This window comes from Lissotriton helveticus, chromosome 6, assembly GCF_964261635.1.
Source record: "Lissotriton helveticus chromosome 6, aLisHel1.1, whole genome shotgun sequence".
NCBI classification, from domain to species: domain Eukaryota; kingdom Metazoa; phylum Chordata; class Amphibia; order Caudata; family Salamandridae; genus Lissotriton; species Lissotriton helveticus.
The window spans coordinates 7878157-9031589 of record NC_136067.1 but is presented as its reverse complement, the minus strand read 5'-3'; the positions used below and the strand labels follow the sequence as shown (position 1 = coordinate 9031589).

General features: G+C 49.3%; 3 protein-coding genes and 1 long non-coding RNA gene across 11 annotated transcripts in view; 2 read left to right on the top strand and 2 right to left on the bottom strand.

Annotated features, from left to right (window-relative positions):
• The window catches only part of LOC144762124 (uncharacterized), a 9262-nt gene extending 3140 nt beyond the window's left edge, over positions 1-6122 (top strand). The window contains exons 2-5 of one of the 5 annotated variants that reach the window (XM_078647253.1): positions 3917-3989; positions 4104-4160; positions 4571-4639; positions 4762-6122. In XM_078647253.1, coding sequence (XP_078503379.1) covers positions 4798-5895 — 1098 coding nt within the window. In that variant the 5' untranslated portion in view covers positions 3917-3989; positions 4104-4160; positions 4571-4639; positions 4762-4797 and the 3' untranslated portion in view covers positions 5896-6122. Of the gene's footprint in view, positions 1-3545 lie in introns of those variants that run through there. The other 4 variants (XM_078647251.1, XM_078647252.1, XM_078647255.1 and 1 more) reach the window with 4 other exon arrangements.
• A 70218-nt stretch (positions 6123-76340) lies between these two features.
• Positions 76341-420126, top strand: LOC144762121 (cullin-9-like). The gene is made up of 31 exons (XM_078647249.1): positions 76341-76549; positions 115565-116170; positions 126419-126573; positions 126788-127306; positions 152103-152238; positions 153613-153803; positions 158529-158573; positions 159692-160055; positions 191137-191317; positions 209771-209978; positions 210420-210610; positions 213298-213524; positions 216171-216408; positions 221067-221172; positions 227854-228081; positions 232212-232302; positions 245150-245321; positions 263741-263846; positions 264499-264594; positions 281422-281597; positions 293747-293880; positions 299583-299762; positions 307540-307655; positions 311044-311226; positions 331911-332068; positions 357265-357481; positions 357587-357758; positions 390059-390204; positions 394956-395103; positions 395245-395447; positions 419317-420126. Exons 2-31 carry the CDS (start codon positions 115576-115578, stop codon positions 419623-419625), a joined length of 5991 nt encoding a protein of 1996 aa, XP_078503375.1. The 5' UTR covers positions 76341-76549; positions 115565-115575; the 3' UTR covers positions 419626-420126.
• LOC144762122 (uncharacterized) lies at positions 405187-405736 on the bottom strand. Its single transcript, XR_013596056.1, has 3 exons — positions 405613-405736; positions 405393-405492; positions 405187-405271 (listed from the first exon to the last, which is right to left on the bottom strand). It is a non-coding gene; the product is annotated as an uncharacterized LOC144762122 (long non-coding RNA).
• A 66384-nt stretch (positions 420127-486510) lies between the features above and the next one.
• Positions 486511-1129304, bottom strand: LOC144762126 (phosphofurin acidic cluster sorting protein 2-like). Of its 4 annotated transcripts, XM_078647260.1 has the most exons (25): positions 995577-995614; positions 995420-995492; positions 966634-966721; positions 784532-784621; positions 761196-761321; positions 738659-738821; positions 727619-727698; positions 726480-726563; positions 723752-723811; positions 722603-722754; positions 692604-692697; positions 673877-673942; positions 641998-642137; positions 636330-636462; positions 635518-635622; positions 631693-631799; positions 622297-622451; positions 616522-616632; positions 615847-615955; positions 568433-568475; positions 537390-537432; positions 536221-536362; positions 521461-521684; positions 503289-503402; positions 486514-487610 (listed from the first exon to the last, which is right to left on the bottom strand). In XM_078647260.1, the coding sequence occupies exons 4-25, from the start codon at positions 784565-784567 to the stop codon at positions 487495-487497; spliced, it is 2403 nt and encodes an 800-aa protein (XP_078503386.1). In that variant the 5' UTR covers positions 784568-784621; positions 966634-966721; positions 995420-995492; positions 995577-995614; the 3' UTR covers positions 486514-487494. The 4 variants fall into 4 exon arrangements, with proteins under 4 accessions (XP_078503385.1, XP_078503383.1, XP_078503384.1 ...); XM_078647257.1 differs by lacking the exons at positions 995420-995492; positions 995577-995614 and adding an exon at positions 1129073-1129304 and having other exon boundaries at positions 486512-487610; XM_078647258.1 differs by lacking the exons at positions 995420-995492; positions 995577-995614 and adding an exon at positions 1129073-1129304 and having other exon boundaries at positions 486512-487610; positions 615847-615952.
• Positions 1129305-1153433: the final 24129 nt, after the last annotated feature.

The following is a 1153433-nucleotide window of genomic DNA, read 5'->3' as shown; positions in this document are numbered from 1 at the left end:
GTGAAAAGCTTCCATTAGCCCGTTGGTGTTTAAGTTACTTGGTGTTACTGTTACCCGTCCCTTTCCTCCCACACGCGTCTGAATCACAGTGCCTTAGACTACTGTTCCTGACACACATTCTTGTTTTTTCATGTTCCGCGCTCGATTATCTCCAGAGATGAAAAGTGTTTCATTTGCAATTTTATGCGCACATGCTGCTCAGATTTGCTTTTTATTTGTATATGCACACTTACATGTCATCATATCTGGAATCACAAGCATTGTTAATGTAATCATATGTTTGTATATAGCATTGTTTAAAAGCTTTATGGCCTCACTGTGGTTTACAGCCTGTAATTATAAACAATGACACAACACGCTATTGTAAAAGTTGCGCAGCTATTGTGGTGGTGGTGTAGAAAAGAAGGGTGCGTGTTGCTGTGCTTATCTCGCTTGTTCTTGCTGTAAACTCCCGTCAACCAATACGAGTCTGTTGAGTGGGTGATGTTCCCTGGCGACCTTTGTTATAACTGTACCCGGGTTGTTTCCAGGCAAAGTCTAGGAGGGCAGCAGACTTGGCATGCTGCGCGTGGGTGGCACACCTGGGGCCCCGTATGTATCACCAGGGAGTGCCAGGCACCCCTGTCGGAATCAGCTTGGGGTCGTGGCCTTAGGGACCTGGGCTCAGCTCCTGTGAAGCTCTTCATCTGCACTGAATGTGGTGGGCAGCGTCTGCCCGTCCTGTGTCAGATACTCAATGCCTTGCATGGGAGCAGCAAGTTCACCTCTGTTCCCACACAGTTCTTCAGTTGGTCTTGCGATACGTGTGAATTCTCCATGACTCCGGGGCCTTTGTAAAAGCTGTAGCAATGTCGGTGAGCTACTCAGCAGGTGGGTGCCCTCAGGGCTTGGTACATCCTGGCTAGAGAAGTGTTGTGGGGCCTGGACCCTACTGCAGTAAACTGGGGCAGAGACTGCTGTCCTCATGGCTGGGTGGAAGAGTCTAGGATTCTTCCCACCAGTTGGCTCCGAGCCAATGATATGATGATTGTTCAATTCTGGAAGGGTGTGTCGGGGCAGATGGAGTCAATAGATGCTACTATCAGGACCCCTTGTGGAGGGACAAATTTGCCATATCATTTTGAAAAATATGAACATCTAAATACCTTTTTTAGTGGAGCCATAACTTTCCAGAAATCCCTATTTTATCATCTGCCGGAATCTGGAGCTAGCCAGGACCTAGCACTTTATCACTGAAGAACATCATATTTCTGTGCTAATTATCCTCGTTTTATTAATTTCCTGAACCGTTTAGAAAGTTCAGCTGTGTACGTTTTTGTAGACCTCTTCAGAGCACGGCTCAATTAAAAATAAAAAGTCAGTATTTTAATGAGTCCTCGCAAAGCATCATTTTTCTACAACCTAAGAAAAATATCGGCATGAGCCCTTACTTAGCACCTTGTAGAACAAAATATGGAAAAATAAATATTTTGCAAACTCTTTTGCCTTTCCCCTTCTGAAAGGTTGTTTCCTGCATTTGACGTTTGTTTGCTCCCAGTGAATCCTGTCCAGATTTCCTGTATAGCTCTATCTGTTTCCTATATTCAGGCTCCAGCTACTCTTGCATGTGATATAATCTAATTTTAAAAACTCATCTTCGCTGGGGTGGTTCCCACTGATCAGGCCGTTGCCTGCAGGAAGGACATCTGTTGTGTTTTCCTTATCTTAACACAGGTTCTTGTACATTTTGGATCCAGCAGCACATTTGTTTTGTGTTCTGTGATATCCGTCATTTTTTCTGTGTCTTCTCTAGCCTTTGTGTATTTAATGAAGGCCTTCCGCATTCCTAAATCCAGCCAATATTGCTAGTGTTCATTTTTTAAATACAGGGTAGCAGTCTGCATTTCCATTTCTCTTTGATGGGATGTGTATTTTTACTGGACCAATTCCCATCTCTTTATTCAGTCTTTGAATTCCGTGCCCAGTTCAACAACAACTGGTTCAAATATGTTCTCTCAATGTTTCAAGCTTTATTACAAATGTCACAAAAAGATGTTAATATTTCACTTTTGTTCTTGAATTTTCGTCACAATAAAATACACTAAACATAATCTTCACAAAATTTATTTTACAAAAGTTAAAGCTATTGCCATTATAAATTACAATAACTTTTATTTAAGTATTAATTATTTAAAACAATTTAAAACAATTGTTATTTGTAATACCAATACATCTAAGTCACGTAAATACAACACATTGCATTACAAATGCTATAGGTGTCACATTTGCAAAAGTTAAAACTATTGGCATTGTAAATGACAAAGCTATTATTTTCGCTATTTTCAAAACCAACACATAAATAAAATATTTGTCATTTACAATACCAATAGCTCAAACTTTAATAATGCGAGACCTATTGCATTGTAAATGCTTGTTGGAGTTTGGGTGTTATTTGTCCTAATAGAAGGGAGTCTGGTACACAGCCGGATGTGAGAGAGGAGTTGATGATCTTAGTCCAGAAATGGGTAATGATGTGGTTGAATTTTAGTACAATAGTGGCTGGGAGGGGGTCCATAGTGTGGGAGGTGGGCTTTAAGCTTGCACATATATTGAAGACCTAGTTTTTCGACACAAGTTTGAAGTCCGACCAATTCACATAATTTTCCAAGTTGGTAGCGAACCTATTTTCTCTTGTTATGAATTGGATCTGCTTGGTCAAGGCCTTGTTGATGGGTCTGCTTTCCAAGTCCTTTCAGCCAGTCTGTGTTATCTTTCAGTATTGAGATCCACATTGAACCATGATTTAGATTTGATAGACCTCAGGACGTCTGTGAGCATCCATAGATCATGGGGGGGCCTTGCTGTAGGTATAGTGTAGGTCTGAGGGTGGTCTGTTGGGCAGGGCCTTGGACCAGGACGTGTATGTGAGCATGCATAGATAATGAGGGCCTCGCTGTAGGTATAGTGTGGATCTGAGGGTGATCTGTCTGTCTGGCTTTGGACCAGGACGTGTATGCGAGCATGCATAGATCATGGGGGGGCCTCGCTGTAGGTATAGTGTGGGTCTGAGGGTGGTCTGTGGGGCAGGGCTTTGGACCAGGGCGTGTATGTGAGCATGCATAGATCATGGGGGGCGGGGGGCTCGCTGTAGGTATAGTGTGGGTCTGGGGGTGGTCCGTTGGGCAGGGCCTTGGACCAGGGCGGTTATGCGAGCATGCATAGATCAGGGGGGGGGGCCTTGCTGTAGGTATAATGTGGGTCTGAGGGTGGTCTGTCTGGCTTTGGACCAGGACGTGTATGTGAGCATGCATAGATCATGGGGGGGCCTCGCTGTAGGTATAGTGTGGGCCTGAGGGTGGTCTGTGGGGCAGGGCTGTGGACCAGGACATGTATGTGAGCATGCATAGATCATGGGGGGGCCTTGCTGTAGGTATAGTGTGGATCTGAGGGTGGTCTGTGGGGCAGGGCTGTGGACCAGGACATGTATGTGAGCATGCATAGATCATGGGTGGGGGGGGCGGGCTCGCTGTAGGTATGGTGTGGGTCTGAGGGTGGTCTGTTGGGCAGGGCCTTGGACCAGGGCGTGTATGTGAGCATGCATAGATCCTGGGGGGCCTCGCTGTAGGTATAGTGCGGGTCTGAGGGCGGTCTGTCTGGCAGGGATTTGGACCAGGGCATTCTCCATTCTTCGCGTGGGGCTGAATGGCCAGTTCCCAGTTTCAAGGGAGAAAAGGTAAAAACTCACCACCAGGGAATGCCCTCCGCTGGGCAATGTCTCTTGGCTCCTTCCCCAGTGAGCAGTTAGGCCTGGGAGGGGCGCAAAGAGGGCACATGCCCTCCCTGCGTGGTAGCTGGAGGCAGGTGCAGGATACCTCAAGCACCTTGCGCAAAGGAGGGGGAGTTGAGCATTAACTGTTATCTTTATTTCACCAACTAGCGTTTGCAGTCCTGCACCTATCAAGAACGGCGACATAGTGCGTGCGCACGAACGGACCAAGTTGCCAAAGCAGGTACAAGTTGAGCGGCGTGGTAACATCCTGCAATGCGAACAGCGGCTTAGGAAGGGCAACACGGGTCGGGCAAAGGGACTTGAGGCAATTTAGTAATCAAATAATCTATTACAGGAGCAGCACGTATCCAAGAGGAGTGACACAGGATTTAGCGGCCATCCCGCAGGAGAGGTAAATCACAGGGATTTTCCCAGGTATGCATATGATGCTTAGGAGGATTGTGCTTGTGGAAACCCCAATACCCCTTTGATATGGCTAAGGACCTCCTTCCAAAAAATTTTCAACATTGGGCAGGCCCACCAGATATGGATAAGGTCCCCAGGCGCAGACTGGCACAGAGGGGCTTTTGGTACTCCACTGGCTCAAGTTTTCAAGAATATGCCTTGTAGTAACTAAACTTGTATCACCAAGTGGGGGTAGTGAGCGCAAGCGACTGCACCAGAACACCGTACGGGGAGGGTGGAGTGGTGCGGCGGGAGAGAACGAGCAGGGAGTTAGCAACCCTGTTAGACCAACGTAGAGTTGGCTGCACACGAGCAGCGATACAGTGGCTAATGTGTTCTTTTCATCTTCGCATTCAGATTAATCGTTGCTCTTTCATTAGAGCGGACACCAGCATCAGGTCACGACAAAGTCAATACACGGAATAAGTAAGTACAGGGAAGCGGGGCGTGAGAGAGAGCGTGTTGGAGACGTGGGTGGCACTTTGGGCCAGTCTGTATCAGCCGTGCAATTGTGGGTTTTGTCTTACATGCAGTTTTTTCTCCCTCAGATTGGTCGGGCGGTTGCCTTCGTCTCAAAGAGAGGCATGGATAGCCAGGGTTCCCCCTCCCTCTTTTCCCAGATGTCCCCGGTGGAGGATTCACTCCCAGACACGTCACAGGATGCTCTATGGGCTGCTTTAATGCCGTTTGCCAAGACCAAGGGGTTGGCGTGGGTTAAGGGAATCTTGAACTTGCACGAGCAGGAAGATTCAGGGGTTGTCGTCAACGGTCCTGTCCCCGAGCAGCAGACTAACACAGACTCTGGTCCTTCTAGGCAGAAATGGCCACGCAGACTCGCCAACAAAGACATGCCCGCTGAACCACTGGCACCTAGAGGCATAGCACAGCCGACCCCTCGGGAAGTTACCCCATCCTCATGGCCGGGATCAGGGGCCAGGGTGGACAGTGCTGACCCCCAGGTGGTATTGCCGTCTGCACCAGTCCCCCCACCTCCCATTACTGCTGCCCCCATGGTGTCTGCTCCTTTCTCCCTTGCGTGGCAGGTCCCCCAGGCGGCCAAGGAGGGGATATGGCGACGGGAGTTCATTAACATCTTCTCACTCCTGATGCTTGGGTCGGATGGTTTGGACACGAGGAAGGTGGGCGGGCAGGAGGAGCAGAAAAAGGTCAAACATGAAGTCTGGCCGGAGGAGACCATCGAAAACTGGCTTCGTGCTTTTAACATAATGTCCGCAGTAATAGCGGAAAAAAACCCTGAGTTGAAGCCAGGTTTATTCCAATACTCCCAGGACATACGTAAGGGGGCTCGCAAATGGGGAGGCATTGGTTGGTATAATTACGATAAGGAGTTTAGACAAAAGATGTCCATGTTCCCCGAGATGAGATGGGACCAGATTGACGTATATTCATGGCTGAAACATATGATGCGGCACATTCCGCAGGACAGGGAATACAAATTTACGGGAGGTTACTCAGTAAGAAGACATCCCTTTCGAGGCGCACAGGAGGGTAGGAGCCAGAGGGCAGGTTTCAAACGCACATTCTCTGGGACTTGTAGGCTGTTCAACGCTGGAGCCTGCTCTTGGGGCAAGTCGTGTAAGTTTGCACACACATGCAACAAGTGCGGGGTTTCTTCAGGAGCACAACAAGGGTGCAAATGCCAAACCCCAGAAAGTCCTTAGGGCAGGGCCCAGGAGGAGCGACGGTGCCCCATTGGTCCTTCAGGGGGTTGTAAACCTGAGCAACATGATGTAAAGGATGGCCCCCCAAATGGTGAGCACCGATTGAGTAGGCCACAGTGCAATTTGTCTCTTAAGCTGGGCGTGGCAGCTTAGGGGTGTCTGCTGCCTGCCCTTGGATCATCTGTATGTTGACCCATCATGTTTGCATATTTCTAATAAAAAATAAACCTGCAGAAATGCTTTCTTCAAACAATGTCTTGTGTGTTCTTTGTGATGAATGTGTTGTGGGTGGGGTCTGTTGCTGATATTGGCACTAAGAAACCCTTTGGAACAAGGCCACTAAGTGAGAGCTGTGGCCACTGCTTTGTCTTTACAAGATCACTTTGATGTGCGTACTCTGCCCATGGTCTGGTGACTGGTTGATTCCGCTCAGGGGATATTTGCATGCATGGGGCTGTAAAATTAAACAATGTCATGACCGTCACGTCGAGGGACTATCCACAGATTGGACGGGCACTGGTTAGTGGGGCATCTTGGAAATGGCTTTGAAGCTGCTATGGGGTGCACATGGCATCATGGCCAGCAGCAGTTCCCAGTAAACTCCCCACAGTAGTGTTTGCAGGGCTGGATGTGTCTTGCAGCTTCTCTGAGCCAGTGCCTTGTGGCCCAAGCCCCTTATTTCGACGATGCCTGTGAAGAGCCTGTCTAGCGCTTGATTTCAGAAATGCGATTATGTGGCTCAGCCTCGTTAACAGTGGTGTTTCCACAGGTGTCTCTTTCTAGTAGCACGGGGCGAGTATACCGCCAGTGCACAGGCGGGAGTGGTTTCTTAATGAGTCTTTCAGAAAAGGAACCATATCGGTGGGCAGCTGCGGTGATGTGAATCGCTTGTCCAGTGACCTTCACCTTATAGGGCTTCTCCTACTTATGTGATATCACAACGCATACATAGGCTTTCAGATCTCGTTTGAAATGTGACTGAAGGTGTGTGTCTGTGTACTGGCAATAGCCAGTAGGTACTTCTGACCCATTTTCAATAGATTAAGCATTCTTTGTTCTGCTAATAACTCTGGTGCCATTTGATGAAACTTCATAATTTTCAAAACTAGTTTACCATTCTATCTGCTGTCTCGAAAGTTCGGTGGGGGGGGGGGTGTTCTCCCCACCTGAGATTTTGAAAAAAAAAAGTGGGCAAATGGTGCTTTTTCAATCAAATTTGAGAAAGCAGGAAGGTTAATAAAGCAATAGTGAATCTGTTCTAACAAAGACAGTGACTGGCAAAACTGGGGTACGGTTAGGTTTGTGTCTGAAACAAGAATATAATCATGCACAGATTGACACATGGCCCACTGATTTATGGCTCAAAAAGGGCGGGTCCACGCACTGCCGACCCTTTCAACCATGCACAAAGTCCACCTGCTGCCTTGCTGAATATGAGTTATACAAAAATCCGTTCAGGACGGGGGAATTGTGAGTGGTAAAACAATCATGCAACTTAGCCGGTCTCTGCGCATTGAACTCCGGTGGGACCGCTGTCCTCCGCGCGCCAAAAGCCAACAGAAAATAAGATGAGTCATATGTTTTTCCTTTCAGCACTTTGAGGTAATCTTATGTTGAACTGTACAAGGCGTTGAACATGGTAACATTTGGGGTGCTGTATGTTACGAACCAAAAATGGCAATTTGCTCAGAAATTAGTAAAAAAGGATAATAAAAAGTGTTATGCCCTAAATCAAGGGATGATAAACTGAAGATATGGAACCCATCGACTGTGATGTCATGAACTGAGAACATTGTGAAGACATGAAACCCCATCAAGTGTGTTCTGGTGAATTACAGGACAAAACCAACTCTGAAGACAGACACAGTGAACTGCCATGCCATTAATAATGGGACCGCGACAACTGAAGACGTGGAACCCATCAACCGTGAGGTTACTGACCATAACCAAGTGTCATTTTACAGACTAATGCTCACTATAATAAACCACGCCTACTTTGGCATCACTGACGCCATCCAAGTGTGACAATCGGAGAACACTAAAACAATCAGTCATTTGTTTTCGTGACACTTTCAACTTGACCTTTTACATTTGGTAGAGCACATACGTGGTAGAGTATGCCAGCAAAAAGCTGCATTTATTTTTTGTTCCCCCATCACAGAAACCCCCCACCAGCGGCGAAATTGTTAACAGAGAAGTTATAGTAATCTTTTACAAAATACACTCGCTTTGTGGTCCGGAAATAAAAGTAAACACCAATTTCCAAACAAGCAGCAATTTTGGGAAGAGAGTCTGACATTTGATGAGGAGAGTGCACCAGGCTGCACTGAAGCAGACTGTGTGCAAGAGCTGATGGCAGATAAGGACAGAGCACCCAAGGGAACACCACTTGTAATGTAAATGTGTTGGATTTGTAAAGCGCACAGCTGCCCGTGAGCGTCCCGGCGCTTGCTTAGGGAACCCGTCCTGGTATTCCCCTGTGAGAAACCCCGGCAGGGTGTCCACAAGGTGAAAGCCAGGCATCCCGCCGTGAGGGGCCGTAGTGGAGATTAAGCAAGCTATTGCCCAGAGTCGCAGAGTGTGACCCCGTGAGTCGAGTAGGCACCGTAGCGAGAATTGTCGAGTCTGTGGAATTTTGAGCCCGAGACCCGCCGAGGCAGGGAATCGAACCCTGATCCACAGTCGATCTCAGTTTCCGGGTCTGCCGCCTCTAACCACTGAGCCATGCTTCTCCACAGAAGGAGGAAGTGCAGTATGAGTGGGGGCAGAGAAGGAGAGCGCATAGTGACTAACTACAGTACACTAACATATAAGGACAGGGTGCACCAGAACTAACTGTAGATAAAGAGTGCACCAAGACTGGTTGCAGCTAAAAAGACAGTGTACAAGGGATGACAGCAAATAAAGACATGTATATATCTGTCCTTATCTGCTCTCAGCCCTTGTACACTGTCTTTTTTAGCTGCAGTTACATACAAATGTCTGCAATTATATACAAATGTCTGCAGCTGAAAGGAGTGTACAAGGGCTGACGGCACATGAGGACAGAGTACACTAGAAGTAACCGTCTGTACCAGGACTGGTTGAAACTTAAATGGCAGTGTACAAGGGCTGACTGCGGCAGAAAGAGTGCACTACAGCTGGGGACAGATAAGTAATAAAAGTAAAAGATGGCTACAAGGGATTTGGTTTATATATTGACTTGTGATCAATTAGTGAGTTAGTTAACAAAGATCTAACTCTAATGTACCCATGGGATAACAGCGAGACTTCTTTGATGAAGACAATTAATGATGAGTGAGGAAAAAGGGAAAAAGCAAACGGAAAAATTATTTTGTCTGAAAAAATATTGTATTGAATTAATCAAATATATATATATATATATGGAGATATAATGAACAAATCAATAAAAGCAAAAAATGATATGGACAGATGTATGTACAAATCAACAGGTTAGTTCATAACAGTTCATCAGCTCCTTGAATTCATAAGCAATAACCAGGTCAAACAATGTACAATGGTTAATTCTTGGTGCAGGTGAATTGCTTTTGGAGACGATGAAGAGGTCGACGTTTCGGTCTTGGTTGCAGATGTCTAAAAGACCATCATCAGGACAGAACTGTTTTTGCAATGAGTGCCCCTAAGTAAGAGCAATATATTGTCATTACTTATTGTGTCAACTGAGAAAAATCAAAGCATGGACACATGCAATATTTTACAAATTAGACCGGAGAAACCGTGTGCTACACATCCTAGCGATGTGATCTATACTATTTACATTCCCATTTAATTTAGAAAAATCTAAGTCAATGAAGGTTAGTCCTTCAAAGGGCATTGATACTAAGACACAACATAAATCAAGTTTAACAGCTTGAACCGTTGCAGTTTTATCCTTAAAGTCGGACATTTAGTGCAGGGCAAGCATTGTTTAATGATAAATCATTGTTGTTTCAGTAATGCATAGAGCAACTTGACGTAGTATTTCATAGAACACCAAACAAATCTTTCAGATGGCTAATGGTAACTTGGGCAGATATCAGTATCAATTTGATATGAGGGTCACCAGCATTCATTTGTAAAGTCAATAAATTTAGACTTGCTCTACAATCAGGCGACAGATATTCAAAAGGGATGAGTCACTTAACAATCTGACGACAAATATTCATCGGTATGAGTCACTTTGGATGAGTCGCAGTAGAGCTCTAGTCTGAAAAATAGGGCGGTTCATCTTAATACTGTGAACGATACCTAGCGGCTATAAATGGTGAATTGAGGCTGGCATTAGTCATACCTGTGGCGTAAGAGTACACAGATCCAATGTTGGAGTCTATGGCCAGCAAAAATGACAAGTCAGACGAATGTGCGATCTCTGTGAAGAAAGAGGGGTACATAGTGTGAGTTGTAAGCCCCCACGTGAATAGGACACAGTCTATAGATCACAAGAAAGGCAGTGGCTAACATGCGCTATGGTGTCTGGCTGGCTGACTTGCCAAAACAGTTACAGCAACGCGCCAAAATGCAAACAAAAACGGGTACCCTGGTGAGTCGAAAAGGAGGCAACCTGGGTGATGTTGCTGCTAGTGATAAGTTGTAAGTCCCCCCGTTAATCAGGCACAGTCTATGGATACCGCGGAAAGCAATCGCTAACATGCACTACGAAGTCTGGCTAGAAAAAGTTGCACCTCGTATAAAAATACGAACATAAAAAAAAAATGGGTGCTTAGGTGAGTCAAAGCGGAGGCAACCCGAGTGATGTTACTGCCCATGGTAGGGGATAGCCTCTGTGATTTACGCCGTGTTAAATGCCGACCGGCAATTGGTTAAATTGTCGACGGACTTAAAACTGAGATAGGCTCAGTCGGAGATTTAAAACAGGTCGGCTCGGTCAGAGATTCAGACTAGCATTGGTGTGGGTCTAGGTCGCAGTCGCATGAATCAGTAAAACTACTGTGGGGCATCTAGCCACCCGTATTATTAGAGAACCGCACGCAGAGTATGACCTAAATCAAAGTATTTAGGCTATCGCTTGCAACATTCTAAACCAAAGATTTGCGCTGCTGCTTAAGTCAGTTATGGGAACCGCAATCGATTCACTTACATGGATCAGCAAGCGCTTCTGCAAGATGGCGTGTTCCAGGTTAGAGCTGTGTATCATCAGTCCGCAACGGATAACTAAAGCGTGACAACCGGCCGGAATTTAAATACAGCTACCCGGAAGTGAATTACGGTCGGGTGGGAGACAGAAAGGAAGGACTTAACCCCTTACCCCCTATGTGTATGCACTAACTAGGGAAACGTCGGCCATCTTTGAAAGGGTCAAACACTCGAATGGTTCAATAGGGTCGCAATGCTGGTGACAGTCACAGTTATTTGTCATTGCAAAGCGACAAAGGTATATATAAACAAACCGTTTAACTTTTAAGAGGTTTCTATATGCAGGTTATACATATTAAAAAATAGTAGCTGCAGTCACATTGATATGCTAAAAAACCAATAAATCAAGTTCCAGTCAACAGACATAATCAGTAATCACGTGAATAAGTGAATAATACTATTTACAACTTACCACTGGCAGCCACATCACCCGGTCATGTGACTAGCTACAGCGTCATCACGCCATTTCACGCTCAACCAGCGAGGCTAGAACTCTGACCCCACTCAACCAGCTACAATGACGTATATTGAGTGTGGGCTCAGCAAACCTGGCTTGCATCTTGGCGCGAAGAAACGTAACGATAGAAAAAAAGCCAGAAAAAGGGGGCGAGGGTGGGGGGGGCGGAGTCCTTATTCAGCAGATCCATCTATAAGGAACTCCCATCATAGGGTAATAATTCGTATTTACACTGTATTGGGGTGGTTTTTCTTACATAAACCCACACACGATCTTAAAAAAGTCGGAATTATGATAATCCAGAAATTACTCGTTCTCAAATCTATGAGCCATTATTAGATACCTCAGAATAGCTAGTAGACACTGGTAAGCTAGATGGATCTGCTGAATAAGGTCTCAGCCCCCCTTTCCTGGCTTTTTAGGTCTTGTGACCTACAATGCGCGCAAGCGCATTGAGGGATCGAGAATTCAAGTGCTCAAAATCCTCATGAAACCACTAGCTTTTTGCTGCGGTTTTCATGAAGCTCACGTGGCCACAGGCACGCGCTTTTGGGCCATAAACTTGCATTTTTCCTCCCCCTCCCCAGCCAGCTTCCCCCAGGCCGTAGCAGCACTCCTCCCACACCAGCACCTCCCCTCTCTCTCCCCGCAAACACAGCCTTTACTTTCATTTCTCCTCCCCCTCACCAGCCAGCTTCCCCCAGGCCGTAGCAGCCTTCCCCCACACACTAGCACCTCCCCTCGCAAACACAGCCTTTACTTCTCCTCCCATAACTTTGCCGTCAGAACTTAGTTTCTTGTTTTTTTTACTTGTTTTGGTGACAATTTTGAATAAGGTATTTTTGTTTCTTGTTGGCCCTACTCCCCTGCACTTCTTAGCCACAAGCACATTCACAGCCTTCTAAGACGGAGTCACACGTTTGTGAAAGTATTACTTAGCACGTGAATGTGGGCTACGCTGACTCTAAGGCAGCCTTGCTTCTCTTATTTCAATACAGTGGTGATGTCTTGCTACATTCCGAGGCCTCCTCCAGCCAGCTGCCGAGGATTGAAGGGAGAGCGGCTTCTGACACTTGGTCCAAGCAGCCATTTGTTCTTCTGCCTTTCATGGAAGGCCCGAGACACAAAAGTGCAACTACAGGAGCCACCAAACACGGGGACAACAAGGGTCAACAGATACAGCTCTGTATAATATCTTTGTTTTATTTTGATGCCCCCTTTTCCTGTTTGTTGCTTTTTTCTTTCACACTCATGTTCCAGTGCATGTAAGGGCTGACGGAAAAAAAGCTGGTATTGAAATACTCAGCCTGGAAAGTAGCACATTAAACATAATTACCATTAAAAGCCATTACTTATGTTAATTACCATCATCTCGGTTGCCACATTCCAGCAGGCTCTCGTCTATTGCTCGAGGTAATTAATTCTCGCACCGACGTTTGCTGCAGCAGTGTGAAATGAAATGTCTTCACTAGTTCCAAGACAGCCCAGACCACACATGCAGGTCTGAATTCCTCGTACAGTTTGCCCCATAAGCAGAAATGTTGTAGGCAGCCGAGGCCAAGTGAAATAAAGGCTTGTATTTATCGGTCTGCCTTTGAAATAGCCTTAGTTATTTTGTCAGCCTTATGTCATCAGAAACATAAATAAATCATACACACATACAGGGCTTTAAGTGGGATAAAATACTGGGGGGGTCTCTCAAAGGGGCGTAGCTAGTGTAATTAGGGGGGTGGCTTACAAACTTCAGCAAAAAATCTGTGCCGCCCGACTTGTATTTTGCTGTTTCAGTCATTGCATCCAGATATATGATACAAGTAGCAACATACCTATAACAATTCAGGACCATTGGCTTTGTCAATGGCTGTTAGTTGCATAAGATAAATAAGCAGCAACTATGGCTTGTTTGCCTAGCGCTGGAAAAAAGAAGTATATCCTCTGCCAATCCAAAATGTGACCTTAAGTGGTATAAAATCACCTAGACAGATTTCTGACTTGTAAATAAATTCTCCTACACTCTGCACTGAGTTGGCGTTAGCTGTGGTTGCCTTGTTGGTGCACTTATACCATGCATCAAACGTGCAATCATGTATTACTACAAGATGTAATTATTTCATCCCAGTTGTGGATTATTTCGACCCTGTCTACGTGCCTTGAAGTAGCATCCTGATGGCTTAAGGCGCTTGCTCACAAGTCCGCACTCGATGCACTCTCTTATCTTCTCCTTCCTGCTACCCAGGTTCCGCATTTCACCCATTGAAATAACTTTAGAGCAGCATAAAAGGGTATACAAACAAAGTAATGTAACTAAACAGAACATATATTCTTAACTAAATGTGGCATATACATGGATAATATATGGAACGTATGTAAGCATAACATACCATATGTAGAGTGCAGATTGTGAGTGCAGATTGTGAGTGCAGATTGTGAGTGCAGATTGAGAGTGCAGATTGTGAGTGCAGATTCAGAGTGCAGATTTCAGATTCAGAGTGCAGATTCAGAGTGCAGAGTGCAGATTGTGAGTGCAGATTCAGAGAGAACTCAGCAGCATCACTCAGCACCACCACAGCATCACTCAGCACCACCACAGGACCACTCAGCACCACCACAGCATCACTCAGCACCACCACAGCACCACTCAGCGCCACCACAACATCACTCAGCGCCACCACAACATCACTCAGCGCCACCACAACATCACTCAGCGCAATCCCAGCATCACTCAGCGCCACCACAGCATCACTCCGCGCCACCACAACATCACTCAGCGCCACCACAACATCACTCAGCGCAATCCCAGCAAAACATGTTGCATTACAAATGCCATAGTCATCACATGTGCGAAAGTTATAACTATTGGCATTGAAAATGACAAAGCTATTAATTTAGCTATTTTGAAAATCAACACATAAATAAAAAATTGTCATTTACAAGACCAATAGCTCAAACTTTCATAATGCGAGACCTATTGCATTGCAAATGCTTGTTTTCTATTGTTACGTTTCTTCGTGCCATGATGCGAGCCAGGTTTGCTGAACCCACACTCAATATACGTCATTGTAGCTGGTTGAGTGGGGTCAGCGTTCTAGCCTCGCTGGCTGAGCGTGAAATGGCGTGATGACGCTGTAGCTAGTCACATGACCGGCCCCGGCCTTTTTACTTCCGCATTTCTTCACCGCCCGACATTGTCCGGGTTGCGGGAGGTACAGAATAGGTCGGAGGCGGCGAGTCGCTGTATAGCAAGTGAGTGAATCAACTAAATGTAACCACGAGACGTTTGTTCACCTTATGACTCCAGGCAATGGTTTCACCGCTAGAAAACGATCGCACTAATTATTATGTGACTCCTATTGCAGATTGCATACAGCGTGAAGATTTTGCTTCCACCGCGAGCCCATGAGGCTTTTTTAGCCTATATAAATTGTGAGTGCATCTTTCAATCTTCCATTCTGTGTTGTGTGTTTGTATATACATATTCTCTCCACTGGGCTTGTACCAAAAGAGAGTTTTTATAACAAAGGGGTGTTACACTGTATAATTACGTACTAGATAGCACACGAAACCTGGGAGCTTCCATACTGGGCGTCTAGCAACCCATGGGCTGTGTAGTTCTTTGATGGGGCATTTATAGTCCTTCCGATAAATCAGATATATGGGAGGATACATACATTTTGAATAGAGATTGTATACGACATGAGCGTGACGAGAGGGATGATATGTGAATACATCTCTTTTGACTTGTTTGGGGGAACCTTTCTAGCCCTTGTTGCTGCCAGAGGATTCTGTTCGCCACAAACCTTTTGCCGACCTCCTGATCGTACCACGGACCCGCCCGCCTGTCTCCCGCTGCCCGGCCGCTCTTTTGCCATCTAGAGCGGGGCCGCCGAGAGGAGACCGGCGAGGGGTGGACTACATTACCCAGCAGCCCTTACGGGGATCCGTCTCACCTGTAAGTGCCAGGAGGCGCTTAAAAACGTCACCAGCCCCGTCTCGCGGGACGCAGGGCGAAGCCCGGGCCAAGGGCGGGCCCGTCCTATCCCGTCACAGACCGGAAGAGACTGGACTGGGCCCTCCCTCTAACAGCTCATACAAGGTAATTCCCTTATGCTGCCTGGGTTATTGATATAGATCCATCTTTCTTAGACAGGTAATCATTATAACCTAAAATATACGTGATCAAAGTTGGCCATCTACTGCCTCTCAATTACTGCTGGAACACCTTGCCCCACAATAAATGTCGCCGAGAGGAACTAGAAGTAAAACACTCCAAAATATGGCTAAAACCGTGGGTCCAATTGATCAATTCATTTCCAAAGCCAATCAAACTATTGATCAGGATATAATGCTATTAGATCGCCGAGTATCATACGATCTGGCACAAGCAAGACGATCGTCGTTGGGACCCCTGATACTAGCGCAAACACCTCTAACTCAACCGGAGAAGGTAGCGGCTCCGGAAACACGTGCGGACATCCATGGCATCCCAAATCTGGTTGACTTGTCCGCATCTTTGTCATTGTTGGACTCGCAATTGACTCAGGCGCTTGAAAAAACGCCTGATATTTTTTCGAGTCCCCCTTCACAGGATCACAACCCTGACCAGAACGAACAAAGGGGACTAAGGGAGGGAGCAATATCGAAACAGAAAAGTACAACTAACAATAATCAAAAAGACATTAAAGCTCCAAAAATAAGTAAGTTACAAAATATGCCACGTCCCAAGAACCAGAGAGCGGGAAACAAAACAAAAGAGCAAAGGCAGGAAAACTATATCTCTAACGAGTCCAAAGTAGACAACAGTGCACTTAATTCCCATCTCACTGTTGTGGATCTCAGTGTGAATTGCAGTAAAGATGACAGCGCTCACAAGGAAGATCTACGCTCTGATTTGGATGAAGGCTGTCAAACATGCGAGTCAGACCAGCATCTGATGGCTCGGATAGCTGAACTAATAAAACATCAGTTACAGCCCATCCAAAGAAGCCTAGCAGTCATAGAGAAGCAAATAGCAGTATTAGCCACCACTCTAAAAAATCCAACAAATGTAAAGAACCTAGGGCTGACAAATCCTGGAGGCCCAAAAAATAAAACCGAACATTGTCAGGACAATCTTCCAAAAATGTCCCTAATACAAGTAACACTCCTATTACCAAGACAGGAGGAATGGCCAATAACTCGACTAAGGGCCCTGCAACTCCAACAATTAAGTCCCCCCAAAAGCTCTCCAAGAAAGTTTCAGATTTGGAGAAAATCCCACCCCCAACACACATTGCTTCGGAACCACTCCCAACAAATACCCCACACCATGAACATTTACAGAGACATAACACTCAAGGAGATCGGATAAAGAAAGGATGGACTAAGCCTATAAACCTCCCTCCTGAAGCAACTCCGTTCGTAGTTATTCTGACAGGGGTGCCTGAACTGAGTTATGACACAGAGGAACCAACCTGGTCCCTACTAAACAAAGTTCGGCATTGGTTGAATGTCAACAGACCAAACCCGCAAAACTTTGTTACCAGAATCATTACAGCACGAAGGGCTCCATGGATAGGACATCAACAAAAAACAATCCCAGGTGATTGTGTTATAGTTAATTTCCAAAATCCTCAGGTAGTGGACCATATTTGCTCCTGGGATACACTGTACAAGAATGGAGGTATAAATACCAAGCGTCTATCCTTTTTTTACCCCCCGACACCCCACTATCTTGAAGGCTAAATTGGTCCTCAAATTGGTCCTGGATTCAGCCAGATAACGGACAAAGGGGCTGGAATCAGGGAGGATGGGGGCATGAAAGCAGGGATTGGGCTGATTGGAAAAGTAATGGCAGGAGAGCTCAATCACAAAGGGTACCTTGGGGTGGAATATCAACCTTTAACAGCTATAGCTGTCTAGAGATGGTCGATTGACCATCATCACAAAGGGAGCATAAAACGCCTAGCCTAATAAACACTGGAGATACAACAATAAACACACCAGAAAGCCCTACAAATAACTGTTTGCATGAGGGATGTTGTACACCAGCTAAAAGATCAGTTGGATCAAACAACTTAACTGCTCACCCAACCATGGCGGACCCAACACACAAGCTCTCTGCCTCTACTGAGGATGTCACTGGTACTGTTCTTCCCACAGAAAATAATCTACAGGCGCTGGGAAATACTCTAAAATCAAAATGCGAAGTACAGCTAAGTCGCCCTGGAGAAAATAGTATCCAGAGTAGGGCATCAATTGCCAAAAGCTCTAACCCTCAATTAAGGTTACTATTTTGGAATGTGGCGGGTTTAGCCTCCAAACACTCGGAAAATAGTCTCCTTTATTTGGCAAATTCAAGTAATCTAATTTGCCTCCAGGAAACTTGGCTTAACGACCTTATCCATCTGCTGGGTTACAAAACATACTTTTCCGCAGCCATAAGATCTAATGCAGGTAGGAGCAAGGGAGGGCTAGTAACATATGTTTCAAACCTCTGGCCCTGTTGCGAAATAATCCCCTTAAAGCTAGACCAGAGCTACCAGCTCATTATTTTTAGTAGAAGTAACCAAGTGGTCTATACGATCATCAATTTTTATAACAACTTGATTCCATCTGAGTTAACCATGGTCCTAAGCGAGATTTCCCATCTGGTACACGATCTTGCAACAAAATATGCAAAAGAATCCCACACAGTAGTTTGGGGAGGAGATTTTAACTTGCACTTATGCGACAAGAGCGATACCCCTAACTGTGGGATTATTGATGAAGATGGAAATTGTTTAACCCATTTTACACATACACCTGAGGGTAACAACTTGCAGACGATGATGGTCGATCTGGATATGGGGTTCGCCAATAAACTAAAAACACCTGTAACTGAATTCACGCCAACCTTCCATGGCAGGGGCCTTAAAAGCCTGATAGACTATGTTCTAGTCTCTACCAACAAAGCTGCAAATATCAAGACCTTTGAAGTACTTAATAATGCACTCAGCGACCATTCCCCATTAGTATGACACTCCAGGAATCGAAATTACAGAATAGAGGAGATACGGCCCATTTAAGCTTGCTACATCAACAGACATTAACATTGGACAGGCTAAACGGTTTTACATTAAAATGGGCTAAATTAGATCAGGAAGCCATAATCACCAAAATAGTAAAATCAAGTAGAAGCGCGATGAAAAGATGTCTAGATCCCTCTACAACCTCAATCGAGATTTTGGCCAGTTATAGTGACATTGTTGAAAACATTGGAAAATAATTAACTAGAGACTGTAAGCAAAATAAGAGCACTAGAAAGGGATGGTTTAGTACGGAATGTACGAAAGCTCATACCAATTTAAAGAAGGCTCTAGCCAAAATAGAGAGAGACAAAGAGGAGATCATAGAACTAAGGAAGGTCTATGCGCTCGCACTGAGGAAAAAGGAACTACAAGCAAACTTATGGGCCCAACTACAGAAAAGCAGTATCCTAAAGGACAGTGCAGCCTTCTGGCAGATAGTTAAATCTCCTTTCCTAACAGACAAAGTAGATGCACCGTCTCTAGACGTCGCTATCGATCCAGGAGAATGGGTGCAACACTTCTCTGAGGTTTTTAGCGGGAAAGTACTCCCTGAAATAGAACATCTAGAATCTCTGATTCCAGTAAAATATCCACTAGCCCTCCACTTTACACTAAATGAGATAGAGAAGGCAATAAAAACTGCTAAATCCGGAAAGGCACCAGGACCGGACTCTGTCCCTGTGGAACTTTTCAAACATAATCCAGATCTGTGGTCCCCGTTACTCACTAACGTATTGAATGCGGCCATAGAGGTTGGCCTGATTGATTCTTGGTCGTCCTCTATTCTGGTCCCCATCTTTAAAAAGGGAGACAGAGACAGTCCTGCCTGTTACCGTCCTATCTCACTCCTGGATTCGCTCGGGAAGATGGCTGGGCGCATTCTTCTCGACCGTCTCCAGGAGTGGACAAATGACCATGAGGCAATCTCTGATCTGCAATACGGGTTTAGGGCAGGATTGAGTACGGTGGACCAGGCCCTAAATTTGACACTATTGGCCGGAAAGTATGTAGAGGCAAAAGGTACTTCTCTACATATGGTATATGTGGATTTAACAGTGGCGTTTGACTGCGTTGTCCACTCAAGGCTGTGGACAATTATGCTGCAAATGGGAATTGACCTTTCAATAGTCCATTTCCTTCGAGAACTATATTCAGGGGCAACAGGAAGAGTGAGATTTGGGACTGGAGGCCAGCTAACTGATACATTTCAGATTGAGAAGGGGGTCAGACAAGGGTGTGTGCTGGCCCCTTTCTTATTTACCCTTTACACTAATGGCCTAGAGGCTACTATGTTAGAGGGTGCAGAAGATCTTCCAGCAGCCGGTCGTCGGCAGATACCAGCCTTATTATACGCCGACGACGCGGTGATCCTCGCCAGAACCCCAGTCCAGCTCCAGTGGGTTTTGAACAAGTATTGCTCGTTTATGGCCAGCTTGAATCTTAGAGTAAATATAAAAAAGACGTACGTGATGCATGCTGGCATAAAGCGCAAATAACCCAAGACAATTTATGTGGACAAATCCCCCCTAGAAAGAACGGAAACCTATCCCTATCTAGGGATTTTAATCGATGAGGCTTTTAAATGGAGGGAAGCCGTTAATTCCCGGAAATTGGCTTTTTTAAGGGCTGTTGGTGCACTGAAGGCTTTTGCAATCCGGTTGGGCAAGAGACCCCCGACTGAAATGCTCAAAGTATATAATGCAAAATGTCTTAGTATTGCGATTTATGGAGCAGGGGTCTGGGGCGGGGCGAATGTAGATCAGATCCAAAAAATTGAAAACTCATTTTTAAGGTTTTTGTTGGCAGTCCCAAAAACTACCACAACATATGGTTGTCATCTTGAACTTGGTTTGGATTACATTTCGGACATCATTAAAATCCAACCAGTCATGCTGTGGCGAAGGATTTGGGCAACGGAACAATGTCACCTCACGAGAACAATTGTCCAAGACTGCATGAAACTTGATAATATGGGGAAGATCAGGTGGCTGGTCTATGTCAAATCATTCCTTACTGACATTGGATTGGCAAGATTCTTTGATGACCCTCCATCAGTACTGGACCTCTCAAAAAAAGAACTAAAAACAGTATGTTTGTCGCATCTGTCCCAAATGCGTCTGTTAATCGAAATAGGAAAACCTTCTGTACAGCAATGTTTGCTAATACAGCTTGTCCCTACTATCCAACCATACCTGCAGTATAATTTAAACCAATATGGTAAAATTTTGTTGACCTGTTTTAGGTTCAATGTGTTTCATCGTATGATTTCCTTCCCTTCCCAAAATGATTGGTCCACAAATCTCTCCCCCTGTCCCTGTGATTTTATTTCTTCACAATCAACTATACATGTACTTTTTTTCTGTAAATTTTATGTCTCACCACGCAGGCGGTGGATAGTACCACTTCTGCAGATCCTGAAGTTGCGTCAGTGTCGCCCAGCCTATCTGGCTTTACAGTTCTTGGAAACTGAACTTATGACAAAGTCCATAGTGTACTTTCTTAAATTTTGTATCAGACATCGTACCAATCTATGATAACTGGCTCAAATTGTTTTATGCCCAAATGAATATTGGCAAAAAAAATAGTTTTTAATATTTGAAACTCAAAAATGCTTTTAAATATGTTTTTTTTATATGAATATGAAATTGATGTATTTTATGAACTTTTATGGTATTTCAAAAACAATGGAAAACCGAATAAAGATATTTTGATTTGACTTGTTTAGCATGATGTATTGCTGGAGGGTGATTCCTCTGTGAGTATGTTTTATTGGCTTAATACTGTTTGAATTTTGCCTTACAGGTTTGGCCCCTGGTGAAATTCTAGGAGTGCCTACACGGGTAAAACCGTGAGTTCAATCTTTTTTCACATCTATATCCTCACGGCGAGGACACGCCTTAGCGAGCGTGGACCCCCAGGGGATTAACTCTAGGTCCTGAAGAAAGCTGAGCTAAATTAAGCACCAGAGCAGCTGAAACATGTCGACCCTCAATGACTAGGACTTCGCGGTTCTAATAAAAACCCCTTGTGTAGTCCTGCTCTCGCTGTTTTTAATGAGACCAGCTGACCGCGGAATAAAGTTATTTTTTGGTACAGCTGCACTCTTTTAATTCTGCACTTCACATTTCTGAACACAAAAAATTATTTTGTTTTGCTTCAATAACACCAGCTCTGCTGTAAATCAGGCATTGTAGCACACTGGGGGGGACATTCGGTCTCCCCAGTGGGAACCCTATGATGAAGCATGTCACCACTAGGGTGAGTGAGGGTTCTTTTAAGGAATAAAGTATTTCCTTTTCTTTTTCCTGTCTTTTCACGCCTTACACTGTTCATTTCACAGTTCTTTAACATTTTGCTATTTTTCTATGTTATAATCATAGCACTTGAGTCACTCTCATATTGTTGTTATATATCTATTAGGGGTAGGAGAGTGGTTTACTGACCCTGACTCTCTTGTTGTTTCAATATAACCTGTGTATATCCCCATCGGTGGAACTTGAAATGCAGCGTGGTGGAGAGCGAAATGTCAAAATATTGTAATTATTGCTTTTCTCCCCCTAGATATTGTAATGAACCAGTATGTGGTTATTTGAAATACCAAATGGAATGTGTATGTGCTTATGCTGTTGAAATTATTAAAGAGATAAAAAAAAATTGGGGGTACTGCTCTCCCCGATCTGCGCTTGCTGGTTCGGAAAAAGAAAGAACTGACGTCAGCGCGCATGAGTGGTGTCTATGTAGATGCCGCGACCACATCTCTGCGACCACGATGCCACCTTCCGGCGTGCAGGGGTACTGCTGACGAAAACTTTCCGAATCCAGTCAGATGCCTGGGGGTAATTCTAAGGTAAGTAATCTATCACTATGTGTTTCTTTCAGATACGTGACTTCATCAACAGTGCATTGTGGGGGCGCAAGTTATAGTTATCTGTGCCACGAACAAACTGCATGATGGGATTTGCAGTCTTTAAACACTGAACTGCTTGAGTGTTCTCTGATGAAATGTGGCTCAGGTGTGCTCCCGCTACTTTAGAAGGAGGGGCCAAATATGAAAGACTTAAAAAAAAAAAACCCAAGCACCAGAGGCATTTGAGAGAGGCTATAGCCGAAACGAGTCATGCCAGCATTCTGAATAAATGGTTTCATGAAGCACCGGCGTGTCCCCATGTCTACTTCTAAAGGAGGAGGTGATGTTTTTTGATATTTAGCGTGCAGTCAGTGACACGCAGGGGGAACCTTCCAACAAGAGTTCCAGATTCAGTGTCTTTAACCTGGAACCGCTGCCCGACCCAAGGAAGCAGAGGCACTGCTGTCATCTGACAGTCCATGACCACATAAAGAGACGTAGTCACTGAACCGGCGTCTCCAGGTATGCTACCAGTGGGAAAGGGTGGCTGGAAGTGAGGGCTCAGAGACGGTCTGTTTTCCAGTACAGTGCTACGGTTTCAACCTAACCACATTTAAAATCAGCCTCTTCAATTAAAAAATTCAGCTGACAGGCACTCATCCGTGCCACGAACAAACTGCATGATGGCATTTGCAGTCTTTAACCGCTGAACTGCTTGAGTGTTCTCTGATGAAATGTGGCTCAGGTGTGCACCCGCTACTTTACAAGGAGGGGCCAAATACGAAAGACCGAAAAAAAGAAACCCCAAGCACCTGAGGCATTTGAGAAAGCACGTCATGCCAGAATTCTGAAAAAAAGGTTTCATGAAGCACCGCCGTGTCCCCTTGTCTACTAAAGGCGGAGGTGGTGTTATTTCATATATATGACTAAAAAGAAAATGTAAGGGATGTTTTATTTAGGTGAAAATATGGGTTAAAACATACCGTTTTAAATGGGGGGGCACACAAATTCACCAGTTATAGTTATCTCAAGCAACTATGACATGTGCCCCATACTTCATATAGTTGTAATCAATTATGAAATGTCTGATGTTATCAGTGTCGTCATGTGTCACGTAATATGGGAGGTAATTAGCACGAGCTCCAGGCCTAAGAGGCATCTTTGTTGATGTGGTGGCAGCAATTCCAATCTTATTTTTAGATCTGTCCCCTCCACAGATTCTCCGTGATTTGATATATATACACACATTTTGAAACTTAATTTCTCAAAAACGAATTAACGGATTTACACCAGACGACAAAACACACTTTCTGGACCAAGATTCAGCTTTCTGCCAAATTTGGGGCAATTCTGTTCAGCCGTTTGTTTTTACAGCGTCGCTATTCAATATTCCTTTGTAAAATTTCATGGGGAAAGGGCATTTTTTGATCCTCTCTTTCTCATCCCCAGCTTGACTGATTATCTTAAAGCTTTCCAGGAGGAAGCTGAGGTGGGTGCGACTTTTTTGGGAAAGTTTGGTGAAGATTCATCAACCGCACCAGAGGTATTAGCAAACCCCAAAAAATCCATTCCCTAAGGAAACTTGGTCCTAACTATAACTATGCCATTTGTGTTTGAATATGTCCTTATATTTGAAAACATCCACATATTCTCTACCCATCCATGAACAGATGTGCTGCTTCCACTCCCTTCAGCGAACATATAACACACTGATGAGCCCACCTGTTTGGTTTGCCCTACCAGTCTACAAGTCCTAATCTTACCAAGTATTGTTACAGTTTGTTTTCTGTAAAGTGCTCCAACACACACTAGCTTTGCACAAGCTCAGTAAAACAAAAATATAGATTCCATGCCCTCCACCAATTTTTTTATTTTTTATTTTTTTTACTTCTTGGAGTTATACATTTCCTGTGTTTGTGAGACACACTTTCTCCTAAAGTCCAGATTTGCTGGTTAAAGCCAGCTTACTAATGGCGAGCCAAGGTTGCCTTATGAAAAAACAGTTTGCTTTTATGAATAGCACTTTAGGACATATATGGAAGGGATGGCTTCCGACACTGGCATATGATGTGGAATTTTGGGACCTAGAGGAGATTACCAAGCATTCCATGGAGAAGGAAGAGGCTGGCGTCACTCTGTATGTTCCTGTTTTTCAATAAATCGCTCGGAGTGCTTTTCAGTCTCGCGCTGCAGGACAGGAGCTATTGGAATACTTTAGGGTTACAAACCAGCACATAGTGTTGCTCTAGATGCACTGAACCCAAATGACTGCAAACCACAGTCCTAGGAGATATTATGCAGCAACACAACTATCTGCTTACGTGCAAGGATGGGTCAGACGACAGACTGACTAGTGGCCAAAGGTTTTTTTGAAACATCTGTTCCTTTTACTTAAAGGAAGTATCTTTGGCTTTATAAAGTAGAGAAAACTGGATTGTTCAGAACTCACACCACCCAACCGGGAGAAGACAATAGCTCTCACCAGATTGTGAGCCAAGATGGAGAGAGCAGGTTATATCTTTGGCTCTTACAACATTTAGTACCCTTTTTTTAACTGACCCAAACTTGTGTCTTAAGCGGCCAGAGCATCGTTCAAAAGAGGAGTGTGAGCATAATTTAACAGATGAGTATGAGCATCATTCAACAGAGGAGTGTGAGGTCAATGGCACAGTTTTTTGTAAAAGAATGGCTTTCATTCTGCTCAAAGTATCAATTCGTATAGACGAGATGTTCAGTGAAGGCCATAACAGCGACTCCCGGTCTGTCATGGTTTTTGGAAACAATACTGGGATACAGCAAGTGACCCTGGCTGACACAGTTACGAGATAGGCTAAACCTGGCAACATGCCACAGCAGCTGTGATCATTCAACATAATGTAACTTCCATTAGAAAGCTGCCTAAACATTGGATCAATAACCGCAGCTGGTGAACCTTGCACGTGGCAGGATAAGTTGTTCGAGGAACCATCGCAGGTCCGTGTAAGTTTATACCCTGACATATGAGAGAACCGCTTAGTGCGTTTTCACAATTATTACCAGTAAGAAACACTTCTTTCACCCCACTCCAACATCTGTGCGTGTAAGGTAATTCCCAGGATGTCTTGATGTATTCTTTACCCAACGTTTCATATAGGCCTGCTGGTATACGTTTTAAGCAATACTGAAAATGGAAAATTGTAACAGGCAGAGTGATTGTACCGTGTATTATCCATTTAATGGCTGGTCATTCAGCAACTGTAAATGGCAATCTTTCCAGTTTTTCAATGCCCAGCACTGTATAGTCTGCTCCCCTCTGTGCCAATTTGATTTTTTTATCTGTGAGATTAAATTCAGAAAACTATGACGTTGTGTTGATTAAACGCCAAGGCACATAGCCTGAACGAAGGTTTTGTAACGTCCAGTCCAATAGCATTAGAGAACGCAATTGCGACTGACCATGTTGCAACATGACCAAGTCCTGTTCCATTATGTCTATGGCAGAGGATACTATGCTGTCCAAAGAATATATCCTGGATGACAGAGTTGTTAACCCATTTTCAACTACTGAGAGAGATTTCTCTAAATTAATCCGATCAATTTCTCGTATTCGTTCTGCAGTCTCTGCTAGCATAATCGTCCATGCTTCATTATACTTGGCATAGATACCGGCGTATATAAAACATTTATGACGCAGTTTTTTAGGTGCTTGTAAGAAGTCCCTCAGGTCAGCGCCATCTTTAAGTAAAGATAAGTATTGTTTTACTTCCTTCAGTGTAGAATTTTGTAGCCACTCAAGGCACAGTTTCCCTACACTGTATGATGTTACTATCCCTGGATGCTGTCTCTGAACATATCTTGGATCTGGCCTAGTGAATGTAAACCCTTGTGTCTTATTCAGAAATCTATCTTGACAGTTGTTTGTGTCTGTGGGCCAGATTAACCATTTTTTCCAATCTGGATCTGTTCTGTTGTGAAGCAAAATAGTATGTACGTTGACCACCCCCTCTGAAGTGTTACTATCAGGTGTAGGTGTAGGTATGGACGGTTTGTTTAAATCTTTTATCTTGGCTAACCAAGACAAGATGTTTGTTGAACAGTAACATTCAAAAACATTATTTGCTCTGGGATGATGCAGGCTCTAAATACAGCTTCCAATCCCTGCACCTGCCATTCTTTTGTGCCCAGACAGTTTTTGTCTCAATGTTATCTTTCCAAAAGTCAAAACCTAATGTAGACAGCTGAGCATAAAAGGCAGCAAAATACATTTGCTTTGTATTCGTCAACATACTTTTCATTCCTGTCCTATTAACATTTCTAAAGTAAAATGATTCTAGATTTGAAACATTATGCCATGAAAAGTATGGAAATTTGTCATAAAATGTTTTTGAGCTACCCTTTGGTGGCATAGGACAATGTTCCCATTGGTTATAAGTAAATACATTTCTAGGATTTCAACGTTCAGCGAAGGGTTATGACAGTGTTCAGAAATATGATGGCGCTCTACAGGTAGTGGTTGTAAGAGTGATTTTGAGGCTTGAAATGGTTGGTGCTACTTGATCAGAGATAACCCTAATCTCTGAAAAAGAGGGGAGAGAAAACTCTACCTTCTGTATATATGTGTGCAGGGTCAAGCGCACACAACCTAAGTACGTTCAATGGTATGTTGTATGTCTTTCGATGAAAGGATGAGATCAAACTTCACTTTTGTTGTTTCGTTTCTTATTTATTTAGTCCAGTGAAAGTATTTGTTTTACACGAAAACCAGCCGACACGTGTTTCGTCAATAACGGGGTGGACCCGTGACTCTTCAGGGCTGGGGAAATAAAGTAAAGTATGAAACAATACTTATGTGGGGCAGATGTAGGTAATAGTGAGTGTTTGGAGGGAAGGTACTGGCCCTCACACTACCTTCCCTCCAAACACTCACTAAGAGTCACGGGTCCACCCCGTTATTGACGAAACACGTGTCGGCTGGTTTTCGTGCAAAACAAATACTCATCCTTTCATCGAAAGACATACAACATACCATTGAACGTACTTAGGTTGTGTGCGCTTGACCCTGCACTCATTTCTAGGATTTGCAGATTTGTGCAAAAAATGATGACCATAGTGGTTATAACAATACATTTGTTCATAATCTGATGAAACCTCTAAGTATTAATGATTAGTAAATTTTGCAGACATTTCTAAGTCTGACATCATATTATTAATAGTCTTGAAGTCCCAGTCATCAGAAAAGGTACTAGATGGAACAAAGTCACTGAAGGAAATCTTGAATTGGTGTGGAATCTTCAACAGCCCTGCCGGACCAAGAATGTCATATTCAGTTCTGTCCTAAGCTATACCACCTGGTATAGGAACGGCTGTGATGTTCACTGATGACAAGTCTCTTTGTTCACGATGAGATGATTTGTGTGGCTTGAGGAGTAAGTTGATGTTCTTACTTGCTGTGTCCTTTTTAACATATCTTTCATTTACCAGCATTCCCAAAGTCAACCAAAGTAGAAAAAAAAGTACACCCAACACAATCCAAAGTTCAATCCATGGTGAAACCAGATAAGTCTTTTCCAGGTGATGAAAAAGTTCTGTTGCTTGTTCTTTAAAAGTTCGTTTAGCTGGCGTCGTTTCAGGTTCACTGGGATCCTCGGAAAACGTATCAAAGTTAATGAAATAGCCAGATGCAGTTCTGTCAATTGTAGGGATTGCATCAGGAGTTGGTGAAATCGCTGGAACCACTTGATAATTTGTTACATTTGTATAGTCAATTGCTATTTCATTGTAGACAGGCGTTTCTTGCCGAACTGTTATTTGGGTCTCAAGAGGTACAAGTTCTATGGCTTTGTTGCACGGTCCTTCTTTTCGCTCTGCAGATTCTTCAAAGGTGATGAGTCTCTCAGTTTGAACCTCTTGGATTGTAGCCAGATTTGGTCGTCTGCTACATCTTTGGAGTCCACTGGCCTACTACTTATGATCGGCCACATGATGTGGTTTGACCAGGTCGATGGACACAAACCTGTTCTCCTTTTTATCAGCAAGGGGCGGCAGTAAGACTGTTCTTGATCCGTGGATGGCTAGGACAGGTACTGGTTGTCTGTAAGAAGGCCCAAATTCCTTCTTGTCCACGATCTTTTCTCTGACTAGATCCCCAATCTTTGGAATCCAGACAGGTCTTGCTGGGACGGTTGTTTTCTCGTCATTGGTTATTGGCTTCAGGAGTATGTTACTTAGTCTAGATCTTATTTCATTTAAGTCCTGCAAAACAGAACGCAACCGAAACTTACTTTCGACAACGCCAAAAAGACTAAATCCACGGAACCCCCTCCTGATGAGATGACTGATGAAGCAGGCAGTACCGATATTGGAGAAACTACAGAGTCTGGCATCCGAGGTCTTCTGCTAGCAATGGAGAAGAACTTGCAGAGTGGTATTGCGTCCTTAGGCACTAAGATGGACGCACTAACATACCGTATGGATCGAATGGCGGAGAGGCTGGACAAGCATGCCGAACGTATAGACATGTCAGAACGCAGACTTGGCGAAGTGGAGGGAGCACAGACAACTTTGGACACTGAGCATAAGCAGTTGGGCAAGGTGCTCCAAGTACTGCAAGACAAGGCGGAAGATTTGGAGGCCCGCTCCTGCAGGTGCAATATACCCATTACAGGCCTTCCGGAAACCGTCCCTACGGGCAATATGGAGTTATTTGTTGAGTCCCTTTTGAAAAAACTGCTGGGAGACGATGCCTTCTCCGCAATGTTTGTCTTGGAAAGAGCTCATCGCACCCTTGGCCCGAGACCGAAACCGGGGGCCCATCCGCAGCCTATAGTGGCTAAGCTCCTTAACTGCAGGGACAGAGACACCGCTCTACGACTGGCCAGGGAGAAACAGCCACTCCAGTATGAAGGATCTACTTTATCCCTGTCTCCGGATTTCACCGCACGGGTGCAGGAGGCGAGAAGGCAGTTTGTGCCCATGAAGCGTCAACTACAGGATCTAGGGATCGACTACGCGATGCTGTATCCAGCGAAGTTGAGAGTCAACAGGCAAGGAAGATCCACTATTTTCACCGACCCGAGAGCGCTCCAGTCAAGTCAAGAGATTTATATAGCGCGCTACATACCCATAGGGTCTCAAGGCGCTTGAGGAAGGATGGGGACTTACTTTTCGAATATCCAAGTTTTAAGTTGCTTTCTGAATGCTAGGTGGTTCTGAGTAAGGCGGAGGTGAGTGGGAAGAGAGTTCCAAGTTTTAGCTGCCAGGTAGGAGAAGGATCTACCTCCCATGGTGGTTTTGTTGATGCGAGGTACAGTGGCAAGGGCTTGGTTGGAGGATCGTAGCTGACGGGAGGGGGTGTAGAAGGACAGTCGTGAGTTGAGGCATACGGGTCCAAGTTCGTAAAGTGCTTTGTGTGCGTGGGTTAGGAGGCGGAAAGTAATCCTCTTATTTACGGGGAGCCAGTGGAGGTTTTTCAGGTGACCAGAGATGTGTTCTTTACGCGGGATGTCTAGTATGAGCCTGGCTTAAGCGTTCTGGATGCGTTGGAGTTTTTCTGGAGTTTTGTGGTGGTACCGGCGTATAGGGTGTTTCCGTAGTCTAGGCGGCTCGTGACCAGTGCGTGGGTGACCGTTTTTCTAGTTTCGGTGGGGATCCAGCGAAATGTTTTTTTGAGCATGCGAAGAATGTTGAAGCAAGATGATGAAACGGCGTTGACTTGTCTGGTCATCGAGAGTGAGGAGTCCAGGATGACGCCCAGGTTCCGAGCGTGGTCAGTTGGGATGGGTGCTTTTCCTAGGGCAGCTGGCCACCAAGAGTCATCCCAGGCGGAGGGGGAGGTGCCTAAAATGAGGACTTCTGTTTTGTCTGAGTTCAGTTTCAGACGGCTGTGCTTCATCCACTCGGCTACTTCTTTCATTCCTTCATGTAGGTTGGTTTTGGCGGTGTTAGGGTCTTTGGTGAGTGAGAGGATCAGTTGAGTGTCGTCAGCGTAGGAGATGATGTTGAGATTGTGTTGGCGGGCGATGGCCGCGAGGGGGCTCATGTATACGTTGAAGAGGGTGGGACTGAGTGACGATCCTTGTGGCACGCCGCAGGTGACTTCAGAGGCCACTGACTTGAATGGTGGGAGGCGGACTCTCTGGGTTCTTCCGGTGAGGAACGAGGTGATCCATTCCAGTGCTTTTCCTTGGATTCCGACGTTTCTGAGGCGCTGTAGAAGGGTGCTATGACAGACTATGTCGAAGGCAGCGGAGAGGTCGAGGAGGATGAGGGCGACTGTGTCTCCGTTGTCCAGTAGAGTTCGAATGTCGTCTGTTGCTGCGATAAGTGCGGTCTCAGTGCTGTGTTTGGCTCGGAAGCCGGACTGTGAGGAGTCGAGGGATTTGTTGGTTTCGAGGAAGGCGGTGAGCTGGTTGTTGACAGCTTTCTCGATGACTTTGGCCGGGAATGGAAGAAGCGAGATGGGGCGGTAGTTTTTGAGTTCGGTGGGGTCAGCTGTGGGTTTTTTCAGAAGGGCGCTGAGTTCTGCGTGTTTCCAGCTTTCCGGGAAGGTGGCGGAGTTGTGGGAGCAGTTGATGACATCTCGGAGGTGTGGTGCTATGATGGAGTCTGCTTTGTTGAAGATGTGGTGAGGGCATGGGTCAGTTGGGGATCCTGAGTGGATGGAGTTCATCAGGCGGATGGTGTCCTCAGTGGATATTGGGTTCCAGTCGTTAAGGACGTTCAAGGGGGGTGAAGGTCCTGCAGGAGGTTGGGTGGGTTGGTCTCCGGGTCGGTTGTCGAAGCTGTTGTGGATGTCTGCGATTTTGTTGTGGAAGAAGGAAGCTAGGGAGTCGCAGAGGGCTTGGGAGGGGGTGATGTCGTTGGAGTTGGCTGATGGGTTGGTAAATTCTTTGACGATGTTGAATAATTCCTTGCTGTTGTGGGCGTTGTTGTCTAGTCGGTCTTTGAATGCGGCTTTCCTGGCAGACCGGATAAGTTGGTGGTGTGTGCGGGTGGCGTTTTTGAAGGCGTCTCTGGTGTTGGTGTTTGGGTCTTTTTTCCAGGCCTTCTCGAGGGAGCGACAGAGTTTCTTCGATTTCTTAAGATCATCGTTGAACCAGGAGGCGTTTTTGCTGCCTAGTTTTATTTGACGTTTTTTCAACGGTGCTAGGATGTCGGCACTGTTGGATAGCCATTGGGTGAGGTTAATGGCTGCTTGGTCGGGGTTTGAGGAGTGGGCGGGGGGGTTTAGAAGAAGCGATGAGGAGATCTGGTCGATGGTGATTTTGTTCCAATTTCTTCGCAAGGTGGGTTGAGGATGGTTGTGGATTGTGGTCTTATTGTAGATAAAGTGAACGCAGCTGTGGTCCGTCCAATGAAGAGCTGTGGTGTGACTGAATGAGACATGTTTGCTGGAGGTGGAGATAGGGTCTAGTGTGTGACCTGCAATGTGGGTGGGGGTAGTGACAAGTTGTTTGAGTCCGAGGTTGGCGAGATTGTCCAGAAGGGTGGTGGCGCTGCTGTCATTGCTCTTTTCCATGTGAAAATTGAGGTCTCCCAATAGGATGTAGTCCTCGGAGGGGAGGGCGTGTGGGGTGATAAAGTCAATGATGTCGTCACTGAATTGTGCACGGGGTCCTGGGGGCCGGTAGAGGAGTGTGCCTCTGAGTGTGGTCTTGGGGTCGGTGTGGATCTGGAAGTGGAGGTGTTCGGCGCTGGCAAGGTAGACGTCTGAGCTGGTTGAGATGCGGATGGAGTTCTTATGGACGATAGCGATGCCTCCTCCTGTTTGCTTGATGCGGTCCTTACGGATGATCTTGTATCCTTCCGGGATGGCAATGGTGATGTCTGGGGCTGAAGAGGCATTCATCCATGTTTCTGTTAGGAAGGCGACGTCCGGTGAGATGGTGTCTAGTAGATTCCAGAGGTCGATGGCGTGTCTGTGGACCGAGCGGGTGTTTAGCAGGATGCATTTTAGGTGGTTGGTGTCAGGTCTCTGTTTGGTGTTGGTGGATGAGGAGTTGGATTTGGTGCCGTCGAACTTGCAGGAGTAGCAAGAGAAGGGTCCATGGGTGTGTCCAGGAGCGGCTTGGACGCAGTTGGGGAGACGGCCGGGGTTTAGGGCTAAGAGGGTGGTGGCGTCGTATGTAATGCGGGTGGGGCGAGGGCCAAGGGGTCTGGGTCCGGGCGCGGACGGGCGTAGACGGGCTTACCTTTGGCGCACCTTCGGCGCGAATGGGGGGCGACCGCTGCGCGTGACCGCTGCGCGCTAGGGCAGAAGGCCATGAGGGACTGGCATCGCAATGCGGGATCGAAGCGCAGAGAGGAGGACGTGGACGCAGAGGGTGGCGATCACATGGAGGAACAAAGCTGAGTCTGCTCACTGATACGAAGGGAAGTATTTGTAATGACAACACTTGTGATTGAGGGGTTGATATTGTCATGGGATTGTGTGTGACTGTTGCTTCCTGTGGGCGCATATTATGTTGGGACCATATGCAATGGTTGAGCTGAGGGGTACCTCATTGGGTCTGAAGGCCCAGAACACTTGACTGGGGGATCGCTCTCACGGCGCTTCCTGGCCTTCTGTGCGCCATTGCTGCTAAGTAGCTCACCGGGGGGCTTTACTTCTGAGACCGACCAACTGGGAGCTGCATTGCAGCTATGTGATCACGGATAGCGGCTACTGCAGCGTGAACACTTGATTCAGTGATTTGCCGGACTCACAATGAGGTAGTCGTAGAGTTGGAGCTGGGTATAAATGCTGATCCAGCGCTCCTATTGAAAAACTGTCTCATAAACGCTACCTATCACCTCAATACTCACCATTAATCGTGAATCATGAATCACTTATAACGGCCCATAACACCAATGAGACAATTTTTGAGCGACTGAATCTGGTGGCCTGATTAATAAAATCTATTCACATATTATCTACAAAATTATATACAACTGTAGTTTGTCTATTTTCACCATGGTTTTAAACATCACTTATCATTAATCAAGCCACTAAGGCGAATTAATCAACTGATGGTAACTAGATCATGAATAAACAAGACCAGCTTGTCATTTCAAATCTAATTTTTATTATCTTTATTATCATAAAGGAAAAGCATTTATGTTTAGAAATCTTTATTTTATAAGCAATCAAGAAAGCAGCATTTTAGTAAGGAAATGAATTAATAAACTGACATTTTAAAGTAAATACAGAAACATGAATTTAAAGCAAAATATAAGTTTCCATTCCCTATATCTATATTTCCTGTCTGATTCTCACTCCACCTAGAAAGGAAAAATCATTTTAAAGTCTGCTGTCCTTACGTGCGCCAAAAGTCCAACAGCATGTCACATCAATCAGGAATCGGAAAAAGAGAGAGTTTTTTCTCCGCTCCAAGTGTCAGGTTTTATACCTTTCTTTCTAGCTAAACTTTCTACAATTTACATCTTTTCATAAAAATCCAGGCTTCTCATTGGCTATCCAGCGTCAGTCCACGATAAAACTTTAGATCACGTTCCTTACTTAACCAGGCTCAGGCTTATACATAAGCCCTATTGTCTCTCAAAACCACATCTTCCGACTTCCTCAGGAATGGAACATTTTCCACGAGTCTCAAATTTTGACTTCCTAGCCTTGGCAGACACAACCAGTTCCTGTCCTTGAGCCTTTTTCTCCGAGAGCACATTTAACTCAGCTGAAGAACTGCTTTTCCAAATTACGTGATGATTCTGCAGTAAAAGTCTTCACAGCTGCGCATGTGCAAGAATTCGCTCTGGACAAGCTGAACCACCATTAGGCCTCACCTTTGGAAACTATTATTAAACAAACACAAGGCATCAATTAATTAAAGAATCGAAACCCATTCTGTTACCCACCCCCTTTGCTAATTAATCCCGTTAAATATGTTACCTAGCTAAAGCACATATAAGCAGCATTATATCTACCTTTCCTTTAAGAACTGCAGGAACTCTTTTATGCGTTTTTGTCACAGAAAGACATAACATAAGCACACAAATAAGCACATGCCATTAGTTAAACAGTCGCATTTAATACTGACAAAGACAATAGACAAGGTTAGTTTATTATTTTTCTTCTTCGCATTTGCAACATAAAGCACATTAGTTATCCCGCGTGTAGTGATGCAAAAACTCTTATACTATGTTGATTAGTATTTTCACCACAAGCATATTAATTCAGTTATGATTATTGGGAGATTAACTTTGCAAGTTTGAACAAAATATTGTTCTGCACCTTGCTTCATCAATGCTCATTGAAATTCATTGTTTATCTCGGATAATGTGTTGACTTTTTGGGGGGCGCTGCTTGCCTTTATAGGATTCATTTTTCTTTTTTAAACTCTCATTGAGACGGGGGGCGGGATGATGTGGGGGCACTGTATACTGTCCTGTTTGATATTGTCTCCACACTCTATTACGAGGTTCAATTGTTGGGGTATTTTGTGGGTATCCTGTTTTATTTTTCTTATTGTGTTTAATATTGGTGACGCTGAGGGGAGGGGTGCGGGGAGGATTGCTTCTAGGATTATTAGGGGGTGGGAGGGGTGCTAAGGTTGAGGAGCGCGGCCATGTCGGGGCTGGGCAGGCGTGGGAGGGGGGGTTGCTCTATGTTCTTATTTCTTTATTGCTGTTGTTGCTGATAGTAGACTTTGACTGTGTGTTAAATGTATCGGAGACCAATGTGAGCACGACAACAGGATGCAGCGCGCGTTGCTTCAATACATGTAGGTATACACTAGCGGACAGATATAGACATCACCAGTGTTATGGCCCAAAGCTTATTGGTTACTGACAGTGACTGTGCGCACAACACTTCCCAACACCAGACTCAACATGCACAAGACCACGATACAATAACAATACTGACGTGGAATGTAAGGGGACTGAATGATCACAGAAAGGTCAGGAAGGTGCTTCAATACCTTGCTCGGCGTGGTATAGACATCGCATTGCTGCAGGAGACGCACCTCAGGCAAGATAGCCCCACGCTGCGATATAGGGGCCTCCAATCTACGAGTACATGCGGCAGGTTTTACCTCCAGTGCTAGGGGGGTGCTCACTTGGGTGAACCCAAAAACACGCCTGACGCTTACACCCCTTGAGACGGATTTTGAGGGCAGGTATACCATCAATAAATGTGCTGGGAAGGGTGCGACTTTTATTGTGGTTAATGCGTATGGCCCTAATTTTGACTGTCCTTCCTTTTATATGACCCTAGCCAACAAGATCAGGGCCCTCAGTGCAGAACAAGTCCTGTGGGGAGGCGACTTTAACCTTACGTTACAACCAGATTTAGATAGATCGGATGGGCCCAGCAGACGCCCTTCGGCTTCTTCCCGCGTTCTCACTGCAGAAATGACTAGACTGGGACTGCAGCATGTATGGAGGACTAAATATCCGATGAGAGGTGGGTATACGCACTACTCCTCACAACACGACATACACACTAGGATTGATTATTGGCTCCTTTCCTCACATCTCCTCTCCAGAGTGCGTGCCTGCGTGACACTCCCGTGCATATACTCAGATCACTTCCCGGTGCTGGTTTCCCTAGACACACTGCAGAAATGCTCTCCCCCTTTTTCCTGGCGCATGCCACCATATGCTTTGCTTGATGATGCCTTTCGGGAGGAACTTGCGATTGATATAGTGGACTTTTTTGATAGGAATGAGGGCACAGTGGATTCATTTCTCACTGTGTGGGAGTCCTTCAAAGCGTATATCTGAGGAGTTATAATTTCCAAGCATGCTGGAGTCCTCCGGTCCATTAGAGATCGACTGAAGCTGCTGGAGGCTCGACTTCATGATATAGAGACACGATTGGTACGCGAGCCAAATGCGGACCTGACCCAAGAACTTGCACAGACTATCAGAGAGTACCATGAGGAGGCGGACTCGGAAGTAAAATATTTAGGGAAGTACGCTATAGCTCGCTCTGTTGTGAATGTATCTAGGACCCTATTTAAATATTCCAGATTTATGCCCTTATGTGGTTATAATAAATAGTAACCTTATAAAGGCATAAGAATCATATCCATATTTAGTCTTAGCCAATGCAGTCCAAATACGGCAAGGCTACTCCCATAGACTCCTAGAAAGCACAACGCGTTCTTTAAACAAACCAAGCCTCCAGCAGCCCGGGAAATCCCCCTGCTTTTGTTTTGATTTGTGCAAGAACTCCTAGAGTCCAGAAAGAACTGTTAGTTCTTAGTGACGTCTTATGTCCAACCTTACGTCAAACTCGGCACCTTCCAGGTATAAATATACCAACGTTGCCTTAAGCAAACACACGGTGGTTTGGAGCAGAGCGGCTATCTACTTGCCCGAAAGCCCAGCTGATGCGAGAGCCAAAGGAAGCCGACCCTCCCATTTGAGGCACTGAGAGAGACGCTGTCTTTTCTCGTGCCGAGAAATCCAGCTCCAGTGTTTCCAGTCACCCTTGAGGGTTTCTGGGAAATCGAGTCCTGAGACCAAGATACAAGACCTCTTTCATTCTATAACCAAGGTACGGAGCTGATTAAATCCTTAAGAGAATTCTTGATTCAGATTCTTGGCAAAAACGAACTTAACTTAAACTGCAGCTCACTTACTCCTTCCCACGTACTAGGCTTAGGTTAGGGTAGGCGTATCTTAGAAGCACCAGTTGAGTACGTTTAGTCAATGATTTTATGTATGTATATATTTTATCCGTTTTAAGTATCATATGGCTCAGAAACCATATAAATGCTTTTACAGTATTATTTCATAATACTCCTTTTACTGTACGCACTTTACTTTATGACAAGTATTGCAATTGTGGCAATTCACTTCTCTTGCATGAGAAAGAGGACTGCTCAATAAATAACAACTTTTATTGAAAACGCCCGTCTCTCTATTTCTCTGCACTCTGGTGAAACTAAGCATGCACGATTGACTGAGTGAAATAGCTGTCTATTGTTTTCACACGACTCTGAAGATATACTCCTTATTCTGGAGGGATCAAAGTTGTCATGTTAATGCAGTTGTCAGAAGCTAATCGCTTCTTGTCTATTCAGGAAAGTTAACTCCTTCCTGTTTACTCGAGAAAGTTTCTAGTGACCTCTGAGCTAGCTGGCATTCATAATTAAGTCTAACATATTCAATAGAGACCTAGTCGACCTCAGTCCTACGTCTAAACTATCGTTTATGTTATTCCAATGCGCAGAGCCTATTGGGAATATAGGAACTACACTACATGGCGCCCAACGTTTGGTAAGGCGATAATCTAGCGCAAGATACTAGAGTGACTCAGTCGTGCTTTTCACACAGACCCCTTTTTCCCGTAAAAACTCCAAAAGACGTCTGGAGTGGGTGAAAGGTTAATATTCGCCGGAACTTAGTAGGATGAGAATCCTATGTATTAGTTTTTGGTTTAGTCAACGTTGAAGGATACAGTGTTCCAAAATATTGTGCACCTAATCTTTGTTGCCTTGAAACTTGCTCTGCAACAAAAACTTTCTGTCAGTAAAATGGTGGAAAGTGACGATGAAAGGGAGAAAGCTAGAATAGCAGCTCAACTTTTAGCGGATGACACAAGTCCCCAAAATGATGACACAAATGTTATAATCATTCCGGTAAACGTAAGAAGAACTATAACTCTTAAACTTATACAAAATGGACTATCACCAAGAGGTGGTACAGTCATTTTTGTGGTAGAGGCCCATGAATATCGGCAGACAGAGGTATTCTATTCATGGATACATTTTCCAGCAGCACACGCTGTGACACAAGATTTCCACTATTACAAAATAGAGGAATCTCCAGATGAAAACGCTCCTTTCGAGGACGTTGAAATTCCACTAACATACCAAGAGCCCCTGCTCTGGTTTATTGGCGCCCTAAAACATCAAAATCACATCACCAGGCTCGGTCCACTAGGTAGACCAGGAGCCACATGGCCGGTTCTAGCCAGCTATACACCACACCCTGACATTGAAAAAATGTCAGACCGAGAACTTTTAGCTCAGCTAAAACAACTAATTAAAATACACAGACAATTGGTCCAATATGTCATGCGGACTTCAACAGTCCAACCAGCAATAAAAATTCCACAGCACACCCCTCACCAGGGGAACACAAATAAAATAACACCACAAAATATACAATCAGCCATTGGCAAAATACCCGCAAAACAGGAACAAATTCCATTCTGGTTAGCTAAAAAAAGAACTCAAATAGAGGCAGTATTTCCTGATACTACACCTCATGACAAACACAGAATTCTGACTATCTGCCTTCCAATGGGGATCGCACCACATGTGGAGGACTGTGACACTTGGGGCACAGTCTTTGCTTCGATTTACACAAAAACACATGGTGTTCCGTCTTTGGCGGTTATACCAGACGTACTAAGACAGATTCAAAATGAATACGGTCCTGAACCTGCTTTAACTCTAGGTATGAAATTACTGAAAGACTTTAAGCAAGTCTCGGCTATACTACTAGCCAACATAAAAGGAGAAGCAGCATCTGTGGCGATCCGCCAGAAATTTAAAGAAACAGATATAGCAGAACAACCTTTTGAACTTGCCAGAATCGTAGAAAAATCCTATGAAGAACTAGGTCAAGATAGTTTGGGTGGAAACCAGTAAAACCCCAACTAACTGAAAATCCTGAAAAAACATTTATTAAAAATAATCTCAATACTTCAAAAAAGAAGTGGGAAGGTAATAAACAAACCACTCCCAGAGAAAAACAATTTCAGTCCAGAGGAAGGTCTCCTCAACGGAGAGATAGATCTCCAGAACAAGGAAGCAAGTCTCCCCACAGGGAACCCTCTGAGAAAAGATACAGCCTTAGAGATAGGGATAAATTAAGAAAACCTGACAGATATCAAGATAATGATACTCGTCCCTCTCAATCTTTTCAGACTTCCTCACAGAAATCGGAAAGAAGAGGATAGTCAGAACACAAGGAAGAGCACGTCAAGTCCAAAGACAAGGAACCTGCTCATCAAAGTAAAAAATTACAATTTCCAAAAAAGAAGGTAGCTAGTATTAAAATAAAACGTGCCGAGGATTTTGAGGACACAACTGAAAAACAGAGAGTGGGCCCAGACAATGCTAGACAGCGCAGCAGAAGTAACCATAGCTCGCAAGATCCTGATGAATCTTCTTGAGACAGTGGACACGAATGAATACATTCAAGTGGAAACTGCAGACACCAGAGTTAGCATACCCCATAAATTGTATGAAATAACATTACGTATAGAGGGGGACAAGCCTAGGAAAATAAAGGGTCTCTTTTGGGATAACCTTTCGGAAGGCTATGATATCCTTCTAGCAGAAAAAGACTGGCCACCAGAGTTTGTCAGGGAGTGCCCACATGGCGAAGAAATGATTATTCCTGCCTTCTCAAATCAAATTCCAATTCATAAAAAATACACATTTGCAAGAAAATGGGCAGTTGACCAAGCCACTGCATTATATAAAAATCATGTGATATGGGATGAGGATTCTCCTCACCATAAAATTCAGTTAAAAAAATCAACCAACTGCACAGAGGCAGTATCCTGTTAAGCAAGAAGCTAAAAAACAAGTCAGGGAGATCTTAGATCAACTTGAATATCAGGGGGTGATTGAAACATGCACCTCGCAAATGAACAATCCTTTGTTTCCTGTCTCCAAGCAAGACAATTCATATCGTCTAGTTTTGGACTACAGACACCTAAACTCATGCTGCAAAACTTTTGCAGTACAAAACTCACACAGTGCGGCACTAATGAATAACATCGTGCGCAAAAAATATAAAACGACAGATATCTCAAATGGTTTCTTTTGTCAAAACATTGCACCTGAAAGTAGGTATTTGACCGCTTTCTCCTGTATGGGGGTACATAACAATTCTGTCGACTCCCACAGGGATTCAAGAATAGCCCAGGATTATTCTCAGCAAGGGTAACAGAGTTACTACAAATGTATGATGATGAGGCATTATCCTATGTCGATGACATCTATCTTACATACGACGACCTGGAGACACACTTGAAAAGAGTGAACATCATCATACTTGGGTTCGCATCTGAGGACTATAAATTCAACTTTAAGAAGTCACGAATTGCCCATCTAACTGTCCTGTTTTTAGGATATGAATTATCAAGTGAAGGCAAAAGCCTAGCAGACAATTACTTAGAGAAATGTGCAGTACTCCAAGCTCCAAAAACGCTGAAGAACTTACAATCAATTCTAGGTTTCTTGAATTTCGGAAGAACATACATTCTAAATTATGCAGAGAGGGTTAAACCTCTCTACGAATTAATAAAACCTGATTTCAAACCAATTAATTGGACTCAGAAACACACAGAAATTTTACGAACATTACAAACAGACATGTTAACTAAACCAAAATTGCAAACACGCGCAAATGAACGCAACCTTGTAATCCGAGTCATCCGAGGAAGATGCGGATTCATGTACCTGACCTCTAATGAGGGAGAAATGGTACCAATAGCTTATAAATCTCACTTGTACACACAAGCTGAAATGAAATTCAGTTCAACTGAAAAAATTCTGACTGCGGTTCAAACTGCTGTAGCAAAAGAAAGAGCCCAATCCCAAGGCAAAAGCATATCTGTTTTAACAGCTGTATCAGCCCTTGAGGCAGTAACAAGACCACGCATTCCAAATGCAGTGCCATTAGATCCAAAATGGATACAATGGGAAAATTCTCTTGCTGCAGAAGACGTGAAACACGCTTTTGATCCAAAAATGAAAAGACTAGAAGATCTAGATTACAAAAGTGAATGTCCTCTGTCAATCGAAATTCTGCCTCTCGAATAATACACCTGTGTAATCTACACGGACAGATTTGCACAACACTACGTTGTGAAAAAACAAGTTTACAATGCAGCATGCGCGATTGTTAAAGGTCGCTGGCGCTTAGGTAAATTCAGACCGATGGTCACCAAAACTGAATCAATCAGAAACTGTACAGCTCAGCGAGCTGAAATAAGATCTTTAAGGATGGTGCTTGAAAATGCCGATCGCGAATTCCCCACACTAATAGTGTGCGATTCGCATTACTACGTCCAGTCTTACAATAATGACATGCAGACATGGATCAAAAACGGTTACATAGATGAGACAGGTGCCACAATAAAGCATAAAAAACTTTGGGAACAAGTAGTTCTTTTGCAGAAAGAACTACAAAAGACCCACGTGATACATACACTGAGTCATCAACGTGATGGCGTTCACGTTGCTGGGAATTCATTGGCTAACAGAGCCACAGCGGCAGCTGTCAAACCAGCTTCCGTAGCTACAAAAAAGCGTACTAAAAACAGATAGACGGTGAAACGCTACTAGCAGTAAAAGCCTCAATGGAGGGCAACTATGCGGCGTTACCTCTAAATTATCCACTCGGAAATAAATACATAATTGATGCGAACTCCGTTCCTTTTGCTCAAATCCCTGGAGTGGGGGATAGAGTAATTCCAAACACAAACCGGAGAGCTTACTTGATTCAAGAAGCACACATGGGAATGGGCCTGAGGCACCAAGAGATCTTGAAATCTCTAATAGAATTACAATCACAATACTGGTGGCCGGGGATGAACGTGCAAATTTACAACTTTGCAACGAATTGTCAGGACTGCAATAGAGATCGCAGTTGTAAACCGGACCAGACACCAGCTCGGACACCTCTATTAGAAAGCATTAGGCTATCAATACGCAAAAATCCAGATGGAAAAAGGCGATCCCATAATTATTAAGACGAGATTCATTTAGATGAGGCCCCAGCGCTCGGCTGACGCCAGAACTGTTATAAAAGATTTGCGAGTCTTTATCGGCACATACGCAATTCGCATGCTACATTCTGACCAGGGTCCTGCGTTTAGCTCTCGAGCTTACAAGGAGGCCATGGCCAGCATGGGCATTGCATTGCGGTACTCTAGTCCATTCCATCCCGAGGGAAATGCGGTAGTGGAGAGAAAAAAATGGGACATAAAGCAATCTATAACAGCGAGGGTATTAGGTTCGGGTGACAGTGGGTCAAACATCTAACAAGTGTCCAACGTAGTCTTAATAATCTGCCAAGAAATTCTCTAAGAGGTATCACTCCATACGAACTTTTGTTCGGTACTAGAATGATAATCGAGGATTTAGATTGTCAGACTTCAGTGGTGAAAGAAAAATCCTTTGATATCAAAGATCGTTTGGCTGTTTTACAGGACTTAAATGAAACAAGAAGAAGTCTAAGTAACCCAAACCTAAAGCCAACAGCCACTGAAGAAAAAACACCTTTCCCAGCAAGACCTGTCTGGATTCCAAAGATTGGGGATCTAGTCAGAGAAAAGATCGCGGTGAAGAAGGAATTTGGGCCTTCTTACAGAAAAGCAGTACCTGTCTTAGCTATCAGCGGAACAAGATCAGTAGTACTACCGCCCCTTGCTGGTAAAAAGGAGAACAGAGTTGTATCAATCGACCTGGTAAAACCACAATCATGTGGCCAATAATAAGTAGTAGGCCCAGTGGACTCCCAAGAAGTAGCAGAAAACCAAACCTTGCTACAATCCAAGAGGTTCAAACTGAAAGACTAATCACTTTTGATAAACCTGCAGTGAATAAAAAAGGACTATGCAACAAAGCCATGGAACTTGTGCCTCTTGAAACCCAAATTGCAACAGTTCGTCAAGAAACACCAGTCTACAATGATGTAGCCTCTGAACATACGTATCCAAAGACAAATGAAAATCCGGAAGCAATTCCAACAATTGACAGAACTGCATCTGGCTACTTCTTCAATTTCGATAACTTTTCTGATGATCCAAGTGAACACGAAGAAACGCCAGCCACTAAAACTTTCAAAGAAAAAATAACTGAACTATTTCGTCAACTCAAAGAAACATATCTGATTTCACCATGGATTGAATTATGGATTGTGTTAGGTGTACTTTTCCTCCTACTTTGGCTCATCATGATTTTATGTGTGGGTAGATTTATTGATGGAAAATATAGTACAATGGACACAGCAAGTCAGAACATCAACTTGGCCCTAAAGCCTCACAGATCTTCTCACATTGAAAAAAGAGAACTGCCATCAGTGAACATCACAGCTAATCCTATACCTGGGGGTATAGCATGGGACAAAACGGATTACGAAATCTATGGCCCGATTGAGCTCTTGAAATATCCACACCAGTTCAAGGTTTCCTTAAGTGACTTTGTATCACCAAGTACTTTCTCTGATGATTGGGACTTTGAAAATATTAATAACATGATGTCAGATTTAGAAATGTCAGCAAAATTCACAGAACATGACTATTTGCAGGGTTCATCAAACTATGAAGAAATGTACTGTTTTAACCACTATGGTCATCACTATTTGCATAAATCTGCTAATCCTAGAAATGTTTTTACTTATAACCAATGGGAACATTGTCCCACACCGCCAAAAGGCAGCTCAAAAACATTTTATCAGAAATTCCCATACTTCTCAGGGTTTAATACAACTGATCCAGAAACGTTTTATTTTAAAATGTTAAATAAGACAGGAATGAAAAACATGTTGACAAATACTAAATTAATTTACTCTGAAAGATTTTATGAAAAAATGTCTACATTTGGTTTTGAATTTTGGAAAAACAACATTGAGACAAAAACCATCTGGGGTACAAAAGATTGGCAGGTACAAGGTCTAGAAGCATTATTCAAAGCCTGCATGATCCCAGAACAGATAATGTTCCTGAATGACACCATTCAACAAACAACCTGTCTTGGCCTAGCCAAGATAAAAGACTTAAACAAACCGTCTATTCCAAAACCCATACCTGATAGTAATAGCACTACAGATGTGGAGATAGACGTAACCCACATTTTACACCAAAACAGAACAAATCCTGATTGGAAAAAATTGTTGATCTGGCCCTCAGACACTAATAACTGTCAAGATAGATTCCTGAACAAAACACAGGGGTTCAAACAGACCAGGCCAGACCCAAGAGACCTGGCGTATCTAGTCACCTATATCATCTGGACTACCTCAAACACAGAAATGAATGGATGGATTGTATGTTGTGTGTAGGTTGTTATTGAGTATGCATGAATAAGGAGTGTTAGTCATTGTATGTGTGGTTAACAGGGCTCTTTTCTTAGAATTACTTGAGTGTTTTGTGACATACAAATTATGTACTGTATTTTTTAATGTTTATAAAATATGTAAAGATATAATGAAAGTATCCGACAAAAAAGAAAATATGAAATTAGTCTGTTTGTAAAAAATAATAAAAGAAAAAAAATGAAAATAATATAAATCTATGTCATCTGTGGTGATGAAAAGGACATTATTGTTGTAAAATATAATTTGAACCATGTTGAATATGAAATCATAAGGTCATAGGGGAATCTCTCTTAGCTTTACAGACCCAAGATATTCCCAGAGACAACATCCAGGGATAGTAACAACATACAGTGTAGGAAAACTCTGCCTCGAATGGCTACAGAAATCCACACTGCAGGAAATTAAGCAACACTTAACTTTACCTAAAGAAGGTGCTGACTCGCGAGATTTCATATTGGGACCTCGCAAACAGTGTCAAAAACGTTTCATATACGCCGGTATATACGCAGCTTACAACGAGGCTTGCAAAGTAATGCAAATTGAAACTGCTGAAAAAATACGAGAAATTGATCGTATTAATTTGGAAAAATCACTGTCTGTAGTGGACAATGGGTTAACGACTCTGTCCTCCAGAATTTATTCACTGGACAGCATTGTATCATCTGCTATTGATATAATAGAGCAGGACTTGCTAATGTTACAACATGGCCAGTCCCAATTACGTTCTATTGTACAGCTAGGCTGGACGTTACAAAATCTGCGTTCAGGTCACGTCCCATGGCGTCTAATCAACATAACGTCATTATTTTCTATCTTTAACCTTACTGATAAACAAATCAGTTTGGCACAAAAAGGAGCAGATTATACGATTCTGAGCATTGAAAAACTTGAGAGATTACCATTGACAATGTCAGAGAGACCTGTCATTGAATGGATAATACATGGTACAATTACAATTCCGATAACTTTTCAGTTTCAATATTGCCAAAAGTATATACCAGCAGGCCTGTATGAAAGGTTGGGTAAAGGATACATCAAGTCAACCTGGAAATTACCTTATGCACATAAATGTTATAGTGAAGGGAAAAAAAGAGGTATTTCTTAGTGGTAATAACTATAAAAATTCACTAAGCGGTACACTTCTGTGTCAAGGTATTAACTTGCATGGAGCCTGCGAAGGTACATCAAATAACCTTTCATGTCACCTGCACGGCACCCCTGCAACACAGATAGAGCCTTTTTTCAGACAGCTTTCCAACGGCAGCTACGTTGTAATAAATGACCGCAGCTGTTGTGGCATGGTGCCAGGATTAGCCTATCTTGTGAGCGTTACTTCCAGGGTCATTTGCTGTATGCAAGTATTGTATCCAAACAGCAATCCAGACAAGGAGGCAACAATATGGCCTTTTGTGAATATCTTTTCTATTCGAATTGATACTTTAAGCAGAATGAAGTCTATTCTTTTACAGACAACTGTGCCTTTAACCTCGTCAAAAGAGACATATGATCTGCAAGTTGCAAGGACAGCAGCAGAGATACATTCCCTATTATCGACAAATTGTCTCGTACATTTCGTAGAAATGTTAGGTCTAATTTTAAACATGTCTGATACCAGTGGCATCGCACATGTATTTAAGACCATTTTTTCGGGACTGTTAGCACCCTTTGAAACAGTTCTGGGCATCTTCCCGAATTTTGTGCACTCTATATTTGGCGGACTGCCTCTTCTTTTGGGACTCGTAGCAGGAATTTTATTTTTGTTCCTTCTGCTCCGATATGGCAAGTCAAGCCACAGACAAAACTCAGGCTACAATGGAAGAAACGATCGTGGCCATACGTTACAGAGAACGGAACACTAAAGTCCTCGGCTTTGCCCGGCTAAGAGATCTGAGTACTACCTGGTTTCTTTCGTTCAGACCAATCTGGCAAGATTGCATCTTACCTGTGCTTCGATGTCTGCTATGCGGAGAAGAATGCGTGTTGGACGTCTGTCTTACACTGCCATCAGCTGTACCTATGGATATCGATACTTTGCTTGGTTCGGTAACGGCTCATGCAACGTGTTGTCCCCAGCGGCTACCTATTCTGATGACGGCATTCGTTGCGACTTCACCATTACGGTTAGGTGGCGGTGAAGTACGAGATGAAAGCAGAACCACACAGGTACAACCTTCTGTGAGCATTGCTGATCCAGACATCGATGATGGCAATGATTCTCACATATGCACTATTTCAGCTTTTTCGAACTTGGTCGAACTTTCACCTACTGTTGTAGACCAATTTTTCGCAAGCCTGTCTGATTTGATGTTCTCTCCTAACAACAAGAATAACTTTTAAAACAACGAGCACACAGCGTTCCCTGAACTCTGAATTCGGCCTTCAGTTTTGATAAACCAGACTACTGAAACCAATTGGAACTATTTTTTCCCCTGAAAGCGAAATTATTTTTCCATTTCCAAAATATTTACCTTTTTTCTGGCACACGGTACTCTGCTTAAAGTAGAACTATTCTTAGAGAACAGAACTTCTATTTTGAAACTCTAGAGACAATATTTTGATTCAGCCTCTAGCACATGTACAGTATTGTATAAATATGTGATGAAATGGTCTCGACCTTCTTTTCTGTATTAAGAGCAATTTCATAAATGTAATTTTCGCAATTCATTCAGCCAATATTTATGTGTGCATTATCTGAATGATACCACTGCTTGAAAACCGTACAGTACAAATAATCATTTTCGTGTATATACCATTGTAACGGGGTCGGGATTAATAGGCAAAACGTGAATTCTTGTCTTCTTAGGTTTTATTTTGGCAAACAAGAGATCTGAGCTTTTCTTTCCTCTAGTAACAGTTCCTCTTGGCGATCTACTTCTCGCGCTTCTCCTGATGCAGGCTTCCACTATTTCCGGTCGACGGCCTCTCTCGGGTGTCCGTCGGGGTGGTGTCTCGTCCGGCTCCGTCTTCGTCTCGCAGTCGGGACAAAAGGAGAAATACAAAGTGTGAGGAGAATGTCCACACGTCTTGCGATACTAAAGGGTAGGGAGTGGGGGGAATAACCAGTTGTGCTCCACGTCTAGTGCCGGCTGTGAAGGGTTTGTGCTCGGGGAGGGGGACACCAGACCAAAAGGGAGGAAAACACGGCGGTTATTCCAAAAACCCTCCCTTACGGCTGACCCAGCCCTTAATAGTGTCGCGTACCTGGTTGAGCCATACACCTCCCGCGGGTGTATGGCTGGGCGATCCGCGGTATCGGTGGCCTCCTGGCTTCTCTCTCTCTCCTTCCTCTTCTCCGCGCCGGGTCTCCGTTGTCTCGAACTCCGCTCTCTCGAACTCCGTCAACTTCCTCCTTTCTCCACGCTCTCTCTCCTCTCCGCTCCGCTCCCTCCGGGTGAACAAGCACACCTCTGATTCGTCGTTCCTGGTATAAGACGTCTCGTCGTCTTGTCGTGACTCCTCCCACTCTTGGCTCCAGTCTCCCTTAAAGGGCCAGTGATCTGTTTCTTCTTCTTGTATTTCAAAGTCCCTGTTGACGTTCTGTGGGGGGTATAATGAACGAGATGTGTCATTGTAACTTCGTTTCATTGCACTCTGTGTTCACCCCTTCTGTTGTTGTTGTCCCAGGTCGCTACAACCATATACCATTTCAAATGCAATTTATGTATTTTTGGGTGGGTTGGAAAACACATGCATCGTTATATGTTTAGTATTGCTTAGTATTTAGTAATGATGGACATTATACGTGGAGTGGGTGTTGTGAATGTATCTAGGACCCTATTTAAATATTCCCGATTCATTCCCTTATGTGGTTATAACAAAACATATCCTTATAAAGGCTTGTCCCAGGTTGGGTGGGGACGTAGGGAGGATCTGTGTAACCTCTGTCTTAGGACTGACAAGGGAAGTAGAGTCTGAGGGTTTAAATAAGCTTTTCAGAGATGGTTTTATTTTAATATATGTTTTTCTCTTCCTGCTGATGAAGCTCTCCCTGGCAAACGCGGCTGGCTCGAACACGGTCTTGTGGGGATTTAGCTTGTCTTGGGGGTCCTTCTCCGTTCGTCCACCAGGTCCAGGAGCCGGAAAAGGAGGAAAGAGATAGGGGCGAGTTAGGTCGCAGTTTGACTCCAATACCTCTCAAGGGCCGGGAGTGAGGGAAACCGGTGCTACAGTGCATAAGCAGGCAAAGGACGTGACACTGTGCTCGTGATAGGTCAAGGGAGAGGGGCTTTACAAATATACAAGCTACTCGGTAGGGACTCAACATCCCACCCAGCCTGCCACTCTACCCCGTACCTGTTGGAGTCACGCTCCTCACCTCCGGGGAAACGCCGTCTGTCTCTTCCTGGTATCGGCCCCCTTTTGACGTCACCGCGAGGCTTAGTGGGGGAGGAGTCTCGTCTGTGGTGTATGTCTCCTTAAAGGGGCACTGGTCCACTTCTTCTGCTTTTGGCCACCAGTAGTCGGGATCCCCGGTCATCCACTCTTCTGTTCCTCGGTGTTCCGGTTGCTGTTGGGAGGGAAGGGAGGTAGGTGAAAGCGATGGGATGGACCACCAGTCCGGGCTCGGTGTCTGTGTCTCTGTCAGCAGCCCCAGACCTTCTGCCCCGTCACACACCTCCCCCCCTGGATTCTCCCGATCGGGGAGAGGAAACACTCTGGAAAGGAAATCTGCGTTCCCGTTCTCTGAGCCCTTTCTGTGTAGGCCGGAAAAGGAATAGGGTTGGAGGGACAGGAACCAGCGGAGCACCCGGGGATTGTGGCTGCTGTTTTGATGCATCCACTTTAATGGGGCATGATCAGTATGGAGGATGAATGGCCGTCCCTCTAAGTAATACTGCAACTCGTCAACCGCCCACTTGATCGCGAGGCACTCTCGCTCTATTGTGGAATACCTGCACTCCCTAGGAAATAGTTTCCTGCTGAAGTACAATATAGGGTGCTCCAACCCATCGGTCCCCCTCTGTGACAAGACAGCCCCTACACCCACATTTGAAGCATCTGTGGCCAGGATAAAGGGTTTCCTAAAATCTGGGGAGACTAGAACGGGGGCGGTTGTCATGGTTTCTTTGAGTAAATTGAAGGCGGACAGGGCCTCTGTTGAGGGGCAGTTCATTTCTCTGGGCTTTACGTCTTTACGCAGCAGGTCCGTTAAGGGAGAGGCTACCTCAGCAAACCAAGGGATGAATCTCCTATAATAGCCTATAAGGCCTAAGAAGGCTCTCAAGTCCCTTTTGTTGTTTGGAAATGGTACTTTCTCGATTGCCTTCACTTTTTCTGTTTGTGGAGCGATGTAGCCATCCCCTAAGACATACCCCAGATAGTTGACACTGTTAAAGGCTGCTCTGGATTTTTTTGCATTAATGTGCAGGCCCGCTTTTTGTAGTGCAGTCAATATGGTATGTAGGTGGTCGAGGTGTTCTTTCCAACTACGGGTGTTAATAACAATGTCATCTAGGTATGCTGAACTAAATGCAAGGTACGGACGCAGGACAGTATTCATAAGGCGCTGAAAAGTTGCTGGGGCCCCATGGAGGCCAAAGGGTAAGACCGTGAATTCGTTGAGACCGTCGTCAGTGACAAAGCGGTTTTCTTCTGGTCTTCCTCCCGAAGGGACACCTGCCAGTACCCCTTCGTGAGGTCCAGGGTGGCTATAAACATGGCATCTCCTATCTTTTCAATTAGTTCGTCGACCCTAGGAATAGGGTAGGTGTCGAAGGAAGAAATCGCGTTCAGTGCGCGGAAATCCATACAAAATCTTTTAGACCCGTCGGGCTTGGGAATCATTACGATTGGCGACGACCAGTTGCTTTTCGATGGTCGTATTACTCCGAGGTCCAGCATATCCTGGACTTCTTTCTTCACGGCATCCCTTCGGGCAGCAGGGATTCGGTAGGGTCGCCGTTTTACAATTTTTCCGGGAGACGTCTCAATGTGATGCTCTACCAAATCTGTTTTCCCCGGCAGGTCAGAAAATATTCCAACAAAGGGTCGTAAGACGCTCTGGAGGTCCTCCTTCATCGAATTGGACAAATCAGGGTTTATTACCAATTTCTCCAAGGTTGAATGGGTTTTCCGGGAGGATGGTACCGCCAAATGGGTTGCTCTAGGAGGGGGCCCCAACCATTCCTTTAGAAGATTGATATGATAGCATTTGGTCTTGGTAGACGACAGGCGTAGTCGGTAGGTGGTATCCCCTATGGTTTCTATAACCCGGTAGGGCCCCTGCCACTCGTTCTTGTTCTTGCTACTGATGGAGGGTAAAAGCACCAGGGCCCACTTCCCCACGGAGAGACGACACAGTCTCTTCCCTCTGTCGTAGTTCTTTTTTTGTCGACCTTGTTGCTGTTCCAGATTGGAGTAGGCGAGTGTTCTCAGCTTCCCCAGTTTGGACTTGACGTGCAAGGTATACTCAAGGACGGATCTCTGTTCTTGGACCTCCTCGGTTTCCCAGATGCCTTTCGTCATCTCCAGAAGCGACCTGGGAAGACGTCCGTACAGAAGTTCAAAGAACGAGCATCCTAGACTGCTTTGTTTTTGGGCACGTAACACATACAAGGCCAAGGGCAACAGCTTATCCCAGTCCGGTCCTTCTGTCGTCAACATCTTCTTTAGCGTGCTCTTGAGGGACTGGTTATACCTTTCCACTAGGCCATCTGTCTGGGGATGGTATGCAGACGTTTTCAGATGACGTATGTATGGGTCTTGCATACTACCTTCATCAATTTGGAGGTGAAGGGGGTTCCTTGGTCCGTCAATACATCTTTAGGAAATCCCACCCGTGAAAACAACTCCACAAATCGGTCAGCTATTGCCGTGGTAGTGGGAGACTGTAGGGGAAAGGCTTCAATGAACCTAGTGGCGTAGTCCACTATAACCAGGGCATATAGATGACCTTTCGACGATCTAGGCAAGGGGCCTATCAGATCCATGCCCACTCTCACAAACGGAACCCCTATGATGGGCAGTGGCTGTAAGGGAGCGGCACTGGGCCTGTGAGTGTTCCGCCTCTGGCAAATCTCGCACTTGGCACAGTAATCTTGTACGTCCTTATATATGCCTGGCCAAAAGAAGTGTCTTATTATGCTTTCTGTTGATTTTTCTTTCCCCGAATGCCCTGCCGTGAGATGGGTGTGTGCAAAAAACAGCACCTGTTCTCTGAAGGACAGGGGTACCAACAACTGGGGGCTGCTTCCCTCCTGGGCTTGTCGGTATAACAAGTCATTCTGGACGAGAAACCTGGGATAGGTCTGCCTATCTGTACCCGGCGGGGTATGAGCAGCTTCCCATGCATTGACCAATGTTCGATATTCAGCCTGAGCGAACCTGAAGCTGCGGTCGGCTGTCCATGGCTCAGGGGATAGGTATGCTGGGAGAGGTTCCGCCTCTTGGGGGTGGGGTTGGTTGAGGGTCTTCCTGAAGAGGGAAAGGAATTCTGGATTATCTACCCCTAGTATCATATCTTCAGGTAGCGAGTCCACCCCCCCCCCCCACCCTGACAGTACAAAGGTTCTTATCCCTGGGAAGTAGGGTTATGGAGGCCAGGGGATATGGCTTGACGTCCCCATGAACGCACCGGATATATACTATGGCCTTTGGGACGTACTGACTGGGGAAGACAAAACGTTCTTGCACTACAGATTGTCTACACCCAGAATCTAGGAGGGCCCTCACTGTATAGCCATTCATCCTCATACTTACATAAAAGGAAGCTCCCATTTCAGCTGAATACAGGACAGTCTTGGGAAGGTACCCCACTTCCATCGGTTCCTCTGGGGGCCTTTTCCGGGGACACATCCGGGATATGTGGCCCCATTCCCCACAATCGAAGCATTGGGGTCCTTTCATCATCGGGGAGAGCATCCCAGGAGGCCTCGGTCGCATTGGTTCTCCAGTCGAGGGAATATCCCTGGGTGTTTGCTGACATAAGAGCTTGTTGTGTTTCCACACAAGTTCTATTCACTCACACACATACTATAGTTCTAGAGTTGGTGAAAGGGATCAATTTCCACACTAAAAGTGAACGTTCACAGTCTTATTTTATTATTTTAAAACATGAGGAATACCCTCTCTCCGAGGAAAATTAAAATTTCAAAGAACAGTCTTTGAACATATATAGTAAAATCAACAGTTAATTACAATTAATTACATGCATTAAAGTAAGTAACATCAAGTACATTCAATTTATACAATGAGAAAATGTTTCCAAATTAAAACAATAAATGCAGTTCTTTACAAAATAAAATTACATTTGGATCCTTACACACAAAAACCCCTAACACAATGTGGCCTTGATATTCTCTCACCACTCTTATTTTCTAAATCCAATGGCCTTTTTCTAGATAGGCGGTGTAGTATACAGTATCATCACTATATGAGTATCTGTTACTCCCACGACCCTACTTGGATTTTATATAGTAACAAATGCGTCGACGCGTTTCGGTGTTCTATCTCTGGATATTTTAACACCTTCTTCAGGACTTGCCGTTTCTTTGGGGTCACCGGCTTCATAGACTATTGGTAACAATCTCTGTGCAAATACATAGAGAAGAAACATGGTATCACTATTATGAGGCGATTTATCACATCAACCTAATTCTATATTGCGCCTCTTTAGGTTGTAGCCATATCACCTTCTCTTGGGTCAGCACCTCCCACCTATCTTATACTCAATCCATACATGGTGTCGGTCTCCCTCCCCTTTCCCTTGGGGTCTATTTCGCACACCCTCGTGGGACTTTAGGTGGAGCGTTTGGAGTTTAAAGACCATCTTCTCCCAGGGCAGGATCTGGCTTTATACATCGTGTAGGTTTTAGATATCTATGTATTGTTATTCCTACAAATTCCAGATTTTTATGAGTAACCAGGCCCTCTGTTTCACTTTCAGTATAGAAATGGGGGCAGCCTCCGAGTCATCATTCATTCATGCTTCCCCCCCATGGGAAATGGGGGCAGCCCTCAGGGATCTCATTCATTCATGCTTCCCCCCCATGGGGTGCCTCTGTGAGTCTGCCCTCCTCCCTTTATCATCTTACCCCTGGATTGTTTGCTCGGTACACTCTGGTACGTGACTGTTGGGAAGGACACCTCCAGAAAATCACTGTAAATATGGATGTCGAATCTTCCTCCTGCGGGGGGACATATGTATGTACTGGGTATTTATCATTATCGTCAATCTAACCTAGATGGGTCAGTAGGTATTTTATAATTATATTTACCTTCTATAAAAATTCCTGGTCGGTGAATGGATTTTTCTGTAGTGTAGATGAGTGAGGCGTAGTCAACTCCTCTGATTTTTATGCGTAATATCTGTAAGGTCAAGGGGGGGGGCATGATTAGGGTGCTTCCCCTATCTGATGTAGTAAATATAATACTTAAGTCTGTCCCTTCTCCTCTTACCTTAAAAAGATTAAAATTCCTCCTGAACGGGCATATATTCGCCTTGATTGGCTGAAGAACTGGATATGTTCTGCTGACAAAGAAAGGTTTATTTGTATTGGACGCTATGGTGCCATATATTATTGTAATTCCTTATTATCTCCCCTAGGCGTGGACCCTAATTCCACTCTCTTGTTTTTACTCGAGATCCCAACTCGTGATCTCACCAGGTTGTATTGTGGGGACATTCCTATTCCCTTTGTTCTATCTTTTTCGTTTTACATAGTTCATCCTAGGTTATGGGGATCCATTCATCACCCTGTTCTCTTAAACCAAAGTCCCCATCTAGCTATTGGTTTCATATGCATAAAAGGGCTGCTTTCCTCCTCTTTTTGTACTTTATTAAATGTTTTTAGGGTTTAGGAGCCTGCTTCCCCTCTTCTATCCTGGCTGTCTGTTCTGCCTGGACTCGCCCCTATGCTACCCGGGATCACCTCTCCCCTACCCGCTTACCGTTCTGATCTTGTGCCTCCGCGTCTGCCTCGTTCTTTCCTGATGTGAATGAGCGGGTGGGGCGCGCTGTATTTAAACTCAAATTCACACGCTGATTGTTTTCAGGTGTATGTTGCGCATGCGTATACTTTACCCTTGCGTTTTACGAATAAGGCGCCATTATAAAGTGGTGAATAAATCACTTTCTGTCAGTGAGGCATGATATGCCTTTCTCGTTCTGGGCTTTTCGCATTGCGTGATTTTATTTCCATTTGTTAAATAAAAATACCCTTAAACTCGCTAGATGTAATCTGGTATTTATCATATATGTGGCTGGCTTGCGTTTTTCGTATCTTGGTAACGGCGCCATCTTGAAGTGATGTTTGTATCGTTGAGATTCATTTAGGCATGACATTTCATGTGCGTACGGCGCTTTAGAATGTAACTTATAATTTTTTTAAATCTAATTTTCCAGTGTATTTGTTTTATACTCTATATTGTGTGTTCCTCGTGTGTGGTTTACATTCACGGAGAAACCTATCTATCCTTCCTACACCTCGCTATAGTTTCCTGGATCAGTGTGACATTCATAGTTATCGCGATCTTTTATTTTAAATAATGGAAGCTAGTTCTAATAGCATGGCCTCATGTTCCTTCCTGAAAGTGCTCTAAATGTCATATGTGTATGTGTTTCTCTCTTACTTAATTATTGTGACTGTTTATTGTGTTTTTAAGACGCATTTTAATCTAACATTATATTATGTTTTATCTTTTCAGGAAAGTCTCGTTTATATCTTTTCTGGCAGATCTATTTTTCTTTTCACACCTGTTCTTTTTTTTGTACTTACATAGGTGATAGTGTTCTTGTATAGTCACACATACTACCTGCTTATTATATACTTGTGCTTTGCCTATGGTTTAAATCTTCAATTATATGTTTCATTTAGCTTTTTATATGGCTTGTACCATTCTCACTATTCGTCCCTTTCTATATTACCATTTATTCGGGTACTCCTCTCATATCAAGGCTTCCCACTCTTCCCTGGAGTTCAAACCATGTTTGATCGTATCAAATGTAATCATAAACCATTGCTCCTGCTGCTTCCTTCTTTTCTTGCTATCTCCTAATCTCGTTTGTTCCTTGATCCTCTCTAAGATGACCCATCTAATCTCTTTCTCACTGTGTCCCCGTTCTCTCCAGTGGGTCACCAATGGGGCATTTTCTTTGGTATTTTTGATCGCTGATTTGTGTTCACCTATCCTAAGCCTTAGTTCCCTCCCTGTCTCTCCTATGTATCCATGATTACATGGGCATAGGATTAGGTATATCACATTCTTGGTTCTACAATTGTTCAGTGTAGTGATTTTGTGTGTTATTCCATTAAGTTCCACATCCTTCGTGACTATACATAGTTCACAAATGCAACAGTTGCCGCATTTGTGATTCCCTACAGCCTTTGTTCCTATTAGTGTCGTTTGACTTTCTATTACATCATCTCTGTAGGTATGTACTAGACTGCATCTCAGGTTCTTGTTTTTCCTATACGCGTACAATGGACGCTGTAAGGTAGTTTCTGCTCCATCATTTAGGATTTTCCAGTTATGGTTTATTATATTCTTAACCTGGTTGGCTACTTGTGAGTATTGGCTTACCATCACTATTTTATCTTGGACCTTTTTATCTTTTTTCGTCAATAGGCAATCCCTATCATAAAAGCGGGCTCTTTTTAGAGAATGGTCAATTAATTTTTTGGGGTAACCTCTTTCTTTAAATTTCTGTTTCATCTCTCCAGCATGTCTATAGAAATCCTCAATCGTGCTACAATTTCTCCTCAGACGGAGAAATTCCCCGAAGGGTATCGAATCTTTCTGACTCCTGGGGTGGTAGCTATTATAGTGCAACACTGTGTTGCGGTCCGACTCTTTCTTGTACAGTTCAACTTCTAGTGTTTTGTCCTCATTTTTTATACAGATGTCCAGGAAATTTACTTTGGTTCTACTGTATGCTGCCCTGAATCTTAAGTTCACGTCTCCTAAGTTGAGCCACGACAGAAAATCTTCCAAATGGTCCACTGGGCCTGACCATATAAAGAAGATATCGTCAATGAACCGTACCCAATTACAAATGTTTTCATAGTATGGGCTGACTTCATTGTAGATGTGCTTGTTCTCGAACATACTGACATAAATACAAGCCAGACTCGGCGCACATGTTGCGCCCATGCTGGTGCCCTTTCGTTGGATGTAAAGGTCTTTCTTGAACAAGATGTTGTTGAGGAGTACCATGGAGACACATTTTACTATGAATTCTTTACTCCCTCCTACGATCTCTGTCTCATCCAAGAGGGTCCTTATTACCTCTATGGTGTCATGTTGGGGTATATTGGTGTAAAGTGACTCTACGTCGAGGGTCACCATGATCTCATTTTCACCATCAAACTCCACTCCCTCTGTTGTTCCACCAGGGGTTTCAAGAACCTGTCAGCATATTTACTTAAGGGTTCAAGAAGGGAGTCAATTGAGGACACTATAGGTCTGAGGGGGGGATTATCTAAGCTTTTGTGGACTTTAGGAAGTCCATAGAAGGCTGGAGTTTTAGGGTTCATATTGTTGAGGAATTTCCATTCCTCTTCTGTGATTTCTCCGTTTGTCTTTGCATCCCGAAGTAGTTTTTCCACCTCCTTCTTAAGATTATTGAGTCTAGTTTGGGACGCTCTTGTATAGTGTGATTCATTCAATAGAAGACTTAGTACTCGTTGTTCATAGTCTTCCGTGTTGAAGACTACTACCCCCCCGCCCTTATCTGCGGGTTTAATGGTTATTTGAGTGTCTTTGGATAGGGAGTCTATGGCATCCCTTTGGGCTTTAGTAATATTGTGCTCTTGAAAGTGTTTTTTATTTAAAAGAATACCTATCTCTAATTTCACTACTGACTCAAATATCTCCAAGTTTTTATCCACCATCCCTAGACTGGGCGTAAAGGTAGATTTTATCCTTAGCCCAGAATCTTGTGGTGCTTCTCTGGATGGTCTATTCTCGAAAAAACGGCGAAGTAGTATTTTTCGGAAAAAAAGCTCTCAGATCTTTTTCTAATTGAAATTTATTGATGCCAGTAGTTGGTACAAAATTAAAACCCATCCCTAACACTTGTTGTTCTACAGTAGTGAGTGTCCTGTTTGACAAGTTTATAATAGGTGTCCTCTCTAATGCCAGTATACTTTGTTCCTGGTGCGTTTGTATTCCTGAGGGGCCTGGTTCTGCTGATATTCCTGATCCTGATCTCTTTGTGCAGGCCTCCTCGTATATGGGCCTCTTGCTCTCTTTTGGAACCCCCTCTGTGCTCTCTGCGGGCGCTCTTCTAAAAAAGCCTTCTCATAATCTCTATTTGGTCCTGCATATTCTTCTTCCTCTCTTGTGGGTATCTCCTCTTCCCCACTGCTTTCCGAGGTGCCTAAGTAATTCATATGTCTGGGTCTCCTGGGTTGAAATCTTACTCTAGGGCCTCCGTTCCTGTTTTGTTCTTGTTTCTCAGTGTAGTCATCTTTTTTCAAAAAAGGGTATACTGTCTCCTGTGTAAATGTATTAATATCCTTTCTTAGTTTTTGGGTCTTGCGGTTTGTTAAATATTCGCAATACCCATTCATGTCCTGATTAATCTCCTCTATTTTCTTTTTTGCTTCTTCAACAGCGTTGCTGTCTAAGAGGGCTTTTTCTAGTTCTTCCATCTCCCTCATTTCTATCAGAATGGTGCTCTGTGCTGTCTCAATAATCAGGAGCATAAGATCTCTACTACATCTGTTGCAGATGAACGTCCAAGTTTCTAAGAACTTCGGGTTTTCAATGAAAAGCCCCGGTTCGTTACGTATTTGTAATCCTATAGGTATGGTACCCCCCCTTACATATTGGGTCATGAATTCCGCATGCAGTTCAGTTCTAATGATTTTCTTTTTGAGGTTAACCAACTGGTTCCATTTTTCACCTCCATTTGGGATAATTGTTACATTCCTCCCACCTTTATTGGAGCTAAGTATTTTGTTTAGTTGCTCCTCGCTGAAGCCGAAGGTCTTTAGCGTATCCATTAAATGATTGGATTTGGGACTGTTAGTTTTTTATTAGGAAAAACTCGTGAGTCTGCACAAAAACCTGACTCTCCAGCACAAGGCCGTTCTTTCACGTTTACAGAAGGGAGAGAGTACCCCACTAGCACCAGGGAACAGCGTACAGTGACAACCAGTCAAGGGAATATCCCTGGGTGTTTGCTGACATAAGAGCTTGTTGTGTTTCCACACAAGTTCTATTCACTCACACACATACTATAGTTCTAGAGTTGGTGAAAGGGATCAATTTCCACACTAAAAGTGAACGTTCACAGTCTTATTTTATTATTTTAAAACATGAGGAATACCCTCTCTCAGAGGAAAATAAAAATTTCAAAGAACAGTCTTTGAACATATATAGTAAAATCAACAGTTAATTACAATTAATTACATGCATGAAAGTAAGTAACATCAAGTACATTCAATTTATACAATGAGAAAAATTTTCCAAATTAAAACAATAAATGCAGTTCTTTACAAAATAAAATTACATTTGGATCCTTACAAACAAAAACCCCTAACACAATGTGGCCTTGATATTCTCTCACCACTCTTATTTTCTAAATCCAATGGCCTTTTTCTAGATAGGCGGTGTAGTATACAGTATCATCACTATATGAGTATCTGTTACTCCCACGACCCTACTTGGATTTTATATAGTAACAAATTTATTTATTTATTTATTTATTTATTTATAAAGTTTTATATAGCGCGAACTTGATCCCGGAGGATATCAGAGCGCTTTACAATTTGAGGCAAAGGTAACAAATCAAAGCATGAGTCTCAAATGCGTCGACGCGTTTCGGTGTTCTATCTCTGGATATTTTAACACCTTCTTCAGGACTTGCCGTTTCTTTGGGGTCACCGGCTTCATAGACTATTGGTAACAATCTCTGTGCAAATACATAGAGAAGAAACATGGTATCACTATTATGAGGCGATTTATCACATCAACCTAATTCTATATTGCGCCTCTTTAGGTTGTAGCCATATCACCTTCTCTTGGGTCAGCACCTCCCACCTATCTTATACTCAATCCATACATGGTGTCGGTCTCCCTCCCCTTTCCCTTGGGGTCTATTTCGCACACCCTCGTGGGACTTTAGGTGGAGCGTTTGGAGTTTAAAGACCATCTTCTCCCAGGGCAGGGTCTGGCTTTATACATCGTGTAGGTTTTAGATATCTATGTATTGTTATTACACCTCCAGAAAATCACTGTAAATATGGATGTCGAATCTTCCTCCTGCGGGGGGACATATGTATGTACTGGGTATTTATCATTATCGTTAATCTAACCTAGTGATTTTCTGGAGGTGTCCTTCCCAACAGTCACGTACCAGAGTGTACCGAGCAAACAATCCAGGGGTAAGATGATAAAGGGAGGAGGGCAGACTCACAGAGGCACCCCATGGGGGGGAAGCATGAATGAATGAGATCCCTGAGGGCTGCCCCCATTTCCCATGGGGGGGAAGCATGAATGAATGATGACTCGGAGGGCTGCCCCCATTTCCATACTGAAAGTGAAACGGAGGGCCTGGTTACTCATAAAAATCTGGAATTTGTAGGAATAACAATACATAGATATCTAAAACCTACACGATGTATAAAGCCAGACCCTGCCCTGGGAGAAGATGGTCTTTAAACTCCAAACGCTCCACCTAAAGTCCCACGAGGGTGTGCGAAATAGACCCCAAGGGAAAGGGGAGGGAGACCAACACCATGTATGGATTGAGTATAAGATAGGTGGGAGGTGCTGACCCAAGAGAAGGTGATATGGCTACAACCTACCTAAAGAGGCGCAATATAGAATTAGGTTGATGTGATAAATCGCCTCATAATAGTGATACCATGTTTCTTCTCTATGTATTTGCACAGAGATTGTTACCAATAGTCTATGAAGCCGGTGACCCCAAAGAAACGGCAAGTCCTGAAGAAGGTGTTAAAATATCCAGAGATAGAACACCGAAACGCGTCGACGCATTTGTTACTATATAAAATCCAAGTAGGGTCGTGGGAGTAACAGTTACTCATATAGTGATGATACTGTATACTACACCGCCTATCTAGAAAAAGGCCATTGGATTTAGAAAATAAGAGTGGTGAGAGAATATCAAGGCCACATTGTGTTAGGGGTTTTTGTGTGTAAGGATCCAAATGTAATTTTATTTTGTAAAGAACTGCATTTATTGTTTTAATTTGGAAACATTTTCTCATTGTATAAATTGAATGTACTTGATGTTACTTACTTTAATGCATGTAATTAATTGTAATTAACTGTTGATTTTACTATATATGTTCAAAGACTGTTCTTTGAAATTTTAATTTTCCTCGGAGAGAGGGTATTCCTCATGTTTTAAAATAATAAAATAAGACTGTGAACGTTCACTTTTAGTGTGGAAATTGATCCCTTTCACCAACTCTAGAACTATAGTATGTGTGTGAGTGAATAGAACTTGTGTGGAAACACAACAAGCTCTTATGTCAGCAAACACCCAGGGATATTCCCTTGACTGGTTGTCACTGTACCCTGTTCCCTGGTGCTAGTGGGGTACTCTCTCTCTTCTGTAAACGCATTGGTTCTCCACCTGATTTGGGTTTTCTTTCCGCCTTAAGGGGTAAGGGGTGTTTAGGCGTCTTCTCAGTGTCCCAACCGGAGCTTCTAGGTTGAGCTCTGGCATAATTTTCAGCCATCTCTATGGCTTGTTCTATTTCTAGTCCAGCGTGCTGCCTTAACCAACGCTGGGAGGCGTAAGGGAGCGCATCCATGAACTGTTCTAGGTATATTTTATTTAGTATTTCTTCCTTACTACTGGTTTCCGGTTTCAGCCATTTGTCGGCGGCAATTTTTAGACGGAAGAAGAGGGTTTTGGGGTTCTCCCCAGGGACTCCTCTCTCCTTCCTAAACCTCACACGATAGGCTTCCTGATCCAGACCCAAGTGATCCAAGATGACTTCTTTGATCACAGCATATGGCGTGTTCCCCAAGGGATTGGCGGCCTGATATGCTGACTGGGCCTCGACCGTCAGTAGCGGGGCTAGGAAGAAGGGCAATTTCTCTACACGCCATCCCAGGGCTCGGGCGGCCCTTTCGAAGTTTAGCATAAATGCGTCTGGATCTACACCATGTATATACTTCTGAAGGGCAGTACCCGAGGGGTTTGGCGTGTGGTGTACCCGCGCGTCTCCAGACGTGGACATGGTTGGAGGCGTCACATGTTTCAAGCTTTCAATGTGGGCGGTGATAGTGCTCTTGAATAACTCCCTGTCCGCCTGGGCGGAGGTCATCTGTCTTTCCACAGCCCACTCAAGTTTCTCCTGTCCCTTGATCATGTGTTGTATTAGGGCGTCCATCTCGTTGGTACAGATGGTCTGTGTGGAGGATCCCACGTCTGACACCACTTGTCCCAGGTTGGGTGGGGACATAGGGAGGATCCGTGTAACCTCTGTCTTAGGACTGACAAGGGAAGTAGAGTCTGAGGCTTTAAATAAGCTTTTCAGAGATGGTTTTATTTTAATATATGTTTTTCTCTTCCTGCTGGTGATCCTCTCCCTGGCAAACGCGGCTGGGTCGAACACGGTCTTGTGGGGATCCAGCTTGTCTCGGGGGTCCTTCTCCGCTCGTCCACCAGGTCCAGGAGCCGGAAAAGGAGGAAAAAGATAGGGGCGAGTTAGGTCGCGGTTTGACTCCAATACGTCACAAGGGCCGGGAGTGAGGGAAACTGGTGCTACAGTGCATAAGCAGGCAAAGGACGTGACACGGTGCTCGTGATAGGTCAAGGGAAAGGGAGAGGGGCTTTACAAATATACAAAGCTACTCGGTAGGGACCCGACGTCCCGCCCAGCCCGCCACTCTGCCCCGTACGTTTTGGAGCCACGCTCCTCACCTCCGGGGAAACGCCATCCGTCTCTTCCTGGTATCGGCCCCCTTTTGACGTCACCGCAAGGCTTAGTGGGGGAGGAGTCTCGTCTGTGGTGTATGTCTCCTTAAAGGAGCACTGGGTCATTTCTTCTGCTTTTGGCCACCAGTAGTCGGGATCCCCGGTCATCCACTCTTCTGTTCCTCGGTGTTCCGGTTGCTGTTGGGAGGGAAGGGAGGTAGGTGAAAGCGATGGGATGGACCACCAGTCCGGGCTCGGTGTCTGTGTCTCTGTCAGCAGCCCCGGACCTTCTGCCCCGTCACAAGGCATAAGAATCATATCCATATTTAGTCATAGCCAATGCAGTCCAAATACGGCAAGGCTACTCCCATGGACTCCTAGAAAGCACAACGTGTTCTTTAAACAAACCAAGCCTCCAGCAGCCCGGGAAATCCCCCTGCTTTTGTTTTGATTTGTGCACGAACTCCTGGAGTCCAGAAAGAACTGTAAGTTCTTAGTGACGTCTTATGTCCAACCTTACGTCAAACTCGGCACCTTCCAGGTATAAATATACCAACGTTGCCTTAAGCAAACACACGGTGGTTTGGAGCAGCGCGGCTATCTACTTGCCCGAAATCCTAGCTGATGCGAGAGCCGAAGGAAGCCGACCCTCCCATTTGACGCACTGAAAGAGATGCTGTCTTTTCTCTTGCCGAGAAATCCAGCTCCAGTGTTTCCAGTCACCCTTGTGCGTTTCTGGAAAATCGAGTCCTGAGAACGAGATACAAGACCTCCTTCATTCTATAACCAAGGTACGGAGCTGACTAAACCCTTAAGAGAATTCTTGATTCAGATTCTTGGCAAAAACTAACTTAACTTAAACTGCAGCTCACTTACTTCTTCCCACGTACTAGGCTTAGGTTAGGTACACCGGGGTAGGCGTATCTTAGAAGCACCAGTTGAGTACGTTTAGTCAATGATTTTATGTATGTATATATTTTATCCGTTTTAAGTATCATATGGCTCAGAAACCATATAAATGATTTTACAGTATTATTTCATAATACTCCTTTTACTATACGCACTTTACTTTATGACAAGTATTGCAATTGTGGCAATTCACTTCTCTTGCACGAGAAAGAGGACTGCTCAATAAATAACAACATTTATTGAAAACGCCTGTCTCTCTATTTCTCTGCACTCTGGTGAAACTAAGCATGCACGATTGACTGAGTGAAATAGCTGTCTATTGTTTTCACACGACTCTGGAGATATACTCCTTATTCTGGAGGGAGCAAAGTTGTCATGTTAATGCGGTTGTCAGAAGCTAATCCCTTCTTGTCTATTCAGGAAAGTTAACTCTTTCCTGTTTACTCGAGAAAGTTTCTAGTGACCTCTGAGCTAGCTGGCATTCATAATTAAGTCTAACATATTCAATAGAGACCTAGTCGACCAAAGTCCCACGTCTAAACTATCGTTTATGTTATTCCAATGCGCAGAGTCTATTGGGAATATAGGAACTACACTACATGGCGCCCAACGTTTGGTAAGGCGATAATCTAGCGCAAGATACTAGAGTGACTCAGTCGTGCTTTTCACACAGACCCCTTTTTCCCGTAAAAACTCCAAAAGACGTCTGGAGTGGGTGAAAGGTTAATATTCGCCGGAACTTAGTAGAATTGAGAATATAGGAACTACACTACAGCTCCTTTGGAGAGGGCGAACGTCCGGGAGCGGTGCTGGTCAAAATGGCTAAGCAGCGCAGACAAACTCCATCCCCTCATGTTGTGCAGTCTCCTGAGGAGGGGGAAGAGCAAACTGATGAGCAGAAAGCGGCTCGTTTTCTGGATTATTATGCCACCTTATATTCTTCCAGAGGGCCAATCTCGGATAGTAATATCCTCGATTATCTTACATATATTCAGTTGCCCTGGCTCACGAACACTCAACGCGAGTTCCTTATTCGTCCGTTCGAAAGGGAAGAGATAGTTTTGGTGCTGTCTTCTATTTCCGGCATTCCGGCATTGTTCTACAAAGCATTCCTAAATTGCTAACACTGGTAGAACAGGTCGCGGAATGCGGGGAGATGCCTCCTACTATGCGCGAAGCCACTATTATAACATTATTGAAACCAGGCAAACCTCCTGGTGACTGTGCCTCCTACCGACCGCTATCACTACTTAATGTTGACGCTAAGATCCTCGCGAAAATTATCGCGAATCGCATCAGCCCCTTGATTCCATCCCTGGTGGCGCCCGAACAGGCGGGCTTCGTGCCATGCCGCACCCTGACTTATAACTTACGTACAGTATTTGCAGCATTCCAGCATACTCGGCAGGAAGTACCTGCAGTAGCGGTCTTCCTTGACATGGAAAAGGCGTTCGATTCTGTCGAATGGCTCTTCCTGCGAGCGGTGCTGCGGCGCATGGGGGTAGGGGAACTCTTTATCCAACTCGTGAACATACTCTACACCTCACCAACAGCGAGAGTCAGAATTGGCGCGGTTGCGACTGAGCCCTTTCCCATCAGACGCGGTAATAGGCATGGATGTCCGCTTCCCCCCCTCCTCTATGCCCTTGTTGCGGAGCCGCTCGCTTGTGCACTTCGAGAATATCATGGACACCGCGGTATTCGGTTTCCCGGGTATAATTTAATTGTGTCAACATACGCTGATGACACCCTGCTTTATGTCAGGGACCCGGAGGTCAACCTCCCGAGAGTGTTGAGAGAGGTGGTACTGTTTAGCTCCCTCTCTGGCATTAAAGTAAATTGGAGTAAAACAGTAATGTTCCCGCTCACACCAGCCACGAGTAGAGTAGATTCGGAGTATCGCATACAATAGACCACCGATGCTGTTCGATACTTGGGGATACAACTTCACACGGATTCAGAAGTGGTACTTCGAGAGAACTATGGGGTGGCAGTCTCCAAATTGGAGGATGATGTGGAAAAATGGAAGAGCCTACGACTCTCTCTTATGGGCCGGATTTCATTGTTAAAAATGATGGTACTCCGCCGTTTTTTATTCCTGTTCAGTAACATACCGATGGTGTTATCACAGGTATTTTTTAAACAGTTACATGTGCTGGTGCTAAGATTGGTGTGGGCTGGTAACCAGCCTAGAGTGGCGTGGGATATATTGTAGTGTAGCTCCTATTTTCCCAATAGGCTCTGCGCATTGGAATAGTACCTACAGCAGTAAAGGCCTAGACCAGACGTTAACTAGGTCTACTACTGTCGATACTAGACTTAATTTTTGGGTTTGCCAGCTAAGCTCAGAGTTCGCTAGAAACTTTCTCGAATGTTCAAGGAAGGATTAACTCCCCTGATTAGACAAGAAGGGATTTAGTTTCTGACAACCATAGAACATGACAACTTTGCTCTCCCCTAATCAAGAGTCAATCTCAAGAGTCGTGTGAGCACAAGGCAATTATTTTACTCAGTCAGTACGTGCATTCTTAGTCTCATCAGAATGTAGAGAAAAGGAAGAGACGGGCGTGTTCAATAAAAAGGTGTTATTTATTGATCAGTCTCTTTTCTCGTACAAGAGAAATGGATCGATATTATTGCAATACTTATAGTTAAGTAAAGTGCATACATTAAAAGCAATAGTATAAAATAATACTGTAAAAACATTGATATGGTTTCTGAGCCATATGATGTTTTAAAATGATTAAAATATATTTACATACACATATACATTTGACTAAACGTACTCAACTGGTGTTTCTAAATACGCCTACCCCGTGTACCTGACCTAAGTCTAATGCGTGGGCGGGAATAGAAAGTTACAGTTTAAGTTAAGTTTGTTTTTGCCAAGTGAATAACTAAAGAATTCTCTGTGAGGGGTTATTCAGTTCTGTACCTGGAATTTAGGATGGATGAGGAATGGTATCTCTTTCTCTGCTCTCGATATTCCAGGCTGCCTGCGAGGGCTACCCGGAAGCGCCGGTGCTGGGTCTCTCGGCTTGAGATAGCAGCGCGTCTCTCAGCGCGTCAGGAAGGCGGGGCTGCTGCCAGCGGGGTCTGCTTCTGCTCTCGGCTTCGGCAAGTATGGCTGCTCCGTCTTGTCACCACGCGTGTGTTTGCATAGGGCAAGGTCGGCAATATTTATACCTTAAAGGTGCCGGGATTGACGTAAGGATGGACATAGGTACGTCAATAAAGATGTCATACGACTTGCTCGTTAGCACATTCTTTACTAAAGTTCTCTGTGAAATCAAAACAATGGCCGCACGGATTATCCAGGTTGTCATAGGTTTGATTTGTTATGAGAACGTCGTATGCCTTATCAGGGGCTGGAGGAATGTCGCTTGTCTAATTAGATCTCAAGCGTTATGACCTAATCAGATAACACGTTCCTGTGCCGTAGTGTGACTGCGTCAGATAACGGTATCTGCATCATGGGGGATTTCTTGCCTCATGGGCTGACTGTTAGTTAACTAGATAGTTAGTTTAACCAGAATAGGGTCAGGAATAGGGGGATCGATTCAGAACCTATAGAAATACACGACAATATTGATACGACCGTATGAGGATGGGGGACTACATGCCCCGATCTTGAACTGTATTATCGGGCAGCTCAGGGTGCACATGCTTTTGGATGGATGCACGGCCCAGTCAACGCCCCTCACATCCGCATTGAAACAGTAGTGGCAGACCCGACGCCACTGCCAGCTTTACTCGCCCGTCCACGGAATCGCCGTACGGGCCTGCTGGATTCGCTCAACGTGGCCACGCATGCATGGCACTGTCTCATGGATGCACAGGCCTGTTCGCTGCTATACGCTCCAGATGCCAGGATTGACTGGTGTGCATGGCTCGAACCATGCAGGGACTGTGGAGTTTTATCGGCACTTGTGAAGCTAAACGTCCATAAGATGGGTGATCTATTTCAGGGCAGAGTGGTCAGACAGTGGGGTGAGTTGTGTGAGGGAGACGATCAGGATACTACAGCGCTCACAAAATTCCAGTTTCACAGAGTGCGACTGGCTCTCAGGGACTTGCTGGGAGACGATATGGCGGAACCCCCGACTGTTACAGTGTATGACTATGTTGTGACGGCCAAATCACCTGCCAAGCTTATTTCACGAATTTACCATGGCACGCTGGCCGAGAAAACGACACACTATGCCAAACCCCGACTAGCCTTCGAAAGCAGATATAGAACAGGATCTTCTGGAAGATACTTGGAAGTATTGCTGTGCAAACATTAAAAGGGTGTCCTTGAATGGACGTCACCGACTATTGCATTTTAAATTTCTCAATCGAGTATATTACACCCCTGAGCGACGTTGTTCGGCACAGAAGAGCGATTTTTTGCACCTTGCCTGGCTCTGCTCTGGGATCGCAGACTTCTGGAGTGCAGTATTCCGCAAACTGAATGAGGTCTGTAGCCTGTCACTGTCCCCTACCCCATTACTGGCGCTGTTGGGTTACTCTAGGGATATAACTCCGGAGCATCGTAGACTGGTCAACATAGCTTTATTGGTTGCCAATCGATGTGTGGCACTTACATAGATGAGGGGGCCGATACCTACACTATCCAGGTGGTCCCGAGACATGCTGAATTGTTGCACACAATCAAGCCTATACAGTGAGCTTATGCCCCCCACGTAATCGTCCCAAGAACTACTGGTCATTGTACATGGAGAGGAGGTCTGTGGAGGATAGTGGGGATGCGGGTGGCACTGAGCCTGACAATGAGACGGGGGCGGATACAGAGCCTTGAAATACACTCAATCTACATGGAATATTTGAGGATGCCCTATTGATTGTGCCTCTCCGTTGTTGTTGAGGGGAGGGGGTTGATGTGCACTTGAATTAACTGTTGATATACCAATGTTGCCACTGTGGGAAGTGACGTGTACATATTGCAAAGTTTTCCACACTGTATGTCGATGATGCTGTCATTGAGTCTCTGGATATTTGATTGTAATTTTTGAATATGCCAATAAACACAATATAAAAAAATTTAAAAAAAGTCTCACAGGTTCTCCTGAGGCTTCAACAGCATGGTATCACAGAAGTGCAGACTGTGGCGGCTGGAGTCATCTGACTAATTAATTTATGGCATCGGACCTGAGACAGCTTTATGGTCTAGGCCCAGTTTGTGTGTGGGACAGAATAAGCAGCATGGAGTTTAGTGAAGCTCCTCACCTGGTTTATTTATTATTTGGGCTCTCTCTAAACAGCTGCAGTCCATCAGTTCACAGACTCTTATCAGCGTGCGTACTGACTGTCACTCGAGACAGACTACATTTGCACTTACCTGTGTGTGTCTGAATCTGAAGGCGAGGTGTTAGATTCAAGGGTCTTTTGACACTTGCTGTTCTCCAGGCTTCAAACAGCAATACAGGGCATACACAATACCCGACTTAAGACAATGCTACTTTTGTGCTGTTTCCATGTTTTCACTTCTTGACCATGGACAGAAAACACATTTCAATTTTTGCCAGAAGTGTCATCTGTAGTATTTATGCTTGGTGTGTAACTTGTCACTTGCAGGATCACGCACACACACTGTGTGACACTAGAGATATTTATGCCAGGACATCAGGGCAGGCTCTGGTGATGCTCAGGTCCACCACACCCCTGAATGCCTCATGTGCACCCATCAATACCCCTTCTACATTGGTGGGACATGTTCCAGTAAAGAGCTGTGTTCTCTACTAAACGGTTGTCTTGTATTGCCAGTGGGACTTATTGCACAGCTTTGCTCAAGTGGTTCTAAAGCCTAAACGCAGGTCCTTGCTCTTTTTGGTGTTAATGCTTAGCGGAGCCATGTGACCTGCTTTCTAGAGCTCCATACCTGCCAAGGTTTTAGATTGCTATCTGTAACATTGTCATAATTTCATTGTAATTATGAGTCAGCTGGGGGCATTTCCAGAGCCTGACGCCGCCGTGAGGGAAATGGCTCCAGGCGAACTCACCTGTGTGTCCTGTGTGTCCACCACCGCCAAGGCGAACTCACCTGCGGACTACCGCTCCCAGCAGCCCCAAAGAGGGCGTGACACTTCTCCCCGCGCCCGGAGGCGCCATAAGAGCGCCGAGCGCTCCTGGGGGGCATTTCCAGAGCCTGACGCCGCCGTGAGGGAAACGGCTCCAGGCAAACTCACCTGTGTGTCCTGTGTGTCCACCACCGCCAAGGCGAACTCACCTGCGGACTACCGCTCCCAGCAGCCCCGGAGAGGGCGTGACACTTCTCCCCGCGCCCGGAGGCGTCATAAGAGCACCGAGAGCCTCCCGCCCCGCGGGACGCGCGCGGGCGGCCGTCAGAGGCCAGAGGAGGCTGGGCTGGGCCACAGACCTTGGATCTCCCTCCTAGAGACTGTATATAACCGTGAGTGCTTATTGTTGAGAGGGGTTTCTGACTGCTTCATTGGGCAATATTAAGCCAGTTAGCCATGGCTAAATTGCGCTCTTGCAAAACCCCATCTTTGTCCGGACCAATAGACAATTACATGGTAAAAGTGGTGAATAAGATTAATACAGCACGCCGTATGTCACTGGGCCGAGTCAGCCCTCCAGTTTCACCCACTAATGGTTCTGTGCCTGTAGAGTTTTGTGAGGTGGCTACAGGAGGCTCCCCTAGTGTTCAAATAGACGCAGATACTGATATACCTGATAGTCCCGTTTCTGAAGTGACTCAATTAGATAGTTCTCTGACTTCCTCTATTCAACCGTTGCCTTTAGTGTCTCTGGAGTCTCCCCCAGCTCCACCGTCGTTACAGAGGAAAATGAGATCTTGTAGAGGTGCACAAAGTAAACGTGGAGGGCATAAGAGAGGAAAGAAGGTAGCTACTATCCCGGATGACGATGGGGGAGTTCTGCCGGATAGCCTAAATGAGGAGGGCACGCAAAAATTGAATAGTGAACAAATGAACTCCTTGATTAACATTCTCGCAGAGAAAATGGAGAGTATGCTTAGACCCCTGGTAGACAAAGTTGAAAAAATCACAAAAGAGGTGTCCAAACTGGGCAATATTTTATCTTCCCACCTAGTCACCTTAGAGTTAAACTCCCAAAAATCTAATGCCAGTCTGAAAGAAACTAAGGGCCCTGCAGTTTCCAGTAAAGGGGTCGGGGATAAAATGGATCAGGTGTCAAAGGAGGTTTCGAGGTTGGGCATCCTGCTGTCCACACATTTGTCTTCATCTAAAGTAGATAGGAGTACTAACATGGGCACCGCTGTAAATGCTCCTATTGTAAATGAGGGGGCTTCAAGTTCTTCTAGTGGGAGTAAAAATGTCATAAACATCGCCCCAGTTGTAGCACCTGAGCAGCCTTGAGTAACCAGTCCACTTCTTCTCCTATCCCTCCTATCCCGAAAGCCAACCCTGTCCCTATTGCTGTAGCGAATAACCCAGTTAATACCACAGGGTTGAGGGAGTACAGGCAAAGACAACCAGTCAACTTACCACCAGAATGTGCTTCTTACATAGTAGTGCTAACAAATGTTCCTGGCATAGATTCACGGGTGAACGATGTAAGGGGGGAAACGGTGGACTCGTTGAATCATAAAGTACTGGCATGGCTGGGTAAATATTGTGGTTTTCCTCTTATGTTTCGAAATTACATTTTATCAACACACAGAGTGGGCTGGATTGGCAACTCTAGGAAAACATCCAAGGGAGACTGTATCATTATACTTTTTAGGCACCCTCAGCATGTAGCTACTGTTCTCCTGAGGGCTGTCTCTTTATCAACTACAGAAGAGTTTATCTCTGCACGCCCCCTTGGGTTTTTCTATCACCACCTCAGTAACACATCTAAATCTCATGTTACCCACCAGTACCCTCCACCATCCCCTTTTATACAATGTGCCGGAGTGGGTGCTTATCCTGGTCAACAAACTCCAATTGCAATGGACCCCTATTGTTATGCTCTGTGTAGGCCAAACTTCCAAGCCGAACAAATTCTCCCACTTTGTAATCGGTTTACGCCTTTGGCATCCTTGGAGGAAAATGATTGACTGGTTGACAACCCAAGGTCTAACCCACAGTTCTGCAGAATCATGACCTGGAACATTGCGGGGATCAGGGCCAAATGTGAAAATGAAATATGGATTGACTTTTTGAAAACTTTTGACATTTTGGCGTTTCAGGAGACTTGGGACACAATTAATAGCTTTTCCTTGGATGGTTATAGACATTTTTCTATTCCGGCAACAAGTGGTGTGGTAGGTCGAGCAAAAGGAGGATTACTGAGTTTGTTTAAACTCGACTTAAAAGGTGTTTTAACTCAGCTTGATTCAGGCTGTGAAAACTGCTTAATTGTTGAATTGAACTCCCCTGATTCATCAATTATTTTGTTTATTAATTTTTATAATGCTAATGCCACGGAAGGTACCAGACATAGGGGCCTATTATGATTGCGGTTTTTCCGCATCCTCCGGGCCGGCGGAAGCCACCGCCGGCCCAGAGGATACGGAAAAACCGCAGCGGACCCACCAAAGACCCACCGCCACATTAGGATGGCTGGTGGGTCCTGGTTTCCGTCCGCAGCTTTTCCGCCGCGGTTGGCTTACAACCGCGGCGGAAAAGCTCTAATATGGTGGCGGTGTCTCTCAGACACCGTCCACCATATTAGGAAGGGCTTTAAAAGATGCTTTTCCGCGGCGGGTTTTCCGCCGTGGAAAAGCATGTGTAACTTCACTGCGGGGGCCCGTTGCGGGCCCCCTAGGTGAAGGGGGGGTGGGGGGTGCACATGAGGGGTACCTATGGTACCCCCCTGCATTTGTATGCAGTAATCGGCAGGCACCGCATGGTGCCTGTCGCTTTCTGCATACAAATCCAATCTATGCATTTTTAACATTGCGGCGGATGCAGCTTGAAGCCGCACCCGCCGCAATGGTAAAAATAGAGAATGTGACCGCCAGGGTGGGGGTCACATCCTAATTGCACAGGAGGGAACTCCGCAGGCAATGCGGAGGTTCCCTCCTGCTCTATGGTGGCGGACGGACTCAGGTCCGTCCGCCATCATAATCGGCCCCATAATCTGGATCACATTGATAAACTGTTTCGAGATAATTCTTTTAGGAGACTTCAATATTCACCCTGTAACCAGTTGTGTGCTAACTCAGTGGAAGAGGGCCCCCTTGTTCTACTGCGACGCACTTTGAACACTCAAAAAGAGGGGAGACACTTGAGGATTTCTTGGCGGTATGGAATCTTTATGAATCTGGTTGCGGTGAGAGTGAAGTTAGAGTCCCTACTTTTAAAGGATTGGGTGATGGCACAATTATTGATTTTATTTTTATGTCTTGTTTTATATTAGGTAAAGTGTTAAGATATAATACTGTGGTCTCAGCCTTCAGTGACCATAATCCAGTTGTGATGGATGTAGTGTCCAGGGATTTCTTAACCATGAAATTATCGTCTAAAATGGGTGGCCGAAATGTGACTCCTATAGATCAAGGCCGTAGGTTAAAGTGGACGAACATAAATCCCGGAAATATTGTCGAGGAAGTCCTGGTTAGGGCGGAGGGTGATGTAGCTATCTGCCTTGACTCAGGGGCATTAGACACTCAAGTAATTGTGGCGTTTGACAATATTTGTAAACACATTAATCAAAGTTTAACTGGGGCAAAAGGACCTTCCAAACCTCATGTGAAGAGATGGTTCGATCATGCATGTACTAAGGCTCATGCCGATTTACTTAGGGCTTTAAAGACCAGTCCTAAAGATCGTGCCTCAATAGTTAAGTCAAGAGTACACTATAAGAAGACAATTTTAACTAGGAAGAACGAGTTAAAAGAAATTGCCTGGTCTAAATTGCTTGATCCTATGACATTAAAAAATAGCAGCCAGTTCTGGGAAGTTGTTAACCAGCCACTTTTCTCAAATGAGGATACCCGTCCTCTTGAGTCTAACATACCCGACGAGGCATGGATCAAACACTTTGGCAGCATATATGCTAAGACGGTACAACATAACTCTTTAAATGAGTGTATTTACTTAAAGGAGGGTTCCTGTGTTATATTCGATGTGAAAGAAGTTGAAAGGGCGATAGAACAAACATCGATAAATAAGGCTCCGGGCCCCGATGGGGTCCCCGCCGATATTTTTAAACACGCCCCAAAATTATGGTTGAAGATCTTATGCAAGGTTTTTAATGCGTTAAAGCATGACAACATCCCAGCATCCTGGAAAGAATCCATTATTGTTCCAGTCTTCAAAAAAGGTAACAGGGCAGACCCTGCTTGTTACCGACCGATATCCTTGATAGATTCTTCTGTTAAGGTTTTGGGTCGGGTTATCCTGTATAAATTACAGGAGTGGCTGGACGATAAAGGTATATTGTCAAATGCCCAATATGGATTCAGATCCAAAAGAGGTACCTTAGATCAGTTCCTTAATTTACAATTGCTGGTCGATAAATATACCAAGGCTAAGGATGGGTCCCTATATTTGGGATTCATGGACCTGTCCTCAGCATTCGACCTTGTAAATCGCACAAAACTTTGGTCGATTCTAATCGACCTAGGTCTTGACCCCGTTTCGGTTAATTTCCTAGCCGACCTGCATTCTGATCTTTTAACTTCAGTTAGGGTGACTACAGAGGGGCGTTGTTCTAGTCAATTTACATCCGAAAGGGGAGTCAGGCAGGGATGCATTATGGCCCCACTTTTGTTTACAGTTTATATTAATGCCCTTGAGCCGGTTGTCAGGGAGGCCGCGTCTGATATTCCGCATATAGGGGAACTGGGTATTCCTGTTCTCCTGTATGCGGATGACGCTGTCCTTCTGGCGCGGACAGGTGTTGGCTTGCAACGTTTGCTGGATGCCTTCGATCTTTTTATGAAGTCCCTGGATCTTAAAATTAACGCTAAGAAATCCCAAATTATGATCATGGGAAGAGGTAAAAGAAAGACAAACTTGAAAACGTTTTTTTGTGGCCAGGAGGAAATCTGTAGAGTCCCCACATTCCCATATCAGGGGATTACCTTTGAAGAGAACGGGAACTGGGGACCACAGATTAAAAACAGAAATGTGGCTTTTGCTAGAACCTCCACAGCAATTATGGGTTTTAGCAAAAAACTGGGGGCTAGGCCCATAAAGGCTTTGTTGAACATCTACAAAGCTAAATGCTTGACTGTAGCCACATATGGGTCTTCAATTTGGGGGTACAGCGCAATAGACTGTCTACAGGTCACTGAGAATAAATTTTTGAGAACAATCCTATCAGTGCCACAGTGCACCCCATCCTTAACAATCCACTCAGAACTAGGGGTCGGTTTTATTACAGATGCGATCAGAGTGGCCCCCTTAATATCCTGGCTGAAGATGTGGATGAATGAAGAACTCTCTTTGAACCATGTTATCATTAAAGACTGCCTCTTATTAGATAATGTAAATAGAATTAAGTGGCTATCTTATGTTAATCACTGGTTTAATAAATTAGGGAGACCTGAGCTCTTTCTTACTCCTGACAAAATAACCCGTAGACACATAGCATTAATAAAGGGGGCTATGCTACAAATATTGATGACAGATAGAGAAGAAATTGAGCTAAAAAAACCACGGTAAGGAGTAATCTCATTGTTGGTAATCCCCCTGGACCCGAACTTTACCTTATTTTAGTCAACCGTCCTTTCCACAGGTTTCTTTTGACACGCTTTCGTTTTAATATGAGTCACTTGAACTTAGGTCACTTTCCTGAATGGTGTAAACCTGAGAAGGCACCACCATGTTCCTGTGATAATTTTTCAACGCAGGATACAATGCATCTTTTGATGTTTTGTGGTAATTACACAGCATTAAGGACCAAGTTCCTTGTTCCTATCCTTAACCCCTTCGACGCTCATGACGAGCTGGGCTCGTCATGGCGTAGCCTCCTCGCACGCTCATGACGAGCCCAGCTCGTCACGTAAAGTGCGGTTTCGCAAAACCCAGCGTACGGGCGGAATTCCGCCCGCACGCATGCGGTTAAGGAGGCAGGGTTCTTACAAGTTAAACCCGCTCTCCTATACTTGCAATTACTTAACAGCCCACAAATTATTTTTCATGTTGCCAGTTATCTGACAGGCGCTCTTAGGGTTAGGAACAAGAAAATGATAAATTGAAAAACGATAAATTGTAACTGTTCAAATTTTACTACTGTATATATAGGTTTTTATCTTTTTAAAAAGTAATGTAATATGGCAGCCATTTTTATGGTAAATGATTTTTAGTGATTTTATGAACTCTGTGGGATATTTTTAAAATATGAATTGTAACTGGTTTTTTTAATGTGTACTTTGAATATTTTGAATATTTTGAATGTATTGTATGCTTTCACCTTCTTTTTATGATATTGAATTATCGAAATAAAGTACTTTGACTGACTGACTGAGTCAGCTGCCGCAGGCGTTTGCAGTAAGTAGTTATAAGACCTTAGAGTTTCCCCTTGCTCAATTGGGTCTAATTTCTAATATTTATATGATTCCCTCGTCTAAATCGCTAGATTTTTGCTCGCAAGACAGTGTTTTATTTTATTTATTCATTTATTTAATGACTTTTTATAAAGCGCGGACTTTACCCGAAGGTGTCAGAGCACTGTACAATAGAACCAGTTACGTTACATGAGAGAACTGTTGCAAGAATAGAACAAACAAAAATAGCAGGCCATAGAATCAAAGCGACGCAGGCAAAAGGCACACAATCTCAAGCACAGCATGAACAGACTGTACAAGCAAAAGTAAGAATAAATATGACAAATTTTAAAATGACTAAAGAACTTCCTGGCGCACAATAGCAGGCCATAGAATCAAAACAAGGCAGGCAAAAGGGACACAATATCAAATGCAGCCAGCACAGGATGTACAAACAAAAATATAAACATATGTGACAAATTTACAATGACTAAAGAACTTCCTAATTACATAAAAATTCTGAGAATGTAACACATAGCAATCTGGAACCTTGGCAGCTGTGTGCATTAGGACCCCCAGGGAGCTGTAGCGCCTAGAACCCTGGTCTGGCCCTCCTGCTCCTCAGCTCTAGGTCTGCAGAGCTGCTTGTAGTCCTTTCTTTGTGTTCATCGCGTCGTGACCCTGCTGGAGAACGCACCGCGCTGGGCCGCACGGCGTGCGTTCCACGTGACGCGGCGCCGCGGCCAGGCGTCATTCCTCTAAGTGCCTGGCGCCGGCCGGGCCGCGGGGCGGCGGAGTGCGCATGCGCAGCGCCGCACCCGGAAGTGAGCGCTGGAGTTTGACAGGCCCGGGTGTAGGCCGTGGGCGGGGAGAGGAGCGCGAGGAGCAGCGCCCGGGGGGGCCCGGAGGGGGGAGACACCGGCGGCAGGTAAGGGGCGGGGTCCGGGCACACCCCCGCCGGAGGGCTGGGGGGGTCACAGGCGTCACCGGGGGGCACACGCGTGTCAACTCATGCCTGCCCCCATAGCAGCCCCCCCATGCCAGACCCCCGTCCCCATAGCACGCCCACACCCCCCCATACCAGGCCCCCACCCCCCCATACCAGGCCCCCACCTCCTGTCACCCCTCTCCTGCCCCCATACCAGGCCCCTCCACCCCCATACCAGCCCCCACCCCCCCATACCAGCCCCCCCATACCAGCCCCCACCCCCCATACCAGACCCCCGTCACCATAGCACGCCCACACCCCCCCATACCAGCCCCCACACCCCCATACCAGCCCCCACCCCCCATACCAGCCCCCACCCCCCCATACCAGCCCCCACCCCCCATACCAGCCCCCCCATACCAGCCCCCACCCCCCCATACCAGCCCCCACCCCCCCATACCAGCCCCCACCCCCCCATACCAGCCCCCACCCCCCATACCAGCCCCCACCCCCCCATACCAGCCCCCACCCCCCATACCAGCCCCCCACCCCCCCATACCAGGCCCCCACCCCCCCATACCAGGCCCCCACCTCCTGCCCCACCCCAGGCCCCCACCTCCTGTCACCCCTCTCCTGCCCCCATACCAGGCCCCCCCTCCTGTCAGCACTCCCCAGCCCCCCTTACTGTCAGAACATGCCTGCCCCCCCCCACCCTTCTGTCACCCCTCTCCTGCCCCCATACCAGGCCCCCACCCTCCTGTCACTCCATGCCTGCTCCCATTCCTACCTCTCATACCATCTCACCCAACCTCCTATTACCCCATGGCTGCCGCCCCTCCCCTCCTGTCACCCCCCAGGCCCCCACCCTCCTGTCACCCACCCTCTCATATCAGGCCCCCACCCTAAGTGTGATCCCAACCTGTTCCCCACCACAGGTTATCACCAGACCCTTAGCTGACTCATCCCCAGGCCTGTCCACCAAGAATAACCAGGCCCTCAGCATATGTCCTAAGGCCCCATCCTCTGCCCATCTTCCAATACAGTTATCACCACACCTTCTGCATATGTCCGAGGGCCCCATCATATGCCTGCCTCCCACCGACCATGTCCCAGTATCAGCAGACCCTCAACATATATCCGAGGGCCCGATCTTATGCCTGCCTCCTGTCACCGGTATCCCCAGACGGTTACCATATCTTCAACAACCCCATCATATGCTTTCCTCCCATCACAAGTATCACCAGACCCTGAACCCCGACCTGTCCTCTGTCCCTTCTCCTTCAGTGTCTTCTTTCCCACACAGCAGAGCTTTAGGTGGGCCGGTCCATCCAGATCTCAGGCCTGGCTGTAAATAAAAACACATTGAAAGGGGTCCCTATAATAATGTCTTTAGCTTTGTAGACAAAAACACTGATCAAGTGAACAACAAAAGTAAAAACCAATAATGTAATCCACGTCAGTATTCATGCTTATATTTGGCAGGTTTTATTTCATCTTGCATTCCTTAAGTGGGTTTGCTGTTTCAGCGACAGTAAGTGTTTGTAGTTTTTCTCGTGCACAGTATTCCTCTTGGATTGTACTTCATGCGGACTGAGTCATATTGGTGTGTCTGTGAGTTCAGCTTGTAGGTGAGTGTTTATAAGCGCCCACAATTGAGAGCTCTGAATTTGAGACCGAAGGCAGTCTGAGTTTCTCACAATGTCTTGTCAGTGGGTCATGAAGGGGTGCAGAATAAATGCTCCTCCAATCCTTCGGCTCTCTCTAGATCTCTCAGAGCAGCAGTCATTTGTGCACATTTTAATTGTAGTTGTGATTCTATGAGAAAGTGTGTGAAGGAGGGAGGTACAAAGCTGCCAAAATATCATCCGTGCGAAAGTAAAAGAAAATGCAGTGCACCCGGGCGAGTGGATGCTATGTGTGCTTAGATCCGTGAAGTGAAGGAAATGCAAGGAAGCGGATGCAGGATAAGGTGGAATGAGGTGCTGAAGAAGAAAGATGAGGCATGGGATGTGCAGATGGGGATTTCAGAAATGTGGGTAGAAATTCGGCAGATGTGTGTAATGTAGGGGTGGGTGGAATTTGCGTAGTCTCGCTACGCAAAGCTCTGCAAAACGGTAAAATATCTCCACGAGCATGCAAAAGTGCTGTGAACATGTGGAATTGCTTGTTCTGCTCTTAATGCTTTTTCCCTGTTTGCAAACGCTGTTTGCATGCTCAGGGAGAAATGTCTCGCAAACACGCATTTTGAAAGCGCGAACAAGCAAAAAATTCCATGAAGCCGAGGAGCGCAGAATTTTTGGCAATTCCGCATTCTCCACGGAACGTAAAATTACCCAAATTCCGCGAGCAGACCGGAATTTACCGCCCAGGCCTAGTGTAATGGAGAGACTACAGATAGAAGCAGACTGACTGGAAGAACGGGAGTGCTTGAGACACTCTGAAGCCTACCCCTCCCCTTTCCACAGATCTCCTAATGTTTAATATTTAATGCCCTTGGATAAACAAACTGAACCATTTTTTTATACAAATTGTTCACACAAAAAATACTCATTTATCTTATACTGATAACAGGCATTGGTAAATTAAGTCAAAAAGTTCGGATTGGCTTAGGTGCATGTTAGTTATTGTGAGATATGTCTTTGATTAAAGCTCACAGATACGCTCCAAAGTACTGGTCAGTGATATTATGGGAAACACAGGCTTTTTCTTTACATTTTCTAAGCCCTGCCCGTAACTATATATGCTGCACACTTTGCGGACGATTCCTAGTTATGTATCTTAGGTGACACCCCTTTTAAGGACCCACACTTTTTCATCTTACTTAAAGCCCTACATACAGGTTTCAGCAGACTCTCCACCCATCCATGTCACCTTCATGTCCTTTTAAATGAGTTCTAGTAGAATGACTGAAATATCCAGATATGAGCATACTTTTCACCCCGCCATGTCCCCTCTGTATCCGTGCATACGAGTTCCAGTAGAATGACTGAAATATCCAGATATGAGCAGACTTTTCACCCCGCCATGTCCCCTCCCCATCCGTGCATACGAGTTCCAGTAGAATGACTGAAATATCCAGATATGAGCAGACTTTCAACCCGGCCATGTACCCTCCCTGTCCTTGCAAATACAATTTAGTAGAATGACTGAGATATCCTGATCACTTTCCTAGACTGTTTTTCTGAGTGTTCCACTGATAATGTGATATGTTCAGTGTAGGAGGCTGGCTTAGTGTATGGTGCACACTTTTAGTGAAGCGAAGCACCTTGCAGTAATCCAGACAACCCATGTGGCGATTTTAGTGGTCTTAGACAACCATACAAAGCTCTCTGAGTGGTAGCTGTGGAGAGCAGACTTCAGGCTTATCCAGAAGGAGTGTTAAGCAGCTTGTTTTACCAGATGTAATCATGTAATGTGGGATAAACGAAAAAGAACCACACAGTGTATATATAAAAAAATGTCTATTTATTACACAACATTCACTAACTCATTGGTATATTCCTACCCGGAGATATATCAACACAAATACACAACAATCCTTCAATTGCAAAGGTAAGTAGGCACAATACACATTGGGCTACATAGGGAGACCAAACCATATACTAATAAAGTGGAATGTGCACTGCGACCAAAGTTGGGACTTGGACCAGGAGTCTCAGAAGAGCTGGGAACACAAGGAACCACTCATGGTACGTACCAAGGAATCTCATGGAGGCTGTGTGCAAAGTGGAAACCGTGTACTCAGTAGAAGTCAATGGGAATGTCGTGGTTGCAGTTTTGAAGATGAGGGACTTACAGTAATGACTCGTGGGGAGTCCCCGGATTCGAATAATGATTCAGATGGGGTTCCCGGGTTCCAGTAATGATTAAGTGGGAGTCCCCAGAAGTCAAAAGTTTGGCAAACACTGCCCTGAAGAAACCCCGTGGAAGACAGAAGGTTGGAGAGTCACCCCACCTGTGAGTACCCCAGGAACCAGGATCCCTACAGCAGGAAAGGTGGGTGTGAAGTAACATTGGAAACCGCTGTAGACCACAATGGAGGACTTCAGTAAAGATGCCGCTGGCGAAGATTGGGAAAGAGTCTGGTTGAATCCAAGGGTGGATTCTTGAAGAAAAGGCCACTTGGAGGTGACCAGGAGGCACGGAAGAGCAATGCCCACCGATGTCAGAAGGTACAGGAGTGATGGCAGTGACCTAGTTGTTGCAGCTGTGAGGACCAGGTGATGCTAAGGAAGACAAGGAGCCGTGCACGAGCTGTCCCATGTCGTAAGTCAAGAACCAGGGGGGTCTGTGTCCGGTGGGAGCACCAACAAGCCGTGGCAGATGCAACAGGTGTGGAAAGTGAAGAAGGAGTAATGTGGGGACCAGCAAGGTCCAAGGGGCTCACCACAAGCAGGAGAGTCCGAGCAGGCTCAGAGCAAGAAGGGAAACCCAATGAAGCAGGAGAGCACCCCAGAGGGCACCCACAGGCCGAAGGCACAGGAGTCCCAAGAGGATGCAGCGAAGATGATGATCTTGGCAAGAAAAGATGCTGGAGCTTCTTGTAGCCCAAAGAACTCTGGAGTGCAGAGCCAACAGTCGACTGAGTGCACAGGGTTTCGTTCCCAGCAGTTCCGACGAGGGATACTGGCCCCAAACTTGCTGAGAGGACAAGTAAGGTCTCGCTCAAGGGAGTTGCAGAACCACCACCTGTGTTGCTGTTCCCTTTGAAGTTGTGGGTCGTCCGGAGAAACAGACCAGCCAGCTTTGTTGTGGTGCCTACAGATGCAGGGAAGTGACTCCTTCACTCCAAGGAAGATTTCATCTGGTGTCCTTGAGGCCCAAAGGTCTGTTGAAGAACATGAAGAAGCACAGACAAAGATGACGAAAAAGACGTGCAGAAGAGTGAGACCAGGAGAGGCAGGCAACATCTGTGATGCATTCTCGGTTACAGGCTAAGTCCAGCGAAGTCCAAGTGTCCAGACTGTCGTAGAGTGACTTGGTTTCAGGCTTGAATCTCGTCCCATGACAAATCGGAGGACTCACCCACAGGTAAGCCCTTTTATACCCTATGAAAGGGATTAAGACGACTTGAGGGTCGCTCCCAGAAGAGGGGCTGAACAAAGGAGAGCATACTCCCATATCATTTGTCCAGTTTTGCTTCAGAATGGAAGCCAAAGGCTCCCTGAACTGGCTCCAACCGGAGTATGCAAGGAGGACACCAAATGAGCCCCAAAATAAGTCTGGTGGTGCTGGCAAGCCCTCCCACCTCAGTCCAATACACTAAGTCCTGCCTGTGAGGTGGTCACACCTCCCAGTGACAGGAAACCTATTGTCAAGCCTTCCCCTGCTCAAGCTCAGCTCAGCTGCAGGAGGGCAGAACTGTGTCTGAGGTTGGCAGCAGCACTAGCTTGCTGGCAGACCCACAGAAGCCCCCCAGTGCATGGAATCATACCTCCAGCACTGGTAATGGGGTTGCGGTATGATTCCAACATGTTTGATACTAAACATGCCCAGGTTTGGCAGAGCCATTATATAGTTAGCCATCGCGTAAATACATTGCTGCATCCTGTTCACCATCAACAACAGATTCAATTTGGAGTCAGTTTCCAAATCCTATGCCTTTTTCACCATTGAAATGATATTTCTCAGTTTTGTGCTACATTTCTTTCAATTCCAGGATTGTTGAAACAATTCCAGGGACTTCTTAACCGCCTTTAATAGTTAGGGACTGATCGGTTCAAATATTTGACAAACGTGCGTGGCTTATTTCGAATTTAGCTATCTCAGAACTCTGTGTGCACAGAATAACAAACTTTTGTTTGAATACATTACGAGCTGGTCTGCTGGCTGATGCCCAACATTGTGCCCTTGGCCTTCTTTCTGTGCTCTTCGAAAAAATGTAACCAACCAAAGGCTGATATCTAAGTAGAAAAGAAGGCCCATTTATGGTGATCGTGTCTCTAACCTGTTTGTACAGGGCTTGACGAAAGGCGAACAGCCATATGTGATGCAAGGCATTGTTCTGCAGACATTTAGCAAAACTATGGACCCTATGTCTCTAGGATACTTTATTTCCATCCTAGTTTTCATGAACTGGCGTAGTGCATGTGAGTTTTGTTAAGAACTCACTCGATTATCACACTTAAAATCAAACAATGACTGCTTACGTCTGGAACGTGTGTCCCTGTTACATGAATTTGTACAGTAATCATAGGCACATGTATCAATACATGTCTGCTTTAATATCAGTCACGCAAAACATGATTGGAGGAATTTGTGCAGCCAGTGTAATGGCTCTGAGGTGCATTCCACCCCATTGTTTTTTACCCACTGACCCACTCTAGACAAAGGCCTGCCTTATGTAGATCATTACTGGACCCACTCATGGGAACTCCTGCTGAGCTGCCAGCTCTCCCTTAGTGACTGCCAGTGGGGAGACACTTTGCAAGCATTCATCCCATCAGTTTTTGTGTCATTGGTCTGCTTTAATAATTTGGTGAGTAAGAACCCTGGGTTGTGGCGCAATTGTTCACTATGTTTCACTTTTAGTTTTACAACAGCCTAACTAGGTCATGCAGTAGTCAATGGTATCTGTTTAAAGGGCTGTGCTTCACAAGAAGGTTTGGAGCACTTCCCAGTGCTCGTACAACCACGGGCAGCCGGATTATAGGTAGAAGACATACCAAAACGTCACACTCCAGGCTTCCAACTGGTTAGTGCCCCTCAGTTTTGAGACACCAAGAGACTGCAAGGCTGAATCCACACACCTGGAAGGTAGTCGTTCCGGGAACCCTAAGCTTGCGTTCTAAAATGCATTCCAAGAGGCCTCGTCGAGCTGGCGCTACAGGTCCCCCGAAGGGTCACTTTGGCAGTGATCTTTTAAGAGGCTGCCGTATGATGAGTGCGGCTCACCCGCGCCTGAAGCATGACATCCCCTAGGGCAGTCTTTGCCTAACTTTTGACTTCTGGGGACTCACACTTAATCATTACTGGAACCCGGGAACCCCATCTGAATCATTATTCGTATCCGGGGACTCCCCACAAGTCATTACTGTAAGTCGGGGACCTCAACCTAAGCAATGTTGTTGAATTTAAACACAAAACAATGCACAAAAATACAGAAAAAAAGCATTCATCAAACAAATACCCAACAATACATTTTATTTAATTAGAAAACACATATAAATAAAAAAAAAAAATGTAATTTTAATAGAATGGTAGGAGCTTTTCTAAATTCAATTGAAGCCGGTAATCTTCCATACTATATTCAGTTTGATGCACGTGCACTGCTCCCACATATCAGTCTGAGGAGATTAATTACATTTTTAACCTCTAGTTTCAAATTCCTTCACATTTACAGTATGTTTTAAAATGTTCAATTGTACATTTAGCATATATTTATATATATATATATATATATATATATATATATATATATATATATATATATATATATAAATATATGTGCACTTTCTTAATCTGTTATTATTTGATTTTCAAAGTTGTTGCGGACCCCCTGAGGAGGCTTCAGGGACCCCCAGGGGTCCCTGGACCCCAGTTTGGGAACCACTGCCTTAGGGGATGCGTGAGGGTACCATAAACAGTCCCACTCACTGTCCCCATTCGGTACTCTGACCCAGGCACTCTCCACCTTAGAGAGACCGTGCCTCCCTCTCTATCCTTTTCAGGAACATTAGTCCCTTGTTGGAATTTGGATTCTATCCAGGAGCACTGGCTTCTGGACCTCACGATCAGGCTCCCTGTCCCCATACCCCTTCCTTGTTAGCAAGGGGTCCTTCTTGATACATAATAATACTATGACCAGGTATCTGGTCAGTAATGGGTGTGCTGTGGCTCTGGCAATGCCTCTAATGGGCTTTTTAAAAGTCTGAAATGGACGCTGACAGAGGTCTCGGGCCAGCTCGGATCCCAGATTGGGGCTAGTGAAAAGCATGCTGGGTCTTGGTGGGTGTTTGGTCTAGCAGGATTGTTTTGGTCCCCAGCCAGTATGTGATGGAAGAGTTGGTATTGTCTGCAGTGATGGCCATACCTTTGATGAAGTGCTAGGCCTGTGATTGAGGGGGGATGGGTCAGGCTTGTAATGGCGGGTTGGTGATGAGGCTGGAGCTCCCCAAGCCTGTAATGAGAGGCATGGGTGAGGGTCTGGGGATCTCTGTGATGCCAGGCAGGTGGAGTTGCATGGTCACGTTGGGTTCGCGTTCCTCCTGTTTTGCATTCAGTGCTCATATGCCTTTGAGGTTGTCCCGGTCTGCAGGTTCTGGCGGTTAATTCGAAATATGGGGGACTTTTCCCTTGAGGTTTGTCTATGCGTGTTTTTTTGTTTTATTTTGTTTTATTACTCCATCTTTCTTCTGATAGACACTTAGGACACATTAGCGCTGCTTGATTGTGGATTATCGTGGACCATTAGTGACCTTTCGTTTATTTGGTGTGTACTTTCTTCATTGTTTTGTGATTTTTTTATGGCGTCTGTTTGCATCATCACAGCTGTTCAGTGACTGTTTTGGTTTGTATTTTTTTGGCGATGCTTTTCTCTCCGGGTGATATTTTATTTACCCCATTGTTCGCTTGGTGCTCCACTTGTGTCTGCTTTCACCATGGTTTGCAGTGTGATCTCTGTTTACTTCATGGTTTTAGCATGGGAGTCACTGGATGTGTTGGCTTCCTTATCTAAGATCAATACTTTGACACAACTGCACTGTGCAGCGTATGCTGAAACCTCTATGTTTTTAGCATACGCATATCCATTTATTTAGAAATTGGGGGGCCCTTTTGTTCAAACATACAGTTCTGAGGATTGTCTCGTATATCAAATACTTTGGAGACCGTAACGTCCATACACACTTCGCTTCTTCCTTTTGACATAACTAAGTGCCTTTGGATAATTATGGATACAACTGCACTTGAGCGGAGTAGCAGGTGTGTGCCCGAGCATTGTGCACATATTTGTTATTTTTCTGCTTGACATACATGTGTATATACTGCAACTGAGCCTCTTATGCTCAGAGTATTGAATTAACATTATGTCTGTGATTAAAACTATTTGTTCTTGTATACAGTGCACTTTTTAATCCATTTACCTACTGTTGATTTACCCTGCATTTATTGCTACATTGAGGACTGATGTTTTATGTCCTTCCTCCTCAGATTCGTTCGAACACCTGCCCCACCTAAGTTGATTGGCAGTTCCTTTGGGTGCATCTGTTTATATTGGTATTATCTCATATTCTGTTAGTAGGTAGGACTGCTGGTATGGTAGGCTTTTGGGCTCTCTGTCTCTCGTGCATGGGCGTAACCATGCCCTTTATAAATGTGGTTATTATTATGATTATAATTATTATTAGTCCATACCCAAGTTCTCAAGGTTTTATTGGGCTGCCTTTTGTTAGTACTACATGTTTCTGTACCCACACCCCCAGAGGTTTTTAGGGTGCCCTTTGTTAGTACTACGAGTTTCTATACCCAAGCTCCCAAGGGGCCTTTGGGCTACCTTTGTTAGCAATACAAGTTGCTGTGGCCAAGTTCTCAAGGGGTTATTAGGCTGCCTTTTGTTAGTACTACGGGTTTCAGCACCCACGCTCTCAAGCGGTCATTGGGCTGTCTTGTTAGTACTATGAGTTTCTGTGCCCAAGTTCTCAAGGGGTTATTGGGCTGTCCTTTAATACTATGCTTTTCTGTACCAAAGTTCTCAAGTGGTAAATAATTAGGCTGCTCTGTATTAGTACTTCAAATTTTGGTACCCAAGCATTCAAGGTGTCATTGGGCTGTTCTTCGGTAATACTACGATCTTCAGTACCAAAGCTCTCAAGGGGTCATTGGGCTGCCCTTTGTTAGTACTATGAGTTTCCGTGCCCAAGCTCTCAAGTGATCATTGGGCTGTCCTTTGTTAGTACTATTAGTTTCTGTACCCAAGCACTAAAGAGGTCATTAAGCTGTCCTTTGTTAGTATTACGAGTTTCTGTACCCAAGCCCTCAAGGCGTTATGGAGCTGCCCTTTGTTAATACTGCAAGTTTCTGTTCCCAAGCCCTCAAGGGGTTATGTAGGTGCCCTTTGTTAATACTGCGAGTTTCTGTTCCCAAGTTGTCGAGGGGTTATTAGGCTGCCCATTGTTACTAATACAGATTTCTGTGTCCATGCCCTCAACGTGGAATTGGGCTGCCCTTTGTTAGTATTACGAGTTTCTGTGTGGCATTGGTTCGCTTGGGAAAGTTGGAGCATCACTTAACAAATTGTTATGGTTGGAACGTCTTTTTGTATTCCTGGAACCAATATTTACATTGGTACTGTGAATCCCAATTCATTCTGATACATCATTTTATCAGGACAACTGTCCCCTTTGTTACGATTAGCGATGCTTGTTAATGGTGAGAGCTGTTTACACTCGCTTGTGAGTGATTTAGTGGTCACTTTAAATCTGTATTCTGTATCCCTCTGACTCCTTAGAAACTCTATCACAGGGCAAATCTCAGTGCTTGTCACAACGAAGAATGTTTACCATATAGCACCACAGGCAAAACGAATATATATAGGTCTATGGCCCTTTCTGGTTTGTGGGAAACAGACTTTTCACAACATTTACTATTTCACTTGTTGAGCAATTCTTTTACATTTTGCATTGCAGGGTGTTAAGTTGTAGTTTAGAGTTGTAATTTGTCCCTTAAATGGTGGCATCAGAGCTGTTTTGAAACCCTGCATTTCACGTTTCTCAACATATGGGGCCAGGTGATTGTGCCAGAATTCATCCGAGGGTCATTTACCCGGGTTCCACTTCATTTGGTTATAATACCACATACATACAGATTGTCTTGACTCAGTTGCTAGCCAGCTCAGTTCCTGCTATGTAAACACCATACGTTGGGTAGGAATTTTACTAATCAACCATCTTTAAGTTTTGATAAAGCTTTCCTTTTGACTTGGTCTGATCACAGGGCAGTCTTTTTTAACCTTGCGCTCCAAGCTAGAAAATCCTGTTCTTCTAAATCTCAGAATATCATTAAAGTTCACCCCATGCGTAAAATTGATACATCTGAGCTAGATGGCAGACTAAAAACGCATAATCCAGCATTGGATACCAATATTGAAGACGCTATCTTCAATTATACTATTGGATAGATTCTGCAGTGTCAGGATTAGCCCCAGAAAAGACAATAAAAAGTTACAGAAAAAGTCTCTGTGCCCCTTGGTAGTCTCCTGAGCTAAGAAATCTTAAACAGAAATGTAGAGCCCAAGAACAGAGATGGAGGAGGGAATATAGCATTGAAGAGAAAAATAAATATAATTTAGTCCTTGGCGGGTGCAAAGCACTAATCGTGTTAGAAAAAACAATGTTTTACAGTAAAAATAAATACCGCCGAAGACTCTGCAAAATAACTTTTTAAAACTGTCACTACCCTTTCAAACTTTGATCAAATTAAACCTTCATCCCTGATCAAGTGTTCTGCTACAGATTGGCAGAATTTTTCCAATCATAGATAAACAGCGTTTATGATGAGTTCCCCCGTAATAACCTGGGTGTCTTCTAGTATACCCTTTTTTATTTCCAGGGTGGCACGACAATACTAACGGCATCCAAAATACTCTTGAGAATTTCACTCCATTTACCGAGGATAGACTTAAAGAATTCTTGGATACCATAAAATCAGGATTCGCGGGGACCCCTGTTCTCCTTTCATGCTACAGTTGGCTTCTTGTACGATCTCTGAATGGCTTACCACACTGCTGACCAGCATCCTGTAGCGTGGAACAAGGCTTCGATGCCTCCCATTCTTTAAAAAAAAACTAAAAACTCTCACTTGACTCAGGTGATACTCAACATTATTGGACCATTTCAAGACTGCCGTTGCCCGCCAAAACTTTAGAAAAGACCATTAATGAAGAACTGACTGCTTTTCTTGATTCTAATAGTCGTTTGGACCCCTGTCAATCTGGATTTAGACCGCAGCACTCTACAGAATCTGCCTTAGTTGTCGCTACTGAAGAGATTTGAATGCTGGTAGTTGGCGGAAGGAGGCCATTCTGATCCCGCTCGACCTCTCTGCTGCGTTTGACAAAGTCAATCATTTGGTGCTTGTCAGCCGGCTAGAGCGGATCGGGGTTAGAGGCGCGGGCCACACCATCCTTTGTCCTTTTTTATCCAACAGAGCGCAGACTGTCGCTTTTGGGGAGTTCTTACCAGATTTGTTCTCGGGTGCCACAGGGATCATCTTTATCCCTTACACTTTTCAACATCGGTGTCACCCTTCGGTGAAAATTACTCGATCACACAGTTTCTCTGTAGTTTCGTACCCTGATGACACATACATAGCATTATCAATTTCATCGGATGTCCTTGTAACAGTCAACAAATTAAAAAAATGTTTATTTCTGATTGCAGTCTGGATGCAGGAAAACTGCCTTAAATGAAACACTGAGAAAACGCAGGTGGTCCTCTTTGGCCACACACAAAACAGCTTTCTGGAATACCTCACGGTGGATTTGTAATCTCGCCCCACTTCCATCTTCAGTTTTTAAAGTGAAGAACCTAGGGGCTCTGTTTGATGTAGAGCTCGGCTTCTCCAACCGAGTTAATCGCATCATCTCTTCTTGCTTCCATCTTTTTAGCGTATTACACTTTTTTTGTTTCCTTTTATTCCCCTGACATGCAAAGATGGTCATTATAGCAGTGGTTCTCAGTAAAATTGACGATTGGAATGGATTATATTTCTTCTAAAAATACCCAAAATTTGTTTGTGTCAAAGAACCTTTCTAGCCGTCGTTGGCTTCCAGTCTGTGGGGGGGTCAAATGTAAGGCTTTGCGCGTGGTCCGTAGGCCCCTCTATTTTCAGAGGATTATTTCTTGGCATACCCCTCATCTCACTCTTCGACCAGGAACAGCCAAATTAGTGTTCATCCCAAAGATAAGGAAAACCAGGGGAAGACGCAGATGTTTTTTTTTTTTTTTACTCAGCAGGTAACATTTTGAATAGTTTGCCTTTCACTCTGAGGTCCCAACCCAGTCTGGTTCTCTCCAGAAAACATTTAAATTCTTCGCTTTTTACCTCCTGCAGGACAGAGTTTTCCCATTATGCTTTTGTTATAGGACGCTAGTGCCAAGACGCCTCAGCATTCGCGTGCTTTAGAAGCCTCTTACTTGGGTACTTCCAGATGTACAGGTAGTATGCATGAGTAGAGCCTGTGCCTCCGTTGCTGGCCAGCTCGGTTCATGGTATAGAAGCACCGCATACATACAGATGGACATGTAGTATGAATGAGTAGTGTATGCACACTGTTCTGTCTCAGTGGTGAGGCAGCTAGGTTTGGAGATACCAAACATAAACATACATTGTCTCGTGCCATGCCCTTTTCGTCTGGAGCTCATGTAGATCTGTGAGTCAGACCTTGAAATGGCACAGATTCGACCTACAAGGTTTACAGAGTAAGGCATATCTTCCCCATGGCCATTTATTCTTTTTAGATGACTAGCAGCATTTCACCAAATGACACAAGAAGGTGGAGCCCCAGTATCCTAAGCTAATCTTAATTTATACCAGTATGGTGCTGTGTGTAGGCTCCATTACCATAGTCCTCTGTACCAGCAGGGTAGCTCCTTTTAAGCTTCAGCACCCTCATCCTCTGTACAAGCATGGCAGCACCTTTAGGCTTCAGCCCCCCAATCCTCTTTACCAGCATGGTAGCCCCTGTACCCTCATTCTCTGTACCAGATTGGAGGTGCCTGTAGGCTTCTGTACCCTTATCCTCTATACCAGCATGGCAACGCCTGTAGGCTTTAATATCCTAATTCTCTATACAGCATGGACGCGATTGTAAGCTTCAGTGCCCTAATCCTCTGTACCAGCATGGTAGTCCCTGTAGGTACTCCAATTATACCAGTGTGGCAGCGCCTGTAGTATTCAGTACTCTAATCCTCTACAACAGCATGGCAGTGCCTGTAGGATTCAGTACTCTAATCCTCTACAACAGCATGGCAGTGCCTGTAGGCTTTAGTATCCTAATTATACCAGCATGGCGGTGCCTGTAGGCTTCCGTACCTTAATCCTTTAATCCAGTATGGCGGTGCCTGTAGCCTTCAGTACTCTAATGCCGTATACCAGTATGGTGGCATTTGTAGACTCCAGTACTGTAATCCTCTATACCAGCATGGTAGTTAGTGCCTGTAGCCTTCAGTACCATTATCCTCTGTACCAGCATGGCCTTGCATGTGGGCTTCAGTACCCTCCTCCTCTATATCAGCATGGCAGTGCCTGTAGGATTCAGTACTCTAATCCTCTACAACAGCATGGCAGTGCCTGTAGGATTCAGTACTCTAATCCTCTACAACAGCATGGCAGCGCCTGTAGGATTCAGTACTCTAATCCTCTACAACAGCATGGCAGCGCCTGTAGGATTCAGTACTCTAATCCTCTACAACAGCATGGCAGCGCCTGTAGGATTCAGTACTCTAATCCTCTACAACAGCATGGCAGCGCCTGTAGGATTCAGTACTCTAATCCTCTACAACAGCATGGCAGCGCCTGTAGGATTCAGTACTCTAATCCTCTACAACAGCATGGCAGCGCCTGTAGGATTCAGTACTCTAATCCTCTACAACAGCATGGCAGTGCCTGTAGGATTCAGTACTCTAATCCTCTACAACAGCATGGCTGCGCCTGTAGGATTCAGTACTCTAATCCTCTACAACAGCATGGCAGCGCCTGTAGGATTCAGTACTCTAATCCTCTACAACAGCATGGCAGCGCCTGTAGGATTCAGTACTCTAATCCTCTACAACAGCATGGCAGCGCCTGTAGGATTCAGTACTCTAATCCTCTACAACAGCATGGCAGCGCCTGTAGGATTCAGTACTCTAATCCTCTACAACAGCATGGCAGCGCCTGTAGGATTCAGTACTCTAATCCTCTACAACAGCATGGCAGCGCCTGTAGGATTCAGTACTCTAATCCTCTACAACAGCATGGCAGCGCCTGTAGGATTCAGTACTCTAATCCTCTACAACAGCATGGCAGCGCCTGTAGGATTCAGTACTCTAATCCTCTACAACAGCATGGCAGCGCCTGTAGGATTCAGTACTCTAATCCTCTACAACAGCATGGCAGCGCCTGTAGGATTCAGTACTCTAATCCTCTACAACAGCATGGCAGCGCCTACAGCATGGCAGCGCCTGTAGGATTCAGTACTCTAATCCTCTACAACAGCATGGCTGCGCCTGTAGGATTCAGTACTCTAATCCTCTACAACAGCATGGCTGCGCCTGTAGGATTCAGTACTCTAATCCTCTACAACAGCATGGCAGCGCCTGTAGGATTCAGTACTCTAATCCTCTACAACAGCATGGCAGCGCCTGTAGGATTCAGTACTCTAATCCTCTACAACAGCATGGCAGCGCCTGTAGGATTCAGTACTCTAATCCTCTACAACAGCATGGCAGCGCCTGTAGGATTCAGTACTCTAATCCTCTACAACAGCATGGCAGCGCCTGTAGGATTCAGTACTCTAATCCTCTACAACAGCATGGCAGCGCCTGTAGGATTCAGTACTCTAATCCTCTACAACAGCATGGCAGCGCCTGTAGGCTTTAGTATCCTAATTATACCAGCATGGCGGTGCCTGTAGGCTTCCGTACCTTAATCCTTTAAACCAGTATGGCGGTGCCTGTAGCCTTCAGTACTCTAATGCCGTATACCAGTATGGTGGCATTTGTAGACTCCAGTACTGTAATCCTCTATACCAGCATGGTAGTTAGTGCCTGTAGCCTTCAGTACCATTATCCTCTGTACCAGCATGTCATTGCATGTGGGCTTGAGTACCCTCATCCTCTATACCAGCATGGTAGTGCCTGTAGCCTTCAGTACCATTATCCTCTATATCAGCATGGTGGCGTTTGTAGGCTTCAGTAGTCTAATCCTGTATAATAGCATAGCAGTGCCTGTAGGATTCAGTACCCTCATCCTCTACAACAGCATGGTTGTGCCTGTAGGCATCCGTATCCTAATTATACCAGCATGGTAGTGCCTGTAGCCTTCAGTACCATTATCCTCTATACCAGCATGGCAGCTTTTGTAGGCTTCAGTAGTCTAATCCTGTATAATAGCATAGCAGCGCCTGTAGGATTCAGTACTCTAATCCTCTACAACAGCATGGCAGTGCCTGTAGGATTCAGTACTCTAATCCTCTACAACAGCATGGCAGTGCCTGTAGGCATCCGTATCCTAATTATACCAGCATGGTTGTGCCTGTAGGATTTTGACTGACACTGAACTGGTCCTAGTGATAGTAAATCAGTCTTCTAGCACTGGTGGTTCACACCTGAGTTCTTGCGCGTGGTCATCAGTGCATGGTTCATGAGGTGCCATCTTTTCCGTACACTCGGTGCAGTCCGAGTACTGTGTTAGTGTGAAGGGATGCTTTGTGGAGGATAACTTACATCGGGCTAAGCTACTGCTGCACAGATTCTTAGAGAGGCTTGGTAAAGGTCATGTGTTAAGTTTTATTCTGTTTGCAGTTTTACCTGCATCCTGTATAAACAATGAGCCCTGCATGTATTACTGTACTATTTAAGTGCCAGAGTCAGCTAATCAGCCAAGACGCCTAGGCAGGGGAAACCTACTTATAGTAGGCTTCCCATATAAGCATTACTTCTAGTCCCTTCCAGTGACCTAGCCTGTGCAGTTTGCTTTAGATAAAACCGCTTTTTGTGTTACTTATGTAAACATCTAGGAGCACTGTCTTAACTGTCCAGTTTTACAGCATGAAATGCACAAATGAATATTTGTGAGTTACAACTGGATTATGTGTTTTATGTGCAGGTCACTAGTTCAAGCCCCATCCCGTTCACCCCTTGGAGATTCATAACATTAGAAGTGTTTAATTATCATGAGGTCACACAAGGTGTGTTAGGAAGCTTCTATACCAGGGCATGTATTTACAACTTGATGAACCACTTACCAGTGCTAAGTAACAGGTCTTCCCAGAGGCCATGAAAGAGCAGGAAGCAGAGTCCTGTTCTCTGCAAACAACCTGCCCTCTTGCTTGTGTGTTGTGGTGCTTTCCATGTGTGCCCTGTGTCAGGAAAGCTTTTCTGTCCAAAGCTTACCCCAGCCATGGATTAGGCTGAGAAGAGCGAGCTGACATGTTGCATCTGGTGAAATCTGCCATCCTTTGCTTGGTATGGGACCGGTTCTGAGCTGCAGAAGCCTTAGTTATGAGGGAGAAGTACCAGTGTTGACACTGAAACCCCATGCCTGTAAGACCTTCTAACATCAGGATGCCTTCGATAACCTTTTTATTTCTATTTCGATGACCTGTAATCTTTTTTTTATTTCTAGCCTGATTGGTAAGAGTAGGTAAATATAGATTGAGAATATGTCTTTGATAATTTTTAATTCACATATACCTGCGCATATTTAATCAATGCATTATTTCCTTTTACTGCTCCCTCCCAAAGCTGAAGTCGGAGTTGAATGTTCAAACGTGGCGCTCGTTTCTTCAATGCTGGAGTTGAGGGAGAATGTAAGGTTTGACCTGTGGTGGTGGTTCCATGACTCACCCAGGGCCCTAGAGGCGACAGGAGTGTTTAAATTGTGACAAAGGTTATGGTGTGGATTACACTTGCTTTCTTCAGTGCTAAGGTCAGTAGACCGTGGGCTGCAGCTCTGATTTTTGTTACTGGAGTTGGGGCAGATTTTAGTGTGTCTTGTGATCTCCCTGGTACTAGGGGAGAGTTTACAGTTTGTATTGTGGTCTCCCTGGTTCTGGAGTTAGAAGAGAGTTTACAGTTTGTATTGGGAGCCAGACTTCTGACCTCCTGGTCTGGGACCTGCTCTCTCTCCCTGCAGCTCCGCTGGTAAGTGTCGCTGCCTGTGCTGTGCTCCATACAGGTAGGGGTTCGAGGCCCTCCTCCACCCGCCGGCTCCTGCCTGCACCTCATCCCTGGTGGTCCAATGGGAGAGCCTCGCTCCTCTGCTGGTTCCACTGCTGTCTGCGCCATATTGTGCCCATTTTGTTTTCTGTCTTTTTCTGTGTTGTAACTGTGCCTGTTTTCGAACATCTGCCCCTGTATTTTTGTCTTTGTTTAGCTGTTTTGCCCTGTTTTCCTGTTTCCTGCCCGTTTCCCTTCCCGCCGATGCTGCCTCTGCGGCCCCTCCCCCTGCCTATTTCCCGCTCCAGCCTCCCAACTGCGATTCCCTCCCCTCTTCCCTACTTAATGGCAGCCGCTGTACGGCCAAAGGCAAGCTCGTCTGCGCCCGTCCACAACCCAGCCGCAACTACCGCCAGGGACTCTGAATCTCTGACCTTCCACCGCTACGACCCAGCTGCCCTCCAGGCACTCAACCCCGGAAGGAACAACAACTGCCAGCTGTCAACGGCGAGCACCACCCACGGCCAGTTCTCCTGCCGAAATTGCGCTATTCCTTCACCATCCACAGCACCCCCACGACCTCCGCACCCACACCGGATGCCCACACCAAAGAAGCCCTGAAATGCATTCTCCGCAACGTATGCTCCCTGCACCCGCTGTAGGAATATGGGACCTCCTCAACACCCTCTCACCAGACGTCGACTTCTTCACAGAAACCTGGACAAACGCTGCCCCCGACATCGCCACCGCTATTCTCGAGGGCTACAAGGTCCAGAGGAAGGTCTGTCCCTACCGCCCCGGAGGAGGACTCCCCATCGCACTCAAGAGCTCCCTCTAACTCTCCACCTCCAGCACGAACGACTCCCTCTCCAACCCCGAACACCTCCACTTCCATCCAGACCAGCCCCAGAACCAGGCTATGCCGCACCCTCGCAGACAAACCCCCCTGAGCCCTGCACTCCTTTCACAACCGCCATCGCTGACCTCATCTCACCCCACGCCATCGACTCCACAGACTACGCACTCATCGGAGACCTGAACTTACACCTCGACAACCGCAGTGATCCCGACCCCACCGCCCTCCTGGACAACCTCGCCAATCTTGGTCAGAAGCAGCTCTTCACCACCCCCACCCACAAGGCCGGACACATCCTCGACCCCATCTTCGCAGGAGGGACTAACCTCCACTTCAGCCACACCTCACAGCCCCTCTGGATAGACCACCACTGTGTACACTTCGCCTTCAGCACCACTACTGCACACAATCTCGCCCCGCTCCCATCACGAAGGAACTGGAGCACAGTCACAGAGGAGCACCTCTCTCGTCCACGACCCCCCTCAGCTATGACCAAAACCAACTCTGCAGCCACGGAACTACACCGCTGGATCACCAGCTGCTCAGACAAGCTCACCCTCCTCCGCAACCCCGACAGACAACACCCTCTGAAGGCCACCTAGTTCACCACCAACCTCTAAGAAGCCAGGCGCTCCTGCAGACGTCATAAGAGCCACCAAGAGGACCTTCATCCGGGGCAAAATCCTCACCATCGCCAGCAACTCAAAGGAACTCTTCAACATCATTCAGCAGTTCACCAAACCCCCCAGCGAAGCCACGGACATCACACCTCTGTAACAAGCTCTGCTTCTACTTCCACCTGAAAATCAAGGCCCTCTATGACAACTTTAGAGAACAGACTCAAGAAACCACCCTCCCCTCCAGAAATGACAGCCAGCACACCATCACCACCTCGACACCGGTCACCACCGCAGACACCACCACGACCATGAAGAGCACCCACTCAGGAGCCCCCACGGACCCCTGCCCGCCTCACATCTTCCACAGAGCCGCCGCAGCCATTGCGCCCGAACTACGGCGCACCATCAACACCACCTTCGAATCCGGCATCTTACCCGACGAGTTATCCCTCCACAATGCATGCAGCCTCGCCAGACAACTTACTACATGCCAAACCTTGACTTGCCTCAACTATTTTCCTCCTCCACACCAAGTCTTCAAGGCACATGGCCCCCTTTGGGCCTTAGATGCTTGGCCCAGTGCTTCTCCCTCACCTGGAAGCATTCCTTGTCAGTGCGCCACTTGCTTCAGAGGCACCATGACCATTGCATACTTAGCCACCTCGTCCACCCTTCCGGCTCCTCACCCACCGCTCCTTAAAGAGACCCTCTGGTGAGGGGTACCCTTTATTCCGTTGTGGCCATTACCTTGTGTTCCTCCGGAACCCCTTGTCTCCCCTGCTTCCCCTTGCGTTGTGCCTCCCCTGCTGCTGTGTTCTTCACCCCTCCACTGTTGCTGCCTTTCTTATGTCTCCATTGCCTCTGTGTTCCTCACACCTCTGCTGCCACTGTGTTCCTCACACCTCTGCTGCCACTGTGTTCCTCACACCTCTGCTGCCACTGTGTTCCTCACACCTCTACTGCCACTGTGTTCCTCACACCTCTACTGCCTCTGTGTTCCTCACACCTCTACTGCCACTGTGTTCCTCACACCTTTACTGCCACTGTGTTCCTCACACCTCTCCTGCCGCTGTGTTCTTCACACCTCTACTGCCGCTGTGTTCTTCACACCTCTACTGCCGCTGTGTTCTTCACACCTCTACTGCCGCTGTGTTCTTCACACCTCTGCTACCGTTCTGTTCTTCACACCTCTGCTGCCGCTGTGTTCTTCACATCTCTACTGCCGCTGTGTTCTTCACATCTCTACTGCCGCTGTGTTCTTCACATCTCTACTGCCGCTGTGTTCCTCACACCTCTACTGCCGCTGTGTTCCTCACACCTCTACTGCCGCTGTGTTCCTCGCACCTCTACTGCCGCTGTGTTCCTCACACCTCTACTGCCGCTGTGTTCCTCACACCTCTACTGTCGCTGTGTTCCTCACACCTCTACTGTCGCTGTGTTCTTCACACCTCCACTGCCGCTGTGTTCTTCACACCTCCACTGCCGCTGTGTTCTTCACACCTCCACTGCCGCTGTGTTCTTCACACCTCTACTGCCGCTGTGTTCTTCACACCTCTACTGCCGCTGTGTTCTTCACACCTCTACTGCCGCTGTGTTCTTCACACCTCTACTGCCGCTGTGTTCTTCACACCTCTACTGCCGCTGTGTTCTTCACACCTCTACTGCCGCTGTGTTCTTCACACCTCCGCTGCCGCTGTGTTCTTCACACCTCTACTGCGGCTGTGTTCTTCACACCTCTACTGCGGCTGTGTTCTTCACACCTCTACTGCGGCTGTGTTCTTCACACCTCTACTGCGGCTGTGTTCTTCACACCTCTACTGCGGCTGTGTTCTTCACACACCTACTGCCGCTGTGTTCTTCACACACCTACTGCTGCTGTGGTCTTCACACTTCTGCTGTGGTCTTCACACCTCCGCTGCCGCTGTGTTCTGCGCGCCTCCGCTGCCGCTGTGTTCTGCACGCCTCCGCTGCCGCAATGTTCTGCACACCTCCGCTGCGTTCTGCGCACCTCCGCTGCCGCTGTGTTCTGCGCGCCTCCGCTGCCGCTGTGTTCTGCGCGCCTCCGCTGCCGCTGTGTTCTGCGCGCCTCCGCTGCCGCTGTGTTCTGCGCGCCTCCGCTGCCGCTGTGTTCTGCACGCCTCCGCTGCCGCTGTGTTCTGCACGCCTCCGCTGCCGCTGTGTTCTGCACGCCTCCGCTGCCGCTGTGTTCTGCACGCCTCCGCTGCCGCTGTGTTCTGCACGCCCCCAGTGGCGCTGTGTTCTGCACGCCCCCAGTGGCACTGTTTTCTTCACTCTTCAACTGCCACCGTGTTTTCTCATGCCTCCACTGCTACCCCCTTGCTTCACACCTCTCCTGCTGCTCCCTGCCACTTTGTTGTATTGTTCCTCTCTTGCTGCGCCTTTGCCTCATGCTGCCCCTTGCCTCACACCTCCCCTGCTGGCCCTTGCCTTGTATTGCCTGCTGTATATCACCTTATTTCTGCTGCTGGACAGGGCTCTTTGTGACTCTTTGTGTGTATGTGTGCCTGTATGTTTGATGCATGTGATGCACCCAGTGAACACGTGCTCTGGGTATTTATTTCTGTCGGTGTGTGCAAATCTTGTGCTGCTCAGTGTACATGGTAGCTTTTATGGTTTGATTCAAGTTTCATGTGCCTCTGTTCGTCTTGGCTTGGTGTGTGGTTTGGTAAACATGGGACAAAAAGCAGGGAGCTGATGGTGTGATCTAGAGGGCTGAGCTTTGCATCCTCTGCCAGTGACTGAGCACAGTGTACACGACTGATGTGTGTGATGGAAGCTCAGGGCTTGGTCTCTGGCATACAGAAGCTTCCAGCCTGGGATATTTCCAGGCTGGAATCTGTGGCTGGAGCTGGAATGGAAGCTGTGAGTCACTGGGACATAATCTGCAGCCTAGCTTTGTGGGAGCAGAAAGCTCTCATTCGCCTTAGGAAGAAGTCAGTGTGAAAGCGTCTATCCTAAGGTTGTTGAGGAACAGAAGCTTTGTGCTACTGGAATAATCAATACATTTTATTTTCATACAAATGAAATTTGAGCCTACAATTCTAGGTGAGCCCATGTCATTTTAAGTTATATTCCACAACAATAAGATTGATTTTTCTAGGTCATTATAACTGTCATTCTGTAATTAACCCTGTGCATGCATCTCCTCTATCAAAACGTTTTTGTGTGCAATTGTGTTGCTTATACCCAATTTGAAATATTTGCAGGACGACAGCAGCCCCCATAATCAATAAATACTGATTAAGTTCATAGCACCGTGTGCAGGTTTGGTTATCCCACTCATACTTTATTGGTGTTAGTGTATTTCCCTCGTACAGTCGGTTTGTTCATGTAGTAGTGCGAGAAGGTAGCACTGAGGATGAAAAACGTATTCGGATTCCTTGGCATTTAGCGTAAGATATTTGCTTGTCCAAGTTGAGTTACAGCTTCACCTTGTACGTAAGCTTTGTTTTCCCATTTGGGGTTTCTCAGGCTTTATAACTATGAGAGAGCATTTTGCGTGTTGAAGGGTAATACAGGGTGGAATCTGTCTGTATTTCTTTGGAAGAGCCTAATTTTTGATTAGTCGAATATGATATCAAATGTTGGCTTTGTATATTGAGGACCATACAGTTTCATGTTGTGTGATAGGCAGGGGAGCAGTCTGAAGTGTTAATGTCTTATTTGGGCATACAGAGGGGTTGAAAGTTCTCTTTTCATTTATGCTCTCTATCGGTATGGCAGCGTGCCCCGCGGTGTAGTAATACTTCATTGGTGGTTTGTGTTTAGGCAGAAGCCACTTTAAATTACTCAAGAAATAAACAGGCAAGTCTGGGCGTCTGTATTCTGATGGATACTTCTACCTGCAGAATCCTCAAGTTGTGAGTAGGCATCAGACTGGGGCTAGAAACTTAAGAGCAGTGCTCCTGCAAACTGATTCGTCGTATCGTGTGACTCCGTGCTGACATAGTTCCACTCCGGAAGTGACGATCAGAGCATATAAGCACCACCTATGCATGCTGATGTCAGTTTCTTTCTTCTCGAACCTTTAGATGCGGATCCGCTACTACTCCATCATTGACAGGACTTTCCACAATAGAATCTTTTTCAGTTTCTAGTTTGCCAGTGAAAATGTCACCTCCCAAAATGACAGGGTTAAATCTTGTGCAGATTGTCACAAATTGAGGTTCGTGACAGATCCTCACGTGGTATGCCGTTGGTGTCAGAACTTGTTCCCAAGGTCTGCGACGACTTCACCCAGATGAATCTGACGGCCATATGCGACCAGAAGGGGCGAAACTCTGTTGCCAAGCATCAAAAAACCCCATGCAGTGACAAGTTGTAAGGAAGGTCCGTTCTCGCTGCCAAAGTTTTTCCGATGGAAGATCTTTGTCGAAATCTTCGAGTAAGTCTGAGAAGAATCACAAGAGGTCTACCTGGGATTGGGCCCTTCCTTTCACTCTTGAACTCCAGAGAAGGTACAACAGCGTCTACATACCACCAAGTCTTGCTCCTAAACTTCTGAGGAGCCAGTTCCAATTTTAATCCCAATGCACCCTGAGTTTTTAGGTTCATCCGCGATGCAGCAGCAATTTGAAGCCTGTAGGGAGGCCTTGCTGCAAATCATGGTCACTTTTTCTTGTTCACTCTGGTGCATTATTGGTCCTCAAGGATCCCCGGGCCTCCAGTCGGACTTCTGCTGGCGGGGCTACACTTGGCGCTGTTTGTGCCCCCTGAACCTACTTCAAGTTCTGCACCAACTCTGGTATGACTTTGGTCTTGGCTCAACTCCCTGCGCCAATACCTTTCACATTGATACTGATGCTGCAGCTGCAAGAGGAGGTTGTAGAAGTCCTTGTGCTTTCGGTCTCCAAGCTGAACTCGCCTCGACCTTGACGGAGGCCACATTTTGATCCCATCAAAGCTCAGCCACCTAGAAACCCATCTGATTCTGTTATCTTGTCTTACCTGGTTGTATATAATGTTTGGCTCTGATTCAGACAATGACAATTTTAGTGAAGGGAATAAACTTATTTCACTTTAAGATGAGGACAATTTGTATGATGAATGACAGGATGCTAATGACCTTGACTTTGAGAAATCTTTATTTCGATCACAAGATCATAAAAGATGTGCATAACATTCTATACAAAAATTTAAAAACGTATTAAACAACATTAGTGGTCAGAATAAAGAGCTAAAAATGGAAGTGTGCCACGAATTTAAAACTATCTCAAGTCTTGAAGTCTTTTACACAAGCAATTTAACACAACGACTTCGGGCGTACCACATAGAAGTAAAAAATTTAGATAGAGCAAAAACTACGGTAGGGGATAAATCTACTACGGTAGGGGATAAATCTACTGACCTTGATACTTACTCCGACACTGGCTCTGTTACTCCTCTTCATCCTATATCAGAGGAAAGCACCTCCTTTGCTGTCGTTATGCAGAGAATGGCAGAAGTACTTAACGTACAACTACCTACTACAGAGGTAAAGATGGGATTAAATATTAACATAGTTAATGTGGACGAGAGATTGGGCACTAGGCAAGGCAAACTTTTAAAGCCTGTAGCAACTTCCTCCACTGGTCTGGTCCTGGTGAAGCAAAGGTAGGCAACCCCTGTGTGTATAATGATCTGTTGTTCATTGAACCAGACACGGTACCATCAATATTTAGTCCAGCCCCAGCCAAAAAGAAAGGATGTTCCTCATGTTATACATCAGAAGACTAACACGACTTCAAATATGCCTGGTTCTGCTTCAAACCCCTCTAGCGGGAAAGCCAATGCACACAGCGGGATGACCTCGAGTGACTTCAACAGCTAATGACAAAGCAGCTGGATAATCCTCTAAGTGCCGAGGAAAGCTTTGTTAACAGCATTTTTGATGCTGTTTATCTTAAGCCCAAGGGCTTTGAATCTTTGTTATCTACTCTTACCTAGTGTGTAACTAGTATATGTTCTAAAGGCAGATGAATGTTGTACAACAGGGTCAGATGATGGGTAAGAGCAGTCCCAGACCTAGTGAGAATGAGCTGGCGTTAAGGTACTCCCCATCATCACAGACCGAGTGAGGATGAGCTGGCGTTAAGGTACTCCCCATCATCACAGACCTAGTGAGAATGAGCTGGCGTTAAGGTACTCCCCATCATCACAGACCTAGTGAGAATGAGCTGGCGTTAAGGTACTCCCCCATCATCACAGACCGAGTGAGAATGAGCTGGCGTTAAGGTACTCCCCATCATCACAGACCGAGTGAGGATGAGCTGGCGTTAAGGTACTCCCCATCATCACAGACCTAGTGAGAATGAGCTGGCGTTAAGGTACTCCCCATCATCACAGGCCTAGTGAGGATGAGCTGACGTTAAGGTACTCCCCATCATCACAGACCGAGTGAGGATGAGCTGGCGTTAAGGTACTCCCCATCATCACAGACCTAGTGAGGATGAGCTGGCGTTAAGGTACTCCCCATCATCACAGACCTAGTGAGGATGAGCTGACGTTAAGGTACTCCCCATCATCACAGACCGAGTGAGGATGAGCTGGCGTTAAGGTACTCCCCCATCATCACAGACCTAGTGCGGATGAGCTGGCGTTAAGGTACTCCCCATCATCACAGACCGAGTGAGGATGAGCTGCCGTTAAGGTACTCCCCCATCATCACAGACCTAGTGAGGATGAGCTGACGTTAAGGTACTCCCCATCATCACAGACCGAGTGAGGATGAGCTGGCGTTAAGGTACTCCCCATCATCACAGACCTAGTGAGGATGAGCTGACGTTAAGGTACTCCCCATCATCACAGACCGAGTGAGGATGAGCTGGCGTTAAGGTACTCCCCCATCATCACAGACCTAGTGAGGATGAGCTGACGTTAAGGTACTCCCCATCATCACAGACCGAGTGAGGATGAGCTGGCGTTAAGGTACTCCCCCATCATCACAGACCGAGTGAGGATGAGCTGCTGTTAACGTACTCCCCCCATCATCACAGATCGAGTGAGGATGAGCTGCTGTTAAGGTACTCCCCATCATCACAGACCGAGTGAGGATGAGCTGCTGTTAAGGTACTCCCCCATCATCATAGACCGAGTGAGGATGAGCTGCTGTTAAGGTACTCCCCATCATCACAGACCGAGTGAGAATGAGCTGGCCGTTAAGGTACTCCCCATCATCACAGACCTAGTGCGGATGAGCTGGCGTTAAGGTACTCCCCATCATCACAGACCGAGTGAGGATGAGCTGGCGTTAAGGTACTCCCCATCATCACAGACCGAGTGAGGATGAGCTGCCGTTAAGGTACTCCCCATCATCACAGACCGAGTGAGGACGAGCTGGCGTTAAGGTACTCCCCATCATCACAGACCGAGTGAGGATGAGCTGCCGTTAAGGTACTCCCCATCATCACAGACCTAGTGAGGATGAGCTGACGTTAAGGTACTCCCCATCATCACAGACCGAGTGAGGATGAGCTGGCGTTAAGGTACTCCCCATCATCACAGACCGAGTGAGGATGAGCTGCCGTTAAGGTACTCCCCATCATCACAGACCGAGTGAGGACGAGCTGGCGTTAAGGTACTCCCCATCATCACAGACCGAGTGAGGATGAGCTGGCGTTAAGGTACTCCCCCCCCCCCCCCCCCCCTTCCCATCATCACAGACCTAGTGAGGATGAGCTGACGTTAAGGTACTCCCCATCATCACAGACCGAGTGAGGATGAGCTGACGTTAAGGTACTCCCCCATCATCACAGACCGAGTGAGGATGAGCTGGCGTTAAGGTACTCCCCCATCATCACAGACCGAGTGAGGATGAGCTGGCGTTAAGGTACTCCCCCATCATCACAGACCGAGTGAGGATGAGCTGCCGTTAAGGTACTCCCCCATCGTCCCAGACCTAGTGAGGATGAGCTGACGTTAAGGTACTCCCCCATCATCACAAACCGAGTGAGGATGAGCTGGCGTTAAGGTACTCCCCCATCATCATAGACCGAGTGCGGATGAGCTGGCGTTAAGGTACTCCCCCATCATCACAGACCGAGTGAGGATGAGCTGGCGTTAAGGTACTCCCCCATCATCATATATTGATTGAGGATGAGCTGCCGTTAAGGTACTCCCTATCATCACAGACCTAGTGATGGTGAGCTGGCGTTAAGGTGGTCTTGAGGATGAGCTGGCGTTAAGGTACTCCCCATCATCACAGGCCTAGTGATGGTGAGCTGGCGTTAAGGTGGTCTTGAGGATAAGGTGCCGTTATGGTACTCCCCATCATCACAGGCCTAGTGAGAATGAGCTGGCGTTAAGGTACTCCCCCATCATCACAGACCTAGTGCGGATGAGCTGGCGTAAAGGTACTCCTGAGGATGAGCTGCCGTTAAGGTACTCCCCAGCATCGCGGACCTGGTGATGATGAGCTGGCATTAAGGTACTCCCCCATCATCATAGACCGAGTGAGGATGAGCTGGCGTTAAGGTACTCCCATCATCATAGACCGAGTGAGGATGAGCTGGCGTTAAGGTACTCCCATCATCATAGACCGAGTGAGGATGAGCTGGCGTTAAGGTACTCCCATCATCATAGACCGAGTGAGGATGAGCTGGCGTTAAGGTACTCCCCATCATCACAGACCGAGTGAGGATGAGCTGGCGTTAAGGTACTCCCCATCATCACAGACCGAGTGAGAATGAGCTGGCGTTAAGGTACTCCCCATCATCACAGACCGAGTGAGGACGAGCTGGCCGTTAAGGTACTCCCCCATCATCACAGACCGAGTGAGGATGAGCTGCTGTTAACGTACTCCCCCCATCATCACAGACCTAGTGAGGATGAGCTGACGTTAAGGTACTCCCCATCATCACAGACCGAGTGAGGATGAGCTGGCGTTAAGGTACTCCCCATCATCACAGACCGAGTGAGAATGAGCTGGCGTTAAGGTACTCCCCATCATCACAGACCGAGTGAGGACGAGCTGGCCGTTAAGGTACTCCCCCATCATCACAGACCGAGTGAGGATGAGCTGCTGTTAACGTACTCCCCCCATCATCACAGACCTAGTGAGGATGAGCTGACGTTAAGGTACTCCCCATCATCACAGACCGAGTGAGGATGAGCTGGCGTTAAGGTACTCCCCATCATCACAGATCGAGTGAGGATGAGCTGGCGTTAAGGTACTCCCCATCATCATAGACCGAGTGAGGATGAGCTGGCGTTAAGGTACTCCCCCATCGCCACAGACCGAGTGAGGATGAGCTGGCGTTAAGGTACTCCCCCATCGTCCCAGACCTAGTGAGGATGAGCTGGCGTTAAGGTACTCCCCCCATCATCACAGACCGAGTGAGGATGAGCTGGCGTTAAGGTACTCCCCATCATCACAGGCCGAGTGAGGATGAGCTGGCGTTAAGGTACTCCCCATCATCACAGGCCGAGTGAGGATGAGCTGGCGTTAAGGTACTCCCCATCATCACAGGCCGAGTGAGGATGAGCTGGCGTTAAGGTACTCTCCATCATCACAGACCGAGTGAGGATGAGCTGGCGTTAAGGTACTCTCCATCATCACAGACCTAGTGAGGATGAGCTGGCGTTAAGGTACTCCCCCATCATCACAGACCTAGTGAGGATGAGCTGACGTTAAGGTACTCCCCCATCATCACAGACCGAGTGAGGATGAGCTGGCGTTAAGGTACTCCCCCATCGTCCCAGACCTAGTGAGGATGAGCTGACGTTAAGGTACTCCCCCATCATCACAGACCGAGTGAGGATGAGCTGGCGTTAAGGTACTCCCCATCATCACAGACCTAGTGAGAATGAGCTGGCGTTAAGGTACTCCCCCATCATCACAGACCTAGTGAGGATGAGCTGACGTTAAGGTACTCCCCATCATCACAGACCGAGTGAGGATGAGCTGGCGTTAAGGTACTCCCCCATCATCACAGACCGAGTGAGGATGAGCTGCTGTTAACGTACTCCCCCCATCATCACAGATCGAGTGAGGATGAGCTGCTGTTAAGGTACTCCCCATCATCACAGACCGAGTGAGGATGAGCTGGCGTTAAGGTACTCCCCATCATCACAGACCGAGTGAGGATGAGCTGGCGTTAAGGTACTCCCCATCATCACAGACCGAGTGAGAATGAGCTGGCGTTAAGGTACTCCCCATCATCACAGACCGAGTGAGGACGAGCTGGCCGTTAAGGTACTCCCCCATCATCACAGACCGAGTGAGGATGAGCTGCTGTTAACGTACTCCCCCCATCATCACAGATCGAGTGAGGATGAGCTGGCGTTAAGGTACTCCCCATCATCATAGACCGAGTGAGGATGAGCTGGCGTTAAGGTACTCCCCATCATCACAGACCGAGTGAGGATGAGCTGGCGTTAAGGTACTCCCCATCATCACAGATCGAGTGAGGATGAGCTGGCGTTAAGGTACTCCCCATCATCATAGACCGAGTGAGGATGAGCTGGCGTTAAGGTACTCCCCCATCGCCACAGACCGAGTGAGGATGAGCTGGCGTTAAGGTACTCCCCCATCGTCCCAGACCTAGTGAGGATGAGCTGGCGTTAAGGTACTCCCCCATCATCACAGGCCGAGTGAGGATGAGCTGGCGTTAAGGTACTCCCCATCATCACAGGCCGAGTGAGGATGAGCTGGCGTTAAGGTACTCTCCATCATCACAGACCGAGTGAGGATGAGCTGGCGTTAAGGTACTCTCCATCATCACAGACCTAGTGAGGATGAGCTGGCGTTAAGGTACTCCCCCATCATCACAGACCTAGTGAGGATGAGCTGACGTTAAGGTACTCCCCCATCATCACAGACCGAGTGAGGATGAGCTGGCGTTAAGGTACTCCCCCATCATCACAGACCGAGTGAGGATGAGCTGCTGTTAACGTACTCCCCCCATCATCACAGACCTAGTGAGGATGAGCTGACGTTAAGGTACTCCCCATCATCACAGACCGAGTGAGGATGAGCTGGCGTTAAGGTACTCCCCCATCATCACAGACCGAGTGAGGATGAGCTGCTGTTAACGTACTCCCCCCATCATCACAGATCGAGTGAGGATGAGCTGCTGTTAAGGTACTCCCCATCATCACAGACCGAGTGAGGATGAGCTGGCGTTAAGGTACTCCCCCATCATCACAGACCGAGTGAGGATGAGCTGCTGTTAACGTACTCCCCCCATCATCACAGATCGAGTGAGGATGAGCTGCTGTTAAGGTACTCCCCATCATCACAGACCGAGTGAGGATGAGCTGCTGTTAAGGTACTCCCCCATCATCATAGACCGAGTGAGGATGAGCTGCTGTTAAGGTACTCCCCCATCATCACAGACCTAGTGAGGATGAGCTGCTGTTAAGGTACTCCCCATCATCACAGACCGAGTGAGAATGAGCTGGCCGTTAAGGTACTCCCCCATCATCACAGGCCTAGTGAGGATGAGCTGACGTTAAGGTACTCCCCCATCATCACAGACCTAGTGAGGATGAGCTGGCGTTAAGGTACTCCCCCATCATCACAGATCGAGTGAGGATGAGCTGGCGTTAAGGTACTCCCCCATCATCACAGACCTAGTGAGGATGAGCTGGCGTTAAGGTACTCCCCCATCATCACAGGCCTAGTGAGGATGAGCTGATGTTAAGGTACTCCCCCATCATCACAGACCGAGTGAGGATGAGCTGGCGTTAAGGTACTCCCCCATCATCACAGACCGAGTGAGGATGAGCTGCTGTTAACGTACTCCCCCCATCATCACAGACCTAGTGAGGATGAGCTGACGTTAAGGTACTCCCCATCATCACAGACCGAGTGAGGATGAGCTGGCGTTAAGGTACTCCCCCATCATCACAGACCGAGTGAGGATGAGCTGCTGTTAACGTACTCCCCCCATCATCACAGACCTAGTGAGGATGAGCTGACGTTAAGGTACTCCCCATCATCACAGACCGAGTGAGGATGAGCTGGCGTTAAGGTACTCCCCCATCATCACAGACCTAGTGAGGATGAGCTGGCGTTAAGGTACTCCCCCATCATCACAGACCTAGTGAGGATGAGCTGGCGTTAAGGTACTCCCCCATCATCACAGGCCTAGTGAGGATGAGCTGACGTTAAGGTACTCCCCCATCATCACAGACCGAGTGAGGATGAGCTGGCGTTAAGGTACTCCCCCATCATCACAGACCGAGTGAGGATGAGCTGCTGTTAACGTACTCCCCCCATCATCACAGACCTAGTGAGGATGAGCTGACGTTAAGGTACTCCCCATCATCACAGACCGAGTGAGGATGAGCTGGCGTTAAGGTACTCCCCCATCATCACAGACCGAGTGAGGATGAGCTGCTGTTAACGTACTCCCCCCATCATCACAGATCGAGTGAGGATGAGCTGCTGTTAAGGTACTCCCCATCATCACAGACCGAGTGAGGATGAGCTGGCGTTAAGGTACTCCCCCATCATCACAGACCGAGTGAGGATGAGCTGCTGTTAACGTACTCCCCCCATCATCACAGACCTAGTGAGGATGAGCTGGCGTTAAGGTACTCCCCATCATCATAGACCGAGTGAGGATGAGCTGGCGTTAAGGTACTCCCCATCATCACAGACCGAGTGAGGATGAGCTGGCGTTAAGGTACTCCCCATCATCACAGATCGAGTGAGGATGAGCTGGCGTTAAGGTACTCCCCATCATCATAGACCGAGTGAGGATGAGCTGGCGTTAAGGTACTCCCCCATCGCCACAGACCGAGTGAGGATGAGCTGGCGTTAAGGTACTCCCCCATCGTCCCAGACCTAGTGAGGATGAGCTGCTGTTAAGGTACTCCCCATCATCACAGACCTAGTGAGGATGAGCTGCTGTTAAGGTACTCCCCATCATCACAGACCGAGTGAGAATGAGCTGGCCGTTAAGGTACTCCCCCATCATCACAGGCCTAGTGAGGATGAGCTGACGTTAAGGTACTCCCCATCATCACAGACCGAGTGAGGATGAGCTGGCGTTAAGGTACTCCCCCATCATCACAGACCGAGTGAGGATGAGCTGGCGTTAAGGTACTCCCCCATCATCACAGACCGAGTGAGGATGAGCTGCTGTTAACGTACTCCCCCCATCATCACAGATCGATTGAGGATGAGCTGCTGTTAAGGTACTCCCCATCATCACAGACCGAGTGAGGATGAGCTGGCGTTAACGTACTCCCCCCATCATCACAGATCGAGTGAGGATGAGCTGCTGTTAAGGTACTCCCCATCATCACAGATCGAGTGAGGATGAGCTGCTGTTAAGGTACTCCCCATCATCACAGACCGAGTGAGGATGAGCTGCTGTTAAGGTACTCCCCCATCATCATAGACCGAGTGAGGATGAGCTGCTGTTAAGGTACTCCCCCATCATCATAGACCGAGTGAGGATGAGCTGCTGTTAAGGTACTCCCCATCATCACAGACCGAGTGAGAATGAGCTGGCCGTTAAGGTACTCCCCATCATCACAGACCGAGTGAGGATGAGCTGGCGTTAAGGTACTCCCCCATCATCACAGACCGAGTGAGGATGAGCTGGCGTTAAGGTACTCCCCCCCCCCCCCTTCCCATCATCACAGACCTAGTGAGGATGAGCTGACGTTAAGGTACTCCCCATCATCACAGACCGAGTGAGGATGAGCTGACGTTAAGGTACTCCCCATCATCACAGACCGAGTGAGGATGAGCTGGCGTTAAGGTACTCCCCATCATCACAGACCGAGTGAGGATGAGCTGGCGTTAAGGTACTCCCCCATCATCACAGACCGAGTGAGGATGAGCTGGCGTTAAGGTACTCCCCCATCATCACAGACCGAGTGAGGATGAGCTGGCGTTAAGGTACTCCCCCATCATCACAGACCTAGTGCGGATGAGCTGGCGTTAAGGTACTCCCATCATCATAGACCGAGTGAGGATGAGCTGGCGTTAAGGTACTCCCCCATCATCACAGACCGAGTGAGGATGAGCTGGCGTTAAGGTACTCCCCCATCATCACAGACCTAGTGCGGATGAGCTGGCGTTAAGGTACTCCCATCATCAGAGACCGAGTGAGGATGAGCTGGCGTTAAGGTACTCCCCCATCATCACAGACCGAGTGAGGATGAGCTGGCGTTAAGGTACTCCCCATCATCACAGACCTAGTGAGAATGAGCTGGCGTTAAGGTACTCCCCCATCATCACAGACCTAGTGAGGATGAGCTGACGTTAAGGTACTCCCCATCATCACAGACCGAGTGAGGATGAGCTGGCGTTAAGGTACTCCCCCATCATCACAGACCGAGTGAGGATGAGCTGCTGTTAACGTACTCCCCCCATCATCACAGATCGAGTGAGGATGAGCTGCTGTTAAGGTACTCCCCATCATCACAGACCGAGTGAGGATGAGCTGGCGTTAAGGTACTCCCCCATCATCACAGACCGAGTGAGGATGAGCTGCTGTTAACGTACTCCCCCCATCATCACAGACCTAGTGAGGATGAGCTGACGTTAAGGTACTCCCCCATCATCACAGACTGAGTGAGGATGAGCTGGCGTTAAGGTACTCCCCATCATCACAGACTGAGTGAGAATGAGCTGGCGTTAAGGTACTCCCCATCATCATAGACCGAGTGAGGATGAGCTGGCGTTAAGGTACTCCCCCATCATCACAGACCGAGTGAGGATGAGCTGGCGTTAACGTACTCCCCCCATCATCACAGATCGAGTGAGGATGAGCTGCTGTTAAGGTACTCCCCATCATCACAGATCGAGTGAGGATGAGCTGCTGTTAAGGTACTCCCCATCATCACAGACCGAGTGAGGATGAGCTGCTGTTAAGGTACTCCCCCATCATCATAGACCGAGTGAGGATGAGCTGCTGTTAAGGTACTCCCCCATCATCATAGACCGAGTGAGGATGAGCTGCTGTTAAGGTACTCCCCATCATCACAGACCGAGTGAGAATGAGCTGGCCGTTAAGGTACTCCCCATCATCACAGACCGAGTGAGGATGAGCTGGCGTTAAGGTACTCCCCCATCATCACAGACCGAGTGAGGATGAGCTGGCGTTAAGGTACTCCCCCCCCCCCCCTTCCCATCATCACAGACCTAGTGAGGATGAGCTGACGTTAAGGTACTCCCCCATCATCACAGACCTAGTGAGGATGAGCTGCTGTTAACGTACTCCCCCCATCATCACAGACCTAGTGAGGATGAGCTGCCGTTAAGGTACTCCCCATCATCACAGATCGAGTGAGGATGAGCTGGCGTTAAGGTACTCCCCCATCATCATAGACCGAGTGCGGATGAGCTGGCGTTAAGGTACTCCCCCATCATCACAGATCGAGTGAGGATGAGCTGCTGTTAACGTACTCCCCCATCATCACAGACCGAGTGAGGATGAGCTGCCGTTAAGGTACTCCCCCATCATCACAGACCTAGTGAGGATGAGCTGCCGTTAAGGTACTCCCCATCATCACAGACCGAGTGAGGATGAGCTGGCGTTAAGGTACTCCCCATCATCACAGACCGAGTGAGGATGAGCTGGCGTTAAGGTAGTCCCCCATCATCATAGACCGAGTGAGGATGAGCTGCTGTTAAGGTACTCCCCCATCATCATAGACCGAGTGAGGATGAGCTGCTGTTAAGGTACTCCCCATCATCACAGACCGAGTGAGAATGAGCTGGCCGTTAAGGTACTCCCCATCATCACAGACCGAGTGAGGATGAGCTGACGTTAAGGTACTCCCCCATCATCACAGACCTAGTGAGGATGAGCTGACGTTAAGGTACTCCCCCATCATCACAGACCTAGTGAGGATGAGCTGGCGTTAAGGTACTCCCCCATCATCACAGATCGAGTGAGGATGAGCTGGCGTTAAGGTACTCCCCCATCATCACAGACCGAGTGAGGATGAGCTGCCGTTAAGGTACTCCCCATCATCACAGACCGAGTGAGGATGAGCTGCTGTTAACGTACTCCCCCCATCATCACAGACCGAGTGAGGATGAGCTGCTGTTAAGGTACTCCCCCATCATCACAGACTGAGTGAGGATGAGCTGGCGTTAAGGTACTCCCCATCATCACAGACCGAGTGAGGATGAGCTGACGTTAAGGTACTCCCCCCATCATCACAAACCTAGTGAGGATGAGCTGCTGTTAACGTACTCCCCCCATCATCACAGACCTAGTGAGGATGAGCTGACGTTAAGGTACTCCCCATCATCACAGACCGAGTGAGGATGAGCTGACGTTAAGGTACTCCCCCATCATCACAGACCTAGTGATGGTGAGCTGCTGTTAACGTACTCCCCCCATCATCACAGATCGAGTGAGGATGAGCTGCTGTTAAGGTACTCCCCATCATCACAGACTGAGTGAGGATGAGCTGCTGTTAAGGTACTCCCCATCATCACAGACCGAGTGAGGATGAGCTGCCGTTAAGGTACTCCCCATCATCACAGACCGAGTGAGGATGAGCTGCCGTTAAGGTACTCCCCCCATCATCACAGACCTAGTGAGGATGAGCTGCCGTTAAGGTACTCCCCATCATCATAGACCGAGTGAGGATGAGCTGGCGTTAAGGTACTCCCCCATCATCACAGACCGAGTGAGGATGAGCTGGCGTTAAGGTACTCCCCATCATCATAGACCGAGTGAGGATGAGCTGGCGTTAAGGTACTCCCCCCATCATCACAGACCGAGTGAGAATGAGCTGGCGTTAAGGTACTCCCCCCATCATCACAGACCGAGTGAGGATGAGCTGGCGTTAAGGTACTCCCCATCATCACAGACCGAGTGAGGATGAGCTGCCGTTAAGGTACTCCCCCATCATCACGGACCTGGTGATGATGAGCTGGTGTTAAGGTACACCTGAGGATTAGCTAGCTGTAAGGTACCCCTGAGGAAGAGATGGCATTAAGGTACTCCCCATGAGCTTTGCCAGGTAAGCTCCTTTAAATCCTTTATTCTCATTGATCGCAGAAAACACAGTAACATTCTTTTTTTAGAAATGAGAGTTTCTTCTTGTGACGGAAAAGTCCTACGCATGGGGATGGGTGCGCACCCTTGTCCTGAGTGCTCCAACTGTAATGATGCCTGGATCCCTAATGCTGATTACTGTTGTCATGTGCAAACACAGATCATGTTTGTGCACTGTGGCGTGGGTCTGTCTCACCGATTGTGGTATTTCTAAACCTGGTGGGGTACACATAGCGGTACCATCATAGTGGTTAAAGCCTATTGTATTTGACAGGAGTTAGGCAGCACAAGCGCTATGGTGTAGCGATCAGTAGGAGTCTACAGGTCCTTTTCAGTTGGCAGCTCATGCACTGCTCTGCAAGGCATGCTCTATTCAGGTAAGGACTTGATGCTCCGCCCACTCTCTACCCATATTTTTCATTGGCTTGTGTAATTTTCCTTCGTAAATGCTTGCTTCTGATTCGTTAATAGACTTGTTAGTACCTCCTTAGTACCCTCTTGTCTTCATTTGTAACCTTGCCATGAGAACTGGGGTTTTTATTTCTGTTGTTACACGGTACGTCTTATTTAGTCTGTAAGCACTATTTTCTTTCATGAGCTTCGCCTGCTGCCGGCACGACGGGCTTTCCTGCAACATTCAGCGCGCCATGCGCACTTTAACCTTCCAAGCAGCACGGGACAATGGCGGCCGCTTCTTTAAAATGAAATGGGTCTCGCATTTACACGAGTTTGAGCTAATCATATTGTAAATAATGCCTGATAAATATGTGTTAATTATCCAAACGGATAAATAAAAGTAACAATGCCAATAGCTTAAACTCTCGCAAATGCGAGACCTATTGCATTGCAAATGCTTGTTACCTGTGTCACTCATTAAAATTTTCGCTGCTCTGTGCTTAACTCATCCTTGGCCTACAACGGTTGTGTTTGTAGCGTTGTGCAATACATGTGTAGTACACATGTTCTGATTGTATGTGTATCTGTGTCTGGTACAATACATGAATAATACTGTACTATGCGGTACGTATACGCTATAGGCATGAGCTGAATGTGTGTCCCTGTGAGTTGTACAGTACATGAATAATGCAGTACTGTGCAGTGCGTGTTTGCTTTAGCCATGTGCTGGGTGTGTGTGTCCCTGTGAGTTGTACAGTACATGAATAATGCAGTACTGTGCAGTGCGTGTTTGCTTTAGCCATGTGCTGAGTGTGGGTGTCCCTGTGAGTTGTACAGTACATGAATAATGCAGTACTGTGCAGTGCGTGTTTGCTTTAGCCATGTGCTGGGTGTGTGTGTCCCTGTGAGTTGTACAGTACATGAATAATGCAGTACTGTGCAGTGCGTGTTTGCTTTAGCCATGTGCTGAGTGTGGGTGTCCCTGTGAGTTGTACAGTACATGAATAATGCAGTACTGTGCAGTGCGTGTTTGCTTTAGCCATGTGCTGGGTGTGTGTGTCCCTGTGAGTTGTACAGTACATGAATAATGCAGTACTGTGCAGTGCGTGTTTGCTTTAGCCATGTGCTGAGTGTGGGTGTCCCTGTGAGTTGTACAGTACATGAATAATGCAGTACTGTGCAGTGCGTGTTTGCTTTAGCCATGTGCTGGGTGTGTGTGTCCCTGTGAGTTGTACAGTACATGAATAATGCAGTACTGTGCAGTGCGTGTTTGCTTTAGCCATGTGCTTGGTGTGTGTGTCCCTGTGACTGGTACAATACATGGATAATGCAGAACTGTGTGCATGTGCTGGGTTTGTGTCCCTGTGAGTGGTACAATACATGGAAGATTCTCGGTTCCATTTTGCGAGACCCTGGCCTGAAGGGAGAAACAATTCCCCCAGACAGATTTGTGTATTGCTCTATTCCTATGACCTGGGTGGGACCCACTGGAGGAAGGGAGATCCAGGCGCTACAGTGCTATAGTTGTAATTTTACACTTGTAAATTATTTATTTCTTCTTTTTGTAACTTAAGGTCAGATGCAACAAAGTTGGTATGCACAAGGCAGTTGGTATTGAAATTACACAAAGGAGTAATGTTTCTTTTGTTTTAGCTCCAGTTATGAAGTCGATGGCCACTGAGCATTTTTTTGTTATGAGTTCTTGGGTTTCAGAGGCTGCAGCACACAAGCTGGTCAGGGTCTTGCCAGGAAACGTGGCGGCCGGGGAGGTTATCAGAGAGCAGAGATGATCACAGTAGATCCTTGATGACGAATATTGGACCGTACAGAGATTCTGTCGCTTGCCGTTCACTGGAAACAACTGCTAGTTGAATTTAGTTTTACAAGGGCCTTTTGGAGCAGGGTGGGTTTTAATTCCAATCTGGACCTAAGGAGGTGGGAATGCAACTTTTGACATTCCTTTATTCTGGTGTTCAAAAGGTTGGTGAGTTGTGTTATTTTGTCTCACAGTAAAGTTTTTCCTGGGAAGGCCTCTTTTCAGATTAACAAGTACCACAGGTTGAGGTGGGCCAGTGAATCATCATTTAGCTCTTAGGGGCGCTGTCTTTTTGAGCCGCTCAGTGTAGAGTGAATAGTAAACTTATTTTAACTCTGTGCTTGCTCATGTTTCCAGCCTACGCATGCACAAGTTACACAGGCCAGCCAACACCATAGTTCTCTCAGCGTAGAGAATTGTGAAAACTACAGCTGCAGATGTAGCATTAAAATTATTTCTGCTTCTCGCTAACCTTCCCTCATCTTTCTTGCAGAAGCATTCACCATGGTTGGTGAGAAAGGAAATGGCAACCTGCTCGTACAACTGGGGCCGCGACTGCAGGCCTACCCGGAAGAACTGGTGCGTCAACGCCGCGCTCACGATGGCCATACAGAATACCTGATCCGCTGGAGCATCATCAGCCTGGACGACAATGCAGGAGCGAACACAACAGCCTCCTCATCTGAGAGCAAAACTGAGAACATCCTGATGTGGATGTCGACTGAGGAGGTTTACGCCAACTGCCCGACGCTGCTGGGGAAGCGCAAGCACGAGGGGCAGCGGGTAAAAGAGGAGAAGGCACCCAGCGCGTTCCCTTCCGATGGCACGCTGGACCAGGTCTCGCTGCAAGAGATGAAGGCGGATGTTCGGTCGCTGGTGCAGCGGGCCTCCAAACAGATGTCCAGTACAAGTGGTCCAGAGTCGTCCATCTTGAACACTATCCATGTGCTGAGTGCGTACGCCAGCATCGGATCCCTGACTGGGGTCTTCAAGGAGACGGGTGCCCTGGACCTGCTGATGAAGATGCTGTGCAATGAGGAGAAGCAGATCCGCAGGAGCGCAGGGAAGATGCTTCGGGCACTAGCCTCGCACGATGCAGGTGAGATAACCGTTAAGACTATATGTGCATCACTGTGCCTATCTTCTTCATCTGTCCTGAAAGCTATTTTTAATTTATGTTCTATGTCTACCACATGGGTGCTTTTTGGCAGACTTATTTGGGAAAGTGTGTGTGTGTGTAAATGTGTTGGATTTGTAAAGCGCACGGCTGCCCGTAAGCGTCCCGGCGCTGTAGACCGCTGGGGAACCCGTCCTGGCTATCCCTGTGAGATGGTCCCTTCTGGGTATCTCCAAGGTGAAACCAGGCATCCCCAGCGTCTGTGGGGGGCCGTTGTAGAGATGAGGCAAGCTAATGCCCAGAGTTGCCCAGTGTGATCCCTGGTTAGAGTAGGCGCCGAGACGAGAATTATCGAGTCCGCTGACCCTGGTCCACGACCCTGCCGTGTCGGGAATTGAACCCTGGTCCCAGGCCGTTCTCTGCTTCCGGGTCTGCCGCCTCTAACCAGTGAGCCACACCACTCCCTTATTTCTCTGCACCCTAAAATGCATCCTTAGCTTTTTCTGTCCTACTCACGGAACTGGGATTAGCTGTCTGATATTTTCTCTCATGTACACCATCACACCTCTGGCTACAGCTACTGGAAAGCAATCTCGGATTTAAATCTATTTTGCTCATGGAATTGAGGTTTAGTTAACTGGAGTTGCCTCTCCTGTACACCATCTGCCCACAACCCAATGCAATGGCAGTTAACGGGAGTCGTCTTCTGTAGCGGTGTGTTTTGTGGCTACTCTCTTTCTCAGAAGAGGCAGTGTCCCAATGTTCTAGGCTGTTATTTCTATTTTCTCTGTTTCTACAGATTTTTCATCTTTTCAGTCTGATGTAAATTTTGTTTGGTATGTGTTGCTCTGCTCTTCTTTTTGTGTCTGTATTTGCACATCCTGGGGATTTAAGTGTCAGCAGGTCGTCTTCTCACACCCTAACCCACAGACGTTCTCTTGTAAGCTCTGCAAGACATTTCATTTAGCTTTTTTGTGTCTGGAACAAGCATGTAACTGCTGTGGGTTTTGGATCTCTTCCTCCCAAGAAACGTGGGACTGAAGAACTTGACCTCTGCCATTGTGTGGCTGCCTTTTCATCACCTTCAGTTTCTATTCACGATCCGGGAACCAGCTCTGAAAGAACCCATAGCATGTTTTTTTCATTTATATATTAATGGGGATTTCTAAACGTCCCAGGTGGAGTCTTTTGCTGCTTGTATCTGCTGGTGGTGTGGGAGGGGATGGACAGAAGAGAAGGTAAGAGGAGGACCAGGACATTTTCTGAAATGAAGGTGATGAGGAATGGAACTGATGTCCGAAGGAATGGAGTTTCTGAGTTTACAACTGAGCACACTGAAATCCAGCAACCCCTGTGGGCGAGTAGAACAGTGGGATCTACAAACAAGCTCTGGGAGTTTGAACGAAAGGGATGATATTTGTTATATTTGTGGTACAGAAGTGTAGGTACTCTGCCTGCCTGAATTTTGTATATATTGCTTTGAATAGAATCATTTTATCAACTGGAAGCTAATGCAAGGATTTCCCATGATAGGAAATGTACTCACATTTTCTTAGATGGAAAATACTTCTAATCCAATAGTTTTGGAGCTTTTGAAACCTGGTGATGGTTATTTAGGGATGTGCAGGTAAACTGCATTAAGGTAGTCAAATCTGGAGTTTCCTACGGCGTGGGCAGTGATGATGAGATGGGGGAATGAAAGGAATCTTAAGATCCTCCTGGGTAGCCTAATTTGAAGAAAGGTTTTGGTGACATTTGAGATTTGGGAATGAAGATCAAATTTATGATCTATAAGTGTGCCCGATTCCTGATCTTGGAAATAGGGGAGGGATATGTTTCAGGTTTTGAGGCTGGTCCGGACTAGTGAGCCAAATCAACCTGCCGAAAATGCTAAAACCGACCCCGATTCCTTCATTTCCTTGTGTAATCTCTTCCTTTCGATCAATCATCTCTCTTCTCCCTCTCAAATATCTTGACACCTCCCTGTGCCTGCTGGAATTAACCCAGGGTAGCTGGGGAAAGTGACAGAGGCACCAGGAGCGTGCCCCAGCCCTAAAAAATGGCGTCAGGTCCTGCAGTCTACCAGGGGAATGCCTTTTGTAATAAAAGGCCTACCCTACCCTGTTCGAGGCCATTGGGAGTTGTTCCAACGGTTGAGTCTTGGAAAGACGGGAAGAATTTCAGATTTTATGGGGTTGAGCTTCAGAAATTTAGAACCCATGCAGGATGCAACACAGTTCATAATGGGATGAACACCAGTGAAATGGTTGAAAGGGTCGCCTTGGAGATCAAGAAGCAGTTGCATGTTCACCTGGCGTTTCAGTTCAGTTTTGAAAGCAGGACCTGTGGAAGAAAGACTATTACCTTTCCTACCTGCTTTTATTCCTGTAAGCTCCTTACTTCTTGAATTTTTGAAAGTCTGTTTCCTTGGAAGGTAGCAGTATACAGTGATTTTCTTCCCCATCTCTACTCCCTGTCCACACACAGAGAGCAGCAGGGTGCCTGCCCAGTTTAATTCTGACAGGGCTACAGCCCTGCACCCTTTTTTTATTCCTACAATTATTTGACATTCTTTTTGAGTTTTTAGCCTGTGCCCGCCATTATTAAAGAAAGATGCGTTACCCTCTGTGCTCAACTCATACCCTCGTCTACTTTGGATTTAGATCGCCAGTGTAACTGACTGAGATTTCGAGACACTCCAGTGGAGAGCTAACCTCCGAACGGCAGTTGAAGGGAGGGCGAGAGGTTATAAGCATTGATTGGATAAAGCAAAGATGATGTAATTGACAATAAATTCAACATAGCATAGTATGCCTAATTGTGGTAAGAAAAAGCCAGTGACAATCTAAGGCAAACCCCAATGAAACTCTTTGGATGAAAACCTTCCTAGAAGCTCCTTGTCCCACATTAAAATATATGGGTAATAGTTTTTATCAGTTTCCATGATGAAGTGGTGAACATTTCTTCCAAAGGTATATTTTCACCATGCTAATAAGGCAGACCATTCCTCTTCTAGGGTAGACAGTAGTTGGATAAAGAAATTGGACCGTCTTGAGTTGGCAAACTATCATAGATGCTACAAATGATAGGGCTATTCCGTGCTTTAAACCTTTCCAGCCAATCTGTGAGCTCAATAAAATGCTAGCTTGCTTGAAGTCTGTGCAAGGGACAGGCGTTTTCAGCTGGTGTTGTGTAATGCGAGAGAAAAACAAAGGTTGCAGGGACTTTATAGTTAGGCTCAGATTTCACTTGTACAAAACCATTAAAATTCAGCAGTTATAATTACCTGAGCTAACTATAACTTATACCTCCGCAATGCACTGCTTATGACCTCACATATTGCATTACTCCTGACATGTTCAGTGACATCACTCATGACATAGTGAGTGTAAGTGTTTGTAAGAGTTTATGGGTGTTAAACATATATACTAACCTATTACAAAAGTTAAATCAGTATACTAGTTGTACTACTAATGAGTGATACTATCTCTAACATACGTAATCTGAGTGGGTGTGTGACTATCAGTGTGTTACTGGGTGTGTGAGTGGCTGTATGGGTGTGTGAGTGCATGCATGAGTGACTATGGGTGAGTGAGTGGCTTTCTAACTATGTTTGTAGGTGTTTGAGTGGGTTTGTCAGTGGTTGTATGAGTGTGTGAATGGGTATCTGAGTGGTTGTATGGGTGTATGAGTGGGTGGCTTTGTTGGTGTGTGAATGGCTGTTTGGGTGTGTCGGTGGTTGTATGGGTGTATATGTAGGCATCTGAGTAGCTGTGTGGGTGAGTGAGTGGATGTGTGAGTAACTATGTTGGTGAGGGGGTATGTCAGTGGCTGTATGGGGAGAGTGGCTGTGTGAATGACTGGGCGAGTGAGTGGGTGTCTGAATGGCTGTATGAATGAGTGACTGGGTGTGTAAGTGGCTGTATGGGTGAGTGAGTGGCTGCTTGAGTGAGTGTTTGATTAAGTGAGTTGGTATGTGAGTGGTTGTATTAAAGAGTGAGTCTGTGAATTACTATGGGGAGTGAGCATATATTGGAGTGGTTGTATGGATATGTGAATGGGCATGTAAGTGGTTGTGTGGGTTTGTGTGTGAGTGCTTGTAGGGGTGAGTGAGTAGCTGTGTCGAGAGGCTGTACGGGTGTGCGAGTGTCTTTGTGGGTGAGTGACTGGTTGTATGAGTGGCTGAATGGGTGAGTAAATTGTAGTGTGAGGGGCTCTGAGTGAGTGGGTGTGTGAGTGGCACTAAGGAGGAGTGAGTAGTTGATGTGAGTACTTGTATGGGTCTGTGAAAGGGTATGTGAGCAGTTGTGTGAGTGTGGAGTGGGCGAACAAAAGGTTGTATGGGTGTGTGAATGGATCTGTGGATGATATTGTCAGTGATGTCACTGACCATGTCATGAGTGATGTAATATGTGAGGTCATAAGCAATGCTCTGCGGGGGGCATACGTTTGCACCGACTGCCAGAAGGAGATATATATCCTACTGGCGTACTCCAGTATGTAGTTTTAATTAGGACCTAGTTTACATAGGAAGAGCGTTTTTTCCCATGCCAATAACTTTGGCGTCATTTGACAAATCCTTGCGAAATTTTCAAAACTAGTATGGCGCTCACTTCAGCTGCTGTCTTTTAAGTTTCGGGGTGATCCGTCTGACATAGGCAGAGAAAAGGGGGTGTCCCAAAACGCTATTTTCCAATGTTAATTCTTATAGAGATTGTAGACACGACTACAGCCCGAAGTGCTGAATGAAGTTACACCAAATTTCTCAGAAGGGTAGCCGCTAGTCCAGAAAGCGACCTTTTTGTAAATTGGCTTACATCTGTTCAGAAGTTTTTGAGATATTAAGAGAAAAAGCTAATTGTATGTATAGGAATGCAAAGGCTCCGTGAGCCCTCTCGATCTCGTGCTGAGATCTGATTGGCTGCAAACACTTCAAACCAGGAAGTGTTGGCAGCCATCTTAGGACTCTGCTTGAGTAAAGCCCCACAAAAAAGCTTTTTAAAAAATAGAGAAGGGTTCAGGGTGGAATACCCTGATCCTCTAGGTCTCTTGTGGAGGTCCCACAAGAACCCTGAAGGGTAAAATTGAAATATTTTTGGCAGGAGTTCTGCTGGATCACCATAAAAAAACAAAAACAGAAACGGCCATAATCAAAATATATATGCAGGCACGCCCAATGGGCCCGACTGCTACCTCCCCGGGGCAAGTCAAATTAAATTAATGTGTGGGTGGCCCCCACGGTCTCTGGGATCGCCATCTCCCCGGGCAATTCGTTACATTTAAGAGGGGGTGCAATATATATCTCCTACTGGTGGTCGCCAGTTAGGACCATTTTTCCATGGAAAAAGCGTTTTTTGACTTGCCTAAATATTTGGCGAAATTTTCCCTAAAAAGTTCCTCAGTGATTCTTGTATGTGGAAAGTTTCGGGGCGATTAGTCAGGTGGGGGTTGAGAAAAGGGGCGGGAGGGTGGTAAGAAAAGAACTGTGTTTCCCATGTAAATTCCCATAGACTCTTCAGACATGGCTGCAGCCCGAACCGCGGAACGAAATGACACCAAATATGGCAGAAAGATAGCTTTTGGTCCGCAGATTGTGCCTTTTGTTATTTGGTGCAAATCCGTTCAGTAGTTTGCGTGATATTAACGGAACAAAAAATCTGTATATGATCGCAAAACCTTCGTGAATAACGAGCTTGTGCAGAGATCTTCGGAGCTCTGATTGGCTGCTAATAGTTCAACCAGGAAGTGTTGGCAGCTATCTTGGGCCTCTGCTACAGCAGAGTCCCCCCAAAAAATAAAAAGGCAACAGGATAGGAATACCCTAAACCTCAAGTCTTGATCTGGCAGGGTAAAAAATCTTTTATTTTTTTTAGTCGCCTGCACTTGTTGTAAATGTAGCCTCATGGTGGCAAGGTCTCACTTGCATGCAGGCTGTAATGAAAAATGGACGGTCCCAAACCGCCTACCCCCCACCCCCCCTCCCTCCAAGGGCTTAGAAATGCCCTGGGGACCAACACCTCCCCGGGGCTAATTTTAATAATAAGCGGGGTGGGCTGTGCAGACCCCTCCCCAGGAACCACCACCTCTCCGGGGCTACAAGTTAAAAATGATATGGGGAGGCCGCGTGGACAGCTGTGACAGCTCCCACCAAGCAAACGCAAACACTCAAGTTACAGCGGGCGGGAGCTTTTAAACAGCTCCTGCTTGCTTGAAGTGAAAGTGTAATCTCTTTTCCTGTCCGCAGATATGCGGGCAGGGAAATAGATGAAAATGATGCTGTTTCTCACAGGGAGTTACATGTCCAGCATCTCCCTTTGTGCAATAGCAGTGCCGGCTCCTGCAGGAGGCGGGTAGCCTGCTAGGGCTGTTGGGGCGTTGAGGCTCTCCCCGCGGTCCCCGTCCTGCACACTGGGTGATCTGGCTGGGACCAGGGCACCCAGAGAATACATGGCTAGGCCCCAGGAATGGGGCCCCCGGGGCCAAGATCAGGGCGGGGTGCTGCACCGCTCCCCTCCCCCATTGAGTTAAGTTGGGAGGGGGTCCCTTGGGCCGAAACTGACCGAGGAGGGAGGCCAGGCGGGCCTGCTCCACACTGTATAGTAGATGGGTCCCAGTGCCAAAATTGGCCCTAAGAGGGGGGGCCAGGCGGCCCCTCCCCCACTGTATCATAGCTGCCAAATTTTGAGATCTCATATGTGTGTCATTTTGAACATTTCAGACTGTCTGTGAGTGCCATTGTTGTGTCAAATGTGTGACACTTCGAGTTACACTTTCTAGCGAGCAAATCAAAACAATGACCACTGTTTGAGTGTCTCTGACTCTCAGGTTCTGTATTGAGACATGTCACATATGCCTCTTTCATACAGACATATCGCAAGCAACAAGACAGACCAATTGGTGTTGAAGTACCAGTGCTTATTAGCCAAATCAGATCAATGCGTAACAAGAAAAAAACTAATAGAAAAATGTTTTAATTCTGAACATGTTAGACTAGAACCAAACAGTTCCGAATCTGTGGTGGTGACATTTGGAGCGTCTCCCTCACTCGTGGTCTCACCTTCACATGGTTTTCCACTGCAGTTTCTCATTCTATAAGCCACTTACATTTTTCTGAAATTGTCCATCTTCATTAGCTCACACATTATCTTCTACAGCACTCTTTTCACTTTCTTTCTTTCTGTATGTCCTTGTTTCTCATCTTGAAAACACACACACACACACACACACACACACACACACACACACACACACACACACACACACACACACACACACACACACACACACACACACACACACACACACACACACACACACACACACACACACACACACACACACACACACACACACACACACACACACACACACACACACACACACACACACACACACACACACACACACACACACACACACACACACACACACACACACACCCTAACCCCCCCCCCCCCCCCCCCCCCCCAATAAAAACACAATTTTCTTATTATTTGTTTTGTGAGGTCAGTATTTATAAATGGTGTACCTCCTCCACAATCCCTTACATAAAACTGTTATTATAATTGGCATAAATTGGACGATTGGTCTGTGCACACTGTAGAGAGCCCAAAGATTCGATGACGATGCAGTAAAATGGCATTTGGATTCCCTGACGGGCACTGTCTGAAATTCGCTCTGCATTTAGTTATGGAACTGGAGCTCAGGTTTGTGCTTTAAGTGGAGCCAGCCACCCCACTGCAGCCACCTTCAGTGAGTACTCGCTGCTGAACTCAATTGTGCCCCTACCAGAAGAAGGTCTTCCCCCCTACAGTGCCAGGCCGAGCCAGAGAGAGTGCCTTCGGCCCATGTTCTGCAAGGGGTCAGTGATTTCACAGTGGCACAGCTGCTGTACTTGAAGGTAGGTGCCCGCTGTCTCTCAGACCGTTTTGGTGCACTGCTAACCAAGAGTTGGATCCACTTGCCTGGTTGCGGCACATCCACTGCAGCTGGGCTCTGGCACCACACTAGTGCTCTCCAGATATATGTGTGCCAGTGCCAGGTCTCTCATCTGCCTCTTGCAGCTGCGCGTCATCCTCTTCCATTCTACCCTGCAGTTACTGGCAGATAGACAGGCACTAGCCTCTTTAATTGTGCACCTGTATTGAGAGTATTACCTTGGTTCCCTTGCACAGGTGACCGCTAACAAGGGCAGGCGAAGTTGAAAGTTGTTCATGGCGACATACAATTGTCAAAAACATAATTTATAGATTCTGCAGCAAATATGTGAAGTTTGTGTTGGCGGCGGCCCAGGAGGAAGGAAAGTATGTGCAACTTGAAAGTCTGCCCTGACCCAGCTGAAGGTGGTACAGAGAAAACAACCCGCTCTGCGCCTGCACTGCAACGCCTCCTCCACAGGGGCACATTTGGTTGATAGCATTGCACCACATAGTGGAAACAGTCTCTGTTCTGTCCACGTGGGATCATCCGAACTGAGAGATGCCCGCGGTTCTAGGAAATACCATTTTTTTAAAACAGAAATTTAAAGATAAAACCAAAGGTTACAGGGATGTTATAGTTAGGAAATAGAATTGAAAAAAAAATTGGAATTCACTGATAAAAATAAAGCTTTCAGAGACATTATAATTGGACTCACATTTCACTTAACAAAAATTATCGAAAATAGATCTTTAAATGATAGCAGTCTCCACCGTATTGTTTTTCAGAATACAGTGTTGCCCTTTGAAGTGGTCTTCTAAAATTCCTAGTCAATGAATCATGAACTAGGAAGTTGGCCAACTTTGTGACAGTTAGAAAAACTTTAGCACAGGTAAATTTACTCCATTATTCTCAGTCTCAATAAAGCAGTCTTGATTTGTCCTAAATATCTTCAAAACGTATTTGTATTTCATCAAGCTCATTGGTTCTTTGCTACTACTCGTCAGCAGCTTTAAAGGTCAGGTTCTCATTTATCTGTCCCTTTAAATGACATCAAAGGATAACTAGACATATGTATGAGAAATCTCCAAGAAAGTGTGTCCTGGGATCTGATGAGGTCCTCAACCAACAGTTTTCTCTGGCCTCGAAATCAAAGAGTAAGTTGTGTGAATTAGCGCGGTCACTGCCAAAGCGCATTCCTTGGCTTGCTTCCTATGTTGGTGTCATCGGACACATCCTCCGTTACCAATCACTAGCCTGCGTTTGAACTGTTTTTGGTTCCATGAGTCACTATGCTTATGATCCATTCATTTCTTCTCTCTGACCTGCACTAAACAGGCTTTTGTCATGCTGTCAGTTTCCTTGATGTGTAAACTTTGATGTTGCTCTTTCACCAACAATTTATGTATATCTGGCTCATGTAGTTAAATTCCAGATAAACTTTGACTCATCTTAAATAAGTGTTTTTATGGGACTGCGATTGGGGTTTTGGAAAACGAATGTGTTATAACTAGGAGAGGGCGGAATTTGCGTAGTCGCGCTACGCAAAGATCTGCGAAACAGTAAAAAATCTCTGCGAGCACGTAGAGTTCCAGAGACACGCGGAATTGCTTGTTCCGCCCGTTTGCGATGCTTTTTTCCTGTTTGCGAACGCTGTTTGCGTGCTTGGGTAGAAATATCTTGCAAACACGCATTTTGAAAGTACGAACAATCAAAAAATTTGCAAAGCCGCGGATCGTGGAATTTTTGGCAATTCCACATTCTCCGCGGAACGTGAAATTACCCAAATTCCACAAATTCCATGAGCAGAACGGAATTTACCGCCCAGGCCTAGTATAACATGATTCTGGGAGATTCTTGTTAGGTTGCAATTCTACCGTTACTGTACGTTTTGTTAATCAATGAGTATTGGCATACATTTTGTTTTTAGCAAATTTAGAAATTAGATGTATACAAATATATTTGTTTTGGAAAGTCTAGGGTATTTTTGGTGTCTTATTTATTAGTTGCTTCAACAACATGTGTCAATTAAAAGATGCTTTGCCCTCAACTTACTGCCGCAAAGTGGCAAGAGTTGGCGTTCTTCTCCATGTTTCTTTTGATGTTGTATTGTGCCGCTCAAGTGTGTCAGGATCTGCATGTTTGGCTAATCTGTTTGGCATCATTCATCTGCTTCCTGTGTTATATTGAGTTCTGATTTGGTGGTTTGACTGTGTACATCTTCCCCATCAGGTGGTAGCTAGTGTAGTAGTATTGTTACTGGGATGACCATTAGACAGAATCATGATGGGTTTCTTTTTCTGGTTTGTGCAGGAAGCCGGGCCTACGTCCTCCTGTCCCTGAGCCAGCAGGATGGCATTGAGCAGCACATGGACTTCGACAGTCGCTACACCCTCCTGGAGCTGTTCGCAGAGACCACCTCCTCCGAAGAGCACTGCATATGCTTCGATGGAATCCACCTGCCGCAGGTCGGATTATATTGTTGGAGGCTGGTTGAGAATGATGCTGAGTGAAAAGCATTCTCTAATTCTGTGTTAAAATGAATATTCTTAAAAGGTTTATTCTGGAAGATTAGGAATGGATGGAAGTTGAAGTTGGCTAGCAACATGGCAGAAGGGCAATGGAACTGTGGGCATGAGCGTGAATCAGGGTTGATCCTTATCCTTTCTTCATGTCTTACAGATTCCTGGGAAGCTGCTTTTCTCTTTGGTGAAACGTTACCTGTGCGTCACCTCCCTGGTGGACAAACTGAACAGCAGCAGTGAGGAGGTAGCTCAGCCCAACAATGGGGCTGCAAATGCGAGCCCTCTGGGGGAGCAGAGCCGTGTGCTGAGGGAGTTTGAGTTCAGTATGGCCATGGCTAACCTCATATCAGAGCTCGTACGTGTCATGGGTTGGGACCGTGGACAGCACAAAAAGTTTCGATCTCCGTGGGAGGTCCAGCCCCGCGTCCTCCGTTCCATTTTCCAGCCAAAAGTGCCCTCTTGCAACAGTGTCCAGTTGGCTCCTCCGCCTCGTAAGAAGTCCTCCAATGGTTTCAAGACACGTTCAGACTTTGCAAGTCGCAGTGGTTACGTTGAGTATGTGCAGGAAAACCTAAAGCCTGGCATGAGTGTACGGATGCTGGAGGACTATGAGCAGGTCAGCACGGGTGATGAGGGGGAGTTTCGACAGAGCAACGATGGGACGCCGCCTGTCCAGGTAATGAGTGCAAAACTGGAGGGCACTGTTTGAGTGTCCTCTCGTTACCCTTTGATATGAGAGAGAGAGAGAGAGAGAGAGAGAGAGAGAGAGAGAGAGAAAGACAGAATCCTTGCATACTGTCATGTTGTAGTAATTGATCTACCTGTCTATATTGTTGCACCAGACCCATCTGTATATATCAGTTTAATTTTCTTCCTTTCAGACTTTGCTGTCAAGTAATAAATTCCTCCTAATTTGCCTACTGTGTCCTTTGCAGATGTTATTGTTCCCTGCAGCATCTTTGTTGACTAGGCAAGAGTGGTGCTTTCCTAGTCTATTAATGCACTCTTGTCCCCAGGAATGTGGCTGGTCAGATGGCATTCTAAGCACACATCTTTCTCATGCTTCTATATATGCAGCTCTTGTTTTACTTTTCATAACACCCATGTGTTCTACAGTTTAGGTGAATTGTCTGTGTTCTGTTTTTTATCACTTAAGACCCAAAGTGCATCCTGGCGTGCCCTAAGTTCTGTGGCCGGTGTTGTCAAAAAGGCTGCTGTTCAGGCACATGCTTCAAAAGCATTCTGATGCTTCAGTGCAACCTCGGAGAGTGACGGCTCCCTGAAATTCTAATAAGGAATTTCCTTTGAAGTCATCGTAATATGTTCTTAGCCCTGAGCAGTTTGACTGGATATCAAGGGGCGTGTTCCAAATAATCTGGATGATTGTACAGTTTGTTCACAATTTTAATTAATTTTTCTGCGTTTGAGTACAGTGCTGTGGGTATGCTCTTTTGGTTATTTAGAGCCGTACATGACAGTAACTGTTTTTCCACAGCTATTGACACCTGCCTCCTCAGATTCCATTCCTTTTGAAACCTTGACTACATTTCCTATTTTTTCAAAACCATTTGTTTCTTAAAGGGGTCATTGGGGGACGGTTCTGCAGAGAAAAACATCTAATTGAGCTTGCCTCAGTGTGAGGAAATCTATACTGATATCAGCAAATAGGTTTCAGTAATTAATAGAAAATGTGCAAAACAATAGAGATGGGTGTTTTTGTAGAAAGTGCAGTTGTATCGCTGTCACGTTGGGTCTCATCATAGGGAAGAGAACAAAGGGGAAGGTTAAAGATTCCATTAAAAAAAATCTATTATTAACATTATAGTCACTGTATGAATAGAATAGAATAAGATTTATATAGCGCTAAAAGTCGAGTTGGAAATAGTGACACTAAACCCAAAAAGGGTATCAAGGCGCTGATCACACACTGACTTTCACCAGAAACAAGTGGCAAATCTAATTTCTTTCTAAAATTGTGTCGTATTCAGTCACCCTTACTCATCAAATGAAATGAAATGAAAACCAGTATTTGTAAAGCGCACAACTACCTCCGAAGTGGTGTCCCGGCGCTGGGGACCATCGGAAATATTAAGCGAGCTATTGCCCAGAGTCACATGGTGCTGGGCTAACCTGCCGCCGGCACCGGGGATCGAACCGTGAACCCCGTAGCCCGGAGTCAGGCACCCTGGCCACTGCGCCACACCTCTTCCACTTACCTACACTACCAATATACCTACACTAACTCAGACCTCAGCAGCATCAGGAATTCCTTTTTACTCAATGAATCATCATATCTCTAAGTAGTGCTGTCCTGGTTACCATATCTTTCCCATTTTAGGCCATCCTCTACCCTCATAGACTTACTTTCAGCTACCCACATTTAGCGGAGCGCTCACTCCCCATTGTTTGGCAATTTTTTCTTGATTAAACCAAGGGAACCTAGTAGTTTGCCATGTTTTTGTCAAGTACCCACCCCCATACATTGAGTAGTAACCATTAGCAGCTCCAACTCCTTTCGAGCTGCTGACACGCCCCAAGGATTCCCTTACCCTCACCTTGAAGTGCTCCATATGGGGACAAGACCATCATGTGTCTATGAATGTGCCTCTTTGTTTGCAGCCTTTTGTGCATCTATTGGTGTCAGTCTTCCCCATTTTTAATTGTGTGTTCTTGTGTAGTGTGATCTGTACAGGATCCGCAGCTGTACGGTTTGAAATCCTGCTCTCTGTCTGCCAGCGCCCATTCTTTCGCCTCCATTTCACCAAGATCTCTCTCCCCTTCACTTCTCAGCTTCTTCAAAAGAATTGGGGAATAGACTTTTTTTGTAGATCTGTGAAATAGACTTTTTTTGTAATGGGAGAGAGTCCTCTATGGTCACACCCACCGTCATGGGAGTTGCTAGTGCGAGCTTGACTGTACCTTTGTAGTCACCTGTGTCTGTCAGCTGCTACTCTCACTGAAGAGAAACCACTGTTCCACAGGTCACCTAATTTACTTATTCCTTTGGGTTCCCACTTATGGAAACCCTTTAACTTACCCAACTCTGCACACCGCTGTATGAGAGTGGTGTTTAATAGGTTAGGACTCCTTCCCATCCCATGTAGTTGTTTACCTCATTGAACTGATTTTTTTGCGTATGGATAATATTTAACCAGTTTGGTTCTATAGAGGGCTTCAGGGTATTATCTGGATCCCATAGTGTGTCTGCCAGTCCTTAGGGCTGGTTCCTCCTGAGGGGAGACCATCCATGTGTTAACCATCACAACTGTGCTGCCCAATAATATTTTCTTATACCCAGGATTCCCTTACACCTACTCTCCCTGACCCCCAAGTGGGTCAGAACCCCCCGCCAGCCCATTTATCAGTTTATTGGCAGGGATGTATGGCGACTTTCTATTCTATAGGATAGGGGATTCGTATAAAACCACAGTACAATGTTGGCTATCCAGAGCCATTACTTCAAAACCACCATGAGCACAACGGGAATCCCCTTTGAAGAACTAGGTCCAGTGGATCCATGCAATCTGTGCTAAAAGGTGCTCGGAGCACCACAGTAAAAGTTAGACCTAGTGCCAGCCTGTGTATCTGGGATAAACGCGAGAAGGAAATAACAGAAGATTGGAACTGAGTAGCCAAAGCCATCAACAACAGACGCCTATACCCATGACAGACCATGAAACAAGAAAAAGAAGCTCCACGACTAAAAATCTGCTCCTGGAACATTAACGGTCTAGGGTAAAAAATGACGTTTATAGAGCTACTAATGTATTTCCAGCAGTTCGATCTAGTCCTACTTAAAAAAAACTGGATACCATTCCACCTATAAGGCTATAAGTCATATCATTTACCATCTAGCAGAAGTTCGAAGTACGTTCACCTGAAGGAGGTCTTACCACGTATGCCTCAATGTAAACCGTAAGCTCAGTTAAAGAACTGACGAAGTATACATCTAACAATGGGATTAATGCAATTCAGATGGAGATAGCAGGCCCTAAGAAAAACAAACAGCTGGTATTGGTTAACACCTATATACACCCCAGGGAGAAACAAATTTCTAACAGTACAGCATCCAAAGAGACCATATATTTATATGGTCCCTAAGATGCACAAAAACGCACTAGATCCCCCTTTCAGACCCATCGTGGCCGGATGCGGGGCAATGCATGAGCCGCTGGGGACGTTTTTAGACCACTTTTTGCAGCCACTGGTTCAGCAATGGACAACGTACATACAAGATACAACCGATTGTCTAAAGCATATTAATGAAGTCATCATTTCACCAGATGAACAAATACTATTGTTTACCATAGACATTTCAGCTTTGTATACGTCAATCCCACATCAGGAGGGAATAGAGGCAGTGGAATGGATGTTGTTGCAACATGATTATGAAGAGGGCATCAATGTTTTTTTGTTGGAACTGTTACACTTTTGTTTGTACCATGGGTATTTTTGTTGGCAAAAAAACGTTTTATTTACAGAGAACAGGGACCTCAATGGGTTTTACTGGGGCACCCACTTTTGCCAATATTTTTATGGCTCGATTTGAAGACATGTATATACTACAGAACAAACAATGGTCGGATCATTTGAAATTGTATGTCAGATACATTGACGATATACTCATTGTATGGAAAGGTACACATGATCAGTTGACAAGAGAATTAAACATTTTGAATACATGTCATGAATACATCAAGATCACATATTCGATTGATGAAAACACAATTAACTATTTAGATGTCCCTATTGAGAAACAAGCACACAGATTGAGTACAAGAGTGTACAAGAAAGTAACAGACAGAAATAGTGCGTTGCACTATCGGAGTTTCCACACCACCTCATTGAAAAACCATTTACCGTTCTCCCAGTTCCTGAGGGTGCGGAGAATCTGTTCTGATGAGAATCAGGGACTACAAGAGATGGAAAACTTATCTAAGGCATATGAAGAAAGGGGGTATCCATCCAAGATTTTACAAGAGGCCAAATGTAAAGCTGCGTCAGTGCAGAGAGAGGCTTTACTAAAAAAGACCACAAGGGTACCTCTCAAGAGGGAGGTATTTGTTATCAAATACTCTATAGCAGCTAGAGCGATTAAGAAAAGTATTCTTAAAAGATGGGAAGTAATTGAACAGGAGAAGGATTTCCAACATGTGTTCAGAGGCACACCAATGTTCGCACATACCAGGTTGCAAAACTTGAAAGAAATCTTCAAGCGACACAGTAGCAAACCTGACTGCACACCATAAAGGGATGACTAAATGTCACAACTGTGGTCACTGTGGGGATGTGATAATAGGAGATGTATTTACACATCCACACACAGGCAAACATATCAAGTTGAGACACACAGCAGACTGTAATTCGCATAATGTAGTTTACGCCATTAAATGTCCTTGCGGGCTGGTGTATGTAGGAAAAACTACAAGAAAGATAAAAATTCGTGTTACTGAACACAAGAGTCTGATAAGAAATTGCAATCCTAAATCAAATTTGGCAGTTCACTGGAAAGACAGGCAACATTCCATTCCACAATTACGATTTACTGTACTGGAGAAATTGGATGAATCATTACATGCTGATGTCAACCGTTTTCTGTCTTGATTTGTTACTTGAATACGTTAGAACCTTGTGGTCTTAATGACAAATTGGTAATGTTATGTTTTCTATAATATTCATGTATTTTGTAATTCTGTATGTATGCAATGTACGAAAATTCGCAGTAGTTGGTGGCCAGTTGAATTATGAATCAAACAATGGTGGGTGCACACTACACAACATTTTCAGTTTCAGCATTCACACTAGAGTAACACATTGTGGGCGTTAGGATTTTAGCATAGTTATTATTTTGTTCGCATGCACCCATCGACTTTAAGGGGCACTCACATGTGTTCAGTGCTGCTGTACATAGGAATATCATGAGGTTAGACATTAGGCTACGATGGGGGAATTTTATTGCTTGAAGGGCTCGTGGTCCTTCTTTTATGTTTGGTTCAATGACGCCAGACGCGGTTTGTATCTTTCGCGTTAGGCGCAAGCAGACCACGGCGGCTTTTGGACGATGTTGGAACACCGAACCGACACCAGTTAGCGGGTTATATTGATAACTCTGTGACAGTAAGGTAAGAGTTAGCAGCTGAGCGGGCAGAGGAACATTAGAGAAGGTAGAGGGAAGGCTGTCAGCAGTCTTTTTCTTTGTCGTTTGATGCAGCACCGCAGGACTGAGCTTTGCGAGCAGGGTATTGTTACACAAGTACTAGCGCCGACAAGATATTGAAGAGAGATACGAAAGGTATGATCACACGATCTCACAGTTCTCTCACCATGGCTAGCCAGTGATGCACGGATAGTTACAGTAGTGTTTTATATGTTTTATTTGTTACTGGTGACAGCAATCCAACAGGTCAGTGCAAGTCCCGATAGGGTGTTTTTCAGTTCTAGGGGTAAGGTAGCACATTGTTTAGCACACAGTTCTTTGGTGTGTGGTTGTGGTTATAGATTTCAGAATTCTTAGGCACCATTTGTTTCATTTTTTAACCAGCCTGATAACCAACGAATCATAATTACACTGAAGGTCTATCTTATTTCCTAGTGAATTGCTTGATGGATACTGGTATCAGTTTCTGTTGTTTTATTGTAGACATTCCTCTGATGAAGGTATTGAATACCGAAATGCATTGGGAAACCACATAGATTCTCTGTCAAGGAGTGGATACATGAAGTAATGCGTTCACCTCAAACAATTGAAGTATCAAGAAAAAGAATAAAAGAAGAAATATGATACACATACTGAGTGGATTAATGTGACATGCATTGTGTTTGAAGTTTTTTACAAGTACAGTAGGATTGAGTGTACTAGCTTTTATAAGATTTAAATTTATGTGAAGTAGCAGCACCCACGGGGTAGTGAAAAGTGCGCCATTTGTAAGCAGTTTCTGTTTATTTTGGTAATTTCTAACTGACTAGAGCCAGTCAGTTAGAATGACAGCACCCTGATTACGATGAATGATTAATGTGAAAAAGTATTTAATCTAAAAGTTAAACTGAGGGTGTGCAGGGCATCACACGCAATACATTATTTTATACCTCAGTCCGGTGTAGCCATGAGTGTGGGTTTTGGCCAGCAAACGGGAAGATGCCTTCATTGGTAGACAATAAAATTAAGCTTACATGACTAATTGGACCCAGGGCAGCCATCATTCCTTCTTATCCTTTTGGGCATTGGTGCTGCTGTTGGTACTGTTGATAATGAGTAGTCATCAGCTGGCTTGAGGGAGTATCTTGAGATGTCCATCTTGGCAAAAAGTGAGTTGTCTCTCTCCTTTTGTGAGAGAAACCATATGGTCAGGATGGCCTGTTCCAAACTACTCTTGACTGTCCACTAGCAACCACTGGCTAGATTACTCACAGCTTAAAAAGAGGGACCTTCAAGTGTACACAGATGAAATCCAACTGGTGGTGTGAGTAGGGGGCAAAAGTGGGAGTCAGACATAGTTCCTTGCTGATATCCTTGGGTACAGGGCTAGATAAGTTCAAGTATTCTTGCTTTGAATCCATTAAAGGTGTCTGTATTGCTGGCAGGGAATAAAGTTTCCTTCCTTTTTTCCGTTAGATTGGCTTTCATTGCTAGGACTGACTGTGAATATTAGCCTCCTTGTTTGATATGGTAAGCGTAGCTAGCAGAGATCTTTCAGAGGTGCTCTAGGTTCTTCCTTTTCATCTTTGTCAGATCAGGAACATTAGTCCTTGCATTCCTTTCAAGGCCAGATCTACCCAATGCATTCCACCAATCCAGGCTTGATAATGGAAATTGCTTGCATGTGAGTTTAAAGTTTAGTGCATAAGGTTAAATATAGTCATTAAAAGCATATAATGAATAAAACAGCGTAATAGAAATTGATATAATATTAGTCATTTTGTTATTTTACCTTATTACGACTACTCTTTTGTTACAAACAATAATAAAGATGTTTATCAAACCGAACTTCTTAAAAGAAAAAATAAGAAAAAAAGGACAAATTAACACACAGTCACAGTAAGTGTACAAAGTTCACATCTATGGTTTCTCGGTGGTTAAGCTATTAAAAATATAATACGTTAAGAAGTCCATTTCTTTGAAAATATACTTTATTCAAAACCTGCTGTCAATAATGAGAAGAGTAATAAATTATAATTCAGAGACTTGGGTAAAACTTCAGTTCAGTAATCGTACATTAAGGCTATGTCATTACCATTACAGTAATCATACATTGAGGTTTTATCATTATCACGGTAATGGTATATTAAGGTCATATTACCATTACAGTATTGGTACATTAAGATTATACCATTTTCATTACTACTACAGTTACAGTACACTAAGGTTGTGTCATTACTCTTATACTAATTTTACATTAAGATTGTATCATTACCATTACAGTAATTGTACATTAAGGTTGCATCAGTAATATTAAAGTCCTAGTGCATTGCTGTCGTATAATTACCATTACAGTGATCGTACATTAAGGTTGTATCATTACCTTTACAGTAATAATACATTAAAGTTGTATCATTATCATTACCATCACAGTAACGATACATTAAGTTTGTATCATTACTATTACAGTAATAGTACATTAAGATTCTTCTGTTATCATTACCTCTAAGATTCTACCATTATCATTACCACTACAGTAATAGTACATTAAGGCTGTATCATTACAATTATAGTAATGTTACATTAAGATTGTATCATTGCCATTAACATTACCATAACGGTACATTAAGATTCTACCATTATCATGAACATTACAGTGAGAAAGCATTAAGGTTGTATCATTACTATCATTACCATTACAATAGTAGTACATTAAGGTTGTATAATTAAGAATATTACCCTTACAGTAATAGTAAGTTAAAGTTGTATCATTACCATTACTGTACTAGTACATTAAATATGTATCAGTACTATTGTAGTAATACTACATGAAGGTTGTATCATTAACATTACATTAAGGTCATATCATTGTCATTTCAGTAATACATTAAGGTTGTATTACCATTATCAAAACCATTACAGTAACAGTACGTTAAGGTTACATCATTACCATTACAGTAATGTTACATTAAGATTCTACCATTATCATTTACATTGCAGTAGTAGTACATCAAGGTTGTAACATTACTATTACAGTATTAGAACATTAAGGTTGTATAGTTGCCATTATTACCATTACAGTGTTGTGTAGTTCCCACTAATCCGTAGGATCTGCGCATTGTTTGGACAACATAAACTAAGGGCTTGTTGTCAAGATTGATTCCGGACACTCCCGCAGGATATTTTGGCCTATAGACCAGCTAGCTTACAGTGCCACCGTAAGCCCCCCTAACCGATCAGGGAGCAAATGGTTTCTGGCAACCACTGAACATGACAACCGTATCCGCTCATGGATCGTGGAAACAGTACAGAACTTTTCGCTCAGTCACTTGTGCTCACTGGTTCTCAGATAAATATACAGAGAATACACAGTGGGACCTTTTCAATAATATTTTTTGAATCAATGTTATTCTTGCATATAATATATGTGCTGCAATGATTAGTAGGTAGAAGCAGATACACGTGATTACAACACCGAAAGCCTAAATAGTAGGTAAGAGTTTCATCGTGGTGCTAAAACGTTGTATATATATGCCGGCATATAAAAGAAGGCAGTCATCAAGCGTAGTCGTATGATGCAAACTTTACTCTAAGTGTACCTAGAGTGTGTGTAGGTGTAAAGCCAAGAATCCCCCCTCGCTCCCTCCCACCCTAAGGGACGACTCAACCCCATTACATAATGGGATAAAGTGACGGCCCCAGTCTTGGTCACGCACTGGACACCCCTTACGAGATGTCAGGCCACTGCGTGGTGATTTCTCAGCATGCAGGGACCTCTGTGTCAGCGGAAGTGCCTCCTCTGCTAATCTATCGGGATGTTCATCTTTTATAATAGAAAGCAGCCTTGTGATGTGCATATAGATTAGTGATGTTACGAATATGTATATAGCTGTCGCCCCGTGGATGAAGATAGTGATGACATTTGTACATAATGCGAAACAAGATCTGAAACATGATGTTCAGGGTGTTGTGCAAAGCTAGGTGTGTAAACAAGTTTAGTTTCAGGGAAACTAATCCAACATTGTAGTGCACGCAAATATGTGCCAAGCTTCACAGCTGAAAATTGTATTTGTGAGTACAATCTAAGAAATAAGCTGCTTTGTACATGGGCCTAACCTGGGAATATAACAACAGTAATAGTACACTAAGGTTGTATCATTACCATTACTGTAATAGTACAGTAAGATTGTATCATTACCATTCCAGTAATATTATATTAAGGTTGCATCATTACTATTACAGTAATGGTGCGTTAAGGTTCTACCATTATCATTAACATTACAGCAATGGTACATTAAGACTGCGTCATTACCATTATCATAAGCATTGCAGTAATAGTACATCAGAGGAGAGGTGTGGCGCCGCGGCCAGGGCGACTGACGCTGGAATCTGGGGATCAGGGTTCGATCCCCGGCTCTGGCGGCAGGTTAGCCCAGCACCATGTGACTCTGGGCAATAGCTCGCTTAATCTTCCCGACGGCCCCCAGCGCCTAGAGACCCTTACGGGTGATTGTGCGCTTTACAAATGTGGATTATTATTATTATTATTATTAAGACTGCGTCATTACCATTCTCATAAGCATTACAGTAATAGTACATTAAGGTTGCACCATTGCTATTTCAGTAATGGTACATTAAAGGTCTACCATTGCCATAAATATTACCATAATAGTGCATTAAGATTGTATAATTGCCATTTCAGTAATGGTACATTAAGCTTATCATTACCATGACAGTAATAGTACATTAAAGTTGTCTCATTAAAATGACATTAATTGTACATTAAGGTTGTATATTACCATTGCAATAATTGTACATTAAGGTTGCATCATAACCATTATTAATGTCATTAAAGTAATAGTAAATTCAGTTTGTGTCATTACCATTACAGTAATAATACATTAAGGTTGTATCATAACCGTTATCATTACCATTGCAGTAATAGTACGTTAAGGTAGTATTACTATAACATTGCAGTCATAGAACATTAAGGTGGTATCATTACTGTTACAGTAATAGTAATTTAAAGTTGTATCATTAACATTATATTTAGGTTCTACCATTGCCATTATCATTACAAGTGCAGTAATAGTACATTATGATTGTATAATTACCATAAGCATTAGCATTACAGTAATAGTACATTAAAGTTGTATCATTAACATTATTGTAATAGTACATTAAGGTTGTACATTACCATTTAGTAGTTTAAGTTTGTAGCATTAACATTACAATAATTGTACAATAAGGTTGTATCATTACCATTACAGTAATAGTTCGTTAAGGTTGTATCATTACCATTACAGTAATAGTTCGTTAAGGTTGTATCATTACCATTACAGTAATAGTTCGTTAAGGTTGTATATCACCATTATAGTAATTGTACATTAAGGTTGTACCTTTACAATAATAGTACACTAAGGTTGTATCATTAACATTGCAGTCATAGTACATTAAGGTTGTATAATTACTGTTACAGTAATGGTATATTTAGCTTCTACCACTGTGTCAGTAAATTCCTACTTTGTGTCTAGCCAGGCAAAGCTTGTATCACTGGACTTGGCGTGGTGAGTTTGTATATGGCCGTTTTACCTTCTTCTGTGGGTGCTGGCACTGTTCCGTCACTCATAATAGCCCCCATAGTTCAGATTCTCTTCTTTGCTGTGCTGCCATGCTAATTTCTGTCTTTCTGCTTTAGTACTAGGTTAGTGATTCTATCTAGCTTTTGACTGTGCTCAGAGGGCAGTGTTTTTCGTTTTCTGGCGCCTAATATTGACTTCAGTTTTAGATCCCTTTCTTCTTCTGAGCTTCTCTTCTGTGAGTTGCTTATTATTGGTTAGAATTGTGACGAGGGGCCTCCATTACTAGAGCCGTTATCTTTTCTTGCTCTTCCTGTATCCTGGAGGAGGCTTTTTAGGAAATGGATGTGGAAATAGTGAGTTCAGCTTTTCTTGTGTGCCTGTGACTCGGTCTCTTTCTTTCAGAGAAGTGCTTTAACACATTTAATGCTCTTGTGGTTGGTGTGGGCTGAAGGATCCTCTCAGATGGTTTGGTAGGCATGTTGTTAAGGGTGGTACATATAAAGAACTTTAGTTTCTGTGGATGTCTGTAAAACAACAGCTGATTTGTCAGCGAAGCACTGTAGTACCCTAAGACTCTCTGCTCATGTCCATGTACCAGGCGAGTGGTCTAGAGGTTTGTGGGACGGTAGCCTGGACTAGGCAGATTTCCAGCAGCTTTAAGGATCCCACTCTTGCACAGTGTGTTTCGTCCCCGTGGGAGGTAGAATGACCTTATTGTCGCGTTTGAAAGGTGTTGATTCTAATGGTGGTGTTTTGAATAATTTGTTTTCTTCTAAGCTGATATCCATTGGCCAGTTCAGGAAGGATGATCAACTTCGCCCTGGGTAACAATCGATTCACTGTATGGATGTAGGTTCACATTTCTAATCCCCTTGTTTCAAGGCGGTATTCCTAAGAGGGGCATCCTTTCCTTCTCCTTTTCCTGCTTATTGCCCAAATCCCTGTGTTCCCACTTTGATTTTCAGTGCGCTTATGTGTTACTGCTTATTCTCTGGAGACATGACCCTGGTTCAGCAACGTGTGGTTCCTGGTGGAATATGTGTATTTCAATAGCTCCGAGTGATCTTTGTTACATGTCTTTCTTTGCTTTTCTGGTTTCATTGGGCTCACAGAATTTGCTTCATGTTACTGTGTTTTTTTGCCTCTGTTCCTCTGTTTTTCTTTCTTACCCTGGATTGCTTACTCTCTTCTAGAAGCAGGGGTCTACTTTTCCTTGTTCTCCACTTTTTGTTTTATTTGGCGTTGTCCATTTGGTTATTTTTTCCATTACTTTTGTCTCAGTCAAAGCATCCCCATCATTTCTGTGTTTTCTGTCGCCCCATCCTCCCCAGGACGTATCTCTCTTCTTCCTGCTGCTCTTAGGCGTCCTTATCTTGCTGCCCTCCCACAGCTCACTTTTGTCTGAGCGACTAGCATATGTGTCCCATCACTTGCATTATTTGTATCAAGGGGCAGGTGAGTAAGTCTTCACTTAAGTGGGTCGTCCCTCGAAACAGTGTGTATGGACCATGTTTTCTTTATCTTTTTTGCCCCTCTCGCCCCCAAATCTTCATCCTCCTCTTCGGCAGAATCCCAAATTTCACAGAAGTGGTTACATAAGGGGTCTTTGACCTTTCCCTCTTGATGGTTGGCCTTTGTCTTTTCTTCTCTGACTTTCTGAGCTTCATGCAGTGAGGCCCCCAATCCAGTTAGGTCAGACCTGTAGTGCAGCAAAATCTAATTCTTCTTTTCCTCCACACCACACGTTTGTAGAATTGGAGTCTCAAAGGGTTACTCCACAATTCTCCTTGACTTGTCTGGGGGGGCTTGAGAGTGTGCTGAACATGGGACAAGGCAGGTGTGACTGCTCTGACCTTGAACAAGCTCCCAGACATGCAGCTGCACAAAATAAATTTGTTTGGTTTCAGTTTTTCAGATGGATTGTGGGCAGTCATTGAGATCCTGAGTGTTAGAATTGGGGGTCTCTGGTTGGCGCAAGTATGCACTTGTGACAAGCAGGGACCCTCTCCTCTAAGTCAGGGCGAAGGATGACCCTTAGAATTACCCTTGCTCACCCTCTAGGTGCGTGGCGTGAGCAGCCAAGGCTAATCTTCAGGCGTTAGTTAGTTAAGCATTTGTAATCACACACACAGTAAAATGTACCAATCCCCCCACAAATGGACACCAGGCTGTAAATATATAAAAATACGCTTCTTTATGTAAAAATATATATATGTAACTCAACAGACTTATCACAAGACCAAATAACGTTTTTGTTGCACCACAGGTTGTAAATAGGCAAAGGTTCTCAGCTGTAGCTTTCAATGGTTGTTTGTTCAAAAATACTTTAATGGTTTCACTTCAAGAAAATAGTTCCTTTTCTCCTTAGTTGCAAATAATTTACAAATGTGGATTATTATTATTATTATTATTATTAAGACTGCGTCATTACCATTCTCATAAGCATTACAGTAATAGTACATTAAGGTTGCACCATTGCTATTTCAGTAATGGTGCATTAAAGGTCTACCATTGCCATAAATATTACCATAATAGTGCATTAAGATTGTATAATTGCCATTTCAGTAATGGTACATTAAGCTTATCATTACCATGACAGTAATAGTACATTAAAGTTGTCTCATTAAAATGACATTAATTGTACATTAAGGTTGTATATTACCATTGCAATAATTGTACATTAAGGTTGCATCATAACCATTATTAATGTCATTAAAGTAATAGTAAATTCAGTTTGTGTCATTACCATTACAGTAATAATACATTAAGGTTGTATCATAACCGTTATCATTACCATTGCAGTAATAGTACGTTAAGGTAGTATTACTATAACATTGCAGTCATAGAACATTAAGGTGGTATCATTACTGTTACAGTAATAGTAATTTAAAGTTGTATCATTAACATTATATTTAGGTTCTACCATTGCCATTATCATTACAAGTGCAGTAATAGTACATTATGATTGTATAATTACCATAAGCATTAGCATTACAGTAATAGTACATTAAAGTTGTATCATTAACATTATTGTAATAGTACATTAAGGTTGTACATTACCATTTAGTAGTTTAAGTTTGTAGCATTAACATTACAATAATTGTACAATAAGGTTGTATCATTACCATTACAGTAATAGTTCGTTAAGGTTGTATCATTACCATTACAGTAATAGTTCGTTAAGGTTGTATCATTACCATTACAGTAATAGTTCGTTAAGGTTGTATATCACCATTATAGTAATTGTACATTAAGGTTGTACCTTTACAATAATAGTACACTAAGGTTGTATCATTAACATTGCAGTCATAGTACATTAAGGTTGTATAATTACTGTTACAGTAATGGTATATTTAGCTTCTACCACTGTGTCAGTAAATTCCTACTTTGTGTCTAGCCAGGCAAAGCTTGTATCACTGGACTTGGCGTGGTGAGTTTGTATATGGCCGTTTTACCTTCTTCTGTGGGTGCTGGCACTGTTCCGTCACTCATAATAGCCCCCATAGTTCAGATTCTCTTCTTTGCTGTGCTGCCATGCTAATTTCTGTCTTTCTGCTTTAGTACTAGGTTAGTGATTCTATCTAGCTTTTGACTGTGCTCAGAGGGCAGTGTTTTTCGTTTTCTGGCGCCTAATATTGACTTCAGTTTTAGATCCCTTTCTTCTTCTGAGCTTCTCTTCTGTGAGTTGCTTATTATTGGTTAGAATTGTGACGAGGGGCCTCCATTACTAGAGCCGTTATCTTTTCTTGCTCTTCCTGTATCCTGGAGGAGGCTTTTTAGGAAATGGATGTGGAAATAGTGAGTGCAGCTTTTCTTGTGTGCCTGTGACTCGGTCTCTTTCTTTCAGAGAAGTGCTTTAACACATTTAATGCTCTTGTGGTTGGTGTGGGCTGAAGGATCCTCTCAGATGGTTTGGTAGGCATGTTGTTAAGGGTGGTACATATAAAGAACTTTAGTTTCTGTGGATGTCTGTAAAACAACAGCTGATTTGTCAGCGAAGCACTGTAGTACCCTAAGACTCTCTGCTCATGTCCATGTACCAGGCGAGTGGTCTAGAGGTTTGTGGGACGGTAGCCTGGACTAGGCAGATTTCCAGCAGCTTTAAGGATCCCACTCTTGCACAGTGTGTTTCGTCCCCGTGGGAGGTAGAATGACCTTATTGTCGCGTTTGAAAGGTGTTGATTCTAATGGTGGTGTTTTGAATAATTTGTTTTCTTCTAAGCTGATATCCATTGGCCAGTTCAGGAAGGATGATCAACTTCGCCCTGGGTAACAATCGATTCACTGTATGGATGTAGGTTCACATTTCTAATCCCCTTGTTTCAAGGCGGTATTCCTAAGAGGGGCATCCTTTCCTTCTCCTTTTCCTGCTTATTGCCCAAATCCCTGTGTTCCCACTTTGATTTTCAGTGCGCTTATGTGTTACTGCTTATTCTCTGGAGACATGACCCTGGTTCAGCAACGTGTGGTTCCTGGTGGAATATGTGTATTTCAATAGCTCCGAGTGATCTTTGTTACATGTCTTTCTTTGCTTTTCTGGTTTCATTGGGCTCACAGAATTTGCTTCATGTTACTGTGTTTTTTTGCCTCTGTTCCTCTGTTTTTCTTTCTTACCCTGGATTGCTTACTCTCTTCTAGAAGCAGGGGTCTACTTTTCCTTGTTCTCCACTTTTTGTTTTATTTGGCGTTGTCCATTTGGTTATTTTTTCCATTACTTTTGTCTCAGTCAAAGCATCCCCATCATTTCTGTGTTTTCTGTCGCCCCATCCTCCCCAGGACGTATCTCTCTTCTTCCTGCTGCTCTTAGGCGTCCTTATCTTGCTGCCCTCCCACAGCTCACTTTTGTCTGAGCGACTAGCATATGTGTCCCATCACTTGCATTATTTGTATCAAGGGGCAGGTGAGTAAGTCTTCACTTAAGTGGGTCGTCCCTCGAAACAGTGTGTATGGACCATGTTTTCTTTATCTTTTTTGCCCCTCTCGCCCCCAAATCTTCATCCTCCTCTTCGGCAGAATCCCAAATTTCACAGAAGTGGTTACATAAGGGGTCTTTGACCTTTCCCTCTTGATGGTTGGCCTTTGTCTTTTCTTCTCTGACTTTCTGAGCTTCATGCAGTGAGGCCCCCAATCCAGTTAGGTCAGACCTGTAGTGCAGCAAAATCTAATTCTTCTTTTCCTCCACACCACACGTTTGTAGAATTGGAGTCTCAAAGGGTTACTCCACAATTCTCCTTGACTTGTCTGGGGGGGCTTGAGAGTGTGCTGAACATGGGACAAGGCAGGTGTGACTGCTCTGACCTTGAACAAGCTCCCAGACATGCAGCTGCACAAAATAAATTTGTTTGGTTTCAGTTTTTCAGATGGATTGTGGGCAGTCATTGAGATCCTGAGTGTTAGAATTGGGGGTCTCTGGTTGGCGCAAGTATGCACTTGTGACAAGCAGGGACCCTCTCCTCTAAGTCAGGGCGAAGGATGACCCTTAGAATTACCCTTGCTCACCCTCTAGGTGCGTGGCGTGAGCAGCCAAGGCTAATCTTCAGGCGTTAGTTAGTTAAGCATTTGTAATCACACACACAGTAAAATGTACCAATCCCCCCACAAATGGACACCAGGCTGTAAATATATAAAAATACGCTTCTTTATGTAAAAATATATATATGTAACTCAACAGACTTATCACAAGACCAAATAACGTTTTTGTTGCACCACAGGTTGTAAATAGGCAAAGGTTCTCAGCTGTAGCTTTCAATGGTTGTTTGTTCAAAAATACTTTAATGGTTTCACTTCAAGAAAATAGTTCCTTTTCTCCTTAGTTGCAGTTCGAAAATGGAGATTTCTCTGTTAAGGCGCTTTTGTTATAAATCTCCTAATTTCACAGTTCTCTCAGTGTTCTTTCCTTTCAAAGAGAAAGCCTCTCTCTGTTCTGGGGCTTTGGGACCCTCCCCGGGCCTTCGGCGTGCCTTGCAGCGCCTCTCCTGCCTTCAAGGGTGAAACTGACACAACTCTCACGCATCGGGCGTGAGCACGCCTGGGGCGCAGTGCAGCAGGCAGGAGGCAGCTCAGGGTCCCTGACGGGGAGTACTGACGGAGCACACAGCTCTACTCACCCGTGGGGACTCCGGGCACTCGGAGACTTCTCGGCTCGGCTCTCAGTCGAGCAACAGCTGGAGGGCAGGGAAGGAAAGCGTTGCGGGCCCCGAGCCCGAGGGAGACTTTGCAGAACACTTCAGTCACTTGGATCAGAGTCGGCACAGGCTTGTGCGACTCCAACGATGGGGGCACTCGTGGATCTTGACGCCAGCGGGCGTATGCAGCCAGGCAGGCGCGGCCCGCGACCCTTGGCACGACGGTGCAGGAGTCTCCTCAGCGGGGGCGGCGCGGCCTGGCCAACCTCGGGAATTGCGAAGCGGGGTCACAGGGCACGGACTGTGCAGCTGTGGACCCGGCGTGGATCACAATCCACAAAGGAAATTCCGGCGGGAGGGGTGAGAGCGCTTCAAGGCACTCCAGTAGCAGGCAAGGGGCAGAGGAGCAGAAAGCCAAGCCTGGGGGCAGAGAGCGACTCCGATCGGAGCGAGGCTCTCACAGGGCAGAGGCTGGCAAGCTCCCGAGTGCGACAGCCCTAGGAGGGGGCGATGAGGGGCGCAGTCTGGTTCCAGCGGGATGCACACACGGCTCGAATGTCAAGACGAGCAACAGCACCAAGGACCCACTAGTCCTGGGGTCCAGGTCAGGGGGCAAGCTCAATCAAGCCCTTGGAGAATGTTTAAAGCACAAAGAAGCAAAGTCTTTTCTCAGCAAGTCTTCTCCTCTCCTTTCTCAGCAAGGCAAGCAGCAGGCCAGTCCTCCCAGCGTCTCTTCTCCTTCTAGTCGGGCAGAGGTCCTTCGTGGTAAAACAGGATTCTAATTTACAAGGAGCAGGGCTCCTACTTTTATACACAGTTTCTTTTGTTCTTACAGGCCAGGGGGGCCTTTGCATAACTGCTCCCAGCCCCTGAGCACTTGTGGGGGGTACTTCTGGCTTCTGCATTCAGTGTGAGGACAGGCACATCAGCCGCTCCCCAGGGGGGCGGAGCCAGCATTGTGGGGACAGGGGCAGCCAGGAGCACTTTGTTGACAAGCTTCGGTCCTTCCTGGGCCAGGTGCAGGCTGAGTCATCAGCCGCTCCCCAGGGGGGCGGAGCCAGCATTGTGGAGGCAGAGCACAGCCTGAAGCATAGTTCAGGGAAACTCCCGCCTCCCACTAAGGTGTCATCCTGCCATTCACCACCTGTCACCTCCCAGCCCTGTAACTCATACAACTCAGACAGTCAGATACACACAAAGCAGAGGCGGGCTGAAATGGTTAGGCAAGCAAATGCTATCTTTCTAAAAGTAGCATTTGCAAACACAGGATATTAAAATAAACTTTACTAAAATAAGTATTTTATTATTCTGAGTTCAGGCATACTAAACATTAATTTCTAGCATGTTCCCTGAGCCTGCTGGGATTATAGTGTGTAATAATTCCAGCAGCCCATCTAGCCTAAAGGGAACAGGTAGCCTTACAATAGTGAAAAACGAATTTGGCAGTAATTCACTATTAGGACATGCCACACACATCAGGGCATGTCCTACCTTACACTTACAATGCACCCTGCCCTCAGGCCTACCATAGGGGTGACTAATATGAAGTTACGGGAAGGTTTAGGGGCTGGCAAGTGTGTGCACTTGCCCAGCCAGCATGACAGTACCAGACTGCACGCAGGTTCTGCAATGGCAGACCCTAGACATATTTTAAAAGGCTGCTTCTGTGGGTGGCGCAACCAGCGCTGCAGGCCCACTAGCAGTATTGGCATTCACAGGCCCTGGCACTCCTGGTGCACTTTACTGGGGACTGACAGTAAATCCAATGGACCAATCATGGAAATCAATCACAGTTACATTTTACATAGGGAGAGCATATGCACTTTAGCACTGGTCAGCAGTGGTAAAGTGCCCAGAGTCATTAAACCAACAAAAACAGGTCAGAGAGAGTATTGGAGGAAGGCAAAAAGTTTAGGGATGACCCTGCCAAGAGGGCCAGGTCCAACACTGAGTTAACTTTGAAATGCCAGCTATTCCAGGGGCTCACTACAGCCCACCCCAGGTACCACCGTCTGGAGGCCTCCATCCCCTCTGACCTCCTGAAGAGCCCTCCTGTGTGTGTGAGAGCTGCTCTCCTAGAGTGTGTCAACAGTGGGGCAAGCTCTAGGTCACCTAGGTCTACTCTCTCTGCTTCTGGTAGCAAAGATCAGTACTTCAGGAATTCCTCATGTAACTTGCATCAACATCATCAGTAGATGAGACCAATGTGTCTGTACAGGTTCAAAGATTGATTGTTGGCAAGACTCTAGTCGTGGACATCTCTCCTAGTCACAGAGCTCTTCAAGAGGTTGTGGTCCCAAACACCAGATCCCTAAGGCACAGTCAAAGTAATCCAATGAACAGTCCAGAAGCATCTCAACGTGTGGAAGAAGTGGAGATGCAGCTAGTAAATTGGGAGCCACAGGTGAATGAGGTGCATGACTCACCTCTGTCTGAAGCAAAGGAGATTATTTCTTTTTTAATTTACGTATTTACTTATGTATCGCTGGCTAGACCCGGATGTATCAGAGCGCTTTACATGGGGTTCAGCGATTTACATGTTACACAAATACATCAATTACAGCAGCCAAGTATAGACATAGGAGAAAAACATGAGATTACACCATAATATGAATCATGGAGGAAGGAGGCGGGGGAGTGAAGGAAACACAACATGGTGGGCAACGCTGAGTGAATTCAGATGCCCACCCCCCACTGCTCCAGCGAGGCTAGCCTGAACAGCAGAAAGGGTACTACGTGGTTTAGCAGAGCAATAGTGACCAAGCAATTGCAAAGAACACATCGAGACTCCATACTGTCTTTAATCTTAGCTGGCCTACCCTCTTTCTCAGATCCAGCACTGATAAGGAGCTTAGGTTGCTTAGAAAGGTTGGCGTAATCTATATATCTTTTGCATTTGCAAGTGCTTATTGAAATTCTGTTTTTGCTATGCAGAGTATTATCAGTATGTTGTTGTCCAGCGTGAATATTGGCATAGGTCTAGCATCTGGAGAGCGGTGGAACTGGGCGGAGGGAGGTCTCGACAAAGGACTAGAACTACAGGTTTAATTGCTCCAAGTGATGTGTACTTTGTACACATTTTAGTCCCCGGATGCCTTACCACATCCATCCAGCTTCCAAGTGTGATGCGCAGGGAGCTCTCAACTTCCTGATTTTGTTGTTGGAGATTTTGTCAGGATCAAGAAACCTGTTTTTTTAGCCATAGGTTGTTCCAGATTTGGTCCTCCTGTTAAAGTTTTGAAGGTGTGTAAAAACAGTGTGGTTACTCAGGATGGTAGGGTCTGCAATGTAAGAAGAGTTGTCAAATGCAGGTCTTGTGAAGACTCACTGTTTTTAAAACATCTTTGGAAATCGTCCTGTTCCTGAGGAAGGTTTGTCTGTTGCCTCAAGGGTTAAAATTAACAATAGAACCATTTCTGTGCCAAAGAGGTCCAGCACTTAATGTTATCATTTTTTCCGTTGTTTTTTTAAATTGAGTTTTTAGTTTATTTTTTGTTATTTCCTTTTGTGTTATGGGGTGAGATGTGTTACATTCTGATTTCATCAGTGTTTTGCTTTCATATGTTATACATTGTATGTTTAAAGTCGTCAAGTCAAGTCAGAGAATTTGTATAGCGCACTACATACCCAGAGGGTTTCAAGGCGCTTAGGAAGGGGGGAGGATTACTTGTCAAATATCCAAGTTTTAAGTTGCTTTCTGAATGCTAGGTGGTTCTGGGTAAGGCGAAGGTAAGCGGGGAGTGAGTTCCATGTTCTAGCAGCCAGGTATGAAAAGGATCTGCCTCCCATGGTGGTCTTGTTGATGCGGGGTACAGTGGCGAGGGCTTGGCTGGAAGAACGTAGTTGGCGGGAGGGGGTGTAGAAGGATAGTCGTGAGTTGAGGCATTCTGGACCGATGTCGTAGAGTGATTTGTGTGCGTGGGTAAGCAGTCTGAAAGTGATCCTCTTATTGACGGGTAGCCAGTGGAGGTCTTTAAGGTGACCAGAGATGTGTTCGTTGCGTGGGATGTCTAATATGATTCTGGCTGAGGCGTTTTGGATTCGTTGGAGTTTCTTCTGGAGTTTTGCGGTAGTACCTGCGTAGAGGGTGTTTCCATAGTCCAGTCGGCTCGTGACCAGAGCTTGGGTGACTGTTTTCCTTGTGTCGGAGGGGATCCAGCGAAATGTTTTTTTGAGCATGCGAAGAATGTTGAAGCAGGAAGAGGATACGGCGCTGACTTGTCTGTTCATTGAAAGTGAAGAGTCCAGGATGACGCCTAGGTTCCGTGCGTGGTCTGTCGGGATGGGTGCTTTTCCGAGGGCTTCCGGCCACCAGGAGTCGTCCCATGCAGATGGGGATGTACCTAGGATGAGGACTTCTGTTTTGTCTGAGTTCAGTTTCAGGCGGCTTAGTTTCATCCATTCGGCAACTTCTTTCATTCCTTCGTGTAGGTTAGTTTTGGCGGTGCTGGGGTCATTGGTGAGAGAAAGGATCAGTTGCGTGTCATCCGCGTAGGAGATGATGTTGAGGTTGTGTTGGCGTGCGATGGCCGCAAGGGGGCTCATGTATACGTTGAAGAGGGTGGGGCTGAGTGAGGATCCTTGTGGTACGCCGCAGATGACTTCAGAGGCCTCTGACGTGAATGGTGGAAGACGGACTCTCTGGGTTCTTCCGGTGAGGAACGAGGTGATCCATTCAAGTGCTTTTCCTTGGATTCCGATGTTATTGAGGCGATGTAAAAGTGTTTTGTGGCAGACTGTGTCGAATGCTGCAGAGAGGTCAAGGAGGATGAGGGCGACAGTGTCACCATTATCCAGTAGAGTTCGAATGTCGTCTGTAGCTGCGATGAGGGCGGTCTCAGTGCTGTGTTTTGCTCGGAATCCGGATTGTGAGGGGTCGAGGGATTTGTTGGCTTCGAGGAAGGCGGCGAGCTGGTTGTTGACAGCTTTCTCGATGACTTTGGCCGGGAATGGAAGAAGTGAGATGGGGCGGTAATTTTTGAGTTCGGTGGGGTCCGCTGTGGGTTTTTTCAGAAGGGCGGTGAGTTCAGCGTGTTTCCAGTCTTCCGGGAAGGTGGCGGAGTTGAAGGAGCAGTTGATGACGTCTCGGAGGTGCGGTGCTATGACGGAGTCTGCTTTGTTGAAGATGTGGTGAGGACATGGGTCTGTGGGGGATCCTGAGTGGATGGAATTCATCAGGCGGATGGTGTCCTCAGTGGAGATTGGGTTCCAGTCGTTAAGGGTGTTCGCGGGGGGAGGGTGATCAGCAATTGGTAGGGTGGGTTGGTTTCCGGGTTGGTTGTCAAAGCTGTTATGGATGTCTGCAATCTTGTTGTGGAAAAATGAGGCTAGGGAGTCGCAGAGGGTTTGAGAGGGGGTGATGTCGTTGGAGTTGGCCGAGGGATTGGAAAATTCCTTGACGATGTTGAAAAGTTCCTTGCTGTTGTGAGCGTTGTTGTCAAGTCGATCCTTGAATGCTGTTTTCTTGGCTTTTCGGATTAGTTGGTGGTGAATGCGGGTGGCGTTTTTGAAGGCGTCCTTGGTGCTGGTGGCTGGGTCTTTTTTCCATGTCTTTTCAAGGGTGCGGCAGAGTTTCTTGGACTTCTTAAGATCATCGTTGAACCATGAGGCCTTCTTGCTGCCAGGTTTGTTTTGACGTTTTTTCAGTGGTGCTAGGGTGTCAGCGGTTTTGGATAGCCAACTGGTGAGGTTGGCGGCGGCTTCGTTAGTGTTGGAGGAGAGGGCTGGGGTGTTTTGAAGGAGCGAAGCGGAGATTTGGTCCGTGGTGATTTTGTTCCAGTTTCTTTGCAGGGTGGGTTGGAGGTGGATGCTGGGTTTTGGTTTGTTGTAGGAGAAGTGAACGCAGCTGTGGTCAGTCCAGAGGAGGTCTGTGGTGTGGCTGAAGGACACATGGTTGCTGGAAGTGAAGATGGGGTCGAGTGTGTGACCTGCGATGTGGGTGGAGGTAGTGACAAGTTGTTTAAGTCCGAGGTTGGCGAGGTTGTCCAAAAGGGTGGCGGTGTTGCGGTCGTTGTTCTTTTCAAGGTGAAAGTTGAGGTCTCCCAGAAGGATGTAGTCTTTGGAGGGGAGCGCGTGTGGGGTGATGAAGTCCGTGATGTCTTCACTGAATTTTGCGCGGGGTCCTGGTGGTCTGTAGAGGAGGGTGCCTCGGAGTGTGGTTTTGGGGTCGATGTGGATCTGGAAGTGAAGGTGTTCGGAGTTGGCGAGGTTGGCGTCAGAGTTGGTTGATATGCGGATTGATTTCTTATGGACGATAGCGATTCCTCCTCCTGTGTGGCTGGTACGGTCTTTTCGAGTGATCTTATAGTCTTCAGGGATGGCAATGGTGATGTCTGGTGCGGAGGAAGCGTTCATCCATGTTTCCGTAAGGAAGGCGACGTCTGGAGAGATGGTGTCTAGTAGGTTCCATAGGTCAATGGCGTGCCTGTGGACTGATCGGGTGTTGAGAAGGATGCATTGTAGGTGGTTGGGGTTGGGAGTCTGTGGTGTGGTCGTAGTGGTGATGTTGTCTGTGCCGCAGAATTTGCAGGAGTAGCAGGAGAAGGGTCCATGGGTGTGTCCAGGGGCGGCTTGGACGCAGTTCGGGGCGCGACCGGAGTTAAGGGCTAGGAGGGATGCGGCATCGTAGGTAATGCGGGGGGGCTGGGCGGCGTGAGGGGCAGGGGGTCTGGCGCTGGGCGCAGTCCAGGCGCGGACGGGCGTAGACGGGCTTACCTTTGGCGCACCTTCGGCGTGTCCGTAGCGCGTGGACGCTGCGCGTGGAGGCATTGGCCATAAATGGATGGTGGAGGGGGCGGAGGGTGGGAGGGTCAGCAGCTGGGAGGCGGTAGCGGGGAGGAGGGGCAGGGAAAACAACAACAGCAAACAAGATGGAGGTCAGAGGGGAGGCGAGGCAGGGGCAGTAGGTCGTCTGGGACAGCGCAAATTAATACAATACAATAATGCACGTTGCTGCCAGGTGGGCAAATATAGTTAAATGCAGTGCAGGGCGGGTGACGCTACAAACACATGCAAAGCAGGGCGGGCGGCGCTACAATCACTGTGAGTTATGAGATTTGAAATACAGCGCAAATTGGTCAAATGCAGGCGATGCCTCTAGATTACAGAATGCAGGCGATACCGTGATGTAAATCAGCAGTGCGGAGATCCCCAAGAAGACAGCAGCAGCAGTACTGGGAGAGGAGCAAGGAGGGAGCAACCGGTCAGGAGCGAGTCCGGGCGGTCACCTAAAGCGGGCCTGCTCTCCCTGCTGTTCCATGTTCTATGTTCTGTTTGTGGCAGTTCTCTTCTACCGGCTGTGCTGTTCAGACGTATTATATTGCTGCTAAATTAATTCTTCAAAACCACTTACCTGCTGGATTCCCTTGTCTTTACATCATAGTACTCTTGTGTACAATGCTTTGTATGCAAAGCTTACTTTCCCTCCAAGAGAATCAACTTGATTCTCTCCTACTGTGCTTGCTTTGAGATTCTGATATTTAACATCCAAGGAGCAAACTCCCCTTTATAGAGCGACCTGTGGTTGTAATGTTCATTCAGATGCCTAGACAATGATGGCTTGGTTTCCTGGCCCAGTGCCTGCCACGTGTATGATAGCTAATGTTTGGTTCACACTTCCCTTCTTTCTAGGTGTACTGGCAGTCACTGGGACGCACATACTGGGTCCATTGGCACATGGTTGAGATTATCAGCTCCTCTGGACAGTCGGAGAAGGAGACTCAAGAAAAGGCCTCCCATTTGACAGAAAACTTAAAGCTGACAGCAGGTGAGCACGGGCGCAGCATGTTGAGAAAGAACTGCCAGTGTAGGTTATGTCCAGTGTCTTCCACACAGTACAACAGGCTGGAAACCATATGAGGCCAGGACCTTGAGACTGGAAGCGTAGGCGGTGATGTGGTAGTCAGATGCATTGGGATGGGGTCATGTCGTTGCCACTGGTAACTGCAGTGAGGTTACCAGCCCATGCCTGGCAGACCAATGAGTTCTCTGCTAGATAGTAAGGAAGGCTACTAATGATGACCAGTTGAGTTCGGTCAAGATAGCAACAGCCTTGTGCCAAACGAAGAGGTGAGTTGAGAAAAGAAGCGGCCTGGCTTAAGATGGATAGCCGTTATTGTGAGTTTTATTGGCAATGGGTGTAAGGAGGTATAGCCAGACTTTTCTAGGAGGTGAGATGCAATGCAAAATACTTTTAGCGCAGTTGTTGTAACATGTAAAAACAAATAGTATATCATAGCAATAATAAGAAAATAACTTGAGGGAAAATAACTGCACACAACTGTATGTTTAATATGCAGATTTAATGGTCATTGGAACAGTTTTGTACAGTGAGACCTATGCTATATTGACCACAGCCATATTGCTCCCACCTCTAACAGCAGTACTGGAAAAAGTGAAACGTAATTCTGTCATTTGGATGAATATCCAGGTAGAAATGTTTACACTTTTTTGGAAATGATACAGAATCCGACCTTTGTTTACGGAAAAACATGAAGCAGCAATGAAGTGTGTTCCTGCCACATTATGGCCTTACCTATGCATGATAGTATTTTTGAAGCAACCCCATGGTGTGATCCTGCCACCTTATTGCCTTACATATACATGAAAGCATGTTTAAAGCGACAACAGTGTGTTTCTGTCGCTTTACGGCCTTATGTTTGCATGATAGTATTTTTGAAGAATCAACAGAGTGTGTTCTTGCCACATTGTGGCCTTATGTGCGCATGATAGTATTTTTGTGCCGTGTTATTCTTTAATACCTTGGCAAAGTGAAGTGAAGTAATTTGTAGGTGGGTCTGTTTACTATTGTGTCGAAGAGTTGTGTGCCATGGGTCGCTGACTCCTTTTGTCCTTCAGTAGTTGATGATGTACCATTAAGTTAGAATAGCCCCTTTGAGGAGTATGGGAGGACATTACACATGATACTAGAATGTATTTTATTTGTCAGACCTTGTCTGCTTTATTCTAGCAAGTCATTCACTTCAGTCTCTGACACCAAACTTTCTGATGACCTTAAACTTAGCAAAACGTTTTTGTCTCACACTCTTGAGTTCCTACACTGGTAGGTTTTGGCATAGAAACATTCTGCTCTTAAATGCCTATTTTTACCCAATCTTTCTTCTGCTTTTTAAATTTTCAGTGTCTCAGACATTTTACTACAAGCCACTTGGGGGTCTGTACACCTTGCCGTACCTGACCGACAGCCAGAACGAGGCCTCTGGAAAACTCAGCCAGTCTGAATGGTGGGAGCTTCTCTTCTTCATCAAGAAACTTGAATCTCAGGAACAGCTAGAAGTGAACCAACTTATTCAGCAGAGCCAGAAGGCACAGGTGAGTGAGCGGAAATGACACAAATGAGGTGAGAGAAAGGTAGCTGCAACAGCGGGCGAGTGAGGGGAAATGGCACAAATGAGGTGAGAGAAAGGTAGCTGCAACAGTGGGCGAGTGAGGGGAAATGGCACAAATGAGGTGAGAAGGGTAGCTGCAACGGCGAGTGAGAGGAAATGGCAACAATGAGGTGAGAAGGGTAGCTGCAACAGCGGGCGAGTGAGGGGAAATGGCACAAATGAGGTGAGAAGGGTAGCTGCAACAGCGGGCGAGGGGGGGAAATGGCACAAATGAGGTGAGAAGGGTAGCTGCAACAGCGGGCGAGTGAGGGGAAATGACACAAATGAGGTGAGAAGGGAAGCTGCAACAGCGGGCGAGTGAGGGGAAATGACACAAATGAGGTGAGAAGGGTAGCTGCAACAGTGGGCGAGTAAGGGGAAATGGCACAAATGAGGTGAGAAAGGTAGCTGCAACAGCGGGCGAGTGAGGGGAAATGGCACAAATGAGGTGAGAAGGGTAGCTGCAACAGCGGGCGAGTGATGGGAAATGACACAAATGAGGTGAGAAGGGTAGCTGCAACAGCGGGCGAGTGAGGGGAAATGGCACAAATGAGGTGAGAAGGGTAGCTGCAACAGCGGGCGAGTGAGGGGAAATGGCACAAATGAGTTGAGGAGGGTAGCTGCAACAGCGGGCGAGTGAGGGGAAATGGCACAAATGAGGTGAGAAAGGTAGCTGCAACAGCGGGCGAGTGAGGGGAAATGACACAAATGAGGTGAGAAGGGTAGCTGCAACAGCGGGCGAGTGAGGGGAAATGGCACAAATGAGGTGAGAAGGGTAGCTGCAACAGTGGGCGAGTGAGGGGAAATGGCACAAATGAGGTGAGAAGGGTAGCTTCAACAGCGGGCGAGTGAGGGGAAATGACACAAATGAGGTGAGAAGGGTAGCTGCAACAGCGGGCGAGTGAGGGGAAATGGCACAAATGAGGTGAGAAGGGTAGCTGCAACAGCGGGCGAGTGAGGGGAAATGACACAAATGAGGTGAGAAGGGTAGCTTCAACAGCGGGCGAGTGAGGGTAGCTTTGAGGACTCACTGTGATGCAGGTTCAACGCTGATAAAGCTTTTTTTCTCCATGTTTCGTAGGAAAGCCCTGTGGTTGCTCTCTTCTGGATGGCGGTCTATGGCACCCAGATCACAGACCACCATCCTCCACCGAGCCCCTTGATAGCCCTCCTGGGCTATATCAAGGACACGCCCAGTGTCCATTGGAGCCGGTGAGCTCCAGACGATCAGTGGGAATGTGACTGATTTCTGTTAGTTCATAAATTTCCTAAAGAATTTGCCATATGTGTCGAGCATCTCCAGCTCCTCAGTGAATTTCTCAACATCAGTTCGTTCTGCTTTTTCAGGTATACCCACGGAGTTAACATTATTACGACGGGATCAACCCTCAGCGTCCTCATTTCTGACCTGGAGTTGTTTGGTTGTCTCTTTGAAGCAGTGGGCGTCCGCAGTCAATATGATAGACCGATGATGGAGCCCAAGTGTTCATTCAGGGTGGTGGCCAGTGATGTCACATGGTCCGCAATTGTCCCCATTTCAGCCCGGATTAGCATGACGTCGACCGATGTCTGTTTTTGTTTCGAAGGCTGTCCTGGAGGCCGGAATGGCTTGTAGCAACTCCTTAAGGCTGGGGTCTTCATGTTTTCTTGTTACCCCTTCAGTCTCAGGATCTCAGTCTGTCATGTGATCCTGTCCTTTTACCTCCCCCGTCCTCCTAAATACAGATTTCTCTTTCAACGAGATTGGGACCGCATTAAGCCTTTGTCCCTTACCATGCACCGGTGGGTAATTTGTAATAGAAATAATAGGAGATCTCTTACTATTCTTTATCTGAAATACTTTTAGCTGTCAAGTATAATTAGCCTGATAAAAGGTAGGGATGTTCCCTTCTTTTCCTGTTGGTCCTGCCCACCCACCATCTAGTAAAGGATAATTTTCTGGTTTTATGATGAGGGTAAAAACAACAAAGATAAAAAATAACCTAAAGATGCAAATGCGCTTTCTAGTATTTCCAATCTCTGGTTTCCAGGAGTTTTTCAAACGTCTGTCTTAAGCCTTTCTAGTGGGTAATTCACTTGGTAATCCTTAACGCGGTGCTGCTTTCCTGGGAATTACTCTTATTCTTAAATTGCCCGAAGGAAGTATCATGCCTCAATTAATTTGGGAAAAAAAGCCCACTATTTAGAGGCTATATCTACCTCTGGAAATGGACAGAAGGAGATTTTTAAGATTGTCAACAGCTTCACCAATCCTACAGCTCTCTCGCAGGAAATTCCCCCCTCTCTACCTCTCTGTAATGCTATTGCTAATTATTTTGAGAAGAAGATCTCAGACATCGTGAAGGATTTCCCCCCTGTGTCATCGGCCGCGATGAACCTGGAAAGGATGGGGCTGGGCAAGGAAACAATTAATACTACCTGTCTTGATTCATTTGCCCCCATTTCCCTAGAGGAGTCACATGAGGCCATTCTAGTAAGTAAATCGGGATCCCCCTTCGACCCCTGTCCACCTTTGGTTTTACAGGCATTAGTGGAGGAGGTAAATCCAACTATCAATAGCATTATTAATTCATCACTGGCTACGGCAGAAATCCCTTGCGAATGGAAGCTTGCAGCGGTCAAGCCCCTTCAGAAAAAGGCTTTACCTGACCCAACCACTCTTTCTAACCTGCGTCCTATTTCCCTGCTCCCCGTGGTGTTTAAGCTGACGGAAAAATTCGTTAATACCCAACTTACGAATTTTCTTGAGGAGAATAACATCCTGCACCCCAATCAATCAGGGTTTAGATCTAAAAATTCGACTGAATCTGCCCTTTTGTTTACGGCAGAGACTCTGCGAATGGCTCTGGATCAAGGGAAGAAGGCCGTTTTAATTTTACTCGATCTATCGGCGGCCTTCGATACGGTCTCACATACAATTCTGGTCGACCGTTTATATATATCCCTATAAATATATATAGGGATAGGAGGAGTGGCATTGGCATGGTTTAGAAATTTCCTCAACCAAAGACGTCAAGTCACGGTACCGGGTGAATTTAATTCTGAAGTAAAAGTCATCAGCTCAGGGGTCCCTCAGGGCTCCAGTTTGAGCCCTGTACTCTTCAACCTTTACATGGTACCCCTGATTGAGCTAATCGCTTCTTATCAGATTAGCACAATATCATACGCTGATGACTCACAGCTTATCCTGGTGTTGGACAGGGAACTGCCCGGAGCAGAGGAAACTCTGAAAAACTGCCTTACGGCCACATTTGAGTGGATGAATAACAATCACCTCAAGTGCAACTCTGGGAAGACGGAAATCCTGCCCTTCGGTCCTCATAACTTGTTCTCCCCCAAACAATGGTGGCCCGAGGATGCAGAAGCTCCCCCAACACTATTTCTTCTGCTCGTAATTTGGGCATCAAGTTTGACGACCAACTGTCATTTAAGCAGCAAGCGGTAGGCGTGGCTAGCACGTGTTTCCATATTATTAGATCGCTTAGGAAGTTCTTTGATCTTCTTCCGTTGGCAGCAAGGAAAACGGTAGCAGTAGCATTGATAACATCGAGACTGGACTACTGCAATAGCCTGTATGCGGGAACTAATTAAGCCGTGCTCCACAAGCTGCAGTTGGTCCAGCATGCTACTGCCCGTTTGGTACTTCGCTGGCCTACAAAGTCATCTGCCTCGGCCGCGCTTAAGACTCTCCATTGGCTACCAATACACAAGTGTATTTTATTTAAGATTCTTATCATCACCTTTAGAGCTTTTCAGCTACAAGGGCCCAGGTACTTGTCCAATGGCTTCAAACGTTATCAGCCAGCTCGCTGCCTGAGGTCCGCCACTCAAAATCTATTGGTAACCCCTAGATTCAGACTTGTCACTAAAGGTGGGAAATCTCTTTTTGTCCTGGGTTCCAGGGCTTGGAATAAACTGCCACCTCAGCTTCGGCTATTGTCCAATGAGAGCCACTTCAGGAAGTCCCTGAAGTCCTGGGTGTTCTCCCTCACTGATGCTGCCTGTAGGGCACTGATGTAAAGTGTGTAGTATGTACTGAGCTGCCTCTAGTCCACCAACCTATTCCAGCTGGGTTGGTCCCAAGCGCCATGATGCTCCATGGAGTGGTAGTAGCGGTATACAAATGTGACGTTACATTACATTACATTACATTCACTCTGTAATTTATCCCTTCTTCTAATATGTCCTCATTTTCCTCTCTTCACCTCCCCACTTTATCGGGACCATGACGTAGGATCGTCTTCTCCCTCCTTTGTAATTGTATATGCTTCTGGTCAGTGGCTTAAGTAATGTGGTCAATTGCCTGTACAAGACTCAACTGACAAAACCACTTCCCCCCCAGGAATGTAGCGGGAGCCTGATGCCTTTCTGGCCTGTTTGGAGGTGCTCCGGCCGCTTTTATTGCATCACAGAGTCTTCGGCTGCTGCTCCAGGGGCACCTTTGTTTTCTGGTCTACACTGTCCTCCTCCATTTGCTGAGCACTGCCTTCTTGCTTGTGCATTTCCTCTCAGCGTGTTCACGTTAGTAACCTCAGTGGCGTGTCTAGCCTCTTGTGTCTTGCGTCGGGTCCCTGGGGATAACTAAATAGGCTTTGATCTTCCTCTGTTTCTTCCTGTTTCTGTTTTCATTGTCCCTCCTTTGTTTTAATGATCTTCCTTTCTTTTTCAGGACTCAGCGCAGCGTGGCGAGGCCAAGGAGGAGAAACTCCCTCAGGTAAGTTCTGTTTCCTTACACTGTATCAACAGGCGAGCACGGTGCAACAACAAGGACCAGCTGAGTGAGTGGTAACAGCAAGGAGGAAAGCAAAATGCAGCCGCAGCAACCGGTGAGTGAAGGTTAGCTTCACAGAGAAGGTGAGTAGAGGGGTAACTACGTGAAAGATGAGTGAGAGGTAAGAGCACGGTGGAGCTGAGTAAGGGGTAGCTACATGGAGAACGGGAGTAATGGGAAACGGCATAGAGTAGGGAAACGAAAGGTAACTGCAGCAACAGACGAGTGAGGGGTGAGAGCAGTGAGGGGAGTGAGGGACAAGAACATAAGAGTAGGAGTGAGGGGTAACAAGATGAAGAAGAGGAGTGAGGAGTGAGGGCATGGAGGACGGGAGTGAGTGGTAACGGCATTGAGGTAGGGGGTGATGGGTAAGGGAAGCAGCGAAGGTGAACTGTATTGCGCAGGGGAGTAGATGGTTGCAGCAGTGGTTACTGAACCGGTGTGCTGAATGTCTAGGACTGTACCGGACTGTCTGTCATTGAGTAGTTTAGCAGAAAGTTGTGTGTTTTGTGTTTGGTTAATACGTGCTGTTGTCTAAACCAGAGCCCTGCAGATGCCTGTGTAAGGTTGAGCCCCCCCCACCCCCATGAAAGGAGAGTAGTCCGTCCTATCAGAGCGAAGCGGGGTATGTACCTCAGACAAACAGTGCAAGATCACCCCTTTTCTAGAAGAGGTAAAGTTAAAGCAGCTGGTACAAATGGAGCAAAATTTATAAATGAGATGGCGTTATTGTCTACTAAGACCTGTCAGAATCTGGTCTGCCCTGTGGGAGAAAAGGGTGAGGAAAGGCACAGAAATACAGATCAAACCACTGCAGTCAGATAACACTTAGGGCATGAATGTTGTAAAGGTAATATCCCGGCGTTAATTGACAGTGATGCATTTGAGGCAAAGTAGCTTGACCTGAGCCACCAACATGTTGGGCAGACGTACCATACATTCCTTTCTGCAGAAAAGGCTGCTGCTGTTTTACTGTGATCCTATTAATTTCTAGTGTGGAGTCAGTCATATCTATAATGGATGATCCCTCTTAGTGCGTCTGTAACTGTCCTTTTCTACAGCTTTCAGAGTTGCCGGAAGAAGTCCTGGTCCAGCTATCAGTGCCCGTTGAGCTGGCACAGAAGATATTGTGGTTCCTAAACCAACATTGCAAGGGCTGCACCCTCAGTGACCTGACCAGCTCCCATGTCTTCATGAAATACTTCCTCGACAAAGGAGGTCCTGAGAAGATTGGGCAAAATGGAATCAGCATCCCAACGGAATACTCTGGAGCTGCTCTGTCCAAAAAATCCAAAAAAGACTCTCTGTCTGTCGATGCCGCCCCAACACCGGGCCTCCCGACCGAGGAAACAGATGTACAACTTTTCAATGAGCTCCTGAAAGCAGAGGGGATACAACTTCCTGAGATGGATGAAAAATCCAGAGGTATGCATTCGGATTCAAAACACCTCAGGAGGGTGATGTGTGCTTAAGATGAGTGGTCGGGATTTTAGAAGATACTGTTTTTAGGTTTGCATCTATAATATCTGTATACTCACTCCTCGATAGCATGCAGTTTCCTCTACATGTGCAGGTTATGGAATCCTGAAGAATTCCTTCCTGCCACCTTCGGGTGTATGTAAACCTCTGAATTTCATCAAAGCCTTTCATTGAGAATGTTGCTAGGCTCGCTCAAGTGCCTCAGGATTCTTCTCCTGAAAATAAATCTAAGTTGGGCCCTTTCCTATTGATTCTCAAATGCAGACAGTGTTTAAATCTGAAGCTACAGCCAGATGTGTTGACTGGTTCTCCGTCGTTGATGCATGAATGTTGACATAAACCATGGCACTACTCTGTTTTACATTTGCTGCTTGTGTTGCTGTTAATTTAAAGATTTTACATGCTGGTGCCACTAACACGTGTTTCTACCCGAGCTGCAGGAATACCAGCACAAACTGCAGTTCGCACTGCACTCCGCCACTCGCGGAACTTCGCAGAGTTTTTTTGTAACTTTGCGGAGTTCCGCAAACTACGCCCAGGCCTATTTTTGGTGCAGTCACCTGGTGCACAGTCACTATACGTGCCGCCGTCAGTATAAAGTCTCTCAAGATTTGCACTGGCTTGCTTGCAGAGTAAGAGTACCTGATCACACATTGGGTAGAAAAGTTTGTCACATAAGGACCTTTCCCCTCCTATGCTAATGTCATCTGTATTTTCCTTACACAGGTTGTGCAAATAATCCTGGAAAAGGTGAAAGCACTGAGTGTTTCCCAGTACTCAACAACCTGTTAAAAACAGATCTAGTAGACCCATAAACGTGGAGCTAAGCCTAGGGCCCTTGGAGGACCAAACCTCAGCTCAGTAGACTGTCTTGCTCCATTGGGTTTGGCTGGGGCAGGCTGCCTTTCACTGTAGGATGAATCTAGTCTGTTCTTCCAGGCATGGTGCTCCAGGCCTGTTGAAAGGCAATGAGACGTTAGTCAAATCCCTGTAATTGGGGTCTTGTCAAGGACCAAGTCTTAGTTCACGTTGGTGTCTCTAAAGACTTGTATCAGATAATCTAGCCCAGATCCTCCCTTGAGCAGCCTCTGCCACAGTTCCTACCTATCCAAGTAGGACTATCTCTGTGCTTCTCCGCCCTAGCACTGTGTAGGTGGTAGTTGAGTGAGGTGAGCTCCCAGTCGGCAAGAGCAGACGTTCATTGCAAGTAGCAGTGCAGGAGGTCTGCCTCACCCAGTGTTCTGGCACGCTGTCCGCCCATCCATCTCCAACCCCCTGAGGCACAAGAGAGACAGAAAGAACTTGAGGTAACGGGTTTTTAGGAACCCGCTGGTGTCAGGGGATAACACCCGAAGACCTCTGAGTTCCCTTGTTCCGGACCACAGAAACACGTAGTCTTCTAGTCGCAGTCAAAGATCAAGTTTTATTGGTAGCTACCAAGTAACACGTGTCCCAGAAGTACACCACACAGAGAGTAGGTTCTTGGGAGACTGTTCGTTTTTACAGAACCAGCCGTCTCCTTATATATCAAATATATGGCTTCAAGCAAGAATTCTTGAGTTTATGGTATGGCAACACACATATTTCTACAACAATACAAAGAGCGAAGTCATGTAAGCAAGCCCATATTTTAGATGTCCAGTTTGCTGATAGATTACCCAGTTGGATCGGGAACTCCCATCAGATATAGATGAACCGCCAATAAAGGAAGGTACAACCCAGCCATAAAAAGGGCCATAAACAAGATACGGGGACAGGTGCGTGTTTGAAGGAAACATGGGCTGTATGTAGTGAATGGTTTGTGGAATGTTATGCGTAGATGCTATCGTATTCGGCCACTGGGCGAGGAGCTGCCTAAACAGGTGTGGCCGAAGACAGTGGAGTCAGTTGGGACAGGTCAGGGGAAAGTCACGAAAGGTGGACGTGTCTATTTGGATCAAGCTCGACCTTTAATTGACTTATCATGAGGGCAAGATGCAAGATGGATGCCGTTCACAAAATGGAGTTTAAGGGATGGGACGGAAACTGTGATTTAGGGGTGTTGGCAACCCTCGATTGTAACACAAATACATAGGAATGATGTCCTAATCATTATCGGTTCGTAGACACCAAAATCGTCTCGGTACGTTGAGGTTTCGCGACACGGGTATTGGACCTCGATATCGGGAAAACCACAGGGTCCGGATTTTGGGAACCACAGACCCTCCTTTTGCCCTCATATAAGGCAATAACTCATGCTAATCTGAGTCCAAATCGGTATGAAGAAATTCGTGGAGATGTTGCTGGAGCATCATTCTGCTACTCAGCTCATCCTGTGACACAGGCTTCCGTACACACGAGGTAGCACAGAGGCCACATAGTGCAGGAGCACACTGTATACACAAGCAAAACATGAACAGAAGTGCCAAGATCATCCCGATGAAAATCAAAGTTTTCCATCCCCAGGCAGTGATCAGTTCCCAGAACCACCCCAGCAGGGACCAATCCCCTTTCTCAATGTGAAGGGAACCAGATATTTCGTGTAGTTTGGAGATGGCCTGGTATACTGTTGGTGCGTTATCAGGGATGAAAATGCAGCAACTGGATTGGATGACTCTACACACACCACCACGATCGGCGAGTATAATGTCTAAGGCAATTCGGTTCTGAAGGGTCATAAGTCGATCCGACTGAAGCTCTGTTGTCAAATTGCCAAGTGCTCCGGCCGTTGTGGTCACGGCGGATTCAACTATCCTCGCTAACTGGCGAATATTCCTGCTGTTCACCATAGGCCCCCAAAATGGCAGAAAACCCTTTACGAAGTCAGCGAATTCCTGACCCGCGGTGTCGTCTTTACTCACGACACCTCTAGCTGTCCTTGTCCGGTGGTAATCTGCTCGGGCCGTGTAGGTAGGAGGCAGCAGAAATGAAATGAAACATATACCTGAGAAATCAGGGGGCAACCACGTGTAGGCTTGGTCGTGGCAAAAGAAATACGTGCCTTTAGCTGCCAAGAGTATCGGGGAAGTTCGGGAAGCAAATACATATGTTTCCGTGCAAATGCTCTTTCCTAACTGTGCTGTGGGGTTCCTACCAATACCCTGTAAGCATAAGTGACCTCGGTGGGGAACTATCCAAACTGGGCGAGATTTCTGTGCTGCCTGGCTCTTGACCAGGTAAACCCCATGTTTGGTCACGTTCCAACGGGTGTAGGGACTCAGTTCATCTTTGGGGATTGTCAGATAGGTGTCGATATCCCTACTCATGTTCCTTATCCCTGCAATTAGTGCCTTGTTACTGGAGTCGCTCGCAGCGGAACGGGTCGGGTATGGTTCTAGGGCGAATAGGAACATGGTCTGGAAAGCCCACAGAGAACCATAGTACCTAAATGGCAAAATGGTGTTGGTGTAGAAGCTGGATGAAAGAGTTGTTTACAAATTCGAGTCTTCGGGCAGACTCGTGTTCAGGTAAAGGGTGAAAGTAGTGTGGAGAAATAGTGGGAGGAGGTGGTGTCTGGGTGTCATTCGAAAAGGTAACTTTAAATACGAACAAGGTATAACCAATAAAAAACACAAGTATGCTACATAACATTAAAACACATAATATCAGGGATCCTCTTCTGGACAGTATCGTGCATAACTGTTTTTCGAAGTTCGTGAGTCTGACAGGTCTCTCTACCCTTGGAAACTCCATCCTCTAGTTGCTGCCCGCGGTGGTTGATTGATTCTCCCAGGGAGCGCGCTCTGCTCAGTCCGGGGTAACTCCCGTGGACCAATCAGAACCGTGGACCTAGAACTTCCCAGTTGCACTCCCCAGACTTCAACCGCGACCCTAGCAGCAGAACCGGATGGCGGTTCGAAAAATCAAAAATGAGCTAGATCCCTTGGGACGAGAGAGCTGAAAATTCAAAAAATAGTTCTTAGGGGAGAAGAGGAAATTACATTAGATCAAGCTTTTATTAGTTCTTTTGTCTAGACCGCAGGTTGTATCGTCGTTTCCCAGGTACGGTGTGATCTTCAAACAGCGTTTCAGGGTCAGTAGTGTCCAATTGCATAGATGGTGACACAAGTCCTTGCAAAATATGATCACTCTTCTTTTCGGTGCTAGTTTCTTTCAAACGGGCATCGCTGAAAGGGATGAAGCGAGGTACGGATTCTGTCTCAGAGTCAGCAAGTCCTTTGTTGACCCACCGGTCGTATGGAAGGGGTAGAGGGACCCGTTTGCAGTGGGTCCCATGTACCCAGTTCTTCTTGCCTTCAACCCGAACAGCAGATCTTGTTGAAAGTAGTACCAGGTGCGGTCCGGTCCACCTCGGTTGTCTGTTGTTGGTGCGCTGAAAATTCCGCAACAAAACCCACGAACCGGGTTCGATGAGGTGACCTGGATCGTCAGAGGCTGGTGGAGAAGAACTGTGAACCTGTTGGTGTAAAACACGCAATTTAGTTGTCAATTAGCACAAATAGTCAAGCAGTACGGGGTGCTCTATCTCGCTCAGTTTCTTGGGTCTTGGCACGCCCCAGACGTTGGCTGGGCGGCCAAACACGATTTCATGGGGGCTAAGTCCTAACCTGGAGTGGACAGTCGTCCTGGTTGACAAAAGTGCTAGAGGCAAGGCATCAGGCCATTTAAGACCTGTACTGGCTTGGATTTTGGCTAGTTTGAGTTTCAGAGTGCCGTTGTAGCATTCTACTAATCCAGCCGATTGGGGATGATTCGCAGAGTGGAATTTTTGGTGTATGCCTAGACACTCACACACTGTCTTCATCACGCATCCTACGAATTCACTTCCGTTATCACTCCAGACAATTCTAGGCATACTGAATCTAGGGAAGAACTCTTTGACAAGGGCTTTGGCAGTCGATAAGGCGGTGTTGTCCTTAAGGGGGTACGCTTCCACCCACCTTGAAAAGGCGCAAACAACAACGAGAACGTATTTCAGGTTGTTGCACCTCTCCATGTGGATGAAATCTAGCTGCAAAACCTCGAACGGGTACGTTGGAGGCGCAAAATGACCAGCTGGAGTTGGCGTTCCCCTACCGGGATTGTACTTCAAACATACCATACACTTTCTGACCACGTTTTCTGCGTACTTTGGGATATTGCTATTCTGCCATACTGGGGCCAATAGTTTACATATTCCTCTCGAATTGATGTGTGCCATTCCGTGAGCCATCGTTACCACTGCAAGTACGTATGCATTAGGTAGTAACCATCGCTGGTGTTCCGATAGTTCGACCCAACAACCATTCGCATCCAATCTACCTGTGCTTTCTCTCCATTCATTCATATCGTTCTCAGTGGCCTCGGCTTGTATTGATTTTACGCTTTCAATGGTGTCCTCACACATTCCTACATCAGCAGTCCATCTAGCGGGACCCATGACATACATCCGATTCATTGTGTTCCTTGCAGTTCCTTTCGCAACCTCATCTGCAAATGCATTTCCACGGCCAACATCATCCTGAATCTTTCTGTGTGCACTACATTTTATAATGGCGACTTGTAGGGGCAAGGTGAGTGACTCAAGGAGCTCATTAACTAGCTGGCCATGTTGTATCTTTGCACCATGGGACGTAAGGAACCCACGTTCACGCCATAATCTCCCAAAACTGTGAGCCACACCAAAGGCATATTGGCTGTCAGTGTACACATTCACTCGCTTTCCTTTCGCCAGAACACAAATTCTCTAGTAAGCGCTATCAACTCTGCAGCTTGTGCAAAACTGTGGGGAATGCGTGCAGTCTCTACAATGGTGTGTAACGTCGTTACGGCATATGCTGTAGTCGTATCACCATTCGGCAACTTGAAACATGAACCATCAACCCATAGAGTATCATTGCATTCGGGAAGGGGAGTGTCCTGTAAGTCTACTCTCCCTTTTGTCTCTTCCTCTGTCCTGAAACAGCAGTCATGCTTGTCAATCTTGTCTGTCTCTGTCGGGATGGGTAATAACGTAGCGGGATTGAGTGTATCACACCTCTTTATATGGATGTGACTTGCTAGCAGGGTAAGTTCGTAACTGGATAGTCGAGCGCTAGTAAGGTGTTGTGTCTTTGTCCTATTTAGTAAAATGTCTACTGCATGCGGAACCATAACGATCAGAGTGTTATTCATGACTAATCCAGCAGACTGTCGAATGCAGACAGCTGCTGCGGCTGTTGCTCTTAGACAACTTGGCAGTGCCTTAGCCACTGGATCCAGAGTTGCCGAAAAATACGCGCATGGGCGCTGTTTGTCCCCAAAGAGTTGCATTAAGACTGATAATGCACAACCTTCTTTTTCGTGGACATACAATGTAAAAGGCTTACTGTAGTTGGGGTTTCCCAACACAGGAGCCGAACACAATGCATCGCGCAACTCGCGGAAACTCGTCTGACAATCTTCAGACCAAGGCATAGGTTTAGGCGTGTCTTTGCGGAGTAGTGACAGTAAGGGTTTGGCTAGTAGTGAGAAATTCGGTATCCATTGTCTACAGTACGATGTAATGCCCAAAAAAGCTCGGACACCTCTCAGTGTCCTTGGGGCACTTAGTTCTGTGATTGCCTGTATTCTTTCTGGTGTCAGTCTCCTTCCCTCATTCGATAAGATGTGACCTAGGTAGGTTACTTCTGTCGACAAAATTGCAGTTTTGAAAGGGAGACTTTGTGCTTCATGTCACATAGGTGACGTAATAGCGACAACGTAGCTTCCTTGCAAATCTCTTCAGTGTCTGCAGCGATCAGTAGATCGTCTACGTACTGAATCAATGTTGACCCATCTGGCAGTACAATTGTGTCTAGTTGTGTTTTCAAAGCCTGACTGAATATTGATGGACTTTCGCAGTAGCCTTGAGGAGCGCATTTGAAGCGGAAGCTTCGTCCTCCTAAATTGAAGCCGAAAAGGTCTCTACTCTCTTCGGCGATCGGGATGCTGAAGAAAGCGTTCTTCAGGTCAATCACCGAGAACCAAGCTGCTGAAGCTGGAACCATTGTCAATAAAGCAGTAATGTCGGGGACGACTGGAAACTGCGGTATAACTACCTTGTTTACTTCTCGGAGGTCAATCACAAACCTATACACAGGGGGCTGTGAAGGATCAGTACGTTTCAAGACCGGTAAAACTGGACTGTTACAAATCTTTCCTGTTGTTTCCTCGATAACATCTTTATCGACCAAATCATAAACGATCGTTAACAATGCCTGTTCGCAGTCGTTAGAAATTTTGTATTGGGGAATACGTGGCAATCTGACCTTTGCTTTCAAAGTTATGACATACGGTGCTATCTCTAAACGACCTACATCGTTGGAACCATTAGCCCATAGTATATCTGGAAGTGATGACAATTCGGTTGGGATACCTTCTTTGGACAAGTACATTGGAGAAATGACTTTTCTCCCTAAAGTAAGCTGTACTCCCGAGGGAGAACAGTACAAAGTCGCGTACAACCTCTTTAGCAAATCCAATCCTAAAAAATTTTCACCGCATCCTGTTGTAAGAATGAGGGGTGCTTCTAATTCACAGGGGCCAACAGAAACGGAAACAGGACTAGAGATCGGGTTTCTAACAGGGGGGCCAGAGAAGCCTACTGAGACATTCATTTCGCCAGACAAAGGTGCGCCAGGAAGTTTTGAGTGCATAATACAACTTTTTGTAGCACCAGTATCCAGCAGAAATGGCTCTGACACTCCTGAGGTAATTACCTCGACATAAGGTCCATCCTGATCTACTGGAACTGAAACAACTCCCTCTCTTTGTCCATGGCTGTCCTAGCGATCGTTACCCTCATTGTCGTGTTCGGTGTAATAGTCGTCAGCATAGTACTGAGCTGACTTGGACGATGAATTACCCTGTTGATCAAAGCTATTCATTGATTTCTGAGGTGGAAAAGAAGTTATATTCTGAGTGAAATTTCCACGGCCTCTACCTCTAGAGGCATGCTGAACACCTCTTTCCCTTACACCTTGTGCACCGTTTAAACGTCGTGCAAGAGCCGGACAATTATTCCTAAAATGGCCCTCTTCTTTGCAATACGCACATTGATTCGGGCCATACGTAGGACGCTGATGGGAAAGCTCGTTTCCTTGCGCGTCTCTAGAGTACTGCTGATTCTGTTGATAATTAGGCTGGCTAGCCATACGAGGCTGATAGGCCTGTTGGAGAAGAACTTTAGTTTTCAAATCTTTCGTCTTTTTGTCTGCCTTGTCTAACTCGTCTTTACGCCTATTTTCATAGTACTGGGCTGTTGCTAGAATCTGCGCTGACGTAGAGACAGCCCAAGCACTTTCTGAGTCTTTTAGTTTAGCACACAATTCAGGAAGCAAATTGTGTACAAACTTGTCTACAAACAGTCTTTGGCCACCCTCGGTAGCCATATCCTGACCACTATGGTCAGTGAAGGTTTCCTCAAATCTCGTGAAGAAGTCAGACACATTCTCGTCTTTCTTCTGCTTGCACGCGGATAGCTTGTCCCAGTTTACACGTACTTCAGGCATAATTGTCTTCATGTATGCGATAATTCTACCAGGAAGTGCAGCTATTAACGGCTCAGGCTTGAAACCACCGATTTGTCTAGCATCTGTAGTCGCAATGTTTGCCCATGAGTCACCTAATTCTTGGTCATGATCCGTATGACGTATCTTACTCCATAAAGGATGTGGAACAATGTTCCCAAACATGTCTATATCCGCTAAATTCATTATACATGAGCTTGCAGTTTGGGACAACTCCTTATAATACCCAGTCGGGTTTTTACGGGGATCGGGTAGTGTCTGCTTGAGTGCTAGAACTTCGGATCTTTTCCAGGGGACATGTACCCATACACGCTGGAAATGAGGCAGAACCGGTGGAACTGCAGTTGCGTCACCTTCCCTCCAGACCGGAGGAACCTCTCTCATGGGGTACTGTCTCGCTCTTTTCCTACTATACGTACCACTGTCAGAGGATGACCCAGAATTACCACCTGTACTTCGATGTGATAATAATATCTCTACTGCTCTTTCAACGTCGGGACCAACTATCATACCCTCCCCAAATTTAAATCGTAACCTACACAACTCCTGCAGGTTGCTCTTCTGACCATTATCTTCCAAATCCTCACACAGGAAAACACACATCTGCTCAAAGACGTATCTTTGCGTTGGTTCATCCCATTGACGGAAAACGTTCATGACAGACTCTACATCATATCTCGCTGTATCCATAGCCCAATTTCGTGCTAACTTATTCAATGTTTCCCTTTCCTGATAATCAGGCATTTGGCTTCGCAATTGTCTTCGTTCCGTGTTAGGGGTCGTTTTAGGCGACCGAAAAAGTGGTGAAGGAAAGTTAGTAACAATGCTGGCCGTTTTATGCCAGACGAAAGGTGAAAGTGGAGGAATAGCTGGTAGTAGAACAGAGTCACGCAAAGCAGAAACAGAAATGTTCGTAGAACGAGTATCAGAGAGACTAGAAGGTGCGCTAGGCGAAATTTTAGAAGGAACGGTAGGAGAAATAGATGTGATCGGTGAGCCTTGAGGAGGCTGTGCCAAAGAAACAGGAGCCAGCTGAAGAGTAGCTGGTGAGTGCGGTAAAGGAGCCTGTATTACAGCTACCAAAGGTGCAACGAAAGGTTGCGGAGGTGCTGTGGCATTTTGTGCATAGGGTGGCGGAGAATTTAATAGGTGGGACATCAATGGATCTTTCTCGATCCTTCCTGTTGACCTTTTCCTCTATTTGGCAGCATTGGGTAACATTTATCTATCGCTAGTTTCTTGCTCCTAAGCATCTGTTCGCTCTCCTGCTCTTCCTCGTTATCTCTGTATGCAACGGCAGCTTGCACCATTGACATACCTCTTTTATTTTTTTTGCTAGTCTTATTTCTTTCTGTTTGGCTTCCTTGCGCCATAAGCGGAAAGAGTCAAACATTGCCGGCCGGGCTTTCTTCTTGAACAATTTGACCTCTAAGTTATCTAATATTTCTTGGTCGAAACTACCATATTGGGGCCATTTTAAAACACCATCCTTGCGGGTGTATTTTATCCATACCTCGTTATATGTGATAGGACCTATGCCGTGCTTCACATAGAGTTCATACATTGGAGTTCCAATTGGAGGAACCGGACAAGAATCTTCCAACTGGGAGTCCTTACTACAACCAAGACAAAACAAGTTTCCAAGTTTGCTAAAACCAGGCATCTTCGCTCACTGGTCTAGCTTCAAACTTCAAAGGATTATCTGTTACGATATTTCTCGTGAATACACGAGTCCTTCGGCTTTGGGGCTTGCAAGTTCCAAATCAAGTCGTATCTCAAGGATACCAAAAACTAAGAACAAACTAAGGACTAGGAGACGCTCCACTTATACTTAACTGAAGTATTTGAAGATCGATGACGTCGCTAGAAGACTCGTCTATCGTTTCGCTCTACCAAGGATCACTGGGTCCAAAACAAGGCGATAGTCAGGGCAGCAGTCCTTCGTAGCCGTCGGGACGCGGGGAACCTCGCAGCAAAGACCTTCGGAACCACGTCGACATACAGGGGTCGCTGAAGTGGCTGGCCGTCCTCCGGAATTTTCACACGAAGCTCCTCGCGAACATCTGGCTTGGACCGTCACCGCTTGATATCGCCCCGAGTTGGGCGCCAACTGAGGTAACGGGTTTTTAGGAACCCGCTGGTGTCAGGGGATAACACCCGAAGACCTCTGAGTTCCCTTGTTCCGGACCACAGAAACACGTAGTCTTCTAGTCGCAGTCAAAGATCAAGTTTTATTGGTAGCTACCAAGTAACACGTGTCCCAGAAGTACACCACACAGAGAGTAGGTTCTTGGGAGACTGTTCGTTTTTACAGAACCAGCCGTCTCCTTATATATCAAATATATGGCTTCAAGCAAGAATTCTTGAGTTTATGGTATGGCAACACACATATTTCTACAACAATACAAAGAGCGAAGTCATGTAAGCAAGCCCATATTTTAGATGTCCAGTTTGCTGATAGATTACCCAGTTGGATCGGGAACTCCCATCATATATAGATGAACCACCAATAAAGGAAGGTACAACCCAGCCATAAAAAGGGCCATAAACAAGATACGGGGACAGGTGCGTGTTTGAAGGAAACATGGGCTGTATGTAGTGAATGGTTCGTGGAATGTTATGCGTAGATGCTATCGTATTCGGCCACTGGGCGAGGAGCTGCCTAAACAGGTTTGGCCGAAGACAGTGGAGTCAGTTGGGACAGGTCAGGGGAAAGTCACGAAAGGTGGACGTGTCTATTTGGATCAAGCTCGACCTTTAATTGACTTATCATGAGGGCAAGATGCAAGATGGATGCCGTTCACAAAATGGAGTTTAAGGGATGGGACGGAAACTGTGATTTAGGGGTGTTGGCAACCCTCGATTGTAACGCAAATACATAGGAATGATGTCCTAATCATTATTGGTTCGTAGACACCAAAATCGTCTCGGTACGTTGAGGTTTCGTGACACGGGTATTGGACCTCGATATCGGGAAAACCACAGGGTCCGGATTTTGGGAACCACAAACTGAGGGTCTGTCAAAGGATGCTCACCTCAGGTGGTCTTATTGTTTGTGTCCCCACAGCTCTCTTAGACACATCGTACCCAGAAATCTGTGGTTTTCTCACTCCTGATCCTGAGCCGGCTTTCTGTTTGGGTCTCTGGAGTCTTTGTACGGTCTTACCTTCTCTTTTGGACTTCATCTTTGTATTCTTTTCTAGATTTCCTCCTATCATGGAGAGAGGGACTTCATTGTGAGTAGCTCAGACTCCTCTTACCCTAGAGTTACTAAGCTTCTTCCATTTAACCTTTGACCAGATTGCAGATTTTACCAAAATGCTTCCCTCCCTCTCTTACTCGCTGCTCTGAGTGCAAAGCGGCGGCTTAGAGAGTCTGTGCTTCCTAAGCCTTCAGTGCTGATGCAACGTTTGTTGAATTCTGTACAATGCCTGCCAACGTCATTGCAGCTTCCACTGATTCTGGGGCCATCAAAAGGAGCAGACACAACACTCCTGTCTTACCTGGCTTATCTGAATCGATCCCATTCGCTGCATGTTGACATGCACGGGTGGGCGCACCTTCATGGATCAGTGGTCTAGGCCTCCTTCTAATAGGTAGTCCTATTAGGGACACCCCGTGATTAATCTGCAGGCCAATGTCTGCGACTTTAAAGGCCTGGACCTCACAAGTCACGTTTCCATGCAGTTCTGGTCAGTGATTTAAAGACCCTGCCCTGTGATGGCTGCCAGAGAACGAGGGATCTATGCCGTGTTTCAGACTCTCCTCTCCCGCTGAAGCCCACCCGGACCATTGAGCCTGAAGTCATCAACCAAGCCTGGATGCTTTCCAAGACCTCTGACGTCAAGTACCTCTCACATTGGCCCAAGAGACTAAGCGTCTTGAGAGATTTGGGAAGTAAATGTGCCAGGCAGGTGGTCTCTGCCACAGACGAGCCAGTCCCATCTTTGGGCTGCGCCCATTTCACGATTTCAACAGATCCAACTTCTTGCTCCCAGATTATGTCCAAGAAGAGAACATGTTTTGTTTATCTTGGGCAAATAAGTTGAACAGCTGCAGCTACCACTGGTGTTACATGACCTCACCGCCATCAGGTCCTTTTACTCCGCTGTATTTGCAGCAGTAGCCGCCTCCTCTTCTGCCACTGATGTTACAGACCCTCACTGCCATCAGGGCCTTTTACTCCGCTGTATTTGCAGCAGTAGCCGCCCCCTCTTCTGCCACTGATGTTTCAGGACCTCACTGCCATCAGGTCCTTTTACTCTACTGTATCTGCAGCAGTAGCCGCCTCCTATTCTGCCACTGATGTTACAGACCCTCACTGCCATCAGGGCCTTTTACTCCTCTGTATCTGTAGCAGTAACTGCCTCCTCTTCTGCCACTGATGTTACAGACCCTCACTGCCATCAGGGCCTTTTACTCGGCTATATCTGCAGCAGTAGCCGCCCCCTCTTCTGCCACTGATGTTACAGACCCTCACTGCCATCAGGGCCTTTTCCTCGGCTATATCTGCAGCAGTAGCCGCCTCCTCTTCTGCCACTGATGTTACAGACCCTCACTGCCATCAGGGCCTTTTACTCCTCTGTATCTGTAGCAGTAGCTGCCTCCTCTTCTGCCACTGATGTTACAGACCCTCACTGCCATCAGGGCATTTTACTCCTCTGTATCTGTAGCAGTAGCCGCCTCCTCGTCTGCCACTGATGTTACAGACCCTCACTGCCATCAGGGCCTTTTACTCCGCTGTATTTGCAGCAGTAGCCGCCCCCTCTTCTGCCACTGATGTTACAGACCCTCACTGCCATCAGGGCCTTTTACTCCTCTGTATTTGTAGCAGTAGCCGCCCCCTCTTCTACCACTGATGTTTCAGGACCTCACTGCCATCAGGGCATTTTACTCCTCTGTATCTGCAGCAGTAGCCGCCTCCTCTTCTGCCACTGATGTTACAGACCCTCACTGCCATCAGGGCCTTTTACTCCTCTGTATCTGTAGCAGTAGCCGCCTCCTCTTCTGCCACTGATGTTACAGACCCTCACTGCCATCAGGGCCTTTTACTCGGCTATATCTGCAGCAGTAGCCGCCTCCTCGTCTGCCACTGATGTTACAGGACCTCACTGCCATCAGGGCCTTTTACTCTGCTGTATTTGCAGCAGTAGCCGCCCCCTCTTCTGCCACTGATGTTACAGACCCTCACTGCCATCAGGGCCTTTTACTCGGCTATATCTGCAGCAGTAGCCGCCTCCTCGTCTGCCACTGATGTTACAGACCCTCACTGCCATCAGGGCATTTTACTCCTCTGTATCTGTAGCAGTAGCCGCCTCCTCGTCTGCCACTGATGTTACAGACCCTCACTGCCATCAGGGCCTTTTACTCCGCTGTATTTGCAGCAGTAGCCGCCCCCTCTTCTGCCACTGATGTTACAGACCCTCACTGCCATCAGGGCCTTTTACTCCTCTGTATCTGTAGCAGTAGCCGCCTCCTCTTCTGCCACTGATGTTACAGACCCTCACTGCCATCAGGGCCTTTTACTCGGCTATATCTGCAGCAGTAGCCGCCTCCTCGTCTGCCACTGATGTTACAGACCCTCACTGCCATCAGGGCCTTTTACTCGGCTATATCTGCAGCAGTAGCCGCCTCCTCTTCTGCCACTGATGTTACAGACCCTCACTGCCATCAGGGCATTTTACTCCTCTGTATCTGTAGCAGTAGCCGCCTCCTCGTCTGCCACTGATGTTACAGACCCTCACTGCCATCAGGGCCTTTTACTCCTCTGTATCTGTAGCAGTAGCCGCCTCCTCTTCTGCCACTGATGTTACAGACCCTCACTGCCATCAGGGCCTTTTACTCCTCTGTATCTGTAGCAGTAGCTGGCTCCTCTTCTGCCACTGATGTTACAGACCCTCACTGCCATCAGGGCATTTTACTCCTCTGTATCTGTAGCAGTAGCCGCCTCCTCGTCTGCCACTGATGTTACAGACCCTCACTGCCATCAGGGCCTTTTACTCCTCTGTATTTGCAGCAGTAGCCGCCCCCTCTTCTGCCACTGATGTTTCAGGACCTCACTGCCATCAGGGCATTTTACTCCTCTGTATCTGTAGCAGTAGCCGCCTCCTCTTCTGCCACTGATGTTACAGACCCTCACTGCCATCAGGGCCTTTTACTCCTCTGTATCTGTAGCAGTAGCCGCCTCCTCTTCTGCCACTGATGTTACAGACCCTCACTGCCATCAGGGCCTTTTACTCGGCTATATCTGCAGCAGTAGCCGCCTCCTCGTCTGCAACTGATGTTACAGGACCTCACTGCCATCAGGGCCTTTTACTCCGCTGTATTTGCAGCAGTAGCCGCCCCCTCTTCTGCCACTGATGTTACAGATCCTCACTGCCATCAGGGCCTTTTACTCGGCTATATCTGCAGCAGTAGCCGCCTCCTCTTCTGCCACTGATGTTACAGACCCTCACTGCCATCAGGGCCTTTTACTCCTCTGTATCTGTAGCAGTAGCCGCCTCCTCTTCTGCCACTGATGTTACAGACCCTCACTGCCATCAGGGACTTTTACTCCGCTGTATTTGCAGCAGTAGCCGCCCCCTCTTCTGCCACTGATGTTTCAGGACCTCACTGCCATCAGGGCCTTTTACTCCTCTGTATCTGTAGCAGTAGCCGCCTCCTCTTCTGCCACTGATGTTTCGGGACCTCACTGCCATCAGGGCATTTTACTCCTCTGTATCTGTAGCAGTAGTCGCCTCCTCGTCTGCCACTGATGTTACAGGACCTCACTGCCATCAGGGCATTTTACTCCTCTGTATCTGTAGCAGTAGCCGCCTCCTCTTCTGCCACTGATGTTACAGACCCTCACTGCCATCAGGGCCTTTTACTCGGCTATATCTGCAGCAGTAGCCGCCTCCTCGTCTGCAACTGATGTTACAGGACCTCACTGCCATCAGGGCCTTTTACTCCGCTGTATTTGCAGCAGTAGCCGCCCCCTCTTCTGCCACTGATGTTACAGATCCTCACTGCCATCAGGGCCTTTTACTCGGCTATATCTGCAGCAGTAGCCGCCTCCTCTTCTGCCACTGATGTTACAGACCCTCACTGCCATCAGGGCCTTTTACTCCTCTGTATCTGTAGCAGTAGCCGCCTCCTCTTCTGCCACTGATGTTACAGACCCTCACTGCCATCAGGGACTTTTACTCCGCTGTATTTGCAGCAGTAGCCGCCCCCTCTTCTGCCACTGATGTTTCAGGACCTCACTGCCATCAGGGCCTTTTACTCCTCTGTATCTGTAGCAGTAGCCGCCTCCTCTTCTGCCACTGATGTTTCAGGACCTCACTGCCATCAGGGCATTTTACTCCTCTGTATCTGTAGCAGTAGTCGCCTCCTCGTCTGCCACTGATGTTACAGGACCTCACTGCCATCAGGGCCTTTTACTCGGCTATATCTGCAGCAGTAGCCGCCTCCTCGTCTGCCACTGATGTTACAGGACCTCACTGCCATCAGGGCCTTTTACTCCTCTGTATTTGCAGCAGTAGCCGCCTCCTCTTCTACCACTGATGTTACAGGACCTCACTGCCATCAGGGCCTTTTACTCCGCTGTATTTGCAGCAGTAGCCACCTCCTCTTCTGCCACTGAGATTACAGCACCTCACTGCCATCAGGGCCTTTTACTCCACTGTATCTGCAGCAGTAATCTCCTCCTTTTCTGCTACTGTTCAGCAGTGGACGAGTAGACACTTCAGAGTGAACAATAGATATCCCGCTGCCCTACTCTGGCATCTCAGGAGGCCCTTTATAATGGGTGAGTGGGGAAGATTTCTCTCCCTTACTGCCTCTGGGCCCTCATAACTCCTGATGCATTGGCCCGCTTACTGCCGATCACTACTCTACTACACCTTCTATAGGGTCCTCTCAGGGTCACTAAGTACTCTCGACTACATCTTCTATTGAGTCATTTGAGTTCAATAACTTCTCTGGACTTTAACCTGCAGAGCCATACCGATCTGCAGAATATCAAGATGTTAATCCTCATAACCACAGGCACATGGATTCCCCCAAGCTGAACCATGGCTCTCGACTGCAGCTTTCATAGCCGAACCAGTCTGCAAAGATGCATGGGCGCTCTTGGCGTAAATAACCGCTCTGGGCTACAAAATCCGTATGGTCCTCTTGAGCTTCATAACTGCTCTGGACTACAGCGTCCATAGGGTCCTCTCAAGCGAAATGACGGCTCTGGACCACAGGTTCCATGGCAACACCAGTCTACGGAGGAGCAAGCTATTAACCCTCATTACCACTGAAGCAGAGGCCATCTCCGGTAAATAGCAGCTCTGGACTATCGCTTCCACATTTCTTAAACCAATTTCTATTGTTTTTATCATAACCTAGTTGCACACTACGTATCATGTTTACATAAACATCAATGTGACTTGACCCCCACCAGTATGTGGAACAGACTGTGAGACTTCGGTGATATTATATTATGGCCAAAGAAGTCGGCACAGGCAACAACAGAACATTGAATAGATAAAAGCATCGCTAATGAACAAAAAATAACAAAACCCTAATGTGTCCGGTGTAAAAGCCAAAGAGCCTAATGAATTACTAATAATGTGAAACTGAGAGAGTTGCACTCTATCTGGGGCCCCAGAATCAGTGTAGAATAGGAATCTGCGTCCATGTTTTAGGGAGGTATTAGAAATGGGGTTTCTGGATGGTTAGGGTATGCACCCAAGCTAGGTAGAACCCCCGCTCTAGTCAAGAGAGAGTAAGTTACACACAAAAATTAACCTGTACTCACCCTCTGGTAGCTTGGTGCAGAGCAGTCAGCCTTATCATGCGAGGCAATGTGTAAAGCGTGTGCATAACACACTCATATCGAAGCACAATGAATACACCACAAAAGAGACTCCACACATGATTATATAAAAAATATATAATGTATATTGGTCATAAAACATAGACCAAAGCTACATGAAACATAAATACTGTGCATACTATGCTGTCACTTATATAGTACTAGGTATCCTGAACAATGCGAACAACATACATTATGGCATCAGGCATGAAATGCCGCAGTTTGGTGTGGAACAAAGCATATAAATCACCAGGTATCGCTGTGAGTACAAAAATCATCCTCTATCACCATCCGCATATCCGTAACAAGAAGCCCACACAGGCATAGAACTCCCGGCACCCCTATCAGCAGAGTTACGGTAATTTTTGGGGAGCTTGTTCAAATAGGGGAATGTAGACCTAGTTGTAAAACGTAGAATCACCTGCGCGTCCACAACGGATGATAATGTAATTTTTCTGACAGTGGCAAGCTCTGGAGCAGGGGCTTCCATTGAGGACTCACCCCGCAACTCCCACTAGCCAGCAAGGACAGGAGTCACCAGGTACGACACTAATGGCGAAGGACCACCTTAGGTCCTTCGTGTGTGAAAGCAAGAAAATGTGTCGCTACCTGTGAGTGCACGGCAGTACAGCTGGGGAGGCAGATTTCTGTCCAGCTGCTCGCATGCGCAACAGCAGTTTATACCTAATACCGCTGGCGGTACGATTCAGGTGGCTATACACCTCTGATGGGCACGGAGGAGGGTAGCTCTTCGCTACGAGTGGTGGACACGGTAGTACCACGCTGGATTCCACTCTGGACTTGGCGATGATGCTGGCAGGTGGCGGGTGCCTCAGTAGGACACCCGGCTCGAAACCTCTGCACGTCACAGTTCCTCTGTGGGAGGGGTCGTCCTGGGGGAAAATGCTAACCATAGTCCCTGAAACCAGATGCTCTTGAAACATGCTATCTGGTTGACAACAAAGCAGCACTCACTCCGCGCTGACCTGAGGAACGTAGAACGAGGAGTAGGCAATCATAGCTCACCAATTAGCAACGCTGCTGCTGGACCCCCTAGCAGTGGGGTCCCAAGGCAGAGGTGGTTTCCGGTAATGTTTTGTGGCCCAGAGATTAAAAGAATAGGGGCTAGCCAACCGTCCGTGGATAACACTAAGGGGGGCTCAAGAGTTGCATTAGGCAGGCAGGCCAGCTCATCAGGGTTTCTTCAGCAAAGCGCCCGTCCTTCTCACTGCCCAGCAGGCAACGTGTCAGCAAAACAAAGCAAGTTGTTCCAATGGTAGTGTCTCCTGACAGCCCTCTGGCAATGTGCAGCATGTAAAACAAGCAGCATCTGGTTACAAGTCACAAGCAGTATGTTATACCAGAGTCAGGGAGCTCCAAGCAGCGGGACAACAAGCAGAAAAGCACTCTAGATGAGTCCTTTAAGCAGCACAGCAGTCCTTCTGACTGAAATTCAGCTCCTGATCCAAAAGTGCTTCACCCAAAATTGGGTCAGAACCCTTGTACTCCTAAACGTTTTTGATGTAGGGGGTGACTTCATAAGAAACCTTAGAAGTGCACAACACTCCCTTTCAACTCAGCCCTGTTTCCAGACATCAGTGGGGGGTAAATCAGACCTTTCCCGCTCTCCCAGCCCAGGAAGACCATCAGTATGCAGATGAATGCAGATGTGTCTCCTGTCACATCCAGCCCTTCCTGTGTTGTAGCGGTCTGGAAAAGTATGCACAAAGTCTAGCTGTCACCCAGGCCTAGACGTGAATCGGAGTCAAGCTGGAAAGTGCTAAGAGTTGTAAGCACAGAGAAATGCCTACTTTCTGAAAGTGAATTTCTAAAACAGTAATGTAAATCAACCTACACCAGTAAGCAGGATTTTTCAGCACTATTCTAAATATACCAAACATGGCAACATCACTCCTTTCAGATCAGGAATTACCACTTAAGTACACATCAGTGCATTTCCAATGCTAGCCTATCACAGGAGTAGGCCTCACAGCAGTAAGAAACAAAATAGGCTGTTTGTCACTACCAGGACATGCCACACAGTAAAGGCACATGTTCTACTTTTTACTTACTCTGCACCCTGCCCATAGGACTACCCAGGGCCTACCTTAGGGGTGACCTGTGTGTAATAAAAGGGGAGTTTAAGGCTTGACAAGTAGTTTTAAATGCCAAGTCAAAATGACAGTAAACTGTGCATAGGCCCTGCAGTGGTCGGCCTGAAACCGGTTTGAAAGGCTACTTCTGTGGGTGGCACAAGCCGTGCTGCAGGCCCCTAGTAGCATTTAATTTACAGGTCCTCTGTATATAGTACACCACTTTACAAAAGAATTAAAATATGCCAAACAGGTGTAAACCAATCATACCATGTGTTGGGGGGAGCACATACACGTTAGCCCTGATTAGCAGAGGTAAAGTGCCGTGAGTCCTAAAGCCCACAAAAAAAAGTTCTGAAAAATAGTCAGAGATGGCAAAATGTTTACGGATAACCCAGCAGAAAAGGCCAGGTCCAGTAGGAGGTAAGTGCTAAACTAACTCTGCGTTTATTTAAAGTGTCAGCCCATCTAGAGAGTGGCAATGCAGGGGCAGCTGAGGGACAGAAATGGTGAGGAGAGATACAACCACTGGGCAGAGCGGGTGGAAGCCACTCTACAGTGGTCTGGTGTCCTCTCTGAGGCTGTCACCTAAAGGCATAGACCGGGTAGTCTCACTTGGGGTCACTTAGGTGTTGGTGTAATCGTCCGGCCTTCTCCCTCTGCAGAGACACGGATTCCACTTCAGTACATCCTAGCATGCCAGCAGGGAGTCTGGGAAGAGGAGGCTTTCCAGTGCATTGTGAGCAAGCACCGGGCCAGAACAAAAGGCTACTTATTACCCTAATGCATCTGTTCCACCATGATCAGTTTTGTGGGAGCTAGTTCAAGTCTGAGTGATGCATACATTTTAGCAGTTGTCAGGTAAACTGCAGCTTCATTCCAGGAAGTCTTTTTTTTTTTTGGTGACTATAAAATTCATCCTGAGTAAAAGTGAACTGTACTTGTTGTGCCTCAGAACCTGATATACAAGTCAAGGTGGTCCCGTAGGATCATCTCACCTTTCATCCAGTGGTACATTTGGAATTCTGTTTGAAAGAGAAGAACAGTGTTCTGACCTTCTTTCCACCCCTGGATGCCTTCCCTGCAGAGGAGACACTTTTCACCCATGATATAGCACCCTTTTACTTTGCTAGAACTAAGGACCTACTCTGCACTGCCCATCTCTTTGTAGCTTTGAATGTGTAATGGTGGTGCACTAGCAATGACTCAGTCTCTTTTTATCACATTATGTAATGCAGCACCCAGTGCTGCACTGCGCCTGGACCCAGCCTCCAGGGTGAAGATGTCATTGTGGGTGATCTTATGTTTATTTGTCAAAGGCATATGCTGGGCAGCTATGTGGGCTTCTCAACGTGCATTCTACCAACTCTAGGATCTTAAGGTTTTCTCTAGGTTTGGGAAGTAAATGATGCAGCCTCTGCTTGTTTAGAATCAAGCTGACAGAAGAAGCATTCCTCCATTTCCCACGCTCCACTGCAGAGGAATTTGCCCACTGGTTGCATTATAAAGAGCCAGGATTTGATAGTAAAGTTACCTTTATGGATACTTGGTTACTCTTAGCATTCTTGTTCTCACATCACAAAATTTGCAAGAGTCTGTGGATGCAAAAAGAAGTGGCGGCTGTGGGTGATACGAGTGTGTTGAAACTGCCTGTGTGCACAGTACTGGTCTGCAGTTAGTAATGGTCCTAACACAGCCTAGTCCCCATAAAGGTGACTTGCTGTTTGTCAGATCTGAAAGACACGTTAGTGATAGATTCCTTACCTTAGAATATCCCCAGGCGTCAGACTGGATCCGAAAGATTTTTGCATAGCAATACCCCTGCGCTCCGGCTCCGCGTCCATCGTCGGCGTCGACAGCGCCGGCATGACGTCGTCGGAGTACTTAGACACCGCCCTCACGCGCTGATGTCAATTCTTCTTTTTTCCGCGCCAGCTAGCGCAGATCCGGAGAAGCTCTACCCCTTAGTCACTTTTTGACTAAACTTTCTGATCTTTTTGATCATCTCTTTCTCGAGTCTCTCGACTCCTACGGTGCCGGTAGGGATGCCCGGTTTCAAACCTTGCTCCAGGTGCGACCAACTGATGTCGGTTACCGACCCCCATCGCCGGTGCCTTCAGTGTCTAGGCCTCGACCACCACGACGACCGCACCTGCCCCGACTGCCGGGCCCTGACGTCGAAGGCTAGGCGGGAGCGGTCCCGCAAGCTACTGGAGCTCCGGCAGTCGGCCCCGCGCCGTTCCAGGTCCCGGTCCCACAGGAGGTCGAAGGACCGGTCGCGGGGTCGGAGTCCTCGTAGCTCCGGGAGCCGGCATCGGTCGTCGGGATCTTCCTCAGGTAAGAGGCATGAGTGTTCGGAGCGACATCATTGTTCCTCCGACCCACCCCGACGCTCGCACGATGCGGCCGGGGGTTCGGGTGACACCACACCACGTGGCTCCGACGGAGTCACAGGCGCCGCATCCTGCCCCACACCTGCCGGTCCCTGGGGACGATGCAATGCCGGAGGAGATCGAGGGGTACCTCATGGCCATGAGGTCCCTCCCTCCTCAGCCGGATTCCGTGGCGCCTTCGGGTCCAACGGTTCCGGCTGGATGGCCTGGCGGCTCGGGTGCTTCGGCTCTGACGCCGCCGGGTGCCTCTGCGCCGCCGGCGACTTCCGTCCCGGCGCCGCAGGCCCTCACTGGATCCACTTCCGGATCCGGGTCATCGCCGTCGACCTCACGACCTAGCCGGTGCCGGCCCAGCGGGTGTCACCCCTGGTGCCGTCTGTCGGCGCCGTCCCCAATCCTCCCCTCGATTGGGTTCCGGCGCCGGAGCTCTCAACGTCGTTTGGAGATTTCTATTTCCACGAACCGGCCCCATCCGTTGACCCTGAACTTCAGGAGATGGGTGATGAGGGTGATTGGGAGGGGTCTGTGGACCCTCTGGCACAGGAATGCCAGTCTCAACAGGACTGGATATATGAGCTTGGAGAGGCCAGTGGTATTGACACTTCCCAGACACTGGATTTGTCTCCCCTCCTACCGTGGCTACGGAGTAGGGGGATACCTACAGTGTAGTGTTGACGCGGGCAGCCAAGGCCTTGGGCCTGATGCTCCCCGTCGCGGCCGTGAGGACTAACCTCCTCACTGAGGTTCTTAAACCGCAGGCAAGCTCCAGTGATCCTCTGCTGCCGTTTAATGAAGCCTTATGTGACGTTCTTGTGGGCACTTGGTCCAAGCCCGCTACAGGTCAGCCTGTGGATAGGAACGTGGCCAGACGCTACCGCCCGGCCCCGGGCAACCCTTGCTTTTTGTCCACCCATCCCACCCCGAGAGCCTGGTTATCCAGGCCTCCACTTCCCAGACCGCATTCCCGACGGCTCCTCCCGATCGGGAATCCAAGAGGTACGAACAATTCGGAAAGAAAGTGTTCTCGTCCCTGAGTTTGGGACTGTGGTCTGTCAATACCGCTTGCCTCTTGGGCCGCTACACCCACACCCTGTGGGACACGGTCGCGGACGTGCTGCCACAATGCCCAGAGCAAGCCCAGGCTAAACTCGCCCAAGCCCTTGCGGAGGGTCGAGATGCAGCGCGCTACTCCATCCGTTGTGGGCTGGATACCGCGGACTCTCTGGGCAGGGCGATGGCAACGACGGTGGCGGTTCGACGCCACGCCTGGTTGAGGTCCACCAACTTTTCGACCGATGTTCAGGCCACCCTTCTGGACATGCCGTTTGATGGCCGTCGCCTGTTTGGCGACAAGGCAGACCATGCGCTTGAGCGTTTCAAGAACACCAGGGCTACGGCCAAGTCCTTGGGCCTCTCGGTTCCACGCAAGCAAACGGCTGCCTTTCGCTCCTTTCGTGGCCAAGGAAGGGGCGCTCCCACATGTGCTGCCAGCCACGCACTGCAGACTACTACACAGCGCGGTGGCGGCCGTGGAAACCGCCGTGGCAGCGGTCGGGGACAACGGCGAGGCCAGTCCACACCTTCCCCTGCAGCACCCGCCTCAAAACCCTCCTAGTCCGTGCTTTCAGGCCCATGTGAGGCAGGGTCCGCCATCACCTCTTCCACTGGCGCGCTGTCACGTCGGACAGGTGGGTGCTGCAAATCGTCCGAAGGGCCTACTCCCTCCCATTCGAGATGACCCCTCCAGCAATGCCACCGCAGTACCACCGCGTGTCGGGGGATCACTTGCAACTTCTGCAAGAGGAAGTGTCGGCCCTCTTGGCCAAGGGGGCCATCGAGCGCGTTCCTGGGACAGAAGTAGGGTGTGGTTGTTACTCCCACTACTTTCTGGTACCCAAGAAGAGCAAAGGGGGCCAACGCCCTATCTTGGTCCTACGGAACGTCAACGGCTTCCTCGGCTTCCTCCGACCCTGGAGACTGGATGGTAGCGTTGGACTTGCAGGACGCTTATTTTCACATCCCCGTCCTGGCGGCCCACCGGCGTTACCTGCGGTTCACGGTAGGCCACAAGCACTTTCAGTTTACCGTGATCCCCTTCGGCCTTACCAGCGCCCCACGGGTGTTCACGAAAGTGATGGCGGTGGTCGCAGCTCATCTGCGCAGGTTAGGGGTGTCAGTCTTCCAATACCTCGACGACTGGTTGTTGAAGGCGGGCTCGCCCCAGACAGTCGTCAGCCACCTCCAGACTACGGCCGACCTCCTGCACCTGCTGGGGTTTTCCATCAATGTGCCGAAGTCACACCTGTGTCCCTTTCAGAAGCTCCTCTTCATCGGAGCGGTTCTAGACTCGGCGCAGTTTCTGGTTTATCCACCCGAACAGCGGGTTCGGGATATTCAGGCTCTGATTCCAATCTTTCAGCCCTTATCCCGGGTTTCGGTCAGGTTGACGCTGCGGCTTCTGGGGCTGATGGCCTCCTGCATCCTTCTGGTGCATCACGCCAGGTGGCGGATGGGGGCTCTGCAGTGGGACCTGAAGTTTCAGTGGGCCCAGCATCAGGGCAACTTGTCCGACCATGTCTTGATCTCGGAGGGCACTGCAAGACAGTTGCAGTGGTGGCTCACAGACCGCGATTGGGTCAGCGGCAGATCCCTCTCCCTACCCCAACCGGAGCACGTAGTTGTGATGGACGCGTCCCTCCAGGGCTGGGGGGGCCACATGGGAGAAGTGGAGATCAGAGGCCTCTGGTCTCCGGCGGTGTCCCGACTCCACATCAACCTTTTGGAGCTGCGGGCAATCCGACTTGCACTGAAGGCATTCCTCCCCTCTGTCCAGGGGAGTGTAGTGCAGGTGTTCACGGACAACACCACCGCCATGTGGTACTGCAACAAACAGGGCGGGGTGGGGTCGTGGACCCTTTGCCAGGAGGCTCTGCGCCTCTGGCAGTGGCTGGAACATCAGGGCGTGACCCTGGTGGTTCAACACCTGGCAGGTTCTCTGAACGCCAGGGCGGATGAACTCAGCTGTCGGTGCATGATGGATCACGAATGGCGTCTGAACTCGGATGTGGCGCAAGGCCTCTTTCAGCAGTGGGGAGAGCCTTGGTTAGATCTATTCGCCACTGAAGAGAACGTGCAATGTCATCAGTTCTGCGCGTTGGAATTTCCAAGGCGGCACTCGCTCGGAGACGCTGTTCGTCGCGAGTGGAGTTGCGGTCTATTGTACGCCTTTCCGCCTATACCACTTCTGCCCACAGTGCTGAAAAAGATCAGGCGCGACCGGACCCAAGTTATATTTGTGGCTCCGGACTGGGCACGAAGATATTGGTATCCAGAACTACTCAGCATGTCTGTCGATCCCCCGATTCGTCTGCCTCTTCAGGAGGACCTTCTGTTGCAGCAGCAGGGGGCGGTCCTCCACCCGAACCTGTCCAATCTCCACCTACAAGCTTGGAGATTGAGCGGCGACAGTTGAGGCCATTTGACTTGCCTCCTGAAGTCTGTAATGTCATTCTGGCAGCCAGGCGTCCCTCCACAAAATCGGTATACGCCTGCAGGTGGAACAGATTTGTGGCATGGTGCACAGCAAAGGCTGTGGATCCCCTTTCTGCCCCTCTTTCAGAGGTTCTTCTGTTTATTCCATTTCTTGCCCAGCAGGGCTCTGCTCTGGGCACTATCAAGGGCTTATATATTGTAAATCAAAAAGAGACTAGCTTAATTAATCAAGGAAAAAACAAAAAAATGATTTAATTTATCAAGGACTCAAGTATGTTTCGTCACCGGTTAGTGGCACCTGGTAGGTGTGCTCATGAAGCCCTCACCCACCAACCTAGTTGGTGGCATGCTTCATCATCGGGCCCACCCAGTGACACCTAGCGTGTCCCGGGTGTGCTTCGACGCCTGATTACAGCGGAGCAGGTATGTCGCTGTGTGTGCGGTGAAGACTGTTATGAATAGTGGGTTTAAAACGGCTTGGCGGGGATCCCAGTGCCCGGGGACAAATTACACTTTAATGGCTGGGTCACCGTCAGCGGTTAAAAAATAAGGCTGTTGGATGTTAGAGGCGAGTTACGACCTCCCACATCCTGGGATGTGTCAACATGTTTCAGCCAGTGCCTTATGAATAAGCTGGCTTTCTTCAGGACGGGTAAAAGGGTGTGTGCAGTTAAAACTAGTGGGTGTATAATTCAGACTATGTGTATACACGCCCTAAAGTGTTTTTCTATGTGTGAGTGGGGGATTCCCATCTCAGAAAACACCTGTACATAGAACATATAGGACAAGGACAAAACATACAAGGAAAAAGTTAGTCACTTGACTGTATGACTTATATACAGTTGGTTGCCGGCTTTATAGCGGTGTAGGTGCTGGCTATAAGCGGCTATGGTGTAATGGTATTGGTGGTACCATTAGAGTGGGGTTCGCACTGGATTTCGAAGGTGGGGTGGCTAAAACACGAATTGTACAAGGTTAGTGCACAGTGGTACATGAGGAAACATAAGAGTTCATTCTTTAAATAGTGCTACTTCATGGTTTGAGAAGTGGCATGGGTTGACCCTGTGGAATAAAGACAATGGTTTTGCCACAAAGTATAGAGAGAGAGAGAGAGACCTGTGGGAGAGAAAACGCTTACCAGAGGTGTTGGTCGGTCAATGTACTCACAGAATTCTTGGTCAGAGCCTGCTGTAGACCTGTACTGCCTCCTTCGCTGAACCGGTAAGGAATGGCCCTGAAGGTGAGCTTTTTATACTTCTAGTTGATTGCTTGATTGTTTTCACCTGTATGGTGACTGAACTGGACAACTTCATGACTTGGCTCAACACCAGGGATCAATACTTGAAGTTCATTAGCACTGCTAGTAACGAAGCATTGCCCTTCCTGGACCTAGACATCAGGGCAAAAGATGGAACTCTAACCACAACGACTTACTATAAACCCACGGCTAGGAATTCCCTACTACACTTCAATAGCTTCCACCTCCGTCCCCTGAAGGAAAACCTACCATTTGGACAGTTCCTGCGCATCCGGAGAAACTGCACCGATGTGAACGACTACAAAGCACAATCTGCCGAATTAGCCACCAAACTAGAAAACCGTGGCTATCCCAAAACCATCGTCCGCAAAACCCAGAAAAGGGCGAGAAATCAAAACCGGGATGCCCTCTTGGAGACCCACGTGAAGGAGGACCAGGAGCAACCAATCACTTGCGTCACTACCTACAACACGGCATCAAATGAAGTGACCAAAATCATAAAAAAACATTGGAGGATCATTAATTCTGGACAAAGGAATTGGGAAACCCCAAGATTTGCTTACAAAAGGAACAAAAACCTCAAGGACCAGCTGGTGAGCACCAGACCCAGACCACCACCGAAACAACCAGCGAACACCATTCTGAATGCCTGGGGACTGCCCAAAGTCATTGGACACTACCCCTGCAATGATTGTAGTGTGTGCCATCTGACCACACACACCAAAACACTGAACCTTGAGCCTAACAAAGTATGGACGCAGCAAAATCAAACCAACTGCAACTCACGCAATGTAGTATACCTTCTGACGTGCACATGTGGGCTCCGATATGTGGGGATGACCACCCGGAAGATCAAAACCAGAATCACAGAGCATCGAAGCACCATACGATGCAAGAAAAACGTAAGCAAATTGACAAACCATTTCATCACCCACTGTCACACACCCAATGACTTCAATTGGACAATAATTGAGCAAATCCCTGAAAGTGTTGTTGAAAATGACAAAAAACTCCTAGGTAAAGAACAAAGATGGATATATCGTCTTTCAACAGCCACCAATGGGCTCAACGATGCCATTCCCTGGAACTCTTTGTCATACACGTAAAATGCACGTGACCCTTCAACTGTGCCACCCATTCACAGACCAATGTCTGGTTATAATGAAGCATGTCCCATTTCTCCTTAATTCCAGCATTACCAACTCATAGACTCTATGCACCCTCAAGCCAGATAAACTTTCTTTATGCCACCCATACCAGATGGCTTTCAGACGACCACCTACACCAGATGGCTTTCAAATTACGCTACCTCGCATAGCCTTGCTCGCGCATGCGCAAGCGAGTAGCGCTGACGCTCCCGCAGGCGCGCATGCGCAGAAACAGCACTCCCCCGCGCATGCGCGGTAAAGGCGCATTACAACGCGCATGCGCGGAACCACACCACTGCAATGCCTAGCGCTCGCGAGCGCGATGACTCGATAGTTCGAGTCTCTCTACCCTTTCTCCACCATACAGGTGAAAACAATCAAGCAATCAACTAGAAGTATAAAAAGCTCACCTTCAGGGCCATTCCTTACCGGTTCAGCGAAGGAGGCAGTACAGGTCTACAGCAGGCTCTGACCAAGAATTCTGTGAGTACATTGACCGACCAACACCTCTGGTAAGCGTTTTCTCTCCCACAGGTCTCTCTCTCTCTCTCTATACTTTGTGGCAAAACCATTGTCTTTATTCCACAGGGTCAACCCATGCCACTTCTCAAACCATGAAGTAGCACTATTTAAAGAATGAACTCTTATGTTTCCTCATGTACCACTGTGCACTAACCTTGTACAATTCGTGTTTTAGCCACCCCACCTTCGAAATCCAGTGCGAACCCCACTCTAATGGTACCACCAATACCATTACACCATAGCCGCTTATAGCCAGCACCTACACCGCTATAAAGCCGGCAACCAACTGTATATAAGTCATACAGTCAAGTGACTCTAACTTTTTCCTTGTATGTTTTGTCCTTGTCCTATATGTTCTATGTACAGGTGTTTTCTGAGATGGGAATCCCCCACTCACACATAGAAAAACACTTTAGGGCGTGTATACACATAGTCTGAATTATACACCCACTAGTTTTAACTGCACACACCCTTTTACCCGTCCTGAAGAAAGCCAGCTTATTCATAAGGCACTGGCTGAAACATGTTGACACATCCCAGGATGTGGGAGGTCGTAACTCGCCTCTAACATCCAACAGCCTTATTTTTTAACCGCTGACGGTGACCCAGCCATTAAAGTGTAATTTGCCCCCGGGCACTGGGATCCCCGCCAAGCCGTTTTAAACCCACTATTCATAACAGTCTTCACCGCACACACAGCGACATACCTGCTCCGCTGTAATCAGACGTCGAAGCACACCCGGGACACGCTAGGTGTCACTGGGTGGGCCCGATGATGAAGCATGCCACCAACTAGGTTGGTGGGTGAGGGCTTCATGAGCACACCTACCAGGTGCCACTAACCGGTGACGAAACATACTTGAGTCCTTGATAAATTAAATCATTTTTTTGTTTTTTCCTTGATTAATTAAGCTAGTCTCTTTTTGATTTACAATATATAAACCGGGGGATATGGACTAGCTTTCTGGTCCTCTCTCTCCCTCTTGATACACGCACTATCAAGGGCTACCTTTCTGCCCTTTCCGCCTTCTTAAGGCTACCTGATCAGCCATCTTTATTCAAGTCCCCAATTGTAAATAGGATTTTGAAGGGCATCACACACATGTTCCCTCCTGTTCCGTTTGTGATGCCTCAGTGGGACTTGAACCTGGTTCTTACCTTTCTGATGTGCGCTCCCTTTGAGCCACTTCATAACTGTCCTCTCCGCCTTCTTACTCTGAAGACTGCTTTCCTGGTTGCCATCACCTCTGCCAGGAGAGTGAGTGAGCTCCAGGCTCTTTCTTGTACTCCACCTTTCCTTTCTGTACATCCGGACAAGGTTGTGTTGCATACTAAGCCATCTTTCCTGCCCAAGGTTGTCACGGCCTTTCACATCGGGCAGTCTATCACCTTGCTCACCTTCTTCCCGCCTCCGCATCCCTCTAAAGAGGAAGAGCGGCTCCATCGTCTGGACCCAAAACGTGCGCTGTCATTCTATCTAGACCGCACACGCCAGTTTAGGGTGGGTGACCAACTCTTTGTTGGCTACGTGGGCGCGAAGAAGGGGAAAGCGGTGCACAAGAGGACCATCTCTCGGTGGATCATCTTGTGTATCCAGGCATGTTACTCCATGGCTAAGAAGGAACCTCCTGTTGGACAGAGGGCTCATTCCACTCGGGCCACGGCGACTACAACTGCCCTGGGCCGAGGAGTGCCCTTGCAGGACATCTGTCAGGCAGCTACGTGGGCCTCGCTGCACACGTTTGCACAACACTACTGCCTGGACAGCCAAGTCCGGAGGGATGGCTTCTTTGGCCGTTCCGACCTCCAGGACTTTCTGGTGTGATTATTGGTTCGCAGACCCACCACCAGGGTTGGTATTGCTGGGGTCTCTATTATAAGGTAAGGAATCTATCACTAACGTGTCTCTTTCAGATGCACAAGTTACTACTTGTGTAACGATATATCTGTAAGAGACATTAGTTAGTGATAGATTCCTTACCGATCCACCCAATTTCCCCGTTCTGCGAACCGATATCTAGGGTTAAGGTCATCCCCTTTCAGGGCACTAGTTTCATGGCACCAGTGTAGGTTCTATCATGGCTCAGCGCTTCTGGCGCGGAAAAGCTGTGTATAAGAACTGACGTCAGCACGTGGAGGCGGCGTCTAAGTACTCCGACGACGTCATCACGGCACCCCGACGACGGATGCGGAGCCGCAGACGACGCCTACCGACGCGCATGGGTACTGCTACGCAAAAAAATTCCGGATCCAGTCTGACGCCTGGGAATTATTCTAAGGTAAGGAATCTATCACTAACTAATGTCTCTTACAGATATATCGTTACACAAGTAGTAACTTGTGCTTTAAGCTTTTAAATGCATAGTTTGCATTGTGATTGTAATTCTAACCTTTGCATTCTTTTAATCATTTATGGGTTTGTCTCACTATTCCTTAGTTTGATATGAAAGCAAACATTCTTGGTAACAGGCCTCTATAATAGATTTTAAAAACCCTGATGATGCGTTAACATCCACTTTTACCAGGATTTCTGCACAGCACGGTCAGAAATGGTAATGGTGAAAATAAACAGAAAAGGTAATTTGGAATGTTTGCCCTTCAAGCAGTGAAAGAGTAATATTTGGACTTGTGCCTGCCCTGTTTAGGTATCCGTCATCTTCGTGCTTTAGGTTTGTTAGAGCTACAAGAAATGTAAGACCACAGCGTTTCTCTTTATTTTATATCACTTTTTTAGGGCAGAAAGACGATGGTGCATACATGGGATGCCCTTCTGAGATACTCATTGATGGTTTGTTGTTTGAACCGTAGTGTCCAGCAGTTCGAAGGGGCAGGCGAAGAAGAGCTTCGTGGAGAGATTTGGTGACGCCATTGATGTAATCAGAAAATCAAGCTCTGAACTTGTGCTGCAGGTGGCTGGGCTCGGAGTCCTTATCCAGCTCCTTGATGAGGAGGTGGGTCGTGAGAGGCCACTCATCAAAAGTGATACAAGGTGAGTGCCGAACTGCTTCTGATGAAGGCTTCGCTTGTACCTTTCTCAGTTAACTAGCTGAAATGCCATGAATTGATTGGTATTGCGGCAGTTTGTTGCTTTGATTGTGTGTATGCTGATGATTGTGGGGTGGAGGACAGGAGAAAAGCATGACTTGCTCAAGAGCATATCATTAACGTGTCCTGTCTTAGTATACTTAAATTGTGATATCTGATCGAGATTTCTAGCCGCGGATTCCTTATCTTGGAATATTCCCCAAGCGTTACACTGGATCTGAAAACCTTTTCTGAGCGGTCTCCTTGCGCACCAGTAGGTTTCCTCATTCTCCTACACGTGGCATCGTCTGGGCTGGTAGTGACGTGTGGGGGGTGCCTGTATAGGAGCCACCCCAGCGCGCTGACCGAGGTTCCTTCTTTTCTGCGCCATCAGCACGGATCAGGATCGAAGTCCCTTTGTTATTTTTTGACAGGACTTTTTTTTTCTTTTTATAGAACACTTTAAACCAGTGTGGCCTTTTACTATCATTTTGTACTGTGCCCCCTAAAAACCTACTGGTTTAAAGCCTGGTGGTGCCGGTCTCCAGGAAACTTGGTCGGCCTTTGGTGCGTGGAGCCTGACCACTACTCCAGGGCTTGCTCAGATTGGAAGACCATGCGTCCGAAGGCAGTGTGAGAGCGAGCCATGAAGCTCCTGGCTGCCCAACACGCGATTCCGCACCCCTTTTGGTTGCAAGGAATATTCTGGGACCACTTTCCGAGTCGCTCGCACCAGTCAGCTTCTCGTTCCCGTACTTTTTCAGGTAAGTTCACCAAAAGATGTCGAAGCGTTCCTTGACTTCTCCGCGCCTGCCCAAGTCATTGGACGAGTCGCTGGAACAACGTCACAAATCAAGGCGCGATCTTGCCTTCTTATCCAGTATTATGGGTGTCTTTCATAGATTCACATGCCTGAATCATTCCCCGTCGTCGAGATGGGAGCCCCGGTAATAGAAAAGTAATGTCCTATAGACATACATAGAGAAAAATAGGCCTAAGGGCCTTGCCTTAGTAGCCTATCTATGTCCTTTTGTGAAAAGGACCAAATTTCCAAAGGTAGCCAATCAGCTACCACCTCCCTCTAGAACCTTCCTGCCAGGAGCCTCAGTCTCTCAGATTTTCTACCGCACGTTGTGCTAGGGAGTCCCCACCTGAGCTCTCCTCAGGTTTCTTCAAATTCTTTACTTTCTTCACAAAAACTTGGATTCTACTTCAAATATGGCTGAACAACAGAAAAGAGGACTATTCAGAGCTTGTTCTTCTTGTGGCAAGAAGAGACTGCACGTCGACGACAAGCATGAGACTTGCCTCTACTGCCTCTACCCTGACCACACAGTAAAGGACTGCAGGGTATGTAGAACATTCTCTACCAAAACCCTTAAGGATAGAGAAGGCAGACTGCTCCTCTGGCTAAACAGACTAAAAACCAGAGATGTTGAGGTGCTCTCCTCGGAGGGCAGTGAAATGGCTTCAGTTTCCTCAAAACTGTCCTTAAAAAGGCCAAGGGAGGCTTCCCCTGGCCATCCAGACGTCCCTCACAAAAAGACTACTTCAAAGTCTTCTGAGGCAAGATCTGATACGTCTGTGAAGGATGCTGCAACCTTCAGAAAGCCATCGCAGTCCTCGTCGTCTACTTCGATGACATTATCTTCAAGAAAAACGAACTATGTTTCCACATCGACGACGACGATCTCGACGACGGTGGCATCGTCAGCCTTGACTTCAACGACGACGACCACCCACTCGTCGACGACGGGTAAGCCAATATCGTCGATTGTACTTATTAAAAAACAGCAATCGTTTGTCAAAACTCCGTCGTCATCTCCGTCGACGTTGACAAAACAGAAAACACCGACATCGTCGACGAGAATTCAGTCGACGTCCACCGCATCGTCGACGAAGACACCGACGACGGTAGGAGCACCGCCGACGACAACTACACCGTCGACGGCTACTACGACGCCGACGACAAAACTGCCGTCGACGTCCACGACGACGGCGAAGGCACCGTCGACGACCACATCGACGACGGCGAAGGCACCGTCGACGCCAACTCCGTCGACGGCGAAGGCACCGTCGACGGCTACTCCGTCGACGACCGCCTCGTCGACGACAGCTTCATCGGCGAAGGGACACTCGACGCTTGAAAAGCGATCGACGGCGATACCGTCGACGACCTCGTCGACGACCTCGTCGACGACGACATCATCGACGCCATGGAAAAAAGCGGAGTTAATTCCATCAAAAAAGGTCACCAAACTCCCTATTACGCCCGAATTAACATCACCCAGTAGGGTTCAATCACTGCTTCCTTCTCACATACTTCAAGCTGACGAATCAGATGATGACCACTTCGAACAAGCTACTAGCCCGTCAGATCTCAACGTCAAATGCCAGAGTACTGACGATGACGGAGATGATGTTATATTTACGGAAGAAACTATTCAGGCTCAGGTACATACTCAAGTCACTCCAATGATCGTATTACCGGCCGAGATAGTTCAGGATCTTCAATTCCTGATCACAGACTATAAAAAGAGATTCCCAGAATCGTCAGCGACACCATCACATGGCAATTCTCAAGAATCTTCCACACAGCAAAGATCACCAAGGGCAAGACCAACGCCTTTGGTTATTCCTCAAGATACTGAACAGGTTCACAACATACAATCCTCTGATGATGACGACGAACCTCCTGAGGAAGGTGAGGTTAGAGATGACCTCTCTCAAAACAGAGATGATGAGGATTACGTTGCTCATTCTCCGGCCACACCGGAACCCAGCACATCAGACTCTCCACCAGTGGATATCGGTGGATTCCACAATTTAATAGAGAGAGCGGCCACCAGATTTCACATGGCAATGGAAACAAAAGTAACAGATTGTTTCTTGTATGACTTCAAAGACCCCATAAGAAAGGAGGCACGATCCATTCCCATAATAGAACATATCTGGGAACAGGGGCTACAACTCATGCAAACACCTGCATCTGTTTCAATAGTGGTCCCTAGACTGGACAAAAAATATAGGGCTCCGTCAACGGCAGCCACTTGTTTTAATTCACATCCAAAACCTGATTCGGTCGTCACTCAAGCCGCCCAGAAGAACTCCAGAAACCCATCCTCGCCACTCTCAGCACCACCAGACAAGGAGGGCAGGAAATTGGATGGCATAGGCAAACGCTTCTCCACAACGTCAGCCATGACGGTCAAAGTGGCCAACGCCATTGCTCTGCTGGGCAGATACAATAGGCAACTATGGGAAGATATTGCTCCATATCTCACGCACGTGCCTGATGACTTGAAAAATGAGGTCCAGGCACTCCTTCATGAAGGTCAAATATCGGCATCAGAAATCATAGACTCAGCTGTCGATGTCGCCATGACAGGCTTCAGACAGCTTGCAGGTGCCGCAGTTTTGCGCAGGCAAGGTTGGCTCAAAGCGACGTCCTTCAGACAGGAAGTACAAACCAAAGTTGTAGATATGCCCTATGACGGACAACTACTATTTGGAGCTAAAATAGATGAAGCCTTGCAGACGATAAAGAAAGACACCGATACTGCAAGGGCTCTCGGGACTTTACAATTCAGGAACCAGTCCTTTCGAGGGCACAGAGGACGAGGACAATCCACGTACAGAGGATCTTATCAAGGCAAATCCACATATAATCAAAATCGCTCCCAATATCCACAGCGGCAGCAACAACAAAGTCGTCAGACCCCCTACGGGAGACCGAACTTCAGAGGCAAATCGCAAAAGAAAACGGCTGGCGGAAGACAATGACCAATTCCCGCAGCCAGTCCCCCCACCGTCCGGTCCGCTCAAAATTGGTGGCAAGCTAACACATTTCCTCCAAAATTGGAAAAGGATTACGACGGATCGGTGGGTACTACAATTGATTCAACACGGTCACACCTTGGAATTCAACTCCATCCCACCGTTCACCCCTCCTCACAAACATCATCACAGACACCTTCGTCTGTTACTGCAGGAAATCTCTTCCATGATAAAAAAGGGAGCAATAGAGCGAGTCCCATCAGCTCAAAAGGGAAAGGGATTTTATTCCCGCTTCTTTTTAATCCAACAGAAAAAGAAGAAATGGAGGCCCATTCTAGATCTCAGGGCACTCAATGCCTTCCTGAAAAGCCAATCGTTTCGTATGGTGACTATCCAGGAAATCTTAGGCTCCCTGGAGGAAGGAGACTTTATGACATCTTTGGACCTGCAAGATGCATATTACCATATCCCAATACACAAACGACACAAAAAATTCCTACGATTCGAAGTAGCAGGTCTCCATTACCAATTTTGTGTCCTCCCATTTGGCCTCAAATCAGCACCTCGCATTTTTACAAAGTGCCTGGCTCCTGTGGCAGCTTACCTGAGACAACAGAATCACCAGGTCTTCCCCTACCTAGACGACTGGCTGGTGAAAGCACCGTCTCTCACGGACGCACAGCTGTCTTCCAACGCCTGTCTCAACATTTTCCGGAACCTGGGTTTGACTCTCAACTTCGAAAAATCTACTTTACAACCCACCAGGATAATAACATTTCTGGGGGCCACTATAAACACCATTTCCTCCAAAGCTTTCCCATCTCTGGAAAGAAAAAACAAACTGATGACTCTAGCTACCGCGATATCTTCAAAACCAACCATCAAAGTAAGGATTTTCAAATCTCTTCTAGGGATGATGTCTTCCTGCATTCTACTCATCCCTCACTGTCGGCTCAGAATGCGCCCCCTTCAGGAGGCCCTGACCAAACAGTGGACCCAATGTACAGATTCCTTCGAGGATCACATAGTCGTCACTCGACAGATATCCAAGACGCTGGGCTGGTGGATGAAGCACAAGAACCTATCCAAAGGTCTCACGTTCTTGTTACCAGAAACTCCACACGTCATAACGACGGACGCTTCTCTCGAAGGCTGGGGTGCAGTCCTTCAAGACTTACAAATCAGCGGCAGATGGTCGGAGCAAGAGAAGGCTCTGCATATCAACCTCCTAGAACTACGTGCAGTCCTTCACTCCCTACAGGCATTCCTCCCTCGCATCAAAAATTCTGCAGTGCTAGTGAGGACAGACAACACGACCACAATGCACTACTTAAACAAGCAGGGAGGGACACGCTCGCTGACGCTGTCTCGCGAATCACAAAAAATTTGGAGCTGGCTACTGCTCAACAACATCACATTAACATCGGAGTATGTCCCAGGAAAAGACAACGTCATAGCAGACGCTCTCAGCAGACAGAGGTCAATGTCCCACGAATGGGAACTGAACCAGCAAGTTCTAGACAACATCTTCTCGGCATGGGGAACACCTCAAATAGACCTCTTTGCCACCAAGGAGAACAAAAAATGCCAAAGCTTCGCAAGTTGGCATCCCCAACAGGGGTCATTAGGAAATGCATTTTCCATCGCATGGCGCAACGTGTTTGCGTACGCGTTTCCGCCATTTCCCCTGATCAGCAGAGTCATCCGGAAGATGAAAATGGAGCATTGCACATTGATTCTCATGGCCCCATACTGGCCGAGACAACATTGGTTCGCGGACCTCCGACGCCTCTCAGTCCGTCCATCAATCCAACTGCCTCAACATCCTTCTCTACTCTCGATGTCCAAAGGCCAGATACTCCACCCGAATCTGACATCTCTCAGATTATCGGCTTGGCTCCTGAGTACCGAGAATTCTGTCACCTAAGCATCCCGCAGGAGTGCAAAGAAGTCCTAGCTAAAGCAAGAGCAGTTAGCACGAACAAAACTTATTCCTTGAAATGGAAGCGCTTTTGTATTTGGTGTAAAGACAACAATATACACCCTTTTAGAATCACTCCAGAGCAGATACTGCCTTATCTCCTGCATCTGGCCCAAACAGGTCTGGCGCATGCTTCCATCAGGGTACACCTGGCAGCAATCTCTCGCTTCACCAGGTCTTCAAAAGGCCCTTCACTATGGTCCAACAGACTGATAAAACAGTTCCTTAAAGGGCTTTACAGATCTTTCCCTAGACCAAGACGAATACCACCAACGTGGCATCTGAATATTGTACTCAATCAGTTAATGAAACATCCATTTGAACCTATCCATAGGGCTGAACTCAAATACGTTTCCTGGAAAACTGCACTTCTTTTAGCTCTAACATCAGCCAGAAGAGTCAGTGAGTTGCAAGCTCTTTCGATACAGGATCCTTTCTTGCAATTTAGAGAAGACAGAGTCATCTTAAGAACCAACCCACGTTTCATTCCTAAAGTCCCCTCGGACTTCCATCTCAATGAACCGCTTGTGCTTCGCTCATTCTTCCCGAACCCAGGCACAGTGGCGGAAAGATCTCTTCACTCTTTGGACATTAAGAGATGTCTAAAATTTTACCTGGACAAAACGAAAGCTTTCAGAAAGACCAAACAACTTTTCGTTGCCTTCAGCAGGCCGAGAAAAGGCATGCCACTCTCCAAACAATCCATTTCCAGATGGATATCGGCAACAATTGCATTTTGTCATGACAAAGCCGGACGTCCATTACATTCCTCAGTCCGAGCACATTCCACGAGAGCTGTGTCCACATCGGCAGCACTATTCGCTGGTGTACCGATTCTGGATATCTGCAGAGCGGCCACCTGGAAATCGCCGCACACCTTTACCAGACACTACTGCCTGGACACGGAACTGATGCAGGATGCAGCTGTGGGCCAAGCTGTACTTCGCCATCTCTTCCAGTAAGATGAGCCTTCCTACTTCCCACCGTCCTGCAATGGTATGCACATTTATTTACTTTACTCTCTATATTACTGATGGTATCTAGTCACATGATATGTATTATCTCAGACTGTTATATTCCATCGCATATGTGCATAATGTATTGCTTGCTATTCTGATTCAGGCATGTGAATCTATGAAAGACACCCATAATACTGGATAAGAAATGCGTTACTTACCTGTAACAGCAGTTATCCAGTATTGGTGTCTTTCATAGATTCACATGCAACCCTCCCACCTCCCCAGGAAGGACTCATCTCTCACTACAGAGCATATCTTACGTCTACCTAGCTTGGTGCGTACGAAAATCTGAGAGACTGAGGCTCCTGGCAGGAAGGTTCTAGAGGGAGGTGGTAGCTGATTGGCTACCTTTGGAAATTTGGTCCTTTTCACAAAAGGACATAGATAGGCTACTAAGGCAAGGCCCTTAGGCCTATTTTTCTCTATGTATGTCTATAGGACATTACTTTTCTATTACCGGGGCTCCCATCTCGACGACGGGGAATGATTCAGGCATGTGAATCTATGAAAGACACCAATACTGGATAACTGCTGTTACAGGTAAGTAACGCATTTCTTCTCGTGGAGCTTGAGTCTGGGTCTGCTCCCCGCTCCCACTAATTTCCTGGAGCCGAGCTACCCCCGCCCAACTCAAATGATTTTCTAAGGCCATGCACCTCCTTTTTGGGCGGTCAGACCCCTCTGGAGTGCCTTTAGGCCCCACGCTTTAGTTGGGGGCCTCAGCAAGGCCTACCAGTGCTAGGGGTTCTTCCTTCTCTGCACAGAGTCCTCAGACCATAGAATAGAAGTTGACACAGAAACTGGAATAGAAAAGACAGAGTTTATTAACCTCATGAGGTGGAACTACATTCACACAGCACCCTTCGGTAATGTATGAAGTAGCACACTGAACAGAAGGAGCATGGTCCTTTTATACCCACACAGGGGCTCAAAAGAAGGCGGTACAAGTACAGAAGAAGGTTTTATGTACATATAAGGTCATATAGAAATGCACAGTCGACAAGTAGGAGGAGTTAACAGTTTGCCAATGCTAGTAAACACATCCTGACAGTTACATACTACTAACAGCTGCAAGGACAGCTGCAAGCTCAACTGAGCATGTGCGAAGGTGGAAGATGCTAAATATATCTCGTCTCTGGGCAGATTTCAAGAGCAGAGAACAGCAAGGTAGGACAGAGCACATGGCGAGCACATGGTAGCACATGGCAAACAAAATGGCTGACAGAAATACAAAATGGATTCCACAAAACGGGCAAGATAGCCTCTAAATACAAGATGGCTTAAGCCAACGCTAACGCAATCAATGCCAAATTACGACAACGCGTCCTAAAGGGGCCCCCATTGGACTTCTGCTGGAGTGTTTGGTGTTTGTCCTCAGGCCTGTCGTGCTCTCAGGATCTGTTCCTGGCTCTTTACTGACCCCGGTCACAATTACCTCCACCGGGGTTCATTCCAGAGGTGCTGATCCCATCATAATTCCTAACTCCAATGCGGAGCTGGACCGGTGTAGACCGGAACCAAGCAGTCTGAGTCCGTGACAGCCTTTTTTTCCAGAAAGGCCTGTGAGGAATATGACTGGAGGGGATCTGAGGATGCCTATAGTTATCCCGACCTCCTAGAAGAGATCATGGCAGAGGGTAACTGGTTTGAGGAACTGGCTGATGAAAGTGTGTAGGATACCTCACCAGACGCTGGCCTCCTCTCTCCTCCTGCAGTGTCCATGGAGGAGGCCTCCTTTGCAATGATGGTGGGAGAGCGGCTGAGGTCCTGGACCTTATGCTACCTACATTGGAAGTCAAGGCAAACGTCTTAACGGAGGTGCTTCAACCAGGGGTATTCCTCTCAGAACCCCGACTCCCCTTTCATGAAGCCCTCACTAATGTCCTGCTTGGGGCCTGGGCCAACTCCTGTGCACAGGGCCATCACCCAAGTTGACCCTGGCGCAACCCCTACCACACCACTGAATAGGGAATCCAAGAGGCTAGAAACCTTTGTAAAGGCCTACCCACCGCTAGATCATTGGGGCTCACCATGGCCCCTCAGTAGCCACAATCTGCCTATCACTCCTTCCGTGGCTACGGCAGGGGATACCAGCCTTGTCCTTTCACCCCTACCCACCACGGCCACCAGGCTCCTCAGTCCTTTCATACCACGGACGTGGCTCCCACAGACCTTGTGGGAACCAAGGCCAGAGGTCTACCCAGTCCTCCAATCCGCCCCTCCCCCAGCAGCCTCAAAGCCCCGTTAATATGTCCTCAGGCCATCATGGACAGCCAGTTGGCGACAGGATCCGGCCCCAATGGCAAACAATAACTTTGCACAAATGGGGGCTTCAGATTGTCCGACCCTTTATGGAAAACCTGAAGCCCATGTCACCGCCCTCTGATCGGCTGACAGAGGAACACCTTTCACTCCTGTGGGAGGAATTACAGGTTTTTTTGAGCCAAAGATGCTATTGAGACGGTGCTGACATCTGAAGTAGGTAGTGGTTGGTATTCCTGGTACTTTCTGGTGCCAAAAAAGGGCAGAGGACTTTGTCCTATTCTAGATCCACGCCCCCACAACTACTTTCTGAAAAGCAAAAGTTCAAAATGCTTACTCTGGCTCTGGTGCTGTCTGCCCTGGAGATTGGATGGTAGCGTTGGACTCGCAGGACGCATATTTTCATATACCGATCCTGGCAGTCCGCCAATGTTACTTGCGGTTCATGGTGGGCCATGAGAACTTATTTGCTGTGTTCCATTTAGGCCTTACCAGTGCCCCGCGGATCTTCATGAGGGTGATGGTTGCAGCTCATCTACCTTGATAACTGCATGTTGAAGACTATCTCGCCCCAGGCAGTCGTCTCCCATCTCAAGACTACAGCAGACCTCCTACATTCACTGGTGTTCTCTATCAATGTGCCGAAGTCACACCTGACTCCCTCTCGGATGATCGTTTTCATCTGAGCTATTCTGGACATAGTGCAATTCCCCGCTAGTCCAATAGTTCTTCCTTTAAGTCATGTTCCACGGGGAAAATATTCAAATCTGATAGCTAACGGACCACAAGGTTAAAATGATTGGCTACTGCTGAAGTTTCTTACTAATTATTGTTGGTTTATGATTCCTGATTTGTGCTCGGAGGTCATTCGCAGTTTGCCCTGCATATTGTTTTGTACAGCTGTGGTATTGGCACTGAATCACATACATAATGCATGTTGATTGACATGTAAGAGGCTGTCGTATGTCATAGGTCTTTCTCGTAACAGAAAATGTGACTGAGTTTGTGAAAGGTATTCACATCCGAAGCACCTTTTAGAATCGAGTAATGACCCCCGGCCTCTGTTACAGCTTGCTTGAGTTCTTCAGCTCTCACAATAAGAGCTTGTAAATTTGGAGCTCAGTAATAGCAAGGATCAGCGGCTTCCTAATAAAACACCTTTGTAATTTTTTATAGATGACTAATAAGGGAAATGTTTTTGTAGTTCTGGAGCTGAAGGGTGCAAGTCGACCACAAATGGGATTCATTCACTTTTGTTTCTGCTATTGACATTCCCGATCGGGACTTCCTTGAGTAACTGCAAAGACGTGTCCTTCTGATACTTTATGATAGGCAGAGGATAGCCTCTGAAATAATCTTGCAAGCTAACGTAGATTTTCTTTACAAGAGTCCTCCTTGCTGCAAATGCTTCTTATTCTGAGTGCACGACTGCCGATGATGCGGGGATCAGTGTGTTGTGGGTGACAGGAAGTCCAGTTTAGATACAGATGAGCACCCGTAGGCTTGTGGTACAGATCACTTGTAATTTTCTCTTCATGAATGGCGAACAGCACATCCAGAAAAGGGAGATGGTGCTTCTGTTTAGTATTGCTGCTGGTGAATTTGATGTTTGGATGGATACTGTTGATATAAGCTGTAAAGCTTTCCACCTCCTTCGTTCCATAGTATAAATATGTCATCAATGTATCGTAGCCACACCAGTGGTTTGATGCTAGAAGTAGCAAGTGTACAGTTCTCTAGTTTGCCATTGAAGATATTTGCACAGGATGGAGCCGTCCGAGTGCCCATGGACGTTCCTTGTATCTGCAGATCGTGTTTACCATTAAAGGTAAAATGGTTGGATTTAAGGATAACACTCAAAGTTGGTAAGCAGGTTAGTTGATGGCTTTCTCACAGTTCTGTTATTAAGAGCTTCATATACTGCCATACAACTATCCTCATGTTGTATATTGGTGTTTAATGATCTCACCTCATATGTAGTTAGGAGCAGTGTTTCCTGTAGGGTGCGCACATCCGGCTTTTCCCCAGGGCTCAGACACTACTTCTAAGCGTGCACGTCACAGCCTGCATCAGGCGAGAGTGTGAAACTGTTTGTCAGAGCTGAATTTAAGAACACAAGCAGCACAAAAAATTGTAGTTCTTCGCAGTAGAGAAGCACACTGATTTGCAGCCCTTGCAGAGGAGCATATCACAGAAGAGGGCACCGGTAAGTGTTCTACCAGGCCTCTGAGTTTCAGAAGGGTCATGGAGGTTAGAGCAGGCAGCTCCTACATTTGCTGCTTGCTCGGATATTATCCAGGTTGGCGGGCAGCAGTTTTACCATTACTTTTCTGTTGTTGTTCACTTTATTAGTCATAGTTCATTAACAGCTCTAGAACATATTTAAATGTGCTTTGTATTAATATTTCTTATTATGTATTGTTCTAAGATTGCGTTAGTGATCCCTGACTAATAGTTAAAGTAAACCCAGGCCGTATGGAACCCTCCCGCAATTGATTTGAGGCGGAGGCTGGGTGCGGATGTGCGGTGGCTATTGCGAACTGCTCTTAACTTATTTTAAAAAACATATTGTACCCTGCGCTGATTACTAGTGTTTTTAACTTCTTTCTTTGCTGCTGCATTTTGTTTTTGTTTTAGCGCCGTGGGCCAGCGTCTTACAGCTGCTCACTAGCGCCTACTGGCATCTCCCTACTGGTGCGGTATTTCTCTAGCTCCTGCACTGATTTCTAGCGCTGCTATATTTTCGTAGCCAGAGCTGCCTTTACTGACTCCCGCGCTGAGTGCGAGCGCTCCCAAACATTTTTGTGCATTTTACGTAGCTGTGTAATCCTACCTTACTGGGCATTCCTTCTCTTCTCTTCTTTTTTCTACACCTGAGGCGGAAAGCCGGGTGTACTCTCGCTATCTTCTTCTCTTCCTGACGCTCGATCCCTTCGCTTGCTGGGTGGCAACGGCATCGCGGGTGATCCTCTTTCACTTTCTCCACACCTACAGCGGCGTAGGTGCAAGAAAGCGGAACGTACCTGGCGCAGGCATTATGAGGTAGCGGATAAAACTGCATATAGGGAAGCCATCAAACTCTACCATAGTAACCTCATGCTAGAGAAAAAAGCCTATTATGCTAGAAGAATCGAGGCCGCCGCAGATACGAGTAAAGACATTTTTCTTATAGTAAAGGAGTTCACTTCACCTAGCTCTGTTTTGCCCAAACACTCTCACTCTGAACCGTGGGTGTCGCATCTCGCTAATGTCTTTATCACCAAAATTAAAACTATTCAAGACTCTTTTCCCTCCACTAACCTGATTTCTCCCCCTGACACTAATTCTCTTCTTTACACGTCCCTTTCCGGCGATGGTCCCTCTCTATCGGAATTTCCCTCTCTATCTCTTTCTTCTTCTTTGGAGCTTCTTTCTAAACTCAATTCTGGATCACCTTATGACCCTTGCCCGGCAAAATATCTTGGGAAAATGGCCTCAGTGATCAACCCCTTGATCAATCCGGTGCTCAATCTGTCCTTGAGCACGGGAGAGGTCCCTCAGGCCTGGAAGCACGCCCTGATTCTGCCGTTGTTAAAAAAGCCTTATCTTGATCCTTTGGCTTATGCCAATTACAGGCCTATCTCCCTTCTCCCGTCACTGGCAAAAGTGGTGGAGAAGCATGTTCACATCTCTCTCTCCAACTTCTTGGAATGTAACAACATCCTTCATGACACTCAGTCGGGTTTCCGTGCCAACATGAGTACGGAGACCGCTCTCCTTGAAGTCACCGATGCCATCCGTGAGGTGTTAGATGAAGGTGGAAAGGCCATGCTGGTGATGCTGGACTTGTCGGCGGCCTTTGACACCGTACCCCATAGCGGTCTTCTTTCAAGACTCTGGGAGATCGGTCTACGGGGAGTGGTGTTTAGCTGGTTTAAGTCCTTCCTAGCTGGCCGCCGCCAAATGGTCTGGGTCCCCCCTTTCTCCGCTGAAATGCCGCCATTGGAGGTCGGGGTGCCTCAGGGCTCTGTCCTGAGCCCCACCCTTTTTAATATCTATCTGGCACCTTTGGCGGCCTTGGCGGAGTCCTTCGGTGCCCAGATCGTTTCTTATGCTGATGACACCCAGCTTCTCTTCACCTGCAAGAAGGGCTCGGATCTTGACAGCGTGCATATCAGAGGCTGCATGGGGCAGTGTTTGAGTGGTTTGAACATCATAGCCTCAATAGCAACTCCGATAAATCGGAGCTGCTGTTTTTTGGCTGTCCCGCCGATCCCAGATGGCAGTCTTGGTGGCCTCCGGCCATGTTCCCTCCATCGGCTGTTTCCACCAGGGCTAAGAATCTGGGAGTGCAGATCGATGAGGGTCTTACTCTGAAACCTCAGATCCTAGGTCTTGTTGGAAAGTGTTTTGGCATTTTGAAAATGCTTAGGAAATGTCTTCCTATGCTTTCTCTGGCGCATCGAAATGTCACTGTACAGGCCTTGATAGGCTCCCGCCTGGATTATTCCAATGTCCTCTACCTGGGCATGCCTGATGTTATCGCGTATTCAGGTAGTGCAGAATTCGGCTGCAAGAGCCATCTATGGCCTCCATCGTAGAACCAGTGAAAAGGAGTTATTGGAAAAATTGCATTGGCTCCCTATTAAGAAACGGGTGGCTTTCAAGGCACTTACACTCGCCTTCAAGGCACTGCACGACTCTGGAGCAAAATATATTAGAAAGCGATTGGCTTTCTATATGCCGGCCAGAACGCTGAGGTCAGCCTCTCTGGCCTTGGCATCTGTTCCATCCATACGTCGGGCCCGGATCGGGGTCGTTCCTTCCGTTTTCTGGCACCCAAGCTTTGGACCTCCTTGCCAGCTCACCTGAGGAAAGTCCCTAACTTGTTGACTTTTAGGAAAGAGTTAAAGTCCTGGCTCTTTGTTCAATAGTTTTCTGTCCCTCCTCCGCTCCCGGCGCTATTTTTTTTAAAGCGCCGGGACACTCCTCGGAGTAGCCGAGCGCTATATAAAACCATTAATAACATAACATAACGTATGTTACAAAGGCTTGCAGAGATGTTACAGGCCTTTGCATACCAATGACTGGTATTTTTTTCTTGAATAGGAGGCAAACTTAACAGATGTTTTAACATGAATTTTCTACGTTTGTTTTCTTTAAGTATTACTCTGGGATCATTAACGCAGCTCTAGATCACATTTAAATGTGCTTTCCCCTCATATTTTTTTATTTTTCAAATGCCACTGATTTTGGTAGTTGCGCGCTGCACTCGCGTGAATGGATGGTCTGTTTCTCGGTGTACGTAACCTTGGCTGCAGTGCACAGAGGCCTTATGCTGCCACACACAGTGGAAAAAATTGAGGGTACATTGTTTAGGAGAGTGTCACCATCAAATGTGTAGGTTTGGTTTCTTTTGTTTAGTAATCTAAAGGAAGTGACTGGTATCCTTAACAGATGATGGTAGCTAGTGGATGATGGGCTGGAGGTGCAGGTAAACAAATAAAGGTAGTCTCTCAGTGGCTGCATCAATGCCAAGGACGATGGGATGCCCAGAATTGCTCATTTTGAGGATTTTGGGAAGCATATAAAATCTCCCAGGTCTTGGTTCATGATGAACAAGTACATCGGCTATTTCATCAATGAGATTTAAGCTCCTGTACTTTACCACCATATTCTTAATTTATTTGCTCAAGTCTTCTGTGGGATCTGCTTCTAAAGATTAGTAAGTGTTGGGATCCATTGGTTGCCTCGTTCCCTCCTTAATATAATCACTTACTTTCATGGCAAACATGGAACCACCTTTGCGTGACTCTATTATAGTGACATCCATTTGTAGCATGTATGGCTGTAGCTACACATGCTCTCAGTGGCGTAATGATAGCCCCAACAGGCCCTGTGGTACGTGGGGGTCCAGTTCCAAGGAGCCTCCTGTGGCACTCTTCAAGGGCGGCAGGCTTGGGTCTGGCGTGTGGGGGACCCTCTCCATGTAACTTGCAGGGCCCCCCTAAAGTTTTGTTATGCCACTGCATGCTCTGCATACTTTGCCATCTAGAGTTGGGCTTGGCTATTTGCAAGTTTTTCTTCAAAGAAGTCTTTCGAGTCACGAGATGTACTGTGACTCCTCCGTTAGTGGGCCATGGGCATGAGCACAGACTCAATTTTCGATATGTTTTTTCTACGATCGGGTTCTGACGTGTATCAACGGAGCTTCAAGAGCGGATTTACTTCCTCTTTTTTTTCTCATGCCCACAGTGACAAAGTCAACTCCTGGTGTTTGAAGAATCCCTTCGTCGGCTGGGTTTCCTCTGGTTGACATAACCAAGAGACTGATGCCTGGCGACCTAAGTCCCCGAACATCTGGGCCCCCGACGCTATTCCAGACCCCGTGAACCCTCTCGACGTTGGAGAATGTGGAGGTTAAAGGGTGATGGATTGGACACCTTTCCAGTGCTACTTCTAGTGCCATGCAAAGTACCCTCTGTTGGACCATCACAAGGTTTGTAACCTCACCCTCTCTCCAGACAACGGCGATGCCTACTGTGAATACAACCTCGCCTTTTGGTCGAACAAAACCCTACGACACAGAACGGAGAGGCATTGGGCACACAGCAAGATGCATCAGCAGTCCACCTCCAATACCTTGACATTTTTGGCAGACAAGACCACTTCGTAGCTGAGGAAAGAGAGGATGCTGGCCCTGATGCCGAACTAAAAGAACAAGAAGCTTGGTTCAGCGGACAAAAGTATGGCTGAAAGTGTCGTCATCCACTGGTGCAGATCCAGCTGTGATGGACTTCTCTCCATATGCGACAGGACTCAGTGTGAGGAGATACAGGCGCTGCTCCAACATCTCCTGTAGGATTTCAGGAAGAGGGGGAGGAGACTATATGCATGGACAAGACCATCACCAACGTTCTTTGCACCATAGATGCTGCTGATACGGACACCAGGGAAGGAGGTTGACCCCAGAGTCCTCCTTATTCTGCGTGACCGGCTCCGCATCTCTGGGTTTATGCCAAAGGTCCAGCAGAATCTGCTTTACCTCACATGCGATAAGGAGCATCTATTTGGACGACATGTTGACTAGATGCTGGAGAAGATCAAGAAGGGCGGTGACTTTGTATAATCAAGAACTGACCTTCAAACTCTGGCTGCTTGGGGCTCCTCCCAGAGGTCCCTAGACAAGGAGCCACAACCACGCCTCCTGACCTTCCCACTTGTATCAAAGGCAACAGTTCTTCCACCTGCAGGTGTTTAGGGGCTACATCAAAGATACCCACAGGGGCAATAACAAGCTCCTGGTAACATAGCCTCCACCTCCAAACACTGACTTCTCCTTCTTCCCCCTCTGATCACATGTCAGCTGGGAGATTGCAGGATTTACTTCTCTGCTGTGAGGAAATGGCCTCACATGAGTGGCTTCTCGTATTTGTCCACCACGGCTACTAGAAAGTCTCACAACCTCTCCCCATCCTTCCACCCTGCATACATATCCTCAGCAGAGAACTCCTACAAAAAACGGTACAACTACTCGTCCTCAAATGCGCAATGTCGAGGGTTCTCCCTCACCACAGGGACAAATGTGCCTACTTTCTTTACTTTTTCATTCCCAAGAAGAACAGCTCTGTGAGACCAATCCTGAACCTCCGACCCCTCTCTGAATACATCCTTTCTGAGCATCTCCACATGACAGCCCTTTGGCATGTCATTCCTCTGCTCCTGCAGGGGGACCGCATGACAGTGTTAGACCTCGAGGATGCTTACTTTCATATACCATTCACCCCGCCCAAGGAGTTGTTACCCCCACTTTCTGGCAAGGGGCCAGCCCTACTGAATCAAAGTACTGCCCTTTGTTGTCCTTTTGGAAGTCTGACCAACTCTTGGTAGATTTCGCCGAACGCTACGAGGGTCATCCCATCTCGTAGACTGGCATAGCTCGGTGGATAGTTAAGTACATCCAGTCCTGCTAGCACAAAGCAAAAAGAATTATACCTCTCCCTCCCCAGTGCACACTCTACCCACAAAAAATGTATGGCAGTGGCCTTTTTGGAAATCATCCCACTAGCTGACAAATACAAATGACCACTTGGTAAGTTCCACACACCTCTGCTACAGACTGTTTTGTGGATAACCTGCCTGTCCACAGTCTTTGGTTGGCCATCTGCAGGTTAACCGCCGCTTATAGAGGGTACTGCTTTACAGTCTAAGAAAAGTATGTATTACCTCAGTAACACATGCTACAAACGGAAAATGTTACACACCCTGTAAGTATCTGTTCATTGCGTGTAGTGCTGTAGATTCACATGAGCACACACCTTCTCAAAACCTTCTGTGCTGCTAATCTCTCTTTTTTTTGGAGTATCTTATTTGGTTTTTCACAGTGTAACATGCATACATATCAGTGTAAACATAGAAATATTTGCCGTAAGTAGCACAGAGTTGCAGTATATCAGTGTACACTTGGATTATCATTCATGGCTGTGTGGGTATGAGGCCACCATGCCACGTTGACTCAGCATTCCATACATACATGCACCCGGTGTGCTAAAAAACAATGTTACTTGAAGTTGGTGCTGATACACATTGCCAACCAATGCAGAAGTCACAGTACATCTTCAAAAGACTCCTTCAAACAAAAACAACCTGCAAGCGACCAAGCTCCGCAGTAGATGGCAGGATATGCAGCGCTTGTGAATCTACAGCCCTGCACATTATGAACAGACGCTTACAGAGTTATTCATATTTTACTTCTTTTGCGAGGCAGTTGATTTTGACGGCCCAGCATGTCAATCATCCTGGCTTGAGATCTGCCCACAGGTTCGTTCAGTTCGAGACCTATTGAAATATTGATATAGAGCAGTGCAAGGTGACAACAGTACATGTGATGTGATGTTATGTTAGAAATTTGTAAAGCGCCAGGTTACTCAAATACGGAGCGCCCCCCGCTAGGTTTTCTCCTTTGCTGTCAGTCAGAAGTATACAGCAAGTCAACCATAGTCGTTATATGACCGTGGATTGCCTGAAGAACCAGGCTTTCAAATTCCTACGAAAAAGCTCTTCTGAGGGCTGCATACTGAGATCCAGGGGTAGAAGGTTCCACGTTTTATCCGCAAGCAGACTAAAGGATCCGCCACCCAGACGAGCTCAGAGAACTTTGGAAATCGTCACTTTAGCTGTTCCCGACGATCTAAGATTGCGATTGGGCCAATAGAGTTTAATCAGAGGGAACCGGTTTCGAAGACCTTTCCGGTTTACAATTCTGTGGCAAAAATATACCAGGTCTTGTCATGTAGGGATATTCTTGGTTCTAACTAGCTGGTAGGTGCTTTGTGGTTTATGATGATATGCAAGAAGATTATCAAAGAACCGAGCGCTGATCTCTAAATCCTGTCTTTAGGGAGAGGATGGTGAAGATGCTGGTGGATCTGTTAACTAACCAGGTGAAGGAGAAGAAGGTGATGGTGATGGTTCTGCAGTCGGTCTACAGACTGATGCTGAAGTTCGACTGGAGAGTCCTCTTTGCCACAGAGGGCGGAGTCCGAGCTGTGCTGGCCGGCATGGAGGAGCATTCGAGCTCCGCGTCTGTCCAGCAGGCTGCCCTGGCGGTAGGTGCATGCATTTTATTCCTTACACTTCCCCAGAAGTAATGTGGTTGTGATGGAGGACAAAGGAGAGGAGTGTGCTGCTTTCTGAGGTTTGTCATCATTGTGGGTGTTCAGCAATCGTGTAGGGACTGTGGAACAACTTCACCTGCAAACCTAGATTGCTTCGCCCTAACTTGATTGCCTCTATTGATCTACTTATTGCTGAATGGTTAAAAATAAGAATTTCAGCACATACGCTGTTTTTCCCTTCTTGCAAAGTAACCTTTGATGGAGACTTCTAACTTCGTGCTTCTCAAATGTTTTAGAAGCAAAACTCAATTTGTAGAACAACAAACGTTACAAGAAAAACATCAATTAATGTTGAATTGTTACCTGTGGATAAGTAGAAAGGAAAACTTGAACATGTGGGTTTTTTCATGGCTCTTTTCTCTCTGTTTTCAGGTCCTGAAGGTGTTGACAGGGGCTGAAAACCTGCAGCTTCATAGCTCTTCGAAAGCCTACCAGCTCAGCCATGCGGACGCCCAGGTGATGCGCGAGATCTTTGCTAGCATCGGCTCTGCAGCCAGCCCAGATTCTGACAGTTTGCTCTGCGTCATCCCAGCCGCTATTACGAAGATGCTTGCCACCCCTGGGTAAGAACCTGCGGCAGCGTCAAATTCTGCCTCTTTTTACATTTGTAAGTTCATCGCTATCTCCAGTGAAACCGGGCAGTGGTCGCGTTTTCATGTCGGTCCGTGTGGGCCAAAGTTCTAGTTTCATTTCATTGCTGTCGTCTCCATCCGTGGAGGAGCCATCAAGAGTTTTAGATTATTCTGTTGTCACAATAAAAAGAGAAATGGGGCTTTAAAAATGATTTTCATTCTAAATGGAGTGGGTGTTGATCTCAGACATTCCCAGAGGGAACACCCCAGTCAATAAATCAAAGGGCCAGCTAGGACTTGGAACAGATGCACCTTTACTTGTCTGAGCGTTCCCCTTGTTTTAACTTTGACAGTAGAAATTTTATCAGATGAAGCAGATTTGCAATCTTGCGGATCCAGTCTGATGCCTTGGAATATGCAATGGTAAGGAATCCCTGGCTAGATAGAGTCTCTACCTTTGCCGAAGGTAAGTAACTTGTTCTTCAATCTGAACATTGCATGACACAAACACCCTAGCACAGGGCTGTCCCCCTGCTTCAAGAAGGAATGGTGGTGAAAGCTCATATAAACCAGTGCATCTGTGTGTGGGGCAATGTTGCATTCTCTCTCTTACCTGTCTGGGAGAATGCTCCAGCTTTAAAAATTGTCCGCTCAGAAGAACGTCCACATCTTACCCTGTCTAATAAACCGGCAGATCTTCTGTCAGTAGAAAAAGCATTCCACTAGTGGTAACTGTACAACACTTCGGTACAGGAAATATTTGATCCAGTGAAAATATGATTGTTTCTCCCCAAAACACAAGCAAAAAAATGTCCACCTTTATTCCAGACCCTGTTCACCCACAGACTAGTGGCAACATTGGAACACAGAGGTGCAAGGGATCTTCATGGGTCATGTTTAGACTCCGATCTCTGTTTGGGAAGAGCTAATGAGTTGTGCTTTTCTTGATTTATTGTTTAGGCACAATATATATATAGTTTGTGGATTATTGTAATTTTCTTTTGTAAGACTAAAGCACTGTCTGGACATTCATTGATTGGGTAGTATTTGGCCGAGAATTTCTATTTTAAACCAGTATGTGGAGTTATCTATGGATTGCGCGGGTCGTAATCATTTGTTTTGGTGTTAAGTAGTACAGGGGGCTTAAGTCTTCAGTGGCAGAATGACTCCAGTTGTCACCGTTGGAGCCTACTTAACCTCCATAACGCTGGACCAATCTTAATCCTGTTCTCAGACATAGAACTCTCAGCATTGACTTATGCCATTGAGACTGACGGGACAGAATGGTTTAGAGTCTAGCTGACTGCTTTGCTTCACACGAGAATAATATGTTTTCCTATAGTATCAGCCTTGCTTGGTAAGCTTTGTCTGAACAGTGAGTGCCGAGGCCTTCAAGGTTATTTCATCACAGTGGTTGTTGTTCGGACTGATCAGCACACGTTCTAAACATAACATATATGCAGCTGTGGCCACCTCTGATTTTGGCACGTTTAATAATGCACTGCGCAGGGCATGCTAACACACTTGGAGAACATTTGCATGCAGAGAGCTGGTTTAGAAACTGCTGTGATCCATTTCTACTAGAACCAGAGGTATGGGGCTGCCCTTGTAATCCCAAGAGACCTTCTGTAGATATAATGTAATATACTAGCAAGGGAGGGTAAGACTTAGGTGCCATTTAGTCTTCTTCCTTTTAGCATTTTAACATGCTTTCTTCCTTTGTATTTTATGTTATAGTAACTATGCTGATAATCTTGTTGCTTATAATATGTCTGCTTGTATTAGCTAAGATACTGCGCTTGAGAAAACGGCATTAGAAATAAATATTTCAAACTTGCACGTGTCTTCATTTACTCCCTGATATGAGTGTATAACGAAAGAGTGTTCATGTGTTCCACATTGCCTGAGGTGTTCTAAGTCCATATTCTGAGTTGTCTAATCATTGGGGGATGGAAGAACCAACGAGAAACTGATTGCTAGTCAGGTAGGGGATTTTGGATACTAAGGTGAGTTTTTGGCACACCCTAATTCACTGAGGTTCCAAGTCTCTATGCACAGTTCTGTGTAGGAGCAGAATCCCTGCGACAGTGCACTGAGCGGTGTCTAGATAAAGGTGACTTTGCAGCTTCCTCAAATCCGCAATCATCAGCTGATTGTTCAGATCAGTTCCTCCAAATTTGAACTCTTTCTCAGGTTCCAAGATGAGTCCTTCTGAAATAGATGGGATAGCTGTTCCAAACACTAAACATCTAAAAGACGGAGTGTTAACCTACAAGACCGTATTTGTCTTTGTAATTTATTGGTAAGATGCATCTAATTGTCACATGCGTTCACAGTGAATAATCAATTTGATTATCACATTTTCATCTGAATGTCACATGACCTAAGCAGTTACCGACCTAGAGTTTCTCTAGAGCCTGTCCGTCGACTGCAGAAGCCTCTGTACACTCTAGAAGCTGAGAGAGTGCTTTATTATTATACCGAAAGCACTATGTTTTTTAACTGAATCATGAGTTATTTGCTGCTTTTGGCCAATCCTACAAAAGCAGGCCATTTGCAAACAGTACATATTTTTAGGATTGTAAAACCTCTTTCATTTACTCACAAACATTTTAATGTCCTGTGATATTCAGATGACACTATGGCAGAACTGACCTCTCCTCTGTCCTCTCTTGCAGGTGCCTCTCGGCGGTGGAGAACGGTCTTTTAGTGGTGAACATGTTAATAAACGGTCACAGAGGGCTGGCAGAGCAGCTGATGAACTGTGGCGTCCAGATGGTGCTACAGAGTTGCTGCGAGAGCACCGCAAGCCCCCAAAGTGAGATGCTTTCCCTGATCATCAAGAACCGCCTCGCTGAACACAAGCTGCCGGTGGATGAGGACAACGCGGAGTCTGACTTGTCAGGTAAAAGGTGACACACTGGTTTGTTTCCTCTCGGCCACCTCTTCTCGATTTAGTAGGAGCAGTCGCAAGATCTGGGCCTAGGATCAACTCTTTGGATAAACCATCTGCCAAATCGTCCAGTTGTTTTTCTCTCTTGTAGCGTTACCACCCAAAGAGTGGGATAAGAGGCCCCCACTCGAATGGAACCTCACTGGTTCCACTTGCAGGTCGTTAGCATTCGTACAACTAGCTGCATCATCCTTAAAACCATCCAGAACTGTTTTGGATTCTGTGAAATTGTTAATAGTGGTTCCGCACAACAGCACTGAAAAGTCACGCCATAGTCATCCTTCTATGTTATGTCATGTAAGTTGGATTTGTAAAGCGCAGTTCTCACCCGGAGGGTATCCAGCTCTGGAGCAGGGGTGTAGGTCATCTGCCGGGTGTTAGTTGAAGAGCCAGGATGTCTGCTTCTTGCAGAATATCAGAGGTGAGGTGGAGGCTCTTATGCGGAGAGAGATTTAGTAGTAAGTTTTGGGTGCAAGGGAGGCGAAGGCTATTCTGCTTTTGGGGATGCGAGGGGTATGTGCAAGAGACAGGCAGGCAGAGGGTAGACGTCTGATGGGATGGTGGATGTGGAGGCGGCAGTTGAGGCCAGCTGGAATAATGAGTTAAAACTTGTGTACCTCCCCAACTAATCCTGTTAGAGTGGTGAAGTTACCCCAACTGGCCCAATCCTTTGTATTTGTGGCTAGGACTGTGTTCAGACTGTGTATTGCATCAGCCGGGTTAGACTCTGCCTGCCGTCTTCCATCAGTGGCTAGTGTGTGTGTTGGCAAGCTATGATTTGGAAAGGGCATTATATGCTTGGAAAGGTAAAAAGCAAGGAGAAAAGGCATTCGAATTTGGGCACCAAATACAGAGTGGATCTCAACCCAGCGCTTAAGTGTAAGTGATTCGGGAGAAAGTGTTGGGGCGACTGGTTGTTTGATCACCTTTGCCTGTACTTGTGTGTTTGTGTCTCCTGCGTAAAGGCCTCGTTCATGGGGCCTGGTGCAGCAATGAAATTTGGCCTTCTGTTTATTGTTTATCAGTATCTTCGATTTAGGAATGTTTTTGACATTCTTATCTTGCGTGTGCAATATTTTGATTTAAGATTAATATTTGATTTGCCTTTTTGAGAAAGTCCTGTATTTTCCATATGTTTCTGCTATGATATGGTGCTGCTTTATTCTGCATTATTATGAATACTCCGCTTGGGTTTTGGGGAGAAAAGAGAAAATGTTTGCATAAAAAATTATTTTTTTTAAAGTGTGAAAAGTGAATGCCACCGTTCTACAAGGGAATTGCTTCGGGCTTCTCTTTAGAGGGTTCGCTAACTCCAAGAAACAGCTGCCCTGATTACACTTTTACATTCTGAGCCGCGTCTCCTAGTAGACACATTTAGAACAGACTACTTTTATATTGGCATTAGGAAGTAGGTTCAGGAATGCCTAGATTTTCCAGAGGGTGTAGGATTAGCCCAGATGTCTCGCACTATGTCTCAGTGTAAATCTAGAGGTGGCCACTCTCACAGCTGCTTCCTGTAGTGGCCTTCTCTCTGTGCATATGTAGGGTTTGCACTTGTGCCTTACTTTGATTGCCTAGTAATAGCACGGTATTTGGAGGGGACTGCCAAATCGTCCAGTTGGTTTTCTCTCTTGTAGCATTACCACCCAAAGAGTGGGATAAGAGGCCCCCACTCGAATGCAACCTCACTAGTTCCACTTGCAGGTCGTTAGCATTCGTACAACTAGCTGCATCATCCTTAAAGCCATCACAGCCGGCACCCTTTCCTATCTGGCTGACAATCACATCACCGCAGCCAGGATACCATCAGATTGGAGATGAAGAATTGCAAGACAAAAGAACTAACACCACTACATTCCTGTATCTGTGAAGAGTAATCAACCCCCAAAGCAGGTTAGGAAGGAGCGGAGATCGCACTGCAATATGAAGCAGTGAGAGTCCACATACCAGCTACCCCTCCAGTCACACTTCACTCTGTAAAGAGCAGTCTACTTGCAGTGTTGACACTATGTCAATACAACATACCTACACCCACTGCCACTTGATGCCACTGCTGTGAGCATGCGGCCAACATTGGTTGATGCATTCTTGCAGAGCTAATATTGACTCAAGAAGACCTCCAACCATCAACCCCTTGCAGACAGCTTTTTCTATTCCCAAATCATGTGTATTTTTAAAGAGTGTTGTGCCAGGAGAGACAGAGTTACTCACTTGTTGCTGAATTTATCCAGCATTAATGTTTCATAGATTCACCTGTGCTGCATCTTTCTCCTCCTAGGTGAGGCTGTTGTGAATTGGGGAGTCTATGTACTGCCTGCACATGGATCGTATAAGCTGAGGTGTGATTTGTCGCTTCACCTATTATCTTAGAGATTAACGGGCTAATAAAACAAGTACTGTTTGTACTGGAGGAATAATAATGTAAAAAAAGCTCTCAGCTTGTCGACATGAGATGTTTCGGAAGCTTTTGACTCGATCAAAGATGCCAGCGCTGGAGCACTTGGGTTCTAGACAGATAGCCTCGCCTTCTTGCTTCCCGTGTGCTTTTGCAGTGTGATGCCACATTTGTGTACATAGCATCTTGCTTGTGTCTTGCAGATTCCAGCTCACCTTTTTACCTCAAGGGTAAAGATCTGAAGAAGTTATCTGTCAGTTTGAAGGAGATTAGTCTACCCAAAGAGATCATTCTTGCCCTGGAGCGCCTTATCTGTGATGATTCTGCGTCTGTGGAACATGAGATTCCTGAGCTCCTCAAAGACCGCAACTGGTTCCTGATGCTGCTGAGAAACCTTGAGCAGCTACGGACGGAGAAGGCCATCCAGCTTGGAATCCTCAGGTAACGCTGCCCTAGCTTTGGAAGTATGATGCTTACAGATTGCCCGTTTAGTGAGGTGAAGAGTTGGTACTGGGCGAAGAGTCCTGGTCTCGGAGTTGTCCTTAATTTATTGGCATGCTGGCTCCGTACAGCAGCAAGTCAGTCTTTGAACGCAGTCTCTGTTTTCTCTCTCTCTCTTGATCTGGGGGTGAACTGATTGGCTGTCTGTGGCAGTATTAAGGTCCTTGATCGCTGCTGGAGTATGTTTTCATCATGTGCCATAGAGTTTGTGCACTCTGGCTAACAAGAGGACCCATGTTGGATTTTCCGTGGACCCGGTTCCATGTCCACGGTCTCTGCAGAAGATCCAGTATGGGCCCTGGATACTTTCGCTTGTTTCTTTGCTAAGCTTTGCGGACCTCAGGGTGTGCTGGGGGCTCCAAACACAGCTCCGTGGTCCGAGACCCCTAGGGCACTATCAGGTATGTTTTTGTTAATTATTCTTAAGGGAAGGGTATTTTTTTCATGCCAAGTTTGGTATAATCTTGTTCGGCATTTCTTTCTGTTTTGGTGAGCAAAGAATCCTACAGCAATTAAAATGGGAGCTGTCACTTTTTTGGCTCCAGCTTGTAGGATAATATGAATTTAACTTACCATGCCAGACTCAAATTTGATGTACTTTTTAATTGTACATTTTGTGCGAAACCGCGATTAACACCAAAAATCTTATTAACTGTAATGTCACGTGTTTTCTGGGCCCAGCGTAGGATAGCAGCAGCAGAGTCTTCCTTCCTACTGGCTGATCCCGGGCTTACTCTGGAGGTTACTCCCCCAGACTCAGCTAGAGCCTAGCCCCGGCCAGTTGCCACTTCATTGAGGGGGACACAACTTCGAAGCCTACGCCTAACACAAAGGCCATATTGCAACACTCAAGCGGGATTCATAGACACTGGTGGGAGAGGCTCGGTAAAGGGAGGTAGGTATCCTGGATCATTACTTGGCCAGAGACAAGCAGTGCCAAAGTTTGGGTGATATTTTTTGTTTGAGTTCAGCCCGCGTCCAAATATCCCACGTGACAACGATGACAAAAGTGAAGCAGCCAATCTGCCCCTCCCTTCCCACACGGTCTCTGCAGATTACCTGGCCCTCCTGAAGGCGAGCAGTCTGGACACCTCTGAAGATGTGAACCTGGAGCGTCCTTACGAGATTCCCTCTGCAAAGGTTGTGTCATAACTTGCAATCTGTAAGAAGGCTGCTTCAGAACTGTGAAGGGGGTGCGCTTCAGAAGAGAGATAGGGTGAGCTTCAGAAGATAGATGGAGTGAGCTTCAGAAGATAGATAGGGTGAGCTTCAGAAGATAGGGTGAGCTTCAGAAGAGGGAAGGGGGTGCGCTTCAGAAGAGAGATAGGGTGAGCTTCAGAAGATAGATGGAGTGAGCTTCAGAACATAGGTAGGGAGAGCTTCAGAAGATAGATAGGGTGAGCTTCAGAAGAGGGAAGTGGTGAGCTTCAGAAGAGGGAAGGGGTGAGCTTGAGAAGATAGATAGGGTGAGCTTCAGAAGAGGGAAGGGGGTGCGCTTCAGAAGAGAGATAGGGTGAGCTTCAGAAGAGGGAAGGGGGTGCGCTTCAGAAGAGAGATAGGGTGAGCTTCAGAAGATAGATGGGGTGAGCTTCAGAAGATAGATAGGGTGAGCTTCAGAAGATAGATAGGGTGAGCTTCAGAAGATAGGGTGAGCTTCAGAAGAGGGAAGGGGGTGCGCTTCAGAAGAGAGATAGGGTGAGCTTCAGAAGATAGATGGGGTGAGCTTCAGAAGATAGATAGGGTGAGCTTCAGAAGATAGATAGGGTGAGCTTCAGAAGATAGATAGGGTGAGCTTCAGAAGATAGGGTGAGCTTCAGAAGAGGGAAGGGGGTGCGCTTCAGAAGATAGATGGGGTGAGCTTCAGAAGATAGATGGGGTGAGCTTCAGAAGATAGATAGGGTGAGCTTCAGAAGATAGATAGGGTGAGCTTCAGAAGATAGATAGGGTGAGCTTCAGAAGATAGATAGGGTGAGCTTCAGAAGATAGATAGGGTGAGCTTCAGAAGATAGATAGGGTGAGCTCACTGGTTAGAGGCGGCAGGCCTGAGAGCAGAAGTCAGCCTGGGACCAGGGTTCAATTCCCGACGCGGCAGGGTCGTGGATCTTGGTCACCGGACTCGATAATTCTCGCTTCAGTGCTTACTCTAATCAGGGGTTCCACTCGGCAACTCTGGGCATTAGCTTGCCTAATCTCCACAACGGCCCCACCAATTCCGGGGATGCCTGGCTCCACCTTGGGGACTCCCAGCAAGGGACCATCCCACAGGGAAAGCCAGGACGGGTTCCCCAGAGTTATACAGCGCCGGGACGCCCCGTTGCTGGGGCAGCTGTGCGCTTTAAAAGTATACTACATTTACATTTACATTCAGAAGATAGATAGGGTGAGCTTCAGAAGAGGGAAGGGGGTGCGCTTCAGAAGAGGGAAGGGGGTGAGCTTCAGAAGAGGGAAGGGGGTGAGCTTCAGAAGAGTGAAGGGGGTGAGCTTCAGAAGAGTGAAGGGGGTGAGCTTCAGAAGAGGAAAGGGGGTGCGCTTCAGAAGATAGATAGGGTGAGCTTCAGAAGAGTGAAGGGGGTACGCTTCAGAAGATAGATAGGGTGAGCTTCAGAAGAGTGAAGGGGGTACGCTTCAGAAGAGAGAGAGGGTGAGCTTCAGAAGAGTGAAGGGGGTGAGCTTCAGAAGAGGGAAGGGGGTGCTCTTCAGAAGAGGGAATGGGGTGAGCTTCAGAAGAGTGAAGGGGTGAGCTTCAGAAGAGTGAAGGGGTGAGCTTCAAAAGAGGGAAGGGAGTGAGCTTCAGAAGAGGGAAGTGGTGAGCTTCAGAAGAGGGAAGGGGTGAGCTTGAGAAGATAGATAGGGTGAGCTTCAGAAGAGGGAAGGGGGTGCGCTTCAGAAGAGAGATAGGGTGAGCTTCAGAAGATAGATGGGGTGAGCTTCAGAAGATAGATAGGGTGAGCTTCAGAAGATAGATAGGGTGCGCTTCAGAAGAGAGATAGGGTGAGCTTCAGAACATAGATAGGGTGAGCTTCAGAAGAGAGAACATAGATAGGGTGAGCTTCAGAAGAGGGAAGGGGGTGCGCTTCAGAAGAGGGAAGGGGTGAGCGTCAGAAGAGAGATGGGGGTGAGCGTCAGAAGAGGGAAGGGGGTGAGCTTCAGAAGAGGGAAGGGGTGAGCTTCAGAAGAGGGAAGGGGGTGAGCTTCAGAAGAGGGAAGGCGGTGCGCTTCAGAAGAGGCAGCTGGATCTTGACAGTGTGGGCTGGGGAGAGGACGTATACACCCGCAACACCCCCTCTCTCCCAAGGATCGTACCATGACTCCAGGGCTTGGGGTGGAGTTGCGATACTGTTCCCACAACCGGACAGCCCCTATTCTAACTTGCATTACAACTATAATGCATGTCGTTTTGGTTCTTGCATTGTCCAGGATAAAGAGTACTATCTCAGTATGCACAGTATTTATGATTCATGTTGTTTTAAGTTGGGTTTTATGTATAATCAGGGCTCTCGGTTTTATGGTATTACATTTTTTTACATTTCAGTCTGTTTTTATCCATATTTATTTTGTGGTTTGTGAATAAATCTAGTAAAAAAATGGTGCATTTCCACATTTATTTAACTGATAAACATGCCCTTATACTCTGATTCCTGAAACGTTTTAGCAAATTCAGCAGGTAAACATGGCAAAACATAATCACAAGTAAATAGCCGCAATTTACCACAAATATATTTTAACATGTGCCTGTATTTAAAGATATCTTAACTTATTTTTAGACTGCTCATGCTGTCTCATTGCTCATATATTGTTTTGGAATTCACAGCAGACAGCATGGAAAGTCATTAAAAGCACACATTTCTGCATTTTCCCGCATTTTAAAAAGGAATACATCAGGAAACATTGTTTTCTGTCTGTATTTATCTGTAAAAATCTGTAAATAATCCTGTGTGGAGCAGTAAATAATCCTGTGTGGAGCCTCTTCTGTGGTGTATTCATTGTGTTGCTGTGTGAGTGTGTTGCACATATGCTTTACGTATTGCCTCCTATAACAAGCCTGCCTGCTTGGCGCCAAGCTACGAGAGGGTGAGCGTAGGTTATCTTTGATGTGTATATGAACTGCCCTGACTAGAGTAGGGGGTTCTGCCTGGCTTAGGTTCATTCCTTAGACAACCAGAAACCCAATTTCTAACAATGACTCAATTCATTTGAACTATAGCCTCCGTAGAGAGGTGCTCCCGTGGTTAATCTCCGGTAGAATCGTGGTGGCAGTAGAAGAGATACTATGGATCATCCAGTTGCTGCAGTCTGTGGTGAGGTTTCAGTGCTGTATGAACAAAAGAGCAGTCTGAAGGGCTGACTCTGTGGAAGAAGGGCACGATGGGTGTACACTGCTGAAGAATCCTGTGCAAGTTGGTTGAGTTCAAGATGCTGCATTTGAACTTGCGTTGTGTTGATAATCAGTGTCCTCTCCTGTAACTTTGCTTCTTTGATGCCGCCTGTTCAGGTTGTGTTGGGCCGAGGAGATAACGCTAGATCTTTGTGGTGCCTTTCACATTGAGCATAGATTGGTTTATTTTTCTCTGACCCTCTTGTTTCTGCTTTTTTTGCAGGATATTGAACAGGTTCCTGGATAACTACCAGGAGGATGTGCTGCCGTGGCACGAGAGCATTGAGCCCTGCTTGTCTTCGATGGCAACTCACAATAATGATCGGGAGGTAAGGCCAACGAAACATCACGTGCATGGCGGGATCGAAGGACGTCCCTTGGTTTGGCTGATAAGGGGAAAACATTTGGAGGTGAGGTGATGAGCCCGTTTGAGAGGAGGGTAAAGAAAGGACTCCTGATGATGTGAGGGCAAAAAGATTAATAGATCATTTGACAGGGACACACATCAAAAGCAACAAGAACACATGGAAAGATGGACATAGTGTCCTATGTGATCTTTTTACAGCTGAAGGCCTCCACACTCCCTCACTGCAGGACATGAAAGACGGAGCTGTTGCGTGCTTGCTCTTGATGGCACTGAAGCACTCCGCCTGCACTGTAAGCGAGCACAGCAGTGATGGAACTAATTTCCTGTGTGCTTCCAATGTCTCCGAAACTCATAAACTTCCTTCCTGTCAGTGAGGATATCAATCAATCATGATTTGTTGAGTGCGATTACTCACCCGTGAGGGTCTCAAGGCGCTTGGGGTGGGGAGGTGCAGGTTCCAGTCCATCAAGGAGGAGGCCAATCGAAGAGCCATGTTTTGAGGTTTCTTGTGAAGATGGGGAGTGATGTTATCTGTCTGAGGTGGAGCGGAAGGGCGTTCCAGGCTCTGGCGGCAAGGAAGAAGAAGACTCCTGATCTGGACTTCCTGGCGTGAGGGACCACAGCGTCGGAGAGCTGGGCTGATCGTAGGGTCCTTTGGGGTGCGTGGAATTCGAGTCGGCTGTTCAGGTATGCTGCTCCAGTGTTGTGGAGCATCTTGAAAATGATTCTAACCTCGACAGGGAGCCAGTGGAGTGTGCGCAGGTGCTGGGAGATATGGCAGTGTCTTGGCAGGTTGAGGACCAGTCTTGCAGCGGCGTTCTGGATGTTTTGTAGCTTGCGGGTGAGGCTTTTGTTTACTCCGGCGTATAGTGTGTTGTCATAGTCCAGTCAGACGAGGGCGTGAGTGACGGTCTTTCTGTGTTCGAGGGGGATCCATTTGAAGGTCTTGCGTAGGAGGCGGAGGATGTGGAAGCAGGAGGATGCGACGGAGTTGATCTGGCGGTCCATTTTGAGTTCGAAGTCCAGGATGATTCCAAAGTTGCGTGCGTGGTCCATGGGGTGGGCGGGCTTCCGATGGCAGAGAGCCACCAGATGTTGTTGCAGGCGTCGGGGTGTGGGCTCATGATGAGTACTTCTGTTTTGTCAATGTTTAGTTGTATGCAGCTGTTTTTCATCCATTTGGCGACATCTTCCATGCCTTTGGCATTTTTTGCATTGGGTTCTTTAGAAAGGGAGAGGATGAGTTGGGTGTTGTCTGCTTATGAGACAATGTTGAGTCTGTGGGTTCTGACGATGGGGGCGAGTAGAGTCATGTAGATGTTGAACAGGGTGGGGCTGAGGGAGGATCCCTGGGGTCTCCGCAGGTGGTTGGTGTAGGGTCCGAGAGGAAAGGAGGGAGTCTGACCCGGTGTGTTCTGCCGGAGCGGAAAGAGTGGATCCAGTCGACGGCCTTGCCCCGGTTCCATGCATTGTGAAGCCTGCGTGTTAGGGTGCGTCGAGAGACTGTGTCGGAGGCCGCTGAGAGGTCGAGGATATTGAGTATTGGAACATGGTCCCAGCATCCCATTAGTTCTTTGACTCTGTGGGACCCCAGAACCTCCTCTTTGTAAATGAAGATATGCAGTAACGGAAGATGGACTTAGCACGCCGTGTGGTCTGGGTGCGCCTCTCTCTCTCGGAGGACCTGTAGTAGTGAAGGGTGAATTCAGGGTCCTGTGTGCCTTTGATGCCTTAGAAGGGTACATTGGTCATTCTCCTTTTCCCCTGCCAGTCCACAAATGTCGCTCTGGTGAAATCCTGTTTTACCTTCACTGGCAAATAGGTAACATTTGATGCTTTTGAAATGAATAGGACACCCATTTCCTGTAGCACCCGACATCGCCACCTCATCTGGAAAACACTGGCGCCAGCCTGTTGAGAATAAGGAAGTCTTTCTTTATCGTCTTCAAACTACTGCTGGTTTTCAGTCTCCCCAGACGAGGAAGGCATGAAAGGCCTTCGTTCCTCTGCCCCTTGTGCAGGCAGTTGAATCTTCATAGCTTCTAGAAATAGGATGGAATGCTATGTTGGATTTGAAAATACCCACACGGTATAATAGTGCCTTCACTGCACTGCTAAGGGTAGTGATACTGGTCCATATAAATAAAATCCTAGATAACTGAGATGTATGTAGCTTGTGAGGCTGGGCTCCATTGTTACACTGGTCTCATGAGCCATCCGGATCAAATGTGTACTGATGGCACACCCAGATTCAACTTGTTTCACATTCATGCTTTGGGTCCTCACAGTTTTCCGTCCACTCCCACCTCCAAGAAAGAAGGTTGCAGTGAGTTTTCCCTTTAATATTTCTCCACACCAATAAACTTTGGAGTTCACCGCACACCTCCAGGTCCCAGACCCTTGGGCCATCCACGGCCCTCTGGATCCTCGTGTTCTTGATCTTCTGTCTTTGACGTCAGAGAATATCCACAAAACGCCATTTAGTCCTGGGCTGACCTACTCAGTGTATATAATCTTTTTCTGTCCCAAGAGCTTAATGACACCAAGTGGGCGTCTTGCTTTGCCTTTCGGTCTAAAAAATCCTGTGTTTTCTCTGAGACACTGGAATCACCGCAGGATGCAGAGATAACCAGTCGAAGACATCTACGGGTATCTGGACCCCCACACCGCCGAAGAGGACCTTGAGTCTTAGGGCATTTCCTCTCCGCTTTCCATGCCAGAAGTGATTGGCTCCAGTACATCAGTCGCTGATTACGAGGAGGAAGAAGGGGCTCCATTCACTTCAGCGGAGTCTGGGTCTTCTACAAAGGCCACACCTAGACTTGTGAGTATGATTGAATTCGGGCTCCGGTCGGCTTCCTAGAAAGGCATCCTAGCCGAAAGGCGTTCCTCCGAATTATGTCTATTCCCATTGGCGATTGGATCCAAAGACGCCTTCTGGCACTGAGAATCTCAACACCCTTCAAGGCCAAAGCCACCATCCACTCCTGTACCTTCTTCGGTGCCTTGATGTCAAGACCTGCTTCCACGGTTGTCTCAGACAACTCTGAAAGACCAATCCTCATAAAGCTGCAAGACCAAACAATGAGAAAAAAAATCAGCTATCCATTAACCTCCCCATATGGAAAATGACTCCCAAAGTACTCCACGCCCCTCCAAGGATTGCCGACTTTGATAAGGAAAAGGATTGACTTTGGAAAAAAACCTGCACCACACATTCTGTCAGAGGCCATACTAACCCCAAAGTGGTATAAGTAGATGACTACTAGCCGACTTCCTTCCCATTACCCTCCAGCACCTCCAGCTCCCCTTTCACCTCTGCAAACTCATCTAAGAGGGTCACAGCATTCATACTCAGACCAGGGGGAGCCTATAAAACCCTACAGGGGATTAGTAGGGGTTGATCCATTCCCATCCCAGGGATGACCCATGGGAGAACTACAATATTGACCAGATTCAGATAATTTACCTATAAAGGCCTCCCCTGATGATGCGACCACCTATCGGGGGGCAATATAGAGTGGAGCTGCCTATCATAACTTTGATGAGCCCACATCTTGGCTGAAGAGAAATATTTTCTTTTGGATATGCTCTCGATATTAGAGCACTCTACAATTTCTTCCTATGCTCATGGGGATACTGAACACTGTCCTTGAAATCTTTGCTGAGCCAGTCAAGGCCAGGCAGGTCAGTCAATCAATCGGGATTTATATAGCGAGGGGAATCACCCACGAGGCCCTGGAGTTGCTAACTGCTTCACGGAGACAGCAATGAAAAACGAGGCAAAAGCAGGGGAAAGCACTCAGCAAAACAAGAAGGAAGCAGAGCAGTACAGCAGCATGGGAGGGCTGGGTCTGGAGCCTACTCAAAAGGGGGGAAAGGAAGGAGGAAGTAGTAAAAAAACACAAGTAAAAGCAGGAGAAAGCACTCAGAATAATGGGGGAGAGGAAGGAGAAAGCAATACAAAATGTATTTGACAAAAGCACGAGAAAGTACTCTGAAGAAAGGTGGGAACGGATGGAGAAAGCAGTAATAAATGAGGCAAAAGCAGGAGAAAACACTCAGAAAAACGAGGCGGTAGCAGAGCAGTGCTGCAGCACAGGAGAGCTGGGCCTGGGGCCTACTGAGTAGGGGAAAGGAAGGAGGCAGTAGTAAAAAAAAGGTAAAAGCTGGAGAAAGCACTCAGAAAAATGGGGGAAAGGATGGAAAAAGGAAAAAACAAGGCAAAAGCAAGAGAATACTCAGGAAAATGGGCGAAAAAGGGGAAAACAGTAAAAAACGAGTGAAAAGCAAGTGAAAGCACCCAGAAAAAAGGGGAGGAAGCAGAGTGGAGCAACAGCACAGGAGAGCTGGGCGCTCGGCTAGGGAGGTTACACCCAGAGTAGAAACATTCATCCCCTCTCCATCTGATCCCAGGTTCAGTAGTGGTCACGTACCTCCAAACTCTCTGCTAGTGCACAGGATAATCACATTTGTAAAGCGCACAATCACCTGTAAGGGTCTCTAGGCGCTGGGGGCCGTCGGGAAGATTAAGCGAGCTATTGCCCAGAGTCACATGGTGCTGGGCTAATCTGCCGCCGGGGATCGAACCGTGAGCCCCAGATTCCGGAGTCAGTCGCCCTAGCCACGGTGCCACACCTCTCCCCAGGAAGCTACAAGTGGGTCTCTGCATAAGGGATAGGAGATGTTCCCACCACCTGATCAAGACGCTAAGAGCTTTTACGCAGCAAGCAAAAGGGTACTAGTTGTGTGGGCCATACACTGGTGCACTCCCAATTCTTTAGGCTACCTCACACGCTGATACAGAGCTCAGTAGAATGAGAATGAAGAGTTCATCCACATCATCGTAACAAATTCAGGAAATGGGGGAGGGAATGGGTTTGGAAACGGTCTTCACTTCCACCACATACGTTGTGCCAGGTGTACGAACACCTTGGTCATACTCCTCCGTCACTCCTGGCTTTGCATATCGGGCTTTAGGGTTGAGGTCCAGCAGCAACTCAGAACTGCCATTCGATGAGGAATATCTCACTGGACCACAGGTGGGTGAGACGCTTGAAAAAATCAGGAGGGACACTTATATCACAAAGTCGATGGATGCCGTCCGCTCCGGGGTTTCCGTTCGTAAGCAGAAGTACAGGGGCGGAACCAAGTCAGAAGTGTAGAGGTACACTTGAGGCTCATTCAGGGGCAGCAATTCAAAACAGGGGCGAGAGTAGCAGAGCTCCTCTTGCAAGGGGGAGCTTCTGCTTCCGAGCACTGGCTTACCCCACATCCCTTCCACTCCAGGAGGAAATCACCCGTGACAAATGGGTTCCTGTAATAATCGAGAGACACACAGATGGTGGACGGAATGCAGAGCAAATCAAACATTCACCCCCAGTCAAGTGATCTGGGTTAAATCCATTGTTTTGCTTACCATGCCACCCCAGTTTAGACCCAGCCATATGCAAATCAGTCTTGACCCTGTGCCTCATGGGAACAGTCCCTTTGCAAATAGATGTTTAACTATTTAACCCTGATCAGGTGCAACCCATGGCAGGATAGTAACACAAGGGAGTACATTTTGGGTCCTAGTCCACTGAGGAGGTCTACACTTCACAAGCGTCATCAAGAACTAGGTACTGGTGACGGGAGCTCACTTAATAAGCGGAGGACGAACACGCTCAAGACAGAAAGGGGGAGCATGGTTCTATAGAGGGCAGGATATCTCTCCCTGCTAGTATGTTATATTTTCACTTACCTGAATATTCTTCTGTCCCTTGAGGGACACTCGTGGCAACCATTTCTCAGAAGCTGGTGAGGGAAAAAGGAGAGAAATGACCAACGATTGTGTCTTCTGGAGGCTGCAATCCCAAGACGGAGAGACTATATGTTACTTAGAAGAGTAATACTGATTGGAAGAAACCTTTAGTTATAAGATCTTGTTGCATTCCCTGTGTATAGAACTTTAAACGTTTAAGTAAAAGCCACCAAATGTAGACCGGAAAAGCCTCCCCAAGCTTATTTTTGACCGTCCCTCCACGATGTAACAGTAGGGGTGTTATGCTATCTCCTGTAGAGGTGTCCTGGAATAAAGATCCTGTGTTTGCATCTTCCAGTCTAGGAGACAGTGAGCAGACTCTCGTCCCTGGAGAGGAGGGTACAGTGGGATCTTTTCTTGGATTTCTGGGGCAGTCAGTATTTCTCATTTTCTACTGCCCTTTAACACATTTCTCAAGTTCATCGGTACCACAGCGCCACGTGAGTCTATTTGGAAGCGAAGCCAAGGAAGTGGAAGGAGTTAAAAGTTCAGATACACCTGAGACAGCAAATACCACCAGTCATTTACAGCTAAGTAGAAGCTATGAGAAAGGCACAACACCGAAGGTGCCAACACCTTCTGGGACCACGGTTTCTTGATTAAATAGGTGTTTCTGGGATCTTCCACAAAGCTCTGTAATTTAATGATTTTAATGAAGATGCTCATGATCGAGAACTAAGTCTACAGTTATTAAACCATTTAAACTCTGTTTGCTTCCAGCGTTCTTTAAATGTTTGACATTATCTGCATAATAGACTGTTTCCTTAGCTGATACTATAGATAATTATTCTAATGAGAGTTTAAGTGCAAACTTCAATAATGCTTTTATCATGTCTGCAGGTCGTTCAAGAATTCATCCGGTTCTTGCACCGGCTGGCCACAACAAACAAAGACTGTGCGGTGGTCATGTGCCGGCTTGGCACCAGGGAGGCCCTCTCCAAAGCCTTAGACAAACACAGCTCCAATTTGCTCCTCGTGACGGAGCTGAAGGATGTGGTGACCGACTGTGAAAAGTATGCGAGCCTCTACAAGAAGATGACCACGAGCATCTTGGCCGGCTGCATCCAGGTGAGAGCCTGGGACGCTTCACACTCTGTGTAGAGCGAGGGGTGACACAGCACGAGCATCCTGGCCGACTGCATCCAGGTGAGAGCCTGGGACGCGTCACACTCAGGTAGAGCGAGGGGTGACACAGCACGAGCATCCTGGCCGGTTGCGTCCAGGTGAGAGCTTGGGACGCTTCACACTCGGATAGAGCGAGGGGTGACTCCACGTGTGAGCTGAGCCTAGGATGCGCTGGTTCCCCTTTAATGCTTTTCTGAACTGGTCAGGGGTAGCTCATAATGAGGTGAGTGGTTGATTGTGTACTGCGCTGATCAGGAATTAGCTTTTTTCCCAATTTTGTGCCTCTATGTGATTGGTGTAGGCAATAAACTAAGCCACTTTCGTAGCTAAACAGGAGCTTGAAGAACTACACACTTGAAACACAGATTTTGCACATAAGAAAGGTTTAGCAACAAATTTGTTTTTGTTTGCCTTTCCTTCTGTATTATTTTATTGATTTGTCAATCGCTCGCTTGTGACATTTGGCAACCAATATAGTGACTGTGTAGTTCATGTCCGTGAGGATGGCTATGAGGTGGCCTATATCTGATTGGATAATATGGGTCTGCAGTATCGGATCTTTAATAGATTCACGTGCTTGAATCACCTCTATCGTTGAGCTGGGAGTCCCACGGTAACACAGGAAAGCTATGACATAGTCACAACAATTTTTTATAAGGACAAGGGAACCCAAAGGCAATAAACTAGGGACCTTGGGCAAGTAATTGTTATTAACGACAGGGGTCCCTAGAAACTAATATTGGTGATCAAATTAACATACACTAAATAGACAGTATGCTCTTTGTCCAACCGGACAGAGTTTATTTAATCAATGTAGGAGACAACAAAATTATTATCAGTAAGTGGGCACAACCTGTGACCACGCAAACTGGAAAAACAACAACAACAACAACAATAGGAAAAAGGAAATTCAGGCAAAAAGAAAAGGGGTCTGTTTCCTAGTAGTCAGTAGACAGACTTGATTGCATATCAGTACCATTGCGCAAAACATTCCAAATTTTTAAGGCATATGGTACATTAGTGTCGACGTTTCGATCCCTTAACTAAGATGTATAGAACAGGGGTGTGGAATTGTTTAAAAAATCTACTTGTCCAAGGGACAAAATTGTATAGAAATCTACTTGTCCTGCAAAAAAATCCACTTGCCTTACCTCTTTACTGAATCAATAAGATAGACAGGCAAAAGTGTAAATTAGGTTGTAGACCGTGCGTTTTAGACATTCAATACATTGAAGCTTCCATTTGGGAGAACAGTGTCAACAAAGGTTGCATATTCGAATCAGAAATTCCCAATATAATATACACCAAGGTAATGTGTAAGTCAGTATTACATATTTACAGGATAACATTTTTGCATAAGGTATTTACAAACAATATAAAACGCAGTCACATATCGGCTAGAACCAAGCTGCTACCCACAATGCATTTAAGATTCATGCAATAGGCAAGGGTGGATATGGATGTGATCTGTGATTATGTTTAGATTAGGGTGTCCTGCTCAGGAAAGCATGACATTTCTAGCTGTCCTGTGAAGGGTAGGAGACAATTCCTATTTTCCAAAGGGACGGGTCTTCAGATTTCAGCCCCACATAGTCTTCAGATTTCAGCCCCACTTAGATCAAAACATCATCTCTGAAAGTGTGTACGGTTTTCATTTGGATCTGTGACATGATACATAACGGCAAGATTGGGGTGGGTGGGGAGGCACACTTAGACCTATGCTGTAGAAGTCTTACCAACATTACACAGTCAGTCCTAGAAGCACAGGTTGGTGCTGTTGTTTCTTCTGCTTAGAACTATTCGTATTGTTTCCCGTTTTTTTCCCCCCTGGCACTTAAACTCATTATGTCTGCCCTGGTCATCTCCCGGCTAGACTATGCCAATGCCCTTTACAACGGCATTCCGGCATATAGCTTACGCAAACTCCAGCTTGTGCAGAACCAAGCATCCCGGCTGGTTTATGGCCTTCCCCGGTTCCATCATTCTACACCTTTGTTGAAGGAACTGCACTGGTTGCCTGTTCGGCAACGTTCGCTTTTTAAAATGGGGTGCATGGTATTTCAGGCACGACAGGGAACGGCCCCGGCCTTCATTTCTTCCCTTTTAACTAACTATGTTCCCGTCAGACATCTCCGGTCGTCTGATCGGTCCCTATTGCTAGTCCCTCGTTTCATCAGGAAAAAATGGGGAGGTTCCAACTTTTCTGTACTAGCCCCGGTATTTTGGAACTCCCTGCCTGACCACCTTCGAGCTTTAAAACAATACTCCCTCTTCCGCAAGGGCCTGAAAACCTTTTTGTTTGCTCAGGCTTTTCCCCTCTAATGGCCCAGCCCTGTTTTATTGTTTGCCGCCAAAGCGCCAAGAAACCGTAATGGTGTATGATGCGCTATATACATTTTTTAAATTCAAATTCAAATTCAGAAGCATTATTAGGGAATGAAGTGCCCTTTGCAGCTGCATGTGAAATAAATCACTAAGCTTGAATCTTTACTGCACCAGAGAAGTCTATCTAAGCCTCCCAAAGAAAGAATCTGCAGCAACTCGAAAGTCCACTTCAATACTGGTTTGCTGGGCAGTATTATCTTCCACCAAGCCCAAGACTCAATTTGTTATACAGGCTCATAAAACAGTGGCAGACACTCCTTAAGGACACCATAAACTAACAGTTGAGGTCAAGGGTGAATTACCCTGCCCCAGCTTGCTATATGAAACCAATACAAGGGCAGTTCATATACTGAACTGCACATGATCTAAATTAACATGTCAGGTGACTTGCTTTTTAAATAAAGTATACAGTGTTGTAAGAGAAAACCCAGCAAAAACGTGAGGAATGTATCTTGCAGGACAAATCTCCTAGCAAAAAGAACCAGGGGTCTATTAAAAAAAAGCCAGAAGTAAAAACGGTTTTGTTTTCAAAACATTCCCCAGTTCAGCTGTAGACTAGAGACTGACCTATCAAACTGTGGGGGCATTTTGAGAGGGTATGAGAAATTTACATTGACTATGGGTCACCAAGCCCTACTACCGTCTGACCGTCAAGTCTGCAAGGAGGCCCTTTCGCTCACTAGGTCCTGCAGGACTTTTTAGTGTGATTCCACTCCTCAGACCCTATGTCTTTTGGGAGTTAATGCTAGTGCACACTTTGTTAGATGAAGAATCTGCATTTATAGGTATCCATCCAAAGAAAAAGTTATTTGCCTGTATAACTATCCTTCTCGTGGATATGCTTCCCACAGATGTCTCACTGCTGTCCTCCTCCCCGGACCTCTGCCCTTCTGAAAAGAGCAAGTGAGGTTTGGCACACTGTCCTCTCCAGTCTGACATGGGTGATCCTCTTCTGGGAGCGCAGAAGAGCTCAGTGTGCAGGGGTGAGGTATAACTGTGACTCCGCTCAGTCACTTCCAAAGGTGACGCAAGGTCACCGTGGAGCCCAATGTCTCCAACTGCTGGTGCACAGTAACAACTGCTGTGCACAGTAACAACTGCTGGTGCACAGTAACAACTGCTGGTGCACAGTAACAACTGCTGTGCACAGTAACAACTGCTGGTGCACAGTAACAACTGCTATGCAAATTTCCAGACCCAGTCTGGTGTCTGCGAGTATTCAAAAGGTGAGGAATCTGTGGTTACATAGAGCATCCACCTGAAAGATTGTTACTGAAGGTAAGTCACTTGTTTTTTCTGAAACAGATTATTCATTGCCCCATGATGTGGCTACGTCCTCCTTTCCCAGTGCAACCGCAAGATCTGCATTCTCTAACTGTCCTGAGTGTGGGGAGCACTATTTCTGTTGGTTAATGGATGGATGTCGGACATATTGTTACGTTTGTAGAATATTATAGAATATTTGGTGGTAGTGCTGCAGGCCTCCAGAAACTTATACCTAACGCTTCTAGCTACGAAAACAAAATAATGGGAGTGTCCGTTCACCCGTGCTAAGATGTGCTTTGAGTCGCATGATATGTGATAACCTTACGTCTAGCGCTGACCGTACACCACATGCAGCGTTAGTCTTTCCTGTTTGAGGCCTCACCGTACCTCGCTGTTTCATGCCTTGTTGTCTCTATTTCCAGATGGTTTTGGGGCAGATTGAGGAACATCGGCGCAACCACCTGCCAATCAATATCCCATTTTTTGATGTTTTTCTGAGGAATCTCTGCCAAGGTTAGTTCTTTACTTAGTGCTTGCAATAGTGCATTTCTCCCAAACCATGGTTCACAATCTGTTCTTAATTAACAAATCAATTCCTTCCCTAAACTCTGCCTTTGATTTCTTCCTGAGGTGATCTCATGCCCCTGCTAGGAAATCCAGTCCTTCACCGCCCTAAATGGCTAAAGCCCTTCCTTCTGTAATCTAACAGGCCCCCTCAATAGGTTTAATGCAAAACAGCCATAGTTGCAGTGCCTCTGGCACCTGGGTCATAATGTTAGGAATAAGTCCCCATAACTTTGCATTATTTATCACTAAATATCAGCTTTAAATGTTTTTGGGAAATACAGCCTTTTTTTCTCCAAACATGAGCATATCAGTTCTTAAAATACATATACTTCTGTCTCGAATACCCGCTTTTCAATTTTGGTATACAAATATAATTTCAACCAAGCAAAACCTTGTTGTTTAGTAGGTGCGGCTGCATTCAGGGAAGCTACTTACTCTGAGTTGGAGAGCTACAATGTAGCTCACGAGATACTCGTTGGAGAAGCCTTCACATTGGTGCACGTGGGAGGCAATCGAGGGGACACTGAGGAGAATGCTTTTTGTTTTATATTTGCATTTTCCTTCATGTCATGTTTCAGTTTCTTGTAATGCTTTGTGACTTGACCTTTTAACTGTACCCTGTAATTTACAGAAGTTTATTTAAATTGAAACAAATTGCCTCATATATATTTATACAGCATGGAGTTAATCTGTTTTCACTTTTACACATTAGTCACATGGTATGTGTTTAAATGTGAAAGTAAATGTTGCCCCGTTATTGGTGAACAAGGCTGGTTACAGCCGAAACACGTTCGATGTAGAATGGCAAATAAAGAATATATATGCCCCCACACAGCAGCGTCGTCCCCTTTTTTCAAGTGGATATTTGTGTGTGTGTGTATATATATATGTAGAAAAAGCTTTATTCGAGTTATACACTCATAAAAGCAAACACATATAAATTGCATACATTTCTTAAAAACATCAAACGTTCTATAACAATTAATTTGTAGTTAAAAATACATAATACACAAGCATAAAAATTGTTTATCAATTGAAGCTAAAATAAGCTTTTTCATAATATGCGGAAACTAAATGCATGTTACAATACAGAAACCTCCGCGTTACGGACCATTCCCGAGTTTATGCAATAAAAACTCATACCATACGTGTTAACCGCATTTTAAAGTTAAAATTCATATATATCTCCTAATTGCTGTCTGCAAGAAGAAGTCATACATGGGAAAATGGGAAAATGTAGAATTCAGAACACATTAGTGGATAGAGCCCTCCTCCTTAAGGACCATGCCCACCCCAGGTATTTGGCAGTTCCGAGTACGATGGACATTTCAGTGGAGGAGCAAATAATTCTCAGCCCCTCAACACCACTTAGGACACCGAGGTTCCTACAAACTGGAGCTAACCAGGATTTCCTTGGGTTTACATAAGCCACACACGAAAAAAGAAAATGTGCGATGCTTTCATTGGGGGCCCCACATGACGGACAACACGCACTACCTCCAGTTTTCCACCTGGACGTCATACACCTCAGGGGGAGAGAGCCTGCCCTTAGCTGGAAAAATAATTTCCTATCTGTTGGAACAGTTATACAGTCCCAATACTTTTCTAAGGATGGTTTTTGTTTCATTTCCAAGAATCTACCCCCCATGGATTCCGAGGTTACGCTCCTCCAAATTTTTTGATCAATGTGGTTCCAATATAGTTCTTTAATACTGGATTTACTAGGGAATACTTCCCCGAGGGGGTTTTCCCACAATTTGGAGAGCCCAAGCTCTGCAAGGACATCCCTTAGCATTTTTAACCATATAATTTTATGGAAAACATCTAGTTTGGCTAATGCTAAGAACCCCTCAGCGTAGTGTCTTATTTCCACCGTAGTCCATAGCCGTCTCCAATAAAGGATAGGCCTCAGACGGGCACGGTCACTAAGCGATCTTCTACCTAAATCTAAACCAAGCGGTATCAGTGGGGTACTTTGAGGGAGACTAGTTATCCCTCTCACAAACCTGTTCTCAGATCTTTGGAGGGTAGTAAGACTCTCAAAGCCCCAGACTTCAGCCCCATAAAGGGTTGCGCCCAGGGCTTTTGCGTCATAAACCATGAGAACAGGTTTTATAGGCCTGGTTTTGGATTTTACTTGCTCGACCCTGAGTGCTCCAGAAATCTGCTGGTGTTTCAACACCGCCTTCTCTATGTGTCTTGACCAACCGAGTTTACTTGATATCTCGACCCCAAGGTATGTAAAAACATCTACCAACTCTAGATTGATATTGTTCAAAAATACATTGGGTCGAGATTGACGCTTTTGCCCAAAGGCCATCAACTTGGTTTTATTTACATTGACCTCGAGACCCCGTTCTTTACAAAATGAGTCAAAAATGTTCAAGGCTCGCTGGAGACCCGACGGGGTTTTAGACACGATCAAAGTGTCGTCAGCGAACATCAGAATTGGAACTCTGATGCCCGCTAACGAAGGTGCGTCAACCATTACGTCCAATATCCTGTCTACGATGCCATTAATGAACAGGGAGAACAGCAGGGGTGCCATAGCACATCCCTGCCGGACCCCCCGCTCAACTGGGAAGTTGGTGGTGGATTCCCCATTCCTCCCCCACTGGACCTTTGCATAATTGCTTTCATGCAGACGCATTATCAGCGTGAGCAAATCAGGTGGGACCCCTATTTTGTACAGAACCTCCCACAGCGTGCGCCTTGGCACCAGGTCAAAGGCGGCCCTGAGATCTACAAATGCTACATAGAGCCTGCCTTTGCCCAGGAGTACAGTCCCCCACCGCAGCATGGTGAAGCGAAAAATTTGGTCAACCGTGCTAGTTGCACGTCTGAATCCTGCCTGGAAGGGGGATAAAGCATTGTTGTCATCTACCCAGGCCATAAGTTTGTCAACCAACATCTTCCCCACCACTTTTTGCATGGTGGCCAACAAACTTATTGGTCTATAATTTGCCGGGAGTGACCGATCGCCTTTCTTAAAGATCGGTATTATTATTGCCCCCTTCCATATATTTGGGATTTTTGCCCCTTTCGCTAAGCCATTTCCCAACAAGGTCGCGTATTTTGCCCACTGGGCCTTATCGTGTTTAAAAATGTCTGAGGGGATTCCATCTAGCCCAGGGGCTTTCCCCCCCTGCAGACTTGCTATTACAAGTTCCGCGTCCTTGTATAAAAATAAATCACCCTTGCAGATATATATATATATGTTTGAGGCATGTGGGCTGCTGAATTCATCTCTTGTGCATAGATCGCCGCCTAGTGTTGGGTCCGGATGATTGCACATTGTTGTCCTGGAAGAGTCTTCGAAGTATCACGAAATAGGTGACTCCTCCCCTGGATTACAGTGCGCATGGGCATCGACTCCATCCCCAGATTGTTTTTTTCCGCCATTGGGTTCGGATGCATATTTGATCACTCAAGTTCGGAATCAATAGAATACTTTCTTTTTGGCCAAAAGGCCTTTACTATATCGTCGGTATTGTCTTGCGCTCGGTGCCCAGTTCTGTTCCAGCTCAGTTCCCGAGTCGGACATCCAGAGGAGTCGCGTGGCTCTTTGGCACTGAAGGCCCGGTCGATGCCAGAGGCCTTATTCGACAAACCATCATGGAACGGAGCCTGTTCAAGAGGTGCCCCGTATGCAACTCGAAGTATCCTCACATCGACGGCCATCCGGTGTGCAACAAGTGCCTGTCGCCGGATCACGATGAAGCCAACTGTATGGCTTGTTCTCGTTTCCGCTCCAAGAAGACGATTCGACTTCAGCGCGCAAGCAGGCCCAGCAGACGGCACCTGACCGGTGAACATTTTCGATACAGAGGAAGATGAGGCAGACAAGCAGGAAGTTCAGGAGCCGATGTCCGATCCAGCAGCGGAGATCGACTCCAGCTACGACGCTGATGTTGAAATGCTCGATACTGAAGAAGTTGTCAACGAGGTAGGAGACGACGATGGGGCCTATGGGGCCATGGAAGATAGCTCGAGCAAGGAGCTATGCCCAACCGTCGAACCGCTTCATAAGGCTCAGGTCGAGGGATCGCCACATGGCCTTACCCAAGATCTTACACTGGGTTCTACAGCCTCGCCTACAGGCCCGGCTTCGGACACTTCTAAGGAGCCACTGGTTGTGAAAACGAAACCGAAAGAGAAAGCATTGGTGTCTACGCAACCGAAAGCACTTGAGGCAACATCGAAACCGAAAATGCGTGTTGCTTTGGTCGGCTCGAAGTACTCTGACCTATCGGCGCCGACGAAGCTTAAAAGTGTTATCGACCCGGTGAGGTCGCTAAAGGGTGTCGACCTGAAAACTGGGACACCGAAAACACTGGTCAAGGTCGTCGACCCGAAGAAATTGGCGCCGAAGACCGTCGACACAGAAAAAGGACTCTGAGCTCCAAAGGTTATCGATCCTGCACGTCGCCACACAAGCCCAAAAGCAATGCAAGCCTCGAGTCCGCGCCTGGCAGTGGCTCGAAGGAACCAGTCGAGTCGACGCAGCCGTCCGCCTCCTTCTCGAAGCAGGTGTCGGAATCGTTGAAACACATTAAGGAGAAGGCTTCACCTCTCGGTCCGAAAGATACTTCCACGCCGAAGCCTGCCACCAAACCTCAAAAGTCGCCGGCTCCCATTCAGTTTACGCTGCCACCAAAGGTGGTGCCGAAGGCCTTCGCCCCTAAGACGGCCGTCGAAGCGTCCATGAAGGTGTCCACGGGGCCGTAGCCTACACCTGGGGTTGTGGGCACAAAGCATTGACAACCCCCGCTTGAGGAGCCGTCGGAACAATTCATCGACGCCGACACGGGTAATCTTTCTATTTACAAACGAAAGATCGCCCCGGCACAGCCTATGGAGTCCTACAAAATTCCATTAAAGAAGAAGAAGAAGGATTCCACGGCTTCACCCGTTCTTGTCGAACTGATAGGAGCAGTGTCCTGGCCACGTGGAGCTATCTCGCCCACTTACTGGGATGTGGAGACTGGGGAAGGTGACTATGATGAGTACAACTACCCTGTAGACACTGATCCTGAAGATCACCATGAACCCTGGGCAGATGCTAATGACCCAGGAGATCCACAAACTGCCCCGGACAGTCAGGTGTATACCGTAAAAACATCGCCTACTGAAGACTCGGCGGCGTTTAATGCGCTTATTGAAAGGGCAGCCAAAAATCATGATATTCAGCTCCATGCTGACCCTATTGAAGTGGATTTTTTGTTTGACACCTTTTCCACCTCTGAGAGGACTGTCAAGACTCTGCCGATGCTAAAGGGTGTCTTAAAACATGCTGGAGACATTTTTAAGGAACCCACAAGGGCCAGGGTTATAAACCCCAGAATTGAGAAGAAGTACAAACCGGCGCCTGGGGACCCTACCTACATCAAGGACAGTTGCCGTTGGACACTCTGGTTGTTTCCAATGCCCGGAAGAGGGCAAACTCACAAACTACTGGTGATGTTCCTCCCCCTGACAAGGAATCTAAAGTGCTAGAAGCATCAGGGAAGAGGGTGGCGGCTCAGGCGGCCAATATCTGGCGTATTTCTAACACGCAGGCACTCTTGGCCAGATATGACAGGGCACACTATGATACACTTGAGACCCTGTTACAACACTTGCCAGATGAATATAAGGAGGCAGCAGAGATGCTCATACAGGAAGGAAAGCTCATCTCAAATGCTTCTATTAAGTGTGCACTGGACGCAGCAGACACAGCGGCCAGGGCCATTAACACCAGTGTAATGTTGCGGCGACAGGCCTGGCTCAAAATCTCCGGGTTCAAGCCAGAGATACAAACCACCATCCTAAATCAGCCTGTAAACCCTGATCACTTATTTGGACCTGAGGTAGACACCACCTTAGAAAAAATCAAAAAGGACACTGAAACTGCGAAGTCTATGGGGCTCTCCAGTCGCAGCAGTTCAGGGGTGGTTCTTTTCGTCGCTCAGGCAATAGAGGAGTTTCCAGAGGCCAGCTGTCCCAGCAAACACAGTACAATAAGGGTGGCGCGCAAACCACGTACACCAAACAAAGTAGAGGTGGCTATCGCGGAAACAGCGCCAAGGGCAGAGGTCGTGGAAACAACAGCTCCCGATCCTCCGCCGCCAACAAACAGTGACGCCTTGTCACTGCCCCCCGACCATACAACACCGGTCGGGGGGAGACTCCAACAGTTCCTGCCGGTCTGGAAATCCATCACCACAGACAGGTGGGTCATAAAGCTTATCCAGTACGGTTATTGTCTGGAGTTAACATCCACTCCACCCAACATACCCCCAAAACACCGTCCTATGTCCACAGAGCATTTGCACTTATTGCTGCAGGAGGTACTCGTCATGCTGCAAAAAGGGGCAATCGAGCTCGTGCCGGTGGAAGAAAGAGGCTCGGAAGTGTACTCCCTGTACTTCTTAATCCAGAAAAAGGACGGGTCCCTCAGACCCATACTGGACCTCAGGCCCCTAAACCAGTACATTCTATCAGAACACTTTTATATGCTCACACTGCAGCAGGTTCTTCCGTTGCTCAATCAGGGAGATTTCCTCGCAACATTAGATCTAAAGAATGCATATTTTCACATTCCGCTCCACCCGTCACACAGAAAATACCTCAGATTCACCATTCAGAATCAGCATTATCAATTTAAGGTCCTCCCCTTCGGAGTGACCACGGCGCCCAGGGTGTTCACGAAATGTCTGGCGACAGTGGCTGCGCACCTCAGGAGACAAAACGTTCATGTCTACCCTTATCTGGACGACTGGCTTATCCAAGCAAAGTCGGCCCAGCAGTGCGCCGCCAACATGTCCCACACCATTCACCTTCTTCACGATCTGGGATGCTCACTAAATTATCCAAAGTCACACCTTCAGCCCGCCCACGTACGGCAGTATCTGGGCGCAACAATAAACACTCTGGCAGCCACAGCACAGCCAAATTCAGTGAGGATCAACAGCATTCAATTGCTGATACAGAAATTCAGACCGCAACACTCGCTTCCGGCACGAGTGTTCATGCAGTTGATAGGCATGATGGCCTCCTGCATCTTCATAGTCCCGCATGCGAGACTACATATGCATCCGCTTCAGGAGTGCTTAGCACGTCAGTGGAATCAGGCTCACGGACAGTTGAAGGACCTAGTGTTGGTAACCGGTCGTGCATACAACTCTCTGCATTGGTGGAATCCACACAACCTTTGCAAAGGCCGACCGTTCCAGGAGCCTGTTCCACAGATCATCCTAACGACGGGCGCTTCTCTCCATGGTTGGGGAGCTCATGTACTCCATTACTCAGTGCAGGGACTATGGACAGCGCAGCAAAAGAAGATGCACATCAACCTCCTAGAGCTGATGGCAATCTTCATGGCGCTGAAGGCATTCAAAGTACATCTGTGCAACAAAGTCGGGTTGATCCGGACGGACAACATGACAGCCATGTACTACATTCAAAAGCAGGGGGGTACACACTCTCCACAGTTTTCTCATCTGGCTCAGAACATGTGGAGGTGGGCCATTCAGTGGAACATCTTCCTCATGGCGGAACACCTCCCGGGCAAGGACAACCAGATGGCGGATCTGCTCAGCAGGTACAGCCACCAAATGCACGAGTGGGAGATACATCCATCAGTACTCCACCCATACTTCCAGCGGTGGGGTCATCCGCAGATAGACCTGTTCGCCACGAGGGAAAACGCCAAATGCCAAAGCTTTGCCGCCAGGTTCCCGCACCCACAGTCGCAAGGCAATGCGATATGGATGAACTGGTCAGGCATATTTGCGTACGCTTTTCCCCCAGCACCTCTAATACCGCTGGTGGCACGAAAGCTAAAGCAACACTCGATGACGCTCATCCTGGTTGCTCCGACGTGGGCACGCCAACCATGGTACACCACGTTTCTAGAACTTTCCGTGGTACTGCATCAAAGGCTGCGCCTCACTCCCAGGCTTTTGACGCAGAGCCATCGAGACATTCAGCACCCAGATCCGCAACAGCTCAACCTGGCGATCTGGCTCCTGAGGTCTTAGAATTTGGCTACCTCAACTTGCCTCCCGACTGCATGGATATCATACGAGAGGCAAGAAAGCCCACCACCAGAGCATGCTATGCGGCAAAATGGAAGCGGTTTGTCATTTATTGTGCAGACCACAACATAGACCCGCTTGACGCGTCTACGCACAACATCATTTGTTATCTGTTACATCTTTACAAATGCAATCTGGCATATGCTTCCATTCGAATACATTTATCTGCCATAGCGGCTTATCTCCAAAACAGGCAGCATCTCTCCCTTTTCAGAGTGCCTGCCATTAAAGCTTTTCTAGAGGGGTTCAAACGAGTCATTCCTCCCAGGACACCACCAGCTCCAGACTGGAACCTTAATGTGGTCCTCACCCGACTGATGGGTCTACCTTTTGAGCCTCTACATTCATGCGAGCTTCAGTTCTTAACATGGAAAGTGGCTTTCCTGATAGCGATCACGTCACTGCGATGTGTTAGTGAACTCCAGGCACTAACCATCCAAGAGCCATTCATACAAATTCATTCTAACCGGGTGGTGCTGCGCACTAACCCTAAATTTCTTCCAAAGGTGGTTTCACAGTTCCATGTCAATCAAACTATTGAGCTGCCTGTGTTCTTCCAAAACAGAGTCGGTGGCGGAGAGAATGCTCCACACTCTTGACGTCAAAAGAACTTTAATGTACTACATTGATAGGACCAAAGATTTTAGGAAGACGAAACAACTTTTTGTTGCCTTTTCAGCCCAACACAAAGGCAACCCCATTTCCAAAGCAGGAATAGCCAGGTGGATCGTTAAGTGTATTCAGATTTGCTATCAAAAAGCAAAGCGCACTTTAACGATCCCCCCAAGGACCCACTCCACCCGAAAGTTGGGGGCCTCCATGGCTTTCCTTGGAAATATTCCTTTAGAAGACATATGTAGAGCAGCCACATGGTCTACCCCACACACATTTACTAAACACTACTGTGTAGATGTGCACTCCAAACAGCAGGCAGCTGTAGGGCAGGCTGGTCTAAAGACACTTTTTCAAACGTCTGCAGCTGGCACAGGCGGCCGCCGCTAATGGAGGGACTGCTATTTATTCTATGCTATAGATATGAATTCAGCAGCCCACATGCCTCGAACCGAATATGCTACTTACCAGTATGCATCTGTTCTTGGCATGTAGGGCTGCTAACATTCATATCGCCCGCCCTCCTCCCCGGCGCCTGTAGCGGCTGCAGCACTTACACTTACTCTTAGCATGGTCATCACTCACGGTGTTACACTCCATCTTTGCCACAATGGCTAAAAACAATCTGGGGATGGAGTCGATGCCCATGGGCACTGTAGTCCAGGGGAGGAGCCACCTATCTCGTGATACTTCGAAGACTCTTCCAGGACAACAATGTGCAATCAACCGGACCCAACACTAGGCGGTGGTCTATGCTATAGATATGAATGTCAGCAGGCCTACATGCCAAGAACAGATGCATACTGGTAAGTAGCGTATTCGTTATATAGTTAAAGTAAATAAAGAACTTAAGGTCACCAGTAAAAACAGGGATCGGTACTGTCAAGCTGGACATCTTACGGGGTTACACTGTTGGTCCTACATCGAAGCCTAGGCCTGGAACGAGCTCCCGTCAACATCAGATGCTCCCCCACCCTCCACACCTTCAGGAAGAACCTCAAGACCTGGCTTTTCAACTGAACCGGATCTGCAGTCCCCCCCACCCCCTTCACCAACGGCGCCTTAAGACCCTCACGGGTGAGTAGTGTGCTCTATAAATCCCTGATTGATCAAAAAAAGGAAAGGGCATGTTGCTTGTCATCATAACATTCTATTTTTGTCATTCACAAAGACGTACCAAGATCTAGTGAGGCCTCTGCCGGACTCTAGGAAGCTCTGCGGCCCTGGCCTTGTGTGCATTCATTGTCCGCCTGGTGTGTTTATTGCCGCAGCGGTGCTCAATGGTTATATGCACACCAGTTTTACTGACTTGTGGTACCTGAGCTGCCTCCGATGTCACATGCACTCCTTCTTTAATAGGGTGGTTTCAACCTTCTCTGCTCAGACTGTGGAAGACTGACTGTGGGGCAGCTTAATCTCTAACAAGGGTGCAGGCCTGATTACCGGTATCTTTATGGGCCTCATCCCCCATGTAAAGGTGTCTTCAGTCTCTCATAACTGAGCTCCTTTGACCAGTCGCGTTTTATGGTTCACGGTGTGCCGTCAGACTACTTGATGCTGGAGTCAATTGGACAACCTATGTTAGTTGCCATTTTTCCGGATGGTTTTGTCCTGCTGGAGGTATCAGCCTGCAGGCACCTTCCCAATCCTGTTAAGCCTGTTGGGTTGGGGGAGGTAGTCCAGCCCTTCCTTGAATGACGTGATCTGTACGCCTTGTGGAAGGACAGGCCCTTGAAGGGGCAGAGCTCTTTTTGACACAGTTAAACACACCCTTCTCCTTAACTGTTCTATGACCGCATCCCCTTCGAAGTGTCCTCCTGTTTACAGGCTATCCTCATTTCATATTAGACAGCCTAGTCTGATCTCAGGAAGGACTACAGGCTGTGTGACAAGGAGACGATAGTGCCAGATTCATGGCCCCAACAAGATGGGAGGGGCTGATAGAAATTCAAACAATGCAGCCCGCCTGATCAGCCAGTCCTGACCGAAGGGGAAGATCAGTGCTAGCGCCTTTGTCTAGTGCATCCTTCAACCTTTGAGACTTGACAGCCAAGGAGGTCCTGGGCACCAGCCAGTTTGAGGAGTGGAATTGCCGCTGCACCACCAGTTTCCATGGGCCTAAGTACAAGCTAGCCCTGTAGAAAACATCTTGCTGGAAGTTGTGTAGGAAGGAATGACTTTGTTTGTAGGCAGTGATCTCCCTCACAGGGACCACCAAAGCTCAGTTGTTGAAGAACCCGCATGAGACGATTTCAGTGGATTAAGACTGCCGTGGGAACCACAAGGTCGCCCCAGCCAGGTTCACTGGAGAAATAGAATGGTTCTCCACTTGACCAATGCCCTCCTGACATCATAAAATGGCCTTACTGATAGTCCATCCGGCACTCTTTTTTGTTATTATTACTCAAGTGTTTCTCTCACTTTGTTTGCGTGCTCCTCCCACCAGAGTCACCGGGTGGATATAAAATGTGAATTATGATGATGTGAGAATCATAAAAAGAAAGTTTCGAAGAATGAATAAGAGTGAAAAAATCAATAAATAAACATTATGGTTTGAAACGATTTTAATTTGGAGAAATCTTCATTGAAAAAGAATAAAATGGAGTAAGACCTCTAAGGTCTTTGTATCATAGTGCACACCGCTTTTGAAAGCGGTAACACTGCTTTCCCCTAACCAAAATCATAAAATGGCCTCCACTCTTCTTAATACCCTTTTTTTTGTGGAATATTTTTATTAGTTTCTGGGTTCATAAAAACGCAAACGTCTTCGCACGCATAAGACAGCAACATTCAAGACATCTCGTCTGTTTGTATACACACACGATTGATATGCATCGCAGTATAACACACCGTTACACCTCTGCTACCTAATGTGATTATCCCATCACCTCCACATATTTAGAATATAATCATTTCCCCTATAGAGGGGGGGGGGAGCTGCATCTTTTCTTCTCCACTTGTGGCCCGTGTGAACATGTCCAGTAAGTCCAGCCCGTAGTGTCGTCTCCAACTGCCCCAGACTCTGAGGATCTTTCCGGGGCACCCTCTATTCCTATGTGTGACCCTCTCCACTGCCGTGTATGGGCTCATTCCTCTCTTCCATTTGTGTAGTTTCGGTGGGGCTTGAACGCCCCAGTATCTTGCTATATCCCTCTTCATGACCACTAGACCCAAGGCACCAAATAGTAACTGTGGTCTAGCGATACCTACCCGGGTCTGGATCCCCAGAAGAATACATTTGGGGTCCAAGGGGAGGGAGACCTGCAACACTTCGTTTAGTTCCCGGATAATCTCTTCCCAGTAGGCCTGTATGTTGGGGCCGCCCCATATCGTGTGGTGGAATTCCCCCCATTCATGTCGACATCGCAGGCACCTGGGATTTTAAGCCCGCTCAATTCGGTGAAGTTTGGCCCTGTCATAATACACCCGGTGAAGGATCTTATATTGATTAAGGAACAGCCGAGCCATGATTGCCACCTCCCTGGGGTGAATCAGAGCGGCCTCCCAATCAAAATCTTCCATTGCTCTTACCTCGCCCTCCCACGTTTTCCGGAGTTTGCCAAGGTTATCAGCATATTGTTGTTCAGCGTTTTGTAGGTTTGTGACGCTGCCTTAAGTGTGAGTGGCTCCTGCAGTAATCAACCCTCTAGTGGCACATATTCCGGCAGATCACTCCCAGTCAGGACCTTCGCTAGCCTCGCGTGGTGTAGCTAGGCATATTTGAGAAATTGGGACGGATGAAGCGTGAATTCAGCACAGAGGGGCGAAAAAGATCCAACGGTTCCCTTATTAGTGATGTCCCCTGTGGTCCAGATCCCAAGTGTGTCCCGTTGTTCGAAAACCTTCAGTTTACTCAGTTCCTTGAGCCAATTCCCTTTCCACGGTGGTGTCGCCTTAGTAATCCTGTGTGCCCAGCCCTGTGTTCTGGACACCCTGTCCCATGCCTCAAGAGGGGTTGGTGTGGCCGTAAGCATAAGTTGGTTTCTCTAGGTCTTTGTGAGGGTTTGGCTGGAATCCTGCTGTTTGGTCTTAGCTACAATGTAGTCCCTTTCATTTCTGGTAGACTTTATTTATGTGCATTTATTTGAATTTATATCTTGCAGGCTCAAGTGTGGAAGTAAAAGAAGACAAATGCTGGGAAAAAGTGGAAGTGTCCTCGAATCCCCACCGGGCGAACAAGCTGACTGATAGGAATCCTAAATCCTATTGGGAGTCCAACGGCAGCACCAGTTCCCATTATATCAACATCTATATGCACCGAGGAGTGGTGATCAGGTGCGTGAGAGGTGGCTGGAGGGAGGGGGAGGCATATGGGCTTTTGGTGTCGGGAGGACAGTGAAATTTGTACTGGGAAAAATGGCTTTGATGTATTACTAATGTGGGAGTTGTAAGTATAGTAGGTCCTGATACCACACTTAGCAGCATTCTGACAGATTTTTCTTTTCTTCAACTTATGAATCGCCTCCAGGCTGAATGCGTAAATGTTTCTCCCCAGCAATAGCTCTCTAGCGTCACCAGATAAAGCTATGCGGCGTCACCCACACCTTTGCCCATCAAGGATGTGAATATATTGTGACATATAAACCGTTGACTGGTACACTGGCTTCAGTTTGTTTTTTCCGGATGTATGACGTTACAACGCATACTTTTACAACGCATACCGTTACAACAAATTTTTTACAACGCAAAAACTTTTACAACGCATACCATTACAACGCATGTTTTTACAACGCAAATACCTTTACAACGCATACCATTACAACGTAAGTATTGGTAAGTATATAATATTTTTTTATTTTAAATTAATTGTAATTAATATAATTTAATTTAATTAATTTTTTACCCTGTACCCCTGTACCCCAAAAAACCCCAAAATAACCCAGAACCCTAAAAATACCCCTGTACCCCAAAAACCCAAAACTGTCCCTGAACCCTAAAAATACCCCTGTACCCCAAAAACCCAAAACTGTCCCTGAACCCTAAAAATACCCCTGTACCCGAAAAACCCAAAACTGTCCCTGAACCCTAAAAATACCCCTGTACCCCAAAAACCCAAAACTGACCCTGAACCCTAAAAATACCACTGTACCCCAAAAACTGAAAACTGACCCTGAACCCTAAAAATACCCCTTTACCCAAAAACTGAAAACTGACCCTGAACCCTAATACCCCTTTACCCAAAAACTGAAAACTGACCCTGAACCTTAAAAATACCCCTTTACCCAAAAACTGAAAACTGACCCTGAATCCTAAAAATACCCCTTTACCCAAAAACTGAAAACTGACCCTGAACCCTAAAAATACCCCTTAAAAAAACCCAAACATATAAAATATTAAATATAATTATATACTTACCAATACTTACGTTGTAATGGTATGCGTTGTAAAAGTACTTGCGTTGCAAAAACATGCGTTGTAATGGTATGCGTTGTAAAAGTTTTTGCGTTGTAAAAGTTTCGTTGTAATGGTAGTGCGTTGTAAAAGTTGCGTTGTAAAGGTTGTTTCCCGTTTTTTCCACGCCTCTGTGAAACTTGAGTTTGCTTAGTAATTCACTGACTGATGTCCTCAATATTCGCCAGTGACTAAGTTAGGTCTTCTAAGGTTTCCGGCTTTAACTCCTTGCGTGCTCATGACGAGCTGAGCTCGTCATGATGTACGGTGGCCGCATGCTGATGACGAGTTGACAAGCACCGTGGCGCTGCGCGCATCCCCCCAGCGCTGCGGGGGAATTAGCCCTGCGGCGAAGGTGTTAAACCCCATCACAGCTGTCAGATTCATATGACATTTGCATGTGGTGTCTTGGCTCTGACCATGAACCATCTGTCTGCTACTCCTGCTTTTGAATGCGCCCAAAGGCGATCAGAGAACAGGAGGTCAATTTGCTTTTGGCTGAGACACACTGGGGCAGCCCAAAGTGGCCCCTGACCCCTTCAGGTAAGTCTCCTGACAGAAAACAAGCTACCAATAAATTGTCCTACAAAAATAGAAACAGCACCACATGAAGAAGAGATTGTTTTCTTCCTCTGTGAAACTGTCCTGGTCCTGGGACCATTTGTAGACCCAAAACACTTCCTCCTCATTGGATCTGTTCCGGGTCTGAATAAGATGGAGCTGGAATTTTGACTCGATCTGCAGACTCATGGCGGGTTGAGGCTTTTCATTAGGTCCTTCTGGATATAAATATGATGGCCCCACTAACTTCTGGGCCACTTCCCATGGGTGGGTCTACTCCTGTGCGTTTGTCAATTTTACATCTCCGGCTCGACCATTCTCGATTATGCATCAATCCAAGCTCCACGCCCTAAGCTTTTCTTTGTTGCTATGCTTGGATTTGAGCTTGACTATGTTTCCACCCTCCAAGTTGACAAACTTTATCCGGGTGATAAAAGACCATGTTTGCACCAGTTTTCCTGGCAGATCTCTAGCAAAGCATCTCCATACGGCCCAGAGATTTGCCCGCATGCAGGAGCTTTCAGATCAGATTAAGATGTTATAGGTATGCCATACAGAGGCTATGGCTGCACAGAGGTTAATGACTTGGATGCTGATAACCTCTTCTCCTCTTAATGTACTGATGTGGGTCGTTTCCTGGACTTAACAAAGGCTACTGACCTGGATTAAGAGAGTCTAAGAATCTTAAATCCATGGGCTTAAAAGTCTTCAGCTCTGGCAGATTGACTCTTTCTGTTGTTAACACCTCTTGCCTTTATACCCTATGGGAGCAACCACTATCCACCTTTCTGACCGCATGAATAAGCTGTTTCAGATCTGACCAATTGGACTTGGATGCTTCCAAACAAATCTTGAAGCGCGTCTGAGACTCTGCAGGTACGGTGACTGTGTCGCTGTAACCTGTGCTTCTACTCCTGAATGCACTCCGCAGACTCCTCAGGTGATATCCAGTCGACCTTGATGCACATGCCCTGCGATGGAGAATGACTCTTTGTTAAATAAGCTCATTGCTCCTGGAGTCAATCAGACATAGCCGCGCAGTGACTCTCTTGCTGGTCCCGGCCTCACAGGCAAAACAGTTCCACCATCAGTGAAGGAAGCTTCGGGCTCCTTTGGTGTGCAACATTCCTGTCACTGACGCAATCAGCCCAAACCTCGGCAAAGGTAGTGCCCCTTTTGGGGCAGGCGTGGATCTAGCCGCAGCCTCCACCGTCTTCCAGGTGCTCTGCTCTCTCAAAAACTTACTGTGGTAAAAAAATCCTGTTATTTGTTCGCCTATTAGAAGACGACTACAACAGATAGCTGTGACATCCAGCTTATGTATGTTTGTATATGGTATTTCTACGGCACAAACCTGCCCAAAGAGCGTCATAGTGCTGTACATGTTTAAAGACCAGCATAACGTAAACGAGTAATAGAAAAGGAGCTGGGTTAATACATTCTGGTGTGGTGTTCTTTGAAGAGCCGAGCCTTCAACTCTTTCCTAAACTGGACCGGTGTTGTAGGTCCTCATGGATACAGGGATGTTGTTCCTGATGCCGGCTGCATAGATGGACAAGGCCCGCTGTCTTGTATTTTCTTTTTTACACTTCTTTGTCTGCAGTGGTGGCGTCTGTTCCCCCCTTCGTCACACTCCTTTCCCGTAGTCCACTTCCACTTCTCATTACCACTGCCCAGTCATCCTGAGTCCCTCCTCACCACGAGCGCTCTTGTGCACATATTCTTGAATCACACTTACTCACATCCTCATGTCTACAAGAAATTGGTATTAGTCAAAAGTAGATGGAGGCTTCATAAGATTAAAGATTAAAAATGTAGAAAATGCTTCTTCTACAGTACTGGGGTTTTCATAGCTACACATACATGAATCGTTTCCCATCATCACGCTGGGAGTCCAACCGTAACCTTCAAAAAGCAGCATCTGTCACTGAGGCTCTAGAGACTTGTAAACATTGTCAATTTAGCAATCAGACTGTATTGAAGAGAAAGACCTTGACTTCGACCAGTCTGTTTCAGCACTCTGAACCTCACTTACCCCAGAAGCTACCTCAGAGTTTCTGCGGCATTTCTTGTGAAATGGAGTCTTATCAGAGCTCTGCTCTGTTTTCTAAAAAGTGATTTTCTGATTTCTCACTGGGTTTTCATCTCTACTGGCCCTTTTCCTTAGGGTACCAACTTTTGACTTTGATGCCAGTGAGACTAATTGCTTCAGAAGGGAGGAGTCCTCTTCATGGCCAGCACCTGCTATGATAAAAACTAACTGGATGTGGAGACCCGTATAAGAAGTGCAAACCTGCCAGGACGCTCTCTGCAAAAATACTTGAGAGATAGAGAAGGCCGTCTTTTGAGGTGGCTCCTAAAGAAAGTCAGGGCTGATGAGGCCCATCCTCCAGCTTAAAAGCCTAAAAAATGTCAGCTGGATCAAGGTATGGTTCTTAAAGCTGAGGCGACAGCTGATGACATTGCCTCTATGTCCAGGTAGTCGTCACTGAAGGCCTTAAAAATGACTGACAATGCTGAGCAGGCCAGTAAAACTACAATTTGAGGCACGGTCTTGTGTGAAGTGCCAACTTGTTGAACCGTCTACCACTCTGCTGGTGATGACCTCTCTGCCATCTAAGTTACTGCCACCATTGCGCACATCTCCACCAATGAGGGTTATCCATGGACATCAAACATCCCATCAATGACCGCCCCTCTACTGATGATGTCAGCGTCTGCACCATTGGTGATTCCATCATCTTCGACAACTGATGCAAAGAACTACAAAAATCCTTGACTACACACATCAGAAAAAGGAGTTTTGTTTGACTGTAATTTCAGAAAAGGGAGTGCCAGCTAAGCTACTTCCTTCAGGCACCACTTCAGGTCATCTCTTCTCCCTTCTAACGTTTAAGAGACTGACGATGGCTCTGAAGGTGCAGCTCGGCACAGCCAGACGACCAACAGGGCTATGAGTGAAATGTCAGGACCCGGATGACGAGGGAGGTCATGATGGTGTTTGGACTGTCGATCCAGAGACTGAAGGTGACATAGATGAAGACCAAGCCTACCATTCCTATCTTGAGGTTAAGATACATCCACACTGGGGATATGCGTAATCCACATTCTGATCGTCATTATGAGGAACGCTCTCTGGAGCATTTTTCAGGGGCCCCCAGTGTTAAAGTAAACCATCGGCTTCATCTCCGTTCTTCATCGCATGATAAAAAATTATTACACTAGGTTTCAACAGAATGAACCACAGCAACCACCACATCCACCTCCAGAGCAGAAACATTTTAAAAACAGATCCACCTCCAACTCGTCACCACGAGTCGACCCAGTTCCGTGGGTTTGCTACGGCGATGCGGGTAATTGTGAGGAGGAAGAGGAAGGACAGGGTGTGAAAGTGGGATGACTGTTGTTCCCGTAAAAGGAGATCCATCTCCACCTTTCCCAGATTCGCCTTGAAATGCTGTAGCCGAGTTTCCCTCATTGGTGGAAAGAGCTTCCACTAAGTTTACTGTGTAATTTCGAAGAGCTGTGAAGAAACATAGTGAATTACATATAGTTATCGACCGAAATTTGGCAGTACCAAATCAAGCAAGATCCAGCTTCTGTCCCTGAAACGGCGCCACATTTGGATAAAAACAAAATGCTATGCTCTTCAAAACACCTTGGTGTAAGGCTGACTACAGTCAGAAGGCTGCCCAAGCTGCACTGCCAAGGTCCTGCAAACCAACATCCCCCTCTGCCTCTTCTGATGGTGAGCATGGGAAGATGGAGTGTTTGGTAAGAGGGTTTCGACAACGGCTGCAACCTGTATAAATTACCTTATTTGGAGGTTAAAAAAATGAGATACTGAGGCAGCTCGCTTTGTGAGTGTCTTAAAATATCCCCTTTTGAGGAGGTTATTACAGATGTCAACATCAACTAGATTACAACAGACAACAAGACAGTACCCATGCACACTCTAGTAATATACAAACAGTAATGTCAGTGTCGACATGAGAGGCAATGGAGACAAAGCCTGTTTACAACAGCATAAATTGTATTCAAGAGTCAAACGTTGTTGTATGGTGTCTTTAATGTTCATAACACGAGAACCAGCCGACACGTGTTTCGTTGCAATGTGGGACAATCTTCCCGCGACTCTTCAGGGCAGTGTACAAGTAGATAGTCGTGATAAAGTCGCTCTGTCGGTGATAATTCCGACCCAACAAGGCCCTGGACTGCTGGAAAAACGTCTGGGGATACCCCCAATCTAATAATCGTTCTCCGTTAATAAATCAGATTGAGTCAAGGTTATTGAGACACTTCAAGGTGTCAAGGTTCAAAGAATGGCGATCTAATGGTATCAACATCCAGTGATTCCACGTGGTGCTGTATACGGTTACAATTTTCAACGAGGTATTGTGTAGACAGACGGGTGCGTCGGAGAAGAGCCTCTCGTTCCTAGTGCCGGGTGCGGTCACAGGGGTTATAGGGCTCATCCCCTGACCCGTTTGCACCTCAAATCCCACTGAGAATTTACAGAGAAAATTGCGGCAACCCCTCGCAGTGCGCCCTTTTGAAACCGGAGTAAAAACCCTTGTCTGGACCTTTAGATTACAACAGACCTCACCACACTACCCACCAAAGGGGATTCACCAACAACTACATCTACTGCAGTCGGAAGTCCTTACCATAATGGAAAAGAATTCCAGAGAACCTGTCACCCAAGCCCAGCGAAATAAGGAATTCTACCCCAGATCTTTCCGAAGAGTGGCGTCTTATCCTAGATCCCCCCTCAATTGAACAAATTGCTCAGAAAGCAGTCATTGGAGATGGTTACACTTCAAGAACTGGTTCAGCTACTCCAGGGAGGGGAACTGATGGTGGCGTCTGGCCTTCAAGATGCTGAGTTGCATTTCCTGACACACCCAAACATCAAAACTCCAGGATGACAAAGCACAGGATGTCCAATATTTCATCTTCTTGTAAAATGAAAAATGGGTAGTTGTCAGGCAGAGCAGTGAGTGGGGAAAATCCCGACCCCGGGCCCTGACCAGTGCTAACACCTCTTCCCTGATTTGTCATCTCTTTTAAGCCTTCTGTGGTAAATAAATAAATAATACCCTATTTTTGAATGTATAAATGAATAACAGATAGCTCAATAAATAAGAGTCAAGATTCGAGGTAGTAGGAGTTTCGCAGGTTTATTACAGCATAAAGGGCAGGAACAGGACAACCTGCATAGGAATAGGATGGCAGGGCCCAGCAGCGCTGCTGGTGTCAGGATCGGGACAAGGGGAACGGATGACTTTTTTAATAACAGTGCATGAACATATATACATAACGCAAACACATAGCATTACATTGCAATAGGCGTAGCAGTGGGTGGAGCAATAGGCGTGACGCGTAGCAGTCGCGAAAGATAAGGGTGAAAAGAGGTGTAACGGGGCGTATACATAGACATGTGATGCAAACGTAACAGAATATGTCATGAATGGGGCGGAAACCATGGAGGGGGCTACCTGAGGAGCCGGGACCTCTAACCTGATGGTGCGCGCAAACTAGCAATGACGTATCACTAGGAGAAGCTGGGGGCTATGAACTCTGTGCTAGGAGCAGAGACTGAAGTCTGGAGAGTCAGGGCGACATGTACCTAAGCAGTATCTAGTATCTGATGTTTAGAGAACATGTTGATATAAACTAGAAGTTAGGAGAGGAAAGGCTAACTTGATTCTAAGACTGGACCATGCATTATTCTACATGTAGTGCGTGATGAAGAATATTAAATGACCATTAAATGCAGTATTTCTCTAACGTGGAGACGTGAAGGCTAGACAATGACGGAAACTATTGATGCGGTTCAGTAGCTTAGGAATGCAGAGAAGGAGGACTGAACTGATAACTGGAATTATAACATACTTTTGGCAGACTCAGAGGCAGAGCCAGGCTGAACCGGGCACTGTGAGGCAGGAAGTAAGTGAAGGGTCGAGGATACAGGTGGGGGCTGTATCGCTCCTCAGCGAGGTTTCAGGAGACAGGAGCTGAATCTGGTGTCCAGGCCCTTTTGAGGCCTAGAAACGGGGACTTTACAATGGAATAACGTGCACACTGAGAAACGTGGCAACGTAGCTTTACATAGGCCTGATATTCGTAGTATTCACGAGAACTGGAAACTGGCATATTAGAGGTGGACACAACTGTAATTGCGTCATTAATCGGACATGGGGAATGCATATGCATATTTAATCATGCACACATAACATATGATGGATGACACGTAGGGACACAGAACATGGCAAAATTTACTTTTCCACATTCCCTCCTTGTCACTACGTTTCCATCAGGAAACATCAATATTCATGATACCGTCTATCATTTCATACAGTATCATTTGCTCGTCTCGAATTATCCTGGAACGGGATTTAGAACGGGGCTTGGGACTAGGAATACAAGAGGTAGCACAAATGCCGCAAATCGCAGGGCCACATTGTATACAGAGACAGCAGCTGATTATGATCGCTACTGCAATACCTAGGAAGGACAATATTTTCCATCCCCATGCGGAAATTATATTCCAGAACCAACCGGACCATGTCCAGGTGCCTGGATCTTGGTGTAACAGATGGGCAATTTTATGGAGTCTGGTTATAGCTGAATAAACAGACGGCGCGTTATTTGGAATGAAAATGCAGCAACTAGATCCGATGACTCTACAGGCCCGCCCCTATCGGCCAGTATGACGTCAAGGACGAGACGATTCTGTAAAACGACAAATCTTCTAGCAGATTGCTCTTCGGTTAAGTTACCTAGAGCAGAGGCAGTCTCATTTACTACAGCTTCGAGGGTTCTGGTTAACCTACGGATTAGCTTACTATTCTGGATAGGTCCTATAAAGAAGAAGAAACCTCTATTGAAATCTGTATACTGTTCTAGAGCAGTTTCAGTATAATCGACAATTGGGGACTCCCTTCTATGTCTAATGTGTACTAGATGTGTATTTCTATGATAATCAGGTGGGGCTAGGAAAACTGGTGGCAGTAGGAAGGCAATGTAACAGGTTCCCTCCCAATCGAGGGGCAGACGAACATATGCAGTTTGACCACAAATAAAATAAGAATGACGTGAAGCTTTGAAAATAGATTTCCCACTGTCACTATACTTGACAATAGTAGTACAATCACTGTGTCCTACATGTACGGAACCATAATTTCGGACACATAATTCGCCTTTGACTGGTAGTACTGAAATAGCAGGTAAGTCTGGAGTAGTATCAGACTGAACATTCAGGACCATGAAATTCGAAGAATAATTACCTGAATTGTACACTTCATTTTCTAGATCTAACCCTGTTCGGTGAGGGAGACCTTGCTTGTCTGGGAAACATGTACTGTTAAGAAAAGACATATCTGTTGAGGATGACGTTAACGTGGACCATGCTCCACACGAACCATTATGTGAGAATGGATAAGGAAAAAGTGGCAGAACTCCCTTCGGTATCTGGAAAGGGGGGAGTCGACCACACACCCAACAATTAGTGGCATTGCTGGTCTGATGTGAGTAATGTAACATGCGGATGAATGAGTTATTTCGCATAGCGAGGCGGTAAGAGAGTTCATGAGGAGGCAGATCACTAAACGTGTGCTCTACTGTAGCATTAGCAGACTTATTTACATGAAGAACTGGGAAATACAAGAAAAATGCATAACTGGTGCAGGAAATCATAATGCTGAGAAACAATATGAAACATAGAAAAACGATACATCGGATTGAGTTTTGACTAACTCTCTCACTATGGGGGTCTATTTTATACATGTCAGAAACAGTCTAACCGTTTCACCTAGGGGAGGACTTAGACAATCAAACTGACTGACTTATTTTACTAGACCGGAGTTTTAGTTTATACTCCTGTTGCGGAGTTTTCTCTAACAGGGGAGGGTTTGTAGCAATGTCTTTTGCGGGACAGTCCTTGAGAACAATATTTTGGCAATCCTTCAAATCCTGGGAAATGTTCTTTAAGACGGGTTTCAGTCCATTAAATTGTTTTACATGAGAAAGGTGCACCCAGCCTTTGCGACCTTCCAACTTCACGGCTGTACGGGTGGTGAGGAGGACCTGTCGGGGCTCTTTCCAGCGAGGCTCCAGCGGACTTGATCTGTCATAATTCCTCACCATCACCATGGATCCTGGAACGATTTCATGCGGTGCCACCTCGGTATTGTCTGGAAATGCGGCGGCAACCTGTGAACGACATGAGTTGAGGGCAGACATCAAGGAAGCTAGGTAATCTGTCAGCATATTACTTGAAACATCGGTAATACTTCGGGGTCTAGGAGTACCCCACATGTTAGGGGGGCGGCCGAAAACGACCTCATACGGGGACAGACCTGATCTGGAATGTGCGACCATGCGCATATAAAATAAAGCGACTGGCAGAGCTACTAGCCAGTCCACACCTTTCTCTTTACACACTTTTGCAATACGGATTTTCAGAGTCTGGTTATGTCTCTCTACGAGACCGGCTGCTTCAGGGTGGCGTACACAATGAAACTTCCACTGGTACCCTAACAACAGGGAAACATGCTTCATGAGTTCAGATGAGAATGGCTGACCGTTGTCAGAATATACGACTCTAGGGAGTCCATAACGGGGGAAGAACTCACGAACCAGCTGCTTGGCAGTGGTCGCGGCTGTGTAATCTGGGACTGGATATGCTTCTGTCCACCTGGACAAAGCGCATACAACTACAAGAACATACTTGAAACCTCGACATCGCTCCATCTGAATATAATCCATCTGGAGGACTTCAAAAGGGTGGTCAGGGGGCTGGAATCCACCTTGTTCTACCGGGACACTTTTACCTGGATTAAACTGACAACATATCATACAGGTACGGACTTTCTGCTTGGCTGCAGCTCGTAAATGCTTGTTGAACCAGATGTTCTGGATACTGTCTAACATAGCTTTTTCTCCTAAATGTGCTGGACTATGTGCGGTATTAATAATGACTTGAACCATAGAGTCGGGGAGAAACCATGTGGCTCTACCCTTCGTTAACCATCCTTGATCTGTCTGGACCCCTCCTTGTTCGGACCATTTCTTGATTTCTTCGGGAGTAGCATGTAACTGGATATCTATGACATCTTGTGTAGGGTCCTTAACTGTCATACATGTGGTCGGATCTGGAGTATGTGTCTGATTAACTGGAATGTCTGGAGTCTGTGCTGTGAGCTTGGCTGTGCGATCTGCTAAATCGTTACCTTGAGAAATGGTGTCAGTAACTTTCGTATGTGCTTTGCACTTCATGATAGCGATAGATGTCGGTAAGTGTATGGCATCTAACAGAGCTTGAATAAGGAGACCATGCTGAATCTTGGTTCCATGAGAAGTCATGAAACCTCTCTCCTGCCAGAGCACTCCGAAGTCGTGTACAACTCCAAATGCGTAGCGTGAATCTGTGTAAACATTAACTTTCAAGTTCTTGGCGTGTATGCAGGCTTGGGTCAGAGCAACTAGCTCTGCTGCTTGAGCGGACAGGGTGTCAATACGGTGTGTTTCAATAACTTCGGTGTCAGTAGTCACTGCATACGCGGCGACTAGTTCTCCTGTACTTGTTCTCATACATGAACCATCCACATAAAGTGTCAGGTCGGGGTCTGGTAACGGAGTATCTGTCAGATCTTGTCTTGGCTTTGTCGTAATGTTAACTACTTCCACACAGTCATGTGTGGCAGAATTCGAAGTAACTGATGGTAACAATGTAGCAGGATTTAAAATGTTGCAGCGTCTGATTTCTATGTGTGGCTGGAACAGTGTCAATTCATAACCTGTTAAACGTGCAATTGTCAAGTGCTGAGTTTGTGTTCGGTTTAAAAGAACTTCCACGGAATGTGGAACTTGTACTGTCAAGGAGTGTCCTAAGACTATGGAATCACTTTGTCTGATAGCTAGTGCTGTGGCTGCAACTGACTTGAGGCACGCAGGCAGCGCCTGGGCTACAGGATCTAATGTGCTCGAAAAATAAGCACATGGCTTGTATTGTCCTGCTTGATCTTGTGTGAGAACAGATAATGCTGTACCTTCGCGTTCTGTGACAAAAAGTGTAAAAGGCTTACTGTAGTTCGGTGTTGCTAGAACTGGAGCTTGGCATAGGGCTTTCTTTAACTCATTGAAACTAAGTGTATGTTCAGATGTCCAAGGGAGGACAGTCGATACGGCTGCCTCCTGTGTCGTTAACTGTATCAGTGGCTTGGCTAGAAATGCATACTGGGGAATCCATTGTCTGCAGTAAGAAGTGAGGCCGATAAAAGCACGTACCTCCTTCTGGGTCTTGGGCTGAGGAAGACTCGCTATTAACTGGATACGGTCTGGTGTCAACTGCCTACCCCTCTTGGACAGCAAGTGTCCTAAGTAGACCACTTGCTGGACACAGAATTGAAGCTTAGAAGGGGACACCTTGTGCCCCATCTCGGCTAGGAAATACAAGACTGTAAGGGATGCTCGCTCGCAAGCACGTTCAGAACGGGCTGTGATCAGTAGATCATCGACATACTGGAGCAGGGCAGTGTCAGTTGGCATGTGAATGTTGTCTAGTTGTCTCTTAAGTGCTTGACTGTAAATACTAGGACTTTCTGTGAAACCTTGAGGAGCTCGTGTAAACATATAGCTCCTTCCATTTAAACAAAATCCGAAAAGGAACTGGCTGTCTGGATGAATAGGAACACTGAAAAACGCGTTCTTGAGGTCGATTACAGTAAAGAACGTGGCTTCGGAATCAATGGCTGTCAATAGGGAAGAGATATCTGGAACGACTGGGTACTGAGGAATAATACATTTATTAAGTTCTCGTAGGTCAATCACTAATCGATATACCGGGGGTGCATTTGGATCAGTACGTTTCATGACTGGAATGATCGGAGAATTACATACATTGGAGTCAGTTTCTACAACCACTCCCTGAGCCATGAGCTCGTCAATAATTTTGGATAAGGCTGCTACAGCCTCAGGTGGCAATCTGTACTGTCTGATTCGTGGTAACACTACACCTGGCTTGAGAGTCACACGATAGGGTGTGATTTGCATGTAACCTACATCAGTTGGACCTTGCGCCCATAAGTGCTGCGGGACATTAGACAGTCTTGAATCAAAATCTCGTAATACATAGTGACCCTTAAAGTCACGTAGGAACAATCGTATTCCCTCTGGGGAACAGCATATAACTGCACCTAACTCTTTCAGTGTTTTAATGCCTAATAGATTTTCTGGACATGACTTAGTAAGTAACAGATCAGTAGTGCGGGACAATGGACCTACTTCTAGAGTAACTGGCTTTGAAATCTCATTTACGATAGGTTTTCCTGAAAATCCAAGGGAAACATTTCTTGAGCCTGAGAGCGGAGCCCCTGGAACTTCGGCGTGACTAATCGTGGTCCTACTTGCCCCTGTATCAATCAAAAACTTTCTGTCTTTCCCTAATACTTGACTGTGAACATAGGGACCTTCTTGATCTACAGGTATCTCGATGAGAGGCAAGCCTACCTCCCTCTCTAGGCTGTTTCATGAATACTGCTGGTACTCTGGATACTCAGACTGTGCATACTGGTACATCTGCTGTGTAACGTGCTGTGTTGCAGCAATAGGCTGCGGTGCTGTAACTGTCTGTGGTGCATTCTGTGGCTGAGGAATCTGTGAAACTTGTTCTTGTCTAGGCGGACGTGGTCTTTCTTTAGTCTTACCAGTAGCTATGTTGTGTTTCAGAACTGCACACTCATTTATAAAATGACCTGGCTGTTTACAATAATTGCAGTTCCCTTTAACGGGAGCTGCAGGATGACTGGCTTGATTCGGACCCCTCTTCTGACTGTCTTGAGGAACAGATTGTGCAACTAGTACTTTCATCTTCGTGTCTTTCATACGTTTTCTTTCGTGTTCTTGTTCTTCTCTGATTCTATTCTGGTGGTATTGAAGCATCTGCAACATCTGGGACGGGGTATTAGCTTGCCAGGTACTTTCGACTTTCAAAACTCGATTTTTAATTTGTGGGCTTGAATTCTCGACTAATTTAGTAACAAAAAGGTGAGGGTATGACTCACTACTCGTCTTGAGGCCACTGTTGATGCTAAAACATTTTTCAAATCTAGAATAAAAATCACTAATATCTTCGTCTTGTTTCTGTTTACAGGCTGAGATTGCATCCCAGTCTTCTTTTCTAGTTGTCAATAATCTGGGTAAAACTTGTATTAATAATTCTGGTAATTCTTTACATTTCGCTCCAAGACCGGTACCTGGTACTCGTGCCTTGTCTTCAGCTTCTAGAACTGCCCAATCGATCTTTTTCTCTCCCACCTCCCATTCTTTTTCCTTGAGCTTTTCATACACCCCTGCGGGCAGCAGAACTTTTAACATTTTAATTATATCTGGATACGTGTATTCTCCCATACGGAGCATGTCTTTTAATTCTCTATGGAACCCTGCTGGATCTTTGTCATGACAGGGAATTAATTTCTTCATCTCGAGGAGTTCCATCTTTGTAATCGGAGTGTAAACAAACACTCGTTCTAGTTCGCCACCCGTTCCTCTGACTGGGTGGACTTCTCGTAACGGATTCTGTCTCTCCATGAACAAAATGCGGGTTCAGAAACGTTCTATATTTGTGACGCTGTTCTAGAATGACACTAATTAAGTCGGTACCTAAACCTTTCCATCTATACTGGAGTAACTCGTTCAGGACATCATGTAACGGACCTGGATCAGAGTGTTGACCCTCATACAAAGTAATGAGGTGCTGAATCATATACATACCCACCAGTCGTTGTTCGGCTGGGGGCAGTTTCAGAAACATTTGTGCCACTATTTCGTCTGGAAAAGTGGTAGAATCAGTAATCCATCGGACTGCTGATCGGGCTAGTTCTTGTTCATGCATAGTACTTAACTCACTGTAACCGATTCGTGATTTCAGAATGTGATCGGTAGCTTGGAATACTTGTTCTAGAGAACCTTGTTCTGGTGCTGGAGAATGAAAAATAGACTTGTGTTCTAGGCGTAAATGGCGATCTGGAAATCTAGATTTTCCTACATACGCTATTCTGGCGGAATTCTCGTCGTCTATCTCTTCAGTATCAGAGTTACTTTCTTTCTCGCTTACTTGTGCTGCTTTACGTTGTTCGTGTATCTTTATTATTTCTCTACGGATTTTCTTGTACATACTCTCCATAGCACCGACGGTCTTGTGCTTACCCTCGGCTATATTATCACTCCACCTTGTCAGGATTTTCATTTCGGCTTGATCTTTAGACGGCTAATCTTGTTCTCTTATTAGACAGTTAATCAGAAACTTTAATATCATGAGCTGGATCTCGGCTTTCCTTTGAGACATGGCCTCGCTAATGCTTTCTGGATCATCCCCTGTACGGATGAAACGATATATTCTGTCTAGATCTTCTTTCATATTCGGTAAGGTGACTAGATACTCGGCCACCTTTCTTACGCGGAATGAATATAAAACCATATTATCCTCGCCTGGGACTGGATCATAGCCGCATTCGGCAAGGGATTTTCTTATTTCTGCTACAGTCTGATGTCTGGGCGTACGCTGTGACGCTTGTGCATGTAATTCGGCTGTCGTTAAACGCTTGTGTGGCGGCGGGGTTTGAGGAGTACCTCCCCCTGCGGCCCCTAAACTAGAGTCGTCTACTGAGGCTCTTCGTCCTGGCAGAGTGGGAAATGGAAATGCAGGCTGGACTTGTATGGCGGGCTGGACCGGGGGTACCGTAACAGGTACTCCGGTGTCTGGAGGAGCGGGAAGTGCCTGATTTACAGGGACTGGCGGAGCGCGAACAGGATTTGCATATTCTGGGACTGTGTCGTCCAAATAGGACGAAATAAAAATATCAGCTGCGGTCTGTTTGTGACGTAGCTTGGTCGGAACTAATGGTGGCGGGAAATTACTGGATGCCTCTGGGGTCGCTTTTGGCAAGCCCTCGGCAAAGAGAGGATACATACCCCTATTAAGGGCATGCCTCTGTCTGTCTGACTGTTCGGCTTTGACTTGTTCACCTATCTCGATTAGTTCTTTTTCTTGTGCTCGTTCTAAGGATTCTCTACTTAATTCTGACTTTCTGATTTCCTTTTCAGTTCTTTTATGAGCTTCTTTGCGCCATAACTCGATGGCATCTTTCTGTGACTGTCTGGCTTTCTTTTTCCATAATGCTTCTTCTACTCGCATGATGCATTCGGCATCCCATGTACCCGATACGGGCCATCTATACTTTTCTTCTAACTGTTTGGTATACTCTACCCATAAATCTAGATACAGTACGGCGCTTATGCCATGCTTCTGATACATAAAATGACCTGGACTGTCCCTAGGCAGAACTGGAACTGCTGCTTCCAGCAGACCCTTTCTGGTTTTTAACTGACGTAACTTGGAAAACAAGGGCATGACTGGACTGTAATCTAGACACAATACGATACACAATGAACACGATACTTATTCCCATTCATACCACGACATTAAAATACATGAAAAACATTTAAAATAACAGTTCGAACAGAAATACTACCTGGAATACGGAACACAGAATACATGAATTTTCTCGAGAACAGAACTGACTAGAACAGGAACTAGATGCACTGCTGAAACAGTACGAAACTTACCGGTCTCATAAAGAGACACGTCAGGACCCGCATCCACCGAAGTGGACACTTCGTTTGTGGGTCTGTGTACCACCAACCCACGGACCAGAGTCAATTAAATTGACCCTGTCTAGATACTACCCCAGTAACGGTACTCACCGGGCAGCAAGAACGGAAGGCCTCGGACTGGACTGGACTGCCTCGACGTCGGACGGACGAACTTCGGACTTCTGTTACGGGTGGGCCTCCGGATACCTCGGACCTTGAACTCTCGGCTTGGGCTCTGGTCGGGACTCGCCGCGTTCCTCCACCGTCTCGTTTGGATGCTGGACCGCCTCCTCCGTCTCCTCCGTGGGCCTGAGGGATACTTGAAGCAGAAATATCTGCCAGTGCGCAGAAGAGTTCCGTCACGACTGCAGAGGGTCAGGGGGTCGGCGTGGCTTCACCGACGCGTGGGGAAAGGGCAAGTCCCTGTTCGGGCGCCATTATGTGGTAAATAAATAAATAATACCCTATTTTTGAATGTATAAATGAATAACAGATAGCTCAATAAATAAGAGTCAAGATTCGAGGTAGTAGGAGTTTCGCAGGTTTATTACAGCATAAAGGGCAGGAACAGGACAACCTGCATAGGAATAGGATGGCAGGGCCCAGCAGCGCTGCTGGTGTCAGGATCGGGACAAGGGGAACGGATGACTTTTTTAATAACAGTGCATGAACATATATACATAACGCAAACACATAGCATTACATTGCAATAGGCGTAGCAGTGGGTGGAGCAATAGGCGTGACGCGTAGCAGTCGCGAAAGATAAGGGTGAAAAGAGGTGTAACGGGGCGTATACATAGACATGTGATGCAAACGTAACAGAATATGTCATGAATGGGGCGGAAACCATGGAGGGGGCTACCTGAGGAGCCGGGACCTCTAACCTGATGGTGCGCGCAAACTAGCAATAACGTATCACTAGGAGAAGCTGGGGGCTATGAACTCTGTGCTAGGAGCAGAGACTGAAGTCTGGAGAGTCAGGGCGACATGTACCTAAGCAGTATCTAGTATCTGATGTTTAGAGAACATGTTGATATAAACTAGAAGTTAGGAGAGGAAAGGCTAACTTGATTCTAAGACTGGACCATGCATTATTCTACATGTAGTGCGTGATGAAGAATATTAAATGACCATTAAATGCAGTATTTCTCTAACGTGGAGACGTGAAGGCTAGACAATGACGGAAACTATTGATGCGGTTCAGTAGCTTAGGAATGCAGAGAAGGAGGACTGAACTGATAACTGGAATTATAACATACTTTTTGCAGACTCAGAGGCAGAGCCAGGCTGAACCGGGCACTGTGAGGCAGGAAGTAAGTGAAGGGTCGAGGATACAGGTGGGGGCTGTATCGCTCCTCAGCGAGGTTTCAGGAGACAGGAGCTGAATCTGGTGTCCAGGCCCTTTTGAGGCCTAGAAACGGGGACTTTACAATGGAATAACGTGCACACTGAGAAACGTGGCAACGTAGCTTTACATAGGCCTGATATTCGTAGTATTCACGAGAACTGGAAACTGGCATATTAGAGGTGGACACAACTGTAATTGCGTCATTAATCGGACATGGGGAATGCATATGCATATTTAATCATGCACACATAACATATGATGGATGACACGTAGGGACACAGAACATGGCAAAATTTACTTTTCCACACTTCCCTGGCTCCTGGGACTCACAAACCCCCTTCTCTTTCTTCTGTCATTCCTCCTGCCTTTCACACTTCATCTCATTCCAGTTATCTTTAATCATAATAAAAAAGATGCCACTGGTACCCAGATTAAAAATAATAAAGTTGTTTCCCTCTTCCTTGTACTGCGTCTCTTTCCTCTCTTGCAGGGGTCTCTCCATCTAGTCTAAATTTCTTTTTGTGGCTTTGTGGAAACCTGTGGATAATCAATTTTGGCCGCCTTTTCAGTATTTAATTCTGGGCACAATTTTGACTACCCTATAAAACAATAGAAACCCTGCTCAGTAGCTGGGATCCTTTTTTTTCTAACATGTGCAGCTATTTGAGCAAAGAGAGATTAAGATTGTGTACTGCCATTACCGACTGCTGCCTCTTTATATCTCCGATCCCCCTCACAGGCAGCTCATCCTTCTGGTGGCTGGTGAAGATTCCAGCTACATGCCGGCCCGAGTCGTAGTTGTTGGAGGAGAGACCCCTTCAAGCATCACCACTGAGCTGAACACAGTGAGTACATGGAAATGGATCGAAGTCTCGTAAGAAGAATGGTGCCCATAAAACTAGATAGATGGATAGACGGATAGATAGACGGATAGATGGATGGATAGATGGATGGATAGATAGATAGATAGATAGATAGATAGATAGATAGATAGATAGATAGATAGATAGATTGAAGAGTTGGCCTAACGGCTAGGGCGGTCGACCTCGACTCAGGTGAACTGGGTTCGAGTTTTGGCGATGACGCTGAACATCCTGTGATTCTGGGTAAATCACTTAATCTCCCTGAGCATAACAAAAAATGAATGTGTGTCCTCATGTAATGCAACTGGTGCTCTGTAAAGCGCTCTGATACCCGATTCGGGTCTAGTTCGCGCTATATAAAACTCTGCAAAATAAATAAACATGCTAAATCTGCAGAGAATGGCTGAGGTGCTGACACTACTCTGAATTCAGTACCACACACCCCTTCCATTCTGATTGAACTCAACACAGCCCTAGTATTCCTGTTCTCAAATCCATTGTTCAGAGCCTGTTCTGTGAGCCGGAGTCTGAATATAGCATTTGCCACTGATAATGCTGTACAGTTCCACCCAGCCCTGATCCATACTTTCGTTCCCCTTTGGCGTCTCTGACTTGGCTTTGTTTTTTTCAATAGGTGAACATTCCTGCTACTGCTAGCCGTGTAGTTTTATTGGAAAACTTGACGCGGTTTTGGCCGATAATCCAGATCAAAATCAAGCGTTGTCAGCAGGTGAGTGGCCCCGAAAGTCCTGTACCTTGACAAAATGCAACTCATGTTCGTGTTAATTGTGGTTCGGTGGCGTACTGTGACAATCCTATTATAATACCAAAGGTGCACAGAGTGAGAGGCATTTTATTGAGTTTCCACTGTTATAACCGATAAACTGCCTTTACTCTTCTTTTAGAAGGACCTGCCCATTCTCCAGTACTTGTATCTTTCATGGATTCAAATGCTTGATTTATTGCCCGCAGTGAGGCTAGGAGTCGATGTTTACATAGCGTCAGCTAGTTCTGAGAGTTTCTCTATGCCTTTTGTCCTAAACCCTAATTTCTATGCTACTGTGTAATATGAAGAAAGAGGTGAGTTCAGCAATTTTGGTTGAACCAGTTTAGGTCAGGCAATGCAGGTGTTTGGAGCTGTTGAAAAGGTCCATACCATTTCCAATTTAGTTTTATCTACGTTCTCATCAGCTGTCTCTAGAGGAGGACACGTTTTGTAACACAACCTTTAGCCTGACAATTGAGGGAGCGGCTGCTCAGGTCGTGGGGCCTGATTTCGAGTGGCGGACAGGTACCCCATCACAAATGCGATGGATATCCCAAACTCCTTAATGCAAATGCCATAGAATATAATGCACTTGTATTAAGGCTGAAGGGATATCTGTTATGTCTGTCAACTACAAATCAGGCCTTTAGATTTCTGTTCTTTAGACCTCCAAGAAGATTGCCGACAGATTGTGCAGGCGCCCAGGGCTCTATCTTGAACGGCGGCCTGCATTTTGAAATGTCTAATAATAACAAGGGGTACCCAATCAACCGAAAGGCATCTGGGTGAATCTAAACTAACGAAATACAGGTGATGACAAAGGTATTCAAATTGAAACGTAATTATTTGAGGAAACAGATACCATCAATTGTCTATCTCCAACATACACATTTCTACTGATTCAATCAACTGTCCCATTTCTATGTTCATCTTATGGCTAATTTTCTAAAGAAAAAATAAAAACCAAACACATAAATGATATGTAGTCTTCATGTATTAATCTATAAAGAATCGCTTTAAGATCTTCAGTATTTCGATCATACACATTGTAGGAGAGTAGGGTCTGCAATCCTATGATCACCCAGGTTTTTGCTTTTTGCTGCACTGGTTTACGACTTTCCCTGGCTGTGGGCCTGCTAATCAGACCCACAGCCTAGCTGTTCTCTCTATCCAAATTGTACTCAGGTACTGAATTGGCACTGGGCCCTCTCCAAGTCCCTGTACCCAGGGCTGAGGTGCACCCAGAAGTCTCCCAGGGGCTGAAGCATGTATTATGCCACCCCTGGGCTGACTAACTAAACTGACACAACTGGCTGCACGACAGCTGGGGCAAGGTGGTGTACTCACCCTTTGCTTTAGATATAGTATACCTATATCTAACCCTAAAATGGACACACAGATCTCCTATCAGTCACTCCTATGGCAGGCCTTAACAATCCTGAAGGCAGAGTGCTTGGAATCGTGTGAGATGGTGCTCTGGCATGAGCTGAGCCTGTCTGCGGCTTTCGGGATCCATCCCTTAGCCGTTTCCATGATATCGCATACCATATACTCTTAAGTGCATTATAATCCTCGCGGTTATATGCCAACTCTGGTATCGCTTTATCAAAACATGTCGAGTAAGGTGTCATACGAATTGGAATACTAACCCCTCGCCAATTCTGGCGACGGGGTTAGCATTCCACCCTTCTAGAGGGACACGACATGGATGTAACCCCTAACCCCGGTTAAAGTCAGACAGAGCCTTAGCATCCACAAAATGGATGCTGCCACCGAGACACAAGTCTGCCCTCCTGCTGCTGGGAGTCCTCCCAGAGCAGGAGATAAGGACAAAGGGTTTCCTGCCAGGGGCGGTGCCAGCACCGTCCCAGACGGGATTTTGTGTATTGTAGGTAGGCAGGGCTTCAGAGGAAGGTGACTGCACGTGGCACCCCGGTGCTCACTGTGCATAGGCTGGCTTGAACCAGTTCCAGGGACACTCCAGACCCTGTGCTGGGGAAAAGCCCGCCAAGGAAGTGGGTGTAACCACCCCCCTCCTGGTCCCACCCATAGGGCAGGACCTAGTCGCGTGCCAGCCCCCTTTTCCCAGATAAAGGTAGGGACTGGCCCCCTTCCAAATCAGATCATCTTTGAATCCTGAAACTACTTTCTACGAAAGGAACTCAAGACTTCTTCCTAAGATTTCTCCCTTGTGGCTAAGGAGTAGTCACCCTGCATCCGCAGGCACCATCAAGAACACTGCGGTCTGCTGCACGTCCTTCCTCCGGAATCCGACTGCCCAGCTCGACGAGAACCGGCTTCCCTGGCACCTCTGACCTCTACCCACCTCTACAGCCCAGCTGAGAACCGTGGGTGCGACGAGACCTCGAGGGACCGGCCATCGCCAAGACTGCACGACTTCTGCACAGCAAGCCCGCCGAGTAATTTCCTGGTGAGTGCTTTGGGGTCCGAGAAGCCCCGACCCTGAGCAGCTCCAGCACCGAAGAGCAGCCCCCCAGCATCTCCACGATCGGCGTGGGGCCCTTCTGCTTTCTGCTGCTCACCGCGTTGTTTGGCTACTAGCCCGCTGGCTTGTGGCCTTCTGAACGACGCCCGACGACATTTCTGCTGCTGGTCTGGTTGCTCCAGGCTGGCCCTTGCTCCCTTCCAAAAGAGGAGCACCCCGGACCCTCCTGGTCCACTCAAGACGCCATTTTTTAGTCCACCGCGTGGGCTTGAATTAGCCAAGGCTTGTTGCCCAATCCTGGGTAACTTCGACGCCGACAGCTTCATCCATCGTGGGACAGCTCGCCTCTCCATCCTGGTCGCCGACAACGCCTCCTGGTCCGTGAGATCTGCAGAGCCAGCGTCGCCCACTCACCTAGTCGAGGTGACTACCATCCGGTGCCCTCCTGGTGCCCACTGACTACTGGCTAGTAGTCACGAACTTGGTCCCCTCTGCTTTCAGGTGTCATCCTTCTTCCAGATCCAGGCTTGGATCGACTCGAACAATCTCCACTGGTCGCCTGCCAGCATCTTTCTTCCAGGCTCCTGGTCCGGCAACGAGGATTCCCGACGTCTTTTGAGACCTATGCAGCTGCAGCCCCTGGGCTAGGTAACTTCGGCATTTCGGTGCCCCAGCATAGCCTCACTATCCAAGGGTCAGGATCCACTGTCGTTTTCTCCCTACCAGGTCGGGTTCGCCTGTGAACACTAACTTTGTGAACTCTAGCTCCCATAGACTTTGTCCCGCATCCCGCGTGAGAGTGCACACTCTGCACCCGAGTTCCCTAGGCCTCCTGCTAGTAATCTAAAGGTTCAGTAGTCCAGTCCTAGCGATTCCAAAGCCTATTAGTATTGTTACTTACCTGCTAGTAATTCACATTCCACTTTTAAAGTATATGGTTTTTCGTGCCCCTCGGGCATTTGTATATACTGTGCTAACTTAAGTATTTTCGTAAGAGTTTTGTTGTGTGCCTAGCACCCTGTCCTCATAAAGAGTACAGGGTTGTTGTGATTCTAATAAATACATTGTTTATTTTCATAACACTTGTGTGGTGTCCTTTCACTGGGTGTTCAAGGGGTAATGTGATGGTAAAACAGCTGGCTTAACACGCCCTCTAGAGTCTTAGCCTTAGACTGCTCGTATCCACGCTACTAGGATAGCTGGTCTATAAGGTTGACTTACAACCAATCATCAATAAGGGTTGTCTGGACTGATATATAGTGATCACTAGAATAGTGAGCACTGCACATCAGGCCAACTTCTCACATTGGTGAGCAGCGGTTGGGATTTGAGCTTGCTGTTGTTTTACCACACATATCCTAAGAATATCTTGTGAAAGATCACATAAGTACTAAAGGTACATATAACTTAGCTTAGAATACTCTGAGTTCTACTGAACCAGCTGTTGTAGCTCCTAGGGCCTAGCACACCCTAAACTACAACTCTAGCAAGGGATCAGTAGGCAAACACATAGTGTAGGTAAGTGCACCACTTACACCTCACTAGAAAAGCATGTCTACCCAGGGAGAATCTACTGAGACTCCCCTGGTCAGTGTTGACCCTCCACAGGTCACTTCAAGATATGCAGCTCTCAGTTTTCAGGAGATGAGACAAATCTGTGTCTCCAGGAAACTGAAGCAGGGGTCTAACCCCACCATTCCCTTTCTGATAGGTCTCTTAGAGACATATGATGCCAGAAAGCTTTCTCAGTTACATGAGAACATGCCAGCCTTAGAGGGAACCTCTGGGGATCCAGACCTCCCCAACACTGCTCCTGCAGTTGAGGAGGAGGATCAAGAGGAACTCTCTGGGGATGAGGTAGACAAAGGTCTTGAGGTAGTCAGAAGGCTAACCAGGGCCAACTTAGACTTACTTGGGCTAGGATCTGGGGGACCCCCAGTACTGACCCGAAGTGGGCCTAACCTTGGAGTTAGGAGAGATAGATCTCTTTCTAGGGACTCCAATAGATCTCTGCACTCTAATGCCTCTTCCCAGAGGAGAAGGAATCCTCAAAAGAGGAGATTTACTTCCCCTCAGAGAATGGAGCATGAAGCTAGGATGAGACAAGCTGAACTGAGGATTGAAAGGGAAGAACTTGCCCTGGCCAAAGAGAAGCTTGCCCTGGCAAGAGAGCAGCAGATGAGTGGGTTAGCTCCCACTGGTGGCAGCAATCTCCCAAGAGATAGAGAGAAGGGTTTAGATACTAAACACCTGACTAAAATAGTGCCCCCCTTTAAGCAAGGGGATGATATCCAGAAATGGATGGCTGCTCTGGAGAGGGCCTGCACTGTGCAGTGCATTCCCCAGAGTCAGTGGGCAGCTATACTGTGGCTCTCCTTTGATGGTAAAGGTAGAGATAAGCTCCTCACTACAAGAGTGGAGGATGCTAACAATTACCAGGTCCTGAAGAATACACTGGTTGATGGGTTTGGTTTAACCACTGAGCAGTACAGGTTGCTGTTCAGAGACACCCAGAAAACTCAGTCTCAGGACTGGTCTGACTTTGTGGATAGTGCCACTAAGGCTTTGGAGGGCTGGTTGCTGGGTAGCAAGGTTACTGATTACACAGGATTGTATAATCTAATGATGAGAGAACAAATGTTAAACAATTGTCAGAACCAGTTGCTGCACCAGCACCTTGTTGATTCAGATCTGACCTCTCCCCAAGAATTGGGAAAGAAGGCAGACAAATGGGTCAGAACAAGGATCAAGCAGAACCAGAACCAGAACCAGGGTTGTCAGAAGAAAGCAGACCAGAAGGGTAATGTTAAGAATGAGCAAAATGACCAGAAGTCTTCACCAGGTCCCCAACAAACCAAAGAGGGTGGGGGTCAGGCTTCCCAGAAGAAGAAGATTCAAGAAGGCCAGTCAAAAAGGTGGTGCCAGTACTGTAAAAGTAAATCTCACTGGTTTAGTGAGTGCACCAAAAGAGGAGGACAAACTCCTGCCACTACAGCCCCTAAGGCAACTGCACCCCCTAGTACAGTCAGTAGTGGTAGTGTACCTCCCAAGGCATTAGTTGGGTTAACCTTGGGTACTGAGGGGTCTGACAACTTAGTTGGCACACTCACTCAGGCTGTCCTTGTCTGTACAGGGGATATGGATATGTCCCCTGAGATAAGTCCCAATACTTTGGGCAAATACAGGCAGACACCTTTGATTAATGGCAAAATGGCTCAGGCCTATAGGGACACTTGTGCCAGTGTCACCATGGTGACACCTAACTTTGTGGACCCTGGACAGATCATGCCAGGTACTGATTTCCTGGTGACCAATGCCAGCAATGTCACTACTAGTCATAGTGTGGCAATTGTGGCTTTCTCCTGGGGTGGAGTGAAGGGACAAAAGACAGTTGTAGTCAGTTCAGACCTCCCAGTTGATTGTTTGTTGGGCAATGATTTGGAGTCATCACAATGGTCAGAAGTGGAGCAGAGGACTCACATGGAGATGTTAGGCTTGCCAGCACATGTGCTTGCTGTGACTAGGTCACAGGCCAGAAGATGCCCCACTGAACAGGTGCTGGATCCTGAAATTATGGACCAGACACCTTCCAAGAAGAAGAGCAGTAAGGGTAAGGCTTTGCCTTCCCCCTTACCCCAGGTTGAGGATCAAGTCTCTGAGGAGGCTGATCTGAGAGAACTGAGGGAAACTGAGCCTAAAGAGCTTGAACTTGATCAAGTTGAGTTTCTGGGCTCAGGGGGACCCTCCAGAGCAGACCTGGGGAAGGAACAGTTGAGCTGCCCTTCCCTTGAACCCCTCAGACAGCAGGCTGCTGCTGAGGCTGCAGGGAATGCCACAGGTGCCCACAGGGTATACTGGGAAGATGGACTCCTGTACTCTGAGTCAAGAGACCCCAAGCCTGGTGCAACCAGGAGGCTAGTCATCCCCTTGTCTCTGAGAGGTTTCCTTCTCACCTTGGCCCATGAGATTCCCCTTGCAGGTCACTTAAGTCAGACAAAGACTTGGGACAGGCTTGTCTCACACTTTCACTGGCCCCATATGAATGAGAATACCAAGGAGTTTTGTCGCTCCTGTGTCACTTGCCAAGCCAGTGGTAAGTCAGGTGGCACAACAAAGGCCCCCCTCATACCACTACCTGTGGTGGGGGTTCCCTTTGAAAGAGTGGGGATTGACATTGTTGGTCCAATGGAACCCCAGACAGCATCAGGGCACAAGTTTATACTGGTGGTGGTGGATCATGCCACCAGGTATCCTGAAGCTATTCCCCTGAGGACCACCACAGCTCCTGTGGTGGCAAGAGCCCTAGTTGGAGTGTTCTCCAGAGTGGGTTTTCCAAAGGAGGTCGTTTCTGACAGAGGTACAAACTTCATGTCAGGATATCTGACTGCAATGTGGAAGGAGTGTGGTGTGAACTACAAGTTCACCACACCCTACCACCCACAATGCAATGGGCTTGTTGAGAGATTCAACAGGACCCTGAAAGGGATGATTCATGGACTACCTGAAACTCTTAGGAGAAGATGGGATGTCCTGATCCCCTGCCTCTTGTTTGCTTACAGAGAGGTCCCACAGAAGGGGGTTGGCTACAGCCCTTTTGAGCTTCTGTATGGGCATCCTGTGAGAGGACCCCTGTGTTTGGTGAAGGAAGGATGGGAGAGACCTCTCAAAAAGCCTGCAACCAACATAGTGGACTATGTACTTGGTCTCCGCTCCAGGATGGCTGAGTATATGGAAAAGGCATCTAAAAACCTTGAGGCCAGCCAGGAACTTCAGAAAGCTTGGCATGACCAAAAGGCTGTTCTGACTGTGTACCAGCCAGGACAGAAGGTGTGGGTGCTGGAGCCAGTGGCCCCAGCAGCTCTGAAAGACAAATGGTCTGGGCCCCACACCATCATTGAGCAAAAGGGAGAGGTTACCTACTTGGTGGACCTTGGAACTCCCAGGAGCCCTCTCAGAGTGCTCCATGTTAACAGGCTCAAGGCATATGTTGACAGGAAGGACATGAGCTTGCTCATGGCCACAGATGAGGGACAGGAGGAAGAGAGTGACCCTCTCCCAGACCTGCTCACTCAGAATCCTGATGATGGATCAGTTGATGGTGTTGTCTTTTGTGGCAGCCTCACTGACCATCAGCAACAGGATTGCAGGCAAGTTCTGCAATCCTACAGACATATGTTCTCTCTGACCCCCAGCCAAACTGATTGGTGTACCCATGATGTTGACACTGGAGACAGTCTGCCTGTCAAGAGTAAAATCTACAGACAGCCTGATCATGTTAGAGACTGCATCAAAACTGAAGTGCAGAAAATGTTGGAGCTGGGAGTCATTGAGCCCTCAGATAGCCCTTGGGCTAGCCCAGTAGTTCTAGTGCCAAAGCCTCACACCCAGGGTGGTAAGAAAGAGATGAGGTTTTGCGTAGACTACAGAGGCCTCAATGCAGTCACTAAGACTGATGCCCACCCAATTCCAAGAGCAGATGAACTTATAGATAAATTGGCTTCTGCCAACTTCTTAAGTACATTTGATTTGACAGCTGGGTATTGGCAAATCAGGTTAGCTGAGGAGGCCAAACCCAAGACAGCATTTTCTACCCCTGGTGGGCATTATCAGTTTGTGGTAATGCCCTTTGGTTTGAAAAATGCACCTGCCACCTTCCAAAGGTTGGTGAATCAAGTCCTCACTGGGCTGGATGACTTCTGTGCAGCATATCTTGATGATATTGCTGTCTTTAGCTCCACCTGGGAGGATCACCTGGTCCACCTGAGGAAAGTGTTAGAGGCTCTGCAAAAGGCAGGCCTCACTATCAAGGCCACAAAGTGCCAGATAGGGCAGACACAGGTTGTATACCTGGGCCACCTTGTAGGTGGAGGCCAGGTTCAGCCACTGGAGAGTAAGATACAGGCCATCAAGGACTGGACTCCTCCAATCACCCAGACTCAAGTTCGAGCTTTCTTGGGCCTGACTGGGTACTATAGGAAGTTTGTCAGAAATTATGGGTCCATAGTGACCCCTCTTAATGACCTGACAAGCAAAAAGATGCCAAAGAAAGTTCAGTGGACAGCAAGCTGTCAGAAGGCATTCAATGACCTAAAGCAGGCCATGTGCACAGCACCTATCCTAAAGAGTCCAGATTACTCCAAGCCATTCATTGTCCAAACAGATGCTTCTGAGTTGGGTGTGGGGGCTGTTCTGTCTCAACTGAATTTTGATGGTAATGATCAGCCTATTGCTTTCATTAGTAGAAGGTTGACACCCAGAGAGAAAAATTGGTCAGCTATTGAGAGGGAGGCCTTTGCTGTGGTCTGGGCCCTGAAGAAGCTGAGGGCCTACTTGTTTGGCACTCACTTCACCATTCAGACAGACCATAAGCCCCTCTTGTGGCTAAATCAGATGAAGGGTGAAAACCCCAAACTGCTTAGGTGGTCCATTTCCCTACAGGGGATGGATTTTACAGTGGAGCATAGACCTGGTACTGATCACAGCAATGCTGATGGGCTCTCCAGGTATTTCCACTTAGAGCAAGAAGACTCACCTGGTCAAGGTTAGTTTATTGTCCCAAAGTTTGGGGGGGGGGGGTCATGTAGGAGAGTAGGGTCTGCAATCCTATGATCACCCAGATTTTTGCTTTTTGCTGCACTGGTTTACGACTTTCCCTGGCTGTGGGCCTGCTAATCAGACCCACAGCCTAGCTGTTCTCTCTATCCAAATTGTACTCAGGTACTGAATTGGCACTGGGCCCTCTCCAAGTCCCTGTACCCAGGGCTGAGGTGCACCCAGAAGTCTCCCAGGGGCTGAAGCATGTATTATGCCACCCCTGGGCTGACTAACTAAACTGACACAACTGGCTGCACGACAGCTGGGGCAAGGTGGTGTACTCACCCTTTGCTTTAGATATAGTATACCTATATCTAACCCTAAAATGGACACACAGATCTCCTATCAGTCACTCCTATGGCAGGCCTTAACAATCCTGAAGGCAGAGTGCTTGGAATCGTGTGAGATGGTGCTCTGGCATGAGCTGAGCCTGTCTGCGGCTTTCGGGATCCATCCCTTAGCCGTTTCCATGATATCGCATACCATATACTCTTAAGTGCATTATAATCCTCGCGGTTATATGCCAACTCTGGTATCGCTTTATCAAAACATGTCGAGTAAGGTGTCATACGAATTGGAATACTAACCCCTCGCCAATTCTGGCGACGGGGTTAGCATTCCACCCTTCTAGAGGGACACGACATGGATGTAACCCCTAACCCCGGTTAAAGTCAGACAGAGCCTTAGCATCCACAAAATGGATGCTGCCACCGAGACACAAGTCTGCCCTCCTGCTGCTGGGAGTCCTCCCAGAGCAGGAGATAAGGACAAAGGGTTTCCTGCCAGGGGCGGTGCCAGCACCGTCCCAGACAGGATTTTGTGTATTGTAGGTAGGCAGGGCTTCAGAGGAAGGTGACTGCACGTGGCACCCCGGTGCTCACTGTGCATAGGCTGGCTTGAACCAGTTCCAGGGACACTCCAGACCCTGTGCTGGGGAAAAGCCCGCCAAGGAAGTGGGTGTAACCACCCCCCTCCTGGTCCCACCCATAGGGCAGGACCTAGTCGCGTGCCAGCCCCCTTTTCCCAGATAAAGGTAGGGACTGGCCCCCTTCCAAATCAGATCATCTTTGAATCCTGAAACTACTTTCTACGAAAGGAACTCAAGACTTCTTCCTAAGATTTCTCCCTTGTGGCTAAGGAGTAGTCACCCTGCATCCGCAGGCACCATCAAGAACACTGCGGTCTGCTGCACGTCCTTCCTCCGGATTCCGACTGCCCAGCTCGACGAAAACCGGCTTCCCTGGCACCTCTGACCTCTACCCACCTCTACAGCCAAGCTGAGACCCGTGGGTGCGACGAGACCTCGAGGGACCGGCCATCTTCAAGACTGCACGACTTCTGCACAGCAAGCCCGCCGAGTAATTTCCTGGTGAGTGCTTTGGGGTCCGAGAAGCCCCGACCCTGAGCAGCTCCAGCACCGAAGAGCAGCCCCCCAGCATCTCCACGATCGGCGTGGGGCCCTTCTGCTTTCTGCTGCTCACCGCGTTGTTTGGCTACTAGCCCGCTGGCTTGTGGCCTTCTGAACGACGCCCGACGACATTTCTGCTTCTGGTCTGGTTGCTCCAGGCTGGCCCTTGCTCCCTTCCAAAAGAGGAGCACCCCGGACCCTCCTGGTCCACTCAAGACGCCATTTTTGAGTCCACCGCGTGGGCTTGAATTAGCCAAGGCTTGTTGCCCAATCCTGGGTAACTTCGACGCCGACAGCTTCATCCATCGTGGGACAGCTCGCCTCTCCATCCTGGTCGCCGACAACGCCTCCTGGTCCGTGAGATCTGCAGAGCCAGCGTCGCTCACTCACCTAGTCGAGGTGACTACCATCCGGTGCCCTCCTGGTGCCCACTGACTACTGGCTAGTAGTCACGAACTTGGTCCCCTCTGCTTTCAGGTGTCATCCTTCTTCCAGATCCAGGCTTGGATCGACTCGAACAATCTCCACTGGTCGCCTGCCAGCATCTTTCTTCCAGGCTGCTGGTCCGGCAACGAGGATTCCCGACGTCTTTTGAGACCTATGCAGCTACAGCCCCTGGGCTAGGTAACTTCGGCACTTCGGTGTCCCAGCATAGCCTCACTATCCAAGGGTCAGGATCCACTGTCGTTTTCTCCCTACCAGGTCGGGTTCGCCCGTGAACACTAACTTTGTGAACTCTAGCTCCCATAGACTTTGTCCCGCATCCCGCGTGAGAGTGCACACTCTGCACCCGAGTTCCCTAGGCCTCCTGCTAGTAATCTAAAGGTTCAGTAGTCCAGTCCTAGCGATTCCAAAGCCTATTAGTATTGTTACTTACCTGCTAGTAATTCACATTCCACTTTTAAAGTATATGGTTTTTCGTGCCCCTCGGGCATTTGTATATACTGTGCTAACTTAAGTATTTTCGTAAGAGTTTTGTTGTGTGCTTAGCACCCTGTCCTCATAAAGAGTACAGGGTTGTTGTGATTCTAATAAATACATTGTTTATTTTCATAACACTTGTGTGGTGTCCTTTCACTGGGTGTTCAAGGGGTAATGTGATGGTAAAACAGCTGGCTTAACACGCCCTCTAGAGTCTTAGCCTTAGACTGCTCGTATCCACGCTACTAGGATAGCTGGTCTATAAGGTTGACTTACAACCAATCATCAATAAGGGTTGTTTGGACTGATATATAGTGATCACTAGAATAGTGAGCACTGCACATCAGGCCAACTTCTCACACACATCAAAAAAATCACACAATATATATTCTTGTGTCGATTAATTTTCAACAGGACATACAAGAAAAATACCAAATAAAGTTAAACAATCGTTGACCCTTGCTCCATGGGTTATGTCTGAAGCCCAAAAGTTTGTAACACAAGGAAATTTGGTAATGTCTTTTGTAACCTTAATTCCTTTTTCGAACACCAAAATTATATGTAGGAGTCAGTGAAGCACAACTAAATGTTTTTGTGGCTCCTCAAGTCAATCCAACTCCTAGGGAATGTATCCCATATTGCTTCTAAATCAAACAAAAGGTGTCGAAATCAATGGTAAACTGTCGACGCGTTTCGGCCTGTCAAGCAGTTTCAGGCCTCATCAGGACAATGGGCAAACAAAACACGCAGTATTTTACCTAAGACAAAAAATCAAAAAATACAATAAATATTCATTATAAATAGTCACAATATCATGACAGCTAAATTCATGGACACAGGTACCCTAGGGTGCCACTACCATTCTAGAGGGAGAGATTCATTTTGAAATGGACACGTTTCATATTGTGGGCAAGCTTTAAAGGGGCAGAGATTCTTTCCTCCTCACACCAGCGTCTGCCTAACAAACTGCAGGGAGCCAAGAAAGGGCTAAAATACTCACCCATCAGAGTTCACCTAATTGCTATTTCTTATGAAAAAGCTTCTGTGGAATGCTGTTCAAGGGGTCATTCAAAAGGTGAGGAATCCACAGGCAGATACTGTATCCACCAGAAAATACGTACAGTAGGTAAGTTACTTGTTTGTTACGTAAAGCTCTGTATGCCTGGCTTCTCCCTATCTGGTGGCTGAAGCCATTCCAGTATGTGCAGTCGCTGATGGATACGACTCAGTAGCTGGTGGGCAGCTGCCAGAGGGTAGAAGATCTAAACTTAACCGGTACCTTTGTTACTATGGTAGAGGTGGCCACTCTGCTCCAGGTGGCGCTGGGACAGTTACTGCAGAATGCCACGCTTTCCCTTATGACCCGGGGTATCTGGTTACCCTTCCCGGAGGAGCCGGAGGAATCCCATATGCTAAGCATCTTACTAGATCCGAGCTCTACCGGGGGGGGGGGGTCTCATTTCCCGACCGTATGTGGCACTGAAGGCTGATGGAGACGTTGGTTGGGGCCGACCCGTAATAATTGGACGGCAGACCTGGACGACCCCCTCACAGATGGCGAGTGGTAGCGTGCATGTGCCCAAGTGAAAGACACCGTTAGGAAGCACATTTTAACCAATGAGGCACAGTGGAGCTGTGCTCATGACGAGCTGAGCTCGTCATAACTGCCGCAGAACTCCCATGCGGGGATAATTCCCCTCCTGTCCCCTCCTGTGCTGTGCAGCATGATGATCTGAGCTCGTCACGATCACTGCGGCGCAGCGCGCAGCCCCCCTCCCCCGCACCGCGGGGGAATTAGCCCCTCGGCGAAGGGGTTAAACTCTTGCCATTTTATTACATTCACCGAGCTTGATGCACACCGCAGCGGTTGCATAGCATTTTCGCAGATCGTGCAGATAGATGTCTTATATGTAGTGTATCTTTGGCACATTTTTTCCATATGACAGGAAGCTGTCAACAAATAGTGGTCTACTGTGTTGGAGTGGTGCAAACGCTTAGGGTGGTCACAGGAACCAAGTTTGATTGACCGGCGTGTTATTGCCTACTCTGGCTTCTGCCACCCCCCAAAACAGGGACGAAAATTAGATATAGATTTGCTCTGCTGGGGCTGGTATTGGCCCGGAGACTCCTAGCGATACACTGGATAAATCGTTCACCTCCTCTGCAGCATAAATGGCTGTCGGACCTGTACAAGTCGTCTGTGGCAGATGAGTATAGACTGAAGCGAATGCCGATGGACCAAAACGCGGAACGAGATCTGGAAAAATCTGGGGCGATGGTGGAGCAACTGGAGGAAGCAGATGGAATAAACAGAGAGCTCCAACTGTCGGCCCCTGAGGTGGAAGTGTCGGCCCCTTAGGTGAGAATGTTATGGGAGCAGAGTGAAGACACTGAGTGGTGTCAATTCCGAACCCTTCCCCTACCCATGGGGTAGTGATTGGTGGGATGGGCGTTAGTTGGCCTGTTAGTCTGGGCTGGACCTACTGTAAAGTGTAGAGGATGGATGTGATATGTGGGAGAATGTCCCTGCCAGGTGAGGGCTGATCGAAGCATCTCACTGCCCACGTGGTTTTTCATATGTGTGTATCTCGGATTATGCTGCAGTGTTAGCGAACTTGGGTTGTTTCATTGATGTGCCCTCTGTGAAGAGACAACAGTGCTCCTGTACCCTCTCATGAACATAGAATAATATCCTTTGATGTCTTAAAAGTCCCTCATGTGGTAAATTCAAACATTCGAGTGGGCTCTTCCATTTGCCGTGTTTTAGCCTTACGCTCAAAGCCTTTGAGAGTTGGGAGCTCGTTCTGCACTTTGCAGATGTCCTCCTGCGGCTTGCACCTCTATGAGCTCAGGAATGGGACCACTGTCAAGCTGCTTCCTGCGGTCGCCATAACGAAGGTCTTGCCCTGGCTTCGTGCAGATGCACACATGGAGCATCGCATGCCGCCGTGGTTTGCTCCTTGGCTTGTGGGTTTCATACGTTTCTGAACGGCTTGAGGGTCGGATGCTGCCCGGACCAGTCTGCTCCAATTTCAGTCTTTCCTGTGTCCCACCACAATTGTTGCCTGGTTTCATTCCTTTACCTGACATATGAGCATTCCCTGGGTGGTGAGTAAGCCTCAGTTTGGACACCTTCAGCAGAGGGATTACACAGGATCAGAAATTATCAGAAAGCAGCTGGACTTGGTCGCTGAATGAAAACAGGAGTCTTGACGCCTTAATACCATCTGAGATTACTTTTGTCTCTGCCTGCTTCTCCATCGTCAGTAGTGCTGTTTTGCTCTCTGAGCACAGCAACCAGTTTCTGGTTTCCCAGTGACGTTTACCAGAATAAGGACCGTGATACCTTCACCGATAAAATCTTCTATAATCATAAGTCCTGTTACATTGCTTTGGAGATAAGTAGGCAAATGACCATGACCTATCTCTGTGGAGTGCTTACTCGTCGCCATCTCTCGGTGGTGGGAGTGGCTGATCCTTCCTCTTGTCCAGCTGCCGTGACTGGTGGTGGCGGCGCTTATTGTTCTTGGGATGTGGTGCTTTTCATATGTGCTGCTGGCGAGGGAGGTCTCCTATCCGTGTGCATGTGTGCGCACTTCATTGTTCAAAGTAACTGAAAGAATCCCATTCGGGACACATTGCTGGTTCCACAAGACGTGACTCGTACTCTGGAGGCCATGAAAGCATGCAGGTTCCCATCCTTAGTGCCTCAGTCCTCAAGAAGATTTGCTTGATTGAGGGATGGACAGAATGCTGAGGAATCCTCACCCCCATCCACTGTGAGCCCCAGTTTCCCTGTAGCTCAGTCATACACACATCTCACTCTTTCCTGTGTTGCTGGTACCAACATAGGTTCAGTGTTGCACTAGTGAGTACGCAATCTATACCCTGAGCCGGTAAAAACTGGACAAGGCAAAAGCTGCACATCTCCAGGTTTGGAGAAAGAGCTTGAAATTTAAAGAGCACAGTCCTGGGAGGCCAGGCGTTCCAGCTGTCCTCAAAGTAGGAGAAATACTGACCTTATAGGACAAAACACTTGTGCTCAATTTGGACTGTGGTGTGTGAGATTTGCCAGGAGCCGGAACTTGCTGTTTGCTACATTCCTGAAGTGCTGACTGCAAGGAAACCGGCTTTTTGCAGGTTCCCGAGTTCCCCTCGCCCACCTCCATTTCGACTGCTAATGACTTTGAAATACCTTCAGCCGGATAATCTGGGCTCACTGCATGTGCATCGACCCTTAAAATGTAATATGATTGATTGACGTGTACCCAACTGGCATAGCCTAATTTACTTGTAAGTTCCTAGTATATGGTACCAGGGGTACCTACGGCCTCCCCCAGGGACTGCAACACTTGTTGTGCCGCTCGGAGCGGGACAAGGTAACACATGGCGCCCAGTCTGTCACTGCGGACTGCAAGAGTGGTTTTAAACTGATGACTCGACTGCCTTTTAAGCTAATGGCGAAGCCCAAACCTCCCTTTGTAATATACGTACGTTTCTCCTGAGGCAGGCCTAACGAGCCCAGAGGCAGGGGGCTGTATGGTAAAAAGTGGAACATGTACTTTTACTTGTTCCAGGAGCAGAACCCTAAATTATAGTTTTTACAAACTAAAGGCTAGTAGCCTCTTGGAAAGTACTGGGGTACAGGTTGACACCTCAGCGCTGCTAACTTCTGAATTGGACTACTTAAGTTGGTACTGTTAGGTATCAAAAGTATCAATGCATTAAATCTGATTTAAAGGTTAAATTGAATTTAGTATCACAGCTGGGCAAAATGCAACTTTAGAAGTTGCCACTTTAGTTGCCCTAAGTTTCTAATGCCAACCTGGCATCAGGTGAAAAATGGTCTGAAAAAGGTCCAAGTAGTGAAAATAAAATTATTGATGTCAAGGGTCGATTAGGGGCCATTGAAGGACACAAAACAGTTTTCAAATAGGAATTTAGTAGTGAAAAAGTCAGAAGGCAAAGAACAGTGTTTAAAGGTTGTTGAACCTGAGTGGTAACGTGAACCGATGGGTTTACTGGCAGTGACGTGTATTCTGGCCTCCAGCAGGAACCCGTGTGCCGTTTTGTTTTCTTGGTGTATGAATATCTGCTCATTTCCCTTTGAGGCGTGTAAAGTTACATTAAACTGCACTTTGTACTTATAATTATCATCACAGCACAATTGGCCTTTGGGAAAAACAGAGATTAAAGACATGTGGCCTGTTGAGTTAAGAGTTAGTGCTTGAAAGAGGTTTCTGTCTGTAGGTAAAGTGTGCCAAGACCCTACACATAGGTGGAGATATTCAGTGCTAATAAATGTAAATAAAGATTTCATGATGGCGATCGCATCTTGCTTATTTTCTCAGGAATATTGCTAAGTTTTTGGCTACAATTGTGTTAATGGAAACACATATTCTGCTTCTGATTTTCACTCTAGGGCGGCATTGACACCCGCGTACATGGATTTGAGATCTTAGGACCGAAGCCCACCTTCTGGCCCGTGTTCAAGGAGCAGCTCTGCCGGCGTACGTACCTGTTCTACACCACAAAGGCTCACACCTGGTGCCAGGAGATTTCTGAGGACCGGATGCAGCTGCTGCGACTCTTCAGCAAGTAAGGGGTTAATTACATTGCCTCTGTCTGAGGTGGAAAAGTGTTTTTTGTTCCAGTTATACAGGGATATGAAAAAGAAAGTGCACTGCTTAAGATGCTATAGTTTTATGTATTTACAATGTGGTCTGTGGCAAGTTGAAAGAGGCGCACTCAACCAGCTGGTGCAGGTGAGTAAGGGCGGCTGAACCTTCCAGGTTAATCCAACACAAAGACTGCCAGGTCGAAACACATATTTGTGACTCTGTATTAAACCAATAAACTGCATGTATCTTGAATTTCTGGAGTGCGACACATTTCTTTTTGAGTTGTATGTATTTATATATATGTTACCTACCTACATCGAGTTTTCAACAATACCCAAGAGTAAAATGTTATAACGTCCCAGCAAACAGCATACACAAATTTCACATTGTCATAATTTAATAAACATATAAACCACCCTACTTCTCTGCTTTGATTTTCGCATCTTTCTTGTGGCCCTTCTTTCCAGTGCCTTTCTCCTGTGCTTGAAAGGCAGGCACAGTCGGGGAGTTGATACACTTTTCTATTTCATCATAATGATTATGTTGTCTGCTTGGTGCTGCGTTGGCAATTAATCATCAAAGATCAACAGTATCTGAAAATATCCTCCCTAGAAGACTTCATTTCTCTCAACTCTACCGTGTTGAACATGCAAAACTAGCTCACTGATAACCATCTTAAGCTGAACGCTGCCAAAACGGCATTCCCCCTCATCGCTCCCGCCTAAACACACTCCCGAGATCGACCTCTGGATAAAGCATCTAACAGCCTTAAACTATACGCCTCACATTATTGAGTCCGCTAAATCCATTGGAGTCACTCTAGACAAACACCTGGATATGCAGAATCATATCAGCAATGCCTCCAGGGAGCTAATCACCAAATGGGTATATTAAGGGAACTCAACCCCTCCTTACCACATGATTGTAACCCGTTGACGCGGCGCGTATTCCGCCGCGGTGCAGGTGAAATAATGGGTGGGTGTGGTTCGAACAGCCCCTACTGTGATGTCGGATGGCCGGGGGCCGTCCGACGCATCAAAAGGGTTCAACTGGCAGTCCAAGCTCTTGTATTGCCTAGACTAGACTACGGAAGCTCCATCCTTTGCGCTCTTCCTAAATACAACACGGCCCCCCTTAATGCTGCGGCCAGACTGATAGCTGGTACTAAGAGAAAGGATCACATATCTCCAGCCCTAAAATGGCTTCCGTACGAAGCAAGAATTCTGCTAAAGATTGCGTGCATGACTCATAAAGCCCTACATTTCAAGACCCCCATTTATTTGGCACAAAAGCTGGAGTTATCAGGGGGTTGCAGACCCTCACAAAGTGAACACTCATTACTACTGAAACCACAGATTTTCCAAAAAAAGAGAACGAACTACAGAGCCTTGTCGGGCATCGCCCCGAAGATATAGAGCTCTCTGCCACCGGAAGTCCGTCAAATCTCATCTACCTCTTCATTAAAAAATGAAGTGAAATCTATACTAAAGAATGCGTTTTTGCCCTGAGACACAGTATGTTTTGTTGTTTATTTGTCTGGCTATTACTACGATGCTCTGATTGTCCACTACTCGAATGTACAGCCATTGACTCCCGCTTTAGCATGCGACTCCCATATATTTAATGTTTGTTTGTTCCTGCTACTGTATCCCACATACCCTATTATGTGAAGCGCTCTGATACCATTTTAGGTCTTGTTCGGGCTATACAAAACTTTATAAATAAATAAAGTTGTTGTGACATGTCTTATTTCTAGGCTTTTTTTACCCTTGCGCTTGTTTATCCACTTCCCCTCTCTTAACAACCCCCAACCTAAGCAGCGTTCCTTTGGAAAGGAAATTTGCCCCCTCAGTGGGTTTCAGCTCTTCCCCTTGGCTCTCACTTCTCAGGATATTTTCATTCGGATCATTGACTCTAATGACAACTGGTCTCGTTCTACTTGCATTTTAGAGGTTTGTCAGGCTCCATTTCGTGGTACTTTGGTCCCTGTTCCAACTGAGCTTTCCCCCCACTCGATACTCCTCTACCAGAGAGAAGATCAGAGGCCCAGTTCTCAACCTTCCTTAAGGGTTCCTGTGTGGCCTCTCTCAACAGATGCCAATTCTGCTGCAGCAGTTCCTGCCGCCACTGCGGTGCCCTAGGTTTCCCCTTCTGCCACTTTATGGGGCAGCTTTCAGGACCTGGCATTCAGCCTGCTAGAAGGAAACATATCATGTGTTCATTTTCCATCTGGCAAGGCCATCCATTTACTACAGTGGCTCCTCCTCTACTGCGGGGGAGCACCTTATCTTTTATGTTTTATGTGTACACTCGCCCGTACACTTTTCTTTTAGAATAATTTAATTGGGTGTGGATAGAGCACTATGAATCTTTGGACACTGACTCGAGGGGGGAGGGGGGGGGGGAGTATATGAGCCATGGTGGGTGGCTGTGGGGGAGTTCACCTGTGTGAGTTTGCATGCTTGCCTTGGCCACTATTTAGAATTATGAAAATAGGGTTCTTTGGACCCTGCTGCATGAAATGTTTTCTAAATAAAAATTGCTTTTAATTTAAATCGGTTTGTCACCAGAATACCAGAAAGAATTGTTAGCTTTTCTCAAAATCATCACTCAACAATTCTTCTCACCTGCCCAGTCTTGATTTCATCCTGTCCATAACAGCAGAGCAAGGAAAGATAAAACATAAGCAAGCTTCGACTGTGCATCGCAAGGAAGGCCTACATCATCCTCACCTCAGATGCTAACCCAGGAGCTTCGAAAAAGAGGCTAACAGAAAGACAGTATGAAGGAAGAACAAAGCGTAACCAAACAAAACATTTGGCCCTCAGATACCCAGCCCATCCAATGCCACCCCATTTTTAGATTCACCATGTAGTCGTATTTCCAGGAATGTCGTCGTAGAGTCAGCCTGTGCTGAAATAACTTTTTGCCATTGGTTTGCACCCGCTGCTTTACAAGGAAGCTCAAGGATGCTGAGGCACCTCCTACCTTTAATACTAGATAAATGCCCCACAGAACCCTCTTCTTGCCAAAGTTTTAATTCTGTTCACAAAACGTTGCACGTGGATCACCACTAAACCTGTACCCTATCTCAACAGATTTTCTTGGCTTTGTTAAGGGTTCAGAAAGCTTCACAAGTATGTCTTGCATTCTCTTGCTGCATTTTCAGCAGTTCCGCATCTCTGCCAGTTGACCACAGAGATCATCTGGGGGAACCTCTACTGGCTCGTCTGGCACTCTGAGGAAGTGTCGCTCCCAAAGTAGTCTAGACTACAGTGTCATACCTTTCCTCAGCTTCACCAGGGTATCTACTAACGCCACTTTCAAAGAACTTCAATCGAGTACCCAAGTCTCAGTTTCAGTCACTTACTCCTACAATTTTTAGAGATTATTTTCCACCCCCTCCACCTTCCTTTTGACATCTATAACTTCATGTGCCAGTTATTTCCTCACAGTGAGAGTGGAGATCAATTATTTATGGAAGCTTGGTTCTCTCACCCTGTGTCATCTAGAGTCAAAAAAAAGATATAAAATAAAACTAAATCTTAGTTTCCTCAGTGGAGTCCTACTATTTTTAGGAATTGTGATGTGTGCTAAGGTGAATTCACTCTGTGAAAAGTGCAGGCAATCTTCAGAAATTCCATGGACCATCTTTGAGAGAGAACACATTTAATTCATGGAAATTCGGTTCAGTGCTCTAGAATGTGCCCATTTTCAAAAAAATTCTCAAATATCTTCCTCTTCCACATGAGAAAGAAATGTCTTTCAAGTGGTGTGAAACGTACTGGGAGCAGAAGCAGCCACCTATCTTTGGTTCTCCGGTGTTCTTCTGTAGCGTGTACTCTAAAATTCTAATGAACAGCTAGAGCTCTAACATTCTCTGTTCATGACAAATATGACACATCTGAACAACACGTTGCTGACGTGGGTAGCTGTGGAATGTAAAGCCTTCTCTATGGGGAGGAAGCTGTAGAATGTCAAGCCTTCTCTATGGGGCGGAAGCTATAGAATGTAAAGCCTTCTCTATAGAGCGGAAGCTGTGGAATGTAATGCCTTCTCTGTGGAGCGGAAGTTGCAGAATGTCAAGCTTTATCTATGGAGCAGAAGCTGTGGAATGTAAAGCCTTCTCTGTGGATCGGAAGCTGTAGAATGTAAAGCCTTCTCTGTGGATCGGAAGCTGTGGAATGTAATGCCTTCTCTGTGGAGCGGAAGTTGCAGAATGTCAAGCTTTATCTATGGAGCAGAAGCTGTGGAATGTAAAGCCTTCTCTGTGGATCGGAAGCTGTAGAATGTAAAGCCTTCTCTGTGAATCGGAAGCTGTAGAATGTAAAGCCTTCTCTGTGGATCGGAAGCTGTAGAATGTAAAGCCTTCTCTGTGGATCGGAAGCTGTGGAATGTAATGCCTTCTCTGTGGAGCGGAAGTTGCAGAATGTCAAGCTTTATCTATGGAGCAGAAGCTGTGGAATGTAAAGCCTTCTCTATGGGGTGGATGCTATATGATGTAATTTCTTCTCTGTGGAGCGGAAGCTGTTGAACGTAAAGCCTTCTGTATGGAGCGGAATCTGTATAATGGAAAGCCATCTCTACGGAGCGGAAGCTGTAGAATGTAAAGCCTTCTCTGTGGAGCAGAAGCTGTAGAATGTAAAGCCTTCTCTATGGAGCAGAAGCTGTAGATTGTAAAGCCTTCTGTATGGAGCGGAATCTGTAGAATGTAAAGCCATCTCTATGGAGCGGAAGCTGTAGAATGTAATGCCTTCTCTGTGGATCGGAAGCTGTAGAATGTAAAGCCTTCTCTGTGGATCGGAAGCTGTAGAATGTAAAGCCTTCTCTGTGGATCGGAAGCTGTAGAATGTAAAGCCTTCTCTATGGAGAGGAAGCTGTAGAATGTAAAGCCTTCTCTATGGAGAGGAAGCTGTAGAATGTAAAGCCTTCTGTATGGAGCGGAATCTGTAGAATGTAAAGCCTTCTCTATGGAGAGGAAGCTGTAAAATGTAAAGCCTTCTCTGTGGATCGGAAGCTGTAGAATGTAAAGCCTTCTCTATGGAGAGGAATCTGTAGAATGTAAAGCCATCTCTATGGAGCGGAAGCTGTAGAATGTAATGCCTTCTCTGTGGATCGGAAGCTGTAGAATGTAAAGCCTTCTCTGTGGATCGGAAGCTGTAGAATGTAAAGCCTTCTCTGTGGATCGGAAGCTGTAGAATGTAAAGCCTTCTCTATGGAGAGGAAGCTGTAGAATGTAAAGCCTTCTCTATGGAGAGGAAGCTGTAGAATGTAAAGCCTTCTGTATGGAGCGGAATCTGTAGAATGTAAAGCCTTCTCTATGGAGAGGAAGCTGTAGAATGTAAAGCCTTCTCTGTGGATCGGAAGCTGTAGAATGTAAAGCCTTCTCTGTGGATCGGAAGCTGTAGAATGTAAAGCCTTCTCTGTGGATCGGAAGCTGTAGAATGTAAAGCCTTATCTATGGGGCGGAAGATGTAGAATGTAGAATCTTTATTTTCTTTGTCATTAACTAAGAACTTCACCTTGTTGGGAGCCCTCATCTACCAACCACCAGGTTGTCCGGCTAAATGGAATTCCAGTATTGTGGAAGTTCTTTCATCACCTATCCTCCAAATTTCACTCTTCTGGGTGATCTGAACATACACTTTGACAAGGCGAACTGATCTATGGCCTCTTCGTTAATAGAAGGTTTTGCAGCTCCTAACATTTAGCTCATTACGAGCTCTCCTACCCCTGTAGCTGGCCATACGCTGGACCCCATTGTTCCAACCTAGAGAGCTTACCGGCTGATCTACCTCTTCAGTTGACCTGGACTAATCCTTTTGGAGTCTCTGTTTCTCTTCCCGTTCATTCAGGACCCGGCTGTCGGGAGATTTAGAGTTTATCTACTGATACAAACTGGTCAAAGCTTAATGTTCCTACTTTTAACTCTTTAATGGAAGACATTGGCCCCGCAATGAGCCGCTCATTTGAATCAGATACGCACACCATTGATTCCCGGCTCAGATCATCATTCGATGTTTTAGTTCCTACTACAAGCAGGAAACATCATAGAAGTCTTCCTCCTCATCCATCGTATAATGATGTGCTGTATGAAACTAAAAAACGATGTGAAAGTCTCGAAGAGATTGGCAGAAAACTGATAGAAATAAGAACAAAGTAAGATATAACCTGGCCCTAAAGACTATCAAAAACAATGCGGAACAGGTAGATCCAAATTCTATGCCGATAAAATCACTCTGGCCAAAAATAGCCCAAAAATTATTTTTAAAGTGGTGAAGAATTTATCAGATCAATAAAACACTTTACCTCTCACAAACTCAATGTGAGGAAATTGTGGACTTCTTCCTAAAAAAAGTTGTAGATATTCAGAAAACTTTGTCCAGCATGCCTACTGTTAGTCATACTGTAGCTTCCTCCGGCGGGAATGGCGACATGAACATCTTTCACCCTTTAAGTGTGACGGAATTTAGTTCTCCAATATTAAAGATCCGATCAGGCTTCTGCGCTGGATCCCTGCCCTCCTGCTGTTGTGGGTAAGCTTGGGGGAGGTCAGGTGGGGGGCTGCTGCACCAATACTTTAGATCTCAGAGCCGCATTTGACACTGTTAATCATTCTACTTTATTGGTCAGACTCAGTGAAATGGGAATTCAAGGTCTGGCCCTGTCCTGGTTAAGCTCCTTCTTGCACAACCATACCTTCCAGGTCCACTCGCACCGATACAGAGCTAGACCGCACCTGCTCATTTCATTGGTGCCACAGGGTTCCACACTGCACCCACCTCTCTTTAATCTCCATGTTCGACCTCTAGCAGAGATTGTTGACTCTTATGGGCTCAGCCTGTTTTCCTGCGCAGATGATACCCAAGTTGAGGTTTCCTTATCGTCTTAGGATAACCACAATGCAGAAGCCATCAACAGCTGTCTTGTCCAAGTTTCAATATGGTTGAACACCAATTCATTGGAACTGAATGGGGACAAGACTGAGGTTCTGCTGTTGGGCTACCACCCCCATCGTTGGGGCCCATATCCGTGGCCGTCGACCATGGGTTCCACTCCTTCCCCTGCAAAAGTGGTGAAAAACCTTCGGGTACGGTTCGATGATAAGCTCTCCATGAGTCAACAGCAGATCAAAAAAGTAGCTGCTTTGTGCTTCAGCATCCTAAAATGGCTAAGAAAAACCTTGGCCTGTATACCCATGTCAGACAAAAAGAACCGTTGTCCAGGCTCTGGTAGTTTCCAGATCAGAATCCGGCAGTGTTCTGTGTCTGGGTGTCACTCAATCTTAACTGAAGCGGCTTAAGATTGTTCAGACCATGCCCACTTGCATTTTCCTCCATCCTCCCAAATTCTCATCTTCAGCTACTTTGTTACCAACTCTTCACTGGCTTCCAATTGATTGCCGAGTCCAATTTAAGGCCTTATGCTACATGTATAAAGGCCTTTTTCAAACCGGGCCATTGTACCTGAGACATCTTATGTCCTGATCGACACTCAAACGCTCCCTCGTTGAAGCCATCTGCACTTGGCAGTAGTTCCAAGAGTTAAGAAAGCTCGGCAAGGTGGTAGAGGTTTTGAATTTTTAGGACTCAAACTCTGGAACACCTTGCCACAGACACAGAAAGCTTGTCAATCACTTTCAGCTTTTCTTAAGATTCTGAAAATGTGGTTGTTCTGAGCTGTTTAATTTCCACCACCGATTTCAATGGGTATTTTGAAGTGGCTGGAGATACTGTGAGGAGACTCGCGCTGGGAAACCTTTCTTAAGGTAGCTGTCCGCTTTACAAATCACAAAATAACAATTTGGTGTGTATATTCCGCCAACATAGCTAAAAGGCAGCGAAGTGTTGTATAGGGTCAAAGGCAAAGACCCAGACAACATATGGCTGGAGGGGCAGCTGGTTCCTAAGACTAAAAGTGGACTGTTAATGCACCGTGATCTTGAGTGTTCTTTGAGGAGCTGTATCCTAATGTCTTTGCTAAATTCGAGCAGGATTGGGGCAGTCCCGCAGGGTTCAGTTCTGCAGGTTCATATCCTGGGTGTAATGATGGTGAAGGCATCTCTGTTGCTTAAAATCTCCTTCATTTTGAAATAGTAAGATTTAGGGCAGACATAGGTAATTGTAAAATGTAAATACGGTGGAGAACACTTTGTTACACGTGCAGGAAGCTATTTTGTCCCATTTACCAAATATTTAAAATGAGTAATTTGTGTTCTTAAGGGTAGTGAGGCCTCCGACTGACTTGTGGGTTAGACATCAAGTTTCCCTTTTTACATCGCTCACTTCCTTTCATCAGTTGTAGTCCTTTGTTCCTGAACACGCTCTGGTGTCAAATCATTTTTATTATGATTTAAACTTAAGAAAATGATAAAACATATTTAAAATATGTATTTTTCAGGAATTATTATTCAGCAGTTCTCCCTGAATTTGTCCAGCGAGCCCATGAGTATTTTAGATCATGAGCCCTTAGCTACTAAAACGGGTAAAGATAGGTATTTGCCTGCTGATGGTACTAACTCGGTCTACATAGAAAAAGAGTACAGGCAACAGGACAAGGTGACAAGAAGTTGAGATCTATTATGATGGATTTGAGCAAGAATCCGATCTAAACGAAAGAGCCGAGACTGGGGAGCTTGTGTAGACCTCTGCAACACCTGCATCTTTCAGGAGCGGTGGTGTACAACCCCGGTCATAGATCTGGTTTTATAAATGTTCATATCAGCGCCTCTGCTAAAGGAACCCCCATGGCATCTGGTGGGCTCACCATATGGGGCAATGTATTTAGTACATTTAAACAGTGGACATACTTGGAATGAATTTGCACCTGAATTGGGGATTAAACATCAATATTTACAACATCCACAGAACTATCAGAAGTTCCAACAATGCACTCGCACTTTAAGGTTATTGTAAATAAAGTTATCAAGAAACTTTCTTTTATAGAGGACAAGGCCACCCTATCACATCGGAGCCACGCACGGATGACTCTGAGCAGCTACAAACTATTTGGGCCACAGGCGTACTTCGACCTGGGAAACTCCAGGAGGTCAAAAGAATCCTTTTTAAAATACAGGTTAGGAATCCTTCCTGCCATTCCACATCTTCCACCGTGGCTGAGAGAGAACTGTGAGAAATGATGTAGGTTATGCGGAGATTGAAATGAAGATATTGAACATGTGATATGCTCCTTCATTAATCTAAAATAGGAAAGGGCAGACCTCCTAAAAAGCCACTTTAACGGGCGAGGCATACGGACCCGGAGACACGCAGGGCTTGCTTGGTTCAACCCAAGTGACCCGCAGCTAACTGGGAAGTTAGTCAAGTTCTTGAAACTAGTGGCATCTATGCAAGGCCAGGTGTAATGCTGTGGGAACTAAAAACAACAAAAACTTCAACCTTTCGGAAATGTAATCTGTGCACAGACTCTGATTGTTTAGAGGAAAATTGTCACACCGGGAACTCTTCCCTACTCGAACATTCCTGCACTTTTTATAATAGATGTAAATTTTATAAGAGCATTGACTGAAAAGGGTAACTAATCAAAAATGTTTTATCAGAGTGTATTTTTGTAAGGGTTTTTATTAATCATAAACAATAAAAAATTTACTTACACTGGATGACAGCGACTTTTCCATCACAGGGTGGGAAGATGCTATATGGGGGATCCCTGGTTTAGACTCCCCTCCAATAAAAAGGTGGACTCCAACAGCAACTCAAATGTTAGCACCAACTATGCCCCTTGGAGTTTTAGCTTTTAAAGGTCGCACACAATCAGACCCAAAGGGACACCACACCTTTAATAGAATTACGCGGTCAAGTAGAATATATATTCTCGAAGTACTTCTAATAGATAGTAAAATTATTGCGCACTCCGAGAGCAGCCATAGATGTCTTACTCTTATCCATGGAATATTCTCAGAATGTGATGAGGTTCATACAGCCTCGGTTGTGTGTAAGGAACTGTCCTTGTCAAACAGCAGATTGACGATTAAATGGGTTCAGATCTTTCAATCCCAAGAAAAGCTGGCATGCATTTATAGCAGGGCCTTTGAGGCTTTAGAATCGCTGGCGCCTGACTCTGGAAAGGAGCATAGACCAAGCATGATCGCTAATTCCACAATACATCATCCCTTCCCTAAGCAAATGCTTTACTACGATGAAGGCTAACCAAAGCATAAAGCAAGACAAGGCACTTGGTCCTGGCAACATCCCAGGGGAGTTCTTGCAATTTGAAACACAAGTATGGGCACCATACATAAAGCTCTTACCCAACGCCAGTCTGGAAGGACACCCCATTTCTTCACACAAGGCTCTCCACGACACCGGACCAGCACACCTGAACAGCCGACTCAGATTCCAAGCAGCCCCAAGGACCCTACGATCAGCCCAGCTCTCCCATCCCGTGGTCCCCCGCACCCGAAAGACCAGATCGGGAGGCCGCTCCTTCTCCTTCCTCGCGGCCCGAGCCTGCAGCGCCCTACCGCTCCACCTCGGACAGACAACCTCGCTCCCCATCTTCACGAGAAACCTCAAAACCTGGCTCTTTGAAAGACCCCCTCCTTGATGGACTGGAACCTGCACCCCTCCACCCCCAGCGCCTTGAGACCCTTATGGATGAGTAGTCGCACTTAGCAAACGCTTGATTGATTGATTTCTTTAACTTGGAAAGGTGCAGAAATATTATCAGTCTATAAAAAGAGTGAAACAGACAGCCCGCATAATTAAGTTTCATAACCTCCCAAAATATCTTCTGCCTTCTGTTTTGTTTCTCCCTCTCGCTCCCTTTGCATGAGACTTTATTGTTTTAATTTGAATTGATTTTACCATGAGCTGACATAAGTCGTGGCACATTGGAACCGCTTTGAAGCTCGTAACCCATGCAGGGCCCCTTTGCACTCACCTAGTTGGTAGGCCCCTGCATCCTGGAGGTCATACCTCTTTTGTTTTTTCCACCTATCACAAAAGTCTTGTAGGGGCCTCTGAGGCAGATTGTTGTGTTCATTATTGACACTGGCAACGGTAGGTACAAGACCCCGTCAGTGACTGTGTGTGTCAGAGCTGGCCAAAATATGCATTTTATTATGTTTTGTGATTTCTACTCTGATATTCGAAAGACATTTTTGAGGGACAAGGGCTTTTTTTACAAGTTAAACCAGCCCTTTGGTGTTTGCAAATGCTTAAGTCTGCTTGGGGATATTTTCTATATTGCTAGTTTTTTAGTCGCTGCTGTACGCCTTAAACGCAGGAGATTTTCGTTACTGATTAATGTTGCCTGATTTTACATATCCTAATGATTAATTATTGCCTTTATTCTCGCCGTTTTTATCACTACATGAAAATCTCTCACCCACTTACAAACTGCATCGTTTAAAAAAAAAAAATTAAAAAAAATTGCTTTTTTTTATGTAACGTCGTGTTTTGCATTGTGTATTTTTATGTACTATTATGATTTTAATTAATCGAATAAAGTGTTTTTGACTGACTGGCTGCAATTCCTCTCTGGAGTAGTGCTGGAGCTGCATGTCACATTACAAACCGAAGCAAGGATTCAGGGCTGTTCAGAAAGTTGTTCACTCTACCAAGATTCATGCATGTCTGCCAAAGATAAGATTGATTAAGAGATGATCTGTTGTCAATAGCAACAGATGTTGTTTTTCATTAGTTTTACACCATTATTGCGCCGTGGTTCATTTACTGTGTATTTGCCCATCGCGGAATAACCTGAGACGTTTCTATCTATTACACGCATTTTGCACATTTCAAATTAGATCATGTCGGCCAGCAGTGGTGTTAGCACTCAATAGTCAACCGTTACAGGTAGCATGCAGGGCTACCAGATTCTTGCAGTAAGTTAGCCTTTTATTACAGAAAACCGAAAAACAGGGCATGAGATCAAATGCTCAAAACCAAAGGACTGAGGTGTAAATAATAGTTTAGAACCCAAGACAACGCCAATCTTTTTAAAAAATATGATTGTATAGATTGCCTATGTATTTTTTCTTATTTTTTAAATGCCAGTTCGAAGATTTTTGCACAATAATTGTAAAGGTTTTAATTAACTATATACAATAAAAATGTACTTATTTACTTATTGCCCTGCGTATTCTGATTTTTCCTTGCTCAGGTTGAACAGTGCTCTTCGGCATGAACAGGTGTTCGCGGATCGCTTCCTTCCTGATGACGAGGCAGCGCAGGCTTTGGGCAGGACGTGCTGGGAAGCCCTCATCAACCCTCTCGTGCAGAACATCACCACCCCAGGTACTCCGAAGCTTTCCATGTAGGACTGACAAATCTTTATTTAGAATAGTGTGTACCCCCATGGTTCACTAACCCATGGAACCCCCTAGCAGCAACTGTTTGATGTAAATGTTTCAGTCTCTCACATCACCTGTGAAGAGCAGTGATTCATTTGTAAAGTAATGACTGCCGGTGCCCAGAGCACTGCATAGAAGCCGGCGGCCATTGCTTTTAAATGTCAGCATGCCAGACGTCGAGGCTGGGTAGTCCTGAACCCACCTCCGGCCTCTTTAATCCACTGCCAGGCAGTCCCTTCCCATTTATCTCCCTCTTGTGGGTTTCCACTTTTTACCTTGGGGACAGTTTTTCTGTCGTTCTCTTCCTCCTTTTTTCCCATTTATGTATTTTCCTAACTCTTTCTCTTAAGCTTTGTCTGATGAGGTAAAATAGGTGCCGGCTGCCAAAAATGAGTGCCCAGTGCCCCCCACCAGCACCCACAGGCTTAAATTAAGCACTGGTGAAGAGCACTGGTCTACTTCTCTTTGTAAAGTTGCTTACGTTCTGTGATGTCTGAGAACATTTGTTCATCTTCCATGAAACTCATTCAGATGTAGTCTCTCTTAAACATAAGTGGCCTGCCACCAGGACCAGTGGCCAAACTCCCAGGAGGCTTCCAACCACACACCACACACCGCCTTTGGTGTGTGCATCTCCTGGGGCCAATAGGTATATATTAAAGGGAAGGGGGTATGCGCGGTTGGCCTTTGGGCCTGGCCTGTGCCCAGGCTCTGCACCCCAATCTCAGCAGGTGGCCAGCTCCTGCAGTGAACAGCTTTTGGGAATTTGAACAAAAGAGCTTTTGCTGCAGGTTTGCAGATGTGTGGCGCGGTTTGGCAGACTTCAGAGGCTTTGCTGGGACTCCATGAAACATAAAACTTTGTATATTTATTCTCCTTTGGGACCATCTTACTTGAGTTTGGGGGTGAGGGGATGCTGGTGTTGCCCCCTTTTAGAACTTTTCAATCTGTTTTTAAGGACTCTTTGACCGACACACTAAACACTGAAATGCCCACAACAGATTTCTCTCTACATCCAGCCAATCGTAGGTTCATGTCCACAAACTTGGATTTTACAGAACCGAAAAGGGTGTTGGATGGAAAGGTTTCCTTATCCAGTCAAGTTAGATCGTTGAGATAACTTCATAATTTATCATAGATTAGATCACTTTTAAAACCCTAATTTCTCAAAAACCACCGAACAGATTTACACCAAAGCAAGCAGTGGCACTTCCTCTCGGACAGTTGTACTCGCATGCCAAGCCGTGCCGCTGAGCAACCAGCGTATTTCACTAATGCTGGCTCAGATCCTTAATAATAGCGGCTGGATCCCACCTCATATCCTAAACTGATTAAAGAAAATGTGTACAGAGGAGAGAGTGTAAACTAGTGTCGAAGAGGAGAGAGGTGACATGAGGTATCCAAATGGAGAGTTTCAGTAGGATTTTGGGATCAAAAAGGCCCTACAGCCTTGGCCACACCTCACCCAGATGGGCATGCGAAACTGGCCATGTTCCAGCCCCTGCCTGCACGCTTGTAGTTCTGCTTTCATTTGCAATTTCTCCGTGTGCTCTGCATAGAAGAGAGGATTACACGTACCTTTAGAGTGATCATCTTAGTGCCCACTGGCAGCCATTGTGTGAAACTAGTACTGCATTCGGCCTCAGAGCTGTCAACACCCACCCACAAGCTGAGCTCACTCAGACTTCTGGAAGTGGCGCAGTTCACAATCTGTACCCTAAAATAGTCATATGCCCAGACGTGAGTCCCTTGCTCACTTTGCCACTGGATTCAAGCAAGCCGGGCTGAAGACGGCTGAAATGCCAGAAACCGGTCCTCGGAAGCTTGTTTCCGGTCCAGGGAAGGCATGGCTTGGCAGTTCGGGCTGGACTGTTCCCATGAGGCACAGGGTCAGACTGATTTGCATATAGCCATGTCTGAACTGGGGTGGCAGAGTGGGCTAAAGAACGGTGATGGATTAAACCCAGATCTGTTGACTGGGTGTGAGTGTTTGATTGGTTCAGATGCTCCGTCCATCACCACCCCCTTTTGTACCGCTTTGGCCGCCATAAGTGTGGCAGGGTATGCTCAGACGTGAGTTCCTTGCTCACTTGGCCACTGGATTCAAGATAGCCTGGCTGATGAGGATTATGAATTCAAAACCAGTCCCAGGATGCTTGTTTCCTGTCCATGGAAGACTTGGCTTGGCAGTTCGGGCTGGACTGTTCCCATGAGGCACAGGGTCAGACTGATTTGCATATGGCCATGTCTGAACTGGGGTGGCAGAGTGGGCTAAAGAACGGTGATGGATTAAACCCAGATCAGTTGACTGGGAGATGAGGATTGGTTTGTTCAAACGCTCCGTCCATCATCCCCTTTGGTATCGTACAGGTAAGTAACAGCGGTTTGGGAGACCAGTCTCTAGGGGTTCAGACGAGCACTGGTCAAGGTCCAAATCAGCACCAACAATGCACCAGCAGCAGCACTAGGACTTCCGGGTGCAGGGTGTTAATAGAGCATCAGGCGCCCAATGCAAGTCAGTAGAGAAAGGCCAAATCGGAAAAGGGTTGCAAGCTCAGTCCAGGTGGCCGGTCTGGGGGAACCCAACAGCTGAAGAGGTAAGTTTTGATGCTCGGGGACGTAGGGACACCTTTGGTCCCCTTTACCAAGGCCCAGGGTTGACGAGTACAGGGGTGCCTTTTGGTGTCGGAAATGACTTAATTGGGCAGGTCGCGATTGAGAGGGTCTCTGTGCAGAGGCTGTAGGTGATGGCGAGGAGTTCAGGAGGGGTCAGCCAACAGTGGACTCAGGCTCTGGAGTGCTGAGAAACCTTGTTGGTACTGGTGGGCCTTCAACTCGGGCCGGAGGTCTCGGGTTTCACGGTTCTTCAGGTCACAGAGGCCTTGCTTGAACTTTGCTGTTTCTGAACAGTTCCGCTGTTCTCTGAAGGTCTTGATCTCTTTTCAAGGCAGGCTGTCCTCATAAGGTTTTGGAGGTTGCTGTAAGGACAAGTCGACTTTGGTGCAGTTTTCGTCAAGGGCTGCAGGCAGACCAGTGGGGCTGTGGCCAAGTCAGGTACTTTCTGCAGTTTTATCTGCTTTCGCAGCTCTGTGGTGTCCTGTCCCCCTTAGGACCTTAGGAACCGAAGATCAGGGCTTAGGAGGGCCACCTAAACACTGCATTTAGGGGCATTTAAAGGGAGTGCCAGGTATTAGTCAATAGACTACTTACCTTAAGGGTAACTACACCCTCTAAATGCTCACCCAATTGGGGGGGGGGGATATCACTGATTCTGCTTGACTAGTTTCCCTCAATTCAAGATGGAGGGAAGTGAAACTGAGTGGGTCTACTTCAGCTCCGAGCACTTTAGGGATGGAGCATGGACAGTGAACGGGCAGCTCCACTAGTTGGAGTTGCCAGTGGTCGCATAACAGAGGATGGGAAGCCTCTGAGGCTCGCCGTCCTACTATGCTGCACCTGCAGGGGGAGCTGTGAAGCACCTCCACCCAGAGCAGGCTTTGTTTCTGACTCACAAGAGCACGAGGCTCCCACCTCAGGAGTTCAGCAACATGTCTAGAGGTGGCGGGCCGGCGGGGACCAGTCGGGCACACACCAGTGGGTTAGTAGGTTTCAGGGGACCCCCCTAAGGGGTCCTCTTTGTGCAATATTTAATAAATCTGACACTGGAGTCAGTGCAGGTTCATTAAAATCAGATGTTTGGTGCCAAACATCCCGTAATTCAGTGAAGCCACCATGGAGCTGGGACACTCGTAATGACGAGTGTCCAGCCCATGTACTCACTATGGCTTCCCTGTTCACGTACACTGTTCAGGAATCGACATGGATATTGCAGGGGCATATCTGCTCAGGCCGATATGCCCTCACAGGAGATATAGTGCACCCTGCCTTGGGACTGCAAGGCCTGCTTTAGGGGTGACTTACCCATATCCCATGCAGTATCTGTGGACATGGCACACAGGGATGTGTGCTAGGTCGACTCTTCACTATGGTGTGCACCAAGGCACGCTGTCTGCAATGGCAGAGTGCAGGGCCTTGGTGAGGGGACCCTAGGGTGGCACAAAGTTTGCTGCCGCCCTTGGGGTCCCTCTTCAGTGCCAAAGCCCTCGGTACCAGGGATTCCATCTACCAGGGACTTACAAGGGCCATTGAAGTTGTGCCAATTGAGGATCAAAAGGAACGTTTAGGGAACGAGCTCTGGAACAGTGGACCTGGTTGGCAGGGACCCTGGGCACTGCTAGTCAAAGTTGCATCATTTTCCAGGCAAAATGTGGGGTCTGACCATGTCCCAAAGAGTCAAGTTCCTACATATGCTTAAAGATTTTGCTGCAAAAATGGCAAAGGACTTTGTTACTTTGCTAGCTCACAGTGGGTGGCACTAAACTAATCCTGAGCTTAAAAACTTTGCTAGAAAAACCTACATTTGAGGCGAGCTGTTTTAGACTGTTAGTGGTGTTGTAGAGTGTTCCATATATCGGAGCTGTTCTCCACCTGCAACTCGTAAACTACCCTGAGTTCCCTACTTCCTTTTGTTTTTGCATAATTTATGCGGCATTCCAAGCCTGAAAAGGCTTGGAATGCCGTATATATATATATATATATATATATAATCACACTCATGTCCTAAAATATACAATTAAAATATTGATATGGTTACGAATTAGAATTTTAAAAAAACACACTAACATTCACAAATTAAAGTGAACTCCATGATCCGGAATGTGCACAACAGTCGCGGAAAACGTAACTCGCACACCAAACGCAGTGCTCATGAGCCTTTATTTCTAATACATTTAATCTATGTTCAATGAATAGCTTTGAAAGGTATTAATTAAACATAAAATGTATTTTCATTGGGAACTCTTGATTTATCCATAAAACACACACACACACACACACACACACACACACACACACACACACACACACACACACACACACACACACACACACACACACACACACACACACACACACACACACACACACACACACACACACACACACACACACACACACACACACACACACACACACACACACACACACACACACACACACTCCCCCCCCCCCCCCCCCCCCCCCCCCCCCCCCCATATATCTTGCTCCTCTGTACTGCTGCTGCAATATCTGACTGCACGGTCATTAGAATAGTTCTCGAGCTTGTGATCAAAAACCTTTCTTCAGCAGGTTGCCATTCCTACCTGCCCTCAAAACAATGCATGTTGATGATGCGCTTGTGTGCCTTGTTTATAGTCGCCAAACTTTCCTTTTAGAATAAGTTGTTATTTATCTGTCATCTTAAGGAGCGTTGTAGCTATATAGTCAGACTGTCAACATATTTGTCAATGTCATGGTAGTACAGTACAGAAATGTTCCTGTGAAGTCACAGTTTTTTCTGTCAGTGACGTATTCTCGTTGTTTGAAGCAAGACTCTTTTTTTAACACATGACTGACAGTATACCAGATGTATCAGTTCTTTTGTGTTTGTTAATTGGATGCATTTTTATATTCTGATTATTTTCTTTATAAGAACTTACAAATCATTAAAACATAGAAGTGTTTCCCCTGAGGGATGGGGGAGCATGTCCACCTGTCTGACTCGTATCTACCAGTAGTGTCTCACTGTTTCCTCTCCCTCTTTTTCAGATGCCAGTGGCAAGAGCCCGCTGTCCTGGCTCCTTAATGATTACCTGGAGAACTCTGAGAAGTGCCGACGTGCCAAGTGCAGAGCCACCAAGTTCAACTCCAGAGTGCGGCAGCTGAGCCACCTGCTGGTCCACGTGGACATCAGCAACGTGGAGGAGTTGAGGCCGCCCGCCAAAGCAGGTCAGGTCATGATGAGAATCCTTGGAGGCTGCTAAAGTGTCATTAAAATAGCAACAGAACATATATATTTTATTGTGCTTTAGATGCACATGCTTGTGTATTCATGCCGTTGAGTGCTCAGATCCAAAATGATTATTGTAATTTGATATCTGAAAGAGACACGTTAGTGATAGATTCCTTACCTTAGAATATCCCCAGGCATCAGACTGGATTCGGAAATGTTTGCGTAGCAATACCCCTGCGCGTCGGTAGGCGTCGTCCGCGGCTCCGCGTCCGTCGTCGGCGTCGTTAGCGCCGGAATGACGTCGTCGGAGTACTTAGACGCCGCCCATGCGCGCTGACGTCAGTTCTTCTTTTTTCCGCGCCAGCTAGCGCAGATCCGGAGAAGCTCTACCCCTAGTCATTTTTTGACTAAACTTTTTGATCTTTTTGATCATTTCTCTACTCGAGTCTTCGACTCCAACGGTGCCGGTGGGGATGCCCGGGTTCAAGCCCTGTTCGAAGTGCGACCGACTGAAGTCGGTCATGGACCCCCATCGCCGGTGCCTGAAGTGCTTAGGCCTCGACCACGACGACCGCACCTGCTCCGACTGCCGGGCCCTGACGTCGAAGGCTAGGCAGGAGCGGTCCCGCAAGCGGCTCGAGCTCCGACAGTCGGCCCCGCGCCATTCCAGGTCCCGGTCCCACGGGAGGCCGAGGGACCGGTCGCGGGGTCGGAGTCCCCGCAGCTCCGGGAGTGGACGTCAGTCGTCGGGATCCAAGTCCTCAGGTAAGAGGCATGAGAGGTCGGAGCGGCATCATCGCTCCTCCGACCCACCCCAACGCTCGCACGATGCGGCCGGGGGTTCGGGCGACACCGCCCACGCGGCTCCAAGAGAGTCGCAAGCGTCGCCGCCTGCCCCACACCTTCGGGTCCCTGGGCACGGCGCGACGACGGAGGAGGTCGAGCGGTTCCTCATGGCCATGAGGTCCCTCCCTCCTCAGCCGGGTCCCGCGGCGCCTTCGGGCCCAGCGGTCCCGGCTGGAGGCCCTAGCGGGTCGGGCGCTTCGGCCCCGCCGCCGGCGACTTCGGTCCCGGCGCCGCAGGACCTCACCGGACCCGCTTCCGGATCCGGGTCGTCGCCGGTCGACCTCACGACCTCACCGGCGCCGGCCCCGAGGGTGTCGCCCCCGGCGCCCATTGTGGACGCCGTCCCCAATCTTCCCTTCGGTCCGACTCTGGTGCCGGAGTGGCGCCGTTGGGCGCCGCTTCAGACGGCCTTTGGAGATTTTTATTTCCATGAGGAGGCCCAGTCTGTTGACCCTGGGTTACAGGAGACTGGTGACGGAGGTGATTGGAAGGGGTCTGAGGACCCTCTGGCACAGGAGTACCAGTCTCAAGAGGACTGGACATATGAGCTTGGGGAGGCCAGTGGTATTGACACCTCGCCAGACACTGGATTTGTCTCCCCTCCCACCATGGCTACGGAGGAGGGGGCTGCTTATAGCGTAGTGTTAACGAGGGCAGCCAAGGCCTTGGGCCTTGCGCTCCCCGTTGCGGCCGTGAGGACTAACCTCCTCACTGAGGTTCTTAAACCGCAGGCAAGCTCCAGTGATCCTCTGCTGCCGTTTAATGAAGCCTTATGTGACGTTCTTGTGGGCACTTGGTCCAAGCCCGCCACAGGTCCGCCTGTGGATAGGAACGTGGCCAGACGCTACTGCCTGGCTCCGGGCGACCCTTACTTTTTGTCCACCCATCCCACCCCCGAGAGCCTGGTTATCCAGGCCTCCACATCCCAGACCGCATTCCCGACGGCCCCGTCCGATCGGGAATCCAAAAGATATGAACAGTTCGGAAAGAAGGTGTTCTCGTCCCTGAGTTTGGGACTGCGGTCTGTCAATACCGCGTGTCTCTTGGGCCGCTACACCCACACCCTGTGGGACACGGTTGCGGACTTGCTGCCACAATGCCCGGAGGAGGTCCGGGCTAAACTCGCCCAAGCCCTTGTGGAGGGTCGAGATGCGGCACGGTACTCTATCCGGTGTGGGCTGGATACCACGGACTCACTGGGCAGGGCGATGGCAACGACGGTGGCAGTTAGACGCCACGCATGGTTGAGGTCCACCAACTTTTCGGCCGATGTCCAGGCCACTCTTCTGGACATGCCGTTAGATGGCCGTCGCCTTTTTGGCGACAAGGCAGACCATGCGCTGGAGCGCTTTAAGGACTCCAGGGCTACGGCCAAGTCCTTAGGCCTTTCGGCCACGCGCCAGCAATCGTGTGCCTTTCGCTCCTTTCGTGGCCACGGAAGGGGCGTCCCCACACGTGCTGCCAGCCACGCACTGCAGAATACCCAGCAGCTTGGTGGCGGCCGTGGAAACCGCCGTGGCGGCGGTCGGGGTCAGCGGCGAGGCCAGTCCACACCTCCCTCCGCAGCACCTGCCTCAAAACCTTCCGAGTTTCCAGGCCCATGTGACGCCTGTGGGAGGCAGGGTTCGCCATCACCACTCCCACTGGCGCACTGTCACGTCGGACAGGTGGTTGCTCCAAATCGTCCGAAGGGGCTACTCCCTCCCGTTCGAGGCGACCCCTCCAGCCATGCCACCGCAATTCCACCGCGTGTCGAGGGATCACTTGCAACTTCTGCAAGAGGAAGTCACGGCCCTCTTGGCCAAGGGGGCCATCGAGCGCGTTCCTGGGCCAGAAGTAGGGTGTGGATGTTACTCCCACTACTTTCTGGTGCCCAAGAAGGGCAAGGGGGGCCTGCGCCCTATCTTGGATCTACGGAACGTCAACGGCTTCCTCCGACAAGAGAAGTTCAAGATGCTGACTTTGGCTCAGGTCTTAGCTGCCCTGGACCCCGGAGACTGGATGGTAGCGTTGGACTTGCAGGACGCTTATTTTCACATCCCCGTCCTGCCGGCCCACCGGCGTTACCTGCGGGTCACGGTTGCCACGAGCATTTTCAGTTTACCGTGCTCCCCTTCGGCCTTACCAGCGCCCCACGGGTGTTCACGAAGGTGATGGCGGTGGTCGCAGCTCATCTGCGCAGGTTAGGGGTGTCAGTCTTCCCCTACCTTGACGACTGGTTGTTAAAGGCGGGCTCGCCCCAGACAGTCGTCAGCCACCTCCAGACTACGGCCGACCTCCTGCACCTGCTGGGGTTCTCCATCAATGTGCCGAAGTCGCACCTGTGTCCCTCTCAGAAGCTCCTCTACATCGGAGCGGTTCTCGACTCGGCGCAGTTTCGGGTTTATCCTCCCGAGCAGCGGGTTCGGGATATTCAGGCTCTGATTCCAATCTTCCAGCCTTTATCCCGAGTCTCGGTCAGGTTGACGCTGCGGCTTCTGGGACTGATGGCCTCCTGCATCCTTCTGGTGTATCACGCCCGGTGGCGGATGCGGGCTCTGCAGTGGGACCTGAAGTTTCAGTGGGCCCAGCATCAGGGCAAACTGTCCGACCACGTCCTGATCTCGGAGGGCACTGCGAGACAGTTGCAGTGGTGGCTCACGGACCGCGATTGGGTCAGTGGCAGATCCCTCTCCCTACCCCGCCCGGAGCACGTAGTTGTGACGGACGCGTCCCTCCAGGGCTGGGGAGGTCACATGGGAGAGGTGGAGATCAGAGGACTCTGGTCTCCGGCGGAGGCCCGGCTTCACATCAACCTGTTGGAGTTACGGGCGATTCGTCTAGCACTGAAGGCATTCCTCCCCTCTGTCCGGGGGAGTGTAGTGCAGGTGTTCACGGACAACACCACCGCCATGTGGTTCTGCAACAAACAGGGCGATGTGGGGTCGTGGACCCTATGCCAGGAGGCTCTGCGCCTCTGGCAGTGGCTGGAACATCAGGGCGTGACCCTGGTGGCTCACCACCTGGCAGGTTCTCTAAATGCCAGGGCGGACGAACTCAGCCGTCGGTGCATGATGGATCACGAATGGCGTGTGAGCTCGGACGTGGCGCAAGGCCTCTTTCAGCAGTGGGGAGAGCCTTGGTTAGATCTATTCGCCACCGAAGAGAACGCGCAATGTCATCAGTTCTGCACGTTGGAATTTCCAAGGCGGCGCTCGCTCGGAGACGCTTTTCGTCGCGAGTGGAGCTGCGGTCTATTGTACGCCTTTCCGTCTATACCACTTCTGCCCAGAGTGCTGAAGAAGATCAGGCGCGACCGGGCCCAGGTTATCCTTGTGGCTCCGGACTGGGCACGAAGATACTGGTATGCCGAGCTACTCAGCATGTCAGTTGATCCCCCGATTCGTCTGCCTCTTCGGGAGGACCTTCTGTTGCAGCAGCAGGGGACGGTCCTCCACCCAAACCTGTCCAGTCTCCACCTACAAGCTTGAAGATTGAGCGGCGACAGTTGAGGCCATTTGACTTGCCTCCCGAAGTCTGTAATGTCATTCTGGCAGCCAGGCGTCCCTCCACAAAGTCAGTATACGCCTGCAGGTGGAACAGATTTGTGGCATGGTGCACAGCAAAGGCTGTGGATCCTCTCAATGCCCCTCTTTCTGAGGTTCTTCTCTTCCTTCTTTCTCTTGCCCAGAAGGGCTCTGCTATGGGCACTGTCAAGGGCTACCTCTCTGCCCTTTCAGCCTTTCTAAGGCTGCCTGATCAACCTTCTTTGTTCAAGTCCCCTATTGTAAATCGTTTTCTGAAGGGCATCACACACACGTTCCCTCCTGTTCCCTTCGTGATGCCCCAGTGGGACTTGAACCTTGTTCTTACTTTCCTGATGTGCGCTCCCTTTGAGCCACTTCACAACTGTCCTCTTCGCCTTCTGACTCTGAAGACTGCTTTCCTGGTTGCCATCACCTCTGCCAGGAGAGTGAGTGAGCTCCAGGCCCTTTCTTGTACTCCACCTTTCCTTTCTGTCCATCCGGACAAGGTTGTGTTGCGTACCAAGCCATCTTTCCTGCCCAAGGTTGTCTCAGCCTTCCACATCGGGCAGTCCATTACCTTGCCCACCTTCTTTCCGCCTCCGCATCCCTCTAAAGAGGAAGAGTGGCTCCACCGTCTGGACCCAAAACGTGCGCTCTCATTTTACTTGGATCGCACACGCCAGTTCCGGGTGGATGACCAACTCTTTGTTGGTTACGTGGGCGCTAAGAAGGGGAAGGCGGTGCACAAGAGGACCATCTCCCGGTGGATCATCTTGTGTATCCAGGCATGTTACTCCATGGCTAAGAAGGAGCCCCCTGTTGGATTGAGGGCTCATTCCACTCGGGCCATGGCAACTACAACTGCCCTGGGCCGGGGAGTCCCCTTGCAGGACATCTGCCAGGCTGCTACGTGGGCCTCGTTGCACACGTTCGCACGGCACTACTACCTGGACAGTCAAGTCCGGAGGGATGGCTTCTTTGGCCGTTCCGTCCTCCAGGACTTTCTGGTGTGATTATTGGTTTGCAGACCCACCACCGGGGTTGGTATTGCTGGGGTATCTATTCTAAGGTAAGGAATTTATCACTAACGTGTCTCTTTCAGATGCACAAGTTACTACTTGTGTAACGATATATCTGTAAGAGACATTAGTTAGTGATAGATTCCTTACCGACCCACCCATCCTCCCCGTTCTGCGAACCGATACCTAGGGTTAAGGTCATCCCCTTTCAGGGCCCTAGTTTCTTGGCACCAGTGTTGGTTCTATCATGGCTCTGCGTATCTGGCGCGGAAAAGCTGTGTATCAGAACTGACGTCAGCACGCATGGGCGGCGTCTAAGTACTCCGACGACGTCATTCCGACGCTGACGATGGACGCGGAGCCGCGGATGACGCCTACCGACGCGCAGGGGTATTGCTACGCAAAACTTTCCGGATCCAGTCTGACGCCTGGGGATATTCTAAGGTAAGGAATCCATCACTAACTAATGTCTCTTACAGATATATCGTTACACAAGTAGTAACTTGTGCTTTAAAGAGCGTGCTGGCATAGGTGGACATTAACCTAGGTGGTGTCTAGAAGGCTCTATAAAATATCTGCAAAGAATTCCAGTTTGCCTCCCGCTCTCTTGAAAATTATTTTTCTGCCATCAGATCCAGTCTCGGCACTCAGTCCTGAGTTTACGGGAAATCTTGAGGAATTTGTTTTTGTGCTGTGTATGCAAAGTGATACATTGATCTTTGCGTTCCTGAGACTACAGTGATTCTGTGCCATGAATCACTTGGATAGATGAGAAAAAAGTTTGTAGTTGCTATCTGCCACTATCTACCAAGAAGTCCCCACCAGGACAAGTGCAATAATTGGTAGTAAGTTCTGAGCCAGTCCGCTTACACTGGGAGGTAGAAACGCTCGGTCTTGTGCACCATGTCATCTGAGTGGGACACCAGCTCTGAGATTGCAGAAGCTGTAGATCCATTACTGTTTTCAGAAGATTTTGTGGCCTGGGGCTTCCATCTTGATGTCCAGTGTGACTTCCAGAGGGTATGTCAAAGACAGAGCATTGCATCTTCTAAAATTGCTCAGAAGAGCTGTAAACCGTACAGTTGAGCTTCCATAAGCCGTCTTATCAACCACCATTTAAGGATCGCACTCAATCATAAACTCTCGTTATCAGTCAGATGCTTAACCTCTGATAAAACTTGTGTATTGGCTTGAAAACCAAACTCCAGGGTCGGAAGCCCAGAGAGATTCCCTCTGACACCAAACATAAGTATCAGAAGATCCAACATGTAAATTAAAAACATTGGCAACAAGTCTGGTTTCAACAAATTAAAAGAGGCGTGCTCTCTTTAACCTTGAAAAGTCTGGCATATAGTGTTGAGGAGAACCCTTTATCCAATACTCAGAGACATGTTGCAATCACACCCATTCCGAAAACTGGAACCAGGCCAGAGCGCTATTCTTCAGAACAGATGCTCTCATTGCTGCCAAAACCATGATCACACTGCCTGTTGAGGGCACGTCAAAAAAATTGTTTCTAGATATCATAGATTGACCTATTTCTTTCACTAAAACTTCCCTGTCCCTAGTGGGGATCACACCTCCCAAGGTAAATTGTAAATTGTAAATTGATACTTGTATAGCGCACTACTCACCCGCAAGGGTCTCAAGGCGCTTGTACGAATACCGCTGTGGAACCCATCCTGGCTTTCCCTGTGAGGTGTCCACTCCTGGGCACCCCCAAGGTGGAGGCCAGGCATCCTTAGTGTTGTGGGGGCCGTTGTGGAGATTAAGCAGTCCATTGCCCAGAGTCGCAGAGTGGGACTCCATGATTGGAATAGGCACCGAGGCGAGAATGATCAGGTCCGTGGAATTTTGAGCCCAAGACCCACCGAGGCGGGGAATTGAACCCTGGTCCCGGGTTAGACCTCTGCATCAGGGTCTGCCGCTCTAACCATTGAGCCACACTTCTCCACCACAAGGTTGCAGGGTCACCAGTTGCTATAAGCCCATCAAGACCTGGCCATGCAGCCATCTCTCTGGATTAGTGTATAATGTCCCTTGGTTCAGGATGGACAAGGTTTTCTTTCCCTCAGCAGAGGACAGGATTAGTTATTATTCTAATATTCAGCGGTTGGTAAGAAACTAATAAAAGCAATGCCGGGCCGTATGAAGACAAGCTGAGGGGAAGAATGAATGAAGTGCAGACATGTCTTGGTGACAACATTTTGTTATAATTTCTGATGTAGCCCCTGGGGAGTTTGTTTTCTTGGTTTGTAAATAAATATAGTTTGTGAATATGGCATGCTGAATTTACTACACTGACAAGTGACAGATTTTCTCTTTTCTATTAAAGGCTCTTCACCCTCTTGGTTTTTAATAGACGTGCGCCTGCTGAGTGTTTTTTTGTTTTGATTTTTCAGATGACAAGAATAGTAAAGCTGCGGAAATCGGCATTGGGGCAGTAAATGTGCAGACAAACAAATCCAGCAGCATATCAGGAGTCACCCAGTGCTGGCAGGGCGTAGTTCAGGAGCAGGTAATGTACTGCCTGTGAGCGCCGCCAAGACTACTATAATGTTTGGTATTTCCCACTTGTAGAAAAGGTTTTCTGTATTTTATTTATTATATCCTATTGAAGTTGTCCACTAATCTCATCTATCAAGCTCTCATGGTGTCCACTCTGTGCTTTGTATGTTTTACTCCTTTTTCTGCCTCTCTTATCAACAGATGCCCACTCCAAGGGTCCCCCACGCATTTCCATCACCCCTTGCTCCTTTCCCTGTATTGCCACATCCAGTATTTGCTCCTGAGGGGCAGCGTCGATTCACCATTACAGTAAAGACAAGCACAGACGACTTGCACCTACTCAGGCACAGAACCTATGTGTATCCCGCACACCAGGAAAGACGAGAGGTTTGAGTAATGAGGCACTGGCCTCGAGTTATAGGACTGCTTTGAGTGCACTCCCACCCTTGAGGTATAGGACTGTTTTGAATGCAGCCCCGGCCTCAAGTTATAGGACTGCTTTGAATGCAGCCCTGGCCTCGAGTTATAGGACTGCTTTGAATGCAGCCCCGGCTCAAGTTATAGGACTGCTTTGAGTGCAGCCCTGGCCTCGAGTTATAGGACTGCTTTGAGTACAGCCCTGGATTCGAGTTATAGGTCTGCTTTAAATGCAGCTCTGGCCTCGAGTTATAGGTCTGCTTTGAATGCAGCCCCGGCCTCGAGTTATAGGACTGCTTTAAAATGCAGCCCCGGCCTCAAGTTATAGGACAGCTTTGAATGCAGCCATGGCCTCGAGTTATAGGACTGCTTTGAGTGCAGCCCTGGATTCGAGTTAAGGGCTGCTTTGAATGCAGCCCTGGCCTCAAGTTATAGGACTGCTTTGAATGCAGCCCAGCCCTCGAGTTATAGGACTGCTTTGAATGCAGCCCTGGCCTTGAGTTATAGGTCTGCTTTGAATGCAGCCCTGGCCTCGAGTTATAGGTCTGCTTTGAATGCAGCCCTGGCCTCGAGTTAAGGACTGGTTTGAATTCAGCCCCGGCCTCGAGTTAAGGACTGGTTTGAATTCAGCCCTGGCCTCGAGTTATTGGACTGCTTTGAATACAGCCCTGGCTTCGAGTTATAGGACTGGTTTGAATGCAGCCCTGGCCTCGAGTTATAGGGCTGCTTTGAATGCAGCCCTGGCTTCGAGTTATAGGACTGCTTTAAGTGCAGCCGAGCCTCGTGTTATAGGACTGCTTTGAATGCAGCCCTGGCCTCCAGTTAAGGGCTGCTTTGGATACAGCCCTGGCCTCGAGTTATAGGACTGCTTTGAATGCAGCTCGGCCTTGAGTTAAGGGCTGCATTGAATACAGCCCCGGCCTCAAGTTATAGGACTGCTTTGAATACAGCCCTGGCCTCGAGTTATAGGACTGCTTTGAATACAGCCATGGCCTTGAGTTAAGGACTGGTTTGAATGCAGCCCTGGCCTCGAGTTATAGGACTGCTTTGAATGTAGCCCTGGCCTTGAGTTAAGGGCTGGTTTGAATGCAGCCCGGCCTCGAGTTAAGGGCTGCTTTGAATGCAGCGCCGGCCTTGAGTTAAGGGCTGTTTTGAATGCAGCCCTGGCCTCGAGTTAAAGGACTGCTTTGAGTGCAGCCCCGGCCTCGAGTTAAAGGACTGCTTTATGTGCAGCCCTGTCCTCGAGTTAAGGGCTGCTTTGAATGCAGCCCTGTCCTAGAGTTATAGGACTGCTTTGAGTGCAGCCCTGGATTCGAGTTAAGGGCTGCTTTGAATACAGCCCCGGCCTCAAGTTATAGGACTGCTTTGAATACAGCCCTGGCCTCTAGTTATAGGACTGCTTTGAATGCAGCCCTGGCCCCCGGCCTCGAGTTGTAGGACTGCTTTATGTGCAGCCCTGTCCTCGAGTTAAGGGCTGCTTTGAATACAGCCCTGTCCTCGAGTTATAGGACTGCTTTGAATGCAGCCCTGGCCTCGAGTTATAGGACTGCTTTAAGTGCAGCCCTGTCCTCGAGTTAAGGGCTGCTTTGAATACAGCCCTGGCCTCGAGTTCAGGGCTGCTTTGAATGCAGCCCTGGCCCTCGGCCTCGTGTTATAGGACTGCTTTGTGTGCAGCCCTGTCCTGGAGTTAAGGGCTGCTTTGAGTGCAGCCCTGGCCTCGAGTTAAGGGCTGCTTTGAATGCAGCCCCGGCCTCGAGTTATAGGACTGCTTTGAATGCAGCCCTGGCCTCGAGTTAAGGGCTGCTTTGAATGCAGCCCCGGCCTCAAGTTATAGGACTGCTTTGAATGCAGCCCTGTCCTCGAGTTAAGGGCTGCTTTGAATGCAGCCCCGGCCTCAAGTTATAGGACTGCTTTGAGTGCAGCCCGGCCTCGAGGTATAGGACTGCTTTGAATGCAGCCCGGCCTCGAGTTAAGGGCTGCTTTGAATGCAGCCCAGCCTCAAGTTAAGGGCTGCTTTGAATGCAGCCCTGTCCTCAAGTTATAGGTCTGCTTTGAATGCAGCCCTGGCCTCGAGTTATAGGACTGCTTTGAATGCAGCCCCGGCCTCGAGTTATAGGACTGCTTTGAATACAGCCCTGGCTTCGAGTTAAGGACTGGTTTGAATGCAGCCCGGCCTCGAGTTAAGGGCTGCTTTGAATGCAGCCCCGGCCTCAAGTTATAGGACTGCTTTGAATGCAGCCCCGGCCTCAAGTTATAGGATTGCTTTGAATACAGCCCTGGCCTCGAGTTAAGGACTGGTTTGAATGCAGCCCCAGCCTCAAGTTATAGGACTGCTTTGAATGTAGGCCTGGCCTTGAGTTAAGGGCTCCTTTGAATGCAGCCTGGCCTTGAGTTAAGGGCTGCTTTGAATGCAGCCCCGGCCTCGAGCTAAGGGCTGCTTTGAATGCAGCCCTGGCCTTGATTTAAGGGCTGCTTTGAATACAGCCCTGGCCTCGAGTTATTGGACTGCTTTGAATGTAGCCCGGCCTCGAGTTATAGGACTGCTTTGAATGCAGCCCTGTCCTCGAGTTAAGGGCTGCTTTGAATGCAGCCCCGGCCTCGAGTTAAGGTCTGCTTTGAATACAGCCCTGGCCTCGAGTTAAGGGCTGCTTTGAATCCAGCCCCGGCCTCGAGTTAAGGGCTGCTTTGAATACAGCCCTGGCCTCGAGTTATTGGACTGCTTTGAATGCAGCCCCTGTATTCACTGCGTTGTTGATGGGCGTGTATTTTCCGGAAGGCATGGATGGCACTGGATGGGTTGGCTACCTGAGTTTGGGGACTACTTGGTTAGATAATGAACATGTTTTTCTGCCTTGGTATTGTGGTCTGCAGTGCCCATGTTCAGAACTTTACATAAAATAAGTCCAAAGGTTGTATTACAAACATTTATGCCTGACAAATATTGATATTGTAGAAACAAAAAACCCTGCCTGTTCTTTTAGGTGAAGAAGTTCTTAGAGTCCACTTGGGATGCACCAGATTTTGTGGAACGCTATCGGAATGTTTATCTACGTCTGAAGAAAGCGATGGAAGAGCTTTTTGGACAGCAAGCAGCATTTATGATGGCACTCCGTAACGGCTTCTCTGGGGCACTGCTGCAGCTTTCCTTCTCGACCGCCATGAATGTGAGTTCACAAATAATGCTGCCTTTGATTATGGATTAGATTATTCTTGGTCCTACATTTGAAGTCCACTCCACTGCTTATACTTTTATCTCTAACATGCCTTTGTAATATATTGCCTTTATCATAGTCTATTTGACGATGGGAAAGTTCGAAGTAACGCTAATGAACCAATAGGTGAAAAGAAGTAATCAAACATGTTAGTTCACCCTCGGGTCATGTGAGTCGGCTGTACTCTTCCAGCCAGTGGCCCTGCGCCTTACCTTTAAAGCTGTGAATGCTCACATTGACTAACACTGAATACTACTACAGATTCCACTAGAGTCTCTTAATGCCCGAGAGGCCAGTTCGTTTGCGATATGGGTATGACTCAATACTTCCATCTGGATATTTTTAATTGTACTCCTGCTGCTTTGAATCTATTTTAAAATCTCTCCCTATGCTTATGTGAGAGCCAGTTGGGCTAAATAAAGCAATTATATTTCTAACATTTAACTAACAGTTCAAATGTGAGTGTAGTTCCTTTCTTGACGGCTCGTCAGGTAAGTCCAGCTCCTCCAGTGATTGGGCGAAGGTCTTAAATTCTCTAATGCTGATGACATGTTTCATACATCTCCTTATTCTGTTCAGAATCAAAATAAATTCGGTCATGGTAACACTGGTCAATCAGTCTTCAGCGAGTTGTTTCTGAAAAGGCTTATGAGGTCTTATACTCAAAGGGATTTCTCTATTTTTTTTAATGACAAATTTGATTAGATTTTAGCTATAAAACAAGGCCAATACGACCTACAAACATACACAGGAGATTGTGATAAAAACCCTATTGAAGAATATGAACAGAGAAACTTGCACAGTCTGTGCCAAGCACCCCACCCAAGTACCACATGCCACTAAGAGCGTCCTTGATCGGATTCAACATTAGGTATATAAATCAGTCCTCTGTGGTGCCATAGTTCCGGATTTCTGCATTGAGCACGGTGTCGATAGAGCGAATTGGAGCCAGAACTATATCCCTACAGTCTGCCTATCACAGCCAAAATTTGGGGTGTTTTTGGGGGCATCCCCTTGTCACTGCTCCAGAGCGGAGATAGTGGCCTGGGAGTGGGGAGGTATTTTCCTAACCTGGCAGGAAAAAAAGTTGGGGTGGACTCTGATCTTAATTAACTTTAGAGAGGCTTTCCCTATCACAAGTAAATGGTAGGTGAGACTTGCAGTGACCCCAGCTTCTCTTCCAGGGATATACTCATCAATAGTCATAAGCACTGAATAGTCCCGCCCACATGCGGGGACCCCGGAGCAATAACAAATTATATGCATATACCTACATATATAGGCCGAAATGCATAATGCTGTACACTGCAGTGAATAAAGGGCTCCTGAAACTTACCCCGCTGTGTTCTAGGATTACCTCCGATGTAAGTGGTCGAGTGGCAATACCTACATATATATATATATATATATATATATATATCATATATCCACATATATATAGGTAATATGCATGTATATATACATATGCAGCCTAAAAACATTACAAGGTTCAAATATGCCACAATTGTATTGTAACTCTTTTACATTTGAAATAATAAAGAAACATAAATCATAAAATGATCATGATCTAGAGAAATAAACTGCTTTGTTTGCTTTGAAAACACAGCCTTTATTTTCAAAGGTAAAAAGGCAAGATCATAGGGGCAGATTAGCCTAGAGAGGCTGCATATAGAACAGTTGGTAAAAATTGGCCTGTGCCTTTAAGACCTCCAGGAACCCCCAAGGCTCCCATCATGCACCACAGGTGAGAGGTCAGTTATTTTTGGACGACTTATAACAGTGTAAACACTGCATGGGCAACAGATACGTATTTATGGTCCTGGTTTTCACCCGTGGAGGAGGGTGGGTTGCTTATGACTTTGATGAGGATACCCCGGAAGTGAACTAGGATTACAGGTAAGTAACTAATCCTTCTCTTGCAGGGGATCCTCATCAATAGTCCTAATCACTGAATAGAGTAGCAAGCCCATCCCTATACCCTGTGGACGAATACCATCATATCATAAGCTTTTAACAAAAACATGTATTACCCAAACAAGTTTCTCAAGGATGCTTGCGCCCAAACTGAGCATCTGCTTGAATGTCAGAATCAAGGCAGTAATGGCGTGCGAAAGTGTGAACCGAACGCCATGTGGCTGCTTTACATATTTCCTGAATCGGGACATTTCTAAGCATAGCTACAGTTGGCTTTGCCCCTTGTAGAATGAGCTCTCGGCTTGCCCGGAAGCTGTTTGTGTGCCAGCTGATAAGATGACATGATACTGGACACTATCCATCTAGAAACGGATCGTTTAGAGGCAGGTAAACCAGTGTTCAAAGGATTATAATTAACAAAAAGCTGGTCCGCCTTTCTCACACTCCTTGTTTTGTCTAGATAAAATTTCAACACTCATTTTAAATCTAGGGAATGCAAAGATTTCTCAGCAGGCGTGACGGGGTTAGGAAAGAAAGTGGGATGAGTGATCGACTGGTTGATGTGAAAATCCGAGACTACCTTAGGAAGGAACCTCGGGTGAGTTCTTAGCAGCACTCTGTTTACATGGAACACGAGATAAGGCTCTGTACACGTTGTCCGAGAAACTGAGAGGTACTCCACTGTATCATTGGACATCACAAAACATGAACTTGCACTAGCGAATAGGAAGAGGTAAGTGTTTCAAGTGTGCTTGGTTGCTGTCACTGACAAGAGACCATATGTATGGGCATTTACAATGACAACTGAGATACGGACGCAATTATTGATATGGGCGCACTCTTCCCACCTGTTTTTGTCTCCTTTAGTCTAGCTTAGTACATGAGAAATTCTCATGTCTGACCTACCAGGTACTGTTGAAGCCTGGCTAGTCTACTGAATTGGGTGAGTCCGAATGGATATACCTTTGCTGCTCATTACCGTTGCCACTCAGCTGTAGTTCACACTAGTTCACTGTGGGCACTCATTATGTTGCACTGTTTTTAATCTGTTTTAACTGCTTTTAGAGTCCTCATTGCAATTGCAGTCACCATTCAGTGTTAAAGATAAGAAATCAGAGTCACAAGGGAATTGTTTATATATATACATATATATATATATTCACCGAAAAAACCATAGGTTTCACACTAGTTATAGTTAGGAATTAGCATTTAAAAAACCTATTAAATTCACTGAAAAAACCATAGGTTTCACACCAGTTATAGTTAGGAATTAGCATTTAAAAAACCTATTAAATTCACTGAAAAAACCATAGGTTTCACACCAGTTATAGTTAGCTGGAAATTTTACTCGCATAAAACCATTGAAATTCCCCCGTTATAGTTAGTTGGACTCACTATAACTTGCGCATGCAATGCACTGCTGATGACGTCACATATTACATCACTCATGACATGGTCAGTGACATCACTCATGACATCACTGATGACACCATCCAGTGAATGTGTGTTTTAAAAAAATAAATATGTGTTATATATGTATATGTAAAAGTTGATGGAAGAATAAATGTTTAAATAAGGGTTTACATGGATGTTTTAAAAAAAAAAAATGATTGGTTAACTGGTTTATTCAGTGTATCTTAGTGAATACATATATTAGAGAGTAATGTTCAAATATTCAAATATATGTATTAGTGTTTCACTTTGTGTATAAGTGGCTGCATGGGTTGGTGAGTTGCTACATGTGTATGTATATGGGTTATTAGATGTTTTTCTTAGTATCAGTATGAGTGTCTGTATGGTTTGGTGGGGGTATTACTTAACACATAGATGCATGAATGACTGACTCTCTCTTTGTATGTGTTTTGAAGACAGTATATGTGCAGGACTGTATGGGTGGATGAGTGCGTATATGTGTGTGTTAGTGAGTGAATGACTGTCTCACTAGTGTCTTTATCAGTAAGTACATATGTTTTAATATAGTATATGTGAATATTGATGTATATAAGTGAGTATATGTGAGAGTAAGAGATTGTAAGAGTTCCTGTTTAAATTAGTATGTGTTTCTATAAGTGATTCTTTAAGAGAATAAATATGTGTAAATTTCCTTAGAAGTAAAGTGGTAGTGTGTGTATAGCTGTATATGCAAATAAATGGATGTTCAATAGTTTATTTGCATGTGTGAGTATGTGTGAGAGTATCTTTAAAATGACTGTCGGTGTGTAAGAGGATGTATAGGTGTATCACTACATACCATGAGTGAGTATATGTGTGACTATATAGAACTGTTGGTGAATGAGTGCATGAGTATATAGATGGTGGAATAATTGAATTGGTTGTGTTTTCTTTTTTTTTTTCTTTTTTTTTTTATTCCTCATATTGCGAAGCTCTGTGTAATTGGAGTTTCTGGTTTCTACCTCTCTCTGGATTTTTGTTTTCCTTTTCCGAGACTGCCCCTTGGTCTCTCTTGTCTGGGGAGTTAATCATCTTCCCGATGAGTTCTAGAGGAGTACCCTTAGTCCATTACATAGTGTCAAATCTGGTCTGGAAATAGGGGGGGAGCTAGCCACTTTGGCTACTCGACAAGTATCATACTTGTCCGCCAGAAGTTGTTTCGCATTAATCATTGGACCGTTATACCAACCCTGTATTGGGATTCAGGTGGTTTTCAAAAATTGCCCAATACATAAATCTCTTACAGGTATTTCCCTTTCTATCTAGTTTATTAATCCTTATGACAGAATTCATCCATTCCCCGTGTGATGGAGGTGCGGGCCCAACCCACTTAATACAGATCTCCCTCCTCGCAAGTACAATTAATACAAAGAGTAGATTGTCCTGACATTTGGTTAGACCCCCTTCATCTATGGTATTCTCGATCCCAAAAAGAGTAAGGGTTGTACTTACAGTTAGCTGTTTGTTCATGATCATGCTCAAGGTCTTACCAACTTCACTCCAATATTCTTCAAGTAGGGGGCAGTTTCTGAACCTATGAATGTCGTCTGCCTTTTCTTCCCCACATTTCGGGCATTTCTTTACTCCTGCATTTTTAAATTTGGATAGCTTCTTCGGTGTCCAATAAGCTCGGTGTACAGTGTATAAATGGTTTCTTTTCAGTGCTGCTGATTTTAGGGTCAACCAGCATTTTCCCAGTGATTTTTCCCAAATTCTGTCCAAATCTGTTGTAGCTATGTCTCTTCCCCAAATTTGATTCTCAATATTTATGTTTCTATCTCCTGCGGCTATGAAAGCCGAAGTACCACTTTGCCACTTCTTTTGTTATGGGTGAGTTCTTTACCATATCCGCATGCCCGAGGGGGAAGATGGCGGCCGGGTAGGACGCTCGGCCGGTGAGCTCCTGACTCAGCGACTCTGCTGACCGAATAAAGCAGAAACGAAGCCTGTTTACGCCGTAGGCATGAGCGAGAAGTAATATAACATATAAACAAAAAAACGCACGAGCGGGTGGAAAAAGATTTCATCTAAGCAACTTACCGCGGGTTATTACGGAATGGTATTCTACCCGTCGGCGGTGGCGGACACCCCTGGAAGAGAAGCTGGTGCTCCAGGCGGAGCGTGGTGGTGCAGCCCCGAGAGGAGACGTGGCTCGGGTGTTTGGGCGGCCGCGGCAGCAGCAAGGGCGTTCTACTGCAGAGTTTCCGGTAGACTGAGCTATCAGTTCCGGGGGGTGAGAGGCAGTGCGAGCCGAGCCTGTGTGAATTCCGAGAATTCCGAAACTGATTCGATCAGAGGAGACGGAGGAGGAAAAAAGATATACCATGCCCTCGGTTCTTCTGTAACATCTCTTGACGACACGGGGTCAGTGCCGGCGTCATGTTGGAATAGCAGGAGAGAGAGGTCCAGCCCTGAAGCAGGTAACATTAAAGGGGGGAATTGGTTGCTTCTCAAGGAGTTACACACGGCTGACCTAAATGATACCCAAAGATTGTGCTTAGGTGAGCTGAAACCTGACATAGACACAGACACATTACAGCAGCAGCACATGAGTAAACTATGGGATATAACTGAGGTGGGCGGTGAAAGTGAGTACTGCGAACTTGAGGAAAAAAACAGTCAAATAAAAGTAGTAGAAAAAAAGAGTCCGCGAGGGAGACCTTTGGAAATACAGGGCAAACAGGTTATTTCAACCTACAGCTTGAGTAGCAGAAATTTTCTAAAACAAGAGCAATACCCAAAAGGTATATCTCCTAGGGAAATAAAAAAAAGGACTAAAAAACCAGCCAGAGAGAGCGCAAAAATAACCTCAGAAAGCGGAACAATCTCCTCAAAAAAGAAAATTGACTCCTCCTGAAAAAGTAAAATTAAAGTAACTCCATCGTTAAGAACTTACTTTAAAGTTCAACAGCAACAGAGGTTATATACGGAGAAGCAAGTTTATACACACATACAGCCGTCTCCTCAAGGTCTCTCACCTGTGGGAGAGAGAGAAATCATGACATCTCCCGTCAGTATACAACCCTCTCCCACAGTGGGCACACGATTAACCCTGGAATCAGAAAAAGTGACCCCAAATAGTAGTAAAAAAAAGAACAAGAGCAAGAATAAAGTAGAATCGAAGAGTCTGGAAGATATTTGGAAGATTAAAACCGGAACCAAGTGGGAAGCTGCAGCTACACCTCAAATAGAGATTATGGCAGAGGGGGTTGTAGAGAACATCGTTGTCGAAAAAGGGGGTGAGGGTGAGACTACAGAATACGAAGAGGGTGTGCAGGGAATACAAAAGGGACCCCCTACAACCCCTAAACCCACACAGATGAACTCCTGGAAAAGATATGGACAGAAATGAAAGAAAAGTTCACCATATCAGAGGCCAAGCAAGATAAGATTCAGGAAGTATGTGAGAAGTTGGACAGCAAGTTAAATGCTCTAGGAGAAAGAGTAACAGCGGTGGAAAGCGAGGTTGGCGCTCTAAACAAAAGAGTGGAAGAGAATCGGAAAGAGATAAACTCCTTGAGACAAGAGAGTAAAATAATGAATGAAAAGATGGAATCGCTTGAAAACCAAGCAAGAAAGAACAATATAAGGATATTAAATGTCCCAGAAAATCAAGAAGGGTCAGACATGAAAAAATATGTGGTAGCACTGCTGGCATAGCATTTTCCTTGGGCCGATGAGGCATTGCTAGAGGAAGACATACCGAGAGCACATAGAGACCCTTTTGGAAAGAATAAAGAAAGGAAAACACAGAGGAAAATACTTGTTAATTTCAAAACCTATGTGTAAAGGATAAAATTTTGGGAGAAGCGCTGAAGAAGGGCAACTTTAACAAGGATAACTGGATCTTTAGAATAAGATCTGACATGTCACAGGCCTCACAAACCAGACAGTGGGAACTAGGAAATCTAATGTCAGAATTACAACAATTAGGAGCCACTGTGCAGATGAAATTCCCTCCATCACTTAGGATAATGTGGCGGAACAAAATGAGGAACATAAAGGACCCAGAAGAAGTTAAATCCCTCCTCGAGTTAATGCAAGATCAAGTGCGGTCGGAAGAACCATCAAGGTAAAATAGAAAACTTTAAAAAAAAAAATCACAGGGTACGAATAACGGCAATACAAGGTATTACAATGGTGCAAGGCCTTGCAATAAAATTTACTCACACAAAGGTCAAGAGTCATGAGTAAAGGAGCTGCTAAGGGTTATGAAGATAACCAAAAGAAAAGAAGAAGGAGGCTTCCCTGGGGAGGGCAACAGTCATGCACAGAAAAGAAAATACAAAATTCTCATGAAACAGAAAAAGGGTGGGGAGCAAAATAGGGAAAAAAATGGGGAAAAAATCCTCATAAGACGGAGCAGATGGAAAAACGTAAAGGAGTTTGATATCATGAACAACAATATAAAATATACACAGGAGTGGAACACATTAAAAAGAAATAAGGTGGATGGGGAGCGCAAATAAAAACTTCAAAATACTCTCCGGGAATGTAAACGGGCTGAGAACAAAAAGCAGAAGGAACAAAATACTAGAATATCTTAGAACATCAGAATGCGAAATAATAATATTACAAGAAACACATTTACGGAAAGAAGAATGGGCACAAATAATAAAGACCCTAGGCTGGGTAGAATCATACGCATGTACCACACAAGAATGCAACATCAAAGGAATAGCGATAATACTTAAGAAATGACTTAAAGCTGTCATGGAATCAGTAGAAGTAGATAATAAGGGAAGATGGGCGATAGCCAGAGTAAAGATAGAAAGTAATCCCCTTACGATCGCAGGATACTATGGTCCTAATTTAGATGATGCAGATCCTCTACGGAAACTCTATTCCCAGCTTTTACTAGCTACCTCCCCAATAATATTGGGAGGAGATTTCAATATGGTAATGGATCCCAGCTCAGACAGATCTCCACTGGGAAGACTCGCAAACCTGCCAAAAATGAGAGAGTGGATCAGTTTCTACAAAAGAGATCTAGATTTGATCGACATATGGAGAGACAAAGGAGAAAAAAAACAACCCTTCACGTTACATAATAAAAAATTGGGACACAGGTCGAGAATTGACTTTTTCCTCATTGCTCGACATCTCTCAGGAAGTGTAAAAAATCTAGTTCATCTCCCAGCTCATCTGTCAGATCATTCAGCCGTCCAACTCACAATTCAGGTGAAATCAACAAAAATGCAAGGAAGATTTACGGTAGAGAGAGCTATATTACTAGACCAGCACATTGTGATGGAACTAGAAGTTGAAACAAAAAACTTCTTTGAACACAACAAAATAGGTACAACAAAACAGGTCACTTGGGACACATATAAAGCAGTGTTAAGGGGGAAGACGTTGAGTCTAGGAGCATATAAAAATAAAAAAATAAAACAAGCAATCACAGACTTGGAAAGAAGCATTAATTCCTTAGATGTCCAAATATTAACGGAACAAGACATGACCAGAAAAAAAGAATTAGGACAACAAAGACACCATCAGAGACAAGAACTGGAAGGCATCCTAGAAGAAAGAGTGCGGACAAAGTGGGAATCAAGCAAGCTAGCAAAACATGAATATGGGGAAGGGTGTGGAAAGTGGCTTGCATGGAAACTAAAAACAGATATAGCCAAAAACAAAGTGAAGAGCATTCACCAGGAAGGTCAGATAAATCAAAGCACCGATGAAGATACAATCAGGCAAGAATTCAAGAGATTTTTTGCTGAGCTTTACACAGAAGACACAAACCCGCAAGAAAACCAGATAAATGCATACCTGGAAGGTGTCCCATCATTAGCTCTAACGGAAGAAGAAAAGGAAGAACTTAACAAAGAGATCTCAACAAGTGAAGTAGATGAGATAATCAGAAGTCTAAAAAAAAGGAAAGGCAGCAGGCCCCGACGCTCTACCAAACGAGATATACATGGCATTAAGGGCCACCCTACTTCCACATATCACGGAGCTGGCAAACTTGATCCTCAAGCAATAACAAGAACATACCTGACTCTTGGAAAGATGCAATAATCACTATCATTTTAAAACCCGGTAAGGACCCCACCAAATGCGAGTCATACCGTCCAATATCGCTGCTCAACACAGATTATAAAATCTTTTCCAAAATTATGGCAGCTCGATTAGGAAAAGTATTGGACCAGCTCATAAACTCGGATCAAAAAGGATTCGTCAAGGGGAGACAACTGCATGAAGTCACACATGAGCTTCTTTGCTCAATAGATATAGCCACGCAAAAGAAAGTGCCCCTTACCATACTCACTGTCAACGCCGCTAAGGCATTCGACAGAGTTAACTGGGCCTTTCTAGAAAAAGTCATGATTAAAAACAACATTGGCCAATCCTTCATGCACATTGTGAAACAAATATATAAAACACCAAGATCCAAGATCCTAGTTAACGGCAGTCTCACAGAGGATGTGAAAATAGAAAGAGGAACAAGGCAGGGATGTCCTCTCTCGCCCCTGCTTTTCAATTTATATATCGAGCCGCTGGCGAACAAATTAAGAAGTGTTAAAGAGGTCACCCCTTTCAAGTTCCAAGAATGGGAGAAAAAAATTGCATTATATGCAGATGACCTTATGATTTTTACGGACAATTATATTAAATCTAAGGAAGCTATTGAAGAAACAATAAGTGTGTTTGGGAAGGTCTCCGGGTATTTGGTAAATCACACAAAATCCGAAATTATGATTTGGAATACTCAGTTTAAAAGCTCAAGTATCAAAAAAGAAATAAAATATTTAGGTATTCTAGTGAATCACGATATAGAGAAGATTCCCCAACGTAACCTTAACAAGGTGGCAGGAGAGGTGAGAAAGTTGCTTAAAGTATGGTCCACTCTACATCTAAGCCTGATAGGTAGATCAAATATTGTCAACATGTCAATCCTGCCAAAATATACATACCTTTTTAATACAATCCCCCTGGAATTTGGAAAACTCCTTTTAAAAAAACCACAGGGAGAAATCACTAGCTTTATATGGGCCTCGAAGGGAATTAGGATTTCGTGGAAGAAACTCAGGAGGGGAAAGCAAGACGGGGGACTAGCTAGCCCAGATCTGGGGGAGTACCACAGGGCATTTCAGTTCAAAAACTTTCGAGTACTATTAAAAAGTTATCAATATTATCCAAGATATTTACAATCGATGACAGAATCAGTTGACCACTTTCTATTCAAATTTGGACACCCCAAATACTTTAAAAAAATAAAACTGAAGATCTTAAGGGAGGCTGCAAAGATGTGGATACAAATTAGAGCAATTTTAAACATCTCGTATTACAGCGGAACGGCCCGATATGGGAATCACCAGGAACCCCAGAATGCTTAAAAGATTCAATGGCAATTCCATTGAGACTAGCAAACATCAATTACTGGGGGCAACTATTAAATGGTTCAACTTTGATCACATGGGAAGAACTCAAAAAAACAACCAATGATTTAGTTTCCAAATTTAAATATTATCAAATTCTAAGTTCGTCTAAAACGTTACCCACATACAATCAAGAGAATGAGAAACTGGAAAAAGATATGGTAAAGAACTCACCCATAACAAAATTGAATTGGTTGTTGTAACTGGTATGGGTATCTCCATTTTTTTGAAAATGTTAGGTTTTATTTTTGAATATGTGTTTCAAGGGTTACATTTCAGTGAAAGGAGGTCTGTCACTCTGTCACAAGGATGGTGTCATCAGTGATGTCATGAGTGAGGTCACTGACCAAGTCATGAGTGATGTAATATGTGACGTCATCAGCAGTGCATTGCACGCGCAAGTTATAGTGAGTCCAACTAAATATAACGTGGGAATTTCAATGGTTTTATGCGAGTAAAATTTCCAGCTGACTATAACTGGTGTGAAACCTATGGTTTTTTCCGTGAATTTAATAGGTTTTTTAAATGCTAATTCCTAACTATAACTGGTGTGAAACCTATGGTTTTTTCAGTGAATTTAATAGGTTTTTTAAATGCTAATTCCTAACTATAACTGGTGTGAAACCTATGGTTTTTTCAGTGAATTTCATAGGTTTTTTAAATGCTAATTCCTAACAATAACTGGTGTGAAACCTATGGTTTTTTCAGTGAATTTCAAAGGTTTTGTAAATGCTAATTCCTAACTATATATAGGGCCTCAAACCTATGAAATGTAATATTTTTTATAATGAATCCTATATTGTATATTTATATAATACTATTGTTTTTTAAAATTTTTTTTGCCGTGGAGCGCTCCCGGGGCGCGTACCTGGGAGCGCCCCGGTCAGCGCAATATTGCAGCGCGCCCCGGTGCGCGTACCGGGGAGCGTCCCGTTACCGCTATTGCCGCGAACGAAAACATCCTCGTGACGTATCGCGTAGCCGCGTCTGCGTGATACGTACGGCGTAAGCGTGCCCGGAAGCACCCGCGTGCATACGAACGAGCTACGTAAGCGCCCCGGGACACGCCCCGGGGCGCGCCCAAACATCATCGTGACGTATCGCGTAGCCGCGTCCGCGTGATACGCACGGCGTAAGCGCACCCGGAAACACTCGAGCGCATACGATCACGCAACGTAAGCATCCGACGCGCTTACGCGACGCGCCCGGGGGGCGCGTAGCGTAAGCGCGTCTGGTCATGTGACCTGAAAATAACACTTTTTATTGGTGCACAACAGTTTTGGTTTCCAAATGATGAAAGTCCGGATCATGTGACCTGAAAAAAACACTTTTCATTGGTCCAGGAATTTTTTTTTTTCTCCAAATGATGAAAGCCCCCACCTTTTTTCCTTATTCTGACTTTGTCCTTTGACTGAGGAAGACCTGTTTAGAGATCTGTGACTAATATTTTGTACTTTAAAATGGCTACAGTAGCAGCAGCAGCTGGAGCATCTGCACCACCACCACCACAACCACCAAGAGGACCACCACAATATCACATTGGTGGTCAAGAAGAAGAAGAGGAGGAGGAGGTGAGGAGGAGGGGAGAAGGACATTCCTGCCAGAAGACAATACCCCATATAGGCCAAAGCAGCACATTGTATGGGAGTTTTTTTCCATCCCAGAGGGCAAGAAGAAAGTGAATGCGCCAAAGGTGACTTGCCAAATCTGTGGCTCTGAACTTTCAAGGGGGAACCCTAATAAGAAATATTAATTTGGCAATAACACCATGATTCGGCACATGCTGCGCAAGCATCCCAGGAACTATGCTGCTGCAGAGATGAGAGAACTGGCCAGTAACCCTCCCCAATCTTCACCCAGCACCTCCAAAAGAAAGCAACCCACTCCATCGGGACCAGACACAAGGGAGACGATGCCAATCATACAACCACGGTTTGGTGAATTCAGGGTCACTTGTATTTTTTGTGGTAAGACCATCACCTATGGTGAGCAGAGCATAGAGCTCATCAACCGTGCTGGTGACAACCACAATTGCCCCAAAAAAACATTTATTTTTTTTGCTCCAGTTGAGCCGTTTACAATTCCCAGTTTTTTGTTTCTCCCCATAAAAATAACCCAAAAAATATAAAATAGTTCATAAAAGCCAAAAAAAGTACAAAATGTTCAAACAAACATTACAAAAAATATAAAACAAAAAGAAGAAAAAAAACCAGTTCTTTTTAGAACGACCTCCAATTTATAAAAAAAGGCTACATTTAAAAAAAAAATCTGTCATTCTTTTTTCCCCATGGTACGCTCCCCGGTGCGCGTACCGGTCGCTCCCCCCGCGCAAATCGAAAAAAAAAGTAATTTTATTTTTGTCCCGCGTGGCCCTTTTATAGCCCCCACATCAAACCTAGGGGGTCAGGGGGAGTCTACTCTGCCTCCTTATGTTCATTTCCACCTTTGTTTTTGCCACCTCTTGTGTCTCGATCCTACCGAGGCACAAGATGGGGGCCGCTCCGGACTGTTTGGAATGTTTACAGACACCCGAGAGCCAATCAGCTTTCCGCGCGCGAACTCGCGTAGCACGCCGGTACGCGCTCGGTGCGCGTACCGGGGCGCGCTTATAGATATATATTTTTTTTTTAACCTAAATTACTCAAAATCCTCTGGAGCACATATCTTGAGACATAGCAAAGGCACATCGGGCTACCAGTCCCTACAATTTTGCCAAGTTTCGTGGGAATCCATTCAGCCGTTCGGGCTAAAAGTGAGTCCAACCTCCCTATGGAAATTAACATGGGGAAAACACGTTTTGGGACCCCCCTTTTATCTCGGCCCCCGCTTGACTAATCCCCCCCCAAACTTTCAGGGAAGGAGCGGAGTGGAGCGGGCCATTTTCTTGGAGAAATTCAGCCAATTCCGTCCATCAACGCCAAAGTTAATTCCAATAGAATGTTGCGGATTTCCTATGGAAACTAGGTCCTAACTATAACTACCTACTGGCGACCGCCAGTAGGTTATATATATATATATATATATATATATATATATATATATATATATATATATCATACCAAGTCGAACAATGTCACATTTTTGTCTTCCCAAACAGGGAGTTCCAGGCCTGACAGGTACACTAAATAGGTAAATACAATGTTGATGTGAGTATGAATCCATGTCACCGACTGTAAAGTGTTGATAGTCTTCACTGTTTTGGTCCTGAAGAATCGCACGTAGAATAGACACTGAGTGAGAAACATGTTGACCTTCATTCACCAATAGGAACGCTTAAACCAAGACATAAAGCTTAGGGGAGCACCCTATTGTTTGCTTTTATTTAGGGTAGGAGACCGAAAGAATAAAGTTTGATTTAACGGGTACTCCCAGCCCTATTTTAAATCACTTATTCATCATGTACATCTACACATTTCTGGCCCCTCAGCCCCACTTCACCAAACGGCTATTGGAAAAAGATCTCAGCAAAAGCGCCCCTACTATAGGGAGCCCGTTGGGTATTGCACCGCCGACCCGAGGAGGAGCAGCCCAGATGATGAAGCATGACACCTGAAAGGGTGTGTGAAGGCATTAAAATCCAATATATGGACTCCCAACTTTGAACCCTCAAGGTCAAGTTGGCACTGTTTCCCTGACTCTGATATCTAATCATTGAGGAACAGCATAACCTTTACTTCTGATACATACCTGAGTGACATATCAGCAAATCACTGCATGACCCCTACCAGCTCGAAGGCAGGATGCACTATACCCATGCGTGGGTCTATCTGCCTGAGTGGATGTATCCCTGTGGTATCTAAGTTTGCACTTAGATATCACGAGTGCGTAGGGAAGCCAGGACGAGTACTTGGACTGGACACTCGTGATTACGAGATCCCCAGCTACATGATGGCTTCACTGTACCCCAAGGTGTTTGGTACCAAACACCTCATCTTGATAAATCCACACCCCTCCCCGCCACACAGCTCCTCCTGTGTGCCCTGAGCCCGCTGCCGCAGCTCGCACAGGTTCATGCCCCGCATATTCTTAACCGCTTGCATTCTGCTCTGTTATTTTGTTTTGCACTGTATTTATCACTGTTGTCTTTGCCCGTTTTTTAAAATTACATTAGCGCAGTTGTCTTTTCCCTCTGTGCCCTCTATTTTGCCTTCGGTAACCCCCGCCCCCTCCGTTTTTCCCACTGCTGTGGCGCACCCCCCCGCTCTCCCATACGCCACCCCGCTCCCGCCTCCCAGCTGCTCCTCTCTCCCACTTCCCCTCATATGGAGCCGCGCAGCTGGCGCGCCTAAGGCAAGCCCGTCTGGGCCCGTCCGCACCTGGACCGCTCCCAGCACCAGGACCCCAGGCCCCCACGAACGCCACGACACCCGCCTCCGTTACGACTCCAGTACCCTCCACGCACTCAACGCCGGACGATCATGCACCTGCTGCCTGGCCGCCCCGAAGCGCACCCAAGAACCCTTCTCCTGCCGTAACTGCAGCTTCACCAGTTCCCGGAACACCTACCCACCTACCAAAGAACCCAACCACCTCAGATGCATCCCCCTCAACACCCGCTCCGCATGCAAACACGCCGTTGAACTCTGGGACCTACTGACTGACGGAGACCTGGCTGAACCCCTCGTCGGCACCCAACATCGCCATAGCCATCCCAGAAAGCTACAAGATCACCCGCAAAGACCGCACCAACGGAGTAGGAGGAGGAATCGCCATCGTTCACAGGAACACTCTGAAAGTCTCAACAAACACCGACGACACCCTCAGCATCGCCGAACACTTGCACTTCCAGATGCACACCGACCCCCAACACCACCCTCAGAGGAACCCTCGTCTACAGATCCCCGGACCCAAACGACAGTTCAGCGACAACATCGCCAATTCGTCAGCACACACGCTTTCGCCTCAACGGACCTGAAAGTCCACCTCGAGAACAATGACTCCAACTCTTCCACCCTTCCTTCGAGACAGCAACCTTCACGGAGAGCTGGAAGCATGCCGAGATCAACGCCTTACTCAAGAAGCCCAAGGCTGACCCCAAGGACCTCAAGAACTTCCGACCCATCTCCCTGCTCCCGTTCCCGGCGAAGGTCATCGTGAAGGCCGCCAACAAACAACTGACCAGCTTCCTCAAAGAGAACAGCACCGAAACCACCCTCATTGCCGCCACCGACAACATCAGGACCCTGCTAGACAATGGGGAAACCGTGGCCCTCATCCTCCTGGACCTGTCAGTTGCCTTTGACACGTTCTGCCACCGCACACTACGAACACGCCTCCACGACGCCGGGATCCAAGAGAAGACTCTGGACTGGAGCACCTCCTTACTCTCCGGCAGGACACAGAGCGTCCACCTCCTCCCCTTCTGCTCCGAAGCCACCGAGATCATCTGCGGCGTACCCAGGGCTAATCCCTCAGCCCAACGCTATCCAACATCTACATGGCACCGCTCGCCCACGTCGCTCGTCTGTATGACCTCAACATCATCTCTTACGCCAATGACACCCAGCTGATCCTCTCCCTCACCAAGGACCCCCACACCGCCAAAACCAACCTCCATGAAGGAATGAAGGCCATCGTCGACTGGATGAGAAACAATACTCATACTGAAACTGAACTCAGACAAGGCAAAGGTCCTCATCGTCGGATCCACCCCTTCGGCCTGGGATGACTCTTGGTGGCTGACCGCACTAGGAACAGCGCCAACACCCATCGACCATGCACGCCACCTATGGGTCATCCTCGACTCCACCCTCTCCATGACGAAGCTGGTTAATGCTGTCTCTTCCTCCTGTTCAACACCCTCCACATACTCCGCAGGATCTACAAGTGGATCCCCACCGAAATGAGAAGGACGGTCACCCAGGCCCTCGTCAGCAGGAGACTGGACTATGGAAACGCCCTCTATGCAGGAGCTCCGGCCAAACTCCTGGAACGGCTCCAACACATCCAGAACGTCTCCGCGTGCCTGATCCTCGACATCCCTCGCCGCAGCCACATTACACCCCACCTGAGAGTCCTGCACTGGTTCCCCGTCAACTAGAGGGTAACCTTCAAATTCCTCCTCCACGCGCACAAAGCCCTCCATGACACCGGCCCAGCGTACCTCAACAGCCGTCTCAGCTTCTACACCCCCACCCGCCAGCTCCGCTCCGCCGACCACGCCCTCACCACCGTCCCCTGCTTCCGTAGAGTGACCACTGGCACCAGATCATTCTCCCACTTCACCGCCAAGACATGGAACACCCTCCCCACCCATCTACAGCTGACCCAAAACATTCTGACCTTCAGAAGACTCCTCAAGACCTGGCTCTTCGAACAGTAGCGGCACCCCCACCCCTCAGCGCCTTGAGACCCTCACGGGTATGTAGCGCGCATTACAAATGAAAATGATTGATTGATTATAAATGCACGCAGATGGCACCTTAGAGGTGCCCCATAAAACCTACCGACTACTAGTGTGTTGACTCTCGACCAGCCAGCCACCAAAGACAGGTTTCTGACACACTCGGAGGTTGGGAACAGAGCCTGCTCTGGGCAGAGGTGCTCGCACCTCCTCCAAGCAGGATGGACATTTCAGGGCAGGAAGCTTCAAAGGTCCTGCCGCCTTTGTTATGCGAATCTGGGCCTCTCCAGATAGTACAGGTGCCCCCCCACCCCCATCCTTACCGCACTTTTTGGCGGCAAGCCAGACAGGAAAATTAGTTAGATTAGGCCTAAGTGCCCATATTCAGCCAGCACCACTCCTAGCGCAGGCCAGCCGATGTGGACCCCACTTTTCAGAATTGTTCATGTTGTTTTGGACTAAATTATCCTTCTAGGGTCAGGGTTATGCCCACTTCCCACAGGAAGGTTTTCAGGGGGCACCTCGAAGGTGCCCTGTGGGTGGATTTCTTATTAAATACAAGACTGGCATCAGTGTGGGTTTACTAAGGCGAGATGTTTGGTGCCAAACATCTGGGGGTACAATGAAGCCATCATTGAGCTGGGACCTCGTATTCATGAGTGTCCAGCCCATTTACTCGGTATGGCTTCCCTGTGCACTTGTCGTCTCCAAGGATACGTATAGTGCACCGTGCCTTAGGGCTGTAAGGCCTGTTGTAGGGGTGACTTACCTACACACATGCAGTGCTGTGTAGGCATGTGTGCCATGCTGACTCCTCTTTTTACTCTTCACCAAGAGACGCAGGCTGCAATGGCAGGATGGCACAATTCGTGCTGCAGCCCTTTGAACCCTCTTTAGTTCCGATGCCATACGTACCAGGGGGTACCATTTACTACGGACTTACATGGAGTCGAATGTGGTGCTAATTGTGGAACAATGGTACAGTTAGGGAAAGAACACTGGTACCGAGGGCCTGGTTAGCAGGAACCAGTACACTTACAGTCAAAGTTGCATCAGATACCAGGCAAAAAGTGGGGGTATTGATGTCAAAAAGGGGCACTTTCCTACACGTTACCTCCTCTCCTCGGGTGTTCACCAAGGTGATGGGGGTGGTTGGATCTCATCTGTGGAGATCAGTGGTGCCAGTATTCCCCTATCTTGAGGACTGGATGTTGTAGGCGGGCTCGCCCCCGGCTGTCGTCTCCCACCTCCAAACTATGGAGGACCTTCTTCATTTGCTGGGGTTCACTATCAATGTTCCAAAGTCACACCTGACTCCCTCTCAGATGCTCCCTTTTATCTGGAGCTGTTCTGGACACAGTGCAGTTTCGGGTCTATTCTCTCGAATGGCAAGTCCAGGATATTCAGGCTATGCTACCGATGTTTCAGCCTCTATCCTGGATTTTGGTGAGACCGACTCTGAGGCTGCTGCGCCTCTTGGCTTCCTACATCCTGCTGGTGACGCATGGCCGTTGGCATTTGCGGGCCCTGGTGTTCCAGAGGGCGCAGCATTAAGCGAATATCTCCAAAATGGTCTAGATCTTGGGGGGGGGGGGGGACTGTAAAAGATCTGCAGAGGTGATTAATGAACAGAAGTGTCACTCCTGGGATGGAGTGGCCATCTGGGAGAGGTGGAAATCGGAAGCCTCTGGTATCAGGTGCAATCCGGATTCCACATCAACCGGTTGGAGTTACGGGGACCCCACTGGCTCCAAAAGCCTCTCTACCGCACATCAAGGGAAGGCTAGTCTGTGTGTTCATAGACAACGTAAAATACCCCTCACACACCAAAAGGACCCTTGGTGTCATGCTTCATCATCTACGGGATGCGGCGTGCTGCGACCTGCGACTACGCGGGAGCACTTGTTCACTGACTGTGTGGTGTGTGTGAGAGTTTTTGTTTTTGTTTTATGTGCGTGAGTGGTGAGGTTATCGACGAGTGATGTTTAAAAAGTGCCTGGCTCGTGGGGTAAACACAAAAGAAATTTTAATGGGCCCCCGGGCTGGCGCTATTAAAAGGGGTGAATAAATGGAGGTGTGAAATGCAGGACAATGTGCATCACCTCCTGTGTGTGTGTGTCAACATGTTTCGGAGTGTGGAACTCCTTCTTCAGGACGGGGTACACAAATCCCCACCTTACTCACGTTTCTCTACTTTCAAAATGTGTTATTTACAAAAGTGAGATATGGTGCAGGTTATGCAAACGTACCTACAATTTCGCTTTTATTAGTCGCTATTCAGCTGACCTGCAGAAGATGGGGATACAATTTTTTTTTGTGGTAGTCCACTTTTCTGCTTCCAGAGATAGTGACCTGTGGGAAAAAATCAATATGTGCGGGCCTCGATCTCTAGACATGATGTCATTCTATGTGTGAAATCGTGCCTGGCGTGAAAAAAGGAATAATGACAAGACACACAAATACTTAACATAAAGCACACACTCTATAAAACTATCACACTTTCAAGGGTTAACTTGGTTGTGCATCAATTCGGCTTCTCACAGTTGTTATAAAATTTAAGGTTTTGTAGTTAGTGCAGAGAAAGTTATGAAAGGCATACTGTTATGGGTTAATTTTCAAAGCCTCATATGCCTCATGAGCCTCAGGAACGTAGGGGTCTTCGTGCTGGTTCGCTACCTGAGGGTAATACAGAGTATCAATGTTTGCAAGTACTTACATTGTCTGTGGCTTCTCAACCTGGTTCCCATTGTTTTATACTCACGATGCCTCAGAGAAAATCCCTCTTGACTGCCCCGTACGCGGCTCCGCTGCGAGTGTCGATCTGCCGGTCAGATCTCGTTTTTATACTGATCCTGATTGCCAATTATCCCTCTAATTGCTAAATTAGTCCTTTCCAAATGCCCATGTTCGGATTATCCGGTGTAGTAGTTTGTCGCATCTGTGCAGACTGATCGGGTTGGTCTGCCCATGCGCATTGGTTTAACGCTGCTCCGCGCCTGCGCTTCACCGGTATTCTGCTGGGCCCGTGCTGGGAGGGATAATGTGTCTCTGCGCTTGTGCGCTAGCGAGACACGTGTTTTCAGCGTTACTGGTGCTTATTGTCGGGGATGACTGAAGCGCTCATCCCTACAGTTCTGTTAGCGGTACGGATGCGCTGACTTATAAAGTTTGCAATATAAGGGTGTGCATAAGCCTGTGCCGTATAGCAACTAGAGCCAATCTACAGTTCTCTGATGAACCATGATCTGTATCACGGAGTCCTTGGCTTTCTACTGGGTATATGAGAAACGGCCTTTTGCCAAGTATTAGTTAGGGAATTTCAAAATCATGTGAACCTGTATCAGAGTGAAATGGTGGAAAGCTTTGGTTGCCGGTAAGTCACATTTTCTTCTCTAATGCCTGTGCTCTCACCTCTGATTACACCACAGAATGTCAAATACAGTATTGTAACCTGCACCCGACATCCGCAGCACTAGGCATCCATACATCTCTTAGCATTATTACTGTGTCAACTGTCATATAAGGAGTGTACCTTTTCATTTCAGGTTAGTGAAAAGTTTGCCCGTTATATCGATGAGCAGATACAGAAGAGCCGCACGGATTTGTCTAATGTGAAGACTCTGCGGCAGCTGCAGCAGTTTCTGGAGCCCATGCTGTTCCTCTCTGGATTGGAGTTGGCTAACACCTTTGAGCACTTTTACAGGTAACAGGAGTTGCTCTTCCCATGCAATCAGAAGAGCTGGTCCGCATTACATAGGTCTAGCGTTGAGTATTTGCGTTAGTTTAACTTTTGATGTCGGCTATTTAACCAGAAGTCATGCAGTAATTTTTTTTACCTTTATTGAGGACAAAAATCATTGGAGACACAATACACCGTGCAATTCCACAGCTCTCATCAGCAAAATACAGTTCAAGTCTGTCATTTAGTTACTGGTAAATTACATTTGCATCAACTCGGTAAACCAGGAATGTTAAAAGCACAGCTCCACTGTACCAAGGCCACCAGACCCCCAAGGAGAGCACACATGAAATAGCAACATCAGTGGGGATTCTACAAAAAGCGGGGGCGCTAATGGGTAGGGAGAGGGCAGTCACTGACCAGTGCCGGCGGCCACCGCGGACCCAGGGCCGGCGGGGAGTGTGGGAGAGGAAGCACCGCTGAGGTGGGATCGGGAAAGGAGATAGGCGACCAGGGGGCCCCAAATGTCAACAGGTCGAGATCTGGCAGGCATCAGGTCCCGGAACTCTGATAGGAGAGTCTGGCACGAGAGGCATCCTCCACCCAACTCTCGGCTTTAGGAGCCGACCGCCGACCCCAACACATGGCCACCCTGCGCCTAGCAAGGACCAGCAGCATCGAGATCAGACGTCGAGAAGCATCAGGGCAAGATTTAACGAAACCGAGAAGGCACCGGGGTGGATCACTGCAGCGCCGGTGATATCAGAAATGATGGAACATACCGCCCGCCAGAACTCAGAGACCTTAGGGCAAAGCCACGCTAAATGGGCAAAGTCCGCGTCAGGAGCAGCGCAGCACGCACAATTATCTCCAGGGATTAGCCCGAGCCGGTGGAGCTGCATTGGGGTGCAGTACAACCTTTTTAAAAGTACTTGAAATGGATCAGGCGGAGCCGGTAGTTCGTGACAGCTTTTTCGTTTGATTACAGCAGTAGAGCCAGTCAGACTCCAAGATAATAATACCAAGGTCCGCACTCCATGCCTCCCGTGCACGATCCGAGGAAATGGAGGTGGACACTAGGGAAAGGGCGTACAGTTTGGTGACCAACTTTTGTGGCGACTGGGAAGTGTAAATTAAGCCCAGAGCCGGAATGGTGGGCGGGGCTGAGAGAATGTGGGGTGCAGCTTCCGGCAAGTGGCGCGCAGCTGATAGAATAAAAGCGTGTCCTGCAGCCTCGAGGAGTCTGGGAGAGAGTAAAAGGAGTTGTCTGGGTAAAGATCCGCCACTGTCCTCAATCCCAACCGCGTCGCATGTTGGGACATGCTGGAAGGCTGAAGTGAGGGGAAATCTGGATGGTTTACAAGTGACATGGAGTTGGCAGAGAGCAGAGGGGCACCAGAAAGCCGACGCATGCCAGACCAGGCCCAACGTAGCATCACAACCGTGTCAACCTCGGCCCGAGGACGCACCGCGGGCGCGAACAAAGCAGTGGACAGGGGCCAAGGAGAAGCCACATCGGGTTTAACTACAACGTGGGGCTGATAGGGGTGGGGTGAATCCAACAATGCAGGAAACTGGCCTGGGCACATAAGGCATAGATCCTGAAATCCGGCCCGCCCATCCCTCCAGCAGACATGGGGAGAGTGAGGATATCGTAAGCCACCCTAGGTTGCTTACCCGCCAAAATCAGCGAGATGACTAGGGAGCGCAGTTTGCGAAAAAAATGAGAAGTGAAGGGGATGTTTAAGAAGAGATAAAGATATTTAGGAAGGACCACCATTTTGGCTATTGCGATTCGGCCCGCCAGAGCTAGCGGAAGTCGGCTCCACGATGGTATCTTGGATTCAAGCCAGTCTACCGCCCGCCCGAAGTTTGACCTCCACAGTTCGTCCAAACCCCTACTTAGCCAGATGCCTAAATAACGCATGGGGCCGGAAGCCCACACATACAGAAAATCAGGTGAGAATGGCACAGTGGCATCGTCCAGGGGGAATAGAACAGACTTGCTCCAGTTCACCTGGATGCCCGAAAGCCCGCCAAAACATATGATTTCCCGGACCAAGGGGCTGAGGTTTTCCTGAGGATGGCGGACAAATAGGGTAACATCATCCACTTACATTGAGACGAGTAGGGAGCGGGACGAGAATGCAATCCCCCTATGGGTATGGTGCTGCCGAAGCCTGGCGGCCAGGGGCTCAATCGCTTTGGCAAAAGGCATGGGCGAAAACGGGCACCCCTGGCGTGTGCCATGGGCAATACTAATGGGGTCGGAAATCTGACCATTAATGCGGAGACGTGCGATGGATTGGTGTAGAGGAGTTTAACCTTACGCAAAAAGATGTCGCTGAAACCCATGCTGGGTAGGATGTAAAATAAAAAGGGCCATTCCAGCGTATCGACCGCCTTAGTAGCGTCAAGTAGGGCAGCCACTGCCGGCAGTTTAGGATTGATTTGATGCAATACTGAGAAGATGGTGCGAAGGGTATGTGAGGTTGCCCTGCCACGAATGAAACCAGATTGATCGGGGAGGGCAGTGGTGGGCATGAGTAGGAGAAGACAGTAGGCGATCAATTAAGCGAAGATTTTTTAATCTATATTAATAAGGGAAAGGGGGCAGTAGGAGTCAAGACGGTCGGCGGGCTTGTCAGGTTTGAGGAGCAAGGTAATCATCGCCTCACGCAATGATGGCGGGAATAGACCGGAATCAAAAGACTCATTGTACATGGTCGCCAGGTGCAGTTCCAGGACATCCTCGAATGTTTTATAGAACGAGGCTGGCAGGCCATCCAGGCCAGGGGAGGCTATTGATGGCTGCCAGTATTTCATCCCTGGAAAAGGGTTTATCAAGGAATTTTTTATTTTTATTTCACAAGGTTTTTTATTGAGAGAGATTGGCATGATATGAACAGTACATACAAGAGCAGATAGAATTTCGCGGAATAAGTACAAATGAAATCGACAAGCGAAGAATAACATAAGAGGGGGGGAGAAAAACAAGAAAATAAAACATCCTATCAGTACAACACTAGAGGCTTATTGCATCAATCGAACTATATCAGATATACAGTACAGTAGGGTGTATTACGTCCAACCTGTAACACTTGAGAAGTTGACTGGGGAGGCAGAGTTTAGGCATTTCACGGGGGCTTGAAGAGATCAAAATGAGAGTCAAGCGAGGACCATAGTTTCCTATGTTGTGGACGCCAGGGGTTAGAAGCAAGGGTAATGTTATCGGCACCCCTGAGATTTGAAACCCAGTTGAGCCAGTGGGGGAAGGAGGCTTTGGCTGTGTTTTTCCAGTTGGTCGTTATGATTTTAACCGCCGCTGTCAGTAGGAGATCAAGTAGGGCTTTGTCATTTTCATCTAAAGTGACAGCTTTGGAGGAACCCATAACTATAGTAGGAAATTCTCTCGGGAGAGAAATGTGTAGTGTTTCGTTAATGAATTCAAAAATTCTGTCCCAGTAGGTGGTAACTCGGGGGCATTTAAATATTAGGTGTTCAAGGTCTCCTCCTGATTCCGAGCAGTTCCAGCAGGAGTCAGTATCCTTGATGTTGTGAAGGAAGAGTCTTCTAGGGGTCCAAAAGGCTTTGTGTAGGAGCCAGAATTTAGTTTGGGACAGGGTCGGACTAATTTTGTGTCTTGTGGTTGACTCCCAAATTTTGGCCCATTCGTTTTCCGAGGTGGGAGTGGAAGAGTACGATTCCCAGTAAGATTGTATTGCAGAGACCAGGTTAGATTTCTGTGGTCTTATCATTTTGTACATTCTGGATACCTGGTGTCCAAGTTTATCAAGGGTGGATAAAAGGCTAGGGAGTGAGGGGGAGGTGTCGCTCAAGTTTGCTTTTGCGAGAGCAACCTTAACTTGTAGGAAATAGTAGAAGTCAATGTTCTCGAGTTGGAATTTGTCCTGTAAATCTTTGAATGTAAGTGGATTTGAACCCTCATAAAGCTGGTGAGGGAAGTGTATACCCTTTCTGATCCAGGAAGGATTATACAGAGGTTTACCTTTGTATGTTAGTGTGCTGTTCTGCCATAGAGATTCCCATTTTGAGTTACGAAATTGGTAGGGTAGGGACTTGCTTATATGGAGGAGGGAGTTCTTTGTGTTCTTAAAGATGATCCCCGAATCGATGTTGGGGCGTATTTTAATGGTGAGGAGGGTGGAGGGGTCAAGACCCTCCATTAGAGATTTTTCCACATGTAGCCACACCGGCGTGTAATCTGCTTGCGGCGTAAGCCAAATCGCACCTTGCTTTGCCAGGAAGGCAGTCTGGTAAAGTCGAAAGTCAGCCAGCTTTACACCCCCCAAGGATTTATCAAGTCGTAGCTTTTTCATGCTAATTCTGGCTTTTTTCCCTTGCCAGAGGAAGGAGGAGATCATCTTATCTAGTTTAGAATGGAAGTCGTTAGAAAGTGTAAGGGGAAGCATTGAACTTAGATAATTGACCAGAGGGGAAATAATCATTTTTATAGACTCTAACCGGCCCCACCATGTGATGAACCGTGGTGACCAGCCATCCAGGATTTTTTTGATTTTCGCTAGAGTGGTCGATTCATTGTGTTTGAGTGTACTTAATATGTTATCAGTGAATTCTATGCCTAAATACTTTATGGAAAAACAACAAGTGATGGACTGAATGTGGATCAATGTCACACACTCCCCCAGTCAAAAGATCTGGGCCCAAATCCATCGTTTTTTTGCACTCCACACCACCCTGGGTTAGACAATGGCGATATGCAAATCAGCTCTGACCCTGTTGCCCCATGGGAACAGTCCAGTCCGAACTACAAAAGCCATGTCCTTCCCAGAACGGAATCAAGCATCCGAGGACCGGACCGGTTTCGAGGTAACACCTCTCTTCAGCCCGGCTAGCTTGACTCCAAGTGGTGTGGAGTGCCTGGGACCCACGTCTGGGCATCCCCAGCGCACTTAGGGCGGCAATTGCAAAAACAACAAGTGATGGACTGAATGTGGATCAATGTCACACACTCCCCCAGTCAAAAGATCTGGGCCCAAATCCATCGTTTTTTTGCACTCCACACCACCCTGGGTTAGACAATGGCGATATGCAAATCAGCTCTGACCCTGTTGCCCCATGGGAACAGTCCAGTCCGAACTACAAAAGCCATGTCCTTCCCAGAACGGAATCAAGCATCCGAGGACCGGACCGGTTTCGAGGTAACACCTCTCTTCAGCCCGGCTAGCTTGACTCCAAGTGGTGTGGAGTGCCTGGGACCCACGTCTGGGCATCCCCAGCGCACTTAGGGCGGCAATTGCAAAAACAACAAGTGATGGACTGAATGTGGATCAATGTCACACACTCCCCCAGTCAAAAGATCTGGGCCCAAATCCATCGTTTTTTTGCACTCCACACCACCCTGGGTTAGACAATGGCGATATGCAAATCAGCTCTGACCCTGTTGCCCCATGGGAACAGTCCAGTCCGAACTACAAAAGCCATGTCCTTCCCAGAACGGAATCAAGCATCCGAGGACCGGACCGGTTTCGAGGTAACACCTCTCTTCAGCCCGGCTAGCTTGACTCCAAGTGGTGTGGAGTGCCTGGGACCCACGTCTGGGCATCCCCAGCGCACTTAGGGCGGCAATTGCAAAAACAACAAGTGATGGACTGAATGTGGATCAATGTCACACACTCCCCCAGTCAAAAGATCTGGGCCCAAATCCATCGTTTTTTTGCACTCCACACCACCCTGGGTTAGACAATGGCGATATGCAAATCAGCTCTGACCCTGTTGCCCCATGGGAACAGTCCAGTCCGAACTACAAAAGCCATGTCCTTCCCAGAACGGAATCAAGCATCCGAGGACCGGACCGGTTTCGAGGTAACACCTCTCTTCAGCCCGGCTAGCTTGACTCCAAGTGGTGTGGAGTGCCTGGGACCCACGTCTGGGCATCCCCAGCGCACTTAGGGCGGCAATTGCAAAAACAACAAGTGATGGACTGAATGTGGATCAATGTCACACACTCCCCCAGTCAAAAGATCTGGGCCCAAATCCATCGTTTTTTTGCACTCCACACCACCCTGGGTTAGACAATGGCGATATGCAAATCAGCTCTGACCCTGTTGCCCCATGGGAACAGTCCAGTCCGAACTACAAAAGCCATGTCCTTCCCAGAACGGAATCAAGCATCCGAGGACCGGACCGGTTTCGAGGTAACACCTCTCTTCAGCCCGGCTAGCTTGACTCCAAGTGGTGTGGAGTGCCTGGGACCCACGTCTGGGCATCCCCAGCGCACTTAGGGCGGCAATTGCAAAAACAACAAGTGATGGACTGAATGTGGATCAATGTCACACACTCCCCCAGTCAAAAGATCTGGGCCCAAATCCATCGTTTTTTTGCACTCCACACCACCCTGGGTTAGACAATGGCGATATGCAAATCAGCTCTGACCCTGTTGCCCCATGGGAACAGTCCAGTCCGAACTACAAAAGCCATGTCCTTCCCAGAACGGAATCAAGCATCCGAGGACCGGACCGGTTTCGAGGTAACACCTCTCTTCAGCCCGGCTAGCTTGACTCCAAGTGGTGTGGAGTGCCTGGGACCCACGTCTGGGCATCCCCAGCGCACTTAGGGCGGCAATTGCAAAAACAACAAGTGATGGACTGAATGTGGATCAATGTCACACACTCCCCCAGTCAAAAGATCTGGGCCCAAATCCATCGTTTTTTTGCACTCCAAACCACCCTGGGTTAGACAATGGCGATATGCAAATCAGCTCTGACCCTGTTGCCCCATGGGAACAGTCCAGTCCGAACTACAAAAGCCATGTCCTTCCCAGAACGGAATCAAGCATCCGAGGACCGGACCGGTTTCGAGGTAACACCTCTCTTCAGCCCGGCTAGCTTGACTCCAAGTGGTGTGGAGTGCCTGGGACCCACGTCTGGGCATCCCCAGCGCACTTAGGGCGGCAATTGCAAAAACAACAAGTGATGGACTGAATGTGGATCAATGTCACACACTCCCCCAGTCAAAAGATCTGGGCCCAAATCCATCGTTTTTTTGCACTCCACACCACCCTGGGTTAGACAATGGCGATATGCAAATCAGCTCTGACCCTGTTGCCCCATGGGAACAGTCCAGTCCGAACTACAAAAGCCATGTCCTTCCCAGAACGGAATCAAGCATCCGAGGACCGGACCGGTTTCGAGGTAACACCTCTCTTCAGCCCGGCTAGCTTGACTCCAAGTGGTGTGGAGTGCCTGGGACCCACGTCTGGGCATCCCCAGCGCACTTAGGGCGGCAATTGCAAAAACAACAAGTGATGGACTGAATGTGGATCAATGTCACACACTCCCCCAGTCAAAAGATCTGGGCCCAAATCCATCGTTTTTTTGCACTCCACACCACCCTGGGTTAGACAATGGCGATATGCAAATCAGCTCTGACCCTGTTGCCCCATGGGAACAGTCCAGTCCGAACTACAAAAGCCATGTCCTTCCCAGAACGGAATCAAGCATCCGAGGACCGGACCGGTTTCGAGGTAACACCTCTCTTCAGCCCGGCTAGCTTGACTCCAAGTGGTGTGGAGTGCCTGGGACCCACGTCTGGGCATCCCCAGCGCACTTAGGGCGGCAATTGCAAAAACAACAAGTGATGGACTGAATGTGGATCAATGTCACACACTCCCCCAGTCAAAAGATCTGGGCCCAAATCCATCGTTTTTTTGCACTCCACACCACCCTGGGTTAGACAATGGCGATATGCAAATCAGCTCTGACCCTGTTGCCCCATGGGAACAGTCCAGTCCGAACTACAAAAGCCATGTCCTTCCCAGAACGGAATCAAGCATCCGAGGACCGGACCGATTTCGAGGTAACACCTCTCTTCAGCCCGGCTAGCTTGACTCCAAGTGGTGTGGAGTGCCTGGGACCCACGTCTGGGCATCCCCAGCGCACTTAGGGCGGCAATTGCAAAAACAACAAGTGATGGACTGAATGTGGATCAATGTCACACACTCCCCCAGTCAAAAGATCTGGGCCCAAATCCATCGTTTTTTTGCACTCCACACCACCCTGGGTTAGACAATGGCGATATGCAAATCAGCTCTGACCCTGTTGCCCCATGGGAACAGTCCAGTCCGAACTACAAAAGCCATGTCCTTCCCAGAACGGAATCAAGCATCCGAGGACCGGACCGGTTTCGAGGTAACACCTCTCTTCAGCCCGGCTAGCTTGACTCCAAGTGGTGTGGAGTGCCTGGGACCCACGTCTGGGCATCCCCAGCGCACTTAGGGCGGCAATTGCAAAAACAACAAGTGATGGACTGAATGTGGATCAATGTCACACACTCCCCCAGTCAAAAGATCTGGGCCCAAATCCATCGTTTTTTTGCACTCCACACCACCCTGGGTTAGACAATGGCGATATGCAAATCAGCTCTGACCCTGTTGCCCCATGGGAACAGTCCAGTCCGAACTACAAAAGCCATGTCCTTCCCAGAACGGAATCAAGCATCCGAGGACCGGACCGGTTTCGAGGTAACACCTCTCTTCAGCCCGGCTAGCTTGACTCCAAGTGGTGTGGAGTGCCTGGGACCCACGTCTGGGCATCCCCAGCGCACTTAGGGCGGCAATTGCAAAAACAACAAGTGATGGACTGAATGTGGATCAATGTCACACACTCCCCCAGTCAAAAGATCTGGGCCCAAATCCATCGTTTTTTTGCACTCCACACCACCCTGGGTTAGACAATGGCGATATGCAAATCAGCTCTGACCCTGTTGCCCCATGGGAACAGTCCAGTCCGAACTACAAAAGCCATGTCCTTCCCAGAACGGAATCAAGCATCCGAGGACCGGACCGGTTTCGAGGTAACACCTCTCTTCAGCCCGGCTAGCTTGACTCCAAGTGGTGTGGAGTGCCTGGGACCCACGTCTGGGCATCCCCAGCGCACTTAGGGCGGCAATTGCAAAAACAACAAGTGATGGACTGAATGTGGATCAATGTCACACACTCCCCCAGTCAAAAGATCTGGGCCCAAATCCATCGTTTTTTTGCACTCCACACCACCCTGGGTTAGACAATGGCGATATGCAAATCAGCTCTGACCCTGTTGCCCCATGGGAACAGTCCAGTCCGAACTACAAAAGCCATGTCCTTCCCAGAACGGAATCAAGCATCCGAGGACCGGACCGGTTTCGAGGTAACACCTCTCTTCAGCCCGGCTAGCTTGACTCCAAGTGGTGTGGAGTGCCTGGGACCCACGTCTGGGCATCCCCAGCGCACTTAGGGCGGCAATTGCAAAAACAACAAGTGATGGACTGAATGTGGATCAATGTCACACACTCCCCCAGTCAAAAGATCTGGGCCCAAATCCATCGTTTTTTTGCACTCCACACCACCCTGGGTTAGACAATGGCGATATGCAAATCAGCTCTGACCCTGTTGCCCCATGGGAACAGTCCAGTCCGAACTACAAAAGCCATGTCCTTCCCAGAACGGAATCAAGCATCCGAGGACCGGACCGGTTTCGAGGTAACACCTCTCTTCAGCCCGGCTAGCTTGACTCCAAGTGGTGTGGAGTGCCTGGGACCCACGTCTGGGCATCCCCAGCGCACTTAGGGCGGCAATTGCAAAAACAACAAGTGATGGACTGAATGTGGATCAATGTCACACACTCCCCCAGTCAAAAGATCTGGGCCCAAATCCATCGTTTTTTTGCACTCCACACCACCCTGGGTTAGACAATGGCGATATGCAAATCAGCTCTGACCCTGTTGCCCCATGGGAACAGTCCAGTCCGAACTACAAAAGCCATGTCCTTCCCAGAACGGAATCAAGCATCCGAGGACCGGACCGGTTTCGAGGTAACACCTCTCTTCAGCCCGGCTAGCTTGACTCCAAGTGGTGTGGAGTGCCTGGGACCCACGTCTGGGCATCCCCAGCGCACTTAGGGCGGCAATTGCAAAAACAACAAGTGATGGACTGAATGTGGATCAATGTCACACACTCCCCCAGTCAAAAGATCTGGGCCCAAATCCATCGTTTTTTTGCACTCCACACCACCCTGGGTTAGACAATGGCGATATGCAAATCAGCTCTGACCCTGTTGCCCCATGGGAACAGTCCAGTCCGAACTACAAAAGCCATGTCCTTCCCAGAACGGAATCAAGCATCCGAGGACCGGACCGGTTTCGAGGTAACACCTCTCTTCAGCCCGGCTAGCTTGACTCCAAGTGGTGTGGAGTGCCTGGGACCCACGTCTGGGCATCCCCAGCGCACTTAGGGCGGCAATTGCAAAAACAACAAGTGATGGACTGAATGTGGATCAATGTCACACACTCCCCCAGTCAAAAGATCTGGGCCCAAATCCATCGTTTTTTTGCACTCCACACCACCCTGGGTTAGACAATGGCGATATGCAAATCAGCTCTGACCCTGTTGCCCCATGGGAACAGTCCAGTCCGAACTACAAAAGCCATGTCCTTCCCAGAACGGAATCAAGCATCCGAGGACCGGACCGGTTTCGAGGTAACACCTCTCTTCAGCCCGGCTAGCTTGACTCCAAGTGGTGTGGAGTGCCTGGGACCCACGTCTGGGCATCCCCAGCGCACTTAGGGCGGCAATTGCAAAAACAACAAGTGATGGACTGAATGTGGATCAATGTCACACACTCCCCCAGTCAAAAGATCTGGGCCCAAATCCATCGTTTTTTTGCACTCCACACCACCCTGGGTTAGACAATGGCGATATGCAAATCAGCTCTGACCCTGTTGCCCCATGGGAACAGTCCAGTCCGAACTACAAAAGCCATGTCCTTCCCAGAACGGAATCAAGCATCCGAGGACCGGACCGGTTTCGAGGTAACACCTCTCTTCAGCCCGGCTAGCTTGACTCCAAGTGGTGTGGAGTGCCTGGGACCCACGTCTGGGCATCCCCAGCGCACTTAGGGCGGCAATTGCAAAAACAACAAGTGATGGACTGAATGTGGATCAATGTCACACACTCCCCCAGTCAAAAGATCTGGGCCCAAATCCATCGTTTTTTTGCACTCCACACCACCCTGGGTTAGACAATGGCGATATGCAAATCAGCTCTGACCCTGTTGCCCCATGGGAACAGTCCAGTCCGAACTACAAAAGCCATGTCCTTCCCAGAACGGAATCAAGCATCCGAGGACCGGACCGGTTTCGAGGTAACACCTCTCTTCAGCCCGGCTAGCTTGACTCCAAGTGGTGTGGAGTGCCTGGGACCCACGTCTGGGCATCCCCAGCGCACTTAGGGCGGCAATTGCAAAAACAACAAGTGATGGACTGAATGTGGATCAATGTCACACACTCCCCCAGTCAAAAGATCTGGGCCCAAATCCATCGTTTTTTTGCACTCCACACCACCCTGGGTTAGACAATGGCGATATGCAAATCAGCTCTGACCCTGTTGCCCCATGGGAACAGTCCAGTCCGAACTACAAAAGCCATGTCCTTCCCAGAACGGAATCAAGCATCCGAGGACCGGACCGGTTTCGAGGTAACACCTCTCTTCAGCCCGGCTAGCTTGACTCCAAGTGGTGTGGAGTGCCTGGGACCCACGTCTGGGCATCCCCAGCGCACTTAGGGCGGCAATTGCAAAAACAACAAGTGATGGACTGAATGTGGATCAATGTCACACACTCCCCCAGTCAAAAGATCTGGGCCCAAATCCATCGTTTTTTTGCACTCCACACCACCCTGGGTTAGACAATGGCGATATGCAAATCAGCTCTGACCCTGTTGCCCCATGGGAACAGTCCAGTCCGAACTACAAAAGCCATGTCCTTCCCAGAACGGAATCAAGCATCCGAGGACCGGACCGGTTTCGAGGTAACACCTCTCTTCAGCCCGGCTAGCTTGACTCCAAGTGGTGTGGAGTGCCTGGGACCCACGTCTGGGCATCCCCAGCGCACTTAGGGCGGCAATTGCAAAAACAACAAGTGATGGACTGAATGTGGATCAATGTCACACACTCCCCCAGTCAAAAGATCTGGGCCCAAATCCATCGTTTTTTTGCACTCCACACCACCCTGGGTTAGACAATGGCGATATGCAAATCAGCTCTGACCCTGTTGCCCTAAGTGCGCTGGGGATGCCCAGACGTGGGTCCCAGGCACTCCACACCACTTGGAGTCAAGCTAGCCGGGCTGAAGAGAGGTGTTACCTCGAAACCGGTCCGGTCCTCGGATGCTTGATTCCGGTCTGGGAAAGATATGGCTGTTGTAGTTCGGACTGGACTGTTCCCATGGGGCAACAGGGTCAGAGCTGATTTGCATAAAGCCATTATCTGACCCAGGGTGGTGTGGAGTGCAAAAAAACGATGGATTTGGGCCCAGATCTTTTGACTGGGGGAGTGTGTGACATTGATCCACATTCAGTCCATCACTTGTTGTTTTTTGCAATTGCCGCCCTAAGTGCGCTGGGGATGCCCAGACGTGGGTCCCAGGCACTCCACACCACTTGGAGTCAAGCTAGCCGGGCTGAAGAGAGGTGTTACCTCGAAACCGGTCCGGTCCTCGGATGCTTGATTCCGGTCTGGGAAAGATATGGCTGTTGTAGTTCGGACTGGACTGTTCCCATGGGGCAACAGGGTCAGAGCTGATTTGCATAAAGCCATTATCTGACCCAGGCTGGTGTGGAGTGCAAAAAAACGATGGATTTGGGCCCAGATCTTTTGACTGGGGGAGTGTGTGACATTGATCCACATTCAGTCCATCACTTGTTGTTTTTTGCAATTGCCGCCCTAAGTGCGCTGGGGATGCCCAGACGTGGGTCCCAGGCACTCCACACCACTTGGAGTCAAGCTAGCCGGGCTGAAGAGAGGTGTTACCTCGAAACCGGTCCGGTCCTCGGATGCTTGATTCCGGTCTGGGAAAGATATGGCTGTTGTAGTTCGGACTGGACTGTTCCCATGGGGCAACAGGGTCAGAGCTGATTTGCATAAAGCCATTATCTGACCCAGGGTGGTGTGGAGTGCAAAAAAACGATGGATTTGGGCCCAGATCTTTTGACTGGGGGAGTGTGTGACATTGATCCACATTCAGTCCATCACTTGTTGTTTTTTGCAATTGCCGCCCTAAGTGCGCTGGGGATGCCCAGACGTGGGTCCCAGGCACTCCACACCACTTGGAGTCAAGCTAGCCGGGCTGAAGAGAGGTGTTACCTCGAAACCGGTCCGGTCCTCGGATGCTTGATTCCGGTCTGGGAAAGATATGGCTGTTGTAGTTCGGACTGGACTGTTCCCATGGGGCAACAGGGTCAGAGCTGATTTGCATAAAGCCATTATCTGACCCAGGGTGGTGTGGAGTGCAAAAAAACGATGGATTTGGGCCCAGATCTTTTGACTGGGGGAGTGTGTGACATTGATCCACATTCAGTCCATCACTTGTTGTTTTTTGCAATTGCCGCCCTAAGTGCGCTGGGGATGCCCAGACGTGGGTCCCAGGCACTCCACACCACTTGGAGTCAAGCTAGCCGGGCTGAAGAGAGGTGTTACCTCGAAACCGGTCCGGTCCTCGGATGCTTGATTCCGGTCTGGGAAAGATATGGCTGTTGTAGTTCGGACTGGACTGTTCCCATGGGGCAACAGGGTCAGAGCTGATTTGCATAAAGCCATTATCTGACCCAGGGTGGTGTGGAGTGCAAAAAAACGATGGATTTGGGCCCAGATCTTTTGACTGGGGGAGTGTGTGACATTGATCCACATTCAGTCCATCACTTGTTGTTTTTTGCAATTGCCGCCCTAAGTGCGCTGGGGATGCCCAGACGTGGGTCCCAGGCACTCCACACCACTTGGAGTCAAGCTAGCCGGGCTGAAGAGAGGTGTTACCTCGAAACCGGTCCGGTCCTCGGATGCTTGATTCCGGTCTGGGAAAGATATGGCTGTTGTAGTTCGGACTGGACTGTTCCCATGGGGCAACAGGGTCAGAGCTGATTTGCATAAAGCCATTATCTGACCCAGGGTGGTGTGGAGTGCAAAAAAACGATGGATTTGGGCCCAGATCTTTTGACTGGGGGAGTGTGTGACATTGATCCACATTCAGTCCATCACTTGTTGTTTTTTGCAATTGCCGCCCTAAGTGCGCTGGGGATGCCCAGACGTGGGTCCCAGGCACTCCACACCACTTGGAGTCAAGCTAGCCGGGCTGAAGAGAGGTGTTACCTCGAAACCGGTCCGGTCCTCGGATGCTTGATTCCGGTCTGGGAAAGATATGGCTGTTGTAGTTCGGACTGGACTGTTCCCATGGGGCAACAGGGTCAGAGCTGATTTGCATAAAGCCATTATCTGACCCAGGGTGGTGTGGAGTGCAAAAAAACGATGGATTTGGGCCCAGATCTTTTGACTGGGGGAGTGTGTGACATTGATCCACATTCAGTCCATCACTTGTTGTTTTTTGCAATTGCCGCCCTAAGTGCGCTGGGGATGCCCAGACGTGGGTCCCAGGCACTCCACACCACTTGGAGTCAAGCTAGCCGGGCTGAAGAGAGGTGTTACCTCGAAACCGGTCCGGTCCTCGGATGCTTGATTCCGGTCTGGGAAAGATATGGCTGTTGTAGTTCGGACTGGACTGTTCCCATGGGGCAACAGGGTCAGAGCTGATTTGCATAAAGCCATTATCTGACCCAGGGTGGTGTGGAGTGCAAAAAAACGATGGATTTGGGCCCAGATCTTTTGACTGGGGGAGTGTGTGACATTGATCCACATTCAGTCCATCACTTGTTGTTTTTTGCAATTGCCGCCCTAAGTGCGCTGGGGATGCCCAGACGTGGGTCCCAGGCACTCCACACCACTTGGAGTCAAGCTAGCCGGGCTGAAGAGAGGTGTTACCTCGAAACCGGTCCGGTCCTCGGATGCTTGATTCCGGTCTGGGAAAGATATGGCTGTTGTAGTTCGGACTGGACTGTTCCCATGGGGCAACAGGGTCAGAGCTGATTTGCATAAAGCCATTATCTGACCCAGGGTGGTGTGGAGTGCAAAAAAACGATGGATTTGGGCCCAGATCTTTTGACTGGGGGAGTGTGTGACATTGATCCACATTCAGTCCATCACTTGTTGTTTTTTGCAATTGCCGCCCTAAGTGCGCTGGGGTTGCCCAGACGTGGGTCCCAGGCACTCCACACCACTTGGAGTCAAGCTAGCCGGGCTGAAGAGAGGTGTTACCTCGAAACCGGTCCGGTCCTCGGATGCTTGATTCCGGTCTGGGAAAGATATGGCTGTTGTAGTTCGGACTGGACTGTTCCCATGGGGCAACAGGGTCAGAGCTGATTTGCATAAAGCCATTATCTGACCCAGGGTGGTGTGGAGTGCAAAAAAACGATGGATTTGGGCCCAGATCTTTTGACTGGGGGAGTGTGTGACATTGATCCACATTCAGTCCATCACTTGTTGTTTTTTGCAATTGCCGCCCTAAGTGCGCTGGGGATGCCCAGACGTGGGTCCCAGGCACTCCACACCACTTGGAGTCAAGCTAGCCGGGCTGAAGAGAGGTGTTACCTCGAAACCGGTCCGGTCCTCGGATGCTTGATTCCGGTCTGGGAAAGATATGGCTGTTGTAGTTCGGACTGGACTGTTCCCATGGGGCAACAGGGTCAGAGCTGATTTGCATAAAGCCATTATCTGACCCAGGGTGGTGTGGAGTGCAAAAAAACGATGGATTTGGGCCCAGATCTTTTGACTGGGGGAGTGTGTGACATTGATCCACATTCAGTCCATCACTTGTTGTTTTTTGCAATTGCCGCCCTAAGTGCGCTGGGGATGCCCAGACGTGGGTCCCAGGCACTCCACACCACTTGGAGTCAAGCTAGCCGGGCTGAAGAGAGGTGTTACCTCGAAACCGGTCCGGTCCTCGGATGCTTGATTCCGGTCTGGGAAAGATATGGCTGTTGTAGTTCGGACTGGACTGTTCCCATGGGGCAACAGGGTCAGAGCTGATTTGCATAAAGCCATTATCTGACCCAGGGTGGTGTGGAGTGCAAAAAAACGATGGATTTGGGCCCAGATCTTTTGACTGGGGGAGTGTGTGACATTGATCCACATTCAGTCCATCACTTGTTGTTTTTTGCAATTGCCGCCCTAAGTGCGCTGGGGATGCCCAGACGTGGGTCCCAGGCACTCCACACCACTTGGAGTCAAGCTAGCCGGGCTGAAGAGAGGTGTTACCTCGAAACCGGTCCGGTCCTCGGATGCTTGATTCCGGTCTGGGAAAGATATGGCTGTTGTAGTTCGGACTGGACTGTTCCCATGGGGCAACAGGGTCAGAGCTGATTTGCATAAAGCCATTATCTGACCCAGGGTGGTGTGGAGTGCAAAAAAACGATGGATTTGGGCCCAGATCTTTTGACTGGGGGAGTGTGTGACATTGATCCACATTCAGTCCATCACTTGTTGTTTTTTGTAAATACTTTATAACATCTGGTTGCCAGGCTAGTCCTGAATCACCAAGGATTTCTTTGGTAGTGTGTACATTAAGTGGTTTGACTTCGGACTGGTCCTTATTTAATTTATAACCGGACAACGCAGAGTATTTGCTGATTGAGGACATAAGGCCCTTAATTGATACAGTTGGATTTTCTGTGGCGATTAAGATGTCGTCGGCATATGCCGCTAGTTTTACCCGGGTGTTTCCGAAGGCTACACCTGTGATGTCCTCGTTGGTTTTTATGTCGGTTAGAAGGGGTTCAAGCGCCAGTAGGAACAGTGCTGGTGAAAGTGGGCAACCTTGTCTGGTGCCCTGGAACAGGCGGAACGGGCTGGAGAGCGTCCCATTAATTGCTGTACGGGCAGAGGGGGAGGAGTATAAGGCCATCACCATTTTAATGAATGAGTTACCCAGGTTGAATGAGCCCATACATTGTTGAAGGAAGGGCCATGAGACTTTGTCAAATGCTTTCTCAGCATCAAGGGTTATTGCAATCATCGGCGTTTTGCAGGATTTCGCTTTCTCAAATTCGTGACATAGGACCCTAGTGTTGTCATTCGACATCCTGTTTTTCAAAAAACCCACTTGTGACGGACTTATCAATTTGGGTAGCACGGAGTTCAATCTAGTAGCTAAGATCTTGGCATAGATCTTGCAGTCAATATTAATTAGCGAAATGGGGCGGTAGTTTTTGGTCTAGAGGGGGTCCTTCCCTTCCTTGGGAATAACAATTATTGTGGCTTCTCTCATCGAGGGAGAAATGCTCCCGCTAGAGGCAAAAGAGTTGAACACAGTTTGGAGTATTGGTGAAAGTTGGCTGTCAAAGGCTTTGTAGAAGGATGCCGAGAATCCGTCAGGACCTGGGGCTTTATTGTTTTTGAGTGATTTGATGGCCGTCGATATATCTGTAACAGTGATGGAGGACCCTAGATGTGCTTTGTCAGCCTCCGAAAGTTTGGGGAGGTCGAGGGCCTCCAGGTAGTCCGAGCATGCTTTTAAGTCCAGAGATTTATTGTTCCTATACAGCTCCTCGTAAAATGCTTTAAAGGTATCAAGAATCTTGGATTGATTAGTGTGTGTGTTATTTGCGGGGTCCTTTATTGAGGAAATGGTTGCTAGCTTCTGTTTGTGTTTAAGATAGGAGGCTAGTAGCTTCCCGGCTTTGTTTCCCTCACATAGTTTTAAGGCTTTGAAGCGGTTAATCCACACCCCTGCTCTTTTACTTGTGATGGAATTATACTCGTATTTCTTTTTTATGAGTTGTTCAAGGGGATTTGGGTCTTGGGGGTTGGTTTTGTGTAAGGCTTCTAATGATCTGATCTCCCCCTCTAGTAGCTCCAATTCCTTGTTTATCGCTTTGTTGGCTTTGGCTCTTATGTTGATAATAACTCCACGGATCGTGGGTTTAAGTGCGTCCCAGAGGGTGTTTGGGTCCGTGTCAGGGATATTATTTAAGAGTAAGTACTCTTCGATGGCGTTAGCGATCAGGAGTTTGTCTTCAGGGTTGGTTAGAGTTTCATCATTGAATCTCCATCTTCTGGGCGGTCTAGTAGAACGGGAGCCTGCGAGTTTGGTGTGAATACAGGCATGGTCGGAAATTAGTTTAGGGGCGATGTCAGTCTCCTCGATTAGGTGTGCAAATGTGGAGGATATTAGGATAAAGTCAATGCGTGAGTAGGAGTTGTGAGGAATGGAGTAAAAGGTGTAGTCTCTTCCCTCAGGGTTTTGGAGACGCCACGAGTCTCTAAGGCAGTAACGTTCGCATAGACGCAGAAGGGCCTCATGTGAGCGTGTGAGCGTGAAGGGTGAAATGTGCATTTGGATTGCCTGTCTAGTAAGGGGTCTAGGGGGAGATTGAAGTCGCCACCCACAATCAAGAGGTCGTCCAGAGGGATATGTTCCATCGAGCGAGAAACTGAGTCCCAAAACTCGGGGACGTCTGAGTTGGGGCCGTAAATGTTCACTACATGTATGGGGTCTTCTTCCCTGCGTAGATGGGCCACCAAAACCCTCCCTTCCGCGTCGTGAGTGTGTGATATCAGTGTTATGTTCGCTTTCAATGTAATTAGACCCCCTTTCTTGTGTGGTGCCGGGGACGACAGTATATGGGAGGCCCAGTGAACGTTTAGAAATCTTGTATCCTCTTCCGATAGTTTAGATTCCTGCAGGAGGATAACATCCCCCTTAGTTTTGGTGATGTAATCAAGCACTTTCCTTCTTTTTACAGGGTGGTTAAGTCCCTTAACATTTAGCGACACAATCTTGAGGTCATCTGTTATGGATTTAGTGTTAGACATTGTCAGGCAAGATTATCGCTAAATGCAGATCTGGCGGGGGGTAATGTAATGAGCCAGTTATCACTGTGAGAGTCAGAGTGTTATAGCGACAACAAGGGGACAGAATTATTGACATGGCTAGAGATAAGTCTGGCGTGCGCATGCTGTACCTGTAGGAAACAGACATAAAAAGGGACCAAAAATAACATAAGGTGATGTATAAAGCTCTAAAGTACTGACATACTACAACTGTAGAACGCTCTCTCTTTTTCCCAGTGCCCATGCAAAACCTCCCTTCCCCCCCTCCCTGCCTCCCCCCCAAATACGTACGTAGGGAGTACGACGGCAGTACCCAGCTAGGCAAAACAGGAGATATTAATCATTAACAAAACTTCGCTCGGTATTTCCCATGTTGGATCGAATGTGGGTTAAAATGTCAAGCTTAAGTGTGACCGCGGGTGCAAATTCCCTCGGTAGGTAACAATAACAATACAACAACAGACCATGAGCAGCTGGTAGCATTGCGCCTACAGACATAGTAAACAATCCAGCTGAACATTGTGCCAACTACTAAAACTGTTATACTGGCATTAAGTTTCCCTTAGCTATGGCAAAATTAAGTGCCTAGAGACATATAATAATGCAATGAAACCAGGTGTAACTATTTGCGTTGGTTATTAGAAAAGCTGTAAATAGGGGTAGAGCCAACTAGCTATTGTGACCATAGCTTCCACTACCTTGTATTGCGGAGGACAACAGCTATCAACATTGACAACACTGACCATATGCATGACAGCGATGGAACGCTAGCGTGTAGTATGACAAATTCTTGGTAATGTGAGTGGTCGGCTAGCAACAATAGAGACTAGAGGAAGGCAATTACGACGTAGCCTTAAATTCACAGTGGTGCGACCTGGAGAGGACAAAGAGACGGTTGACCTGCTCCTCGACGGTATAGTCATGTGGTTTTCCTTGTATTGGATGGGGCATTTGATTGGTCCATTTCTTGAGGTGGGCCATTTTTCAGGTAGTCTTTCAAATCCCTCGGGTCAGTGAAGAACTTCGGTTGGCCATTTAAAATGACTTTGAATTTGGCGGGTCCTGCAAAGGAGCAAGTTATGTTTTTGGATCTGAGTATGGTGCGGAGTTCGAGGAACCCCTTGCGAACTTCCACCGTGTCTTTAGAATAGTCTTGCGTAAAGACGATCTTGTGGCCTTCCCACATGATGGAGTGCGTATTGTAGGATTGTAGGATCATTTCGACATGCTGATATCGGAGTGGCTTACAGATCATTGGTCTGGGACCTCTCTCGCGGTTGGTAGTGAATGTGGGGATTCTGTGCGCTCGGTCTAGCTCCAGACCGTGTGGGAATTCAATTTTGGTGATCATGGGGATCCATGCTTCCAGGAAAGCCACGCAGGAGTCCGCATCTTTCTCCGCGTTTTCCGGTACTCCGAAAATTCTGACGTTCCCTCGCCTGTTGCGGTCCTCCAACTCAGCGTTTTGGCGTCTGAGGAAGTCAGTGGTGGATACAAGGCGTTGTATTCTAGTGGCCGACTGGCGTGAGAGGTCCTCTACATCGCTGATGCGTTGCTCCGCTGTTCCCAGTCCTGACTTTAGGTCATTGATATCAGCTCTAATAGCTGTTAACTCCAGCTGCATAGAGTCTGTGTTCGCTTTGGTAGATTTGGAAATTTCGGTGAGGTCTCCCAACTTTTTCAATATCATTTCCATTGTGGCCGCCATATCAGCTCTGTTTTTGATGGGGGAGTCGGAAATCTGTGGTTCAGGTTTCACCTTTTTCGGATTGTTCTTATCATCTCTGCCCGACACTATTAAAGTGAGACTGAGGAGAACCTTCTATTACCTCGTCCGGGATCTTGTCAGGTGTTATCGTCGGTAGGCTCAGATAGAAGGGTATATACAGGTTGCGTTTGCGTAGCAAGCAAGGACCCTCAAGGAGATTCACTCGGAACCAGGCGGGCAGGCGGGCACGAATAATCCGGTGTCCCCCTCAGTGTTGGTTATCTGGTTGACCCTGTGTCTGTAGTTAAGCTGTCTCCTAAACCAAGGCCTGTCAGCTTGATAGTGTTGTAATCGTTAATAGGGATTTAGGAGGGCAAGCCCAAGGCAGAGTCAGAGTCAGGGTGAGGGTACTGGCTAAGGGCACCCTGTCAGAATGTCTCTAGGTCGTGGTCCTCAGAGGTTGAAGAGAGCCTCACAAATAGCAGGCAGGGGGCCTTCCTCTTGATGGTAGGGGAGAACCGCTTTCCCCAAACAGGTGGTTAGTGGTTATTTAGTTGGAATTACAGTCGGCTCGTTTTTCGGTGATGGCCGCCATCTTAGGGTCAGGCAAGACGGGCCGAAATCAGCCTTGAAGTGCTGTTTCTCGTTGTCGACAGCGCCTCTTACCGGCATGTGGGGGGTTCCAGCGTTGCGATAGCATCCCCGGTGGTGATGGTTGAGGTCCGTTGCTGCACTGCTGTAGATCTCGAGGTGGCAGTCAGGCACCGCCGATGAGACGCGGCGTCACCATTTTGAGGGACTCGGATGTCGGCGCGTGGGCGCTCTACAGGATACCAAAAGTCCTCGTGTGGTGCGCTAAAAGCGATGATCAGGGCACTGGTGGGCTCCGCGAGGCATGAGGCATCGGGTTCTTCGTTTCTCCCTCCGTTCAGGTCGGTGGGTCGGCAGGGAACCGACGAGGTCGCTCTCCCGAGTTGCGGAGCTCGAGGTTAGGCGGCCATTCACACTGCCGTCCAAGCCAAGGAATTTTTGATTGTAGTCTTCGAGCCAGACGAGCGCAACAGATCCAAAGTATTAATCAAACTCCTCCCGTGGCAAAGGAGTGCTGGCAGAATAGGGTTGTGAATAAAAATCGAGAAAACTGGATTGTATATCCTCCGGGGGGGTGGTCCTATCCGGACTGCTATCACTGAGGGCCGTTATATAGGAGGCAGCTCGCGGTGGGCGAAGAAGATTAGCAAGAGTACGTCTCGGGCGGTCCCCCTCTCCGAAGCGGCACGCCCGACCCTCTCTGCCCAGAAAAGACAATTCACGACCAGCTTCGTCCGAGAATTTGGTATGCTTTTGGTGTAGCAGCGCCAACGTCTCAGGGCTAGGGCGCATCGCCTGGGCGACATCCAGGTCCTTAATTTCCTCCTCGTGCTTGGCCAGTGAGGAGCGAATAGAGCAGGGGATGCCTGCCTGTTTCGAAATACATTCCCCCCAAATTACGGCCTTGAACCCTTCCCGTAAGGTGGAAGCGGAATCAACGGAACCCGTGTTTAAATCGAAATAGTTGGTGATCACAGTATGGATGTCAGCACAAAACGCAGAGGCATTGGGAGGAAGGCGCCAGGTAAAGGCTTGTCGCAGGGAATGAGGAGGCCTGAGACGGATCTGGACCAGCGCATGATCGGAGAAGGTGCGATCCAGGGCAGCCGAAAGAGTGACATCAAAATCCCCACCCCAAACCACCGCAGCTGAGCCGCATCAGGAGATGAGGTGCCATACATGATTAAAAAATTCCGGGTCATCGGAGTTGGGACCGTAGACTGCAGCAATCGTGAAAGACTGTGCCAGCAGTAAACCTTGGAGGATCACATACCTGCCCTCCGGATCGAGGAGAACCTGAGCGGTTTGCCAAGGAAGGCCCCGGCGCAGCAGAATTGAGATGCCCCTGGCATACGACGAGTATGTTGAAGAGTGGGATTCCCCCCAATAGCGAGATTGAAGTCTGGAGACGGATCCGGGCCACAGATGCGTCTCCTGTAAGAGACCGATATCTACTTTGTGTCGCTTTAGGAGTGAGTGTATCAGTCGGGCCTTGCGGTGATCATTCAATCCCCGGACATTCCAAGTCCAGCAGACGATGTCCGCCATTAGGGGGCGGTTCAGGGTGCAGCACCTCGCAGCGCGGACGGCAAGCTACAGAGACTCGCACAGCGCACATATGGAGCAAGGGAGTCAGAGGGCGGCAGGATACTGCGTGGGTAGGGAGCAGCGCAAGCAAATAGGAACAGCTCATGATGGATGTCCACAAACAGGGCAATGCGGGAGAGGCGCGCAAGCGTCTGACTGGCAGGTGTGGCTCTGAGGGCGGAGCGCACCGACAGGTAGTGAAGGAGCCCCATAAACCAGTGCACAGGGGGACACAGCATAGTAGGGGAAGGAGGAACCATTGGAGCAACATGTTGACCTGTAATACATAACCAATGGGTGTAAACCGAGCAGATTGAAGATCAAAATGCTGTGTAAAAGTTAAACGAGACCGATTGCGGACTGAAATCGGCTTGCAATGAAGCTATGCAGAAAACACAATGCAGTGTCAATAACCATACATGTAAAAGCAAAAACAATCAACCATACAGTGGCGAAATAAAACCACAACACCAGTAGAGGAGTAAGAAACCCCCACAGTAACCCACACCCACCCCAACCCCACCTCGAACCCCCCAACTAGGCTGAGAAAACCACCCACCCCACCCAAGGGACCCAAAATTTGGAAAGGATAACACAGCAGGAACAAGGGGAATCATCCCGGTGGGGGCATGGCGGGGCTCAGCACACACCCCTGCAAAATAGCAGGGTGGCCAAGCTTGAGTTAGGAGGCAGCATCCAAACCAGACATCATAATAGACATAGCACTATTGTCCGCACAGTCAGTCGTTGTCGCTCAACCGGCCATCGTTCTCAAGGAGAGACTTGGAAGGGGAGGAACGGGCTTCCTTCTCCAGCCTCTTGGCGAATGCCAGTGCCTCCCTCGGGTCAGGGAATACAAGTGTCTTGGAGACCTGCTGAACTCTCAACTTCGCGGGGTAGGCCAGAGAGTAACTGACTTCATGTTTCTGGAGGATGCTTTTGGCCGGCAGGAACTCCCTCCTGGCAGCCTGAACAGTAAGTGTGTAGTCCGGATAGAAGGAGAGAGTATTGCCCTGGTGCTGAATGGTGCCCTTTTCACGTGCAGCTCGGAGGATGGCATCCCGGTCGGGCAAATTCAGGATCTTCGCCACGATGGGCCAGGGAGGCAGACCAGGGCCAGGGCGCGGGCCCAAGGGGTGGTGGGCTCGTTCGACGACTAAAAAATTGGATAAAACGTCCCCGAAAAGTTGAAGCCATGCAGTTAATAGTGAATGAGGCATGCACCATAATAGGGTTAGTTCTGTTTCATCATGTTGCAAAGGTTGATTTTTTTTCACAGTCGGTAGCACCTTTGAGCTCTCGTGGTCATGTGACTTCTAGCTGCTACTGCTTATGCACTATTGCTCTTTCATGAAGGGCTCAAGGGACGGGCAACATAAACCCAATGAAGTCCATCTCCGGGTCAGCCTCCATACTGCCCAGTGGTTTGTCAAGCCCCGTTCTCCACTCTCAAGACTTTCCTCCACCTCCTTTGCTGCCTGGCTGTCCTGCCTCTCTGATTTCCCATTCCACCCCCATAAAATGTCTCTCCTTCTGCCCATCGACCCACCTCCTGGCTTAGCACTAATCCACCCCACCATGTGCGCTAATTTTTTCTCTTTATTCCCTGCGCAGCTTTGTCCCTTTCCTTTCTGCGTGTTTCTCTTTTATCTGTACATCTGTTCTCTCGCAATGACCCAGTACTTTTCCTCCCCTCCCTTCTTGAACTACTTTGTTCTTTCCTCCTCTCTCTATTTTCTTTTATCGTATCTGCACTACCCTGTGGCCCTGCTGTTTACCACCCTTTTGAGTTCCACTCCTCTTTATTTCCCTCTCCTGTGTTTGAAGTCTTCTATAATCATCTCCCAGTCAATTCTGTGAAACTTTCCAACTACCAAGGACACTTTCACTAGCCTCATCAGAGAGGGAGGCACCATGTGTTGCCTCACTCAAGGGCCCGAGGGCCAGAATATGAGAAAGCACAGCGCCATTGGTGGTGTTAGGTACTTTATCAGAATCGGGCCCTGGTGTTCACACGACACCCTGAACAACAGTCTATTGTCTACAGTCCCACTCCCAGGATGAGTCTTCATGTGACTACATCTACCAGTGTGGGCCTGGTTGGTATAAAGAAGTCTTTACTTGCTGCATTTACAGTCAAACATTCTTATGCCGTATTGGTGAAAGGGTAGCTCCAGGTTATATCTCTCATGTTGGATTCCCCAGTCTGTCCTGGGGTTTTCTTCACTTTCCTTCATCTTGCATCAGTTTCTCCCGTTGGAGCATGAAAGGGGTCAAGCATGTCATCTGTGCAAAGCACCAAGGGTATTGTCTACATTTCACCAATAAACCTCAGGGAGTTTTGTTTCGATCCATTTTTATCTGCTGGTGTGATTACGGTGTTGCTTGTTAGACCATCTCTCAGGAATATCTAAGTTGAGCAGCGACGTTTCAGTCTTTTTGTTCTGGGGCTTCTTCAGGTTGTATCAAGGAGACTCGCCAGAGAGTATGTTGGTGCGCGTCTTTATTCTTCATCTTGGTGAATGCTCTTACCCTACTGTAAATTGGCTGAAGGAATGTTTACAGTATTGTATGCTCAGGCTTTCTTTAACTTGTTACTATCTCCAGGCATTATCTCGGAGATCGTCTCCTGTCTCAGGGGAAGGTCTGGCTGGAAAGTGCCGTCATCGATCAAATCAGCCGGTGCTTCCCAAATCGCTTCCCGCAGCACATGCTCAAGAACCTGATGGAGTCCGAAGAGCTGCAACAGGAGTTCCACCTCTTTCTTCTGCAGCAGCTGGACAAGAAGTTGCTGGATGAGGGGGACAAGGAGGATCTCAAAGAGGTGAGAGCTCGCAGGGGAATGTGCCTGAGTGTCTTGGTTCCAGGGTGAGTTCACAACACCAAATTGTTCTTTCAAGGCATGAATTTCGCCTCTTTGTTTCTGTAGACGATGGAGGATCAGCTGCAGGGAGCAGGTGAGGAACCAGAGGTGAAGGTGCTTGTTCTTTCGCCACGCTGCTGGACCATATCCCCGCTCTGTCTTATGGATGATCCCGCAAAATATCTTCCAGCATCCCTCAACAGTTACCTGATGAAATTTTCAGACTTTTATACAAAAGGTGAGTTATTTCACTTAGATCAATGTACGCCTCTCACATCAACAACATAAAAAGGAATTCACAGAGTATGTTTGGGAAAAATGAGTTACTTGATGTTAGAATATACCAGAACACTCCAGGGGAAAAGAGTTGTTGATGTCCTGCTCTTATGCTTCTTAAATCGGACGGCGTCAGCTGGTACTTCTACTCGAGTCGAAGTGGCACAGCGGTGTTTACGTGTGTCACCAGCTATTTTGCTGTTGGTTAAAGTCCACAGACAGCTGAGCTGAAATTGAGAGCCTCCTTAGAGTCGTAGAGCATTACTGTGCTGCACAATATATGATACCATTTCACAGTTTTGCTGAATTGGTATGGGGCTCTGTGGACATTGGTAGAAATTGCTCTACTGTGAACCATAATTGGGCATAAGGAAGCCCCAACTGATAACCTCAAATTATTAGTCTAGATGCCATGAAATTATTAGAAATATATTTTTCTCTGAACAAGGTGGTGTAAAATGATCTATTAACCCAGCGGGACATGCATCAACTTTTTTTATTCTGAGTTGACTGTATGTACAGCCTGCTTTTTAAATAATTGGAAATGTTAAAAATATTTATTGTCGCAGAACCTGGAGGAGACCGGAACTAGTCAAAGGTGTGGAAGAATGTGTGAATGATGCTTGTGTCGGAGAGGTTACAAGGTGTGAGAGAATGTGTGAATGATGCTTGTGTCGGAGAGGTTACAAGGTGTGGCAGAATGTGTGAATGATGCTTGTGTCAGAGGTTACAAGGTGTGAGAGAATGTGAGAATGATGCTTGTGTCAGAGGGGTCGCAAGGTGAGAGAGAATGTGTGAATGATGCTTGTGTCAGAGGTTACAAGGGGAGAGAGAATGTGAGAATGATGCTTGTGTCAGAGGGGTCGCGAGGTGTGGGAGAATGTGTGAATGATGCTTGTGTCAGAGGTTACAAGGTGTGGGAGAATGTGTGAATGATGCTTGTGTCAGGTTACAAGGTGTGAGAGAATGTGTGAATGATGCTTGTGTCGGAGAGGTTACAAGGTGTGAGAGAATGTGTGAATGATGCTTGTGTCAGAGGTTACAAGGTGTGGGAGAATGTGCGAATGATGCTTGTGTCGGAGAGGTTACAAAGTGTGGGAGAATGTGTGAATGATGCTTGTGTCGGAGGTTACAAGGTGTGGGAGAATGTGTGAATGATGCTTGTGTCAGAGGGGTCGCGAGGTGTGGGAGAATGTGTGAATGATGCTTGTGTCGGAGAGGTTACAAGGTGTGGGAGAATGTGTGAATGATGCTTGTGTCGGAGAGGTTACAAGGTGTGGCAGAATGTGTGAATGATGCTTGTGTCGGAGAGGTTACAAGGTGTGGCAGAATGTGTGAATGATGCTTGTGTCGGAGAGGTTACAAGGTGTGAGAGAATGTGTGAATGATGCTTGTGTCAGAGAGGTTACAAGGTGTGGGAGAATGTGTGAATGATGCTTGTGTCAGAGAGGTTACAAGGTGTGGGAGAATGTGTGAATGATGCTTGTGTCGGAGAGGTTACAAGGTGTGGGAGAATGTGTGAATGATGCTTGTGTCGGAGAGGTTACAAGGTGTGGGAGAATGTGTGAATGATGCTTGTGTCGGAGAGGTTACAAGGTGTGGCAGAATGTGTGAATGATGCTTGTGTCGGAGAGGTTACAAGGTGTGAGAGAATGTGTGAATGATGCTTGTGTCAGAGAGGTTACAAGGTGTGGGAGAATGTGTGAATGATGCTTGTGTCAGAGAGGTTACAAGGTGTGGGAGAATGTGTGAATGATGCTTGTGTCAGAGGTTACAAGGGGAGAGAGAATGTGAGAATGATGCTTGTGTCAGAGGGGTCGCGAGGTGTGGGAGAATGTGTGAATGATGCTTGTGTCAGAGGTTACAAGGTGTGAGAGAATGTGTGAATGATGCTTGTGTCGGAGAGGTCGCAAGGTGTGGGAGAATGTGTGAGTGATGCTTGTGTCAGAGAGGTTACAAGGTGTAGGAGAATGTGTGAATGATGCTTGTGTCGGAGAGGTTACAAGGTGTGAGAGAATGTGTGAATGATGCTTGTGTCAGAGGTTACAAGGTGTGGGAGAATGTGCGAATGATGCTTGTGTCAGAGAGGTTACAAGGTGTGGGAGAATGTGTGAATGATGCTTGTGTCAGAGGTTACAAGGTGTGAGAGAATGTGAGAATGATGCTTGTGTCGGAGAGGTTACAAGGTGTGAGAGAATGTGTGAATGATGCTTGTGTCGGAGAGGTTACAACGTGTGGGAGAATGTGTGAATGATGCTTGTGTCGGAGAGGTTACAAGGTGTGAGAGAATGTGTGAATGATGCTTGTGTCGGAGAGGTTACAAGGTGTGAGAGAATGTGTGAATGATGCTTGTGTCGGAGAGGTTACAAGGTGTGAGAGAATGTGTGAATGATGCTTGTGTCGGAGAGGTTACAAGGTGTGAGAGAATGTGTGAATGATGCTTGTGTCAGAGGTTACAAGGTGTGGGAGAATGTGCGAATGATGCTTGTGTCATGGAGGTTACAAGGTGTGAGAGAATGTGTGAATGATGCTTGTGTCAGAGGGGTCGCAAGGTGAGAGAGAATGTGTGAATGATGCTTGTGTCAGAGAGGTTACAAGGTGTGGGAGAATGTGTGAATGATGCTTGTGTCAGAGAGGTTACAAGGTGTGGGAGAATGTGTGAATGATGCTTGTGTCAGAGGTTACAAGGTGTGGGAGAATGTGTGAATGATGCTTGTGTCGGAGAGGTTACAAGGTGTGAGAGAATGTGTGAATGATGCTTGTGTCAGAGGTTACAAGGTGTGGGAGAATGTGCGAATGATGCTTGTGTCATGGAGGTTACAAGGTGTGAGAGAATGTGTGAATGATGCTTGTGTCAGAGGGGTCGCAAGGTGAGAGAGAATGTGTGAATGATGCTTGTGTCAGAGAGGTTACAAGGTGTGGGAGAATGTGTGAATGATGCTTGTGTCAGAGAGGTTACAAGGTGTGGGAGAATGTGTGAATGATGCTTGTGTCAGAGGTTACAAGGTGTGGGAGAATGTGTGAATGATGCTTGTGTCAGAGAGGTTACAAGGTGTGGGAGAATGTGAATGATGCTTGTGTCGGAGAGGTTACAAGGTGTGGGAGAATGTGTGAATGATGCTTGTGTCAGGTTACAAGGTGTGGGAGAATGTGTGAATGATACTTGTGTCAGAGAGGTTGTAAGGTGTGGGCGAATGTGTGAATGATGCTTGTGTCAGAGAGGTTGTAAGGTGTGGGAGAATGTGTGAATGATACTTGTGTCAGAGAGGTCGCAAGGTGTGGGAGAATGTGTGAATGATGCTTGTGTCAGAGAGGTTACAAGGTGTGGGAGAATGTGTGAATGATGCTTGTGTCAGAGAGGTTACAAGGTGTGGGAGAATGTGTGAATGATGCTTGTGTCAGAGAGGTTACAAGGTGTGAGAGAATGTGTGAATGATGCTTGTAGCAGAGAGGTTACAAGGTGTGAGAGAATGTGTGAATGATGCTTGTGTCAGAGGTTACAAGGTGTGGGAGAATGTGCGAATGATGCTTGTGTCGGAGAGGTTACAAGGTGTGAGAGAATGTGTGAATGATGCTTGTGTTGGAGAGGTTACAAGGTGTGGGAGAATGTGTGAATGATGCTTGTGTCGGAGAGGTTACAAGGTGTGGCAGAATGTGTGAATGATGCTTGTGTTGGAGAGGTTACAAGGTGTGAGAGAATGTGTGAATGATGCTTGTGTCGGAGAGGTTACAAGGTGTGAGAGAATGTGTGAATGATGCTTGTGTCAGAGGTTACAAGGTGTGGGAGAATGTGTGAATGATGCTTGTCAGAGGTTACAAGGTGTGGGAGAATGTGTGAATGATGCTTGTGTCATAGAGGTTACAAGGTGTGAGAGAATGTGTGAATGATGCTTGTGTCGGAGAGGTTACAAGGTGTGGGAGAATGTGTGAATGATGCTTGTGTCGGAGAGGTTACAAGGTGTGGCAGAATGTGTGAATGATGCTTGTGTCGGAGAGGTTACAAGGTGTGAGAGAATGTGTGAATGATGCTTGTGTCGGAGAGGTTACAAGGTGTGAGAGAATGTGTGAATGATGCTTGTGTTGGAGAGGTTACAAGGTGTGGGAGAATGTGTGAATGATGCTTGTGTCGGAGAGGTTACAAGGTGTGGCAGAATGTGTGAATGATGCTTGTGTCAGAGGTTACAAGGTGTGAGAGAATGTGTGAATGATGCTTGTGTTGGAGAGGTTACAAGGTGTGGGAGAATGTGTGAATGATGCTTGTGTCAGAGAGGTTACAAGGTGTGGGAGAATGTGTGAATGATGCTTGTGTCAGAGAGGTTACAAGGTGTGGGAGAATGTGTGAATGATGCTTGTGTCGGAGAGGTTACAAGGTGTGGGAGAATGTGAGAATGATGCTTGTGTCAGAGAGGTTACAAGGTGTGGGAGAATGTGTGAATGATGCTTGTGTCGGAGAGGTTACAAGGTGTGAGAGAATGTGTGAATGATGCTTGTGTCGGAGAGGTTACAAGGTGTGGCAGAATGTGTGAATGATGCTTGTGTCGGAGAGGTTACAAGGTGTGAGAGAATGTGTGAATGATGCTTGTGTTGGAGAGGTTACAAGGTGTGGGAGAATGTGTGAATGATGCTTGTGTCGGAGAGGTTACAAGGTGTGGCAGAATGTGTGAATGATGCTTGTGTCAGAGGTCCCAAGGTGTGGGAGAATGTGCGAATGATGCTTGTGTCGGAGAGGTTACAAGGTGTGGGAGAATGTGTGAATGATGCTTGTAGCAGAGAGGTTACAAGGTGTGTGACCGTCTGGACCTGTTCCAAAGCGGTCGCTCCCCCACGCTCCCTGACCTGACCTCCATCTAGCGCCCACAGCTGAAGCGCATTGCTGTTCTCGTTGCTGTGACTGGTATCGTAGCCTTTCTCTCATAGCGCTTTCACCCGTATATAGCGCCTAGCAACCTAGAATCGCTCTTTCTGCTCTCCTAGTAGCGCGATTTTGCTGAGACATTGAATTTGCGTGCTGGTACATTTGGTGATTTCTCTGTATTTATTGTACTGTTATTGCCTGTGCCCCTGTATCGCTTTCTCTTTTGACCTCCATTTTGGCGTTGTGCATTCCCCTGGCCCGCCTCTCCTCCCCGCTACCGCCTCCCAGCTGACCCTCCCACGCTCCGCCCCCCTTCTCTCTACATTTCAGACAGATGTCCCAACGCGCAGCGTCTACGCGCTGCGGCCGCGCCGAAGGTGCGCCAAAGGTAAGCCCGTCTACGCCCGTCCACGCCTGGACCGCGCCCAGCGCCAGACCCCCTGGTTCCCGTACCACCCACCCCTCCCGCATTACATACGACGCCTCCACCCTCTTAACACTAAACCCCGGCCGACTCCCCAACTGCGCCCAAGCCGCACCTGGACACACCCATGGACCCTTCACTTGCAACTCCTGCAAGTATGACGGCACCAAGACCAACTCCACATCCACAAACACCAAACAGAGATCTGACACCAACCACCTAAAATGCATCCTGCTCAACACCCGCTCGGTCCACAAACACGCCATCGACCTTTGGAATCTATTAGACACCATTTCTCCGGACGTCGCCTTCCTAACAGAAACTTGGATGAATGCCTCCTCAGCTCCAGACATCACCATAGCCATCCCGGAAGACTACAAGATCATCCGAAAAGACCGCACCAAGCAAACAGGAGGAGGCATCGCCATCGTCCATAAAAATTCCATCCGCATCTCAACCAGCTCAGACGTCAACCTCGCTAGCGCCGAACACCTTCACTTCCAGATCCACACTGATCCCAAGACCACACTCAGAGGCACACTCCTCTACAGACCACCAGGACCCCATGCACAGTTCTGTGAAGACATCACTGACTTCATCACCCCTCACGCCCTCCCCTCCGAGGACTACATTCTACTGGGAGACCTCAATTTTCACCTGGAAAAGAACAACGACAGCAACACCACCACTCTTCTGGACAATCTCGCCAACCTCGGACTCAAACAACTAGTTAACACCCCCACCCACTGCGCAGGACACACACTCGACCCTATCTTCACCTCCAGCAAGCACATCTCCTTCAGTCTCACCACAGCACTCCATTGGACGGACCACAGCTGCGTTCACTTCACCTAGAAAAAGACCACAATCCACAACCACCCTCAACCCACTCTGCGAAGAAACTGGAACAAAATCACCATCGATCAGATCTCCACATCGCTTCTTCAAAACCCCCCAGCCTATTCGTCGAACCCTAACCAAGCAGTCATCAACCTCACACAATGGCTAACTCACAGCGCCGACAACCTAGCCCCCTTGAAAAAACGTCAAATCAAACTAGGCAGCAAAAACGCCCCCTGGTTTAACGATGAGCTTAAGAAATCCAAGAAACTCTGTCGCTCCCTCGATAAGGCCTGGAAAAAAGACCCAAACACCAGCACCAGGGACGCCTTCAAAAACGCCACCCGCATACACCACCAACTGATCCGGACAGCCAAGAAAGCCGCATTCAAAGACCGACTAGACAACAACGCCCACAACAGCAAGGAATTATTCAACATCGTCAAAGAGTTTACCAACCCCATTGCCAACTCCAACGACATCACTCCCTCTCAATCCCTTTGCGACTCCTTAGCTTCGTTCTTCCACGACAAAATCGCAGACATCCACAACAGCTTCAACAACCAACCCGAAGACCAACCCACCCAACATTCTGCTGAACCTTCACCCCCCTTGAACATCCTTAATGACTGGAACCCAATCTCCACTGAGGACACCATCCGCCTGATGAACTCCATCCACTCAGGATCCCCCACAGACCCATGCCCTCACCACATCTTCAACCAAGCAGACTCCATCATAGCACCACACCTCCGAGATGTCATCAACTGCTCCCTCAACTCCGGCACCTTCCCGGAAAGCTGGAAACACGCCGAACTCAGCGCCCTTCTAAAAAAAACCTACAGCTGACCCCACCGAACTCAAAAACTACCGCCCCATCTCGCTCCTTCCATTCCCGGCCAAAGTCATCGAGAAAGCAATCAACAACCAGCTCGCCGCCTTCCTCGAAACCAACAATTCCCTCGACTCCTCACAGTCCGGCTTCCGAGCCAAACACAGCACTGAGACCGCACTCATCGCAGCAACAGACGACATTCGAACTCTACTGGACAATGGAGACACAGTCGCCCTCATCCTCCTCGACCTCTCCGCAGCCTTCGACACAGTCTGTCATAACACCCTGTTACATCGCCTCAGAAACATCGGAATCCAAGGAAAAGCACTGGAATGGATCACCTCGTTCCTTGCCGGAAGAACTCAGAGAGTCCGCCTCCCACCGTTCAAGTCAGAGGCCTCTGAAATCATCTGTGGCGTGCCACAAGGATCCTCACTCAGCCCCACCCTCTTCAACGTATACATGAGCCCCCTCGCGACCATCGCACGCCAACACAACCTCAACATCATCTCCTACGCTGACGACACTCAACTGATCCTCTCACTCACCAATGACCCTAACACCGCCAAAACCAACCTACATCAAGGAATGAAAGAAGTAGCAGAGTGGATGAAGCTCAGCCGTCTGAAACTGAATTCAGACAAAATAGAAGTCCTTATCTTAGGTACCTCCCCCTCCGCATGGGACGACTCTTGGTGGCCAGCGGCCCTTGGAAAAGCACCCATCCCGACGGACCACGCACGGAACCTGGGCGTCATCCTGGACTCCTCACTCTCGATGACCAGACAAGTCAACGCCGTTTCATCATCTTGCTTCAACATTCTTCGCATGCTCAAAAAAACATTTCGCTGGATCCCCACCGAAACTAGAAAAACGGTCACCCACGCACTGGTTACAAGCCGCCTGGACTACGGAAACACCCTATACGCCGGTACCACTGCAAAACTTCAGAAAAAACTCCAACGCATCCAGAACGCATCAGCCAGACTCATACTAGACATCCCGCGTAAAGATCACATTTCTAATCACCTGAAAGACCTCCATTGGCTCCCTGTCAATAAGAGGATAACATTCCGCCTCCTCACCCACGCACACAAAGCACTTTACGAACTTGGACCCGAATGTCTCAACACGCGAGTTTCCTTCTACACCCCCTCCCGCCAGCTACGCTCTTCCAACCAAGCCCTTGCTGCTGTTCCACGCATCAACAAAACCACCATGGGAGGAAGATCCTTCTCCTACTTGGCGGCTAAAACCTGGAATTCACTCCCCATTCACCTCCCCCTCACTCAAAACCACCTAGCATTCAGAAAGCAACTTAAAACCTGGATATTCCACAAGTAATTCCCCTCCCTCCTCAAGCGCCTTGAGACCCTCCGGGTATGTAGCGCGCTATACAAATTACTTGACTTGACTTGACTTGACTTGTGAGAATGTGTGAATGATGCTTGTGTCGGAGAGGTCACAAGGTGTGGGAGAATGTGTGAATGATGCTTGTGTCAGAGGTTACAAGGTGTGGGAGAATGTGTGAATGATGCTTGTGTCAGAGGTTACAAGGGGAGAGAGAATGTGAGAATGATGCTTGTGTCGGAGAGGTCGCGAGGTGTGGGAGAATGTGTGAATGATGCTTGTGTCAGAAAGGTTCCAAGGTGTGGGAGAATGTGTGAATGATGCTTGTGTCAGAGGGGTCCCAAGGTGTGGGAGAATGTGTGAATGATGCTAGTGTCAGAGGTTACAAGGTGTGGGAGAATGTGTGAATGATGCTTGTGTCAGAGGTCGCAAGGTGTGGGAGAATGTGTGAATGATGCTTGTGTCGGAGAGGTTACAAGGTGTGGGAGAATGTGTGAATGATGCTTGTGTCAGGTTACAAGGTGTGGGAGAATGTGTGAATGATACTTGTGTCAGAGAGGTTGTAAGGTGTGGGCGAATTTGTGAATGATGCTTGTGTCAGAGAGGTTGTAAGGTGTGGGAGAATGTGTGAATGATGCTTGTGTCAGAGAGGTTGTAAGGTGTGGGAGAATGTGTGAATGATGCTTGTGTCAGAGGTCGCAAGGTGTGGGAGAATGTGTGAATGATACTTGTGTCAGAGAGGTTGTAAGGTGTGGGCGAATGTGTGAATGATGCTTGTGTCAGAGGTTACAAGGTGTGGGAGAATGTGTGAATGATGCTTGTGTCGGAGAGGTTACAAGGTGTGGGAGAATGTGTGAATGATGCTTGTGTCAGAGGTCGCAAGGTGTGGGAGAATGTGTGAATGATGCTTGTGTCGGAGAGGTTACAAGGTGTGGGAGAATGTGTGAATGATGCTTGTGTCAGGTTACAAGGTGTGGGAGAATGTGTGAATGATACTTGTGTCAGAGAGGTTGTAAGGTGTGGGCGAATGTGTGAATGATGCTTGTGTCAGAGAGGTTGTAAGGTGTGGGAGAATGTGTGAATGATGCTTGTGTCAGAGAGGTTGTAAGGTGTGGGAGAATGTGTGAATGATGCTAGTGTCAGAGGTTACAAGGTGTGGGAGAATGTGTGAATGATGCTTGTGTCAGAGGTCGCAAGGTGTGGGAGAATGTGTGAATGATACTTGTGTCAGAGAGGTTACAAGGTGTGGGCGAATGTGTGAATGATGCTTGTGTTAGAGGTCGCAAGGTGTGGGAGAATGTGTGAATGATGCTTGTGTCAGAGCGGTCGCAAGGTGTGGGAGAATGTGTGAATGATGCTAGTGTCAGAGGTTACAAGGTGTGGGAGAATGTGTGAATGATGCTTGTGTCAGAGGTCGCAAGGTGTGAGAGAATGTGTGAATGATGCTTGTGTCAGAGGTTACAAGGTGAGAGAGAATGTGTGAATGATGCTTGTGTCAGAGAGGTTGTAAGGTGTGGGAGAATGTGTGAATGATGCTTGTGTCGGAGAGGTTACAAGGTGTGGGAGAATGTGTGAATGATGCTTGTGTCAGAGGTTACAAGGTGAGAGAGAATGTGTGAATGATGCTTGTGTCAGAGGTTACAAGGTGAGAGAGAATGTGTGAATGATGCTAGTGTCAGAGGTCGCAAGGTGAGAGAGAATGTGAGAATGATGCTTGTGTCAGAGGTTACAAGGGGAGAGAGAATGTGAGAATGATGCTTGTGTCGGAGGGGTCCCAAGGTGTGGGAGAATGTGTGAATGATGCTTGTGTCAGAGGGGTCCCAAGGTGTGGGAGAATGTGTGAATGATGCTTGTGTCAGAGGGGTCGCAAGGTGTGGCAGAATGTGTGAATGATGCTTGTGTCAGAGGTTACAAGGTGTGGGAGAATGTGTGAATGATGCTTGTGTCGGAGAGGTCGCAAGGTGTGGGAGAATGTGTGAATGATGCTTGTGTCAGAGGTTACAAGGTGAGAGAGAATGTGTGAATGATGCTTGTGTCAGAGCGGTCGCAAGGTGTGGGAGAATGTGTGAATGATGCTTGTGTCGGAGAGGTTACAAGGTGTGGGAGAATGTGTGAATGATGCTTGTGTCAGGTTACAAGGTGTGGGAGAATGTGTGAATGATACTTGTGTCAGAGAGGTTGTAAGGTGTGGGCGAATGTGTGAATGATGCTTGTGTCAGAGAGGTTGTAAGGTGTGGGAGAATGTGTGAATGATGCTTGTGTCAGAGAGGTTGTAAGGTGTGGGAGAATGTGTGAATGATGCTTGTGTCAGAGAGGTTGTAAGGTGTGGGAGAATGTGTGAATGATGCTAGTGTCAGAGGTTACAAGGTGTGGGAGAATGTGTGAATGATGCTTGTGTCAGAGGTCGCAAGGTGTGGGAGAATGTGTGAATGATACTTGTGTCAGAGAGGTTGTAAGGTGTGGGCGAATGTGTGAATGATGCTTGTGTCAGAGAGGTTACAAGGTGTGGGAGAATGTGTGAATGATGCTTGTGTCAGAGGTCGCAAGGTGTGGGAGAATGTGTGAATGATACTTGTGTCAGAGAGGTTGTAAGGTGTGGGCGAATGTGTGAATGATGCTTGTGTCAGAGGGGTCGCAAGGTGTGGGAGAATGTGTGAATGATGCTTGTGTCAGAGGTTACAAGGGGAGAGAGAATGTGAGAATGATGCTTGTGTCAGAGGGGTCGCGAGGTGTGGGAGAATGTGTGAATGATGCTTGTGTCAGAGGTTACAAGGTGTGAGAGAATGTGTGAATGATGCTTGTGTCGGAGAGGTCGCAAGGTGTGGGAGAATGTGTGAGTGATGCTTGTGTCAGAGAGGTTACAAGGTGTAGGAGAATGTGTGAATGATGCTTGTGTCGGAGAGGTTACAAGGTGTGAGAGAATGTGTGAATGATGCTTGTGTCAGAGGTTACAAGGTGTGGGAGAATGTGCGAATGATGCTTGTGTCAGAGAGGTTACAAGGTGTGGGAGAATGTGTGAATGATGCTTGTGTCAGAGGTTACAAGGTGTGAGAGAATGTGAGAATGATGCTTGTGTCGGAGAGGTTACAAGGTGTGAGAGAATGTGTGAATGATGCTTGTGTCGGAGAGGTTACAACGTGTGGGAGAATGTGTGAATGATGCTTGTGTCGGAGAGGTTACAAGGTGTGAGAGAATGTGTGAATGATGCTTGTGTCGGAGAGGTTACAAGGTGTGAGAGAATGTGTGAATGATGCTTGTGTCGGAGAGGTTACAAGGTGTGAGAGAATGTGTGAATGATGCTTGTGTCGGAGAGGTTACAAGGTGTGAGAGAATGTGTGAATGATGCTTGTGTCAGAGGTTACAAGGTGTGGGAGAATGTGCGAATGATGCTTGTGTCATGGAGGTTACAAGGTGTGAGAGAATGTGTGAATGATGCTTGTGTCAGAGGGGTCGCAAGGTGAGAGAGAATGTGTGAATGATGCTTGTGTCAGAGAGGTTACAAGGTGTGGGAGAATGTGTGAATGATGCTTGTGTCAGAGAGGTTACAAGGTGTGGGAGAATGTGTGAATGATGCTTGTGTCAGAGGTTACAAGGTGTGGGAGAATGTGTGAATGATGCTTGTGTCGGAGAGGTTACAAGGTGTGAGAGAATGTGTGAATGATGCTTGTGTCAGAGGTTACAAGGTGTGGGAGAATGTGCGAATGATGCTTGTGTCATGGAGGTTACAAGGTGTGAGAGAATGTGTGAATGATGCTTGTGTCAGAGGGGTCGCAAGGTGAGAGAGAATGTGTGAATGATGCTTGTGTCAGAGAGGTTACAAGGTGTGGGAGAATGTGTGAATGATGCTTGTGTCAGAGAGGTTACAAGGTGTGGGAGAATGTGTGAATGATGCTTGTGTCAGAGGTTACAAGGTGTGGGAGAATGTGTGAATGATGCTTGTGTCAGAGAGGTTACAAGGTGTGGGAGAATGTGAATGATGCTTGTGTCGGAGAGGTTACAAGGTGTGGGAGAATGTGTGAATGATGCTTGTGTCAGGTTACAAGGTGTGGGAGAATGTGTGAATGATACTTGTGTCAGAGAGGTTGTAAGGTGTGGGCGAATGTGTGAATGATGCTTGTGTCAGAGAGGTTGTAAGGTGTGGGAGAATGTGTGAATGATACTTGTGTCAGAGAGGTCGCAAGGTGTGGGAGAATGTGTGAATGATGCTTGTGTCAGAGAGGTTACAAGGTGTGGGAGAATGTGTGAATGATGCTTGTGTCAGAGAGGTTACAAGGTGTGGGAGAATGTGTGAATGATGCTTGTGTCAGAGAGGTTACAAGGTGTGAGAGAATGTGTGAATGATGCTTGTAGCAGAGAGGTTACAAGGTGTGAGAGAATGTGTGAATGATGCTTGTGTCAGAGGTTACAAGGTGTGGGAGAATGTGCGAATGATGCTTGTGTCGGAGAGGTTACAAGGTGTGAGAGAATGTGTGAATGATGCTTGTGTTGGAGAGGTTACAAGGTGTGGGAGAATGTGTGAATGATGCTTGTGTCGGAGAGGTTACAAGGTGTGGCAGAATGTGTGAATGATGCTTGTGTTGGAGAGGTTACAAGGTGTGAGAGAATGTGTGAATGATGCTTGTGTCGGAGAGGTTACAAGGTGTGAGAGAATGTGTGAATGATGCTTGTGTCAGAGGTTACAAGGTGTGGGAGAATGTGTGAATGATGCTTGTGTCAGAGGTTACAAGGTGTGGGAGAATGTGTGAATGATGCTTGTGTCATAGAGGTTACAAGGTGTGAGAGAATGTGTGAATGATGCTTGTGTCGGAGAGGTTACAAGGTGTGGGAGAATGTGTGAATGATGCTTGTGTCGGAGAGGTTACAAGGTGTGGCAGAATGTGTGAATGATGCTTGTGTCGGAGAGGTTACAAGGTGTGAGAGAATGTGTGAATGATGCTTGTGTCGGAGAGGTTACAAGGTGTGAGAGAATGTGTGAATGATGCTTGTGTTGGAGAGGTTACAAGGTGTGGGAGAATGTGTGAATGATGCTTGTGTCGGAGAGGTTACAAGGTGTGGCAGAATGTGTGAATGATGCTTGTGTCAGAGGTTACAAGGTGTGAGAGAATGTGTGAATGATGCTTGTGTTGGAGAGGTTACAAGGTGTGGGAGAATGTGTGAATGATGCTTGTGTCAGAGAGGTTACAAGGTGTGGGAGAATGTGTGAATGATGCTTGTGTCAGAGGTTACAAGGTGTGAGAGAATGTGTGAATGATGCTTGTGTCGGAGAGGTTACAAGGTGTGAGAGAATGTGTGAATGATGCTTGTGTTGGAGAGGTTACAAGGTGTGGGAGAATGTGTGAATGATGCTTGTGTCGGAGAGGTTACAAGGTGTGGCAGAATGTGTGAATGATGCTTGTGTTGGAGAGGTTACAAGGTGTGAGAGAATGTGTGAATGATGCTTGTGTCGGAGAGGTTACAAGGTGTGAGAGAATGTGTGAATGATGCTTGTGTCAGAGGTTACAAGGTGTGGGAGAATGTGTGAATGATGCTTGTGTCAGAGGTTACAAGGTGTGGGAGAATGTGTGAATGATGCTTGTGTCATAGAGGTTACAAGGTGTGAGAGAATGTGTGAATGATGCTTGTGTCGGAGAGGTTACAAGGTGTGGGAGAATGTGTGAATGATGCTTGTGTCGGAGAGGTTACAAGGTGTGGCAGAATGTGTGAATGATGCTTGTGTCAGAGGTTACAAGGTGAGAGAGAATGTGTGAATGATGCTTGTGTCAGAGCGGTCGCAAGGTGTGGGAGAATGTGTGAATGATGCTTGTGTCAGAGGGGTCCCAAGGTGTGGGAGAATGTGTGAATGATGCTTGTGTCAGAGGGGTCGCAAGGTGTGGCAGAATGTGTGAATGATGCTTGTGTCGGAGAGGTTACAAGGTGTGGGAGAATGTGAGAATGATGCTTGTGTCAGAGAGGTTACAAGGTGTGGGAGAATGTGTGAATGATGCTAGTGTCAGAGGTTACAAGGTGTGGGAGAATGTGTGAATGATGCTTGTGTCAGAGGTCGCAAGGTGTGAGAGAATGTGTGAATGATGCTTGTGTCAGAGGTTACAAGGTGAGAGAGAATGTGTGAATGATGCTTGTGTCAGAGAGGTTGTAAGGTGTGGGAGAATGTGTGAATGATGCTTGTGTCGGAGAGGTTACAAGGTGTGGGAGAATGTGTGAATGATGCTTGTGTCAGAGGTTACAAGGTGAGAGAGAATGTGTGAATGATGCTTGTGTCAGAGGTTACAAGGTGAGAGAGAATGTGTGAATGATGCTAGTGTCAGAGGTCGCAAGGTGAGAGAGAATGTGAGAATGATGCTTGTGTCAGAGGTTACAAGGGGAGAGAGAATGTGAGAATGATGCTTGTGTCGGAGGGGTCCCAAGGTGTGGGAGAATGTGTGAATGATGCTTGTGTCAGAGGGGTCCCAAGGTGTGGGAGAATGTGTGAATGATGCTTGTGTCAGAGGGGTCGCAAGGTGTGGCAGAATGTGTGAATGATGCTTGTGTCAGAGGTTACAAGGTGTGGGAGAATGTGTGAATGATGCTTGTGTCGGAGAGGTCGCAAGGTGTGGGAGAATGTGTGAATGATGCTTGTGTCAGAGGTTACAAGGTGAGAGAGAATGTGTGAATGATGCTTGTGTCAGAGCGGTCGCAAGGTGTGGGAGAATGTGTGAATGATGCTTGTGTCGGAGAGGTTACAAGGTGTGGGAGAATGTGTGAATGATGCTTGTGTCAGGTTACAAGGTGTGGGAGAATGTGTGAATGATACTTGTGTCAGAGAGGTTGTAAGGTGTGGGCGAATGTGTGAATGATGCTTGTGTCAGAGAGGTTGTAAGGTGTGGGAGAATGTGTGAATGATGCTTGTGTCAGAGAGGTTGTAAGGTGTGGGAGAATGTGTGAATGATGCTTGTGTCAGAGAGGTTGTAAGGTGTGGGAGAATGTGTGAATGATGCTAGTGTCAGAGGTTACAAGGTGTGGGAGAATGTGTGAATGATGCTTGTGTCAGAGGTCGCAAGGTGTGGGAGAATGTGTGAATGATACTTGTGTCAGAGAGGTTGTAAGGTGTGGGCGAATGTGTGAATGATGCTTGTGTCAGAGAGGTTACAAGGTGTGGGAGAATGTGTGAATGATGCTTGTGTCAGAGGTCGCAAGGTGTGGGAGAATGTGTGAATGATACTTGTGTCAGAGAGGTTGTAAGGTGTGGGCGAATGTGTGAATGATGCTTGTGTCAGAGGGGTCGCAAGGTGTGGGAGAATGTGTGAATGATGCTTGTGTCAGAGGTTACAAGGTGAGAGAGAATGTGTGAATGATGCTTGTGTCAGAGCGGTCGCAAGGTGTGGGAGAATGTGTGAATGATGCTTGTGTCGGAGAGGTTACAAGGTGTGGGAGAATGTGTGAATGATGCTTGTGTCAGGTTACAAGGTGTGGGAGAATGTGTGAATGATACTTGTGTCAGAGAGGTTGTAAGGTGTGGGCGAATGTGTGAATGATGCTTGTGTCAGAGAGGTTGTAAGGTGTGGGAGAATGTGTGAATGATGCTTGTGTCAGAGAGGTTGTAAGGTGTGGGAGAATGTGTGAATGATGCTAGTGTCAGAGGTTACAAGGTGTGGGAGAATGTGTGAATGATGCTTGTGTCAGAGGTCGCAAGGTGTGGGAGAATGTGTGAATGATACTTGTGTCAGAGAGGTTGTAAGGTGTGGGAGAATGTGTGAATGATGCTAGTGTCAGAGGTTACAAGGTGTGGGAGAATGTGTGAATGATGCTTGTGTCAGAGGTCGCAAGGTGTGGGAGAATGTGTGAATGATACTTGTGTCAGAGAGGTTGTAAGGTGTGGGAGAATGTGTGAATGATACTTGTGTCAGAGAGGTTGTAAGGTGTGGGCGAATGTGTGAATGATGCTTGTGTCAGAGAGGTTGTAAGGTGTGGGAGAATGTGTGAATGATGCTTGTGTCAGAGAGGTTGTAAGGTGTGGGAGAATGTGTGAATGATGCTAGTGTCAGAGGTTACAAGGTGTGGGAGAATGTGTGAATGATGCTTGTGTCAGAGGTCGCAAGGTGTGGGAGAATGTGTGAATGATACTTGTGTCAGAGAGGTTGTAAGGTGTGGGCGAATGTGTGAATGATGCTTGTGTCAGAGAGGTTGTAAGGTGTGGGAGAATGTGTGAATGATGCTTGTGTCAGAGAGGTCGCAAGGTGTGGGAGAATGTGTGAATGATGCTTGTGTCAGAGAGGTCGCAAGGTGTGGGAGAATGTGTGAATGATGCTTGTGTCAGAGGTCGCAGGGTGTGGGAGAATGTGTGAATGATGCTTGTGTCGGAAAGGTTACAAGGTGTGGGAGAAAGTGTGAATGATGCTTGTGTCAGAGAGGTCGCAAGGTGTGGGAGAATGTGTGAATGATGCTTGTGTCAGAGAGGTTACAAGGTGTGGGCGAATGTGTGAATGATGCTTGTGTTAGAGGTCGCAAGGTGTGGGAGAATGTGTGAATGATGCTTGTGTCAGAGGGGTCGCAAGGTGAGAGAGAATGTGTGAATGATGCTTGTGTCAGAGAGGTTACAAGGTGTGGGAGAATGTGTGAATGATGCTTGTGTCAGAGAGGTTGTAAGGTGTGGGAGAATGTGTGAATGATGCTAGTGTCAGAGGTTACAAGGTGTGGGAGAATGTGTGAATGATGCTTTTGTCAGAGAGGTTACAAGGTGTGGGAGAATGTGTGAATGATGCTTGTGTCGGAGGGGTCGCAAGGTGTGGGAGAATGTGTGAATGATGCTTTTGTCAGAGGTTACAAGGTGTGGGAGAATGTGTGAATGATGCTTGTGTCAGAGGTTACAAGGTGAGAGATAATGTGTGAATGATGCTTGTGTCAGAGAGGTTGTAAGGTGTGGGAGAATGTGTGAATGATGCTTGTGTCGGAGAGGTTACAAGGTGTGGGAGAATGTGTGAATGATGCTTGTGTCAGAGGTTACAAGGTGTGGGAGAATGTGTGAATGATGCTTGTGTCAGAGAGGTTACAAGGTGTGGGAGAATGTGTGAATGATGCTTGTGTCGGAGAGGTTACAAGGTGTGGGAGAATGTGTGAATGATGCTTGTGTCCGAGGTCGCAAGGTGTGGGAGAATGTGTGAATGATGCTTGTGTCGGAGAGGTTACAAGGTGTGGGAGAATGTGTGAATGATGCTTGTGTCAGGTTACAAGGTGTGGGAGAATGTGTGAATGATACTTGTGTCAGAGAGGTTGTAAGGTGTGGGCGAATGTGTGAATGATGCTTGTGTCAGAGAGGTTGTAAGGTGTGGGAGAATGTGTGAATGATGCTTGTGTCAGAGAGGTTGTAAGGTGTGGGAGAATGTGTGAATGATGCTAGTGTCAGAGGTTACAAGGTGTGGGAGAATGTGTGAATGATGCTTGTGTCAGAGAGGTCGCAAGGTGTGGGAGAATGTGTGAATGATGCTTGTGTCAGAGGTCGCAAGGTGAGAGAGAATGTGTGAATGATGCTTGTGTCAGAGAGGTTGTAAGGTGTGGGAGAATGTGTGAATGATGCTTGTGTCAGAGAGGTTACAAGGTGTGGGAGAATGTGTGAATGATGCTTGTGTCAGGTTACAAGGTGTGGGAGAATGTGTGAATGATACTTGTGTCAGAGAGGTTGTAAGGTGTGGGCGAATGTGTGAATGATGCTTGTGTCAGAGAGGTTGTAAGGTGTGGGAGAATGTGTGAATGATACTTGTGTCAGAGAGGTCGCAAGGTGTGGGAGAATGTGTGAATGATGCTTGTGTCAGAGAGGTTACAAGGTGTGGGAGAATGTGTGAATGATGCTTGTGTCAGAGAGGTTGTAAGGTGTGGGCGAATGTGTGAATGATGCTTGTGTCAGAGAGGTTGTAAGGTGTGGGAGAATGTGTGAATGATGCTTGTGTCAGAGAGGTTGTAAGGTGTGGGAGAATGTGTGAATGATGCTAGTGTCAGAGGTTACAAGGTGTGGGAGAATGTGTGAATGATGCTTGTGTCAGAGGTCGCAAGGTGTGGGAGAATGTGTGAATGATACTTGTGTCAGAGAGGTTGTAAGGTGTGGGCGAATGTGTGAATGATGCTTGTGTCAGAGAGGTTGTAAGGTGTGGGAGAATGTGTGAATGATGCTTGTGTCAGAGAGGTCGCAAGGTGTGGGAGAATGTGTGAATGATGCTTGTGTCAGAGAGGTCGCAAGGTGTGGGAGAATGTGTGAATGATGCTTGTGTCAGAGGTCGCAGGGTGTGGGAGAATGTGTGAATGATGCTTGTGTCGGAAAGGTTACAAGGTGTGGGAGAAAGTGTGAATGATGCTTGTGTCAGAGAGGTCGCAAGGTGTGGGAGAATGTGTGAATGATGCTTGTGTCAGAGAGGTTACAAGGTGTGGGCGAATGTGTGAATGATGCTTGTGTTAGAGGTCGCAAGGTGTGGGAGAATGTGTGAATGATGCTTGTGTCAGAGCGGTCGCAAGGTGTGGGAGAATGTGTGAATGATGCTAGTGTCAGAGGTTACAAGGTGTGGGAGAATGTGTGAATGATGCTTTTGTCAGAGGTTACAAGGTGTGGGAGAATGTGTGAATGATGCTTGTGTCAGAGGTTACAAGGTGAGAGATAATGTGTGAATGATGCTTGTGTCAGAGAGGTTGTAAGGTGTGGGAGAATGTGTGAATGATGCTTGTGTCAGAGGTTACAAGGTGTGGGAGAATGTGTGAATGATGCTTGTGTCAGAGGTTACAAGGTGTGGGAGAATGTGTGAATGATGCTTGTGTCAGAGAGGTTACAAGGTGTGGGAGAATGTGTGAATGATGCTTGTGTCGGAGAGGTTACAAGGTGTGGGAGAATGTGTGAATGATGCTTGTGTCCGAGGTCGCAAGGTGTGGGAGAATGTGTGAATGATGCTTGTGTCGGAGAGGTTACAAGGTGTGGGAGAATGTGTGAATGATGCTTGTGTCAGGTTACAAGGTGTGGGAGAATGTGTGAATGATACTTGTGTCAGAGAGGTTGTAAGGTGTGGGCGAATGTGTGAATGATGCTTGTGTCAGAGAGGTTGTAAGGTGTGGGAGAATGTGTGAATGATGCTTGTGTCAGAGAGGTTGTAAGGTGTGGGAGAATGTGTGAATGATGCTAGTGTCAGAGGTTACAAGGTGTGGGAGAATGTGTGAATGATGCTTGTGTCAGAGAGGTCGCAAGGTGTGGGAGAATGTGTGAATGATGCTTGTGTCAGAGGTCGCAAGGTGAGAGAGAATGTGTGAATGATGCTTGTGTCAGAGAGGTTGTAAGGTGTGGGAGAATGTGTGAATGATGCTTGTGTCAGAGAGGTTACAAGGTGTGGGCGAATGTGTGAATGATGCTAGTGTCAGAGGTTACAAGGTGTGGGAGAATGTGTGAATGATGCTTGTGTCAGAGGTTACAAGGTGAGAGAGAATGTGTGAATGATGCTTGTGTCAGAGAGGTTACAAGGTGAGAGAGAATGTGTGAATGATGCTTGTGTCAGAGAGGTTGTAAGGTGTGGGAGAATGTGTGAATGATGCTTGTGTCAGAGGTTACAAGGTGTGGGAGAATGTGTGAATGATGCTTGTGTCAGGTTACAAGGTGTGGGAGAATGTGTGAATGATACTTGTGTCAGAGAGGTTGTAAGGTGTGGGCGAATGTGTGAATGATGCTTGTGTCAGAGAGGTTGTAAGGTGTGGGAGAATGCGTGAATGATACTTGTGTCAGAGAGGTCGCAAGGTGTGGGAGAATGTGTGAATGATGCTTGTGTCAGAGAGGTTACAAGGTGTGGGAGAATGTGTGAATGATGCTTGTGTCAGAGAGGTTACAAGGTGTGAGAGAATGTGTGAATGATGCTTGTAGCAGAGAGGTTACAAGGTGTGAGAGAATGTGTGAATGATGCTTGTGTCAGAGGTTACAAGGTGTGGGAGAATGTGCGAATGATGCTTGTGTCGGAGAGGTTACAAGGTGTGAGAGAATGTGTGAATGATGCTTGTGTTGGAGAGGTTACAAGGTGTGGGAGAATGTGTGAATGATGCTTGTGTCGGAGAGGTTACAAGGTGTGGCAGAATGTGCAAATGATGCTTGTGTCGGAGAGGTTACAAGGTGTGAGAGAATGTGTGAATGATGCTTGTGTCAGAGGTTACAAGGTGTGAGAGAATGTGTGAATGATGCTTGTGTTGGAGAGGTTACAAGGTGTGAGAGAATGTGTGAATGATGCTTGTGTTGGAGAGGTTACAAGGTGTGGGAGAATGTGTGAATGATGCTTGTGTTGGAGAGGTTACAAGGTGTGGGAGAATGTGTGAATGATGCTTGTGTTGGAGAGGTTACAAGGTGTGGGAGAATGTGTGAATGATGCTTGTAGCAGAGAGGTTACAAGGTGTGTGACCGTCTGGACCTGTTCCAAAGCGGTCGCTCCCCCACGCTCCCTGACCTGACCTCCATCTAGCGCCCACAGCTGAAGCGCATTGCTGTTCTCGTTGCTGTGACTGGTATCGTAGCCTTTCTCTCATAGCGCTTTCACCCGTATATAGCGCCTAGCAACCTAGAATCGCTCTTTCTGCTCTCCTAGTAGCGCTATTTTGCTGAGACATTGAATTTGCGTGCTGGTACATTTGGTGATTTCTCTGTATTTATTGTACTGTTATTGCCTGTGCCCCTGTATCGCTTTCTCTTTTGACCTCCATTTTAGCGTTGTGCATTCCCCTGGCCCGCCTCTCCTCCCCGCTACCGCCTCCCAGCTGACCCTCCCACGCTCCGCCCCCCTTCTCTCTACATTTCAGACAGATGTCCCAACGCGCTGCGGCCGCGCCGAAGGTGCGCCAAAGGTAAGCCCGTCTACGCCCGTCCGCGCCTGGACCGCGCCCAGCGCCAGACCCCCTGGTTCCCGTACCACCCACCCCTCCCGCATTACATACGACGCCTCCACCCTCTTAACACTAAACCCCGGCCGACTCCCCAACTGCGCCCAAGCCGCACCTGGACACACCCATGGACCCTTCACTTGCAACTCCTGCAAGTATGACGGCACCAAGACCAACTCCACATCCACAAACACCAAACAGAGATCTGACACCAACCACCTAAAATGCATCCTGCTCAACACCCGCTCGGTCCACAAACACGCCATCGACCTTTGGAATCTACTAGACACCATTTCTCCGGACGTCGCCTTCCTAACAGAAACTTGGATGAATGCCTCCTCAGCTCCAGACATCACCATAGCCATCCCGGAAGACTACAAGATCATCCGAAAGGACCGCACCAAGCAAACAGGAGGAGGCATCGCCATCGTCCATAAAAATTCCATCCGCATCTCAACCAGCTCAGACGTCAACCTCGCTAGCGCCGAACACCTTCACTTCCAGATCCACACTGATCCCAAGACCACACTCAGAGGCACACTCCTCTACAGACCACCAGGACCCCATGCACAATTCTGTGAAGACATCACTGACTTCATCACCCCTCACGCCCTCCCCTCCGAGGACTACATTCTACTGGGAGACCTCAATTTTCACCTGGAAAAGAACGACAGCAACACCACCACTCTTCTGGACAATCTCGCCAACCTCGGACTCAAACAACTAGTTAACACCCCCACCCACTGCGCAGGACACACACTCGACCCTATCTTCACCTCCAGCAAGCACATCTCCTTCAGTCTCACCACAGCACTCCATTGGACGGACCACAGCTGCGTTCACTTCACCTACAAAAAGACCACAATCCACAACCACCCTCAACCCACTCTGCGAAGAAACTGGAACAAAATCACCATCGATCAGATCTCCACATCGCTTCTTCAAAACCCCCCAGCCTATTCGTCGAACCCTAACCAAGCAGCCATCAACCTCACACAATGGCTAACTCACAGCGCCGACAACCTAGCCCCCTTGAAAAAACGTCAAATCAAACTAGGCAGCAAAAACGCCCCCTGGTTTAACGATGAGCTTAAGAAATCCAAGAAACTCTGTCGCTCCCTCGATAAGGCCTGGAAAAAAGACCCAAACACCAGCACCAGGGACGCCTTCAAAAACGCCACCCGCATACACCACCAACTGATCCGGACAGCCAAGAAAGCCGCATTCAAAGACCGACTAGACAACAACGCCCACAACAGCAAGGAATTATTCAACATCGTCAAAGAGTTTACCAACCCCATTGCCAACTCCAACGACATCACTCCCTCTCAATCCCTTTGCGACTCCTTAGCTTCGTTCTTCCACGACAAAATCGCAGACATCCACAACAGCTTCAACAACCAACCCGAAGACCAACCCACCCAACATTCTGCTGAACCTTCACCCCCCTTGAACATCCTTAATGACTGGAACCCAATCTCCACTGAGGACACCATCCGCCTGATGAACTCCATCCACTCAGGATCCCCCACAGACCCATGCCCTCACCACATCTTCAACAAAGCAGACTCCATCATAGCACCACACCTCTGAGACGTCATCAACTGCTCCCTCAACTCCGTCACCTTCCCGGAAAGCTGGAAACACGCCGAACTCAGCGCCCTTCTAAAAAAAACCCACAGCTGACCCCACCGAACTCAAAAACTACCGCCCCATCTCGCTCCTTCCATTCCCGGCCAAAGTCATCGAGAAAGCAATCAACAACCAGCTCGCCACCTTCCTCGAAACCAACAATTCCCTCGACTCCTCACAGTCCGGCTTCCGAGCCAAACACAGCACTGAGACCGCACTCATCGCAGCAACAGACGACATTCGAACTCTACTGGACAATGGAGACAGTCGCCCTCATCCTCCTCGACCTCTCCGCAGCCTTCGATACAGTCTGTCATAGTACCCTGTTACATCGCCTCAGAAACATCGGAATCCAAGGAAAAGCACTGGAATGGATCACCTCGTTCCTTGCCGGAAGAACTCAGAGAGTCCGCCTCCCACCGTTCAAGTCAGAGGCCACTGAAGTCATCTGTGGCGTTCCACAAGGATCCTCACTCAGCCCCACCCTCTTCAACGTATACATGAGCCCCCTCGCGACCATCGCATGCCAACACAACATCATCTCCTACGCTGACGACACTCAACTGATCCTCTCACTCACCAATGACCCTAACACCGCCAAAACCAACCTACATCAAGGAATGAAAGAAGTAGCAGAGTGGATGAAGCTCAGCCGTCTGAAACTGAATTCAGACAAAATAGAAGTCCTTATCTTAGGTACCTCCCCCTCCGCATGGGACGACTCTTGGTGGCCAGCGGCCCTTGGAAAAGCACCCATCCCGACGGACCACGCACGGAACCTGGGCGTCATCCTGGACTCCTCACTCTCGATGACCAGACAAGTCAACGCCGTTTCATCATCTTGCTTCAACATTCTTCGCATGCTCAAAAAAACATTTCGCTGGATCCCCACCGAAACTAGAAAAACGGTCACCCACGCACTGGTTACAAGCCGCCTGGACTACGGAAACACCCTATACGCCGGTACCACCGCAAAACTTCAGAAAAAACTCCAACGCATCCAGAACGCATCAGCCAGACTCATACTAGACATCCCGCGTAAAGATCACATTTCTAATCACCTGAAAGACCTCCATTGGCTCCTTGTCAATAAGAGGATAACATTCCGCCTCCTCACCCACGCACACAAAGCACTTTACGAACTTGGACCCGAATGCCTCAACACGCGAGTTTCCTTCTACACCCCCTCCCGCCAGCTACGCTCTTCCAACCAAGCCCTTGCTGCTGTTCCACGCATCAACAAAACCACCATGGGAGGAAGATCCTTCTCCTACTTGGCGGCTAAAACCTGGAATTCACTCCCCATTCACCTCCGCCTCACTCAAAACCACCTAGCATTCAGAAAGCAACTTAAAACCTGGATATTCGACAAGTAATTCCCCTCCCTCCTCAAGCGCCTTGAGACCCTCCGGGTATGTAGCGCGCTATACAAATTACTTGACTTGACTTGACTTGTGAGAGTGTGTGAATGATGCTTGTGTCGGAGAGGTTACAAGGTGTGGGAGAATGTGTGAATGATGCTTGTGTCAGAGGGGTTACAAGGTGTGGGAGAATGTGTGAATGATGCTTGTGTCGGAGAGGTTAGAGGTGTGGGAGAATGTGTGAATGCTGCTTGTGTCGGAAAGGTTACAAGGTGTGGGAGAAAGTGTGAATGATGCTTGTGTCGGAGAGGTTACAAGGTGTGGGAGAATGTGTGAATGATGCTTGTGTCGGAGAGGTCGTAAGGTGTGGGAGAATGTGTGAATGATGCTTGTCGGAGGTTGCAAGGTGTGGGAGAATGTGTGAATGATGCTTGTGTCGGAGAGGTTGCAAGGTGTGGGAGAATGTGTGAATGATGCTTGTGTCAGAGAGGTTACAAGGTGTGGGAGAATGTGTGAATGATGCTTGTGTCGGAGAGGTCGCAAGGTGTGGGAGAATGTGTGAATGATGCTTGTGTCAGAGAGGTTACAAGGTGTGGGAGAATGTGTGAATGATGCTTGTGGCAGAGAGGTTACAAGGTGTGTGAGAATGTGTGAATGATGCTTGTGTCGGAGAGGTTACAAGGTGTGGGAGAATGTGTGAATGATGCTTGTGTCAGAGAGGTTACAAGGTGTGGGAGAATGTGTGAATGATGCTTGTGTCGGAGAGGTTAGAGGTGTGGGAGAATGTGTGAATGATGCTTGTAGCAGAGAGGTTACAAGGTGTGGGAGAATGTGTGAATGATGCTTGTGTCGGAGAGGTTAGAGGTGTGGGAGAATGTGTGAATGATGCTTGTGTCGGAGAGGTTACAAGGTGTGGGAGAATGTGTGAATGATGCTTGTGTCGGAGAGGTCGTAAGGTGTGGGAGAATGTGTGAATGATGCTTGTGTAGGAGGTTGCAAGGTGTGGGAGAATGTGTGAATGATGCTTGTGTCGGAGAGGTTACAAGGTGTAGGAGAATGTGTGAATGATGCTTGTGTCGGAGAGGTTACAAGGTGTGGGAGAATGTGTGAATGATGCTTGTGTCGGAGAGGTCGCGAGGTGTGGGAGAATGTGTGAATGATGCTTGTGTCGGAGGGGTCGCAAGGTGTGGGAGAATGTGTGAATGATGCTTGTGTCAGAGGTTACAAGGTGTGGGAGAATGTGTGAATGATGCTTGTGTCGGAGAGGTCGTAAGGTGTGGGAGAATGTGTGAATGATGCTTGTGTAGGAGGTTGCAAGGTGTGGGAGAATGTGTGAATGATGCTTGTGTCGGAGAGGTTACAAGGTGTAGGAGAATGTGTGAATGATGCTTGTGTCGGAGAGGTTACAAGGTGTGGGAGAATGTGTGAATGATGCTTGTGTCGGAGAGGTCGCGAGGTGTGGGAGAATGTGTGAATGATGCTTGTGTCGGAGGGGTCGCAAGGTGTGGGAGAATGTGTGAATGATGCTTGTGTCAGAGGTTACAAGGTGTGGGAGAATGTGTGAATGATGCTTGTGTCGGAGAGGTTACAAGGTGTGGGAGAATGTGTGAATGATGCTTGTGTCGGAGAGGTCGCGAGGTGTGGGAGAATGTGTGAATGATGCTTGTGTCGGAGGGGTCGCAAGGTGTGGGAGAATGTGTGAATGATGCTTGTGTCAGAGGTTACAAGGTGTGGGAGAATGTGTGAATGATGCTTGTGTCAGAGGTTACAAGGTGTGGGAGAATGTGTGAATGATGCTTGTTTCAGAGCGGTCGCAAGGTGTGGGAGAATGTGTGAATGATGCTTGTGTCAGAGGTTACAAGGTGAGAGAGAATGTGTGAATGATGCTTGTGTCAGAGAGGTTGTAAGGTGTGGGAGAATGTGTGAATGATGCTTGTGTCAGAGGTTACAAGGTGTGGGAGAATGTGTGAATGATGCTTGTGTCAGAGCGGTCGCAAGGTGTGGGAGAATGTGTGAATGATGCTTGTGTCAGAGAGGTTACAAGGTGTGGGAGAATGTGTGAATGATGCTTGTGTCAGAGAGGTTACAAGGTGAGAGAGAATGTGTGAATGATGCTTGTGTCAGAGGTTACAAGGGGAGAGAGAATGTGAGAATGATGCTTGTGTCAGAGGGGTCGCAAGGTGTGGGAGAATGTGTGAATGATGCTAGTGTCAGAGGTTACAAGGTGTGGGAGAATGTGTGAATGATGCTTGTGTCGGAGAGGTCGCAAGGTGTGGGAGAATGTGTGAATGATGCTTGTGTCGGAGAGGTCGCAAGGTGTGGGAGAATGTGTGAATGATGCTTGTGTCGGAGAGGTCGCAAGGTGTGGGAGAATGTGTGAATGATGCTTGTGTCAGAGGTTACAAGGTGTGGGAGAATGTGTGAATGATGCTTGTGTCAGAGGGGTCGCGAGGTGTGGGAGAATGTGTGAATGATGCTTGTGTCAGAAAGGTTACAAGGTGTGGGAGAATGTGTGAATGATGCTTGTGTCAGAGGGGTCACAAGGTGTGGGAGAATGTGTGAATGATGCTTGTGTCAGAGAGGTTACAAGGTGTGGGCGAATGTGTGAATGATGCTTGTGTCAGAAAGGTTACAAGGTGTGGGAGAATGTGTGAATGATGCTTGTGTCAGAGGGGTCGCAAGGTGTGGGAGAATGTGTGAATGATGCTTGTGTCAGAGAGGTTACAAGGTGTGGGCGAATGTGTGAATGATGCTTGTGTCAGAGAGGTTGTAAGGTGTGGGAGAATGTGTGAATGATACTTGTGTCAGAGGGGTCGCAAGGTGTGGGAGAATGTGTGAATGATACTTGTGTCAGAGAGGTTGTAAGGTGTGGGAGAATGTGTGAATGATGCTTGTGTCAGAGGGGTCGCAAGGTGTGGGAGAATGTGTGAATGATGCTTGTGTCAGAGAGGTTACAAGGTGTGGGCGAATGTGTGAATGATGCTTGTGTCAGAGAGGTTGTAAGGTGTGGGAGAATGTGTGAATGATGCTTGTGTCAGAGAGGTTGTAAGGTGTGGCAGAATGTGTGAATGATGCTTGTGTCAGAGGGGTCGCAAGGTGTGGGAGAATGTGTAAATGACGCTTGTGTCAGAGGTTACAAGGTGTGGGAGAATGTGTGAATGATGCTTGTGTCAGAGGTTACAAGGTGTGGGAGAATGTGTGAATGATGCTTGTTTCAGAGCGGTCGCAAGGTGTGGGAGAATGTGTGAATGATGCTTGTGTCAGAGGTTACAAGGTGAGAGAGAATGTGTGAATGATGCTTGTGTCAGAGGTTACAAGGTGTGAGAGAATGTGTGAATGATGCTTGTGTCAGAGGTTACAAGGTGAGAGAGAATGTGTGAATGATGCTTGTGTCAGAGAAGTTACAAGGTGTGGGAGAATGTGTGAATGATGCTTGTGTCAGAGGTTACAAGGTGTGGGAGAATGTGTGAATGATGCTTGTGTCAGAGGTTACAAGGTGTGGGAGAATGTGTGAATGATGCTTGTGTCAGAGAGGTTACAAGGTGTGGGAGAATGTGTGAATGATGCTTGTGTCAGAGGGGTCGCAAGGTGTGGGAGAATGTGTGAATGATGCTTGTGTCAGAGAGGTTACAAGGTGTGGGCGAATGTGTGAATGATGCTTGTGTCAGAGAGGTTGTAAGGTGTGGGAGAATGTGTGAATGATACTTGTGTCAGAGGGGTCGCAAGGTGTGGGAGAATGTGTGAATGATACTTGTGTCAGAGAGGTTGTAAGGTGTGGGAGAATGTGTGAATGACGCTTGTGTCAGAGAGGTCTCAAGGTGTGGCAGAATGTGTAAATGACGCTTGTGTCAGAGGTCGCAAGGTGTGGGAGAATGTGTGAATGATGCTTGTGTCAGAGGTTACAAGGTGAGAGAGAATGTGTGAATGATGCTTGTGTCAGAGAGGTGTGCATTATTTTGTTGTCAATACGCAGTCGCCCCAAGGACATCTGGGAACCCCTACTTTTCTTAGTCAAAGAGATGCACTTACCTCACCAGGAGCAGCGACCCGAATTAGCACCGCCTGCTCTCCTTGGGTACTAAACATGCCCGCCTCCAGCGCTGTCAATGACCCACCACTACCACAACTTGATGCCTGTGAATGGGCTGCAGAGGCTTTTGGAGTTGCGTGTTGGTCAGATTATGGGGATTGTACCCCTGAGGGAATGCTCAATTGAAATGGTTGTGTGTGGGGTCTTCTGCGAATGGGCCAATGTGTTAAACATCACTGTACTTGTGATCGCTTTTTGATGTGGATTCCTTTCCCCAATCCCCCCTCCTCTGATCGCTGATGTTGAGACACTTTGTTTATGTGTAAATGGCAATAAAGAAATATATATTTTTTAAAGATATAGGCGCGTTGCGGGATGTGGACAGGTGAGATGGGAACAGTGCATGCCTCTGTCCTTCCACTGCAGTGTCCCTTGAGGTAGCCGCGGAATGCCACGTGTGGCCAAAATGCTGCTTTCTGGTGGTGTTTGGCCATCGGGTGCGACGGAGGAAGTGCTACATGACTGTGGCTGTACCGGCCCAGTGACATTGCGTTAGACCTGTCAGCCTTAGTTTGGTCTTTCCCCATTTTTTTCGCCTTGACCTCATTTTTCCCACCTACTTTTGGTTGGCCTTAGGTCTCTGGGCACCTTCCCATTGCTTATCAATGTTAAGGTGCAGGTGCTAACCCGCACCATTCACTGTCAGTATTCCCCACAAGAAGTCTCTATTCAAGCACATAAGGCCTGCTTGCCCTCAGGAGGACTCCTCATTTCTTGCCAATTTCTTTTTCATGTTAACCAGTCCATTGAGGTGCCTTTATTTTGTTCATTTTGGCGGAGTGAGCTAAAGAACGGGGATGGATTAAACCCAGATCAGTTGACTGGGGGTGAGTGTTTGTATTGTCAACGCTCCGTCCATCATCTCCTTTGGTTTTTCTTTATTTTGTTCACAGGCAGCAGTAGAAAGAGCTTTGCAGACTGATGGTGCTAGTCATTGTATTTATGTCAACTATTGACTGACGAGGTAATGGAAAGATGATTTACATGGGCGAGCTGTTGCTAGAAATAGCAATGACTGGAAAGATAGCCTTCAGTTTTATGCCATCTCCCTCTAAACTGTAGTGTTTGTAGTTTGCAAATCTAAGAGGTTTACTCATGATGGAGAATCATTGCTATGCGTAAGTCACTAATACTAAACTGCATGTTTTACCGACAGCTGAGGTTCATAGGTGCTGCCATGGAATAGTGGGATGATTGGGCTTGTTCCAGACCAGGTACATCTGCAGTAAGGTGTCCGGTCCCACAATGGCCGTAGGCAGCGTCTTTAATGTGTGTCCCTGGCCAGGTATGTCTGCAGTAAGATGTCCGATCCCTCAGTAGCCGTAGGCAGCGTCTTTAAGGTGTGTCCCTGGCCAGGTACGTCTGCAGTAAGATGTCCGGTCCCACAGTGGCCGTAGGCAGCGTCTTTAAGGTGTGTCCCTGGCCAGGTATGTCTGCAGTAAGATGTCCGATCCCTCAGTAGCCGTAGGCAGCGTCTTTAAGGTGTGTCCCTGGCCAGGTACGTCTGCAGTAAGATGTCCGGTCCCACAGTGGCCGTAGGCAGCGTCTTTAAGGTGTGTCCCAGGCCAGGTACGTCTGCAGTAAGATGTCTGATCCCACAGTGGCCGTAGGCAGCGTCCTTAAGGTGTGTCCCAGGCCAGGTACGTCTGCAGTAAGATGTCCAGTCCCACAGTGGCCGTAGGCAGCGTCTCTAATATGTGTCCCTGGCCAGGTACGTCTGCAGTAAGATGTCCGGTCCCACAGTGGTCGTAGGCAGCGTCTTTAATGCGTGTCCCTGGCCAGGTACGTCTGATGTAAGATGTCCGGTCCCACAGTGGCAGTAGGCAGCATCTTTAATGTGTGTCCCTGGCCAGGTACGTCTGCAGTAAGATGTCCGGTCCCACAGTGGCCGTAGGCAGCGTCTTTAATGTGTGTCCCTAGCCAGGTACGTCTGCAGTAAGATGTCCGGTCCCACAGTGGTCGTAGGCAGCGTCTTTAATGTGTGTCCCTGGCCAGGTACGTCTGCACTAAGATGTCCAGTCCCACAATGGTCGTAGGCAGCGTCTCTAATGTGTGTCCCTGGCCAGGTACGTCTGCAGTAAGATGTCCGGTCCCACAGTGGTCGTAGGCAGCGTCTTTAATGTGTGTCCCTGGCCAGGTACTTCTGACGTAAGATGTCCGGTCCCACAGGGGACGTAGGCAGCGTCTTTAATGTGTGTCCCTGGCCAGGTACGTCTGCAGTAAGATGTCCGGTCCCACAGTGGTCGTAGGCAGCGTCTTTAAGGTGTGTCCCTGGCCAGGTACGTCTGCAGTAAGATGTCCGGTCGCACAGTGGTCGTAGGCAGCGTCTTTAAGGTGTGTCCCTGGCCAGGTACGTCTGTAGTAAGATGTCCAGTCCCACAGTGGTTGTAGGCAGCGTCTCTAATGTGTGTCCCTGGCCAGGTACGTCTGTAGTAAGATGTCCAGTCCCACAGTGGTTGTAGGCAGCGTCTCTAATGTGTGTCCCTGGCCAGGTACGTCTGCAGTAAGATGTCCAGTCCCACAGTGGCCGTAGGCAGCGTCTTTAATGTGTGTCCCTAGCCAGGTACGTCTGCAGTAAGATGTCCGATCCCTCAGTAGCCGTAGGCAGCGTCTTTAAGGTGTGTCCCTGGCCAGGTACGTCTGCAGTAAGATGTCCGGTCCCACAGTGGCCGTAGGCAGCGTCTTTAAGGTGTGTCCCAGGCCAGGTACGTCTGCAGTAAGATGTCTGATCCCACAGTGGCCGTAGGCAGCGTCCTTAAGGTGTGTCCCAGGCCAGGTACGTCTGCAGTAAGATGTCCAGTCCCACAGTGGCCGTAGGCAGCGTCTCTAATATGTGTCCCTGGCCAGGTACGTCTGCAGTAAGATGTCCGGTCCCACAGTGGTCGTAGGCAGCGTCTTTAATGCGTGTCCCTGGCCAGGTACGTCTGATGTAAGATGTCCGGTCCCACAGTGGCAGTAGGCAGCATCTTTAATGTGTGTCCCTGGCCAGGTACGTCTGCAGTAAGATGTCCGGTCCCACAGTGGCCGTAGGCAGCGTCTTTAATGTGTGTCCCTAGCCAGGTACGTCTGCAGTAAGATGTCCGGTCCCACAGTGGTCGTAGGCAGCGTCTTTAATGTGTGTCCCTGGCCAGGTACGTCTGATGTAAGATGTCCGGTCCCACAGTGGTCGTAGGCAGCGTCTTTAATGTGTGTCCCTGGCCAGGTACGTCTGATGTAAGATGTCCGGTCCCACAGTGGCCGTAGGCAGCGTCTTTAATGTGTGTCCCTAGCCAGGTACGTCTGCAGTAAGATGTCCGGTCCCACAGTGGTCGTAGGCAGCGTCTTTAATGTGTGTCCCTGGCCAGGTACGTCTGATGTAAGATGTCCGGTCCCACAGTGGTCGTAGGCAGCATCTTTAATGTGTGTCCCTGGCCAGGTACGTCTGATGTAAGATGTCCGGTCCCACAGTGGCCGTAGGCAGCGTCTTTAATGTGTGTCCCTAGCCAGGTACGTCTGCAGTAAGATGTCCAGTCCCACAATGGTCGTAGGCAGCGTCTCTAATGTGTGTCCCTGGCCAGGTACGTCTGCAGTAAGATGTGCGATCCCTCAGTGGCCGTGGGCAGCGTCTTTAATGTGTGTCCCAGGCCAGGTACATCTGCGATAAGATGCCCGATCCCACAGGGCCGTAGGCAGCGTCTTTAATGTGTGTCCCTGGCCAGGTAGGTCTGCAGTAAGATGTCCGGTCCCACAGTGGCCGTAGGCAGCGTCTTTAATGTGTGTCCCTGGCAAGGTACGTCTGCAGTAAGATGTCCGATCCCACAGTGGCCGTAGGCAGCGTCTTTAATGCGTGTCCCAGGCAAGGTACGTCTGCAGTAAGATGTCCGGTCCCAGAGTGGCCGTAGGCAGCGTCTTTAATGTGTGTCCCTGGCCAGGTACGTCTGCAGTAAGATGTCCGGTCCCACAGTGGCCGTAGGCAGCGTCTCTATCTGTGATCATGAGGGTCCAGTCTCTAATGACGATGCTTCACTCTTCCAGGTCAGAGCACGTATGACGTGGAGCACTTGAATCCTCGGAGGTTGCAGTGGACTTGGTTGGGACACGCAGAGCTGGAGTTTGGAGCACACATTCTCCATGTCTCCACCCTTCAGATGCACATCTTACTGCACTTTAACCACCAGAAGGTAAGCCGTAGGAGAGCTGCAATCACTGGATGTTCTGATTTTTTGTTGGAGACACTTGAATCTCCTGCCACTCTCCTGCAGATACGCAGAGAGCCTTTGGGGACCCCCCCTCCATTTGCATTTTCTACCTTTGACTCAGCCCTCTTTAGCTATTATGCTCATAAATGCACATTTTGCTTCAACCACACCATAGCCCCGGCGAGCAGGGAACTCCAGCCATTAAGCGTGGAATTCTGGTGATTCTTGAGTTATAGCAGTGATTTGAAAATGAGCCCATCTGGTGGATGGCAGCTGACGAGAGTGCAGCCGGTCAGGCGCTGCTGGGGAGAGGTTCATAATCAAAGTAATCCAACGAGCACTGCCTGGCTGATACTCCACCAGTCGGGTGCCGTGTGGGGGAACGTTGTGCCCACAGCAGCAGTCTATCCTTGAATGTGGTCGCCATCCTGGAATGGTATTGCTTTTCAATATTTTCAGATGGAGTAGCTGCTTCAAGATGGCTGCCACATTCAGGACACACAAGCACCTTTAACGAGCAGTGTCTTGCCTCTCCCAGGTACATCATCTTGCTGCCAGTGAATGTGTGACGTGTTGCTTTTACAACTTTATATTCAGTAACTTGATCCCTGCTGCGCATCCCCTTAAGTAACTATGGTGCTGCGAGGAGTACGGGTCACAGTGCAGTATTAACACATGTCATTTGACGCCATCCAAAATATAGCTCATTGATTGACACAGCTCAAAAGGAACTGGCCACGTTAATTTATAAAGTCCTTGAGGCCCTCTCGGGTGAGTAGCACGTTTACAATTCCCTTGATTGATTCATTCATTCATTTAGCCTGGACATAGTCAATCTAAGTCCATTGCATGACATTCGGTGTCAAGAGCTGCGCTGTTGGCTTAGAGCAAGGCTGGAAGAGTGAGTTATCAGACAAGTGCTTTTTGTGAAGTAAGTTTGTCTTCAAGGCTTGCCTTGAAGCTTAGTCACCACTTCTGTGCTAAAGTCACCATATGGAGAAGCTACAGTCTGGAGGACATGAAGACAGGGGTATGGTTTTGTTTTGAACAGTAGTTTCCAGGAGGTTGAGTTCACTGAAGGTGCTTTACCAGCCGTCTGAAAAGTGTAGTTTCCACTCATGCAGGGGGTGTCTGTGCTCCCCGTTGCAGCCCTGACATGTCTCCCACCTGAGAACAGTTTAAAAATAAACAAATCCTAATTCTGATGCTTGCATATGCACAAGCTTTGGAAAAATATTATGCAAGATGTGGATTGAAACAAATCAAGTGTTCCCAAAGTGTGCAGCAAAATCATTGCGGAGTTACTTTTCATTCCTAAAATCAGGCTGCCATGCACTGAGGTGTGCCCACATGTCTGCGTATCAGCCCTGCAAAGCACTCTCAAGATTTACCTTGACACAAAAAGGAAATGCTCTTGTATGCAAATGAATTACTGTCCTATGAGAAAAGAGCGTTCTACTGTGAAATCTGAAAGAAACTGTTAGTAATAGATTCCTTACCTTAGAATTACCCCCAGGGCGTCAGACTGGATCTGGAAGGTCTTTTTGACAGCAGTACCTCTGCGTGTCAGAAGGTGGCATCGGTCGGCCTTGAGTCTGTTGTTGGCGTCGTTTTTGCCGGAATGATGTCGCGGTAGCTACTTAGACGCCTCCGTTGCGCGCTGACGTCAGTTCTTTTTTTTTTTCACGCCAACCACTACTTTGTACGACATCTTTTTGAGTCCTCATGACTCCTGGTGTACGTAGCAATGCTCAGCTTCAAGGCTTGCGGTTCCTGTACCCGACTGATGTCGTTGATGGATCCGCACCGCGTGTGCCTCTTTTGCCTGGAGCGCGACCACGACCCCAAGTCGTGCTCCGACTGCCGGTCCATGGCTCAAAGGGATTTGCTGGAGCAGTCCAGGAAGCTTCTTGAGCGCCAGCAGTCGGCTCCGCGCTGTTGGAAGTCCAGGTCGTGAGGGAGGTTGAGGGACCGGTCGCGGAGCCATCACTACTCGTATTCTAAGTCTTCACACTCTGGGTCAGGTAAGAAGATCACAAGAAGAAGTCGTAGAAGTATCGTCGCTCCTAGACTTCTCCCCGTTGGTGGGCTGACGCGACAAGGGATGCAGGAGGGGCCCCTGAAGAGCTTACTCCGAGTTTCCCTCCCTTCCCGGGACCCAGAGCGACTCCTGCCAGCTTTGCAAGTTTTACGAGGCGATGCACGCCATCCTTGGGCAGCCCGAACTCGCTGGCTTGCCTTCGGTCCCTGCAGACTCGGTTGGGGGGGCCTAGGCCTTCTCCGCCTGCGGTTCCGGCGGATCCAGACCAGGAGCCGAACCGGCACAAGTTGACCTCATTAGGCCTCCTCCGGCACCGCACCCACATTCGACGCCAGTCATGACCCCGGCCATCGTCGACCCCGGCCTCCATCCTCATGTGGACACAGAGCCGAACCGGTGTCGCTCAACGCCGGATCCGATGCCGAGCGATTTCTTTTTTTTGTGTGCCCCTGTTCACTCCCTGGGTCCCTTTTAGGCAAGTTTGGCACCCAGAGGATGAGGAGGAGAACTGGGAGGGGTCAGGTGACCCTCTGACCGACCAGTTGGAGTATGACCCGGACTGGAGAGAGGACCTGGGGGATGCCAGTGGTCTTGATACCTCTCCTGACCTTGGCATGTTGTCTCCTCCTACCGTGGCTACGGAGGAGGGAGCGTCATACACAGTGGCGTTGCGTAGGGCTTAGAGCTCCCTACAGTGGCCGTCAGGACTAACCTCCTGACAGAGGTACTTAAACCACAAGCGATCTCTTCAGAGCCTCTGCTGACGTTCAATGAAGCCCTCACCGATATCCTTTTGGGCACGTAGTCCAGGCCCAACACGGGGGCTCCCGTGGATAGGATGATTGCCCGACGCCACCGCCCGGCCCAGGCGACCCCACTTTTCTCTCCCAACACCCCACCCCTGAGAGCTTGGTGGGGTGTTGGGAGAGAAAAGTGGTGGTCCAAGCCTCTACTTCCAAGAGCCATTCTTTAACGCTCCACCTGATAGGAATCCAAGAAAATGTATTCTTCTGCCAGCCTCGGACTGCGGTTGGTAAACACCGCATGTCTCTTGGGCCTTTATTCCCACTCTCTGTGGGACACTGTTGAGCAAGTGTTGCCTCAGTGTCCGGAGGAGGCCTGTACAGTGCTCGCCCAGGCTGTTGCCGCCGGGAGGGATTCAGCAAAGTTTACCATCCGTTGTGGGCTGGATACCGCCGACTCTCTAGGCATGACGATTTGCATGTCGGTAGCCCTTTGACGCTACGCCTCGATGAGAGCGACTCGCTTTTCTGGGTATGTTCAGAATACCCTCATGCCCTTTGATGGCCGTTGCCTTTTTTGCCGACAAAACAGATAATGCTCCAGAGCGTTTCAAGGACTCCCGGGCTACGGTCAAGTCCTTGGGTCTCTCCAGCCGCCCTGCCCAGTCAGCTTTTCGCCCCTTTCGTGGCTATGGAAGGGGTGCCCCACTACGTCCCTCCCAGAGCTACAGGCCGGCGCAAGCCGCACAACCTTCGCGCAGCCGGATACGTGGTAACCACCGCCGTGGTTCAGGGGGCCAGCAGGCGGGCCAGTCCACCAACCCCCCCTCTGCATCAGCTTCCAAACCTTTCTAGTCTGGCATTTCAGGCCCATCAAACGCCAGTGGCCAGCAGGATCTGCCATCACCTCCCCCACTGGCGCACCATCACGTCAAACAGGTGGGTTTTACAGATAGTCCGAAGGGGCTACTTCCTCCCCTTCGAGACAACCCCTCCATCCATGCCACCTCAGTACTATCGGATGTCGGTACACCTGAACCTGTCTAGCCTCCACCTCCTTGTGTGGAGATTGAGCGGCGGCAGTTGACGTCATTTGACTTGCCTCCTGAAGTATGTGATGTAATCTTGGCAGGCAGGCGTCATTCTACTAAGACGGTATACGCCTGCAGAAGGACCAAATTTGTGGCATGGTGCACAGTGAAGGCTGTGGATCCCCTTTCTGCTCCTCTTTCTGAGGCTCTCTTGTTCCTCCTTTCTTTGGCCCAGCAGGGCTCTGCTCCGGGCACTATCAAGGGCTACCTTTCTACGGCTTCCTGATCAACCTACTCTCTTCAAGTCCCCGGTTGTAAATCGTTTCTCAAAAGGCCTCGCTCATCTCTTTCCTCCTATTCCCTTCGTTATGCCTCAGTGGGACTTGAATCAGGTCTTGACCTATTTGATGTGGGCTCCCTTTGAGCCGCTTCACAACAGTCCTCTAAGACTTTTAACTCTTAAAACTGCATTCCTGCGAGCCATCACATCTGCCAGAAGAGTGAGTGAGCTGTAATAATATAATGCGATCATGGACATACCACCATTTTAACTGGCTCAGGCCTCACCTCAGATGCATATTCTGCCAAAACTGCCAACACATTATACAGAAAACGACTTACACATTCTCACAGAATCATTAACAAACTCTTGTCACAACAGAAAAAGTGCAAACAGTGACTCTTCTACTCTCAGCCTTCTACCTGCACCAGTTTTCGTCATCTAGTTTTGTGTGAAAATCCCAGTGGGTGTGTCTCCGGTGGGACAGCCCCCAACACCCACTGGCAGACCAGGTTCATGCCTGAATAGCATGTCCATTTTTTTCCTCGCAGAATGTGCTGTTTTGTGTTTGATTTACACTTGTACAACAGGCCCTCAAAACGTAAGCAGTAATATTATCTTTGTTTGCTCTCCTGTAGACTCTTAATGTGGAATCCCTTCTGCAGTCCACTGGTCTGCCTCCAGCCCTCCTTATCCAAGCCCTGGCACCACTGACTGGAGAAGACGGCATCCTGACCATGAGCAAAAGCAAGAGCAAAAACAAAACCAAAGGCCTCCTACCAAAAGGTATGTGTTCTGTTCTCCAACAGTGGTGCCACACACTACGTGGCTATCTCCCTAGATCTCCCCTTTACAGGATGCTGTTCTGCAGGCTCTCGTGATTGGCTGGCTATCACATACGCGTTTCGGTTTGACTTGTCGCTGCAGGTGTCCTGCGGTTGAACGAGGCGTCCCTCACGAAGCTGGCCAAGCAGCAGTCCGTGTTATGGCTGCTGCCAAACCAGACGTACCTGAATGTTGAGGATGCGGAGGGCGCCATGCTGGAGAGAAAGCGAAACATCATCTGCTGTCTGATCGTTAAGATATTGAAAGAGGAGAAGGCGATGCACATCGACAACCTGGTGCTAAAGGTGAGTTTGCAAAGTACAATCAGAGCCTCCTCAAAGGTAGCTGCAGTTATCTTTTTGGCAGTTGTTTTTGCTGCTCTATAAAGCCAAGGTTCCCTAAAGATGGGGTTTCACCCTTTTTGCTTCTATTTGGCTGAATTTTACTCCGATTTGTACCAAAATCTGCCACAATCATGTGTTTTGGATTTACTTTTTATTCGTTGTCACTTTATGTACATTGATTTTATCTAACGCATTCTCTCCAAATACATCGTGCCTTCACTGTTTGTGCCACCGCCTTCACAGGGCACAAAGACTGAAAAAGATTGTGCTCAAAATGTCAAAACATGTCCAGGAGGACATCGAGAGATCAGGAGGGAATTTTCCACAGAGGCGGGGACCATTGCTCGTCTTCTTCTGATTCTGATGCTCATGGTTCTCCGCCCAACTAAAAGCATTGACGAGCTGTATCTCTTTGTTGCTCTGGAATACCACCTTAGGCCCGGCACAGGTGGGATCCAGAAAAAGATAGGGTAGAGTGATCACATCACTACCCGCCTTCCAGGGTCTCTTGAATTGGTGCAGGGTTGAAGCATTCATTCTCCGCTGGTACTTGGGTTCAGGGTCTGGGATGAACCTTTTCTGTAATCACCTACCACACTGCAGACCCCTTAATAGATTAGCAGAGTAGGCTTCACCCACAGTTTATAGTGCCATGCTTCATCATAGGTGCCTTCTCCTCACCAGAGTAGGTATGTACCCCTCGGTTGGCCTCAACTGCTGTGGGAAACTTGTTAAACATTTTTTGTCTTGATAATAGCAGGGTTACAGTTCTTCATTTAAAAAATAGCCAAGATATCCCTTTTATTCAATGAATACCCTTGCCACGTTTAAAACTAGTATGTTCTCGATGGGTAATGAAAATTATGTTTCATGCATCTGTTAAACATTTCCTATATGTTTCACCCATTTGTAACAGCCCAACACTGGTCTCTTTGGTACAAAAGGGGGTGATGATGGACGGAGCATCTGAACCAATCAAACACTCACACCCAGTCAACAGATCTGGGTTTGATCCATCACCGTTCTTTAGCCCACTCTGCCACCCCAGTTCAGACATGGCTATATGCAAATCAGTCTGACCCTGTGCCTCATGGGAACAGTCCAGCCCGAACTGCCAAGCCATGCCTTCCCTGGACCGGAAACAAGCTTCCGAGGACCGGTTTCTGGCATTCCAGCCGTCTTCAGCCCGGCTTGCTTGAATCCAGTGGCAAAGTGAGCAAGGGACTCACGTCTGAGCATACCCTGCCACACTTATGGCGGCCAAAAGCGGTACAAAAGGGGGTGGTGATGGACGGAGCATCTGAACCAATCAAACACTCACACCCAGTCAAAAGATCTGGGTTTGATCCATCACCGTTCTTTAGCCCACTCTGCCACCCCAGTTCAGACATGGCTATATGCAAATCAGTCTGACCCTGTGCCTCATGGGAACAGTCCAGCCCGAACTGCCAAGCCATGCCTTCGCTGGACCGGAAACAAACTTCCGAGGACCGGTTTTTGGCATTTCAGCCTTCTTCAGCCCGGCTTGCTTGAATCCAGTGGCAAAGTGAGCTAACAATCCCTGCCAAATTGCTTTTGCAATTTCATGTGATTTAATAGAGGCGAACGTCTCTAATACCTGCTATTCCCATGTATTTAAATTACCTGCAATGTGGAATGAAAAGCATATGATATTTCATTAGATGAAAGAAAATATTACATTATGTGTCTGTGGGCAATACAGCACACCTATAGGTGAACACTGGAACAACAATATTTGTGATACTTCCAATCAATTTGGTTATATAAGGGTTTAAGAACAGTGAGGACCCCCTCCAAATAAGTGCCCTAACTTAGACTATTCTGGGTGTTTCTCAACTTCATCTGCATAGAGGCAGGGGGGAGGGAGGGGGTGATCGGCACTTCCCTATAGAGTCACACTTTTTGAAAGGTCAATTTGTTTGATACGTGTTTTAATAAACTACTTTTATATGTCATTTCCTGGGTTAGTCTGTCCAAAGTGTAACTTGCTTCTATACGACGAACATATAAGCATGCTGGCCATAACATACATTAAATGTTGATGGCCGTGACATACTTTTTCACATGTATTCAAGCATGCCTTCCCATCAACAAGATTAGAAAGCAAACAGACGTCATGGCTGTCTATGTTGCAATATCTGATAGAGGCTTCTTGCCTCAGATTCCCTATCTTAAAATGATCACCATGTGAGACTGGATTTGGAATTGTTTTCGTGAGCACTACCCCTGTGTGCCAGTAGGTGGCATTGTTTGACTCTGTGTGGCGCCATCCATGCCCAAAGTGCGCAGTGCCTATACAGGCGCCACCCCAGCGTGCTGACGTCAGTGAGACCTGGCTCAAGTACTTATGGCGCTGGAATCAGAAGGTACCTGTGGTACGTGGTAGGCTTCACTCACTGCCAGTTCCCCAACCTCCCTGTCCGGTTAGCATCGGCGACCTGTGTCTTTTCCAAGGTGATGGCAGTGGTTGTGATATACCTGAGAAGGTCAGGGATGTCAGAGTTCCCATAACTCGACGATCGGCTGCTTAAGTTGAGCTTCCCACAGCTGGCGTTGGACCGTCTACGTACTCGAGCATCCATGCTGTTCGAATCCAGTTTTCTCTTCAAGGTGATCAAGTCTCACTCAGAGCCCTCTGTGACCTTCCGTTCATTGGGGCAATACAGAACACAAGACTTCCCTCCTCCGTAGAGGATCCAGAACATTCAGGGTTTGATACCGATGCTTCACGTGGGAGCTCAGGTTCCTGTCCGTAGGGTTTGTCTCCTGCTAGGGATGCTGATTTCCTGCATCCTGCTGGTCATGTATACGCACTGACATGCGTGCTCTCCAATAGTGCCTTTGTCAGTCGTGCTCCCAGCGCATGGTAATATGTCGGACACCATCAGGATCTCTTGAAACACGTCAGCAGAATTTCTCCGATGGTCGATGGAGGTGCAGCCCACAGTGGGGGTGTCCTTTTATCTCCCTCCAGCTGTGACCAAGGGAGTGACCGACGATCCGCCTTTGGATGGATCCACCTTTAACTAGCTTCCATCGAGATAAACTGGTCTTGAGGACCAAAACGACTTTCCGGCCTACGCTGGTGACCCCTTTTCATCAGAAGTAATCCATTACCGTTCCTTATGTTTTTTTCCACCCCACATTACCAATGTAAAGGTGAGGTTACACCGGCTGGAGCCTCAGAGGATGTTCGATGATTGCATTGACTGATGAAGATTCGGTCCAGTGACCAGCTCTTTGTCGGGTATGTAGGCAGAAAAAACTGCAAGGTGGTCAAACAGAGATTACTTTCATGCTGGATAATCTTTTGCATCAAAGTGTGATATGCATTTACCACAGGAGGACCGACACACTCAAGATCATCTGTGCATTTTATCAAATCTTTTTCATTCATTCTTTCAGCCCGTGCTCGTTCTTCAACTCCAGCACTTGCAGGAAAGGGGGTCTCTGCTGCAGGGATTTGACCTCTGGTGACACGGGCATCTCTGAAGTGAAAAGGGATGGCATTTTGCTTGGTTGATGTTCCAAGAGCTCCGTATCTGACCACACCTTCAGACCCACCACCTGGGAGGAGGTGCTGTGTTGGTATCAAAAGGTGAGGAATCTGCAGGTAGAAGTGTCCATCAGAAGAACAAGTCACTTAACTTCGTAACGATATTTCTAATGGATCCTCTAACCGCAGACTCCTCACGGATCCCGCCACCTCCTCTTTCTGAAAAATGGGCAGAGTCCTTTCACAATAATAAGATTCCAAATTAGCTGTTGCTGTGCACATCCACGATTGATAGGTCTTCATCCTATACCCTGCCTCTAAGGGCGTGGAAAGAAGAGAAGAGGAACCGATGTTGGTTCGCCGGGGTGACTCTATAAGCTTCCGCTGATGTTTCTGGCACTAAGATGGAGACAGTACCACCTGCCGGCCGAGGAATGCTATGGAAAGTATCCACTTCCTGTCTGAGGCCTGAGATATTCAACCGGTAATGAATCTCCAGGTAGGAAGGTAAGTAACTTTTTCTTTTCGTCTTTTGCGATGATGATGAAGATGGGTCGATTTAGAGAGAGCACTGATAACATAAGGTTTCCTTCATTGATGATCTTACCTGACGGGAGCCAGCGTTGCATGAGTAACCATGTCGTCCTTTTTTTACTGAGAAGATTTCGAGTAGTAGTGGTAGAGCGCATGTTTCATGGCTTATCCAAAGAAAGATCAGTTTCTCGCTAGAAGCCGAGCCCAGCAGACAGAAGGGATTGCAGGCAGCAAATTGCATTCTTAAGTAACCTGGACAACTGTTATGAACAGCTTGATCGGTGAAACAAAGAGTCTTGAAGGCAATCTTTTGATTTGGCCGAAAATGAAGATCCTTTAGATTTGATGAAATGGAAAAGTAACTGCGCAGGATCACCGGAAGACGAGCCGCAGAAGTTTGATGATTTCTAGGCGATGGAGTAGGTTTTGAGTAGTTCCTAGATAAAGTGATTCTACATCAAGCCCAGAAGTTAACAGCGCTTGAATTACTGTTTTGCGTGATATAGGAGTATTGGAGGAACCTTTGGAACATTCTATGATGATGAAAACAGACCTGCAGCTGCCTAATTAAAATGTTTAGTAATAAGTTTGTTGTTCATCAGTATACCAAGATTTTGTTGTGGCGGATACAGTTGTAGGGCAAAGCTCCAAAGTGGAAGGACCCGAGGCTGATGAACAAATGGAGGTCTCCTGTCCGAAGATAACAACCTCTGTCTTGTCTGAGTCTTAGGAACATAGGTCGAAATAGACATCACAAGTTGTGTCATCATCGTAGGAAAAGATCTCACATCCATATTTGCGTATTAAGGTATTAAGGAGCAAGTTGAGGGGGCGTGGCCTGTTGCGTCAAGATGGCGGTCGCACTCTAAGAGTGCTCCTGGACCCCCTCGGTCATCCGCCCGGCATCCGCTGCATTTTGCCTACCTCTCCGTCATCTGCCTGCCTGTCGGGGATCCTGGTGAGGCCCGCTTGCCGCTGATGCCCCTGGAAGCGGCTCCGGTGCTCCCTTGCTCTCCTTCTGCTATTTGCTCCCGGAGGCCCGGCACAGACAAGATGGCGGCCCCCAGGTAGTGTGGGCCAGTGTACAGGCGGGCATCTGCCCGGGGCCCTGAGACTCTCCCTGCGATCCGGGTTCGTGGTGGCGGACTCGGAGGACTGCCTCTTATCCCAGGTGCTGTCGGGGTGAGGTGCGGCGGAGCTGGGAGGCGCCGCCGGCGATCCTCCGGCCGGGGCTGCGTCGAGGAGCTATTGGGCCGTGGGTCCACCCTGAGGCTCCCGACCGAGGTGCAGAGGAGGCGGCTCCTGGTCCGGCGGTGAGCCCGTGGGAGCTGTCGTCCCGGAGAGAGCGGCGGAGGGACAGACCTGCAGCCCGACGTGGTCACGGTGAGGAGTTCCGGGGGGGGTTGGAGTGGGCCGGCCCACGCTAACTGCTAACTCCTTGTACTGCTGCTGGCCTGCTGGTGATTCTCTGTAGGGCGGCTCTCAACCTGTGCGTGGTGCGGACGCCGCTCCGGCCCTGACCCCCCCCAACGGTGGACTGTGCTCCGCTGCGAGACCTGTGGGTGACGGTCTTGTAAGCCAGCCCCCCTCCCTTCCTGTCCAGGGATGGCGCTGGCCCCCTTGCCGCCTGTGTGAGGCCGGCGGTTCAGGGTAACAACGGTGGGCTCCCCCAGGGCCCGTCGAGGAGGTGGAGTTCGCGGCGAGGGGTCGGGCCTCCACGGGCGGCCGCCGTCCCTCTGGAGGGTGGACCTGCTGCCCGGAGGGACCACTACAACCAGGAGTGCCCGTGGGGGGGAAGAGATTAGACCTACGTGACCGGCCCTGTGATCCGGGCCTTGCGTTTGCTCAACTGCTGTGCCCCCTACGAGGCAGCCCTCCGGCCCCCTACCACTGGCGGGAGTGCCTTGGCCCTGCAGAGACTTACCCAACACCGTGAAGCCTTGAAGGCGGCCCTGGGACCCCTCCTCTTCTGGGGTGACTGCGTCCACCTGCGCCCGACCAAGTGGGCCTGCGCCACGGGGGGACCTCAAGGGAGGCTCATCAGGGAACTAACCCTACCTTGAGCTGTGTGCCCGAGGGGGGGGCGCGTTGGGCTCGTCGCCTGCAGTGGGGCCCCAGGGCGGTCTGACCCTACGGCCGGCCTGTCAGAGCCTCACCTCTGAGCATTATTGAGCCCCGAGTTCATCGCTGTGGAACGCCCCAGACCCGGGAAGACTGATCATCGCACTACGGGCAGCCTCGCCCCTGCCCCTGCTCCGAGCTCTCCGCCTGCGGGGCTTGGGTATAGGTTGAGCCGGAGGCTACGGAGAGACCTGTCCATCTTAACAGAGAGGCTGGTGCTACTGGACCTGCAGCCCGTCCTCCCCACCACCTATTGGTTGACTGTCTGTACCTATGGGCAAACCCCGAGCCCTCCCGGCCATGGGCCCCACAACCCAAACGACAATGGAACAGTTTGAGAGACCGGATCAAGGGCCCGGCGGCAAAGCGGTAGCCCGCTCTGGCCCAGCCGGGGGAGACCTATCGACCATCCTTCAAGCGTTCTCCGCATTCCAGACGTCAGTTGAAAGCCAGATAGGGGAGGTGCGGATTGATGTGGCCCTCATCCGTCAGGACCTCCGCAAAGCCACTTGAGAGCATCACGGAGGTGGAATCCCGGAGCTCCACGGTGGAAGACGACGTCACTACCCTCAAGTCTCAAATGGCTCGTCTCCAATCGCGGACCGCGGAGCTCCACCGTAGGGCAGAGGACGCTGAAAACAGGGCGCACCGAAACAACCTGCGCTTCCTGGGCTTTCCCGAAGGGGTGGAGAAGGAGAACACCGCCATCTTTATGGAGACCTGGATCCGGTCCTGGATGCCCAAGAAGAAGCTCTCCCCCTGGTTTGCGGTGTAGCGGGCTCACCGCTCCCTTGCTCCTAAACCGCCGCCTGGAGCCCCTGCCCCATCATCCTCCGCGTCCTCAACTTCCACGACAGGGAGCTGGGGCCGCTGCATCACCAAGACTCTAGGATAATGGTGTTTCCGGACTACTCCAAAGAGGTCCAGTCTCAACATCGCTCATACGACGAAGTCAAGCAGAAACTTAGGGCACTGGGCCTACAATACGGGCTCCTCTTCCCGGCCCGGCTAAAAGTGATCTTTCAGAACAAGACCTTTTTTATTTTTTTACTCCCCTCAAGCGGCGTGGCCCTAGCTCACGGAGGAGCGTCCCCTCCTTCAGCAGCGGACTCTCTCTCCTTCCCAGGGAGCCCCAGAGCGGGCGGGTCGCACCGTGCCTATGCCCAGACGCCGCAGAACCGGATCCGAGAGGAGAGCCGGCCGCCGAGGTGGTGGCTCCCAATCGCCCGAGGTGCGGACCCAGCGCTCTTTGATCAAGACCCAGGAGCGGGACCCCGCTCCTCCGCAACTGGCCTCCTCTCTGATTGACCTGGGCAGTGTCCCCGGACCCAGTGAGACTCCGCGACGCGCCATGTCTGACTCGTCGGGGAGTCCTGTGATCCGCGGCTCGGATGGGGACACGGGGTCGTGACTGACGCTACCATCAGTACCTGTGGCTCTGACCTGAAGCGTATCATTATTGAACATGTCTCTAGCCCTGCGCTCGGGCTCACACGGAGCTCATTACCTGGATATGTCGGGGTCCTCTCTCTGTTGCACTCCTGAGTTCAAGTACCCCAACCTGCAGATGTTAGTTTGTTATATTTTCCTTTAACAGGCAATTAGCTCTTCATCCTCGCACATGGAGGGGGGGTCCGACTCAGCCATGTCCCAATCTTGTGGTTGCTAACCGTTTTAGTTTAGCTGTTTGCCTCCCGCGAGGTTTGCGACTAGTTAAGGGCGACAGATGCTTCCCGTTTCGAAGTATAGGGTGAGGGGAGTTGGGGGGAGAGGGACGGTTGTCCCTCAAGAGTTTGTTGTTTTTGGCCGGCCACGGGCCCCCGTCTGTTGTTCTCATTGGTAGTCACATGTCCTATTGTCTTCTTCTGCATTCACATACACCCCTGTCCCCACCAACTGCGCCCCAGCACCCCAGCACCCCGGGTCAGGCCGAGACCCACCCCCTGGTCACGGGGGGGGGGGGGGTTTCTTTCCCGCCTGCCCCCACACTAAGCCCCAAACTTCATAAATGACCCATATGCTTAGCACACCTCTCCACATCCTCTCTTGGTATGTGAACGGCCTACTAGACCGCATTAAGCGCACTACAGTACTCCGCGCAGCCCGCCGGCACATGCCTGATGTCCTACTCCTACAGAAGACACATCTTCTGGGCTCCTAATGCCATTTCCTGGCCCGTTACGGGTTCGAACGGGTCTGGCACCCTGGCTTCGCTAGAGGCTCCATGGGGGTGGCCGTTCTTCTGCGGCATGGGCTCCCCTTCACAGTTGTCGATGTCACCACCGATCCGCAGGGGATGTTTGTGGTGGAAGGTAACATCAAAAGCAAAACGGGTACCTGCCCTATGGATTTGAACAAAAAGGCCTAGGAGAGGTCCAAATATATAAATACAAAAACACCTAAGCCCAAGCAAATTACACCGCACAAACAGGTTTATTCATTTAGTATCAAAATTTATTTTTCAGGAATGAATTTTTTCAAGGGACTGCTTTTTTTATATAAACTAATACATAAATATATTTCGTGGGTTAACCTACACTGAGATAAATAAACACAATAATAAAAATAAGTAAATGGTGGTTCAGATTCCGCTCTAGCATATCAACAACATTCATACGGCATTCATTCTCTAATCAAACAGCACCAAGCGATGATGGTTGTAGATAACATGGGGACCGATGGTTCAAGGTCCGGGTAGGTTCCTAAAATAGGAAAAAGCGCCTACGCGCGTTTCGGTGTATGGTCCCGTCCGGGACTACACCTTCATCAGGGCACAGTGGAAGGGCGGAAGGGGAACCACAAACAGGTAGGATTTCTGTGAAATAAACATTAAAAACAATGGTTAGGTGTATGTACATTTTTGCGAGGGTTTAGGTGTAAACAAAATAGGCTCACATCTACATTCAGACTGTGGACATCCAGTTTGTGGGCGGTCAGGACTAGACTTGCAGAGCACATACATGACATCATACAAATATTGATTTCCACAAAGGGGGGACAATGGGATAACAATTTAAAAGCTATGCTTTACTGGGACTGCTCGTGGGCAAGGAATGACCGGAAAGAGGGATATGAATGGGGGCTGCACATTAATTTAATGTAAATGCCACACATTAAGGATGTAAGGTTTAAAAAGAGTTTACCTGACTCAGGTATGACAGGGCTGATGGCGTTTCTGGTGCAGGTCGAAGGCGCGACGACCCTGTTAAAGAACAGAGCAAGCTCATAAAGGTGCACAGTGCCAGAGATAAGAGCATGGGGTGCTGAGTTTAGACAATTGCGCAAGATAAGGATGCACACAGGCGCAATTACCAGCGATGGCGGGGGATTCTCCTAAGTCGATTCTCAAGCGGTCTGCCCCCGGGGATATGCTCAAGTGGGGCAAGGCTGATGGAATCCTGGGGCGCATGGAATGCGCAGAGACCCTGTTAAAAGACAGTGCTTGCTCAGAAAAATGCGGGATGCCAGTTTAAAAGAGCAAGGGGCGCTGGATTTAATTAATCACGCTAGGTGGAGGTGGCACAGTTACCTGAAGTGGCAGGGAATACTCTCCTCGATGGATTCTCAGGGAGGAGGGAGCACGCCGCCGACCGGTACAGGGAAGTATAGAAACCTGTACAGGAAATATATGTACAAAAAGAAAGTGCAGGTTTGAGGAAGGAATTACACAGCATAGGTGCACTAGCGCCGTAGGTGGAACTGCGTGGGCGGGGGGCGCGAGCTGGAAATCTTACCCGAAGGGAAATCAAGGATGGAAATAAGATCCCTCTGCTGTTATTGGGACAGAAGAGGTCCGTCCTGGCAAGTTCTAGGCTGCGGGGATCAGCGGAGGCACTAAAAAGATAAACGGTGAAGGTCACTGAGAGGTTTTCAGGAGAAAGCCTTAGTGATTAGATCTACAAATCTGGCTGACAAGCGCAAGGGGGCATAGCGGACTCAGGGCGGTCAACTTACTTAGCGTCGCATCATGTCGGGCGTCCCGGTCGGCGGACTCCACAGAAGTTGAAACGGCTGGTCTCGGAGCAGGGCTACACTACTCGGGCGCCTCTATATATAGTGGGTTAAACGCTGTGATGGCAGTCAGCTGCGAGGGCGCGCGACCTCACACGGGGGCATAGAGATGGATGATGGTTAGAGATGGCCGTTTAATAGAAGGGAACTGTGGCGGCCATCTTGGAATGGCTAAGAGGAACGAGTTTCGGGATAGAACGACATAGTATGGCATGAAGGGGGGCACAAGAAGGTGATGGGGCACTGCAAAGAATAAGGGGAACAATGGTAGAGGGGAATTCAAGCGAGCAGCTTTAGGAACAAAAGTTGAATTTGGAGTAAAGATTACTCCCAGGATGAATCACATACAGGGTAATAAGAAAGAAATAGTGCAAGAAATCTGTCAATAGGCAAGGGAACCTCCGCGAAAGCTATTTATTGCTGGGTTCCTGCAAGAGAATAATAGACCATAAAGGGGGACTCGGATTCCAACAGGGCCCCTGTCTACAGAATACGGCTAAGCTCAAGGCGAAGTGCGAGTTTACAGTAGTGCATTGGCCCACGGGCATTCCTCGTTTAGGCCCTTTTCCAAACTATTGAGAAAAAAGATCCAGAAGACCTCTCGTTTTTTTCTCCACAGTGTGGGGTCAGTGCCGGCCGGAGTTTGCATCTTTTCCAATATGGACCACCTAAGGTCAGTTTCAGTGTGTTCGAGGGATATCCAGTGTTCGACAAGGGGGGCTCCCCTTTTGCCGATACGTATGTTTGATTTATGCTCCCCGATGCGGAGTCTTATCTCCCTGCTCGTTTCGCCTACGTATGGCATTTCACACGGGCATAGGATCATATAGACACAATTAGTCGTCCGACAATTGGTCATGGTGGAGAGATTTATACTGCGGGTGGGTGTGGGGATCACATTTCCTCCTATGGCGTTTGGACATGCTTGGCATCTGCCACATTTGTGGTTGCCAGTGATAGGGTCAGGGCCTACAATGGACCTTTGGATCAATGGTTTCGGATCACGCATTTTGCCTCTCACTAAATGGTTTCTAAGATTTTTGTTGCGCTTGAATGCAAAGATCGGTTTGGGTAGAGAATTTTGGTCCTGATTTAAATTCAAAAGAAACCAACTGGAGTTAATGGCCTGTCTGAGTTGGTTGTTGGCAGTGGAGTGTCGCGTGATACAGACAATCGATTCCTTAGGGGTGGAGTTCCTAGGTTCAAACATGGAATCACGGTTGTAGTATCTGGCCCGTTTAAAGCTCTCCTTGACCAGCCGGTAAGGGTAGCCCCGTTGTAATAACTTCTCCTTCAGCATATCCCCTTCAGTTAGGAAGTCCCTAATGTCTGTACAATTCCTTCTAATTCGGAGAAATTGGCTAAACGGGATGTTATCACGTTGACAGCGGGGATGGTAACTGCCGTATTGAAGAATGGTGTTGCGGGCAGTGGGTTTGGTGAACAGGGATACCGTGATGGCCTGATTATGATGTCCGACCCATAGGTCCAAGAATTCAATTTTGTCTTGGCTGAAATGGCTGGTGAACCTGAGGTTAGGGTCAGCAAGATTGAGCCACGCAATGAATTCAATCAGGGTGGTGTCATCCCCCTCCCAGATAAAAAACACGTCGTCAATAAAACGGGACCAAGCGCGCACATTTTCGAAAAATGGGGCCATCTCGTTGTATATATGGGTTCGCTCAAATTCTCCCATATACAGGCAGGCAATGCTGGGTGCACACGCAGCCCCCATGCTGACTCCACCTGTTTGTTGGTAGAAATTGTTGTTGAACTCAAAATAATTCTCCTTTAGAACCGTTTTTAGGCATTCCATAATGAAGCTGGCATTCTCGATTTGGGGGTTAGATGTTAGGATGTTCTGTACAACGGACAGTGCTCCGGTCTGGGGGATGTTGGAGTAAAGAGACTCCACATCTAGGGTGACCAGGAGTTGCCGATTGTGCTGATAGGTAATTCCTTCCACCTTGGAAATAAAGTGGCCTGTGTCCTTGATATAGGATTTCAGGGTTCCCACTAGGGGCTGGAGGAATCGATCAATGTACTTGGATAGTGGCTCTAAGGCGGATCCAATCATGGATACAATAGGCCTAAGAGGGGGGTCGTGGGGATTCTTATGGGTCTTCGGGACCCCGTAGATGATCGGCATTCTGGTGAATGTGGGGGGAAGCGCCGCTTACAACGGATTTATCGCATCGCGCTGACATTGCATCGCGGCTATTACATCGTGGACGACTTCGCATCGCATGTCAGCACGACGCATGCAAGTGCATCGCATTGCCATAGACATCGTTAACGATTACATCGTGAATATACAAGGGAAGCAGCATTTGTTCATTTGTAGACGATTACATCGTGCATTGGGAGGAGCATTTGTTTATTTAAGACATATTTATTTAAAAACATTTTAGATACCGGGAATTACGAGGGAAGCAGCATTTGTTTATTTAAGAGTGGCACATCGTGAATATACGAGTGGCAAAAATATATCATATACCGGGAAGCAGCATTTGTGCATTTGTAGACGATTACGTAGCTGTGAAAAACAGTAGTGTGTACCGGGAATTACGAGGGAAGCAGCATTTGTTTATTTAAGAGTGGCACATCGTGAATATACGAGTGGCAAAAATATATCATATACCGGGAAGCAGCATTTGTGCATTTGTAGACGATTACGTAGCTGTGAAAAACAGTAGTGTGTACCGAAATATATGACTGTTCTCTCACATCCATTTCCAGATATGCACAAACGTGTAACTTATAATCTAAAAAAAATAGCAATAAGTGAGAAAACAACAAAAGAAAGACTTCGATTAACCCACGTGTCTTATGCTAAATAAACCAGGTCTATTGCTTTCTTGGAATCTTTTATGCATATAATTATTTCTGCTGGTGTCAGGACTGTGCATGGTGGTCCAGCACAGAAAACTATTAAAATAACCATTATGTGTAAAGAAAAAACTATCAGGGACTTTTTAAATATGGGTACTAGCAATGTACCTCCATTGTGGGTGTGCATTTTTCCTACCCGGATTTTGTGCTGTCAGTTTCACCATACCACTCCGACATAGTCGACATGCTGGAACGGACATTTATTGACTGGAAAAGTTCCAGCATATCTCAGAGTTGTGAAGAAAGAGAAACTCGGCCCTATAGGTTCTGATAGATTAGCTAGTTAGTTAGCCATTTAGTTAGTTAGATAGGTAGAAAGTTAGTTAAAAGTTGCTCGAAAACTTAAGTGACTATAATCTTTTCATCAAAAATGGAAAGGCTTACACACTTCACGAGTTGTTAACTAAAATGTAATAAACGTTTCTTCTTTAGGTAGTGGTGAGGCCTCAACACATGTCAAGCACATGGAAGAAGTGCCCTTGTTCTTGGTGAACATTCTATCTTCCTGATACGAAGACACTCCCCTAGTTAAATGAATTCCTAATAGAGGCTGTTGAGAACCCTTGTAAAATATAATGTCCTCATCATTTTGCTTCCAGGTGTCAGGAATCCCTTAATTCCCACCGGAGATGTTTGCCCTGTAATGCCAAGTAAATTCCTATAATAGCCATGCAAGTCAATAGCCACTTGCAATATGCGGTACACGCTACAGCAATGTTTTAAAGAATATAATAGCAAAACATCAGAAAAGTCAAAAGGAAAATGATTTCTCTTAATATTAGATGTGCATTATTTACAATACAGAACAAGCAACCTTATATATGTAGGCCTGTGTAAAGTAACTGTTATACTGTGCAGCCTTTGCTCAGTAATCCATCGAACATATACTGTGTAAGGTCAAAGAATATATATACAAGAATGCCAAAGCCTAAACATGCAGAATGACTGGTGCAAGACAGATATCGAATTTATTTTCAAAGGGAAATTATGTGGCTGCAATATGGCTGCAATATTAATTAATGTATGTTTTCACTCAAGACTTAGGATGATGTGTGCATTCTACAATAAAAGACAAGTGAATTGACACAGGAGGAGCACTAATAATTGTAATGTTTGACTTAGAAATAGAAACATGTTTTGGTAATTATTATAACTTTTTAGGAAAGTGCTGTTAGGCAGTCAGGGAGAGATGCTTGTCGAGATAACCTGCATGTTTTTGGATAGTGAAGAGGTCGATGGAAAGAGTGTAAGCTTCATTCAAAAGCATGCATTTGATTCAGTGCTAGTGAGCTGAACTGAAAAAGCATTTGCACTTCTGCCACGTCGTGTGCAATAGTGAATCAGCAAAAACAGAGCATTTGGTATAAAGTGTGTGTGGGGGGGGAGACAGACAGAGGTAAGAGGGGCGTTAGAAAAATGGAAATGGGAAGTTTAAGGGAGCACAATAGAATCCCAATTTAGGAAGCACACGTTTTATATTGTTAAATTGGGTGAATTGTATACACTATATTAAGAGGCACGTAGCACTCTATACTCTGCCACTTTCTGGATTGTGAGGCATCCTGCTTCTACAATCGCTGCTGTCACTGTTTACATTTCTGCTGCACAGTACCCCGTTTCCAACCTCATACAATAAGTGCTGCTGTGATAGACATTGCATTTATATCACACATTAGGTACATGACAGCTATGGGAGCCTCTATTAGATAAGGATATGGGGGAACTGGTATTTTGTTTATTTGTTTAATTTTACCGACCCATCTTTATCACTTTGTATGGCCATTAACAGTATTAATGGACTGCTAATGTGATCATGTTTCTTCTCATCACTATAAAACTGTATTAGTGAACATCAACATAACAATCTTGTTGTCACTTAAAGCACAAGCATAATGCAAAGTGATGGCGCCTCTCTGAAGAATGTGATAAGTGCCCCCTAAAGCTCCAATTTTTCACAAATATTCATAGCCTTTGAGCTGAATGGGGCCCCTGGGTCAGTGGCTAGGGGCCCACCTAAAGGAACAACCCCACCCCCATCCTCCCCCTTGCCCATGCACCGCATTGGCTGCAGGGCCCTGTGTAACGCCCCTGACCTAAAGAGGTATAGTAATAGTAGTAAAAACAGGCACGCAGAAAAGCCTTCCTTGGCGTGTCAAAACATGTCAAAATGAATTCGGTCTTCCGTTTTGCATGCAAACAGCACAGCAAAACGCACGTTTGGACCTGTGTGGCTAAGTATACCACCATCCGCAATGAAGATAATTAAAACTGCAGTAAACAGTACAATAATTATTGCCAAGTACCTACACGACTTTTATTCCATCCAACCATACACGATTCTGTAAGTTGCTATGCTGCGTGTTCTATATGAAAGGGCATTGGCTTTGCAGTTTCCTTTACCGCCTCGGCTGCCGCCTTCGCTTGCAGGACACCCCCTTGTCAACTTTAATTGTGACTGGCGGTCACAATTAAATGCGGTAACGCACACCAGGTCATACTTGTACCCAGAGAGAGCGTGTCTGACAACACCCTGTTAAACTGTACACCTTTCATGGCGCGTGGAAGTGTGTTCGATTCCACAACAGGCAAGCAGCAATCACAGGTTGAACAAGATACTTCGCCCGACACTATGTCGACAGGGTCACAGGCACAAATGGCTGCAGACGCGGTGGGCAATACTATATATACCCCCACCCCCCCACAAACCCATTGGCCGAATTTTTTTTTAAACTGTAGGCTAACACATCGCGTTGTCATGTCGCGCGATGTTAAATCACCGATGTGACACGCGATCCAATGGAATTGCCGCATTTGCGGCGCAAATGCTTGCGACGAAATAATGGCCGGTGTAACGGCCGATGCGATGTCGTGGCCGCGATCTAAAGTGCCGCGATGCGATTGCGCGCGATGGTTAGTCATACAACCGAATGTGGGAGTAAGGAATTCAGCTTCCTTATCACAAATGTGACCATTATGGACTCCTCTCTCAATTATCTGTAAGATACGACGCTTGAGAGCAGGTTCCGGGTTCCTAGTTATTTTTCTGTAGTATTCAGTGGCGGACAAGAGGGTGTTCATTTTTTCAGTGTATGTGGGGGTGTCGAAAATGACGATACCCCCACCCTTGTCACAAGGTTTTATAGTAAGGGTGTCATTAATTTTCAGGGACTTGAGAGTTTCTTCCTCGGTATTGGTGAGGTTGCGGGATCCCTTAGGTATAGATTTAAACATCCTATTGATTTTGAGGATGACTGTTTTTTCAAAGGTCCCGACCTCATGACCTATGTCCTCCAGGTTGGGGGTAAAATTAGACGGGGGTTTGAGGCCCGACTTGTTATCATTATCCTCCGGTGAGGGATGGGTCAGGAAGAATTTCTTGAGACGTATTTTTCTGAAGAATGCATGAAGATCACTCAGAAACTCAAATTTATTGAACCGTGTGGTGGGCACAAAGGATAGACCCCTCGATAACAGGCCCAACGTGTCCGGGGTCATATCATTGGTGGACAGGTTAAAGACCGGAATTGGTTTTACCTTGTCCAGTATTGTTGGTGTCGAGTCTGGACATATGGTTGGGGAGGACCCTGATGGTAGTTGCCACTGTGCGGGTTCCGATTCCTTGGTTTGTAATTCCCCCGGCGGTTCCCTAAAAAACGATTGGATCGAAAGGGTCTGTCAGTATTGTCCGGTCTGCCCGGAGGGGGATAATTACTGTCATAATGGGTATCAAAGTTGGTGTTGTGGTTATCTTCGCCGCCGGAATCAGTGGTGTCTGAAAAGGTGGTTACGCGTCGATTACCCCAGTTTTGGTGGCCACTCTGTTGATCTACACTGTTGGAGGCACTATAAAAATTACTAGCAAGGTAAGGATATGCCTTCTCTTGCGTGAAGAGGCGGATATCCTTGCGAAACTTTTCCGTTTTCCTCTTAAGTAAGTACTCGGAGAAGGAGTCTAATTCAGCCTCAATCTCATCGAGTTTCTTTTTAGCTAGGTCTAGGGCATCTTCTGATTTTAGTTTTTCTTCAAGCGTCTCGATTTCTTTAGCGAGCATATCTAGAATCTGGCAGGCTGTCTCAATTATGAGCATCATCCAGTCCCTGGAGCATCTGTTGGAGATGAGAGCCCATTTCTCCAGGAACTGTCTAATCTCTATGAAGAGGCCCGGGATGTTTCTAACTCTAAGGCCTATCGGTATAGTGCCCGCCTTCAGATAATCGAGGATAAACTTGGCATGTGATTCTGTGCGCTTTGATTTTTTGCGCAGGTTTAGAAGTTTGGACCATTCGCCCTGTAATCCTTTAGGGGGAAGAAAGGCGGAATTGTCACTAGATGTAGCGCCAACCATCTTAGCGTAGTCATCATCGGAGAAGCCGAAGGTTTTGATGCTCTCCATGCTCTAATCTCACGAGGGGGAAAAAAAGATTATATATATAATCAGCTCCGGGGTACGGCTCGGGGAAAAGATGGGGGAGGAGAGAAATGGAATGGGCGTCAGGGGGGATGACAAAATTTACAGCAATCAATCAAAAGATTCAGGGGTTCAGACAAGTCTAGTCGGGGACCAAGTACAATACTGGAGTCCAGGAGAGAGAATCAGGTACACTAACCCCCGCAGCACCGGGCTGCGAAGAAACTTCAATACAGAGGGGGACCCCACATCAATCTAAGGCAGGTAGACGGTTATGTTCGCACGGTGCTCCTGTCCTCTACCCTTTGGCGTCTTACACAGGTGATCTCCTCCCTGCCCCAGGGTCTCACGGTCATCGGGGGTGATTTCAATGCTGTCCTACAGCCCTCCAGGGACGTGACAGGTACTCACTCTGCACACCGGTTAGCTTCCGCAAAGAGCCTCGTGGGCTGGACTTCGGCTATGGGTCTCTGTGATGTATGGAGGGTGTGGAACCCTCGCAAGGATCAGTTTACACACACGTCGGCCTCCCATCATACCCACTCTCGCATAGACCTCATTCTGATGCCCGCCACCGATTTTCAGCTGGTATCTGGGGCCGAGATCCTTCCCAGAGGAATTTCAGACCACTCCCCTATCTCTCTCCGTATCGGGTCCCCCTCCACAAGCCACAAGACGACCTGGCGCTTAAACGCCTGGTTCCTGCAAGATTCCGGACTGGTGGAAGCTCTTCGCCAAGAGCTTCGCCACTACTTCTCCGCCAACGCAGGTTCGGTCCCTTCGCAGGGCACACTCTGGGAAGCGGGCAAGGCGTTGGTTCGAGGGGTAGCCAGGGGGTTAGTACACGCCAAATGTGCAGCCGAAGTCGCCCAACTGGCGCAGCTGGATTCCCGAGCGGTTCATTTGGAGCGGGCTCAATTGTCTGAGAACCCAGCCGACTCCTCTAGGCAGTTGGCGTTGGTCCGGGAAGAGATCCGGCGGCTCTCCCTGGAGTCGGCCAAAATGCTATGGCGCTCCTCCGTAGCCCATATTTATGGGTGGGGGGACAAGAATGGCAAACTGCTACACAACCTGATATCCTACCCTAGGGTCTATCGCATCATTCTGGAGATCCAAGCAGCCGATGGGGCTCACCAAGTGACATCAGCGGCTATTGCGCAAACCTTCGCCCACTATTACGCGGCCCTGTATGCGGCACGCCCCCCCAAAGCCTCCCTCGATGATATGATGGAGAAATTCGGGACATGCCTTCCCTGCCTCCCCTGTGAAATCGCGTACTCCCTGGATGGCCCCCTTACCCAGGAGGAAATCCATGGAGCTATCACCCTGCTACAGTCCGGCAAGACCCCCGGACCCGATGGATTCCCCCAAGAATACTACTCTACATTCCGTGACGACCTGGTTCCCCACTTAACGGAGCTCTTCTGCCAGGTGGTTGAAGACTGGTCCTTCCCATCCGAATCGGATGTTGCGAACATTGTGGTCCTCCCTAAGACGCAGCCACCTTCCCTAAACTGCTCTGACTACCGCCCAATCTCATTGATAAACACTGAAATTAAAATCTTTGCTACGGCAATAGCCCAAAGACTTAGGCCCCTTCTATCCGACCTGGTCCACTCAGACCAATGCGGGTTCATGCCAGCCAGAGGCACCCGCCATTGCATTCGCCGCCTCCATCTGGCGCTGGCCCATCGGCATCGTCTATCCCCATACCTGGCGCTTCTCCTCGTGGACTTTGAGAAGGCCTTCGACACGGTGGATTGGGGGTATCTAAGGGATGTTCTGGAACGCATGGGTTTCGGCCTTTCCTTTCGCCATTTGATTCAGGTCCTTTATAACCGCCCTAGCGCTCGTGTCTTGGTCAACGGTGCACTTTCTGAACCATTCCCGATCCGATAGGGCTGCCCCCTCTCCCCACTCCTATTCGCTTTGGCGATGGAGCCTCTGGCAGCGCTGATACGGCAGGACTCCCTGATCCGGGGATGGACGTGGGATCGGAGCCAGGTGGATAAAATCGCCTTGTACGCGGATGATGTTCAGCTGTACTTAGCTGACCCGGAGCACTCGGGCCCTGGGTCTTTATTGGCTCTCTCCGAGTTCGAACAGGTCTCGGGCCTTTGCCTCGATCCGACGAAGTCCACCCTGGTCCCCCTTCACCCCTCCCGGGAGTGTTTCGATTGGCAGGAAGTGATCCCCCTTCGCAGGCAGTCATTTAAGTATCTGGGAGTGTGGGTGACCCTTCTACCGGAGCTGGAATGGGCCCTTAACATTACCCCCCTAGTCACCCGGAGGAAAACTGATGTTATGAACTGGCAATCTCTCCCCCTTAACCCGCTGGGCAGAAGTGCTCTTTTTAAAATGATGATCCCCCCGCTTTCTTTATATCCTACAGAACACCTCGGTCCACCTCCCCAGTATTTGTTTTAGAGAGCTCGATGGCACACTCATTCAGTTTTTGTGGGGTGGTGGAAGGTCGTGTATGTCCTTGTCCCACTGCCGGATCCCCCCCTTCAACGGTGGTATTGGAGTCACTAACCTCCATTTTTACCAAGCTCATAGTGATCCATGACTGGTTCGCGGACGGCTGGTCCGACCCAGCTTACCGGGTGGAGCTTTCGGCCCTAGTCTTACCGCAGATTCAAAGCTTTCTATATGGCTCCCCGGTGCCACAATCCCTGCCCCCACTCACCAGGTCGGTCCTCGTGGCCTGGCGTGCTGCCCTCCCGCTTGGTGACCTGGGACCGGAAGCTGACTAGGCAGACGCCCCTTTGGCATGGCACCTGGTTGAAGGAGGTCTCATCCCTGACAGGCTTCCGTCGCTGGGACTTGGTGAGGATAACACAACTCGGGGACGTGTGGGTAGGGGACCATATGCGCTCCTTTTCTGATCTACAACATACACAATCGCCTACACTCCCAGTTCTACAAATACTTGCAACTCCGCCACGCTCTTCACATACACCTCCCAACGCCCACCTCCCTCCCGGAATTCAGCCCCCTAGAAGCACAAGTCATGATGGGTAATCTGGGGAGAGAGGGGGTATCCCGTATATACCGCATCCTGGTAAATAACTGTCCCGCATCTCTGGACCGGCTAAGGGAGCAATGGGAAGGATGGGTTGGTCCTCTGGACGAAGCGGACTGGCGTGACGCCCTTATGGCGCCCAAAACACTGACCACATCTTCCAAGCTACGACTGGTCCAGCTTTACTAACTCCATGCGGCCTACCTCACCCCGGCGCGTCTTTTCCGTGCTGGTAGAAGAGCCTCCCTGGAGTGCGCGTGCTGCTCTGGTGTGCCAGCCGACTTCTCCCATATGGTGTGGTTATGCCCCGGCCTTGAATTTGTTCGGGGGGCGGGGAGGGGGTGGAGCGAGAGCTCACGCAGGTCTTGGGTTTGGTGGTTCCCCACGATCCGAAACACTTACTATTGGGGTTGTTCGATGGCTTAGATGGCTCTCGGGCTGATAAGCGTTTCCTGGGAACAGCACTAGCTGTGGCGAAACGGGATATAGCTGTTAGGTGGGCACAAGTTGAGGCGCCAACACTGCGGAAATGGAGGAGGGGTGTGGACTGGTGTGGGGTGCAGGAGGAGTCCCTCTTCGAGGCTCTGGGATGCCCAGAGATGTTCAACAAAGTATGGGGCAAATGGTTTGGCCTGCTTCCACCCTGAGGGACTCCGGTCTGTTCTGCCGGTCTGTTGTCACGGGACTATCTTCCTATTCAGTAGTGACTATTGTTATTTGTGTTGTCCTTAGTGGGGATCAGGGGTTGTTAATTGTGATATGTGACTTGATACCAATGAATTTTGTTTGTACCCAAAACTTTAATAAAAATTTGATTGTCAAAAAAAAAAAAAGGAGCAAGTTGTGGAATATACGTAAAACAGTGTGGCTGAGTTAAGACCTTCGATCACCATACTGCCGAGAGACGACAACAGGGCGAGGGATACAACTGAAGGGTGATCAGAGAGGAAAGAGTGAAGCCACTTCAGGGCACATTTACAAGAAGATGAGAGAACAGAATAGGATGGGAGGTTGTGTGGAATGCTGCGGATAGATTGAGTAAGAGCAGTGTGGCAGAGCGGCCGGGGTCCACCAGGGATATTATGGTATCTGAGACGGACAGGATGGTTGACTTGCTGCTGTGCGTGGAGGGAAACCCAGATGGAGATGGAGCTCGGGTAGCGTCCATTTCCAAAACACTAAACAGTTTGAGATTTGGCTGCATTTTCTAGTATTTTAGAGGGAAAAGGAAAAAAGGAAGATGGATCTGGAATGTGACTATACTGAAGGATTGGCCGTGGGTTTCTTCAATAAAGGGATCACTTGTGCTTCCTTCCAAGACCTGGGATCATAGCTTGGCCGAGGGAAAAGGAGCAGAGTTTACTAAGTTGTCGGGGTGGGCCTCAGCAAGGCCTACCAGTGGTAGGGGTTCGCCCTTCTCTGCCCAAGTCCTCAGACCAATAGAATAGAAGTTGGCACATAAACTGGAATATAAAACAAAGAGTTTATTAACCTCATGAGGTGGAACTACATTCACACAACACCCTTCGGTAGTGTATGACGTAGCGCACTGAACAGAAGGAACAGGGTCCGTTTATACCCACACAGGGGCTCAAAAGAAGGCGGTACAAGTAAAAAAGAAGGTTTTATGTACATATAAGGTCATAAAGAAAATACACATTCAATAAGAGGGAGGAGCTAACAGTGGCTAATTCTAGCAAACACATCCTGACAGTTACAGACTAAAGGCAGTTGCATGGACAGCTGCAAGCTCAACTGAGCATGTGCAGAGTGGAAGAGGCTAAATATAGTTTGTTCACAGGCAGAATACAAGAGCAAACAACACTAAGGAAGGACAGAGCACATGGTGAGCACGTGGCAGACAAGATGGCTGCCGAAAAACAAGATGGCTTCAGCTAGATGCTAACCTCGATTGCTGCCAAATTACACCAGAGTGGCTGAATGATCTGTTCCTCAGCCAAGGACAGAATCCCGGTAGGCAAGACTCCTCAAGCGAGCCTGAGGTGAGGGAAGGCATAAGGGGTTGAACCTGCCCAAGGCTGAGATGCGAGAGTTCTGGAGGGGAAGCGCCATCGATGGCTGTGTAGACAGATCTATAGGCTTATACACCGAGAAACTGAGCTTGATTTTGGACATTTAAGTTTGTCAAAATAATTATAATGTTTTCATCCAGTTGTGTTGTAAGGGCTTGCTTATGTGTTTACCCAGTCGATCATTGTACCAGGGGGCGATAGAATGCTTCCCGTGGGAGGTTAACAGCTTCGAGTGGTGTTCTAGCGTCGCAGGACGTGTGCCACAAGGTAATAAATGCTTTGGCACAAATGAAGACTTCTTCAGAGCAAGGTTTTGTGGAAGTGAGGGGAACAGAAGGAAGTTTAGGTAATGCTGATGAGATGAGACGCAAGACAGATTAGGTGATTTGTGTCAATCGTCCGACCTTAGAAGAGAAGATTCTATTTAAAAGAAAGAGTGCTTAGTCCTATACGGTAAGCTGGAGTAACCATTGAAGACCTAAAATGGAGTTGAGCAGGTGACTGGTTTCTGGAATTGCAATGTTTTTTTCTAGGTCAAAATTCAAGTCTCCAAGAGTAGAAAATGTGGCTGTTTTGAGAATATGAGGAGCTAAAAAGTAAGCAAATCAGATCAAGGTCCAGCCGTATGGTATATGAGTGTGACACAGAAAGAGGCGGAAAGGTTGAATTTTAAAACAAAAAAAAACATTCTGCAGCAATACAGTTTTTTATTTTCTACAATGGAACATGTAATGTTCAATGAGGATACCACCTCTCATGAGATTCAGACGGTCTTGCCGGACTATATTATAGACCGGTGGAATGGCAGCAATCAAACCCTGGACAGAAGATCCATGAAGCCAGATCTTTGTTAAGAAGGGCATGTCTGATTGATAGTAATCTGGAAAAATCAAAGACTGTAGCACACAGCATTTTAAGGGCCATATACTCACACTTGTCTTACAAGACATGTTTCATACATCACAGCAGCAGGCCCTTACATTTACATGCATTGGGAAGTCTCAGGGGAGCAGCCTTCATATGGCATTGAAGAGGGTGAGAAGCGGGCATTTTTGAAGAGTGCAATCTGAGGTTTCCAACCCTCTTGGAGTTTCACACCTAAGTGGTAAAGTTCCAGTTAAGTAATCTCTTAAATAACATTTTCCTTTTAGTATTGTACTTTTGTCAATATATATGTTGTGGAACTTGTTAGTAGCAGAATAGGACCTGTTTAAAGCATTTTGTTGTATTTAAGATCATCTGATCCAGAGTTGTACTACCTAACTTAGATTTGGCTTTTGCTTTGTAGGTGATTGACTCGTGCCAGAAATGTGATCAGAGATTTTCACTCAAGTTCCTGAACTTCTGCTGTAGCCACACGGACGTCCTCTCCTGTGTCATACATCTTCTAAATGAGGGCTACGTCCGGCGCAACGAAGACCGGCCGCACGTGCTGGAGTACGTTTCTGAGGACCCCCAGCCGCAGCCACCACCACTTCCCCCCAAAGAGACTCCTGCCATTGTCTTCCATACGGCAGAGATTCGGAAAGTAAGCAACAACAGCGTTAGCAACCTCCCCAATGATGACAAGAGACTCGCCTTCTCTACCTTCAGGTAAAACGTGGTTTAAGAAGCAGAGCCTGTCTCTTCCATCCTACCTCCATCATATATTATGATTGACACGCGAGGAAGGCCCTCTGATCTCAAAGCGGAAGTGGAAAATGAAAAGAAAAGGACGCACAATCACCATCGATGCAGACAAGACAGCGGTTCCACAGCTCATTCTGGTTGAAACGGAAGTAGTCCTCATGGTTGCTGCGCTTCACATCCGGAGGGTATGGGGTTTGGCACATGCGGTGCGTCCTGTGTTCGGTAGCCAGCGTAGCCTCGCGCGTGCATGCGAGCCTGCAGGAATGATTTGTTGCGATGCTGGTATTGAAGGCTTTTGAGTATGCACACAGTCATCAAAAGTCTATCAAGGGTACGCGCGCCCTGTCGGAAGAGGCTATGCAGGCGTATACACACCGCTGTCTGGAGATCCAGCGTGCGGTATTTGCACCACTGTCTGGAGAGGCTGGAGTATTATTTTTTTCAATAAAATGTACTAGCTTCAAATCGACATCTTGTCTCTTTTTACTTTTTGAATTGACAGAACTGCATTCATATCTCCCTTGCAAACTGGCTTTTGTCTCACTGTCTGGAGAAAAAATAAAAAAAATTCTGATTAAAAATACTGTTGGTCAGCCCCTGACCAAGGGGGACCATATATACTGACCAGTGAAGTAAAAGAAGAACCACAAGGGAAAAAAAGAATATTTAATTGTGGTGTAGCACACATATAGGGTTGGTAAATTGTGAATGAGAAGTCCACACTTCAAACAGTAATCAGACGGGGTTTGTAATCTTAGAATAAAAATACTATCTGTGTTCTATACCACACCAATTTCTAAACCATATGGCTATAGCTGACTGGTTTTGTCCACAGTAGGCTTCATCAAGGCTACAGAAACTTTGATAAAACAATCTTAGATTCCAAAATGAGTTGCACATTGGAAAAGTCATGAAAGATTATATTATCAAAAATCAAAATAACACCAAACCTTAAATGACATTCAAATCCTAAAGTTCACCAATGCATCCGATTGAAAGTAAAAACATAATGTATACAAGAAAAAGAGTCATATATTGCACTGCAGTTTGAACCCCAGTAGAAATAAGAGATGAGAAAGTAATACAACAATGTGAGTAATCCTGACAGCCTGAGATAGAGGTGTAGGTAGTGGAAGATGAAATCTAAATATAAATCTGATGGCCAGCTCTGCAGTCCAAAACTCTAGCAGGCATCAAGAACAGGGAAAATCGTCTGTGATGGAGAAAGGATCTGAGAAGGTGTACAGTATTTCACAGGAAGGACCCCAGTGGACGAAACACGTGTCTTATGTATCAGGGTTGTTTACATAATTGTGATACACTTGTATTTCTGTTCTAAAGTAAGATTAAATACACAGGCTGATTATTTTTCTCAGCACGGACCTCTAGTTTACGAACAATTTTCAAACGCTGTATGTGTGCCTCCCCTCATATAAAGAATCATTTTGCTCTGTGCATTACTGGTTTCTTGACGTTTTTTTATTTTTTTACCAACAGATTTTATTTGGTTTTTCGTTGGAAAGGCGGGCAGCAGCCCTACAACGACCTGTAGGAAAAAAATACATAATATCACGATAATTCGAGCGTTTTGACCAATTTTAGCCACCTGCCAAACATGCAGTAGTTAGAACTCAAACAAATTGCAGACATTGCAAGACCTCAACACTTGAATATATGATACATTAGCATAGGAGACCACTATCAAACAATGAGGGATAGTCAGAATAATATACTTGAGAAACGGGGCACCCATCAGGGGGCCGTTGGTGGTAATGGGGGAAGCTCAATCCCCCAGTATGACAACCATCGGGTCCAAATTTTCCTATGTTTAGTTGGTCAACCACGATCGAGAAATACTGCTATTTCATCCCCCATACATCTGTCCATTTCGGTCTTCCATTTGCCCAGCGTTGGGGGAGATGTCCCTTTCCATTGTTGCCCATGTCTCTTTTAGCGACAGTGAGAGATAGACAATTTGTGTTTTAACTTTAATTTAAGGCTTCTTTAATAATTTAGCTAGTTTTGTCAAATGTATTCCTTGTGCATGAGTTTAAGATTCCTATGCGAGTGAAGAATGAAAAGGAAGTGGCATAGTGCTCCTAATACTGGTTTATCAGAGAGATCATTCATTTTGAGATGGTGTTTACCACAATATAAAGTTTAAATGTGTTTGTTTAAAAATGAAATATGTAGTTCCTCACTATAAAATGTTAACTTATGCACAATTTCCGATCAGCAACTCGAACCGTTTATTTTATTTTTAACTTTTTGCAAGCATGTCCACATTTGGACTGTCTTTTTTTGTGTGCATTTTCTTCAAGCTTTGAAAAAGGAAATTCGCACAGGGACGTAAATGCTACTTTCAGATCTATCCAAAGGCACACAGTAAATCATTTTTTTTAGTTCAAGTAAAGGTTTATTTAGAAATTAAACTAAGTACAAAAACATTACTTCATACAGGCAATCATTTACTGATGCATAGTAAACAGAAAAGGATTTTTAAGAATACTATTGATGTATAAAAAAAAATCTTCAAGGTAATAATAATATAACTTAACCCCTTCGATGCTCATGACGGAACGGTTCCGTCATGAGCGTCGGTTGAGCTGTGCTCATGACGGAACCGTTTCGTCATGAGCCCATTGGCTTATAAGAACCTTCAGCACAGCGCGAAAATTCGCGCCGCGCTGAAGGTGTTAAGGAATGAAAGGAAGACATTCAAAGGTTCATAGATATTGTAAATGATAGTACATGTCAAAAAATATACAATTAAAAGGGTGTGATAGGAAGTGATAAATTGAGCACAATTATGTAAAAACAAACAGTAGGAAGTCAGGGAGGCTTGGTGACTTCTTGCATTGAAGGAGCTGGTGAAGAAGTTTTCTTTGCTGTTGTATTCAGAAAGTGCGTGAGAGGAGACCAGAGGTGTAATCTTTTCATAGCTAAAGAAATAGGATGAACAAGTGCTGTATCTAAGCGATGGTTATGGCATACCGCATACCACCATGGATGTCTGAAAAGAGTATTCAAGCTTTTTAATCTTATCAAGAAGTGTGTTGTGTGTTATGCGGAAAGCTTTGCGTTTATTTGATACAAATCTAATAAAGTCTCTAGCAGTAGCTTTGAAAGCATCCCATACTGTGTGAAAAGAAACATCTGTCGTTAGGTTAATAGAGAAAAACTCTTGGGAGAAGGATACAAAAGACGTATTGAATTTAGGATCAAGGAGTAAAGAGTTATTGAAACGCCATTTTTGGGTAGATGTGGAGTGGCTTAGAAGGTCTAATTGAATCGAAACAGGAGCATGATCTGAAATAAGAATAGGGCCTATATCAGCAGAACGTAGGGACTGGGAAATGTTCCGTGAAATAAAAATATGATCGATTCGGGATTGTGTTTGGTGCGGATGAGAAAAAAAAGAAGTATTCTCTTGTAGATGGATTACAAAGGCGCCATGAGTCTAATACATTTCTTTGTTCAATTGTTTGTTTGAAAGCCTTGTGCACTGCATTTGAGGTAAAAAGGGATTTAGAATTTCTGTCAATGAATGGATCCATCACTTGATTGCAATCGCCTGCAAGGATGAAGTTCTCTGACGGATATTTGAGGAGCAATTGGGAGATGGTGACCAGAAATTAACGTCTTCATTAGTAGGGGCATAAACATTGAGCAGTGATAAAGAAGTCTGTCCTACCAAGAGATATGTGAAAACCCACCTTCCCTCTATGTCAGATTCTTGAGAGACAAGTTGGGCCTTCAGTGTTTTGTGGCAGAGAGTTATAACCCCATTCCTTTTACCATCACCTGGCGAGAAGAAAACTTCACCAACCCAATTTCTTTTGAGTTTTAGTGATTCACTTTCAGTGAGATGTTTCTTGTTGTAATACAATATTAGCATCTAATTTTGATAAGTGGGATAAAATCATCTGTTTTTTAATGGGGGAATTTAAGCCTCTGCCATTCCATGAGATAATTTTCAAGAACATGTATGAGGTAGGAGTGGTTTGGACATAAGTGAACCAAGAAAACTTAGTACATTGTGAACAGTAGCATTTCCAATAAATTTAGCAACAAAAAGAAAATAAAGCATGGGAAGAAAACTTATATTAAATGCGAAGATATTGAGTATGGAAACCAATTGAAGAAAAAAGAAAGAATAGCATGTATAAAGAAAAAGAGAAAGTATACTGTAAGTAGCAATACTTATGCACAAATCAACAATGAAAGCAAAAGAAAACCTTGAAGTAAACCTTATATTCAGTACGAAGATATTGAAAATTAAAACCATTTGAGAGAAGCTGAAAAGATATGAGAAGTAAAGAAGGGAAAAAAAGAAGATTGAAACAAGAGACATTTGATGGAAACGCGAGTGATAAAAGGAAAGAAGAGGAAATAAAGGAGGAGAAGTGAAGGCTGCGAAATAGAAGATAAGATAAAGGAACATACCTACATAAAAGTCAAAACAATGGAAGGGTGGGAGGGGAGAGACCACATGGAACGATGACACACCCGGACTCCACGAGGTAAGGCAGGGAAGACTTTGGGATATAAACAATATGCAAGGCTAGTAGGTCAGGCACATGGGGTCAGGTCCTGTGCGACATGAGACAAAGGACACAAATGGTTAATATGAACAGGATGAAATATGACATGACATATTGTAATATTAGACACTATAAGGTGGTAACCTGAAATAGAAAAAAATAATGAGAACAAACAAACCACTGCAGCATGGTAGCATCTACTCTCATAATCGCAAGTAAAACAACATACTGAAAATCTAAACCCTATGCAGGTATATAACGTAAGAAGAGTTATTTAAAACGAGTACTGGAGATGTCCATCTTTTCTGGGCATTGTGTATGAAGGAAACTCTTCAGTTTTATTGGGTCTTCGTAAGTCACGGTGTTATTGTTAAAGGTGACTTTAAACAGGCAAGGATGAAATAATCGGAAACGTGCCCCAATTGAACGTAGCGCTGGACGCATAGCCAGGAATTCTTTACGTCTATCCGCTGTGGATTTGGCATAGTCCTGTGAAAAGAACAGTTGGTGCCCTGAAAATGAAATATGCTTCAGGAGTCTGACTGCTGATAATACTTTGAGGAGGTCTTTATACTCAAGGAAATACAATATGACTCCTCTTGGTCTCTTCGTACTTGAAGGTGAGGACTGTAATGGGCCCAGTCTATGAGCACGTTGTATGTTGAGACTAGTGTACTCCGGTAAATTTAGTATTGACGGTAGAAATCTTTGAGAGAATGAGATGGGGTCTGACCCCTCCACGCCTTCCGATAGTCCATAAATGCGTAAGTTATTACGCCTATTCCTGTTTTCAAGGTTTTCCACCTGTTTGGGCAAGGATGTAATCTGGGATTGAAGATTTTTGACTTTGGTAGAAGATGCACAGAGCGAGTCGACTGTTTGTTCAACCTTGGTGACTCTTTCTTCCAGTTTTTCCCATCCGTCAGTTAGAATTCAATAAATGGTCGCAAAGCCCGGATTGCCTCCAAAAGAAGATCCATGGAGACAGATGAAGATGGCTTTGTTGGAGAAGGTGGAACTTTTTTAAGGCGCTTAGTTGTTGCTTTAGTAAGGGAAGAGGAGCCAGTAGCCGTAGCTGAAGGAGCAGCTATTTTGGATGTTGGTGCTCGGGAGTCTTCCATTTGAATAAAGTTTGCACGTGGCTTCGAACGAATAATGAATCTGCGCTGTGAGGATATGTGCACTGAAGATACTCTTTTTAACCTACCCATACAATGGGAAGAATTAAAACTATACTCGAAAACATGCAAAACCAAGCTTAAATGCACAATTTTATCTAATAATAATATAGAAGATAGACTGTGATGAAAATTACGAGCATTAGGCGCATGACCGGTTATCAGAACATACATTGACCAATAAGCCTGAAACAAGTTCAAAACATGGTAATTATATGCTTAATGACAAGAAAGCGTGTGTGTGAAAAGTAAATGACATTATTTTTCACAAAAACTTGACCTGAACAGAGCAAGCCAAACAGCATGCCAAACTTAATGTTTCAGCCAGGAGAGACATAATAAATAAATAACTGTGTGGCACATTCATATAACATTACATGCTCTGAAGAAAAAAATCAGTTGAGAAATGCAAAAGACTAAAAGTAAAGAAATAAGTTTACTGAAATATCTATTTGAAGTGTATTAATTCAGATGACAGGCACGTTTAGAAAAAGGCCTTATTTTACCACCCTGCAAAACCTTTAGTGTCACACAGCAACATTCAGCAAGTGATTTATTGCCTTCCTTGAAGAGACACATTGCGCGATGAAAGACATCTCCTCAGCCTACAAGCAGCCTTGGTGTGTTTAGTCAGGCATGACAGCGGTTAAAGAAAGGGCAGTGCACAAAGAAATTAGGTGACGAAACACTGCAGAGTTGATCCGTTTAACCCCTTGGCTGCGGGGCCGATTCCCCCCGCTGTGCTGTGGGGAGGGGGAGCGCGCACAGCGCCCCGGTGCTCATGACGAGCTGAGCTTGTCATGAGCCACGTTTCTCGTGGGCTCATGACGAGCTGAGCTCGTCATGACCACACCCGTTCTTTAAAACGCTCATCACAGGAGGGGAATTAGCCCCGCACCTGAGCGTTCTAACGGTCATGACGAGTTCAGTTCGTCATGAGCACACGAGAACCGTGGCTCATGACGAGCTGAGCTCGTCATGAGCATAGGAGGGGTTAAAACATTTCCCAGTAGTGTACTCCGTTTCCAATCATAAATGTATGCAATCGGTCAGAATGCCACACGCGATAATACAACCGTCTTCCTCAGCGCGCACATAACAGCAAGGCAGCTGTTGCCATTAACTCAGCTGTGAGGAAGAAATGCTGGCTAAAAGGTCAATGCTTATCTTCAGAGAAAGGAAAAAGACCTTCGTCAGGAAGCGCTCACATTCCGACCTTCATTCTTGCAATTTGCCGGCTGTCATGACTGGGATGGTGCCTTAAAATCCCTCAAGCAATCCCGCCGCCTCAGGCGAGTCACGGGCGTGCCGCCATATTCCTCGGGCGCTAGCCCCCCCCCCCCGCACAGTAAATAATTAATGATTCTTTTATATAATGGCTCCTATTTGTTAATATAAAAATGAAAAGTGTGCAGTATTAAAATCTCCCTTTCCTTTAGTACTGTCTTCTTTATGTTTCTGTCTAAAGAAGGTGGAGAGGAAGGAACCTTCGTTATAGTCCTACCTTTTCTATGCCATAGAATCCAAAGAAGGACTATAACAAAGGTTCCCTTGCCATCCACCCTTCATTTGAAGGTGGAGAGGATGGAGCCTTCATTATAGTCTTATCTTTTCTATGCCATAGAATCTAAAGAAGGACTATCCCAAAGTTTCAAAAGAAAAAATATAAAACTCTCTAGATGGGGAAAATGCAAGGAGGGAATACTAGATTACTAATAGCTCCCACCACTTGGAAGAATGATTTTCTTTGACTGCTACCCCTGCCACTCACTGATCTATAAACTGGTGTAACCCTCCCAAACCCTCTAGTCGGATTAAAGGGCCTATGTCAGCTCCCTTCGAAAGGATGTCATTGCTCAGGGGCCACTGCATGGCCAACTATGTAAGAACTGGGACAGGGCAGTCCCCAATGTGCTGTTTCAGGCCCCAGTATGATAGGATGTGTAGGCTGTAGATATCTGTGCAGTACCCATGCTGCACTATCTCCAGCACTCAGAGCTTTCAGGTACAGTCTCTTCCCAGAAGCCATAGTATGGCTTGAGCTGTCCCCCAAGCTGATCCTCCAGAAATGTCTCTGGAACCAGTTGTTGGAAGTAGCCTGGTTAGGAAGAACTATTCCTCAGCCGAGCTGGAGGTACAGGGAGGACTGAAAGATCACTGGCAAATCTGCTGCTTTCTGAAGGAGAAGCAGTGGGAATGCAAGCTTCCTGCTCTCTGAGGCTGCTTTACTAGTTCCCAACTTTCTGGACCTTCTAGTCCTTAAATGGAAGTTGCAGGAGAGATAACTTCTTAGTCTGCAGGACTCTTGAGAGCCCAGTGCCAGTAGTGGTGGTGTATGCCTAGAGTTACAATGGTACCAGATGTCAACAAAATCATAAACAAGTAAAGTAGCGGCATCCAAGCATTTGTACAGAATCCGATGACCACCATTTCACAAACTACTCTCATGGGGGTGGCGTACACTTCTGGCGACACCGCCGTCTCCTGCTTTTCAACCCAGGCACAGTCAAGAACAGACATATCTGGTGGTGTTAGTGACCATCAGAAGATCAGCCGGATCCTCGCTTGCTCCAGAAGTGAATGATTTGCAGGTTAACAGGCATGAAAGAGCCCCCGAGAATTATCTGTTCCTTATTTCTTTAAACGCAAGGTTAAATTGTTTATTTACTTTTCAGGAACTGAATCACCAGCAGAAAAATGCTTCTCTTTACGATTTCCATCATCACCCGCCTATAAACCTAGTCCATCAGCTGAGAGAAAACCTGTTGTACGTACTTATGATTGAGACATATGGGTTTGTATTCCCCTTATCTTTATTTTTATCTCTACCAATGTCCTCCAGGGAGGGCAGCTCTCCCAAGCATGATGGGTGAAAATTTAGGGCCATATGTATCAAGCACTAATGCGTTTGCAAACGCCGAAATTCGCAGAATTTCAGCGTTTGTGAAGGCATTAGTGCTAAATGGTATGTATGAAAAATCTGCATGCAAAATAAGGAATCGCAATTTGCGATTCCTTATTTTGCGATTGCATTTAAGGAATCACAATTTTTGCGATTCCTTAAATGCAATGTAAGAAGCATTAAAAAAATGCAAATTGGCCTTAAGGAATCGCAAATTACCACCAACTTCAAGTTGGTGGTAATTTGCGAATTCCTTGAAAAATTCACTTTTTTGCATTTGTGAAGGTGCCATGTGGCGCACATACATGCCCTTAGGGCATGTATGTGCGCCACATGTGCACCCATGCTAATTTCAGGGGTGCAACAGGGTGTCCTTTGGACACCCTGCTCCCTTGAAATTATTCTCAATTTGCGATTCTCAAATGGCGAATCGCAAATTGAGAATCACTTCCCATTCATTCCTATGGGCCTCTAGGCCCATAGAAAAGAATGGGAAAGTATTCCTTATTTGCGATTCGCAATTTGCAAATCGCAATTAAGGAATACTAAGAAATCGCAAAAAAACTGCGATTTTGTACATACATCCCTAGTTGCGATTCTCTAATAGCGATTTCTAAAAAATCGCTATTTGAGATTCGCAAATCAGGTTGTTGATACATATGGCCCTTGGTTCTCTGGGAGCAGAACTTGAGGTTCTGAGCAGTAATCCAGGACTGAATGATGTCATAAGTCTCAGCCAAGCGTCATCGGCATATTGATCATGGATCCTTTTTTGATATCACCATGTGGTTTGAGAAAACAAATCAAGAACTTATCCCTGAAAGCCCAAACCGTCTTTTAAAATGTGATTATGGACATCATTGTTGACACGGTTGAAAGCGGCCAAAAGATCAAAAAGGGACGAGGCGCCCATGTCTAGGATGAGCAAAGCCTCATCAATGGTTTCCAGAATGGTCTCTCGGTGCTACAGCCAGCTCTGAACTCCTACTGTGGACTGTTCAGGAGGTTGTTTTTGTTTACAAACTTCTTGAGTTGAGTTTTGCCCGGCTTTCTAAGACTGTAGTTAGGAGTGGTTGTCTAAAAACAGGGCGGGAGTTATTTAGGCTGTTCTACCTTCTATGGTGTTTTTTATCAAGAGTAGAGACACTTATCCATTTTCAGGCAGTCCAGCAACAATCCTTTTGAAAGAGAGAATGATAAAGTTAACCCATTCAGAGCAAGAATGGTATGCACCTCTTTGGCCATTTCTGCGAGATGGAGCTCCGAAAAGTGGATGGAGGGACTGACCTTGGAGATGAGGCGGAGGAGTTCCACCTGGGGTGTAGCTCTAAAAGTTGGCCATCTTTTTTGTGATTTCCTGGGTCAGGCCAGGAAGGGTGGGTTGGCTTGCAGGTGAGAGGGACAATTCAATCTTTATAACCTTGATGTAAAAAATTTACAGATTCCTTGCATTTCTGGTCGGGTTCCTCTGTATCTTTTTTTTTTTTAATCTGTTTTATTGGTTTTCTTCACAACAAGAGAACAGAGCAGATATCTGCAAAACTGTACAGCTTGCCTGCATATTATGGCCATTACATTCATGTCACATACATATGTTATTTTCACAGTATTAATAAATGTCTCTGCGCACATTCATGTGTCTCATAGTTTGTGATTCATACAAGTCTCTGACATGCTGTGAGTGGCTGTTTAAGTGCATGGTCTGTCAGATTGATGGTAGTAACTGTAACGTAGTGAGAGCTGCTAATTCGGGAGGCGGAGTATAATGTTGGGGACAACTAAAACATAACTGGGTGTCAGGGGGTCCCTTGCTCGGCACAGGCTGAGCTAACTGCTTCTTCGTGTCCCCCACAGACCGACAGCTACGGGCCCTTTAAGGACAGCCTGGGGTTTCGTCTGGAGGACTTCGCCCCCGGACCACCTGACTTTGTGGGCCTATCAGGTTCCACCTCGCGTCATATGGAGGAGGACCCGGAAGACGCCATCGCTCGTGTGGTCCCGAAAGATTCGTTTTGGGAAGAGGACGTGCGGTGCCAGGAGGCCAACGCAAGCCGGAACGAGGACGGTGACGACGACCCGACAGGACCGGGAGCCGAGGACAACGCGGCGGAGCCCCTCCTGAGAGCCGACACCGGGTGCAGAGGAGGCGTCACGGAGAACCCGACGACGGAGACAGCGGTAGCTGAGAAGCCAGGAGGCCAACGGTTCTGTGTTCCGCCCAGCCACGCGAAGGAGGACGCGTGGCTTCCCCAGGTGCGTGCCCGTTTACGTTCTTTGTTGCACTTTAAGAGGGGAGGGACAGGGTAGGCAGCCGAGATACCGTCTGGGCACCGTACGATCTATACTGCACAAGACACGGGTCTCTGTCCATACTTTACCGTATCATTGCTGGTGGTGGTTACCTGTTCCCTCACTCCCCGTCCTGGATAGTGGTTCATAACGTGACAGTCCACTAAAAGCCTCGTTGTTTTCCTTTTCCTTACATGTGCTGGAACCCGGCAATCCACTACAAGGGACAAGAACCTGAAGACCAAAGGATCCTGGACCCTTATCATTTTTGTGTTCTCCCCCAGTACTTTGTTTAAATGTTCAATAAAGTGTTGAACAGTCGCCCTCCAGTATTGGCTCCTTCCTTCTTGTCACCCAAAGGTGACACTGGGATTGTAAGTTCTATCTAACATGGTGCCACCCGCAGGTCAGGTCATCCTTCCCCCCCGAACCCCATAAAAAGGGATCAACGGTGCACTTCAACATCTCAGCATGCAAGTTCTACTGAAATTGACGCTTGGCCAACCACAACACATCTGTCATTTCTGCTCTTGCAGTTGTGGGATCACAACAATGCCCCCACAGCTTCTTTTCTGGATGTGTGCCTTCAGCAGTCTCTGGCCCAGCGTCGAGTCAAGTCTGTTTTCTGGAGCTCTTGCAATATCGCGTCCCAGTACATGGCGATTGGTGTTTTACGCAGTCCTAGCGCATCCTTTCTACGCAGCGCGACGCACTCTGCTCTGGCCCATACCCGCAATGAGCGCCTCCATGCAGGAGGATACTCAAAGCCTGGCTGTTCGATCAGTAGCACCCCCCTCCCCAGCGCCTTGAGACCCTCACGGGTATGTAGTGTCCTTTACAAATGATTGATTGATTGACTGATTTTAGTAATCAGTCGTTTAGTGACTATCAACCCCAGAGAAATGAGCGGGAAGTCAACGTTTTACCCTTCGTTCTGCCATAAATGTGTAGAAGCAAGCTTCCCAGCGTAGGGGTTTATTACAGTCTGTGTAGTGATTTAAAGAGGTTACCACAGATTCCCAATACTCCCCCAGATGCTGGCAGCTCCAAACCATGTGAAGCAAGTCTACGTCAACTGTATGGCACCACGGGTAACTAACATGAATCAATCAATCAGGGGTTTATAAAGCGCACTACTCACCCGCGAGGGTCTCAAGGCGCTCTGTGCGATTGTAGTTTGTTTTCACGCAGCGATGCGTCACTTTTCATAAATGAGGCCCAGTATATCTATATCTACCTTATATATAGACACATATACACCTATAAGTCACTCCTATAGCAGGCCTTAACAATCCTGGAGGCAGAGTGCTTGGTTTTATGTGAGATGGTGCTCTGGCATGAGCTGAGCCCCCCTGCAGCTTTCGGAACCATCTCCTTATAGCTGTTCTATGATATAGCCATACCATATACTCTTAAGTGCATTATAACTCTCGTGGTTACTGCTAACTTTGGTTTGGCTTTATCAAAACATGTCGTGTAAGGTGTCAAACACTTTGGAATACTCCCCCCGCTACCCCCAGCCAGTCCTGGCGGCGGCGGTAGCATTCCACCCTTCTAGAGGGAGAAGACATGTAGTTACTGGTAAACCCGGTTAAAGTTAAACAGAGCCTCAGCATCACAAAATGGATGCTGCTGCCACAGACAAGAGTCTGCCCTCCTGCTGTTGATGTAGTCCAACCCCTAAACTTAGTACAAGTATAAGAGCTGTGTCCCTAGGACTTTAGATTACCCTGGACGAAACTTTGAAACCTATATCCTGGACCTTCAATGCTACATTTCGACTGGAAGACGGAAGACATCTCCCTTGTGGTCAAGGAGTGCCTACCCTGTTCAAACAGGCACCTGAAGCAACTTTGCTGGTCTGCATTGTCGAGGCTCCCGCCGGGTCCCAAAGACTCTGCGACAGAGGACACGGACTTAGACATCTCTGACGCTGCTCGATGTTCCCAGCAAAGCTGAGACCCGTGGCGGACACGAGAGACGTGGGACCGGAACTCCTGGACATCCTGCATTTTGCAAGCTGCACCTACTTCCCGAGGTATTTGGAAGATGTGCTTTGGGGTGCTTGAAGCCCCAGCCCCGAGCAACATTTGCACCGAAGCTCAGGTCCCCACACTCCACGAGTGTCCCGTGGGGCCCGCTCCTGCATTTCAGCTCGACACGTCTTCCCGCTTCCTTGCCCGTTGGCTAGTGAGCCCCTGGAAGACTTTTCTTTGAACTTAACTTGCTTTCCTGGTTGCTCCAACTTCTCCCCAAAAGAGAAGTTCCTTAGACCTTGCTGGTCTGCACCGAAGCCAATCTCGACATCTTGCGTTGATTGCGTTTACCAAGGCTTGTTGGGTCCAATCCAGATACTGACACCGCAGTCAACTAGATCCTTCGTGGGACAGCTCGAATCCAGCTCCTGGTCGTCATCGGCGCCTCTTGGTTGTCATCGGCGCCTCCTGGTCCTCCTGGCTGCAGAGACAAGCTTCACCTTAAATCACCTGACATCGCCTGGTTCCTTCCTGGTCACTGGCCTGTGACCCAGACTCTGTCCCTTCTGCTTTCAGGTTCTTCAGATCTTCGATCTACCCTTGGATCCACCCGGACACTTTTCCTCAGGTCGCCTGCAGCACTTCTTCGCAGCTCTCCATTGGAATCGACGACGAAACTCGACACGAAAAGACACCTATGCACCCGGCTCCCGTGGGTGAGGTAACTCGAGTACTCCGGTGCTCCTGTGTGTATTGACTCTCCTAGTGTCCTAGTCTAAAAGGGCTCCATCGTAGTTCACTTCTTTGTGCCCTTAATCTTTAACTTTGTAACTTCTACATTTCCCATAGAAAGTCAATGGTAACCCGCGGCTGTGTTTAGTCACTGCACGCGTCTACCGTGGGCCTCCTGCATCCTAACCTTTGGTTGTTTAGAGTAGCCCCAGCAATTCCACAGGCCCTAGGCCTGCTTTCTAGTTCTCACGTGGTTCTTATACCACTATTTTAGTATATGGTTTGTGAGGCCCCTAGGGAAAAACGTATACTGTGCAACTTATCGTATGCCAATTAAGTTCCTTGTATTGTACTTTTACCTCTGACCTCATAAAGAGTCCAGAGGGTTTGTGTTTAGAATAAATACATATATATTTGATATATACCTTGTGTGGTGTGCTTTCATTTGATCATTCAAGAGATTATAAATGGTAAAACAACTTGCTTAACTCGCCTCTAAATCTTAGCCTGAAGGCTGCTCTCCTCAGCTACCACTAGGATAGCTTTCTATAAGGTTGACTTTACAACCACCATCAATAAGGGTCGATTTAGACTGGTGCTAGGTGCCCACTAGAACTAGTGGACATAATATGCCAGGCTAACTTCTCACACAGCCCATGAACGTCAGTGGAAGTCCACTCCAAAATTATATTTGAGAGTGAATCAAGTTCACCGCCCTACCCAGATTGCCCTTAAGCAAGTCGTCCTGTGGATGGTAAATTTGTACCCCCAGGTAGCGAAAAGTTTCCTTCTGCCTTTCTATGCCAACATCGATGAGTGTGTAGTGTGCATTAAGACATGTTGTGTCGAATGGGTAAAGGCAGGACTTGGACACAATTACTTTTAACCCAGACAGGGCTACAGAGTCTCCCAGGATATGAACCAGTCTACGGGATTGAGTACACGTCCTTGAGGTATATGAGGAGATCATCTGCATACAGAGAGATCGCATGCCCGCTATCACCTAGCGGAATCCCCCAGCCCCCTCCCCGCTCTCGGATGGCTGTTGCCAGGGGCTCAATGGCTAGCAAGAAGCTGCGGGGATTAAGGGCACCCCTGCCTTGCCCTCGCCTCACTCTAATGGGGACCGATATGTAGGGGCCCCTCTGTACTCTCATTATGGGGCCTTGTATAGGAGACAAATCATATTGGGGAAGGCTTCTCCGAACCCATGGTGTGGCAGTACTGCAAACAGAAACTCCCATTCTAAGGTAGCAAAGCCTTCTCGAAGTCCAGTATCAGGCAGCCTTGACGAGGCCAGTGATCCAATGAGTATTGGACCACCCTAAAAAATCGTCGCAGGTTCAGAGAGGTGTTCCGTGTCGGTACAAAACCATTCTGGTCTGCGCGTATCAAGAAATGGACCAATGGTGCCAGTCGATCTGCTAAAAGCGTCGCTAGGATCTTATAATCTGTATTTGACAGGGCCAAGGGCCGGTAGGAGCTTAACTCCATGGGGTTCCTGTCAGGTTTGGGGAGTGAAACTAGGTGCGCCTCAGCCATTGATTTGGGTAGAGTGGCGCCTTCTACGGTAGCATTGTACAGAGTAAGTAAGCACGGGGCCAGGGTCATCACATTCGCTTTATAATGCTCTGCTGGCAGCCCGTCGTGGCCGGGAGTTTTCCCAGTGGCTAATGTTGCTATGACCTCCCTGATCTCATCTTGTTCAAACGGGGCATCTAATGCTGCGCTCTGATCAGGTGTTATCGTAGGCAGGCGTATAGAATTTAGAAAGGTGGTTGTGCGTTCCTGATCATTTGGAATGGTATTTTCATATAACTCTGCACAGTGCCTTGTCATCTCTGCATGTATCTCATGCTGTGTGTATACTGTGGGCCCTGCCACAGTGCGTATTGCATGTATAGGATGCTGTGACCGCTCCGGGTGCAGCAACCACGCTAGTAATCGCCCAGGCCTGTCAGATGTAGCATGTGTTCGCGCTGAGTGCCCTACGTAGTTTAGCCACCTTAATTGCTCAAGTAGTTCTATGTGTTCACTGCGCATTGTACTTAAGCACAGCAGGCCTGGCACACCAGATGCCACCCTGTTTACATGGCAGCAACCCCTGTTCTAGTCTCCTTATTTCCTGAGTATAGTGTTTTCGTATATTCCATGTGAGGCCCATAATGTGCCCTCTGATGACCACTTTAAACGCCTTCCATTCGGAAATTGTGCTGTGAGCGGTACCCGCATTAATGTGAAAAAATTCCCTCGCGACTGCCCCAAGGGAAGCCCGAAGTGCTGTGTTTTCTAGTGCCACCGTTTGAAGACACCAGGTGGGGACTGGAGGCGGGCCGACGTCACTGCTGAGCCACATTAGGTGGGGATTATGATCTGAGTGCGTGAGACTGAGGTATTCTATGTGCTTAATGAGAGGTAGCAGTGAAGGAGAGCTTACCACTCGATCCAGCCTCACATGGAGATCATGAACATGAGAATAGAAAGAATATATGCAGGTATCTGGATTGGGCATTTGAGGAGGCCACCGTGTGTGTCGGGGGAGGCAACGAGCGATCCAGAGCAGTGTCCAGTACTGAGTTAAAATCCCCACCTAGAAGCCAGAGGACCCCGTTCCAGGGGGCAAGCAGGTGCGTGAGGTGACGGAGGAAGGCGGCTTGTTCCACATTCGGGGCATATGTGGATCCTATCAGGATGACCTGGCCTTTTAATCAGCCCTTTAGAAAGATGTATCTACTGTCCAGATGTGTCTGCACCTCTTCTGCAGTCAAGGGTGTTCCCGCCTTGATCCAGATCAGCAAGCCCCTCACGTGTGTGGAGTTGTTAATGCTAAATAAACACCAGTCCTCGCTATCTTCGACAAAGGTGGGCAGCCTTGAGCGGTGTTATATGTGTTTCCTGCAACAACGCTAAATTGGTGACCCTGCGTTGCAAGTATGAGTATATGGAATATCGCCTCGCTGCAATGTGGATATCTCTCACATTCCAGGGGATTACGTTAGCTTGCGTCATGTTATTTGATTGTTAGCTTGCACACTATGAATGAGATGTGGAGGGCCTAATCGTGCAGTTTTGATTACAGTTGATCAAGTGTGTGGGGCTTGTCAGCACTCGCCCTGCATGTGGCTAAATAAACCAAAACAGGGAGTAACATTAGAATATATATATATATTTATTTTATTTATTTATTTCATTTCTAAAGCGCGCTATCACCTAAAAGGCATCCTGGCGCTGGCAGACTCATATCAGAGGGGGGGCAAACTGATGACAAGCTAGAGCTTCGGGAATAGCCATGTTTTTAAGCTTCTCCTAAATAGAAGGTCAGGGGTGTGTCTAAGCCCAACCACAGTTTCGCTGCGGCCACGCCAAACGATCTTCCTCCTGCTTTGGCTTTCTTAACCGCATCGCATGCGGCGGCTTTTCCCGCTGTGCGCGGCAATTTTTAAAATACCGCGTTACATGACGAGCTCAGCTCGTCATCAGCGCACAGCAGGTTACGCTCATGACGAGCTGAGCTCGTCATCAGCCCCGAAGGGGTTAAACCTAGGTATTGTCACCAATCTAGCCGAGGAGGATCGAAGGTTACGGTCCGGCGCATGCCACACAAACTTCCTTTGCAAACAAGCAGGGCCCGACCCATGGAGGGCTTTAAAGACCAAGCAGAGAGACTTGAATTGGACTCTCTGTCTCACCGGGAGCCAGTGCAGCTGAGCCAGAGCCATAGAAGAGGATGATCTTGTGGGCCACCCCAGGGCTAATTTTGCCGCCGCGGACTGAATTCTCTGGAGTCTATCCATAAGGTAGCTTGGGGACTCCAACAACAGAGAATTACAGTAGTCTAACCTACTGAGCACGGTGCAACAATATTAGAGCAGACTCAAAACGAGGGTCCTCCCAAACCATATCATGGTAACATGATGTTTTCAACAGTGACAGCCCTTGTCATGGGTGGCTGATGTAGTAGTGTGTCTTGAGCGCCCTTGCTTTGCAAGATGATCTCTCGGCTTCCCTGCGATGGAGAGACGCGGTGTCCCACAGTCCTGATATGTAACCTGCCAGTCGGCCCCGGTGTCCCCTTATCTGGGCAAGAGGGTCCGAACCCAGCAGTGTTGTTGTTTCACTCGGGGCCTTGGGCTTCTGTTTGGCTGTTCGATGGTTTGCATGTAGTTAGAATGAGGAAAATTGAATTTTGCCCTGTCATGTGTCCCTACGTGTTCCCCATTATATGTTATATGTGCATGATCGATATGCATATGTTCCCCCTTGACCGAATAAAGACGCAATTATGGTTGTGTCCAACGTTAGTATGCCAGTTTCCAGTCCTCCTGAAAGCAACGAGTATTAGGCCTATGTTGCCAACGTTTTACATTATGCACGTTAGTTCATCGAGTTGTCCCCGTTTCTAGGCCTCATAAGGGCCCGGAGACCAGATTCAAGCTCCAGTCTCCTGAAATCACTCCGAGGAGCGATGCAGCCCCTCCCGCATCCCTGACCCTTCGCTTACTTTCTGCCAAGCAGCGCGGTGCCCGGCCTGGCCTGCCTGCCTGTCTGCCAAGAATATGTTATGCCTCTAGTTATCAGTTCAGCTCCCCGGCTTCACATTCCTAAGCTAACGATCCGCATAAACATCTTCAGCTATAGTCTAGTCTTCCTGTCTCCATGCAAGAGAATTACTGAATTAATATCCATAGAAGATTCATAGCACACGCAATACATGTAGAATATATGCATGCACCAGCCTTAGTGTCAAGTAGCCTCTGCCCTGATGACATTTAGATTCTATCAACATGTTCTCCAAACACCAGATACCAGATATGCTATAGGCACATGTCGTCCTGACGTCCCAGACTTTAGTCTCCTCTTCTAGTGTAGAAGTCAGAGCCCCCAGTTCTCCCTAGTTATACGTCATGGCCCGTTTGCGCGCACCAGTAGGTTAAAGGTTCCAGCTGCCCAGGTAGCCCCCTCCATGTATCCACCCATTTATGACACTTCTGTGACGTTTTCATCACATGTCTACGTGCACGCCCTGTGCACGCCTTCTTTGTACGCCCATGTGTTCTTATCTTACGTTTGTCACTTGTTACGCCTACTGTATTCAATGCAATTGTAATGTTTTCCTATATATACTATGTAATGTTGATGAGACGTTGCAGCTGCCATTCCATTCTGTTACAGGCTGTTCCGATCCTGTCCCTTCCCTTGTGCCAAATTAAAGCCTGTTCAACTCAGATACCCCGGATCCTGCCTCTTATTTATTGAGCTATCTGTTTTAGTTAATGTATAGAAAAATAGTACCGGTAATTAATTATTTATTTACCACATAAATGGCGCCCGAATAGGGACGAGCCCCTTCCCCGCGCGCCGGCGATGTAACGCAGGCCCCCTGACCCTTCTACAGCCGTGACGGACCTCTACTGCGCACCTGCAGATATTTCTGCTCAAGTCTCCCTCAGGCCCACGGAGGAGACGGAGACTGCGGTCCGGCATCCAGACGAGGCGGTGAGGAAGGCGGGTCGTTCCGACCAGAGCCCAAGCCGAGAGAGTAAGGTCCGAGGTATCCGGAGGCCCACCTGTAACCGAAGCCCGAAGCGCATGCGTAGTGCGTAGCAGTAACCAGACGTCGTCCAGTCCAGTTCGAGGCCTTCAAGTTTTGCTTCCCGGTGAGTACCGTTGCTGGGGGTATCTAGACGGGTGTTCATTCATTTGTGCCCGGTCCGACGGGTTTGGGTACACAGATCCGGTCCGACGTGTTCACCTAGGTGGATACGGTATGACGTGTCTCTTTAGGAGACCGGTATTTTCTGTACTGTTTTAGCAGTGCATCCAGTAATTCTAGTAAGTCCGTTCTCGAGAAGTTCAAGTGTTATGTTTTCAATGTATCAGGTAGTATTCTGTTCAAACTGTTATTAATGTGTTCTTAAATGTCGTGGTATGAATGATTGTTTTGCTATTCATTACCGTGTTCATTGTGTATTGTGTTCAAGTACGGTTCAAATATGCCGCTGTTTTCGAAATTACGTCAGATAAAAACCAGAAAAGGGTTACTCGAAGAATCAGTTCCTGTCCCTCCTAGGGACAGTCCTGGACATTTCATGTATCATAAGCATGGCTTAGATGCCATATTGTATCTAGATTTATGGGTTGATTATACCAAGCATCTTGAAGAGAAATATAGATGGCCTGTATCAGGTACATGGGATGCCGAGTGCATCATGCGAGTAGAAGAAGCATTATGGAAAAAGAAAGCCAGACAGTCCCAGAAAGATGCCATAGAATTATGGCGCAAAGAATCTCATAAAAGAACCGAGAAAGAATTCAGAAAAGCAGAATTAAGTAGAGAATCCTCAGAAAAAGCCCAAGAAAGGGAATTAATCGAAGAAGGTGAACGAGTTAGAGCAGAACAGTCAGACAGACAGAGAAATGCCCTTATTAAAGGTATGTATCCTCTTCTCGCCGAGGGTTTGCCGAAGGCGACCCCGGAAACACTCCATAATTTACCGCCACCTTTGGTTCCGACTAAGCTGCGTCATAAACCGACTGCAGCCGAAATTTTTCTTTCTTCCTATTTAGATGACACTGTCCCAGAATATGCTAATACAGATCCTACTCCGCCAGTCCAAGTTCAGCCTCCTGTTAATGTAATTCCGGTGCCTCCAGTCATTGGTCCTGTCCATGCGCCAGTTCCCCAGGATCAACCCACATTACGTACTACTACTGTACCAGTCACGTTACCAGCACCCGCACATCCAGTATTAATTGACGATTCCAGTTCACGAGGGGCAGGGGGAGGTGCTCCTACCACCCCGCCTCAAACAAAGCGCCTGACGCTGAGAGATGCAGCATTACAGCGTACGCCAAAAGTGGCTACGTATGAAGCCCTCAAGAAGTTCCTCACTGATTGTAGATATGACCCAGTGCCAGGCGAAGATCACATGATATTATACTCCGTACGTTTACGACGAGTTGCAAACTTCTTGATCACCATATCAGATATGAAAGAACATTTAGACAGAATATATCATTTTATCCGAACAGGGGAGAACCCAGGAAGTGTTCACGAAGCTATGGCACACAGGAAAGTCGAGACTCAAGGCATGATTTTGCAATTTCTGATAAATGGTTTAATAAGAGAACAGGATCGTCCTGATAAAAGTCCAGAAGAGATGAAAGTCCTGACAAAATGGAGTGACAATATAGCAGACGGAAAACACAAGACACAAAATAGTATAGAAACCATGTACAGAAAGATCCGGAAAGAAATTATAGGTATACACGAGAGAGAAAAAGCAAGAATAGTAGCAGACAAAGAGAATGATTCTTTAGACGAAGATGTAGACACCGAGAATCCCAGCAGAATAGCGTATGTAGGTAGAACGAGACCGTCCGATAGACACACACGCCTAGATTACAAGAAAGTTTTTCCTCCTCCCGTACCAGAACAGTGTTCTCTTGAACAAGTATTCCAGGCTACTGATAAAGTTCTGAAACTACGAATAGGTTACCATGAACTTAGTACCATGCATGAACAAGAACTAGCCCGATCAGCAGTTCGATGGGTTAGTGATTCTGCCACGTTTCCAGACGAAGTAGTGGCCCAAATGTTTCTGAAACTGCCCCCAGCCGAGCAGCGACTGGTGGGTATGTACATGATCCAGCACCTCATCACACTGTACGAGTCAGCATTCTGATCCAGGTCCCTTATATAATGTATTGAACGAGTTACTCCTAAACAGATGGAAAGGTCTAGGTACCGATTTAATTAGTGTCATTCTAGAACAACGCCACAAATACAGAACGTTCCTGACTCCGCATTTTGTTCCAATTTCGCCTCCGTTCTACATAGATAGACAGAATCCGTTGAGAGAAGTGCATCCAGTTAAGGGAGAGGGAGATAATCTCGAACGAGTATTTGTTTACACCCCTATCACGAAAATAGAACTACTAGAAATGAAAAAGTTAGTGCCCTGTCACGATAAAGATCCAGCAGGGTTCCATCGAGAATTAAAAGACATGCTCCGTATGGGAGAATATACGTATCCTGATATCATCAAAATGTTAAAGGTCCTGTTGCCTGCGGGCATATATGAAAAACTTAAAGAAAAAGAATGGGAGGTGGGAGAGAAAAAGATAGATTGGACCGCGTTAGAGACCGAAGATAATGCACGAGTCCCAGGTACTGGTCTTGGGGATAAAGCCAGAGAGTTGCCCGAACTGTTAATACAAGTCTTGCCAAGATTACTAGCCACGAAAAAGGAAGATTGGGATGCCATCTCAGCCTGTAAACAGAAACAAGACGAAGACACTAGTGATTTTTATTCCAGATTTGAGAAATGTTTCATTATAAATAGCGGTCTGAAAACGAGTAGTGAGTCGTATCCACATCTTTTTGTTACCAAACTAGTTGAGAATTCTTTACCGCAAGTTAAAAATAGAGTATTGAAAGTCGAGAGTACTTGGCAAGCTAATACCCCATCTCAAATGCTCCAGATGTTGCAATATCACCAGAACAGAATCAGGGAAGAGCAAGAACACGAAAGGAGACGTATGAAAGACACGAAAATGAAAGTACTAGTTGCACAGTCTGTTCAACCAGATAGTCAGAAGAGGGGTCCGAATCAGACTAGTCATTCTGCAGCTCCTGTTAAAGGGACATGCAATTACTGTAAACAGCCAGGTCATTATATAAACGAATGTGCAGTTCTGAAACACAACATAGCTACCGGTAAGACGAAAGAGAGACCACGTCCTCCTAGACAAGAACAAGTCCCGCAGAATGCCCAGCCACCGCAGAACGCACAACAGACAGTTACAGTACCGCAGCCTATAGCTGCCACACAACACGTTACACAGCAGATGTACCAGTACGCACAGTCAGATTATCCAGAATATCATCAGTATTCATGAAACAGCCTAGAGAGGGAGGTTGGCTTGCCTCTCATCGAGGTTCCTGTAGATCAAGAGGGTCCCTATGTACACAGTCAAGTATTAGGGAAAGACAGAAAGTTTCTGATTGATACAGGGGCAAGTAGGACTACCATCAGTCATGACGAGGTTCCAGGGGCTCCACTCTCAGGCTCAAGAAACGTTTCCCTGGGATTTTCAGGAAAGCCTATTGTTAATGAAATATCGAAACCAGTTTCCCTAGAAGTTGGTCCATTGTCCCAAACTACAGACTTGTTACTTACGAAATCCTGTCCCGAAAATTTACTAGGTATTAAGACATTGAAAGAATTAGGAGCAGTCATATGCTGCTCTCCCGAAGGTGTGAGATTGTTTTTACGTGATTTTAAAGGTCATTATGTGTTACGTGATTTTGATCCAAGATTACTGAATGTACCACAGCATTTATGGGCGCAAGGTCCAACTGATGTAGGTTGTATGCACATTACACCATATCGTGTCACTCTGAAACAAGGTGTTGTATTACCACGAATCCGACAGTACAAATTGCCACCGGAGGCTGTCACAGCCTTATCGAAAATTATTGACGAGCTCATTGCTCAAGGAGTGGTTGTAGAAACTGACTCCAATGTATGTAATTCCCCTATCATTCCAATTCTTAAACGTACTGATCCAAATGCACCTCCAGTATATCGATTAGTGATTGATCTTCGAGAACTTAATAAATGTATCATACCCCAGTACCCTGTGGTTCCAGATATCTCTTCCCTACTGACTGCCATTGATTCTGAAGCTACGTTCTTTACTGTTATTGATCTCAAGAACGCATTCTTTAGTGTCCCCATTCATCCAGACAGCCAGTTCCTTTTCGGTTTCTGTTTAAATGGAAGAAGCTATAAATTCACACGAGCTCCTCAAGGTTTTACAGAAAGTCCTAGTATTTACAGTCAAGCACTTAAAAGACAACTAGACAGTATTCACATGCCAACTGACACTGCCCTGCTCCAGTATGTCGATGATCTATTAATAACAGCCGGGACGCTCCTTGGCTGGAGTCGCTGCGCGCACAATAAATAGACGTAACATAACATAACATAACATAACATACAGAACGTGACTGCGAACGTGCGTCACTTACAGTCTTGTATTTTCTGGCCGAGATGGGGCACAAGGTGTCCCCTTCGAAGCTACAATTCTGTGTCCAGCAAGTGGTATACCTTGGACACTTACTGTCCAAGAGGGGTAGACATTTGACACCAGAACGTATCCAGTTAATAGCACATCTTCCACAGCCCAAGACACAGAAGGAGGTACGAGCTTTTATCGGCCTCACTTCTTACTGCAGACAATGGATTCCTCAGTATGCATATCTAGCCAAACCACTGATACAGTTAACGACACAGGAGGCAGCCATATCGACTGTCCTCCCTTGGACCCAGGAACATACACTTGTTTTTAATGAATTAAAGAAAGCTTTATGTAATGCACCTGTGTTAGCGACACCGAACTACAGTAAGCCTTTTACACTTTTTGTTACTGAACGTGATGGTACAGCATTATCTGTCCTCACGCAAGATCAAGCAGGACAACACAAGCCTTGTGCTTATTTTTCTAGCACATTAGATCCAGTAGCCCAGGCTCTGCCTGCGTGCCTCAAGTCAGTTGCAGCCACAGCTCTAGCTATCAGACAAAGTGATTCCATAGTGTTAGGACACCCCCTGACAGTACAAGTTCCACACTCCGTGGAAGTTCTTTTAAACCGAACACAGACTCAGCACTTGACAATTGCACGATTAACAGGGTATGAACTGACACTGTTTCAGCCACACATAGAAATCAGACGCTGCAACGTTTTAAATCCTGCTACACTGTTACCCTCGACTGTTCCAAATCCTGCCACACATGACTGTGTGGAAGTTATTGACATCATGACAAAGCCAAGACAAGACTTGACAGACATTGCATTACCTGACACAGACCTGACACTTTATGTGGATGGTTCATGTATGAGAACAAGTACAGGAGAGTTAGTAGCCGCGTATGCAGTGACTACTGAAACCGAAGTTATAGAAACACACCGTATTGACACCCTGTCTGCTCAAGCAGCAGAGCTCATCGCTCTGACTCAAGCCTGCATACGAGCCAAGAACCTGAAAGTAAACATATATACAGATACACGTTATGCATTCGGAGTCGTACACGACTTTGGAGTGCTCTGGCAAGAAAGAGGTTTCATGACCTCTCATGGAGCCAAGATTCAGCATGGCCCTCTCATTCAAGCTCTGTTAGAAGCAATACATTTACCGAAAGCCATTGCCGTTATGAAGTGCAAAGCACATACAAAAGCTACTGACACCATTTCCCAAGGTAACGATCTAGCAGATCGAACAGCCAAACTTACTGCTCAGACTCCAGACATTCCAGTTAACACGACAAAGACAGATCTTCCAGACCAGACTACTTGTATGACCGTTAAAGATCCTACACGAGATGTACTAGACATACAGTCACATGCTACTCCCGATGAAATCAAGAAATGGTCTGAACAAGGAGGGCTCCAGACAGATCAGGGATGGTTGACGAAGGGAAAAGCCACATGGTTTCTCCCCGACTCTATGGTTCAAGTTATTGTTAATACCGCACATAGTCCAGCACATTTAGGAGAAAAAGCCATGATAGACAGTATCCAGAATATTTGGTTTAACAAGCATTTACGAGCAGCAGCCAAACAGAAAGTACGTACCTGTATGATATGTTGTCAGTTCAATCCAGGTAAAGGTGTTCCGGTGGAACAAGGTGGATTCCATCCTCCTGACCACCCTTTTGAAGTCCTCCAGATGGATTATATTCAGATGGATCGATGTCGAGGTTTCAAGTATGTCCTCGTAGTAGTATGCGCTTTGTCCAGATGGACAGAAGCATATCCAGTCCCAGATTACACTGCTGCGACCACTGCCAGGCAGTTGGTTCGTGAGTTTTTTCCCCGCTATGGTTTGCCCAGGGTCGTGTATTCAGATAACGGCCAGCCATTCTCATCCGAACTCATGAAACAAGTATCTCTTCTGTTAGGGTACCAGTGGAAGTTCCATTGTGTACGACACCCCGAGGCAGCTGGCCTCGTCGAGAGACATAATCAGACTCTGAAAATCCGCATTGCCAAGGTTTGCGCAGAAAAAGGCGTAGATTGGATGGTAGCTCTGCCAGTCGCCCTTTTTTATATGAGAATGGTCGCTCACTCCCGTTCAGGTCTGTCCCCTTTCGAGGTTATTTTTGGTCGTCCCCCGAACATGTGGGGTACACCAATGCCCCGTAAAATTACAGATGTTGACAGTAATATGCTGACAGATTACCTGGCTTCCTTGATGTCTGCACTACTCTCTTGTCGTTCACAGGTCGCTGCTGCCTTTCCAGACAACACGCAAGTGAAACCGCACGAGGTCGTTCCTGGCGATTTAGTGTTGATCCGAAATTTCGATCGTTCAAGCCCGCTGGAGCCCGCTGGAAAGAACCGAAGCTCGTTCTGATGACCACAAGGACTGCAATCAAGGTGGAGGGCCGCAAAGGCTGGATTCATTCCAGTCACGTTAAACGATTTCATGGACTCCGTCCAAAGACTTTTTTCAAAGACTGCCCCGTTCTCAAGGACTGCCCAGATACTGACTCTAAACTTCCCCTGTTAGAGAAAACTCCGCAGCAGGAGTATAAAATGAAACTGAGGTCTAGTAAGTCAGCCAGTTTAATTGTCTAAGTCCCTCTCGGGTGAAGCGGTTAGACAGGTTCCTGACATGTATGAGATAGACCCCCCTAGTGAGAGAGCTAGTCGAAACTCCAAGAAAATACGTTATTGTAAGAATTTACGCAGTCGATGCGTGATCACGTTACTGTTTGTTATTTCTGAGTCTTACGGTTACAAGCATAAGTTATGTTTTACATGTATATTTTCCTCCTATTGATTCACATGTACATTTGTCTTCCAATAATACAGTAGAGCACACCTTTAGTGAACTACCTCCTCACGAGTTATCCTACAGACTTGCCTGCTATTACAGTCCTACCAGTGAAAGGCGAATTATGTGTCAGAAAGAATGGTTCAGTACATCTAGGACAGTGATTGTACTACTGTGGTCGAGTATAGTGACAGTGGGAAATCTAATTTCAAAGCCTCACGTCATTCGTATTTTGTGTGTGGTCAGACCGCATATGTACGTCTGCCCCTAGATTGGGATGGAACATGTTACATTGCCTTCCTACTGCCACCCGTTTTCCTAGCCCCATCCGATTATCACAGAAATACACATCTAGTACACGTTAGACATAGAAGGGAGATCGAGTCCCCAATTGTCGATCAAACTGAAACTGCTTTAGAACAGTATACAGACTTCAATAAAGGTTTCTTTTTCTTCATAGGACCTATCCAGAATAGTAAGCTAATACGTAGGTTAACCAGAACCCTTGAAGCAGTAGTGAATGAGACTACTTCCGCTCTAGGTAACTGAACTGAAGAACAATCTGCTATGAGATTTGTCGTGCTTCAAAATCGTCTCGTCCTTGACGTCATACTGGCCGATAGGGGCGGAGCTTGTAGAGTCATCGGATCTAGTTGTTGCATTTTCATTCCTAATAACGCACCGTCTGTTTATTCAGCTATAACCAGACTTCACAAAATAGCCCATCAGTTACACCAGAATCCAGGCACCTGGACATGGTCCGGTTGGCTCTGGAGTATAATATCTGCCTGGGGATGGAAAGTATTGTCATTCCTAGGAATAGTAGTAATGGTCATATTCAGTCGTTGTCTATGTTTGCAATGTGGCCCTGCGATTTGCGGCTTGTGCGCTACCTCTTGTATTCCAAGTCCTAAGTCCCGTTCCAAGAAAATTCGAGACGAGCAAATGATGCTATATGAACAGATAGATGGTATCATGAATATTGATGTTTCCTGAAGGAAACGTAGGGCACAAGGAGGGAATGAGGAAAATTGAATTTTGCCCTGTCATGTGTCCCTACGTGTTCCCCATTATATGTTATATGTGCATGATCGATATGCATATGTTCCCCCTTGACCGAATAAAGATGCAATTATGGTTGTGTCCAACGTTAGTATGCCAGTTTCCAGTCCTCCTGAAAGCAACGAGTATTAGGCCTATGTTGCCAACGTTTTACATTATGCACGTTAGTTCATCGAGTTGTCCCCGTTTCTAGGCCTCATAAGGGCCCGGACACCAGATTCAAGCTCCAGTCTCCTGAAATCACTCCGAGGAGCGATGCAGCCCCTCCCGCATCCCTGACCCTTCGCTTACTTTCTGCCAAGCAGCGCGGTGCCTGGCCTGCCTGTCTGCCAAGAATATGTTATGCCTCTAGTTATCAGTTCAGCTCCCCGGCTTCACATTCCTAAGCTAACGATCCGCATAAACATCTTCAGCTATAGTCTAGTCTTCCTGTCTCCATGCAAGAGAATTACTGAATTAATATCCATAGAAGATTCATAGCACACGCAATACATGTAGAATATATGCATGCACCAGCCTTAGTGTCAAGTAGCCTCTGCCCTGATGACATTTAGATTCTATCAACATGTTCTCCAAACACCAGATACCAGATATGCTATAGGCACATGTCGTCCTGACGTCCCAGACTTTAGTCTCCTCTTCTAGTGTAGAAGTCAGAGCCCCCAGTTCTCCCTAGTTATACGTCATGGCCCGTTTGCGCGCACCAGTAGGTTAAAGGTTCCAGCTGCCCAGGTAGCCCCCTCCATGTATCCACCCATTTATGACACTTCTGTGACGTTTTCATCACATGTCTACGTGCACGCCCTGTGCACGCCTTCTTTGTACGCCCATGTGTTCTTATCTTACGTTTGTCACTTGGTACGCCTACTGTATTCAATGCAATTGTAATGTTTTCCTATATATACTATGTAATGTTGATGAGACGTTGCAGCTGCCATTCCATTCTGTTACAGGCTGTTCCGATCCTGTCCCTTCCCTTGTGCCAAATTAAAGACTGTTCAACTCAGATACCCCGGATCCTGACTCTTATTTATTGAGCTATCTGTTTTAGTTAATGTATAGAAAAATAGTACCAGTAATTAATTATTTATTTACCACAAGACTGTCGTCCGAAGTTTGAGGTGTCACCACCAGGAGGGATGGCGAGCCAATCCCATCAGCCCAAAAGTGAGAGGAGTCCTCATCATTCATTAACTTTGTTGATCCTGTTTCCTGAGCTGAGCAGCGTGTTCTGTCACTGATTGCCACTCCCACTTGTAGAGCCTCTCGTTGCTCGACAATTTGTTCAAGTCTGGGATTATTTTGGTAAGGACAGCCGAGCCGTCTTTCAGTGTTTACCACGCCTCCGGCCACCTCCATCATGACGCAGCCTGGCCTGGCCATCAGAGACCACATGGCCAGCTGCCAGCCCCAAGCCCTCCAACCAGCCCAGACCACCGCTGGAGAATTAAAGAAGTGGGTGGTGCCTTTACCCACCACATGAAGTCAAGCTGGGAACAGGAGTGAGTAACGCATCTTGAACTTGCGGAGGTGCCGCTTCACTGGCTGAACGGATCCTGTGCGCTTTTGAACTTGTGCCATATAGTCCAGGAACATGACACATGCAGTTAGAACCGTTATTTCAGGCAATATGCTTGTTTCTCGCATGATCGTATCCCTATCTCTAAAGTCCAGTAGTCTGATTAGGAATGGCCTGGGATTCGCACCGGGGGTGGCCTGCGGAACAGCACCCTGTGTGCTAACTGAATGAGTGAATGAATGAGTACAGATTTGTATAGCGCTGGCTACCCGGGGGCATCCCAGCGCTTTAGACCCATCTCAGACAAATCACTCAGCAGAACAGGAAGGTCTTCAGCCGCTTTCTAAACTGTAAATGATTAGGCTCAAGCCGCAGGTAATCGGGCAGCTGATTCCAACTTTTTGCTGCCTGTACTGCAAAACGTTGGCCCCCTGTACGAGAACGCTTGATCCTCGGGACAGAGGGCAGATTGCGGTGGTTGGATCTAAGAGCTCTGGGCCCTTGATGGTGCCTCAGAAGAGGGCACAGAATGGCAGGGCCCTTGTTGATTATTTTTGTGGGCCATACACAAGGCCTTAAACTGGATCCTTTCCTGAACAGGTAACCAGTGTAGAGCCCGGATGGCCGTCTTCGCCGAGCTGTGTCTAGGGACATCCATAAGCATTCGGACTGCACAGTTCTGGACTGACTGGAGTATCTTAATGGTCCCTAATGGTGCCCCCAAGTAGACCGCGTTCGCATAGTCAAGACGCGAGAGGATCAGGGACTGAACCAGGATCCGTCTTGCCTCGAACGGAAGAAGGGTCAGGATCTTCAGAAGACCGTAACAGGTAGCGGCGACCTTACGGGCTTGAACTTGAAAACTAAAGGTGGGATGAAGCCACACCCCCAGACTTTTAATTTGCTCCTTCGGGGGAGGGGGCGGACCCAAACATATGGGCCACCAAGCGTCAAGATTGATGGGGGCCTTATATCCCAGCATCATAATCTCTGTTTTTGAACCGTTAAGTTTCAAAAAAGAGGCGTCCATCCAATCGAGGACCTTGGTGAGACACGGGGAAAGGTTATTGACCCCGGAATCCACAGCATCTGCCCTAGCCAGGGAAACCACCAACTGCGTATCGTCGGCGTAGGTGACCAATTGGATTCCCCAGGGAAGGACCTCATTAGCCAGGGGCCTCATATAGATATTAAATAGGGTCGGGCTCAATGAGGATCCCTGGGGAACGCCGTAATGCAGTGGGAATTGATCGGATGCTGCTTCCTCCTCGAAAACTGCAAAGGATCTGTTAGCAAGCAAGGAAGGACCGAAACCAATTAAGGACGGTCCCCACAATGCCAACCTCCCGCAACCGCTCTAGAAGGAGTGTGTGGTTTACAGTATCGAAGGCTGCGCTGAGGTCCAAAAGGACCACCGCAGCGCAGCCTCCTCCATCCACAATTTTCCTTGCCTCCTCCACTTCTGCGACCAGAACAGTCTCAGTTCCATGCCTCGTTCTAAAACCCGTTTGGGTGACATGCAAGGCGCCCTCATCCTCAATAAATGTTGATAGTATGCGGTCGACATATTTCTCTGCAATTTTGCTAACCCCTGGCAGGAGAGAGATAGGTCTATAATTGGACCATTCTTCTGGATCAAGGCTAGGTTTTTTTAGCAGAGCTTTGACACTGGCCTGCCTCCACCGAGGGGGAACTACACCTGCCGCCAGAGAGGAGTTAATAACATCCTTGATAACAGGAACCACAATGTCAGAGGCCTGTTTTAAAACTGAAGGCGGGTCAATGTCAGAGGGGGAGCCAGATTTAAGGTTCCTGAGGAGCCCTTCAGCCGTAGGTAGATCTAGTGGCGGAGTTTCGTGAGGGAGGTCGGTCCAGAGGGAGAGATCGTGGACTCGGTGACACGTGGGGGTGGAAAAGCTGAGTATATGTTGGCAACCTTCTTGGCGAAGAAGTGGGCCAATTCGGTGCACCGTTTCTGGGGATCATTTACCTCAATAGACGGACATGGTGGAGTAACTAGAGATTTAAAGATTTTAAAAATTTCCCTGGGTGAATTGGCGGCATCAGCAATTTTTCCTTGGTAATAGGATGATTGTGCCATTTTAAGGTGCTTCTTATAATCCTTGAGAACCATCCTATACTCATTTTTATTCTCGAGGGAGAAGTTCTTTCTCCACTTTCTTTCCGCCCTCTTGCAGCTCCGTTTAAGATCCTTCAGATCAGTGGAGTACCAAGGCAGTTTATTCCCGCCGGTGCGATGATTAATCTCATTTACAGGCAGGATGGGATCGAGAGAGGTCTCTAGCCACCTGTTGAGCGCCTCATTCGCTGCGATAGGATCGGCACAGAAGGGAGGGGGAGATTTATTTATTATGGATAGCCATTCCTCTAGAGGGAGTCTCGACCAAATACGCCCCAATCTCTTAGAGGTTGTGGTCGGACGGCTGACATCGGCCGGGGTCCAAGTGAAAGATAGCAGCGCATGGTCTGACCAAGGGACAAAGAGTGACCCATCCCAAATAATCTCATCCAGATTAGTAAAGAAATGATCAATTAGATACCCTGCCAAATGGGTAGATCCTGCTACAATTTGTCTGAGTTGCAGCATCCCCAGTCCTTCCAATAAAGCTTGCGAAGAAGGGGCAGATGGATCGTCTAAATGTATGTTAAAATCTCCCAAGATTGAGAAATTGGGGGCGCTACTGATGATATGGGTGATTTTATCATGAAGATTGTCGCAGAAACTCGTGTGTGATCCAGGAGGCCTGTACACCACAATCCCTGAAAGGGAACATGTGGAGGAAAAGGTTAATACAAACGAGAGGCTCTCGCAGTCAGCGAGCGGGCTCTCGGAGATACAGCACTTAAAAGAGTTTTGATATATAATTGCCACCCCACCTCCTCGCCCGATCTGCCGGTCATTCCTACAGATTACGAACCCCGGGGGGAGGGCACAGACTAAGTCCGGGTCAGAGGCCTCGGTTAACCACGTTTCCGTAAGGAACAGGTCATCTGGCTCACGCTCCTCCAATATCATGCGGATTTCATGAGCATGTTTTGGGAGTGAACGGCAATTAATAAGAAGTAAAGAGTATTTTTTGGGCTTAGGGAGTAACGAAGTACCCGGTTCCTGCGGGCCCAGCAAACCTTTACAGAGAGGACAGGGAATCATTACCTCCAGGGGGAGTAACACATGGGGACAGGGAACTACGGGGTCATCTCGGAACATCAATAGCTGGTCTCTACAAAACGAGATTCTACTGCTCCCAAACCAGGAGTCGCTTCCATCCTCCCGGCCCCTGGGCCCGTCCTGACACGGACGGGCACAGACGGGCTTTCCTTAGGCGCTCCTTCGGCGCGTGGCGGCGCGTCCGCTGCGCGGAGGGAAGGACTTCTCAATTTATGCGCTACAGCGCGTGTCACTAACTTTCTCCCCCGAGTCTAGAGCACCAACCAGCCTCCAACCCAAGATGGCCGCTCTAATTTGCCAGCCACCTCCAAGCCCCCAACTCCCTCAGCAGCCTAATGGGCTAAAAAGGGTCGGAAGTGAATGAAAATACAGCGAAAATGCTCGTGGGTGTCAGCAGAGGTGAAATACAATTTAAAAGACAATTTTTTAAAAATCGAATTCGGCGAGTGTATTAAAATGAGCAGAGCTGTGTAACTCCCCGCAATAGCCTAAGGAGTGAAGTGTAGGGTGCAAGGTCTAACCAGAGCCTTCTAGGAGCCTCAATTTATGCGCTACAGCGCGTGTCACTAACTTGCTCCCCCGAGTCTAGAGCACCAACCAGCCTCCAACCCAACCCAAGATGGCCGCTCTAATTTGCCAGCCACCTCCAAGCCCCCAACTCCCTCAGCAGCCTAATGGGCTAAAAAGGGTCGGAAATGACTGAAAATACGGCGAAAATGCTCGTGGGTGTCAGCAGAGGTGAAATACAATTTAAAAGACAATTTTTTTTAAATCGAATTCGGCGAGTGTATTAAAATGAGCAGAGCTGTGTAACTCCCGGCAACAGCCTAAGGAGTGAAGTGTAGGGTGCAAGGTCTAGCTCTACTACGACCGAGGGGACAGAGCATTGTCTGGTAGTATCTCTCTCAGCCAATGTTCTAAGTAAGATACTGGATCCCTGCCCTTCACGTCTTCTGGCAGCCCCATCACGCTCACATTGTTACGTCTCGATCAGCCTTCAGCATCTTCCAGCCTATCTTCTAGCACATGCACTTTGTCCATTAAGCTGCGTATCAAGGTTGTGTTTGAGCTAGCGACTGGTCTTAGTTGTGCGAGCAATGTGTAGAGCAGCAAGGACCCCCTGATAAGAATCAAACTTCCTGGGTCAGGGCAAATAATATATGTGAATAAAACACCCAGGCAAATTTCCAATACCTACTAGCACATGAAAGGTGGCATATGCCACACAACAATTAATAATAATAGACTACTGTTTTTACACATGGAATACACTTTAATTCCTCATACAAAACATGATATTTGATAAAATCGGTACATGATTATATACAAATGGTAAAATATTTCAGCATTATAGCATATGCATAATTTCATACACACATTTATATAAAAAACGATTGGATGGTTGTCTGATAATACCGCCTACAGACATATTATATAATATGTCTGATAATACCGCCTACAGACATATTATATTATGTAATATGTCTGATAATACCGCCTACAGACATATTATATTATATAATATGTCTGTAGGCGGTATTATCATTGTATGTTAATAACCACTATCTAGCACATAGTATTACAGTCAAAGTATTAACTGTTTTTGCACTGAAATACAAAATTGTAAAAGTAATTTTCAAAAAACATTTTTCACAGCACTACGATTGTTGTAATTATGAATTTATAATATAAAATAAAATAATGAAATTATGCATATGCTATAATGCTGAAATATTTTATCATTTGTATATAATCATGTACCGATTTTATCAAATATCATGTTTTGTATGAGGAATTAAAGTGTATTCCATGTGTAAAAACAGTAGTCTATTATTATTAATTGTTGTGTGGCATATGCCACCTTTCATGTGCTAGTAGGTATTGGAAATTTGCCTGGGTGTTTTATTCACATAACTTAGTTGTGCGAGCACCACCTCATTGGCCTGTACCTTATCCCCTATTTTGCAGTGGTCCACATGTTGTAGTGTGAAATCCGAGGCAACTTTATCTATTTTGGCCTCCAATGATGTAATGGCGTGCACGTTTGATCGAGCGAACCACCAAGCTTCTCAACAGCGCTAAGCATTGTGTCCATCTTTATGGCCAGTGTGTACCAATTGTTGAGCTGTGGGCATGGGGTTCGCGGACTGCAAGCCAGCGGTGGAGATCGGTTAGAGCCGAGGCGCTAACTATGGCACAGGTTCACTGCACACTTCCCTTTGTTCCTCCCCTCTGCTCCAAGGGAAGGGGGGTTACTGTTGCATAGAAGCACTAGGTGCCATTATTAGATGATGTGTTGTGGCATTTAAGGGCCTTATCCTTTGCAGTCTAATTTAAAGAGTAATATGGTAGGCAATCTAGCATGGGCAAAGGCCTCTAGCTTAACTCTCCTTTCCAGCACTAGCTCAGGAAATCTTCGTTCTTCCCCTCAGTTGTACTCATCGATGTCCAAGAAGCCCACGACACATCCTCAGGTTCGCTGGTGCCTGTAGGACGAGGAGAACTTGCTGCGCAATATAATGACTGCTCCAGGGCCACTTACCGCTCACCTTTCGCCATAAATCATGTGCCTCTCCGCACCATCCGTCGCCATGCCCCTTAATCATGCCCAGCGGGAGCTATCGTTGACTCCTCTGTATGTTAGTGCAGTGGAGAACACGTTCCTATCGACGGATAATTGCTGATCTGAGCTCTGTCTGTGTGAGGATAAGCCAAGAAGTAGCCAGGGACAGTATGGATCAGTCTCAAAGCAGTAAGTAAGTGCAGAGGGACCGGCGGGTTAGGCACAGGACAACCCAGCAGGCAGTGGGGCGGGAAGGGAGAATACTGCAAAAGGCCTGGGCCCGAGCTGACCCCCGGGCCGCTTCTGAGCACCCCGCTGTTCTGAGGGACACCACTTCTTCTTGGTTCTTCAGCAGGCAGCAGTGAGAGCTACTCCAGGCTCCCTGTCCGTGTCAGCTTCCAGGCAGCTCCACCTCCGGGTCAGCACCCCCACCACCAACAGGGGATGCAGCGGGCTCGGTTCTCCTTTCTTTCACTTGTCGGCCACCATCACCAGCAGGGCAGTTGAGTACGGGGGCCTATGAGGTCACCAACGCACAAGGAACGCAGACCCACCTCTCGTGTGGCACAGCCTTCAGCCGCCTCCTAATGTGCGCTGACATACGGTGCTCCAGGTGTGCCGTCGCAACACCGCTCAGTATGGCAATGCACAGAGGCCATTACGCCTGTCGCTTGAGTATGGATAGCCTCTTATTTCAATGTAATTTGTAGGATAATAAGGGCTTGCAGCAGAGCGTCTCTAGTTTACATCCACCATCTTGACTGATCAGCCACGCACCTGTCGGGTTCTTCTGTGTCTTGCATGATTGTAGGAATGGTAGGGGCTTTGACAATTTCAAGAAACAATTACATCTGTTTTTGGCAATTTGTGATTTAGTAGAAGAGGATTTAGCTTTAAAAATGTCCTTTATATAGGGTTGTCTAATGGCATGAAGGTGACCTAACCTTCTTCTGGTGGAATTTTGACACCAAGAGCATTTGGTTAATATTAGAAAATTTGTTTCTTCATTGAGTTAACTTTTACACCAAGTAGAAGACTTTTTTCCTCCTAGTTCTTCTCTCCTTGAGTGGTGCCGGGTTTCTTAGAAGTCCAATCATTGTGTCATTCATTTTGTTTGTCGCTTCATTAACATTGTAATCTTTGGTAGCATTGGGAAAATGGGGTATTAAACTCACAGCGTTGTCATTGTGATTTATGAATTTTGAAGATCCTGACTACAGTTATTGGCCGTTTGTGCTGTCTGAGAAGCAAGGTTTGGAGAAGTTAACCTGCCAGAGGAGTTGGCAATGATCCGTCCAGTAAATGGGACAACGACCTTCTGCAGGAAGTGCTTTTAGCAATGATCAAATCCAATGTAAGTGTAGCCCCTTTGATGTGAATGGGTTTCTATATTGTAATAAACGGCTTTCCCGTAAAGAGGAGAAAAATTGCTGATATGTGAAATCATCAGGATTTTCCCATTGCAGGTTGAAATCACCTATAAAGAAATAATTCTTAACAGATAGGATAAACTGAGCGGTCACATGGTCCCTACGTTTGATGAAGCAGTGACTGTCTCCCAGGGCATGGTACATAATATTTATCTTGGAAGATGTCTTGTTGGTACACTTCATTTAAAAAATGTGACAATGAAGAGTAGGGAAGGACTTTGCAGCAATTTGCTGGCCTAGGAGTGAATTTCTGAAAATTATAGCTGCTCTGCAACCAATTACCCCCTACTCTTTTGAGATGTTTAATCACTTAGTCAGGCAAGGCTTAGAAGATTCATTGAGCCATGTTTTCTCCAGTATCATAAGTTCCAAATCGATGCCTGTTGGACTTGGCCCTTTTGGCAGGTTCACCCTTAAACTTTCTGCTTTTAATTGTGACCTGATACTAGTTGTTTTTGGCTTTTGCGCACTTTAACCCTGTGTCCCAGTGTAAAGTGCGTGCGCACTTTGAGTGCATGTTGTGAGATTGGCCCGCCCTCCCATAGGAATGCATGGGGGATATGTGTGTCCATGGTAGTTCCTGATGTGTGGGGAGTGCAGGGGCAAGTTTGGTATGTGCGAACTCATGAGATTAGATGCTGCGCGATGATGTGCGCAGATTTAATGTGTCTGGTGTGGAAGTGCCACTTCTAGAAGCTGGCATGTCTGTGTAATAAATGTGAAGTGACTGTCTGGCTTGTGATTGGCTGGAGCTGGCTGGTGTGCCTGGCTCCAGGAGTCAGGATGGGTCTGCCGCGGTGGTGAATGGAGAGATCTGCATGTTGATGGGAGGAAGGAGTGCACCTGGGACCTGAATAGGGCTGGGCCTTCCCTCTACAATGCTGGCTCCACCCCCTGTGGTGCGTCTGATGTCCCTAGCCTGCCCTGTGAACAGGGAGAGGGGCTGAGCACAACAATTTTTTTTTAACATATTTTTTTTTTTCACAATCAACATACAGATGTCTTAACAAATAATACTAATCCTTCCTCCTCCCCCGTATTGATCTTCCAATTACATGCATCAGCTGCATTATACTGAATCAAGTTCCCCTTCTTTTGCTGCAGTGTCAAACAGCGGTACATAACGGTCCATTCTGATTCAACCAGTATATAGTTAATCACAGCATTACATAGTATTCCCAAACCATTCAACTAAACCCCCCCACCTCCCCCCTCCCTCTCACCGGTGTGTTCTACAATCGGTTCCTCCAAGCAAAGAAAGTGCATGTGTACATCCAATTGAGCCTCCATACTGGCGCCCGACCCGCTCGCTCTTCTTACGGCCCAGCAACAACATCTCTAGAATGGGCTTTGGGTGCATGCTTTTGAACACCAGGTCTGCCTGCAAACATGCGCAGGACATCTATGAGCTTCTCGATGTAGATAAACCACTATGCCTTATGCTCACTGAGACATGGTGGGGTGACTTCTCTAACACTGACGTCGCCCTGGCAATCCCGCCCGATTACAACATCTTTAGAAAGGACAGAACCAACGGAAGGGGAGGTGGAGTAGCGCTAGTGGTCCGGAAAGGAACCCCTTGTGAGATCCTGCCAGCTATTGACATCCGAGGCTCAGAAACCCTAGCCTTTTCTATCACTCTGTCGCCCCACCAATCCTTTAAGGGATTGCTTGTATACAGGCCACCTGGTTCTCCCGGCACCTTCTTTGAAGATCTGGATATGGTACTGGTGGAGCTGGCCCTGAAAGCCGAACATTTCATCGTGGCTGGTGATTTTAACTTCCGGATGGATGATTCATCCGATCCGGCAGCCGCTAAACTTTCGGAGGCGCTGACCCCGCTGGGGCTCACCCCCTATCTTCAGGAGCCTACGCATGAGAAGGGGCATACCCTTGACCAGGTCTTCTCGTCTGTTCCCCTTGAGGATATAGAGATCACTCCTGTCCTATGGTCGGACCACTTTCTCGCAAAATTTGTCATCAAGGGCATAGTTAAATCTGTGCCTATCCCGGTACACCAACAGGGTCGTGTCCACAGGGCTTTCCATCGTGTAACCCCGGAGATGTTGGCCCAGGCAGCTGAGGCCCATCCCTGCCTTCTTGTGGGTGATCTAGACAGGGATCTGCAGACCATGCAAGACTGGCTATTGGATAGGCTAAACGATCTTGCCCCGGAAGTAACATCTCGCCCGACACCGAAACGGGTCTCTGCACCTTGGTTTACCGCTGCACTGTCGGTTACGCGGCAGCAGTGCAAGGTAGCCGAAAGAGCCTGGCGGGCGCAATATGACACTGGCGCCAAGTTGACATACAAAACGGTGGTTAAGGCTTATCACCGGGATATCCGTCTGGAAAAAATAGCTTATCTAGCCAGGAGAATTGATGCTGCGTCCAACTCTTGCAAGGAGATTTTCTCCATTGTAAGAGAATTCACCACACCTTGGTCCAACACCTCGGACCAAAAACCATCTGGCACCTGGGCCACGGACCTTGCTGACTTTTTTACGAGCAAGATCCAACGCATTCAGGAGTCATTCCTGGCACCAGTGTCTGCGGGCCAGACTGAACCCGACATTACCACACTGCCACAGGCCGGGCCAGGGGCGACGTTGAGTGTGTTTCCTTCTATCTCTGCTCCGGACTCTCTGGCTCTTATGGGCAATCTAAAATCGGGTTCTCCTCTTGACCCATGCCCTGCTAAATTTCTGGCGAAAGTCGCGGAGGTGATCAACCCGTTGGCTAATCCGCTCTTAAATCTTTCGCTGAGGCTCGGCGTGGTCCCGCAGGCCTGGAAGCAGGCGATGGTGATTCCATTGCTTAAAAAATCTGGCCTAGATCCGAAGGCCCCGGTTAATTATAGGCCCATCTCTCTGCTGCCGGCCCTCACGAAGATTCTGGAAAAGCACGTCCAAGGCGTGCTCTCCAACTTTCTTGAATCTCATGAGATTCTGCACGCCACCCAATCGGGCTTTCGTCCCCATCTCAGTACTGAGACAGCGCTCCTGGAGGTCTCGGAAACCATTAAAGGGGTTCTGGACTCTGGGGGCAAAGTCATGCTGGTGATGTTAGATCTGTCGGCGGCGTTCGACACCGTTCCCCATGATGGTCTTCTCGCCAGACTTTTCGAGATTGGCCTACGGGGGACGGTGTTCGACTGGTTTTCTTCTTTCCTAGCCGGCCGCCGGCAGTCGATCTGGGCCCCGCCGGACTCCGCCGCGATGCCGCCTCTGGGAGTCGGGGTCCCTCAGGGTTCTATTTTGAGCCCGACCCTCTTTAACATCATTATGACCCCATTGGCGGCACTGGTGGAGTCGCATGGTGCCCAGATCGTATCCTATGCGGATGACACCCAGCTCCTCTTCTCTTGTAAGAGAGGAGGCGACTTTGATGGGGAGAGTATTCGGGATTGCCTTGGGGCTGTTTTTCACTGGTTCCATCTAAACAGCCTTAAGTGCAATTCCGACAAGTCCGAAGTTCTTTTCTTTGGGTGCGACACAGAACCAGACTGGCAGACCTGGTGGCCACGGGATATGTTCCCTCCGTCCTGCTCCTCTCAGGTCGCTAAGAATCTGGGGGTGAAGATGGATAACAGGCTTTCCTTAAAATCCCAGATCCTGGGGGTGTCGGGCATTTGCTTTGGCATCCTCAGGATGTTGCGGAGGTTTCTTCCTCTGTTATCCGTGGAACATAGGACGCTGACTGTCCAGGCTCTGATCGGGTCCAGGTTGGATTATTCCAACGTTCTTTACCTGGGCCTCCCAGAGTACTTGTTGCAGCGGCTGCAAGTGGCACAGAATGCCGCTGCCAGGGCAGTCTTTGGCCTTAGCAGGCGCTCCAGGGCCTCGGGTTTGTTGGCAACGTTACACTGGCTTCCTATCCGCAAGAGGATTGCCTTTAAGGCGCTGACCTTGGCCTACAAAGCCCTTCACAAGGAGGGAGCCAAGTACCTCCAAAAGAGACTGGTCTTTTATCATCCGACCAGGTCTCTAAGGTCGGAAGCCTTGCACCTTGCGGTTGTCCCCCGGGTAAAGAAAGCGCGCCTTGGAGGCCGCTCTTTCGGACTGCTGGCATCTCAGCTGTGGAACTCTTTACCACTGGCCCTACGGGGAGCGACCAGCCTACTGGCTTTCAGGAAGGGCCTCAAAACGTGGCTGTTCACTCAGTAGCCGGTCTCCCGCGAACCTCCGGCCCATTCTTCTGTTAGTTTTTATCTTGGTGTTATGTTTCTTATGTTGCAGTATTGTCTCTTTCTCCATTAAAGCGCCGGGACACTCTTTTTGAGTAGCCGTGCGCTATAGAAATAAATAAATAACATAACATAACATAACATACTTGGTGATAGTCCCTCCTCTGATCATTTATTCCGTTTCCTCTGCATTCTCCCGGTTAATCAGCTCCTGCACTAACTCCTCCCACGCTCTCGCAGACTCCAGCGCCTTTTCCTTGTTCTACCTACGCGTCTGTTGCAGTCGGACTGCCCCCTCACTGCTAGCCCACTTAAGCAGTTTAGCTTTCCACATCTTAACGCTAGGACCGTCTTTCGCCTTACAGGGCATCGTAATTTCCCTCTTGGCTAACACCAATCCCATATCTATGAACTTGCTCGTTATCTTCGTCTTAGAGGTGTGGGGAAACCAGTGCAGCTCGCATACTGCCATATCGAACGTCAAATTGCGGTCTGTGATCGAGTTCAATAGATCTCCCACCTCCATCCAATAGGTTCCCATGCTCGGGCATCCCCACAACATATGCTCCAAATCAGCTCCCACAGCAGCACATCTAAGACACATCGCATTGCTGGTTTTGTAAAATTCTATAATCTTACCAGGGGTCAAGTATGCTCTATGCTTAATAAAGAAGTGTACCAGTTGGAATCGCGCATTTCTAGTTCCCTTCCAGGCCTTGCGTAGGATATGCCCCCATGTGGGTTCCGGTATGGTCTTCCCTATACTTCCCTCCCATTTCAAGCGCAGAGCATCTAGTGGAAGTAATCTTTCATTCAGCATCCTGGAGTATAAACATGTGACCGCTTTAAATGTGCCACTTGCCATCATCACATATTGGCATGCCATTGTTGTTTTAGGCTCTAGCAATCCTTCCTTCCAATGCATCTGTATCGCTCTCACTAGGTCCGCATGCACCAGAAAGCCTCCTCTGGGGAGATCAAACCTTTCCTGCAACACTTGGTACTCTAAGAGCACTCCGTCTTCATATAATTGTCCCAGGACTTGGATCCCTGCTTGTTCCCAGTCCCATAACGGCGTCCGGTACCCCCCATGTGGCAACGCAGTGAGCAACCCCAACGGTATTTCCGGTGCATAAGGGTGCCGCACTCCTGCCCTCCTTTGGCTCCTGTACCAACACTGCCGCAGTGTCTTCTCCTCCAAGGTGAGATCACCAAGAGTTATACCCTGTTGCAGTACTATAAAGGACAGAACATATCTCGGGATCCCATTACCTCGCGCTGACTCAGGGCCCCTGAACTCCACTGCCACCGCCTGCGTGAGAACCTGTAACTGCGCCGCTATGTAATACAGTTCCAGGTCCGGAATCGCTAACCCACCTTCCGCTCTCGGTCTCATTAATGTCTTAAGAGCAACCCTGTGTCTTCCTGACCCACAAATGAACCCCACTATCATGGATTTCAAGGTCGCAAACACTGAACTTGGTACCTATACAGGCAGTGTTCTGAAATAGTATAGTAGCCGAGGCAATGCCACCATCTTAAGTAAAGCGACCCTCCCCATCACCGACAGCGGGAGGGCGCTCCAGAAAGTCATACTCCCCTTCAAAGCCCGTATGCACCGCCCTACATTTCCTTCTAGTATGTCATTGACTCCATGATAGATGTGAAATCCAAGGTATGCCAGGCACGCCGATTCCCACCTCACCCTCCGAGGCAGCTCAGGCGCTGCCCTGCCCGGGATCGCAGGGAATAAACATGTATTAGACCAATTGACCCGCAGACCTGACACCTTCCCGAAGTCCGATAACAGTCATCCGGCTCCTACCATTGCATCATCCGTGTTCGCCAGGAACATCAACAAGTCGTCCGCATACAGCGATATATATTGCTGTATCCCCCTAAAGGGCAGCCCCTCGTACCACCTCCCTAACCGAGCGCGCACCGCCAACGGTTCCACCGACAAAGCAAACAGCAGTGGGGAAAGTGAGCAACCCTGTCTTGTCCCCCTGGCCACCTCATATCGGGGGGGAAACCAGTTGCCCGACCCTCACCCGTGCCCCCCCTCCCCCCCAAGGCATACAGCACCGCCGTCCATCTCACAAACCCATCACCCAACCCGAAGCCTCCCATGACATCATACAAATATTTCCATTCTAGGCTATCAAAGGCCGTTTCAATGTCTACTGACAGTACTGCCGCCCCGGGCAAGCACACAGGCACGTCCTCCAGGACCCTCAACAGTCTCCTGATATTGGTGGCTGTGTTCCTGGTAGGGATGAATCCCGCCTGGTCCCCATGCACCAGGGCAGTCATATGCTGCATTAGGCGCGATGCCAGAATCCGACTAAGAATTTTATAATCGGCAGTCAGCATTGATAGTGGCGTCGCAGCCCGGCTTCGGCAACGGGACTGAGGGCCTCGCGCATCGTTCCCGGCAACTGGCCCAATTCCCTTGTCTCATCATAGACCTCCAGCAGTCTTGGTGCCAGTATGTCAATAAATTGCGAATAAAATTCAACCGGCAATCCGTCTATGCACGGAGTTTTGTTCCGTGCCATTTGTTTAATGGCACTTCGAATCTCCTCCAGCGTAATATTCTGGCCCAGATGTTGCGCTTGTTCCTCGCCCAGCTGCGGAAGCCTTAAATCTTCCAGATACGAGCCTGTGTCATTCTCATCTTCGGTCAAAGTGCTCTTATAAAGCTTCTCATAGTAGTTTCGGAACTCATTCAGGATTCCCCTCTGGGTGTAGATCAGGCCACCCCCCTCAGCCGCCAGGGCCAGTATCGGGGAGCCCTGTGGCGCAGGATTCGCTAACCACGCTAATAGTGCTCCCGACTTATCGCCCTCCTCGCGTGCCTTCTCAACATATTTCCTATAGTGGAAACAACGTAATCTCTCTACTTCAGTAGCCAAAATCTCCTTGGCTTCCAGTAACTCCTGCTGAAGCTCCGGATGTTCCGGTCTCGCCTTCTCTGCCTCCCTTAACTTTCCCTCCGCTTTCTCAACATCATGCAACAAGGTCTTCCGGACTCCTGCATATTTGCTAATACAAAGCACCCGCGTTACCACATTGAAGGCGTCCCATTCTATTGCCCTTGTGGTAGCAGTGCCCGCATTCTCCGAGAAGTAATGCATTATCCCTTCCTCCACTTCTCCACGGAATGCGGGATCTTCCAACTGTGGAAAAGTAAATTTTGCCATGTTCTGTGTCCCTACGCCTCATCCATCATATGTTATGTGTGCATGACCAATATGCATATGTTGTTCCCCATGTCCGATTAATGACGCAATTACAGTTGTGTCCACCTCTGGTATGTCATTTTCCAGTCCTCGTGAATACTACGAATATCAGGCCTATGTAAAGTAATGTTGCCACGTTTCTCAGTGTGCACGTTATTCCATTATAAAGTCCCCGTTTCTAGGCCTCAAAAGGGCCCGGACATCAGATTCAGCTCCTGTCTCCTGAAAGCCTCGCTGAGGAGCGATACAGCCCCCACCTGTATCCTCGACCCTTCACTTACTTCCTGCCTCGCAGTGCCCGGTGCAGCTTGGCTCTGCCTCTGAGTCTGCCAAAAGTATGTTATAGTTCCAGTTATCAGTTCAGTCCTCCTTCTTTGCATTCCTAAGCTACTGAACTGCATCAATAGTTTCCGTCATTGTCTAGCCTTCTCGTCTCCATGTTAGAGAAATACTGTATTTAAATGGTCATTTAATGTTCTTCATCACGCACTACATATAGAATAATGCATGGTCCAGTCTTAGAATCAAGTTAGCTTTTCCCCTCATGACTTCTAGTTTATATCAACATGTTCCCTAAACATCAGATACCAGATAGGGTTTAGGTACATGTCGCTCCGACCCTCCAGACTCTAGTCTCTGCTCCTAGCACAGAGTTCGTAGCCCCCAGCTTCTCCTAGTGATACGTCATTGCCAGTTTTCGCGCACCATTAGGTTAGAGGTCCCGGCTCCTTAGGTAGCCTCCTCCTATGTTTCCGCCCATTCATGACATATTCTGTTACGTTTGCATCACATGTCTATGTATACTCCCAGTTACACCTCTTTTTACTGTTATCTTTCGCGACTGCTACGCGTCACGCCTTCTGCTCCACCCACTGTTACGCCTACTGCAATGTAATGCTATGTGTTTGCGCTATGTATATAAGTTGATGTATTGTTATTAAAAGCTAGCGCGCTCATCCCAGATCAAGCCCCGGCAGCTGCTGGGCCCCAGTTGTCCTGCCGGTCCCTGTTACCCCCGTTCTATGCAGGTTGTCCTGATCCTGTCCTTATGCTGTAATAAACCTGCAGAAACTCCTACTACCTCGAATCTTGACTCTTATTTTATTGAGCTATCTGTTATTCATTCATTCATTCAAAAATAGATCCGGTATTATTTATTTATATACCACATAATGGCGCCCGAATAGGGACTTGCCCTTTCCCCACGCGTCGGTGAAGCCACGCCGACCCCCTGACCCTCTGCAGTCGTGACGGAACCATACCGTGCACTGGCAGATATTTCTGCTCCAAGTATCCCTCAGGCCCACGGAGGAGACGGAGGAGGCGGTCCAGCATCCAAACGAGACGGTGGAGGAACGCGGCGAGTCCCGACCAGAGCCCAAGCCGAGAGTCCAAGGTCCGAGGTATCCGGAGGCCCACCCGTAACTGAAGTCCGAAGTTCGTCGTCCGTCGTCCAGTCCCGTCCGAGGCCTTCCGTTCCGTGCTGCCCGGTGAGTACCATTGCTGGGGTAGTATCTAGACAGGACCAATCTAAATTGACTCCTGGTCCGTGGGTTGGTGGTGCCCAGACTCACAAACGAAGTGTTCACCTAGGTGGATACGGGTCTTGATGCGTCCCTTTATGGGACCGGTATGTTCCGTACTGTTACAGCAGTGCATCCAGTAACTCTAGTCTGTTCCGTTCTCGAGAAAATTCTTGTATTTCTGCTCTCAGTATTCCAGGTAATATTCTGTTCAAACTGTTATTTATAATGTTCTTCATGTATTTTAATGTTGTGGTATGAGTGTGACGTGATTTCGTGTTTTCATTGTATATTGTATTGTGTCCAGATTACAGTTCAGTCATGCCTATATTTTCCAAGTTACGTCAGATAAAAACTAGAAAGGGTTTATTAGAAGAAGCAGTTCCTGTCCCGCCCAGGGACAGTCCAGGTCATTTTATGTATCAGAAACATGGCATAAGCGCCATATTATATCTAGATTTATGGGTAGAGTATACTAAACAGTTAGAAGAAAAGTATAGATGGCCCGTATCGGGTACATGGGATGCCGAATGTATCATGCGAGTAGAAGAAGCATTATGGAAAAAGAAAGCCAGACAGTCACAGAAAGATGCCATCGAGTTATGGCGTAAGGAAGCTCATAGAAGAACCGAGAAAGAAGTCAGAAAGTCAGAGTTAAGTAGAGAATCCCAGGAACGAGCCCAAGAAAGAGAATTAATCGAGATAGGTGAACAAGTCAAAGCCGAACAGTCAGACAGACAGAGGCATGCCCTCATTAAGGGTATGTATCCTCTTCTTGCCGAAGGTGTGCCAAAAGCGACCCCAGAGGCATCTAGTAATTTCCCGCCACCATTAGTTCCGACCAAGCTACGTCACAAACCGACCGCAGCTGATATTTTTATTTCGTCCTATCTGGACGACACAGTCCCCGAATATGCAAATCCTGTTCGCGCTCCGCCAGTCCCTGTAAATCAGGCACCTCCTGCTCCTCCAGACACCGGGGTGCCCTTAACAGCCCCCCCGGGTCAGCCCGCCATACAAGTCCAGCCCACGTTACAACTACCGACCCTGCCAGGACGAAGAATGTCAATCGACGATTCCAGTTTAGGGGCCGCAGGAGGAGGTCTTCCTCAAACCCCGCCGCCACACAAGCGTTTAACATTACTCGAATTACATGCTCAAGCGTTACAGCGCACGCCCAAACATCAGTCTGTTACAGAAATCAGGCAAACCCTTAACGAATGTGTCTATGATCCAGTTCCAGGCGAATATAATATGGTTTTATATTCCTTACGTGTAAGAAAGGTGGCCGAGTATCTAGTCACCTTACCGAATATGAAAGAAGATCTAGACAGAATATATCGTTTCATCCGTACAGGGGATGATCCAGAAAGTATTGGCGAGATTATGTCTCAAAGGAAAGCCGAGATCCAGCTCATGATATTAAAGTTCCTGATCAATTGTCTAATAAGAGAACAAGATTATCCGTCTAAAGATCCCGCCGAAATGAGAATCCTGACAAGGTGGAGTGATAATATAGCCGAGGGTAAGCACAAGACCGTCGGTGCCATGGAGAGTATGTACAAGAAAATCCGTAAAGAAATAATAAAGATACACGAACAGCGTAAAGCAGCACAAGTAAGCGAGAAAGAAAGTATCTCTGATCCTGAAGAGGAAGAGAACGAGAATCCCGCCAGAATAGCGTATGTAGGAAAATCCAGATTTCCAGATCGCCATTTACGCCTAGAACCCAAGTCTATTTTTCATCATCCAGCACCAGAACAAGGTTCTCTAGAACAAGTATTTCAAGTCACCGACCACATCCTGAAATCACGAATCGGTTATAGTGAGTTAAGTACCATGCATGAACAAGAACTAGCCCGATCAGCAGTCCGATGGATTACTGATTCTACCACTTTTCCAGACGAAATAGTGGCACAAATGTTTCTGAAAATGCCCCCAGCCGAGCAACGACTGGTGGGTATGTATATGATCCAGCACCTCATTACTCTGTATGAGGGTCAACACTCTGATCCAGGCCCGTTACATGATGTCCTGAACGAGTTACTCCAGTATAGATGGAGAGGTCTAGGTACCGATTTAATTAGTGTCATTTTAGAACAACGTCACAAATATAGAACGTTCTTGAACCCGCATTTTGTTCATGTCTCACCCCCAGAAAGTAAACCGTTTTACATAGACAGACAGAATCCGTTACGAGAAGTCCACCCAGTCAGAGGGACGGGTGGCGAAATGCAACGAGTGTTTGTATACACTCCGATTTCAAAGATGGAACTTCTTGAAATGAAGAAATTAATTCCCTGTCATGACAAAGATCCAGCAGGGTTCCATAGAGAATTAAAAGACATGCTCCGTATGGGAGAATACACTTACCCAGATATCATTAAAATGTTAAAGGTCCTGTTACCCGCAGGGGTGTATGAAAAGTTAAAGGAAAAAGAAGGGGAGGTGGGAGAGAAAAAGATCGATTGGACAGCTCTAGAAGCTGAAGACAAGGCACGAGTACCAGGTACCGGTCTTGGAGATAAATGTAAAGAATTACCAGAATTATTGATTCAAGTTTTACCCAGATTATTGACAACTAGAAAAGAAGACTGGGATGCAATCTCAGCCTGTAAACAGAAACAAGACGAAGATATTAGTGATTTTTATTCTAGATTTGAAAAATGTTTCAGTATCAATAGTGGTCTCAAGACAAGTAGTGAGTCATACCCTCATCTTTTTGTTACCAAATTAGTCGAGAATTCAAGTCCACAAATTAAAAATCGAGTTTTGAAAGTCGAAAGCACCTGGCAAGCTAATACCCCGTCCCAGATGCTCCAGATGCTCCAGTATCACCAGAATAGAATCAGGGAAGAGCAAGAACACGAGAGAAAACGTATGAAAGACACGAAAATGAAAGTGCTAGTTGCACAATCTGTTCCTCAAGACAGTCAGAAGAGGGGTCCGAATCAAGCCAGTCATCCTGCAGCTCCCGTTAAAGGGAACTGCAATTATTGTAAACAACCAGGTCATTTTATAAACGAGTGTGCAGTTCTGAAACATAACATAGCTACTGGTAAGACTAAAGAAAGACCACGTCCGCTTAGACAAGAACAAGTTTCACAGACTCCTCAGTCACAGAATGCACAACAGACAGTTACAGTACCGCAGCCTATTGCTGCAACACAGCATGTCACATCACAGATGTACCAGTATGCACAGTCTGAGTATCCAGAGTACCAGCCATATTCATGAAACAGCCTAGAGAGGGAGGTAGGCTTGCCTCTCATCGAGATACCTGTAGATCAAGAAGGTCCCTATGTTCACAGTCAAGTATTAGGGAAAGACAGAAAGTTTTTGATCGATACAGGGGCAAGTAGGACCACAATTAGTCATGCCGAAGTTCCAGGGGCTCCGCTCTCAGGCTCAAGAAATGTTTCCCTTGGATTTTCAGGAAAGCCAATAGTTAATGAGATATCAAAGCCAGTCACTCTAGAAGTAGGTCCATTGTCCCGTACTACTGATCTGTTACTTACTAAGTCATGTCCAGAAAACCTGTTAGGCATTAAGACACTGAAAGAATTAGGTGCAGTTATTTGCTGTTCCCCAGAGGGAATACGTCTGTTCCTACGTGACTTTAAGGGTCACTATGTATTACGAGATTTTGATTCCAGACTGTCTCAAGTTCCACAGCACTTATGGGCGCAAGGCCCAACTGATGTAGGTTACATGCAAATCACACCCCATCGTGTGACTCTCAAACCAGGTGTAGTGTTACCCCGAATCAGACAGTACAGATTGCCACCTGAGGCTGTAGCAGCCTTGTCCAAAATTATTGACGAGCTCATCGCTCAGGGAGTAGTTGTAGAAACTGACTCCAATGTATGTAATTCTCCGATCATTCCAGTCATGAAACGTACTGATCCAAATGCACCCCCAGTATATCGATTAGTGATTGATTTACGAGAGCTTAACAAATGTATTATTCCTCAATACCCAGTTGTCCCAGACATTTCTTCCCTGTTAACAGCCATTGATTCCGAAGCCATGTTCTTCACTGTCATAGACCTCAAGAATGCATTTTTTAGTGTTCCAATTCATCCAGACAGCCAGTTTCTTTTCGGATTTTGTTTAAATGGAAGGAGCTATATGTTCACACGCGCTCCTCAAGGTTTCACAGAAAGTCCTAGTATTTACAGTCAAGCACTCAAGAGACAACTAGACCATATTCACATGCCAACTGACACTGCCCTGCTCCAGTATGTCGATGATCTACTGATCACAGCCCGTTCTGAACGTGCTTGCGAGCGAGCATCCCTGACAGTTCTGTATTTCCTAGCCGAGATGGGGCACAAGGTGTCACCTTCGAAGCTTCAATTCTGTGTTCAGCAAGTGGTATACTTAGGACACTTGCTGTCCAAGAGGGGTAGGCAGTTGACACCCGACCGTATCCAGTTAATAGCGAGTCTTCTCCAGCCCAGAACCCAGAAGGAGGTACGTGCCTTTATCGGCCTTACTTCTTATTGTAGACAATGGATTCCCCAGTATGCATTTCTAGCCAAGCCATTGATACAGTTAACGACACAGGAGGCAGCCGTATCGACTGTCCTCCCTTGGACATCTGATCATACACTTAGTTTCAACGAGTTAAAGAAAGCCCTATGTCAAGCTCCAGTTCTAGCTACACCGAACTACAGTAAGCCTTTTACACTTTTCGTTACAGAACGGGAAGGTACAGCATTATCTGTTCTCACACAAGATCAAGCAGGACAATACAAGCCCTGTGCTTATTTTTCGAGCACATTAGATCCAGTCGCCCAGGCGTTGCCTGCGTGCCTCAAGTCAGTTGCAGCCACAGCACTAGCTATCAGACAAAGTGATTCCATAGTTTTAGGACATTCCCTGACAGTACAAGTTCCACATTCAGTAGAAGTTCTTTTAAACCGAACACAAACTCAGCACTTGACAATTGCACGTTTAACAGGTTATGAATTGACACTGTTCCAGCCACACATAGAAATTAGACGCTGCAACGTTCTGAATCCTGCTACACTGTTACCATCAGTTAATTCAAATCCAGACACACATGACTGTGTGGAAGTAGTCAACATTACGACAAAGCCAAGACAAGACCTGACAGACATTCCGTTACCAGATCCCGACCTGACACTTTATGTGGATGGTTCATGTATGAGAACTAGTACAGGAGAACTAGTCGCCGCGTATGCAGTGACTACTGACACTGAAGTTATCGAGACACACCGTATTGATACTCTGTCCGCTCAAGCAGCAGAGCTAGTCGCTCTGACACAAGCCTGTATACATGCCAAGAACCTGAAAGTTAATGTTTACACAGATTCACGTTACGCATTCGGAGTTGTACACGACTTCGGAGTGCTCTGGCAGGAGAGAGGTTTCATGACTTCTCATGGAACCAAGATTCAGCATGGTCTCCTTATTCAAGCTCTGTTAGATGGCATACATTTACCGACATCCATTGCCATCATGAAATGTAAAGCACATACGAAAGTTACTGACATTATTTCCCAAGGTAATGATCTAGCAGATCGCACAGCCAAGCTTACAGCACAGACTCCAGACATTCCAGTTAACATGACACATACTCCAGATCCGACTACATGCATGACAGTTAAGGACCCTACTCAAGACGTCATAGATATACAGTCACATGCTACTCCCGATGAAATCAAGAAATGGTCTGAACAAGGATGGGTCCAGACAGATCAAGGATGGTTAACGAAGGGTAGAGCCACATGGTTTCTCCCCGATTCTATGGTTCAAGTCATTATCAATACCGCACATAGTCCAGCACATTTAGGAGAAAAAGCTATGTTAGACAGTATCCAGAACATTTGGTTCAACAAGCATTTACGAGCTGCAGCCAAGCAGAAAGTCCGTACCTGTATGATATGTTGTCAGTTTAATCCAGGTAAAAGTGTCCCGGTGGAACAAGGTGGTTTCCAGCCTCCTGACCACCCTTTTGAGGTCCTCCAGATGGATTATATTCAGATGGAGCGATGTCGAGGTTTCAAGTATGTCCTTGTAGTTGTATGCGCTTTGTCCAGATGGACAGAAGCATATCCAGTCCCAGATTACACAGCCGCGACCACTGCCAAGCAGTTGGTTCGTGAATTTTTCCCTAGGTATGGACTCCCTAGAGTCGTATATTCTGATAACGGTCAGCCATTCTCCTCAGAGTTAATGAAGCATGTTCCCCTGTTGTTAGGGTACCAGTGGAAGTTTCATTGTGTACGCCATCCTGAAGCAGCCGGTCTGGTCGAGAGACATAATCAGACTCTGAAAATCCGTATTGCCAAAGTTTGTAAAGAAAAAGGTGTGGACTGGCTAGTAGCTCTGCCAGTCGCTCTGTTTTATATGCGCATGGTCGCACATTCCAGATCAGGTCTGTCCCCGTATGAGGTCGTATTCGGCCGCCCCCCTAACATGTGGGGTACTCCTAGACCCCGAAGTATTACCGATGTTTCATGTAATATGCTGACAGATTACCTAGCTTCCTTGATGTCTGCCCTCAACTCATGTCGTTCACAGGTTGCCGCCGCATTTCCAGACAATACCGAGGTGGCACCGCATGAAATCGTTCCAGGTTCCCTAGTGATGGTCCGAAATTTTGACAGATCAAGTCCGTTGGAGCCTCGTAGGAAGGAGCCACGTCAGGTCCTCCTCACCACCCGTACAGCCGTGAAGTTGGAAGGCAGAAAAGGATGGATCCACCTGTCTCATGTTAAACTTTTTAAAGGACTGAAATCCGTTTCTAAAAACATTTCCCAGGATTTGAAGGACTGCCAGAATATTGCTCTTAAGGACTGTCCCGCACAAGACATTATTACAACCCCTCCCTTGTTAGAGAAAACTCCGCAACAGGAGTATAAGTTAAAGCTCAGGTCTAGTAAAATAAGTCAGTCAGTTTGATTGTATAAGTCCTCCCCTAGGTGAAACGGTTAGACTGTTTCTGACATGTATAAAATAGACCCCCATAGTGAGAGAGTTAGTCGAAGTTCAATTCAATGTATCGTTTTTCTGAGTTTCGTATTATTCATCAGCATTTTGATTTCCTGCACCAGCTATGCGTTCTATCTGTATTTTCCAGTTCCTCATGTAAATATGTCTGCTAATGCTACAGTAGAGCACACGTTTAGTGATCTGCCTCCTCATGAACTCTCTTACCGCCTCGCTATGCGCAACAACTCATTTATCCGTATGTTACATTACTCACACCAGACCAGCAATGCCACTAATTGTTGGGTGTGTGGTCGACTCCCCCCTTTTCAGACATCAAAGGGAGTCCTGCCACTGTTTCCTTATCCATTCTCACATAATGGTTCGTGTGGAGCATGGTCCACGTTAACGTCATCCTCAACAGATATGTCTTTTCTTAACAGTACATGTTTCCCAGACAAGCAAGGTCTCCCCCACAGAACAGGTTTAGATCTAGAAAATGAAGTGTATAATTTAGGTAATTATTCGTCGAATTTCATGGTCCTGAATGTCCAGTCTGATACTACTCCAGACTTACCTGCTATTTCAGTACTACCAGTCAAAGGTGAATTATGTGTCCGTAATTATGGTTCTGTACCTGTAGGACATAGTGAATGTACTACTGTTGTCAAGTATAGTGACAGTAGGAAATCTATTTTTAAAGCTTCACGTCATTCTTATTTTATTTGTGGTCAAACTGCATATGTCCGTCTGCCCCTCGATTGGGAGGGAACCTGTTATATTGCCTTCCTACTGCCACCTGTTTTCCTAGCCCCATCTGATTATCACAGAAACACACATCTAGTACACATTAGACATAGAAGGGAGTCCCCAATTGTCGATTATACTGAAACTACTCTAGAACAGTATACAGATTTCAATAAAGGTTTTTTCTTCTTCGTAGGACCTGTCCAGAATAGTAAACTAATCCGTAGGTTAACAAGAACCCTTGAAGCTGTAGTAAATGAGACTGCCTCTGCTCTAGGTAACTTAACCGAAGAACAATCTGCTATGAGATTTGTCGTTTTGCAAAATCGTCTCGTCCTTGACGTCATACTGGCCGATAGGGGCGGGGCCTGTAGAGTCATCGGATCTAGTTGCTGCATTTTCATTCCAAATAACGCGCCGTCTGTTTATTCAGCTATAACCAGACTCCATAAAATTGCCCATCTGTTACACCAAGATCCAGGCACCTGGACATGGTCCGGTTGGTTCTGGAATATAATTTTCGCATGGGGATGGAAAGTCCTGTCCTTTTTAGGTATTGCAGTAGCGATCATATTTAGCTGCTGCCTCTGTATACAATGTGGCCCTGCGATTTGCAGCATGTGCGCTACCTCTTGTATTCCTAGTCCCAAGCCCCGTTCTAAATCCCGTTCCAAGACAATTCGAGACGAGCAAATGATACTGTATGAAATGATAGACGGTATCATGAATATTGATGTTTCCTGATGGAAACGTAGTGACAAGGAGGGAATGTGGAAAAGTAAATTTTGCCATGTTCTGTGTCCCTACGCCTCATCCATCATATGTTATGTGTGCATGACCAATATGCATATGTTGTTCCCCATGTCCGATTAATGACGCAATTACAGTTGTGTCCACCTCTGGTATGTCATTTTCCAGTCCTCGTGAATACTACGAATATCAGGCCTATGTAAAGTAATGTTGCCACGTTTCTCAGTGTGCACGTTATTCCATTATAAAGTCCCCGTTTCTAGGCCTCAAAAGGGCCCGGACATCAGATTCAGCTCCTGTCTCCTGAAAGCCTCGCTGAGGAGCGATACAGCCCCCACCTGTATCCTCGACCCTTCACTTACTTCCTGCCTCGCAGTGCCCGGTGCAGCTTGGCTCTGCCTCTGAGTCTGCCAAAAGTATGTTATAGTTCCAGTTATCAGTTCAGTCCTCCTTCTTTGCATTCCTAAGCTACTGAACTGCATCAATAGTTTCCGTCATTGTCTAGCCTTCTCGTCTCCATGTTAGAGAAATACTGTATTTAAATGGTCATTTAATGTTCTTCATCACGCACTACATATAGAATAATGCATGGTCCAGTCTTAGAATCAAGTTAGCTTTTCCCCTCATGACTTCTAGTTTATATCAACATGTTCCCTAAACATCAGATACCAGATAGGGTTTAGGTACATGTCGCTCCGACCCTCCAGACTCTAGTCTCTGCTCCTAGCACAGAGTTCGTAGCCCCCAGCTTCTCCTAGTGATACGTCATTGCCAGTTTTCGCGCACCATTAGGTTAGAGGTCCCGGCTCCTTAGGTAGCCTCCTCCTATGTTTCCGCCCATTCATGACATATTCTGTTACGTTTGCATCACATGTCTATGTATACTCCCAGTTACACCTCTTTTTACTGTTATCTTTCGCGACTGCTACGCGTCACGCCTTCTGCTCCACCCACTGTTACGCCTACTGCAATGTAATGCTATGTGTTTGCGCTATGTATATAAGTTGATGTATTGTTATTAAAAGCTAGCGCGCTCATCCCAGATCAAGCCCCGGCAGCTGCTGGGCCCCAGTTGTCCTGCCGGTCCCTGTTACCCCCGTTCTATGCAGGTTGTCCTGATCCTGTCCTTATGCTGTAATAAACCTGCAGAAACTCCTACTACCTCGAATCTTGACTCTTATTTTATTGAGCTATCTGTTATTCATTCATTCATTCAAAAATAGATCCGGTATTATTTATTTATATACCACACAACATCTCCTGTCTCAATCGCCACGTTGGGATGTCAGCCCTTTCCTTCACCCAGTGCAAAGTGAGCAGCAGCGGGTTGTGATCGGACAGAGTCCTAGTGAGATACTCCGTAGTAACTACAGAAGCTGCAACCCCCGGGGAGCACAATACGGTGTCCAGCCGAACATGTAGCTCATGTAGGGCCGAGAAATAGGAATAATGCCTATCCTGCGGGTGATGTGATCTCCATACATCCACCAGTTGCCACTTAACCTGCCATGCAAGCCTATACTTGGATAACCTATGCACTGGTGACTCTTGCAATGGGGGGTGTGACCTGTCTAAAGTCGCATTTGCTATAGAGTTAAAATCTCCCCCCACCATTATTGGTCCCGCTAGGAACTGCGCCAGTGCCCCTGACATTCTATCCAGAAAGCACGCTTGCTCTACATTGGGCGTATAAACAATGCATAGGGTTAGTTCCCTACTGTACAGACGTCCCGTAACTGCTACAAATCGGCCCTCGCTATCAATAGTGTGTTTAAGCATCTGAAAAGGGACCCCCGCTCTGCTCCACACCAACGCACCCCTCGCAAACGCTGAATAAGCTGTGCTAAAAACCTGTCCCCTCTATCTACGCTGCAGTGCTAGTCCTTCTGACTTAGTGAGATGTGTCTCCTATAGCAATGCTATGTGCACTCCCCTCCTGATTAAGTATGCGTGGACCTTGTGACATCTAGTCATAGTATGGAGCCTCCTCACATTCCAAGTTATACATTTCAAATCATGGATCATCCCCATTATCACAAGTCACCTGCTTCTCCATTCCACCATTAACGCTGAACACACCGGCGAACCCCGAAACCCATCTCAAACCCCAACATCCCCAACCCCCTAAGAACAGGACCTAAAACTAAACTGTTAGTCCCCATCCAAACCAGTCCCACACACACCACACTTCTAAGCCCAGCAGTAGTCACCGCAGGATCGCCTTAAGGGCTAATCTGGGGGGGTTTCGGCGCCGATGGATGCTCTCCCGCTCGTGTACTCCGCTGAAGCCCCCTTGATCGTCACCACCCCCTATCCCCCTTTCACACCAGACTCATCCCTAATAAGCCACCCTAGTCCCTGTCCTGTCCCCCGCCCCTGGGTCGCCACCCGGTATCAAACCCCCCACCGGCAGCGTGATTGTACTCGGTAACAGCCCCTCCGCCCTCCTTCATACGTATGCATTTATGACTCCCTACCGCCATATACCGATTCCAGCTGTCCCGTACAAATATTGTCACTCATCTATGAGTCCCTCAGCTGTTGCTGGGGTAACCTGCGGCAATCGAACACTCCCAGCTTCCGACACTTCTGTGTCCGATCGCGATTTATCCTCTTCATCGTCCGTGCCTTCTGGTGATTGTACAACTTGACTGACAAACATTGCCGACACCGCCTCCAGCACACCTTGCTTTCCCAAGTCAGTTTGAGCTCGGGACGGTTTCTTAATCTTCCGTTGCTTACGTCGAAGGCACTGGGACTTGTGCTGGGGCAGCCCCTCCATGAGTTCCTGTAGCTGCGCCTCAGGTCGATCTTTACCAGCTCTATACATTTCCAGCCATGCCCATGCAGCCTCCGGTGTATCATGAAACATAGTGTTACCATCCAGCATGATTTTCAGTTTCGCAGGGAACATTGAGTACTGAATGCCTTCCCCCGCAACTCCCTCTTCACTGTTAAGAAGGATGTTCGACGATGCTGAATCTCCAAAGTATAATCCGGAAATATATTTACCCTGCTATTATCAACCTCGTAGGGACCTTCAGTCCGTGCCCTCTGGAGTAGCAGATCTCTGTCCTTATAATGCAAGAGTCTAGCCACCACTGGGCGCAGTGGCCGCCCTGGCAACGGGGGTTTGGCAGGCACCCTATGTGCCCGTTCTAACGTGAAAAAGGAGGATAAGCCCTTGGGTGCCACCGTTGCCCGCAACCACTCCTCCAGATATCGCACCATATCTGATCCCTCCACTTTCTCCGGCAGCCCAACCACTCGAATGTTATTGCACCGATTGCGACTTTCGGCATCCTCCGCCCTCTTCTTCAGCGCTTGAAGACGATCCAGGACGTCCACCATCTTGCCCTCCAATACCTTGTGAGCCGGTTCGACCTCTTGCAGTGTCCCTTCAACTTGTTTTACCCTGTCCACCAGCTTGGAGTGATCTGCCTTCAGGAGCCCCAGCCCCGTCGCTACTTGCGCAATGTCCTGCTGCAGGGCCGTTCGGGATTCCGCTATCGCAGTTAGAATACGGTCAAGTTGGCGCTGCAGGTGCGTATCTTGGTCTCCACCGTCGCCTCCAAGTCATCTTGGGTCTGCTGCTCTCCTTCAGATTGTTGAGCAGTGCCGCCCTGCCAACAGGATCGAACTGGGACTATGTGCGGTTCCAGGGCCCGGGCTCACCGAGTCACCTCCCCCGCAGCCGTGGATTGGTAGATTTCGTGTCAGCCACCCGTTCGAGGCCACTAGTAGTCCGCCAGCGACGCAAGATGAGATCAGCCTGGTCCCCACCTCCACTCAAGGCTCACCTCCTCTTCTCCTGGGTCTCAACTACTCCATTCCATAGGTCGCGGTCTGTTCCAGCGCTCCTACCTCTCCTTGCAGTTCAGCGCTCACCAACCCATGCCACCCTGGCAATGGATATCAGCCGGGGTCTCCCCCCTTCACCAGGCCAGCGGCCGCCCGTGTCGTTAGGGTCAGTACCCCACTCTTCAGGTCGCCCAGGAGGATGGCCGCGCCGGCTCTTCCACCGAGTACCCCCGGCCAGTCCCCTCCTTCGTTGAGCCCCCCAGTCAGTGGAAGATGGCAGGGGGGGGGGGGCGACGCCCTCCAAGCAGCTCAGGGGCACAGCGCCAATTCCTCCAGTCTCGTGTCCCCTCCGATCCGCCTTTGGTCGATCCGCAATGCGCAGTCTGATTAGGGGCCACCACCTTCCGCATTCGCCCGAGGTCCTAGCCAGCACCTCTCCCGAGCCCTCGCTGAGAAGCCTCCCGGTAATCAGCGGCCCGGCTGCGCGATCGCTCCAGGTTCCTGCGCCATCCCCTGCATCACCGCCATTTTGTTAGTCCGCTGCCAGGGCTTCTTTCAGGCGATGGTGTTTTAGTTTATTTTGGGACACTGTAGGGCTTAAATGCTGCCAGGAATCCCCACTCGTGTCCCTCCGCACCTGCGGGCACCGGTACTCGCGGGGGGCCCGAACTCCGATCCCCGGGTCGCCAGGCGCCATCCTCTCCGGCAACGCCACTCCCTCACTCGCCAGGCAGCTTTCCCCGTCTCCGCCGACAGGACACTTCGCTCCGAATGCACTGTAAGGCGTCTCCTGCACTCGGCTTGTCTGTTCAGGCCTCGGTGACACGCAACTAGGGCCCCGATCTAATCACAGGCAGCCTGGAAACCTCGGAGACCCCAGTCCGCATCCCCCAGCTGTCGCCATCTTGTCTTCACCGCCGCAGCAAGCTCGGGCCGCTCGAGGCGCAGGATTTCCCCACGCTCACCCCAGTGGCCACCGGGCAGCTTACCGGGCCGGGGACTCCACAATCAGCGAGTCCCGGCGCCGAAGGTGGGCATTTAGGGTTGTTATTGCAGGATTACGTGGGGGCTGACGCGGAGCTCAGTTCTTACACCACCAGCTTCATCGGCCTCCAAGCCACGCCCCCTGAGCACAACAAAGTGCTCCAGAACCAGCTGCATCTGGTTTTCCCCCTACCCTGCATCCTTCAGTCAAAGGAAATGTGTATAGAAAGGGGCTGTGACCCCATGCAAGTTGTTCTTACTTGTTTCTGACCTGAGAGGGGGGCCGGTTGCTGCTGGGCACCAGGAGGAACCGCCATCCTGCTGAAGGGCCCTGTGAGCTGGCCCCTGGGCCCAGCCCTGCCTTCATTCTTGTTGGCTTTGGCACAAGCCTTAGCCAACCAGAAAACCCATTTCTAACAATGTCAAAAACAGTATCAGCGATCTCCATTCGGTGTTTAGCGGCTGACGTGCAGTTGTGAAAGACCCAGTAGTGAGCAGAATGTGGTAGATTCTGATGCGGAAGATATTAATTGGATCTCAATATGATGTTTATGATCAGATCATCTACTGGACTGGATTTAATAACAGAACCTCATCTAGTCTGGGATATTCTGAATCTTTTGGGCGGTCTTAGTCATTGGAGAGTCATCAGGTGTACGTCAAGGGGTTTCGTGGTTTGCAGGGGGCTCTTTACCATATGTGCTTCAGATGCCTTGGAAAGCCGGCCAACAAGCTGCTGACTTCACCAGGGCTAATGGAAAGGATTGTTCTGTGAGGCTGTTGAAGATGGTTGGATATCAAATGCTATATGGGTATGTTTCAGGGAATCTGTCCACCCTCGCCACCTCACAGGGGCAGAGCAATTTAGGGTGCTAGAACTCACTATATAAGTTGTGGAGCATTCAACCTCCCTAGATAAAGGTTCTGTTACAGTTGTTTGGAGCATAGCATGTGGCCTTAGAATTTGTTATTTTGAAGACTGTGAGGTGGTGGTGGGGGCGGGAGGGTGTTTGATGTGGTTGGTGAACAGTTATATAAGAGTTTTCAACTGTATTACACAATAAAAACTGGGACTGTATTATCTACCATAAGCCCCAAAGATAGGTCATCCCAATTTACAGGGGGGTGAGGAGGTTAAGCTCAGTGTGCGGGAAGAGCTGGAAGTAACTGGTCTGGTATTCAGTGTGGAGAGATTGGCAATGTGGGAAGTTGAGGAATGGCTGAGTACATCATCAGAAGGTTTGGAAGAATTGGAATGAATTCAGTGTTTTCCGGGAAGAATTGGAATGAATCCAGTGTTTTCCGATCTGTGAATAGGGAGTGTATTAGTGCGATAGAGAGTAAAAAATATCTAGTGGAGTTTGAGAAAGGCGGCGAGTGGGAAGGGTCTGAGGTGCAGGAAGCAGTAATTCTATTTCATGCTCGGAGAGGGGCTGCTATTAAGAGAGCGGCTATGACATGTCTGCTGAAGCTATGGGACATAATCTTAGCTAAAAGAACACTTTTAGTTTCCATTTGGTTCTCTTTATTTCTATTTTTTTCCTAGTTATTTTAAGAAGCTTTAAACAAAGTTTAAAATCCTTTCTTTTCACTCTGTGTGTCCCTTGCTTTTTGGTGATGTGTTTGCATGAAAGACTCACTGAAAAAGTGTATAAATAAAATCTGATTTGCTATGACAACATTAGGGAGTCAAATTAGTTTCATGTCTCATCAAAACTAATTTCAGTAGTTCTTAACCAAAGCAAAAAGCGCTTTCTCTCCCTTTGTCTAAAGAAAAACCTGCCTGTTGCTTTGACGAACTTCACACCACATTCAACTGAATATTAGCTCATGTAACAGTTCTGTTTGGTACTTTAATATGTCGAATGTATGTCCACAATATAAAAAATAAACAATCACATTTGTGCTTCCTTTGGCTATTGGACACTAAGGATGTTTCTAGTTTAAAAACTTTGCGAATACTTCATTTTCAGTTTACCTGCTGAGACATCTCCAAACTGCAACATAGTCAGACCATTAAAAATAAATACTGCTTACTAAGAGAAACAATTCATATTTTTTTAAAATCAAATACCCTTAGTATAAATGCTCATCTGAACAAAACAGTAGATATTTTAAGACACTAATGGAGTTCACAGTTTAATACAACCTTCTTAGATGAACACAGTTTTGCATGTATATAACTGATCAAGGTGAGGACAAGAATTCTTTGTGGATAGACATCCTCTAGTTGTCATATGCATACCCGTTGCGTGTCCTATGCAGCCTATTGCACAGGTAGGTGTAGGATTCAAGTATGGCGGCCAGTGCTTGCACATTTCCTGGACTCCGTTAGCGTTCTAGCTCTTTATTGGAACTGTGGTTTTCACAGACCGCTAGTATGGAAACAAGCAGCGAGTACAACAATGCTCGTCTCCACTTCTGGCTACAATTCTCCTTTCGGGTGGTAGAATCACTTGGAATCATATTCCCTATCCTTTTTTATTCCCTTAGCATTGTGTGTATAAAGCAAGTTTCTTCCCTCCATCCGCTTAAATATTTTCTCTTCTTACTTACTCTTTGTATGAACTGCTTGCTTTCAATATATCCAATATTACGTGTTTACGCTCTTTCTACGTGCTTCTATGGTCTGTAACACCTGAGATGTATACCATGTTCTTGTTCATTCTTTTCTTTGTGTCACTATGCAAAGACTACCCTTCTCCAGTGGCACAACAAAGTATCTTACTTTGTGCCTATGACTTCCTCCTAATAATTTCAGTCAGTAGTGAGACGGTTACTGGGGTCAGTACACTGGACAGCGTCAGTCCTTTAGAAATGGAAAAACAAACAAACACAGCCATTCAACAGAGATTCAAAAGAAACAGAAGGTTCCTGAGAAACAGGATGGGGTCTGAGTTCATATTTTCCCACTATCGTCTGCATTGAACCTCTACTACAGGCACAACACCCAACACTACACCTTGTTACACTTGTAGAAACACTGCAATGACATGGAGACGCTAATTGTAAACCCTGTTTGTGAGACCGCAGTGCTAAACTCCATTAATTTAAGTGGAGTAATAATTAACTTTTCAACCCTACAACACAAATTTTGAAAGCACTTTTGATCCATAAGGAGGGTTGGCATGGCTCATCAGCAAGATATCATGGCCAGCTTTACAAGCACTTTCTGGCCTTGGAACTTTGTGGCCTTTTTGTGATTCAAACCTGGCGCTAACTGGATTAATTTTCTAGGGCAAAACATGTTTTGCGTTGGCCATCAGCCCTTAAATAACACAAAGTAGTGCTGTGCCAAGGAAGTGTACGAAGAGTGGTACATGACTCTTCCCATGCGACAACCCATGGAGTAGCGCTGAGCCAAGGAAGTGTACGAAGAGTGGTGCATGACCCTTCATGCGACCACCCATGGAGTAGCACTGAGCCAAGGAAGTGTACGAAGAGTGGCACATGACCCTTCCTATGCGACCAGCCCTGGAGTAGTAATGAGCCAAGGAAGTGTACGAAGAGTGGTACATGACCCTTCCCATGCGACCACCCATGGAGTAACAATGAACCAAGGAAGTGTACGAAGAGTGGTGCATGACCCTTCCTATGCGACCAGCCCTGGAGTAGCAATGAGCCAAGGAAGTGTACGAAGAGTGGTACATGACCCTTCCTATGCGACCAGCCCTGGAGTAGCAATGAGCCAAGGAAGTGTACGAAGAGTGGTGCATGACCCTTCCCATGCGACCACCCATGGAGTAGCAATGAACCAAGGAAGTGTACGAAGACTGGTGTATGACCCTTGCCATGCGACCAGCCATGGAGTAGCAATGAGCCCAAGGACATGTACAAAGAGTGGTACATGGCAGTTTCTATGCAACCAGGCTTGGAGTAGCGCTGAGCCAAGATGGTGTACAAAGGTGGTACATGGCAGTTCCTATGCAAGAAGCCATGGAGTAGTGCTGAACGACGGAAGTGTACCAACAGTGGCACATGGCCGTTCCTATGCAACCAGCCTTGGAGTAGCACTGAGCCAAGGACGTTTACGATGAGTTGCACATGACCAATTTCCATGCATCCACCCATCGCTGTTATTGCAAAAAAAAAAAAAAGCCTAAGCTACTAAAATGGTAGACCATGATGAATGGACTCTGAGGAGGGGTGGGATCTAGTCTTAACTGACGGGTTGATTTGCCTGCTAGCTTGGAGTGATATGTCTCACTGTAGGAGGACCTTGACAAGACACCGAGTGCTGGATGGCCGAAGGTATGCCTTCACATGTACAACCTCTCATGTATTATACACCATACTTCAACTATTGTAATGTGTTCTCTAAAACTGTAAAACAAAAGTTTTAAATAAATACTAAAATGGTAAACCAGGCTTTCAGACAAAATTTGTGCCACCTCAAGGCAGGTGTAACGTTGGACTAAAGCTTGCTTTTCTTCAAAATCGAGGCAACTTTGCATGTTTTCCGTACTGTACAGCAAACATACAAACTTTGAAAAGGTTGAACCTATGTTTTAGGATAGTATTTTGTGCTGAAAGCACAAAACCTATGCTTCACATCATGAACACAGCCTCGCAGTGTGTAGTGCAAGACGGTCTAAAGTGTGCCAGTGCATGGGGAGGGAGAAACGATGCCATCTATTAACAGAAACAGCGCTCTTTTTCTCTTACCCCTACCGGCAACTCTCACAGACCCATGTATTTAGAAATGGTACACAGTGACGGTATTGACAAAAACTTAGTCACAATTTAGATGCTTCAATTAAAAAAAAATATAAACATTATTATGGAAAACTGTAAGTGTGAGAATTAAAGTTTTAGAAATTGGCAGCTGATCTCGACTTCAGATTCCATTTCCTGTAGAAGATTCAGTGCCAGACCATGAATTTAACGTCATCCCTTCTCGGATGACGATCCCCTGTAAGGGGACAGTCGAGGAACATCCCTCATGCAGTCGGGATTTAGTGCTTCACTGCACCGGCCCCTCGCGAGCACCCCTGAGAGAGCCCAGCTTCCATTGGCTCGACACTTGTTGGCTGTCGCTGCTGGCCGGTGACGCTCATTCACTGATTGTATGTACACTGGCAGTCAGAATGTGGGGTGATGGCAACAAATACACTGTACACAATGTCAACAAACAGGTACTTAAGTCTTGGGATGGTGGTCCACACACCACCAAGGGATACACTTTGAGACAGGATGCCGGCGTGTTCAGGTCACTGTGACACCATCCGCATCAGTAGAGTCTGCATCCTTTCACAGTGGCGTTGGACCCACCAGCCTCTTCCCGGGGTCTTGTTGATGAGTTGAGCTGTTTTAGCCTGCTTTGTCCTTGTCTTATACCCCAGCAGTGACAGTCATTGTAGTGTGGCACATTTGATGTCTGGCTTGCCATCCTGTTCCCACTGCGTGGGGTCTCCGTGTCATCACAGGTGCAACCACGGATTGATTTGTGTCACACTGGCTCCGGTCGGCTTAGGATGTCAGGAGCTTCCAACCTCTGATGAGAAAAAATATATATTTGCCAGGCAGGAAACTGGCTGTCACAAGATATTCCCATCGGAAACTGGCTGTCACAGGATGTTCACATCAGAAACTGAACTGTCAGAGGATGCTCGCATCAGAGACTGCACTGTCACAGGATGTTTACATCAGAGACTGCAGTCTCAAAGGATGCTCACATCAGAGACTGCGCTGTCACAAGATGTTTACATCAGAGACTGCAGTCTCACAGCATGTTCACAACAGAGACTGCGGTCTCACAGCATGTTCACAACAGAGACTGCCATGTCACAGGATGTTCACATCAGATACTGCGGTGTCACAGGATGCTCACATCAGAAACTGTGGAGTCACAGGATGTTCACATCAAAGACTGCGGTGTCACAGGATGTTCACATCAGAGACTGCAGTGTCACAGGATGCTCACATCAGAGACTGCAGTGTCACAGGATGTTTACATCAGAGACTGCAGTCTCACAGCATGTTCACAACAGAGACTGCGGTCTCACAGCATGTTCACAACAGAGACTGCCATGTCACAGGATGTTCACATCAGATACTGCGGTGTCACAGGATGCTCACATCAGAAACTGTGGAGTCACAGGATGTTCACATCAAAGACTGCGGTGTCACAGGATGTTCACATCAGAGACTGCAGTGTCACAGGATGCTCACATCAGAGACTGCAGTGTCACAGGATGCTCACATCAGAGACTGCGGACTCACAGGATGTTCACATCAGAGACTGCACTGTCACAGGATGTTCACATCAGAGACTGCGCTGTCACAGGATGTTCACATCCGAGACTGCGCTGTCACAGGATGTTCACATCAGAGACTGTGATCTCACAGGATGTTCACATCAGAGACTGTGATCTCACAGGATGTTCACATCAGAGACTGCGCTGTCACAGGATGTTTACATCAGAGACTGCACTGTCACAGGATGTTCACATCAGAGACTGCGCTGTCACAGGATGTTCACATCAGAGACTGCGCTGTCACAAGATGCTCACATCAGAAACTGCGGTGTCACTGGATGTTCACATCAGAGACTGCACTGTCACAGGATGTTCACATCAGAGACTGCGGTGTCACAGGATGTTCACATCAGAGACTGCGGTGTCAAAGGATGTTCACATCAGAGACTGCGGTGTCACAGGATGCTCACATCAGAAACTGCGGAGTCACAGGATGTTCACATCAGAGACTGCGGTGTCACAGGATGTTCACATCAGAGACTGCGCTGTCACAAGATGCTCACATCAGAAACTGCGGTGTCACAGGATGTTCACATCAGAGACTGCACTGTCACAGGATGTTCACATCAGAAACTGTGTTGTCACAGGATGTTCACATCAGAGACTGCGGTGTCACATGATGTTTACATCAGAGGCAGTGCTGTCACAGGATGTTCACATCAGAGACTGTCTCACAGGATGTTCACATCAGAGGCAGTGCTGTCACAGGATGTTCACATCAGAGACTGGTCTCACAGGATGTTCACATCAGAGACTGCGGTCTCACAGGATTTTCACATCAGAGGCAGTGCTGTCACAGGATGTTCACATCCTCACAGGATGTTCACATCAGAGACTGCGCTGTCACAGGATGTTTACATCAGAGACTGCACTGTCACAGGATGTTCACATCAGAGACTGCACTGTCACAGGATGCTCACATCAGAGACTGCGGTGTCACAGGATGTTCACATCAGAGACTGCGCTGTCACAGGATGTTCACATCAGAGACTGCGGTGTCACAGGATGCTCACATCAGAAACTGCGGAGTCACAGGATGTTCACATCAGAGACTGCGGTGTCACAGGATGTTCACATCAGAGACAGCGCTGTCACAAGATGCTCACATCAGAAACTGCGGTGTCACAGGATGTTCACATCAGAGACTGCACTGTCACAGGATGTTCACATCAGAAACTGTGTTGTCACAGGATGTTCACAGCAGAGACTGCGGTGTCACAGGATGTTTACATCAGAGGCAGTGCTGTCACAGGATGTTCACACCAGAGACTGGTCTCACAGGATGTTCACATCAGAGACTGCGGTCTCACAGGATTTTCACATCAGAGGCAGTGCTGTCACAGGATGTTTACATCAGAGACTGCGGTCTCAGAGGATTTTCACATCAGAGGCAGGGCTGTCACAGGATTTTCACATCAGAGACTGCGGTCTCAGAGGATTTTCACATCAGAGGCAGTGCTGTCACAGGATTTTCACATAAGAGGCAGTGCTGTCACAGGATGTTCACATCAGAGGCTGCGGTGTCACAGGATGTTCACATTAGAGGCAGTGCTGTCACAGGATGTTTACATCAGAGACTGCAGTGTCACAGGATGCTCACATCAGAGACTGCACTGTCAAAGGATGTTTACATCAGAGACTGCAGTGTCACAGGATGTTCACATCAGAGACTGCGCTGTCATAGGATGTTCACATCAGAGACTGCACTGTCACAGGATGTTCACATCAGAGACTGCACTGTCACAAGATGTTCACATCAGAGGCTGCGGTGTCACAGGATGTTCACATCAGAGACTGCACTGTCACAGGATGTTCACATCAGAGACTGCACTGTCACAAGATGTTCACATCAGAGGCTGCGCTGTCACAGGATGTTCACATCAGAGACTGCACTGTCACAGGATGTTCACATCAGAGACTGCACTGTCACAAGATGTTCACATCAGAGGCCGCGGTGTCACAGGATGTACACATCAGAGACTGCGGTGTCACAGGATGTTCACATCAGAGGCAGTGCTGTCACAGGATGTTCACATCAGACGCAGTGCTGTCACAGGATGTTCACATCAGAGGCAGTGCTGTCACAGGATGTACACATCAGATACTGTCTCACCTGATGTTTACATCAGAGGCTGCGGTGTCACAGGATGTTCACATTAGAGGCAGTGCTGTCACAGGATGTTCACATTAGAGGCAGTGCTGTCACAGGATGTTCACATCAGAGGCCGTGCTGTCACAGGATGTTCACATTAGAGGCAGTGCTGTCACAGGATGTTCACATTAGAGGCAGTGCTGTCACAGGATGTTCACATCAGACGCAGTGCTGTCACAGGATGTTCACATCAGAGGCAGTGCTGTCACAGGATGTACACATCAGATACTGTCTCACCTGATGTTCACATCAGAGGCAGTGCTGTCACAGGATGTTCACACCAGAGACTGTGCTGTCACAGGATGTTCACATCAGAGGCTGTGCTGTCACAGGATGTTCACATCAGAGACTGTCTCACCTGATGTTCACATCAGAGGCAGTGCTGTCACAGGATGTTCACACCAGAGACTGCGCTGTCACTGGATGTTCACATCAGAGGCAGTGCTGTCACAGGATGTTCACATCAGAGACTGCGGTGTCACAGGATGTTCACAACAGAGACTGCAGTCTCACAGGAGGTTCACATCAGAGACTGCGCTGTCACAGGATGTTCAGATCAGAGACTGAGCTGTCACAGGATGTTCACATCAGAGACTGCGCTGTCACAGGATGTTCACATCAGACACTGCTCTGTCACAGGATGTTCACACCAGAGACTGCGCTGTCACTGGATGTTCACATCAGAGACTGCACCGTCAGACAGCTGTCAAGACACATGACTCTTGTGCAGTCTTAGTACTCAGGGTCAGACTGGGGTAACAGTTCATTAGAATGAAGCTTCTCAGTGGTCACACAGTGTACACTCTGTCCACAGGGTTAAGCATCCTCCCAGGTCATACAGTCTTGTTGCATGACGATGCGGGTCTCTGTTGAACTCCCTCTCCAATGCTGACGTCCCTTCCATGCGTTAAAAGAGGACTTGATGCTGGTGTCAAACACTGCTGGTCCAAATTCTATGGCCTGGAAGCTTTGTCACAGTTGTGTCAATCAACATGCGGCTGGATGTCATGGGCACTTTGTGTAGCCGAAGACGCCAACAGGAAAGTGCTTGACGTGAGTAGGCCACTGAGCCGCTAGCTGGAAAAACTTGACATCATTCCACTCAACTCCGTCGATGGAAACTGAAAAATAAGAAGAGAAAGGGGTATTGCATAAAAGGGGGTGGTCAAAATGCAAATGATGGCACTTGGGATCCAGACAATGGACGGTTACAAATTCTTGTTGGGTTTTCAGGAGGGTTTAAGTACAGTGCATTCTCTATGCAGGCAGCCATGGTTGAGTGGCAGAGGCTGGGACCACTCAGAATGATGGAGAAACTCAACAGGGCACCTCGAGTTGCCTGAGCCCTGAAGTGCCTCTGCTAGTCTCTCTACCCTGCTGCCAATCCAGACCACTGTCATGCGGACAAGACCCCACATAAACATCACTCCCTTTTACTCACCCACTGGAGCCATCTCCCAACTAAATAACAATTGGAAATCTGTCTGAAACTACAACAGTGGTCCCCATGCCAATTGACTCAACTCACGTCCCCAAACTTTCTGCCTACGCTGTGGCCTTGAGCTGCACTGACAGGTGAGGTCTGAGTATTTTCTTCATCTCTCAAAGGCTTGTGGTTTACTGGTAAACCCTTAGTTTCTGCTAGCAGCGCAATGGTACGTAGAGTATGGCCTTCCTCAGGCCAGGCGTAACGACTAAAGCATACAGGGGTAACATGCGGTACGTGAGAGGTCGCGCTCCAGCTCCTGCAGTGATAGTAAATGGATGAAATGGCATTTTAACACAACCGCTTTAAATTAAGACTTTATGGGCCAGATGCACTAACCTTACACTTTTTAGGTTGCATACACTCCGATTCAGGGAGGTATATTTACTAAATCTTCATGGGCACTGTATTGCGTGAGACAGCTGGACAGTGTAGCTGCATAGGTTGTGTACAGGACGGGTGCTCTTACAGTACAAAATATTATGTCTAGACAAACTTTTTCTCACTTTGGATGTGTGCTGTATGGTGCGGCACGCATGCAAAGTTGGAAAACTTTATAAAAGCATTTCTCCAAGTTAACGCCACTCTCAAAAAGTTTTCATTTTTTGGCACAAAACCTTTTCTACTGTTAGTAGATAGGGCTTTGCATCAAAACCATGGGTGATTGCACGAGAATGCCCATTTACGACCAAAACAAAAACAGGAGCTGCCCGTACTCTAAAATACCTGCAACTGGCCCTCCCAATACAAACAAGAAACAGATTCCAAGAAAAACCAAGTGCTTTGAAACATAAATAAATTACAATAGTTTTTACAGTACAGTTGTCTTCTCGCATGTATGTTGTACTGTAAAAATCAGTGACATTTGTGTACACTGATGTGTTCGAAGCAACTGGTTCTGTTTGTGCTACTTTCAGGCTATTGTTTAGCATAAAACTTGAAGTAAAGTATAAAAATAAACATTTTGTAGTGATTTACATCACTTTTGTGCCACGAACAGAGTGCTAAATGTAGATAAATCTGCTGCAGTTTGTGACTGTTAAACCCTTTATTGTGCCTTGTGGGGTCCCACGGGGCTCGTCTTTGAGCCCAACGCTGTTCAATCTATAGGTTATCCCCCCCTGGCAGTATTAATCAAATAATTTGGGTTGTTGTTAGTTTCGTATGCTAACAACAATCACATTTTGGTTTCCTCATTTGATAATGGCCCAGATATGGGCAAGAATTTTTGTAGCTGTATGAGTGCAGTAGGATGCTGGATGGGCCAAAACTACCTAAAACTAAATTAATCAAAGACCATACTCATTTTGTTCGGCAACAACGCAAACTTTTGGTCCCCTGACTGGTGCCCTGCGGAACTGAGCACCCTTCCAGTGCCAGTCCAGAAGGAAAAAAAGCCAGGTGCCCTGATTGGCAACCAATTACCATACAAAGCACAAGTGAACAGAGTCACTTTGAGCTCCTTTTTTGCTCTGCGTCTGGTTAAGAAAATTGCTCCATTCATATCCTTTGATATGATAAAGACCATTATTATAACTCTAGTTCTATCTAGGATAGACTATTGCAATGGTCTATATCAAAATTTGCTAAGAGTCATTTAATAAACTTCAAGTTCTACAAAATCCTGCAGTTCGTATACTGATGAAGATCACTAGATACAGTTCAGCCTCTCAAGCCATCATTAAGCTGCACTGGCTACCTGTAAGTAAATAGATAGCCTTTAAGGACCTGTGTACAGCCTATAAAGCACTGCATGGCCTTGGCCCTGCATACCTAAAAGACAGATTCAGATGGTATCTTCCAGGCAGGAATCTTTGCTCCAGCCTACCTAGAGATGAACAATAGTTACTTACCTGTAATCTGTGGTTCTCCAGTATTGGTGTCTTTCATAGATTCACATGCCTGAATCATTCCCCGTCGTCGGAGTGGGAGTCCCACGGTATATAAAAAAGCAATAACATGCTATATTAACATTGGAAAAACCAGAAATTCCCAACCAGGAAGTAAAATAGCCCAAGCTACAGTAGAAAAAACTTCCACACTCATGACTATCCTAGTCATTTTGTATAGTCCAAACTACAGCCAATCAGAAGGTTCTTCCCAGAGGCTCAGGCTCTCAGATTTTCTCGCAAGGAGTGATGGTAAACCAATGTAGCCCAAGAGCCTCTGAGGGGAGGTGGGCGGGTTGCATGTGAATCTATAAAAGACACCAATACTGGAGAACCACAGATTACAGGTAAGTAACTATTGTTCTTCTCCAGTATTAGGGGTGTCTTTCATAGATTCACATGCCTGAATCAGAGTAGATAGCAGTACATATTTGTGCTTGTCAGACGCTACAGGTAGCATAGTTTGTCAACATTAACAGCACATAGCAATTCAATATGCGAAGAAACATATCATAAAAGCATACGCAATATATAGAGACATAATAAGCGTCTGACAGCAGTAATAGGAGGTAGGAAACAGAGGCTCACCTTAGTTGAAAAGATTTCGTAGAACTGCTCGACCCACTGAAGCATCGGTCTCGCTGGCTGCATCCAAACAATAGTGTTTGGTAAAAGTATGGCGACTGGCCCAGGTTGCCGCTCTGCAGATGTGCTGAAGAGGGACTCCAGCGAATAAGGCCGTAGAGGAAGACACTGCCCTCGTAGAATGCGCTCTAGGAGCTGCTTGTAAGGGTCTTCCTGCTTGTGCGTGGCAAAAGGCAATAGCTGCAGATATCCATCTTGCGATTATTTGCTTGGAAACTGCCTGTCCTCTACGAATTACACCATAAGTGATAATTAGTTGATCAGATCTGCGCAATGTAGATGTTCTTTGTAAATAAAACTTAAGACATCTTTCAATGTCCAGAGTATGCAATGCTCTTTCCGCAGGCGTTTGTGGGTTAGGAAAGAATGTCTTTAAGATCACGGGTTCATTTAAATGAACGTCCGAAGGAACCTTAGGAATGAATTTGGGATTAGTGCGGAGCACTACAGAGTCATTAGTGAATTGTAAGAAAGGATGTTGAACAGTGAACGCTTGGATATCACTGACTCTTCTAGAAGAAGTCAGGGCCAATAACAGTGAAACCTTCCATGTGAGAAATTTCAGATCTGCTCGATGGATAGGTTCGAATGGGTGGCGCATGAGTTGCGCCAACACAACGTTGAGATGCCACGCTGGAGGTGGACGACGTATCGGAGGGAACATTCTAAAAAGGCCTTTAAAGAATTGTTGTATAATTCTCGTAGAATAAAGAGCATTTGTCCCATCTTGTCGGTATCTTGAAATCGCTGCTAGGAATACCTTAAGGGTTGCATGAGACAACCCTGATCTCGCTAGATGGAGGAAGAAAGGCAGGATTTCTTCAGGTTTAGCTGAAAAAGGATGAATGCCAGCTGAACGACACCAAATACAAAAGCGTTTCCATTTAAGACTGTACGTCTTTATAGTAGCAGGTGCTCTTGCCTTGGCTAGAACTTCCTTGCAGTCCACAGGAATGTTCAGATGGGCGAACTCACGGTACTCAGGCGCCAGGCCGCTAATCTCAGTGACGTTGGATCTGGATGGTAAATCTGTCCATCTTGAATGGAGAGCAAATCCAGAATTGGGGTCAACTGAATCGGTTTGCACTCTGACAGGAGAAATAGCTCGGTGAACCAGTACTGGCGAGGCCACCTGGGAGCAATGAGAATCAACCGGCACGGTTCTTTCTTCATCTTCCGCAGGACTCTGGGAACTAGCGATATTGGCGGAAAAGCGTACGCATATATCAGAGACCAGTTGATCGAAAATTTCTTGGAAGACATCTTGACAAAAACACTAGATTCCAAGAGGAAAATAGAGAAGAACTGAGCAGAGCTCAGGGAGACTCCCTTCACACGACGTGCGGTAGAAAATCTGACAGCCTGCGCCTCTGGGGAGAACATTCTGGTGGGTGCTGTCGCCTGATTGGCTGTAGTTTGGACTATACAAAATGACTAGGATAGTCATGAGTGTGGAAGTTTTTTCTACTGTAGCTTGGGCTATTTTACTTCCTGGTTGGGAATTTCTGGTTTTTCCAATGTTATTATAGCATGTTATTGCTTTTTTATATACCGTGGGACTCCCACTCCGACGACGGGGAATGATTCAGGCATGTGAATCTATGAAAGACACCCCTAATACTGGAGAATTGGTAGTTCCTACCTACAGATTGGCTACCTGGGGAGGCAGGAGCCTAGTCCGTCGTAAGGCCCAAATTGGAACTGTCTACCTCTGGAGTTGAAAATAGCCCCCACCCCCATATTAAAGTTTAGGAAAAAAAAAACAAAAAAAAACAGGATTTTCATGCATGATTAGTGTTCTCTGTCTCCCTGCTTATAATGTTTCTGTTTTGAGCAGCGCCAAGAAGCCTTCGGGCATTCATTTGCACTTCATCAATTATAAATCAAATCAAATGATAAAACTTTACACATTGCCTCTAAGTTAAGGCTGAATGCTTTTTGTGCCAAGCTACACAGGGTTAAGCACAGGTTAATTTAGTGACTTTTTTTTTTAGCTCACCCTCTAAGGGATTGTAGCAGTTGTTTGACCAGGGCTCACACCCCTGTCAACCAACAGCCCAACTTCTAACAGTCACTTTGAGTGACTTCGCAGCAGGGTAAAGTCTTAATAAATATGCCCAAAAAGTCCTTTGAGAACATCCTTCTCATGCCCTTGGTGTTGTTTCCTAATCGATTTAATCAACATTTTTTGCAAATAACAATGATATTAACTCATGATGCCTGACCAGATGGGCGCCGGTAGAACTTTGAGCAATGACAGGTGCATTACTTGGCCAAAGGGCATCGCTCTGCATTCATGATGTCCAAATGGTTCTATGAAGGCTGTTTTTCAGTCATCCCCTTCTTTATTTGTGGGAGATGACAGGCTCCCCCTAGAACCCATTTGGCAAAACACTGAGTCTCACAAACCAACAGGAAGGGGATATCGTTCCTTGATGTTGACTGTTTAACTCTCTGTAGTCAATACATGGATGAAGGTCACCTGTCTTTTTGGGCACAAGGAATAATGGAACCCCTGCTAGTGAGTGAAAAGGAACAATCATCCCGTTGGCAAGATTTCCAGCGGTATTCCTTAAATGTTTATTTTACTCTTTTAATAGCCACATCAGTCTCTCTGTGGCACAGTTAAATAGCCTGTTCGATGAAAGAAAACAAGAGTGTAGGTTTTAAAAACACACAACAAAGTCCATATAATGACTTGGTACAGAGGAAAAATATACAATATTACCAACATCCTGTTAAGTATTGCACTTGATGCAGCTATCCTTTAGTTCCCAATTGCAACTTGTAGTAAAGCAAGATGCATTGCTGTATTCTGAAGTCACTGCAATAGACTGTATTTCACAATTTGTCTGTGTATGACGATGCAGAAAAAGAATAGCAAATATGATAGGAGGATTTGTTATAGGCAGAAGGCTGAAAGACAAAGTCTCCTGGTCTTCCCAAAAGTCTATTTGTAATATGAGATGTGTTCTATGAAAAGACCTGACCACAAAGGGGATCAGCCGATCATCTGTACCAAGCCAATGGTCTTCTTAGAATAATGATTTAGCATCTGTGTAGCCACCCAAGATTTGATTAAATCAGGTAAGGTAAAAAACAGGGAACTCATATTAGTACACCAATTATTTCCTCCATCCTTGAAAGCCCTTCGAAATAGAATACCAAGAGTTCGCTCTATCCAAAATGTCTCTGCAGCCAACTGATTGAATTGTATGCAATTCATCAATTTTCCTTGTTGAACATTTCATAGTGCTTGTTCTGTAAAGAAGTTCACATCCGGCTTGACAAACATGCCCTTACGAGTTTTTAGAAAGAGCGACAACGGACATAGTTGACACCAACATGGTTCCTCAGGCTAGGGCTATACTTGTAAGGCTACCATTGCAGCACCTGTCCTCATAAAACTGCACATAAAGGAAAGCGAAGTGGAACCTAAGGACATCTATGAACTCTTTAACATTGGTTGGATACTCTGCAAAGCGCTCTTCAGGTATATAAGGTAAATCCACATGAACGGCTAGTGGTATTCTTAATGCAGCACTCTTGTTATGTAACTAATGTAACTCAGAAGCCTGCTTCCATAGAGCAGTGTTATATATTTATAATAGGAAGAGGTGTGGCGCCGCGGCCAGGGCGACTGACACTGGAATCTAGGGACCACGGTTCGATCCCCGGCTCCGGCGGCAGGTTAGCCCAGCACCATGTGACTCTGGGCAATAGCTCGCTTAATCTTCCCGACGGCCCCCAGCGCCTAGAGACCCTTACGGGTGATTGTGCGCTTTACAAATGTGGACTTTACTTTTATATTTGAGCTTTTATTTCTTTTAGGTGCTCCTTGCGTTGTGACTTTGCTTAACTGCTCACTGAGGCATCGCACCATATGACTAGTTATTCATTTGCAATGGCTAATGTTCATTATTATGCACAACTGTGTATTACATGTAATGTGTGTTTTGATTGCATGATTCTAGCTTTATACATTTAGATAGCCGGGCCTAGAAAAGCCATACAAGTGAATTCCCACGTTCTATCTCTCATTATGTGACATTATGGTCACAAGGTTTATGTTTCTCAAAATAAATTAACGGGATGGTATAAGGAGCTGTCCACAGCCCTTTCAGAGAGAGATGGATCTTCAAAGACATTTCAGATAGTAAAGCATCGAGGCTCAGAGCGCCCCCTCAGCAACATCATCATCTCAGAAACCGCCTGGGCTTTAAAATGGAAAATAGATGAAGTTCAGGCACACATGTTTGTTGACAATTAAATACTGAATCGTCATTATGGCAAACGTTTGATGTATGTAGGGAGGGATGCTTAAACTGCACTGCCTAATATGCGGTTTGCTTTCACAATATTTACATTCTGTGCTTTTGTGTGTTGTACAGTGTTACTGATTTCTGCAGTTCTACTCCTACATTTATTCTGCATTAAAATTAGATTTAAATAAAGGACCACATGTATCAATATTATGAATAGTGATTACCTAATTTTGATTCACAGGTAATCGCTATTCCTAATGAATGAAACGCCATGAGTTTCATTTTGCAATTCCTAAGGGGTTGTAAATCGACCTACCTCATTAATATTAATGACGCAGGTCGCAATCTGTGAGCCGTTAGGAACTGCCACAATCATAGGGATGGTGGCCTGCTGGGGTCAGCACACCACCGTGTCCGTGATTGATTTTAAATAAAGCAATCATTTTTTTTTAAATGCAGCCCGTTTTCTTACAGGAAAACTGATTGCGTTTAAAAGACAAAAATGAAAAGTTTTTTTTCTATTGTTTTAAGAGACCACTGCCTGCTCTTAAAAAATATTTGCGCCACCATTCACAAAGGGGAAGGCGTCCCAAAGGGACCCCATCCCATTTGCGAATGGGTTACCATCAGATTGAATCTTATGGTAAAGTGTGTATGTTTTACGACCGGTAATTGGTCGCAAAACGTTCATACATACCACTGCAATTTGATATTTGGAAGGGACGCCCTAAACACGTACCTTCCAAATACCGAATTGTAAACCCATTTTGCAATTTGGGTACAGGTTATCGAATCGCTAAATAGAAGTTGGTACATTGGAAAAGCCTTTTTTGCGTTCACAAGCGGGACGATTCTGCAAATTGTTTGCGTGCGTGTCCTGGTGACGAAAGGCTGTAAAAAGCAATAACAATACATTACAAGTCCTGACAATGTTTGTCAAGGAGAATACAATTATCTTCAGGAAAGCAGAGGGAAATGCGTGGGACATCCTTTGTCTGTTTCTTCCTTTCAAGCTGCTAAGTTGGTCCATGCCCCTTAGAAGAAGGATTTACCGGGTTGAGTCACATAATACTTGTGAAAACCTAACATGGCACCCAACTCATACGCTGCATGTCTGAGTGAGTCCTTCCAATTCTTACTGGTGCGGAGTCGTCTGTCATGGTATTGCCTGGCCCTCCCTCAGCTTGGATAGAAACTCCCTGGTTTTGTGGGTTGGTTCAGCTCTTGTATAAATAAGGATGGATGTTGGGGGTCTCAACGATAACGTGCCTCTCTTTCAAGTAGTTAACAATGACAAAAGACCAGACACCGTATTGTACTCGGCAATGAATTCTCACACATGTACACGATCAGTGTAAAATGCTCACAGGACTGGACGTTTATACAAGTTTAGTAAGTATAAAATACCGGGCAGCCCTCACTTGACATGGCTACTGGGTTCTTTAGTCAGAACACAGTGCCTAAATCACAATATCTTATGGCATTCACATTTGATGGAACCCAATATGCGTAAATGTGATAACCAAAGTGTATAAAACTGGCCAGATTAATCTGCAGTGAGAATAATAGAAATTCTACAAGAACACCCCTACGTCGTACATTGATTACATACGTCAGCGCCAGGATATCCTCTCGAGAGATAGTGCACTTTACAAACCTGCATGATGTGTATTTTACAGGCAAAGACTTTCGTTAACATTTAGAAAAGACAGAGAGTAGTGGCTATTTTAGCCCAACACTGGTAAAAAAGAAACTTCAGTTAATGAAATATTGTCTTCCTTAGCATAATATTTTAAGTGTATGAATTATACATTGAAGGCAAAGAACGCGCACCAAGTTTCGTGCAGAAATATACTACGTTGCTACGTGAATACATTTTGAAAATTACAATCCATAATTGAATTCCTGAATTTTAGAAGGGCTTATCCGCCATATAAGGTGAAACTTTATACGGTTTAATGTCAACCACCTTATATGAAAAGAAACACAGAGATATGAATATGACTATCTTATGTGGGCTACAAGCAGACAGATATTTGCAAATTGGATCATAACAAATACTTCATTATCAGGGTAATTCTAAGCAGATCAAGCTACAGATATGTTTTATTCAACGAGGGGCAAACCACTCCATTAGCCTACAAATCCCAATTACACCCAACAGCTGAGGAGCAATTCACTCTGACTGAGAACATTATGAAAGCTGTGAAGTCTGACTATGCAGAGACAGGCCAGAAGCCAGTTGGGGTCAGCTGACACATTTTCAAAGCATCTGGGAGAGACATGTTTCAGGCATAGGAGCCCTGGATGTTGTTTTTCAAGGCTAAACCCTCAATAATTTTTTTATGCAAGCCCCATTGTCACGCGACCGAGAAAAACTTTCAGCGTTCCTAGAAGGGGCCCAAGCCCTCTTGAACACAGCTGACAGTACCAGTATCAGAAGATCAGAAGTGGACATGTTGCTATTCAACAATGTTTCTGCTACAGATATACTCAGGATGGTTCAGACCAGGTCTAGATTTAAAGACGGTCAATACCTTCATTCCTCATCGGACTTTCAAGATGACAACTAAAGCAGGGAGACTTCAATGCATCCATGGGCCTGCTAGATGCTAGCTTCATGTGCCAAGGCACAAATCATCCCAGAAATTCTTAAGAGTTTGTGTCCAAGAACAGAATTATCAATATTCAGGTCCTCCCATCTGGATTGGCAACAGCATCAAGGGTGTACACAAAACTCTAACCCCAGAGCCAGGTAGATTACATTCTTTGGGAATTTCTCTTGTTTCTTACCTCAAAGACTTACAGCGCCTTGAGACCCTCACAGGTGAGTAGCGCGCTTTACAAACCCCTGATTGATTGATTGATTGAAGACTCTTTTTGATTGCGTCTCATTCTTTTCCTAAGGCTTCGAAAGATGTGACAATGGTGATCGAGGTCCTAAAATTGTGCACCTAGTTCTGCTAGTTGTTTGAAGTGTTCCTGAGTATAGTCACAGGTGAGGACTGGGTGAAGAAGTTATAGGGGGATGGGGGTGATGACGACCCCGTTACTGACCGATAATCTTCATTACTCTCATTACTCCGACTCCAGCTCATCGCCACAGTCCTAGTTGGCCCTCCCTTCCTCGCGGATGGGTGGGTTTAAATAGCAAGTGTTTCTTTTCTTTTCTCAGGTTGGTTATTAACAGGGAACGCCTCAGGGCCACCCCGCTAGTGAAGGACACAGCAAGAAACAGCGGGTGAACGTCTTGGTAGTTTTCTACTTGGAAAGGGAAACGGGAGGGAACTCCACAAGAAACGAATGAGACGAGGAAGACAAAGGGAGAAAGTAAAAAAGGTCAACGCTTTGAGAAACCACAAGAAGGCTGATGACGTGACCAGACGGGTCTGGTGGCTCAGTGGACTAATGCTTCCACTGCAGGGGCAGTGAGGTATCGTTAGTGCGGGCTATAAATACACGATGTGTATATTAGAGACTTACTGCTAAGCCATTGCTCTTCCAAGATGGCGCTAAGATTTCGCCGTGAAGATTAGTCCTTTGATGTGATTAAGGACCTTCTCAGTAGCACAGTGATTGTTAAGTCCTCTCTTAGTAGCGGCATATCTCGACGTCATTTACGTTGTAGGACGAATGCGATAGGGCACCGGCCCCGCTTCCGAGATCACGTGATAGTGACGGTGACGCGGCCGATTAGTCCTTGGTTTGTTTTTACAAACCGAAACCAGGTGCCTCCGTTTGATTGATTTTGGCGCAAGAATGTCGGCGAAAGTCTTAGTATATATAGAGCTTCTGAAAACGGTGCATCACACTCGTGAAGGCGAGATGTTTGGTGCACGACGCTGATGGAGACGAATGCAGGATGAAACAGGTAAGCAGGTGAAAGTCCTGTAAAAATACTAGCATACTATTTCGGGATAGTTAGAATGTATTAGATAGTTTCAGTGAGACTGGCACCGGTATTTTCTGACATGTATCGTGGAGCAGAGTATAATGCCTTTGCGTACGAGGGACTATAAAAAAGATTGGGAATTCTACGTCAGCTCCCTTACTAGAGAAACTAAGGGTAGATCAGTGGAAAGGCTAGCAGGATAACATTGTAGATCTTAAGGAATGAGGTTTGCAATATTGTGGAAAATACACAAGGAAAAATAATTCATTTTTCCGCACCTTTTCAGTGGATTGATGAATGGTATGTGGCCTGAAATTTCATGAAGTTGGACTACTTGTGCATAGAGGAAGTGCCAACAAACATAAAGGAATATAAGATATTATTTCAAGGTACTTACAAGGGCCAAACCATAATAATAAAGAAAGTTCAATCTTTGTTATCAGATCTGCTGTGTAGTTAAACTAGTCTCCGTTACTTTTTATGCATAGGTTTAAACACTATATGTATGAAGCAAATTCGCATTCGCAAACTCCGAAATTCGCAATTTGCAAAATGGTAAGTATAAAGGAAAATCTGGTGCAAAATAAGGAATCGCAAAATTTGCGATTCCTTATTTTGCAATTGCATTTAAGGAATCGCAATTTTTGCGATTCCTTAAATGCAATGAATGAAGCAAAAACAATTGCAAATTGTCCTTAAGGAATCGCAAATTACCACCAACTTCAAGTTGGTGGTAATTTGCGAATTCCTTGAAAAATGTACATTTTTGCATTTTTCAAAGTGCAATGTGAGGCACATACATGCCCTTAGGGCATGTATGTGCGCCACATGTGCACCTATGCTTATTTTAGGGGTGCAACAGGGTGTCCTTTTGACACCCTTGAAATTATTCTCAATTTGCAATTTTCAAATTGCGAATCGCAAAACTGAGAATACCTTCCCATTCATTCCTGTGGGCCTCCTGGCCCATAGAAATGAATGGGAAAGTATTCCTTAATTGCGATTCGCAATTTGCTAATCGCAATTAAGGAATACTAAGAATTCGCAAACAAATTGCGAATTTGTACATACATACCAATTTACGATTCTGAAATAACGATTTCTAAAAAATCGCTATTTCAGAATTGCAAATGGGTACCGTGATACATATGGCCCTATTTGATAGACTCTGAGAGCTGCCTACACGGGCCAAAGAAAGACAGGATCTGGGACGTTTCCGCCCTAATCAAAACATTTAAGGTTTTAAGGTTTCAAAAGAAAGGGTTGCAAAGTAATGTTTTTCGAGGGGCGATCGGTGTTAGAATTGTTCTTTCCTCCATCCTTCAGTGTGAATCTGGAAAGAACCAGGGTGGCTAAAATCAGGATAGGATTGAAGCTTCTTCGCCTCCCTTACAAGATATCTAAGGTAATAGGGGTGAAAGCTCGGGGTTTGTGGATGTAAACCGACTCACCTTGAGAATAGGTGATAGAATTCCTTTTTACTCTATTTACTCTGTAGGTGACAAATCTGTGGTTGTTGCATCACTAGAATCTGGAGAGTTTTGTGAAACCTTTGGAGGCTCCTAAACGTAATATGGAAGATCCAACTATGAGTACGTTTTGATGTAAACCATGAAATAGAGAATGAGAAGTATGACAGAGATTAGTGATGACTGCTAATATACCCAGATACTCAGTTAACCCCTTCTCTGCGGGGGTAATTCCCCCGCTGTGCTGGGGGGTCAGGGGCGCGCACAGCGCCCCGTGCTGATGACGAGCTGAGCTCGTCATCAACCACAGTGCTCGTGTGCTGATGACGAGCTCAGCTCGTCACGGCCACGCCCGTTCCTTAGAACGCTCAGCACAGCAGGGGAATTATCCCTGCGTGTGAGCGTTCTAACGGCCATGACGAGCTGAGCTCGTCATCAGCACACGAGCACCGTGGCTGATGACGAGCTCAGCTCGTCATCAGCATGGGAAGGGTTAAAGGGGGCAAATGAACTCGTTTTTTGCCCTGAGTAGGTGAAGGCAAATTGGAGTTTAAGTATCTGTGTTTTCTTTTTTAAATGGATAGGATTCACTTGTGTATTTGGGTAAAAGGTGGCATTCAAGCGGATATTGTTCATATGATTGTTGTACTTGTTGATCGGTTCAAACAATGTCTTTTTCATATGTGTCATGGGCATAAATCAAATGTGGAGTTTTCATATACCTCTCTGCAGGTAATTTCAGGGTATAGAGAACATAGATTGACATATCGGGCGGGTCCTGATGAAGGTGGTTTCTATCGCTGTTACCTTCCACCGAAACGCGTTGACCAAGTCCTTTCAAAATCCCACTGACTACAGGGGTTATATATTGGGCAATAGACAAAACATCAACAAAAGTGTTAACGTGTCCAGCTGTACGTGGTTGTGATTGTGTATGAGTGAGAGAGAGTGTTGTGTTTGGTTCAGTTCTCGAACTGGTGATATGTGTATTTATATGTGTATTAATATAGGAATAATGAATTGTGTATTATGATCTATTGATGACAACAATGTATTTTGTGGTGAGAAAACATTTTTAAAACGGAAAATAATTATATGAAAAGAAGTGTCCTAAAAAAAAAAAAAAAATGTAAATAAAAAAAATGAGAAAGTAAAACAAATGTGTCGTAGTATGGTTATGCCCATGTAATTAGAGGTAACCCGAAAAATTAGGAGGTCACGAGGGAGTTGTTTCATTGTGTCTGCTTTCTTTTCCCCTCTTCTCCCTGACCTAAAAATGATAGCTCTAGAGGGGGTCCCATAAACTTTACTTGATCTTGAACTTACGAGACTTGCTCCTGCTCTGCTCCGTATTGTGAGATCTTGAACTTACAAGACTTTCTCCTGCTCCGCTCCATGTGAGGAGATCTTGAACTTACAAGACTTGCTCCTGCTCCGTGCTGCGAGATCTTGAACCTACAAGGCTTGCTCCTGCTACGTGTTGCGAGATCTTGAACTTACAAGACTTGCCCCGGCTCCGCTCCGTATTGTGAGATCTTGAACTTACAAGACTTGCCCGGGCTCCGTGTTGTGAGATCTTGAACTTACAAGACTTGCCCCGGCTCCGTGTTGTGAGATCTTGAACTTACAAGACTTGCTCCGGCTCCGTGTTGCGAGATCTTGAACTTACAAGACTTGCTCCGGCTCTGCTCCTTGTTGTGAGATCTTACACTTACAAGACTTGCTTTTGCTCTGCTCCGTGTGAGGAGATCTTGAACTTACAAGACTTGCTCCAGCTCTGCTCCGTATTGTAAGATCTTGAACTTACAAGACTTGCTCCGGCTCTGCTACGTGTTGCGAGATCTTACACTTACAATACTTGCTTTTGCTCTGCTCCTTGTGAGGAGATCTTGAACTTACAAGACTTGCTCCGGCTCCGTGTTGCGAGATCTTGAACTTACAAGACTTGCTTTTGCTCTGCTCCGTGTGAGGAGATCTTGAACTTACAAGACTTGCTCCTGCTCTGCTCCGTATTGTAAGATCGTGAACTTACAAGACTTGCTCCGGCTCTGCTCCGTGTTGCGAGATCTTGAACTTACAAGACTTGCCCCGGCTCCGCTCCGTGTGAGGAGATCTTGAACTTACAAGACTTGCTCGGGCTCTGCTCCGTGTTGCGAGATCTTGAACTTACAAGACTTGCCCCGGCTCCGCTCCGTGTGAGGAGATCTTGAACTTACAAGACTTGCCCCGGCTCCGCTCCGTGTGAGGAGATCTTGAACTTACAAGACTTGCTCCGGCTCCGTGTTGCGAGATCTTGAACTTAAAAGACTTGCTCCTGCTCTGCTCCATATTGTGAGATCTTGAACTTACAAGACTTGCTCCGGCTCTGCTCCTTGTTGTGAGATCTTACACTTACAAGACTTGCTTTTGCTCTGCTCCTTGTGAGGAGATCTTAAACTTACAAGACTTGCTTATGCTCTGCGTGATTTCTCTTTTACAAATCTCTGATCTACTTACTACCTTAATAACTGGTTGCCACTTGTACAGCAGCAAGGTTAATAACTTTGAATCTACTGGCCCATCTTTTGGCCTCTTCATCGCATTTCCCTCTTTATGGCAGGAGGGTACTCCACCTTCTTTGCGTCTGTATCAGTACAGCACCTCGTGGTTATGACTTCCTACTCACCTCGCACATTACCAACCCTTCTTCATCGTCACCCGGTACTTTATCCCACTCTATCTCTTCAGACAGACCCCTCACTCATGTTTCTCGACTTCTTGCACTCACTCACCTTCCAGTAGGATCCTTTTACTCCTTCCACAGTAGAATACCTTTGGTTTCCAACTTCATACAGATGTTTTACTTATGCAATGATCACTGTGCCTTACGTTCTACGCTTGTGCTAGCCTCACAGCATGGCTTTCATCCACTCGTCCCTGTTTCTTAAGTCATGTTTTTTCCAATCACAATCATCACACAACGTTCAGTTTTACTCCTCGCAGCATCATGACAGTTTCTAAGGTTTCTTCCCTACTACTCAAGGTGCAGCATGGTATGTGTCCCCTACCCAAGAGCTCCTTTCTGCCCTGGCGGCCCCCCACCACTCATGGTGCACCAAGGTGTTTCAGTCACCCATAAAGTACGGCACATCTCATTTCTTCCTCAGTACTCACCACGCAACATAGTGTTCTGGTTCTTGGCCGTACAGATGAGCCGACTGATGCCTTCGATGATTTGACTCTTGGATTCCAGCTCTTTTTCCTTCTGCTTCTTACTCAAGAACATCACTGCTCACAAGAGAGAACAAGGTCACATGTTATTATGGTTGGTTCACCGGCCTCTCCATGGGACACTGGCGGTCGATGAGGAGTGACAAGATCTAGAGACACCCGTACACCCGCATATATACATGTACTTGACTGGTAGCAGACATATGTGAGAGATGAGACTGGTGGAGGGCAGTATGTGAGGGATGAGACTGGTGGAGAACAGTACGTGAGGGATGAGACTGTGGAGGGCCGTATGTGACCGATGAGACTGGCTGGATGGCACTAAGGGAGGGATGAGACTGGTGGACGACAGTATGTGAGGGATGAGACTGGTGGAGGAAAGTATCTGAGGGGTGAGACTGGGGAGGGCAGTATGTGAGGAATGAGACGTGTGGGGAACGGTATGTGAGGGATGAGACTGGTGGAGGAGAGTATGTGGGGGTTGAGGCCGATCAAGAACAGTATGTGAAGAATGAGACTGGTGAAGAACTGTATATGAGGCATGAAACTGGTGGAGGACAGTATGTGAGAGATGAAACTGGTGGAGGACAGTATGTGCGGCATGAAACTGCTGGGGAACAGTATGTGAGGAACGAGACTTGTGGAGGACAGTATGTGAGGGATGAGACTGGTGGAGGACAGTATGTGAGGGATGATGTGGAAAAGTAAATTTTGCCATGTTCTGTGTCCCTACGTGTCCTCCATCTTATGTTATGTGTGCATGATTAATATGCATATGTATTCCCCATGTTCGATTAAAGACGCAATTATAGTTGTGTCCATCTCTAGTATGCCAGTTTCCAGTTCTCGTGAAAGCTACGAGTATTAGGCCTATGTAAAGTTACGTTGCCACGTTTCTCAGTGTGCACGTTATTTCATTGAAAAGTCCCCGTTTCTAGGCCTCAAAAGGGCCTGGACACCAGATTCAGCTCCTGTCTCCTGTACCCTCGCTGAGGAGCGATACAGCCCCCACCTGTATCCTCGACCCTTCACTTACTTCCTGCCTCACAGTGCCCGGCTCGGCCTGGCTCTGCCTGTTAGTCTGCCAAGAGTATGTTATGATTCTAGTTATCAGTCCAGCCCTCCTTCTCTGCATTCCTAAGCTACTGAATCGCATCAATAGTTTCCGTCATTGTCTAGCCTTTACGTCTCCATGTAAGAGAAATACTGCATTTAATGGTCATTTCATATTCTTCATCACGCACTACATGTAGAATAATGCATGCTCCAGTCTTAGAGTCTGTTAGCCTTTACCCCGATAACTTTTAGTTTATATCAACATGTCCTCTAAACATCAGATACTAGATAGGGTTTAGGTACATGTCGCCCTGACTCTCCAGACTTCAGTCTCTACTCCTAGCACAGAGTTCATAGCCCCCAGCTTCTCCTAGTAACACGTCATTGTCAGTTTGCGCGCACCATTAGGTCAGAGGTCCCGGCTCCTTAGGTAGCCCCCTCCATGTTTCCGCCCCATTTATGACATATTCTGTTACGTTTACATCACATGTCTATGTACACGCCTCTTGTTACACCTACTTTCACCCTTATCTTTCGCGACTGCTATTGACCACACCCACTGCCCCGCCTACTGTATTCATTGTAATGCAACTGTTTTAATATATATACTTGTGTACTGTTATTAAATGTTACGCCGATCCTGATCCAGCCCCCGGCAGCGCTGCCATCCTATTCCTGTGCAGGTTGTCCTGTTCCTGTCCTTTATGCTGTATTAAACCTGCAAACTCCTACTACCTCGAATCTTGACTCTTATTTATTGAGCTATCTGTTATTACTATGTCCAGTAAAACCTAGATCCGGTATTATTTATTTATATACCACATAATGGCGCCCGAATAGGGACTTGCCCTTTCCCCACGCGCCGGTGAAGCCACGCCGGCCCCCTGACCCTCTGCAGCCGTGACGGAACCATACCGTGCACGTGCAGATATTTCTGCTTCAAGTATCCCTCAGGCCCACGGAGGAGACGGAGGTGGCGGTCCAGCATCCAGACGAGGCGGTGGAGGAACGCGGCGAGTCCCGACCAGAGCCCAAGCCGAGAGTCCGAGGTATCCGGAGGCCCACCCGTAACAGAAGTCCGAAGTTCGTCCGTCCGGCGTCAAAGCAGTCCAGTCCAGTCTGAGGCCTTCCGTTCTTGCTGCCCGGTGAGTACCATTGCTGGGGTAGTATCTAGACAGGGTCAGTCTAATTGACTCTGGTCCGTGGGTTGGTGGTACACAGACCCAAAACGAAGTGTCCACTTCGGTGGATGCGGGTCCTGACGTGTCTCTTTATGAGACCGGTAAGTTTCGTACTGTTTCAGCAGTACATCTAGTTTCTGTTCTAGTCAGTTCTGTTCTCGAGAAAATTCATGTATTCTGTTTTCAGTATTCCAGGTAGTATTCTGTTCGAACTGATATTTTAAATGTTCTTCATGTATTTTAATGTCGTGGTATGAATGTGGAGTAATTATCGTGTTCATTGTGTATTGTATTGTGTCTAGATTAACAGTTCAGTCATGCCTTAATTTCCAGACTACGTCAGTTAAGAACTAGAAAAGGTCTGTTAGAAGAAGCAGTTCCTGTCCCGCCTAGGGACAGTCCAGGTCATTTTATGTATCAGAAGCATGGCATAAGTGCCATATTATATCTAGATTTATGGGTAGAGTATACCAAACAGTTAGAAGAAAAGTATAGATGGCCCGTATCGGGTACATGGGATGCCGAGTGCATCATGCGAGTAGAAGAAGCATTATGGAAAAAGAAAGCCAGACAGTCACAGAAAGATGCCATCGAGTTATGGCGCAAAGAATCTCATAAAAGAACCGAAAAAGAAATCAGAAAGTCAGAATTAAGTAGAGAATCTTTAGAACGAGCCCAAGAAAAGGAACTAATCGAGATAGGTGAACGAGTCAAAACTGAACAGTCAGATAGACAGAGGCATGCCCTCATTAAGGGTATGTATCCTCTTCTTGCCGAGGGCTTGCCAAAAGCGACCCCGGAGGCATCCAGTAATTTTCCGCCACCATTAGTTCCGACTAAGCTACGTCACAAACCGACCGCAGCTGATATTTTCATCTCGTCCTACTTGGACGACACAGTTCCAGAATATGCAAATCCTGTTCCGCCAGTCCCTGTAAATAATGTAAATCCTGCTCCTCCAGACACCGGAGTACCTGCCACGGTACCCCCGGTTCAGCCCACATTACAATTTCCCACTCTGCCAGCACGAAGAGTATCAGTCGACGATTCCAGCATAGGGGCCGCAGGAGGAGGTCCTCCTGGTACCCCGCCACCACACCAACGTAGAACGTTGGCCGAGTTACATGAATGTGCGTTACAACGTACGCCCAAATTTAAGTCCGTTGCAGATATCCGACGAGCTCTTACTGAATGCCGCTATGATCCGGTTGCAGGTGATGATAGTACAGTAATATATTCCATCCGTGTAAGACGGGTGACCGGGTATTTAGACACCCTACCAGATATGAAAGGAGATCTAGACAGAATATATCGTTTCATCCGTACAGGGGATGATCCAGAAAGTATTGGTGAAGCCATGTCCCAAAGGAAAGCTGAGATCCAGCTCATGATATTAAAGTTTCTGATTAATTGTCTAATAAGAGAACAAGACTACCCGACTAAAGATCCGGCCGAAATGAGAATCCTGACAAGGTGGAGTGATAATATAGCCGAGGGTAAGCACAAGACTATCAGTAGTATAGAGAGTATGTACAAGAGAATTCGTAAAGAAATAATAAAGTTACATGAACAACGTAAAGCAGCACAAGTAAGCGAGAAAGAGAATGACTCTTCTACTGAAGAGGTAGAGGACGAGAATCCCGTCAGAATAGCGTATGTAGGAAAATCTAGATTTCCAGACCGACATTCACGTCTAGACTACAAGAAAACTGTTCCTCATCCAACACCAGAACAAGGTTCTCTAGAACAAGTATTTCAAGCTACCGATCACATTCTGAAATCACGAATCGGTTATAGTGAGTTAAGTACTATGCATGAACAAGAACTAGTCCGATCAGCAGTCCGATGGATTACTGATTCTACCACTTTTCCAGACGAAATAGTGGCACAAATGTTTCTGAAATTGCCCCCAGCCGAGCAACGACTGGTGGGTATGTATATGATCCAACACCTCATTACTCTGTATGAGGGTCAACATTCAGATCCAGGTCCGTTACATGATGTCCTGAACGAATTACTCCAGTATAAATGGAAAGGTTTAGGTACCGATTTAATTAGGATCATTCTAGAACAGCGCCACAAATATAGAACGTTTCTGAACCCGCATTTTGTTCATGTCTCACCCCCAGAAAGTAAACCCTTTTACATAGATAGACAGAATCCGTTACGAGAAGTACACCCAGTCAGGACAACAGATGGTGAAATACAACGAGTGTTTGTTTACACTCCGATTACCAAGATGGAACTCTTAGAGATGAAGAAATTAATTCCCTGTCATGACAAAGATCCAGCAGGGTTCCACCGAGAATTAAAAGACATGCTCCGTATGGGAGAATACACATATCCAGATATTATTAAAATGCTAAAAGTCCTGTTGCCCGCAGGGGTATATGAAAAACTCAAGGAAAAAGATTGGGAGGTGGGAGAGAAAAAGATCGATTGGGCAGTTCTAGAAGCTGAAGATAAGATACGAGTACCAGGTACCGGTCTAGGAGAGAAATGTAAAGAATTACCTGAATTATTGATACAAGTTTTGCCAAGATTATTAGCCACTAAAAAGGAAGACTGGGATGCAATCTCAGCCTGTAAACAGAAACAAGATGAAGACACTAGTGATTTTTATTCTAGATTTGAAAAATGTTTTATCATAAACAGTGGCCTCAAGACGAGTAGCGAGTCATACCCTCATCTTTTTGTTACTAAATTAGTCGAGAATTCGAGTCCACAAGTTAAGAATCGAGTTCTGAAAGTCGAAAGTACCTGGCAAGCTAATACCCCGTCCCAGATGTTACAGATGCTCCAGTACCACCAGAATAGAATCAGAGAAGAGCAAGATCATGAAAGAAAACGTATGAAAGACACGAAAATGAAAGTACTAGTTGCACAATCTGTTCCTCAAGACAGTCAGAAGAGGAGTACGAATCAAGCCAGTCATCCTGCAGTTCCCGTCAAAGGGACCTGCAATTATTGTAAACAGCCAGGTCATTTTATAAACGAGTGTGCAGTTCTAAAACACAATATAGCTACTGGTAAGACTAAAGAAAGACCACGTCCGCCTAGACAAGAACAAGTTTCACAGACTTCTCAGTCACAGAATGCACAACAGACAGTTCCAGCACCGCAGCCTATTGCTGCAACACAACATGTTACACAGCAGATGTACCAGTATGCACAGTCTGAGTATCCAGAGTATCAGCCATATTCATGAAACAGCCTAGAGAGGGAGGTAGGCTTGCCTCTCATCGAGATACCTGTAGATCAAGAGGGTCCCTATGTTCATAGTCAAGTACTAGGGAAAGACAGAAAGTTTCTGATTGATACAGGGGCAAGTAGGACCACCATTAGTCACGCCGAAGTTCCAGGGGCTCCGCTCTCAGGCTCTAGAAATGTTTCCCTTGGATTTTCAGGAAAGCCTATTGTAAACGAGATATCTAAGCCAGTTACTCTAGAAGTAGGTCCATTGTCCCGCACTACTGATCTATTACTTACTAAGTCATGTCCAGAAAATCTGTTAGGTATTAAAACACTGAAAGACTTAGGTGCAGTTATTTGCTGCTCCCCAGAAGGAATACGCCTGTTTCTACGTGACTTCAAGGGTCACTATGTATTACGAGATTTTGATCCGAGATTGTCTAATGTTCCGCAGCATCTATGGGCGCAAGGTCCAACTGATGTAGGTTATATGCAAATCACACCCCATCGTGTGACTCTCAAACCAGGTGTAGTGTTACCACGAATCAGACAGTACAGATTGTCACCTGAGGCTGTAGCAGCCTTATCCAAAATTATTGACGAGCTCATCGCTCAAGGAGTAGTTGTAGAAACTGACTCCAATGTATGTAATTCTCCGATCATTCCAGTCATGAAACGTACTGATCCAAATGCACCCCCAGTATATCGATTAGTGATTGACCTACGAGAACTTAATAAATGTATTATTCCCCAGTACCCAGTTGTCCCAGATATCTCTTCCCTATTGACAGCCATTGATTCCGAAGCCTCATTTTTCACAGTCATAGACCTCAAGAACGCGTTTTTCAGTGTCCCCATTCATCCAGACAGCCAGTTTCTTTTCGGATTTTGTTTAAATGGAAGGAGCTATATGTTCACACGAGCTCCTCAAGGTTTCACAGAAAGTCCTAGTATTTACAGTCAAGCACTTAAGAGACAACTAGACAACATTCACATGCCAACTGACACTGTCGATGATCTACTGATCACAGCCCGTTCTGAACGTGCTTGCGAGCGAGCATCACTTACAGTCTTGTATTTCCTTGCCGAGATGGGGCACAAGGTGTCCCCTTCGAAGCTTCAATTCTGTGTCCAGCAAGTGATCTATTTAGGCCACTTACTGTCCAAGAGGGGTAGGCAGTTGACACCAGACCGTATCCAGTTAATAGCGAGTCTTCCTCAGCCCAAGACCCAGAAGGAGGTACGTGCTTTTATCGGCCTTACTTCTTATTGTAGACAATGGATTCCTCAGTATGCATTTCTAGCTAAGCCACTGATACAGTTAACGACACAGGAGGCAGCCGTATCGACTGTCCTCCCTTGGACATCTGAACATACACTTAGTTTCAATGAGTTAAAGAAAGCTTTATGCCAAGCTCCTGTTCTAGCTACACCGAACTACAGTAAGCCTTTTACACTTTTCGTCACTGAACGCGAAGGTACAGCATTATCTGTTCTCACACAAGATCAAGCAGGACAATACAAGCCCTGTGCTTATTTTTCGAGCACATTAGATCCTGTAGCCCAGGCTCTGCCTGCGTGCCTCAAGTCAGTTGCAGCCACAGCACTAGCTATCAGACAAAGTGATTCCATAGTATTAGGACATTCCTTGACAGTACAAGTTCCACACTCCGTGGAAGTTCTTTTAAACCGAACCCAGACTCAGCACTTGACAATTGCACGTTTAACAGGTTATGAATTGACACTGTTCCAGCCACACATAGAAATCAGACGCTGCAACGTTCTAAATCCTGCTACACTGTTACCGTCAGTTAATTCAAATCCTGCCACACACGACTGTGTGGAAGTAGTTAACATTATGACTAAGCCAAGACAAGATCTGACAGATATTCCATTACCAGATCCCGACCTGACACTTTATGTGGATGGTTCATGTATGAGAACAAGTACAGGAGAACTAGTAGCCGCGTATGCAGTGACTACTGACACTGAAGTTATAGAAACACACCGTATTGACACCCTGTCTGCTCAAGAAGCAGAGCTAGTTGCTCTGACACAAGCCTGCATACACGCTAAGAACCTGAAAGTTAATGTTTACACAGATTCACGCTACGCATTTGGAGTTGTACACGACTTCGGAGTGCTCTGGCAGGAGAGAGGTTTCATGACTTCTCATGGAACCAAGATTCAGCATGGCCTCCTTATTCAGGCTCTGTTAGATGCCATACACTTACCGACATCTATTGCTATCATGAAATGCAAAGCACATACGAAAGTTACTGACATTATTTCTCAAGGTAATGATCTAGCAGATCGCACAGCCAAGCTTACAGCACAGACTCCAGACATTCCAGTTAACAAGACACAGACACATACTCCAGATCCGACTACCTGTATGACAGTTAAGGACCCTACTCAAGATGTCATAGATATTCAGTTACATGCTACTCCCGATGAAATCAAGAAATGGTCCGAACAAGGAGGGGTCCAGACAGATCAGGGATGGGTAACGAAGGGTAAAGCCACATGGTTTCTCCCCGACTCCATGGTTCAAGTCATTATCAATACCGCACATAGTCCAGCACATTTAGGAGAAAAAGCTATGTTAGACAGTATCCAGAACATTTGGTTCAACAAGCATTTACGAGCTGCAGCCAAGCAGAAAGTCCGTACCTGTATGATATGTTGCCAGTTTAATCCAGGTAAAAGTGTCCCGGTGGAACAAGGTGGTTTCCAGCCCCCTGACCACCCTTTTGAAGTCCTCCAGATGGATTATATTCAGATGGAGCGATGTCGAGGTTTCAAGTATGTCCTTGTAGTTGTATGCGCTTTGTCCAGGTGGACAGAGGCATATCCAGTCCCAGATTACACAGCCGCGACCACTGCCAAGCAGTTGGTTCGTGAGTTCTTCCCCCGTTATGGACTCCCTAGAGACGTATATTCTGACAACGGCCAGCCATTCTCATCTGAGTTGATGAAACATGTTTCCCTTTTGTTAGGGTACCAGTGGAAGTTCCATTGTGTACGCCATCCTGAAGCAGCTGGTCTAGTAGAGAGACATAATCAGACCCTGAAAATCCGCATCGCCAAAGTATGTAAAGAGAAAGGTGTGGACTGGCTAGTAGCTCTGCCAGTCGCTTTATTTTATATGCGCATGGTCGCACACTCCAGATCAGGTCTGTCCCCGTATGAAGTCGTATTCGGCCGCCCCCCTAACATGTGGGGTACACCTAGACCTCGAAGTATTACCGATGTTTCAAGTAATATGCTGACAGATTACCTAGCTTCCTTGATGTCTGCCCTCAACTCTTGTCGTTCACAGGTTGCTGCCGCATTTCCAGACAATACCGAGGTGGCACCGCATGACATCGTTCCCGGATGCATGGTTCTTGTCCGGAATTTTGATCGTTCAAGTCCGCTGGAGCCTCGCTGGAAGGAACCCCGACAGGTCCTCCTGGCCACCCGTACTGCCGTCAAGCTGGAAGGCAGGAAGGGCTGGGTCCACCTGTCACATGTGAAAAGATTTTTTGGATTGAAGCCTGTTTCAAAGAACATTTCCGTGGATCTTAAGGACTGCCAAAGTACTATTCTTAAGGACTGTCCCGCAAAAGACAATGATATTGAACCCTCCCCGTTAGAGAAAACTCCGCAACAGGAGTATAAGCTCAAATTAAGGTCTAGTAAAATAAGTCAGCCAGTTTGATTGTCTAAGTCCTCCCCTAGGTGAAACGGTTAGACCGGTTTCTGACATGTATAAAATAGACCCCCATAGTGAGAGAGTTAGTCAAAACTCAATCCGATGTATCGTTTTTCTAAGTTTCATATTGTTTTTCAGCCTTATGATTACCTGCACAGGTTATGCATTTTATTTGTATTTTCCAGTTTCTCATGTAAATAAGTCTGCTAATGCTACAGTAGAGCACACGTTTAGTGATCTGCCTCCTCATGAACTCTCTTATCGTCTCGCTATGCGAAATAATTCTTTTATCCGCATGTTACATTATTCACACCAGACCAACAATGCCACTAATTGTTGGGTGTGTGGTCGACTCCCCCCTTTCCAGACACCGAAGGGAGTTCTGCCACTCTTTCCTTATCCATTTTCACATAATGGTTCGTGTGGAGCATGGTCCACGTTAACGTCATCCTCAACAGATATGTCCTTTCTTAACAGTACATGTTTTCCAGACAAGCAAGGTCTTCCCCACAGAACAGGGTTAGATCTAGAAAATGAAGTTTATAATTAGGAAATTATTCTTCGAATTTTATGGTCCTGAATGTTCAGTCTGATACTACTCCAGACTTACCTGCTATATCAGTATTACCAGTTAAAGGCGAATTATGTGTCCGAAAGAATGGTTCCGTACATGTAGGCCATAGTGATTGTACTACTATCGTCAAGTATAGTGACAGTAGGAAATCTATTTTCAAAGCTTCACGTCATTCTTATTTTGTTTGTGGTCAGACCGCATATGTTCGTCTGCCCCTCGATTGGGAGGGAACCTGTTACATTGCCTTCCTACTGCCACCAGTTTTTCTAGCCCCACCTGACTATCATAGGAATTCCCACCTAGTACATACGAGACACAAAAGAGACCTCCCGATTGTCGATTATACTGAAACTGCTCTAGAACAATACATAGATATCAATAAAGGTGTCTTCCCTTATTTAGGTACTGTTGTAAATAGTAAACTGATACGTAGATTAACCAGAACACTCGAAGCAGTAGTGATTGAGACTACTTCTGCTCTAGGTAATTTAACCGAAGAGCAATCCTTTATGAGAATTGTCGTGCTCCAGAATCGTCTCGTCCTTGACGTCATACTGGCCGATAGGGGCGGGGCCTGTAGAGTCATCGGATCTAGTTGCTGCATTTTCATTCCTAATAACGCGCCGTCTGTTTATTCAGCTATAACCAGACTCCATAAAATTGCCCATATGTTACACCAAGATCCAGGCACCTGGACATGGTCCGGTTGGTTCTGGAATATGATTTCCACCTGGGGATGGAAAGTATTGTCATTTCTGGGTATTGCAGTAGCGATCATATTCAGTTGCTGCCTCTGTATACAATGTGGCCCTGCGATTTGTGGCATTTGTGCTACCTCTTGTATTCCTAGTCCTAAGTCCCGTTCTAAATCCCGTTCCAAGAAAATTCGAGACGAGCAAATGATACTGTATGAAATGATAGATGGTATCATGAATATTGATGTTTCCTGATGGAAACGTAGTGACAAGGAGGGAATGTGGAAAAGTAAATTTTGCCATGTTCTGTGTCCCTACGTGTCCTCCATCTTATGTTATGTGTGCATGATTAATATGCATATGTATTCCCCATGTTCGATTAAAGACGCAATTATAGTTGTGTCCATCTCTAGTATGCCAGTTTCCAGTTCTCGTGAAAGCTACGAGTATTAGGCCTATGTAAAGTTACGTTGCCACGTTTCTCAGTGTGCACGTTATTTCATTGAAAAGTCCCCGTTTCTAGGCCTCAAAAGGGCCTGGACACCAGATTCAGCTCCTGTCTCCTGTACCCTCGCTGAGGAGCGATACAGCCCCCACCTGTATCCTCGACCCTTCACTTACTTCCTGCCTCACAGTGCCCGGCTCGGCCTGGCTCTTCCTGTTAGTCTGCCAAGAGTATGTTATGATTCTAGTTATCAGTCCAGCCCTCCTTCTCTGCATTCCTAAGCTACTGAATCGCATCAATAGTTTCCGTCATTGTCTAGCCTTTACGTCTCCATGTAAGAGAAATACTGCATTTAATGGTCATTTCATATTCTTCATCACGCACTACATGTAGAATAATGCATGCTCCAGTCTTAGAGTCTGTTAGCCTTTACCCCGATAACTTTTAGTTTATATCAACATGTCCTCTAAACATCAGATACTAGATAGGGTTTAGGTACATGTCGCCCTGACTCTCCAGACTTCAGTCTCTACTCCTAGCACAGAGTTCATAGCCCCCAGCTTCTCCTAGTAACACGTCATTGTCAGTTTGCGCGCACCATTAGGTCAGAGGTCCCGGCTCCTTAGGTAGCCCCCTCCATGTTTCCGCCCCATTTATGACATATTCTGTTACGTTTACATCACATGTCTATGTACACGCCTCTTGTTACACCTACTTTCACCCTTATCTTTCGCGACTGCTATTGACCACACCCACTGCCCCGCCTACTGTATTCATTGTAATGCAACTGTTTTAATATATATACTTGTGTACTGTTATTAAATGTTACGCCGATCCTGATCCAGCCCCCGGCAGCGCTGCCATCCTATTCCTGTGCAGGTTGTCCTGTTCCTTTCCTTTATGCTGTATTAAACCTGCAAACTCCTACTACCTCGAATCTTGACTCTTATTTATTGAGCTATCTGTTATTACTATGTCCAGTAAAACCTAGATCCGGTATTATTTATTTATATACCACAATGAGACTGGTGGAGGAGAGTATGTGAAGGATGAGACTGGTGGAGGACAGTATGTGAGAGATGAAACTGGTGGAGGACAGTATGTGAGAGATGAAACTGGTGGAGGACAGTATGTGAGAGATGAAACTGGTGGAGGACAGTATGTGCGGCATGAAACTGCTGGGGAACAGTATGTGAGGAACGAGACTTGTGGAGGACAGTATGTGAGGGATGAGACTGGTGGAGGACAGTATGTGAGGGATGAGACTGGTGGAGGACAGTATGTGAAGGATGAGACTGGTGGAGGACAGTATGTGAGGGATGAGACTGGTGGAGGACAGTATGTGAGGGATGAGACTGGTGGAGGAGAGTATGTGAAGGATGAGACTGGTGGAGGACAGTATGTGAGAGATGAAACTGGTGGAGGACAGTATGTGCGGCATGAAACTGCTGGGGAACAGTATGTGAGGAACGAGACTTGTGGAGGACAGTATGTGAGGAATGAGACTGCTGGAGGTCAGTATGTGAGCTATGAGACTGGTGGAGGTCAGTATGTGAGATCAGACGGGTGGAGGACAGTATGTGAGATCAGACTGGTGGAGGGCAGTATGTGAGATCAGACGGGTGGAGGACAGTATGTGAGGGATGAGACTGGTGGAGGGCAGTATGTGAGATCAGACTGGTGGAGGGCAGTATGTGAGATCAGACTGGTGGAGGGCAGTATGTGAGATCAGACTGGTGGAGGACAGTATGTGCGGGTTTAGGTGACAAGGGCTTGGACTACGGTACGCTCGGCATGAGATGGGAGCATCCACACAATCTCTCTCAACCATTTCAAAATGGTGAAACAGGTGGCAGCAACCTTAGTGGCCTGCTGTCGCATGTTATGTTATGTTATGTTAATTTTTGTCTTTTATAGCGCACTACTCCATGGAGTGTCCCGGCGCTTTTAATACAATCATCACAGAGTAACACAACACATTGAAGCAAGGAGATACAGGGAACAGAAGCGAACTACTGGGCAAAAAGCCAGGTTTTAAGGCCCTTCCTAAAAATCAGTAGATTAGAGGTGCTACGAAATGACAAAGGCAGCGTGTTCCACATCTGTGGTGCCAACAGCCCAAAAGAGCGGCCCCCAATGCGGGCCTTTTTTACTCGAGGGACCACCGCCAGAAACAGGGATTCAGACCTCAAGGATCGGGTCGGGTGGTAAAAGACCAGCCTCTTCTGGAGATATTTTGCCCCCGAGGCATGGAGAGCCTTATGGGCCAAGGTCAAGGCCTTAAACACTATCCGTTTCCAGACAGGCAGCCAGTGGAGCGACTGCAGGAGTCCCGAAACTCTGGCGCGCCTATAAAGGCCAAAAATGGCCCGCGCAGCCGAGTTCTGGACCACCTGAAGCCATTGCAGAAGGTAGTCCGGCAGGCCAAGATACAGGACGTTGGAATAGTCCAATCTTGAGCCGATTAAGGCCTGCACCGTCAACTTCCTGTGATCTACTGATAGTAAAGGGAAGAACCTACGCAGCATCCTAAGCAGGCCAAAACAAGTTCCCGCGAGACCAAGAATCTGAGACCTTAACGCCAGGCCATTATCCATCTTAATTCCCAGATTCTTAGCCAACTGGGACGAATGTGCTGGAGGAAACATGTTAACCGGCCACCCTTCCTGCCAGTCCGGATCGTGAAGGCAGCCGAAGAAGAGTACCTCAGATTTGTCTGAGTTGCATTTGAGGCTGTTCAGCTGGAACCATTCGAAGACAGCCCAAAGGCACTCAGGGATACTCTCTCCATCAAACTCTTCTCCTTTCCTGCACGTAAAAAGGAGCTGAGTATCGTCAGCATAGGATACGATCTGGGCCCCATAAGACTCCGCCAGTGCCGCCAGAGGGGTCATAAAGATGTTGAAAAGCGTCGGGCTCAACACAGAACCCTGCGGAACTCCGACTCCCAAAGGTGGAATCACGGCAGAGCTGGGTGGGGCCCAGACCGTTTGTCGGCGGCCAGCCAAAAATGATCTAAACCAGCTGAGCACCGTCCCCCTCAGACCGATCTCATGGAGTCTGATGAGGAGACCCTCATGGGGAACGGTATCAAAGGCCGCCGACAGGTCCAGCATGATGAGCATGGCTTTGCCTCCCGAATCCCGCACCTCTTTAATAGCCTCAGACACCTCCAAGAGCGCCGTCTCGGTGCTTAGATTGGAGCGGAAGCCAGATTGAGTGGGGTGCAGGAGACTGTAAGATTCCAGGAAATTGGAAAGCACAATATGAACATGCTTCTCGAGAATCTTCGCCAGGAGAGATTGGCCTATAATTGGCCAAGGCCTCCGGGTCAAGACCAGGCTTCTTGAGAAGGGGAATGACCATCGCCTGTTTCCAAGCCTGCGGAACCACCCCCCGACTCAAGGAAAGATTCAGGAGCGGGTTCGCCAGTGGGTTCATAACATCGGCCATTTTCGCACGGAATTTGGCCGAACATGGGTCAAGAGGCGAGCCCGACTTAAGGTTAGTCATAAATGCCAACGAAGAAGAAATCTAAAGAGGTGGAAAAGCCGCCAAGACTGGGCCCACAAAAGGCCGCGAACCAGACCCAACTTCAGAGCTCCAAGAAGCTTCAAATACCCTCGGAGGAAAAGAGTCCTGGATCAGTTTGATCTTGGTGGAGAAAAAATCAGCGAGAGCCGAGACCCAAGAGTCCGGTGGGGCGGCCTGAGTTGAATTAGTTAGTGCGGTTGTGAATTCCCTAACAATTGTAAAAATCTCCTTGCAGGAGTTAAGAGGCCGCCTCTATCCTTCTTGCATAGTAGCCCTTTTTCTCCAGAAGGATGTCACGATGGTAGGCCTTAACCGCGGTCCTATAGGCAAGCCTGGCCGCTGGATCATACTGGGAGCGCCAGGCTCTTTCCGCCACCTTACACTGCCTACGAGAAGCCGATAGTGCTTCGGTGAACCAGGGGGCAGAAACCCGTTTCGATGTTACTCGGGGGGCCATCACGGGGGCCAGATCGTTCAGCCTATCCGTGAGCCACACCTGCAGGGCCTCTACATCCGTCTCCAGGTCACCCGAGCAAGGGCAGGGATGATCACAGGATGCCTGAGCCAGCATTGCTGGAGTCAGCCGATGAAGGGCCCTGGAGGCTCGCCCCAGCTGTCTAGGAGCGGTACTAGATGGCTTACTGGTACCTAGTACAAAAAATTTCGCCAGGCTATGGTCCGACCAAAGCACCGGCAGAAGTGACATGACCTCGATGAAGGACGTGGAGAAAACCTGATCTAAGGTATGACCCCTTACATGCGTTGGCCCAAAAAGATAAGGGGCAAGGCCAAGGGGAGCCGTAATCTCCATCAGCTTGATCACATCAGGGTCCAGACCCTCATCCATATGGAAGTTAAAATCTCCCGCCAAGATGCAGTGCTCCGCTCTCAGAGCCAGCACAGAGATGGCCGACTGAAGCTCATCAAAGAAAGAGCCTGTCAGTCCAGGGGGCCTATACACTAGGAGCCCCTTGAGGGATTGATGCGGCGACAGCGCTATAGAAAAAGCGAGGGCTTCCGATCCTGAGATGGTATCCATAGGAATGATGGTGCAAGTGGCAGACTTCTTCACCACAAGTGCCACACCCCAGCCCCTCCCCTCCTGTCTATCTTGTCTAAAAATATTGTAATCGGGGGGAATTGCTATAGCTATGTCAGGATTAGACGAGTCCTCAAACCAGGTCTCTGTCAGCATCAGGCACAGCGGCTTTTCAGCGGCCAGCAGATCGTGAATATCCTGCGCATGCCTGCGTGCAGATCTAGTGTTAAAAAGCAGACAAAGATGCCTCATACTGTCCGCCTCCCTACTCTGCAAAGTGACCGGGGCATAGTCTGGTACCCAGTCACAGCCAGGGCAGCGTCTCTTACCCTTATATCGACCCGGGAAGACTGTGTGGCAACCACATAGAAAGTTTCGCAAAGCCCATAACTCAGATGACGTATAGGTAGTCCTACTAACAGTAGGATGGGACAGGCCAGATGAAAGGGCCCCACCCGCTGCTCCGCTCGCCTCCGGGACGCTGACGGGCGCAGACGGGCTGGACTCTGGCGTGACTCCGGCGGTGATCAGGCGGTCCCGCAGCGCGTGACCGCTGCGCGTCAGCATGACTTCCTTAAGAGGAGGTCGAGCGTCCTTAGGCGCTAGAGCGTGTACTGCACACCCGGCGTCCTTCCCCTCATCCAATATGGCCACCAAACTGCCCAACTGCCGAGGGGCAGCAACTAAAGGTCCCAGGACCCGCAAAACGCGGTGATTTTACAATTAGAATGCAGGTATGAGGAGCGGCGATTAAAAGCAGGGGAAAACAAAATAAAATATAAAATAAATACAAAAACTAAGGACATTTTAAAAGTGCTTGAAAATCAAGCTAGATGCCCCACAGAGCGAGCAATGCGGTGTGACCGCTCTGCTCAGGTCAGATGTTCCAAATAAGTCGGCATGGAGAGGGGAGCGGGGAGAGGGCGTCATCCACGATGAAGCCAAGGTCACCCACGTGGGTAGAAGGTTGTGGGAGCTAACCCATCTCTGGCGGCCAATGTTGGGGGCCCAAAGGTCTCGATCTTTACCCAGGATCAGGACCTCAGTCTTATCACAATTAAGCTTTAAAAAGTTGGTATTCATCCAAAGTCACGACTTTACAGAGGCCGGATCTAAGAGCAGAGGGCTGGGTGGTATTACCTGCTGAGAGAGAGAAGAGGATCTGGGTATCGTCGGCATAGGAGAAAAGCGACAGACCGGATTCCTCTACCATAGCTGCCAGCGGTTTAACATAAATGTTAAACAGCAAGGGGTTGAGGATCGAACCCTGGGGGGACTCCATAAGGAGAGGGATGAGGCTTTGATTTTATGTAGTAGAAAAGACCTGGAAGCTGCGACCAATGAGGAAAGAACTAAGCCAGTTTAGGGCTGCCCCGGTGACACCCGATAATTGAAGGGCCTTAATGAGTACGGTATAGGAGACCGTATCAAAGGCCGCACTAAGGTCAAGTAATTCAAGGCCATGGTTTCGCCTGCGTCAATCTTATGACGCAGCATTTCTGTCACCCCTAGGAGAGTGGACTCCGTAGAATAGCCGGCCCGAAAACCGGACTGGGAAGGGTGCAGAAGCCCATTAGTTTCAATGAACTTAGACAGATGCCCATTGATATGTCTCTCCAGCATTTTTGAGAGAGAAGGCAGAAGTGAAATAGGGCGAAAGTTGGAGGGAAGAGAGGTGTCAGCGTTAGTCTTTTTTAATAATACCATAGCATGTTTCCAGTCGAGAGGAACAGTCGAATTCGTAAGAGATGAATTGAGCAGTTGAAGAATATAATCGAGAGAGGGCGATTCAATTTGTCGCAGAACTGTAATAGGCAATAGATCACAGGGGGATCCAGATTCAATTTTACTGAGGTGATGAGTAAGAGATTTCATGTCCAGGAGTGGCCAGGAGTCAAGATTAATCGTTGTCTGTGCTTGGACAGAGCGATTGTCGGGCATTCAGGTGGGTTGGGGTAGCAGTAACCCCACTGGTGGTGCAAAAGGAAGGGGAGGGAATTTCCCTTATCGGAACTAGGGCTCTCACACACCCAGCAAGCTAGGTGTCATGCTTCATCATATGAGCCTGCCCCTCGTCAGGTAGGCGCTGCAATACCTGACGGGCACCCGAACCGGGGCTCTTTGTCAGGGATCTTTCGTTCCTGCCGGTAGGTGCAGTGGGGGTGAGGGGCCTAGTATGTGTAGATGTGAACGAAGGTGGAGTGAATCTAAAATAGGTCAGTTAGTCCTAACAATCCATTTATTATAAAGGTAAACTGCCTGATTAAAAAGGGGGGGCGAGAGGGGTAATGAGACTAGGAATAATGTATCTAGCTGTGTATACCCTGCTCTCGAGTGATCAACATGTTTCGTGCCTTGTATGTCGTAAAGATCTGGGCACCTTCTCAGGATCAATGAATTTACTATCTACACTAAGTGGATAAGTGAAAAATCTACATACCACTATGTCTAGTTGATGATCTAAACTGTTGTCAAGTAAGTGCTTGCAACAGTTGCAGGCGGGAAAATGGACTCCAATTGGGTCCAGCGTTCTCGAACGCGTAGAGCCACAGACCTACCCTGCCGCCGGAACCGTTGTAGATTGCCACCTAACTGAAGTCAAAGAATGTAACTGTGAAGAAGCAAGAGTGCTGTGCACTACAGTCATACAAATCCATCCGCAAAGACCTCCCACGCTTCACCACTCAGCCGCTAGCTCTTACCTTTCTTATTCTTCTCCTTGGTGACTACGGTCATGGCCATCGTGGACGGGGGAGTCTGCTCTCCACTAGTCGGGATGCGGCTGACCTGCAGCGAGCGGAAGTTACTCTTCAGGGTATTCTTCATTCCCGCTTCCCTCTTCTCCCCATCCTTCTTCTTCTCTAGACCTTGAGTGATCCAGTAATCGACTTGTAGGCCCATCAACTCGCCTCCACAACCAGGAGAACTGAATGAGAGGAGATGCCATAATTGGCACAGGATTGTGAGGCTGTGCGCAGCACCATACCCTCCGAACAAAAGCCAATTTTATACCCATTTATCCTGAATGTGTTTAGTTTCCCCTGAAACTTAGACATTAGGCTAAAAAAAGTAGGTTCTTTCCCCTCTTCAAACCTTGCGCTGATCTTGACAGGTACACAATTAAATGTAAATGTAAATGTAAATGTAGTATACTTGTAAAGCGCACAGCTGCCCCAGCAACGGGGCGTCCCGGCGCTGTATAACTCTGGGGAACCCGTCCTGGCTTTCCCTGTGGGATGGTCCCTGCTGGGAGTCCCCAAGGTGGAGCCAGGCATCCCCGGAATTGGTGGGGCCGTTGTGGAGATTAGGCAAGCTAATGCCCAGAGTTGCCGAGTGTGATCCCTGATTAGAGTAAGCACCGAAGTGAGAATTATCGAGTCCGCTGACCAAGGTCCACAACCCTGCCGCGTCGGGAATCGAACCCTGGTCCCGGGCTGACTTCTGCTCTCGGGTCTGCTGCCTCTAACCAGTGAGCCACACTACTCCACAAATCATCTACTCCATTAAATATCATCTAGAACATTAGTGGCTCAAAGCACCAACACAATTTATCAAATGCATCACAATAGGAATTTCATGTTCAACAAACCCAAACAAAGCAAGTAATCAAGACATCACCACCTAACTCAGGCTGCAAAAGTAAACATGTTAACAGATATGGCCAACATAAATCTACAATACAACAGTACTTCAACAAATATAAAATGACATCTAAAAACAATTTTTTTAAAACGAATTCCCATCCCTCCGTGTTAACATGCCCACAGGACAGTAACATGATATCTCAAAAAACATACAAAAAGTGAAACCATGCAAAAGCAGATGAATAACAGCGCTTGTAGTCGAAACGAGAGCAACAACTTGATGTGGCCTGGAACATAAAGGTATCTTTGCACCATCAAAGCAAAGGAACGCAGCATGAACTGGACAATGACTAACGTAAGGAAATCCAACAGGATTACTGTAGTATTGTATTGCATTGTGTTCTTATATAGCGCTGCTATCACCCTACGGGTATCTTGGCGCTCAGACAAGAATCAACGGTTATCCTATAGTTCCAGATTAGAGAAAATGAACTAGCCCCTAGGGAATAGTAAGGTCAATTCCTTCCTAAATTCCAGCAGACAGCTCGCCGCCCTGAGGTAGCCCATTCCACAATTGTGCAGCTGCCACACTGAAAGCCCTGCCTCCCATTCTACACCGTTTAAATCTAGGGACCTGGACTAGGCCAGTGTTAGCAGACCGCAGTTGCCTAGGGGGCTCGTACCAATTAAATTTGTCCTGCAGTGGTAGAGGACCCTGTCCATGAACCGCCCTAAAGACGATGCAGAGTGATTTAAAACTGACCCGTTCTTTGATTGGTAACCAGTGAAGGTCTCTCAGTGTTAAGGATGTTGAGGAGCTCCATGGTCTATTAAGAGCCACCTTGGCTGCCGCCGACTGCACCCTTTGGAGCCCCTGAAAGAGTACTTAGGGGCACCCAGGTACAGGGCGTTGCAATAATCCAGCCTGCTCAACACCAAGCTCCTCACTACCAAGGCTCGTGAGGCGCATGGTAATAGCGGGAGGATCTTTCTCAGCATGCAAATTAGTTTAAAGCCAACTTGGATGGTTTTGTTGGCCTGTGACACCATTTGAAGGTTGGCGTCCATTTGCACTCCTAAATTACGCACGGTGTTGGTCAGATTCAGAGAGTCTTCTTCCGGGGTAAGCCTAAATTCTGACATGGGGTGCTTTAAGATTTTTGCAGCTGAGCAGTACATCACCTCCGTTTTCCCTCCATTTGGTTGGAGCGAGTTGGCCCTGAGCCAGCCCGCCGTTTTCCGCATGCACTCCTGGAAGGCCTCTACTGAGGTCTCTTGCTTGCCCTCCAGGGAAAAAAATCAATAGAGTATCGTCCGCGTAGTTTATAACGCTGATACCAAAGGATTTAATGATGGACAAAAGGGGTTTCAGGTACACATTAAAAAGAATGGGACTAACTGAAGACCCCTGTGGGACCCCATGCGGGACGGGAGAAGCTTCTGATGCAAACTGGCCTAGGGTCACCATCTGTTGGCGGTCTTGGAGGTACGACTGTAGCCACTCAAAGGCTCTTCCTCGCACTCCATTGTTCCACAATCTTTGCAGCAGTACTGCATGACTCACAGTGTCGAAAGCCGCTGACATATCTAGAAGGACAAGAATCAACGCGTCCCCTCTGAGGGCGCGCAGTCGAAGATTGTCCATCACTGTGGTCAATGCCGTTTCCGTCCCGTGTGCAGGTCGGAACCCAAATTAGAATGCATCCAGCAGACGATTATCCTCTAGATGCTTAGAAAGGGTTCTACTGACTGTCTTTTCCAGGATCTTTATTGGGAACGGGAGGAGGGAAATCGGCCTGAAGCTGGCAGGTAATGTGGGATCCAGCGACGGCTTCTTTAGCAGCGGAGAGACCATCGCTTGCTTCCATGTGGCCGGCACTATGCCTTCTTCCAGGGATTGATTGCAGATACTAAGAAGGTGAGGATATAATATTTTACCAAATTGTTTCCAGTATCTGTGGGGAATAGGATCAGCCGGGGATCCTGAAGTAACACTAAGAGCCATATTAACAAAGGAATCCTATGTAAATAGTTGGAACGAGGTTAATAAAGAGTTAGCATTCAACTCGATACTTGGCTCCTTCTGTTCAGTGTCTAAAGGCTGGATATTATGGGGGACTAAGTTCCCGACAATATTATACATTTTCTCCTGAAAATAGCCTGAGATGTCATCACAGAGCTGTTGTGAAGCAACTGTCTTGTTGCATTGGCTGGGGGGCAGGGTGATGTCCTTATAGATTTTAAAAAGAGTTTTAGTGCTATTCGTGGAGTTCAGGATCGTGGTGGCATAGAAATTGGCTTTTGTTTTAGCAATTGCTGTTTTATATTGGAGTTGGGCTAGCTTAAAAAGATTTCTATCTACATCTTTGTACTGTCTCCTCCAGCTCCTTTCTGCCTTTCTGTTCAGACGGCGGAGTTCTTTTAACTCCGCAATATACCAGGGAGCTGAATTCTTATCCTTATTATTAATTTTGCACCTTGGAAGTAGGCGATCTAAATTCCTAACCATGGTGCTGCAGTACTTTTGGTAGCTCTTCTCCACCGAATCAGTGGAGGTCAGATAATCATTTTCTTCGATCAGGGCTAACGCCATATCCCTATCCAATTTAGCCCACCTCCTATCCAGTCTGTATGTGCTAACGGTCCTTACTCCTTCCCGTTGAGCCCCTACCTTAGTTGTAAAAAGGACCAGATGGTGATCAGTCCAGGTTTGGGGTAGGATATCTTTTACCAGTGTTTCATCCTCACTAGCAAATACTAAATCTAGTGTATGCCCCCTTGATAAGTGCTCTGATGTATTAACTGTTGCAAATTCAATTTCGCACACGTCAGTTGTAAATCTCTCAGATGCTTCTCCAGATTTCCAGTTTCCCAGAGATTAAAATCCCCAGTATAATTACTCTTTTGTGAGACAGAGCAAAGTTCGTAATGCTCTCATATAGGCACTGGTAATTTTTGCATTGGCCCGGGGGGCTGTAACACACTATGCCTGAGAGTAAGTTCCCCTTAGTTCCTTGTAAAGTGAATCCCATCAACTCAATTCCACTAATTTCATCCAGCGCTAGGGGAACACAATTCCATTCCTCCTTAAAAATTACCCCCACGCCTCCCCCTCTGCCCGTCAATCTTGGGTTATACCAGGACTTATAACCAAGTGGGCATGCTAAACCTAATTCAACTGCCGAGTTATTGTTAGTCCAGGTCTCCGTTAAAAACAACATATCGAGATCCGAGTCTTCAACCGCACAAGAAATCTCAAAGTGGTGTTTAATGAGTGACCTACAATTAATTAAGCCGCAGTTTAGATGCCTGCCTTTACCTATAGTCGTGTTCATCGGCGTGAACTTCTGATTACTTTCATTGTTCAGTGCAAGAGACAGGTGCTGAGAGACTGCACAAGTCAAAAGTAGTTGTGTTTTCTTGGTGACAGTTCTAGCTGCATTACTAGCCTCAGTGCTAACCATCTCCTTGCACAACTACCAGTCTGGCTTCAGATACCTCTACATTTCAACTTCTGGCCCACAGATGAAGGTGACCCCTGCCTCCTGATATTGTGGGACCTCTCCGTCACCTCTGACTCAGTGGACCATCCCACTCTTGCGTACACCTGGGATTCACCCACAATGTCCTCCACTGGATCACTAACTAAATTTACAGTCAACATCAGTTTGTCCACCTGGGCCCCTCCAGGTCACAAAAGATCCCATCACCTGTGGAGTAGGTCTGGGCGGTAAATTCCGTTCCGTTTGTGGAATTTGCGGAATTTGGGTAATTTCGCGTTCCGCAGAGAGCGCGAAATTGCACAAAACTCTGCGTTCCGCGGCTTAGCGAAATGTTTTGCTTGTTCGCGTTCTCAAATGCGTGTTCGCGTGATATTTCCCCCCGAGCATGCAAACAGCAATTGCGAACAGTAAAAAAGCATCGCGAACAAGCAATTCCGCGTGTTCGCGGAATTTCTGCGTGTCCGCAGAGATTTTTTACCATTTCGCGGAGATTTGCGTAACGCGATTATGCTAATTCTGCCCACCCTTACTGTGGAGTCCTCCAGAGTTCCTTAATGCCCCCTCTCTTCTTAACCCTCTACATGGAACACCTTGAGGCTCTACTCACAGAAAAGAATATCAAGATTCACTAACATGCCGATGACTCACAGCTCTGCGTGAAAGTCTCCTCTCCTTCAGACATCCAACGCCTCAAACACTGTCTGTATATCATCCCGACCTGGACGTCCAGCGCCTTCCTGAAGCTCAATCCAACCAGGACAGAATTCCTGTTCCTTGCTAAGAGCAATGAACAAGAAACAGTACAAACCTGACTCAATCACATGCATCCCGATGGCTTCGAATACCAACTATCCCCAATGCCAAGTCACTTAGGGGCATATAAACAATGGCCTAATCTTCGCTTTTTTGGCTTAAAAAGCCAAAAAAGCGGAGATAAAAATATCGCTCTATTTACAAGAGGGTGCTAACATACATAATCACATGTTAGCACCCTTTTGCACTACCGCCTACCTTTGCATCTCTAATGAGATGCAAAGTGGGCGTTCCTGACATACACTACATGTCAGGACATCAATAGCGTGGCTTGGCGCTATCAGCAGGGATGCCCTAGCATTTTAGCAGACTTTAGTTTTTGGAGAAAACTGCTGTTTTCTCCAAAAACGAACTAACGTCTGCTAAATTCTTGACTTAGCCACCCTTAACACAGGGGGTGGATTGTGTGGATACGACCCTGTGGGTCGTATCAGCAAGGTTATCGCCCTTTTGCAGGGAACATCGCTGGAAAACCAGCGATGTTCCCTGGAAAAGGGAGATAACCTTGCTATCTGTCGAATTTTTATCGCCCTGGAGTAATGCGTTGTTAATTACGCGCTACCAGGGCGATAAAAAGCAGAGATAGCCTGCGATAATCTAATTATCGCTATGCATGGCCAGCGATAATTATCGCTGGCCGTTGCTAATATGCCCCTTAGATTCACATTTGATGCCAACTTCACCTTCAAGAAACATATCGCCAAAAAACACACTAACGGTGGCCTGGTACCTGCTCCTTCGTCTAAAGAAAGTGAAAGCATTTCTTCCAGAAAGTGACTATAAAAGTGCTGTTGAAGCCCTTGTACATTTGCATGTGGGTGGTGGTAATGCCTCACTCCATAGCCTCCTAGACTCAACTCAACACCCATTAGGGGCGTCCTACAAGCCACAGCACATCTCACCCTGGAGAAATACGATCACAACAGCTCATCCAGATTTGCTCCCCTTGCCGGTCTTCACCATCTTCAAAACTCGTCGCATTATCTACAAAGGCATCTTACTTGCAGACAAGCTCATCATTTCTGGTGGTCCTCTGCACAACCGCAGCCAGGACACCATCTGAGTGCAGACTACGAAGGGTAAGAAAGAAAAAAACACAATACAGCAGGCCCTTTTCGCCTGTGCACCCAGGATCTGGAACAGTATCCTTGTATCCATCAGGACCAACCCAACACTGTTTCAGTTTAGGAAAGTGTTGAAGGCTCACCTCTTAAGAGCACTACATCACGTTATATTAATCAGCCACAACTCATCTTTCTCTTCTATTACTCACTGACTTCATTGACAGGGCAGGAGCCGTGCTGCCGCTCTGCCATAGCAAAAATCATTGTAAAAGTCGGCCCTGGGGGGTGATGGGCCCCAGGGCCATCAAGGGCTCCAGGAGGGGGGCCACGCGGCCCCCTTTCTTTATATTTAAAGTCTCGGGAAGGTGGTGGCCCCCGGGCACGGCCGCCCCACCCTAATGTATTGATATCCCGGGGAGGTGGTGGTCCCCGTGGCTTGAGGGGGGTGGGCAGCGATGCCACCCCACCCTTATTTTAATTATGGTCTGGGGAAGTGGCATTCCCCGGAGCTGCGGGTGGGCGGCATGCCCCCCACACATAAATCATAGAGCCAGAGGACGTGTCGGTCCCCAGGGCTGTGGGGACCCCCACACCAAATAGTATTGCCCCCGGGACCTGGCCCGCCTGGGGGCTTTTTAACAAACGAAGCACTGAAGACCACACTTCATTTTTTTTTGGTATAATTTTGTCCGGATTTGCGTAACCCAGCAAGAATTCGGCCAAAGTTATTTACAAATATGCTTTTTTTGGCCTTTGGGGTCCTTGTGGGACCCCCTGAGCAGGCCTTTTCTTGTTTTTCACCTTTTTTTTACTCTTTTCTTGTGGCTCGGTTACCGAGTCACAAGATGGCTGCCAACACTTACTGGTTTGGAGTGTTGGCAGCCAATCAGAGTGAAGCTCATGCCCAGGAGGAGTCGCGATTCCTCCTACGTGCTCAGAAAACAAAGGTTTTATTTTTTTAATTGCTTTGCAACTACTGAACGAATTTAAATCATTTAAAAAAAGGGGCTCTTCCTGAACCAAGGGCTACCTTTTTGCCAAATTTGGTGTAATCCCGTTCAGCAGTTCGGGCTGTAGCTTTGTCTAAAGTTCCTAGGGAAATTAACACGGGGAAAACGCGTTTTGGGACCCCTATTATTTTTCGGCCCCCGCTTGATGAATCACCCCGAACCTTTCAAGACAGGAGCTGACCAGAGCGGCCCATCTTTCTTGAAAATGTCACGAAGATTCGTCAAACGGCGCCAAAGTTATTGGCAAAACAAAAAACAAATTTCCTATGGAAAATAGGTTCGAACTATAACTACCTACTGGCGACCGCCAGTAGGTAATATAAAAATATATATATTACCTACTGACGGTCGCCAGTAGGTAGTTATAGTTAGGACCTTGTTTCTATTCAAAAAGTGTTTTTTCATTTGCCAATATCTTCTGCGCAGTTAGACGAATCTTCGCAATATTTTCAAAACTAATGGGCTGCTTGGTTAGCTCCTGTCTTGAAAGTTTTGGTGTGATTAGTCAAGTGTGGGCCAAGAAAAAAGGGGATCCCAAAACATGTTTTCTCTATGTTCATTTCCATAGGAAATTTTAGACACGGCTACAGCCCGAACTGCTGAACGGAATTACAGTAAATTTGGCAAAAAGGTAGCTTTTGGTCCTGAAAGCACTCTTTTGTTTAGATGGTGTAAATCCGTTCAGTAGTTTTTGAGAAACTTAAACATTTACAGATATCGATATTTGAGAATTGTGAGATCTGATTGGCTGAACCCTCCCGATCTCGAGCTTGTTTCCGATTATCTGACAACACTTCAACCTAGGAAGTATTGGCAGCCATCTTGTGACTCGGTTGAAACAAGTCGCAAGAAAAAAGGTAAAAAAAGAAGAAAAGAGGCAGGGTAGGAACACTCTTGACCCCCTAGGACTGCTCAGGGGGTGCCACAGGGATCTCAAAGGACAAAAAAATATTTTTGGCGGGTGAATACGTGAGCCCGCCAGATCATGAGACTCTGATTGGCTGTTAACAGTTCAAACCAGAAATTGTTGTCTGCCATCTTGGGACTCAGTTGAACCGAGTCACAAGAAAAAAGGTGAAAAAAGAAGAAAAGGGACAGGTTAGGGACACTTTGAACCCTAGGCCTGCTCAGAGGGTGCCACAGGGACCCTGAAGGTCAAAAAAAGCATTTTTAAAAATATTTTCAGGCAGGAGTTGAGAAGGGTCAGCAAATCCCGATGAAAAAAGAAAAAAAAAAAAAGAAGAGTGGTGTCACACGCTTTGTTTAATTAAGCCCCCGGGTGGGCAAGGTCGCAAGAGTAATGTTCAGTTACGATGGGGGGGGGGGCTACTTCTGTCACGGGGACCGCCACCTCCCTGGGGCAAATATAATGCTATGCGGGGGTCACGTGGCCCCTCCTCCGCCCCAGAGAGCACCACCTCCCGAGGGCTATACGTAAAATTTAAGTGTGGAGGGGCTCAAGCCTCCCCGACACTGTCCTGGGTGGGGACCACGATTTTCCCGGGGCTTTAAATTTGACCTGGGGATCGCCAGCCTCGAGGACCAGTTGCAACAATGTCCTGCCCTGCCATAGCAAACTCCTGTTTCGCTTTATGGCAGCGAGAGGAGGAAATTTTCTCTCATGATAAGCAATGCCTGCTCCTGCAGGAGGCGGGGAGTCGGCAGGGACCGCGGGGGCATTTGGGCTCCCCCAGCGGTTCCCAAACATTGTGGCCAGGCCCCCGGGACCTGGCTATAACCCAGAACTCACCCGGGACTAAAATGGCCCGGGTGAGTTCTGGGTTATAGAGTGGCTCTAAAAAGAGCCCTTGTTTTTATTATGACTATGTTGGAGCTACATGTAAGTGCGGATGAGGGTGTTGGGAAACACTCTATACCCTTGATCTGTGAAGTGTACTCCATCACTTCTGTAGATGTGATCCATATCAGAACGTAGACTGTTGTTATAGATGGACCCCAATCTATGATCTTAGAGGTGAGCAGAAACATCTTTATAGACATTCTTCCTAGCTTTCTCAATCTGTGGACAGAATTGATTTGACCACTTCCATTTCTGTCTTTGGCATATATTAGAATATACAAAGACCGTTCGCAGGCAAAAGCAACATCAACTGTGCAAAGGTATCCTTCATTAGCATTTCCAGCCCATCCCCGGTCAATGTGCCTAGGTCATTGCCACCACAGTGCACAATCTTGAGGTCAGGGGGTTGGAGATGCAAAAAGGTTTTAATCAAAGGCATCAATTGGTGTCACTTTAAGTCTCTCTGTGCAATCCATTTAATATTCACATTTTGCAAACCTTGGTCTTTGCCAATACCTCTGCATTCAGCATACCTTTTGCACCAGGAAACATAGAGGTGCCCTACAATCCATACTGTAAGCATTTTGAAGGGATGTCTGGAAGGAATCAAAAGACGTGTGTAGCTGACGTAGTCCATGGGTAGAATGAGGGATATGTAAAAAGGTGAAGATATCCGGACCTTCGACTCTATTCATTCCAATCGATCCAGAACAATCTTAGGGTCCGCTTGGACTGTTTCCTCTGCTCCTCCCCCTTTTTGCCCAAGATACAGGAAACCGAAAATCTGGGTAGGGTCCTGTCCGACCATGACGCCTACACGATCACATTGACGCGGCAACCACGCAAGCCTCCGCTCCCCACTTGGCGCCTGCCCAAAGAATGTTCAAAAAGTGCTGGGATGCACACCATTCTCTTTTATATTCATCTTGGGATACCCAGGGTCTCTGGAAAGTTCCTTAAAGGCACGGTATCCCTTTTCCAGACACATAATGGCAGCCTATGGGGGCTTGTCTGTCCATCCCTTCCTCTCTATCATTCCAAGGATTTTGTGAAGGGGAAGTTTCTCTTTGTGTGAAATTTAGCAGATTGTGTTCAATGTGATATTGGTGGAATATCCTTTGCTTTTCTAGTTGAAGTACTGGACAGTGTAGCCTTGTAGGTATAGGCTGCATTAACAACCCCCCTCTCTTTTTTGTCTCCCACGTTCTCAGATCAACCGACTGAGCAATCTAATTAATCAATCAATTTAAGTAAGCCCCGTTCATCTCAAAGAGAGCGCGCGACCACGCATGTACCTTTACCTAAATTCAATTGAATAGGCACAAAAGCGCGTTAGTTCACGGTTACCAACCCAATCAAACTATGAACAAAGTGCATGTCTCAAAGTTTATATGCCACTGGGAGCACTAAGGGCCAGATGTAGGTACATTTTATTTTACCACCTCTTAAATACCGCATCATACCGACTCGGTATTTCAGAAGTGGTAAAATAAAAGTACCGAGATGTAGGTAAATGCAGATGTGCAATTACCGAATCGGAAACAGTCGGTATTTTCCGATGCGGTAAATACCGACCAGTTAATGCCCATTCATTCCTATGGGCTTTGAAGCCCATAGGATTGATTGGCCATTTACCGGTCGGTATTTACCGCATCGGAAAATACCGACTGTCACAAGGGTGCAGGGGGTGTCACTTTGACACACTCTGGCACCCCCAAAAGAGGCTCGGGTGCCATGTGGCAGGCATACCTGCCCTAAGGGCAGGTCTGCCTGTCATATGGCATAGGTGTGCATGCACACATGTGCATGCACACCAGAATCGGTATTTTACCATCAAATAGTATTTGATGGTAAAATACCGATTTTGTACTGCTTGTGGGACTCAGAAGAGTCCCACCTACATACCAATTTTTCGGAATCCGTAATGATACCGACTCGGTATTTTACATACTCGGTAAATTTACCTATCGGTAAATTTACCGAGTCTGTAAAATACAGGGCCCTACATGTCAAATTGCTTTTACCGGTCGGTAATGGCCGAATTTGGCCGTTACCACCCGGTAAACGCCTACCTACATCTGGCCCTTAATCACTATGCTAAGAATTTATTTGTGTAGGGACATAGTACTAAAATTACCCCATTCTCTAATATTGTTTCAGAAAAGCTCACCATGTCCTGATGATGATCTTAAATTATCTAGATCGAAACGCCGTCGACCCAACCAAGGAAATTCCCCCGCCTTACTGTATATATTTTTTGTGGAATACATCCTTGTTTGTGTGACATTTGAATATAGTTTTATTGTAATTTTTCACTCAGTCACCCTATGCACTTTGTCACCAATGTGAGAACCTGAAACATATGTCTTCAAAAAACAAAATAAAGTATCTTTTTATATGTTACCCTACAGAAAAGCCTTTCTCCCAAGATTGATTCAAATAACATAACTATACCTTACTACTCAAGGACGTTTTTAGGCCACCAGAAACCATTGTTTTTTCTAAAAAATACAAGGATAACTTGAGCCCGGTCAGTCTTGAGCTTCTTGAGAACTCTGGGCAGGAGTGGTATGGGCGGAAAGGCATACAGGAGGCCTGTATGCCTCCACTCGAGATGAAAAGCGTCTGAAAATCTGCTGGGTTTGGACCAAGTACCCAAAAGGACGTCCGTGAGGGCATCATGGAATGGAGCAGGGGTTCAGATGTGGAGGCTCACGGTTGCAGCACCTCTGTCAAGATGTTAGTCTTGACTGCCACCGAGGGTAGCTGAAGATCAAGGACCTCAGCTGCCCTGCTTACCACCACTACACAGGAAGCTTCCTCCTCCGAAACCACTGTAGAGGGAGAAAGCAAGCCAGCATCTGGAGACGTATCCAGGCCACTGCCTTCACCTAGTTCCTCACACCAGTCCATAGTTTGCTCTTTTTCACAGAGGTGGTATCCTAAGCACAACTTTGGGCCATGGTCGTGCTTCAAACAGCTCAGACAGACGAGGTACGGGTCCATTACCGAAAGCAGACAGCGATAGGCTCTGCAGGGTTAGAATCCAGACTTGCGCAATGACACCCTCAACACACTGGGAGGTAAAACCTCAAAACAGTTGACAAAACATTGAAAAAATGAAGTCAAAGACTGACGGAGGGGTAGCTCTTGATTCAGATCAGCTATGGCTGGTGCGGAAGAAAAGAACTGACGTTAGCGTACCTGGGTGGCACATACATAGGTACCGCAACACCACTTCCAGGGAGGACTAAACCTAAGACGGATGCAGAGCCGATCGACACACCTACCGGCGAGCAGGAGTCCGGCTCACGAAAAACATTCCGAATCCAGTCTGACGCCTGGGGAAATTCTAAGGTAAGAAATCTGTGGCTAGAAGTCTCTATCAGATTATGAAATTATGTTTCATTTTGAATGTGAAGTGTTTTTAGATGGAGCATTTTTGTTTCCTTTTTATTGCATGTAACCGTTTTGCAGTGATTGTTGCTGTGCACACTAGACAATTACATCTTTAATCAAAAAAGAAGTAGGTTGAGGAGCTACGCAACGATCCAAGATGGCCGCGTAAGCTCCCGGCTCCGTCGACCTCCGCCGGCGGCTCGTATATCCTGCTACTTATCCTGTACCACCACCGGGCGCTGAATGCGTGAAGTCTGCCTGACACCGTTGGTGCACTCCCGGTTTTCCTAACTGCTTGGGTGACAGAGTTCTGTCGAGTTTTGTTTTGGGCCTACTCCAGGGCTGCTGCCAGGACCTCGATTTCCTGCCCGCCCGGGTTGCAATCGAACAACAGCGGCTGTGAGTCCGGGGTCTAGTCCGGTCCCCCAACTTACTTTGCATCGCACTCCAGTCCTTAATTGGTGACGAGGATACGTTATCGTGACGGACGGCGATCATCCTGAACCGCGGTCCGGGGACGCTGCCCAGAGACCTTGCTGGGGAGATGGGGTCGAAGGGCTGTCCCCCGCGGCTGAAGACGGTGTAGTGTTTGCCAGTGGTGAGAGCGCCCGCAGTTTGCATCTGCTCCGTGTGTGCCTAGAGCCTCGGAAGTGAGTCCGGGGCTCGAGTCCTGCTTCGTCCCTGTGGCCCGGGGGATGGAGGGGACGGATGGCGCACCATTGTTGGGGTCCATCATGGCCGCCATAGGGGCGCTCCGTACCCGGCTTACCGTCACGTACGACCGACTCGCGGAGAAGCTGGAAAACATTTGCCTGAGACCGGACGACGACCCTGTGACATGTGTCCGACATCCTTTGATTCCGGTGGAGGATTTGACCCATCGTTCTGAGGTTCCCGAGCGGCGGCCTGCCTTGGCTCATTTGGATTCTTTTGGCCCGATTCATGCTGCACCCGCAAATACCAATGGTTTTTCCAACGTGCTCCCTGCCTGGCGGACCTTCGCTGCCTATGGTCCTGGTTGCAGTAGAACATCCTTCCGAGACTATTGGAGCAATCGGCATTACTGTTCCATCTTGCCCTGCTGGTTCTGTGGACGCCGCCATTTTGTGCCTGGTCTTTGTTCGGATTTCGCTGCCCCACACCTCCGTGGACATCTTGACTGTCTCCTGCCTCTCGTGCTTCGGAGGACATGGGGCTATTCGTGGAGTCGCACTGGCCAGGGCTGACTTCATCTGGTATCCTGCTTTGACACGTCACCACTGCCTCGAACGGACTGCTGTCTTTTTCCCTCGTAATTGTTGTCACTTGGCGACAGGTGTCTTAATGCGGATTTGAACTTGCCTGTGCTCTCAACGGGAGGTGGGTGGTCTTGGTTGATGTCCTCCCCAGCTGGACGCTTGATTCTTGCATCTAATGGTTGGTTGATATGCTTGGGGGAGGTAGCCAATGGCGGAGGGTAAGGGTGTCCGGGAGTGTGTTTGTCGCTCTCCTCCTCCACTTTATATTTTCCCTTCTGTGGGGCAGTTCCTGGGCGACAGGCACGCTGTTAGTGGGGTTGGCCGTAGCCATTAAGGGTGTGCAGGGTGGGGGGTGTGGGGAGGGTTTGTTGTTTTAGTTTGTTTTGTTCTATGGTCCTTTTCTCTTTTCTGTCTGTTCTTGGAGGGTACTCTATCTCTCCAGTAGGGTTGGCGGTTTCTTTTAACTCTTCTCCTTTTTCTATCGGGCGTCTCCACTTGCCTAAGCCTTTCTGTCATTAGAGGGTGGGTTTTTAAGATGGTTCTCTGCTACATTGCTTGCTGCCGTATCGCCTGTTGCTCTGTGGCTGCCTCGGCGACCATATTGTTCGCATTGCTGTGTGGGTTCTCACCTGATTTTGATTGCTTTGCGGGGTACGTCCCCCCTCATCTCTTCTTTTTACACCGAATGGTGTGACGTCTTTGAGATAGCCGCCTCCACTTCTTCATAATACTTAAAAAACGAAAACCTAATGTATCCTCTTGCCCTGGGGTGCCCATAGCCACGTGTGGTGGTCGTGCTGTTTATCCTTTTTCATTGATTTTTGTCCGACTCATGGTTTCTTTGATTTGATTGCGGCCGGCCCTTGTGGTTGTGGGCCTGCGCATGTACCAACTTGCATGTTTCAATAAAGGTTTAAAAAAAAAAAAAAAAAAAAAGAAGTACGTTTTTCATTTGAAGTTTGTTTCTGTTCTGCTGTTTGGTTAAGTAAAAATGACCAATAAATAAACAGAAGGTAATTATATACAAAGTAAAGCAAGAGAATGTCTTACCTCACTGTGCTGAGCCCACTGCTCACGGAAGGAGAAGGGGGCGGCGTGCCAAAGGCCTCCTTGGAGTAGGTGGACCCTCCTGTTAAGCTAGCTGCGGAACTCAGTAACGATGGACTGTAGACACTTGCGTCATCAGAGTCCACTAAGGGGGAACAAGAGAGAAAAGAGGGACAGACAGTGGTGTAAGGCAGAGGGGTCCTGAGATGGTGCACTTGAGTACACACAGCAGACATGTGTCAACAATAAAGAGGCACATTCTCACATACTGGTACTTTGATTTACAAGTGCAGCCAAGGACCATCTTTAACGCTCTGCTGGCAGTTCCAAAGAGTGGGCGGGGCCGCGTCGGCCGTTGAACATTCGCATCACCAGCCAGGTAGTGCTCCGAACGTTCAGCGGCCGACGACAGCAGCTATGAAGTTAGATCTTCTAGATCACTCGCACAATGACAGTCTCTGGAGACACAGGTGCGGACGTCAGCCATGGATTTTACATGATAGGCTCAAACTCTTCACTTTAATACAAGACAAGTATTGCCCTCAATCGAGACGTTTAGGGCATATTTATCAAAGGGACGCATCGCTTTTGCACCATGCATGGGGTTCAGAAACGACGCATCGCTTAAGATGTGATTTGTCAAGCCGCCCAAGGACCCCTTTTGTGGCCCTGACTGGCTTGATAAATCCACAGTAACACAGCACAAATCGCTGCGCGGCGTTACTCTGCTCCAAACAGGCATTCAGTGGGTGGAGCGTGCGTGTTCCCATGTAAAACCCATGGATTTTGACGTATTCTCAGATTTACCATACGTGGTAGACCTGGGAATGCGTCAAAAAAACTACGGCTCCCCAGACGAGGTGTAACGAGGAGAAATATGTTTATTTCTCCTTGTTTTTTCGTCTTTCTATGTGACGAAATAGCCTCAAGGGGTTGTTTTTGTGCAGGAAGGTACCCCTTCCTGCACAAAAACAATCCTGATAACAATGCAAACACCCTTGCATCATGGAGCAAGGGTGCCTACGTGGGTGCAAGGCAGCACATTGTCCTCCTGGGCAGGGTAAAGGCAGGAATACGCCGTAAATTGATCAGTGGTAATACAATGATAAATCTGCCCCTCGGTATAATTAGTTCATAAAAAGACTCCAACAAAGATACATAGACAGAAGTACCTGAAGCACTGAACGATTGTTCTACGATTCCCACCTTCACTACCTGAAAAAGTACAACATAAAATTAACCAGAAAGACATTATGAAGAGAAACAATGATTTTTGCACGTAGGAAAAAAATAATCATTGTAGCAACAGACTGGCTTGTTTTAATGGATTAAAACTGGAAAATGTTGTCTTATAAAATGTATTATATACTTTTCACAAAAGTACACAAGATTACTCTTCTTAAATTCTATCACATGCAAATGCCATGAGCTAGCTATAATCTATAACTCCCTTTCGCAGGGCACACACATATAGGGGTCGATTCCGATTTGGAAAAAAACGCTCCGAATAGCCGTTCGGAGCGTTTTTCCCGTACGAATCGTACCCTGCAACGTCCCTCGTATGTACGATGAAATACGATTCGTTCCAGGAGCTGGATTCCGTACGAATCGTACAGAGACCGTACGACTCAAATCCCCGTACGAATCTCCCCCGGAACCTGCTGTACGCGACATCCGTATGGTTCGTGGCGGGTTTTTCCGACCCAGCAAGTACGATTCGTGTCGGGTATGCACCGTACGACCTTTTTTCTACGGGAGCTGAAAACAGTCGTAAAAGCAGAGTTCGCCTCGAAACAGGTACGGAACACCCCCCCCCCCCACCGGGTACAGTGCGTACACCCCATGATCGCAGGGGTACTGTGCGTACCCCTGCGATCATGGGGTGTACGCACCGTACCCCGCGATCATGGGGTGTACGGACCGTACCCCATGTTCTCTGAGTGTACAGTGCGTACACCCTGCGATCGCAGGGGTACGGACCGTACCCCCGCGATCATGGGGTGTACGGACCATACGGAGTGTATGTGATTGTGTGCTTTACCGTACGAATCGCCCTTACCTGACATAGACCGTACGAATCGCGTCCTCATACCCCGGTCCGGATCGTACTCGTCTGGTCGTACGGCATTTTCACGAATCGTACGGACGTTTTTTTTCCCGAATCGGAATCGACCCCTCAGTATACTACTCCTAAACTGAGAAAAATTCTAACTTTAAGACTTTCAGTATTCACAGAAGGCATTTAGGAGTCCTAAAGTTAGGACTCCTAACTTCTGTGAATACCGAAATGAGTAAGTGCCTTCTGTGAATACCAAAATGAGTAAGTGCCATGAGCTAGCTATAATCTATAACTCCCTTTCGCAAGGCACACACCTATAGGGGTTGATTCCGATTCGGAAAAAAACGCTCCGAATAGCCGTTCGGAGTGTTTTTCCCGTACGAATCGTACCCTGCAACGTCCCCCGTATGTACGATGAAGTACGATTCGTACCCCCGCAATCATGGGGTGTACGGACCATACGGAGTATATGTGATTGTGTGCTTTACCGTACGAATCGCCCTTACCTGACATAGACCGTACGAATCGCGTCCTCATACCCCGGTCCGGATCGTACTCGTCGGGTCGTACGGCATTTTTACGATTCGTACGGAGAGGGCTCCGGATACGAATCGTACGGACGTTTTTTTCCCGAATCGGAATCGACCCCTCAGTATACTACTCTAAACTGAGAAAAATACTAACTTTAAGACTTTCAGTATTCACAGAAGGCATTTAGGAGTCCTAAAGTTAGGACTCCTAACTTCTGTGAATACCGAAATGAGTAAGTACCTTCTGTGAATACCAAAATGAGTAAGTGCCTTCTGTAAATACAAAAATGGTAGTAAGTTTAGGATTTTGTCTTAAGTTTGTTCTGTGAATCGGGCCCAGCATCGCTTCTCAACTTCACACTCCAGCATTCATGATATCCTTTCCCCAGATACACATCATTGTGTGAGCATACTCCAACCGGGCACATTCTTCATTCATGGAGTAAGTTACTCACTTTTGTAATATTTGTGATCTTAGCGCTTTAGCCCATATCCCCGTCTTTTGTAGGCCTAGGAAAACTTTTATGAAAAAGTACAAGGCAGACACGCCTGGATGAGATGTGTCTTTAGTGTATATAAACAGGGAGTTTAAAAACACACAGTGCTTACAAAACAATTTAATTGTAATTAAGTTAATATTTGTTGAGTGTTGAGTATTGGTAATTAAATTATTGTTAATTATTAATTGGTAATACATGTTTAATACATCTTTTTTTAATGAATTGTTTATTAATTATGAATTGCTAATTAAATTTGATTGTTTAAAATGTATTTGTGTTAATCAATAAATTATTGTTAATTATTAATTGCTAATTATTGTTTTTTGGTATTGATTTTCTTATGTTTTATTTTATTATTTGTTAAGAATTTTCTAATAATTATAATTTAATTGTATGTATTTCTTTTAATTGTTAATTAATTATTAATTGTTAATTATATTTTTTTTAATTCTTTCTTGGTATTGTTAATTAATTTGATGTAATTTAATAATTAAATTGTTATTTTTTTACAAAACAAATATTATTTTAAAAACTAGCAAGTTGTTTTGACCCCTATGCTATCCAACTCTTTCCCTACTGTTGCACCCTTTGGATTTGAATAGTAATTTTAACGCCTATGCTATCAAACAGTTTCCCTACTGTTGCACCCTCTGGAGTTGGAATAGTAATGGTAACCCCTACGCTATCCAACACTTTCCCTACTGTTGCACCCTCTGGAGTTGGAATAGTAATTTTTACCCCACGCTATCCAATATTTATTGTTTTAGTTAATGTAGAGTCTAATTTATTAAAAATTATTTTTTAAACTTTGTTATATACAGTTTTGATATTTTTATTTATATTATTGTTGTATGTGTATGTATGTATTTATAATTGATAAAATATGTTTTAACAATTTATAAGTTATTAGAGTAACTCATTGTAAATATTAAGTAAGTAGTTATATTACATTATATATATGTTTATTTTTTTTAATTATATGTATTACTCATAATTTGAAATACATTTTTAACTATGTTTATTTTAATATGTATTATTTATTTAATTTTATATTATTTTTAAACATTAAGAAAAAACTATATTCTTTACAACGATATTTTTTACAACAATATATTTTTTCTTGATATTTTTGCACTTGCCTTAATGTAGACAGGACTTCGATATTTTTGACGTCGATATTTCACCTCCGATATTTTTGATGTCGATATTCTAGTCGTTGATATTCTGTCAGTGAATCTCAGGAGCCATGCTGAGAGCTGCAGAGATTGCGGATCTGGATGCCAGGGAGAGAAGGTACAGTTCTGTGAACCAAAACTGTTGGGGCCACGCAGGAGCTATTAGGATTATCTTGCAGGGTTCCGCTTAGAGCTTCCTGAGAAGCCTGGGGATCAGAGGAATGGGGGGAAAAGCATAAATAAATGCTCCTGACCAGGCCATCGAAAGCGCTTTCCCCAACGATCCCGGATGGTGAAGCCTGCTTGCTTAAAATTGGCATTTCTTGTTCTCCAGCGTGGCAAAGAGATATATGGAAGGCCTGCCCCAACTGTGAAAGACCTTCTGAAGAGTGGACTGGTCCAGTTCCCATTCGTGGCTGACTGATTTTAATCTGCTCAGCGTGTCTGCTGCCTTGTTGAGAAGGTCTGGAAGGTGCTCCGCCTTGAGTGATACCCGCTGCTGGGTTGCCCATTCCCAGATTATCTGGGTTTCTTGAGACAAAAGTCAAGATCTGGTGCAACCTTCCTTGTTTATATAATGCATGGCTGTCGTATTGTCTGTAGGTATTAGAATTGTAGACTGTTGTATTTACGGTAGAAAAGCCTGCAAGGCCAGGCGAATCGCTCTGAGCCCCAGCAGATTGATATGTAGAAGACGATGTTGGGGTAGCCAACGGCCGCTTACATGAAGGTCTTGCAAGACTGCTCCCCAGCCCTCCAGCGAGGCGTCTGTAGTTATTATCTGAGGAGCAGGGGCGATCCTGAAGGAAAGACCCTGAGAAATGTTCTCCTCGCTCGTCCACCATGATGCTGCGTCCCTCATGGCCATGGTAACTGAGACCTTGTTGTCGAAGGATACGTCGACTTGGCGCCACTGCATGTCCAACTCCTCTAGGAGAGGACGCATCCACAACCTACAGTGAGGAATCAGAGGGATGCAGGAGGAAATGGACCCTAGGAGAGACTTGTAGAGGTGAATAGAAAGTGACTGTTTTTAACAGCAGACGGGCCATGGCCATCAGCTTTTCTTGCCTCTCCAGGGTCTGAAAAGCTTTGTTGAGGGACGTGTCCAGAATGGCTCCCAGAAATCTGGCTGTTCTGGATGGAGATAGAGATGACTTTTCTGTGTTGAGAGTTAGTCCGAGATTGTCGAACAGGCGTATGCACGCTATGACTGAATCCTTTGCTGCGTGCTTGGTAGGAGCCTTCGGCAACCAGTCGTCCAGGTAAGGGAAGACCTGATGCTGTTGCTTTCGTAGAAAGGCTGCTACCCGAGCTAACACCATGTAAAGATCCGCGGAGCAGATCGGAGTACAAAAGGTAGGACCTTGAACTGAAAGTGGCTCTTGGCTACTGTGAAGCAAAGAAACCTCCTGTGGGCTGGATGTATGGGTACGTGAAAATAAGCATCCTCTAGATCCAATCCAATGTGGCCATGTAATCCCCTGAGTTGAGAAGACAAAGGATGTCCTGCAGAGAAACCATCCGAAAAGATTGCTTGATGAGATAGGTGTTGTGCTCCCTCAGATCTAGAATAGGGCGCCATTTTTCTAAAGTCTTCCGGACCAGGTATAACCGGGAGTAGAAACCCTCTCCCCGCTGAGAGATAGGGACCGGCTCTATCACTCCTTTGAGGAGCATTTGATGGACTTCCAATCACAGAAGACAGAGATGTTTTGACACAGTGGCGCGAGGGGGCTTTGAAGGTGGTGCTTGGGCAAACTCCAGAGTATGGCTGCATTGAATGATCTTCAGCACCCAACGGTCTGATGTTATTCGTTGCCAGTTGTGGAGGTATTGAGATATCCTGCCTGCTATTGATGTCACCGGAGGAGAAGGGACAGTAGTAAGAGCCAGCAAGCCGCTATTGACGCTTCGAGGAATCTCTCCCCTGGCGTCCTTGCCTTCCTCTGTTTGACGATCTAGAGAAAGAAGAGGATTGATTTTGTCGCTGGTTGTAATTTGGCCAGTAAGATTGCAAATTATATCCGTATGAGGAATACTGTTGTTGCTGGTACCCTCCTCTATATGTGGCATTACCTCTCCCTCTGGCTCCACAGAAGGGGACCGTGCGGTACTGCAGAGTCCCTAAGGATTTTGCGGTCTCCGTGTCTTTTTTGATGTCCTGAGGCGCATCATCAATATGTTTTCCCAAAGAGCGATTCTCCATCAAAGGGAAGATCCAAGATCTTGTTCTGGACCTCAGGACGGAACCATGCAGCCCGCAGCCAGCCTTGACGGCGAAGGACAGCAGCGCCCGCCAGGGAGCCGAACGCAGTCGTTACAATGTCCATTGCACAGTCAATCACTTCAGCCGACGTTACTTCTCCTTCCTGAAGAATCTTCTTAGCCTCTTTTTCGCATCTTCAGGCAATTGGTCCAGATATGTGGAGAAATCGCACCACATCTGGTGATCATAGCGACCAAGTATCGCTAGGGAATCAGCAACCCTGACCACGACTGGACATGGATGAAAACCTCTTGCCAGCATTATCCAGGCGTCTCCCTTCTTTATCAGGAGGTGTCGTGAAGGAGTGAAGGATTTCTCGACTTTCTCTGGGCAGCCTGAGAAATGACAGAGTCCGGTTTAGGCTGACTGACCGAGCAAGCCGGACTATCATCTGGAGCCTTATATTTCTTCTCAAGGAGATGTAAAACTGGATCCACTGTATCAGGATTGTTCATCACCATCAACCCCTCATCCCAGACGTGACTAACAATAGGAATAGAGCTAACTGCTTTCCTGTACGGCTCTTTGAAGTCATAGAGGAAGCATTTAGACTGCAGCGTGTGCATGGGCAGCTCATACCTCTTTGTAGCCCTCTCCATCAAATTATATAAACCCCCTATGTCTGCAGGGGGGGAATTGACAGGTGCTGGTGCAAGAGAAGCAGGATCAGGAATGACATAGACATCTCAGTCTGCTTCTGGATCTGGTATGGCGCCAGTGCCCTGATCCTCATCAGAGGTGTCATCGTGAACGAGAGACACAATAGGTGGTACGTCCTGAGGCATAAGCATTGATTGAGGCGTTACTGGGGGGTAACAGTCTGAGTAGGAGGACGGCAGTACCCGGTACCACTACTGGAACTGGAGGTTGCGCTGCAAATCTCCTGCCATAGTCCACAAGAATAGATTGCAAGTCCACTAGTAAGGAGGAAGGCATGGAGACCATCACCTGCTGGTAGTCCTCTTGATAATCATAGTGCAGTGAAGGATCATAGTGCTGCTCCTCTCCATAATCCCCCTCAGAGTCTGTGTCCTGACACTTGACGAATTGGGAAGGGCTATTTGCATAGGGAAAAGGACCATCATCATATCCCTCTTCTTCCAGAAGGAGTGCCAGAGGTAGCGGAGTCACCCTTCTGGGGGATGTCATGTCATGCGTAATTTGGCGCTTTTTTAAAGAAATAGTAATTTTCTCCACCGTCGATGAGGTCGTCGATGGGGCCGTCGACGACGATTAAAGAATCGTCGATGATAAAATGGATGTCGTCGGCGCAGCCGTGGTCGAGACCGTCGACAACCCAGCTATCATCGTAGTCGTCGTCGTCACCCTCGTCGTCGGCAATACCATCAGCGACGACACAGGCACCACGGGCGTCGAAGTTGTCGACGCGGAACTCTGACACACTGCCGGAGACGATGAAATCACAGTCGACGAGCCCGTCGACTGAGCCAAAGATGAAGGAGAAGATTGTACATTTGATGATTTTGTCGACTGAGTCGTTGATAGCGTCGTCGACGAGTGAACTTTCTTCACAGCTTTTACCTCAGAAGAGAGTGATGAGGGCTTTTTGAAAGTCTTTGGAGCCGCTGGAGGAGAGGCTGGAGGAACAGAGCTGAATTTCCTCTCAAATAGTACTCCTTTTGACAGTTCTTCCCTCTCCTTTACATCTCGGTGAGAAGATTCGCCAGGACCCATTGGAGGTATTTTTTAAGGCCTTACCAGGACGTTCTTCAGAAGGGGAAGGAGAAGCTCTACCCCTTTTTACAGACCTTCTGGAAGATGTAGCAGAGGATGCCTCATCACTGTCACTGGAGACAGGTTCTTTCCTTGACTTTAGCTTCTGGAGCCAGGTCAAAAGACACCCCTCACGGTCTTTGTAGAAAAAGTGCAGCATATTTTACAGTCTGCTGCCTTATGGTCTGGGTACTGACAGTAAATACAATCCTTGTGCTTGTCCTCCACATATAACCTCTTCTTAGCACAAGTAGCACAGGCTTTAAAGAGGGCCTTTTTCTCCTTATCAGACATCCTGAAGCAGTGGTTGAAGAAAAAACAGGTGAAAAACTGTAGAAATAGAGTTTACAGGAAAAAACTGAGCAGAGCTCAGTGGAGACTCCCTTGCACAAAGTGCAGTAGAAAATCTGAGGTTCTGAGCTACTCTCAGGAGGGTTCTATGGGGTGAGGCTAATCTGATTGGTAGTTCATTTTTTTGGGTCTCTTTTGAAAAAAGAGGTGGATAGGTTGCAAAACAAGAATGGGCCTAGGCCTAGGTTCTGTTTTGGTGATGGTTTGTATTGCTATGTTATGTTTACCGGGGACTCACATTCCGACAACGAGGAAGGATACAATCAATCTCTGTTTGAATTTTTGTTGTGCACATCGCGCTTCCTGTAAGAAGCTACTTGCTACAGGGATATTTTAAACATACCCTTTTCTGTCGTTTATGTTGTTTAATTTAGCCGCTTTTCCCCCGTTTTAACAATTGCTTAGAATTTTAAAATAATTGTCCTCGCTTCCTTACCTGGGTCCTAACTTCACGGAACGCTTTCCTGCACAGCGGTATTACGCCGCAAGCACTGCCATTAGGGCGGGCCGGTCCCCGCGCTTTGCTTACTAGGGGCGTCATCTTGGGTGGGGTGGAGTGAGACTCCTCAGCTATTCGCTGAAGCCAGTCACGCGGACTCGCTAGAGCCCTTTATAAAATAATGGAAACGACGCGCAGCGTGTACGCGCAACGTGGGCGCCGCAGTGACGCCGGAGTCACGCCAGAGTCCAGCCCGTCTGCGCCCGTCTGCGCCCGTCCGCGCTGAGGACGCGCAGGACGGCTGGACTCTAGACTCTGCTGATGCTACATCTTCTCTGCACAGCTATTCCCGTCAGGAAATGCTGCGACTGAAACCTCGTAGATCTGGATGTATGCACTCTCTTGAACCAGATAACCTACTCCTCCCTTTACGTTGTGGCTGCTTCCCTCATTCTAGGCCTTCCTATTCCCTACGTAGTTCTTCTCCTGGGTTCCCTGGCGCCATTGGACCTATAACTATGATAGCAGAAGGTATCCTGGTCAATGCCCGCTCTCTTGTTAAAAACAAGATAATGTTTAGGGAAATGGTCTTAGATAGAAAACCGACCCTAGTGTTCATTACTGAAACTTGGGCCAAAGATTCATCTGGCCCCGATCTAACTGAAGCGGTCCCTGAGGGTTACTGCTTGGCTAGACTTGATAGACAGGGTCGAGTGGGAGGTGGTATTGCGATCCTTCATAAAGACCACCTTCACTGTCATACTACATCTATTTTGGACTTCCCGGACTCTTTCCAAGCCCTTTATTTTTCCATTAGGGAAGCACAGTGCCCTCTCTTCCATGGAATTTTACTATATCGACCACCAGGTCCGCGGACTGATTTCACCTCTAAACTCCTTCAGGCTTTGGAACCACACTTTGGTCGAGAACATTTTTCCATCCTGGGTGACTTTAATTATCACCTAGAACGACAGGATACTCCTGATACTTCAGGACTTATTGAGGCTCTGGCTTCCTGTGGGCTTACGCAGCGCGTCAGCGGTGCCACTCACCGGGCAGGCCATACGCTGGATGGCATTTTCTCTAATGACGGTCGTATAACCACCAAGGACCCAGTGCATTTATCCTGGTCCGATCATTTTGCAGTTCCATTCCATCTGGAATATTTTCGGAGAAATGATAGTAAAAAAGGGAACCATGCAATGGTTACGGCTAGAAACCTTAGGGACATTAGCAGCCATTCTTTTGCGCCTTGGACTGCTAGCCTCTCTATTAAAGGCATGGACAATGTACAGACCGCAGTTGGTCATTTCGAACGAGTTGTAACTGAAGCTATGAATGAGCTAGCTCCTATACAGACCCGACGCCGAGCAAGGAAGAGACCTTCGGCTCCATGGTTTTCCGATTCCCTTAGACTCCTCAGGCAAGAAGTAAGGAGGAAGGAAAGGCTTTGGCACTCGAGCTGGGATTTTAAGAATAAAGAGGCCCACAAACTCCTTGTCAGGAGATATAAGCCCGAGATTGTGCAGGCTAAACAAGATTACTTTGTTTCCCTGACAACCTCGCTGTCCTCTCCGAAGGAGCTCTTTACAATTGTCGACTCGTTAGTCACACTACAATCCCCTGACCCTGTGATTCCCTCGCAGGATTTATGTGATAAGATTGCCCTATTCTTCCACACTAAAATATCTGATATCCATCTAGCTCTTGAGAAGCAAAGAGCTTGTATTAGTGTGCCCACCACTCTGGTCTTGCCGAATGTACCCGCCCTCGACGCCCCCCCTTTGGACATTTTGGATTCTTTTCCACCTCTAGAACTGCAGGATCTTGAAGTACTGCTTAAAAAGATCAAATCTGGTTCCCCTTTGGATACTTGCCCTTTGAAAGTCATCAAGCAGTGTGGGGAGTCCCTCCTACCACCATTGCTAGAAATTATGAACCTAGCAATAAGAGATGGTGTCTTCCCCTTGGAATGGAAGAAAGCAGTAGTAAAACCTCTGCTAAAGAAGGCCTCCCTGGATCCGGAAGTCCTGAAAAACTTCCGACCAATTTCGCTGCTTCCCGCCCCTGCGAAAATGCTTGAGATACATCTAAATAAGCATCTCGCCGCTTTTGTAGAAAGCTCGGGCTGTCTTGACTCTTCTCAGCATGGATTCAGGAGGGAACACAGCACCGAGTCGGCCCTCACTGTCGTGCTTGATAACATCCGCTCGACAGTGGACAGAGGCCAGACCACCCTCCTGGTCCTGCTAGACCTAACCGCTGCCTTTGACACCCTCTCTCCCTCAGTTCTTTCATCTGGGCTGAGGGATGTGGGGGTGAGGGACGCAGCTTTGGATCTTCTAACCTCCTTCCTTACCGGGAGGGAACAGAGAGTCAAGATGGGTGAGTTTCTATCTCCATCCCAGTCTGTGCTATGTGGGGTCCCACAAGGGTCGGCTCTTAGTCCGACCTTATTTAACATCTATGTGACCCCACTGGCCAGACTTATAAGAACTTTCGGGATGGAGGTAGTTTCCTATGCTGACGACACCCAAATACTCGTCTCTCTCTCCCATTCAGATGTGCAGACCGCCTCCAAATTTAGATCATGTATGGAGGCGGTTGGTCACTGGATGATACAGAACTCCCTTAAACTGAATGGGGAGAAGACTGAGGTAATGGTGTTCGGCGGGAACGAAAACATCTGGTCTTCTAGTTGGTGGCCTGACTCACTTGGAGTGTGTCCCTCCCCCACTACATCCGCAAAGAATCTTGGGGTGATGGTAGATCCTGCCCTGGATATGAGCAGACAGGTGAGTAGGACCATCTCCACCTGTTGGGGCCTTATCCATACCCTGCGAAGGATCAGGAAATATCTTTCTGCGCAGTCCAGAAAACAAATAGCTGTCGCGCTCATCAGCTCTCGTCTGGACTACTGCAATGCGCTGTATGCGGGGCTAAATAAGACCCTTCTGCAGCGCTTGCAGGTAGTCCAGAATGCCGCGGCCAGATTTGTTCTGGATGCTCTGTGGAAAAGTAAATTTTGCCATGTTCTGTGTCCCTACGCCTCATCCATCATATGTTATGTGTGCATGACCAATATGCATATGTTATTCCCCATGTCCGATTAATGACGCAATTACAGTTGTGTCCACCTTTAGTATGCTAGTTTCCAGTCCTCGTGAATACTACGAATATCAGGCCTATGTAAAGTATGTTGCCACGTTTCTCAGTGTGCACGTTATTCCATTATAAAGTCCCCGTTTCCAGGCCTCAACAGGGCCCGGACAACAGATTCAGCTCCTGTCTCCTGAAAGCCTCGCTGAGGAGCGATACAGCCCCCACCTGTATCCTCGACCCTTCACTTACTTCACTTACTTCCTGCCTCGCAGTGCCCGGTGCCGCTTGGCTCTGCCTCTGAGTCTGCCAAAAGTATGTTATAGTTCCAGTTATCAGTTCAGTCCTCCTCTTCTGCATTCCTAAGCTACTGAACTGCATCAATAGTTTCCGTCATTGTCTAGCCTTCTCGTCTCCACGTTAGAGAAATACTGTATTAATGGTCATTTAATATTCTTCATCACGCACTACATGTAGAATAATGCATGGTCCAGTCTTAGAGTCAAGTTAGCTTCTCCCCTCATGACTTCTAGTTTATATCAACATGTTCCCTAAACATTAGATACCAGATAGGGTTTAGGTACATGTCGCTCCGACCCTCCAGACTCTAGTCTCTGCTCCTAGCACAGAGTTCGTAGCCCCCAGCTTCTCCTAGTAACACGTCATTGCCAGTTTTCGCGCACCATTAGGTTAGAGGTCCCGGCTCCTTAGGTAGCCCCCTCCAATGTTTCCGCCCCATTTCATGACATATTCTGTTACGTTTGCATCACATGTCTATGTATACTCCCAGTCACACCTCTTTTTACTGTTATCTTTCGCGACTGCTACGCGTCACGCCTTCTGCTCCACCCACTGTTACGCCTACTGCAATGTAATGCTATGTGTTTGCGCTATGTATATAAGTCAATGTATTATTATTAAAAGTCAGCGCGCTCATCCCAGACCAAGCCCCGGCAGCTGCTGGGTCATTCTATGCAGGTTGTCCTGATCCTGTCCTTATGCTGTAATAAACCTGCAGAAACTCCTACTACCTCGAATCTTGACTCTTATTTTATTGAGCTATCTGTTATTCATTCATTCATCCAAAAATAGATCCGGTATTATTTATTTATATACCACATAATGGCGCCCGAACAGGGACTTGCCCTTTCCCCACGCGTCGGTGAAGCCACGCCGACCCCCTGACCCTCTGCAGCCGTGACGGAACCATACCGTGCACTGGCAGATATTTCTGCTCCAAGTATCCCTCAGGCCCACGGAGGAGACGGAGGAGGCGGTCCAGCATCCGAACGAGACGGTGGAGGAACGCGGCGAGTCCCGACCAGAGCCCAAGCCGAGAGTCCAAGGTCCGAGGTATCCGGAGGCCCACCCGTAACTGAAGTCCGAAGTCCGAAGTTCGTCGTCGTAGCAGTCCAGTCCCGTCCGAGGCCTTCCGTTCCGTGCTGCCCGGTGAGTACCATTGCTGGGGTAGTATCTAGACAGGACCAATCTAAATTGACTCCTGGTCCGTGGGTTGGTGGTGCCCAGACTCACAAACGAAGTGTTCACCTAGGTGGATACGGGTCTTGATGCGTCCCTTTGTGGGACCGGTATGTTCCGTACTGTTACAGCAGTGCATCCAGTAACTCTAGTCTGTTCCGTTCTCGAGAAAATCTGTTCTGTTTCTGTTCTCAGTATTTCAGGTAATATTCTGTTCGAACTGTTATTTATAATGTTCTTTATGTATTTTAATGTTGTGGTATGAGTGTGATGTGATTTCGTGTTTTTATTGTGTATTGTATTGTGTCCAGATTACAGTTCAGTCATGCCGCTCTTTTCCAAGTTACGTCAGATAAAAACTAGAAAGGGTCTGTTAGAGGAAGCGGTTCCTGTCCCGCCTAGGGACAGTCCAGGTCATTTTATGTATCAGAAACATGGCATAAGCGCCATAATGTATCTAGATTTATGGGTAGAGTATACCAAACAGTTAGAAGAAAAGTATAGATGGCCCGTATCGGGTACATGGGATGCCGAATGTATCATGCGAGTAGAAGAAGCATTATGGAAAAAGAAAGCCAGACAGTCACAGAAAGATGCCATCGAGTTATGGCGTAAAGAAGCGCATAGAAGAACCGAAAAGGAAGTCAGAAAGTCAGAGTTAAGTAGAGAATCCCAGGAACGAGCCCAAGAAAGAGAATTAATCGAGATAGGTGAACAAGTCAAAGCCGAACAGTCAGACAGACAGAGGCATGCCCTCATTAAGGGTATGTATCCTCTTCTTGCCGAAGGTGTGCCAAAAGCGACCCCAGAGGCATCCAGTAATTTCCCGCCACCATTAGTTCCGACCAAGCTACGTCACAAACCGACCGCAGCTGATATTTTTATTTCGTCCTATCTGGACGACACAGTCCCCGAATATGCAAATCCTGTTCGCGCTCCGCCAGTCCCTGTAAATCAGGCACTTCCTGCTCCTCTAGACACCGGGGTGCCCTTAACAGCTCCCCCGGCCCAGTCCGCTATACAAGTCCAGCCCACGCTACAATTACCGACCCTGCCAGGACGAAGAATGTCAGTCGACGATTCCAGTTTAGGGGCCGCGGGAGGAGGTCTTCCTCAAACCCCGCCGCCACACAAGCGTTTATCAGCACTCGAATTACATGCTCAAGCATCACAGCGTACTCCTAAAAGTAATAAGTCTGTCACAGAAATCAGACAAGCCCTTGGCGAATGTGTCTATGATCCAGTCCCAGGCGAATACAATATGGTTTTATATTCCGTACGTGTAAGGAGAGTGACCGAGTATCTAGTCACCTTACCGAATATGAAAGAAGATCTAGACAGAATATATCGTTTCATCCGTACAGGGGATGATCCAGAAAGTATTGGCGAGATTATGTCTCAAAGGAAAGCCGAGATCCAGCTCATGATATTAAAGTTCCTGATCAATTGTCTAATAAGAGAACAAGATTATCCGTCTAAAGATCCCGCCGAAATGAGAATCCTGACAAGGTGGAGTGATAATATAGCCGAGGGTAAGCACAAGACCGTCGGTGCCATGGAGAGTATGTACAAGAAAATTCGTAAAGAAATAATAAGGTTACACGAACAGCGTAAAGCAGCACAAGTAAGTGAGAAAGAAAGTATCTCTGATCCTGAAGAGGAAGACGAGAATCCCGCCAGAATAGCGTATGTAGGAAAATCTAGATTTCCAGATCGCCATTTACGCCTAGAACACAAGTCTATTTTTCATCATCAAGCACCAGAACAAGGCTCTCTAGAACAAGTATTTCAAGCTACCGATCACATTCTGAAATCACGAATCGGTTACAGTGAATTAAGTACCATGCATGAACAAGAACTAGCCCGATCAGCAGTCCGATGGATTACTGATTCTACCACTTTTCCAGACGAAATAGTGGCACAAATGTTTCTGAAACTGCCCCCAGCCGAGCAGCGACTGGTGGGTATGTATATGATCCAGCACCTCATTACTTTGTATGAGGGTCAACATTCCGACCCAGGTCCGTTGCATGATATCCTGAACGAGTTACTCCAGTATAGATGGAGAGGTCTAGGTACCGATTTAATTAGTGTCATTCTAGAACAGCGCCACAAATATAGAACGTTCCTGAACCCGCATTTTGTTCATGTCTCACCCCCAGAAAGTAAACCATTCTACATAGACAGACAGAATCCGTTACGAGAAGTCCACCCAGTCCAAGGGGCGGGTGGCGTAATGCAACGAGTGTTTGTATACACTCCAATATCAAAGATGGAACTTCTTGAAATGAAGAAATTAATTCCCTGTCATGATAAAGATCCAGCAGGGTTCCATAGAGAATTAAAAGACATGCTCCGTATGGGAGAATACACTTACCCAGATATCATTAAAATGTTAAAGGTCCTGTTACCCGCAGGGGTATATGAAAAGCTAAAGGAAAAAGAATGGGAGGTGGGAGAGAAAAAGATCGATTGGGCAGCTCTAGAAGCTGAAGACAAGGCACGAGTACCAGGTACCGGTCTTGGAGATAAATGTAAAGAATTACCAGAATTATTGATTCAAGTTTTACCCAGATTATTGACAACGAGAAAAGAAGACTGGGATGCAATCTCAGCCTGTAAACAGAAACAAGATGAAGATATTAGTGATTTTTATTCTAGATTTGAGAAATGTTTTAGTATCAACAGTGGTCTCAAGACAAGTAGTGAGTCATACCCTCACCTTTTCGTTACCAAATTAGTCGAGAATTCAAGTCCACAAATTAAAAATCGAGTTTTGAAAGTCGAAAGCACCTGGCAAGCAAATACTCCGTCCCAGATGCTCCAGATGCTCCAGTATCACCAGAATAGAATCAGAGAAGAGCAAGAACACGAAAGAAAACGTATGAAAGACACGAAAATGAAAGTGCTAGTTGCACAATCTGTTCCTCAAGACAGTCAGAAGAGGGGTCCGAATCAAGCCAGTCATCCTGCAGCTCCCGTTAAAGGGAACTGCAATTATTGTAAACAGCCAGGTCATTTTATAAACGAGTGTGCAGTTCTGAAACATAACATAGCTACTGGTAAGACTAAAGAAAGACCACGTCCGCCTAGACAAGAACAAGTTTCACAGATTCCTCAGTCACAGAATGCACAACAGACAGTTACAGTACCGCAGCCTATCGCTGCAACACAGCACGTTACATCGCAGATGTACCAGTATGCGCAGTCTGAGTATCCAGAGTACCAGTCATATTCATGAAACAGCCTAGAGAGGGAGGTAGGCTTGCCTCTCATCGAGATACCTGTAGATCAAGAAGGTCCCTATGTTCACAGTCAAGTATTAGGGAAAGATAGAAAGTTTTTGATCGATACAGGGGCAAGTAGGACCACAATTAATCATGCCGAAGTTCCAGGGGCTCCGCTCTCAGGCACAAGAAATGTTTCCCTTGGATTTTCAGGAAAGCCAATAGTTAATGAGATATCTAAGCCAGTTACTCTAGAAGTAGGTCCATTGTCCCGCACTACTGATCTGTTACTTACTAAGTCATGTCCAGAAAATCTGTTAGGCATTAAGACACTGAAAGAATTAGGTGCAGTTATTTGCTGTTCCCCAGAGGGAATACGTCTGTTCCTACGTGACTTTAAGGGTCACTATGTATTACGAGATTTTGATTCAAGATTGTCTAATGTTCCACAGCACTTATGGGCGCAAGGTCCAACTGATGTAGGTTACATGCAAATCACACCCCATCGTGTGACTCTCAAACCAGGCGTAGTGTTACCCCGAATCAGACAGTACAGATTGCCACCCGAGGCTGTAGCAGCCTTATCCAAAATTATTGACGAGCTCATGGCTCAAGGAGTAGTTGTAGAAACTGACTCCAATGTATGTAATTCTCCGATCATTCCAGTCATGAAACGTACTGATCCAACTGCACCCCCAGTATATCGATTAGTGATTGATTTACGAGAGCTTAATAAATGTATTATTCCTCAGTACCCAGTTGTCCCAGATATTTCTTCCCTGTTAACAGCCATTGATTCCGAAGCCATGTTTTTCACTGTCATTGACCTCAAGAATGCATTTTTTAGTGTTCCAATTCATCCAGACAGCCAGTTTCTTTTCGGATTTTGTTTAAATGGAAGGAGCTATATGTTCACACGCGCTCCTCAAGGTTTCACAGAAAGTCCTAGTATTTACAGTCAAGCACTCAAGAGACAACTAGACAACATTCACATGCCAACTGACACTGCCCTGCTCCAGTATGTCGATGATCTACTGATCACAGCCCGTTCTGAACGTGCTTGCGAGCGAGCATCACTTACAGTTCTGTATTTTCTAGCCGAGATGGGGCACAAGGTGTCACCTTCGAAGCTTCAATTCTGTGTCCAGCAAGTGGTATACTTAGGACACTTGCTGTCCAAGAGGGGTAGGCAGTTGACACCCGACCGTATCCAGTTAATAGCGAGTCTTCCCCAGCCCAGAACCCAGAAGGAGGTACGTGCCTTTATCGGCCTTACTTCTTATTGTAGACAATGGATTCCCCAGTATGCATTTCTAGCCAAGCCACTGATACAGTTAACGACACAGGAGGCAGCCGTATCGACTGTCCTCCCTTGGACATCTGAACATATACTTAGTTTCAACGAGTTAAAGAAAGCCCTATGTCAAGCTCCAGTTCTAGCTACACCGAACTACAGTAAGCCTTTTACACTTTTCGTTACTGAACGCGAAGGTACAGCATTATCTGTTCTTACACAAGATCAAGCAGGACAATACAAGCCCTGTGCTTATTTTTCGAGCACATTAGATCCAGTCGCCCAGGCGTTGCCTGCGTGCCTCAAGTCAGTTGCAGCCACAGCACTAGCTATCAGACAAAGTGATTCCATAGTTTTAGGACATTCCCTGACAGTACAAGTTCCACATTCAGTAGAAGTTCTTTTAAACCGAACACAAACACAGCACTTGACAATTGCACGTTTAACAGGTTATGAATTGACACTGTTCCAGCCACACATAGAAATTAGACGCTGCAACGTTCTGAATCCTGCTACACTGTTACCATCAGTTAGTTCGAATCCAGACCCACATGATTGTGTGGAAGTAGTTAACATTACGACTAAGCCAAGACAAGACCTGACAGACATTCCGTTACCAGATTCCGACTTGACACTTTATGTGGATGGTTCATGTATGAGAACTAGTACAGGAGAACTAGTCGCCGCGTATGCAGTGACTACTGACACTGAAGTTATTGAAACACACCGTATTGATACCCTGTCCGCTCAAGCAGCAGAGCTAGTCGCTCTAACACAAGCCTGTATACATGCCAAGAACCTGAAAGTTAATGTTTACACAGATTCACGTTACGCATTCGGAGTTGTACACGACTTCGGAGTGCTCTGGCAGGAGAGAGGTTTCATGACTTCTCATGGAACCAAGATTCAGCATGGTCTCCTTATTCAAGCCCTGTTAGATGCCATACATTTACCGACATCTATCGCTATCATGAAGTGCAAAGCACATACGAAAGTTACTGACATTATTTCCCAAGGTAATGATCTAGCAGACCGCACAGCCAAGCTTACAGCACAGACTCCAGACATTCCAGTTAATCAGACACATACTCCAGATCTGACTACCTGCATGACAGTTAAGGACCCTACACAAGATGTCATAGATATCCAGTTACATGCTACTCCCTCTGAAATCAAGAAATGGTCCGAACAAGGAGGGGTCCAGACAGATCAGGGATGGTTAACGAAGGGCAGAGCCACATGGTTTCTCCCCGACTCTATGGTTCAAGTCATTATCAATACCGCACATAGTCCAGCACATTTAGGAGAAAAAGCTATGTTGGATAGTATCCAGAACATTTGGTTCAATAAGCATTTACGAGCTGCAGCCAAGCAGAAAGTCCGTACCTGTATGATATGTTGTCAGTTTAATCCAGGTAAAAGTGTCCCGGTGGAACAAGGTGGTTTCCAGCCCCCTGACCACCCTTTTGAGGTCCTCCAGATGGATTATATTCAGATGGAGCGATGTCGAGGTTTCAAGTATGTCCTTGTAGTTGTATGCGCTTTGTCCAGGTGGACAGAAGCATATCCAGTCCCAGAGTACACAGCCGCGACCACTGCCAAGCAGTTGGTTCGTGAATTCTTCCCTAGATACGGACTCCCTAGAGTCGTATATTCTGATAACGGTCAGCCATTCTCATCCGAACTCATGAAGCACGTTTCCCTTTTGTTAGGGTACCAGTGGAAGTTCCATTGTGTACGCCATCCTGAAGCAGCCGGTCTCGTAGAGAGACATAATCAGACCCTGAAAATCCGTATTGCAAAAGTTTGTAAAGAAAAAGGTGTGGACTGGCTAGTAGCTCTGCCAGTCGCCCTATTTTATATGCGCATGGTCGCACATTCCAGATCAGGTCTGTCCCCGTATGAGGTCATCTTCGGCCGCCCCCCTAACATGTGGGGTACTCCTAGACCCCGAAGTATTACCGATGTTTCATGTAATATGCTGACAGATTACCTAGCTTCCTTGATGTCTGCCCTCAACTCATGTCGTTCACAGGTTGCTGCCGCATTTCCAGACAATACCGAGGTGGCACCGCACGAGATCGTTCCAGGCTCCTTGGTGATGATCAGAAATTTTGACAGATCAAGTCCGCTGGAACCACGTTGGAAAGAGCCACGTCAGGTCCTCTTGACCACCCGTACTGCCGTCAAGTTGGAAGGCAGGAAGGGGTGGGTCCATCTTTCTCATGTAAAACTTTTCAATGGATTGAAACCAGTCTCCAAGAACATTTCCAAGGATTCCCAAGATTCTAAAGACTGCCAGAACATTGCTCTTAAGGACTGTCCCGCACAAGACATTATTACAACCCCTCCCTTGTTAGAGAAAACTCCGCAGCAGGAGTATAAGTTAAAGCTCAGGTCTAGTAAAATAAGTCAGTCAGTTTGATTGTATAAGTCCTCCCCTAGGTGAAACGGTTAGACTGTTTCTGACATGTATAAAATAGACCCCCATAGTGAGAGAGTCAGTCAAAGTTCAATCAGATGTATCGTTTTTCTGAGTTTCGTATTATTCATCAGCATTATGATTTCCTGCACCAGCTATGCGTTCTATCTGTATTGTCCAGTTCCTCATGTAAATATGTCTGCTAATACTACAGTAGAGCACACGTTTAGTGATCTGCCTCCTCACGAATATTCTTACCGCCTCGCTATGCGTAACAACACATTTATCCGTATGTTACATTACTCACACCAGACCAGCAATGCTACTAATTGTTGGGTGTGTGGTCGACTCCCCCCTTTCCAGACACCGAAGGGAGTTCTGCCACTGTTTCCTTATCCATTCTCACACAATGGTTCGTGTGGAGCATGGTCCACGTTAACGTCATCCTCAACAGATATGTCTTTTCTTAACAGTACATGTTTCTCAGACAAGCAAGGTTTCCCCCACAGAACAGGTTTAGATCTAGAAAATGAAGTATATAATTTAGGTAATTATTCGTCGAATTTCATGGTCCTGAATGTTCAGTCTGATACTACTCCAGACTTACCTGCTATTTCAGTACTACCTGTCAAAGGCGAATTATGTGTCCGTAGTTATGGTTCCGTACATGTAGGTCATAGTGAATGTACTACTGTTATCCAGTATAGTGACAGTGGGAAGTCTGTTTTCAAAGCTTCACGTCACTCTTATTTTATTTGTGGTCAAACTGCATATGTCCGTCTGCCCCTCGATTGGGAGGGAACCTGTTACATTGCTTTCCTATTGCCACCTGTTTTCCTAGCCCCATCTGATTATCACAGAAACACACATCTAGTACACATTAGACATAGAAGGGAGTCCCCAATTGTCGATTATACTGAAACTACTCTAGAACAGTATACAGATTTCAATAAAGGTTTCTTCTTCTTTGTAGGACCTGTCCAGAATAGTAAACTGATCCGTAGGTTAACAAGAACCCTTGAAGCTGTAGTAAATGAGACTGCCTCTGCCCTAGGTAACTTAACCGAAGAACAATCTGCTATGAGATTTGTCGTTTTGCAAAATCGTCTCGTCCTTGACGTCATACTGGCCGATAGGGGCGGGGCCTGTAGAGTCATCGGATCTAGTTGCTGCATTTTCATTCCAAATAACGCGCCGTCTGTTTATTCAGCTATAACCAGACTCCATAAAATTGCCCATCTGTTACATCAAGATCCAGGCACCTGGACATGGTCCGGTTGGTTCTGGAATATAATTTCCGCCTGGGGATGGAAAGTCCTGTCCTTTTTAGGTATTGCAGTAGCGATCATATTTAGCTGCTGCCTCTGTATACAATGTGGCCCTGCGATTTGCAGCATGTGCGCTACCTCTTGTATTCCTAGTCCCAAGCCCCGTTCTAAATCTCGTTCCAAGATAATTCGAGACGAGCAAATGGTACTGTATGAAATGATAGACGGTATCATGAAAATTGATGTTTCCTGATGGAAACGTAGTGACAAGGAGGGAATGTGGAAAAGTAAATTTTGCCATGTTCTGTGTCCCTACGCCTCATCCATCATATGTTATGTGTGCATGACCAATATGCATATGTTATTCCCCATGTCCGATTAATGACGCAATTACAGTTGTGTCCACCTTTAGTATGCTAGTTTCCAGTCCTCGTGAATACTACGAATATCAGGCCTATGTAAAGTATGTTGCCACGTTTCTCAGTGTGCACGTTATTCCATTATAAAGTCCCCGTTTCCAGGCCTCAACAGGGCCCGGACCACAGATTCAGCTCCTGTCTCCTGAAAGCCTCGCTGAGGAGCGATACAGCCCCCACCTGTATCCTCGACCCTTCACTTACTTCACTTACTTCCTGCCTCGCAGTGCCCGGTGCCGCTTGGCTCTGCCTCTGAGTCTGCCAAAAGTATGTTATAGTTCCAGTTATCAGTTCAGTCCTCCTCTTCTGCATTCCTAAGCTACTGAACTGCATCAATAGTTTCCGTCATTGTCTAGCCTTCTCGTCTCCACGTTAGAGAAATACTGTATTAATGGTCATTTAATATTCTTCATCACGCACTACATGTAGAATAATGCATGGTCCAGTCTTAGAGTCAAGTTAGCTTCTCCCCTCATGACTTCTAGTTTATATCAACATGTTCCCTAAACATTAGATACCAGATAGGGTTTAGGTACATGTCGCTCCGACCCTCCAGACTCTAGTCTCTGCTCCTAGCACAGAGTTCGTAGCCCCCAGCTTCTCCTAGTAACACGTCATTGCCAGTTTTCGCGCACCATTAGGTTAGAGGTCCCGGCTCCTTAGGTAGCCCCCTCCAATGTTTCCGCCCCATTTCATGACATATTCTGTTACGTTTGCATCACATGTCTATGTATACTCCCAGTCACACCTCTTTTTACTGTTATCTTTCGCGACTGCTACGCGTCACGCCTTCTGCTCCACCCACTGTTACGCCTACTGCAATGTAATGCTATGTGTTTGCGCTATGTATATAAGTCAATGTATTATTATTAAAAGTCAGCGCGCTCATCCCAGACCAAGCCCCGGCAGCTGCTGGGTCATTCTATGCAGGTTGTCCTGATCCTGTCCTTATGCTGTAATAAACCTGCAGAAACTCCTACTACCTCGAATCTTGACTCTTATTTTATTGAGCTATCTGTTATTCATTCATTCATCCAAAAATAGATCCGGTATTATTTATTTATATACCACAGCTCCTAGCCGCTCATCGGCCACTCTGGCCAGAAAAACGTTGCACTGGCTCCCGGTAGAGTACCGAGTACGTTTCAAGGTCCTGTGCATGACATACAGGGCTATTGCTAGAAACTGTGTCTCTGGAGTAGGCTCTATCATCTCCCCCTACATCCCTGGAAGGAATTTGCGTTCCTCCGGGAAATTGCTTTTGTCAGTCCCTCGGGTGCGAAGAGCAAAATGGGGTGGTAGGGCTTTCTCCACTCTAGCTCCGAAATGGTGGAACGATCTTCCCCTGGATCTAAGGTCCTTACCCTCCCTGCAGACTTTCCGCGGTGCCTTAAAAACTCGCCTTTTTCTGAAAGCCTATGTGTAAAGATGATTGATTCAGACTTTCGATATTATTGTTAGGCGCCTTGATACCTTCGGGTTATTGTTCGTGCGCAATATAAATTTTTATCAATCAATCAATTAATGGGAATCTATGAAAGTTCCAATACTGGAGTAAACACGGGGAAACTGGAAAGCTTTGTAGTGTAGTTCCTATATTCCCAATAGGCTCTGCGCATTGGAATAATATATCCTGCAGCTTAGACGTAGGACTTAAGTCGACTAGGTCTCTGCCGAATATATTAGACTTAATTGTGAGTGCCAGCTAGCTCAGAGGTCACTTGAAACTTTCTCGAATAAACAAGAAGGGATTAGTCTCTGACAACCATATAACATGAAAACTTTGTTTCCCCAGAATGAAACGTATCTCTAGAGTCGCGGAAACAATAGACGGCTATTTCACTCAGTCAGAGGTGCATGCTTCGTTTCACCAGAGTTGCTTAGAAATAGAGAGACGGGCGTTTTCAATAAAAGTATTTATAGAACAGTCTTATTTCTTAAGCATAAGAAATGCACTGCTACAATTGAAATGCTAGTTAAGAAGTACAATGCATATAATACGAATAGTATTATAAAATGGTACTGTAAAAGCAATTTATGGTTTCTGAGCCATATACATAAAATACATAGAATGCATAAAATACATACAATGATAAAATAGTGGCTAAAAGTACTCAAATGGTGCTTCTAACATACGCCTACCCCGGTGTACCTAACCTGAGTCTAGTACGAGGGAGTAAGTAAGTAAGGAGTAGTTTACGTTTTAGTATTTCTTTGCCAAGAATCTGTTCAAGAATTCTCTATGAATTTAATCAGCTCCGTACCTTGGTTTTAGAATGATAGAGGTCTTGTATCTCTCTCTCGGGACTCGATCTCCCAGCAACTCGCAAGGGCAGCCTGGAAACACCGGAGCTGGATTTCTCGGCAAGAGAAAAGGCAGCGTCTTTTGAGTGCGTCAGTTGGAGGGTCGGCTTCCTACGGCACTTGCAGCAGCAGGGCGTCGGGCAAGTAGTTAGTCGATCGGCTCCTGAACCACCGTTTGTTTGACTGGGCAAATGTAGGCATATTTATACCCCTGAAGGTGCAGAGTCTGACGTAAGATTGGACATAATATCGTCACTAGTGCCTCAGTTCCTTGAAAACTCCCGGATTTCTTGGATAAATCAGTATTCAAGCAGGGGGAGGTTCCTGACTGCTGAAGGCTGGTTTTACCACGAAATCAATGTGGATTCTCGGAGTTTAGTGGAAGTAGCCATGCCATATTAGGGCTGTGCAGGCTATAACTAAATAAGGCAATGATTATTTATGCACCCCTCATGCCGGACACATTATCCACTGGCCCCCATTGTGTCCACACATGGTCGAACCCCACCTGTATCTGTTATCAGGGGCCTTATTAATGACTCCACAGACAAGGCCTGCATTATTTTACCAAAAAAGGATAGACCGAAGTACTTTATGATATCCAAAGAAATTTATAAAACCCGTTCTAAATCTGTGGAGCAAAGATCCACCCTGAACCTGCTGTTAGTGTGTAAGAGACTACATCTGATCCATAGTACCAGAATTTGGTGTATGAGAAACTAGGAAGAAGCGCAAAAATGTAACCTGGCGCCCTGCCACAGACAGAAAACTGGCATGTTACCTATTTTATGTGTCGGAACTGTGTAGTTGCAAGGCGGCCTGGGAGGCGTTCCCGCAGAGTTCAAATTAATTGATAGCACGCTAGGAAAGCTGAATATTGGTTTTCGCTTGGACAGCAGGGTGTGAACTTGTCCCCTGGGTGTGATATAAGGTTGAAGCCTCACCGCTTGGACCACTGGGTGTGACACAAATGTGAAAAAAGAAAAGAGCACTAGCAGAATAAAATATATATAGGAAGCTTGAAAAGAGGCCCACTTTTTATTTGTAACCTTTGGCGCTACGATTCGCCTACTGTGATTCCATCATTTTTAAATCATGTAAAATATATCAATTGAATTTATAAAGCCATTGATGTACCAAATAAAATGACCCTGACTGCAAAGTCGCTTACTTATTCAAGAGATTTACTTAATGACATTTTTTTGAATTTATTTTTAAAAACAAATAGTGAGTCACAACACACTGACTAAAACTACAATCTATCAATTTAGTATATAAACTTGTATCAGGATTGAAAAACAAAGTAACAGCTAAAATTAGGAGAATAAGGTGTCCGCAATGACGGATAACCTGCCATTCTTTAGGCATAATTCATGCAAGAGAAACTTGTACATAGCTCAAATGAATTGCATTCAACATTGTTTTTGTTGGTCTAAGCTCCAATTGGCTCATTGTGTATCTTTCTTTTAAATGAATGTTGTTGGTTCTGGATAGTGAAAGTCGATGCGTTTCGGCTTCCAATTATGGCCTCCTCAGGACAGTGCGGGACCGAAATCACCCGAGCTACAACTGGTTCTGACCAGGATAAGTGCGTCCTGAAAATGATTAATGGCTTGTGCTGTTAACAGCAACTTGCTTTTGTTTGGAGTCTGTCAACTTGGTGTGCAAACCCTATCCTATGGAAGCAAAGTTGGGTCGCGACTGCGATCCACAAACTCTCTGGAATGCCTTTCTTGCCTCACCGCTTGGTCCGCTCTGTGTTACACAGATGGCACACATGGGCCCTGGGTGTGATATAAGGCAGCTACCCTGAAAAGAAATGACCGGAAAATTACAAGGTGCCCAGTGGAGTACCTGGCATCTCAAAAAAAGTGAAGGACTGTCCTCACACACCACCAGGTGTCATGCTTGAACATTGGCAGTTCTCGCTCTCTGGAAACCGTGTTTGGTAGAGAGCGGGCCTACACCTGGAGTTAGGGAGGCACTTCTAAAATATAAGTGGGGCCCGTGCAAATGAGTGATTTAAAAACCAATCTAAAAGCCGAAACACATTAAAGTAAATGTGGGAAATGGTGGAGTTAGTACCCCATCACCACCGTGATAGTAGTCGTCAACATGTTTCTGCTAAAGTCGCCCTTAAGGTACGTGGCATTCATCAGGATGGAAAAGCTGTAGGCTCCTATCTTACCAAGACTGGTCCGAAATTACCACTGTGTGGGGTGACCTGTCACTCTCTAGTTGAACAGTGTTTTCTTAAACCCCAAGTGAGGTTCCTAAATGCCCCATGCAGGAAAGAGGAGTGAACACGTCTAGGCAGATCGCAAGAGACGCACCTTGAGGCAAGTGTGACTACAGGGGTCTCTAATACTCTCTTCCCATGGGGCATTTGGGTGCCTCATTACAAATTGTGTGAATGGAGTGTGGAGAGCACAACCTTAAAGGAAAGAAAGCACAGGAAGCCTGAAGGAAATTATTAACGATGGCACATACAATAATGCCCTGTTTTTTGAGCTAACCAATGAATGCAGCTCTAATTTAGCAGGTTGGCAATCTAATATCCAAGTGCGCCACCTTTTCAGCAGCCACATCACCACCTTGACGAGATCTACAGTGTGTGAAAGGAGAACTACAAACTGTATCTTGAACTTTTTGTTTCTAACTTTGAAGTCAATAAGCCCCAATCACCAGAGGACTACAGACATCTCCCCTGGATTCATCCCAGGACCTGCAATGTTCAATAAAGGTAAAGGAACCACTCACTGGGAACAAATGAAAAACGATGGCACAATACTGTACATTCTGGACATACAATGGGCCACCTCCATGCTGATGGATACGCACTGGCAATGCGGTGAGTTAGCCTACACGCAGCTCGCCCCTTGATGGTGTGACCTCTGCTCCCTTGTCACCATACACACCCTGACCCTGGGTATTCCCGGAAAAGATCTGTCTGAGTTGCACCAACATCTGCTAAAGAAGAAGATGACCCTGTTGTATCAGGCTAATTATTTTGGCTGGGCTCAATACAAGGACATTCTGGAAGAATTTAGACTGTTTTCTGATACACAAGTAAACGCGGGAGGATCCATACCCTTCTTCACCTTGCAGGCAAAAGCAAACGCCCGCTGCTTACAAATAACCAGGTGTGAGATGCTCAAGATGATGAACAGCCCTGAGCTCGGCCCTATCAATGGTGATGAAACATCGATATGTGTTGGACTTAATGACTGCAATGGAGGAAGGGTTGTGTGCCAAGATCTGTACGTCATGTTGCACATTTATTTCAGGCAATGACATGGACAACGGGAATCTTGCCATCCAAGCATTTTACCGTTTACAAAGAGACATGCATGAGGAGGGAGGTGCCCCTGAGCAGGAGTTCTCTTGGCTCCCCCAGTGGCTGACCCCTCTGTGCATGTCATTGTTGCCCGTTTTCATATTCCTATTTTTTTGCGTGGTTTCCTGCAAGTCAGGGTTTCCAGCTTTAAAAATGTAGTGCCCAAATTGGGTAGAATGCAAGTAACTAGCAAAGTAGTAATAGTCAAAACTGAAGAACAACAAGCCCCCAATAATGTCATGAATTATGGGTTAGATAATGTAGTTGAAAATTCAACTTGAAGGGGGAATGCTAATATTGACAAAATCGATACCAATTTTTATGATACACTCGCACATATTAACAAGATTGCATCATTGTTATCGAATTTGCTTTCATGAACTCTCAATCAACCCTTAATAAGAAATACGTCGTCTAAGACCTAGGCCTGAGGTTACTGATTGATAGATCACAGGTGGGGTGGCACGTAGCCAGCAGACAAACGTGCGACCAGAAAACTCAGGTAAATCCCTCAGATAAGTGCATCGACACCACAATTTTCTAGGGAGACTGCCCCAATAAAGCACAAATGAGCAGAGGGGTGTGTGCATTCCCAAAACACCATAAAGTCAGATGCTACATGAATTTGGGAACACACAGCCAATCATGACACAGCACACGCAGTGATCATGCGCTCCTCATGCCAGAAATCAGGACACGTAATCCACTGGCCCCCATTGTGTCTACGCAAGATCGAGGCCCACATGCATTTATTATGAGAGGCCTTATTCATGACTCCACAGACAAGACCTGCATTCTTTTACCAAAAAGGATCTAGGGAAGTGCTTTATGATACCAAAAGAAATGTATAAAACACTGTTCATATTGATTGAACTTTGAGAGTCCTCAGACCGACTTCTGTAACTGTGCTCCCGGCTGAAGTGTTTAAATAAACCAACTGCTCCTGTTTTGCCAAACAACTCTTGTCTTTGGTTTTTTCAAGGTAAATTCATATTCGAGCAACAACACCTTGTGTGGCACTTCGTTGCTTGGCAGATCTGGAGTAACGCGAGACAGCGCAAACCGCTGCTTGAATCGCTCTGTGCTGGCAAGACGCTGCATGGGTTTCGCGTGGGTGTTTTCATGCAGCCACCAAGGATTTCACGACTGGTAAACCTGGGAATGCATCAAACATGTACGCCGTTCCAATAGAGGCGCAAAGAGGAGAAATATCGTTATTTGTCCTTGTTACTTTCTCTTTCTTTCAATGTGTGCTGCATTCTCTCTAGGGATTGTTTTTGTGCAGGAAGGTGTGGCTTCCGGCACAAAAACAAACTCGCCTGTAATGCATCATGTTGCCAGGGTGCTTGTAATGGCGCAACACAGCCACCAGTGCAAGGACAGAACTGGAAAGCGCTGTATCTTGATCGATATGGGAATTCGTACACTCTCCATTTGATGCAGCAAAGTAAAATGTCTTCCTGTGTTGCGCTGCATCAAATTTTGATAAATTGGGGCTGTGCTATATCGGTAAAAGAGATTACAGAACAAGACGATGAATAAAACTAGGCAAAAGTACATGTGATGTTATATCAGCAAAATAAATTAAAACAAGCATAGCAGGTAATAATACGTGAAGCAGATATCAACCGATGGAAACATACATGTCGGACACAAACACAGAAGAGTCCAATTGGAAAACATGAATTCAATAAAAGCATAGATTAAGGGGCAACCATGTTAGATGTAGAGATACAAGGAGTGAGAGACAACGGGATTAGGATTATAAGGATACGATTTCCAAATTCACATCTCCCAATTTCCTTTCGCCTCCTAATGTGTCCTTCTGACTCGCATACAACAAACACCATTTCTTTCAAATTGTCAAAACCTCGGACACACCCAGTATTCCGCTATATAAGAGTGTGGCGTCACTACACACACAATTTGCGCGAGGGCGGATATGTAAATTTGGAAATTGCAAGCTTGTAATCCTGATCCTGCTGTCTCTTTCATCTTCCACCTTCCAGAGCACCTGCCTGTTTGCCTGCAGGGATTAGATATTGTGATTAGCTTGCTTCCTAAGGTATGCAAACCTAATGGTGATGATAATTAATGTTAAAGCTCCCTCGAGCAGTTGGCTGACGAGCCTGGGACCCCGCACCTGCGCGCCTGTGTGGTACTAAACCTGGCAGATATTTGGCAGCCACCGGCAACCCCAGAACACGGCCTATCCCTGCTGACGAGGGGTGATACCCCGAAACACGTGTCCAGGGATGGCGAAGACAGCGAAGATAGCAGAGAATCGAAAGAAGATGCATCGCGGAACACGGAACTACATTTACCATAGTCCCTAATCGAAAGAAGATGCATCGCGGAACACGTAACTACATTAACCATAGTCCTTAGGGGCGATACCGCCGGTGTGTGAGTAGTGTGCGACCCCACCCCCAATTGTAATGATAATTATTCTTTAACTCTGTGTGTTGCAGATTTGAATGATATTTTTTGGGAATCTTGAGACAGACATCTGTGAGCATTATTATAGGCTGGTGTGACTGGAATACAAAAAACAGAACAAACTGATTTGCAGCTTTGAATTGTCTGGTTCTGAGTTTTCAACACTTTCCAGACCCTAGGGTGCTGTTGGTTCTCCACTGTAGGGAATATGTGTAGGTTCATCAACAATGTGATGTGAGTCTCGAGCTAACTGCAACATGAATGCAACTAAGGCGTACAGACTTGAGCCCTGAGGTAAGGAGTGAGAGGTAATACTTCAATATGAATGTGAGTAACATGAGAGTGTAAACTGGACAGGTAAGGTCAGGGCATATAAATGGACATTGTAATAGATGAATGACATTATAAAGATTAGGGAGATAATGTCTGTCTGTTACCATCATACTATTTTCATCTCCAAATATGTCTGATTTCTATGGGGCCGATTCACAGAACTAACTTAAGACAAAATCCTAAACTTACTACTACAGACTTAAGACAGACTAAAGACAGACTTAAGACAGACTTAAGACAGACTTATGACAGACTTATGACAGACTTATGACAGACTTATGACAGACTTAAGACAAAATCCTAACTTAAGTCTGTCTTAAGTCTGTCTTAAGTCTGTCCTAAGTTTGTCTTAAGTTTGTCTTAAGTCTGTCTTAAGTTGGTCTTACGTTTGTCTTAAGTCTGTCTTAAGTCAAACTTAAGACAAAATCCTAACTTTACTACTACTAAATGCCTTCTGTGAATACCAAACGTAGTAAGTTTAGGATTTTGTCTTAAGTTGGTTCTGTGAATCGGGCCCTATGTCAGGGAGATTTTATGGTTAAAATTAATATTATTGTTTTTATGTAAGACTGTGAACTAAAATATATTTACCAATCAACTATCCTATCTGATCTCTAAGAACACTGCAAACTTGATTCCAAGGATTAGAGATGTGACCGCCTGGTGGATGTAAAGCTGAAGTTTAGGTTGTCTGCCACCAGTATGTATAGAATATATATGTTTATTTTTAGTAATGCGTATCTATCTGTAACCATGGGGTATATATCACTGGTGTTAATTTATAAGTGTTCAGTGATATTACACTGGCGAGTCTGGTGTAACAAGATTCTTTTGCCCGTAAGATCGTTTCAATGCCCTGAGGAAGTGGCAGTACGATGCGAAATACACGTTGGCTTCTTATCCAGTCTATCTTTGGGTTTCTCTCCAGTATCCCATGAAGTCACAAAGGTCTAACTTTGGATTTAGTTTTGGAATACAGAGTAAGGCGTTTTCCTCTCATTGCTTACAAACAATCTTCATCCATAAGTTTGGATTTACAAACGATAAATACTGAATAAGACTGGAGGGTCGACCTGTCGAAGCTTGAACTCCACCAGAGTGGGCTATTAGAATTGTTCTTTAAGACGGGTCATTATTTGAGACAAGCACTAGAGGTGTTTTCTTCATGACATAAAGGTGGATATATTTTATTTATAAAGCTGCGTTTAATGTCTTTTTTATTAAGTTAATATTTGATATAATGAAATAATGATTAAATTTTGGATTTACTTCCCTTTATAGGAAAGGAAGCCAAAATTGGTTACCTGGCTTAGAGGGTTTGGGCACAACCACAGGACCATACGACCAGTGTAAACAACTGCTTATAATAAACATTTTGCTGACTGAGAAGAAGAGATAAAGGGACGACTGCCCGTTTTGGAAGGGCATGGGCAAGGAAACAAACAATTACAGTCACATGTATGTATATTCCCACGGTTTTACAGATTGTTTTCGAGGGGCAAAAAAAGAACATTGAAATTGAAAACTTTGGTCCACTCACCCCAACAAAGGGAACGAACTTCTGGCAGGAGTCCTCATCTGGGCTGTGTAAAAAAACAAAAAAACACAGAGAGAGACAGCATGAGAGCAAGGACATCATGGAAGGTAGCACCTACTTACAGCCCAATCTCCTGCCACACAGCTCAACATCTGCCTGTCTTCAAGTGAGAGAACATTTTAAATTCATAGAAACAGAATCTGAAAGTCTGAAAAGCTTGTCGTGTACTTGCAGCCTCTGTGTAAACTTGCAGCAACTTTAGGTACTCGTGACGGGAAACAACCCTTACAACGCAACTATTACAACGCACACCGTTACAACGCACACCATTACAACGCAGGATCCGTTACAACGCATGCCTTTACAACGCATGACATTACATAGCAGATGCTATTACAACGCATGCCATTACAACGTAAGTATATGTAAGTATGTTATTTTTTTAAATCATTTTTTTTAAATGTAAATTAAATAAATTAATTTAAGTAATAGTATATATTTCGTTTTGGGTTTATGGGGTACAGGGGTATTTTTAGATTTCAGGGTAAGGTTTGGGTTTTGGGGTACAGGGGTATTTTTAGGTTTCAGGGTTAGGTTTGGGTTTTGGGGTACAGGGGTATTTTTAGGTTTCAGGGCTAGGTATGGGTTTTGGGATACAGGGGTATTTTTAGGTTTCAGGGGTGGGTATGGGTTTTGGGATACAGGGGTATTTTTAGGTTTCAGGGGTAGGTATGGGTTTTGGGGTACAGGGGTATTTTTAGGTTTCAGGGCTAGGTTTGGGTTTTGGGGTACAGGGGTATTTTTAGGTTTCAGGGCTAGGTATGGGTTTTGGGATACAGGGGTATTTTTAGGTTTCAGGGCTAGGTATGGGTTTTGGGGTACAGGGGTATTTTTAGGGTTTAGGGCTAGGTATGGGTTTTGGGGTACAGGGGTATTTTTAGGTTTCAGGGCTAGGTTTGGGTTTTGGGGTACAGGGGTATTTTTAGGTTTCAGGGCTAGGTTTGGGTTTTGGGATACAGGGGTATTTTTAGGTTTCAGGGCTAGGTTTGGGTTTTGGGGTACAGGGGTATTTTTAGGCTTCAGGGCTAGGTTTGGGTTTTGGGGTACAGGGGTATTTTTAGGTTTCAGGGTTAGGTTTGAGTTTTGGGGTACAGGGGTATTTTTAGGTTTCAGGGCTAGGTATGGGTTTTGGAGTACAGGGGTATTTTTAGGTTTCAGGGCTAGGTTTGGGTTTTGGGGTACAGGGGTATTTTTAGGTTTCAGGGTTAGGTTTGGGTTTTGGGGTACAGGGGTATTTTTAAGTTTCAGGGCTAGGTATGGGTTTTGGGGTACAGGGGTATTTTTAGGTTTCAGGGTTAGGTTTGGGTTTTGGGGTACAGGGGTATTTTTAGGTTTCAGGGCTAGGTATGGGTTTTGTGATACAGGGGTATTTTTAGGTTTCAGGGCTAGGTATGGGTTTTGGGGTACAGGGGTATTTTTAGGTTTCAGGGTTAGGTTTGGGTTTTGGGGTACAGGGGTATTTTTAGGTTTCAGGGCTAGGTATGGGTTTTGGGATACAGGGGTATTTTTAGGTTTCAGGGCTAGGTATGGGTTTTGGGGTACAGGGGTATTTTTAGGTTTCAGGGCTAGGTACGGGTTTTGGGGTACAGGGGTATTCTTAGGTTTCAGTGCTAGGTTTGGGTTTTGGGGTACAGGGGTATTTTTAGGTTTCAGGGCTAGGTTTGGGTTTTGGGGTAAAGGGGTATTTTTAGGTTTCAGGGCTAGGTTTGGGTTTTGGGGTACAGGGGTATTTTTAGGGTTTAGGGCTAGGTATGGGTTTTGGGGTACAGGGGTATTTTTAGGTTTCAGGGCTAGGTTTGGGTTTTGGGGTACAGGGGTATTTTTAGGTTTCAGGGCTAGGTTTGGGTTTTGGGATACAGGGGTATTTTTAGGTTTCAGGGCTAGGTTTGGGTTTTGGGGTACAGGGGTATTTTTAGGCTTCAGGGCTAGGTTTGGGTTTTGGGGTACAGGGGTATTTTTAGGTTTCAGGGTTAGGTATGGGTTTTGTGATACAGGGGTATTTTTAGGTTTCAGGGCTAGGTATGGGTTTTGGGGTACAGGGGTATTTTTAGGTTTCAGGGTTAGGTTTGGGTTTTGGGGTACAGGGGTATTTTTAGGCTTCAGGGCTAGGTTTGGGTTTTGGGGTACAGGGGTATTTTTAGGTTTCAGGGCTAGGTATGGGTTTTGGGATACAGGGGTATTTTTAGGTTTCAGGGGTGGGTATGGGTTTTGGGATACAGGGGTATTTTTAGGTTTCAGGGGTAGGTATGGGTTTTGGGGTACAGGGGTATTTTTAGGTTTCAGGGCTAGGTTTGGGTTTTGGGGTACAGGGGTATTTTTAGGTTTCAGGGCTAGGTATGGGTTTTGGGATACAGGGGTATTTTTAGGTTTCAGGGCTAGGTATGGGTTTTGGGGTACAGGGGTATTTTTAGGGTTTAGGGCTAGGTATGGGTTTTGGGGTACAGGGGTATTTTTAGGTTTCAGGGCTAGGTTTGGGTTTTGGGGTACAGGGGTATTTTTAGGTTTCAGGGCTAGGTTTGGGTTTTGGGATACAGGGGTATTTTTAGGTTTCAGGGCTAGGTTTGGGTTTTGGGGTACAGGGGTATTTTTAGGCTTCAGGGCTAGGTTTGGGTTTTGGGGTACAGGGGTATTTTTAGGTTTCAGGGTTAGGTTTGAGTTTTGGGGTACAGGGGTATTTTTAGGTTTCAGGGCTAGGTATGGGTTTTGGAGTACAGGGGTATTTTTAGGTTTCAGGGCTAGGTTTGGGTTTTGGGGTACAGGGGTATTTTTAGGTTTCAGGGTTAGGTTTGGGTTTTGGGGTACAGGGGTATTTTTAAGTTTCAGGGCTAGGTATGGGTTTTGGGGTACAGGGGTATTTTTAGGTTTCAGGGTTAGGTTTGGGTTTTGGGGTACAGGGGTATTTTTAGGTTTCAGGGCTAGGTATGGGTTTTGTGATACAGGGGTATTTTTAGGTTTCAGGGCTAGGTATGGGTTTTGGGGTACAGGGGTATTTTTAGGTTTCAGGGTTAGGTTTGGGTTTTGGGGTACAGGGGTATTTTTAGGTTTCAGGGCTAGGTATGGGTTTTGGGATACAGGGGTATTTTTAGGTTTCAGGGCTAGGTATGGGTTTTGGGGTACAGGGGTATTTTTAGGTTTCAGGGCTAGGTACGGGTTTTGGGGTACAGGGGTATTCTTAGGTTTCAGTGCTAGGTTTGGGTTTTGGGGTACAGGGGTATTTTTAGGTTTCAGGGCTAGGTTTGGGTTTTGGGGTAAAGGAGTATTTTTAGGTTTCAGGGCTAGGTTTGGGTTTTGGGGTACAGGGGTATTTTTAGGTTTCAGGGTTAGGTTTGAATTTTGGGGTACAGGGGTATTTTTAGGTTTCAGGGCTAGGTATGGGTTTTGGAGTACAGGGGTATTTTTAGGTTTCAGGGCTAGGTTTTGGGGTACAGGGGTATTTTTAGGTTTCAGGGTTAGGTTTGGGTTTTGGGGTACAGGGGTATTTTTAGGTTTCAGGGCTAGGTTTGGGTTTTGGGGTACAGGGGTATTTTTAGGTTTCAGGGCTAGGTTTGGGTTTTGGGGTACAGGGGTATTTTTAGGTTTCAGGGCTAGGTTTGGGTTTTGGGGTACAGGGGTATTTTTAGGTTTCAGGGCTAGGTTTGGGTTTTGGGGTACAGGGGTATTTTTAGGTTTCAGGGTTAGGTTTGGGTTTTGGGGTACAGGGGTATTTTTAAGTTTCAGGGCTAGGTATGGGTTTTGGGGTACAGGGGTATTTTTAGGTTTCAGGGTTAGGTTTGGGTTTTGGGGTACAGGGATATTTTTAGGTTTCAGGGCTAGGTATGGGTTTTGGGATACAGGGGTATTTTTAGGTTTCAGGGCTAGGTATGGGTTTTGGGGTACAGGGGTATTTTTAGGTTTCAGGGTTAGGTTTGGGTTTTGGGGTACAGGGGTATTTTTAGGTTTCAGGGCTAGGTATGGGTTTTGGGATACAGGGGTATTTTTAGGTTTCAGGGCTAGGTATGGGTTTTGGGGTACAGGGGTATTTTTAGGTTTCAGGGCTAGGTACGGGTTTTGGGGTACAGGGGTATTTTTAGGTTTCAGTGCTAGGTTTGGGTTTTGGGGTACAGGGGTATTTTTAGGTTTCAGGGCTAGGTTTGGGTTTTGGGGTAATGGGGTATTTTTAGGTTTCAGGGCTAGGTTTGGGTTTTGGGGTACAGGGGTATTTTTAGGTTTCAGGGTTAGGTTTGAATTTTGGGGTACAGGGGTATTTTTAGGTTTCAGGGCTAGGTATGGGTTTTGGAGTACAGGGGTATTTTTAGGTTTCAGGGCTAGGTTTTGGGGTACAGGGGTATTTTTAGGTTTCAGGGTTAGGTTTGGGTTTTGGGGTACAGGGGTATTTTTAGGTTTCAGGGCTAGGTTTGGGTTTTGGGGTACAGGGGTATTTTTAGGTTTCAGGGCTAGGTTTGGGTTTTGGGGTACAGGGGTATTTTTAGGTATCAGGGCTAGGTTTGGGTTTTGGGGTACAGGGGTATTTTTAGGTTTCAGGGCTAGGTTTGGGTTTTGGGGAACAGGGGTATTTTTAGGTTTCAGGGTTAGGTTTGGGTTATGGGGTACATGGGTATTTTAAGGGTTCAGGGTTAGGTTTGGGTTTTGGGGTACAGGGGTATTTTTAGGTTTCAGGGCTAGGTATGGGTTATGGGGTACATGGGTATTTTAAGGTTTCAGGGTTAGGTTTGGGTTTTGGGGTACAGGGGTATTTTTAGGTTTCAGGGCTAGGTTTGGGTTTTGGGGTACAGGGGTATTTTTAGGTTTCAGGGCTAGGTTTGGGTTTTGGGGTACAGGGGTATTTTTAGGTTTCAGGGCTAGGTTTGGGTTTTGGGGTACAGGGGTATTTTTAGGTTTCAGGGCTAGGTTTGGGTTTTGGGGAACAGGGGTATTTTTAGGTTTCAGGGTTAGGTTTGGGTTATGGGGTACATGGGTATTTTAAGGGTTCAGGGTTAGGTTTGGGTTTTGGGGTACATGGGTATTTTTAGGTTTCAGGGCTAGGTCTGGGTTATGGGGTACATGGGTATTTTAAGGGTTCAGGGTAACGGGTATTTTTAGGGTTCAGTTTTTAAATAAATAATTTTAAATAATTTTAATAATTTTATTATTTTTTAATATTAGTTCTTTAATAATAATTGTTTTTTTTAAAATAAACTATTTTTTAAAGTATATATATTTACAAATTAATTATTAAAAAATAATTTAATTTATTACATTAATTAAATTTTAATAAATTACATTTAAAAAAAAAATAATATACTTACATATACTTACGTTGTAATGGCATGCGTTGTAATAGCTTCTGCTATGTAATGGCATGCGTTGTAAAAACATTTGTTGTAAATGTATCTGCGTTGTAAAAATTGCGTTGTAACGGTGTGCGTTGTAAAAGTTCGCGATGTAACGTCATACATCCACTCGTGACACACTGATGCTATGTGTTCTAATGCTTGAGTGTCCCTTCTATAGTGTGGCAGACATAATAAAAAACCTTGTCACGTTTCGTTGCCTACATTTCCCTGTGTCTATCCCATGCATTCCTGAAATCCCTTACTATTTTGGATTTTTTCAATGATTATAAGTTTTAGAGGTTGGAATGGACAGAAAAGTACAGTTTCAGTTCTACTGACTGGTAAAACGTCATATGATTGATTCCCTTTTATATCCTGATCTCGGCACAAACTCCTTCATGTAATACCTGACGGCATTTAAAGACCCCGGCCATGTGCATAAACTACATTTCTTCAGGTGCAGCATCAAGGGTCATATGTTTAGAATTATTAGAAAATCAATTTCCAGTCACCTGTTCTTCTCTCTACATGCACCAACACATTCCAGTTGGTCTCTACTGTGCTTTGTCTTAGATGCAGATCCCACCACAGGAACCTCAAAATAATAACCTAAACAGAACCCGGAGAAGATAATCTCAAGACATTAACCCTCAAACTATAATCTTGAGATATTAGCCTCAGCAGGATAACCAGAAGTGAATAACCCCAAGATCCCTCTCCTGTTCGCCGGACTGACCTCACCTGCCACCTGCTCCTATGGAGTATCGAGCTGCAAGGGTACGAGGCTGTGCTTGACTGCATCCAATCTGAGCTGCCACCCCAGACAAACCTTCCAATGCTCAGAAATAACCCCTCGTTTACGTAGGACACCAATCTGATGACAAGTCTTTTTTGTTCTACAAACCAGAACATATTTAACATTCCTTTTACTGTCTCACATGTATACACAACAAATGTTGTTTTGGGACCACTTCAGGTCACTTTCTTTTTTTTAACATTTATTTTTAAAAATAATTAAACATAAAAAACAACTGGGTCGGAATTATAGGTGGGTTAGGTTAAAAATATGAGGGCAATGAAGGTACAAATATACTGGGGTAAATACTATGGTTGAGAAATAGTTCCTATGCCAGAGAGCAATGGTCCTAATTTTATAGTGTAACTGGATGGTGCAGTTGTCACATGGATTTTGTCCCAGAAGGGAATATGTACCATCTTGTGATAGTTAGCCAGGCTGTCCGGATTATGGTTGGCATCCTCAGTTGCATTAGGATAAGGCTGGTTCTGGACAGGATGCAGAATCTATCTTGAAGATACATTCCTCACATTCATGTAATAGTTCCCTCTATAAATGAACCTGAGGAACAGCCATGGGGGCAAACTTTGTCACCTTGTATGCTATACTTGTGATGGGCTTTCTTGAAAGAAAATAGAACTAAGATGGCAGAGGCTCCTTATCTTACTACATGATATATTCTGGGGCACAGAAATAGACAACATCTGGCATGGGGATCCACACACACTACAGAAATTCTATATATATCGTAACACAAACTGCACATAAGACACAACATGAGCACAAACTGCATACATGTCTCTGATTTTATTGTCTGTATCATAGAGATACTACTACACTCACAAAAGATCTAGAGTCAGACAGCAGTCAAAATCCATCCTACTTGCAAACAAAAGTGGCCATCTGATGCACCAGTATCAGAATATCCCTAAACGAGAGAATCCACAAATCTGATGTACTGTGTCAGGAGATCTTCAGACAAAAGGCTTAGACTTACTTGAGGGGTTTAAGACGAGAAACCATGAGACTAATAGACTCAAATTTACTACAAGACACTTGTAAGAATTGACTTAAAAACAGCTTCTCCATACAAAGAAACTCCAGGAATAAAAAGATCATTAGCACCTATTCGGAAAGACACACACTCACAAGAAGTACATTTTCCAAAAATTGTCATATTCTGTAGGAGAAGCTTTAATCTATATTCAGCCAACAAATATTTCAATCGAGAACCCACGCTGACATTCAGGAAAGTGCTTAACAAGAATAGTATCGAAAGAGGAATCTTTAACCCACACACAACCTCCAACAGAGCACTTTAAATTATACGTGTTAAAGAACGCATCCTCAAATTCCAAGCACAAGAACATGTTGACCCATCTACATGAAAAGGAAACAGAGAATTGTGACTGTAAAAAGCCGACCAACTGGATACCTAGACGTAGGAGCTGGCCTCAACAATGATCCAGAACTACACAATTCTTTTTTAAGCCAGAACAATCTGTACTCTGTATTTTTACACAGAATGAGTTTTTCAGTTCTACAGTTGTGCTTCTGAGAACTGACATGTGTACTATGGCTGATGCAGTGACAGCTGCACCTCTAACGTCTGGAGATCCAGACTACGGCCCGCTTCACCAGACTACGCCTTGTTTCAGCAGGCTACCCCATTCTCTATGCTCTTCCCTTTGACTTCTACCGGGTCCGCCCTGCTCCTTTGATAGGTTCAGCAATTACTAGTTACACCACCATGACCTGAATAACCAAGTTAGCACAAGCAGCCAGTAACATACCATGTCCCATTCCTGCCCAACTCTCATGCTGAAAGGTCTAGTAGATAAGCACACAATGGCTGACATAACACCAGGAACTCAACATTGTGGTGCTTTTGTTCGCCTCTATGCACTATGTCTTATTCTCACTGTCATTGGTACTGGTTTGTTGTCCTGTAAGGACTAATCTGCATTACTTTTAATCCACTCAACATGGCACACACTTGCCTACATGGCCCATAACAGAAGGGCACACAATCCCGCTAATGTGACATCGATGATGCAATCTCAAACAGTGCTGGTTACTGACATAACGTGGCTTGCTCCAGACCACAATGGACGTACAGAAGGAGATGGGTAAGTGCAGAGACCTCTTTGCCCTCAAATGTTATCCCGTTACACTTAATATCAACATTGTGCTATTATGTTTCCTAGACTTGGCCTCTCATCACTATAAAGACAGAGAGGATGTATGCTGTACCACAGTCACCTTTAGTCAACAAAATAACTGACACTGATAAAGAGTAGCAAGTGTATTACTCAATGCCTCCCGAATAACTGGGAACCTGAACTGCACTCGATTCACAGCCATAAGAAGTCAAACACTAATACAATATGTCTTTTACCAGCTTTTGTTGGAGCCGCCACATCTCTGCATGTTGATCTCTAGCTCACCATCACTGACACAGCAGACTAGAAACTGCACCATATAATCACTGTTGGTTTCTCTCTGTGTGCCGACACCACAGCGCATCGCTCCATTTATTCAGACAGTTATAGATGTCACTTTACTCTCAAGGGTTTGATGGGCTTCCTCGTACGTGTGTTTCTTGTGCAGTAGTGCGCATGCCTTACAAGTACTTAATAGATATTATTTTACAGCCTTGAAAAAGCCCTTTGGAGTTTCTCCAAGAGCAAAACATGCATTGGCTAACCCCGCTCTATTTATTTATTTACTGCATACTTATGAAAGTGCTAAGTTTCACATCTGATTCCGATATAAATCAATCAGGCCCTGGAGCAGTACTATCCCCCATTTTATATCATGGTGTTCACCATCCAGGATGAACACTGTAGGAAACATCTAACAGTCTTTGGAGAAGTGTGGCTCACTGGTTAGAGGAGGCAGACCTGGAAGCAGAGGTCAGCCCGGGACCAGGGTTCAATTCCCGGCTCGGCGGGGTCTTGAGTCCTAAAATGTCCATGGACTCGACAATTCTCGCTCCGGTGCCTACTCGATTCACGGGTTCACACTCTGCGACTCTGGGCAATAGCTTGCTTAATCTCCACAACGGCCCCTCGCGGCGGGATGCCTGGCTTTCACCTTGCGGATACCCTGCCGGGGTTATCTCACAGGGGAATACCAGGACGGGTTCCCTAAGCAAGCGCTTAGAAACCGCTTGGTGATTTGCGCTATATAAATTCCTGTACATTAACATTTATAAGTGCAATGGCCTGCGCTGGGCTCTCTCAGAGTGCTCTGGTGGTCACAATCATCAGATAATTTAAAATGTTACTGCTTGCTGTATTACTTATGATTTTATGTTTGCTTTCTACATTTTACCTTTGACTCGGGATTTTAATCTTCTTGGGATCACAACCCTGGCTTAACATCCAGATATTTACTGCAGCTGTGACCACTGTGTTTACGTCTACAGTGACTCATCGCCACTCCACCCTGTGTACATTAAGGTGTAACTGCTTGTACCTTCCTGAGAGGCAAGGATCTTCGAGAGGCCAACAGTCCTTCAGTAACCATGAACCATTGTCCTGCTCAAGGTGAAATGCAGATATCTCACCTTTGAAACTGTGAGGTTGTCCCTCTAACTGCAAGTGTTGGCAGAAGCCTGACATCTACGGATTCATGGAATCTGAATGGCAGAAATTACACAAACACACAGGGTGTCTGGAAGAAGACTCGATAGACAAGGACAGAGTTATCATGCCCAAGAGAGCTGATTCGTGATGTTCGCTTTTTCGGGAATAATTAAGTTAGGCAGCAATCTCAGACTCCAAGATAGCTTAACCAACCCCCTTGTGGCAGCACAAGCTACTAACCAGTTATGTTTACCATCCTTTACTGTCCTCAAAAAGACCCATCTCAGTAAAGTGGGCTCAGAGCAGTGTCCACAAATCAGGTTACATACCCGTCTACCTAGCCAACCAATCAGCAGTCTGCTCAGCTTTCCCACAAGTAAGAGGCCCTGAAAAAGGCCAATCCCAGAGAATACAGGCCGCGGCACAGTCTTAGGATCCAGGGCAGCTTGAGTCGCATCCCTTGTCTGCACAGACAACCAATCAGCCCGCAAAGATGTTCTGCCTTCGAAAGTCCTTCAAAATGATCAAACCCTGCCAGACGAGATCACAGAAGCGCCACAGACACCAGCATAGCTTGGATCGCGCGGCTCCACATGAGCAGCTACTCTTCCTTCTACCATCGTCTTCTGTTGGACCGGTCGGCTGCCCTCGCACAGGCACGCAAAGCAATCAACAGATTCAGACAAGGACACCTTCTATTAGAGCTTGGGACTCCTGCTGTAAGCATGTCAGTGAGGAAGAGGCTACTTATGCATTGAGGAGGAACGCTCCCACATTCTCCACAAACCCGCTTTCGCAGTAAATATTTCCCACTGGTGATAAACAGACATTACAGAGTGTAGAGTCTGTATGTAGATGTACTCTAGTAACCACATTAAAATAATAGGAATCAACTGGTAACAGTTACTGAAATGAATAGCTTTCCTCTGATTGATCTGAGACAGATGAACATTACAGTTACACCAGTGGGGTTTGCACCTGTGATCTTCGGGGTCCACACACTTAGCTGCAGAAGATGCATTATTCCTGAAACCGTCTTCCCACCTAGGTGAGCTGTGAATGGAAAGCTGGAAGGGCCTTGAAACTCTAATCACTAGTTTAATAAATCTTAACAAGAGAAAAATGGCAACTAAATGTAAAATATTACTGCAGAATCAGGCACAGAACAATCACGTTGCTAGATAATATTCTTTCTTCTCCTTGCACTACATGCAAGGGTGGATTGTGGTGGGTAGGAAGGATACAAGGAGTGGCGAACAGTGATAAAAAATATGTGCCAATCTGATCCCTATATTTGATCCTTTACGTCCTGATTTTCTACTCAGAAATCTGTGTTTTGTATCTCACGATCCTACCAGAATTCCTTACATGATAAAATCCTTATTGCTACTAAAAGTACATACAACAATTTAATGTATTAAACTAACCTGCATTTCACAGTGTCTACCTTTGCGGCAAAGCGACTCTAACAATTTACAACTCATCCCTGATTAAAGCACCAACCACAAATTATGAGTTACATTTACCAAATTCAAATATTCTATTGAAGCTCCTTCCACAAATCACAAAACTCAACCTACTAAAGATCTTGCAGCAATCACAGGACACTTCCCAACGAATTACAGGACTCCTCACACCAAGTCACCTTTCAAAATTATAGGATTTCTTCCTAGTAAAGCACATTTCAGAAATCACAGGTCACGTCCCACCAACTCACCTTCTACACATTAGAAGATTCTTTCATACGAAGCAACTTCCACAAATGATAAGAGAATTCCCACAGAAGCCCCTTTCACAAGTTACAGGCCCACACATCGCTCTCTAAACGGTTAGAATACTTCATCATTTAAAAATGACTTTCTTCTGACAAACTGTCTTCCAATAGACTCCTCTTTCAGCCAAAACCTCATCCCAATGTTGAGGTGGCCTGCTTCCGATCTTTTGATCGACGACTTTTGGAATCAAAACAACTTGTACAATTTGTGCATCAATAGCTAAACAAGTATGATTATTTACAAGTTCACTTCCTCTTGCTCTATCAAAAAAAAGACTTTTATTTCTTCTTGCTCTATCAATAGTAAGAATTCTACTTCCTCTTGCTCTATCAAAAAAAGAATTCTACTTCCTCTTGCTCTATCGAAAATAAGAATTCTACTTACTCTTGATCTATCAAAAAAAAGAATTCTACTTCCTCTTGCTCTATCGAAAATAAGAATTCTACTTACTCTTGATCTATCAAAAAAAAGAATTCTACTTCCTCTTGCTCTATCATAAAAAAGAATTCTACTTCCTCTTGCTCTATCGAAAATAAGAATTCTACTTACTCTTGATCTATCAAAAAAAAGAATTTCACTTCCTCTTGCTCTATCAAAATGAATATGCTACTTACCAGTATGCATCTGTTCTTGGCATGTAGGGCTGCTAACATTCATATCTTAGCATTAGATCGCCGCCTAGTGTTGGGCTCGGATGATTGCACATTGTTGTCCTGGAAGAGTCTTCGAAGTATCCTGAGATAGGTGGCTCCTCCCCTGGACTACAGTGCGCATGGGCATCGGCTCCATCCCCAGATTGTTTTTCGCCATTGTGGCAGAAGATGGAGTGAAAGTGTAAAGGATGTCCATGCTAATGAATAAATACAATAGTATATCTGCAGCTGCGACAGGCACCGGGGAGGAGGGCGGGCGATATGAATGTTAGCAGCCCTACATGCCAAGAACAGATGCATACTGGTAAGTAGCATATTCAGTTCGAGGCATGTGGGCTGCTAAATTCATATCTTAGCATAGAATACATAGCAGTCCCTCCATCAGCGGCGGTTGCCCGTGCCAGCTGCAGAAACCTGAAAAAGTGTTTTGAGAACAGCCTGTCCCACAGCAGCTTGCTGTTTGGAATGCACATCAACACAGTAGTGTTTTGTGAAGGTGTGTGGTGTGACCCACGTGGCTGCTCTGCAAATGTCCTCCAAAGGAATGTTCCCTAGGAAAGCCATGGATGCCCCCAGTTTGCGTGTGGAGTGCGCCCTGGGGGGTATTGTTAAAGTGCGCTTCGCTTTCTGATAACATATCTGGATGCACTTAACGATCCACCTGGCTATCCCTGCCTTGGAGATTGGGTTGCCTTTGTGTTGTGGTGCGAAGGCAACAAAGAGTTGCTTTGTCTTTCGAAAGTGTTGTGTCCTGTCTATGTAGTACATCAACGCCCTTCGTACATCTAAGGTATGGAGCATCCTTTCCGCCACCGTTTGCGGGTTTTGAAAGAATGCTGGTAAGTCAATGGTCTGATTTAGATGAAACTGTGACACCACCTTAGGAAGGAATTTAGGGTTAGTGCGTAGCACTACCCTATTTGGGTGAATTTGAATGAATGGCTCTTGTATTGTGAGCGCTTGCAGCTCACTGACACGCCTCAGAGACGTAATAGCTATAAGAAAGGCCACTTTCCACGTAAGGAATTGGAGCTCACACGAGTGCAGTGGCTCATATGGTGGTCCCATCAGTCTGGTGAGAACGACGTTGAGGTTCCACACCGGAGCTGGTGGTGTCCTTGGGGGAATGACTCTCTTCAGACCTTCAAGGAAGGCTTTAATGGCGGGCACTCTGAAGACAGAGAGGTGCTGCCTGTTCTGAAGATAAGCCGCTATGGCCGATAGATGTATCCTAATGGAAGTGTACGCCAGATTGCACTTGTAGAGATGTAGCAGATAGCAGATGATGTTGGGGATAGATGCATCTAGTGGGTTGATGTCATTGGACGTACAGTAGATGACAAAACGCTTCCACTTAGCAGCATAGCATGCTCTAGTAGTTGGTTTCCTCGCCTCCTTGATGATACTCATGCATTCTGGAGGCAGGTTAAGGTATCCAAACTCTAGGACTTCAGGAGCCAGATCGCCAGGTTGAGCTGTTGTGGATCTGGATGCTGAATGTCTCCATGGTTCTGCGTCAAAAGACTGGGCGTGAGGCGTAGTCTTTGATGCGGCACCACTGAGAGTTCGAGGAACGTGGTGTACCAAGCCTGGCGTGCCCACGTTGGAGCAACCAGGATGAGAGTCATGGAGTGCTGCCTTAGCTTTCTTGCGACCAGCGGTATTAGAGGGGCTGGCGGAAAAGCGTACGCAAATTTGCCTGACCAGTTCATCCATATCGCATTCCCCTGCGACTGTGGGTGAGGGAACCTGGCGGCAAAGAGTCGGCATTTTGCGTTCTCCTTTGTGGCAAACAGGTCTATCTCCGGATGACCCCACTGCTGGAAGTACGGGTGGAGAACAGAAGGGTGTATCTCCCACTCGTGCATCTGATGGCTGTATCTGCTGAGCAGATCCGCCATCTGATTGTCCTTTCCTGGGAGGTGTTCTGCCATGAGGAAAATGTTCCTCTGAATGGCCCACTTCCACATGCTCTGAGCCAGATGAGACAGCTGTGGCGAGTGGGTGCCTCCCTGCTTTTGAATGTAGTACATCGCGGTCATGTTGTCCGTCCGGACTAGCACGACCTTGTTGCTCAGATGTACAATGAAGGACTTGAGCGCCATGAAGATTGCCATCAGTTCCAGATAGTTGATGTGCATCTTCTGTTGCTGCGTCGTCCATAGTCCCTGCACTGTGTAAGTGAGCACATGAGCTCCCCATCCCTGGAGAGATGCGTCCGTTGTCAGGATAATCTGCGGCACAGGCTCTTGGAACAGTCGGCCCTTGCAAAGGTTGTGTGGAGTCCACCAATGCAGAGAGTCGTATGCCCGACTGGTAACCAACACTAGGTCTGTCAATTGCCCACGAGCCTGTGTCCACTGATTCGCTAAGCACTCCTGGAGCGGGCGCATATGCAACCGTGCGTGAGGGACTATGAAGATGCAGGAGGCCATCATGCCTATCAACTGCATGAACACTCTCGCTGGCAGGGAGTGTCGTGGTCTGAATCGGTGGATCAGCGACTGAATGCTGTCGATTCTGACTTGGTTTGGCTGAGCCATGGCTGTCAGGGTGTTGATCGTAACACCCAGGAACTGCCGGACATGTGCCGGCTGAAGATGCGATTTTGGGTAGTTCAGGGAGAAACCCAGATCGTGAAGCAGGCGAATTGTAGTCGACATGTCTGCGGCGCACTGTTGCTCTGACTTGGCTTGTACGAGCCAGTCGTCTAGGTAGGGGTAGACATGGATATTCTGCCTCCTGAGGTGCGCCGCCACTGTCGCTAGACACTTGGTGAACACCCTCGGGGCTGTTGTGACTCCGAAGGGTAGGACTTTGAACTGGTAGTGCCTGCCTTGAATAGTGAACCTGAGGTATTTCCTGTGTGACGGGTGTAGTGGAATGTGGAAATAAGCATCCTTGAGATCTAAGGTTGCTAAGAAGTCTCCCTGGTTTAGCAAGGGAAGAATCTGCTGCAGTGTAAGCATGTGGAAATGTTCCGATAGTATGTACAGGTTGAGGGGACGTAGATCGAGAATGGGCCTGAGAGAGAACCGTCCTTCTTTGGAATAAGGAAGTACAGGGAATATACCCCTGTGCCTTCCTCCCCCACCGGCACGAGCTCGATTGCGCCTTTTTGCAGCATCGCCACCACTTCCTGCTGCAATAAGTGCAAGTGCTCTGCGGACATAGGCCTTTGCCTTGGTGGGATGTTGGGTGGAGTGGATTTCAACTCTAGGCAATAACCATACTGGACTAGTTGTCGCACCCACCTGTCTGTGGTGATGTTTCTCCAGACGGGCAGGAACTGCTGCAGTCTCCCCCCGACAGGTGTTAGGTGGTCGGGGGGCAGTGACAGAGAGTCACTGTTTGCTTGGAGTAGAGGTGCGGGAGCTGTTGTTTCCTCTGCCGCGACCTCTGTTGCTGTTATTCCTGTAACCTCCCTTGTTCTGTTTAGTGAACGAGGATTGCGCCCCACCTTTGGAGAATTGGGATTGTTGACCCATCTGTCCTCTGGTGACGCCACGTGCACCTGAGCGACGAAAATTGCTGCCACGAAACTGTTGGGACTGTAGGGCCCCCATAGACTTAGCAGTTTCTGTGTCTTTCTTTATTTTCTCTAGGGTGGTGTCAACATCCGGACCAAACAGACTATCAGGATTGACTGGCTGATTAAGAATTGTTGTCTGAATATCCTGCTTAAACCCTGAGATGCGGAGCCACGCTTGTCTTCTCAGCATAACGCTAGTGTTGATAGCCCTAGCAGCTGTGTCCGCAGCGTCAAGTGCACACTTGATGGCTGCGTTTGATATTAGCTTTCCTTCCTCAATAAGCATTTTGGTGCCTTCTTGGAACTGTGGGGGCAGGTGTTGTATAACCTGTTCTAGGGTGTCGTAGTGCGCCCTATCGTAACGCGCCAGGAGCGCCTGTGTATTGGCGATGCGCCAAAAGTTTGCTGCCTGTGCAGCCACTCTTTTGCCTCCTGCCTCTAGCACTTTGGACTCCTTATCCGGGGGAGGAGCTTCACCCGTTGTCTGGGAGTTGGCACGTTTCCTGGCATTGGCAACCACAAGAGAGTCCAGTGGCAATTGTCCCCGGATGTAGGCGGGGTCCGCAGGTGCAGGCCTGTACTTCTTTTCAATGCGAGGGTTGACCACTCTCGCCCTCGTAGGCTCCTTAAAAATGTCCCCAGCATGTTTGAGGACACCTTTCAGCATAGGAAGTGTTTTTACTGTCCTTTCAGATATTGCAAAGGTGTCGAAAAGGAAGTCTTCCTCAACCGGGTCGGCATGCATGTCCACATCATGATTGGCCGCCGCCCTTTCAATTAGTGCATGAAATCCTGCTGAGTCCTCAGTCGGGGATGCACGTGCATTAAAGGTCTGCGGGTCTTGGCCCACACCTTGGGTGTTCTGGTCACCAGTGTCATCGTATGAATCCGGTTGTACATCAGGTTCATCGATAGGGAAATTGTACTGCTCATCCTCATCATACCCCTCACCCACAGAGTGTTCAGGGGAGGGAGTGGGGCTCCGTCTTGGAGGAGGCTGGATCGGTTCCGTGAGGCCTGAGGCGTCAAGGGGCACCCTCTTTTTCTTCAGTGGGATGATGTAGGAGTCCACCGGCTCAGAAGTGATCTTCCTTTTATAGAGTGTCAGCTTGCCGGTGGCAGCATCGATGAAATGCTCTGAATCGTCTTCCGATTCGAGTACACGACGTGGAAGAGGGTCAGCCAGCGAGGAACCCTGTTTCGGAGCCGATTTCGTCGAAAACGCTTTCGGCGCCTCCTTAGGTGGCAAGAGAAAGAGGAGTTTTCCAGAAGGCTTTGCCGGAGTGTCCTTTTGCGGCTGCGGTGATGGCATCGGAGCCGATGGAGCAAAGGCTTTCTCCCTGATTCTCTGCAGTGACTCCGCAATGGGGGACGGTACACTGCCAGTGGGTTTCGTCGCCGACAAGGATGCTTTGAGCGGTCCCTCGGATCCGACTTCTTCGTGGGCCTTGTGCGTTTTGGGCGCGGAAACCGTCTTCGGCACCTCCGATTCTTGAGGCCGGGGCGCAGACTTCTTGTGCGTAGCCTCTTTGGAGCCGACCTTGGCGGGCTTGGACGGCGCCGTAGCCGCTGATCCGTGCCGACCATCCTTCTTGGAGGCCCCTTCCTCGGGCGTCGGTTTCGATTTTGGAGCATCGGAATCGACAGACTTCCTCGGCTTCTGCGGACCGGAGGTCGACGGAGCCGATGGGGTGACGGGCACCGATTTCTTCACTGGCACGGCAGCCATCTTAGGGACACTCGAGTCCTTAGGTTTCAGTTTCGATTTCGGGTCGGCCATTTTAGGTGTTGACGACCCCGATGGTTTCAGTTTCGGTTTCGAAACAGCGTGCCCAGCAAGTGAGTCCGTAGCCGGGCCTGAAGGCGGGGCTGTGGCTTGCGGCAACGGGTCCTGGGTAAGGCCGACAGGCGATCCCGTGTCCCGGTCGGCATCTTCGTAACCTTCAGGGCAGAGCTCGTCCCCCGAGCTGTCTGCCGCGGCCCCATAAATCTCATCGTCGTCTCCTACCTCTTCGACGTATTCGAGGACTTGACCCGCGACTCCGTCGTCGTCTCCCGGATCCGCCTCGACCTCCGTCCGTGATGGGGAGATTTGTAGATGGTGACCCTGGACCTCTTCTTCCTGGTCGCCGAAGATGTTCTCCGGATCCGGGGCCGCTTGCCTAGCTTCCAAGCGCACCGCGCGCCGAAGCTTGAGAGTTTTCTTGGAGCGGAACTGTGCACAGGCCTTGCACTTGCCGTCGTCGTGGTCCGGCGAAAGGCACTTGTTACACACGGGGTGTAGATCGATGTGTGGGTACTTGGACCCACAGAGCGGGCAGTACTTAAACGGGCTCCGCTCCATGTCCGTAAAGGCTTGCAGTCGTGTCGCGATGAGAAGGCCTCAAAGTTCAGAGAGCGAAGAAAACTCCGCTTATTCCGGCTCCAAGAGACAGAAGACTCGAGACCGTGCGCAGACAATACCGACGCAAGAAAATCGAGGCCTTTTGGCCGCTAAAAGGTAGTTTTACTTGGTTCCGACAGTAAGACGTCGAGACCACATCCGAACCCAATGGCGGAAAAAAACAATCTGGGGATGGAGCCGATGCCCATGCGCACTGTAGTCCAGGGGAGGAGCCACCTATCTCAGGATACTTCGAAGACTCTTCCAGGACAACAATGTGCAATCATCCGAGCCCAACACTAGGCGGCGATCTAATGCTAAGATATGAATTTAGCAGCCCACATGCCTCGAACATTAGAATTTCACTTCCTCTTGCTCTATCGGAAATAAGAATTCTACTTACTCTTGCTCTATCGAAAATAAGAATTCTACTTACTCTTGATCTATCAAAAAAAAGAATTGTACTTCCTCTTGCTCTATTAAAAAAAAGAATTCTACTTCCTCTTGCTCTATCGAAAATAAGAATTCTACTTACTCTTGATCTATCAAAAAAAAGAATTTCACTTCCTCTTGCTCTATCAAAAATTAGAATTTCACTTCCTCTTGCTCTATCGGAAATAAGAATTCTACTTACTCTTGCTCTATCGAAAATAAGAATTCTACTTACTCTTGCTCTATCGAAAATAAGAATTCTACTTACTCTTGATCTATCAAAAATAAGAATTCTACTTACTCTTGCTCTATCAAAAGTAAGAATTTCACTTCCTCTTGCTCTATCAAAAATAAGAATTCTACTTACTCTTGCCCTATCAAAAATAAGAATTTCACTTCCTCTTGCTGTATTAAAAATAAGAATCTTACTTCCTTTTGCTCTATCGAAAATAAGAATTCTACTTACTCTTGCTCTATCAAAAATAAGAATTTCACTTCCTCTTGCTCTATTAAAAATACCAATTTCTCTTCCTCTTGCTCTATTACAAATAAGAATTGTACTTCCTCTTGCTCTATCAAAAATAAGAATTCTACTTACTCTGGCTCTATCAAAAATAAGAATTATACTTACTCTTGCTCTATCTAATGTAAGAATTTCACTTTGTCTTACTCTATCAAAAAGAATTCTACTTCCACTTGCTCTATCAAAAATAAGAATTCTACTTACTTTTGCTCTCTCAAAATTAAGAATTTCACTTCCTCTCGCTCTATTAAAATTAAGAATTTCACTTCCTCTTGCTCTATCAAAAATAAGAATCTACTTACTCTTGCTCTATCAAAAGTAAGAATTTCTCTTCCTCTTGCTCTATTAAAAATAAGAATTTCACTTCCTCTTGCTCTATTAAAAATAAGAATTTTAAATCCTCTCTCAAAAGTCTTGACCAAGTTTCTTTGTGCTGTTTATCAATTTCTCTGCTCAAAACTGTTAGTTTACTATTTGAAGGGAAGACGCGTTCAGTGCTTCTCCACGGTACTACTGATATAGTCACAGAACTTCTGTTTAATATTGAATCTTTCTTGGATCTCTTTATTTTTCAAAACCCTAAGTCCTCCCTTAGCTATAAGTAAAGTAAAGTAAAGTCCACATTTGTAAAGCGCACAATCACCCGTAAGGGTCTCTAGGCGCTGCGGGCCATCGGGAAGATTAAGCGAGCTATTGCCCAGAGTCACATGTTGCTGGGCTTCAGTCGCCCTGGCCGCGGCGCCACACCTCTCCCTATAAGCTGGCATCATACACCTTGAAGCTCCCTGGGGTAATACAGAAGCTTCGTCCAGCCTAACCCATGAGCCGGCCCTTGATGCACAGCCGTGCCCTCACCGCCCTGCGCCCCTCCGTCTTGGAGACCGCTGTGAGTGTCAATGCGTGAAATGGGAGATAGGTGTGTGCTCAAACACTTCAGACTCAATAAATACAGTAATGGGGTGGAAGGGAGGAGACATGGAGGATGTAGGATACAACATGGGATTAAGCAGACAGTCACAGTTCAATACCTGATGTAAAAATCAAAATACAAACTTCTCTTCCTTGAAGGCCAAAGAAATCAAAAGAAGTGACAGGTGAAAAGGACTGCTCCGAGACACTGGCAAAATACAGAGAGACCGTGACATGTAAAGGTGGCAAAATACAGGCATTAACACTTTCTTCAGAACATATTTTACAAGCTCAAACCAGGAGGCTGAAGAGTTGCTGGGACAGAGCCAGTGAGACATGAACAGCCTATCATCTGTGCACCCTCGATTAGATACCACACTTTGTGTTACTGATATTCCGTACAGTGGATCGTCCAGTGTGTGGATCTCACAGCTTTGTTTAATGTCACATAGGCTAGTCGTGGCATTTTATAGACACAAGAGAGGGTTTTTATACTAGGAGAAGGTGGCGCTCAGCTAGATTTGCGTGTGTGTATGTGTGAGTTAAACAACTCTAAAGGTGGATGTGGTGCTAACTAGGTAGGGGAGACCCCTGTAACCCCTATATCTGTGTGGGAATGTCCCACAACACTAAAGTACAACCAAGTCCTGGGCACTCAAAACAAAAGTCAAAACAGGAACTTAAATCCTTGCCACCACTGACTCTTCAGGGCTGAGCTGGTGTGAGCAAAATGGAGTGATCGAGACGCCGGTGATAATTCCAACACCTGCATTTTCAGACATCTCTACACTTGATGCGAGATGTGCCAGGTCGGAATTATCACCGGCACCTCGAATACACCATCTGGTACTTCCCAGTACAGAGAACTCTTCTCTTACCCGTAGCTATTACTCATCCCACATTTAGAACACACCGGGTTGGAGTTATCACCGGTGTCTCGATCACTCCTTTTTGCTCACACCAGCTCAGCCCTGAAGAGTCAGTGCTCGATTAACACCCTGACGAAACACATGTCGGTTGGTTGCTCTATGCTGAGTAAATCACAACATAAAGAACATTAAAGAAATTTGGATCAATTGCTCTGCAGTTGCTATTTAATGGACCTTTGTCTATGGACTTACACTTAAGGATTTAAGTTCCTGTTTTGCCTTTTGTTTTTATTGCCCAGTCGTGGCATTTTACTTGTGCCTCCTTTTGTAGAAAATCTCCCTCGCCCTGGGAACAGATTCTAATGATATCTCTGTTTATTTAGAGAAGGTGTTAAGAAGCACTGAACACACTAGTGTCCAATCACTCAGGGCCTGATTCACAAAGGGCATCTGCACTTGGAACGGCGGCCCCGCACAGTTGTGGGGAAATCTCTGCATTTGGGGCAGAGGCCCACAGTCATGGGGGAGTCTCTAAACTCGTGGCAGAGGCCCCAAAGTCATGGGGGAGTCTCTAAACTTGTGGTGGAGGGCCGCAGTCGCGGCGGAGTCTTTACACTCATGGCAGAGGCTCCGCAGTCATGGTGAAGTATCTACACTTGTGGAGGAGGCAGCACAGTCGTGGGGTAGTCTCTGCACTTCGGGCAGAATCTCCGCAGTGAAGAGTTTTCACCCTGAGTGTGCAGACTCCCCAGGATTGTGGGACCTCCACCACGAGTGCAGAGACTCCCCCACGACTGCGGGGCCTCCACCACGAGTGCAGAGACTCCCCCACGACTGCAGGGCCTCCACCACGAGTGCAGAGACTCCCCCACGACTGCGGAGCCTCCACCACGAGTGCAGAGACTCCCCCACGACTGCGAGGCCTCTGCCACGAGTGCACAGACACTCCCCAATGTCTGCGAGACCTCCGCCACGAGTGCAGAGACTCCCCAACGACTGCGGGGCCTCCGCTACGAGTGCAGAGACTCCCCAACGACTGCGGGGCCTCCACCACGAGTGCAGAGACTCCCCCACAACGGTGGGGCCTCTGCCACGAGTGCAGAGACACCCCCACGACAGTTGGGCCTCGGCCACGAGTGCAGAGACTCCGCCATGACTGTGGGCCCTCCACCACGAGTGCAGAGACTCCCCCACGACTGCGAGGCCTCTGCCACGAGTGCACAGACACTCCCCAATGACTGCGAGACCTCCACCACGAGTGCAGAGACTCCCCCACAATGGTGGGGCCTCTGCCACGAGTGCAGAGACTCCCCCATGACTGCGGGGCCTCCACCACAAGTGCAAAGACTCCCCCACAAAGGTGGGTCCTCCACTACGAGTGCAGAGACTCCTCCGCGACTGCGGAGTCTCCACCACGAGTGCAGAGTCTCCCCCACGACTGCGGAGCCTCCACCACGAGTGCAGAGACTCCCCCACGACTGCGAGGCCTCTGCCACGAGTGCACAGACACTCCCCAATGACTGCGAGACCTCCGCCACGAGTGCAGAGACTCCCCAACAACTGCGGGGCCTCCGCTACGAGTGCAGAGACTCCCCAACGACTGCGGGGCCTCCACCACGAGTGCAGAGACTCCCCCACAACGGTGGGGCCTCTGCCACGAGTGCAGAGACACCCCCACGACAGTTGGGCCTCGGCCACGAGTGCAGAGACTCCGCCATGACTGTGGGCCCTCCACCACGAGTGCAGAGACTCCCCCACGACTGCGAGGCCTCTGCCACGAGTGCACAGACACTCCCCAATGACTGCGAGACCTCCACCACGAGTGCAGAGACTCCCCCACAATGGTGGGGCCTCTGCCACGAGTGCAGAGACTCCCCCATGACTGCGGGGCCTCCACCACAAGTGCAAAGACTCCCCCACAAAGGTGGGTCCTCCACTACGAGTGCAGAGACTCCTCCGCGACTGCGGAGTCTCCACCACAAGTGCAGAGTCTCCCCCACGACTGCGGAGCCTCCACCACGAGTGCAGAGACTCCCCCACGACTGCGAGGCCTCTGCCACGAGTGCACAGACACTCCCCCACGACTGCGAGACCTCCGCCACGAGTGCAGAGACTCCCCAACGACTGCGGGGCCTCCGCTACGAGTGCAGAGACTCCCCAACGACTGCGGGGCCTCCGCCACGAGTGCAGACTCCCCCATGACTGCAGGGCCTCTGCCATGAGTGCAGAGGCCTTTTGTGAATCAGGCCCAGAATGTTTAGAAATCCTTGTGATTCACTCGCGTATGGATTAGGAGGCGGAGAAGAACTGTACACTTTATGATCCAGGATTACGTGTCGCCTGCTGGAAAAAGTTAATGAGACCAACAGTGATGAGAAATAGCATACGACGGAGGAAACACTGAGTTCAAATGATGTGCAATACTTACTGTTAAAAGGTGTTCCCGTGAAATATAGATACACAAAAGAGTTCCACACCTTGAAGTCTTCCTTTTGCCAGCGATGATTACAGATCTTTCACTTTTAAAGTAGGTGTAGGAGGCTGGCTTAGTATACGGTACACATTTATTTAAGTGTAGCACCCTGCACTAATCCAAGCAACCCTTGTGGTGATTTTAGTGGTTTTTGACAACCATAGGAAGCTCTCTAAGTGGTAGCTGTGGAGAGCAGACTCCAGGCTTAGTCCAGAAGCAGTGCTAAGCAGCTTGTTTTACCAGATGTAATCATGCTGTGAGGGTTAAACGGAAAAGAACCACACAGTGTATTTATAAAAATATGTCTTGATATTACACAACACTCACTAACACATTGGTATATCTCCTACCCGGAGCTATAAACACAAATACACAATGATACTTCAATTGCAAAAGGTGAGTAAGCACAAAATACAGTGGTCTCCAAAGGGAGACCAAAACATATACTAAAAATATGGAATGCGAACTGCGACCAAAGTTGGGACTATGACCTGGAGAATCAGAGGAGCTGGGGAACCACCCGAGTTAAGTACCGAGGAATTCCACAGAGGTTGTGTGCAGAGTAGAGCAAACACAAGGAGATGATGAACAGAGTTCTGAAACCCCAGTACAGACCCAGCTATGTGCAAATCAGTCTTGACCCTGTGACTCATGGGAACAGTCCAGCCCGGATTGCCAAGCCAGTTCTTCTCCTGACCGGAAACAAGCATCCTGGGACCAGTTATGGGGTAATACCTCTCATCAGACCGGCTAGCTTGAATTCACTGGCAAAGTGAGCAAGAGACATCGAGTTCTCCTCTCTCCGCGCACTGTCTCTACTCTTGCTCTCCTTTTCCTCTTCCTTTCCCTGCCTATCCTTTTCTGGCTGTTCTTCTTCTTGCTATCACTGTTTGTCTCTCGGGCCATGATGCCCTGTTGCAATGGTTGTTCCATGCGGGCCTGTTGCCCATCTATAATATAGAACGGCGCACTGGGTCTTTTCACTCCACAGGTCTACCTAATGTTGTGTTCTGCCATTAGCTCGCGGCCGGCCCCTTTGGGGTTGTAGGTGCAACGCTGTGTATAACTCTCCTCCCCCTTGGAATTTGATGCCATCTGATATGCTCTTCTTTTACGCGGCCGGCCCTGAATAGGGTTGTAGGCTTAGGAATATGCTACTTACCAGTATGCATCTGTTCTTGGCATAGAGGGCTGCAGAGTGGTACATTTATGAATAGATCGCCATCTGGTGTTGGGCTCGGATGATTGCACTTGTTTTTCTTCTGGAGAAGTCTTTGTCGTCATAGATGACTCCTCCTCTTGGTGTCAGTGCGCATGGGCATCGGCTCCATCCTTAGATTGTTTTGCCATAGTAGGGTTAGATGGAGTAGTGTAGTATAATACATAAAGATATGCCCATGTAAGTGTATCTAAATAAGATAATGTTGGGACAGACACAGGTTTCTGGGGAGGCAGGGAGGGCATGTACCACTCTGCAGCCCTCTATGCCAAGAACAGATGCATACTGGTAAGTAGCATATTCCGTTCGAGGCATATGGGCTGCAGATGGTACATTTATGAATAGATTGTACAGCAGTTACCTCCCTAGCGGTGGTCACCAGTGTCTGTCGCAACTGTTTGAAATAGAGTTTTTAATACAGCTTGGCCCACTCTGGCTTGTTGTGCAGCCTGTACATCAACACAGTAGTGCTTTGTGAATGTATGTGGTGTAGACCAAGTTGCTGCTCTACATATGTCATCTAGGGGAATGTTCCCTAAGAATGCCATAGATGCTCCTAGCTTACGTGTAGAATGAGCTCTAGGAGGAACAGTTAATGTTCTCTTTGCTTTAATGTAACATATTTGTATACATCTTACAATCCATCTAGCGATGCCTGCTTTAGAGATAGGATTGCCCTTATGTGTTGGGGAAAATGCTACAAATAGTTGTTTAGTTTTCCTGAAGTTTTGTGTCCTTTCTATGTAGTACAAAATGGCTCTTTTGACATCTAGTGTATGTAGAGCCCTTTCTGCTACCGTCTGTGGCTTTGGAAAGAAGACTGGTAGTTCCACTGGCTGGTTGATGTGAAATGCTGAAATTACTTTAGGCAAGAACTTTGGGTTTGTTCTAAGAACCACTTTATTCTGGTGTAACTGTAGGAATGGTTCTTGTATTGTCAATGCCTGTAATTCGCTTACTCTCCTGCGTGAGGTAATGGCTATAAGGAACGCCACCTTCCATGTAAGGAATTGTATTTCGCACCTATGCATAGGTTCGAAAGGTGGCCCCATTAGTCTGGTGAGTACTACATTGAGGTTCCAGACTGGGGAAGGTGGTAATCTTGGTGGAATGACTCTTTTAAGGCCTTCCATGAAGGCTTTTATCGCTGGTACTCTGAACAGTGATATGTGTTGCCTGTTTTGTAGGTACGCTGCTATAGCTGCTAGATGTACTCTGATAGATGTGTACGCGAGATTACATTGCTGCAAGTGTAATAAGTAGCAAATAATCTCCTTTGTTGATACGTCCAGAGGGTTGATATTGTTATTAGTACAGTGTATAGCAAACCTCTTCCACTTAGCTGCATAGCATGCTCTGGTGGTGGGACGTCTCGCTTGTTTAATTATCTCCATGCAATTTGGGGGTAGATCTAAGTACCCAAATTCTAGGATTTCAGGAGCCAGATCGCTAGGTTCAGTTGTGTGGGATCTGGGTGCATTATTTCTCCATGGTTCTGTGTAAGGTGCATGGGTAGAATTTGTAGCTTTTGATGTGGCACTTGTCAGAGTTGCAGGAGCGTGGTGAACCACGGTTGTCTTGCCCACGTGGGTGCTACTAGTATCATGGTCATTGAGTGTTGTTGTAGTTTTCTGACCACTAATGGGATTAGTGGGAGAGGGGGAAAAGCGTATGCAAATTTGTTGGACCAATTTATCCATAACGCATTGCCCTGCGACAGGTGGTGCGGGTACCTGGACGCGAAGCTTTGGCATTTTGCGTTCTGATGAGTGGCAAAGAGGTCTATCTCTGGCTGTCCCCATCTTTGGAAGAATGGCTGCAGTATTTGTTGGTGCAGTTCCCATTCGTGTATTTGTTCCGACTGTCTGCTTAAGATGTCTGCTATCTGGTTTTGGACTCCTGGTAGGTGTTCGGCTAACAGATAGATGTTTTGAGGAATGGCCCATCTCCAGATTTCCTGTGCTAGTCTGGATAGTTGGAGAGAGTGCGTCCCCCCCTGTTTTTGAATATAATACATTGCTGTCATGTTGTCTGTTCTGATCAGGACTGCTTTGTTGGTAACATGTATTTGGAAGGCTTTCAATGCTAGAAACACCGCTAGTAGTTCTAGATGATTGATGTGCAGTCTTCTTTCCTGCACACTCCACCTTCCTTGTACTGTGTATTTCTCCATATGTGCTCCCCATCCTGTGAGCGATGCGTCCGCTGTTATTGTCACCTGTGGAATTGGTTCTAGGAACGACCGCCCCTTGGCAATGTTTGTTGTGTTCCACCACTTCAGAGAGCGGTGTGTGCGGTCGTCTACCAACACCAGATCTGTAATCTGTCCTTGAGCCTGATTCCACTGTGTCGCTAAGCATTCTTGTAGCGGACGCATTTGTAGTTTGGCATATGGTATTAGCAGTATGCAGGATGACATCATCCCTAATAGCTGCATGAACACTCTTGCTGGTAGTGAGTGTTGTGGCTGGAATCTTTGAATGATTGTAAGCATTGTTTGGATCCTGACTGGATTGGGGTATACTTTGGCTTTTTCTGTGTCTATAGTAGCCCCCAGATATTGTTGAACCTTGCTTGGTTGTAGGTGTGACTTTGTGTAGTTCACCGTGAACCCTAGCTGGTGCAGTAGCTGAATTGTCTTCTGTGTGTTCTGAAGACATTCTTCTTGTGACTTGGCCTTTATTAGCCAGTCGTCCAAGTATGGGAAGACATGTATTTGTTGTCTTCTTAGGTGAGCTGCCACCACTGCCAGGCATTTTGTGAACACCCTTGGTGCCGTTGTGACACCAAACGGAAGGACTTTGAACTGATAATGTTGTCCTTCTACCACAAACCTGAGGTATTTCCTGTGGGCTTTGTGAATCGGGATATGAAAGTAAGCGTCTTTTAGATCCAGTGTAGAAAGAAAGTCCCCTTTCTTCAGTAAAGGAAGTACCTGTCGGAGCGTGACCATGTGGAAATGTTCCGAATTTATGTATGCGTTGAGAGGTCTTAGGTCCAGTATCGGTCTTAGAGACCCATCCTTTTTGGGAATTAGGAAGTATAGGGAGTATACTCCTGTTCCTTGTTGGTGCTGTGGAACCTTCTCTATGGCATGCTTTCCTAGCAGGGATAGTACTTCCTGCTTTAACAGTGTCAGGTGATCTTGTTTCATTGGACGCTGTTTGGGGGGGATGTTTGGTGGGGTAGATGTGAGTTCCAGGCAATAACCATGTTGGATAATTTGTCTCACCCACCTGTCTGATGTGATGTTTTCCCAGACAGGTAGGAACTGTGATAGGCGTCCCCCGACCGGTGTTATATGGTCTTGGGGGAGCTGTATGAAGTCACTGCTTTGGGGTTGGAGAGTTGCGGTTGTTGTTGTTTCCGCGACCTCTACCCTTGTTGTTGTTACCTCTGTAACTACCTCTAGAATTACCTCTGGGTGATGTAGGTGTAAAAGAGGTTTGTTGCTGGCTTGTACCTGTATTTTTGGATCCTCCTCTATAGGTGGACCTACGAAAGGAACCTCTTTGTGTCGGCTGTTGCAATGCTCCCATTGATTTAGCCGTTTCCGTATCCTTTTTCATCTTTTCTAGGGCCTCATCTGTCCCTGTGCCGAAAAGTGTTTTCCCATCAAAAGGTTGGTTCAGTAACGATGTTTGTACCTCTTGTTTGAACCCTGATACTCTGAGCCATGCATGTCTCCTTAACATGATGCTTGTGTTTGTAGATCTTGCTGCAGTGTCTGCCGCGTCTAGGGCGCACTTTATGGAAGTGTTAGTAATTAACTTCCCTTCCTGTATGAGTTGATCTGCCCTCTTTTGATGTTCTTTAGGGAGATGTGTGATGAGTTTCTCTAACTCATCATAATGCGCTCTGTCATACCTTGCAAGTAGTGCTTGCGTATTAGCTATGCGCCAGCTGTTTGCCTCTTGAGATGCTACTCTCTTGCCAGAGGCATCTATTAGCTTAGACTCTTTGTCAGGAGGTGGAGCTTCTCCTGTAGATAAAGAGTTTGCTCTCTTACGAGCGTTTGTGACCACTAGTGAGTCTAGAGGAATTTGCCCTTTAATGTATATTGGGTCTTTTGGAGCTGCCCTATATTTCTTATCGATTCTTGGGTTCAGTACCCTAGCCCTCACTGGGTCTTTGAATATCTCTGATGTATGACTGAGAAGGCCCTTAAGCATTGGTAGTGTTCCTGATGTTCTTTGTGCAGTAGGTAGTGTTTCTAATAAGAAATCCTCTATTTGAGGTTCTGCATGTAGTTCTACCTTGTGATAGGTTGCTGCTCTATTAATGAGTTGCGCAAAACCAGTATTATCATCAGGAGGTGAAGGTTTTGAAGGATACATTTCAGGGTCGTTATCGTTATCTGACCCTACATTGTACTCTTCCCATGGGTCTGGCTCCTCTGGGATTGTGTCTTCATCATCCCCAGGGTGTTCCCCCTCCCCTGTGTCACTCTCTACATCTGTTGTAGGTGTAGATGGTCGTGTGGGAGGAATATTTGGTCTATTGTGAGGAAGAGGAGAAGATGGTGTGTGTCTAGGTTTTGGAGAAGGGGGAGGAGTTGTATTTGTCCCCATTGTTCTCTTCTTCGGATGAGTTTTGTCGTCCGAATGTTCATTCTTCCTCTTTTTAGGTAGTTCTGTGACTACCTTGCCAGTTTTTGGATCAATAAACAGAGTCTTTTGTTTAGGATCGGTCTTGTATTCCTGTGTCGGTACCGCAGTTTTCGGTTCCGAAAGGTGTTTTTTCTTCTGACTGTCCATTTGTATTTTCGGCACCGAGATTTTATTCGGATCCGATGTCTTCGGTATCGAAGATGTCCCCGGTGTCGAGGGTGTTTTCGACGTCGAAACGTGTTTCGGTGTCGACATGGACTGCTTCGACTTCGAGCTTTCCTTGACTTGGAGCTTCGGTGTCGATGTGGTCCGTTTATCGGAACCACCATGATGGGAGACCGAGTGTTTCGGTTTCGGTTTCGTTGCCGGGCTCGAAGGCGGGGCGTCGGAAACTTTTTTCAGTTGTCTGACCGGGCTCGAGGGCGGGGTCGACACCGTGCGGGGTCTGTTCTTAGGTAAAGGGACGTCGTCACTCACGGTTTGTTGGACGTCGATTTCCTCGACGTCGGACTCGTCCACTTCAGACCCCGCCTCGTCGGCCTCTTCTTCCTCCTCTTCTGGGTGCTGGTCCTCGAACAGCTCCGGGATTGCTTGTGACTGCATTCTCGATACCTCGTGTCTTCGGGCTCGACGGTTTCTAATCGTCGATTTTGAAGAGAACGCTGCACAGGCCTCACAGTCCCTGGATTCGTGTTCAGGGGACAAGCAGAGGTTGCACACCTCGTGTAGGTCCTTGTGTGGGAACTTAGCACCACACGTTGGACATTTTTTGAATGGAGTCCTTTCCATGGACCCCGGGCTGGACTACTTCGAGTTTCTCGTAGTAGTCGTCCTTCGAAACGCGTCGGTATGGAAGTGAAGTCGCGTTCGATAACAATACCGTCGAATTGGAAAGGGTTACGCGCCGAATATAACCTTCTTTATTGAAGTCGGTCCGGAGCGCTTCGATCCTCATCCGAACCCGATGGCGGAAAAAAACAATCTAAGGATGGAGCCGATGCCCATGCGCACTAACACCAAGAGGAGGAGTCATCTATGACGATGTCGTGTATTTCTATAGGTTCTGAATCGATCCCCCTATTCCTGAACCTATTCTGGTTAAACTACCTAGCTAGTTAACTAACAGTCAGCCCATGAGGCAAGAAATCCCCCATGATGCAGATACCGTTATCTGACGCAGTCACACTACGGCACAGGAACGTGTTATCTGATTAGGCCATAACGCTTGAGATCTAATTAGACAAGCGACATTCCTCCAGCCCCTGATAAGGCATACGACGTTCTCATAACAAATCAAACCTATGACAACCTGGATAATCCGTGCGGCCATTGTTTTGATTTCACAGAGAACTTTAGTAAAGAATGTGCTAACGAGCAAGTCGTATGACATCTTTATTGACGTACCTATGTCCATCCTTACGTCAATCCCGGCACCTTTAAGGTATAAATATTGCCGACCTTGCCCTATGCAAACACACGCGTGGTGACAAGACGGAGCAGCCATACTTGCCGAAGCCGAGAGCAGAAGCAGACCCCGCAGGCAGCAGCCCCGCCTTCCTGACGCGCTGAGAGACGCGCTGCTATCTCAAACCGAGAGACCCAGCACCGGCGCTTCTGGGCAGCCCTCGCAGGCAGCCTGGAATATCGAGAGCAGAGAAAGAGATACCATTCCTCATCCATCCTAAATTCCAGGTACAGAACTGAATAACCCCTCCTAGAGAATTCTTTAGTTATTCACTTGGCAAAAACAAACTTAACTTAAACTGTAACTTTCTATTCCCGCCCACGTATTAGACTTAGGTCAGGTACACGGGGTAGGCGTATTTAGAAACACCAGTTGAGCACGTTTAGTCAAATGTATATGTGTATGTAAATATATTTTAATCATTTTAAAACATCATATGGCTCAGAAACCATATCAATGTTTTTACAGTATTATTTTATACTATTGCTTTTAATGTATGCACTTTACTTAACTATAAGTATTGCAATAATATCGATCCATTTCTCTTGTACGAGAAAAGAGACTGATCAATAAATAACACCTTTTATTGAACACGCCCGTCTCTTCCTTTTCTCTACATTCTGATGAGACTAAGAATGCACGTACTGACTGAGTAAAATAATTGCCTTGTGCTCACACGACTCTTGAGATTGACTCTTGATTAGGGGAGAGCAAAGTTGTCATGTTCTATGGTTGTCAGAAACTAAATCCCTTCTTGTCTAATCAGGGGAGTTAATCCTTCCTTGAACATTCGAGAAAGTTTCTAGCGAACTCTGAGATTAGCTGGCAAACCCAAAAATTAAGTCTAGCATCGACAGTAGTAGACCTAGTTAACGTCTGGCCTAGGCCTTTACTGCTGTTGGTACTATTCCAATGCGCAGAGCCTATTGGGAAAATAGGAGCTACACTACATGGCGCCCAACGCGTTTGGAAAGGGCGATAAAACTAACGTAAGACATTTAGAGTAACTCAGTCGTGCTTTCTCACTCAGACCCCTTTTCCCAAATACTCCAAAGACGTCTGGAGTGGGTGAAAGGTTATAATATCCTCCAAAACCTCGCAGGAGGGAACTCCTATGTATGGTTCTTGGTCTAGTCAACGTTGAAGGATAAACAGTGTTCCAAAATATTGTGCATCTAATCTCTGTTTCCATAAAGAAACCTGATCTGCAAATAAACATAATACCATCCTGTCAGCAAAATGGACAGCGATGAAGAACGAGAGGTTACTAGATTAGCTACTGAAATAGCAGATGCTGATGCTACCATGCAAGCAGCAGACGCGGATATAATACTCATTCCGGTCGCAAAAAGGAGATCTATAACCTTAAAACTTATAGAAAATGGACTGACACCTAGAGGTGGCACAGTCGTATTCGTAATCGAGGCACACGAATATCGGCAGACAGAGGTATACTATACATGGATACATTTTCCAGCAGCTAATACTATAACAAAGTACTTCCACTATTACAAAGTAGAGGAACCTCCTAATGAGTACACTCCTTTCGAGGAGGTGGAAGTACCACTCAAATTCCAAGAGCATTTGCTCTTATTTGATGGCGCCCTAAAACATAATAATCACATTACAAGGCTCGGTCCTTTAGGAAGACCAGGAGCAACGTGGCCGGTCCTAGCCGGATACACACCATATCCAGACATCGAAAGAATGCCTGCAGCAGAGCTGTTAATACAGCTAAAACAACTACTAAAAATTCACAGACAATTAGTTCAGTATGTAATGCGGACTTCAACAATTCAGCCAGCGATTAAACTACCACAGCTGACCCCTCACCAGGGGAACACAAATAAAATTACACCACAGAACATCCAATCCTGCCTAGGTAAAGTCCCAGCAAAACGGGAACAAATACCATTCTGGTTGGCACAGAAAATTACCCAAATAGAGGCGGTGTTTCCTGACACCACCCCATTAGAAAAACACAGGATTCTGACTATATGTCTCCCAATGGGAATCGCACCACACATTGAGGACTGTGACACTTGGGGTACAGTCTTTGCTTCCATCTACACAAAAACGCACGGTGTTCCATCCATTTCGGTAATACCAGATGTGCTAAAACAAATTCAAGATGAATACGGTCCAGAACCTGCTTTAACTCTTGGTATGAAATTACTAAAAGACTTCAAGCAGGTCTCGGCTATATTACTAGCCAACATAAAGGGTGAAGCAGCAAACGTGGCGATCCGCCAGAGGTTAAAAGAGACAGATATAGCAGACCAACCAGCTGAAATTGCCAGAATCATAGAAAAATCCTATGAAGAACTAGACAGAGATAGTCTAGGTGGAATACCAGTAAAACCGCAACTGACTACAAGTCCAGAAAAAATGTTTTTTAATAATAATAATAATTCACCAAAAAAGAACTGGGATGGGAACAAACAATCCAATCCCAAAGAAAAGAAATTCCAGTCCAGAGGAAGGTCTCCTAGGCGAAGAGAGAAATCTCCAAACCCGAGACAAAGGTCACCCCAGAGTGAACCCTCTGGGAATAGATATAACCTTAGAAATAGGGATAATATTAAAAAACCTGATAGATATCAAGACATTGATACACGTCCCTCTCAATCTTTTCAGAATTCCTCGCAGAAATCGGAAAGAAGAGGACGATCAGAAGAGCACGCCAAGTCCAAAGACAAGGAACCTGCTCAACTGAAAAAGAAATCACAATTTCCAAAAAAGAAGGTAGCCAGTATCAAGGTAGTTAACAATGCCGAGAATACTGAGGACACAACTGAAAAACGGAGAGTGGGCTCAGACAATGCTAGACAGCGCAGCAGAGGTGAGCATAGCTCGCAAAGTCCTTATGAATCATCTGGAGACAGTGGACACGAATGAATACCTTCAAGTGGAAACTGCAGATACCAGAGTTAGCAAGCCCCACAAAATATACGAGATAACATTACGTATAGAGGGAGATAAGACTAGGAAAATAAGGGGACTATTTTGGGATAACCTCTCAAAGGGTTATGACATACTTTTAGCTGAAAAAGACTGGCCACCAGAGTTTGTCAGGGAGTGCCCTCATGGCGAAGAAGTAATTACGCCTGCCTTCTCGAATCAAATCCCGATTCATAAAAAATACACACTTGCTAGAAAGTGGGCAGTGGCCTTAGCACCTGCTTTATATAAAAATCATGTAGGATGGGATGAGGATTCTCCTCCTCACAAAGTCCAGTTAAAATCACAACCAACTGCACAAAGGCAGTACCCAATTAAGCAAGAAGCTAAAAAACAAGTAAATGAAATACTAGATCAGCTAGAATACCAGGGGGTGATTGAAACTTGCACCTCACAAATGAACAATCCTTTGTTTCCGGTCTCCAAACCAGACAATTCATATCGTCTAGTTTTGGATTACCGACACCTTAACACATGTTGCAAAACTTTTGCAGTGCAAAACTCACACAGTGCTGCACTAATGAATAACATAGTGCGCAAAAAATACAAAACTACCTTGGACATCTCCAACGGATTCTTTTGTCAAAACATAGCACCAGAGAGCAGATATTTAACAGCTTTCTCTGTAAATGGCACTCAAAAACAATTCTGTCGGTTAGCCCAGGGGTACAAGAACAGCCCGGGGGTATTCTCAGCGAGAGTAACAGAATTACTACAACAATATGATGATGAAGCATTATCTTATGTCGATGACATATACTTAACAGATGATGACTTGGAAACTCACTTGAAAAGAGTGAACACCATAATACTTGGTTTCGCTGCAGAGGGTTACAAATTCAACTTCAAAAAATCCAGAATTGCCCATCTGACAGTCCTATTCTTAGGATATGAGTTATCAAGTGAAGGCAAAAGCCTGGCAGACAATTTCCTAGAGAAATGTGCCGTTATCCAAGCTCCTAAAACACTAAAAAACCTACAGTCAATTTTAGGCTTCCTAAATTTCGGAAGAACATACATTGCAAATTACGCAGAAAGGGTGAAACCCCTTTACGATCTAATTAAACCAGACTTTAAAAGATCCAGTTGGACTCAAACACACACAGACATTTTGAGATCCTTACAAACAGACATGCTAATTAAGACAAAATTAGAAACACGTGATAATACACGCAACCTTGTGATCCGAGTCATCCCAGGGAGATGCGGATTCACATACCTGACCTCTAATGAGGGAGAAAAGGTACCAATTGCATTCAAATCACACTTGTACACAAAAGCTGAACAGAGATTCAGCAACAAAGGAAAAATTGTTCAAGCAGTTCAAACCGCAATAGCTAGAGAAAAAGACATAGCTGACGGTAGACATATCACAGTCAGAACAGCTGAATCAGCCTTCGAGGCACTAACAACACCGTGTAATTTACCAACAACAACATTGAATCCGGAATGGATACAATGGGTGAATTCAATCACAACGGACAAAGTATACTACTACTTTGATCCAGAACTAGAAGAATTGGAAAATCTAAAATATGAAAAGACGTATCCTCTGCCAATCGACATTCTGCCTCTACGACATTACGCCTGTGTAATCTATACAGACGGACATGCTCAACCCTCCGTTTGGGGAGAACATGCATACAATCCCACATGTGAGATCACAAAAGAAGTGTGGCGCGGAGGTAAACTAAGACCTCTATTAACAAAATCACACTCAGTAGAAACAAATTCAGAACTGCAAACTGAAATAATAGCTTTGAAAATGGCGCTAGATAATGCGGATCGCGAATTCCCGACACTTATAGTGTCAGATTCATATTTCTGCGTCAAAGCATATAACAAGGATTTGCAGACATGGATTCAGAACGGTTACAAAGATGACACAGATGCACCAATAAAGCAGAGACTTCTCTGGGAACAAGTAGCTCTTTTGAAGAAAGAACTACCAAAGACTCACGTGACTCACTCACTGAGTCATCAACGTGATGGCGTTCACGTTGTGGGGAATTCATTGGCTGAGACAGCCGCAGCGGCAGCCACTAAATCGGCTCCCGTAGATCGAAAAAAGCGTACATTAAAATACATTGACGGTGAAACATTGCTGGCGGTGAAAACGTCATCAAAAGGCGACTGCTCAGCGTTACCGATCAACTATCCACTCAATTATACATACATAATCGATGCAAACTCCGTCCCTTTTGCTCGAATCCCTGGAGTGGGGGATAGAGTGATTCCAAACATGGACAGGAGAAACTTGTTAATCGCAGACGCACACATGGGCGAGGGTCACAGACACCTTAAATTAAAAGATTCTCTGGAAGATTTACAATCACGGTACTGGTGGCCAGGCATGAGCCTCCATCTTACCATCTTTGTAAAAAACTGCCCAAACTGCAACAGAGATCGCAGTGGGGAGAGAAGCAGTTTAATACCTCGTCGTATCAAGGCAGATAATATTACCAGCAAAAAGAATGGCTTGCGATTAACATATACAGGCTAGTTCCCACTTATAATGTAGATCCACAGCACTCAGCTGACGTCCGGACTGTTATACAAGATTTGCGAGTCTAAATGGCATATACGCTAAGAGCATGCTACGTTCGACCATTTTTTTCTTTTTCTCAGGCAATCCAGCCTGGGGGGGGGGAAAGAATGGCCAAATGAGCACAGCCCAGCGGGAATCTTCTCACTTCCTTCCTGAGGGTATGGGATGGTGTAAAGAAAAAACCAAGACAGAAAGCAATCTATAATAGAAAGGATATTAGGTTCGGGAGCTGGGTGGGTCAAACATCTAATAAGTGTCCAACGTAGTCTAAATAACTTGCCAAGAAATTCTCTGAAGGGATTCAGTCCGTACGAATTATTATTCGGAACTAGGATGTTGATCTCTGACCTTGATAGTCAGACTTCAGTGGTAACAGAAAAAAGCTTTGATGTCAAAGACCGTTTGGCTATTTTGCAGGACTTAAACAAAACAAGAAAAGACCTGAGCAACATACAGTTGAAACAACAGCCAACAACCACTGAAGAATCACCACCTGTCCCAGCAAGACCTGTCTGGATTCCAAAAGTCGGGGATCTAGTCAGGGAGAAGATCGCGGTAAAGAAGGAATTTGGGCCTTCTTACAGAAAAGCAGTTCCTGTCTTGTCTGTCAACGGGACAAGATCAGTTGTACTACCGCCACTTGCTGGAAAAAAGGAGAACCGAGTTGTATCCATCGACCTGGTAAAACCACAACATGTGGCCGATAACAAACAGTAGGCCAAGTGGACTCCCAATAAGTAGCAGAACACCAAGGTTTGCTACCAGTACAGAGGTCCTAACAAAGAGGCTCATCACATTCGAAACGCCTACAGAAGAACAACAAGGACTATGCAACAATGCAATAGAACTTAGACCTCTGAAAACCCAAATAAAGACATTTAGCAGAGACACACCAATCTATACTGAAGTACCAAGTGAAAATGCAAAAAACAAAAATCCTGAACCAATTGGAACAATTGACAGAACTGCATCCGGTTACTTCATCAAACTTCGATGATTCCTCTGAAGGCTTCAGCGAACAAAAGACACAGCCATCATCAAAATCCTTTAAAGACAAAGCGAAGGAACTTTTGAAACAACTAAAAGAAACATATCTGATTTCTCCATGGATTGAATTTTGGGTGGGTTTTGGTGCATTTATCCTCATACTTTGGCTCATCATGGTATTTACTTTGGGACGCTTCATTGAGGGAAAATATGCTAAAATGGACACAGCAAGTCAGAACATCAACTTGGTCCTCAAACCACACACATCTTCACACGTCGAGAAACGAGAACTTTCTTCAGAACTTTCTTCAGCCAACTTCACAGCAATTCCAATACCTGGTGGGGTAGCCTGGGACAACACTGACTATGAAATTTATGGTCCGGTCGAGATCCTGAAATATCCACACCAAATTAAGATCTCTTTGAGTGACTTTGCAAAACCAAACTCATTTGCTGATGATTGGGACTTTGAAAGTATAAACAATATGATGTCTGACTTAGTAATGTCTGCTAAATTTACAAAACATGATTATTTGCAAGGTTCTACAAATTATGATAGTATGTATTGCTATAACCACTATGGTAACCATTTCTTGCATAAATCTGCACAACCTAGAAATGTTTTAAATTTTAATCAATGGGAACATTGTGCTACACCTCCAAAAGGGAGCTCTAGAACCGTTTATGACAAATATTCATACTTTCAAGGTTTTAACACTAGTAATGCTGAAACATTTTATTATAAATTGTCAAACAAGACAGGGACCAAAACCATGATAACCAACACAAAATTGATTTATTCTGATTCATTCTTTGAAAAAATGAATACTTTTGGATTCGATTATTGGGACAAAAATGTTGATTTGAAAAGTGTTTGGGGTACAAAAGAATGGCAAGTACAGGGTATAGAAGCTTTGTTTAGAGCCTGCATGATCCCAGAACAAATGATATTTTTAAATGACACTGTTCAACAAACCACCTGTCTTGGCTTAGCCAAAATCAAAGATTTAAATAACCCGTCTATTCCAAAGCCAACAATGTTTAGCAATAACTCTGATACAGATGAAGAAATAGACATAAACCATATACTTAACCAAAACAGAACACATCCTGATTGGAAACAATGGTTGATCTGGCCCACAGATACAAATAACTGTCAAGATAGATTCCTGAATAAAACACAGGGTTTCAAAATGACCAGGCCAGACCCTAGATATCCCCAAAGACATCACCCAGGGATAATAACAACCTACAGTGTGGGCAAATTATGCCTTCAATGGCTACAGTCTTCCACACTGCCTGAAATTAAGCAACACCTAACTTTACTTACTGATGGTGCTGACTTGCGTGATTTCATAATGGGACCACGCAAACAGCGTCAAAAGCGTTTCATAGCAGCCTCTGTATATGCAGCATACAATGAGGCCTGGAAGGTTACTCAAATTGAAACAGCAGAGAGAATACGTGAAATTGATCGTATTAATTTGGAAAAATCACTTTCTGTAGTGGACAATGGGTTAATGACTGTCCTCCAGAATTTTTTCATTGGACAGCATTGTGTCTTCAGCAATCGATATATTATCGCAAGACTTACTGTTATTACAACATGGTCAGTCACAATTGCGTTCTATCGTACAGCTTGGCTGGACGTTACAAAATCTGCATTCAGGCTATGTGCCTTGGCGTTTAATCAACACTACGTCACTATTCCAAATCTTTAACCTTACTGATAGACAAATCGGTATGGCGCAGAAGGGTGCTGATTATACAATCTTGAGCATTGAAAAACTAGAAAGATTACCGTTGACAATGTCAGAACGACCTGTCAGTGAATGGATAATCCACGGAATCATAAATATTCCAATCTCAACCTTCAGGTTTCAATACTGCCAAAAATATATACAGGCTGGCATGTACGAGAAATTGGGAAAGGGGTACCTTAAAACAACTTGGAACCTGCCCTATTCACATGCATGTGTCAGTAACAAAGGACAGAAAGTGTTTCTTAGTGGCAACAATTGTGCTATGTCACTAAGCGGCACGCTTCTGTGTAACTGTATTAGTTTGCACGGAGCCTGTGAAGGGAATTCATACAACCTTTCATGTCACCAGCAAGGCGCACCTGCAACTGAAATAGAACCATTCTTTCAAAGACTCTATAATGGGAGTTACATTCTTATTGTAGACCGCAGATGTTGTAGTCTTATGCCCGGGACTCCTTATCTCGTCACTACGACGGCGAAGGTCAAGTGCTGTGGACGTTCTTTGTTCCCCAGCTCCTTTCCAGACAGGGAGGCAAGGGCATGGCCCAGTTTGAAAATTAATTCTATTCGAATAGACACTTTAAGCAGAATGAAAACAGTGCTTCTTCAGACGCCTACAAGGCTCACGTCATCAAAAGAAACGTATGATCTACAAGTCGCAAGGACGACTGCAGAGATACATACATTATTATCAACCAATTCCCCCGTACATTTCGCGGAAATCCTGAGCGAAATCTTAAATATTTCTGATACCACAGGGGTCTCAAAGGTATTTAAGACAGTATTTTCGATGGCATTAACACCATTCAAAGCCATACTGGGTATTTTTCCAGATTTCGTTCATTCGATTTTTGGCGGACTTCCCCTGATCCTAGGACTAATTGCAGGAATCCTATTCCTAGTCCTTATTTTTCGATATGGCAACCCATGTCACAGATCAAACTCTCGCGACAATGGAAGATACGATCCTAGCCATTGGATACCGGGACCGGATATCAAAAATCCTGGGACTCTCCCGGCTTAGAGACCTGAACATGACTTGGTTTCTATCATTTCGACCAATGTGGCAAAGGTGTGTTTTACCTGTACTAAGGTGTCTGCTATGCGGAGAAGAATGCGTGTTAGACGCCTGTCTGACACTACAATCGGATGCGCCGGTGGATGCAGATACACTGCTGGTTCCTACCAAGGTTCACGCTTTGTGCTGCCCTCAAAGGCTGCCAATTCTGATGACGGCATTCCTGGAATCTTCACCACTGCGATTGAAGGGTAGTGAAGTTCAAGATGAAAGCAACATCGAACAGGTACGACCTTCTGTCAGCAATGCAAATCAGAATGTCAATGCAGACAATCATGCGCATGAATGCATGGTTACCCCTATTTCCGACTTAGTGGAACTTTCCCATGAAGCTGTTGACAGTTTTTTCGAAAGCCTGAATGATATGATGTTCTCTCCGGAACAGAAATAGAGACTTTTGAGTAAACTCGCACACGGCGTTCCCTGAATCCGGCCTTCAACTTAAAAAATAAAGTCACATGAACAATTACAATCCAGTTCACGGACAGCAACTTTTTTCAGCAAGCCCTTAAAATATTTTTCTATATATTTTTTCCCCGGGACACTGACCTTCTGCTTAGAGTAAGAAACTATTCCTAGAGAACTAAGATTTCTATTTTTTTAGATACTTTATAGATTTAATATATACTTTAGCTGCCCGCTGGTATGTTCACAATATATTTTATGTGATGAAATGGTTTCGACTTTTTTTCTGTATAGCCATATTAAGAGCCATTTCATGTGTATTTCTCATATACCAACAAGCAATAATGCATAACAATGCGTGTTTACTTTTGCATTTAATTCATAGCTTAAGTGCATACAATATATATGACTGCAATTTTTCAGTATATTTGAAAATTTCAAAATGCATTTATGTATTTTGGGGTGGTAAGGTATACACTATACTCTATAGTATGTTGTACTATGTTATACTATGCATAGATTAGTAGATATGACCATAGTTAGCGTGGAGTGGGTGTCGTGTATTTCTATAGGTTCTGAATCGATCCCCCTATTCCTGACCCTATTCTGGTTAAACTACCTAGCTAGTTAACTAACAGTCAGCCCATGAGGCAAGAAATCCCCCATGATGCAGATACCGTTATCTGACGCAGTCACACTACGGCACAGGAACGTGTTATCTGATTAGGCCATAACGCTTGAGATCTAATTAGACAAGCGACATTCCTCCAGCCCCTGATAAGGCATACGACGTTCTCATAACAAATCAAACCTATGACAACCTGGATAATCCGTGCGGCCATTGTTTTGATTTCACAGAGAACTTTAGTAAAGAATGTGCTAACGAGCAAGTCGTATGACATCTTTATTGACGTACCTATGTCCATCCTTACGTCAATCCCGGCACCTTTAAGGTATAAATATTGCCGACCTTGCCCTATGCAAACACACGCGTGGTGACAAGACGGAGCAGCCATACTTGCCGAAGCCGAGAGCAGAAGCAGACCCCGCAGGCAGCAGCCCCGCCTTCCTGACGCGCTGAGAGACGCGCTGCTATCTCAAACCGAGAGACCCAGCACCGGCGCTTCTGGGCAGCCCTCGCAGGCAGCCTGGAATATCGAGAGCAGAGAAAGAGATACCATTCCTCATCCATCCTAAATTCCAGGTACAGAACTGAATAACCCCTCCTAGAGAATTCTTTAGTTATTCACTTGGCAAAAACAAACTTAACTTAAACTGTAACTTTCTATTCCCGCCCACGTATTAGACTTAGGTCAGGTACACGGGGTAGGCGTATTTAGAAACACCAGTTGAGCACGTTTAGTCAAATGTATATGTGTATGTAAATATATTTTAATCATTTTAAAACATCATATGGCTCAGAAACCATATCAATGTTTTTACAGTATTATTTTATACTATTGCTTTTAATGTATGCACTTTACTTAACTATAAGTATTGCAATAATATCGATCCATTTCTCTTGTACGAGAAAAGAGACTGATCAATAAATAACACCTTTTATTGAACACGCCCGTCTCTTCCTTTTCTCTACATTCTGATGAGACTAAGAATGCACGTACTGACTGAGTAAAATAATTGCCTTGTGCTCACACGACTCTTGAGATTGACTCTTGATTAGGGGAGAGCAAAGTTGTCATGTTCTATGGTTGTCAGAAACTAAATCCCTTCTTGTCTAATCAGGGGAGTTAATCCTTCCTTGAACATTCGAGAAAGTTTCTAGCGAACTCTGAGCTTAGCTGGCAAACCCAAAAATTAAGTCTAGCATCGACAGTAGTAGACCTAGTTAACGTCTGGCCTAGGCCTTTACTGCTGTAGGTACTATTCCAATGCGCAGAGCCTATTGGGAAAATAGGAGCTACACTACAACGACAAAGACTTCTCCAGAAGAAAAACAAGTGCAATCATCCGAGCCCAACACCAGATGGCGATCTATTCATAAATGTACCATCTGCAGCCCATATGCCTCGAACACGCTGTGTATCTGGCCCCCCTGTGGAGTATGACCCTTTCTCCTTGCTGAAAATAAAAACAGATTTGAAATAAAAGTGAGCAAGAGACCCATGTCTGGGCACACCCTGCCAACTTAGGGCAAACAAAGCAAACACAAGGAGATGATGGCAGGAGCACTGAAACCTTTCAGACACTCACCCCCAGTCACAGATCTGGGTTGAATCCATCATCTTTCTTTAGCTCAAGCTGAACAGGTCCTGTCCATTAGAAGTCAAAGGGGAAGTTGCAGATGCAGTTTTTAAGAAGGACCCTTCCCAGTGGACCCTGAATAAACCCTGTGGAAGACAGAAGGTTAGAGAGTCACCCCACCTGTGAGTACCCCAGCAACCAGGATACCTACACCACAGAAGCCGGGTGCATAGGTGCGAAATGATATCGGAAACTGCTGTAGACCACAATGGAGGATTTCAGAAAAGATGCCGCTAGAGAAAACTCTGCCAGAGTCGGGTGGAATCCAAGGATGGATTCTTGAAGTGAAAAACCTGTAAGCAGAGGGGACACTATCTATGCCAGTCGGAGGTGACCAGGAGGCACGGAAGAGCAATGCCCACCGATGACTGATGGTTCAGGTGAGTTGACTGTGACCTTGTCGCTGCAGCTGTGAGGACCAGGTGATGCTGAGGAAGGCCAGCAGCCGTGCACGAGCTGTCCCACGTCGGAAGTCGAGAACCAGGAGATCGGTGTCCGGCGGGAGCACAAACAAGCATTGGCAGCTGCAACAGGCGTTGAAAGTGAAGAAGGAGCAACGTTGGGACCAGCAAGGGACTCACCACAAGCAGGGGAGTCAAAGCAGATCAGAGCAAGAAGGGGAGTCCACTGGAGCAGAAGAAGACCCTCAAGAGGACTCGCAGGCCAAAGGCAAAGGAGTCGAAAGAGGACCCCGAGAGCTCACCAATAAGGAAGGTCCACAGTGCCACGGATGCAGTGAAGACGCTGTACTTGGCAGGAAGAGATGCTAGAGGCTGAAGGTTCTTGTAGTCAGAAGATCTCTGGAGTGTAGAGCCAATAAGCTATGGAAGCAGCAAGTCGACACGGTGCACAGGGGTTTAGTTCCGACGAGCGATACTGGCCTCAAAATTGCAGAAAGGACAGGTCAGGCCTCGAGGGACTTGCAGAACTGCCACCTGTGTTGCTGAGCTTTTCAAAATCCGTGGGACGTTAGGAGCAGCAGACCGGTCAACTCTGTTGCGGTGCCTGCAGATGCAGGGGAGTGACTCCTTCACACAAAGGGAGATTTCTTCGGGTGTCCTTGATGACCACAGGTATGTTGAAGATCCCCGAAGAAGCCCAGACACAGATGGAGAAGACCCGCAGAACAGCGAGACCAGAAGCAGCAGGAGTCTTCCTTGATGCAGTCTCGGTTCCAGGTGAAGTCCACGTGTACAGATGGTTGAAGAGTGAAGTGGTTTCAGGCTTGAGTCTTGTCCCACGACGAATCTGAGGACCCACCCACAGGTAAGCCCTTAAATACCCTCGGAAAGGGGTTGAGACGACTCAGGGGTCCCTCCCAGAGGAGGGGCTGGACAGAAGGGATGATACTCCCATGTCCTTTGTCCAGATTGGCACCAGAGCGGAAGCCAAGGGCTCCCTGAATTGATTCAAACTGGAGTTTGCAAGGAGGGCACCAATTGTGCCCTTCAAAGTAGTCTGATGGTGCTAGCAAGTGCCCCCACCCCAGCGCAATACACTAAGTCCTGTCTGGGAGGTGGTCACACCTTCCTGCAACAGGAAATCTATTGCTCTACCTTCCCCTGCTTGAGCCTGGCTCAGCAGCAGGAGGGCAGAATTGTGTCTGTGGTCGGCAGCAGCACTAGCTTACCAGCAGACCCTGAAAGGCTGTCACCGATAGTACAGGGGGGGTATCCTAAGGCAGCCCCCCAGTACATAGGATCATACTTCCAACACTGGAATTGTTGTTGGGGTATGATTTCAACATGTGTGATACCAAACATGACCGGGTTAAGTCCAGCCACTATATAGTTAGACATCACGTAATGACTGATGTCTACTATGTGTATAAAAATGTCTGACCGCACTTACAAAGCTTGGAGAATCGACTCCGGGGTTTGTAGCGGTGTCTGTTCATGCAGAGCACCCTCACACTTATAACCAACACCCTGCCTTCAGGAGTGAAAGGCCTACTATAGGGGTGACTTATAGGTTTTAAGTGCAGTGACCTCAGATATAAGGAAACTTATATCTGTCATAAGAGGTGCAGTCACCAACTCACACAGGCTGCAATGGTAGGCCTGTAGTTTGAGTGTCTCTCATGGGTTGCATAATACATGCTGCCGCCATGGGAGACCCCCGGTGTACCTAAGCCCTGGGTACCTTAGTAGCTATGGGGCTTACACGGGTACACCAGTAGCTAATTGTGGATGTATAGAAGTACTAAACATGGTCAAATATAGGGAGAAAACAATGTGACTGGGGTCCTGATTAGCAGGATCCCAGTCAGACAAGTCAAAAACACTGACACCAGGCAAAAAGTGGGGGTAACCATGCCAGAAGGATCCTACCTTCCTACAGCAGGCCTCTGGGTTAGTAGCCTGAGCCACACAAAGCGGGTAGTCCAACCTCCCAGGATCTAGAGGTGACGGGTGGGCCGGTGGCAATCAGCTGGAGTACTACTTAAGGAGAACTAATGATTCTTGAAAGCTGCAGCCATTGTACACTAACGTATGAGGTAAACGAATCACAGGCACAGATTCAGATGTTGAGCTTACGTCCCGGGAGTGATCAGCCTGTGGTGTCAGTTTGGATGGCCAGCCAGGGGTGGCATAATACATGCTGCAGCCCCTGGTAGGCCTAGGGTGCACCTATGCCCTGGGTACCTATGGTACACTATACAGGGGCTCACAAAGGTGACCCAATACCAAATCTGGTATGTACCTAAAGTACATGGAGTCCATTTTACAGTGAGAGCAGATAGCCTGGGGCCCTGAATAGCAGGATCCCAGGCCAACTAAGTCGAAAACCATCTAAACACTAGGCAAACAGTTGGGGTAACCATATAGTCAGATATCCACCTTCCTACAGTGTCCAATACCTACATCTCATAAAGTTGTCACAGAGGACATGACGTCACATATATAAAGACCGTTAATCAAGTTATGTCCTAAGATGCTGTGTATACCGGGACTGTGAGTATGATGTGTTGACTTATGCCTATTCTCACACAAAAATGTGTGACTACAGGAGAGGTTTATTCCCGGTATGTCTGCACTGCATAATACCCAAATACTGTAGGGTAAGTGACTGATTGCACTGTGCATGGTTGTTTTACACGTAGAGTAGAGAGTTCTGTGTTATCACCTGTGCATCAGGGTAGATGTTTGCATGTGCAATACAAAAAATACTTTTTGACAGAACAAAGCATGTTTCTAGCAGAGATACTGCTCTACAACGATTTAAGTTAAAGAGATCACAGTGTACTGACTGCATACCACAGTTCTCATATTCTTTACGTTCTCAGGTGAAGATGACAGACTGACAGGTAAGATCTATTATTACCTAGCATGCACATGAGCGGTGCATGTACAAGTGACTGTAGGGGAGTGTATTCATTTTGTTCTTCTTTGTTGTTCTTTGAATGACTGGACTGATGCTAATATTTCATGCTTAAGCTTCATGAATTCCAGTACCCCATCAGGTGTGATAATCTGCTGAAAGATCCAGGGATTTAGGACAACCAGTGCCTTGAGGCACCTCCTGCAGGAGTGGTGCATGAACAACTGACTGTAGGGAAACCTGGACTGTGCTGACGAAGGCACAAGATTGTCCGTTTAGGGATCCGTTTGTGGCCGAAACATGTTGGCAATCAGACTGCAATGTGATGCTCCAGACAACCTCTCTACAGCATCCCCAAATTTGTGAAACCAGCTACGTGTACTACACAATAAAGGATATCTTTGGGATTACACTTAGGTTGTTTTCAGAATAACTGGACCCCGTTGTTGACCAGAACAGCAATCTTCTGATCTCCCTCTCATGCACGGCTGAAATCACCAGGATGGCATTATCCTAACAAGGTGAGTCAAACTGGCTGATGGTGAAGCATGCCACAAAATAGTGGGTGTGAACTTTCCGATCAATATCTTTATATCGAGTCATACTAACCATCATATAGTGCATAAGTGGTCTTTGTGCCCCATATAAAACACAGACAATGATCGCTGCCATACCAGCCGTGTGTTCAGTGCTATACAGTGTAGTATCAGCTGAAAAAAGACATGATAATGCGACCGCTGCTGACGTTGCATTGTTCTGCTGGTGCACACGTGTAATGAGGTATGCGTGATGCAGGTGCCATTTGCTTTGGCTTTTTATTCATCAATTCAAGATGGCAGACACCACTTGGATCAGTAAATTAAAAAAAAGTGAGTTTTTTTTAAGTGAACTAAATAAAACGACCGTGGGGCTGTGGAGGAGCAGGGTTGTGGGAGTAGGTGAGAGAAAGAGGCGTACAAGGGAGACAATATGGGGGGAAATGGAGAAGCACACAATGGAAGGTAACGTAGAGTGTGGAGGGGAGAACTGGGGAGGGGAGAACATGAAGGAGAGAGCAAAAAACACAAGTACTCCCGTGGAGTGCTTAAACAAAAACAACTTTTCCTTAAAAGCGAGCAGTGGAAGGATACAAGTAAAAAGGCTAAGCTCCAGGGGAGGGATCACTGGAATCCCTGCGCTATAAGGTATCACTCCAGTGCACTTCCTGAAGAGTAGTATTAGTACTGGATAGGTGACCAGCAGTAACAGTACTAGGAATTACCCTTACAGCTGAGGCATTACTAATACTGAATGTGGCGTCTGCGTTTCTGTACTATGAGGCACCGTCGCAGCACACAACGAAATTTGGCAAAGATCACGTGCCAATGTCGACCTGTTGAGAGGGGGAGAGCATCACTGGCTGCCCAGAGGTTACTGTTTCATGAAGATTATCCTTGGTGCAAAGAAGAAGGGAGCGGCGAGATGGAGGAGGGACCAGGAACTGGCTCATACCTTTTCTGCTTGTAGGTCAGCATCGCTTCCGAGATGGGCAGCTGGTGAGACACACTGGCTCCCGCGATATACTCCGCAATTCGTCCTGGGATGTCCAAGCCGTCTACTGCTGGACGAGAAAAGGTATCGCAGAGACGTAAGGCAGGGTAGACAAGAAGCAAAGCAACAATGAGACAAAAGGTAGTCGGACAAGCAAGGGCAACACATTCCAACACTTCGAATAACAGATGGCGAAGCCCACATTTCCTGATGCCGCATACGAGTGTTGCTAAAGCTTCAAAACATCCCTCCCGCTCTTTAAAGTGACACTGGAGCACAGTACACTGCACTATGTCTGGTGTCTCTGCGGACAACGAGAACAGGAAGTCTGAGGACCACCAGACCTCGCGAGGAGCTGCAGGTCTCACTTGACAAACAGGGGAGACACTTGCTCCCTGCTTCCCCTCCCTCCTCAGGTGACCATACTCTAAGAAAACAAGACACATATGTACACACAGCCCTTTTAAAAATGTCAGCGATCAAAGTTTAAGTAAAAAATCAAGGGAGTGAAGCGATACAATCCAAATTTATACCTGGCTGTGGCACTAACCGGACAGGCCAAAGAGTCAGTCTGGGGCGGACCATGCTGGAACCAGATATGGTGACCACTGTCTACCTCACCCTCTCCCCACTCACCTGAGGCAGGAGGTTCAGTCCGACAGAACAGGTCCCGCCAGGCCGTGTCCATAAACAGAGAGCTGAATTTGTTATCCACTGAGGCGAGGTACTTGGCTACCGGGTGTGAACCTACAGAAAGAGAGGACAAAAGGTACTGTTTTCCTGGCAGATAACCATCCAAATTCACTCTCAGGAAAAGGTGTCAAAGAAATGGGGATTGAAAAAGAGAAGAGCAGGAGATAATGCAAAGAAAAGGCAGCTGAGGTTAGAAGCAAGATACATTCACCCGGGGCAATGGAGATCACTCACAAACCCATCCCAGAGTGGACAAACAGATGCCTGAGGAACAATCTGGGACAGGAAACGAGAGGTCGGACACACTCAGGCTGAGATCCTTTCTGGACCCCACAGGACAGTTGTTAAAAAGATGACATCCAACCAAAGGCAGCAGCAAACGGATTTATTGTGGCAGCACAGCATCCACAGACTGAGCGTCCGAGCCCCCACTACACAACTGCCACCTACAGAGTCCACATCCTAAAGAGTACCAAAGTCAAACACAAACAATCTATTGAGCTATGTACAGGATAATTACCACTCTGTATCCATCACTTGAGCCTCTCTGATACAAATGAGAAGGGGAGACATATGGAGACAAGCCTCTCTCAAGGCGGCAGACTACAGACACAAGACATCCCGCCTGAAGGTCTGCTCAGTGTTTCATCTCTTTGCGCCTGACACCAACGCCTGGAGTACTCTACATACACTTTCCCTCCGCCACACCACTTGGCACCCCCCACAGCAGTGCATTAGCTGTGGGTAGACGTGCTGTGCCATTCCATCTCAGAGAAGCTTAAATGAGGCTTGAGGGGCAGAAAGACCCACATGCTGGACTACAACGCCCATGAGGCCACAAGCCATTGACCCAAAAATCCAATTTAACACTTCTACTTGGGTTTCTGGTGACACCTGAAGGGCACAGTGTAACCTCTGGTAGGAACAGCCCTAAGGTTAAAGCCTGTCTGGGACTAGGAGGGACGGGAGTGCTCGTCCATGTCCTAACAAACTTCATCCCTCATGATCAGCAGACGCCTCGTAGTCCTACTCACTGCCATCAGAAGCCTTCCAGTGGAAGACTCCTGACTGCAAAGGATGGTTTGACTGAGAGCTGTACACCCTCAGACTCATGAGTCTGGAACAAATACACTGTAAGGAGCTGAGAAGTACCTGACTTTGGGAACACGACAGGAACAGAGGAGTGCCTGACCTTGTGAACACCACAGGACAGAGGAGTGCCTGACCTTGTGAACACCACAGGACAGAGGAGTGCCTGACCTTGTGAACACTACAGGAACAGAGGAGTGCCTGACCTTGAGAACACTACAGGACAGATGAGTGCCTGACCTTGAGAACACTACACGACAGAGGAGTGCCTGACCTTGTGAACACTACAGGAACAGAGGAGTGCCTGACCTTGTGAACACTACAGGACAGAGGAGTGCCTGACCTTGTGAACACTACAGGAACAGAGGAGTGCCTGACCTTGAGAACACTACAGGAACAGAGGAGTGCCTGACCTTGAGAACACTACAGGACAGAGGAGTGCCTGACCTTGAGAACACTACACGACAGAGGAGTGCCTGACCTTGTGAACACTACAGGAACAGAGGAGTGCCTGACCTTGAGAACACTACAGGACAGAGGAGTGCCTGACCTTGTGAACACTACAGGAACTGAGGAGTGCCTGACCTTGTGAACACTACAGGACAGAGGAGTGCCTGACCTTGAGAACACTACAGGAACAAATGAGTGCCTGACCTTGTGAACACTACACGACAGAGGAGTGCCTGACCTTGAGAACACTACAGGACAGAGGAGTGCCTGACCTTGTGAACACTACAGGACAGAGGAGTGCCTGACCTTGTGAACACTACAGGAACAGAGGAGTGCCTGACCTTGTGAACACTACAGGAACAGAGGAGTGTCTGACCTTGAGAACACTACAGGACAGAGGAGTGCGTGACCTTGAGAACACTACACGACAGAGGAGTGCCTGACCTTGTGAACACTACAGGAACAGAGGAGTGCCTGACCTTGAGAACACTACAGGACAGAGGAGTGCCTGACCTTGTGAACACTACAGGAACAGAGGAGTGCCTGACCTTGTGAACACTACAGGACAGAGGAGTGCCTGACCTTGAGAACACTACAGGAACAAATGAGTGCCTGACCTTGTGAACACTACACGACAGAGGAGTGCCTGACCTTGAGAACACTACAGGACAGAGTGCCTGACCTTGTGAACACTACAGGAACAGATGAGTACCTGACCTTGTGAACACTACAGGAACAGAGGAGTGCCTGACCTTGAGAACACTACAGGACAGATGAGTGCCTGACCTTGAGAACACTACAGGACAGAGGAGTGCCTGACCTTGTGAACACTACAGGAACAGAGGAGTGCCTGACCTTGAGAACACTACAGGACAGAGGAGTGCCTGACCTCGTGAACACTACAGGAACAGATGAGTACCTGACCTTGTGAACACTACAGGAACAGAGGAGTGCCTGACCTTGTGAACACTACAGGAACAGAGGAGTGCCTGACCTTGTGAACACTACAGGACAGAGGAGTGCCTGACCTTGTGAACACAACAGGAACAGAGGAGTGCCTGACTTTGCGAACACTACAGGAACAAAGAAGTGCCTGACTTTGTGAACACTACAGGAACAGAAGAGTGCCTGACCTTGTGAACACTACAGGAACAGAGGAGTGCCTGACCTTGTGAACACTACAGGACAGAGGAGTGCCTGACCTTGTGAACACGACAGGAACAGAGGAGTGCCTGACATTGCGAACACTACAGGAACAAAGAAGTGCCTGACTTTGTGAACACTACAGGAACAGAAGAGTGCCTGACCTTGTGAACACTACAGGAACAGAGGAGTGCCTGACCTTGTGAACACTACAGGAACAGAGGAGTGCCTGACTATTGCTGCCCCAGATACACATCCTGTGAACACTACAGGAGCTGAGAAGTATCTGACTTTGTGAACACTACAGAAGCATGAGAGTACCTGTCCATGTGAACACTACAGGAACAGAGACCTTCCTGGCCCTGTGAAGAGTACAGGAGCAGGAAGTATTAACCTTGTGAACACCCTAGGAACATAGTACTCCTGGCCCTGTGAACGCTAGAGTAGTGGAGAAGTACATGACCTTGTGAACACCACAGGAACAGAGCCATTCCTGGCCCTGCGAAGAGTACAGGAGCAGGAAGTCCTGACCTTGTGAACACTCTAGGAACAGAGTTCTTCCTTGCCCTGTGAACCCAACAGGAGCAGAGAAGTACTGACCTTGTGTACACTACAAGAACAGAGTAATTCCTGGCCTTGTGAACACTACAGCAGCAGAGAAGTATTTGACCTTCAAACATTACAGGAACATAGTTCTTCCTGGCTCTGCGCAAAGGCAAAATACCACTTCATTCAACAATTCATAAGTGGTGCCCAGTGCCAGAGAGGGCAGCAGTGTCTCTCCAGAAGGACCTGGCACAGTTCAGGAGACAGTGATGCACAGTGGGAGGGCTACTGTGTCTACCCAGAAGGATCTGGCACTTTCAGAAGGCAGTGATGCAGAGTGCCAGGCAGGGTAGCAGTGTCTCCACAGTCAATCACTGGAGCATGACCTGCACCCTTTGGAGACAGAAGACCTGGCACTGTGCAAGAGGCAGTGATGCCAGGGAGAGAGCAGCTGTGTCTCCCGAGAAGGACCTGGCCCTTTCAGGAGGCAGTGGTGCTCAGTGCCAGGCAGGGTCTGGCACTGATCAGAAGGACCTGGCACTGTGCATGAGGCAGTGATGCAGAGTGCCAGGGAGAGAAGGGCTGCTAGAAAGAGCATTAAGGCACCTAGCGTAGTGCGGGCACTTCCTACAGGCATAGCCAGAATAGCAGCTCCCATGTGCAGGGCCAGGCTCATCTCACACTGGACTATACATCACGCTGTGAACGTCTCATCCTCCTCTCACAGCTCGTCCAAACACCAGAGAAAGTACACACACCGAATACAGAGACAAGAGGGAAACATGGAGCAGAGAGCAAACAAAGCACCATAACAGGGACACGGGGTCACCTTTACATCCTCTTGGTCTCTCTTCCTTTATCTCTCTCTTCCTCACTCACTCCCTGTCTGTCTCTCTTCCCTTATCTTTATATCTCCCTCTCTCTGTCTCTCTTCCTTTATCTCTTTTTTTCAACTTTATCCCTCTGTCTCTTTCTCCCTCTCTCGGCCTCTCTTTCTTTCTGTCTTCCAGTGTCTAGTTTTCGGTCTCACCTGAGACAGCGCATATGCTGTCGCTTGGAAGACATTTTGTTAGCTTAGAGGGGGTGTAGAGCTCACCCATTGCTTACCATTGGTTGACTTCATCGTCACTCTTATTCGCTTGCTTCTGGTTTAACACTTGGAGTCTTCACATCCTCTTCTGCTTGACCCACCCCAGGAGCATGGCCAAAGTACTTGTGTTATGCCAGTGCTCGCGTTTTGGGTGTTACTTTTTTCTTTTTGTTGAAGTGCTCTGTGAGAGTGCATGTGTCTTTGTGTCGCTTGCCCCCAATTGTCCCCTACATGCCTGCTTCTTTCCTGTTGCTTGCTCTCGCCTGCGGTTCATGTTGTTGCTTGCCCTCTACCGACCTCTGTGTTGTGGCTTGTCTCCTCCCGCTGTATGAGTTGTTGCTTTCCCCCACCTACCACCATGTTGTTACTTGACCCCTTTTCGCCCTACATGTTGTGGTTTGCCTCCTCCTGCTGCCTGTGTTGCCCCCACCTTCCAGCTACAACAAAAAATGGGCTCTGAAGTGGCCAGCGCCAGACATGTCATAACACATTTTTTTAAACTCTCAGCCCTGCAAACGCTGTTGTCATTGCTTTCTGACAACCCTCTGCTTGGTGCTTGCCCCTCCCCGCCTGGAAGAACAAAACAAGAAAACAACATGACACGGTTTACCCCATACCCTCCGTGTTGCACACCCTCCCTCACCCCATGAGGGTTCCCACTCCGTCTTCCAGCCAGCAATAGAGAAAGGTGCTATGAAGCAGCCACAGCGGGCTGCGTTACAGCATTGTTATTTTACTCCCGGTCATGCTGCTGTATAACATGACTAAAAAACATTGCCAAAGGTAGTAGCTCTCTCACAGGCGAGACCCACTGGCTTTGCCAATGCTTGTTTCTCTTTATATCTCTCTCTTATGTTACTGAAATTCTCTCTAACGTTATGTCTCTCACTCTCTCTTCCTTGGCCTTCCCATTGTGTCCTTCTCCCTTCTGTCTCCCTCTTTCTCTCTACATCTTTCTTTTTCAGCCTCTTTTGTTCACTTTTTTCTGTTATAGTCTTCTCTCTCTCTCTCTCCCTCTCTCTCTCTCCCTCACCTTTCTCTCTCTCTCTCTCCCTCACCTTTCTCTCTCTCTCTCTCCCTCACCTTTCTCTCTCTCTCCCTCTCTCTCTCTCCCTCACCTTTCTCTCTCTCTCCCTCTTTCTCTCTCTCTCCCTCACCTTTCTCCCTCCTCTCTAACTCTTTTTCTGTCTTCTCTCTCTAGCCATCACCTTTCTCTTTCCTCTCTCTCCCTCTCTAGGTCTTTCTCTGTCTTCTCTCTCTCTCCCTCACCTTTCTGTCTCGTCTCTCGCTCTTTCTCCTTCTCTCTATCCCCTCTCTCCCTGTTTCCTCTCTCTCTTTGTCTCTCTTCCCACTTTGACACTTAAGGTGAGCCCTGGCCTCTTTCCCCAGCCCTCTCTCACCCAGTGGAAGGATCAGGAAGCGGAGGTGGTTTAGCCAGTCTGGAGTCTTGCTGGCCAGCTGGTCCACGAAGAACCGAAGGATGATGCTCAGAAAGACCTGGTCCCCAGCAACGACCACCTTGACTGGCGGAGGCATCTGGGAGTTACAGTTACAGCTGCCAAAGGAAGAAAGACTGATAAGAAGGCAGTGCCACATGTGCGTCCATCTACCCACCTTGAGAAACTGTGACAAACTTTAATTACACACAAATCACTACCTACCTACCTGAAAAATGCCAGCAGTACCTCTGCATGCCGGTAGGTGGCGCAGTGCTGCTCCACACTGATGCGGTTCCGCTTTGGAAATTACCTCCTATAGGGGACACTCTCACGCACGCGTCGTCCTTTGCTTTCCAGGCTGTCCGTGCCTGGGTTAGGTTCATGTAACTTAGCAGCATGTTTTCTTACATTGTCCTCTTTCTGCACAATAACATTACTGCTGTGGCCCTTTGCACATATTTGCGTGCGTGAAAATGTTGGATTAGTTTCTCTTGAAACGACTTCTGTTTATGCATCTGGCTCCGCATAACATTATCAAGACGCCTCGGACACCTTTACGCACAATGTACAAATGTCATTCTATCTTCATCCACGGGGCGACAGGGCTATCTACACATCCATAAGATTGCTAATCTATACGTACATCGCAAGGATACTTTTTAATATAAATAAATAGCATCTCAGAGGAGGTACTTCAGCTGACACCGAGGGTCCCTGCATGCTAAGACTTCACCACGCTCTGGTCTGCCCTCTCCGTCAGGGGTGTCCCGTTCTGACCAGGACGGGGTCCTACATTCTCTCCGACCAGGTATTAGGGTTGGATCATCCCGTGGGGGCCTTCTTGGCTCTACACCTACACAGACTCTAGACATACACAGAGTAGGGTTTGCATAGAAGGAGTACGCCTGATTACTACCTTGTTTTATATGCCTGCATATATACACTGCTTTAGCACCATGGGAGAACTATATCTACTATGTACACTCATGGTGCGCGTACTCCCTTTTATCTGCTTCTGTCTACCGATTATCACAGCCCGTGTATTCTATACAAGAATAATTCTCTGTATATTTCTCTAAGTACAAGTAAGCACGAGTGACTACGCTGAATGCTCCTGCTCTGTTTCCGTGATCCCTGAGGGGTCAGGGTTGTCATGCTCAGTGGTTGCCAGAAACCATTTGCTCCCTTGTAAGGTTAGGGGGGCTCACGGTGGCACTGTGAGCTAGATGGTCCCTAGGCCAACATATCCTGCGGGGGCGCTTGGAATCAGTCTAGACACCTCACCCAAAGTTTATATTGTCCAACAAACACGTGGATCCTACAGATTAGTGGGAACTACGCGACAGAGAGAGCAGGAGGAGGATTAAGTTCCTCTGGCTACCACGTACATAGATCAGGAGGGCACTTTGGACCAAAAAAAAACAATTTCAGTTTTTTATTAATTTAATCTGAGAAAATTGTCATTCAACCACTCAGCAACTCCCTGCAGGCAATGCTTGAAGACGGTCAAGGCCTTATCTTTATGCTCCTGAAAAGACAGTAGGAGCTGAGTGTCGTCGGCATACGACACTACCTTCACATTCCAGGATTTGAACAACTTAGCTAACGAAACTAGATATAGAGTAAAAAAGGTGAGGCTCACGGCCGAGACCGGAGGGGCTCCATACTTAAGTTTGGGGGTGGCTGTAAAAAGGGAGAGATGAACCGACCTTTGAGAAAATATTTGAACAATAATAAAACATGTCTTGGATGCCAGCCAATTTGATTCTCTCTGAATGGTAGAATGTGAGACCGTATCAAAGGTGGCAGACGGGTCAAGCAGTACTACCATGGCGGACCGCCCCACACCTAGAATCTGGATTCCAAATGTATTGGACTTGTAAGCAGCAGCAACTAAAAGAGAGATGGTCGCTCACTGTTTCGTATCGCAGAGTCTGCTTAGGGTTTCTTTAGCAGCGGAAGTAGAAATGCTTCTTTCCACCCAGATGGAAACACCCCTGAATCGAACAAATTATTGAAGATTTTATTTGACCCAGGGTTGATGGTAGAGGAGACCATCCTAAAGAATTGAGGAGGGCATGGATCCCCAGGTAAGGCAGATTTGCATTTCTCCAGCTTGCTTTGGGTGCACGATGTGCACATCAGCGGCATATGCGTCTTTTTAGGATAGAGGGAGGTACCCAAGTCAGTCGACTGCTAGATCACTAACCTTATTAAAATAGCACCTCTGGAGTGGCTAATCCCTTCAAAATATAGCGCCTACTTCTAAAGACCAGACCCAGGAGAAAGGCCAAAAACCAGCTCAAGGATATAACAAGCTAAAAGTAAAACTGAATTAAAGGAGCCCATTTAAAAGAACGAAACATTTCCCAACCGATTGTACGAGTTACTTACCTTCGGTAACAATGTATCTGGTAGAGACGATTCTAGCAGCAGATTCCTTCACGTAGAATTATCCCCAGGCAAGAGACTGGATCCGGATACTTTTTGTCACAGCACCCTGCGCGCCGGGGGCAGGGCAACTCCACGCGACTCCGCGCACGTGACGTCAGCGAGGTCACATATGTCCCACTCCGGCGCGCCTACGTCAGTTTTCTTCTGAGAACTTTTCCGCGCCGCAACACGGAGCCACCAGGCACAACTGGGGGAGCATGGGAACAGCGTGCGAAAGAGTATAAACAGGGAATGGAGACAAGCGACACCATAAGGAGCAATGCAAAACTGCAGTGTCCAAAGGCAGGGACAGAAGAAAGAACAGAGCAGAGCCCTGAGCCACCACCCTGCCAGAATGTAAACAGCATTCCCCCCCTCTCCCCCAGAGATAGGGAGCATATGTAAAGTCATAACACCTGTAGCAGGCCTACAACTCCCACCGGGAAACAGGGAAGGGGAGCCAGCCCCAGAACAGACAGGAACACAACCACCCTCCAAGCCACCCCAGCACAGTGGCCAACCAACCCCCAAGGAACAAGGTCAAGGCCTGGCCAGATGACCCCAACACAGAGGACAGCATAGGGGCAGGGACCCCTAGCAGCAAGAGGAAGGGGAGGGCAGAGATTGAAGGCAAACCCCCCCAAACCTGGAGCAGCCAGAGTAGCGGGGCACAGGAGCACTAGAACCCCATCCTCCAGAGAACCAAAGAGGAGGAAGGTACAGCAACAAGACGGAGCAAAACCCGCCAAGAGCGAAAGAATGCCCTTACAGCAGACACAGCCCCCCACCAGGAGGCGAGTGCCGACACCAACCCAAGGGTCCTCGCAGAACGGGGAGGAAGGACGGGCCGTGAAGGAATCTGCGTCTAGAATCGTCTCTACCAGATACATCGTTACCGAAGGTAAGTAACTCGTACATATGATAGAGACTACTAGCCGCAGATTCCTTAACGTAGAATAGATACCCTAGCAATACCCACGGGGAAGGAGAGTCTGCGAAAGGACCCCACCAGCCTTGAAGGACAGAGGGTCTCACAGGGGACCAGACCAGCTGACCGGGCAAGTAACCCGGCCTCTCTCAGGCAAGAGGAGCCCCCACAAGCAGAACACCACCGACCCCAGAGGGGCGGAGGAAGAAGAAAGAAGAGGAGGCCCTCACACTCACGATAGAGGAACCAAGGGCAAGGCCAGGGAGGCCGAAGTACCCCACACCCCTCCAAGGCAATAAAGCTTCCATCCAAAGCCAGGGGGAGAGCCCAGAGGGCCCAGAAAACGAGGGAAAAGAAGGCGAGTCCACCCCCGATGGAAGGCAACAGGCCAACCAGAGCAGCACCAACAGACATAGTCGCCAGAAGCAAGAAAAAACAGCCCAGGCCCCAGGAAGACTGGGTGGGCGACGCCTGACAAGGAAGAGCACAGAATCATCCCAGCCCGCAGGACAGGAGCAGGGAGGTGAGGAAAAGGCCAGACACACCACCACTAGGGGCCGCGCCCACTACCTCAAGAAGCAAAGCAACATACATAAACGTCATGGAGAACAGGCACCCAAAGGCCACCAGGACTCCGCAGCTTAGCACAAGCTATATAACAGCTACCACTCCCCCACATGGTGTACGTTAAGTCCCAAGACATGGGAACCCTCTTTGGTAGAACTTCCGCAGCAGAGGAAAAAACGAAAGAGCCATGGGGAAAGGCTTGACAAGCAGCTCAAAATGAAAAACAGAAGGCCTAGTCTCAGGGCCAAGTCTGTTTACAGTTCCAGCAAAAAACACACACAGTGAACAAAGGGCCGTCCAGCAGCCAACAAGGCCAAAGTTCCAGCAAGGAGGACTCAATGGCCAGAAAACACACTCTACAGCAAGAGCGACCGTCCCAAGAAGGACCAGAACCAGCTCAACTCAGCAGCCACTGAGGAGGGGAAGAAGGAGGAGGAGGATTATAAGGCGGGGGAGGAGGAGGAGGACGGAGCCCTGCCAGGAACCTTTGGATGGCGGAGTCAGCCGGGGCATGGAACAACATGCAGCCAGCCTCCAGAGAAGAGGGAGCGTCCGAAGACGATTCCGCAACTCGACGCCTGTCAGGAGCTGTAGAATCCGCCGCCTGAGGCAGGACGGTAATGCCATCCTGCGCCGAAGGAGACGCTGGATAGGGCCCCTCTAAGCCACACCGCGCCGAAGACCGGAGCGGGCCGGATCCGAAGTGGCCAAGGGGCGGCATCGGAATGGCGCCAACTCGACCCCCGCCGACGCAGCCGCCTTTGTGGAGGAACGAGAGGGATCAGGGGAGTGACACGAAGCCCTCCGCCAGCCTCAGCCCAGCATGTGACAAAGGTGGCCCGGCAAACCATGCGGCGCAGCCAGGGCCAACTCAACCTCTGACGAGGCAGCTGCCTGCGTGGAGGGACGAGAAAGTCCCGGAGGAGGGCGAGGGGTCCCCGTCCAGCCTCGACCCAGAGCGGGGCGAGGTGGGTCCACCGACCCCTGTGGCGCCGTCCGGTCCAGCAGCTGCTGGCGCCGTAGTGGCGTCACCTCTGCCTTAGACAGGACCACCGTGTCAAAGGACCAAGAGGGGCTCGGGGATGCGACCCAAGCCCCGGCGACCTCCAGTGGCACCACAGGGACTCCCGCGGGAGTTTGTGGCGAAGCAGAGACGCCGTGGTCTGAAGGAGGGACCCCGAAAGGGGCGCACCCCAACAGCACCACATCCTCCAAGCCTGGATCCAAACCAGTCAGCGCCGGGGCCGGAGCCGCAGGCGGCGCCGCGGAGGGCCCCGCACAAGGCAAGGGATCCGCTGACGCCCCAGGAGGGGAAGGAGACGCCAGCGAGGCCTGTAAAGCCACCGCGTATGTCTCCATCTGGACTCTCGACGCCCCATCTCTGGGAAACGGTGGATAGGAGGACACACGGGCTGCATCACCCGCGGAGAGTCCACACCCCCGGCTGGCCAAAACCCAGCCCCCGGGACAAACTTCTACACTTACCCACCGGGGAGCGACGCTCTCGCAACATCTGAGAAGGGCGAGGACGATGACCACGGCCGTATCTGAAGCCATCTGCCGAGGCTGATCGAGGGGAGGAGGTCGAACTGGAGAGATGCACCGAGAGTAGTGTCATCCGGCTCTCCCGCCGCGACTTCGGCTTCAACTGTTGGCACGCCTCACAATCAGTGGTGCCGTGATCCTCCCCCAAACACCACATACAAATGAGGTGAGTGTCCGTCGCCGACAGAAGACGCCCACACGACGTGCAAGCCTTGAAGCCCGAAGGCATTCACACACTGTTCCACCAAAAGAAGAGACAATGATGAAGAAAAAAGGGCCCCAAACAGGCCCGTAGGAAGACCGGATCCGCGTTGCACTTGGAAAAAGAAAAAAACTGACGTAGGCGTGCCGGGGTGGGGCTTAGGTGACCTCGCTGGCGTCACGTTCGCAGACGACACCTGGGCGGAGCCGCGTGGTGTCGCCCTACCCCCGGAGCGCAGGGATGCTGTGGCAAAACGTTTCTGGATCCAGTCTCACGCCTGGGGATAATTCTATGTGAAGGATTCTGCGGCTAGTAGTCTCTATCAGATCTAAAATTTCTACAAGTTTGAGCCACATCAACTACTTAAAAGAAAAATGCTTGTACCAAAGGTTAGTTTCAATGCCATGGCGGATGGGCTTCGGGTTCACCGACGCAGTCACTGCAGGCATTAAAGTCATGACCCAAACGCAGGCACCAACGGTACACCTGATGAGTTTCTGTCACTGACATTTGTTTGCAAGAGTCCATACAGAACTCAAAATCTCACATTTTTGAGTTTTGTTTATGGGAAAGTCCTTCCCATGGTGAAAGACATACACCCGTGCCCTGAGTGCCCCAACGGTAATGATTTCTTACTCCCTGATGCTACTTTTTGCAGTCAAGGGCGAACATGGACCATGCTTGTGTGCCATGACCCAGGCATGTCTCGCTGATTGCGGTCTTTTTTGGATCAGGTTGGGCACTAAAGCGCAACCCTCATATGGTGAAATGCTACTGCATTTACCAGGAGTTAAGCAGCACACGCTCGATGATGGCGGCACGCCGTGTAGTGATCAGTAAGAGTAGACAGACCTTTATACCCGCGTCACTGGAGTGAGGCCTACAAGCTCGCTCGGTTAAAGCTCCGCTGCCGTGTGCTCACGTCACTCTTAGCCTACGTCGGTTTGATGAGGAGTGCCCTGGAGCATGTGTCTGTTAAATATGTGCTGTATGTAGCGTATATGTCCCTGTGGATGGTACAATACATGAAAGTTTCTGGGTTCCACTGTGGGAGACCTAGGGCTGACTAGAGGAGCATGAGGAAGTGGAGGGATTCCCCCCAGACGGGTTTGTGGATTCCTGCGTTTCTGTAATCTGGGTGAGACACGCACTGGAGAAGAGAGAGTCCGGCTCCCCCAGGGCACTTCAAGGGTGCTCTTTGATTCAGAGAGAGGTCAGCAGGAAGAGGCCTGGGCACATCTCAGGAAGGACATTGGCCTCATACGAGAATCATACAGAATAGGGCTCCCAAGCCCAGAAACGACGTTAGTTAATCCCACGAACTCTGAACGGAGGAGGCAAAAAGGCCTCCTGCAAATCAGGCTGGAATCCTTCATTTACCACTAAAAGTCCAGGTCGGCCTTGTCTGACACACACGTTATCCATGATACACTGCTAGTGCTGAGTCTGAAAACAGAGGATCCACTGCAGAGCCCGCATGTGCCAACGGGAAGGAGGCAGCCCTCAGAGACACAAGGCCAGGAGACCAAGAAGCCTCAGCATCGCCCGACCCAGAACACAGGATTGAACCCGAAATATCAGCATCATATTTTGAAAGTCCCGGAAGTGCTTTGGGATGTAAAAGCTTTGAACGCCACTATGTTTAGAATGGCTCCTATAAAGCAAATCCTCCGCACTGCCGAAGGAGGGATTTCAGCTCGTTGATGGAGAAGGCCAGGGAGGACAGCAGCAAGATGGTTGTCCGCTACTGGTCTGTAACTGTGTCGAGCCACCTTCAACAGCCAGTCATCAAAGTATGGGAAAACGCGCACCTCCAACCGGTGAAAATGGCCACGACCATCACGTCACCTTTGGAAATACACGAAACATGCTAATACCTGGGGGGCCAGGGGAAATATGTGCCCTGCTATCTAAGTAGAAAACATCAAAGGGCCTTGACTCACCTCAGTAAGGCTGAGTCCGTATAACGTCAAAACAAAACAACTGCCAGTACTGAGCACCACTCGTAGAGATTGGTTTTTCCTTTGACTATATGAATAAAACATATAAGTCCACTCAGAAATTAATCCATCTGTTATTGTATTTTATTTCAGAAATCATTTAGACCATATTTTATCAGAAACACTTCATATACATGTGTAAATCTGACATAGAAGAAAAAATCTTATGTACAAAACACTAAACACAAATATAACACCCACAAGCAATCTAAACTATCAATCATCCAAGACATCCAACAATCTTTCACAGACACCACTCACTCTCACTCATGTCATCCACACAACACACCAGTGCTAATAAAAAGCCGGTGAACAAATATCCTAATCCCTGCGCCAAACGGCAAATCCAAGTTACTTATAGTTAAGATGTAGGAATAATTCTAAATAAACGCTCTTCCAAACATCAAACTCCTAAGTCGTTCCGTTGAATAATTAATCAATGTACATTATTCGTTTGACAGGGACAAAAAAACGGGGTTGACGCGTTTCGAACCAGACCCTTTGGCTGGTTCTCATCAGGACCACAAATGTTCTGGAAATGACTATCTAAGGGCACCATTTACTCTCCAGGATCTACAGGGAAGACCTGTGTCCTCCCGCATAAGGGTGTTGAAGAACTGAGGCTCCAATATATCCTGATCCTCTCTGCGTCTCTATGGCACTCAGTAACAGGGGCCAAACAGCCTGGAGCCATCAAAAGGTAGAGTTATAATGGAGTCTGCAGGTACTAAGATAAACCTGTGGTGCATCCAAGCGAGATGGCGACTCACCACATAGTGTCCGTAGCACGCCCCACACAGTCACTGATTCTCTCTCGGGGGCATAGGGAAGGACTGTATGTTCACCTTGCTGGCTGAAGTCTGAGACTTTCCATCGAGGAATGCTGCATTACCAGCCGCAGGCCTATGACACCTAACGATGAGGCGACTTACCAGTGGCGCCCAACATGGTTTCAATGGAGCTGCCTTAAGAGTCGGGCAGAGATTCACTGAACGGTACAAAAGGCCTTGCAGTTGGAGGGTCAGACTGCAAGACGTTTGTATGCAAATAAGCTTTCGTTTCCACAGCTGACAACTGTGGTTCCAACACCTTCGAGCTTACTGTGCAATTCCAATCTGGTGCAGGAGCAACAGGGAAAAGACTCCTGTCTGGAGTCTTGTATGTGTGCAGAAACGTACTCTTAGGCATAACAGAGGACAGAAAACCTGGACCAGGACTTACTACGGGAACAGGTAAGGGATTTGTAGCACTTCTGGGGGTGGGACAAAGCCATCGGAAACCAGAGGAATCAACTTCTAAATGTTTCCAGATCCAGGCAGGCAGGGATTCAAAAGTTGAGCTATCTGCGGTTATAGGTATCCATCAGGACTGTACTGCTCTTGGCTCACACAGTACTACCGTACAGGGTAGGGAAGTATTGGTATAGAAGCTGTAACGATACTCATGGAGAGAAAGGGTCGTGGTGATGAGAGGAAATGACACTTGCATGAAAAGCACAGCGTTTGAAAGTCAGAGGGGTGAGGACCTGCGTGCATATACTCCTGCACCTGCTCTCCACAGCCAGTCTATAGACACATGTAGAAACATGCCTTCCGGTCCGCGTGCCCCATGCAAGCATCAGCCACGCGTACACACCTGGACACATCTCTACTGACTGCGCCAAGCGATGCATCAGTACTTACAATCTCTGTATGCGGGTGACGATGGTGCTGAAGGCAGCCTGGACATCAGCTGGGGACCACGTGGACACGATCGGCTGTTGCTGCTCCTTCAGCAAGTCCCACAGATACTGCAAACAGAAGACGCTGCGTTAGTGCCGATCACTGACCTTGCAACAACCAGTGGTCTATAGGAGCAGGCTAAGGCCTGGACACTACGCCTGTGAGCTGGACGTGCAGCAGAAGTAGGACCAAATGTAGGAAAAAGAGCGCCCAGCGACACCCTGACACAACCCCGGACCTCTGCTCCTGTGATCTGGACGTACAGTATTGATATGGCCTGCCATAGGTGTGACGGTTAGGTTTTTATGTGCAATGATTTTAAGGTAGATATAGGTTACCTATATCTCATTAAGGGGTGATTACACCACCTTACCCACCACCTTGCAGTAGCAGTCCTGTGGTGCCATTTTGGAAGGCTTCCCAGGGGTGGCATAATACATGCTGCAGCCCCTGGTAGGCCTCTAAGGGTGCCCCAGTAACCAAACTGGAGTGTACCTAAAGTATTTGCAATCAATTTAGAGAGGAAGCAGCTAGGCTGGGGTCCTGGATAGCAGGGCCCCAGCCAGACTAAAGTCGAAAAACAGTGAAACATCAGTAAAAAGTGGGGGTAACTATAAGAGCAGATCCTACTCTCCTACACAACCACCCCACCCCCCAAACGCAGGGACATTAAACTAACCGTGACCAGTTGAGTCTTCATGTTCTAAGTGGAAATATCTGGAGAGTCCATCTGCATTGGCATGGTCGGTCCCTGGTCTGTGTTCCACTGTAAAGTCCATACCCTGTAGGGAAATGGACCACCTCAAAAGTTTGGGGTTTTCATTCTTCATCTGTTTTAGCCATAAGAAGGGCTTCTGGTCTGTCTGAATCTTGAAGTGAGTGACAAACACGTATGGCCTCAGCTTCTTCAGGGCCCAAACCACAGCTAAGGTCTCCCTCTCAATAGCTGACCAAAGCTTCTCTCTAGGGGTCAGCCTTCTGCTAATGAAAGCTACTGGCTGGTCTTGACCATCTTTATTCAATTGTGATAACAAAGCCCCTACCCCCAACTCAAATACATTGGTTTGGACAATGAATTCTTTGGAGTAGTTAGGACTTTGCAGAATTGGTGTAGTGCACATGGCCTGCTTCAGGTCATCAAATGCCCTTTGACAGCTGACTGTCCACTGAACTTTCTTGGGCATTGTCTTAGAAGTTAAGTCATTCAGGGGTGTCACTATGGAAACATACCCCTTGACAAATCTTCAGTAGTACCCAGTCAGGCCCAAGAAAGCTCTGACCTGGGTCTGGGTGGTTGGAGCAACCCAGTCCATGATGGCCTGGATCTTGCTCTGCAATGGTTGAACCTGACCTCCACCTACAAGGTGGCCCAGGTCCACAACCTTACTCTGCCCTATCTGGCACTTAGTAGCCCTGATAGTGAGGCCTGCTTTCAGCAGGGCCTCTAAAACATTTCTCAGGTGGACCAGGTGATCCCCCCAGGTGGAGCTAAAGACATCAATATCATCTAGATATGCCACACTGTAGTCTTCCAGACCTGTTAGGACTTTGTTCACCGACCTTTGAAAAGTGGCAGGTGCATTCTTCAAACCAAAGGGCATCACCACAAATTGGTAATGCCCACTAGGGGTAGAAAATGTTGTCTTTTGCTTTGCATCATCAGCTAGTCTGATCTGCCAGTAGCCAGCTGTAAGATCAAATGTGCTCAGAAACTTGGCTGAGGCCAAAGTGTCTATAAGCTCATCTGCTCTTGGGATTGGATGGCCATCAGTCCTAGTGACTGCATTGAGACCCCTGTAGTCAAAACGAAACCTCATCTCTCTCTTACCATCCTGGGTGTGAGGTTTTGGTACCAAGACCACTGGACTAGCCCAAGGGCTATCTGAGGGTCCAATTACTCCCAAATCCAAAATCTTCTGGACTTCAGTCCTGATACAGTCCCTGACATGGTCAGGTTGCCCGTAAATCTTAAATATTATTTTTAACAGGCAGACTGTCCCCAGTGTCCACTTCATGAGTACACCATATGGTCTGACTTGGAGTCAGAGAGAACATGTTCCTATACTGATTGAGCACCTGTCTACAATCAGCTTGTTGCTGGTCAGTGAGGCTGCCTGCCAAGGCTACACCATCAACTGACCCATCATCAAGGTTCTGTGAAAGCAGGTCTGGGAGAGGGTCACTCTCCTCCTCCTGTCCCTCATCTGTAGCCATGAGCAAGCCCATGTCTGACCTGTCAACATATGGTTTCAGTCTGTTCCAAGGTCAACCAAATAGGTTACCTCTCCCTTCTGTGCAACAATTGTATGATGGCCACTCCATTTTTCCTGGAGGGCTCATGGGGCCACAGGCTCCAACACCCACACTTTCTGCCCTGGCTGGTACACAGTCAGTTCAGCCTTTTGGTCATGCCAGGCCTTTTGCAATTCCTGTCTAGCCACAAGGTTTTTGGTTGCTTTTATCATGTACTCAGCCATCCTGGAGTGGAGACCAAGTACATAGTCCACAATGTCCTGTTTAGGGAGTTTGAGAGGTAACTCCCATCCCTCCTTCACCAGACCCAATGGGCCTCTTACAGGGTGCCCAAACAGAAGTTCAAACGGGCTGTAACCAACCCCCTTCTGAGGAACCACCTTGTATGCAAATAAAAGGCAGGGCAAGGGGATGTCCAATCTCCGCCTGAGCTTTTCTGGGAAACCCTTAATCATGCCCTTTAAGGTCTTGTTGAATCTTTCAACCAAACCATTGCATTGTGGGTGATAGGGTGTGGTGAATTTGTAATTCACTCCGCACTCCTTCCACATTGCAGTCAAGTAACTAGACATGAAGTTAGTACCTCTGTCTGATACAACCTCCTTAGGGAAACCCACTCTTGAGAAAACTCCCAGGAGGGCTCTTGCCACCACAGGAGCGGTAGTGGTCCTAAGTGGAATGGCTTCTGGGTACCTGGTGGCATGGTCCACCACCACCAGGATAAATTTGTGACCACTCAGTGACACTGATGAGGATAATGCTCATCTGTCCGGATGGTGCTCACTTGCCGGGATGATGCTCATCTGTCCAGATGGTGCTCATCTGTCCGGATGGTGCTCATCTGTCCGGATGGTGCTCACCTGTCCGGATGGTGCTCACCTGTCCGGATGGTGCTCACCTGTCCTGATGATGCTCACCTGTCCGGTTGATGCTAACCTTTCCGGATGATGCTCGCCTGTCCGGATGATACTCGCCTGACCGGATGATGCTAACCTTTCCGGATGGTGCTCACCTGTCCGGATGATGCTCACCTTTCCGGATGATGCTCACCTGTCCGGATGATGCTCACCTGTCCGGATGATGCTCACCTGTCCGGATGATGTTCGCCTGACCGGATGATGCTCACCTGTCCGGATGATGATCATCTGTCTGGATGATGCTCACCTGTCCGGATGGTGCTCACCCGTCCGGATGATGTTCACCTGTCCGGATGATGTTCACCTGTCTGGAAGATGCTCACCTGTCCGGATGGTGCTCATCCGTCCAGATGGTGCTCACCTGTCCGGATTATGCTCAGCCGCCCGGATGTTGCTCACCCGTCTGGATGGTGCTCACCTGTCCAGATGATGCTCACCTGTCCGGATGGTGATCACCTGTCCGGATGATTCACACCTGTCCGGATGGTGCTCACCTGTCCTTGCCACTCGGTGAAGCTGATGAGGATGGTGCTCACCTGTCCTTGCCACTCGGTGACACTGATGAGGATGATGCTCACCTGTCCGGATGATGCTCACCTGTCCGGATTGTGCTCACCTGTCCTTGCCACTCGGTGACGCTGATCAGGATGATGCTTTCCGGAAGCTGCTCGTCAGACACGAGGATCTGGTTGAGCTGGTCATACACAGACTTCCGAGGGACCTAAAGACACAAACAAGAGGGGGTGGAATGGGGGGTGAGCTTGTGATCTGGTGAGGACGCCCCCCCATGGGGTCCTCTTAACCCCCTCAGCATGGACCGGCCATCCAGACAGCGGGGGTGAGGTGCAAACTCTGCCACTTAAAGCTTGAAGATAAGATGATTGATTAGCTGAATCGATGAGTACAGCGCCAGCCAGTGGCACTGAAGGGTCTGACTATTGTTATCAGGGACTGGAGAGGTCTGAGGAGTCAGGAGTGGGACAGGCTGGGGCAGGTGAGCTTCTCGAGTGGAGTCCTCTCCTTGAGGCTGGGCAGGTGGGCTCCTGGTGTGGGGCCCCTCCTGAAGAGGTCTGAGGAGTCAGGAGTGGGACAGGCTGGGTCAGGCGGGCTCCTGATGTGGGGTCCTCTCCTTGAGAGGTCTGAGGAGTCAGGAGTGGGACAGGCTGGGGCAAGTGGGCTCCTGGTGTTGGGCCCCCTCCTGGAGAGGTCTGAGGAGTCAGCAGTAGGACAGGCTGGGGCAGGTGGGTCCCTCGTGTGGGGGCCCCCTCCTGGAGAGGTCTGAGGAGGCAGGAGTAGGACAGGCTGGGGCAGGTCTCACTTGAGGACAATGCTGTAGTATTCTGGCACATACCCGCAGTGGGGTCAATCTCCAGGGTCGTGGAGAGTGCAGAGGGGCGGTGGCAAGAAGCTGATCCAAGGGCAACAAACCTGACTGTTCTGGCGGGAGTCCGGCGAGCTCTCACTCTCCAGGCTGCTCCCTCGGTCGCTCTGCATCTTGGAGGTGTGGCGGTCCTTCATGGACGTGCTGCGGGGCCGGCGCAGCGGCCTGGCCTCCATTTTGCTGCAAACAAAGGGTGGGTGAGACAGAATGAAACAGAAAAGAACCAGCCCTGCCTGCAGCAGCGAGACCCCAAGAAATCCCCGTGCTGGTGATGGCGGGGGGCTGGACTCGCCCGAAACATGCATTGCATCCATGTACAACAGAGTGATCTGATGAATATGTGAAGAGTTCCTGTGCTCAACCCCACCTCAGGCAGTCACCAGGTCTACACACAGGCGCAGAATACTGAGAGCAAAGTCACACCAGCCTTAATGCCCCCAAGTGAGCCTCATGGGAGTGAGAAGAGTCGGAGCGAACGGCAAACACCAATGGGAAGGACACAGAACATCTGCAAGAATCATCAACAAGATATTACAACACCTCTGAAAAAATGAAGTTTTTTTGGTGGAAGTTGTAGGAGAGTAGGATCTGCTTACTATGATTACCCCCACTTTTTGCTGATGTTTCATTGTTTTTTTTTTACTTTAGTCTGGCTGGGGCCCTGCTCTCCAGGTCCCCAGCCTAGCTGCTTCCTCTCTAAATTGATTGCATGTACTTTAGGTACACTCCAGTTTGGGTTACCCCAGTGAGTCCCTAGTATATGGTACCTTAGGTACTGAGGGCATAGGTAACCCCGAGGCCTACCAGGGGCTGAAGCAAGTATTATGCCACCCCTGGGAAGCCTTCCAAAATGGCACCACAGGTCTCCTACTGCAGCCTGGGTAAGGTGGTGCATGCACTCCTTACTAAGATATAGGTTACCTATATCTACCTTAATCACTGCACATAGAATCCAATAAGTCACCCCTATGGCAGGCCTTATCAATCCTGAAGGCAGGGTGCTTGGTTTTGTGTGAGAGGGTGCCCCTGCATGAGCTGAGCCCCTCTGCAGCCTTCGGAACCTATTCTCTGGGGCTGTTCTGTGATGCAGCCAGACCATATACTCTTTAGTGCATTATAACTTCGCTGTAAATGCTAACTTTGGACTGGCTGCACGGAAACATGTCATGTTTGGTGTCAAACACTTTGGAATCCTACCTCCTGCCAGTCCTGGTGGCGGGGGTAGAATTCCACCTTTCTAGAGGGAGAGACATGTACACACCAATATACCCGGTACCAGTTTAAAAGGGCCCTTGCATCACAAAATGGATGCTGCAGCCACAGACACGAGTCTGACCTCCTACTGCTGACAAAACTCTGGCAAGGGAGGCCTGGACAATTGGTTTCCTATCACAGGGAGGTGTAACCACCCCCAAGAGAGGCTTTAGTGTGTTGGGCCTGGGTGGGTGCACTCCAAGAGTGCTTTGAAGTCAGCACCGGGGGCACATTTGGTGTCCCTGTGCATAGTCCAGTTCAAACCGGTTGCAGGGGCTACCAGCCCCTGCTCTGGTGCGAAACTGGACAAAGGGAAATGGGTGTAGCCATCCCTCTTTCCAAACCCTCCGATAGGTGGGTCTCCAGAGTAAGTCCAACCCCTTACTTGGGTATAAGAAAGGAACCCCTGACTACAGGACTTTAGATTACACCTGGATGAAACTCTGCTATAGATATCCTGGAACTTCGACGATCTACACGACTAGCTGACTGAAGAATCACCCTGGGAGTAAAGGAGTTACTCCCCTGCTTGGCAGGCACCAAGGAAGCATTTGCTGGTCTGCATCTCCGAAGTTCCTACCAGACTCCGATGTATTTGCAGCCCAGGAGGTGGATTTCCAGACTTCTCAGAGGCCGACCCGAGTCCCCAGCAAAGCTGAGACCCGCAGCCCTCGTGAGTGACGTGGAACCGGAACTCCTGGACACCATGCACATTTGCAAGTGCATCAGCTTCTCGACGTTCCTTGAGGCTGTGCATTGGGTTACTTGTAGCCCAAGCCCCAAGCACCTCTTGCACTGAAGATTGCTGGCCTACACTCCACGAGTGTTCCGTGAGCCAGTTTCCGCTCGAGGCCCCTTCGCGATACCTGGTCCGTCGACTGGTGGGTACCTGCGAAGGCAACTCTGATTTTTCTTGGGCTTCCCTGGTTGCTCCAGACGTGCCCTGACTCCCCACCGCATGGTGAGTCCCTCAGACCTTGCTGGTCTGCACAAAAGCATTTCTTTGATTCCTGCGTGGGTTGCTGTTGCCAAGGCTTATTGGGTCCAATCCGGGCACCAACACCGCAGCACTCAACATCCTTCGTGAGACAGATCGATTCCAGATCCTGGTCATCGTCGACACCTACTGGTCCTCGTGGCTGCAGATTCAAGCTTCACCTCTTTGCACCTGAATCACCCGACATCGGGGGGCATTCGTCTACCGAGCCCCTGGTCCCTGGCAAGTGACACAGACTCTGTCCCCTCTGCTTTCAGGTTCTCATCTTCGATCCAGGCTTGGATTACACCGGACACTTTCCTCTACAATGGCAGCAGCACTTTGCAGCAGATCGCCATTGAAAACAACAACGATTCCAGACACCAAAAAACACCTATGCACCCGACTTCCCTGGGCGAGGTAACTCAAGTACTCCGGTGCTCCCATGGGTGTTGGCCCTAGAACCCCTTAAGTCTATATGGCTTTGCTCAAAGTCCTCTCCTAAGTGTCCTTTATCTTTAAATTTCCAACTGTGACTTTCCCCATAGAAGCTAACGACGTACCGCGGCTGTGTTCTCACACTGCACGTGTTCCCCGTGGGTCCCCTGTGTCACTACCTTGGGTGGTTCCTTGGGGGTCTCGGCGATTCTACAGGGTCTAGGCCGTGTGCAGAGTAAAGTCATGGTTCTTATACCACTTTCTTAATATATGGTTTGGTACGCCCCTAGGGCTCACCGTATATTGTGCTAATTTACTGTGTGCTATTAAGTTTACCGTATGTACTTTTGCCTCTAGCCTCATAAAGAGAATAGTGGGATGTGTTTAGAATAAATACATATATTTTATATATATATATATATCCCTGGTGTGGTTCTCCTTTCATTTGGTCATTCACAAGAGTATAGACTGGTAAAACAAGCTGCTTTACATTCAAGACTTAGCCTGAAGGCTTCTCTCCACAGCTACCTCTAGGATAGCGTTCTATAAGGTTGTCTTTAACCTACCATCAATAAGGGTCGTTTGTACTGGTACAAGGTGCCCACTAGAATAGTGAACAGCATATGCCAGGCCAACTTCTCACACTGTAGTCAGGGGTTCCTACTTTATACCCAAGGAAGGGGTGGGACAAACTCTGGGGACCCTCCTAGGGAGGGACAGGACAGAGGGGTGGCTACACCCATGTCCTTTATCCAGTTTTGCGCCAGAGCAGGGGCTGATAGCCCCTGCATCCGGTTTGAGCTGGACTATGCACAGGGACACCAAATGTGACCCCAGTGCAGACATCAAAGCACCCACCCAGCCCCAGTACACCAAAGCCTGTCTGGGAGGTGGTTACACCTCCCTGTGACAGGAAACCTATTGTCCAGCCTTCCCCTGCAGGAGTTTCGTCCAGCAGCAGGAGGGCAGACTCAGCTGGCAGCATCCATCTTGTGATGCCAGGGTCGAGAAAGCTGGTACCGGATGTACCAGTGCTGTCATATTTCTCCCTCTAGGTGGGTGGAATCATACCTCCCACACCTGTTACTAGTGTGGAGGTTTAATTTCAAGGTGTTTGACACCAAACACGACAGTTTTCTGTGCAGCAGTTTTAAAGTTAGCATTTACCGTGAGGTTATAATGCACTTAAGAGTATATGGTATGGCTACATCAAAGAACAACCCCGGAGAATAGATTCCGAAGGCTGCAGAGGGGCCATGATCATGCATGGGCACCCTCTCACATAAAACTCAGCACCCTGCCTTCAGGATTGATAATCCTCCCATAGGGGTGACTGATAGGCTTATATGTGCAGTGATATAACATAGATTGAGTGAACCTATATCTAAGTAAGGGGTGCATGCACCACCTTACACAGGCTGCAGTAGCAGACCTGAAGTGTCAATTTAAGTGGCCTCTCAGGGGTGGCATAATACATGCTGCAGCCCCTGGGAGGCCCCTGGGTTAGCTATGCCCTGGGTACATGGTGTACCATATACTAGGGGCTTATAAGGGTACCCCAGAATCCAATCTGGAGTGTACCTAGAGTAAATGCAATCAATTTAGAGAGGAAGCAGCTAGGCTGGGTCCTGGATAGCAGGGCCACAGCCAGACTAAAGTTGAAAAACAGTGAAAGACCAGCAAAAAGTGGGGTTAACCATTGTAAGCAGATCCTACTCTCCTACAGTTGTTGCGACTGTGGTACTGACAGAGACGTAGCTGGTGGATGGCGTTGGGTACCTGAGTTTGAGAGACAGGTGGGAACCTTGTGTAACAATCCATCATCACGGAGTAAAGCTATGGGAACCTCTGTGCCAGGTGGTTCGTGGTAGCTGCTCGTGGTACCTTCTTCTCTTGGTAGACTCATCACATCCGTCACAGCCATAATAATCATTGGGTGTCTATTGTACAGAGACTGGTGATATCAACCACGACCTTCCTCTTCTCTATGATAAGGGGCTCCTTGGTCTTTGGAAGGCCTTCGTCGCCATCATCACCAATGTCCTGGCATTTCACCCGCTGATCAGTCAGGCCCTCAGCAGGTCTGAATGGACCTTCATGTTCAGAGTCCTTGGTGCCTCCCTCCACATCTGTCTTCAGGATGTTTGCAGGAAGAAGAGGAGCTACTTTGCTGGGTGGTAGATTACATGGTAGAAGGTCCTTCGACTCACCTACAATGGCCTGAGGTGACGGTGGTGTGGACAAAGTCGACAATGAGGATTTCTTTGTTGATGATTTGACAGTTGACCGGGCAGTCATTGACAGAGCCCTCCACAGCTCCAGAAGAGAAGAAAAAAACAAATGTATGGCCCCGTCTCCAAAGACACAAGCTGAAATGAAATCGCTTTGACTGAGTTGTATGTACTATAAAGGCTGAACAGTACAGAATGGGGAAAGATCCTTGAGGGACATTGCAAGATACAGGGCATGAGGACAAGTTAACTAACACAATCCTGGAGTTTTGTCTGCAGCTGGTGAGAAAGGAGTGGACAACGGAGCCAGTCCAGGGACCCCGGCACATGGTTCAAGCCTGGAGTGATCACAGTGCCACAGGCCGAAGTCGAGGAGTGTAAGGGCGGGTTCTTGTCCTCGTCCCTACAACGGAGTCGGTCTATCCTGGTGTTGCCCTTTGCGTCTGTATCAAGACTACCGGAGGGTCGTGCGGAGAGGATTGAGCTCCACATATTGTTGGAGTTGTCTCTCAGACAGTCTGACATTTAATAAAAAGAGGTACATGTCGGTTTGCTGTGTGCCTGTGCATGGTCCACACTGAAATACACATTTACACAATAACGATCACTCGGACATTAACAAACCATCACAAGTTCCAAAGAGATAATGGCTATCACTGATTCCCCAAAACAATGTTTGCCTGCAACATTACATAACTCCGGGATGGCAATTTATCTCCCAAACATAGAGTAATATTCCGAGCAGGAGACGCCTTACACCCAGCTAAAACACAGCAGGACACACGCTCCAAGGGTCCTCCCATCTTACAACGTTACCTTGGAGACATAACGATCTGGGATTCTGCTCTTCCAATCATTCCCAGCGGCGGCACCCTGTCCACAGGGCTCTCCCAGGTGACTGGCTCTGCGGGTTGAGCCACCGGGACTGCTGGTGTCAGCTCTTCCTCCTCCAGCTCCTAGTAGAGAAATGAAAGATAACGTTAGGAAACTGTTGTAAATAAAGGTAGCGTAGTCCGTGTGGTTCCTTGTAGTTCCTTTGTTCATGTAAGATGGTTAGTTAAAAATAAGAAGGGGGAACCCCACCAGGAGCGGCCTCCTGCCGCTCAGCCCTCATCCAACGGACAGACTTACACACTCAACAGGCTATATAAAACTCTGGGGAAAAAAAGAAAAAGGTAAGACTTCGCAAACAATTAGGATAACCCACCTGTCCGATGTGACCGCTTGCCAGCCTGGATAGAACCAGTGAATTCTGCCTCCCACCGGGTGGCTGTGACCCGGGAAGGGTACATTAAGGGGCCTATGCAGTTGGGGCTGAACTTGACCTCCAGGGCGCTGGTCACGACAACCTCTCCTGCAAAACTGTGTGTCCCACATTCTAACAGGCTCTCACGTCATACATTCTACACACTCAGCTTACTCAGAAGAATCTTCCCCCTGTTACCTTCCTTAAACAAGTTACAAGTTGTGTAGAACACAGCTGCCCGCCTAGTAGCAAATGCCCTACCAAGAACGGCTTCTATCCCACTTCTCAAAAGACTCCACTGGCTCCCTGTGAGAAAGCGGGTGAAATTTAAGATAGGCCGCACTGTTCATAAATCCCTGAATGGACAGGGGCCTTCCTACTTATCTGCTAAACCTATCAAATACACCCCCCCACGGCCCCTTTGAACAGACTCCAAGCTAATCCTTTGTACCCCTAGAATCAAAACGGTGCGCAAGGGTGGCAAAGCTTTTACACATTTTGCCCCTACTCTCTGGCACAAACAGTCCCTCCAGCTTCGCGATTGCCAGAGCCTCTCTCAATTCAGGAAGCTTTTGAAAACCTTTCTTTTCGGATTCTCTTTCTTGGTCTTGTAGTGTAGTTCCTATATTCCCAATAGGCTCTGCGCATTGGAATAATATATACTATAGAATTGACGTCGGACTTAGGTCGACTAGGTCTCTATCGAATATATTAAACTTAATTGTGAGTGCCAGCTAGCTCAGAGGTCACTAGAAACTTTCTCGAATGAACAAGAAGGGATTAGTTTCTGACAACCGCATAAACATGACAACTTTGTTTCCCCAAGAAGAAACGTATCTTCAGAGTCTAGAAACAATAGACAGATATTTTACTCAGTCATTCGTGCAAGCTTTGTTTCATCAGAGGTGCAGGGAAATAGAGAGACGGGCGTTTTCAATAAAAGTATTTATTGAACAGTCTTCTTTCTCATGCAGAAGAAATGAACTGCTACAATCGTGATACTGGCTGCAAAGTATAATACGTACAGCAAGAAAAGTATTATAAAATAATACTATAAAAGCATGGTATGGTTTCTAAGCCATAAAATACATACATAAATAAATAAAGACTAAAAGTACTCAACTGGTGCTTCTAAAATACGCCTACCCCGATGTACCTAATTTAAGTCTTGTATGAGGGAAGAAGTAAGTGTGGTATAGCATAAGTTTAGTATTCTTTTGCCAAGAATCTATCCAATATTTCTCTTAGGGTCTAATGAGCTCCGTACCTTGGTTTAGAATGTAGGAGGTCTGGTATCTCTGTCTCAGGACTCGATTTCCCAACACCCCGCGAGGGTAGCGTGGAAACACTGGAGCTGGATTTCTCGGCAAGAGAAAAGACAGCGTCTTTCTCAGTACATCTTCTGAAGGGTCGGCTTCCTTCGGCACTTGCTGTAGCAGGATGCGTCGGGCAAGTAGATAGTCAAACTTGCCCTGCTTGCTAGGGCAAGTGTGGGCATATTTATACCTTGAAGGTGCCGAGTTTGACGTAAGGTTGGACATAATAACGTCATCAAAGAGTCTCAGTTCTTTGAAAACCCCATGAGTTCTTGGACAAATCAATATTCAAGCAAGGGGAAGTCCCTGACTGCTTAAGCCTATTTTTCCAAGAAATCGTTGTGGTTTTTCGGAACTAGTGGAAGTGTCCATGCCGTATTTGGACTGCATGGGCCATGTCTAAATATGGTTATGATTTCTATGTCTATATAAAGACAAGGTGTTTTATACCTATATAGGGGCATGAATCAGCAAAATGACACTAGGGTCCTAAAGCGCTATACAACAGTCTGGCTGCAGCACACCGTCCTAAGTGCAGAGAAACCTCTTTGGGGTGATTTAGCGCTATATAAATTAATATTAACAATAACGGTTTCTCTGCCCGCATTGTGTTTGCTCCCGCTTGAAGGGAGCATTTCTGAACCGCCCGCCAAGTAGGAGCAAACACAAAGTTTTCTCCCAGCTGGTGGGTGCTTTAAAAATGCTCCCACCGTCTGGTAGCAGACTTTTGATTCATTTCCCTGTCCACACTGATGCGGGAACGGAAACAGATCAAAATGTTGCTCCTGCACCGAGGGAACAGCATAAACTGCTGCTCCCCTTGGGCCCCTCCACTTTAAATTTAGTAATGGCCCAGGTTATGGGGTACCCACAGCCTAACAAGGCTCGGGGAGAGGACCCACATAGCCCTTCTCTCCTTTAGTAAATAAAAAAACAGCCCTGGTGCATGTGAAACTCTGAAGAAAGAAAGTGAGGAAAATATGCAAGACCTGGTTCAGCGAACTGTTTGCTCTGGATTCTCATTTTTAATTATAAATTGAGATTAGTCGGCTAATAGAATATCGAAGTGACGAGCATCAAAACTGTCCACGTGTGTGCTATACCATGCTCATCCAGAAATGGCTTCATCTCATCTGAAACAGATTGTGTACCATTATCTGTGGCAGGTTCACTGGGGCAACCTTGTTTGCCAAACTTCCCCTGTAAAAAAGTATTGCTGTTGTTGGGAGTGTAGCACAGGGTCTTTCTGCTGCCCACCGACTGTCTAACAATGAAACATTAAACTATGTTGAGGCCAATCACCACTGACGCAGTAACAGGAGATGTTTTTAATGGAGGTGGACTTGTTTTGTCTAATTGGCCTTGTATTAGGGAGAAGGCATGTAGGTCACAGAGCGAGACTAAGCAAGGGCAGTTTTATGGCAAAGGATGCGTCACTTACTGGTATGCTGTCCACACGAGCCCCTATAGTTTCCTCCAGACAGTGTAGTAATTCATGTGGAGATGGGAACCCAGAAATGGTTGAGCTCTGGATCGGTTCAAAGAGGGAGTTTGAACCACAAGAACTGTGGTGTCTGGGGCAGCGACAGTCTGGGAAAGGGACCCTGAAGTGTGAGGGAAGACCATAGCTGGAAAATACCTCCAACCAGAGCCATATGCAACAAACTATATGCCAGCTGCATGCTAGGTCCCTTGACTGGCTTTGCAGAATTACAGGTCCCGGGCCGCAGAACCACTGTTTGTTGGCTCCATGTTGTCAGCCATCTTGAATTCTTGAGCATTACTCAAGACAAACGATGAGTCTGGAAGTCTTGAAAACAGCCTGAGAAGAAAACAAAAAAAGAGAACCGACCCAAACCGGTTCTGAAAGTGCAGACTAAGAATTCACATCCTGTCTGCTGTACCTGTGTAAGAGTGGGAGCTGCCGACTCACTTCTTGTTCCATCTCTTTGACCAAAGACAGGGAAGCTTCACAGGTTACTCACTGTTACTGAAGCATAACCAGAGCTGCTTTCTGCCTGACAGGCAGCTTCCCAGAGGTGAGGGGACCTGCAGGTGGTCTGGAGAAACTTTTTTCTCTGGCCTTGGAGTGCCGGGCGAGTACTGCCTGAGTGAAGAAGGAAGGAGTGAGCCAACCCTTCAGAAGGGGCAGACAAGAGCGGCTGACCCTGGTGATGTTCACCACAGGGAGGTCCACCGGTTAACCATGGTACTATGGTTTGTCCACCAGATTCAAGAAGAGTTTGCCTGCCCTGCTCCCGACTCAAAGCCAGTACCTGAACCGGAGTGGTGTGTCTCTTGCGTTGCTTAAGTGTGTCGGAGTGAATGCTGTCAAAACTGCTGTCACAGCTGCGGCACTAGACAACGTAGAACCAAACGGCCTGCAGCACCAAAGAAGGAATCGGTGTTGACTTGTAGCACTGGTCTGTGTGTCCAAAGTGACCACTGCTAGCATGCCAAACGCATTTACATTGGCGGCACCATTAGGCCCAGGAAAGAAAGAATTCAGGAGCAGATTCGTGCTATCGGAAATGACAACAAGAATTATCCTTTAGCTGTGCATTTTAACACTTGCCACGGGTCTGGCAAATTGCCGTAAGATTCCGTGGCATTGGGGTGGCACCGGATCATCCGCGAGGAGGTGATAGGACACAAGTGTTGAGGAAATTGGAGACAAGCTGGATAACAAAACTTAGGGCTGTAGACTTCGGTTTCAACACAGATAGGAAACTTTACGTTTTCAAATGATTAATTATTGGATCACATTATTTGGGTTTCTGCATAAATGAATGGACACACTTTTATGAGAAAATGACCTGTATCTCTGCTTATCCGAACATATGCAGAGAGAGTTACCCTTGTTGTCAGCAACACCGGTTGTAGGAGAGTAGGGTCTGCTATCCTATGGTCACCCCAAATTTTTGCTTTTTGCTTCACTGGTTTTCGACTACTGAGGCTGTGGGCCTGCTGATCAGACCCCCAGCCTGCTGTTCTCTCACTAAATTAATGACACATGTGCTATAGGCACATACCAATTGGAAATGGACTCCTTGTCAGCCCCTGTAGAAGGCACTATAGGTGCACAGGGCACAGGAGCCACTAAGGCCTACCAGGGGCTGCAGCATATCTTTTGCCACCCCTGGCTGGTTCTTAAATTGACACAACTGGCTGATCACTCAGCTGGGGTAAGGTGGTGTACACACCCCTTGCTTAGATATAGTATACCTATGTCTAAACCTATATCTGGACACATGTAAACCTGTGAGCCACTCCTATAGGCAGGCCTCCCCAATCCTGGAGGCTGGGTGCATGGTTTTTATGTGAGATGGAGCTCTAGCATGAGCTGAGCCTGTCTGCAGCCGTCGGGAACAAATCCCTAAGCTGTTTCAGGATAATGCCATACCATATACTATTAAGTGCCTTATAATCCTCGCGGTTATTTAGCAACTTTGGTTTGGCTTTATCAAAACATGTCGTGTAAGGTGTCATACGCTTTGGAATACCATCCCCTCGCCAGTTCTGGCGACGGGGATGGCATTCCACCCCTCTAGAGGGGTAAGACATGTTACTTCACTTTAATGCGGTTGATTTCTCCAAAGGCCTTAAGATCCACAAAATGGATGCCTCTGCCACAGACAAATGTCTGGACCCCTGGAGCTGACCGAAACTCAGTCAAGGGGGTCCTGGACAAAGGGTTTCCTGTCACAGGAGGGTGTCACCGCCCTCCAGACAGGAGATAGTGTATTGTAGCAGGGAGGTTTGAAAGAAACCAGACACTGCCTGGGGCGCACAAGGCTGCCCCTTGCATAATCCGGCCAAACCGGTTCTGGGGCACTCCAGCCCTCGTGCCAGGGCGGCCTGGATCAAAGGAAGGGGGTGTATCCACCCACTTCCTGGGTCCCACCCATAGGAGGGGACCTAGCAGGTAATCACGCCCACCAGATTCGAATAAGAGTGGGAGCAGTGCCAATGCACATCAGATTTCCTGGAAGAAACATTTGAAACGATATTCTGGACCCTTCGCCCTCCATCTCAACGTGGAAGCCCGAAGAATCTCCCTTGTGGTCAAGGAGTGACCACCCTGCAGCAGCAGGCACCATCCAGCCCTCGACGTCTACTTAGTTGCAGTTCCTGCCGGAACTCGAGCGACTGAGATCGACGAGATCAAGCCTGCCCAGCTTCTAACAGCCCGATCCACAGTCCCTGCAAAGCTGAGACCCGTGGAGGCGACCGGAAGCGTGGGGCACGCCATCTTGAAGTGACCACGAGACGCTGACCGTGCAGCCCACGAGTGACCCTCGAAGCTGTACACCGGGGTTTGAGAAGCCCCCACCCTGAGCTACTCCTGAGCCGAAGTTCAGCCCTCCACACTCGACGAGTGCTGCGTGGGGCCCTTTGGCACGATTTGGCTCAACGCGTTGGCCCGGTCACTTGCCAGCTGGCTTGTGGTCCCTGTGCCGACGAACTACCTAAGAAGACTTGTGATTCTGGTTGCTCCAGATCCACACCAGCTCCCCTGAAAAGGAGCCCCGACTCTGACCTTCCTGGTCCGAGTGAGAAGCCATCTTCCGATCCTGCGTGGATTGCTCTTACCAAGGCTTGTTTGCTCCAAACTTGAAGCCGACTGCACCGACGGTGAGAGCCTGCGTGGGACAGATCGTGACCTGCTCCTGGACGTCGCAGATGCCCCAGAGCCCACGTGACAGCGGAGAGAAGCTCCTCGACGACCACCTGATTGCGCCCGACATTGCCTGGTTCCGTCCTGGTTCCACCCTGGTCACTGCTGAGTGACCCAGACTCTGTCCCCTCTGCTTTCAGGTACTCTACAACTTGAGTCCACCCTTGGACTCCACCGGACACTTCATCTTTAACCCGCCTGCAGCCCTTTCAGCTCCAAGCACCAAGAGCCTGCGTGTCAAAACCCGACGCCACTTCGACCCTGTGCACCCACTTCCTGTGGGTGAGGTAACTTTGCTCCGCCGGTGTTCCCACACTGGTGCACACCTCTAGGGTCTGTGTGTTAAGTTTTGTTCCTCTAGGTTCAGCGGAAGTGTCCTTAAACTTTAACTCTTTGACTTTTACGCACCATTGGTTAACATTGGTGCATGCGTGCGCTTTCCGCACATCTCCCGAATCCCGAGGGCCATTCCCGACTTCAGCATTGCTTGTCCTGACTGCTCCCAGCGATTCCCTAGGCCCTAGGCCTAACCACTGCTCGAGTGGCATCTCTTATACCACTTGTTTAGTATATGGTTTGAGTGGCCACCCGCCCTCATCCATAATTGTGCAACTTGTATGTTTAAACAGTGCTTTTTGATTTAACGCTTGTGCCCCTTTATTCATAAAGAATACTGGGGATTGTTTTTAGTAATAAACACATATATTTTTATAATATATACTTGTGTGGTGTCCTTTCATTTGGTATTACAGGATTGTATGTGGTAAAACAGCTCGCTTAACACGACCTCTTAAGTTAAGCCTTTAGGCTGCTTAGTCCATGCTACCCCTAGGATAGCTTGTCTAATAAGGTTGACTTACAACCAGACACCATAAGGGATTGTTTGGTCAGGTAGTAGGTGGTTCCAGAATTGGAAACATCCCCTACCAGGCCAACTTCTCACATTGGTGAGCAGCGGTGCGGATTTGAGCTTGCTGTTGTTTTACCATTGCAATCTTTATATCAAATTGAAAGATCACATCAAGTACCTCTAGGTACATATAAATCAAAAGCTTAGCATATTAAGTTCTACTGAACTTAGTAGTTGTAGGTTGAAGGGAGTAGCACACCCCTGACTACAACTCACTAGCAAGGTCCAGTAGGAAAACACTTAGTGTAGGTAAGTGCACCACTTACACCTCACTAGTAACCATGTCTGACACAGGAAAGGCCTCAGGGTCTAGTCCTGTGACAGTTGACCCTACCCAGGCAACTTTTGGATATGACAAACTAACCCGCAGAGACTTGATTGCCTTGTGCAAAGCAAGAGGGTTAAAAAGGGGCAGAAGCCCCACCTGCCTAATCCTGGTAGAAATCCTAGAACAGGATGACTTAGAGAAGGCAAAAGCAGCTTCCCTAGATACAGGAACTGGAGGGAACCCCCCTGCAGTTGATCCCCCTGAAGAGGAGGATGATGATGACTTGGATGAGGACTCAGAGGTTGAGGACTTAGAAGTACAGGATCAGGGTAGCCAGGTCCCAGTTGGTAGGCTTAGCCAGGCCAACTTGGACCTACTGGGGAATGGAGAGGGCCAGCACCTCCCCAGAACCCAACATGTTATTCTCCCAGGCAACAGAAGAGTGAGATCCCCCTCAGGGGACTCTCATATTTCTAGTGCCTCCAGAGAATCACAGAGAGGCATGAATGCTTCTCAAAAGCTAGAGCATAGGGCCAGAATGAGGGCTGTAAAACTCCAGATAGAGAGGGAGGAGGTAGCCTTGGCTCAAGCTAGACTTGCCTTGGCAAGAGAGCAGAAATTAAGTGGCTTAGATGTCACTGGTGGCAGCAATTTTCCAAGAGAAAAAGACAGGGCCTATGATAATAGAAACCTGACCAAAATTGTGCCCCCCTTTAAAGTAGGGGATGACATCCACAAATGGATGACTGCTCTTGAGAGAGCCTGCATGGTACAGCAGGTTCCTGAGAATCAGTGGGCTGCAATTTTGTGGTACTCCTTTTCTGAGAAAGGGAGGGACAGGCTCCTCACAGTTAGACCTGAGGATGCCAAAAACTACTCTGTTTTGAAGAGTGCGCTCATTGAAGGGTATGGCCTAACCACTGAGCAATACAGGTTGTTGTTCAGAGACACCCAGAAAGCACAGACTCAAGACTGGACTGATTTTGTGGAGTGTGCCACTAAGGCTTTGGAGGGTTGGTTACAGGGAAGTAAAGTTTCAGACTATACAGGATTGTACAATCTTATGATGAGAGAACAGATCCTTAATAACTGTACAAACCAGCTGTTGCATCAATACCTTATTGACTCTGATCTGACCTCTCCCCAAGAATTGGGAAAGAAGGCAGACAAATGGGTCAGAACAAGGATTAAGCAGAAACCGCAGAACCAAGGTGGTGACCAGAAGAAAACAGACCAGAAGGGTGGTAATCAGAATCAGAAAGATAAAGAAAAAGACCAGAAGTCTTCAGGCCCCCAAACTAATAGTAAGGAGGGTGGTTCCCAAACTGGTAACAAGAAGAAGAAGAACAAAGGTCCAAAGACACCTTGGTGTAATACCTGCAAATCAGTTTCACACTGGGGCAGTGAGTGCACCAAGGCAAATCCAGTTCCCACCACTACAGCTCCTAAAGCAACTGCAACCCCAAGTACAGTAAGCAGTGGTGGAACACAGTCCAAGGGTGTAGCTGGGTTGACCCTGGGTATTGAAGTAGGATCTGGCCTAGTCAGAGTCCCTACACAGGCAGTTCTCCTGTATGATGTGGACATTGAGTTGCCCACTGCAGTAAGCCCCACTAACCTGGGCAAATACAGGCAGACTCCCTTAATAAATGAGAAACTGGCTCAAGCTTACAGGGACACATGTGCTAGTGTCACCATGGTGACCCCTGGCTTTGTGGACCCTGGACAGATTGTACTAGGAGAGAGCTACCTAGTAACCAATGCAAGCAACTCCACTACCTCCCATAGTGTGGCAGTTGTGAACTTCTCCTGGGGAGGGGTTGATGGCCTAAAGAAAGTTGTGGTGAGTGCAGACCTACCAGTAGACTGTCTGTTAGGCAATGACCTTGAAAGCTCAGCATGGTCAGAAGTGGAGTACAGGACTCATGCAGAAATGCTAGGGATTTCAGAGCATGTCCTTGCCATGACAAGGGCTCAGGCTAAGAAGTGCCTTCCTGAACCAGTGGTGGATCTTGAGACAATAGACCAGCCACAACCCAAGAGAAGGAGCAAGAGAGGAAAGGCCTCGCCTTCCACCTTGCCCCAGGTTGAGGATCAGGTTTCAGAGGAAACTGATTCTGCAGTCCAAGAGGAGACTGTCTCTGAGGAGCTTGAACCTGACCAGGTTGAGTTCCTGGGGACAGGGGGACCCTCAAGGGCAGACCTGAGGCAGGCTCAATTAGATTGCCCTTCCCTTGAACCCCTCAGACAGCAGGCTGCTGCTGAGGCTGCTGGGGATGCTAAAGGTACCCATACTGTGTATTGGGATGAGGGACTCCTTTACTCAGAGGCTAGAGACCCCAAGCCTGGCATGACCAGGAGGTTGGTCATACCTCTGCAGTTTAGGGGGTTCCTTCTTACCTTGGCCCATGATATTCCCCTTGCAGGACACTTAGGCCAGAACAAGACGTGGGACAGGCTTGTTCCACACTTTCACTGGCCTCACATGTCAGAGGATGTCAAGGAGTTTTGTCGCTCCTGTGTCACTTGCCAAGCCAGTGGTAAGTCAGGTGGCACAACAAAGGCCCCCCTAATACCACTACCTGTGGTGGGGGTCCCCTTTGAGAGAGTTGGAATTGATATTGTGGGTCCAATGGACCCCCAAACAGCATCTGGGAACAGATTCATACTGGTGGTAGTGGATCATGCCACCAGGTACCCAGAGGCTATTCCCCTAAGGACCACCACAGCACCTGTGGTGGCAAAAGCCCTCATTGCAGTTTTCTCAAGAGTGGGCTTTCCTAAGGAGGTACTATCAGATAGAGGGACAAATTTTATGTCCAGCTATCTAAAAGCAATGTGGAAGGAATGTGGAGTAAACTATAAGTTTACCACCCCATATCATCCACAATGCAATGGGCTTGTGGAGAGATTTAACAAGACCCTTAAAGGCATGATAAAAGGATTACCAGAGAAGCTCAGGCGGAAATGGGACATTCTTTTACCCTGCCTGCTCTTTGCTTACAGAGAGGTCCCACAGAAGGGGGTTGGCTACAGCCCTTTTGAACTTTTGTTTGGCCACCCTGTGAGAGGTCCATTGTGTTTGGTGAAGGAAGGATGGGAGTTACCTCTCAAAAAGCCCAAACTAGACATAGTGGACTATGTACTTGGTCTCCGCTCCAGGATGGCTGAGTACATGGAAAGAGCATCCAAAAACCTGGAGGCCAGCCAAGAATTGCAGAAAGCTTGGCATGACCAAAAGGCTGTGCTGGTAGAGTTCCAACCAGGACAGAAGGTATGGGTACTGGAGCCAGTGGCTCCAGCAGCACTCCAAGACAAATGGAGTGGACCCTATCCTATTATTGAGAAGAAAGGGGAAGTCACCTACTTGGTAGACTTTGGAACACCCAGGAGCCCTCACAGGGTAATCCATGTGAATCGCTTGAAAGCATTTGTAGACAGGGAGGACATGAGCTTGCTCATGGCCACAGATGGGGAACAGGAGGAAGAGAGTGACCCTCTCCCAGACCTGCTTTCTCAGAACCCTGATGATGGTTCAGTTGATGGAGTAGCCTTGGCAGGCAGCCTCACTGACCAGCAACAGAGGGACTGCAGACAAGTTTTGCAGGCTCACAGGCAAATGTTTTCACTCACACCCAGCCAAACTGACTGGTGTACCCATGTTGTGGACACTGGTGACAGTCTGCCTGTCAAGAATAAGATCTACAGGCAACCTGATCATGTCAGGGATTGCATCAAGGCTGAGGTGCAAAAGATGTTGGAGCTTGGAGTGATTGAGCCATCAGAGAGCCCATGGGCCAGCCCAGTAGTCCTGGTGCCAAAACCTCATACCCAAGATGGTAAGAGAGAAATGAGGTTTTGCGTGGATTACAGGGGTCTCAATGCTGTCACTAGGACAGATGCTCACCCCATTCCAAGAGCAGATGAGCTCATTGACAGATTGGCTTCTGCCAAGTTTCTGAGCACATTTGATCTGACAGCTGGCTACTGGCAAATCAGACTAGCCGAGGAGTCAAAAGCCAAAACAGCATTCTCTACCCCTAGTGGACATTATCAGTTTGTGGTAATGCCCTTTGGTTTGAAGAATGCACCTGCCACTTTCCAAAGGTTGGTGAACCAAGTCCTTACTGGGTTGGATGACTTTTGTGCAGCTTATCTAGATGATATTGCTGTCTTTAGCTCCACCTGGGAGGATCACCTGATCCACCTGAAGAAAGTTTTGGAGGCCCTGCAAAAGGCAGGCCTAACTATCAAGGCCACAAAGTGCCAGATAGGGCAGAGTAAGGTTGTATACCTGGGCCACCTAGTAGGTGGAGGCCAGGTTCAGCCACTGGAAAGCAAAATCCAGGCCATACAGGACTGGGCTCCTCCAGTTACCCAGACACAAGTCAGAGCCTTCTTGGGCCTGACTGGGTATTACAGAAAGTTTGTGAAAAACTATGGGTCTATAGTGACACCATTAAATGACTTGACATCCAAGAAGATGCCAAAAAAGGTTCAGTGGACAGTTAGCTGTCAGAAGGCATTTGAAGACCTGAAGAAGGCCATGTGCTCTGCACCTATCCTAAAGAGTCCTGACTACTCCAAACAGTTCATTGTTCAGACAGATGCTTCTGAGTTGGGGGTGGGAGCTGTACTCTCACAACTTAATCAAGATGGTCAAGACCAGCCAATTGCTTTCATTAGCAGGAGGCTAACCCCAAGAGAAAAACGTTGGTCAGCTATTGAGAGGGAGGCCTTTGCTGTGGTTTGGGCATTAAAGAAGTTGAGGTCCTACTTGTTTGGAACTCACTTCCTGGTGCAAACAGACCATAAGCCCCTCTTATGGCTTAATCAGATGAAGGGTGAAAATCCCAAACTGCTCAGGTGGTCCATTTCCCTACAGGGGATGGACTTTACAGTGGAGCACCGCCCAGGGACTGACCATGGTAATGCAGATGGTCTCTCCAGGTACTTCCACTTAGAACATGAAGACTTATCTGGTCAAGGTTAGTTTAATGTCCCTGCGTTTGGGGGGGGGGTTGTGTAGGAGAGTAGGGTCTGCTATCCTATGGTCACCCCAAATTTTTGCTTTTTGCTTCACTGGTTTTCGACTACTGAGGCTGTGGGCCTGCTGATCAGACCCCCAGCCTGCTGTTCTCTCACTAAATTAATGACACATGTGCTATAGGCACATACCAATTGGAAATGGACTCCTTGTCAGCCCCTGTAGAAGGCACTATAGGTGCACAGGGCACAGGAGCCACTAAGGCCTACCAGGGGCTGCAGCATATCTTTTGCCACCCCTGGCTGGTTCTTAAATTGACACAACTGGCTGATCACTCAGCTGGGGTAAGGTGGTGTACACACCCCTTGCTTAGATATAGTATACCTATGTCTAAACCTATATCTGGACACATGTAAACCTGTGAGCCACTCCTATAGGCAGGCCTCCCCAATCCTGGAGGCTGGGTGCATGGTTTTTATGTGAGATGGAGCTCTAGCATGAGCTGAGCCTGTCTGCAGCCGTCGGGAACAAATCCCTAAGCTGTTTCAGGATAATGCCATACCATATACTATTAAGTGCCTTATAATCCTCGCGGTTATTTAGCAACTTTGGTTTGGCTTTATCAAAACATGTCGTGTAAGGTGTCATACGCTTTGGAATACCATCCCCTCGCCAGTTCTGGCGACGGGGATGGCATTCCACCCCTCTAGAGGGGTAAGACATGTTACTTCACTTTAATGCGGTTGATTTCTCCAAAGGCCTTAAGATCCACAAAATGGATGCCTCTGCCACAGACAAATGTCTGGACCCCTGGAGCTGACCGAAACTCAGTCAAGGGGGTCCTGGACAAAGGGTTTCCTGTCACAGGAGGGTGTCACCGCCCTCCAGACAGGAGATAGTGTATTGTAGCAGGGAGGTTTGAAAGAAACCAGACACTGCCTGGGGCGCACAAGGCTGCCCCTTGCATAATCCGGCCAAACCGGTTCTGGGGCACTCCAGCCCTCGTGCCAGGGCGGCCTGGATCAAAGGAAGGGGGTGTATCCACCCACTTCCTGGGTCCCACCCATAGGAGGGGACCTAGCAGGTAATCACGCCCACCAGATTCGAATAAGAGTGGGAGCAGTGCCAATGCACATCAGATTTCCTGGAAGAAACATTTGAAACGATATTCTGGACCCTTCGCCCTCCATCTCAACGTGGAAGCCCGAAGAATCTCCCTTGTGGTCAAGGAGTGACCACCCTGCAGCAGCAGGCACCATCCAGCCCTCGACGTCTACTTAGTTGCAGTTCCCGCCGGAACTCGAGCGACTGAGATCGACGAGATCAAGCCTGCCCAGCTTCTAACAGCCCGATCCACAGTCCCTGCAAAGCTGAGACCCGTGGAGGCGACCGGAAGCGTGGGGCACGCCATCTTGAAGTGACCACGAGACGCTGACCGTGCAGCCCACGAGTGACCCTCGAAGCTGTACACCGGGGTTTGAGAAGCCCCCACCCTGAGCTACTCCTGAGCCGAAGTTCAGCCCTCCACACTCGACGAGTGCTGCGTGGGGCCCTTTGGCACGATTTGGCTCAACGCGTTGGCCCGGTCACTTGCCAGCTGGCTTGTGGTCCCTGTGCCGACGAACTACCTAAGAAGACTTGTGATTCTGGTTGCTCCAGATCCACACCAGCTCCCCTGAAAAGGAGCCCCGACTCTGACCTTCCTGGTCCGAGTGAGAAGCCATCTTCCGATCCTGCGTGGATTGCTCTTACCAAGGCTTGTTTGCTCCAAACTTGAAGCCGACTGCACCGACGGTGAGAGCCTGCGTGGGACAGATCGTGACCTGCTCCTGGACGTCGCAGATGCCCCAGAGCCCACGTGACAGCGGAGAGAAGCTCCTCGACGACCACCTGATTGCGCCCGACATTGCCTGGTTCCGTCCTGGTTCCACCCTGGTCACTGCTGAGTGACCCAGACTCTGTCCCCTCTGCTTTCAGGTACTCTACAACTTGAGTCCACCCTTGGACTCCACCGGACACTTCATCTTTAACCCGCCTGCAGCCCTTTCAGCTCCAAGCACCAAGAGCCTGCGTGTCAAAACCCGACGCCACTTCGACCCTGTGCACCCACTTCCTGTGGGTGAGGTAACTTTGCTCCGCCGGTGTTCCCACACTGGTGCACACCTCTAGGGTCTGTGTGTTAAGTTTTGTTCCTCTAGGTTCAGCGGAAGTGTCCTTAAACTTTAACTCTTTGACTTTTACGCACCATTGGTTAACATTGGTGCATGCGTGCGCTTTCCGCACATCTCCCGAATCCCGAGGGCCATTCCCGACTTCAGTATTGCTTGTCCTGACTGCTCCCAGCGATTCCCTAGGCCCTAGGCCTAACCACTGCTCGAGTGGCATCTCTTATACCACTTGTTTAGTATATGGTTTGAGTGGCCACCCGCCCTCATCCATAATTGTGCAACTTGTATGTTTAAACAGTGCTTTTTGATTTAACGCTTGTGCCCCTTTATTCATAAAGAATACTGGGGATTGTTTTTAGTAATAAACACATATATTTTTATAATATATACTTGTGTGGTGTCCTTTCATTTGGTATTACAGGATTGTATGTGGTAAAACAGCTCGCTTAACACGACCTCTTAAGTTAAGCCTTTAGGCTGCTTAGTCCATGCTACCTCTAGGATAGCTTGTCTAATAAGGTTGACTTACAACCAGACACCATAAGGGATTGTTTGGTCAGGTAGTAGGTGGTTCCAGAATTGGAAACATCCCCTACCAGGCCAACTTCTCACACCGGTAGATATGTATAAACATAAACTTTCTATCTCATGTGTCTGCAATTTTACATCCTTACCTTTAGAATTACCTCTAGGCGTCAGACTGAATCTGCAGAATTTTTTCGTAGCAGTACACCTGCACATTGGTAGGTGGAGTCGGTCGACTCCGCATCTGTCGTCAGCGGCATGGTCGCCGGGATAACATCAGTGTCTACTTCCACGCCGCTTCTGCATGCTGACGTCAATTCTGACAGGTCTTTCCATGCCAGAAGTGTAGAGCCATGCAAGACACTTACCACTGGTGTGTCACAACTAAGGCCCCGCAAGGGAGTCCCTATCCCTAGAAGTCAGTTCGCAGAACGGGGACGATGGGTGGGGCGGTAAGGAATCTATAACTACACTAGCAGCCCGTCCCGACGTTGTCCGGGTATGAATTGCTGCCGGCCAGTAGTATATTGTTTTGTAGGATTTCGTTTTGATAGCATTTCTTATCTGTGACAGGCCTGTGAAACGCTCCGATTCACAGTGCACTGCTGATGCACTTAAGAGGGCGTGTTCAGTAGTGTGTGAACTCGAGTTTCCCTACTTTATTTTTCCTTGCAATATTATATAGCGTGAACTCGACAACATGACATGAGCAAAATTTACATTACAGAAGAACACATTCATTTGTGGTAGGCACGTGGAGACAAAGCGATTTGCCTGGAATCACAGGATGTTGAGCTGATGCCGAGATTCGAACGTTGCTCCCCAGCTCTAAAGTTCGCAATTCTAGGAGGTGGGTGTAAAAGTGTATGTCGGTGCTGGCCATCAATGAGAGAGACCTGTGCATTTTTCAAATGGGTGGTGAAAAAATAGGAGTATGTTGCTTGAGATGTGGGCCGCCGTGCCCCCAATGTACTTACCGGGGGAGGGTAAACACCCATTATTCCGCAACTTTCTTTCCGCATACCATCACTCCGCATACTTTCATTACGAAAGTACCATGACTCCGCAATGCCATTATAACGCATAGCATTACATTTTATATGCTTTTACCACACATACATTTACAACAAAATTCGTTGTAAATGCATGAATGGTAAAAGCATGTTTTTTTAATGTTTGGATAAGGTAAGTATGGGTATAGGGGTGTATGTTTTGGGGTCCTGAGGTATATGTTTTGGGGTGTTGGGTATTTTAAAGGTTCAATTATAGTTTTGGGTTATGGGGTACAGGGGTAGTTTTAGGGTTTAGGGATAGGTATGGGTTTTGGGTACAGGGGTATTTTTAGGGTTCAGGGCTAGGTTTGGGTGTTGGGGTGTAGGGGTATTTTTAGGGTTCAGGGGTAGGTTTGGGTGGTTTTGGGGTACAGGGGTATTTTAAGGGTTCAGGGCTAGGTTTGGGTTTTGGGGTACAGGAGTATTTTAGGGTTCAGGGGGTCGGTTTGGGGGTTCAGGGTTATTTTTAGGGTTCAGGGCTAGGTTTGGGTTTTGAGGTACAGGGGTATTGAATATGCTACTTACCAGTATGCATCTGTTCTTGGCATGTAGGGCTGCTGACATTCATATCTTTAGCATAGATCGCCGTCTAGTGTTGGGTCCGGATGATTGCACATTGTTGTCCTGGAAGAGTCTTCGAAGTATCACGAGATAGGTGGCTCCTCCCCTGGACTACAGTGCGCATGGGCATCGGCTCCATCCCCAGATTGTTTTTAGCCATTGTGGCAGAGATGGAGTGAAACAGTGTAAATGATGTCCATGCTAATGATGAATGCAAGATAGTATCTGCAGCCGCTTTGGGCACAGGGGAGGAGGGCGGGCGATATGAATGTCAGCAGCCCTACATGCCAAGAACAGATGCATACTGGTAAGTAGCATATTCAGTTCGATTCATGTGGGCTGCTAAATTCATATCTTTAGCATAGAATACATAGCAGTCCCTCCATTAAGGGCGGTTGCCCGTGCCAGCTGCAGAAGCTTGAAAAAGTGTCTTGAGAACAGCCTGTCCTACAGCTGCTTGCTGCTTGGAATGCACATCTACACAGTAATGTTTGGTAAACGTATGTGGTGTAGACCATGTGGCTGCTCTGCAAATGTCCTCTAAAGGAATGTTCCCTAGGAAAGCCATGGACGCCCCCAATTTGCGTGTGGAGTGCGCCCTTGGGGGTATTGTTAAAGTGCGCTTAGCTTTTTGATAACAGATTTGGATGCACTTAACAATCCATCTGGCTATTCCCGCTTTGGAAATGGGGTTGCCTTTGTGCTGTGCTGAGAAGGCAACAAAAAGTTGTTGTGTCTTTCTAAAGTGTTGTGTTCTGTCAATGTAGTACATCAACGCCCTCCTAACGTCCAGTGTATGGAGCATTCGTTCAGCTACTGTTTGAGGGTTTTGGAAGAATGCGGGTAGGTCAATAGTTTGGTTGATATGAAACTGTGACACTACCTTAGGAAGGAATTTGGGGTTAGTGCGGAGCACCACCCTGTTAGAATGTATTTGGATGAAAGGCTCTTGGATTGTGAGCGCCTGCAGCTCACTAACACGCCTGAGCGATGTAATAGCAATGAGGAAAGCCACTTTCCATGTTAGAAATTGAATTTCACAGGAGTGCAGTGGCTCGAAGGGTGGACCCATCAGCCGAGTGAGGACCACATTGAGGTTCCACACTGGAGCTGGTGGTGTTCTTGGAGGAATGACTCGCTTCAGTCCCTCCAGGAAGGCTTTAATGGCAGGCACCCTGAAAACAGAGAGGTGCTGTCTATTCTGGAGATAAGCCGCTATGCGGATAAATGTGTCCGAATGGAAGCGTACGCTAGATTGCATTTGTAAAGATGTAACAAATAGCAGATGATGTTAGGAATGGATGCATCTAGCGGGTTGATATTGTTGTCAGTACAGTAAATGGCAAACCGCTTCCACTTTGCTGCATAGCAAGCTCTGGTAGTGGGCTTCCTTGCCTCTCTGATGATGTCCATGCATTCAGGAGGCAGGTTGAGGTAGCCAAACTCTAGGACCTCAGGAGCCAGATCGCCAGATTGAGCTGTTGCGGATCTGGATGCTGAATGTCGCCATGGTTGTGCGCCAAGAGGCTGGGGGTGAGATGCAGCCTTTGATGCGGTACCACGGAAAGTTCTAGAAACGTGGTGTACCATGGTTGGCGTGCCCATGTTGGAGCAACCAGGATGAGAGTCATCGAGTGTTGCTTTAGCTTTCTTGCCACCAGCGGAATGAGAGGCGCTGGGGGAAAAGCGTACGCAAATTTGCCTGACCAGTTCATCCATATCGCATTCCCCTGCGATTCTGGGTATGGGAACCTGGCGGCAAAGCTTTGGCATTTTGCGTTTTCCCTTGTGGCAAACAGGTCTATCTCTGGATGACCCCACTGCTGGAAGTACGGGTGGAGTACTGATGGATGTATCTCCCACTCGTGCATTTGATGGCTGTACCTGCTGAGCAGATCCGCCATCTGATTGTCCTTGCCCGGGAGGTGTTCTGCCATGAGGAAGATGTTCCTCTGAATGGCCCACTTCCACGTGCTCTGAGCCAGATGAGACAGCTGTGGCGAGTGAGTACCTCCCTGCTTCTGGATGTAGTACATGGCTGTCATGTTGTCCGTCCGGATCAACACGACCTTGTTGCACAGATGTACTTTGAAGGACTTGAGCGCCATGAAGATTGCCATCAATTCTAGGTAGTTGATATGCAATCGTTGTTGCTGGGTCGACCACAGTCCCTGCACCGTGTAGTGGAGCACATGCGCTCCCCACCCTTGGAGAGATGCATCCGTCGTTAGGACAATCTGCGGCACAGGCTCTTGGAACGGTCGTCCCTTGCAAAGGTTGTGTGGATTCCACCAATGCAGAGAGTTGTATGCCCGACCGGTCACCAACACTAGGTCTTTCAACTGTCCTTGAGCCTGAGTCCACTGGTGCGCCAAGCACTCCTGGAGCGGACGCATATGTAACCGCGCGTGCGGGACTATGAAGATGCAGGAGGCCATCATGCCTATCAACTGCATGAACACTCTCGCTGGGAGTGAGTGTTGCGGTCTGAACCTCTGGATCAGCGACTGAATGCTGTTGATTCTGACTGTGTTTGGCTGAGCCATAGCAGTCAGGGTGTTTATTGTCGCGCCCAGATACTGCCGCACATGGGCTGGTTGAAGGTGCGACTTTGGGTAGTTTAGCAAGAACCCCAGGCTGTGAAGGAGTTGAATAGTGTGGGACATGTGTGAGGCGCACTGTCTTTCCGACTTTGCTTGAACGAGCCAGTCGTCGAGGTACGGGTAGACATGTATGTTCTGTCTCCTGAGGTGCGCCGCCACTGCCGCCAGACACTTTGTAAACACTCTGGGGGCAGTAGTCACCCCGAAGGGTAGGACTTTGAACTGGTAGTGCATGTTGAGAATGGTGAACCTGAGGTATTTTCTGTGGGATGGGTGGAGCGGGATGTGGAAGTAAGCGTCCTTGAGGTCTAAGGTTGCCAGGAAGTCCCCTTGGTTGAGGAGGGGAAGGATCTGTTGCAGTGTTAGCATGTGAAAGTGTTCTGACAGTATATACATGTTGAGAGGGCGTAGATCCAGAATGGGTCTGAGGGATCCGTCCTTCTTCGGGATGAGGAAGTACAGGGAATAGACCCCTGTTCCTTCCTCCTCCACTGGCACGAGTTTGATTGCTCCTTTTTGCAGCATTACTAGCACTTCCTGCTGCAATAAGTGCAAGTGCTCTGCCGACATAGGACGTTGTCTTGGGGGAATGTTGGGAGGAGTGGATGTTAGCTCCAAACAATAACCGTACTGGATTAATTTTCTCACCCACCTGTCCGTGGTGATGGACGTCCAGACCGGCAGGAACTGCTGGAGTCTCCCCCCGACAGGTGTTGGATGGTCGGGGGGCAGTGACAGGGAGTCACTGTTTGTTTGCGGCAGAGGAACTGGAGTTGTTGTTCCCTCTGCCTCTGCCTTTGGCACTGTTACCTCGGTAACCCCCTCTACCTTGCTTGTGGTACGAGGATTGTGCACCACCTTTTGTGAATCGTGTTTGTTGACCCAATTGTCCTCTGGTAACACCACGCGCACCTGAGCGACGAAAAGTGTTTCCCCTGAATTGTTGAGACTGAAGTGCCCCCATTGATTTAGCAGTCTCATTGTCTTTTTAATTTTTTCCAGGGTGGTGTCAACATCTGGCCCAAACAGTCTGTCCGGATTGACAGGCTGATTGAGTATTGTTGTCTGAATATCGGGCTTAAATCCAGATATGCGAAGCCAAGCCTGTCTTCTTAGCATGACACTGGTGTTAATACCCCTAGCCGCTGTATCAGCCACATCAAGCGCACACTTTATTGCAGCGTTTGAGATGAGTTTTCCCTCTTGTATGAGCATCTCGGCCCCTTCCTTAAACTGATCAGGTAAGTGTTGAAGGAGCTGTTCTAGGGTGTCGTAATGCGCCCTATCATAACGTGCCAATAGTGCCTGTGTGTTTGCTATACGCCAGACATTGGCAGCCTGCGCAGCCACCCTCTTGCCGGATGCCTCAAGCACTTTCGACTCCTTGTCGGGGGGAGGAGCTTCACCCGTTGTTTGGGAGTTGGCCCTCTTGCGGGCATTTGCGACCACCAAGGAGTCTAGAGGCAACTGTCCCCGAATATAGGCAGGGTCCCCAGGTGCTGGCCTGTATTTTTTCTCGATACGTGGGTTTACCACTCTCGCTCTTGTAGGTTCTTTAAAGATCTCCGGCGCATGTTTAAGGACACCTTTCAACATAGGAAGTGTTTTGACTGTTCTTTGGGAGACAGAGAAAGTGTCAAACAGGAAATCCTCTTCCACCGGGTCAGCATGCATGTCTACATTATGATTTGCAGCTGCCCTCTCTATTAAAGCATTGAAAGCTGCTGAATCCTCTGTTGGTGATGTACGTGCCCCAAAACCCTGTGGGTCCTGTATCACCTGATGGCTTCCCTGGTCCCCAGCGTCGTCATATGAGTCCTGTTGTACATCAGGGTCATTGCCAGTAGGGAAGTTGTATTGTTCATCTTGGTCATCATCTTCACCCCCTGATTGGTTGGGGGAAGGTGTTGGACTCCTCCTAGGTGGAGGGTGAAGAGGTTCAACAAGGGCAGGTATGTCCTGTGATTGCCTTTTCTTCTTTAGTGGAATAACAAAAGACTCCAGTGGCTGGGAAGTGATCTTTCTCTTGTAAAGTGTCAGTGTCCCTGTGTGTGCATCGATATAATGCTCTGATTGGTCCTCTGACGCTTCTTGTCGAGGCAAATTAGCACTGGGCGTCGAATATTCCGACGTTCCTGAGGTCTTTGGCACCGTTTTGGGTGCAAACGCCTTTGGTGCCACCTTCGGTGGCAGGGTGTAGAGAAGTTTCGTCGACGGTTTGGCAGTTGGCTCCACTGGTTTTGGATCCGACGGCGCAACCTTCGTCGACGGCACGGCTTTCTCCCGAATCCGTTTGAGGGAGTCGGAGACCTGCTTTGTAAATGAAGCCGAGGGTTTGGTTACCGATGCTTCATGTTCGTCCGCTTGGGAGGATTCCGGCGTGGCAGAGGTAGGCACCGATGAATCCTCGATTCCAACGGTTCGCTGCCCTGTAGCAGTCTTAGGCGCCGACGCCGTTGATGCTGATCCGGCCTCTTTGTGCCGAGGAGTAGTGGCTCCGGCTTTTGGATCTTGGCCTTTAGTGATCTTCGCTTCGACCGTATGTTTGGAGGTCGACGCTGCAGCCGTCGAGACGTGATGGACTACCTTCTTCGAGGATGTGTCCTTGGCCACCGTGTGTGGCGCAGGTGACTCGACAGCCTTCTTCGACTGTGGAGGGCCTGAGGGCGACGGAGTCGAAGACGGAGCAGGCTTCGTCATCTTGGACGGGACGTCGGCCATTTTAGACGTCGACGAAGCCGTTTGTTTCGGTTTCGTTTTCGACGGGTTTTCGGCCATCTTAGGTGCCTTCGAGGCTGTAGGTTTCGGTTTCGGTTTAGGCGTGGCGCCGGCCATCTTAGATGTTGTCGACTGCAATGGTTGCGGTTTCGGTTTTGATACGCGCAACGTCGGCTCCTCCGGTGTATCCGTGGCCGGGCCCGAAGGCGGGGCTGGGGATATTGGTGCAGGGTCGTGGGTAAGGCCGAGTGGCGATCCCGTGACCTGAGCCTGAGTCGAGTAACGTTCGGGGCATAGCTCTTCCTCTGAGCTATCTTCCGCGGCCCCATAGACTTCTTCGTCGTCCCCTACCTCATCGACGTATTCAAGGTCTTGGTACTGTCCTTCGATGTATTCCTCTGGATCGGCCTCGACCTCCGTCGATGGTGGCGAAATTTGAAGATGATGGCTTAGTCCCTCTTCTGCGGGGTCGTCGAATATGTCGTCGGGTGCCGGGGCTGCGTGTAAAGCTTCCAGGCGCGCCGCGCGCCGATGCTTGAGTGTTTTCTTTGACCTGAATTTGGAGCAGGCCATGCAGTTGTCCTCGTCGTGATCCGGCGAGAGACATTTATTACAAACTGGATGCACGTCGATGTGTGGGTACTTGGACCCACACACGGGGCAGCGCTTGAACGGACTCCGTTCCATGATGAGTTCGTCGGGGTCTTGCTGCGAGCACAGGTCTCGATGCAAAGAGTAAGAAACTCCTCAGAATTCCGACACGAAGAGTCGGACGATGCTCGGGACCGTTCGCAAACAATACCGACGCGAAGAACGAAGGCCTTAAGCTAGTAATATTTTCGATTCCGACAAGGAGGCGTCGAAATCACATCCGAACCCAATGGCGGAAAAAAACAATCTGGGGATGGAGCCGATGCCCATGCGCACTGTAGTCCAGGGGAGGAGCCACCTATCTCGTGATACTTCGAAGACTCTTCCAGGACAACAATGTGCAATCATCCGGACCCAACACTAGGCGGCGATCTATGCTAAAGATATGAATTTAGCAGCCCACATGCCTCGAACTTTTAGGGTTATGGGGTAGGTTTGGGTTTTGGAGAACAGGGGTATTTTAAGGGTTCAGGGCTAGGTTTGGGTTTTGGGGTTCAGGGGTATTTTTAGGGTTCAGGGGTAGGTTTGGGTTTTGAGGTACAGGGGTATTTATAAGGTTCAGGGCTAGGTTTGAGTTTTGGGGTACAGGGGTATTTTTAGGGTTTAGGGATAGGTTTGGGTTTTGGGGTACAGGGTATATTTATAGGGTTAAGATGGGTAAGTGTTTAAGGGTGTTGGGGTATTTAAGGAGTAAGGGTGGGTTATGATTATGGGGTGCAGGGGTATTTAAAGGGAGCAGGGTGGGATTAGCACACAATATGAGACATGGCATGAAGGGCGGAACGTACCACCCGCCCCCAGCATTTGTCACGACCCCAGCACACGCCCACAGCACAACGCAGACACGCCCACAAGGGACTACTTTGCTGGCACGGTTCTTTTACCTTTTAAATGTATATGGTGGGCGTCTGCATTGCCTATATCCTTCTGCTGCAACTTCCCTTTCCAACGCTGTATTGGGTGTTGTGATTGGTGCTGTGGTTCCTGAGATTACCCGCCTCAAAGGTTTGGGCTCTCTCTTTATTATATTAGTATAGATATGTCTCGCACAGATACATCGTTACCGAAGGTAAGTAACTTGTTTATCTGAAAGAGACTGTAGTTTTGGATTCCTTACCTTAGAAAAGATACCCCAGCAATGCCAACCCTGGAGGTGGGTCTGCAAACTAAGTTCACACTAGGAAGTCCTGGAGAACAGAACGGCCAAAAAAGCTGTCTCTCCAGTCTTGGCTATCCAGGCAGTAAAGTTTTGTGTGACCGCGTGCAGGGATGCCCACGTGGCCGCCTGGCAGATGTCAATAAGCTCGACTCCATATCCCAAAGCAGTAGTGGATGGGGTCGCCCTGTTAGAGTGGGCGCTCAGTCCCACTGGAGGTTTCTTCTTCGCCAAAGATTGCAGATTTAGATGCATAGGACACTTCGGGAGGAAGATCGAAAGCTGTCAACTGTCGCCGCTCAATCTCCACACAAGGAGGAGGAGGATGAACAGGTTCGGGAGGAGAACCATCCCCTGCTGCTGCGACAGAAGATCCTACCGAAGAGGCAGTTTGATTGGAGGATCGATGGCCATGTTGAAGAGCTCGGGGTACCAGACACTTCGTGCCCAGTCCGGAGCCACAAGAATGACTTGGGCCCGGTCGCACTTGATCTTCTTCAGCACTCTGCATAGAAGTGGTACCGTCGGAAAGGCGTACAGGAGACGGTGACTGCACTTGAGATGAAAAGCGCCACAGAGCGAGTGCCGCCTTGGAAACTCCAACGCGCAAAACTGCTGACATTGCGTGTTCTCTTCGGTGGCTAACAGATCTAACCAAGGCTCTCCCCACTGCTGAAAGAGACCTTGCACCACCTCCTAGCGAAGACGCCATTCGTGGTCTATAATGCACCGGCAGATGAGTTTGTCTGCCCTGGCGTTCAGGGAGCCTGCCACGGTGTTGAACCACCAGGGATATATGCCCTGATGTTCCAGCCATGTCCAAAGGCATAGAACCTCTTGACATAGGGTCCAGGTCTCCACCCCGCCCTGCTTGTTGCAATACCACATGGCGGTGGTGTTGTCCGTGAACATCTGCACTACTCTTTCTTTGACAGAAGGAAGGAATGCCTTCAGTGCAAGACAGATTGCCTGAAGCTCCAGAAGGTTGATGTGGAGCCTGGACTCCGTTGGAGACCAGAGGCCTCTGATCTCTGCCTCTCCCAGGTGATCCGGCATCTCCAGATGTTATGATGTCAGCATCCCAGAGCACCTTACCAACCATTATGGACCTTCTGAACTTATCCATCACCTCTGGCACTGTCCCCCCCGCCTGGAAGCGGGCCATGGTCCGAGCCCTGCTAAAAAAAAAACAATCTGGATCCCTTGGATTTTAGCAACTACCGGCCTATTTCCCTGCTCCCCTGGGTGAGTAAAATCCTGGAGAGATACATTAACCTCCAACTGGTGAACTTCTTGGAAAACAACCAACTGTTAGATACCCCCCAGAGGGGCTTTAGACCCAAACATGGAACTGAATCCGCCCTCCTAGTAGTCACCGAGGAATCCAGAAAAATCCTAGATCAGGGAGGATCAGTGGCAGTGATCCTCCTTGACCTTAGTGCGGCATTCGATACGGTCAGCCATGACACCCTGCTGAGCCGCCTTTCGAGTGTCGGAATAAAGGATAAAGCCTGGCTTTGGTTCAAGTCCTTCTTGAGGGATAGATCTTTTCAAGTATTCGATGGAGAGACAGTGTCCATGAGTAGACCATTGAGGTGTGGAGTCCCACAAGGCTCCTCCTTAAGCCCCGCGCTTTTCAACATCTATATGAGACCATTGGCTGAGGTTGTTCGTCCATTTGGGGTTAAGATCATTTCTTACGCGGACGACACCCAGCTGGTGGTCTCATTGGCGCAGGAGGCTGACATACCGCTGTCAGGCGGTTTAAGAAAGTGCTTAGAGGAGGTAAAGGGCTGGATGACTTCATCATCCCTCAAGTTCAATGGGGATAAAACGGAGCTGATGCTCCTGGGCCCCTCAAACCCCATCTCTTTCAACTCCTTGTGGCCCCCCTGCCTAGGCACCCCCCCAGCACCCAAGGACAACATTAAGAGCCTCGGGGTGTGGCTGGACAAGACCCTTTCATTTAACATCCAGGCTACAAAACTCTCGGCTACATGCTTTGGCCTTCTTAGGATGTTAAAGAAAATCCTCCCCCTTCTACCTATGGAGTCAAAGCAGGTGGCCATCCAGGGTTTGATACAATCCCGCTTAGACTTCAACAATGTCCTCTACCTGGGTGCCCCGGAGTACACCTTGCGCAGACTTCAGACAGTGCAGAACTGTGCGGCCCGCACACTGCTACAGCTCCCACGCAGACTATCAGCCAAAGCTGGACTGATTAGCCTGCACTGGCTACCAGTGCGTCAGAGAATCATCTTCAAGGCCATGTGTATTGCCCACCAGGCTTTCTGGGACACAGGACCTATGATCACCCGTGACCTAGTAAATCAGTATCAACCCAGCAGAAGCCTTCGATCTAGCCAGGCCTTCATGGCTACAGCTCCAAGAATAAAAAAGACAAGGTCTGGCGGCAGAACGTTCACCTATAATGCCGCCAAGTCCTGGAACCCACTCCCTCTTCTTCTTAGATCTAACCCCAACCTGTCTTTGTTCCGAAAACAGCTAAAAACATTTCTGTTTAACCTCCCACAGTACATTTAGCTAGCCACTCTGTCACGCCATCTCTGTTGGTTCCTAGCGCTTGGACGCCCCCGGGCAGCAATCGCGCTTTTATACATTTATTTTTCATTTCATTTCATGTGGCCGTCCCATCCTAGGAGTGACGCATCCGTCACCACTGTGAACTCCGGTTGAGGAAGGGAGAGGGATCTGACGTTGACCCAATTCTGGTTGATGAGCCACCACTGCAACTGATATGCAGTCCCCTCAGAGATCTGGACAACGTCAGAAAGAATCCCCTGATGCTGCGCCCACTGGAACTTCAGTTCTCACTGCAGAGCACGCATGTGCCATCTGGCGTGATTCACCAGCAGGAGGCCATGAGGCCCAACAGCCTCAGAGTCATTCTCACTAAAATCTGGGACAGAGGCTGAAACATCGGTATCAAAGCCCGAATATCCCGGACTCGCTGCTTGAGAGGATAAGCCCGAAACTGCAAGGTATCCAGAACTGCTCCGATGCAAAGGAGGGAATCAGATGCGACTTTGGCACGTTGATAGTGAACCCCAGAGAATGCAGGAGGTCCGCCGTAGTCTGGAGGTGGGAGACAACAGCCTGGTGCGAGCCCGTCTTCAACAGCCAGTCGTTGAGATAGGGGGAAGACTGGAACCCCTGATCTGCACAGATGAGCTGCGACCACCGCCATCACTTTTGTGAACACCCTAGGGGCGCTGGTAAGGCTTAAGGGGAGCATGGTAAATTGAAAATGCTCGTGGCCTAACGTAACCCGTAGGTAACACCTGAGGGCTGGCAGGACGGGGATGTGGAAATAGGTGTCTTGCAAGTCCAATGCTATCATCCAATCTCCGGGATGGAGGGCAGAGAGGACCTGAGCCAACGTGAGCATTTTGAACTTCTCCTTCCAGAGGAAGCGGTTGAGGGCCCTGAGGTCTAAAATAGGACGCAATTCTGGCACAGAGACCTGTTTGATAGCTCCCTTGGCTAAGAGAGCTGTAACTTCTTGACAGAGGAGGGCCAAGTGATCCTCTGACATGTGATGGGAGTGCTGGTGGCATGGAGGGAGTGGTAGTCATGAGGGGGAGGGAATAGCCCCTTTGGACCAACTGCAAAACCCACCTGTCCGACGTGATGTTGTGCCAGTGCGTGAGGTGATGGTGAATCGTGGCCATGAAATGTTGGACTAGGAAGGTTTGGAGGCTGCTGCAGGGTGGGGGGAGGAATGGGTGGACTGGCTCGCTCGCTGGTCCCCAGACCCGCGTCGCTGGGTCCCACGTCTGCAGCCACGCATAAACTGGGTAGCTTGCGTGGCCCTGTGACTCTATTGGGTGGAACGTGGTGGGGCATCCCTTCCGTAGCCACAAAGGGGGTAAAAAGTCAGACTGCGCAGGGCAAGAGGTTGCTGTGAGGTCCAAGGATCTGGCCCTAGCCCTAGAATCCTTGAAGCGCTCGAGCGATGAGTCCGCCTTGTCACCAAACAGGTGTCGGCCATTAAAGGGCATGTCCAAAAGGGAGAATTGGACATCCCCCGAAAAACCAAACACCCTCAACCAGGCGTAGCGCCTCAAGGCTACTGACGTGGACGCCGTTCTGCCCACAGAGTCTGCGGTATCCAGCCCACACCTGATGGTGAACTTAGCTGTGTCTCGATCCTCTGCAACTGTACGGGTGAGCACGGCCCGGACCTCCTCTGGGCACTGTGGCAGCACTTGCGCAACCGTATCCCACACCGTACGGGTATATCAGCCCAAGAGGCATGTGGTATTCACCGACCGCAGCCCTATGCTGGCAGAAGAAAACATCTTTCCAAGGTGGTCCAGCTACTTGGATTCCCTATCTGGGGGAGCAGTAGGGAATGCGCCTCTAGAGGACGAGGCTTGGATCACCAAGCTCTCGGGGGTTGGGTGTTAGGAGAGGAAAAGTGGGTCTTCCGGGCGGAGGCGTCGGGCAATCATCCTGACCACAGGAGCCCCTGTGCTGGGCTTGGACCAAGTGTTTGTGAAGGCTTCATTAAAAGGCAGCAGAGGCTCCGAAGAGGCCGCTGTCGGCTGAAGCTCCACTGCCAGAGGTTAGTCCTGACTGCCATCGTAGGAAGCTCGAGGCCCAAGGCCTCAGCCGCCCCTACACAACACCACTGCATAGGAAGCTCCCTCCTCGATAGCCAGGAAGGGGAGAGTGCATTGCAAAGACTTCGGATTCATGGTCCGGCAGTCGGAGCACGACTTTGGGTCATGGTTGCGCTCCAGGCACCAGAGGCACATGAGGTGGGGTTCGGTGACTGACAGGTGTGGTGCCGAGGCCAGGGCGACTGACACCGGACGCTGGGGCTCACGGTTCGATCCCCTGCACCGACGGCAGGTCAGCCCATTACTATGTGACTCTGGGCAATAGCTTGATTAATCTTCCCGAAGGCCCCCAGCGGTGGGATGACTCCGGGTAGCTGTGCGCTTTACAAATACTGGATTTACATTTGTTACATCTACGCTGGCTGGCGCAGAAAAAGAAAGAACTGACCAGGGCGCAGGGGCGGTGTCTAAGCAGACACCGCAACATCATCCCGTCGACCACAACGCCACCTACCGACACGCAAGGGTACACTGCTACGGAAAAATTCTAAGGATCCAGTCTGATGCCTGGGGGTAACTCGAAAGGTAAGGAATATATAACTACAGTCTCTTTCAGATACAGAGAATTTGAAGTCTTTGTTACATTCTACTGAGCCGAGTCCCTCTTCTTGAAGAGCCGGTCACGTGTCTGGGCTACGCATGCGTGTATACCGACCGAAATTGGGACAGTGCCGGTAAGTTTCAGTTACTGAGCAGATACATGTGGGTAATACTTTAGGGGGTTGAACGGTACCCCACTAGACACTGATTAGCGCCTTACTGTGTGCTTTTTTACAATTTCTTTAGTCACCGGAGAGCACAGTTACAACAGGCTTATCATAGCCGACAACAAAGCACGCTTTACTTTTCAGCGCTGCTGCATGACTTTAGGTAAGAGGGTATTACTGCCTTCTTGTGTATCGTTGTTGCCCAATAAGTCTACATCAGTGTTTTACAGGCGATTACTTATGAAGCAATGTATCGTAGATTTACTGATACGCCCTTGTGGGGTGGTAACAACATATGGCCTTTTATTATGTTTGCAGGCCAGTGTCTTGTGAAACCTTTTTCACGTTGCATTTATCACGTCCTGGGTGATCATCTGCTTGTAAAATTTAATGACAATAGGTTAGTAACGTATTGGTACCTGTGTTGTTGTAACTCTGATGAAGCTTAGATTTTATTTACTTCAAATGAATGCATCTTATGTCAATTGATACCTCGCTTTCACAAGATTTTTTTAGCTGGTTGTTTCTTTTCCATTTCAGTGTCTTTACAGTTACTTTGATCTAAATATTATAAGATCCCATTACATATCGTTGGGAAAATTGTCACAACTGATGCCTGTCCTCGGGGCACCGAGGCACAGTGGGAGTCTTGAGGAAATATATTAATTTGAACGTTACTGTTCCGCAATATTTTTGAGGTTTTTAAACCCATTGGTATATATTTTAGATTGTGGTATTTGGGACACAGTGTTTTGGACTTTGTTGCCGTATAGGGCCTATAAATCTAACACTAAGGTGTGTCTTGTCTTAGAATCTTAGGGTTGATTCACTGAAATGTCTTGCTTTTTCCCCATCTTGCTATTTTTATCTATGCACATTTAAATAGTTAATTGACTACTTAGGGGTCACTTCTAGGATCTTCACTTTTCTGGTTACTCTGCAAACTGCAGTCCTGGCTGCTTGCATGTTGCCTTAATCTTTTTTACAATCTCTTTGATCGTTTTCTAAAAATTCAGCACACCTGTTTCTTTTGTTCTGTGAATAACTCAGAACACTTTATCAACACACTTATATCCTATTGTAAGTAACAACTGACTTTTTAAACTTACAGCCTTGAAAAAGTCGCCTTACGACGAAACACGTGTCAGCTGTCTTTTCCTCTGATTCCAATGGATTTGAATATTTGGAAAATAAACACATTTTTAACTACAGACCTACTCGGTGTCTTCATATTTGAACATGGTTACTACATTTCGGTGCTCTACAAACATAACCATTGGACTTGTCGGATCAACGGACCAAGATTTTTCAATTGTGTGGTGCTTTGGACATATTATCCACCTTCTGGAAAACATTAGATCTGGCATCCTGACCTGGAAGTCAAAAAACAGAGGTCAGCGCGCTTGCGGGTTGCATTGTGGACAACGACCCCCTTTTGATCCAAAACATTTTGCTGAAACATCCCCCCCTATTTGAGGACAAACCTGCCTGGTGATCTCGAGGACAACTTCATTGACTCTGTTGAGAATACAAGACGTTTCGCTGACGGATGTTTCACACAATATTTTTGAAAATAGATTTGCATATATGTATATCCTAACTAGAGAAACTATTCACCTGTGAGACAATGGTGTTCGGAAACTGAACCGCAAATAAATATGTGATCCGGCAAGAACCCAAGTCATAGGAAGAATGACTTAGAGCGCTCTTTGTATCCACCCAAAGGCAGAAAAGCGTAAATTCACGAGACTCACCTTCGCTGTAAAGTCTGCCTGCTGCAGTGAACCTTGCAAGCTGCCTGACCGCCCCTTGACGGTTGCCCTGTTCATTGTTCCCAACTCAGGTGGGTGAGGAAATGCTCATTACAAGCCCATCCAGCTTTTAAGAGTGGATTTTCTTGCTCCGGCTACAATTAATTGTAGTAAGCCATGTGGGTGTGCTTTCCTCTGGTGCCTTCTGAATGGGACTAGGCACATCTCTTTGAGCATGTCTAGGTATAGATGTTAGTCCGACTCACGGAAAATCTAAAAAATCCTCTATGTCCTCTTGTCCCAACCTCCTCCAGCTGGCTTCTGGTTCAACAGGCTTCAGAAGTGGAGGGAGGTAGAATGGCAGAGTTGGTAAACAAATGGCTCCTGTAAGATGCTGGTGCTAGACACATGGGTAGTAGGTGCAAACCTGACAGGTGGAACTTAGCACTTAGGACAGAGCCCTTCAGTACTCCCTGGAGAGGAGCGTATTGCTGCAGATCAGTGACAATGACTCTTGCCATGTGGCTTCGTGAGGATGAACTGTGCAGTCAGACAACGCCACGAGTTCGCCAACGTCTCCTGAATGCCAAAGAAGATGAACCAGACCATTGGATAATTATACTTAATACACCTGAGTGCTCAATGGATAGACCCTGATCCTGTGCTCACGAGATGACACGTCCCTGAATAGACGCAGGAACGGAACGATGATTCTGATCAACCATGAACACATTCAATGCCGCCAAACTCACCAAGGCTGCAACGTCGGATCCCGTCTCTTCCTGAAGTCGAGGAGCGATGCATTTTCTCTTTTCCCCCTAAAAGAAAAGAAAAGTGCACAACAAGTGAGAATCTACGGACGATGGTAACATTTCCTGGCATAGAAGATCTGCTGATTAGTTACATGGAAATGGTGCAAATGTCACCACTTTCACAGGTCCCAACACTTCCCTCTCCTCATCCACTGAGCCAGGACCTGAAACCAAGGGGCAGCTGCCCTCTGGGGTATAATAAGTCACTGATGCTTGTAAATGGTTTGAGTAAGAGAAAACCCAAGCCCCAGCTTATACCTAATAATCAGCTGCAGGAAGGATTAGGCGCCTGATTTAGAGAAGGATGGTAGTGCAGAAAGTTCCAAAGACTGTGGAGTCCTTCCTGGCACATCTGGTAGTCCAACTGTCCTGTTTCTTGGGCTCTGCCAAGGTGACGCCGATAGACATGTTGGCAGCTCCTCAATGTCAAGGGAGCACCACCATCACTACGGTTGGCACAACAAACTCCATGTCAGGATGTCTTGGGAAGTGTGGTGGATGTTTAAGGAAATGTACGTATAGTGCCCTTCCCGGTGGGATGCAACCCCAGCATCCCACCTGCACGGACAACCTTCTCACACCTTTAGGGATATTCCCAGTGCCCACATTTGCTGGGCATCATTTTCACCAGCAGTGAGGGATTCAGTAACTGGAACGCTTGAATGTATATTTCCTCCTTTGTCGTTCTGCCCCTCCCCCCCCCGACTAAGAATTATACTGTACAGTTTAAGAGCACTTGGTGAAAGGATAGGCACCACTAGAGACCTGGAGAAACCCTGGAGGCCCAGCCTGGTCAGAAGCAAAATCCTTTCTGAGGGACTCATCCAAGGAAACCTACTCACAAAAGCTGGAGCGACAGCCTACTTTGTTGTACATGGTAAGGTTCTGTGACAGTTACAGGGCTTCCAAACACATCTACGGTGCTTCTGCTTTAGTCTCATCAGCTTGAAGTCTCAGAGGCCTGGAATTCATTTGATATGGTGATATTTTTAAAACACAGGAGACTGTCCGCCGCGTGCTAGTGTCCTGTGCTGCTTTACTGTTAGAAAAGTCCACCATAAACACAGATACATGACGCAAGGATGAGGAGCAACACATTATAAGTAAACGCTCAGAGTACAGATTCCTCCAGACTCTGTCAAGGATAGTTGTAAGGAAGAGAAGATGGAAAGTGAGAGCCGCAGAACAGGCCGGGGTTGAACACTGAGGGGGTGGTGAGGGATCCACTGGAGGAAGAGCCAGAGATGGAAGTGGAAGTAGAGACATGAATGTCGAGGCTGAAGACACCACACATTGCTAATATTGGTATATGGATCTTTTCAGAGCATTACATTGTCATGCGAGGGGTGTGTAGCGAGGGACAGAAGAAGAGGAAATCATCCAACCCACTGCTGGGTGGGCTGCAACAGTTTGATCCCTAGTGAGGGATACTTAGCATAGGGTTTAACAGGGAGCTTGAATCTGGCCATGAACAGCCATGCATCTTATGCAAGGGGGGTGGGGGGCTGCAACAAGTCTGGAGGGACAATCCTCAGCAGACGGACACTGATTAGCAGGATATAATATTTTTTCTGCAGTGTTGGCACCGTTGTGCCGCATGCCTAAGAGAATTGGCTCAATGGTGATCAGAGTCGTCCTCAAGCTAGGATTAATGAGACGCTATGCCAGTATTTGGCATTGCTCTAACTAAAGACTCATCACAAATTCTGAATCGCCTATGGAAGCCGAGCTGAGAGCAATCCTTGGGCCCGATTCACAGAACTAACTTAAGACAAAATCCTAAACATACTACTTTTGGTATTCACAGAAGGCATTTAGTAGTAGTAAAGTCAGGATTTTGTCTTAAGTTTGACTTAAGACAAACGTAAGACAGAATTAAGACAGACTTAAGTTAGGATTTTGTCTTAAGTTTGTCTTGAGTCTGTCTTAAGTCTGTATTAAGTCTGTCTTAAGTCTGTCTTAGTTTTGTCTTAAGTCAAACTTAAGACAACATCCTAACTTTACTACTACTAAATGCATCTGTGAATACCACAGGTAGTAAGTTTAGGATTTTGTCTTAAGTTAGTTCTGTGAATCGGCCCCTTTGTCTTTACCCAAACTGGTGAGCAGCAGCAAGAATTGGAGGCTGAACTGTGGAAAGAGGAACTGATCAAGGCTAGTTAGGAAATGTCAAGGGGTAAAATCCTTCAGCCTCCCAGCCGACTTATACCGCTGTTTTCAGGACAAGTGCCAGCAAAACTCTTAGAGGAGTATGTTGAGGCTCAACTCCAGAGTACAATGAGGGAGATCACCATCGTTATGATTTAGATCAAGACAGACACCCGCATGACCTTGTATATCACAGGCCATTGTTGATGATGAACACTGACATTAAAATACTAATCAAACCCCTGGCCAAGAGTCTACCGAAAGTTACAGGGATGCTCTTGCACGAAAACTAGTGTTTCTTCACCTTCCTGAACCTTAGAAGACTCAGCAGCCATGAGATACTACCAGGGAACACAGAGGAGCAGAGACCCTCAGGCATGAAGACCAGTACGGTGTTGTGTACCCCAACTTAGGCCTAAGTGGCAAACAACCTTTCACCAACATTTGTCCTCCCTTGCTCTGCATAACGGTTCTAGCACTGGCCTTTTACCCAGTTATGTGCTGAATACATTTCGATCATTTTCTTGAAACTAGCCTCATTCATTATGCATGAGGATTCTTAGAAAAAAAACCTGCAAATGACGTGCATAACAGGATTAACATACTCTGTATAAAAGTCATGGTCATCTTCATCCAAGGGCGACAGAACTACTTTGCAAAATTGCAGGTATTGATCTAGGCTCATTGACATATTCATACTCACAACATATCGATTGTGGTAGGAACCCCGAGGCTATCTTTATGGTATAAAAGAACCATACCTTCACTAGATAAGCGGAGGAAACGCTTCCACACTGGCACAAGCCACTGAGGTCCTGGCCTGCAGAAGCTCCAGTATGCAGTGGTCCAACATCCCTTTGGTTGTTCAACTCGAGACCAAGACGGGGTCCTTCATTCTCTCCCATCAGGTAACGGGGTTGGCTCTTTCCTAGGGGATTCTCGGCTTTATACTTACATACATGATAGGCACACTTAGGTAGGGTTTGCATCTTAGGAGTACGCTTGATTACTGTTATTTTTTTATGCCTGCATATGTTCACTGTTTTAGCACCATGGTAGAATTCTACCTTCTATTTATTCTGTTGGTGCTTGTAATCTTTTACATTTGCTTCTGTCTAGTGATTGACGCAGCATGTTTTATACTAGAATGATGCTGGTTCAATAAATGCTATTGAAAACGTCCCCAACGTTTATTCTGTGTATCTCTCTGAGACTAAGTGAGCACGGCTCACTGAGCGAAAAGTACTGTACTGTTTCCACGATCCCTGAAGGATCAAGGGTTGTCATGTTCGATGGTTGCCAGGAACTATTCGCTTCTTGGTAAGGTTGGGGGCTTATGGTGCCACTGTGAGCTAGCTGGTCTATAGGCTGACATATCTTGTGTGGCCGTCCAGAATCAGTCTAGACACCAATTCCTTAGTTTATGTTACCTACAAATGCACTGATCCTATGTATTTTTAGGAACGACACAACATGCCGCCACCAACAATGGTTTGGTTCTTATTTATCTGTCAAATCTGAGTAGCTCAGTCGTGCTTTCTCAGAGACCCCTTTTCACATTTAACCAGAGACGTCCGGAGTGGGAAGGGAAATATACGCCGCACCTGAGTAGGTATATCCTATGTATTATCTGTAGGTTTGTTCAAGCTTGAAAGATTATAGGTCCCCACATTGTGCAAAACCTTATCTCTTTTCCTTACAACTTTCTTCCACAATGTCTGTCCAAGATGGCGCTGCGAATGCTGTTAAAATTACGGAAAACTGCGGACATGTAATCTGTAGATTACGGCCTCCCAGCAATGGATGGAAATGTTTCCTTTGTAATAGAGGTACACGAGCCATTCAGGACAGGTATTCTATTCTTGGGTCAAATTCCCACCTGCAGATGCACGCACACATTTGTTTCATACTTACATTGAAGATGAGACTCCTGAATAATACTCTCCATACATGGACATAAAAGTCCCGTTAACTTACCAAGAACATATTAATTTGTTTTAAGGCGCCCTCCCCCACACCACAGTAAATGTGAGACTCGGTCCGCTCAGCAGAGATTGACACATTGCCAGCAGCAGATTTACACTTTACAAAGATATAGTAAAACTATACAGAAACCTGACACAGTTTGTAATGTGAACACTCACAATTCGACCTACGGGGGATACTCAAGCTGGTCAACCACAAATGACTACGACAACTATCAGCTTATAAACGCTGAAAGCGATTACAGGAAGAATGCCCAATAAACGTGTGCAAATGTCGTTCTAGATTGCATCGAAAATACCACAGCTTGAAGCAGTATTTCCCCATACGGGCCCGCAGGAAAAACACAGAATACTAAAAATCTGCTTGCCAATGGGGATAGCTCCGTCGACCACTTGGGGCACAGTTTTTGCTGCAGTATATAACGGAACTCATAGTACCAACCTCAATAGCAGCTATACCAGCTGTACTGAAAGAACTATAGAATGAGTACGGGGCAGAACCTGGCCTCGACTAGGGGATTGAACTGATAGGCAATGTTGCCCAGGTACCAGCAATTATGTTAGGTAACATACAAGGGGAGGCAGCAGCGGTGGCTATACACCTACGCCTGAGGGTAGTCACTCCTGCACAACAGGAGCAAGAACTACCTAAGATTATCAAAGAAACCTATGCTTTGCTGGGTAAAGATAACTTGGGAGCTAGACATGGGAAACCACAAATATTGAGCAATACTGGAAAGGATAACTCAAAGCAAGCACCTGATTCTTCTAAAAAGAAATGGTATAACAATCAATCAAAACATATTAAGCAGAATGTATCATGATCACAGGGTGGGTCACCTAAACAGGAACCCTCCGATAGAAAATACAATCTTAGAAACTGTGACAATATTAAAAAACCTGACAGGTATCAGGATACTGATACACGTTCCTCTTGTTCCTTTCATAGTTCATCAAAACACCCGGAGAGGGAAGGACGGTCAGAACACAGATCAGAAGAGCGAGTCAAGCCAAGAGACACACATCGCACTTCAGACTACATTATCAAACAAGAAGATAAACCCAAAACTAAACCTCAATTTAAAAAGAAGAAGGTAGCTGGCCTTAAAATAACAAATGCCCAGGCTACTGATGACTCTACTACTGAACGGGGAATGAGCTCTGATGATGCTAGCCAGTGCAGCAGAAGTAACAATAGCTCGCCAGAACCTAATGGAATTTCTGGTGACAGCAGCGTTGAATGAACATATCACCGTGGAGACAACCGATACAAGGGTAAGTGTCTCGCATCATTTATACAAAATTACGCTCCAAATGGAGGGGGACATACCCAGAAAAGTGAAAGGTCTCTTTTGGGAGAACCTGACATATTGATACGATATCCTTTTGGCTCAAAAATATTGGCTGCCTGAGTTCGTTAAGGAGTGCCCAAAGGGGGACGATGTAATTTTACTGGCTTTCTCCGACCTCGTTCCAGAGTCACTTAAACATTCTTACTCGCAGGAGTGGGGGTTAGCGCTAGCTCCCACCATATACTGCAATCATGTAGGGTGGGATGCTGATCACCTCACCATGAAATCCCATTAAAATCTACTCCAACCTCCAAAGACTCTGAAAAGTTAATACAATTTAAGATTCCTACATTTGCAGAACATACATTTTGGATTACGCAGAAAGGGTTAAACCTCTCTAAGACCTAATCAGACAAGATTTTTCAGACAAGATTTTTCAGTCCAACATTGGACACAGGAACACACAGAAATTCTCTGTTCCGTACAAGCTGATATGATAGCTTCCAAACACTTACACAGATGTGTAAACACCACTAATTTGGTGATCTGTGTAGTCGGGGGTCCTTAGATGCTGTAACCAAAGCAAGCGTTCCAAACACAAAAGCACTGCATCTGTGATGGATACAATGGGCTAATTCGATCACTGCAATAGATATAGACTACAAATTTGACTATACATTAAAAATACAAGCATTCCTGCAGTGCAAACATGAATATCCTCTCCTGAATGAAATAATGCCTCTAGATCAGTATGAATACATCATTTACACTGACGGATCTGCCCAGCCTGACGTAGGAAGTAAACTGCAATACAGCGCAGGATTTGTGATTGTGAAAGAATGTACGCGGGCCGGCAAATTCCGTCCAAACAATACACAGACACAGTCTCTAGGAGATTGCACGACACAGCAGGCAGAACTAAACACCCTGGTACTGGCACTAAAATATGTGGATCAGGAATTCTCAATACTTATTGTGTGTGATTCATTTTATTGTGTCCAATCATACAATGAATATTTTCAATACTGGTGACAGAATGTGTTTAGAGATTCCAAAGGTTGCACAATAAAGCACAAGTTACTTTTTTGAACAGGTGGCAGAGCTGAAAAAATGCCTGCCATGAACTCATGTAATTAACACATTGAGTCATCAGCGTGTTGGCTCCCACGTTGAAGGGAATTCATTGGCTGATGAAGCCGCCAAGGTGACAGTGCGAACTGCTGCCGTTGCTGCAAACACTCGTTCTAGCACAAGGATAGATGGACAGAAAATGATAGCTGTGAACACTACGCACAACAGCTCAGTCTCGCCCCAAGGTTTTCCACTCAAGTACTTCTACACGTTACATATGCAAAACATTCTGTATGCTCAAATTCCAGGAGTGGGGGATAGAGTAATACCAAACATGGATCGCAGATTAGGATTAAGTGTTGCTGCACACGAGGGTCTGGGTTGAGCACACGCAGGAATCGCTGCAACTATTTCACTACTGAAGCAGCGTTATTGGTGGCCAGGTCTTACTAAACAGACCAAGGGTTAAGTGTGACATCTGTCAGCAGACGAAAGGTTCTACCGTAGTACGTCTACCACAAACTCCATTAATTATATCAGACGGACCTCTCGCATGTGTCTATTTGGACCACTGAGGCCTCTTACAATCTGATGGGGCTAACAAGTACATCTTGGTGGCAGCGGATTCATGCTCTAAATTCCTGTGGGTTTGGCTACAGAAATCAGCTGACGCCGGAACTGTTATAAAGGATTTTAGAGTCTTCATAGGGCATAGGCAATTGGCACATTACATTCTGACCGTGGCCCTGCGTTTAGCTCACGGGCTTACAAAGATGCCATGGGAAGTTTAGGTGTAGCACTGCAGTACTCCTCTCCGTATCATCCCGAGGGAAATTCATTTGTGGAGAGGAAGAACGGGGACTTAAAGCAATCCTTAACAGGTAGGGTATTAGGCTCGGTGACAGTGTGGCAATCCCCTATATGGGGTCCAGAGGGCACCTAACAGCATGCCAAGAAGTTCCCTTGGGGGGCCGTACTCCATATGAAGTCCTGCTTGGGATAAGAATGTAGGTATCTGACCTCGACTGTGGCAGCACAGTGGTGGATGGAAAACCATTTGACATCAATGATTGTTTGTTGGCTGTTTTACAGGAACTCAATGAATTCCGGGCATTACAAAGCAACGTCCAAGTAAAATGCACCACCACTGAAGACGTGAAAGCTGTTCCGGCAAGAACTGCTTGGGTTTCGAAGATTGGGTACCTGGTCAGAGAAAAGATTGTGGACAAAAAGGAATTTGGGCCATCTTACAGAGCGCCTGTACCTGTCCTGCCTGTCGAAGACAAAGACATTTCGCTTCACGGGCCTGTAATGCTTCAGTTTCTGATTTGTCCTGTCACTTGAAGGGTTCCCCAGCTGCCGTGATTCATCCGGTGTTCGAGTTGCTTTCGAATGGGAGCTATTTGATGCTGAATGATCAAGGCTGTTGTGGGATGGTACCAGGCATCGAATATATAGTCACAGTAAGTTCCAGGGATACATGTTGCATGCAAAAATTGTTTTCACCGACCCACACAGTTAGGGAGGCAACGCTATTCATTGAATGTTTCCTTTATACAGTTTTATTCTCTGAGCAGGCTAAAAGCCATGGTTTTTCAGAAAGATGTGACCTTAACCTTAGCCAGAGAGACTTTTGATCTCCAGGCTGCAAAGTATTTATCTGATATACAGGCACTAGTCCGTACAAACTTCCCGCTCCATTTTGGGGAAATGGTTCATCGTAGCTTTAACATGTCTGATATGAGGGGGATTGTGCACCTATTTAAACATATAGGTTCTGGACTATTGAGCACCTTTCAGACTATCTTCGGAGTTATTCCAGCATTCATACACTCCATATGGGGAAGTGTTTTTAGAGGGCTTCTGCTGGTCCTGCTACTTGAAGTGGGTATCCTGGTTTTAATTGTCCTACTACGCAATGGACGGCCCAGTTCATCGAGAGACAGAAAAAGCACTGCTGGTGCGATGTTGTTGTGAATGCATGTGCCGTTCGTTCAAAGGTAAATCGTCCAAAGAACACCCAAAGGGCTCGTTTATTCGTCCTTCTCCTTAATGTATTGCAAACCATTATGGCAATATGGGGTTATGAACAGAAAGGAGTCCCAAGCAAGAGCTCTTGGGTGTCTTCTTTCTTCAAAGGGGCCTCCAGAGTTCCTGTCCGCCGATTCCCTCGACAGAAACAGAAATACAGGTAAGAACTTATCCAATGTGAATTTTGGTTCCTCCCTATGGAGTTAGTAAGGGTTTACTTTCCTTTTCTTCTCAGAAAGTGGTAAGTGGTAGGAAGTGAGGGGGGGTTTGTGGAGGAGAAGGATCGAGATATAGATGAATTTGATACTTAATACTTCCTAATGTGTGGAAAAAGAAAAAACGAGGATGTAAACAACATATACTAGAATGACGCTGGTTCAATAAATGCTTAATGAAAACATATCCAATGTTTATTCTGCGTATCTCTCTGGGACTAAGTGAGCACGACTGACTGAGCGAAAAGTACTGTACTGTTTCCACGATGCCTGAAGGATCAAGGGTTGTCATGTTCAAAGGTTGCCAGAAAATATTCGCGCCTTGTTAACGTTAGGGGGCTCATGGTGGCACTCTGAGCTAGCTGCTCTATAGGCTGACATATCCTGTGCGGTGTCCTGAATCAGTCTAGACACCAATCCTTTAATTTATGTCACCTACAAACGCACAGATCCTATGTATTTTTAGGAACTACACGACAGCGGGTTCATCCAGGTAGGGAGCACTCGCCTGAACCTTCGAAGACTCAGCCATGTGGTACAGCCATGGAACACAGAGGAGCGGAGACGGTGCTGGTTAATCCAGGGAGGTAGCACTCTCCTGAACCTTGAAAGACTCAGCCATGGAACACAGAGGAGCAGAGACACTAATGCATGAAGACCAGTGCAAGTTCATCCCTGGATGGAGTACTATCCTGAACCTGTGGTACACACCTGCACACAGAAGACCAGAATTATGCTTTGACTGCATTAGATACACAACGAGACTTTGATACATTGGACTGGTGTAATGCGTGTACATGGGGCATGGGGATTGGCTACAACTTTCTAGGTAGGAGCAGGCTATTGGACAACGCACGCAGGGCGTTGGTGTACGATGGCTGGGAGGTTGATCGTGACACCACACTAGGTTGCCTGCTGTCTTCCTTGCAGCTCCTCCTTGCTGTTGAGCAACTAGGCATAAGACTAACAATGGAATTGCAGGAATGGGGAATTACTGTGGGTTCTACTACACACATAGTGGTGATGTACATTGATGCCACACTTGTCTACCTGAAGCAAGATCAGGACCACTGCCTGGGGCCAGTCGTAGCTGCTTCAGGAGCTCAACCATTTTGGTTTAGTGTCAAGATTGGATAGTACGTGGGAGAAGTCCAGACTATTCTCCTCAGGGAGTTTGACCAAGGGGACTTCAGAGCTCTGACTGGATTTGGGCCTACAAAGGGAGACAAACAGATTCAGATACTTGACAATGTAGGTGTTTTTTACTCCAGATAAGCAATTTATAGTTCAACACAGGGAAAGTCAGTGAAGGACTGAAGCATACGGTACAATCCTGAAATCTCTTGCCACTTTCAATTACTGGATTGCCAAAGTCAAAATGGTATTTCTCCATCCTCTACGCTAGACACTTTCTAGAGCTATATAAGTGGACTGTCTGCCTGGTCTGGACAGGGAAGACAAGTAGGGTCAGCTTCGATACTCTGAACCTGGAGGGGCAGAAGAGGCATCTGGGGCACCATGGCATGGGGTTCTATTCTATAGTCGAACGATTGTAACATGCTACATGCAGGGTCGCCAAGGGTGACAAACGACGATAAGACAGGACCCTCATAGCTATGGCATTAAGTAGTCTACTCAGATGAGTAGCACCACGCCAGCATGGTACCCACACACTGTCAGGTGGCTGGGGTTAGCCTGGGAAACAAATGTAAAAAGAAATCTCTTGTGATTCCCATTCCCAAAGAATCTATCTGTATGGACGTTGGGAGCCATGTAAGAGCATAAGCCGGGATGCATCGGCGAGTCAGTGGAAGGAGGGAGGATGTAGCGCCCTTGGAGATTTATACCCGGGGGAGACCTTTATCTCATTCACAGAAGCACAGGAGGTCTTCAGGGCAAGACTTGGAAAAAGTATCCAATAAGCCCGACTGGCTAGGATCATGAGGGAGACATGGACTGAGTTCTCAAATACACCTAAGACTTACACATGCTCAAAGCGGTAGGAGAACCTGGGCTAGGATGTATGCTTGCCTTGCACCTGAAAGGTCACCAAAAAGCAGACATGGCAAGAAATGCACGATGGGAAAGGAAACATTGGGAGGAGTTTGTTACGAAGCACATCACAGACAGGGAGTGGGAAGTGACCTGCTCCCAGGTCAAGAAATGCAAGGTTAGAACTGGCACACTTTGTTTACACTGGAATATTCGGACCCTGTAAAAGATACCCCCAGGAGGCCCTCTAAGGTGTGGTGAGCTGGAAGCTTCCTTCATACACATGACTTGGTATTAAAGGGTGATAACAAACTACGGGGGACAGGATCACAACCAGACACCGCCCCGTAAGAGGCACCACACCGAGGCCTCCATTAAGCATGGTATTCTGAGAATCATCCATAAACCAAAAAAGTCAGGACAAGGTGTAGATCTGCACTCCTTGGGAAGGTATCATCAAAATTAGGGGTGGGCGGAGTTTGCGTAATCGCGTTACGCAAATCTCCGCGAAACAGTAAAAAATCTCCGCGAACACGCAGAAATTCCGTGAACGCGCGGAATCGCTTGTTCGCAAGGCTTTTTTCCTGTTCGCAATTGCGGTTTGCGTGCTCGGGGGGAAATATATCACAAACACGCATTTTGAGAACGCGAACAAGCAAAAAGTTTTGTGAAATCACGGAACGCAGAATTTTGGGCATTTTCGCATTCTCCGCGGAATGCAAAATTACCCCAATTCTGCAAAGTCCGCGAGCGGAACGGAATTTACCGCCCAGGCCTAATCAAAAGGCAGGATTGTCATTCATTGGCTGCGTTCCTGTGAGGCAAATGAAAAGGCACGAGAAGGGACCTTGGAGAGGTGGCCCTTGTGGAAGAATCTCACATTAGAGCCACCAGGAAAGAGGATAGAGTCAGTAAGATCTGACCACCTGGACTGAAATGATCCAAGACCACCAAAAGCTAGTTCTTCACAGACTGTAGAGATCTGATGATGCAGACCAATGAAGTGGAAGAAATGGAGCCAAGGAAGTGTGTCATGACACCATCAGGGAATTAGCGGTGCGTACACAGGCTTGGTGGTGGTCCACATTGGGGAATGTTCTGGGAATAACAGAAGTGACTAAAAGGCACTCTCGCCTCCTCTCCTTTATTAGGTAATAGGACTACAAGTCTTGACGTGTTGTTTGTGAACTTGCAACTTTTTTGAAAATGATAAAGTTAAAAAAAGCTCTGCTTATGCCCCTTATTGTCAGCTATTGTAAGCTGATATAAACTGGTGTCTAAACTGAAAACTGCAACATCATTTCCTATTTAAGCTTATACTCAGTTGAGAAATTCAGGAATGAAAGAAGGGGTTATCCAGATGACCAGCGTGTGACACTTCAGTCTGTGGTGGTACGAATCAGAAAGGCAGTCTTTCCGGTAAGAAAGTCTAATTTAAGTAAGGTGTGGTGGGCAGGCCGCCTTCCGAATAATTTATTACCTCCATCACCCTGGCCTGACTCTTGCTCGTCATATCTAGAGACCATTGCTGGCCCAGCTGTGATCTCTGTGCCTTCTTACATCTGTCTACCTAATATGTTACAGTTGTGTGTGGAACTCTTGGTGCAGCAAAAGTACCATGGGCTGTAACACAAGGAAGTAAAATGCCCCCACCCACTGGTTGCGTACTGAAACATAGCTACGTGTGGGCACAGTCGTCCCACTCAACCCCTGGCTCCACCACCCAGGCTGCTTGATAAAAGATTGCCATACATGGGAACAGTGGGACCCTCTCCCTTTGCGCCCCTCTACACCCTGATTGTGCAGTAAAAAACAGTCATAAGTGAGTGGGCGCGCTGGGTCCCTTTTACCCGTGGGCACCTACATCCATGGCTGTGCGGGTAAAGGTAGCCAAAAGTGGACACACTGACCCTCTCACCCTGGCGCACAAAGCACCTCCTTAACTGACAGTTTCACCCACTGCAAAATCTACTTTTTGGTGAAAATCCACTGCCATTCCCATGGAGGTTTATCACAGACTTGACTCTGTCATGGGTGGCAGCAGGCCTCTCACCCGGTACTATGTGGCTGCTCCTCTACCACTTCTGGCGAAGTTGGCAGTGGAACAGACGGACAAATTATTTACCTTCGGTAACGCCTTATCTGGTAGAGACATGATCTAGCCACTGATTCCTTACCTTTGAACTTCCAGGCGTCAGCCTGAATCTGGAAGATTTTTTTCAGCAGTACCCCTACGCGTCGGTAGATGGTGTTGGTCGACTCCGAGGGACGTCGTCGGCGTTGTGTTCATCATCGTCATCCATATAACAGCCACTCTGGCGCACTGCCGTCAGAGTTTTTCACGACTTTCCACGCCAGAAGCGCAAAGCCATGAAGTGACTGACCACGGAGTGTTAAAAAAGGAACAGCTATGGCCCTAAAAAGGACACATGTCTGAAACAATGCCGCGGGGCGGATGGGTGGGACGTAAGGAATGTGCGGCTAGATCATGTCTCTAACAGATAAGTTGTTACCGAAGGCAAGTTACTTGTTCATCTGATAGAGACATCTAGCCGCAGATTCTTTACCTTTGAACAGATACCCAAGCAATACCATCCCCGGTGGAGGGACTGCGGAATGGTTTAGACCAGAAAGTCCTGCAAAACAGAGCAACCAAACAGGCCTTCTCTGCTGACCTGAGAATCCAGGCAGTAGTGTCTGGCGAACGTGTGAAAAGCTGCCCATGTGGCAGATTGGAATACATCAGAGATGGGAACACAACGCTGAAGAGAAGTGGTGGCCACCTTCCCCCGGGTGAAATGGGAACCAAGCCCTTCAGGAGGATCCTTCTTCAATAGGCATAACACATTTTAATAGAGGAGGACCCATCAGGATATAGTCCTCTTCTGAGCAGCACGGCCTTTCTTTGCACCCATGTATCCAATAAAGAGTTGGTCGTCCACCCGGAACTCTTTGGTTCGATTAAGGTAGAACGATAACGCTCTTTTTGGGTCCAGACAATGGAGACGTTCCTCTTCCTTGGAAGGATGCTGGGGTAAATAGAAGGTGGGATGAGTGACTGACTGTCCCAGATGGAAGGGTGTTACCACCTTAGGCAGAAAGGATGCCCTAGTCCGGAGTACTAACTTGTCTGAAAAGATCGTCAGGTAAGAAGGCTTTGAGGACAGTGCCTGAGGTTCACTCACTCTCCTGGCAGAGATTATTGCCACCAAAAAAGCTGTCTTGATGGTGAGCAACTGCAGAGGGCAGCTATGCAGCGGCATAAATGGCGCACACATGATGAAAGTGAGCACCAAATTAAGGTTTCACTGTGGCATGATGAAGGGTGAAGGAGGGGACAAATGAGTTAACCCCTTCAAAAAACTCTGCACTAGAGGAGATTTGAGTAGAGAAGGCTGTTCAGGCAGCCGAAGAAAAGAAAAAAGGGATGAAAGGTAGCCCCTCAAGGTGGCCAGAGCAGAACCCTGCTGGGCCAAAAAAGAATAAACAGGGCTTGTGATAATGGAGCAGATAAGGGATCAACAGACCTGTCTGTATAATATTTAGAAAACTTGTTCCATCGGCGGGTGTATACCGATTTTGTGGAGGGATGCCTGGCTGCCAAAATAACCTCACAGACTACAGGAGGGAGGTCAAAAGCTGTCAACTGACGCTGCTCAATCTTAATGCAAGGAGGCGGAGAGTGGACAGGTACAGGCGGAGAACCCTCCCCTGCTGCTGCGACAGAAGATCCTCCCAAAGAGGCAGCTTGACCGGAGGATCGATGCTCATGTCCAGAAGCTCGAAGTACCAAACTCTCTGTGCGCAGTCCGGAGCCACAAGAATGACTTGTGCCTGGTCACTCCTGATCTTCTTGAGCACTCTGGGCAGGAGTGGTATGGGTAGAAAGTCGCTTCGGAGGCCTGAATTCCACTCGGGACAAAAAGCGTCGCCGAGCGAGTGCCGCCTTGGAAACTCCAATGCGCAAAATAGCTGATATTGCTCATTCTCTTCAGAGGCAAAAAGATCTAACCGGGGCTCTCCCCACAACTGAAAGAGACCTTGTGCCACCTCTGGATGGAGACGCCATTCGTGATCCGCAAGGCACCTTCGGCTGAGCTCGTCCTCCCTTGTGTTCAGGGAACCGGTTAGGTGTTGAGCCACCAGGGAAATGCCCTGACGTTCCAGCCAATTCCAGAGACGCAGGGCCTCTTGACAAAGAGTCCACGACGTCACTCCGCCCCGTTTGTTGCAGTACCACATGGTGGCAGTGTTGTCTGTGAACACCGGTATCAGCCTTCCTTTTATAGATGGTAAAAAGGCTTTCAGTGCCAGTCGGATCGCCCGAAGCTCCAACAGATTGATATGGAGCCTGGCTTCAGCCGGAGACCAGAGTCCTCTGATCTCCACCTCTCCCAGATGACTGCCCCACCCCAGAAGGGATGCACTTGTTACTACTGTGAGGTCTGTGTGGGGAAGAGAGAGGGGTCTGCCCTTGAACCAATCGCAGTCCGTCAGCCGCCACTGCAGGTCATTCGCAGTGCACTCTGAAATCTGAACCAGGTCACTGAGATTTTCTCAATGCTGCGCCCATTGGAACTTCAGGTCCCACTGCTGAGCCCCACGTGCCACCCTGCATGTGTCACTAGTAGGATACAGGAGGCCATGAGGCCCAACAGCCTCAGAGTTAGTCTCACCGAAATCCAGGAAAGAGGCTGAAACATCGGTATCACAGCCTGAATAACTCGGACTTGCCGTTCCGGAGGATAAGTCCGAAACTGTACTGTGTCCAGAACCACCCGAATGAACGGGAGCGTCTGAGGGGGGGTCAAGTGCGACTTTGGCACTTTAATAGTGAGCCTTAGCGAATGCAAGAGGTTCACCATAGCCTTGAGGTGAGAGGCAACTGCTTGGGGCGAGCCTGCCTTCAACAACCAGTCGTCGAGATAGGGGAAGACTGGAACCCCTGATCTCCGCAGATGGGCTGCGACCACCACCATCACTTTTGTGAACACCCGAGGGGCGCTGGTGAGGCCATAGGGGAGTAAAGCGAATTGAAAGTGCTTGTGGCCCACCAAGAACCGCAGGTAGCAATGATGGACAGGCAGGATGGAGATATGAAAGTAGGTATCGTACAAGTCCAGCGCTATCATCCAGTCTCCTGAGTCCAAGGCAGACAGGACCTGATCAAGAGTGAGCATCTTGAATTTCTCGTTTTCGAGGAAGTAATTGAGGGCTCTGAGATCTAGGATAGGACAAAGACCTCCGTCCTTCTTCGAGACCATGAATAGCAGGAGTAGCAACCACCGCCTACTTCGGGCCCGGGAATCCTCTCTATAGCTCCCTTGGCCAAAAGAGCGGAGACTTCCTCACAGAGCAAGGCAAGGTAGGTGATCCTCCGTCAGCGGATTGCACACTGGAGGCATGGAAGGAGGGGTAGTCTTGAAGAGGAGGGAGTAGCCCCTTCAAACTATTTGCAACACCCACCTGTCCGATGGAGTGTTTTGCCAGTGGTGGAGATGATGGCGTATTCTGTCACCGACTGGTCTAGAATGATCCTGGGGAATCGGACTAGGAAAGTTTTGCAGGAGAGAAGGGGATGGTGGCTAGGCTCAACTTCTGCTTTTCTGATGCCTGGCACGAGGCCTGATGCGAGGCCAGGGTGAACCGCATCCATGGCCCCGCAGTGCTTACTGAACTTGCGGGGACCTCTGGCCAGGGTAGGTTTGGCGCAGCTGGTATGCTCTTCCGTAGCTACAAAAGAAGCAAAAGTTGGATGAAGCCCTTGGGCAGTAGTGAGGCCCAAAGACTTGGCCGTGGCCCACGAGTCTTTAAAGCATGTCCATGAGGTTGGCCTGGACATCCCCGAAAAATGAGAGGTTCTCAGCCAGGCATGGCGACGTAACACCACCGTCGTGATAATCAAACTACATAGCAAGTCCGTTGTGTCCAAGCCACATTTGATTGTGAACTTAGCTGCGTCCCTCCATTCTGCTATTGCTTCGGAGAGTAGAGCCCGGTCCTCCTCTGAGACTCTGGGCAGCACCCGTGCTACCGTATCTCATATGGAATGAGAGTAAAGGCCTGAGAGGCATGCGGTGTTCACTGACAGCAATGCTAGGCTGGCGGAAGAAAAACATTTCTTTCTGAAGTTCTCCAACCACCTGGATTCCCTGTACGAGGGTGCGGAAAAGAATGCACCACGAGAAGTGGAAGCTTGGACCACCAAGCTTTTGGGGGTGGGGATGGGTGGTGATTAAAGTTGGGTCACCTGGTGCGGGGTGATGGCGGGGGGCGATCGTCTTCTTCACAGGAGCCCCTGAGCTGGGTTTGGACTATGTCCCCAGAAGGACATCTGTCAAGGCCTCATTGAAAGGCAGTTGGGATCCCGAGCTAGAGACCCCAGGCTGCAGGACTTCTGTGAAGACATTAGTCTTGACCGCCACTGTAGGAAGCTGCAGGTCAAGGACCTCCGCAGCCCTAAGCATCACCATGGCAAAAGATGCTCCCTCCTCCATAGCCTGGGTAGGAGGAGAAAGCATACCAGTGTCTGGGGAGGTATCCACACAACTGGCTTCACCCAATTCCTCATACCAGTCCAGAGCTTGTTGTTGTTGTTGCAGAATTTCCAAGGGATCCTGCTCCCCCACTCAAGGCTCCTCCTCCACTCATAACCCTTTGGAATAAGGCAGAAAAAACAGCGTGGAGCCATCGGTGCCGGTCTCGGCGTCGGAGGATGCCCGACCGGCTCCGTGCCATCCGTAATGAGGATAGGGGAGGCGGCGCTAGCAATGCCGAGGACCTCGGCGCGGGACACAACACCAGGGAAGGGTGCTGTGGAGGTACGACCAGAGTCGGTCCGGACACAGGAACAGGTCCACAAGGTGGCTGCGGAGCCAGCATAGGAACCACAGAGGCCCTTCCGTTTTCTGAGCCTGCAGGGCCTGTAGGTGCACTGGCGGGGTCAGGCCGCACAAATAATGGCACACATGGCGTTATAAAATTCTTTCAGCTGGGCCAGAGCTCACCCTGCCATCCTTTACGCAGAGTTGGGCCTCGAGTGCCAAGGTTCCTCCGCTGCGTCTCGCGATGGGCGGGGAAAAGTCGAAGCACAGTTCGACTTCTTGTGGTGCCTCTTACCTGACTTTAACAACCTTGACGAAGAGGATTTTGATTCTCCGGAGAGGTGCTTGCACCTTTCTCTGACCCAAGACCTGGACCGGGACCAGGACCAGAGACCGATGAGGCGACTTCCGCAGTGCCGAATGCTGGACCGCGAGAAGCTTTAGGGACCGCTCCCTCAAAGCCTGCAGCGCCATGTCCCGGCAGTTGGAGCACGACTTGGAGTCGTGGTCGCGCTCCAGGCACCAAAGACAGACCAAATGGGGGTCTGTGACCGACATGGCACAATGACAGTCGCCGCACGGCTTGAACCCCGAAGTCTTCTTACACAACATAACCCACCTACACACCAACTAAGTCGACAACAAGTCTAAAAAAGTCTGTCAAAAAATTACAGGGGGTAGCTCTTTTCAACAGATTGGCGCTGATGGTGAGGAAAGAAAATAACTGACGTCAGCGCCCCGGAGTGGTGGTTATATTGATGACGCAGATGTCACGACGACAACGAACATGACGCCGACGACGTCATGCGGAGTCAACCGACACCACCTACCAGCGAGCAGGGGTACTGCTTCAGGATCCAGCCTGACGCCTGGAAGTTCAAAGGTAAGGAATCTGCGGCTAGATGTCTCAATCAGATAGACCTTATGGTGGAGAGTGAGACGTCTACGCCAGCTGAGGATCCTTTAGTGGAACTTCCAATACCATCCTCCTCTAAATCATCCTGCAAATGTCAGAGCTAGAAAGGGGAAACCCTGAAAGCAGCTTGGACTCCAGAAGTGCAGTGAGTGCTGAGCCTGGTAGGAGAGAAGAGAAAAGAGGAGTAACTCACAGGACTGCCAGAGCCCGCGTCCTGCCCATTCTGGCTGTGCAGACTGCCGATCTCAGTCTGGGAACCAGAGTGTGAGACAACCTCAAAGAAACGCCTGCAGGAGAGAAAGCAAGAAAGGGACAGGAGAAGGAGAAAGAAACAAGTGGTGAGATCACAGTGGCACGGTGAGGCTGAATCCACACACCAGGACACCACACAATTGCCTTGATTACTTACAGGTAAACTTAATTCATCTAAATATCCTTGTCCATGCTTTAAAGAGGTGGTCACAGCTTACTCAGGCATCACCTGACAAAGTATATCCCAAAAATCCCTCTCATATCTCCTCTTTTTCCACCCAGACTACACCGTCTCACATGGGCAGAGACCACATCATGTCCTGTCGCCCCAAAGCGTGGGAGGAATCAAGGCCGCCATACTGGGAGGGAGGCTCGGATGAAGGAACTGGGACGAGGAAGGATTAGAGGAGCAATGGAGATCACAAGACATTCCCTCCTCAATTCTAGCACATCCCTTCATGAAGCAGATAACAACACAACATGAAATAATCCCCCTCCCCAGCTCCAAAATAATGTCCACGCAGCACAATGAAATAAAAAAGAAACACAGCATTACAGGAGAAAATACCTTTAAAGAGCAGCCTTCAAAACTTCCAAACCAAAGTCAAAGATTTCTAAGACATTAAATCCAACGCTAAGGTTCAGCAAAGTGGAAGGGACCGCCTGTGTCGCATCTCCTGCTTCCACCAAGAGGCTGTCACTCCACAAGGGAAGCGCCCCTGAACTGGATCTGAGATGAATTCTACAGATTGATAAACCAGAGCAAAAACAGCTTCAACCAATCAACTTAGAGAGGACGTAGAGGGTTTACACCCTTATTAAAAGGACCAAAGTTGCCAAAAAGACTGTCACAGGCAGTGTATTTAGCTGAATGAGAGAGAGGGTTCTTCATTGGCCAAGTGACAACCAGGAGTTCCCATGCTCCTTCCTCCACCAATGAGGGAGCAGGAAAGAAAGAAGGCCAATCTTTGGGTCTATACAGAAAGACGAGATCACTTTGGGAGAAAAACATAGACCCAAACAAAGAACCACAGAGTCAGGAGAAAAATGCAGATAGAGAGGATTTAATACACACTGAACCCAACTCTTCCACGGGCGTGCTGTGATAATCGCCCTTGGAGGAAACCCTTGAAGTACAGCCATTTAAGGAAACCTCACCCATTGGCTCCTAAGGAGGGGGTCGCTGTGCTTTGAGAACCAAAGGTACATACCAAGAGGCTGACAAGAGAAACCTTTCAATAGCCTATTACCTAGTTCTTCCTTATCAGAAGGACCCCTCCTAGGTGCTCTAACCCCCTTTATGGTTGCCCGCTGAATTTTAAGGGTGAAAACAGACAAACCTAAGTGAAAACCATGATGAAGGATTTGAAGAACCCACTGAGGCTCATATGTATAGGAATCTGGTCATATGATTGTTGAGTAGAGCGCCAGCGAGGATCTTGAATGGATGCCGTAAGAGAAGAGGAACAACCTACATGTTGGAGACCCCTCCTTTCATCTTCCAGGCAGACAGATGGAGATGCCGACAGGACGTCTGGTACAGAAGACTCTGGAGTGGACAAAGGTCTAGTGGGAGAGTGCAATCCAGGGCTGGAGCCATTTTTCTCAGCCGAGGGAACCAACTGATCTGGGGCCAGAATAGGACATTCAGGATTAAGTCTGCCCTTTCTTCAGAGATGAGCCAACACTCTGGGACTCAAGAGGGATTGGTGGGAAGGATGAGCCGACACTCTGGGACTCAAGAGGGATTGGTGGGAAGGATGAGCCGACACTCTGGGACTCAAGAGGGATTGGTGGGAAGGATGAGCCAACACTCTGGGACTCAAGAGGGATTGGTGGGAAGGATGAGCCAACACTCTGGGACTCAAGAGGGATTGGTGGGAAGGATGAGCCAACACTCTGGGACTCAAGAGGGATTGGTGGGAAGGATGAGCCAACACTCTGGGACTCAAGAGGGATTGGTGGGAAGGGTGAGCCAACACTCTGGGACTCAAGAGGGATTGGTGGGAAGGATGAGCCGACACTCTGGGACTCAAGAGGGATTGGTGGGAAGGATGAGCCAACACTCTGGGACTCAAGAGGGATTGGTGGGAAGGATGAGCCGACACTCTGGGACTCAAGAGGGATTGGTGGGAAGGATGAGCCGACACTCTGGGACTTAAGAGGGATTGGTGGGAAGGATGAGCCAACACTCTGGGACTCAAGAGGGATTGGTGGGAAGGATGAGCCGACACTCTGGGACTCAAGAGGGATTGGTGGGAAGGATGAGCCAACACTCTGGGACTCAAGAGGGATTGGTGGGAAGGATGAGCCAACACTTTGGGACTCAAGAGGGATTGGTGGGAAGGATGAGCCAACACTCTGGGACTCAGGAGGGATTGGTGGGAAGGATGAGCCGACACTCTGGGACTCAAGAGGGATTGGTGGGAAGGATGAGCCAACACTCTGGGACTCAAGAGGGATTGGTGGGAAGGATGAGCCGACACTCTGGGACTCAAGAGGGATTGGTGGGAAGGATGAGCCAACACTCTGGGACTCAAGAGGGATTGGTGGGAAGGATGAGCCAACACTCGAGGGATTGGTGGGAAGGATGAGCCGACACTCTGGGACTCAAGAGGGATTGGTGGGAAGGATGAGCCGACACTCTGGGACTCAAGAGGGATTGGTGGGAAGGATGAGCCGACACTCTGGGACTCAAGAGGGATTGGTGGGAAGGATGAGCCGACACTCTGGGACTCAAGAGGGATTGGTGGGAAGGATGAGTCAACACTCTGAGACTCAAGAGGGAGTGGTGGGAAGGATGAGCCAACACTCTGGGACTCAAGAGGGATTGGTGGGAAGGATGAGCCGACACTCTGGGACTCAAGAGGGATTGGTGGGAAGGATGAGCCGACACTCTGGGACTCAAGAGGGATTGGTGGGAAGGATGAGCCAACACTCTGGGACTCAAGAGGGATTGGTGGGAAGGATGGGCCAACACTCTGGGACTCAAGAGGGATTGGTGGGAAGGATGAGCCAACACTCTGGGACTCAAGAGGGATTGGTGGGAAGGATGAGCCGACACTCTGGGACTCAAGAGGGATTGGTGGGAAGGATGAGCCAACACTCTGGGACTCAAGAGGGATTGGTGGGAAGGATGAGCCGACACTCTGGGACTCAAGAGGGATTGGTGGGAAGGATGAGCCAACACTCTGGGACTCAAGAGGGATTGGTGGGAAGGATGAGCCAACACTCGAGGGATTGGTGGGAAGGATGAGCCGACACTCTGGGACTCAAGAGGGATTGGTGGGAAGGATGAGCCAACACTCTGGGACTCAAGAGGGATTGGTGGGAAGGATGAGCCGACACTCTGGGACTCAAGAGGGATTGGTGGGAAGGATGAGCCGACACTCTGGGACTCAAGAGGGATTGGTGGGAAGGATGAGTCAACACTCTGAGACTCAAGAGGGAGTGGTGGGAAGGATGAGCCAACACTCTGGGACTCAAGAGGGATTGGTGGGAAGGATGAGCCGACACTCTGGGACTCAAGAGGGATTGGTGGGAAGGATGAGCCAACACTCTGGGACTCAAGAGGGATTGGTGGGAAGGATGAGCCGACACTCTGGGACTCAAGAGGCATTGGTGGGAAGGATGAGCCGACACTCTGGGACTCAAGAGGGATTGGTGGGAAGGATGAGCCGACACTCTGGGACTCAAGAGGGATTGGTGGGAAGGATGAGCCAACACTCTGGGACTCAAGAGGGATTGGTGGGAAGGATGGGCCAACACTCTGGGACTCAAGAGGGATTGGTGGGAAGGATGAGCCAACACTCTGGGACTCAAGAGGGATTGGTGGGAAGGATGAGCCGACACTCTGGGACTCAAGAGGGATTGGTGGGAAGGATGAGCCAACACTCTGGGACTCAAGAGGGATTGGTGGGAAGGATGAGCCGACACTCTGGGACTAAAGAGGGATTGGTGGGAAGGATGAGCCAACACTCTGGGACTCAAGAGGGATTGGTGGGAAGGATGAGCCAACACTCGAGGGATTGGTGGGAAGGATGAGCCGACACTCTGGGACTCAAGAGGGATTGGTGGGAAGGATGAGCCGACACTCTGGGACTCAAGAGGGATTGGTGGGAAGGATGAGCCGACACTCTGGGACTCAAGAGGGATTGGTGGGAAGGATGAGCCGACACGCTGGGACTCAAGAGGGATTGGTGGGAAGGATGAGCCAACACTCTGGGACTCAAGAGGGATTGGTGGGAAGGATGAGCCAACACTCTGGGACTCAAGAGGGATTGGTGGGAAGGATGAGTCAACACTTTGAGACTCAAGAGGGATTGGTGGGAAGGATGAGCCAACACTCTGGGACTCAAGAGGGATTGGTGGGAAGGATGAGTCAACACTCTGAGACTCAAGGGGGATTGGTGGGAAGGATGAGCCGACACTCTGGGACTCAAAAGGGATTGGTGGGAAGGATGAGCCAACACTCTGGGACTCAAGAGGGATTGGTGGGAAGGATGAGCCGACACTCTGGGACTCAAGAGGGATTGGTGGGAAGGATGAGCCGACACTCTGGGACTCAAGAGGGATTGGTGGGAAGGATGAGCCGACACTCTGGGACTCAAGAGGGATTGGTGGGAAGGATGAGCCAACACTCGAGGGATTGGTGGGAAGGATGAGTCAACACTCTGGGACTCAAGAGGGATTGGTGGGAAGGATGAGCCAACACTCTGGGACTCAAGAGGGATTGGTGGGAAGGATGAGCCAACACTCTGGGACTCAAGAGGGATTGGTGGGAAGGATGAGCCAACACTCTGGGACTCAAGAGGGATTGGTGGGAAGGATGAGCCGACACTTTGAGACTCAAGAGGGATTGGTGGGAAGGATGAGCCAACACTCTGGGACTCAAGAGGGATTGGTGGGAAGGATGAGCCAACACTCTGGGACTCAAGAGGGAGTGGTGGGAAGGCTGAGCCAACACTCTGAGACTTAAGAGGGAGTGGTGGGAAGGCTGAGCCAACACTCGAGGGATTGGTGGGAAGGATGAGTCAACACTCTGGGACTCAAGAGGGAGTGGTGGGAAGGCTGACCAACACTCGAGGGATTGGTGAGAAGGATGGGCCAACACTCTGGGACTCAAGAGGGATTGGTGGGAAGGATGAGCCAACACTCGAGGGATTGGTGGGAAGGATGAGCCGACACTCTGGGACTCAAGAGGGATTGGTGGGAAGGATGAGCCGACACTCTGGGACTCAAGAGGGATTGGTGGGAAGGATGAGCCGACACTCTGGGACTCAAGAGGGATTGGTGGGAAGGATGAGCCGACACGCTGGGACTCAAGAGGGATTGGTGGGAAGGATGAGCCAACACTCTGGGACTCAAGAGGGATTGGTGGGAAGGATGAGCCAACACTCTGGGACTCAAGAGGGATTGGTGGGAAGGATGAGTCAACACTTTGAGACTCAAGAGGGATTGGTGGGAAGGATGAGCCAACACTCTGGGACTCAAGAGGGATTGGTGGGAAGGATGAGTCAACACTCTGAGACTCAAGGGGGATTGGTGGGAAGGATGAGCCGACACTCTGGGACTCAAAAGGGATTGGTGGGAAGGATGAGCCAACACTCTGGGACTCAAGAGGGATTGGTGGGAAGGATGAGCCGACACTCTGGGACTCAAGAGGGATTGGTGGGAAGGATGAGCCGACACTCTGGGACTCAAGAGGGATTGGTGGGAAGGATGAGCCGACACTCTGGGACTCAAGAGGGATTGGTGGGAAGGATGAGCCAACACTCGAGGGATTGGTGGGAAGGATGAGTCAACACTCTGGGACTCAAGAGGGATTGGTGGGAAGGATGAGCCAACACTCTGGGACTCAAGAGGGATTGGTGGGAAGGATGAGCCAACACTCTGGGACTCAAGAGGGATTGGTGGGAAGGATGAGCCAACACTCTGGGACTCAAGAGGGATTGGTGGGAAGGATGAGTCAACACTTTGAGACTCAAGAGGGATTGGTGGGAAGGATGAGCCAACACTCTGGGACTCAAGAGGGATTGGTGGGAAGGATGAGCCAACACTCTGGGACTCAAGAGGGAGTGGTGGGAAGGCTGAGCCAACACTCTGAGACTCAAGAGGGAGTGGTGGGAAGGCTGAGCCAACACTCGAGGGATTGGTGGGAAGGATGAGTCAACACTCTGGGACTCAAGAGGGAGTGGTGGGAAGGCTGACCAACACTCGAGGGATTGGTGAGAAGGATGGGCCAACACTCTGAGACTCAAGAGGGAGTGGTGGGAAGGCTGAGCCAACACTCTTGGACTCAAGAGGGATTGGTGGGAAGGATGAGCCAACACTCTGGGACTCAAGAGGGATTGGTGGGAAGGATGAGCCAACACTCTGGGACTCAAGAGGGATTGGTGGGAAGGATGAGCCGACACTCTGGGACTCAAGAGGGATTGGTGGGAAGGATGAGCCGACACTCTGGGACTCAAGAGGGATTGGTGGGAAGGATGAGCCGACACTCTGGGACTCAAGAGGGATTGGTGGGAAGGATGAGCCGACACTCTGGGACTCAAGAGGGATTGGTGGGAAGGATGAGCCAACACTCTGGGACTCAAGAGGGATTGGTGGGAAGGATGAGCCAATACTCGAGGGATTGGTGGGAAGGATGAGCCAACACTCTGAGACTCAAGGGGGATTGGTGGGAAGGATGAGCCAATACTCGAGGGATTGGTGGGAAGGATGAGTCAACACTCTGGGACTCAAGAGGGATTGGTGGGAAGGATGAGCCAACACTCTGGGACTCAAGAGAGATTGGTGGGAAGGATGAGCCAACACTCTGGGACTCAAGAGGGATTGGTGGGAAGGATGAGCCAACACTCTGGGACTCAAGAGGGATTGGTGGGAAGGATGAGTCAACACTTTGAGACTCAAGAGGGATTGGTGGGAAGGATGAGCCAACACTCTGGGACTCAAGAGGGATTGGTGGGAAGGATGAGCCAACACTCTGGGACTCAAGAGGGAGTGGTGGGAAGGCTGAGCCAACACTCTGAGACTCAAGAGGGAGTGGTGGGAAGGCTGAGCCAACACTCGAGGGATTGGTGGGAAGGATGAGTCAACACTCTGGGACTCAAGAGGGAGTGGTGGGAAGGCTGAGCCAACACTCGAGGGATTGGTGGGAAGGATGGGCCAACACTCTGAGGCTCAAGACGGTGTGGTGGGAAGGCTGAGCCAACACTCTGGGACTCAAGAGGGATTGGTGGGAAGGATGAGCCAACACTCTGGGACTCAAGAGGGATTGGTGGGAAGGATGAGCCAATACTCGAGGGATTGGTGGGAAGGATGAGCCAACACTCTGAGACTCAAGGGGGATTGGTGGGAAGGATGAGCCAATACTCGAGGGATTGGTGGGAAGGATGAGTCAACACTCTGGGACTCAAGAGGGATTGGTGGGAAGGATGAGCCGACACTCTGGGACTCAAGAGGGATTGGTGGGAAGGATGAGCCAACACTCTGGGACTCAAGAGGGATTGGTGGGAAGGATGAGCCAACACTCTGGGACTCAAGAGGGATTGGTGGGAAGGATGAGCAGACACTCTGGGACTCAAGAGGGATTGGTGGGAAGGATGAGCCAACACTCTGGGACTCAAGAGGGATTGGTGGGAAGGATGAGCCGACACTCTGGGACTCAAGAGGGATTGGTGGGAAGGATGAGCCAACACTCGAGGGATTGGTGGGAAGGATGAGCCAACACTCTGGGACTCAAGAGGGATTAATGGGAAGGATGAGCCGACACTCTGGGACTCAAGAGGGATTGGTGGGAAGGATGAGCCGACACTCTGGGACTCAAGAGGGATTGGTGGGAAGGATGAGCCAACACTCTGGGACTCAAGAGGGATTGGTGGGAAGGATGAGCCAAAACTCTGGGACTCAAGAGGGATTGGTGGGAAGGATGAGCCAACACTCTCTCTGGGACTCAAGAGGGATTGGTGGGAAGGATGAGCCAACACTCTGGGACTCAAGAGGGATTGGTGGGAAGGATGAGCCAACACTCGAGGGATTGGTGGGAAGGATGAGTCAACACTCTGGGACTCAAGAGGGATTGGTGGGAAGGAAGAGCCAACACTCTGGGACTCAAGAGGGATTGGTGGGAAGGATGAGCCAACACTTTGAGACTCAAGAGGGATTGGTGGGAAGGATGAGCCAACACTCTGGGACTCAAGAGGGATTGGTGGGAAGGATGAGCCAACACTCTGGGACTCAAGAGAGATTGGTGGGAAGGATGAGCCAACACTTTGAGACTCAAGAGGGATTGGTGGGAAGGATGAGTCAACACTCTGGGACTCAAGAGGGATTGGTGGGAAGGATGAGCCGACACTCTGGGACTCAAGAGGGATTGGTGGGAAGGATGAGCCGACACTCTGAGACTCAAGAGGGATTGGTGGGAAGGATGAGCCAACACTCTGGTACTCAAGAGGGATTGGTGGGAAGGATGAGCCAACACTCTGGGACTCAAGGGGGATTGGTGGGAAGGATGAGCCAACACTCTGGGACTCAAGAGGGATTGGTGGGAAGGATGAGCCGACACTCTGGGACTCAAGAGGGATTGGTGGGAAGGATGAGCCAAAACTCTGGGACTCAAGAGGGATTGGTGGGAAGGATGAGCCAACACTCTGGGACTCAAGAGGGATTGGTGGGAAGGATGAGCCAACACTCGAGGGATTGGTGGGAAGGATGAGCCAACACTCTGAGACTCAAGAGGGAGTGGTGGGAAGGCTGAGCCGACACTCTGGGACTCAAGAGGGATTGGTGGGAAGGATGAGCCAACACTCTGGGACTCAAGAGGGATTGGTGGGAAGGATGAGCCGACACTCTGGGACTCAAGAGGGATTGGTGGGAAGGATGAGCCAACACTCGAGGGATTGGTGGGAAGGATGAGCCAACACTCTGAGACTCAAGAGGGAGTGGTGGGAAGGCTGAGCCGACACTCTGGGACTCAAGAGGGATTGGTGGGAAGGATGAGCCAACACTCTGGGACTCAAGAGGGATTGGTGGGAAGGATGAGCCGACACTCTGGGACTCAAGAGGGATTGGTGGGAAGGGTGAGCCAACACTCTGGGACTCAAGAGGGATTGGTGGGAAGGATGAGCCAACACTCGAGGGATTGGTGGGAAGGATGAGTCAACACTCTGGGACTCAAGAGGGATTGGTGGGAAGGATGGGCCGACACTCTGGGACTCAAGAGGGATTGGTGGGAAGGATGAGCCGACACTCTGGGACTCAAGAGGGATTGGTGGGAAGGATGAGCCGACACTCTGGGACTCAAGAGGGATTGGTGGGAAGGATGAGCCAACACTCTGGGACTCAAGAGGGATTGGTGGGAAGGATGAGCCAACACTCTGGGACTCAAGAGGGATTGGTGGGAAGGATGAGCCAACACTCTGGGACTCAAGAGGGATTGGTGGGAAGGATGAGCCAACACTTTGAGACTCAAGAGGGATTGGTGGGAAGGATGAGCCAACACTCTGGGACTCAAGAGGGATTGGTGGGAAGGATGAGCCGACACTCTGGGACTCAAGAGGGATTGGTGGGAAGGATGAGCCGACACTCTGGGACTCAAGAGGGATTGGTGGGAAGGATGAGCCGACACTCTGGGACTCAAGAGGGATTGGTGGGAAGGATGAGCCAACACTCTGGGACTCAAGAGGGATTGGTGGGAAGGATGAGCCAACACTCTGAGACTCAAGAGGGAGTGGTGGGAAGGCTGAGCCAACACTCTGAGACTCAAGAGGGATTGGTGGGAAGGATGAGCCAACACTCTGGGACTCAAGAGGGATTAATGGGAAGGATGAGCCGACACTCTGGGACTCAAGAGGGATTGGTGGGAAGGATGAGCCAACACTCTGGGACTCAAGAGGGATTGGTGGGAAGGATGAGCCAACACTCTGGGACTCAAGAGGGATTGGTGGGAAGGATGATCCAACACTCTGGGACTCAAGAGGGATTGGTGGGAAGGATGAGCCAACACTCTGGGACTCAAGAGGGATTGGTGGGAAGGATGAGCCAACACTCTGGGACTCAAGAGGGATTGGTGGGAAGGATGAGCCAACACTCGAGGGATTGGTGGGAAGGATGAGTCAACACTCTGGGACTCAAGAGGGATTGGTGGGAAGGATGAGCCAACACTCTGGGACTCAAGAGGGATTGGTGGGAAGGATGAGCCAACACTCGAGGGATTGGTGGGAAGGATGAGCCAACACTCTCGGACTCAAGAGGGATTGGTGGGAAGGATGAGCCAACACTTTGAGACTCAAGAGGGATTGGTGGGAAGGATGAGCCAACACTCTGGGACTCAAGAGGGATTGGTGGGAAGGATGAGCCGACACTCTGGGACTCAAGAGGGATTGGTGGGAAGGATGAGCCGACACTCTGGGACTCAAGAGGGATTGGTGGGAAGGATGAGCCGACACTCTGGGACTCAAGAGGGATTGGTGGGAAGGATGAGCCGACACTCTGGGACTCAAGAGGGATTGGTGGGAAGGATGAGCCGACACTCTGGGACTCAAGAGGGATTGGTGGGAAGGATGAGCCGACACTCTGGGACTCAAGAGGAATGGTTGGAAGGTGTTCAAGAGAAGACAAGGCCAAGAAGAGGTTACTACAGCCACTCCCCAGGCACCCACGGCGAGATCCCAGGAGAGGGCCTAACCCTAGATCCCAAGAGAAGAGCGCTGTGGAAGCTGGCAAAGAGATCTACCATTGATGGATCAAACCTTCTGCAACCTTTAGAAAAGCAGAAAGGGAGAAACATTCCACTTCAATGATCCTTTACTTTGAGAGTTCCCTAAATACACAAGGCAGACAGGGATAAAAGAGTTCCTTCTGCCCAGGAGCAGATGTGAACAGCTGGGTGATCTGGAGAAGCAGAGCCCGCTCGTGATAACTGTTTATGTAGGACTTGGCTAGTGTGTTTTCTGTATGAGTTAAAACTACCTGGCCTGAAATTAGCATGGAAAACCAGAGAGCAGCTTTTAGACGTGCTGCCAGACCTCTCCAGGAGTGAGCGGCTTGGATCTCATTGAGGCCACTTCCACTGAGCTCAAATGGACCCCAAAGGTACATTTCTACCATCTGCAGTGACAATCACAGGAGAAGGGAGAGACGCGGGCACCACTGTTCTGAGGTTTGCGGGATCTAAGCACCAGTGAAGATAGGTTTTCACTGAAGTCGTTGCGAGAGGAGGGAGACAAAAACTGGAGATGATGTCGGACCAGAGCGCAGGGTACCACAATACACAGATGTCTTCACCAAAAGAGACATAAACAAAATCAAAACTACTGGTCAGATCCCAAGAAATGAAAGATTTGCAGGACTGAAACTGTTCAAATATGAAGCTGACCATGTCTCCCCGCTCTTGAAGTCAGTCCCTGAAAGAGACTGCGCATGCCTAGAAGAATGGGTAGTTGAGGCATTCGTTTTGCAGCTCTCAGTTTGGGGAGGTAAATACATCCCTATGATGTCTGGAACCTAGACTTGATAAATGCCAGATCTTAGAATGATTGACATGTGACTTCTTGACATGGAGAAGATATTTGTGTCGAACCAGACGCCGGCTGATTTTGACTGTGCCTTGAGATACTCCTGCTACAGCTGAAGAGTAGATTAGCCAATTGTCCAAGTAATCAATCAATCAATCAGGCATTTGTAGAGCGCGCTACTCACCCGTAAGGGTCTCAAGGTGCTAGGGGGAGGGGCGGGGGAGGGGGGTGGCAAGGGAGGTGCTGCTACTGATCAAAGAGCCAGGTCTTGAGTAGTCTTGAGTAAGGGTGTATCATATTCCCTATATTGTCTAGGAGAGCTACTGAGGGCTAACACCTTGGTGAATATTCTTGATGGTGAACTTAGTCCGTAGGGCCGGAGCTGAAATTGTCAGTGGAAACCTTGGACACAAAATCTAAGGAAACACTGAGTCTCTAGAAGAATCGGTGAGGGAAGATATGCATTCTGAAGGAAGAGGACATGGACTGGGATCGTTGACTACCCTGGAGCAGGACTGACGCTTCCTTTTTCTGGAGGTGATTGAGGAGAGCTGGCAGGTATTTTTGAAAGGAGTGTTGCCAAGGTCTATCTGGCTTAGACTGAGCTTTGAATGCTTGAGTGGGCTTTTGTTTTTAAATATTAGTTGCTTAACATCTTCCAGAAAGCTGAGACCCCATAACAGGTAAATGCAAGCGATCAGCATTTGGCACCCTTTCTGATTTTCAGTCTCTTTATAAACATGATAATGTGCAGCAATATTTGAGGCAGTGGAAAAAGTGGACGCTTTCTGAATGTCAAACGTTAGGTCAGACAAAAACTTTGCCAGCAACCCCATGCCCGCTAGCAAGTTACCGGCTTGATGAACAGTAGCAAATGCATGGAAATCTCTGACCAGGGACGGGGAAGCTTAGACTGCATAAGCCTCTGCTCTCGTAGTCAGGTTAAGACTATCACAGCTTGTTTTAAGGGCAGCTTCTTATAAACAGGCTCTGGTAAGGCGGCATCCTTGGATACCACACAGAGGATTGAACGGCTAGATTTGTTAACATGGGATCCAGCTGGAAGATCGAGTTCACCTTTGGCTAAAGGATAAATTCTCAGCCACACTCTGGGTATAGACAAACAACAAGCAGTTAGAGAGGCAGCAGTGAAAATGAATATAAAATGTATCAATACATCAAAACGAAACACATGTCCTTCATTGATATGAAAAAAGTCCTTTTTAATATGTCTTTTAGATGACAAGATGATAAAATAGACAGCCAATATTCTCAATGTTCAGAGACAAAGTCAAGAAACAGCCAACACGTTTCGCCCGTGACGGGCTTCCTCAGGGCAGATCTTCAGGTTAACTGTAATAACACTGGTTTCCAGACAAATAAATAAGCAAGCATGTAGACTTAATAGTAAAGGTATCCAATGCAAGTAGCGACGAAACGGAAAAAAGGGGATGTAAGTTGTACACGGTCTCTAGTCAACCAATCTTTAACCAACGTAATTCTATATAAATCTATATGTCAGTCTTTTCAAGATCCTTCCACTCTTTCAGAAGGTGGTCACGGATGCCCCGATTTACCAAAGACTAGGAGGAGGATGTAGCTATGAGTGTGAAACTCTGCAGAACTTGTACTTGGAAGGTCCTCTTCAAAGATCAGCTGAAGATTTCTGTAAATATTTGAAAATTATAGGCAACTTTGATTGCTGAACAAACTTGCCTCTGAGAAGGGGTTCAGGATCTACAGCGCCCTCGTCGTACTCAAGGAATGGCCATGATGAAATGGAAGAAGAGTCGGCCGAAGAATTGGATGGAGAAGCAAGAGCATCCTCTGGCATACACTCTTCTACTGCAACCTTCCCTGGCTTCCTAAAGCTTTCAGAGAGGGAGGTGACAAGAGATTGTAACCGGCCTTAAAGCACCGAAGAGGGTTGATTCCTCAGGGTCATCTCTGTGAAGCTTGCTGGAAGAACTCTCCTTATGTTCCATATGCCGCTCCTCAGCGGTATCTTTTCTGTGCTCCATCCTGACACTCAACTGAAACCAGGACAACAATGTACAAGAAACAAAACAGGCAGTACTTAAATTCAGAGCCCAAAGGACCCATAGAAAGTAAACACAGCCTGTTATTTTTAAAATAAAAAACACCTAAAGATATAGGTAGACAGATTACATTCCTTTTTCTTCTTTAACCTGAAGCAACCTGAGAACCAAATGTTATGTAGTAGAGAAAAGGTAAAGTAGGTCAAATATCTTCCATAACTCACACGGTTTTCCACCAAAATACCAAATCAAAAACATGATCTGAGCATAAAATTGCTGTCAAAATACTCTGACTGCACAAATGTTATATACCAAAATAATGAAGCTAAGTAAAAAAAAAAGTCTTACTATATTTAAAATATTGCTCACTGTAATACTGGTTTTACTATTGTGTCTCATTGTATTGCATTTATTTTATTTTAAAAGTTATTGGTAATTTTCTGTTTAATATTAGTTTAAAGTATATTTTTCTTGATGTTAAGAGATCTATATGTTATTTTAAATAGTTACTTATATATTTAAATGTAAAAAAAATATGAATTTTGCTATATATTTTAAATGTGAGTTTTCGCGTTCACCAGGGGTTTGGTTGGCAATATTTAAAAAAGAAAAACATAATTTTAGAATAACTTATTTATATATTCATTATGCTATTTTTTAAATGAGCAATTCCATGTCAGTGATTGTTTTAGATGTGCGTTTGATTTATGAGTGAGTTGAAGATATACTGTTTATTTAAAAAAATAATGTTTAATTTTTACATAACATTTTAATGCAATTGAAAAATATTTCAATTTTTTTATATGCCATTTTTTGATCTCTTTAAAAATATTAACTTTTGTTTAATGGTTAATGTTTAAGATGAGTGTGGTGAAAGTGAACCACCCACCCCCACATATATGCCATTTCCTCAATGTTTGATAGATGTGAGCTAGAATTGTAAATGTAACTCCTTCCTCCAGTGTATGCACTTTCTCCAATGTTTGTTATACTGGATTTAAAATACTAAGGGCCTGATGTAACGTTTGGTGGATGGGTACTCGGTTACAAATTAGACAGATACACTGTCCACTTTATTATATGTGCCTTGTAATAAGGTGGACAGGATTTCCGTCAAGTTTATGATGGCACACCCACCAGGCCTCAAAGGTGGCCCCCGCCCGTGTATGCATTTTGCCCAGGGTTTGTTGGTCCTGAGTTAGAGTAGTAAATTTACCCCTCCTCATGTATAATTCCTCAGCTTTTGTGTTTAATGGGGTTCAAACTGTTAACGTGACCCCGTGTTTACACTTTCTCCAATGCTTGTTAGACTTGAGTTAAGATAGTAAGTCTGTCTCCTCCCAAGTATGCACTTTCCCCAATGCTTGTTAGATTAGAGTTAGAGTGAAAAATCTGACCCCAAGAAACACTCTCCCAAACTTTTGTTGGACTGAACTTAGAACTGTAAATGTAACCAGCCGCCTATGTGTATACTTTACAGATGTTTATTAGAATTAAGTTATAATAGTAAATCTGACCCCTCACGTGCATGCATTTTCTCCAAGGTTTGTTAGACTAAACTTTAAGGGACTGATTCTGATGCGGGTTGGAAAGCTTCCCGACCCATTCGGGTTGGAAATGGTTTCCAACCCACTAGGATCCGGAGAGTCCGACCGACGGAGTATGATGCATCCGGATGCTTCTTGATACGATTTGGTTGGACTCCCATTGACTTCAATGGGAGCATATGTTCCTAACCGCATCATAATTGGGCCCTCGGTCGGGAAGACACGTTCCCGATCCGATTTGGATGGAGCAAATGCTGTTAGGAGGCCTTCCTAACCGCATTAGAATCAGGCCCTTAGTAGTAAATCTGACCCCTCCCTCCTGCATAAAAACACTTTACCCAACTTTTGCTAGATTTGAGTTAGAATAGTAAATGTAACCCCCTCAATGTTTACATTTTCTTCTGTGTCTATTACTCTGGAGTTAGAATAGTTAATCTTACCCCTTACCAATGTATGCTCTTTCCGCTATGTTTGTTAGATTGGCGTTCTGAATAGTAAATCTGCCTCTCCTCTAATGTTTGCATTTTTCCTACTGTTTGTTGGACTGGAGTCAAAATAGTATATATGAACCCATATGCATGGATTTTTGCGAAAGTTTCTTAGTTTGGACTTAGAATAGTAAATCTGATTGCCATCCCACACAGTATGCATTTTTGTAGCACCTGTAGTTGTACTTGAATTTGTCTTCTAAATGTTTGTGTTGTGTTTTATCAAGTTATACACCATTGTGGCAAGTTTGATCTCATAGATTTTTCTCTTCAGCATTATAATATAAGTAATTTGGGAAGTCAGTGCCCTGTTGCACCTATCAGTTTAGTTGTTTCTTTAATATTAACTTCCAGTTGTCAATACTTAATATATAAGGGGGTGGGCACCCCTCCCTTTGTTGTAATTTTCCTATTTATCTGTTTCTTCAGCTCTTTAGGAATGTCTCGCTCTGTCGACTAGTTCTCTTGTTGGATGGGGTGGTGTCTCCTTGATTCTGTTCAGGGTGGCCTGTCCTCATCTTTCCACATCAGCATTAGCAATGTTTTATTCCACTCATTAACTGTTTACCTCGTCCCTCCTGTTTCACAGTTTTTTAATTATAGTGAAATCTTCTGCCCCCTCCCATCTGACGAATTCTGTATTGCAGGTCACTCACTACCTGTGGTGCCTGACTAGTTTTTCACTGTATCACGGCTTGCCTTTTGGCGAGTATCAGCACAAGATCTATTAGGGTACTTTATTTTTTTTTTAATTTTTGATTGGTGTTAGTTATTAATAATTTAATAATTTAGTTTTTGTGTATAATAATAAGAATATTTTATTTAAAAATATATCTATTTAAAATATTGACATTTCAAATTTTTTTAATTGACTTTTATTTTACTTTTTTTATGCGGTTTAGTAACTGCTAAATATAAATTTTTGTTAGTTTCTTTTTTTAATGGTTCAATTTTTAGGATATGCGTATATATTATTTATTAGTCATTTGATATTATGTGACATATTTTATATTTTCAATTAATATTACCTTTTGAATTTACCAATTACTTATATTTTGATCATTTATTTTAATTTGTTATATTTAATAAATTATGTCTTTATTATATTAGTTGCTACAACTATTTTTAAATTACACGTATTCATGTGACTTACAATTTTTAGATGTTATTTAATTCTTGTTTACATTTGTTTAATGATACAAACTTTCAAATAGAATGTGTTACTTTAAAAAACGTTTTTACTTTTTTAGGTTGCAATAACGTTTAAAAAATGTATTATATATACACATCCCAGTTTACAGATACTTACTTCCTTTCACCATATATACACCAAATCCAAAAAATTGACTGGTACAGAAGAAAAACTTTGAAGCAATATTTTAAAGAAAGACAATCTTACAGTGAAGTCCATTTGTGATCACTGTTCTACTTTTATAAAATGAGCCTTTTTAAATCAACAAAGCCCCTAGTTCAAATGGTGTAGGTGTTAAAAAAAAGTTGGAGCTCAGTCCTGGAATGTTTTACAGTCCTTACTATTACCATATTCATCAATCCTGCATCGGTTTCTTTCTAGCCCTACACAGGTGGATTTTTTTACTATTAATTTTTTTGTTTCCATTCAGATTGGTCTGCATTCTTATGCAGTGTTCAATATTCTATGCCGAGTTCTTGATCTTGAACTTCTGGGACAAGTTATAAACTCGTAATGTATACATCCATTTTGTCTCCAGTATATATCTGCTCATCTTTTTACATTGTCTTATGTATCCAAGTGAATGTATAATCCTCAACTTTATTTAATCCGTGTGGACTCCTGGTTTCCAGGCGAAGAAATAGCTAAGATGCTAGTCAGCTTTTCAGCCAATGTAATGTCAACATTTTGGTCGACAATTTTTCTAGTTGATATTCTGGTACTTTACATGTCAATAAAGTCATTATTGTGTACCACGACATTTTGTCATACAACCCACAAAGAAGGGAATCTCATGCCTTACATCTAAGGGATTCACCGGTTGTTTACTTCAGTCAGGCAGCCCTCTTTACTAAGGTAGTAAACGAACTCCTCGCTGGGACGCCTTTCCTTAAATCAAAGGAAGGAAGGACATTCCAAGGGCACCCTGCATTAATGTGCCAGGAGCCTAGCTACCTCATAATAGCCAGGTAATAAAAAAAACTATAACGCACTCAGAAGCAGGAGCCCCATTCTTGGCATACATCTGACCAGTGGGGTACAAAAATATCAAGGAACTAAGGGCGGATTATTCTTGGCTAAACTCCGCCCTTCAGAAGTGACCCATACCAGGCCCAGACACGGGAGACTGCTACTGCCATACGAACTAACACAGTACCCAAACAAAGCAATGCACCTAAAAGAGAATTCAACAACCTGGGCGAGCCCCAATAAACAGTAATTTAAAACGAACCTCTCTGGCATATTAACCTGGTGATGGAACCCTCCACAAACTGCTGAAGTTGGTGTCCCCAAAGAAACTCTATGGGAGCCCTGCTACACAGAGTTTGCCAAAAGAAAAGGACTGGTCCTGTCAGGGTCTGTGACACTATCTAATTAGGGCAGTGGATCAAAAAATAACAGGAGGTGATGTGTTCCAAGATTCCATCCTCCCATCTGTCTCCAGATGGGAGGGTGGAATCTGGTAGGAAAAAAGAAAGGGTCTTGGAGGCACTTTATAGGTGTAGAAAGGTAAAGCTTTGTCATGCTGGGCCTGAGGGTGTTGTGACCACCTCATTAAAATATGGACTGTGACAAGGTAGGATTGATGAGTCAATACAAGTTACATCAGTCCCCTTTCTGCATAATAAGAACATAGTAAAATATAAACTTTATACCCAATAGTAGAATCAGCCCCACAGTTAGAATAATGAAGGTGCATCCAGTGTGTGTAAGCAACACAGCAAAGATGCCATTCCTAAGACTGTAAAAACACACGTACAGCACAACTGCTTTAATCAACAGGCATCTCCTGACAATCTGTAATGCTGCATTAGACGTCATTCACTATCAACATGCCGTCAATCATGGAGATACAGATGTCAGAAAATACCATTACACATACTGTAATTATACCCAGGGCACCATTCAAAGACCACAAGTGAGAGACAATCACTCAGGAAATATAGTATAACAAAGAGAACTTCCTGGGGGAAATGGGGGTTTCAACTCACACAGCAGCTGCTTGAGAACAAACACAGTAGTTTCACACAAATAACTTTCGGGCCGAAAGGGACGTGAGTGAGGTTTAGTTACCTGAGTGTCCCTTGTAATGATCTAATTACAGCGCAACACCAGCACACTGCTACTGGCTGGCAATGCTCAAAGTTTTACATGGATGAGATTTGTTTCTCCCATTCTGACAACTTGTTTTGAGATGAATTTTTTTTTTAAATAGAGGTCCTTGTGTTGGTCCTGATGAGGCTTTCTGAAAGTCTGTTTTGGGGCCGAAACTAGTCGACAAATTTCAGACAAATCTCACCTTGCTACAGTGATATAGACTGGAAGGCAGCTACGGGGTACATTATACATTTGAGACATATATTGTGTTCGTAAGACTCTTGGAATAAGCTTCAAATACCTTGAAACAGGGTGAACTTTAGAACACTGGTTGCTAACTAATTTGTATTACATACAAAGTCTACATACACATCGGGTTGTATATAATATTTATTCATGGGGGTTATTCTTGTGAAATGTCTGTTTTTACTAATTGTGTTATGTCAATACATTTTATTTGTAAAAATCCATGATATATGAAATGCCATTTGTTATGTACTTATTCATTGATAAGAAGTAAAAATAATGTAAGAAAGAAGGCACACAAGAGGAGTTGGAGTGGCTATATATTTTGAACGATGTATCAAAAAAGTGTATACTGTACTAGTGGATGATTGAAAATTTATGATGATTGAAAATTTATACCGCGCAAACTTAGCCCAAGGGCATCAAGGCGCCCAATTTTGAAAAGGCCGTCTCAGATTCACCGAGTACAAATCTAAGAATACGCCCGAAGGAACAACCACATTTTAAGTTCTTTGCGACAACGCGCCAGAGAGGGTAATCCCACCAGCTCAAGTGGAAGAGAATTCCAAAGCTTAGGAACTATGGTGAAAAAGGCTTTCCCTCCCCATCTTGCTTTGGCAAATCTAGGGACTGACAGGAGATTTTTTGAAGATGACCGGAGGGTCCTGCAGGGAGAATAGGTATGAAGGAGAGACCTAATACTCTCTGAACCAGAGCCGAAGACTGCTCCATGAGCGAGACAGAGAAGCTTAAATGTCATCCTGGACTCGACAGGGAGCCAATGAAGAGATTTCCTGGCCAGGGTTGCAGAAGAGAGCCTAGGAAGATTGAGCACCATCCTGGCCGCAGCATTCTGCACCATCTGTGAGCGATGGATAGAGCTCTTATTCATGCCCACATACAGAGCGTTACAGTAGTCCAGTCTCGAAGAGACCAGAGCCACTGCAGCCTGTTTTCGGGCATCCGGGGAGAGGTAGGCTGCGATCTTTCTGAGGATCCTGATGATCCCACAGCAGGTGGAGACCGTCCTGCTGACCTGACGGTCAAAAGAGAGCGAGGTATCGATCAGGACCCCCAGATTCTTGGCAAAATGTGAGGGAGTAGGACAAACACCCAGGGAGTCAGGCCACCAGTCATTAGACCAAATGTCTTGATGGCCCCCAAAAATCAAGACCTCCGTCTTCTCCCCGTTGAGTTTTAGAAAATTTCGTATCATCCACTGGGAAACTGCCTCCATGCGGGTTCTAAAGTTGAGGGCAGATTCACTCACAGACTGTGTGAGGGATACCATGATTTGGGTGTCGTCCGCATACGACAACACCTCAAAACCATACGACCTCACTACCCTGGCAAGTGGGGCGACGTAAATATTAAAAAGGGTAGGACTTATGGAAGATCCATGGGGCACCCCACATTGTACTGGCTTGGGGGAAGACAGGAAATCACCAACTTCACTCTTTGTTCCCTCGGATGTAAGTAAGAAGTAAGAAGACTAAGGGCTGAGCCTCCAACTCCTATCTCCCTGAGCCTGGCAAACAAGACCAGGGGAGACAGGGTGTCGAAAGCTGCCGTGAGGTCGAGTAGGACCAGAAGAGTAGTCTGGCCCCTGTCGACCCTCGAGCGAATGTTGTTGACGACCACCGTAAGGGCAGACTCAGTACTATGGGCCTTGCGAAAGCCATGCTGCGAGATGTCCAGCAGGCCTGAGTCATCCAAAAAGGTGGTAAGGTGGCGATTTAGATGGGCCTCGAGAATCTTAGCGGGTGCCGGAAGCAGAGAAATCGGTCGAAGGTTTTTCAGTACTGCGGGGTCAAGAGAGGCCTTCTTCAAGAGAGACTTAACGACCTCCTGTTTCCAGGAGAGGGCAAAGGTTCCCTCCGTAATTGCCAGGTTCATCACCTCAAGAAGAGGAGGAATAAACCACCTCACTGCAGGCCTTCAAGATTTTAAGCGGACAAGGGTCCAAAGGCGAGCCTGATTTGATGTTATCCAGGAGGCGGTTAGTCTCATTGAGGGTGATGAGCGGAAAGGCAGATAAGACTCGGCCCAGGTTCCGAAGCCTGGGTCCCTGCTACAGAAGCAGGAGGATGGAGAAGGAGCAGACTAGGCTCAGGTAAAGAATCCAACTGATGATGAAGACCTTCTAGAGCATTATAAATGTCGACAATTTTAGTGTGAAAAAAGGTGGAAATTTTGTCACAGAGCTCCTGTGTTTCGATAATAGGATCGATGGTCTTGGGGGCAGAGAGGGAGTCAATAATCTTAAAAAGATCTTTGGAAGATTTCAGGGAGGTGGTCAGATTGACATAGAATGCCTTTTTTTCCTCAATAACCGCTAATTTATATTCTTTTAAGAGATGTTTATGTTTTATCTTCTCAGTGGAATCGAGATTACTGCGCCAAAGCCTCTCTTGTCTTCTGCATCCCTGTTTCAACTGTCTGAGCTTGTCGGAGAACCAGGGCGCAGAAGGGCTCTTTCTAGCGGAGTAATGCTGTTTAGCGTGAGCTAAAATATCTACATCCTCCGTGATGATATTGAAGAAATCGCTTACAGCGGAGTTAGTATCCTTATTTAAAGAGGAACCGAGTTTAAACATAAATGGGGCTAGGGCTTTATTATTGATCTCCCTGAAATTTCTTTTGAGTCCCCATTTCTTGGAGTCCGATTTAGCAGGGGCAGTACTGCGTACCATCAGCTCAATGGGCACAGCCCGATGATTTGACCAGGCCAATGTGATCGGGGGGCCTGTCTTCAGTCTGGAATCATTAGAGAACACCCCATCCAACGTATGGCCTGCTGAGTGAGTAGGACTGTCCACGAGTTGGGTCATGCCACATGCGTCTAGGGTTTCTACCTGGGATAACGTATCTCTGGAGCTAGAGTTTTCTAAATGGAAATTAAAATCCCCTAGAAGAGTCAGATTGGGAATTTAGTGATGGGGCAACTAATAACTAATTTGCTACTGACCATTTACTCCCCTTAGGATTGTGAAAAGCGTTCCTTCGTATCCTCAGGGAGTACGCTTTGGTGTAATATATGCTGCTTTCCCCGTAAACTCTCTGGGATTTCCAGGGGAGCCCCACACTTGTTCTAATCACTCATGAGAGTCACTCCATTGACACCGGGTGTGTCTCCACAGTGAGAATCAAAAAGTAACACAAGAGCCCCAGTGGAAAGTTAACAGTGTCCATTCCACCAGGCGTTGACATTTCAGGGCACTGAGATATATTTAACCTCGGGTGAAGCTGAATGTGCACCTGGAAAGCTCCCAGATTGTCATTGCCAAGCTCTGCCATCAGCTCTCTCACGGTCTGTTTATTCTTAAAGAGATGAGCAGGAACCTCCTTCTAGCCTGTTCCACACTGCACCAGTGGAAGGTAGAAAAGTAATGAAAGTACTTCCGAGCCTAGGAGCATGTTTGGTAATTGTCATTTCATTTTAAAATAAGTTGCGACAGTGCTCTTCTACTCTGCAGTAGCATGACTACCTTAAAAGAGGCACAACATGACTGGTAGGATATCTTAATGAGCGTTTCCTGTCCTCTTCTAGATGTGCTATCACACAACCTGTAGCATCGTTATGATGTACCTGATGAATATTTACATCTGTGCAGTGGCACGCTGTAGGAAAGTCGGATCTCCTTTCACGGTCACTCCCACTTTTTGCGGGTGTCATTCTGTTTTTCTTGCTAGTCTGACTGGGGTCCTGCCAATCAGGATCCCAGCCCCTGTGCTCTCTCCCTAAATTGGACTATGGTAAGTACTTTTGTACCTTTCTAATTGGCTACTGGGGTACACCCTATATGTCCCTAGTATATGATACTAAGGTACCCAAGGCATAAGTACACCAGGGTTCTCCCATGGGCTACGGCATGTATTATGTCACCCATGAGAGACCACGCAACCTGTGACTACAGACCGGCCATTGCAGCCTGTGTGAGCTGGTGCTGGCACCACTCACAACAGATATGAGTTCCCTTATATCTGAGGTCACTGCACTTAAAACCTATAAGTCACCCCTAAGGTAGGCATTTCAATCCTGAAGGCAGGGTGCTTGGTCATAAGTGTGAGGGTGCCCTGCATAAGAAGGAGGCCCCATACAAACCTAGGAGTTGATTTTAGCGGCTTTGTAAGTGCGGTCAGCCATTCTATACATATAGTGGACATCAAGTCAAATACAAGATGTCTAACTATATATTGGCTGCACCAAAACCGGTCATGTTTGCTATCAAACATGTTGGAAGCCGACCCCAACACTGATTCCCGTGTTGGATGTAGGATCCCATATCCTGGGGGGCTCCCCTCGGGAGCCCCCTGTGTTCCCGGTACCAGGCTAGTGCTGCTGCCAACTACAGACACAATTCTGCCCTCCTGCTGCTGAGCCAAGCTCGAGCAGAGGAAGGTAGAGCAATAGGTTTCCTGTCACAGGACTTAGTGTATTGGGCTGGGGTGGGGTCGCTTCCAGTGCCACCAGACTGCTTTGAAGGGCACATTTGGTACCCTCCTTGCATACTCCAGTTAGAACCAGTTCAGGGAGCCGTTACCTGTGGGCGGCTCTTCAGATTTGTCGTGGGACAAGATTCAGTTCCGAATCCACTACGTCTTCAACCGTCTGGGCACATTGGAGTTCGCTGGACTTTACTCTGGGAACCGAGACTGCATCTGGAAGACTCCTGCCGCTCCTGGTCTCATTGTCCTGCCAGTCTGCTGCGTCATCTGGGCCTATGCTTCAACCAGGTTCTTCTCCAGGCCTGTGGGCATCAAAGACACCTGTAGAAATCTCTATTGGAGTGAAGGAGTCACTCCCATGTATCTGCAGGCCCTGCAACCAAGCTGATCGGTCTGCTATATATATTGGTTTCAGTTTCTGAAGCAACAAATCGTGAACATGGATGGGCGAAGGGAGAACATCGGCACTTTTTGGTCAAGGGATTTGCAAGGGCTGACGGATTGCACTGGCCAACGAATACCGAACCAGCATATACTTTAGGCAAAGCCCTGCCACACACGCACTAAGGACCTCTTTATACTCCAACTGCAGAAAAGCACCTAACCCAAAGTGTTGGCATCAAACTACTGCCCGGTGTAGTGAGTAGAAACAGGTCCAATCACATGGTCACACACAACATGCAGACACCTCCCCCTATGGCACACGTGGGCCCAGATAATGTCTCACACTCAGTGTTCTGGAGGAAAGGATAGCGTACCTCTGGATTCAGGCAATGTGACTAATGGAAAAACACAACCCTGACACTTGGAATAAAGAGTGGATATAATCTCCTCCACCATTCACACAGAGCGACTGTAACAGATTACAAGGGGACAAACCTTATATTTTCACTCAAGCAAACCAGGAAATGGGAAATCACAAAAACACATTCTTAAGGAGAGCACTCGATGTGCAGGGACAGGAACATCCAAAAGAGGAAGCACATGAAGAGTGTGCAAGAGTCAGAGACAACAACAAACGTGCAACTGACACCACACAAAGTGCAGGGAAAGGAAACCCCAGAGTGAGCGAATCACAAAAACCTCTTGTTCTCAAAAGACACCACCGAAAATGCAATGACAGGGAACTCCAGAGTTAGTGACAACAACAAACGTGTTGCTCTCAAAGGGACCACACAAAGTGCAGCGACAGGAAACTCCAGAGCCAGTGATAACAACAGACTTGTTCTGAAAGAGACCACACAGAGTGCAGTGACAGGAAACCCCAGAGTGAATGAATCACAAAAACCTCTTGTTCTCAAAAGACACCACCGAAAATGCAACGATAGGGAACTCCAGAGTTAGTGGCAACAACAAAAGTGTTGCTCTCAAAGGGACCATACAAAGTGCAGTGACTGGAAACTCCAGAGTCAGAGCCAACAACAAACTTGTTATTTTCAAAGACACTGCACAAAGTGCAGGGAAAGGAAACTCCAAAGCCAGTGATAACAACAGACTTGTTCTCAAAGAGACCACACAAAGTGCAGGGAAAGGAAACTCCAGAGCCAGTGATAACAACAGACTTGTTCTCAAAGAGACCACACAAAGTGCAGGGAAAGGAAACTCCAAAGCCAGTGATAACAACAGACTTGTTCTCAAAGAGACCACACAAAGTGCAGGGAAAGGAAACTCCAGAGCCAGTGATAACAACAGACTTGTTCTCAAAGAGACCACACAAAGTGCAGGGAAAGGAAACTCCAGAGCCAGTGATAACAACAGACTTGTTCTCAAAGAGATCACACAAAGTGCAGCGACTGGAAACTCCAGAGTCAGAGACAACAACAAACCTGTTATTGACACCACACAAAGTACAGTGACAGGAAACCCCAGAGTGAGTGAATCACAAAAACCTCTTGTTCTCAAAAGAAACCACCGAAAATGCAATGACAGGGACCTCCAGAGTTAGTGGCAACAACAAACGTGTTGCTCTTAAAGGGACCAAAGTGCAGTGACAGGAAACTCCAGAGTCAATGACAACAACAAATGTGTTATTTTCAAAGACACCACACAAAGTGCAGCAACAGGAAACTCCAGAGTCAGAGACAACAACAAACGTGTTGCTCTCAAAGGGACCACACAAAGTGCAGCGACAGGAAACTCCAGAGTCAGAGACAACAACAAATGTGTTATTTTCAAAGACACCACACAAAGTGCAGGGAAAGGAAACTCCAGAGTCAGAGACAACAACAAACGTGTTGTTCTCAAAGGGACCACACAAAGTGCAGCAACAGGAAACTCCAGAGTCAGAGACAACAACAAACGTGTTGCTCTCAAAGGGACCACACAAAGTGCAGCGACAGGAAACTCCAGAGTCAGAGACAACAACAAACGTGTTGCTCTCAAAGGGACCACACAAAGTGCAGCGACTGGAAACTCCAGAGTCAGAGACAACAACAAACGTGTTGTTCTCAAAGGGACCACACAAAGTGCAGCAACAGGAAACTCCAGAGTCAGAGACAACAACAAACGTGTTGCTCTCAAAGGGACCACACAAAGTGCAGCGACAGGAAACTCCAGAGTCAGAGACAACAACAAACGTGTTGCTCTCAAAGGGACCACACAGAGTGCAGCGACTGGAAACTCCAGAGCCAGTGACAACAACAAACGTGTTGCTCTCAAAGGGACGACACAAAGTGCAGCGACAGGAAACTCCAGAGTCAGAGACAACAACAAACGTGTTGCTCTCAAAGGGACCACACAAAGTGCAGTGACAGGAAACTTCAGAGACAACAACAAACGTGTTGCTCTCAAAGGGACCACACAAAGTGCAGCGACAGGAAACTTCAGAGACAACAACAAACGTGTTGCTCTCAAAGGGACGACACAAAGTGCAGCGACAGGAAACTCCAGAGTCAGAGACAACAACAAATGTGTTGCTCTCAAAGGGACCACACAAAGTGCAGCGACAGGAAACTTCAGAGACAACAACAAACGTGTTGCTCTCAAAGGGACCACACAAAGTGCAGCGACAGGAAACTTCAGAGACAACAACAAACGTGTTGCTCTCAAAGGGACCACACAAAGTGCAGGGAAAGGAAACTCCAGTCAGTGACAACAACAAACGTGTTATTTTCAAAGACACCACGCAAAGTGCAGGGAAAGGAAACTCCAGTAAGTGACAACAACAAACGTGTTGCTCTCAAAGGGACCACACAAAGTACAGCGACAGGAAACTCCAGAGTCAGAGACAACAACAAACGTGTTGCTCTCAAAGGGACCACAGAAAGTGCAGCGACAGGAAACTTCAGAGACAACAACAAACGTGTTGCTCTCAAAGGGACCACACAAAGTGCAGCGACAGGAAACTTCAGAGACAACAACAAACGTGTTGCTCTCAAAGGGACCACACAAAGTGCAGGGAAAGGAAACTTCAGTCAGTGACAACAACAAACGTGTTATTTTCAAAGACACCACGCAAAGTGCAGGGAAAGGAAACTCCAGTAAGTGACAACAACAAACGTGTTGCTCTCAAAGGGACCACACAAAGTGCCACGACAGGAAACTCCAGAGTCAGAGACAAAAACAAAGGTGTTGCTCTCAAAGGGACCACACAAAGTGCAGCGACAGGAAACTTCAGAGACAACAACAAACGTGTTGCTCTCAAAGGGACCACACAAAGTGCAGCGACTGGAAACTCAGAGACAACAACAAACTTGTTATTTTCAAAGACACCACAGAAAGTGCAGTAACAGGAAATCCTAGAGTGAGCGAATCACAAAAACCTCTTGTTCTCAAAAGACACCACTGAAAATGCAATGATAGGGAACTCCAGAGATAGTCGCAACAACAAACTTGTTATTTTCAAAGAGACCGCAAAAAGTGCAGCGAGAGTAAACCCCAGAGTCAGCGACAAACAACGTGTTATTCTCAAAGACTCTATACAACGAGCTGTGACAGGAAATCCAAATGTGGCAGCAGGCAGCACATGGAGATCATGCTAGAGTCAGTGACAACAACAAACTTGTTATTCTCACAGAGACCACACAACGTGCAATGACAAGAACATCTAAATGTGGCAACACAAGGAAATCACCCAAGAGTCAGTGACAATAAACTTATTATTAGAACACAGATCACACAATGAACAGTGACAAGGAAGCCAACCACCCCGATGCATGACGCCCATGCAATAGTCGATCAAAATACAAAATGTATTATTCGCAATCATCATGTGCACCAAGTGAGCAGTGAGAGGAAAATCAAACCACACTAAGCATGGACACCACACAATGTAGAGTGGCTCTTTTCGATTTCCCCTTTTAATTTAATCAAGTTTTCTTACCTCTTACGAGGCAGTGGGCTGCAAAACAGTCCCAGCCACATGCACTTAATTGGGCATGTGTTTTTATTTCCAAATTGTAATAACTGTCACGCTAATGTAAACATCGACTGTTGGATGACTCGCAGTATGGCTTTAGGAGATTTCACGGGACTGAGACTGCCCTTATCAAGGCTGCCGATGACGTCAGAGCCATAAGGGACCAAGGTGGGACTGCTATTCTAGTCCTACTTGATCTGTCAGCAGCTTTCGACACGGTCGACCACAACACTCTTATCGATCGTGTCGGAAGGCTAGGCATTAGTCACTCTGCCAAAGATCTGCTTGCCTCCTTTCTCGCTGAGAGAACTCAAGCGGTCACTCTTGGACCGTTCCAGTCGGCCCAACTCACTCTGCCATGCGGTGTCCCCCAAGGCTCATCCCTCAGTCCGACACTATTCAATATCTATGTGTCGGACCTTGCAAATATCATCAGAGCATACGGGATGAGCCTAACATCTTATGCGGATGATACGCAGCTGGTTTTGGCCATTAAGGGTGATGGAGGACAGGTGGCCCACAACTTTAAAAATGGAATGACGGAAATAGGAGCATGGATGGCCACAAACTGTTTAAAACTCAACTCAGAGAAGACCGAGGTAGTCATCTTTGGACCTCTTCTCCCAGAATGGCCATCATGCTGGTGGCCACCGGCCTTTGGTTCACCGCCCATTCCAACCGCAAAGGTCAGGAATCTGGGAGTCATTTTCGATAATGGGCTCAGCTTTATGGACCATGCAAATAAAGTTGCCACAACGGCCCATTACAAATTAAAAATTATAAGGAAGATTAGCCCCTTTCTCCCAGAGGGATTAATTAAAACATTGGTTTGTTCCTTAGTCTTGTCCTCACTAGACTATTGTAATGGACTCTTTCTTGATGCTCAGGCCAGGGTTATAAACAAGCTCCAGTCCATACAGAATGCGGCGGCACGCCTGCTCTCTGGAACTGCTAAATGTCACCCCATCTCAGAAACAATAAGACGATATCACTGGCTCACCATCAAAAACCGAATAAAGTTTAAGTCATTATGCATAGTCTACAAAACCCTCAATAACCAAGGACCTCACACTTTGAAGGAACAACTAAAACCTTACATTCCCCGCCGACATCTTCGATCCTCGGAGCTGCATCAACTAGTTGTTCCTCGGTCAAAGACGGTGTCATGGGGTGATCGCCGTTTTCTCTTGGCTGCTCCTAAACTATGGAACTCACTTCCTCAACATATTAAGATGAGTCCCTCTCTCCTTCAGTTTAGGAAACTTGTAAAGACATGGCTGTTCAACCAATGAATTTATCTGCACAACTAGGAAACAAATGATTGGTCTAGCGCCGAGACGCCTTAGGGTATTCGCCGCGCTCTACAAATGTCAAAAATAAAATAAATAAATAAATAAATGTGTCAACAGTCTGTGTGGAGCAAAACATGTACTTGCCCCGGCTACTTCTAAATATGGATAATATTAAGTAGTATTTTTTTAATTCCCCTCCTCTGGGAGAAGTTGCAGAAAATCCTGAAAAAACACAGCAAGCTGGTGCCAGCTGAGAGTAATCCAAGTGGACAAGTCAGACCTGGACATTTCTTGAGGTCAAGAAAGCGGAGTTGTAGGAACCCTCCTGAAACCAAGAAAAGTGGACTGAAGATTAAGGAGACAGTCAAGAAGAGGCAGAAGTGTGACCAGAACTTATGTAACAACTTTGGGCTAAGAAAAGCCTTCACTACTTGAAGACGGGAAACCGGTCACGCCTCACTGAAAAAGACACAGCCTTGTTGGCTTCAACTTTGTGAGTTTTCCCAATCAGAGCATTCAGGAAGGCTGAGGTTTCATATATCCAAGGAGATGCTGCTCATGGAATCATATTGTACCTGCTAAGCAAAGACATCCTCCCTGTAATCATGAAGTAACTGCCCTCCAAGGAAGCCACGAGGAGGTAAAAGCCACGAGAAGGTAACTATATGCACTCCCGCTTCCTCGGAGCCCGATACAGCAGCCCTGCCCTCCTCTTACCTCAGTGTGGGTTTGGGGGTGCTGAGGACACTGTCATTGTCTTCTATTTCGGGCCCACTGACACTGTTGTTGTACTCGTCGAGACTGTCGTAGACCAGTCCCATGTCCTCTTCCACCTCCTGTATCCCATCCACCGGGTCAGAGTCCAGAACCTGCACGAAGAAGAACTCATTATAGCCTGAGTACTCTGCAAGCAACGCCACGCAATCACCCAGAACAGAAGTGTTTACATGTGAGAGGGACAGGTTCACCATAAGAGGGGAGAGCTCAGATCTGGAAGCACTGGAAAAGTGCAATAAGCGGTGGGAAATCTAAAATCTTAGGGCCCGATTCACAGAACTAACTTAAGACAAAACCCTAAACTTACTACTTTTGGTATTCACAGAAGTTAGGATTTTGTCTTAAGTTTGTCTTAAGACAGACTTAAGACAGACTTAAGACAAACTTAAGACAGACTTAAGACAGACTTAAGACAGACTTAAGACAAACTTAAGACAGACTTAAGACAAACTTAAGACAGACTTAAGACAAACTTATAACAGACTTAAGTTAGGATTATGTCTTAAGTTTGTCTTAAGTCTGTCTTAAGTCTGTCTTAAGTCTGTCTTAAGACAAATTTAATACAAAATGCTAACTTCTGTGAATACCAAAAGTAGTAAGTTTAGGATTTTGTCTTAAGTTAGTTCTGTGAATCGCCCCAGTGTCTAGCAGAAGATGAGGAATCGCTCAGAAAGAGAATTTCTGGCTGGGCCCATACAGCTCCTTCCTCAGCGCCAGGATACCTTGCACTACACAAATACACATAACAGGAAAGATGTATGTATCACCTCCAGTAAGGGAAAGAGAAGGAGTCTCAGGAAAAGGAGGGTATTTGTATGAGAGTGTGGGGAAACAAAGTGAGGGAGAAACCAGGGCTCCTCAGGGGTGAGACAGTGTTAGAGCTGTGTTGCATATGTCCGAAGAGGGAGACAAGGGCACTTTGGTGTACGGTGGGACTTGGGGAGTGAGTAATACCCTAAAAAAAGTGAGGTGATCCCTGAAAAGAAGAGTTAAGGCCCAGAAAATCAGTCTGAACATTCTTCACAATCTAATGCAGTGAGAACTTTTCTTTAATACATTATTAACCCTCTCCTTAAAATAGCAACTTACCTCATCTGTCACTTTAAATCTCTTTAAGAGGGCTACGAATTTTTGCTTGAAGTTTGGTTGCTGAAACAAATAAGAGGGAGTGAGTGAATATGCATTAGTAACCTGCTCGAGCCGCAATCAGTGACCAGCCAGGCAAACCTGATGCTTACGACTTATCAATCTATCAGGCTAGTTGTGCCCCGAGGTGGCACCCTTACATTCATTGACACTGGTCAGGCTATACTCACTGTTGTGCTGGACCTGCCTTTGGCCTTTGGACTGTGGAACATGGCCTTCTAGTGAGAATGCTTTCTGGTTGTAGCGACTTCACATATGGACACTCCGTATAAACACTATTGTAACATGAGCTATACTGGCCTCCCCCCCCCCCAAAAAAAATCTTTAAAGACTCCAAAACGAAGACGCCAGGAAGTGTCTGGACTTGAAAATGTTTGCCCAGGTCACACGGGCACTTAAACACTCCACAGACTCCCAGTGGATGCAAGAGTCAACTCAAGACATTCTGCAATTGTGGGCCAATGCTACCAAGAACCAGCCCATGAGTAAGCTTCCCTCCATCTCTAACTGCATGACCCCACAATAGCCATACAAGAGGCGCAGACCTGGCAACCAATAACTGGCAGCCAACTACTAGTAACCAATCACTTGCGGCCAATCTCTGGCAGCCAACCGCTAGCAGCCAACTACTAGCAACCAATCACTGGCAGCAAATTACTGGCAGCCAACCGCAGGCAACTAATCACTTGCAGCCAACCGCTGACAGACATCCACTAGTGCCAATCAATGGCAGCCAACCGATGCAAACAATCACTGGTAACCAACCGCTAGCAGCCAGTCACTGGCAGCCAACAGCTGGCAACCAACCGCTAGCAGCCAGTCACTGGCAGCCAACAGCTGGCAACCAACCGCTAGCAGCCAGTCACTGGCAGCCAACAGCTGGCAGCCAACTGCTGGCAGCCAACCGCTGGCAACCAATCACTGGCAGCACTGGCCCTTAAACTCTGAGTGAATGAATGAATATAAGCTTTATAAAGCGCAAACTTAGCCCAGGGGCGTCAAGGTGCTGCGGAAAGAGGTCAAGAGTACTGAGGTGCACAAATGTAGAAAGCTTAGAGAGTAGAGAGAGTAAAAAGCCAGGTCTACAAGGCTTTACGAAAGAGAAAGTGGGAATCCAGACCCGAAATTGATAGAGGGAGGGAGTTCAATGTTTAGCCGCAGAAACAGAGAAGGCTCTGCCTCCACACCTAGCTTTCCTAAAACTAGGGACTATCAGCAAGTTCTTGCTAGCCGATCTTAACTGCTTAGTGGGGACATTTCTCTGAAATCGTTTCTTAATTCCTTCTGACCCAGTGTTGTAGAAAGCCTTATGAACCAGGCAGAGGGCTTCGAATACAATTCTCCGATCAAGCGGAAGCCAGTGCAGATTCCCGATGAAGGCCGAGATTGAGTGATGTTTGGGAAAACCCATCACCAGCCTGGCAGCTGCATTCTGCACTAGCTGAGGTCAATGCACGAGCCCTTCGTTAATACCCAGATAAAGGGCATTACAATAGTCTAATCTGGACAACACAAGGGCTACAGTGGCCTGTTCTAAGACCGAGAAGGAGAGAAACTGGGAGATCTTTCTAAGAATCCTTATCATCCCGAAGGAGGTAGAAACCGTTCTATTGATTTGGGGGCCCGAAGAAAGAGAGTTGTCAATTATGATGCCCACATTTTTGGCACTGAGGCCAGGGCAGGGGCAAGGACCAAGCGTGCCCGGCCACCAAGCGTCCGGCCAAACGTCCTGATGGTTTCCAAAAATTAAAACCTCAGTTTTTTCCCCATTACGTCTTAAATAGTTCCCTACCATCCAGGAGGCCACTGCCTGCATACAGTTTTTAAAATTCGCCGCTGATGCTTCCACACGGTCAGTGATAGAGACAATTATTTGAGTGTCATCAGCATATGATAACACTTCTAACCCAAATGATCTCACCACCCTGGCGAGAGGGGCTACATGAATATTAAAAAGGGTCGGGCTCAATGAGGACCCCTGAGGGACTCCCCAGAACAACGGATTGGAAGTTGAGTAGAATTGACCCATCTTGACCCTTTGTAAATGTAAATGTACAGGAATTTATATAGCGCAAATCACCGAGCAGTTTCTAAGCGCTTGCTTAGGGAACCCGTCCTGGTATTCCCCTGTGAGATAACCCCGGCAGGGTATCCGCAAGGTGAAAGCCAGGCATCCCGCCGCGAGGGGCTGTTTTTAAGAGGGGTTTAACCACCGCAGTTTTCCACGCGATGGGATACTGCCCCGATGTAATGACAGTATTAAGAAGTGTGGTCAGAAGAGGAACAATATCCTCTCTTCCCAACTTCAGATTTTTCAAAGGGCCGGGCTTCAGCGGGGGAACCAGACTTTATTCCATTTAACATTCGCTCTGTATCCTCTTGCAAAAGAGGGGGCGGGGGGGACTCTGGGGCACAACCTGAGCTCACAGCTCAGATGGACCAAATCACCTCTGACTTCATATTTCAGTCATCTGGCTACTGTGTTCAAAGCATGTGTGGTGACAACCGTAGCCCATTCTGCTAGCCTCTGTCGATCCACCGTCTATTGTCTGTTCTATAAGGTTTCTGACACCTCTGATGTCTGCAGACAAGTGTTTTGAAATCATTGCAAGATGACAACTAGTGCTTGACAAAAACCCTCAATAAGGAAGGGTCCCTGACCGGCACTTACCCTGGTCAAGGAGGTTGTTCGAACCATCTTCCTTCGCGCTTTCTTGGGCTTGCTGCTCAACTCATCATCTTCATCATCCAGATCCTAAGTGAAAGAAGATATTCACATACTCCTCTCATTCATACAGTATCAGGCCGCCCCTGCTCTAGCTACTATCGCACCCTAGTGTAGTGAGGATAAGGGGTTAACTGCAGACATTGCTATGTTAGCATAAGTGAAATATAGCTTTAGACACCATTTTGCCGCTTTTTGCACACAACACTACATGGCTCTGTTCCCGTAAATATTCTGCTTGCGCTTCTTCACATGAGAACTCTCTGTCTTTCACATATCTAGGCGCACACTGTGCCCTCAGTCTGCACAGCGTGTTCAAGGTCGAATAACTATGTATGCTGTTAATTCATGTTGATCAGTCCCACGCACATAGACATAACAGAAAACTTAGCTGCTCAAACTAAAACTCAGGTGCTTTTAATATGGCATTGCATGCATGAGGAGGCACTTGGAGAAAACCTTTCCGACTACGAAGAGCTGTGTTTGTCCGGGGATGTGATTCACTTCATCTGATCTAGGAGGTATGGGGTCCCCGTCACAGTCTAGAGGTCTTCTTCCATCATTACTTAAAACTAGCTCCCAGCGCGGGGAGGGTGGTAACGGCACTGTAGTCCGGTTTCCACTGTCATTATAATATGATTTCCCCTTTTGTGCTTTATGAAATTGTAGCAAAGCTGATTGTATTATTCTTATACATTTTGCTGCTAGTATTGGTGAGAGTACTGCATCTTAGAGCACGTTAGTTAAAATAAACATTTTAAACTATATCGTGTCTCTGATTACTCACGCTGTGGACTAGTACGAGTGTGAGAGCGAAAGAGTGTGCTTGATTCCCATTATTACTGAGAGTTTACTAAGTCGCTTGTTCTAGGTTGTCTAATCATTGGTAGCTTCGCTGGTTACCTGGTTCGATTTCCATTCTTTTACCCCAACAGAACCCCTGAGACTTCCCTGCCTTTATTTGCCTTATTGCTCCATCTTTCTTTCTTTACCTCGTGACGCAGCTGATCCCCCTCATCCTCACACCAACTACTGTTTACGAGGAGTCCTGCTTCATTCGTCTAGAGTCTTGTGTGCAGTCTTACCTGCCCCTGGGCAGCATCATCGCTAGCCTCCTGCTCCTGCTCGGACGAGTAACTGTCCTCTTCCTCTTCAGAGAAGTTTTCTGGGGAGCGAACAGAAGAAAACAATGTGAATGAGATGAAGGTGACCCCGGCACCATCCAAGAGACAGGCAACAGCAGAGCTGTGCACAAGGGTGAGCGTCAACCAACGTGCAATTTATGAATACCGAAAGAAGCATTAAAAAACAAACCTACATATGAATGTCAGACCCACCATCATACCCATGCTGTCTGCCCAGCACTGGCAGCAGCTAGGGCTCTGCCCATCCCTCAGGGTCCTGTGTCTGCCCAGAAAGTGTTCATATCATTCCCTCTGGTGAGGTTTCTCCCAGAGCACTCAGCACCCTCAAGTAAAGAACCAGCTTTCAGACTCAAACTGTGGAGATTTGTCACAGACCCCATGATATGGTGTGCACATGGGGTTCTTAAGACGTTTACGTCACATCTCACAATTATCCTACAGTTGTTCCACGGACACTTCATAGTGCAACTCCAACTCAATCGTGCTTGCTGTTTTTACCTCTCACGTGATGGGAAATATGGCTTTCAATCTAAACTGTGCAATCTGATCCTTTTTATAACTTCTTTGAGAATTAAAGGTTGAAAGAAAACATTAGCATTTAATTTAAAATATCATCTGGCAATAACACAGTGTTCTTAAGAGAAAAAACATGTGAACTGTAATCAAACTAAAAGTACCACACTAAGGCTACAGATCACGTTACTGCTACTTACGAAGAAGCAGAATCTTCTGCTGGTGTCTGCTGACCATCAACATAGGTCTATTGCTACTTATCCCATTGCTATATAACCATGGGGCTCTAGCCCCAACCTCCTGGAAGCTCTCTGGAGCTCTAGTGATTCCCTGTCTCAGGCCAACTGCTCTCTCTTGATTCTAAGCTTAGCTTTTTCAAACTCCGATAGTCTGCACTTCTTATCATAAGAGGATTCCCTCCTGTGAGAAGCTGAGGACCCTACAAAAGTACCAGAATTATTAAATTCCTGAGAAGGAGATCTTGTTATGTTATGTTATGTTAAAGGGATTTGGTACCGCGCTCATTCACCAATTGGTTTCTTGGCGCTCAAGACAAGTGGAAGAAGACACAGGGGAATGGAAGCAGCTAGTCATAGGCCAGATGGAACAGATGAGTTTTCAAGAGTTTACGGGAAATGGTGTAGTCAGATGAGAGCCGGATTGAGAGAGGAAAAGAGTTCCAAGTGAATGGGGCGAGAAAAGAAAAACAGGCACCACCGTGTTTCTTACATTTGAACCTGGGAATGATCAAGAGGTTATGGGCAGAGGATCTAAGGTGTCGGGAAGGGACGTGAGGGTGTAGGCTGAGGGAAATAAAGACAGGGGCAGAAGCAGATAAAGATTTGAAAACAGTGCAACCCATTTTAAAAATGCAGCGTTGCGCAACCGGGAGCCAGTGAAGTTTATTCAGCATCGGCGTGGCATGTTGGTATTTAGGCTGTTGGAAGATCAATCTGGCTGATTGGTTTTGCACCAATTGAAGTCGGTGGAGGTGGTAAGAGATCTTGATATTCTTCATTCTGGTTGAGTGAAGAGAGGACCACTGGGGCCTTCTCCTCCATCCACAGGAAAAATTGGATTGTGTAGGTTATAATCATCCCGATCCTCCTGGTCAGCATTGTAGTCCTGGTCATAAAGGTTTTCCCTTCCTGGCCTTTCCTCCTCTGCTGTCCCACCCACCTTGCTTGGCTCATCAGACCCTGGGGTCTTTCTGAGGTCATCTAGCAGTAAAGCCTCTATGAGGCGTCAAGTGTTTGGATTTTTCTCTGTCTTCAATTTTCTAGATGCACACATATTTCTCAATTCCTGAAATGAGAGATGGTCACACTTAGTTAACAAGGAGCCACTCGCTTCTGCCCTAGAAGACATACTAGTGTTATGTGGTGTAGGCACCTACCTAACCTAGTGGGAACTACTAAGACTCTTTTGAGTTGGAGAAAGGGTCTGCTAGACCCTTGACTTACCCACCTCTAAGTTCAGTAGAACGTACTGTATTCTAGTCTTGATTTATATGTGCCTAATACCTTTAGTGGTTTTCAGTTAGTCACTCAATGAGATTATCTGGTAAAACAATAGCAAGCTTGAATCCAACCGCTGCACACCAATGTGTGAAGTTGGCCTGGTATATGCTGTCCACTAATTAAAGTGGGCACCTTGTACCCGTCCAAACGACCCTTATTGATGATTAGGTCAAAGACAACCTTTAAAGAAAGCTATCCTAGTGGTAGCAGTGGAGAACAGCCTTCAGGCTAATTCTCGAAGGAATGTAAAGCAGCTTGTTTTACCAGGCTATAACCTCCTGAATGACCAAATGAAAGGAGAACCACACAAGAAATATATAAAATATATGTATGTATTCCTAAACACTCTCTACTAACCTCTTTATGAGATTAGAGAACAAAGCACACAATATTAAATCGCTAGAACGACAGTAAATAGCACAATACACAGTGGGCTCCAGGGGGAGACCAAACCATATACTAAGAAAGTGGTATAACAACCACGACTTGACTAGACACAGTGCCTAGCGCATGTAGAATCGCCGAGACCCCCAAGGAACCACCCAAGGTAGTGACACAAGGGACCCGCGGGGGGCACGGGCAGTGTGAGAACACAGCCACAAGTTCCGAACAACCCTATGGGAAAGTTGTGGTTGGAATTTTAAAGATTAAGGACACTTAGGAGAGGACTTTAAGCAAACCTTTTCAAACTTAGAAGGTTCTGAGGCCAGCACCCATGTCAGCACCGGAGTACTCGTGTTACCTAACCCAGGGAAGCCCGGTGCATAGGTGCCAAATGGTGTCTGGAATCTTCATCGTTTTCAATGGCGGCTTGCTGCAAAGTGCTGCTGCCGTGAAGAGGAAAAGTGTCCGGTGTGATCCAAGACTGGATCGGAGCTGAGAAGAACCTGAAAGCAGAGGGGACAGAGTCTGGGTCACTTCAGGGCGACCAGGGGCTCGGTAGACGAATGCCCACCAATGTCGGGAGCTTCAAGTGAGAAGAGGTGAAGCTTGACTCTGCAGCCACGGGGACAAGGAGACGTCGAAGAGAACCAAAGTCCGCAGGCGGGCTGTCCCATGAAGGATGTCGAGTGCCTTGGCAACTGCACCCCACGCGGTCAGAGGAAAGATGCTTCAGTGAGGACCAGCAAGGTCCTGAAGACTCTCCAATCGATGGAGAGTCAGGGCACGTCCGGGGCAACCAGGAAAGCCCACTGAAAATCAAAGTTACCTTCAGGGGGGCCCACAGGCCAACGGACCAGGGATCTCGAAGGGACTCGAGAGGAATCACAAAATACCAGCCCACGGAACACTCGTGGAGTGTAGGCCGGTAATCTTCAGTGGAAACACTGCTCGGGGTCAGGACTACAAGTAGCCCAAACCACAGCTTCAGGGGTCGCCGGAAAGCAGATGCTTCTGCAAATGTACACGGTCCCCACGAGGAATACAGGTACTTGGTTTCTGTTGAAGAGTTTAGTCCAGGTAAATCTAAAGTCCTGTAGTCAGGGGCTCCTACTTTAAACCCAAGGAAGGGGTGGGACAAACTCTGGGGAAACACCTATGGGAGGGGCAGGACAGAGGGGTGGCTACACCCATGTCCTTTGTTTAGTTTTGCACCAGAGCAGGAGCAAATGGCTCCTGTAACCGGTTTGAGCTGGACTATGCACATGGACACCAAATGTGTCCCCAGTGCAGACATCAAAGCACTCTGAGTGCACCCACCCAGCCTCAATAGACTAAAGCCTGTGGTAGGTGGTTACACCTCCCTGTGACAGGTTGCCTATTGTCATGCCTTCCCCTGCTCCAGCTTGGCTCAGTAGCAGGAAGAAAGACGCTTGTTAGCGGTGTGGTCATATTTCTCCCTCTAGGAGGGTGGAATCATACCTCCCACACCAGTTACTGGTGTGGAGGTATGATTCCAAGGTGTTGGAGACCAAACACGACATGTTTCCATGCTGCCGTTTTAAAGTTGTAATTGCAAACACAACAATGATGGACAGAATGTGGATCAATGTCACACATTCACCCCAGTCCAAAGATCTGGGCCCAAATCCATAGTTTTTCCACTCCACACCACCCTGGGTTAGACAATGGCGATATGCAAATCAGCGCTGACCCTGTGCCCCATGGGAACAGTCCAGTCCGAACTACAAAAGCCATGTCCTTCCCAGAACGGAAACAAGCATCCGAGGACCGGCCCGGTTTCGAGGTAACACCTCTCATCAGCCCGGCTAGCTTGATTCCAGTGGTGTGGAGTGCCTGGGACTCACGTCTGAGCATCCCCAGTACACTTAGAGCGGTAATTGCAAACACAACAATGATGGACAGAATGTGGATCAATGTCACACATTCACCCCAGTCCAAAGATCTGGGCCCAAATCCATCGTTTTTCCACTCCACACCACCCTGGGTTAGACAATGGCGATATGCAAATCAGCGCTGACCCTGTGCCCCATGGGAACAGTCCAGTCCGAACTACAAAAGCCATGTCCTTCCCAGAACGGAAACAAGCATCCGAGGACCGGCCCGGTTTCGAGGTAACACCTCTCTTCAGCCCGGCTAGCTTGATTCCAGTGGTGTGGAGTGCCTGGGACTCACGTCTGAGCATCCCCAGTACACTTAGAGCGGTAACTGCAAACACAACAATGATGGACAGAATGTGGATCAATGTCACACATTCAACCCAGTCCAAAGATCTGGGCCCAAATCCATCGTTTTTCCACTCCACACCACCCTGGGTTAGACAATGGCGATATGCAAATCAGCGCTGACCCTGTGCCCCATGGGAACAGTCCAGTCCGAACTACAAAAGCCATGTCCTTCCCAGAACGGAAACAAGCATCCGAGGACCGGACCGGTTTCGAGGTAACACCTCTCTTCAGCCCGGCTAGCTTGATTCCAGTGGTGTGGAGTGCCTGGGACTCACGTCTGAGCATCCCCAGTACACTTAGAGCGGTAACTGCAAACACAACAATGATGGACAGAATGTGGATCAATGTCACACATTCAACCCAGTCCAAAGATCTGGGCCCAGGGTCAGCGCTGATTTGCATATCGCCATTGTCTAACCCAGGGTGGTGTGGAGTGGAAAAACGATGGATTTGGGCCCAGATCTTTGGACTGGGGTGAATGTGTGACATTGATCCACATTCTGTCCATCATTGTTGTGTTTGCAGTTGCCGTTTTAAAGTTAGCATTTACCGCGAGGTTATAATGCACTTAAGAGTATATGGTTGGCGGCATCACAGAACAACCCCGGAGATTAGACTCCTAAGGCTGCAGAGGGGCTCTGCTCGTGCATGGGCACCCTCTCACACAGCACTCTGCCTTCAGGATTGATAAGGCCGGCCATAGGGGTGACTGATAGGCTTATATGTGCAGTGATATAAGGTAGATATAGTGAAGCTATATCTAAGTAAGGAGTGCATGCACCACCTTACACAGGCTGCAGTAGCAGACCTGTGGTGTCAGTTTGAGTGGTCTCTTAGAGGTAGCACAATACATGCTGCAGCCCCTGGGAGGCCTCTTGGGTACCTATGCCCTAGGTACATAGTCTACCATATACTATGGACTCACAAGGATAACCCTGAATCCAATCTGAATGTACAGAAAGTACATGCAATAATTTTAGAGTGGAAGCAGATAGACTGGGGTCCTGAATAGCAGGGCCCCAGCCTGGCTAAAGTCGAAACCAGTGAAACAGCAGCAAAAAGTGGGGGTAACTATAAGAAGCAGATCCTACTTCTTACAGCTTATAACCAGATTAATGGTAAGGACAATCCACCTCGATAATGTTCTGTTTCTGGACGACCGTTCCTTTCTTTCCATCTGCAATTCAAAGAGTTGATCGTCCAACCCGTGCTTCTTAATCCTAAGAATGTAGAAATGAAGAGCTGGCTTAGGATCCAAGTGGAGCAGCCTTTCCTGCTCCTTAGAGGGATGTGACGGCAGGAGGACTGCTGGTATCATGATGAACTGTCCCACAGAGAAAGGGGAAATCACTTTTGGGAGAAATGATGCTCGAGTCCCCAGCACCAACTGGTCAGGAAAAAGAAAGAATTACGGTGGCCGAAGAGATAACTCCTGCAATTCACCGACACAACATGCAGAAGTGATGGCAATGAGAAAAAAATGCTTTGAGGATCAAAAGTCTCAGGTGCAACTGTGAATAGGTGCAAATAGTGCACGTGACAAAAAGCTAAAGACAACATTAAGGCCCCCCTGTGGCATAATTAAAGGAGCAAGGTGAAAAATATATGAAAGCTCTTTGAAGGAATGCATTGCAACACGTGACTTGAATACCGACCAACCATCACACAGGATCCTCTGTAGCATATTGACGCGCGTTCCTCTTTCTGGATACAGTTTAGGACAAGAAACAGGGGAGGTCTAATGGAGCAAATTACTTAAACAAGGTCAGCAGACCAGGCAGGTCAGGTTGGGTGTCAAAACATACAGTGGAGAGAGTTAACTGAGAAACACTCTGCAATGAAAGGACAGAACCATATACTGTGAAAATAGGAGATGTAGAGACAGCAGAGAGTTGTGGCCATTCACCCACAAATAGCTGCAGCACTCGCTGCTGCTGAAGGGTGGTTTAATAATACAGATAAATCTACCAACGAGATACCATCCATACAAAGATGGCAATGCATGCTTGATGGATGGTAGTATCATAGTACAACTAAAGCAAGAAACAAGGCACGATCCAAAGAAAAACGGAAGCACACACTTTTGTCGAAAGGATGTTTCATATTACAACTAAAGCAGCAAATTAGACATGATGCCAACAAAGATGGCACAAACAATGCTGGTGGATGGTTGTTTCATAATTCGTCTAAAGCAGCCAATGAGAACCAACACAATAATACAATTAAATCAACCAACAAGACACACCACAATAATACAACTAGAAGAACTAACGAGACACAACACAATAATACATCTAAAGCAACTAACGAGAAAGAACACAATAATACAACTAAACAGACAATGACACAATACGATATTACAACAAAAGCTGCCAACAACAACCAACACAATAATACAACAAAAGCAACCAACGAGACACAGCACATTAATACATGTAAACCAACCAATGAGAGACCCAACACAAAAATACAAGTAAAACAACCAGCGAGAGACAGAACACAAAAATATAAGTAAAGCAACCAATGAGACAAAACACAATAATACAACTAAGTAACCAACAAGACACAACCTAAAGCAGGATGACACACAGACACTCCATCAGCTATTGCTTAAGAGAGTATGGCTTGGGCCTCCTCTGAGACCACTGGCTCCATTTGAACAACCGAGTCTCAGATCATATGGGAGTATTATCCCAAGAGGCACGCAGTGATCCCCGAGCGTAGTGCCACGCTGCCAGAAGAGAACATCCTTATCCCGAAGGTATCCAGCCTTTTGGATTTCCTATCTGGTGGAATGGTGGAGAATGTGCAAAGGTTGACTTTGGAGGTGGAGGTCTTGACCACCAAGCTCTCTGGGATGGGGTGGGGTGCTTGGTGAGGAATCTGGGGTCCCCTGAGGCAGGGTGATGGCAGCGGGCAATTGTTCTATGTACAGGAGCCCTTGTGCAGTGTTTGGTCCAGGCCCGAGTAGGACGTCGGTGAGGGATTCACTGAATGGGAGTGATGGTTTGAACTCCAGAATAAAGCATCTCCATCAAGACATTTGTTGTGGCTGCCTCTGAGGGTAGCCTAAGGTCCAGGACCTCAGACGACCTCCACACCACTATTTTGGATGAGGCTCCCTCCTACGTAGCCACGGTAGGTGGAGAGAACGGGTCAGTGTCTGGAGAGGTGCCCAGTCTACTGGCATCCGCCAGATCCTCATAACAGTTGTCCTTGGGGTCTCCTAAAGACTAGTATCCACAATGGTCGCCAGACCCATGTCAATCGCCACCAATCCAGACCTGTCATATGAATAAGGCACTTGCTTTGATATGGGAGGTCTGCCACGTGGGGCGGCGAGCAGCTTGAAGGAGTGCTCTCTTAGCATGTAAGTTGCTGCAGTCCTCGCATGTCTTGGCGTTGTGGTCTCGCTCAAGACCAGAAACAAACCAAATGCGGTTCCATTGCCAACATCTGGCAATGACAGGTGTGGCATAGCTATAATCTGCCTTTCTGGTGGACATCCTTCACACAAGGAGACAATGACTGAAGCAATCTTAGACAACATGTCAAAAAAAGTTCAGTCAAAAGGTGACTGGGGGATATTCCTTCTTGGGATCTGCGCTGACTATCGTGGAAAGAAAAAAACTGATGGCACCGTGCACAACACTTCCAGCACGGCAGACATTTTGCGGAGGAGAACGAAGCAACCTACTGGTTTGCAGGGGCACTGCTCACCCAGAAACTTCCAGATCCAGGCTGATGCTGGGGGAATATTCTCATGTAAGGAATCTGCGGCTAGAGTCTCCATCGGATCTTCACCGCAGACTATCGATATGCGTGCGCGGCCACGCTCTCCACATATGCTAATAGCAGAGATTAGCAGAGATGATCCGCACCACTTGTTCTTACAAGTCAAGGGGATGAGCACTCTTGGACTGATTGTGCACTCTTCAACCACTTACGCTTCCAGGCCTTCAATTTCAGTCTTCTTTGCATACGGCCTATTTTCCATTTGTCTTTTGATTCACAATTCTGCTCAGAAACTGACAAGGCAGAGCACTGCTGTTTTCCTAAAACACTTTATTCTTTATGAAATTTGTACTTGTAAATCGCACTTATACCCCAACTGGGGTTTCCTGTCGCTGTACGCATACCGCTATGGAACCCTTCCTGGCTTTTCCCTGTGAAATGTCCACTCCTGGGCACCCCCAAGGTGGAGGCCAGGCATCCTTAGCGTTGTGGGGGCCGTTGTGGAGATTAAGCAAGCTATTGCCCAGAGTTGCAGAGTGGGACCGATGATTAGACTAGGCACCGAGGCGAGAATTATCAGGTCTGAGGAAATTGAGCCCACGACCCGCCGAGGCGGGAATTGAATCCTGGTCCCGGGCTAGACCTCTGCATCAGGGTCTGCCGCTCTAACCATTGAGCCACACTTCTCCACTCTTCTTCTTTACAAGAAGTGATCCTGAAACCTTTGGCCCACCAGCAGTTTGGTGCCTGGGTCTGTTTTTCTACATTTCAGCAGGTTTTGGGTTATGATTTAGGAGAGGAAACCCTGGATGGAAATCAATAGGCTTTTAATGGTCTTTCCCTTTCTCATTAAGCTGTAGAAGCAGGAAACCTAGTTCGGGCATTAGGAAGGGGTTGAATAGTCCCACATCTTCAAACCTGCGGCTACAATTATTTCTTCATAATTTGCCTTATGACGCAGGAGACATGGCTCTCAAACATCTGCAGGCTGGAGCTTTGAAAACCATGTGAACAGGTTCACCAACCATCTGCCCCACAGGTTAGGAGTGCTCACTTCACCCTCGCTTGGCCACAGCAAAATTGATTGTATAACAAGGTCTCCACATCGAGAGAGTGTGTTGCCAAATGGTGAAATATCTGTCAGTCATTCAGATTTGAATAACAATTAAAATGTTACATTTGTGACTGTTTCAAAAACTCAATATAACCCCTCAAGGGCTCAGCCCAGCCGTCAACAGCATCACGTGGCTGGAACTTTTGTTTTCAGCTGGGGGTTGTGTTAAGTATGGCACCAAGGAGTGAAATGTGAAGGGCTGAGTTTGGGGATGTCTGGAAGAGAGCATCCCCTGAAGGTGAAGAGGTGTAATTGCACCAGAAATGCATTTACCCATGTTATTTCTTTTTAGAGGGACTGCAAGTCACATGTGTAATGTGAAGTACATGTGAAAGGTGGAGTCATAAGCAAAGTGGGGTTATGTTTCTGGACAACTATGCTGGCTGTATATGCCTAATCCTGTGATTCAACTGTGATGCTTTTTAGGGGCTTTAATTACAATGCATTACAAAGGTTATTAGCTACGCTGAGTACCTCATTTGAAGTGATGCCCAAACATGTATTCTTGCTACTGCGTTGGGGGAAGAACAACCCAGACTATGGGCCACTAAAGATGTAGAGGTGCATACTGGACGGTCAGTTTGAGAGGCTCAGTCAGGGTTATGTGTCTCCAGGGCAGGATTACCCATTTTTAATGCTTGTTGAGATGATGGGGTAGGTCGCCACTGGGATGGATGGTGCCAGTTGGCAAGGCCCTCGCACCAGGTTGTGTCAACCCACTGCATTATGGGGCAAGATGATGTGCATACATGGGAGTGGTGGTACTAGACCCCACCGCCCCTGCGGGAGGGGTGGAGATGTTATACAATGTCACAAAGTAATTCCAACAGCTTATGTATATTTGTACATTGGTGTATAGTATTGAGTAGTGTGTGTGTGTTTAATAAATGTACTCTTACTTTTATAAAGCAAAGTACAGACTGGAAATCAATTATTGAGTGTTATTTTTGCGCACCTGTAAAGGCGATTACTAGCCCACACCACCTCCCTTGAGTAAGCCTTAGACTGCTCTGCATTGCTACCCTCTGAGAGTCAGGCGCTGCCCTAGGGTGTTTGGTTCCCAGTAAAGGATAGATGTCACATGTTATTTGTGCAGGCCTCACAGATACTGCCTCGTTTTCCAACTAAAGAGAAGAGCCATTGCCGAAACCAAGGACAAGTAGTAAAGATACTCAAGACATGCGATGTGCGACACCTGAGGACTTCAGTGGTAGAGCACACCCTCCACACTGAACACAGCCCTTGTGCCAACACTGCGTTTGTGCTACCCCATTACCTGCACAATGCACATACAAACCCACACCATCATCTCATGTTAATAACTTTCACATGTGCATTGTATGTTGCTCTTCACTGTACACCCTCCTGCCAGTGCGTATCCTCTTCCCGCACCAGGCGAACTACCAGAGAAGAGAGTCAAGAGCGGGTAAAGTAAGAGAGGAAGCAAGAGCGGTGCTGCTCGACTCACCAGAGGACTTGCCCTTGGGCCTGGACGGAACAGTGGTGTCCTCATGGTCAATGGACTGACTGGACAGGGAGTACACGCTGACCTCAGCCACGCGGAGCTTCATGTCCTTCATGCTCCTGTGGAGCCCCAGCACCTGCTCTCCTTCCGTTGGGTGCTGCATCACCTGCACAAGAAGAAAGACCAAACAAAGAGGTCAACCTGTGTCCTCCTACCCAGCCCACACGCATGAGTGGTGGCTCTATCGACCCACATCATAAAACAGTTCTGCCACAGTACGACACGCATGAGTGGTGGCTTGACGATAGGATAGATGGTAGCCTACTCCCATGGGACACGTATGATTCGTGGCCCGACAGTAGGAGATACCCAAGGGCCTTGCTAACTTGCTCTTATAAGACATGCATGACTCGTGGGCCGACTGCAGGAGACAACCAAGGGGGCTGCTAGCATACTCCTATACGACATACATGACTCGTGGCCGGACTGCAGAAGACAATCAAGCGGGCCACAAGCCTACTCCCGTACGACATACATGACTCGTGGCCAGACTGCAGAAGACAACCAAGGGGCCTTGCTAACCTGCTCTTATAAGACATGCATGACTCGTGGCCCGACTGTAGGAGGCAACCAACGGCGCTGCTACCCTACTCCTATATGACACGCATGACTCCTGGCCTGACTGTCAGAAACAACCAAGCGGGCCACAAGCCTACTCCTGTACGACACACATGACTCGTGACCCGACTGCAGGAGACAACCAAGGGGGCTGCTAGCATACTCCTATACGACATACATGACTCCTGGCCCGACTGTAGGAGGCAACCAACGGGGCTGCTACCCTACTCCCAAACGACATACATGACACATGGCCCGACTGAAGTAGAGCACCAAGGGGACTGCTAGCCCACTCCCATTCGACATACATGACTCATAGCCCGACTGCAGGAGACAACCAAGGGGACTGCTAGCCCACTGCCATTCAACATACATGACTTGTGGCCCAACTGCAGGAGACAACCCAGGGGGCTGCTAGCCCACTCCCATTCGACATACATGACTCGTGGCCCGACTGCAGGAGACAACAAAGGGGGCTGCTAGCCCACTCCCATTCGACATACATGACACATGGCCCGACTGCAGGAGACCACCAAGGGGACTGCTAGCCCACTGCCATTCGACATACATGACTCGTAACCCGACTGCAGGAGACAACCAAGGGGGCCGCTAGCCCACTGCCACTCAACATAAATGACTTGTGGCCCGACAGCAGGAGACAACAACATAAATGACTTGTGGCCCGACTGCAGGAGACAACCAAGGGGGCTGCAAGTTCACTCCCATTCGACATACATGACTCGTGGCCCGACTGCAGGAGACAACCGAGGGGGCTGCTAGCCCACTCCCATTCGACATACATGACACATGGCCCGACTGCAGGAGACAACCAAGGGGACTGCTAGCCCACTGCCATTCGACATACATGACTCATGGCCCGACTGCAGGAGACAACCAAGGGAACTGCTAGCCCACTCCCATTAGACATACATGATACATGGCCCGACTGCAGGAGACAACCAAGTGGACTGCTAGCCCACTGCCATTCAACATACATGACTTGTGGCCCGATTGCAGGAGACAACCGAGGGGGCTGCTAGCCCACTCCCATTCGACATACATGACTCGTGGCCTGACTGCAGGAGACAACCGAGGGGGCTGCTAGCCCACTCCCATTCGACATACATGACTCGTCGCCCGACTGCAGGAGACAACCAAGGGGGCTGCTAGCCCACTCCCATTCGACAAGGATGACTCATGGCCCAACTGTAGGAGGCAACCAAGGGGACTGCTAGCCCACTCCCATACGACATGCATGACTCGTGGCCCGACTGTAGGAGACAACCAAGGGGACTGCTAGCCCACTTCCATTCAACATACATGACACATGGCCCGACTGCAGGAGACAACCAAGGGGACTGCTAGCTGTTAGAATTGGGGGTCTCTGGTTGGCGCAAGTATTCACTTGTGACAAGCAGGAGACAAGCAGGAGACCATACCTCTCCTCTAAGTCAGGGCGAAGGATGACCCCTTAGAATTACCCTTGCTCACCCCGTGGCGTGAGCAGCCAAGGCTATTCTTCAGGCGTTATTGGGTTAAGCATTTGTAATCACACACACAGTAAATATATCAATCCCCCACAAATGGACACCTGGCTGTGGATATGTAAAAATACAAGACCAGTATAAAGTTTTTAGCTTAGGCCACAAGATTGTAAATAGGCAAGTGTTCTTTGTTACAGTTCAAATGTTTCCTTTTAGTCTCTTTTACTTCCAAACAGTTCTCTTAGTGTTTCCTAACAGATATAGGCAGGTTTCCACCCCTCTGGGGCCTCAGGGACTCGGTCAGGCACTCGGTAGCGCTTTGGGGCGCTTCGGACGGGTGAAATCCCGACCACCCTTCTAATACTCACGCTTCTCGCGTGAGCCGGGGTACGCGACGTACTGCTCCCGACAGTGAAGCGTATGGGGCTGTCACACGGTTGCGTGCTGCTGCCCAGAGGCTCTGAGGCTCGAGTGTGCTTTGGAAAGGCGCTACGAGGCACGTCAAGACAGAACCGGGCTTCGGGTGGTCACAGTTAAGCGCACAGTCGTGACGAGGGGGGACGTACCTGGACCACTGAAGCGACGCACAGGGCTACGGGGAAAGAAGAACGTTGCGTGCCCCGAGCCCGAGACAAGCCCTGTGCGCGGAAGTGGTCGGTACGGCTTACAGTGTGTTCCGGTTCCCGTGGCGCACTCCACGAGTGTGCGGCAGTCACGGAGAGTGCTTGGGGGTCTGGTCAAAGGCGGACAATCTCCGTCAGGCGGGGCGCAGCACGGGAGCCCTCAGCATGGACTGTACCGAGGTGGGGTCCCTTCAAGATGCGGCGTGGCCTCTCCTGGGACGAAAGGGCAAGCGGGGCGGCCGGGTGCAGTGTCGAGCACGGGCGGCCGTCCGGGCTATAGACTGCTCTTGGGTCCTGGATTCCGGCGGGAGGGGGCAAAGACGCGCTCGGGCACTCCAGCAGCAGGCGGGGGCAGAGGAGCGGCCGGCCTTAGCCCGAGGGCAGAGAGCGACTCTAAACAGAGCGAGGCTCTTAAGGGCAAGCAGGCAGGCGGACTCCTGGGTGCCACGGCCCTAGGAGGGGCGAGAGGGCGCAGACTTCACCACCGGCGGGAGGAAATACTCGGCCTCAGATATCAGACGAGCCAAAGCACAGGAGAACCCACTGGTCCTGGGGTTCAGATCAGGGGGCAAGCTCAATCAAGCCCTTGAAGAAAGTTTCAAGCACAAGTCAGCAAAGTATTTTTAGAAAGTCTTCTCCTCTCCTTCCTCAGCAAGGCAGACAGCAGGCCAGTCCTTCCAGCTTCTTCATCTCCTTCTAGTTGGGCAGAGGTTCGTTGTGGGAAACAGGATCTCTTTTCTTGGGAGCAGGGCTCCTATAATTATACTCAGTTTCTTTTGTTCTTTCAGGCCAGGGGGGCCTTTGCATAGCCTAATTCAGTTTTGAAGCACTCTGTTGTGCTGTTCCTGGCTTTTCCTTTCAGTGTAAGGGGCAGGCACATCAGACGATCCGCAGGAGGTGGACCCAGCATTGTGAGGACAGGGGCAGCCAGGAGTACTCTGTTGACATTCCTCCCTCTTCCTGGGCCAGGTGTGGGGCTGAGTCATCAGTCGCTCTCCAGGAGGTGGAGCCAGCATTGTGGTGGCAGAGCACAGCCCTATTCAGAGTCCAGGGGCACTCCCACCTCCCACCAAGGTGTAATCCTTGCATTCACCACCTGTCATCCCCCAGCCCTGTCACTCACATAACCCAGACAGTCAGATACACATCCTAGCAGAGGCGGGCTGAAATGGTTAGGCAAGCAAATGCTAGCTTTCTAAAAGTAACATTTGCAAACACAGGATATTAAAATAAACTTTACTAAAAGAAGTATTTTATTATTCTGAGTTCAGGCATACTAAACTTGACTTTCTACCATGTTCCCTGAGCCTGCTGGGATTATAGAGTGTAATAATTCCAGCAGCCCATCTTGGCCTAAGAGAACAGGTAGCCTTACAATAGTGAAAAATGAAATTGGCTGTACTTCACTATTAGGACATGCCACACACGTCAGAGCATGTCCTACCTTACACTTGCAATGCACCCTGCCCTTGGGCCTACCATAGGGGTGACTAATATGAAGCAAAGGGAAGGTTTAGAGGCTGGCAAGTGTGTGCACTTGCACAGCCAGCATGACAGTACCAGACGGCACGCAGGTTCCGCAATGGCAGACCTAGACACATTTTAAAAGGCTGCTTCTATGGGTGGCGCAACCAGCGCTGCAGGCCCACTAGCAGTATTGGCATTTACAAGCCCTGGCACTCCTGGTGCACTTTACTGGGGACTGACAGTAAATCCAATGAACCAATCATGGAAATCAATCACATATACATTTTGCACAGGGAGAGCATATGCACTTTAACACTGGTCACCAGTGGTAAAGTGCCCAGAGTCATTAAACCAACAACAACAGGTTAGAGAGAATATTGGAGGAAGGCAAAAAGTTCAGGGATGACCCTGCCAAGAGGGCCAAGTCCAACACTAGCCCACTTCCATTTGGCATACACGACTCGTGTTCCGACTGCAGGAGACAACCGAGGGGACTGCTAGCCCACTCCCATTCGACATACAGGACTTGTGGCCCGACTGCAGGAGACAACCAAGGGGGCTGCTAGCCCACTCCCATACGACATGCATGACTCATGGCCCGACTGTAGGAGACAACTAAGGGGGCTGCGAGCCCACTACCATATGACATGCATAACACATGGCCCGACTGCAGGAGACAGCCAAGGGGGCTGCTAGCCCACTCCCATTCGACATACATGACTCGTGGCCCGACTGCAGGAGACGACCAAGGGGACTGCTAGCATGCTCCCATACGACATGCATGACACATGGCCCAACTGCAGGAGACAACCAAGGGAGCTGCTAGCCCACTCCCATTCGACATACATGACACATGGCCCAACTGCAGCACACAACCAAGGGGGCTGCTAGCATGCTCCCATACGACATATATGACTCGTGGCCCGACTGCAGGAGACAACCAAGGGGACTGCTAGCACACTCTTATTCGACATACATGACTCGTGGCCCGACTGTAGGATACATGACTGGTGGCCCGACTGCAGGAGACAACTAAGGGGACTGCTAGCACACTCCCATTCGACATACATGACTTGTGGCCCGACGGTAAGGGACAACCAAGGGGACTGCTAGCCCACTCGCATTCCACATACATGACTCCTGGCCGGACTGCAGTAGGCAATCAAGGGGGCTGCTAGCCCACTCCCATACGACATGCATGACACATGGCCCGACTGCAGGAGACAACCGATGGGGCTGCTAGCCCACTGCCAATCGACATACATGGCTCGTGGCCCGAGTGCAGGAGACAACCGAGGAGGCTGCTAGCCCACTCCCATACGACATGCGTGACTCGTGGCCCGACTGCAGGAGACAACGAAGGGGGCTGCTAGCATGCTCCCATACGACATGCATGACACATGGCCCGACTGCAGGAGACAACCAAGTGGGCTGCTAGCCCACTCCCATTTGACATACATGACACATGGCCCGACTGCAGGAGACAACCGAGGGGGCTGCTAGCCCACTCCCATTCGACATACATGAAACGTGGCCCGACTGCAGCAGACAACCAGGGGGGCTGCTAGACCACTCCCATTCGACATACATGACACATGGCCCGACTGCAGGAGACAACCGAGGGAGCTGCTAGCCCACTCCCATTCGACATACATGACTCGTGGCCTGACCGCAGGAGACAACCAAGGGGGCTGCTAGCCCACTCCCATTCGACATACATGACACATGGCCCGACTGTAGGAGACAACCAAGGGGGCTGCTAGCCCACTCCCATTCGACATACATGACACATGGCCTGACTGCAGGAGACAACCGAGGGGGCTGCTAGCCCACTCCCATACAACATGCATGACTCGTGGCCCGACTGTAGGAGACAACCAAGGGGACTGCTAGCCCACTGCCATTCGACATACATGATTCGTGGCCCAACTGCAGGAGACAACCGATTTGGCTGCTAGCCCACTCCCATTCGACATACATGACACATGGCCCGACTGCAGGAGACAACCGAGGGGCTGCTAGCCCACTCCCATTCGACATACATGACTCGTGGCTCGACTGCAGGAGACAACCAAGGGGGCTGCTAGCATGCTCCCATACGACATGCATGACACATGGCCCGACTGCAGGAGACAACCGAGGGGGCTTCTAGCCCACTCCCATACGACATACATGACACATGGCCCGACTGCAGGCCATGACCAAGGGGACTGCTAGACCACTCCCATTCGACATACATGACTCGGGGCCTGACTGCAGGACGTGACCAAGGAGACTGCTAGCCCACTCCCATTCGACATACATGATTCGTGGCCCAACTGCAGGAGACAACCAAGGGGGCTGTAAGCCCACTCCCATTCAACATACATGACTCGGGGCCCGACTGCAGGAGACAACCGAGGGGGCTGCTAGCCCGCTCCCATTCGACATACATGACTCCTGGCCCGACTGCAGGAGACTACCAAGGGGGCCGCTAGCCCGCTCCCATTCGACATACATGACTCGTGGCCCGACTGCAGGAGACAACCAAGGGGGCCGCTAGCCCACTCCCATTCAACATACATGACTTGTGGCCCAACTGCAGGAGACAACCGAGGGGACTGGTAGCCCACTCCCATTCGACATACATGACTCATGGCCCGACTGCAGGAGACAACCAAGGGGACTGCTAGCCCACTCCCATTCGACATACATGAATGGCGGCCCCATCACAGGAAAGGCCAACCAATGGCACAGCCAGACAACTACCATATAACCCGTAACAGAAGTGGCCCTAAAGGAGCAGGAGGCAAGAAAGGACAGACACTCACTGATAGTGTATTCGTTGTACACTCATTTATACAGGGCACCAGGGGGGTTGTAATAAGAAAGCTAGGAGAACAAATGCTGGAAGCTCAGTCCTGTCTTTAGGGGGCTGTAAATACAAAAAGTGATGTCAGTACATGAGTGAAGCCCGGAGGGGCTGCAAGAAGGTCTGACCCCCTGAGTTGCCTTATCGAAGTGTGCAGCCACCAAAGGTAAAGCTGAAACGGACAAAAGCGCATTCTAGGCCCAGATGAAAAGTTGATGTGAGTGAAATTGCTGTATGGAAATATGTTCTTCGCAGTCATGACTTCTTGTAGAACCTAGACCTACCGAGATGGGGCTCGGGGTCGCGGCTGGGCCCTGGCAGCTGTCCTGCTCTACACACCCCAGTGGAAAGCTATAGTGGCAGGATAGCCAGTCTTGCTCTGCTGAGTCAGGTACAGATGGACATCATTGTACTGACCTCCGTCCCCCACACTCCTTATCCATCGAAAGGACACCCTGCCGCTCTGCCATGCACCCCGGAGTCCGCGACAGGACCACCGCATGGACTGGGGCCACGGTGTTTGTTTGGGTCATGGCAGCCGTCTCCTCTGAAAGGAGCCCCTGTTAGGGCAACACCAGAGGGGCAGAACAGCCCGAGTGCTCTGGGAAACAAATACAATCAATTTACTGCCCCCCCACGCCCCCATACACACAGGCCCTTTCCATCGAGGTCACGCCCTTTGCAATGCCAGGCAGGAGGGCCAAATTCTGATCCTCCCTCTGGGTGGGGGTCGGGAGCGCGGTATAAGACACAACCTTTGACCTGTGACATCACTAGAAGTAGTGGGACAGGACAAGGTGTCATGGGTAAGTATATGGTGCTGAGGAAGCCACTGGATAGGCAGAAAACGTTTTTATTAAATCCGTAAGGCAAAAATAAATATCATCAATCAATCAATCAATCATGGCATTTGTAAAGCGCACTACATACCCGTGAGGGTCTCAAGGCACTGGGGGTTGGTGGGGGGCGGGGGGGGCGCTGCTACTGATAAAAGAGCCAGGTCTTGAGGAGTCTTCTGAAGGTTAGCAGGTCTTGGGTCTGCCGTAGGTGGGTGGGGAGGGTGTTCCAGGTCTTGGCGGCGAGGTGGGAGAACGATCTGTTGCCGGAGGTCGCTCTTCGGATGCGGGGGACTGTGGCCAGGGCGAGGTCGGGGAAACAGGGCTGGCGGGTGGGGGTGTAGAAGTTGAGTCGTCTGTTGAGGTACGTTGGTCCAGTGTCGTGGAGAGCCTTGTGTGCATGGGGGAGGAGCTTGAAGGTGATCCTCTTGTTGACCGGGAGCCAGTGCAGGTCTCTCAGGTGGGGTGTGATGTGGCTGCGGCGAAGGATGTCGAGGATCAGGCGTGCAGAGACGTTCTGAATTCGTTGCAGCCGTTTCAGGAGTTTGGCCGAGGCTCCTGCGTAGAGGGCGTTTCCGTAGTCAAACCTGCTGCTGACGAGGGCCTGGGTGACCGTTTTTCTTGTTTCGGTCGGGATCCACCTGTAGATCTTGCGGAGCATGCGGAGGGTGTTGAAGCAGGAGGTTGTTGACGGTGTTGACTTGCTTGGTCATTGAGAGGGAGGAGTCGAGGATGACCCCTAGGTTGCGGGTGCCATAGACCATCCCTGCTCAGAGATGTGTCACTGAAGCTCTAAGCAGCTGGTATTACCTCCTCTCTCAAAGAAATCCACCTTATTTGCAACTAACCATTGCCACATCAACTTTTTCAAAGTTGTACATATGCTCACACTGACAGGTCTGATTCTTTATTTCATTGTGAATATATTTGAAATGAACACTGTTCAAAATGTAGCTTAAATTGCGTTACGATGGACCCCTTAAATGCATTACAGGTTTCTTAAGCATATGTGAGAGAAGTATTGCAAAGTGCCATGCTCTGACGATTAACAAAAGCCTCCATTGGCAGCACTCAGAGCGGGATGGCGAGCGCTAAAAGTCCTCCGCATTGGGGCTAGCCCTCCCAGTGCACTGTGGTCAATGTGGTCCAAAGCAGGATGGCGCGCGCTGAAAGTCCTCCGCTGTGGGGTTATCCCTCCCAGTGCACTGTGGTCAGTGTGGTCCAGAGCAGGATGGCGCGCTCTGAAAGCCCTCCGCTGTGGGGTTATCCCTCCCAGCGCGCTATGGACAGTGTGGTCCAGAGCAGGATGGCGCACGCTGAATAGACCTCACTGACCAGAATACAACTGGGGGCAGGGGAATCGAGGGTACTGATTCTTGAAACTCACAGCTGAAGGTTACCAGCGAGTACCAGTCCGCCTTTCAGTGTAGCCCCATGGTGAGGGCTTTCGTAATACCTGAAAGCCAACATAGTCTCTGAACAGTTCTGTCTGTCTTTCTTTATTGTTTTTTGTTTGTTTTACAGCAGTACCGGCCATAATAGGTCTTTTAGGCCCAAACAGGTGCCTGCATGAGATTGGCACCCAAGTACCCGGTCTCTGCTGGATCTGCTTCTTCTTAACGGATAGAGCACAACCTGTCAGCCTGGCACATCACTCCTCCGAAGCCTGCAAACTCATCTGTCGAGTGCTTCAAGGCTCATCGCTCAGCCCCAGGCTCTTCAACGCATGCATAATCCCTCAGGCTAGCGTCACCCGTGCACCCAACATACATATTCTCTCCTATACTGACGGCACGCAACTCATACTCTCCCTCATACGCTACCTCCTGGACGAGATGCCCAACACAAGAAACACGTTTACTGTCTGCATGACCGAAGTCACTAACTGGATGAAAGCCAACCGTCTGAAGCTCAACACCAACATGACAAAAGTAGCGATCTTCAACAAAAACACCTCACCGTGGGACCCTCTGAACCTGGTGCCACTCCCTGCACCTATGCCAGAAACCTCAGAATAATAATTAACAGCAAAATGAACATGACCACACAAGTCAACACTGTCACTGCATCCTACTTCGTAGTGTAATGTAGTGGTACTTGTATAGCGCACAAATCACCATGAGGCATCTCGGCGCTTGTACGAATACCGCAGAGGAACCCTTCCTGGCCTTTCCCTGTAAAGAGCCCACTCCTGGGCACCCCCAAGGTGAAGCCAGGCATCCTAGCATTATTGGGGCCGGTGTGGAGATTAAGCAAGCTATTGCCCGGAGTCACAGAGTGGGACCATGATTGGAATAGGCACCGAGGCGAGAATTATCAGGTCCGAGGAAATTGAGCCGAAGACCCGCCGAGGCGGGAATTGAACCCTGGTCCCGGGCCAGTCCTCTGCATCAGGGTCTGCCGCCCTAACCAGTGAGCCACACTTCTCCCCGACCCACGCTTCCACACCCTGACTATGCTGAGGAAGATCTTCAAGTGGTTACCAAACAACACTCAGGCCCTAATCACCAGCGATTAGAACCCTCTACGCCGGGATCATCAAGCAACTCACTATTAGATTACAAACGATCCAGAACTCGGCAGCCAGACTCATTCTCAACCTCCCACACAGAACGCAAATTACACCACACCTCAGGGAACTGCACCGGTTCCCGAAAGACAAAAGTGCTCATTTCAAACTCCTCGCACACATTCAAGGCACTACACAACTTAGGCCCCACCTACCTGAACAGCTGCAGCTCCTTCCAACGACCACTCAGACGGCTCCACCCTGCAGGACTTCGACTCGTACACATACACAGAGCCAGACCAGGAGGACTGGCGTTCTCTTACCCCGCTCCTAAAGGGTGGAACAACCTCCCACTCTACATCAGAGCTCCCTCCTCTCTTTTTGAGTTCCGCAAGGAGCTAAAGAACCGGCTTTTCAATTATCCAGCGTATCAGAAGCAGGACTAGGCACACACATCTGCTCAGCACCAGGATACGGTTTTTAATATACATAATATAACAATATAACATAACATATAATGGAAAAAGTTCAACAATAAGTCTGAGACTGCAAAGTGTTACTGACTAAAGTGTCATAACTGTCTCAAGATGGCATGAACCTAAGACTAATAGGGCAGTGGAGAGATGCATACGGGGTGGTATTTGTGAGTAGAGAGATCAATACTGATGGGAAAGGAGTGGATGCGTCTAAGAGAGAGGACACGTATTGCGAAGCAATACCGAACTCCATGAGCCAGTTATTCATTTACACTTCCATTAAACAAACAAGCAAACACAAATTTGTAGCATAAGCATAAGCCGCAAAGTGCAAAACAAGTGTTGAGCTGCATGTCCAAAACAAACATACAGAATAAGAGCGTCTAGGCAAACTCGCAAAACATAAAACCTCATTCATGCAAGTACACAACTCGTAAAGAACTGCAAAACAGCATTGGCTCTATTTTTATTTTTACTATGTGGATACTTAATTATTAACCCAAGAACAACAAATATAACTTCAACGTAAAAAAACAAAAACAATTATGCTCCAAACATAATGTTTAGTACCTCATAGATATTTAATATAAATACATATAAAGTTGTATTAACATTTGTTGATCTATCATCCATTGGTTCTTTCACCCATTATAGTACACACATTCTGTTTCTTTCCGAATGAGATAAGAAACTACTATTTAAAATTGTACTGTTTTAAAAGTGTAGGAAAGTGCCCATTTTTGTATGGTTACCCCCTACTTTTTGCCTGACACATGATCCCCTTTGACTTGGTGTGCCCTGGGTCCCTACCAATCAAGTTCCCAGGGACTGTGTTCTTTCCCAAAGCTGTACCTTTGTACCCACAATTGGCACGTCTCTGGCCACAGGTAAACCCCTGGTAAAAGGTACCTTGGGTACCCAGGGCACTGTGACCAGGGAAGGTCTCTTAGGGCGGCAGCACCTATTGTGCCACCCTTAGAAGCCTTGTACCTCTACACATACACACTGCCATTAAAGGCTGCGTGTTTTGGAGCGGAGAAAAGTGAAGAGTTGACATGGCTGCAACCCACTGCCTATGGCATAGGAAAGCCACCCCTATAGCTGGGTGAACTAGCCCCCAGGTGAGGGTACAGTTGCACGAGCGCTATTCCCCTACAGTGTTTAAGATCATTCTTAGACATTGCACGTGCAGTAAATCCATAAAGAGTATATGGTCTGGGAGTTAGTCATCACAACCTACCCAGCTCCATAATGACTTTACTGAAACCTGGGAAGTTTGGTAGCAAACTTCTCAGCACATCAAACCCACACTGATGTCAGAGGGAGAATTAATGTAAAATGCACACAGAGGGCATATTTGAGATGTCCCCTGAAAAGCGACCAGCCCTGGTGTGGTTCCTGAATGGCTACCTGCAATTTGCCACCACCAGACAGTTTCTGGACCCCTGGGTAGACATCCCTCCGCTCTCTAGGTCCAGAAACAAAGACCATCCTGGGCAGAGGTGTCATGCCTCCTGCCTCAAGATGGGCTTGGTCCACGAAAGGGGAAGCTTCAAAGGCCTGCCGGCTTTGGAAGCTGTTCCTGTCTTTTGCTGCCCCCGGCAACTAGCTCCCACAGGTTCTGAACATGATTTTGGGAGGAAGATTCAGCGGGAAAACCAAGCTAGGCGGAGAGTAGTACCCACCATTGCCATCCCCACCCCTCAGGTGAGGGAGGCGGGGACGACTGTGAGGGCAGCAGCGGAGACTGGTACCGACCGCAGAGAAGGGGCGAGCAGCAGAGGCAGCGGGACAAGGGATAGAGTATGTACTTAATATAGACCGCGGTAACACCGGCTCCAAGACCTCGGTAAGTTGACCGGCAGGCAGTGTCTTTTTCCAAAAGGGGGTTCTGCGTTACGGAGGACTGGGGCAGGGGAGGAACCAGCGAGAAGCGCATGCAGGGGTTGGGCGGGGGAGGCCGGGTATGACTTCCTCGGGCTCGCCTCTCTCTTCTCGGGGGCGGGGTACAAAGTGCTGCAGGCGCAGCCCGGCTGGAGGAGCTCATGAAAGACTTTGGGTGTAACTTCTAAAGCACCCTCCTGGCAGCTGGAGTGAACGGCGACGTCTGATTTCAGAGAAGGGGCGTAGCTATTAATATTGCCGCCAGTGCAGTGGCGGATCTCAGAGGAATGAGAGGCCAAGGTACCCCAATTATGTCTTTTATTACCCAGCTGGGCCTGGGGTCGGTATGTTCATTGTCTTTGCTTTCATCAGCGAGAACGGGCAACTGCTACGCTACTGTGTTCAACAAGCGCACGCCATTTGCTCTAAGCCCCGTCCTTTTCAGACTGGGGGGCGTGTTTTTCTTTCTCCCCTCTTCTCATTGGCTGGAATGTAAACAACGGGCATGTTTTTAACTGTTGTTTTTCCATTCCAGCCAATGGAAAAGAATGAGAAAGAACGTTAAAAAACACGCCCCTCAATGCGGAAAAGACAGGCCTTAGGTGGAAAAAATGACATCACTGAAAGCTCTTCTCCAATGGCTGGCCGCCGTTTAGGAAGCCAGCCAATGGAGAAGAGGGGCGGAGTTAACCCTCGCTACTAAGAAACATAAAATCTCGCCAGCGAGACTGCGCATGCGCAGCCTACGCTAGCCGAGACCTAAAAAGGAACGACATCTTGTGTTTCTGATGAACCCTGATCTCCACAAGAAATAAAGGGCACCATATTGGCAGCCTCCAAGGCTTTTGTCGGTTCGTAAACCACCAGATACAATAAGCTGTGTAAACCGTATCAAACAGACAGGTAATTCAGAATGCGCCTTTAAGGAGCAATTTATTGACGGCTGAGATTTGCATTATCATAGCAGTGGTCTTGCAGGAAAGGAACAATAGGCTTGCTAAAGCTGGTTTAAACATGTGAAATTTAACCTGATTTAAAAATAAAACGTTTTAAAAACTAGTTTCTTATCTCATTGGGAAAGAAACAGACTGCGCGTACTATGATGGGTGAACGACAATAAAAGAAAGGCACCTTCAATATACACGATATAAAACCCTGAAGAGTTTCAACGGCTTTAATTCAGTTATTGGTCCTGAAGTAGAGCGGATAAAGGTCAAGAAGCCGCCGAAACGCTGCGTCAGCACACATAACCTTGTTTAGTACTCTGTGAACTGTTGTTTTTTGTGTTATTGTTGAACCAAATGACCTTGATTATGTATCCGGTCCAATGAATGATATATTAGATCAACAAATGTTATGTGCATTTATATTAAACTTCTATGTGGTTCTAAATCTTGTGGTTGGAGCATAATTGTTTGTTATTTTTTTACATCAAAGTTATATTTGTTGTTCTTGGGTTGATATTTAGACAACCATATAGCAAAAGATTGGCTTTTAACAACAAATCCAGGGGAATAACTTTTGTATTGGTTGGGCTGAACCCTATCCCCCGTGCGTTTGTAAAAGGGGTGACTCTTTAAATGGATGATGTCTAATTTTATTTTAACATCAATGTGAAGAAGACAGATGAACAAATCCTTCTGCTATTATGAACCTGCATGAAAGCTAGAGTCGTATATGAACTGCTGAAGAAAGTTTAGAAGGCACAACAATTCAGGGCCTATCTGCAGAAAACAGGTTAATGCACGCGGAGAACCTTCCTCTTGAACATGTTCCTGTGACACCATCTCCTGCTTGCTGCTTTGACTCGAATGTGTTCATTTCTAGGGTAGATTCTTATAAGCAGCGTATCATAGTGAACTCTCCCAGGGAACTCATAATAAGGCACCGGAACTGAAGCACAAGAGGACAATGTTATTTGATAACTGTTAGAACGCACCTATAGCCATAAGTACCTTCCTTGAGGAACGGAAACACGCCACGGTCAACGCACTACTAAAGAAACCTTCTGCGGACCCCAATGAACTCAGCAACGGCTGGCCCATGTCCCTGCTCCCATTCCCTGCCAAAGGCATTGGGAAGGCCTTCAACCAACAACTCACCAAGCACCTGGAACAGAACCACCTTCTCAACTCCTCCCAATCCGTCTCCCGCACCAAGCACAACACCGAGACAGCCCTGATCGTGGCCCTCAATGACATTTGAGCCCTTTTTGACCAAGGAGAAACCGTGGCACTCACCCTTCTAAACCTATCGGCAGCATTCGACAGTCTCCCACCACATTCTCATTACAAGGCAACACAGCATAACCATCCACAGAGCCGGTCTCAAATGGATCACCTCCTTCCTCACAGGAAAAACCCAGGAAGTCCGCATGCCATCAGTCACATTCGAAACCAAAGACACCGTCTGCTGAGTACCCCAAGGGTCATCTCTCAGCCCCACCCTCTTCAACACCTACATGACCCTACAGGCCGACATCAACAGATCACACGGGCTCAACATCATCTCATTCACCATCCTCTCCCTCTCCGAGGATTCCACGACCCCCACCACCAGGACCAACATCTGCAAATGCATGAACAGCATCACCAGCTGGATGAGGAACGACTGCCTGAAGCTCAACATGGATAAAACCGAGGAGCTGTCGTTCAGGAGCGACCGCTCCCCTGGGACGACTCCTGGTGAGTCGCTGAATCTGTGCCCGGCACCGAGCCTGTCCAACCACGCTAAAAAGTCTCCTCCACCTGCTTCTTTATCCCTCGCATGCTGTGCAAGACCTTCAAACGGCTTCCATAGAGCCGAAGACGCACCATCACCAGCCGACTGGACTACGGCAACGCTTTCTACTCAGGAATTGCAGGTCGTCTCCTCCATAGACCGCAGGTCACACAGAACACAGCGGCCAGACTCCTCCTCGACCTCGCGTGTCGAACCCACATCACCCCTCACTTCGAGGAGCTTCATTGGCTTATTTTGAAATTATTCCAGTGCAGAAGAGGCGCTAGTTCAAGCTACTAATCCACGAATACAAAGCCCTTCACAACTACGGCCCCGCCTACATCGACCATCGCATGAACTTTCACCAGCCAATCGGAAATGTCTGCTCGGCCTCCCTCGCACTCTCGTTCACCCCGCGGATCCGCTATTGCCGAAGCGGTGGACGCTGCTTCTCCCACATCGCAGCAAAGACGTGGAACGAACTCCCTCTACACCTCCGGGTCTCCCCCTCACCACTAGAGTTCCGAAAATCATTGAAAATCCGACTCTTCGACTGAACCACTGGACCCCTCTAGCGCCTGGATACCCTCACGGGGGACAAGCAGCGCTCTAGAAGTCGACTGACTTGTCCAGAATCACTTCATTTGCTCAAGTGGCGCAGCCGGGATTGAAAACAGGCTCTCTGATGAAAAGGCTGCTACTTGGACAGTTTCATCCTTGGCTACGTCAGCTAAGACGGCCTCTCCCCTGTCCAGCCACAGGCCTAGCAGCCAGCCACCAAAGCAGACCCCGCCCTCAGGTCATGAACCAACACACCCCATAAGCACAGCCTGGTTAAGAAAGCTGCTGAGCCCCTCACAAGTCATTCATTTCTCGCTAAAATTGTAAAAATGAGCTCGGCTGTACAATAAAAAGCTTCATCTGGCTACACTGACCTGCCTGCTGCCTCCAGGCACCTGGCAGGATTCAACTCTGTCGTCGCCCTAGCTCACAGCCCCCGCCCCTCCCGCCCACAGTAAGAAGCCATGTTCCTGCCATGCACACATGTCAGACTCTGAGGAAACAAGCATGGACTGTGAAATTAAATGAAATTAAATTAGATTTATAAAGCGCATGGCTGCCCGGGAGCGTCCTGTGGTCTCATTCCCTGCAGGCCTGGGGGGAAGGAGGGACTGAACTCCTGGAGTATAGGCTTGATTACGCAAACTCTCTGTATCTAACAAGGTAGACGTACACAGGCTGCAGAGAGTCCAGAACGCCGCAGCCAGAGCTCTTTGGGCCTGCGCAGAGTCTGCTCGGTGAATACGTCGCCTTCATTGGATGCCCGTGGGTCAACGGAGTGAGTTCAGGGCTCTCTGTACAGCCTTTCAAATGTTGAAGCTCGCCTCCCCTAACATTCTGACTGATCCCCTCCCGTCAGCTTCGCTCTATGGGCCAACATTTGCTGGTGGTCCCTCGGGTTAGGAGGTCCCTCGGGTTAGGAGGACCCGGGTCGGAGGCCGTTCCTTCCGGTACAGAGCGGCCATTCTCTGGAACTCACTGCCCCTCCATATTCGAGGCCTCTGCAACTTTCTCGAATTCAGGAAAGCTATTAAAACCTTTCTCTTTCCCACTGTGTAGGCTGCTTTGGTTCCTCTCTGCGTTGTGATTGCCTATTTGCTGTTAGCGCCGGGACGCCTCTTGGCGGGGGCAGCTGTCGCGCTCTACAAATCTTTTAAATAGAAATAGAAATAGAATGAAGAGCCCTCCAGCAGGGAGTGTGCACCGTCAGCCTTTCATCTCTAGGGGGCAGTGACACCATCACTTTAGGCCCTTGGGGGCTGAAGTCCATGAGCCCCCAGTGACCCAGGGCCACTGCTGCTAGGGACCCCACTCTGTCCAGGGGTCCCCTGGTGAGATCTGGAGACGGGAAAGGAAGAGACGCCACTGCCTGAAGGGCGGAGGGAGAGACGGCTGCAGCGGTGGAGAGCACCAGAGGCCAGACTCCCAGGCATGGGAGACATGAGCAAGAAGACTGAGAGAGACAGGGAGAGAGAGAGGGGAGGGACAGACAGAGAGGGGAGGGAGAGAGAGAGAGAGACAGAGAGGGGAGGGAGAGAGAGAGAGAGGGGAGAGAGAGAGGGGAGGGAGAGAGAGGAGGGAGAGAGAGGGGGGAGGGAGAGAGAGGAGGGAGAGAGAGAGGGGAGGGAGAGAGAGAGGGGAGGGAGAGAGAGAGGGGAGAGAGGGGAGGGAGAGAGAGGGGGGAGAAAGAGGGGGGAGAGAGAGAGGGGAGGGAGAGAGAGAGAGAGAGGGGAGAGAGAGAGGGGAGGGAGAGAGAGAGGGGAGGGAGAGAGAGGAGGGAGAGAGAGGGGGGAGGGAGAGAGAGGAGGGAGAGAGAGGGGGGAGAGAGAGAGGGGAGGGAGAGAGAGAGAGAGAGGGGAGAGAGAGAGGGGAGGGAGAGAGAGAGGGGAGGGAGAGAGAGGAGGGAGAGAGAGGGGGGAGGGAGAGAGAGGAGGGAGAGAGAGAGGGGAGGGAGAGAGAGAGGGGAGGGAGAGAGAGGAGGGAGAGAGAGGGGGAGAGAGAGAGAGGGGAGAGAGAGAGAGAGGGGAGAGAGAGAGGGGAGGGAGAGAGAGGAGGGAGAGAGAGGGGGGAGGGAGAGAGAGGAGGGAGAGAGAGAGGGGAGGGAGAGAGAGAGGGGAGGGAGAGAGAGAGGGGAGAGAGGGGAGGGAGAGAGAGAGGGGAGGGAGAGAGAGGAGGGAGAGAGAGGGGGGAGAGAGAGAGGGGAGGGAGAGAGAGAGAGAGAGGGGAGAGAGAGAGGGGAGGGAGAGAGAGGAGGGAGAGAGAGGGGGAGAGAAAGAGAGGGGAGGGAGAGAGAGAGGGGAGGGAGAGAGAGAGGGGAGAGAGGGGAGGGAGAGAGAGAGGGGAGGGAGAGAGAGGAGGGAGAGAGGGGAGGGAGAGAGAGAGGGGAGGGAGAGAGAGAGAGAGAGGGGAGAGAGAGAGGGGAGGGAGAGAGAGGAGGGAGAGAGAGGGGGGAGGGAGAGAGAGGAGGGAGAGAGAGAGGGGAGGGAGAGAGAGAGGGGAGGGAGAGAGAGAGGGGAGAGAGGGGAGGGAGAGAGAGAGGGGAGGGAGAGAGAGGAGGGAGAGAGAGGGGGGAGAGAGAGAGGGGAGGGAGAGAGAGAGAGAGAGGGGAGAGAGAGAGGGGAGGGAGAGAGAGGAGGGAGAGAGAGGGGGAGAGAAAGAGAGGGGAGGGAGAGAGAGAGGGGAGGGAGAGAGAGAGGGGAGAGAGGGGAGGGAGAGAGAGAGGGGAGGGAGAGAGAGGAGGGAGAGAGGGGAGGGAGAGAGAGAGGGGAGAGAGAGAGGGGAGGGAGAGAGAGGAGGGAGAGAGAGGGGGAGAGAAAGAGAGGGGAGGGAGAGACAGAGGGGAGGGAGAGAGAGAGGGGAGAGAGAGAGGGGAGGAAGAGAGAGAGGGGAGAGAGATATATAGAGAGGGGAGTGAAAGGGAGAGAGAGGGGCGAGGGGAGAGAGAGGGGAGTGAGAGGATGAGAGATGGGAGGGAGACAGAGGGGGAGGGAGAGAGAGAGAAAGAGAGGGGAGAGAGAGGGGAGAGAGAGAGGAGCGAGAGGAAGCGAGAGGAAGAGAGAGGGGAGAGAGGGGAGAGCAAGAGAGAGGGGAGAAAGAGAGGGGAAGGAGAGAGGGGAGAGAGAGAGGGGAGGGAGAGAGAGAGAGAGAGGGGAGAGAGAGAGGGGAGGGAGAGAGAGGAGGGAGAGAGAGGGGGAGAGAAAGAGAGGGGAGGGAGAGAGAGAGGGGAGGGAGAGAGAGAGGGGAGAGAGGGGAGGGAGAGAGAGAGGGGAGGGAGAGAGAGGAGGGAGAGAGGGGAGGGAGAGAGAGAGGGGAGGGAGAGAGAGAGAGAGAGGGGAGAGAGAGAGGGGAGGGAGAGAGAGGAGGGAGAGAGAGGGGGGAGGGAGAGAGAGGAGGGAGAGAGAGAGGGGAGGGAGAGAGAGAGGGGAGGGAGAGAGAGAGGGGAGAGAGGGGAGGGAGAGAGAGAGGGGAGGGAGAGAGAGGAGGGAGAGAGAGAGAGAGAGAGAGAGAGAGAGGGGAGGGAGAGAGAGGAGGGAGAGAGAGGGGGAGAGAAAGAGAGGGGAGGGAGAGAGAGAGGGGAGAGAGGGGAGGGAGAGAGAGAGGGGGGAGAGAGAGAGGGGAGGGAGAGAGAGAGAGAGAGGGGAGAGAGAGAGGGGAGGGAGAGAGAGAGAGAGAGGGGAGAGAGAGAGGGGAGGGAGAGAGAGGAGGGAGAGAGAGGGGGAGAGAAAGAGAGGGGAGGGAGAGACAGAGGGGAGGGAGAGAGAGAGGGGAGAGAGGGGAGGGAGAGAGAGAGGGGAGAGAGAGAGGGGAGGAAGAGAGAGAGGGGAGAGAGATATATAGAGAGGGGAGTGAAAGGGAGAGAGAGGGGAGGAAGAGAGAGAGGGGAGAGAGGGGCGAGGGGAGAGAGAGGGGAGGGAGAGAGGAGTGAGAGGATGAGAGATGGGAGGGAGACAGAGGGGGAGGGAGAGAGAGAGAAAGAGAGGGGAGAGAGAGGGGAGAGAGAGAGGAGCGAGAGGAAGCGAGAGGAAGAGAGAGGGGAGAGAGGGAAGAGCAAGAGAGAGGGGAGAAAGAGAGGGGAAGGAGAGAGAGAGGAGGGAGGCAGAGGGAGGGAGAGAGGGGAGGGAGGGAGAGGGAGAGAGAGAGAGGGGAGGGAGGGAGAGAGGAGAGAGAGAGGGGAGGGAGGGAGGGGGGAGAGAGGAGGGAGAGGAAGCGGCTTAGTTGAAAATATACAGTCGGAAGACCTTCAGGCACGCTGCCCTGAGCATGTTGTGTCTATAAAAGTTTGGGAAAGCAGAAAATGAGTCTGTGGACACCAACTCTGAGGCTGGGCCACAACTTTCTGTGTCTCTGCACAACAGCTGTACGTTTTGTGTCTCTTGGCAATCTTTCTATACGGCCACCAACACGAGACAGGACCAACCTTTGATGGAGCGGGATTTCGCAAAAAGAAACCTGCTCGAATGAATGCCCCATAATACGTATTAACAGTAAGTAGTAATAGAAAACTAACGTGCACCCTACATGAACACAAGGGAAAAATGCTTTGCGCATGTCTGCAGTAACATGAGATAACGCAAGGAAGAACTAAACGTATTTACATTGTGCTTTCAAGGAAACGAGAAATAATTAGGCCTGGGTGGCAAATTCATTCTGTTCGCGGAATTTGGGTAATTTTGCGCTCCGCAGAGAACACAAAATTGCCCAAAATGTTGCGTTCTGCGCATTCACAAAATTTTTTGCTAGTTCGCGTTCTCAAATTCGTTTTCGCGAGATATTTCCCCCCGAGCACGCAAACAGCGATTGCGAACAGTAAAAAAGCATCACAAACAATCAATTCCGCGTGTTTGCGGAATTTCTGCATGTTCGCGGAGATTTTTTACCGTTTCGCGGAGATTTGCGTAACGCGATTCCGCAAATTCCGCCCACCCCTAGAAATAATGCGTGACTAGGCCGCATGTGTATTTTGTAGTTTGCGTGCTGCAACTTGCTTTGAAATAATAAATAATGCTGCTTTTGCTTAAAGCTAAGCAAGTTTAAATGCTAACAGGAATAGTGCAAAGGTGGGTGGTGAACAGTGAAAAGGGCATTACCATATAATTAATGAACGTTCATGTTCTAGTTGTTATAGTGAGCAGGATGCGACGCCGTTAGGCTTAAGTTAGCTGAATAAAGGAGGGGTTGGAGAAAAGAGTGAAACTGAACTATCTGAACAGACAGAGGCGCTGAGCACAGCAGGTGAACCACAGAGGTTCAAGGCCGACATGCTGAAGGAAAACATTGAGTGCCCGCCAAAGGGATGTGACGGACCGTGGGACCTAACGCCTTTTATGTGGACATAACCGAGAGACTTATGAAATTGTTATTTGAATCACTACATGAATTACATGTATGAACGAGTCAGAACTGATGTCATGAGAAGAAAAGTAAAGCAATAGTCTACAGTAGTCATGAACGGGAACCTGACGGTGTGACCCACCACCTCCTAAATCCACCAATCAACTGTCGAGTTTCAAGAAATGTTTCAACTAATGTGAGATGGACATGTATGTTTTAGGGTCTAACTGGGGTGCCTTTGGGGGTGTGGTTAGAGCACGTTTTTCCAGATAGCTGTTCGAGAGGGGTGATGCATCGCTGTTCATCGGTTTGCAGAGAGGCCTAGCTGTTCCTGTCCCTGATATCTTTGTACCCTGACTCTTTTTCAGGGAACCCCCCCCCGCTTCCCTGGCCAGGAGGGTGGGTTTCTACAGATCATTTGGGTTTGTATTATTCGAACTCGTTCTTGCAAAATTACTAGCAAATGTGCTTTGTCTCGGAAACTTTTGTCTCTCCACCTACCCACTCTGTCACATGAATATTGTGTGCATGTTTGCTAAATCTAATGTCTCTTAATCTCTCCACCACTTTATGAGCATTTCGTGTATTGTATGATGAGTTTGATATCAGCTGCAATTGCTAAAATTATTTCTCTTGTGAATTTCATTGTCTGCATTTTGACCTCATGCGTTGATAGTTAGTTAAATAGTACCATCATTACCATCAACTGCTCAACTAATTGGTCATCGACCAAGAAGAAGGAAAGTTGATGTACAAGTTAGTTATATATTCAGAAATGACAAGCATGAAACTGTGTAGAAATTGAATTGATATCAGTAACAAATTGATCCGCCGCGCATCCAGGCATCAGGTGCATGTGTATGGGCCATTGTATTGTGATGGTATTGAGTATTGATCCCTGATCAGGTATTGGTTTTGTACTGGATCACTTCCTTCATGTGTGAAAGAGACAGTTCTCTTTAAAGAGCCCTACATCGCAATGCAGTCCAGAGCTTAGCACCGTGTCCTAGACTTACTCCGATTGTATCTCCGCCTTCGACTCTCCTGGGCCCTCCGCTGTCTTTCGGCTAGGTTTGTGCTATACAAGTACCACATGCATACACACACAGATGCTTCTTTTAAACAGTAAGATGTTTACCGTCAGCTGAATGCCAAACGCATGCAGCGAGCTGGTCTCACCTCCGACATGTTGATCACCCCGACGGCCAGAGACTTGTACCCCAGAATGGTGCGGTTCTTGTAGCGCTTCCGCCGCTGCAGCATGATTTGGAGTCTGTTGGCATCTCGCTTCAGGAAGTGTGAGTACTGTAGATGGGAGACAAAGAAGAGGTCAGAGAGATGAAGGAAGGACTGGGGGTTCAGCTGCAGCATGGGGAAGCAAGAGGCAGACTGGAGCATGGAAGGACTTTCCTCTTCACCCCACAGCCCCACTCCAGAGGGGGTGGGATCTGTGGGCTCCCCTCACCCCACAACCCCACTCCAGAGGGGTGGGATCTGTGGCTGTCACTCTTCAGCACCCTCTGGGTGCGTGGAGCAGAAACAGCAGGTTTCAGGCATGGGGTGGATTCACCCCAGGTGTATCTTAGACTACACTGGACTATCAATGAGTTGTGTTCTGAGGGTGTGTTTGTAGACAAAGGTGGTACTTCCAGAGGATGGGGGTGCTGCAACACACCTTGATGATTAAAGGTAGATATAGGTAACCTATATCTTAGTAAGGGGGGCATGCACCACCTTACCCAGGCTGCAGTAGCAGACCTGTGGTGTCAGTTTGGAAGGCCTCCCAGGGGTGGCATAAGACATGCTTCAGCCCCTTGTAGGCCTCTGGGGTACCTATGCCATTAGAACCTAAGGTACCATATACTAGGGACTCACAAGGGTACCCCAGTAACCAACCTGGAGTGTACCTAAAGTACATGGAATCATTTTAGAGAGGAAGCAGCTAGGCTGGGGTCCTGGATAGCAGGGCCCCAGCCAGACTAAAGTAAAAAAAACAGTGAAACATCAGCAAAAAGTGGGGGTAACCATAGTAAGCAGATCCTACTCTCCTACAAACAATACAGGTTTTTACCAGGCGTCTTAAAGTGCTGTGATGCGGCGCTCAATCCTCTGGAAAGGCAGACGGTGGCAGGGAGGGTAGAGTAGATTCCAACCATTGGTGGGTGGTGGAGTGGCAATGCTCTGGCTGCTGCTGCCATCGGACAGCCTGGTTGGGAGGTGGTGGGGGGGGGGCACAAGCCATAGGTTGAGAGGAATGGGCAGGATCCTAAGCCTCGCATGAACCTCCTAAATTCTGGTTTCAGCTAAAGTGGAGTTGGGGAGAGGGAGTTCCAGAGGGTGGGTGGCTGCAGAGGTCCGAGGGATGACTTAGGTATTCAGAAGAGCACATTTCCTGACATTTAAAAAATTGGAATTCGTGAACCTTGCATATAGTGACCGACCTCTTGCCACCCTTTTCCAAAGAATAAATATAATATGTATTGTATGAAGGGGGGGGGGTCACCACTTGCAACAGCAGTTCCAGGGAACGGTGGTCTAAAACAGGGCGTTGGTCATAGGACCTAAGCTCTAACCAGACCAGAGGTACAGGATATCCACATAGGATACATTTACATACAATGAATCTCAGTTTACAGAGTGAGGTGGAGAATTGTGGCTCAATTGTGGAGAAGTGTGGCTCAATGTGTAGTGTAGCTCCTATTTTCCCAATAGGCTCTGCGCATTGGAATAGTACCTACAGTAGTAAAGGCCTAGGCCAGACGTTAACTAGGTCTACTACTGTCGATGCTAGACTTAATTTTTGGGTTTGCCAGCTAAGCTCAGAGTTCGCTAGAAACTTTCTCGAATGTTCAAGGAAGGATTAACTCCCCTGATTAGACAAGAAGGGATTTAGTTTCTGACAACCATAGAACATGACAACTTTGCTCTCCCCTAATCAAGAGTCAATCTCAAGAGTCGTGTGAGCACAAGGCAATTATTTTACTCAGTCAGTACGTGCATTCTTAGTCTCATCAGAATGTAGAGAAAAGGAAGAGACGGGCGTGTTCAATAAAAGGTGTTATTTATTGATCAGTCTCTTTTCTCGTACAAGACAAATGGATCGATATTATTGCAATACTTATAGTTAAGTAAAGTGCATACATTAAAAGCAATAGTATAAAAGAATACTGTAAAAACATTGATATGGTTTCTGAGCCATATGATGTTTTAAAATGATTAAAATATATTTACATACACATATACATTTGACTAAACGTGCTCAACTGGTGTTTCTAAATACGCCTACCCCGTGTACCTGACCTAAGTCTAATACGTGGGCGGGAATAGAAAGTTACAGTTTAAGTTAAGTTTGTTTTTGCCAAGTGAATAACTAAAGAATTCTCTAGGAGGGGTTATTCAGTTCTGTACCTGGAATTTAGGATGAATGAGGAATGGTATCTCTTTCTCTGCTCTCGATATTCCAGGCTGCCTGCGAGGGCTGCCCAGAAGCGCCGGTGCTGGGTCTCTCGGCTTGAGATAGCAGCGCGTCTCTCAGCGCGTCAGGAAGGCGGGGCTGCTGCCTGCGGGGTCTGCTTCTGCTCTCGGCTTCGGCAAGTATGGCTGCTCCGTCTTGTCACCACGCGTGTGTTTGCATAGGGCAAGGTCGGCAATATTTATACCTTAAAGGTGCCGGGATTGACGTAAGGATGGACATAGGTACGTCAATAAAGATGTCATACGACTTGCTCGTTAGCACATTCTTTACTAAAGTTCTCTGTGAAATCAAAACAATGGCCGCACGGATTATCCAGGTTGTCATAGGTTTGATTTGTTATGAGAACGTCGTATGCCTTATCAGGGGCTGGAGGAATGTCGCTTGTCTAATTAGATCTCAAGCGTTATGACCTAATCAGATAACACATTCCTGTGCCGTAGTGTGACTGCGTCAGATAACGGTATCTGCATCATGGGGGATTTCTTGCCTCATGGGCTGACTGTTAGTTAACTAGCTAGGTAGTTTAACCAGAATAGGGTCAGGAATAGGGGGATCGATTCAGAACCTATAGAAATACACGACACCCACTCCACGCTAACTATGGTCATATCTACTAATCTATGCATAGTATAACATAGTACAACATACTATAGAGTATAGTGTATACCTTACCACCCCAAAATACATAAATGCATTTTGAAATTTTCAAATATACTGAAAAATTGCAGTCATATATATTGTATGCACTTAAGTTATGAATTAAATGCAAAAGTAAACACGCATTGTTATGCATTATTGCTTGTTGGTATATGAGAAATACACATGAAATGGCTCTTAATATGGCTATACAGAAAAAAAGTCGAAACCATTTCATCACATAAAATATATTGTGAACATACCAGCGGGCAGCTAAAGTCTATATAAAGTCTATAAAGTATCTAAAAAAATAGAAATCTTAGTTCTCTAGGAATAGTTTCTTACTTTAAGCAGAAGGTCAGTGTCCCGGGGAAAAAATATATAGAAAAATATTTTAAGGGCTTGCTGAAAAAAGTTGCTGTCCGTGAACTGGATTGTAATTGTTCATGTGACTTTATTTTTTAAGTTGAAGGCCGGATTCAGGGAACGCCGTGTGCGAGTTTACTCAAAAGTCTCTATTTCTGTTCCGGAGAGAACATCATATCATTCAGGCTTTCGAAAAAACTGTCAACAGCTTCATGGGAAAGTTCCACTAAGTCGGAAATAGGGGTAACCATGCATTCATGCGCATGATTGTCTGCATTGACATTCTGATTTGCATTGCTGACAGAAGGTCGTACCTGTTCGATGCTGCTTTCATCTTGAACTTCACTACTCTTCAATCGTAATGGTGAAGATTCCAGGAATGCCGTCATCAGAATTGGCAGCCTTTGAGGGCAGCACAAAGCGTGAACCTTGGTAGGAACCAGCAGTGTATCTGCATCCACCGGCGCATCCGATTGTAGTGTCAGACAGGTGTCTAACACGCATTCTTCTCCGCATAGCAGACACCTTCGTACAGGTAAAACACACCTTTGCCACATTGGTCGAAATGATAGAAACCAAGTCATGTTCAGGTCTCTAAGCCAGGAGAGTCCCAGGATTTTTGATATCCGGTCCCGGTATCCAATGGCTAGGATCGTATCTTCCATTGTCGCGAGAGTTTGATCTGTGACATGGGTTGCCATATCGAAAAATAAGGACTAGGAATAGGATTCCTGCAATTAGTCCTAGGATCAGGGGAAGTCCACCAAAAATCGAATGGACGAAATCTGGAAAAATACCCAGTATGGCTTTGAATGGTGTTAATGCCATCGAAAATACTGTCTTAAATACCTTTGAGACCCCTGTGGTATCAGAAATATTTAAGATTTCGCTTAGGATTTCCGCGAAATGTACGGGGGAATTGGTTGATAATAATGTATGTATCTCTGCAGTCGTCCTTGCGACTTGTAGATCATACGTTTCTTTTGATGACGTGAGCACTGTTTTCATTCTGCTTAAAGTGTCTATTCGAATAGAATTAATTTTCAAACCGGGCCATGCCCTTGCCTCCCTGTCTGGAAAGGAGCTGGGGAACAAAGAACGTCCACAGCACTTGACCTTCGCCGTCGTAGTGCGGAGATAAGGAGTCCCGGGCATAAGACTACAACATCTGCGGTCTACAATAAGAATGTAACTCCCATTATAGAGTCTTTGAAAGAATGGTTCTATTTCAGTTGCAGGTGCGCCTTGCTGGTGACATGAAAGGTTGTATGAATTCCCTTCACAGGCTCCGTGCAAACTAATACCGTTACACAGAAGCGTGCCGCTTAGTGACATAGCACAATTGTTGCCACTAAGAAACACTTTCTGTCCTTTGTTACTGACACATGCATGTGAATAGGGCAGGTTCCAAGTTGTTTTAAGGTACCCCTTCCCCAATTTCTCGTACATGCCAGCCTGTATATATTTTTGGCAGTATTGAAACCTGAAGGTTGAGATTGGAATATTTATGATTCCGTGGATTATCCATTCACTGACAGGTCGTTCTGACATTGTCAACGGTAATCTTTCTAGTTTTTCAATGCTCAAGATTGTATAATCAGCACCCTTCTGCGCCATACCGATTTGTCTATCAGTAAGGTTAAAGATTTGGAATAGTGACGTAGTGTTGATTAAACGCCAAGGCACATAGCCTGAACGCAGATTTTGTAACGTCCAGCCAAGCTGTACAATAGAACGCAATTGTGACTGACCATGTTGTAATAACAGTAAGTCTTGCGATAATATATCGATTGCTGAAGACACAATGCTGTCCAATGAAAAAATTCTGGAGGACAGAGTCATTAACCCATTGTCCACTACAGAAAGTGATTTTTCCAAATTAATACGATCAATTTCACGTATTCTCTCTGCTGTTTCAATTTGAGTAACCTTCCAGGCCTCATTGTATGCTGCATATACAGAGGCTGCTATGAAACGTTTTTGACGCTGTTTGCGTGGTCCCATTATGAAATCACGCAAGTCAGCACCATCAGTAAGTAAAGTTAGGTGTTGCTTAATTTCAGGCAGTGTGGAAGACTGTAGCCATTGAAGGCATAATTTGCCCACACTGTAGGTTGTTATTATCCCTGGGTGATGTCTTTGGGGATATCTAGGGTCTGGCCTGGTCATTTTGAAACCCTGTGTTTTATTCAGGAATCTATCTTGACAGTTATTTGTATCTGTGGGCCAGATCAACCATTGTTTCCAATCAGGATGTGTTCTGTTTTGGTTAAGTATATGGCTTATGTCTATTTCTTCATCTGTATCAGAGTTATTGCTAAACATTGTTGGCTTTGGAATAGACGGGTTATTTAAATCTTTGATTTTGGCTAAGCCAAGACAGGTGGTTTGTTGAACAGTGTCATTTAAAAATATCATTTGTTCTGGGATCATGCAGGCTCTAAACAAAGCTTCTATACCCTGTACTTGCCATTCTTTTGTACCCCAAACACTTTTCAAATCAACATTTTTGTCCCAATAATCGAATCCAAAAGTATTCATTTTTTCAAAGAATGAATCAGAATAAATCAATTTTGTGTTGGTTATCATGGTTTTGGTCCCTGTCTTGTTTGACAATTTATAATAAAATGTTTCAGCATTACTAGTGTTAAAACCTTGAAAGTATGAATATTTGTCATAAACGGTTCTAGAGCTCCCTTTTGGAGGTGTAGCACAATGTTCCCATTGATTAAAATTTAAAACATTTCTAGGTTGTGCAGATTTATGCAAGAAATGGTTACCATAGTGGTTATAGCAATACATACTATCATAATTTGTAGAACCTTGCAAATAATCATGTTTTGTAAATTTAGCAGACATTACTAAGTCAGACATCATATTGTTTATACTTTCAAAGTCCCAATCATCAGCAAATGAGTTTGGTTTTGCAAAGTCACTCAAAGAGATCTTAATTTGGTGTGGATATTTCAGGATCTCGACCGGACCATAAATTTCATAGTCAGTGTTGTCCCAGGCTACCCCACCAGGTATTGGAATTGCTGTGAAGTTGGCTGAAGAAAGTTCTGAAGAAAGTTCTCGTTTCTCGACGTGTGAAGATGTGTGTGGTTTGAGGACCAAGTTGATGTTCTGACTTGCTGTGTCCATTTTAGCATATTTTCCCTCAATGAAGCGTCCCAAAGTAAATACCATGATGAGCCAAAGTATGAGGATAAATGCACCAAAACCCACCCAAAATTCAATCCATGGAGAAATCAGATATGTTTCTTTTAGTTGTTTCAAAAGTTCCTTCGCTTTGTCTTTAAAGGATTTTGATGATGGCTGTGTCTTTTGTTCGCTGAAGCCTTCAGAGGAATCATCGAAGTTGATGAAGTAACCGGATGCAGTTCTGTCAATTGTTCCAATTGGTTCAGGATTTTTGTTTTTTGCATTTTCACTTGGTACTTCAGTATAGATTGGTGTGTCTCTGCTAAATGTCTTTATTTGGGTTTTCAGAGGTCTAAGTTCTATTGCATTGTTGCATAGTCCTTGTTGTTCTTCTGTAGGCGTTTCGAATGTGATGAGCCTCTTTGTTAGGACCTCTGTACTGGTAGCAAACCTTGGTGTTCTGCTACTTATTGGGAGTCCACTTGGCCTACTGTTTGTTATCGGCCACATGTTGTGGTTTTACCAGGTCGATGGATACAACTCGGTTCTCCTTTTTTCCAGCAAGTGGCGGTAGTACAACTGATCTTGTCCCGTTGACAGACAAGACAGGAACTGCTTTTCTGTAAGAAGGCCCAAATTCCTTCTTTACCGCGATCTTCTCCCTGACTAGATCCCCGACTTTTGGAATCCAGACAGGTCTTGCTGGGACAGGTGGTGATTCTTCAGTGGTTGTTGGCTGTTGTTTCAACTGTATGTTGCTCAGGTCTTTTCTTGTTTTGTTTAAGTCCTGCAAAATAGCCAAACGGTCTTTGACATCAAAGCTTTTTTCTGTTACCACTGAAGTCTGACTATCAAGGTCAGAGATCAACATCCTAGTTCCGAATAATAATTTGTACGGACTGAATCCCTTCAGAGAATTTCTTGGCAAGTTATTTAGACTACGTTGGACACTTATTAGATGTTTGACCCACCCAGCTCCCGAACCTAATATCCTTTCTGTTATAGATTGCTTTCTGTCTTGGTTTTTTCTTTACACCATCCCATACCCTCAGGAAGGAAGTGAGAAGATTCCCGCTGGGCTGTGCTCATTTGGCCATTCTTCCCCCCCCCCAGGCTGGATTGCCTGAGAAAAAGAAAAAAATGGTCGAATGTAGCATGCTCTTAGCGTATATGCCATTTAGACTCGCAAATCTTGTATAACAGTCCAGACGTCAGCCGAGTGCTGTGGATCTACATTATAAGTGGGAACTAGCCTGTATATGTTAATCGCAAGCCATTCTTTTTGCTGGTAATATTATCTGCCTTGATACGACGAGGTATTAAACTGCTTCTCTCCCCACTGCGATCTCTGTTGCAGTTTGGGCAGTTTTTTACAAACATGGTGTAATGCAGGCTCATGCCTGGCCACCAGTACCGTGATTGTAAATCTTCCAGAGAATCTTTTAATTTAAGGTGTCTGTGACCCTCGCCCATGTGTGCGTCTGCGATTAACAAGTTTCTCCTGTCCATGTTTGGAATCACTCTATCCCCCACTCCAGGGATTCGAGCAAAAGGGACGGAGTTTGCATCGATTATGTATGTATAATTGAGTGGATAGTTGATCGGTAACGCTGAGCAGTCGCCTTTTGATGACGTTTTCACCGCCAGCAATGTTTCACCGTCAATGTATTTTAATGTACGCTTTTTTCGATCTACGGGAGCCGATTTAGTGGCTGCCGCTGCGGCTGTCTCAGCCAATGAATTCCCCACAACGTGAACGCCATCACGTTGATGACTCAGTGAGTGAGTCACGTGAGTCTTTGGTAGTTCTTTCTTCAAAAGAGCTACTTGTTCCCAGAGAAGTCTCTGCTTTATTGGTGCATCTGTGTCATCTTTGTAACCGTTCTGAATCCATGTCTGCAAATCCTTGTTATATGCTTTGACGCAGAAATATGAATCTGACACTATAAGTGTCGGGAATTCGCGATCCGCATTATCTAGCGCCATTTTCAAAGCTATTATTTCAGTTTGCAGTTCTGAATTTGTTTCTACTGAGTGTGATTTTGTTAATAGAGGTCTTAGTTTACCTCCGCGCCACACTTCTTTTGTGATCTCACATGTGGGATTGTATGCATGTTCTCCCCAAACGGAGGGTTGAGCATGTCCGTCTGTATAGATTACACAGGCGTAATGTCGTAGAGGCAGAATGTCGATTGGCAGAGGATACGTTTTTTCATATTTTAGATTTTCCAATTCTTCTAGTTCTTAAAAGACTGTCAACCAGGCAATACTTGATAATTCATATCCTCCGTACTGGATTTTCAGATGGGCAATTCTGGATTTTTTGAAGTTGAATTTGTAACCCTCTGCAGCGAAACCAAGTATTATGGTGTTCACTCTTTTCAAGTGAGTTTCCAAGTCATCATCTGTTAAGTAAATGTCATCGACATAAGATAATGCTTCATCATCATATTGTTGTAGTAATTCTGTTACTCTCGCTGAGAATACCCCCGGGCTGTTCTTGTACCCCTGGGCTAACCGACAGAATTGTTTTTGAGTGCCATTTACTGAGAAAGCTGTTAAATATCTGCTCTCTGGTGCTATGTTTTGACAAAAGAATCCGTTGGAGATGTCCAAGGTAGTTTTGTATTTTTTGCGCACTATGTTATTCATTAGTGCAGCACTATGTGAGTTTTGCACTGCAAAAGTTTTGCAACATGTGTTAAGGTGTCGGTAATCCAAAACTAGACGGTATGAATTGTCTGGTTTGGAGACCGGAAACAAAGGATTGTTCATTTGTGAGGTGCAAGTTTCAATCACCCCCTGGTATTCTAGCTGATCTAGTATTTCATTTACTTGTTTTTTAGCCTCTTGCTTAATTGGGTACTGCCTTTGTGCAGTTGGTTGTGATTTTAACTGGACTTTGTGAGGAGGAGAATCCTCATCCCATCCTACATGATTTTTATATAAAGCAGGTGCTAAGGCCACTGCCCACTTTCTAGCAAGTGTGTATTTTTTATGAATCGGGATTTGATTCGAGAAGGCAGGCATAATTACTTCTTCGCCATGAGGGCACTCCCTGACAAACTCTGGTGGCCAGTCTTTTTCAGCTAAAAGTATGTCATAACCCTTTGAGAGGTTATCCCAAAATAGTCCCCTTATTTTCCTAGTCTTATCTCCCTCTATACGTAATGTTATCTCGTATATTTTGTGGGGCTTGCTAACTCTGGTATCTGCAGTTTCCACTTGAAGGTATTCATTCGTGTCCACTGTCTCCAGATGATTCATAAGGACTTTGCGAGCTATGCTCACCTCTGCTGCGCTGTCTAGCATTGTCTGAGCCCACTCTCCGTTTTTCAGTTGTGTCCTCAGTATTCTCGGCATTGTTAACTACCTTGATACTGGCTACCTTCTTTTTTGGAAATTGTGATTTCTTTTTCAGTTGAGCAGGTTCCTTGTCTTTGGACTTGGCGTGCTCTTCTGATCGTCCTCTTCTTTCCGATTTCTGCGAGGAATTCTGAAAAGATTGAGAGGGACGTGTATCAATGTCTTGATATCTATCAGGTTTTTTAATATTATCCCTATTTCTAAGGTTATATCTATTCCCAGAGGGTTCACTCTGGGGTGACCTTTGTCTCGGGTTTGGAGATTTCTCTCTTCGCCTAGGAGACCTTCCTCTGGACTGGAATTTCTTTTCTTTGGGATTGGATTGTTTGTTCCCATCCCAGTTCTTTTTTGGTGAATTATTATTATTATTAAAAAACATTTTTTCTGGACTTGTAGTCAGTTGCGGTTTTACTGGTATTCCACCTAGACTATCTCTGCCTAGTTCTTCATAGGATTTTTCTATGATTCTGGCAATTTCAGCTGGTTGGTCTGCTATATCTGTCTCTTTTAACCTCTGGCGGATCGCCACGTTTGCTGCTTCACCCTTTATGTTGGCTAGTAATATAGCCGAGACCTGCTTGAAGTCTTTCAGTAATTTCATACCAAGAGTTAAAGCAGGTTCTGGACCGTATTCATCTTGAATTTGTTTTAGCACATCTGGTATTACCGAAATGGATGGAACACCGTGCGTTTTTGTGTAGATGGAAGCAAAGACTGTACCCCAAGTGTCACAGTCCTCAATGTGTGGTGCGATTCCCATTGGGAGACATATAGTCAGAATCCTGTGTTTTTCTAATGGGGTGGTGTCAGGAAACACCGCCTCTATTTGGGTAATTTTCTGTGCCAACCAGAATGGTTTTTGTTCCCGTTTTGCTGGGACTTTACCTAGGCAGAATTGGATGTTCTGTGGTGTAATTTTATTTGTGTTCCCCTGGTGAGGGGTCAGCTGTGGAAGTTTAATCGCTGGCTGAATTGTTGAAGTCCGCATTACATACTGAACTAATTGTCTGTGAATTTTTAGTAGTTGTTTTAGCTGTATTAACAGCTCTGCTGCAGGCATTCTTTCGATGTCTGGATATGGTGTGTATCCGGCTAGGACCGGCCACGTTGCTCCTGGTCTTCCTAAAGGACCGAGCCTTGTAATGTGATTATTATGTTTTAGGGCGCCATCAAATAAGAGCAAATGCTCTTGGAATTTGAGTGGTACTTCCACCTCCTCGAAAGGAGTGTACTCATTAGGAGGTTCCTCTACTTTGTAATAGTGGAAGTACTTTGTTATAGTATTAGCTGCTGGAAAATGTATCCATGTATAGTATACCTCTGTCTGCCCATATTCGTGTGCCTCGATTACGAATATGACTGTGCCACCTCTAGGTGTCAGTCCATTTTCTATAAGTTTTAAGGTTATAGATCTCCTTTTGGCGACCGGAATGAGTATTATATCCGCGTCTGCTGCTTGCATGGTAGCATCAGCATCTGCTATTTCAGTAGCTAATCTAGTAACCTCTCGTTCTTCATCGCTGTCCATTTTGCTGACAGGATGGTATTATGTTTATTTGCAGATCAGGTTTCTTATGGAAACAGAGATTAGATGCACAATATTCTGGAACACTGTTTATCCTTCAACGTTGACTAGACCAAGAACCATACATAGGAGTTCCCTCCTGCGAGGTTTTGGAGGATATTATAACCTTTCACCCACTCCAGACGTCTTTGGAGTATTTGGGAAAAGGGGTCTGAGTGAGAAAGCACGACTGAGTTACTCTAAATGTCTTACGTTAGTTTTATCGCCCTTTCCAAACGCGTTGGGCGCCATGTAGTGTAGCTCCTATTTTCCCAATAGGCTCTGCGCATTGGAATAGTACCTACAGTAGTAAAGGCCTAGGCCAGACGTTAACTAGGTCTACTACTGTCGATGCTAGACTTAATTTTTGGGTTTGCCAGCTAAGCTCAGAGTTCGCTAGAAACTTTCTCTAATGTTCAAGGAAGGATTAACTCCCCTGATTAGACAAGAAGGGATTTAGTTTCTGACAACCATAGAACATGACAACTTTGCTCTCCCCTAATCAAGAGTCAATCTCAAGAGTCGTGTGAGCACAAGGCAATTATTTTACTCAGTCAGTACGTGCATTCTTAGTCTCATCAGAATGTAGAGAAAAGGAAGAGACGGGCGTGTTCAATAAAAGGTGTTATTTATTGATCAGTCTCTTTTCTCGTACAAGAGAAATGGATCGATATTATTGCAATACTTATAGTTAAGTAAAGTGCATACATTAAAAGCAATAGTATAAAATAATACTGTAAAAACATTGATATGGTTTCTGAGCCATATGATGTTTTAAAATGATTAAAATATATTTACATACACATATACATTTGACTAAACGTGCTCAACTGGTGTTTCTAAATACGCCTACCCCGTGTACCTGACCTAAGTCTAATACGTGGGCGGGAATAGAAAGTTACAGTTTAAGTTAAGTTTGTTTTTGCCAAGTGAATAACTAAAGAATTCTCTAGGAGGGGTTATTCAGTTCTGTACCTGGAATTTAGGATGAATGAGGAATGGTATCTCTTTCTCTGCTCTCGATATTCCAGGCTGCCTGCGAGGGCTGCCCAGAAGCGCCGGTGCTGGGTCTCTCGGCTTGAGATAGCAGCGCGTCTCTCAGCGCGTCAGGAAGGCGGGGCTGCTGCCTGCGGGGTCTGCTTCTGCTCTCGGCTTCGGCAAGTATGGCTGCTCCGTCTTGTCACCACGCGTGTGTTTGCATAGGGCAAGGTCGGCAATATTTATACCTTAAAGGTGCCGGGATTGACGTAAGGATGGACATAGGTACGTCAATAAAGATGTCATACGACTTGCTCGTTAGCACATTCTTTACTAAAGTTCTCTGTGAAATCAAAACAATGGCCGCACGGATTATCCAGGTTGTCATAGGTTTGATTTGTTATGAGAACGTCGTATGCCTTATCAGGGGCTGGAGGAATGTCGCTTGTCTAATTAGATCTCAAGCATTATGACCTAATCAGATAACACGTTCCTGTGCCGTAGTGTGACTGCGTCAGATAACGGTATCTGCATCATGGGGGATTTCTTGCCTCATGGGCTGACTGTTAGTTAACTAGCTAGGTAGTTTAACCAGAATAGGGTCAGGAATAGGGGGATCGATTCAGAACCTATAGAAATACACGACAAATGGTTAGAGCGGCAGACCCTGATGCAGAGGTCTAGCCCGGGACCAGGGTTCAATTCCCCGCCTCGGCGGGTCTTGGTCTCAAAAATTCCCCGGACCTGATAATTCTCGCCTCGGTGCCTATTCCAATCATGGGTCCCACTCTGCAACTCTGGGCAATAGCTTGCTTAATCTCCACAACGGCCCCCACAACGCTAAGGATGCCTGGCCTCCACCTTGGGGGTGCCCAGGAGTGGACACCTCACAGGGAAAGTCAGGAGGGGTTCCACAGCGGTATTCGTACAAGCGCCTTGAGACCCTTGCGAGTGAGTAGTGCGCTATACAAGTATCAATTTACATTTACATTTACATTTGAGGTGTTTCACAGAACCTGGGATGAATCTACACCGAGATGCCCGCCTGAGAAACTGTGAACGTATAACGGCTTCTGCTCGACGTGTCACTCCGATAAACCTCCAAGGCTTTACTGTGCTTGAGAATAAAAGATCTAAGGCAGTCACATTTATTTAAGCTACTGTTAAATACATTCACATTATTTGTCACCAGCTGTGCCACACAGAAGTGCCAATACCAAACCCTACATCAAACTCTTTTAATTGAGGTTACAACTTCAATTTATTTAGTTTCACTAATCCCAACAGACTGGCACTCCTTGGCTGTAGGATAATTAAATGTGCCTTTTCACCTTGTTTCAACCCACCCTCCTCACGTCGGCTTCCCCTTGTCTTTCTCTGAGGACGCGGACTTCCCTACCCTGTCTGGGTGGTGGACTCACAAATACCAGATATTTTTTGTCGACCAATTCAAGGGTACTATTCGTAATCGCCTCAGAAGGATAAGAGGGTGAGTGGGCCCACCAGGATTTGGACTAGTAACTTTGGGTGAAACACAGATCCCTTCAGCAGATTCATAGGTGCATTGAGACCAAACACCCTTTCGGCCACAGGGTTGGGGTACACCAGGCAGAAACCTCTGAATTTAAAGAAGGGGGCAGGGAGGGTGTCACAGCTGCTGAGGTTTCATGCAGCTTATGTGTGACATTGTTACTGTTTCTGTGTGTTTGGGAGTGACATTCTACTGCCAAATGTGGGACTTTTATTGTGACCATTTTTAACAAGTAGATCAATGAACGGGTACTTCTCTGTGAGTTTTCTGCTATTTCATCCAGATGTATCATACAGCAATGAACATAAACTGAATAAGCCAGACCTATTGTGTTGCCAGTGCTTGTTAGCACTATCAACCAAATGAGTAATAACATTGTTACCAATGTTGAACAGCTGCTACTCTAAAACTGCATCACTGCCCTCTGTCACCAGCACTGAAATGCGTTTGTCTAACCCCTGATGCGTGGTACTTGGTAGGGCTGTGGGTGTGAACCGTGAGCCCTACAAACTTGAGGGTTCCCTATTTCTAGTTTGAATTGTTCAAAAAGGTCTCTTGTGCCTCATATCCAGGGCTAGACCTAGGACTTTTGGGGCCCCGGCCAGAAAGGGAATAAGTGAAGCCCCCCCTAATTTGCATACGTCCAATCACAGGGAATGACATCACAGGAAGTGTTATTAATGGACTATTGTTGAGCGACTTTGCATGAAGCAACTTTCTTGGTGTGGATATCAGTAAAACAATAAAAACATAAATATTAAAACTAATAAAATAAGTAAATATATTTTAAATTTAAAACAATAAAAACATAAATATTAAAACTAATAAAATAAGTAAATATATTTTAAATTTAACTGGAAATACATTATATCAGTCACACTGGATGGAAATGTTTGACCTAGGTCACTCCATAACTCAAAAGTTTAACCACATGTTGATTTGTTTCCGGATTAGCGCATTAGATACGTATGCCTGTATGCAGAATTTACTTAGCACAAACCTAGCCGAGAGGCTGCGCAGTGTTGTACAGGGTCAAACCCAAAGACTCAGTGTAGGAAGCGCCCCTTTTTGCATGGTTACCTCCCACTTTTTGCCTGACATCTAATGCAACCTGACTTGATGTGCCCTGGGTCCCTGCTAATCAGGTTCCCAGGGCCTGTGTTTTTTCCCAAACCTGTACCTTTGTACCCACAATTGGCACATCCCTGGCCACAGGTCAGCCCCTTGGAAAAGGTACCATGGGTACCAAGGGCACTGTGACCAGACACAGGATCCAAGTCGGCATGGCTTTCGGTCAGGTCACTCGACTGAGGAGGCGCTAGTCATGGCAACGGAGGAGATTCGGAGTCAGGTGGATGGGGGGGGTGAGCGATCCTCATCCTCCTCGACCTATCAGCAGCATTCGACACCGTGAATCACACGGTGTTGGTGCGGAGGCTGAAGGCAGTGGGAATTGAGGAGGCGGCTCTGTCCCTTCTCTCCTCATTCCAAGAGGATAGGGAACAAACTCTACACTGTGAAAGTCTACAGTCTGAAACCTTCCATCTGCCATGCGGAGTCCCTCAGGGTTTGGCATTGTCACAGACTCTGTTCAACATCTATGTGACCCCACTCGCCAGTCTCATTAGACAGCATGGTTTCTCGTTTGTGTCTTATGCCAATGACACACAGATTATCATCTCTGTATCGAAACAGTCGGAGCCTGTTGCCGAGAGATTCCATGCGTGTCTGACTCACATTATGAGCTGGATGAGCAATAACTACCTCAAAATAAACACGGATAAGACGGAAGCGATGGAGTTTGGTGGCGGTGCGTCCCGGTGGAGCCACACCTGGTGGCGATAAGAGGTGGGTGGATGCCCAACACCATCCGTGAAAGTCAAGACCCTGGGGATCATTTTTGATGACCAACTGGGGTTTTCTGCCCAGATCAACCACGTACCCTCTTCTTGTTTCTACATACTGCAGCTTCCGAGGAAGGTGTTCCCTTTTATTCCTCAGGAGTTAAGAAAAACAGTGGTAGTGGCCTTAGTTCTGTCTCGCTTGGACTATTGCAATGCCTTAGGCATTGACAAGGCACGAAATACCAAATTGCAGTCCATACAAAATGCAGCTGCACGAATACTATTGAATATCCCAAAAGGTCACCGCACTTCTGCTGCCATTAAGTCGTTACACTGGCTTCCAATACAGCAACGTATGGAATTCAAGGCCTTATGTCTGGTACATAAGACACTATATGGCAGAGGGGCTGCCGATCTTCGAAAAATCTTTCATTGGTGTATTCCTACTAGAAGTCTTAGATCTGCTAATCCTGGCCTCACTTGTGCCACTAACGTCCGCAGAGCTAGATGGGGCAGAAAGAGCCTATTGCTCGGTGCAGTCAGGCTGTGGAACCAACTGCCTATTACAATAACACTCCAACCAAACAGGACAGTGTTCAGAAAGCAAATTAAAACATGGCTGTTACCGGAGGCTTAATTGATCAGTTCCGGTTCTGTTAGATCTCTTTTTTCTCACTTCAGCGCCAAGACGCCTCGGCATTCCAGCCCTCTATAAATCGAAATCCTATTCTATCCTATCAAGGGGCCCCTCAAGGCTTGATCCTCTCCCCAACCCCCTTTAACCTGTACATGGAACTACTGTGTGTGATTCTCAGAAACTCTGGGATTCTCTTCCACCTCTGTGCGAACGACAATCAAATTTACATGAAAATATCCATCCCAACAGACGTTGCCCAGCTTTCAATCACAGTCTCAAAGATTCGAAACTGGATGTCTATCCACCATCTAAACCTCAACCAAACTAAAACAGAATTTCTCTTGATTTTGCCTCTGAAACAAAAAACTCCAGTACAGGAATGGACGGCTAACTCTCCCGCCCTGGACTGCTGACCTACCCTTGTCCAGAGTTTAAGATCACTTGGCATCACCCTTGACAATTCCCTAAACCTTCACAGCCACATCACAGCCATGCCCAAAAGCACATGACACCAACTTGGGGAAACAGACAATTGATCCTGGAACAAGACCTCAAAAAAGTGATGCAGTCACTCGTTTTCTCTAGACTGGACTATGGAATCGCCCTTCTCTCAGGCATTCCCAAAGTGCGCCTAGGCCCACTGAGAGCAACACTACATGCTGCTGCATGCTTCGGCTTCAAGAAATGCGGCCACAGTTCCACTGCCCTGCTATCCCTCAAATGGCTCCCAATTAAAGTGCGGGCCCAACTCAAAATCACCTATATTACTCTCAGAGCGCTGCCCTTCTCTTCACACTCCTGTCCAAACGAGAAACTGAAAATCTCAGGATAATAATAATAATATCCACATTTGTAAAGCGCACAATCACCCGTAAGGGTCTCTAGGCGCTGGGGGCCGTCGGGAAGATTAAGCAAGCTATTGCCCAGAGTCACATGGCGCTGGGCTAACCTGCCGCCGGAGCCGGGGATCGAACCGTGATCCCCAGATTCCAGCGTCAGTCGCCCTGGCCGCGGCGCCACACCTCTGATCAAAAAGTAGCTCCAGAAATGCCCAATCCCTGCTCCTGGAACCCCTACCTTCAGCCAAGACTGGCACACAGAGCATCATAGTAGGCATACACTTGTTGTCCGTGGTCGCCTCCGGGCATTCGTTGCGCTTTATAAGTTTTAAAATCAAATCAAATCAAATCAAATGGTCGGTCTCGCTGTTCTCCTACATCGAGTGCTTTCTTCATCCTCACTGCCATGCCTCACTTTTTAGATCTCGCCTAGCAGCGCGCATGCGCTGCAAGACCTATTGTAAGGGCTTCAAAAAGCTTCAATAAGCTCACCACACACACAGACATAGGTGCGATAATTCAAAACATATGGCCTGGTGCTCGCTCTCGCGCGCACCACTCGCGGGGCGCTGCAGTCCTTGAATTCCTTGTTTTGCCGGGAGTTAGCACTAATATCATCAAACTATCCTGTTTATCAGTCTGTGGGGAGTGGCAGGGACTCCCATAACTACTCTACAGAAGAAATCAGTTTGCTAGTTGATCGATTAAAAAACATTAATGAAAGATTCGGCTTCGAACTTGGGTACATTTGTACAGACACGATTGAAGTGAATGAACTGTGTCACCGAACGCGATTATGATGAAAGAACGTCTTCCCTGCGTGTAGCAGTAACTCTTGAATTGCTTCCGTCCAGAACATGAAGAAACAGTGCCATCTTGTGGCTCAAACTAGATCATTCAGGAAAACTATATGGTGTACTACAAGTAGAATCATAACAATGAAAGAGTGTGCCTTTTTGAGAGTAGACAGGAATATCACGTTGGAGGACAGTTCAAAAGTGAAAATAATCACATAGCACAGGGAAAAAAACAAAGGAGACCAACGGATAGTACAGAGGTTGTTATTTGCATATAGAAACACATAAATACAACTAAAGTGCAGTGACCATAACAGCCAAATGTGTACTGGCAGTGTATAAGTGAGTGAACGATGTAGTAACACGTGATTATAAAAACAACGTGAGGCGGCGCAAGTGAAAGGAGTTTCGGTGATGGTCAAACCAAATGTATTTACAATTACAAACAAAAATTAATTATTTGCAAGTGACCATTGGGAGGCTGCAAATGGCGTTGCATGGTCGACGGCGTTTCAAGCTCTATGACTTGAGGTCATCATCAGGACGATGGTCACATGAGTTAAGTATAGTGCTCTGTCAAATACGGAGGTGCGTGTAGCATCTATATTCCACGTGGTAGCCTCTTGGGAGTGTAATCCATCTTTGGGAACTAATCAAGAAAAGGTCCAACGTCGCTTGTAACAATGGAGCAGGGGGTAAATCAGCGCTCGTGGGGGGCTCGTGATGTGGGCAAAGAATTAAATCCAAAAAACGTTCAGGGAAAAGCCGGCAGGGTCAGGCTGTATCCCGGACGAGTAAAGCGTCTCCGGACTGCTCGATCGGGTTTCCGGCTATGACGGTCCCACTGGACTTCTGTATGCAAATAACAACCTCTGTACTATCCGTTGGTCTCCTTTGTTTTTTTCCCTGTGCTATGTGATTTTTTTCACTTTTGAACTGTCCTCCAACGTGATATTCCTGTTGAGACATTGTTTTCGTTGCAACTATCACCCGGTCTCAACTGGGTTAACGGGTTTACTCCGGTTTGTTCATTGTTTTTGAGAGTAGAGCACAAGTGTAGAATCCAACTAGGTTCTTAATAAAGCCCTCACCCACCAACCTGGTTGGTGACACGCTGCATCGTCGGGCCCCACCAGGAGAGGCCGAATGCCACCCTGGTGTGAGGCTTCTGCTTAGTGCGCGTGCTTCGCTTAATGAGCCTGGCGTTTTCTGCAGGCTATGCAGCAGTCAGCAGGACTGGTGCGGAGTGTGCTGCGTCGTGCTGTGCAAGAAACCGCAGAAGCACAAAGCCAGGCAATTACTTCAACCCAATCTAAATAAGCATTGGCATAGCCAATAGGTCTCGTCTTCGGGACCTCATAAGTGTTTAGCCATGCAACGGTTGATGTTGTTGCACCGAGGATATTGTGCTGCATAACTAAATACTTATAAGGTCCCAAAAGCGAGACCTATTGGCTATGCCAATGCTTGTTGGCTTAAGTCAGCCATACACCTGTGTCCTATGAACACAGAACCCATAAAGGCACGTCAGCTGCGACACGCCTGTGGTAGAGGTACCTCGCGGATCACCACCGGATGGACCATCACTTCAAATCAATCAGCACACTACAGACACCATCTTATATTTCAAAGACAAGCAGGTGGGGGCTGAGCCCTCAGCGAATGACTGAGGACCCCCACTTCCTGTCAGTCAGTCACTGGGGCGGGCCTTCCCGACAAGCCTCCCTCTTGTGAGGTGGAGGGACTCAGGGCTTGAAGAGAGAAGGCAGTGACCTCACACCTGCCCTGGATTACAAATACACATACCATAGTATAGCATAACTCAATACCGGTGAACTGGGCCCAAAGACCACCAGACTCAATCAAGTTTTATAAAGCGGAACATATGTATACATTCATCTCAATATCCCAACTCTGCCCCAAACTAACCCCTCCAACTCCTCTCAGACATTCAAAGACACCGCTGAGGGGATCTGCACCTTCTCTAGTCAGACATTTCATCGCAGCTGCCAAAGTCATGAGACTTCCAAGCACCTATGTTCTTTAACGACTTCCACATGTATGTAGAGGTAATCGCTGAATATACAGGAATTCAGGGTGTAAACCAAGGTGCTCCCAACGGATCCGATTTACAGAACTAACTTAAGACAAAATCCTAAACTTACTACCATTTTGGTATTCACAGAAGTTAGAACTCCTAACTTTAGGAGTCCTAAATGACGTCTGTTTCTGTGAATACCAAAATGAGTAAGTGTCTTCTGTGAATACCAAAATGAGTAAGTGTCTTCTGTGAATACTGAAATGAGTAAGTGCCTTCTGTGAATACCAAAATGAGTAAGTGCCTTCTGTGAATACCAAAATGAGTAAGTGAATACCAAAATGAGTAAGTGCCTTCTGTGAATACCAAAATGAGTAAGTGCCTTCTGTGAATACTGAAATGAGTAAGTGCCTTCTGTGAATACTGAAATGAGTAAGTGCCTTCTGTGAATACCAAAATGAGTAAGTGACTTCTGTGAATACGGAAATGAGTACGTGCTTTCTGTGAATATGGAAATGAGTAAGTGCCTTCTGTGAATACCAAAATGAGTAAGTGCCTTCTGTGAATACAAAAATGAGTAAGTGCTTTCTGTGAATACCAAAATGAGTAAGTGCCTTCTGTGAATACCAAAATGAGTAAGTGCCTTCTGTGAATACCGAAATGAGTAAGTGCCTTCTGTGAATACCAAAATGAGTAAGTGCCTTCTGTGAATACCAAAATGAGTAAGTGTCTTCTGTGAATACTGAAATGAGTAAGTGCCTTCTGTGAATACCGAAATGAGTAAGTGCCTTCTGTGAATACCGAAATGAGTAAGTGCCGTCTGTGAATACCGAAATGAGTAAGTGCCTTCTGTGAATACCAAAATGAGTAAGTGCCTTCTGTGAATACCGAAATGAGTAAGTGCCTTCTGTGAATACCGAAATGAGTAAGTGCCTTCTGTGAATACCAAAATGAGTAAGTGCCTTCTGTGAATACCAAAATGAGTAAGTGTCTTCTGTGACTACCGAAATGAGTAAGTGCCTTCTGTGTATACCGAAATGAGTAATGTGCCTTCTGTGAATACCAAAATGAGTAAGTGCCTTCTGTGAATACCAAAATGAGTAATTGCCTTCCGTGAATACCAAAATGAGTAAGTGCCTTCTGTGAATACCAAAATGAGCAAGTGCCTTCTGTGAATACCAAAATGAGCAAGTGCCTTCTGTGAATACAAAAATGAGTAAGTGCCTTCTGTGAATACCCAAATGAGTAAGTGCCTTCTGTGAATACCAAAATGAGTAAGTGCCTTCTGTGAATACCAAAATGAGCAAGTGCCTTCTGTGAATACCAAAATGAGTAAGTGTCTTCTGTGAATACTAAAATGAGTAAGTGTCTTCTGTGAATACCGAAATGAGTAAGCACCTTCTGTGAATACCAAAATGAGTAAGTGCCTTCTGTGAATACAGAAATGAGTAAGTGCCTTCTGTGAATACCGAAATGAGTAAGTGTCTTCTGTGAATACCAAAATGAGCAAGTGCCTTCTGTGAATACCAAAATGAGCAAGTGCCTTCTGTGAATACCAAAATGAGTAAGTGCCTTCTGTGAATACCGAAATGAGTAAGTGTCTTCTGTGAATACCAAAATGAGTAAGTGTCTTCTGTGAATACTAAAATGAGTAAGTGTCTTCTGTGAATACCAAAATGAGTAAGTGCCTTCTGTGTATACCCAAATGAGTAAGTGCCATCTGTGAATACCCAAATGAGTAAGTGCCTTCTGTGAATACCGAAATGAGTAAGTGCCTTCTGTGAATACCGAAATGAGTAAGTGCCTTCTGCGAATACCGAAATGAGTAAGTGCCTTCTGCGAATACCGAAATGAGTAAGTGCCTTCTGCGAATACCAAAATGAGTAAGTGCCTTCTGTGAATACCAAAATGAGTAAGTGCCTTCTGTGAATACCGAAATGAGTAAGTGCCTTCTGTGAATACCAAAATGAGTAAGTGCCTTCTGTGAATACCAAAATGAGTAAGTGCCTTCTGTCAATACCAAAATGAGCAAGTGCCTTCTGTGAATACCAAAATGTGTAAATGCCTTCTGTGAATACCAAAATGAGTAAGTGCCTTCTGTGAATACCAAAATGGGTAAGTGCCTTCTGTGAATACCGAAATGAGTAAGTGCCTTCTGTGGATACCGAAATGAGTAAGTGCCTTTCTGTCAATACCAAAATGAGTAAGTGCCTTCTGTGGATACCGAAATGAGTAAGTGCCTTCTGTGAATACCGAAATGAGTAAGTACCTTTCTGTCAATACCAAATTGAGTAAGTGGCTTCTGTGAATACCAAAATGAGTAAGTGCCTTCTGTGAATACCCAAATGAGTAAGTGGCTTCTGTGAATACCAAAATGAGTAAGTGTCTTCTGTGAATACTAAAATGAGTAAGTGTCTTCTGTGAATACCGAAATGAGTAAGTGCCTTCTGTGAATACAGAAATGAGTAAGTGCCTTCTGTGAAGACCAAAATGAGTAAGTGGCTTCTGTGAATACCAAAATGAGTAAGTGCCTTCTGTGAATACCGAAATGAGTAAGGGCCTTTTGTGAATACCGAAATGGTAGTAACTTTAGGATTTTGTCTTAAGTTAGTTCTGTGAATCGGGCCCAACATTCCCAGCGTGCTCCACTGATGCCATGTGCACCAATGGCTGTGTCACACCTCAATCCAGCGGTGTGTGCCTGCTGTCCAAGAGGCCTTTGGAGGCTGAAGTACCCAAGCATGGCATATGAGTGAAATAAGCTGGGGGTATACACTTAGAGAATACAATATCAAGCTCCTACTCTAAGGTAAACCCTGCTTTATCCACAAGTTATTTGTGATATTTAATTGTCAACTCATGAGATGCTGCTGCCTGGGCAGGACATGTGTCACGTGGAAACCTGCAGGTGAGAGGTGGATCTTGAAATTGAGAGGGGTGTGGACTGTTCACATATCAGACATCACTTGCTTGAAAAAAGCAAAATAAAACCTCTAGAAGGATCATAACATTGAGATCCACTCATTGCATCAAACAGAGAGACCCCATTACGTGGCACATGCACACCCGGCCACCTGGTACATGCAGACCTCACCACCTGGCACACGCAGACTCCATTAAGCTACATGAGCGTGACCATGGTGTTGTGCACCAATGAGAGATGTTTCTATGTGAGATGTGCTCGGTGCTTGTAACAGGAAGGCACGTGCCCTGGCCACTGGCCCTACCCGGCTGGAATGCTCCTGTTTGTAAGGAGGGGACCCTCCTTACATGGGAGGCTAAGATTAATGGCTCTCTTACCTGTAGTGAAAAGCTGAGCTCCAGACCCGTCTCCATCAGGCCCCCGGGAGGAAGGACGTACTCGTTGGACCTCAGGACTCGTTTGGACCCCTGAAAGAACACAGAGATGTTTTTAGGAGCAGAGTCTGGAAAGGAGGTGACTGCATCAGATCCTGGTTAGAGCATTCTCGTCACAGCAAACAAAAGGCACTTTAAAGAGGCGTACTGGGGCTCTCGACGCTAGGTCAGGCCCTCACTGGACAGAAACATAGTGCACTGCAATGGCCTCCTCAGACGTACAACAGGACTTCACCCAAACCTGACACCCAGTCACCCTCAAGGCGGATGCACGAGGCCGCCTCCACTCCAAGTCAACAAGGAAGACCTTCCTGGAGTCATTCTGCAGTGATCCGATGACATAAGCTGAGCTATTCTTGTAAATGTCTTGGGAAGGCATCCCTAAACATCCTGGAGTATGTGTAACGGGCAAAATATTTAAATGAGATGATTCTAGAGTCATCAAGGAAACTACTCGGGGGGGGTACAAATGACCTCAATGCAAATCATGTGATGGTCATGGACCGCAGGAGGATGATTCTGTGATAACTTCAGGATGGGGCTGGATGACTCCAGGATGAGTTCATGATGAAACAGGGATGAGGCTGGATTACTCCACGATGGTTAAAAATGATATAAAAATGGGTCTGGATTACTCCACGATAGTTAAATAATGATTTTAAAATGGGCCTGGATTACGGCAGGATGGTTAAATAATGATTTAAAAATGGGTCTGAATTACTCTGCGATGGTTAAATAATTAATTTAAAATGGTCTTCGATTACTACAGGATGATTAAGGGCCAGATGTAGGTAAGTTCCATTTACCGATTCTAAAATACAGAATTTTACCGATTCGGTATTTCAGAATCGGTAAATGGTATGTAGGTAAGTATTCAGTAAAGTTTACTGTATCGGTAATATTCGTCAATTACCGATTCGGTAAATACCGAATCGGTAATTCCCAATCATTCCTATGGCCATAGGAATGAATGGGAATTACCGAATCGGTAAATACCGATTCGGTAATGGTGGAACGCATTCAAGGGTGGCAGGGAGTCACATTGACACCCTGTTGCACCCCTGAATAGTGCATGGGTGCACATGTGGCATGGGGCATGTATGTCTGCCCCATGGCACTTTTAAAAAAGCACAAATTTGCTTTTTCAAAGGTTTTCAATATTTACCACCAACTTTTATTTGGTGGTAAATACCGAATCCTTAACCATGCAATGCACTCATTTGAGTGCTCCCTACATTTCAGATTCAGTAATTTACCGATACCTTAAATTACCGATTCGGTAAATTACCGAATCTGAAATGTAGCTCTGAAATGTAGCCACCTACATCTCAACAGCCTAATACCGGTCGGTAACGGTCGAAATTCGGTAATTTTGTCCGTTACCGACCGGTATTGGGCGACCTACATCTGGCCCTAAATGATTTAAAAATGGGCCAGGATGACTCCACAATGGTTAAATATTGATTTAAAAATGGGGTTGGATTACTACAGAATGGTTAAATAACGATTTAAAAATTGGTCTGGATCACTCCGGGGTGGGTAAATAATGATTTGGAAATTGGTCTGGATCACAACAGGATGGTTAAATAATGATTTAAAAATCGGTTTTGATTACTCTGCGATGGTTAAATGATTTAAAAATGGGCTGGATCCCTCTGGGATGGTTAAGTAATGAATTTAAAATGGGCTTGCATTACTACAGGATGATTAAATAATGATTTAAAAATGGGCCTGGATGCCTATGTAATGATTACATGATTTAATGACTATGTAATGATTACATGATTTAAAAATGGGCCTGGGCTACTACAGAATCTTTAAATAACGATTTAAAAATGGGTCTGGATCACTGCAGGATCACTCTGGGATGGATAAATAATGATTAAACAATGGGTCTGGATTATTCCAGGATGGTTAATGAATAATAAATGGGCTTGGATTTCTGAATGGAGGATTAAATAACGATTTAAAAATGGGACTGGATGACTCTGCAATGGTTAAATAATGATTTAACTATGGGCCTGGATTACTACAGGATTTTCAAATAATAAGTAAAAAATGGGTCGGGATCACTCCGGGATGGTTAAATAATGATTTAGACAAGAGCTTGGATTACTTCAGGATGATTAAATAATGATATTAAAATGGGCCTTGATGACTCCGCAATGCTTAAATAATGATTTAACTATGGGCCTGGATTACTACAGGATGGTTAAATAATGATTTAAAAATGGGCTTGGATTACTCAGGGATGATTAAATAATGATCTAAAGATGTGTTTAGATTAATCCGAGATTGTAAATGATTTAAAAATTGGTCTGGATTACTCTGTGATGGTTAAATAATCATTTGTAATGGGCCTGGATTATTCAGCGATTAAATAATGATTTAAAAATGGGCCTGGATTACTGCAGGATGGTTAAATAATGATTTTAAATGGGCCTGGATTACTCCGGGATGATTAGATAATGATTTAAAAATGGGCTTGGATAACTACAGGATGGTTAAATAATGATTTAGAAATTGGCTTGGATTACACAGGGATGATTAAATAATGATTTAAAAATGATTCTGGATTGCTCGGCGATGAATAATGATTTAAAAATGGGCCAGGATGACTTCGCACTAGTTAAATAATGATTTGAAAATAAGCCTGGATTACTACAGGATGGTTAAGGATTTAAAAACAGGCTGGATCACTCCAAGATGGTGACATACTGATTTAAAAATGGGCTTGAATAACTACAGGATGATTAAATAATGATGAAAAATGGGCTTGGATTACTAAGTAATGGTTAAATGATTTAAAAATTGGCCTGGATTACTACAGAATGATTAAACAACTATTTAAAAATGGCTCTGGATGACTCCACGATCACTCCAGTATGGTTAAATAATGATTCAACAAATGGGTCTGGATCACTACAGGATGGTCAAATAATGATTTACAAATGGGTCTGGACAGTTCCATGATGCTTAAATAATTGTTTAAAAATAGGCCTGGATTACTCCGGGGTATATAAAAAAAATTATTTAAAAATGGGCATGGATTACTACAGGATGATTAAGGAAAATGCTACTTACCAGTATGCATCTGTTCTTGGCATGTAGAGCTGTAGATTCGTATACTGTATTTATTTATTTATTTATTTTATAAAGTTTTATATAAGCATAGATCGCCATCTGGTGTTGGGCTCGGATGTTTGCACTTTGTTATTGTAGAAGTCTTTGCAGTCACAAGATAGGTGACTCGTCCTTTGGTTAGTAGTGTGCATGGGCATCGACTCCATCTCCAGATAATTTTTGCCATAAAGGGTGATGATGGAGTTAGATAGAAATAGAAAGATGTCCATGTGTAATGTATCTAAGTAAGATATTACTGCAACAGACACAGGTATCCGGGGAGGCGCATATGAATCTACAACTCTACATGCCAAGAGCAGATGCATACTGGTAAGTAGCATTTTCCGTTCGAGGCATATGAGCTGTAGATTGTATACTGTAGCATAGACTATACAGCAGTTGTGCCTTAGCGGTGGCTACCTGTATCAGTCGTAGGAGTTTGAAACAGTGTTTTAGTACAGGCTGGCCCACACTAGCTTGTTGTTTTGCTGCACATCCACACAGTAATGTTAATGAATGTGTGTGGTGTAGGCCATGATGCTGCTTTACAAATGTAATCCATGTGGATATTCCCCAAGAATGCCATAGATGCCACTATTTTGCATGTGGAATAAGCTTTAGGGGGAATTGATAATGTACGCTTTGCTTTCTGATAGTGTACTTGAATGGTTTTAACAATTCACCTGGCAATTCCAGATTTTGATCTAGGATTGTCCTTATGTGGTGGTGAGAAAGCAACAAAAAGTTGTTTGGTTTTTCTGAAACTTTTAGTTCTTTCAATATAGTAAAGAATAGCTCTTTTAATGTCAAGCGTATGAATCAGTTCTGCCCCTGAGTCTGGTTGAGGAAAGAAGACTGGGAGCTCAACTGACTGGTTAAGGTGAAATGGAGAGACTACTTTAGGTAGGAATTTAGGGTTTGTCCTAAGAACCACTTTGTTGTGATGTATTTGTAAAAATGGTTCTTGTATGGTTAATGCCTGGAGTTCACTAACTCTCCTGAGAGATGTGATGGCCACAAGGAAGGCTACTTTCCATGTGAGAAATTGTGACTCACATTTGTGTAAAGGTTCAAATGGGGGACCCATGAGCCTGGTAAGGACAATGTTTAGATTCCAGATAGGAGAGGGTGGAATTCTGGGAGGAATTATCCTTTTGATACCTTCCATTAATGCTTTAATGGCAGGAACCCTAAACAATGACAACTGTTGTCTGTTTTGCAGGTAAGCTGCTATGGCAGCAAGATGTAATCTTATGGATGTGCATGTTAGATTACATCTTTGTAGATGCAAGAGATAACAAATAATGTTTTGAAAGGAAGCATCTAACGGATTGATTATGTTGTTGACCCCAACACCGCAGCCCGAACCCTGCACAGATGAATATCCGACAGCTCCACCAACTTCAGAGCCGCCACCAACGCCTACCAACAACTCATCAGAAAAACGAGGAAAAACGCGATTGAAGACAGAATCTCCACTCACGCACACAACAGCAAAGAACTCTTCAACATCATCAAGGAGATCGCCCAACCCACCATCGAGTCCACCAACATCCCTCCCTCACAAGACCTCTGCGCATTTTTCCACCACAAAATCAAGAGCATCTACAAAAACTTCGACGTAGACAACCAACACACTGAACCCTCACCAACGACCCCCAACACACTGAACCCTCACCAATGACCCCCGACACCCTGAAGCCAGCGATCGACAACTGGACAGCCCTCACCACCGAAGACACACTGAAGACGATGAAGTCCATCCAATCCGGGGCCCCCACGGACCCCTGCCCCACCACATTTTCAACAGAGCCGCCGACACCATCGCACCCATGCTCCGCCACACCATCAACCACTCCCTGGCAACCGCCACGTTCCCCGACGACTGGAAACACGCTGAGGTCAACCCCCTCCTGAAGAAACCCTCGGCGGACCCCACCGACCTCAAAAACTACATACTCATCTCCCTGCTCCAGTTACCGGCGAAAGTCATTGAGAAAGCCATCAACAGCCAACTCGCCACGTTAATCGAAGAGCACAACATCCTCGACTTCTCCCAATCTGGCTTCAGAAAAACCACAGTACAGAAAGCGCTCTCCTCACTGCAACAGAAAACATCCGCACCCTACTGGACAAAGGAGAAGCAGCAGCCCTTATCCTCCTCAACCTATCAATGGCATTCGACACAGTCTCTCAACGCACCCTAATACGCAGACTCCACGATGCAGAGATCCATGACAAGGCCCTCAACTGGATCCGCTCCTTCCTCTCGGGCAGAACGCAGCAGTCAGACTCCCCCCCTTTCCTCTCTGACCCGACCACCTGCGGAGTGACCCAGAGGTCTTCCCTCAGCCCTACACTCTTTAACGTCTACGTGACTCCGCTCGCCCCCATCGTCAGAACCTACGGACTCAACATTGTGTCATAAGCAGATGACACCCAACTCATCCTCTCCCTATCCAACGAACCCAATACCGCCACACACAATTTTCGAGAAGGCATTGAAGCTGTCGCCAAATGGATGAGCTGCTTACAACTAAACACCAACAAAACAGAAGTACTCATCATGGGCCCAAACCCCGACACATGGAACGACACCTTGTGGCCGCCGTCCTCGGAAGCAAGCCCACCCCCACGGACCACGCATGCAACCTGGAAATCAGCCTGGACTCGGAGCTCAAAATGGACCGCCAGATCAACTTCGTCTCGTCCTCCTGCTTCCACACCCTCAACCTCCGCCTCCTATGTAAGACCTTCAAATGGATCCCCCTCAAACACAGAAAGACCGTCACTCACGCCCTGGTCCCAGCAGACTCGACTGTGCAACGCACTCTACACCGGAATAAAAAAAAAACATCACCTGCAAGCTACAGAACATCCAGAACGCTGCCGCAAGACTGGTCCTCGACCTGCCAAGACACTGCCATATGCCCCAGCACCTGGGCACACTCCACTGGCTCACCATCAAAGCTAGAGTCACCTTCAAGATGCTCACCCACGCCCACAAGGCCCTCCACGACACCGGACAAGCATACCTAACAGCCGACTCAAATTCCACGCACCCCAGAGGACCCTAAGATCAGCCCAGGTCTCCTACGCTGTTGTTCCCCGCACCAGAAAGACCAGATCGGGAGGCCGCTCCTTCTCCTTCCTCGCGGCCCGAGCCTGGAACGCCCCACTGCTCCACCTCAGAGAGATAACATCGCTCCCCATCTTCGCAAGAAATCTCAAAACCCGGCTCTTCGACAGACCCTCCCCCCCCCCTTTAATGGACTGGAGCCTGCTAACCCCTCCTGCGCTTAACAAACGCCTGATTGATTGATTGATTGATTGTGGACATTGGCCGTTGTCTGGGTGGTATGTGAGGAAGGGTAGAGCGAGCGGACGCGCTCGGGTAACTTGCTCAAACTGATAATTACGCTAGGTTTTTAACTGCTTTTAATAACGTTGTCACTGTGCCCCTGTGTTTCGAATACTTTATTTTACCAGCGCCTCGTTCCACTGCGGGTTCTCCTGTTCGTTGTGAAGGGCGCCGGCATGTACTATAGGCTCCTTCCGGTCCTAGTGGGCGGAGCAAGGGGATCGTTAGCGCTCTAGTGCTTCCCTACTTAAAGACCATGGCCGGCTCATCGCGAGCAGAGGCGTGCAGCAGGTGTGCCGCTGGCGCACCAAAGTCGTGCCTAAGGCAAGCCCGTCTGCGCCCGTCCGCGCCACGACCGTGCCCGGTACCGGGGATGCTGCCCGTTTTACCTCAGATCATCAGGTCAGGACCTGCCACACTAGAGAGGGTCGCTAGATCTTCGGCCAGCAGGGCTGCCTTGCCACCACACATGGGACCCTGAGCTCCTCTCCAGGAAGTTGCACCTAGGCTGTACAGGTTGCAACACTTACTGGAAGCAGGATGGTAAGAGCAGCTCAGATACTAGTGCCACTTGGCCCACCCCTCAAACAGACGGTTGCACAGGGCTTTCTTATAAATGCTAGATCTATTATGAAAAATAAGATCGCTTTTAGAGATTTTGTCTCAGCTAGAAAGCCAACATGGGCCTTTGTTACAGAATGCTGGGTGACGGACGCCTCAGGCCCAGGTTTGGTAGATGCAATCCCTTCTGGGTAGAGTAGGACAGCGGGGAGGAGGGCTGGGAATCCTGTATAGAGACGCCCTTATTTGCAGCACTCAGGCTCTGACTACTCCCTCTGATCCCTACCAGGCCTTCTACTATTCCATCAACCTTCACCCCACGGAAAGCTTCTCTGGCATTTTATGCTATAGGCAACCGGGCCCTAGGACATCTTTCAGTCAGGATTTTAGCAAATTGGTAGAACCATACCTTGAGAGATCTAACATAACTCTCTCTGGGGATTTCAATTTTCATTTAGAGAATACGTCCTGTAGGGATACTCAATGCCTTCTGGAAACTCTGAAATGTTGTGGTTTTGCACAGCTGGTCGGAAGCTCCACTCATATTGTGGGGCATACCCTCTAAGGGTTTTTTCTAATGATTCCAGGTTAAACGTGGGGCAGCCAATCCCCCTAGCCTGGTCTGACCACTTCGCTGTCCCGTTTGACTTATATTTCCAGACGCTAGTATCGCCTGCTTCTATTGATGAGAAAATGGAGGGAAGAAGGAACTATGGGCTAGATGTAGGTAAATAGGTTTTACCGATTCTAAAATACCGAATTTTACCGATTCGGTATTTTAGAAGCGGTAAATCCTATGTAGGTAATTAATCGGTAAAAAATACCGAATAGTTAAGATCGATTCGGTATTTGCCATTCATTCCTATGGGCCTGGGGGCCCATAGGAATGGATGTCAATTACCGATTCGGTAAATACCGAAAAATTCAAGGGGGGTGTCACTTTGACACCCTGTTGCACCCCTAATTAGTGCTGGTGTGCACATGTGGCATGTGTAAATGCACATTTATGCATTTATATAGGAATTCCTTATTTACCACCAACTAATAGTTGGTGGTAAATAACGAATTCTTAAAGTCCAGAAGCACTGTTTACTGTGCTTCCTACATCTCATTTACCGATTCGGTAAATACCGAATCGGTAAATGATGATTCGGTAAATACCGAATCGGTAAATACCGATTCGTTATTTACCGAATCGGTAAAATAGCCTCCTACATAGGAAAAGGCTTTTACCGGTCGGTAACGACCGATTTGGGCCGTTACCGACCGGTAAAAGCCTACCTACATCTGGCCCTATAACTTTATAAATAAGGATACACTTTCTCACTTCCTTAATAAGCTGGAGCTGATGCTAATTCTGCTGCCGTGGAGCTATCTCTATTACTGACAACAGCAATGGACTCCCTGGCTCCGGTCAAGAAGCATTATTCAGGTAGAATAAGGCCTTCGGCTCCCTGGTTTACAGAGACTAAGAAAACTTAGACAGGGCTGCCGTAAGCAGGAGAGGTTGTGGCTTGCTCATTTAGAACCTCTCTGTAGGGAACGGCATAAGCAATGTCTGAAAGATTATAAAGTGGCCATTATGGAGGAAAAGAGATTATACTTCTCCAGGGATACTGCTTCCCTGAAATCTTCAAGGGATCTTTTTAAGATTATTAATTCTCTTATCTCCCCGCATGTCACTGATCCCTCAGAGATCTCGCAGGAACTTTGTGAAAAAATATTGGATTTCTTCCAAGCCAAAATATCTGACATCCATGCCCTGTTGGAAACAGTGAACTCTAGTATAAGGTCAGGAATGCAAATTTCTACTCTGCCCGGTGAGACTCTGCTCTTGGGGGAGACTCCCAGGCTCCGGACCTTCCCTCCCATGTCACTGGAGGTGACGGATAGGCTCCTGGATCGCGTCAATTCGGGCTCCTCGTTAGATCCTTGTCTTCTTAAGGTGCTGAAAACCTGCCAGGAGTTTGTGGTTCCCCTCCTCACTGAAGTTATGAACGCTGCCATCTCTGAGGGAGTGTATCCCTCGTTGTGGAAGATGGCGGTTGTGAAACCGCTTTTGAAGAAACCCTCCTTGGATCCTGGTGAATTGAAAAATTACCGGCCGATCTCTTTGCTTCCCGTCCCTGCCAAGATTTTGGAGGCCTAACTAAATCTCCATCTTAGCACATACCTAAAGGACCACCACCTCTTGGATGGTTCTCAACATGGTTTTAGGAGATACCATAGTACGGAGACAGACCTGACGGCAGTCTTTAACAACATCCGGACTCAGGTTGATGCTGGCAATTCTTCTCGTGCTTTTGGACCTCACCGCAGCCGTTGACACTCTCTCTCCTCACAGGCTGGTGGCTTGCCTTGGAGAGATAGGTGTTGGGGGGCACTCCTCTGGCTCTCCTTGCATCCTTTCTTAGTGAGCGAGAGCAGATGGTGAAGCTCGGCCAGTTCTTTTCAGCCCCTAAATCTTTGCAGTGTGGGGTCCCTCAGGGCTCTTCTTAGAGCCCTACACTTTTTAATATCTATGTGGCCCCGCTTGCAAAAGTGGTGAGATCTTTTGGGCTGGAGGTGCTGTCCTATGCAGACGACACCCACATATTGGTTTCTATTTCACATAGTGTAAAAGATTCTGCCCTCAATTTCAGGAGCTCTATGGAGGCATTTTCTGTTTGGATGGTGGAATTTTTTTTAATTCAATGGAGAGAAGACCGAGGTCCTGATTTTTGGGAGTAATCGGGAAATCTGGTCCCGCGATTGGTGTCCAGGCACTTTTGGTGTCTGCCCCTGCCCAGTACCACATGGTAAGAACCATGGGGTGATTGTGGACGATGCCCTCTCTCTTGACCGCCAGGTCAATAGGACTGTCTCCACCTGCTTCGGGATCATCAGGATCCTGAGAAAAATCTTTCACCACCTCTCTTTTGAAGCACGCAAGCAGGCCGTCATTGCTTTAGTAATGTCCAGACTGGACTATTGCAATGGCCTTTATTTGGGCATTAATAAAGGCCTCATTCATTGGCTGCAGATGGTGGCGAACACCGCGGCCAGGCTGGTATTTAAACTCCCTAGACATCATTCAGTCACGGTCTCGATCAAGCTTTTGCACTGGCTCCCGATGGATCGTAGGATTATTTTTAAGATCCTATGCCTGACTCATGAAGCCTTTTATGACTCTGGCTCAGAGGCCATCAAGTTAATTGTCCATCATTATGCTCCTATCAGATTGCTCCGGTCCTCGGATAAAAACCTACTCAACGTTCCCAGGTTTAAGAAGGTTAAATGGGGTGGCAGAGCCTTCTCCATGGCTGCGCCCAAACTGTAGAATTCCCTTCGAGAAGAACTTTCTAGTCAGGTCTCTCTTTTGCTTTTTAGAAAAACTTTAAAGACCTGGCTTTTTCTAGATTCTTCAGTTTGAGCATGTTCTCTCTCCCAGTGCTTCCTTATGCTTTGCAATCAGCGCCTTGACGCCCTTGGGCTAAGTTCGCGCTCTACAAATCTAATATTCATTCACCCCTAAAATATCCCTTGTTGGGGGATGTTTGTGTAGGATTTTTATAGGAGGAAGTCGTAGCCTCTTTGGTAATGTTTTTGGATCCGCCCCTATAGAAGGAACGACACAAGGACCCCCGTGTTGCTTGAAATTGTAACAGATTTAGCAGTGTCAGTGTCTTTTTTTCTTTTTTTCTAGAGCTGTGTCTACAGCTGGCCCAAAGAGGTGTTCCTGATCAAATGATTGGTTTAAAATAGTTGTTTGCACTTCCTGTTTGAAACCTGAAATGCGTAACCATGCATGTCTACGGAGTAACACACTGGTATTAACAGCTCTACATGCAGTGTCTGCTGCATCAAGCGCACATTTGATGGAGGCATTTGTAATTAACTTGCCCTCCTGCACTAAATCATTGGCCTTGGCTTTGTATTGGTCAAGTAAGTGTTGTATAAGGTTTTCAAGCTCATCGTAGTGAGCCCTGTCATATCTGGCAAGTAGAGCTTGTGCATTGGCTATTATCCAGTGATTAGCTGCTTGGGAAGAAACACGTTTACCTGATACGTCCAGCAGTTTAGACTCTTTATCTGGGGGTGTTGCATCCCCGGAGGTTTGGGAATTATCCCGTTTTCCTGCATTGGAGACTACCTAGGAGTCTAATGGGAGTTGTGCCCTGATGTACATGGGATCTTTGGGGGCTGGTCTATATATTTCCTCAATGCGTGGATTGAGAATCCTGGCTCCGACAGGGTCTTTACATATGTCAAGTGCATGTTTAATTACCCCTTTAATCATGGGCGATGTGTGTATGACTTTATGGGACTGAGCAAAAATGCCCATCAAGAAATCTTCCATGGGGCCCGAATGTAGTGGCACGCCATGGTACTGAGCAGCCCTATTAATACGTTGGCTAAATCCTATGGAGGGGTAGTGTTATCCTCATTAGGGTCATCTACAGGATAATTACAGTGTTCCTCCCCCGCCCTCCAAATCATCATCATCATCCTGTGGTAATAAGAGTGAGCATGGAGATAATCTAGGAGATTGTGTTGGAGAGAAAGGTTTAGCAGGAATAATAGGAGAAGAGGGTCTTATGGGTGAAGTTGCAAAGTCTCTCTTTTTAGCAGGCACCTCAGGTGTATGTGAGGCATCAGATTTCCTCTTGTTTGCTGGAACAATGATAATATGGCCTGTTGTAATGTTTTCTGCTTTAGGTCGACATGATCTGCTCTAAACAGTTCGTCCTGGTCGTCTGGTTTCGGTGCCGATTTTTTCGGTTCCGGGTGTGGCTTTAGTTTGGTGTCTAGAACCTTAAAACGAGTTTTATGTTCCGTCGGCTTCGAAGTTGCCGTCGAGTCAGAACTTTTTTGTGTTTGTCCGGTTCCGAGGCCTCACGGTCTTTTGGTGCTGAAGGGCTCGGTACAGACGCCTTTTTGGAATGGGGTGTATCCCTGATTTCAGCACTGAAGGTGGTTTAAGGATAGTAATATGTGGCTGGCTCGGTCCCGAGCTGCCTGAAGGCTTTTCTTTTTTCTTCGGAGCCAGGCCCAGAGGCGGGGCTTCTGAAGTTCTCTTCTGGTCTCAACTACGGCCTGCAGGCGAAGTCTCGACTAGAGCCTTTTGCTTTTGTGGTGGGGCAGGGGCTTTTGTACTCACTCGTTGAACTGGAGTGATGTCATCGGACCCAGAGTCATCTTCTTCGGAGACAATCTCGAGCACCTCCGAATCTTCTGCCTTTAGAAAATCGGGGCCCTCATCGAAGATATTTTCTGGTACTAGTGCAGCTTGTTCAGCCATGACGTGTAGTTGAGCCCACCAATCACTGATGGTTTTCTTCGATCGAAAAGAGGCACAGGCTTGGCAATCCGTTTCCTTGTGTTCCGGTGATAGACAAAGGTTGCAGACTGGTCATAGTCACTGTGTGGAAATTTAGCTCCAAACTGGGGGCATTTTTTGAATGGAGTTCTTTCCATTAGCCATAGGCCCGAATGGCGTCGATAGGCGCAACGGCCCGCGTCGACAACCGGAGTTGAGAAATTTGAGTTAGCACGTCAAAGGCACGTGAACAAGACAATACCGTCGAATATGATGGGTTGCGCGTCAAAAAAGTTGAGAAAATACGGTGCCGAGGCGGAGCGCAGCAAGTTTCATCTGAACCCGATGGTGGAAAAAAACAATATGGAGATGGAGTGATGCCCATGCGCACTACTAACCAAAGGAGGAGTCACCTATCTCGTGACTACAAAGACTTCTACAATAACAAAGTGCAAACATCTGAGCCCAACACCAGAAGGCGATCTATGCTACAGTATACAATCTACAGCTCATATGCCTCGAGCATAATGATTTAAAAATGAGCTTAGATTACTACAGGATGATTAAATAAAGATTTAAAAATGGGTCTGGATCACTCCGGGATGGTTAAATAATAATTTAACCTCTTCGCCGCGCGGCAAATTCTGCCGTAGTGCGACGGGGGGGCGGGTCTGGGCGTTTCACTCAGGTACCCAGGAAGGCTCCCGGCCGTCATAAATCACGGTGGGTTTGTGCTCATGACGGTCAGGAGCCGTCCGAACTCTGCCCACTGATTGATTCTCCCGCACTGGCAGGGAATTAACCGCGCGTGGTCGGAGCGGCAACGTTCAGACGGCTCCCGGCGGTCATGAGCACATGTCTACTGTGACTCATGATGGAGGGGAGCCGTCCTGGGCATGGATGTGGTTAAAAATGGGGCTGGATCACTACAGGATGGGTAAATAATGATTTTAAAATGGATCTAAATTACTTTACGATGGTTAAATAATGATTTAAAAATGAACCTGGATGACTCCGCAATAGCTAAATAATGATTTAAAAATGAACATGGATCACTACAGGACGATCAAATAATGATTTAAAAATGGGTCTGTATTACTCTGCGATGGTTAAAAACAATGATTTAAAAATGGGTTTGGATTACTCCAGTAAGACTAAACAATGATTTAAAACAGGGTCTGGATCACTCCGGGATGGTTAAAAAATGATTTAAAACAGGGTCTGGATCACTACAGGATGGCTAAATAATGATTTAGAAATGGGCTTGGATTACACTAGGATGATTAAATAATGATTTAAAAATGGTTGATTTCTGGGCGATGAATAATGATTTAAAAATGGGCCTGGATGAATTTGCAGTAGTTAAATAATGATTTAAAAATGAGCCTGGATTACTACAGGATGGTTAAGGATTTAAAAACAGGCTGGATCACTCCGATTAATCTGAATTACTCTACGATGGTTAAATAATGATTTAAAAATGGGTCTGGATTACTTTGCGATGGTTAAATAATGATTTAAAAATGGGTCTGCATTACTACAGGATGGCTAAATAATAATTTTAAAATGGGCCTGTATGACACTGCAATAGTCAAATAATGATATGAAAATGGCCCTGGATAACTACAGGATGGTTAAATTATGAATTAAAAATGGGTCTGGATTAATCCACGATGGTTTAATGATTTAAAAATGAGCTTGGATTACAGGGGGATGGTTAAATAAGGATTTTAAAATGGGTCTGGATAACTCCGGGATGAGTAAATAATGATTTAATATTGGGTCTGGATTACTAAAGGATGTTAAATAATGATTAAAAAATGGGTCTGGATAACAACAGGATGGTTAAATAATGATTTAAAAATGGTTCTGGACTACTACAGGATGGTTAAATATTAATTTAAAAATGGGCCTCGATTTCTCCGGGATGGTTAAATAACGATTAAAAAATGGGCCTGGATGACTCCACAATGGTTAAATAATGATTTCAAAATAGACCTGGATTACTCTGGGTTGGTTAAACAGTGATTTAAAAATGGGCCTGATCACTCCAGGATGGTTACATAATGATAAAAAAATTGGTTTGGATTACAACAGGATTGTTAAACAATGTTTTAAAAATGGGATTGCACTGGCGCCGCTCCCCCAGCTTTGAAAACCCTGCACTCCCCCCCCCCCTCCCTGAACACCCTGCACGATCTGCACCCAGCCTTGACCACCCTGCACTGGTTGCTGCCCAGCCTTGGAAGTCCTGCACTGCACCCCCCTCCCCCTAGCCTTGAACACCCTGCACTGGCTGCCGGTGAATGAAAGAAGTCAACTCAAGGCCCTGCACAGCCACAGGCACACAGACCATATCAGCTGTCCAGAGGCACAGAGAGACCGACAACCCAGTGCCTGCTTCTGTAGTAGGGGATCTCTGTGTATAGTCATAATCTAGTGAATAGTCCCGCCCATGTGCGTGGACCCCGGCAATCAAAAATAATCTCTTAAGTTGTCAAAAAATTGCAGAACTGCAAAGACACTTAAGAGAAAATTTAAAGACAAATAATGCAGCCTATATCCACAGGCTACACTGTCCAGTACTTCAACTAGAAATTCCACCAAAAATCCACAAACAGCAAAGCCTGTCCAGATTTCCCTTGCTTTTACTGCAAAAACCCCTCAGAAATGATAGAGAGGAAGGCCTGGACAGACAAGCCCCATAGGCTGCCATTATGTGGCTTAAACAGGATACTGTGCCTTTAAGGAAACCTTCTAGAACCTTCTCCCAGTATCCCAGAATGCATAGCAGGTCCCACTGACTTCAGTTCTTTTTTCCGGCTCCTGCTTACAGGACCCTGGCATTGAGCTCTCCCTTGTTTCAAGGGGTTATTGCATGTTTTGGCACTTTTGTATACTAAAAGTGTTGCAGTTTACTTTCTTGGCTTTCTCTTCTCTTCTGTGTGCTGCTTCAGGTGTTTTAGGGCTCTAAAATGCCTGGACTCTTTGTGAAGTGTCCAGCATGTGAGAGGAAGAAGGCCAGAGGTGATCCCCATGATGTCTGCATCGTCTGCCTCCCTGAAGATCATGTCCCTGAGGAGTGTGTCATCTGCCAGCAGTTTACAACTCGCACTCTGAAGGAAAGGGCGAAGATCAGGCTGTCTGGCCTTGAGGAGAGGCGCCTGCAGGCTGCAGGTGGGTCTGGGCAGTCAGGGAAGGTTCCCTCTGCCTCTGCTGAGGCCTCTGGGGGGCTCCCCAGAGGCAGGAAGCCCAGCAAGCGATCCCGGTCTCCGTCGACGTCGATAGCCTCGACGACGACGTCGAGAGGGATGACGGCGGTGTGCTCCCCTTCTCCCCGGGGCTCCGGGACAAGACATCGGGACGACTCGACGTCGAAGCCACCGCGGACGAAGTCGACGTCGTCTTCGGCGTTGACGTCGAGGGCTTCTTACCGACGTCGTAGACATCGGCGCTCGCCGTCGAGGCGACACCGCCGGTCGACGTCGAGGGGATCCTCGACGTCGAGAACATCCGGACGACGTCGGCGACGCTCATCGTCGAGGAAGGACCGTTCGGCGTCGAGGAGACGTGCGACGTCGAGGAGAGAGAGGTCGACGTCGAGAAGAAAGAGGTCGACGTCGAGAAGAAAGAGGTCGACGTCGAGGGATCGGCGCTTGACGTCGAGGGATCGGCGTTCGACGCCGAGGAAGGAGAGGTCGACGTCGCGGAGGCGGCGTTCGACGCCGGAGTCAAGGAAACGCCCTTTGACGCCGGAAAAGCGACGCTCGACGTCGAGCAGACGGAGGTCGACGTCTAGGAGTCGGTCAGGCTCTCCGAAGCGTCGCAAGAGGGATTCTAGTCCCAGGAGTCACACTGCTTCCAGCGGGGGACGCAAGAGGAAGCGGTCTCCGGCTGAAGGGGCGGGCTCTCAGCCCTCTTCGCCTCAAGGATCACAGGGCACGGTGTACTCTGCGGTGTACACTCCTTCTCGGCCTCGGTCGACGCATACACCTGGTCCGAAGGCGGTCACTCCTCCTCCTCCTCCTCTGCCTCGAGAGGACCCGCCGACGCTGCCTCCACTTCCGGCGGACGACCCGCCTCCACCGGTTCCTCCGCGTGGGCCGGCACCGCAGCCGGAGGTTCCTCCTCCGAGGTCCACTTCGCTGCCGTTTTTGCCTGTACCTCCTAAGGGGACCCCGAAACCTGCGCCCAAGGAGGCTCCGAGGAAGACTCCACCACGGAAACCGGTGGGGAGGCCACGGACTGGCAGGTCTCGCTCTCGCTCTGGGAGACGGGACAGGTCGCGGCACAGATCGTCCTCGCGGTCGAGACGCCGCCATAGGAGGCGCGAGTCTCGCTCCCGCACGGGATCCTCTGGCTCCAGGGATCGTTCTCCTACCCTGTCGGGATCACCGGATACGAGGGTGTCCCCAATTGATGACCTGGTGGCGTTCCAGGATGTCCTCTTGAGGGGCGCTGCGAAGCTGGGCATTCCCCTGACAGTGCCCACGCCGAAGACGTCCGTAATCTTTGAGACGTTGCACCAAAAACACTCGTCTCGCCCTCTCCTTCCTCTGGTACCGGGCCTGGAGGAACCAGCTATGGACCTTTTCCTCACCCCAGCGGTGACAAAGGCGGCACCATCTAGGTTGCTGAGGAAGTACCGGGCCCCGGACTCGGACCCGGCTTTTCTGAGAGCGGAACCACCTCCGGACTCCGTCATTGTGACGGCGGCACGCAAACAACATGCCTCCGCTCCGTCATCCACGGTTCCCCCGGATAAGGAGTCCAGGTGGATGGATTCGGCAGGGAGAAAGGTCTGTGGAACTGCCGCCACCTCCATGAAGGCTGCGAGTGCCACGGCTCTGCTGGGTCGGTACGCCCGCTCCCTCTGGGACTCCCTGGAGCGGTTTGCGGAGCACTTGCCTCGTGAACAGCGTGAGGATTTTCAGGAAGTGCTGAGTGAAGGGATGCTGGTGGCCAACCAGATCATCAGTGCGGCAGCGGATTCTTCCCTGTTGGCTGCTCATGGTTTTTGCCATGGGGTCAACCAGAGGCGCCACGCCTGGCTCCGTCTTACGTCCCTGAAACCGGACGCACAGCAGAGGGTGGCCAACCTGCCGTTCTCCGGCAAGTCTCTTTTTGGGCAGCATGCGGACGACGAGATGGCCCGCATGAAGGCGGAGGCCGAGACGCTCACGGCGGTGGGCCTCGAGAAGCCTAAGGAGACGAAGAAGCCGTACCGCTCATTCCAACGGCGGTCCGGTGGACAAGGCCGTGGACGTGGCCAGGCTTCGGGACATTCGCAACAGCAACAACAGTTCCGTAAGCCGTTCCAGAAACGCCAGAGGGGCAGGGGAGGCCAGCAGTCGGCTCCAACGCCCAAGGGCCAGGCTGGGTCTAGGCCCTAGGAACTTACTTCCCCCGGATCCGTTACCCACTCCGGTAGGGGGAAGCATCCAATTTTTTCCGGCAGAGTGGAGAAAAATTACTCAGGACAAGTGGGTGCTGAATATTGTTTGCAATGGATACAGTCTTCGGTTCACCAGCCCGCCTCCATCGATTCCTCCGGTCAGCTCGCGGTTTCAGCTGCTCGAGCTCCAGGTGGAGGCCGATACCCTGTTAAGGAAAAGGGCGATAGAAGACGTGCCTCTGTCCCAGAGGGGACGAGGCCTGTACTCCCGGTTCTTCCTGGTTCGCAAGAAGGACAAGAACGAGTTCAGGCCCATTCTGGACTTGCGACAGGCAAACAAGTGGATTCGCAGGGAAAAGTTTCGCATGCTGTCGTTGCATCAGATTTATCCTCAGTTGCAACAAGGGGACTGGCTCTGTGCCATAGACCTACAGGATGCATACTTCCATGTGCCCATTGCGCGCAAACACAGGAAGTTCCTGCGGTTCCAAGTCGGCACCAATCATTATCAGTACACAGTACTCCCATTCGGACTGAAGTCTGCGCCGAGAACATTCTCGAAGTGCATGGCGGTGGTGGCGGCGCACCTGCGGAAGAACAAGGTGTTTGTCTACCCGTACCTGGACGATTGGTTGATCAAGGCATCCTCCTTCTCGGAAGCGCGAGCACACTTCCAGAAGACGTGCGTTCTCTTGGACAAGCTGGGGTTGCACATCAACATGGCCAAGTCGGTCCCGACTCCGGTCCAATGCATACAGTACTTGGGAGCCTCCATCGATACGCTGTCAGCAAGCGTGTCTCCTTCGGAAGAGCGACGATTATCTCTCCTTCGGAAGGCTCAGGCTCTTATGTCGACTCCATCTACAACAGTGAGGACGGTGTCTTCTCTACTGGGTTCGATGGCCTCTTGTATCTTCCTGACGCCGCACGCACGACTGCACATGAGACCGCTGCAGGAGTGCTTGGAGGACCAGTGGGATCAGAGGACAGGATCCTGGGACGACAGGATACGACTGTCTCTGCATGCTCTTCAGTCTCTGAAGTGGTGGTGTTCAGCGGAGAATCTCCTCAGAGGGGTTCCTTTTCACAAGGACATTCCCACGCAGACTGTCGTGACGGATGCTTCTCTCCTGGGATGGGGAGCGCACTCCGGGACTCTACAGATTCAGGGAACGTGGTCACCAGTGGAGGCCACGTATCACATCAACTTCCTGGAACTCAGAGCTGTTCACTTGGCGCTGAAGGCCTTTCTTCCGTCCTTCCAGACCAGCTCCCTGCTTGTGCAAACGGACAACACTACCACGATGTACTACCTCAACAAGCAGGGGGGCTCGAGATCCCGCACTCTGTCACAGGAGGCGCAGGCGATCTGGCACTGGCTCCTGGCCAGAGGACTGACGGTCACGGCTACCCATCTGCCAGGTGTGCAGAATGTTCAGGCGGACGAACTCAGCAGACTCATTCAGGAAAACCACGAATGGGTCATAAACGACGAAGTGCTGGGAGAAGTCTTCGCAAGGTGGGGAACTCCAGACGTAGATCTGTTCGCCACCGCCGAAAACAGCAAATGCCGAGACTTCGCCTCCAGGTACTCCCAGCCGGGGTCGCTGGGGAATGCGCTATGGATCAGCTGGTCGAACAGCTTTCTGTACGCTTTTCCTCCCGTTCCCCTGATTCCGGCGGTACTCATCAAGCTGGCCCGGTCCAGGGCTCGGATGATTCTCATTGCCCCGGAGTGGCCCAGGCAGTGGTGGTTCACGGACCTGCTTCACCGTTCTCTCCTTCCTCACATTCGGTTGCCGTGCAGGCCGGACCTTCTCACGAAGTTCGGGGGGCGGATGTTGCACCCCAGCCTCTCGTCTTTGAGTTTGGCGGCATGGCTCCTGAGATAGTGCAGTATGGACATCTGAATCTGCCCGCGGATTGCATGGACATACTGAAGGAGTCTAAGAGACCTTCCACTAGGACTTCATATGCTTACAAGTGGAAGAGGTTTTGTATCTGGTGCCAGTCTAGGAACCATGACCCTACGACCTGCAAGGAAGATGTCATCCTTCCTTACCTTTTACATTTGGCGCAGTCTGGCCTTAATGTTCATTCCATTAGGGTTCATCTTGCTGCATTGACTGCCTACAGGAAATGTCCTTCACAGACTTCTTTTTTCCAGATCCCTGTGATCAAAGACTTTCTGGAAGGATTGAAGAAGGTGTTCCCTCCTGTCAGGCTTCCCTCGCCTTCATGGGAATTGAATGTGGTGCTGTCCAGATTGATGAAGGAGCCTTTTGAACCCATTCACAAGGCTTCGTTGCAGCACCTGTCCTGGAAGGCGGCGTTCCTCGTGGCCATTACATCGGCCCGCAGGGTGAGTGAAATTCAGGCGTTGTGTTGTACTGAACCTTATACTGTATTTCATGCTGCTAAGGTTGTGATGCGTACTCACCCTAAATTTCTTCCCAAGGTTATTTCTGATTTTCATGTCAACCAGACCATAACTTTACCTACGTTTTTTCAGAATCCTTCCTCTCCGGCGGAACGTTCTTTGCATTCCCTGGATGTTAGGAGGGTGTTGAAATTTTATCTGGATAAGACCAAAGATATTCGTAGGTCAGACCAATTGTTTGTCAATTATGGATCAGTCAGGACGGGTCTTGCTACCTCTAAGCAGTCCATTTCTAGGTGGATTGTGTCCTGCATTCAATTGTGTTACCAAAAAGCTAATAAGACCTTAGGAGGTAAGCCTAAGGCTCATTCCACCAGGGGCAAAGCTGCCACGACAGCCTTGCTCCGTAATGTGCCGATTGCAGAAATCTGCAAGGCCGCCACTTGGAAGTCGGTTCATACCTTTGCTAAGCATTACTGCCTGGACTCTGATGCCAGGGCAGACGCTCAGGTTGGGCAGGCTTCGCTGCGGAATTTGTTCGCACAGTAGTGGCATCATGTTTTTTCTCCACCGCCGCTTTGGTGTGGGGATGGGCTTGCCATTCTATTCACTAGATTATGACTATACACAGAGATCCCCTACTACAGAAGGAGTAGTTTCTGTTCTGTAACTCCAGTTCTGTAGTAGGGGTATCTCTGTTATAGTCATAAGCGCCCGCCCTCCTCCCCGGTGGAGAATTGTTCATGTACTTAATGCTACAGGTCTGGCGTTTTTACGCCTTCAAAAAGAACTGAAGTCAGTGGGACCTGCTATGCATTCTGGGATACTGGGAGAAGGTTCTAGAAGGTTTCCTTAAAGGCACAGTATCCTGTTTAAGCCACATAATGGCAGCCTATGGGGCTTGTCTGTCCAGGCCTTCCTCTCTATCATTTCTGAGGGGTTTTTGCAGTAAAAGCAAGGGAAATCTGGACAGGCTTTGCTGTTTGTGGATTTTTGGTGGAATTTCTAGTTGAAGTACTGGACAGTGTAGCCTGTGGATATAGGCTGCATTATTTGTCTTTAAATTTTCTCTTAAGTGTCTTTGCAGTTCTGCAATTTTTTGACAACTTAAGAGATTATTTTTGATTGCCGGGGTCCACGCACATGGGCGGGACTATTCACTAGATTATGACTATAACAGAGATACCCCTACTACAGAACTGGAGTTACAGAACAGAAACTACTCCTTATGCAGTGATAACAGGAAGTTTGGGATCAGGAACAGTCAAACACTGAGACCAATCCCCCACCCCTTGCCGCCCCCTAAAGACATGTGAACCCACTGGAGAAATACAACATTCACAAAATTAAGTAGGTAAGTACTAACAGCTCTCTTTGTGGTAGTGCGGACGGGCAGTTCGGCTTATAGAGAGGGTGTGTTAAGCATTTATTGTATTCACTCAATCAAGACTGATGGCTCAGAGACTGAATCCAGACTAATTAGGTAAGTATAAAAAAGGTATACTTATATTTTATTTTTAGAACCAAGCAGAACTTGGAACAGGTAGGTAAAATATACTCTCAAAGGCAAGACTTTACAAGAAAATGCAATTGAGGTTGAATTTACAATCGCTACAGGTTGGTATTGGTTCAAAAAGCAGTTTAAATTACACAGTAATTATTTTTGGAATACTTTTGGATTACATTTAGATTACATCAAGTACTCGGGATGGTCCCTGTAGATAAGTGTCCCTTTTTGCATTGTTACCCCCACCTTTTTGCAGAAAGGGTACAGCAGCAGTGCAAGCTTCATTCACATGCTGAAAGGGTACAGCAGCAGTGCAAGCTTCACTCACACGCAGAAAGGGTACAGCAGTAGTGAAAGCGTCACTCACACGCAGAAAGGGTAAAGCAGCAGTGCAAGCTTCACTCACACGCAGAAAATGTACAGCAGCAGTGCAAGCTTCACCTACAACCTGAAAGGGTACAGCAGTAGAGAATCAGTGCAAGCTTCTCACACACGCAGAACGGGTAGACCAGTACAGCAGCACTGCAAGTGTCACTTGAACACAGAAAGGTTACAGCAGTACAACATTCACTCACACGCAGAAAGAGTACATCAGTACTGCAGCAGTGCAAGCTTCACTCATGCAGAAAGGGTACAGTAGTACAGCAGCAGTGCAAGCTTCACTCACACGCACAAAGGGTACAGTAGTACAGCAGAAGTGCAAGCTTCACTCACACGCACAAAGGGTACAGTAGTACAACAGAAGTGCAAGCTTCACTCACACGCACAAAGGGTACAGTAGTACAGCAACAGTACAAGCTTCACTCACACGCAGAAAGGGTGCAGCAGTGCAGCAGCAGTACAAGCTTCACTCACACGCACAAAGGGTACAGTAGTACAGCAGCAGTACAAGCTTCACTCACACGCAGAAAGGGTACAGCAGTAGTGAAAGCTTCACTCACACACAGAAAGGGTACAGCAGTAGAGAACCAGTGCAAGCTTCTCACACACACAGAACCGGTAGACCAGTACAGCAGCACTGCAAGTGTCACTTGAACACAGAAAGGTTACAGCAGTACAACATTCACTCACACGCAGAAAGAGTACATCACTACTGCAGCAGTGCAAGCTTCACTCGTGCAGAAAGGGTACAGTAGTACAGCAGCAGTGCAAGCTTCACTCACACGCACAAAGGGTACAGTAGTACAGCAGTAGTGCAAGCTTCACTCACACGCACAAAGGGTACAGTAGTACAGCAGCAGTGCAAGCTTCACTCACACGCAGAAAGGGTGCAGCAGTACAAGCTTCACTCACATGCACAAAGGGTACAGTAGTACAGCAGCAGTGCAAGCTTCACTCACATGCAGAAAGGGTACAGTAGTACAGCAGCAGTACAAGCTTCACTCACATGCACAAAGGGTACAGTAGTACAGCAGCAGTACAAGCATCACTCACACGCAGAAAGGGTGCAGCAGTGCAGCAGCAGTACAAGCTTCACTCACATGCACAAAGGGTACAGTAGTACAGCAGCAGTGCAAGCTTCACTCACATGCAGAAAGGGTACAGTAGTACAGCAGCAGTACAAGCTTCACTCACACGCAGAAAGGGTACAGCAGTAGTGAAAGCTTCACTCACACGCAGATAGGGTACAGCAGTAGAGAACCAGTGCAAGCTTCTCACACACGCAGAACGGGTAGACCAGTACAGCAGCACTGCACGTGTCACTTGAACACAGAAAGGCTACAGTAGTGCAAGCTTCACTCACACACAAAGGGTACAGCAGTAGTGAAAGCTTCACTCACGCAGAAAGGGTACAGCAGTAGTGAAAGCTTCACTCACACGCAGAAAGGGTACAGCAGCAGTGCAAGCCTCACTCACACGCAGAAAGGGTACAGCAGCAGTGCAAGCTTCACTCACACGCAGAAAGGGATCAGCAGCAGTGCAAGCTTCACTCACACGCTGAAAGGGTACAGCAGCAGTGCAAGCTTAACTCACACGCTGAAAGGGTACATCAGTGCAAGCTTCACTCACACGCTGAAAGGGTACAGCAGCAGTGCAAGCTTCACCTACAAGCTGAAAGGGTACAGCAGTACAGCAGCAGTGCAAGCTTCACTCACACGCAGAAAGGGTGCAGCAGTGCAGCAGCAGTACAAGCTTCACTCACACGCACAAAGGGTACAGTAGTACAGCAGCAGTACAAGCTTCACTCACATGCACAAAGGGTACAGTAGTACAGCAGCAGTACAAGCTTCACTCACACGCAGAAAGGGTACAGCAGTAGTGTGAGGTTATGTAGTTTTCGGCTCTGCTTTGCATACAGCCACCATTTTGTGTTTAGCCGCCATTTTATGTTGCCTCACTCAGGCAGCACGGCTAATGCGGTAAAATGGTCTTTCAACCTTTTCAGCTGCTCCATGTCTTTCCCGTTAAAGAACAACCTTTGTCCTTGTGTACAGCACCGATGTCAGGGTTTGACCGAGGTCGCAAAGCCATGTCTAGACTGATTAATCCATGTCTTACTCCACTGTTTGGGTCCCACCATTATTCTCTTCTTTATCTTGTTTAACTGGCCTTCACTATCCTCTTCGTGTGTTCTCTTGTTACATAGCCCTTCTTTTGAAGCATTCTACATATGTTTTGCCACCTGCAAATTGAATTACGGGCACTAGTGTTGATTAACCTGAGGGGAGGAGAGCGCACGGTGTCTGAAAGGAGGGTGTGTTTTAGACATCCGATAGCTTGTTTTCGAACTGTTCCTATTTGTCAGTTTTGTGTATATTGGGAGTTGTCATTGTAAACTTGTTCTGTATAATAGACTGTGCGCCACGGATTGAAGTGGCAGTCTCTTGAGAACCTACCTGAGTGGTACTTCTTAGATAACTGTACTTAGCTGCAGCTAATAAATCTACTTTTCTACGCCTAATAGAGTGTCTCGTGTCTGTCAAGGCAAGTGAACTCGGAGATCCTAGGCGTGCCCTGCGCCGCCTGGCCCATAAGGTCAGGTTCACCAATTGGCGGCCCAACGTGTGGGCGACTTCAGCGGTAGTAGTTTTTGCCCGAGAGTCGTGAGGAGCTTCGCAAGAAAATTCCGGAGGATTTCGCGAACCACGTGAGCGACCCCTGCATGTCGAAGTGGACCAAAGGTCTTTTGAAGCGCGGCTACTCCTTCCCGACGGCTGCTGACGACTGCTGCCCTGACTGTCGTCCTGCCTTGGCCCTTTGGTGATGATTGGTATCGCAAGACGTTAGACGGACATCTGTTGGCGTGAGAAAAAACATTTAGTTAAGTATTTGTGGGTAGCGCCCACTCTTTGTTTTTGTTATTCGATTAGCGCGCTAACCGAAGCCAAGGGGTAAGTACGCTCGTGCTGTGACTCTATTGTCTGAAAATCCCTTGACATTTGTAAGGAAGTCCAGTTCGTTACGAAATGCCTGGATTTAGTAAGTTTAAGAAATTTTGCTGTTTTGGTTGTTCTAGGGATTCCCGACTAGAGGATTCTTGTCCGATTCCTCCAGTTGGAACTCCTACTTACGAGCTTTATTCGAAACATGGTCTGGGTCCTATTGTTTTTAATGAAACATGGATCCGATATACAAAAAAAGATGGTGTTTTACAGTGGCCACAAAATGGTTCTTTTGAGCCCGATATACTAGATAATTTGGAAGTAATTCTATTCAAGAGAAAAGCCCGGCCGGCAATGTTTGACTCTTCTCGCCTCTGGCGTAAGGAAGCCAAACAGAAAGAAATTAAGCAGATGAAGAAAGATAAGAAAGAGCAGAGTATGTCGATTTTACAGGCTGCCCAACAGTTTAAAAATGACGAAGCTGATCAGGTGATTGAGGTATCGGAAAGACAACATCGTATGGCAATAGATAGATGTTATCCTGTGTTACCTACTGTATCAAAGAGTAAAACCCCAGATGACGATTCTTTTATGTCCCATTTGTTGACATTACCCCCACCTTATGTGTTAGGTGCTAATGCACCGCCTTTACAACCTGCTGTTAATCCAGCTGTTTTGGTTCCTGCACAATTGCCTATTCCTGCGATTCCAACTCCGCCCCCTTTGCCAGCGACTTCTGTACCCCAATCTTTTGTGCCTCAGCCTTCCCCATCTGTCCTTTCTTTTGCTACAGATTCTTCTTCTGTTTTACAGAATACGTTGTCTCCTGTTTTAGTGTCAGATTCCCCTACAGCTCGACAACGTTTAGTCGATACTGTTTCAGGTCTTTTGTCGCCTTTTCTTGGGCCTCTCTACTTTTCTCCTGCGTCGTCTAGGAGACAATCTCGTAGTCAGTTTCCAGATTTGGAAGAACAGACTAAATTAGATTCTCTTGCCATTAATTGGATTATGAGTAGTGTACAGTACAGTGTACGTGATATTTTAGGTACTTTCCTGCAATGGAACGCGCCCACACAGAGATACATATTTAATGTTATGTGCAATACTCTGATTAAAGAATGGGGAGATGTGGATCTGGATTCACCTCCTCAGTATTTATTCGACATACAGAATCAATTTGATAAGGGACTTATTGTGGGTCCTGCTGTGGAGCGCGCTATTCAGAAGCTTGTTACTTTTAGATCCGCCTTTTTCTCTCAAAATTCTCTTGAGCCTGATCCCGCGGTTCCTCGTAAGATGGCACAATATCCGATGCGAGAAGTTCCTCCAATATGGAGAGATGTGGTTGCACAGGCAGGTAATGTTCCTGGTGTCCCCGCTCATTTTCAGCGTATATCGGTACATGACCCTTGGAAAAGGTCAGAAGTATTGGCACTTAAACAGTCTTTACCGGACCCTCGTAAGAATCCTGCTGGGTATTATAAAGAGTTGTCCCAGACTGTTGACGCTTGTATTATGAATTTGGCAGATATTGATTTACTAATGGGAAATGTAGTCCCACAAGCAATATGGACCAGGATTCGTAAACAGGATCATGATGCAGCTTTAGGTGGTAATTGGGCTGCTATTACAGCTGCGGATGCAGGACAAATAGGTGGTGCCAAACCTGATGACTTAATTACAGAATTACCTGGAAGAATAATAGATTTGATGAAAATCATGATGCCTGCGGTGCGCATTAACTGGGATAAGTTAGCGGTGTGTAAGCAAAAGCCGGATGAAAGTGTCTCCGACTTCTTTACTCGTTTCGAGGAGACTTTCATCGACCATAGTGGTCAAGACATGAGTACTGAAGGTGGACAGCGATTGTTCGTAGACAAATTTGTTTTTAATTTACTTCCAGAATTATCACATAAATTGAAACAATCAGAGAGTTCGTGGGCTGTTTCTTCCACTGCCCAGATATTGGCTACTGCTCAATATTATGAGAATAGGGATTAGGAAGATAAGGAGAAAGCGGAGAAAAAGACTAAAGAATTCAAAACGAAGGTTCTTCTGCAACAGGCTTATCCCCCTCATTCTGCTCAGCCCCAATTTCAACAGACCCCGCAGTTTCAGAGGTTGTTGCAGAAACCGGTACCCTCAGTTCCACGAGTTCCATAGGGTCCTAATCAGTGTGCCTACTGTAAGGAAGATGGTCATTTTAAGAATGCTTGTCCGATTTTATTGCAGCGGTATGGTGGACAGTTAGCACCACGGGGTCGTGGTGATTCTCGGTCCATATCCAGAGGTAGGGGACGTGGTGCGTCGACTCAGGAACGACGTCCCTCTCCCCCTCAGGATTCTGAAAATTATTTTGATCAGCAGACTTCTCAATCTGCACAATATTACAATGATGACTATTGTCTCGATAATGAGGACGTTGATTTCCATACTAGCTAGGACAGCCATAGGCAAAGTAAGGGAGTCGCATCAGTTCCAGTAGATCAGGAAGGACCTTATGTTAATGTTATGGCATTAGGTGTTACAGAACCATTCCTCTTGGATACTGGAGCAATGAGAAGTTCCATAATGCATTCCAAACTCCCTGGGGCACCTTTGCTGGCTCAACAAATGTTTCTGTAGGATTCTCTGGCGCCCCAGTTTCAAATCCGGTTTCTTGTCCTTTGCCCATTTCTATTGGTCCATACGATTTGGAAGCTCCACTCCTTTTAACAACAGGTTGCGGAGATAATTTATTGGGTTTGGACTTATTGAAACGTTTACATGCTACACTGTATTGTTCACCCTCTGGTATGCACCTCACTTTGGGTGATAAATTGACTTCTCCGATGTATGTATCTAAAGAACAGCTACCACCTGAATTGCGTTCACTTCCTGCTACACTTTGGGCTACGGGTCCGAATGATGTTGGTTTATTGCAAATTCCACCATATGTGATTACCGTTAAACCCAATGTTAAGATGCCACGTGTTCCTCAATATAAAATATCTAATGATGGTGAGAGAGCCTTGTTGGCCATTGTTCATGATTTGGTTCCGAAGGGTGTGGTTGAAGAGACTAGAGGGAATGTTTGCAATAGCCCTGTTTTACCTATTCTTAAACGTACTGATCCCACTCAGCCACCTGTGTACCGTTTTGTAATTGATCTTTGAGAGGTCAATAAAATTGTTGTCCCTCAGTTTCCTGTTGTGCCAGATATAACTGCCTTGCTTACTATGATTCCTGCTTCAGCGGTCTCGTTTTCGGTTATTGATCTTAAGAATGCTTTCTTTAGCATTCCTATTGCAGAAGAAAGTAGGGATCTCTTTGGCTTCTCTCTTGGAGGCCGAAGCTTTTGGTTTAAGCGTGCACCTCAGGGCTATTGTGAAAGTCCTTCACTATACAGTCAAGCTTTGAAGTCTCAACTTGACACCTTTTCTTTGCCCCCGGGTGCTTCTCTTATCCAATATGTGGATGATTTGTTAGTGGCTGCTGATTCGGAGAATATCTGTAAAACTGCAACTGTGTCGCTCTTACGACATTTGTCTGATTTACACCATAAAGTATCATCTTCTAAGTTACAATATTGCCGACAAGAAGTTACCTATTTAGGTCATCTCTTGTCGAAGGAGGGAAGGCGATTGACCCCAGAACGTATTCATGCAATTGCACGGATGCCTGTACCGTCCACAGAAAGAGAAGTGCGTGCTTTCTTAGGCATTACCTCTTACTGTAGACAGTGGATTCCGAATTTTTCCCTACTTGCTAAATCCCTGTTGGCACTTACACTTAAAGATACGCCCCAGCCTCTTCCTTGGACCGATGAATGTCAAAAGAGTTTTTCTGATTTACGTACTGCTTTGTGTTCTGCTCCTGTGTTGGGTACTCCAAATTACAGTAAACCTTTCACGCTCTATGTCCATGAAAGGGAAGGTTGCGCATTATCAGTTCTGACGCAACAATTCGGCGACAAAGGCCGTGTGCCTATTTTTCGGCAACATTAGATCCAGTAGCTAAGGCATTACCTAGTTGCCTCAGAGCAACAGCAGCAGCGGCAATTTCTATTCGTCAATCTGCTGGACTAGTGCTAGATCATACTCTTAATGTTATGGTGCCACACGCAGTAGATACTCTTCTTAACAGGACGAAAACTCAGCACTTAACGAGCGCCCGTTTGTCTGGATATGAGTTGACACTTCTAGCCAGTCATATACACATAAAAAGATGTAATGTTCTGAATCCAGCAACATTGTTGCCTATTTTGAATGCGAACCATGTACAAGATCAGCATGATTGTTTCCTTCGCACAGAAGAAGAAACAAAGGGTCGAATAGATCTGAAGGACACACCACTTGTGGATCCGGATGGGATCCTATGGGTAAATGGGTCTTGTTTCAAACTTCCTAATGGCGAAACCACAGCTGCTTATGCAGTAACGACTTTGCACACAGTGGTAGAAACTGCACGCATTTCGCACAATTGTTGTGTGTTGGCGAAAGGGAAGAGTGACTGTTTATACTGACAGTCAGTATGCATTTGGCGTTGCCCATAGTTTTGGTCGTTTGTGGAGGGAAAGAGGATTCTTTACCTCCCACGGCACCAAGATACAGCATGGTCAGTTGGTAACTGACCTTCTTGAATCACTTGCTTTGCCTATTCAAATAGCGATTGTGAAGTGCAGTGCACATAAAAAGATTACTGATGACATGGGTCAAGGAAATGCATTTGCAGAGGAATGTTGAAAGTCGCATTTATGTTGCAGGCCCTGCAAGATGGGTCGCAGAAGGTGGTATGAGTGAAGACACAGTAGAAAGCGTGAAAGCGATTCAGAAGGAGGCCACCGAGAAAAAATTGAGTACGTGGAGAGAAAGTATGGGAATGTTAGATAGTATGGGATGTTGGACGAAATTGTCAGAGCATCAACGATGGTTGTTACCAGATGCGTATGTACTGCCTGTAGTTACTATGGCTCATGGACCAGCCCATATTAATGCAAGGGGTATATGCAAGCTTTTAGCTCCAGTATGGCAAAATGAAGGTATTCCTAAATGTGCAGAAAATGTGGTGAAGCACTGCATTTTTTGTTTGATGCACAATCCAGGAAAGGTAACTCCAACTCCAGCAGGTCACTTTGCACCCCCTACATACCCATTCGAGGTACTGCAAATAGACTATATCCATATGGAACGCTTTAACAATCTCAAGTATGTCCTGGTGGTGGTTTGTGCCTTTTCCAGATGGATAGAGGCCTACCCCCTAAAGGACAACACTGCCCTGTCTACTGCAAAAATACTTTTGAAGGAATTTTTCCCGAGGTTTGGTTTGCCGCGCATTGTCTGGAGTGACAATGGAAGTGAATTTGTAGGTCAAATTATGCAAAAGGTGTGTGTAGGTCTAGGCATTAGACAGAAATTCCATGCGGCAAACCATCCTCAGTCAGCGGGTCTGGTAGAGTGCTATAATGGCACTCTCAAACTTAAATTAGCAAAGATTCAGGCCAGCACAGGCCTTTCCAGGCCTGATGCCTTGCCTCTGGCACTCCTTTCAACTAGAATGACTGTTCATTCTCGTTTGGGGCTTAGCCCATATGAGATTGTTTTCGGACGCCCAGCTAATGTTTGGGGAGTCCCCAGACCCAAAAAGTACTCAGATATTCCGTATCCGTTGTTGGTTGACCACTTGCATGATCTCACCACTAAATTGCATGTTATTCGTCAACAGGTCCAAAACGCTTTGCCGGAGGCCTCCTCAGAACTTCCAGAGGAAAAAGAACTTGGATCCTCGTTGGGGGCCGCCGAGACAAGTGTTACTCACAACTCGTACAGCTGTCAAAGTCATCGGAAAGAAAAACTGGATCCACGGCGTGCATTGCAAAAGGGTACCATTGCCTTTACCTTATGACCAGTGGGTTCGAGAAGGTGTCGGTGATAGTGAGTGTGAGAAGGTACCCAGGTTCGTACCGTTCAGCAGTGCACGCCTGGATTGGACTAGCTCAGAGAAGGAAGACGATGACGTCTTACAGGAAGCTGTACCTGTACATTTGAGACTTAACACAACAGATCCTGAACATTTATTCAAGGACCAGACGATACCAGGAAAGAGACGATACAATCTGAGAAGGAGATTGCCTAAAGACAATTAATTTTGGTTTTCTTTAATTTTGTTTAAAAGATAACGTCCTTTTTCCTTTATCCATCAAGTTGCAGGGTCACGGTAGGAGTCTTGAGCTGTGACCTGAATAGTGACTAGGTCAACAGGACTTGCAGTGTCATAGGACGGCTAACAATCACAGCCAAGTGATTAAGGAAGATTATCGTGAGCAACACCTTTAGAGTAATGGATAGTGCAGGGAAAGGAAGTGATATTAAAATGATGAAAAGAGCTCATTATAAGAAATTATTATTCAGTCGTTGTGGCGTAGCGTTGTGTATTTTAGTATGTTTATGTAGTTTATTAGCATGCATAGGATGGCTTATTCACGTCCTACAGTTAGTACCTGTTCCCACTTCTGTCCCTCTAACTCCCTCTACTACTGTTTCTCCGCATAAATTTTACTCACTCCCAGACCACGAGCAAATGAGAAGAATGGAATATCTCAACAATTCGTTCATTCAATTACTACATCAGCATCAATGGATAGTAAATGTTACTGATTGCTGGATCTGTGGTCTCATACCACATAATACACAAAGAGTGATGCCGTATCTAGTCCTCCCCTTTTCATATGAAGGTTCTGCTTGGGCCTATCTGGCTATGTTTTCCAATGCATATCATAACTTACTTCGATATCCTCCTGGTGGATCCTATAATGGTGGAGTGGATTTCAGTCACAGTCCTTTGATAAAGGGTATTGTAACGATGGCAAAGATTGCTGACATTAGCAAGATTCCCAAAGATGAGAAGAGAGCATACGATGGGTGGAATATAACTCGGTATACTCTCAGCCTCACTGACAAGGTTAAGCAGAAGAGTTTTATACCAATTTGGGTCCTACCCCAAAGAGGTCATTTGTGCTTACAAATAAATGGCCAGAATACCAAAACTAAACAAGAGAAGAGTAATTGTTCTCATACGTATATTTATACTCCTTCTACTCCCACACCGTTAGTGCCATCTCAAGGTACATATTTTATCTGTCATGACAAAGCTTATACATGGCTTCCCACATACTTCTCGGGAACGTGTTATGTAGCTTTTCTCCTCCCTCCTACATATACTGCTCCTGCTGATTATCATAGGAAAAGAGTTCGTAGAAGAGTTGTAGATTCGGAAGATACAGCAGGACAAGAAGGAGGGGACTTTCTGAAAGGGTTTCTTCCCTTTCGGGGTCCGATGGTCAATAGCAGAAATATCAGACAGTTAGTTAGTGTGGTTGATGCCACAATCAATGTAACTTCCGGAGCATTAAAGAATTTGACCGCCGAACTTCAGGCGGATCGACTTATGACTTTACAGAATAGAATGGTTTTAGACATAGTTCTTGCAGATAAAGGAGGAGTCTGTAAACTGATTGGATCTAGTTGCTGCATTTATATTCCTGACAATGCCCCTACAGTATACCAAGCCATCTCTAAGCTACATGTCATCTCTGAGTCTATTCACCGAGATACTGGAGATTGGTCTGTGATGGGATGGTTTTGGGGACTACTGTCCACTTGGGGATGGAAAGTGTTAACTTTCCTTGGGATGATTTTAGCGATCATATTTTCCTGTTGTCTCTGTCTACAGTGTGGTCCAGCCATTTGTGGACTTTGTGCCACGATCTGTGTCTCCAAACCAGTAGCACAGCAGACAGAAAATATTAAGATGATGGTGCAACAACACCTCAATGACCTCATGACCATTGATATCGACTCAGACTAACATGGGTCTCTTTGTGCATTGCCTGAGTATGGCAAAAGGAGGGTCTGAGGTTACGTAGTTTTCGGCTCCGCTTTGCATACAGCCGCCATTTTGTGTTTAGCTGCCATTTTATGTTGCCTCACTCAGGCAGCACGGCTAACGCGGTAAAATGGTCTTTCAGCCTTTTCAGCTGCTCCATGTCTTTCCCGTTAAAGAACAACCTTTGTCCTTGTGCACGGCACCAATGTCAGGGTCTGACCGAGGTCGCAAAACCATGTCTAGACTGATTAATCCATGTCTTACTCCACTGTTTGGGTCCCACCATTCTTCTCTTCTTTATCTTGTTTAACTGGCCTTCACTATTCTCTTCGTGTGTTCTCTTGTTACATAGCCCTTCTTTTGAAGCATTCTACATATGTTTTGCCACCTGCAAATTGAATTACGGGCACTAGTGTTGATTAACCTGAGGGGAGGAGAGCGCACGGGGTCTGAAAGGTGGGTGTGTTTTAGACATCCGATAGCTTGTTTTCGAACTGTTCCTATTTGTCAGTTTTGTGTATATTGGGAGTTGTCATTGTAAACTTGTTCTGTATAATAGACTGTGCGCCATGGATTGAAGTGGCAGTCTCTTGAGAACCTACCTGTATGGTGCTTCTTAGATAACTGTACTTAGCTGCAGCTAATAAATCTACTTTTCTACGCCTAACAGAGTGTCTCGTGTCTCTGTCGGTCGAGGCAGGTGAACTCGGAGATCCTAGGCGTGCCCTGCGCCGCCTGGCCCATAAGGTCAGGTTCTCCAGGTGAAAGCTTCACTCACGCAGAAAGGGTACAGCAGCAGTGCAAGCTTCACTCACACGCACAGAGGGTACAGTAGTACAGCAGCAGTGCAAGCTTCACTCACACGCACAAAGGATACAGTAGTACAGCAGCAGTGCAAGCTTCACTCACATAGAAAAGGTACAGTAGTAGAGCAGCAGTGCAAGCTTCACTCACATAGAAAAGGTACAGTAGTACAGCAGCAGTGCAAGCTTCACTCACGCACAAAGGGTACAGTAGTACAGCAGCAGTACAAGCGTCACTCACACGCAGAAAGGGTACAGCAGCAGTGCAAGCTTCACTCACACGCACAAAGGGTACAGTAGTACAGCAGCAGTACAAGCTTCACTCACGCAGAAAGGGTACAGCAGCAGTGCAAGCTTCACTCACACACAGAAAGGGTACAGCAGCAGTGCAAGCTTCACTCACACGCTGAAAGGGTACAGCAGCAGTGCAAGCTTCACTCACACGCTGAAAGGGTACAGCAGCAGTGCAAGCTTCACTCACACGTGGAAAGGGTACAGCAGCAGTGCAAGCTTCACTCAAACGCAGAAAGGGTACAGCAGCAGTGCAAGCTTCACTCACACGCAGAAAGGGTACAGCAGTAGTGAAAGCTTCACTCACACGCTGAAAGGTACAGCAGCAGTGCAAGCTTCACTCACACGCGGAAAGGGTACAGCAGCAGTGCAAGCTTCACTCAAATGCAGAAAGGGTACAGCAGTGCAAGCTTCACTCACACGCTGAAAGGGTACAGCAGCAGTGCAAGCTTCACTCATGCAAAAGGGTACAGCAGAGCAGCAGCAGTGCAAGCTTCACTGACACACAGAATGGGTGAATATGAGAAAAGCAAAGGAGACTTAAAACTTTTTCTAATGCTTCGCAAACCTCCTACACCAATTTATGACTGATTTGGCTCAACATACCATCAGCATAACTATGAACTGAGCAAGCTTTCCAAGATCTGAAGTGTTTTTTATGCAAGTAACCGTTCTCCGTGCACCAAATCATTGTTAAGTATTCCTCATCGAGACACCTGCCTCTGAAAGCTGTCGGGTCAGTACTGCTGCACAACAAAGAAGGCAACAATTTGAAACATCCAATTTGTTATCTTTACTACACTCTGCCTTATGAACAAAACATTCGGTTCTAAGAGGGAACTATTGGCGATAAAACACACCTGTGAAGAATGGAACCACCTTAAATCTGGGCTCAGATGAATCTATAATGCCTTTGTAACATGCAATCCTGCAGCAGATGGCAGGCTCATTTATTTTGATTCACATATTTCTTTTTCCCACCCACATTCCTCGCTCCAATAACTCCGAAGCAGATTCTTTATCCTGATGATTTCGGGAAAGTTTTATGACAATAGATCAAAATATGATTCCATCTCATTGAGTAACAGGACTGTTTCAAGCATTCCATAATCAGGTGAAGGGTGTTCACACTAAGCCAGACCTTCCTGAGTTAGAGGAATTACCACCAAAGACTGCCTTGGACCAACATTGGGTTTTTTATTTCCAACAACGCGCCTCATTATTTCCCACTGAGGAAATGTAAAGGGAAGGTGTGAGAATCTACTATGATTCTGCCATTTCTGGACATGCAGGCATGTTCCACCCTTGACCTGCAAAGATCCTTCTTGTAGCCTTTGAATAAAATCAAGTGTTCTGCGTTATGTAACTTCCTGTCCAGTAAAAGCATTACACAATCAAACCTTTTGGTTATTTCCTTCCACTTCCTGTACTAACTGAAGGTCAGGTTACTTCCCTTCGGTAACACCTTACCTGTTAGAGACCTGATCTAGCCGCAGATTCCTTACCTATGAATTTCCCAGGCGTCAGGCTGGAACGGGAAAACTTCCTCAGGCAATACCCTTGCACGCCGGGTGGTGACGTTGGCCGGTTCCGCATGACGTCATTGGCACCGTCCGCGCCGGAAGTGACGTCCACATCACCAATACAAGTACCTCATCGGCACACTGACGTCAGCTACTTTTCATGACTTTCCAAGCCAGGAGCGCGGAGCCATGGACAACTAGGGTCCTGAAAGGGATCAGCTCTGACCCTAAAAACCTGCCGCAGTGCGGAAAGGATGGGTGGATTGGTAAGGAATCTGCTTCTAGATCACGTCTCTACCCGATACGGCGTTACCAAAGGGAAGTAACTTGATCATCTGATAGGGACATCTAGCTGGAGATTCCTTACTGTTGAGTGGATACTCCAGCAATACCATCCCAGGAGGAGGGACTGCGGACAAGGTTAGACCAGGAAGACCTGCAGGACGGAGTGGCCAAAACGGCCATCCCTTCGGACTTGACTGTCCAGGCAGTAGTATTTAGTCTACATGTGCAGTGATGCCCACATGGCGTTGCTGTCTGGCAAATGCCGAAAGCTGGAACTCCACATTGCAATGCCACGGTAGCAGCCTCAGCTCTTGTGGAAGGAGCGCTTAAGCATTTAAGAGGCTGTTTTTTTATCCAGAGCATAGCAAATTTTGATGCAGAGGACGACCCATCATGAGAGAGCCCTCTTCTGCATCGCACAACCTTACTATGGTCCAACGTACCCACGAAAAGTTGGTCGTCCACCCAGAACTCTTTAGTGCGGTCAAGATAGAACAACAATGCTCTTTTTGGGTCAAAACGGTGGAGGCGCTAATCTTCTTTAGATGGGTGCGGAGGAGCATGTAAGCGGGCAAGGTGACGGATTGCCCCATGTGGAAAGAGGCCCTAGTACTAAGCACCAATTTATTAGGGAAGATAGTCAGGTAAGGAGGCTTGGATGAAAGAGCCTGCAATTTGAATCCTGCTGGGAGCATGTGGCTCCAGCAGGATACAGGAGGCCATGAGGCGGAGCTGCCTCAGAGTCAGTCTCATGGCAATCCATGATAGCGGTTGAAACATCGGTATCAGCCTGAATATACTGGACTTGCAGCTCTGGAGGATAGACCTGGAACAGCACTATGTCCAGAACAGCTCCGATGAAAGGACACGTCTGAGACAGAGTCAAGTGTGACTTCAGCATATTGATAGTGAACCCCCTGGAAAGCAGGAGGTTCGCCGTAGTCTGGAGGTGGGAGAGGACAGCCTGGGGCGAGCTCGTCTTCAACAACCAGTCATTGAGATAGGGAAGACTGGCACCCCTGATCTGCTCAGATGAGCTGTGACCACCATCATCACCTTGGTGAACACCTGAGGGGCGCCGGTATGGCCAAAGGGGAGCACCGTGAACTGAAAGCACTCGTGGCCTACAGTGAACGGCGATGATCAGGCAAGACGGGAATATGAAAATAGGGGTCCTGCAAGTCCAACACGAGCATCCAGTCTCCTGGGTTCAGGACAGATAAGACCTGTGCTAGTGTGAGCATCTTGAACTTTTCTTTTTTAAGGAAGTAGTTGAGGGTTAGCATATCTAGGATAGGACGAAGGCCCTTGTCCTTTTTCGGGACTAGTAAGTTGTGAGAATAGCAACCACAGTCTACTTCTGGCGCCGGAAACCTCTCTATGGCTCCCTTGGTCAAGAGAGTCCTGATTAACTCCTGAGATAAGTTCAGGTGGTCCTCCATCAGCTGTTCGTAAGTTGGAGGCATGAGGGGAAGGGTAGTTTCAAAGGTGAGGGAGTAGCCCCTTTGTAATATCTGAAGAACCCACTCGTCTGATGTGATGTTCTTCCAGTTGTGGAGGTGATGGCTGATCCTGCCACCAACTGGCTCCGCATGATCTTAGAGGGCCTGATTAGGAAGGCTGCAGGGATGAGGTGTGGACTGACTCAGCCTCTTCCCATCCGACCCATGGGGCCAAAAGGATACGTGCCCACAGTCACGCAGAGGTCACAGAACTTGGGCGGTCTTGTGACTGGCATATGACTGGGACTGGCGTGGCTCAAAGCCACTTCCATGGCCACAAAAGGGGCAAAAGGCAGACTAGGCACAAGTGGCTACTGAGAGGCCCAAGGACCTGTCCATAACCTGTGAGTCCTTAAAGTGCCTTGTCTCCGAAGTGACGGGTGCCATCAAAGGGCATGTCCATAAGGGAAGCCTGGACATCCCCAGAAAAGCCAGAATTTCTCAGCCAGGCGTGGCGTTGAACAGCCACCATCAATGGCATCGCCCTACCCAGTGAGTCTGTTGTGTCAAGTCCACAACACATGGTGAACTTTGCTGCATCTCTCCCATCTCATACTGCTTGGGAGAGGATGGCCCAGGCCTCCTCCGGGACCTGTGGCAGTACTTGCGCAACTGTTTCCCACAAGGAGTGGGAGTAACGGCCCAATAGGCATGCGATATTCACTGAGCGCAATGCAAGGCTGGCGGAAGAAAACATTTTCTTGCCCCAACTATCCGCCTCTTGGAGCCCCTGTCCAGTGGTGCTGAAGGGAACGTGCCTTGTGAGGTAGAGGATTGGACCACCAAGCTCTGGGGAGTAGGGTGATTGGTGAGGAAATGTGGGTCGCCCAGTGCAGGGCGATGGCGGTGGACGACTGTCCTATTCATAGGAGCCCCTGCGCTGGGCTTGGACCAGGTGCCCAGAAGGAAATCAGTCAAAACCTTGTTGAAGGGAAGGAGGCATTCTGAGGAGGACATCCGGCTTCAGGACCTCTGTCAAGATGTTCATCTTGACTTCCACCGAAGGGAGCTGAAGGTCCACGACCTCAGCTGCTCTTCTCACCACCACAGCATATGATGCTCCCTCCTCCATAGCCGCGGTAGGGGGAGAAAGCATACCAGAATCTGGAGAGGTATCCAGTCCGCTGGCCTCACCCAAATCATCATACCAGTCCATTTCATGCTCAGACTGGTCTTGTAAAGGATCCTGCGACCTCTCCCAATCTTCCTCCATTCCTGGCTCATCAAATTAAGGCTGAGGAACTGACCTAGGACCCGGAGTGCTATCGATGCCGGAATCGGCGTCAGTAGGGGCCGATCCGTCTCTGGGTTGTTGGGGATAAGAAAAGGGCTGTGGCCACCAGGAGGCTCTGCTGATATTCAATCAATCAATCAAAGCATTTATATAGCGCGCTACTCACCCGGAGGGTCTCAAGGCGCTGGGGGGCAGGGGGGTCTGCTACTGCTCGAACAGCCAGGTCTTGAGCTGCTTCCTGAAGGCGAGGTGGTCTTGGGTCAGGCGGAGGCGGGTCGGAAGGGAGTTCCAAGTCTTGGCGGCCAGGTAGGAAAAGGACCTTCCTCCTGTGGTGGCTCTTCGGATGCGGGGGACGGCGGCGAGTGCGTGGCTGGACGATCGAAGCTGGCGTTTGGGAGCGTAGAAGTTGAGGCGGCTGTTGAGGTATCCTGGGCCTTGGTTGTGTAGGGCTTTGTGTGCGTGGGTGAGGAGCCGGAAGGTGATTCTCTTGTTGACCGGGAGCCAGTGCAGGTCTCTCAGGTGTCCGGAGATGTGGCTGCGGCGGGGGATGTCCAGGATGAGTCGTGCTGAGGTGTTCTGGATCCGCTGGAGTCTCTTCTGGAGTTTGGCGGTGGTTCCGGCGTAGAGGGAGTTGCCGTAGTCCAGACTGCTGGTGACGAGGGCCTGGGTGACCGTCTTCCTGGTCTCGGAGGGGATCCATCGGAAGATCTTGCGTAGCATGCGCAGGATGTTGAAGCACGACGAGGAGACGGCGTTGACTTGTCTGGTCATGGAGAGGGAGGAGTCCAGGATGAAGCCCAGGTTGCGTGCGTGGTCTGTTGGTTTGGGTGCGCTGCCCAGGGCGGGGGGGCACCAGGAGTCGTCCCAGGCGGAGGGTGAGGATCCTAGGATGAGGACTTCCGTCTTGTCCGAGTTCAGTTTCAGGCGGCTGTTCGACATCCATTTGGCCACGTCTGTCATCCCTTCGTGCAGGTTGGCTCTGGCGGTGGTGGGGTCGTTGGTGAGGGAGAGGATCAGCTGGGTGTCGTCGGCGTAGGAGATGATGTTGAGGTTGTGCTGGCGTGCGATGGCTGCGAGGGGGCTCATGTAGACGTTGAAGAGTGTTGGGCTGAGCGAGGAGCCTTGAGGAACGCCGCAGATGACTTCGGTGGCCTCCGATCTGAACGGGGGGAGGCGGACTCTCTGTGTCCTTCCGGCGAGGAAGGAGATGATCCACTCCAGTGCCTTCTCCTGGATTCCAACGTTGCTGAGGCGCTGTACTAGGGTACGGTGGCAGACGGTGTCGAAGGCCGCGGAGAGGTCCAGGAGGATGAGGGCCGCCGTTTCTCCGTTGTCAAGCAGGGCTCGGATGTCATCGGTAGCTGCGATCAGGGCGGTCTCGGTGCTGTGGTTGGCCCGGAAGCCAGACTGCGAGAGGTCGAGGGAGCCGTTCGTCTCGAGGAAGGCGGCCAGTTGCTTGTTGACAGTCTTCTCGATGACTTTAGCCGGAAACGGGAGCAGCGAGATGGGGCGGTAGTTCTTGAGGTCGGTGGGGTCGGCTGATGGTTTCTTGAGTAGAGCGCTGAGTTCGGCGTGCTTCCAGCTCTCCGGGAAGGTGGCGGTGTCAAATGAGGTGTTGATGATGTCCCGCAGGTGGGGTGCGATGACAGTGTCGGCCTTGTTGAAGACGTGGTGAGGGCAGGGGTCTGTCGGAGATCCGGAGTGGATGGAGTTCATCGTGCGGATGGTGTCTTCGGTGCTGATCAGAGTCCAGGCGCGGAGGGTGGTGGTGGGGGGCGGTGGTTCGGTCGTGGCGTGCGTCGGTTGAGTGCTGAAGCTGTTGTGGATGTCCGCGATCTTGTTGTGGATGTAGGAGGCGAGGGAGTTGCAGAGGTCTTGCGAAGGGGTGATGTCGTTGTTTCCGGCGTTGGGGTTGGAGAGCTCTTTCACGATGTTGAAGAGTTCCTTGCTGTTGTGTGCGTTGTTGTCCAGTCGTTCCTTGAATGCGGTTTTCTTGGTGGCGTGGATCAGTTGGTGGTGTTTTCGGGTGGCGAGCTTGAGGGCAGTCATGTTGTCCGGTGTTGAGTCTCTGCGCCAGGTTTTCTCGAGTGCTCTGCAGTTCTTCTTGGAGCTCTTGAGTTCGTCGTTAAACCATGGGGCTTTCTTGCTGCCGGGTCTGCTCGGTGGGGTCTTCAGAGGGGCGAGGTCGTCTGCGCAGTCGCTGATCCATTTCGTGAGGTTGGTGGCCGCTTGGCTGGGGTTCGTTGTGCTGGTGGGAGGCTTCTTGCTCAGGGAAGACGCGAGCTGGTCGGCTGTGATCTTGTTCCAGCTTCTGCGGGGAACCTGTTGCTGGTGATGGTGGAGCGTGGTCCTTTTGAAGCTGAAGTGGACGCAGCTGTGGTCCGTCCAGTGGAGTCCCGTGGCGTGGCTGAAGGCGATGTCCTTGCTGGAGGAGAAGATCGGGTCGAGTGTCTGACCGGCGTAGTGGGTGGGGGAGGTCACCAGTTGCTTGAGTCCGAGGTTGGCGAGGTTGTCCAGCAGAGTGGTGGTGTTGCGGTCGTTGTTGTTCACCAGGTGGAAGTTGAGGTCCCCGAGGAGGATGTAGTCAGCGGAGAGGAGGGCGTGCGGGCTGATGAAGTCGGCGATGTCTTCGCTGAATTGTGTGCGTGGTCCCGGGGGTCTGTAGATGAGGGTGCCTCTGAGGGTTGTCTTGGGGTTGATGTGGATCTGGAAGTGCAGGTGTTCCGCGGGTGCGAGGGTGTCGTCGGCGTTGGTCATGATGCGGATGCTGTTCCTGTGGATGATGGCGATGCCTCCTCCTGTCTGGTTGACGCGGTCCCTCCGGATGATCTTGTAGCCGTCCGGGATGGCGATGGCGATGTCGGGCGCTGGGGAGGCGTTCATCCAGGTTTCTGAGAGGAAGGCGACGTCTGGGGCTGTGGTGTCGAGCAGGTTCCAGAGTTCTACGGCGTGTCTGTGGACGGAGCGGGTGTTGAGCAGGATGCACTTCAGGTGGGTGCTGTTGGTGTTCGGCTTGGTGGGTGCTGGTGTGGCTTGGGTCCGGTTGCAGGTGAACTTGCAGGCGTGGCAGCTGAAGGGTCCGTGGGTGCGTCTCGGTGTGGCTCGGTAGCAGCCCGGGGTTCGGCCGGTGTTGAGAGCGTGAGTTTGGTGGTGTCGTAGGTCCGTCGGGTCGGCTTCTGTCGGTGGGGGCCAGGGGTCCTGGCACTGGGCGCGGGCCAGGCGCGGACGGGCGCAGACGGGCTTACCTTTGGCACGCCTTCGGCGCTCAATCGGCGCGCCCGCTGCGCGTCAACGCTGCGCGTTTGCCACTCTGCCATATGAGGAGAGTGGGGGGGCGGAGCGCGGGAGGAGCCGCTGGGAGGCGGGAGCGGGGCTGGCGAATGGGAAGGCTCTCAGGTGTAAGGGGGCGGGGCCGCAGGGGGGCAGCGGGGAGGTGGCGGGAAACGCGGCGGGGTCACAGCAAGGGAGAACAGCGGCCAACAGTTACAGGGCAAGAAGGCACAGAGGGGCAACAGAGGATACAGCGATGAACAGGGGGACACAAAGCAGAAAACAAGGAGACAGGTCACGGAGCGGGCACCAGGGGAGAGACAGCAGTCAGCAGGAGAGGCGGCGCAGCGCTCCGGAGGCTGAGACCACACCAGAGGTCAGGAGCTCAGCTGCGGGCAGCGGCAGGATCGTGGCACACCAGAGGTCAGGAGCTCAGCTGCGGGCAGCGGCGGGATCGGGCAGCCTGGGCACACCCACAGGGAGTGTGCGCGGTGCGAGGTGGTGTAACCGGCCCAGAGGGTCAGAGGTCATATTAGGAGTCTCACGCGGGGGCTGGCGTTTGGGAAGCTCCCAGTGGCACCATCTATTTGGGGCATTTGGCATGGGAGCCGCCAGACCGGAACCGGATGGAGCCCCCTCTGAGCCTCCGGGGCCTGAAGATGCGCCGGGAGGGTCAGGTCGCCCAAATATGAGCACATGGCATCATAAAATCCTTTAAGCTGGGCGGGGATAGCTCCAGCTCCTGGAAAGGCTGGGAAGCGTGGAGCCGGCCCAGACACAGGTTCAGCAGAACGAGGAGTAGAGCTTTGAGACTCCTCTGTCACGTCGGCAGACAGATGGGGAGAAGTTGAAGCACGCTTCGACTTCTTGTGGTTCTTATTCCTCTTACCTGACTGACCGGAGGACTTTAAGTGAGAGGATGAAGACTTAGGACTTCCAGAGAGATGCCCAGACCTTCTTCTCGACTGAGAACGAGACCTCAGGGGTGAATGGCATGGTGCCAAGCGTCGGGCCGCAAGCAGCTTTAGGAACCGCTCCCTCAAAGCTTTCAGAGCCATGGCCCGGCAGTCGAAGCACAACTTCGAGTTGTGGTCGCGCTCCAGGCATCAGAGACAAATCAAATTTGGATCCGTCACCGACATGGCGCGTTGGCAGGTGCCGCAAGGTCTTCATCGACATGTTTAGAAAAACCTACATACCAAAAATCGTCGGCAAAACATAGGAAAATGCATGTAAAAAAGTGACAGAGGGTAGTTCTCTTCACGGATCTGCGTTAGCTGGTATGGAAAGAAAAGAAATGGAGTCAGCGCACCGAGGTGGCGCCTTTATTGATGATGCAGATGTCACTTCCGGCACAAATGCCGCCGCCAACGTCACACAGATTCGACTGACAACACCTACCGGTGTGCAACGGTATTGTTCGAGAATAAGTCTTCCGGATCCAGCCTGCACCGGGGAAATTCAAAGGTAAGGAAATTGTGGCTTGATGTCTCTATCACTCAGTATACTGTATTTACAGACGTTATTGTTAATCCCCCTCTTTCCAATCGTTACCGGCTCATTATGGTCACTGCTGGCACCTTTTCCAGGAAGACAAATGTTTTTAGTTACAAACTCTTCCATTTGCTGAAACCATGGCCCTGACCCTGATCAGTAAAATGTTCAATCTGCATGTTTTTTTTTGCGCAATCATTTCTGATAAGGAATCTCAATATATTTCTTATTTCTGGGAAGCACATTGTTCTGCTGTTCGCATTCAGAAGACATTGTCATCTGGCTACCATCCTCAAGCTAATGGACAAAAGAAAGAGTTAATTAGTCTACTGAACAATGACCATGTTGTTATTGCAAAGCTATGTATGTCACTTGGCCAATATATGCAGCACTTTTGCATTCAAGAAATTCTTCCTCATGATTTCCCTTATTCTCCATGTGTTCATCCAGTAGTCTAGCAGCTATTGAGTTTTTTTTTTCTTTCTTCAGAACACGTTTATTTTGGACTCCGTTTACTAATCGCTCCTTCAACAAACTTTGCCTAGGGATGAAACTGGCCTTTATTGTGTTTAATTTGCAGCACTCAATCAATCAATCAATCATGCCATTTGTATAGCGCACAACTCACCCGGGAGGATCTCAAGGCGCTTGGGGGGAGGGGTATGCTACTGCTCGAACAGCCAGGTCTTGAGTTGTTTCCTGAAGGCGAGATGGTCCTGGGTCAGCCGAAGGTGGATGGGGAGGGAGTTCCAAGTGTTGGCAGCCAGGTAAGAGAAGGATCTTCCTCCGGCGGTGGCTCTTCGGATGCGTGGTACGGCTGCGAGGGCGAGGCTGGTGGACCGTAGCTGGCGGGTGGGCGTGTAGAAGGTCAGGCGGTCGTTGAGGTACTTGGGGCCCAGGTAGTGGAGAGACTTGTGTGCGTGGGTGAGGAGCCGGAATGTGATCCTCTTGTCGACGGGGAGCCAGTGCAGGTTCCTCAGGTGGCTGGAGATGTGGCTGCGTCGGGGGACATCCAGGATGAGTCGGACGGAGGCGTTCTGGATACGCTGGAGTCTTTTCTGTAGCTTGGCTGTGGTTCCGGCGTAGAGGGCGTTTCCGTAGTCCAGTCGGCTGGTGACGAGTGCCTGGGTGACAGTCTTCCTGGTCTCGGTCGGGATCCAGCGGAAGATCTTGCGAAGCATACGCAGGGTGTTGAAGCACGATGAGGAGACGGCGTTGACTTGTCTGGTCATCGAGAGGGAGGGGTCCAGGATGAAGCCCAGGTTGCGTGCGTGGTCGGTTGGCTTGGGTGCGGTGCCCAGGGCTGGGGGCCACCAGGAGTCATCCCAGGCGGAGGGCGAAGATCCCAGGATGAGGACTTCCGTCTTGTCCGAGTTCAGTTTCAGGCGGCTGTCCTTCATCCACTCGGCGACGTCTTTCATCCCTTCGTGTAGGCAGGTTCTGGCGGTGTCGGGGTCTCTGGTGAGGGAGAGGATCAGCTGGGTGTCGTCGGCGTAAGAGATGATGTTGAGGTTGTGCTGGCGTGCAATGGCTGCGAGAGGTTTCATGTAGAAACACGTTCTGTCTTGCCTCTTTGTTTCGTTCTAAACTTCCTTATTTTCATCTTTTCTTTCTTTCGTTCCTTCATTTTCTTTTTTTTTTCTTGGCCTTTTTTTTCCTTCTTGTCTTTCTTCCTTCTTTGACTGTCTTCCTTTGTCTTTCTTGCCTTCTTTTCTTCCTTCTCTCTTTCTTGCCTTTCTTATTTCCTTCTTACCCTCTTTCCTTCCTTCTTTCTTGCTTCGTTTTTTATTTTCTTCTTGCCTTTTCTCCTTCCTTTTGCTATTTCTTTTGTGCCCTCTTTCCTTCCTTCTTTTTTCCTTTTCTTACCTTCTTTCCCTCCTTCCTTTATTTCTTTCTCTTTCTTTTTAAATGTATTGATTTAAAAGACAAAATAACATTACAATTCATTAAATTGTCCCATCCCCCCTCCTTCAACACATAAATAAGGATAGAGTTGCGAGTCACACCGAGTTCAAATAAATATAAATCCATACATAACATCACTTAAACAGCATGATTGGTACTATTGCATCAAAAGACAGCAGATCAGCATCACAGACACATCTAAAGAGTATGGATCAGCTGTGCCCCCCACATCTTGTCCCGGTTCAGTGTCTCCCATTTCCTGCTGTATCCGGACTTGTACTAAGTCCCATTCCACAGATTTTGAGCTTTTTGACTGAAAGAACATGGTTGCCATGAGGCAAAGACATCTCGGCCAAGCCTTCCAGTTTGCATATAGGCCTCCTATGACCTTCTGTTCTGAGGATCGAGTGTGGGGATCTTCCAGATTTCTTCTGGCTCCATCTCTACCACTTAAGTTAAGATCTTGCTTTCTGCATCTTCAAGTACAAATGAATCCAGTAGTGTACATTTTCAACTACCACCTCCTGGGAGATCCACCTGGTTTTTCATGTTTCTCCCCTTAAGCCATATGTTCCTGATCCTCTCCAAAGGGAGCGTCCTGACCTACAACTGGTGATCCAGAAGTCTGCAAGGTGGCCTCAGTTCTTGCTTGATTTGAAAGTTTATACCTTTAGTAACCCCTCTTGGGTGATGGCTCCTACGGTCTTTGCACCTTTCCTGAATTCGAAGCGACCATCACGCTTTCCAAGTACGGCCGGGGCTCTGGAGGGGAGTGTGATGGTGTCCCATGCAGTCGGCAGTTCTGAGGATGGACTGGAGGTCTCTGCGGCATCTGGCCCGCCTCGTTACTGTCCCACCTCTCATAAGACAGGCCCTGTGGTCCTCCTGCGTGGCTTGTGGGGTAGGGCGCTGACACACGGGTGTGTGGTCCTGTTTTATATCAGTCACAGTGTTCATCACATCCTCTCGGGGTCTGCCTCGGGGGATGTGGGGGTAGGAGGAGGTCACTTGCCTCATGCTCTAACACCATTTATGTTAGTTTAAGAATTAACAAGCATTGCACAAGGCCCGGTAACTATTTGTCCTGGGTTTTCTCCCCGTTTTTAGGTCGAGCCTAGCGTTGCAGCGCATGCGCTGCTTGCTCTGTGAGGCATATTGTAGTAGGGTATGTTTTAGAAGTGGAGTGGAAGCCCCGCCCATATTGTTCATTGGCTGGTGTCATTATCCATGATAAATGCTGGCTTTCGATTGATAATGAGGCTTCTTAGTCCCTCCTTGTTACCGCCCTGTCTCCTTTTGGGACCGCCCATCAGGACTGGATCTTTTACTGAGTCTGAACTCGGGAGCTTTCATTACCAGCTCTGAGAACTATTTACTTCATTAGGGACACAGCATGCACAGGTAATGGCGGCCGCTTCCTAAAATAATTTGCATTTCGCTTTCTGTTTTTTAATTTCAAACTTTTTTATGGAGCACGGCGCCCGTTTCAGTGACACAGCGCTCAGTTTATTATTATTTTTTTCTACCCCCGCCCGCATTCCATTCTCTGTGTGTAGGAGAGTAGGGTCTGCTATCCTATGGTCACCCCAAATTTTTGCTTTTTGCTTCACTGGTTTTTGACTACTGAGGCTGTGGGCCTGCTGATCAGACCCCCAGCCTGCTGTTCTCTCACTAAATTAATGACACATGTGCTATAGGCACATACCAATTGGAAATGGACTCCTTGTCAGCCCCTGTAGAATGCACTATAGGTGCACAGGGCATAGGGGCCACCAAGGCCTACCAGGGGCTGCAGCATATCTTTTGCCACCCCTGGCTGGTTCTTAAATTGACACAACTGGCTGATCACTCAGCTGGGGTAAGGTGGTGTAAACACCCCTTGCTTAGGTATAGTATATCTATATCTAAACCTATATCTGGACACATGTAAACCTGTGAGCCACTCCTATAGTAGGCCTCATCAATCCTGGAGGCTGAGTGCGTGGTTTTATGTGAGATGGAGCTCTAGCATGAGCTGAGCCTGTCTGCAGCTGTCGGGAACAAATCCCTAAGCTGTTTCAGGATAATGCCATACCATATACTATTAAGTGCCTTATAATCCTCGCGGTTATTTAGCAACTTTGGTTTGGCTTTATCAAAACATGTCGTGTAAGGTGTCATACGATTTGGAATACCATCCCCTCGCCAGTTCTGGCGACGGGGATGGCATTCCACCCCTCTAGAGGGGTAAGACATGTTCCTTTACTAAATGCGGTTAATTTCTCCAAAGACCTTAAGATCCACAAAATGGATGCCTCTGCCACAGACAAATGTCTGGACCCCTGCAGTTGACCGAAACTCAGCAGATGGGGCCTGGACAAAGGGTTTCCTGTCACAGGAGGGTGTCACCACCCTCCAGACAGGAGATAGTGTATTGTAGCAGGGAGGTTTGAAAGAAACCAGACACTGCCTGGGGCGCACAAGGCTGCCCCTTGCATAATCCGGCCAAACCGGTTCTGGGGCACTCCAGCCCTCGTGCCAGGGCGGCCTGGATCAAAGGAAGGGGGTGTATCCACCCACTTCCTGGGTCCCACCCATAGGAGGGGACCTAGCAGGTAATCACGCCCCCCAGATTGGAATAAGAGTGGGAGCAGTGCCAATGCACATCAGATTTCCTGGAAGAAACATTAGAAACGAAACTCTGGACCCTTGGACCTCCATCTCATCGTGGAAGCCCGAAGAATCTCCCTTGTGGTCAAGGAGTGACCACCCTGCAGCAGCAGGCACCATCCAGCCCTCGACGTCTACTTAGTTGCAGTTCCCGCCGGAACTCGAGCGACTGAGATCGACGAGATCAAGCTTGCCTGCCTTCCAACAGCCCGATCCACAGTCCCTGCAGAGCTGAGACCCGTGGAGGCGACCAGAAGCGTGGGGCACGCCATCTTGAATTGACCACGAGACGCTGACCGTGCAGCCCACGAGTGACCCTCGAAGCTGTGCACCGGGGTTTGAGAAGCCCCCACCCTGAGCTGCTCCTGAGCCGAAGTTCAGCCCTCCACACTCGACGAGTGCTGCGTGGGGCCCTTTGGCTCTATTTGGCTCAACGCGTTGGCCCGGTCACTTGCCAGCTGGCTAGTGGTCCCTGTGCCGACGAACTACCTAAGAAGACTCGTGAATCTGGTTGCTCCAGATCCACACCAGCTCCCCTGAAAAGGAGCCCCGACTCTGACCTTCCTGGTCCGAGTGAGAAGCAATCTTCCGATCCCGCGTGGATTGCTCTTGCCAAGGCTTGTTTGCTCCAAACTTGAAGCCGACTGCACCGACGGTGAGAGCCTGCGTGGGACAGATCGTGACCTGCTCCTGGACGTCGCAGATGCCCCAGAGCCCACGTGACAGCGGAGAGAAGCTCCTCGACGACCACCTGATTGCGCCCGACATTGCCTGGTTCCGTCCTGGTTCCACCCTGGTCACTGCTGAGTGACCCAGACTCTGTCCCCTCTGCTTTCAGGTACTCTACAACTTGAGTCCACCCTTGGACTCCACCGGACACTTCATCTTTAACCCGCCTGCAGCCCTTTCAGCTTCAAGCACCAAGAGCCTGCGTGTCAAAACCCGACGCCACTTCGACCCTGTGCACCCACTTCCTGTGGGTGAGGTAACTTTGCTCCGCCGGTGTTCCCACACTGGTGCACATCTCTAGGGTCTGTGTGTTAAGTTTTGTTCCTCTAGGTCCAGCGGAAGTGTCCTTAAACTTTAACTCTATGACTTTTACGCACCATTGGTTAACATTGGTGCATGCGTGCGCTTCCCGCACATCTCCCGAATCCCGAGGGCCATTCCCGACTTCAGCATTGCTTGTCCTGACTGCTCCCAGCGATTCCCTAGGCCCTAGGCCTAACCACTGTTCGAGTGGCCTCTCTTATACCACTTGTTTAGTATATGGTTTGAGTGGCCACCCGCCCTCATCCATAATTGTGCAACTTGTATGTTTAAACAGTGCTTTTGATTTAACGCTTGTGCCCCTGTATTCATAAAGAATACTGGGGATTGTTTTTAGTAATAAACACATATATTTTTATAATATATACTTGTGTGGTGTCCTTTCATTTGGTATTACAGGATTGTATGTGGTAAAACAGCTCGCTTAACACGACCTCTTAAGTTAAGCCTTTAGGCTGCTTAGTCCATGCTACCCCTAGGATAGCTTGTCTAATAAGGTTGACTTACAACCAGACACCATAAGGGATTGTTTGGTCAGGTAGTAGGTGGTTCCAGAATTGGAAACATCCCCTACCAGGCCAACTTCTCACATTGGTGAGCAGCGGTGCGGATTTGAGCTTGCTGTTGTTTTACCATTGCAATCTTTGTATCAAATTGAAAGATCACATCAAGTACCTCTAGGTACATATAAAATCAAAAGCTTAGCATATTAAGTTCTACTGAACTTAGTAGTTGTAGGTTGAAGGGATTAGCACACCCTGACTACAACTAACTAGCAAGGTACAGTAGGAAAACACTTAGTGTAGGTAAGTGCACCACTTACACCTCACTAGTAACCATGTCTGACACAGGAAAAGCCTCAGGGTCTGCTCCTGTGACAGTTGACCCTACCCAGGCAACTTTTGGATATGACAAACTAACCCGCAGAGACTTGATTGCCTTGTGCAAAGCAAGAGGGTTAAAAAGGGGCAGAAGCCCCACCTGCCTAATCCTGGTAGAAATCCTAGAACAGGATGACTTAGACAAGGCAAAGGCAGCTTCCCTAGACACAGGAAGTGGAGGGAACCCCCCTGAAACTGATCCCCCTCAGGAGGAGGAGGAGGATGATGACTTAGATGAGGACTCAGATGTTGAGGACTTAGGAGTTCAGGATCAGGGTAGCCAGGTTCCAGTTGGCAGGCTTAGCCAGGCCAACTTGGACCTACTGGGGAATGGAGAGGGCCAGCACCTCCCCAGAACCCCACATGGGATTCTCCCAGGCAACAGAAGAGTGAGATCTCCCTCAGGGGACTCTCATATTTCTAGTGCCTCCAGAGAATCAGAGAGAGGCATGACTGCTTCTCAGAGAGCTGAGCATAGGGCTAGGATGAGGGCTGTCAGACTCCAGATAGAGAGAGAGGAGGTAGCCCTGAGTCAAGCTAAACTTACCTTAGCTCAAGCTAGACTTGCCTTGGCAAGAGAGCAGAAATTAAGTGGCTTAGATGTCACTGGTGGCAGCAATTTTCCAAGAGAAAAAGACAGGGCCTATGATAATAGAAACCTGACCAAAATTGTGCCCCCCTTTAAAGAAGGGGATGACATCCACAAATGGATGACTGCTCTTGAGAGAGCCTGCATGGTACAGCAGGTTCCTGAGAATCAGTGGGCTGCAATTTTGTGGTACTCCTTTTCTGAGAAAGGGAGGGACAGGCTCCTCACAGTTAGACCTGAGGATGCCAAAAACTACTCTGTTTTGAAGAGTGCTCTTATTGAAGGGTATGGCCTAACCACTGAGCAATACAGGTTGTTGTTCAGAGACACCCAAAAAGCACAGACTCAAGACTGGACTGATTTTGTGGAGTGTGCCACTAAGGCTTTGGAGGGTTGGTTGCAGGGAAGTAAAGTTTCAGACTATACAGGGTTGTACAATCTTATGATGAGAGAACAGATCCTTAATAACTGTACAAACCAGCTGTTGCATCAATACCTTATTGACTCTGATCTGACCTCTCCCCAAGAATTGGGAAAGAAGGCAGACAAATGGGTCAGAACAAGGATTAAGCAGAAACCCCAGAACCAAGGTGGTGACCAGAAGAAAACAGACCAGAAGGGTGGTAACCAGAATCAGAAAGATAAAGAAAAAGACCAGAAGTCTTCAGGCCCCCAAACTAATAGTAAGGAGGGTGGTTCCCAAAATGGTAACAAGAAGAAGAACAAAGGTCCAAAGACACCTTGGTGCAATACCTGCAAATCAGTTTCACACTGGGGCAGTGAGTGCACCAAGGCAAATCCAGTTCCCACCACTACAGCTCCTAAAGCAACTGCAACCCCAAGTACAGTAAGCAGTGGTGGAACACAGTCCAAGGGTGTAGCTGGGTTGACCCTGGGTATTGAAGTAGGATCTGGCCTAGTCAGAATCCCTACACAGGCAGTTCTCCTGTATGATGTGGACATTGAGTTGCCCACTGCAGTAAGCCCCACTAACCTGGGCAAATACAGGCAGACTCCCTTAATTAATGAGAAACTGGCTCAAGCATACAGGGACACATGTGCCAGTGTCACCATGGTGACACCTGACTTTGTGGACCCTGGACAGATTGTACTAGGAGAGAGCTACCTAGTAACCAACGCCAGCAACTCCACTACCTCCCATAGTGTGGCAGTTGTGAACTTCTCCTGGGGAGGGGTTGATGGCCTAAAGAAAGTTGTGGTGAGTGCAGACCTACCAGTAGACTGTCTGTTAGGCAATGACCTTGAAAGCTCAGCATGGTCAGAAGTGGAGTACAGGACTCATGCAGAAATGCTAGGGATTTCAGAGCATGTCCTTGCCATGACAAGGGCTCAGGCTAAGAAGTGCCTTCCTGAACCAGTGGTGGATCTTGAAACAATAGACCAGCCACAACCCAAGAGAAGGAGCAAGAGAGGAAAGGCTCAGCCTTCCACCTTGCCCCAGGTTGAGGATCAAGTTTCAGAGGAAACTGATTCTGCAGTCCAAGAGGAGACTGTCTCTGAGGAGCTTGAACCTGACCAGGTTGAGTTTCTGGGGACAGGGGGACCCTCAAGGGCAGACCTGAGGCAGGCTCAATTAGATTGCCCTTCCCTTGAACCCCTCAGACAGCAGGCTGCTGCTGAGGCTGCTGGGGATGCCAAAGGTACCCATACTGTGTATTGGGATGATGGACTCCTTTACTCAGAGGCTAGAGACCCCAAGCCTGGCATGACCAGGAGGTTGGTCATACCTCTGGAGTTTAGGGGGTTCCTTCTTACCTTGGCCCATGATATTCCCCTTGCAGGACACTTAGGCCAGAACAAGACGTGGGACAGGCTTGTTCCACACTTTCACTGGCCTCACATGTCAGAGGATGTCAAGGAGTTTTGTCGCTCCTGTGTCACTTGCCAAGCCAGTGGTAAGTCAGGTGGCACAACAAAGGCCCCCCTAATACCACTACCTGTGGTGGGGGTCCCCTTTGAAAGAGTTGGAATTGATATTGTGGGTCCAATGGACCCCCAAACAGCATCTGGGAACAGATTCATACTGGTGGTAGTGGATCATGCCACCAGGTATCCAGAGGCTATTCCCCTGAGGACCACCACAGCACCTGTGGTGGCAAAAGCCCTCATTGCAGTTTTCTCAAGAGTGGGCTTTCCTAAGGAGGTACTATCAGATAGAGGGACGAATTTTATGTCCAGCTATCTGAAAGCAATGTGGAAGGAATGTGGAGTAAACTATAAGTTTACCACCCCATATCATCCACAATGCAATGGGCTTGTGGAGAGATTTAACAAGACCCTTAAAGGCATGATAAAAGGATTACCAGAGAAGCTCAGGCGGAAATGGGACATTCTTTTACCCTGCCTGCTCTTTGCTTACAGAGAGGTCCCACAGAAGGGGGTTGGCTACAGCCCTTTTGAACTTTTGTTTGGCCACCCTGTGAGAGGTCCATTGTGTTTGGTGAAGGAAGGATGGGAGTTACCTCTCAAAAAGCCCAAACTAGACATAGTGGACTATGTACTTGGTCTCCGCTCCAGGATGGCTGAGTACATGGAAAGAGCATCCAAAAACCTGGAGGCCAGCCAAGAATTACAGAAAGCTTGGCATGACCAAAAGGCTGTGCTGGTAGAGTTCCAACCAGGGCAGAAGGTATGGGTACTGGAGCCAGTGGCTCCAGCAGCACTCCAAGACAAATGGAGTGGACCCTATCCTATTATTGAGAAGAAGGGGGAAGTCACCTACTTGGTAGACTTTGGAACACCCAGGAGCCCTCACAGGGTAATCCATGTGAATCGCTTGAAAGCATTTGTGGACAGGGAGGACATGAGCTTGCTCATGGCCACAGATGGGGAACAGGAGGAAGAGAGTGACCCTCTCCCAGACCTGCTTTCTCAGAACCCTGATGATGGTTCAGTTGATGGAGTAGCCTTGGCAGGCAGCCTCACTGACCAGCAACAGATGGACTGCAGACAAGTTTTGAAGGCTCACAGGCAAATGTTTTCACTCACACCCAGCCAGACTGACTGGTGTACCCATGTTGTGGACACTGGTGACAGTCTGCCTGTCAAGAATAAGATCTACAGGCAACCTGATCATGTCAGGGATTGCATCAAGGCTGAGGTGCAAAAGATGTTGGAGCTTGGAGTGATTGAGCCATCAGAGAGCCCATGGGCCAGCCCAGTAGTCCTGGTGCCAAAACCTCATACCCAAGATGGAAAGAGAGAAATGAGGTTTTGCGTGGATTACAGGGGTCTCAATGCTGTCACTAGGACAGATGCTCACCCCATTCCAAGAGCAGATGAGCTCATTGACAGATTGGCTTCTGCCAAGTTTCTGAGCACATTTGATCTGACAGCTGGCTACTGGCAAATCAGACTAGCTGAGGAGTCAAAAGCCAAAACAGCATTCTCTACCCCTAGTGGACATTATCAGTTTGTGGTAATGCCCTTTGGTTTGAAGAATGCACCTGCCACTTTCCAAAGGTTGGTGAACCAAGTCCTTACTGGGTTGGATAACTTTTGTGCAGCTTATCTAGATGATATTGCTGTCTTTAGCTCCACCTGGGAGGATCACCTGATCCACCTGAAGAAAGTTTTGGAGGCCCTGCAAAAGGCAGGCCTAACTATCAAGGCCACTAAGTGCCAGATAGGGCAGAGTAAGGTTGTATACCTGGGCCACCTAGTAGGTGGAGGCCAGGTTCAGCCACTGGAAAGCAAAATCCAGGCCATACAGGACTGGGCTCCTCCAGTTACCCAGACACAAGTCAGAGCCTTCTTGGGCCTGACTGGGTATTACAGAAAGTTTGTGAAAAACTATGGGTCTATAGTGACACCATTAAATGACTTGACATCCAAGAAGATGCCAAAAAAGGTTCAGTGGACAGTTAGCTGTCAGAAGGCATTTGACGACCTGAAGAAGGCCATGTGCTCTGCACCTATCCTGAAGAGTCCTGACTACTCCAAACAGTTCATTGTTCAGACAGATGCTTCTGAGTTGGGGGTGGGAGCTGTGCTCTCACAACTTAATCAAGATGGCTGACTCCCAGAGAGAAACGTTGGTCAGCCATTGAGAGGGAGGCCTTTGCTGTGGTTTGGGCATTAAAGAAGTTGAGGTCCTACTTGTTTGGAACTCACTTCCTGGTGCAGACAGACCATAAGCCCCTCTTATGGCTTAATCAGATGAAGGGTGAAAATCCCAAACTGCTCAGGTGGTCCATTTCCCTACAGGGGATGGACTTTACAGTGGAGCACCGCCCAGGGACTGACCATGGTAATGCAGATGGTCTCTCCAGGTACTTCCACTTAGAACATGAAGACTTATCTGGTCAAGGTTAGTTTAATGTCCCTGCGTTTGGGGGGGGGTTGTGTAGGAGAGTAGGGTCTGCTATCCTATGGTCACCCCAAATTTTTGCTTTTTGCTTCACTGGTTTTCGACTACTGAGGCTGTGGGCCTGCTGATCAGACCCCCAGCCTGCTGTTCTCTCACTAAATTAATGACACATGTGCTATAGGCACATACCAATTGGAAATGGACTCCTTGTCAGCCCCTGTAGAATGCACTATAGGTGCACAGGGCATAGGGGCCACCAAGGCCTACCAGGGGCTGCAGCATATCTTTTGCCACCCCTGGCTGGTTCTTAAATTGACACAACTGGCTGATCACTCAGCTGGGGTAAGGTGGTGTAAACACCCCTTGCTTAGGTATAGTATATCTATATCTAAACCTATATCTGGACACATGTAAACCTGTGAGCCACTCCTATAGTAGGCCTCATCAATCCTGGAGGCTGAGTGTGTGGTTTTATGTGAGATGGAGCTCTAGCATGAGCTGAGCCTGTCTGCAGCTGTCGGGAACAAATCCCTAAGCTGTTTCAGGATAATGCCATACCATATACTATTAAGTGCCTTATAATCCTCGCGGTTATTTAGCAACTTTGGTTTGGCTTTATCAAAACATGTCGTGTAAGGTGTCATACGATTTGGAATACCATCCCCTCGCCAGTTCTGGCGACGGGGATGGCATTCCACCCCTCTAGAGGGGTAAGACATGTTCCTTTACTAAATGCGGTTAATTTCTCCAAAGACCTTAAGATCCACAAAATGGATGCCTCTGCCACAGACAAATGTCTGGACCCCTGCAGTTGACCGAAACTCAGCAGATGGGGCCTGGACAAAGGGTTTCCTGTCACAGGAGGGTGTCACCACCCTCCAGACAGGAGATAGTGTATTGTAGCAGGGAGGTTTGAAAGAAACCAGACACTGCCTGGGGCGCACAAGGCTGCCCCTTGCATAATCCGGCCAAACCGGTTCTGGGGCACTCCAGCCCTCGTGCCAGGGCGGCCTGGATCAAAGGAAGGGGGTGTATCCACCCACTTCCTGGGTCCCACCCATAGGAGGGGACCTAGCAGGTAATCACGCCCCCCAGATTGGAATAAGAGTGGGAGCAGTGCCAATGCACATCAGATTTCCTGGAAGAAACATTAGAAACGAAACTCTGGACCCTTGGACCTCCATCTCATCGTGGAAGCCCGAAGAATCTCCCTTGTGGTCAAGGAGTGACCACCCTGCAGCAGCAGGCACCATCCAGCCCTCGACGTCTACTTAGTTGCAGTTCCCGCCGGAACTCGAGCGACTGAGATCGACGAGATCAAGCTTGCCTGCCTTCCAACAGCCCGATCCACAGTCCCTGCAGAGCTGAGACCCGTGGAGGCGACCGGAAGCGTGGGGCACGCCATCTTCAATTGACCACGAGACGCTGACCGTGCAGCCCACGAGTGACCCTCGAAGCTGTGCACCGGGGTTTGAGAAGCCCCCACCCTGAGCTGCTCCTGAGCCGAAGTTCAGCCCTCCACACTCGACGAGTGCTGCGTGGGGCCCTTTGGCTCTATTTGGCTCAACGCGTTGGCCCGGTCACTTGCCAGCTGGCTAGTGGTCCCTGTGCCGACGAACTACCTAAGAAGACTCGTGAATCTGGTTGCTCCAGATCCACACCAGCTCCCCTGAAAAGGAGCCCCGACTCTGACCTTCCTGGTCCGAGTGAGAAGCAATCTTCCGATCCCGCGTGGATTGCTCTTGCCAAGGCTTGTTTGCTCCAAACTTGAAGCCGACTGCACCGACGGTGAGAGCCTGCGTGGGACAGATCGTGACCTGCTCCTGGACGTCGCAGATGCCCCAGAGCCCACGTGACAGCGGAGAGAAGCTCCTCGACGACCACCTGATTGCGCCCGACATTGCCTGGTTCCGTCCTGGTTCCACCCTGGTCACTGCTGAGTGACCCAGACTCTGTCCCCTCTGCTTTCAGGTACTCTACAACTTGAGTCCACCCTTGGACTCCACCGGACACTTCATCTTTAACCCGCCTGCAGCCCTTTCAGCTTCAAGCACCAAGAGCCTGCGTGTCAAAACCCGACGCCACTTCGACCCTGTGCACCCACTTCCTGTGGGTGAGGTAACTTTGCTCCGCCGGTGTTCCCACACTGGTGCACATCTCTAGGGTCTGTGTGTTAAGTTTTGTTCCTCTAGGTCCAGCGGAAGTGTCCTTAAACTTTAACTCTATGACTTTTACGCACCATTGGTTAACATTGGTGCATGCGTGCGCTTCCCGCACATCTCCCGAATCCCGAGGGCCATTCCCGACTTCAGCATTGCTTGTCCTGACTGCTCCCAGCGATTCCCTAGGCCCTAGGCCTAACCACTGTTCGAGTGGCCTCTCTTATACCACTTGTTTAGTATATGGTTTGAGTGGCCACCCGCCCTCATCCATAATTGTGCAACTTGTATGTTTAAACAGTGCTTTTGATTTAACGCTTGTGCCCCTGTATTCATAAAGAATACTGGGGATTGTTTTTAGTAATAAACACATATATTTTTATAATATATACTTGTGTGGTGTCCTTTCATTTGGTATTACAGGATTGTATGTGGTAAAACAGCTCGCTTAACACGACCTCTTAAGTTAAGCCTTTAGGCTGCTTAGTCCATGCTACCCCTAGGATAGCTTGTCTAATAAGGTTGACTTACAACCAGACACCATAAGGGATTGTTTGGTCAGGTAGTAGGTGGTTCCAGAATTGGAAACATCCCCTACCAGGCCAACTTCTCACACTGTGCATTTTCGCACAATGCTCTCCTCTGCACAACCCGCTGTAAGCCCAGCAGGTGTGTTCCAGCTCCAGAACTGTGCTCTCACCACTCTTTCCGATGTTGTAGCACAGAAGGGAGGCTCTGGGATAGTTTCACAGCTGCTTGGCTTAACTATTTTTAAACCTCCCTTCTCCTTGAACGTTTGGAGAGGGGGTGCAGCTGCACTCGTCATGTTTCACAATCGGTCACTTGGGTTTGCCTCGAACTGGCTGGGGCTGCCCAGAGCTCTGCACTTCAGTTCAATAAACTTTATTCAGTCATAATGAATATGAACCGTAAAAGTGTAAAGCTCTGTGCTTTAAAACGTGGACTTTGACTAAAAATCTAAGTAGATTTTTTTGCAGTGCGGGGAGGTGAGCGAAGTTATGCGCCTTGACGCCTCCTAGGAAAAGAGTGAATTGTAGCACCTCGGCGAGGAAGGGAGTGAGCTGGGAGGCCCATCAGAGATGCGTGTCTGGTGCAGATTTGGGGCTGGGAGGTGAGCGGCATCCACGAGTGTGAGGACCTACTGTGATCATAAGTGTGGTTTCACGAAAGTGAGTGAGGCTGACGGGCGAGGGTAGGTGCATACTAAAGATCAAGTGTGAGAGTTGGGCTTGGGGGTATGCATGTGCCCCCCAACCACACTGGCCTGCTGCTCTCCTGGAACCACATCAACGACGGCGATACCATCAAAACCATGAACACCATCCACTTCGGCTCACCATCAGTGGAGAAGTGTGGCTCAATGGTTAGAGCGGCAGACCCTGATGCAGAGGTCTGGCCTGGGACCAGGGGTTCAATTCCCGCCTCGGCGGGTCGTGGGCTCAATTTCCTCGGACCTGATAATTCTCGCCTCAGTGCCTATTCTAATCATGGGTCCCACTCTGCAACTCTGGGCAATAGCTTGCTTAATCTCCACAACGGCCCGAACAGCGCTGGGATGCCTGGCTTCACCTTGGGGGTGCCCAGGAGTGGACATTTCACAGGGAAAAGCCAGGAAGGGTTCCACAGCGGTATGCGTTACAGCGCCAGGACACCCCAGTTAGGGTATAAGTGCGCTTTACAAGTACAAATTTCATTTCATTTCATCCGACCCCTGCCCTCACCACATCTTCAACAAAGCAAGCTCCATCATCGCACCCCATCTCTGGAAGATCGTCAACAACTCCTTCGAGACCGCCACCTTCCCGAAGAGCTGGAAACACGCCGAGATCAACGCCCTACTCAAGAAACCCAGGGCGGACCCAAAGGACCTCAAGAACTTCCGGCTCACCCCCCTGCTCCCATTCCCGGCGAAAGTCATCGAGAAGAATATCAACCGGCAACTGACCCCCTTCCTCGAGGAGAACAACATCCGTGCTGTGGAATCCAATCTGGATTCCACAGCACCGAAACTGCCCTCAATGCCGCCACCGACGACATCATGGCCCTGCTGGACGATGGAGAAAGTGTGGCCCTCATCCTCCTGGCCCTCTCGCCGCCTTCGACATCGCCTGCCACCTCACCCTACGCACACGCCTCCACGACGTAGGGATCCGCGACAAAACCCTTGACTGGATCACCTCCCGCGCCAGGATACTCAAGCGTATTCGCGCGCGTTATGAATACCCATATAACATATAACATAACATAACCTCTGTGAGAAGTTGGCCTGATATGCAGTGCTCACTATTCTAGTGATCACTATGTATCAGTCCAAACAACCCTTATTGATGGTCCGCACCCGGAACTTCGGAACTTCTGTTTGGGAGCACCCTCCCCGCCGTCTGCCTACTGGATTCTTGATCCCGCCGCAAACGAGTGATTTCTCGCCTGTCACTTCCAGACCCATTACTCGGACACCCCTGCATCCTAATGTGAATGCGTGCCTATTCTTGTGTGGCACCACGAACTTCTTAACATTGGGGCACTGCCTCCTACGTTGAGCATTCCCCTCAGCGCAGCCGCCCACCGAATCTGGAGCCACATCCATCAACCCACCAGCAGCCTGGTCCTGAGCGAGGGCCGGGTCGGAAGTATCACCGGCTAAGCGACCTAGGGTCCCTCTTCTTCTCGTCACAGCCCTGATGAGTCGTGCAAGCACTGTTACCGCTTGACGACGAAACACGTGTCGGCTGGCCCTTCATGAAATAAAAGAGGATTCACTCAACAACTATTCTGCTCTGCCTCGATCACTGTCACTTGTACCTTTATGTCCATTGAGGCATCTCCTTTCTTTACTGTAATTTGGTGTGCAATTGGTATTTGTTTTTAACCCTTATTGATGATTGGTTGTAAGTCAACCTTATAGACCAGCTATCCTAGTAGCATGGATACGAGCAGTCTAAGGCTAAGACTCTAGAGGGCGTGTTAAGCCAGCTGTTTTACCATCACATTACCCCTTGAACACCAAGTGAAAGGACACCACACAAGTTGTTATGAAAATAAACAGATATTTATTTATAACAAGTCTACCCTGAACTCTTTATGAGTCAGGGAGCTAAGCACATAACAAAACTCTTAAGAAAATACTTTAAGTCGCACAATTTACACAAATGCCCTAGGGGCACGAAAAACCATATACTCAGTAAGTGGAATGCGAACTTGCTAGCAGGTAAGTAATACTTTTCTAGACTTAGGAATCGCTAGGCCTACAATTCTAAACACTGGGATTAGATGCAGGAGGCCTGTGGACGTCGTGTGCAGAGTGGGAACTCTCACGCGTAAGGCGGGAAAAAGTCTATGGAGGCTAGCAGTTGCAAAGTTACTGTTCTCGGGCGAACCCGACCAGGTGGGTCGAAAACAAGTGTGGATCCGAACACTTAGGGTGTTGGACTATGCTGGAGCACCGGAGTACTCAGGTTACCTAGCCCAGGGGCTGCGGCTGCATAGGGTTGAAGTTGCGTCGGAAACCGTTGTTGAAGATCCAGGAGCCTGAAGAAAGAAGTTGCTGGCAGGCGGCCAGTGAAGAAAGTTCGGAGTGATCCAAGCCTGGATCAGGGAAGAAGAAACCTGTAAGCAGAGGGGACCAAGTTCTGGATCACTAGCCAGTGATTTGAGTGGGCACCAGGATGGAACCGGACGAAGTCACCTCAGCCAGGTGAGTGGGCGCTGCTGGGCTCTGCAGTCTCTCGGACCAGGAGGCGTTGTCGGCGACCAGGATGGAGGTGCGAGCTGTCCCACGAAGGTTCTTGCTGTCGACGTCGCTGGACCCAGGATTGGGCAACAAGTCTTGGCAAATGCAAGGCCCACGCGGTGGACCTAAAATGGCGTCTTGAGTGGACCAGGAGGGTCCAGGGTGCTCCTCTTTTGGAGGGGAGCAAGGGCTAGTCTGGAGCAACCAGACCAGCAGTGGTTGTCGTCGTGGAGCGTCGTGAGGGGGCCACTAGCCAACGGGCAAGCGACCTGGACAACGCGGTTGGCAGCAAAGAGCAGAAGGGCCCCACGCAGATCTCGTGGATGCAGGGGGGCTGAACTTCGGTGCTGGAGCTGCTCAGGGTCGGGGCTTCTCTTACCCCAAAGCACTCAGTCGAGGGTCACTCGGGAGTCGTGCTGGACAAGCGTCGTGCAGTTCTGAAGATGGCCGGTCCCTCGAGGTCTCGTCACACCCACGGATCACAGCTGGGCTGATGATGTAGGTTGAGGTCAGAGGTGCCAGGGAAGCCGGTTCTCGTCGTGCTGGAGCAGTCTTGATCCGAAGGAGAGACTGGCAACAAACCGCGATGCTTGGTTGGTGCCTGCTGCTGCAGGGTGACTACTCCTTAGTCACAAGGGAGAAATCTTGAGAAGAGTCTTGAGTTCCTTCTTGCAGAAAGTAGTTTCAGGATTCAAAGATGATCTGATTTGGAAGGGGGCCAGTTCCTACCTTTATCCTGAAAAAGGGGGCTGGCACGCGACTAAGTCCTGCCCTATGGGTGGGACCAGGAGGGGGGTGGTTACACCCCTCTCCTTTGGCGGGCTTTCCCCAGGCCAGGGGCTGGAGTGCCCCTGGAACTGGTTTCAGCCGGCCTATGCACAGTGAGCACCGGGGTGCCACTTGCAGTCACCTTCCTCTAAAGCCCTGCCTACCTAGAATACACAAAACCCTGTCTGGGACGGTGCTGGCACCGCCCCTGGCAGGAAACCCTTTGTCCTTGCCTCCTGTGCTGGGAGGACTCCCAGCAGCAGGAGGGCAGACTTGTGTCTCGGTGGCAGCATCCATCTTGTGGAGCTGAGGCTATGTCTGACTTTAACCGGGGTTACAGGTTACATACATGTCGTGTCCCTCTAGAAGGGTGGAATGCTAACCCCGTCGCCAGAATTGGCGAGGGGTTAGTATTCCAATTCGTATGACACCTTACTCGACATGTTTTGATAAAGCGATACCAGAGTTGGCATATAACCGCGAGGATTATAATGCACTTAAGAGTATATGGTATGCGATATCATGGAAACGGCTAAGGGATGGATCCCGAAAGCCGCAGACAGGCTCAGCTCATGCCAGAGCACTATCTCACACGATTCCAAGCACTCTGCCTTCAGGATTGTCAAGGCCTGCCATAGGAGTGACTGATAGGAGATCTGTGTGTCCATTTAGGTTTAGATATAGGAATACTATATCTAAAGCAAAGGGTGATTACACCACCTTGCCCCAGCTGTCGTGCAGCCAGTTGTGTCAGATTTGGATGGCCAGCCAGGGGTGGCATAATACATGCTGCAGCCCCTGGTAGGCCCTGGGTACACCTATGCCCTGGGTACCTAAGGTACACTGTACAGGGACTGATAAGGTGACTCAGTATCCAATTGGATATGTACCTAGGGTACATGGAATCCATTTTAACAGAGAGAGCAGTGGGCCTGAGGTCCTGAATAGCAGGGCCTCAGGTTAACTAAGTCAGAAAACCAGCAAAACACCAGGCAAAAAGTTGGGGGCAACCATAGTCAGGGATCTACCTTCCTACAACCTCCTTCCTCACCAGCAGAACCCAGAGAGTCCCCCTACCCCCTTTACATTCCAAAGCTACCAAGATCACCTGCGGCGTACTCCAAGGATCATTCCTCAACCCGACAATTTTTAACATCTACATGGCACCGCTCGCCAACATCGTTCAGGCGCACGACCTCAACATCATCTCATACGCCAACGACACCCAGCTGATCCTCTTTCTCACCAAGGACCCCGTCACCACCAAAACCAACTTCCACGAAGGAATGAAGGCAGTCGCCGAATGGATGAAGAACAGTCGCCTGAAACTGAACTCATACAAGATGGAGGTCCTCATCCTCGGCTCCACCCCATCCGCTTCGGACGACTCTTGGTGGCCGGCCGCGTTGGGAGCTGCCCCAACCCCTGCCGACCACGCACGCAACCTAGGGGTAATCCCGGACCCATCACTCTCAATGACCCAGCTGGTCAACGCCGTATCCTTCTCCTGCTTCAACACCCTCCGCATGCTCCGCAAGATCTACAGATGGATCCCCACCGGAACCAGCAGATGGTCACCCAGGCCCTGGTCAGCAGCAGGTTGGACTACAGCAATGCCCTCTACGCGGGAACCACGGCCAAACTCCAGAAAAGACTTCAATGCAAACAGAACGCCTCCGCATGCCTCATACTCGACATCCCCCACCACAGTCACATCACTGCCCACCTGAGAGATCTGCACTGGCTCCCTGTCAACAAGAGGATCACCTTCAAGCTCCTCACCCACGCTCACAAAGCACTCCACAACGCTGGACCTGCGTACCTCAACAAACGAGTCACCTTCTACACCCCGAACCGCCACCTCCGCTCCGCTGACCTCGCCACCATTCCACGCATCCACCGAACGACCGCCGGTGGCAGATCCTTCTCCCACCTCGCCGCCAAGACATGGAACACCCTTCCCATCCACCTGCGACTGACCCAGGACCTGCTGACCTTCAGGAGACTTCTCAAGACCTGGCTGTTCCAGCAGTAGCAGCACCCCACCTTAGCGCCTTGAGACCCTCATGGGTGAGTAGAACACTTTATGTTATGTTATGTTATATGTGCTTATAGAGCGCGTGAATCACCCCATAAGGGTATCTCTGCGCTAGGACCACCTAGGTGAGCTGATGAGAGATGATTAGAACAGCGAGATTTTCAACAGTTTCCTGAAAGCCAGGTAATCCGTGCATTGACGTAGGTGTACGGGGAGTACGTTCCAGTAGTGTGGGGCTAGATGATAGAAGCCCTTAACCCTTTGGCATTTTTTTTTAAAGCACGGGACTTGCAGCAGGGCTTTGGCTCTGGAGCGGAGGGGTCTGGAGGGCACATAGTTAACAAATGTATCATTTAGGTAGCTGGGTCTTGATCTGTTTAAGGCTTTGAATGCCATACAGTATATTTTAAATTTGAGCCTTTTCCGTATAGGTAACCAATGTAATTTATGAAGCAAAGGGAGGGAGGCAGTTCTTGGGGGGGGCATTGGTCACCAGTCGGGCCGCGGTGTTCTGGACCAGCTGGAATCTGTGTATGGCACTTTTGTTGGCAGAAATCAGCAGCATGTTACAGTAATCTAGGCAGCTTAAGATTAGTGTCTGGATCAGGGTTTTCCTGGAAGATAATGGCAGGAATGGGAAGGCTCTTCTGAGCATGCTGAGGCTATGGAAGCAAGCTCCGATGGTGGAAGAGATATGGTCTCCCAGCGTAAGTTTGTGGTCCAATCGGACTCCAAGGTTTTTTACCACCTGTTTAGGACATGGGGTAGGACCCAATTCCTCTGGCCACCAGGTAGGAGACCATTTCACAGTGGCATCGCCAAATAAGATTATCTCCGACTTAGCTTCATTGAGTTGGAGAAAATTAATTTTCATCCACTCCGCTATAGTCTTCATTCCTTCAGCGAAGGTGTTTTGAATATTGGAGTTGGATATATCAAACGAGAGGAGTAATTGGGTGTCATACGCGTAGGATACGGGGATAGATCCCAATTTCCTCAACAGACTCGCCAAGGGCGTAACGTAAATGTTAACAGGGTTGGGCTCAGGCATGAGCCCTGCGGTACTCCTCTGGTCACCGTGGTGGTCTTAGAATGAAATGGGCCGAGGTTAACGGTCTGTGTTCTGTCGGGTAGAAACTTGGAGAGCCATTTCAGTGCTTTTCCTGTGATGCCCGTGTCATCCAATCTTCTGAGAAGAGTTTGGTGGGAGATAGTGTGGAAAGGTCAAGCAGCACCAGAAGCACCGCTTGACCCTAAACCAGCAGCATCCGGTTGTTGTCCGTGACAGCCACCAGTGTGGATTCTGTGCAAATGACTGATTGATTGAGTAGCAAGCACTGGCTAGAGGGCTGGATGTTACACCAAACAACCAATCGCATGGGGCGAGCGTGAAATGCTTCTCTTGGCTCAGCCAAAACAAAGAGGGTCAAGAATTGATAGCAATAGGTCTCCGTGACACCTCCTCTCTTACGGCAGACCCAATAAAATATGGACGATTTCTTGTCGGGCTAGTGCCTCTGAAAAGTATCCAGAGCCGGGGAGTTCCTGAAAGGCTGGAGGGTCTGGGAAAGCGCCATTTCCAATCCGGCTGCGACAGTGGGACATTTGATGGTCGGTGCCTGCGGTGTTTCTTGTAAAGGGCTCCTGGGGCCAGAGGATGGAATAAGGCTGCACTAAGGCCGAGAGGTCCCTGTTTTGTAAACCCATACTGCTTCCTCAACAACTCCTGTTTTCGTCATTTTTTCCTTTAAATCCAATATTACAATCCTCTTAACTGTAAGGTAAGTAAATAAGTTTTGTGCTGGGCGAGAAGTCAACTAATGTCAGTAGAAAACCATATTTATTTATTTGAAAGTTTTATAGAGCACGAACAAGACCCTTGCGGGTATCAGAGCGCTTTACAGTAAATGTGTATAGGCATATCAAGCAATAAAGTTAAGCAGGACCATAAGAATAACATCATAAAGCTTAATAAACAAAAGGACAAATCAAACATTAAGGATAAACAGGACCATAATGAATGGCAGCAAAGACAATCACAGATAGAAGGGCAAATCAGATAAGGTGCAGAACGGGACCGGTCGGTCTGAAGGGTGATGGTAATACATTGATGATGAAAACGTCAAATAAATGGAACAGACTGTACATATAAAAAGCCAAGCAGTGCGGTGCACAGCAAGGGCGAAACATGCGGATCATGGTAGTGGCCAAAATTGATTAGGTTGATAGGTAGGATGAATGGAGTAGGGGTTCTCACAGTCATGTGAGACTATGTTTACGTAAATTTTGCCATACGGATGCCTTTTACTTCCAGTTTAAAGAAAGAGGCATATGGCAGGGACTTCTCAGGCTGAGGTTATATTCCTATGCCACGGCTCCCTCAGGACACCTTTTATAATACTCCCATGCCAGGGCTCCCTCGAGATACATTTATAACATTCCCAAGCCACGGCGGGGTTTATAACATTCCTATTCCAGGGCAGCCTTGGATTACATTCATAATATTCCCTGGCAAGTGTTTTTTCAAGATGAGTTTACCATGCCAGTGCCATTGGAAGAGGTGTGGCGCCGTGGCCAGGGCACCTGACGCTGGAATCTGGGGCTCACGGTTCGATCCCCGGCTCTGGCCACAGGTCAGCCCAGCACCATGTGACTCTCGGCAATAGCTCGCTTAATCTTCCTGACGGCCCCCAGTGCCGGGATGCAATCGGGTAGCTGTTAGCACTTTACAAATACTGGATTTATTTATTTATTTATTTTACGGTGAGTTTTAAATGTTTCCACTCCAGGCGATCTCTTGATGCAGATACAAACCCCTGCCAAGGTTCTCTCAAAATTAATTTATAATATTCCCAAGCCAGGCATTCCGTCATGATGTGTTCACAGACGTCGTATCAGGGCTCACCAGGCTACATTTATAACATTCCCGTGCCAGGCTCTCTTCTGCGCCATGGCGCCGTCAGGATGCATTATAATGTTCCTGTGCCAGGGCTCCCACGTGCTGGATTCGAGTATGGAATAGAAGCCCCGCACAATCTCTGCCCATATTTCTCATTGGCTTGTGTCATTGTCCTTCGTAAATGCTGGCTTCTGATTCGTTAATAGGCTTGTTAGTCCCTCCTTAGTACCACCTTGTCTTCATTTGTAACCTCCCATCAGGACTGGGGTTTTAACTTCTGTTGTTACACGGTACGTCTTATTTACTCTGTAAGCACTATTTTCTTTAATGAGTTTCTCCTGCTGCAGGCGCGACGGGCTTTCCTGCAACCTTCAGCGACAAGCGCGCTTTCACTTTCCAAGCAGCCTGGGACAATGGCGGCCGCTTCTTTAAAATGAAATGGGTCTCACATTTACAAGAGTTTGAGCTGTTGTAAATGATAATGTGGTAATGATCCAAACAGATAAATAGAAGGCATTGTCATTTACAATGCCAACAGCTTAAACTCTCCCAAATGCGAGACCTATTTGTTAGAATTGGAAGTCTCTGGTTGGCACAGGTAGGCACTTGTGACAAGCAGGGACCCTCTTCTCTAGTCAGGGCAAGGGAATTACCCCTTAAGAATAACCCCTGCTCACCCTCTAGGTTGCGTGGCGTGAGCAGTCAAGGCTAAACTCAGGAGCGGTAAGTTAGTTAAGCATTTGTAATCCTTCACAATAAATATACCGATTCCCCCACAAACGGACACCAGGCTGTGAATTGTATAAAAAATACGTATTCTTTATGTGAAAATATATATATGTAGGCAATTGTATTACAAGACCTTTTATAACGTTTCTAGATTGGGGCCATGAGGTATAAAAACAATGGCAAGTGTTCTTCTTAGCTTCAAATTACTTTGGGTTGCTTCCATTTAGTCCTTATTATCTCAGAACAGTTCTTCCACACTTTGGGCACTATTTTCAAGCACTGGCGCGGGCTGTACAGGCTGTGTGCTTCGTAGCGCTTCTCTGCGCTTCGTCCAGGCAGGGAAGCGAAGTCCTGCCGACTCCCACGTTCTCGCGGTGCGCCGCGTACGCGCGGTCGATTTCACAGGCGGGGTACGAGGCGTACTGTTCTAGTGCGATTCGTACTACGAGGCGAAGGGAGGTTTTGCAGGCGGGGTACGCACCTCACACCGTCGGCGGTCAAGGCGGGCAGATAGGAACGTACTGGAGCAAGGTGAAGCGCACAGTTGTCACGGGGAAAGCAAACTTTGCGGGCCCCGAGCCCGTTGTGTGCAGTCTCGTACCTTAGAAGTGCGCGACGTCCGTTCTTCGCTCAGTCTTCTTGGTAGGCGGACGCATCGTAGGATGTCAGTGCGCTTCGAAGTACAGACGTACCTTGGGGTCTGTGGACGGCGGGTGGCTTCCAGATGGCGGGGTGCGGTACGGGGCCTCCGGTACAGGCTGTACAGGTGGTGAGTCCCTTGGTGGTGCGGCGCGGCCTCTTTCAGAGGTCGGAGGGCACAGCGGGGCGGCCGGGTGTGTTTGCAGCGCACGGGGGGCCGTCCAGGCTTTAGAGTGCGCTCGTTTGACCAGGATTCCGGCGGGAGGGCGGAGAAAGCACTCCAGGCACTCCAGTGACGAGCGAGGTGACAGAGGAGCAGGCGGCCTGACCCGAGGGGCAGAGAGCGGCTCTAGCAGAGCGAGGCTCTCAACGGGTAGAAGGCAGGCAAGCTCTCGGGTGTCACGGCCCTAGGAGGGGGCGAGGGGGCGCAGTCTTGACTCCGGCGGGAGGAAACACACGGCTCTGTTTGCAGATGAGCCAAGGCACAAGCAACCCACTAGTCTTGGGGTTCAGTTCAGGGGGCAAGCTCAGTCAAGCCCTTGGAGATAGTTTAGAGCACAATTCAGCAAAGTCCTTCTTCTTGGTCTTCTCCTCTCCTTCCTCAGCAAGGCAAACTGCAGGCCAGTCCTTCAGCTTCTTCTTGGGCCTTCTAGTTGGGTAGAGGTTCGTTGTGGGAAAACAGGATCTGATTTGTTAGGAGCAGGACTCCTACATTTATAGTCAGTTTCTTTTGTCTTTTCAGGCCAGGGGGGCCTTCCCTCTTCCTGGGACAGGTGTCGGGCAGAGTCATCAGTCGCTCCCCAGTAGGTGGAGTTAGCATTTTGGTGGGAGAGCACAGCGCTATTCAGAGTCCAGGGGCACTCCCACCACCCACTCTGGTGTAATCCTTCCATTCACCACCTGTCATCCCCCAGCCCTGTCACTCACACATCCCAGACAGCAGATGCACATCCTAGCAGAGGCGGGCTGAAATGGTTAGGCAAGCAAATGCTAACTTTCTAAAAGTAGCATTTGCAAACACAGGATGTTAAAATAAACTTTACTAAAATAAGTATTTTATTATTCTGAGTTCAGGCATACTAAACTTGACTTTCTACCATGTTCCCTGAGCCTGCTGGGATTATAGAGAGTAATAATTCCAGCAGCCCAGTCTGGCCTAAGAGAACAGGTGGCCTTACAATAGTGAAAAACGAATTTGGCAGTAATTCACTATTAGGACATGCCACACACACCAGGGCATGTCCTACCTTCTACTTACAATGCACCCTGCCCTCAGGCCTACCATAGGGGTGACTAATATGAAGTAAGGGAAGGTTTAAGGGCTGGCAAGTGTGTGCACTTGCCCAGCCAGCATGACAGTACCAGACTGCACGCAGGTTCTGCAATGGCAGACCCTAGACACATTTTAAAGGGCTGCTTCTGTGGGTGGCGCAACCAGCGCTGCAGGCCCACTAGCAGTATTGGCATTCACAAGTCCTGGCACTCCTGGTGCACTTTACTGGGGACTGATAGTAAATCCAATGAACCAATCATGGAAATCAATCACAGTTACACTTTATATAGGGAGAGCATATGCACTTTAGCACTGGTCAGCAGTGGTAAAGTGCCCGAGTCATTAAACCAACAAAAACAGGTCAGAGAGAGTATTGGAGGAAGGCAAAAAGTTCAGGGATCACCCTGCAGAGAGGGCCAAGTCCAACACTATTGCATTGCAAATGCTTGTTTTCTATAGAATTCTTCCTAGAATCTGGATATCTTTAGCTGCTCCCGGTGCCCCACTCCCTCTGACGCCGGCCCGGGAGCCCTGAGTGCAGGTTCTTTCCACATCCATACTTTGGCCTTGACTGGAGGTGTTCACGCCGCTTGGCTTTTCCTCCAATCAGCACCTCTCCAGGAGACCTCTACCCCCATATGACAGTCCTAGTGTCAGGGACGCAGGAGCAGGCGGGACTCTTCACGGTGACGCTGTCATTGGCGGTGCACTCTTGAGTCTGAAGCCAGGGTCTACTGAGAGAGGGTTCTGGCAGCTGAGGCTGCGGCCTCTCTTGCTCAAGGCAGCATTGCCTTTTCATTTCATTGGTAGCCAGGCCCTTTCATGTCACCCTAGGGGATGAGTGCACATCTTATCACTCGTGATCTGTCTTTTCTTCACATTATAGTCTGTGCAGCGGGTTTGCCAGGGTCTCACATTCTTATAAAAAAATAAAAATAAAGGAGCGCTGGGAAACAGCTGGATGGTATTTACAGATGGCCTTTTATGAACTAACATTATTAGGGGATTTCGCTCCTAATCAAAGCTTTACTCGCAGGGCACGGCTCGGGAGCTTTAATTGTTGGTCATTTCGTCTAAAACTGCTCCCAGGGCCGCCTTCTGTCTGATAACCCTCCATTTCAGAGCCTTTACTGCCGGTTCCGTGAAGCGGCGCAGCTGGGCCAGTGACAGGGCCAGTGACCGAGCAGGCTCGACACGTGGCCAAGACAGCAGAAGCTGTCATACTCCTACAGCTGACCCAACACTGTGGCGAGTGTCGGGAGCCAAGCCAGGGCCATGCCGGGGCCACCAGCCCTCTGAGCCAGAGACAGGCCGGGGCCACCAGTCCTCTGAGCCAGAGACAGGCCGGGGCCACCAGCCCTCAGAGCCAGAGACAGGCCGGGGCCACCAGCCCTCTGAGCCAGGGCCATGCCGGGGCCATCAGCCCCCTGAGCCAGAGACAGGCCGGGGCCACCAGTCCTCTGAGCCAGAGACAGGCCGGGGCCACCAGCCCTCAGAGCCAGAGACAGGCCGGGGCCACCAGCCCTCTGAGCCAGGGCCATGCCGGGGCCACGAGTCCCTGAGCCAGAGACAGGCCGGGGCCACCAGTCCTCAGAGCCAGAGACAGGCCGGGGCCACCAGTCCCTGAGCCAGGGCAATGCCGGGGCCACCAGTCCCTGAGCCAGAGACAGGCCGGGGCCACCAGTCCTCAGAGCCAGAGACAGGCCGGGGCCACCAGTCCCTGAACCAGAGACAGGCCGGGGCCACCAGTCCTCTGAGCCGGGGCCATGCCGGGCCCACCAGTCCCTGAGCCAGAGACAGGCCGGGGCCACCAGTCCCTGAGCCAGGGCAATGCCGGGGCCACCAGTCCCTGAGCCAGAGACAGGCCGGGGCCACCAGCCCTCAGAGCCAGAGACAGGCCGGGGCCACCAGTCCACTGAGCCAGGGCCATGCCCAGGCCACCAGTCGTCTGAGCCAGGGCCACCAGTCCCTGAGCCAGACACAGGCCGGGGCCACCAGTCCTCAGAGCGGGAGACAGGCCGGGGCCACCAGTCCTCTGAGCCAGGGCCATGCCAGGGCCACCAGTCCTCTGAGCCAGAGACAGGCCGGGGCCACCAGCCCTCTGAGCCAGGGCCATGCCAGGGCCACGAGTCCTCAGAGCCAGAGACAGGCCGGGGCCACCAGTCCCTGAACCAGAGACAGGCCGGGGCCACCAGTCCCTGAACCAGAGACAGGCCGGGGCCACCAGTCCTCTGAGCCGGGGCCATGCCGGGGCCACCAGTCCCTGAGCCAGAGACAGGCCGGGGCCACCAGCCCTCAGAGCCAGAGACAGGCCGGGGCCACCAGTCCCTGAGCCAGAGACAGGCCGGGCAACCAGTCGTGGGGTGTGCTGGCAGCGGGGTGTCGTGTGATGTGGCCCCAAATGCCCTGGGTTTGACTGCTGGGGTGTGCTGACAGCGGGTGTCGTGTGATGTGGCCCCACATGCCCTGGGTTTGACTGCTGGGGGTGTGCTGGCAGCGGGGTGTCGTGTGATGTGGCCCCCACATGCCCTGGGTTTGACTGCTGGGGGTGTGCTGGCAGCGGGGTGTCTTGTGATGTGGCCCCCACATGCCCTGGGTTTGACTGCTGGGGGTGTGCTGGCAGCGGGGTGTCATGTGATGTGGCCCCACATGCCCTGGGTTTGACTGCTGGGGGTGTGCTAGCAGCGGGGTGTCGTGTGATGTGGCCCCATATGCCGGTTCCTGGGTTTGACTGCTGGGGGTGTGCTAGCAGCGGGGTGTCCTGTGATGTGGCCGCACATGCCCTGGGTTTGACTGCTGGGGGTGTGCTGACAGCGGGTGTCCTGTGATGTGGCCCCCACATGCCCTGGGTTTGACTGCTGGGGGTGTGCTGGCGGCGGGGTGTCGTGTGATGTGGCCCCATATGCCGGTTCCTGGGTTTGACTGCGGGGGGTGTGCTGGCAGCGGGGTGTCGTGTGATGTAGCAGCACATGCCGGCCCCTGTGTTTGACTGCTGGGGGTGTGCTGGCGCGGGGTGTCGTGTGATGTGGCCCCACATGCCCCGGGTTTGACTGCTGGGGGTGTGCTGGCAGCGGGTGTCGTGTGATGTGGCCGCACATGCCCTGGGTTTGACTGCTGGGGGTGTGCTGGCAGCGGGGTGTCGTGTGATGTGGCCGCACATGCCCTGGGTTTGACTGCTGGGGGTGTGCTGGCAGCGGGGTGTCCTGTGATGTGGCCCACATGCCCTGGGTTTGACTGCTGGGGGTGTGCTGTCAGCGGGGTGTCGTGTGATGTGGCCCCATATGCCGGTTCCTGGGTTTGACTGCTGGGGTGTGCTGACAGCGGGTGTCCTGTGATGTGGCCCCCACATGCCCTGGGTTTGACAGCGGGGGGTGTGCTGGCAGCGGGTGTCGTGTGATGTGGCCCCACATGCCCTGGATTTGACTGCTGGGGGTGTGCTGGCGCGGGGTGTCGTGTGATGTGGCAGCACATGCCCTGGGTTTGACTGCGGGGGGTGTGCTGGCGCGGGGTGTCGTGTGATGTGGCCCCCACATGCCCTGAGTTTGACTGCTGGGGGTGTGCTGGCAGCGGGGTGTCGTGTGATGTGGCCCCCACATGCCCTGGGTTTGCTGCTGGGGGTGTGCTGGCAGCGGGCTTCGTGTGATGTGGCCCCACATGCCCTAGGTTTGACTGCTGGGGGTGTGCTGGCAGCGGGGTGTCGTGTGATGTGGCAGCACATGCCCTGGGTTTGACTGCTGGGGGTGTGCTGACAGCGGGAGTCCTGTGATGTGGCCGCACATGCCCTGGGTTTGACTGCTGGGGGTGTGCTGACAGCGGGAGTCCTGTGATGTGGCCGCACATGCCCTGGGTTTGACTGCTGGGGGTGTGCTGGCAGCGGGGTGTCGTGTGATGTGGCCCCCACATGCCCTGGGTTTGCTGCTGGGGGTGTGCTGGCAGCGGGCTTCGTGTGATGTGGCCCCACATGCCCTAGGTTTGACTGCTGGGGGTGTGCTGGCAGCGGGGTGTCGTGTGATGTGGCCCAACATGCCCTGGGTTTGACTGCTGGGGGTGTGCTGACAGCGGGAGTCCTGTGATGTGGCCGCACATGCCCTGGGTTTGACTGCTGGGGGTGTGCTGGCAGCGGGGTGTCGTGTGATGTGGCCCCCACATGCCCTGGGTTTGCTGCTGGGGGTGTGCTGGCAGCGGGCTTCGTGTGATGTGGCCCCACATGCCCTAGGTTTGACTGCTGGGGGTGTGCTGGCAGCGGGGTGTCGTGTGATGTGGCCCCATATGCCCTGGGTTTGACTGCTGGGGGTGTGCTGTCAGCGGGGTGTCGTGTGATGTGGCCCCACATGCCCTAGGTTTGACTGCTGGGGGTGTGCTGGCAGCGGGGTGTCGTGTGATGTGGCCCACATGCCCTGGGTTTGACTGCTGGGGGTGTGCTGGCAGCGGGGTGTCGTGTGATGTGGCCCCACATGCCCTGGGTTTGACTGCTGGGGGTGTGCTGGCAGCGGGGTGTCGTGTGATGTGGCCCCATATGCCGGTTCCTGGGTTTGACTGCTGGGGTGTGCTGACAGCGGGTGTCCTGTGATGTGGCCCCCACATGCCCTGGGTTTGGCTGCTGGGGGTGTGCTGGCGCTGGGTGTTGTGTGATGTGGCAGCACATGCCCTGGGTTTGACTGCGGGGGGTGTGCTGGCGCAGGGTGTCGTGTGATGTGGCCCCTACATGCCCTGAGTTTGACTGCTGGGGGTGTGCTGGCAGCGGGGTGTCGTGTGATGTGGCCCCCACATGCCCTGGGTTTGACTGCTGGGGTGTGCTGACAGCGGGTGTCCTGTGATGTGGCCCCCACATGCCCTGGGTTTGACTGCTGGGGTGTGCTGACAGCGGGTGTCCTGTGATGTGGCCCCCACATGCCCTGGGTTTGACTGCTGGGGTGTGCTGGCAGCGGGGTGTCGTGTGATGTGGCCCCATATGCCGGTTCCTGGGTTTGACTGCTGGGGGTGTGTTGGCAGCGGGGTGTCGTGTTAGGTGGCCCCACATGCCCCTGCGTTTGACTGCTGGGGGTGTGCTGGCAGCGGGTGTCGTGTGATGTGGCCCCCACATGCCCTGGGTTTGCTGATGGGGGTGTGCTGGCAGCGGGGTGTCGTGTGATGTGGCCCCCACATGCCCTGGGTTTGCTGATGGGGGTGTGCTGGCAGCGGGGTGTCGTGTGATGTGGCCCCCACATGCCCTGGGTTTGCTGATGGGGGTGTGCTGGCGGCGGGGTGTCGGTGATGTGGCCCCATATGCCGGTTCCTGGGTTTGACTGCTGGGGTGTGCTGACAGCGGGTGTCCTGTGATGTGGCCCCATATGCCGGTTCCTGGGTTTGACTGCTGGGGGTGTGCTGGCAGCGGGTGTCCTGTGATGTGGCAGCACATGCCAGCTCCTGGGTTTGACTGCTGGGGTGTGCTGGCAGCGGGGTGTCCTGTGATGTGGCCCCACATGCCCTGGGTTTGACTGCTGGGGGTGTGCTACAGCGGGTGTCCTGTGATGTGGCCCCATATGCCGGTTCCTGGGTTTGACTGCTGGGGGTGTGCTGGCAGCGGGTGTCGTGTGATGTGGCCGCACATGCCCTGGGTTTGACTGCTGGGGGTGTGCTGGCAGCGGGCGTCGTGTGATGTGGCAGCACATGCCCTGGGTTTGACTGCTGGGAGTGTGCTGGCGCGGGGTGTCGTGTGATGTGGCCCACATGCCCTGGGTTTGACTGCTGGGGGTGTGCTGGCAGCGGGTGTGGTGGGATATGGTGGCACATGCCGGTTCCTGGGTTTGACTGCTGGGGGTGTGCTGGCAGCGGGGTGTCGTGTGATGTGGCCCCATATGCCGGTTCCTGGGTTTGACTGCTGGGGTGTGCTGGCAGCGGGGTGTCGTGTGATGTGGCCCCCACCTGCCCTGGGTTTGACTGCTGGGGGTGTGCTGGCAGTGGGGTGTCGTGTGATGTGGCCCCATATGCCGGTTCCTGGGTTTGACTGCTGGGGTGTGCAGGCAGCGGGGTGTCGTGTGATGTGGCCCCCACATGCCCTGGGTTTGACTGCTGGGGTGTGCTGGCAGCGGGGTGTCGTGTGATGTGGCCCCCACATGCCCTGGGTTTGACTGCTGGGGGTGTGCTGGCAGTGGGGTGTCGTGTGATGTGGCCCCCACATGCCCTGGGTTTGACTGCTGGGGGTGTGCTGGCAGCGGGGTGTCGTGTGATGTGGCCCCATATGCCGGTCCCTGGGTTTGACTGCTGGGGGTGTGCTGACAGCGGGGTGTCCTGTGATGTGGCCCCCACATGCCCTGGGTTTGACTGCTGGGGGTGTGCTGGCAGCGGGGTGTCGTGTGATGTGGCCGCACATGCCGGTTCCTGGGTTTGACTGTGGGGGTGTGCTGGCAGCGGGGTGTCGTGTGATGTGGCCGCACATGCCAGCTCCTGGGTTTGACTGTGGGGGGTGTGCTGGCAGCGGGGTGTCGCGTGATGTGGCCCCACATTCCCCGGGTTTGACTGCTGGGGGTGTGCTGGCAGCGGGGTGTCGTGTGATGTGGCCCCATATGCCCTGGGTTTGACTGCTGGGGGTGTGCTGGCAGCGGGGTGTCGTGTGATGTGGCCCACATGCCCTGGGTTTGACTGCTGGGGGTGTGCTGGCAGCGGGTGTCCTGTGATGTGGCCCCATATGCCGGTTCCTGGGTTTGACTGCTGGGGGTGTGCTGTCAGCGGGGTGTCCTGTGATGTGGCCGCACATGCCCTGGGTTTGACTGTGGGGGTGTGCTGGCGCGGGGTGTCGCGTGATGTGGCCCCACATGCCCTGGGTTTGCTGCTGGGGGTGTGCTGGCAGCGGGGTGTCGTGTGATGTGGCCCCACATGCCCTGGGTTTGACTGCTAGGGGTGTGCCTGCAGCGGGGTGTCGTGTGATGTGGCCCCACATGCCCGGGGTTTGACTGCTGGGAGTGTGCTGGCGCGGGGTGTCGTGTGATGTGGCCCACATGCCCTGGGTTTGACTGCTGGGGGTGTGCTGGCAGCGGGTGTCCTGTGATGTGGCCCCATATGCCGGTTCCTGGGTTTGACTGCTGGGGGTGTGCTGTCAGCGGGGTGTCCTGTGATGTGGCCCCATATGCCGGTTCCTGGGTTTGACTGCTGGGGGTGTGCTGGCAGCGGGGTGTCCTGTGATGTGGCCCACATGCCCTGGGTTTGACTGCTGGGGGTGTGCTGGCAGCGGGTGTCGTGTGATGTGGCCCCATATGCCGGTTCCTGGGTTTGACTGCGGGGGGTGTGCTGGCAGCGGGCGTCGTGTGATGTGGCCCCACATGCCCCGGGTTTGACTGCTGGGGGTGTGCTGGCAGCGGGTGTCGTGTGATGTGGCCGCACATGCCCTGGGTTTGACTGCTGGGGGTGTGCTGTCAGCGGGGTGTCGTGTGATGTGGCCCCATATGCCGGTTCCTGGGTTTGACTGCTGGGGTGTGCTGACAGCGGGGTGTCCTGTGATGTGGCCCCCACATGCCCTGGGTTTGACTGCTGGGGGTGAGCTGGCAGCGGGGTGTCGTGTGATGTGGCCCCCACATGCCCTGGGTTTGCTGATGGGGGTGTGCTGTCAGCGGGGTGTCGAGTGATGTGGCCCCATATGCCGGTTCCTGGGTTTGACTGCTGGGGTGTGCTGACAGCGGGTGTCCTGTGATGTGGCCGCACATGCCCTGGGTTTGACTGCTGGGGGTGTGCTGGCAGCGGGGTGTCGTGTGATGTGGCCGCACATGCCGGTTCCTGGGTTTGACTGTGGGGGTGTGCTGGCAGCGGGGTGTCGTGTGATGTGGCCCCCACATGCCCTGGGTTTGCTGATGGGGGTGTGCTGGCAGCGGGGTGTCGTGTGATGTGGCCCCACATGCCCTGGGTTTGCTGCTGGGGGTGTGCTGGCAGCGGGGTGTCGCGTGATGTGGCCCCACATGCCCTGGGTTTGCTGCTGGGGGTGTGCTGGCAGCGGGGTGTCGTGTGATGTGGCCCCACATGCCCGGGGTTTGACTGCTGGGGGTGTGCTGGCAGCGGGGTGTCGTGTGATGTGGCCCCACATGCCCGGGGTTTGACTGCTGGGGGTGTGCTGGCAGCGGGGTGTCGTGTGATGTGGCCCCATATGCCGGTTCCTGGGTTTGACTGCTGGGGGTGTGCTGACAGCGGGTGTCCTGTGATGTGGCCCCCACATGCCCTGGGTTTGACTGCTGGGGTGTGCTGGCGGCGGGGTGTCGTGTGATGTGGCCCCATGTTGGAAATGGGATCCCCGGCTGGCCAGGGCTTTCGCCAAAGTCAGTCAGAGACCACCACACCCAAGTCAGGGCAAGGGAGTTACACGCCAAGATAACCCCTACTCACCCTCTAGGTAACGTAGCGCGAGCAGCAAGGCTAAACTTGGAGGCGATGTAGGCTAAGTATTTGCGCACGCACCCCAGCAACAACAACCAAAGGCCCACCACAAAGGAAACTCCACACAAGGTTATATAAAAATAGCCTTTGTATTACACCAAAACACATTAGATAAAACACACACTTTACAATGTGCCAGAGGCACGGGCAGAATTTACAGGGGATATTTACAAGACAGGGCCACCTGGACCACTGTCAGGAATCAGCACTTTTAGAAATAACAATACAATACTGGTAGGCCTAGAACTTAGAACATAACCTATCAGACAGTACCTTCCGTCCTGGTTGCACGGGATAATGCGAGTGACCTCCTTAGTAAGCTTGAGCGGGCGACCCAGCGAAGCGGCGCGGCTCAGGGGAGAGCGGCGCTGCTCGAGGCTTGGACGGGCTGCCGGCACGGTACAAGCGTTTCTCTGGGGCGACCAATGTGTGCGGCTCAGAAGAGGAGGGGGAGGCAGGATGCGGGCGACCCAGCGAAGCGGCGCGGCTCAGGGGAGAGCGGCGCTGCTCGAGGCTTGGACGGGCTGCCGGCACGAGCTGCCGAGGGGAACGAGCGAGGCACACTTCAGCGAGGCCCCAGGGGCCCAGGGAGATCAGACAAGTCCCATCAATTTGGCAGGGAAGGCACCATAGAGTCCACTGGTCCTGGGACTCTGGTCAGGGGGCAAGCTTAGTATCAAGCCCTTGGAATCACTTATAACAGAAGATCACTGTAATACAAAATAGGACATAAAGCACAAAACCAGTACCCACTGGTAACTGGTAAGTCCCCCCAACGCAATCCTAACCACCCTAGGAACAGGTCACGCAGGGAACCAGGACCTTACTAGCACCACCTGCACTAGCAAGAACAACCACCTCAGTATCACAATACAAGTAGGGGCATAGACCTGGGGACAAAACACATGATGCAGAACCTACATTCAGCGGTGTAAGGAACACATTACGCATCAACACACGTTCAGCGGTGTAAGGAACAGGGCACATAATGTATCAACAACACATTCAGAGGTGCAGAACACAGGGTGCGCAAAACATACTACACATTGTACATTTCCTAACACCCAAGAGCAATAGGACACAGATCACAACAGCATCTAAGCCTCAGTTAGCGCATAAATCACCTTTAGCGCAGAACTCACAAAGTCCAGGTTGCGCCACTGCGCCAAGACCTAAACGTAGCAGCTGCCCACTACTTGCTGGGCAGCTGAGGGACAGAACAGGGGGCCTAAACGCTGTAGCTGGCACTAAGTGCTGCGCAGCTGGGGGAAGGCCAGGGATGAAGGAGTGCGCCTCACTCCTAAAGTCCAAAGTACATGTCCCTAGAAAAGAAAGACCTACACGGTGCAGCTGCCCACTACTTGCTGGGCAGCTGGGAATCATTTAAATGGGGCATGGGCTCTCAGTAGCCCTGAAACAACATGTGCCACACCTGGGAGCCATCTGGCTCTGGAAATAATGGTGTGCATGGGAGCGCTCTGGCTCCTTAGAAACAACTGTCCCCATCGTTGGAGCCCTCTAGGCTCTGAAAATCAGCATGTGGCCCCTTAGTACCTCGGGGCTCCACAAATACAATAATGCCCCCTGGGAGCCTCGTGGGCTCCATCATCTCCCAAAGCCATCGTTGGAGCCCCTCACGGCTCTGCTAACATGCCCGGGGACTTGGAAACAATGTCCGCTGGGGGAGCGACCCACTGCCTTCTGGGGCCACTCTACCCCTTCAGGAATGCCCTCGTGAGCCTCCCAGGGCTCCAGCCCGTGACACCCTGCCACACGGAGCCTCCCCTAGCCCTTCTCACTTACCGGGCTACTCTGGCGGGGGCTCCTGGCGGGTTTCGCGCTGCTCCTCTTCTCGGGCTGCGGGGCTCTCCTCGGCCACGGAGCCCCGCCTGCCGCTTCCCTCCTTGCTTTCTGGAGCGGCCCCGGGGCTCTCCTCCACTCCTGGGAGCCCCGGGCCACAGGGATTCGGCCGGCATTCTTCCTCCATTTTTCCCGGTGGCAGCGCTGGCCAATCACAGCGCGGCGGCGGGCGGGACTTCCTCCGGGAAACCGGAAGTCCCGCCCCGCATCAGGCACCGTCGTGCCTGACTTCCTGTTTTGCGGCGCTCGGGCCGCGGCGGTGAAAACTGGGGGCATAAACGAGGGGTGGGCACCCTCTTGATTTAAATAATTAAACAAAGCGGCAACCCTACCGGGTGGGCTCCGGTGACTTTAAATCGGTCCTCCAGCAGCGCAGATGCGAGGTGGGCTCTCGCGATGGCGGTCAGGTCCCTGGCGAGGTGGGCACTCGCAAAAGGACTTCAAAAGTCGGCAAATTAAGCGAGCACATGCCGGGTTGACACCGGCTGAGGTCCAAAAAGCGCTCCCAAGCGCTAGGCAAATGAATACAGCGCTCCCAAGCGCTACAGGGGAAATCAAGCACTTCCAGGCGCTTGAGGCAAAGAACAAGCGCTCCCAGGCGCTAGGGCAACAGCAAGTCCTTCAGGGGTCCATCAGCAAGCCAAGGGCTGGGCAGGGCTCAGGGAGGCAAGCCATCCCTGAGCCCAAGCAGCAGCACGCCCCTGGCAGATTCAAGCAGCAAACAAGAACATTTTCATGGGGTCACAGCCCCTCTTTTATACACCTTTTCCCTTTGTCTTTAGGTGCAGGGTGGGGGCAGAACCAGTCGCAGCTGGTTTGGGAGTACTGTTGATGGCCCAACCACCCATTCTATTCACAGGCAGGGCTAGGGTCATCAGTCACACCACAGGGGGGCGGAGCCAGCATTGTGTGGGGAAAACCCAGCCCATCCAGGACACAGGTACACTCCTCCCACACATCACTCATGCTAATCTCTCCATTCACCACCGGGGCAGACCCACACAGACTTCCTGGAGCCTGGCATCCCAGCCAGCTCCAGCCAATCACACGCCAGGCATATTTTACACTAATATGCCAACTCCTAGAAGTGGCGCTTCCGCACACGACACATACACGCCGCACATACCGTTGCGCAGCATTCACTCTCACGAGTTCGCACATACCAAACTTAAGCATGCACGCCTCACGCATCAGGAACTACCAGGGACACAGACATTCCCCATGCATTCCTATGGGAGGGCAGGCCAGTCTCACTCCACGCACTCAGGGAGCGCACGCACTTTACACTGCGCCACAGTGTCAAGGTGCGCAAAGACCAGAAATCACTACACTTCAAGGCAAAAAGTTCAGGGGTGAACCTGCCAGAAGGCCCAAGTCCAACACGACCCCCTTCCAGCCAAAACGCAGGGGAGACCAATCACCACCGTGATGGACTTCCCTGCTTGGGGCGATAGAACACGGACGCGGGCCCGCACTGCAGGGACACCCTCCGGTTCTACGCCAAGTTAATCCATAAGACAAGCACATCCTTAAAAAAAACACAGGCCCAACTAGGCTACCCCACTGGTACTCCTTAGCTGTCCACGGCTAGGACCAGGCCCTAGGCCACCCAGATACCACTGGTCCATGCCCATCCACAGAGTGGGGGGTAGTAACCCCTGGCCTGCACTAGCCATTCTCCACTCCCTTTCTCAGTGTAGTTCCAAACTACCACTGATCCTTCAACCTAGGGTCCGCACCCTCAGGCTGACCAGAGGTCACGGGCAAGAATGCCCCACCCTACCTTTACTTCTGAAGCACCCTCCAGAACACAACTCTCCCACCAGTTTAAGACCTGACTTCCTCAGCAGCAGTGACCACAGTCAGACCAGCACAAGAACGGTGTAGTAAGGCGTTGCACTTTGCGGGTTGCCAGATGCGGCGCAGGCGGCGGCTCGCGGACCGCGTCAAGACGGGGACGGCGAGCGGCATGGACTGCACGGCCGAAGGCAGACGCGGCTCAGTGCGGTGCCTACAGGACACCAGGCTGGTCATGACAGAGTCACAGCTCCCTTAACTGGTTTACCACCTGGGATTCAAATTCACCGGATGCACAGGGGTCAGACTCCCTCTGACCCCCTTCCAGAGTTCTGCACCCTCCCACTGTAGAACAGGGTCCCTCCACTTAAGGTAGGCCCCACCTGCTCTCAGGGTAGTACCACAACACTCAGCCAAGAACCCTAAAGATCCCTGCTAGGCCTGTACCACCCCTTCTGGGAAACACAGGGTCTCTTCACTTAAGATGAGCCCCACCTGTGTTCACAGGGGTACCCCTAGAAGACAAACCGGCCAGGACACTGGCTACAGTCGCCCTGCCGTCCAGGACAGGCAACACCTGAACCTGGCTCCCTAACCTAGGGACGCTACCCTTTGGTTAGATGCCTGGCGCACCAGGACTTCTACAAGTTGGAAACAAAAATCTAAGACTTTCTCTCCTCCTTCAGCAGCAAGGCAACCACTGCAGGTCAATACCCCATACAGCTTACCCGGTTCCTTCTCATCAGGCAGGAGTTCCCTCTTGTAACTTCAGGACACTACATACAGTTGCCCTTACGTCCAGATCCGGAAACACCGGCTACTGGCTCCCCAACCAAGGGACGTACCTCTTTGGTCAGATGCCTGGCGCACCAGGACTTCCTTGAGGGTGACACAACTAATGTGTCGTGTACAAGTCTGCCTGACACTCAGGACAGAAGTGGCATCACCATGGTCATTCCCTGGCGACACAACCCTTCTGGTTGGCCCCTGACCCACTGGTTCTTCCACTGGGGAACCTATCCCCCTCACACCCCTCCATCTGGACTTCTGCGCCCTCCCAACTGGAGCGGTACTGCCAGACACCAGAACTACTGGAACCCTGGTTACAGAGGTTCCACGTTCTCCAGACACTCTGGAAGATCCTCCTCAAATGACCTATTGGTACAGCCTAGGCCCCCGACCTGATGTTCCCTTCAGAAACAATCCAGGCCCTGACACTGGGTTTCGGGCACCTGGAGACATGCAGTCCCACCCACTCCTTCTCCTCTTGAGACAGGACGTGGGCCCCTACACCGAGACCTAGCTGGGCTACACTGAACCTCTTCCACCACGCAGGGCTGGAAGACACCTCAGACACTCCTTTTGGAATCACTCCATCCCCTATGCCTCTCTCCTCCCAGAACATTACCAACTCCAAAATTCTGTCTCTCAACAGACCACAGAAATTAAAAAGCAGGCTCCACTATCTGCAGACGTTCTTGGGAAAAGTTCAACACACAGGACTTAGGTATCTGAACAAAACAAGCATTCAGCAAGCTCCCCATCCAGAGAACTTACAAACACGTCCAGTGCCACACACCATTCATCCACACACACCCCTCCCCAGACTGGTAAGGCAGTTTCTACCACCCCTGACTTCTCAACCTGACCACACTTGACACAGGTACCATTACTCTAGGGCAGGGACGGGGGACACATGCACTGGACACCCTCATGCTGCCACCACTGGATCACACCCTTCTGGTGCATCCAGAAAACACACTGCACATAGGGGGATGATCTACCCTCCCGAGCTAGGGACACCTAACTCAAAGTGCACAAGAAACACATTTCCACAGAAATGACATTTTTAGCAAACTCCATACAATAATCCCCAAAATGTTTTTATCTAAAATGCAGAGCTTTGTGGTGCAGCCAGCTGCTACTAAGGTACAACGCAAACACAAATCCTTATCCCACCGCTGCCACCAATGTTGGAAATGGGATCCCCGGCTGGCCAGGGCTTTCGCCAAAGTCAGTCAGAGACCACCACACCCAAGTCAGGGCAAGGGAGTTACACGCCAAGATAACCCCTACTCACCCTCTAGGTAACGTAGCGCGAGCAGCAAGGCTAAACTTGGAGGCGATGTAGGCTAAGTATTTGCGCACGCACCCCAGCAACAACAACCAAAGGCCCACCACAAAGGAAACTCCACACAAGGTTATATAAAAATAGCCTTTGTATTACACCAAAACACATTAGATAAAACACACACTTTACAATGTGCCAGAGGCACGGGCAGAATTTACAGGGGATATTTACAAGACAGGGCCACCTGGACCACTGTCAGGAATCAGCACTTTTAGAAATAACAATACAATACTTGTAGGCCTAGAACTTAGAACATAACCTATCAGACAGTACCTTCCGTCCTGGTTGCACGGGATAATGCGAGTGACCTCCTTAGTAAGCTTGAGCGGGCGACCCAGCGAAGCGGCGCGGCTCAGGGGAGAGCGGCGCTGCTCGAGGCTTGGACGGGCTGCCGGCACGGTACAAGCGTTTCTCTGGGGCGACCAATGTGTGCGGCTCAGAAGAGAAGGGGGAGGCAGGATGCGGGCGACCCAGCGAAGCGGCGCGGCTCAGGGGAGAGCGGCGCTGCTCGAGGCTTGGACGGGCTGCCGGCACGAGCTGCCGAGGGGAACGAGCGAGGCACACTTCAGCGAGGCCCCAGGGGCCCAGGGAGATCAGACAAGTCCCATCAATTTGGCAGGGAAGGCACCATAGAGTCCACTGGTCCTGGGACTCTGGTCAGGGGGCAAGCTTAGTATCAAGCCCTTGGAATCACTTATAACAGAAGATCACTGTAATACAAAATAGGACATAAAGCACAAAACCAGTACCCACTGGTAACTGGTAAGTCCCCCCAACGCAATCCTAACCACCCTAGGAACAGGTCACGCAGGGAACCAGGACCTTACTAGCACCACCTGCACTAGCAAGAACAACCACCTCAGTATCACAATACAAGTAGGGGCATAGACCTGGGGACAAAACACATGATGCAGAACCTACATTCAGCGGTGTAAGGAACACATTACGCATCAACACACGTTCAGCGGTGTAAGGAACAGGGCACATAATGTATCAACAACACATTCAGAGGTGCAGAACACAGGGTGCGCAAAACATACTACACATTGTACATTTCCTAACACCCAAGAGCAATAGGACACAGATCACAACAGCATCTAAGCCTCAGTTAGCGCATAAATCACCTTTAGCGCAGAACTCACAAAGTCCAGGTTGCGCCACTGCGCCAAGACCTAAACGTAGCAGCTGCCCACTACTTGCTGGGCAGCTGAGGGACAGAACAGGGGGCCTAAACGCTGTAGCTGGCACTAAGTGCTGCGCAGCTGGGGGAAGGCCAGGGATGAAGGAGTGCGCCTCACTCCTAAAGTCCAAAGTACATGTCCCTAGAAAAGAAAGACCTACACGGTGCAGCTGCCCACTACTTGCTGGGCAGCTGGGAATCATTTAAATGGGGCATGGGCTCTCAGTAGCCCTGAAACAACATGTGCCACACCTGGGAGCCATCTGGCTCTGGAAATAATGGTGTGCATGGGAGCGCTCTGGCTCCTTAGAAACAACTGTCCCCATCGTTGGAGCCCTCTAGGCTCTGAAAATCAGCATGTGGCCCCTTAGTACCTCGGGGCTCCACAAATACAATAATGCCCCCTGGGAGCCTCGTGGGCTCCATCATCTCCCAAAGCCATCGTTGGAGCCCCTCACGGCTCTGCTAACATGCCCGGGGACTTGGAAACAATGTCCGCTGGGGGAGCGACCCACTGCCTTCTGGGGCCACTCTACCCCTTCAGGAATGCCCTCGTGAGCCTCCCAGGGCTCCAGCCCGTGACACCCTGCCACACGGAGCCTCCCCTAGCCCTTCTCACTTACCGGGCTACTCTGGCGGGGGCTCCTGGCGGGTTTCGCGCTGCTCCTCTTCTCGGGCTGCGGGGCTCTCCTCGGCCACGGAGCCCCGCCTGCCGCTTCCCTCCTTGCTTTCTGGAGCGGCCCCGGGGCTCTCCTCCACTCCTGGGAGCCCCGGGCCACAGGGATTCGGCCGGCATTCTTCCTCCATTTTTCCCGGTGGCAGCGCTGGCCAATCACAGCGCGGCGGCGGGCGGGACTTCCTCCGGGAAACCGGAAGTCCCGCCCCGCATCAGGCACCGTCGTGCCTGACTTCCTGTTTTGCGGCGCTCGGGCCGCGGCGGTGAAAACTGGGGGCATAAACGAGGGGTGGGCACCCTCTTGATTTAAATAATTAAACAAAGCGGCAACCCTACCGGGTGGGCTCCGGTGACTTTAAATCGGTCCTCCAGCAGCGCAGATGCGAGGTGGGCTCTCGCGATGGCGGTCAGGTCCCTGGCGAGGTGGGCACTCGCAAAAGGACTTCAAAAGTCGGCAAATTAAGCGAGCACATGCCGGGTTGACACCGGCTGAGGTCCAAAAAGCGCTCCCAAGCGCTAGGCAAATGAATACAGCGCTCCCAAGCGCTACAGGGGAAATCAAGCACTTCCAGGCGCTTGAGGCAAAGAACAAGCGCTCCCAGGCGCTAGGGCAACAGCAAGTCCTTCAGGGGTCCATCAGCAAGCCAAGGGCTGGGCAGGGCTCAGGGAGGCAAGCCATCCCTGAGCCCAAGCAGCAGCACGCCCCTGGCAGATTCAAGCAGCAAACAAGAACATTTTCATGGGGTCACAGCCCCTCTTTTATACACCTTTTCCCTTTGTCTTTAGGTGCAGGGTGGGGGCAGAACCAGTCGCAGCTGGTTTGGGAGTACTGTTGATGGCCCAACCACCCATTCTATTCACAGGCAGGGCTAGGGTCATCAGTCACACCACAGGGGGGCGGAGCCAGCATTGTGTGGGGAAAACCCAGCCCATCCAGGACACAGGTACACTCCTCCCACACATCACTCATGCTAATCTCTCCATTCACCACCGGGGCAGACCCACACAGACTTCCTGGAGCCTGGCATCCCAGCCAGCTCCAGCCAATCACACGCCAGGCATATTTTACACTAATATGCCAACTCCTAGAAGTGGCGCTTCCGCACACGACACATACACGCCGCACATACCGTTGCGCAGCATTCACTCTCACGAGTTCGCACATACCAAACTTAAGCATGCACGCCTCACGCATCAGGAACTACCAGGGACACAGACATTCCCCATGCATTCCTATGGGAGGGCAGGCCAGTCTCACTCCACGCACTCAGGGAGCGCACGCACTTTACACTGCGCCACAGTGTCAAGGTGCGCAAAGACCAGAAATCACTACACTTCAAGGCAAAAAGTTCAGGGGTGAACCTGCCAGAAGGCCCAAGTCCAACACCCCATATGCCGGTTCCTGGGTTTGACTGCGGGGGGTGTGCTGGCAGCGGGGTGTCGTGTGATGTGGCAGCACATGCCGGCCCCTGTGTTTGACTGCTGGGGGTGTGCTGGCGCGGGGTGTCGTGTGATGTGGCCCCACATGCCCCGGGTTTGACTGCTGGGAGTGTGCTGTCAGCGGGGTGTCGTGTGATGTGGCCCCATATGCCGGTTCCTGGGTTTGACTGCTGGGGTGTGCTGACAGCGGGTGTCCTGTGATGTGGCCCCCACATGCCCTGGGTTTGACAGCGGGGGGTGTGCTGGCAGCGGGTGTCATGTGATGTGGCCCCACATGCCCTGGGTTTGGCTGCTGGGGGTGTGCTGGCGCGGGGTGTCGTGTGATGTGGCAGCACATGCCCTGGGTTTGACTGCGGGGGGTGTGCTGGCGCGGGGTGTCGTGTGATGTGGCCCCCACATGCCCTGAGTTTGACTGCTGGGGGTGTGCTGGCAGCGGGGTGTCGTGTGATGTGGCCCCATATGCCGGTTCCTGGGTTTGACTGCTGGGGTGTGCTGACAGCGGGTGTCCTGTGATGTGGCCCCCACATGCCCTGGGTTTGACAGCGGGGGGTGTGCTGGCGCGGGGTGTCGTGTGATGTGGCAGCACATGCCCTGGGTTTGACTGCGGGGGGTGTGCTGGCGCGGGGTGTCGTGTGATGTGGCCCCCACATGCCCTGAGTTTGACTGCTGGGGGTGTGCTGGCAGCGGGGTGTCGTGTGATGTGGCCCCATATGCCGGTTCCTGGGTTTGACTGCTGGGGTGTGCTGACAGCGGGTGTCCTGTGATGTGGCCCCCACATGCCCTGGGTTTGACAGCGGGGGGTGTGCTGGCAGCGGGTGTCGTGTGATGTGGCCCCACATGCCCGGGGTTTGACTGCGGGGGGTGTGCTGGCGCGGGGTGTCGTGTGATGTGGCCCCCACATGCCCTGAGTTTGACTGCTGGGGGTGTGCTGGCAGCGGGGTGTCGTGTGATGTGGCCCCCACATGCCCTTGGTTTGCTGATGGGGGTGAGCTGGCAGCGGGGTGTCGTGTGATGTGGCCCCACATGCCCTGGGTTTGACTGCGGGGGGGGTGCTGGCAGCGGGTGTCGTGTGATGTGGCCCACATGCCCTGGGTTTGACTGCTGGGGTGTGCTGGCAGCGGGTGTCGTGTGATGTGGCCGCACATGCCAGCTCCTGGGTTTGACTGCTGGGGTGTGCTGGCAGCGGGGTGTCGTGTGATGTGGCCCCACATGCCCTAGGTTTGCTGCTGGGGGTGTGCTGGCAGCGGGCGTCGTGTGATGTGGCCCCCACATGCCCTGGGTTTGACTGCTGGGGGTGTGCTGGGAGCGGGGTGTCCTGTGATGTGGCCCCACATGCCCTAGGTTTGCTGCTGGGGGTGTGCTGGCAGCGGGCGTCGTGTGATGTGGCCCCACATGCCCTGGGTTTGCTGCTGGGGGTGTGCTGGCAGCGGGGTGTCGTGTGATGTGGCCGCACATGCCAGCTCCTGGGTTTGACTGCTGGGGTGTGCTGGCAGCGGGGTGTCGTGTGATGTGGCCCCACATGCCCTAGGTTTGCTGCTGGGGGTGTGCTGGCAGCGGGCGTCGTGTGATGTGGCCCCACATGCCCTAGGTTTGACTGCTGGGGGTGTGCTGGTAGCGGGGTGTCGTGTGATGTGGCCCACATGCCCTGGGTTTGACTGCTGGGGGTGTGCTGGCAGCGGGGTGTCGTGTGATGTGGCCCCACATGCCCTGGGTTTGACTGCTGGGGGTGTGCTGGCAGCGGGCGTCGTGTGATGTGGCTCCCACATGCCCTGGGTTTGACTGCTGGGGGTGTGCTGGCAGCGGGGTGTCGTGTGATGTGGCCCCACATGCCCTGGGTTTGACTGCTGGGGGTGTGCTGGCAGCGGGGTGTCGTGTGATGTGGCCCCATATGCCGGTTCCTGGGTTTGACTGCTGGGGTGTGCTGACAGCGGGTGTCCTGTGATGTGGCCCCCACATGCCCTGGGTTTGACTGCTGGGGTGTGCTGGCAGCGGGCGTCGTGTGATGTGGCCCCCACATGCCCTGGGTTTGCTGATGGGGGTGTGCTGGCAGCGGGGTGTCGTGTGATGTGGCCCCCACATGCCCTAGGTTTGCTGATGGGGGTGTGCTGGCAGCGGGTGTCCTGTGATGTGGCCAACATGCCCTGGGTTTGACTGCTGGGGGTGTGCTGTCAGCGGGGTGTCGAGTGATGTGGCCCCATATGCCGGTTCCTGGGTTTGACTGCTGGGGTGTGCTGACAGCGGGTGTCCTGTGATGTGGCCCCATATGCCGGTTCGTGGGTTTGACTGCTGGGGGTGTGCTGGCAGCGGGTGTCCTGTGATGTGGCAGCACATGCTAGCTCCTGGGTTTGACTGCTGGGGTGTGCTGACAGCGGGTGTCCTGTGATGTGGCCGCACATGCCCTGGGTTTGACTGCTGGGGGTGTGCTGGCAGCGGGTGTCCTGTGATGTGGCAGCACATGCCAGCTCCTGGGTTTGACTGCTGGGGTGTGCTGGCAGCGGGGTGTCCTGTGATGTGGCCCCACATGCCCTGGGTTTGACTGCTGGGGGTGTGCTGCAGCGGGTGTCCTGTGATGTGGCCCCATATGCCGGTTCCTGGGTTTGACTGCTGGGGGTGTGCTGGCAGCGGGTGTCGTGTGATGTGGCCGCACATGCCCTGGGTTTGACTGCTGGGAGTGTGCTGGCGCGGGGTGTCGTGTGATGTGGCCCACATGCCCTGGGTTTGACTGCTGGGGGTGTGCTGGCAGCGGGTGTCCTGTGATGTGGCCCCACATGCCCTGGGTTTGACTGCTGGGGGTGTGCTGGCAGCGGGGTGTCCTGTGATGTGGCCCCACATACCCTGGGTTTGACTGCTGGGGGTGTGCTGGCAGCGGTTGTGGTGGGATATGGTGGCACATGCCGGTTCCTGGGTTTGACTGCTGGGGGTGTGCTGGCAGCGGGGTGTCGTGTGATGTGGCCCCATATGCCGGTTCCTGGGTTTGACTGCTGGGGTGTGCTGGCAGCGGGGTGTCGTGTGATGTGGCCCCCACATGCCCTGGGTTTGACTGCTGGGGGTGTGCTGGAAGTGGGGTGTCGTGTGATGTGGCCCCATATGCCGGTTCCTGGGTTTGACTGCTGGGGTGTGCTGGCAGCGGGGTGTCGTGTGATGTGGCCCCCACATGCCCTGGGTTTGACTGCTGGGGGTGTGCTGGAAGTGGGGTGTCGTGTGATGTGGCCCCATATGCCGGTTCCTGGGTTTGACTGCTGGGGTGTGCTGGCAGCGGGGTGTCGTGTGATGTGGCCCCCACATGCCCTGGTTTTGACTGCTGGGGGTGTGCTGGCAGTGGGGTGTCGTGTGATGTGGCCCCCACATGCCCTGGGTTTGACTGCTGGGGGTGTGCTGGCAGCGGGGTGTCGTGTGATGTGGCCCCATATGCCGGTTCCTGGGTTTGACTGCTGGGGGTGTGCTGACAGCGGGGTGTCCTGTGATGTGGCCCCCACATGCCCTGGGTTTGACTGCTGGGGGTGTGCTGGCAGCGGGGTGTCGTGTGATGTGGCCGCACATGCCAGCTCCTGGGTTTGACTGTGGGGGTGTGCTGGCAGCGGGGTGTCGCGTGATGTGGCCCCACATGCCCTGGGTTTGCTGCTGGGGGTGTGCTGGCAGCGGGGTGTCGTGTGATGTGGCCCCATATGCCCTGGGTTTGACTGCTGGGGGTGTGCTGGCAGCGGGGTGTCGTGTGATGTGGCCCCACATGCCCTGGGTTTGACTGCTAGGGGTGTGCCTGCAGCGGGGTGTCGTGTGATGTGGCCCCACATGCCCTGGGTTTGACTGCTGGGGGTGTGCTGGCAGCGGGTGTCCTGTGATGTGGCCCCATATGCCGGTTCCTGGGTTTGACTGCTGGGGGTGTGCTGTCAGCGGGGTGTCCTGTGATGTGGCCCCATATGCCGGTTCCTGGGTTTGACTGCTGGGGGTGTGCTGGCGCGGGGTGTCGTGTGATGTGGCCCCACATGCCCTGGGTTTGACTGCTGGGGGTGTGCTGTCAGCGGGGTGTCGTGTGATGTGGCCCCATATGCCGGTTCCTGGGTTTGACTGCTGGGGTGTGCTGACAGCGGGGTGTCCTGTGATGTGGCCCCCACATGCCCTGGGTTTGACTGCTGGGGGTGTGCTGGCAGCGGGGTGTCGTGTGATGTGGTCCCCACATGCCCTGGGTTTGCTGATGGGGGTGTACTGGCAGCGGGGTGTCGTGTGATGTGGCCCCACATGCCCTGGGTTTGCTGCTGGGGGTGTGCTGTCAGCGGGGTGTCGTGTGATGTGGCCCCATATGCCGGTTCCTGGGTTTGACTGCTGGGGTGTGCTGACAGCGGGTGTCCTGTGATGTGGCCCCATATGCCGGTTCCTGGGTTTGACTGCTGGGGGTGTGCTGGCAGCGGGTGTCGTGTGATGTGGCCGCACATGCCCTGGGTTTGACTGCTGGGAGTGTGCTGGCGCGGGGTGTCGTGTGATGTGGCCCACATGCCCTGGGTTTGACTGCTGGGGGTGTGCTGGCAGCGGGTGTCCTGTGATGTGGCCCCCACATGCCCTGGGTTTGACTGCTGGGGTGTGCTGGCAGCGGGGTGTCGTGTGATGTGGCCCCATATGCCGGTTCCTGGGTTTGACTGCTGGGGGTGTGTTGGCAGCGGGGTGTCGTGTGATGTGGCCCCCACATGCCCTGGGTTTGCTGATGGGGGTGTGCTGGCAGCGGGGTGTCGTGTGATGTGGCCCCCACATGCCCTGGGTTTGCTGATGGGGGTGTGCTGGCAGCGGGGTGTCGTGTGATGTGGCCCCCACATGCCCTGGGTTTGACTGCTGGGGGTGTGCTGCAGCGGGTGTCCTGTGATGTGGCCCCATATGCCGGTTCCTGGGTTTGACTGCTGGGGGTGTGCTGGCAGCGGGTGTCGTGTGATGTGGCCGCACATGCCTTGGGTTTGACTGCTGGGGGTGTGCTGGCAGCGGGCGTCGTGTGATGTGGCAGCACATGCCCTGGGTTTGACTGCTGGGAGTGTGCTGGCGCGGGGTGTCGTGTGATGTGGCCCACATGCCCTGGGTTTGACTGCTGGGGGTGTGCTGGCAGCGGGTGTGGTGGGATATGGTGGCACATGCCGGTTCCTGGGTTTGACTGCTGGGGGTGTGCTGGCAGCGGGGTGTCGTGTGATGTGGCCCCATATGCCGGTTCCTGGGTTTGACTGCTGGGGTGTGCTGGCAGCGGGGTGTCGTGTGATGTGGCCCCCACATGCCCTGGGTTTGACTGCTGGGGGTGTGCTGGCAGTGGGGTGTCGTGTGATGTGGCCCCATATGCCGGTTCCTGGGTTTGACTGCTGGGGTGTGCAGGCAGCGGGGTGTCGTGTGATGTGGCCCCCACATGCCCTGGGTTTGACTGCTGGGGTGTGCTGGCAGCGGGGTGTCGTGTGATGTGGCCCCCACATGCCCTGGGTTTGACTGCTGGGGGTGTGCTGGCAGTGGGGTGTCGTGTGATGTGGCCCCCACATGCCCTGGGTTTGACTGCTGGGGGTGTGCTGGCAGCGGGGTGTCGTGTGATGTGGCCCCATATGCCGGTTCCTGGGTTTGACTGCTGGGGGTGTGCTGACAGCGGGGTGTCCTGTGATGTGGCCCCCACATGCCCTGGGTTTGACTGCTGGGGGTGTGCTGGCAGCGGGGTGTCGTGTGATGTGGCCGCACATGCCGGTTCCTGGGTTTGACAGTGGGGGTGTGCTGGCAGCGGGGTGTCGTGTGATGTGGCCGCACATGCCAGCTCCTGGGTTTGACTGTGGGGGGTGTGCTGGCAGCGGGGTGTCGCGTGATGTGGCCCCACATTCCCCGGGTTTGACTGCTGGGGGTGTGCTGGCAGCGGGGTGTCGTGTGATGTGGCCCCATATGCCCTGGGTTTGACTGCTGGGGGTGTGCTGGCAGCGGGGTGTCGTGTGATGTGGCCCCACATGCCCTGGGTTTGACTGCTGGGGGTGTGCTGGCAGCGGGGTGTCGTGTGATGTGGCCCCATATGCCGGTTCCTGGGTTTGACTGCTGGGGTGTGCTGACAGCGGGTGTCCTGTGATGTGGCCCCCACATGCCCTGGGTTTGACTGCTGGGGTGTGCTGGCAGCGGGCGTCGTGTGATGTGGCCCCCACATGCCCTGGGTTTGCTGATGGGGGTGTGCTGGCAGCGGGGTGTCGTGTGATGTGGCCCCCACATGCCCTGGGTTTGCTGATGGGGGTGTGCTGGCAGCGGGTGTCCTGTGATGTGGCCAACATGCCCTGGGTTTGACTGCTGGGGGTGTGCTGTCAGCGGGGTGTCGAGTGATGTGGCCCCATATGCCGGTTCCTGGGTTTGACTGCTGGGGTGTGCTGACAGCGGGTGTCCTGTGATGTGGCCCCATATGCCGGTTCGTGGGTTTGACTGCTGGGGGTGTGCTGGCAGCGGGTGTCCTGTGATGTGGCAGCACATGCTAGCTCCTGGGTTTGACTGCTGGGGTGTGCTGACAGCGGGTGTCCTGTGATGTGGCCGCACATGCCCTGGGTTTGACTGCTGGGGGTGTGCTGGCAGCGGGTGTCCTGTGATGTGGCAGCACATGCCAGCTCCTGGGTTTGACTGCTGGGGTGTGCTGGCAGCGGGGTGTCCTGTGATGTGGCCCCACATGCCCTGGGTTTGACTGCTGGGGGTGTGCTGCAGCGGGTGTCCTGTGATGTGGCCCCATATGCCGGTTCCTGGGTTTGACTGCTGGGGGTGTGCTGGCAGCGGGTGTCGTGTGATGTGGCCGCACATGCCCTGGGTTTGACTGCTGGGAGTGTGCTGGCGCGGGGTGTCGTGTGATGTGGCCCACATGCCCTGGGTTTGACTGCTGGGGGTGTGCTGGCAGCGGGTGTCCTGTGATGTGGCCCCACATGCCCTGGGTTTGACTGCTGGGGGTGTGCTGGCAGCGGGGTGTCCTGTGATGTGGCCCCACATACCCTGGGTTTGACTGCTGGGGGTGTGCTGGCAGCGGTTGTGGTGGGATATGGTGGCACATGCCGGTTCCTGGGTTTGACTGCTGGGGGTGTGCTGGCAGCGGGGTGTCGTGTGATGTGGCCCCATATGCCGGTTCCTGGGTTTGACTGCTGGGGTGTGCTGGCAGCGGGGTGTCGTGTGATGTGGCCCCCACATGCCCTGGGTTTGACTGCTGGGGGTGTGCTGGAAGTGGGGTGTCGTGTGATGTGGCCCCATATGCCGGTTCCTGGGTTTGACTGCTGGGGTGTGCTGGCAGCGGGGTGTCGTGTGATGTGGCCCCCACATGCCCTGGGTTTGACTGCTGGGGGTGTGCTGGAAGTGGGGTGTCGTGTGATGTGGCCCCATATGCCGGTTCCTGGGTTTGACTGCTGGGGTGTGCTGGCAGCGGGGTGTCGTGTGATGTGGCCCCCACATGCCCTGGTTTTGACTGCTGGGGGTGTGCTGGCAGTGGGGTGTCGTGTGATGTGGCCCCCACATGCCCTGGGTTTGACTGCTGGGGGTGTGCTGGCAGCGGGGTGTCGTGTGATGTGGCCCCATATGCCGGTTCCTGGGTTTGACTGCTGGGGGTGTGCTGACAGCGGGGTGTCCTGTGATGTGGCCCCCACATGCCCTGGGTTTGACTGCTGGGGGTGTGCTGGCAGCGGGGTGTCGTGTGATGTGGCCGCACATGCCAGCTCCTGGGTTTGACTGTGGGGGTGTGCTGGCAGCGGGGTGTCGCGTGATGTGGCCCCACATGCCCTGGGTTTGCTGCTGGGGGTGTGCTGGCAGCGGGGTGTCGTGTGATGTGGCCCCATATGCCCTGGGTTTGACTGCTGGGGGTGTGCTGGCAGCGGGGTGTCGTGTGATGTGGCCCCACATGCCCTGGGTTTGACTGCTAGGGGTGTGCCTGCAGCGGGGTGTCGTGTGATGTGGCCCCACATGCCCTGGGTTTGACTGCTGGGGGTGTGCTGGCAGCGGGTGTCCTGTGATGTGGCCCCATATGCCGGTTCCTGGGTTTGACTGCTGGGGGTGTGCTGTCAGCGGGGTGTCCTGTGATGTGGCCCCATATGCCGGTTCCTGGGTTTGACTGCTGGGGGTGTGCTGGCGCGGGGTGTCGTGTGATGTGGCCCCACATGCCCTGGGTTTGACTGCTGGGGGTGTGCTGTCAGCGGGGTGTCGTGTGATGTGGCCCCATATGCCGGTTCCTGGGTTTGACTGCTGGGGTGTGCTGACAGCGGGGTGTCCTGTGATGTGGCCCCCACATGCCCTGGGTTTGACTGCTGGGGGTGTGCTGGCAGCGGGGTGTCGTGTGATGTGGTCCCCACATGCCCTGGGTTTGCTGATGGGGGTGTACTGGCAGCGGGGTGTCGTGTGATGTGGCCCCACATGCCCTGGGTTTGCTGCTGGGGGTGTGCTGTCAGCGGGGTGTCGTGTGATGTGGCCCCATATGCCGGTTCCTGGGTTTGACTGCTGGGGTGTGCTGACAGCGGGTGTCCTGTGATGTGGCCCCATATGCCGGTTCCTGGGTTTGACTGCTGGGGGTGTGCTGGCAGCGGGTGTCGTGTGATGTGGCCGCACATGCCCTGGGTTTGACTGCTGGGAGTGTGCTGGCGCGGGGTGTCGTGTGATGTGGCCCACATGCCCTGGGTTTGACTGCTGGGGGTGTGCTGGCAGCGGGTGTCCTGTGATGTGGCCCCCACATGCCCTGGGTTTGACTGCTGGGGTGTGCTGGCAGCGGGGTGTCGTGTGATGTGGCCCCATATGCCGGTTCCTGGGTTTGACTGCTGGGGGTGTGTTGGCAGCGGGGTGTCGTGTGATGTGGCCCCCACATGCCCTGGGTTTGCTGATGGGGGTGTGCTGGCAGCGGGGTGTCGTGTGATGTGGCCCCCACATGCCCTGGGTTTGCTGATGGGGGTGTGCTGGCAGCGGGGTGTCGTGTGATGTGGCCCCCACATGCCCTGGGTTTGACTGCTGGGGGTGTGCTGCAGCGGGTGTCCTGTGATGTGGCCCCATATGCCGGTTCCTGGGTTTGACTGCTGGGGGTGTGCTGGCAGCGGGTGTCGTGTGATGTGGCCGCACATGCCTTGGGTTTGACTGCTGGGGGTGTGCTGGCAGCGGGCGTCGTGTGATGTGGCAGCACATGCCCTGGGTTTGACTGCTGGGAGTGTGCTGGCGCGGGGTGTCGTGTGATGTGGCCCACATGCCCTGGGTTTGACTGCTGGGGGTGTGCTGGCAGCGGGTGTGGTGGGATATGGTGGCACATGCCGGTTCCTGGGTTTGACTGCTGGGGGTGTGCTGGCAGCGGGGTGTCGTGTGATGTGGCCCCATATGCCGGTTCCTGGGTTTGACTGCTGGGGTGTGCTGGCAGCGGGGTGTCGTGTGATGTGGCCCCCACATGCCCTGGGTTTGACTGCTGGGGGTGTGCTGGCAGTGGGGTGTCGTGTGATGTGGCCCCATATGCCGGTTCCTGGGTTTGACTGCTGGGGTGTGCAGGCAGCGGGGTGTCGTGTGATGTGGCCCCCACATGCCCTGGGTTTGACTGCTGGGGTGTGCTGGCAGCGGGGTGTCGTGTGATGTGGCCCCCACATGCCCTGGGTTTGACTGCTGGGGGTGTGCTGGCAGTGGGGTGTCGTGTGATGTGGCCCCCACATGCCCTGGGTTTGACTGCTGGGGGTGTGCTGGCAGCGGGGTGTCGTGTGATGTGGCCCCATATGCCGGTTCCTGGGTTTGACTGCTGGGGGTGTGCTGACAGCGGGGTGTCCTGTGATGTGGCCCCCACATGCCCTGGGTTTGACTGCTGGGGGTGTGCTGGCAGCGGGGTGTCGTGTGATGTGGCCGCACATGCCGGTTCCTGGGTTTGACAGTGGGGGTGTGCTGGCAGCGGGGTGTCGTGTGATGTGGCCGCACATGCCAGCTCCTGGGTTTGACTGTGGGGGGTGTGCTGGCAGCGGGGTGTCGCGTGATGTGGCCCCACATTCCCCGGGTTTGACTGCTGGGGGTGTGCTGGCAGCGGGGTGTCGTGTGATGTGGCCCCATATGCCCTGGGTTTGACTGCTGGGGGTGTGCTGGCAGCGGGGTGTCGTGTGATGTGGCCCACATGCCCTGGGTTTGACTGCTGGGGGTGTGCTGGCAGCGGGTGTCCTGTGATGTGGCCCCATATGCCGGTTCCTGGGTTTGACTGCTGGGGGTGTGCTGTCAGCGGGGTGTCCTGTGATGTGGCCGCACATGCCCTGGGTTTGACTGTGGGGGTGTGCTGGCGCGGGGTGTCGCGTGATGTGGCCCCACATGCCCTGGGTTTGCTGCTGGGGGTGTGCTGGCAGCGGGGTGTCGTGTGATGTGGCCCCACATGCCCTGGGTTTGACTGCTAGGGGTGTGCCTGCAGCGGGGTGTCGTGTGATGTGGCCCCACATGCCCGGGGTTTGACTGCTGGGAGTGTGCTGGCGCGGGGTGTCGTGTGATGTGGCCCACATGCCCTGGGTTTGACTGCTGGGGGTGTGCTGGCAGCGGGTGTCCTGTGATGTGGCCCCATATGCCGGTTCCTGGGTTTGACTGCTGGGGGTGTGCTGTCAGCGGGGTGTCCTGTGATGTGGCCCCATATGCCGGTTCCTGGGTTTGACTGCTGGGGGTGTGCTGGCAGCGGGGTGTCCTGTGATGTGGCCCACATGCCCTGGGTTTGACTGCTGGGGGTGTGCTGGCAGCGGGTGTCGTGTGATGTGGCCCCATATGCCGGTTCCTGGGTTTGACTGCGGGGGGTGTGCTGGCAGCGGGCGTCGTGTGATGTGGCCCCACATGCCCCGGGTTTGACTGCTGGGGGTGTGCTGGCAGCGGGTGTCGTGTGATGTGGCCGCATATGCCCTGGGTTTGACTGCTGGGGGTGTGCTGTCAGCGGGGTGTCGTGTGATGTGGCCCCATATGCCGGTTCCTGGGTTTGACTGCTGGGGTGTGCTGACAGCGGGGTGTCCTGTGATGTGGCCCCCACATGCCCTGGGTTTGACTGCTGGGGGTGAGCTGGCAGTGGGGTGTCGTGTGATGTGGCCCCCACATGCCCTGGGTTTGCTGATGGGGGTGTGCTGTCAGCGGGGTGTCGAGTGATGTGGCCCCATATGCCGGTTCCTGGGTTTGACTGCTGGGGTGTGCTGACAGCGGGTGTCCTGTGATGTGGCCGCACATGCCCTGGGTTTGACTGCTGGGGGTGTGCTGGCAGCGGGGTGTCGTGTGATGTGGCCGCACATGCCGGTTCCTGGGTTTGACTGTGGGGGTGTGCTGGCAGCGGGGTGTCGTGTGATGTGGCCCCCACATGCCCTGGGTTTGCTGATGGGGGTGTGCTGGCAGCGGGGTGTCGTGTGATGTGGCCCCACATGCCCTGGGTTTGCTGCTGGGGGTGTGCTGGCAGCGGGGTGTCGCGTGATGTGGCCCCACATGCCCTGGGTTTGCTGCTGGGGGTGTGCTGGCAGCGGGGTGTCGTGTGATGTGGCCCCACATGCCCGGGGTTTGACTGCTGGGGGTGTGCTGGCAGCGGGGTGTCGTGTGATGTGGCCCCACATGCCCGGGGTTTGACTGCTGGGGGTGTGCTGGCAGCGGGGTGTCGTGTGATGTGGCCCCATATGCCGGTTCCTGGGTTTGACTGCTGGGGGTGTGCTGACAGCGGGTGTCCTGTGATGTGGCCCCCACATGCCCTGGGTTTGACTGCTGGGGTGTGCTGGCGGCGGGGTGTCGTGTGATGTGGCCCCATATGCCGGTTCCTGGGTTTGACTGCGGGGGGTGTGCTGGCAGCGGGGTGTCGTGTGATGTGGCAGCACATGCCGGCCCCTGTGTTTGACTGCTGGGGGTGTGCTGGCGCGGGGTGTCGTGTGATGTGGCCCCACATGCCCCGGGTTTGACTGCTGGGAGTGTGCTGTCAGCGGGGTGTCGTGTGATGTGGCCCCATATGCCGGTTCCTGGGTTTGACTGCTGGGGTGTGCTGACAGCGGGTGTCCTGTGATGTGGCCCCCACATGCCCTGGGTTTGACAGCGGGGGGTGTGCTGGCAGCGGGTGTCGTGTGATGTGGCCCCACATGCCCTGGGTTTGGCTGCTGGGGGTGTGCTGGCGCGGGGTGTCGTGTGATGTGGCAGCACATGCCCTGGGTTTGACTGCGGGGGGTGTGCTGGCGCGGGGTGTCGTGTGATGTGGCCCCCACATGCCCTGAGTTTGACTGCTGGGGGTGTGCTGGCAGCGGGGTGTCGTGTGATGTGGCCCCATATGCCGGTTCCTGGGTTTGACTGCTGGGGTGTGCTGACAGCGGGTGTCCTGTGATGTGGCCCCCACATGCCCTGGGTTTGACAGCGGGGGGTGTGCTGGCAGCGGGTGTCGTGTGATGTGGCCCCACATGCCCTGGGTTTGGCTGCTGGGGGTGTGCTGGCGCGGGGTGTCGTGTGATGTGGCCCCACATGCCCGGGGTTTGACTGCGGGGGGTGTGCTGGCGCGGGGTGTCGTGTGATGTGGCCCCCACATGCCCTGAGTTTGACTGCTGGGGGTGTGCTGGCAGCGGGGTGTCGTGTGATGTGGCCCCCACATGCCCTTGGTTTGCTGATGGGGGTGAGCTGGCAGCGGGGTGTCGTGTGATGTGGCCCCACATGCCCTGGGTTTGACTGCGGGGGGTGTGCTGGCAGCGGGTGTCGTGTGATGTGGCCCACATGCCCTGGGTTTGACTGCTGGGGTGTGCTGGCAGCGGGTGTCGTGTGATGTGGCCGCACATGCCAGCTCCTGGGTTTGACTGCTGGGGTGTGCTGGCAGCGGGGTGTCGTGTGATGTGGCCCCACATGCCCTAGGTTTGCTGCTGGGGGTGTGCTGGCAGCGGGCGTCGTGTGATGTGGCCCCCACATGCCCTGGGTTTGACTGCTGGGGGTGTGCTGGGAGCGGGGTGTCCTGTGATGTGGCCCCACATGCCCTAGGTTTGCTGCTGGGGGTGTGCTGGCAGCGGGCGTCGTGTGATGTGGCCCCACATGCCCTGGGTTTGCTGCTGGGGGTGTGCTGGCAGCGGGGTGTCGTGTGATGTGGCCGCACATGCCAGCTCCTGGGTTTGACTGCTGGGGTGTGCTGGCAGCGGGGTGTCGTGTGATGTGGCCCCACATGCCCTAGGTTTGCTGCTGGGGGTGTGCTGGCAGCGGGCGTCGTGTGATGTGGCCCCACATGCCCTAGGTTTGACTGCTGGGGGTGTGCTGGTAGCGGGGTGTCGTGTGATGTGGCCCACATGCCCTGGGTTTGACTGCTGGGGGTGTGCTGGCAGCGGGGTGTCGTGTGATGTGGCCCCACATGCCCTGGGTTTGACTGCTGGGGGTGTGCTGGCAGCGGGCGTCGTGTGATGTGGCTCCCACATGCCCTGGGTTTGACTGCTGGGGGTGTGCTGGCAGCGGGGTGTCGTGTGATGTGGCCCCACATGCCCTGGGTTTGACTGCTGGGGGTGTGCTGGCAGCGGGGTGTCGTGTGATGTGGCCCCATATGCCGGTTCCTGGGTTTGACTGCTGGGGTGTGCTGACAGCGGGTGTCCTGTGATGTGGCCCCCACATGCCCTGGGTTTGACTGCTGGGGTGTGCTGGCAGCGGGCGTCGTGTGATGTGGCCCCCACATGCCCTGGGTTTGCTGATGGGGGTGTGCTGGCAGCGGGGTGTCGTGTGATGTGGCCCCCACATGCCCTGGGTTTGCTGATGGGGGTGTGCTGGCAGCGGGTGTCCTGTGATGTGGCCAACATGCCCTGGGTTTGACTGCTGGGGGTGTGCTGTCAGCGGGGTGTCGAGTGATGTGGCCCCATATGCCGGTTCCTGGGTTTGACTGCTGGGGTGTGCTGACAGCGGGTGTCCTGTGATGTGGCCCCATATGCCGGTTCCTGGGTTTGACTGCTGGGGGTGTGCTGGCAGCGGGTGTCCTGTGATGTGGCAGCACATGCTAGCTCCTGGGTTTGACTGCTGGGGTGTGCTGGCAGCGGGGTGTCCTGTGATGTGGCCCCACATGCCCTGGGTTTGACTGCTGGGGGTGTGCTGCAGCGGGTGTCCTGTGATGTGGCCCCATATGCCGGTTCCTGGGTTTGACTGCTGGGGGTGTGCTGGCAGCGGGTGTCGTGTGATGTGGCCGCACATGCCCTGGGTTTGACTGCTGGGAGTGTGCTGGCGCGGGGTGTCGTGTGATGTGGCCCACATGCCCTGGGTTTGACTGCTGGGGGTGTGCTGGCAGCGGGTGTCCTGTGATGTGGCCCCACATGCCCTGGGTTTGACTGCTGGGGGTGTGCTGGCAGCGGGGTGTCCTGTGATGTGGCCCCACATACCCTGGGTTTGGCTGCTGGGGGTGTGCTGGCAGCGGTTGTGGTGGGATATGGTGGCACATGCCGGTTCCTGGGTTTGACTGCTGGGGGTGTGCTGGCAGCGGGGTGTCGTGTGATGTGGCCCCATATGCCGGTTCCTGGGTTTGACTGCTGGGGTGTGCTGGCAGCGGGGTGTCGTGTGATGTGGCCCCCACATGCCCTGGGTTTGACTGCTGGGGGTGTGCTGGAAGTGGGGTGTCGTGTGATGTGGCCCCATATGCCGGTTCCTGGGTTTGACTGCTGGGGTGTGCTGGCAGCGGAGTGTCGTGTGATGTGGCCCCCACATGCCCTGGGTTTGACTGCTGGGGGTGTGCTGGAAGTGGGGTGTCGTGTGATGTGGCCCCATATGCCGGTTCCTGGGTTTGACTGCTGGGGTGTGCTGGCAGCGGGGTGTCGTGTGATGTGGCCCCCACATGCCCTGGTTTTGACTGCTGGGGGTGTGCTGGCAGTGGGGTGTTGTGTGATGTGGCCCCCACATGCCCTGGGTTTGACTGCTGGGGGTGTGCTGGCAGCGGGGTGTCGTGTGATGTGGCCCCATATGCCGGTTCCTGGGTTTGACTGCTGGGGGTGTGCTGACAGCGGGGTGTCCTGTGATGTGGCCCCCACATGCCCTGGGTTTGACTGCTGGGGGTGTGCTGGCAGCGGGGTGTTGTGTGATGTGGCCGCACATGCCAGCTCCTGGGTTTGACTGTGGGGGTGTGCTGGCAGCGGGGTGTCGCGTGATGTGGCCCCACATGCCCTGGGTTTGCTGCTGGGGGTGTGCTGGCAGCGGGGTGTCGTGTGATGTGGCCCCATATGCCCTGGGTTTGACTGCTGGGGGTGTGCTGGCAGCGGGGTGTCGTGTGATGTGGCCCCACATGCCCTGGGTTTGACTGCTAGGGGTGTGCCTGCAGCGGGGTGTCGTGTGATGTGGCCCCACATGCCCTGGGTTTGACTGCTGGGGGTGTGCTGGCAGCGGGTGTCCTGTGATGTGGCCCCATATGCCGGTTCCTGGGTTTGACTGCTGGGGGTGTGCTGTCAGCGGGGTGTCCTGTGATGTGGCCCCATATGCCGGTTCCTGGGTTTGACTGCTGGGGGTGTGCTGGCGCGGGGTGTCGTGTGATGTGGCCCCACATGCCCTGGGTTTGACTGCTGGGGGTGTGCTGTCAGCGGGGTGTCGTGTGATGTGGCCCCATATGCCGGTTCCTGGGTTTGACTGCTGGGGTGTGCTGACAGCGGGGTGTCCTGTGATGTGGCCCCCACATGCCCTGGGTTTGACTGCTGGGGGTGTGCTGGCAGCGGGGTGTCGTGTGATGTGGTCCCCACATGCCCTGGGTTTGCTGATGGGGGTGTACTGGCAGCGGGGTGTCGTGTGATGTGGCCCCACATGCCCTGGGTTTGCTGCTGGGGGTGTGCTGTCAGCGGGGTGTCGTGTGATGTGGCCCCATATGCCGGTTCCTGGGTTTGACTGCTGGGGTGTGCTGACAGCGGGTGTCCTGTGATGTGGCCCCATATGCCGGTTCCTGGGTTTGACTGCTGGGGGTGTGCTGGCAGCGGGTGTCGTGTGATGTGGCCGCACATGCCCTGGGTTTGACTGCTGGGAGTGTGCTGGCGCGGGGTGTCGTGTGATGTGGCCCACATGCCCTGGGTTTGACTGCTGGGGGTGTGCTGGCAGCGGGTGTCCTGTGATGTGGCCCCCACATGCCCTGGGTTTGACTGCTGGGGTGTGCTGGCAGCGGGGTGTCGTGTGATGTGGCCCCATATGCCGGTTCCTGGGTTTGACTGCTGGGGGTGTGTTGGCAGCGGGGTGTCGTGTGATGTGGCCCCCACATGCCCTGGGTTTGCTGATGGGGATGTGCTGGCAGCGGGGTGTCGTGTGATGTGGCCCCCACATGCCCTGGGTTTGCTGATGGGGGTGTGCTGGCAGCGGGGTGTCGTGTGATGTGGCCCCCACATGCCCTGGGTTTGACTGCTGGGGGTGTGCTGCAGCGGGTGTCCTGTGATGTGGCCCCATATGCCGGTTCCTGTGTTTGACTGCTGGGGTTGTGCTGGCAGCGGGTGTCGTGTGATGTGGCCGCACATGCCCTGGGTTTGACTGCTGGGGGTGTGCTGGCAGCGGGCGTCGTGTGATGTGGCAGCACATGCCCTGGGTTTGACTGCTGGGAGTGTGCTGGCGCGGGGTGTCGTGTGATGTGGCCCACATGCCCTGGGTTTGACTGCTGGGGGTGTGCTGGCAGCGGGTGTGGTGGGATATGGTGGCACATGCCGGTTCCTGGGTTTGACTGCTGGGGGTGTGCTGGCAGCGGGGTGTCGTGTGATGTGGCCCCATATGCCGGTTCCTGGGTTTGACTGCTGGGGTGTGCTGGCAGCGGGGTGTCGTGTGATGTGGCCCCCACATGCCCTGGGTTTGACTGCTGGGGGTGTGCTGGCAGTGGGGTGTCGTGTGATGTGGCCCCATATGCCGGTTCCTGGGTTTGACTGCTGGGGTGTGCAGGCAGCGGGGTGTCGTGTGATGTGGCCCCCACATGCCCTGGGTTTGACTGCTGGGGTGTGCTGGCAGCGGGGTGTCGTGTGATGTGGCCCCCACATGCCCTGGGTTTGACTGCTGGGGGTGTGCTGGCAGTGGGGTGTCGTGTGATGTGGCCCCCACATGCCCTGGGTTTGACTGCTGGGGGTGTGCTGGCAGCGGGGTGTCGTGTGATGTGGCCCCATATGCCGGTTCCTGGGTTTGACTGCTGGGGGTGTGCTGACAGCGGGGTGTCCTGTGATGTGGCCCCCACATGCCCTGGGTTTGACTGCTGGGGGTGTGCTGGCAGCGGGGTGTCGTGTGATGTGGCCGCACATGCCGGTTCCTGGGTTTGACAGTGGGGGTGTGCTGGCAGCGGGGTGTCGTGTGATGTGGCCGCACATGCCAGCTCCTGGGTTTGACTGTGGGGGGTGTGCTGGCAGCGGGGTGTCGTGTGATGTGGCCCCACATTCCCCGGGTTTGACTGCTGGGGGTGTGCTGGCAGCGGGGTGTCGTGTGATGTGGCCCCATATGCCCTGGGTTTGACTGCTGGGGGTGTGCTGGCAGCGGGGTGTCGTGTGATGTGGCCCACATGCCCTGGGTTTGACTGCTGGGGGTGTGCTGGCAGCGGGTGTCCTGTGATGTGGCCCCATATGCCGGTTCCTGGGTTTGACTGCTGGGGGTGTGCTGTCAGCGGGGTGTCCTGTGATGTGGCCGCACATGCCCTGGGTTTGACTGTGGGGGTGTGCTGGCGCTGGGTGTGGCGTGATGTGGCCCCACATGCCCTGGGTTTGCTGCTGGGGGTGTGCTGGCAGCGGGGTGTCGTGTGATGTGGCCCCACATGCCCTGGGTTTGACTGCTAGGGGTGTGCCTGCAGCGGGGTGTCGTGTGATGTGGCCCCACATGCCCGGGGTTTGACTGCTGGGAGTGTGCTGGCGCGGGGTGTCGTGTGATGTGGCCCACATGCCCTGGGTTTGACTGCTGGGGGTGTGCTGGCAGCGGGTGTCCTGTGATGTGGCCCCATATGCCGGTTCCTGGGTTTGACTGCTGGGGGTGTGCTGTCAGCGGGGTGTCCTGTGATGTGGCCCCATATGCCGGTTCCTGGGTTTGACTGCTGGGGGTGTGCTGGCAGCGGGGTGTCCTGTGATGTGGCCCACATGCCCTGGGTTTGACTGCTGGGGGTGTGCTGGCAGCGGGTGTCGTGTGATGTGGCCCCATATGCCGGTTCCTGGGTTTGACTGCGGGGGGTGTGCTGGCAGCGGGCGTCGTGTGATGTGGCCCCACATGCCCCGGGTTTGACTGCTGGGGGTGTGCTGGCAGCGGGTGTCGTGTGATGTGGCCGCACATGCCCTGGGTTTGACTGCTGGGGGTGTGCTGTCAGCGGGGTGTCGTGTGATGTGGCCCCATATGCCGGTTCCTGGGTTTGACTGCTGGGGTGTGCTGACAGCGGGGTGTCCTGTGATGTGGCCCCCACATGCCCTGGGTTTGACTGCTGGGGGTGAGCTGGCAGCGGGGTGTCGTGTGATGTGGCCCCCACATGACCTGGGTTTGCTGATGGGGGTGTGCTGTCAGCGGGGTGTCGAGTGATGTGGCCCCATATGCCGGTTCCTGGGTTTGACTGCTGGGGTGTGCTGACAGCGGGTGTCCTGTGATGTGGCCGCACATGCCCTGGGTTTGACTGCTGGGGGTGTGCTGGCAGCGGGGTGTCGTGTGATGTGGCCGCACATGCCGGTTCCTGGGTTTGACTGTGGGGGTGTGCTGGCAGCGGGGTGTCGTGTGATGTGGCCCCCACATGCCCTGGGTTTGCTGATGGGGGTGTGCTGGCAGCGGGGTGTCGTGTGATGTGGCCCCACATGCCCTGGGTTTGCTGCTGGGGGTGTGCTGGCAGCGGGGTGTCGCGTGATGTGGCCCCACATGCCCTGGGTTTGCTGCTGGGGGTGTGCTGGCAGCGGGGTGTCGTGTGATGTGGCCCCACATGCCCGGGGTTTGACTGCTGGGGGTGTGCTGGCAGCGGGGTGTCGTGTGATGTGGCCCCACATGCCCGGGGTTTGACTGCTGGGGGTGTGCTGGCAGCGGGGTGTCGTGTGATGTGGCCCCATATGCCGGTTCCTGGGTTTGACTGCTGGGGGTGTGCTGACAGCGGGTGTCCTGTGATGTGGCCCCCACATGCCCTGGGTTTGACTGCTGGGGTGTGCTGGCGGCGGGGTGTCGTGTGATGTGGCCCCATATGCCGGTTCCTGGGTTTGACTGCGGGGGGTGTGCTGGCAGCGGGGTGTCGTGTGACGTGGCAGCACATGCCGGCCCCTGTGTTTGACTGCTGGGGGTGTGCTGGCGCGGGGTGTCGTGTGATGTGGCCCCACATGCCCCGGGTTTGACTGCTGGGAGTGTGCTGTCAGCGGGGTGTCGTGTGATGTGGCCCCATATGCCGGTTCCTGGGTTTGACTGCTGGGGTGTGCTGACAGCGGGTGTCCTGTGATGTGGCCCCCACATGCCCTGGGTTTGACAGCGGGGGGTGTGCTGGCAGCGGGTGTCGTGTGATGTGGCCCCACATGCCCTGGGTTTGGCTGCTGGGGGTGTGCTGGCGCGGGGTGTCGTGTGATGTGGCAGCACATGCCCTGGGTTTGACTGCGGGGGGTGTGCTGGCGCGGGGTGTCGTGTGATGTGGCCCCCACATGCCCTGAGTTTGACTGCTGGGGGTGTGCTGGCAGCGGGGTGTCGTGTGATGTGGCCCCATATGCCGGTTCCTGGGTTTGACTGCTGGGGTGTGCTGGCAGCGGGGTGTCCTGTGATGTGGCCCCACATGCCCTGGGTTTGACTGCTGGGGGTGTGCTGCAGCGGGTGTCCTGTGATGTGGCCCCATATGCCGGTTCCTGGGTTTGACTGCTGGGGGTGTGCTGGCAGCGGGTGTCGTGTGATGTGGCCGCACATGCCCTGGGTTTGACTGCTGGGAGTGTGCTGGCGCGGGGTGTCGTGTGATGTGGCCCACATGCCCTGGGTTTGACTGCTGGGGGTGTGCTGGCAGCGGGTGTCCTGTGATGTGGCCCCACATGCCCTGGGTTTGACTGCTGGGGGTGTGCTGGCAGCGGGGTGTCCTGTGATGTGGCCCCACATACCCTGGGTTTGGCTGCTGGGGGTGTGCTGGCAGCGGTTGTGGTGGGATATGGTGGCACATGCCGGTTCCTGGGTTTGACTGCTGGGGGTGTGCTGGCAGCGGGGTGTCGTGTGATGTGGCCCCATATGCCGGTTCCTGGGTTTGACTGCTGGGGTGTGCTGGCAGCGGGGTGTCGTGTGATGTGGCCCCCACATGCCCTGGGTTTGACTGCTGGGGGTGTGCTGGAAGTGGGGTGTCGTGTGATGTGGCCCCATATGCCGGTTCCTGGGTTTGACTGCTGGGGTGTGCTGGCAGCGGGGTGTCGTGTGATGTGGCCCCCACATGCCCTGGGTTTGACTGCTGGGGGTGTGCTGGAAGTGGGGTGTCGTGTGATGTGGCCCCATATGCCGGTTCCTGGGTTTGACTGCTGGGGTGTGCTGGCAGCGGGGTGTCGTGTGATGTGGCCCCCACATGCCCTGGTTTTGACTGCTGGGGGTGTGCTGGCAGTGGGGTGTTGTGTGATGTGGCCCCCACATGCCCTGGGTTTGACTGCTGGGGGTGTGCTGGCAGCGGGGTGTCGTGTGATGTGGCCCCATATGCCGGTTCCTGGGTTTGACTGCTGGGGGTGTGCTGACAGCGGGGTGTCCTGTGATGTGGCCCCCACATGCCCTGGGTTTGACTGCTGGGGGTGTGCTGGCAGCGGGGTGTTGTGTGATGTGGCCGCACATGCCAGCTCCTGGGTTTGACTGTGGGGGTGTGCTGGCAGCGGGGTGTCGCGTGATGTGGCCCCACATGCCCTGGGTTTGCTGCTGGGGGTGTGCTGGCAGCGGGGTGTCGTGTGATGTGGCCCCATATGCCCTGGGTTTGACTGCTGGGGGTGTGCTGGCAGCGGGGTGTCGTGTGATGTGGCCCCACATGCCCTGGGTTTGACTGCTAGGGGTGTGCCTGCAGCGGGGTGTCGTGTGATGTGGCCCCACATGCCCTGGGTTTGACTGCTGGGGGTGTGCTGGCAGCGGGTGTCCTGTGATGTGGCCCCATATGCCGGTTCCTGGGTTTGACTGCTGGGGGTGTGCTGTCAGCGGGGTGTCCTGTGATGTGGCCCCATATGCCGGTTCCTGGGTTTGACTGCTGGGGGTGTGCTGGCGCGGGGTGTCGTGTGATGTGGCCCCACATGCCCTGGGTTTGACTGCTGGGGGTGTGCTGTCAGCGGGGTGTCGTGTGATGTGGCCCCATATGCCGGTTCCTGGGTTTGACTGCTGGGGTGTGCTGACAGCGGGGTGTCCTGTGATGTGGCCCCCACATGCCCTGGGTTTGACTGCTGGGGGTGTGCTGGCAGCGGGGTGTCGTGTGATGTGGTCCCCACATGCCCTGGGTTTGCTGATGGGGGTGTACTGGCAGCGGGGTGTCGTGTGATGTGGCCCCACATGCCCTGGGTTTGCTGCTGGGGGTGTGCTGTCAGCGGGGTGTCGTGTGATGTGGCCCCATATGCCGGTTCCTGGGTTTGACTGCTGGGGTGTGCTGACAGCGGGTGTCCTGTGATGTGGCCCCATATGCCGGTTCCTGGGTTTGACTGCTGGGGGTGTGCTGGCAGCGGGTGTCGTGTGATGTGGCCGCACATGCCCTGGGTTTGACTGCTGGGAGTGTGCTGGCGCGGGGTGTCGTGTGATGTGGCCCACATGCCCTGGGTTTGACTGCTGGGGGTGTGCTGGCAGCGGGTGTCCTGTGATGTGGCCCCCACATGCCCTGGGTTTGACTGCTGGGGTGTGCTGGCAGCGGGGTGTCGTGTGATGTGGCCCCATATGCCGGTTCCTGGGTTTGACTGCTGGGGGTGTGTTGGCAGCGGGGTGTCGTGTGATGTGGCCCCCACATGCCCTGGGTTTGCTGATGGGGATGTGCTGGCAGCGGGGTGTCGTGTGATGTGGCCCCCACATGCCCTGGGTTTGCTGATGGGGGTGTGCTGGCAGCGGGGTGTCGTGTGATGTGGCCCCCACATGCCCTGGGTTTGACTGCTGGGGGTGTGCTGCAGCGGGTGTCCTGTGATGTGGCCCCATATGCCGGTTCCTGTGTTTGACTGCTGGGGTTGTGCTGGCAGCGGGTGTCGTGTGATGTGGCCGCACATGCCCTGGGTTTGACTGCTGGGGGTGTGCTGGCAGCGGGCGTCGTGTGATGTGGCAGCACATGCCCTGGGTTTGACTGCTGGGAGTGTGCTGGCGCGGGGTGTCGTGTGATGTGGCCCACATGCCCTGGGTTTGACTGCTGGGGGTGTGCTGGCAGCGGGTGTGGTGGGATATGGTGGCACATGCCGGTTCCTGGGTTTGACTGCTGGGGGTGTGCTGGCAGCGGGGTGTCGTGTGATGTGGCCCCATATGCCGGTTCCTGGGTTTGACTGCTGGGGTGTGCTGGCAGCGGGGTGTCGTGTGATGTGGCCCCCACATGCCCTGGGTTTGACTGCTGGGGGTGTGCTGGCAGTGGGGTGTCGTGTGATGTGGCCCCATATGCCGGTTCCTGGGTTTGACTGCTGGGGTGTGCAGGCAGCGGGGTGTCGTGTGATGTGGCCCCCACATGCCCTGGGTTTGACTGCTGGGGTGTGCTGGCAGCGGGGTGTCGTGTGATGTGGCCCCCACATGCCCTGGGTTTGACTGCTGGGGGTGTGCTGGCAGTGGGGTGTCGTGTGATGTGGCCCCCACATGCCCTGGGTTTGACTGCTGGGGGTGTGCTGGCAGCGGGGTGTCGTGTGATGTGGCCCCATATGCCGGTTCCTGGGTTTGACTGCTGGGGGTGTGCTGACAGCGGGGTGTCCTGTGATGTGGCCCCCACATGCCCTGGGTTTGACTGCTGGGGGTGTGCTGGCAGCGGGGTGTCGTGTGATGTGGCCGCACATGCCGGTTCCTGGGTTTGACAGTGGGGGTGTGCTGGCAGCGGGGTGTCGTGTGATGTGGCCGCACATGCCAGCTCCTGGGTTTGACTGTGGGGGGTGTGCTGGCAGCGGGGTGTCGTGTGATGTGGCCCCACATTCCCCGGGTTTGACTGCTGGGGGTGTGCTGGCAGCGGGGTGTCGTGTGATGTGGCCCCATATGCCCTGGGTTTGACTGCTGGGGGTGTGCTGGCAGCGGGGTGTCGTGTGATGTGGCCCACATGCCCTGGGTTTGACTGCTGGGGGTGTGCTGGCAGCGGGTGTCCTGTGATGTGGCCCCATATGCCGGTTCCTGGGTTTGACTGCTGGGGGTGTGCTGTCAGCGGGGTGTCCTGTGATGTGGCCGCACATGCCCTGGGTTTGACTGTGGGGGTGTGCTGGCGCTGGGTGTCGCGTGATGTGGCCCCACATGCCCTGGGTTTGCTGCTGGGGGTGTGCTGGCAGCGGGGTGTCGTGTGATGTGGCCCCACATGCCCTGGGTTTGACTGCTAGGGGTGTGCCTGCAGCGGGGTGTCGTGTGATGTGGCCCCACATGCCCGGGGTTTGACTGCTGGGAGTGTGCTGGCGCGGGGTGTCGTGTGATGTGGCCCACATGCCCTGGGTTTGACTGCTGGGGGTGTGCTGGCAGCGGGTGTCCTGTGATGTGGCCCCATATGCCGGTTCCTGGGTTTGACTGCTGGGGGTGTGCTGTCAGCGGGGTGTCCTGTGATGTGGCCCCATATGCCGGTTCCTGGGTTTGACTGCTGGGGGTGTGCTGGCAGCGGGGTGTCCTGTGATGTGGCCCACATGCCCTGGGTTTGACTGCTGGGGGTGTGCTGGCAGCGGGTGTCGTGTGATGTGGCCCCATATGCCGGTTCCTGGGTTTGACTGCGGGGGGTGTGCTGGCAGCGGGCGTCGTGTGATGTGGCCCCACATGCCCCGGGTTTGACTGCTGGGGGTGTGCTGGCAGCGGGTGTCGTGTGATGTGGCCGCACATGCCCTGGGTTTGACTGCTGGGGGTGTGCTGTCAGCGGGGTGTCGTGTGATGTGGCCCCATATGCCGGTTCCTGGGTTTGACTGCTGGGGTGTGCTGACAGCGGGGTGTCCTGTGATGTGGCCCCCACATGCCCTGGGTTTGACTGCTGGGGGTGAGCTGGCAGCGGGGTGTCGTGTGATGTGGCCCCCACATGACCTGGGTTTGCTGATGGGGGTGTGCTGTCAGCGGGGTGTCGAGTGATGTGGCCCCATATGCCGGTTCCTGGGTTTGACTGCTGGGGTGTGCTGACAGCGGGTGTCCTGTGATGTGGCCGCACATGCCCTGGGTTTGACTGCTGGGGGTGTGCTGGCAGCGGGGTGTCGTGTGATGTGGCCGCACATGCCGGTTCCTGGGTTTGACTGTGGGGGTGTGCTGGCAGCGGGGTGTCGTGTGATGTGGCCCCCACATGCCCTGGGTTTGCTGATGGGGGTGTGCTGGCAGCGGGGTGTCGTGTGATGTGGCCCCACATGCCCTGGGTTTGCTGCTGGGGGTGTGCTGGCAGCGGGGTGTCGCGTGATGTGGCCCCACATGCCCTGGGTTTGCTGCTGGGGGTGTGCTGGCAGCGGGGTGTCGTGTGATGTGGCCCCACATGCCCGGGGTTTGACTGCTGGGGGTGTGCTGGCAGCGGGGTGTCGTGTGATGTGGCCCCACATGCCCGGGGTTTGACTGCTGGGGGTGTGCTGGCAGCGGGGTGTCGTGTGATGTGGCCCCATATGCCGGTTCCTGGGTTTGACTGCTGGGGGTGTGCTGACAGCGGGTGTCCTGTGATGTGGCCCCCACATGCCCTGGGTTTGACTGCTGGGGTGTGCTGGCGGCGGGGTGTCGTGTGATGTGGCCCCATATGCCGGTTCCTGGGTTTGACTGCGGGGGGTGTGCTGGCAGCGGGGTGTCGTGTGACGTGGCAGCACATGCCCTGGGTTTGACTGCTGGGGGTGTGCTGGCAGCGGGGTGTCGTGTGATGTGGTCCCCACATGCCCTGGGTTTGACTGCTGGGGTGTGCTGACAGCGGGGTGTCCTGTGATGTGGCCCCCACATGCCCTGGGTTTGACTGCTGGGGGTGTGCTGGCAGCGGGGTGTCGTGTGATGTGGTCCCCACATGCCCTGGGTTTGCTGATGGGGGTGTACTGGCAGCGGGGTGTCGTGTGATGTGGCCCCACATGCCCTGGGTTTGCTGCTGGGGGTGTGCTGTCAGCGGGGTGTCGTGTGATGTGGCCCCATATGCCGGTTCCTGGGTTTGACTGCTGGGGTGTGCTGACAGCGGGTGTCCTGTGATGTGGCCCCATATGCCGGTTCCTGGGTTTGACTGCTGGGGGTGTGCTGGCAGCGGGTGTCGTGTGATGTGGCCGGACATGCCCTGGGTTTGACTGCTGGGAGTGTGCTGGCGCGGGGTGTCGTGTGATGTGGCCCACATGCCCTGGGTTTGACTGCTGGGGGTGTGCTGGCAGCGGGTGTCCTGTGATGTGGCCCCCACATGCCCTGGGTTTGACTGCTGGGGTGTGCTGGCAGCGGGGTGTCGTGTGATGTGGCCCCATATGCCGGTTCCTGGGTTTGACTGCTGGGGGTGTGTTGGCAGCGGGGTGTCGTGTGATGTGGCCCCCACATGCCCTGGGTTTGCTGATGGGGGTGTGCTGGCAGCGGGGTGTCGTGTGATGTGGCCCCCACATGCCCTGGGTTTGCTGATGGGGGTGTGCTGGCAGCGGGGTGTCGTGTGATGTGGCCCCCACATGCCCTGGGTTTGACTGCTGGGGGTGTGCTGCAGCGGGTGTCCTGTGATGTGGCCCCATATGCCGGTTCCTGGGTTTGACTGCTGGGGGTGTGCTGGCAGCGGGTGTCGTGTGATGTGGCCGCACATGCCTTGGGTTTGACTGCTGGGGGTGTGCTGGCAGCGGGCGTCGTGTGATGTGGCAGCACATGCCCTGGGTTTGACTGCTGGGAGTGTGCTGGCGCGGGGTGTCGTGTGATGTGGCCCACATGCCCTGGGTTTGACTGCTGGGGGTGTGCTGGCAGCGGGTGTGGTGGGATATGGTGGCACATGCCGGTTCCTGGGTTTGACTGCTGGGGGTGTGCTGGCAGCGGGGTGTCGTGTGATGTGGCCCCATATGCCGGTTCCTGGGTTTGACTGCTGGGGTGTGCTGGCAGCGGGGTGTCGTGTGATGTGGCCCCCACATGCCCTGGGTTTGACTGCTGGGGGTGTGCTGGCAGTGGGGTGTCGTGTGATGTGGCCCCATATGCCGGTTCCTGGGTTTGACTGCTGGGGTGTGCAGGCAGCGGGGTGTCGTGTGATGTGGCCCCCACATGCCCTGGGTTTGACTGCTGGGGTGTGCTGGCAGCGGGGTGTCGTGTGATGTGGCCCCCACATGCCCTGGGTTTGACTGCTGGGGGTGTGCTGGCAGTGGGGTGTCGTGTGATGTGGCCCCCACATGCCCTGGGTTTGACTGCTGGGGGTGTGCTGGCAGCGGGGTGTCGTGTGATGTGGCCCCATATGCCGGTTCCTGGGTTTGACTGCTGGGGGTGTGCTGACAGCGGGGTGTCCTGTGATGTGGCCCCCACATGCCCTGGGTTTGACTGCTGGGGGTGTGCTGGCAGCGGGGTGTCGTGTGATGTGGCCGCACATGCCGGTTCCTGGGTTTGACAGTGGGGGTGTGCTGGCAGCGGGGTGTCGTGTGATGTGGCCGCACATGCCAGCTCCTGGGTTTGACTGTGGGGGGTGTGCTGGCAGCGGGGTGTCGCGTGATGTGGCCCCACATTCCCCGGGTTTGACTGCTGGGGGTGTGCTGGCAGCGGGGTGTCGTGTGATGTGGCCCCATATGCCCTGGGTTTGACTGCTGGGGGTGTGCTGGCAGCGGGGTGTCGTGTGATGTGGCCCACATGCCCTGGGTTTGACTGCTGGGGGTGTGCTGGCAGCGGGTGTCCTGTGATGTGGCCCCATATGCCGGTTCCTGGGTTTGACTGCTGGGGGTGTGCTGTCAGCGGGGTGTCCTGTGATGTGGCCGCACATGCCCTGGGTTTGACTGTGGGGGTGTGCTGGCGCGGGGTGTCGCGTGATGTGGCCCCACATGCCCTGGGTTTGCTGCTGGGGGTGTGCTGGCAGCGGGGTGTCGTGTGATGTGGCCCCACATGCCCTGGGTTTGACTGCTAGGGGTGTGCCTGCAGCGGGGTGTCGTGTGATGTGGCCCCACATGCCCGGGGTTTGACTGCTGGGAGTGTGCTGGCGCGGGGTGTCGTGTGATGTGGCCCACATGCCCTGGGTTTGACTGCTGGGGGTGTGCTGGCAGCGGGTGTCCTGTGATGTGGCCCCATATGCCGGTTCCTGGGTTTGACTGCTGGGGGTGTGCTGTCAGCGGGGTGTCCTGTGATGTGGCCCCATATGCCGGTTCCTGGGTTTGACTGCTGGGGGTGTGCTGGCAGCGGGGTGTCCTGTGATGTGGCCCACATGCCCTGGGTTTGACTGCTGGGGGTGTGCTGGCAGCGGGTGTCGTGTGATGTGGCCCCATATGCCGGTTCCTGGGTTTGACTGCGGGGGGTGTGCTGGCAGCGGGCGTCGTGTGATGTGGCCCCACATGCCCCGGGTTTGACTGCTGGGGGTGTGCTGGCAGCGGGTGTCGTGTGATGTGGCCGCATATGCCCTGGGTTTGACTGCTGGGGGTGTGCTGTCAGCGGGGTGTCGTGTGATGTGGCCCCATATGCCGGTTCCTGGGTTTGACTGCTGGGGTGTGCTGACAGCGGGGTGTCCTGTGATGTGGCCCCCACATGCCCTGGGTTTGACTGCTGGGGGTGAGCTGGCAGTGGGGTGTCGTGTGATGTGGCCCCCACATGCCCTGGGTTTGCTGATGGGGGTGTGCTGTCAGCGGGGTGTCGAGTGATGTGGCCCCATATGCCGGTTCCTGGGTTTGACTGCTGGGGTGTGCTGACAGCGGGTGTCCTGTGATGTGGCCGCACATGCCCTGGGTTTGACTGCTGGGGGTGTGCTGGCAGCGGGGTGTCGTGTGATGTGGCCGCACATGCCGGTTCCTGGGTTTGACTGTGGGGGTGTGCTGGCAGCGGGGTGTCGTGTGATGTGGCCCCCACATGCCCTGGGTTTGCTGATGGGGGTGTGCTGGCAGCGGGGTGTCGTGTGATGTGGCCCCACATGCCCTGGGTTTGCTGCTGGGGGTGTGCTGGCAGCGGGGTGTCGCGTGATGTGGCCCCACATGCCCTGGGTTTGCTGCTGGGGGTGTGCTGGCAGCGGGGTGTCGTGTGATGTGGCCCCACATGCCCGGGGTTTGACTGCTGGGGGTGTGCTGGCAGCGGGGTGTCGTGTGATGTGGCCCCACATGCCCGGGGTTTGACTGCTGGGGGTGTGCTGGCAGCGGGGTGTCGTGTGATGTGGCCCCATATGCCGGTTCCTGGGTTTGACTGCTGGGGGTGTGCTGACAGCGGGTGTCCTGTGATGTGGCCCCCACATGCCCTGGGTTTGACTGCTGGGGTGTGCTGGCGGCGGGGTGTCGTGTGATGTGGCCCCATATGCCGGTTCCTGGGTTTGACTGCGGGGGGTGTGCTGGCAGCGGGGTGTCGTGTGATGTGGCAGCACATGCCGGCCCCTGTGTTTGACTGCTGGGGGTGTGCTGGCGCGGGGTGTCGTGTGATGTGGCCCCACATGCCCCGGGTTTGACTGCTGGGAGTGTGCTGTCAGCGGGGTGTCGTGTGATGTGGCCCCATATGCCGGTTCCTGGGTTTGACTGCTGGGGTGTGCTGACAGCGGGTGTCCTGTGATGTGGCCCCCACATGCCCTGGGTTTGACAGCGGGGGGTGTGCTGGCAGCGGGTGTCGTGTGATGTGGCCCCACATGCCCTGGGTTTGGCTGCTGGGGGTGTGCTGGCGCGGGGTGTCGTGTGATGTGGCAGCACATGCCCTGGGTTTGACTGCGGGGGGTGTGCTGGCGCGGGGTGTCGTGTGATGTGGCCCCCACATGCCCTGAGTTTGACTGCTGGGGGTGTGCTGGCAGCGGGGTGTCGTGTGATGTGGCCCCATATGCCGGTTCCTGGGTTTGACTGCTGGGGTGTGCTGACAGCGGGTGTCCTGTGATGTGGCCCCCACATGCCCTGGGTTTGACAGCGGGGGGTGTGCTGGCAGCGGGTGTCGTGTGATGTGGCCCCACATGCCCTGGGTTTGGCTGCTGGGGGTGTGCTGGCGCGGGGTGTCGTGTGATGTGGCCCCACATGCCCGGGGTTTGACTGCGGGGGGTGTGCTGGCGCGGGGTGTCGTGTGATGTGGCCCCCACATGCCCTGAGTTTGACTGCTGGGGGTGTGCTGGCAGCGGGGTGTCGTGTGATGTGGCCCCCACATGCCCTTGGTTTGCTGATGGGGGTGAGCTGGCAGCGGGGTGTCGTGTGATGTGGCCCCACATGCCCTGGGTTTGACTGCGGGGGGTGTGCTGGCAGCGGGTGTCGTGTGATGTGGCCCACATGCCCTGGGTTTGACTGCTGGGGTGTGCTGGCAGCGGGTGTCGTGTGATGTGGCCGCACATGCCAGCTCCTGGGTTTGACTGCTGGGGTGTGCTGGCAGCGGGGTGTCGTGTGATGTGGCCCCACATGCCCTAGGTTTGCTGCTGGGGGTGTGCTGGCAGCGGGCGTCGTGTGATGTGGCCCCCACATGCCCTGGGTTTGACTGCTGGGGGTGTGCTGGGAGCGGGGTGTCCTGTGATGTGGCCCCACATGCCCTAGGTTTGCTGCTGGGGGTGTGCTGGCAGCGGGCGTCGTGTGATGTGGCCCCACATGCCCTGGGTTTGCTGCTGGGGGTGTGCTGGCAGCGGGGTGTCGTGTGATGTGGCCGCACATGCCAGCTCCTGGGTTTGACTGCTGGGGTGTGCTGGCAGCGGGGTGTCGTGTGATGTGGCCCCACATGCCCTAGGTTTGCTGCTGGGGGTGTGCTGGCAGCGGGCGTCGTGTGATGTGGCCCCACATGCCCTAGGTTTGACTGCTGGGGGTGTGCTGGTAGCGGGGTGTCGTGTGATGTGGCCCACATGCCCTGGGTTTGACTGCTGGGGGTGTGCTGGCAGCGGGGTGTCGTGTGATGTGGCCCCACATGCCCTGGGTTTGACTGCTGGGGGTGTGCTGGCAGCGGGCGTCGTGTGATGTGGCTCCCACATGCCCTGGGTTTGACTGCTGGGGGTGTGCTGGCAGCGGGGTGTCGTGTGATGTGGCCCCACATGCCCTGGGTTTGACTGCTGGGGGTGTGCTGGCAGCGGGGTGTCGTGTGATGTGGCCCCATATGCCGGTTCCTGGGTTTGACTGCTGGGGTGTGCTGACAGCGGGTGTCCTGTGATGTGGCCCCCACATGCCCTGGGTTTGACTGCTGGGGTGTGCTGGCAGCGGGCGTCGTGTGATGTGGCCCCCACATGCCCTGGGTTTGCTGATGGGGGTGTGCTGGCAGCGGGGTGTCGTGTGATGTGGCCCCCACATGCCCTGGGTTTGCTGATGGGGGTGTGCTGGCAGCGGGTGTCCTGTGATGTGGCCAACATGCCCTGGGTTTGACTGCTGGGGGTGTGCTGTCAGCGGGGTGTCGAGTGATGTGGCCCCATATGCCGGTTCCTGGGTTTGACTGCTGGGGTGTGCTGACAGCGGGTGTCCTGTGATGTGGCCCCATATGCCGGTTCCTGGGTTTGACTGCTGGGGGTGTGCTGGCAGCGGGTGTCCTGTGATGTGGCAGCACATGCTAGCTCCTGGGTTTGACTGCTGGGGTGTGCTGGCAGCGGGGTGTCCTGTGATGTGGCCCCACATGCCCTGGGTTTGACTGCTGGGGGTGTGCTGCAGCGGGTGTCCTGTGATGTGGCCCCATATGCCGGTTCCTGGGTTTGACTGCTGGGGGTGTGCTGGCAGCGGGTGTCGTGTGATGTGGCCGCACATGCCCTGGGTTTGACTGCTGGGAGTGTGCTGGCGCGGGGTGTCGTGTGATGTGGCCCACATGCCCTGGGTTTGACTGCTGGGGGTGTGCTGGCAGCGGGTGTCCTGTGATGTGGCCCCACATGCCCTGGGTTTGACTGCTGGGGGTGTGCTGGCAGCGGGGTGTCCTGTGATGTGGCCCCACATACCCTGGGTTTGGCTGCTGGGGGTGTGCTGGCAGCGGTTGTGGTGGGATATGGTGGCACATGCCGGTTCCTGGGTTTGACTGCTGGGGGTGTGCTGGCAGCGGGGTGTCGTGTGATGTGGCCCCATATGCCGGTTCCTGGGTTTGACTGCTGGGGTGTGCTGGCAGCGGGGTGTCGTGTGATGTGGCCCCCACATGCCCTGGGTTTGACTGCTGGGGGTGTGCTGGAAGTGGGGTGTCGTGTGATGTGGCCCCATATGCCGGTTCCTGGGTTTGACTGCTGGGGTGTGCTGGCAGCGGAGTGTCGTGTGATGTGGCCCCCACATGCCCTGGGTTTGACTGCTGGGGGTGTGCTGGAAGTGGGGTGTCGTGTGATGTGGCCCCATATGCCGGTTCCTGGGTTTGACTGCTGGGGTGTGCTGGCAGCGGGGTGTCGTGTGATGTGGCCCCCACATGCCCTGGTTTTGACTGCTGGGGGTGTGCTGGCAGTGGGGTGTTGTGTGATGTGGCCCCCACATGCCCTGGGTTTGACTGCTGGGGGTGTGCTGGCAGCGGGGTGTCGTGTGATGTGGCCCCATATGCCGGTTCCTGGGTTTGACTGCTGGGGGTGTGCTGACAGCGGGGTGTCCTGTGATGTGGCCCCCACATGCCCTGGGTTTGACTGCTGGGGGTGTGCTGGCAGCGGGGTGTTGTGTGATGTGGCCGCACATGCCAGCTCCTGGGTTTGACTGTGGGGGTGTGCTGGCAGCGGGGTGTCGCGTGATGTGGCCCCACATGCCCTGGGTTTGCTGCTGGGGGTGTGCTGGCAGCGGGGTGTCGTGTGATGTGGCCCCATATGCCCTGGGTTTGACTGCTGGGGGTGTGCTGGCAGCGGGGTGTCGTGTGATGTGGCCCCACATGCCCTGGGTTTGACTGCTAGGGGTGTGCCTGCAGCGGGGTGTCGTGTGATGTGGCCCCACATGCCCTGGGTTTGACTGCTGGGGGTGTGCTGGCAGCGGGTGTCCTGTGATGTGGCCCCATATGCCGGTTCCTGGGTTTGACTGCTGGGGGTGTGCTGTCAGCGGGGTGTCCTGTGATGTGGCCCCATATGCCGGTTCCTGGGTTTGACTGCTGGGGGTGTGCTGGCGCGGGGTGTCGTGTGATGTGGCCCCACATGCCCTGGGTTTGACTGCTGGGGGTGTGCTGTCAGCGGGGTGTCGTGTGATGTGGCCCCATATGCCGGTTCCTGGGTTTGACTGCTGGGGTGTGCTGACAGCGGGGTGTCCTGTGATGTGGCCCCCACATGCCCTGGGTTTGACTGCTGGGGGTGTGCTGGCAGCGGGGTGTCGTGTGATGTGGTCCCCACATGCCCTGGGTTTGCTGATGGGGGTGTACTGGCAGCGGGGTGTCGTGTGATGTGGCCCCACATGCCCTGGGTTTGCTGCTGGGGGTGTGCTGTCAGCGGGGTGTCGTGTGATGTGGCCCCATATGCCGGTTCCTGGGTTTGACTGCTGGGGTGTGCTGACAGCGGGTGTCCTGTGATGTGGCCCCATATGCCGGTTCCTGGGTTTGACTGCTGGGGGTGTGCTGGCAGCGGGTGTCGTGTGATGTGGCCGCACATGCCCTGGGTTTGACTGCTGGGAGTGTGCTGGCGCGGGGTGTCGTGTGATGTGGCCCACATGCCCTGGGTTTGACTGCTGGGGGTGTGCTGGCAGCGGGTGTCCTGTGATGTGGCCCCCACATGCCCTGGGTTTGACTGCTGGGGTGTGCTGGCAGCGGGGTGTCGTGTGATGTGGCCCCATATGCCGGTTCCTGGGTTTGACTGCTGGGGGTGTGTTGGCAGCGGGGTGTCGTGTGATGTGGCCCCCACATGCCCTGGGTTTGCTGATGGGGATGTGCTGGCAGCGGGGTGTCGTGTGATGTGGCCCCCACATGCCCTGGGTTTGCTGATGGGGGTGTGCTGGCAGCGGGGTGTCGTGTGATGTGGCCCCCACATGCCCTGGGTTTGACTGCTGGGGGTGTGCTGCAGCGGGTGTCCTGTGATGTGGCCCCATATGCCGGTTCCTGTGTTTGACTGCTGGGGTTGTGCTGGCAGCGGGTGTCGTGTGATGTGGCCGCACATGCCCTGGGTTTGACTGCTGGGGGTGTGCTGGCAGCGGGCGTCGTGTGATGTGGCAGCACATGCCCTGGGTTTGACTGCTGGGAGTGTGCTGGCGCGGGGTGTCGTGTGATGTGGCCCACATGCCCTGGGTTTGACTGCTGGGGGTGTGCTGGCAGCGGGTGTGGTGGGATATGGTGGCACATGCCGGTTCCTGGGTTTGACTGCTGGGGGTGTGCTGGCAGCGGGGTGTCGTGTGATGTGGCCCCATATGCCGGTTCCTGGGTTTGACTGCTGGGGTGTGCTGGCAGCGGGGTGTCGTGTGATGTGGCCCCCACATGCCCTGGGTTTGACTGCTGGGGGTGTGCTGGCAGTGGGGTGTCGTGTGATGTGGCCCCATATGCCGGTTCCTGGGTTTGACTGCTGGGGTGTGCAGGCAGCGGGGTGTCGTGTGATGTGGCCCCCACATGCCCTGGGTTTGACTGCTGGGGTGTGCTGGCAGCGGGGTGTCGTGTGATGTGGCCCCCACATGCCCTGGGTTTGACTGCTGGGGGTGTGCTGGCAGTGGGGTGTCGTGTGATGTGGCCCCCACATGCCCTGGGTTTGACTGCTGGGGGTGTGCTGGCAGCGGGGTGTCGTGTGATGTGGCCCCATATGCCGGTTCCTGGGTTTGACTGCTGGGGGTGTGCTGACAGCGGGGTGTCCTGTGATGTGGCCCCCACATGCCCTGGGTTTGACTGCTGGGGGTGTGCTGGCAGCGGGGTGTCGTGTGATGTGGCCGCACATGCCGGTTCCTGGGTTTGACAGTGGGGGTGTGCTGGCAGCGGGGTGTCGTGTGATGTGGCCGCACATGCCAGCTCCTGGGTTTGACTGTGGGGGGTGTGCTGGCAGCGGGGTGTCGTGTGATGTGGCCCCACATTCCCCGGGTTTGACTGCTGGGGGTGTGCTGGCAGCGGGGTGTCGTGTGATGTGGCCCCATATGCCCTGGGTTTGACTGCTGGGGGTGTGCTGGCAGCGGGGTGTCGTGTGATGTGGCCCACATGCCCTGGGTTTGACTGCTGGGGGTGTGCTGGCAGCGGGTGTCCTGTGATGTGGCCCCATATGCCGGTTCCTGGGTTTGACTGCTGGGGGTGTGCTGTCAGCGGGGTGTCCTGTGATGTGGCCGCACATGCCCTGGGTTTGACTGTGGGGGTGTGCTGGCGCTGGGTGTCGCGTGATGTGGCCCCACATGCCCTGGGTTTGCTGCTGGGGGTGTGCTGGCAGCGGGGTGTCGTGTGATGTGGCCCCACATGCCCTGGGTTTGACTGCTAGGGGTGTGCCTGCAGCGGGGTGTCGTGTGATGTGGCCCCACATGCCCGGGGTTTGACTGCTGGGAGTGTGCTGGCGCGGGGTGTCGTGTGATGTGGCCCACATGCCCTGGGTTTGACTGCTGGGGGTGTGCTGGCAGCGGGTGTCCTGTGATGTGGCCCCATATGCCGGTTCCTGGGTTTGACTGCTGGGGGTGTGCTGTCAGCGGGGTGTCCTGTGATGTGGCCCCATATGCCGGTTCCTGGGTTTGACTGCTGGGGGTGTGCTGGCAGCGGGGTGTCCTGTGATGTGGCCCACATGCCCTGGGTTTGACTGCTGGGGGTGTGCTGGCAGCGGGTGTCGTGTGATGTGGCCCCATATGCCGGTTCCTGGGTTTGACTGCGGGGGGTGTGCTGGCAGCGGGCGTCGTGTGATGTGGCCCCACATGCCCCGGGTTTGACTGCTGGGGGTGTGCTGGCAGCGGGTGTCGTGTGATGTGGCCGCACATGCCCTGGGTTTGACTGCTGGGGGTGTGCTGTCAGCGGGGTGTCGTGTGATGTGGCCCCATATGCCGGTTCCTGGGTTTGACTGCTGGGGTGTGCTGACAGCGGGGTGTCCTGTGATGTGGCCCCCACATGCCCTGGGTTTGACTGCTGGGGGTGAGCTGGCAGCGGGGTGTCGTGTGATGTGGCCCCCACATGACCTGGGTTTGCTGATGGGGGTGTGCTGTCAGCGGGGTGTCGAGTGATGTGGCCCCATATGCCGGTTCCTGGGTTTGACTGCTGGGGTGTGCTGACAGCGGGTGTCCTGTGATGTGGCCGCACATGCCCTGGGTTTGACTGCTGGGGGTGTGCTGGCAGCGGGGTGTCGTGTGATGTGGCCGCACATGCCGGTTCCTGGGTTTGACTGTGGGGGTGTGCTGGCAGCGGGGTGTCGTGTGATGTGGCCCCCACATGCCCTGGGTTTGCTGATGGGGGTGTGCTGGCAGCGGGGTGTCGTGTGATGTGGCCCCACATGCCCTGGGTTTGCTGCTGGGGGTGTGCTGGCAGCGGGGTGTCGCGTGATGTGGCCCCACATGCCCTGGGTTTGCTGCTGGGGGTGTGCTGGCAGCGGGGTGTCGTGTGATGTGGCCCCACATGCCCGGGGTTTGACTGCTGGGGGTGTGCTGGCAGCGGGGTGTCGTGTGATGTGGCCCCACATGCCCGGGGTTTGACTGCTGGGGGTGTGCTGGCAGCGGGGTGTCGTGTGATGTGGCCCCATATGCCGGTTCCTGGGTTTGACTGCTGGGGGTGTGCTGACAGCGGGTGTCCTGTGATGTGGCCCCCACATGCCCTGGGTTTGACTGCTGGGGTGTGCTGGCGGCGGGGTGTCGTGTGATGTGGCCCCATATGCCGGTTCCTGGGTTTGACTGCGGGGGGTGTGCTGGCAGCGGGGTGTCGTGTGACGTGGCAGCACATGCCGGCCCCTGTGTTTGACTGCTGGGGGTGTGCTGGCGCGGGGTGTCGTGTGATGTGGCCCCACATGCCCCGGGTTTGACTGCTGGGAGTGTGCTGTCAGCGGGGTGTCGTGTGATGTGGCCCCATATGCCGGTTCCTGGGTTTGACTGCTGGGGTGTGCTGACAGCGGGTGTCCTGTGATGTGGCCCCCACATGCCCTGGGTTTGACAGCGGGGGGTGTGCTGGCAGCGGGTGTCGTGTGATGTGGCCCCACATGCCCTGGGTTTGGCTGCTGGGGGTGTGCTGGCGCGGGGTGTCGTGTGATGTGGCAGCACATGCCCTGGGTTTGACTGCGGGGGGTGTGCTGGCGCGGGGTGTCGTGTGATGTGGCCCCCACATGCCCTGAGTTTGACTGCTGGGGGTGTGCTGGCAGCGGGGTGTCGTGTGATGTGGCCCCATATGCCGGTTCCTGGGTTTGACTGCTGGGGTGTGCTGGCAGCGGGGTGTCCTGTGATGTGGCCCCACATGCCCTGGGTTTGACTGCTGGGGGTGTGCTGCAGCGGGTGTCCTGTGATGTGGCCCCATATGCCGGTTCCTGGGTTTGACTGCTGGGGGTGTGCTGGCAGCGGGTGTCGTGTGATGTGGCCGCACATGCCCTGGGTTTGACTGCTGGGAGTGTGCTGGCGCGGGGTGTCGTGTGATGTGGCCCACATGCCCTGGGTTTGACTGCTGGGGGTGTGCTGGCAGCGGGTGTCCTGTGATGTGGCCCCACATGCCCTGGGTTTGACTGCTGGGGGTGTGCTGGCAGCGGGGTGTCCTGTGATGTGGCCCCACATACCCTGGGTTTGGCTGCTGGGGGTGTGCTGGCAGCGGTTGTGGTGGGATATGGTGGCACATGCCGGTTCCTGGGTTTGACTGCTGGGGGTGTGCTGGCAGCGGGGTGTCGTGTGATGTGGCCCCATATGCCGGTTCCTGGGTTTGACTGCTGGGGTGTGCTGGCAGCGGGGTGTCGTGTGATGTGGCCCCCACATGCCCTGGGTTTGACTGCTGGGGGTGTGCTGGAAGTGGGGTGTCGTGTGATGTGGCCCCATATGCCGGTTCCTGGGTTTGACTGCTGGGGTGTGCTGGCAGCGGGGTGTCGTGTGATGTGGCCCCCACATGCCCTGGGTTTGACTGCTGGGGGTGTGCTGGAAGTGGGGTGTCGTGTGATGTGGCCCCATATGCCGGTTCCTGGGTTTGACTGCTGGGGTGTGCTGGCAGCGGGGTGTCGTGTGATGTGGCCCCCACATGCCCTGGTTTTGACTGCTGGGGGTGTGCTGGCAGTGGGGTGTTGTGTGATGTGGCCCCCACATGCCCTGGGTTTGACTGCTGGGGGTGTGCTGGCAGCGGGGTGTCGTGTGATGTGGCCCCATATGCCGGTTCCTGGGTTTGACTGCTGGGGGTGTGCTGACAGCGGGGTGTCCTGTGATGTGGCCCCCACATGCCCTGGGTTTGACTGCTGGGGGTGTGCTGGCAGCGGGGTGTTGTGTGATGTGGCCGCACATGCCAGCTCCTGGGTTTGACTGTGGGGGTGTGCTGGCAGCGGGGTGTCGCGTGATGTGGCCCCACATGCCCTGGGTTTGCTGCTGGGGGTGTGCTGGCAGCGGGGTGTCGTGTGATGTGGCCCCATATGCCCTGGGTTTGACTGCTGGGGGTGTGCTGGCAGCGGGGTGTCGTGTGATGTGGCCCCACATGCCCTGGGTTTGACTGCTAGGGGTGTGCCTGCAGCGGGGTGTCGTGTGATGTGGCCCCACATGCCCTGGGTTTGACTGCTGGGGGTGTGCTGGCAGCGGGTGTCCTGTGATGTGGCCCCATATGCCGGTTCCTGGGTTTGACTGCTGGGGGTGTGCTGTCAGCGGGGTGTCCTGTGATGTGGCCCCATATGCCGGTTCCTGGGTTTGACTGCTGGGGGTGTGCTGGCGCGGGGTGTCGTGTGATGTGGCCCCACATGCCCTGGGTTTGACTGCTGGGGGTGTGCTGTCAGCGGGGTGTCGTGTGATGTGGCCCCATATGCCGGTTCCTGGGTTTGACTGCTGGGGTGTGCTGACAGCGGGGTGTCCTGTGATGTGGCCCCCACATGCCCTGGGTTTGACTGCTGGGGGTGTGCTGGCAGCGGGGTGTCGTGTGATGTGGTCCCCACATGCCCTGGGTTTGCTGATGGGGGTGTACTGGCAGCGGGGTGTCGTGTGATGTGGCCCCACATGCCCTGGGTTTGCTGCTGGGGGTGTGCTGTCAGCGGGGTGTCGTGTGATGTGGCCCCATATGCCGGTTCCTGGGTTTGACTGCTGGGGTGTGCTGACAGCGGGTGTCCTGTGATGTGGCCCCATATGCCGGTTCCTGGGTTTGACTGCTGGGGGTGTGCTGGCAGCGGGTGTCGTGTGATGTGGCCGCACATGCCCTGGGTTTGACTGCTGGGAGTGTGCTGGCGCGGGGTGTCGTGTGATGTGGCCCACATGCCCTGGGTTTGACTGCTGGGGGTGTGCTGGCAGCGGGTGTCCTGTGATGTGGCCCCCACATGCCCTGGGTTTGACTGCTGGGGTGTGCTGGCAGCGGGGTGTCGTGTGATGTGGCCCCATATGCCGGTTCCTGGGTTTGACTGCTGGGGGTGTGTTGGCAGCGGGGTGTCGTGTGATGTGGCCCCCACATGCCCTGGGTTTGCTGATGGGGATGTGCTGGCAGCGGGGTGTCGTGTGATGTGGCCCCCACATGCCCTGGGTTTGCTGATGGGGGTGTGCTGGCAGCGGGGTGTCGTGTGATGTGGCCCCCACATGCCCTGGGTTTGACTGCTGGGGGTGTGCTGCAGCGGGTGTCCTGTGATGTGGCCCCATATGCCGGTTCCTGTGTTTGACTGCTGGGGTTGTGCTGGCAGCGGGTGTCGTGTGATGTGGCCGCACATGCCCTGGGTTTGACTGCTGGGGGTGTGCTGGCAGCGGGCGTCGTGTGATGTGGCAGCACATGCCCTGGGTTTGACTGCTGGGAGTGTGCTGGCGCGGGGTGTCGTGTGATGTGGCCCACATGCCCTGGGTTTGACTGCTGGGGGTGTGCTGGCAGCGGGTGTGGTGGGATATGGTGGCACATGCCGGTTCCTGGGTTTGACTGCTGGGGGTGTGCTGGCAGCGGGGTGTCGTGTGATGTGGCCCCATATGCCGGTTCCTGGGTTTGACTGCTCGGGTGTGCTGGCAGCGGGGTGTCGTGTGATGTGGCCCCCACATGCCCTGGGTTTGACTGCTGGGGGTGTGCTGGCAGTGGGGTGTCGTGTGATGTGGCCCCATATGCCGGTTCCTGGGTTTGACTGCTGGGGTGTGCAGGCAGCGGGGTGTCGTGTGATGTGGCCCCCACATGCCCTGGGTTTGACTGCTGGGGTGTGCTGGCAGCGGGGTGTCGTGTGATGTGGCCCCCACATGCCCTGGGTTTGACTGCTGGGGGTGTGCTGGCAGTGGGGTGTCGTGTGATGTGGCCCCCACATGCCCTGGGTTTGACTGCTGGGGGTGTGCTGGCAGCGGGGTGTCGTGTGATGTGGCCCCATATGCCGGTTCCTGGGTTTGACTGCTGGGGGTGTGCTGACAGCGGGGTGTCCTGTGATGTGGCCCCCACATGCCCTGGGTTTGACTGCTGGGGGTGTGCTGGCAGCGGGGTGTCGTGTGATGTGGCCGCACATGCCGGTTCCTGGGTTTGACAGTGGGGGTGTGCTGGCAGCGGGGTGTCGTGTGATGTGGCCGCACATGCCAGCTCCTGGGTTTGACTGTGGGGGGTGTGCTGGCAGCGGGGTGTCGTGTGATGTGGCCCCACATTCCCCGGGTTTGACTGCTGGGGGTGTGCTGGCAGCGGGGTGTCGTGTGATGTGGCCCCATATGCCCTGGGTTTGACTGCTGGGGGTGTGCTGGCAGCGGGGTGTCGTGTGATGTGGCCCACATGCCCTGGGTTTGACTGCTGGGGGTGTGCTGGCAGCGGGTGTCCTGTGATGTGGCCCCATATGCCGGTTCCTGGGTTTGACTGCTGGGGGTGTGCTGTCAGCGGGGTGTCCTGTGATGTGGCCGCACATGCCCTGGGTTTGACTGTGGGGGTGTGCTGGCGCTGGGTGTCGCGTGATGTGGCCCCACATGCCCTGGGTTTGCTGCTGGGGGTGTGCTGGCAGCGGGGTGTCGTGTGATGTGGCCCCACATGCCCTGGGTTTGACTGCTAGGGGTGTGCCTGCAGCGGGGTGTCGTGTGATGTGGCCCCACATGCCCGGGGTTTGACTGCTGGGAGTGTGCTGGCGCGGGGTGTCGTGTGATGTGGCCCACATGCCCTGGGTTTGACTGCTGGGGGTGTGCTGGCAGCGGGTGTCCTGTGATGTGGCCCCATATGCCGGTTCCTGGGTTTGACTGCTGGGGGTGTGCTGTCAGCGGGGTGTCCTGTGATGTGGCCCCATATGCCGGTTCCTGGGTTTCACTGCTGGGGGTGTGCTGGCAGCGGGGTGTCCTGTGATGTGGCCCACATGCCCTGGGTTTGACTGCTGGGGGTGTGCTGGCAGCGGGTGTCGTGTGATGTGGCCCCATATGCCGGTTCCTGGGTTTGACTGCGGGGGGTGTGCTGGCAGCGGGCGTCGTGTGATGTGGCCCCACATGCCCCGGGTTTGACTGCTGGGGGTGTGCTGGCAGCGGGTGTCGTGTGATGTGGCCGCACATGCCCTGGGTTTGACTGCTGGGGGTGTGCTGTCAGCGGGGTGTCGTGTGATGTGGCCCCATATGCCGGTTCCTGGGTTTGACTGCTGGGGTGTGCTGACAGCGGGGTGTCCTGTGATGTGGCCCCCACATGCCCTGGGTTTGACTGCTGGGGGTGAGCTGGCAGCGGGGTGTCGTGTGATGTGGCCCCCACATGACCTGGGTTTGCTGATGGGGGTGTGCTGTCAGCGGGGTGTCGAGTGATGTGGCCCCATATGCCGGTTCCTGGGTTTGACTGCTGGGGTGTGCTGACAGCGGGTGTCCTGTGATGTGGCCGCACATGCCCTGGGTTTGACTGCTGGGGGTGTGCTGGCAGCGGGGTGTCGTGTGATGTGGCCGCACATGCCGGTTCCTGGGTTTGACTGTGGGGGTGTGCTGGCAGCGGGGTGTCGTGTGATGTGGCCCCCACATGCCCTGGGTTTGCTGATGGGGGTGTGCTGGCAGCGGGGTGTCGTGTGATGTGGCCCCACATGCCCTGGGTTTGCTGCTGGGGGTGTGCTGGCAGCGGGGTGTCGCGTGATGTGGCCCCACATGCCCTGGGTTTGCTGCTGGGGGTGTGCTGGCAGCGGGGTGTCGTGTGATGTGGCCCCACATGCCCGGGGTTTGACTGCTGGGGGTGTGCTGGCAGCGGGGTGTCGTGTGATGTGGCCCCACATGCCCGGGGTTTGACTGCTGGGGGTGTGCTGGCAGCGGGGTGTCGTGTGATGTGGCCCCATATGCCGGTTCCTGGGTTTGACTGCTGGGGGTGTGCTGACAGCGGGTGTCCTGTGATGTGGCCCCCACATGCCCTGGGTTTGACTGCTGGGGTGTGCTGGCGGCGGGGTGTCGTGTGATGTGGCCCCATATGCCGGTTCCTGGGTTTGACTGCGGGGGGTGTGCTGGCAGCGGGGTGTCGTGTGACGTGGCAGCACATGCCGGCCCCTGTGTTTGACTGCTGGGGGTGTGCTGGCGCGGGGTGTCGTGTGATGTGGCCCCACATGCCCCGGGTTTGACTGCTGGGAGTGTGCTGTCAGCGGGGTGTCGTGTGATGTGGCCCCATATGCCGGTTCCTGGGTTTGACTGCTGGGGTGTGCTGACAGCGGGTGTCCTGTGATGTGGCCCCCACATGCCCTGGGTTTGACAGCGGGGGGTGTGCTGGCAGCGGGTGTCGTGTGATGTGGCCCCACATGCCCTGGGTTTGGCTGCTGGGGGTGTGCTGGCGCGGGGTGTCGTGTGATGTGGCAGCACATGCCCTGGGTTTGACTGCGGGGGGTGTGCTGGCGCGGGGTGTCGTGTGATGTGGCCCCCACATGCCCTGAGTTTGACTGCTGGGGGTGTGCTGGCAGCGGGGTGTCGTGTGATGTGGCCCCATATGCCGGTTCCTGGGTTTGACTGCTGGGGTGTGCTGACAGCGGGTGTCCTGTGATGTGGCCCCCACATGCCCTGGGTTTGACAGCGGGGGGTGTGCTGGCAGCGGGTGTCGTGTGATGTGGCCCCACATGCCCTGGGTTTGGCTGCTGGGGGTGTGCTGGCGCGGGGTGTCGTGTGATGTGGCCCCACATGCCCGGGGTTTGACTGCGGGGGGTGTGCTGGCGCGGGGTGTCGTGTGATGTGGCCCCCACATGCCCCGAGTTTGACTGCTGGGGGTGTGCTGGCAGCGGGGTGTCGTGTGATGTGGCCCCCACATGCCCTTGGTTTGCTGATGGGGGTGAGCTGGCAGCGGGGTGTCGTGTGATGTGGCCCCACATGCCCTGGGTTTGACTGCGGGGGGTGTGCTGGCAGCGGGTGTCGTGTGATGTGGCCCACATGCCCTGGGTTTGACTGCTGGGGTGTGCTGGCAGCGGGTGTCGTGTGATGTGGCCGCACATGCCAGCTCCTGGGTTTGACTGCTGGGGTGTGCTGGCAGCGGGGTGTCGTGTGATGTGGCCCCACATGCCCTAGGTTTGCTGCTGGGGGTGTGCTGGCAGCGGGCGTCGTGTGATGTGGCCCCCACATGCCCTGGGTTTGACTGCTGGGGGTGTGCTGGGAGCGGGGTGTCCTGTGATGTGGCCCCACATGCCCTAGGTTTGCTGCTGGGGGTGTGCTGGCAGCGGGCGTCGTGTGATGTGGCCCCACATGCCCTAGGTTTGCTGCTGGGGGTGTGCTGGCAGCGGGCGTCGTGTGATGTGGCCCCACATGCCCTAGGTTTGACTGCTGGGGGTGTGCTGGTAGCGGGGTGTCGTGTGATGTGGCCCACATGCCCTGGGTTTGACTGCTGGGGGTGTGCTGGCAGCGGGGTGTCGTGTGATGTGGCCCCACATGCCCTGGGTTTGACTGCTGGGGGTGTGCTGGCAGCGGGCGTCGTGTGATGTGGCCCCCACATGCCCTGGGTTTGACTGCTGGGGGTGTGCTGGCAGCGGGGTGTCGTGTGATGTGGCCCCACATGCCCTGGGTTTGACTGCTGGGGGTGTGCTGGCAGCGGGGTGTCGTGTGATGTGGCCCCATATGCCGGTTCCTGGGTTTGACTGCTGGGGTGTGCTGACAGCGGGTGTCCTGTGATGTGGCCCCCACATGCCCTGGGTTTGACAGCGGGGGGTGTGCTGGCAGCGGGTGTCGTGTGATGTGGCCCCACATGCCCTGGGTTTGGCTGCTGGGGGTGTGCTGGCGCGGGGTGTTGTGTGATGTGGCAGCACATGCCCTGGGTTTGACTGCGGGGGGTGTGCTGGCGCGGGGTGTCGTGTGATGTGGCCCCCACATGCCCTGAGTTTGACTGCTGGGGGTGTGCTGGCAGCGGGGTGTCGTGTGATGTGGCCCCCACATGCCCTGGGTTTGTTGATGGGGGTGTGCTGGCAGCGGGGTGTCGTGTGATGTGGCCCCCACATGCCCTGGGTTTGACTGCTGGGGTGTGCTGACAGCGGGTGTCCTGTGATGTGGCCCCCACATGCCCTGGGTTTGACTGCTGGGGTGTGCTGACAGCGGGTGTCCTGTGATGTGGCCCCCACATGCCCTGGGTTTGACTGCTGGGGTGTGCTGGCAGCGGGGTGTCGTGTGATGTGGCCCCATATGCCGGTTCCTGGGTTTGACTGCTGGGGGTGTGCTGGCAGCGGGGTGTCGTGTGATGTGGCCCCACATGCCCCTGCGTTTGACTGCTGGGGGTGTGCTGGCAGCGGGCGTCGTGTGATGTGGCCCCCACATGCCCTGGGTTTGCTGATGGGGGTGTGCTGGCAGCGGGGTGTCGTGTGATGTGGCCCCCACATGCCCTGGGTTTGCTGATGGGGGTGTGCTGGCAGCGGGTGTCCTGTGATGTGGCAACATGCCCTGGGTTTGACTGCTGGGGGTGTGCTGTCAGCGGGGTGTCGAGTGATGTGGCCCCATATGCCGGTTCCTGGGTTTGACTGCTGGGGTGTGCTGACAGCGGGTGTCCTGTGATGTGGCCCCATATGCCGGTTCCTGGGTTTGACTGCTGGGGGTGTGCTGGCAGCGGGTGTCCTGTGATGTGGCAGAACATGCTAGCTCCTGGGTTTGACTGCTGGGGTGTGCTGACAGCGGGTGTCCTGTGATGTGGCCGCACATGCCCTGGGTTTGACTGCTGGGGGTGTGCAGGCAGCGGGTGTCCTGTGATGTGGCAGCACATGCCAGCTCCTGGGTTTGACTGCTGGGGTGTGCTGGCAGCGGGGTGTCCTGTGATGTGGCCCCACATGCCCTGGGTTTGACTGCTGGGGGTGTGCTGCAGCGGGTGCCCTGTGATGTGGCCCCATATGCCGGTTCCTGGGTTTGACTGCTGGGGGTGTGCTGGCAGCGGGTGTCGTGTGATGTGGCCGCACATGCCCTGGGTTTGACTGCTGGGAGTGTGCTGGCGCGGGGTGTCGTGTGATGTGGCCCACATGCCCTGGGTTTGACTGCTGGGGGTGTGCTGGCAGCGGGTGTCCTGTGATGTGGCCCCACATGCCCTGGGTTTGACTGCTGGGGGTGTGCTGGCAGCGGGGTGTCCTGTGATGTGGCCCCACATACCCTGGGTTTGACTGCTGGGGGTGTGCTGGCAGCGGTTGTGGTGGGATATGGTGGCACATGCCGGTTCCTGGGTTTGACTGCTGGGGGTGTGCTGGCAGCGGGGTGTCGTGTGATGTGGCCCCATATGCCGGTTCCTGGGTTTGACTGCTGGGGTGTGCTGGCAGCGGGGTGTCGTGTGATGTGGCCCCCACATGCCCTGGGTTTGACTGCTGGGGGTGTGCTGGAAGTGGGGTGTCGTGTGATGTGGCCCCATATGCCGGTTCCTGGGTTTGACTGCTGGGGTGTGCTGGCAGCGGGGTGTCGTGTGATGTGGCCCCCACATGCCCTGGGTTTGACTGCTGGGGGTGTGCTGGAAGTGGGGTGTCGTGTGATGTGGCCCCATATGCCGGTTCCTGGGTTTGACTGCTGGGGTGTGCTGGCAGCGGGGTGTCGTGTGGTGTGGCCCCCACATGCCCTGGTTTTGACTGCTGGGGGTGTGCTGGCAGTGGGGTGTCGTGTGATGTGGCCCCCACATGCCCTGGGTTTGACTGCTGGGGGTGTGCTGGCAGCGGGGTGTCGTGTGATGTGGCCCCATATGCCGGTTCCTGGGTTTGACTGCTGGGGGTGTGCTGACAGCGGGGTGTCCTGTGATGTGGCCCCCACATGCCCTGGGTTTGACTGCTGGGGGTGTGCTGGCAGCGGGGTGTCGTGTGATGTGGCCGCACATGCCAGCTCCTGGGTTTGACTGTGGGGGTGTGCTGGCAGCGGGGTGTCGCGTGATGTGGCCCCACATGCCCTGGGTTTGCTGCTGGGGGTGTGCTGGCAGCGGGGTGTCGTGTGATGTGGCCCCATATGCCCTGGGTTTGACTGCTGGGAGTGTGCTGGCAGCGGGGTGTCGTGTGATGTGGCCCCACATGCCCTGGGTTTGACTGCTAGGGGTGTGCCTGCAGCGGGGTGTCGTGTGATGTGGCCCCACATGCCCTGGGTTTGACTGCTGGGGGTGTGCTGGCAGCGGGTGTCCTGTGATGTGGCCCCATATGCCGGTTCCTGGGTTTGACTGCTGGGGGTGTGCTGTCAGCGGGGTGTCCTGTGATGTGGCCCCATATGCCGGTTCCTGGGTTTGACTGCTGGGGGTGTGCTGGCGCGGGGTGTCGTGTGATGTGGCCCCACATGCCCTGGGTTTGACTGCTGGGGGTGTGCTGTCAGCGGGGTGTCGTGTGATGTGGCCCCATATGCCGGTTCCTGGGTTTGACTGCTGGGGTGTGCTGACAGCGGGGTGTCCTGTGATGTAGCCCCCACATGCCCTGGGTTTGACTGCTGGGGGTGTGCTGGCAGCGGGGTGTCGTGTGATGTGGTCCCCACATGCCCTGGGTTTGCTGATGGGGGTGTGCTGGCAGCGGGGTGTCGTGTGATGTGGCCCCACATGCCCTGGGTTTGCTGCTGGGGGTGTGCTGTCAGCGGGGTGTCGTGTGATGTGGCCCCATATGCCGGTTCCTGGGTTTGACTGCTGGGGTGTGCTGACAGCGGGTGTCCTGTGATGTGGCCCCATATGCCGGTTCCTGGGTTTGACTGCTGGGGGTGTGCTGGCAGCGGGTGTCCTGTGATGTGGCAGCACATGCCAGCTCCTGGGTTTGACTGCTGGGGTGTGCTGACAGCGGGTGTCCTGTGATGTGGCCGCACATGCCCTGGGTTTGACTGCTGGGGGTGTGCTGGCAGCGGGTGTCGTGTGATGTGGCCCCATATGCCGGTTCCTGGGTTTGACTGCTGGGGTGTGCTGACAGCGGGTGTCCTGTGATGTGGCCCCATATGCCGGTTCCTGGGTTTGACTGCTGGGGGTGTGCTGGCAGCGGGTGTCCTGTGATGTGGCAGCACATGCCAGCTCCTGGGTTTGACTGCTGGGGTGTGCTGACAGCGGGTGTCCTGTGATGTGGCCGCACATGCCCTGGGTTTGACTGCTGGGGGTGTGCTGGCAGCGGGTGTCGTGTGATGTGGCCGCACATGCCGGTTCCTGGGTTTGACTGTGGGGGTGTGCTGGCAGCGGGGTGTCGTGTGATGTGGCCCCCACATGCCCTGGGTTGGCTGATGGGGGTGTGCTGGCAGCGGGGTGTCGTGTGATGTGGCCCCACATGCCCTGGGTTTGCTGCTGGGGGTGTGCTGGCAGCGGGGTGTCGCGTGATGTGGCCCCACATGCCCTGGGTTTGCTGCTGGGGGTGTGCTGGCAGCGGGGTGTCGTGTGATGTGGCCGCACATGCCCGGGGTTTGACTGCTGGGGGTGTGCTGGCAGCGGGGTGTCGTGTGATGTGGCCACACATGCCCTGGGTCTGCTGCTGGGGGTGTGCTGGCAGCGGGGTGTCGTGTGATGTGGCCCCACATGCCCGGGGTTTGACTGCTGGGAGTGTGCTGGCGCGGGGTGTCGTGTGATGTGGCCCACATGCCCTGGGTTTGACTGCTGGGGGTGTGCTGGCAGCGGGTGTCCTGTGATGTGGCAGCACATGCCAGCTCCTGGGTTTGACTGCTGGGGTGTGCTGACAGCGGGTGTCCTGTGATGTGGCCGCACATGCCCTGGGTTTGACTGCTGGGGGTGTGCTGGCAGCGGGGTGTTCTGTGATGTGGCCCACATGCCCTGGGTTTGACTGCTGGGGGTGTGCTGGCAGCGGGTGTCGTGTGATGTAGCCCCATATGCCGGTTCCTGGGTTTGACTGCTGGGGGTGTGCTGGCAGCGGGTGTCGTGTGATGTGGCCGCACATGCCCTGGGTTTGACTGCTGGGGGTGTGATGGCAGCGGGCGTCGTGTGATGTGGCCGCACATGCCCTGGGTTTGACTGCTGGGGGTGTGCTGGCAGCGGGCGTCATGTGATGTGGCCGCACATGCCCTGGGTTTGACTGTGGGGGTGTGCTGGCGCGGGGTGTCGTGTGATGTGGCCCACATGCCCTGGGTTTGACTGCTGGGGGTGTGCTGGCGCGGGGTGTCGTGTGATGTGGCCCACATGCCCTGGGTTTGACTGCTGGGGGTGTGCTGGAAGCGGGTGTCCTGTGATGTGGCCCCATATGCCGGTTCCTGGGTTTGACTGCTGGGGTGTGCTGACAGCGGGTGTCCTGTGATGTGGCCCCATATGCCGGTTCCTGGGTTTGACTGCTGGGGTGTGCTGATAGCGGGGTGTCGTGTGATGTGGCCCCACATGCCCCGGGTTTGACTGCTGGGGGTGTGCTGGCAGCGAGGTGTACTGTGATGTGGCCCCATATGCCGGTTCCTGGGTTTGACTGCTGGGGGTGTGCTGGCAGCGGGTGTCCTGTGATGTGGCCCACATGCCCTGGGTTTGACTGCTGGGGGTGTGCTGGCAGTGGGTGTCGTGTGATGTGGCCCCATATGCCGGTTCCTGGGTTTGACTGCTGGGGGTGTGCTGGCAGCGGGGTGTCGTGTGATGTGGCCCCCACATGCCCTGGGTTTGACTGCTGGGGGTGTGCTGGCAGCGAGGTGTCGTGTGATGTGGCCCCCACATGCCCTGGGTTTGACTGCTGGGGGTGTGCTGTCAGCGGGGTGTCCTGTGATGTGGCCCCATATGCCGGTTCCTGGGTTTGACTGCTGGGGGTGTGCTGGCAGCGGGGTGTCCTGTGATGTGGCAGCACATGCCAGCGCCTGGGTTTGACTGCTGGGGTGTGCTGACAGCGGGTGTCCTGTGATGTGGCCGCACATGCCCTGGGTTTGACTGCTGGGGGTGTGCTGGTAGCGGGGTGTCCTGTGATGTGGCCCACATGCCCTGGGTTTGACTGCTGGGGGTGTGCTGGCAGCGGGTGTCGTGTGATGTGGCCCCATATGCCGGTTCCTTGGTTTGACTGCTGGGGGTGTGCTGGCAGCGGGTGTCGTGTGATGTGGCCGCACATGCCCTGGGTTTGACTGCTGGGGGTGTGCTGGCAGCGGGGTGTCCTGTGATGTGGCCCACATGCCCTGGGTTTGACTGCTGGGGGTGTGCTGGCAGCGGGTGTCGTGTGATGTGGCCCCATATGCCGGCTCCTGGGTTTGACTGCGGGGGGTGTGCTGGCAGCGGGCGTCGTGTGATGTGGCCGCACATGCCCTGGGTTTGACTGCTGGGGGTGTGCTGGCAGCGGGCGTCGTGTGATGTGGCCGCACATGTCCTGGGTTTGACTGCTGGGGGTGTGCTGGCGCGGGGTGTCGTGTGATGTGGCAGCACATGCCCTGGGTTTGACTGCTGGGGGTGTGCTGGCGCGGGGTGTCGTGTGATGTGGCCCACATGCCCTGGGTTTGACTGCTGGGGTGTGCTGGCAGCGGGTGTCCTGTGATGTGGCCCCATATGCCGGTTCCTGGGTTTGACTGCTGGGGTGTGCTGACAGCGGGTGTCCTGTGATGTGGCCCCTTATGCCGGTTCCTGGGTTTGACTGCTGGGGTGTGCTGGCAGCGGGTGTCGTGTGATGTGGCCGCACATGCCCTGGGTTTGACTGCTAGGGGTGTGCCTGCAGCGGGGTGTCGTGTGATGTGGCCCACATGCCCTGGGTTTGACTGCTGGGGGTGTGCTGGAAGCGGGTGTCCTGTGATGTGGCCCCATATGCCGGTTCCTGGGTTTGACTGCTGGGGTGTGCTGACAGCGGGTGTCCTGTGATGTGGCCCCATATGCCGGTTCCTGGGTTTGACTGCTGGGGGTGTGCTGGAAGCGGGTGTCCTGTGATGTGGCCCCATATGCCAGTTCCTGGGTTTGACTGCTGGGGTGTGCTGGCAGCGGGTGTCGTGTGATGTGGCCGCACATACCCTGGGTTTGACTGCTTGGGGTGTGCTGGCAGCGAGGTGTCCTGTGATGTGGCCCCATATGCCGGTTCCTGGGTTTGACTGCTGGGGGTGTGCTGGCAGCGGGTGTCCTGTGATGTGGCCCACATGCCCTGGGTTTGACTGCTGGGGGTGTGCTGGCAGCGGGTGTCGTGTGATGTGGCCCCATATGCCGGTTCCTGGGTTTGACTGCTGGGGGTGTGCTGGCAGCGGGGTGTCGTGTGATGTGGCCCCCACATGCCCTGGGTTTGACTGCTGGGGGTGTGCTGGCAGCGAGGTGTCGTGTGATGTGGCCCCCACATGCCCTGGGTTTGACTGCTGGGGGTGTGCTGTCAGCGGGGTGTCCTGTGATGTGGCCCCATATGCCGGTTCCTGGGTTTGACTGCTGGGGGTGTGCTGGCAGCGGGGTGTCCTGTGATGTGGCAGCACATGCCAGCTCCTGGGTTTGACTGCTGGGGTGTGCTGACAGCGGGTGTCCTGTGATGTGGCCGCACATGCCCTGGGTTTGACTGCTGGGGGTGTGCTGGCAGCGGGGTGTCCTGTGATGTGGCCCACATGCCCTGAGTTTGACTGCTGGGGGTGTGCTGGCAGCGGGTGTCGTGTGATGTGGCCCCATATGCCGGTTCCTGGGTTTGACTGCTGGGGGTGTGCTGGCAGCGGGTGTCGTGTGATGTGGCCGCACATGCCCTGGGTTTGACTGCTGGGGGTGTGCTGGCAGCGGGGTGTCCTGTGATGTGGCCCACATGCCCTGGGTTTGACTGCTGGGGGTGTGCTGGCAGCGGGGTGTCGTGTGATGTGGCCCCATATGCCGGTTCCTGGGTTTGACTGCTGGGGGTGTGCTGGCAGCGGGTGTCGTGTGATGTGGCCCCATATGCCGGCTCCTGAGTTTGACTGCGGGGGGTGTGCTGGCAGCGGGCGTCGTGTGATGTGGCCGCACATGCCCTGGGTTTGACTGCTGGGGGTGTGCTGGCAGCGGGCGTCGTGTGATGTGGCCGCACATGTCCTGGGTTTGACTGCTGGGGGTGTGCTGGCGCGGGGTGTCGTGTGATGTGGCAGCACATGCCCTGGGTTTGACTGCTGGAGGTGTGCTGGCGCGGGGTGTCGTGTGATGTGGCCCACATGCCCTGGGTTTGACTGCTGGGGTGTGCTGGCAGCGGGTGTCCTGTGATGTGGCCCCATATGCCGGTTCCTGGGTTTGACTGCTGGGCGTGTGCTGGCAGCGGGGTGTCGTGTGATGTGGCCCCCACATGCCCTGGGTTTGCTGCTGGGGGTGTGCTGGCAGCGGGTGTCGTGTGATGTGGCCCACATGCCCTGGGTTTGACAGCTGGGGGTGTGCTGGCAGCGGGGTGTCGTGTGATGTGGCCCCACATGCCCTGGGTTTGCTGCTGGGGGTGTGCTGTCAGCGGGGTGTCGTGTGATGTGGCCCCATATGCCGGTTCCTGGGTTTGACTGCTGGGGGTGTGCTGGCAGCGGGTGTGGTGGGATATGGTGGCACATGCTGGTTCCTGGGTTTGACTGCTGGGGTGTGCTGGCAGCGGGGTGTCGTGTGATGTGGCCCCATATGCCGGCTCCTGGGTTTGACTGCTGGGGGTGTGCTGGCAGCGGGCGTCGTGTGATGTGGCCCCACATGCCCGGGGTTTGACTGCTGGGGGTGTGCTGGCAGCGGGGTGTCGTGTGATGTGGCCCCACATGCCCTGGGTTTGACTGCGGGGGGTGTGCTGGCGGCGGGGTGTCGTGTGATGTGGCCCCCACATGCCCTGGGTTTGACTGCGGGGGGTGTGCTGGCGGCGGGGTGTCGTGTGATGTGGCCCCCACATGCCCTGGGTTTGACTGCGGGGGGTGTGCTGGCGGCGGGGTGTCGTGTGATGTGGCCCCCACATGCCCTGGGTTTGACTGCGGGGGGTGTGCTGACGGCGGGGCGTCGTGTGATGTGGCCCCACATGCCCCGTGTTTGACTGCTGGGGTGTGCTGACAGCGGGTGTCGTGTGATGTGGCCCCACATGCCCCGGGTTTGACTGCTGGGGGTGTGCTGCAGCGGGTGTCCTGTGATGTGGCCGCACATGCCCTGGGTTTGCTGATGGGGGTGTGCTGGCAGCGGGGTGTCGTGTGATGTGGCCCCACATGCCCTGGGTTTGCTGCTGGGGGTGTGCTGGCAGCGGGCGTCGTGTGATGTGGCCCCCACATGCCCTAGGTTTGCTGCTGGGGGTGTGCTGGCGCGGGGTGTCGTGTGATGTGGCCCACATGCCCTGGGTTTGACTGCTGGGGTGTGCTGGCAGCGGGTGTCCTGTGATGTGGCCGCACATGCCCTGGGTTTGACTGCTGGGGGTGTGCTGGCAGCGGGGTGTCCTGTGATGTGGCCCACATGCCCTGGGTTTGACTGCTGGGGGTGTGCTGGCAGCGGGGTGTCGTGTGATGTGGCCCCATATCCCGGCTCCTGGGTTTGACTGCTGGGGGTGTGCTGGCAGCGGGTGTCGTGTGATGTGGCCGCACATGCCCTGGGTTTGACTGCTGGGGGTGTGCTGGCAGCGGGGTGTCCTGTGATGTGGCCCACATGCCCTGGGTTTGACTGCTGGGGGTGTGCTGGCAGCGGGGTGTCGTGTGATGTGGCCCCATATGCCGGTTCCTGGGTTTGACTGCTGGGGGTGTGCTGGCAGCGGGTGTCGTGTGATGTGGCCCCATATGCCGGCTCCTGAGTTTGACTGCGGGGGGTGTGCTGGCAGCGGGCGTCGTGTGATGTGGCCGCACATGCCCTGGGTTTGACTGCTGGGGGTGTGCTGGCAGCGGGCGTCGTGTGATGTGGCCGCACATGTCCTGGGTTTGACTGCTGGGGGTGTGCTGGCGCGGGGTGTCGTGTGATGTGGCAGCACATGCCCTGGGTTTGACTGCTGGGGGTGTGCTGGCGCGGGGTGTCGTGTGATGTGGCCCACATGCCCTGGGTTTGACTGCTGGGGTGTGCTGGCAGCGGGTGTCCTGTGATGTGGCCCCATATGCCGGTTCCTGGGTTTGACTGCTGGGCGTGTGCTGGCAGCGGGGTGTCGTGTGATGTGGCCCCCACATGCCCTGGGTTTGCTGCTGGGGGTGTGCTGGCAGCGGGTGTCGTGTGATGTGGCCCACATGCCCTGGGTTTGACAGCTGGGGGTGTGCTGGCAGCGGGGTGTCGTGTGATGTGGCCCCACATGCCCTGGGTTTGCTGCTGGGGGTGTGCTGTCAGCGGGGTGTCGTGTGATGTGGCCCCATATGCCGGTTCCTGGGTTTGACTGCTGGGGGTGTGCTGGCAGCGGGTGTGGTGGGATATGGTGGCACATGCTGGTTCCTGGGTTTGACTGCTGGGGTGTGCTGGCAGCGGGGTGTCGTGTGATGTGGCCCCATATGCCGGCTCCTGGGTTTGACTGCTGGGGGTGTGCTGGCAGCGGGCGTCGTGTGATGTGGCCCCACATGCCCGGGGTTTGACTGCTGGGGGTGTGCTGGCAGCGGGGTGTCGTGTGATGTGGCCCCACATGCCCTGGGTTTGACTGCGGGGGGTGTGCTGGCGGCGGGGTGTCGTGTGATGTGGCCCCCACATGCCCTGGGTTTGACTGCGGGGGGTGTGCTGGCGGCGGGGTGTCGTGTGATGTGGCCCCCACATGCCCTGGGTTTGACTGCGGGGGGTGTGCTGGCGGCGGGGTGTCGTGTGATGTGGCCCCCACATGCCCTGGGTTTGACTGCGGGGGGTGTGCTGACGGCGGGGCGTCGTGTGATGTGGCCCCACATGCCCCGGGTTTGACTGCTGGGGTGTGCTGACAGCGGGTGTCGTGTGATGTGGCCCCACATGCCCCGGGTTTGACTGCTGGGGGTGTGCTGCAGCGGGTGTCCTGTGATGTGGCCGCACATGCCCTGGGTTTGCTGATGGGGGTGTGCTGGCAGCGGGGTGTCGTGTGATGTGGCCCCACATGCCCTGGGTTTGCTGCTGGGGGTGTGCTGGCAGCGGGCGTCGTGTGATGTGGCCCCCACATGCCCTAGGTTTGCTGCTGGGGGTGTGCTGGCGCGGGGTGTCGTGTGATGTGGCCCACATGCCCTGGGTTTGACTGCTGGGGTGTGCTGGCAGCGGGTGTCCTGTGATGTGGCCCCATATGCCGGTTCCTGGGTTTGACTGCTGGGGGTGTGCTGGCAGCGGGGTGTCGTGTGATGTGGCCCCCACATGCCCTAGGTTTGCTGCTGGGGGTGTGCTGGCAGCGGGCGTCGTGTGATGTGGCCCCACATGCCCTGGGTTTGACTGCTGGGGGTGTGCTGTCAGCGGGGTGTCGTGTGATGTGGCCCCATATGCCGGTTCCTGGGTTTGACTGCTGGGGTGTGCTGACAGCGGGTGTCCTGTGATGTGGCCCACATGCCCTGGATTTGACTGCTGGGGGTGTGCTGTCAGCGGGGTGTCCTGTGATGTGGCCCCACATGCCCTGGATTTGACTGCTGGGGGTGTGCTGTCAGCGGGGTGTCCTGTGATGTGGCCCCACATGCCCCGGGTTTGACTGCTGGGGGTGTGCTGGCAACGGGGTGTCGTGTGATGTGGCCCCATATGCCGGTTCCTGGGTTTGACTGCTGGGGTGTGCTGACAGCGGGGTGTCCTGTGATGTGGCCCACATGCCCTGGATTTGACTGCTGGGGGTGTGCTGTCAGCGGGGTGTCCTGTGATGTGGCCCCACATGCCCTGGATTTGACTGCTGGGGGTGTGCTGGCAGCGGGCGTCGTGTGATGTGGCCCCACATGCCCTGGGTTTGACTGCGGGGGGTGTGCTGACAGCGGGGTGTCCTGTGATGTGGCCCCACATGCCCCGGGTTTGACTGCGGGGGGTGTGCTGACAGCGGGGTGTCCTGTGATGTGGCCCCACATGCCCCGGGTTTGACTGCTGGGGTGTGCTGACAGCGGGGTGTCGTGTGATGTGGCCCCACATGCCCCGGGTTTGACTGCTGGGGGTGTGCTGGCAGCGGGGTGTCGTGTGATGTGGCCCACATGCCCTGGGTTTGACTGCTGGGGGTGTGCTGTCAGCGGGGTGTCGTGTGATGTGGCCCCACATGCCAGCTCCTGGGTTTGACTGCGGGGGGTGTGCTGGCAGCTGGGTGTCGTGTGATGTGGCCCCACATGCCAGCTCCTGGGTTTGACTGCGGGGGGTGTGCTGACAGAGGGGTGTCGTGTGATGTGGCCCCACATACCCTGGGTTTGACTGCTGGGGGTGTGCTGGCAGAGGGGTGTCATGTGATGTGGCCCCACATGCCAGCTCCTGGGTTTGACTGCGGGGGGTGTGCTGGCAGCGGGTGTCGTGTGATGTGGCCCCACATGCCCTGGGTTTGCTGCTGGGGGTGTGCTGGCAGCGGGGTGTCCTGTGATGTGGCCCCATATGCCGGTTCCTGGGTTTGACTGCTGGGGGTGTGCTGGCAGCGGGGTGTCGTGTGATGTGGCCCCACATGCCCTGGGTTTGACTGCTGGGGGTGTGCTGGCAGCGGGGTGTCGTGTGATGTGGCCCCCACATGCCCGGGGTTTGACTGCTGGGGGTTCCGCTGGCAGCGGGTTGTCGTGTGATGTGGCCCCACATGCCCTGGGTTTGACTGCTGGGGGTGTGCTGGCAGCGGCGTGTCCTGTGATGTGGCCACATATGCCGGTTCCTGGGTTTGACTGCTGGGGGTGTGCTGGCAGCGGGGTGTCGTGTGATGTGGCCCCACATGCCCTGGGTTTGCTGCTGGGGGTGTGCTGGCAGCGGGGTGTCGTGTGATGTGGCCCACATACTGGTTCCTGGGTTTGACTGCTGGGGCTGTGCTGGCAGCGGGGTGTCCTGTGATGTGGCCCCATATGCCGGTTCCTGGGTTTGACTGCTGGGGCGTGTGCTGGCAGCGGGGTGTCGTGTGATATGGCCCCCACATGCCCTGGGTTTGCTGCTGGGGGTGTGCTGGCAGCGGGGTGTCGTGTGATGTGGCCCCATATGCCGGTTCCTGGGTTTGACTGCTGGGGGTGTGCTGGCAGCGGGGTGTCGTGTGATGTGGCCCCATATGCCGGCTCCTGGGTTTGACTGCTGGGGTGTGCTGGCAGCGGGGTGTCGTGTGATGTGGCCCCATATCCCGGCTCCTGGGTTTGACTGCTGGGGGTGTGCTGGCAGCAGGCGTCGTGTGATGTGGCCCCCACATGCCCTGGGTTTGGCTGCTGGGGGTGTGCTGGCAGCGGGGTTTCGTGTGATGTGGCCCCACATGCCCGGGGTTTGACTGCTGGGGGTGTGCTGGCAGCGGGGTGTCGTGTGATGTGGCCCCACATGCCCTGGGTTTGCTGCTGGGGGTGTGCTGGCAGCGTGGTGTCGTGTGATGTGGCCCCACATGCCCTGGGTTTGCTGCTGGGGGTGTGCTGGCCGCGTGGTGTCGTGTGATGTGGCCCCACATGCCCCGGGTTTGACTGCTGGGGTGTGCTGACAGCGGGTGTCGTGTGATGTAGCCCCACATGCCCCGGGTTTGACTGCTGGGGTGTGCTGCAGCGGGTGTCCTGTGATGTGGCCGCACATGCCCTGGGTTTGACTGCTGGGGGTGTGCTGGGAGCGGGGTGTCCTGTGATGTGGCCCATATGCCCTGGGTTTGACTGCTGGGGGTGTGCTGGCAGCGGGCGTCGTGTGATGTGGCCCCACATGCCCTGGGTTTGCTGCTGGGGGTGTGCTGGCAGCGGGGTGTCGTGTGATGTGGCCCCATATGCCGGTTCCTGGGTTTGACTGCTGGGGGTGTGCTGGCAGCGGGGTGTCGTGTGATGTGGCCCCCGCATGCCCTGGGTTTGCTGCTGGGGGTGTGCTGGCAGCGGGGTGTCGTGTGAAGTGGCCCCCACATGCCCTGGGTTTGCTGCTGGGGGTGTGCTGGCAGCGGGGTGTCGTGTGATGTGGCCCCACATGCCCTGGGTTTGACTGCTGGGTGTGTGCTGGCAGCGGGCGTCGTGTGATGTGGCCCCACATGCCCTGGGTTTGACTGCTGGGGGTGTGCTGTCAGCGGGGTGTCGTGTGATGTGGCCCCATATGCCGGTTCCTGGGTTTGACTGCTGGGGTGTGCTGACAGCGGGTGTCCTGTGATGTGGCCCACATGCCCTGGGTTTGACTTCTGGGGGTGTGCTGGCAGCGGGGTGTCGTGTGATGTGGCCCCACATGCCCTGGATTTGACTGCTGGGGGTGTGCTGTCAGCGGGGTGTCGTGTGATGTGGCCCCACATGCCCCGGGTTTGACTGCTGGGGGTGTGCTGGCAGCGGGGTGTCGTGTGATGTGGCCCCATATGCCGGTTCCTGGGTTTGACTGCTGGGGTGTGCTGACAGCGGGTGTCCTGTGATGTGGCCCACATGCCCTGGATTTGACTGCTGGGGGTGTGCTGTCAGCAGGGTGTCCTGTGATGTGGCCCCACATGCCCTGGATTTGACTGCTGGGGGTGTGCTGTCAGCGGGGTGTCGTGTGATGTGGCCCCACATGCCCCGGGTTTGACTGCTGGGGGTGTGCTGGCAGCGGGGTGTCGTGTGATGTGGCCCCATATGCCGGTTCCTGGGTTTGACTGCTGGGGTGTGCTGTCAGCGGGGTGTCGTGTGATGTGGCCCCACATGCCCTGGATTTGACTGCTGGGGTGTGCTGGCAGCGGGGCGTCGTGTGATGTGGCCCCCACATGCCCTGGGTTTGACTGCTGGGGGTGTGCTGACAGCGGGGTGTCGTGTGATGTGGCCCCACATGCCCCGGGTTTGACTGCTGGGGTGTGCTGACAGCGGGGTGTCGTGTGATGTGGCCCCACATGCCCTGGGTTTGACTGCGGGGGGTGTGCTGGCAGCGGGGTGTCGTGTGATGTGGCCCACATGCCCTGGGTTTGACTGCGGGGGGTGTGCTGACTGCGGGTGTCGTGTGATGTGGCCCCATATGCCGGTTCCTGGGTTTGACTGCTGGGGGTGTGCTGGCAGCAGGTGTCGTGTGATGTGGCCCCACATGCCCTGGGTTTGCTGCTGGGGGTGTGCTGACAGCGGGTGTCGTGTGATGTGGCCCCATATGCCGGTTCCTGGGTTTGACTGCTGGGGGTGTGCTGGCAGCAGGTGTCGTGTGATGTGGCCGCACATGCCCTGGGTTTTACTGCTGGGGGTGTGCTGGCAGCGGGGTGTCGTGTGATGTGGCCCCACATACTGGCTCCTGGGTTTGACTGCTGGGGTGTGCTGGCAGCGGGGTGTCGTGTGATGTGGCCCCACATGCCCTGGATTTGACTGCTGGGGGTGTGCTGTCAGCGGGGTGTCGTGTGATGTGGCCCCACATGCCCGGGTTTGACTGCTGGGGGTGTGCTGGCAGCGGGGTGTCGTGTGATGTGGCCCCATATGACGGTTCCTGGGTTTGACTGCTGGGGTGTGCTGTCAGCGGGGTGTCCTGTGATGTGGCAGCACATGCCCTGGGGTTGACTGCTGGGGGTGTGCTGTCAGCGGGGTGTCCTGTGATGTGGCCCCACATGCCCTGGATTTGACTGCTGGGGTGTGCTGGCAGCGGGGCGTCGTGTGATGTGGCCCCCACATGCCCTGGGTTTGACTGCTGGGGGTGTGCTGGCAGCGGGTGTCGTGTGATGTGGCCCCACATGCCCCGGGTTTGACTGCTGGGGTGTGCTGACAGCGGGGTGTCGTGTGATGTGGCCCCACATGCCCTGGGTTTGACTGCGGGGGGTGTGCTGACAGCGGGTGTCGTGTGATGTGGCCCCATATGCCGGTTCCTGGGTTTGACTGCTGGGGGTGTGCTGGCAGCAGGTGTCGTGTGATGTGGCCGCACATGCCCTGGGTTTGACTGCGGGGGGTGTGCTGACAGCGGGTGTCGTGTGATGTGGCCCCATATGCCGGTTCCTGGGTTTGACTGCTGGGGGTGTGCTGGCAGCAGGTGTCGTGTGATGTGGCCGCACATGCCCTGGGTTTTACTGCTGGGGGTGTGCTGGCAGCGGGGTGTCGTGTGATGTGGCCCCACACACTGGCTCCTGGGTTTGACTGCTGGGGGGTGCTGGTAGCGGGGTGTCGTATGATGTGGCCCCCACATGCCCTGGGTTTGACTGCTGGGGGTGTGCTGGCAGCGGGGTGTCGTGTGATGTGGCAGCACATGCCCTGGGTTTGACTGCTGGGGGTGTGCTGGCAGCGGGGTGTCGTGTGATGTGGCAGCACATGCCCCGGGTTTGACTGCTGGGGGGTGCTGGCAGCGGGGTGTCGTGTGATGTGGCCCCCACATGCCCTGGGTTTGACTGCTGGGGGTGTTCTGGCAGCGGGTGTCGTGTGATGTGGCCCCCACATGCCCTGGGTTTGACTGCTGGGGGTGTGCTGGCAGCGGGGTGTCGTGTGATGTGGCCCACATGCCTTGGGTTTGACTGCTGGGGGGGGTGCTGGTAGCGGGGTGTCGTATGATGTGGCCCCCACATGCCCTGGGTTTGACTGCTGGGGGTGTGCTGGCAGCGGGTGTCGTGTGATGTGGCCCCCACATGCCCTGGGTTTGACTGCTGGGGGTGTGCTGGCAGCGGGGTGTCGTGTGATGTGGCCCCACATGCCCTGGGTTTGCTGCTGGGGGTGTGCTGGCAGCGTGGTGTCGTGTGATGTGGCCCCCACATGCCCTGGGTTTGGCTGCTGGGGGTGTGCTGGCAGCGGGGTTTCGTGTGATGTGGCCCCACATGCCCGGGGTTTGACTGCTGGGGGTGTGCTGGCAGCGGGGTGTCGTGTGATGTGGCCCCACATGCCCTGGGTTTGCTGCTGGGGGTGTGCTGGCAGCGTGGTGTCGTGTGATGTGGCCCCACATGCCCTGGGTTTGCTGCTGGGGGTGTGCTGGCCGCGTGGTGTCGTGTGATGTGGCCCCACATGCCCCGGGTTTGACTGCTGGGGGTGTGCTGGCAGCAGGCGTCGTGTGATGTGGCCCCCACATGCCCTGGGTTTGGCTGCTGGGGGTGTGCTGGCAGCGGGGTTTCGTGTGATGTGGCCCCACATGCCCGGGGTTTGACTGCTGGGGGTGTGCTGGCAGCGGGGTGTCGTGTGATGTGGCCCCACATGCCCTGGGTTTGCTGCTGGGGGTGTGCTGGCAGCGTGGTGTCGTGTGATGTGGCCCCACATGCCCTGGGTTTGCTGCTGGGGGTGTGCTGGCCGCGTGGTGTCGTGTGATGTGGCCCCACATGCCCCGGGTTTGACTGCTGGGGTGTGCTGACAGCGGGTGTCGTGTGATGTAGCCCCACATGCCCCGGGTTTGACTGCTGGGGTGTGCTGCAGCGGGTGTCCTGTGATGTGGCCGCACATGCCCTGGGTTTGACTGCTGGGGGTGTGCTGGGAGCGGGGTGTCCTGTGATGTGGCCCCATATGCCCTGGGTTTGACTGCTGGGGGTGTGCTGGCAGCGGGCGTCGTGTGATGTTGCCCCACATGCCCTGGGTTTGCTGCTGGGGGTGTGCTGGCAGCGGGGTGTCGTGTGATGTGGCCCCATATGCCGGTTCCTGGGTTTGACTGCTGGGGGTGTGCTGGCAGCGGGGTGTCGTGTGATGTGGCCCCCGCATGCCCTGGGTTTGCTGCTGGGGGTGTGCTGGCAGCGGGGTGTCGTGTGAAGTGGCCCCCACATGCCCTGGGTTTGCTGCTGGGGGTGTGCTGGCAGCGGGGTGTCGTGTGATGTGGCCCCACATGCCCTGGGTTTGACTGCTGGGTGTGTGCTGGCAGCGGGCGTCGTGTGATGTGGCCCCACATGCCCTGGGTTTGACTGCTGGGGGTGTGCTGTCAGCGGGGTGTCGTGTGATGTGGCCCCATATGCCGGTTCCTGGGTTTGACTGCTGGGGTGTGCTGACAGCGGGTGTCCTGTGATGTGGCCCACATGCCCTGGGTTTGACTTCTGGGGGTGTGCTGGCAGCGGGGTGTCGTGTGATGTGGCCCCACATGCCCTGGATTTGACTGCTGGGGGTGTGCTGTCAGCGGGGTGTCGTGTGATGTGGCCCCACATGCCCCGGGTTTGACTGCTGGGGGTGTGCTGGCAGCGGGGTGTCGTGTGATGTGGCCCCATATGCCGGTTCCTGGGTTTGACTGCTGGGGTGTGCTGACAGCGGGTGTCCTGTGATGTGGCCCACATGCCCTGGATTTGACTGCTGGGGGTGTGCTGTCAGCAGGGTGTCCTGTGATGTGGCCCCACATGCCCTGGATTTGACTGCTGGGGGTGTGCTGTCAGCGGGGTGTCGTGTGATGTGGCCCCACATGCCCCGGGTTTGACTGCTGGGGGTGTGCTGGCAGCGGGGTGTCGTGTGATGTGGCCCCATATGCCGGTTCCTGGGTTTGACTGCTGGGGTGTGCTGTCAGCGGGGTGTCGTGTGATGTGGCCCCACATGCCCTGGATTTGACTGCTGGGGTGTGCTGGCAGCGGGGCGTTGTGTGATGTGGCCCCCACATGCCCTGGGTTTGACTGCTGGGGGTGTGCTGACAGCGGGGTGTCGTGTGATGTGGCCCCACATGCCCCGGGTTTGACTGCTGGGGTGTGCTGACAGCGGGGTGTCGTGTGATGTGGCCCCACATGCCCTGGGTTTGACTGCGGGGGGTGTGCTGGCAGCGGGGTGTCGTGTGATGTGGCCCACATGCCCTGGGTTTGACTGCGGGGGGTGTGCTGACTGCGGGTGTCGTGTGATGTGGCCCCATATGCCGGTTCCTGGGTTTGACTGCTGGGGGGGTGCTGGCAGCAGGTGTCGTGTGATGTGGCCCCACATGCCCTGGGTTTGCTGCTGGGGGTGTGCTGACAGCGGGTGTCGTGTGATGTGGCCCCATATGCCGGTTCCTGGGTTTGACTGCTGGGGGTGTGCTGGCAGCAGGTGTCGTGTGATGTGGCCGCACATGCCCTGGGTTTTACTGCTGGGGGTGTGCTGGCAGCGGGGTGTCGTGTGATGTGGCCCCACATACTGGCTCCTGGGTTTGACTGCTGGGGTGTGCTGGCAGCGGGGTGTCGTGTGATGTGGCCCCACATGCCCTGGATTTGACTGCTGGGGGTGTGCTGTCAGCGGGGTGTCGTGTGATGTGGCCCCACATGCCCGGGTTTGACTGCTGGGGGTGTGCTGGCAGCGGGGTGTCGTGTGATGTGGCCCCATATGACGGTTCCTGGGTTTGACTGCTGGGGTGTGCTGTCAGCGGGGTGTCCTGTGATGTGGCAGCACATGCCCTGGGGTTGACTGCTGGGGGTGTGCTGTCAGCGGGGTGTCCTGTGATGTGGCCCCACATGCCCTGGATTTGACTGCTGGGGTGTGCTGGCAGCGGGGCGTCGTGTGATGTGGCCCCCACATGCCCTGGGTTTGACTGCTGGGGGTGTGCTGGCAGCGGGTGTCGTGTGATGTGGCCCCACATGCCCCGGGTTTGACTGCTGGGGTGTGCTGACAGCGGGGTGTCGTGTGATGTGGCCCCACATGCCCTGGGTTTGACTGCGGGGGGTGTGCTGACAGCGGGTGTCGTGTGATGTGGCCCCATATGCCGGTTCCTGGGTTTGACTGCTGGGGGTGTGCTGGCAGCAGGTGTCGTGTGATGTGGCCGCACATGCCCTGGGTTTGACTGCGGGGGGTGTGCTGACAGCGGGTGTCGTGTGATGTGGCCCCATATGCCGGTTCCTGGGTTTGACTGCTGGGGGTGTGCTGGCAGCAGGTGTCGTGTGATGTGGCCGCACATGCCCTGGGTTTTACTGCTGGGGGTGTGCTGGCAGCGGGGTGTCGTGTGATGTGGCCCCACATACTGGCTCCTGGGTTTGACTGCTGGGGGGTGCTGGTAGCGGGGTGTCGTATGATGTGGCCCCCACATGCCCTGGGTTTGACTGCTGGGGGTGTGCTGGCAGCGGGGTGTCGTGTGATGTGGCAGCACATGCCCTGGGTTTGACTGCTGGGGGTGTGCTGGCAGCGGGCTGTCGTGTGATGTGGCAGCACATGCCCCGGGATTGACTGCTGGGGGGTGCTGGCAGCGGGGTGTCGTGTGATGTGGCCCCCACATGCCCTGGGTTTGACTGCTGGGGGTGTTCTGGCAGCGGGTGTCGTGTGATGTGGCCCCCACATGCCCTGGGTTTGACTGCTGGGGGTGTGCTGGCAGCGGGGTGTTGTGTGATGTGGCCCACATGCCTTGGGTTTGACTGCTGGGGGGGTGCTGGTAGCGGGGTGTCGTATGATGTGGCCCCCACATGCCCTGGGTTTGACTGCTGGGGGTGTGCTGGCAGCGGGTGTCGTGTGATGTGGCCCCCACATGCCCTGGGTTTGACTGCTGGGGGTGTGCTGGCAGCGGGGTGTCGTGTGATGTGGTCCCCACATGCCCTGGGTTTGCTGATGGGGGTGTGCTGGCAGCGGGGTGTCGTGTGATGTGGCCCCACATGCCCTGGGTTTGCTGCTGGGGGTGTGCTGTCAGCGGGGTGTCGTGTGATGTGGCCCCATATGCCGGTTCCTGGGTTTGACTGCTGGGGTGTGCTGACAGCGGGTGTCCTGTGATGTGGCCCCATATGCCGGTTCCTGGGTTTGACTGCTGGGGGTGTGCTGGCAGCGGGTGTCCTGTGATGTGGCAGCACATGCCAGCTCCTGGGTTTGACTGCTGGGGTGTGCTGACAGCGGGTGTCCTGTGATGTGGCCGCACATGCCCTGGGTTTGACTGCTGGGGGTGTGCTGGCAGCGGGTGTCGTGTGATGTGGCCCCATATGCCGGTTCCTGGGTTTGACTGCTGGGGTGTGCTGACAGCGGGTGTCCTGTGATGTGGCCCCATATGCCGGTTCCTGGGTTTGACTGCTGGGGGTGTGCTGGCAGCGGGTGTCCTGTGATGTGGCAGCACATGCCAGCTCCTGGGTTTGACTGCTGGGGTGTGCTGACAGCGGGTGTCCTGTGATGTGGCCGCACATGCCCTGGGTTTGACTGCTGGGGGTGTGCTGGCAGCGGGTGTCGTGTGATGTGGCCGCACATGCCGGTTCCTGGGTTTGACTGTGGGGGTGTGCTGGCAGCGGGGTGTCGTGTGATGTGGCCCCCACATGCCCTGGGTTTGCTGATGGGGGTGTGCTGGCAGCGGGGTGTCGTGTGATGTGGCCCCACATGCCCTGGGTTTGCTGCTGGGGGTGTGCTGGCAGCGGGGTGTCGCGTGATGTGGCCCCACATGCCCTGGGTTTGCTGCTGGGGGTGTGCTGGCAGCGGGGTGTCGTGTGATGTGGCCGCACATGCCCGGGGTTTGACTGCTGGGGGTGTGCTGGCAGCGGGGTGTCGTGTGATGTGGCCACACATGCCCTGGGTCTGCTGCTGGGGGTGTGCTGGCAGCGGGGTGTCGTGTGATGTGGCCCCACATGCCCGGGGTTTGACTGCTGGGAGTGTGCTGGCGCGGGGTGTCGTGTGATGTGGCCCACATGCCCTGGGTTTGACTGCTGGGGGTGTGCTGGCAGCGGGTGTCCTGTGATGTGGCAGCACATGCCAGCTCCTGGGTTTGACTGCTGGGGTGTGCTGACAGCGGGTGTCCTGTGATGTGGCCGCACATGCCCTGGGTTTGACTGCTGGGGGTGTGCTGGCAGCGGGGTGTTCTGTGATGTGGCCCACATGCCCTGGGTTTGACTGCTGGGGGTGTGCTGGCAGCGGGTGTCGTGTGATGTAGCCCCATATGCCGGTTCCTGGGTTTGACTGCTGGGGGTGTGCTGGCAGCGGGTGTCGTGTGATGTGGCCGCACATGCCCTGGGTTTGACTGCTGGGGGTGTGATGGCAGCGGGCGTCGTGTGATGTGGCCGCACATGCCCTGGGTTTGACTGCTGGGGGTGTGCTGGCAGCGGGCGTCATGTGATGTGGCCGCACATGCCCTGGGTTTGACTGTGGGGGTGTGCTGGCGCGGGGTGTCGTGTGATGTGGCCCACATGCCCTGGGTTTGACTGCTGGGGGTGTGCTGGCGCGGGGTGTCGTGTGATGTGGCCCACATGCCCTGGGTTTGACTGCTGGGGGTGTGCTGGAAGCGGGTGTCCTGTGATGTGGCCCCATATGCCGGTTCCTGGGTTTGACTGCTGGGGTGTGCTGACAGCGGGTGTCCTGTGATGTGGCCCCATATGCCGGTTCCTGGGTTTGACTGCTGGGGTGTGCTGATAGCGGGGTGTCGTGTGATGTGGCCCCACATGCCCCGGGTTTGACTGCTGGGGGTGTGCTGGCAGCGAGGTGTACTGTGATGTGGCCCCATATGCCGGTTCCTGGGTTTGACTGCTGGGGGTGTGCTGGCAGCGGGTGTCCTGTGATGTGGCCCACATGCCCTGGGTTTGACTGCTGGGGGTGTGCTGGCAGTGGGTGTCGTGTGATGTGGCCCCATATGCCGGTTCCTGGGTTTGACTGCTGGGGGTGTGCTGGCAGCGGGGTGTCGTGTGATGTGGCCCCCACATGCCCTGGGTTTGACTGCTGGGGGTGTGCTGGCAGCGAGGTGTCGTGTGATGTGGCCCCCACATGCCCTGGGTTTGACTGCTGGGGGTGTGCTGTCAGCGGGGTGTCCTGTGATGTGGCCCCATATGCCGGTTCCTGGGTTTGACTGCTGGGGGTGTGCTGGCAGCGGGGTGTCCTGTGATGTGGCAGCACATGCCAGCGCCTGGGTTTGACTGCTGGGGTGTGCTGACAGCGGGTGTCCTGTGATGTGGCCGCACATGCCCTGGGTTTGACTGCTGGGGGTGTGCTGGCAGCGGGGTGTCCTGTGATGTGGCCCACATGCCCTGGGTTTGACTGCTGGGGGTGTGCTGGCAGCGGGTGTCGTGTGATGTGGCCCCATAGGCCGGTTCCTTGGTTTGACTGCTGGGGGTGTGCTGGCAGCGGGTGTCGTGTGATGTGGCCGCACATGCCCTGGGTTTGACTGCTGGGGGTGTGCTGGCAGCGGGGTGTCCTGTGATGTGGCCCACATGCCCTGGGTTTGACTGCTGGGGGTGTGCTGGCAGCGGGTGTCGTGTGATGTGGCCCCATATGCCGGCTCCTGGGTTTGACTGCGGGGGGTGTGCTGGCAGCGGGCGTCGTGTGATGTGGCCGCACATGCCCTGGGTTTGACTGCTGGGGGTGTGCTGGCAGCGGGCGTCGTGTGATGTGGCCGCACATGTCCTGGGTTTGACTGCTGGGGGTGTGCTGGCGCGGGGTGTCGTGTGATGTGGCAGCACATGCCCTGGGTTTGACTGCTGGGGGTGTGCTGGCGCGGGGTGTCGTGTGATGTGGCCCACATGCCCTGGGTTTGACTGCTGGGGGTGTGCTGGCAGCGGGGTGTTCTGTGATGTGGCCCACATGCCCTGGGTTTGACTGCTGGGGGTGTGCTGGCAGCGGGTGTCGTGTGATGTAGCCCCATATGCCGGTTCCTGGGTTTGACTGCTGGGGGTGTGCTGGCAGCGGGTGTCGTGTGATGTGGCCGCACATGCCCTGGGTTTGACTGCTGGGGGTGTGATGGCAGCGGGCGTCGTGTGATGTGGCCGCACATGCCCTGGGTTTGACTGCTGGGGGTGTGCTGGCAGCGGGCGTCATGTGATGTGGCCGCACATGCCCTGGGTTTGACTGTGGGGGTGTGCTGGCGCGGGGTGTCGTGTGATGTGGCCCACATGCCCTGGGTTTGACTGCTGGGGGTGTGCTGGCGCGGGGTGTCGTGTGATGTGGCCCACATGCCCTGGGTTTGACTGCTGGGGGTGTGCTGGAAGCGGGTGTCCTGTGATGTGGCCCCATATGCCGGTTCCTGGGTTTGACTGCTGGGGTGTGCTGACAGCGGGTGTCCTGTGATGTGGCCCCATATGCCGGTTCCTGGGTTTGACTGCTGGGGTGTGCTGATAGCGGGGTGTCGTGTGATGTGGCCCCACATGCCCCGGGTTTGACTGCTGGGGGTGTGCTGGCAGCGAGGTGTACTGTGATGTGGCCCCATATGCCGGTTCCTGGGTTTGACTGCTGGGGGTGTGCTGGCAGCGGGTGTCCTGTGATGTGGCCCACATGCCCTGGGTTTGACTGCTGGGGGTGTGCTGGCAGTGGGTGTCGTGTGATGTGGCCCCATATGCCGGTTCCTGGGTTTGACTGCTGGGGGTGTGCTGGCAGCGGGGTGTCGTGTGATGTGGCCCCCACATGCCCTGGGTTTGACTGCTGGGGGTGTGCTGGCAGCGAGGTGTCGTGTGATGTGGCCCCCACATGCCCTGGGTTTGACTGCTGGGGGTGTGCTGTCAGCGGGGTGTCCTGTGATGTGGCCCCATATGCCGGTTCCTGGGTTTGACTGCTGGGGGTGTGCTGGCAGCGGGGTGTCCTGTGATGTGGCAGCACATGCCAGCGCCTGGGTTTGACTGCTGGGGTGTGCTGACAGCGGGTGTCCTGTGATGTGGCCGCACATGCCCTGGGTTTGACTGCTGGGGGTGTGCTGGCAGCGGGGTGTCCTGTGATGTGGCCCACATGCCCTGGGTTTGACTGCTGGGGGTGTGCTGGCAGCGGGTGTCGTGTGATGTGGCCCCATAGGCCGGTTCCTTGGTTTGACTGCTGGGGGTGTGCTGGCAGCGGGTGTCGTGTGATGTGGCCGCACATGCCCTGGGTTTGACTGCTGGGGGTGTGCTGGCAGCGGGGTGTCCTGTGATGTGGCCCACATGCCCTGGGTTTGACTGCTGGGGGTGTGCTGGCAGCGGGTGTCGTGTGATGTGGCCCCATATGCCGGCTCCTGGGTTTGACTGCGGGGGGTGTGCTGGCAGCGGGCGTCGTGTGATGTGGCCGCACATGCCCTGGGTTTGACTGCTGGGGGTGTGCTGGCAGCGGGCGTCGTGTGATGTGGCCGCACATGTCCTGGGTTTGACTGCTGGGGGTGTGCTGGCGCGGGGTGTCGTGTGATGTGGCAGCACATGCCCTGGGTTTGACTGCTGGGGGTGTGCTGGCGCGGGGTGTCGTGTGATGTGGCCCACATGCCCTGGGTTTGACTGCTGGGGTGTGCTGGCAGCGGGTGTCCTGTGATGTGGCCCCATATGCCGGTTCCTGGGTTTGACTGCTGGGGTGTGCTGACAGCGGGTGTCCTGTGATGTGGCCCCTTATGCCGGTTCCTGGGTTTGACTGCTGGGGTGTGCTGGCAGCGGGTGTCGTGTGATGTGGCCGCACATGCCCTGGGTTTGACTGCTAGGGGTGTGCCTGCAGCGGGGTGTCGTGTGATGTGGCCCACATGCCCTGGGTTTGACTGCTGGGGGTGTGCTGGAAGCGGGTGTCCTGTGATGTGGCCCCATATGCCGGTTCCTGGGTTTGACTGCTGGGGTGTGCTGACAGCGGGTGTCCTGTGATGTGGCCCCATATGCCGGTTCCTGGGTTTGACTGCTGGGGGTGTGCTGGAAGCGGGTGTCCTGTGATGTGGCCCCATATGCCAGTTCCTGGGTTTGACTGCTGGGGTGTGCTGGCAGCGGGTGTCGTGTGATGTGGCCGCACATACCCTGGGTTTGACTGCTTGGGGTGTGCTGGCAGCGAGGTGTCCTGTGATGTGGCCCCATATGCCGGTTCCTGGGTTTGACTGCTGGGGGTGTGCTGGCAGCGGGTGTCCTGTGATGTGGCCCACATGCCCTGGGTTTGACTGCTGGGGGTGTGCTGGCAGCGGGTGTCGTGTGATGTGGCCCCATATGCCGGTTCCTGGGTTTGACTGCTGGGGGTGTGCTGGCAGCGGGGTGTCGTGTGATGTGGCCCCCACATGCCCTGGGTTTGACTGCTGGGGGTGTGCTGGCAGCGAGGTGTCGTGTGATGTGGCCCCCACATGCCCTGGGTTTGACTGCTGGGGGTGTGCTGTCAGCGGGGTGTCCTGTGATGTGGCCCCATATGCCGGTTCCTGGGTTTGACTGCTGGGGGTGTGCTGGCAGCGGGGTGTCCTGTGATGTGGCAGCACATGCCAGCTCCTGGGTTTGACTGCTGGGGTGTGCTGACAGCGGGTGTCCTGTGATGTGGCCGCACATGCCCTGGGTTTGACTGCTGGGGGTGTGCTGGCAGCGGGGTGTCCTGTGATGTGGCCCACATGCCCTGAGTTTGACTGCTGGGGGTGTGCTGGCAGCGGGTGTCGTGTGATGTGGCCCCATATGCCGGTTCCTGGGTTTGACTGCTGGGGGTGTGCTGGCAGCGGGTGTCGTGTGATGTGGCCGCACATGCCCTGGGTTTGACTGCTGGGGGTGTGCTGGCAGCGGGGTGTCCTGTGATGTGGCCCACATGCCCTGGGTTTGACTGCTGGGGGTGTGCTGGCAGCGGGGTGTCGTGTGATGTGGCCCCATATGCCGGTTCCTGGGTTTGACTGCTGGGGGTGTGCTGGCAGCGGGTGTCGTGTGATGTGGCCCCATATGCCGGCTCCTGAGTTTGACTGCGGGGGGTGTGCTGGCAGCGGGCGTCGTGTGATGTGGCCGCACATGCCCTGGGTTTGACTGCTGGGGGTGTGCTGGCAGCGGGCGTCGTGTGATGTGGCCGCACATGTCCTGGGTTTGACTGCTGGGGGTGTGCTGGCGCGGGGTGTCGTGTGATGTGGCAGCACATGCCCTGGGTTTGACTGCTGGAGGTGTGCTGGCGCGGGGTGTCGTGTGATGTGGCCCACATGCCCTGGGTTTGACTGCTGGGGTGTGCTGGCAGCGGGTGTCCTGTGATGTGGCCCCATATGCCGGTTCCTGGGTTTGACTGCTGGGCGTGTGCTGGCAGCGGGGTGTCGTGTGATGTGGCCCCCACATGCCCTGGGTTTGCTGCTGGGGGTGTGCTGGCAGCGGGTGTCGTGTGATGTGGCCCACATGCCCTGGGTTTGACAGCTGGGGGTGTGCTGGCAGCGGGGTGTCGTGTGATGTGGCCCCACATGCCCTGGGTTTGCTGCTGGGGGTGTGCTGTCAGCGGGGTGTCGTGTGATGTGGCCCCATATGCCGGTTCCTGGGTTTGACTGCTGGGGGTGTGCTGGCAGCGGGTGTGGTGGGATATGGTGGCACATGCTGGTTCCTGGGTTTGACTGCTGGGGTGTGCTGGCAGCGGGGTGTCGTGTGATGTGGCCCCATATGCCGGCTCCTGGGTTTGACTGCTGGGGGTGTGCTGGCAGCGGGCGTCGTGTGATGTGGCCCCACATGCCCGGGGTTTGACTGCTGGGGGTGTGCTGGCAGCGGGGTGTCGTGTGATGTGGCCCCACATGCCCTGGGTTTGACTGCGGGGGGTGTGCTGGCGGCGGGGTGTCGTGTGATGTGGCCCCCACATGCCCTGGGTTTGACTGCGGGGGGTGTGCTGGCGGCGGGGTGTCGTGTGATGTGGCCCCCACATGCCCTGGGTTTGACTGCGGGGGGTGTGCTGGCGGCGGGGTGTCGTGTGATGTGGCCCCCACATGCCCTGGGTTTGACTGCGGGGGGTGTGCTGACGGCGGGGCGTCGTGTGATGTGGCCCCACATGCCCCGTGTTTGACTGCTGGGGTGTGCTGACAGCGGGTGTCGTGTGATGTGGCCCCACATGCCCCGGGTTTGACTGCTGGGGGTGTGCTGCAGCGGGTGTCCTGTGATGTGGCCGCACATGCCCTGGGTTTGCTGATGGGGGTGTGCTGGCAGCGGGGTGTCGTGTGATGTGGCCCCACATGCCCTGGGTTTGCTGCTGGGGGTGTGCTGGCAGCGGGCGTCGTGTGATGTGGCCCCCACATGCCCTAGGTTTGCTGCTGGGGGTGTGCTGGCGCGGGGTGTCGTGTGATGTGGCCCACATGCCCTGGGTTTGACTGCTGGGGTGTGCTGGCAGCGGGTGTCCTGTGATGTGGCCGCACATGCCCTGGGTTTGACTGCTGGGGGTGTGCTGGCAGCGGGGTGTCCTGTGATGTGGCCCACATGCCCTGGGTTTGACTGCTGGGGGTGTGCTGGCAGCGGGGTGTCGTGTGATGTGGCCCCATATCCCGGCTCCTGGGTTTGACTGCTGGGGGTGTGCTGGCAGCGGGTGTCGTGTGATGTGGCCGCACATGCCCTGGGTTTGACTGCTGGGGGTGTGCTGGCAGCGGGGTGTCCTGTGATGTGGCCCACATGCCCTGGGTTTGACTGCTGGGGGTGTGCTGGCAGCGGGGTGTCGTGTGATGTGGCCCCATATGCCGGTTCCTGGGTTTGACTGCTGGGGGTGTGCTGGCAGCGGGTGTCGTGTGATGTGGCCCCATATGCCGGCTCCTGAGTTTGACTGCGGGGGGTGTGCTGGCAGCGGGCGTCGTGTGATGTGGCCGCACATGCCCTGGGTTTGACTGCTGGGGGTGTGCTGGCAGCGGGCGTCGTGTGATGTGGCCGCACATGTCCTGGGTTTGACTGCTGGGGGTGTGCTGGCGCGGGGTGTCGTGTGATGTGGCAGCACATGCCCTGGGTTTGACTGCTGGGGGTGTGCTGGCGCGGGGTGTCGTGTGATGTGGCCCACATGCCCTGGGTTTGACTGCTGGGGTGTGCTGGCAGCGGGTGTCCTGTGATGTGGCCCCATATGCCGGTTCCTGGGTTTGACTGCTGGGCGTGTGCTGGCAGCGGGGTGTCGTGTGATGTGGCCCCCACATGCCCTGGGTTTGCTGCTGGGGGTGTGCTGGCAGCGGGTGTCGTGTGATGTGGCCCACATGCCCTGGGTTTGACAGCTGGGGGTGTGCTGGCAGCGGGGTGTCGTGTGATGTGGCCCCACATGCCCTGGGTTTGCTGCTGGGGGTGTGCTGTCAGCGGGGTGTCGTGTGATGTGGCCCCATATGCCGGTTCCTGGGTTTGACTGCTGGGGGTGTGCTGGCAGCGGGTGTGGTGGGATATGGTGGCACATGCTGGTTCCTGGGTTTGACTGCTGGGGTGTGCTGGCAGCGGGGTGTCGTGTGATGTGGCCCCATATGCCGGCTCCTGGGTTTGACTGCTGGGGGTGTGCTGGCAGCGGGCGTCGTGTGATGTGGCCCCACATGCCCGGGGTTTGACTGCTGGGGGTGTGCTGGCAGCGGGGTGTCGTGTGATGTGGCCCCACATGCCCTGGGTTTGACTGCGGGGGGTGTGCTGGCGGCGGGGTGTCGTGTGATGTGGCCCCCACATGCCCTGGGTTTGACTGCGGGGGGTGTGCTGGCGGCGGGGTGTCGTGTGATGTGGCCCCCACATGCCCTGGGTTTGACTGCGGGGGGTGTGCTGGCGGCGGGGTGTCGTGTGATGTGGCCCCCACATGCCCTGGGTTTGACTGCGGGGGGTGTGCTGACGGCGGGGCGTCGTGTGATGTGGCCCCACATGCCCCGGGTTTGACTGCTGGGGTGTGCTGACAGCGGGTGTCGTGTGATGTGGCCCCACATGCCCCGGGTTTGACTGCTGGGGGTGTGCTGCAGCGGGTGTCCTGTGATGTGGCCGCACATGCCCTGGGTTTGCTGATGGGGGTGTGCTGGCAGCGGGGTGTCGTGTGATGTGGCCCCACATGCCCTGGGTTTGCTGCTGGGGGTGTGCTGGCAGCGGGCGTCGTGTGATGTGGCCCCCACATGCCCTAGGTTTGCTGCTGGGGGTGTGCTGGCGCGGGGTGTCGTGTGATGTGGCCCACATGCCCTGGGTTTGACTGCTGGGGTGTGCTGGCAGCGGGTGTCCTGTGATGTGGCCCCATATGCCGGTTCCTGGGTTTGACTGCTGGGGGTGTGCTGGCAGCGGGGTGTCGTGTGATGTGGCCCCCACATGCCCTAGGTTTGCTGCTGGGGGTGTGCTGGCAGCGGGCGTCGTGTGATGTGGCCCCACATGCCCTGGGTTTGACTGCTGGGGGTGTGCTGTCAGCGGGGTGTCGTGTGATGTGGCCCCATATGCCGGTTCCTGGGTTTGACTGCTGGGGTGTGCTGACAGCGGGTGTCCTGTGATGTGGCCCACATGCCCTGGATTTGACTGCTGGGGGTGTGCTGTCAGCGGGGTGTCCTGTGATGTGGCCCCACATGCCCTGGATTTGACTGCTGGGGGTGTGCTGTCAGCGGGGTGTCCTGTGATGTGGCCCCACATGCCCCGGGTTTGACTGCTGGGGGTGTGCTGGCAACGGGGTGTCGTGTGAAGTGGCCCCATATGCCGGTTCCTGGGTTTGACTGCTGGGGTGTGCTGACAGCGGGGTGTCCTGTGATGTGGCCCACATGCCCTGGATTTGACTGCTGGGGGTGTGCTGTCAGCGGGGTGTCCTGTGATGTGGCCCCACATGCCCTGGATTTGACTGCTGGGGGTGTGCTGGCAGCGGGCGTCGTGTGATGTGGCCCCACATGCCCTGGGTTTGACTGCGGGGGGTGTGCTGACAGCGGGGTGTCCTGTGATGTGGCCCCACATGCCCCGGGTTTGACTGCGGGGGGTGTGCTGACAGCGGGGTGTCCTGTGATGTGGCCCCACATGCCCCGGGTTTGACTGCTGGGGTGTGCTGACAGCGGGGTGTCGTGTGATGTGGCCCCACATGCCCCGGGTTTGACTGCTGGGGGTGTGCTGGCAGCGGGGTGTCGTGTGATGTGGCCCACATGCCCTGGGTTTGACTGCTGGGGGTGTGCTGTCAGCGGGGTGTCGTGTGATGTGGCCCCACATGCCAGCTCCTGGGTTTGACTGCGGGGGGTGTGCTGGCAGCGGGGTGTCGTGTGATGTGGCCCCACATGCCAGCTCCTGGGTTTGACTGCGGGGGGTGTGCTGACAGAGGGGTGTCGTGTGATGTGGCCCCACATACCCTGGGTTTGACTGCTGGGGGTGTGCTGGCAGAGGGGTGTCATGTGATGTGGCCCCACATGCCAGCTCCTGGGTTTGACTGCGGGGGGTGTGCTGGCAGCGGGTGTCGTGTGATGTGGCCCCACATGCCCTGGGTTTGCTGCTGGGGGTGTGCTGGCAGCGGGGTGTCCTGTGATGTGGCCCCATATGCCGGTTCCTGGGTTTGACTGCTGGGGGTGTGCTGGCAGCGGGGTGTCGTGTGATGTGGCCCCACATGCCCTGGGTTTGACTGCTGGGGGTGTGCTGGCAGCGGGGTGTCGTGTGATGTGGCCCCCACATGCCCGGGGTTTGACTGCTGGGGGTTCCGCTGGCAGCGGGTTGTCGTGTGATGTGGCCCCACATGCCCTGGGTTTGACTGCTGGGGGTGTGCTGGCAGCGGCGTGTCCTGTGATGTGGCCACATATGCCGGTTCCTGGGTTTGACTGCTGGGGGTGTGCTGGCAGCGGGGTGTCGTGTGATGTGGCCCCACATGCCCTGGGTTTGCTGCTGGGGGTGTGCTGGCAGCGGGGTGTCGTGTGATGTGGCCCACATACTGGTTCCTGGGTTTGACTGCTGGGGCTGTGCTGGCAGCGGGGTGTCCTGTGATGTGGCCCCATATGCCGGTTCCTGGGTTTGACTGCTGGGGCGTGTGCTGGCAGCGGGGTGTCGTGTGATATGGCCCCCACATGCCCTGGGTTTGCTGCTGGGGGTGTGCTGGCAGCGGGGTGTCGTGTGATGTGGCCCCATATGCCGGTTCCTGGGTTTGACTGCTGGGGGTGTGCTGTCAGCGGGGTGTCGTGTGATGTGGCCCCATATGCCGGCTCCTGGGTTTGACTGCTGGGGTGTGCTGGCAGCGGGGTGTCGTGTGATGTGGCCCCATATCCCGGCTCCTGGGTTTGACTGCTGGGGGTGTGCTGGCAGCAGGCGTCGTGTGATGTGGCCCCCACATGCCCTGGGTTTGGCTGCTGGGGGTGTGCTGGCAGCGGGGTTTCGTGTGATGTGGCCCCACATGCCCGGGGTTTGACTGCTGGGGGTGTGCTGGCAGCGGGGTGTCGTGTGATGTGGCCCCACATGCCCTGGGTTTGCTGCTGGGGGTGTGCTGGCAGCGTGGTGTCGTGTGATGTGGCCCCACATGCCCTGGGTTTGCTGCTGGGGGTGTGCTGGCCGCGTGGTGTCGTGTGATGTGGCCCCACATGCCCCGGGTTTGACTGCTGGGGTGTGCTGACAGCGGGTGTCGTGTGATGTAGCCCCACATGCCCCGGGTTTGACTGCTGGGGTGTGCTGCAGCGGGTGTCCTGTGATGTGGCCGCACATGCCCTGGGTTTGACTGCTGGGGGTGTGCTGGGAGCGGGGTGTCCTGTGATGTGGCCCATATGCCCTGGGTTTGACTGCTGGGGGTGTGCTGGCAGCGGGCGTCGTGTGATGTGGCCCCACATGCCCTGGGTTTGCTGCTGGGGGTGTGCTGGCAGCGGGGTGTCGTGTGATGTGGCCCCATATGCCGGTTCCTGGGTTTGACTGCTGGGGGTGTGCTGGCAGCGGGGTGTCGTGTGATGTGGCCCCCGCATGCCCTGGGTTTGCTGCTGGGGGTGTGCTGGCAGCGGGGTGTCGTGTGAAGTGGCCCCCACATGCCCTGGGTTTGCTGCTGGGGGTGTGCTGGCAGCGGGGTGTCGTGTGATGTGGCCCCACATGCCCTGGGTTTGACTGCTGGGTGTGTGCTGGCAGCGGGCGTCGTGTGATGTGGCCCCACATGCCCTGGGTTTGACTGCTGGGGGTGTGCTGTCAGCGGGGTGTCGTGTGATGTGGCCCCATATGCCGGTTCCTGGGTTTGACTGCTGGGGTGTGCTGACAGCGGGTGTCCTGTGATGTGGCCCACATGCCCTGGGTTTGACTTCTGGGGGTGTGCTGGCAGCGGGGTGTCGTGTGATGTGGCCCCACATGCCCTGGATTTGACTGCTGGGGGTGTGCTGTCAGCGGGGTGTCGTGTGATGTGGCCCCACATGCCCCGGGTTTGACTGCTGGGGGTGTGCTGGCAGCGGGGTGTCGTGTGATGTGGCCCCATATGCCGGTTCCTGGGTTTGACTGCTGGGGTGTGCTGACAGCGGGTGTCCTGTGATGTGGCCCACATGCCCTGGATTTGACTGCTGGGGGTGTGCTGTCAGCAGGGTGTCCTGTGATGTGGCCCCACATGCCCTGGATTTGACTGCTGGGGGTGTGCTGTCAGCGGGGTGTCGTGTGATGTGGCCCCACATGCCCCGGGTTTGACTGCTGGGGGTGTGCTGGCAGCGGGGTGTCGTGTGATGTGGCCCCATATGCCGGTTCCTGGGTTTGACTGCTGGGGTGTGCTGTCAGCGGGGTGTCGTGTGATGTGGCCCCACATGCCCTGGATTTGACTGCTGGGGTGTGCTGGCAGCGGGGCGTCGTGTGATGTGGCCCCCACATGCCCTGGGTTTGACTGCTGGGGGTGTGCTGACAGCGGGGTGTCGTGTGATGTGGCCCCACATGCCCCGGGTTTGACTGCTGGGGTGTGCTGACAGCGGGGTGTCGTGTGATGTGGCCCCACATGCCCTGGGTTTGACTGCGGGGGGTGTGCTGGCAGCGGGGTGTCGTGTGATGTGGCCCACATGCCCTGGGTTTGACTGCGGGGGGTGTGCTGACTGCGGGTGTCGTGTGATGTGGCCCCATATGCCGGTTCCTGGGTTTGACTGCTGGGGGTGTGCTGGCAGCAGGTGTCGTGTGATGTGGCCCCACATGCCCTGGGTTTGCTGCTGGGGGTGTGCTGACAGCGGGTGTCGTGTGATGTGGCCCCATATGCCGGTTCCTGGGTTTGACTGCTGGGGGTGTGCTGGCAGCAGGTGTCGTGTGATGTGGCCGCACATGCCCTGGGTTTTACTGCTGGGGGTGTGCTGGCAGCGGGGTGTCGTGTGATGTGGCCCCACATACTGGCTCCTGGGTTTGACTGCTGGGGTGTGCTGGCAGCGGGGTGTCGTGTGATGTGGCCCCACATGCCCTGGATTTGACTGCTGGGGGTGTGCTGTCAGCGGGGTGTCGTGTGATGTGGCCCCACATGCCCGGGTTTGACTGCTGGGGGTGTGCTGGCAGCGGGGTGTCGTGTGATGTGGCCCCATATGACGGTTCCTGGGTTTGACTGCTGGGGTGTGCTGTCAGCGGGGTGTCCTGTGATGTGGCAGCACATGCCCTGGGGTTGACTGCTGGGGGTGTGCTGTCAGCGGGGTGTCCTGTGATGTGGCCCCACATGCCCTGGATTTGACTGCTGGGGTGTGCTGGCAGCGGGGCGTCGTGTGATGTGGCCCCCACATGCCCTGGGTTTGACTGCTGGGGGTGTGCTGGCAGCGGGTGTCGTGTGATGTGGCCCCACATGCCCCGGGTTTGACTGCTGGGGTGTGCTGACAGCGGGGTGTCGTGTGATGTGGCCCCACATGCCCTGGGTTTGACTGCGGGGGGTGTGCTGACAGCGGGTGTCGTGTGATGTGGCCCCATATGCCGGTTCCTGGGTTTGACTGCTGGGGGTGTGCTGGCAGCAGGTGTCGTGTGATGTGGCCGCACATGCCCTGGGTTTGACTGCGGGGGGTGTGCTGACAGCGGGTGTCGTGTGATGTGGCCCCATATGCCGGTTCCTGGGTTTGACTGCTGGGGGTGTGCTGGCAGCAGGTGTCGTGTGATGTGGCCGCACATGCCCTGGGTTTTACTGCTGGGGGTGTGCTGGCAGCGGGGTGTCGTGTGATGTGGCCCCACATACTGGCTCCTGGGTTTGACTGCTGGGGGGTGCTGGTAGCGGGGTGTCGTATGATGTGGCCCCCACATGCCCTGGGTTTGACTGCTGGGGGTGTGCTGGCAGCGGGGTGTCGTGTGATGTGGCAGCACATGCCCTGGGTTTGACTGCTGGGGGTGTGCTGGCAGCGGGGTGTCGTGTGATGTGGCAGCACATGCCCCGGGTTTGACTGCTGGGGGGTGCTGGCAGCGGGGTGTCGTGTGATGTGGCCCCCACATGCCCTGGGTTTGACTGCTGGGGGTGTTCTGGCAGCGGGTGTCGTGTGATGTGGCCCCCACATGCCCTGGGTTTGACTGCTGGGGGTGTGCTGGCAGCGGGGTGTCGTGTGATGTGGCCCACATGCCTTGGGTTTGACTGCTGGGGGGGGTGCTGGTAGCGGGGTGTCGTATGATGTGGCCCCCACATGCCCTGGGTTTGACTGCTGGGGGTGTGCTGGCAGCGGGTGTCGTGTGATGTGGCCCCCACATGCCCTGGGTTTGACTGCTGGGGGTGTGCTGGCAGCGGGGTGTCGTGTGATGTGGCCCCACATGCCCTGGGTTTGCTGCTGGGGGTGTGCTGGCAGCGTGGTGTCGTGTGATGTGGCCCCCACATGCCCTGGGTTTGGCTGCTGGGGGTGTGCTGGCAGCGGGGTTTCGTGTGATGTGGCCCCACATGCCCGGGGTTTGACTGCTGGGGGTGTGCTGGCAGCGGGGTGTCGTGTGATGTGGCCCCACATGCCCTGGGTTTGCTGCTGGGGGTGTGCTGGCAGCGTGGTGTCGTGTGATGTGGCCCCACATGCCCTGGGTTTGCTGCTGGGGGTGTGCTGGCCGCGTGGTGTCGTGTGATGTGGCCCCACATGCCCCGGGTTTGACTGCTGGGGGTGTGCTGGCAGCAGGCGTCGTGTGATGTGGCCCCCACATGCCCTGGGTTTGGCTGCTGGGGGTGTGCTGGCAGCGGGGTTTCGTGTGATGTGGCCCCACATGCCCGGGGTTTGACTGCTGGGGGTGTGCTGGCAGCGGGGTGTCGTGTGATGTGGCCCCACATGCCCTGGGTTTGCTGCTGGGGGTGTGCTGGCAGCGTGGTGTCGTGTGATGTGGCCCCACATGCCCTGGGTTTGCTGCTGGGGGTGTGCTGGCCGCGTGGTGTCGTGTGATGTGGCCCCACATGCCCCGGGTTTGACTGCTGGGGTGTGCTGACAGCGGGTGTCGTGTGATGTAGCCCCACATGCCCCGGGTTTGACTGCTGGGGTGTGCTGCAGCGGGTGTCCTGTGATGTGGCCGCACATGCCCTGGGTTTGACTGCTGGGGGTGTGCTGGGAGCGGGGTGTCCTGTGATGTGGCCCCATATGCCCTGGGTTTGACTGCTGGGGGTGTGCTGGCAGCGGGCGTCGTGTGATGTTGCCCCACATGCCCTGGGTTTGCTGCTGGGGGTGTGCTGGCAGCGGGGTGTCGTGTGATGTGGCCCCATATGCCGGTTCCTGGGTTTGACTGCTGGGGGTGTGCTGGCAGCGGGGTGTCGTGTGATGTGGCCCCCGCATGCCCTGGGTTTGCTGCTGGGGGTGTGCTGGCAGCGGGGTGTCGTGTGAAGTGGCCCCCACATGCCCTGGGTTTGCTGCTGGGGGTGTGCTGGCAGCGGGGTGTCGTGTGATGTGGCCCCACATGCCCTGGGTTTGACTGCTGGGTGTGTGCTGGCAGCGGGCGTCGTGTGATGTGGCCCCACATGCCCTGGGTTTGACTGCTGGGGGTGTGCTGTCAGCGGGGTGTCGTGTGATGTGGCCCCATATGCCGGTTCCTGGGTTTGACTGCTGGGGTGTGCTGACAGCGGGTGTCCTGTGATGTGGCCCACATGCCCTGGGTTTGACTTCTGGGGGTGTGCTGGCAGCGGGGTGTCGTGTGATGTGGCCCCACATGCCCTGGATTTGACTGCTGGGGGTGTGCTGTCAGCGGGGTGTCGTGTGATGTGGCCCCACATGCCCCGGGTTTGACTGCTGGGGGTGTGCTGGCAGCGGGGTGTCGTGTGATGTGGCCCCATATGCCGGTTCCTGGGTTTGACTGCTGGGGTGTGCTGACAGCGGGTGTCCTGTGATGTGGCCCACATGCCCTGGATTTGACTGCTGGGGGTGTGCTGTCAGCAGGGTGTCCTGTGATGTGGCCCCACATGCCCTGGATTTGACTGCTGGGGGTGTGCTGTCAGCGGGGTGTCGTGTGATGTGGCCCCACATGCCCCGGGTTTGACTGCTGGGGGTGTGCTGGCAGCGGGGTGTCGTGTGATGTGGCCCCATATGCCGGTTCCTGGGTTTGACTGCTGGGGTGTGCTGTCAGCGGGGTGTCGTGTGATGTGGCCCCACATGCCCTGGATTTGACTGCTGGGGTGTGCTGGCAGCGGGGCGTTGTGTGATGTGGCCCCCACATGCCCTGGGTTTGACTGCTGGGGGTGTGCTGACAGCGGGGTGTCGTGTGATGTGGCCCCACATGCCCCGGGTTTGACTGCTGGGGTGTGCTGACAGCGGGGTGTCGTGTGATGTGGCCCCACATGCCCTGGGTTTGACTGCGGGGGGTGTGCTGGCAGCGGGGTGTCGTGTGATGTGGCCCACATGCCCTGGGTTTGACTGCGGGGGGTGTGCTGACTGCGGGTGTCGTGTGATGTGGCCCCATATGCCGGTTCCTGGGTTTGACTGCTGGGGGGGTGCTGGCAGCAGGTGTCGTGTGATGTGGCCCCACATGCCCTGGGTTTGCTGCTGGGGGTGTGCTGACAGCGGGTGTCGTGTGATGTGGCCCCATATGCCGGTTCCTGGGTTTGACTGCTGGGGGTGTGCTGGCAGCAGGTGTCGTGTGATGTGGCCGCACATGCCCTGGGTTTTACTGCTGGGGGTGTGCTGGCAGCGGGGTGTTGTGTGATGTGGCCCCACATACTGGCTCCTGGGTTTGACTGCTGGGGTGTGCTGGCAGCGGGGTGTCGTGTGATGTGGCCCCACATGCCCTGGATTTGACTGCTGGGGGTGTGCTGTCAGCGGGGTGTCGTGTGATGTGGCCCCACATGCCCGGGTTTGACTGCTGGGGGTGTGCTGGCAGCGGGGTGTCGTGTGATGTGGCCCCATATGACGGTTCCTGGGTTTGACTGCTGGGGTGTGCTGTCAGCGGGGTGTCCTGTGATGTGGCAGCACATGCCCTGGGGTTGACTGCTGGGGGTGTGCTGTCAGCGGGGTGTCCTGTGATGTGGCCCCACATGCCCTGGATTTGACTGCTGGGGTGTGCTGACAGCGGGTGTCCTGTGATGTGGCCCCTTATGCCGGTTCCTGGGTTTGACTGCTGGGGTGTGCTGGCAGCGGGTGTCGTGTGATGTGGCCGCACATGCCCTGGGTTTGACTGCTAGGGGTGTGCCTGCAGCGGGGTGTCGTGTGATGTGGCCCACATGCCCTGGGTTTGACTGCTGGGGGTGTGCTGGAAGCGGGTGTCCTGTGATGTGGCCCCATATGCCGGTTCCTGGGTTTGACTGCTGGGGTGTGCTGACAGCGGGTGTCCTGTGATGTGGCCCCATATGCCGGTTCCTGGGTTTGACTGCTGGGGGTGTGCTGGAAGCGGGTGTCCTGTGATGTGGCCCCATATGCCAGTTCCTGGGTTTGACTGCTGGGGTGTGCTGGCAGCGGGTGTCGTGTGATGTGGCCGCACATACCCTGGGTTTGACTGCTTGGGGTGTGCTGGCAGCGAGGTGTCCTGTGATGTGGCCCCATATGCCGGTTCCTGGGTTTGACTGCTGGGGGTGTGCTGGCAGCGGGTGTCCTGTGATGTGGCCCACATGCCCTGGGTTTGACTGCTGGGGGTGTGCTGGCAGCGGGTGTCGTGTGATGTGGCCCCATATGCCGGTTCCTGGGTTTGACTGCTGGGGGTGTGCTGGCAGCGGGGTGTCGTGTGATGTGGCCCCCACATGCCCTGGGTTTGACTGCTGGGGGTGTGCTGGCAGCGAGGTGTCGTGTGATGTGGCCCCCACATGCCCTGGGTTTGACTGCTGGGGGTGTGCTGTCAGCGGGGTGTCCTGTGATGTGGCCCCATATGCCGGTTCCTGGGTTTGACTGCTGGGGGTGTGCTGGCAGCGGGGTGTCCTGTGATGTGGCAGCACATGCCAGCTCCTGGGTTTGACTGCTGGGGTGTGCTGACAGCGGGTGTCCTGTGATGTGGCCGCACATGCCCTGGGTTTGACTGCTGGGGGTGTGCTGGCAGCGGGGTGTCCTGTGATGTGGCCCACATGCCCTGAGTTTGACTGCTGGGGGTGTGCTGGCAGCGGGTGTCGTGTGATGTGGCCCCATATGCCGGTTCCTGGGTTTGACTGCTGGGGGTGTGCTGGCAGCGGGTGTCGTGTGATGTGGCCGCACATGCCCTGGGTTTGACTGCTGGGGGTGTGCTGGCAGCGGGGTGTCCTGTGATGTGGCCCACATGCCCTGGGTTTGACTGCTGGGGGTGTGCTGGCAGCGGGGTGTCGTGTGATGTGGCCCCATATGCCGGTTCCTGGGTTTGACTGCTGGGGGTGTGCTGGCAGCGGGTGTCGTGTGATGTGGCCCCATATGCCGGCTCCTGAGTTTGACTGCGGGGGGTGTGCTGGCAGCGGGCGTCGTGTGATGTGGCCGCACATGCCCTGGGTTTGACTGCTGGGGGTGTGCTGGCAGCGGGCGTCGTGTGATGTGGCCGCACATGTCCTGGGTTTGACTGCTGGGGGTGTGCTGGCGCGGGGTGTCGTGTGATGTGGCAGCACATGCCCTGGGTTTGACTGCTGGAGGTGTGCTGGCGCGGGGTGTCGTGTGATGTGGCCCACATGCCCTGGGTTTGACTGCTGGGGTGTGCTGGCAGCGGGTGTCCTGTGATGTGGCCCCATATGCCGGTTCCTGGGTTTGACTGCTGGGCGTGTGCTGGCAGCGGGGTGTCGTGTGATGTGGCCCCCACATGCCCTGGGTTTGCTGCTGGGGGTGTGCTGGCAGCGGGTGTCGTGTGATGTGGCCCACATGCCCTGGGTTTGACAGCTGGGGGTGTGCTGGCAGCGGGGTGTCGTGTGATGTGGCCCCACATGCCCTGGGTTTGCTGCTGGGGGTGTGCTGTCAGCGGGGTGTCGTGTGATGTGGCCCCATATGCCGGTTCCTGGGTTTGACTGCTGGGGGTGTGCTGGCAGCGGGTGTGGTGGGATATGGTGGCACATGCTGGTTCCTGGGTTTGACTGCTGGGGTGTGCTGGCAGCGGGGTGTCGTGTGATGTGGCCCCATATGCCGGCTCCTGGGTTTGACTGCTGGGGGTGTGCTGGCAGCGGGCGTCGTGTGATGTGGCCCCACATGCCCGGGGTTTGACTGCTGGGGGTGTGCTGGCAGCGGGGTGTCGTGTGATGTGGCCCCACATGCCCTGGGTTTGACTGCGGGGGGTGTGCTGGCGGCGGGGTGTCGTGTGATGTGGCCCCCACATGCCCTGGGTTTGACTGCGGGGGGTGTGCTGGCGGCGGGGTGTCGTGTGATGTGGCCCCCACATGCCCTGGGTTTGACTGCGGGGGGTGTGCTGGCGGCGGGGTGTCGTGTGATGTGGCCCCCACATGCCCTGGGTTTGACTGCGGGGGGTGTGCTGACGGCGGGGCGTCGTGTGATGTGGCCCCACATGCCCCGTGTTTGACTGCTGGGGTGTGCTGACAGCGGGTGTCGTGTGATGTGGCCCCACATGCCCCGGGTTTGACTGCTGGGGGTGTGCTGCAGCGGGTGTCCTGTGATGTGGCCGCACATGCCCTGGGTTTGCTGATGGGGGTGTGCTGGCAGCGGGGTGTCGTGTGATGTGGCCCCACATGCCCTGGGTTTGCTGCTGGGGGTGTGCTGGCAGCGGGCGTCGTGTGATGTGGCCCCCACATGCCCTAGGTTTGCTGCTGGGGGTGTGCTGGCGCGGGGTGTCGTGTGATGTGGCCCACATGCCCTGGGTTTGACTGCTGGGGTGTGCTGGCAGCGGGTGTCCTGTGATGTGGCCGCACATGCCCTGGGTTTGACTGCTGGGGGTGTGCTGGCAGCGGGGTGTCCTGTGATGTGGCCCACATGCCCTGGGTTTGACTGCTGGGGGTGTGCTGGCAGCGGGGTGTCGTGTGATGTGGCCCCATATCCCGGCTCCTGGGTTTGACTGCTGGGGGTGTGCTGGCAGCGGGTGTCGTGTGATGTGGCCGCACATGCCCTGGGTTTGACTGCTGGGGGTGTGCTGGCAGCGGGGTGTCCTGTGATGTGGCCCACATGCCCTGGGTTTGACTGCTGGGGGTGTGCTGGCAGCGGGGTGTCGTGTGATGTGGCCCCATATGCCGGTTCCTGGGTTTGACTGCTGGGGGTGTGCTGGCAGCGGGTGTCGTGTGATGTGGCCCCATATGCCGGCTCCTGAGTTTGACTGCGGGGGGTGTGCTGGCAGCGGGCGTCGTGTGATGTGGCCGCACATGCCCTGGGTTTGACTGCTGGGGGTGTGCTGGCAGCGGGCGTCGTGTGATGTGGCCGCACATGTCCTGGGTTTGACTGCTGGGGGTGTGCTGGCGCGGGGTGTCGTGTGATGTGGCAGCACATGCCCTGGGTTTGACTGCTGGGGGTGTGCTGGCGCGGGGTGTCGTGTGATGTGGCCCACATGCCCTGGGTTTGACTGCTGGGGTGTGCTGGCAGCGGGTGTCCTGTGATGTGGCCCCATATGCCGGTTCCTGGGTTTGACTGCTGGGCGTGTGCTGGCAGCGGGGTGTCGTGTGATGTGGCCCCCACATGCCCTGGGTTTGCTGCTGGGGGTGTGCTGGCAGCGGGTGTCGTGTGATGTGGCCCACATGCCCTGGGTTTGACAGCTGGGGGTGTGCTGGCAGCGGGGTGTCGTGTGATGTGGCCCCACATGCCCTGGGTTTGCTGCTGGGGGTGTGCTGTCAGCGGGGTGTCGTGTGATGTGGCCCCATATGCCGGTTCCTGGGTTTGACTGCTGGGGGTGTGCTGGCAGCGGGTGTGGTGGGATATGGTGGCACATGCTGGTTCCTGGGTTTGACTGCTGGGGTGTGCTGGCAGCGGGGTGTCGTGTGATGTGGCCCCATATGCCGGCTCCTGGGTTTGACTGCTGGGGGTGTGCTGGCAGCGGGCGTCGTGTGATGTGGCCCCACATGCCCGGGGTTTGACTGCTGGGGGTGTGCTGGCAGCGGGGTGTCGTGTGATGTGGCCCCACATGCCCTGGGTTTGACTGCGGGGGGTGTGCTGGCGGCGGGGTGTCGTGTGATGTGGCCCCCACATGCCCTGGGTTTGACTGCGGGGGGTGTGCTGGCGGCGGGGTGTCGTGTGATGTGGCCCCCACATGCCCTGGGTTTGACTGCGGGGGGTGTGCTGGCGGCGGGGTGTCGTGTGATGTGGCCCCCACATGCCCTGGGTTTGACTGCGGGGGGTGTGCTGACGGCGGGGCGTCGTGTGATGTGGCCCCACATGCCCCGGGTTTGACTGCTGGGGTGTGCTGACAGCGGGTGTCGTGTGATGTGGCCCCACATGCCCCGGGTTTGACTGCTGGGGGTGTGCTGCAGCGGGTGTCCTGTGATGTGGCCGCACATGCCCTGGGTTTGCTGATGGGGGTGTGCTGGCAGCGGGGTGTCGTGTGATGTGGCCCCACATGCCCTGGGTTTGCTGCTGGGGGTGTGCTGGCAGCGGGCGTCGTGTGATGTGGCCCCCACATGCCCTAGGTTTGCTGCTGGGGGTGTGCTGGCGCGGGGTGTCGTGTGATGTGGCCCACATGCCCTGGGTTTGACTGCTGGGGTGTGCTGGCAGCGGGTGTCCTGTGATGTGGCCCCATATGCCGGTTCCTGGGTTTGACTGCTGGGGGTGTGCTGGCAGCGGGGTGTCGTGTGATGTGGCCCCCACATGCCCTAGGTTTGCTGCTGGGGGTGTGCTGGCAGCGGGCGTCGTGTGATGTGGCCCCACATGCCCTGGGTTTGACTGCTGGGGGTGTGCTGTCAGCGGGGTGTCGTGTGATGTGGCCCCATATGCCGGTTCCTGGGTTTGACTGCTGGGGTGTGCTGACAGCGGGTGTCCTGTGATGTGGCCCACATGCCCTGGATTTGACTGCTGGGGGTGTGCTGTCAGCGGGGTGTCCTGTGATGTGGCCCCACATGCCCTGGATTTGACTGCTGGGGGTGTGCTGTCAGCGGGGTGTCCTGTGATGTGGCCCCACATGCCCCGGGTTTGACTGCTGGGGGTGTGCTGGCAACGGGGTGTCGTGTGATGTGGCCCCATATGCCGGTTCCTGGGTTTGACTGCTGGGGTGTGCTGACAGCGGGGTGTCCTGTGATGTGGCCCACATGCCCTGGATTTGACTGCTGGGGGTGTGCTGTCAGCGGGGTGTCCTGTGATGTGGCCCCACATGCCCTGGATTTGACTGCTGGGGGTGTGCTGGCAGCGGGCGTCGTGTGATGTGGCCCCACATGCCCTGGGTTTGACTGCGGGGGGTGTGCTGACAGCGGGGTGTCCTGTGATGTGGCCCCACATGCCCCGGGTTTGACTGCGGGGGGTGTGCTGACAGCGGGGTGTCCTGTGATGTGGCCCCACATGCCCCGGGTTTGACTGCTGGGGTGTGCTGACAGCGGGGTGTCGTGTGATGTGGCCCCACATGCCCCGGGTTTGACTGCTGGGGGTGTGCTGGCAGCGGGGTGTCGTGTGATGTGGCCCACATGCCCTGGGTTTGACTGCTGGGGGTGTGCTGTCAGCGGGGTGTCGTGTGATGTGGCCCCACATGCCAGCTCCTGGGTTTGACTGCGGGGGGTGTGCTGGCAGCGGGGTGTCGTGTGATGTGGCCCCACATGCCAGCTCCTGGGTTTGACTGCGGGGGGTGTGCTGACAGAGGGGTGTCGTGTGATGTGGCCCCACATACCCTGGGTTTGACTGCTGGGGGTGTGCTGGCAGAGGGGTGTCATGTGATGTGGCCCCACATGCCAGCTCCTGGGTTTGACTGCTGGGGTGTGCTGACAGCGGGGTGTCCTGTGATGTGGCCCACATGCCCTGGATTTGACTGCTGGGGGTGTGCTGTCAGCGGGGTGTCCTGTGATGTGGCCCCACATGCCCTGGATTTGACTGCTGGGGGTGTGCTGGCAGCGGGCGTCGTGTGATGTGGCCCCACATGCCCTGGGTTTGACTGCGGGGGGTGTGCTGACAGCGGGGTGTCCTGTGATGTGGCCCCACATGCCCCGGGTTTGACTGCGGGGGGTGTGCTGACAGCGGGGTGTCCTGTGATGTGGCCCCACATGCCCCGGGTTTGACTGCTGGGGTGTGCTGACAGCGGGGTGTCGTGTGATGTGGCCCCACATGCCCCGGGTTTGACTGCTGGGGGTGTGCTGGCAGCGGGGTGTCGTGTGATGTGGCCCACATGCCCTGGGTTTGACTGCTGGGGGTGTGCTGTCAGCGAGGTGTCGTGTGATGTGGCCCCACATGCCAGCTCCTGGGTTTGACTGCGGGGGGTGTGCTGGCAGCGGGGTGTCGTGTGATGTGGCCCCACATGCCAGCTCCTGGGTTTGACTGCGGGGGGTGTGCTGACAGAGGGGTGTCGTGTGATGTGGCCCCACATACCCTGGGTTTGACTGCTGGGGGTGTGCTGGCAGAGGGGTGTCATGTGATGTGGCCCCACATGCCAGCTCCTGGGTTTGACTGCGGGGGGTGTGCTGGCAGCGGGTGTCGTGTGATGTGGCCCCACATGCCCTGGGTTTGCTGCTGGGGGTGTGCTGGCAGCGGGGTGTCCTGTGATGTGGCCCCATTTGCCGGTTCCTGGGTTTGACTGCTGGGGGTGTGCTGGCAGCGGGGTGTCGTGTGATGTGGCCCCACATGCCCTGGGTTTGACTGCTGGGGGTGTGCTGGCAGCGGGGTGTCGTGTGATGTGGCCCCCACATGCCCGGGGTTTGACTGCTGGGGGTTCCGCTGGCAGCGGGTTGTCGTGTGATGTGGCCCCACATGCCCTGGGTTTGACTGCTGGGGGTGTGCTGGCAGCGGCGTGTCCTGTGATGTGGCCACATATGCCGGTTCCTGGGTTTGACTGCTGGGGGTGTGCTGGCAGCGGGGTGTCGTGTGATGTGGCCCCACATGCCCTGGGTTTGCTGCTGGGGGTGTGCTGGCAGCGGGGTGTCGTGTGATGTGGCCCACATACTGGTTCCTGGGTTTGACTGCTGGGGCTGTGCTGGCAGCGGGGTGTCCTGTGATGTGGCCCCATATGCCGGTTCCTGGGTTTGACTGCTGGGGCGTGTGCTGGCAGCGGGGTGTCGTGTGATATGGCCCCCACATGCCCTGGGTTTGCTGCTGGGGGTGTGCTGGCAGCGGGGTGTCGTGTGATGTGGCCCCATATGCCGGTTCCTGGGTTTGACTGCTGGGGGTGTGCTGGCAGCGGGGTGTCGTGTGATGTGGCCCCATATGCCGGCTCCTGGGTTTGACTGCTGGGGTGTGCTGGCAGCGGGGTGTCGTGTGATGTGGCCCCATATCCCGGCTCCTGGGTTTGACTGCTGGGGGTGTGCTGGCAGCAGGCGTCGTGTGATGTGGCCCCCACATGCCCTGGGTTTGGCTGCTGGGGGTGTGCTGGCAGCGGGGTTTCGTGTGATGTGGCCCCACATGCCCGGGGTTTGACTGCTGGGGGTGTGCTGGCAGCGGGGTGTCGTGTGATGTGGCCCCACATGCCCTGGGTTTGCTGCTGGGGGTGTGCTGGCAGCGTGGTGTCGTGTGATGTGGCCCCACATGCCCTGGGTTTGCTGCTGGGGGTGTGCTGGCCGCGTGGTGTCGTGTGATGTGGCCCCACATGCCCCGGGTTTGACTGCTGGGGTGTGCTGACAGCGGGTGTCGTGTGATGTAGCCCCACATGCCCCGGGTTTGACTGCTGGGGTGTGCTGCAGCGGGTGTCCTGTGATGTGGCCGCACATGCCCTGGGTTTGACTGCTGGGGGTGTGCTGGGAGCGGGGTGTCCTGTGATGTGGCCCATATGCCCTGGGTTTGACTGCTGGGGGTGTGCTGGCAGCGGGCGTCGTGTGATGTGGCCCCACATGCCCTGGGTTTGCTGCTGGGGGTGTGCTGGCAGCGGGGTGTCGTGTGATGTGGCCCCATATGCCGGTTCCTGGGTTTGACTGCTGGGGGTGTGCTGGCAGCGGGGTGTCGTGTGATGTGGCCCCCGCATGCCCTGGGTTTGCTGCTGGGGGTGTGCTGGCAGCGGGGTGTCGTGTGAAGTGGCCCCCACATGCCCTGGGTTTGCTGCTGGGGGTGTGCTGGCAGCGGGGTGTCGTGTGATGTGGCCCCACATGCCCTGGGTTTGACTGCTGGGTGTGTGCTGGCAGCGGGCGTCGTGTGATGTGGCCCCACATGCCCTGGGTTTGACTGCTGGGGGTGTGCTGTCAGCGGGGTGTCGTGTGATGTGGCCCCATATGCCGGTTCCTGGGTTTGACTGCTGGGGTGTGCTGACAGCGGGTGTCCTGTGATGTGGCCCACATGCCCTGGGTTTGACTTCTGGGGGTGTGCTGGCAGCGGGGTGTCGTGTGATGTGGCCCCACATGCCCTGGATTTGACTGCTGGGGGTGTGCTGTCAGCGGGGTGTCGTGTGATGTGGCCCCACATGCCCCGGGTTTGACTGCTGGGGGTGTGCTGGCAGCGGGGTGTCGTGTGATGTGGCCCCATATGCCGGTTCCTGGGTTTGACTGCTGGGGTGTGCTGACAGCGGGTGTCCTGTGATGTGGCCCACATGCCCTGGATTTGACTGCTGGGGGTGTGCTGTCAGCAGGGTGTCCTGTGATGTGGCCCCACATGCCCTGGATTTGACTGCTGGGGGTGTGCTGTCAGCGGGGTGTCGTGTGATGTGGCCCCACATGCCCCGGGTTTGACTGCTGGGGGTGTGCTGGCAGCGGGGTGTCGTGTGATGTGGCCCCATATGCCGGTTCCTGGGTTTGACTGCTGGGGTGTGCTGTCAGCGGGGTGTCGTGTGATGTGGCCCCACATGCCCTGGATTTGACTGCTGGGGTGTGCTGGCAGCGGGGCGTCGTGTGATGTGGCCCCCACATGCCCTGGGTTTGACTGCTGGGGGTGTGCTGACAGCGGGGTGTCGTGTGATGTGGCCCCACATGCCCCGGGTTTGACTGCTGGGGTGTGCTGACAGCGGGGTGTCGTGTGATGTGGCCCCACATGCCCTGGGTTTGACTGCGGGGGGTGTGCTGGCAGCGGGGTGTCGTGTGATGTGGCCCACATGCCCTGGGTTTGACTGCGGGGGGTGTGCTGACTGCGGGTGTCGTGTGATGTGGCCCCATATGCCGGTTCCTGGGTTTGACTGCTGGGGGTGTGCTGGCAGCAGGTGTCGTGTGATGTGGCCCCACATGCCCTGGGTTTGCTGCTGGGGGTGTGCTGACAGCGGGTGTCGTGTGATGTGGCCCCATATGCCGGTTCCTGGGTTTGACTGCTGGGGGTGTGCTGGCAGCAGGTGTCGTGTGATGTGGCCGCACATGCCCTGGGTTTTACTGCTGGGGGTGTGCTGGCAGCGGGGTGTCGTGTGATGTGGCCCCACATACTGGCTCCTGGGTTTGACTGCTGGGGTGTGCTGGCAGCGGGGTGTCGTGTGATGTGGCCCCACATGCCCTGGATTTGACTGCTGGGGGTGTGCTGTCAGCGGGGTGTCGTGTGATGTGGCCCCACATGCCCGGGTTTGACTGCTGGGGGTGTGCTGGCAGCGGGGTGTCGTGTGATGTGGCCCCATATGACGGTTCCTGGGTTTGACTGCTGGGGTGTGCTGTCAGCGGGGTGTCCTGTGATGTGGCAGCACATGCCCTGGGGTTGACTGCTGGGGGTGTGCTGTCAGCGGGGTGTCCTGTGATGTGGCCCCACATGCCCTGGATTTGACTGCTGGGGTGTGCTGGCAGCGGGGCGTCGTGTGATGTGGCCCCCACATGCCCTGGGTTTGACTGCTGGGGGTGTGCTGGCAGCGGGTGTCGTGTGATGTGGCCCCACATGCCCCGGGTTTGACTGCTGGGGTGTGCTGACAGCGGGGTGTCGTGTGATGTGGCCCCACATGCCCTGGGTTTGACTGCGGGGGGTGTGCTGACAGCGGGTGTCGTGTGATGTGGCCCCATATGCCGGTTCCTGGGTTTGACTGCTGGGGGTGTGCTGGCAGCAGGTGTCGTGTGATGTGGCCGCACATGCCCTGGGTTTGACTGCGGGGGGTGTGCTGACAGCGGGTGTCGTGTGATGTGGCCCCATATGCCGGTTCCTGGGTTTGACTGCTGGGGGTGTGCTGGCAGCAGGTGTCGTGTGATGTGGCCGCACATGCCCTGGGTTTTACTGCTGGGGGTGTGCTGGCAGCGGGGTGTCGTGTGATGTGGCCCCACATACTGGCTCCTGGGTTTGACTGCTGGGGGGTGCTGGTAGCGGGGTGTCGTATGATGTGGCCCCCACATGCCCTGGGTTTGACTGCTGGGGGTGTGCTGGCAGCGGGGTGTCGTGTGATGTGGCAGCACATGCCCTGGGTTTGACTGCTGGGGGTGTGCTGGCAGCGGGGTGTCGTGTGATGTGGCAGCACATGCCCCGGGTTTGACTGCTGGGGGGTGCTGGCAGCGGGGTGTCGTGTGATGTGGCCCCCACATGCCCTGGGTTTGACTGCTGGGGGTGTTCTGGCAGCGGGTGTCGTGTGATGTGGCCCCCACATGCCCTGGGTTTGACTGCTGGGGGTGTGCTGGCAGCGGGGTGTCGTGTGATGTGGCCCACATGCCTTGGGTTTGACTGCTGGGGGGGGTGCTGGTAGCGGGGTGTCGTATGATGTGGCCCCCACATGCCCTGGGTTTGACTGCTGGGGGTGTGCTGGCAGCGGGTGTCGTGTGATGTGGCCCCCACATGCCCTGGGTTTGACTGCTGGGGGTGTGCTGGCAGCGGGGTGTCGTGTGATGTGGCCCCACATGCCCTGGGTTTGCTGCTGGGGGTGTGCTGGCAGCGTGGTGTCGTGTGATGTGGCCCCCACATGCCCTGGGTTTGGCTGCTGGGGGTGTGCTGGCAGCGGGGTTTCGTGTGATGTGGCCCCACATGCCCGGGGTTTGACTGCTGGGGGTGTGCTGGCAGCGGGGTGTCGTGTGATGTGGCCCCACATGCCCTGGGTTTGCTGCTGGGGGTGTGCTGGCAGCGTGGTGTCGTGTGATGTGGCCCCACATGCCCTGGGTTTGCTGCTGGGGGTGTGCTGGCCGCGTGGTGTCGTGTGATGTGGCCCCACATGCCCCGGGTTTGACTGCTGGGGGTGTGCTGGCAGCAGGCGTCGTGTGATGTGGCCCCCACATGCCCTGGGTTTGGCTGCTGGGGGTGTGCTGGCAGCGGGGTTTCGTGTGATGTGGCCCCACATGCCCGGGGTTTGACTGCTGGGGGTGTGCTGGCAGCGGGGTGTCGTGTGATGTGGCCCCACATGCCCTGGGTTTGCTGCTGGGGGTGTGCTGGCAGCGTGGTGTCGTGTGATGTGGCCCCACATGCCCTGGGTTTGCTGCTGGGGGTGTGCTGGCCGCGTGGTGTCGTGTGATGTGGCCCCACATGCCCCGGGTTTGACTGCTGGGGTGTGCTGACAGCGGGTGTCGTGTGATGTAGCCCCACATGCCCCGGGTTTGACTGCTGGGGTGTGCTGCAGCGGGTGTCCTGTGATGTGGCCGCACATGCCCTGGGTTTGACTGCTGGGGGTGTGCTGGGAGCGGGGTGTCCTGTGATGTGGCCCCATATGCCCTGGGTTTGACTGCTGGGGGTGTGCTGGCAGCGGGCGTCGTGTGATGTTGCCCCACATGCCCTGGGTTTGCTGCTGGGGGTGTGCTGGCAGCGGGGTGTCGTGTGATGTGGCCCCATATGCCGGTTCCTGGGTTTGACTGCTGGGGGTGTGCTGGCAGCGGGGTGTCGTGTGATGTGGCCCCCGCATGCCCTGGGTTTGCTGCTGGGGGTGTGCTGGCAGCGGGGTGTCGTGTGAAGTGGCCCCCACATGCCCTGGGTTTGCTGCTGGGGGTGTGCTGGCAGCGGGGTGTCGTGTGATGTGGCCCCACATGCCCTGGGTTTGACTGCTGGGTGTGTGCTGGCAGCGGGCGTCGTGTGATGTGGCCCCACATGCCCTGGGTTTGACTGCTGGGGGTGTGCTGTCAGCGGGGTGTCGTGTGATGTGGCCCCATATGCCGGTTCCTGGGTTTGACTGCTGGGGTGTGCTGACAGCGGGTGTCCTGTGATGTGGCCCACATGCCCTGGGTTTGACTTCTGGGGGTGTGCTGGCAGCGGGGTGTCGTGTGATGTGGCCCCACATGCCCTGGATTTGACTGCTGGGGGTGTGCTGTCAGCGGGGTGTCGTGTGATGTGGCCCCACATGCCCCGGGTTTGACTGCTGGGGGTGTGCTGGCAGCGGGGTGTCGTGTGATGTGGCCCCATATGCCGGTTCCTGGGTTTGACTGCTGGGGTGTGCTGACAGCGGGTGTCCTGTGATGTGGCCCACATGCCCTGGATTTGACTGCTGGGGGTGTGCTGTCAGCAGGGTGTCCTGTGATGTGGCCCCACATGCCCTGGATTTGACTGCTGGGGGTGTGCTGTCAGCGGGGTGTCGTGTGATGTGGCCCCACATGCCCCGGGTTTGACTGCTGGGGGTGTGCTGGCAGCGGGGTGTCGTGTGATGTGGCCCCATATGCCGGTTCCTGGGTTTGACTGCTGGGGTGTGCTGTCAGCGGGGTGTCGTGTGATGTGGCCCCACATGCCCTGGATTTGACTGCTGGGGTGTGCTGGCAGCGGGGCGTTGTGTGATGTGGCCCCCACATGCCCTGGGTTTGACTGCTGGGGGTGTGCTGACAGCGGGGTGTCGTGTGATGTGGCCCCACATGCCCCGGGTTTGACTGCTGGGGTGTGCTGACAGCGGGGTGTCGTGTGATGTGGCCCCACATGCCCTGGGTTTGACTGCGGGGGGTGTGCTGGCAGCGGGGTGTCGTGTGATGTGGCCCACATGCCCTGGGTTTGACTGCGGGGGGTGTGCTGACTGCGGGTGTCGTGTGATGTGGCCCCATATGCCGGTTCCTGGGTTTGACTGCTGGGGGGGTGCTGGCAGCAGGTGTCGTGTGATGTGGCCCCACATGCCCTGGGTTTGCTGCTGGGGGTGTGCTGACAGCGGGTGTCGTGTGATGTGGCCCCATATGCCGGTTCCTGGGTTTGACTGCTGGGGGTGTGCTGGCAGCAGGTGTCGTGTGATGTGGCCGCACATGCCCTGGGTTTTACTGCTGGGGGTGTGCTGGCAGCGGGGTGTCGTGTGATGTGGCCCCACATACTGGCTCCTGGGTTTGACTGCTGGGGTGTGCTGGCAGCGGGGTGTCGTGTGATGTGGCCCCACATGCCCTGGATTTGACTGCTGGGGGTGTGCTGTCAGCGGGGTGTCGTGTGATGTGGCCCCACATGCCCGGGTTTGACTGCTGGGGGTGTGCTGGCAGCGGGGTGTCGTGTGATGTGGCCCCATATGACGGTTCCTGGGTTTGACTGCTGGGGTGTGCTGTCAGCGGGGTGTCCTGTGATGTGGCAGCACATGCCCTGGGGTTGACTGCTGGGGGTGTGCTGTCAGCGGGGTGTCCTGTGATGTGGCCCCACATGCCCTGGATTTGACTGCTGGGGTGTGCTGGCAGCGGGGCGTCGTGTGATGTGGCCCCCACATGCCCTGGGTTTGACTGCTGGGGGTGTGCTGGCAGCGGGTGTCGTGTGATGTGGCCCCACATGCCCCGGGTTTGACTGCTGGGGTGTGCTGACAGCGGGGTGTCGTGTGATGTGGCCGCACATGCCCTGGGTTTGACTGCGGGGGGTGTGCTGACAGCGGGTGTCGTGTGATGTGGCCGCACATGCCCTGGGTTTGACTGCGGGGGGTGTGCTGACAGCGGGTGTCGTGTGATGTGGCCCCATATGCCGGTTCCTGGGTTTGACTGCTGGGGGTGTGCTGGCAGCAGGTGTCGTGTGATGTGGCCGCACATGCCCTGGGTTTTACTGCTGGGGGTGTGCTGGCAGCGGGGTGTCGTGTGATGTGGCCCCACATACTGGCTCCTGGGTTTGACTGCTGGGGGGTGCTGGTAGCGGGGTGTCGTATGATGTGGCCCCCACATGCCCTGGGTTTGACTGCTGGGGGTGTGCTGGCAGCGGGGTGTCGTGTGATGTGGCAGCACATGCCCTGGGTTTGACTGCTGGGGGTGTGCTGGCAGCGGGCTGTCGTGTGATGTGGCAGCACATGCCCCGGGTTTGACTGCTGGGGGGTGCTGGCAGCGGGGTGTCGTGTGATGTGGCCGCACATGCCCTGGGGTTGACTGCTGGGGGTGTGCTGTCAGCGGGGTGTCCTGTGATGTGGCCCCACATGCCCTGGATTTGACTGCTGGGGTGTGCTGGCAGCGGGGCGTCGTGTGATGTGGCCCCCACATGCCCTGGGTTTGACTGCTGGGGGTGTGCTGGCAGCGGGTGTCGTGTGATGTGGCCCCACATGCCCCGGGTTTGACTGCTGGGGTGTGCTGACAGCGGGGTGTCGTGTGATGTGGCCCCACATGCCCTGGGTTTGACTGCGGGGGGTGTGCTGACAGCGGGTGTCGTGTGATGTGGCCCCATATGCCGGTTCCTGGGTTTGACTGCTGGGGGTGTGCTGGCAGCAGGTGTCGTGTGATGTGGCCGCACATGCCCTGGGTTTGACTGCGGGGGGTGTGCTGACAGCGGGTGTCGTGTGATGTGGCCCCATATGCCGGTTCCTGGGTTTGACTGCTGGGGGTGTGCTGGCAGCAGGTGTCGTGTGATGTGGCCGCACATGCCCTGGGTTTTACTGCTGGGGGTGTGCTGGCAGCGGGGTGTCGTGTGATGTGGCCCCACATACTGGCTCCTGGGTTTGACTGCTGGGGGGTGCTGGTAGCGGGGTGTCGTATGATGTGGCCCCCACATGCCCTGGGTTTGACTGCTGGGGGTGTGCTGGCAGCGGGGTGTCGTGTGATGTGGCAGCACATGCCCTGGGTTTGACTGCTGGGGGTGTGCTGGCAGCGGGCTGTCGTGTGATGTGGCAGCACATGCCCCGGGTTTGACTGCTGGGGGGTGCTGGCAGCGGGGTGTCGTGTGATGTGGCCCCCACATGCCCTGGGTTTGACTGCTGGGGGTGTTCTGGCAGCGGGTGTCGTGTGATGTGGCCCCCACATGCCCTGGGTTTGACTGCTGGGGGTGTGCTGGCAGCGGGGTGTTGTGTGATGTGGCCCACATGCCTTGGGTTTGACTGCTGGGGGGGTGCTGGTAGCGGGGTGTCGTATGATGTGGCCCCCACATGCCCTGGGTTTGACTGCTGGGGGTGTGCTGGCAGCGGGTGTCGTGTGATGTGGCCCCCACATGCCCTGGGTTTGACTGCTGGGGGTGTGCTGGCAGCGGGGTGTCGTGTGATGTGGCCCCTCATACTGGCTCCTGGGATTGACTGCTGGGGGTGTGCTGGCAGCGGGGTGTCCTTTTTATACACCTAATTCCTTTGTCTGTGTCTGCAGGGTGGGGGGAAAAACCAGTTGCAGCTGGTTTTGGAGCACTCTGGAGCGCTCAGCCCCTCTCACCATTCACCAGGCAGGCTAGGGTCATCAGTCGCACCACAGGGGCGGAGCCAGCATTGTGTGGGGAAGGCCCAGCCCTATTTAGGTCCCAGGTGCACTCCTCCCTCACATCAGCATGCTAATCTCAACACTCACCACCGGGGCAGACCCATCCTGACTCCTGGAGCCAGGCTCACCAGCCAGCTCCAGCCAACCACAAGCCAGACAGCCAATTCACATAATTTACACAGACATGCCACCTTCTAGAAGTGGCACTTCCACACTAGACACAATAACACCGCACACATCATCGCGCAGCATTTAATCACACGAGTCCGCACATACCAAACTCGACCCTGCACACCCCACACATCAGGAACTACCAGGGACACATACATTGCCCATGCATTCCTATGGGAGGGCAGGCCTAGCTCACACACGCACTCAGAGAGCGCACGCACTTTCCACGGGGACACAGTGAAAGTGCGCAGAAGCTAAAAATCACTAACACCAGGTCACAATTAAAAGCAAAAAGTTTAGGGGTGAACCTGCCAGAAGGGCCAAGTCCAACAGTGATCTATGAAAATGTAGCGCCTAAAGACCGTCTGAGGGGTGATACTTGTGCGTTAAATGAAAACAAACTACATGACGACCTGCAAAGTAGACAATGCACTTTAAAACGGTTTGTTTCGCTTCTTTTACCTGAATCTTCACCGCAATGACAACAGAATTCAGCTCTCTGTCGAGTTCTTTCAGCACGGTGAGTTTCTTCAGCGTCAAACTGCAGAGCCTGGAGGAGACACAAAGCAAGGAGGCCTTAGCGAGGCGCTATGTACAACTGCAGAGCCTGGAGGAGACACAAAGCAAGGAGGCCTTAGCGAGGCGCTATGTACAACTGCGGAGCATGGAGGAGACACAAAGCAAGGAGGCCTTAGCGAGGCGCTATGTACAACTGCAGAGCCTGGAGGAGACACAAAGCAAGGAGGCCTTAGCGAGGCGCTATGTACAACTGCAGAGCTTGGAAGAGACACAAAGCAAGGAGGCCTTAGCGAGGCGCTATGTACAACTACAGAGCCTGAAGGAGACACAAAGCAAGGAGGCCATAGCGAGGTGCTATGTACAACTGCGGAGCCTGGAGGAGACACAAAGCAAGAAGGCCGCAGCGAGGCGCTATGTACAACTCGGAGCCTGGAGGACACACAAAGCAAGGAGGCCGCAGCGAGGCGCTATGTACAACTGCAGAGCCTGGAGGAGACACAAAGCAAGGAGGCCTTAGCGAGGCGCTATGTACAACTGCGGAGCCTGGAGGAGACACAAAGCAAGGAGGCCGCAGCGAGGCGCTATGTACAACTGCGGAGCTTGGAAGAGACACAAAGCAAGGAGGCCTTAGCGGGGCGCTATGTACAACTGCAGAGCCTTGAGGAGACACAAAGCAAGGAGGCTTTAGCGAGGCGCTATGTACAACTGCAGAGCCTGGAGGAGACACAAAGCAAGGAGGCCGCAGCGAGGCGCTATGTACAACTGCAGAGCCTGGAGGAGACACAAAGCAAGGAGGCCGCAGCGAGGCGCTATGTACAACTGCGGAGCATGGAGGAGACACAAAGCAAGGAGGCCTTAGCGAGGCGCTATGTACAACTGTAGAGCCTTGAGGAGACACAAAGCAAGGAGGCCTTAACGAGGCGCTATGTACAACTGCAGAGCCTGGAAGAGACACAAAGCAAGGAGGCCTTAGCGAGGCGCTATGTACAACTACAGAGCCTGAAGGAGACACAAAGCAAGGAGGCCATAGCGAGGTGCTATGTACAACTGCGGAGCCTGAAGGAGACACAAAGCCAGGAGGCCGCAGCGAGGCGCTGTGTACAACTGCAGAGCCTGGAAGACACACAAAGCAAGGAGGCCGCAGCGAGGCGCTATGTACAACTGCAGAGCCTGGAGGAGACACAAAGCAAGGAGGCCTTAGCGGGGCGCTATGTACAACTGCAGAGCCTTGAGGAGACACAAAGCAAGGAGGCTTTAGCGAGGCGCTATGTACAACTGCAGAGCCTGGAGGAGACACAAAGCAAGGAGACCGCAGCGAGGCACTATGTACAACTGCAGAGCCTGGAGGAGACACAAAGCAAGGAGGCCGCAGTGAGGCGCTATGTACAACTGCAGAGCCTGGAGGAGACACAAAGCAAGGAGGCCGCAGCGAGGCGCTATGTACAACTGCAGAGCCTGGAAGAGACACAAAGCAAGGAGGCCTTAGCGAGGCGCTATGTACAACTGCAGAGCCTGGAGGAGACACAAAGCAAGGAGGCCGCACCCATATCACTCTCAACAAGCGCTATCTCCATGAGTGCCCAGCGGCTCACACAGCACAGGGACTCTGAGGGGAGGGTGAAGGGGGGAAGATAAAATTAACTCGGCTTAGGGAAGCTTAGAGGATTACTGCTGCTGTGGCTGGAAGGCTTGGCCAGGATGGGTGGCAGAAGAGCCCTCCCCGGAGAGAAGCGACCTGCAGGGCGTGAATCCACCCAGTCCAACGCCGGATCCCTCGTACCCTGGCGATAACTGTTCATAATCAAGCATTTCATCCACGTCTAGGAGGACAGAACAGGGCAAGTCTGAGAGCTATATCAACACAGAACCCCCAGTGATGTCCACGAGATGGAAGCAGAGGCTGCGGGGTCTCTAGGGCGCGCTGGCTTCCAAATATACTACATACACACAGTTATTGCTGCCCTGAAGTTGTAGTCACTTACATTACGTTACTGTGTCCCTAGTAGCAATACTCAATAGGAGTGCTGGGCATGTCACAAGTTGTGGAGGTCTGTCCTCATACACCGCCCGGTGTCTTGCTTCATCATTGACCAGTCCTCGCTCTCTAAAAACCCGGTTTGATAGAGAGCGGGCCTTCACCTGGAGACAGGGAGGCACTTCTAATTATTTAAGTGGGGGCCGCGAAAATAATGGGTTAAAAACCAATGTAATACCAAATTTGCATTTAATTGTAGAGTGAATTACTTGGTGTTATAATCTGGGACGTGGGGATTAGGGGACCAATTACCCCATTGTTGGAAACGGGATCCCTGGCTGGCCAGGGCTTTCGCCAAAGTCAGTCAGAGATCCCCATTCCCAAGTCAGGGCAAGGGAGTTACACGCCAAGATAACCCCTGCTCACCCTCTAGGTAACGTGGCGCGAGCAGCAAGGCTAAACTCGGAGGCGATGTGAGTTAAGTATTTGCGCACGCACCCCAGCAACAACACCCAGGACCCACCACAAAGGAAACTCCACACAAGGTTATATAAAAATAGCCTTTGTATTATAAGAAATACACATTAGATAAAACACACATATTGTTACACTGTGCCAACAGGCACGGGCGGAATTTACAAGGGATAATGTACAGGACAGGGCCACCTGGACCACTGTCAAGGGTATGCACTTTCAGAACTTAGCACTTGTTGAAAATAAATTCACTGTAGCACACAATATAAAAATAGAGCACACAACCAGTAATCACTGGTAACAGGACCTCACTAGCACCACCTGTACTAGGGAGAAAACAACCACCTAAGTATTACAATACCTGTAGGGGTGTAAGAACATAACACATGATGCATAAACATACATTCAGCGGTGTAAGGAAGGAAACACATGATGCATCAACAATACATTCAGAGGTGTAAGGCACACGACGCATAAAAACACATTCAGGAGTGCAGAAAATGAACAATTGCGCAAAACTCAGATAAGTCACCACCTGTGACTGTCCATAGGCCAACTGGCCTCTCTAGGGCTAGGACGCCCTGTGTCCCAAAATCAGGGGGCCTAAACGTGGCAGTTGCCCACAAAGTGCTGGGCAACTGGTGCAGGGAAAGTTAGAGCAACGTTGGAGCCTCGTGGGCTCAAGAACCACCACTGTGGCACTGATGAGCCTCCCTGGGCTCTAGAACAACGAACTGGCCCTCCTGAGCCTCTCTCAGGCTCTCAGACAAGAATGGGCACTCGAGCCTCTCAGGGCTCGCAAAGCAAATGGCACTCTCAGAGCCTCTCTGGGCTCTTAAAACGACTGTGGGGGGCAAGAGCCTCTCCGGGCTCGAAGAACAGGGGTGCCCCTGAGCCTCTCGGGGCTCGTCACGTATGTGGGCAGGGGGGGGCCCTCTCGGGGGACCCCAGAACAACTGGATAGTCACTCAGGGCTCGAACAATGAGGCCGGGTCGGAGCCTCTCCGGGCTCCAGAACAAAGGAATGGCCTCGAGCCTCTCTGGGCTCAAAGAACGAATGGTCCCCCAGGAGCCTTGGGGCTCCTCAGTACTGGTGGGGGCTTGGTTGGAGTCCCTCACGGGGGACTCAGAGCAGGGGCAACAGCCCCGAAGAGCCTCACAGGCTCACGGACAAGAACTGACCTCGTATGTCGGAGTGGCCCTCTACCAACGGGGCCGCTCGAGGAATCAAAGAGAACCCGCCCCCGCACTCACCGGGACTTCACTGGTGCTGCGGGGGGTGGGAAAAACTGCCGGCTTCTCCTTTCCGGCAACGCGGGGCTCCTCTCCACTCGGGGAGCCTCGGGGACGGCCGGCTGCTTCTTTGCTCCGCTGGGGGGGGGGGGAGGCGACGGGACTTCCGGTTCGCCTCTCCCGGGCCGCGCTGTGATTGGCCGGGCACACAAACACTTCCGGGTCGCTTTAGATAGGCAGGCGGGGTCCCATTATCCGAGGAGTGGGCTCCCTCGTGATAAATTAATATCTCCAAAACGGGCACAATAAAAGCGGCAGATGAGCGGGGTGGCACCCGTGCCGCTAGACCACCTCACGGGGCGATCAGATGCCGGGTGGGCACCGGCTGGGCACACCAAGCGCTAGCAGCGTTAGCAACGAAGGACAGGCGCTCCCAAGCGCCACAGGACAAAATACAGCGCTCACAGCGCTATGGGCAAAATAAAGCGCTTTCAAGCGCTAGGCAGGAGACTTCAGCGCTCCCCAGCGCTGAAGGGCAGAGAGCAGCGCTCTCAGGGCTGCAGGCAAGGAATCCTCAGTGCTCCCCAGCACTGGAGGACAGGACAAGGCTCCAGCAGGGGCTGGAGGCAGGCAGGGGGGCAAGGCTGGGCCAGAGCCAGCACACTGGGTCTCCAGGCAGGGAGACACAAGTGGCGGTCCTCCTGGCCCCAGCAGCAGCAACAGCGCCTTCTGGCAGGATCCCAAAGCAGAACACATTCATGGGGACACAGCCCCTTCTTATACTGTAAAATCCTTTGTTTCAAGGTGCAGGGTGGGGGAAAACCAGTTGCAGCTGGCTTGGGAGCACTCTTGATGGCCCAACCACCCATTTCTTTCACTGGGGAGACTAGGGTCGTTAGACACACCACAGGGGGGCGGAGCCAGCATTGTGTGGGGAAAACCCAGCCCATCCAGGACACAGGTACACTCCTCCCACACATCACTCATGCTAATCTCACACTCACCACCGGGCAGACCCATCCAGACTTCCTGGAGCCTGGCATGCCAGCCAGCTCCAGCCAATCACGCTCCAGCACCCTCACTGCACACATATCTCAATGTCCAGAAGTAGCACTTCCCTTCTAGACACATACAAGCCGCAGACACCATCTCGTAGCATTCACTCTCACGAGTTGACACATACTAAACTCGAGCCTGCACTCCCCAAGCATCAGGAACTACCAGGGACACACACATTCCCCATGCATTCCTATGGGAGGGCAGGCCAGCCATGCTACACGCACGCACTTTCACTCTGGGACCCAGGGAAAAGTGCGCAGAGACCCAAAAAAATCACTGACACAGGGTCACACATAAAGCAAAAAGTTTAGGGGTGAACCTGCCCTACGGGCCAAGTCCAACACCAATCACCACTGTTACGGTCGTCGACATGTTTCTGCCCACGGCTCTAATGAGTCAGCGGCCTTCCTCAGGACGAAAGACGAGCTCTTATTTTTGTAATATAATACTAGATATTTCCTTCTTGTTAGGGTGACTAGAGTCAACCTCTGACCTTACGTGTGGTTCTTAGGTCCGCAAGCGTGGGGTCTTTACTGCCCCATGGGGGGGAAGGTTCCAGGACCCCTGTAGACACACTTGCCTCAAGGTACGTCCCTCACCGTACCCCTAAATACGTCGCTCCTTCTCCCGATGGTCAGCCTCAGAGCTGCCATCCTTGAAAAGAAGAGTGGAACCTATGGCGAGGGTGGAGCGACAGGACTTGGCCAGGTAGCCGAGGAAACCACAGAGAGAATCTGAGGGCAAAGCCCGAACGAAAAGAACAGCACACAACTCTGAGTGAAGGAAGAGAGCTGGACGGGATGTAAAAGAAAGGTGCTGGCTAAGGAGGGAATAGAAAGAGCTCTCTCCCGGGGAGCATAGAGAGAGCACAGAGCAGCAGACCCCCCTACACGAGGAGAGCGGCGGTCGGCACAGAGCACCGACCAGGGAAGAGTCAGAGGTAGAATTAGATGAGACCTCACCAAGGGCTAGATGTAGGTAAATAGGATTTACCGATTCTAAAATATCGAATTTTACCGATTCAGTATTTTAGAATCGGTAAATCCTATGTAGCTAATAATTCGATAAAAATTACCAAATCGTTAAGATTCCTTATTTACCGAATCGGTAATTGCCATTCATTCCTATGTGCCTGGAGGCCCTTAGGAATGAATGTGAATTACCGAATCGGTAAATACCGATTCAGTAAAATAGGGGAAGAGTCAAGGGTGGCAGGGTGTCACTTTGACACCCTGTTGCACCCCTGAATAGTGCTTGTGTGCACATGTGGCACATATACATGCCCTAAGGGCATGTATGTCTGCCACATGGCACAGATGTAAATGCACAGATTTGCATTTACAGAGGTTTTCGTTATTTACCACAAACTAATGGTTGGTGGTAAATAACGAATCCTTAAAGCACAGAAGCACTCTTCAAAGTGCTTCCTACATGTCATTTACCGAATCGGTAAATGATGATTCGGTAAATACCGATTCGTTATTTACCGAATCCTCCCCTACATTCCAAATACCCAACGGTAACGGCCAAAATTCGGTAATTTCGGCCGTTACCGACCGGTATTGGGCCACCTACATCTGGCCCCAAATCTTTAAAGAAGGAGCGGGGTTAAACGGGAGATCAGGGACCAAGGTAGCCTGGTGCTGACCTAACCAACACAGAGGAAAAACAGGATGGCACCTCTGCACACGCACAAAGGGAGCAGCGACGAAGACGTGTGCTGCTCCACCCAAACGCACAGCATAGATACACTGACCCCAAGGGAGAAACTGGCCAAAGAGGAGCGCGAGACCTTGACGCAGCACTCTGCCACTTGCTAGCACGCTGGACCGAGACAAATGACCAGTACGATAGACCCTGGCTGAAAGAGGGATGATTCGAACCAGAGGTCATGGCCAGGGCGGAAGACTGCATCCGGCATGGAGGAGGAGATCCCGACTGGAGCCTCCCCTACACGCAGGAATGCCTAAAAAGATGGGATGGCCATGTTAAGGAGAAACCAGAGGAACTACCCAAAGCAAAGATGTACCAGCTGCTACAGAAGGACACACCAGGGACCATCTACGTGCCGTGGGCTCAAAAGGATAAAGAGGGGCTAAGGATAAAGTTACCGCCATTTCTGGATGGAGCGGGAAAACGGATCTCATGCTTTGAAAAGAACACGCCGGGAATAAACCTAGCGATGGGCGATATCAAAAGTCTGCAAAGTAGTCTTATCAGACAGCAGACTGACAAGCGTTCATTCCAGCAATTACGCTGACAAACACCGAGCACGACGGGCCGCATTCAATTTATACAGACTTCGAGTATGGACGGCCCTGAAGGAGATGTTCACTGACCGCACTGACATAGGAGGGTTAATGGCGGAGACTATGAAGGTAGGGGAGACAATAACCCATGTTCTGGCTAGGATGAGGGAACGATGGGGACAAGAGATAGGACAGCCGTGGACTGATACAGGCCCGCAAGTCGCATTCTTTTACATTATTCTCAAAAAGGGGCTTTCCAGTGAGATTCAAAGAAGATTGGACAACGTGGTACGGTTAGACACAAGCCCTGGAGGGAGATACGAGCCATATATAGCATTACCACCAAACGAAACAAGAGAAGGATAGAGAGAATAAGGACCAAGCCCAGAGAGACACTCATAGATTAGTTCAATACAAACTGAAAAAGACCGCCCTTGAGGGGGCCGCATTGGCTGTGAACGTGCAAATGGTGCCAGTCTTAAATGGAGCTCCACTGTAAAACCCCAGCTATAGCAGCAGAGTCCAGGGAGTTTACCAGCAGACAGACCTCAGAGAATGTTACGATTGCCACAGGATGGGCCACCTGGCAGACCGATGCCGGTTAAAAGCATACCATGAACAGAGATCGATGGGTTAGGGTCAGCCACCACAAAATCCTAATCCCCGAAATCAAGGTCATGGAAACCTGAATACACCCTTCATTCAGCAGCAGTGAGGCCAAGCAGCCAGCGCACCACTGTGACGGGGATCAGGGAGTCGGACAAACACATAGCAACAGCAACCGCAGACAGGGAGCTCAGCCCAAGAGGGACCGGGCCACAGACTAGGCACGGTGGGGTAACCGCCTGGGGAGGTAATGCCTTCACACAAACACAGAGTCCAAATGCGCAGTGAGATTAAGCCCCAGAGTAAAATACCCTCCATTTACCCACATCTCAAGAGTTAAATGTACCAAAAGAAGGACCATTTAGAAAACATTGGGAATACAAACCTTTACTTTCATCTGGGGATACAGAGCTGCAATATGTGCCCCGCCGATCGGGTATCATCACTAAAGTTCGCCATTAAGGGAACCAAGGCCCGACTCTGCTGTTAATCCTCCAGGGCAGGGTCTGGCCACACCGCAGGGGGGAGGGCAGTCTGACGAGGGATCGGGGCAGCTCCCAGACCTAGAACTTAAAAAGCAGGCACCCAGGTTCTCGCATCCAAAGTCAAATGGGATGGATTCCAATTAACAAGTCGAAAGGTCCCCATTCGCGGGCACTCGGCCTGGGACCCATGTTTCCATCATGGCGTGTGGCATGTAGTTCCAACAGCACCCCCAAAAACTAGAAGCCTCGAGCCAGATGGAGGCCCCCTCTCAGTTCTAAAACCAAGCTGTCCTCAAGTGGCGGGATCCAGGATTCCCATATGCCTGGGATATTGAAGACCCCATAACCTTCACAGCACACACACAAAAGTCATTAAGTTGTGAAGCGCCCTCACGGCATCGGGTTCATTGAGAGGTTCCTCAGGTCAGCCAGACCTCCGAGAGTAGCAAAGCAGTCCCGGTCCAGTCATCATCCCTATGCAAAGTTTGGCGACCCCCACATTCCTATGATCTCAGCAATATTTTCTGTTATTTCCTTTAGGTTCTTTGAATATCGGAAGTTCAGTCACCATCCCATACTTCCAGGGAGCTCACTATTTGGAAGTCCATAGCCACAAGTCAGGAACTGCAGACCCAAACACGACTGAGAAGACGTTGTCCGAGGGGTGAGGTGGGTGCCTGGGAGAGTTGAAGCTGCAAAGTCCATCAAAGCTCCAGGCGAGAGTAGAAAGCAGACTGCGCTCACCCCGGATCAGGCCTAGCAATTGTCCAACACACCAGACCTCACATACACCACCTGGTGAAAGCAGTAAATCCCGACCTCGAACGCCACAAGATGGCGATCAGGGGTACATGGGAGCCAAGGAATAACTTTCCGACCCCTTGGCCTCATAAGTGAAATAGCGAATTGCGCGATATCTAGGGAGACACCCAAAATCCAACACAAATAGCCCAAATTTAGCCCAAAAGAGAAGCCTCTAGATGAAGGATGAAGCCCAGATATCTGGAGCCACAAGGAAGGAGCACATTGCGTGCCGCGAGACACGTCATCTCGGGGCACATTGCAGCCACCACACACCACTCAATAATAACATGCACCCGCGTCGTTCAGTCCAGGGCACATGTAGGTTGAAAACAACCCGCATCAATGGCGACCAAAGGCACACATCCGGAGAGACAGGGTCTCAGGCAACGGCAGAAGCCCATAAACCACTAATCCAAACATCCCATTAAGTACAAGAACTCGTAAAGTAGATTAATCTGCCTAATTACTCATAAGCCACCTTTTAGCTTTTAACCATCAAAAAGATACCCCGACGAGGCCACCTTCCAGTGCCTCACTAAAAAATTGCGTAAATGGAGTGTGGAGAACAGACCCCTGAGGGTAATACAGGAGTTCCAAAATAAATGATTATTAACCATGGCGCACATGCAATGTTCTTCTGAACTAACAAACAAATCCAGGTCTTACCAGACAGGTCTGCAATCGAGTCAACAGACGGACCACCTTTCAGCCGCCACGTAATCGCACTAAAGGAGATCTAATAGATGTTAATCAAACTTACGAACTGTACTGTGAACTTTTTGATCGAACTGTTGAATGAGAACACCTGATAACCAGAGGACCACAGACATCTTCCCTGGATCCATATCCGAGAGCGGTTTGTATTTTTCAACTTCTATTTATCCTCTGTCTAGTTTGGTTGCTACCACACTTATTCGCTGCCAAAGAGCTGCCTGGCTAAATGGAATCCGTTCAAAAACTATCACAGCGCTTGCGTAGTGATCTCTCCCATGTCACTTATGTTTACAGCGACCCAAACACTAGCATTCCACATGCACTACACAGCGCCCTTTTACACAACATGTGGTATCAGCTCATGACCGCCGTGGGCTCCAAGACATCAGCCAGGTCGTGTTACGTCTATTAGCTGATACTGCATGCAGTAGGCACAATGCCTTCTCCACTTTTACCTATTCAAAATAAGGGCCAAAATCCAGCCCAACAAGATAGAACCCCAAAAAAGCAGTAGTGAATTTGACCCGTTACAGACCAACCCAACCTTCTCACCGAGCCCAGCTACTTTCAAACTGAACTAGACAGGATACGCCGGAAGGGCACCATTGAGGAGGATATTGTTTGGCCCCGAGACTTCCCACACAAGAGATTCTTGGAGGTAGCAAAACCCCCAACTCAATCCACAAACACATACACTTCTACATCCATTTGCGGTCGAAGGGTAGCCCTTAGCGTATCTGGGGCAGTCTTCTTTAATAACACATGGACCCCCAACATGGAGTTTCTGTGTAGGACCTTCCAGCTGATGATACAAAGGAAAATGTGTCTCAAAGAGGAGGGATGAACGAAAGAATAGACACACCATGTCAGGAAATCTGGGATTCCGAGGTGGGTGGACACACTTGACTAGAAGGGAAGGAGCAATCCCTAATTGTATGGAAATTTACACTGTATTCCTTATGTCTCAGAGGTAAAGGTCATAATGCTTTCACTAAGCACAAATGAAAACTGTGGCACAATCCTGCACATTCCGGATATGCAATGGGGCACCTCCATGCCGATTGATATGTACTGGCAGTGTGGTGCGCTTGTCCCCAGATGGCACGGACTGTGCTCTCTCGTCACTATAAACACCCCTACCCTGGTCATTCCCGGAGAAGAACTATCACACTTTTACGAGCACACGCTAAGGAAAAAACAACCATGCTGTATCAGGCTCATGAAAAAAAGTACTGCAGATTATTTTGGCTGGGCTCAGTACAAGGACATTCCAGAAGAATTTAGACTGTTCTCGGACTCACAAGTATTGGTAGGAGGGTTCACACCCTCCTTCACCATGTAGACGAAAGCCAATGCCCACTGGTTTCAAATTACCAGATGGGAAATGCTTCAAATGCTGAACAGCACTGAGCTCTGCCTTAATTTGATCAAAGAAGAACTGAGAGCAATCAGCATCAAGGTGATGCAGCATTAGTATGTGTCAGAGTTAATGACTGCGATGGAGGGAGGCGTGTGTGACAAAATTGGTGCATCCTGCTACACATTTATCCCAGGGAATGACCTAGATATATCCAAGCACTGCACAGTTTACAAAGAGACATGCGTGAGGAGGGAGGTGTCCCTGAGCAGGTGTGGTTTTCGAATTGGTTACCCTGGCTCCCTCGGTGGCTTTCCAGATTGCGCACGTTATTGCTACCTATTTTCATTGTGTTTTTTTTGTTTGTGACTCTGTGCAATTGGGGATTTCCTGCTGTAAAAAAAATGTCCTCAAATTGGGTAAAATGCAAGTAAATACGAAAGTAACAATTGTCAGAACCAAAGAACAACTGCCCCTCAATAAAGTAACTGTCATGAAGTATGGGTTAGATAGTGAAGTTGAAAATCCTACTAGAGGTGGGAATGTTAATATTGAGAAAGACGATGTCAGTATGAATAACGATACATTCATGTATAAAAACGAAATTGCATCTGTATTGATGAAATTTTCCGGTGTGAACTCCACATCAACCCTGAATCAGAAATACGTGGTTAGGCAGGCCCTGAGACCCAGACCAGAGGTTACTGATTGATAAATCACAGGTGGGGTAGCACATAGCCAGCATACAAACATGTGAACAGGAAATCCCAGATCATTCCGGGAGATATGCGCAGTTACACCACAATGGTCCAGGGAGATTGGCCCCAATAAATCACACAACAGGAGGGGTACGCGCACTCCCAAAGTACTATGAAGTCAGATGCCACATGAAGTTAGGAACACTTAGCCAATCAAGACACAGTACACACAGTGATTACACGCTACCCATGCAGGACATCTGGACAAGTTACCCAGTGGCTGCATTGTGTCCACACAAGGCTGAGGCCCGCCTGGATTCTCATCCAATACCCTAATGCATGGCCCAAAGAAAGAAAGAGGTGCAAAAAAGGATCGCCAGAAACATTTTAATAAATTCAATGAACTGTATAAAAGTCTGTGTTGGACTAATTGTAAATTGGGATAGGCCTGTGCCTGTGCTACAGGCCTCATTGTTTAAGTAAATGACCTGTCCTTGTTTTGCCAACGCCTCTTGTCTATTTTTATAGCTCAAGCACTTCATCCAGTTTTGGACAGGGCAGGACCAGCCTCAGAGCTGCTTTCCCTGGAGAGAAGTAGGCCAGCAGAGCGTGAATCTAACCAATCCAACACCGCTGGGATCCACCTTACTTGGGGTGATGACCATTTACAATCCAATAACTTTCTAGCCATTTCTAGATAGGAGTGGGCCAGCAGGGAGTGAATTTACCCAATCCAATGATATGATATGTAATTTATAATCACAACAGCTACTTTCAAGAGTGTCCCGACGCAGAACATAGAGAGGTCAGGCGTGTGGAGATTAGCATTGCACAAAGAGACAAGTGTTTAGTCTCTTCCTAAACAGCAGAGAGTTAGCAACTGATTGGAGCTCCATCGGGCGCTGGTTCCGTGCGGAAGAGCCCAAAAAGCGAGTGGCTTTCCTCCAGACCGTTGGAGTGGGTTCTTTGGGACAACTGCACACCATGTATTGGAGGAGCGTAAGAGTCTGGCATGGCTGTAGATATTGAACCTGGCTCTGAGGTAATCGGGCTCCGTTTGGTACAAACCGTCATGTTAACAAATAGACAAAGGGGTGGTGGAGGGTCCGAGGGGAGATAGTTTATAGACCGGGAGAGTACCTTGTCCCCCAACTAAATAGCAAAAAACACGAGAGGTACTTACAGTCTGGGTATCAAGAAACTACTGGAACCTAATTGTGTCCCGTATTTATATTCAGACCACACAGTTGATCTAAACAAATGACAGTGTCAAGACAGAGAAGTGAGACAGAGAAGATCAAGAGTCTGAAAGACTAGAAAAAGTACCCATCAGCCCACTCAAAAGTGGAATCTCGTCATCTGGGTTGTTCAGTGTTGGAGAGAGGTGTCCTATAGGCTCCTCCTCAGGGAGAGTCTAAGGTTGCCTAGTAGCGGACCCTAGGATAAAGCATCCAAACAGTAGATGACAGTGTGTGAGCAGAAGGGGCAAAAGTTGCAGTGCTCAAAAGAAAAACAGAAAAGGAAAATGATCCTCGTGAGTTAAAAATACCTACTTTGATGACATAAGAAACTTTATTGGGTCTGACCATCAAAGTGGTATTATTAAAAAAAGCAGTATGCTGATAGCATGGAAGGAATTACTATCCACCATGTATGTTGGTTGGTCGACATGTTTCAGCCTAGAAGCGGCTTTCTTCAGGACCTATGGTTTGCTACTGCAACACTTACTTATGGTGATTCAGAACGTGGTTTACAACCACTCTCCAATTAATTAAGAGGAAGATGGTGTGTCTTCTCCTGTGTGTACAAATGTAGGAAACAAAAGTGACAGTATTAGAAAAATGCATATCTGTAGCATAAAACTCACAACTCTGTACAAGTAGAATATATATAACAAGTAATTCTAACTCACCCTAATTTCAGGGAGAAAAAACCTCACCTCACCTGGCGACTGCTCAGGGTGAAAGGAGGCCACGCACTGTAAATAAGCGCATGGAACTGAAGTTAATTTCAGCGCAACTAACATTGTTGCAGAAAACATTTCATGGGTGATACTACTGGACAAATGGCAGAACTAGAGTAAGATTAAACGCATCTACGGGCAAGCGTCTGAATAGCAACCTCCATTCATTCGGCCAACTTGCTCAATGATTAAAGTAATCGGTTAGCCAAAATGTGAGGGAACCAGGACGCCCTCCCTTAGTGCTGGGATGATTCATTAGTACTTAGAAAAAAGATTAAGCGCCTAAAATGCTGTTAAAAGGGCAGAGAACCGCCGCATAATGGAGCGCTATGACTCACCTCTCCGTCGTTGCCTCGGATAGAAACCTGAGCCGAGGGGGAGGTGAAAAATTGAGTTTAGCGCGGTGTTTTTAACTGCATAAAGCGGACCTGAGAGGGAACTCTTAAAATGAGCGTTCCTATTGGCTCACTGTGTATGCACAATGTCAGCCAATGAATACAGTTCGAGCCTACGAGCGGGCCTGTTGAAAACGGTGCAGTACAGGCCAATGTAGAGCCATCACGGTAAAACCGAGTCCGTTCGTGAGGCGGACCTTGTTGGAAGCTCGAGAACAGGGATATTCTGATAGGTTCCCTGTCTAGGCCAATGGCTGAAAGCTGTATCAGAAGCCTCGATGAGAGGGAAACGTGATTGGTTAAGTGTGCACCAATCGTGACGGAGTCAGATTAACGTGGTTCAGTCTGTAGAAGTAGCGGACTAAATAGAGAACGTGTCAAGTTTGGACTTCGTCAATTATCAAATGTGGGCCGCGCACATCTCGTTTATTAAATGGGCGCCACGCACAGACTCTGAGATGCAGTCAAAAAAGAGAGACAAAGTGGTGCATCAATAACGTATGTTGTTAAACGTGTACAAATGAGTAAGATAGTTAAATGCGAATAAACCCACAGGTCGTATGCATAGAGACGCAATATGCTGCTCAGGTATCTCGAACTGCAATATGCCAGGGCAAGAGGACACACAGACTAAATAGAAGACGTGTCATGTTTGGACTTCGTCAATTATCAAATGTGGGCCACGCACATCTCGTTTATTAAATGTGGGCCACGCCCAGACTCTGAGATGCAGTCTAGAAAGAGACAGAGTGATGCATCAATAACGTATGTTGTTAAACGTGTACAAATGAGTTAGATAGTATAATGCGGCAAACCCACAGGTCGTATGCATAGAGACGCAATATGCTGCTCAATTATCTCAAAATGCAAAATGCCAGGGCAAGAGGACACACAGACAGAATACCATGTCTACACGTTTTCATGAGACATATATGTAAATGACGCAAGGTGTACAAAGATCAAACTAGAGTGTGGGGATAAAGTCCAATGGAAGTACAGATTCCTGCTTCCTACTAGTATCTAGTTGAGTCATTGCTTGTTCTAAACAATCCAAGCATGAGTGTGACCCGGTAAGGTAATGCTGAACAGTCAACAAGGTGTACAAATCCGGGTGGTGTGTCTGCTGCATAAGCATGTGTCGGCAGTCTGACACACTAGCCCAAGACACACAAACAATAAAAAATATGTCCAATACGTACAGACATATGATATTAGATGATGTCAGATGATGTCAGCTGAATAGTGTAGTGTGTCAGCTAGATCATACTAGATGTTACTCATAGTTGAATCTCACAACTGCATCCACGGGATGTCATCATTCAAACCTTCCGTGTCACTGCGTAATTTGTAAACCCATCTTTGTTCTTTCCTGAGGAGAAACAGTGAGATGTCTGTGACATAACTGGGTATGTGTGGTTGCTCTAGGATCAACCATTTCAAATCATCAGGATGGTGTTTTTTCTCTAGAAAATGCGAGGTGAGCCGGGTGGCCTGCTTGTTGCGTCTGATTGTGCTCTTATGCTCTTGTATTCGCAATTTAATTTTTCTCGTAGTCATTCCTATGTACCTAAGACCACAGGGACAGGTAATTTGATAGATGACTTTGTCACTGTTGCAATTCGTGTGGCGTTTAAGTTGCCAGGGTCGAGTAGTGCCAATGTCTACTACAAGAGTCTTGCTGGTTTGTGCACACACTGAACAGTTGCCGCACGGATGGTGTCCCTGCACTGGGGGGAGGTTCCACAAACTAGAAGTAGATTCCTCTGCTCTTTGTCGAGGTCTCGTGTGGACCAGTGCGTCTCTCAAATTGGTACCTCTTTTAAAAGAGAACAGTGGCAGAGGAATGTGTTCTCCAGAGCTATTCAAAATCCGCCATTTCTGTCTGATGATTTTCTGGATTTTCGACGAAGAGGTATTATATGTGGTCACACACACCAACCTACCTAGAGGTGGTTTCTCAACTGGAGGTTCTAGGAGGGCCTCTCGATGGTTGTTCGCAGCTCGTTTTAAGGATTTGCGAACTAGAGTTTGAGGATAGCGCCGCATTCTCAACTTCGTGGAGAGATCTTTGGCCTTAGACTGAAAGTCTGTCAGATTGGAACAATTCCTCCGAACCCTCAGGAACTGCCCGAACGGGAGGTTCTCCCTGAGGGAACGGGGATGATGACTGTCAAATCTCAGCAGGGAGTTCCGTGCCATCGGTTTCCTGTACAAAGAACTGGCCAGATGCCCTTCATGTGGGAAAATCACCAAGTCCAAAAAAGGGAGTTCAGTCCGACTGTACTCCAATGTGAACCTGAGATAAGGATTCTGACCATTCAGCCATTCTTGAAAAAGCAAGAGGGATTGTGTGTCCCCTCGCCAGACAACTAGGATGTCGTCAATGTAGCGCTTCCACATCATCGGATGGAAGCGCTACATTGACGACATCCTAGTTGTCTGAACGGTCAGAATCCTTATCTCAGGTTCACATTGGAGTAATTGTTCCAATCTGACAGACTTTCAGTCTAAGGCCAAAGATCTCTCCACGAAGTTGAGAATGCGGCGCTATCCTCAAACTCTAGTTCGCAAATCCTTAAAACGAGCTGCGAACAACCATCGAGAGGCCCTCCTAGAACCTCCAGTTGAGAAACCACCTCTAGGTAGGTTGGTGTGTGTGACCACATATAATACCTCTTCGTCGAAAATCCAGAAAATCATCAGACAGAAATGGCGGATTTTGAATAGCTCTGGAGAACACATTCCTCTGCCACTGTTCTCTTTTAAAAGAGGTACCAATTTGAGAGACGCACTGGTCCACACGAGACCTCGACAAAGAGCAGAGGAATCTACTTCTAGTTTGTGGAACCTCCCCCCAGTGCAGGGACACCATCCGTGCGGCAACTGTTCAGTGTGTGCACAAACCAGCAAGACTCTTGTAGTAGACATTGGCACTACTCGACCCTGGCAACTTAAACGCCACACGAATTGCAACAGTGACAAAGTCATCTATCAAATTACCTGTCCCTGTGGTCTAAGGTACATAGGAATGACTACGAGAAAAATTAAATTGCGAATACAAGAGCATAAGAGCACAATCAGACGCAACAAGCAGGCCACCCGGCTCACCTCGCATTTTCTAGAGAAAAAACACCATCCTGATGATTTGAAATGGTTGATCCTAGAGCAACCACACATACCCAGTTATGTCACAGACATCTCACTGTTTCTCCTCAGGAAAGAACAAAGATGGGTTTACAAATTACGCAGTGACACGGAAGGTTTGAATGATGACATCCCGTGGATGCAGTTGTGAGATTCAACTATGAGTAACATCTAGTATGATCTAGCTGACACACTGCACTATTCAGCTGACATCATCTGACATCATCTAATATCATATGTCTGTACGTATTGGACATATTTTTTATTGTTTGTGTGTCTTGGGCTAGTGTGTCAGACTGCCGACACATGCTTATGCAGCAGACACACCACCCGGATTTGTACACCTTGTTGACTGTTCAGCATTATCTTACCGGGTCACACTCATGCTTGGATTGTTTAGAACAAGCAATGACTCAACTAGATACTAGTAGGAAGCAGGAATCTGTACTTCCATTGGACTTTATCCCCACACTCTAGTTTGATCTTTGTACACCTTGCGTCATTTACATATATGTCTCATGAAAACGTGTAGACATGGTATTCTGTCTGTGTGTCCTCTTGCCCTGGCATTTTGCATTTTGAGATAATTGAGCAGCATATTGCGTCTCTATGCATACGACCTGTGGGTTTGCCGCATTATACTATCTAACTCATTTGTACACGTTTAACAACATACGTTATTGATGCATCACTCTGTCTCTTTCTAGACTGCATCTCAGAGTCTGGGCGTGGCCCACATTTAATAAACGAGATGTGCGTGGCCCACATTTGATAATTGACGAAGTCCAAACATGACACGTCTTCTATTTAGTCTGTGTGTCCTCTTGCCCTGGCATATTGCAGTTCGAGATACCTGAGCAGCATATTGCGTCTCTATGCATACGACCTGTGGGTTTATTCGCATTTAACTATCTTACTCATTTGTACACGTTTAACAACATACGTTATTGATGCACCACTTTGTCTCTCTTTTTTGACTGCATCTCAGAGTCTGTGCGTGGCGCCCATTTAATAAACGAGATGTGCGCGGCCCACATTTGATAATTGACGAAGTCCAAACTTGACACGTTCTCTATTTAGTCCGCTACTTCTACAGACTGAACCACGTTAATCTGACTCCGTCACGATTGGTGCACACTTAACCAATCACGTTTCCCTCTCATCGAGGCTTCTGATACAGCTTTCAGCCATTGGCCTAGACAGGGAACCTATCAGAATATCCCTGTTCTCGAGCTTCCAACAAGGTCCGCCTCACGAACGGACTCGGTTTTACCGTGATGGCTCTACATTGGCCTGTACTGCACCGTTTTCAACAGGCCCGCTCGTAGGCTCGAACTGTATTCATTGGCTGACATTGTGCATACACAGTGAGCCAATAGGAACGCTCATTTTAAGAGTTCCCTCTCAGGTCCGCTTTATGCAGTTAAAAACACCGCGCTAAACTCAATTTTTCACCTCCCCCTCGGCTCAGGTTTCTATCCGAGGCAACGACGGAGAGGTGAGTCATAGCGCTCCATTATGCGGCGGTTCTCTGCCCTTTTAACAGCATTTTAGGCGCTTAATCTTTTTTCTAAGTACTAATGAATCATCCCAGCACTAAGGGAGGGTGTCCTGGTTCCCTCACATTTTGGCTAACCGATTACTTTAATCATTGAGCAAGTTGGCCGAATGAATGGAGGTTGCTATTCAGACGCTTGCCCGTAGATGCGTTTAATCTTACTCTAGTTCTGCCATTTGTCCAGTAGTATCACCCATGAAATGTTTTCTGCAACAATGTTAGTTGCGCTGAAATTAACTTCAGTTCCATGCGCTTATTTACAGTGCGTGGCCTCCTTTCACCCTGAGCAGTCGCCAGGTGAGGTGAGGTTTTTTCTCCCTGAAATTAGGGTGAGTTAGAATTACTTGTTATATATATTCTACTTGTACAGAGTTGTGAGTTTTATGCTACAGATATGCATTTTTCTAATACTGTCACTTTTGTTTCCTACATTTGTACACACAGGAGAAGACACACCATCTTCCTCTTAATTAATTGGAGAGTGGTTGTAAACCACGTTCTGAATCACCATAAGTAAGTGTTGCAGTAGCAAACCATAGGTCCTGAAGAAAGCCGCTTCTAGGCTGAAACATGTCGACCAACCAACATACATGGTGGATAGTAATTCCTTCCATGCTATCAGCATACTGCTTTTTTTTAATAATACCACTTTGATGGTCAGACCCAATAAAGTTTCTTATGTCATCAAAGTAGGTATTTTTAACTCACGAGGATCATTTTCCTTTTCTGTTTTTCTTTTGAGCACTGCAACTTTTGCCCCTTCTGCTCACACACTGTCATCTACTGTTTGGATGCTTTATCCTAGGGTACGCTACTAGGCAACCTCAGACTCTCCCTGAGGAGGAGCCTATAGGACACCTCTCTCCAACACTGAACAACCCAGATGACGAGATTCCACTTTTGAGTGGGCTGATGGGTACTTTTTCTAGTCTTTCAGACTCTTGATCTTCTCTGTCTCACTTCTCTGTCTTGACACTGTCATTTGTTTAGATCAACTGTGTGGTCTGAATATAAATACGGGACACAATTAGGTTCCAGTAGTTTCTTGATACCCAGACTGTATGTACCTCTCGTGTTTTTTACAAACCGTCATGTACCAATGTCGAAGCCATAAATGTAATCCTCTCCCTAATGGACAGCCAATGAGGTACTCTTAAATGACCAATAATGTGTTGTCTTTTTGGCATCTTCAGCAGAAGGTGAGCTGCCGCATTCTGGATTGGCTGTCATTTATCCATGAGATATTCCGGTTCGCCCAAATATAGGGCATTGCTGTAGTCCAATCTGGATGTCAATCTTCTCGTACGCAGATGACACCCAGCTTCTCTTTTTTCTATCCGCCATAGATAAATCCAGTATGTCTTCCCTACAGCTAGGGCTGTACAAAATCGCTAACTGGATGCACACTAACTGGTTAAAGCTAAACGGAGGAAAGACGGAGGTTCTGATCATGGAGAGGGAGAAAGATCTCTGGGGCCCGCACCACTGTCCATCTGAAATGGGTGAACTTCCTAAACCGGTACAGACGGTGCGCAATTTGGGCATAATGATTGACGACCAGCTGACGATGAAGCAGCAAGTAGCAAAGACCACTTCTACTTGCTTCATGATCCTCAAATGGCTCCACAAGATATTATGGATGATGCCTGAATCTTCACAGAGAACGGTCATCCAGGCCCTAATCATGTCAAGGCTTGACTATGGCAACGTCCTTTATCTAGGAGCAAACAGGGAGTTAGTACGCAAACTGCAGGCGGTGCAGAACTCAGCGGCCAGGCTACTTCACCAGGTACAGAAAACTTCCTCCGTCACAGGGATTTTGCATGATCTCCACTGGCTCAAAATTGAACAACGGACAAAATTTAAGGCTTTATGCTATATGCGTAAGATCACGCTGGGTACTGCTCCCCACTATCTATGCTCTCTAGCTCAGTCTTATCTTCCTTCACGTCTACTTCGTTCCGCGTCCCAATCCAACTTCATAGTCCTTAGATTCAGACTCTCACGCATGGGTAGACGTTCCTTCTCGTACCTGGCCCCAACGCTGTGGAACTCTCTACAGTCCCCACTTCACCACGAAATTTGCCACAAAAGCTTTCGTAAAGGCCTTAAGACCTGGCTTTTCAATCAGTAACAAGATTGTCTGTTCTGTCTGCATTCTGTCCTGTGCGCCGGGAAACCTCTGGGTAGATGTGCGCCTTATAAATTTAATTTAATAATAATAATAATAATAATAATAGACGGCGCCACGGCCAGGCACCCTGTTTCTTTTAACTCTCACAGGCTAGTCTACTCCCCAGACGCACTGTGTGCTTTTAGTATCCCCTCACAGCTCTGCCGCGAGCACAGGTGGGCCCCAAATGAGTTGCTTCAATGCTGCAAGAGCTTCAGTCTCGCGATTAGCCCTCCGGGACCGATGACCAGGCCGCCTCCCAGGTCCCTCCCCACTTACAGCCTTAACTACCGCTCTCTGGCCAAACACCTCGCCAATGTCTTTGATCTCATCCAGGACAATGTCCCAGATGCCTGGCTGTGCCAGTCCACGAGAGTGGAACCCCTCCTCCAGCCTAGCTTAGAAGGAATCCATCTTTCCTTGTATTCAGCCCACGTACCCGGACCTCTGAAACATGGCACGGTCATCTCTGGATGTCTCCAAACCTGGACATTTCTGCCCTATCCCCTTTGGCCCTTTCTTGCGAAGGTCAGAGAGGGACAGGTTAATGGCATTCCAACTACATCTTGGATATCTCTCAAAACGGCTTCAGGCCAAGGCACAGCACGGCATCCGAGCTCCTTGTGGCTACCGAGCACCTCCGCAGTGCCCTGGTCGAAGGACGAGCTTCAGCCCTCCTCCTGCTTGATTTGAGTGTCGCATTTGATACGGTGTCTCACAAAATCTTACTCTAATAAAAGAGAGAGGGACCCGAACCAAAGGGATGGGGTACCAACAGAAGACTTTATGTCAAAAATAAAATTCCCTTTGGGTATATAAATTTTACGGACATCAACTTCTCAGTGACATAGAAGGATAACAAATATTGTAAACATAAACACAAATATAACCATGGAGACTAGGAAACTAAGAGCAATGCATTGGGTTTAAAATTATGAGATAACAGTAAGTTCAAATAAGCACAGTTTATTTATACATAAAATTAATAAAAAATACATAAAATCACAATAGATTTGGGAACACAGAGAATATAACAAGGGAATGAATCAAAACCATAAATTCATCTAATCAAATTCATACACCTAAAACAAGGAAATACACAAAAATCCTAAATCAAATATCGATAGTATTATTCCCTTCAATTCAACGCGTTTCGACGGACATTTAGCCTATCGCCGTCTTCATCAGGAAATATAGTCTGTATTCCCAAGAAATCTGCAATTACATAAAATATGTCTTAGTGCTATCACCATGGCATAATTAAAACTATCCTGTACATTCAATCAAACCACAATATCATTTTAAATAAAACCCAGCTATTGCTCAGAATATCATAGCAGCATAACCATCACATCCTCTAGGATAAACCATGCTGAACAAAAGATGAAATGCTGTATCTAGATTTCATTTCACCCAGATTTATGATCCACTGGTGTGATGGTTATAAATGTAAATAATATGTCGTCTGTATTAGGATGTATACATCTAAGATAAATTTTCGTTGTATTTTCTGTTTGTAAAAAAACTGATCTGTGTGATAGTTTGTGTTAAAAAACTGTGGATATGCTGCTATGATATTCTGAGCAATAGCTGGGTTTTATTTAAAATGATATTGTGGTTTGATTGAATGTACAGGATAGTTTTAATTATGCCATGGTGATAGCACTAAGACATATTTTATGTAATTGCAGATTTCTTGGGAATACAGACTATATTTCCTGATGAAGACGGCGATAGGCTAAATGTCCGTCGAAACGCGTTGAATTGAAGGGAATAATACTATCGATATTTGATTTAGGATTTTTGTGTATTTCCTTGTTTTAGGTGTATGAATTTGATTAGATGAATTTATGGTTTTGATTCATTCCCTTGTTATATTCTCTGTGTTCCCAAATCTATTGTGATTTTATGTATTTTTTATTAATTTTATGTATAAATAAACTGTGCTTATTTGAACTTACTGTTATCTCATAATTTTAAACCCTATGCATTGCTCTTAGTTTCCTAGTCTCCATGGTTATATTTGTGTTTATGTTTACAATATGTGTTATCCTTCTATGTCACTGAGAAGTTGATGTCCGTAAAATTTATATACCCAAAGGGAATTTTATTTTTGACATAAAGTCACAAAATCTTACTGCAGCGCTTACAAGGCATTGGCATAGGTGGAACGGCAATGCCCTGGTTCGTGTCTTTTTATCTGAATGCTTCTTTCAGGTCATTTCTCCCCCCTACTGTTCCCAACCCCATACTTCACACCACAGCGTTCTCCAGGACTCTTCACTTAGCCCTCACATGTTCAATGTTTATATTCAAGCTTCGGCACAAGTTAGCAAATCTATGGGGATCGCGTTATCTTATGCGAATGACACACAGCTTGTGCTCTCCTTCACAGAGAATCCTTCGCTCGATGAGGCCAACTTCCAAAGAGAATTGCTAGATGTTGCATCTAGACCCTGATGAAGTGAGGACTCTTGGCGCTATCCTTCTCTCCAGGGATCATCCCAGCGCTCAATGAAGTGAGGACTCTTGGCGCTATCCTTCTGTTACATCTGGCACCATTGGCATGGGTCTCCCTTCCATTTTTTGTTGTTGCCTCCTGTGTTTTTGCTGTTGTTAGATGCTTTGGGCACTGTGCCACTGCTGTTCAGTGCCACAGTGCAAGTGCTCCCTATTGTAAATTGATGTACTATTCAGTGGTTCCATGTTTGACTATTTGGTTTACTTGTCAGACCCTAGTCTAGTGCACTGAGTGTGCCAGGGCGTGTAAATCCAAATGCTGCCAGTGGGCCTGCAGCACTGGTTGTGCCACCCACAGAAGCAGCCTTTTAAAATGTGTCTAGGGTCTGCCATTGCAGAGCCTGCGTGCAGTCTGGTACTGTCATGCCGAATAGGCAAGTGTACCCACTTCCCAGTCCCTAAACCTTCCTTTTCTTCATATCAGTCACCCCATGGTAGGCCCAAGGGCAGGGTGCATTGTAAGTATAAGGTAGGACAAGCCCTGATGTGTGTGGCATGTCCTAATAGTGAATTACAGCCATTTTCGTTTTTCACTATTGCAAGGCTACCTGTTCTCCATCGGCCAGAATGGGCCATTAGACTTATTACATTTTATAATCCTAACTGTCTCAGAGAACATAGTAGAAGTTCGAGTTTAGTATGCCGGAACTCAGAATAATAAAATACATCTTTCAGTGAAGTTTATTTTAATATTCTGTGTTTGCAAATACCACTTTTAGAAAGTAGTTATTTGCTTGTCTAACTATTCAAACCTGCCTCTGCAAGGTTGTGTATTCCTATGTCTGGTTTTGTGAGTGAAAGGGCTGGGGAATTCCAGGAGACAGGCTGAGTCACCCAGTGGTGAATAGAGAGATCTGCATCTAGATGGAAGGGAGGAGTGCACCTGAACCTTGAATAGAGCTGTGCCTGCCTTCCACAATGCTGGCTCCACCCCCTGGGGAGCGGCTGATGTCTCTGCCCTGCACACTGAAAGAAGAGAAGGAGCCCTGTAAATAAAGTGCTCCAGGGCTGTACTTGCCTTCCACAATGCTGGCTCCACCGCCTGTGGGGCGTCTGATGTGCATACCCTGTACTGTGAAAATAATGGAGAAGTCTGGTAAACAGAGTGCTTCAGAACTGGTTTGGACTGGGCAAAGGCCCCTCTCCCCTCAGGGAACAAAGGATTTTGGGGTATAAGTATTGGGACCCTGATCCCATGAAATTAGATCACGTTGGACTACAAGAATAAACCTTTACTGAGGAGAGGAACCTGAAGAAACTGAGGAGAGACTATTCCCAAGCTGAAGTGAGGGCTCTTGGCACTATCCTTCTCTACAGGGATCGTCCCAGTGCCTGGTGAAGTGAAGTCTCTTGGCGCTATCCTTTTCTTCAGGGATCGCCCCAGCGCCTGATGAGGTGGGGGCTCTTGGCGCTGCCCTCCTCTCCAGGGATCGTCACAGCACCTGATGAGGTGGGGGCTCTTGGAGCTATTCCTCTCTCCTGGGCCCTCCCCCAGCCCCTGATGAAGTGAGGGCTCTTTGCGCTATCCATCTCGCCAGGGATCGCCCCAGCGTCTCATGAAGTGAGGGCTCTTGGCGCTATCCTTCTCTCCAGGGATCGCCCCAGCGCCCCATGAAGTGAGGGCTCTTGGCGCTATCCTTCTCTCCAGGGAACACCCCAGCGCCTGATGAAGTGGACACACAGCATGTCCGCTATCTTGCAGACACACAGCATGTCGGCTCTCTTGCAGACACACAGCATGTCGGCTGTCTTGCAGACACACAGTATGTCCATTCTCATCCAGACACACAGCATGTCCGCTCTCTTCCAGACACACAGCATGTCCGCTCTCTTGGAGACACACAGCATGTCCGCTCTCTTCCAGGCACTGAGAATGTCTGCTCTCTTTCAGACACACAGCATGTGCGCTCTCATGCAGACACACAGCATGCCCACTCTCATACAGACACAGAGCATATCCACTCTCTTGCAAACACACAGCATGTCCGCTCTCTTCCAAACACAGAGGAGGTCCGCTCTCTTGCAGACACACAGCATATCTTCTCTCTTCCAGACACACAGCATATCCGCTCTCTTCCAGACACTGAGAATGTCTGCTCTCTTTCAGACACACAGCATGTCCACTCTCTTGCAGACACACAGCATGTCGGCTCTCTTCCAGACACACAGCATGTCCGCTCTCTTGCAGACACCCAGCATGTCCGCTCTCTTCCAGACACACAGCATGTCCGCTCTCCTGCAGACACACAGCATGTCCGCTCTCTTGCAGACACACAGCATGTCCGCTCTCTTGCAGACACACAGCATGTCCGCTCTCTTGCAAAGACACAGGATGTCCGCTCTCTTGCAGACACACAGCATGTTTGCTCTCTTGCAGATACACAGCATGTCCGCTCTCTTGCAGACACACAGCATGTCCACTCTCTTGCAGACACACAGTATGTCCGCTCTCTTGCAGACACACAGCATGTCCACTCTCTTGCAGGCACACAGCATGTCCGCTCTCTTGCACACACAGCATGTGCGCTCTCTTCCAGACACTGAGAATGTCTGCGCTCTTTCAGACACACAGCATGTGCTCTCTCATGCAGACACAGAGCATGTCCACTCTCATGCAGACACAGAGCATGTCCACTCTCTTGCAAACACACAGCATGTCCGCTCTCTTCCAAACACAGAGGATGTCCGCTCTCTTGCAGACACACAGCATGTTTGCTCCCTTCCAGACACACAGCATGTCTGCTCTCTTGCAAACACACAGCATGTCTGCTCTCTTCCAGACACACAGCATGTCTGCACTCTTGCAGACACACAGCATGTCTGCTCTCTTCCAGACACACAGCATGTCTGCTCTCATGGAGACACACAGCATGTCCGCTTTCATGCAGACAAAGAGCATGTCTCCTCTCTTGTAGACACACATCATGTCCGCTCTCTTGCAAACACACAGGATGTCCGCTCTCTTGCAGACACACAGCATGTTTGCTCTCTTGCAGATACACAGCATGTCCGCTCTCTTTCAGACACTGAGAATGTCTGCTCTCTTTCAGACACACAGCATGTCCACTCTCTTGCAGACACACAGCATGTCGGCTCTCTTGCAAACACACAGCATGTCTGCTCTCTTCCAGACACACAGCATGTCCGCTCTCATGCAGACACACAGGATGTCCACTCTCTTCCAGACACACAGCATGTCAGCTCTCCTGCAGACACACATCATGTCCGCTCTCTTGCAGACACACAGCATGTCGGCTCTCTTGCAGACACACAGCATGTCCACTCTCTTGCAGACACACAGCATGTCGGCTCTCTTGCAAACACACAGCATGTCTGCTCTCTTCCAGACACACAGCATGTCCGCTCTCATGCAGACACACAGGATGTCCACTCTCTTCCGGACACACAGCATGTCCGCTCTCTTGCAGACACACAGCATGTCGGCTCTCTTGCAGACACACAGCATGTCCGCTCTCTTGCAGACACACAGCATGTCCACTCTCTTGCAGACACACAGCATGCCCACTCTCATGCAGACACACAGCATGTCCGCTCTCGTGCAGACACACAGCATGGGCACTCTCTTGCAGACACACATCATATCTGCTCTCTTGCAGACACACATCATATCTGCTCTCTTGCAGACACACAGCATGTACACTCTCTTGCAGACACACAGCATGTCAGCTCTCCTGCAGACACACAGCATGTCCGCTCTCTTGCAGACACACAACATGTCGGCTCTCTTGCAGACACACAGCATGTACGCTCTCTTGCAGACACACAGCATGTCCACTCTCTTGCAGACACACAGCATGTCCACTCTCTTGCAGACACACAGCATGTCCACTCTCATGCAGACACACAGCATGTCCGCTCTCTTGCAGACACACAGCATGTCGGCTCTCTTGCAGACACACAGCATGTACGCTCTCTTGCAGACACACAGCATGTCCACTCTCTTGCAGACACACAGCATGTCCACTCTCTTGCAGACACACAGCATGTCCACTCTCATGCAGACACACAGCATGTCCGCTCTCTTGCAGACACACAGCATGGGCACTCTCTTGCAGACACACATCATATCTGCTCTCTTGCAGACACACATCATATCTGCTCTCTTGCAAACACACAGCATGTCTGCTCTCTTCCAGACACACAGCATGTCCGCTCTCATGCAGACACACAGGATGTCCACTCTCTTCCAGACACACAGCATGTCAGCTCTCCTGCAGACACACAGCATGTCCGCTCTCTTGCAGACACACAGCATGTCGGCTCTCTTGCAGACACACAGCATGTTCGCTCTCTTGCAGACACACAGCATGTCCACTCTCTTGCAGACACACAGCATGTCCACTCTCATGCAGACACACAGCATGTCCGCTCTCTCGTAGACACACAGCATGGGCACTCTCTTGCAAACACACATCATATCTGCTTTCTTGCAGACACACATCATATCTGCTCTCTTGCAGACACACATATAGAAAGAACAATGGTCCTGAACCTATTAATTATGATTATTGACTTAATCAATTATGATGCACACAGTTTTTATTGTACTCAAGTTGCTTAGTACCACAAGATAAACCTACACCACGGTTACAGAAAAACTTATAATTTTTGTTTTTAATTTTTAGCAGTTCATTTTATACACAATATATCATTTCAGAGTAGATAAAAACAGGGTGGTTGCCCAAAAAAGGAGCGTGCAAAGAAAAGCGTGATCAGAAGTGTAAGACAGATAAATAGAAAGGAAAATTCACAATAGTGATCAGAAAAAATTCACATTATTTGACAATCAATACCGGACCTTTGATTTGCCGTATTGAGTACCTGGCCAAACCTTTTTTTAAACTTTCTGTAATCAAAACATTATTGCATCCAGACATATAAGTCCTAGGGTTTTTTTGCACTATATATACAGTTTTTAAATAGTTGGTCCAAGGTTATATGAAGGTAGCGTCGACGTTTCGACTCGTCTTATGCCCAAACGGTGATTTGGACCTGGCGATTGCGAGTCTTCATCAGGACTGGAAAAACAGACGTGGGCAACCAAGGGATACTAATAACCCTATGGAATATAGAATTCAGATTACTAACCGTGGTGAGATTAATTGAAATAAAACGATAACCCATAAATGGGTCGGTCTCGTTTCTTACCCTTCAAAAATGGAAAAACAATAGGAGGAGGTCCATAGGTACAACTTCCCATCAATTCTCCTGTAAAAGAAATGAAATGAACCTAGAGTTTATCTAGGTCTAATAGTTGGCAATTCTCTAACCATGATCAGTGTTGAAGAAAGGGTTGTTTACCTTAATATAGGATTCTCTCCTCACTTATGTTGAGAGGGCACAGATCCTCATGTATACATCATGGTGGAGTAATCTACAAATAATTTATGGTAGTGTGAGTATACAATTCACCCTAGATACAGCATAAAGGTGAAAGCTCATTCCAAAACATTTTTACCTTGATATAATTGTCGTTCGATCGAATTCTTATTTGAGGGGCTCCTGTAGGTAATATCAGGTAGCTGTATACGGAGACAAAATAAGGTCTCACTTGAAATGTAATATAATTTATTATACAGCACAGAATCATTTAGGATCGATCAGTGCAATTACCTTCTTAACGCGATTCAGATAATCAGGTCTTGATTTGAAATGGGCTCCTACTCATAAAGTCAGGTAGCTGTAAGGGAGACAGAGATATAGTCTCGCTTAATATCAATGAGGGAATGTTGATCCGATTTAATTTCAGCAGCGAAATCCTTTTCAAAGTTTTGCTGCGAATTTAATCACACCCAAAGGTTCAAGGGCTTACCTTATTGCCGATTATTCAGCCGGTATGTACAGCCAAGCCTCAGTGTGTGCGAGGACGCCGCCGGTAATGCAACCACATTTCCGCGTTCAATTGTAGCCAGCCTTCCTCTCCCGATTAGGCATAGAGAGAGGACTTATGTTGTAGAAATCACGTAACCTTACAAATGTGTAAACACCCGAGCCGTTTTTTTTTAAAAAAAGGACTCGTGTTAGTGCTAGTCACCTATTTATTTTATTTTAAGCACTTTATATCGCTATTAAAAATATTTCGGAAAATTATTTTACAATTTTTTTTTTTCGTGGTGATTATTTAAAAAGGGGTTACACTAAATTCACGGGGTTAACTTATATCCATCCAGTGTTCTATCTAGGGTAACGAGGACCTAGATTAGTGTCAAATCGATTATGTGTACACGAACTAGATGAGCGACTTCATAATAGACATAAAAGATGGACAATTCTTATTCTATTATTGAAGCATGCATCCAAACTTCCCTTGGAAAAGCCATATTAATGGCTATGCCTATATATATCCAACCACATAGGGTGGAAAAGGAAGTACCAAACAAGTGTAACAATCACACTGGTCGTCATAATTTTATCATACATTTGGAAACCTCCTCCAGTTATGACCCACGTAGGTATACAGCTTCTTCTCTGGGATTATTCCATTACAGTTGGAGTAAGGTAGACAAAAGGCACATTTATACACATAGAGTTGGTAAGGGATTTTTCAAAAATTCTCAGCAATATTACATCTGTTTAGTGTGGTGTTTTCCAGAACATTACGGCAGTCTCATATAAAGTCTAAACAGGTATCAGTGCATAGGAAAGATCATACAATTATGCAAATATACACAGATATGATGGAAATAAATTTACATTTGCTTCCATTTGATTGACACAGTCATATATATATATATCTATACCTAGATATGATGATGAATATATTACTTAGTGATTAACATTCACATGTTAAGGTGGATACAATCAGTGTTCGGTACATCATTTTCACAGCATTGCTATAATCACATGAGACAAATTCAAGACAGCTGTTCTTATAACACCAACAACAACTACTGGTATGTTTAGTCTACTGGATTCATATTCCCAACAGTGCCACTTGTTTATTCATTTCCTCAAGTTCATTGAGGCCCTTATTGACCGTATTTAGAGTATATATCCACTTACACTCCCTCCTATTCAGGATGTTATGTAGGTCACCTCCTCGTGGGTTCGCTGTTATTTTTTCGATGACCCACCACCTCAAGCTGTTTTCTGGGTGCTCAAATCTACTGAAGTGATCAACTAAAGGGGGCCCCCTGGACTTTACAACGTATCCGACTCATGTGTTGCAAGATCCGGCATTTTATTTTCTATGTGGTCTGTCCCACATACAGAAACCCACATGGGCACCTGATTGCATAAATTACCCATGAGGTGTTGCAGTTGGTATGTTTTGTGAGTTTATATATCTGCCCATTATGATTAAACATGTTACCCTCTATTGTAAGGGGGCAGGCTTTACAAGACCCACATTTTCTGTGGCCGTTAACTGTTGGTGCATCCCATAGTGTAGATTGGCTCAAAGGCTGTTTTTTGGGTAACAAAGATTTGACTAGGTGATCACGGATGTTCATCCCTTTCCGGAAGGCGTGTAGTGGTGGTGGAATCCCCCCCAATTCACCGCTGATTAGATGCCAATGACGGTTCACACATTTTTTAATAGCATTGCTTTTCGTATTAAACGTCGTCACACAAACCAACCTTTCTTCCTTTGGTTTTGCAGACACACAGCATGTCCGCTCTCTTGCAGACACCCAGCATGTCAGCTCTCTTGCAGACACACAGCATGTCTGCTCTCTTGCAGACACACAGCATGTCTGCACTCTTGCAGGCACACAGCATGTCTGCTCTCTTGCAGACACACAGCATGTCCACTCTCATGCAGACACACAGCATGTCCGCTCTCTTGCAGACACCCAGCATGTCAGCTCTCTTGCAGACACACAGCATGTCCGCTCTCTTGCAGGCACACAGCATGTCTGCTCTCTTGCAGACACACAGCATGTCTGCTCTCTTGCAGACACACAGCATGTCTGCACTCTTGCAGGCACACAGCATGTCTGCTCTCTTGCAGACACACAGCATGTCCACTCTCATGCAGACACACAGCATGTCCGCTCTCTTGCAGACACCCAGCATGTCAGCTCTCTTGCAGACACACAGCATGTCCGCTCTCTTGCAGGCACACAGCATGTCTGCTCTCTTGCAGACACACAGCATGTCTGCTCTCTTGCAGACACACAGCATGTCTGCTCACTTCAGGACACACAGCATGTCCACTCTCTTGCAGACACGCGGCTTGTCCGCTCTCAATCTATAGTCACAACAGAGGTTTCAAAGGAAGCTACTCATGACATATAGAATTATAGATGGGTAACAGTGAATGACACTGTTCTGATGGCTGCGGAGGCTCCTGGGAGTGACCGCGGCCCTCCGCGGATGCCATTAGCAGGCAGCATGTGCGGGACACCTTGGGTGCAGGCTTAACACAGGTTAATTGAGTAAAAGCCTGCTCCCGCAGCAGGGCCATCTGCCTGCCATCCTTGGCGCATCTCATTAGCAGGCAGCGGACGAGCAGCCACGGGGAGGGTTGCAGCAGGAGGCCACAGCTGTCAGCAGGGTTTATCCTCACCCACCGCTCCCAGCAGACACACACTTCACTCCACTCCAAGGTCAGGCAGCCCTGCGCCCCAGGAGGAGAAGGACCCACAGAAGTACCAATCCTACTCGTACCCCATTTACTCTTTATCAATAAAGATGTGTACAGCACACCCACTGCTGGACAGACGAGCAATGCAATGCCAAATAGAAAACAACTGGCCCTGCACAAGCAGCTACAGGGAAACACAGCCCTTCCCAACCTGATACATTTCAGCCATTGGAAACACAGCCCTTCCCAACCTGATACTGTTAGACCTGGCATCATTGGCGTGAGTCTCCCTTCCATTTTGTTGCTGTTGCCTCATGTGTTTTTGCTGGTGTTAGATGCTCAGTGCACTGTGCCACTGCCAACCAGTACCACAGTGCAAGTGCTCCCTGTATAAAATGTATACATTGATTGAATTCCATGATTGGCTCATTGGATTTACTGTTAGTCCCCAGTAAAGCGCACTAGGAGTGCCAGGGCCTGTGAATGCCAATGCTGGTAGTGGGCCTGCAGCACTGGTTGCGCCACCCACAGCAGCAGCCTTGTAAAATGTGTCTAGGGTCTGCCATTGCAGAACCTGCGTGCAGTCTGGCACTGTCATGCTGGCTGGGCAAGTGCACCCACTTGCCAGTCCCCAAACCTTCCCTTAACTTCATATTAGTCACCCCTATGGTAGGCCCACGGGCAGGGTGCATTGTAAGGATAAGGTAGGACAAGCCCTGATGTGTGTGGCATGTCCTTCACAAATGCTTAACCTATAAAGCTCTGAGATAAGCCCTGTCTGCTCGCGCCACACTACCTAGAGGTTGAGCAAGGGTTATTTTAGAGGGTAATCCCCTTGTCCTGACTAGAGGAAAGGGACCCTGCTTGTCACAAGTACTTACCTGTGCCAACCAGAGACCCCCAAATCTAACAGATACACTTCAGCCTTTGGAAACACACCCCTTTCCAACCTGAAACACTTCAACACCGGAAACACAGCCGTTCCCAACCGGAAACACAGCCCTTCCCATCGGATACACTTCAGCCACGGGAGTGTGAGTCTGCCCAAAGGTTGCCTATTGCATCCAGCACAGGCTAAGACAACACCTTCCAGGGTTGTAGGATCCCACCTCTAGGTGGATTGCCCAGGACTCCCCCGCCCCCCCAAGGGGAACGTGTTAGCCAGATCTGGTAAATATCACGGTTAAGTTCCTTGGGATCTTCACCAAGGACCCCAGAAGGGATATATCCAGGTCCTGGTGCGCAAGGAAGGACAAGTTGCTCGACTTGTCCTGACCGGCGGCAACGATGATGGAAATGGCTGAGGCAGTCAAGGACATCGGGGGAAGCAATGGTGATGTCGGTCCTGCTGAAGGATGACCAAAGCTGGAAGAGCTGGCTTCTTCGGAGGCAGGTCTGGAGACCTATCTAGTGACGCCTTGGTGTGCAGTCTAGCTAGGGTATCTGGACATTCATAGTGAAAGACAAAGTGCCGTCTTCGCTAAAGAACTTTGTTACCCCAAAGGTTATAGGGTAGGGTGGGCTGGGCATGGCAGGGAAGGCTCGTCTGGCAGGGACTAGCTTCCCATATGGGCCAGAGCTTTGAAGAGAAGGTTAACAGGAACAGCAAAAGTTTAACCCCTTCTTTCTGTCCACAGTCGAAAGGGAACAGACCCACATAGGTGGTGGTGAGGCAAAGCGGATGTTGCAGGTGAGTTATCTGTCTTCTCCAGTAAGGCTGGGGACAAGAAAGTGCAGTGGCTGGACCAGTGTTGAGAAATCTCTAGGGATGCCTGGATTCTCCAGATAGTACTGGGGTTCAGAATATAATTCTGGGGCACCCCAGTGCATACAGTAAAACCCCACCCTCCAAAGAGGGTTTGAAGACTCTGACTGCCCGAAGTACGAAGTTTGGAGGCCAAAGGGTCAATCCAGAGCTCCCTCCTCCACTGAGGGGATTCCTCAGCAACCTCTTCCTGGTACAGAAGAAAGGGAACGGTATCAGACCAGTGATAGATTACAGGGACTTCAATGACTGGCTCTCGACAGACACTCCAAGATGAAGGCGCTTCAGCTCTGGAGGCGCTCCAGCACGTCTAGACCTAAAGAATGTCTACCTTTCAGCTCCTGCTTTGGGCCCCACTGTCGTTTCTCACTGTTCCTGTGGGGAGAACTGTGGGAGTTCGGAGTAGATCTGTCTGGGTTATCTTACACCCTCAGGTGTTTTCCAAATTGCTCTAACAAGTGCTGGCATGGTTAGGGGATTATGAAATCAGACTAATTATCTATAACTCGAAAAAGAATTCTGTTGCTGCAAGCAGCAGGTAAGTGTGTCTGTGTTCTGTTGCTGTTGAAAACTGAGTCTTTCTGAGTTTTGTTGTTGTAAGACGGCTGTGAGTCTTTCTAAGCTCTGTTGCTGCAGGAAGGTAGAGAGTTTTTCCAAGTTCTCTTCCTGCAGGAAGGTAGTGAGTCTTTCCAAGTTCTCTTCCTGCAGGAAGGTAGTGAGTCTTTCCAAGTTCTCTTCCTGCAGGAATGCAGTGAGTCTTTCTGAGTTCCATTGCTGTAGGAAGGCTGTGAGTCTTTCTGGGTTCTGTTGATGTAAGAAGCCTGTCAGTCTTTCCATGTTTTCTTGCTGCAGGAAGGTAGTGAGTGTTTCCAAGTTCTCTTCCTGCAGGAAGGTAGTGAGTCTTTCCAAGTTCTCTTCCTGCAGGAAGGTAGTGAGTGTTTCCAAGTTCTCTTTCTGCAGGAAGGTAGTGAGTCTTTCCAAGTTCTCTTCCTGCAGGAAGGTAGTGAGTGTTTCCAAGTTCTCTTCCTGCAGGAAGGTAGTGAGTCTTTCCAAGTTCTCTTCCTGCAGGAAGGTAGTGAGTCTTTCCAAGTTCTCTTCCTGCAGGAAGGTAGTGAGTCTTTCCAAGTTCTCTTCCTGCAGGAATGCAGTGAGTCTTTCTGAGTTCCATTGCTGTAGGAAGGCTGTGAGTCTTTCTGGGTTCTGTTGATGTAAGAAGCCTGTCAGTCTTTCCATGTTTTCTTGCTGCAGGAAGGTAGTGAGTGTTTCCAAGTTCTCTTCCTGCAGGAAGGTAGTGAGTCTTTCCAAGTTCTCTTCCTGCAGGAAGGTAGTGAGTCTTTCCAAGTTCTCTTCCTGCAGGAAGGTAGTGAGTCTTTCCAAGTTCTCTTCCTGCAGGAAGGTAGTGAGTGTTTCCAAGTTCTCTTCCTGCAGGAAGGTAGTGAGTGTTTCCAAGTTCTCTTCCTGCAGGAAGGCAGTGAGTCTTTCCAAGTTCTCTTCCTGCAGGAAGGTAGTGAGTGTTTCCAAGTTCTCTTCCTGCAGGAAGGTAGTGAGTGTTTCCAAGTTCTCTTCCTGCAGGAAGGTAGTGAGTGTTTCCAAGTTCTCTTTCTGCAGGAAGGTAGTGAGTGTTTCCAAGTTCTCTTCCTGCAGGAAGGTAGTGAGTCTTTCCAAGTTCTCTTCCTGCAGGAAGGTAGTGAGTCTTTCCAAGTTCTCTTTCTGCAGGAAGGTAGTGAGTGTTTCCAAGTTCTCTTCCTGCAGGAAGGTAGTGAGTCTTTCCAAGTTCTCTTCCTGCAGGAAGGTAGTGAGTCTTTCCAAGTTCTCTTTCTGCAGGAAGGTAGTGAGTCTTTCCAAGTTCTCTTCCTGCAGGAAGGTAGTGAGTGTTTCCAAGTTCTCTTCCTGCAGGAAGGTAGTGAGTCTTTCCAAGTTCTCTTCCTGCAGGAAGGTAGTGAGTCTTTCCAAGTTCTCTTCCTGCAGGAAGGTAGTGAGTCTTTCCAAGTTCTCTTTCTGCAGGAAGGTAGAGAGTTTTTCCAAGTTCTCTTCCTGCAGGAAGGTAGTGAGTCTTTCCAAGTTCTCTTCCTGCAGGAAGGTAGTGAGTCTTTCCAAGTTCTCTTCCTGCAGGAATGCAGTGAGTCTTTCTGAGTTCCATTGCTGTAGGAAGGCTGTGAGTCTTTCTGGGTTCTGTTGATGTAAGAAGCCTGTCAGTCTTTCCAAGTTTTCTTGCTGCAGGAAGGTAGTGAGTGTTTCCAAGTTCTCTTCCTGCAGGAAGGTAGTGAGTGTTTCCAAGTTCTCTTCCTGCAGGAAGGTAGTGAGTGTTTCCAAGTTCTCTTCCTGCAGGAAGGTAGTGAGTCTTTCCAAGTTCTCTTCCTGCAGGAAGGTAGTGAGTCTTTCCAAGTTCTCTTTCTGCAGGAAGGTAGTGAGTCTTTCCAAGTTCTCTTCCTGCAGGAAGGTAGTGAGTGTTTCCAAGTTCTCTTCCTGCAGGAAGGTAGTGAGTCTTTCCAAGTTCTCTTTCTGCAGGAAGGTAGTGAGTGTTTCCAAGTTCTCTTCCTGCAGGAAGGTAGTGAGTGTTTCCAAGTTCTCTTCCTGCAGGAAGGTAGTGAGTCTTTCCAAGTTCTCTTCCTGCAGGAAGGTAGTGAGTCTTTCCAAGTTCTCTTTCTGCAGGAAGGTAGTGAGTGTTTCCAAGTTCTCTTCCTGCAGGAAGGTAGTGAGTCTTTCCAAGTTCTCTTCCTGCAGGAATGCAGTGAGTCTTTCTGAGTTCCATTGCTGTAGGAAGGCTGTGAGTCTTTCTGGGTTCTGTTGATGTAAGAAGCCTGTCAGTCTTTCCAAGTTTTCTTGCTGCAGGAAGGTAGTGAGTGTTTCCAAGTTCTCTTCCTGCAGGAAGGTAGTGAGTGTTTCCAAGTTCTCTTCCTGCAGGAAGGTAGTGAGTGTTTCCAAGTTCTCTTCCTGCAGGAAGGTAGTGAGTGTTTCCAAGTTCTCTTCCTGCAGGAAGGTAGTGAGTCTTTCCAAGTTCTCTTCCTGCAGGAAGGTAGTGAGTGTTTCCAAGTTCTCTTCCTGCAGGAAGGTAGTGAGTGTTTCCAAGTTCTCTTCCTGCAGGAAGGTAGTGAGTCTTTCCAAGTTCTCTTCCTGCAGGAAGGTAGTGAGTCTTTCCAAGTTCTCTTTCTGCAGGAAGGTAGTGAGTCTTTCCAAGTTCTCTTCCTGCAGGAAGGTAGTGAGTCTTTCCAAGTTCTCTTCCTGCAGGAAGGTAGTGAGTCTTTCCAAGTTCTCTTCCTGCAGGAAGGTAGTGAGTCTTTCCAAGTTCTCTTCCTGCAGGAAGGTAGTGAGTCTTTCCAAGTTCTCTTTCTGCAGGAAGGTAGTGAGTCTTTCCAAGTTCTCTTCCTGCAGGAAGGTAGTGAGTCTTTCCAAGTTCTCTTCCTGCAGGAAGGTAGTGAGTCTTTCCAAGTTCTCTTCCTGCAGGAAGGTAGTGAGTCTTTCCAAGTTCTCTTCCTGCAGGAAGGTAGTGAGTGTTTCCAAGTTCTCTTCCTGCAGGAAGGTAGTGAGTCTTTCCAAGTTCTCTTCCTGCAGGAAGGTAGTGAGTGTTTCCAAGTTCTCTTTCTGCAGGAAGGTAGTGAGTCTTTCCAAGTTCTCTTCCTGCAGGAAGGTAGTGAGTCTTTCCAAGTTCTCTTCCTGCAGGAAGGTAGTGAGTGTTTCCAAGTTCTCTTCCTGCAGGAAGGTAGTGAGTGTTTCCAAGTTCTCTTCCTGCAGGAAGGTAGTGAGTCTTTCCAAGTTCTCTTTCTGCAGGAAGGTAGTGAGTGTTTCCAAGTTCTCTTCCTGCAGGAAGGTAGTGAGTCTTTCCAAGTTCTCTTTCTGCAGGAAGGTAGTGAGTCTTTCCAAGTTCTCTTCCTGCAGGAAGGTAGTGAGTGTTTCCAAGTTTTCTTGCTGCAGGAATGCAGTGAGTCTTTCTGAGTTCCATTGCTGTAGGAAGGCTGTGAGTCTTTCTGGGTTCTGTTGATGTAAGAAGCCTGTCAGTCTTTCTGAGTTCTTTTGCTGCAGGAAGGCAGTGAGTCTTTCTGAGTTCTGTCGCTGGAATAAGGTGGTGAGTCTTTCCGAGTTCTCTTGCTGCAGGAAGGCTGTAAGTCTTTCTGCGTTCTGTTGCAGTAAGACGCTGTAGGAATTCCTGTGTTCTGTTGCAGTAAGAGGCTGTGAGTCTTTCAGAGTTCTCTTGCTGTAAGAAGGTGAGTCTCTCCAAGTTCTCTTGCTGCAGGAAGGCGCACATCTTTCTGAGTTCTGTTGCAGTAAGAGGCTGTAAGTCTTCCTGTGTTCTGCTGCAGTAAGAGGCTGTGAGTCTTTCTGAGTTCTGCTGCAGTAAGAGGCTGTGAGTCTTCCTGTGTTCTGCTGCAGTAAGAGGCTGTGAGTCTTTCTGAGTTCTCTTGCTGTAAGGAGGCAGTAGCGTTTCTGATTTTTTTCGCTGCAATAAGGTGGTGAGTCTTCCTTTGTTCGGTTGCTTTAAGAAGGCTGTGAGTCTTTCAGTGTTAATTTGCAGTAAGAGGCTGTGAGTCTTTGTCAGTACTCTTGCTGCAGGAAGGCTGTGAGTCTTTGTCAGTTCTCTTGTTGCAGGAAGGCTGTGAGTCTTTGTGAGTTTTGTTGCTTTAATAGGCTGTAAGTCTTCTTGTGTTCTGTTGCAGTAAGAGGCTGTGAGTCTTTCTGAGTTCTTTTGCTGTGAGTCTCTCCAAGTTCTCTTGCTGTAAGAAGGTTGTGAGTATTTCTGAGTTCTGCTGCTGTAAGAAGGCTGTGAGAGTTTGTGAGTTCTGTTGCTTTAATAGGCTGCAAGTCTTCGTGTGTTCTGTTGCAGTAAGAGGCTGTGAGTCTTTCTGAGTTCTTTTGCTGTGAGTCTCTCCAAGTTCTCTTGCTGTAAGAAGGTTGTGAGTATTTCTGAGTTCTGCTGCTGTAAGAAGGCTGTGAGAGTTTGTGAGTTCTGTTGCTTTAAGAGGCTGTAAGTCTTCCTGTGTTCTGCTGCAGTAAGAGGCTGTGAGTCTTTCTGAGTTCTCCTGCTGTAAGAAGGCAGTAGCCTTTCTGAATTTTTTCGCTGCAATAAGGTGGTGAGTCTTCCTTTGTTCGGTTGCTTTAAGAAGGCTGTGAGTCTTTCAGTGTTAATTTGCAGTAAGAGGCTGTGAGTCTTTGTCAGTTCTCTTGCTGCAGGAAGGCTGTGAGTCTTTGTCAGTTCTCTTGTTGCAGGAAGGCTGTGAGTCTTTGTGAGTTTTGTTGCTTTAATAGGCTGTAAGTCTTCTTGTGTTCTGTTGCAGTAAGAGGCTGTGAGTCTTTCTGAGTTCTTTTGCTGTGAGTCTCTCCAAGTTCTCTTGCTGTAAGAAAGTTGTGAGTCTTTCTGAGTTCTGCTGCTGTAAGAAGGCTGTGAGTCTTTCTGAGTTCTCTTTTTGTAAGAGGCTGTGAGTCTTTCTGAGCTCTCCTGCTGCACAAGGTGCAGACATTCGCACACCCTCAGATTACAGCAGTCCTTGTGCTTCAGAGCTCGCTGGGTCTGGCATCAGTCCTGCTCCAGGGCACTGTCACTGCTGACCTGATGTCGTCCCTGACGCAGCACTACAGAATCCCCTAAATACGGTCACCCGAGAAGCCTTGCCTTCAGCTCAGGTTTGCACGGATGCATCCGCGATTCGACTTCAGCTCACATTTGCACGGATGCCACCGCGATTCGACTTCAGCTCAGGTTTGCACGGATGCATCCACGATTCGACTTCAGCTCAGGTTTGCACGCATGCATCCACGATTCAACTTCAGCTCAGGTTTGCACGGATTCATCCAAGATTCGACTTCAGCGCAGGTTTGCATGGATGCATCCGCAATTCGACTGCAGCTCAGGTTTGCACGCATGCATCCGCGATTCGACTTCAGCTCAGGTCCGCGATTTGACTTCAGCTCAGGTTTGCACGGATGCATCCGCGATTCGACTTCAGCTCAGGTTTGCACGGATGCATCCACGATTCGACTTCAGCTCAGGTTTGCACGGATTCATCCAAGATTCGACTTCAGCGCAGGTTTGCATGGATGCATCCGCGATTCGACTGCAGCTCAGGTTTGCACGCATGCATCCGCGATTTGACTTCAGCTCAGGTCCGCGATTCGACTTCAGCTCAGGTTTGCACGGATGCATCCGCGATTCGACTTCAGCTCAGGTTTGCACGGATGCATCCACGATTCGACTTCAGCTCAGGTTTGCACGCATGCATCAACGATTCGACTTCAGCTCAGGTTTGCACGGATGCATCCACGATTCGACTTCAGCTCAGGTTTGCACGGATGCATCCGCGATTCGACTTCAGCTCAGGTCCGCGATTTGACTTCAGCTCAGGTTTGCACGGATGCATCCGCGATTCGACTTCAGCTCAGGTTTGCACGGATGCATCCACGATTCGACTTCAGCTCAGGTTTGCACGGATTCATCCAAGATTCGACTTCAGCGCAGGTTTGCATGGATGCATCCGCGATTCGACTGCAGCTCAGGTTTGCACGCATGCATCCGCGATTTGACTTCAGCTCAGGTCCGCGATTCGACTTCAGCTCAGGTTTGCACGGATGCATCCGCGATTCGACTTCAGCTCAGGTTTGCACGGATGCATCCACGATTCGACTTCAGCTCAGGTTTGCACGCATGCATCCACGATTCGACTTCAGCTCACATTTGCACGGATGCCACCGCGATTCGACTTCAGCTCAGGTTTGCACGGATGCATCCACGATTCGACTTCAGCTCAGGTTTGCACGCATGCATCCACGATTCAACTTCAGCTCAGGTTTGCACGGATTCATCCAAGATTCGACTTCAGCGCAGGTTTGCATGGATGCATCTGCGATTCGACTGCAGCTCAGGTTTGCACGCATGCATCCGCGATTCGACTTCAGCTCAGATCCGCGATTCGACTTCAGCTCAGGTTTGCACGGATGCATCCGCGATTCGACTTCAGCTCAGGTTTGCACGGATGCATCCACGATTCGACTTCAGCTCAGGTTTGCACGGATTCATCCAAGATTCGACTTCAGCGCAGGTTTGCATGGATGCATCCGCGATTCGACTGCAGCTCAGGTTTGCACGCATGCATCCGCGATTTGACTTCAGCTCAGGTCCGCGATTCGACTTCAGCTCAGGTTTGCACGGATGCATCCGCGATTCGACTTCAGCTCAGGTTTGCACGGATGCATCCACGATTCGACTTCAGCTCAGGTTTGCACGCATGCATCCACGATTCGACTTCAGCTCACATTTGCACGGATGCCACCGCGATTCGACTTCAGCTCAGGTTTGCACGGATGCATCCACGATTCGACTTCAGCTCAGGTTTGCACGCATGCATCCACGATTCAACTTCAGCTCAGGTTTGCACGGATTCATCCAAGATTGGACTTCAGCGCAGGTTTGCATGGATGCATCCGCGATTCGACTGCAGCTCAGGTTTGCACGCATGCATCCGCGATTCGACTTCAGCTCAGGTCCGCGATTCGACTTCAGCTCAGGTTTGCACGGATGCATCCGCGATTCGACTTCAGCTCAGGTTTGCACGGATGCATCCACGATTCGACTTCAGCTCAGGTTTGCACGGATTCATCCAAGATTCGACTTCAGCGCAGGTTTGCATGGATGCATCCGCGATTCGACTGCAGCTCAGGTTTGCACGCATGCATCCGCGATTTGACTTCAGCTCAGGTCCGCGATTCGACTTCAGCTCAGGTTTGCACGGATGCATCCGCGATTCGACTTCAGCTCAGGTTTGCACGGATGCATCCACGATTCGACTTCAGCTCAGGTTTGCACGCATGCATCCACGATTCGACTTCAGCTCAGGTTTTGTGATGTATTCCTATAGGTTCTGAATCGATCCCCTATTCCTGACCCTATTCTGGTTAACAAACCAACAAGTTAACTAGCAGTCAGCCCATGAGGCAGCAAACCCCCATGATGCAGATACCGTTATCTGACGAAGCCACACTATGGCACAGGAACGTGTTATCTGATTAGGTCATAACGCTTGCGATCTAATTAGACAAGCGATATTCCTCCAGCCCCTGATAAGGCATACGGAGTTCTCATAACAAATCAAACCTATGACAACCTGGGAAAAACCCCTGCGGCCATTGTTTTGATTTCACCAAGAACTTCAGCAAAAGAATGTGCTAACGACCTGGTCGTATGACATCCTTATTGACGTATCTATGTCCATCCTTACGTCAATCTCTGCACCTTAAAGGTATAAATATTACCGATATTGCCCTATGCAAACACACGCGGTGGTGACGAGACGGAGCAGCCATACTTGCCGAAGCGCAGAGCAGACCCCGCTGGCGCAGCCCCGCCTTCCTGACGCGCTGAGAACGAGACGCGCTGCTTTCTCCTGCCGAGAAATCCAGCACCGGCGTTTCCGGGTAGCCCTCGCAGGCAGCCTGGAATATCGAGAGCAGAGAGAGAGATACCATCCCTCATTCATCCTAACTTCCAGGTACAGAACTGAATAACCCCTCACAGAGAATTCTTTAGTCAGTCACTTGGCAAAAACAAACTTAACTTAAACTGTAACTTTCTATTCCCGCCCACGTATTAGGCTCAGGTCAGGTACACGGGGTAGGCGTATCTAGAAACACCAGTTGAGTACGTTTAGTCAAATGTATATGTGTATGTAATATATTTTATTCATTTTAAACCTTCATATGGCTTAGAAACCATATCAATGTTTTTACAGTATTATTTTATACTTCTGCTTTTAATGTATGCACTTTACTTAACGATAAGTATTGCAATAATATCGATCCATTTCTCTTGTACGAGAAAAGAGACTGATCAATAAATAACATCTTTTATTGAACACGCCCGTCTCTTCCTTTTCTCTACAATCTGATGAGACTAAGAATGCACGTACTGACTGAGTAAAATAAATTGCCTTTTGTTCACACGACTCTCGAGATACACTCTTGATTAGGGGAGAGCAAAGTTGTCATGTTCTATGGTTGTCAGAAACTAAATCCCTTCTTGTCTAATCAGGGAAGTTAATTCCTTCCTGAACATTCGAGAAAGTTTCTAGTGAACTCTGAGCTAGCTGGCAAACCCAAAACTTTAAGTCTAATATCGACAGTAGTAGACCTAGTTAACGTCTGGTCTAGGCCTATACTATTGAAGGTATTATTCCAATGCGCAGAGCCTATTGGGATCATAGGAACTACACTACATGGCGCCCAACGCGTTTGGAAAGGGCGATAAAACGAACGTAAGACATTTAAAGTAACTCAGTCGTGCTTTCTCACTCAGACCCCTTTTTCCCATAATACTCCAAAGACGTCTGGAGTGGGTGAAAGGTAATCTCCGCCAAACATCGCAGGAGGAAACTACTATGTATGGTACTTGGTTTAGTCAACGTTGAAGGATAAACCGTTCCAAAATATTGTGCATCTAATCTTTGTTTCCATAAGAAACCTGATCTGCAAACAAACAAACAAAGTAACCATCCTGTCGGTAAAATGGTAGACAGTGATGATGAAAGAGAGGCAGTTAGATTAGCAACTGAACTCGCAGCAGCTGATACTGCACTGCAAGACGCAGACCCGGATATAATACTCATCCCGGTCATTAAAAGGAAATCTATAACTTTAAAACTTATAGAAAATGGACTGACACCTAGAGGTGGTACAGTCATATTCGTAATTGAGGCACACGAATATCGGCAGACAGAGGTATACTATTCATGGATAAATTTTCCTGCAGCAAATGCTGTAACAAAGTACTTCCACTATTACAAAATAGAGGAACCTCCTGAAACGTACACTCCTTTCCAGGAGGTGGAAGTACCACTCAAATTTCAAGAGCACCTGCTCTTATTTGATGGCGCCCTAAAACATAATAATCACATCACCAGGCTCGGTCCCTTAGGTAGACCAGGAGCAACGTGGCCGGTCCTAGCCGGATACACACCACATCCAGACATCGACGGGATGTCTGCAGCAAACCTTTTAACACAGCTAAAACAATTAATAAAAATACATAGACAATTAGTCCAGTATGTGATGCGGACTTCTACAATTCAGCCAGCAATTAAAATTCCACAGCTGACCCCTCACCAGGGGAACACAAATAAAATTACACCACAGAACATACAGTCCTGCCTAGGTAAAGTACCAGCTAAACGGGAACAAATACCATTCTGGTTGGCACAGAAAATAACCCAAATAGAGGCGGTGTTTCCTGACACCACCCCATTAGAAAAACACAGGATTCTGACTATCTGTCTTCCAATGGGAATCGCACCACACATTGAGGACTGTGACACTTGGGGCACAGTCTTTGCTTCCATTTACACAAAAACGCACGGTGTTCCATCCATTTCGGTAATACCAGATGTGCTAAAACAAATTCAAGACGAATACGGTCCAGAACCCGCTTTAACTCTTGGTATGAAATTACTAAAAGACTTCAAGCAGGTCTCAGCTATATTATTAGCCAACATAAAGGGAGAAGCAGCAAACGTGGCGATCCGCCAGAGGTTAAAGGAGACCGATATAGCAGACCAACCAGCTGAAATTGCCAGAATCATAGAAAAATCCTATGAGGAACTAGGTAGAGATAGTTTAGGTGGAATACCAGTAAAACCACAACTGATTGAAAGTCCTGAAAAATATTTTTTAATAATAATTCAACATCACAGAAAAAGAGCTGGGATGGAAACAAACAATCCAATCCTAAAGAAAAGAAATTCCAGTCCAGAGGCAGGTCTCCAAGGCGAAGAGAAAAATCTCCGAACCAAAGACACAGGTCACCCCAGAGTGACCCCTCTGGGAAAAGATATAACCTTAGAAATAGGGATAATATAAAAAAGCCTGATAGATATCAAGACATTGATACACGTCCCTCTCAATCTTTTACGACTTCCTCGCAGAAATCGGAAAGAAGAGGACGATCAGAACAAAGAGAAGAGCACGCCAAGTCCAAAGACAAGGAACCTGCTCAGCTAAAAAAGAAATTACAATTTCCCAAAAAAAAGGTAGCCAGTATCAAGGTAGTTAACAATGCCGAGAATACTGAGGACACAACTGAAGAACGGAGAATGGGCTCAGACAATGCTAGACAGCGCAGCAGAAGTGAGCATAGCTCGCAAAGTCCTTATGAATCATCTGGAGACAGTGGACACGAATGAATATCTTCAAGTGGAAACTGCAGACACCAGAGTTAGCAAACCTCACAAAATATACGAAATAACATTACGTATAGAGGGAGATAAGACTAGAAAAATAAGGGGACTATTTTGGGATAATCTCTCCAAGGGCTATGACATCCTTCTAGCTGAAAAAGACTGGCCACCAGAATTTGTCAGGGAGTGCCCTCATGGTGAAGAAGTAATTATGCCTGCCTTCTCAAACCACATCCCAATTCATAAAAAATACACACTTGCTAGAAAGTGGGCAGTAGCTCTAGCTCCTGCTTTATATAAAAATCACGTAGGATGGGATGAGGACTCTCCTCCTCACAAAATCCAGTTAAAATCACAACCTACTGCACAAAGGCAGTACCCAATTAAGCAAGAAGCAAAAAAACAGGTAAAAGAAATTCTAGATCAGCTAGAATACCAGGGGGTGATTGAAACTTGCACCTCACAAATGAACAACCTTTGTTTCCGGTCTCCAAACCAGACAATTCATACCGTCTAGTTTTGGATTACCGACACCTTAACTCATGTTGCAAAACTTTTGCAGTGCAAAACTCACATAGTGCTGCACTAATGAATAACATAGTGCGCAAAAAATACAAAACAACCTTAGACATCTCCAATGGATTCTTTTGTCAAAACATAGCACCAGAGAGCAGATATTTGTCTGCATTCTCAATAAATGGCACTCAAAAACAATTCTGTCGGTTAGCCCAGGGGTACAAGAACAGCCCGGGAGTATTCTCAGCGAGAGTAACAGAATTACTACAAATATATGACGACGAAGCATTATCATATGTCGACGACATATACTTAACAGATGATGACTTGGAGACTCACTTGAAGAGAGTGAACACCATAATACTTGGGTTCGCAGCAGAGGGTTACAAATTCAACTTTAAAAAATCCAGAATTGCCCATCTGACAGTCCTGTTCTTAGGATATGAATTATCAAGTGAAGGCAAAAGCCTGGCTGACAATTTTCTAGAAAAATGTGCCGTACTCCAAGCACCTAGAACACTAAAAAACCTACAGTCAATTCTAGGCTTCCTAAATTTCGGAAGAACATATATTACAAATTACGCAGAAAGGGTCAAACCCCTTTATGATCTAATAAAACCAGATTTTAAAAGATCTAATTGGACTCAAATACACACAGAAATATTGAGATCCTTACAAACAGACATGCTAATTAAAACAAAATTAGAAACACGTGATAACACACGCAATCTTGTGATCCGAGTCATCCCAGGGAGATGCGGATTCACATACCTGACCTCTAATGAGGGAGAAAAGGTACCAATTGCATTCAAATCACACTTGTACACAGAAGCTGAACAGAAATTCAGCATTAAAGAAAAAATTGTTCATGCAGTTCAAACCGCAATAGCTAGAGAAAAAGATCAAGCAGACGGTAGACACATCACAGTCAGAACAGCTGAATCAGCCTTTGAGGCATTAACAACACCATGTAATTTACCAACAACAACATTGAATCCGGAATGGATACAATGGGTGAATTCAATCACAACGGACAAAGTATACTACTACTTTGATCTAGAACTAGAGGAATTAAAAAATCTAGAATATGAAAGAACATTCCCTCTGCCAATCGATATTCTGCCTTTACGACATTACGCCTGTGTAATTTATACAGACGGACATGCTCAACCCCCCGTTTGGGGAGAACAAGCATACAACCCCACATGTGGGATTACAAAAGAAGTGTGGCGCGGAGGTAAACTAAGACCTCTATTAACAAAAACACACTCAGTAGAAACTAATTCAGAACAACAAACTGAAATATTAGCATTGAAAATGGCGCTAGATAATGCGGATCGCGAATTCCCGACACTTATAGTGTCAGATTCATATTACTGCGTCAAATCATATAACAACGATTTGCAGACATGGATTCAAAACGGTTACAAAGATGACACAGATGCAACAATAAAGCAGGAACTGCTCTGGGAACAAATAGCTCTTTTACAAAAAGAACTACCAAAGACTCACGTGACACACTCACTGAGTCATCAGCGTGATGGCGTTCACGTTGCAGGGAATTCATTGGCTGACACAGCCACAGCGGTAGCAACTAAATCGGCTCCCGTAGTTCGAAAAAAGCGTACATTAAAATACATTGACGGTGAAACAGTGCTGGCGGTGAAAACGTCATCAAAAGGCGACTGCTCAGCACTACCGATCAACTATCCACTCAATTATACATACATAATCGATGCAAACTCCGTCCCTTTTGCTCGAATCCCTGGAGTGGGGGATAGAGTGATTCCAAACATGGACAGGAGAAACTTGTTAATTGCAGACGCACATATGGGCGAGGGTCTTGGACACCTCAAACTAAAAGATTCTCTGGAAGATTTACAATCACGGTACTGGTGGCCAGGCATGAGCCTGCATCACACCATGTTTGTAAAAAACTGCCCAAACTGCAACAGAGATCGCAGTGGGGAGAGAAACAGCTTAATACCTCGTCGTTTTACTCCAGAAAAATCAAGAGTAAAAAGCAAGGCTTGCGATTAACATATACAGGCTAGTTTCCACTTATGATGTAGACCACCAGCACTCGGCTGACGTCTGGACTGTTATACAAAGATTTGCGAGTCTAAATGGCATATACGCTAAGAGCATGCTACGTTTGACCATTGTCTCCACTCTAGCCCTCCAGCCTGAGGGGACACATGGCCAAATTAGCATAGCACAGCGGGAATCTTCTCACTTCCTTCCTGAGGGATACGGGATGGTGTAAAGAAAAAACCAAGGCATAAAGCAATCTATAATGGAAAGGTATTAGGTTCGGGAGCTGGGTGGGTCAAACATCTAATAAGTGTCCAACGTAGTCTAAATAACTTGCCAAGAAATTCTCTGAAGGGATTCAGTCCGTACGAATTATTATTTGGAACTAGGATGTTGATCTCTGACCTTGATAGTCAGACTTCAGTGGTAAAAGAAAAAAGCTTTGATATCAAAGACCGTTTGGCTATTTTGCAGGACTTAAACAAAACAAGAAAAGACCTGAGCAACATAAAGTTGAAACAACAGCCAACAGCCACTGAAGAACCACCACCTGTCCCAGCAAGACCTGTCTGGATTCCAAAAGTCGGGGATCTGGTCAGAGAAAAGATTGCGGTAAAGAAGGAATTTGGGCCTTCTTACAGAAAAGCAGTTCCTGTCTTGTCTGTCAACGGGACAAGATCAGTTGTACTACCGCCGCTTGCTGGTAAAAAGGAGAACCGAGTTGTATCTATCGACCTGGTAAAACCACAATCATGTGGCCGATAACAAATAGTAGGGCAAGTGGACTCCCAATAAGTAGCAAAACACCAAGGTTTGCTACCAGTACAGAGGTCCTAACTAAGAGGCTTATTACATTCGAAACGCCTACAAAAGAACAACAAGGACTATGCAACAATGCAATGGAACTTAGACCTCTGAAAACCCAAATAAAAACATTTAGCAGAGACACACCAATCTATAATGAAGTACCAAGTGCAAATGCAAGAAACAGTGATCCTGAACCAATTGGAACAATTGACAGAACTGCATCCGGCTACTTCATAAACTTCGATGATTCCTCTGAAGGCTTCAGTGAATCAAAGACACAGCCATCATCAAATACCTTTAAAGATAAAGCTAAAGAACTTTTGAAACAACTGAAAGAAACATATCTGGTTTCTCCATGGCTTGAATTTTGGGTGGGTTTTGGTGCATTTATCCTCATACTTTGGCTCATCATGGTACTAACTTTGGGACGCTTCATTGAGGGAAAATATGCTAAAATGGACACAGCAAGTCAGAAAATCAACTTGATCCTCAAACCACACACATCTTCACACGTCGAGAAAAGAGAACTTTCTTCAGCCAACTTCACAGCCAATCCTATACCGGGTGGGGTAGCATGGGATAACACTGACTATGAAATTTATGGTCCGGTCGAAATCCTGAAATATCCACACCAAATTAAGATCTCATTGAGTGACTTTGTAAAACCGAGCTCATTTGCTGATGATTGGGACTTCGAAAGCATTAATAATATGATGTCTGACTTAGTAATGTCTGCTAAATTTACCAAACATGATTATTTGCAGGGTTCTACAAATTATGATAGTATGTACTGTTATAACCACTATGGTAATCATTTTCTACATAGATCTGCACAACCTAGAAATGTTTTAAATTATAATCAATGGGAACATTGTGCAACCCCTCCAAAAGGAAGCTCAAGAACCGTTTACGACAAATATTCATATTTTTCAGGTTTTAACATAAGTAATGCTGAAACATTTTATTTCAAATTGTCAAATAAGACAGGGATGAAGACCATGATAACCAACACGAAATTGATATATTCAGACTCATTCTTTGAACAAATGAATACTTTTGGTTTTGATTATTGGGACAAAAATGTTGAATTGAAAAGTATTTGGGGTACAAAAGAATGGCAAGTACAGGGTATAGAATCTTTGTTTAGAGCCTGCATGATCCCAGAACAAATTATATTTTTAAATGACACTGTTCAACAAACCACCTGTCTTGGCCTAGCCAAAATCAAAGACTTAAATAAACCGTCTATTCCAAAACCAACAATGAACAGCAATAGTTCTACAGAAGAAGAGATAGACGTAAATTATGTATTAAACCAAAACAGAACACATCCAGATTGGAAACAGTGGTTGATCTGGCCCACAGATACTAATAACTGTCAAGACAGATTCCTGAACAAAACACAGGGGTTCAAAATGACCAGGCCAGACCCTAGATATCCTCAAAGACATCACCCAGGGATAATAACCACCTACAGTGTGGGCAAATTATGCCTTCAATGGCTACAAACTTCCACACTGGCAGAAATTAAGCAACACCTAACTTTACTTACTGATGGTGCTGACTTGCGTGATTTCACTATGGTACCACGCAAACAGCGTCAAAAGCGTTTCATAGCAGCCTCTGTATATGCAGCATACAATGAGGCCTGGAAGGTTACTCAAATTGAAACAGCAGAGAGAATACGGGAAATTGACCGTATTAATTTGGAAAAATCACTTTCTGTAGTGGACAATGGGTTAATGACTCTGTCCTCCAGAATTTTTTCTTTGGACAGCATTGTGTCTTCAGCAATCGACATATTATCGCAAGACTTACTGTTATTACAACACGGTCAGTCCCAATTGCGTTCTATTGTACAGCTTGGCTGGACGTTACAAAATCTGCGTTCAGGCTATGTGCCTTGGCGTTTAATCAACACAACGTCACTATTCTATATCTTTAACCTTACTGATAGACAAATCAGTATGGCCCAAAAGGGAGCTGATTATACAATCCTGAGCATTGAGAAACTTGAGAGATTACCAGTGACAATGTCAGAACGACCTGTCAGTGAATGGATAATACATGGGATAATAAATATTCCAATTTCAACCTTCAGGTTTCAATACTGCCAAAAATATATACAGGCTGGCATGTACGAGAAATTGGGAAAGGGGTACATTAAAACAACATGGGACCTGCCCTATTCACATACATGTGTCAGTAATAAAGGACAGAAAGTGTTTCTTAGTGGCAATAATTGTGCAATGTCACTAAGCGGTACACTTCTGTGTAACGGAATTAGTTTGCACGGAGCCTGTGAAGGGAACTCAAATAACCTTTCATGTCACCAGCAAGGCGCACCTGCAACAGAGATAGAACCATTCTTTCAAAGACTCTATAATGGGAGTTACATTCTAATTGTAGATCGCAGATGTTGTAGTCTTATGCCCGGGACTCCTTATCTCGTAACTACGACTGCGAAGGTCAAGTGCTGTGGACACTCATTGTTCCCCAGCTCCTTTCCAGACAGGGAGGCAAGGGCATGGCCCAACTTGAAAATTACTTCTATTCGAATAGATACTTTAAGCAGAATGAAAACAGTGCTTCTTCAGACGCCTACCAGGCTCACGTCATCAAAAGAAACATATGATCTACAAGTCGCAAGGACGACTGCAGAGATACATTCATTGTTATCAACTAATTCCCCCATACATTTCGCAGAAATCCTGAATGAAATCTTAAATATTTCTGATACCAGTGGGGTCTCACAAGTATTTAAGACAGTATTTTCGATGGCATTAACACCATTCAAAGCCATACTGGGTATTTTTCCAGACTTCGTCCATTCGATTTTTGGCGGACTTCCCCTCATTTTAGGACTGATTGCAGGAATCCTATTCCTAGTCCTTATTTTTCGTTATGGCAACCCATGTCACAGACAAAACACCTGCGACAAGGGAAGAAACAATCCTAGCCATTGGATACTGGGACCGAATATCAAAAATCCTGGGACTATCCCGGCTTAGAGACCTGAACATGACTTGGTTTCTATCCTTTCGACCTATGTGGCAACGATGTGTTTTACCTGTATTAAGGTGCCTGCTATGCGGAGAAGAATGCGTGTTAGACACCTGTCTGACACTACAATCGGATGCGCCAATGGATGCAGAAACATTGTTGAGTCCGATCAAGGCTCATGCTTTGTGCTGCCCTCAAAGGCTACCAATCCTGATGACGGCATTCGTGGAAGCTTCACCACTACGATTAAGGGGTAGTGAAGTACAAGATGAAAGCAGCATCGATCAGGTACAACCTTCTGTCAGCAATCCAAATCAGAATGTCAATGGAGCATGGTTACACCTATTTCCGAGTTAATGGAACTCTCCCAGGAAGCGGTTGACAACTTTTTCGAAAGCCTAAATGATATGATGTTCTCACCAGAACAGAAATAGGGACTTTTGAACAAACTCGTACACAGCGTTCCCTGAATTTGGCCTTCAACTTTAATAACAAAGTCACATGAACAGCTTTCCCTCCAGTTCACGGACAGCAATTTTTTCAGCAGCCCCAAATTATTTTTTAAAATTTTTCGGGTCACTTATCTTCTGCTTAAAGTAAGAGACTATTCCTAGAGAACTAAGATTTCTATTTTTAGACAGCTTATAGACATTAGCTGCCCGCTGGTATGTTCATTGTATTATATTCTGTGATGAAGTGGTCTCGAACTTTTTTCTGTATTAAGAGCCATTTCATGTGTAAATCTCATATACCAAATAGCATTAATGTATACAAATGCGTTATTACTTTAGCATTATTCTACAGCTTGAGTGCATACTATACATATGACTGCATTTCTTCCGTATATTTGAAAATTTCAAAATGCATATATGTATTTTGGGGTGGTAAGGTATACACAATACTCTATAAATATATTGTACTATGTTTTACTATGCATAGATTAGTAAATATGACCATAGTTAGCGTGGAGTGGGTGTGATGTATTCCTATAGGTTCTGAATCGATCCCCCTATTCCTGACCCTATTCTGGTTAACAAACCAACAAGTTAACTAGCAGTCAGCCCATGAGGCAGCAAACCCCCATGATGCAGATACCGTTATCTGACGAAGCCACACTACGGCACTGGAACGTGTTATCTGATTAGGTCATAACGCTTGCGATCTAATTAGACAAGCGATATTCCTCCAGCCCCTGATAAGGCATACGGAGTTCTCATAACAAATCAAACCTATGACAACCTGGGAAAAACCCCTGCGGCCATTGTTTTGATTTCACCAAGAACTTCAGCAAAAGAATGTGCTAACGACCTGGTCGTATGACATCCTTATTGACGTATCTATGTCCATCCTTACGTCAATCTCGGCACCTTAAAGGTATAAATATTACCGATATTGCCCTATGCAAACACACGCGGTGGTGACGAGACGGAGCAGCCATACTTGCCGAAGCCCAGAGCAGAGCAGACCCCGCTGGCGCAGCCCTGCCTTCCTGACGCGCTGAGAACGAGACGCGCTGCTTTCTCCTGCCGAGAAATCCAGCACCGGCGTTTCCGGGTAGCCCTCGCAGGCAGCCTGGAATATCGAGAGAAGAGAGAGAGATACCATCCCTCATTCATCCTAACTTCCAGGTACAGAACTGAATAACCCCTCACAGAGAATTCTTTAGTCAGTCACTTGGCAAAAACAAACTTAACTTAAACTGTAACTTTCTATTCCCGCCCACGTATTAGGCTCAGGTCAGGTACACGGGGTAGGCGTATCTAGAAACACCAGTTGAGTACGTTTAGTCAAATGTATATGTGTATGTAATATATTTTATTCATTTTAAACCTTCATATGGCTTAGAAACCATATCAATGTTTTTACAGTATTATTTTATACTTCTGCTTTTAATGTATGCACTTTACTTAACGATAAGTATTGCAATAATATCGATCCATTTCTCTTGTACGAGAAAAGAGACTGATCAATAAATAACATCTTTTATTGAACACGCCCGTCTCTTCCTTTTCTCTACAATCTGATGAGACTAAGAATGCATGTACTGACTGAGTAAAATAAATTGCCTTTTGTTCACACGACTCTCGAGATACACTCTTGATTAGGGGAGAGCAAAGTTGTCATGTTCTATGGTTGTCAGAAACTAAATCCCTTCTTGTCTAATCAGGGAAGTTAATTCCTTCCTGAACATTCGAGAAAGTTTCTAGTGAACTCTGAGCTAGCTGGCAAACCCAAAACTTTAAGTCTAATATCGACAGTAGTAGACCTAGTTAACGTCTGGTCTAGGCCTATACTATTGAAGGTATTATTCCAATGCGCAGAGCCTATTGGGATAATAGGAACTACACTACAGTTTGCACGATTCAACTTCAGCTCAGGTCCGCGATTCGACTTCAGCTCAGGTTTGCACGGATGCATCCACGATTCGACTTCAGCTCAGGTTTGCACGCATGCATCCACGATTCGACTTCAGCTCAGGTTTGCACGCATGCATCCGCGATTCGACTTCAGCTCAGGTTTGCACGGATGCATCCACGATTCGACTTCAGCTCAGGTTTGCACGCATGCATCCACGATTCGACTTCAGCTCAGGTTTGCACGATTCAACTTCAGCTCAGGTCCGCGATTCGACTTCAGCTCAGGTTTGCACCCGCGATTCGAATTCAGCTCAGGTTTGCACGGATGCATCCACGATTCGACTTCAGCTCAGGTTTGCACGGATGCATCCACGATTCGACTTTAGCTCAGGTTTTCAAGGATGCATCCACGATTCGACTTCAGCTCAGGTTTGCACGGATGCATCCACGATTCGACTTCAGCTCAGGTTTGCGTGGATGCATCCACAATTCAACTTCAGCTCAGGTTTGCATGGATGCATCCACGATTCGACTTCAGCTCAGGTTTGCGTGGATGCATCCACAATTCAACTTCAGCTCAGGTTTGCACGGATGCATCCACGATTCGACTTCAGCTCAGGTTTGCACGCATGCATCCACGATTCGACTTCAGCTCAGGTTTGCACGATTCTACTTCAGCTCAGGTCCGCGATTCGACTTCAGCTCAGGTTTACACCCGCGATTCGAATTCAGCTCAGGTTTGCACGGATGCATCCACGATTCGACTTCAGCTCAGGTTTGCGTGGATGCATCCACAATTCAACTTCAGCTCAGGTTTGCACGGATGCATCCACGATTCGACTTCAGCTCAGGTTTGCACGGATGCATCCACGATTCGACTTCAGCTCAGGTTTGCACGGATGCATCCACGATTCAACTTCAGCTCAGGTTTGCGTGGATGCATCCACAATTCAACTTCAGCTCAGGTTTGCACGGATGCATCCACGATTCGACTTCAGCTCAGGTTTGCACGGATGCATCCACGATTCGACTTCAGCTCAGGTTTGCACGGATGCATCCACGATTCAACTTCAGCTCAGGTTTGCGTGGATGCATCCACAATTCAACTTCAGCTCAGGTTTGCACGGATGCATCCACGATTCGACTTCAGCTCAGGTTTGCACGCATGCATCCACTATTCGAGGACAATGATACAGGTTTCTGGGAGGAGACTGCTGTGATGAATGCAGAGAGGCCTGGTGCCTGCTGTGATGAATGCAGAGAGGCCTGGTTTCCACCGCCACTGCAGCCAGCCCGCAGCTGCACACAGATTACTCCATCCATCTCTCAGGATAAAGAGACAATCTGTCAAAGTCCATTATCTGAATACACCACAGCTGTCTGCAGAAAACCGTTTACAAAACGTGATAAATAAATGAGAGGACTGATGGGAGCTGCGGGCAGGCAACGAGCTGTGATTAATAAAACACTCTCACATCTGTACCGCTAGCAATGCCTGTTTAATTCCACGCCTTTGCTACTTAGAGAGCCCTGGGCTCAGACGTCACCAGGAGGCCTCCTTTAATAAACAAAGAACAGGTTTACACAAATCCTTCCGGGCACAGTTGGTGGGGAGTCGCTGCAGTGGACACTCTAGGCGCTTTGTACCGGGGGGGGGGGCTGGTTTAAAGACTAGTTAGCAGCATCCTTCCTCTGAGTCTTGACTGACAGCCCGGATACACAGGGCTGCTGACCACTCACACCCCACTGACCAATGAACCGACTCGGACTTACAGAGTGCAGAGACTCCCTCTGAGGGTGTCCAGGCGCTAGGTGCTGGGATCAGTCACCAGGTCTTGAGTAACCAGGCGCTAGGTGCTGGGATCAGTCACCAGGTCTTGAGTAACCAGGCGCTAGGTGCTGGGATAAGTCACCAGGTATTGAGTAACCAGGCGCTAGGTGCTGGGATCAGTCACCAGGTCTTGAGTAACCAGGCGCTAGGTGCTGGGATCAGTCACCAGGTCTTGAGTAACCAGGCGCTAGGTGCTGGGATCAGTCACCAGGTCTTGAGTAACCGTGCACTCGGCTCCTCTAGCAGAGGCTGCCGAGATTTGTTAACTACGCATTACATTGAAAACACGGAATTCATGCATAAATACCAACTCCTACACGTGCACCCACAACTCTTTGATAAGACAACTTAACCTTTACATGCTAAAAAGCATATCACCAATTCACAAATGTGAGCTTTGAGAAATGTTAGGCAGTGAGAGAGGTGATGATTTTGGGGTCCCCCCTAACCTAGGGGGAGGACCAAGGCGATGCTTTGAACACAAAGAGCATATCATGCTGAACGATTCAGTGGTGGTACCATCCTCCTAGGACCACCACAGCTATGGGTAAAAAATACAATCCCAACCAAAGGCCCAGCAAAGCATTATGGGACAATATTCTAGGGTGCAGTGAATATTATAGTATCCAACATCAAATCATTCCTCAAGGGGCAGGATCTCGGGCTCAGCTGAGAGCTAATACTACTGAGCCTTACTCAACTTCTCTCACTGGCACTTCAATCTCCCCGGGGATTCTCCCTGTAACACCTGAAGCCTTACTCAACTTCTCTCACTGGCACTTCAATCTCCCCGGGGATTCTTCCTGTAACACCTGAAGCCTTACTCAACTTCTCTCACCGGCACTTCAATCTCCCCGGGGATTCTCCCTGTAACACCTGAAGCCTTACTCGACATCTCTCACTGACACTTCAATGTCCCTGGGGATTCTTTCTGTAACAACTGAAGCCTTACTCAACTTCTCTCACTGGCACTTCAATCTCCCCGGGGATTCTTCCTCTAACACCTGAAGCCTTACTCAACACCTCTCACCGACACTTCAATCTCCCCGGGGATTCTTCCTGTAACACCTGAAGCCTTACTCAACTTCTCTCACCGGCACTTCAATCTCCCCGGGGATTCTCCCTGTAACACCTGAAGCCTTACTCAACTTCTCTCACTGGCACTTCAATCTCCCCGGGGATTCTTCCTCTAACACCTGAAGCCTTACTCAACACCTCTCACCGACACTTCAATCTCCCTGGGGATTCTTCCTGTAACACCTGAAGTCCAGCACCATGTGACTCTGGGCAATAGCTTGCTTAATCTTCCCGACAGCCCCCAGCGCCTAGAGACCCTTACGGGTGATTGTTTGCGCTTACTCAACATCTCTCACCGGCACTTCAATCTCCCAGGAGATTCTCCCGTAACACCTGAAGCCTTATTCAACATCTCTCACCGGCACTTCAATCTCCCAGGGGATTCTTTCTCTAACACCTGAAGCCTTACTCAACACTTCTCACCGGCACTTCAATCTCCCGGGGGATTCTTCCTGTATCACCTGAAGCCTCATCTCTCAATGACACTTCAATCTCCCTGGGGATTCTCCCATACCACCTGATGCCTTACTCAACATCTCTCACCGGCACTTCAATCTCCCGGGGGATTCTCTCTGTAACACCTGAAGCCTTACTCAACATCTCTCACTGACACTTCAATGTCCCTGGGGATTCTTTCTGTAACACCTGAAGCCTTACTTAACACCTCTCACCGGCACTTCAATCACCCCGGGGATTCTTCCTGTAACACCTCAAGCGTTACTCAACATCTCTCACCAGCACTTCAATCTCCCTGGGGATTCTCCTGTTACACCTGAAGCCTTACTCAACTTCTCTCACTGGCACTTCAATCTCCCTGGGGATTCTCCTGTTACACCTGAAGCCTTACTCAACATCTCTCACCAGCACTTCAAGCTCCCTGGGGATTCTGCCTGTAACACCTGAAGCCTTACTCAACTTCTCTCACCGGCACTTTAATCTCCCTGGGGATTCTCCCGTAACACCTGAAGCCTTACTCAACTTCTCTCACTGGCACTTCAATCTCCCTGGGGATTCTTCCTCTAACACCTGAAGCCTTACTCAACTTCTCTCACTGGCACTTCAATCTCCCTGGGGATTCTTCCTCTAACACCTGAAGCCTCATCTCTCACTGGCACTTCAATCTCCCGGGGGATTCTCTCTGTAACACCTGAAGCCTTACTCGACATCTCTCACTGACACTTCAATGTCCCCGGGGATTCTTACTGTAACATCTGAAGCCTTACTCAACACCTCTTACCGGCACTTCAATCTCCCCGGGGATTCTTACTGTAACACCTGAAGCCTTACTCAACATCTCTCACTGACACTTCAATGTCCCTGGGGATTCTTTCTGTAACACCTGAAGCCTTACTCAACATCTCTCACCGGCACTTCAATCACCCTGGGGATTCTTCCTGTAACCCCTGAAGCCTTACTCAACACCTCTCACCGGCACTTCAATCACCCCGGGGATTCTCCCTGTAACACCTGAAGCCTTACTCAACATCTCTCACTGACACTTCAATGTCCCTGGGGATTCTTTCTGTAACACCTGAAGCCTTACTCAACACCTCTCACCGGCACTTCAATCACCCCGGGGATTCTTCCTGTAACACCTCAAGCGTTACTCAACATCTCTCACCAGCACTTCAATCTCCCTGGGGATTCTCCTGTTACACCGGAAGCCTTACTCAACTTCTCTCACTGGCACTTCAATCTCCCTGGGGATTCTCCCGTAAAACCTGAAGCCTTACTCGACATCTCTCACTGACACTTCAATGTCCCTGGGGATTCTTTCTGTAACAACTGAAGCCTTACTCAACATCTCTCACCGGCACTTCAATCTCCCAGGGGATTCTTCCTGTAACACCTGAAGCCTTACTCAACATCTCTCACCGACACTTTAATCTCCTTGGGGATTCTCCCGTGACACCTGAAGCCTTACTCAACATCTCTCACTGACACTTCAATGTCCCTGGGGATTCTTTCTGTAACACCTGAAGCCTTACTCAACACCTCTCACCGGCACATCAATCACCCCGGGGATTCTTCCTGTAACACCTCAAGCGTTACTCAACATCTCTCACCAGCACTTCAATCTCCCTGGGGATTCTCCTGTTACACCTGAAGCCTTACTCAACTTCTCTCACTGGCACTTCAATCTCCCTGGGGATTCTCCCGTAACACCTGAAGCCTTACTCGACATCTCTCACTGACACTTCAATGTCCCTGGGGATTCTTTCTGTAACACCTGAAGCCTTACTCAACACCTCTCACCGGCACTTCAATCACCCCGGGGATTCTTCCTGTAACACCTCAAGCGTTACTCAACATCTCTCACCAGCACTTCAATCTCCCTGGGGATTCTCCTGTTACACCTGAAGCCTTACTCAACTTCTCTCACTGGCACTTCAATCTCCCTGGGGATTCTCCCGTAACACCTGAAGCCTTACTCGACATCTCTCACTGACACTTCAATGTCCCTGGGGATTCTTTCTGTAACACCTGAAGCCTTACTCAACATCTCTCACCGGCACTTCTATCTCCCTGGGTATTCTCCCGTAACACCTGAAGCCTTACTCGGAGAGGTGTGGCGCTGCGGCCAGGGCGACTGACGCTGGAATCTGTGGATCACGGTTCGATCCCCGGGTCCGGCGGCAGGTTAGTCCAGCACCATGTGACTCCGGGCAATAGCTTGCTTAATCTTCCCGACGGCCCCCAGCGCCTAGAGACCCTTACGGGTGATTGTTCGCGCTTTACAAATGTGGATTATTATTATTATTACTCGACATCTCTCACCGGCACTTCAATCTCCCAGGGGATTCTTTCTGTAACACCTGAAGCCCTACTCAACACCTCTCACCGGCACTTCAATCTCCCTGGGGATTCTCCCTGTAACACCTGAAGCCTCATCTCTCAATGACACTTCAATCTCCCAGGGGATTCTTCCTGTAACGCCTGAAGCCTTACTCAACACCTCTCACCGGCACTTCAATCTCCCTGGGGATTCTTCCTGTAACACCTCAAGCCTTACTCAACATCTCTCACTGGCACTTCAATCTCCCCGGGGATTCTCCCTGTAACACCTGAAGCCTTACTCGAGATCTCTCACCGGCACTTACATTTCCCAGGAGATCCCTCCAGTAAGAGATCAAATAAAGTGACAAGACCCGAAATGTCCAGAGTAAACAATCACACTATTCAGTAAGCGTCATATACATTACCCAAAAGAATATTACAAGAAAGGGGGATAAATGTATTAGAGTACAAAAATCCACACAATTGTATATTGAACAAATCCTCACAAAAATAATACCATAACAGTCACAATACATTAATGCATTAACAGTCTACAAAAATACAGAGAGCATGTCTTAATACAACAGTAAGTTGGTTAGATTCAGCGGTAGTCCGTGCGGGGGCAGTGTGAGGGGGTGGGGTGGAGTCAACATACGACGGAATAGGAAAAATTAAATAAATAAATTGTATTCTGTTGCCTGTCGACATCTCCCCGCCCCACCAGGCTTACCTGCACAGACCGCTGCTGGTTAGATGTCACATTTGAGACACAGTTATGTTTTATGAAGTCAATGAACAATGAACACAGCCAACATGTTTCGTCTGGAAGACTTCTTCAGGGCTGTTACAACAAGAATACACAATGTATATATTGATCTAATCACGTCAACAAAGTAGGACATGAGAAGTGGCTAGAAAAAGTAACAACTCCAAGTCCATACCAAAGTGTGATTCAAAGACATAGCAACAAAGCACCAAGAAAGAAATATGCATCAAAATATTATTACATAAAAGTATAACACAAGCACCTCAACTCAGAAAAATTTTACATGCTGAGGCAAGACCAGGAAGAATAAAACCAAACTACAACCGCATGTGACCATCTCACACCCCATAGTATCATAGAAAGAAAAATGGACAATTAAGAAGTCCAAAATAAGTATCAAGTATACAAAAGCTACCTATTTGCACGATTTCTAAATGTAGAGAGAAACATTGACACTGTAATGTTGTAGAGCTGCAATCTTAGACAAGTGCACACATTTCCTTGTAAAAGGAAACAAATAGACCATCATACTCGCAACAAAGAAATATATATTATTGAAATGGATTCTAAAAACTAAAAAACAACTCTCTATAAATTACAATAACTCCCAAACTAATTTTATGGTGCCAGTCTGCATATTAGTACATGTGTTTAACTTTTCAAAACTATAAATGTTGGAGACGAACAAAATGTGAACAAAAGGAAAAGAAGAGAAATCCACTAGTCACAACAAATGGAGAATAAAATGTCAATGAGCCAGGCGTAACAAAAAGTATATAGATGACAGCCAAAATTAGGCCAAAAGTTAATTTATCAATATGGAGAGTTACAGAAAGGAAACCAAGTACTGTGTCTGCAGTCCAAAGAATTCAAAACCACTGCTTGCGTTTAGTAGTCAAAATGTCAAAATTCTAAATCAAATCTGTGATCAGAATGTATAACCCACTGTTAAGAGTAGTACTATGGGACACATCCCGCGTTAGTATGTAGCAACATTACCCGGGCCCAAAACGATACGATTAATGGTCACAATGCACATAATAAGTCACTTTAAAAGAGCAATCTATGAAGACCCGCTCTATCCCAGGTTCAAAGCACATCTGTATAGTGCCCGTCACCAAGCCTTGTCCAGTAACACTCCATGGGTGTTTGATGTACACGCGAGGACTCCATAGCTCATCAAACATACTACGGCACACTTAAGAAGGAGTGTCTACCAACACAGCCAAGCATTGGGCATCACAAGTCTAACTCTAATGCCAGTCACCGCACAATTTACCAGTAGTCCAAATAACCAATGTGGCGGCCACCTGATTCCAAAGAAACTCACACTGAGACGCACCCGAACACATGCACCTCAAATACTCGATCCACGACATGAAAAGAAGACTGGCAACACCACCTGCCCTCCTGACTCAAATGAAAATGAGCTCCCTATACAGATGCAATAAAGAGCTCCCTGTGTACCCGCCCCATAGACCAGCAGTTTGTTGGGCAAACCTATGCAAGCAAGCGTGATCCTCAGTGCCACGCGTTTGTAATCAAGATAACACAAGCAGTGCATAGAATACTGACACATACACACCACCAAAGTATCAACATCCAGACATTTGTATGGTACGGGTGAACATGGCACCTATGTAAGCCACTAGACTTGATATGAACACGTCACATGATAACAAAAGTACAAAAATAATGGATAACGCAGATGGAAAGAATTGGATGGAACAATGCAACACGATACAAGGCCCATCCAGATGCAACATACATGTTGAGAAACATTTGATAGAAGATATAGGTTGCCCCAGATTTTCAGGTTGAATCCCGGAAATGGTGCAATTCCCTATCTGTATTGGGGCCTTTAGCCACCGCTCTCAGTCTAATAAGCCGTTTGGCCTCTCTCATTCTATTCTCACTGCATGGCAGAGTCAATAGTTTCCAGGGCTTGGCACCTTATGTTGATAGCCTCGGCATCAGGATGTAGCTCATTTTAATATAAGACCAACAGATAGAGCCCTTTTGTGTTCTAGGATTCGTTTCCTGCGGCTATGATCTGTGCTGCCTACATAGATGAGGGAACATCTACAGATGATTACGCAAGTTCCAAAACTGGTACCAGAGTTCATGAAGTCTGTTATGAGGCGTGTGAGTGCACAGTTACACTGGACCTCACAGACGCTTGTCCACTGCAACGGGGCAGACTTTACATTGACCACATTTGAAGAATCCGTCAGGTTTGGGCGGTAACCATGACAGCGGTGGAGGTGGTGGTAGGAAGCTAGTACAACAAATCTCGCGGATTATTGTCTCTTATATACAATATTAAGTTGTTGAGAAATGCACTCCTGATACTAGGATCCATGGTTAGAATGCCTCCGTATTTACGGAAAATATTGAAGACTTTACTACTTTGGCAATTACAAGCTCTTATCAACAATGGACCAGATTATTCATGGTTTTTGGCAATTGTATAATTGGTGAAATTATATTTGACCTTGCTTACAGTGACCACTCTTTGAGCAAGAACTGTGCTAGCATTCTTCTACTGCTACCCCTGTGATGGTTTAGATCAATAAAGCGCCCTGCAACCTTCTAGGAAAGGTGGGAAGCAAGCAACGCACCACCAAACCAATCCACTCCAGAGGGAGACACCATAGACCTGGTCTTCAATCTCTATACAATGCCGGCCGCAAGTACCACTTCACAAAACCAATCCACTTCGAAGGGAATGATACAGACCCGGTCTTCAACACAGTCGACCACAAGTAACACACCACCAAACCAACCCACAACAAAGGACCTCGTCTTCAACCTCTAGACAACACGGGTCACAAACAACATCACCAAAGCAGTCAACGCTCAAGGAAATCACTGTAGACCTGTTCTTCATGTCCATGCTGTTCAGGAGTGGTTTGGAAACCCCACCTCTGCCACTCAGTATGCAACAACAATTCTAGCTTCAGCTACGACCGTTCGAGAGTTTCCAGCATACTGCAGTCTGGTCAGATACCAGAGGCCAGAACAAGACTGCTGCCTTCTCCAAGGCTGGGTGTGGTCTTCTTTGTATTTCTAAGGATTTTTTCATTTTCATAGTGACTGCCGGACCTTTGTTAATAGGAGTTCATTCTTCTACAACGACTTATTGGATTGCAGTTTTCCTGTTTTTTCACCCAAAGTGCTTCGAGGTGGCTCCTGTTTTATAAATACATTTAAATGCTGGTTGTTGTTGGAACAAGCAGTGCCTAGTTGGCTCAAGGGATGCCCCCAGCCTGGCAGAACCTATCGCTCCCGTCCAGGGCAGGTGATTACACTCGCTGTATAACCCATGCTCACCCATGGGTAGCGTGGCACTGAGCAGTCCACCCCACTACAGAGGCAATGTGTGAAGCAAAGGCACAGCAGTCATTGCTATATGTTATACTATTTTATAAAGTGCACAGCTGCCCCGGCAAAGCGGCGTCCCTGCGCTGATTCACAATAAATACACTGAGCGTCACAAAAGAGACTTCACAGAGGATGTATGTAAAATGTTTTATATTCAAAACACATATTTGGCCATTATAATAAACTTTTTGGGCATAAAACACATTTGGAAATATTACTAGCAGTACTAGGCCCACTCGTATTGTGTGAGCTGTGGGTAGGAGCTGTACAGCCAGGGAAAGTACAGGGCAGAGCTGTGCACATGTGGGTGGGACAAGCAACACTGGACCAGGGCAAACAGCCAATGAGGAGCCTGGACGTGAGCTGTGGGTAGAAGCTGTACACCCAGGGGAAGCACAGGGCAGAGAAAACGTGGCAGCGCCATCATCTTAAACGGCAGTGACCGCCAATGCTAGACATCATTTTTAAGCCACAGCAGCGGACTCTGAGATTACACAGGCACTCTGAGCCAAAATCTAACCTGACTGCCGGAACAGCCGCAGTGGATTAAAGCCACATGGTTTCCTTAAAATAAGTCCTCTGTCTTGTCTAAAAATCCCATTTGTTGAAATCAATTAGTACCAAAGCAGAAACATGGTAGATGGGGTAGTAATTATAATATTTCAGGGAAATTGTGTTTTTAAATAACAGAATCTAACTTTTAGAGACATTTATTTTCAATAAATGTGTACATTCAAATTTCTGCAATGACAACAGACATGGAGAGAGGAGTTGGCATAACGGCTAGGGCGGTCAACCTCGAATCTGGGGAACCGGGTTCGAGTCGCGGTAAGGACGCTGAACATCCTGTGATTCTGGGAAAATCACTTAATGTTCCCGTGCCTAACAAAAAAGAATGTGTCCTCATGTAATGCAACTGGTGCTATGGAAAGCGATCTGATACCCGACACATGGCAAGTTCGCGCTATATAAAACTCTGTAAAAAAAATTAAAAAAAGACAACTATTCAGTCCCTTTGAGGAGTTATATCCAGGATCACAATGTGATCTGCATATAGCAGGTAAGACACCAATCTGTCCCCAATTTGTGGCAAATCGCCGATACGCTTGTTTCCAAAAATAAATGCAAACCAGAAAGAGAAAACAGCAAGGGACCCAAAAGACAGCCCTGTTTCAGGCCTTTTTAAGAGTGAATTACAGCCATAACTCTTTGGGGCTGATTCACAGAACTAACTTAAGACAAAATCATAAACGAATTACTGTTGGTATTCACAGAAGGCATTTAGTAGTCTTAAGTTAGGATTTTGTCTTAATTTAGGATTTTGTCTTAAGTTAGGATTTTGTCTTAAATTAGGATGTGGTCTTAATTTAGGATTTTGTCTTAAGATAGGATTTTGTCTTAAATTAGGATGTGGTCTTAATTTAGGATTTTGTCTTAAATTAGGATTTTGTCTTAAGTTAGGATTTTGTCTTAAATTCAACTTAAGTTTGTCTTATGTTTAATTTAAGATAAAATCCTAACTTAAGACAAAATCCTAACTTAAGACAAAATCCTAACTTAAGACTACTAAATGCCTTCTGTGAATACCAAAAGTAGTACATTTAAGATTTTGTCTTAAATTAGTTCTGTGAATCGGCCCCTTTGTCTCCATCCATCAACACTTAATGTAAGGCAAAAATGAAACCTAACAGGGCACTAAGATCATAACTTCATCCATAACGTGGGATGGTCAACTTCATCAAACGCTGTTGAGAGAAGGATACAGGGCGCAAATAGCTGGAAATCTCTCATTTTCACATATTTATCAGTTAAGAGTTGAAGGGCTCTGACATTATTTAATGTCGAGAGATTCTCCCTAAAGGCAGATTGCTCTATTCGAATGCTCTTTTCAGTTTCCACCCAGGAAAATGTTCCAAGATACTTTTCGCAAACATTTTGCCTCCTGCGTTTAGGAGGGCGCATTGTCTAGAATTGTTTAGTAAGTTACAGCTCCCTTCGGTATAATGTAATTAAGACGCTCCTTAACCATGATGGAGGGAGGACAGCCTGAGCATAAATGTGCAGAGACAGGAGCCAGGACATGTCCCCAGAGTTCGGGGTCTCTTGTTATAAGGGAGATTGGTCCTACATACGGGCCCCTGCCACCCGCCTTTGTCATCGAAAGAATGAAGGCCGCAATCTGCCCGGCCGAGGAGGGGCCATAAACCCATAAATCCACTTCCAAACTATAATATTTTCTCATATCCTTACGGTAGGCTGCCTCTCTGAGTTTAATCCATTCACAGTCATACTCAGTTTTTTTATCCTTTCCTTTAATCGCCTTCTCCTCTTAAGGAGAGAAATTAATTTCCTTCTTTCCACAGAGAAGAGGAAAATTGAACTCTAACTCATATATTTCTTTATTTAGGCCTAAATGTGCTGCTGTAGGGTTTTGATTCGGAGGGTCCTCTCTTGCACCACCCTGACTCACAAGATGTCTCATGGCCTCAGCACATAAACAGGGCTCGAAAAATCATAGAGAATGCACTAGCCCTGCAGGTCTAGTAACCTACAAAATGTCTGAAATGCACTTGACCTCTGACTCTGAAAGCTGAGCAAATGTGACAAGTTAACAAGATTTAAAAGCATTTTTATTGCTCATTTACTTTGTGAGCAATAGAGATGATTTAACATTCTTGCTATCTTGTCACATTTCCTCTTCTTTCAGAGGCAGAGGTCAAATGTCAGTTTGTCTTCCTACTCACCAGAAAGGGCGAGTAGGACCTAAAAATAGCTCGTCCTGAATTAATCTGACTAGCAAATGCAAGTGGTTGAGTGAATTTTTCGAGCCCTGATAAATAAAGTGTTTCAGCACCCCCAGACTCCCTAGGAATCATAATCTCTTCCAACAGCCTTTACTCTGTGAATCAAAACTAGTCTCCAATGGGTTCCACCTGACAATTCACAAAACGTGTTATATTCCTATTAAGCTTCCATGGACCCACCCCAGAGGACAAAATTCTGGCAAAAAGACGTCGCTGTTTGATCACTCCAGGAGCAGTGGATACTGGTCATTTCCAGAATCGATTTACAAGCTGGATAAAAGGCTGAGAGAGAGTCAATTTTATACCACTCAGTCGTGGACTTATGAGTATGGTGTGACAGCGAGTCGAAATCTATTCGACCATTAACTATTATGCACTAATTTTTTCTGAGTAGATGCGGGAGTAGAAAACCTCTTATCATTAGGTCGGGCCTGGGCAGCGCTTGCGCTGCTGCGAGGCATGCACTAGTGGAGTATGGCTTTGAAGCCCGCCCACTCTCTGCCCATATTTTTAATTGGCTCGTGTCATTGTCCTTCCTAAACGCTGGCTTCTGAGTGGTTATTAGGCTTGTTACCGCCTTGTCTGCATTTGTTACCTCCCCTAAGGACTGGATCTTTCACTGGTGTTGTTACACGTCTGCTTTAAAGGTCGGTGAGCACTATTTTATTTAAAGCTCTTCCCATATTCCACCCACTCCCTCGCAGCACGCCGTGCGCTTTATTTTAAAATTTGCTAATGGCGGTCCGCTTTAACTATAGCGGCCTCGTTATTTATTTATTTAAGCAGCGCAGTCTGCATTTAGCAGCCGCGCTTACTTATTAATTTTGTTAACTAGTTACCATGCAGCGCTCTCTCATTTATGGAGACCGTACCCCCTTTCTTTAGACAAAGAGCGCCTAAAGAAAGGTACGCAGTTGACATTAAAGTGAAAGTGCGACTTTGGCGCTTTTACCCCAAAAAAATCTGTTTGTCAACTGGACAAAACAGATGCTTTTTTTCACATAGTCCCAATGCTGCGGTTTCACTTTAATGTCGGACACATCCCTTCCTTTAGATGTGGTTTATCTAAAGAAAGGGGCGTGGCCTCCATAAACGTGAAAGTGCTGCATGGGCGCTAGTAAAACAAATATTTGCAAGGTCATAGGTCTCGTATTTGCGAAAGTTTTAGGTATTGCATTGCCAATAGCTTAAACTCTGGTTAATGCGAGACCTATTGCATTGCAAATGCTGGTTATATTTGCGGAGAAGCACGCCGCAGCAATATTCAAAGTCTTTTCTTTCTCTAGATCAGAATTTAGGCTGATGGAGTAGTTAGAGGACCACAACGAGCAGAAGCTTATGCACAGCTTCCTGGCCTAGCCCCGCATTTGTAATGAAAACAAGGCCGGGAGAAGAGCATTGTGACCGGGCTCAGGAGGGATAGAAGCAGTGACCAATAACACTGACCCGTCCGCGATCTTATCCTGCACCGGAGAGAGCTTTACCACTCGTAATAAATTAGAAAAATCTGAAAAACTGCAGTAGTTTCAACTCAAATGACTCCTCAGTAGATTAGCTACAGCACCCCTGGGATGTCCCCCCAAGACGACGCTGCCTTACAACTAAGTACAACCTAGCCATCTAAGACTAGATCATTCAAACACCCTGCTTCCCGGGTGCAGACCACATCCGCTCTCAAATTATTTTTAAAAAATCTGTCTCATCAGGGTAATTCAACAATCCCGCCGCATTCCAGGAAACCACTTTGAAACTCTTATTAACTGCACCTATCAATCACTTGTCCCAACACAAGGTTACCATCAAGGGTGGCTGGAGGCAACTCCATCTCCTCAACTCATCTTCTGTCTAAGGAAGGTCCTTCCGCTTCAGTCTCCAGCCGGAAACAAGTCTCCGCTCCATCGCTGAATGGAAGGACGAGGGTAGAGCCTCCTCTCCATCGCTGAATGGAAGGATGAGGATAGAGTCTCCTGTTTGTTAATAATCCCTCAATGAGCAAAGATAATCAATTTCCCAGGTGTTTCTACATCAAATGGATCCTTTCTTGGATCTCCGGTGTGGTGTGGGGTTTTTCTTTTCTTTGCACAACTCTGGGTTTGGGCTGTGGGGCCTCTCCCAGAGTAGCGCTTACGCGTTGATGTCTTGGGGACCACGTGTGATGCTCTTGCGCCACTCCCCAACATCATGCGAACGCTTACGCCTAGAGGGTTACATCTTTGTAACCAGTGAAGTCCTACTCAGCGAGTAAATCAAGACGAGGAGCGGTCTCTTCTTTTTCAGCTGCCCACTCTACTAGCTCCAGGAATCCTCAATCTGCGGCCACGGGATTGTTTACTTGCCCTTAGTCAATCACTTGGCCCACTTCCAGTTAGTGAGACAGTCAAGCAAGGGTTTGCACCTCTCCACGGGACTGCCATGCCTCACGCGTTGCCAAAAGTGGTAAAGATGGCTCCAAGGAGCTTAAACTCATTCATTGCAGCTCAATCCTCACCTCCGACCACTGCGCAAGCCAGCAGGAAACGGATATCCAAGTAAATGAATACATTCTAAACAACCCATTTTACAATACACAAATATTCCCACAGGTGAACTCTAGATTAATTCATCACAACATTATTCAGACCCATGGCAGATCCAGAACTCTCCACTGCAGAGATTCGTGACCTCTTAAATTCTGTGAGGTTCCCAGGGAATCATTACAGGAATACGGGTGCCCCCCCGACTCATTATTGGAACCTGGGACCCCCAGGGAATCATTACAGGAATCCGGGTGCCCCCACTGACTCATTATGTAAAGCCGGGGACCCCCAGGGAATCATTACAGGAATCCGGGTGCCCCCACTGACTCATTATTGAAAGCCAGGGACCCCCACGCGATCATTACAGGAATCCGGGTGCCCCCACCGGCTCATTATTGAAAGCCGGGGACCCCCACGCGATCATTACAGGAATCCGGGTGCCCCCACCGGCTCATTATTGGAAGCCGGGAACCCCTGCCTCAGCAGTTTCTATGAATTGAACCTCAAAATAATTACAGAAAAATATAGAACAAATGCTCAAATATTGAAATATGTTGTTTGTTTTGCAATCAAATTGACTGTACTGTAAAAGAAAGTGTTGCAATCAATACAGAAAAGGTTTCAACATTTTCACTTTGGTTCTATTATTTGTACAAACTTTATTAATTTTAATGTATTAATTTTAATATAGAATTAGTGACTGAGCAGGCCTCGGGTCCTCGGACCAGAGGTGAAGGACCTCAGCTCTACTGGACTTCCAACTCTGCTGACTGAGAGTCCCACTGGGCTCCCACCACAGACAAGGCACTTTTTGTAGCAGAATTCCAGCCCAGCAACCAAACCTTTGAGGACACCATCAAGAAATGCAGAAAATGTCCCCAGCTGAGAGATTTGCAAGCCAAGTTTTAATTTTAGTATACTGTACAGCACTTATGGAGGGCCTGCACAGAAGACTGAAAGAAGGCAAAATAGAGGCGTCTTTGGTCTAATTACTATGTATTCAGCCACTTAGCGGTCTGCGGAACAGGAGAAGTGTGTAGAATGAGTTCTCTATGACAACGTGGAGACGTAAGGTTGAGGCGCCATAGCAACTGTTGATTGCCACAAACTGAGCCCTGTGAATCATACGCGTGCACCCAACACTCCAGCGGAGAAGCAGAGAGCGATACAAAGCGCTGCACAAAGTGCGCGGCGTGGGAGGGAGAGTGGGCCGGAACAGAGTGGGCGAGAGCCCACCAGGATAAATCCCCACAACTCCAGGTCCAAAAACCATAGCAACTGCTCGCTGCCACACACTGAGCTCTGATCGTCAGGCATGGGCCTTTAAGGATGGACACGTTGAGCAAAGTGAGGGAGGGAAAGGACTGCACACCCCCATGACTGAATGCCCACCAAAGAAAGTCCACCATGACCTGTGTCCCTCAGAACCTGGGTATACCATGTGATAGACCACAATGCGATCTGTTGGCTGTCCCAATTGGAATGGTACACCTATACGCGAAGCTCAATATAGGGTCTGCAATGAACTAAGAGTGTGGGTCTATGCTGACCGTCACTCAACACCAAAGTCCATTGTCAAGATAGACGACACACAATAATCATAATTATGCAAAGAAAGAAAGTCATCATGACTGCGACCCCATCAATTTTGAGGGTCCACTTTGCAGGGAGGTTATGACTTAACAGGAATGAGGACAGGAACTTAATTTGACTGTATTCACCTGTGGCCAGTAGGATGACCACACAGTGTGGGGCCACACAGAGAATCCCGCAGCCGCACCAGCTTGATTAATTGTGTCCAATTTCCTTCCAAAGCTGTGGTTCTAATCTGAACCCCTGTTCCCTACAGGAGTGCGGGGATCATTTCCATAAGTTGGGTTACTTCTCAGACTCGTGCCTTAGTTTTATTTACAGAAAAGTGAATAACGATCAGCATATTTCATGCCAAAAATGGTGGAAGACATAACATTTTATCATTCAAAATACATCTGTATAGCAAATTACTTTCACATGAAATCACAAGGGTCACTAGTTAGATGAAGCACTGTCCCTTTAAGGAGCCCGAAAAGAAGATAGCAGAGCGGCCAATCAATCGCGTTCATAAGAGCTGTGAGCTGGACACAGGGATGCGAGGGACCCGGAGGACTGACTCTCGAGGAGGAAAACTTTCCCACAGCCACTTTCAGAGCACTCCAGAGGCAGCAAGTTGTGGAATCCATCGTTCTGGTGAATTTAAGGCTGTTTTGCATTTTGATGACCATTACATGTCCAAAAAGGCTTCACTCCACACTCTACAGGGCGTGTCATGATATAACCCCTTCGACGCTCATGACGAGCTGGGCTCGTCATGCAGTAGCCTCCTGCTACGCTGATGACGAGCCCAGCTCGTCATGTAAAGTGGTATCTGTAGAATCCCAGCACAGGAGAAAAATCCCCATAGCGTTCAAGGTGTTAACCTTCAGGTTGAGAGTTGTTCACAGGGGTGTGGAATTTAATAAAATATCTACTTGCCCGTGGTGCAGGTTGCTTCATAAATCCACTTGTCCTGTGACAAAATCCACTTTCCCCTTCGGTGCCCTGTAGTGAAGCGACAAATTATGGCAGCAATCTCATTATGTAAGAGCTCTGATATAGCCTCTCTGATTATGCCAGGGCTCATACCATAGAAGTGTCTGAATACTTGCAATCCCCTTATGTTGCCACATTACGGCAGATCTACATACTGGGACTGAAGGTAGCTGTAAGCAATAGTTCCAGGGTTAGAGTGCCCTTTTGAGTCTGTGAAAACCTACTAACGTGCATGTTTTAAGGGTTTTCAACAACCCATACTGAAAAATGTTGGAAATGTGCTCCTGACAATGGCAGGCGTAAACATTCTTCCAGATTTGGAAAAAATGTGGTTGGAGAGAAAGTGAACTTGCAAACACTCTGTTAGAATTGGGGGTCTCTGATTGGCACAGGTATGAACTTGTGTCAAGCAGGGACCCTCTCCTCTAAGTCAGGGCAAGGGAATTACCCCTCAAGAAAAACCCCTGCTCACCCTCTAGGTTGCGTGGCGCGAGCAGTCAAGGCTAATCTCAGGAGTGCTGTCAGTTAAGCATTTGTAATCACATACAATAAATACACCGATTCCCCCACAAATGGACACCAGGCTGTAGGTTGTATCAAAAATACGTCTTCTTTATGTAAAAATATATGCAGGCAGGTAAGTTATCACAAGACCTTTTATAACGTTCTAAAAATGGGGGCCACCAGATTTCACAATGGCAAGTGTTTCTTTTTAAGTGATACTTTAAATTACCAGAGTTCCTTTAGGAATACTTGTTTTGCAGGTTCCCACACTTCCTTCCGTTCTAAAATACTTAATGCAGTGTTTCAGTCACTTCGGAAAAGTTTGGAGCAAGCTGTACGCCTCTTAGCGCTCCTGTGTGCTTCGTAAGGTGCGGGAACAAAGGCCCTACCGATGCTCACCCATCTCGCGGTACGGGGCATACGGATTAAAAGGCTGGGAGACAGGAGTATGCGGCATAACGTCCAGGCGGTTCACAGCGCACAGCTTCCTTCTCTTCAATCTCAGCGTCCTGTTCAAGAATGAGGTGCAAAGCGCACAGTTCGTTGGGAGGAAAGCGTACCAGCAACACAAGGCGCACTGGTCTCTTCGTTCAGTTGTAAATGCACCCAGGTAGAGGTACGCGACATACCGTTCGCCTGGGTCTCAGCGCCCAGTTCAAGATTAACCTGGTGTACGCACCTCGCACAGTGCCTGCGGGGAAAGAAGAACGTTGCGGGCCCCGAGCCTGTGACAAGCACTGTACGTAGGCGGCGGAGAGTACCTTGGGGTCGTTCCAGGCGGCGGATGGTTTCCAGAAGGCGGGGCGCGGCACGGGACCTCTCAGTACGGCCCGTACTGGAAGAGGATCCCTTCGAGGTGCGGTGCGGCCTTTTCCGTGGTCAGAGGGTAAAGCGGGGTGGCCGGGTGCGATACAGCGTCCAGGCTTAGGAATGCGCTCAGGACCTGGATTCCGGCGGGAGGGGCGAGGGAGCGCTCCACGCACTCCAATAGCAGGCGGGTAGCAGAAGAGCAGGCGGCCTGACCCGAGGGGCAGAGAGCGGCTCTGGTAGAGCGAGGCTCTCAACGGGCAGAAAGGCAGGCGAGCTCCCGGGTGCCTCGGCCCTAGGAGGGGGCGCATACTTCACCTCCGGCGGGAGGAAACACACGGCTTCAAGTTTCAGACGAGCCAAGGCACAATGAACCCACTGGTCCTGGGGTTCAATTCAGGGGGCAAGCTCAGTCAAGCCCTTGGAGATAGTTTTTTAGCACAGCAAAACAAAGTTATTTTTGGTCTTCTCCTCTCCTTCCTCAGCAAGGCAAACTGCAGGCCAGTCCTTCAGCTTCTTCTTGGTCCTTCTAGTTGGGCAGAGGTTCGTTGTGGTAAAACTGGATCTGAATTCTTAGGGAGCAGGGCTCCTACATTTATAGTCAGTTTCTTTTGTCTTTTCAGGCCAGGGGGGGCTTTGCATAGTCCTTTTCAGCACTGGAGCACTTTGTTGTGCAGACTCTGCCTTCTCCTTTCAGTGTGTGGGGCAGGGGCAGCAGACGCTCCGCAGGAGGTGGAGCCAGCATTGAGATGACAAGTACAGCCCGGAGCACTTTGTTGACAGTCTTCCCTCTTCCTGGTCTAGGTGTCGGGCAGAGTCATCAGTCGCTCCCCAGGAGGTGGAGCCAGCATTGTGGTGGCAGAGCACAGACCTATTCAGAGTCAAGGGGCACTCCCACCACCCACTCTGGTGTAATCCCTCCATTCACCACCTGTCATCCCCAGCCCTGTCACTCACACAACCCTGACAGCAGATACACATCCTGGCAGAGGCAGGCTGAAATGGTTAGGCAAGCAAATGCTAACTTTCTAAAAGTAGCATTTGCAAACACAGGATATTAAAATAAACTTTATTAAAAGATGTATTTTATTATTCTGAGTTCAGGCATACTAAACTTGACTTTCTACCATGCTCCCTGGGACTGCTAGGATTATAGAGTGTAATAATTCCAGCAGCCCATTCTGGCCTATGGAGAGCAGGTAGCCTTACAATAGTGAAAAACGAAAATGGCTGTAATTCACTATTAGGACATGCCACACACATCAGGCTTGTCCTACCTTATGCTTACAATGCACCCTGCCCTTGGCCTCCCATAGGGGTGACTCACATGAAGTAAAGGGAAGGTTTAGGGGCTGGCAAGTAGGTGCACTAGCCCAGCCAGCATGACAGCACCAGACTGCACACAGGTTCTGCAATGGCAGACCCTAGACACATTTAAAAAGGCTGCTTCTGTGGGTGGCGCAACCAGCGCTGCAGGCCCACTAGCAGTATTGGCATTTACAAGCCCTGGCACTCCTGGCGCACTTTACTGGGGACTAACAGTAAATCCAATGAGCCAATCATGGAAATCAATTATAGGCACAGTTTACATTGGGAGCACCTGCACTGCGGCACGGATTGGCCGTGGCGCAGTGCCCTGAGCAGCGAACACCATCAAAACATCTGAGGCACATCAGCAAGAAGTGGAAGGGAGACTCACGCCAAGGTGCCAGGTCTAACACACTCAGAGCAAATCTACACATGCATATTTGCTCATGCTAAAATGCAGTTCCCAAATATTTTCTAGGAGTACCATTTTTTGGCCAACTTCTGTAAATACTTGGAAACTCACAAAAAACGTATAGCTGCATTTAATGCAAGGACATATATCATGGGTGCACTTTTTAGACTTTCTTTAATAATTTGGCCCCTAATTTGGTCTGGCGTTGACCGTGACCTTTTGTGTTTATTAAAATTCTGTCTCTCTCTCTCTGTATCGGCTGGCTTCACTGTGAGTAACAGAATTCTGCTCTTTCACAAGAAGCCTATCGGCACACAAAGTAGATTTGTTCAGGGCCAGTAACTACTGTGGCAGTGTGTGCTTCTTGAGATCCCCAATTTTTTGTGTTGCTTTTGTCAATGTTTGTTATAATGGTGAGACCCGGCAGCTCCCACACCAATAACGTTTTACAAAAACCATGCCAAACAAGTCACACATTGACAAAACTAAAAATCTGACCACCAATTTCAGACCTACTAGCTTTGTCAATGCTTGTTTATTTTTGTTTCCCACAATCTCATTGAAACTAGTTAAACTGATTTTCCATTATGAATATTTTTGGGAGATACTGGCATACATCAGCACATGCTCCTAACTGATGCTGCAAAGAAATGGCCCCAGAAATGTTACAGTAATTTAGCTAAATGTTTTTTTCCTGCTTTCATATTTTTATAAACATTTTATTTTGAAAGCAAAGACTCATCAATCTTGCTTTCAAGAATCTGCAAATATTTGCATCAAATCAGAGAGCATTCTGGGAGCAGTATACATAGCCTCATATTGCTAAACATTGAAAACGTGTGTACACACTTTTATACTGAAACCACTGTCAGTAGTGCAGTCGGAGCTTACAGCATTTACTTAGAGCGCTCTCCCTAATAATAAAGGCTTTCAATATATGAACCATAAATACAAGTTTTAACAGCATTAACAAAGGGACAAAAATATTACTTTAACTGCAGACAGTGCCCTTCCCTGATCCATATTGTGGTACTGTAAACTGGCAGCCAAAGGGTTTGAGCTGCAGAGTTGGGCCTACTAGTCCCAAGGACAAAAAGCACATGAAACGTGTTGCTCTTGAACCCAAACAATATGTCCTGGGTGTCGGGCTATAGGAATTCCACATCCCTACAGTTCAGACTGACTGAGCCTTTACAGCACAGAGTGAAGGCAGCAGGAATGCTCTAGCACACTTCTTAACCTGTGGCACTGGCGTCATTCATTCGTGGAGAAGTGTGGCACAATGGTTAGAGCGGCAGACCCTGCTGCAGAGGTCTAGCCCGGGACCAGGGTTCAATACCCGCCTCGGCGGGTCTTGGGCTCAATTTCCTCAGACCTGATAATTCTCGCCTCGGTGCCTATTCCAATCATGGGTCCCACTCTGCAACTCTGGGCAATAGCTTGCTTAATCTCCACAACGGCCCCAACAGCGCTGGATGCCTGGCTTCCACCTTGGGGGTGCCCAGGAGTGGACACCTCACAGGGAAAAGCCAGGAAGGGTTCCACAGCGGTATACGGACAGCACCGGGACACTTCCGTTGGATGTAGCTGTGCGCTTTACAAATGCTGGCATTTACAAGTAAGACCGTGCTTACGAAGACTGGAGATACCCTGTCATTTAGTGTTAGACCCGGCATCTTTCGGCTTGTTTTTCCCAGTCTTTTTGCATCTGGTGTCCTCTTTTTGACTGTGTGGTGAACTTTATTTTTGCTGGTTTTAGGACTCTGGGCACTTTACCACTGCTGAGCAAGGCTAAAGTGCATGTGCTCTGTATCTAAAATGTCATGGCATTTGGTTTCTCCATGATTGCCATACTTAATTTGCTTGTAAGTCCCTAGTAAAGTGCACCATGTGTGCCCAGGGCCTGTAAATCAAATGCTGCTAGCGGGCTTGCAGCACTGATTGTGCCAACCACATCAGTATCCCTACAAACATGCCCCAAATCGGCCACTGCAGTGTCTATGTGTGCAGTTTTAAACTGCCATTTCGACCTGGCAAGTTCACCTGCTTGCCAGGCCCAAACTTTTCCTTTTATTACATATAAGTCACCCCTCAGGTAGGTTCAAGGTAGACACATGGGCAGGGAACAGTGCATTTAAAAGGACAGAATGTACTTTGGAGTTTTACATGTACTGGTAGTGAAAAACTGCTAAATTCGTTTTCCACTACAGCAAGGCCTATCTCTCCCATAGGTTAACAGAGATTGTCTTGAAACATCTTTCGAGTGTAATTTCCCATTGGAGCAGATGATAGGGGCTGTCTGATGGGCCTTCCTGACTTAGGGTGGGAGGGAGGAACTAACACTTGCACCTGAATAGGGCTGTGCTAACTCCCACACGAAGAGCAGCATACCCCCTTGTAGTGTGTCTGGAGCCAGGGCATGATAGGGCAGAATATTGTGCACACAAAGACCTTTCTTTGATGTCTCCCTACTTTAAAGGCCAAGGTAGGTATAAGTACTAGACCTCTGACACCATATGCCCAAAATGCTTCTGGACTGAGGGCATTCTTCTAGAAAGAAGATCTTGTGTGCTGCAATTTTGCTGTGTTGGCCTCCTGCCTGCTGCTTCTTGTCTGGGAGTGAGAGGACTGGACTTTACTCCCTACATCCTGAATCTGTAAAGGTTCTCCAAGGGCTTGTTGGGCTTGCCTCCTGGTGGAAGTCTCAGGGATAGTATATACTTTACCTCTGCTGTGAGTCCTGCTCTGCCAAAATGGTGCCAAATCCAGTCGTGGGCCCTTGGAAATGAGTGCTTTGTGCTGCAACCCAAGAATTTGACGCATCGAACCAGCACATCAAACGAAACCAACACATTGAACCCGGCGTGTTGTCCGGAACCGGCGTGTTCTACCCCGATCATGACACATTGCCGCTGCTTGCGGCTCAGCTGCGGACACCACTCGCCAAAGTGCGACGCACTGACCACTGACAATGTAGCCCTGACTTTACCGACGCATCAGCCCGATGTGCATTGCTCCTTGACACACAATGCTTGAACGTCGCCACACTGCCTTAAGGAACCAAGGCACCACGTGCAAAACAGTGACACATCACCTCCTTTGCGCAAAACACTGTCCCCGAGCTCCAACGCCTCAACGACCCTGCACTGCCTCCAGGAACTGACACATTATTTGCCACAGTGACGCATCACCTCCTTAGCGCAATACATCATCCAGTGAGCCAAAGCCGCACAGACCCTGCACTGCCTCCAGGAAGCGACGTATCTCTTGCACCTGCGACGCATCGCCTCCTCTGCGAAAAGCATCGTCCCAGCGCATCGAAGCATCCAAAGGTACGGTGAGTGGAGTCTGTGTGACTCCAGTTTCCGGCTCGCGTTCCATCACGGTCAGATTGAACTTTTGGATTTGCCCCAGTCAAGCGTGACCAGAGAGCCCCAGGTGGAGCTATCGATTTTTAAACACTGCAATTTGATTTAATTTTGAAAAATTCATATCTTGACTTGTGTATGTTGGATTCTTGTAATTTGATCTTGTTTTACTCAGATAAATATTGGCTATTTTCTAAACGAGTGTGGAGTACTTTTGTGGTGCTTTTACCGTGTTGCTGTGTGCATGTGCACTCATACTTTACACATTGCCTCTTTAGTTTAGCCTGACCGCTCTGTGTGAAGCTACCAGAAGGTGAGCACAGGTAAACTTTTAGTGTGTGCTACACTTACCCTGACTAGAATTGTGGTTCCTGCTTGGACAGGGTGCATATCTCCACCAACCAGAAACACCACGTCATTCAGAGCAGTGCAAACTATCACAGGTGTGAGGCATCTGGAAATCCCCAGAGCACCATGGGAGATATAGTGTGTGGTATCCAGCTGTGAGGTAGTCGTTGTGTGAGGGCAATGGAAAGCGTGCTAAAGAGTGCTCCAGGACCTGCAGACTCTCTCAGGAGTCAGTCACTGAGTGCTCCATGGGACTGCAGACTCTCACGGGAGTCAGTCTGTCAGTGCTCCAAGGGACTGCAGACTCTCCCAGGAGTCAGTCATTTAGTGCTCCAGGGGACTGCAGACTCTCCCAGGAGTCAGTCACCGAGTGCTCCAGGAGACTGCAGACTCTCCCAGGAGTCAGTCAGTGCTCCAGGAGACTGCAGACTCTCACAGGAGTCAGTCAGTGCTCCAGGAGACTGCAGACTCTCTCACGACTCAGTCACCGAGTGCTCCAGGAGACTGCAGACTCTCCCAGGAGTCAGTCACCGAGTGCTCCAGGAGACTGCAGACTCTCCCAGGAGTCAGTCAGTGCTCCAGGAGACTGCAGACTCTCTCACGAGTCAGTCACCGAGTGCTCCAGGAGACTGCAGACTCTCCCAGGAGTAAGTCACCGAGTGCTCCAGGGGACTGCAGACTCTCTCACGAGTCAGTCACTGAGTGCTCCAGGGGACTGCAGACTCTCTCAGGAGTCAGTCACTGAGTGCTCCAGGGGACTGCAGACTCTCTCGGGAGTCAGTCACTGGGTGCTCAAGGGGACTGCAGACTCTCTCGGGAGTCAGTCACTGAGTGCTCTAGGAGACTGCAGACCCTCTCAGGAGTCAGTCACTGAGTGCTCCAGGGGACTGCAGACTCGCTCGGGAGTCAGTCACTGAGTGCTCTAGGAGACTGCAGACTCTCCCAGGAGACAGTCACCGAGTGCTCCAGGAGACTGCAGACTTTCCCAGGAGTCAGTCACTCAGTGTTCCAGGAGACTGCAGACTCTCCCAGGAGTCAGTCAGTGTTCCAGGAGACTGCAGACTCTCTCAGGAGTCAGTCACTGAGTGCTTGCTCCAGGGGACTGCAGACTCTCCCAGGAGTCAGTCACCGAGTGCTCCAGGGGACTGCAGACTTTCGCGGGAGTGAGTCAGTCACTGCTCCAGGAAACTGCAGACTCTCTCAGGAGTCAGTCACTGAGTGCTCCAGGAAACTGCAGACTCTCCCAGGAGTCAGTCACCGAGTGCTCTAGGAGACTGCAGACTCTCCCAGGAGTCAGTCACTGAGTACTCCAGGAGACTGCAGACTCTCTCAGGAGTCAGTCACCGAGTGCTCTAGGAGACTGCAGACTCTCACAGGAGTCAGCCAGTGCTCCAGGAGACTGCAGACTCTCCAGAGAGTCAGTCACTGAGTGCTCCAGGAAACTGCAGACTCTCCCAGGAGTCAGTCACCGAGTGCTCCAGGGGACTGCAGACTCTCTCAGGAGTCAGTCACTGAGTACTCCAGGAGACTGCAGACTCTCTCAGGAGTCAGTCACTGAGTGCTCCAGGGGACTGCAGACTCTCACGGGAGTCAGTCACTGAGTACTCCAGGAGACTGCAGACTCTCTCAGGAGTCAGTCACCGAGTGCTCTAGGAGACTGCAGACTCTCTCAGGAGTCAGTCTGTCAGTGCTCCAGGGGACTGCAGATTCTCTCAGGAGTCAGTCACCGAGTGCTCCAGGGGACTGCAGACTCTCTCAGGAGTCAGTCACTCAGGGCTCCAGGAGGCTGCAGACTCTCACAGGAGTCAGTCAGTGCTCCAGGAGACTGCAGACTCTCACAGGAGTCAGTCAGTGCTCCAGGAGACTGCAGACTCTCCCGAGAGTCAGTCACTGAGTGCTCCAGGAAACTGCAGACTCTCCCAGGAGTCAGTCACCGAGTGCTCCATGGGACTGCAGACTCTCTCAGGAGTCAGTCACCGAGTGCTCTAGGAGACTGCAGACTCTCCCAGGAGTCAGTCACCGAGTGCTCCAAGGACTGCAGACTTTCACAGGAGTCAGTCAGTCACTGCTCCAGGAAACTGCAGACTCTCTCAGGAGTCAGTCACTGAGTACTCCAGGAGACTGCAGACTCTCTCAGGAGTCAGTCACTGAGTACTCCAGGAGACTGCAGACTCTCTCAGGAGTCAGTCACTGAGTACTCCAGGAGACTGCAGACTCTCTCACAAGTCATTCACCGAGTGCTCTAGGAGACTGCAGAATCTCTCAGGAGTCAGTCACTGAGTACTCCAGGAGACTGCAGACTCTCTCAGGAGTCAGTCACCGAGTGCTCCAGGAGACTGCAGACTCTCCCAGGAGTCAGTCACCGAGTGCTCCAGGGGACTGCAGACTCTCTCGGTAGTCAGTCACCGAGTGCTCCAGGAGACTGCAGACTCTCTCAGGAGTCAGTCAGTGCTCCAGGGGACTGCAGACTCTCCCAGGAGTCAGTCAGTGCTCCAGGGGACTGCAGACTCTCTCGGTAGTCAGTCACGGAGTGCTCCAGGAAACTGCAGACTCTCCCAGGAGTCAGTCACCGAGTGCTCCATGGGACTGCAGACTCTCTCAGGAGTCAGTCACCGAGTGCTCTAGGAGACTGCAGACTCTCCCAGGAGTCAGTCACCGAGTGCTCCAAGGACTGCAGACTTTCACAGGAGTCAGTCAGTCACTGCTCCAGGAAACTGCAGACTCTCTCAGGAGTCAGTCACTGAGTACTCCAGGAGACTGCAGACTCTCTCAGGAGTCAGTCACTGAGTACTCCAGGAGACTGCAGACTCTCTCAGGAGTCAGTCACTGAGTACTCCAGGAGACTGCAGACTCTCTCACGAGTCATTCACCGAGTGCTCTAGGAGACTGCAGACTCTCCCAGGAGTCAGTCACCGAGTGCTCCAAGGACTGCAGACTTTCACAGGAGTCAGTCAGTCACTGCTCCAGGAAACTGCAGACTCTCTCAGGAGTCAGTCACTGAGTACTCCAGGAGACTGCAGACTCTCTCAGGAGTCAGTCACTGAGTACTCCAGGAGACTGCAGACTCTCTCAGGAGTCAGTCACTGAGTACTCCAGGAGACTGCAGACTCTCTCAGGAGTCAGTCACTGAGTACTCCAGGAGACTGCAGACTCTCTCAGGAGTCAGTCACTGAGTACTCCAGGAGACTGCAGACTCTCTCACGAGTCATTCACCGAGTGCTCTAGGAGACTGCAGAATCTCTCAGGAGTCAGTCACTGAGTACTCCAGGAGACTGCAGACTCTCTCAGGAGTCAGTCACTGAGTACTCCAGGAGACTGCAGACTCTCTCATGAGTCAGTCACCGAGTGCTCCAGGAGACTGCAGACTCTCCCAGGAGTCAGTCACCGAGTGCTCCAGGGGACTGCAGACTCTCTCGGTAGTCAGTCACCGAGTGCTCCAGGAGACTGCAGACTCTCTCAGGAGTCAGTCAGTGCTCCAGGGGACTGCAGACTCTCCCAGGAGTCAGTCAGTGCTCCAGGGGACTGCAGACTCTCTCTGTAGTCAGTCACTGAGTGCTCCAGGAAACTGCAGACTCTCCCAGGAGTCAGTCACCGAGTGCTCCATGGGACTGCAGACTCTCTCAGGAGTCAGTCACCGAGTGCTCTAGGAGACTGCAGACTCTCCCAGGAGTCAGTCACCGAGTGCTCCAAGGACTGCAGACTTTCACAGGAGTCAGTCAGTCACTGCTCCAGGAAACTGCAGACTCTCTCAGGAGTCAGTCACTGAGTACTCCAGGAGACTGCAGACTCTCTCAGGAGTCAGTCACTGAGTACTCCAGGAGACTGCAGACTCTCTCAGGAGTCAGTCACTGAGTACTCCAGGAGACTGCAGACTCTCTCACGAGTCATTCACCGAGTGCTCTAGGAGACTGCAGAATCTCTCAGGAGTCAGTCACTGAGTACTCCAGGAGACTGCAGACTCTCTCAGGAGTCAGTCACTGAGTACTCCAGGAGACTGCAGACTCTCTCATGAGTCAGTCACCGAGTGCTCCAGGAGACTGCAGACTCTCCCAGGAGTCAGTCACCGAGTGCTCCAGGGGACTGCAGACTCTCTCGGTAGTCAGTCACCGAGTGCTCCAGGAGACTGCAGACTCTCTCAGGAGTCAGTCAGTGCTCCAGGGGACTGCAGACTCTCCCAGGAGTCAGTCAGTGCTCCAGGGGACTGCAGACTCTCTCGGTAGTCAGTCACCGAGTGCTCCAGGAGACTGCAGACTCTCTCAGGAGTCAGTCTGTCAGTGCTCCAGGGGACTGCAGATTCTCTCAGGAGTCAGTCACCGAGTGCTTTAGGAGACCCCAGACTCTCCCAGGAGTCAGTCAGTGCTCCAGGGGACTGCAGACTCTCTCGGTAGTCAGTCACCGAGTGCTCCAGGAGACTGCAGACTCTCTCAGGAGTCAGTCACTGAGTGCTCCAGGAGACTGCAGACTCTCCCAGGAGGCAGTCAGTGCTCCAGGAGACTGCAGACTCTTCCAAAGAGAGGGGAAGGACTTTGCTTTGTGCTGTTTCCCCTTGCTTGAAGGAATCTCCAAGGGAGATTCCTTCAAGCTGGCTCCCTGTTTTTGAAGTCCCAGGAACAAAAGGACTTCACCCCCAGCTTCCCTGAGCTCTGCTGAGAGAGCTCTGTCCATCCTGGAGTGCTTGGCCCATGTGTGGTGCCTCTGGAAGTGGTACCTGTGTTGGCGAACTGGAAATCACACTTTTAAAGACTTTGCTACAGAAAATCTATCGCAAACCCGGCCAAGCGTGAAAATTTCCGCCGCTACGAAGATCGAGATCGTCGCAGCGCCTGCCGCGCTGCCCAAAGACGTCGCACCCTTCGTTAGCAGGAAGATTTCCGCCGCTGCAAACATCGTCGCAGAGCCTGCTGCTGCTGGGTGAGATCACCGCATCAAGTCGCTGAGAGAATCGTTGCAGAGCCATCGCATCGAGGAGCTGCGTGAGGAAGATCACCGCTGGACTGCGCATCGTCGCCCCGGAGATCGTCGCAGCCCCCGAGAATCATCGCATCGTGCCTTTGCGAGCCTCTCACACTACGGAACGTCCGTACCAGAATCCATACAAGTCATCGCAACCCTCCCCATACAGATTGAAGTCATCGCAACACGCCGCTACATCCAGCGGAATTGTCGCATCGCCTCCCCAAGGTCTCAGGAGTGTCACAAAGCTTGTTTTCCACCGCAACAGCTTCTGTTTTGGAACTTTGTCGCATTTAAAGGTACTGTTGGCTAAACGTGGCGCAACTGTGAACTTTTCACGCAACTGTGGATTATTTTGTTGCTAACATTAAGAACTCTTTTGCAACCATATTCTTGAACTGTGTATGTTCGATTTTTGTCGTTTTGATCTTGTGTAGTTTAGATTAAAAACCTTTATTTTTCTAAACTGTTGTGGAGTCAGTTTGTGGTGTTTTCACTGTGTTACTGTTAGTTTTGGTACAAATACTTTACACATTCCTTTGATAAGCCTTGACTGCTCTTGCCAAGCTACCAAGGGGGTGAGCAGGGGTTATCTCAGAGGGTTTCCTCCTTACCCTGACTAGAAGCAAGGGTCCCTATTTGGACAGTGGTACCTACCTGTGCCAACTAGAGACCCCCAGTTCTAACATTGTTGGTCAGCGGTGGTATTTGAACTTGTATTTGTACTAGACCCACAGTGATTGGTGTACATTACTAGTGAGTGCAGATCACTACGCCACCATATACTACTTTTTTTTGGTTGGTTTATTTTTGAGTAACTCTTCAAAGCAGCATGTCTGTGAATGGAAAGGCACTCAGTGAGGTGGCAGAATTGGAATTGGAGTTTTGCATTGAGGATTTGTATTCCTACAAGGTTTCACAGCTTAAAGAATTCTGCAACAAGTTTGAGTGCCCCTTTAAAAGCAGCCTCAGGAAGGAGGATCTGCAGAGCATCTTGAATGGTTTTCAACCCACTGATCTGCCTGTGAGCAGACCAGGCTCAAGGCCTGGCAGCACCCATTCCAGTAGGGGTTTCACCCAGGAAGAGTTACAGGAGAATCAAGGAGTGAGAGAATATGTCTTGGAAGTCATGAAGTTAAAAATAGGGCGGCGGAGGAGAGCAAAAATGCCCGTGACCTGGAAGAAAAAAAATTGCTTTTGGCTCATTAGCTGAGCATGAGAGAACTGGATCTTAAAGCCAAGGAGGTGGCTTCCAGTTCAAATGGTGGCAGCGCACAGCCAGTGCAGGGGGGTAAAGTATATATTCCAAATGAGCAGGAACAGAATTACCATAGGAGTGAGGATATTTATGCCTGGTTTACTTCTTCTGAAATTGCATTGAGAATGAATGGTGCGCCTGAACAGCATTGGGGGGCGGGCCTGTGGAAACATTTTGAGGCTTCTGGGAGGAGTGCTCTAGAGCCCTTAGAGTTAGCAGGTGCCATGACCTACCCAAATATGAAGGAGGCCCTATGTCTCAGGCATGGACTTACTCCAGAGCAGTACAGACTGCAGTTTAGAAACTCTAATAAGAAAGAGTCTGAGACATGGATGGAGTGTGTGAATTTGTACTCACGTGCACTGGAAGGTTGGATGAAGGGCAGTAAAGTAACTGATTTTAAGGGGTTGTTGCATTTGATCAGTTGGGAGCACTTGAGTAGTCTTTTTGTTCCAGAGCTGCGCCAGCATCTTTTAGACAGCAAGCTGACAGACTCCATTGAGCTTGCAAAGGAGGCGGACCGCTGGACCAGTACCAGGGTCCACAGAGGAATTGTGGGTACCACAGCCAAAGGTGGTCAGGGTCCCCAGCAGAAGAGTGGGGGGACAAGGGTAACCAAAAGGCGTTCTCTCAAGGGCCCCAAAATAGTTCCCAGGGAAAGGAATCCCAACCCCCCAGACCTAGACAGCCATGGCCCCCTAAGGGCAGGCGGGACAACAGAGACCACAGGGACAGTAGGGGCCCCCCTACCTGCTTTCACTGCAATGAGGTGGGACATGTTATCAACAGGTTCCCCAAGAAACCCCCAGCACCCACTGGTGCTCCAGCCCCAGGGTTAGCGAGTGTAGCTTTGGGAGGGGATTTGATTTCTAGTGGGGACGAGGGCCTAGCAGTTATGTCCCTTGTCTCTTTAGGAGACCAAGAGATGGTCCATGAAACCTTACTGCCCCTTAACACTAAGAAATACGGGCAGAAGGTGACCGTCAATGGGAAAGAGATAGAGGCTCTGAGAGACACAGGAGCCAGCGTGACATCCGTGAGGTATCAGTGGGTGTCTGAAGAGCAGTGTATCCCCAATGTACTCCGCCCGGTAGTTGCAGCTGATAGCTCAGCGCGCCTCTGCAAAGTGGCACGTGTTCCCTTTGAATGGGGGGAGGGGAGGAGTCTCTGGTCTTTTGGAAGTTGTTGTCAGTGATGCCTTGCCTGTAGACTGTCTGCTAGGTAATAACCTGGAGAGTTCTCCATGGAATGATGTAGAACACAGAACTCATTTGGAAATGTTGGGTTTGCCTGGATCTGTGTGACCACGCATACTATGGCAGCCAGTAGGGGTGATTCAGCAGAACTGGAACCTGAAACAGTGGCCCAGAGACCTGCCAGGCGAGGAAGAGGCAGAGGGCGCGGGAAACCAGCCCCAGCAGTTCCCACGGTCCAGGAAGGAGCAGAACCTGAAGGGGATGCCCTGGAACCTACAGGGGAGCAGGTGGGGAACTGGGCGACCTGCCTGAGCTGACACATTGGCAGCAAGAAGGTGGTCCCTCCAGGGAGGAATTCTGCAAGGAGCAGAAAGAGTGCCCTTCTCTTGCTGGTATGCGGGCACAGGCTGTAGACCAAGCAGCAGGCCTAGGGTCCAAAGATCTCTACATCTACTGGGAAGATGAGTTGTTGTATAGCGAGCCTGAGTTTGCTGAGCCCGGTGCAGCCCGTGTGCTGGTGGTACCCGCGCGCTTCAGGAACTTCCTAATGGGTCTGGCTCATGACGTGCCACTCGCAGGACATCTGGGGCAAGACAAGACCTACCACAGGCTTGTCGCCCACTTCTACTGACCCCAGATGAAGAAGCACGTTGGTTCCTTTTGCAGGTCTTGCCAAACATGTCAGGCCAGTGGCAAGACTGGGAGTGAAGTGCAAGGCACCCCTCCAGCCCTTTCCTGTGGTGAGCATCCCTTTTGAGCGGGTGGACATCGACATCGTGGGGCCCCTGGATCCCAAGACAACCTTAGGCAGCAGGTTCATCCTGGTCTTGGTGGTCCAGGTCACCCGGTACCCGGAAGCAGCCCCTCTCAGGACAATCACAGCACCCTTGGTGGGCTGTGCATTGATGGGGATCTTTTCCCGTGTGGGGTTCCCCAGAGAGGTGGTCTCCGACCGGGGTACCAACTTTGTCTTTAGATACATGAAGTCGCTGTGGGAGGAGTGTGGGGTAACTTATAAGTTCACCACTCATTACCACCCCCAAGGAAATGGGTTGGTTGAAAGGTTCAACCGCACCCTAAAAGGTATGATTATGGGCCTAGTGGAGCCCATGAGACGGAAGTGGGACTTCTTTCTACCATGCCTGTTGTTTGCCTACAGGGAAGTGCCTCAGAAGTCCTTAGGGTACAGTCCCTTTAAACTCCTGTATGGCCAAACTGTTAGAGGACCTCTCACACTGGTGAAGGAGGGGTGGGAGAAATCCTGTGGGAAAACCCCCCAGGATGTGTTCAGCTATGTGCTGGCCATCCGCAACCATACACAACGCTTCAGGAAGCTCGCTCAGGTGAACCTGGAAGCAAACCCAGGAAGAAATGAAAAGATGGTACGACCAGAATACCACTCTGGTCGAATTTCAACCTGGGCAGAAAGTGTGGGTGATGGCGCCAGTGGAGCCTTGTGCGCTCCTAGACAAATGGACTGGGCCATATGAGGCGGTGGAGCACAAGAGCGAAGTAACCTACCTGGTTAACTTGAAGACTCCCAGGCAGCCCCTGAGAGTCTTGCATGTGAACCGCTTCAAACCACACTTTGAGAGGTCTGAAGTGACAATGCTCATGGCTACAGATGCTGGATGGGAAGAGGATAGTGATCCGCTCCCTGACCTCCTGGCAGCTAAGGAGCAAGACAGGTCAGTGTATGGTGTGGTCCTCCCGCCCACCCTGACCCCAGACCAGCAGAGGGACTGTCGCCAGGTGTTGGGTCAGTTTTCTTCCCTGTTCTCCCTGACCCTAGGTGTCAACAATTGGTGCGTCCATGATGTGGACACAGGAGATAGTTTACCTGTGAAACAGGAATTTTACAGGGTAGGTGACAAGGTCAGGGCCAGCATCAAGGAAGAGGTTTCCAAGATGTTGGCGCTAGGGGAACTCACGAAATTACACTGGCTGCCGGTGCGGAATAGGATTGCCTTTAAGGCCTTATGTTTGGTCTTTAAGATCCTTCAAGGCGCCGGACCGGCCTGTTTGAAAGTTCATTTTCAATGGCATAACCCCCCCCGACAGTTAAGATCATCGAGTCTGCGACTGGTCAAGGTTCCTCGCGCAAAGGCCTGGAATGCCCTGCCTTTTGCTTTGAGAAACACAACTGATCTTATGACCTTTAGGAAGGGCATTAAGACTTGGCTGTTTACTCATTAATCCCGCGGGCGCACCCCTTTTCAGAGCATTTCATTAGCGCCAAGGCACCTCCGAGTAACAGCGCGCTCTATAAATGTCAAAATAAATAAATACATAAATAAGGGTGATTGAGCCCTCCAGCAGCCCCTGGGCTAGCCCAGTGGTGTTGGTACCAAAAAGCTGCTGCGCCCGGTGCCATTCCAGTACTCAGGTTTTGTGTGGACTACCGTGGGCTCAATGCGGTCACAAAGACTGATGCACACCACATCCCCAGAGTTGATGAGCTCATGGATTGGTTGGGAGCTGCCCAGTACCTCAGTACATTTGATTTAACTTCTGGGTACTGGCAGATTGCCTTAACTGATTGGGCCAAAGAGAGGTCAGCATTCTCAATGCCAGAGGGGCACTTCCAGTTCCGAGTCATGCCCTTTGGGTTGAAGAATGCCCCTGCCACACTCCAAAGACTGGTTAACCAAGTACTGACCGGGCTGTAGGAATTCAGCGCCACATTCCTGGATGACGTTGCTGTGTTCAGCTCCACGTGGGAGGAACATTTGCAACACCTCTGTGAAGTGTTGAAGGCTCTGCAAAGAGCAGGCCTCACTATCAAGGCCAGCAAGTGCCAGATAGGGCAGGGATCTGTGGTGTACTTGGGACACCAGGTGGGGAGCGGCCAGGTGGCGCCCCTACAGGCAAAGATTGACACCATTCTGGCTTGGGAGCCCCCCAAGACCCAGACAGGGGTGAGAGCCTTCTTAGGACTCACCAGGTATTACAGACGGTTTGTCAAGGGATATGGCACCATCGTTGCCCCCTTGACAGAGCTGACCTCCAAAAGGCAGCCCAAGAAATTAAATTGGACCGAAGCCTGCCAGACTGCTTTTGATGCCCTGAAGACTGCCATGTGCACAGCACCGGTGCTCAAGGCGCCCGACTTCTCCAGTGAGTTCATAGTGCAGACAGACGCTTCAGAGCATGGTGTGGGAGCAGTACTCTCACAGATCAATGACGGGGCTGGGATAAGCCTGTAGCTTTCATTACTAGTAGGAGGCAACTCCCCAAGGAACAGAGGTGGAGTGCAATTGAAAGGGATGCTTTTGCTGTGGTCTGGGCTCTGAAGAAACTGAGGCCCTACCTGTTTGGGACTCACTTCCGTGTTCAGACAGACCACAGGCCCCTCAGATGGTTGATGCAGATGAGGGGTGAGAACCCAAAACTGTTGAGGTGGACCATCTCCCTACAGGGAATGGTCTTTACGGTGGAACACCGCCCTGGTACAGAACACGCCAACGCTGATGGTCTGTCCAGATTTTTCCGCCTTAGTGATGAGAACTCCCAAGAGGGTGGGTGGTTCCCCTCACTTTCAGCTGGAGGGGACACATGTTAGACCTGGCATCTTTGGCGTCGTTTCTTCTGTCTTTTTGCCTCTACCTCCTGTATTTTTTATGCTGTGCTGGATTTCGTTTTTGCTGGTTTAGATGCTTTGGACACTCTGCCACTGCTGATCAGTGTCAGAGTGTAAATGCTCCCTGTGTAAATTGTTATTGTGATAGGATATACATGATTGGCATATTTGTGTTACCAAGAAGTCCCTAGTAAAGTGCACTAAGTGGGCCAGGGCTGATAATGCAAATAGTACAAGTGGGCCTGCAGCACCGATTGTGCCACCCACACGAGTAGCCCTAAAATGGTGTCTCAGGTCTGCCACCACAGTGCCTGTGTGCAGTCTGTGTGGCCACTGACCGGGCCTAACCCTTCCCTTTCTGTGCACATTTGTCACCTCTATGGAAGGCCCAAGGTACCCCCTTGGCCAGGGTGTAGTCAGTGTATGTGAAAGGTAGAGCATGTACTTATGCAGGTGACATGCTCTGGTAGTGAATTACAGCCATTTTCATTTTTCACTATTGTAAGGCTATCTTGCTCCATAGGCTATCATGGGGATGCTGGCTACAGTGGCTACCCGCATATCTTCAAATAGGAGCAAGATAGGACATAAAAGTCTGGTATCCCTGAACTCAGAATTTAATAACATGTCTTTTAGGGAAGGTGGTTTTTAAATCCTGTGTTTGAGAACAGGACTTTTAGAAAGTTGATATTCTCTTGTCTGACCTTTCAGTGTGCCTTGGCCTGTTTGTGAATTGACTGTCTGGTTTGAGAGTGACAGGGGCTGGGGATTCCCCTGGAGGCTGGCTGAGACAGCCCTAGGCTGAATGACTGCATTTGCAACTTGAGTGGTGGGAGGAGATAGCCTGAATAGGGCTGTGCCTGCCTTCCACAATGCTGGCTCCGCCTCCTGCTGGGCGGCTGACGATCCTGCCCCTCACTCTGAAAGGAAAGGAGAAGCCAGGAAAACAAAGTGCTCAAGGAACACCCAGAACTGGTTCAGACCGGGCTGAAGGCCCACTTGCACAAAGAGAACAAAGACTTTTAGGGGTATAAGTACAGGACCCCTGACAACAGAAAATTAGATCATCCTGGAATCAAGAAGGAACCTCTGCCAAGGAGAAAGCTGAAACTGAAGAAGGAAGACTGTCCTGCTATTGCTCTGCTGCACTGACCTGCTGTTGCTTTGCTGCCAAGGAGAGGGGAAGGACTTTGCTTTATGCTGTGTCCCCTTGCTTGAAGGAATCTCCAAGGGCCTGAGAAGAAATGGCTCCCTGTTTTTGATGTCCCAGGAACAAAAAGACTTCACCCCCAGCTTCCCTGAGCTCTGCTCAGAGAGCTCTGTCCTTCCTGGAGTGCTTGGCCCATGTGTGGTGCCTCTGGAAGTTGTACCTGTGTTGGGGAACTGGAAATCACGCTTTTAAAGACTTTGCTACAGAAAATCTATCGCAAACCCGGCCGAGCGTGAAAATTCCCGCCACTACGAAGATCGAGATCGTCGCAGTGCCTGCCACGCTTCCCAAAGACGTCGCACACTTCGTTAGCGGGAAGATTTCCGCCGCTGTGAACATCGTAGCAGAGCCTGCTGCTGCTGGGTGAGATCACTGCATCACGTCGCTGCGGGAATAGTCGCAGAGCCATCGCATCAAAGAGCTGCGTGAGGAAGATCGCCGCTGGACGGCGCATCGTCGCCCTGGAGATCGTCGCAGCCCCCGAGAATCATCGCATTGTGCCTTTGCAAGCCTTTTTCACTACGGAACGTTTGCACCGGAATCCATACAAGTCATCGCAACCCTCCCCATACAGATCGGAGTCATCGCAACACGCCGCTACATCCAGCGGAATTGTCGCGTCGCCTGCCCAAGGTCTCAGGAGTGTTGCAAAGCTTGTTTTCCACCGCAACAGCTTCTGTTTTGAAACTTTGTCACATTTAAAGGTACTGTTGGCTAAACGTGACGCAGCTGTGAACTTTTCACACAACTGTAGATTATTTTGTCGCTAACATTAAGAACTCTTTTGCAACCATATTCTTGAACTGTTTATGTTGGATTTTTGTCGTTTTTGTCTTGTGTAGTTTAGATTAAATACCTTTACTTTTCTAAACTGTTGTGGAGTCAGTTTGCGGTGTTTCCACTGTGTTATTGTGAGTTTTAGACAAATACTTTACACGTTGCCTTTGATAAATCTTGACTTTGCTCTTGCCAAGCTACCAAGGGGGTGAGCAGGGGTTATCTCAGAGGGTTTCCTCCTTACCCTGACTAGAAGCAAGGGTCCCTATTTGAACAGTGGTACCTACCTCTGCCAACTAGAGACCCCCAGTTCTAACAGTGGTGGTTAACAAGAAGCAGCCGGACAGTGGTGGTTTACAAGAAGCAGCCGGGTGGTGGTGGTTTACAAGACGCAGCCGGACAATGGCGGTTTACAAGACGCAGCCGGACAATGGCGGTTTACAAGAAGCAGCCGGACAGTAGAGGTTTACAAGAAGCAGCCGGATGGTGGTGGTTTACAAGACGCAGCCGGACAATGGCGGTTTACAAGAAGCAGCCGGACAGTGGTGGTTTACAAGAAGCAGCCGGACGGTGGTGATTTTGCAGATTTAGTAGAAGTACAAGAAGCAGCCGGACTTTGGTGGTTTTGCAGAGTTAGTAGAAATACAAGTAGCAGCCAGACAGTGGTGGTTTACAAGAAGCAGCCGGACAGTGGTGGTTTACAAGAAGCAGCCGGACAGTGGTGGTTTACAAGAAGCAGCCGAACAGTGGTGGTTAACAAGAAGCAGCCGGACAGTGGTGGTTTACAAGAAGCAGCCGGATGGTGGTGGTTTACAAGAAGCAGCCGGACAATGGCAGTTTACAAGAAGCAGCCGGACAATGGCGGTTTACAAGAAGCAGCCGGACAGTGGTGGTTTACAAGAAGCAGCCGGACGGTGGTGATTTTGCAGATTTAGTAGAAGTACAAGAAGCAGCCGGACTTTGGTGGTTTTGCAGAGTTAGTAGAAATACAAGTAGCAGCCGGACAGTGGTGGTTTACAAGAAGCAGCCGGACAGTGGTGGTTTACAAGAAGCAGCCGGACAGTGGTGGAGGTGATCCCAAGACTCCATTTAATGCTGTGAAGAAGCCTCAGCCCAGCATAGGGATCCCCTACAGTCGCGTTATCATGTAGATTCAGTTGACTTTGCTCACACACAGGCATAAATCGACTTGAATTCTTCAAGGTAAGCTACAAAATCAATGCTGCACGCTCCATGTGCCCTTAGAGCTGGGCTCAGCGAAAGCGCTCTGAGAAGCCGCCTCTGGGCACAGGCCGCGTCCGCCTCAGCACTCTGGCTCTTTTCACATGGTCAGCACCATCACCTTGGGGCATGTTCATCCAGCTGACAGACCCTTCCAAGGAGTTCAGTGCGATGGAAGAAGATGGAGGCAGAGCTGAGGCAGCTCGCTCCAACCCTCTGGTGTGAACCATGCTGGCCGGCAGGCAGGGGGTTCTTCAGCAGTGGCATGCACACTGGCCTTTAAAAGCTGAACTACATTACTATGTATGGTGATCCTTATATCAGTTCCTGCTCTCATCTCCAGCAACGTGAAAAACCTTTTCTTTTAGACACGTGCACTGTGCATCAAATACTCTCCAAAGTTACATGTATCTAAAATCCAAGATGGTGGAACCTTGCCTCAGCTCTGCAGAGCTGCTCTCTGCCTCCCAGCTCCACCCCTGGCCCTCCCAATTCACACAGTGAATTACAGAGGAAATCCACTCCCACTGTCAATCCCAGGCGAGGCCTCGCCCAGAAAGGGGACCAGACAGATTCCTAGGACTCGGCTAGAGACAGGCAGGGGGAGAGGGTCCCTTCAGAGACTTCAGTTGAGTAAAACTGTAAGACTTCCCACCTCTCAGAACAGCTGTAAGCGCACAAGACAACTGAGATTACTTTCACACTCACCGCTTAAACCAGGGTTCCCTGCACACTGCAAGATCAGTTCTAATCTCATTGTGTTACCCACAAGTTAGAAATGAAATGTGGCACTAGGGTTTACACAGCAGAGGACACATAGGGCAGGGCGACACTGTGCAGTCAAAAACGAGTGATTAGAACCGAGAGGGGGCGATTGATCCCTCATTGCCACTTTCCGCAACAGTACTCTGGTGACTGCACACGAGACAGCAGTCCTGCCGGAGCAGCTTTTGTGGCAAACAAGCGTCAGGATCTTCTGGAGAGCTTTGCTGAGATGAACCATCATATGGTTTGGAGATTCCTCTGATGAAAAGAGAACTGTATGAACAGTCAATCAATCAATCAATCAATCAGGGAATGGTAAGCGCACTACTCACCCGCGAGGGTCTCAATGCGCTGAGGGGGTGGGGGTGGTCAGCTGGTCCGTTAGCCGAAGAGCCAGGTCTTGAGGGTCTTTCTGAAGGTGTTTAGGGAGGGGGCCGTCTGATGTCTGCCGGTAGCTCGTTCCAGGTCTTGGCAGTCCACATGAAGAGATCATGCAATGTAATTCCTTGTGTCTTTTTTTATCACCTGTGCTCCTGCCACTCAAGGATTGGAGACTCCAACACCTACTCTAGCCAGGGTTGAGGATGCCTTTCACAGGCCCCGCCTCTGGGCCAAGCACACTGGCCTTCGGCCTTACCGCCCAGCGAAGGCAGGGCCTTCCTCCCACGAGCTCTGGCTACAGCCACCTGGAGTCCTTTTACACATTTGTGAAATGTCTTCGATTGTAGGCAGGGACTTGTGATAATGACGTACTCAGGCATGTCATCATCAACCGAGAAGTCTTCCTTTACAGAAGGATGGCAAACATCGGTGATCCAAGATCTTCCTGGTGTATCCTGAGGTGCCGGATCACTGCTGGTCCTGGAGGGCGGAATCGCCGCGCTGTGTAAGGATAGGGACGAGGACGAGACGGATTACAAGTACTGCAAGCAGCTGCCGCCAAGAGCTTCAGCCAATCCCTTTTTGGCTGTTTTTGGGTCCAGAAAAGCTATAAAGCCTCCAGGGCTATGAGCCAGAAAGATGCCTTCATGGACTGCACTGGGTCTGCGTGTTCAGACGCTGGCGGATGGCTGTACAAGGGGTTTGCTTCAGTGTCCAAGTCTTTTACTCCCTCTACTTGGCCCGGTTTGTACTTGGAGATCACACTGGTGTCTCCGGCTTCCGTTTCACTGGTAGAAATGTGCTCCCCCGCTAGAGAGAGCACCTGTTAGATTTGGGGGTCTCTGGTTGGCACAGGTATGCACTTGTGACAAACAGGGACCCTCTCCTCTAGTCAGGGCAAAGGACTTACCCCTGGAAAATAACCCCTGCTCACCCTCTAGGCGGCGTGGCACGAGCAGACAAGGCTAAACCCCAGAGCGTTCAGAGTTAAGCATTTGTAATAACACACAGTAACCAATGGACACACTACAGATGGACACAAGGCTGGTTTTATGTAAAAATATACTTATTTTATATGCAGGCTTAAGCAGGCTTAATTACAAGGTGGGCACGGTGAACGTATGCTTCTTGTGTCCCTCATGTCATCTTAACATTCTTATTTGGCACCTCCTTGCTGCATTTCATACTTTCAAATCTACGTATTCCGATTACAAATGCAAAACACTTAGGGCCAGATGTAGGTAGCCAAATACCGGTCGGTAACGGACGAATTCGGCCGTTACCAACCGGTATTTGGCTTTTGAGATGTAGGTGGGTAGTTATTTACAGAATCGGTATATTTACCGATTCGGTAAATTTACCACTTCGGTATTTTACCGAATCGGTAAACATACCGATTCTGTAAATCCATATGTAGGTGACACTCCTAAGAGTGCCACAGGCCCTTAAGAGTCGGTATTTTACCACCCAATCCTATTGGGTGGTAAAATACCGAATTCAGGTGTGCATGCACATCTGTGCATGCACACCTGTGCAATGTGACACACAGACATGCCCTTAGGGCATGTATGTGTGCCACATGTCTCACTAGCCTATACTTGGGGTGCTAGAGGGTGTCAAAGTGACACCCCCTGCACCCTTGCAAGATTCGGTATTTACCGATTCTGTAAATACCGATTCTGTATTTCCCATTGATTCCTATGGGCTTCAAGACCCATAGGAATCAATGTGAAATACAGAATCGGTATTTACAGAATCGGTAAATACAGACTCTTACAGAATCGGTAATTTTTTACCTACATCTGCCTCCTTCCAAATTACCGATTCGGTATGAGTCGGTATTTAAGAGTCGGTAAATCTGAATTACCTACATCTGGCCCTAAGTATTGTTTAGTATTTGTTTCATTAATGGATTTTGATAACCTTCGACAAGCTGGTAGGAGTATTTAAGCTGCATGTAGGCAAAGGTTAGGGAGGGAGAAATCTTAAGTTCAGGAAGCAGCAAACTGAGGGCACGAGATAAAAAAAACAGAAGCTGTAAACACATTTGCCTTTTCAAAGGTAGGCACATCGAGTTGCAGGCGGCCTGACTGCTTGTCTGCAGACATAGCTGTTGTGTGCAGAGAGAGGCACAAGAGCTGTCGCCATACAGAGCAGTAAGACTGTTGTTCCATAAAGGTATGCGGGTGAAAGGCGATTTGGTTGTGTTATGTTTTTTTTTTTTTAATTGTCCCCGTTATAGAAATTATATTCACTAGAATGGGATTTTTATTTCAATAAAAGTCATAAAGTATGTTCTTAGTATATAGTCTTGAGTGCGTCTACTGTGTTGATTTATGGTGAAAGGAGGTTGAAAACCTACCAACAAGAGGCGACCTGTGAGACTCAGGACTGATCGTCACCTGAACCATTGATCCGCATGTAGTGCTCAGGTAGTTTGTGGGTTACACAACGGGATCATGGTGGTATCTTGATTAACTCTGCGCTGCCACGGGGTCCAGAGACCCCAGCTCGCGGGCTGTGTTCTGGAAACATTTTTGAAAAGGTATCACAGTGAAGGCCCCATGCACTGTTTTAAGGGAGAGGTCACTTCTGGCCTGCGCTCACCAGCCAAGGCTACTCCAGTACATGAGTCTTTAAATGATGGCGGTGGGATGGCGTCTCCGGTGGGATTGGGAGCGTGAGCGCAGACCACCATTGTTAGGCCTTGAACTTCAGCTTTACGCCTCCTCTGTCGCAGCTCCACAAACCAGCTGGACCGCCCATTTTTCCACTAACCACTCCCTTTCTTTAATTAATAGGTAATACGTATTTTAGTCTCCAAAATATATTTTGATGTATTTATTAAGTTCCTCTCATGGCAGTCTGAGGGATGGATTGATTAGGCAGGGCAGCAGCAGTCTGTCATCACTGTTTATGTCACTGAAGATAAGTACCTTGTGCCATTTCTTCTTGGGTGGCCGGGTCTGGCCGAGTTTCCAGGACTGGTGGTTCCAGAAGTGTGTCCATCTTAGTAATGTATCCCAGCACACATGTTGAAGCACCTGTGTTTCATCAAGATTAGTGAACAGTTTTTCCCATCGTAGGCCTACTTTTGCAACATTAAGACGTCAATTCAAACCTCCAAATACAGATCCCAAATGTTCCAATCAATATTTCACCAATAATGAATATGACCCATGACATTTCCAGAGTTCAGCAGTCTGAAAGGTCTTTGGCTGGGTTGGGGCCACATCTGTATGCGGCTCACAGGCGACTGCCCGCCAGGATTTGGGAGTATACTACCTGCCACCCCAACCACCACTGACTTTCGATCTTTGCAGCTGGGGCATCATTTACTTCTACAGATGCTAGGTATGCAAGTATTTACACTTGAACATTTTTTAAAGTACTTCCCAAATTTTAGGATAATTATTTTTGGTCTTCCTTTCCAATAAAGTTTTCATTAGATCATCCGATTTGCAAATCCATACTAATGTAATGAAGAGAGAGCCCAAAGCTTTGAGGCGGGTAATCTCAGGAACCACAGCATCAATCACAACACCCAATACAGCGTTGGAAAGGGCAGTTGCAGCAGAAGGATATAGGCTACGCAGACGCCCACCATATACATTTAAAAGGTAAAAGAACCGTGCCAGAAAAGTAGTCCCTTGTGGGCGTGTCTGCGTTGTACTCTGGGCGTGTGCTGGGGTGTGACAAACGCTGGGGGCGTGTGGTACGTTCCGTCCTTCATGCCATGTTCCGTCCTTCATGCCATGTCTCATATTGTGTGCTGTGGGCGTGTGCTGGGGGCGTGTGCGGGGCGCGAGATTACGGAAAAAACAAGCGAGCGTTGTGCCCAATATTACATTGTTTTTTCTTCCCAGGTTCTGTACATTCCAGCTCCGGGTGTCCACCCTGCTCCCTTTAAATACCCCTGCACCCCATAATCATAACCCACCCTTACTCTTTAAAATACCCCAACACCCTTAAACACTAACCCATCTTAACCCTATAAATATACCCTTACCCCAAAACCTAAACCTATCCCTAAACCCTAAAAATACCCCTGTACCCCAAAACCCAAACCTAGCCCTGAACCCTATAAATACCCCTGTACCTCAAAACCAAAACTACCCCTGAACCCTAAAAATATCCCTGTACCCCAAAACCCAAACCTAGCCCTGATCCCTAAAAATACCCCTGTACCCCAAAACCAAAACCTACCCCTGAACGCTAAAATACTCCTGTACCCCAAAACCCAAACCTACCCCTGAACCCTAAAAATACCCCTATACCCCAAAACCCAAACCTAGCCCTGAACCCTAAAACTACCCTTGTACCCCAAAACCCATACCTATCCCTAAACCCTAAAACTACCCCTGTACCTCATAACCCAAAACTATATCTGAACCCTTAAAATACCCAAACACCCCAAAACATATACCTCAGTACCCCAAAACATATACCCCTATACCCATACTTACCTTATCCAAACATTAAAAAAAAACATGCTTTTACCATTCATGCATTTACAACGAATTTCGTTGTAAATGTATGCGTGGTAAAAGCATATAAAATTTAATGCGATGCGTTATAATGGCATTGCGAAGTCATGGTACTTTCGTAATGAAAGTATGCGGAGTGATGCTATGCGGAAAGAAAGTTGCGGAATAACGGGTGTTTACCCTCCCTGGTAAGTACATTGGTGGCACGGCGGCACACATCTCCAGCAACAGACTCACATTTTTTCACCACCCATTTGAAAAATGCACAGGTCTCTCTCATTGATGGCCAGCGCCGACAACACACCTCCCGCCACAAGTTCTAGAATTGCGAACTTTAGAGCTGGGGAGCTACGTTCGAATCTCGGCATCAGCTCAACATCCTGTGATTCCAGGCAAATCGCTTTGTCTCCCCGTGCCTACCACAAATGAATGTGTTCTTCTGTAATGTAAATTGTGCTCATGCCATGTTGTCGAGTTCGCGCTATATAACATTGCAAGGAAAGATAAAGTAGGGAAACTCGAGTTCACACACTACTGAACGCGCACTCTTAAGTGAATCAGCAGTGCACTGTGAATCGGAGCGTTTCACAGGCCTGTCACACATAAGAAATGCTATCAAAACGAAATCCTACAAAACAATATAGTACTGGCCGGCAGCAATTCATACCCAGACAACGTCGGGACGGGCTGCTAGTTAATGAATAAAATCAGAGTATGGTGTTCTCATTGTTTCATTAACCCAAGTTCTACCTTCCATCATACTTTAGACATGGGTGGACACTGAGAAGTATTTTACCGCTACTTTCAACAAAAGAGAAGTCTGCATTGGAGAGTCCAAAGAATCTCAACCTGGGGTGGACCTCGGAAGCTAGGGAGACTTGTGTACCCCTGAACTTCTCAGTGCTCTGGAGTGACACTGGTGAGACGTAGGGCCTTGTAAAACTTCCAAATACAGAACTAACTGGCACATGCATCAAAGCTTTTTGCGATCGCAAACGGTGCAATTCGCAAAAATCGGCCGTTTGCGATCGCAAAATTAGCTTTTGCGATGCATCAAGGGTCAAGGCCCTCGCAATTTGAAAAATCGCAACTAATTGCAAGTTCTCAAATTGCGACTGCATTTAAGGAATCGCATTTTGAGATTCCTTAAATGCAATGCAAGATCCACTTTGAAGTAGCAATTTCGCTACTATTGGTCACAAATTACCATGAAGTTGAACTTCATGGTACTTAGCAAGAACTTTGTAAAATGCACTAAAGTGCATTTTTCAAAGTTGTAGGTTACACACACACATGTCCTTGGGACATATGTGCGCAACATTTGTGCACAGATCAATTTCAGGAGTGCAACAGGGTGTCCTTTTGACAGCCTTGCAAGGACCTATTCGTTCTCGCAAACTGAGCATGCAATTCCGATTCATTGCTATCGGCCTGTAGGCCCATAGGAATAAATGGGAAGCCATTCCTTATTTGCGAGTAGGAAATAAGGAATTTGTAGGAATCGCTATTTTTATAGCGATTCCTACATGCATAGGCTTTTGCGAGTCCTTAATTGTGATTCTTTAATAATCGCATTTAAGGAATCGCAAAATCCTAGCTTGATGCATTTGCCTGTAAATCAATAAACCCTTTCAGAGCATTGCATGCTATCACCCTTATCGAAACCAAGCCGCCATCTTCTGGCCTCTCTCTACTATGAACCGACTCTTACGGCTATCTGTAAGAAGACGTTATACATTATTTTCTTTCATCCTACATATGATCTTCAATGCCCCGCGCGAGGTCACAGCCGAGACAGGAAGGCGTGAAGAGCCAAGACAGCGGGTTCCACCAGAGGAGGAGGAGATGGTAAGACCTACCACGAGGATATGGCCTCACACCGTGATGATGGACATGGCCTACGCGGCTTGCTGCAGCGGCCAGCTTCAATCACTCCGTTCCACATAGATTATATACCGCCTGCACAGCAGGGGCTCATGGTACATTCTGTTTGTGCTCTGGCAGTATCCACAGGGTTGACCTCTTCCATCACTGCAGGGGCAGTGGCTAAGTGCCAAAGGCTGGGCAGAGCCTGCAGGAAGCCAGGACCTCTCTGACCCCCCTCTGTGTCCGCCGCACGGTGGAGCGGATGCCAGGGGGAGAGCAGCGTGTACCTAATGACAAGGCTGGAGAAGGCTGGGAAGCCAAGTGATAATGTCACAGCTGGGGGGTGGTGAAAGAGTGCAGTGTTACAGCAGGAGGTGGAGGGCCGCCAATGACACATCCTTCAAACAAGACGCGGTAGAGCATTTAAAGCGTTGTTTTTGGGCAGCGAAGGCCCAAGGAAACTAAAGGAAACTAAGCATTTTCAGAAATGAAAAGAACTGCTAGTATGTAGGAGTACACGCGGAGGACTCCAGGTGGGCCCACTTCCTTAATAAAGCTCCGGGCTGCGGAAGATGCAAGAACACAAGTGAAGGTAATGAACTTTGATGTACTGTCGGCGAGCACAACATCTCATTAGTGTGGCTGGATACATCCGCTGCTGTTAATCCCGCCCCCAGGGACCTTCCCTCCTGAAGTCAAAGCATTAACCCTGCAAGGACCCAACGAGCGCCTGAGTAGACGGCTGGCCCCAAAATACGATTCACTAAAATTGTAACTACTCCTGCGACCACGGGGGAACCTGAAACAGGAGCGGCTCCTCCACGAGAGCAGAGGAGCGTAACCCCGCTAAACAAATGCCCCCAGAGTTGACAAATAAAAAGGTAATAATGCTTATTTATTTCCTTTTTATTTTTCAGTAACTTGTCATGAACCGAGTGTCAGGACGCGGCGGGCCAGTGCTGCTGAGTGGCAGCAGCAGGGAGCCGTGCACTTATGTTTAAAATAAGCATGTCTCTTGGGCTGGCTGGCTTGCGATGGCCCGCCAGTCTCGCGCTTTTTGAACTTCTCTAACCTAGCTCTCTTAGACAGCTGGGTTAGAGAAAGCACAGTCCTCCAGCGCTCATAAAAGCCCTGAGATGAGCCGCTCCCTCCAATCCTGACGCTTCTCTCATGCTGTGAGAGCAGCACCAGGATTGGGTAGTGCAGTTTCTTAGGTCCCGGCGCTTCGAGGATGACGCTGTGTGGCAAACCAGGAAGGTATGTGCCATTGTTATGTATGAAATCTCTTGTATTTAATATATCTTAAAAGGGGGCTCTCATCTGTTCCCATAACCAAATTACTGTGTGAATTCGCTTTTGCGTGGAACTTTATTTTGTTAACTTCCCCAGCCTGCACACATTTAGGATACTTCTACTGAAGCTGTTCACACTGTTTAAGCCCAAGTCACTGTCAAGATCAGATCTCTTCCCATGAAAGAGGCAGACAGCTTCTAACAGTGTGCTGGATTTCCTATTCATGCCTCAGTACCTTTCTTTGCACTTTGTAGGCATGATCCGATTGATTTTTTCAACTTAATCTATCTGGTCCTTATAATCAAATTCTAAATGTTGTCATAAACAGTGCACATTAAAAAATAAAGTTAATATACAAGAGCGATGCTATATTTCACTATTAAACAGGCAGTCACAAGTGCAGTTACCTTGCAGACAACAGGGTCATGATTTGAATGGTGCAGCAGGCGCAGCAGCACCGGGCCTAAATGTTGTCAGAACTCCTCTAAACACATAATATTGTTCTATTTGAATCCTAAAAGGGCAGTGACAATTGCAGGTACCTTGCTGTTAAAACAGACTTGATTTGAATGGTGCAGCAGGTGCAGTTGCACAAGTACCAAAAGCTCCAGGGACCCCACTAAACCCAGATTATTGCTAACATTGTGAACTAAATAGGCAGTTACAAGTGCAGTTACCTTGCAGACAACAGGGTAATCATTTCAATGGTGCAGTGGGTGCAGTGACACCAGGACCAACATCTCTAGGCACCCCACTAAACACAGCAGTCAACTTGCAGTTAAAAGGGGCTTGATTTGAATGGTGCAGCAAGTGCAGTTGCACCAGTACCAAAAGCTGTAGGGACCCCACTAAACCCATATTATTGAACTAAATAGGCAGTTACAAGTGCAGTTACCTTGCAGACAACAGGGTAATCATTTCAATGGTGCAGTGGGTGCAGTGACACCAGGACCAACATCTCTAGGCACCCCACTAAACACAGCAGTCAACTTGCAGTTAAAAGGGGCTTGATTTGAATGGTGCAGCAGGTGCAGTGGCAACCCGGCCAAAAGTTGTCATAAGTCCACTAAACACTGAATATTCCAATATTTTACTACTAAACACGCTGTCACAAGTGCAGTTATATTGCAGGCAACAGGGTCATTATTGGAAAGGTGCAACAGGTGCAGTGGCACTGGGCCAGAAGCTTTAGGGACCCCAATAACCACCAAATATTGCTACATTTTAGTACTAAACAGGCAGTCACAAGTGCAGTTATCCAGCAGGCACTAGGGTGATGATTGCAAAGGTGCTCCAGGTGCAGTGGCGCCGAGGCCAAAACTTGTCACAACTCCTCTAAAACCCAAATATTGCTATATTTAACTATTAAATAAGCAGTCACAAGTGCAGTTACCCTGCAGGCACTAGGGTGATGATTTCAAAGGTGCTCCAGGTGCAGTGGCGCCGAGGCCAAAACTTGTCACAACTCCTCTAAAACCCAAAGATTGCTATATTTAACTATTAAATAAGCAGTCACAAATGCAGTTACCCTGCAGGCATTAGGGTCATGGTTTGAATGATGTAGCAGGTGCAGTGGCACCGGGCCCAAAAGTTGTCAGGACTCCTCTAAACACATAATATTGCGATTACATCAGTGAATTCTATTATTTCTCACTTTCATTTCATTTTTAAAATGTTGCTATTAGTTACCGGCACTAGACCACTAGTAACAGCACACTATAGTGCCTTTTTGTACATAAACAAGTCATAACACTCTAACAGACCTTCTGTAACTTATATTGTGCAACTACTCAGCCAGCTACAACTTACAAAAAAAACTGCTTATTATTAATCAAATAGGCTAAACATACTGCGTTTACCAATGCTTATTTAATGTATGTTTTATTTTAGTACCACTTGCCCCGCCACTCTAATTATTTGCCAGTCGGTACTGCTTAGAACCTGCAGTACTAAGAAAGTGAGAGCACGCTGGTCAGGAGTAGGCACAGACGTGGCAGCAGCGAGAGCACGCTGGTCAGGAGTAGGCACAGACGCATCAGCAGCGAGAGTGCGCTGGTCAGGAGTAGGCACAGACGCATCAGCAGTCAGAGCGCGCTGATCAGGATTAGGCACAGACGCATCAGCAGTCAGAGGGCGCTGATCAGGAGTAGGCACAGATGCGGCAGCAGCGAGAGTGCGCTGATCAGGAGTAGGCACAGACGCATCAGCAGTCAGAGGGCGCTGATCAGGAGTAGGCACAGATGCGGCAGCAATGAGAGTGCGCTGATCAGGAGTAGGCACAGACGCTGCAGCAGCGAGAGTGCGCTGATCAGGAGTAGGCACAGACGCGGCAGCAGCGAGAGTGCGCTGATCAGGAGTAGGCACAGACGCGGCAGCAGCGAGAGTGCACTGATCAGGAGTAGGCACAGACGCGGCAGCAGCGAGAGTGCGCTGATCAGGAGTAGGCACAGACGCGGCAGCAGCGAGAGTGCGCTGGTCAGGAGTAGGCACAGACGCGGCAGCAGCGAGAGTGCGCTGGTCAGGAGTAGGCACAGACGCGGCAGCAGCGAGAGTGCGCTGATCAGGAGTAGGCACAGACGCGGCAGCAGCGAGAGTGCGCTGATCAGGAGTAGGCACAGACGCGGCAGCAGCGAGAGTGCGCTGGTCAGGAGTAGGCACAGACGCGGCAGCAGCGAGAGTGCGCTGATCAGGAGTAGGCACAGACGCTGCAGCAGCGAGAGTGCGCTGATCAGGAGTAGGCACAGACGCGGCAGCAGCGAGAGTGCACTGATCAGGAGTAGATGCGGCAGCAGCGAGAGTGCGCTGATCAGGAGTAGGCACAGATGCGGCAGCAGCGAGAGTGCGCTGATCAGGAGTAGGCACAGACGCGGCAGCAGCGAGAGTGCACTGATCAGGAGTAGGCACAGACGCAGCAGCAGTCAGAGCGCGCTGATCAGGAGTAGGCACAGACGCGGCAGCAGCGAGAGTGCGCTGATCAGGAGTAGGCACAGACGCTGCAGCAGCGAGAGTGCGCTGATCAGGAGTAGGCACAGATGCGGCAGCAATGAGAGTGCGCTGATCAGGAGTAGGCACAGACGCATCAGCAGTCAGAGTGCACTGATCAGGAGTAGGCACAGACGCATCAGCAGTCAGAGTGCACTGATCAGGAGTAGGCACAGACGCATCAGCAGTCAGAGTGCACTGATCAGGAGTAGGCATAGACGCTGCAGCAGCGAGAGTGCGCTGATCAGGAGTAGGCACAGACGCTGCAGCAGCGAGAGCGCGCTGATCAGGAGTAGGCACAGACGCTGCAGCAGCGAGAGTGCGCTGATCAGGAGTAGGCACAGACGCGGCAGCAGCGAGAGTGCGCTGATCAGGAGTAGGCATAGACGCAGCAGCAGCGAGAGTGCGCTGATCAGGAGTAGGCACAGACGCGGCAGCAGCGAGAGTGCGCTGATCAGGAGTAGGCACAGATGCGGTAGCAATGAGAGTGCGCTGATCAGGAGTAGGCATAGACGCTGCAGCAGCGAGAGTGCGCTGATCAGGAGTAGGCACAGACGCTGATCAGGAGTAGGCACAGATGCGGCAGCAATGAGAGTGCGCTGATCAGGAGTAGGCACAGACGCGGCAGCAGCGTGACTGCGCTGGTCAGGAGTAGGCGCAGACGCATCAGCAGTCAGAGCGCACTGATCAGGAGTAGGCATAGACGCTGCAGCAGCGAGAGTGCGCTGATCAGGAGTAGGCACAGACGCATCAGCAGTCAGAGCGCACTGATCAGGAGTAGGCACAGATGCGGCAGCAATGAGAGTGCGCTGATCAGGAGTAGGCCCAGACGCATCAGCAGTCAGAGCGCACTGATCAGGAGTAGGCACAGATGCGGCAGCAATGAGAGTCCGCTGATCAGGAGTAGGCCCAGACGCGGCAGCAGCGAGAGTGTGCTGATCAGGAGTAGGCACAGACGCGGCAGCAGCGAGAGTGCGCTGATCAGGAGTAGGCACAGACGCGGCAGCAGCGAGAGTGCGCTGATCAGGAGTAGGCACAGACGCGGCAGCAGCGAGAGTGCACTGATCAGGAGTAGGCACAGACGCGGCAGCAGCGAGAGTGCGCTGATCAGGAGTAGGCATAGACGCTGCAGCAGCGAGAGTGCGCTGATCAGGAGAAGGCATAGACGCAGCAGCAGCGAGAGTGCGCTGATCAGGAGTAGGCACAGACGCTGATCAGGAGTAGGCACAGATGCGGCAGCAATGAGAGTGCGCTGATCAGGAGTAGGCACAGACGCGGCAGCAGCGTGACTGCGCTGGTCAGGAGTAGGCGCAGACGCGGCAGCAGCGAGAGTGCGCTGATCAGGAGTAGGCACAGACGTAGCAGCAGTCAGTGCGCGCTGGTCAGGAGTAGGCACAGACGCGGCAGCAGCGAGAGTGCGCTGATCAGGAGTAGGCACAGACGCGGCAGCAGCGAGAGTGCGCTGATCAGGAGTAGGCACAGATGCGGCAGCAGCGAGAGTGCGCTGATCAGGAGTAGGCACAGATGCGGCAGCAATTAGAGTGCGCTGATCAGGAGTAGGCATACACGTGGCTGTAGTGAGAGCGTACTTATCAGGAGTAGGCACAGACGCATCAGCAGTCAGAGCGCGCTGATCAGGATTAGGCACAGATGCAGCAGCAGTCAGAGCGCGCTGATCAGGATTAGGCACAGATGCAGCATCAGTCAGAGCGCGCTGATCAGGATTAGGCACAGATGCAGCAGCAGTCAGAGCGCGCTGATCAGGATTAGGCACAGATGCAGCGGCAGTCAGAGCGCGCTGATCAGGATTAGGCACAGATGCAGTAGCAGTCAGAGCGGGCTGATCAGGATTAGGCACAGATGCAGCAGCAGTCAGAGCACGCTGATCAGGAGTAGGCACAGACGCGGCAGCAGCGAGAGTGCGCTGATCAGGAGTAGGCACAGACGCGGCAGCAGCGAGAGTGCGCTGATCAGGAGTAGGCACAGACGCGGCAGCAGCGAAAGTGCGCTGATCAGGAGTAGGCACAGACGCATCAGCAGTCAGAGCGCACTGATCAGGAGTAGGCACAGATGCGGCAGCAATGAGAGTGCGCTGATCAGGAGTAGGCCCAGACGCGGCAGCAGCGAGAGTGTGCTGATCAGGAGTAGGCACAGACGCGGCAGCAGCGAGAGTGCGCTGATCAGGAGTAGGCACAGACGCGGCAGCAGCGAGAGTGCACTGATCAGGAGTAGGCACAGACGCTGCAGCAGCGAGAGTGCGCTGATCAGGAGTAGGCACAGACGCGGCAGCAGCGAGAGTGCACTGATCAGGAGTAGGCACAGATGCGGCAGCAGCGAGAGTGCGCTGATCAGGAGTAGGCATACACGTGGCTGTAGTGAGAGCGTACTGATCAGTAGTAGGCACAGACGCATCAGCAGTCAGAGCGCGCTGATCAGGATTAGGCACAGATGCAGCAGCAGTCAGAGCGCGCTGATCAGGATTAGGCACAGATGCAGCAGCAGTCAGAGTGCGCTGATCAGGAGTAGGCACAGACGCAGCAGCAGCGAGAGTGCGCTGATCAGGAGTAGGCACAGACGCATCAGCAGTCAGAGCGCACTGATCAGGAGTAGGCACAGATGCGGCAGCAGTCAGAGCGCGCTGATCAGGAGTAGACACAGATGCGGCAGCAATGAGAGTGCGCTGATCAGGAGTAGGCACAGACGCGGCAGCAGCGAGAGTGCGCTGATCAGGAGTAGGCACAGACGCGGCAGCAGCGAGAGTGCACTGATCAGGAGTAGGCACAGATGCGGCAGCAATGAGAGTGCGCTGATCAGGAGTAGGCACAGACGCAGCAGCAGCGAGAGTGCGCTGATCAGGAGTAGGCACAGACGCGGCAGCAGTCAGAGCGTGCTGATCAGGAGTAGGCACAGACGCGGCAGCAGCGAGAGTGCGCTGATCAGGAGTAGGCACAGACGCGGCAGCAGCGAGAGTGCGCTGATCAGGAGTAGGCATACACGTGGCTGTAGTGAGAGCGTGCTGATCAGGAGTAGGCACAGCCGGGGCAGAAGTCAGAGCTTGCCCTTCAGAAGTAGGCACAGACGCGGGAGCCTTTCTACCTCAATCTCCTTCATTATGTCGACAAATTGCCTAAGACTCATTTCTTAGGCCACAACTTCTCCGTCTCTGAAGCCAGAGCCTGCATACCTAACAATACATAATCTCTTCTAGCTCTTCTACTAATCTGACCATTTACGAGAACCTCCTGTACACCACTAATGACCTCACTTGTCTCAAATCTAATCTAATGCAAGAAACTGAACCAAAGACAATGAATGATTTCATTGTGCGTGCAAGACTACGCGCAAAATCCAATAATAGCCAAAAAACAACAAGCACTGGCTTAACCACTAACCGTGGGCTCCTGATTAGCGTACTAGGGCCCGATAAATCGCTTCAATGCCTTCTCAGGGGTAGTAAGAGATTCCTGTGGTGGGGGGCTCATTCTGTTTTCAATCTCCTTTGCCATGCACCGCCTCAGATATCGCCTCAATCTATATATATAAAAACAAATGTATGTCTGTCTGTCTGTCCTTCATGCATTACTACAACATTCATCCGATCTCCATGAAACTTTGGGAAGTTGTTGAGTACACTCCCGCGAAGGTTTCTGGCATAATTTATTTTTAAATATCGGCCCCCCAGGGCCTTCATACTCTTTCGAATACTGATGTACGCACCAAATGGAAAAACAACAAATTGTGTATCCACAAGCACTCGAATAAATAAATAGAATTAAAACAGCATTCATCCGATCGCCAGGAAACTTTGGAAAGTTCTTGAGTACACTCCCGCGAAGGTTTCTGGCATACATTTTTTTTAAATATCGGCCCCCCAGGGCCCTCATAATCTTTCAAATACTGATGTCCGCACCAGACGGAAAAACAACAAATCGTGTATCCACAAGCACTCGAAGAAATAAATAGAATTAAACCGACACTTTGAAATGTTTGCCATATTAAAATGAATATGTTTCACGAAAAATGACACAATGTAAATTGAATGTTATAACGAGTTTCCTTGAATGTCCTTTCTTCGGAGATCGCAGCAATGCGCGACGGGTAAGCTAGTGCTTCATAAAAACAAGTGACAGTTTATTGGTAATTGGTCATCACTCGATTCCTAGAGGTGGTGAATCCGGAGAAGAATCCACCAGGTGAATTTCTACCACCATATGGCTAGTACGGGCAGGCAATCCCAGGAGACGTGACACTACGGAAGGAGCTTGGCAGTCATGGACGTTCTGTGGAGTGGTCTATCTTTATCACTGTAGGCCTCTGCCTGGTAAGAGACAATCCCCCTGCCCCAAGTGCCAAATTGCACTGTTGCTTGGATCCCTAATGCAGATTTTTTTGTCATGGGCGTTCACAGATGTTGTGTGTGCACCATGACATTGGCCCGTCCCATTGATTGCAGTCTTGTTGGACCGGGAGGAGTGCCCAAAGCACTACCCTCATGAATTGTGGAAGGCTCCCGCCTTCATCAGGAGTTACGCAGCACGAGTGCTGTGGTGGCAGCGTACTGTGTAGTGATCAGTAGTAGTGAACAAGACCTTTTTACCCAGTGTCACAGCTGAGAGAGCTAGAGGTTCACTCACTTTTTTTAAAGTTACTCTCTGTGCGCCTAACTCACCCTTGGCCGACTTCAGGTATTTATTGTTTTATTTATGCGTTTTTATATAGAGTGTACTTCACCTGATGGTGTCAGAGCGCTTTACAATAGAACCAGTTACATTACATAAGGACTACATTACGTTATATAGGGACTTTAGAGTACATGAGCTGTATATAAAATATGAAACAGATACATGCTTCTAGGCACAACAAGAAAACGTTACAATGATGTGTACGGGAGACGTGCAATGTATACTAACAGCGTAGATATAATCTGCCAGTGTAGGGGGGGAAGTGAGCACCAAGTATTAGCTAGAAGGGAGAGCAAAGAATATAGAAATAGTATAATGATATTATATAGCATAGCATTATGATATCAAGAGTTTGGTCAGATCGTAGGTGCCTGGAGGGATCCCCGAACAGGTACTGGCTGTGTTGGTAGAAGGCTGGGTGGTGGATGGTGAAGGCGGCGTGCTTGACCCCGGGCCTGTCATTAAAACCATGTACTGGGGCACCCAGCTGTGGGAAGAGGGTAAGCTCAGCTCTGTAGGCCAGGAAGGCTCCATAGCCAGCGTAGGGCGATCCGAGCATGCAGGAGAGTCAGTCATCGGTGTGCCGGACGAGTGCTGTGAGAGAGAGACTGGGATAGCAGGAGCCGGACAGTCATCGGTGCACCGCTTGATGGCGTGAATACTGAGACTTGGGCAGCGCGAACAGGCGGGGCAGGCGGCCGATAGTATTGGTGGCAGGGGCAGGAGAGACAGCCCTGATTGATTAGCCCGACCAAGTCAGAGGCTCCCCTTGGAGAACACCAATGGCTCCTTCAGTCGAGATGCAGCAGTCTCCAAGATGGAGGAAGGCAGTGTCAGGCTTGCCTCTTGATCCTCCGGCCTCCGAGCCTCTGAGATGGGTGGGCACTCACTGGAGAGGAAAGGACACAGCTCCCTTTATACTTCAAAAAACTGTTCTTTGATTCAGCGATAGATCAGAAGGAAGGGGCCTTGACACATCTCAGGAAGGGAGAAGGGGCTGATAAGAGAATCATAAAGAGTAGGGCTGGGACCCTGGGATTAACCACTGGGACCTGCTTTGCAGAGGGCTGACTCTGTTCCAGCCCGGCTAGCCTTTCATAAAGTACTGAAGTCACCCTTCACAAAAAGTCGCATGGCACGCCTGATGCATGGAATAAGCCACTGGTATGTGTGACACTAAAGCTACAGCTCACCCTTGAGCCAAGCAGACTGTGCACACTGACTCAGAGCCCTACTCAAGCCATGCACCTGATGCCAGCACCCTAATGCCAATCAGCCCGGTCACATGCTTGGTCACTTGTGTTCAAGAAAACCCATGGTGGATCCGATTAACTGGGAACCAGTGGACGAGCCAGACGTAAGGCAATGTACAAGCAACTGTGGGCTCCTGTGAGCTCCTCTTCCTGCTCCACAACCCAGTTTGAACCCCTTGAATGCCCGTCTCAGAATATCGCCCTTGAAACACAACACAACTGGAAAAGGAACACAATGCATGCACAAACAAGAGTAAACAGATCAGTGTTCAATCATTACCTTTTTAGGTCTGGCTTCACAGCACAGCTGTTGCCAGACTTTATGAGATCAACAGAAAAAGAGCTGGGAGAAGCACTACTGAGGAAGGGGGTTTGGCTCCGCCCTAGTGTTGATTACCTGAACCACAGCATTTGTTTGGTTGAAACAGAGAGCTTGCCTTACGCTCTTTGCCTTAGAAAGCTAGTGGTCAATTCAGTGTCAGACTGGCCCACAAAGCAGTTTGGCACAGCCAGAAGAGCTGACTTGACAGACCAGTGTGTGGGACTTAATTGGCTGTTTGTGGGCTTGTCCTATATCTGGTGGGCCAGTTTTCGCTGTTGATTTTCCTGGTATTACCACAAACATTGTCTGCACACAAAACATGCATACAGAGTGCCCATGCAAGCTCATACCTACACAGAGTGACTGTGCAGCTCACCCCTATAGCGTACCCGTGCAAGCTCACAACTACCCGATTTGCATATGGGATCCACTTTTCATAGGTATTTGATACACTAATGGGGGGCACTTGGGGGCATATGTATGAAGCCTAATTCCCATCGCAAACGGGCCGATTCTCAGAATCGGCCCGTTTGCGAACGGGAAAAGGGTGTATCATCCCAAAATGCCCTCGCAATTTACGGAATCGCAAAATTGCGATTCCTTATTTTGCAAATGCATTTAAGGAATCGCAAATTGCAATTCCTTAAATGAAATGCAGGAAGCAACCAAATTGTGCGATTTGGCCTAAGAAATCGCAAATTACCACCAACTTAAAGTTGGTGGTAATTTGGGATTTCTTTGAAAAATGCACTTTTTGCATTTTTCAAAGTGCCATGTGGCGCACATACATTTTTCAGGGGTGCAACAAGGTGTCGTTTTGACACCTTTGCACCCTTGAAATTGCATTCGCAATTTGCGAGTACCTAATGGGTATTCGCAAATTGCGTACGTCTGCACATTCATTTGTATGGGCCCATAGGAATAAATTGGAAGTATTCCTTAATTGTGAATCGCAATTCCATGTTGCTAGTTCTTAATAGCGATTCCCTAAAATTCGCTATTAAGGACTCGCAAAACGGGATTGCAGTTATTGAGCGGAAGGCAAGAGTGTGTTTGCAATAAAATCAGGGCGATAAAGTCAAGAAGGTTAGGCCTCCTCTCATTATATGCAGGTAATTGTCCAAAGGAACAATTAAAGAAAATGCCTCTGACATTCTGGGTCCAGTGTCCTGAGGGAAAATGCCCTCTTTTTTGTGGTGCTAGCAGACTTATATTCCAGGTGGCCGGAGGTAGCATTTCTACACTGAGATTAACACATAATCAGGGATTAGATTCTTGAAGGATGTATTTCATAGGTAGAGAAATCCCAAGGTAATTGTGACTGACAATGGAGTATGGTTGATGCCCAAATAGAAAACTTTCTCAAGAGTAAGAACACTGTGCATAAGTGGTGTTCCCTCTACCACCCACAGTCTAATTAAGCGGTTGAAAGATTCAATAGGTCTGTACAGGAGACATTACACTTAGCTGGATAGGTACATAAAGATTGGAAGATGGAGATGAAGAGCAAAGTTGAGGCATGCAGATTTACACCACACAAGGAGTCACGCCCTTTGAACTGTTCTGCAAGAGGAAACATTGTTCTGTGGTATGTCCCTTTGGGTAATGAAATGTGCCAGTGAAGAGGGGTGTGAAAGAGAGCAAGAGGAGATTTCCAGGGCTCTGTGCAGGGGAAGGGAAGTAGCAGAAAAGAATAGAAAAGAGAATTAAGATGTGAGGAAGGTAGTGTCTGATGCTAAGCTGGATGTTGAGAACATGGTAGTTGTGAAGTCTACTGTCCATCGGAGTGGCACTTCGAATTTTAGCAAAGCACTTAGTTATGAAATTGTATATTGGACCTGTGAAATTGAAAGATGGTTGCATCTGGAATTGAAAGTGCGTATTAGTAGCAAAATAGTCATTTGTTTTGTAGTGTTTTCCTGTTGTTCGTCTAGTTCCCTGTGTTCTTTTAACTAGTGTCTGGTTGTATGTTTTGTTAGGTCAAGCCTAGGCAGAGCACGTGCTGTCTGGAGAAATGCTGTATTCACTCTGTGGCTTACAGCTCTCTTATTGGCTTTTTATTGGTGGCTTGGGCTGTCCTTCAAAAAGGCTTGCTTTCTAGTGGGTAATCTTTCTTCTTTGTCCCTCCTTTTTGTTGTTTGTTAACTCCCAGAGAGCAGTGCTTAGCTACTGCTCTTGTTCCACTTTGGTGCTTATCGATCTGTATCAGGAATTATTTTTTTCTTCATTTCCTGTTGGGATCTGGGTTCCTAGAGGAAGTTTCGAACAGTTCTTTTTCGGAGTTCTTGGCCTTTTCGTGTACTCTTGATTGAACACATTCAAAGGTCGCACACATGCTTCTTTCACTCTCATTGCACCCTGTTAGCCTCCCGACATCAGCATAGATTTCTTTGATTTGTCATGTGTTTGTTTTCCCTACTTTTAATTACTGGGCGTTTAATGTGAGATGGGGAGCCCTCTGTGTCTGAGTGTGGGGGCCAGGAGTAGCCGCTCCTGAGGACACCCCGGGGTGCACTGGACACCTCTGCTTCGACAGCTGCATGTCCGCCCAGAGAGGACAGCAAGGAAGGCTGGTCCAGCAGGAACTGGTCAGGTGTCAAAGGATCCCCAAGGGCAGGGGAGCCTCATTGGCCAGGAGCTGCTCTCCAAAGCTGAAAAGACTACACAGGGAGGTGCCCAGAAGAAAGAAGAGAAAGAGAGCAGGCGACAGCGAGCAGGAGCAAGGCAAAGGGAAGAACTCGCTCATGGCAAGGCCAGCCCAGCCCGCCGCCATCTTGCTTTTCCGTTTAACCCTTAGGCAAAAATACCACCTATTTTGGGGGAACAAGGCTTATTTTAGTCCATCACATGGGTGGTGGTCAAAGCCCAATGAGGTGAAAAAAATCAAGGCTGGGTGAATAGCCTCTATTTCTCCAAGCATAAGAATTCAGAGGGTGCTTATTGACAGTTGTAGTGTCAGGTTTTGAATGCATTAATTCCACTCCCTTGAAAAGGCCATTGGTGTTGCTACATGTCCACCTCTTACTCACCTTCACAGCCTCCCATTGGTTAACTGTTGCAGGAATGATTACAGGTGACCCAAGCCTGGACTGGATCAGTGGGTGGCCAAGGCCTCTTCCTAAAGGTGCTCTCCCACCTACAGTGATTCCACTGCCTTATGACCTGCCCGAGTATGGGGCACTTAAGACGAATGCGGCACGGGGTGAGGGACTCTTCGACTGGGTCACTGAGGCCCTCTTTGAGTATGCACTACACTCTGCCCTCACCCTTAGCCTCCTAATACTAACCTGTCCCTCGGTGTACGAGTATGCACCCACTGCACCGGTCTGTCTGCGAACATGCACCGGTCGTCTCCTGTTAGTAAAAGTGCTCCAGTTCCTATGCCTCTCATTATGTGATTATACAGCTGTCCAAACTCTCCTTCTGATCGGGTTTCCTGGCCAGTCTCATGTGAAGATGTACCCTGATCACGTGATAATCTGCCAGGCCAATACCCTGCATCAGCTGCTCGGAGCACACATTGTTCAACTGTTGAAGGCACTGATGACAGGCTGCATGTGCCAAACCTCAGAGAGTGGGACCCCTGCTCAAGTGACTGATGCTGTCTTTGCCAGAAGGCACCTTCTCAGCAGTAAACATTGTCACAAATACCTATGTGGGGCGATTACTTGTCTCTCATTTACTTTCTACATGCTCAATGTAAATGGCAGAAATCATGTTGCCCATGTTCCTGTTACCTAGGCATGGTCACAAGCTTAAAGGTCCTTGAGGGACAATAAATGACTTATACCCAGAGTGTGAGAAGTTGGCCTGATAGGTGATGTTTCCAATTCTGGAACCACCTATTATCAGACCAAACAATCCCTTATGGTGTCTGGTTGTAAGTCAACCTTATTAGACAAGCTATCCTAGGGGTAGCATGGACTAAGCAGCCTAAAGGCTTAACTTAAGAGGTCGTGTTAAGCGAGCTGTTTTACCACATACAATCCTGTAATATCAAATGAAAGGACACCACACAAGTATATATTATAAAAATATATGTATTTATTACTAAAAACAATCCCCAGTATTCTTTATGAATAAAGGGGCACAAGCGTTAAATCAAAAGCACTGTTTAAACATACAAGTTGCACAATTATGGATGAGGGCGGGTGGCCACTCAAACCATATACTAAACAAGTGGTATAAGAGATGCCACTCGAGCAGTGGTTAGGCCTAGGGCCTAGGGAATCGCTGGGAGCAGTCAGGACAAGCAATGCTGAAGTCGGGAATGGCCCTCGGGATTCGGGAGATGTGCGGAAAGCGCACGCATGCACCAATGTTAACCAATGGTGCGTAAAAGTCATAAAGTTAAAGTTTAAGGACACTTCCGCTGGACCTAGAGGAACAAAACTTAACACACAGACCCTAGAGGTGTGCACCAGTGTGGGAACACCGGCGGAGCAAAGTTACCTCACCCACAGGAAGTGGGTGCACAGGGTCGAAGTGGCGTCGGGTTTTGACACGCAGGCTCTTGGTGCTTGAAGCTGAAAGGGCTGCAGGCGGGTTGAAGATGAAGTGTCCGGTGGAGTCCAAGGGTGGACTCAAGTCGAAGGGTACCTGAAAGCAGAGGGGACAGAGTCTGGGTCACTCAGCAGTGACCAGGGTGGAACCAGGACGGAACCAGGCAATGTCGGGCGCAATCAGGTGGTCGTCGAGGAGCTTCTCTCCGCTGTCACGTGGGCTCTGGGGCATCTGCGACGTCCAGGAGCAGGTCACGATCTGTCCCACGCAGGCTCTCACCGTCGGTGCAGTCGGCTTCAAGTTTGGAGCAAACAAGCCTTGGCAAGAGCAATCCACGCGGGATCGGAAGATTGCTTCTCACTCGGACCAGGGAGGTCAGAGTCGGGGCTCCTTTTCAGGGGAGCTGGTGTGGATCTGGAGCAACCAGATTCACGAGTCTTCTTAGTAGTTTCGTCGGCACAGGGACCACTAGCCAGCTGGCAAGTGACCGGGCCAACGCGTTGAGCCAAATAGAGCAGAAGGGCCCCACGCAGCACTCGTCGAGTGTGGAGGGCTGAACTTCGGCTCAGGAGTAGCTCAGGGTGGGGGCTTCTCAAACCCCGGTGCACAGCTTCGAGGATCACTCGTGGGCTGCACGGTCAGCGTCTCGTGGTCAATTCAAGATGGCGTGCCCCACGCTTCCGGTCGCCTCCACGGGTCTCAGCTCTGCAGGGACTGTGGATCGGGCTGTTGGAAGGCAGGCAAGCTTGATCTCGTCGATCTCAATCGCTCGAGTTCCGGCGGGAACTGCAACTAAGTAGACGTCGAGGGCTGGATGGTGCCTGCTGCTGCAGGGTGGTCACTCCTTGACCACAAGGGAGATTCTTCGGGCTTCCACGTTGAGATGGAGGTCCAAGGGTCCAGAGTTTCGTTTCTAATGTTTCTTCCAGGAAATCTGATGTGCATTGGCACTGCTCCCACTCTTATTCCAATCTGGGGGGCGTGATTACCTGCTAGGTCCCCCCCTATGGGTGGGACCCAGGAAGGGGGTGGATACACCCCTTTCCTTTGATCCAGGCCGCCCTGGCACGAGGGCTGGAGTGCCCCAGAACCGGTTTGGCCGGATTATGCAAGGGGCAGCCTTGTGCGCCCCAGGCAGTGTCTGGTTTCTTTCAGACCTCCCTGCTACAATCCACTATCTCCTGTCTGGAGGGTGATGACACCCTCCTGTGACAGGAAACCCTTTGTCCAGGACCCCTTTGGCTGAGTTTCGGTCAGCTGCAGGGGTCCAGACATTTGTCTGTGGCAGAGGCATCCATTTTGTGGATCTAAGGTCTTTGGAGAATTTAACCGCATTACAGTAAAGGAACATGTCTTACCCCTCTAGAGGGGTGGAATGCCATCCCCGTCGCCAGAACTGGCGAGGGGATGGTATTCCAAATCGTATGACACCTTACACGACATGTTTTGATAAAGCCAAACCAAAGTTGCTAATTAACCGCGAGGATTATAAGGCACTTAAGAGTATATGGTATGGCATTATCCTGAAACAGCTTAGGGAGTTGTTCCCGACAGCTGCAGACAGGCTCAGCTCATGCTAGAGCTCCATCTCACATAAAACCACGCACCCTGCCTCCAGGATTGATGAGGCCTTCCATAGGAGTGGCTCACAGGTTTACATGTGTCCAGATATAGGTTTAGATATAGGTATACTATATCTAAGCAAGGGGTGATTACACCACCTTACCCCAGCTGAGTGAACAGCCAGTTGTGTCAATTTAAGAACCAGCCAGGGGTGGCAAAAGATATGCTGCAGCCCCTGGTAGGCCTTGGTGGCCCCTATGCCCTGGGCACCTATAGTGCATTATACAGGGGCTAACAAGGAGTCCATTTCCAATTGTGGTATGTACCTAGGGTACATGGAATCCATTTTACAGAGAGAGCAGATGGCCTGGGGCCCTGATTAGCAGGGAACCAGGTCAACTAAGTCAAAAAACCAGCTAAACACAGGCAAAAAATCTGGGGTAACCATAGTCAGGTAGCCACCTTCCTACATAACCCCCCCCCAAACGAAAGGAGATAAGGCTATCCTTGGCCAGGTAAGCCTATATTGCCTGAGTGGCCATATAAGGAAGTACCTGCACTAGCATGGGTACCCCCTGTCTCATGGTCCACTAAGCAGTCCCTCACCCTTTGGGTATTAGAGGGTCTCCACCATAGGGAATCACTACCTTGGGTGTGTTTATGCAAAGTTAAAGGCTGGTTTGGATATGGAGTATTGAAGTGAGGCTCTACTAAGTTAGGGCTTGGCTTCCTCCAATTATCTTCCACCATGTGTGCCTTTCTTTCTTTAACTGAGTTGCACTGTGCTCTCAGGGTCAACCTCTGGCTACCTAAAGCGGGAGGCTGGGTCCCTCTGTTTGGCTTGCTGGAGGGACAGTTCAGGTTTGGGCCCCTTGGGTCCCAGGTTTGGCTGTGCCCAACAGAATCCATCTGTGGGAGGTCCCTAACTGTTTTTAAGGGGGCTCCCTCAGGAGTTTTTAAAGTTTTCACCTTACTAGGGCTACTAGTTTTGGTGCACCTAATCTTTTGATGGGGGTGCTTTATTTGACAGGGGGCCCTCTGGGTCTCACTGTCCTTCTTGTCCTCTGCAGCCCTGGGCTGGCTAAGGCAAGGTAGAGAGGGGCAGGTTACCTGCTCCAGACTGGGTCCCACCTGAGAAGGGTCCACCGCCATCAGAGGCTCTGTCAGGCCAGGCCTAACAACCTCTGGGGAAGTTCCTTCATCAGGGGTAAGATCAGTTCCCTGAGGAGGCTGATCCTGTCCTAACGTCTGGTGAGGGGGAGATTTCTCTTCCTCCTCCATGCTCTCAGTTTGTGTGGAGTTATCCATCATTTCAGGCTTCACAACACACATATCAGTTTGAGTTTGGGCTGTGGCCATCACAGCCCCACCAACCTTTTCAGGAGGAGACTCAGTTTGGGTTTCTGCTGTTATCATAACAGCTTTGCTATTCTGTTCAGGAAGAGCTTTTGCTAAAGATGGGGCAGAGAGTTTCTCAGCCCTACCAACCTTTTCAGGAAGGACATCTTGCATTGGGGCTGTAGCCATTACAGCCCCACTAACCTTTCCATTGGAATTTACCATTCTAGAATGGGTTTCCTGTTCAACCTCAGCCCAGGCTGAGATCTCCAAATCATTACCAAGTAGGCAGTCTACAGGCAAGTTTGGTGACACTGCCACTCTCTTTGGGCCAATGACACCTCCCCAGCTGAGACTTACTACTGCCATGGGATGATTTGTTTGGATTCCATCAATGTTTGTAACCTGGTATGTGGCACCAGGTAAAAGTTGCTTAGAGGGGACTATGCCATCAGCCACCATGGTGATACTAGCCCCTGTGTCTCTAAAAGCTTCAACTTTCAAACCATTGATGATGGGTTCTTGTCTATACTTGCTCAAAGTATTTGGGCAAGCAGAGAAGTTGGCAAACCCCATGCCAGTCTCATAAACAAGATCATTGGGTGATGGGGACCTGGATAGGCCAGGGTCCACCTGAGCTCCAACAGTAAACCCACCCAGATTCCTGGGTGTGCTTCCACTTCCTGGGGGATTACTGCTGACAGTAACAGGAGGTGTTGAAGCTGGCTTTGGAGGTGTATTTTCTTTATTGTTATTCTTGGGACAACAGTTGTCTGTTTTGTAATGCCCAACCTGTTTACAGGCATAACAATAAGGCTTTTTCTCAGTTGAAGAAGTGTCTTGGGACCCACCCCCATTCTTGGAGTTTTGGGGCCCTGGGGAAGTCTTTTCTTTATTTTTATCCCCACCCTTATCTTGAGGCTTGGTAGACTCCTTCTTCTGGTTACTGTCCTGATTCTTAGGCCTAATCCTGGTTCTGACCCACTTGTCTGCCTTCTTTCCCAATTCTTGGGGAGAGGTCAGATCAGAGTCCACCAGGTGCTGGTGTAAGAGCTGGTTCTGACAATTACTTAGGATCTGCTCCCTCATAATCAAATTATACAATCCTGTAAAGTCATGTACTTTGCTGCCATGTAGCCAACCCTCCAGAGCCTTAGTTGCACAATCAACAAAATCAGTCCAGTCCTGAGTCTGTGTCTTCTGGGTGTCTCTGAACTTCAACCTGTATTGTTCAGTGGTTAAGCCAAACCCATCTATTAGGACACTCTTCAGGACTTTGTAATTGTTTGCATCCTCAAGTCTAACAGTGAGGAGCTTATCCCTCCCTTTCTCTGAAAAGGAGTACCATAAGATTGCTGCCCACTGTTCCTCAGGAACCTGCTGTACCATGCAGGCTCTCTCAAGAGCAGTTATCCACTTGTGGATGTCATCCCCTTCCTTGTAGGGGGGCACAATCTTTGTCAGGTTTCTACTATCATAGGACCTGGGTTTCTCTTTAGGAATATTGCTGCCACCAGTGGCATCTAAGCCACTCAATTTCTGCTCTCTTGCCAAGGTAAGTCTAGCTTGAGCCAAGGTAAGTTTAGCTTGAGCCAGGGCTACCTCCTCCCTCTCTATCTGGAGTCTGACAGCCCTCATTCTGGCCCTATGCTCAGTCTTTTGAGAGGCAGTCATACCTCTCTCAGATTCTCTTGAGGCACTAGAAATATGAGAGTCCCCTGAGGGGGATCTCACTCTTCTGTTGCCTGGGAGAATGCTATAGGATCTGGGGAGGTGCTGGCCCTCTCCATTCCCTAGTAGGCTTAAGTTGGCCTGGCTAAGCCTGGCAACTCCAACCTGGCTATCCTCCCGACCCTGGTCTTCTGTGTCCTCAACCTCTGAGTCCTCATCCCCCTCTTCTCCTTCTTCTTCCTCCTGAGGGGTACCAGTTACAGGTAGGTTCTCTCCATTTCCTGATCCTAGGGGAATTCCCTTCGCCCTTTCTAAGTCATCCTGTTCTAGAATGGCTATCAGGATTGGACAGGTGGGGCTTCTGCCCCTTTTTAACCCTCTTGATTTGCACAAGGCAACCAAGTCCTTTCGGGTTAGTTTGTCATAGCTGGAAGTTGCCTGGGTAAGGTCAACTGTCACAGGAGCAGACCCTGAGGCTTTTCCTGTGTCAGACATGACTCTAGTGTGGTGTAAGTGATGCACCTACCTACACTAAGTGTTTTCCTACTGTACCTTACTAGTGAGTTGTAGTCAGGGTGTGCTAATCCCTTCAACCTACAACTACTAAGTTCAGTAGAACTTAATATGCTAAGCTTTTGATTTTATATGTACCTAGAGGTACTTGATGTGATCTTTCAATTTGATACAAAGATTGCAATGGTAAAACAACAGCAAGCTCAAATCCGCACCGCTGCTCACCAATGTGAGAAGTTGGCCTGATAGGTGATGTTTCCAATTCTGGAACCACCTATTATCAGACCAAACAATCCCTTATGGTGTCTGGTTGTAAGTCAACCTTATTAGACAAGCTATCCTAGGGGTAGCATGGACTAAGCAGCCTAAAGGCTTAACTTAAGAGGTCGTGTTAAGCGAGCTGTTTTACCACATACAATCCTGTAATATCAAATGAAAGGACACCACACAAGTATATATTATAAAAATATATGTATTTATTACTAAAAACAATCCCCAGTATTCTTTATGAATAAAGGGGCACAAGCGTTAAATCAAAAGCACTGTTTAAACATACAAGTTGCACAATTATGGATGAGGGCGGGTGGCCACTCAAACCATATACTAAACAAGTGGTATAAGAGATGCCACTCGAGCAGTGGTTAGGCCTAGGGCCTAGGGAATCGCTGGGAGCAGTCAGGACAAGCAATGCTGAAGTCGGGAATGGCCCTCGGGATTCGGGAGATGTGCGGAAAGCGCACGCATGCACCAATGTTAACCAATGGTGCGTAAAAGTCATAAATTTAAAGTTTAAGGACACTTCCGCTGGACCTAGAGGAACAAAACTTAACACACAGACCCTAGAGGTGTGCACCAGTGTGGGAACACCGGTGGAGCAAAGTTACCTCACCCACAGGAAGTGGGTGCACAGGGTCGAAGTGGCGTCGGGTTTTGACACGCAGGCTCTTGGTGCTTGAAGCTGAAAGGGCTGCAGGCGGGTTGAAGATGAAGTGTCCGGTGGAGTCCAAGGGTGGACTCAAGTCGAAGGGTACCTGAAAGCAGAGGGGACAGAGTCTGGGTCACTCAGCAGTGACCAGGGTGGAACCAGGACGGAACCAGGCAATGTCGGGCGCAATCAGGTGGTCGTCGAGGAGCTTCTCTCCGCTGTCACGTGGGCTCTGGGGCATCTGCGACGTCCAGGAGCAGGTCACGATCTGTCCCACGCAGGCTCTCACCGTCGGTGCAGTCGGCTTCAAGTTTGGAGCAAACAAGCCTTGGCAAGAGCAATCCACGCGGGATCGGAAGATTGCTTCTCACTCGGACCAGGGAGGTCAGAGTCGGGGCTCCTTTTCAGGGGAGCTGGTGTGGATCTGGAGCAACCAGATTCACGAGTCTTCTTAGTAGTTTCGTCGGCACAGGGACCACTAGCCAGCTGGCAAGTGACCGGGCCAACGCGTTGAGCCAAATAGAGCAGAAGGGCCCCACGCAGCACTCGTCGAGTGTGGAGGGCTGAACTTCGGCTCAGGAGTAGCTCAGGGTGGGGGCTTCTCAAACCCCGGTGCACAGCTTCGAGGATCACTCGTGGGCTGCACGGTCAGCGTCTCGTGGTCAATTCAAGATGGCGTGCCCCACGCTTCCGGTCGCCTCCACGGGTCTCAGCTCTGCAGGGACTGTGGATCGGGCTGTTGGAAGGCAGGCAAGCTTGATCTCGTCGATCTCAGTCGCTCGAGTTCCGGCAGGAACTGCAACTAAGTAGACGTCGAGGGCTGGATGGTGCCTGCTGCTGCAGGGTGGTCACTCCTTGACCACAAGGGAGATTCTTTGGGCTTCCACGTTGAGATGGAGGTCCAAGGGTCCAGAGTTTCGTTTCTAATGTTTCTTCCAGGAAATCTGATGTGCATTGGCACTGCTCCCACTCTTATTCCAATCTGGGGGGCGTGATTACCTGCTAGGTCCCCCCCTATGGGTGGGACCCAGGAAGGGGGTGGATACACCCCTTTCCTTTGATCCAGGCCGCCCTGGCACGAGGGCTGGAGTGCCCCAGAACCGGTTTGGCCGGATTATGCAAGGGGCAGCCTTGTGCGCCCCAGGCAGTGTCTGGTTTCTTTCAGACCTCCCTGCTACAATCCACTATCTCCTGTCTGGAGGGTGGTGACACCCTCCTGTGACAGGAAACCCTTTGTCCAGGACCCCTTTGGCTGAGTTTCGGTCAGCTGCAGGGGTCCAGACATTTGTCTGTGGCAGAGGCATCCATTTTGTGGATCTAAGGTCTTTGGAGAATTTAACCGCATTACAGTAAAGGAACATGTCTTACCCCTCTAGAGGGGTGGAATGCCATCCCCGTCGCCAGAACTGGCGAGGGGATGGTATTCCAAATCGTATGACACCTTACACGACATGTTTTGATAAAGCCAAACCAAAGTTGCTATTTAACCGCGAGGATTATAAGGCACTTAAGAGTATATGGTATGGCATTATCCTGAAACAGCTTAGGGAGTTGTTCCCGACAGCTGCAGACAGGCTCAGCTCATGCTAGAGCTCCATCTCACATAAAACCACGCACCCTGCCTCCAGGATTGATGAGGCCTTCCATAGGAGTGGCTCACAGGTTTACATGTGTCCAGATATAGGTTTAGATATAGGTATACTATATCTAAGCAAGGGGTGATTACACCACCTTACCCCAGCTGAGTGAACAGCCAGTTGTGTCAATTTAAGAACCAGCCAGGGGTGGCAAAAGATATGCTGCAGCCCCTGGTAGGCCTTGGTGGCCCCTATGCCCTGGGCACCTATAGTGCATTATACAGGGGCTAACAAGGAGTCCATTTCCAATTGTGGTATGTACCTAGGGTACATGGAATCCATTTTACAGAGAGAGCAGATGGCCTGGGGCCCTGATTAGCAGGGAACCAGGTCAACTAAGTCAAAAAACCAGCTAAACACAGGCAAAAAATCTGGGGTAACCATAGTCAGGTAGCCACCTTCCTACACAGAGGCTTTGTTTACCCCAAGTTGGCAGGGTATGCTCAGACGTGAGTCTCGTGCTCTCCACACCACTTGAGTCAAGCTATCCTGGCTGAAGACGGCTGATAGCCAGAAACTGGTCCTCGGAAGCTTGTTTCCGGTCCAGGGAAGACATGGCTTGGCAGTTCGGGCTGGACTGTTCCCATGAGGCACAGGGTCAGACTGATTTGCATATAGCCATGTCTGAACTGGGCTGGCAGAGTGGGCTAAAGAACGGTGATGGATTAAACCCAGATCTTTTGACTGGGTGTGAGTGTCTGATTGGCTCAGATGCTCCGGCCATCACCACCCTCTTTTGTACCGCTTTGATACCCAGAGGGGGCAGAGATTGATTCACCACCCCCGACCCCCTTCAGGAAGTGACATAAATGGTCCCAAGGGCGTCTTCTTCCTGTAGAAAGCCATATCCCTTTTCTAAAAGAGGAATGGGAGTACTTGTGTTCACTGCTCATCAGAGTGACCATTGACATGCTATGGATAAGCAGACAAGCACATCCAATACCACGGTCCTTAAAAGAGTCATGGGAGTCCCCTTGACGAGGCGTGAACGAGGGTTTGCCCCATTCATCTAAGGGACTTCCGCAAACCCTTCTTGGGTCATAGAGGCCACAAGAAGGCAGCATCGTTGCAGCAGATTCACCCCGGTGCACCGAATGCACAGATCTGGTTTCCACCTGGTGGATGGGCTCCTTCGTAGGTAGCACGACGCCAGAAAGTTCCTGGAGCCACACGGTATTACGGAGGATTGTCTGCCTCGATAACGCTGCTCTTCTACACGTGGGTGCTCTCCTTCAGGAAGCTGTGAAGAGACTGTTTGCTTGACTGACCACTGCTGGTGGTCCAGCAACAGCTGTTATTATTACCCAACGAGGATTCATAAAAACCTGGCTCAGCTCTGCCTGGATTTTAAGATGCGTTCCTCTCTGCGGGCGGTCTCCCAGCTCTTTATACTTATAGCAGGCAATCAACAAGCAGTGATGAACCTGCTGGGAGTTTTTCGTACAATTATTGTTATTGTCTAAGAGACTGCTGGTTTGGTACCACTGAAGGAACACCAACTCAAAGATATCTCATCCCTCGCCCATCCGGCAGCCTCCTTGTGCTGCTCAGTGTCGAGAGAGCTGGTGAGCATGCAAGGTGAGCTGTCTGCTTTCTGTGCCAGCAGTCCGGTCTCTTGAATGTCTGCCATCATTCAGATTTTTATCGGATTTGGTCTCATGGTGTTAAGAGACCCTGGAAGAATTGTATGCGTGAGAACCTTGTGTCTCAGAATGCTTCCTCTCGTTCTCTCCTTGAGGACACTGATTGTTCCTGCTCTCCTTCTCAATGTGCTCTCTTTCACTCTTTTCTCTAATAAAGGCAGCCTTGAAAATGATTTAACCCCTTCCATGCGGATGACGGCCCGCGTCCGTCATGCATCCCGGTGGGCGTGTGCTGATGACGGTTGGGGGCCGTCATGAACCTGCCCACTCAATAAAACGGCCGCACAGGCGCAGAATCGCGCCCGCGCCCAAGGGGTTAATAATATCCTGAAACTGCACTTAATGAGCCAATGCAGGAAGCTACTCCATGGACATCATTTAGCGGTCACCCGGGGTTGCAGCTGCAACCCCTGGCTTGCCTCCTGCGACCCCCAGCACTGTCACTGAGACCCTTGACCACAGAGGGCAGTAGATTCATGTATTGTTCCAAGTGTGGATAGTCTCTGCTGCCCCCTGAGCTGTCCTGGAGCTTGTGGAGAGTGAGAAACAAATACAGAGAAATGGGCTTCAGAGAGCGCTTCCGCCAGCTCGTGAAACCGCTATACTGCCAGCGAGGGCCCGAGTGCTGGTCAATGGGGCCATGTCCCCGCCCTTCCCTATCCACAGGGGTGCCCCCTGTCGCCCCTCCTCTTCGCTCTCGCAATGGAACCCCTGGCGTGTCTGGTGCACTCTGATGATCTCATCCAGGGGTGGAGATGGCCTGGACTCGGCGAGGACAAAATTGCCCTTTAAGCCGATGACGTCCTCCTGTACCTGGCCGAACCTGCGCGGTCGGGACCCCGATGCCTTCGAGCTCTGACCCTTTTTTGAGCAAATCTCCGGCCTCCGGGTGAATGCTGCCAAATCCGTCCTGGTCCCCCTTCCTCTATCCCAAGAGTGCTTTGACTGGCAGTCCACGATACCCCTCCGGCGGCAGTCCTTTAAATATCTCGGGATCTGGGTGGCCCTCCTCCCTGACCTAACCTGGGCGCTGAAGAAGGCCCAGGCCGATCTCCTTCGCTGGCAACCGTTGCCCCGAACCCTATGGGTAAAATAGCTTTATTTAAGATAATGATATTGCCCAGGTTCCCCTGTATATGCTCCAGAATACGCCCCTTTTCTTCACCCGTGCATGGTTCAGGGAAATGGACAGCCTAGCTGTCAAATTTCTCTGGGGGGGGTCGACGACCTCGTCTGGCCCTCGCACAGTGTCGAATTCCACCCTATGATAGCCGTCTGGGGATGACAAACCTATATCTTTATTATCTGGTGACTCTCCTTCTTGTAGTGCACGACTGGTTCAATGGGGGATGGTCGGACCCAGGCTACTGGCTGGAGCTTCATACTCTGGGCCTGCCCACCATTCAGGGGATGCTATACAGTGACACCATCCCCGGAGCCCTGCCAGAGATCATGCGTGGGGTCCTCTTGGACTGGCGCAACGCCCTAATGGCCCCTAAGTTAATCACCGTCTCAGCGCGGCTCCGATTGGTACAGCTCTACTACTTGCATGCTGCCTATCTCACGCCGCTGCGCCTCCACCGAGCAGGTCTTCGTTCAGAGGCATCATGTCCGCGTTGCTCACATCCTCAAGCGGACTTCTTCCACATGGTATCACCCATCGCACATTTTTGGGAATCGGTGCTAGGGGATCTCAAGAGGTCCTGGGATGGGAGGTACCTTTTAATCCCACCAACGTACTCCCAGGCATTACAGAGGGACTGGATGGCTCTCGCGCCGATACGCTCTTCCTAAACACGGCTCTAGTGGTGACAAAGAGAGACATTGCACGATGCTGGCTGAATCCGGCGGCACCTGCCCTGCCACGATGGCGCAGGGGAGTGGACTGGTGCGCTGCACAGAAGCGCTTTGTATATGAGGCCAGGGGTTGTCCCAAGAAATACAGCAAGGTGTGGGTTAAATGGGCGGGGTGACAGACAACTAACACTCTGGCCTTCGTGGGAGGCGGTAGGTGCCAGGCTCAACCCCTTCAATCACTAGATATTGATGTGCAGTGTTGTGGAGTACTGCGTTCTCAGGTGCACCGCGTATTGAATCGACTGTGTGTACTTCGTTTGTGTTGTATGCTCTCTTTGAAAATCAATAAAATTGGTTCTCAAAAAAAGAAACAAATACAGGGGATAGAAAGAGAGAGAGATGGGAAAGGTAAAAGCCTTTGAGGCAAAACTAAAGTAAAATAAAAGGAAGAAGACACTACAGACAGAAGGGTATGTGATCAAGAGGCAAACACAGGAAGATGTATGTTTGAGAGAGACAAAGAAGGATGAAAGAGACACCAATAATACTGTGACATAGAGAGGTGAAAAAGGACAGATTGGGGAGTAGGAGAGGAGGTAGAAAGGTGAAATAGATTGGAAAAAGAGACAGAACGGGTGAGAAAGTCAGGTGAGAGAAGGCAAAACATGTATTATAAGGAGATGAGTGAGAAGGACACAGTTAAGATAGACAGGAGGGGTGAACAGGAGTCAGATAATGAAAAATTTAGATAGATCACAAACAGCTGAGGGGACAGAGAAAGTCATATGACATCAGTTCCTGTGATGTCATCGAGTTAAAAAAAAATGGGTTATACTTCCCCTGCCCATGGCATTTTGGTGAATCGACGCCCATGAGCTACTCTGATACTTTTCAGGAAGGTTTACGGGGTGATTACCCACCAAGGTAACTGGATTAGATGATTTATTTTAGGGTAAATTTGAACATGTTCACCAGGTGGGGGCAAGCAGTAGGCTGAGACTCTGCCTGGGATGACTGCAAGATATTACAAGGCTCCTGTAGAAACCTGTGCGGATTGCATCGTGTAAATAATACACTCCGTCTCAACACACAGAGTCCCTCCTCAGACACTCAACTGGTTACGAGGTAAGGACACAAATGAACCATCTCACGATGGATCATTTGCAAAATAGACAATATCCCTGGTGGCGTCTGGGCGTAAACGTACCCGGTAACAAACACCTGGTCTTCATTCCTCTGATACTCAAATGGTTACGAAGTAAGGACACCGAAGAACCATCTCACGATGAATCATTTACAATATCAACAACATCCCTGGTGGCTTCTGGGCGTAAACCTACCCGGTAACAAACACCTGGTCTTACCTCCTCGGACACTCCGCTGGTTACGAGGTAAGGACACCTAAGAACCATCTCAAGATGAATCATTTACAATATCGACAACATCCCTGGTGGCGTCTGGGAGTAAATCTACCCAATAACAAACACCTGGTCTTCCCTCCTGGGACACTCAACTGGTTACGAGGTAAGGACACTGTACAACAATCTCACGATGAATCATTTACAATATCAACAACATTGCTGGTGGCGTCTGGGCGTAAATCTACCCGGTAACAAACACCTGGTTTTCCCTTCTCGGGTGCTCAACTGATTACGAGGTAAGGACACTGTACAACAATCTCACCATGAATCATTTACAATATCGACAACATCGCTGATGGCGTCTGGGCGTAAACCTACCCAGTAACAAACACCTGGTCTTCATTCCTCAGGGACTCAACTGGTTACGAGGTAAGGACACTGAACAACAATCTCGCGATGAATCATTTGCAAAATAGACAATATCCCTGGTGGATTCTGGGCGCAAATCTACCCGGTAACAAACACTTGGTCTTCCCTCCTTGGACACTCAGCTGGTTATGAGGTAGGGACACTGATGAACCTTATGACGAAGAATCATTTACAATATCGACAACATCGCAGGTGGCGTCTGGGCGTAAACCTACCTGGTAGCAAACACCTGGTCTTCCCTCTTCGGACACTCAACTGGTTACGAGGTAAGGACACCGAAGAACCATCTCAAGATGAATCATTTGTAAAATAGACAATATCCCTGGTGGCTTCTGGGCGCAAATCTACCCGGTAACAAACACCTGGTCTTCCCTCCTCGGACACTCAACTGGTTACGAGGTAAGGACACAGAAGAACCATCTCACAATGAATTATTTACAATATCGACAACATCCCTGGTGGCGTCTGGGCGTAAACCTACCCGGTAACAAACACCTGGTCTTCCCTCTTCGGACACTCAACTGGTTACGAGGTAAGGACACCGAAGAACCATCTCAAGATGAATCATTTGTAAAATAGACAATATCCCTGGTGGCTTCTGGGCGCAAATCTACCCGGTAACAAACACCTGGTCTTCCCTCCTCAGACACTCAACTGGTTACGAGGTAAGGACACAGAAGAACCATCTCACGATGAATCATTTACAATATCGACAACATCCCTGGTAGCGTCTGGGCGTAAACCTACCCAGTAACAAACACCTGGTCTTCCCTCCTTGGAAACTCAACTGGTTATGAGGTAGGGACATTGATGAACCTTATGATGAAGAATCATTTACAATATTTACAACATCGCTGGTGGCGTCTGGACGTAAACCTACCCAGTAACAAACACCTGGTCTTCATTCCTCAGATACTCAACTGGTTACGAGGTAAGGACACTGAACAACAATTTCGCGATTAATCTTTTGCAAAATAGACAATATTCCTGGTGGCTTCTGGACACAGATCTACCCGGTAACAAACACTTGGTCTTCCCTCCTTGGACACTCAACTGGTTATGAGGTAGGGACACTGATGAACCTTATGACGAAGAATCATTTACAATATCGACAACATTGTTTGTGGCGTCTGGGCGTAAACCTACCCGGTAACAAACACCTGGTCTTCATTCCATGGGTACTCAACTGGTTACGAGGAAAGGACACTGAACAACAATCTCATGATGAATCATTTGCAATATAGACAATATTCCTGGTGGCTTCTGGACGCAGATCTACCCAGTAACAAACACTTGGTCTTCCCTCCTCGGACACTGAACTAGTTACGAGGTAAGGACACAGAAGATCCATCTCACAATGAAATATTTACAATATCGACAACATCCCTGGTGGCGTCTGGGCGTAAACCTACCCGTAACAAACACCTGGTCTTCCCTCCTTGGACACTCAACTGGTTATGAGGTAGGGACACTGATCAACCTTATGACGAAGAATCATTTACAATATCGACAACATCGCTGGTGGCGTCTGGACGTAAACCTACCCAGTAACAAACACCTGGTCTTCATTCCTCAGGTACTCAACTGGTTACGAGGTAAGGACACTGAACAACAATCTCGCGATGAATCATTTGCAAAATAGACAATATCCCTGGTTGATTCTGGGCGCAAATCTACCCGGTAACAAACACTTGGTCTTCCCTCCTTGGACACTCAACTGGTTATGAGGTAGGGACACTGATGAACCTTATGACGAAGAATCAGTTACAATATCGACAACATCGCTTGTGGCGTCTGGGCGTAAACCTACCCGGTAACAAACACCTAGTCTTCATTCCTTGGGTACTCACTGGTTACGAGGAAAGGACACTGAACAACAATCTCACGAGGAATCATTTGCAATATAGAGAATATCCCTGGTGGCTTCTGGACGCAGATCTACCCAGTAACAAACACCTGGTCTTCCCTCCTCGGACACTCAACTGGTTACAGGTAATGACACAGAAGAACCATCTCACAATGAATTATTTACAATATCGACAACATCCCTGGTGGTGTCTGGGCGTAAACCTTCCCAGTAACGAACACCTGGTCTTCATTCCTCAGGGACTCAACTGGTTACGAGGTAAGGACACTGAACAACAATCTTGCGATGAATCATTTGCAAAATAGACAATATCCCTGGTTGATTCTGGGCGCAAATCTACCCGGTAACAAACACTTGGTCTTCCCTCCTTGGACACTCAACTGGTTACAAGGTAAGGACACAGAAGAACCATCTCACGATGAATCATTTACAATATCGACAACATCCCTGGTGGCGTCTGGGCGTAAACCTACCCAGTAACGAACACCTGGTCTTCATTGCTCAGGGACTCAACTGGTTACTAAGAAAGGACACTGAACAACAATCTCACGATGAATCATTTGCAAAATAGACAATATCCCTGGTGGGTTCTGGGCGTAAACCTACCCAGTAACTAACACCTGGTCTTCCCTCCTTGGACACTCAAATGGTTATGAGGTAGGGACACTGATGAACCTTATGACGAAGAAGCATTTACAATATCGACAACATCGCTGGTGGCGTCTGGGCGTAAACCTACCCGGTAACGAACACCTGGTATTCCCTCCTCGGGTACTCAACTGGTTACGAGGTAAGGACACTGAAAAACAATCACATGATGAATCATTTGCAAAATAGACAGTATCCTTGGTGGCGTCTGGGCGTAAACCTACCCAGTAACTAACACCTGGGCTTCCCTCCTGGGACACTCAACTGGTTATGAGGTAAGGACACCGAAGAACCATCTCAAGATAAATCATTTACAATGTCAACAACATCCCTGGTGGCGTCTGGTCGTAAAGTGTGCTGGCAGGGACCACTACCAGGGTGACCGCGATACAGTCTGTCCACGGGATCTATGATGGTTTGGGGAGACAGACTGGAACCAGCTAGGGTCTCTTGTCCAACATTTCAGCATCCCTACATAGCGGATTCATCATTTTCTGTGGCATTAAAGACCACTCTCTAAATACGGTGGACGCTTTGCTGTAAAGGCGTAAGGCACGCGTTTTTAAGGACAGTGGGCGAATGGTAACTTTCAGGCTTAAAACCCAGTAGTTCACCTATACAGTGCCTTGCTGTAGCTCAGGGAACTTTGTAGCGCTGCCGGCACCTGGACATTCTTGGTGAATCCTTGCCGGAAACACGGTTTACCACCACCAAAGGCCAGGCAGGACAGAGCCCTCTACCAGAGCTCAACTTGATGGTTCCCCACAGTCCTCTGGGGCCAGTGGGCACTTGTCTGTCCCGGGGTCCTGCCTGCAGTGGGAAACCATAGTGCCTGGAAGTTTTGAGAGGTGCGTAGCTGGGAGGGTCCAACCATTCAAGTTAAACCTCTGGGGAGGTTTTGAGCCAGTTTACCTTCCCAATTAACCTGTTTTCAAGAGGAACAACACACTGGCCTGTGGCGGGCTTGGGCATCTGTACCATGCAGAGACAGACAGCCAGGGTGAGTCCAGCCTTGCCAGCTTCACCTGGGCACGAAGGGCCACCCCTAGACTGAAGTGCCAAGACACACCCTGAACAACATGCCACACAGAGAGCTACAGGGCAGGGTAGGTGACCTCTACCCAGCCCTCTCTGCCCTTCCGGATGCACAGTCCAGATGTCTGTGTGCCCACATGGGTGCACACACATACTGACTCCCCCGTCTCTCCGCCACCCAAGCGAAGAGGGAAGCTCCGGAGAATGACTTGTAATGCTCACTAACACGGTAAGCGGAGCAGTAGTAACATTTATTGAAGGAGAGAACAGGCAGGTAGAACAGGCAGGTACAACCTTCCTCTGGCTTCACACTACGCAACTGCGCCCTGCCCTCCCAACATTCTGGAACCTGTGGCATCCAGTCACGAAGGAGCTGATAACTAGGATACCACATCTCCCCTCTTCACAAAACACAAACAATACTGAACAAAAACCTAATAATGGAGGAATCCCAGCCATGAACAACTAGGCAACAAGAGCAAAGCCTCGAATAACCAGATTCCAACATGGTGCATGCAACGCAATATGGACCTTTAGAAAAACAGTATAATAGATAAAACGATATAATGTTGGTACTACCAAAAAAATATAATAGAGAAAATAATAGCATGTACCGACACCCTCACTCCCTCTTCTGGAAAAAAGATATAAAACTTACATGACAAAATCCTGGAATTTCTTGGGCAGTACCATGTGCCTACCCTTACTAGTGGCCAAGGCCCCCCACTATGACCAGCGGAAGCACTAGTGGAGGCGTCCACCCCCGGCAAAAGTTGGTCAGAATTGGCCTCCAATGATGTTGAAGAGGATGCACTATTACATGTGTTAGTGACTTCATCCAACATCCAATCGGTGGGGAAACTGGAATCACAACCACAAACTCTCTCCCAATCCATGATTGTGTTGCATCTGGCCATTCTACCATAATGCCAAACCTTTCCATCGCTCAATGTAGCAGATTTAGAATACACTTCCGTTACTTGTAAGGGATTAGAACATTTGCTCTCTCCTTTCTTGGTTTTGCACCCTAACTTAACTCTCAACCAATCACCTTTGTTAAGATACACAACTTTAGTGCAATGCTTCTGATTGTAATGTAGTTTATAAATCTCCTGCATGTTCCTTAGATTGGCTCTTACAACAGCAGGAGACCATTTGATGCAAACATGCCTATGATTCCAGGCAGGATGATAGACAGGCGTCTTCCTACCAATAATGCCATTCCTAGTTAGGAAGTTGTTAAAATGAGAGAGGGCCATTGTCGCTTAGGATAAACTTGGGACTTCCTTCTCTCAAAAACATCTTCTCCAGGCAATCAATGACAGTTCTGCTATCCACAGTGTCCAGCACATCTACCTCTGGCCACTTTAAAAATTGTTGATTATTATAAGCAGATGCTTGGGATTACCATTCCCATCCAAAATGGGACCTAAAAGGTCAATAATTAGATCCTTCCAAGGTCCACTAGGAATCATTCTATCACCTAAGGATGGTCTGAGCAACAACTGAGTCCTGTCCGAATTAGCATAAACCATACAAGACCTAACTACATCCTTAATTTCTTTGTCCAGACCAGGCCACCAGTACAAACGTTTCACTATAACTTAATAATTCTCAAATGTCCTCCATGGTTGATATCAAGCATTCTGGCCCTCAATCCACAACTTCCCTGTCTCCTCTTAAAACATGGTTGGAATCCGCGACTGATAACTCCTCTCTGACTTCCCACAAACTATTGTAACCTGTTGGAGGTCTTTCTTGCTGGGCCATCCATTGACAAGGAACTCTCACCACCGTAAGGATTGCATCTTTGCCACATTCTTCCTCCCACTCTTTCTTAGACGTGGCAGAAGTATCTACCTCAGAAATGCTCCCACACTGTAATCCTCCTTTGTTTCAGCAAAACCAGCTAAGGGAGTTCGGCTCAGAAAATCCTCCGCTTGATTTCTCTTCCCTAATAAATATACTACATCACACATAAAATCCAGCAGCCGCAATGTTATTTTTGCAAATCTAGGTGTAGCCTTCGTGATCCCTTCTGAAGTTAAAATTTTCACCAAAAGCTTATGGTCGTGCGACAGGTAAACCTGGATCCCCAAATGTACTGCCTAAACTTTTCCATCATCCAGACAGCGGGCAGCATTTCTTTCTCTATGACTGACAATTTGCCTTCAGCAGCTGTCAAAGATATTGAAGCGAAAGCTACAGTGGATTCCTCACCCACGACATTCTTCTGAGTTAAAACAGCACCTAAGCATTTACCACTTGCATCAGTGGTTATAATGCTGTGAGCAAGTGGATCGAAACCCTGCAAAGGAAAAGCATTGCATAATTCATCTTTAATTCCAATGAAATCATTTTGTAAGTTCTTATTCCATTTAAATTCTTGTCTTACTTTCAAAACCTCCCTTAAGGCATGTGTTTTTGAGGCAGAATTGTTCACAAATTTAGAGTAGAAAAACTCTGCCAATCCTAAGAAGGATCTCAATTCTTACTTAGAAGTTTGAGACGGGGGATCCTTGATGGCTTTAATTAAATCTTTTTAGGAGAAATTCCATCGCTCCCCACTTCATGCCCCAAATATGTAACAGAATTCATGGCAAATTTACATTATTACAATTCAGCAGTTAAACCATACTCTGAAAGTTTACTTAGGACAAAATCCAGGTTTCCATCATGCTCAGTCTTGTCTCAACCCATCACCAGGATGTCGTCTTGAAAGTATGTCACCCCTTTTTGCCTTTAAATATTCTGTGCATCAACTTCGCAAGGCCAAAAGACATACGTATAAATCTGTCGCAGCCAAAAGGGGTGACAAACGCAGTAAAATTCATACTAACAGGGTGTAAACGGACCTGGTGATAGGCAGAGGTCAAATCTATGATGGAGAACCATTTTACCCTTGGTTCATCAATCCTATGGAGAGTAAATGTGTCGATCACAATATTCTTGTTGAGGTTTCTCAGGTCAATGCACAAACGAAGACGGCCATCAGGTTTCCAATCTATGACTAATGGGCTCAGCCACTCCGCACTTTCAACGGGTTGTATTATACCCTTCTCCTCAAGGACTCCAGCTCCGCCATAACTCCATCTCTAACCCCTAGAGGTATATTCCTTGCTTTATGACAAACAAGAACAGCTCTTACTTGAGTACTATTTTGTGTACAAAGCTGTTCATCTTTCCTACTTTGCCAGAGAATGCACTAGGGAATTTCTCCTTTAAGGTTTCCACCAAGGATTGGTCCTGGTCATTTAACTACAATATTTGATCTCTTTTATTGGTTTTCAGGATGATACCTAGAGCCCCTTGGTCCCTCCACCCTAAAACTGAAGGGCCAATCTCCGCTACATTTGGCTTCCCATTGGAAGTCCTATTCTTAAATTTAAAAACTACCTCTACAAATCCTACCATGGGAATTTCCTCACCCGTAAATATAACAGGATGGATGTCTATAGGTCTTAACTCTTTATTCAATATGCCTGCCAATTTGTTCTCCCATACCTTCCGTTGAATAATGGTGTATGGGACCCAAAATTCGCAACAATTTGATATTGCACTCCTTTGATAGTTATGTCACATCAGGGTTTCTTTAGGAAGCTTGCACCAACACCTAAGACAACATCATCAAAACATCCCTCCTCCTCAAAACCACCCTCATTTAAAGAATAAGTGGCCCCATTGTTTTCCAAACAATTTTCACACACACACATCACATGTTTCTTTCCATCCCTGTGTAACTTTCTTCTGCAAACTTTGGCAAAATGACCCATTATCCCGCAATAAGCACATTTAGATTTCCAGACAGAACAGTTCTTATCTCTAGCAAAGTGACCCCTGTTGTCACATCTAAAACATGTAGGGCTCTTCACATCTTGAACTACTTTCCTCTTATTCATCTCCTTGAAATTTGGCCTATCTACCTTCTTGCTTTCACTCTTAGGAAGGGTAGAAACCTTCCCCACAACTTCTCCATCAATTTAAAAGCCACTCTGGCACATCTTCTGGACATTTCTGCCTTTTAAATTAAGGGACTTCTGCTAATGGAGCTTCACCACATACCCATAGTTTTTCTTGGATCCCAGAACTACTAGGATGTCTAACCAACTGGTCCCTTATAAAGTCATCATGTAGTGGCCCAAATTTGCATGAAATGGCCAACTACTTTAAGGCAGCAACGTAATCCTCTACACTTTCCGTGCTCCCCTGCTTCCTCTGGAAGAATGAGAATCTGTCTATGGCAACATAAACTGTGGGGTGATAATGAGCATCTAAGTCTTCTAATGCTTCCGAAAAAAGGATGGTGCTTCCACTAGGTCCAACTTTCTCTTCTATTTGATTAAAAACGCGAAGACCCTCCGTATGAACATGTGAGGTTGTGAGTCACTTCAATGCGTCGCTCGGCAACCACCAGCCTTTAAACCTTCCACACCACATGTGCACGTTGCACGAGCTTACAATGGCTTGTGCTGGCAGTACCTGGTGCCGGCCTAATTTAATCGACCTGGAAAGGTAGTGGATCCACTGCAACGGTTCCACAGAAGTGTCTTGCGTTCCAAACCTTCTCGTCCGAGTAAACAGAGGAGGGGGGTTTCTCACACGAAGCCACTCTGCCTGTTCTCTCCTCGCATCAGGAACCAGCAGGAAGGTGTTGCTGGCTTGTCAACACGCGTCAGAAGATCTTCCTTGCTCTTCGCCACTTTGTAATGACCACTGACACTGTAAGTGGAACTGTAGCAACATTTATTGCAGGAGAGAACAGGCGGGTACAACCCGCAACTTCACACTCCGCAACTGCCCCTGCCCTCCCAACTTTCTGGAACCTGTGGCATCCAGTCACCAAGAAGTTGATAACTAGGATACCACAGGAATCTTTCCAAGTGCACTCTGTGGTCAGACCTCGGACACTATGAACTTCAGACCCTGCCCTGTGCTCCCCCGGAGGGGATCGGTGGGAGTCACCCCGCTGCCTTCAAGACATAGATCCAACCACCCCTCAGTCCAAGCCTCCACAGTAGCCACCCATGGGAGAACGGTGCCCATGAGATAACCCGCTGCCTCCAAGACGCCGGTCCAAACACCCCCAGGCCAGTCTAGGCCTCCACAGAAGCCACCAATGTGACATCATGCTAACAGGTCTCCGGTCAGCAAGAGTCCAGAAGCACACAGAGCTCTGCAGTCTGGACAGTCCAGAACAACAGAGGCCACACCAGAGAAGAGCTGTGCCACACAAGAGAAGAGCAGTGCCACACAAGCGCAGAGATGTGCCACACAAGTGAAGAGATGTGCCACACAAGTACCACAGACACCCCAAGAGACCCAAAACACACGGAGGGGTTACATCTCATTCTTCATGGATGGGGCATAAAGTAGGAGGGGTCCAACCCTAGCAGAACTATGTGCAGCAACAGGTTTGAGAGGGAGAAACGTGAGCGCGTCACAGGCAGGCTCTCCATGTAACAAGGTCATGGATGTGCCATCCCCGGCCTTGCAGCTAGGTTTGTACTACACACATCCTCACAAATGTTCTAAGACTGCCCCCCCATGCAGGGCTCTCCTGCTCGAACAGGCAGAGCCCAGAAGGGAAGCGGAGCAGAACTGATGCTGTGCCAGTCCTCTTCTCAGCTCTGGTGCTAACCGGGCACCGCGTCAAGGACAGACGGAGACCCTGCTTGTTAGCGTGGTTGGACCGGCCCCAGCCTCACACTCCGCGTGGGGTTGGAGGAGCATGCTTTTCTAACCAGTGCCAGGGTGGGTTCAATGGAGTTTGGATGTACAGAAGATTGGCACGGTCTGTGGCACTCACCTGTGGGGCTCAAGGTGCATGCACTGATCCTAGCCTGTGGACTCTCTGTGCCCGCTGCCCTCCTGCTAGAGTGGCAGATGCCCACCACTGAGGCTTGCACACTGCTGAGAGGCTGCCCGCCTACCACCCACTCTGTTTACTTCTAGGCCGCCTTCTGCTCGCAGGCTCCACAGAGCCACAGGCTGCATGGTGTGAGGGCCCCAGCTACAAGCAAGTTCAGGCTGGTGATACTGTGAAGCAGGGGCCCCAGATATCATGAAATTAGGGCTCCTAATACCAAGAAGTTAGAGCCCAAGATACTATGAAATTAGAGCTCCAAATATCTTGAAGTTAGGGCCCCAGAAACTGTGATCTTAGGGCCACCGACACTATGAAGTGAGGTTCCCAGATAATATGAAATTAGAGCCTCAGACACTATGAAGTTAGGGCTCGGGAAACTACGGAGCTGGGGCCCTAGATATTAAGAAGTGAGGGCCCAGGATACTATGAAGTTGGGGTCCCAAATCTCATGGATAGGGCCCGACTTACTATGAAATTAGGGCCCCAGATACTGTGATTTTAGGGCCACAGACACTATATAGATATCATGAAGTTAGGGCCTGACATACTGTGACGTTGGGGCCCTAGATATCATGATGTTAGGGCTCAAGATATTATTAAATTAGGGCATCAGATATCATGATGTCAGAGCCCAAATTACTATGAAGTTGGGGACCTATATACCATGAAGTTAGGGCCCGAAGGTACGATGAAGTTGGGGCCCCTGATATCATGATGGAACTGCCTAAGAGAATATGAAGTTGTGGCCCTAAATATCATGATATCAGGGCCCGAGATACCTTGAAGTTCAGGCCCTAGATATCACGATGACACGGACCGAGCTACTATGAAGTCGGGGCACTAGATACTATGAAGTCGGGGCCCTAGATATCATGTTGTCAGGGCCCTAAATACTGTAAAGTTGGGGCCCCCGATATCATGATGTCAGGGCCCGAGATACCTTGAAGTTCAAGCCCTAGATATCATGATGTTAGGACCCGCGATACTATGAAATTGGGGCCCTGGATATCATGATGTTAGGGGCCCCCGGATGTCATAATTTTAGGGCCCAAGATATTAGATTTCATGAATTTAGGGCCTGTGATACTATTAAGCCGGGGTCCCAGATATCATGATGGCAGGACCAGAGATACTGTGAAGTTGGCGTACAGAAGTTGTTGAAAGCGGGGTGCAGGCTTTGGGTCCGGGTCAGATTCTGGGGAACGCCCTGTGGCCCCATTGGCTGAGCTCCGCCTCCATCACCGCAGGAAGCAGGAATTTTAAAACTCAAAGATGAAATAAAAACGATCTGATCAGCAAGATGCTAGAGTGAACAATTACAACCAATCGATGAAATAACTGTGTTCAATTGTAATTTTTAATCTTCACACTCAACAGATACACATACAATAACCTTATTGTGTTGTGAAAACTCAATGCAGTTGTGGTTCGTTGTTGACCAAACGTTGTACATATCACCAGGGTTAGCGCTCAGAAGGCGCCGGACACAGAAAACCAGCACATTTTAGAAATCACAACAATTAAACAACTAATATCATAATTTACGCAATTAACATGTAAAAGAGCATCCGCTTTCAATAGTTACATCTCTCTACAGATGTTTATTGCCCACTCCACTCCAATGTGGTCTCCAAACTAGTGTCTGATTCATATTGTCACAAAGTCTTTGAACCTTGGGTAGAGGTTCACAAGTCTCCTCGTTGCCAGACCAAGACCCTTCCTTCCTGAGCATGCCTAAAGGGCAGGTAGTATAGCCCGATCGTTTCAAGTAAAGTAAACTAGGACTAGAAGTCCCAGAATGCACAGTTGTGTCCCCGTGACATGAAGTCATATGGCCATAGCTACCTCAACTCAACGCCTTTCACTCCAACCTCTTACAGCAGGCACTTGCTTGTTCCTAAGAAAAACATGTGGCATTGTGCCACCTTTCTGTGGCACCTCCTTCTCCCCTCCAATAATCAAGCCGAGATCTCTCAATATCTCTACTCCAACATCTGGGTGACTCAAACTCCCTTCTCAGATGCCTGCCTCTGTCCCACTGACTCTGTCACCACCATCCTCCTGTCTTGCATCAGCCAGTCCATTCTCCCTGCTCTTTTAGTGACTGACCTCACATCCTCAGTCACCTCAACCAGGCACTGCCCCTGTCCTCTCACACCGACCGGGGCAAAAAACCCTGTAGAACTGTCAACTTCAACCCTAAGTTCATGCTTCCAGTCTCTCCCTCTCCTATATCCCTTCCCAGCAGCCACCCCTTCAATGTCCCTCACACACATGGCCACCCTGTAGCCTCCTTGTCTCACCCCCTGGTCCAATGTCCACCTCTTCACATCAACCACAAGTTCAATGTATCCTCTGTACACTGACTGGTCCAGCACACGCGCACACACCCACACCCACACACACACGCCCACAGACACACACACTCTCACACACACACACGCAGACACACACACACACACCGACACCCACACCCAGACACACACACCCACACCCAGACACACACACCCACACACAGACACACACACACGCACCCACGCACCCACAACCAGACACACACACACCCACAGACACACACACCCACCCACACACAGACACACACACACACACACACACCCACACCGACACACACACACCCACACCGACACCCACACCCAGACACACACACACCCACAGACACACACACCCACACACAGACACACACACACGCACACACACACGTGTCTTCAAACTAGGAGGTGCAGCCCCCTGCCTAGGGGCTCCATGCCTGCATCCAAGGGTTGGCACAAATGCTTCAGCAAGCACTTGTAAATGCAGACGGCCTTGAAGCCTGACCTTGTCTGGGGCTTCCAGGCTCTCTTCATTAATATGCAGATGTTGAAGTTGCTTAAAAGTGTTGAGCTGTAATCCTGGGGGACCCGGGGGCAAAGTCTGGGAGACTCACAGATGAGGCTCTAAAGAACTAACTATTAAGTAAATATTTTGCTTTATTACCTGTCAGGAAACTGCATATGAAATAAACGCGCGCACACCATAAATAAAGATAAATGCAAGTTCAACGAATCCACCGAAAACATTCTCTTTTACATATTGAAGTCAGCCAGCCAATGGGATCAGAGCAGATGTCTGCGCCCCCCCAAAACCTCACAGAAGTGAAGCCTGGCACAGCAGGGAATGGGAACGTGTGTATTTATAGCGCTACGAAGTCCCATCCTTGGGTAAAAAGCACTGTGTATATGTAAATGATGAGTTATATGAAAGCGCACACAGGCCAGCTTTAGCACTGATGGCGCCTGGGGCGACACTCCTTTTCTGTGCCGCCCCCTCTTCCCAATGACCTCGGGCCCGATTCACAGAATTGATTAAGACAAAATCCTAAACGTAATAATTAAGACAAAATCCTAAACGTACTACTTTTGGTATTCACAGAACGCACTTGAGACCCTCAAGGGTGAGTAGTCGTGCTATACAAACACCTGATTCCTTGATTAATTGACACACACAATATGCAGAGACAATGAATCATACGTGTGTAAATCCGTCTATAGGAAATGTTACATAAGACCATGAGGATTACAAGGTGTAGGAACCACGTCATCCATACTAGCAGCAAATATATTTTAAGATTGTTTAGTCTGGAGAAGCACAAACTCAGGATTTAAAACGCACCACCGTGGGTGGGGTTGCCTTTAATAAGAATTTATTTCTACTCAAACAAACCCTTTCTAGCAACATTAGAATAATGAAAGACTGGGAACAATCAGGACTCTCTCACCTACACCTTGCAGTTTGCATGCAGCTCTTTGATGACAGTTCATAGGTCACTGTGCTATATTATGATTTTAACTTATGAACTACAAGTAACAAAAGGATCTCTGTGACAAGCAGTAACCCACTGAACTATCCACATAAAACACAGTTCTGATATCGGTATCGTACACGTTCTTTGCAGCAGGCATATTAACCCTCTGCACTACTTCATGATGAGGCAAAACTGCCACTAGACAAAACTCGATCTCTCTTCAGCAGAAACATTAATCACCATAGTTATATTGACATTTTACTGTTGCCTGAAAACTGCTGGACACGCAAAAAACTCTACAGCAGCATAAGTTATTTGTGAACACAGCGCCCCAAGCTCATTGTCAGGTGCGACTGCACCGGTCGCACCGCCCTAAAGCCGGCCCCGCGTGCACAAGAAAACAAAGAGGTGAATAGTTGTGTGGCTAAGGCAGACTTCGGATTGAAACATAGGGTTCTTAGGAACTTGCAAAATCTTGAAGGATTCATACTATAGCAAATAGGGAGGTTGGTTCCAAGAATGTCTGGCAATATTATAATATACAATTATGTGTATACATTTCAGTAATAAGTAAATAGAATATATCTACAGCATTTGTCCATTAAAAGGATACACTCCAGTACTCCACTGGTAACACCCTTACATTACCGCTCAATAGGAATAAATCTTTTTCGGGGTGGAGATTCAACTGACTCTATTAGATGAGACCCATACGACCTCCCAACCAGCCTCATTAGCACCGGCTTAGCACCAAAATGCATCAAAAAGCAACAGAAAGGTGACCAGTTAACCTTTGCAAAGGGCCTTTTAATAAGCTGAAAAACGTCACCATGATTTTAATGACTTTGGACCCTTTGTGTTAGAAACTATGGCATAGATGCATCAAGCTAAAATCCGCTCGCAAAGGGGCAGATTCTCAGAATCCGCCCCTTTGCGACCAGTATTTTTGCATTTGGGATGCATCATCCCAAATGCAAAAATCGCAATTTAAGAAATCACAAATATGCGATTACTTAAATTGCTATTGCATTTAAGGAATCTCAAATTGAGATTCCTTAAATGCAATGCATTAAAGTTAGAAAATTAGCGATTTCGCTAATAAGGGGAGCAAATTACCATGAAGTTGAACTTCATGGTAATTTGCTAAAAGTTTGAAAAATGCACTAAAGTGCATTTTTCAAAGTTCAATTTTACACACAGACATGCCCTTAGGGCATGTGTGTGTGTGTGCAAGATGTACACATATGCAGATTTCAGGGGTGCAACAGGGTGTCCTTTTGACACCCTGGCACCCTTGAAATCGCAATCTCAATTTGCGATTCTCTAATTGAGAATCGCAAATTGAGAATGTCGTCCCATTCATTCTTATGACCCATAGGAATGAATGGGAAGGTATTCCTTAATTGCGACTCGCAATTTGCTAGTCGTAATTAAGGAATTTTAAGTAATTGCTATTTTTAAAGTGATTTCTTCATGCATAGTCTTTTGCTATTCCTTATTAGCGAATCCTTATTTTTCGCCAATAAGGAATAGCAAAATGGGTGCTTGATGCATCTGGGGGAATGGTTGTTAAAATCTACAGATCGCACAATTCTAGTGGTCTTGAAGAAACCCCAATTGTACTGTTTTACTAGCCTTCCTCGCTTGCATGAGGTCCCAGTGCTGTGCCAGGGCTGCCTTGGGACTCGGAGCAAAGGCCGGCGGGAAGGGAAAATGGAAGCAGAGGAGACCCCATAGCTTGGGCATGAGAGAGATGGCACTGGGGGGAAGGAGCAAAATGGGAGCTCAAGTGTCAACAAAGGGCAGAAAGAGCAGCCCCCTTTGAAGGCAGCGGCTCTCATCAGTGAAGCAGGGGCAGTGGCACCGGGTTCAGGGGGGCACTGGGTCACACCTACATCTGCCTTTAACTAAAAAGGGAAAAACAAAAGGGACAGCGAGCCTGATTCAAGATTGGAGTCTGTAAGAGGCATAGTTTAGAAGGGGTGAGAGAGGCAGAGGAGACAGAGTCCTACCCAGGGCTGCAGCTATCATCAGCACAGAAGGGGCCGCTCCTTTGGGGGCCAGAGGTGGGAGGGGCTCACAACACCCAATTTATGGAGAACAACGTTTTTTGGTCAATTTGTGTTTGATGAATTTCTCTAATTATAAATCTCACATTTATTGTGGATTACAAGCTACAGAAATCGCACCCATGAAATAATGTAATAAGCTCCACCCCTCTGCTCAGCCTTTCCCCTCCCAATACTTGTTCTGAAGTTTTGGAGGGGGGCCCCAAGTTCAGGACATTTTGCTTTGGGGGCTTATAGCAGAAACGTTTGAAGACCTCTGCTCTAGAGCACGACCACCGCCTCAATGTCTTCCACTCACACCCACCAGCCCCACATCCTTGTATCTCGAAGGCCAGTGCAGATAGCTCGAGTTTCACTCCTGCTGATCCAATACTTCCCTCGTTCACAACAGACCTCTCTATGACACACAGACGGGGAGAACAGCTCATCACACACCCAGGGCTCTCACACACCCAGGGCTCTCACACACCCAGGGCTCTCACACACCCTCTCACACACACACCCAGGGCTCTCACACACCCTCTCACACACACCCAGGGCTCTCACACACCCTCTCACACACACCCAGGGCTCTCACACACCCTCTCACACACACCCAGGGCTCTCACACACCCAGGGCTCACACACACCCTCTCACACACACCCAGGGCTCTCACACACCCTCTCACACACACCCAGGGCTTTCACACACCCAGGGCTCACACACACCCTCTCACACACACCCAGGGCTCTCACACACCCAGGGCTCTCACACACCCAGGGCTCTCACACACCCAGGGCTCTCACACACCCAGGGCTCACACACACCCTCTCTCACACACCCAGGGCTCTCACACACACCCAGGGCTCTCACACACCCTTTCACACACACCCAGGGCTCTCACACACCCTCTCACACACACCCAGGGCTCTCACACACCCTCTCACACACACCCAGGGCTCTCACACACCCAGGGCTCACACACACCCTCTCACACACACCCAGGGCTCTCACACACCCTCTCACACACACCCAGGGCTCTCACACACCCAGGGCTCTCACACACCCAGGGCTCTCACACACCCAGGGCTCTCACACACCCAGGGCTCACACACACCCAGGGCTCTCACACACCCAGGGCTCACACACACCCTCTCTCACACACCCAGGGCTCTCACACACACCCAGGGCTCTCACACACCCTCTCTCACACACCCAGGGCTCTCACACACCCTCTCACACACACACCCAGGGCTCTCACACACCCTCTCACACACACCCAGGGCTCTCACACACCACCAGGGCTCACACACACCCAGGGCTCACACACACCCTCTCACACACAACCAGGGCTCTCGCACACCCTCTCACACACACACCCAGGGCTCTCACACACCCTCTCACACACACCCAGGGCTCTCACACACCACCAGGGCTCACACACACCCAGGGCTCACACACACCCTCTCACACACCACCAGGGCTCTCGCACACCCAGGGCTCACACACACCCTCTCACACACACCCAGGGCTCTCACACACCCAGGGCTCTCACACACCCTCTCACACACACCCAGGGCTCTCACACACACCCAGGGCTCACACACACCCTCTCACACACACCCAGGGCTCTCACACACCCAGGGCTCTCACACACCCAGGGCTCTCACACACCCAGGGCTCTCACACACCCTCTCTCACACACCCAGGGCTCTCACACACCCAGGGCTCACACACACCCTCTCTCACACACCCAGGGCTCTCACACACCCTCTCACACACACACCCAGGGCTCTCACACACCCTCTCACACACACCCAGGGCTCTCACACACCCAGGGCTCACACACACCCTCTCACACACACCCAGGGCTCTCACACACCCAGGGCTCTCACACACCCAGGGCTCTCACACACCCTCTCACACACACCCAGGGCTCTCACACTCCCAGGGCTCTCACACACCCTCTCACACACATCCAGGGCTCTCACACACCCAGGGCTCACACACACCCTCTCACACACACCCAGGGCTCTCACACACCCTCTCACACACACCCAGGGCTCTCACACACCCAGGACTCTCACACACCCTCTCACACACACCCAGGGCTCTCACACACCCTCTCACACACACCCAGGGCTCTCACACACCCAGGGCTCTCACACACCCTCTCACACACACCCAGGGCTCTCACACACCCAGGGCTCACACACACCCTCTCACACACACCCAGGGCTCTCACACACCCAGGGCTCTCACACACCCTCTCACACACACCCAGGGCTCTCACACACCCTCTCACACACACCCAGGGCTCTCACACACCCTCTCACACACACCCAGGGCTCTCACACACCCAGGGCTCTCACACACCCTCTCACACACACCCAGGGCTCTCACACACCCTCTCACACACACCCAGGGCTCTCACACACCCAGGGCTCTCACACACCCTCTCACACACACCCAGGGCTCTCACACACCCTCTCACACACACCCAGGGCTCTCACACACCCAGGGCTCTCACACACCCTCTCTCACACACCCAGGGCTCACACACACCCTCTCACACACACCCAGGGCTCTCACACACCCAGGGCTCTCACACACCCTCTCACACACACCCAGGGCTCTCACACACCCTCTCACACACACCCAGGGCTCTCACACACCCAGGGCTCACACACACCCTCTCACACACACCCAGGGCTCTCACACACCCAGGGCTCTCACACACCCAGGGCTCTCACACACCCAGGGCTCTCACACACCCAGGGCTCACACACACCCTCTCTCACACACCCAGGGCTCTCACACACCCTCTCACACACACACCCAGGGCTCTCACACACCCTCTCACACACACCCAGGGCTCTCACACACCACCAGGGCTCACACACACCCAGGGCTCACACACACCCTCTCACACACAACCAGGGCTCTCGCACACCCTCTCACACACACACCCAGGGCTCTCACACACCCTCTCACACACACCCAGGGCTCTCACACACCACCAGGGCTCACACACACCCAGGGCTCACACACACCCTCTCACACACCACCAGGGCTCTCGCACACCCAGGGCTCACACACACCCTCTCACACACACCCAGGGCTCTCACACACCCAGGGCTCTCACACACCCTCTCACACACACCCAGGGCTCTCACACACACCCAGGGCTCACACACACCCTCTCACACACACCCAGGGCTCTCACACACCCAGGGCTCTCACACACCCAGGGCTCTCACACACCCAGGGCTCTCACACACCCTCTCTCACACACCCAGGGCTCTCACACACCCAGGGCTCACACACACCCTCTCTCACACACCCAGAGCTCTCACACACCCTCTCACACACACACCCAGGGCTCTCACACACCCTCTCACACACACCCAGGGCTCTCACACACCCAGGGCTCACACACACCCTCTCACACACACCCAGGGCTCTCACACACCCAGGGCTCTCACACACCCTCTCACACACACCCAGGGCTCTCACACACCCAGGGCTCTCACACACCCTCTCACACACACCCAGGGCTCTCACACACCCAGGGCTCACACACACCCTCTCACACACACCCAGGGCTCTCACACACCCTCTCACACACACCCAGGGCTCTCACACACCCAGGGCTCTCACACACCCTCTCACACACACCCAGGGCTCTCACACACCCTCTCACACACACCCAGGGCTCTCACACACCCAGGGCTCTCACACACCCTCTCACACACACCCAGGGCTCTCACACACCCAGGGCTCACACACACCCTCTCACACACACCCAGGGCTCACACACACCCTCTCACACACACCCAGGGCTCTCACACACCCAGGGCTCTCACACACCCTCTCACACACACCCAGGGCTCTCACACACCCAGGGCTCACACACACCCTCTCTCACACACCCAGGGCTCTCACACACCCTCTCACACACACCCAGGGCTCTCACACACCCAGGGCTCTCACACACCCTCTCTCACACACCCAGGGCTCACACACACCCTCTGACACACAACCAGGGCTCTCGCACACCCAGGGCTCTCACACACCCAGGGCTCTCACACACTCAGGGCTCTCACACACCCTCTCACACACACCCAGGGCTCTCACACACCCTCTCACACACACCCAGGGCTCTCACACACCCAGGGCTCTCACACACCCTCTCACACACACCCAGGGCTCTCACACACACCCAGGGCTCTCACACACCCTCTCACACACACCCAGGGCTCTCACACACCCAGGGCTCTCACACACCCTCTCACACACCCCCAGGGCTCTCACACACCCTCTCACACACACCCAGGGCTCTCACACACCCTCTCACACACACCCAGGGCTCACACACACCCTCTCACACACAACCAGGGCTCTCACACACCCAGGGCTCTCACACACCCAGGGCTCTCACACACACCCAGGGCTCACACACAACCAGGGCTCTCGCACACCACCAGGGCTCTCACACATCACCAGGGCTCTCACACACCACCAGGGCTCTCACACACCACCAGGGCTCTCGCACACCCAGGGCTCTCACACACCCTCTCTCACACACCCAAGGCTCTCACACATCCTCTCACACACAACCAGGGCTCTGGCACACCCAGGGCTCTCACACACCACCAGGGCTCTCGCACTCCCAGGGCTCTCACACACCACCAGGGCTCTGGCACACCCAGGGCTCTCACACACCACCAGGGCTCTGGCACACCCAGGGCTCTCACACACCACCAGGGCTCTGGCACACCCAAGGCTCTCACACACCCTCTCTCGCACACCCAGGGCTCTCACACACCCTCTCACACACACCCAGGGCTCTCACACACCCAGGGCTCTCACACACCCTCTCTCACACACCCAGGGCTCTCACACACCCAGGGCTCTCACACACCCTCTCACACACACCCAGGGCTCTCACACACACCCAGGGCTCACACACACACTCTCACACACACCCAGGGCTCTCACACACCCAGGGCTCTCACACACCCAGGGCTCTCACACACCCAGGGCTCTCACACACCCTCTCTCACACACCCAGGGCTCTCACACACCCAGGGCTCACACACACCCTCTCTCACACACCCAGGGCTCTCACACACCCTCTCACACACACACCCAGGGCTCTCACACACCCTCTCACACACACCCAGGGCTCTCACACACCCAGGGCTCACACACACCCTCTCACACACACCCAGGGCTCTCACACACCCAGGGCTCTCACACACCCTCTCACACACCCCCAGGGCTCTCACACTCCCAGGGCTCTCACACACCCTCTCACACACACCCAGGGCTCTCACACACCCAGGGCTCACACACACCCTCTCACACACACCCAGGGCTCTCACACACCCTCTCACACACACCCAGGGCTCTCACACACCCAGGGCTCTCACACACCCTCTCACACACACCCAGGGCTCTCACACACCCTCTCACACACACCCAGGGCTCTCACACACCCAGGGCTCTCACACACCCTCTCACACACACCCAGGGCTCTCACACACCCAGGGCTCACACACACCCTCTCACACACACCCAGGGCTCTCACACACCCAGGGCTCTCACACACCCTCTCACACACACCCAGGGCTCTCACACACCCTCTCACACACACCCAGGGCTCTCACACACCCTCTCACACACACCCAGGGCTCTCACACACCCAGGGCTCTCACACACCCTCTCACACACACCCAGGGCTCTCACACACCCTCTCACACACACCCAGGGCTCTCACACACCCAGGGCTCTCACACACCCTCTCACACACACCCAGGGCTCTCACACACCCTCTCACACACACCCAGGGCTCTCACACACCCAGGGCTCTCACACACCCAGGGCTCACACACCCAGGGCTCACACACACCCTCTCACACACACCCAGGGCTCTCACACACCCAGGGCTCTCACACACCCTCTCACACACACCCAGGGCTCTCACACACCCTCTCGCACACACCCAGGGTTCTCACACACCCAGGGCTCACACACACCCTCTCACACACACCCAGGGCTCTCACACACCCAGGGCTCTCACACACCCAGGGCTCTCACACACCCAGGGCTCTCACACACCCAGGGCTCACACACACCCTCTCTCACACACCCAGGGCTCTCACACACCCTCTCACACACACACCCAGGGCTCTCACACACCCTCTCACACACACCCAGGGCTCTCACACACCACCAGGGCTCACACACACCCAGGGCTCACACACACCCTCTCACACACAACCAGGGCTCTCGCACACCCTCTCACACACACACTAGGGCTCTCACACACCCTCTCACACACACCCAGGGCTCTCACACACCACCAGGGCTCACACACACCCAGGGCTCACACACACCCTCTCACACACCACCAGGGCTCTCGCACACCCAGGGCTCACACACACCCTCTCACACACACCCAGGGCTCTCACACACCCAGGGCTCTCACACACCCTCTCACACACACCCAGGGCTCTCACACACACCCAGGGCTCACACACACCCTCTCACACACACCCAGGGCTCTCACACACCCAGGGCTCTCACACACCCAGGGCTCTCACACACCCAGGGCTCTCACACACCCTCTCTCACACACCCAGGGCTCTCACACACCCAGGGCTCACACACACCCTCTCTCACACACCCAGAGCTCTCACACACCCTCTCACACACACACCCAGGGCTCTCACACACCCTCTCACACACACCCAGGGCTCTCACACACCCAGGGCTCACACACACCCTCTCACACACACCCAGGGCTCTCACACACCCAGGGCTCTCACACACCCAGGGCTCTCACACACCCTCTCACACACACCCAGGGCTCTCACACACCCAGGGCTCTCACACACCCTCTCACACACACCCAGGGCTCTCACACACCCAGGGCTCACACACACCCTCTCACACACACCCAGGGCTCTCACACACCCTCTCACACACACCCAGGGCTCTCACACACCCAGGGCTCTCACACACCCTCTCACACACACCCAGGGCTCTCACACACCCTCTCACACACACCCAGGGCTCTCACACACCCAGGGCTCTCACACACCCTCTCACACACACCCAGGGCTCTCACACACCCAGGGCTCACACACACCCTCTCACACACACCCAGGGCTCACACACACCCTCTCACACACACCCAGGGCTCTCACACACCCAGGGCTCTCACACACCCAGGGCTCACACACACCCTCTCTCACACACCCAGGGCTCTCACACACCCTCTCACACACACCCAGGGCTCTCACACACCCAGGGCTCTCACACACCCTCTCTCACACACCCAGGGCTCACACACACCCTCTCACACACAACCAGGGCTCTCGCACACCCAGGGCTCTCACACACCCAGGGCTCTCACACACCCAGGGCTCTCACACACCCTCTCACACACACCCAGGGCTCTCACACACCCTCTCACACACACCCAGGGCTCTCACACACCCAGGGCTCTCACACACCCTCTCACACACACCCAGGGCTCTCACACACACCCAGGGCTCTCACACACCCTCTCACACACACCCAGGGCTCTCACACACCCAGGGCTCTCACACACCCTCTCACACACCCCCAGGGCTCTCACACACCCTCTCACACACACCCAGGGCTCTCACACACCCTCTCACACACACCCAGGGCTCACACACACCCTCTCACACACAACCAGGGCTCTCACACACCCAGGGCTCTCACACACCCAGGGCTCTCACACACACCCAGGGCTCACACACAACCAGGGCTCTCGCACACCACCAGGGCTCTCACACATCACCAGGGCTCTCACACACCACCAGGGCTCTCACACACCACCAGGGCTCTCACACACCCTCTCTCACACACCCAAGGCTCTCACACATCCTCTCACACACAACCAGGGCTCTGGCACACCCAGGGCTCTCACACACCACCAGGGCTCTCGCACTCCCAGGGCTCTCACACACCACCAGGGCTCTGGCACACCCAGGGCTCTCACACACCACCAGGGCTCTGGCACACCCAGGGCTCTCACACACCACCAGGGCTCTGGCACACCCAGGGCTCTCACACACCCTCTCTCGCACACCCAGGGCTCTCACACACCCTCTCACACACATCCAGGGCTCTCACACACCCAGGGCTCTCACACACCCTCTCTCACACACCCAGGGCTCTCACACACCCAGGGCTCTCACACACCCTCTCACACACACCCAGGGCTCTCACACACCCTCTCACACACACCCAGGGTTCTCACACACCCAGGGCTCTCACACACCCTCTCACACACAACCAGGGCTCTCGCACACCCAGGGCTCTCACACACCCAGGGCTCTCACACACCCAGGGCTCTCGCACACCCTCTCTCAAACACCCAGGGCTCTTACACACCCTCTCTCACACACCCAGGGCTCTAACACACCCTCTCTCACACACCCAGGGCTCTCACACACCCAGGGCTCTCACACACCCAGGGCTCTCACACACCCTCTCGCACACCCAGGGCTCTCACACACCACCAGGGCTCTCGCACACCCAGGGCTCTCACACACCCAGGGCTCTCACACACCCAGGGCTCTCACACACCCTCTCTCAAACACCCAGGGCTCTTACACACCCTCTCTCACACACCCAGGGCTCTAACACACCCTCTCTCACACACCCAGGGCTCTCACACACCCAGGGCTCTCACACACCCAGGGCTCTCACACACCCTCTCGCACACCCAGGGCTCTCACACACCACCAGGGCTCTCGCACACCCAGGGCTCTCACACACCACCAGGGCTCTGGCACACCCAAGGCTCTCACACACCCTCTCACACACACCCATGGCTCTCACACACACCCATGGCTCTCACACACCCAGGGCTCTCACACAAACCCAGGGCTCACACACACCCTCTCACACACACCCAGGGCTCTCACACACCCTCTCACACACAACCAGGGCTCTCGCACACCCAGGGCTCTCACACACCCAGGGCTCTCACACACCCAGGGCTCTCACACACCCTCTCTCACACACCCAGGGCTCTAACACACCCTCTCTCACACACCCAGGGCTCTCACACACCCAGGGCTCTCACACACCCTCTCACACACAACCAGGGCTCTCGCACACCCAGGGCTCTCACACACCCAGGGCTCTCACACACCCAGGGCTCTCACACACCCTCTCGCACACCCAGGGCTCTCACACACCACCAGGGCTCTCGCACACCCAGGGCTCTCACACACCACCAGGGCTCTGGCACACCCAAGGCTCTCACACACCCTCTCACACACACCCATGGCTCTCACACACACCCATGGCTCTCACACACCCAGGGCTCTCACACAAACCCAGGGCTCACACACACCCTCTCACACACACCCAGGGCTCTCACACACCCTCTCACACACACCCAGGGCTCTCACACACCCTCTCACACACACCCAGGCCTCACACACACCCTCTCACACACAACCAGGGCTCTCGCACACCCAGGGCTCTCACACACCCAGGGCTCACACACACCTAGGGCTCTCACACACCCAGGGCTCTCACACACCCTCTCACACACAACCAGGGCTCTCGCACACCCAGGTTCTCACACACCACCAGGGCTCTCGCACACCCAGGGCTCTCACACACCCTCTCACACACACCCAGGGCTCTCACACACCCTCTCACACACACCCAGGGCTCACACACACCCTCTCACACACAACCAGGGCTCTCGCACACCCAGGGCTCTCACACACCACCAGGCTCTCACACACCCAGGGCTCACACACACCTAGGGCTCTCACACACCCAGGGCTCTCACACACCCATGGCTCTCACACAAACCCAGGGCTCACACACACCCTCTCACACACACCCAGGGCTCACACACACTCTCTCACACACACCCAGGGCTCTCGCACACCCAGGGCTCTCACACACCACCAGGGCTCTCGCACACCCAGGGCTCTCACACACCCAAGGCTCTCACACACCCTCTCTCACACACCTAGGGCTCTCACACACCCAGGGCTCACACATACCCTCTCACACACAACCAGGGCTCTCGCACACCCAGGGCTCTCACACACCACCAGGCTCTCACACACCCAGGGCTCACACACACCTAGGGCTCTCACACACCCAGGGCTCTCACACACCCAGGGCTCTCACACAAACCCAGGGCTCACACACACCCTCTCACACACACCCAGGGCTCACACACACTCTCTCACACACACCCAGGGCTCTCGCACACCCAGGGCTCTCACACACCACCAGGGCTCTCGCACACCCAGGGCTCTCACACACCCTCTCTCACACACCCAAGGCTCTCACACATCCTCTCACACACAACCAGGGCTCTGGCACACCCAGGGCTCTCACACACCCTCTCACACACAACCAGGGCTCTTGCACACCCAGGGCTCTCACACACCCTCTCACACACACCCAGGGCTCTCACACACCCAGGGCTCTCACACACCCTCTCTCACACACCCAGGGCTCTCACACACCCAGGGCTCTCACACAAACCCAGGGCTCTCACACAAACCCAGGGCTCTCACACAAACCCAGGGCTCTCACACAAACCCAGGGCTCTCACACACACCCAGGGCTCTCACACACCCTCTCTCACAAGAGGTGCCCAGTATCCCCTCTTGCCTCCAGGAGCCTGAGACATCTCTAACAAGTCTCCTCTCATACTAACCCTCCCTCTCTCCTCTCTTACACGTGGAATAACATCCCTCTCTCACACACACACACACACACCAGTACTATAACATTCCGCTTTCACATCAGGCCTTGCACTCAACTCTACACCCACACCTCTCCCACAAAAGAGAGAGTCACACACACACCCCAATATGTGACACATATACTGCACCATAAGCCAGGACCACGGCCAGTAACACGTTTTGCAAACCACATATATATTTCATAGTTCTTTGCAAGCAAACATAACTCTGTCACCCTCTCACGTCTGCGTGAATACCTGTCAGGCACGGATGAGACACAAATGAATGAATGCAAAGCTGTGCACGCCCGATATTAAATCCATGTATAATTCAAACTCATCAAGTTGATGTCACGAGTACATCAAACATGGATGTGCGGTCATGTTATGTTTTATTACTACTCCGAAGCAACATCATGCTTGAGTGGTACATGAAAGTAACACACAGAGTAAAAGGTAGTTTCGCATTAAAAACAGGGTACATTTACATGCGATGTTCACACAGTTAAGAACCCATGCAAAGTGAACTCATTTCTGAAACAAATGCCAAGTTTCTCTGGTAAGTACAATTAAAATGTACACTTTTCCAAAATGACTGAGTAATGAATGACCTGAATTATTTGGATAATGAATAGCTTTGGCATATTAAGCGGGAGTGGTGTCTATCATTGCAGCCATGCCTGCTTCTCAACTATGGGGACGGTGCATTTGGAAGAGAAAAACCAGGATATTTCACAAACACAGAAGTAGGACTACAATTGTGCATTCATTAGTAAAACTGCTAAATGTACTGAAATATGCCAGAACACCTGGTGAGAGACAGAACAAGCCCCAGCAGGGCCTGGGAATACCAGAAGCTGGAGGGTGAAAGGGTTCCCTTGCCTTACGCCCCTTCACCCACCCTGGGTAGAGGGCAGAGTGTGCCGGGCGCTCCTGCACCCAGCACTCCACCATCTGACCTCCTTCACAACACTCAAACATCCCTCACACACGAGACAGGGCCAACAGCTCCACTCTCCCAGCAATGATCCAATATCTCCCTCACCTGCATCTCAAGGGCCCCTCACTTCCCCTGGCCCCGCATCTCAAGGGCCCATCACTTTCACTGGTCCTGCATCTCAAGGGCCCCTCACTTCCCCAGGCCCCGCATCTCAAGGGCCCCTCACTTCCACTGGCCCTGCATCTCAAGGGCCCCTCACTCCCACTGTCCCTGCATCTCAAGGGCCCCTCACTTCCCCTGGCCCCGCATCTCAAGGGCCCCTCACTTCCACTGGCCCTGCATCTCAAGGGCCCCTCACTTCAACTGATTCAGCATCTCAGGGGCCCCTCACTTCCACTGGTGCTGCATTTCAAGGGCCCTTCACTTCAATGGATTCAGCATCTCAGGGGCCCTTTCACTTCCACTGGCCCTGCATCTCAAGGGCCCCTCACACTGGTCCTGCATCTCAAGGGCCCCTCACACTGGCGCTGCATCTCAAGGGCCCCTCACTTCCACTGGCCCTGCATGCAAGGGCCCCTCACACTGGCGCTGCATCTCAAGGGCCCCTCACTTCCACTGGCCCTGCATGCAAGGGCCCCTCACACTGGCACTGCATCTCAAGGGCCCCTCACTTCCACTGGCCCTGCATCTCAGAGGCCCCTCATTTCCACTGGTCCTTCATCTCAAGGGCCCCTCACTTCCACCGGCCCTTCATCTCAAGGGCCCCTCACTTCCACTGCCCTGCATCTCAAGGGCCCCTCACTTCCACTGGTCCACCATCTCAGGGGCCCCTCACTTCCACTGGCCCTTCATCTCAAGGGTCCCTCATTTCCTCTGGCCCTTCATCTCAAGGGCCCCTCACTTCCACTGGCCCTTCATCTCAAGGGTCCCTCATTTCCTCTGGCCCTTCATCTCCAGGGCCCCTCACTTCCACTGGCCCTGCATCTCAAAGGCCCCTCACTTCCACTGCCCTGCATCTCAAGGGCCCCTCACTTCCACTGGTCCTCCATCTCAGGGGCCCCTCACTTCCACTGGCCCTTCATCTCAAGGGCCCCTCACTTCCACTGGCCCTTCATCTCAAGGGTCCCTCATTTCCTCTGGCCCTTCATCTCAAGGGCCCCTCACTTCCACTGGCCCTGCATCTCAAGGGCCCCTCACTCCCACTGGCCCCTCATCTCAAGGGCCCCTCACTCCCACTGGCCCCTCATCTCAAGGGCCCCTCACTTTCACTGGCCCTGCATCTCAGGGGCCCCTCACTCCCACTGGCCCCTCACTTCCACTGGCCTGCATCTCAGGGGCCCCTCACTCCCACTGGCCCTGCATCTCAAGGGCCCCTCGCTGACACTGGTCACTGGTCCTGCATCTCAAGGGCCCCTCCCTTCCACTGGTCCTGCATCTCAAGGGCCCCTCGCTGACACTGGTCACTGGTCCTGCATCTCAAGGGCCCCTCCCTTCCACTGGTCCTGCATCTCAAGGGCCCCTCCCTTCCACTGGCCCTGCATCTCAAGGGCCCCTCACTTCACTGGCCCTGCGTCTCAAGGGCCCCTCACTTCCACTGGCCCTGCGTCTCAAGGGCCCTCACTTCACTGGCCCTGCATCTCAAGGGCCCCTCCCTTCCACTGGTCCTGCATCTCAAGGGCCCCTCCCTTCCACTGGTCCTGCATCTCAAGGGCCCCTCGCTGACACTGGTCACTGGTCCTGCATCTCAAGGGCCCCTCCCTTCCACTGGTCCTGCATCTCAAGGGCCCCTCCCTTCCACTGGCCCTGCATCTCAAGGGCCCCTCACTTCACTGGCCCTGCATCTCAAGGGCCCCTCACTTCCACTGGTCCTGCAGCTCAAGGGCCCCTCACTTGACTGGCCCTGCATCTCAAGGGCCCCTCACTTCCACTGGTCCTGCAGCTCAAGGGCCCCTCACTTCACTGGCCCTGCATCTCAAGGGCCCCTCACTTCCACTGGTCCTGCATCTCAAGGGCCCCTCACTTCACTGGTCCTGCATCTCAAGGGCCCCTCACTTCACTGGCCCTGCATCTCAAGGGCCCCTCACTTCCACTGCCCTGCATCTCAAGGGCCCCTCACTTCAACTGGCCCTTCATCTCAAGGGCCCCTCACTTCCACTGGCCCTTCATCTCAAGGGCCCCTCATTTCCACTGGCCCTTCATCTCAAGGGCCCCTCACTTCCACTGGCCCTTCATCTCAAGGGTCCCTCATTTCCTCTGGCACTGCATCTCAAGGGCCCCTCACTTCCACTGGTCCTGCATCTCAAGGGCCCCTCACTTCCACTGGTCCTGCATCTCAAGGGCCCCTCACTTCCACTGGCCCTGCATCTCAAGGGCCCCTCACTTCCACTGGTTCATCATCTCAAGGGCCCCTCACTTCCACTGGTCCTGCATCTCAAGGGCCCCTCACTTCCCCTGGCCCCGCATCTCAAGGGCCCCTCACTTCCACTGGCCCTGCATCTCAAGGGCCCCTCACTTCACTGGCCCTGCATCTCAAGGGCCCCTCACTTCCCCTGGCCCTGCGTCTCAAGGGCCCCTCACTTCCACTGGCCCTGCGTCTCAAGGGCCCTCACTTCACTGGCCCTGCATCTCAAGGGCCCCTCACTTCCACTGGTCCTGCAGCTCAAGGGCCCCTCACTTCACTGGCCCTGCATCTCAAGGGCCCCTCACTTCCACTGGTTCTGCATCTCAAAGGCCCCTCACTTCCACTGGCCTGCATCTCAGGGGCCCCTCACTCCCACTGGCCCCTAATCTCAAGGGCCCCTCACTTCCACTGGTCCTGCATCTCAAGGGCCCCTCGCTGACACTGGTCCTGCATCTCAAGGGCCCCTCCCTTCCACTGGTCCTGCATCTCAAGGGCCCCTCCCTTCCACTGGCCCTGCATCTCAAGGGCCCCTCACTTCCACTGGCCCTGCATCTCAAGGGCCCCTCACTTCACTGGCCCTGCATCTCAAGGGCCCCTCACTTCCACTGGTCCTGCAGCTCAAGGGCCCCTCACTTCACTGGCCCTGCATCTCAAGGGCCCCTCACTTCCCCTGGCCCCGCATCTCAAGGGCCCCTCACTTCCACTGGCCCTGCATCTCAAGGGCCCCTCACTTCACTGGCCCTGCATCTCAAGGGCCCCTCACTTCCCCTGGCCCTGCGTCTCAAGGGCCCCTCACTTCCACTGGCCCTGCGTCTCAAGGGCCCCTCACTTCACTGGCCCTGCATCTCAAGGGCCCCTCACTTCACTGGCCCTGCGTCTCAAGGGCCCCTCACTTCCACTGGTTCTGCATCTCAAAGGCCCCTCACTTCCACTGGCCTGCATCTCAGGGGCCCCTCGCTCCCACTGGCCCCTAATCTCAAGGGCCCCTCACTTCACTGGTCCTGCATCTCAAGGGCCCCTCGCTGACACTGGTCCTGCATCTCAAGGGCCCCTCCCTTCCACTGGTCCTGCATCTCAAGGGCCCCTCCCTTCCACTGGCCCTGCTTCTCAAGGGCCCCTCACTTCCACTGGCCCTGCATCTCAAGGGCCCCTCACTTCACTGGCCCTGCATCTCAAGGGCCCCTCACTTCCACTGGTCCTGCAGCTCAAGGGCCCCTCACTTCACTGGCCCTGCATCTCAAGGGCCCCTCACTTCCACTGGTCCTGCATCTCAAGGGCCCCTCACTTCACTGGTCCTGCATCTCAAGGGCCCCTCACTTCATTGGCCCTGCATCTCAAGGGCCCCTCACTTCCACTGCCCTGCATCTCAAGGGCCCCTCACTTCCACTGGCCCTGCATCTCAAGGGCCCCTCACTTCAACTGGCCCTTCATCTCAAGGGCCCCTCACTTCCACTGGCCCTTCATCTCAAGGGCCCCTCACTTCCACTGGCCCTTCATCTCAAGGGCCCCTCACTTCCACTGGCCCTTCATCTCAAGGGTCCCTCGTTTCCTCTGGCACTGCATCTCAAGGGCCCCTCACTTCCACTGGTCCTGCATCTCAAGGGCCCCTCACTTCCACTGGTCCTGCATCTCAAGGGCCCCTCACTTCCACTGGCCCTGCATCTCAAGGGCCCCTCACTTCAACTGGCCCTTCATCTCAAGGGCCCCTCACTTCCACTGGCCCTTCATCTCAAGGGCCCCTCACTTCCACTGGCCCTGCATCTCAAGGGTCCCTCACTTCCACTGGCCCTTCATCTCAAGGGTCCCTCATTTCCTCTGGCACTGCATCTCAAGGGCCCCTCACTTCCACTGGTCCTGCATCTCAAGGGCCCCTCACTTCCACTGGTCCTGCATCTCAAGGGCCCCTCACTTCCACTGGCCCTGCATCTCAAGGGCCCCTCACTTCCACTGGTTCATCATCTCAAGGGCCCCTCACTTCAACTGGCCCTTCATCTCAAGGGCCCCTCACTTCCACTGGCCCTTCATCTCAAGGGCCCCTCACTTCCACTGGCCCTGCATCTCAAGGGTCCCTCACTTCCACTGGCCCTTCATCTCAAGGGTCCCTCATTTCCTCTGGCACTGCATCTCAAGGGCCCCTCACTTCCACTGGTCCTGCATCTCAAGGGCCCCTCACTTCCCCTGGCCCCGCATCTCAAGGGCCCCTCACTTCCACTGGCCCTGCAACTCAAGGGCCCCTCACTTCACTGGCCCTGCATCTCAAGGGCCCCTCACTTCCCCTGGCCCTGCGTCTCAAGGGCCCCTCACTTCCACTGGCCCTGCGTCTCAAGGGCCCCTCACTTCACTGGCCCTGCATCTCAAAGGCCCCTCACTTCCACTGGTCCTGCATCTCAAGGGCCCCTCACTTCCACTGGTCCTGCATCTCAAGGGCCCCTCACTTCCACTGGTCCTGCATCTCAAGGGCCCCTAACTTCCACTGCCCTGCATCTCAAGGGCCCCTCACTTCCACTGGTTCTGCATCTCAAGGGCCCCTCCCTTCCACTGGTCCTGCATCTCAAGGGCCCCTCGCTGACACTGGCCCTGCATCTCAAGGGCCCCTCACTTCACTGGCCCTGCATCTCAAGGGCCCCTCACTTCCACTGGTCCTGCAGCTCAAGGGTCCCTCACTTCCACTGGTCCTGCATCTCAAGGGCCCCTCACTTCCACTGGTCCTGCATCTCAAGGGCCCCTCACTTCCACTGGTCCTGCATCTCAAGGGCCCCTCACTTCCACTGCCCTGCATCTCAAGGGCCCCTCACTTCCACTGGTTCATCATCTCAAGGGCCCCTCACTTCCACTGGTCCTGCATCTCAAGGGCCCCTCACTTCACTGGCCCTGCATCTCAAGGGCCCCTCACTTCACTGGCCCTGCATCTCAAGGGCCCCTCACTTCCCCTGGCCCTGCGTCTCAAGGGCCCCTCACTTCCACTGGCCCTGCATCTCCAGGGCCCCTCACTTCCACTGGTCCTGCATCTCAAGGGCCCCTCCCTTCCACTGGTCCTGCATCTCAAGGGCCCCTCGCTGACACTGGCCCTGCATCTCAAGGGCCCCTCACTTCACTGGCCCTGCATCTCAAGGGCCCCTCATTTCCACTGGTCCTGCATCTCAAGGGCCCCTCACTTCACTGGCCCTGCATCTCAAAGGCCCCTCACTTCCACTGGTCCTGCATCTCAAGGGCCCCTCACTTCCACTAGTCCTGCATCTCAAGGGCCCCTCACTTCCACTGGTCCTGCATCTCAAGGGCCCCTCACTTCCACTGGCCCCGCATCTCAAGGGCCCTGTAGTAAAAAGTCACACCAAAGGTAAGATGAGCTTCACGTTAATTAATTATTCAAAGAGAACTCTGTGCCTCCTGATGCCAGAGCTGAGGGAGAGTACTGAACATTCTAGGTGAGCCTTCACATGAAGGTTCTAGGGTCATACCACTGGGCTGCCGCAAGCTGGTAGAAGCTTGCGTTAATAAGCAGCTTACGGCTCATCTGGAGGAGAATAATATTCTTCACCCTAACCAAGCTGGTTTTTTTCATCATTCTACTGAGTCGGCGCTATTGTTTACAACAGAGACTTTAAGAACTGCTCTGGATCAGGGCAAGAAGGCAGTCCTGATCCTACTAGATGTATCTGCAGCGTTTGACACGGTGTCCCATGCTATATTGTTACATCGCCTGCCAAATGCATAGCGGGCACCGTGTTAAAGTGGCTCAAAGATTTCCTGACGCACTGACAGCTCTGCTCTGATGAGAAGGTGGTGCAATCAGGGGTTCCACAGGGCTCAAGTCTGAGCCCCACTCTTTTCAATCTGTATATGGTCCCCCTGATTGAACTAATCTCCTCTTTTAACATCAGCACAGTTGCGTATGCTGATGATACGCAATTAGTTCTAGTCTTGGATGAGGACCTGGCCAATGCCAAACAGACCCTGAAAGAGTGTCTAACTGCGACCTTTGCCTGGATGTCTAACAATCATCTCAAATGTAACTCCGCTAAAACAGAAATTTTGCCATTTGGACAAAATAACCTCTTTTCCCCCCAGACGTGCTGGCCTGAGGAGGCCGAAGCCCCGCCCAATACTATTACAGCTGCACGCAATCTAGGGATTAAATTCGATAAGACCCTTTCGTTCAAACAGCAGGCGCGGGAAGTTGCCGGCTCTTGTTTCAACATTATAAAGGGCCTTAGGAAATGTTTTGATCTCCTTCCTTTATCAGCCAGACACACTGTTGCAGTAGCATTGATCACATGCAGATTGGATTATTGCAACAGTTTGTATGCAGGAGCGAATAAGTCGACCCTGCACAGATTGCAGATGGTTCAACACGCAGCAGCGAGATTGGTTCTCAGATGGCCAAGAAAATCTTCTGCCTCTGCTGCGCTAGATGCCCTTCATTGGCTTCCTATCCAGAAGCGTATTCTATTCAAAGTCCTGACGATTGCCTTTAGGGCCTTTCATAAACATGGCCCACAGTATCTCTACAAAAACTTCAGGCGATACCATCCTACGCGAGACCTTAGATCCGCGACAGCGAACCTGATGATGGTCCCGAAATTTAGACTGACAACGAAGGGAGGAAAATCCCTGGCGGTTATAGGCGCAAAGGCCTGGAATAAACTGCCCTATCATCTACGCATGATCACCACCGAACAAAAGTTTCGAAAACTGTTTAAGACAAGGATCTACAGCCTTACAGACGCCGCATGTAAAATACTGGTCTAACCCCCCTGCCGGCTGAGCGAGGACAAGGAAGCTGTGACCATCTGTTCAGCTGCATGAGTTAATGCGCCAAGATGCTCCATGGAGTGGTAGTGCGCTATATAAATGCATATCACATCACATCCTCGTCGCCAACAAGGTGTGGTAAAAAGTCCCACCAAAGGTAAGATGAACTTTACGTTTATTAATTATTCAAAGAGACCCCTGTGCCTCCTGATGCCAGAGCTGAGGGAGAGAACTGAACATTCTAGGCGAGCCTTCACACGAAGGTTCTAGGGTCATACCACTGGGCGGGAGGGAGGGGGGATAGAGGGTCAGGAAGGTTATAAAAAGTTTGCGCTATATAAAATCGCATTAAATAAATAAATAAAATTAATAAAATTAATAAAATTAATAAAATTAATAAAATAAAAATAAAAATTCAGACCTTGTGTTTCACAGATGAGCCAAAGCCCCGCCCACCACGGAAGCCCCGCCCAGCAGGAGCGCGCACCCCTTACGCTGCCCCTGGCCCGGCACGCTCCGCCGCCGTAGCCTCGCGCTAGCCCCGCCCCTTGCGCTAGCCCCGCCCCTTGCGCCAGCCCCGCCCCCCGTACCTGGGCACGCAGCTGGGCGACGAGCGGTCCACCTCCCAGGTGGCGAAGAGCTTCATGGGCAGCGGCACCGGGGCGGAGGCGGTGGCGCCGCCCGCGCAGGGCTCCGGGGCCGCCGCCGCTGCCACCGCCGCGCCCGCGGGCACCATGACTGAGGCGGGCGGAGCGCGCGGCCACCGACGGCACCGAGGGCGCGGGCTCCGTTATTGGAGGCACAGGCAGGTGCCCGAGCGAGCTGCCGCCGCCCCGCCCACTCCGCCACCGACCAATCACGGCGCGTCACTGCAAGAGAACCCAGCCTATGGAGAGTGGGTGCGCTGCTGCCCGGCGCCAATGATGGGCGGTCTCACGCCAGGGAAACCGTTATCTCCCTCGGATTGGTTGAATGACGCCGGTTAGATCCGCCCACTCGCGAAGGGAGCCAATTGCCTGCGGGTGCGACGAGTGCGGCTTGTCACAGCTCGTGGCCGGCGGTGAGACAGCTGTCAAAAGCTGGAGCGCGCGCACCGCGCGGCACGTGCGCCCCGGTGCGAGGGGCGGGGCTAGGCGCTCGTAGAAACAAGCTGAGGGAGATGAGGGGCTCGAGACCCCCAGCACGCACAGCCGCCATCTTAGGAGGTCAGACGTCCGCGGCGGGGGCGCCTGACTCTAAGAGGGCGGCCACGCTCTTTACTATGGGCTCCTGGGGGCAGTCCATGCTGTCACTAGGGGGCGCCACCGGCCAAGCGGGCACATTGTGGATTGAGGGTATAAAAATTCTGAAAAAAGGGTCAATATAATGGAATATTATATTAAACAAGTGAATGAACCCACAATTAATTTGTCATTTCATTTCATGAAGCTTTATTCGGTTCATATTATACAATGACCATAAAAGCACATAAGCAAAATGCATGATACAAAACAATACAGTTAAAAGGGTGTGTAATAAAAACAATACAGTTATTTCTCATCTGAATTGATCTAGAAATAAAAGTGGCGATATAAAAACATTTGTCCGGAGAATTCATATTATAAATTAACTTCATCACATCCTCCACATTTCCGACACCATATTTTACAAAAATCGGTTTCAGGTAGGCCACCCTAACATTCAAAAAGAGAGTACAGATTAACATAAAGTGCAAGGTACTTTGCTTGGAATGCCCATCTCATGGGCACGGCCCAACAGGTTGCTTCTTAGGTTGGGGAAAGGCAACCAAAACGTGAGCCGTACCGAATCTTAGTCTGGTTAGGACAAACCTATGTGCAGGTCTAGTTACCATGCTCAAATATAGCTGTGATAAATCACCTTCAATGTATTTATTATAAAGACTGACTGTTGTAAGGCGAAAGTTAACTTCCAGACGTTTCTGAACTGCAAAAAGGTGTTTTTCATGTCTACTTTAGGGGTATTCCCTGTAGAACATGGTTCTGCCAGTACATTGAGCCCAAAAATATCTCTGAAGCTGTCTAGAACATACTTAAGCCAGGGTATCTTGGTATAGTTGTCTAGTTCAAGGCAATTCTTAATGACGCTTTGATTAAAGGCCGTTTCATCCTTCCCCCAAATCGCACGCCATATCATCAGGGGTCTCAATGAAATGAGGTCGCCTAAATAGGCGACACCCAGTTCTCTATGAATCAATTCATTTGGGGCTGAGGTAGGTAGGCAAAGAAGTTTTTTGAGGAAATTGTTTTCTTCTCCTTGCACAACATCTACATTAGTATAACCCCATATCCCAGCACTGTATAATGCAATTGAGACACTCCTGGCCTTGTAAATTGACATCATATCTCTGATCCGTCTATCGCCGATCTTAGATGCAAACTTAAAGATACCGTGGGCACTCTTTACCATTTTTGTCCTAACATTTGAAAGTTCTTGTGACCAGCTAATATTGTGCGTAAAGGTGACACCCAAGTAACAAAAAGTTTCCACCTGCTGCACTTTTACCCCTTCAATAAAAAAGGTGTTCCTTTTGTTACATTTAGCCCCACAAGTCATAACAAGAGTTTTACTCTTATTAATTAACAACTTTCTTTCGCCAATAAAATCAGAGAACTTATCCATCAGGCGTTGTAGACCTATAGATGTCCTCGAGAGAAGCACAGCGTCATCTGCATAAAGCAGTACTGGCACGCCTAATCCATTGACCCGTGGGACATCTGCTTGGACTTTTTTCAGAACAGCATCCATGGCGTTAGCAAAAAGGGTAAACAACAGGGGGGCAAGGACGCAGCCCTGCCGAATACCACGTTTTACATTAAAATTAGGGGTGCACTCTCCGTTTCCCCGTAGCGCACGCACGTTTGCATCTTTTCATAGAGTCTAGCTAAGAAAAAGATAATGGGTTTCGGTGCACCCATTTCTAATAAGACTGGCCACAGGATTGAATGGTCTACTAGGTCAAATGCACTACTCAAGTCGGCAAAGCAGAGGTACAAAGTACCCTGCTTTGCCGAAGTGTACTTGCCAATTAGGAGTTCTAAATTCAGGCACTGATCTAGTGTCCCTCGGCCCTTTCCCAAACCATACTGTGAGCTTGCGAGGATCCCTTCATCCTCGGCCCAAGCTTCCAGCCTGGACAGCAACACTCTACTCATAACTTTCACCGATGAGTCTAACAGACTGATCGGGCGATAGTTACTTGCTGCAGACCTGTCTCCCTTTTTATAAATAGGGACAATAATAGAGTCTGCCCAGGTAGGCGGAATCATAGTTACCACAGCCGCGTTAAGAACCAGAGTGAGGATAGGTCCCCACATTTGCGGAATGGCCCTATACACATCGATGGGGACTCCATCAGGCCCTTGTGCCTTGCCCCCCTTGCTGGCCCCGATACTACCTTCAACTTCTCCCAATGAGATGTCCAATGGGAGTACAGGCCAATGGCTTTGTTCTTCCACAATAGAGCCATTAGCATTAAATATAGCCGAAAAGTGAGATACCCAGGCCTCACTGCTAACGTTAGATGCAAGGTGTGGGGCTTTATCGTCCTTTAGAAAGGGTGAATTAACCGTTGACCAAAACAGGCAGCTATCAGAGGTTTCTGCAGCATGGGATAGATTATCCCATTCTTCCTGTTGCAGCTCCCTCTTCCTTTTGGAATAATGCTTTCTCAGGAGTGAAACTTCATTTTGATCCCTCGGTCTTAATAATAAGGCACGTTTGAGTTGTACATGGAGTGCTGTACATACATGATCAAACCAGCCCTTATTGCGTGTGGTGTTATTTGTTCTACGACCTGTGAATATGGTATTAATCATTTTACTGATATTAACAAAATTATTTATAATTGCAACAGGCGCACTACCTGCTGCCAAAATACCCTCAATATCTGTCAACGATTTAGAAATAATTACAGGTAAAACTACACTGGATTTTTCACCTCTCCATCTCAACCTTATCCCGTTAGATCTGTGTGGCTCACTGCTAACTAGGGTTCTTAGCACATCCTGACTTCTGCACTGAAAGGATTCAATTCTCAATACAATGCAATTATGGTCGCTTAAACTAGAATCCTCAATTACATTTGTAACCTATTTTGAGAATTTATTGAAAGAATAATATAGGTTACAGCTATAATTCAGCAATTCATGCTCGTTTTAAAAAAAAGGTACATGTTTTGTAAATTGAATTTGACTTTTTTATATGTGGTATTAATTGTTTATTACTAATTTATTATAGCATGTGAAGGAAATGCATTTTATGTTTTGGAATATTGTAATGGTTTTAATTAACTATACAATAAATAATTTCTCTCTCTCTCGAATGAACGCCTAACACCAATACAATTCAAAATAGGTTTATGTTTTTGCTCTGCATAATACATAACAGCATTATACACATTTATATGCAGCTGGACACATTTGCAGAATATAAAAGAAGGAAACATGCTCACTATTAAAAATTTGACCACTGATTTGGGAAGAGTTATCATAGGATTCAACCTCTTGAACATCAATCAATCAAACATTTGTAAAGCGCACTACATACCCACGAGGGTCTCAAGGCGCTGGGGGGAGGGAGGGGGGCTGCTACTGGTCAAACAGCCAGGTGTTGAGTAGCCTCCTGATGGTCAGCAGGTCTTGGGTCTGTCGTAGGCTCAGTGGGAGGGTGTTCCATGTCTTGGCGGCGAGGTGGGAGAAGGATCTCCCACCGTGGTTGTTCTTCAGATGCACAGGACAGTGGCGAGTGAGAGGTCGGCGGAGCATAGCTGGCGGTTGGGGATGTAGAAGGAGAGCCGTCTGTTGAGGTAGGCTGGGCCGGTCTTGTGGAGTGCCTTGTGTGCGTCCATGAGGAGCTTGAAGTATATCCTCTTGTTGACAGGGAGCCAGTGTAGGTTTCTCAGGTGGGGGGGTGATGTGGCCGTGGCGTGGTACTTCCAGGATCAGTCGTGCTGAGGCGTTTTGGATGCGTTGTAGTCGTTTGATGAGCTTGGTCGGGTCTCCCGCGTAGAGGGCGTTTCCATAGACGAGTCTGCTGCTGATGAGGGCCTGAGTGACTGTCTTTCTTGTATCTGTCGGGATCCATTTGTAGATCTTGCGGAGCATGCGTAGGGTGTTGAAGCTGGAGGAGGAGACGGCGTTGACTTGCTTGGTCATTGAGATTGTTGTGTTATGTGGGAATCTAAGACCCTGGTGTAATTTTTCCCGATTCATGCCCATATATAGGTATAATTCACTCAGTCCTTATATAGCCATAAAGAATCATTGCCTTATTTACTTATAGCCTGCGCAGCCCTAATACGGCATGGCTACTTCCACTAAACTCCGAGAATCCACATTGATTTCGTGGTAAAACCAGCCTTCTGCAGTGAGGAACTCCCCCCTGCTTGAATACTAATTTATCCAAGAAATCCAGGAGTTTTCAAGGAACTGAGGCACTAGAGACGATATTATTTCCAATCTTACTTCAGACTTGGCACCTTCAGGGGTATAAATATGCCTACAGTTGCCCAGTCAAACACACGGAGGTTCAGGAGCAGATCGACTAACTACTTGCCCGACGCCCTGCTGCTGCAAGTGCTGAAGGAAGCCGACCCTACAACTGACGCACTGAGAGACTCTGTCATTTCTCCTGCCGAGAAATCCAGCTCCGGTGTTTCCAAGCTGCCCTTGCGGGTTGCTGGGAGATCGAGTCCCGAGAGAGAGATACCAGCCGTCTTATCATCCTAAAACCAAGGTACGGAGCTGATTAGATCCCTAGAGAATTCTTGAACAGATTCTTCGCAGAGAAATACTAAAACTTAAACTACTCCTCACTTACTTCTTCCCTTGTACTAGGCTTAGGTACACCGGGGTAGGCGTATTTTAGAAGCACCAGTTGAGTACTTTTAGCCACTCTTTTATTATTGTATGTATTTTATGCATTTTATGAATTCTATGTTTATGGCTTAGAAACCATATCATGCTTTTACAGTACTATTTCATAATACTATTCATATTATATACATTGTACTTCTTAACTAGCATTTCAATTGTAGCAGTGCATTTCATATGCATAAGAAATAGGACTGTTCAATAAATACTTTTATTGAAAACGCCCGTCTCTCTATTTCTAAGCAACTCTGGTGAAACGAAGCATGCACCTCTGACTGAGTAAAATAGCCGTCTATTGTTTCCGCGACTCTAGAGATACGTATGATTCTGGGGAAACAAAGTTGTCATGTTATATGGTTGTCAGAGACTAAACCCTTCCTGTTTATTCGAGAAAGTTTCTAGTGACCTCTGAGCTAGCTGGCACTCACAATTAAGTCTAATATATTCGGCAGAGACCTAGTCGACATAAGTCCTACTTCTAAGCTGTAGGGTATATTATTCCAATGCGCAGAGCCTATTGGGAATATAGGAACTACACTACAGTTGAGTCAAGGATGATTCCCAGGATTCGTGCGTGGTCGGTGGGTGTCGGGGCTGCCCCCAGTGCCGTCAGCCACCAGGAGTCATCCCAGGCTGAAGGGTTGGAGCCGAGGATGAGGACCTCCGTCTTGTCCGAGTTCAGCTTCAGACGGCTGGTCTTCATCCAGTCGGCGACCGCCTTCATTCCTTCGTGGAGGTTGGCTTTGGAGGTGATGGGGTCCTTGGTGAGGGAGAGGATCAGCTGAGTGTCGTCGGCGTAGGAGATTATGTTGAGGTCGTGCTGTCGGGCTACGTGTGCGAGCAGGGCCGTGTAAATGTTGAACAGCGTCGGGCTGAGGGAGGATCCCTGGGGTACGCCGCAGATGATCTCAGAAGCTTCGGAACGGAATGGGGGGAGGTAGTCGCTCTGGGTTCTGCTGGAGAGGAAGGAGGTGGTCCAATCCAGAACCTTGTCTCGGATCCCTGCGGCGTAGAGGCGTGCACGCAATGTGTGGTGGCAGACGGTGTCGAAGGCGGCATTGGAGGATGAGTGCTGCAGTCTCGCTGTTGTCCAGCAGGGTCCTGATGTCGTCGGTGGCGGCGATGAGGGCAATCTCGGTGCTGTGGTTGCTGCGGAACCCTGACTGAGAAGGGTCCAGGATTCTGTTTTCTTCGAGGTATCGGGTTAGCTGTCTGTTGACGGTTTTTTCAATGTCCTTGGCCTGGAAGAGGAGCAGAGAGATGGGCCAGAAGTTCTTGAAGTCTCCTGGGTCTGCCTTAGGTTTTTGAGTAGGGCGTTGATCTCGGCATGTTTCCAGATCTCTGGGAGGTCGCTGTCTCGAGGGAGAGATTGATGACGTTGCGCAGGTGGGGTGCGATGGAGCTGCTTGCTCTGTTGAAGATGTGGTGCGGCAATGGGTCTGAAGGAGAGTCGGAGTGGATTGTGCGCATGGTCTTGATGGTGTCATCGATGCACACGCTGGCCCAGGCTAGCACGGGGTCGTGGTCGATGGTGTGCGGAGGTTCTGTTGTGTTGCTGTCTGTTGGGGCTGTCTGGGTGTTCAAGCTGTCGTGTTACATAGTGCGCTCGCATTTGCCGACTTTGTTTACTTTTTCCGGCCATTTTGTTTGTTGTGCCTCGTAGCGAGGCTCCCCAGCACGCACCCGCCTCCCGCTGCCCCTCCCTCCCACGGACTGCCTTCAGGCTGCTTCGCTGCCCACTGCTCTGTGACCTCCTGATCCTCGTGACCAGTGGTCGCTCCCTGACCGATCTCCGCCTGGATATCTGGTATTTCCCCGCAACTGCCTCACCTGTGACTAATTAATTGATTTTCAGCTTCCAAAACGCTCGCATCTGCTAAATAATCATAGCGCTTAGCAGTTACATAGTGCGCTCGCATTTGCCGACTTTGTTTACTTTTTCCGGCCATTTTGTTTGTTGTGCCTCGTAGCGAGGCTCCCCAGCACGCACCCGCCTCCCGCTGCCCCTCCCTCCCACGGACTGCCTTCAGGCTGCTTCGCTGCCCACTGCTCTGTGACCTCCTGATCCTCGTGACCAGTGGTCGCTCCCTGACCGATCTCCGCCTGGATATCTGGTATTTCCCCGCAACTGCCTCACCTGTGACTAATTAATTGATTTTCAGCTTCCAAAACGCTCGCATCTGCTAAATAATCATAGCGCTTAGCAGTTACATAGTGCGCTCGCATTTGCCGACTTTGTTTACTTTTTCCGGCCATTTTGTTTGTTGTGCCTCGTAGCGAGGCTCCCCAGCACGCACCCGCCTCCCGCTGCCCCTCCCTCGCCCCTCCCCCCCACCATCCATATATGTCAGTAGTTCCCGCGCGCAGCGTCCACGCGCAGCGACCGCGCCCAACCCGCGCCGAAGGTGCGCCAAAGGTAAGCCCGTCTACGCCCGTCCGCGCCTGGATCGCGCCCAGCGCCATACCCCCTGGCCCCCGTCCCTCCCAGCCCCCCCGCATTACCTACGATGCCGCCACCCTCCTAGCCCTTAACCCCGGTCGCGCCCCCAACTGCGTCCAAGCCGCTCCTGGACGCACCCATGGACCGTTCTCCTGCCTCTCCTGCAAATTTAGCGGCACCGACAACATCTCCGCTACGACCACACCACAGATTCCCGACCCCAACCACCTAGAATGCATCCTTCTCAACACCCGCTCGGTCCACAGGCACGCCATTGACCTTTGGAACCTACTAGACACCATCTCTCCGGACGTCGCCTTCCTAACGGAAACATGGATGAACGCTTCCTCCGCCCCTGACATCGCCATCGCTATCCCTGATGACTATAAGATCACACGCAAGGACCGCACCGACCATACAGGAGGAGGAATCGCTATCGTCCATAAGAAATCAATCCGCATCTCAACCAGCTCTGACGCCAACCTCGCTAACTCCGAACACCTTCACTTCCAGATCCACATCGACCCCAAATCCACACTCCGAGGCACTCTCCTCTACAGACCACCAGGACCCCGCGCAAAATTCAGTGAAGACATCACGGACTTCATCACCCCACACGCACTCCCCTCCAAAGACTACATCCTTCTGGGAGACCTCAACTTCCACCTTGAAAAGATCAACAACCGCAACACCGCCACCCTTTTGGACAACCTCGCCAACCTCGGACTTAAACAACTGGTCACTTCCCCCACCCACATCGCAGGTCACACTCTCGACCCCATCTTCACCTCCAGCAACCATGTCTCCTTCAGCCACACTACGGATCTCCTCTGGACTGACCACAGCTGCGTTCACTTCACCTACAACAAGCCGAAACCCACCATCCTCCTCCAACCAACTCTACAAAGAAACTGGAACAAAATCACCACAGAACAGATCTCCACATCGCTCCTTCAAACCTCCCCAGCCCTCTCTTCTAACGCCAACGAAGCCGCCTCCAACCTCACCCTTTGGTTATCCAACACCGCCGACAACTTAGCACCACTGAAAAAACGTCAACACAAACTTGGCATCAAGAAGGCCTCATGGTTCAACGACGACCTCAAGAAGTCCAAGAAACTGTGCCGCTCCCTTGAAAAGGCCTGGAAAAAAGACCCATCCACCAGCAACAAGGACGCCTTCAAAAGCGCCATCCGTACTCACCACCAACTGATCCGAAAAGCCAAGAAAACAGCATTCAAAGATCGACTTGACAACAACGCCCACAACAGCAAGGAACTTTTCAACATCGTCAAGGAATTCTCCAACCCCTCGGCCAACTCCAACGACATCACCCCCTCTCAAACCCTCTGCGATTCCCTAGCCTCTTTTTTCCACAACAAGATTGCTGACATCCACAACAGCTTTGACAACCAACCCGGAAGCCAACCCACCCCACCATCAGCTGACCTTCTTCCCCCCGTTAACACCCTTAACGCCTGGAACCCAATCTCCACTGAGGACACCATCCGCCTGATGAATTCTATCCACTCTGGATCCCCCACTGACCCATGCCCTCACCACATCTTCAACAAAGCAGACTCCGTCATAGCTCCGCACCTCCGAGACGTCATCAACTGCTCCCTCAACTCCGCTACCTTCCCAGAAGACTGGAAACACGCTGAACTCACCGCCCTTCTGAAAAAACCAACAGCAGACCCCACCGAACTCAAAAACTACCGCCCCATCTCGCTTCTTCCATTCCCGGCCAAAGTCATCGAGAAAGCTGTCAACAACCAGCTCGCCGCCTTCCTCGAAGCCAACAAATCACTCGACCCCTCACAATCTGGCTTCCGAGCCAAACACAGCACTGAGACCGCCCTCATCGCAGCAACAGACGACATTCGAACTCTACTGGACAATGGAGACACAGTCGCCCTCATCCTCCTCGACCTCTCTGCAGCCTTCGACACAGTCTGCCACAGCACCCTTTTACAACGCCTCAGAAACATCGGAATCCAAGGAAAGGCACTGGAATGGATCACCTCGTTCCTCACCGGAAGAACCCAGAGAGTCCGCCTCCCACCATTCAAGTCCGAGGCCTCAGAAATCATCTGCGGCGTACCACAAGGATCCTCACTCAGTCCCACCCTCTTCAACGTATACATGAGCCCCCTCGCGGCCATCGCCCGCCAACACAACCTCAACATCATCTCTTACGCGGATGACACTCAACTGATCCTATCTCTCACCAAGGACCCCAGCACCGCCAAAACTAACCTACACGAGGGAATGAAAGAAGTCGCCGAATGGATGAAACAAAGCCGTCTGAAACTGAACTCAGACAAAACAGAAGTCCTCATCCTAGGTAAATCCCCCTCTGCATGGGACGACTCTTGGTGGCCGGAAGCCCTCGGGAAAGCACCCATCCCGACAGACCACGCACGGAACCTAGGCGTCATCCTGGATTCTTCACTCTCAATGAACAGACAATTCAGCGCCGTATCCTCTTCCTGCTTTAACATTCTTCGCATGCTCAGAAAAACATTTCGCTGGATCCCCTCCGAAACAAGGAAAACAGTCACCCACGCTCTGGTCACGAGCCGACTGGACTACGGAAACACCCTCTACGCAGGTACTACCGCAAAACTCCAGAAGAAACTACAACGAATCCAAAACGCCTCAGCCAGGCTCATATTAGACATCCCACGCAACGAACACATCTCTGGTCACCTTAAAGACCTCCATTGGCTACCCGTCAATAAGAGGATTACTTTCCGACTGCTTACCCACGCACACAAATCACTCTACGACATCGGACCAGAGTGCCTCAACTCTCGACTGTCCTTTTACACCCCCTCCCGCCAACTTCGCTCTTCCAGCCAAGCCTTGGCCACTGTACCTCGCATCAACAAGACCACCATGGGAGGCAGATCCTTCTCTTACCTGGCTGCCAAAACATGGAACTCACTCCCCGCTTACCTTCGCCTCACCCAGAATCACCTAGCGTTCAGAAAGCAGCTTAAAACGTGGATATTTGACAAATAATCCTACTCCCCTTCCTAAGCGCCTTGAAACCCTCTGGGTATGTAGTGCGCTATATAAATGTTATGACTTGACTTGACTTGACTTGATGTCTACTAATTTGTGGTGGAAGAAGGTGGCGAGGGAGTCGCACAGGGCTTGCAACGGCGGGATGTCGTTGGTGTTGGAGGTGGGGTTGGAGAGTTCCTTCACGATGTTGAAGAGCTCCTTGTTATTGTGTGCGTTATTGCAACAAACGACAAGGCTTTTTAAAGAGACCGACCAGCTATGGCGTCTGCCGTGTGTCACGTATTTTAGTTTATAACAATCAATTAATGACGGTGCCCCAGAAAGGAGGAATAGCCTGAAATCCCCCAAGCGGACCCAGGTCCTTAGATGCAACAAAACATAGGATCTGTGCACACATCAGCTATCTCACTGTACAGTATTGACAGGCAAATCATGCACGATATAGCACAGAGTCAATGAAGTTGATATGATCTTGATGGTAGTCTTCAGTTCAGAGTTTATTTGCAACACCTAGCCAACACGTGTTTCGTCAGGGTGGTACACCCACGACTTCGTCAGGGCTCTAAAATGTACAATGGCTGCATGTTACATACATGTACTTGCACCACATACATCATAAACTCATTTGTATCACAATAAGGTGCTTAAGGGTTAGTGTGAGTTTACAAATCAGACTTAAAGAAGGGGTATTACAAGAGATAGACCCGGCTCCTAGACAGGCCTGATCATATCACCGTGAGTAACGTGCGCCCACTATAACTTAGTGTCGCAATCATGCACTTTCCATTTTGGTCATTATAATTCTTCCTAGTGATTGAACAAATGTGCACTTCAACCGGTCACCCAGGCTCGTCCGTGACCCCATGGACACCCGAGTAAGAAGAAAAAAACAGCGAAACCAAGTAGAAAGGAAAGTAAAATATAAATAAATATGACCTAAAGTACAATGGTAAATGGTTTAGCACAGCTGTGCTTCATACCCAATGGGCAGTGGTATCTCAGCTTATGTTGGAAATCTCAACGCTGTAGGGGATGTCAATAAATTGGCTAAATCAGTATTCAATCTATGCATATCTTATTTTACATGGCACTATAATTATGCCCAAGTGCCTATGGAGAGTACCCCACCTCTCCGCCGTTTGTACTTCCGTCCCGGCTGCCAGGTTAAAACAGAGTAAAAGTCGACACTGCGTGTAATCAGCAGCTTGCGCTCAGTATGGTATCCTTCTGTTGTGGAACACTGGGGAAAGGAGAAGGACGTGACCACTGTTATCCTTTTGCCTAATTATGGCAATTGATAAAACCGATTAAATTCACTTAAAACACTTCTAACGTACTTCCTATCTTAAGCTTCCCGGGTGAGCCGCGCCCCCTCCCAGTGCCCGCCCCCACCGAAGTGCTCTTTACTCCTCGCGGCCCCCGCTTCGCGGGAGCCGCTCGCTTAGAGGAGTCTTCTTGCCAAAACCCTGTCCGTGCTACTGGAGTAGCTACCATCCGTTCCTGACTGTGCTTTCTGCCGGTGAGAGGAGCTTCCAGCAGCGAGGCCGCAGAGGAGGCGAGAGGCGCGGCCCCGGGACTGCGAGGACCAGCCCACAACATCCTCAGCTGTGTCCTCTTCCCGGGTGAGCCGCGCCCCCTCCCAGTGCCACGCCCCCTCTCCACCCAGGAGTTTATCAGCAAGCCCGGCAACGCGCACCGCGGGACGCGCGCGGGCCGTAGCCCCGGGCCAAGGGCGGGCCCGTTGTTGCCCGTTAGTGACCGGTAGAGACCGGGCCCGGGCCACTCCCCTTGGCTCTGGTTTTCAACAGCTCGTAACTTACCTCACTCCAGAGCCTAGTATTTTCTAGCATACTTCCATCATGCTTACCAGAACCAGAAGAAACGCCAAAACCAAATCCAAAAACGCCCAAGCCGTAGCCAAAATAACTGGACCAATTGACCTATTTATTTCACGGACTAACGAGGCCATTGACCAGAGCATTTCTCTTCTTGAAAAAAGAGTGTCACTGGACCTTATGAATGCGAAACGCTCGTCACTGGGCACTATAGCAACTGCAGCTTCTCCCATTCACCAAATTCTCCCAAACTCTTCTCTCCCCGTGACTGTGCTTGCTCATGACACCAATATAACTCTGTCTACAGTAGATCTATCTGTTACTCAATTTGAGTCAGACCTATCATCATCGTCAGATAATTTAGAGGCGACTCCTGATTTAGCGGCTTGTCAAACGCTTGAAGGTTCTGACACTAACATAGATATTTACCTTCGAGGGGTAAGAGAAGGAGCCATCCCTAAACAAGGTAGTACAAACCCCATCGATAATGTAGCACCCATGGCTTCTTTCCCCGGTCACGCGACGGAACTGGGGGGGGGGAATTACTAAATCAAACCACAAAATCTGTCCAATTAATCGCAACAACCCCATTACAAACTAACCTCTTGCTTCCTACTACCCATAACGAGGCTACTGACAAACCCTGTGGAACTTGTAAAACTACTTCTTACATACTAACTGCACTAAAAGACCTCCTGCTACAGCACTTGAAACCTATACAATTAAGTGTTAGGAATCTTGAAGCTCAAATGGCAATTCTTTCCACTACTTTTCATACTACGAGTGTACATTCCGCAATAAAAGAGCCCCGTAATGTGACTCAGCATCCAAAAATATCTCATCAACAACAATCACCGAAAGTAACAAAACAATCAACTCCGACCATACCTTTTCCTCAAAACATAATGTCACAAAGCAAAATTTGCAAAAAGTAACGTCTCAAGCACAACAGGCCAAAACAACTGTGGTGACGAATCAACACACACCTAATATTGGCCCGGCAACCCCAGGTACAACAGGGGCCATACTAGGAAATGTGATTCCAACTCAAAATACCAAAAAGACAACACCTTTACCATCTAAACCAACGGTCCGTCCCCAGTTATCACCAAAAAAGATCCTAAAAAAAACACCAAGAGTCAGACGTCCAGTTCATCTGCCCCCAGAGGCCACACCATATACATTCATACTCACTGGTGTACCCGAATTAACAGAAGACACCTCAGAAACTGCCTGGTCACTCAAAAATAAGGTCATGCAATGGCTAAGCATTAACAGGCCACTAGAATCCCATCACTCTGGAGGGATCTCTACAGTCCGTAGGGTGGTTTGGGTAGGTAAAGTACCAAAGTTGACCCACGGAGATTGTATCATCGTATTCTGTAGAGATCCTTCCACCGTGGACCATATTTGTTCTTGGCCCTCGTTGGAAAAAAAAGGGAGGAATTGATGCTCGCCATCTTTCTTTCTTTTATCCTCCAACTAAGCAACATCACTATACCCCAACCTGGAACTGGCATCAGCCCCAAAATGAACAGTGGAAGCAGGTGGGGCATACTTATGACCACGGAAACAGAAACATACTTAGAGATTGGCCAAGGCAGCACTGGCAGGATAGACCCTATCAACCTTATGAAGGTTGGCAGGGCTTTCCTACACAAAATCGCTTTGACTGCTTAGAGATGGTGGATTGACCCTTTTGGTCTGTGTTGGACTTGGGCCTTGTGGCAGGTTCACCCCTGAACTTTTTGCCTTAAATTATAGTGATTTCTGTCCTTTGCGCACTTTGACACTGTGGCGCAGTGTAAAGTGCGTGCTCTCCCTGAGTGCGTGTGTGAGATTGGCCTGCCCTCCCATAGGAATGCATGGGGAATGTCTGTGTCCCTGGTAGTTCCTGGTGCGTGAGGTGTGCATGGTCAAGTTTGGTATGTGTGAACTCGGGGGAGTGAATGCTGCGAGATGGTGTATGCAGCATGTATGTGTCTAGAAGGGAAGCGCCATTTCTAGACATGGCTGTACGTGTGCTGTGAGGGTGCTGGCGTGTGATTGGCTGGAGCTGGCTGGGATGCCAGGCTCCAGGAAGTCTGTGTGGGTCTGCCCCGGTGGTGAGTGGGAGATTAGCATGAGTGATGTGTGGGAGGAGTGTACCTGTGTCCTGGATGGGCTGGGTTTTCCCCACACAATGCTGGCTCCGCCCCCCTGTGGTGTGACTGATGACCCTAGCCCTGCCTGTGAATAGAATGGGTGGTTGGGCCATCAACAGTACTCCCAAACCAGCTGCGACTGGTTCTGCCCCCACCCTGCACCTAAAGACAAAGAGAAAGGTGTATAAAAGAGGGGCTGTGACCCCATGAAAATGTTCTTGTTCTGCAACTTGAATCTGCCAGGGGCGTGCTGCTGCTTGGGCCCAGGGGGAAGGCTTGCCTCCCCTGGGCCCTGCCCAGCCCCTGGACTTCTGAAGAGCTTTGCTGGACTTTGGTCCCTTATAGCGCTTGGGAGCGCTGTTTATTCCCCTCTAGCGCTGTGCTTGGACTTTTGCTGGACTTGTGTTCCCCTGAGGCGCCTGGAGGCCCTTTGTCCTGTCTAGTGGTGCTGGGAGCGCTTGACTGGTGGCTTCTAGCGCCTGGAAGCGCTTGTGTGCTGTCCCTAGCGCATTGGAGCGCTTTGTGTCCTGCTAGCGCTGTGAGCGTTTTATTTTTCATGCCTGGGCAGAGCGCTGTCGTTTTCCCTCTGAGGGAAGCGCTCCTGCCCCTCTGGTGCCCCAGAGTGCTTCGTTGCACTTTCGTCTTAAATACGGGTGCCACCCCGTTTATTTAATTAATTGGCGAGTGCCCACCTCGCTGTGCTGGTTTTAATTAATCTCGAGGGTGCCACCCCTCGCTATGCCCCGAGAAATCACCGCCGCAGCCTCGGGCAAAACCGGAAGTCAGGCGGCATCGCGCCTGACTGTAGGCGGGACTTCCGGGTTGCTGAAGGAAGTCCCGCCCGCCGCCGTGCTCTGATTGGCCAGGGCGCCCGGCCGGAGAAGAGGAGCCCGGAGCCTTGAGGGCTCCACTTTCCAAGTCCCGGTCCCGAGATGGGGGACCGGGTGAAGATGCCCCCTCCCCTCCTGGAGCCGGATGTTGCGTGTTGGGGCTCCCAGGAGTGAGGGGAGCCCCAGAGGCGAAGTCCTGCGCTGCCCCCGGTGAGGGGACACAGAGAGAATGGACGCCCGGTGCCTGGTAAGGAGAGGGGCCTCGGGGCTGTCCTGATTGTTCTTTGAGCGGCCCCACATGATAGCGGGCCGCTCCCACGATGTGGCCATATCTGTCTTCAGGGGCAGAGTGATGCCTAGAGCCCGAGAGGCTGTTGGGCCCCATAAGTGATTTCGAGTCCCCCGAGAGGGACTCCGCCTACCGCCCACCTTGCTCGAGAGGCTCCCCTGGGTCCCACATTGATTCACGAGCCCTGAGAGGTTTATTACCTAGTTTGGCCATATCGAGTCCCCAGAGGGGGGACTCCAGCGAAAACACCGCCCTATTTACAAGCCCAGAGAGGCTCTAAGGTGCCCAGTATTTCGAGAGCCAGATGGCTCAGTGTGGCGCAGTGTTCCTGAGGGGCTAGTGAGAGCCCCTGGCGTGTTCTGATCCCAGCTGCCCAGCAAGTAGTGGGCAGCTGCACCGTGTAGGTATTTCTTTCCCTAGGGACATGTACTCTGGACTTTAGGAGTGAGGCGCACTCCTTCATCCCTGGCCTTTCCCCAGCTGCGCAGCACTTAGTGCCAGCTGCAGCGTTTAGGCCCCCTGTTCTGTCCCTCAGCTGCCCAGCACTTTGTGGGCAGCTGCTACGTTTAGGTCTTGGCGCAGTGGCGCAACCTGGACTTTGTGAGTTCTACGCTAAAGGTTTAGATGCTGTTATGATCTATGTCCTATTGCTTTTGGGTGTTAGGAAATGTACAATGTGTGGTATGTTTTGCGCACCCTGTGTTCTGCACCTCTGAATGTGTTGTTGATACATTATGTGCCCTGTTCCTTACACCGCTGAACGTGTGTTGATGCGTCATGTGTTCCTTACACCGCTGAATGTAGGTTCTGCATCATGTGTTTTGTCCCCAGGTCTATGCCCCTAAATGTATGGTGATATTTAGTTGGTTGTTCTTGCTAGTGCAGGTGGTGCTAGTAAGGTCCTGGTTCCCTGCGTGACCTGTTCCTAGGGTGGTTAGGATTGCGTAGGGGGGACTTACCAGTTACCAGTGGGTACTGGTTTTGTGCTTTATGTCCTATTTTGTGTTACAGTGATCTTCTGTTATAAGTGATCCTAAGGGCTTGATACTAAGCTTGCCCCCTGACCAGAGTCCCAGGACCAGTGGACTCTATGGTGCCTTCCCTGCCAAATTGATGGGACTTGTCTGATCTCCCTGGGCCCCTGGGGCCTCGCTGAAGTGTGCCTCGCTCGTTCCCCTCGGCAGCTCGTGCCGGCAGCCCGTCCAAGCCTCGAGCAGCGCCGCTCTCCCCTGAGCCGCGCCGCTTCGCTGGGTCGCCCGCATCCTGCCTCCCCCTCCTCTTCTGAGCCGCACACATTGGTCGCCCCAGAGAAACGCTTGTACCATGCCGGTAGCCCGTCCAAGCCTCGAGCAGCGCCGCTCTCCCCTGAGCCGCGCCGCTTCGCTGGGTCGCCCGCTCAAGCTTACTAAGGAGGTCACTCGCATTATCCCGTGCAACCAGGACGGAAGGTACTGTCTGATAGGCTATGTTCTAAGTTCTAGGCCTACAAGTATTGTATTGTTACTTCTAAAAGTGCTGATTCCTGACAGTGGTCCAGGTGGCCCTGTCTTGTAAATAATCCCTTGTAAATTCTGCCCGTGCCTCTGGCACATTGTAAAGTGTGTGTTTTATCTAATGTGTTTTGGTGTAATACAAAGGCTATTTTTATATAACCTTGTGTGGAGTTTCCTTTGTGGTGGGCCTTTGGTTGTTGTTGCTGGGGTGCGTGCGCAAATACTTAACCTACATCGCCTCCAAGTTTAGCCTTGCTGCTCGCGCCACGTTACCTAGAGGGTGAGTAGGGGTTAGCTTGGCGTGTAACTCCCTTGCCCTGACTTGGGTGTGGTGGTCTCTGACTGACTTTGGCGAAAGCCTTGGCCGGCCGGGGATCCCATTTCCAACAGTCTGAATCTAAGAGTAAGAATACTAACATCACCTACCCACCAGTACATCTAACTCAAGAGCGACCTTCACCTAAATCTGTTTCGAAAGTAAAACAACTTTCCCCTTTCAGCACAAACCAAAAGTCAGAGACAACCATAGATGTCTCCCTCAGTTTCACAAATGTTACGCTCGCTATATCCACTGATCCTCTGGGGACTGGCCCCGATTCACATTTCCTTCAATCAAAAGCTTCAAGAGATCCTACCAACTTTCCCCAGACTCAGACAGGGTATCCGACAGACACCTCGACAGTGAGTCTCTCGAGGGAATTACCTCCTTCTCACATATCCCCGGAACCCACTGATCTGAGTCTTTCCATTACATACTGGAATGTCGCAGGTCTGTCCTCCAAGATAACATCAGAGCCTTGGCTTGATACAGCCAGGGAACACCAGATCCTCTGCCTGCAAGAAACATGGTGCACAACTCCGTTGCATCTAACGGGATACAAAACCTTCTTCACCCCAGCAGTGCAAGGAAATATGGGCAGGCCAAAGGGGGGGCTCACGATCTATGTTGCTAATACTCTTCCCTTTAAATCTACAAGACTCCTAAAAGAATCTCCAACATATCAAATTATGCAGATAATCCCTACAACTGGTAACATCTATATTCTTATTAATTATTATAACAACTCGGGTCCATCGGACTGTTGGTTAAACTTAACAGAGATTGCTACTTCTCTAGCAACTCTCCAAAAAAAAACGACAAAAACATAACACACATTATGTGGGGTGGTGACTTTAACTTGCCTCTATGCCCAAACCATAAAAGAGGAATCTGTGGGCTGGAAAACGAACTTGCAAGTCCCATACCCCATTTTGTCCATTCGACTTGTGGAAGTAAGCTGAATGACATTATATTCTCCCTAGACCTGGATTTCGTGAACGAACTAGTAGACCCGCAGCAGGACTTTCTACCAACCTTCCACGGAAGAGGCTTCCTAACAACTATTGATTATATAATAGCCTCCCACTCACTTAAAGGGCAACTAGTACACTTTGAAACTGGGACTAACCCAACGAGTGACCATTATCCACTCAGTATAAGGATTACCATCAAACTGGCAAACGACCACCCTACAAAGCCGAGTTTTTTTAACCAGCATTCACTTATTATGAACAAATTAAATGGCTATACGGTCAAATGGGCCAAGATCGACCCGGAAGAGATATCCCAGAGGGTTCTCGGAAAATCCGAGCATTGGATATCTGAATGTATGTCCCTGGAGTCATCACCTCAAACAATTGTCAGCAGTTTCCAAAGTATCCAAGAAACGATAAGGGATGAACTATTTGTCAAGCTAAAAAAGAATAACAACCCCCCTACCACGAGATGGTTTGATACCGCTTGTCGAAAGGCACTCTCAACTCTAAAAGAAGCTCTACATAGACCCACGAGGGACCTCCCAGAAATCTCCAACTTAAGAAAAGCATACAACTCTGCCAGAAGGGATCGTAAAAAACAAATCAAACAAGAACTTTGGTTACAACTGCACGACAGCTCCCAAAGAAAGGACAGCACCCTATTCTGGCAAGTCATAAGGTCCCCATTCCTGACAAATAGTACAGAAACCAATCACTTAGACGTGGCAATAACGGAAGAGGATTGGGTCACCCACTTCTTAAAAATCTTCGGCCCGCCGGGCCTTGCAACAGGAAATGGTACAGGAACAAGCGAGGACCATCTACAGGAAAACAACATCTACCCGTTAAACATCCAATTCCATCTCACCGAAGTCATAAAAGCAATCAGGGCATCAAAATCTGGCAAGGCGTCTGGCCCTGACGGAGTTCCAATGGACATCTTTCTTCACAATGTAGAGTTCTGGTCCCAGCTAATCACTCGGGTCATGTCAGCTGTAACCTCGGTCGGGCTTTTCCAGTCGTGGTCGACGTCAGTCCTTTTACCTATCTTCAAAAAAGGCGACCGCAACGACCCAGCCTGCTACAGACCAATCTCTCTTCTGGACTCCATGGGTAAGATCGCGGGTCGAGTGCTCCTGGACCGTTTACAATCATGGGCCCGGGAGAATAACATCATAACCGACCTACAATATGGTTTCCAGAAGGGGCTTGGGACTGTGGAGCAGGCTCTTAACCTTGCCCTCCTGGCGGGGAAATACGTTGACGCCAAAGGAGGTAACATCTACCTCGTCTATGTCGACTTAAGTGCGGCATTTGACTGCGTCCAACACCCAAAACTCTGGCAAATACTCAGCGACCTTGGAGTGGACCCCCCATTAATAGCTTTTTTACGTGAACTATATTCTAACGCCTCAGGGCGTGTAAGATTTGGCACCAGTGGTGAACTGTCCCGTTCATTTCAAATAACGAAGGGAGTAAGACAGGGATGCGTACTGGCTCCCTTCCTGTTCAACCTCTACACAAATGGGCTTGAGCAGGCTATGTTGGAAGGGAGCCAGGACTTACCGCAGATAAAACAGCGTCCGATACCAACACTTTTATATGCTGACGACTCAGTAATTTTGGCACGGACTCTGAATCAACTCCAGATACAAATCAACAAATATGCCACATTCATGGACTCACTCGGCCTCAAAATAAACATAAAGAAAACCTTTACAATGCATATTGGTCCTAGGGTCAAACACCCTAAACCGATAATGGTCGATAAAATGAAGCTGGAAAAAACGTCAGTCTACCCCTACCTGGGAATTTTAGTGGATGATGCGGTAAACTGGCGCCAGGCAATTGACGCCAGAAACCTTCACTTTCGGAGGGCAACATCGGCCTTGATGTCTTTCTCGAGGAAATTGGGGAAACCAGCGCCACCTGAACTTTTAACCATATATTATGCTAAGTGCCACAGTGTGGCTACCTACGGAGCTGGTGTTTGGGGTTATGGACGTATAGATCAATTACAAATAACAGAGAATGGCTTTATTAAATATGTTCTAGCCCTCCCCCAAAGTTCCCCGATACTAGCCTCGCATCGTGAGCTAGGCATGGAGTATATTGTAGACACCATCCGCTCCCAACCAATTTTATTGTGGCACCAAATATGGACCAACCCTGAATGCCACCTAACCCGCTCCCTCATCACAGACTGCTTAGCCCTGGCAAACTGGCGGAAAATTCCTTGGCTGACTTACATCTGGAACTTTTTTAATGACCTAGGCCACAAATCTTACTTTGATGATCCCGTTTCAATTGAAGATATCTCCAGGAAAAAATTAAAATTAATGTGTTTGGGCCACCTGCGAGAATTGCGGAACCAAACTGAGATTATAAAACCCTCTAATGAAAAAATCTGTGCACAACAGTCCTGTAAAGGCATATAATCATACTTGACATACTTTTTTATCAAATTATGAGAAATTTTTATTAACAAGATTTCGTTTTAACATCTTTTTTTGCTTAGTTACATTTCCTGATACTCAAAATTGGTCCCACAACCTGATAAAATGCCCTTGTGATGGAATTTCCCCACAGTCAACGATCCACGTTATTTTATTTTGTAAATACTATAAACTTCCACGGAAAACGTGGATCATTCCATTTCTTCGATCCAGTGGCTATAGACAATGCCCCACGTAGCAAAACTTATAGTGACCTTCCTTAAAGCAGTTATTACAACACGTCAAAACATTCCAAACTAATTAGAAGTATCTAAAAATGTAAAATCTTATTCCTAGCACGTGTTTTACTTTTTTGCTGTACTTTTTAAACTCATTTAAGTGTTGGAAATGTCTCTCTCTATGTACTTTTTATGATTATACAATTGATAATCGAATAAAAGTTTATGAAACTGAAACTGATTTTGTGAAACCCACACATCGAGACGTTCAGAGTGAGACCTGCATCAGCAAGTAACTGGCACACTTGGGTATTTCATCCTGAAATATCTCTGCACCGAAAAGAATCCAAAACTCAGTCTCTTATATCTGAACAAACCAACATGAGTCAAAAAGGTAGTAATGTACCTACAGTTCACCTCCAGCTCGAGTTGATGGCATCCTTTATTCAGGTCAAGACGGGAAAACACTTTGGCTCCGTTCAGTTGCTTGATCATGTCTGCTATGTGTGGACTAGAGTGTCTCTCTCTTTCTCTCTCTCTCTCTCAATGGTTTTGTTTGCCTGGCACATATTAAGGCAAGTACGCACCGCGGCAATACTGTCCTTTTTCGGTACTAGTACTATGGGCGAAACTCATGGCATGGGGCCTGTGGAGCTTTCAATGATGTTGTGTGTTAGGAGTCCGTCCAACTCTTTCTCTACAGCTTCTTGTAGATAAAAAGCAACTCTGTGGTGCCGCTGAGCAATAGGGCAAATAACTTCCTTGATGTTGAGCTGTACTTTCATTTTCCTGAGTTTTCCCAGAACATGGAAGAACGACGGGAACTGGCTCATGATCTCAAACTAAGCACTGAGGTTGTAGTTAAGGGATATCGACCCCAATGTCAGCAGCGGTGGCAAAACTGAGCAAACAGGCACTGAATGAAGTCCCTTTTAGAACATGGCTCGCACAGAGGTCTTTTTGTGTCACGTTGTCGCTGTGAATGACTCTTGGCTTTTCAATGGCTCAGAAGCCGCCCACGTATATACCTTTGGGCCTGATGGAGTGAGGCGAGGTGCAGGGGAAAGGCTGTTAAACTTTTCCACTGGCATGATGTTAATTGATGCACCACTGTCTATGATTCAATGTGATTTTGGGACAGTGTCCAACCGAAGTTTGTCACTTTGTCTGGTGAGCTTTCTTTGAACTGTGATCTGATCTTCTTTGCAGGCAGCTCAATCCACATGTGCACGCCGTCCTTTGGTAGATATCATCAGGCCACACCCGTCATCTTCGCTTGTACTCGACAGTGACGTCTACGAGCCTGTTTGCGATGAGCTTGACGATGATCGATTTTGCCTGGTTTCTACCTGTTGCAACTGATGTTTCTTTTTGATTTTAGGTGCATGGCCAGAATGCTTCCTGAATGTTCTTGCACTCGTTTTTCTTGCCCTCATAATGCATTTCATTTTCTTTAAGCTCGGCACACTGTTTTGAAATGATTCTCTTTTCCACAACTTTTGCAAACCTGTCCTATAGCTGGACAGTTGCCTTCATGGGGAAACAAAAATCCACATACGTATATTTTCATTGAAAATATCGTCTCATGTGCATCTTGTGTATGCTTGTACTTACTTTTCGCAGTCAGTGCCAATTCATTGTGTGCTTTTCCTGCTTCCATATCAGCAGCTTGTCGGTCTGCTCGCTCATCTGCTCTCGCAGCCATCAGCATTTTTTCTAGACTGTTTGTTTCTTTCAGCATGCGCCTTCTAAACGAGTCTGAAAGGCAGTCATCAACGACTCTGAAGCACCTGGCTTCCACATCGTTGAAGTCACAGAACTTGCAATGTTTAATCAGCACATCAAGTATTTCAACAAACTCGTCCACTGTCTCACGAACCAGCTGTTGCACCTGGTTGAAGAGATACCTTTCATAAACAACGTTCAGCATTGGATAGAACTTGGCCTCCAACGCTTCTTGTATCTTTTGTTACAATTTTACTTCAGTTTGTGAGATTTTCTTTAGCACTTCTTTCACTTCATCAGGTGCAAGGTTTTTCAAATATTTGATGATCTTCTTGTCATCTTCTTCCTCTAGTGCATTTATGAAGTTATCAAATGTTTCGATCCACGCAGCCCACCTGGCACCAATGTTCTGTTTCTTAGACGTATTGAAAGGAGGTGATGGCTTCCGGAATGGGTGCATTGTATTTAGCTCTCTCTTCTGCCGTCATTGAGAGCACATGCTGTTCCGATGGCTGTCGACATGCAGAATAGCACCAACAACCTCTGTAAGCACTAGCCTTGTGCTTGAACCTGGGTCCCAGACTGCTTCAGATGCCCTTGACGGTAAGTTCTCTGTTTCTCGTACCTGGTTGTTGCTGTCTTTATCCTTTTTTGCTTTATCTGAATATTCGTTCTGTATTTGGGGCACAGCGCAGCGTCTCTGTTGATCACCTTGTCAACATTTTTGGCGAGTGATTTGAATATGCTCCCATGCAGGGCCTTCGATCTCCTCTGCATTCATGTAATGAAATGAATGAAATGAAATGTCAATTTATAGAGCGCGATTGTTGCCCTGGGGCGTCCAAGCGCTAGCGGCCAGTTTTGAAGTTGCTTAAAAGAAAGGAAAGAGTTAAAATGGAGCATTAAACAAAAAAGTCTTCAACTGTTTCCGAAAGGTGGAAAGGTTTGGATTAGACCTGAGTTGAAACGGAAGTGAATTCCACAGCTTGGCGGCGTTGTAAGTGAACATCCTGCCACCAGCTCTTGCCTTATTTATTTTGGGGACTAAAGCCATGCATGCCTGGCTAGAACGAAGATTTCGGCTGGGTTGATACTGTGTTACTAGGTCCCGGACAATAGCCGGTCCCGTGTCCCAGAAGGCTTGGTGGGATATACACATCGCCTTATAATAATAATAATCCACATTTGTAAAGCGCACAATCACCCGTAAGGGTCTCTAGGCGCTGGGGGCCGTCGGGAAGATTAAGCGAGCTATTGCCCAGAGTCACATGGTGCTGGGCTAACCTGCCGCCGGAGCCGGG

Excerpts from the sequence above, each read along its gene's own strand:
- LOC144762121 (XM_078647249.1), top strand. The coding sequence starts at position 115,576 with ATGGTTGGTGAGAAAGGAAATGGCAACCTGCTCGTACAACTGGGGCCG. Across the intron at positions 213,525-216,170 it reads CGCGGAGTCTGACTTGTCAG|ATTCCAGCTCACCTTTTTAC; the intron begins GTAAAAGGTGAC and ends TGTGTCTTGCAG. Across the intron at positions 357,482-357,586 it reads ACAAGGAGGATCTCAAAGAG|ACGATGGAGGATCAGCTGCA; the intron begins GTGAGAGCTCGC and ends TTGTTTCTGTAG.
- LOC144762126 (XM_078647257.1), bottom strand. The coding sequence starts at position 1,129,218 with ATGGTGCCCGCGGGCGCGGCGGTGGCAGCGGCGGCGGCCCCGGAGCCC. Across the intron at positions 738,822-761,195 it reads GGGTGATCAACATGTCGGAG|GTGATGCAGCACCCAACGGA; the intron begins GTGAGACCAGCT and ends CTTCTTGTGCAG. Across the intron at positions 536,363-537,389 it reads ACAATCGTTCAGTGCTTCAG|TGGACTCTGATGACGCAAGT; the intron begins GTACTTCTGTCT and ends GTTCCCCCTTAG.